Source organism: Pristis pectinata, chromosome 18 (genome assembly GCF_009764475.1).
Source record: "Pristis pectinata isolate sPriPec2 chromosome 18, sPriPec2.1.pri, whole genome shotgun sequence".
Classification (NCBI taxonomy): domain Eukaryota; kingdom Metazoa; phylum Chordata; class Chondrichthyes; order Rhinopristiformes; family Pristidae; genus Pristis; species Pristis pectinata.
In genome coordinates this window covers 13,477,425-14,616,450 of record NC_067422.1, presented here as the reverse complement: position 1 = coordinate 14,616,450, position 1,139,026 = coordinate 13,477,425, and the positions used below count along the sequence as shown (strand labels likewise).

Sequence of the window (1,139,026 nt, the reverse complement as noted above, 5' to 3'; positions counted from 1 at the left end):
ATACAGTGGCTTAATGCAAACTTGAGAAACAACAGCTCCATCTGAGCATGTTGCAGCCTTTGGGACTCAATATTAATTTCTCCAACTTTAGGAATTTGTATCAGAACTGCCCACTTCTGCCTGACATCATTTTGGCTCAGATTCTCTCAATCTATTCATAAAGTCTGGCCTACTGGGCATGTCCGTAGCCTTGCTATTAACAATGCTGATAAGGAAGCCTAAGGTACTTGTCAATGTCCCAGTAACCCACTGGACCCAACCTATCAGAGATACTCATTTTTTGTCTACTCGTCCCTACCCCCACCTTTCCATTTTTCTTCCTGCTTTAAGATGCTTCTTAAAATCAACATCAAATGCCCCTTCATTGTATTGGCATTTTTTTTATTTACCATCAGATTATATAGTTTATAATGGTTCAACGACAGCTTCTATCCAGTTTCTATCCTGCTGTTATAAGACTATTGAACGGTCCCCTAGTACGATAAGATGGACTCTTGACCTCACAATCTACCTCGTTATGGCCTTGCACCTTATTGTCTACCTGCACTGCACTTTTTCTGTAACTGTAATTCTTTATTCTGCATTCTGTTAATGTTTTACTTTGTACTACCCCAATACACTATTGCAATGAAATGATCTGTATGAATGGCATACAAGACAAGTTTTTCACAGTACCTCAGTACATGTGACAAGAATAAACCAATTTACATAATTATAATAAACTTGCCTCAAATCATTCTGATTTTGTAAGTAAATCGCATGATTTTATTTTAGTTGTTCTATTAACCTTCTACTTCCCTTCCTGCTTCAAGATGTTTCTGAAAACTAACTTGTTATTTTCTTCTCCAGTTCTGACAAAGGGTTCTGGAAGTGAAGCATTCATTTTTCTCTTCTGCTGCCTGGCTCACTGAGTGTTTCCAGCATTTTCAACTTTTATTTCAGACTTCCAATATCTGCATTTTTAAAAAACTTTTCATGTGCCGTGGATGCTGCAAATCTGTAAAATAACAATGAAAAAAAACTGGAAACATGCAACAAGTCAGGCAGCATCAACCTGAAATGTTAACTCTGCATCTGCCGCCAAGGATATTGCCTGCTATAAACAGGAAACCACTCTGAGAGTTCCCACTGACACGTAAGAGGCATAACCAGGAACAAATTAATTCAGATGGCTCAAATCATCTAAAAGGCTCAACTCTCTTCAGCTAAATAGATATAAATGTGGACAATGGGCCCTCAGTTCCATAAAGGGTGTTTTTTTATGTGGCAAGCCAGTAAGATTTTAATTCCGAAAAGCATCAACTGAAATTTGTGGAAATACCAACCAGTAGGAAACCAAAATTGCTCACCACAAGACGTTTGGAAATCCCTGAGTACGTTAAGTAAAATATGCAACAATAAAACCTGCGTCACATCTTTTCAATCTTTTGATAAACCAGCACAGTAATTTTCCACAAAAAGATAAAAAGAGCATATTATATCACAGGCTGTATCTTCCCACAAACTCATATTAAACAGAATCATGTAATTTATAAATTGGATCACCTTCAAATCAGAACATGCAGGCATTCCAAAACTCAGCCCAGAAATTGGATCACTGATTCTTTAGTGAATCAAAATCATTTTTTTCTGGAGCAAGGATGTAATATTAGAACACCCTGGAAAGAATATCAGGATTGAGCAGAATTAATGTGGATTTATGAAAGTAAATCATGTTTGATTAATCCATTGGCATTCTTTGGGGGTGGAACTAGTAGAATAGATAAGAGAAAACCAGTGGATGTGGTGCATTTCGATTTTCAGAAGGCGTTGGATAACGTTTGGCATTGGGAGTTGATCAACAAGGTGAGAGTACATGGGATCAGAGGTAATGTATACTGATGTGGATTGAGAATTGGTTAATGGAAGGAAAGCAAAGAATAAATGGATCTTTTTCATGTTGACAGGTTGTGACTAATGGGGTATCACACAGCGTGGTACTTTGGCCCCAACTTTTCACAATCCACATCAATGATTCGGCTGAGGGGACCAAATGTCGTATTTCCAATTTGGCTGGTGTTGCTAAACTAGGTGGGATTATGAGGAAGGAGGAGGATGTCCAGTGGCTTCAGGGAGATATTGACAAACTGAAGGAATGGTGAGAACGTGGCAAGTGGAATACAATGTGAAGAAAGGAGAAGTTAATCACTTTGGTGCACATAACAGAAAATGGGGTATTTATGAAATGATGAGAGATCGGGTAGGTAGTGTTCTTATTCAAAGGAACCTTGCACACGAGTTGCTGAAGGTCAACGTGTAAATGCAGTAAGCAATTCAGAGGGCAATAGTATGTTAAACTTTATTACGAGAAGGTTAGCATCCAGGAGGAAGGCAGTCTTACTGCAGTTCTTATACAGCGTTGGTGAGACCGCACCTGACGTATAGTGTAACTTTGGTCTCCTTATCTAAGAAAGGATAGATTTACCATAGAGAGAGTGTAAAGGAGATTCAGTAGACTGGTTCCAATTCTGGAAGGAAAGCTTGAGTGTACTGGACTGTATTCCTGAGAATTTAATTCCTTTTCTTGCATTTTTCATCATTTAGCTGCCAGACCAATTATCGAATGTCTTAGTGATAACGCTGCTGGCAGCATCCCATTACAGGAGACTTTGAAATAGGCATGACAGGCCACTAGGTGAGGACTGGGGCCAGAGGAAAAGATGTGCCCATCCATAAAGACATTTTGTACACAGAGTCTTCAGAAATGCTTTTCCTTTCAGCACAAATTACACCTTCATCCTGAGGCAGTCCAGGGTGCTGGAGATTTCCAATGACTAGTAATGCCTCGAGGGATGGATCGTGGTAATCAAGTGTCACCTTCTACTTTGGAGGCTCCTCACATCACTTCATGCTTCGATGCTCACCCCTAATATCCTAGTATTTTGCTAGCACTCCTCTGTATGAGTGGACATACAAAGGAGTGCTAGCAAAGTACCAGGATATTAGTGGTGAGCATCACTGGTCTCTTCAAGAAGTGATACCATTGCCCATCTGTCCTGCAGTATCTGCCCAGTGAGTTAAGAGATTTCATAGTGGCATGCAGCATGACTTATAACCTTGCAAACCAAAGGCAGTTGCCAATGATGAAAGAAGAGCATCATTGAGACTTGGAGGACAGTGAGGCCTGGCTTGAAAACCATAGGACCATGTCAAGTAGGAGAATAAAGAAGCTTTCCATGGAAGCATCCCTACTCAACAATAACAGCCTCATCTGCCGGCTTAGCAAAGGCGGGAGATGTTGTCAGGATGGGCTGTAAGGGATTCCCTGATGAAGAGTTTTTCTTCGGTAGCCTATAAAACCACAGTCCCCAATACAGTCAACTGACCTTCTCCATACTTCAATCTTTTCCACCAACGTAGTACATAAATAATCAGCCAGAAGAGTGCATTATATTCCCTCATGTTGCAGGTCCAGCTGCACTGATTTTAGTACTTAAATGAATGAATGGATCCCTTATCCTGTTATTTAAGTGACCTAATGCCACATCTGTGTATGTTTTCAATGAGTGGAATGTTCTTTGCCTATGGAACCAAGGCCCTAACACAAAATTCATGTTCCTCTGCTGATGTCCACTCTGCAAGTGTAAATAGCCCAACAACTTTGCTGGTTTGCCAGTCAAATGCCTTAAGAAATTGTCTGCAATATCCTGGCCATTTGGACAGCAGTTTTTTTGATTAACCCCACTACTAGCCTTTGTAATTTGCCGAACCCCTGTTTCAAATGCTTACCTATGTAGGAGCCTGTCCTATATTGAAAAGCTGTGGACTTGGAATAAGAGTGTGGATCTCTTCTGATGCTGTAGCCAACTTAAACCCCACCCCTTCTAATCCTCAGTTCCAAATATCTAGTTCTTTGGCCAGACCACCATGTTTTTGACAAGTGATTGTGAGATTATGCCTTGTACTTTTTTTTAACCTTGGTTGCTATATAAAAGTAATTCATTTAATTATCTCTTTCTGACACTGCTGGTAATTCCTTCTGGTGAAAATGATGGTGATTTTTCTATATTTGGTCAGCAGAAGCCGAAGCAAGCCAGGAAGTAAAAATAAACCGTTGATAGAAACTGTCCTACAATCATCTTTATCGCAGGAAGTACTTGTGATGGTGCAGGGGAAAAACGGTGGTGTACGTACAAGATAAAAGGAAATAGAAAAGAGCTTGAGAAGCTGTAGTAAATAAAGCAAGATTGTCATGAATAGCTGCTGACCCCCCAAAAAATTGAATTCAACACTGAGTGCAGAAAACTATAAAGTGCCTATTCAAAATTTGAGCTTCTATTGAGCTTCATGAGGAAATGTAGGAGGCTGAACAAAGGATGGTAGTAGGGCAGAGAAATGACCGCAGTTCAATGATAACCTTTAAGATCTGAGGTTCCTCTGCAGATTGCTCTGCATGTTCTGTGCATTTCATGCAGCAGTTGTTCTCTATTTGGGGAAGTTGTGTGGTGTTTCTGTTTCCTGTCACATGAATGATTTGACCTCTGACTTACTATCAAGAATGTCTGTGTTTTGAGTGATGGCTGGGTTGTAATGTCGCTTCTCCAAAGAAAATTTTGTCCAATATTTGCAAACGCTCGTAGGAATTGTTGCAGAACATGGAGCAAGGAACTGTGGACATATTAGATACAGAATCAGGTGAGTTAGACATTTACTATATTGAACTGAAACCTAAAGTAACGTAATGCTAATATTTGGCATTGACAGGTAATTTTCAAAATGCATGATTTTCTCAAATACATATGACGCAATCATAAATTGAATCTCAATCGGCTTTAAATTTTTGAAAACTAATATCAGCATGATAATCACAAGTTTCACTTTTTTAGAACAGAATATTGAATTCCATTATTATGTTTTATCTCAATAAACTTCTCTCAAACCTAGTCACCAGCAGCTCACTGACTGCAACTATATCCTACACCTGACAGTCCAAAACGTGAGCAGGGAATTTGGCTGGCACTGTCTTCATTATTTTTCACAATTTTCTCTGCCTCCCTTCTGTGGTTACAGTGTACTTTTCCCACAGAGAAAATGGTGAGAAAGCTGGTTCTCACGTATCTTCGTTTATTCATTCAAGGGGTGTGGGTTTTACAGGCTGAGCCAGCATTTAATTGCCTTTCCCTAATTGCCCCTGAGAAAATGCTGGTGAACAGCCTTCTTGAACCGCTACAGTCCTCCACATGGGGGTACACCCACAATGCTGTCAGAGAGGGAGTTCCAGGATTTTGACCCAGCGATGGTGAAGGAATGGCGATTTATTTCTGAGTCAGGATGGGGTGTGGCTTGGAGGGCAACTTCTGGGTGGTGGTGTTTCCATGACTTTAAATTAAATTTTAAATTTAAATTAAATTTTATTTACAGGTCATGGGTTTGAAAGGTGCTGTCTGAGGAATGGCACACTTAGGTTTTTTTAAAAAACTTTATTACTTTGTTATTTTAAATACTTTACATAAACACTATGTCTAAAATTGCAAAAATGCTATTGCTTATTGGGAATGAAAAGAGGTTAAAGGTAAGTTGCATAACAGGCATAGTGGCTTAGTGGTCAGGACTATTAAACTAGTAGAATGATTCAAATCCCACCGTGGCAGCTACATAATTTAAATTTAAGAAGTTAAATCTGGAATGAAAGTATATCAACAGTAATGGTGACTGTGAAACTACCAGAGTGTTATAAAAGCTCATCAGCTTTACTAAACTCCTTCAGGGAAGCAAATCTACCATCCTTACAGGTCTTAAACCAGCCTCTCAATGATATCATTGATGCTTAAGTGTCCTTCTAGCAAACCATTCATTTCAGGGCAAATAGGGATGGGCAATAAATGCTGGTTCCACAAATGATGCCCCCACGCTGTGTTACGTGAATAATTTGGTCTCGAAGACAAGACTGCCTAGAATGTAAATGTGTGGGCTAATGGGGGCGGAGGGGGTGTAACACTGCTGATGAAGTGAAGATTTTATCACATACACATGCAATCCCTGAGTTACAGTGTGTTTGCGTTCCTAGAAAATGGCCTATATCACAATTTTCCTCATCTACACAGACTTCCACGGAACTGCGTCATCTGCACATGCATCAGGAAATTCAAGCTGAAAAAAAATTGTGTTTCTCTAAAGTTTAGTAAGAGTGAATTTTTATTCTGTGTCCCAGATCTATTGGCAGTGATTTGTGGATTCTGTAAGGGCAGGTTTCTGTTACCCGAACTGGCACAACGCTGGGCTCACCTGCGTCTCGAACAAATAAAAAGAAGTCTTATCCTTTTTAGTCAAAAGATAAGAAAGCTGAGTTTTCCTCCTTAGGGTGGGATATTTGGAAGGCGGTGTGTGGGAAATTACAGGATTAAGCCTGTCTCCAATCACTCTGCTGTAGAAATTATAGGTGGTCTTGATTTGATGCTGACTTGGAATGGAAAAGACATTGGTTTGGATTTTTCTGTCAGCAACAGAGTGATAGAACTTACCACTGATCCCAAATAAAGTCACCTACAAGGATCTAAATCTCTGTTCATTGGATTTCGCTTTTCCTGACATGAATTTCATTCTGGCATCAGCTACATGAGATGTCTGACATCTGACAATTGCGATATTGAGGTGGCTAAACAGCCAATCAATTTGAAGAATCCTCACAGGGAGCAAATCAAGAACAAATAAGCTCTAATTTTAGGTTAACTTTTTAAAGAGAATAAAATTAAAATTTGAGACAAATCCTTGATATTAAAGAAAAAATTGAATCATCCAAAACAAAGCTTACCAATAATTAGTTAAAAAAACATTGTATTTTGAAATAGTTATTCTAAGGGATTTAAAACTCATATGTAGTGTTAATTTTTTAGGACAAATCATATGTTAACATTAATTGTGGGTTAGTATCTGAGTAAAAGCTCAGTAACAACTCATTTAACTTGGTGTCTTCAAGGATTTTTAAGAAGGAATAGTGCGCAAAGGTAACAGTTCTTGACAAATTGGTGATTTCAAATGATTACCATCTGCAAGGATTCAACAGAATATCTTGTGGAGGAGAAGGCTTCCACTGACAGCAACTTCAGGATGGCAGAGTTTATGCATGCTGGTTTTATTGTATAATTATTTCTGAATATATCATTATATTCAGAAATTGTAGACCACAGATTATTAACAACTTCAGATCTTAACCACAACTCCCAAATTCTCTAGAGCACTTGGCGTGGGCAATGCAGGATGTCTGGGAACCAAAGTGTCAGGGGACTGGGTTAAAGACCAGGTTTGATGCTTAGATAAAAACAGAAAATGCTGAAAATACTCAGCAGGTCAGTCAGCAACTGTGGAGTGGGAAACAGAATTAATATTTCAAGTCCATGACCTTCGGAATTCTTCAGAAATGGTCAACAAACTGAAATCTTAACTTTTTTTCTTTCTCCACTGATGCTCCTTGATCTGCTGAGTGTTTTCATCATTTTCTGTTTTCATTTCAGATTTCCAGCTCTTGCAGAATTTTAGCTTTTTATTTGGGGTTGGTACTTACTTGAGCTACAACTAAACACCAAACATCTTTGTATTCACTGACCAGAATGTGTTCATTCTTGCGTTTAAATCTCTTGATGGTCTCGACTCTCCCTACCTCTCTACCTGCCTCCAGTATTCATGTATGCTTCCATTCAATCACATGATTTCCCACCCTTGTCTATGTCCTAAACTGGGGAACTCCCCTCTATACTACCCTCTCCTCTTAATGGCATGTTGTTGGACTTTGAATGATAATGATCCTGTAGTGTGTGTAAGGAACATTTTAAATGACCAATATAAATGCATATATACCAGTGAATGATCAGTAATGAAGCAGGCTCCATACGATGATTCATTTCCCATTAACCAGTGACCCCAATGTATATTGTCTGGTCTATACTAATAATGACTGAGCATTTTTTTGAAGTAACAAAGAATTAAGCAGATGGTTACTTGATAAGTGAATAGGTGAATGCTCTTTCCTAACAGATGGGAACTCTTCGTGGAATATTTCCCTTCAATCTTACTCTGAAACCAGCATTTTCCAGCAACTTCCAAGTCACAAGTCAGTGAAAAGAAGATCAAAATCTGTCATTTCCAAAGATAAACATCGGTCCTCTGTCAGAAACCCAACTGAGCTTTCAACTTCAGAGTACACATATAATGAGGTGGATCTATTTGTGGATGGCAAGCAATCTCTGAGAGAGCTTCCTATCAGTATGGCAGAGAAAAAGAGAGTGAGGTTAGTTCTACCCCATGGGACAGTAATTCTTGTATTTATATTTAATCTATTTGGTGATTCTTAGCCAGCTGTACTGACTTGTTTATGCAACTCAGTTTCATTTGGGTACCATTTCTCAGTTTTCATCACCTAAATAGATAAATTGATTTAAGGAATATGGTTGTCATTGGTAAGAGCAACAATTTTGTCCATTACTGACTGCCCCTGAGTTACCATCTTTAACCACTGTAGTCCTTGTGGTAAAGATGCTCTCATATTGCTGTTGGATAGAGGGTTCCTGGAATTAGAACCAGTGAGGAGGAAGGAATGATGATGCATTTCCAAATCATAATAGTATGTGACATGGGCTGAACATGCAGGCGGTGGCAGTCCCATGAGTTTGCTGCCTTTGTTGTTCTAGATGTAACAGATTTCACGTTTGGGATGTGCTGTTGGAGAAGCTTTGGTGAGTTACTGCAGTGCATTTTGTACACGTGCAATACATTTTGTCTGCCAAGCAGGCATCGTGTCTGGTGGCAATGGGAGTGAATGTTTAGGGTGATAGATGGGGCTCCAATCACATAAGCTGCTTTATTCTGGAATGAATTGAGCTTCTTGCGTGTTGTGGAGTTGTACTCATTCAAGCAAGTGGAGTGAATTCCATCATGCTCCTGGCATAGAGTCACAGAGCACAGCAGGGATACAGACCCTTCAGCCCAACCAGTCCATGCTGACCATGGTGCCCACCCAACTAGTCCCAATTTCCTGTATTCGACCCATATCCATCTAAGCCCCACCCCTCCATGCTTCTTAAATGATAGTATTGTACCTGCCTCAACCTCTTCCTCTGGCAGCTCATTCCATATACTCATCACCCTCTGCGTGAAAAAGTTGTCCCTCGGGTCCCTTTTAAATCTTTGCCCTCTCACCCTAAACTGTCCCTTAGTTTTGGACTTGCCTACACAGGGAAAACTGTTACTTACTATCCACCTTATCTAAGCCTCTCATAATTTTAAACACTTCTACAAGGTCGCCTCTCATTCTCCTACGTTCCAAGGAATAAAGACCTATCCTAGCCAACCTCCCTATAACTCAGGCCCTCTAGTCCTGGCAACATCCTTGTAAATCTTTTCTGCACTCCTTCCAGCTTATCCACATCTTTCCTATTACAAAGTGACCAAAACTATACACAGTACTCCAAGTACGGCCTCACCAACGACTTATACAACTGCAACATAACGTCCTAACTCCTGGGCTCAAATGCCCTGACTTGCCTTGTAGATGCTGAAGAGACTTTGTGGAGTCATGCGATTTGTCACTCACCACAGTATACCCAGTCTCTACCTTGTTCTTATAGTCATGGTATAATTGTGGCTGATCCAATTATGTTTCTGGTCAATGATGACTCTTCCTGGGTGTTGATGGTGGGGGTACTCGGACTTTAAAAAATTTTCAGGATTATTCAAAAGATTTTAGTGCACATGCTGCCATCAAATAATCCATTACCACTTGAATGCCTTTGCTCCCAAAATGTTCATCCACTCTAATTATCCATGATCTCTGTTCTTAGTAAATTCCCACTAAGGTCTTTCCTCAACAGTCTCCTGTCATTGTCGATTGGAGCTGGTGTGAGAGATGAAAGGATCTGTGTTCCAGAGAAATGAAGAGAGTGTGATTGGCAGGATGGGGGTATTATTCTATGGGGAGACAATTGGTGGGAGACTGGGGAGATGATTGGGTGGTTGAGATTGGGAGTTAGTCAGGAAGATGAATGGTGAAAGGTCAGTAGTTTTAAATTCCATTGTGGTTAAATGCAAATATGAAGTAATAACATTTCTAGGCCACTGTATTAACATTAAAATATGTTCCAACATGATATCTCTGGCAATGTAAGACTGGAATAGAGACAGTCCACTAATAGGCTTTAAGCTTTAACCATAAAAATTTTCAGTACTACAGATCTGCAAATGTATGGTTGAGATTATTAATGGAACTTGAAGGAAAACATATTATATCACTAGCTAAACATTTGAGGACTCCAGTGATTTTTGTACTGAGGTAAATAGCTTGCATCTTTGTGGGGAGGGAGTGTGTGTAATCCATTGCAACAGAAATTTGATGTGACTTATCGCTTTTGTTTACAAACTCATAATCATGGTATTAAGTTTTGCTCTGGTTCAGACATGCAGCTGATCAAATGAACAACTCTTTTTTCCTCCCTGACTGTTGCAGGATCACATCACTACTGTCGGTGCCTGTTTCAGAACATGTTTTAACCTTCATTTGGATGCACTTAAATCACAAAATAATGATTGCAAAAATGGTTTGAATCAACTTCTTTCAGGAACTTACAGCTCAAGTATGCCTTACCAATGCCTTCATTTTTGGGCTGTAAATAGTTTATAATAATCTCTGGTAATGTGTCTCTACAATAAATGTGGGCTTCAAATCAAAAATTTCCTATTTCGGTACTATTAAAGATGAATCAGTGTGCAATCAATCTCATTATTTGTTCAAAGAACTGACTTTTTACTTTTCCTCAGGGAAAAGAGAACGTGTGACTCAGAGTTTCTCAGCAAATGGGAAATATGGAAGCAAAGTCAGCAGAAATCACTGAGGAGGCTGCAAGAGGAAGTGACACATGCCATATCATGGTTAGAACTGTGGAAGAGGTCTCTGAATGAAATAGAAGGTGTGAGTGATTTCTTTAATGTGGGGTTGCATTCATAGCTCAGGCAAGAACAAAGTGTCAGAAATTGGAAATGGCCTTGTCAATGTATTTCACTGAGACGAAATTTAGAAAATTAATCATTACTACAACTCAGTCCAAATATCTGAACATATTTGTTAGAGGGGAGGATTGTTTCTAAAACTTGATTGTGCAATTAGTTTAAGGAAAAAAACGTAAATGCTGGAGAATAATGGATAACTTAAATGCTGTGAACCCATGATGTGGTTCAGATGAATTGTAAAGTGAATTCAGCTATCAAGGGACGTTTGCAATGGTTTATTGAGAATGTCAATTGATTGATGAAGAAAATTAAAGATACCAGGGAGCTATGGATAAAGATAAAGGAATAAATTAAGGAAAGGATTTCCATTTATTCATAAATATACCTAACACCTTTTGTGACCTTTGGATTTAATAACCAAGGAAATAACTTCCTAAGTGTACCAACTGTTGGGTCCAACACATGAAAAGGAACTGGAGTGATTTTAGAAATAGAAGAAATGCAGCTTCTTTACAACTGGTAAAACGCAAATAAAAAAATGACATCTGTTGTAAATCTAAATTAGAAATGGAGAATGCAGGAAATTCTTACCAGATCAGGCAGCATCTGTGGAGAGAGAATCAGAATTGAGGCTTCATTTCAATGACCTGAAATGTTCTTATGCATAATAACCAAGTTGAAACTTAACTATATTTCTCTCTACAGAGATGCTGCCTAACCTAATTATTTCCAGCTCTCTCTGTCTTCATTGCTGAGATACTGATTCCAGTGTAACTAACTGGGAAATGTCAGCACCTTTGCATGGGACAGTTGGCATATAATCACATAAATACCAACAAATGTAGGACCCCCAAGAGAATGTGAAAGTCCCAATCTTGTTGGCTGAACTCTGCCAGCAATTTTCAACTGCACCTGGAGTTCAACAGGGAAGCAGAAACTGGTTGAGGTTCCCCAACGTTTACACAAGCGAATCTGCTCTTGGTTCAGTGATGCACTGGAATCAGTTTCTCTATACTCGTATCTGTCACATTGTTACAGCGTTGAACATGTTTAAGCTTTTTTGTCTTTATATATTGCTTAGGTGTGATGAGCTGGCTCAATCTCAACAAGAGTTTGCATTACTTATTTGAGGATACCAACAGATATTCATCCTAGACTTGTGTGTTACCTGTCAATATCCCAGTACAAACTTCAAGACTAATGAAATTCAGACAGGACAGACCATCAAGAAAAAAATCCAACCTGTGGCTGGATTGACAGAGTTTACTGGCCATGCATTGTCTGTGAGCCATAGTTTGGACACTTAGCTCTATATCAAATACCTAACCATTTGGACTGTCTTCTTACTTTAATATTTGATTACTCAACTTATTGAAGAGGTATCTTAAATAGTGGGTAGGAGAATGATGATGGATGTTGTTTATATAGATTCCCAGGAGACACTTGATAAAATACTGAAGGAGTTGGCTTATGATAAAACTGTTGAAATTGTAGTCAACTTATTGACTGGTTTGAAAAAACATTGAAAATTGAGATAAGTGAGCAGGATGCTGGCAGTAAAACCTAAACGGATTTGTGAAAAGACTCCCAACAGTTCATTATATTGATAGATGACTTGATTAGAAAGTCACGAATACTGTGTGAAGACACAGACATTGACACTTTTCTGAATAGTGTAGACAGAAGTATTACATGACAAACCAATATCAAAAAATTAAACAGTAGGACAGGTGAATTTCTACATGAGTAACTATATTGTCTTTAGTCCTAGACAGGATAGAGGGAGTACTTTTTAAATCATGAAATGCTAAAAACAGTGGAGTTCCAAATGACTTGTGAGGATTGGATGTTACAGCTGTAGAGAGCCCTTGTGTGAACAGTTCTGCACACTTAGGAGAAAAAACTGGGCAGAGTGAATGCATCATCTATTTATCTAAAGGCTGCATGGATCCCAAGAGTTAAAGTACCAGGAGCAATTAAAGAAATTAGGATTGTATTCCCTGGAATTTAGCAAGTCAAAGGTGATTTAATTGAAGTTTTCAATTTGTTAAGGCGAACTAACGAGAAACTATTTCCGTAGATCGGCAGGTTGAGAACAAAGGAGCCAAGTCTTTAAGGGATGACGTTAGGAATCACAATCAAAGGGTGACAGTAGTTTGACACTCTCTTTGGAAAATGGAAATTAATGTTAAGTCAATTATTAATGTTTCATATGAGGTTTATAGATTCTTGTTTACTGAAGGTATTGAGAAAACAGTCATAGACAGATCAGCCACAATCTCAATAGATGATGGAGCAGGTCAGGGGATGAAATGGAATACTTCAGTTCCTATTTTGCTCTAAATTTCAATGATGAACATGGTTTAACTGAATGCTGAATATAATGACAGATTGCATTTTCCATCAGGATTTCTGCATTATAGGAATAAATGTAAAATATTACATATTGAAGCATTTTCTTGAATTAATAAATAATTCAGTTAGAAATGCCTCACTGAATGGACTACTTTAATATTCAAACACTGAGATCATTTTGAATGGCACCTTGTGTTCATTTATTGTTTGATGATGTGTTATGGATTAGGTCGCTATGGGACCGGCATCCAGTCATACTTCACTTTCCTTCGTTTCCTGGTTTTCCTGAATCTTTCTGCGTTCCTTTTGGTTGGTGTGTTTGTGCTCCTGCCTTCCATCTACATAACCAACATGAAACTCATTCAGACAGACACCGAGCGTCTGAAGAATAGTGAGTCAATTATATGTATCAAACTTCATGCCATCATTATGCACAATATACATGGTGCATATTTGTGTTCAATTGCAAAAACTGTTCAACTACGACAGATTAAACTGATTAATTTTCTTTGCCTATGCATTATTATCCACCTCTTTCACTCATTGAAGGAATGGATGCATAAATTGTTGTCAGAATTCAATGATTTGGGGGATTTATTCTTTGTTCAACAGTCATTTGTCAGCAGTATTTGAGACAATAGATGGCTCCAAATTTATTAAGTATATTTGAGAATTTTTTTAATAAATTTTCTTTTTCATTGTGCTTATTTGGCTCTTGTTTCTGACCAAGTTAATTCCTGGTGCAATAATTTATTTTGAAATATCTCTGTGGTTTCCATTTTGTTTCATTTTAATTCAAAAGGGAAATTTCAAGAGACATGGGCGTTTGCTATAGCTATTTCAATTGCCTTGTTTGGTGGGTAGAAGCTGAGATAACCATGAAGAAACCAATGGGTTAGTCAGAATTTTTTTTGATGCCTGAAACATTCTTTAGTTCACTCTCTAAATTTTACATAGGAAGTGGTAAGTACAGGTTCTCCCCAGGTTACAAATGCCCAAGTTAAGGACAATCCATGCATATAAACGAGCGTTTGGGAGACAAGCAGGATGGATGGGGATCGATGTGATGGCTGTTGCGGCACCTCGGGCATCTTCTGCTGGGTGAGAATGGGGCATTTCTGCATGCCTTGTCTCCCATTCAGGGGCTGGGTGGAGCTGAGCAGAATTGGGAACACTGAGTAGATTCACTCACTCACTGAGTCATTGAGGCCAGCTGGCGGCCGCCCTTCCTGCACCTGCACGCTCTCCCATCACAGCCATTTCTGTGATCCTCTCCCACACGCTGTTTCTGTTGATTTCTAATTTAGGAACTGTTCTCAGGAACAGAACCCTGTTGTAACCTGGGGACTGCCTGTACTGTATTTTAGAAGTTCTGTTCCACAAATCTTCCACTAAACTGCAAATATTAATCTCAAATTAAGTAACTCCTCATTTACTGCATCATTGCTAATTTTAATGGTGGTCCACGCAGTATATGATTTACAGTGCATGGTTGGAATACCAGTACTTCAGCCAAGAAGATAATTCTTCCCCATATTTAATCACAGGCATCCACAGAATACCTTGCCTATTATTTATATTTTAACAAGTTCTACAGTGGGATGACATTATCTGAATTGTCAAATTGCTTGACTTCATCATCATGGGATTAAAAAGCACAAAGGAATTCCTGATCAGTACCAAATCCAAGGGTGTAAAAGTGGCCCCTCATTTCCAGGGCTCTCACATTGTTTCTCTTCCAACAGCTTCTAGCCTAATTTGACTTGCATAATAATTTTAAACTGAAATGTAAATTAATTCAAATGGACATTGTTTGTAATGTTACATACCTCTGCAAGCCCTCTTCTTATATTAGCCCTCATTTAAATACACTGTAATCAAGTAAGATGATGAAGTCCACTCAGTAATACAAGATGCAAACACATAATTAACGATCTGTGTTTCTAGTTTCTCTTTCAGCACCTGATTGTTTCAAATATGATCTATATCCAAAGGGCTTGGTTTCTTTTTATGAAAAAATCCTGGATCTGTTCTCTGGGACAGTAAGTTATTTAAATTTAAAATGTGATTCAAATGAAATACTCTTGGGGTTAGAGGTGTTTACTTGGAGATAAGTAGCTGCCAATTTCTAAGTGGTCAATTCATAACCAGCCATGGTGGTATGTGAAGTCACAGCTTCCACACATCTTGTATGAGTGCAGCTAAGTCTGAACATGTGCAGAAGTTTGGCAGTATGCACATAAAAACACTGATGTTGAATACCATATAATCCCAAAACCCACAAAAATTTGTCTCAGAAATTCTGATTAAAACCTTGGGTTCTCATCTCTAATTTTTAATTTAGTTTTTAACTGAAGCTTGTAAGATATCTCTCCATATGATTTTGTAAACTGCAGTTTTGTGAAGTAAGTCAGCTAATCAGTGTGCGTACTATTTCCATTTAAAAACAAACTGTTCTGCATTGATGGTTGTGGAGCTAGAATGACTGAATAGAGGAAGGCCTGACTGATCTAGGAATAGAACTTAAGCGGCTGGAAATGTTAGGTAATAGTTTATATATTTTACTCTCTGAAATTTTTCATTTCCTGCTGGGCTCTGTGGAACAAGTGTGGGTTCTCCATCAGCCACTGTGGCTTAAAGTGCATCTTAACTAAAGCAGAACAATGCAAAGTTACTACGTAAGATCACAGAACAAAATCAAACTTGTATTGCAGAAAATGAATGAAATACCAAATTTTAAAAATGGGTCAAAAGTAATAAAGGTAAAATAAGCAAATACTATAGGTGTTAGAATTTTGAAATTAAATAAGAAAATTTTAAAACTGTTCGCCAGTATCTGGAGCGAAACAGAGGTAGTATTTCAGGTCAATAGGAAAAAGTTGGAGGCAAAAATACTTTACGATGGACAGAAAATGAGTGGAATGAGCAACAGAAGAGATCAAATGGCCAAAGTCATGATACATAAGGGTAAAGGGACTAGATGATAACAGGGCAGTAAAGAACCAAGAGTTAGGTCAACAGGAAGTGTGACAGAGAACAACAGAATCAAAGTTGACCTCAGTGTTGAGTTCAGAAGATTGTAATGTACCAAAATGAAAGATGAAGTAGTGACCTTACATTCAGCTTCATTGGAACGGTTTAGAAGAGAAGGACAGAGAAGTTAGAATGAGAGCAGGTTGGAGAATTGAAGTGATAGGTGACTTAAAATGTGGTGTCATACATGTAAACTGAATAGGAATGCTCCACAAAATGGTCACCTAATCTGTGTTTTCACCCCCCCCCCCCAGTCATTATGAGCAATTTGTCAATCTCAATGGTGTACATGTAAATTAGTGTTTAATCTGGGGAGAGTATTGGGGCCCTGGATGCTGGGAAGGGAGAGAATTAAAGGACAGAATTATGCTACCTACATTTGTACTGATGGGTGCTTGAGGAACGTGAAGAATTGTTCAGGGTGTTTAGGGAATAGATCAGGATAATATGAAGGGAATCCATAGCCTAGAAAGGTGAAAGGGGAAGGGAGGATATCTATTGCAGTGGCATCACACTGGAGGTGATGGTAATGGTCTGTGTGGGTTGGTAAATTTCCAAGTCTTCTCAGATAGAAGTTTATCAATATGAAATGTTAACTCTGCACAAATACTGCCTGACTTGTCGCATTCTCTGACTTTATTTATAATCAGCAGGTCCCCTCCTTCATGGCAGGATTTAACACGCGTGCGTCTATATTAGTCTGTGGCTGGTGTGGGCAGGGAGCCTGGTCATAGTGCTCTGCCAGTGCTGTTCCTGATAGCTGAATCACATCAATGCACATTCTCTTAAACAGGGAAAACTGTGCTGCTGTTAACTTTATCTTTTACTTTCTGAGGGCCATCAGTGTGTGCACAATAAAACGTTGTGAACAGTAAGAAATGCAGAGAGAGGTTAGTGCTATCTACTTGACCCAATGATGACAAGTGTTTACTTTTCCCCTGAGTGGATCTAAATAGTTAAAGATCACTTCTTTAAAATCTCATATGCAATTTGTCATCACTCATTTGGATCCTGTAAACAATGCAAATAAATATACAGTTTGCGATTTAACAAAGTTTTGCATTTTTAATTACATTCTACATGACTAAGCATTTGAATGACACTAGGAATGAGTTAATTTCAAGAAGATGCTATTTTTCAATTGATTTTTTATCAACATATTTCATGAACATTTTTAACTAGCAATTATACAAATGAAACACAACAAAAGATTGTTTTAATTAACAACATGGGTTTAATTAGCAACACGGGATGGTGTTTTTAACATTGTTGTGCAACCCCAACAAACTTCAGAAAACAGGTAATGTAAATTGGGAAAAGAGATAGAAGAAATGACCGAAGACTTGGTTATGCTTTCACAAAACTTTACATGGGAGAAAGAGGGGCAACATGATAGAGATTGATAAGAGAATGCAATACTTCCTGCTGAGAGTGGGTGAAGATATTCACCAACATTGGATAATAACAATGTGGGAAATAGAGTGGGTGTGAACTGGCATATTGTATAAAAGAAGCTGCTGTGGTATGAAAAGGTAAGGTCATGTTGGGATAAAAAAATTTGGGTGGGAGCACGGGGGCGGAGGATCTAATGGAGGTTTTTGTAGAGATGAGTGAGAGATGAATATGGCTCAGTCACAGTTAAGGTGAATAATTTTCTACGGTTGCCAGCAGGAATTATGCCCCCAAAATGGATAAAGAGTTCGGCAAAGATACAAGAGTAGTGAGGAAGGAGGTGGGAAATGCACGTTGATAAAGTGATCTTTGTAATTGATTGCTTCTAGGGTGAGCATTCAGGAAGGTGGATGGAAGTGCGAAGGTAAGATACAGTTTTGTAGGTGTATGAACTGTATAGCTGCTCTTCCCAGGGCTATGCTGAAGAAAATTCAAGCTTAGCTACAACTTGCAGTTTAGTTATCAACTGAAATATCAAGGTACAGTTTGAGAGTGGAAATCCACATCAGAAGTTAACTTTTAAAATTAGGATAAAAATCCTTAAATAGTTCCTTTTAAATACTGTTACTATTTTATTCTTTTTCAGGGATTCATGGAAGTTTCCTGGATGTTCTATGGGTATTATAAGTTTGGTGTGTACGAGGGCTTGAACTACAACCTTCCCTTGGCTTATCTGATGACCATGATCTTCTATTTCCTACTCTGTCTTTGCTGGATTGTAAAGAGGTTTGAATTTCCTTTACCCTTTGTATTGTTCCCATTTTAAATTTGTTACTGAATGTGAACAAGTTTAAGAAATGAGGTAAAAGTTGACATCAGGAAAATAAAGTTCAAACAGTGATATAGTGGGATAATGAGCTTTATGCCTTTGCTCATTCTTTACTTGTAATGACACAATCTACCTATCAAGGCACCATGGCAGGACAATTCTTCCTTCAGAATAACCTTTCCAAATAGGAACATTAGTGAGAAGGAACTAATAATGTTCAGTTCCATATTATGATTTCTTTGAAGGGAATGAACAAAGAACTCTGGAAGTCAAAGGAGTTTTCTAAAGAGGAAACAAGTAGTAGATTAGTAGATAATATATTTATCACACATGAAGTGGTGGTAATCTTTAGGATACAAATTTTCAAATAGATTAAAAGGACCTAAAACAAACATATTTTTGAAGGGGGCAACAAATTCAATCTTGGAACAGACCAATGTCACAATTCAATTTTGAAATATGTATAAAAGCTCTTCAGAGTTGTTCTAAAGTTTAAAATAATCAGGTTGGGTAGACCAGGATGCTTCTGGATAAATGGTCACATCATATTGTTGCAGTTCTGAACAGATTTGGTGGTGTTAACATTATATTATTTACATTGCTAGAAGCTGAACATCCACATAATGCTCCAGGGTGCCATCACTGCATCAGCGTTGATAATCCATTGATTCAATGGTGCAATGTGGTGCAACGGTAAATTACTGGACTAGTAATCCAGGGGCCTGTGCTGACAATCCAGGAACCTGAGTTCAAATCCCAAGACTGCAGCTGTGGAATTTATTATTATGTCCTGAGGCATAACTATTTAAAAGGAAGTGTACTCCTAATGAAATATAACATGGAATAAACAAGTTATTCAATGGTTTGTCATCTTCTAGGAATGATCCCCGGAGGCCAGTTAGTCCATTTTGCATAGTCTTGCACCTGGGATGCAATTTTATTGAACTCTCGAGAAATTGAAAGATGTGCTGTCTTATTCTGCAGGTCTTTTCCCGTTGAAACCTGTTTGTTGTTGCCTTTATAATAATTACATTTAAAGGTAATGAGGAAGAAGTATAGACATTGGGAAGCTCTAAAAGAAAATTGATGAACAAAATGCTGTGGCAGTCATGAGCTTAAGCACATGGTACGCTGTGAAAATAAGTGCTCTCTCAAAAAATGTAATGGGTTTGTCTTCGCAGGACAGTGAATGGATTTAAACAAGAAAGTATGCATGAAAGTAATTACAATACCAGACAAAGTGCCAAGATCTTCGCTCTCTGGGATTTTTGTATAAAGGAAACCTTTATGGCTGATCTTAAACACCACGGCATTGTGAATGAACTGAAGGTATTGGAACTCCATACCCAACTCCACATCTAACTATACTATTGTAGCCTTTCAAATGATCTCTCTCACATTGTTCATGAATTAATTTGGGATAAGCATATATTGCTCCAAATCTGTGCTCTTTATACTTGATTTCCAATGGTTTTGTACCAAATTAGAGTCATCAACTCATGAAGAGATACAGCATGAAAACAGGCCTTTTGGCCCACCGAGGCAATGCTGACCATCTACCACCCATTTACATTAATCCCATTTTTTATTGGAGTCATACACCACAGAAATGGGCCATTCGGCCCACAATACCCATGCTGACCTTTTTGCCCATCCACACTCATCCTATTTGCCCATATTAGGTCTGTATCCTTCAATGCCTTGCCTATTCAAATGCCTGTCTAAATGTCTCTCAAACATAGTGATTGTATCTGATTCCACCCCCTCCTTTGGCAGCGCTTTCTAGATGTCAATCACCCTCTGTGTAAAAAAAACTTTTCCCTCAGATCTCCTTTAAAACTCGTCCCTCACCTTAAAGCTATGTCCCCTTGCTTTTGATACCCCTACCATGGGAAAAAGATACTGACTATCTAGCCTAACTATGCCTCTTATAATTTTATTTACCTCTCTCAGGTCACCCCTCAGCCTCCTTTGCTCCAGGGCAAACAAGCCCAGCCAATCCAGTCTCTCCCCATAACTAAAGACGTCCAATCCAGGCAACTTCCTGGAGTATCTTCTCCTCAATCTCTCCAGCACAACCACATCTTTCCTGAAGTTATAATATTCACTTGAAAAATGTTATGTGACAGAACTTTATTCATTGGTTTGACCAGAATAAAATCAGCAATGTTATACACTACAATTTGTGAATTTTCTCTGCTTATAATTAACAAGAAGTAAACTTGTTAGTCTGAAGGATATGGCAGTGACCAGAGAGCTAAACTATTGGGAACAGTAAATATTCTTGCTAAATCAGTTACATTTCATTCTTTAAATGTAGTTTATTTTGAAGGTTGGAGGGTAGAATTTCTGCAGCACTTTATAAGACTACACTGTTTCCAGCTGTGATATATTTCTTTTATGAATTAAGACATAAATTACACAAAGAGACAATCAATGCCATAAATAATTCCTGGTATCAGCTCATTATTTGTAGCATAAGGAATGGTATAAATATTAGATGATCAACTCAGTGACGTTTCAATAGCTTGTGTCACCTCTTGTTGATGGGAAGCTTAGATTATTCGAGGTTGTTTCCAGTAATATGACTTAGGAGGTTTGACCAACTTATATTATCTACTGTTGTCTAAAATGTAAGATGACAATGAGTTGTTGCTGCCGTGATGCACTTAGAATCATACAAAGGAGGCCATTCAGCCCATAATTCCTACTCTGCTGATTAGTCCCATTAATACCTTCCCCTCAACTTTCTCTATTATAAGGAGAATATCCTTGGTTTCACTTGAAGTACAACATCCCTGGTAATTGATCCAATAAATCTCCTTTGTACCCTCTTTAAAGCCTTGACATCTTTTCTAAAATGTGAATCCCAGAACTGTGGCCAAATGAGTGACTTATAAACTTGTTTTCAAACAAACAATTCACTAATGCTTTATAAAATTGATGTTTCTCAACTGAAGAATTTCATAATAGCTGAATTGCATCCAGGAATGTGAGCTACTGGATTAAATATCAAACATTGTTAAATTTAACCAGATTCAGTTAAGCCATTAGTAATTGGTTGGTTTGTAATTCCAGTTTCTCAAAATAAAGCAGATTTCAATTCATGTTATGGTCAGAAACTCTGCTCTAATGGGACATTTAAGATTACATATAAACTGATGATTAAACTTCCAATGTTCAAGATCAATTGAGTGCCATACCTTGTTTTTTTTTGTTCTAACTAGATTGACTTAGCGGAGGAAGCGTACAAGAAGAGAAAAGCAGAACGAACTACAAGGGAGAGAGCATTTCTTTACTTCATCCGTTTTTTGCTCAATTTGTTTATCATGATTGTATTGACTGGCACTTTCTATGTCATTTATCAAGCAACAAAATCATCTCAAAATTTCCAGAGGAAGGTGAGCATATAGACACCAATAGATAAAGTTAAAGAACGTTGAATGATTATGTTACAAGCATAAAAGCTCCACAGACCCAGGGATCCAGATTCAGTCCTGATCTTGGGTGCTGTCAGGGAGGAGCTTGCACATTCTCTTTGTGAACGTATGGATTTCCACCAGATGCTTTGTGGTTTCCTCACACAACCCAAAGACATGCTCATCAGTAATTGGCTACTGTAAATTGCCCCTTAGTGCAGGTAAATAGCAAAAGATAAGAAAAAAGATAGTTGAGTTGTATGTAAGAGTGAGATTAAGTTGCAAGGCTGTAGGGAAATAAGAAGCAGAATGGTATTGTCCTGTTGGTAGCTGTGATGGACCCAAAGGGTTGAATGGTCATGGTCTGTATCGTAATATGTGAGAATAAACAGCTGAAAGCAAGACCATTATTGCCTATGGAACCACATTTACGCTGCACCCTAATCATCTAATCCAATCTGCATTTCTTTATTCCTTTCTCCCTTGGGAATTTACCTGCCTTCTGCCTTTCCTTAAGGTATTCACTTCAGCAGCTCCATCTGGTTGCAAGTTCAAATCCAAACCATTTTAAAATATTTCTCCTGCATTAAGAATATACAAGTGACTGTGTGTTTTTTGTGCCCATTTTTGAATATACAAAAGGAAAACTCATATTTTTGGTTTACTATTGTCACACGTACTGAGATACAGTGGAAAGCTTATTGTTTGTGTGCCATCCAGACAGATCTTTCCATACATAAGTACATCGAAGTAGTTATAAAGAAAACAGAATGGAGAATATAGCATTACAGTTACAGAGAAGGTGCAGTGCAAGTAGACAAATAAAGTTCAAGGGCCTTATTACTAACATTTTTTAAAGGTTGCTGAATCTCATCCACATTCCATTTAAGCCATTGACCAAAAAATACTTGGCCAGTCCAACTTAGTTTCTCTTCAGTTTATTGTAGTTATAATGCTTCATTCAATTTTTGATAATTGTGCAAAATCAAACAGATGGTATTGGATTTATTTGGGGGATAAAAATCCATTGTGTTTACAAAATACGTACAGATAACACAAAAAGATAGAAAAGGCTACAAACTTTATGGAGGATGTAATCTGATGTCATCAGATAATAAATAAAAGGCCATAATTCTGAGAAGAATTAAATTCCTAAATGTCTAGTAATAATTTTATTTGACTGATTTTACATGTTTAAATGCTGGAAAAAACACATATTAATTTATAGATTACATCATTTAAACTTTGAGTTAATTTATGAAGTAAACAGTCATGAAAAGCTCAAAATTGCCCTATTTAATATTAAATTTGGGAACTAACTTCAAAGCACAGTGCAAGTATTTTCAGCAAAATAGCAAAGGGAAATAAAAATGGGAAGAAATGAAAGTGATAAAAGCACCCTGAAGATGGAACAGGTGGAATATGGGAGAGATTAACATTTCTTTGGCTCAGAAACTTGGCTGAGGGAGGGCAAGTGCTCCCAGAGTTTGGCTACAGCACCAGTGCAACAGCTGGGTTGACACATCCCACCAGCTCCACCTTTGGTCTTCAGTTTCTTTAGTCTTTGCCCAAACTGGTTATCCCTTTCCCAAAGAAGTTTTAATTCTACTTCATTCAGGTGTATGCCAGTAGTAATATTGGAATTCAGAATCAAAATGATCCTGTATTGGGATCTGAAATTCGGGTCTCCGGCATGGAGGACCAGCACCAAAGATTTAACTCTTGGAACCTTGGGGCTGAAATGTATTTTTATATTTATCAAATAATCTATCTTTTTCCCAGGAGAATAGAATCGGGAGATTTGCATTCATCACGGAATTCTTCATGGAATATCTGCCATCCATTATCCTCACTGTTAACAACATTCTTCTGCCATGCTTATTTTGGATAATTATCCAATATGAAGAGTACCCACCAAACACTGAAATCAATTTGATATTAATCAGGTGAACCTTCTAACTGTTTCTCCATACAATTAAATCTGTGATTAAATATGATCTTTTTTAATGCTGTGACTATTGATAGTCTGAGACCTATTAGGCAGAATCTTAAAAGTAATTGAAAATGCACTGTGTTGTAATTTATACATAAGGTCTATTCTTCCAGAGTTTGTAACAAGCCAATTTTTTTTGTGCAAAAATTGCCCAACTAATTTCACTTCAGGTACCATATTTATATCATGCTTCCTTAATGGCCTAAACCAGTGTAATATTTGGGTCAGAACATGGTACAACTTGCAACAAAGCAGAATAAGTGGAAGTTTAATTGTTGGATCTGAAATTATGCGAGGCCGAGTTGGGGTTAACAGGAAGAACCGATTACTCTTGTCAGAAGGATCACTAGCTTTAAGTTAATTGGTAAAAGGATTAAAGGGGATTTAAGGAAACTTTTTTTTTCAACCAAAGAGAAATATAGGTCTAGAACTCTCTACCTGAGAGGGTGGTAGAGGTAGAAATATCCACATATTTAAAATGAACTGGGTGAGCACCTGAAGAGCCTTAACCTACAAAGCTATGACTGAGAGCTTTGAAGTGGGAGCAGCCCAAACAGCTCAACTTTTGGACCTAATTGGATGAATGGCCTTCTTTTGTGCCATCTGTGATTCTGTGGTTATTGCCTAACTAAAGCTACACCACAGTAATGAACAAAAAGGAAAGAATGTTTCTACAGTATATTTCATGCATTCAGAAAGTTCCCAAATGCTTCATTGCTGATGAATTAATTTTGAAAGTAATTTAGTGCTGTAATGTTGATAAAAGTGAAAAACTTATGATAGTTGTTGAAGTTAATGTAGTTATTGGATAAATATTGAGGAAGATGCTGAGAAAAGTGTTCTGCACTGTTCAGACAGTACTAAGGAGATTTTTACAGGCTTTGTATTAACATCTCATGCTACAAAAGAACATGTGCAATAATTCAGGACCTATCAGGCACTGCACTGAAGTGTCAGCATAGATCTTTATTTTTCTAAAGAGGCCTTATGAGGGGAAGAAAAATTATCACCAACAAATATTAATACATAATTATTAAAATAGAAAAAAAAATCCCAGAATACATTCAGCTTTCCACTGGCTCATAGAATGAAAGGCCTTATAGATTGGGAAGTTTCCAAGTGGGATCCTCTGCATGTGCTGTTACTTAGTCTTGGTTGAGGCAACAATAAAGACTTCAATTAGTACTGATGAACAAATGAGTTGGTCTGAAATAGGGTGGAAGGCAGGAGAGATTGAATGGTACAAATTGTGGTGATGTGGCTGAAAGAGTGGATAGTGACTCATGAATAACAAAAGGTAGATCTGGAAGAGATGTAAAAAGGAGGAAGCAAATAAATATAGAAATTACCAGAAGAAAGATGGTGTTTGTTGGAAATATCAGATACCTGCAGCAGCTGATTACCTGATGTGGTTAGAGTCTGGAAGGCTGTAATGTCCCTAATTAGAAGATGAGGTCTTGTTCCTCAAGCTTGCAAGGGATCTTGAAGGAACAGTGTTGGGGGCCAAAGACAGAGAGGTCAGAGTGTGAGTAATTAAAGTAACAGACTATTGGATGCTTGCGACCATACTTCCAGATTGAAGGAAAGTGTTTTGCAACCTGCGTTTGATTTCTTCAATGTAAAGGGCTATCACACTTATCAAATGCAGTGTACTAAATTGGAAGAAGTACAAGTACATAGCTCCCTCTCCTGGAAAGAGTGTGTGTGGCCCTGGATGGCAGGAAGTGTTAAAGATGTAAGGCCAGCTCTTGGATCTGCTGATCACTACCCTGCACTCCATAGTAATTGTCATCTATAACCATGCACCATCTAACTCTTAGACAAAACTCCTTACTGTCCAAGTAGTTGGTGCAGTATTTTTATCCAGCACCATCGCAATCATGGGAATATCAGAAGTGGAACTGGCAAACTTGTGTAAAATCGCTTATAGCTCTTGTTCAGGGTCTTTCATTCAAAGAGCCAGTGGAAAGCTGAATATATTCTGGGAATTTTTTTCTGTTTTTATTAATTAATTATATATTAATTTTTGAAGGTAATTTTTCGTCCTGTCTTGAGGCTGCTTTAGAAAATGAAAAATTTAGGCTGACACTTCAGTGCAGTACATAGGGAGTGCTGAATTGCTACGCATGCCATTTTCTAGATGAGATGTTAAAACAAGCCCATAAAAATCTCTGGTATAAATTATCAGATTGCAACATAATAACAGCATCTCTCAAATAAAACACTGTGTCTATATTAATATTGAACTAATGGTTTATACTTTTACCCAGCAACAGAAGATTAAATTTAGCAGGACCATAAAAAACATAGAACATTTCGAACATGGAACAGTACAGCACAGTACAGACCCTTCGGCCTACGGTGTTGTGCCAACCTATATTAACTTTATCCACGTTCAAACCATCCCCCTCTCTACTTCACCTCCCATAACCCTCTATTTTTCTTTCATTCATGTGCCCATCTAACAGTCTCTTAAATGAAGCTATCGTTTCAACCCCAACCACTACCCCTGGCAGTGCATTCCAGGCACCCACCACTCTCTGTGTAAACAACCTACCTCTGACATCTCCCCTGAACTTTCCTCCACACACCTTAGGGTGACCTCTAGTATTGGCCATTACTGCCCTGAGGAAAAGTGCTGGCTGTCCACTCTGTCTATGCCTCTCATAATCTTATATGCCTCCATCAAGTCACCTCTCATCATCTGTCACTCCAAAGGGAACAGCCCTTACTCACTCTACCTCTCCTCATAAGATATGCTCTCCAATCCAGGCAGCATCTTTGTAAGTCTCCTCTGCACCCTCTCCAATGCTTCCACATCCTTCCTATAATGTGGTGTCCAGAACTGAACAGAATATTCCGAGTATGGACTAACCAGAGTCTTATAGAGCTGCAATATTACCTCTTGGCTCTTGAACTCAATCCCCCGGCTAATGAGGGCTAGCACACCATATGCCTTCTTAACCACCCTATCAACTTGCATGGCAACTTTGAGGGATCTATGTACTTGGACCCCAAGATCTCCCTATTCTTCCACACTGCTAAGAATCCTGCCATTAACCATGTACTCGCATTCAAGTTCGATCTTCCAAAGTGTATCACTTCACACTTCTCCGGATTGAACTCCATCTGCCACTTCTCCACCCAGCTCTGCATCCTGTCTAAATCCCGTTGCAACCTACGACAACCTTCTGCACTATTACGCCACCAACCTTCGTATCATCTGCAAACTTACCAACCCACCCTTCCACTTCTTCATCCTAGTAATTTATAAAAATCACAAAGAGCAGGGGTTCCAGAACAGATCCCTGTGGAACACCACTTGTCACTGACCTCCAGGTTGAATACTCTCCTTCTAGAACCACACTCAGCTTCTGTGGGCAAGCCAGTTCCGAATCCATGCAGCCAAGTCTCCAAGGATCCCATGCCTCATGACTTTCTGGATGGGCCTACCTTGTCAAACCCCTTACTAAAATCCATGCTCACCACATCCACCGCTCTACCGTCATCAATTTGTTTTGTCACCTCCTCGAAAAACTCAATTAGGCTCGTGAGGCACGACCTGCCCTTCACAAAGCTATGCTGACTATCCCGAATAAGACTATGCTTCTCCAAGTGCTCATAAATCCTGTCCCTAAGAATCCTCTCCAATAGTTTGCCCACCACTGACCTAAGACTCACTGGTCTATAATTCCCAGGATTATCCCTTTTACCTTTCTTGAACAATGGAACAATGTTTGCCATCCTCTCATCCTCCGGTACCACTGCTGTGGCCGGGGAGGACTCAAAGTTCATTGTTAACGCTCCAACAATTCTTTTCCCTCGCTTCCCATAGTACCTGGGGTATATCCTATCCGACGCCGGGAATTTATCTATCCTAATGCCTTGTAGTAGCTCCAACACTGCTTCTTTCTTAACCTCGACATGCTCCAACACATTCACCTGTTCTACGCTCACCTTACACTCGTCTAAGTCCCTCTCCCTGGTGAACACTGAAGCAAAATATTAATACAGGACCACCCCTACCTCCTTTGCCTCCAGGCACATTTTTCCCCCCTTATCCCTGAGTGGTCCTACCCTCACCCTCGTCATCCTCTTGTTCCTCACATACATGTAGAACACCTCAGGGTTTTCTTTAACCCTACTTGCCAAGGCCATCTCATGTCCCTTTCTCGCTCTCCTAAGTCCCTTCTTCAGCTCCTTCTTGGCTACCTTATAACTTTCAAGAGCCCTGTCTGATTTTTGCTTTCTAAACCTTAAAATGTTTCCTTCTTCCTCTTGACTAAACCTCCTATGTCTCTTGTTAACCATGGTTCCTTCACCCTACCATCCTTTCCTTGTCTCAGCAGTACAATCCAATCTAGCATCCCACATAAGTGGTCCCTAAATATTCTCCACATTTCTGTGGTACATTTACCAGAGAACATCTGTTCCCAATTTATGCTCCCAAGTTCCCGCCTAATGCCCTTGTAATTTGCCCTCCCCCAATTAAATACTTTCCTGTAATGTCTGTTCCTCTCCTTGAAAAGAGAAACAAATAAATGGCCATCTGTAAAGCGATTGATGACTTCTGACATGTTTAAGTTTCTCATTCTTTTTCCATTTAGGTGTACCTTTTTAAGGCTGACCAATCTGGGCATGTTGGTGTTCTCTCTGTGGCAGCAGGTCACCTGCTCTGATGGGAAAAGTAAAAAGGATTGTGAAACCTGCGGTTACAACATACATTACCAGGTGAATAAGAAGGCACTAATAATGAGTTATTGGAGACCTCAGTGGTGGGTTACAGGTCTGATCATGCACTCATAGAGTAAGTCCACTTTACTCTTCTGATCTGATTAGTGAGGTTATGGACAGAAAGTAGAATTTCAGCCCTGGCATTCTCTCTGGATTACTCTTAGTGGACTTGGTGGAAACAAGAAGGTCATTACCGCTGACCTGAGAGTATAAGGCATAACTTGCATTGGCATATCATCATGTCACATCCCCAAGAAGTGCCAAAGTGCTTTGCAAGCAATGATTCATTTTGGAAATGCAGTTACTTTTGTTATGCAAACCAATTATCTTACGAGCAACAGAGGTGACTCATGGTTAATCTGTTTCCTGGTGGCGTTCCTTAAAGTGAGGCTTTTGGCTATTACACTGTGATAACTCCCAGTTGTTCTGTAAATAATCTCTTTGGATGCTTTACTCCCAATGAAATGGGAAGGCCTGCCTGAAAGACATTATCTCCAATAATTCTGCTCCTTTCATTCTGCACTGATGCGTCATTCTAGATTGTGCGCTAAAAAATCTAAGAGCCAGCCAACTTAATTAGGGATGTGACCATTATCATCCTAACCAAGCTGTAAATTTGGGATGAGACAGTAGAAAGGTGACAAATGATGACCACAAAGGATATAAAATAGAGAAGAAGAGACTACAGACGATGGAATCTGAAGCAACAAACAATCTGCTGGACGAACTCAGCGGATCGAGCAACATCTGTGGGAGGAAAGGAATTGTCAATGTTTTGGGTGGAAACCCTGCATCAGGATATAAAATAAATCAATTTTGTTGTTGATCTATTTTGACTGAATTTCAGGTTCACAGTATCACTCCCCCTCCGATAATCACTGAACTCATTGAGGACATACACATTCACACACATGCATGTTATATGTGTCTGTTCAAAGCAGCCCACCAAATTTAGATTTCTGTACGTTGCCTTGTGAATGGATACATCTCTAAAGGAGTAATCTGAATTATGGGATGCCAGTGTACAAATGAATTTATTCTCAATGAGCCAATAGATTGGGCCAAAATTGTGAATTCAGTTTGAGCATTTCATGTGCTGTATTCAGGCCAAACTTTGGTTGCTTAAAGCTGTGCTTAATTGCCAGGCAATGTTCCAACTCTTGTTGGATCTGTTGTTCGAAAACAATACCAGGGAAAGTGTTCAGAAGCGGAGTGATTAAAAACACTTTGCTTTTGAATGATTTGTATGAGTTAAGGATAGGATGTCCTTTCTGTGCAATTTCTCAACATCAAGCTGACATTCATTTCGCAGTGCTCTTTACAGGTTTACTGAGATAATTTGTGCTTGATCCTCCAGTGTTGGGAGACGAAGATTGGGCAAGAAATGTACAAGCTGTTCTTGTTTGATTTTCTAGCTGCCATCGGTGTCACATATTGTGTGGAACTTCCAAGAAAGTAAGCAATCTTGAAAAAAATACCTTATGCTGTCAAACTGAGATTGGGGGACTTGACAGATGTTTTAGAATTAAAAGAAGACTTTAACAAGATAATAGATTATTTCTAGTGTTCAGATGGTATTTAGTCTCTAGATTATTTCGCCAGAAATAATCTATTATTTTGTTAAAGTATTCCTATTTACAGAAGTTTGTAGAAGCTGTAACATTCAATGATTGTATATAATGTAAAAAGCAGTTTAGCACACAAGCAAACTGTAAGTTTGGGATGAATCATTAGAAGGGTGACAACCCAACCAACATAACCAATCTATAGGTTTGAGATGTAAGGTCATGAAGACAAAATGATATAAAAGGTGATAATAAATACCAGGTTGATGCTGATTTGTCTTGGTTGAATACAGGGGAGATACGCAACACCTGTGGAAGATATGCCTATTTGAAATGATAGGTGAATCCATCTTTTAAAAGTAATTTCTGATATAGCTTTGGATGTATTCAAAACTCATCCTATCTACAATTTAATATATACATCTGTTCTGTTCATATAGGTATCCTTGTAAGTTATATTTCATTAAATATGTTGCATGTGAATTCCTTTACCGGCCTACCCAGACAAGAAATGAATGGATTGTGTTTCTGCAAGAGAATATCCTTACACTGTTTTTTTCAATGTTTAGATTCCTGGCGGATCATGTTACCTTTGAGTTACCGAAGATATTGCAAAAGCCGCACTTCATCATTCCAGAAAATGTTTTGAATATTGTTAATGGACAAACTATCGTCTGGGTTGGAATGTTTTATTCTCCATTGCTACCGCTTCTCAATGCCATCAAATGCATAATCACTTTCTACATGAAAAAGGTAGATGAAAGAACATCATCACTACAGCTAAAAGTTGGTTTTAAATTAAAGACAATCACCAGTAGTTGTGTACATTGGAGCTCAAAGCAATCTTCTGTATGTGAAGTTAATGTTCTGGTAATTCTAATGAATGCAAACTTTCTTGTTGACAACAAATATTTTGCAGAAAAGCTGTGCATAAATGTAAGATGATTTTTACTTTTCAGCCCTATCGGTAGTTCAAGTCCAAATTCAAAATCATATCAGACCCTAAGAAACAGATTCTAATCAGGGACCCAAACAAAAATGGGAATGATGTGTTTGGGCCATTCATATGGAGGTCTCATGAAAATGATGGCAGGAGGGAACCAAGCAATAACTACTGCAGTGTGTTTTTTTGGCTCACTACTCAGTGGAAAAACTGAATATCATTTTGGACCCATACACTTTTTATCCAAAGCCACTGGGACTTGGGGTTATGCAGCATTGATGCTTTGGTTGCAAATGACAGAATAAATAATTACATCTTTTTAATTCAGTGAACAGCACAGCCTACTGTCTTTATAATTTGTGTTTACAATTGGCATGGGCAGGAAAATGTCGATATGATTATGTAAACATAATTGTTTTAAAGCCTCATTATGCTACACAAAAAGACCCATCATCTCTGTACTTTTAAAGTCGTTGCCCAGGTATTATTTGCAGCATCCCTGCTCCTCATTGAGATCATTCATTTCCAGCCACCAGTGGTAAAATGGCAGTCATCCAATTTTTCAATGCTTCAGAGAGCTCCATATCAAATTAATTATCTAATCACTGTAGCACAGTAGAAAAAGAAGTGTGATAATGACCAGACAATCTTTGGAGTGCTGAATAATAGAGAATAGCTGTTTATTTAATACGGAGAAACACAGATCCACTTGGTGTGGTGTAGCAAATTCACCTTATCCAGTAAATGCCTGAATATAATATGTTCTCTTTTCTATGATCTTATCTGCAGCACAGTCTGTATTATTACTGTCGTCCTGCGAGAAGGTTGTTTCGAGCATCCAGCTCTAAGATTTTCTTTCAGCTGACGCTGTTGTTTGGATTGACTTTAGCATTGGTCCCAGTTGTTGGTCATATACTTACGTAAGTATAAATCTCAGCAGGATGACTCATATTCACCTTTATTCAACTAGATTTTGTATTAATAGTACTCAGGAGGCAGATACCACAAAACTGCTGCCACAAAACAACAAATTTCACGACATATGTCAATAATAATAAACCAGATTTTGATTCTGAGATACATTATTTTGCGACGACTTGGATAGCGATTTCCATAGTTAATGTGTGTACGGTTAAACCTGAAAATACCAAAATTGCATTTAGAGATCCCCACACCTCCATGGACTGGGGTGTAAACTCCACACCAATGGATTTGGCATTGCAACATCATTAAGTTGAGAGGTTGGGTATTCTGTGAGAACTGACTCACCTCCTAACACTACAAGACCATTCCAACATCTGCAAGGCTGAAATCAGGAGCTCCATGGAATACTCTCCACTTGCCTGGATGAGCGCAGCATCAAAAATTCTCAACACCACCCAGGACAAAGCAGCCCAGTTGGTTGGCAATCCATCAACCATCCTAAACATTCACTTTTTCCACCAGTGGTGGATAGTGGCTACAGTATGTGCCATTTACAAAATGCACTGCAGTTACTTGCCCTGGGAAGTGGTAACAAAACTAACAAAAGCAGTAGTTGCATGGGACATCACTTGTAGGTTCCCCTCCAAGTCGCACACCATCCTAACTTGGAACTGTATCATCAGTCCTTTATCATTCCTGGGTCTGAATCCTAGAATTTCATCCCCTACAACTCTGTAGCTCAACAGCACCTTCTCTAAGGAAATCAGGGATGGGCCATAAATGGCATTGATGCCCATATCCCAAAAATGAATGAAACAAAACCAACCTAACCCACTAGTTAACCACTAAACAAGTCAGAACAAAATTAGTGGTCCAATCAAGAATAATTGAATTTTTTAATAGTAAGTATAATTTACTACCAAATTATTTCATTCAAACAGTACCATAGCAGGTACTGTTCATCTGCTGCTGACTACAAAATTCTGGCCCTCATTTGAGGGAGAAGGCTACGAGGGAGGGAGGGTAAGGATGAAATCCTGTGCTGGAGTTTACATATAAATGTTAAGATGTATGCATTAGGAGCAGGAGTAGATCATCGGCTTCTCACTATTGAATAAGCTGATGGCTGATCTGATTGTAACCTCAACTCTGCATTCTCATCTAGCCACTATGACCTTTCAACCCCCTTTGCCTATCTAGAATCTATCTACCTTTCCCTTAAAAATATTCAAAAGTCTGCTTCCAATGCCCTTTGAGCAAGTGAATTCCAAAGACTGCTGACTCTCTGAAAGAAAAGAAAAAACTTTTAAGACACAGATGAGGCTTCTTAAAAAAAACAGTTCTAGATTCTCCATCAAGAGGAACTTTCATTTCCACATCCATCCTGTGAAGTCCCCTCAGGATGTTGTATGTTTTAATCTTGTCTCCTCTCAGCTCTTCTGAAATCCAGTGGATACAAGCCTGGGCTATCCAACATTTTCTTACAGGACAATCCACCTATTCCATGTATTAGTTAGTAAACCTTCTTACAACATCTTAACAACTTTTCTGAGATAAGGAGATCAGTACTGCATACAGTACTCCATATCGGGTTTCACCAATGGCTTACTGTATATAGCTGAAGCATAACTTCCCCACTTTTGTATTCAGTTCTCCTAGCAATAAACTAGCTTTCCTAATCACTGGAGTGCTTTCACAGTAGCCTTTTGTAAGCCATCTGGAACCCTCTGTTTCTACATTCTCTCACCATTTAGATAATGTGCTCCTTTTGTATTGTTCCTGCCAAAATGGATAGTTTTACATTTTCCACAATATATGCCATTTACCAGACCTTGTCCCACTCAGTTAAACTCTCTGTACCCCTTTGTATGCTCCTTATGTCCCCTTCATATCTTCATTGCAGAATAAGAAGATAAACCATTTGTGCAGTAATGTAAAACTCTTCTCTATGATGGGACCATTAACATAATCTTGCCTGTTAACTCCAACATTTACATGTGACCAAGCATCATCATCTTGTTCATCAACTTTATTTGGATCCTATCCGGCTCCTTCTTTCTCTGCAGGAACATTTCCTACATCCCAAGTTCTCTCTCCTCTGCATTTTGTTTTCTACTCACGGTTTGGCATTGAATTGAACATTCTAACCGACACTTCCTAGAATGCCTCAGTAAAGATTATCCAGTCAAATTGTACGTTTGTATATTAACAAGGTTACCAGTTCTCTTTCGCATCATCTCTGCAATTATCCTTTCTGTACATCCTTTGAATGTTAATTGTGCATGTTGAAAGGTTAATTGAGTTTAGTGCTATTTTCATCTGTTTTCACATGGATTATTTGTACTGATAATGTTAGTTCAAATCTTGGAGCAGGATTATGCAAGTGAGAATGCCAAATGTTCTCTTCTTAGGCTTCATCCATCCAAGGCATGTGGTCCATTTCGATATTATGAATCAGCTTGGGGAATTGTTCCAGAAGTTGTTACAAGACTTCCACAACAGGCACAGAAATTTCTTATCCACATTAAATCTGAAGCCTTTCTGTTGATATTGATCACTGTTTTATGGTAAGAGTGGCAACAGATCATCATAAAAATTGGTTGATTTATTTACTATTGTCACATGTGCCAAGGTACAGTGAAAAACCTGTCTTGCATACCATTCATACAGTTCAATTCATTACACAGTGCATTGAGGTAGTATAAGATAAAACAATAATAGAATGCAGAATAAAGTGTTACAGTTACAGACAAAGTGCAATGCAGGGAGTTTAGTAATTTTGAGAGACATAGAATATAGATTTAAAAGAGTAGAATGATTATAATAGAAGTAATAAATAGAGAGCAATTTGCAACGCGTCATCATGCTCTGGCACCGTCTTGAGAGAGGGTAGCAAGGCTAATAGTGTGACATTTTAAATGTTGAATAGAATAATGAGTGGTCTAAAAGACATTTGTAACTGTCCTACTTTCAGATGGTACAGTGCAATTATAATAAGGTACTATTTAATCACTGGAATGCAATCTCTACAGCACTTACATAAAAATTGTCTTACATATGCTGTGTTTATATAGGAAAACAACTTGTAACTGCTTCAGTTAGGTAAACAGCTAACAGATCCCAGCCTGGAAATGTAAGGATAATCTACAAAAATTCACACACAGATTGAATGGGCTAGCCTGCTGGGGTTGCTGAGTAATTTTTTTCCAAGAAGCATACTAGAAATATACAGAGGATATCCACTGTATGATCTTGATTCCTCTAAGAATTAAGAAAATTATCACACTAAATAATGATATCCCAGGTTAAATAGTGAATTAATAATTATGGTTAAATATATAGTCAAACAGATGAATATATCAAACAAAAAATTAGTAGTAACCATTTCTCTGAAGCTAAACAAGCAAAACAATTTGCAACTTTTACAAGCCATTTTATAAGATCCTTTAATTGAATTTGTTGGTATTATTGCTTTCTCTACATTAAGTTCTATCTTAGTTCTGTGATATCAGTTCAATTGCAGAAATGTAAAATCAAGTGGAAGGTATGCATTGTTTGACAATCTTTCAATATCTCAGACCTCGTATACTGACTGTGGGGATTTTTTCTCTTACTGACTTTTTTTTGTTAATACCCTAGGGTAATAAGTAGCTACTGATCCCCGATTTAAAATGATTAATTGAGTTCGCATCTACTTTTGGACTTATACTGTTCTTTGCTTTGAAGTGTCCTTTGTAATTCCCTCTTGAATAACTTACACTCTCCCACCAGCAGAGAATAAAAATTCTCTCTATCCTATAGATTGGTTTTAAAATCTGAAAAATCAAAGCATTCTTTAATAATCTCTATTCTGGGGAAAACATGCCCAGTTTTTATAGTTTCTCCTCATAAACACTTGGGGGTTTTGTATGTTTTGGCTCTCAAAGTTTAACTTAAATCTTTAATGGCATTTTTTTGTTTAGTTTTGTTTTACTTGCCTAGCATATGTGTTTGCAGCAGTTATTGCCAGCCACCCTGAACTGGTTTTGAATTGAAAGTTTTGCTGTGCCATCTCAGCCATTCCTGTGGGTGATCTGTTTGTGGATTTACCCATGGTACCTCATTATCCCTAACTTATTCCAGTAATTGAATTTGGATTTCCCAGCCATCTTAGTGGGTTTAAACTCATATCTCCAGATGATTAATATTGGCCTATAGATTGCTAGCAAAAGAAAACTGCACAATATTAGTTGTGAATGTTTGGACACAAGGAAACAATGAACTTACAGAGTAGTGCTTGTGTGAACCAATGACTAAGAATTAAGTTTTGGTTGCAGTGTTCTTTTTTCAGTTAGGTGTATCTGCCAGTAGCTTTGCTCAGAGATAAACCAGGTATAGAATAACAGGTGTATTGGTAACATAATAATTGTGAAATGAAGAATGACCAAGCCCCATTTAGTTTTTCTTTTATTCTAATTATTTCTATCCCTGTTGGGGTGGACAACAATGTCACTGTATCTTGTACAATCATTTGCTTATCACAGAGAACTGATAGTGCAATCTTTCTGAAATAAAGTTGGCTGCAATTAAAATCAATTAGTAAATAGTGTCTACTACAACTGTTTATTCGTGAGATTATGGATCCTTTATAATACAAATGTAAATAATTATTACTTTTAAAAAATATATATAAATAGAAACTGATAAGAATATCACTGTTGCTATATAATTCCCATGTTTCCCATGAGCATGAAATGAATTGATTGTGTGCTCTCAAATGCCGTCTTCTTCATGGATATTATTTGAATAATATATTGAAATGCCAATCTTCAAAAACCTTTGCTGATATATACAAAAGATCAGTTGAGAACTAATAATTTTCTTGGACATTACATGTGAATAATAATAATATATTTATTATGCACAAACAACATAATCATATTTCTCCATTTCTTTCTTGTTAACAGTATAGTGCTGACAACATGTGTTGCTTTGGTTCGAGCTAACAGAAGGACTATTACCCGGCTGAAATGGCATTTAGCACTGGTAAGTACAAAAGTTGTGCCCCAGTCATATGATGCATTAGTGAGACCATATCTGGAGTGCTGTGTATAGTATTGCTCTCCTTACTTAAGAAAGCATGTCAATGTATTGGAAGCAGTTCAGAGATGCCTCTTAAGTACCAGTTTTGCTGCATTAAGTGATCTCCTTGTTTTATTTTACTATGAACATCTTTGACTGCAGATGCTGGAATCTGGATGAAAAACACTGTGATGCTGGAGAAACTCAGCAGGCCAGATAGCAAGATTGGCCTGCTGAGTTCCTCCAGCATCATAGCGTTTGAGCAAAAAATAGTTGCTTGAACACAGTGGAGGAGACAAAACTTTCAATGTTAATTCAAATATTCATGAATTCAAATATTCATTAATTGTGAACCATTTGTTCACTAGGCAGGAAAGGATAAGCAGTATTTGGTGAAAAAACTATCTACACGTTCTCAGCATCAAAGAAATTTTCATTTTCAAGACAGTTTTTCCAACAGCACTCAAGAAATCAACAGCTGGACTTGAACCTTACCGCAATGGAACAATGGAATAGTCTGTTGTGAGCAAAAATGAGAGAAGAGAAAATATTACTGAGGTCTTGCTTATTCTTTATTACTTAAAGAATGAATGATGTTCATCTGATACACATCTTCTATGTTTGCTGACAAGTTAGCCCTGCATACTCTTTACATCGTTATGCAGAATATATATCCATTGTTATTCTTGGCTACCTACTTTTGTGTGTGATATTTTGTAAATAAAGTTGAACTGCAACAAAATGCAATGGCTTCAAAAAGGGGAGAATCAGAATTTTAAAAAGAAATCCAGAAAAGGTATGTATGACAACACAATTTCATGAAAAGTGTCTCTGGACCCTTGTTTTGGCATATGAAATTCACTCAAAGAACAAAACAAAGAGATCTACAATGAAGTGAGGTAGGATTAGTATATTCACTCTAGGTTTTAGAGTCATAGAGTTACAGAGTTATACAGGACAGAAATCGGCCCTTTGACCTACCACATCCATGCTGACCATTACCCATCTACACTAATCACATTTGCCTGCATTAGGACCATATCCTTCTATGCCTTTTGTTGGAGAGATTCATCTTGCTTAACTTCTTTTAATTGAAATTGAGTAATTGGGGATCTGCTACCATATTGTGTTCCTTCACTTCCCCAGACCTCAACCACATACTGCATCAAAACAAAATCCCCCATGCCCCTTTTTGTTTCTTTATCAGATTCTCCAGTGTAGATTTGATTTTGTTTAGACCTATAGGAAAGTGGACTATGAATTTTCATATGCAAAACAAATATTTCATATATATATATATAGATACATATAAACATTTTTAAATACTTGTCAATTTTTTTGTTTCTATTTGAAATATGTTTATAATGGTTGGCTTCTTGAAATAAAATGCAATTTATAATAATGCTTTCTGACTGATTTTCTAAGGTTTGTTCCTTAAGAAATAAAGATTTGAAATCTTTAAGTAACAATATGAAGGTAACTCATTATAAGAGGTCTGGAATGTCCATGGACTCTCCCAAAGCTGCTGTACAGTTAATGGATTACTTTTGAATTGTAGTCACTGTAGTCATGACCCCAAAAGGCATTTAAGTAAATAACTAACTGATCTAATTTTATTTTATAGAAACAGATAATTCTGGAATCACTCATTAAGTCAGGCACAGTACCTGCACAGTGGGGACGAGCGAACATTTCAGCTAAGTTACTATTAATAATGGAAAACATCACAGCCTGTTATAATAACCAGTGTGAAAAAGAATGAGAGAGGATGAAAGACCCATGGATGGAAAAAGAAAATGATGAGGGACCTCTAAGTGGTTAGGTGGAGAACAACCCAACTGAAATAATAATACATTTTATGTCACTGACCAGAGGAAGGCGTGATTATTGCAGAAAGATGTATTGACCTAGAAGCCTGAGTAGTTAATGCCGGCAAATTGAGTTGGGAGGTATATGAAGCTCTGTCAAAGCAGTGTGGGACCAGTAGTCAATGTGATTAACATAGAATACACACATAGAATATACATAGAATATGCACAGCACAGGAACAGGCCCTTCGACCCACAATGTCTGTGCTGACCATGATGCCAAATTAAACTAAACCTATCTGCCTGTACATGATCCATATCCCTCCATTGCCTGCCTGCCTAAATGCCTTTTTAATGCTAGTGTCTGCTTCCACCACCGCTGCTGGCAGCAAGTTCCAGGCACCTACCACTCTCTGTATAAAAAAAAACTTACCCTGCACATCTCCTTAAACTTACCCCAAGCAAAATGTGAGTGAAGAGGCTAACCTGGTTCACCATCTCACATGAATGGTCACAACTACCACAATTATGGGATTAACTAACGGAGTGGCTTGTCACACACTTCTCCAAAATAATTGGAAAGGTTTGCCCAGTTTATTGTTTTGGATGACTATTGCGTGATAAATATTTTTTCCTTTTTCCACAGACCATGATTCACCATCAGCAGGTTCTGCTTAGGTTTCACGTTTTCACTTTTACTGCGATTGCCAGCCTCACTCTGAATACATTCGCATTTCACTTTGTAACCTGATCGGAAATAGAATGAATGAAGGCTTGTTCTGCCTGGGTGAGAGTTAATTATCAAACCAATGCCTCACCAGGAATCTTCATCAGCCTGAAGTGTTGGCTGATGAAGGATCCTGGACCCAAAACTCTCTCACTACAAATGCAGCTATACCTGCTGAGTATTTGAAGCATTTTCTATATTAATCTAGGTACCAAACCTGGTCTGATTTCCAGCAGCTGCAGTATTTTGCCTTTTCAATTTCAAATGGATAAACGAGGGGAAACTGGAGAAATTAGGTCTTTTCTCCTTGGAGCAGAGGAGGTTAAGAGGGGATATAATCGAAATATATAAAAATATGAAGGGTATAGATAGGGTAGACTGCAGCAAACTTTTCTCCATATCAGAGGCAGATAACTTCAGAGAATTTCAGCCTTTATACTGGCTATCTCCTCTTTATACTGTCAAACTTGATGTAGGTTCTCGACCCGAAATGTCAACCATCCCTTTGCCTCCACGGATGCTGATTGATCTGCTGATTTCCTCCAATAGCTTGTTTTTTTTTTGTTCACATTGTCATTGACTACGTTTTGACTAAATTCATCACAGGACTGTGAAGACTGCTTATGATCACTCAGCAATTTCACAAATATTGACTAGCAGGCCGTGCGATATGGCTGGCATGGTTGACCATCTGGCAGTACGTGCAGGTTGTGAGATATGGGCGAGAGGCTTGCAGCAATGGTATGTGTGTGCAGGAACAGTGTAAGGTCATCGAGCCATACAGCAAGAAAACAGTCCCCTCAGCCCATTGTGTCCATGGCAGCTATCAGATACCTATCTATTCTAATCCCATTTCCTCACATTCAGCCCATAGCCTTCAATGCCCTGGCACTTCAGGAGCTGACCGGAATACTTTTCAAATGTTGGGAGAGTATCTGGGCTTATCACCCCTCAGACAGTGAGTTCCACATTGCAGCCATCTCCAGGGTGTTGCCTGCGTTGGAACCTTTCCACTGTAAGGAGAGATGTGGTGCGTTTGTTCTCTTTGGAGACACAAGAGACTGCAGATGCTGGAATCTGGAGCAACACGTGAGATGCTGAAGGAACTCAGCGGTCAAGCAGTTCTAAAAAAGGATGTCCTGCAGTGGAAGGCCTCATCTTCCTCAAATTCCCTCTAAGTCTCCTACCCCTTATCTAAACCTATAGTTACAGACACTACTGCTAAGGAAAATGTTTCCCCTATCTACTCATAATATTGTATATCTCAGTGAGGTCCTTAAGAGAACAACACACGCGATGCTGCAGGAATTCAATGGATCAGGCAGGGAAGCCAGGACATCCTTTTTCAGAATCCATTACAAACCCACTGACTCCCACCGCTAGCTCAACTACACCTCCTCCCACCCTGTCCTCCCAAGGACGCCATTCCCTTTCCTCAGTTCCTTCATCTTCGCTGCATCTGTTCTCGTGATGAGGCCTTCCACTGCAGGACATCCTTTTTTAGAACTGCTTGACCACTGAGTTTCTTCGGCATCTCATGTGTTTCTCCAGATTCCAGCATCTGCAGTCTCTTGTGTCTCCAAAGAGAACAAACCCACCACATCTCTCCTTACAGTGGGAAGGTTCCAATGCAAGCGACATCCTGGTGAATCTCCACTGCACGCTATCCAGTGCAATCACATCCTTCCAGTAGTATGGCATGGGATGGTGCATGGTACTCCAGCTATGGCCTGACCAATGTTTTATAAAGTTGTACCATAAGCTCCCTGCTCTTGCATTCTTTGCCCAGACTAATGAAGAAAGCATCCCTTGTACCTTCTTAACCACCTTATCTATCTACGCTGCCTGCAGGGATCCTTGGACATATGGTCAGTACTTCCTAGGGTCCTATCATTCATTGTGTGTTTCCAAGCCTTATTAGACCTCCCAAATGCCTGGCCTTACAATTTTCGAGATTAAATTCCATCTGTCATTTCTCTGCCTATCTTAGATCCTTAGGGAACTTCAGAGATAATACAGAGGTGGAAAGGAAACTTGTGCTGTTGATGTTGTCCACAGTAATGCCTTTGACAGTGCTCTTATATAGTATTAAAAGCACTATATCATTGTAAGTGTTGCTTCCGTGTTCTAGTGTGTAGATTCTGGCTTCCCTTTCAACCTCCTTCTGATGTGTCTGAGAATCTTGGGATTGTTTTCTCCCAATCTGAGTGATTCCTCAGTGCTGCCACATCAGGTTCCCTGCAGAATGATCCCCGACACCTGCTCTGCTGCAGCGCAGCTCCCCTTCAGACAGTGTAGATAGCGAAGGGTGCCCGACCTCAGACGTTAGCTCTGTTTCCCTTTCCACAGATGCTATCTGACCTGCTGAGAATTTCCAGCACTTGCTGTTTTTATTTCAGGGAACAGAATTTGTGGCCAGTGGTGAAATCACAGCGCTTCCCACCAAGCTCAACATAAAATGATCCCCGCAAGCAACTGGTAGAGAGAATGGCCTCTTTTTCACTGCCTGGTGTCAGGTTTAGCAGGACACTTCCTTCCACGAGTCACAATGCCATTAAGCTGACAAGGTAGCTACTCACATGAAAGAATTCTCACAGACCGAACACCAGGAAACAATTTGATTTAAACATTATGGAGCGTGCTAAAACCTTCCCTTAAAATCGAAGCAATATGTGACAAAGAAATCTCCCTATTTCTTTGGTACTTTAAATTATTTTATGAATCCATTCAAGGACATTAAACACACAGAGGAACTGATAGTTGGTTGAGCAACATTTATGGCTGAGTACGCCATTTAAAAACTCAAGCCTCACCTAACTTGGTGTAACAGTTTAAAGTTACTTTTTACTGGGACTAATTTCCCGCTGGTTTAAGTGATTTCAATAGAGTAGATTATGAAAACATGACGAATCACTGACTCCAAATTTGGCACATCCCTTTTAAATCACACAAATGTGAAAATCTCAAAGTCGCTATCAATTTCAGGAAAGAAGATATTTTTATTAGTCACATGTACATCGAAACACACAGTGAAATGCATCTTTTTTTGCGTAGTGTGTTCTGGGGGCAGCCCGCAAGTGTCGCCACATTTCAGGCGCCGACATAGCATGCCCACAACTTCCTAACCCGTACGTCTTTGGAATGTGGGAGGAAACCGGAGCACCCGGAGTAAACCCATGCAGACACAGGGAGAACGTACAAACTCCTCACAGACAGTGGCCAGATTTGAACCCCGGTCGCTGGCGCTGTAAAGTGTTATGCTAACCACCACATTAAAGACAGCGAATTCTGGTTCTTTGGTTGCTAATACTACGAAATCCCAAGTCCATTTTGGACGGCAGGCAATGTCAATTACATGTTATGACTATGTGATTGAAAGGCTACAACCATCTGATCTCATGCCTTTTAAGTGTAAGAGAGTCTGTACTGTCTGTCAATGGAAGATTCCTCTGTCAATGGTCAGAGTTGAAATAATCTGAGGCGCATTAATTTAATTAGTATTAAGCGTTCTTCTTTTAAATCTGATTAAAATAGATCTTATTTAACGTCTGCGCTGTTAGATTTCCAATGTGTGTCCCTTTTAGAACCTTCCGAAGTTCCCAAGGGACTGGGTTCGAACACTCGGGGTGACGGTACAATACAAAAGTGATGCATGGTGTGAACCCTGTGAACTGTCCGTAACTGATATGAATTTCTTCTTGCTACTGATTTAAATCTGTTCAATTATCGACATTTAATTGCAGCCCCGAGTTCCCTCAATGCTGTTTACTTAACACAGAACCTTGGTTTCCTCACACTGGGAAACCGAAACTCAGCAGAGAGCTGAGAAACCGTTTCCATTTCCCCAGATTTTCTTAAATTGAAATAAATTGATGAAGACGAAATTAAATAAGAAAAATACATGATAACTTTCATAAATATTGTAAAGTATTATTTTACCGCATATCGTCCGAAAAAAAGTAGTTCTTAAAATTGGTATTTAAATTGTTTCTATCATTTTATAAGCGGCTCATACTTTGGAGATGTTTCCTAAGAGTGACGACGCCTTTGCAAGGAATGATTGGTGAGTGTGCCTGCAGAGGTGTTTTGATTGGCTGTTATTAGCATGAGTCAAGTCAAGCAAGCCAATCGGAATCAGAGAGACCGGGAAGGTGGTTTGGGGGCTGAAACTTGTTTTCAGAGGGTGCAGACTCCAGGCGACGACTGTATCCTCTTTTTAACAGTAGGTAAGTGTCTAAAATACCTATTCACAGAAAGTAATAATTCCCACTTGGTGCGATTTATAAAAAAACATATTTACCGAAACACCTTTGTATGTCAGTTGTAGTACTCTTGATTCTGAGTCGGAAATAAATAGGTTCGTCCCATTCAAGACCGATACTGTACTCAGAGGATGTTGCTCTCTTGGCAATGCGACCTTGAAAGTGAGATTAATTCAGTTTAATGCAAATATTGATGTCTTCACAGGTTATCTGGTTATTTTCACGCTGTTGTTTATGGGAGCTTGCTGTGTAATTTGATTTTTTTTTGCATGAAAACAGTAACTACGCTTCATACTCCTCCATTGGTTCTAAAGTACTTTTGGCACCTGGGGATGGTGGATGAAAATGCAAGTCTTCTATTTCTTTCAGGGTCCTGTTGGGAAAAGCGTGAGGTAGGACAATGTGTGGGATGCATCCAAATACAATAGATGAAAAACGTTTAGGGAACAGTTTAAAATAAAAACTTGTACAGGAGACACTTGAACAAGGTCAATGCATTTATCTAGTTTATAAAGGAAACTGGTGAATTTAGGTATGCTTCATTCATGCACCAAATAATTCTTGAAGTGGCATCAAGTAAACAAGTATAAGTGCTCATGTGGAGTTGCTCTGTAATCTGCCAATGGAATGTTCCTGCAAAATGTTAAGATATTTTTCCAAATGATTTTCCAAACTCAGAAACTTGGGCGCTAATTACTTAGTTTAGTCTGGGATGAGGGAAGGACAGAAGGACAAAGGGAAAAAATAGAATGGTCGCTAGATTTTCATACTGATTCCAGATGCAACTCTTAGTGGCATGAATATACGCATGGAAGAAAGTTGTTTGTTATTCTAGTTGCCAGCAGCATGGTATACAGTGCAAAATTCAGTTGTAAAGGGAGAAAATGTAGAGTGCAGATACTTTGCTTCAGGTCTCAAGACTGTCTTCGTGAAACATCAACATGTTTTGTGGCATTAAGCAGGACATTTTCCACTTCGTTGCTGAAACAGCGTTGTAATCAGAAGGTTAAATTTTGATTGGTAAATTGCTGATAAATCAATATAGAAAGCTAACATTATTGAAATTCGAGGAATAAGGGAAGCAACTATTTTAGTTTCACTTTCATTTTCACATAACAAACCATTTTGAATAATACGACAGCAGTGACGTTGACCCGGATCTTGCAGACAGCATTCTGTAATCTGCACATTGCCTTTGCTCTCTTAACAAGTCAGTATCAGACTTTGTAAAAGTCAGTGGGATGTTTTAATGTGAAGTGTCATATAAATGCAGGTTAATAATATAAATGTTAATGTGGCAGGATTGTGATAAATAACAGTATGATATATATTCCATTCACATTTTAATAACTTTTACATTTAATAATAACGATGCAGATATTATTTCAGTAAAAATAACTTTGTAAAACCTCTTTAGATGTTGCACTGAGATGGAAGAAAACATTCCTGATGTGCCCCAGGAACTCCAGAAATCATCTCTACTGGAGTCATTATCACTTGCTGATCACTCTCCTCTTTCCGCATCAAACACATTGGAGCCTGCTTCAGTTACAGTGGAAGTTGGAGACTCTGATTATGTTATTGCCTCTGAAACTGTAAGTGAGCACGTGATTATCTCAGTGGCAGGCCATTAGCTTCTGGAGAAACAGATTGTGTCTTTTGCTGAATGTTTTACAGAGAAAGCACCTGCCCTCGAGACTCCACCAACATCCAGGCTAATCACTGGCACAGGCATGTTGTAACAAAATGTATGGGATAGAGCAAGGTGAAATTGATATTGAATGTCACATATTTATGAATGTAGGAAAATTTGTGATTCAGCTAGTTCATTTAAGGCACGCTTTCACGTTAAGTAAGAGTCACGGCAGCTTGTTGTGTTTTTTTTTAAAATCTGATGTGGCATCAATTTTGGTTGGCCAGAACAGTGGCAGAATATCATATAGGCTGAGAATTGTGTAACAGGAAATTCCGATGATACACTAGGCTCATTGGACTTTGTACAGTGCTTGTGCACACAGCAACATTAAACTTAATCCCATGATAAAACAGTTATCTGAAAAGCAACTTTTACCATTCTGATGGAAGCTCTACAACCTAAAATGTTAACTGTTTCTCTGTCACAGCTGCTCCCTGCCCTGCTGATTATCTAGATTTTCTGCTTTTATTTCAGGAAAAGTCTCTGGGCACTTCACAAAGGTGCAATCAAATGAACATGGATGTTAAGTGAATATTGCAAGTCCAAAGGCTTTGTTTGAAAGTGAGAGTAGGAGAAGGTGGGATATAGGAAGGCGATTCAAGTTTGTGACCTTCAAAAAGCTGCTTGCAGTGGGGAGACATGGAATGCAAAAGAAGCTTGAGCTGTGGGCAAATGACAACCTATCTCAGTCTTGAATACAGTGACTGAGCCTCTACATTCCAGTGGGGTAGAGAAGTCCAAAGATTCACTGCCCACCGAATGAAGAAATTTTGCCTTATGTCAGTGTCAACTGGCATACCTCTCATTTAGATAGTGTGACTGCTGGTTCTGGACTCCTCAGTCAAGGAAACATCCCCTCCCATTTACCCTGTCAAGTTTTCTCTGAATGCTGTACATTTTAGTGAGATCACCACTCATTCTTCTAAAGGGAATAAAATTCTAGCCTGCTCAATCTCCAAATATGACATGAACCGGTCTGGTGAACCTTCACTGTACTCCTTCAATAGCGAGTCTGTCCTTGCCTAGGTAAGAAATCAAAATTGTACATGACTCCACTAAGGGCCTGTATAATCTAGTAAGGCATGATTACTGTTGTACTCAAATCCTCTTGCAATAAATGGATCAAGACATGGATTTAATTGGAGATTAGGTGTGACCTAGCATGGGGAAGGGCCAGTTGCAGAGATAGATAATTCAATTATAGTCATGTGGAAGTCTGGAAGCATGAGGAATTTCCTCTGAAGGGCTTCTAAGGACTTGATGTTATTATGTACCAGCAACAATAGAAACACAATGAGTCATGTTTAAATGTTAGAATCTATTTGTTAATAACTATTTGTAATAATAAGAGAAATAAAAACTTTAGATATCAGACATTGACCCCAAAACAAACCCGAAGTGTGTGTGTGGCAAGTTCCCAAACCCCAAGTCTAGGAACAGTTCTCAAACTTCAGTTCAGCAAGTCACAGAGCAAAACGATGAGCAAAGGCTTTTGAAAACCTCATTAGGACGTAGAGAGAATGTAAAGAGAAGGTGTTTACGAATTCCACAAGCTCCACAATGGAACCAATATGACGCCTCAATCACCGAAGATCTCCATTGCTTTGTTCCGAAGTATCTGCCACACTGAGGGCACTCGATACATGGCCGCTGACAGATACCTGCTTTCCAGTACAGGTTAACGACAAGGTGGACTACACAGATTGCTCCAAAAATCCATCCATGGATTTTAAAGTGACGGTCACAACAATTGTTCTTCATCCATAGATACCGAGACCGGCAGCCAGTGCTACCAACTCTCACATCTCTCTCTCTGTCTCTCTCTGTCCCTGTCTGTGCAATTGTCAGCACGTTCCAGTTATAGTCGTGTTTTTTTCACTCGCAATCGTCAGATAAAGCCACACACACTCCCATTCAGACATCTTAAAGGGACACTCATCAAGTAGCAAGCTGGGCTCATAACAATATGCATTTTTGGAGGATGCAGGCCATTGTTCCCGTCTCAAACCTTGTAGATAGATATGTGATCAACATTTCCCACAACTTATGCATGATACATAGAACCTTTGGTGGCACCAACTGACAGTGCATCGTTTATACTTGTCCTTTCTGCAATTCTGACAGACAATTCCTGGCTTTCCTAATGAAGCAGTTAAACTGGGGGTTGCTTGAGGTTTATGGTCATGGAAGATCCTGAATTTCCACTCCAGTTGAAGCTAAGGAACTGCTTTGAGTCAGGCAGAAACAGGAGTGCTACAATTGGCTTTAATGGTTCTTTGCTAGGAAGCACTGACACCCCCAAGATGCTGTTTGTGTGGAGTTTGTATGTTCTTTCTGTGTCTGCAGGGGTTTCTCTTGGGTGCTTTGATTCTCTCCTCCACCATCCCAAAGGTGTCCTGTTAGATTACTTGGCCACTGTATCCCTGGTGAAGATAAGAGGTGAAAGGATCCAAAGGGAAGTTGATGGGCAAATGAGAGAGAATGAACTGCATAGCTACAGGAAAATAATAAGAATGGATTGCTCTGCCAAGAGTTGTCATGGACACAATGGGTTTCCTTCTTTGTCATAGTAAGTTGAATAAAATGGCTTGGCTCAGCACTGGGATCTGGACTTTCATTTAAATGGCGTCTGCAGAATAGCACATTTAGTGAGATGCTTGAACAGTTACCGTTTATTTCAGCTAGGGAGGAGCAGAGAAAACACAGGGTGAAGGTGGGAAAAAGAGATCCACTCTGGAATATGAGGGAGAAAGTTTAATGTTTTTTTCACTGGGTAGAATGAAAATTACATCAAAATGCCCTACTTCTGTTTTTAGTGTACCATTACAGAGGTTTATTCTCTTTATCGGATTTCCAACAGGGAACTTTGACCAATGAAGAGGACAATGTACAGTCTGAAATACCACTGGAATCCCAGGGAACATCTCCAACAGATTCAGCTACATCATGCAGTCACTGTTTCTCTAATCAAGATCCAATCTCCCTGGAGCCAACAAACAAAATAATTGAAATTCCAGATGTGGGTGCAAATGACGCTCCATCTGAACCACAGGCAGTCGTTGTCAAGGTGCCAACTTTGGGAGAAATATCTTCTCCCGACCTTCCACAGAACTTGAAGGAAGCACAAACTCATCTGCTGGAATCTACAGAAAAGTGTAGCGAGGTATGTTATTTTCTTGTTCTGTATTTTTGTCATTATTTGGATATTTTGTGTGTCTATTTATTGGAAAATGGCATTTCACAGAGGGGGAACGTGAAAAATAACTGGAAGAAGAAATGCCATCGTTTTTAACAACTCGGGAGGCCTAGGACAAAGATCACGACACTCTGAGGGAAATATAGCAATTGGAAAGCTTCCATGTTTGAGTTTTTAATGCTTGTTTTGGTTTATTCAAATTGGAGGCATTTTCCTCTTTGCTGTGGTTCAGAATGGAGTCCAGTTGCCTGTGATGAACAAGTCAGAGCTCTGGAGTTAAGAAAGTGTTGTCTTCTAAGTGCATGATTACCAACCTGCTGCTCCAGGGCTGCATGTGGCTGTTTAAGGACCTTGTGCCCTCTCAAGCCAGCTCCAAGAGGTCTGCTCTTCTTTGGTCGGGTCTCTTGCCATGCCAGCTTGTGAACAGTTCCTGGGAATCCCCACTCTTTGAATGGAGAAACCTATGAAAATATCAAGAAGAAGTGTGGAGACCAGGAACATTGCTGTGGAGGCCAAGTTCTATTGATGGGCACAGACGTTTCACTGTTTAAACAGTGGATCTTCTCTTCTTAGTCAAATTTTTTTAAGGTTGAGGATAACTTGCTTCCGGTTCATTTCTGAGGAATTGAAAATGTCTGTCAATTAATGAAGTCTTGGTGCAATGGCAAGGAGGTCCTAGGCAACTGAAGACCAGAATGTTCTAAACAAATTTGCCACACACATGTACATGGACTTGCATATGCGCGCGCGCGCACACACACACACACACACACTTGCCCACATCATCTTCCTTGCTCCCCCTACCATAATCACTTCATCCCCTGTCCACCAACTTCCCTCAGTCCACGATCCTTCTCAGTTTCCTCCAATGCCCTCCCACCCCTTCAGTCACCACCCCCTCTCGTCTCCCTCCCCCCCCCCCCCCACCCCCCACCCCATTAAAAGTAGCCTATGTTGCAGGCAGACTAGGCACAGAGTGTTGATGCATTGGGGTACAGTACTGGTGGGCCCAGGTCTGTCATTATAGAATGCAGGCTGATAGTACAGGTAGACACAGTTCCGTCACTGAACAACAAGGGGTGAGTAAAGGTATGCTATTATGTAATGCTATTACAGTACAGGGTGTTACAGGTCTGTTACCATTTAACACTGGGGTACAGCACTGTTGGGCACTGCTTTATCACTGTATACCACTGGGCTACTCTACTGTTGGATGTTGGTCTCTTTTTGCCTCTTAAGGGCAGGTTGAGACACCTGTTACAGGCACAATGGGCTGTAAGATGTTTTGAATTACTACCTCTTCCTCAGCCACCTACACACATTTTAGTCTTGTCAAAGGCAGGCACCTGCAGGTGAATTTGAGGAATTCCCAAATAAAGCTGAGGATTTGAAGGACAGTGGGTTTTCAGGGAGGATGTACATCTAGCTTTGTGATTTAGGGGAGTGGGAAGTATTTGTCCTCTGAGAAGAAGTGCTTTAGAAAAAAGGGACTCTTGAATTTTGTTGTGTTTTTTTTCTTCCTGAACGCCATTGCAGTATTAAAGTTCACCTCTGGCAAAGGGGTTTACCACTGTTTCAGTAGCCAAAAGAGTCCTGGTGACCGTTAACCTGTAATTGAGTTGCTCAAACAAAAGTTCTTTCTCCTTTCCAATCAGAAGGGGGATGAAGTGATTTGAAATGTTGAAAATCAAAATATTACAGGTGCAAGAAATCAAAAAATTGCTAGACATACTCAGCAAGTCAAGCAGCATCTGTGGAGAAAGGAACAGAGTTAATTTTCAGGTTAATGACATTTTTTTAGTGCTGATAAATGTTTGTTGTTGGATTGCGATCTGATGTCACTTGCAAGGCATGGATGAACAGAAAGGTTTTGATTCATACTGGATCCGAGCAGCTTGCAGCATCTAGCTGCATTCAAGGCAAGTGTTCGAGATATAAATTTTGTGCTTCTGTAATGCCTCTCACAATCCCAGAACATCCCAAGGCACTTTCAAACCAACAAAGCACACTTAAAGCGTAGTCACTGTTGTAGTAATGAAACAGCAGCCAGTTTGTGCATTGCACAGTCCCACTTATTGCATTGTGATACTGACTGGACAATTTATTTTAGTGATTTTGGTTGAGAGATAAATATTTAATCAGTACACTGAAAGTGGCACGCTGTCCTTTGCAATTTTGTCATGGAGCCTTTGATAGCTATGTACCTAAGGGTGCCTTGCTTTAACCTTCCAACTACAAAGTAGCATTTCCAACAGTGTAAAGCTCCATGGTGTATTAACACTCATGAAACTTGACCCATATTGCAAGCTACCATCTAGTATGAAACAAAAGGAGGAAGATGGATCAGTCAAAAGGTGGAAGCTGGACAGTAGATACACTGGGGATTGGATCAATAGACATTCCAGGGCTTGCTTCCCTCTTGCATTCACTTGTATTCTAACTTGCTACGCAGTTAAATAGGTTAAAATACATCATATACTTTTGAAAAACTCTCTTTTCTGAACAACTCACAAATGTTTTCATTGGCTTTATACTTAAGGCTAACACATCAATTTAGTCTTTTTAAAATCTTCCATTGTTGAACAAGACATAAATGTTTTCATTGAATATGTCTGTCCATATTAGAAAAGGTAGATATTTCATATTCAACCCGCAAAACCAGATCTGTTACAGAATTGAGGCTTCGGGGCTGATGAGTTTTCTTTGCGATTCAGAAACACAGGAAGCAGAATGGAAAGGATGAACCCTCTGTTGTGTTGGAGAAACCATCTTGTTTGCCTGAGAAAACCTCCTCTGTGGATTCCACAAAAGATGAGGCTGTAAGTCACCAAAATGAGACTGACATCCTTCAAGGAGCCATGGAAGGTAGATATCAAAATTATTTTAAGGAAATGTAAGATGCTGAGAAATTTACAATGAAAGAACTTGGTTTTGTATTATGTCCAGATTATGTCTGATGGTGGAATAGAGTTAACCCAAACTTTATTAAAAATACTGGAAATTTTGGGGGTACATTATTTTAGATTTATGTACATAGCCTGGATTGGTCACTTGGAGGAACATGGAGCCACAGTGAATATCCAGCGTATTCCCTTGTACACTGAGTGAAAAATATAGAGTGTAATTGATGAATTTGACCTTTACTATACAAGGACAGCAAGTACAAGCACATAGACTTTAGGTTCTATGTTAACATGCAATGGAGCAAACTTAATGGAGTGAATCGAGATTCCACAATTTGATTTTCTGTTATCAGATGTGAAGAATGTTCAGGCTCATCCAATGAAGCAGAAAACATGTGAAGAATCCAGTGCTGATCCCACAAGCCAGGGTGGGGAGAAGAGAGTTGATGGATTGGATGGTAAAACAGAAGCTGCACCTGCCGATAACGAGTACTCGTCTTCCCAAAGGGAGACAGCCAACAATACTAACTTTGTGGAAGGCAAGCGATCAAAGAGGGTATGTATGGAAAAACAGTGCTAAGATGAGATATTCAGGAGTCAAAGGCTGGACAGAATGGCAGAGATGATTACGTTGATCTAAATATTCTCACATTGCTATCATAGCAAAGGTGTTATTTTAAGCTGTTAATGTTGCCAAAAAGACAGAGAAAAAAAGTTATATTTTGTTAAGGATTTATGTCAGTATACTACAGAATTTAAAGTCCAAAACTTCGACAAGCAGAATAATCAACTTTCCACTTTTCAAATTTATTTGGGACCCTGGGGATGGAGATAGAGACTGAATGAGGGGAGTTTAGCAAGAGGTGCAATGCTGCTTTGGAGTAGGATAAACAGGTAGTAAGAATTGGGGGAATTGAAACTCCTGAGTGGAAAAGAGCACTTCTGGTTTGAAGGAGGAAGACAGATCAAGAGGAATACTTGGAGGGGTCAAGGAGGAGAATGGGGTCATTTTGGGAACTTCCCACAGACTTGGAGCAATGTCCAGAGAGGAGCAATGCAGGTGTGAAGTGAAGGTTGAGGACATTAAGATTCTGTGGGTAATTAACAGGTTGATTGCTAAGAGGCTTTTTCCCAGGGCATATTTTCAGAAAACATAGGTCTAGAGTGTGGTTTAAAGATGTTAGTGTGGCAGTTTAGGATGACGTGAGAAATTCCCTTGCACCAAGCCCCTTTATGTGATCTCTCAGTCTGGTCAAGTTGGTCTGTGGCATCAAGTCTTGAAGCAGTGACTTGATGTCAGCTCAGACTGTGGCTCCAAATTCAAAGTTGTCAAGTCAGAAGTGTAAGGACATCAAGAAAGGGTTAGGGCTTGTTGGAAGTTCTTTAAACTGGGGAGTCTGACACCTTGCAGAATCTACAGAGGACACTGGCTGAAAATCTCTTGGACTAGAGTATTGAGGCCATGCTCAAACATCAGAAGGAGGTATAACATTCCAAAGTAACTCCCAACCTGTCCTGTCAAGCATCATATGTGGCAAGTCTGGATCCCACCAAGACTGGGTAGAGTCATGGGAGTCATAGAGCACAGCACAGAAACAGGCCCATCTGTCCAAAATGTCCATCTTGGTCGTCCCATTTGCAAGAGTTGGTAGAGAGCTGGTGGGCCAAAGTCTATCATTATATAACACTGGGGTGCAGTATTCATGGGCACAGGTCTGTCAGTGTGTGAAATTATGATGTAATACTGGTAAGCATCGCTCTGTCCCTTATAACACCAGTATATAATACTGGTGGGCATAGGTCCATAACTGTGTGACACTCTGCTATGGTGCTGGTACTGGTTCATATCCTACCCACAAAACCAAATCTGTTACAGAATGACGAGGCTTCAGGGTTGATGAGGTGTTCTTTTTTGTGTAATGCAGAAACGCAAGAAAAAGAATGGAAAGAAAAATGGAAATGATGGACCTTGTGTTGTGTTGGCGAAATCACCTTGTTTGCCTGAGAAAGCATCCTCTGTGGATTCCACCAAAGATGAGGCTATAAATCACCAAAATGAGGTCAATAATCCTGGACAAACCACAGAAGGTAGATACTGAAATCATTTTTAAGAAATGCAAGATATTGAGAAATTTACAGTGAAAGAAGTTGGCTATGCTTAATAACCAGATTAGGTCTGATGATAAAACATGGTCATCTCAAAATGAATAATGTTAAAACTACTGGAAATGTAGGTGAATGCACTGCTTCAAATGTATATAAATGGCTAGGATTAGTCACTTGAAGAAGTGCTGTGATGGATGTCCAATATATTCTCTAGTAAATTCAATGCAACAATAATTTCAATTGATATTTTTATCCTGTTGTCCAAGGACAGCAAATACAAGCGCATAGATGTTAGGTCCTATGTTAACACAGAATGCAGCAGTCTTGATGGAGTGAACAGAGGTTCCACAACTTGATTTTCTGTTATCAGATGTGATGAATGTTCAAGCTCATCCAGTGGAGCAGAATGTACCTAACATCCAGAAAACATGCAGAGGATCCAATGCTAATCCCTCAAGCCAGGATGGGGAAAAGGGTGTTGAAGGATTGGATGGCAAAACAGAAGCTGCACCTGCCAATAATAAGTACTCGTCTTCCCAAAAGGAGACAGCCAACAATACTAACTTTGTGGAGGGAAAGCGATCAAAGAGGGTATGTATGGAGCAACAGTGCTAAAATGAGTTATTTGGGAATCAAAGGCTGGACAGAACGGCATAGATGATTATGTTGATCTAAATATTCTCACATCGCTATGGTAGCAAAGGTGTTATTTTAAGCTGTTAATGTTGCCAAAAAGATAGTAGAGGGACCCTGGTGATGGAGACAGAGACTGAATGAGGGGAGTTTGGCAAGAGGTGCAATGCTGGTTTGGAGTAGAATGCACAGGTAGTAAGAGTTGGGGGAAATGAGACTCCTGAGTGGAAGAGAGTGCTTCTGTTTTGAAGGAGGAAGACAGATCAAGAGGGATACTTGGAGGAGTCAAGGAGGAGAATGGAGTCATTATGGGCTCAGAACTTCCCACCGTCCTGGAGCAATGTCCAGAGAGGAACAGTACAGGTGTGATGTGAAGGTTGAGGACGTTAAGATTCTGAAGGTAATTGACAAATTGATTTCTGAAAGGCTGCTTCCCAGGGGCATAATTTCAGAAAATGCAGATGGAAATAAGGAGAAATTTCTTTTCACCAATATTGTAACACTTTGCAAGTTTGTACCTCGGACAGGTGTGCAAGTGGTGTCATTGCTTGCCTGCAAGGCAGAGATTGACAGGCATTTGAACTACAAGGGAATCGAGGAATAGGGAGATAGCAGGAAGTGGCTTGGGATTTGATCTAAGTTAACTTTATTGATTGGTGGAGTGGGCTTGGGTGGCTGATTGACCTCCTTCTGTTTCTTATTGCTCTGAATAAGTAATGACAGATTGTTTCCACTAGTGGGCCAATGGTGATGGATGGCAAGGATCCTCCGTGCAAGAAAGAAGAGGGAAGGGAGAAGGATTTTTGAACGAAGGTTTTGGGTATTTCAATAAAGGCAGTTATTGACACGGGGTTGAGATGTATTTAAAAGGAATGGGATAGAATTTTGAAGAGAGAAACATAATTAGTGTCACGATGAGGAAGATAATGTGGTTTTGGAAGTGACATCTGATCTGTTTGTAATCTCATAAAAAAATAAACTCCTCTTGAGCTCAACCCTTGAGAATGAGTGAACAGGTCTAGGGTGCCATTTAGAGATGTTCATGTTGAATCATGCTCTGTGAGTAATTCCCCTGCACCAAGCCCACGACTCCTTATGTGATGCAACTCTGGTCGAGTTGCTCTGTGGCATCAAGTCTTGAAGCAGTGGCTCAAGGTCCATATGAGCTCAGTCTGTGGCTTCAAGCCCAACGTTGTCAAGTCACAAGTGTAAGGAGATCAGTACAAGGATAGGGTGGTTGGAAGTTATCTAAAGTGAGGAGTCTGATCCCTTGTGCAGTCTATGGAGGATTTTGGCTGAAAATCTCGAGGACCAGAGCACTGAGACCATGCTCAAACATCAGAAGGAAGTGTAGCATTCCTAAATACACGCCAATCTGCCTGGTCAAGCATCATGTCTGGCAAGTCTGTAGATTCCACATAGCGGGTAGCGAGCTGGTGGGCCCAGGTCTATCATTGTGTAATACTAGGGTGTAGTACTCATGGACATAGCCCTGTCAATGTATGAAAATATGATATACTGGTAAGCATAGCTTTGTCCCTTATAACACAGGTCTATAGTACTGGTTTGTCACTGTGTGACACTTCGATATGGTGCTGGTTCATATTGTGCTCACAAAATGAAATCTGTTACAGAACAGTGAGGCTTGAGGGCTAATGAGGTTTTTTTTGTGTGATGCAGAAACGCAAGAAGAAGAAATGCAACACGAATGAAAATAATGAACCTTCTGTTGTGTTGGCGAAATCACCTTGTTTGCCTGAGAAAACATCCTCTGTGGATTTCACCAATGATGAGGCTGTAATTCACCAAAATGAGGTCGATAATCCTGGACAAACCACAGAAGGTGGATATTAAGGTTATTTTTAGGAAATGTAGGATACTGAGAAATTTACAGTGAAAGAAATTGGCTATGCTTAATATCCAGATCGGGTCTGATGATAAAACAGAATTGTCTTAAAATGAACCATGTTAAAAATACTGGAAACATAGGTGAATGCACTGCTTCAAACTTGTATAAATGGCTTGGATTAGTCACTTGAACAACAAGTGCAGTGGTGGGCATACAATATATTCTCCAGTACGTTCAATGCAACAATAATTTTATCCTGTTGTCCAAGGACAGCAAATATGAGGACAAATACTATAGGTCCCATGTTAACATGGAGTGGAGCAATCTTGATGGAGTGAACAGAGATTTCTCAATTTGATTTTCTCTTCTTAGATGTAATGAATGTTCAAGCTCATCCAGTGGAGCAGAACGTATCTGACATTCAGAAAATGTGCAGAAGATCCAGTGCTGAATCTACAAGCCAGAGTGGTGAGAAGGGAGTTAATAGATTGGATGGCAAAGCACAAGCTGCACTTGCTGATAACAGCAAGTATTCATCTTCACAAAGGGAGACAGCCAATGGCACTAATTTTGTGGGAGGTAAAAGAAAGAAGGTATGTATGGAAGAGCAGTGTTAAGATGTTATTTAGGATCAAGGATCTGATATAAGAGCATAGTTGGACTGCATTTCCATCATAGCAAAAGTGTTACTTTAAATGATTAATGTTGCCACTAAGACAATCAAGAAAAAAATCATTTACGTTAAGAATTTATGTTAGTATCCTACAGAATGATTTGAAATCTAGCAGGACAACCAACTTTTAACTTTTCAAATGTTTATATATCTTGAGGAAATTGTTGCAAAATGTTCTTGACGATCCTTTGAAGGAAGATTGAGATTGAATAGAATCGATCCTGTTCCTTTTTCTGGAAATCTTTGCTGAAAATGGAAACCAACTTTCACGTAGCATTAGACCACACTGCAGGCATAAAGGCAGGTTAGAGAAATATTGGCATTTTTACTCTTGCCAACTATGTCTGAAGTATGTAGATCAGATGGCCAAAAGTGAAGTGCTGTATGTTTGTTCATGCCTGGAGACAGCACCCTGTTCTGTTGCATTGCAAGGTGAAAACCGTGTCAGTGGATTGAGTTTGAATTTACATGGCAATTGCTGCCTTGATGTGAAACAAAAGGCTTTAACAAAACTAAACCACAAACATATTTTAGTTGTAACATTGCCTGTGTATTTTGCCCCAGCAAGTTGGCTTCTATGTTAAAAATGGTTTGAGGTCTTTGTTTTAAGTTGCTCAATTTGTTTACACTCTGATATTTCCCATATTTTGTACTTCTAATCAGGAACAGTGTATTTCTTGTCTTTCAAAAATGGTATCTACTTATAGTATATGTCATCTAATAGTTCCTTACCTGAGCTGGGTTGTTCATTTGTCCTCAATGGGTTATTTGGCAGAATAAACGCAGAAAAAGAAACAGAAAGGAGAAAAAAAACTCAGTTCCTCAGCCTAAAGATACGGTTCAGAAGATGGAATTACTGGCTGAAGATTCAACGGAGCCCCATGCTTCCAATCAACTTGACCATTCTGCTGAAGGTGACGTTCAGATATCTTAAAACCTGATTCATGTACTGATTTTTAAGTTAAAGGATAAGCTTTATTTGAGCAATGTATTGAAAGGATTCATGTTGAAAGGTCAGGGCAAAATAGGTTTTTGATATGGCAAGGGCATACCATGGGCTCGAAGTTGAACTTGAGTCTCTTATGTCAAATTGACAATACAGTAGAGCTGGGGTGTTCTATTCTGCTTCTGGTGGAGCAGAAACAGTGTGATGTGCAGCCACTACATTCATCTGTTTGCAGATGAGAGTACATTACCATGAGGTAAAGAACTTTTTTGGTAGTGGGATACATTGTGGATCAAAAGATAGCTTTTGTGTCACACCTGAGCCAAGCTGACAGGGTGGAGTGGTGGTTAATGATGAGTATACAGAGGGATGGACTATTTACCAAGAGATTGGTTCAAATTCCACCACGACAGCTGGGGAACTTAGGTTCATGTAATGAAGCAAATCTGAATTAGAAATCTAGCAACATTAACCATGAAATGCCATGATGCTGAAATGGAAAGGGCTATCTTCTTCACAAGCATCTGGCAGGAAAGGAAATTTGCCGTTCTTACTAGAAGTGGCATATTAACTGCCTTCTGAAATAGCAGAGCAGTTCAGGAAGCAATTATAAGTGGTGAGATTGTCTGTGATGTCCACACCCTGTGTATAAGTAAATAGTAGTTTGGAAATTAACCATGGTCATGGCAAAAAATTACTTGCATCTAGAAAGTAGTGTTGCTGAAATATGCACCACCTCTGGAACCCAGGAATTGGACATAGGGTATCTTTGCTGCACTGAATGGGCACTGCGTATAGTGTTAATGCTAAATTAGAGATCAGAATAAAAATTGTTAAATTGGGACATTGTTTCTCCCCTTTAAGCATGTTAATACTTGTATGTTTCACAAATGTAAGTTGCTGAAACACTTTTCAAAAAAAAATCACTGTACAGCAACCTGCACCTGCCATGGAGCTGAAGAGGAACAAGGGAGGGGTGGGAGTAGGGGAAAGTTGTCTGAGTTCCCAGTGCAAGATTCTTCTTCAGCCTCCCCACTCCAACAACAGATGGAACAGCGTGATTGTGCACCATGGACCCTCTGTCATCACATTGGGCTGCCATCACCAAAGTCTGAAATGAAGGAAGATGCTGGAAAAGCTTTTCTGTCCTGGCTAGTTCTGATGTAACTCATTTCTTTTTCTCTCTCTCTCCACAGTTGCTACCTGACCTGCTAGGCTTTCTCAGCATTCTCCTTCATTTCAGATTTCCAGCAGCTACTGTGTTCTGTATCTTACAAGTCAAGCAGGATTTTTCACACTTCTGTCCTTCTATATACACCTCCTCCAGACAGACTAGCTGGCATTAGCAAGTCTTCAACACCCTCTCCTCATCAACCGCAAATTTGCATAATCTACTTTCTCTTGTTCTCCACTCTATCAACGTTCCCTTTGTTTCCTCCATTCCCGCAACCCCCCCCCCCCCCCCCACCGCCTTCTCTGGAAGTTTAAACGTGCTTATTTTCTGAGTTCTGATAGATTATTGAGCTGAAATATTAACTCTGTTTTGTATCCATAGTTGCTGCTGGACCCACTGAATATTTTCTTTTCATCTAAAATGACCAGCATTTATAGTGTTTTTAATCACTTTTTTGTGAGTTATTTATGAAGTAAGGATCTTTTCATCCCATTTCTTAAAACTATCATCCAGTTTCTTTAAAATAAACCCAGTATATTGATGATGTCATCATCGTCAGGAAGTATGACGGGAAAATGATACTACTATTAGGTTGAATGGCAATATAAAGTGCTCAGTCCAAATTCTTAATGTGAGGAACTTCGACAGAGAATGAACACACATCAAAACAGGGCAAAATTCTTTCAAAGTGCAATTGTTGCATGAAAAACAGGTCGAGTTTTTAGATTCATGCAGCATGGAAATGAGCCTTTGGCCCAACTCATTCATGCAGACTATAAGATGCCTGTGTATATTAATTCCGTTCATCTGCATTTGGCCCATGTCCCTCTGAACCTGTCCTATTCATGTACCTGTCCAAGTGTCTTTTAAATGTTCTGATTGTATCTGCCTCTACCATTTCCTCTGGCAGCTCGTTCCATATCCCCACCACCCATTCTGTTTGGTTGGGGGGAGAAAACTTGTTTAGGTGCCCTTTAGATCATTAGGTACTGGTATTTTATCTAAAGGAGTCTTACTTTTAAATTGGTCTTCAAATATTCTGTCCCATGCTTACAGTATGATGTTTGTACACCACAGATAGTAACAAAACAGCAGAAAATGCTGCTGAACCAGACCTCACCACAGAAGAAAAACAGGCAGCACCTGATAAAAACCAGAATCGAGCAGGTCTGCAAGATGATTCCAAAGCATTGACTTCTTCCTTGGATAGTTCCACAGAAGATAACACAGACCTCAAGAGTTCGTCAGAGGTACAGTTGTGTAGAATTATAGTTGGCTTTTTTTTAAACTTTTCAAATACCAAACTGTTCCTCAACCTCCTTGCAGGTCCCTACAGCAGTGGGCTCCAAGCCTACCTAGTCTGTGATGTATTACAAGAGGCAGTAATGTGTTTCCAAACAATAACACGATCATTTCTCATTTGATTCACCATTACCTCCATATCTGAGTCAGTAACATGTGCTTTCTTACTTGGTCTCCAGCTGTAAATTCACTGTTCAATGAAAAAAAAACCTGGATGGGAGTAAAATAAGGGGCTGAAGACACGGTGTTGAGGATAATCGTGGAGGAGATGTTGCAACCTGTCCTCACTGATTGCAATTTGTTGGTCAGGAAGTTGAGGATCTAGTTGCAGAGAAGAGTATGGAGATGAGTTTATGGGAATTTCAATTTACAAAACAATAGTTATTAAACATTTTGGCTCCAGTAAAATACAAAAGAACAAATAAGAAAACATTGGTATTTGAAATAATACTTTATAAATGAGCCTTAATTTCTCAAAATACTTTTGATATTGGAATAAATCATTCTTCTTGCTCTTAAATTTCAAAAAAAGAAAAAAAGAAAGAAGAGTCAAAATGAACAAACAGTTTCTCCAAAAAAATGTAAAATGCTACCCATTGCCGATGTGGAGGGTGTGTCAAAGCCTGTTGACCCAGACAGGATGCTAGAGCTGAATGTGGCATCAACGTCTCAGCACAGTAATGTGGATTCTGACAATGCAAGGGAAGAGAGAAAAATAAAACATCAGCCAAAAATGGACCTAAAGGCCAGAGCTACTGGTGTTTCAAAGAGCAGTAAGGGCAAGAGTGAAGACTCAACCAAACAGACACCTACTAAAGATCAGTCTGCCAGTTGCAGAACAGCCAGAAGTTATACAGCAAGAGAAAATCACAAAGCCATCCAAAGAAAGGTAACAGAGCAGATGCTCCTGTATTGCTTGATTCATTCGTTCATGCTTGGCTTTATTTCTTTGCTAAGTTGGCATATAGAGGAAAATAACTGCAGTGAAAATAAATGAATAAAAGCAAACTCATTGACCTAGAAAAAAGGTTGGCATGGCTCTACAGATCATGGATAACTGAAGATTGGAATAAAGTAGCGCAGAAATAAGAGCAAAATATTTACCTGTCTTTTCTGCTCCAGTTAACAAAAATCTATCGTCCAGAATTGACAATTGACCCAGCATCAGTGGCAGTTTGTGGAAGACAGTTTCAAACACTGCCATCATCTTTGGTAGAATTTCCTCAATCTGCCCCGAGAAACCCTGGCTCTGATGTTTAAACAATGCATCCTCTTTTATTTGGGGAAGGGTCATAAGGCAACAAAGAAAGACAAGTTTGGGTGTGCATGGAAAGATTAAAAAAGCAAAACAAGTTTAAAAGTGGCAGCTTTGGAGAAAAGATGATTGCCTCAAGTCACTTTACTTTGGCCAGACCCTCGGGAGCTACGTTTTTAACGAAGAATCTTGATACCTGAAAAATTATAGATCCTTTATTACTTACCAGCTGTTACGTAAGGCAAATACTGTATAAGGAAATTTACATTTTCACCAATGTATTAAGTCATGATAAAATTCAGGAAAAACTTGATTTTTTGCTTAATTTTCCAGATGTTACATTTTTCTCCCATTCCCAGCTGATTATTTTGTGTAAACATCAATAATTTACATAAGAAATCATTTTTAGCACAGTATACTTCATTGACATGTGAAGGAAAAATGGATGCCTGGCCAAAGAAGGAACAATTAGAAAGAGCAACTAAATTCTGAGATAAAAGGGTACTTATAATGATGGTCTTAAAGGATGAGAGCTGGGGAGACAGAGGGGCTGTGAGAGAGTAACAGAGCAAGGTGGTGGGGGTTGGGTGCAGCTGAAATTGACCATGAATGGTGAGGTGAAGAAGGTGGGAAGTTCCAAAGATGGAAGAATGGACAGATTGCAGGGTTGGGGGAGCAGGGTGCAGTGAAGGGAAGGTTGGTCAATGGTGAGGAAAGAGAGCTGCAGATATAGGGAGGGACAGGGTGTGGAAAGGTTTAAAATTGATGCACTCTGAGTCAATGTGGGTCACTGAGCACAAATCTTAGTTGCAGACTTTTACATAAAATAAAGTTTATGCAGAGTGGAAAATGGGAGAATTGGTGGAAGAGCATTGAAACAGTTGAATCTGGGAGTCAACAGAAAATAGGTTGAGTTGAGAGATATTTTGGAAATGATTTGGGGTTGGAAGCTTGGCCTCTGACCAAATAGAACACCTAGACACTGGATAGTCTGGTCTGGCCTAAGTTACTGGCCTGGAGGGGCAATGGAGATAGTTTGTTTCAAGATCTAAAGACAATTTCTTTAGTATTACCAATGTTTGGCTGAAGGAAGTTGTGAATCACTCAGGAGTGGAATCAGTCACACGGTACAGTAGAGAGGTGATGTAGAAGAGGGCCATGTTGGTGGCAGTGTACTGGAAGTAAAAGGAGGCTTTATTTGAAATTGGCTCCAATTGGATAGGTATGAATAGACCAATTGGAAGCAGTCCCCTTGAGATGGAAATGGAGGTGAGGTGCTGGAGAATGGATTGTTCCTGAACCTAGAGCGCTCAAGAAGATTATGAAAACCAACAGTAATTTCCTCACCTTTTGTTAACATTCTAGGGAGAAAGGCATTACTACTTTGAGTTATGCATCTTAAGTTTTACAATTTACTCAATTGCCGCCTTTAATCTTGTGAGAAAATACAATTTATTTAATATGGTAATGTCTGTAGGTCCCTTGTAGCATTGTTCTTTTATACTCTCTCTGTCCCTAGTGTGAAATATGCTCAATTAACAAATTGCTAGCTTAATCAAATCAACAACCTGACTGAAATTTGCCCTTGGAAAATTATTCAATGCCCATTCTTTTATAAAACAGATGTATTGACTAATCTGAGTGTGAAATTACTTATGACCAATTATGTGAAATAAGGCCAAAGTGAATTAACAAGTGTTTTTCCCAAAGTATTTTACTGCATCTTTCTGTATCTAGAAATGGGACTTTAGCAGGAATAGATGATAAACATGTGTTATATCCATAATGAGAAGTATGCCCAGATAAACACAGTGTCAATTAATTCACCTTGAAATCAGAGATTCTTAAAGTATATCTTTTTCATCCTTTATAATAATATAGTAAACTGGTATAGTCACATAGTTGTGAAGTACAAATGATGCAATATTTTTATTCATTACTTCATTTTGTTATTAATGCAGTCTATTTCTGAATGGAAATGTGAACCAGAGAAATGATTTTGGAAATTATTTTCATAGGGTGAAAGAAAATCAAATGACAAAAATACGAATATTCCAGAATCAAACCCAGAAGATCAAGACATGCCACGATCTGATGAACAGAAGTGAGTCCAGTGTTTTCCTGAGGCATCTTTTTAAGCTAGAATAAATAACATTACTGTTGTGTTACTCTTCAGTGAGATATTTTGCTGTAGGAGATAAAATGCAGTTACTTGCAAAGAATGTCAAGTTATGACTGTAAAAAAAAAAAAAGAAATTCTAATTTGGGACTTAAAAGTGAGAACGACTGACTCATTTGCTGTCTCCACTTGGTCTCTCCTCCCCAAAAATATGAAGTAAGCAGGAAAAAAATGTGTTCTCAGGAAGATTTCAGAAATTTCCTTTATTCCTCCATATATATTTCAGTAATGATCACTGCTTTTGTCGAGCCCACGTGGTCCCTTTCCTGAGCTTTCTGAGCCTACTGTGCTCTAAGTCCAGTTCTTGTGCTCCTGTCCATGTCCCAGCTATTCATTCCTTCCCATTTTACCCTTGTCTCTCATTGTCAGTCATAATATGCTGTCTTCTCCCATCCCACTTCTCGGTTCTTCTTGACTGATCTCTCCTTGCACGTGCTGTTGTGATTCCTGCACTATTACCTGCTAGTTGTCTCAGGTATGCTCAAGCTGACCATCCTCATCTCCTGCTGATCATCCCAGACCCTTGCTCCATTCCTCTTCACCTTTCTATTGACTTGCTGGGGGCTCAAAAAGGCTCTTTTCCTGACAAATAGTACTCGAACTCTTCTTGGATGAACTCAGTGGAAATTTGAAGCTGACAGAAGTAATGCAACGTAGATTAACTCTTTAGAGAACTGAATTTCTTTTAGAGCTTGCACTTTTGCCAAAAATGATGTTTCAGGTGGAACATTAAACTGAGGCCCTGCCTGTACTCTTCGTAAATGTGAAGAATCCCATCATAGTATTCAGGAAGAGCATGAAAATTACCTTGGGTCCTGGCAATATTTTTCTTTCAACCAATATTAGAAAATTGGACCACATCGTCATTTTTGGATTGCTATTTGTGGGAGCTCAGTGAGTGTTGATTAACTGCTACACTTCTTATATTAGAATAGTGGTTACTGTTTTAAAATATTTCTTTACTTGCAAAGCATTTTGAGATGTCCTGAAAGGCGTCATTAAAATGCAAGTCTTTTTATTTCTTTTTTTCACAGATCAACATTTTGTTTTATTCGTTTTTTTTTGTTTCGAACTTCAAAATGAAGTAAGAAGGGATTCCCACTGGGGAAAAAAGCAAATACTTATTTGGTCTTAGTTTTGCTTAACTAACAGAAAGAGGAGCTGCTGTTAATCTGACAAATTTTTTGGAGATCATCATAAGCAGTTTGACTCAAATGCAAAAACAAAGGATTCAAATGATAATTTCATAAATAATTGGGATATTATTCCTGAAATCAGGAATTCTCTAAACAATATGTATTACTGAATGTCATGTAATAAACTAATTTTAAAAGTTGGTATTTAAATGCCAATAAAATTACATAATATCAATCCATTTTTGGTTGAGTTTTGTTTCAATTAAGAAAGGTGACTAATTGGAAGAGCTTCTTGCTCATTTATTAGTGCTGCATAAGATCTTCATAGTAATAGTAGGCAGCAGTTTGTCAGAATTTTTGATAATGACATTATACCAATGCATTGTCACATTTTCCCTGATGACGTAATTAAATCTTGGTGAGAAAGAGCTCTCAAATGCCTAAGATAAGTCTACTTACACAAACCACAGAGTTTATCTTAAGTTGTTAATGGACTGACTTTTTTTTTTGTTTCTTTCTTGTAGACAATCAACAGCTCGGCCTACTCCAGTTGCACCTTACACTTTCACCATTTATAGCTATGTTATAATTCCAAACGAAGTTCATTTTAACCCAAGAAATGACAAAGTGTTTATACAATTTGAAGATGGATTTGAAATGCTTAAAGTCATTTCTAGCCGGTAAGGTGAAACATCAATGTCCTGAACATTACAGTTGGCTATGTACTGGTTTCTGGGCTGATGGTATGACTCTATGTTGGATAAACCGCATTATCTGAGAAAGAGAAAGGCATCTCTTGCAATCTTAACAAATACTTAAAAATTCTATTGGGCCCATTTACTTGCCCATGTAAAATTCATCACCCCTTATCTGTTGTCTTAATTTTAGTTGATGGGCATTTATTGAACAGAGGAGTGGTAATTCACTGCCAGCAATGATAGATCGCATTTGTAAATTGCAGTAGACTTTGATCAAAAGGTAAGGACCTAGGACCTTTTTAGTACGTGAAAATTTATTGAATAAGCATTGTGCGTGAACATGGGGAGTGAGGTGGGGATGTGGACTACCAATTATGGGCAATGGGGTTGTATTTTAATGGTGGGGAGGGGAAGACTGGAGAGAAAATCCTAGGTAGGAAGGTGATCAGCGAGGGCAGCACTTACCTGGAGCATTAAAACCTGCTCCTTTGTTGCTTGGAGTGCTCAAACTCACCAGGGTCCTGGGGTGAAGCTTGGCAGTGAAGATTTCAGCAGGATGGGTTGTTCTTCAATAGGGTAATTTCCTTTTCTTCCAAGTTGTGCTGTTAACCACCTTGGTGATCACCAGCATCTTACTTCCTGACAATGCACCCTGCCCCGTGACTACAGTCTACTCCCTTCCACCTCCATGATCCCTCAAACCTCTCCTTGCAAACTTAAACCATTCTGCTGTCTGCTTCAATTCCAATGACTCTCTTCTCGCTGGTCCGTCTCCATGATGATCTTCTAACTAACCTCTGTCCTCCTCCCTCCCCCCTCTCAGACTTCTCCTCCACATGCCCTCTGATATCCTTCCTATTCCCTGGTCATCTCACCACCTCCGGTCCATTTCCCAGTCGCTCACTCTTCTCCACAGCTATCTTCTCCCAAATCCTTTTTTTTCCTACAGCCAATTCTCTCTTCCTCTCTGCATCCTAACCCCAACTTTGGCCCTTTCTTCCTGAACTTTTCTCCTCAAGTATCACCTCTGCCTCTCCATGACCTTCTCCGTACCCCTCTGATCTTCTACCTTGTGATTTCCACATCCTGCAATTTACTTCTCACCAATCTGCCCTGATCCCACCTATGCCGATTCTTTCCCACCTTCATTCATTTACCCTCACAACTGCCTCTTTGTCCACACAGCCCTGCTCTTCACCAATCTTCTTCTCCGTCATTGTCAGATAGGGAATCCCAACAGTACGCTTTCCCTGTGATTAAACATGCAAGAGCCAAGGCTACAGGTTTTATACAAAATGCTTTAGGTAACATGCCTCAATGACTACCGACCAGTGGCTCTGACATCTACCATCATGAAGTGCTGTGAGAGGTTGGTCATGGCATGCATCAACTCCAGCCTCCCAGACAACTTGGACCCATTGCAATTCACCTATCGGCGAAACAGGTCTATAACGGATGCCATCTCCCTGGCCCTAAACTCAGCTCTGGAGCATCTGGACAGTAAAGACACATACGTTAGACTATTGTTTATTGACTACAGCTCTGCTTTCAATACAATATTTCCAAGCAAGCTTGTCACCAAACTCCAAGACCTAGGACTCAACACCTCCTTCTGTAACTGGATCCTTGACTTTCTAACAAACAGACCACAATGAGTGAGGATAGGCAGGAATACCTCCGGCACAATTATTCTCAACACTGGTGCCCCACAAGGCTGCGTCCTCAGCCCTCTACTCCCTATATTCTCACGACTGTGGCCAGATTCTGCTCTAACTCCATCTGCAAGTTTGCAGATGATACCACCATTGTAGGCTGTATCTCAAACAGTGAAGAGTCAGAGTACAGGAAGGGGATAGAGAGCTTAGTGGAATGGTGTCAAGACAACAACCTTTCCCTCAATGTCAACAAAACAAAAGAGCTGGTCATTGACTTCAGGAGAGGGGGCGGTGTACATGGACCTGTCTACATCAATGGTGCTGAGGTCAAGAGGGTTGAGAGCTTCAAGTTCCTGGGAGTGAACATGACCAACAGCCTGTCCTGGTCAAATCACGTAGATGCCACGGCCAAGAAAGCTCACCAGCGCCTCTACTTCCTCAGGAGGCTAAAGAAATTTGGTTTGTCCCCTTTGACTCTCACCAACTTTTACCGATGCACCATAGAAAGCATCCTATCTGGATGTATCGCAGCTTGGTATGGCAACTGCTCTGCCCAGGACCGCAAGAAGCTGCAGAGAGTTGTGGACACAGCCCAGCACATCACGGACACCAGCCTCCCCTCCTTGGACTCTGTCTTTACCTCTCGTTGTCTTGGTGTAGCAGCCAGCATAATCAGAGACCCTAACCACCCGGGACATTCTCTCTTCTCTCCTCTTCCATCGGGTAGAAGATACAGGAGCCTGAGGGCACGTACCGCCAGACTTAAGGACAGCTTCTACCCCACTGTGATAAGACTATTGAACTGTTCCCTTATACAATGAGATGGCCAATGACCTCACGATCTACCTTGTTGTGACCTTGCACCTTATTGCACTGCATTTTCTCTGCAGCTATGACACTTTATACTGTTACTGTTTTTACCTGTACTACATCAATGCACTCTGTACTAACTCAATGTAACTGCACTGTGTAATGAATTGACCTGTACAATCGGTTTGTAAGACAAGCTTTTCACTGTACCTTGGTACAAGTGACAATAATATACCAATACCCCTCAGCCACAGCATCCTCAAACAAAACTGACATCTGTCCCCTGGTCAGTTTCTAGTTCAAGGTGTTTATCATTTTGTTTTCAATTTATATAATTTCCTCTTTGTCCTTTAGGGATCTCAACAAAAATGGTTATCTTCTGCACAGCTACTTATTTGTGAAACCTATTTACAAGGGAATACCTATTAAGTATTGGTATTATGTAGCTAAAGGGAAAAGAGGTTTTGAAGAAATTGCTCAACGGATTTTATGGATACCTTTTGATCTACCTGAAAATGGTAAGAAACAACAAGTTATCTGTGATATCGTTACTGTGTCTGGAAGGCAATGTGAAAAGAAATGTGTGCACTATAATTAGAATGCGACCTGCCTTTAAGGAAGGAATTAAGTTTTACGTAATGTCCTGCTCCAAGTATGAAGACTTCAACTTTCTGCTGGTGAGTCTAAGCTCACTTCCAGAAATGGCATGATTTTAATATTTTCTCTGAAGATGTGGGCATCATGGATTACTCCTGAATGGGTGGCATTGAGGGGCTGCAGTAGCTCTGGTAATGGTACAACTGAACCTCATTCTATGGAGTGAAAGTTGCTTGTGCTGCTACACACAAACTACTAAGTTCCATGAGCTTTGTGACAGGAAGGGATTCAAGAATGTTCCCAAAGCCTCCTTGGGGGAAAAAATGCAACGTCCCCACTGACTCCTGGAAATCCTGGCCCATGACTCTCAAAGTAAGTAGGAGCATTCAGGATGGTATTGAGAACCTTGAATAATGCATTGGGATCTCATTGAAATGCAGTATAATTGATGGAAGAAGGGCATCAGATTTCAAACTGCTCAACCACCTGTCCAACCATGCACTCCTGCCCAACTGTGGCAGTCTTTGGGCCACATATTCTCCTCTTCAGTCACGTCAGCAACCACAAAACTGGAATGGAAACAAGTGATCCTCCATACCAAGGGACTGCCAAAGACGGAGGCTGGGTTTGTCTGTCTTGGAGCAGAGGATGTGAAGAGGGAACCTGATAGAGCTATATAAAAAAAAAAACTATGAGAGGCATTGATAGGGTAGTTGGTAGGAACCTTTACCCCATGGCAGAAATGTTGATAACTAGAGGGTGTAGGTTTAGGGGAAGGGATAGAGGGTTGAGAGGGGATCTGAGAAAGAATTTGTTCACTGAGAGGATGGCTGGAATATGGAATACACTACCAAGTGGATGGTGAAGTCAGGTACTCTCACAGCATTTAGGAAATATGTAGTTGAATTGTCAAGGCATAGAAGGCTGCAGACCAAGTGCTGTAAATGGTGTTGTTGTAGATAGCTACTTGAGGCTCAGCATAGACACAGTGGGCCGAAGGGCCTGTTTCTGTACTGTATGATTCTATGACAATATGATACCAAGGAGAAGATATTGGTTCCATTTTACTCTGAGGTCGTGAACTCATGGTCTTTAACAATGAAGGAACTATGATATATTCCTAAATCCAGATGATGTGCATCTTAGTGGAGAACTGCTTCAACAGGCTGGTCATGGTACGCCTTAACTCCAGCCTCCCAGAAAACCTTGATCCACTGCAATTTGCCTAATGCCAAAACAGGTCTACAGCGGACACCATCTCCCTGGCCCTACAGTCCTCTCTGGATCATCTTGGCAGGAAAGACACCTACATTAAACTATTGTTTTTAGATTATTATCTGCCTTCAATACTATAATTCCAAGCAAACTCATCACCAGACTCCTAAATCTGGGACTCAACACCTCCCTCTGCAACTGGATCCTGACCAGCAGACCACAATCAGTGAGGATAGGCAACAACCCCTCTGCCATAATTATTCTCAACACAGGTGCTTCACAAGGCTGCGTCCTACTCTACACTTTATACATGCATGACTGTGTGGTGAGAATCTGCTCTAACTCTCGGTACAAATTTGCAGATGATATCACCGTAGTGGGCCGTATCTCACATAATGATGAGTCGGAGTACAGGAAGGAGATAGTTTAGTAACATGGTGTCATGACAACAACCTCTCCCTCAATGTCAGCAAAACGAAAGAGCTGGTCATTGACTTCAGGAAGTGGGGTGGTGCACATACTCCTGTCTACATCAGTGGTGCTGAGGTCAAGAGGGTTGAGAGATTCCAGTTACAAGGAGTGAACATTACCAATTGCTTGTCCTGGTCCAACCATGTAGATGCCACAGCCAAGATAGCTTACCAGTGCCTCTACTTCCTCAGGAGGCTAAAGGAATTTTGCATGTCCCTGTCGACCCTTACCAATTTTTATTGATACACCATAGAAAGCATCCTATCCAAATGCATCACGGCTTGGTATGGCAACTACTCTGCCTGTGACCGCAAGAAACTGCAGAGAGTTGTGGACACAGCTTAGCACATCCCAGAAACCATAGACACTGTCTATATTTCTCATTGACTCAGTAAAGTAGCCAGTATAATCAAAGACCCCACCCACCCCAGACATTCTCTCTTCTCCCCCTCCCATCGGGCAGAAGATACAAAAGCCTGAAAGCACGTACCACCAGGCTCAAGGACAGCTTCTATCCTGCTGTTATAAGACTATTGAACGGTTCCCTTGTACAATAAGATCTTGACCTCACAATCTGCCTCGTTATGACCTTGCACCTTATTGTCTTCCTGCACTGCACTTTCTCTGTAGCTGTTGTACCTTATTCTGCATTCTGTTATTGTTTTACCTTGTACTACCTCAATACACTGTGTAATGAATTGGTATGCAGGACAAGTTTTTCACTGTACCCCGGTAAAGTGAAAATAATAAACCAATTCCAGAGCTTACTGCAACGTATTCCAGTGCCCCTGCTCTCCTTTTCTTCAAGCTGATAGAGGTTTCAGGTTTGGGAACACAAACAAAATGGTCTGCTTTGCCCCGGAAATTGTTGAAATTCTCTTTTGGAGTTGAATCATCCAGGAAATCAAGAACATTTCATCACACTCCTGACTTGTGCCTTGTGGTTGGTTGAAAGACTGAGGATTCAGGATGTGAGCCACTTTCTGCAGGTTCCAGTAGCCACAGTATTTGTTTGGTTAATGGTGGCTCCAAATTTTTGATGGTGTGACAATGATAGTGTTATTGAATCTCTAAACTGGATGGTTTGTCTCTCTCTTTTTGGGGATGATCATTGCTTGGAACTTGTCAGACATAAACATTACCTCCTGTTTATCAGTGTATATTTGAGTGTTGTTTAAGTATTTTGGAAACAGGCATAGTTTGCTTCATTATCTCAAGAGATGCAAATGGAAATGAACACTTCCCAGTAATCATCTACTCTCCTTTTTATTGGCCTTCTGATGGATCAGCTAGGTACACTTTCCCAGTTGACCTAGATGCTGTTGTAATCTTAGATAATCTTCTTCACTGTCCACTATACTAACCAATTTTGGTATCATCCACTTACTTGCTAACCATGCCAACTACATTCTCATCCAAATTGTTAATATTGATGACCTAGTGGACCTAGCACCGATCCTCGTGCCACACCGCTGGTCACAGGCCTCCAATATGAAAACAACACTCAACTACAACTCTGACTCTACCACCAAGCCAATTTGTAACCAGTTGGCTGGATCACCCTGGATCCCATGTGATCTAACCTTCTGGAGCAGCCTACCATACGGGACCTTGTCAAAGGCTGTCCACTGCCCTGCCCTCATCAGTCCTCTTGGTCACCTCTTCAAAAAAAAAGAACTCAGTCAAATTCATGAGTCACAATTTCTCATGCACAATGCCATCCCGACTATCCCTAATCTTTCCTTTCCAAATACAGGTAAATCCTGTCTTTCAGAATCCCCTCCAGTAGCTTTCCCACCACTTATGTTAGGCTCACCAGCCTGTAGCTTCCTGGGTTGTCCCTGCAGCCCTTCTTAAATAAAAGCACTTTTGAATTCATGTGCTGAGGTGTATGGTGTGAGGATAGGGTGCTCATAACCCCCCCATTAGTTAATTTATTCTCCACTGCTTTTCACAACCTGATGTGCATGGGCATTTGAGCTGATAGTTGCCTGTGGGATCTTGAATTGAAGAATGCAATAATGCAATTGGATTGCTGCTCATTGGAAACTGTCAAACACTCTACAATCTGCATGATCCTCTACATTTTATATTCTGCAACTTGAAGTCAGTAAGGTCTAGCTTTTATTTGAGCCACATTTTGCATTTATAGAGATATATGAAGTGGCAAGGAATAGAGGGAAATGGACTATGTGCAGGCAGATGGGATTAGTTTAATGTGGTATCTTGGACTGAAGGGCTTGTTCCTCTGCTGTCCTTGAGAATTGTTTTATGAAAATTAACTACCAATTAATGCATTTTATATTTAACATCTTATACAGATCTGTAGTAGGTAAAATGATGTCCTATAGCAGCAGCATGCTTTGAAATTATATTCTCAATTATTTTGTTTCTCAAGGTAATTGGTTTATTTTTTTTATTTTAAGAATGGCACCAGTATGATGGCATCCTGAACTTTCATCAGACATCATTATTTAGAACAATTAGAAATATCTTGCCATTTGGACCATCTCCTGAAGAAAGGATTTTGTCCTCCATGCAGAATGGACAGAAAATAATGCTGGAAGAAATTTTTGAACTTCTGGGTTCCCTGGATAGGGACAAGTTTGAGCAGTTTAAGATACAAATACGTCATTTTAAACTCTGCAGCAAAACACTTGAATTTGTGCCAATGTTCCAGTTAAATTTTAATGAAGGACAGGTAACTGTTCATACTATGCATCAAAAATGAAGTAATGCTGTTGGGTTGAGTTTAGTAGCATGAGCAGTTAAAGAACAAAGGTTTTTAAAATTGTAAGTTTCATATATTGAATTATTCCAGAAAAAAATTAATTCAGCTTGTGTATGACTAACTATGGTGGTAGTTTCTCCTACATTAGCCTGAACCTGTTCAGGTGGAGAAAGTAAGTTAAGGCTTGCAGGGCAGCACAACTTAGGACTCTTTCTTTTTAAAAAAAAAGGTTTATTAATAACCAACCAAATGCAGTGAATAAGGTAATATAAATACAAACATATTGGCATTGCTTCATGAGGAAACTATCTCAATCAATTAGTCATACACAAGCCACATCTCTAGGCAATTGTACTTCTGGGAAGTAGTGGTCCCTAGGATATCAACATTGTTAATATTTGACAATGGTATTGCCATTGAATATCAAAGGATAATGTCAAAACGGGTAGATTCTCTTGTTGGAGATGGCTAATGTCTGCCACTGTGCAGTCATCAGCAATCGGTCCCTGTATGACAGATTGATGGAGATCTTTGAAGAGGTAACTGCCAAAATCAATTTCTTGCCTTGAGGTAATTGGTCTATAAATTTCTAAAGCATCTTATTTTGTGCTGGATATTACCCATGGATAGGGGAATTTTCCTTCTGGTTCCTATTTCCAGGGTTACTTGGTGCCTCACTTAGTCAGGTGAGTCACAATCAGTCATTCTCTGAAATGTAATGTTGTTTGGCCCAATGGTGTAATGAAGTCTGGAGCCAAATAATTCTTTTGGAATTCAAAGTCAGTATCAGTTGGCAGGCTGTTGGGAAGTACATCACTTGACATTATTGTAAATAGCACCTTCACTAATGGGTTTGCTGATAACTTGGTTGGCTAGGTTAGATTTCTACGATTACTTGGGGACAGCAAATACCTGGGGAAACTTTCCACATTTTTAAGAGGTGTTATAGCTCAGCTTTTTCAGTTTGATCAGAGGGTCAGCTAATTCTAGGACATGGATATTCAATACCATACCTGGGATATTATTGGAAACTTGGCATGTGTCCAGCAGACTTAACCATAATCATGTGAAGTGAATAGTATTGGCAAAAGACTTGGCAACTCTGATAGTGGACCGCCCAGGAGGGATAAGATATCTTTATTAGTCACATGTACATCGAAACACGCAGTAAAATGAATCTTTCACATCAAGTATTCTGGGGGCAGCCTGCAAGTGTCGCCACACTTCCGGCGCCAACATAGCATGCCCACAATTCCCTAACCCGTACGTCTTTGGATTGTGGGAAGAAACCAGAGCACCCAGAGGAAACCCACGCAGATACGGGGAAAACATACAAACTCCTTACAGACAGTGGCCGGAATTGAACCCGGGTCACTGGGGCTGTAAAGCGTTATGCTAACCACTACACTACCATACCTGCCCTCCAAAGATGGCTTTTAGTTAAGGGTGATTGCAAATGCTGCTGCCTTATCCTTTGTACTTGCATGTAAGGGCCCCAGCATCACACAGATTGGGAATGTTTGTGCAGCATTCATTTGCTGCCAGTTGTGGTTAATTGTCCAACGTCATTTGTGTCCAGATGTAGCAGGATAGCAAAACTCTGCCAAATCCTTTGACTCTGATGTTGAAGTGGTTGACAACATCATCTTCCTTTGGTGCCTCTCCTCCATTACCCCAGTGGATAAGGCTGCATTTACCTGGATTCATACCTGTCTGTCCAGTCTTAGCTAGAGATTCACCTGCATTTCCTTCTCTTTCCATTCCCTGAATGTCTAAGTAACCCAGTCTTGACTCCCTTCCTGTTTCTCATCTCCAATCTTCCCTTAATTGATCATCTGATCACACAGATTCGGTCTCCAAATATTTGCTTCATTTTTTCTCGTCTCCTCCACTGCCTTTTGATTTGTTGTTTGACCAAGTCCTGTATGGGGCGAACTTGAACTTGATTGCATCTGTATGTGCTGTTCTGACCTTTAGCAATCAACTCTGATCCTCTCCATGTTTAAGTCTGAACCTCCTGACTATTTGCATGATTTTCACAACGTTGAGACGACAATGTCTTCCCTCCACCCCATGTTCACAAACCACCCTGCAGGGCCAATTTCCTACCTCCTTACTTGGTGCCCTCAGCTTGTTTCTGGCATGCTGCTGAGGTTGCCTCATTGTCAGAGATAGAGAGCTTCGACTTAACTTGCTACTTGAAAGGATTTACTTCCTTATTTAGTGCAAAACTCTGATGTTCTTAACCAAGGACTAGTTTAGAAATACTCAATGGAAGGAATAGAATTAATGGACCTTCCATTTAACAATTTCTTGATGAATGCTTTTTTTTTGTTATGATATTGTGATCCAGGGACCATCTTCCAATATAAAGCTAGAGATATAGTCAGATTGACAATATAATTTGAAGCCAAGTTTCTGAATGCAGATTCAAATTCATAATTTACAAGTGACACCTTTTATAGTGAGAGTTCATTCTGAATATATATTGTTTGGTTTTATTTAAATTTCAACAATTGTTTCTTTTTCTTTTAAACTGCAGGTTGATAAATTGATAAATGATCAATTAAAGAAACTTCTGGGCCCTAACACACAGGAAGATCCTAAAAAAGGAAAACAGTCTAAAGGAGTTGTGAAAAATCCATTTATGGCTGGATTGTTGGTCTTTGTCATTCAGAACCTTTGCTCTTTGATTTGCAGTATAGATGACTTAATTACTATCTGCCAAATGTTACAACTGCCTCAGAAAATTACTGATCAAGTTCACCAAAACCTGAGAGAAATTGCAGCCATTTTCCCAGAACTTCAACAGTAGGTTCAGTGCATTTTCTACTTTTGTGGATTGCCTTGCACTTTTATTTTTACTCTATTCCCCCCCCCCCCCACCCATTTCTATGGTTGTGTAGAGCCAGTCCTAATCAGCGATTTGAACCTTGTGTGTAAATTGAATTCTGTATTTCCTAAGTTATAGAAGTGTCTACATTCCAGAAAGCACATAAGAAATGGAAGCAGGGGTGGGCCAGTTGTTTCCTCATGCCTGTTCTGCCATTCAATAAGATCATGGCTGTCCTAAGTATCACTTCTCTGGAGTTACCCCATTTCCAGTGATTCGCTTAAAATCTAAAATCCTAGCAATCTCCACAGCTGTTTAGTGTCGAGTTCAAAACATTTGCTACTCTCTTGGTTAGAATTTGTTTTCTCATCTCCATCCTGAATGGCCAAACCACTATTCTTAGACCTGTTTTTAGACATCCCATCCAGGTAAATCATTAAAGTTGGATCTGCCGTATCAAGGTCCATAAGAATTTCAGTGAGATCACCTTTCGTTCTCCTAAACTCAAGACACTATAGGTTCAGTCTATTTAATCTCACCTTTTATGACAAACCCACCTTCAATTTGCTGAGTCTTGGCTGCACTTCCACTTGTCGCAAGTATATCCTTCCTCAGGAGGGGGGACTGGAACTGTACTCCTATATTCCAAGTTCCATCTCTCCTGTGCCATGCAAATCTGGAGCAAAATGTCCCTATTCTTGTACTCAAAACCTCTTGCAATAAGGCTGACTATTTGCCTTACTAATTGCTTGACATACATACACATTAACTGTCAGTGATTCACGCACAAGGATGTCCAGATCTCTTTGAACACATAAGGGTGGCTTCCACTGCCCTTTTGAGGTGAGCCCTTTGTAAGCCTCATCTTCTTATCCGAGTGACCCTGAGTTCTAGATTCTCCCACCTGAGGAATCATATTCTCCATGTCTGTTCTCAGGATCTTGCATGCTTTAATCAAGTCCCCTCTCATTCCTCTAAATTCCAGTGAATATAATCCTAGCCTGTTCAAGCTTTCTTCAAAGATAACCTTCCCATTCTTGTAAACCTCTGAACTACTACCAACACATTTATATCCTTCCTTAAGTAAGGCAACCAATAGTATGCACAATACTCCAGATTTGGTCTTATTGATGCCCTAAATGACTGAAACAATGTCACCTAGCAATAAACAATAATATTCCATTTGCTTTCTTAACACAAGTTTGTCTCAGATAGAGAAGAGGCTTTCTTTACCTCTGATTCTGAAAGCCAATGTCTACATCACATCACTTAAATTGGTCTAAATAAAGATTCAAATAGAATGAGTTTTGATGTACATTCATATAACACATACAGAAAATAAAGCTGTACTTCATGCTGCATATTCTAACATAATATACTTATCAATGTATAATTGTTTTAATTGAGTGAAGGAGGCTGAGGGGTGACCTTGTAGAAGTTTAAAAAGATTGTGGAGGGCATAGATACAGTAGATATCACAGACTTTTTCCCACAGGAGGATAATCTAAAACTAGAGGGCACAGCATTAAAGTGAGAGGGGAAAGATTCTGAGGGGCAGGTTTTTCACACGGGTGGTGGGTAGATGGAATAACCCATCAGAGGAGATGGTAGAGGCAGGTACAATTACAACGTTTAAAAGGCATCTGGGCAGGAACAAGGTTTTGAGGCATATGGGCCAAATGTAGGCAATTAGGATTAGTGTAGGTAGGCATCTTAGTTGGCACAGACGAGTTGGGCTGAAGAGCCTGTTTCTGTGCTGTATAACTTTATGAATCCATGAAATCATAAGAACACAGATGCTGGAATTCTGAAATTATAAGAGAAACTGCTGAAAATACAAGCAGGTAAGGCAGAATTATGTGGAGAAAGAAACAGTTAACGATTCAGCAATGGCTTTTTATCAGAGCTGTCATAGATTGGAAATGCTTACTAAGTTTTCATGTTCGTACAGATTTGTATTAGCAAAAGTAACAGCAAAGTTATAGCAAAAACACTGGGGTAGAAATTGAAATTGAATCTGAGCTTGAATTTTTCAGATCATTCCTTCATTAACTTTGACACAGTCTGAATATTGGTTTACTTGCGATTCTTTCTAGTATGTGCATAGGACTGATTAATAAGTGCATTTGGAGAGAAGTTGTGGAGTTTGTGCTGGTTATACCATTTCTTCACTGGTGCGTGGCACACAATCAATCAGCACATTTGGTGAGCAGTGAAGCCGGATCCAGCAGACCAGAGCCACTACATGGCGTTTCCTGTAAAAGCTTTCGAGACCAGATAAAAAAAAATCCGGACAAAAGAAGGTAACATTTATTAATATTTCTAATGCTTTGGGTTAAGCATTGGTATTAAATCTTAATGAGTTTTTGTTTGGAATTGTCCAACTTGTAATCCATCTGTTTGTAAATTTGTGACACATGATACTACTCATATCATGGAGGGGTGCGCTTTGGTAGTGCAGATGAACACAGTGTACTGTTACTGTCACAGAATTGGATAGGTGGGCTTCTTGGACTGTTTTCGTGTTTCAGCTGGATCATACAACTTGGGTTTGTACAGCTTAGGCATGGAGTTCCTTTAACTTAGTGAAGAATTCTGACGTTCTTCACAGGTGACATGACAAAGTTTGACATTGAGGGACATAAGGAACTAAAGGCCAAAAGCTTGGTAATAGATTTTAAGGAGCATCTTGAAGGAGAAGTAGAAGGGCAGAAGGATTAAGAAGGGAATTCTGTCCTTTAGCACCCGGTCTGCTGAAGGCACAGCTTTTAGTGGTGGAACAATGAAAATCAACGGGGCGCGGGAGGCCGAAGTTTGAAGGCGGTGGGGGGTGGAGTTGGTTACAGACATTTAAAGTGCAGTAGGTCCCATAATTAAGCACATGCGCTGTCAGACGCAGTAGTCCTGGAATTGCGGACGGATTCTGAAAGCTGATGCAGCTGCAGAGACAGACAACGTTTTGGGATGCCACGTCTGTGTGTTCACTCAGTGGCTGGCCAGTGGCAGAGCTTGTGCTTGCTGAATTTCCCAATGTTACATTGTGAAATTGCCTTCCGGATCCTCCGCTGGGTTACCTTTCAATGAGGATTTTAAGACTTTGTATTAATTTTTAAAAATCATTTATTTCAATTTTGCTGTTAGTTTTATGTGCCTCTGACTGTCAGAGACTTGTAAAAACTTTTAAAAAGCCCTTGCATGGTGGGGTTGGAGAGGTGAGCCTTTGCTGGCCATCCATCCTACAGAGGTGTTGTGGAAGCAGAGATTCCCGCCAGGGTTTCTGCTGCCACTGAGATAATGGCACCAATGTCCAAGATGCTGGGGATCGGGGGAGGATTGATCCACCTGCTCTGTGTGTGTGTGTGTGTGTGTGTGTGTGTGTGTGTGTGTGTGTGTGTGTGGAAAGGCAGCTGTTCTGTGGTGGGTGGCCAGGTCTGTGAGCTCCAGTCCATTGAGATTGGTGAAGAAAATGTACTCATTTATGACGAAGCAGTGATTTCACACCAGCCTTTTAGCAAAGTAATGACTTGTGGTGTATGTTTTTTTTTGCTTGTTCATTTAGAAAACTGCTGAAACTCATATTTCAAAACAAATGTCTGACAGAGACAGACTCTACACTGATCCAGAGTTGGTTTTTACTAATTGCAACTGGGGATATTCCAGAATACTCAAAAGAAATGGAAATGACTCTGAATTGTGTTGCAGAAGAACTAATGAACAGATTAAAAGAGTGTTTGAAACAGGGAAATGCAGATCGAGAGGACATTGAGGTTTGTTTTTAAGTATTTTGTGTTATGAGTTGTAGTATTTTATGAATTATAAGCTCATCCGTAAGATGCACAGGATAATGATAATTATAAAGCCAATGTCTTATTAATTTTCTTTGGAAAGGCTATCCAGTGACTCCTTTCCTAATTGGGTGACTACACCATTCTCCTGGATCTATAAGTTTATCTTTTTCCCCATGGTTTTGTAATAGCTCATTGTAGTCATTAAGAATTTAATTTGATAATATCTTGAATCATTGTGTGGAAATACAATCATTGACCAAGTTCATCCCGAGTAGTTTTTTACTGGATGTCAAAGGAGACTGCACAGTGTAGAAATACGTATTCAAATGGATTTTTGCAGTTGATGCTAACAAATCAGTTAATGTGAGTTTAAAATGTTTTAATGTGTTAAAACTTGTTAAGGCAAATGAAGAATGAGGTTAATTAAATAGATTTGTTTATTATTTATTGAATATTGAAATATTAATGATTATCTTATTCTGCAGGCATTTGGGAAAAGCATGAGTTATATCAAAGAAATGATGATCCAGAAAACACAAAGGTACACTTTAATATTAGTTCTTTGTTGAAAGAGGCAAATGCTTTTGCATGGTCTCTTTCAGTGAGTGGATGGAGTTACAGTCTCAACAGTAGAGTTGATAATGAGCAATGCTGAAATCGAATGTTTTGGTTATTCAAGTGAAGGAAGTTGTGGCTCATCCAAGCCTAGGTGTCCAACAGGCAATCCAATAGAATGGAGGACGTTGTGGTTCATGGGAAGAACTGGGATGTCCTTGGGCCCGTGTTATAGTCGGCCCTGTGCCTGTTAAAGTACTTGTGAGGAGAGCAAGTAGATAGTGACTCGCCATATTGGGTGGAAGAATGTAAACTAATACAGTTTGAGCCTTAAATGAGGTCTTCACAAGTCTGTGGCGAGTGCAGTTAAATAATTAATAGTGTGAATAAATATACATCTGAAGTGACCATTTACACACAACTAGCCACTAAAGCCTGATCATTTGCAGGCAATAACTGAAAAATCCAGTCATTTGTATTGATCTGAATGGTTTACCTAAGGTTGGAATTAAATCTAATTATGTGTTTTTGCAGGAGGAGTGTCTCTGATTTGAAGGAAAATGACTTGAATTGGAGTAGTAAGATGCATTCCATAATCTGCCAACTGACAAAGTGCACAACATTGTATGAAGTTCCAGCTGTTTCGTTTCAACTTGTATTGAAAGTTGCTGAGAAAATAAAAATGCTGTTAGCAGAAGTAAGTCTGAAATTAATCCTAAGGTGAAATGTAGCTGAAACATACTTTGTTGCTGGCTGGGAGAGCAAAATTAGATTGATGTAGGCTCTTGCCAAGGTCAGTCAGCAAATTATATTAAGTCATATCCCTGAAAAGGCAAATCTCAGCTTAACTCTCATTGGAATCACAGTGCATTCAATAGTTTAGCACTACCACAATACTGCACTGAAATCCACTTCAATTTGTGTGCGGAAGACTTGGAATGGGACTTGATCTGTCGTGTAATTTTTGAGACAAAAGAGTAAAGCTGGTAACTGAATGAGTTGCTTTTGGTTTAACATTTGGGTTTAGATCTTAATGAGTGAACAAAGTGAAGCCCAGCTGATGTGAGCTGGTGACTGGAATTACTACTTTGGATATACTCTTGTACTTGTGTCTGGAAACTTCTTAGTATTCACAAACACAACTATCGCCTTTATGTACAGAGGAGCAAGCTACATTTATTGAATTTTTTTTTGTTCCTCCATTTTGTGGGTTTGGATCTTTTTCATCTGTGGTTGGAAAAGTCCAAACCCACAAAATGAAGGAACAGAAAATCACATCAGTGGGCTCCACATTGCTTCCTTGTTCAGGCCACTTTACTTACTGGGCATACTGCTTCTCATGATATCAGGCCTCATTCCACAACCTCAGCTGGTGCAGCCTGGATCACCTTCTGACTGTCTAATGCATCATCCAAGGAGGAGAAAAATTCCATCTCTTAATTAGGGAAAGGGAAATCATTGAAAACACAAAATACAACTGTGTTCCCATCTGTTCTGGGGGTGTTCTCCCACTTTTCTGCTAAAGTTGAAGCAAGTAACCAGTGGATCACCTAAGGAATTTTGGGGCCTCCTTTTGAATTTAATGAGGGCAGTACACAGCAAGAACCCATGAATTATATGGCCAGAAGTTTGTTATGCTGGGTGCAAAATGAAGACTCTTCAATTGGCCAGTCATAATATTCCATTGCCAAAATTCTTTTCTATTGAAGTCAATGGAATGTCTTCATTGTCAATTACAGTAGGTGGCCAGTTTAATGTTATCCATTTTATATAAATGTTAAACATTAAAACTATCACCAATAATTTTGGTTGTTATTTACTTTAACCATTGCTGTTAAGTGGCTCTGCTGTCTGATAATTGTATGATCACACAGTTTTAATTTTGTATATTTTTCATTCTTGGTGTTTGCCATGACTTGCGTTGAACTTCCCTTCTTTCCTTTCCAGGAATCACAGAATGAGTCACCTCCTGAAGAAAACAAACTGTATGTTGATTTAATTGAGAGTGCTCAAAATTGTCTCCGTTCTTGGCGAACACAAGCTGTGAACAAAACTTTGTTTTCTACAACAAAATCCATTGACAAGAAAGAACTGGAGGTATATTTGTCTCTTTCCATTATAATGAAGCAGGAAGCCAATCACCCTAGACCAGCACTTAACAAGAACATTCAGAAACAAATCCTACTGCCTTCATGCGTTCTATTTCACCCATTCCCCCTCCGTCCAGATATTAATCAACTATTAAGATGCAATGATTTTAGCCTCAAAAGCATTTTCTTCTTCAATAATAAGGGATGGATACCTCTGGATCTTACAACAAATAAAAAGTAGCTGTACTTTAGACTAACCAGTGGTGTGCAGTGAAGGATTTGATATGAATGTTCTTGTGAATAAGACTATTATCTTTTTAAAATCAACAAAAGAATGATAATCCTTCCTATTGTCAGGAAGTTTGTTGAAAAGGAAATTTCTTGGAGGGGGTGTTCAAATGGTGTGGGTAGTGCAAGGAGTGCTTGTTTGTTCATGTACATGAAATGCATGGAGAGTATTGGCCCCCATTTAAGTCAATGGAGCCAAATGTGGAACGTAAATGGAACTTGTGGCTCTTCCTCTCATTGCATTTAGTGCTCTCACCAAAGATACGTTTCTTGCCCCTGTTGTTTAATGAATGAGGGTTTAATACTGAATGAAATAATTATCAACCTGAATGGTTACTTCTTGCTATATTCCCAGACAAAAATGACTTCAGGCCACATCTGAAATGAGATCCAGTGCTGTGGTACTTTCCCCAAATGTATTTAGTTTGTTATGGGAGTGTATTAAGGAACATGGAGTATGCTGTTCTGACACACATGGAGACACGAGATTCTGCAGATGCTGGAATCTGGAGCAACACACACAAAATGCTGGAGGAACTCAGCAGGTCAGGCAGCATCTCTGGAGAGAAATAACCAGCTGACTTTTCAGGTCGAAACCCTTCTTCTGTACTCAACAGAACAGATGTTCTGACCACTAATTTTTAAACAACTGGAAACTAACGTGGAGAATCTACAAATCAGGCAACCAGCGGTTGAGGCTCCCTGATGGAAGCATAACATTAAAATAATTTTTTTTGTTCTGTGTTTTATAGCTTCAAGCATGACTTTAAATCAATTAAACGACAAGAATATAAATAATTCCTTTTTGTTTTGTAAATCAAAAAGACTGCTTCCAGCATTTATGTTGATGAATATAGATGAATGGCTGTGAGCAAAGGTAAGTATTTACAATGCAAAGGTTCAGTTTGAAGCTTTACAAAAGAACACAAGGAAACAGGAGCAGGAGTAGGTCACCAGGCCCCTCAAGCCTGGCCCACCATTCAATATGAATCATGGCTGATCGATGCTGGCAACTCCTCCTCTTTGCCAGTTCCCCATAACCCTCAATTTCTCAATCTTTAAGATGGTCATCCATCTCCACCTTAAATGTATCTAACGATCTGGCCTCCACCACCCTCGGGGGCAGAGAATTCCAGGGAGCCACTTGCTGGACAAAAATGTTACTTTTATTTATATCAATTTTCTGAGACAAGGGTGTCACTGAGAAGGTCAGCACTTCTCATCACTAATCACTCTTAAACCGCTGTCCTTCTGGCGATGATTCTGTCAAAGTGTTCTTTGATCGTGAGCTCCAAGATGTAAACTACATGACGACAATGGAGCGATGGTGATATATTTCTAAGGCAAGATGGTGTCTGATTTCAAAAGGAACCTGAAAGTGGTGATGTTGCCATGTGCCCATACCCTTGTCCTTAATGGTCGAGATTGTGGGTTTGGGAGATGCCACTGGATTAGCCTGTAACTGCATTGCATTTTGTGGATTGTACATACTGCAGCCACCATGGTGGAGAAAATGTATGCTTAAGATGATGGCCAGTGACCAGTCAAGATGGTAGCTTTGTCTTGGATGGTGTTGAGTTTTTTAAGTGTTGGCAGTGCACTCTCTCTGGCAAATGTCAAGTATTCCATCACACTTCTGACTTGTAGATAGTGGAAAAACTTTGGAGAATTAGGAGATGAGGCACTCACCAAAGGATACCCAGCCTCTGATTTGCTCTTACAGCCACAGTATTTAAGTGGCCACTGTGGATGAGTTTAACTTAAGAATGTAGGATGATAGAAGTGACTTGGCCTCAGAAGACTGTTCCACAATCAACATGATCATAGAATTGTAGAGTCATAGGAAGTTGTGGGCATGCTATGTTGGCGACGGAAGCATGGCAACACTTGCGTGCTGCCCCCAGAACACTCGATGCAAAGATGCATTTCACTGTGTGTTTCGATGTACATGTGACTAATAAAGAGATCTTCTACAGCATGGAAAGAGGCCCTTTGGCTTGACTCGTCCACGCCGACCGTGAAGCCAGTCTTTGCTTATCTCATTTTCCTGCATTTGCCCCATATCCCTCTACTCCTTTCCTATCTACATACCTGTCCAAATGCTTTTTAAAAGCTGTACTTGTCCTTGCCTCCACCACCTTCTCTGGCAGCGTGTTCCACCACCCTCAGTGGAAGACAAAAATTTGCCCCTCAGACCTCCTTTAAATATTTCTCCTCTCATCTTAAACCTATGTCAATGATAAATAAGTGACAATAATAAACCAATACCAATGTCCTTTTAGTTTTAGACTCTCCAACCCTGGGAAAATGACTGTGACTATCTCCCCTATCTATGTTCCTCATAATTTTTAAAAAAATACATCTACAAGGCCACCCCTTGGCCTCCTGTGCTCCAGATCCTGGGTGATCTGCCCCAGGTATTGGCTCCTATTCTGTGCCAGTTCCCCATTGCCCATAATCCCCTGACCTTTGAAAAATTCATCTCCTTCCTCTTTAAATACCCAAAATTATCTAGCCTCCACAATCTTCCAGAGTAGAGAGTTCCAGAGATTCGTCACCCTTCTGGTCCATTGTTGACCTCCTGGATGTTGGCGATGTGTGACGCAATTTAATCCTGCATCACATTACTAGCTGAAGAAAGAACAGGATTTTCTGGAAGGGTCTCCCCGCTCAGACCTTTACTTTTTCTCTTCAGATCCTGACCAGGCCATTGTAGTTTAATCGGCATGTATTGACTCCTAACCAGCTTTGTGATGGAGGGAACAGGGACAAATAACTTGAGAGTTTATTTCTTCACAAACCTTGATTCTGAGGCAAGGAGAGGGGGAGCAGTACGGTGATAACTCACCACTGTCATTTCATCATTGTGAACTCGGAGTGTGAGCAACAAATCCTGCATGATATTTATCACATTTACTGTTCATACATCGAGTGAGGCCAGTGTTTGCTCATTGAGTCCATGGGTGGAGGTAAAGCCATAGAGTCACTTGCAGCTCCATCCATTTGCATAGGCTGCGAGCTCTCTTGATTGTTCGCCTATGACTTCCTGACCAATGCTGGAAATCCCTGAACATGGTGATGATCTGAGAGTATGCAATGGGTTATGAAGATAAACATAGAACTTTTTCCTTAAAAAGTCTTGTGCGTAGAAATTTTTTAAAGAATATTGTTGAATGTTCATAAACAATTCGTAAATACACCACTTACTTTACAGATGTGGAAATGCCACTTCTCTATGGAATATGGAGTTGATGACTGGGCAAAGATGTGGAGGGATGTGACACGAACAGACCTTGTGAAAAGAATACAGGAGGTAGGGTATGTTATTACAAACTCATCCCTTCTGGGTATTTGGGACAGAATTCTGTTGTAAATTTACAAATATTAAGGACTGCTAATGTAGCCAACAGACCTAGAAATTAGCAGTTCTGATAAAAGATCACTGATCTGAAACATTAAAGCTGCTTCTCTGCTATACTGGTGTTGCCTAACCAGCTGGATACTTCCAGCATTTTGTGATTTGTATTAGAAATTAGTAGCTTATGCTAATGAAATCTACCTCTGAAAAATTCAGGTACAACCCTGATTTAAAATCTGTTAATTAAAGGGCATTAAGTAAAAAAAAAATTAGAAATAGACAATGATGTATGCATCACATTCCATGTTGCAATCTTCTTGCTCGTCTTGATATACTGGGACTATTTTGTGTGGAACTGGACAATTCATTAGTGCACAGATTCTACACTGTTGGAAGTTGTTACTTAAAACAATTTACAGCCAGGAAAGTGCTCATCATGGAATATAGTGTATCCACGTGTTAGATAAAATATATAATTTTAGTTACATAAACACATTAAAGATGTAGACACGCATATAATAAAGTCCCCTCCTGAGTAACTTAGTCACATCTCAAATAGAGAATACAGCCTAAGAATTGTGGTACCAGTATTTTGTAAATGTGTGTATTTTATTTTTAAAATTATACTTCATTAATAGGAGAACCCTTCTGACCAGATATTGATGTACTGGAATGAGAAGGAAACTTTGACCACCTTGAATCCCATTGTTCTGAACTGTTTTGAGACCTGTGCACTTAATGCTGTGGATGCAATTTGCCAGGTAAGGGAAAAAAGCACAAATAATTTTATTACTCAATTATTAAAATTATTTTCCATTCACTGTTTAACCATAGGTCTGGAAATTTCCCATTCAATACTGTCAGCAGCAAACATTAATTGTTAGCTTATCAGTAGCCAACATGCCTGTCAGACATGGCTGAGTTGGTAGTACTCCTGCCTTTCAGTTAAAACATTGTGGTGCAAGCTGCATTCCAAAAATCTAGATTTGTACCTCAATGCAGTACTGAGGGAATGCTACAGTGCTGCACTTTGGATAAAGGATTAAACCGAAGCACTATCTCACTTGGATGTAAATCTTTTCACATAACTATTTCATAGAAGAACATGGAAGTTATCCTCTTCCTCCTGGCTAATATTTATCTCTCAGTAAACATTGCCAAAACAGATTGGTCATTTTCACTTTGCAGTTTCTGGGAGATTGCTGTACACACATTGAGTGCCATATTCCTGACATAACAGTACTGGCTATACTTCAAAAGCAATTACTTTAAAGTAATGTCCCAAAGAGATGTGAAACATTGTGTAAATCCATCTTCCTTTTTATCTGATGTAGAAATAAAAGGTAAAGCCAGGAATCTGAAACTGTGGTGCTTGTGTGAGACAATAAACCAAATTGTATTTCAATAAAAACTAAGTTATATTTCAAATGGAACTTTCCATTTGAACTGTTGCATCAGATAGAAAATGCCCCTTTTATCAATTTGCCCCACACTGTTAATATCTCACAATACAAGATGCTTGTTAGTAAAGAAATCCAAATGACACTTTGCAGCTGTGTGTCTGTTATAAATGAACCTTTGTATGGCAATATTATTGAGTACATTATGCTGTTATAATTTGGGTAGCATGAAGACACTTATGGCCAAGTCAAAGGGTTAATTTAGCTGTCATAGTGTGTATATTGAGGATGATCATGGCTCTTTACAGAGTTAATTCTCTATAATTCTGTGCAGTCAGTGAGGAAATATTACTCATGGAGCTGATGTTATACCCTAACTCATTACTTCTAGAGCAATGTCATCCCATCACCCCCACCAGCATCATCACCCCATGCACACTGCTCCTCACTGGAAAGTGTGAGATTGTAGAGATTGCTCTCAAATGCAAAAATACAGCAGTTATAAGTGAAAGAATGAAGTAAGGGATAATGAAGATGCAGGTGGATGCAGTGATGGACTTGAATCTATTGGAAGGAATCATAATTTTGTGCACGCATTCTGAAAATAGAATATGTTATATTTGGTTGGAAATTATGCTTGTAAAATAACAGCATTTATGTGTTCATGAGTATGATGAAAATGGATCTTATTTTCTGAAAAATCTTAGAATAAAAAGGAAGCTGAACTGCTTACAAAGTTAAAAGCATGGGAAAACCAAAAGTCTCCTGAGATTTTATCAAAACTCATTGAAGAATCCTGGAAAAGAAACCTTGGCCACAAAACTGATGATATTAACGTTGTGCTAAGTTCTGATGGTGCCATACACTATTGTCTTCTGCAAGGTAATTGATCAATAGAAATTTATTTAACATTGAACTGGTATGAAAACAAGATTTATTTATATGTGATAAGACTGCATTAGCTGGACTTAATTTTCATAGATTGCTTAAATTTGGTAATTGAGCCAGTCTTCACAATCTTCATGCTGAAAAATGTTTCCACTCTGCCTCCAGTTGATTTTTTGAATAAACAGAAGAAACAGAAGCCAGAATGGGCCTTTGAACACAGAACAGTAGAGCACAGTAACAGGCCCTTCGGCTCACAGTGTTGCACCGATCTAATTAAATTAGAAATCATATGCCCGACTAAACTAATCCCTTCTGCCTAAATATCTATATTCTTACATTTCTCACGCAGTCATGTGCCTATCTAAGAGCCCCTTGAATGCTCCTATCATATTTGGCTCCACTACCACCCCAGGTAGTGCATTTCCAGACACCCACAACTGTCTGTGTAAAAACATAAAAAACTTGCCCTGCACATCTCCTTTTGAATCTACCCCCTCTCACGTTAAATGCATGTCCTCTGGTATTAGATATTTCAACCCTGGGAAAAAGATACTGGCTGTCTACTCTATCTATGCCTCTCATGATCTTATAAACCTCCATTAGATCTTCCCTCAACCTCTGCCATTCCAGAGAAAACAACCCAAGTTTGTCCAACCTCCCCTAATCCAGGAAGCATCCTGGTAAAACTCTTCTGCACCCTCTCCAAAGCCTCCACATCCTTCCTATAATGGGGCAACTAGAACTGAATGCAATACTCCAGGTGCAGCCTAACCAGAGTTTTATAAAGCTGAAGCCTGACTCTTGAACTCAATGCCTCGACTAATAAGGCAAGCATGTCACATACCCTCAAGATGCTGCACCATTTACATAGGTCATGACTACTGAGTACCTTTTGGAATCATAGCAATGTACAGCAGAGAAAATGGGCTCTGGCATCCCACCTCATCCTTGCAAACATGCTGCCTATCTACCCTAATCCCATTTATCCACATTAGATCCATATCCTCAGTTCCTTTCCTATCCCATTACAAGCAATCCCTGCATTATGGTGGTGGTGGTGCTGGGGTTGCTATCCTAGAAAAACACCTATAATTCGATTTTTATTTTTCTGTAATGTGAAGCCACATCAGTTATACATGCATCAAGGGGAAAAAAATTTGTGTTTATTTATGTTTCTTTTACACACAAATTCCGTGAGATGGGAAAAATTCACTTAAGACCTCCCCCATCTCTTTTGGCTCCACACATAGATGACCAAGAGGACCAATTTTGTCCCTTGCTATCCTTTAACTTTTAATATAGCTATAGAAACCCTTGGGATTCTCTTTCACCTTGTCTGCCAGAGCAACTTCATGTCCTTTTTTAGCCCTCTTGATTTCTCTCTTGTGTTCTCGTGCATTTCTTGTACTCCTCAAGCGCCTCATTTGATCCTAACTGCCTGTACCTGATATGCACCTCTTTTTCTTTATCAGGGCTTCAATATCCCTTGATAACCAAGGTTCTCTAAACCTGTTAGCCTTGCCTTTTATTCTAACAGGAACATAGTGATTCTGTACTCTCAATATTTCACTTTTGAAGGCCTCCCACTTACCAGGCATCTCTTTGCCGGAAAATAACCTATCCCAATGCACAGCTGCCAGGTCCCTTCTGATGCCCTCAAAATTGGCCTTCCTCCAGTTTAGAATCTTAACCGTAGGACCAGTCCTATCCTTTTCCTCCTTGGACTCTGTCTTTACCTCTCGTTGTCTTGGTGAAGCAGCCAGCATAATCAAAGACCCCACCCACCCAGGACATTCTCTCTTCTCTCCTCTTCCATCGGGTAGAAGATACAGGAGCCTGAGGGCACATACCACCAGACTTAAGGACAGCTTCTAGCCCACTGTGATAAGACTATTGAACGGTTCCTTTATCAAATGAGGTGGACTATGACCTCACGATCTACCTTGTTGTGACCTTGCACCTTATTGCACTGCACTTTCTCTGTAGCTGTGACACTTTACTCTGTACTGTTATTGTTTTTACCTGTTCGGGTGGGAGATTGGAGGACTGGGGATTAGATTATTGAATGAACATTGATCATTTGATGTTCTGGATCATTGACCTAGAAACACAAGTTCAAATCCCATTGTGACAGCTTTGGAATTTAAATTCAAGTAACTGAACAAATCTGGGACGTTTTAAAAAGAAACTTGCCTTTCTTAGTAATGGTAACCAAGAAACTACCCGGTAAGAGTAAGAACCCATCTGGTTCAATTGTTTCCTGTGCAAGGTTCCAATAGAGGTGGCTGGTACAAAGGAATCCCTGCTGTATAAAACTGTATATTGAGAAATAGATTTATTATAGTGGCTGCATTAATACAGATGAATATGGTGATCTCCAGGTGACTGCAGTAAAGTCAATGTCTCAGAAAAAGTAAGAAGTTTCATAAAAGATGCTGAGGAGAGATTTCACATGTTGGCTGAATGCTTGTACAATGGCTCGGTGAAGTTTGCTGATCTGCAGGTGATTTTACTTAGAAGAAAGGAATTCATTGATTTATTTCAAGCACGTGAGTAAGAAAGATAAGTTTTTCTTCTTCCTTTCTTTAACTTACTTTCCTTTTTTTATTATCATTATGCTGCAGTCCTTTGGGGTTGAAAATGACTTGTTTATGCCACAGTTCTGTGGGTCCTGAGTTGACTAATGAGTCCTTTGTCTGATCCACTAGCTCTGCCACAGGAGTGTCAGGTGGAGCTTGACTGGATAGATGGCTTGATTGGCTTTGGCCTTCACACGCTCCTGCCAGAGAGAGTTGAAGTGCTGATTACCTTCCTGGATGTTTCTCTGCTAATCTTGAGCCAGGATTTCCATCAGTTGTTAAGGAGGTTTCATTTTCACAAGGAGGCATTGAGGACATCCTTGAATTGTTTGCTGCTCTGTTCTTCTGGGAGTTGCTTGCTGTGATGAAGCTTAGTATAAAGTGCTTACATTGTAGGTCTGGTGTCAGACATGCAGATGACCTGGCCCATTAAGACCGGCTAAACATGATCAGAGCAACAGTACTGAGGCTACTGAGGGGGGATGATGGTATTGGCTTACTATGCTGCCAGTGGAATTATTTTGTGGAAGCCACATTGGTGCTTTGGGATACCTACTGTTCATTGGTCTTGGCTTTAATACATGCAGGAGGCCAGGAATCATTTGGTAGACCATGAATTATGTGCCTGGTTTCAGACCCTTTACTTCAATCACTCATTTCTACAGGTGCATTGGAGGTGGTGTCTGTCCTCACTGAGTTCAGGAGATAAGGAAAGTATCCATGCAACAGATCTCCTTGTTGACCTTAATTGCTGGTCAGCAATGCTCTTTGTTATTACTGCATTTGCACTCAAAGACCCACCCCACTTCTCCCTCAAAAAAAAATCTATTCAATTAATGCCTTACAGCCAATCTGGTGGCTCCAACCAATGGGAGCCATACAATGCCTTGTCTGCCATAAAGTTCATCATAATTAGTGCTTGTGAAGAGATTCTCAGTTTCTTTTTCTGGAAACATTGTGAGTAATCAGATGAGAGTAAGCAAGAAGGCCAGAAGCTAATACCATGTTAAGACACAAATCCAAGAAATTAGTCCTCACTATAAGCAGTTAGTACGCTGTACAGCTTTCAAACTATGTATTTGCCTGTCTCATGTATACAGAATATGATGGTAGGATCACATGCAGAAAAAGTGGCAGAGTAGCTTTCTTCATCCAGGCTCCACAATTTATTTACCTTGTTAGAATCACCATTGCAGTAATCTTGGCTGATAGATCGCTAGAAATGCCTCGGGGTCCTATTGGAGGGATAAGCCCCTAATACCCACATATTATCTAGCTGACTCGGGTAGACATCACAAAGGCTGGTACTAATATTGTTACTGGTCAATATCAAAATAGAAAGAGAAGAGCTACCAGATGATAACTTGCATTCCATCCAATAGTTGCTAGATTGCAGGAGCTGAGATCCTTCTCATCGCGTGTCATTAAAACTGAGAGATGTAGCTTCAACTTGTTCTTTCCAAATTGCAGCGGAAAGTTGGGAAGTAGGAATCTTGATTCAGTGAATGGTAGCCTGTACTCTGTTCTGAGGTTACTGCACCCTAAAATTTATCACAGTCTTCAGAACCAGTGTGTGTGTTTGTCAATGCAGCAGTGTAGTTGCTGACTACTGTTTTCTTCTTGTCCTGTTCCAATGGCTCCTGTGGAAGGAGTCTGAATTGTATAGCAATGATAAACTGATGGTCTCTGCTTGATTCACAGAACAAAAAAATCCAGTGCATCAGAATAAGTATTTCTTTTGGGTTCCTGTTGAACGTTTGTTGTCAGCTCGAGAAGAAGAACTTCAAGCCTTTCAGAAAGAGAAAAAGGCCATTGGGACTCTCATAAATATGATTAACAAAATTTGTGGGATAATTACAGGTACACTATTTATTAAACTTTCCTTGCTGAAGATGGTGCATTAAGTAACTGATTGCTAAAGGAGAGAGATAAGCAGGGCTGCAGTGGCACAGTCCTCTCACTAATTATTCAAAAAGGCTTGAGGTTATGCTCACATTTGCCTCATCACATCAAGGATGTGTGCACATGCTCCTCCAAAAGCCAGCAGGCTTAAATTCCTGCCCACAGGAATGTTAAATATTTATTTATTTAATATTGTATAACTCTTTCAAACTGAAGATTTTTTTAAACCTAATGCTGTCAGAGTCATTGGACATGATGAGAAAACAGAAGCAGGAAAACGAAGGTTATCTCCATTGCCCTCTTCAAACTTCTCACTTGTTACAAACTCTGACAGAAACAGATTGTTTTGAACTCATAAAGGAAATACCAATGTATAGGCTCGATCTAATAATTCACCTCAAGAATGATCAATATGGATGTCAAATACTTCCACTCTGATATGACCTTTCAGGTATTCCTTTCTAATATTATGCAATGGGCCTAATGGTCTCCATCTGAGCCCTATCATTCTTTGATTCATTGTCATGTGTGTGTATGGTTACAACATGTACTGTATGTGTGTACGGTTGCATTCTTCAGTCATTGTAAAGTTCCTGACTGCATAGTCCATTCAAAAGACACACTGTTCATGAGAAGGAATTACTTTTCCAATTGTGGCTCATGGTCTGAATAAAACAATGATTATTGCTCTAGGTCTATAAGCTAAAAGTGAAGCTGTTAAATGAATTTAGTCCAGATGACCAAATAACAATATTTGTAATATCAATTTAATGACTGCAGGGTAACTGATCCAACAACAGGGATTGACATTTTCCTTCAATTCACAGTTTAATGGGCAAGATTTTGTTCAGAAAGATTTTCTGCCTCAGTCCGGATCATCTGCACAAATCGAGTGATTCAGGAGGAGTTCTGCTGGATATTGACAAGCTTTAAAACAAAATGTCAGCCAACCCCACAGACACTGGAAAAGTTGAAAACCACCAGTTCAAAATTGAAATATCCTAAATAAATGAAATCAGCTTTTCTGTTGAAATGTCTTAAGTAATGTGTCACCTTTTTGTTTTGGCTGCACACGAATGCAGGGTCACAATCCAAATCATCAACCATCCCTTTGCCTCCACAGATGCTGCTTGACCTGCTGAGTTCTTCCAGCAGTTTGTTTTTTGCTCCAGATTCCAGCATCTGCGGTCTCTTGTGCCTGTCTTTATGATGTATCCATTTGATTGTAACTTCTGATCTAAACTTCACAGTTCTCATGTCTGAATTGAAACTGATTAATACCTCAGTGACATTGATTTTTAATAGATCTAAATATTTTCAATACGCTTTAAATCTTTGCATACTTGATATTAAGAAGTATCTCTGCTTGATTGCTTTTGTAGTCACTGATCTATCTTCCCTGGAAGAAAGTCACAAGACCAATGTCCAATGCAGGCCACTGAATGAACTTGTCAGCGTCAAAAGGTGGACAGATGAACAATCTAAGAATCGGCCTTCTCCTGATGTTAAATACTTTAACTTGAGCAGTGACATTAAAGCAATGGCATTTAGAATGCAGGAAACAGCAAAGAGCGCTGTTCTTTTAAACTGCTGGATGGAAGCTGCAAGGGCATCCAACTATGATGAAGAAACTTTGAAAGACCTCTGTTCCAGTATCTGGGATCTCTGCTGGACTGATTACGTGAATCTATGTGAGAGTATTGAAGATGGTAGCATAGCATTCCAGAAAGTTGACTGGATGTTTTATGATTTGAGGGAGAATCATAATGAGATAGCTGAAGAGTTATCCATCATGTTCAAAGTAGTGAAAGGAGGAGACTTTCCTTGGGAGAGGTTTGGTCAGATCAAACAGTATTATGAGCTTCACTTAGCTGCTGATGCTGCACGTATGATTCAGAACTTGGTGAAGGAGTTGGAGCTGCTGGGTGACTTTAGAAAAATTCAGAACTTGGCAAAATTAGTAAGTATATAGGTTAATAATATTGTGATTGTGTAGTTTTTAGTACATGCAATGATTAATATTAATTTTGGCTTTGGATGGGTGATGGTATACACCGTTTTTGTTCAATAGTGGTCAAAGAGTCATAGAGTTGTACAGCATGCAAACAGGCCCTTCAGCCCAACTTGTCCATGCTGACTGTGTTGCCCAGTGAGCTAGTCCCATCTGCCCATGTTTGGCCCATAGCCCTCTAAACCTCTCCTAACCATGTACTTATCTAGATGGTTTTTAAATGTTGTTAATGTGCCCACCTCAACCACTGTTTCTGGCAGCTCATTCCAAATACGCACCAACCTTTGCATGAAGAAGCTGCCCCTGATATCCCTCCTAAATCTCTCGCCTCTGATCTTAAACCTATGTTTTTAGCACCCCCTCCCTGGGAAAAAGACTATGTGCTTTCACCCTGTCTGTGCCCCTCATGATCTTGTATACCTCTATCATGTCACCCCTCAATCTCCTACATTCCAGGGAATAAAGTCCTAGTCTATGCAACCTCTCCTTGTAACTCAGGTCCCCAAGTCCAGGCAACATCCTGGTAAATCTTTTCTGCACTCTTTTTAGAGTGCATCTTTCCTATAACAGGGTGACCAAAACTGTACACAATACTCCAAGTACAGCCTCACCAATGTCTTACATAACTGCAACATAACTTCCCAACTCCTATACTCAGTGTCCTGACTGATGAAGATCAGCGTGCCAAACACCTTCTTCACCACCCTATCTACCTGTGACATTGCTTTCAGCGAACTATGCACTTGCACTCAGAGGTCCCTCTGTTCCATAACACTCCCCAGGGCCCTACTTCCCAGGGCCCCTCCCCATTGTACAAGTCCTACACTGGTTTGATCTCCCAAAATGCAATACCTTACATTTATCTGGATTGAAAACCATTTGCCAATCCTCAGCCCACATACCAAGCTGATCTAGATCCTCCTGTAATTTTTCATAACTTCCTATGCTAGCTACAGCACCACCTATTTTAGTATCATTCACAAACTTGCTAACGTGCCTTGTACATTCACATCCAAATCTTTTATATAAATAATAAACAACAAAGATCCCAGCACTGACCCCTGTGGCACATCACGAGACACAGGCCTCCAGTCTGAGAAGTAACCCTTGACCATCACCCTCTACTTCCTACCGCTGAGCCAACTGTGAATCCAATCCGCCATCTCCCTCTGGATATAACTTCCTAGAATAGCCTGGCATGTGGGACCTTGTCAAAGGCCTTGCTAAAGTCCATATAGACTACATCCACTATTCTACCTTCATCTACCCTCTCGGTCACCCTCATCTACCCTCTTGGTTGATGAAATTGCATGTGAAATGGTGTATCATAAAAATACATTGTCGTGATCAAAATTCATTGGCTGGGGAAGAATCATATATGATGACAGACCCTCGTAACAATAGCAATAATGTCCAGAGAGCATAGTCTAAGTGAAAGCTTGAGAATATTGTCAGAAGCATTTAAATGCCACATAAGGAAGACTTGTAGAGTGATTCTTGGATGAGTGAATAATGATAGGCTGAACGCCCTTTCTCACCCAGAATGAGAAAATAAACAAAATTCATGTGTAATGATGGTAAAATGAAGAAGATTAGCAGCGGTAAATACATGGTTCCATTCTTCAGTTTTAATGATTTACTTACAAGATCGAATCGTTACTAGCCACATCAAAGGTATAATTTGCCAATGTCATTTTGTCCTGAAACTTTCTAACCATCCACCAGTATCAAGAATTGTTTCTTTCTTGTTCAGGATGAAACCTCATTCAAACAACAACCATTAAATTATGTTGACACGGACCTAATTAAGACCAAAAACCTTCTAGTGAAAATTACTGCAAAATGCATAGAGTGCTTAGACGAATTTATTCGTAGGCAGCCTTTTATAAAGTGGGTAAAAGAAGCTTTGACAAGTAAGTAAAGATATCATTGTTTAAATTTTGGATTTAATTCAAAAATTCCAACTTTTGCTATGGGTGAATTGAAAATGTTTTTGCCATTTCTAATTTATTATTGCTTCCCATCTCCCAATTCTCTCTTTTTCTCTCTCTCTCTCTCACATTCAGATTTAAGGGAAGTTAAAGTATTTGTGGACTTGGCGTCCATATCAGCTGGGGAGAATGACATGGAAGTTGATCGTGTAGCCTGCTTCCACGATGCTGTCATGGGCTATTCATCCTTCATTTACGGACTGCAACAGCAAACAAACTTTGAAGAGTTGATGACTTCTGTGGACAAAATCCAGAAGGCTCTGAAGAGTGATCCGCGGCTTCTAGAGAAACTGGTAATGGCCTCAATGTGTTTTAACTCTGGCCCTTGGAGAAGTCGGAAAGTTTGATGCTTCAACTTTTGTATTGCCCAAGACTAATAAAAAGATCATCAAAATGCCAGAAATGTTTACATAACCTAAAGTAAAATCAGAAAGTGCTGAACAGGTCAGACAGCAACTGTGGAAAGGAAAACAAGATTAATATTTCAGACCAGAGATGAATAAAGACATGAGCTGCTTTTTTTTTGTCCCTACAGAGAGATTCAGCTCGTTATTTGGAATGGTTAAAGACACTGAAGGAATGTCATGGATCTGTTGAAACATCCTCCCTGTCTCTTGCAGCAGCCATCAATAACAAAGGAGTTTATACAGTGGGCAACATTGAACCACAGCACAAGGGAAAGGTAACTGTGTTGGAACAGTCAGTTAGTTAAACCAAAGTGTAAGAGGGAAGCTTGGCTGAGGTACCCTCAGCCTTCCCCTTTTGAAAGGTTAGATGATCCTGGGTCGGCCCAGGTTGTTATCAAGAAGTTGCATTAGTTGGTCCTTGGTGAGATTGGGCTCGGTAATGCCTGATGAGGTTGTCCTAGATTAGGTTAGGTTAGGTGGTTCTGGATGAGAGTGAGTGAGTGGTTCTGGATGAGGCTGTGCTTCGTGATCCTGGATGCAGTGGGTTAGATAGACCAGCACAATGCTGGGAATAGGACTTCCATTTACTATACTGAGTGTTCCCAGATCGATGATACTACAGGCCAAATGTGAGGCAAATGCTTTCTTTATTTTACTCCAATCTGTGCTTTAAATCTAAACTTGACCGACTTGACCCACCCCCACCACCCCCCAACCTTTGGACATGTGTGAATGTCCTTCATTTCTTGTGTCAGTTGTCTCTTGGAGATGAATATCATATTTTGTAAGGTTTCACAACTCTTCATACAGAACCAGGAGGTGGTTTACTGCTAATTTACTTGCAGTGGATTGTATGCAACCCTTAGCCTTGAATTAAAGTCATCTTGTTTGATGTAAAAAAAAATTCATTTATCATCTTGTTCAGCTTTCACCAGGAGATGTGCTTCGGCTGAGTCTTTACGACGAGAGCATGAAAGAGTGGAAGCAGTATGTGCTGGAAGAACTGGTGGAGTTGCAAAACAAATTAATGCTGATGTCAGGAAAAGGGGCAAGTGGCAAAGAGGAAGTTGCCAGATTCATGGAGGTAAAAACAACTACTGGGTAAAACACCTTGTAAAATTGCTCAGCTTGATCCTTCAGTTCAAATCTTGAGATATTTAATTGAGACAAAGGCAACTTAGTTTTGCTTAACAATTCAAGTAATCAGCCATGCATATTGTACCATACGAGGAAAGCAATCTCAATGCGATTTACTTCCACCAGTTTTAAGTGGCCCCCATTCTTCTCCTGGGGATTCTGGATCAATTAGACATACTGAATGCAGGAAAGTCAGACTCTGATATCCTAATAAGGGAATTAATTTGATTTTTCTCTTTACTTGTGTTGACTGCACCTAGATTTTCATAAATACCGAGATGCAGGACCAGGAAAACCAGCTCTACAGAATGTGTCAGTGATCAGACAAACTTCCAATGTATAAATTCAGCAACTTTACACTCACTGGCATAATTGAGGCTTTTTCACCTTCACTATTATCAGTATTCAATTATTTTAATATATAAAGTTTGGCTGGTGGACCCAAGACCAAAATAATTAATAATAGTTTACAAGCATTTGATATTTCTAAGGAAGCATAAAAGGGGTATGAAAAAGAAAATCCCTCCATTCACGTTCTTTTGGGAGATAGGAGAGTGTGGTTGGGATTCTCTGTAACTACATTGGTAATACTTCAGAGGGCAGTACATAGCGTAGCAGTTAGCACTTATTGCCTCACAGATATAAGGACCAGGGTTTCGATCCTGATCTCCGGTGTTGTCTGTGAGTTGTTTTCGTATTCTGCCCGACAGAGTTGGGTTTCGTGTGGGTGCTCCTGTTTTCCTCCTGCATTCCACAGATGTGCTGGTAGGTAAATTGACAACTGGAAATTCTTCCTTTCGTGTTGATAAGTGGCAAAGGAATCAAAGAAGGGTTAATGGCCACGTGAGAGAGAATAATTTTCAGGGCCACATTGAAATAAGTAGGAGTGAATGGGACTAATGGAATTGTTCTTATGGAAGTTGGAATGTACCCAGTGGACCGAATGGCCTCTTTTTGTGACATAATAAGTAAGCAATCCTCCTCAATTAGAGTACAGTGGGTCTCAATGGAATGCCACCAGGCAACTGTACCCAGAGCACACCACTATGCTGAGCACTGTTGAAGAAGTCAAACGTGACTGTACCATCACGTTATGACACACTGGGGCTCTTCACTTTAACGTGACTTTATGTCACATTACTAATGAATCTTTTCTATTTTGCTTCATGTTGTAACACCGTTCTCCCTGAAAATATCTGCAACATTTAAATAGCTATTACATGCATAATTGTACATGGTATTATAATGAATAAATCAAACATTCCTTTCTGTAAGCTCAGCTCGGGCAGGCACGGTAGTGCAGCAGTTAGCGTGACGCTATTACAGTGCCAGCAACCCGGGTTCAATTTCGGCTGCTGTCTGTAAGGAGTTTGTACGTTCTCCCCATGTCTGCGTGGGTTTCCTCTGGGTGCTCTGGTTTCCTCCCACATTCCAAAGACATATGGATTAGGAGTTGTGGACGTGCTATGTTGGCGCCGGAAGCGTGGCGACACTTGTGGGCTGCCCCCCGGAACACTCTACGCAAAAGATGCATTTCACTGTGTTTCGATGTACATGTGACTAATAAAGATATCTTTATCTTGTGTTTTATAAGACATTATTTTTAATTTTGATAGAATTTTAACAACGTACAAAGGCTCGGAAAAGCATTTATGGAATTGTACTCATCTGGAAACATGCTCTACAGAAACTGGAAGGCACACGTGTACTGCAGTAAAGAGAGTGATGCTTGTCTGACAATGAACTTTAATGCCAAAAACATTGAATGCCTGAGAATAAGTGGAGATGTCTCTGAACAGCTCCAGATATTATGCAGAACACTGGAGATGTGTCTTCAGGATTGGTCCGAGTTTATGGAGAAGAGACGTGCAACATTTTACCATCTGAATTACTACACAGCAGAACAGATTGTGTATCTGTGCTCCGAACTGGGAAGCTTTGCCACTGGGAAGTCATTATCTGAGCAGGTGATTGCAATGTTGTCCTTCGTTAAACCTCACTGCACTGCCAAGGAAATCAGAAGTGCGATGCCTCAAACAGATCTATCGAATGAGAATCCTGAAGTTGAGGAGGGAATTGACGCCCTGCAGGAAATCGATGAGTGTGAGGAGTTTGATGTGAACTTCAAAGGCTCCACTCTGGCTAATGCAAGTCCACAAGGACAGAGTCCACTGAGAGCTTGCATTCAGTCATTTATTCGGAGCGATCAAGAGGAACTTGACAACAGTTCAGTGGTTTTCCGGCATGACGAACCTGCTGAATTGCAATACTCAGAGACGGATCATTCAGAACCTATCGAAGCTGCTGAGGTGGTATGTGAGGAAATGCATGATGCTGGTATATCAAAGACATCTGACCAAATAGAAAACGCGAACCTGCCTATAGCAATTACTCTCCTCTGGAACAAGTTTATGGAAAACATGACTGCTTTCTTAACTGACCATTTAGATGTAATTGCTTTTGGAGAACTGCTTAGCCGGCTCTCCAGTATGAATGTGAAGGCTGTAAGAAGGCAGCTTCCCCCTTCACTGCATCATGGAAGACCGAATCTCATAGTCTGCCCTCAGCCTGAGATCTTTACAGCTGCTTTATGCATCTACATGCAAAATCAAGAACAGCCACTGCCAACCTATGATGAAGTGCTTCTGTGCTCCGAGGAAACAACTTGTGAGGAAGTCGAACTGTTTTTGCGGAGGGCTTTGAGCAGAGGATGTCTGGAACAGAAAGTCTACACGTTAATGCATGCTGATTGTCTGAATTATGAAACAAGTGTCAGATTTGGAGAACTGTTTGAGGAATTGATGCATCACTGTAATCCTGAATATCAGTTCGTTGTAATCTGTGATGCTAAACGCCAGCATTGTTACATCCCATCCTATCTTCGCCATTACAAAGTTCCTATCGGGCTGAATATTAAAACAGAGGCCATTCAGCAGTACCTACGAAGCCATTTCACTGTCCCTTCGAGGCAGGACTCTGCAGCTCACGTATTCCACGATGATCTTTCTGTCAGAATTATTTCATCAAAAAGACCTGGAGTGGGTAGGTCATTATGATCTGGCATTTGGGAGCATCCGTAACATTTGTTGGGTGGGTACAGGAGGCAGAAAGAAGGGGAGGTAATAGACTAAAATTTGGGCAGTAGACATTGAAAACTTAGCCATTAGCAAACAAGAACAGTAGAAATGCATTTTCTCTTGTTTTCCACTGTGCTTATTTAATATAATAAAATCCAGTTTTCCTTAAACCTGATGCATGGGTTAACTTGACATGGGGTTAATAATAGGCAGTGAACTTTCAAACAGAATTACAGCTGTGCCAGAACTAAATGGAAGCTTTATAATAATTCTGATATTTCTTTCTCGTGTAGGAAAATCTCTTTATGTTGATCGATTGCATGAAAAGCTGTTGCTGGATGCCACTTTGAAGAGAATCCGGTTAATTGAGCCTGTGATTAATGAGAACCAGATAGTTCAGAAGCTGCAGGATTCCACATGCACTTGCAACCTTCAGCAGCCAATGATATTCCACATCGATGCAGCACCTGTAAGGAATCATCAAATTTCATAAGCCTGGTATTACCATGGAGGTCGGGAAGCATGGAGAAACAATCCTCTTCTCTCCGCGCCCCCCCCCCCCCCCCAAAATTTAAACTTTGAGGGCTGGAGTCAACTAAATATGTGGAACACCACACGGTTCCCGTGGAGGCTCTGCTCAAAAGAGCACCTTAACTTCAGGACATGGCAGGAAAGAAGCAGGTTCAGAGAGTGTACTTATTTTAAGTTACTGTTTTTTTAATATTCATTCAAGGGACGTGGGCTTTGAAGGCTGAGCCAGCATTTAATTGCCCATCCCTGGTTGCCATTGAGGAAGTGATGGTGAGCTGCTGCCCTGAACCGCTTGGGTCCTTGAGGTACGAATATACTCACAATGCTGTTGTGGAGTTCCAGGATTTTGACCCAATGATAATGAAGGAACTGCAATGTATTTTCACATCAGGATGGTGTGTGGCTTAAGGGCAACTTTCATGTGGCAGTCTTCCCATGCTTTTGCTGCCCTTGTCCTTTTAGTTGGTAGAGGTCATGGGTTTGGAAGGTCTGGGAGTCTTGGTGAGTTGCTGCAGTGCATCCTGCAGATGGGGCAAACTGAGTTGGTGGAGTGAATGCTTGTGGATGGGTTGACCATCAAGTGTGCTGCTCTGTCCACTATGGTGTTGAGCTTCTTAAGTGTTGTTGAAGCTGCACTCATCTAGGCAAGTGGTGAGTATTGCATCACACTCCTGACTTTGAGCCTGGTAGATGGTGGACAAGTCATTGGGGAGTTAGGAGGTGAGTTACTCACCCCAGGATTCCTGGCCTCTGAACTGCTCTTGTAGCCACATTGCATATATGGCTACTCCAGTTTCTGATCAGCGGTAACCCCCTGGATATTGACAGTGGGGGATTCAGTGATAGTAATGTCATTGAATATCAGGAGGTGATGAATGGGTTTTCACTTGTTGGATATCGTCATTGGATATCCCCCAGCTTGGTCTCTGCCAAATCCCAGCAGTTAAAATTAGTGCCATGTTTCTGAAGGAAATTGGAGCTATTTTCAACAGTTAATTTTCTTCCCTAAAAATGTAATGCAATTTCCAGAAGATGATATTTCCTTCCACAACATTGCCCTCTATTTTCTAACTTCTCACTTTTAATTCAGTCTGCATGGTAAAAACTTCGCAAGAGACCCTGCTTGGCCCATTATTATCAATGTATAAGTGTAATTCTAATATTAATCTCTCATCAATCGGTAGTCTCTGAATTGGCTAGTCTTGTTTCAATCACACCACTTACTACTTCCCCTTTTCTCCCCATCGCCCCCTCGACAATCCTTGCCCATTACCTCTAGCTTTCTGTGGCTTAGTGTCAAATTTCTGCTTGTTTGAGGATGCTTGTGTTAAGCACCTTGGGACATTTCATTATCATCAGAGACAGTCTGTGCATGTTGACTGCCAGACAATCAGAAAGACTCTTATTTTTGTTAAACTAGTTTCCTTTGTCCAGACTATTGCAGAACCAAATATCCAAGGCTAAAATTTCAAGATCTACAATTATCCACCAATTTCCACTGCAATTATCTGGGGACCTGGTGAGACAGCACCTGGAGTAGTGTGTACAATTTTGGTCCCTGTGCCTTAAAAAGGATAAGCTTGCCATCGAGGAAATGCAGGATGCAGTGAAGATTCACCAGGTTTCTAACTGGGATAGTGGGTTTGCCATATGAGAAATTGAGTAGACTAGACCTGAATTCTTTTGGATGAGAGGAGACTGAAACAAAATTTTTTTTAGAGGGCTCAACAGGCTCGATGCATGTAGAGTGTTTCCCCTTGGTGAGGAATATAGAACCAAGAGTCATAACCTCAGAATAAGGGTTAGGCCCTCTAGAACTGAGATGAGGAAATTTTCTTCCCTCAGATGGTGGTAAATCTTCATAATTCTCTATCCTGGAGGGCTGTGGAAGCTCGGTCATTAAAGTTCACTCAAAATTGATTGATGGATTTCTGGACATTAAAGGAATCCAGGGAAGTGGGGATAATGCAGAAAAATGGCATTCATCAGCCATGATCTCGATCAATATCGGGACAGGCTCAAAAAAACAAATGGCCTACTGCTGCTCCTATTCTTTATTTAGCATGTTCTTTGAGTGATTTCCCCCTATATTATGATGGAGAGAAAAGGCTCCGTGTACTTGATGTTTAGATGCAGGAATAAGTGTGTAAGTACCTGTTCTCTTTTAATTCTTAGAAGATAATCAGCCCTATCCTTGAAATAGAAGTTGATCTTATCCGAAATTAAGTGCAAGTTATTGGACAGTTTTTGTTAATCTTTCTGATTCTTCTGCTTTTGTAAGGTAAGGAAAGGACTGGAAGAATTCCTTTTCAAGATTCTGGTATTGGGACTCCTGAAGAACAGTCAGGGAAGGATATGGAAGCGCAGCATGGCTCATCTGTACATTGTGGAACATCTGAATGCCAATGGATTCCTCAACAAAACACAAACTCAGCAGGTTGTTCAGGCTAGTGTACTTTGAAAGCAATGTTTTATGGTTAACAGTTAGATCCTGAGTGTGATAAGTTTTTGAAGCAAAGGATATTTTGACAGATGAAGTTCAGAGAGGACATTTGATATACTCAATTTACACACTTTTCATGCAGGTTATATGTAACAGAAATGAGTTATGCTTGAAAAATATGGTTCATTCATTAATGTAGTATAAGTGTATACTTTCCATACAAGCAACATGTAACAGAAATCGGATAGTGCTTCATAAAAATGGTACAATCATGCATACAGTACAGGTGTGTTAAACAGTCAATAGTGATAATTGAAAGCACCATTTTTAAAACATTATTTAGAGTGAAGCAGATGTTTACTGCACTTTAAGAAGGTGTAAAGGCTTTAGAGAGGATGAAGAAGAGATGGGCCACAATGATGCCAGGGATGAGAGACTTCAGTTAGGTGGGTAGACTGGAGAAGATGAGGTGGTTCTTAATGGAATAGAGAAGGCTATGAGGAGATTTGACGCAGGTAGTTGAAATCATGAAGGACTCGGACAGAGTAGATAAACTTCCCTCTTTGGTAGAGGAGCCAAAGCAATAAATGACAAAACTCCAGCTAGAAATAACTAGTTGAATTTGCACAGAATGATGATGATTGGCAAAAGTGACATGAAAAATAGGTTTTAAATCAAGTGATTAGGGATACACTGGGACAGGGGTATTAGAGGAAACAGATTCACTTCTAGTGTTCAAAAGGGAGCTAGGTAAGTAACTGATGGGAAAGAAGTTGTCAGGGGAAGGTGAGGGAGTGGGACTGGCTGAATTGCTGTTGCATGCACCCAATAGGGATTTATTGGGCTGAAGGGCTTTCTTCCATGCTGTGAATATTCTGTGCAAACTCATCCGGTTGCTTCTGGTGAGAGTTCTGTCAATAAACCAGACATTTTATGAGTTATGAGATACTTGTTCACATGAACCAATTAAAGAATGTATTATTGTCAGAAAAGAATGTCTCCACAAGATGATTAGACCAAATAATGGTATTTTATCTGAAATATGACTATAGATTAAAAACAGGGTACAAGTTATCAGTTGTGTTGATGACTGTTTAGTACAGGAAAATAAATGTACTGTTTAGTAAGATCTTCTATGTTGTAGAATTATATTCATCCAAATCTACTGCTTAAAGCATGATTGTTCCTCTTGGGGCTGCCAACTTTCATCTGTGCAGAAGTTCTGGATTTCTGAGAGAAGGTGTAAGTTCTGAACTTGCACACAGTTGATGGCCTCTTGCAGGACAACTGCAATCTTCCTTTGGACTCCTCGTGGAGTCGAGCAGGGGAGCACAAATTTCTGCAGTCGGAACTCTGCCTGCTGAATCTGGTGCAAGTCTGGCAAGTTCACTAGAATTGACTCTGCCTCCTCAAATACCCCTGTGAAAGGTACCTTATACTTTCTCATTAAAATCATGTTGATTTTAATGAAAGTATAAGGTAACCTTTTGTTTTGATTTAATTGACTGATTTGTATGTATTCATTTGTCATTTTGTTTTCAGGTGCTTTAATTTTTTTATGTATGTTCAATTTAATAGTATTTTTAATAGTTTCTGTATGTTTATTTCAGGGAGCACTAATGGAATCGGGGCTAAAATTAGTCATTATAGCATTATACATAGCGAGATGTTTTACTGACAGTGCTGCTCTGTTGGGAACCTGGTACGAACCCCTGCTCATCCTGCTGCTGCATACTGTGGTGCAGGGAACCTGGCATGAATCCAGCAGTGAATCGCCCCACAGCTCGGTTTGGAGGGGTTGCCTGTGAGGTCTGGTGTTGGGTGGGCTGGGGCAAGCAATACAGCCGTTCAGTGCTGTCTTGTGGGGTTCAGGGGTGTACCCCAGCTGGTATGGTGAACGCGGGCCATTGCCAGATCCAGTGGTCTCTCTCATCACCACCCATTGAATGTAATAGAAGCTGCTGTCTCCCCTCATCTTGTTTGGCACACAGCTCTCCCCACCCTGGAGACTTGCCTCTAGGAACAAACTCAATGGTGATTGCTGGCGCTTGAGCCAGCCAAGGAGAGGGTAGACAGCATGTCCCATCACATCCAACTGGAGGTGATGAAAGAGATCAGAGGATCAGGATGGTCTGTTAACACATGGAGCAGCCATTGCTTGTCCCCATCAATGGTCGCACCCACCATGCCAGCTAGGGTGCAGCCTTGAGATCACGTCAGTGATAAGCTACCATTGCACTCAACTGGGTTCACCCAACGCCAGCACTCTCAGTCTCCCTCTCCACACTGAGCCGTGGGACAATTCATTGCTGCAAGAATGCCAGTGGTGGGCGCAGGGTTTTGTGCCAGGTTGCCAGCACTACAGTACCATTGGTGAAAAACAAGCTGCCGGAGGAACTCAGCGGCCCAGGCAGCATCTGTGGAAGGAAGCAGACGGTTGATGTTTCCAGTTGAGATGAAGGTCTTGACCTGAAATGTCGACTCTCCATTTCCCCCTCCACAGATGCTGCCTGACCAGCTGAGTTCCTCCAGCATCTTGTTTGTTGCTCCAACATCTGCAGTCTCTTGTGTGTCTCTGTACGTGTCAGTGTTTGGACTGGAGGACCAAGAGCACAAGATGAATTAGTGCTCTGGGGCGGTATCAGTATAAAGGCTTTGACAGCATGACTTAACTGGCTGTCAAAGCATTCTGTGGCCGGGGTTTGTCAGTTTGAATCAGAAGAACTCTGCACTCTTCTAACTCTTGCCAGTGAAAGGCTGACCCCAGGGGCCCACAAAAGGTAAGAGTGGGCATCGGGAGCAAGTGACCAGTGAGCTTGGGCAGCTTGCCAGTCAACAGGAGATCCAGGTCATTCTTTGTCTTTCTGAAGTTCTAAGAAAGGTACCCTGTCCATCCCATGTAATTGAAATATAACACCCCCCTCCCACCCCCACCTTTCTTTGGCTGCCTGTTCTGTTGATTTTGTTGCGTAGATGAATGCTAATGCTTCTCTCTTCGTGAAGTATAATAACAACCTTGAGTAGGAGAAACTTCCAACTTATTGTATTTCTTCTCCCTTCCGATGTTGTTTTTATGAAGGTAAACATGGGACTCCTAAGCGTTCTACCAACCATTCACTGCAGATCACCAAAAGAAGTCCGTCAGCTTGAACTGAAAAGGCGCAGAGGGGAATTACGTAATGTTTTGGACCCATTAATGGATCAACAGGAGTTTGTCAGTGAAGCCATTCAGAGACCCTTTCAATATCTCTACCGGTTCAGTGTGAATATAAACATTGATAACTTCACCTACAGAATGGGGAGTGTTGAAGGACATCCAGCTGAATGTCTAACCTTATTTCTCCAATACTGTGGGCTACATGATCCCTCCTGGGCAGAATTGAGAAACTTTTCTTGGTTTCTGAACATCCAGTTAAAAAACTGTGAGCAGTCTATGTTTTGCAACCCCAGTTTTGTTGGAGACACTCTGGTGGGTTTTAAGCAATTCATTGTGGAGTTCATGATTCTCATGGCACGGGATTTTGCAACACCTTCTATGAACATTTCAGATGAAAGCCTTGCACTTTCGACCTCCCAAACCGATGAAGATCTGTTACCATATACAATCCGGAAAAGATGGGAAAGCCACCCTCATCCATACATATTTTTCAATGCAGATCATTTTTCCATGACTTTCCACGGCTTCCACCTGAAAAAAAACAAAGTAAATGGTTATGATGCTGTGGATCCACATACTGGCGAGGTCCTGAAAGGAAATGTCATGTCTTCACAGCTTGAAGGAGGGCTCAAATTGCAGAGAATAAGATTTAACGAAGATTTTGATAATCTTCCCAGAAATGAGAAGATCCGCAAACTCTGCCTGGTACTTGGTGTTTCGGAGCAAATAGATCCAGATGAGACCTATGAACTAACAGCAGACAACATGATGAAGATGCTTGCCATCCACATGCGTTTTAGGTGTGAAATTCCTGTCATCATCATGGGAGAGACAGGCTGTGGGAAAACGAGACTGATTAAGTTTCTTTGTGACCTACAGAAAGGCAAGTGTGAAACTGAAAACATGAAACTAGTCAAGGTGCATGGAGGAACAACAGCAGAGACAATCTATGTAAAAGTGGCAGAAGCAGAGGAGCTTGCCATTAAGAACAAGCAGAAATATGGTTTGGAGACGGTGTTGTTCTTTGATGAAGCCAATACCACAGAAGCTATTCACGCCATCAAAGAAGTCCTCTGTGATAAAACTGTTCAAGGGAAACCAATGAAACGCGATTCGGGTTTAAAAATAATTGCGGCCTGTAACCCCTACAGAAAACATTCTGCGGACATGATCAAACGCCTGGAAATGGCTGGGTTGGGATATCGAGTCAAAGCAGAGGAGACAGAAGACAGACTGGGAAAAGTGCCTTTGAGGCAACTGGTGTACAGAGTGCAGCCTCTTCCGCCAAGCATGATTCCATTGGTTTGGGACTTTGGACAGCTGAGCCAAGAAGCTGAATTGGCTTACACTAATCAGATTGTGAAAAGATATATTCAAATCCACAGTCTTCCGTTTCTTCACACTGAGGACATAATAAAGGTCCTTGCCATCTCACAACGTTACATGAGACGTAAGCAAGATGAGTGCAGCTTTGTCAGTTTGCGTGACGTGGAGCGATGCATGAAGGTTTTGATGTGGTTTTATGAGCGCAGAGAACTTCTATTTCCCTATCCGAATCCAAATACCAACATCTTGCAGGCCCTGATAATGGCTGTGAGTGTCTGTTACTATCCTTCACTGGTGAACAAGGAAACATATTTAAAGGTCTTAGAAAATTTTTTCCCAGAACCTTATAATACGTCGGATGCAATACAAACTGAAATTGTCCGTTGTCAAAATCTTTTCCTGGAAAATATAAAAACAAGAGAAAGAATCGCTAAAAATGAGGCCTTAAAAGAGAACGTTTTCTTAATGGTCATTTGCACTGAGCTGAGGATCCCACTTTTCCTTGTTGGGAAGCCTGGCAGTTCAAAGTCCTTGGCAAAGACCGTTGTACTGGATGCAATGCAGGGACAGTCTGCTCACTCTGACCTGTTTAAAAAGCTGAAGCAAGTCCACATGGTGTCATTTCAGTGTAGCCCTCATTCAACCCCTGAAGGGATCATCAACACTTTCAAACAATGTGCACGCTTTCAGCAGGGCCGAAATCTGAAAGAATATGTGTCTGTAGTGGTCTTAGATGAAATTGGCTTGGCCGAAGACTCTCCAAAGATGCCATTAAAGACTCTCCACCCACTGTTGGAAGACGGTTGCGTCGACGATGACAATCCACTCCCTCACAAAAAAGTAGGCTTCATTGGAATCTCCAACTGGGCCTTGGATCCTGCCAAGATGAACCGTGGGATTTTTGTGTCCCGATTGGATCCATGTCAGGAAGAGCTCATTGAGACGGCCAAAGGAATATGTTCATCGAACAGTGTTTTGCTTCACAAGGTGCAACATCTCTTCCCTGGCTTTGCCAAAGCATATTTAAAAATATGTCAAAATCAATGCAGCCAGTTTTTTGGACTTCGTGACTACTATAGCCTCGTAAAAATGGTGTTCATCACAGTTAAGGAAACAAAGTGTGAACCAACAGAGGAGCAACTGGCCGATGCTATTTTACGGAATTTCAGTGGTAAAGAAGAGTTCAGTCCACTTGAGTATTTTCTCCCTGATTTAGACCCTGTTCCTCAGACAAGCCCACTGGAGATGGTGAAAAAAAACATCACAGCAGATTCCATAGATGGAGAGTGTCGCTATCTATTGCTCCTTACCAAGAATTACATTGCCCTTCAGATTGTTCTGAGGCATGTTTTTCAAGACTTGGATGACAAGCCTGAGATTATATTTGGGTCCAGCTTCCCAAAAGATCAAGAATATACCCAGATTTGTCAAAATGTAAATCGTGTGAAGATCTGCATGGAGATTGGAAGAACTATTATACTTCTAAATTTGAAGAACTTGTATGAAAGCCTATATGATGCTTTAAACCAGTACTATGTAAACCTTGGAGAATACCAATATGTTGACCTGGGTTTAGGAACACATCGTGTCAAGTGCAGAGTGGATAGAAAGTTTCGACTGATCGTTATCGAAGACAAAGATGTTGTCTACAAGCAGTTCCCCATTCCTTTGATCAATAGACTTGAAAAACACAGCCTAGACATGAGTACTGTACTTAACCTTCAGCAGAGAGGTATTGCCAAACAGTTGGAGGTGTGGGTTGAGGAGTTCGTGTCAATGAATCAGGGTTGTGATGGAATGAGTGGCAAATTAAACCCTTCAGAGGTGATCATTGGGTTCCATGGTGATGCGTGCGCAAGTGTCCTACTGCAAGTTCTCGACACTGCACACCTATCAAATGAAGGTACTTTTGAGGATCAGCGAACCATATTAAAATCAGCAAAATATCTTCTTCTCAACTGTGTGACCCCAGATGCTGTGGTTCGACTGAAGCACTCAAAGCTTGGGGACCATGAAGTCAAGGAACAGTGGAAAGAATATTTTGGTCAGCAACACCATAGATCATTAAGTGATTACATTCACCAACATCTCAGTGACATGGAGGCACAACGGCATAGTTTTGTTGAGGTAATAATGTTGAAGTCTATATTTTATAAGTATTTCGTTATGGACTTGAGTTTGGGGTTTACTTGCTATAACTGAAATCCAATTCTGGGGCCTTAATTAACTTCTGGTGCTGATTTTGTAAACTTTATATTTTGCTTATGTTTTCATGTGAAATATGACTGTGTCCAAAGGATGGACAGAACAAGTCATAGAACACTACAGCACAGTACAGGCCCTTCAGCCCACGATGTTGTGCCGACATTTTATCCTTCTCTAGTAGCTATCTAACCCTTCCCTCCCACATAGCCCTCCATTTCTTTATCATTCATGTGTCTATCTAAGAGTCTCTCTTAAATGTCCCTAATGTATCTGCCCCCATGACCTCTGCCGGCAGTGCGTTCCACACACCCACCACTCTCTGTGTAAAAAAAAAAAAACTTACCACTGACATCCCCCTTATATCTTCCTCCAATCACCTTAAAATTATGCCCCCTCATATTAGCCATTTTCCCCCTGGGAAAAAGTCGCTGACTGTCCACTCGATCTATGTCCCTATAATCAAATATAGTCTATTTGACATATTCTCTAACTTAGTCTATTTTGACAAACAAGAATGTGAGAACGTAATAAAATAGGAGCACTCAGCTCCTCAAGCCTTTTCCGGCATTCAATATGATCATGGCTGATCTGTCCAAGGCGTCATCTGCTCTTCTGGGCAGTTGTCCATGGACCTCACTTCACTATCTTTCAAAAGTTTTATCTACTTCCACTAAAAATCTACAATAATCTAGGCAATAGATCCGATTTATACCTTGCATTTCTACAGCCTTATTGGGCTCTTACCAAGCTGATAATCTCAATAAACTTTAAAACTCTTAGCAAGAAATGTAAGATGTGACTGTTAGGAAAATTGAAGCCGCATGGGCTTGATTTCCAGTCTATTAGTAGTACCTATCTGTAAATTCCCATTGTCTTTAGCAAGTGCTTTGAAATAATAAAGCATTTGCACGAAGCTGCTAATGCCTTCGCTGAAAACTGTGCAGAAAAGAAATAAAAACTAATGTTTATACAATATCCTGTTTCTTTATGCTGAACTTAACAGCTCTATTTTTCTCGTAAGTGTTATTTTAGACTATAAATTGTACAATGTCAGGCAGGAGGTACAGAACCCTGAAGTCCCACACCACCAGGTTCAGGAACAGTTACGTTCCTGCAGCCATCAGGTTGTTGAACCGGCCTGCACAGCCCTAACCCTACCTCCAGCAATAGAACACTACAAACCACTTCTTGCACTACCATGGAGTTGCCTTCAATTGTGTCTTTGATTTTTCTTTGCACTAAGGTCTTGCTTTTGCACAGTTTTTTTTTCACTGTATGGTTTAATTTTATGTACAAGTTATGGAAAAATTTATATTCTGTGTGTTGTCTGTACCTACATGCCTGTAATGCTGCTGCAAGCAAGTTTTTCATTGTACTTCACCTACTTATACACATGACGATAACCTTGACTTGACATTGTGTGTCTGTCCCACCTGTGGCAATTTCTGTGGATCCCTTATCAGAACCCACAGGACTAGAGTGGGAGCAAATCTTCCTTGAATCTGAGGGACTGCCAAGACAAAATTGTAAGCAATAAGTGCCAAAGAGTTCCTTCAACTAATGGTATAGACCATTCTGTGAGCATGAGAGCCCAACCCTGTATAACAGCCTTGTGTCAGTCAGTGCCAGTTTCCTATTTCAGCCTGATGTCCTGCTCTTATGCTTGAATTTAGAAATTATACTGGCATCTTTTGTTTATCAATTCATTTCTGGGCACCGTCCTCACTTTTTTCCCCGGTTTGGACCAAATTCAGTTCTCAGATGAATCAGCCATAGAACAGGTAAAGCAGATGGACTGAAACTCGATCTAAGACAGAGCCTGGTTATTGTCAGGGTGAGATTTTGCTGCCTATTTCTTGGCCAGTGTTCTCACTGATGTACTTGCTGTTTCAGGTAACAACATTTTCAAGGCTGCTGACCAAATCAGACATCAACCTACTGGATAAAGAGCTTGGCAACATTGTGGGAGAATTTGTTCTTCTGTTCCTGCACCAGTTTGACACAGAATATTCCTTCTGCAAAAAAATAAGGTCCGTTCTCCTAAAGTTGCAAATCCTTGATTGTAATGGTAGCAAAGATGTAATTAAATTTCAGAAAATAGTTTCATCACTACGGTACTCAGCAAGACAGGGATGAAAATTGACCTTGTGTATATTTCAGAATATGAAGAATATCTTCATTTTTTTCCAAATCCACATCAGTTTATTCAGCATCAATCCATAATCAGTATTTTCATTTCAGTTTTAAATGAAAATGTGTGTGACAATGTGTTTCTTAATATTTGCAGAGAAGCATTTCAAGGTTTGAACACACAAGCTCGTGTACTACTGATACAGATGGATACTGAAGAGTCCTCTCAGAGCGCTGAGCTGATTGCTTCTGCCAAGTAAGTGCAGTGTTTTCTCCATCAAGCAGATTTACCAAGGTGTTTACACTGATCACGAGGATTCCTGGTTCAAATGGATCCACTGAAACCTGCTAACAAGGAGCTGGTAGCTGTCAGGAGCATTTAATGTAAGACAATTGTCAATAAGTCTCATCAGGAATTCAGGAGAAGCCTCTTTCCCAAGGCAGTGGCTGGGATGTGGAATTCACCACCTTTGTGCAGTTATTTTTGTTCTTGTTTCGTTGTTATTCATTTTATCAGGATATGGGCATTGTAGGAATGGTCGGCATTTATTGCTCTTCTCTTACTGCCCTTGAGAAGGTAATGGCAAGCCTAGCCTTGCTAGTCCAATTCAGATTTGGAGTCACAAATGGGCTCCCATTCTAGACTAATGAGTGAGTCTATTAGTCTCACTATTGGTCGCACTATCTGAACAATCAGGTGCCCAGAGTATTGGAGTTTTAAGTTGATTGATTTGAGCAATGAAAGAATGGGGGGTTTAGAAATGTTGGAATTTTAGACAGAGTAACATTAAGTTGACCACCTTCATTATAGGTTTTTAGCAACATTGTGTTGAAAGCTCCAATCAGAAACTATCAGGTATTAGGAGACCACTGCAGTAAGGTGATCTTTTCTTGAGGATAATTTCTGAGGCAAATTTTCTCCAGTTGTTTTTGGTTTGTTGTTTTTAATGTGCTGAAGGTAATCTGCTGTGAAAATTTGATGCCATGTTATTTTTCACTTTGAATTGTCCACTAATTTAAATCAGGCAACAAAATTGACAAAGTAGCTTGAAAATTTAGCTGTAAAAAAAAATTGCAGATTCCTTCTCTTGGTGCATACCTGAGAGCGTGTCATAATCTCTGATAATTTTTTTTCCAATGATTAAAATTTAATGGACAGAAAATCACTAGCTCGAGACATCTGCTTTTATCAGCATGCACTAGAAACAGCAACAAAAAATTCAATTAGCAGGTAATGTAAATTAAGTGTACTTCACTGCTGGTTGCTGCCTGATGTGATTTTGTTTCTGAAGTTCGGAGTTGTGATCTTGCATTCTTCTTTCCAGATACTGCACAATGAATGAAATGAATCTGATGAACGTCACAATGTCCAATTGTTATGTATATTTTATCACCAAGCTCTCTCGGCTTGCTGGTGGATCAAATTACATTGGATTTCAAGGAGGTACGTTGAACTCAACAACAAAAAACTCAATATGCCTGTGGGCAGAAATGATGTATGGTGTAATAAAAGCAGAAAATGCTGGAAACACTCAGGCAGCAGGTGTTGAAAGAGAAACAGGGATAATGATTCAGGTATTGAAACATTTTCTGATTTTCTTTTAGATTTCCAGCGCCTCAGCTTTTTTTTAGATTTTCATTTACTGATTTATGGTGTGAACTAGAAAAGCTCTTGTGTTGTATTTTCTGCATAGAACCTGGAATCATACAACTCAGAAGGATGCCACACAACTCATCGCGCGTGTGTGTGTGTGTGTGTGTGTGTGTGTGTGTGTGTGTGCGCGCGCGCACCAGCACTCGGAAAGGGCAATCAAATACATCCCAATCCCCTGCTCATTCTTCAACGTCTTGCAAGTTTTTTTTCTTTTTCAAGGATTTAACGAATTTACTTTTGAAAGTTATTATTGAATCTATTTCTGCCACCTTTCCAGTCATTCAAACCCAATAACTTGCAGTATAAGCATTGTCATTTTCTACTTTTCCAGGATAAGAATGATACTGAATACTTGCACAATAGCCAAAAAAAAACAGAGTATTTGGGTCCATGCAGTATATGTGGAGGAACAGGCAGAAGTAATTGCAAGTTGTGTAGTGGAGCAAATGAAAAGCAACCTCAAGGAGAGGGTAACTTTGCAGTAAAACCTCTTCTCTTTAATGAAACCAGGAACAGCAAGGAACACACATCAGGGCAGTGAGCATCTGCTAAGAGAAGATGTTTACTTTTATTACAACACACTTAATACTAATTCTATCCTGGTTGCTGTGCAGGTCAGTGGCTGTCCGTCCACATTGATGATGTCACTGAATCAGAAGAGATGGGCTCAGATATATCGGCATTCTACAACGTAACTATCAGTGAATTGTTTGCCAGGTCTCTGGGTAAACAAGGTAATTTATCTGTCCTCACCTGTTACATCACTATGAATAGAGTGACTACACTGCTCCTTCCAGCCTTGATAAAGTACTGAGGAGTATGAAGCAAAGAGCTAGCATTTTGAATCTCTAGTAGGTTATTCCTATTTTCTATAGTGCTTTAAGAAATAAATAGAATTATTGAATGTATATGTCTTTTAAGAATTAATTTGGATACAGAGGAGCCACCATTCACCTGCACTCTGACTCACTCTTCAGTGCATGTTATCATATCAAACAGATGTTAAAGTATAGATCGTAAAGGGAGCTGAGTTTCAGGGTGGGACATAGGAAGAATTAAGAAGCTAATTTATAGAAACAAAAATCTCAGACCTGTAAATGTCTTTTGTTTTGCCTTGCAAGAAATTGACCCATCTGCTTGGAACATTTCACTCACAATCATGCTATATATTGTAATTCAGTGCTGCAATATTTAAGTTCACTCCAACGTGTCCTGGTGGAATGGATAGAAGTGTAATAGTGACCTCTGGGGGCAGGAACCAGAAGTAAAAGAGTTCAGGTTAATCCATTAGTTTACTGTTGTAATTTTTCAGATAGTACAGGTAAAACTGTTGCAGGCACCAATTCTTCATCCAGCAGATACTATGATCAAAAATGGCTTGTATCAATCAAAGATTATTGCTGTGGGATGCTACAAATTTGATATTTACATGCTCTTGTACATTGACAAATAACTATTTTCACTTTAGAAAATGACAATCAGAACACTGTTCCAGAAGACACAGAAGATGAACAACAAATCAAAATGAATATGGTAGAAATGATTTTCTTAAAACTCTTTTATGTTTGTTCCACAAGTGATTTTTTTTCATCTCTGATTTCAATTTTTCAATGGAAGTATTTGCAATCACTGAGTATCGATTCATATTCATATCTAGATCACACAGGTGAAAATGATATAATGAGCAACTGATATTTTTTTCTGAAATCATTCCATTTCTGGAGATGCAAAAAGATCCGTTGAGTCTTTTTCGCAGAAGAGCAGAGTGAAATTTCCTAATAGGCAATACTTACTATAACAGTGATAATCTCATTGCAGTTTGTGAGATCTTGCATTGTTGAAGTTGACTGCTGTGTTATCCACATTGCAAACATAACTACTGTTCTAAAGAAAAAACTTCGCTATACTTCCCCCCCCAGTAACAAGCAACATATTGTGATGTAAACCACGTTATTCTGAGCTGATGAAAGACACTACAGAAATGGGAATTATTTTTCTGAGATTTAATTTTGTAATTGTTCGTAAGCAGGGAAGGTCAAACGTTCTCAATACAACATTGCTGTTGCAAAGCTGCATTCAGAGTGCAGTAAGCACATTACGTGATGGGAAAAAGGAATGCAGTCGAAACACTGAGCGTGTCCAGATCCTTTTGGATCTCTTGCGAGAAGAAAATGAATTTGAGGGTAAGCATCATTGCCTGGGAACTGTTATAAATTGCTCTAATGGATTAAAGCAATGGGGTCTGTCTGCAATTTTGATCTCCTGTATTGTTAATGGAGCATTGAGACCCTCTGATTCCTGAGTCTCTGTAATGTACTCAGGTTGTATTAACCTAGAATAAGATTGCAGCCTTAGTTTGAAGCTCTCCTTAACAGATGTTGAGGAGTACCTTTTTAAGGCAAGAATTGTAAGTCACATTCTTAATTGCTTAAGGCTGTGACCACGTATGAAGAACAGTGAGTGATGAAGGACTCCACTTTATCAATAAATTAGAAGATTGGTGGTTATACTTAATTGGCCTGTTGCTGTGTAAACTATTACCGTGGGAATCTCTTGAAATCTGGAAGCTCTTTTTTTCAACACGGCATAGAGATCAAGGAAAACTTTATGCTGTAGTCCCAATTTGGTGGCTGAATAAAGCTGGAAAGCAATTGTAATGCAATGTTAAACAGTGACAGCTCTGACACAATTTATCAAGCTGAAATGTTTTGACAACACAGCATTGTTTTATGCCCCATAGAGTTATCGATATGATTGTTTACTGATCCTTTTTACAATGAAACAAACTGGGATTGATCAGATTCAGGCCATTCCATCTCTGCATTGTATAACTGAAGAGTTGTTAATTGATGTCAGTAACAGTACGTTACATTAATGCACAGTAGTGGTAGTCATCACTGTTTCTCTTATAGCAGGATTTTTAAGAATGGCTACAGAAAGACTCATGTTGCAGCTGCAAGAACGGGAAGAGGTGTCACTTAATCCAAAGGAATGGATGTGTAATGAAGCCTTGAAGATCAGGGCTCTGCAGGAAGGTGGTACTTTCAGGTAACTGAACTTTGCTAGATTCATACACAGGGGGGTCTGTTACTCTGAATTTCATTTATTAGATGTTATGTGCTGAGATCTTTCTCAACTGATTTATGATCTTATGCATTCACTGAGGCTCCTTGTTTACCCTTGTGCTTTCAGGTGCGGTCTGTCACTTCATATCACCTCCTCCATATTTCCCATTGAGTGATGAGCTGCTGGTGTTTTAATGTACGATAACTGCATGTGTACCATCCCAGCTCCAGAACATTTCCTCATCATCTCGCCACTGTGAAACTCTGTAAAGGAGGAGTGGTTGCCCTCAAGTTGCAATGCATCCTTCGCTTTCAGAGTGCATAATGTAGCAGTTGGCAGTGTGATTGATGATGTTTCTTTTGAAATTCAATATAGGAGCTCCACGTGTTACGAATGACCTGACTCATAGAAATCAACTTTTCGCAATTTCTCCCTAACATTTTAAAAGCATTTCTCAAGCTTAATAATAATAAAATGTTTCATGGCATTCATTACTGACTGGATACAGTATATAATCCATTAGCAAGTGTATATAAAGCAATATGATAGGGGCTATGATAGAAAACGGATGTTTCTGACTTATGGAGAAACTGGCTTATGGACAGTTCCCAGGAATGGAACTTTTATGTAACCAGGGAACTATTTTCAACAGTTAAGTGGTGAACATTTGCCAACTGGTGTTAGTTTGGAATGATCTATGGTTTTTATTTTTGTATTGAATTTTTGTAACCAAGGGAGACACCTAATCTCTGGAGTTAGTTTAGAACATAGAACACTACAGCACAGTACAGGCCCTTCACCCCACAATATCGTGCCGACATTTTATCCTGCTCTGAAATCTATCTAACCCTTTCCTCCCACATAGCCCCCTGTTTTTCTATCATTTATGTGACTATTTAAGAGTCTCTTACATGTCCCTAATGTATCTGCCCCCACAACCTCTGCAGGCAGTGCGTTCCACGCACCCACCACTCTCTGTGTAAAAAAAAAAAAAAAAAAAAAAAAAATCTTACCCCTGACATCCCCCTTATACCTTCCTCCAATCACCTTAGAATCTGCCACACTGTCACATAATTTTATCAGCTATCTTGATGGAAGCAAGAGGGGTGTGGGGAGAAATTTGATTTTCCAGACCCGAGAGTTTGGGACAGTGGGAAGGTGATCACTCCTTGCCCAGGGCTGTGCAGTTTCTATCTGAGAAACTCCCAGTCATTCCTTGAGGGACCCAGCCCAGCTGGGCTGCTCAGGTTTTGGTAAAAGAAGGCTAGACCTTGTACAAAGCAAGCTCCATCCATCACATTGAATTAGCACATTGTGAACTCTGGAACTGTTTGGTTGGAAATGCAGAAGGAGTTGATTTCAAGTAAAACCAAGCACCAGTTTTCATGTTAAATGTATGTGTGCATTTATTGTCTTTGTACCTTTGATGTAGACATACGTTATGGAAGTGCATTCAGAACACAGTTTCTCCAAATCTGGCGCAGTTGATTTCCATCCTGGACAGGGACTATAACCTGAATCTTTTGGTGGACCCTAATGTGGACAAAGAGCTTAAATGTCTCTGGCTGAATATCTTCAGCGATACACAAATACTAAGAGTTTCTCACCAACCGGGAAGTTCAGGGTAAGTTTGTCTTAGTTGGGCCATGAGCAATTTTTGATATCAAAAAGAAAATTTCTGGTGTGACTGAAATCATGATTCATAAAACTACATTGATGTTTTTGTATGAAACTGTGAAATAGTCTCTCAGGATTTTTTCAGTTTCCCATATTAATTTAAACTACATCATTGAAACTTGTAGCAAAAGTAAAGCTGTATCATAATTCATGGATGTAAATGAAATTTTATTATTGTATATAACAAGTATGAATATAATCTGAAAATGTATATTTATAATCAATATCTTCACTGTACGTTCAGCAATTTAACAGTTTAAACATTTTGTAGCTCGATTGTTTGCTGCTGATCGCAACAGATTGCTTCATTTTTGATTGTTTACTTCAAATGCTATTGTCTTCAGGCTGAAGGCAAACTCATAGCTGAGCGTGCTTAAGATGAAAGTCAACATTTGGGGGGGAAATATCACTGCTCGCTCTGTTTGTGCTGTTGCTGTGTGTTTATATACCTGTGGAAAACTTAAAAGAACAGTGCATGAAGATATAATGAAGAAAACTACATGAAAACACCCCCATGTTCTTTCCTCCTATTACTACAATGTAGTAACACACATTGGAATCTTTGTTTTCATCAGACCAAATACGGGGGAGATAACAGTTGATCACAATGTGAGCAAAGGAAGTTTGGATATTCCCTGTGCTGCTCCTTTTAGCTGGCTGATTAAGGAATACATTGACCAATTCTGGACTGAATTTCATTACTTGGAAGGTACAATTGTGCATTTCAGACTCCGGGTAGATTAATTTCCACTTCTTATACGTGGTATTAAACCACAGTGCCTTTCAGAAATACTAAGTGATCAAACTTGATTGTTGATTAAGAAGTGAAATACTTGACCGATGGGAGGGAAATGATCTCTGTGGTGATGGAAGACTAAGTGCTCAGAATTGAGGGAGTGTTGTTCTGGCTAACATTGCTTCCTGAAGTTTTATACGTGTTGTTCAGGGATCCTTTGCGTATCAATTTAATCTTTTTGTATAAATTATAACTATTTAACACTGTCACATTTGGTTTTCATGATTTGGTGGGGTATTTGACTACAAAGTATATATGGACATACTTAGCTATTTGGCCCCAACAGCTTGGTCTGCCATTAAATAAGATCACAGCTGATCTGATTGTAATTTCAAATCTGCTTTACCATTGTCCCACATTAACCTTTCACCCCCTTGCCCAATATTCAAAGACTCTGCTTCCACCACACTTTGAGGAAGAGAATTCCAAAGGACTGGATCCTCCCACAAGAGGAAACGTCCTCTCCACGTGCACCCGGTCAAGGCCCCTCAGGACTGTATGTGCTTCAATCAAGTGGCCTTTCACACTTCCAAACTCCACCAGACACAAGTCTAACTGTCCGACTTTTCTTTGAGGCAACCTACCCATTCACTCCAGCCCTGCGTTTAGTCGGTTGATTCTCCTAGTTGATTCTACAAAGGTTGAATAAAAATAATTGTTATGCAATTTGCCCAATGTTTTCAGAATGTGTTTGAGCGGTTTGCCGAAATTGTGTCTCATCAACCCTCATCTGTCTCCTCAGTAGCCCTAGGCTCCTAACTGGCATTGTTTTCTACTGTCCATGAACTGAGCTCATCCAGAACTCTTCAGTCGGTGTCCTAAAACACATGGCGTTCTGATCTTCTGTCACTTCTCACTGACCTACATTGACAGCCAGCTGGTCAACACTTAAGTTTTACAATTCTCAACCTTGCCATCAAAAACCTCTTTGATCTCATCACCTCCATTGCTGTAATCTCCAGCCCTGTAGTCCTCAAGGATTTCTGCATCCTTTCTTGCATTACCTCAGTTTTAAATGCTCAGTCATTGGTGGTTGTGCTTTAAGCTGTGTAGGCTCCAAGCCCTGAAATTCCCTCCCTAGGTCTCTGCAGGATTCTTCCTCCTGTTGTGCTTTTAAGTTGCCCCTCTTTAACAAAGCTTTTGGTCACTTGTCCTAATAGTTCCTCTGTTACTCATTGAGATTTTATACAAAGATTTTCCTGTACGTGGGACGTTTGACTATATTGAAGCCACTATTTAAATACAAGATGATGTTGTTGTATGTTGTATGCCAACCTGCATCCATGACAAAAGTTTTGGCTTGACTGATTATCTGATGATCAAAGTAAAATATTATAAAATATTCATCTTATTTAGGTGCAGCTGACAGAGACAAGGCAAAAATGCTGAAATTTGTTGAGAGTTTTAACAAAAGTAAACTTGGGGAGTACTTGGCAAGTCAAAGTGAAGAAGGAAAACGAGACCTTAGTCAGCGGTATCTGATTGATTTTATTCTGATGACTATTGATCTCTCCTCATTTGCTGAAGTTCAGGTAAATCTGACATGTTTGAAAAATAATTCTACAAGATTTCTTTGTATAAATCTTTAACTAATGAATAATTTAACTGAGCAGGTAACTGTACATTGGATTTCCAGTAGGCCCATTTCCTTATGCCCCTAATATCCCTTGCCACTGAAATATAAGAAGTGCTTGAAAATGTTTAACTAATTAAACCCCAAAATAACTCTGCCAAAAACTTGCTTTCTCTGATTAAAACACCTTGCTGGCATTAAGCAACAACTGTGCAGAATTTACATTATCATTGATGTTGCTTCAAGAATGCCACAAATGTACAAGTAGACCAAGGACCAGATGTACTTGCTTAAAGAATTTCTTGATCAGTAGTGTGAAGGTGGTGACCCACAGAAACAAAAATATCAGTAATAAAAGCAACAGTAGGCCATACAGCCCCTCACCCCTGCACCACCATTCAATGACATTATCACTGATCACATTTTGGATTCAATTCCACTCTCCTGCCCCATTCCCCTTCAAATTTGATTATAATCTGGCCTCTGTCACTCTCTGAGGTAGAGAGTTCCAAGGGTTCATGACCCCAGAGAAAAATTCCACCATATTTTTGTCTTAGCCCATATGTAATATGTAAGCCCATATTCTGAAACTATGACCTTTGCTCTGGAAGGGAAAATAAGTAGAAACTGGTACCCAACAATAAATATTAATACATATATGACCTTTTTATTTAATTTCACTTTATCAAGACTTCCCCACTCTCTTGAAATATGTCCATTGTCTGACCTTTCCTAGTTCTGTTGAGAGGGCATTGACCTGAACCATTAACTCTGTTTCTCTCTCCACAGATGCTGCCTGACCTGCTGAGTATCGGCAGCATTTTCTGTTCTTACTTTAAAAACATTCATATTCTGCTTTCCTGACATTGTCACTCAGCTTAATCCTGGTAATAAAAAGCTGGTGTGATCCCTGATGGATTTTTTTCACAACCAAAATTACTTTATTTTGCTAAACCCTTTTTTTAGAAAAATAATGAGAAAATGTCCTCATCTGAGCTGAAGAGAAAACAAAAATTGAGTATTCAGGCCTTGTATTGAACACATTTTGGACTCCTCCGAAGTTTGGGAATAGTAATACTGCCTGATAATGGACAGAAAATACCATAGTTGAACTGACTGGGAATCTATATGGTGTCAGTTTAAGGTGCTGCAGTAGTAACACCATAGGTAGCTTGCAGTCAGTGCAGAAATAATCTGCACAGCAGCAATACCATTCATTTCAGATGTTGGAATGAGGGATTGTGTCATCTGTAAAATGACATAGTTTCTGAAGGTAATGAGCCTGAAGACAGACAGTATCTATACAGCCTACAAACTGAAAACAGTGTACAAGAAAGGGAAATGCTCAGTGATAAATTTCATAGACGTTGAAGTGTTTTCAGATGAAGACAGTTGCAATATTGGAAGTGAAGGTGATGCAGATGAAATGTGAGAAACATTACGATCGCCAGCCTTGTTTTACACAAAGATGGGCATAACCAGGATTGGGGGGGGCGGGGGGGGGGGACAGAAACAAAATGCTGGAGGAACTCAGCGGGTCAGGCATCACCTGTGGAGGGCAATGGACAGTTGACGTATCAGGTCGCGATCCTTCATCTGGACTGCAAAAATAGACGGGAGAGGAGTGGCTGTGTGATAATGTCAGGGAAGCAAAATATGACTGTTCTTAAAATATGAACAGAATAAAAAAAGTTGTGGAATTACTTAATGGGTCAGGCAGCATCTGTGGAGAGAAGCAGAATTAATGTTTCGGTTCAATGGCCTATCATCATAGGAAAGGTCAGAAAATGGACAAGTTTTAAATTACGGAGAAGGGTGAAGAGAGAAAAGGGAATGTCTTTGATGGGGTGGAGAACCCAAGAGAGCTGGATGAATGCAGAACAATGGTGTCTGAGAGAAGATGGTAAAAGTTTGTTAATGGCAGCTAATTTGTCGAAAGAAGGTATAACTGGAGAGAGAGATAAATGAGCACTGAGGAGAGAAAAAAAACATTGCCCAAATGATGTCATCCAGAACACAGCAAGTGATGAAAATCTGATTATAAGTGAGAGTTCTTGGAAAGCCCAGAGGGTCAGACAACATCTGCAGAGAGAGAAGAACTGAGTTAATGTTATAGGTCAATGCCCTTCCATGAGAACTGGCCAGTTTGCAACAGTTACTACATTTTTGGTACAGGGGCATTTAACTATGCTGAAACAGCAATCAGTACTGATAAAGTTGCTGACATCCCCACCTCAGCTTAACTTGGTGAGTTCCAAAAGCAAGATCGATCATACGCATCATTAATAGGCCTCCTGTGGAGCTGTGTTCACACGCACATCACTTAGGAAATTCCAAACGTTGTTCTTCAGAAGGCCTGAATTTTCTGTAACTTTAATGCTCCTTCACCCTAGTTTTGTCATCATGTGGTAGGTTTCCATCACCCTTCTGGCAGAGTTTTGGCCACTCAAAAATGCAAGGAAATTCAGGGACGAACCCTTTTGCTTTATTTTGTTTGAGAGTTCTCCACCTCCAGTGAATGTTGATTCCTTTTGTTTTAAATTAAAGATTTTCAAGATGGCATTTAATTCCTGCCTCAGTGAACTTCACAATGATTGTGAGCAGAGCCTTGCAGAGCATTCACCTGCCTGGATACATATTGCATACAATGTTTTCAAGAAACGACTGCAAAATTTATCCAAAACGTTTGCACTCTGTCCAAAAGTCCTGGAATATTTTAATCATTGCAAACCTGGAACATTAGATCCTCACCCTCGGGAAATGGTGAGTCTTGTGAAAAGAATTGTAAAATATTTAAATCTTCTGAAAAATTGACAGTTAAACATAAGGTTCTTTAAAGTGTGATTTGACAGCAGTATTAAATGTATTTATTTATTGTTTTACGAAAAAGAATCCTCCTTTAATTTGTTGGCCATATAGCATTTGCATCCCTTTGAAAGTATGTATTTCTGTTATTCAATTTAAGACTGTCTTGCTATTACGTTTAACATGGACATTTTAAACTTACTCATAGTGTTACCGGCTGTGTAGTGGGGGAAAAAATAGCATGGTGATAAACCACTGGAATATCATGAAAGGCTTGGCCTTTTGATGTGAAAATATGAACTTAATTCGCACCACTTGGGGAATTTAAATTTACATAATTAAACAAATCTGGTGTAAGAAATTTAGGGCCAGAAATGGTGAACACAGCAAATGTCCTTCATGAGAGGGAGGAGGTTTAAAGGGGGATCCGAGGGGTAAATTTTTCACACGAAGAGTAGTTGGTATCTAGAATGAGCTGCCAGAGGAGGTGGGGGAGGCAGGAACAGTAACAGTATTTAAGAGGAATCTGGACAGGGACTTGATAGGCAACATCCATCATCAAAGTTCCCCACCATCTGGGCCATGCCATCTCCTCGCAGCTACCATTGGGGAGGAGGTACAGAAGCCTGAAGTCCCACACCACCGGGTTCAAGAACAGATACTTCCCTTCAGCCATTCTGTTCTTGAACCAACCAGCACAATCCTAATCACTACAGCACCATGACTACTTTGATCACTTTGACTTCATGGAGTTTTTGTTCTAATTTTGTTCTTCCTTGTCAAAATCGGGTGTAATTTATATTTATGTTTTTCTTGTGACTGCTGTTATGCTGCTTATATGATGCTGTGTGCCTGTGATGCTGCTGCAAGTAAGTTCTTCATTGCACTTGTGCATACATGTACTTGTGCACGTGACAATAACCTCAACTTGACTTTAACTTTGAACGAGCAAAGCATGGAGGGATATGGAATTAATGCGGGCAAATGGGGTAAGTATAGACAGATGTGATGGTTGGCATTGATGTGGTGGGCCAAAGGGTCTGTTTCCGAGCTGTACAGCTCTTTGACTTCCTTTGATCTACAAAGTTACGAACACTGCTGGCTTTCTTGTTTACCAGGATGATAGCCTCAGAATTTTCCTCAGGATGACCAACCATAGAAGAAATGTGAATTGTTCTTCGGCCATAAGGAAAGGTGGATGTCAGAAGTTCCTGGTCGTACATTGGGTGAATGCTCAGGGCACAACTTGGAATGGTGGGACATACCACCCACCGCCCCACCACTTTTAAAAAGGACTTGGGGCCCTGAGATTTGAGATTAGGTGAGGGTCCAGGTGGACATCTCACTTAAAGTCATGGAGTTGCACAGCACAGAAGCGGACCCTTCAGCCCAACTCATCCATGCCCACCAAGGTGCCTCCTGAGCTAGTCCCATTTGTCTGCATTTGGCTTGTATCCCTCTGAACCTTTCCTGTCCATATACCTGTCTTAATGTCTTTGAAACATTGTACTTGTACCTGCCTCTACTACTACCTCTGGCAGCCTGTTCAATAACCCACCATCATCTGTGTGGGTAATTTGTTGTTTTGTTATTGACCAGACACATTGTATAGTTCCAATAATACTGGGGTCATGTCCAAGAGCAGTATCATTATGCAGCCATCTTATAAAGCCTGATAAAATCATTAAGGAATCTTCCTATTCCAGCATTTATCAATGCTAATGTTACTTAATCAAAGAAAAGACCTTCTCAGAAAAAGTGTGTTTGCCTTTATTTTTCAGACACTTGACCTACTCGCTGCCTACGTTTGTGCTGAAATGGCTCAAGCTCTGAATATTGAGACAATCAAAGACTGCAAAAAACTTGTAGAAATAATGGAAACTGTACAGTCAGCAGTTGAACTGGTTTTTGACAAAAACTACCTCAAACCGTGCAAACCAACATGCCAACAAATCATTGCTCAGATAAGGCAAGCCACATGTTTCCAAAAGCAAAGTGTTATACATGCTCAAAATATAAAACAAAACAAAATGCTGGAAATACTGAGCAGGTCAGCCTGCATCGTGGGAGATGATCTTTGAAATATTAAGGTCATCTCTCCCTTCCCAGATATTTCCTGAATTTTTTTTTTTGGCTTCATCCATCCAATAAAAGCCATAGATTTTGTTTACCTCATACAGTACCTGCTTACCAGATGTGTTGGTTTATTTGCAAACAGACCTGCCCTCTTCCAGGTCTGTGAATATATTTTCTTCCTTCACTAATATAAATGGAGAAATCAATGCATTATATAAAATGTATTCCACATTTCATAGCCACACCAATGTTTTCACTCCCTTTAGACAAAACTTGGACTTTGAATGCCAAAATGCCATTGTACTGGCAAAATGCCATGGAGTCATAGAGCCATGTAACATGGAAACAAGCCATTCAGCCCATGAACTTGGACAAAAATATTCTTAATGGTCTCTGCAACTATCAGTTGATTCTTCTGATAGTGCAGTAGAAACTTAACCCATCATTAATAGCTTTTTGGGCAATGGAATCCTATCATGTTACCCCATGAGGTAGATTAGGTTGTTTTGGGGTATCATCAGTCCAGACTGTGAGCAAATACAGCAACAGATATAATTTGTCCAATTTGACCTCTTTAACAAGTTACCGTCTTTGCAATTTTGGTTTTTTTTTATTGCAGTAATTTCTACTGTGTGCTTAACAAACAGTTAACCCAGGACTAAATATTGCATTTCTACCCCTTTGTCAAAAAGCTTTTACCAATTTACTGATGTGAATAATAAATCATTCTATTACGTCACATGGTAGCAAGTAGACAACAGTACAGACTTGTGGAGAGGGAGAGGGCAGGGCAGTAGTTTTGCCTTACTCTGGTCAGGATGCACAAGATGGGTTGTAGTTTGAACAGTGGATACTTTAGTTCTGATAAAAGCTTCTGGTACTTTTTGTGACTAATTTCAATTTTAGAATCACTGTGAAGAGTAATAATGTAATGGTTTGTTATCTCTTAGAACAAACTGGGACCGTGCACTTGTGTTGTGCGTGTTTATCGAACATGTTGTGTTGACTGCGGGTGGCATTGACCCCAGGTTACAGAACGTTGCTGTAAGACATTGTCCACTACTTCAGAAGGTAGCTATCACCAATTTATAAAGACTGTGCAATGAAAGGAAATATCTGTGTTTCTGTTAACTATGTATTGCAATCATTATGTTTTAACTAATTTTCGGCTTTTAAAAATAATTGGCTGCATGTTAAGAACAGTCAGCATATGCAATTTCTAAGTACTTCTGACCTTTCCATTAATAATGTGTGATTTTTAAATACTGCATCTTCAAAGCTTAAAACTCCACCAAATACACTGTTAACATGAGAGAATAAAAGCTTTAAACAATCCTGTGACATTCACCTGCTTGTTCCTCTCTCTGTTGTTTTAATGGTGGGCAATAACAAATTGGATGAGCGCCTATTAAAATAGCAGAAATGATAAAGTCTTTTAAATTAATTGTCCTGCTATTAAAATCACCAACAGCGACTCCAGGGTTTGATTTTTCTTAATGTGCAGGAGTACTTAATGAGAGGATTTGTATAATGTCATTTAGAAGTTTCCAGTGTTTTTGATTCTGGCACTATTCCATTTTTATGGAGTTACCTTGGTATGTTGAACAATAACAATGTATCCAATGGCTTTCCACAGATCCTCAGGACGTCCTCCGATTTGAAAAAGTATGAGACAGTTCAAGGAATGATTGAAGTACTGCAGTCATGTAATGAGATGTCTAGTCAGTTGGACTGCAGGTAAAGTTGGCTTAAATTCACCATTTTACTGGCAAAATCCCATAGAGTCACAGAGCCATGCAGCATGGAAACAAGCCATTCAGCCCATGAGCCCTCCCAACGATGAAGAGCCCATTTGCACTAACCCTACACAGATCCCATTTTATTCTCCTCACATTCCCATCAACTCTCCTCAGATCCTATCTCTCACATATACGTTATTGAAAGGACATTACACATACACATTATTAAAGGGACATTATCACTGCGCTTGTTTCCTCTGCGCTTGTTTCCACTGCAGTTTTCAGGTTTAAAAGGTCAGATTTCAACTATGAAACTATATTGCTGTTAGTTGCTAGCAAAGTGTCGCCACTGGCTGGCGCCATATTTTTTTGTTTATCTGCTTGGATCACTTTGCACCAATATGGACTTGTTTTTTTTTGTTCTAGTTGTGTTCTTTCTTGTAAAAACTGTATAATTTAATTTATGTCTTTTCTTTATAATTCTGCTTGAATGAATCACTACAAAATTGAAATAGCTCCAAGAAACTAATTTTGCAGATTGGAGTCGATCTCTCCTTTTTTCAAAAGAACACAGAACAGTGCATATTAGTTAAATGAGAAAACCATGGAATACCAGAATGACCTACGTAACGTTGTTCCTACTCAGGTATGGCATCAAAGAATGTCCAGTCTGTCTTGGTGTGCTGGAGGATCCAGCCTGCTTGCCCTGTGGCCACGTCTTTTGTATTGAATGTCTGGAGCGCTCGCTTAAAGTTCAAACATTTTGCCCAAAGTGCAGGGCAGACGTGCCAGATTCCGAGGAAATCCATGTCTCCATGAAGCTGAAGTAAGTTTCACTCTTCATAATCAAGCTGCAGAATTTTGTCCTTTGCTTTGCTGAATTACTTTTTTAAAAAAAAATATTAAATATTGTAGATATAGAAGAGATGTGTAGAGATATAGTAGAGCACCTATGTTTAGACAACAAACATGACCCTAGTTGAATACCATTTTAACTCTCCAACTCACTCCCCTTCTGATCTCTTAGGCTTCAGCCTCGAACAAAGCCCACAACAAGCGAACAGTCCCACGGCTTCTGACTGGCTACATCACAGTCTTCTGTACTCAACATTGTGTTTAACAGTTTCAGATAATCAGCCATTCCGGCCTTCATTACCGGCATTTCAGCATTCATACCTCTCTTTTTCAATGGCAGTTTCAGATTTGTATTTATCTTCTGCTAATTACACCACCTTCCAGACCAGCCTTTCAATATTCACCAATGCCTTCACCACCATCTTTCACAGCTGCTGCATTTTATTTCTCCTGCTCCTTGGGATTACACTGAGGCCAGGATGGACAAGGAACACACTTTCCTGAAGGACTTCCATGAACCTAATCTGTATTTAACAACAATCCAGAATCAGATTTATTATCACTGACTCAAATGATGTGAAATTTGTTGTTTTGCAGCAGTAGTACAGTGCAAAGACATAAAATTACTATAAGTTCAAAAATAAATGACACAAAACAAAAAGGAATAATGAGGGAGTGTTCATGGACCGTTCAGAAATCTGCTGGCAGAGGAGAAGAAACTGTTCCTGAAACATTGAGAGTGGATCTTCAGGCTCCTGTACCTCCTCCCTGATGGTATTACTCCAGTGGGGAGAAGACTTGAAGATGTTCACAATAGTGGGGAGAGTTGTGCCTGTGATGGAGCTGGATGAGTCTACAACGCTCTGCAGACTCTTTCAATCCTCTGCATTTGGAGCCTCCATACCAGGCTGTGATGCAACCAGTCAATGCTCTCCAATGTACATTTGTAAATTTGTAAGAGTCTTTGGTGACAAACTGAATCTTCTCAAACTCTTAAGAAAGTAGAGCCACTGGCGTACCTTCTTCATGATTGCATCAATGTATTGGGCCCAGGATAGATGCTCTGAGATGTTGACACCCAGGAACTTGAAGCTGCTCACCCTTTCCACAGCTGACCCCTCAATGAGAACTGATGTGTGTTCTCCTAACTTCCCCTTCCTGAAGTCCACAATCAGTTCCTTGGTCCTGCTGACATTGAGTGCAAGGTTGTTGTTGTGACACCACTCAACCAGCTGATTAATCTCATTCCTGTACACCTCCTTGTTGCCATCTGAGATTCTACCAACAACAGTGGTGTCATCGGCAAACTTATAGATGGCATTTGAGCTGTGCTTAACCACACAGTCATGAGTGTATAGAGAATAGAACAGTGAGCTAAGCACATATCCCTGAGATGCGCCAGTTGTGATTGTCAGTGAGGAGGAGAAGTTATTACCGATGCACGACGACTGTGGTTTCCTGATAAGGAAGTCGAGGATCCAGTTGCAGAGGAAGGTACAGAGGCCCAGGTTTTGAAGATTGGTGATTAGTACTGAGGGGATGATGCTGTTGAACTGTAATCAATAAACGACAGCCTGACATATGTTTTGCAGTGGTCTAGGTGCTCCAAAGCAGAGTGGAGAGCCAATGAGATTGTGTCTGCTGTAGACCTGTGTGCACCTGTTGTTCCAGCAGTACCCAGTCACCATTAGTCATGGAATAATAGAGAAATACAACACAGAAACAGGTCCTTCAGCCCACTGGCTCCACACTGACCCTCAAGCACTCAGTTTTACACTTCTCCTACCCCAATCTGTCCCATCAGCACCCCCCCCCCCCCCCCCCCCCCCCCCCAGATTCTACCACATCTACACACTGGGGGCAATTGCAGTGGCAAATCAACCTACCAGCCTATTATTGGTGCTGGCTTTGTATTTGTTTAATTCATTAAATATAAATACCCAGTTGCTGTCGTACAATTTAAGGTCTGATCTCTGGATCATTACTCCAGCACTTTGGATTACAAGTCCAGTAACTTAAATGTTGTTCCAGATGCCTATTTCCAACATCTGTATAATCTGGGGAAACAATTTGTGAAGTTCATAGACTGCTAATATACATAGTCCAGCAGAGTGAAGGTCTACAATGGGTTATTGCTTTAGAATATAGAAACAGACTGCACTTAGAATATTGTTGTTAAGTATAGGTGCCAATTTCCTCTAAACAATGAATATGTAGATTTATGTAGGGACGGGGGGAATGGCAAGATTTTCGGGCTTTATGATAAATGTTGTATAATTAGTTACATCTCTAAAGTACAGTATATGGTTTTGTTTTCAATTTTATAGGTCAGCTTTAAAAAAGCATAATGACTTCCGTCAGAGGTGCAATATGTTTTTCATGGAGGTTGTTTCCAGATTTTGCTTCAGCGAAGACTCTCCACCATGTGACAAAGTGATTATGTTGCTGCTTTCGTTACTAATTGCAGTCAGGAAGTCACCTGGAGGTTCGTGTTGCTGATATTAACAATTTACATTGACCCCAGGCCTACAATGTACTTGAAGCGTTTCATCGTGAACACCTAGTGGCACCGGTAGCCTGTACAGAAACTCATGAGGTCACTCACTAATGTGATTGAATTAGTTACATGCATAACGCAGCTCAAACAGCACTAGTCACACTTGGAACATCCACAAAAGGAGTCTCTTCCTCCCTTCCCTAAAATGTGTATACAAAACAAATTTGACCCCCAACTCCTCCCCACTTCTGCTGCCTAGTCCACCTACTGTCTCTTGCCCCTGTGTTTGTTCACCTTGCTGCCAGCCACATAAAGCATACCAGTCATTCAGGACTCCCATCAGTTCTGACTGGTGAGACCATCGTGCAGTCGCCACTCCTGCTCCTGCACAAAAATCCACATCTCACTCTGAGTTGCAGACAGTTGATGTGCATCCTGAAAAGATATTTCAGACTTGTACAGTGGATGTAATTCCCTGTTTCAGCACCTCCACAAAGTTGAGCTGAGGATAATTTTACATGACTGGGCTAACAACATCTAACCTAGAAGCAGGAGAGTTGTCGTGGGCATATCCAACGAGGACACCATAGCCAGGTTTCTCCATGATGGACCTGAAGATGACGTGCTTGGAATTAGAGATACCTGTGCACGTAGGCTGACCACATTTTCTCATAAATTCAACTCTTTTTGGCAATGGATCAGAGCAGTGGTGTGGATCCTGTTCGTAATCCCTGAAAATATGAATGTAGAATCAGTTTTGCAGCATCTGAAAAATTGATAATAGAAAAGTTGAAGTGCCAATCAATATTTGTTAAAGTGACCAAAAATAAATCCATGATTTCAGTTTATTTTGTGTCAGATTACCTCTGCCGTTTTCTATTATAAATTAGATGAGATGCTAAAGGAAACTGAGCCTTAATGAGTGTTGTGGACACAGTCAGTATTCTGATCACAATCAGCATTTAGCCAGCCAGATCTCGATCTATTGTCTAAATTTCTAATCACAAAATTACACATTAATATTAACAGATGGTAATTTGTTTCCTGAAAGTCTTCTCTTTTACCAGGGGAATTTCTGGCATGAGCCATACAGAGGGACAGTGGATCATTTTTATGATTACTTCCGACAGCTCCTCTTCAACTAATCTAAACAAAGTTAGAAGCATACATTGGGAACCTGATACAATTATTAACTGAGATAATGGGATAATATCCAGTGCCTGACAATAGAGGTGGAATTATTATAAAATCTGGCCCAGGAATTTGGAGGAGGCCATCATAATCCATACTTGGTTGTTCAGGAGGAACGGATCTAATGTTACAGCAGCCATAATGTTTCATTTTCAAGTCCATCATGGAGAAACTTAGCTATGGTGTCCACTTTGGACATGCCCATGTCAACTTTCCTGCTTCTAAGTTAGACGTTGTTAGCACAGTCGTGTAAAATCATTCTCAGCTCAACTTTGTGGAGGTGCTGAAACAGGGAAGAGTGACATCCACTGTACAAATCTGGGATTTCTTTTCAGTATGCACATCAACTGTCTGCAACTCAGAGTGAGATGTGGATTTTTGTGCAGAGCCTAGACAGCCTCGTCTGGTTTCAAAGAATGAAAAAGAAGCATGCTTTGAGAGGATAAGAATGGTTCCAATCTCAGCTTTTACAATGACCCTCCTTATCTCCTTCACATATTTGCCAAATACCAGGCAGCAGATCTTTGGTTCATATTATGCATCACCTTGTGAAAAATTAGCATAATTTGTAGACCGGCACATGATATAATTCTATGCTCCATTATAGTTTTCATTGTCAATTATTAAGTTGCGTGGTGCGGACCATATTTGAATTGCTTTATTTAGATTTGCTATTGCTGTTTTTACATAAGTCAGCCTTAAGATTAAAATGTAGGAGATCTGCACTTTATACTAAAGATTATTTTCTAATATTAGGTGACCGCTACCTGACTCGAACTTTAACCCCGTTCTCTGAATGCGTGGACATTAATCCTGTGATACGTTCTGTTTTACTGAAGCTGTTAATGCATTACAGGTAAGGAAAAATAAACAACTAAACAAAAACAAAAAATTGCAGATGCTGGGTAAGTTAAAAATACTGGAAATACTCATCAGATTAAGCAGCATTGGTGGAGTAAGAAACAAAGTTAATGTTTCACATTGATGGCCTTTCATTAGAACTGGGAAAAGGTGGAAATTGTATGTGTTTTACATTGCAGAGAAAGGGGGAGAGGTGTAGTGAACAAAGGGAATATCTGATAGATTGGGGATCAAGAGAGATTGACTAACACAAATGTGGTTGGTGCAGGCTAACAGAGGGTGGTGAAAGCTTATTAGTCATAGCTGAGCTGTCTGGAAGAGATGCAAACAGGAGATGAGCAAGAACAGAAGTGGGAAAATGGCTAAAACTATGACATAACTTGACATTTAATTAAATTAAATGAGTAGTTTTGTGAATCTTACAGAAGGTGAATGAGGCAGTTAGGTTTACAGAGCAGGAGCAGACATATCACTAACATCCATTGTGAAATACTAAACTCCAAGCAAGTCTTCACTCCCACTAATGCAGAGTGGGGAACTATCTAACATTGTATATCACACAGGAGTTAAACAAAAGCTTTTTCCAAAAAAACCAGAAGTTATCGTCTTGAATTGATGTAGGCCCTCTCGTGGTCTTTGGGACAGGCCAGTTTCCTGATGCAATCTCTGCACCTCATCTTCCCCAGAAATGCAACAGTTCTCAAATTACCAGCAATCAAATATATGCTCCTGGCTGCCTGCTTGAAACAAGTGTTGATGGTTACAAAAGACTTTAATTTACAATCACCAATTCAAACCCCTCGCCCCCACCCCAAAATAAACCGCAGCTTTGGTCAATGTTTCCTAATCAATCCTACCATTAAAGGTACCACAGGAAGCCGCTGATGGAAAGGTAAGTAGAACCTTGTTCACTTGTGCTAATGTGAAGTCAGGGAAGGAAGATTATGCTTCCCTCTTTTTTTTGCCTCTGCTGCATCCCCACCTTCACAGTCCTAACACTCGAGGGTGACACCTGGGCTCCCAGAGATGCCAAAATGGCAACTTCATGCAAGTGAAAGCTTTGCCTTTGCTAACCTCATAGTTAAAAGCAAGGAACAAGGGCATTATTTACAAAAATTTGTTTGTTCTCCTGGGGCCAATATTTGTCCATCAATTAACATGTTATGTAGTTGTTATCATGTGCTCCTTGCTAGAACTTGTGGTGCACAAATTATCTGCCATTTCTTTCAAAATTACTTTGTTTCAAAAAATATTTTTTGGCTGAAAAGAATCTGCAGCGCATCCAGACAGGGACATTGGATAAGAAAATTTGAATCTAAATGCAACATATGGCACAAATAAAAAGTGGTTTAGAAACCTAATTGCTTCCTTCCTTTCTAAAATGTACGAGGAATAGAATTTTAGCCCCCAGTCAGCAAGTATTTTGTGTTCCAACAAACAATGTGCTGGAGGAACTCAGTGGGTCCGGCAGCATCAGTGGAGGGAAATGGACAGTCAACGTTTTGGATTGAGACCCTCCATCTGGACTGAAAGATAGAGGGGAGATGGCCAGTATAAAGAGGGGAGGGGAAGGGGTGGAGCAGGCAACGAAGGGCTGCAGATGATGGAATCTGATGGGAAAGGAAGGGGGAGCATGGAGCCAAATAAGGGAGGTGGGGTGGGCAGGTGGGAACTGTAGGCGGAGGCGACCTAGTGGGAGGAGTGTATGGGTGATGGAATGTGGATGCAGGAGGGGAAAGAAACACATTGATGAGGGGCTGGGGTAGGTGTAGGAGGAACTGGGTAGATCAGGAGATGAGAGAACAGGGGCAGAGGGGCAGCAGTTTACCTGAAATTGGAAAATTCAATGTTCATGCCATCAGCTTATGTCTCCAAGTATTTTGTGTTGTCCATTATACCACGGCAGAAATGTAGCTCTGTCAACTGAGAGCAATATGTACAGACCTGAGGGTAATGTAGTCAGATTTAAAGTGTGCTTTCCAACTACTTAAAAGCTAAATTGGACACTTTGTCAACCTATTAATGGGTTCCCAGAAAATTGCCTTTGATACTGCAGTGAGATCAACTATTTTAGCTTAAGTGAAAAATATAAATCACTTTGTATAATGCCCAAGGACATACTACTGTTTACTGAACATAATTTTGATTGATGCAGAACATGAGATAAACTGAATAAAGTAAAGGTGAATCAATTAAACATTGGATAAGAAAATGTGTGTCTAAATGCAACATGTGACAGAAATAAATGTAAATGCATTTAATATGAAAATGATAAAAACTCCAGATGATAATGAATTCTACATCTGTCAATAGTTTTGATAAGGTGAAAGACTTTCTGCAGACGTACCTCTCAAATCTGGAGGAGAAGATATTCTCAGAAGATCATCTGAAGGAACTCTATCTTCTGTTCATCAGATGCTTTGAGGTAAAGAGCAGCCATTTGGGCTCTTTTACTCCTTAAGAACTTGCTGAAGGTATGATTGGGACAGGCCAAGAATCTGAAACTGTACTTTGCCTTTAAGGACTCAGTGTATGCCCACTTTGAGCATTCTGGAGGACTTGACAGCGGAGAACTCCTCAAACAGAACTGCAGCTTTGCCAGTAGGTTTGCTAGGCAACAAGCTGCCACTTGTGAAGAAAATGCCATTGAATACTTGCAGAACATTGCCAAGCTGCGTTTCTGCTTCAATCTTACAGCTCAGCTGATGTATGAGTCATGTAACAGAAAAGGTAAAACATTCAAGGCTAACTCATTGCATGCTCTCCATCTACATTAGCTGTTCTGTAGCCAAAAAGATCTGAAAGCTCTGCTGCCCCCTAGCATCTCTCAAAGCTGCTCTGTAGCTTTAAACACCGTGAGATTGGCCAATCCCCATAGCCAGGCATGCCTCGCGCTCCCTGTGGGAATTTGTATCAAAACTCTGCTTGGATTCAGCATTCTGTTAGCATTGCACCGTATTATTACTCTAATGTCTGCACTAAAGTCTCTGGAGTGGAACAGGATCCCATGGTTACTAATACAGAGCTGAGTGTCACAGTTACAGCTCACTGGTTATAGTGATTAATGAGTTAATGAGCATGTTATTCCTCTGCTTTTTGTTAACTATTCCACTGCGTTAACCTACTGATAATAGACTGTTAACAAATTGGAAATGTCTTGCTTAAACACACTCTGAGCACAATTATTCTCTAGTAATCTGTGAATTTAACTACTACTGTTATTTGATTTTGTAATTCTTATAAATTTATATTTCCAGACATAAAGCACAAGGCCACAAAGGAAAATTTCTTCCAACATATGAAAATGATTTGCTTGCATTCTGGCAATGATTGGTATCGAGTTTATTTGATGAGGGAAGTCTATGACCAGTATGGAATGGATTTTGTTCAATCCTTATCACAACTCAAGGAGTACCACTGGTCATTTCCAGACAAGATTATTGAAAAACAGGTAGAACATTTTATGGATTTGAAATCACTTCCTAACATCCACAAATTAGGCAGTGTCTCACAATTGATTTGATTAATCAAATAAACACGCATAATTCTTTACACGCACCTGTCCAAATGGATCTTTAATGCTGAACAATTTTTTGTAATCTTCATAATCCTTAAATTCATAGAATCATTGCAGAACAACAGGAGGCCATTTGGCCCATTGATCTCATACTGGCTTTTTGTATGACCAACCCCGTTAATCACTTCTTCCAGCTCCTTGCAGCTCTACAATGTTTACCTTAAGTGCTTAGCCAATTATATTTTAAAGCCAGAATTGAAACTGTTGCTATCACTTTCAATCAGAGAACTCCAGATCGTAATTGCTTGCTATGTGCTGTTTTTACACAAAATTGACCACAAATTCCCACAACAGTAAACTCTAGAAGCGAAGCAGAAAAATATTTGTGATGGCATATTATGTGTATAAATTTACAGTATTCTTGAAGCAATGAACTCTCAGATCATTCCCCAGAAGAGTTAGACTTGGAAATCTCTCCAGAGAGAGAGTGCTGGAAACATCCTCTGTCAAAGTTCCCAAAAGGCAATTGGGGAAAAACCTGTGGAAGTAAATTTCGAAAGGATGAGGGTAAGGGGAAGAATTAACAGAGATGCTAGAGGAACAAAGGACTGCAGATGCTGGAATCTAGAGGAAAAACAACAAGATGCTGGAGGAACTCAGCAGGTCAGGCAGCATCCTTGTGGAAAAGCAGACAGTCAAGGTTTCAGGCCAGAACCCTTCTTCAGGACTCAAAATGTCCTGACCTGAAACGTTGACTCTTTTTCTCCACAGATGCTGCCTGACCTGCTGAGTTCCTCCAGAATCTTGTTGTTTTTTCATTAACAGAGATGCAATGGGCTGACTGGACTCTGTAAATGACACAGGAGGCTATTCAGCCTACTGTGGCATGTACCAGCTCTGTATTGGAGTAGCTCTCTAATTCTCTTTAGCAGGCTCATGGGGCCAATTGACCTATTCCTGCTCCTGTTTCTTGCCACTCATCAGCCCATACCTGAGTGTTATTTAGTTCTTGTTGTCTACTAGCTTTAATATTGATGCCCAATGCAAACTAAGTTCTTACTTTACAAATGAAGAACACGTTAAGTGCTGAAAACCTGAAATATAAACAGCAAATGCTGGAAGTCTTAATCAGCCAGCACTGATGGAGGAAGAAAGAGTCAATGTTCCAGTTGCTTTGATCAGCTCTTTGTTTTTGCATTGCTTTGTATACTGACATGTAAGTTGGCCATTTCTTTCAGCATTCTCGTGGTGTACAGATGGATCGCTATATACTTTGTGGGCAGCCGTACAAAGTCATCCGTGATGCAACTACTGAGGCAGTCGCACGATGCCAAATGAGTGTTGTCACAGACAAGATAAAGGTAGTTGCAGAGAGTTTCCATTTTCATTAGGGAACTCTTCATTTATTGAACATTGCTTTACCCAATGTTTTATGTCATTTTTATGCGATTTTTAAAACCACATGTTTTACTAATATTAACTATTTTGTTTTTACAATTTTTTTCCTCAAAGGGTCTGAAGTGCTCTTCAAGTAATTATCAGGTTTACCTGGCCTTGGCATTATTCCGTGAGGTAACGTGTTCATATGCAATGGAAGATCTCAGCATGCGGTGTAGTCCAACGGTAAGAATCACTCCTAACCAACCATGTGGGATTCCCTACCTTTTAATACTTTGTTCGTACCACATATATTTCCTGGTTGGCTGAAATCTCTTGCTTAATAAAACAACAGCAAACCACAATGCAACAGTTTTGTTAAAGGAAATAGCAACAGTCACTTCCTTAAGTTTTGGCTGCTCTTTCAAAGACACGAGTGGGTCTCAGCCTGAAGCGTATGCTGCCTGACCTGCTGAGTTCCTCCAGCACTTTTGTGTATTGCTCCAGATTCCAGCATCTGCAGAATTTCTTGTGTCTGCTCTTTCAAAGAGTTAGGTACAACAGATACATATGCAAAAGCTAATTTAAACAGGAGAAGTACTCTGCCTTTTTACTGACTTCTGGTGATGCCTATTTATCACTGTGCTTCCTGAGGGACTTATTAGGTTCAAGAATTATTAGATAAAACCAAATCTGCTCTTTTCCACTTTTTTCTTTTTTATTTGTGGAATGTGAATCAGACACCATACAACCCAGGCTCACTGCTCAGTAACACACTCTGGCAGCAGATGTTCTACATCAGATTAGTGAATTATCATGGTGGGTGTTTATGGATGTCAATCTAAAGTATTGAGCCATTAAAGTTTTCCAAAGGCTGAGGGCCACTGTGTCAAGTTAGCAAAGATAATGGCCCAGATCTTGCTGAATGCAGACCACCACTGAGATGCACAATTTTTCCTCATCTACCTTGTCTGTATCCATAGAGATGAACTTGTTGGTTGACGTCCTGCTTGACAGTGTCTTGTCACTCACAGCCAGAACAAGCCCACCCACAAATGGCTGGACAAACCTTTAAAAGATGGCAAGGCCACGTCTTTAACTCTGCTGTTCATCAAAGTCATCAAGATTTTTCAAAGCTTCACATAGTCTGATGCATTCAAAAAAACATTAAAATGAAAACTTGTTAAAATATGACAAATTTTAAAATGAAATAAAGCATTTAGAAAACTTAAACAATGAAAAAATTGTGAACTACCTTATTTTTACTTTAATTCCTTACAGCTGCATAATCTCCATTCAAGTTTGTAGGTTAATGGAGCTGTTCCAGGCCATACTGTTCCAGTACGCACATGTACATTGGCCTGCTTGAATATGGGTAAATCCAGCAATTCTAGCCCACCACTGGAATTGCCTGAGCTTCCCCACAAAGCTGCCAACATTTCTCTGCAAGGTCTGGCCCATCTCTGCTGGCAGTGGCAGCATTTGTAGTTGGCAATATCAAAGCTCGACAGCTCATAATATTTCTCTGCAGTCTACATTTCTGAGATAAATATTCAAAGCAGTGGAAAAGAAATCTTATTTCAGGATGCTGTTGGAATTTCTGATGATCCCAAATTCAAGCTGTCTATCCCAGGACCCAAATGAAAACAGAAATATCATTTGGGATGTTCATAAAATGCGCTAGTCAGGCTGAGTACACAGGATGGATCAGTGCAACAATATCTCCTGTTCCTTCAACAATTTCCTTTAATTTGCAAATAAAATGGGAATTTTCACCACATGGTATTTCAACTTCAATAAAGAGATCAGTAGTCTACTTTGTAAACCGCATGGTCTGGTTTCCTCCCACATTCCAAAGACGTACAGGTTAGGAAGTTGTGGGCATGCTATGTTGGTGCCGGAAGCGCGGCGACACTTGCAGGCTGCCCCCAGAACACTTGATGCAAAAGATGCATTTCGATGTGTACTTCGATGTGCATGTGACTAATGAAGATATCTTATAAACTAGAAATGAACCATGGTCCACATCAGAATTAACTTACTTTTCTTCTGTTTTCTTTCAGTCAATTGACATGTTACAGAAATTTATTAAAGATAGTAACATCTTTGTGGCTCCAAACCTGAAGGATTTCTGCATTGCTTTGGTGAAGAATGACCTCGGAAGCCCAGGATCTTCATTGCAGATCACACCAGTTCAGCCAATCCAACAACGCATCCTGATTGATATAATAGTTCACACAGCCTTGGTTTTGCTCTGTGGGAATAGTGTTCTGTCATCTCCACTCCGCAATCTTGCCTTCTGTCCTTCAAAAATGAGGGTGAGGAATCCATGGACACACAATCCCTATACAAGGGTTGCTGTACCAGTGTCCTGCATTTTTCTCTTGGTTAGCCATTTTACACTTGCACTTTGTAGTGTCACTTAAGACCTTGATTAATCTTGTGCATGCCTTTTTGATGAGGGCAGATTTCAGGGTCTGTGGGAAACGAGCAAAGGGTGGTACTTGATAACCCTTGCAAAGAGGGCTGAATGGCCTGCTTCTGTGCTGCAAGTGTAAGTGTGTACCATAAGATTACCATAAACTTGGTAGCCTTTCCTCAACCTATGTGCAAAAATAGTCCCCATTCTTTTTCACCATCCTGACTTGATTCCACTTCTCCTGTTCATGATTTTTGGTCTTAACATTGTACAAGAGACACTGTCCTTCCCTAGACTAAATGTTTTAAGTACTGCATCATTTTCCTTCCTGTCATTTTGAAGTGTAGTCTTTGCTGCAACTTCTTGTTAACATATCTCTTAATTGAAATGATTTCTGCTATTGCATAGCTCTCACAGCTGCCATTAAAGTTACTTGGTCGTTGGAAGTGACTGATCCCGTTGACTCTTTTCCTTGCACAGAGCAGCCTCTGTCCTTCCCACAGCCCAAATCCAAGATTAATATTGGTGTAAAAGTCAACAAGGACATTCAAATTTGTTTAGGGACAGTCTGTCATCCAGTAGTTGGTTGGGGGGGTGTTGTGGGGAAAGATCCACGATGTGGCCTTTCCAGTGACCAGGACTTGAGGTAACACATTTAATAGACAAAATAAAGATGAAGGAAATAATATTATGTATTTTCTCTGAATTACTAGCAATGGTAGGTTATTTTCAAAGACCAGTATAATGAAACTCATTAAATTTTTCCAAAGTCACATGAACTCTCTGCTGACTTTAAATAGATCCATCCAAATTTTAGACAGTTTCTCAATTGGCCTACACCTGGAACTGGACTGGGAGTGCCAGAGGTTGGGATTCAATGGAGTAGATCTCTTGTGCCTGTCCTTAGATTCTTTTACGAATGGCCACAGGAGAGAACAGTAATTGCGATGAATGGGTGAGCCATTGTGACAGTTTATTTGTTTAATTTTTAGAATGCTTACTTACCGACCATGCCTGAAGATCTGAAGAAAGAAGCTAGGGGTTGGTTTCGTGAAAAACTGCAGTGGTACAGTAAGTGTTCTGCATCTCTGTTTCATGCAGTCTATGCAATTTCCTTGCCTGAACATTCATGAACAGATGAAGTCCAGAAACCTTTTCGGACATTTATGCTTGCAAAGAGCATATTTTCACCTCCCACTATAAGAGACGAGAGCATACAAATGTGAACGGAAATGTTATTGCACGAGGGATACCCATCTTAATTATTATGGCTGGAGAGTGATTTTTGTGGACCTGTCTCATACAAGGACCTGTGTGATCAGGAGGAACTTGCCTTCCTGATTAGCACTCATTAATTTCAGGAGTCCAGTGCACCAGTTGAATTTGGCCAATGCTAATTCACCTTGCAAGATTTCAAGGAGGCCTTGAGTACATCTTTGAATCTTTTCCTCTGTACATCTGGTAACCTTTTCCCATGACAGAGCTCAAAATGGAATCTCTGCCTTGGGAGACTGGTGTAGTGAATGAAGTGCCTGCCCCAATAGAGGTGACCTTGTGCAGCTAGAACCTTGATGCTGGGGATGTTGAACCTGGGAGAGAGCAACAGTGTAGGTTACTTATCCTTCCAAGGAACATGGAGACAACAACGGTGGTAACTTTCCTGTTCTTTGAGGTGTATGCTATAGGTAGTCCAGATCTCAAAAGTGTATAGAAGAGCAGGGATCACTGCTGTCCTAATGGCTGAGTTTTGTGCTGGGTCTGAGAACTTGATCTTCAACTACCCTTTTTCTTAATTGACTAAACAACAGGGAGATCCCACTATGGTTAGACATGGCTCCTTTCTTGAAGATGTTTGTGATTACAGCATCTCCAAGGTATATCCTCCTTTTCCAAAATGTGAGTGATGAGAGAGTGGATTTGTGCTTTAAGGTCTTCACTGCACCAACTGCTCCTTGTTTTGTGGTTGTCATTTGGCCCTTTTGACTTGTTGGGCAGGAGTGCTTCACCACTTTAAAAGGACTGCCGTGTGCTTCCACCATGCCTGCAGGCTGCAGTATCAGAAGGAAAGTACACAACCACTGAGCCTGTGATCACAGCACCCTCTATGAAGTGGTGTGTTCTAAGAACATGGAAACATAATTAAAGGAAGCTGATCATTTGAAGCTGTTTCACCACTTAATAAGATCATAGGTCATTGTGTGCTTCAAGTCTACTTCCCAGCCCAACTTCCATTGCTCTGATCCCCCTTGTGTTCAAAAGTCGATGGCTCTTAGTCCTGCATACACCCCACAGCTCACTGAGAAAAAGAATTCCAAAGGTTTACAAATCACAACAAAAAGAAATGTCTCATATTCTGTATTTGAAAAAGAATTGTGTCCCTTATTTTAAGATAGTGCCACCTAATTTTGAGCTCTCCTCTAAGAGGTGACACATTGTCAGCATCTTCTTGTTAATTCACCTTAGAATCTTGCATGTCTCTTTCAGGTAACCTTTGAGTTTTACATCGCACTGACATCAGAGCCAGTGTATCCTTCATTGGATACAGACATCAAAACCACATACAATGTTCCAATGCAAAGCCCTGTACAATTTCAGGGGGATTTCCTTATTTTTGTACTCCATCCCCCTTGTGTTAAAGGCCAACACAACACTTACTTTATAATTGACCTACCTAGATGTGAATTATACATTCATTTAAAGAATGTCATCTGCTGACCAGAAAGTTAAGCATTCATTGTTACTCCAATGAGATTATTCAAAAAACCTTATTATATGGGAACCACAATAGACTCGCCTTAATACAGGTCTTCCCCAGGTTATGGACAGACCATACATACAAATGATCCTTTGCTAAACTAACAGGATGGATTTTCTGGCTGCTGTGGGACTCCAGGCATCCGCTGCAGTGGGGAAGCGGGACATATCCGCATGCCTTCCCTATGCACCCCCTGAGCCGCAAGAACTGAGCCAAGCAGATCTGGGAGCGCTGAGCAGACTCGCTCGCTTTCTCACTAACCCAGTGAGGCCGACTGGTGGATGCTCTTCCCATGCCTGCTCGCTGTCCTGTCACAGCATGTTTCTCTGATCCTCTCCCACACAATTTTTGTTCTTTTCCACTTATTGTTCAGGTTATGAACAGTTCTCAGGAACAGAACCCTGTCGTAATCTGGGGAGGAGCTATATCTTAATGCCCTTGATTTGGCAAGGTGTGTCAAGTCCATTATAAAGGAGTCAAAAGGTTCCCTTGAAGTCCAGAATATATCCTGAGTAATGAAAGAAACCATAGATTATTATATGCATGCTTTATATCAAAAGATAAGTAGAGTAATACAGCTTGGAAACAGACACTTTGGCCCAACTCGTCCATGCCAACCATGGTGCCCACCAAGCTAGTCCCATTTTCCTGTGTTTGGCCTAAACCCCTCCTATCCATGTACTTATCCAAGTGTCTTTTGAATGTTGTTATTGTACCTGCCTCAACCATTTTGGCAGCTCGTTCCATATACACACCGCCCTCTGCATGAAGAAGGTGCTCGGGTCCCTTTTAAATCTTTCACCTCTCACCTTAAACCTATGCCCTCTGGCTTTTAGTTCCTCTTACCTGGGAAAAAGATTATGCACATTCACCTTCTCTATGCCCTTCATGATGTTATAAGCCTCGATAAGGTCACCCCTCAATTTCCTGCACTTCAAGGAATAAAGTCTTAGCCTGCCCAACCTCTCCCTATAACTCAGGCCCTCAAGTCCTGGCAGCATCCTCATAAATCTTCTCTGCACTCTTTCCAGTATATTGATGACTTTCCTATAACAGGGCAACCTAAACAGTACATGATATTCCAAGTGTGGTCTCGCCAATGTCTTGTAAAACTGCCACATCACACCCCAACTCCTATACTCAGTGCCCTAACTGATGAAGGTCAGCAGACCAAACTCCTCCTTCACCACCCTGTCAATTTGTGATGCTGCTTTCAGTGAACTATGTACTTGTATTCCTATGTCCCTCTGTTTCACAATACCCTCTCCTTCCACCCCCCCCCCCCCCCATCAGGGGCCTGACCATTTGCTGTATAAGTCCTACCCTGGTTTGACTTCTCAAAATGCAGCACTTTGTACTCATCCCAATTGAAAGCCGCTTGACACTCTTCACCCCCTTACCTAGCTAATCAAGATCCCCCTGTAATTTTTGATAACCTTCTTCACTGTCTATGATTGCACCTATTTTAGTATCATCCGCAAACTTACTAAACACGCTTTGTACATCCAACACATTTATATAAATAATGAACAACAAAGGTTCCAGCACTGACCTTTGTGGCACATTACTAGTCATGGGCCAAGAAACAACCTTCGATAATCATTCTCTGCTTCCTATTATTGAGCCAATTATGAATCCATTTTGCTGTCTCTCCCTGGATCCCATGCAATCTAACCTTCCAGACTAGCCTACTTTGTGGGACCTTGTCAAATGCCTTGCTAAAGTCCATATAGACAATGTCTACTGCTCTACCCTCATCTATCCTCTGGTGTTTCACTGACATTCACCATCAGTCAGGAGTTACCTTGCCAAATGAACATTCGAAGGACCACATGCAACCAAGTAACACTAATTGCAGGCAGGCACTGTGCAGGCTTTTTATCTTTCTGTAAGGAAGTCACAGGTTACTTATTGGTGTAATTTACATTCGAGGTATTTTCTGATATGAACTATTTCATTTTAAAAAAATTTTTAAGTGCTTCACACAGTGAAGAACATGTAAGTATCAATGGAAATTTTCAATTTTTGGCCTTACTTCATTTCCAAAGTAACTTGCACTTTGTATATTTCTGTCCAGCTTGCCAATGTGGTGAAGGTATTCCAGTGGGTGAGGTAAGACCCAAATTTATTGCTTCAAGATCAGGATGTTGTATAAAATTTAATTCTGCTTAACTTGCACAAATAACATTTTGCACTTCCTTTGCTCACTTCATTGCGCATCAGTGTTTAAAGAGTTACATTATTATTCATTACTTGTTGTAGTTTTAATTTAAAATTGGCATAACATGCGCACATTTTTTGCCACAAGTTAGTTAATGGCTTGACATTGACACTCATTAGTTCACTAGTTGTTGAACAGAGTTTCTCTTTGTGCTGTTCCTTGAAGACATGCTTGAGCAGTAGGGAATGGTCCAGAGTTAGGGAGGGTTATGGTGAGATTTCATCAAGGGCAAGAATTCAAGCATTTCTCCTTTAATGTTTATTGATCATGTCCACAGTGTCACTCAATGGACAGAATTCACACTGCAAAATGGGGATCAGCTCTTTAGCCACTGGGAGAAGGTCTTTGAGGAGGACTTGGCGATAAGTTTCCCTGTGGTTGGAAGAGTGACATTTGTGGTGTGATTCTTTAAGGGTCAGAGGTCAGAAAGACCCTTCTATAGTTATCACTGTCAGATTTATCTCTTTTTTGGTGGTCCTGATTACACCATCTCTGACATCCCCTGGGCAATGATGTGTGGAATTGTGACAGTCATCTTCACTGCTGAGTTTCAAAACAGTTGCAGTAGGGTGATCAAGGGTGCTCACATCAAGGATAGAGTCACAACTGAGGAAGTCTTTGGTATTCTTTCCAACAAGCATTGACTGCCTTTTGTCCTGATAAATCAGCTTCTGTTCTCAGCTCTCAGTGGGGTGAGGGTGTTTGGGCCTCGACAGTACTAGAGAACCTATGCATGTCATGGCTGTCAGTGAGTTGCTGAACCTCCTGCGTTCTTTCTGTGGGCCACCTGTTCCTTAGATCGCAGGTTTTCAACTGGACCTCTGCTTTCAGGTGCCAGTAAAGCGTTTTTTACTTGAAGCATGATTCAGCTTCCAATACTGGAATTCCTGACATTTGCATTTAATTAGGTGCTGGATCTCCTGGTCATTCCCATCAAATCAGCCCTAGTTTTTCTTGTAATCTAGTAACTGAATCACCATAGCACCATACCCAGTCCTGATCTTGGTTCAGCTCCTAAAATCGTCTCACAGACCATGAATGCAGAGGAACAAGTCTCTGCCTCATTGATCCTTTTCTCCCATGCCTTCGCTCCCCCAACCCCCTATCACACACCTAACTCTGGCTCCCCACCCAGTTTTCTGCTTCACTGCTCTTTAAAATTACAGTGTAAAATTGTAAATTGCAGGGCAGCACAGTGGCGCAGCTAGTAAAGCTGCTGTCTTAAGGCACCAGTGACCCAGGTTCACTGTTGGTGTGGAATTTACATGTTCTCCCTGTGACCACATGGATTTCCTCCCAGAAATAAAAGACGTGAAGGTTAATTGGCCACTGTATGTTGTGAGGCTGTGCATGTACATGTTTGTGTGTGAGGCCATGTGTGAGAGAGAGGGAGTTTTGTATGAGTGGATGTGTTTGTGGGTGTGAAAGGGTGTTTTTTCCCTTTTGCCACAATTGATATTAAATGTTATCATCATCAGCATTGTTGCCAAGCAGCCTAAACCAATAATTTCGCTTATTGCAGACAGTGGCCAACCTCTCTCTCTTTGCTTTGAATGTGCTGCAGTTGCAGTTTTCTGCTGGCTGCTTATGAATGATTATGTTAATAAATGTAGCTTCATTGTTCCTTCTAGTGAACAGAGTCAAGCTGACCAATAACTATGAAATTGTTTGATTGACAGTGTGGGAGACCTGTGCAGATAGCTCGATGTCCCAACTGTCATGCATTGGTTGGTGGAGAGTCTCACTTACCTACTGCTGGATTTACAAGGTTAATGGGGTATGTAACATTTATCATCAGATTAAATTTGCAGCTGGTTTGTAAATTGCTCAATGCAAATGTTGATTCTGGAATTTGAAAGACTCAAGATTGAAGGATTGGTAATCTGATTGAAGTTTTCAGGAATACTCGGGGGATTGATAGCTAGGGAGAAGATATTTTTTGCTCGTTGGGAAATGGAGGATGAGGGAGCACGGTTTATAAATTTAAAGCTAGGCCTTTCAGGATGGGGTTAGAAAACATTGTCTTGTGCAGAGGATGATAGAAATTTGGAACTTTCTTTGGTAAATGACAATCAGTACTAGGTCAGGCATTAATTTTAAATTTGAGGTTGATATATTTCTGCTAACCAAAGTGTAAGGAATATACTGCGGAGATGGTTATATGGTCAGATCTCTCAGAATGGTGTGACAGACTTGAGGGACTGAATGGCCTTTGCTGTTCCAATATTACTATGGCCCACAGCACTGGCGCTCAATCGGCATCAAGGTCGGGGTGATCCGTTGCTACTACAGGAATGGTACAAGATGAACAGGTAGCAATTTCATTTTAAAGTTTAAAAACTTAAGTCAGACCAGCCTGTGGCACCAAACCTACAGAAGATGTGTTCAAATGACAGCCCTTGCCCACTGGTGCAGTAAACTGTGCAACAATCAACCCCTATTATCCAGGTAACTCTGACCCAGGGAATGTGGGATTGGACGAGGGAAAGCAAATGGGTAAAATACCTGCCTCCTGTAGTGGAGCTGAAATTCAGGGCTCTCTTGACTCAACAGGGCTTGTGTTTCCTTTCTAGTTACCAAGATCAAATTGAGACTGGTCATGTCTTGGGAGCTGCCTCACGGAGAGATCAAGTTGTTGCCCCTGATCGACGGATGACTCCTGTTGCTTTGCTTTTACTGCGAACACTAACACATGTGTCAATGATGCTTGGAACAGTTCAACGTCATCAGGTAACCGGTTCTTTCTATTCAATGCTAACTCATTAGAGCCTGAAGTTGAGACAGAGATTCAGGAGCATTCCATGTCCTTGGCAGGCAAAGCCTGAGGGGGGTGGTTGAGCCAGCTATCAGATTTTGTCTTGCTGCTTTGTGGGTGGGGCTTATCCTGAACCGAATGACCACATTATGTCGCACAACAAGGCCCTACTGCTGCGCAGGGCCCTACCCTTTGGGATGGGGTCAGCACTTACCAGCAAGTAGACAGAGGATCTTCAGAAGGTACTTTTCCCATACAACAATTTTGGGTGTAAACAGCACAAGGTCTGGCTCATTAGAACTTCACTCAAGTTCTGTTTTTGGTCCTTTATAAAGGATAATGGTTCCGCCTCCGCTAAAATTGTAGCATCCTGAATTTTTCATAGAATCATACAGCAGAAAAATGGGCCATTTGACCCACCGAGTCCACATTGATCAACAAGCACCCATTTACACTAATCCTATTTTGTTCTCCCCAAATAACTGCAGACTAGGGACAATTTACAACAGACAATTAAACTGCCAACCAGCACATCTTTTAATAGTCATTAAATGTCTTTGATATTCAGAGATATTTCTTAAAAAAAACTTTAACATGGAAATAAATAATTAAAATTAAGTTTTTTATATATTAAAGAAATAAACAAAAACACCGACAGCACTTTATTAAACCAAGCCAAACAAAGGAACTTCCTTTCCCTGTTTCATATGCACTTTGATGATTTGGGAAGTGACTAGAACACCAGTCACAGGGAGACCATGCAGTCACAGGGAGACCATGCAAATTCCACACAGACAGAACCAGAGGGCAGGATTGAAACCAGATCACTGGAGCTGTGAGGCAACAGCTCTCAGCTATCCCACTGTATATGAATGTACTGTGCCTAGATATCGATACTGTTATTCCCAGGCCTTTAAGATTAAACTGTCATGTACAATATTTTTAAATTAAATTATGTGAGGTCGCAGTAGAGACATATGGGGGTGGTGGAGGTCTTCAGATCTGGTCCGTAACAAGGACAGACTGCGCTGATTGAAACCTGATGTTGAAAGGACGTGCTCTGTGGCCCTGATCTCACTGATAAATGCTGACTGTCCCAACCAGAAGTATCAATGTTTAACTAGCTAAATGGAAGTGAGTTTAGGACTGTGCGAGTGTATTTTCAAAAGCAGAGGTCCCGGAGTTCCTGATAAAATCAGAATCTATCAGTTTGGTGGGCTACTGGAATCCAGTAAGTTTCACCTTGCTGAAAATCTCCAGCATTTCTGAAAGAGAATCAACTGGAGGTTAGGCCTGGCGCAGAATCTGCAGCTCCCCTTGATTTCATTGCCAATTGTTGGGCAGTGAGTATGAAACCGGGAAAGGAAGTTCCTTTGTTTGGCTTGGTTTAATAACGTGCTGAGGTGTTTTTATTGATTCCTTAATGGATTTTTTAAAAATTATTTTAATTATTTATTTCAATATTAAAGTTTTTTAAAAATATCTCTGAATATCAAAAACATGTAACAACTATTAAAACTCAGCTTTTTTTTTTAGCTGGTAAAGCTAAGGACAGAGCTTTGCCGGATGCCTAAACCTTCAGGGCAGTTTTGGGAGCAGAATTTGCTCACCAGAGGTGCTGTTGTTGCTCAGCCCAAACCATCAGGGTTTAGGCCACCAAGTAAGCTCTCTGCAAGGGGAGAGTATGGGCAATGATCCAAGCAGGGGCACCAGGCCAGCAAGAAGTGTTCCGTTTTATATAAAATTGAAATGGCCTTCTTTTGTCAACTCTTACAGATCATTGCGGAAATGATTAGACCGTTGGTATCAAATGTGCCGGAGTTCTTGTGGGACCACCTTAAGAAAGATTTGGATCAACTTGGAAAGTCACTGGGAAAGAACATTGATGATGTGGCCACCTGCGTTCACCTAGTTATCGATCAACTGCTGAATCAGCCTCAAGGTAACAGAGGGGACTTGGGCTGAAATTCCTATAGCATTATATTGAGTTTCAAGTCAGAGAATTGAACACTTTAGGATTTGTGGAAGGGGACGTGCTGTACACTGAGCTCTTTACTCAAGTGTCATTATGTTTATTTTGTTTAATTTGTACACATGAATGTTATGTATAATTTATTGTAATTTCAGTCTACGTTAACTTATGTTTGTCCTCATCTGTAAAGTACTGTGCTGCTGCTGCAAAAAGCTAACTTTCATGGCAGGTATGTATGCCTATGACAACAGCAAATAAACTTGAACTTGAAGTTATTAGTTGAATGCAGTGAGTACCAGAGGCATATGAATAGCCTTCAAAACCAATTTGGCAGGTCCTAAACTTTTGTAATATTTCCATTTGTGACGTTTTGGTTGCTTTTTGGGCTTTTGATTGTATTTTACACACTTGCTTTCTATTAAAAGTATATTGCTAATATCCAGTTAAATAATTTCCTCATGAGTGAAAATATCAAAAATGTAAATCAGTTTGAATAAAGATATAAAATTAGCATCCCTTTGAAGGGCAGGATGAGATGCAGCAGCACCCAACCCAACAACGTTTGCAAAGGCATGGGGTTAATCCAAGACATGTGGGCCTTTGGTCCTGGGATGGGAGTGAGGGAAGGTGCAGGGCTCTCTGGGATATATCCCACAGAGGAAGTTACCCTCATGGGACCCATTATTACCAAGATTAAATTCCATTGCAGTTCTCCTCCCTCAACAGCTCATCTGTAGTAAGGGGGTGTGGGGCAGATTTATGAATCTCAACCATGGCCACATTTCCCTGACACAGGTCCTGAGGTAAGAGGTGGGCAGGTGTTCCAACTTGAAACTTGGCATAATCCTATAGGAAATTTAGCCCTGAGTTGTTTGTTTGTGAAGACATAGCTCCAGATATGAAGCAGTTTAACTTGTGGCAAAATACATCAGCTTGTTTGTACAGCTTCTGAGCAGCTCAGGAAATGTAAATCTTTTTTGAATTCACTTAGCTAGGCGTGACTCAATGGGCTGAATGAGCCAACTCCTGAACCATAACCTTTCTGTGATTCATACAGTGCATTTAATGGAGTATTCATTTGAATCTTAAACCAGCCTTTTATAAGTACATAATTTAGATCCTGTGTTTCGGCAGGTCTGCAGTTTAATGTGCCTATTGCCATTAGATGTAATTTATACTGAAATGACCTCAGGTTTAACTATCTCTTTTAAGTAAAAAGAAATTTGTTTACTGTGGTTCAATCTCAATCAATAGAGGTGCAGGATATCAATCCATAGATAACTAACATACATAGCAAACTTTATACTGAATTATAATCCTCTCTGTGACATTTGCCCAGGACGAGCAGCAAAGTGGAATGAATTCCTATCATCAAAGCAAGAAAGAAATGCTTGGGAAAGTCAGTTCATCGAAGCTGTTATTTCTCCACTGTTAGAGGTTAGTTAAATTACACTGTGAAACAATTCTTTCTAATGCTCAGATCTTGTACATGTGTGCATTAACACAAGTCAAAGTCAAAGTTGAGTTTATTGTTACATGCACTAGTACATGTATGCACAGGTGCAATGAAAAACTTACTTGCAGCAGCATCACAAGTACATTGCATCATATAAGCAGCATTCACAAGAAAAGCATAAACATAAATTATACACCATTTTTACAAGAAAAAGAACACAATTAGAACAAAAAAAGTCAATTTTAGTGCAAAGTGATCAGTAGTTTCAGTGGATAAGGTACAACGTTTGGTAGCAACATCAACCATTTTGTTGGACTCATTACACACAGAATGATGTCATAGAGTATTTTAAAGCAAGAGTGAGAAGGTTGGGGAGAAGGAGTGGAGAGAGCAGGCCACAGCATGATCACAGAAGAGTGCTTTTTGAGTGCTGAATTAAATAGGTAAAACACACGTCAGTTACCTGTATCTTTAAACAAATTACTTTATCAGTAGTTTGTTAACCTTGGCTCTTTAGTAGTACCCCTGCCCCTAACTCAGCTTGTCGGTTCAATCCCAACTTCAGGGTCATTATCTGATCTAGGCTGCTGCTCTAGTGCAATGCTGTGGAGATGCTGTTTTTTGGAAGATGTGTTAAACTGAGGCCCTGTCCAGTCTCCAAGGTGGACATTAAAAAAAACCCATAGCAAAATTAGAAGAGCTTCCCAATAATTATCCATCAACCAACATCTCTTGAAGAGAATATTTGGACATTTCTCTCACCAAGGTTTGCAAAACCTTGCTGTATGAAAATTAACTGCCTCATCAATCTTTGATTTAACATTGCCGAAGTATTTTCATTGGGTGCGAAGAACTCAGATGTTCTGAGAGCAAGAAAGGCACTAAATTAATCCAAGCTTTTTATTTTTGCCTGACGCTGAGCAGCCAGACTGTGCAACTTACTAGATCCTCCACAAATTGATACTAGTTATCCAGCTTTCACTAGTGATAGTGGTTAAAATTATTTAGTTCATCAATTGTTCGGGCAAGCTTCTCTTGAAAATATCAGTCCAGATTTTGTGTTTGGTATGGTGCCCGTGTTTAAATTTGTGAATCCCCCAGGTCAACCTGCTGTCCCAAACTGAGCTGATCCTCAGTGGTGAGCTCCTTGCACATGCAAATGCTGTTATGTTGGTGACAGGTGTGGGAACCAACAACATATTCTCATTAGATAGTTGTAAAGGCTTAGCCAGATATCTAGAACCTCACTTAGCCAGCAATACACATGGTCAAGCAGTGTGCAAGTTAGCATGTTGTGTGGAAGATTGGGATGTGAGAGATAACACAATGATTTTCATTGTCTTTACACCACAATTAAATGCAATTGTTCATTCTGGATGAGTCAGACAATACACGTCTAATCTTAGACTGTTAGAGAGTTTTGAAAATTCAGTCCATGATTTTAAAAAATGTTTTCTGATTAAATGTGTAGCCCACCTTCCATCCCCAAGCAAATTTGCCAGTGAACATTTATGTTACCGAACTGGTAGACTGGAAAGCTTTCCTCTGTTCTTCTCGTCCTCAGAATCTTGATAAAAGGTTGCCAGAAGTAGCCAAGCAGATGAGTTCTGATGACAGAATCGGTGGGAGTCCAATTGTTAAAATGCTGTATGGAGATCCATCAGATTTGCTGACCTTTCCTCGTAACACTCTGGATTGTTCCTCTGCCTGGAAATGTCAGCGTCGAACATGTATAGAGAACTTCACTCACGTTGTTGAGCAAAAGGATGGAAAGGAACTGACACCTATTCTGTGGCAATTTCTTCAAAAGGTAACTGAAGTGCTTTTTCACTGATTTAATCATCAAAGGAGAGTTCTCAGTGAGAGTGACAGGAGCATTTAAGCAATAAACTTTAAAGTGCCAAAATGGTAGAATATGTCAGAAACTTTTCCAACTCTTGAAGGATTGCAACACACCAGCTTCACTGCTCAAACTTGCAGCCTCCAAGTCAGATACAGTCACTATAAATGTATTGCTGCTCTATCATCATCATCGAGTCTCCATCCTGGAGCTCCCCAGCCAACAGCATTGTGGAACTATTATCACCTTCACCTTGGCCTTTTCAAGGGAATTTAGGGATAGGCAGTAATGTTGCCCTTGCCAGCAATGCATCTATCCTGTAAGACGGATGATACAAACACTATTCCCAAGATCCAGTGTTTAAAAGTCCTACTGGTTCTACCCTTTTAATCATTGTCTGTTTGTTGGTGTTCCCTGGCCTCTCCAGCTGAAATAATTGAGCTACGCTAGCATAATTCAATCTCTCAGCATCTCATAAACCTCAACCAATTGTCACTGCTTTTCCACAACATACAGATCCAGCTGTCAAAGCCTGTTTGAATACGTAAGATGTATCCTTTCCAAAGGATCAGAATTTATCACTGTGTACACTATTATAACTGAAGCCTAACCAAGGACTTTTATAAAATTATAACACATTGTTTTTGTGAGTAGAATCTATATATGTTGTATTCTTTAGCAATTACCTCACAAAACTCTTAGAGGTGTACACCATAAGACTCCGATCTCTTTCACCATTATTACAATGCTGTAAGTGAAGACAGGATCTGTCCATGTGTATAATACTAAGTATTTCCATGTTAAACATCATAAACTCAGATCCATTGTCTTAACATATCCTGGCTGACATCACTTTATTGGATACAGATTTGACTGTGATCATGGCCCTGCTTGGTCTATATAATTCAGTAATTTGCATATTTGCCAAAGAGTGAAAAGGGAGATGGTGAAGAATGCCTGCCTTGTAATTGGATTTTCTGTGTTTGTCAGATACAGGAAAATCTGCTGTCACATAACTGTTTTGTCATTGAAATAACAAAGCTACAAAGTGTTTTATTGTGTTCACTAAATATACTAATCAATAAATGTCATATAAAAATGTTATGGGCATACTTAGGAATAATATGATATCTTTGATGTCACTGGTGCTAACACTTCCAGTCTGTTTATTGGTTCATCACGTTGGCCTGAGCTACTGTACTGTGGATTCAAACTCCCATTTAAAAAGCACCAACCTGTACAGAGGTCCTCTAATGTGAGGGGCAATTTTTACTCCCCAGTGGGAATGTTGCTGAGCATAAGGTCTGGGATTGGCTTCGGGAAGACTCAGCTGCCTTTTAATAACCAAACCTTTTTAGTATGCTTCTTGACTTAACCTAAACTCCTGGAGACAGTTGCCAGCCATTACAATTAGGCTGCTTGGAGGCCAGGTGCCAGGGAATGATTTCATGGAATCATTGATTCATACAGCACAGAAACAGACCCTTCACAGACCAACTCCACCCTAACCATCAAGAACCCATTTACACTAATACTACACTAATTACATTTTACTCTGCACACTTTCCCTTCAACTCCCCCAGACTCTACCACTCACCTACACTCTAGGGACAATTTATGGTGACCAATTAACCTACAAACCCACTCTTCTCTGGGATGTTGGGAGGAGACCAGAATACCTGGGGGAAATTGGTGTGGTCACAGGGAAGATGTGCAAACTCCACATAGACAGCACCGTTGGTTGGGATTGAACCCATTGGAGCCATGAGGCAGCAGCTCTATGAGCTGGGCCACCTATCTAAAGGAAATTGTAGCAGAGAGCTGGGTGAGGAAAGTCACATCAGGGTTTAATGAGGCACAAGGACTCCTCTTGGGCCTCTCGTATCCCATCTCCCACTCTTCCTAGGGCACAAAGGGGACTGTACAAAAGCAAGTCATTTACTCTTACTGGCCCTCTGTTGCATCATTGCTTCTCCCTCCAGACCCCAGGTAAAAATTAATCTCAGTAGAGACTTCTCTGCTTATTTTGGAAGGATCCCCTTTGGGTGGGTCCAGGGCAGAGAGGAACAGAATGGTGATGCATCCTGCTCCATTGAAGCTGGCCTCTGCCAGTTTCTGCATGGCTCAGGGCAGGTGCTAAACTCAATGCCAATGTCTCAGTGCCCAGCAAAACGTTCCTGACTTCTCACCCCTCCTCTGATTTCCTTTCCCGTATGGTATATTTTCAACTGGTTCCAGTTGGTTGTGAAAAGCCAGACAGCTTCACAACATTTTACTTAAAAGAATTCTCAAATTGGAATTTCAGTTGTTGCTAAGTTTAAGCAAATGGTTTAATTTTGTGTGATGAATAATGTGCTGTTATTAACTATCAATTCTCCCTAAATTGCTGCACAGATTTCACCATGCTTTGTTCTATTTTTGTGACTCTCATTAAACCTTCCCAATGTAAAATTCATGGTGTTCTACAAAGTCAGCTGAAAAAACATTGATTTCCATCAGGTAGTTGAACATTAAACCCTTCGCTCTGTATTTATTCAGAGCTGCGTAATAATTCTGCCAACTGGTGGAGAGCAGCAAGATTTGCAGCTGAGGAGAATTGCTGAAGAAAACTGGTGTTCTACATTGATCACTTAAGATAATTTGTTGGCACAGCTAGCATTTCATAACAATCCTTAATTCTCCTTGAAATGTGTAATCAGATGAGTTTTCACAAGAGTCCATTACTGAACCAATTGTTTATTACAAAACATATTTAATTACCTGAAATTATACTCCTTGGTTCCACCAGGCATTTGAACATGTATCTGGTTCTTTGGTTATGCTAATGAATGTCTAGACTAATTACAATAACTATACTACTCTGATAATGATATATGCCTTGGCTATTGTTTTTTAGGAACGTTATATTAGGATGCTTAAGTATTTGCCTGATCTTATTGAACTTCAGTATGAGTTAATCAGGACATTCCAATGCAGCTCAAGTGTGAAATCTAAGAAAATTTCCCAATTTCTTCAACAAATTCCTTCAGGTAAAAGGTTCTTGCTATTTTAATGCTAACAATATTGATCTGCAAACTAGTTATACCAACATATTACTATGAAAACAATGGGGGTGTGCGCTGTGCAATAGATTGAAATTCTTCGATGAAGTAAGCTTCTGCTTGACTAATCTACATGATGGCTGTGAGATAATTGAAAGGCATAAAATAGAGGTATGGGCCAATTTATTACGAACACAACAGTGGTATTAAGAATCTGTTTCATGACATTAGGCTTATTTTTGGTTTGTTTTTGTTTGCCTAGGTCTACGAGGCCAAAAGCACAACTTTGAGAAATGGATCAAGATTTTCTTACAGCTATGGAATGAGCTGCGACTGTTATTGGCAAAAATTAGTGAGTGTGTTGTAGCTATTGGCTCCACTTTGGGTTTCTTTCCTTTTGATTCATACTGGGTGGTAATACTCTTCCTGACTTGCTGTGGCTTCCAACCAATTTTGACAGCAGCCTTCAGCTAGCCAGTACACCAGAGATTCCAGAGTTCCATGTACACCCTCATTAATCTATGAGGTTGTTGCCTATATCTCAAACATTTCAGGTATCCATGTGTACATTTCTGACATTAAGTGCTCTTCCAACACACAACTTGGCTCAAGCATTGCTTAGGCCTGTTGAAGATAAACTAATCTATGTCTATATACTGTAGAACTGGGCTGCTTTAGTGCATGGAGACTAATAGAACTTAGAACACTAGATAAGTTAGATGAGATCTTTATTAATCACACGTACATCGAAACACACAGTGAAATACATCTTTGGCGTAGTGTATTCTGGGGGCAGCCCACAAGTGTCGCCACGCTTCCGGCGCCAACAAAGCATGCCCACGACTTCCTAACCTGTACGTCTTTGGAATGTGGGAGGAAACTGGAGCACCTGGAGGAAACCCACGCAGACATGGGGAGAACGTACAAACTCCTTACAGGTAGTGGCAGAAATTGAACCCGGGTCTCTGGCGCTGTAATAGCGTTACGCTAACCGCTACACTACCATGCCTGCCCGCTACAGCGCAGTACAGGCCCTTCAGCTCACAATGTTGTGCTGACATTTTATCCTGCTCTAAGATCCATCTAACCCTTCCCTCCCACGTCGCCTCCCATTTCTCTATCATTCATGTGTCTATCTAAGAGTCTCTTAAATGTCCCTAATGTATCTGCCCCTACAACCTCTGCAGGCAGTGTGTTCCAAGCACCCACCACTCTCTGTGTAAAAAAAAACTTACTCCTGACATACCCCTTATACCTTCCTCCAATCACCTTAAAATGATGTCCCCTCGTGTTAGCCATTGTTGCACTGGGGAAAAGTGTCTGACTGTCAACTTAACTGTTCAATGGTTCAACTTAACTGGAAGACCATTGAAGTGCAGAAATGGGGAATCTTACTGCATCATTGCAGAACATAGCATAGAAGGAGGCAATTCCACCCATCATGTCCACTTTTAGGTGTATAGACATGATGGTGGTGGACGTTTAGGCAGTAGACATGGGTTATATGGACTCCAGTTAGGCCTTTGATAGGGTTCCACGTGATAGGCTGCGCTGGAAGGTTAGATTGCATAGAATCCAGGGAAACCTGGCTAATTAGGTACACAATTGGCTTCATGATAGAAAGCAAAGGGTGATGGTGGAAGTTCTTGTTTCTCAGACTGGAGGCCCGTGACTAGTGGTGTGCCTCAGGGGTTGGTGCTGGGCCCATTGTTGTTTGTCATCTATATCAATGATTTGGATAAGAATGTACAAGACATGGTTGGTAAGTTTGCAGACGACACTAAAATAGGTAGTATAGTGAACAATTAAGGTTATCAAAAATTACGGGGATCAGTTGAGTAAGTGGGCCAAGGAATGGCAAATGGAGCTTAATTCAGATACGTGTAAGGTGTTGTATCTTGGAAAGTCAAATCCAGGTAGGACTTTCACAGTGAACAGCAGGACCCTGGGGAGTGTTGTAGAACAGAGGGACCCCTTGGAGTACAAGTACATGGTTAACTGGAAGTGGAGTCACAGGTAGACAGGGTGGTGAAGAAAGCTTTTAGCACGCTGGCCTTCATAAGTCAGGGCATTGAGTATAAAAATTGGGAGGTGGTGGTGCAGTTGTATAGATGCTGGTGAGGCTGCACTTGGAGTGTTGTGTTCAGTCTTGGTCGCCCTGCTATCAGGAAGGAGTGCAGAAAAGATTTACAAGGATGCTGCCAGGACTTGAGGGACTGAGTTAAAGGGAGAGGTTGGACAGGCAAGGACTTTATTCCTTAGAGCATAGGAGACTGAGGAGTTATCTTGCAGAGGTGTATAAAATCATGAGGGGCATAGATAGGGTGAATGCACTCTGTCTTTTTCCCAGAGATGGGGAATCAAGAACTAGAGGGCATAGGTTTAAGGTGAGAGGGAAAAGATTGAAGAGGAACTTGAGGGGCAACTATTTTACACAAAGGGTGGTATCTATGTGGAATGAGCTGCAGAGAAGGTGGTTAAGGCAGGTACAATAACAACTTTTAAAAGACAGTTGGACAGGTACATGGATTGGAAAGGTTTAGAGGGTTACGGGCCAAATGGTGGCAACTGGGACTAGTTTTGATGGGGCGTCTTGGTCAGCACAGACCAGATGGGCCGAAGGGCCTGCTTCTGTGCTCTATGACTCTATGTCTGTGTCAGTCAGAAAAGAACCACTTCCAGCCTAATCTCACCCACTATGCACTAGGTATGTAGCCCTGCAGGTCATGGCTCTTAAAGTACACATCCAAGTACTGTTTAAATGTGAGAGTTTCTGCCAGTGTTCCAGGCCCTATCCAGCCTCCGGGTGAAATAGATTTTCCTCGCATCCCCTGCAAGTTCTGCCAATTACTTTAAATCTACCCCTCCTGGTTTTTGAACCCTCTGTTGAGGGAAGTATGTCCTTCCTATTCAAGGCCTTAATTAAACATACCCTCACCCAAAGAAAACAAACCATGTCCATCCAATCTTTCATTGCTGGAATTTTCCACTCAGGGCAACATCCTGGTCAGTCTCCTCTGCACCCTCCCCACTGCTGCTGTACCTTTGCTTATCAGGAGCTTTTTGATTCAGGGAAACTGAAATTCTAAGTTTTAAGTGATTATTTAGACAAGAACATAAGCTTCACAACTTGAACTTGGAAAAGATCCTTTCGATAATCCAAAATGACAACCCTGTCATTGTTGGCCACTATTGAACCATGCAGCATGTTACTTCATCGTTTCTATATCCCAAGGACTTTCTTGTGGAATGCAGAATCAACACATTTCTTTTTAAACTAACTCAACCAGTTTACATCCTCTGTGCAGACCAAAGTACCGGTCTGTCTGATGGTTTACAACTAGCCTTGAGTTGCACGTGGCTCCATCTGATGCAATGCTTGCAAGTTCTCCTTTGCTTCCATTTGATTATCATAGCTGTATCTTATCACTCGTGTTCATCTTAGTTCTTCAGCAAACCCAATCACACCGTGTATATTTGTCACTGATCGAGGTGTATTTTCAATTTTTTTTTGTTTTCCAGATCCAGCGATTCCACAAGAACTGCAGCAGGATTTAACTTTTGAGAGTCCCATCGAAGTTTTGTTGCCCCAGCAACAGGGTCTGGGACTTGGCGCCACTGCACTAACCAAGTTTCTCATTGAGGTTCAAAATGATCTCATTGGGGCCATTAGTGGGCGTGAAAAGTAAGCGCTTTTCTGCTTCTCTTTCATGTGAATGCTTTAAGGTGAATGCAAAGGAAAGGTCCCCCCTCTCCCCACCACCACCATGAGTGAACCCATGTGATACTGACTAGGTGCAGTGTTTCCTTAATGTTTCCTGGAGAGTACGTTGGCCAACATACTTCGCTAGCCCAGATTCTGCTGACTACTAGCCAGTGGGTTTAAAGGGAATCCTGAGCTATGAGGCATTCCCTGTTCAGTTCCTCCGAGACTTCTGTGCATGTGTGTTAAACTTGGAAATTGGAGTTGAGCTGGAGGTCGAGTGCCAGGGCAACTGACTGCGGCCCGATAGTGGAGCAGAGATGTGCCGAAGGGAGAGACTGGATGTGGCAATGACAATATACAGGCGGACACCACCGGGAGCAAGTCCAGCCATTGGGATGTGTCCAGGGCAATCTGGCCTGTTGCTTTTTCATCAGTATTATCATTAGTTATTTAGGAGTGAAAAATAAATGCATTTATGGATAATTTACAGGTTATTTTTATTTCCTGGTAGATTGTCTATCAGCCCAGAGGTGATATTAGATGCACATTTAATTCTCTGTGACCCTGACAAAGACCTCATCCCACTGGTTCTGTCAAACTGCCAGTACACCTTGGAAAAAGGGCAGGAGACATTACCCGAATACGATATCAGTAACATTGAGCGGCAGCTGATACGACAGTTCCTGAAAGGGAAACCTACAATTGTTCAGTCGGTAAGTTTGTTTTTTTTAATTATGAAGATTCTGCTCAACCTGGAGGAATGGAACCAATTTATATTCACATTTCTCTATTACAGAAAATTCCCAAGTATGTAGCAAGGCGTGAAAGAGATTATTCAACCATCTTTCAGGAGCTGAAAACAAAAATACCTCAGGTAATTATTTTGCTCGAGCAAAATCAATTTTGCAATCTGGATGCAATACCATAAAATTGCAAGAAAAAAAACTTTGTTATTTGCATCTCAAGGTAGATTGCTTGTAGGTTTCTTTGTAGTGCAGCTGCTATACTACACTGTCTAATAGTTCAATTTCAATGCCATTGATAGGCAAAAGTGCAGCATGTAAGTATATTCCTAGCTAAGTATGAGATATATTTTTGGCTACATGCACAGTGGCACAGTTGGCAGAGTTGCTACCTCTTGACCCAGGTTCAATCCTGACCTCTGATGCCAAGAGTGCAGCTGGTAGAGCAGCTTCCTCACAGCTCCAGCAACCCAGACCTGACTTCTGGTGCTGTCTGTTGGAGTTTGTCCCTTTTCTCTGTGCCTACGTGGATTTCCTCCAGTTGATTCACTTTCCTCCTACATCCAAAAGATGTGCAGCTTGGTAGGTTGATTGGCCACTGTAAATTGCCCCTAGTGTTTAGAATCTGGGGAGAGTTGATGGAAATCTGGAGAGGATAAAATGGGATTAGTGTAAGTAGGTGTTTTTCCATGCTGTATGACTGTGGAAAATGTTGGGAACTTGCTAATGAAAATAAATAACTCTAATTCTTCTGGAAGTTGTTATACGGTTGTATATTAATGTGTACTTTTTGTTTGGTAGGGTGCTGTGAAGGGTTTGAGTTTGGATTGATCTTAATCTGTACTTATGTTGGGTAGATGGGTTGATCACCATGATCCCTCTATTGCCAGTGAGAAATCTAAAAGAAATCAATAATTGAGTCTCATTTTCAATTACCAATAGATAGCTGGCCAATTTTGTTTTAAGGGCATGGAATGAGAGGCTGGCATGGAGCAAGGACTGTGGTTGCAGAGAAAGTGCCATCCAATCCCAGCCATTGGGATGTGTCCAGGGCAGTCTGGCCTGTTGCTTTTTCATCAGTATTATCAGTTATTTAGGAGTGAAAAATAAATGCATTTATGGATAATCAATTTTGGTTGATTGGTTTTTGGCTTGTTTAGTTCCAAGAGAAACATGCACTGATGTCATGTTCAAGCACCACTGGTGTACTGTTTTGTTGCCTTTTCATCTTCACAGTAATTTTTTTACGATTTATGTGGGATGAAGTGAGGTGTTTGTTTATTAACACATTAGTCACGAATCCAGCACAAAGCACATTTGCTACACTTCCTATTATATAGTAACAACACATACTGCTGCTGAATGTAAGGTACCTAGATTGAGTCATTAAACATTTATGGCATATCAGAGAATAATAATGCAATGCAATGCAGTATTAGTGTTCAAGTGTATATTAAGTGCAGCCCCACAACAATTCTGGGCTGGTTGAAAGACCTGTTGCATAAATGTTGCCAAGTTGATGTTAGACAGAAAGGCTCAGCAAGAGTCAGATTTAACAGGCCTCTTCTCTGTATGGCCATCAAAGGCCGTGCAGGCAAGGTTCAGTAGGTTGATTCCTGGGATGATAGGGTTAATGTATGAAGAAAAGTCAAACAGATTGGAATAAAGAAGAATATGAGCTGATCTTATTGAAATGTATGGTACACTGAGGGGGATTGACAGGGTGGGTGTTGAGAGGGTGTTTCCGCTAATGGGGATATCAAGAACGAGGGAAGAGAGTTTCATTATAAGGAGCCACCTCTTTCAGATGAAGATAAGGAGGAATTTCTTTTCTTAGAAGAGCGTGAATCTTAGGAATCCTCTACCCCACAGAACTAGGTAGGTGGAGACTGATAGATGTTTAAACTGCAAGGGAGTCGAGGAGTAGAGGGAGAGAATAGGGATGTGGTGTTGGAGCGAAGATTGAATCACCTATGATCTCGTTGGATGGTGCAGCAGCTTTGAGGGCCCGACTGACCTACTCCTGTTTCTTGTGTTCCAATGTACTTCAGTTTACTCACCTTGAAGTCTGTGACGGATCATTCCCAGTTCTTCTTCTTTCTGTACTATGGTGTAAAATGCTGCTGTTTACTATTTTTAGGGAACTTGTGTGCCCTCATGTCAATCATCAAATTGACGAATTCACCCTCACACTTGTCCGATTTATCAAGGGACAATGTATAAGACGGGTCCATTCCACATCCGGCTCTAGTTCTGGCAACTGGACCCTTCCCATATTTCTTGCATGTACAAACAGACCCCAGCCCTGGCTCTCACTCTGTTCATTGGTGTTATTGTGGTCTAGCCAATGGGTTTCTTGGCACTTATCCATGACAGCAGCACGACATATCTTTGTTTCCACTTCATGGCTCATCCTGGCTGAACTGATACCGTAAGCCAGTCCATTGTGCAGAGTCATGGAGTCTGAAAGCACAGAAAGGGCCTTTCATCCCACCATGTCCATGCTGACCACTGTACCTGCCAATACCAGTCCCATTTATCCAAGTTCGATCCGCAGCCTTCTGAGCCTCAGCAGTTCAAGTGCTTGTCTAGATGCCGCTTAAATATTCATAGAATTGTACAGCATGGAAAGGGGCCCTTTGGCCCACTACGTCAATGCTGACCTTCCTGCCCATCTACACTAAACCCAACTGTTGTGAGAGTATCTCTGCAGTTCAGTGGTTCTAACTCGGGTACAGTTCGTGACCATATTAATTCCGCTACCTAAATCTTTCCCTACCCAAGGTAAGCTGGCATACATTCACAGTGCATGTATTCTGATTAAATGTGGACCCACAAAACCAGTCAGAACAATAAACATACATTGATCAAACTATCATGACACACAGTCTGTTTCTTGTTATTTTCCTTTTGGTTTTCTCCCTCTGCTTGGGCATTGTATTCCCAGTCAGCCTTCCAACCACGTCGACTGGATGTAAGCAGGAGGAACACCATAATGCAAATCATTCAGACTTCTTCCATTATTATCACCCAGATCAATAAAGCATTGGCCATGCGGTGTACACTTAAAGTTCCAACAATTTGATTCAAAGTAAATTGAGGAGAGAATATTAATCCTTCTGTTGATCACTTCTTCCCTTCTGTTCAGGAAATATTGTCACATTCCGTCTGCACTACAGTGACAACATCGCTGAAGTCCTACAGTGACATTTGCGATGCTCTGGATATTATTGAGATTGTAGTTGGATTCCTCGCGACTGCAGGAGGAGCCCAAGATTACCAGCTTCTTACTTATCTCAAAGAAACCTTACGAATGGATCGACGAGTGTTAGCCTGTGTCAGCAAGGTCTGTATTCATGGTTGCTATTACAGTCACTATCTGGAAAAGGTTTGTGCCAATAAACACTGAATCTCCAGCACAGAAACACGATTTGCCTTTTCATCTTTAAATTGTCATTCTAACAGCATTAGCCCTCACATGTAGCTAGCAAAATCTGACAGGACTTGGCAGGCTGGGTGCAGGGAAGATGTTTCCTCTGGTTGAGAGGCTAAGAACCTGGTGTCTCAGTCTCAGGATATGGGGTAATACTCTTAGGAGAAATTTCTTCACACAGAGGGTGGTGAACCTGTGGAATTCTCTACCACATAAGGCTGTGGAGGCCAAGTTGCTGAATATGTTTAAAAAGATGCATAGACTTTGAGACATCAAAGGCTTCAATGGGTATGTGGAGAGAGTGGGGATATGGTGTTGAGATAGAGCATCAACCATGATCACATTGAATGGCAGAGCAGGCTTGAAGGGCTGAATGGCCTACCCTTGCCCCTATTTTTCTATTCTATGTTCACAATCTTTCTTCGCTGTTTCCTAAGTAGCTGCTGCCTCTAACAATAGACTATTTGGATTACTTTTGGAATTGTCAAGAGAAGTTATTTGGAGAACGCCTCCTCACTTCTCTGAGGGTTTTCTTGGCACATTTACCCATTTATTCGCCATGTCTAATCCTGTATTGTTTAAAAAATATTGCTCTGAACACTAATGTGGTTTTAGCAACACGAGTATTTGTGGGTAATATTCTGTACATATTACAGATAAACAAATTTCACACATGAACGTTTATGCCTTTTAATTAATGAAGTAATGCAGCCCCAAAATAAACTTTCACTCTGCTTTCATGTTACCACTTTATTAGCAACCACACACCAAATGTTAAACCGTATGTGGATAGACTGTGCGAACAAGGGTACAGAGATCACATGATTTTGCAGCATGCTATCTGCAGTTAATCTTTCAATACTGCCAAACATAAACTTGGCTTCTATTGGAACAGTAGCTTTATTTTCCGTTTCCTTTAAATTTTGGGGGCTATTGTATCATTCAGGATGCTTTTGTTCCTTTTTTGCTAGGCTTTTGAAGGGTGCAAATTGAAGCATGCTATCTCCCTTTGGCAACTTCTGTCATCTTGGAAATCTGAGGTCATGCTAAGCACCAAAAAGGTAAGAATACTAACACCCATATTCATGTTATCAGCACAATTATTAAATTGAAGCAGCATAAATTACACAGATTAGAAAAGGGTAATGGCTTATGTATTGGGAAGAAACCTGCATAAGTTACATCAGAGGTGTTCTAAGCTTCACTTGTATTACATTATCACCTGACTTTACATAGTATAATTATTGATTGTTATGATTAACTCTAACATTTTTGAGAGTGAGACTTGCTGTTCGTTAAGATTTTGTTTGCTCCTCTGTCCATTGAACCAGCTACAGATGGGAACAAGCATACCCAGGAATCCCTCCTTTCTCCTCGCACCCTCTCCCTTTCTCTTTCTCGGTCCCATCAACCCCCCTCACTTTCCCCTCTCATCGCATTATCCTCTCTCTCCCTTTCCATCTATCATGTGATTACTTGCAGTCTACCCACTTTCACTCTGATCTCTTTTCTATTCAACTTCCAACATAAACCTTACTTGGTACACTTTGCTGAACCCCATGCTGCCTAATAAAAATGGCTGCCTGGTTCAAGGGTGTGGCCATAGTGACACCATTTCAACATGAACTAATTTTAGTAAAATAATCCCTTGAACATATTATGGATAAATGTACTTAATATATTTACATTAGAACACCACTATTCTGTAATGATGGAATAAGACACTCACAGAGCAAGCTAACATGCTCTGATACAAAGTATTTAGACCAGAGAAAGAGAGCATTTGGCTAAATGAGTCCATGTGATGTTTACACTCCACACAAGAATCTTCCTATCCTTCCTTCTAATTGCATTGGTATAAATTCTGTCTTTTCATGCTAATGTGCTTACCTAGCTTCTGTTTGAAGTTATGCACACTATATGCTCAAAATATTCCCCATGATCGCATGTTCTTTTGGACTTATCAGTAACTATATTTGTGGTATCTAATTCTGGTCTCTTCATCATGGAATCCAAATTAGTCAACTAAAAGTTTAGTCACATCCAATATTTCTGAAAATTCAGAGAGATGGATTTGACATTAGTTCTTTTTATTCCTTTGCTCTGACAGGACCCTTTTGAGAGGATCCCTGACACTTACAAGGAACGGTTGCTTCCTGTCGAGGAGGCAGTGCTGAAGACATTTTTTGCAAGTACTGACATCAATGCATTTCTCTGGGAGCTCCATGAGATCCTGATGCTGAAGACTACCCACAGCAATATAGAGGATAACTTTCAACCAACTTGGGGGTAATGTATGCCAGTAGTTGCAATATTCCTAAAGGGAGAGAGGGTGCAACTGGTTGGCTTCTCCGCATCTGGAAGAGACATTAAGTTAGGCAGATAAATGGTTTCCGATCCATTTCCCCGTGCTCCCTGATTTACTTTCTATTTTCCTTGATGAATTGTAAAATTGGATCAAATGTATAAAGGGCAGCCCATGACTTTCTTTCAGTTTACTGCTGGTTGGCTTGAGCTAATGTTACCTTGTGTGTAACATTTGAACGTTTACCAAGACTGAGCTTTGGAACAGTAGTTCATACACTGGGACTTTTCTGGGAATTGCCTGACATCCTGTGGTAAGTTTCAGGAGGTTCAAGGTTCCTGCATGATTGCCAAAATCCTGAATTTCCTGCTGCATACTTGGGTATTGTTGACTACATTCCCCTCACTCCATTGACAGGAAATTCCGGGCTATTGTGTAAAGACATCAAGCACACAGTATCTGTCAATCTCTGAGAACCCCGTCCATCCAATACATTAACTCACCTGATCATGGCATTCAATGGGTCTGTCCATATTTTCTTGCTCGTTTGTTTATTCTGAATGCCCGTTAAACTTCGAGCCATAGGGTTGCCCTGAAAAAAAACCACAAAACCTTTGAGTCCTCTCATCCAAGTTTCTTTCTTTGTTGTAGAATCTACAGTTACCTTTTACATTTAACATCTTGTAGACACTTCAGTGAGGCAACTAATGTCGTCTTTCTTACATACGTTTCCAGCTGCCATCTTTCTTTCTTCCTTCCTTCCTTCTGAACTCATCCTCTTCAGATCTGGGATTAGATTATTTTGCATCAAGGTGACAAATGTTGAATAACACATTGAAAAACCTCAGAATCTGGAGGCTAATATTCTGGGTGGGTTATGCAGTAAATTGGTGGCAATTTTTGAGATGGGGATCAGGTGGGGATCCATCCACTGTTTACCAGTGTTTGATGCAGTCCAAAGTTTCCAATTGGACGTGATTCAGTTATTCATGGAAGAGGCATGATGTTAGGACATAGACAATGAAACTGCATAATGCAACTTATCTCCTGTTATTTAATCCAAGCAACATTATGCTACAGGCAAAAGGATTGGCTGACATTTAAATACCAACTGTGACTTGGACGTGGATTGTTTTGATAAAAGTAGAAGTCTTGGAAAGCAGCATCAATTCCCCCAGCAAGCTGCCCCCTTCAAAAGGCAACTGCCCTGCAGTGGAGCTGATTCAAGCCTGACAGGACCTCATGGATTCATACCTTCAGCCTACCATGTCCATGCCACCCATTGTATATATCTACACTAATCCCATATTAGGTCCGTAGCCTTCTATGCCTTGGCAATTCAAGTACCTATCTAGATGCTGCGTAAGTGTCTTGAGCATACTTGCCTCCACCACTTCTTCAGGTAGCCCGTTCCAGACTCCAATCACCTTCTGTGTGAAAATTTTCAAGAACAGGGAGTATTTCCTCAATGTCCTGGGTGATATTTATCTACCAATCAACATCGCTGAAAATAGAATTTCTGGTCATTATCACATTGCTGTTTGTGAGTATTTGCTGGCATGAATTGGCTGACAGGTTTCCCATATTACAACAGTGAGTATACTTCAAAAATATTGGTTAGAATAAAGCTGGGTGGCTCTTTATATTGACTTGACAGACATATGATGAACTGAATGGCTTCCTCTGACTCATGATTCTTCTGTGGCTTTAAAGCAGATTGTGATTTGCTGAATCTGAAAAAGGTGAAATATGAACCTTTCTTTAATGCTTATCATTTGTTTTAATCACTGATTTTGTTTTACTTTCAGTCTTAATCAAACTCTTTCAAGTTACCTGGACACCAAAGGTTTTGACATCCTCCCAGGATTGGAAGAAAATCTTCCTGATGAAATAACTCTGGCTAAAGGAATCCAGACCTGGAAACTTGCAGTGGATTTCAAGAAAGCCATTTGACAGGGTCACTCGTGCATATATGCAGCACCGTTTCTGTATTACTGTATAAAGTGATGATAAAATTGAGTAAATGCTTTTTACTGGTGAGACTGTTTTAATGGTGCCCTTATTCAATGCTGCAATGTTTTGCACTATGTTCACTGGTGGACATTTGTAAGTGAATTATTTTAAATAAATATGCTGTAAAAGTAGGACTTCTTTAACCTTGCAGAAAACTTTATAATTTCCTGTATGATCACATCAATAGGGAATACAATGGGAAAGCTTCTTAAAGTGGAATATTGTCACCTGCAAACAAAGTTTATCATTGTACAGTTTAAGATGTACCATTTTGTAATTGAAACAAAGTGGTAGGCAGTTTAAATAGAATGAGAACCTGTGACAAACTCCACAGATTACTGCAGTGAATATGTGCCACCATTTGATACTCGGGTACTATAGTTTTACAGTGAAGTGTCAGAAGACATGACTGCATTTGTTTCTGAATCAATTTGAGAATAAGTCCCCAAAAGAAAATTACAGATGTTGAAAATCTGAAATAAAAGAGAACAGCTGGCCCAGCTGTGCAGCTAGTAGAGGCACCTCCTCACAGCTCCAGCAACCCGGGTCCAGACCTGACCTTTGGTGCTGTCTCTTGGAGTTTACACCTTTTCCTCCAGGTGATCCACTTTCCTCCCACATCACAAGGACGTGCAGCTTGGTAGGTTAATTGGCCACTGTAAATAACCCCAAGTGCTTAAGTGAGTAGTAGAATCTGGAGGGAGTTGTTGGGAACATGGGGAGAATAAGATGGGATTAGTGTAAATGGGTGCTGGATGGTATCTGTGGATTCTGTGGACCAAAGAGCTTTTTTCTATGCTGTATGACTCTGTGAAAATGTTGGGAACTTGCTGATGAAAATAAATTAACTCCTCTGGAAGCTGCTTACAGTTGTATATGTGTACTTTTTGTTTGGTAGGGTGCTGTTAAAGAATGAATTTGGATCGATTTTAATCTGAAAGTATGTTGAGTAGATGGCTCGATCACCATGATCCCTCTTTTGCAAGCGAGAAATCTGAAAGAGATCAATGATTGAATCTAATTTACAATTACCAACAGATAGCTAGCCAGTTTTGTTTGAGTAAGGGCAGGGAATGAGGGGTTGGCATGGAACAAGGGTTGGCATGGAACAGAGGTTGTGGTGGCAGAGAAAGTGCCATCTAATGCTACAGTCCTGTAGGGCATGATTAATGGAGAGTGCTCAGGCTATTGGGAAAAGGGAAACATTGCCAACAAGGCACTGGGAAGTTGATTATACATTTTCTGCTGGCCTGCAAGCTCCAAATTTATTTTTAATTGTTCACTGGGCTTCTTCCTTCCATCCTGCAGAAAGATGATGATTGTGATCACAGTGCAGTTCCACCACTTACCAAAATGGGGACTGTGGTCCTCATGAGTAGCCTTCTCCGGCGCCCAAATTGAGTCCCATTGGAATTCAGTGTGGGTGTTTCATTTTTGGTGCCCCTACCATTTGCATCGAAAAGCAAGGCGATCCAAGGGTCAACGTCTTGATATCTTTGTTTCATTGGAAGGGAAATGCAAATCCATGTTGGTTGGTTTGTTAGAATTGAGGCCAGTTAAATCCCAACACCTGTTCCAAGAGGAGCATGCAGAGATATCATTTTCAAGCACCACTAGCTAATTGTTGCTTTTTCATGGATTTCCTCCAGGTGCTCCAGTTTCCTTCCTTATCTGATCCTTGGTAGGCTAATTGAATCAGAATCAGATTTATTATCACTGACATATGACGTGAAATTTGTTGCTTTGTGGCAGCAGTACAGTGCAAAGACATAAAATCATGATAAATTACAAAATAAATAGTGCCAAAAAAAAGGAATAACGAGGTTGGGTTCATGGACTGTTCAGAAATCTGATGGCAGAGGGGAAGAAGCTGTTTTTGAATCGTCGAGTGTGGGTCTTCAGTCTCCTGTACTTCCTCCCCAATGGTAGTAAGGTTAAGAGGGTATGTCCTGGATGGTGAGGGTCCTTAGTCACAGATGCCCCCTTCTTGAGGCACCGCCTCTTGAAGATGTCCTCAATGGTGGGGAGGGTTGTGCCTATGATAGAGCTGGCTGAGTCTACAACCCTCTGCAGCCTCTTACAATCTTATAGATTGGAGCCTCTATACCAGGCAGTGATGCAATAAGTCAGAATGCTCTCCACCGTACATTTATAGAAATTTGAAAGAGTGGTAACGTACCAAATTTCCTCAAACTCCTAACGAAGTAGAGCTGCTGATGTGCCTTCTTTATGATTGCATCAATGTGTTGGGCCCAGGACAGATCCTCTGATATGTTGACACCCAGGAACTTGAAGCTGCTCACTCTTTCCACCGCTGACCCCTCAGTGAGGACTGGTGTGTGTTCTCCCGACCACCCCTTCCTGAAGTCCACAATCAATTCTTGGTCATGCTGACGTTGAGTGCGAGGTTGTTGTTGCGACACCACTCAACCGACCGATCTATCTCACTCCTGTACACCATCTCATTGCCACCTGAGATTCTACCAACAACAGTGGTGTCATCAGTGAATTTGTAGATGACGTTTGCATAGTGCTTAGCCACACAGTCATGAGTGTAGAGAGAGTAGAGCAGTGGGCTAAGCACGCGTCCTTGAGGTGTGCCTGTGTTGACTGTCAGCGAGGAGGAGACCCCAGCATTTTAGATAAATGGTAGAATCTGACAGTATTGCAGGGAGAATAGGTTACAGGGAAGATTAGTAAAGGAATGGGATTACTCAGTGAGCTGGCATAGACTCAATGGGTCAAATGATTTTCCCTATGTTGTATGAAAATATGGAAATACCGAGGACCCAGTGTGGTGTATGGTGGCAGGAGAAGAACCTCAAGCTCCTCAGCCCATTCACCATACAACAAGTTCATGTCTAATCTGTATTGTAACTAAAACAAAATAAGAAAATACTCAAAGTACTCAGCAGGTCAGGCAGCATCTGCAGAAAGAGAAACAGAGTAAATGTTTCAGGTCGAAGACCTGTATTCCAGCACTATCCTCTTACTTTGGTTTTGTACATTTGCCTAACAAATACCTAACCTGATGTCTTCTGATAAATGTTAATGATTTTCATGTGGGAGAGATGTCCAGGTTTCCACTCGAGTTTCTGTGAAGGAATTCTTCCTGACATCATTCCCAAACGATCTGGCTCTAGTTTTAACATTATGCCTCCTCTTCCCTTCATTTTGTTCTGGATTATTCCAGCAAAAGAAATAGTCCACTCCATCGAATCTATCATTTAATTAACTCAGACATTTTAATTACTCATTAATATTTTCAACCCAAGAGAATATGAGATAGATCCATGCAAACTGTTGTAATTTAACCCTATTTAATCTATATATAATTCATGTGAATCTGCTGGACTTTCTCAAAATGTATAATTAGCCTATTAATTGGTCATTTTGGTGCAATAAATGGGTATTTCAAATAGGTCTAATGCTAAATCAGAAGTCCCAAAAAAAATTGCAACATTTGGGACACCCTTGCATTAAGAATTAATTATTGTTGTTTGTTTCCCTTTAGGTGCATTAACATTTCACAGACACCAGTAGCTTGCCAGACAGGCAGCTGCCATGTGGAATGACTCAGCATTTTTGAAGAGGTCTCCCCATGACAGTCTGTGGTGCATGGGTATCCCAGGGGAGACCTCTCCCTAACCATGGATTTGGCCACCTTCTGGACCCTCCTACCACGTGTGATTTTGTCGAAAGTCTTGTTAAAGACCACGTACACTGACGTGCCTTCCTCAATTTTCTTAGTTATCTCCACAAAAAACTATCAGATTTGTGAGACAGGAATTCGCCTGCACAAAACCATGCCGTCTCCTAATCAGTTCTTAACCCCCTAAGTGAACATAAATCCTGTTCCTTGGAATTTATTTCCAATAATTTCCCTACTATTGATGTAATGTTCACTAGCCTATAGTTTCCAGGCTTATCCCTACTGAAAAGAGGAACAACATTAGTTATCCTCCTGGTACCTCACGTGTGGCTAGCAAAGATGAAAAAAGCTCTGTTAGAGCCCCACGTCTCCTTGGAGAGGAGATCAGTGACTTTCAGAGAGACTTGTCAGTACCAATTTTGGTTTTCTCTAAGAAAAGCATGCAAGGATTTTTGTTTTGAACATTAAAACAATATCCCAGTGGGATAGTTAAGTCATACATATTCAATACTTTCTGTGCAAAGTAAGCCTCAATTAATTATAAATATCATAGATCTCAATCTTTTCATCCAATTTCAGTTGTAAAAGGATTAAAACAAAGCCACACACATTAATGAATCATCATGTGCATGAAATATGGTGGACAAATAAATTTATGTTAGGATGCATGGCTCCAGCAAGGGCTTGCTTCAATTTCTTGATGCAGAAAACGACTGCTGTAGATTATCCCAAACACTTCAAAATAAGAAAATTTGATTTATATGTACAATTTATGCAGAAAATCTGGTGAAAATGGGTCTGACATCTGGCAACTTTATCCAAAGAGAAAGGGAATTTTGTTAGTTTGATGCATTTTCACTTTCAATGGTCCATTCAGAATTGAAAATCATTTCAGATTCAGTTTCCTTTAATTTTGGAGGAGTATTTTGAAGCAATTTGTCTACTTAGTAAGTAATCTTGGAATTTATTGACCTGATGTGCTTTAATTTTTATTTTTTTAATAAAAAGCATGATGTTCAGGTCAATACCTAGCTGGTAAATGGTTGCCTGCTGTCAGTTGTTAGGTGTGAAATGGCAATACCTGCAGGCATTGAAAGATGGTCAACAAAACCATGGGCCACATCTGGCAGTGGAAAGTGCAAGGATCAATGATATATTGAATATAAGAGCATAGGAATTACTTTAAATAAAGATTTTCAGTTCATTTGGAGAGTGATCAAGGAACCTCAGTTCGTCAGTGATGGGAAGCTATGAATTCCTGAAGTCATCGTGAGTAAGGAAGATTGGTGAATGTATTGGTTTATTATTGTCACTTGTACTGAGGTATACTGAAAAACTTTTGCACACCAGTTGTACAGATCAATTCATTACACAGTGCATTGAGGTAGTAGAGGGTAAAAACAACAGCAGGACATGTCTAACATGCCAAAGAGAGATGTTATGGATGCGATGGGAGGTGAGGACCTCGATACAATCGCTGTCACTAAAGAGGTAATGATGAGCAAACTTGTGGGCCTAAAGGTAGACAAGTCCCCTGGTCCTGATGGGATGCATCCCAGGGTACTGAAACAAATGGCGTAAGTTATAGTAGAGGCTTTTGTGATAATTTACCAAAATTCTCTGGACTCTGGGCAGGTCCTGGTGGATTGGAAGGTTGTGTTATAGGTAGCCTTGGTGGTGTACCTTGGTGAAAATGAATAGAAGGGTAACTCTAAGCTGTTGAGTTAGTTTCCACATATTGGATTATAGACTCCTCCCAATTTTTGGTCTTGGGTCTCAGGAAGTCACGGTGACCCCACAATCCCCAAACTTATTTCAGCAAGACATATTGAGTTCAGTTGTGAGGCAAGAATGCACACACTGAGAGCTAGCTGCTGCTCACAAACTCAGGTATTTGTGTATTCCTGATGTTGCCTCAGTTAACGTTCAGTTGGCAGCATTCTTGCCTCTCAATCGGGTTATTTGCTTGGTTCAAGTCATATTCCAAGGAGTTGTGCCCAGGCTGTGGGCTACTGCTCCAGAATGGGAAATCCATCTGGTTATTTCAAACCCCTCACAAGTGGGTCCGAAAGATTCAATGGCACAATTTTGAAGAAGAGCAGGGCAATTATCCTTTGCGGTATTTATCCCTTAATCTTTGTTATTGAAGGAGATTATCTGAACTTTCTGGGAAATACCAGCAATTCAAATTGCCAGCAGTTTTAGCGTAATTTCCATCTAGTTAGGATTCCTGCATGAACTCGCAAGTCCAGAACTTGTCAGTAGCTCTTTGCCATCAATTCCCCAACTGCAGGAAACTTTTCCCATATCTAAGGTAGATTAGTTTTATTTACCTCATAGGACATAGATTTAGCATAAGGGGAAAAAGATTTAGAGGGGATGTGAGGGGGAGGTTCTTCACCCAGAGTGGTAAGCACCTGAAATGTGCTGACTGAGAGAATGGTTGAAGCTGAGCCACTGACAGCACTTATCCAGATGAGCACTTGAATCACTTAGGCAGGAAGGGCTGTGGACCAAGTGCTGAGTGATGGGATTTATATGGAAGGGAGCCCACTGATTGCTGCAGATGATTTGGGCTGAATGGCTTGTTTCTATGACTCTCTTCATGATGTCCAGGTGCTGACTGCAGGAGTTATGTTGGGGAATCTGCTGCTGAACCTGTGCTAGGTTAGAATCCTCTTTCAGTGAAGGGGAACAGCTGTGAGGGACCCAGGTAAGTTTGAGGTCATTTATGTTTTATTGAATTTACTGAGTTTGCTTCAATTTGACAATTGTTTTAAAGTGTTTTAGTTCATTAATTTATCTTATCTTTAACAAATAATTTAATAACATTTAGGCTGCCTTTTTTTTAATAGCTTTTGAAAGTTTCTGTATGTCCTTCTGTGGATGGGGCTTCCAACCCACCCACCCAACATCATATTGTCATGCTGGGCCTTGCCTCTTCCAAACAGGAGGGCTTCAAGCAGTAGGTTCTTTCTATTTATTAATTTTCTGGGAACAAGACATTACTGGTAAGGACGGCATTTATTTCCCATCTTTAATTGCTCTTGGAGGTCGAGGTGAGCTGCCTTCTTGAATTGTTGTATTCCTTCCGGTGAAGGTGTTCCCTCAGTGGTGAAAGGGAGGAGGTTCCAGGATTTGGAGTCAGCAACAATGAAGGACTGACGATACGTTTCCAAGTCAAGAGAGTATGCAACTTGGAGGGGAATCTGTGGGAATGTTCCCATGTCCCTGTTTCCCTTGTCCTTCATAGTGGGAGTGGTCACTGGCTTGGAAGATTCTGTTGAAGTATCCCAGGTAAGTGACCGCGGTGCATTTTGTATTGAGCACACACTGCAGCCATGGTGTACCATTGGTAGTGGGAATGAGTGTTTAGTATGAAGGATTGAGTAGCAATCCAGTGGGTTACTTTATCCTGATGGTATGGAGCTTCCAGGAGCATCATTCATCAAGGCAAGTGGAGGGTATTCCAAAATACTCCTGATTTGTACCTTGGGATATCAGGGTAGGCTGTGGCAATTTACCCTGTATCTTAGCTGGTCTTGTAGCCACAGTACTTTTGTGGATAGTCCAGTTGAATTTCTGGTTAAAGATGACCCCCAGGATGTTCATGGTTGGGAACTTGCTTGAATGGTGGATCTTCTTTTGTATGCAGGTATGGACTGCTTAAATTAGTGATAAGTGGCAAATTGAACATTCTGCAATCATCAGTGAGCATCCCTACTTTGGACTTCAAGATAGACTTCAAGAGATTTTACAGTAAGTTCAAGATAAATGATTTAGAATTTAAAATGACAATATCAACTGATTTTCAAAAACTCCTCCCTGTCTTTTGTACCCTTGTGGCTTTCAGGCTTCCACTTCTGTTATTTTTTCAGTGTAATTACAATGAATGTAGCATATTCACCAGATGACTGTGATCTGAAGTTAACGTCATGTGACACAATGAGAATTGAACAGGGGGCAGGACTATGTAGAACCTGTGCAGCACATTCTATGCATGGTACCAGCAGGGTAGCCAGCACAACAGGATTTCAGAGCTAAGCTTTGGTATTTCTGTGAGGTCAGGAGGAGTAAAAATGTTCCTCCATGCCAGCCTTGGCTGCTTCCTCTCTGTGAATTCCACATGCCTTGAAATCACCCTGTTCTCACCTCTCACACAACAAGCCTGTCTTCTTCCAGCTTGGTCACCAGATACTACTGAAGCCCAGAACCATTGGGCTACAGTAGGGTGTTGGTTTTCTGTGGGTCAGCACATCGGCCAAATGCTACAGAGCCTCAGCCCTCAGATGACTGACCCTCCTTCAGGGATATTGTCATACTTCGCTAAGTAGTGGTCCAAAAGCTGCCCCAGGTGAAATCTCTACCCTACTGAGTCCATCAATTCCTTTTCTTTCCTCATTTCAGCCCATGGTTACATTGCCCTGAAAAATATACAAGGCAAAATGTGATTGGATACAGGATATTGGTCACAGGTTTAGAAAAGTTTCCACAAATATAGTCTGAGGAAGTAGGACTAGTGGGAGATCGATATTCAGAAGACGACAGGAAAAATAAAAGTCTCGGTCGAGTATTATTTAAAAAAATTGTAGCCCAGAGCTACAGTGTTGTGCCTGTACCCGTGTCATTCATTGAATGGGTAGAGTTTTCTCTAGACAGCAATGACATCTTTACCTGATGACCTCCAGTATTAACTTTTTTTCTCACCAGGTGGCACTGTGCATCATTTTATTAAAATGTTTTCCTGACTTCATCAGGACAGCATGCAGTTACACTGACACTGCACAGTTGAAAAGTAGTTTTCACTTCATTATTGTAAAGATTATTCAGTGGAATCATGAATGGCCCAGATGGAGGCAATTTGGCCCAACATACCCCGTAGGCCAACAAAGAGCCATTAAGCTCAATCCCACTTCCTAGCTCCCAGTCCGCAGTCTTCAGCCAGGATTTAAAGAACTTTCTCAGGTCTTTTTCTAAATGCAGTGAGGGATTCCATCTTCCCCATCCTTGGGGGCAGTGAGTTCTAGACCACCACAATCCACTGGATGAAAAATTATATCAACTGTTCTTGTATTAACTTAATCCATCTCCCAGTTACTTTAAATGTATGCCTCCTGGTTGTTGACTAAGTGTGCTATTTGGTAAGGTTCCATGATGTTGGCCCACTGACCATGGGGGAACAGTGATTTATTTTCCAAATCAGGATGATGCGGGAGTCGAAAGGGAACTCGCAGGTGGTAGCATTTCCTTGTCCCTGCATCCCTTTTCCTTCTCGGTTTTGGAAGCTGCAATTTTGGGAATTCTGTCAAGCAGTTCTGAGGTGTTCAGCACTGCTGTGAAAGATCTTCCTAGATCCCATTTCCAACCAGGAGGTGGCAGGTTTGAGTCCTAAGTCTGACCATTCTTGTCAAAATCTTAAGTCAAAGATCCTTGGGACCGCTGGCCACCTTAGATGCACCAACATGCTTTGCGTCAGAAGTGGCTGTGGGGCAGGTTGCCCATGTCCTCCGCAGATAAGCTGACCACAGCTGGGATTCCTTGTCAGTCTCCTGTCCAAATACTAACCAGGAGTGACTCCACTTAGTGAATGAAATTACTTGGGATTAGGTGTTTACAGACTAGCATCATCCTCAAATCCTACACATTTTTGAGTTTTGTCATCTGCAAATTTTGAAATAATATGCCATGTAGAATCATGATTCCTAGTATTCCAGAGATCCAGAATAATGATCCAGGGAGATAAGATGTATGCCATGGTGACTGGGGAATTTAAATTGTTAAATAAGTATGAAATAGCTGGTATTAGTAATGGTAACCATCAAATGTACAGGTTGTCATACATGACCATATGGTTAAAGGTGTCACTTGGAGAAGAAGATCTGTTGTCCTCTGCTATCTGCACTGTGTAAGCCTTTACAATGTCACTGACTGATAACTGACCTTTCAAGTAGTTCAGTTGCCTCATAGACTGCTGTGATTTAAGACCCTCACCACAAGGACAATTGGGAATTGGTAATAAGTGCGGGTTTTTTTAAAATATTGGGTTTTAGTTGGTTAATACATTTTTTAAAAAAAGCACTGCTTGCCCCCCTGCATTCTGAAAACTACTGCTCTCTGTCCTTGATCCTGTTTTATATTCATATTGTCCATGTCCCTTTAATGCATGGGCATTAACTTGTATCACAAGGTATTCTGTGAAAACAAAGCACAAAATTTCACTGAACATCATCTCTCTCCAGCTTAACTCGTAATACTTTGCAATGTGAAAGTCATTGTTTAGTTGATCTCTCCCCGTGCATTGCAGGTAACAGGTAACATTAAGTGGGATCCCCGATCCATCCATTTGAGTGTTTCCATATGTAATGTGATCTTAGCAATAAAGTACTTCCATTCACTTTCCAGTGTTGATCATGCCCCAATGTCATTTCCAGCAGCATTTTTATGAAGTATGTCAAGGTCAGCAGTTCCCTTATTCAGGTCCATGTGAGCTGTGATTCATTTCCATTTCCTTACTTATAAAGGAACGTAAACAAGTTTACCCCAGAGCGTCTATCAGATTCCGAAGCCAATATTCTTCACCTTGACATTCATTGGGGACACTTGCATCAAGGCCCAATCTGCAAATATCAAGTATGAATTAGGACTCTGTTATCTAGCTGACTGACCAGAACTCTCCAATAGGACTAGAAATGACAGGAAAGGACCTGGAACATTTTTATTGTCCACCTGGTCAGCTGGCAGTTGGTATGAGTCAGCTTGAAGGTAAGTGGCAGTTCAAGTGTTATTTAGCTGCCTGTGTAGCTGGAAGCTGACTGAATGGTGACACAAGAGACCGCAGATGCTGGAATCTGGAGCAACACACAAACACTGGAGCAACTCACTGGATCAGGCAGCATCTGTGGAGGGAAGTGAACAGTCAACATTTTGGGTCCAGACCCTTCATCTAGGCTGGGTGTCCAGATGAAGGGTCTCAAGCCAAAACATCGACTGTCCGTATCCCTCCATTGATGCTGCCTGACCCACTGAGTTCCTCCAGCGTTTTGTGTGTTGCTGATCGAATCATGTAGGTTGCTTTGCATCTGTAAAGTACATGAAGAGTTCTGGCTTGATTTGGACTGGAGACCTGTGCCTAGTGATGTCCCCCAGGGCTCGGTGCTAGGCTCATTGCTCTTTGTCATCTATATCAATGATTTGGATGAGGATGTATAAGGCATGGTCAGTAAGTTTGTAGGTGGTGTCATTGACAGTGAAGATGGTTCTCAGGATTTACTGGGGGATCTTGATCAGCTGGGTAAGTGAGCTGAGGAATGGCAAATGGAGTTTAATTCAAATAAGTGTGAGGTATTGGAATTGGCATTGGTTTATTATTGTCACTTGTACCGAGGTACAGTGAAGAATTTGTCTTGCATACCGATTGTACAGGTCAATTCATGACACACTGCAGTTACATTGAGTTAGTACAGAGTGCATTGAGGTAGTACAGGTAAAAACGATGACAGTACAGGGTAAAGTGTCACAGCTACAGAGAAAAAGTGCAGTGCAGTGCAATAAGGTGCAAGGTCACAGCAAGGGAGACCGTGAGGTCAGAGTCCATCTCATCATATAAGGGAACTGTTCAATAGTCTTTTCACAGTGGGATAGAAGCTGTCCTTGAGCCTGGTGGTAGGTGCCCTCATGCTCCTGCATCTGCTACCTGATGGAAGAGGAGAGGAGAGAATGACCTGGGTGGGTGGGGGTCTTTGATTATGCTGGCTGCTTCACCAAAGCAGCAAGAGGTAAAGACAGAGTCCAAGGAGGGGAGGCTGATTTCCGTGACGCACTGGGTTGTGTCCACATCTCTCTGCAGTTTCTTGCGGTCCTGGGCAGAGCAGTTGCCGTACCAAGCCTTGATGCATCCAGATAGGATGCTTGTGTTGCATTTTGGGAAGATAAATGAGGGTAGGACTTTCACTTTTGTGTAGGTTTCTAGGCCTACACTGCATTCCAACAATCAAGGCCAGGTTTGGGGGAGAAATTTGTGTGAGAGAGCCGCAAGTCTGACTGTATAACAGAAGATCCTGGGAATAGCACGAGCTCAGCTGGTCACACTGGCTCCAGCAACCGCAGATGTAGTTTGAGATGATGTTAAATAAGTGAAAAGGGGAAAAGAAAACATTACAGAGAAGACCTTACTCTCACTCCTTTCTTGCCTAATCCTTAAGTTAAGTGCTCTTGGCTCAGAGTCAGAATTTCAACTACACTTCAATTCCTTTTCAGTTAAAAGTGTGACCACTTCCTCAAACCTAATCACATTTTGAAAGTATTGCAGTCCTTAAAGTGTGTGCTAACTGGAACACTCCAGACCCTTCAGAAACAAAACATGTATAGTCTAACTGTCCTTATGCGAGTCTGGCTGAGATTAGGAAATGGTCTTAATGACAGGATCTTGATCAACTGGTAAAGTGGGTCAAGGGATGACAGATGGAATTTAACTTGGACAAGTGCCTGAGTGGAAAGATTTAGAGAGGACCTGAGAGGCATTTTTTTCTCTAGCTCGGAAAGGCATCTTGGTCAGCATGGACAAGTTGGGCTGAAGGGCCTGTTTCCATGCTGTGTAATTCTACGACTCTATAACAGAACAACAGAAACCACATACAATTAGTCAGTATTATGTTTGCTGCACTTTGATGAAAGCACTTCTAATGAGCATTTTAACTTAACTGAGCAATTTGGGATAGGAATTCCAGTAAAATTGTAAGAATTCATTTTACAGTGTGTCTCAAGTAGGAAAAAATTACCACTATTTATCTCGCTCTCTTCATACATCTTTGAAAGATACCAGGGAAGCAGCACAAGTGAGCAATACTGAGGGATCTTCACAATTAGAATACTCAGGCCTGGCACTGTGAACTCTGAGAACTTGTCATCATTACCTGGAGCGCACTGCACAGAAACTAACACAGTGTAGTATTGTACAGGGAAATCTGGAAATGCTATGGTATTTTGTAAACCTCAGAAATGAAGATCTTGATATTTAAGAGACTTTTGCAAACAGTGGCAGGGTGACCTACAAAGTTGTGTTGATGCCACTAAAAGGAAGTAGAGCAACTTTCTAAGTTGCATTGTACCTAAAGATAGACTTAGATTTGAAGAGCGCTTTTCAAGTCCACTTCACAATATTCTAAGGCCATTGAGTATATCTGAAGTAAGGATCTGCTGTTTTGAAGGAAGTATAGCAAGCACCCACAAACAGCAAACTGATAAAGGACAGGTCACATATTTCAGTAATTTTAATTAAATATTGGCCAAAGCAATGGAAATAACTTAACTGCACTTCTTTTAAAATACATCTGCGGGATCTTTCAGAGTCACTTCATGGGCGGGCCCTCCAAACTGGGTGAAGAAAATGGAAGAAGAAATCTGCAGTCAGGTTAGGGAGTAGGATAAGAAAATTACTAAGCTGAATTACTATATTTTCTTAGTACATAATTCTCTCAATTTTCCATCATCACCACAAATTGATAATATTTTCCTCTCAAAGGTTCCAATTTCAGCTTAGTAATTTTCTTATCCTACTCCCTAACCTGACTGCAGATTCTGATTATCATTTCATCATTGGGACAGGCAGAGGGAATGACGACAAACTGAAATGGAATTTCAAAAATTTGTGCAGAATTCCTCTTATCAAGCAGTATCAATCAACTTGCATGAGTAGAGGTGTTGCTCAATCTGATTACAAACATTAATAAAAAAAAGTTACTAAAAGGGATTTGGAACCTTTGAGAGGAAAGTATTGTCAATTTGTGGTGATGATGGAAAATTGTGAGAATTATGTACTAAGAAAATTGCATTTATATACTTAATGTTTACATGAACTCTAAGTTAGTCAATGATGACCAGGCCGCACGCAGCCTGGAAGCTGTCAAGAAAAGGGTCCACTGATTGATTGGCAGTTCAAATTAGGTCCACAACCACTTGGGTATGTGATAAGGAACTGCTTGGTGACTGAAGCTAGTCTTCTTGCCACAGGGTCTCCTGCTTCCATGCTGGTGTGGCTCAATGGTGGGCCGAAGGGCCTGTTTTGTGCTGTATGGTTCTATGGTTCAATGAGCAATGATGCCAGATGTACAGCTGGTGGACTGAACATATAGCTGACCAGAGGCAGGCTTGAGTTGGTATGTACTACCTTGAGCAGTTGCAGTCCTCCTCACATGAGGGGGAACAATGTGGATTCAGAACAGGGAGGTGGTTGAAAAGTTTCTGCAATGATGCTCATTGTTGAATAAATGTATTGGATGGGGCATGTTTAAGTTTGTATGTTGATCAATGCACAGGTGCATGGTACTCTACTGGGGCTGACATCCTACCGTTGCAACATTCAATCCCTCAAGGTGTCTGTCTGTTTACTGACAACTTTTCACAGATCTCCAATAAAGGTATCAGAGAGGAGGTGAATCCTAAAATATCAAGAAGAAGTTTGGAATGGAAGGGATGGAGATGGATGTGAAAGTGTGGAATTCTTTCCCAGGTTTGGTAGTTAAGACAGAAACTCTCATTATGAGGGTGGATATGCAGATAGGAAAGAGATGGAGCAAGGTGTGCAAACGCGATTACACATTGAGGGTAAATGCCACCATAGACTTGTTGTACCAGTGCCTTGTTTCTGTATGTGCATGAAGCCCAGGGTCTGAATAGCAATCTAAGAGCTCCATGCACTTCCATTGGGTCATACAGAGAGGTAATAAGATGTAACTCTGATCCCATGAGCCACCTAGTTCCCAATCCAAAGATTGTTATAGAATTCAGACAAGACTTTGTAAAGTGCAAAGTTAAATGAGCTTTTAATGTACAGAACTACAACAATATGGAGTTAAATATGGATGAGAACATGTCACATTGTGGTCACAGGGAACAAACTGTGAAACAGGTAATGGAATTGTTTAAAATAAACTCAAACCATGTTAACAAACAGTTCCGAACAGTAAGAAACTATTTTTAGATCACAATAGCTGTATACATTTATATGTCAAAAAGATGAAAAATAATTGAAAATGTAATTCCATCCAGAGCTATAAACCTAGTGATTAGCTCAGTGAAAAGTCCAAAGCTTTTTAATAGACGATTGTGATTATATAGAAGCCCTAGGATGGTATCAAAGTCCATTTGCAAAGCTTAATTGAAGGACATTTCCAATTTGCTCACTGTCCACAATTTGTGAATCTCTTCTGGCATTACAGTGTTCAGAGATATGGATGAAAAGTTACAGAAATATTTGTGATCTGGAGAGAAATCCAAGAAATATTCATTCTCAAAAACATGGCGATTGCTTTGAATTCAAAACTTAATCCACACTGCAAAGGCTAATCAAAGGAAAGACTAGTGAATGATGTGTACTCACTCCACACATCTTCTGGAGGGGTCAATAATGTTGGGATGATATTTGATCAATGTTAGATTATAATTTCTTAAAATATTAATTCAGGCTTTGCACATTTAAACCAATGGAAATCAGTTTGATATAATTTTATTTTGCAAAGCATCAAGGGATATGAGTAGAGTAGAATTCATTTACAAACCTGTGTTAAAATTATGCCTCAAGTTACCTTAGTTGAGAGCTGGCCTTCAAATTCTGTTTTTGTGTCTCAGTAACTAAAACTCCAAATTACCGGGGGTGATTGTAAATGATTATTCATAAATGCTTTGAAGGTGACATTTTATTGGCCACACCCTTCTTCCTCAAATTTAGTACTTGAGTTCTGTGTGTGTATAAAGAGAGATTAGTTTTCATATCAGCTCTTATCAGATCCCTTGGAAATCACTCAAATTTCTTTCAAGGTAAAAGCACCCTCTGTTTAGAAAAAAGTTAATTTATGGATGCTGGAACCTAAATTTTAAAAAATAACTTCTGAACTCCCATTTTTTATAATCATTACAATTGTACAATAAAAAGCAGTGCACTACACAATCCTGTAAACAACTTGATTATAAGTACTGTAACTAATCTGATTTACATTAATGCACAACGATGACATAATATAAAAGCACCAGGTTCAGATATCTCAACTACATAATACATAAGGAGAACCTTTTAATTTACAAGACTTACTAAAGGGAGGGAATTTCTACATTACCCAGCCAAGGGGTTTTACAAAAATAAATAAAAGTAACGTAACCATGTCTATATAGAACAGGTACCAATGTTACACCTTACAATTCTTTATCATAAAAATAGCTAATTTTAATGAAAGTGCATTATCCAACCTGGAGCATTGATGCTAAGTAGCAAACACACATTTAAAGCTATATTTTGCAGCTGACCTATTGGGCCAGTTAGTTTCATGTTTCCCTAAATGGTAAAGCTCTCTGTTCCAGTTATACAAACTTCCTGAAACATTTACTCAGCTTTTTAATTAACTGAAACCACACTGTGCAGAAGTTTGAATTTGAACTGATTATGAACAACCACATGAGCATTTAAAACCAGAAGACCCAAGTGAGAGATGAGTTATTTCCATAATTGAAAAATGAAGGCAGCATAATTGTTGTCATAGGAGTATAAGACCAAGAGGAAACCATTTGGAGACCCTGTTCTGCCAATAGGAACTGTTAGGGATTATTCTGGAGTTATGAAATTATGGATATAAGAGATTAATTAAAATTAGAATGAGTCTTCAGGAAATAAAACCTGTTCACAATTTAACTTCAACTGATACATTAAAGCCATTGAAACCAATCATTGGGTTTGGGACATTCTGATTCTGTACCATTGAAACTATGCAGGGGAAGATGATAGATGAATGTTCATGCCAGCTGGTGGTCATTGAAAGCTTCAGGATGAGATCAGGGAAGGCAGTAAGTGGCCATCTCCTGCATTAACACAACAAACACAAAATGCTGGAGGAACTCAGCAAGTCAGGCAGCATCTATGGAGGGAAATAAACAGTCGATGTTTTGGATTGAGATCGTTCATCAGGACTGGAAAGGAAGAGGGCAGAAGCCAGAATAATAAGGTAGGGGGAGGAGCACGAGCTGGCAGGTGATAGGTGAGTCCAGGTGAGGGGGGGAAGGTAGGTGGGTGGGGGAGGGGGATGAAAGGGAGTGATGTGAGAAGAGGAGAGGTGATAGGTGAAGAGACAAGGGCTGAAGAAGAAGGAGTCCGATAGGACAGGGCAGTAGACCATGGAATAAAGGGAAGGAGGTGGGGCACCAGAGGGAGGTAGTGGGCAGGTCATGAGGGCGGGGGAGAGGAAAGAGAAGGGGTGAGGAGGCCAAAGGAATGAGGGAAAACAAACGTGGGGGGGGGGGGGGCGAAGAGAAAACAGAGGGGAGAGTTTACCGGAAGTTAGAGAAATCAATGTTGAGGCCGTCAGGTTGGAGACTACGAAGGCGGAATATGAGGTGTTGTTCCTCCAGCCTGTGTCTGGCCTCAAAATAGCAGTAAAGGAGGCCATGGATAGGCACGTCAGTGTGGGAATGGGAAGTGGAATTGAAGTGCCTGGCCACCGGGAGATCCTGGCTGTTGCAGTGGAGGGAGCGAAGGTGCTCGACAAAACAGTCACAAACCCGTTGTGTCGGATCTCACCGATGTCGAGGACGGCCGCACTGGGAGTACCGGATACAATAAGTGACACCCCTCAGATTCGCAGGTGAAGTGCTGCCTCACCTGGAAGGACTGTCTAGGGCCCTGAATGGTGGGTGAGGGAGGAGGTGCAGGGACAGGTGTAGCACTTTGCATGGTTGCAGGGACAAGTGCCTGGAGGGTGATAGGTGGGGACGAACGAGTGGACAAGGAAGTCGCAGAGAGAGCAATCCCTGCGGGGGGGGGGAAGGGGAAAATACGCCTGGTGGTGGGATCTTGTATTAACACTTTGTTAAAGGTGTATCCCTGCCAGTTAATGCACAGTTCAGGACAGATCTGTTTTGTCATTTAATATTCCGGCTAGTTGTATATTCAGGGAGCCATCCTTCAACACTGTAACAACAGAAGTATATTCTGGGTGTCTGGAGCTTGTGCTTGGAAGCGCTTGAACCAGCTACTAGTATTTAAATATTCAAAGATTTCTGCTCATTGGGATTGGCTCCCATTGTACATATGTAATTCTGCAAAGTTACCCTGTCTGCATTCAAAATGTTAGGCAGGTAATTATAGCCATTGAAACAGTGGTTTATTGTTATCTTTGTGTTTAAAAGGTATAAAGCATTGTGTGAGGAGAGGAGAAGATCTGCTGGATTGAATAAAGACTTTTATATCACCAGCTTCAGTGTCTCTCCAGTGACTCAGTCAGTCACAACAGGGACACAGCTCAACTTCATCAGCTTGCCTCGGCACAATATATCTTTAATGCCCAAGATGAGCAAAAGCCTATTGATCCCATATTTAAAAATACCCACTCTTTTCTGTGGCAGAGATCTCTACACTTCCACCATGAAAAAGTTTTTCCCAACTTTGCAGACAGCTCTTGCTAACTTTGCCGAAGAAGTTTTACCTTACGTTACGGACAACACGAAAGTTGGTGGAGTTGTAGATAACAAAGAAGGTTGTCTAAGGATACAGTGGGGCCTGGATCAGCTGGAAAGTTGGGCAGAGCAGTAGCAGATGGAATTTAATCCAGACATGAGTAAGGTAATGCACTTTGGGAGGTAAAATTCTGACCAGACATATAGAGTAAATGGCAGGGACCTTAGGAGCATGGATGTACAGAGGGACCTTGGGATGCAAGTCCATGGCTCCCTAAAAGTGCATAGTGTAATGAAAAAAGCATTTAGTACGCTTGCCTTCATGGGATAAGGCATTGAGTATAAGAGTTGGGACACCATGTTGCAGCTGTACAGATCATTGGATAGACCGCACTCAGAGTATTGTGTACAGTTCTGGTCAACACACTACAGGAAGGATGTGGTAATAATCAAGAGAGTACAGAAGAAATTCACCAAGATGTTGCCTGGAATGGAGGGCTGTAATTATAAAGAGATGTGCATGGGATTATTCTCACTGGAACATAGAACGCTGAAGGCTGACCTTATGGAGGTTTATTAAAATATGAGGAGGATAGAAAGGATAGATATTCAGAATCGGGCAGGGAAGACTAGAACTAGAGAGCACAGGTTTAAGGTGAGAGGTGAGAAATTTAAAGGAGATCTGAGGGTTAAGTTTTTCATGGGGGGGTGAATGTCTGGAGTGGGCTGACTGAGGAGGAGGTAGAGGCAGATGCATTACAACATTTAAAAGGCACTTGGATGGGTACTTAGATAGGAAAGGCATTGAGGGACATGGACCTAATGCAGGCAAATGGGATTAACATAGATAGGCATCATGGTTGGCATGGATGAGGTGAGCCATATGGGCCCACTTCTGTGCTGCACATTTCTATGAATCTATGATTCTTTACTTTTCAATCAGTTGATTGTGATTTGGTTATGTTCTCCTGTCTTATACTCACCTAGCAGTAGAAAATAACTTCCTGTTTATATCAATTCCTCTCCAAGTCCTAAATATCTTGCATAAATCAAACTTTACATTCTGTATTCCTTAGAATGTTGGTCTTGTCTATCCTCATAATGTAACCTGGAAACTTTCTGGTGAATCAGTGCTGCATTCTTTCAAGTGGCAATCTATTATCCAGAATTTACACAATACTCAATAACCAGGACACTAAATATCTGCAGCAAAACTTCTTTTCCTTTACATTATAATCTTCTTGAATAAAAACTAATTTTCCATTGGCAATTTTGATGACTTTTTGTGCCTAACTACCAAATACTAGTGGTCTTGTACATGTTCCCAAATCCCATTTTCCTTCTATTGCTTGTAGCTTTATGCTATGTAGCCAAAACTAGATCTATCCTTCCTTTGATCCAAAACATTTACTTGTGTTGAATTACATTTGCCCCAGTTTTGGCAACTTGCTTAATCCATTAACTTGCTCTGTTATTTTAATGTTCCCATCTACATTGCTTTCCAATTTTTCTGTCATTGGGAAAAGGTATTTGACTTTTAGTCGTCGTGGAAATGGTTGAGGTGTCAGTGCTGATCTTAGAGTATGATTTCATTCTCCCTCTATCCTCCACTGCCTAAACATTTTTGTAATCAGCTTCATAACTTTAATTCCCTGATGGTTAATTTTTGTTTACAGTTTTTAATGCAGAACCTTACTGAAGTCTTCTGGAAGTCGATAAACAGCAATCCCTATAGACATTAATTTAGTTATTTCAAATTTTTTCAAAGTTCTTGGTCCCTCTGTTCTTAATTATAGATCCTAATATTTTTCCCACAACAGACATTAGACTAATTTCTGCAATTCTCTCTTTCAGTTTTCTTAAATGGTGGAGTTACACCTACAAATTTTCCAATCTGAGTGCATTATTCCTGAATTGGAAGAGCTTTGGAAGGTTGTGACAAAAGCATCTGCAATTTCATCACCCACTTTCTTCAAAACACTGGATGTTTGTCAATTTTTCATGTAAATATCATTTCTAATATGTTTTTTTTTGCTTGCTTGAACTTGATTAAACAGTACTGAGTACTTGATTCATTATTAGTTACCCTGAAATATCTACATTATTCTCTTCCTCGACTGTGGAGACTGACACAGATTAATTATTGAACAAGAGACACAAGAGATTCTGCAGATGCTGGACTCTGGAGCAACACACACACAAAATGCTGGAGGAACTCAGCAGGTCAGCTCCGGTGGAGGACAAAGTGTCAGAGAGGTCTCCAGCGGAGGATGAAGTCAGGCCTGACCTGCTGAGTTCCTCCAGTATTTTATGTGCGTTGCTAATTATTGAACAATTCTGCCATTACCTTTTTTTCATTTGCATTATTATCCAGATTTTTTTGTGCCAATAATTTATTTTTCTATAATTTACCCCCCATACACACACAATAACATTGTCACCATTAAATCTGTGTTGTGATTTATGCTGTAAAGCAATATTAATATCAGTACAGTCAATAATGTTGAGAAAAATAAATACACCAAAGTGATATACACTTTCTTCAAATAGTTCAGAGGACATTCCATGACCCTTTTGTGCTGTAAATATGTTATATAAAATCCATATCATTATTTATGTGAATTTGCATATTATTATTGGAACATTGAAACATTGTATGTGTGGCACATGACTCCAATCAGCATTTATCATTGTAGAATATTATAATATGCATCATTTCAAGTGTGTTCGTGACAAAAAATGATTAGAGAGTTAAACATTTTATATCACAGAGATTCTATAGCTGGGTGATGTAAAAGATTCCTAACAGACAAAGCCACAGTATTTGAGGTTGGCATGCAAAGAACATTAGATGGCAGTACAATAAGGACCTGAAGCTTGAAAATGGCCGAGCACATCATGACAGTCTCAGCACTAAACCATTTCTAAGCCAGAATATCAGTGTTTTTCTGTCATTTTATTTTCCCATTTACACTGCCTATGTTGTCGTCATTCTTTGCATCATTGAAAATCTTGAATATTTGGCTTTTATTTGGTTATTACAGGGCTGAAGTCAATCAATGCATTGGATCAGTTCCATTGATAGTTAATTTGTAAGTTTCTATAATGTGATTTAAGTTTAATATTGCAGTATCTTGTGGCAGAAGGTAACTATTCCCTGAAAAAAAGATAATAATGAAACTTCATATTTCAATTGCACGGCATTGCTTTCAAGTTTGCTTTTGGGAAAACCTTACATGAGGCACCGTCTTTGGTCATATGCTAACTGTTTGTGAGAATATCTGCTGTCTGTCATGCTCATTTACCCAGATTTAACTCTGTTATTTCAGTGGAACTTAGTTGTAAGAACTAAGTACAACCTGTAGCTGATACTCTTACAAAAGTTTAGCACTGGAAATCAAAGGCGAAATGTTTTTACAAATTCCTCTGTAATGTATCATAACAGATATTGAAAACATCCCTCACAATACAGTTTTTCCATACTGCAACAAATGTATACTGGGACATTAAATGGGGAAAATTTGATGCATGTAAAATAATGTCTTTTTTTAAAATACGTCTTAAGAGCCATGAACACTCTTATAGGCACATATAATACATCTTGCTTTTACAGATTATAAAATTTGGCATATTGAGAACTTTCTGCAGTGATCCAAAATATCTTTATTGCAAGATTGCAAGATTTTCAGTTACTTTAAAATGTCACAAATTAACAAAACTATTATTCTGAATATATTCCTTGTGGAGACCCCATGTAATACTTTACTATGCAGAAAAACAGTAATTCAATTATCTTGTAAAATAAAAAGCTTTGCTCAGTGAAGAGAAGCTTCTGTTCCAGCTGCAATAAATACATCCACTTTCTCAATGAAACCCTTCTCAATTTATCTTTGGCAACTTAGTACCATTGTTCCCATTCGTTTATTTTTCTGGTGTCTATTTAAAATATTATTGTTATGGTTCTAGAAAGCAACTTCTTGCAAAGGCTTAGGAAAACTTTATACTCTTTAGATTTACCAATAACAACTGGAAGATATTTCATATTAACACATTTTTTTTTCTTAAAGCAAAGACATGTACATTGCTCAGTGTTTTCAAAGCCTGCTACGTTTTATAGGGACACTTGCAAATTGGTCAATTTAAAATTAGGTTTGAGTATAACTATGTGATACATAAAGGCCATCTCCTGATTCAGAAAATAGCTACAAATTTGCCTCAATTGAAATTTCTGAGTTGCCTCTTGTGGAGTCAAAATTCGGGCATTCCCATGACCATTGCCAAATCTAAATATTACATCATTGAAATGCTGCTTAAAACTGAAAAGGTTATGATCCCCCTTCCTGCACAGATGAATCTTGTGTATTGTCTGGCCCAGTGCAAGACTCTCATCCAAATCAATGTGGAAATTGAAACATTTAGAACTATTCCATTCTGAATTCTTGGGTAATCTATATTTGAGTATAGGCTAGAAACTGCATCTATATTAATGTCCACTGCTTTGAAACTTCTTTCAATATATTTTTTTAAAACTCCTAATTAAATGATGAAGGTGCAGGTCATATGGAGTTTGGCATGAACCCTCAAATGTGAATGAATAAATCAATATTCTTTTAAACTATTGGAAGAAGTCAATTAAGAATGTTATTCCATTAAGAATTTTGGCTCTGTGGGTGGTACAGTTATAATTTCATTTAATAAGGATAATTTATTGCATTCCTAACAGATCCAATTTGTTCTGCACTGCGCATTCCTTGATCCTATAAACTGGCAGATAAAAATGTACAGATTTGTAAAGGTGCTGTAACTTCCTATTACCATGCTAGCTACCTGCCAAGGATTCCATTTTCGATGTAAATGGTTATGGTCACATGCTTCTGTCAACCTGCTCTTGGATCTCTACATCAGATAGTATATGGGCAGGTAAGTTCAGCTCTGTTTCTCTACCTGACCTGAAACATATTGGAAGTAGTTTCTACCATCATTACTGAGGCTCTGCCTCAGGAGAAAAGAAGGTGAAGTGTAGTGTTAAAAAAAATCAGTCATTTGTAAGACCAAAACAGTTAGTTACGTCTTGTTTAACTTATAGACTACATAAGTTAAAATATAATTTAAAATGTACAGTTAAAAATGTACTTCACAACATTGCACCAACAAAAAATCCAGCAACCTTCTCTGCAGTATCAGCAACCTGCTTTTCAATATGATCTATTGCGAAACTGAACAAAAGCTTCACTGCATCAGTGAGTTCAATTAGAATAGAAAGAGCCTCGACTACAGTAAAGATTGTTGCCAGAATTAACAGTAGTTGTAACCATCAGTAGCCATTGATGAAAGGAGATTTCTCTACAGGCTGGACTACACCTCAGTTCCTGGCAGCAAAATAACAAGGTTTAAAGCTACAGATTGTATAAACCAGAATATTTTTTTAATATCCTAACTGAATGCTGTGTGTGCCAATCCTTCAGATAAGAGAGTTGTGTTTACCATATATGGCTATAGTATTTTACAATAGTTAAAAGTAACTGTGGCCTTTGTAAGGAGTAATAAATATGGAATAAAATGATATTGAATAATGGAGCACTAGACATGGGAGAGCATGCTCTTAAAAGGTAGAAGAATATTTAATGAATTATCCAAGTGATGTGGGCATAATTTTAACCGATGATTCACATGGATTCGAGACACTGCTTTGAAAAGAACTTTGAAATCAAAAGAGTTCAAAACACAATAAGATGCCTTAAAACAGCAGTAATAAAGAGCATATCCATTAGATTTGTTCAAAAACTTTTGTTTTTTGTGTGTGTTTACATTGTATGGGTAAGTAAGTTGGTTAATTGTATTAGGTGGTTTGAAACTGCTTTGTACATGCTCCACTTAGGACTCTGATGTCAAGGTAAACCAATTTCTATTGATCTACTTCCTTGGGGAATTCCCATACCCATATGAAAACTATGATAAAGTGAAGCCTTTTTAATTCTGGTGATATTTTATACATTGAATAGCTATTTCTGTGTATTCTTGTTTGAAAGCTCTGAAGTTCACGAGCAGATGCTTTAAACAGAATGTGCAGCACACATCTGTAGCTTTGGGTTGGATCATTGTGCGTCATTTGAATATCTGAATTGAGAGAATAAAAATTAGTCAAATAATCCCATAAATTATTGGCATTCAACACTGAATCTCAGTGGGCAAAGATGACCCTTAGACCATTAGGTATTCTTGCTATAAACTAAAATAGTCAGAAACTGAACTATGTTATTATCTACTTCTTAAACATTGTTTACAGTTTGTGAATGAATAAAAACATCACAGGCATTCAGTAATTCAGGCCTCTTGAAATTAAACCATCACATCCACTAAAACCATACGTTAGGGTACAAAAGCAAATGATAAAAGTACAAAAGCAATGAAATTGAAGGTTATATGTTGATGTGAAGTTAATGGAATTTATCAGTATTCGTTTTTTTTATCTTTCCATGGATGTGGATGCCTTTGGCAAGTTCAGCATTAAACCCTTTCCCTCGACTCTGAATTCCTTAGCATAGCAAGCATCACCCACCATCACTTAAAGAAGGGCTGTTTGACCTGAACATTAACTCCGCTTCCTTCTTCCCACACACATTGCCTAACCTGCTCCTGCTTTATTTCAGATTTCCAGCATCTGCAGCTCTTCGGGATCTCTATGTGATGTGGCTCTAAAACAAAAACCTTTCCCAGAACTGATACGTTTAAATATCCGCAAGGAAAATATGAAAAGATATGCTCATTTATTGTCGGAGACTCATTCACGATTTGGTCATTATCTAAGTACGAGGCATTTGAAATGGTGCACGTTTGAAATGGTTATTGTGAGGGTGTTAGAACTAAAACAGCATCAAAAACTATCCAGGTGAACGCCGACACCGATTGTTTTTTGAACCAGAATCCACCCCTGGGTTGAAGCAGCAGACGTCTAGCGTGATAGTACAGACTAGCAAATCATTGGATCATAGAAAACGTATTTACAGAGGTGCTCATTTGATCAATCTGCAAACGTCCCCGACAAGTGAATAGCCGGGACCGTTATCCTACAGACATGCTGTATGCGGCGCTCCCTCACACTCATGACAGAAATAGAATTCGGTCAACCCCTCGTGATTACGTTTTGTGCCTGATCACCCAAAGAAGCAGGTTACAGTAGTTTAAATATTTCACATCATAATTAAAACGAGATTGGCTGAAGCAGCCTTCATAGAAAGGCTATGCTGAAACGCTTTCAACCAGCACTGGGTTTTTTACTTGGTGCTTATAATGGGTGAGCGTTTAGTACATAAGGCAGTTTGCGGACGACAAAGCATTTGGCCCTGCTAACCAGAGTTGCAGAGAGAGAGCTGTGTCCGGATCCTCTCCAGTGAACAGGGTTGAGGCGCCGGCTAGAGATTAACCCCCAGCCGCTGTGCAATCCGCACACTTCAAGCGTTGACATGTGGATTGAACGAATCGCGAGTGCGGCACAAGATGAATCAGTAACACGACAGCACGGGGAACCCGTGAGTGCGGGTTAGTTAGGTAAAGTTCTCTCCAGTAACAGAACTCTGCTAAACCACGGGGCGGCTCGGGTTGGGTGCACCCCGTGGAGACAGGAGTCACCGAGGAATTCCACACGGGACCCCTGGAGGCGTTCGCGGGGGCTCCAGTGGGATGGGGGCCGTGGCCCGGTGTGCGCGGTGATCCCGGCAATGGGTTAAATGCTGGTCTGCAGGTCGTCCCCGTTGAGGAGAGTCCGCTGCGTCTCGGTGACATCCTGCAGCCGCGACTTGTTCCTGGCGGCTGGTCACTGCGGTCCACCTCGTCCAAGCCGCTGACCTTCTGCAGGCACAGCACGTTCTGAAAGCTCTTCTTGAAGTTGTCGGACAAAAAGGCATAAAGGATGGGGTTGGCGCAGCTGTTGGCGTACGACAGGAGGACGATGAACTCGAAGACGCCTTTGGAGGCTTGGGTGGGCAGGACCTTCACCCCCAGCGGCACTAAGTTGAAGATGTAGAAGGGCAGCCAGCAGCAGGCAAAGGCGGCCACCACGATGGAGACCATCCTGGTGACCTTCTTCTCCGACTTCTTGCGCTTGGACGATCCCACGCGGATGCCCGAAGCCTTCACCTTGAAGATGATCATGAGGTAGCAGAGGCAGATGATGGAGAAGGGCAGGACGAAGCCCAGCACGAAGGCGTAGATGGTAAAGGCGGTGTACCACACCTGGTCCTCGCTGGGAAAGATGATGGTGCAGCTGCTGTTCCTGTGGGCAGTCTGCACCCCCGAGTAGATCATGATGGGCAGGATGACGAGCAGGGAGATGAACCACACCGCCACGTTCACCAGCTTGGCCACCCTCGGCTTGCGCCACCGCGAAGACTTGATGGGGTGAACCACGGCCAGGTAGCGGTCGATGCTCATCGCCGTCAGGCAGAAGACGCTGGTGAACTGGTTGATGCCGTCCACGGTCATCAGCACCCTGCAGGCGGCCTGGCCGAATGGCCAGTGTCCCATGGCCACTTGGATGGCGATGAAGGGAAGCCCGGCCATGAACAGTTCGTCGGCGATGGCCAGGTTGAGGATATAGATGTTGGTGACCGTCTTCATTTTGGCGTACCGCAGGATCACGTAGATGACCAAGGTGTTGCCGCTCAGTCCCACCACACACACCACGAAATAGATGAAGGGTAGGAGCACACTGGTGCTCATGTCCAAGAAAAAAGGCTTGTTTGTGTTGTTCTGGGTGAGATTGGACTCGATCTCGGTGGAGGCATTGCTCCCTTCGTAAGCTGCTGACATCCACTCGGCTGTCGGAGTCAGCTGCGGCGAGGTGTCCAAAGCCATGGCGTGTTACCCGGGAGAGCCTTCCCCAGCTCGGCTATTGACTGAGCATTCCTACCTGAAGCAAAGACAGGTTTAGTCAGCACCGGCCATTGCAGATGCTCATTCTGCACTACTGCAGGGAGAGACACGGATATTGAACTTTAACAGAAAAGAAATCAGTCAAAAGACAAATTCATCGCGGGTTCCTGAAGCTAATTGTAACCGATATCCGACATTGAGTGTTTAGCAGGTTTTCACACGTCGCATTCAGTTTTACGCACCGATTCAATAGCGGTCAAATTGTTATTCCTAAATGCGTATTCATAAAGGGACACCTGCACACTCTGCCTGGGTCTCGGTGCAGTTAACTCTCGATCCGTTCTCCCCAAACACACCTTTACGCGAGCAAATCCTTGAGCTGATTCTGGTCATCCGGAAACCCTTTTCCATTCATTTGGCGAAGACACGATTCAATTCAGTAAAAAAATTAAAGAATTCCCTTTTATAGACAGAAAAAGGAATCTGACAACAAATTATCAACAAACCCTCGCCATGAATTTCCGCCCGTCTGTGCCACTTTCCTGAATCTCATCTCTGATCAGCAGAAGCCGGAGTTGGTGCCGAAACCCAACGCTTCACTGGCGGAAATGTTAGAACCCCAGAACACTTGGAACCAGAGCAACACAGATGGTAAAGGTCTTGAGATTGAGATGTCCTCGCCGTGGAAAAATAAAGTGGAGTTGGTTCTGCGTGCTGCCTTGCGACAGATTCCCCGTGTAATGCTGCTAGTATGGGTGAGAGAAGGTAACCCACCTGTGGTATTCACGGTTGCCAGAGGGAGAAAGAAACTGGAAACGACTTACTGGGTGTCTCCCGCATGTTAGCGATGTTTAAGATATGACGCCACACTCAGAAAGCAGACACTTCTTGACACTGGAACATCCCCGCCCGACCACATTGAACCACAGACGGGACCGCTGCAATCGCACCAGTAAAACGCCTGTAAAGGGCACTTACCGTCCGGGCGACAAGAAGAGGATCAGGCAATTCCTAAACCCTAAACCGTTTAATTTCGCACAGAGCCAAGGGCGAGACTTCGATAGTCCTCTTGTATTTTATGAGCACCTCTCTTATTGTTGCCGAAGTGAATGTGTTTTAGTTGTTTGGGGGTTTCGCCAGCTCCCAGTGAGAGTGACGGTCGGCGCCGTGCGATGCCTTGCCCTGAGAGAGCAGCAACCTTCGCTGTTGCACATACATGGAGGAGGGAGCTGTGCACGCTGCTTACCAACTCATGTTAAATATCTCTGGCGTTTGCAACGTACTCTTCTACGTCAGGGTTCAGGAGAGATAGCGGCAGGCAGAAACCGGCTGTCTGCGAGCTGTCGGCAACAACCGCAAGGAAACACACACACACACACACACACACACACACACAGGTGGAGGAGGAACCGGACGGGTATCACTGTCCTCAAATGACTGTTAAATGGGGCACTAGAATTTTAATCCCATCGTGTTTCCTAATACTTGGCTCTGATTCGCGATCCCAGGGGTGCAAGGGAACAGCTCCACGTATCCCCAGTTAAAGACGGAGTGCCTTTTCCCGTGGCGTGTGGGGAAATGGGGACTACTGTCTTCTATCCAACTCTGCAGGGTCGTTTCTGGACTCGATCCCGGGTCGTACTGAGCAAACACTTGATGCTGTATGGTTGTCAGGGTGAAGGGTTACCCAAATTCATACGTTGTGGTGCCTGGTAGCGTGGACAGATGATTGCAGGTTATTGCTGAGATACATACCATTGAGATGCATACCGTGGTCGCCAGTCCCCAAAGACAGGGGGGAGAGGGACATAAAGGAAGCAACTTTTCCAATTTGGCGAGAAATAACAATTTAGAAATGCCTGCTGGAAGTGTTTGCTGTTGAGTTGGGTGCATTGCGCGGGTGGCTGCAACAGTAACTGCAAGTATGTCAGGTCTGCCAACGTTGTTAGCGCGTGTGCGAGATGCAACGGGCGCTGAGGCGACACACTTGAGATCAAAGCGAAGAAGGACTCTCTCGGAAATGAGAGATGAGAGCGTTCGCCTAGACTGGCGCAGACAGGGCCACGAGAAACCCGTCAGAGCACAAACTGGGAGAACAGCGAGAGAGAATGGGCTGCGCTGTTTTCTTAGCACGTCCTCAAATTCATTTTTTTTAGAAGCTCCAGTAATGTTTTTCGCTCATGCGCCGATATAACTGGATTTTGTTTGACGCTGTTACGACTTTCCTAATGACAATTCGATAGACACCTCTTTTATTTTGACGTTGGATGAAGTCGCTTGCCGTCTACCCTCGGGATCTCCTCAAGGCGTTGACGGTTTCCTGTGCACCTCTTTAAATACTTCAGTTATTGGTGATATGTAATACGAGCCACTGCACTAGCCTGAGAGGATGCTGCCCGCATACTGGAGACTTTGAGTTGTGTTATGAAATTAACTAGTAAAGACTGGTTAGCTTTAGTGTTTAGAAACTGACTGGATGACAACAACTGGTTAACTTCGAGCAAAGTGAAGATGTTGTTGTGAAGGATGCTTCAGGAAGACAGAATCGTGGCATTTGCAACATTCTCTGCGCCTGGATCTTCCTGCTTCTTCAACTCCAGATCTCCATTCCCATTGGATTTCTCTGTACTTTTCCCATTTCCCTTTGTATCCCTTCTTCACATGCACGTATCCAGAATTCACTCTAACAATAATCTCCGTTTCGATGACCACTCGAGTAAAGCCTTTTTTAAACATCTGGTTCAGCGAATGGTGATCCTGAAAACCTTTCTGACACAATTCGCTTCGACACAGGTTGCACCCTCCTTTTGTTTTCATCTTTTCATAAATGTTTCTGGCAGTTTGTTTTATCTGGATTAAAGGGTGTGAAGTGATCTTAATTAAGTTCTATGAAGTTTGGGGAACTTGGCACCGAGAGCAGTGTTTGCTGCTTGGGTTGCTACAGCAACTAAATATTCAGAGTACCTGCCATTAGGAGATGCTTTGGGTGACATTACTGAAGCAAAACAAAAGTTAGACAATCAATATCGTTATAATTCATTCTTGCAGGGGAAATATCCTGCTTAGTCGCAGTAACCTGAAATGTCAGTGGTCATTGTGAGGAATGTGTACGTTCTGCAGAGGTTAGGCACATTGATTCGCTGATGACGTGGGGACATCTGCTGTGTTGAAACACAATGTGGTGTTATTGCTGTAGTTCAAAGATCAACATGCAAGCTGCCATAATACAGCTTATAACGAAAGAGTCTTCGACCCGAAACTTTAGCTCCGTTTATCTTTCGCCTGACCTGCTGAGTATTGCCAGTGTTTTCCTTTCCTTATTTCAGACTTCCAGGACCTGTGTTTTTTTTAATTTTCTTTCTTTGACTATCTTATACAGTCCTTCCCCCCCCCCCCCCCCACTGTCTGTGATCCTTCTGTGTCCCCATTGTCTCACAGATTTATTTTGTGAAGAGTTTAATGTGCATGGCTTTTTATTTACTGTTGGAGTTGATACTCTCTTTGCTCCAGTAACAACCTTCCTTGATTAATGTAGTACAGAGGAAGAGGAAGAAAGTGACCTTCGATATTGCCATTGCTGTATGTCAGCCTGCTTTCCCACTTTCAATAATTGACTCCAGATTCTTCACACCTGCTTTTCATGATTAGTCTTGAAATATCAAAAACATCGGGTACATTAAGTAACTACATCTCCAGAAAATGCTGCAGAAATGTTCACATCTATCAGTATTGGAGAATACCTGGAAGTATCAAGATTTCATATTAAACTGTACTGATTGCGATATAAAATTAAGATCATTTTTCCTTCACTCTGAGGTATATCATTGACAATCAGAGTTTTCTCCCTCATTTTCTCTTTATCTTGCTGCAAAGGGCAGGTTCTGCAGATGTCCAGTGTTTCCAATAAGCAGGAACTGTACTTTATTGGAACCAGAATAAGGTAAGTTACACGAACAGTTCTCTCTATTCTCAGACTACTACTGGATTACGTACAGACTCCCATTACATCTCATATCACCCCAGAATACCAGCCACCAAGGGTGTTTTGTTTTCGTTATCAGGTTTATTCAAATATGGTTATATATAGAAGCAAGCAGTATGGCTGAGATAGGGAACTGTCCAGTACAGTGCCTGGAGTTTGGAGAGGGATTTAATCAAAGCAAACCAGTTAGCTAAATCTCTTTCAGTCCTTCTTCACAGGATCAAAAATAAAGAACTTTACAGAAAGAGGTTTCCAAACTTCTTCCTCCATGAACAGTGATTATCATTTTTGTATTGATTGCCTCAATTTAAAATAACAAAGCTTAAAATTGTTTTTTTTCAAAGATACAGTATGGTGGTAATTTAGTCACAGCTTTTATTTTTGGCAGCTGACAATTTTCTTACTATTAAAGTGAAAGGGAAGAAAAGAAAGAGCAGAGATTTGAAAGACCCTGTTCTCTGGCTCAGTTTTTCTCTCTCTGTTTTCCACAGCCCTGTAACACACAGCAAGACTAAGAAACATAATTATCTCTTTTTGTCCCCATGAACCTATCTCACCCTGTCACACATTTTCTCTTTGTCCTATCCACCTTTTTCTGCAACCTAAAATTACCTTTATTTTTAAATCTCTCTTTCCCATTTCTGACAATCGTTCTCTGACCTGATGCATTAACCCTTTTTTCCCCACAGATGTTGCCTGATTCACTGAATATTGCAGCATTTTGCTTTTATTTCAGATTTCAAGCATCTGCAGTTTTTTGTGATTTTTCAAAGTTGACTTTGCAAGTTCCAACTTACTACGCCTTTGAAACAAATACAATTGATGACCTGAGAAATCAAAGTTTGTTGCAATGACGTTTTTGAAATTAATAAATGATAATTGAAGTTTTTGGCATCTATCAGCACCTCAAAGCAATGTGTATGTTGTGAACCATATTTGCTAAAAATAGAAGGGCAGTGATGGAGCTATCATTAAATTTCTCCTGCAGGATCAGTAAACCGAGACATCATAGCTATTGTCAATCATTCCTTCCTCCTTCCTATAGGTCCTTAAAGTACAAGCTTGCCACTTGAAGTATTGCCTCATCTATCTTGATCGTTTCAACCTTGGTGGTATCTAGATTTAAAATGGAATTCCACATGGAACCCTACTTCTAGTACAAGGACAAACACAATAATATTTTGCACAATGATTTGGCATGGTAGCATTAGTTGGACTTTCTGATTATCTGTCTTTTACAGCAAAAGTTACCTGATATGTAATGACTGCATTCATTCATTTGTTGATATTTAAGTTCACATTATAATCAATAACAATAGTAAGGTAGATTTATTGCATTTGCCTGTAAGTTATTCATTGGCAAGAAAGCAGCTACAGAGATTATTAGCACCGAGGCAGGATTCCAAGCACATTAACTGGATCATTTTATAATTCTTCTCTTTTCAGTATAAATATTGTAATCTGTGTGCAAACAAACAGAAAAATGTGGCACAGAAACAGAAAATGCTGGAAGCCCTCAGCATCAGTGAGGAAAGAACCTGAGCTGATGTTCTGCATCAAGTACCCTTCATCAGAACGGAATAAGTGAAAAGCCAGTGTGTTTCAGGATGCAGAGAGAAGGGATGGAGAGAAGAGGGAGTGTCTGCGATGGTTTGCAGACCAAAGTTGTCAAGGTAACAACGAGTTTAAAAAAACTGGCAGTTGAAACAAAATAAGCCAGAGACAATTTGAAATATAATAAATTGAAATAGAAAGGTACACACACATCAATGTAGAGAGGAATAAAAAGGGGAATGCCTGAAACCGTTAAACTCAATATTAAGTCCTGAGGATTGTATTGTGCCTAGTCAACCATGCTGTTCCTTGAGTTGGAACAGTATAAGAGGTCAAAGACAGAGAAATCAGAGTGGCAGTGGGATGGAGAATTACAATTAAAAGCAACTGGAAGCTCAGGACTGAACAGAGTTGTTCTGCAAAATGGTCACCAAATCTCACAACATAATCTCCACTCCACTGGAGAAACCAAATGCAGATTCGGTGCAAACATTAAAGTGGGAGAATTCCAAGTGAATCACTGCCTCATGTGGATCCCTGGATGATAGGAAGAGATGAAGGAACTGCATCTCCTGCAGTTGCCTGGGAAATTGCTTTGAGAAGAGGAATAGTTGGGAGGAGATGAAAGAGTGGACCTGGGAGTCACAGAGAGAAAGGACCCTTCAGAATATTGAAAGGGGAGGGGAGGAGAAAATGTGTTTGGTGGGAGAATCTCATTGAAGATGGTGGAAGTTAGGGAGGGTGATCCTTTGAATGTAGAGACTGGTGTTGCAGAAAACGAGGCACCAAAAAAGCAGTCCTATTTCTGGCTTGGTGGACAGGGTGGGGGTGGAGGTGGTGGTGATGGCATGTGGGGGAGATCATTATAGTGAGAAAGAGAGGAGTTGTGAATGAAAGCCCTCACAACTGTGCTCGAGGAAAGCCACAGTTTAGGAAAAATGGGAAGAATTATTTATTAGTTACTTTCCCATGACAGCAGTACTATTTTTGCATGAGCCCCTATCAGATGGGGTTAAGAATGCTGCATATGGCATCAACACTAACTGAATCATAACACAGCAAGCATTACTGGAATGAGCATCAGATTCTTCCCATAAATATGCAATGGTAATAATTCAATTATGTCATTGTACAAGTCTTTTTTTAACCTCTTTGCTGACCTGATCTATATATCGTCTTTTGTTCACATTTTCATATTAAGGAACTGGGACTGCTGACTACCCATCAATATTCAACATGAAAAAAAAATTGCAAGAGTCTCCAGGCTGTTTGTAGGTTCATCTGAAAGTATTTCAAAGTCTTTGTACTGCCCACTAATTTGAAGTTTTAGTGGCAGGCGACTATCTCCTGGAAATAGTTTTCCATGTAGGGGCATGAGTCTGTCTCACTACATTTTGAATTAATCAACACTTAAGCAATTAATAAGGAACTGACCTACATAAAATCATAGGAACATTACAAGCACAGAATAAGGCCATTTGGCCCATCTGTTGTCCCGCAATTCAATTCTCACTGCTGTCCGATGTAAAGTTACACAGTGCCACGAGGTCGATTTGATAAAACACGTTTATTAGCAGTGCACCGCTAAGGAGAAAGGCTCTTCAGCACTCATCAAGAGTCGCTTCCGAGGTCTCCCGTACAAAGGGGTAGACAGAGATTTATATAGGTATTGTCCACGCACACTTAATGCGTACGGTGCCGCGAGTTTTTGGTCAACCCGAGACAGACATCGCACCTATTGTTTATTATAATTGAGTTATAATCAAGAAATTCAAAGGCAGGTATCACCCCTCATTGTTTAGACCAAGCTTCCACCTCGATGTTTATTGCAGCCAGTATCACTACGGTCTAGCAGATCGGGACAGATCAATACCCGGAACAAAGTATTTAACACTCCATCTAGTGAGTCAGCGGCTTGCTTGGTCTTGCTGGAGAGGTATTTTTTCTATCAGCTATAGGTATGGTCACAATTCTTAACCCTTTTCTTCCTCACATCTGGTCTGATTGCAGAGCAAATTCACCTTATTTCCTGCTCAACATTCTTCATTCAACTAAGACCACCACCAAGTGAAAATCAGGACAATGCAGATGCTGGAAATCTGAAGTAAAAAAAAGAAAATACTTGAAATACTCAACAAGTCAGGCCATATCTGTGGGAAGAGAAGCAGCGTTAACGTTTCAGGTTGAAGACCCTTTGTCAGAACTGGGAAGACCAAAGGCATTTGTTAGGGAGGGTGGGGGGAGGTGGGGGGGAGCGTGACCATCATCAAAGTCAATTTGCATTTATTTGACATCTGTGACATCCCAAAATATCTCATGCCATTTAACAAGAGCCTTATCAATAGTAAAATACTGACATTGGGCTAGAGAATTAGGTTCCAAGACAGATGACCAAAGTCTTGTAAAAAGTGTTAGATTTTAAGGAACATCTTAATCGAGGGTTAGGTTTAAAGGAAGAGTCCAGAACTAAACGCCTAGGCAACAGTGCCTTGGAACTAAAGGCACAGCTACCAAAGATGAAGCAATTAAGATTGTGGATATACGTGATGTCAGAATAGGAAAAATATAGGGATCTCGAAGTTGTGCAGGGCTGGTAGAGGATACAGAGCTAGGGAAGATTAAGGCACAGAGAGAAATTAACCAAGGATTTTGTTTTTAAAATGAAGTGTTTTTGCAGCTGTAACTAGTGTTGGTCAGCAAGGAGAGTTGTGATGTGCAATTGAGACTTGATACAAGTTAATAGAGAGGCAGCAGAGCTTTGGATGAGGTTTGTGTCGGGTGTTAGGTCCTAGGCAGTCAGAAGAACATAACAATAATCAAGTTGAGAGTATGGATTAGAGTTTAAATTGAAAATCAGGCTCATGTTGCAAAGAAAGTAGTAAACAATCCTGATGGAGCTGAGGTAGTCAAAACTCAACCTCAAATCAAACACAGCTCTAAGTTTGCAAACAACCTGACTTAGTGTCAGATAGATGTGGGGATGGACAGAAGTGAAAGGAAACACGTTTGCTGTATTGGTTTAGGCCTTCTGAACATTTCATTGGAGTAAAATTTCCACTAATCCAGTATTGAGAAGGTCACCAAGCAAAGGAGTGGTGAGGAGATGCAGGGATCACCAGTATTAGTATAGCAACCAACAATAATTTTTATTGAAGAATCCAAGGGGCAGCACGTAGAGAAAAAAATAGGAGAGGCCAAAGGTAAGTGATTGGAGGATCCCAAAATTAATAGCGTAGGAGTGCAAAAGAAGCCATTGCAGACAATTCCCTGTACTTTTTTAGATAAGGTCAGAGCCAGGCCGGGTCAGTCCCACAGGCGAGAAGAAGAGCAGATGAATCAGAGGAGGTTGGCATGGTCAACAGTGTTAGAGACCACAGACAGGCTGAGAAGGAAAGGCAAGAAAGGTTACCATGGTCACAGACACAAAAAGTGTCACAAGGACAGGTGAAGTGGGATTTCAAGAGACTTGCATTTTTAGTGCCATGTAGTAGTTTTTTCTTAAATTGGCTTTTTAATCTTAAAGAGACCCACTGCTGTCAACATCACACATTGAGCATGGGGAGATCACGCTGTAAATGCTGCACAACAGTTTAGTAATACAATGCTGTCACCAAGATATCAAGAAAAATAATGTGACCATGGAACTCTGGAAATCTTGATGCCACCATACAACAGAATGGTGAACAGGAATATCAGAACAGGAATAAAACCTCCAGGTGCTCCAGCCTATTTCACATTCAACTGCAGCCAATCCAAATCACCATCCACCTGCCTTCGCTATATATCCCTTCATGCAAATGTTTAATGATCTCAGATTTAAATCTATTAATTAAGCCGTAGTGCTTTATGTGAGAGAGCATTCTGCCACAGCATGAAGAACAGCTTTCCTCTGTGGGTTGGCTCTGGTGTTAAGGTTACATTCCTTTGTCCTGGATTCCCCCATTAGCAGAAAATCTAACCTGTCAATTACTTAAACATTTCTAAAATAAACATTTTAAATTACCCATAACCTTCTTTATTCCAGGAAACACAGGGCTGTCCTACGCATTACCTCTTATAAATTAACCTTTTGAGTCCTAATAACATTGCTGTGACTCTTCCAAGGTCAGTATGTTTCTTCTGGACTCCAGATCTACTTGCATTATCTTTTAAACATGGGTCAAGTTGTTTTTCAAGCAGGAATATGTCAGATAAATCTGTTGCCTGGAATAAAAGTCAAGATGAAAAATAAATAGTTTTCTTCAAAATATTGCAGTTCCAGGGATCTGAATTTTGTAAATGTCATCCTGTTACATACAATGATGTATGAGATTACATTGCTGAAGGGACAATTTGGTGCTGTACAACAACTCTGGTGATGATACATTGTACAATGCAAAAGTTTTGTTTTATTAATGCCTTTGTATCAATCAATCTTTGGATGTCATTGACTCCTACTATACATGCTCATTGAGTCTAGTTCTATTTGAATATACAATGACTACATACTGCATGAGCTCATCCTAACCATGATAGCTTCATTCCTGTAAGTAACAGGTCGATTCTATGTAATCTCTTATGATTTCAGTCTTGGAGCTCTGGCAACATTGTTCTGTTGCATTGCTTCCAAGGTCACTATGCCCCTTCTGATGAGCCCACATCTACCTGCATGATCTTTTATAGTTTTGTTATTTTTCAAGCAAGGATAATGTTATTACTTCAATCACTGACTAATATATGGTAAATAAATGTGCTGCTTGGAATAAAGTCAAGAAAATGAACATTCCTAGTGCTTCTTCAAAAGTCATATTTCTGCTGCAGATTGTAGTCTGCACCCCACAACGATTATTGCATCTGCTAAATAGACAATCACTTGTTCTATCACTTGGAGGACTTCAGCTATATTCAGCCACGCCACTAGATGGAGATCTTTGCGCTTGCTTGGGCTATTGTTTCAAACTTGGGTGGGAAGGGATTAACAGTTGAATTATCTGGATCTACTGTAAACCAACCTTCGACTGGCAGTTTTACGGGCGGACGGCTGGGGTTTTCAAGGTTTGGTCACTCCTTTCATATACAAGAGACTGCACCGTAGCGAGCAGCTGCAGAGAGATACAGGAAGGGTTCAAAGGCTGCAGGGCTAAGTACTTTCCAGTTCTGTCCTGTGCAAACCGTGTGATAACTTTTTCCTTCTCACAAGTGTCTTGTAATTAATATCTTCTGTAACTAATTGCTGCAGATGTTAGTTTTAAAAAATTAGGAATTGAAAGGGCAAATGAACATATTAAGCTTGAAAGTCATGTTATGAGACGAGTTGCTTTAAGAAAGTCACTTCCTGCGCTCTTTTAATTTGATTGGCATGCAGCTCCCGCGAGGACTCCGAGTAGTACATCACCACCGTATGTGTGCAATAAAACCGGTGTTTAAAAATACTTTGAATTGAACTGTTTTGTCGAAAGCCGATATTATATGACCCTCAGTATCAGCCAGGATGATGGAGGTTCTTTTCAATGCTTCTTGTTTGCTTTCATTCCGCATTTAAGTTCTGCTTTACCTTTGCCTTCTCTTCATCTTCATACAGTTGCTGTTGGATGCACTCTTAAGAAAGTCACTGTTCGTGTGCAATGTAGCATATATGCCAGCCGTTGCGGTGGTGTTGATAGACAATTTCACAGCTACAGTGTTCAATGGCTGTGCCCCATGCACTTTTATCCAGGTGGCTGGACAATAATTAACTACAGATCCTGGCAATTTTTCTTGAACTCTGCAATAATGCATGGCTTTTAGTTGTGAACAAAGAAAAAAAGACGTAACAAAAATACTTGAATCTTGTTATTAATAGTAGAGAAATGCTGGCATTTATAATTAAGAAATTGGTAACCAGATATGATTGAGCAGAATCAACATAAACGGAGGAAAGGGAATTCATATCTTACAAATCTGTTAGAGAGCTTTTTTTTGAGATTGTAACCAGCAGGAAAGATGTGATGCATTTGGATTTTCAAAAGGCATTTGATAAGGTGCACAAAAGGGGTTATTAGGATGCATGGTATTGGGGGGATATGCTTGTGTAGAATGAAAATTGTTTAATGGACAGAAACCTGAGAACACAAATAAATGGCTTATTTTTAAATTGGGAAGTTGCGTCCAGTTGGGTGTCATGGGGATTTTTGCTGGGGCCTCAGCTGTTCACAACTCGTCAGAGAATTGAATGAGGGAATCAAGTTTACTGATGATACAAAAATGGTTGGCATGTGGGCGATGAGAAGGATGCAGAGAGACTTCGGGGGGGGGGGTTATGGACAGACTGAGTGAATGGACAAAAACGTGATGAATGGACTATGATGTGGATAAATAGGAAGTTATTCACTTCAGTAGATAAAATAGAAACACAGAATATTATTTATCAGGTGAGAAATTGAAAGGTGTTGGTGTTGGGAGGGATTGGGGTGTACTTGTACATGAATCACTGCAAGTTAATCTGCAGATACAGCAAATACTTAGAAAAGCAAATGGTATGTTGGCCTTTATCGCAAGAGGATTTGAGTACACGTTTAGAGACGTCCTGCATCAATTATGTAGGGTGCTGGGGAGATCAAATCAGGATTGTTATGTACAGGTGTGGTCTCTGTATCTGTGGAAGAATATACTCTAATAGATGGAGTGGAACAAAGATTCACCTGATGCCTTCTGGGATCGTGGAGTTGTATGAGGAGCAATTAAGTAGACTGGCAATATCCTCTGAGTCTGGACCAATGAGGGGTAAGCTTTTTGACCATCCACACTAATCCCATTAGCTCTGTCTCCTTCTATACCTTGCCTATTTAAATTCCTATTTAAATGTCTCTTAAATGAACTGATTATATTTCACTCCTCCGCCCCTCTAGCAGTGAGTTCCAGATATCAACCACACCGTGTGTAAAAAAAACTTTCCCCTCAAATCCCTTTTAAAACTCCTTCCTCTTTACTTAAACCTGTGCCCTCTTGTTATTAATACCCCTACCCTGGGTAAAAGAATCTGACTATCCACTCTATGTCTACTAACATTAGATACCTGCACCAGGTCACCCCTCAGCCTCTTGCTCCAGGGAAAACAAGCTCAGCCAATCCAATCCCTCCCCATAACTAAAGTCGTCCAATCCAGGCAACGTCCTGGTGAGTCTCCTCTGCGTAGACTGGGCATTGAGTACAAGAGATGGCACATCATGTTACAGCTGTACATTGCAGTTGGTGAGACCACACCTGGAATATTGTGTGCAGTTCTGGTCGCCAGACTATAGGGAGGATGTAATTGAGCTAGAAAGGGTGCAGAAAAGATTTGTAAGGATGTTGCCAGAATCGGAGGGATTGAGTTATAAGGAGATAGAAAATCATGAGGGGCACAGATAGGATAGATGGTCACGGTCTTTTTCCCAGGATAGGGGAGTCTAAAACTAGAAGGCATGGGTTTAAGGTGAAAGGGGAAAGATTTAAAGGGGAACTGAAGGGCAACTTTTTCACACAAGAGGGTAGTGGGTACACGGAACGAGCTGCCACAGGAGGTGCAGGAGGCAGGGACAATTACAACATTTAAAAGGCATTTGGACAGGTTCATCAATAGGAAAGGTTTAGAGGGATATGGGCCAAATGCAGGCAAATGTGACCAGCTCAGGAAGACACTGGTTGACGTGGATGAGTTGGGTTGAAGGTTCTGTTTCCATGTTGCATAACTCTGTGATTCCGTCCAATGCAATCACATCCTTCCTATGTGTGACAACCAGAACTGCACACAATACTCCGAGTGTGGCCTGGAGACACAAGGGACTGCAGATGCTGGAATCTGGAGCAACAAGCAATCTGCTGGAAGGGCTGCATGTTTCCTGATGCAGGGTTTTGACCCGAAACATTGACTATTCCTTTCCTCCCACAGATGCTGCTTGACTTGCTGAGTTCCTCCAGCAGATTGTTTGTTGCTCCAAGTGTGGCCTAATCACTGTTTTATAAAGTTGTAACATAACATCCCAACTTTTATTCTATGCCTCGACCTACGAAGACAAGCATGCCAAGTGCCTTCTTCACCACCGTATCTACTTTAGCTGCCACTTTCGGACTTGAACCCCAAGGTCCCTCTGTCCATCGACATTCCTTAGTGCCCTACCATTTACTGTACATGTCCTATTCCTATTTGACTTCCCAAAATGCATCACCTTGCACTTGTCAGAACTAAATTCCATCTGCCAGTTCTTCACCCAACTTTCAGTCTGATTGATGCCCTACTGTAGACTTGGACAACCTTCCTTGCCAATCACCACACCATCAACATCCGCATCATCCACAAACATACGAATCATACCTCCGGCATTCATAAGCAAGTGGCCCAGCTCCGAACCCTGCGGTACACCACTGGTCACAGATTTCCAGTCAGAAAAACATCCTTCCCTCTATCTTCTATAACCAAACCAATTTTGGATCCAATTAGCCAGCTTGCCTCGGATCCCATTACCAACCTACCATGCGAACTTTGTCAAATGCCTTACTAAAGGCCATATAAGTGACGTCCACTGCTCTGCCTTCATCAGTCCTCTAAAAGCTCAATCAAGTTAGTGAGGCTGTATTTCCCCCGCACAGAGCCATGCTGACTATCCCTTATCGGCACCTACCTTTCTAAATGTAAATAAATCCTATATTTTAGATTTTTCTCCAATAATTTCCCTACCACTGACATTAGGCTCGTGGGCCTGTAGTTACCTTGCTCATCCCTGCTGCCCTTCTTAAATAAAGAACAACATTAGCTGTCCTCCACTCTTCTGACACCTCACCTGTGGCTAACAGAGATGCAAGATTCTCTGTCAGTGTCCCACCTATCTTCTTCCTTGCTTCCCATAGCAACCCTGGTATAGATCTCATGTGGCCCTGGGGATTTATCAACCCTTATGCACCCCGTGACATCCAACTCCTCCTCCTCCTTAATACTGACCTGCTCCAGATTATCCATGTGCTCGTGCCTTGACCTCACCATCTTCCACATCCTTCTCCTTGGTTAATACAGATGAGAAGTATTCATTTAGGACCTCACCCACGTTGCCTGGCTCCACACAAGATTACCTCTTGGTCCCTAAGGGGACCCATTCCTTCCCTGGCTACCCTTTTGTTCCTGATATACTTAAAGAATGTCATGGGATTCTCCTTAGTCTTACTTGAAAAAGATATTTCATGCCACATTTTTGCCTTCCTGATTCCTTTCTTACATTCTCTGGAATGGAGTTATGGGATTAGAGCTGGAATGTGGCAGTGTGGTATAAGATCAACCAGAATCTTATTGAAGAGTTGAGCAGGCACAAGGGCCTGAATGGTTTAATCCTGCTTCTGCTTCCTATGCTGTTATGTTCTACCCCAGAAGGACTGAATGTCTGAATAGCAGTGCAGGTTGTCCTCAGGTATTGGTATTGGTTTATTATTGTCACTTGTACCGAGGTACAGTGAAAGACTTGTCTTGCATACTGATCGTACAGGTCAATTCATTACACAGTGCAGTTACATTGAGTTAGTACAGAGTGCATTGAGGTAAAAACAATAACAGTACAGAGTAAAGTATCACAGCTACAAAGAAAGTGCAGTGCAATAAGGTGCAAGGTTACAACAAGGTAGATTGTGAAGTCAGAGTCCATCTCATCGTATAAGGGAACCATTCAATAGTCTTATCACAGTGGGGTAGAAGCTGTCCTTAAGTCTGGTGGTACGTGCCCTCAGGCTCCTGTATCTTCTACCTGATGGAAGGGGAGAGAAGAGAGAATGACCTGGGTAGGTGGGGTCTTTCATTATGCTGGCTGCTTCACCAAGACAGTGAGGGGTAAAGACAGAGTCCAAGGAGGGGAGGCTGGAGTCCGTGATGGGCTGGGCTGTGTCCACGACTCTCTGCAGTTTCTTGCGGTCCTGGGCAGAGCAGTTGCCATACCAAGCTGTGATGCATCCAGATAGGATGCTTTCCATGGTGCATCGATAAAAGTTAGATGAATGTCAAAGGAGACAAACTGAATTTCTTTAGCCTCCTGAGGAAGTAGAGACGCTGGTGAGCTTACAATAGGGTTCCATTCCTGTGAACTGTTCGGATTACAAACAGTTCACAAGTCAGAAATGTGGCTGCAAATTGAGTTCCCAGGTGGGAGAGGATGTCTGCAGCCTTGCAGCAGCTGTCAAATCCATCCTGCGGTCTCCCAAATGCTTGATCGTATGTACAGGCTGTACATGAGTCAGGCATTTGTAAGCTGGGGAGGACCTGTACATTCCTTCAACATTTAAAATTTTAAGCCTTTACATAAATCAGATTTAATAATTTTAAATTCTATAATGTGCTCAAACTTTGGATGCAGTTACGATTCCACTGTATCCTTTAATATCAAACAATGCATTCTTGTTTTGCATTAACTGTTAATAGATTGTGTCAGTCATTAGATCTAACAAAGTCTGTTGCAAAGAATCAAGAGTCAAAATAACTAATTTAGTCAAATATTATTTTATGTTTCTAATACTGTTTGGGATCTAATTAAATTCACAGTTTGAGGGAAGAAATTGAATGAAAATTATGCAATTAATTTACAAAATTAATTATACAGGAGCCACGAGCCTCTCTGGTTCAAATTAGATGAGTTAATAATGCAGGATTTAAAATTCCTTAAGTATAGGCTGAATTGAATGAGATGGCAACTTTATTCTTTAGATATAATAAATATTTTTACTAAGTAGAACTTCAAGTTAATTTTGCAGGGAGGTTAACAAAAAAAGAAATTGTAAGATTGTTTAATTGATTTTTTCTTTTCCCTGTTGCTTTAAAGCTCTGTCTTTCTGGACTGTTTCAGTTTATCTATTCCAGAAATGCATGTCCCACACAGTGATGGCAACATCTTGAAATGATCTAAAATGATTAAAAGTTGATTTATTATAAAATATTGTACTATATCATCTCTTGCTGAGGAGATCACACTGAAACATTAACATGAGATTTCTCCCAAACTGGGTGGGAATCTGATTTGACTCCAACTCAGACTTAAAAAGTGTTCTGTTGTCAATGGCTGAATCACTAATGCAAGAAGTCTTTAATCAACAATATTAAAGGTAACAAAAGATGTTGCAAACATTTAAAAGATCACCTCAAAATGTTCTTACTTCCCTTGAGAACAAACTCTCCTCATATTGCCTCATAAATAAAATTCCTGTACATGTTAATTGGCCTACATTATGTCACCTCAATATATTCTTCTGAGAGTTTAGTTCTCAGTGCAGTGCACATAATTCCACAGGAGGTCTGATTAGTTAAAATTCTAATTTGCATTCTATTCCAATGCTACTAATTGGTTTCTAAGACTTTGATTAATTTGGAAGAATTAACTTCCTTTCCTGAACTGCACAGTAAATAATTTTTGCATTTTCGCCCAAGCTTCCTCTTCTCATTTCCTGCAAATTATTTTTACTTCTTCCACTGCATTTTTAATTCATTCTCCTATTTTCCCAAAAGTTGTACCTCTCACTGCATTATTCTTCAATGTCTCCAATGACTTCAGCAACTTGTGTGAACCTTGGCATTTTCGTCTGTAATGTCCTGGTGTATTCACAAATTTCATTGGTTTATACTTTAGTCATTGTTCATTGATGAGGTCATAGCCAATTTGTGAAAATGGAAGCATTACATTGTTACATTTTCTTAAATATACAATAGGTATTTTTGCCACTGCAGTGATATCTGTAACATGGGCCTGGATTATCTGACCAACAGTTACAGCAATAACTGCCAGAATTCATCAGTTCAGGTGATTTTGCTTGATTCCTTTGGAGAAGGCTGCACACTGCATTGACTCTGATAGTGTACTGGTCACTGACAGCAGCTTTGAGATTTCTGTATTACATGTATGAAAATCTCCAAGTTGCTGTAATTTGCAAAGTAATGCCATCAAAGCTATTGCAAAATTTGGGCTAATTTCTGTACAGTTTTCCAAAACATTAGTTCAAAATCACTACCCCTTCTTGGTCCCAGCATTTAATCAAGCTGTCTTTTTTAATTATTTGCATTTAAAATCTTGTTTACGGTTTTCCCTACAACTCAATTCTAGAATGTCTTTTGGCAACTTTGCAGCAATGGAGGTTATGTTTTTGACTTTTCTGTCTTTTGGGATCCCTTTCCAAACAAATTAACTTATAAAAATATTGTCTAGAGATTTGTTAACTTTTGGCCCAGTTTTCTTGCATGTTATGTATTCCTGTGGGATTGTGAGGAACAAGCAGGAAAGTGGAGCTGAGGCCCAGTTCAGATCAACCATCATCTTATTGAATGTGGAGCAGGCTCAAAGAAATGAATTTGTTTTTTGTTTACTTGTATTTCTAATGCTCTTATTCCATGTTTTTTTTCTTTAACTTTTGAATATTTTAAAAAATATTCTAAATATTTTCAAATATTTTAAAATTTCAGCTAATATTTTTTAAACATTTCTGATATTTATTGCACACTGCCAAGATCTATCTTGGTCTTTTTGAAAACTTAATGAGTAAATATCTACATGTTTAAAAAAAACTATTTAAAAGCTGTTCTTTTTCTTATCCACCATGTTCAAAAATCTGCAGTCACTTTTAAATTGTCTGATGTTCTCTCTCTCCCTTTGTCCACTCTCTGCATAAGCAAGTATTTGACAAATATTTTTTATTTTTAAATTGATTTGTTGATTTTTTAAACAATTCTCTAAACACTTTTAAGTTATTCTATTTCGTCCTATAAATACTATTTACTCAGACTGGTCTTCATTCCTCCTTCTTGTTTTTACTGTACACATTTGGATTTTGATGCCACCTCTACCACTATTATAAATATTTCATATACTTTAGAGTTCAAGATAAAGTGAAATTCCTTTAAGATAAATATCAGTTCTGTTGAGCTTCAGTCTTCTTGTGCTGCTGACCTTTCTGTTTATCCTCATGGGGATTTTACATCTGTAAAGTCATTGGACCTAGACGCCCCATCATTTGACTCCCCATCATTAAATCGAAAATAACCCCTGGTTTTAGTTACCCAGCAACTGTTCAATGCAGCAATATTCCTCTGCCTTATGTGTCTTCCTTAGTTGTTCTGCTGTTACCCAAGTTGGTACTTGGGTATTTCAAATCCCAATGATCAACAATATAAATTTGGTGCTTTGGTTTATCAAAAAGGACCTCGCTTTCTGGAAAGACCCCAGAGCTCATCATGTCAACATGACCTGCAGCAAATTCCAATCAACGCTACATTGCTCAACACATTATATAATCAAGGCAATTTACCATGGCACACTAAAATATTGTTCAGGGAACATGTGTATTAGTTCCTCTCTTCCAACTGATCATTATTTATATTGCATTTAATACACCTACATCAGCTGAGTTCTCTCAAATATGCGAATAGTGTTTAAAGCCATGCACTCAGCATCTCAGCTAACATCTTAAGATCAAAACTCAAGATGGACTCTTATTGTCTTGATAATGTTTATTATTGTAGTTCTGCCCACAAAGTATGGTATGTGACTGACCAAACTGAATACTGTTTAATGCATGTATTAATATTTTCATATGAAAACTTCTCATTTTAAGCAGTATTTTCTTTCTTCATATTTAAAAAATTAACGTTAACATAAAAGGCTGGTTTTATGGTCAGTGTTTATTCATAATTACTTATTACAAGATAGATTTTTGCAGATTTACAGCAAACTGAGTTGTTAACTTGGCCCAAATACTGGAATTGAAAAGACCAAAATTCTGATGGCTTTAAACTATGTGTCGAAAGTTCAAATGTTTGGTGCCCAACAGCAGATTGCCTTGGAGTTTGGATAAATATCCTCTTGCCAATTCAAATTCAGCTCAATTGTACATGAAACGTTGGCACCATCTCAGCAGCTAATATTTGGAAATAGGCCTATCATTACACCATGAGTTGGATGTTACTGCCTCCACACTCCACCGAAAGAAACTTTTCTACATTTAAGGACGCAAAGGTGACCTAACAAAGAGACCGGTCTCTGAACCGAACCAGATTTTTATATAAGAATTAATAAATCATTGTACAAGATAACCATGGGCAATTATGTAGAAGGCAGACAGTGCCAAAAGTTTGTGCTTGATGGGACCACAGAAGACTTAGATAAACCTATCACTGATAAAGCAAGTGTAACATTGTACATCAGCCTCATGATAAAATGAATCATAAATGGAGTTGGCAGACAATAGTGAATTGACCTTTCTCAGTCAATGATTGACACTATTTTACTCAAGTACAGATTTCTGAATTAATATCTTGCGGTCATTCTCAATCTATTGATACTCTGGGGCAAATGCAAAACTTGCTCTAATTCTGTTCAGTCAATGGCAGGATAATACCAAATATTTTTGCACCACATTACAATGTTAGAATTAATTGATAAAATATTCAAGGCCTATCACATGCATTTTAAGTAACAGAATGTCAGTCGTCCTGGTTACTTATCCATCTGAATCCATTCACTCACCAAGAAGGTAGGGCGCTAAGATCTGTGACATCAGAATGCAGATCATCAATTGTAATTACAAAAACAAGTTGAAGAAAACCTGCCCTGATTGAATTAAGGCATCTCACGTCAGAGTACAAGATCTATTAAGGTTAGGTTTTGTTTGACTCTGGGTTGTAAAATGGGCAACTTACTCAAAGTAGTTCAGAATACAAATGTCTGAATTGAGACGACTGGTGCAGCAATAAAAAGTGTCTGGCGTCGCTGAGGGGAAAAATGTATTTGTTCTTCGACTTAAAGCCTGAAATGACACGGCAGGATATGAATTTAGTACTTTTAAATCGGTCAGCGCCTTCCGAAAATAGTGAACGAGCAGTAACTAGTTTCTCAACATTTGTCGCTTAATGTGAAGCGCTTTTGGGTCGATATGCTGATGCACTGCTTTCATGAAAATGCGAATACTCATTTATTTTTCATCTGTAAATACAACACTATGCACTGAACTTTGTTGAGTATTTAATAAGAGTTTTTACAAGGGGCATTAATCCATGTTTACATAGCTTCTAACAATAATTCAGGTTTTAAAATCAATCTTCAATTGGAATTCACAGGTCTTGGAGAGACGGGGATCCGTTTCGGGAGTTCGCTTTTGGTCCTTGGTGAACATCAAACGGTTCACTGATGCAGTTACGGTCAGCTTTTGGTGAGAACAGTGATAAATGTATATGTAATAATATACCAGACCTAAATTAATGCAGCAACGTTTAAATAAATGCAGCTAACAGGGAAAGCAATGGCAAAGCAGCGTTTATTAATTTTGCTCTGAGAACACTCAAAAGCAAATAAAGTTACATCCATCGAATTGGCTCCTTGCAAACCTCCAGTTTACTAAATGTTTACTTCCAGCAAACTCGAGTGTATGACACTAATCCCGGCAGCCGAGAGACTGCCTTCACAATACTTGCAAAGAGCAGCAACCAGGTTCCAAAATAATTCACGTGTTTGAAAGATTTTGAAGGATCTCAGAGCGCAATTAATAAACGCTACTTTACCATTACTTTCCCTCTTGGCTGTAACTGCTCTATTTAAACGCTGCTGCATTAAGTAATCCCCTGATATTACTACAGGCACATTTATCAATATAATCCACATGAGATGGGCATAAAACATCAAGCAGTCCATCGCCACTGAACTTTGCAGCCTACTGTCCGAGTGTTTTGTTAGCTTGCATTACATATCTCTCCATAAATGAATCGCCATTAAAACAGAAGTACATTCAACGTGCCGAGAAGTCGTGGGGCTCGCAGTCCTTCTGCGGGGGATGTCCTGTACGGGAGGTTGTTTCACGTCGCCCCCGCCCGCAGTGCTGGGCTCCGTGCTCCCCTATGTTCGCAATAAGTTCCCGGACTGGGAATTTCCTTCTGGTTTGGCGATTTTGGGGGAATCGGTTTGCGGGAGTAGGTGGCCAACCACGGGGAGAGTGCCGCTATCTGAGCACGCTCTCCAATTCCCCGCCGGAGACTGTCGGCTGGGTCTCGGTCAGATCCGCCGTCTGGCGATCGGCGGCAGACTTCGCCCTCAGCACGAGTCTGGGACACAGCAACATCTGGAAAGCCCTGCCGAAACTTTTCGACAGGCAGACGTAGAGGATGGGGTTGGCGCAGCTGTTGAAGTACGAGAGGACCACCGTGAACTCGAAGAGGCTCCTCAGGGAGAAGTTCCAGGAGATGGACGAGGAGATCACACAGATGTTGATGGTATAGAAGGGGAGCCAGCAAACGGCAAAGACCACCACGATGGCCACCACCATCACGGTTATCTTCTTTTCTGACCTCACTGACTCCGGGCTTTGCGAAGATCCCACCGTGGCCTTTATCTTCACCAGCAGCAAGATGTAGCAGAGCGAGATCACGGTGAAAGGTAAGGCGAATCCCAGCACAAAGGCAGACACAACGAAGGCAGTTCTCCAGACGGAGGTGGGCTCCGGCCACATTAAGGTGCATATACCAGAAGTGTCATCCACACCCGAGTAGATGGCCATGGGGATCACGGGCATGAAGGAGATTAACCACAGGATGACACTGACTTTCTTTGCCAGGCTGGGACTCCGCCACCTGGAAGATATGATGGGGTGGACGACGGCCACGTACCTGTCCAAGCTCATCATAGTGATACCGAAAACACTGGTAAATTGGTTAATGCCGTCCAGGATCATCACCAACTTGCACATGAAGTGGCATAAAGGCCAACGTTGGAGAGCGACCTGCATCGCCAGAAATGGTAACCCCAACATGAATAAGCCGTCCGCCAGCGCCAGGTTCAATATATAGATATTGGTCACTGTCCTCATCTTCACATGTCGGACAATGATGAAGATCACCAAGGAGTTACCAAGCAGTCCCACCACACAGACCAGGCAGTAGAGAATGGGGATCGGGAGGTCGGCCACGCTCGGGGGCATGTCATACTCAAAGTCCTCGGTGTTATTTTCCGACCACGGTCCGTCGGAGGCGTTGGCCTCTGGGTAAAAGGAGGCTTCCCCGTCCACTTGCGCAGCAGATGTGTTCATTTCGAATGAGAAATGGCTCCTTCAGACGATCCCTTGGCAAATTTAACCCAAGCGATCAGTTTTAGGTGCTATCTGAACATTCGCTGGACCTGGACCTTCCGCTCGCCGAATGGTCCATTCAATGCCCTGTGCACCTTCCCGCTTCTGATCTTTGGTGTTTTGTGAGTCACTTTGAGCAGCTTCCAGAGCTCCAACTGCTCAGTGCCCCCAGATCGCTGAACTACTGTTTCCATACATAATCACTCCCTCTCTTAAATAGTTTCCAACTTTCCTGGCATTAAGTTACTTTGTCGATGGTCATCAGTTAAGGCATAGCGCCCACTACAGCGTCTAATTTACAACGCCCATCACTCATCTCTCAGGAGAAGTTTACCAGATTTGTCAAGAACTATTTCTTTCACCCGGCCCCTTCATTCCCTAAACCAACGTGGAAACTGTCCCAGCGTTAAATGTTTAAATAGATCGAATTTGATTCTAAATCATGGATTCTCTAAGTTCCAGCCACTCATGTATCAACGCATTCACATTTCTATCAGCTCACTCCCGAGAGTAGTAGATTGACTATTGGTAAATAGTTGGGGCTGTAACGTCGGAGAAAGTTCTATGTACAAAAAAAGTTAGCTTCGGCAAATAACCCGCAAACTCATTTTTGAAGGGAGAAGCGAGCGAGTTGAAAGGGCTGAATGATTCCCCAACCGTTTTAATGAGCGCTACTAAAGGCAGCTTTCCATTAAACCGCACGGGATTGCGGAAACCACCGGAGAAACGTCCATAAACGGACGACTCCAGATGGGACTTTTTTCTTGATGACTATGTCAAGGCATCTCTGGAATTTCTCATTCTCCATCCTCATTAATCACACGTCACGCCTAATTTAACATTTTCCCGCTTGGCAAAGGTTAATAATTCAAACATAAAATATTGCATCTCTGGAATTCTGTTGGGTGATGTGGCCAAAGCGTGAGTTGGCCTAAACGTTGCTCAAGCCTCTGATTCGCCTTTGAAATCTTGGCAACACAAGCAAACACTCTCTGCAAATGTCGTGACAACATTTCGAAGGATTTCTGGGAGTATTTCCACTTTTGAATTTAATTCAGCGCTTTTAAATTTAAAACGGAGGTTTTGTTTTACCAAATCAATAAACAGTAAAATGTTCCAACCACTCATGCATACACATTTTTATCAGCTCACTTAGTATGTTTTCCATGAGATGATAGCTAATATTTTCTGCAAGTTTCTAACATTATTATTGAATGTCCTGGTAGAGCTGGTGACTTAAATCTAAAGTCCTTTATTTGCAGAATCTCGACTGAGTTGTGCGAGCATTTCCACAGACTGAATAATACGGCGGTTTACTCCCTGCCATTAACCCGGAGAATTCAAGCCACTTGTATCTTGTAAAAGTACAGATACTCCCTGCACGAACAGTGGAACTATTGATCTGAATTCCCTTCGGAAACAAGCGTCGGGCCCTGCTTATACTGAAACTCTTTGGCGCGTTTGGTCCCAGTTCCCTCACCTTGCAAAGAACCATGCCAAGAGTATGCAGCGGAATCGAAGCGTTCTAAAATCGTGATTCTGCCGCCTTTAAAATAAAGGGGGTTCCTTTTCCAAACAGGTTCAGCTCCCAGTTTGCAAATGACTTTAATTGTGGGATTCGCGGTGGGATTTTGTTTTTGAAACAACGGCCTTCTCAATCATCCTTCGGAATGTACGTGGGTTCGAGGGGTCCACGGAAACCTCCAGTTTAAAACAAAGGTAATATCCCATTTGCTAAATTTAGGTCAAACCCTCCCATTCCTCAGAGAAGATGATCATTAATCATGTTTATCTCTAATCCGACTAGCGGTCATTCCAGAGCAACGCGCGGTGCGATCTTCCAACCGGTTTCTTCGAGTCGCCAGCAAAAAACCGGAGAGGGAGAAGATGGCAAAGTGGGAATTTATCGGAGGTTTGGAATATCCCGAGTTTTATTGAAGAGCCGGGGAAAACCAGCGGTCTGAAATTTAATAGAAATGAATGTCCGCGCATATTAAACTTTAATTTATGCAAAAAACGTTTTCCCGTGACCTTTACACCATTAATGATAAATAAGTAAATGCAACAGAAAAGGGTACAAGGCCAGCTAAGAGTTGCATGTGGAATACAAACGGGGGTTGTAGCCTGAGTTAAAATGAACGGTGTCAACTGCAACATGTTTCCCAGATACAGGGTATTGAAACAAAAACGGAAGTTCTATATTACCAACCGTTTAACTCACATTCATTTCCAGTATTTTTAAAAATTGTGATCGCTCTTTATTTATCAGTGGAATATACCCTCTAGTTAAATACTTACTATTGCAGCAGCCGTCGTACTTTCGCAAGACCCACTGACAACCGTTTAAAGTTACGTAAGATTTGCAAGGGGATTGGAGCTAAATCAGATTTGCATCATTTAGCTGTGCTTGAACCGGGTGCACAGTTGTTATAGCGAAGTCAGAAAGCACTTCCACTCGCTGAGGGTGGCAAAATTTGGAGCTCTTTGCAGCTGGCGCCGGTTGTTGCTATGCCAATCGTTAACTTTAGATCTGAGACTGATAGATTTTTGTTGGCTAAAGATTTAAAGGATATGGGGGGAAGGAGAGCACACGGAGTTACATCTGCTATGCCATGATCACGTTGAATAGGAAACGGGCTCATGGGGTCCGTTTGCCCGTTTCCTCTCCAGACGCTGATATAGAATATCACAGCACCTATTTGGCAAATCCTACCCTTGTCAGTTCTGTGAAGCGCGTTTGTGAACCGAGGGCCAAGTTACCGTCCTTTACCCCAAAGTTCATTCGTTTCTCTTTCTTCGATTTTAACCAGCGCTCTGGAGTTTTCTCTCGACTAGGTGGCTTGTAAGAAAATTCTATGTTCACAACTTCCTACTTAAAACCAAATCTCACATCAAGTCCCTTCATTCTTTTGTTGACATTTTAAATACGACCCCCAACGTTTCACTGTCTCCTCCCCCATCCACAATTACTTCTAAATATTTCAGTATTGCACACATAGCTGTCAGATCTTTTCGTAACTTTCTCGGATCTAATGAAGAAATCAATTTTTTTTCCAGAAATTGGTCTGGTAACTGATATACCATATAACTGAAGATATTTTACATCTTCTGCACTGACAATGCTCTTTCTTATGGAGAGTTGACTATGCCTGTGTAAAAGTGACTGCCTCTCATATATTGGTTGTGAAATTATTTCCCAGTGTAAATTCTTTCCTTCTGCTCCTAATTTTAGAATTTCAGATCTTCATGATTCCTGTTGTGCAAATGTGACCATTTTCCATGTCTTTGTCACTGCTAGACTTGAATATTTCTGTGCAATCCTAGCTGGCTTCCCTTATTCTGTTCCAAACTTGAGCCGATATAAAATTCCACTACCTCTGCCCAGCTCTCATCTATTCCCATTCTCCTATCACTCCCATGCTTGTTGATGTACACTGGCTTGGAGTCTTTGCCTTGACTTTTCTCAGCCAAATTCTTCTGTGCCCCAGATGTCCTAAACTCTGGAATTACCCTCCTAATCCTTTATTTCTTTCTTCCGCCAGTCAATTCTTTAAAATGGTTCATAAGTGCCAACTTGCTGACAAGGCTTCAATTCAAGTGCCTTGAAAGTAACTTGGTGACAAAGTTTTTATTTGATTTTCTTCCACTGAAGTAACTTGAAACATCTTATGCAATGTCAAATGTGCTGGATAAATGGAAATCATTGTTGTGGAAGACTTGTTTTACACTTATTAACTGTACATCCAGTGCATGTTGGGATTTATAATAGCAAAAATCACATTGTGTGTCAACCAATAGATTCTTATAATAATCTTAAAGTCAAGTAAAGATCCAAAATGGAATACTTAGACAGACCCTGAAACATTAACTTATCTTTTCCTTATAAAGATGCTCACTGTCCTTGTGCCCCAATATATGTATACTGCTTTTGTTTCAGATTTAATTGGCAACCCAGTGCAGTTTTGAGGACTGGGGCACTATTGGAGGTCCTGTTAAACCACAAGTTGAACTGATCCTCTCTGGTGGTCAAAAGAATCCCAAGGCTATAATTTGAAGAACAATCAGGGAATCACCAGTGTCTTGGCCAATACTTATTCTCACTCAAGATTACTAAAACAGCTTATCTTGTCATTACCATAACTGTGTTTGAAGGAACTTGCTGTACACACGTTGGGTGCTTGATTTGCTGCATTACAGTTAAACTGACATTTCCAAAAGTACTGTCTGTATCGTGCTTTGGGATGTTCTGACAGAGCCCCAGAAAATAATAGACAAATACAAATCCTTCTTTTAGATTTCCAGTAGATCTAAGTACCCAAAAATAAATCGTGCTGAACCAGAGAAGTATTATTAGATGGTCACGCTAAGGCTTGGTCATGCAGTCATGGAATAATAGAGCTCAGAAACAGGCCCTTCAGCCCAACTTGTCCATGCCAACCAAGATGCCCATCTAAGCTAGTCCCATTTGTCTGTGTTTGGTCCATATCCCTCTAAATCTTTCCTATCCATGTACTTGTCCAAGTGTCTTTTAAATGTAGTTATTGTACCTGCCTCAACCACTTCCTCTGGCAGCTCGTTCCATACATGCACCACCCTCTGTGTGAAGATGTTGCCCCTCAGGTCCCTTTTAAATCCTTCCCCTCTCACCTTTTTTGATGAGTGTCATCGAGTTTTTGATTCCCTTTCCCTGGGAAAATGACTGTGTACATTCAGCATATCATGATTTTATACACTTCCATAAGGTCACCCCTTAGTCTTCTATACTCCAGTGAATAAAGCCTACCTAATCTCTCCCTATAACTCAGGGCCTCAAGTCCTGGCAACATTCTCATAAATCTTCTTTGCTCTCTTCCCAGCTTAGTGACATCTTTCTTGTAACAGGGTGACCAAAACTGTGTACAATACTTCAGGTGCAGCCTTGCTAACATCTTGTACAACTGCAACGTAACATCCCAGCTCCTATACTCAATGCCCTGACTGATAAGACCGGAGTGTCAAATGCCTTCTTCACCACCATATCTCCCAGTGACACCATTTTAAGGGAACTATGTACCTAGTTCCCTCTGTTCTACAACACTCCCCAAGGCCCTACTGTTCACTGTGAAAAGTCCTACCCTGGTTTGACTACCAAGGTCACAGTGGTAGTTTAAAGCTGGATGTTAAAACAGGATTTACAGGGACTTAAGGTATGACAACCTAACTTGGGCAAAGGTGTGGGGAGTGAACTAAGAGCCAGAAATCAAAGGAACAGATGATTCAGAGTGTGGTGGCACTCAAATATTCAGAACGTGAAAAGTTAGTGTTTTTCTCAATAGGCATGATATGAGGTCAGAGGCTCAACTTGGAGTTGACAAGAACACCAGAGTTATGAACAGACTCCTTTGGTTTGAATTTATTTCTGAATATCATAAGATCCTTTCTTTTGCTCATTCTCTCTAAGATTCAGTTCATCCAAAGTTACTTATAACTATTCCTGCTCATGCATCACTTCAGTATATGCTGACAAGAACTGACTGACTGTGCTCAATGCCTCACATTTAAAATTCTAATTTTCACTTTTAGTTCCCTGTATCATCATACCTTCTCATTTCTCCAACAGTTTTCAGCTCAACAATTCTTCTAGACCATGGCATTCCTCCCTCTGGCTTATTATTCTGCCTGTGTACCCTTCACTCTACGCCTGCAGTCTGCCTTCAGCTGTCTCACCCCGAAATTCTGGAAGAATTCCCATACTTTGAAAGGCAATAAATGTATCCCCAGTACAAGGGAAGAAGAGAGAAAACAGAGAACTATGGACCAATTAGCCTGATACTGGCACTTCAGAAAATACTAGAATCTATTAACAAGAAAGTGCTAGCAGGGCATAGAGAAAATAATTATGGGACTGAAGTCAACATGGACTTATGAAAGGGAAACTTTTAGAGTTTTTAATGTTGAAACTACCAGAATAGACAAGTGGGTACAGTTGATGTAGTAAGACGTTCATTGAGCTTTTGACAAGGTGGAACACAAAAGATTATTAAACAAAATTAGATCGCATGGGAGGGGATAATTACTGGCATGGATTGAAAATTAATTAAGGAAAGAAAAAACAAAGATTATGAATGAACTGGTCATTTTCAATTTGGGGTGCTTTTGCTGGGGTTCCAGCTGTTCACAATCTATGTCAATGATTTGGAGGAAGGCACATGTGTAATCTGTCCAGGTTTGTTGATGAACAAATTTGGAAGAAAGTGTGGAATGGGAGAAGGTTGCAGAGAAGCTTTAAAGCAATACAGACAACTAAACTGAATGGATGAGGATATGACTGATGGAATATAATGTGGAAAATGTGAGAAAAATATAATGTTTAGTGATGAAAAATTGAAAGTTATTGGTGTTCAGAGTGAACTGTGTGTCCTTGTACAGGAATCCCTGAAAGTTAATGTGCAGGTACAGCAAGCAGTTAGGAAGGCAAAATGTACGTTGGTCTTTACTTGCAGGAGTATTTGAATAAGATAATATAGAGCCCAGGTCAGACGACAGCTGGAATATTGTGTGCAGGTCTTGTCTTCCCACTTTGAGAAGAACAACAGAAATTCACAGGTTGATTTTTGCCGTGAGACGATTGTCTCCTTTGTACAAACCTCAATGTTAGAAAATTGAAAGGTGATCTCATTGAAACTTACTACATTTTTCCCCACTGGGGAATAGTAGTTGCAGAGATGATGTTTTTCCTAGCTGGGTTGTCTAGAACCAGGCTCCACAGTCTCAAAATAAGGGGTCAGACTTTCAGAACAGAGGTGTGAAGAAATTACTTCACCCAGAAGGCAGTGAATCTTTGGAATTCTCACCCCAAGGGGGCTGAGGAGGTGAGCATATTCAAGGCAAAAAATCAACAGTTATGCAGATATTGAGGGAATCAATGTCTTAGAACAAGAAAGTAGCACCAAGAATATATGACCTGTTGATCCATGGAGCCTCTGCAAGGGACTGAATGGTTTACAACTATTTCTTGTTCTTATCTTCTCAAATGCCTCTGAATCAGCGTCTGTCTTCATCTGCATACTCTTCTGTGAATCGCCTTGGGGTGTAGGAGTATACTGAAAAAAAGTTTGGTTCTGCCAGCATTGTGCATCATATACATTCTAGATTGCGTACATCCGTAAACCAGGATGGAACCGAACAAAGGATATTCAAGGACTAAAAAGGTTGAATATCCACACTGGCACACGTCCAAACATTTGATTATCGAGCAAATGCAGAAACCGTCATGCTGCAGATCCACCCGAGAAATTCTAAAGTTGCAAATATAACAGCTGAGAGCTCGGGGGTGGGGTGGCAAAATATCATGCAGCTAGATAGAATTCCAGTTACAATTTATTAAACTATGTTTTATAGTTCGAACTGAAGAAATTAATTATAATAAATTATTCAAATATATGGCGAATATTTACTTTGCAGTTGTAGCAAATTTCCCGCGGTTCAATTAATGTCGCATTATAAATTGAAAGGCCCGCTATATTTAAAATGTTGTTTCAATTTAGTCAAGGGGATATTTTTAAACTATTTCCTGAATTGCAAAATGCATCGTAAAATTATTTATTCAATTTTTGTTACTGCAAGGCGAAGCAGTCGTTACCAAGAACAAAAATTTCAGCACCAGTATCAACAAAACATTGCAGTAGCATTCATAAGGGAATGTTTGACTGCAGAAAGAATTCACCTCATTCTGTCAGTGTTTGGTTGCATCATTGCCCCTTTTTAAAAAAAATAATGTAATGCTTTTTCATTAAAATGCATACGAACACGGAACTAAGATGCTCACTTCCTGACTTCCACTGGACTGAATGAAAGTATTGGATTAGGATTTAGCTCCACGTGAACCAGAGGACGCCGGCTTAATTGACAGGCGCTGTACCCTATGAGGCTTGCAGCGGCCTTTGGACGTGGCTTTCCATTGGATGCAGCGGTTGCGGTTCAGCCAACCGCGACGCGGCGGAGGGATGGCGGATGCGGAAGTGAGTGGAGTCCGGCTGGTTGGGGTGCAGAGAGAGCGAGATGATTGAGGGCTGGAGCCCGGTCCTGCAGACCTTACTTGGGACCTTCTTCACTTGGGGCCTCACTGCTGCTGGAGCTGCTCTGGTGTTCATCTTCACACAGGGGCAGGTTGGTATTTGTGGGCATCTTATGTACCAAATTGAATTTATGTGAGTGAGACCATAACTGCTCTCTCCTCTGTTAGAAATTATTAAATATACAGTCTTGATTCAAACATTTGAGTAACATATGCATGATTAAACCTCAATGGCAATGACATGTGATGTTTAATATCCAGGACAAGTCCAGTCCAGTCAATTACTGCCCCATAGACTCCTCCTGTCGTCAGCAAAGTGCTGGAAGGTGTCATTGTAAATTGCATTTGATTGCACAATCTTCAGTATTCACTGATACTCAATAGTTTGGGTTTTGGTTGGTACACTTGGCTTCTGACCTTATTACAGCCTCTGAGGAACTGAATTTCAGAAACAGAACCAGATAGTGTTGGAATTACTCAGATGGTTAGGCAGAGAAATAGAGTTAATGCCTCAGGGTGAAAACCTTTGTGAGTTTTGTTTCAAATTTCCAGCGTGTGCAGATTTTTAAAAATATATTTTCATTTGGAACAGGCCCTTTGGCCCAGGATGTCGTGCTGAACTAATTAAGCTAATTACACTTAATCCATTCTGCTTGTACATGGTCCATATCCTGCCATTCTCTGCATATTCATGTGCCTATCTCAGAGACTCTTAAATACCTCTATCGTATCTGCCTCCACCACCATCCCTGGCAGTGTATTCTGGGCACCCACCACTCACTGTGTGTAAAAAAAAATCCTGTATCTCCTTTGAACTTTCCCCATCTCACCTTAAATGCATGCCCTCTAGTATTACACATCTTGACCCTGGGAAAAAGATACCAGCTGTCTACTCTATCTATGCCTCTCATAATTTTATGAACCTTTATTAGGTTTCCCCTTAGCCTCCACTGCTCTAGAGAAAACAGCCCTTGTTTGTCCAGCTCCAGTTTACTGTTGATTTCTAGGTATGGGGTGAGAGTGACTACTTTTGATATCAATGTAATATTTGATTTGAGTGACATCAAGGGACCAAATCAGGGGAAAACTCTTCACAGGCTTGAGTCATGTCTAGTGCACAGGTTGTTGGAGACCAATCAATTCAGCCCCATGATGTTGCTGCAGAAGATCTTTGTCAATGTCTTGGGGCCCAGTCATCTTGAGCTGCTTCATCAATGACCTTAATGACAATAAGCATGCTCAGAAGTGTGGATGTTTGCTGATAATTACATTGTATTCAGTACCATTTGTGTCTCTGTATATAATAACACAGCCATAAACTCGATTCAAGAGTAGGTCCTAGACTGGGGTATTCTGCAGTGAGTGACGTCTGACGCCCTATCACCTATTCACTGCAAGTTACATTAGAAGTGTGATGGAATTTTCACCACTTGCCTGGAAGAGTGCAGCTTCAACTGCAATCAATTTTGCCATCATCCATGATGAAATAGTCTTCTTCACCAGCACCCTGCCTTCCATCCTGAACTTTCATTCCCACCATCACCACTGCAGTGTCACAGCAAAATGCACTTCGGTTACTTGCCACAGCTTGCTCGCCTGCATCTCCCAAACCTCCCAACTCTTCCTCCTAAAAGGATAAGGACAGCAAACAAATGGCAGTGTCTATACCTCCACTTATCTGTCAAGGTCTCGTATGATCCAAATTTCATCATATATTATCGTCTTTTCCTCAGGGTGGGGGAGTCCAAAATTAGAGGGCATAGGTTTAAAGTGAGAGGGAAAGATTTAAAAGGGACCAAAGGGGCAACATTTTCACACAGAGGGTGGTGAGTATATGGAATGAGCTGCAAGAGGATGTGGTACAGTTACAGCATTTAAGCCATTTGGACAGATGCACAGATAGGAAAGGTTTAGAGGGATATGGGCCAAATGTGGGCAAATGGGACTGGTTCAGTTAGACAACTTGGTCAGCATAGACGAGTTGGGTCAAAGGGCCTGTTTTCCATGCTGTATTGCTCTATGACATTATATTCTTATTCCCTCATTGTCACAGGAAAAATCCTTGAATTTGCTTCCGAATAGCACTGTGAAAGTGCCTTTGCCACGTGGGCCATGTTAGTTCGAGAAAATGTTTCTTGTCATTTCTCAAGGGCAGTTGATATGAGCACTGAGAGCTGTCCTTGCCGGCAATACTTACATTCAGCACATATTTTTAAAAAATGCATGCAAAGGGATAAAAGCAAAATATTTATTTTGTTGAACTTTGATGTAAAAATTTCTTCAATAATTGACACAGAGCTTGTGTGGGACCAAAGCCAGATTTTCTGGAAGATGCATATTTTATTGTTCCCATAAAACGCGTGACATGAGTGACATCTTTAAATGAATCTTATCCCTGGTGATACTTGCATTGAGTTAGGTTGGAATTCTGGTACAGAACTAAGTTTTGCTAAAAGAACCAGGTTTTAAATGGGGTTTTAAAGGTGGCAATTGGATGGAAAGGTGAAGATATTTAGCATGAAGTTCTAGAGCTTAAATTAGCAGTTTTGTGAATTGCTGCTTGTGGAACCTTGCCGTGTACAAAATGTCCACTACTTTTCCTTGAATTACAATGGTGACTGCATTCTCTGTGAAATGTCCTTGGGTTGGGAAAGGACCTACTTAAGCCTAGAAGCTCTGCCTAAGTGGTAAGGAATGTACCACCTCACAAACTTTATCCTAGATCCTGAGGGACTGCCCAAAAGACTTGAACACAAATTCTTTTGTTTATCTGGCCAAAAACAGGTGGGTGAGTACGATGGAGGGAAGTGGTGAACTTAAACCAGGGAGGAATTTGAACTGATTTTATTGAGAGCTAATGCAAATTTGGAAAAAATGGGTTTATGTCCAATGAACCAGATTGATTTTATTTTTAAGGAAGTAGCTAAAGCATCGGATGGAAGGATGTGTATAGATATTAATGTTATAGATATATTCAATGAAATTGTATGTCGAGAACCTTTGGCCAAAATTAAAGCTCTTGGAATTGAAGGCAGATTATTAGTCAGGTTAGGAGATAGAAGAGTGGGGATATATTCAAATTGGAAGGAAATGACTGGTTGCTAAGGTGGGAACTAAACTATTCAATAGATTTTTAAATAATTTAGCACCTTTATTAAAATCCATTTTCCCCAAGTATCCCTTTGTCTCAAAGATTGAAGTCATTGTAATAAGTGTGCACAGACGGTGACATCACAGGGATGTGGATAGTGGGGGAAAACTGAACACCCATAGTGGACATCACTATGAGTTAAGAGGTTGTGAGATTGGCCAGTATTACAACCATGGGAGGGAAATCGCGAAGAACGGTGGCAATTCCATGCAACAAATGAAGGATCTACAGAGGAATCACAGTTATAGTTAAAAGATCGCAAAATTAGGATGTTAAAATTGGGTCAGGGTGCAGCAGTGGCATGAGCACCTTACCTCCCCCATGATGTTTAAACATGTCAAGGACACATGTATATGTGAATGATGTATAATACAGGTCCTCCCCAGGTTACGATAGGGTTCAGTTCTTGTGAACTGTTCGTAACCTGGATGGTTCACAAGTGTGGCCACTAACCGAGTTCCCACACGGCAGAAGATCTCTGAGTCCCAGAGCAGCCGGCAATTCCAAGCCGTCGGTCTCGCAAACGCTGGGTCGTATGTTGGGGTTGTAAGGTAAGTTGGGCATTTGTAAGCTGGGGAGGATCTGTGTGTGTGTTTGTTTGGTATGCTGCTCCAAAAGTAATCAAGTTTAAGTTCCTGCATGTCCCCTTTGGCCAGTGCATTGTTATGGTCCATAATCTGTCATAAAGTGATAGATCTAAAGGAATGCATGCATTGCTGGCAGGTCTGTTTTGGTGTTTCCTTGTGAGGTGGGAGATCATTGGGAGATTTCATCAAGTTTAGGCAGTAATTTGAAATAAAAGCAGAAAATGCTGCAAACAAACACTCGACAGGTCAGGCAGCATCTGTGGAAAGAGAAACAGTGTTAACATTTCAGATTGAAGTTCTGATGAAGACATTTTCTGTTTTTAATTCGATTAGCAGTATATTGATTTTCATTTAGGCAGTAATTTATTGTTGAGACAAGTAAGTTTATCTCATTTATATGAAAATATCTTATTAATTTTAACTTTAACTATTCTGTATGCTGCACGCCAGATAACGTTAGACCATGCGCCTTGTGTCTGTGGTAGAAAAATAATTGAGAAAATCAGAAGGGATAGGATTTGCGTACATTTGGAAAGCAGCGATTGATCAGGTCAGCATGGCTTTGTGTGGGGGAAATACTGCCTCACTAATTTGAGTTGTTTGAGGAGATAACTAAGAAGATTGATGAAGGCAGAATGGTTGAAGTTGTCTACGTGGCCTTTAGTAAGGCATTTGACAAGGTTCCACATGATTGGCTGGTCCAGAAGATTAAGGTGTGTAGGAGCCACGGCATGGTGGCTAATTGGATCCAAAGTTGCCTTGGTGATAGAAGGCAGAGGGTAGTGGTGGAAGGATGCTTTTCCAATTGGAAATCTGTGACCAGTGGTGTACTGCAGGGATCAGTGCTGCGACCCTTGTTGTTTGTGATACATTTATAACAACTTAGATGTGACAGTAGGAGTGATAATTACTAAGTTTGTGGATGACACAGAAGTTCATGGTGTTATGGATAGTGACGAAGATTGTCTAAGGCTACAGCAGGATAGGGATTGGATGGAAAGTTGGGTGGTGCGTTGGCAGACGGAATTTAATCCTGACAAGGGTAAGGTGATGCACATCAGGAAGTCAAAATGGGGTAGGGCTTATACAGTAAATGGTACGGCATGAAGGAATGTTAATGAACAAATGAACCTTGGGGTTCAAGTCCATATTTCCCTGAAAGTGGCAAACAGGTGGATAAGGTGGTGAAGAAGGCAAATGGTATGCTAGCCTTCATGGGTTGGGACATAGAATATAAAAGTTGAGGTGTTATGCTGCAGCTTTACAAAACACCGTTTAGACCGCACTTGGAGTATTGTGTGCAGTTCTGTTTGCCACACCATAGGAAGGATGTGATTGCACTGGAGAGGGTGCAGAAGAGGTGCACCAGGATGTTGCCTGGATTAGAGCGTTTTTGCTCTGGGGAGAGATTGGCTAGGTTGGATTTGTTTTCTTTGCAGCAAAGGAAGCTGAGGGGTGACCTGATAGAGGTACAGTATATAAAATTATAAAGGGCATAGATCAGGTAAATAGTCAGAATCTTTTTTCCATGGTAGGGATATCAAAACAAGAGAGCATGGGTTTAAGATGAGAGGAAGGAGTTTTAAAGGGGATTTGAGGGGAAAGTTTGTTTTTACACAGAGTGGTTGATATCGAGGACTCGCTGCCAGGAGAGGTGATGGAGTCAGATATAGAACTCTGGTTAGACCACATTTAGAGTATTGCATGCATTTCTGGTCACCTCACTGTAGGAAGGATGTCGAGGCTTTAGAGAGGGTGCAGTGAAGTTTTACCAGGATGCTGCCTGGATTAGAGGGCATGTGCTATCAGGAGAGGCTGGACAGACTTGGGCTTTTTTCTCTGGAGCGATGGAGGCTGAGGGGTGATCTGTTGGAAGTGTATAAAATTATGAGGAGCATAGGTAGGGTGGACAAGCAATATCCTTTTCCTATTATTAAGCAATCTAATACCAGAGGACGTGCATTTAAGGTGAGAGGGGGTAGTTTTAGAACAGACGTGAGGGGTAAGTTTTTTTTTACTGAGAGAGTGGTGGATGCCTGGAATGCATTGCCTGATAGGGTGGTGGAGGCAAAGTCATCTTAAGAGGGGCTTGGATGGGCACATGAATGAGAGGAAAATGGAGGGATATTGGCATTCTGTAGGTAGGAGGAATTAGCTATGTCAGCACAACATTATGGGCCGAAGGGCCTGTTCTGTGCTGTACTGTTCTATAATCCCTATATTTAAGAGATGTTTAGGCAGGCACTTAAGTAGGCAAGGTATAAGAGTGGGAAAATGGAATTAGATCAGATGGGCAAAAAGGTTGACATGGATGTGTTGGGCTCAAGGGCCCGTTTCTGTGCTCTATGGTTGGACTCTATTGTACATTATAGGTATTGCAATATGAATGCATTAAGTTTGTGTTTCAGTCCAGAGGCTGGATCTCGACATAGATTCAATGGGCTAAGTGCTGCCCTTCAGTGCTTATAACAATTTTATGATTTTATAATCATTGCTCGTTGCCTTCTACAATATTTGATGTTTTTATGGCCTATTTGATGCATTTTAAGACCTTACAATGCTTTTTAAAAAAAAGATGCCATTCTTCTGCCCATCGAGTGTCCCAGTAAGAATTTACAGATGGCGAGACCACCATCGCAAATAGTATAGGTGGGAACAAAGTTGAAAAGGCAACTGGAGTTTGATGGCAACTGTGAGGACATTCGTCTTCAAGAAAGAGAATAGGAATATTCAGGAATATTTTTGAGTAGTGAAAACTTGGGAAAGACAGAAGGGCAAGGAAATTAGGGAGCTCTGAGATCATTAAACGTTTTAAAAATGGGTTCAAAAACAATCAATAAAACCCACTGGGGTATTGGTCGTTATCTGAAGCTGGCTGGATTACAGTGGTGATGGAATTGTGTTTAGTTCAGAGCACTGTATCCTATGAAGGGATTTCAGGCATTGGGGTGGGGGAGGGATTCTGTTGAATCTGCATGGATTTCTCACTATTTATAGGGCTTGAGGGGTTAGTTTATGGAGACCGGTTGCATACACTTTGCATTCAGAAGTGGGTAATTTTGTCGATATGTTGAGATGGGAATAAGATTTGCCAGATACCTAGACGTTGCTTAATCTGCTGGAGAAGCAAGTGAAGGGAACAAAAGTTGAAAAAAGATTGTTCAGGAATAAAATCAGCAATTATTTTTTCCTTGCAACAGGCACAGTGGAAGTGTGGAGCTCCTGTCTCCCAAAAGGCTATGGATACTAGGGGATAGCAGAGCTTCCTAATCTGTTACCGAGAGTATCAGAGAAGAGAGCTGATGGCTGATATCCACGTCAAACGTGATCTAACAGAAAGACTTGAGGGCTGAATGACCAACTCTGCTTTGTTTGTCCTGTTCCCAAGTTTCCGGTTTCTAGGAAGAATTAGTTATCTGATTACCCTTCAGGAAGGAGTGGAAGGTGTTGTTAACTGCAATTAGTAGAGGAACTGACAAAAGAACTCCATGTGAAACTGAAGCATAATAAAGATCCAGTGGTAGGTGCTGACTGTAAAGCAATAATCCATTGTCTGTTGAAGTCAATAACAAGCTGCTTTGGTGTATAATTTGTTTCACTTTCCCCAATGCCAACTGCAACCATAGGATATGCTCCAGATGGACAATAGTTTTGTCGATTGTGGGATTTACTCCATGGTGTTTTAAATTCTGCATGGTGATGTGTAGTATTCGCTGAGTCAGCAGAGGTTAGTAAACAAATCTACGAGTGTTGTCTTTCCAGCATTTTCACATGTACATTTATCCACCTTCAAGAGCAATAAATTGGTTATATACCATGTGACTGATAATGAAGTTTAAGAAGATTGTAATAGGATATAATTTTACATGTGAACAAAATAGTTTTAATATTATAATCCATAATTATATTCTCAACATGTGAAGTTGTCTATTGTTCAACATAGCAAGGATTGTGGATCTAACCTGCTGTGCAAATTAGCACAATCAGTTGTTAGCTGTAATGTTTTGGGTTCTACTTTCCATGGATCCAAACAAAGGCCTGGCATCACCAGCAGTAAAATAGCTAACTAGAAATAAGGTGGAGAAGATGCTTTGGGATCATTGCTTGATTTGATTGCTCAGAGGTCAAGGGAAATGACCAACTTGCTGGTGCAGTAATTAATGTTGATTCATGGTGGTGGTGAATTTTATTGTATTCCCTGATATCTTTTGCTCCACCATTGGGAGCCATTATTCAAACATCTATTCCATGAGCTCTGAGTTTCCTTGCCTAAATCCTTGCAGCTTTCTTTTTGCACCTCCTTAAGAAGCACCGTGAAATCTATCTCTTTGACTAGGTTCTTGGCTATATTGTGTTTCTTTTCTCTGACCTTGTGTCAGATTTATTTTGTCAAATTACTTTCTTGGGACATCTAAATATGCTGAAGACTGGATATAAATGTAAAATACCGCCACTGCAATTTCTTTTCTAACCTCCCAGAAAGTCTGAGGTTGCACTTGGTCAGCCCCTGGGGATTTATCCACCTTAACGCACTGCAAGGGTGCAAATATCTCCTCCCTGGTAATATGAATGTTCTCTAAAACATCTCCACTTGTTCCCCTTACCTCTTGAGCAACCATGATTTTCTCCTCAGTAAACACCGAGGAGAAATATTTGTTTAAAAACTTCCATCCATCTCCTGTGGCTCGAGACATAGGCGGCTGATCTCTAAGGGGACGTACTCCCTCCCTAGCCACCCTTTTACTCTATATTCCTTAACCTTACCTGCCAGATCCGTCTCGTGCCCTCTCTTTGCCCTCCTGATTTCCCTCCTTTCTATAGTCGTCAATGGATTCACCTTGTCCCCGACCTCCCAAACCCAATGTATGCTTCCTTTTTCTTGACCAGAGCCTCAATATCTCTCATCAACTAGGGTTCCCTAAACTTGCCAGGTTTATCCTTCACCCGAACAGAAACATGCTGCCCCTGGGCTCTTGTTATCACACTCTTTAAAAACCTCCTGCTTGCCATTCATTCCTTTCCCTTGAAAGAGGCTCTCCCAATTGACCTCTGCTAGATCCTGCCTGATTTCCCCCAAAGTTAGCCCTGCTCCAGTTTAGGAGCCTAACCTGTAGACCTGTCCTATCCTTTTTCATCACTATCTTAAAACTAATAGATTTATGGTCATTAAAGCCAAAGTGCTCTCTGACTGCCACTTCACTTGCTTGCCCTGCCTTGTTCCCTAAGAGGAGGCCCAGCATTGCACCCTTCCGAGTATGGCCCTCAACATATTGACTCGGGAAACTTTTCTGGACACATTTCACAAATTCCACCCCATCCAGGCCTTTAACACTCCAGGTGGCCAAGTCAATAATGGGGAAATTAAAATCTCCCATCAATACAACCCTATTATTCTTTCAACTATGAGCAATTTCTCTACACACCTACTCCTCAAGTTCACACTGACTACTGGTGGCTGTCCACCCATTAGAGTGACCTTCCCCATCTTGTTTCTACGTTCTACCCATTATGGCCTCACTGGACGATCCCTCAAGAATATCGTTTCTAAGCACTACTGTTATGTCCTCCCTTGTCAAAAAGGCAAAAGTCCCTCCTCGCTTTCCTGTACCTCTGTCATGCCTGAAGCATCTGTATCCTGGAACATTGCCCTTGTATCCGCCATGTTTCTGTTATGGCTATAACATCCCAGTCCCGGAGCCAATTCATGCTCTGAGTTCGTCTGTCTTGCCTATTAATCCTCCTGCATTGAAATAAATGCAGCTTAACTAAATATTCTTTTCCCTCCCCTTACTGTGCCCCTGGCTATCCTGATTAGTAAACTTGCTCATCGTATCAGAGAGATTCTCTCTGTACTTAGCACCTTTTTGTTTGGAAGAATGAAAACAACTATTGACAGAGAAAGAATTTGGATTTGTGCATTAAGTTATGAACCTTATGATATTCCAGAATACATTGCCAAGATTGTAGCCACTCATTTGTCTTGGCCTTGGACCAAATATTCCCCTCTCTCCCTAGTGCCTTAATGTACAGAACATTTGCAATAAGGTAGATGTATGAATAACACATAAATATGATATTGTTGCTGTTATGGATACTGGCTGCAGAGTGATCAAGGAAGGGAACTGAACAGCAATATTTAGGAAGGACAGGAAAAAAGGGAAAGGAGATGGGATAGTGTTGGTAATAAAGGAAATCATTGTGAAGGTGAGGATGGATGTTAGCTTGGAAAATCATGATGTGGGTGACTTAACCCATGATTACAGTTCTACCTGTCTTGCACGCCTGTCTATCTTCATGCTTGATTCCATCTTCTACATCATCGAACCAAATGAGCAATAATATCACAGATGTGGAATTCCTGAAGTATATACTTCTTTTTTCATACCATTATGACGAGGAGCCAGCTCGAGAATGGGCTGGGACTTAATTGGATATTGTGCAACAAGAGAAGACAGACCATAGCATAGAATTCTTCATTAGGATTGAGAATAAGGTATGAGAATCAGAAACTGTGGTCTTGAATCTGAACAAAGAAAACTATGGGGGTATAAGGCACAAATTGACAACATTAGACTGGGGAATTTTACTTAATGGGTTGATGGTGGACAGGCAGTGGATAATATTTAAAGAGTGAATTCATGAATTGCATCAATTTTTCATTCCTGTGGCTTGTGAAGGAAATTAGGGATAGTGTTAGATTCAAAGAGAAGGCATTTAAAATTGTTCACACTGTAATAGAAGAGCTATATTTTTGGTGTCTGCTCAGAACCTTTCAGACCATCCACTAGTATTTGAATATTCAACAGTGTTCTGTCAATTGAGATGTGCTCCCATTGTAAATGTACAATTCTAGAGAGTTATCTGTCTATACCCAAAATATTGAAAAAAAAGTAATTATAATTATTGAAATTGTTTTTAATTGTTTATTGTCATCTTTGTGTACTTTCTCAATACTTTTTAAGTATTTTTAAATCTCAGTGTACAGTTGAGTTCAGAGAGTTTTCTCCTGAGTGTATTGGAGAGAGAGAGATTCTCCAGAATGCCTGCTTATCGTGCTGAATAAAGCCCCTTTTACATCTACACCTTGAGTCTCCATGTGGCTCATTCACAGACAAAACAGAGGGCTTGAGTTAGTTAAAAGCTTGGACTGGAAGGCTTGTATCTGTTTTTCCTGGAACAAAGGAGGCTGAGATGATTGTGGTACATCGAGCTATAAGAGGCATAGATTGGGTAGATAGCCAGAATCTGCTTCCCATGGTAAGGGTGTCTAAAATTAGAGGGCATAGGGTTGAGGTAAGAGGGAGGAAGTTTAAAAGAGATCTTTTGCACAAAAAGTAGGTGGTATCTGGAATGAACTGCTAGAGGAGGTGGTAGAGGCAGGAACAGTAACAACATTTAAGAGGCATCTGGACAGGTAGTTGAATAAGCAGGGCAGAGAGGGATATGAGATTAATATCTATAGGCACGATGATCAGCATAAATGTTGTGGGCCGAAGGGCCTGTTTCAAAGCTGTACAACTCTACGGGGCTGATATTATTGGTGTGGACTGAGAAATGGTTGACTAAGAGAAACCAGGTAGGAATGTATTGGTCTTTCTCTGGTTGATAGGCAGTGGGCTACGACAGGGATCAGTGCTTGTGTCTCAGCTGTTCACGATGTGCGTCAGTGAGTTGGTTAAGGGAAGTAAATGTAACGTTTCCAAATTTGTCGGCAACACCAAGCAGTGGGGTGGGGTGGAATGGGGCAGAATGTGAGCTGTGAAGAGGACGCAAAGAGGCTCGAATGAGACTTAGACAAATTGGGTGAGTGGGTAAGTAATGGTGGAGCAAGCCGAGAGGCGTCCTCCTGTTTTCTGTCTCTCCCGGTCTCACAAGTGCATTTTAAAGGATGAGTGTGATCCTTGCATCTGATATTATTTTAATTAGATCCTCCCAATGCAACTGTTTGATTAAAAGGGCAGGTCAACAATGTTGATTTCTTGCCAGCCTTGAACAGCTGTGGTATCGATCGATTCATCAATCTCTTTTTAGTTTTCCTTTGAATGCATTGCATTCCTACAGAGTTGTTTCTCTGAATTGAGCAACTCTTGAGTAACTATCTTGCATATTTCAAGGCTTAATAATTCCAGTATTCCTTTTTTGTACCTCCAGATATTTGTAATGAATCCTAATTTTTACCTGTTTTATTCCTTTGGGTTGTTTTTAGAACGTTGATTGAGTGGCAGCCAGGAGATTGGAAGGCCTCCCTTGCAGTTCTTTTGAATCGTCTTATTAATGTTTTTTTACTGCTCAAATAGTCTATTGATTTTTTTTCATGTTTTGGCATATGCACACATCCCAGTATGAGTTGGAGTAAACTTTTAAACTCTTTGAAACTTTGCTTTTGTGACATATTTTGTAAATGACCTGAAGCTTGTGTACTTTAGAAATGGTGTGGAATGTTGGCATGTTTCTCAAAGCATTGCTGCTTCACAAGGACTGTGCTTGTGAAATAGCTTTGATGAAGTTTAGTTCATTTCAAAATGTAAAAGATAACTGTAGTAAAGCTTTATTTGTAATTGAATAATCAGTTTTTGTGGAACATAGTTTTGGCATCTCCTGTGAGGCTACCGTGTCTTGTATGTGTTGCCAGCATTGCACTTGTACCTGTTCCATTTATTCCTCATGTTGCTGTACTTGTGTAAGGAAATAATATGGTGAGGATGGGGTGAGATGGATTTGGAGCATGTGGATGGATAAATTTTTCTCTTTTATCTCACTTGTCTCCATTGTTTACAGGATGTGGATTACCCTTCATTTTGCAGGATCACATTACATTAATCTTTCAAAATGCATAATCAATTGTGTTTTTGCTTGTATTGAGCAGTGAGCTTATCCACTCCAAGGATGGCTGGAAAATGATGGAAAGCTGTGATCTTACCATGAATGGAGAGCATGTGAATGATTAGTTACCAATTCCAGACTTTTTATTTCCCAGACTATGTGTGGAAAACTCTCTCCAATAAATGAGATGTTATGACTGTAACTGATCAATATTTGCACAATGCTGGGATTTCAAAGATAGTTTTGAAGTGAGACTATTTATTTGAAGAAGCGCTGTGTATTTTTGCTTGTTCAGTGTTATTGATCTCATTGCTATTTGTAGGATCTTGATCTGAACAAATTGGCATTTGTTTGGCTTCTGAAAAGTGACTGAACTTCAGAAGTAGTTGATTGTTGGTGAAGCATTTTACAAATATCCTGAGGTCCTGAAGGACAAATGTTATACTCCTTTTTATCTAAGTGTTTTAATTTTACTCTCATCTTTTCTACACAGAAACAAATTCTGGATGGAAGTCTTGGTTTTGCTGCAGGGGTGAGTATATAAAGAGTCTTTCAAGCACAGTGTTTAAAAGCTGTTGTGACAGTGTCTGCCTTCTAACTGAACATTTTTGCTAGAGTAATGATTCGTTTCTGCATCCTGAAACATACAGTTGTGGGAGTGAGATTGAGATGAAGAACAAGAATATTTTGAAGGAGGATTCTACAAAGAAACTTGCTGAAAGGTTTGTCTGCAAACGACAGGATAAAATTAAGCTATGCACTACCTGCTGTAGCACTGTCATGCAGACAAAAAGAGTACCACCTTCAATCAGTAAGTAATTTAGGCCCAAGTTGACAGGAGGTGAGGGCACATCTTATTGATGGAAATTTAATTGAAACCCAGCAAAATTAATTTATTTTATGAAGATAGTTGAATGGTGAGGAATGGCAAATGTGCTATTTCTGTCCTCTTGAAGATGAAGGATGACATTGATGAGGTATGCAAACATGTCATTGCTTATACAATTGAAGGTGTTCAACTGCCAATCAGGCTATGAGCAGCACAGGTGGATGTGGGAGTATCCTCTTCTGATTAACAGCTTCCATGGAAGTAAATGGGAAAGAAAGGAATAAGATGATTTGGGAATAGATGAAGTGGAGTGGTGAAGATTCATGTGGAGCATAAACACTGGCACTGGCCAATTGAGCTAAATGGACCGTTTAGGTTCCGGAGCATTCCATTTCCTGTGCTGATCATTGTGTTTGAAGTAGATTATTGGTGGCAAGTTCTGGGAAGTTCTATGCTGTGGGCTTCTCAGGACTGGATTAGAGCATTTCCTGATGGACCCTTAACCGCTGACAAGAAACTGAGACCCTCTCCGCTTTTGAATATGTTCCTGCAACACTTCCTTACATATTGATACATAATGCATTTTGACATTTTGAATATGTTCCAGTATTGCTCAAGTCGTGTGATATTTTACATTTTGTAATTTAATATGATGCCCATGATGAGTTCTCAAACTGCTAATTTAATATACGTTGGTTCATGTAAACCTTCCGTTAATGTGCTGGTAGGAATTCTTTACCAGTTTGTCTGTATTTTGGTGCCCTATTCAAATTCTGTTATTTCCCAAGGGCAAGGGCTGATCCTTATATAATTATTGGGAATGTTTTTTTGCAGGAGGGAGTCAAGGATAAGTAGATGATAAGTTTGACCTCTTCCTTGTGAGACTTACTCTCCTTTTGATTGGCTTTTTGTTCTATTTGAACGGCAGCAGTGTTGGAAATCCTGGGTATGTTTTTCATTCAAGGCTTTGATCTGTCACGTGACAAATGGGAATTCAGCTGAACTTGGGGCTTCCTCAGGAATAGAAGTTGAGTAGATCAGATGAGAGGAACACTTGAGTAATTTGAACATTGTATCAATAAATTTTATAAAATGCTGTGAGTTGAATATTAAAAATAGCATTTCATTATAAGCTATGGTTATGATTATCATGCAAATCTTAGAGATATATTGTGATCCCTAAAATTCTGAGCACTGTATTGGTTTTCATTGTTATAAAGCATGATAATCTTGTGAATTGTTCTGGAGCTTTCTAATGTGTCCATATGGAGAATCACTGTGTTGTTAAGAGTGAAATAAACCCAAACTTTCTGTGTGATCTGGGGGATTGCAATAAAACTGTTGGGTAATGTACCACCTCGAGCATTAAGGATATAAGCTGCAGCTCAGTCCTCAACAAAAAAAGTGACTTAAGTACCCATTCTTCTTTATTCTTCATGCAAAATTAACTTTCTGGATAGGTTTAATGTGCTGAAGATGCTATCTCGGCTGTTTTGTTTCCTCCTTTATAAATTTTTATGGCATAGAAGGAGGCTATTTAGCCTATTGAGACAAGGTTGGCTCTCCAGAGCATTCCCATCTGTTTCATTCCCCATTTATTTCTTACTTCCTCCTATTCTCATGCCCATGAACACCCCCTGATTCTCCTGCCACCCACCTGCGCTCGGGGTGATTTGCAATGACCAATTAACCTACCAAGCAGCACGTGATTGGAGTGCGGGGAAAACCATGAAGTCACAGGAAGATTGGTGAAACTCCACCCTGGCAGCATTGGAAGTCGGGAATGAACCCTGCTTGTTGAAGCTGTGAGACAGCAGCACTAAAGGCTACACAACTGTGTTGCTGTCTCCTCAGATGGATGAAAGTGACTGCATTTGACATTTTTGTATTGTGTAGCGGCTGCTACCGCGATGCGAGAATAAAGACACGAGTCTGCAAGCTGTGGAACAAGACTGATTTATTTACCCACCTTGCGTGGGCCTTTTAAGCGGCGCGGTTCCTGCCCTCCAAAAATGGAAATGACGTATGAGCTACATCATCAAAACTTTTCGTGCGCGTGGGTTCTCCCCCGTCGCTTGGGGAAAACGAAGGCCCAGCGCCACCTTGGGCCTTGCCACTGATGACGCGTGCCCTGACCGCCGAGCTGGTTCGCTTGCGCGGACAGTGAGTCACCACACAAACCCCACCCCCCGCCCCAGAACCGGCGATATGGTCCCAAAGTTCATGGGCTGTGCTAGCCATTGCTTGGGTGGTCGGCCTTTGTGTCGCGGTGTTGGGACCTCGACTGGTTGTTGTAGGTCTAAATGGGCTGGTTTGAGAGGGTCCGTCGTGAAGACTTCTTCCTTGCCCCCAATGTCCAAAATAAAGGTGGACCCATTATTTCTGACGACCCGGAACGGCCCCTCATACGGTTGTTGCAACGGTGCCCGTGGTGTGCCCCTGCGAATGAAAACAAACTTACAGTCTCATGGTTCCTTGGGCACACAGGATGGGGACTGACCATGTCACAAAGTGGGAATCGGTGCCAAGCTGCTGAGCCTCTCGTGCAGTCTTCCTAGGACTGCTACGGGTTGTTCCTCTTTCCCCCTAAGGGCGGGTATGAACTCCCTTGGGGCAACCGGGGGCGCACTGTACATGAGTTCAGCTGATGAAGCGTGGAGATCCTCCTTGGGGGCAGTGCGTATGCCAAGCAGGACCCAAGGAAGTTTGTCGATCCAGTTAGGACCTTTCAGGCGGGCCATCAGGGCTGATTTCAGATGGTGGTGGAAACGTTTTACCAACCCATTTGACTGAGGGTGGTAGGCTGTGGTGGTGTGCAGCTGCGTTCCTAGCATGTTTGCTAATGCAGACCATAGGCTGGAGGCAAACTGGGTGCCTCTGTCTGAAGTGATGTGGGCCGGAACACCAAAGCGCGAGACCCAAGTTGTGAGCAGCACCCGGGCACAGGAATCAGTCGTGATGTCTGAGAGAGGGGTTGCCTCTGGCCACCTCGTGAACCGGTCCACGATGGTAAGGAGGTACCGCGCTCCCCTTGAAATTGGCAGTGGACCAACGAGGCCGACGTGAATGTGGTTGAACCTTCTACAGGTCGGCTCGAACTGCTGTGGCGGGACCTTGGAGTGTCGTTGGATTTTTGATGTCTGGCAGTGCGGACAAGTCTTGGCCCACTCTCTGACCTGTTTGTGCAGGCCGTGCCAGACGAACTTGCTGGCGACTAGTTGGACAGTCGATCTGATGGATGGGTGCTCCAATCCATGTACCGAGTTGAAAACGTGTTTCCACCAGGCTGCAGGAACTATAGGGTGGGGCTGACCTGTTGCGACGTCGCACAGGAGGGTCCGTTGACCTGGGCCAACTACGAAATCTTGGAGCTGCAGGCCTGAGACTGTGATTCTGTAGCTGGGCAGCTCGTCGTCGGCTTGCTGTGCGTCAGCCAGGGCCGCGTAGTCTACACCCAGGGACAGGCTGTGGATGGTCGGTCTGGAGAGCGCGTCAGCAATGACATTGTCCTTTCCGGAGACATGTTGGATATCCGTTGTGAACTCGGAAATGTAGGACAAATGTCGCTGGTGGAAGGCTGACCAGGGATCGGAAACCTTAGAGAAGGCGAAGGACAATGGCTTGTGGTCAGTGAAAGTGGTGAAAGGCCTGTCTTCTAAAAAGTACTGGAAATGCCGGATCGCCAGGTACAGCGCTAGTAGTTCTCGATCAAAGGCACTGTATTTAAGTTCGGGTGGCCGAAGGTGCCTGCTGAAAAACACCAAGGGTTGCCAATGGCCTTCAATTAGTTGTTCCAGTGCTCCACCGACCGCGGTGTTGGATGCGTCCACTGTGAGGGCAGTTGGGACGTCTGTCCTGGGGTGTACCAGCATTGCATCGTCTGCTAGGGCTTCTTAGGCCTTAACGAAGGCAGCTGCAGCCTCGTCGTCCCAGGTGATGTCCTTGCCCTTGCCAGACATCAGCGAGAACAAAGGGCGCATGATATGGGCTGTTGCAGGGATGAAACGATGGTAAAAATTGACCATCCCAACGAACTCCTGCAGCCCTTTGACCGTGTTGGGACAGGCAAAATGGCGGATAGCGTCTACCTTGGCAGGTAGGGGTGTTGCTCCCTCGCTGGTGATTCTGTGGCCGAGAAAATCGAGTCTGAATTGGCACTTGGCTGGGTTGATAGTGAGGCCAAAATCACTGAGGCGGGACTACAGTTGGCGGAGGTGGGAAAGATGTTCTTGGCGGTTATGGCTGGCGATGAGGATGTCATCTAAATAAATGAACACGAAGTCCAGGTCACGGCCTACCCTGTCCATTAGCCGCTGGAAGGTCTGCGCGGCGTTCTTAAGGCCGAACGGCATTCAAAGGAATTTGAAGAGGCAGTTTTGGGGACATCGTCAGGGTGGATGGGGATTTGGTGGTATCCCTGGACGAGGTCCACCTTGGAGAAGATGTGGGCCCCATGTAGGTTTGCCGCAAAGTCCTGGACATGAGGGACGGGGTAATGGTCTGGGGTGGTGGCGTCATTCAGCCTGCGGTAGTTGCCGCAGGGCCTCCACCTGCCATTGGCTTTGGGGACCATGTGCAGGAGGGAGTCCCAGGGGCTGTCTGACCTGCGAACGATCCCCAGCTCCTCCACGTCATGGAACTCCTTCGCCAGGCGGAGCTTGTCTGGAGGTAGTCGTCGTGCTCGGGCGTGAAGGGGCGCCCCTGTCGTAGTGATGTGATGCCGCACCCTGTGTTTGGGCGTCGAATTTGTGAACTGAGGTGCCAGAACCGATGGGAACTCGGCTAGGAGCTTGGTGAACTCGTTGCCAGACAGGGAAATGGAGTCCAGGCGCGGGGCTGGTAGGCTGGCTTCTCCCAGAGAGTAAGTTTGGAAGGTTATGGAGTGGACTAGCTGTTTCCCTTGCTGGTTGACTAACAAACAGGCTGTGAGCCTGGAGGAAGTTGGCTCCCAGGAGTGGCTGGGTGATGGCGGCAAGGATAAAGTTCCAGGTAAAACGGTTGTCATCGAATTGTAATTGGACTGTACGGGTACCGAAAGTTCGTATTGTTGTGCGGTTTGTGGCTTTGAGGGCGGGTCCCTGTTGCCTGCTGCGAGTGTCGCGGTCGGTCGGGGGTAAAACACTGACTCCAGTATCGACAAGGAAACGACATCCGGACTGCTTGTCCCAAGTGAATAGGAGGCTGTGTTGGTGGCCAGCTGCTATAGCCATCAGCGGCAACTGGCCCTGGCATTTCCCTGAAACTTGCAGGGTGGGCGGCATCGACGGGCCTCCGCTCCCCACCTCTGATGGTAGAAACACAGCTGGTCGTCAGTGTCGTTGTCTGTGTTTCTGGGGTGCGGTTGCTCGGCTGCTAGGACTGATTTAGGTAGGCGTTGGGCACGCGGTCTGGCGATTTGGCTGATGGATGAACAGCTCTCGCGTTTGGTCTTCCACAGGACATCTGCCCGGGTGGCTACCTCACGTGGGTTGCTGAAGTCGGCGTCGGCCAACAGCAGGTGCATGTCGTCGGGCAGCTGTTCGAGGAAGGCCTGCTCGAACATCAGGCAGGGCTTGTGTCCCTCAGCCAAGGCCAGCATCTCGTTCATCAGGGCCGATGGAGATCTGTCCCCCAGGCCGTCGAGATGAAGTAGGCGGGTGGCGCGCTCATGATGGGAGAGGCCGAAGGTCCGAATGAGAAGGGCCTTGAAAGCTGGGTACTTATCTTCCTCCGGAGGAGACTGGATGAAGTCTCCGACCTGGGTGGCTGTCTCCTGGTCCAGGGAGCTGACCACATGGTAGTACCATGTGGAGTTGGAGGTAATCTGTCGAAGTTGGAACTGGCCTTTGGCCTGGTCGAACCACATGCAGGGCCGAAGCGTCCACAAGGTGGGCAACTTGAGTGCCACTACATTGGCTGCTGTGTTGTTGGTCATTGTGTGGGTCCAAAATCCGTTTGGACTGTAGGGGTCACCAATGTAGCGGCTGCTACCGCAATGCGAGAATAAAGACACGAGTCTGCAAGCTGTGGAACAAGACTGATTTATTTACCTGCCTTGCGCGGGCCTTTTAAGTGGCGCGGTTCCCGCCCTCCGAAAACAGAAGTGATGTACGCGCTACATCATCAAAACTTTTCGTGCGCGTGGGTTCTCCCCCATCGCTTGGGGAAGACGAAGGTCCAGCGCCATCTTGGGCCTCGCCGCTCCAACGACGCGCGCCCCGACCACCGAGCCGGTTCGCTTGCGTGGATGGTGGGTCGCCACAATTGAATTATATTTTGTAAAATGCTCTAATACATTGGAATATCTTCACAATCTCACAAGTAGCCCAAGCAGCTGAGACCCGTTTTAAAAAGAATTAAATTGTAAATCTGTGTGAGCAGTTGGGTTACCATGACGTTTTTTTGTGTGTATGTAAATTAGGAAGGCAGTATTCATTCAACCCCTGTATAGACCAGAAGCAGGATCATAGTCATTGAGAGATATATGGGAAATGGGTCCTTTGACCCACTCAGTCTGCACCAACTTTAAAGCACTCATTTCACTAACCCTACCTGAACCGATTTTATTCTCCCCACCCGCAAAGTCTACCATTTGCCTGGTGATAGGCGGGTGCTGGGGAGGAGAGCAGATCCAGTGGGGGATGGATAAAAGGTAAGAAGAGAGAGGGGATAAACAAAAGGAGGCTAGGAAAGGGAAGAGGAGAAAAAGCGTGGTGGGGGGGGGGGGGTGGGGATTAAAGTGGGAGAATTCAATATTCATTCTGTTGGGCTGCAAGGTTCCAAGACGGAAAATGAGGTGCTGTTCCTCCAGTTTGCGCTTGGAATTCTCCTGGCAGTACAGGAGGCCGAGGACTGACATATTAGTGATAGTGTGGGAGGGGGAGTTGAAGTGACTGGCGACGGGAAGATGTTGGTTGCGGTTATGGACAGAGCAGAGGTGTTCTGCGAAATGGTCACCTAGTTTGCATTTGGAAGACTGTGTTTGGTGCGGCCTCCACTGCCAGGAGAATTCCGAGCGCAAACTGGAGGAACTGCACCTCATTTTCCATCTTGGGACCTTGCAGCCTTATGGCACGAACATTGAGTTCTCCCACTTTAGGTAATCCCCACCCACCCCCCCCCTTCCCCACAAACCACAGCCCCCCCCCCCCAACCATGCTGCTTCTCTTCTTCCCTTTCCTAGCCTCCTTTTCTTCTTTCTCTTCGACCCATTCCCCAGTGGATCTGCTCTCCCCTCCTCCCCCACACCTGCCTCTCACTGTCTCTTACCTGCATCTACCTATCACCACCCTGTGCCCACCCCGCCTCCCCTCTTTTGTCCACCTATCACTGCTCTGCTCTTCCCTCCTATATGTTGGGCTTCCCCTTTTCCTATCTTCAGTCCTGAAGAAGGGTCCTGACTCGAAACGTTGACCGCCTGCTTTTCTCCACGGATGCTGCCTGGCCGGCTGAGCTCCTCCAGCATCATCGTGTTTTTCATCTGGGTTCCAGCATCTGCAGTCTTTTGCTCCTCCAGTAGCTCCACCAGTTGCACCACTGTGCCACCTATTCTGAGTTGTTCAATGATACCTCACTACCTTACAAACTGATGTGTGAAAACAGAAGTAATGGGTTCAAAACACCTTTTAAAATGGTAAGCTTAAAATAGTTTTGCATTTTTGAGAGAATGATGTTGCATGACTCTGGGCCTTAAGATATCATCTGTTGGCTTTATGATGACATTGCTGATGTAACATTTTTGTAATACACTAACTTTTTTTTAGGAGGAATTTTGGCTGCAATATTCAGAGAGTGTGATGTTGCAGCTAAAAATGCTGGTGGAATCACAACTAGAAAGGGGCAATCTATACTGAGAACCGTCGAGCACGGATTTACGAAAAGATTTTGCTAAAATCTCTACAGAGCATTTGCCCAGACTTGGAGTACTATGTTCAATTCTACTTCCTGTTAGGTAGAAAACATGCTGAAATCACTGTTTGTACTGCTGCAAATTATCACATGATTGTTATAAATATCAAACAAATATCTGTCCAGTTACTGATATTCTGTATTGCATTGTTTTATAATTTTAAAAGCACAATAATTGGCTGCACCCTTGGTGGGAAGACCTTGAGTGGGGTGTGAAGTTCCATTTCAATAGGTTGTTAAGGAGAGAGGTTTACCCTCCACTAATTTATGTGTTGCTGTTATGCAGTGTTTCTTACTATTAATTTGCCAAGCACTTGTAAACAACTGATAGGAGCAAAGGAAGCTATCAAAAAGAGACTGCAGTTATTCTAGATATGCTGGTGGAATGAGTTAAACACCACTTATTAGGTGGCCTTTTGAACCTGTTCTTTGAAAGAGCTCTTCTACTATCTCTGAATTATTTTCTTCATCCCACCATTTATTTATTTATTTATTTCAAATGTTATTATTGAATCTGCTTTCACCATGTGTTTTAGGCTGTGAATTTGAGATCTCAACAATTTGTGATGTATGTTTTCTTTCTTCTTAGTGTTGCCTTTAGTTCCTCGTTTAATTATCAACTGAAATATGATGCTGATCTTTGTACAATTGGAAACCATTTACTCTTTAAACATCCTCTTATTGATTTATAAATCACTATTAAGTCCTCTGTTAAGCTCCTCTGTTTCAAGAACGATCCAGCTTCTCTGGTTTCTGCATAAAACTAAAGCCCCACATTCCTCCTTCTGTTCTGATAAATCTCTTTTGTATGCTCTCTGGGGCCCTGGCAGGTGTCCTAATGATTGATGCTCAGATTCAAACAGTGTGAAGCATCCGAGGCTTGCCCATTGCTTTTTGTAGATGGAACGTAACTTGCTTGCTCTTGTTCTTTCTTTTTGTTAAAGCCAAGGATCTCAAATTTTTTGTTCTAAAAATGTGGTTTCTGTGTATTATGAATGAAGTATAATCGGGCATGTCTTTTTCTATACTCATTGTGCCATCAGTGCAATACTTTCTCTCACAAGGTGTCAATGCCTCTTATGTTTCCTCAGATGTTGTATCTGTAAAGCGTTTGAGAGGCTGTCACGTGGCTAATCCCCTCTTGGTCTGGTTGCGGCAGGACACTTTGTGTTCTGTGGCACTGGATACTGCTTAATGTCCTCGTGTGCTTTTTCTTCACTTCAGGAACTTGTGTATGTAAATCCTGTTCCAGCATCTACTTAACACTGTGTCATTCAGTTAATATTACCCCTCCTTTTTTCCTACCAAAACTTTATACTTTGGGGTTACATTTCATTTGACAAATATCTCTATTTCTCTGGTCTGTTACTAGTTTTCATTTGCTGTTTAGGAATGGGTTTCTGAAAATTATGTCCTATAATACTCATCAATATTACCAGAAAGATCAAGAGTAATGATACCAGTTCCAGGGAAATATTTTCCTGCAATCTTTAAAATAAAAGCTTCAACACAACTTTATTGCCTCTTAGTCAAGTTTCGTTAATTTCATGGTCTTTAATTTGTCAAACAGTACTTTGTGAAATGCTTCTGAAAATCTACGTGCACGCCAACTCTGTTGTTCGATCCAAAAACTTGAATAAATTAGTCAAACATGATTTGGATTTACAAATTTATTCTAGATTATAGATTTTCAAGTATCAACTCATTTTGCCTTGAATTAGTGTCACTAACCATTTCCCTAGCACTGATTTTTGACAGATTGGCCTTTCGTTCCAGGATTCTCTCATTCTCCTTCATTAAACAGGTGTGAAAATGTCTGATCCTTCAGTCTTCTGGCAAACCTGTACCATCACCATCAGTCTTTTTCCTGGTACATTATTGACGGAGGTTTAGAAGGTAGCAGCCAGAGTCTTCGAAATTTGTGAAGTAAAGACAGAAAATCTGGAAATACACAGCAGATCAGGAGGCATCTGTGGAGGAAATAACAGGGTTAATGTTTTGGGTGCAATGTATCTTTCAGGTGCTGAAGGAAATGCAAGCTTCACAGATCACAAATCAAAAACTCAGATGCTGCAAATCCGAAATAAAAACAGAAAACGTGAGAAATACAAAATGGGTCAGGTGGCAGTAATGGAGATGGATAATATTTTCTGTTGATGACCTTTTCTCAGAATGTGGTAAAGTTGGAGATTGAGTATGGTTTAATTTGCAGAGGTTTGATGGGAGGAGGTGACCAAGGATGGAGACTGAGAGACAGGCTAACTGACATAGAAGAGGAGGGAGAGTGGTGAAGCCTTGTTAATTGGATCTAATCCAGAGGACATTGGTTTAGCATAAGGGGCAAGAGATTTAGAGGGGATCTGAGGGGGACCTTTTTCACCCAGAGTGTGGTGAGTACCTGGGGAATGCACTGCAGGAGAGAGTAGTGGAAGCATAGTTGCTGAAAGCATTTAAGAGGCTTCTGGAGGAGTGATTGAATCGCCTTGAAGGGTGGAGTATTATTTAACTTGCAATAAATTGGGAAGCTGGTTGTTAAGGAAGGCGATCATAATGGTATTGCAGGCAGTTAAGAAGGCAAATGACTTCTTGACCTTCATCATAACAGGTTTTGAGTATGGGAGCAAGGATATTTTACCACAAATATACAGGGTGTTGGTGAGACCACATGTGGACTACTGTGTGCAGTTTCATTCGCTTACCACTTATCATAAAGTAAGTGTAACAAAAGTTCGCTGCACTGATTCCTGGTATGTCGAATGAAGAGAGAAGGAAAAGATTGTATTCACTAGAGCTCAGAAGAATGAGAGGAGATTGCATTGAAATGTACAAGATTCTGACTGGGCTTGACAGGCTGGGCTGTCAAGAACGAGAGGTCATGGTCTCTGGATGTGGGGCAAGGCATTTAGGATTGTGGTGAAGAGAAATTTCTTCATCCATTGGGTGATGAATGTGGAATTTTCTACCTAGAAGGCCGTGGAGACCCAGTGACTGAATGTATTTGATAAGGAAATTGATTTCTAGACGCAAAAGGCATGAATAGCAAAGGGTATGGGGAGAGAGCAGGAATAAGGTATTGAGATAGAGGAACAGTCATGATTGGATCTATTCCATTATTCAATGCAAAGGGCTGAATGGCCTACTGCTCCTGTGTTTCTGGGGTGGTTATCTTAAATTGTTGAATTCGGAGTTGAATTCTGAGGACTTCAATGTTCCTTGTTGGAAGATGAGGCCCTGTTTCTTTAGTTTGTGTTGAGCTTCATTGGAGCAGCATAGGAGGCCTGAGTGGGGCTTGGGTGGAGAATTGGAGATAGGCAATTGGAATCCCAGACTTGCCCTTGAGGACAGAATGGAAGTGGTCTGCAAAGTGATCCGTCAATCTGCATTTGGCTTCCTCGAATGTAGAGGAGACCACAATGTGACTAAATTAAAAAAAATGCAAGGGATTCTGCTGCTTTACTTGCAAGGAATCTTTGAGTCCTTGGACATTGGAAAGGGAAGAGAGAAAAGGACAGGTGTTGCATCTCCTGTGGTTCTGTACAAAGTTGCAGTGTCAAGAGGTGTTGGTGGAGATGTGAGAGTAAACCAGGGGGTCATGGAGGGAACAATTCCTTTGGAATACTCGAGAAACCAAGGACTGCAAATGATGGAATCTCGATGAAAAATGTGATGATGCTGGAGGAACTCTGCAGGCCATGCAGCATCCATGGTCTGCTTTTCCCTTAAATATATTGGGCTTCCCCTTTTCTTATTTTCAGTCCTGAAGGAGGGTTTTGACCTGAAACGTTGACCGCCTGCTTTTCTCCATGGATGCTGCCTGGCCTGCTGAGTTCCTCCAGCATCATCGTGTTTTTCAGTCCTTTTGGAATGCTGGGGGAGGAAGGTGTGTCTGGAAATGATACATATCACAAACATTCCCTACATTCTCTTCATACTGCTCCCTTCCCTGCAACATAAAATACGTAATTTCTAACCTTTTCAGGTTCTGAGGAAAGGTCATCAACTTGCAATGTTAACTTTGTTTCTCTCCATCAGTGCTTTTTGACTTTTCTCGTATTGCTTGCTTTTTCTGTTTCATATTTTATATTTGCAACATCTGCTGTCTTTGCTTTTTGATCTTGGAAATTCATGTTCTTTCCTTCAGTTCCTGAGGATGCATCCCATCAGGATTTTACTTTACTACTTTGAACATTGTCAATATTTATTACCATCTCCTTGTCTTGTTTTATGTGGCCCACAATGTGGTGTTGACAGTATTTTCTTTAGAGAAAACAGGTATAGAATACTCATTTGGTACCTTGGATGTAATGTTTGTTTCCATAAGGTTTGCTAAATCCCTAATCAGCCCCATGCCTGCCTTCACTCCCCTTTCACTACATGTTTACTATTGTTTTAGCCATTTTTAGTGGAGAATCTGTCTTTTATACCTATTTCACCCTTCCTCCTTTAAGTTTGTCTGTACTTCCCGTGTAGAGACATGTTGGCCACAAGCTGAATGCTTTTGAAGCACTTTTTTTTTCTCTGTGGCTGCAGAAACTCTGCACGGATCAGAGTTTTCAAATGGAAGAATGATTGGCAGAATGTTAACCGATGTCACAGAAGGAATTCAGATGGAATTCACATCCCAAAGATGTGATGGTAGGTTAATTGCCTACTGCAAAATATCCCTAGTGCAGGTGGGAGGCAGGAGAATTGTGGGAATTGATGGGCAAGTGGTGAGAGAATAGGCCACAGGGAAGTAGGCAAGGGATTGGGACTGATGAGTGCTGTAGAATCCAGTATAGATTCAATTGGCCGAATGGCCTATGTTGAAAGGAAATATGGAAATAAAAGATAGTATCAGACAATGCTGTTTAGATTAAAATGAATTGTTAAATTTATTAATAAGACTTAAGTTGACAAAGAAATTAAAATAAACCAGAGCTTTGGGATCAAATACTTAAATCATAAAGTCAATTAATCCTCAAGACTTTAAATATTTTTTGTGTGGAATGGAGGCTTCACTGGTAAGGATATTTGTCTGCTTCATGGCCCATTTCTCTCGAGACGGTGATTGTTGGTTTCCTCCTTGATATATCACAGTACTAGTTCGGCCAATGGAAAGAGCCACTTGCGCACAGCAATTTTGTATGTGCACGCAAATGGTAAGCTAATTTAATCTAGTGTCATCAATTAATGGTTAAATATTGTTTTGGGTAACTGGTTAATTTGCCTCTTTTTCTATGACTTCCACGGGATCTTTTGCACCCATCTGAGATGGGTTCGTGGTTCTTTGTGTCCTCTGAAAAGCAACACCTCGGACAGTGCAGCACTCCCTCAGAAGAGTCATTGATCTGATGTTCCATAGTATTGCCCAGATCGGCTTCAGTTTTAAAGTCTCTTCTGCGAATGGGAATTGGTGCTCAGTAACTTTTATAAATTTTAAACCTGTAATTTGTTTTGGTTAATCAAGGTTACTAAAGGATCTGTGCAAAGTCGGGTATGTGTATTGCACAATATTCACAATGATCCCATTGAATGACTGAACCGACTCAAGCGGCCAGCTTGTGCCAATTTCTGTTTTTTGTCTTCCTCGGTGCCTCAAGTGGCACTTTAAACCTCAACCTTCTGACTCTGAGGCAAGAATGAATCCAGTTCAGCCAGAGCTGAAATATAGCCTGTTAATCGTGTCTGCGTCAGTGGCAGTGTAGTAATTTACTCCTGATGGGTTTCCCTATTTATCACCATGCCAACTTTGGGAAGAATTGTAGCAAACTCAATTACATCACTGTGGAGATCTGAAGATCTACAACAAACCTCAGAGGTTAGGATGACTTTCATTTGAAGGAGCAGAAGATATTTTTCAGCATATTAACAAGCACCTTCGCAACATGATGAGGCTCTGAACAAGTAATAACTTTGTTTTAGCCACAGGCTGTGCCTGAGCTGGCAACAGTGTAAATATTTTGAGATCTCTTGTGATAGGCACCGCAGTCCCAATACTTGTTCAGAAAGGCCATTGATAATGACTTGCATAGGTAACCATTTAACCTTCCCTTGTGAGTGCTTCACGATGGGATTGCTGGAACAGTTGACAAGCCAGTCTGCAGATGGGGAGAGAATAACTGAAATATTTCCAATGTTGACCCTTTTTAACACTTCATAAGTTTATGTGTCAGATTGCCAGCTTGCTATCGTTACACTGGTTTGATTTCAACATTAACTCTACACCAGAACATTAAGCCTCCTCTGGGTACTTACTTATTATTTTGAGTACTTGATGCAGTAAGATTGGATCTAGTTTTTTTTTATTTAAATGATCCAGTTGAATCCAAGGATCATAGAATCATAGAAAGTCTCGCACAGTATAGGCCCTTCGGCCCACAATGTTGTGCCGACCTTTAAACCTCGCCTAAAAACTATCTAACCCCTTGCTCCCACATATCCCTCTATTTTAAATTCCTCCGTATGCTTATCCAGCAATCTCTTAAATTTGACCAATGTACCTGCCTCCACCACCAGCCCAGGCAGCGCATTTCCATGCCCCAACCACTCTCTGGGTAAAAAAAACCTTCCTCTGATATCTCCCTTGAACTTCCCACCCATTACTTTAAAGCCATGCCCTCTTGATTTGAGCATTGGTGCCCTGGGAAAGAGGCGCTGGCTGTCCACTCTATTTATTCCTCTTAATATTTTGTATACCTCTATCATGTCTCCTCTCATCCTCCTTCTCTCCAAAGAGTAAAGCCCCAGCTCCCTTAGACTCTCCTCATAATGCATACTCTCTAAACTAGGCAGCATCCTGGTAAATCTCCTCTGCACCCTTTCCAACGCTTCCACATCGTTCCTATAATGAGGTGACCAGAACTGGACACAGTACTCCAAGTGTGGTCTAAGTATTTGCAGAGTCAGATTGTTGTATATAACCACAAGGTTCACTTGGACACGAGAGTTCTGGATTATTGATCCACAGACAAGAGTTTGAATCCCACCTAGGCAACTGAGAAATTAACTAGTAATTTAAAAATAAATGCAGGAATTAAGGAAAAAAAAAGTAGTCAATAAATGACTGGATTGTTACAAAGCCCACTTTGTTCACTACTGTCTTTCAGGAAAGGAAATCTGCCGTCCCTACCCTGTGTGGCCTAGATGTAACTCCAGACCTATTAATGTGGTTGAAGCTCAACCGAATCTTTATCCTAGAGGCAACTAGCCCTGGAGAATAAACATCAGATATCTTGCCAGCAACATCCACATTCCCTAAGCTAATGAATTAAAAATGGGAAATATTTATGGTTCTTTTGTCCCTCACCATCATTGTTCCATATTTTTACAAGACCCTTTGTTTATAAAATCTGCTTTGAACCCCAAGGCTTGCATTTAAAAGTTTAAAACAACTGGCATGGAGTGTCACTGTAATCGGGTGAGAGAGCATTGTATTTGAAGCTGCAGCTGTCATTAGTTATGGACAAGTTGCTGTTAGATTATTATCACGAGGACAGTGGCGGGAGGGACCAGTGCAAAGTGCACTATGGTGTGCAAAGTGAAACATGAGGTAAAAGTGGATTTTGAAGATTGCAGTTTTGAGCATCACATACTCAGTAATCACTACACTTTATTGCAATTTGATGGCAACTTCAACATTGAGATAACCTTGGATCTTAACAGTATGTGTATAATAAGGGAGTTCAGCAGTCACCTCTGTCTGAGGGAATGGTTGATCTGAGAACAGTATTGTGCATTATAGACGACACTTTAAAAAGGTGCTTCAGAATCAGATTTATTATCACTGATATATGATGTGAAATTTGTTGTTTTGGCAGCAGTACAGTGCAAAGACAAAATTTGTGAATTAGAAAAATAAATAAATAAATAGTGCAAAAAAAAAAGGAATAATGAGGTAGTGTTCATTGTTCATGGATCGTTCAGAAATCTGGTGGCAGAGGAGAAGAAGCTGTTCCTGAATCATTCAGTTTGGGTCTTCAAGCTCCTCTACCTCCTCCCTGATGGTAGTAATGAGAAGAGGGCATGTCCCGGATGGTGAGGGTCCTTAGTGATGGATGCCCGTGATGGAGTTGGCTGAGTCTTTCACCCTCTGCAGCCTCTTGCGATCCTGTGCATTGGAGGCTCCATACCAGGCTGTGATGCAACCAGTCACAATGCATTCCACCGTACATTGATAGAAATTTGTAAGTCTTTGGTGACATACCAAATCTCCTCAAACTCCTAATGAAATAAAACCGCTAGCATGTCTTCTTCGTGATTACCTCAATGTGTTGGACCCAGGGTAGATCCTTTGAGATGTTAATGCCCTGAAACTTGAAGCTGCTCACCCTTTCCACTGATGAGGACTTGTATGTGTTCTCCCGACTTCCCCTTCCTGAAGTCCACAATCAGCTCCTTGGTCTTGCTGACACTGAGTGCGAGGTTGTTGTTGTAACACCATTCAACCAGCCGACCTATCTCACTCCTGTAAGCCTCGTGGTCGCCATCTGAGATTCTACCAACAACGGTGGTGTCGTCGGCGAATTTATAAATGGTGTTTGAGCTGTGCTTAGCCACACGGTCATGAGTGTAGAGAGAGTAGAGCAGTGGGCTAAGCACGCATCATTGGCTGCTAAGTGCATTATAATGTCCTGAGGTCATGAAGTGCGCTATAAGTGTATGCAAGACCTTTTTTTCTCTACTCCCAGACTATATTAGCAAATCTTACATTCAATATGAGCTTGCACAAAATCAAATAAACTGTTTGACTTGATTATAATATCCAGATCTCCAGTTTGTGTTCCAGCTCTGTAATCCTGACCAGGTAATGCCTCATGATTTAATGTAATATTTACAGTATTCTGACACCAAACACTGACAAGATGCTGATTTGTTCTCAGTACAGTGGTTTGTTTACTCAGAGTAGCAAATCCCAGCACAAGTTCTGCCAGCAACATCAATCACACCACAATTTTCCATCCACGTTAACCTTTGATTTATTAACCAACTGCATGTTTCCAAGGTACATTTTTATGTTTTGGAACAAATAGGCTGTTTCTTCACTTGTGAATTTAGGACTTTGTGAATGGCTGATCTGAGAATGGTATTGTGGGAAAATATGAAGACACAATCTTTCCTATTGCTGAGTATGTTGGTTGGGCAAGTGCAATCATCCTGAGCAATGATGGTACTTGCTCTGCCCAAGATACCAACCAAGCACATTCATGTGCATACATGTACAAGTAAACTAATAGCTGTGATTTTACTCTGAAATTGCATGTGGAAAAATTAGATGGACATGTATACTAATATTGTGGCTTGCTGGTGCAGTCATGCCAGAGATTTTCTCCAACCATTTCTTCCCATGTTATAAATAGGAATTGGGCGTATTTACTTCTGAAGTATGTTGAGTTATATAATAAATATTCCAAATGTTAAAGTTTTGTATTTAAAACTTGTAATGCAAATTGGAAGAAGAACCGTTATTTACCATTTTTATTCATAAAGCAATACAGCACGAATACAGGCCCTTCAGCCCAACGAGTCCATGCCTGTATTATTCCAATTTTAATGATTAATTGATGATGCACCCCTTTCCCCATCCCCAGTGTGTTTTCTGATACTGAAACTGGCAAGGAGCTTGATGCCAGCCCTGTGCACCTGTACCGCTGAATACCTGAGGGTGTGTAAGGTGGTCTAAGGTGACTTGTCCATTTTATTTTCCTCTCTCCAGATGAGGAACCCTGATTTTGATTTTATTTTTGATTACAGTTCTCAGTTTGCCGAATTGCAGTGCTAGCAGACTGCAGAGAACGTGTTTTGAATGTGCATTGCTAGATGTTCATGTAATCCTTGTAGAGCTTCTCATTTCCTAAATTGGGACATTGACTTTTAGAAAATAAGCAGCACTGATTTTTTTTTTGTTAGTGCTCTTATTTTCTTTTGAACTAATAAAAAAAAACATACAAATTAGGAGCAGGAGTAAATGAAAAGCAAATAAAACTGCAGACACAGGAAATCTGAAACAAAAATAGAAAACACTGAAAACACTCAGCAGTTTGGCAGCATCTGTGGAAAGAGAAACGGCTAATGCTTCGGGTATGTGTCCCTTCGTCGCAACTGAGAAAGAGAGAAACGAGTTGGTTAACTAGCTTCCTGTCTCCCAGTTCTGTTGAAGGATCCCAAACCAGAATCTGTTTCCACCCATGCTTCCTGGCCTGCAGAGTGCTCCCAGCCCAAACCTCCCTTGCTTCACACAAAACAACAGAATGCAAACATCACCATCTTGTTGCATGTTAAATGTTTGAGCTTAGTTTATTACTTATCCATTTAGGAAGGATGAAAGACTGAAACTCTGCGAAGCCATTCGGATCAAAGGTTGTTTGGCATTGGCTTTTGCACTTGCCCATTGAGCTTTCTAACCTTGCTGAAGTTTAACCTTTAGGAAAGCAGAAAGGGAATTAAATTATTGCAGACACTTAAATTTAGTGGAGGTTACAACAGTGACTTAAACACTGGATTTCTTTGATTGTTAGATTCAACATTATGCTGCATAATGAACATCTACACTGAGAGTTAAAGCAGATGTGCACCACTGCATCTGGAATGGTACTCGTGCATCTGTGGTGACACCTGCCATTGGTTACCAGTTCTGAACTCAGAACTTTGCATGCCTTCTTATTTTTGTATCTGTTGGAGGTCAAGTCTGGCTGAAGATGCAGTTGCTGCAATGCACAAAGTGGGAGAGGAGGCAGCATTCACTGTCTGGAGGGCAAAACAGTTATGACCCTAACATCAAACGGACAATGTGGGAAATTTTCTATTGTGCCCACAGAAAGTAGAAGTGAAATCTAGCTTAATATCGTCAACCCCCTCTCTCCTAGTTTGTTGGTTTGTAATCATTAGTGAAGTGATTGAAGGTGCCATTGACAGTGGCACTTCAATTTTGGTACATGTTTGGCCAATATATTCCCTCCGACACCACTGGCTCTTGTTGCTTAAGTTATTCTGAGGCACCTTGGCCAAATGTGGGCCAAAAGGTTTACTCCCAGAGGTGAGGGTGCTTGACATCAAGGCAGCATTTAACTGAATGTGGTATCAAGGAGCCTTGGTAAAACTAGTCAATAGGCATTAAGGGGAAAATCTGTGGTTGGAATCGATCCTTGAACAAAGGAAGATGTTTGTGGTTGTTGGATATCGATCATCGCTACCCAGGATATTACTACAGAATTCCTCAGGGCAGTGTCCTGGGCCCAACCATCTTCAGCTGTGTCATCAATGACATTTCTTCCATCGTAAGATCAGAAGTGGGGATAGTTGCTAATGATAGAAAGGTTGGAGGGGAATCAGTATGGATTGTAATTGGACTTCCAGAAGGTGCTCAAAAAGATGCTTCACAATAGGTTCAGTCACAAGATAGGAGCCCATGGTTTTGGAGGTAATACATTGGTACGGACAGAGGATTAGTTAACAGGCAGGGAGCAGTGAGAAGGGATAAGGGGGTTGTTTTCACATTGGCAGCTTGTGACCAGTGAGGTGCCCTAGGGATCAGTGGTAGGACCACAACTGTTTACCATATATATTCGTGTCTTGGAGGAAGGAAGTGAATGTACGGTAGGCAACTTTGCAGAAGACACAAAAATAGGTGGGAAGACAAGTTGTGAGGAGGAGGCAGGTGGTTTACAGAGATATTGAGAGGTTAAGTGAGCAGGCAAAAAGTTGGCAAATGGAATATAATGTGGGAAAATGTGAAGTTCATTTTGGAAGGAAGAACAAAAGAAGCATATGTAAATAGAACCTGCAGAAAGCTGCAGCTATTCGGATTACCACTGATCTTCAGATTCAAAAATTCCCACTTGTACCTGTCTCAGCTGAGCTTGGCAGCATCCATAACTTTTATACTTCTTTATTTTAACTTGATCCAATTGCATTATAAGCCTAAAACGGGGAAATCTGGACCTGCAATGCCAGTGCCTGCCCTTATAGCAGATGGAGAGTTGTACAACACAGAAACAGGCCCTGTGATGCTGATGCAAGCAGGTTTTTCATTGTACCTGTACCTCACTGTACTTGTGCACATGACAATAAACTCGACTTGACCGAGTATGCACTGACCATTAAACACCCATTTATATTATCCCCCATTTTTTCTTCTCACGTTCCCATCAACTTTTATTCTACCACTCAGCTGAACTCCAGCAGCAATTTAGAGGCTAATTAACCTAGCAGCCCATATCTTTGGGAGGAAAAAGAGCACCTAGGGGGAAACCCATGTACAAACTCCACACAGACAACACTGGAGGTCATGGGTTGCTGGAGCCATGAGGCAGCAGCTCTACTAGCTGCACTGGTGTACTACCTTAAGAGTTTGTCTGTTGGTTTACTGTATCTGGAAATGTTGGGGATTCACTTTGGGTTAGAAATGGGTGCAAAGCGAGTGCCTCAAATTTCCACTTGTTTGGTTACCACCATCCCAAACCTTGCGCGAATAAGTGTGCCTCAATTTTGTACTGAAGCTCAACATAAATTGGCATGGAATTTCAAAGAGCACAGTTTAGGAATTATTATATCTGTTCGATGCAATGATATTTATAAATAAGTGGTTGTGCTTTTTATTTTGCTTGATTTTTTTTGTGTGTTCGAATCTCTTCCTTTGACTTAATTTCATTTTATTTTATTTTGTTTGGTTAATTTCATGGTCCACTTCCTGTACACTTGCCTTGCAATTCATCTTTGATAATAGGATGCTAGAGTGCTATTTCAATCTCTACCACTGAATTACTTGCTGGAGTACACTCTCCTATAATTTGTTGTCATCCTGTGACTTATTGCCAAAGGGTTATTTTATTAAGCTGCATTACATCTGAAGTTAAACTTAACATATGTATGTTTTGCAAATGTTCCATCTCACTAGAGATTAATCATGTTTTGATTGGTGCCTTTCATGTATTGGAATTGGAAGGAACTGAATGGATTTAAATATTTACATGATAATAAACAGTGGCACTTTCTTCCCAAGTTAAAGTAGCTTCTGGGACAGCTGTTGCAGTGGTTAAGAACAGTATTGTTGATATAATGGGGCCATAAATCTTTTTCCTTAATCTGTTGAAAATCTCCCAAGAAACTTTTGAGTAGCGATCGTTCTCCACTTGGACACTAGTACTTCTCCTGTAGTGTTTGTAAACAATTCCATTGACTGCCTAGTCTTTAATTGCCAAGGCCCTGAACTCTTGATTATTCCTTAAATATCTTGCCTCTTTCCTCAGAAGCTACCTCTTTAGCCAAGCAAAATGACGGAGAAACTCAGCAGGTCAGGCAACATCTATAGAGGGAAATGAACAGTCGATGTTTCAGGCCGAGACCCTTCATCAAGACCTTCATGAGTCCTGATGAAGGGTCTCTGCCCGAAATGTCGACTGTTCATTTCCCTGCATCGATGCTGCCTGATCTGCTGAGTTTCTCCAGCATTTTGTGTGTATTGCTCCAGATTTCCAGCATCTCCAGTCTCTCTTTTGGCTCTCTAGCCAAGCTTTTAGTCATCTGCCATCATTTATCCTTGCCCAGCACGGAGAAGGTCCTATGGCCCACTGCACCCCACTGACCATCAAGCACCCATTTCCATTAATGCCATTTTATTCTCCACACATTCCTATCAACACCCCCGGCTTCTACCACTCACCCACACTCTGGGGGTAATTTAAAGCAGCCAATTAACCTGTGTGTCTGGGATGTGAGTGGAAACTAGCGCACCCGGATGAGACTTGGAGTCACGGAGAATGTGCAAACTCTACAGAGACAGCACCTGAAATCGAGATCATGGAGGTGTGAGGCAGCAGCTCGACTGGCTGTTATACTGTGCAACCCTGGACATGTCACAACATACACAAAATGAAAAGTTTGATAATTCAGAAAAGGGAATTGTATTCAGCAGAATGAAATGGGTCAACTTTTGTTTATAGTTTACCAGAATTCCTGCTAAGTCACTGCATATGATTTGTCCTTCACATGGGTGCTTGTGGTAGATAGTGATACCAGCTGAATCCTCAGCTGCAGTTCCCCCACCCCACTCCTCCTTGGATACCACCTGTCTCACCTCACCATCTCACCTTCCAAAATGAGCAACATTTTTCCCTCAATCTATTCTGAAACTTCTTTTTTCTCTACTGGATCAAATAGACCTTGAAGCAGTACAGAGTAAAATTGGCAATGAGCATTGCCAGTCCAAACAATACTGCTCACATTGGCTAATGAAAAGATTTATATAAAAAAAAATCATTAATAATACTGGGAAATGGTAAGTAAATCTAAGGCAGTGATCTAATTTTAAATTTCAGCTAACAGACCTGACTGCTTGAGTTTTGCTACTGTGGTTTGTGATGCAATTTTAGCATTGTGATTAAATCACAGTTCTATTAACCACTTCCATAAAAATAGATTCAATGCAGAGTTTCCTATGAGGAGAGTAGCCACAAATTGGCTTTCTGATGACTATCTCATCAGTTTCAATTTTGTATTGGGTTTAGCAATGAAGTCTGTCCTCGGGGAGCTTAAGGAGCCCACACCCTAAACTGCAGGAACTGAAAATATAAAAAGTGGGACATTTTCAAAAATGTGCACAGGCAGGTTAACCCCTGAAAGTGACTGACAATAAAATATTGTTGAATGCCACCTGATTCCTCAGGGAAGGAAATCACCTGCACATCCCCATTCTGGCTTGTAGACGACGCACGTCTCAGAGTTGTGATTGGCACTTAACTGCTGTCTGAAATGCTCAGCAAACCATTCAGTTCAAGAGCAATTATTATAGACAATAAATGCCAATCTTACCAGTAACGTACCTTATGAAAAAGTAAATACTGCTGAAGACTGTTATTTGATTTGTTCATCTCCCATTTGCCTTCAGGTGCTGCTTGAAGTGCCGTATATTTTCTGTTTTGAGGCAGTAAGATGAGATAAAACTACAAGTAATACAGTGCAAGCAAAAGAGCATCGTGTGCAAACAGAAAATTATTCAGCTCAAGGTGCTGGTATCATCTCTTTACAAGAACTAACTGATTAGTCCCACTTCCACACTCTTTATTCCAGCAAATATCTCATTTTAAGTGTTTAATCATAGGAAAACAATCTAATGCTGATTTGATGTCTCGAGCCTTGCTTTAATGAAGCTGTATGTACTTTTCTTTCTGCACCAAGTCCAACTCTCCTCCACAACAGTTTTTTTTCCTGAACTAATGGAAGCTATCCTGCTGATTTAATGAAGTCATTCTTGTCCAGGGAGTAGTTTGAGGGTTCATAAATGGAGCTGCATGCTTGAAATCCATTCAAATCAGATGGCTTAGAGTTTAAACTATATTATCAGATAAAGAGCATATCTTAAGTTAGTAATTTTTAAAATTAGACCGATCTTTTATTAAATGACTTTGCATGAGAAGTGTGGCTCCTGTAACCAGTGTTCACCTTTTAATATTTGTAAGTAAGCAAGTCCCATAAATCTAAAAGTGCTTAAACAAAGTGGGAACAGGAAAATGAGACACCAAGGGACTGAAGTGTGTTAAGTATGTGATGTAATAATCTGTGTCCATTGAGTTCTTGAATTTGAAAATAATCATGTATGTAATCTTCCATTGTCTGAAGGGATCTCAAGGTGAGAACAGTACAGTCTTCCTTGGTTTGTAACAACCCTTACAGCAAAAATAGAAGCCTTTGGCCACTGCAGACAAGCTCAACAGAACACCATCAAAGAGATGCTTAAGGAATAAGTGACATCTAACCTCTGAATTTTTGAGTGGGATGTTTTTCAGTAAATTGATGACATGAATATTTCTTTTGTCAAATAAACATGAATCTTGAGATTCCAATTCCAGTGAGGCAAACAAACCTGAAACATGGCCTCTAGAGAAAGCCAAGTCAACGTAACGTCAGACAATATTTCTTCAACTGAACCATGGTCACACAGGTTCATATTAAAACTTGTAGCTGGCAAGTGCAAGTGTTTTAGTTCAAAGAAATAGTACTTTTTTAGATTGTTATATTTACAGTGCCTCATTGAAGGTTACCTTGATCTTTTTATGTTATCAGCAGAGGTGCAAATGCCTGAAAAGCTGTTTTTTGCACTGGTTTTACTGCAGGAAATATTTGCAGACATATTTTTGTGGGACATCTTTTAACCATGTCATACAGCAGAGGCCTGCATTGAATGTATTCAAGGCTCATGGCAAGAGGAAATGTGGATCCTGTTGGATAGTTCCCCAAGCAGACTGTCAAAGTTGCTGGTAAGAAATTTCAAACAAATGCCAAGACCTGAATGCCATTCCATGCTGGACTCAAGGCTGCTATGCTGGGGAGACCATCACCAATTTCATTCCACAATGTACATTTGTGGTGAGGGTTTGGAAGAAAATGCAGTGGTCTTCGTCGAGGTTCATTACAAACAGCTGGATAGCTATCATTAAAGAAGAAATAGCGAGACATCTGGAAAGCAAGACATAGGCAGACACAGCATGGACTCAGGAAGGGCAGGTCCTGTTCGACAAACTTGCTGGAGTTCTTTGAGGATATAATGAATGCAGTGGATAGAAGGGAACAGGTGGATGTTGTTTACTTGGATTTCCAGAAGGTGTTCGATAAGGTGCCACAAAAAAGACATCTATAAGATAAGGATGCATGGAGTTGAGGGTTATGTATTAGCATGAATAGAGGATTAATCAACCAACAGAAGGCTGAGAGTTGGGATAAATGAGTGTTTCTCTGGTTGGCAATCAGTGGTGAGCAGGGTGCCTCAGGGGTCAATGCTGGGCCTGCAACTGTTCATGATATAGATATTTATTTATTTATTAGTCACATGTACATCGAAACACACAGTGAAATACATCTTTTTGCGTTACTGAGAATGTGCTGGGGGGGCAGCCCGCAAGTGTCGCCACGCTTCCGGCGCCAACATAGCATGCCCGCAACTTCCTAACCCGTACGTCTTTGGAATGTGGGAGGAAACTGAAGCACCAGGAGGAAACTCACGCAGACACGGGGAGAATGTACAAACTCCTTACAAGCAGCAGCAGGAATTCAACCCAGGTCACTGGCGCTGTAATAGCATTACGCTAACCGCTATGCTACCATGCTGCCATTAATGATTTGGAAGAGGGGACAGAGTGTAGCATATCTAAATTGCAGATGACCCTAAATTAAGTGGAAAAGCAAATTGTGCAGAGGATGCGGAGAGTCTGCAGAGAGATATCGATAGGTTAAGTGAGTGGGCAAGGGTCTGGTAGATGGAGTACAATGTTGGTAAATGCGAGGTCATCCACTTTGGAAGGAAAAATAGAAGATCAGATTATTATTTAAATAGTGAAAGATTGCAGCATGCTGTTGTGCAGAGGGACTTGGGAGTGCTTGTGCATGAATTGCAAAAGGTTGGTTTGCAGGTGCAACAGATTATTCAAGAAGGCAAATGGAATGTTGGCCTTCATTGCTAGAGGGATTGAACTTAAGAGCAGGGAGGTTATGCTGCAACTGTACAGGATACTGATGAGGCCGCACATGGAGTACTGCATGCAGTTCTGGTCTCCTTACTTGAGGAAAGATATACTGGCTTTGGAGGAGGTTCACCAGGTTGATTCCGGAGATGAGGGGGTTAGCCTACGAGGAGAGAGTGAGTTGCCTGGGACCATACTCACTGGAGTTCAGAAGAATGAAAGGGGATCTTATAGAAACACACAAAATTATGAAAGGGATAGATAAGATAGAGGCATGAAGGTTGTTTTCACTGGTAGGTGAGACCAGAACTAGGGGACATAGCCTCAAGATTTGGGGGAATAGATTTAGGATGGAGATGAGGAGAAACTGCTTTTCCCAGAGAGTAGTGAATCTGTGGAATTCTCTGCCCAGGGAAGCAGTTGAGGCTACCTCATTAAATATATTTAAGATACAGTTGGATTTTTGCATTGTCGGGGAATTAAGGGTTACGGGGAAAAAGCAGGTAGGTGGATCCAAGTCCACAGCCAGATCAGCCATGATCTTATTGAATGACGGAGCAGGCTCGACAGGCCAGGTGGCCTACTGCTCCTTTTTCTTATGTTCTTATAGCACAAGACTTCATAACTTTATGGAGTCTGTACTTCTTTCTTCTCTGTGGGTTTTTTTTCTTTCTTTTTTTCTTTCCCATACTGAGATGAGCATCAATCAGTTTTATTTGTCCAAAACGTGTTGGTCTTCCAGAGCTGTCATGACAAGATGCTGCAGAATTGGCATTTCCTAAGGCCCAGGACAATTGCTTTGAAGCTTGTTGCAGCTGCTGAAAACATCCGCAGGAACGGCCTCAGTGTAAGACCCTCCTGCCATTGGACGCAGAGGAAATGGAACTCATGTTAAAACCCATTTGCTTATGAATGTATATTTTAAACAAAATAATGCTGATATAATATTCTAGTAAGTGGTATGATGAAGGGTCTTGGCCTGAAACGTCAACTGTTTATTTCCCTCCATGGATGCTGCCTGACCTGCTGAGTTCCTCCAGCACTTTTTGTGTATTGCTCCAGATTCCAGCATCTGCAGAATTTCTTGTCTCTGTGATGTATGAATGTACTGTGGTATATATTTGCAAATTTTTAAAATCATATTTTCCTGCTCTTCAGTTTTTTTTATTCTGAAATGAATGTTCATGGATCATGGAACTGGAACGTCCAGGGTTCCAGGCACTGGACACCACACAAAATGGCCAATTTAAATCCAGTAGAAAGAATGATGTACAACATCACTGCAACTTATGTTCTTAGATGTGGAGATGAATCTCATCCTCAAATCCAGTCTCTAATATAATTGAGCTGTATGTTGAGAATTAATTCCAGCCGACCCCACTCCCCTTTGAAATTCTTGCCATCCTTTTGTTATTTCCACTGCCTCATTTCTAAAGTCTTGGCCTTGCCAAAATGCACAAGTTATAAGTACAGCTATGGTGGTGGTCATATTTCATACAAAGCCTGAGATACCTGCATTTTTCACAATCTCCTTTTGTTTTACTCTCCTGTACATTAAATTTCATGTCCTCATTTTCAAATTCTTCTACATAATTTCTCCTTTCATTCACTACTCCAGAAGTTCCACTCTATTTTGCGTGTCTACCCTTCTCCCTCTCCCATTCATCTCCGTTCAGTGATAGAAGCCTTCATGTTCTGCTCCTAGCACTTCTCGCTCTGAGCCTCCTTCCATCTTTTAAGTCTCTGCAGAACTTCCCTTTGATTATGTCCTTGATCAGTCTGGTCCATCACCCCTTTGAGATAAGCTAAAGTGGCAGTATAGGTGCATTCAGCTGGCAGCAAAGACTCTGTCATATTAGCAGAAGTGCACAGTTTTCAGGCTTGGTGAACCAGGTCAAAATACTGGACTCCCAACCCAACACCACCATTTGTGCACTTTCAACATAAGATTGAGTTGGTTAGGGATGAATAACATATATTGATTAAGTTTGGTGTCTTGCATAACAACTTGGTAACTTTTTTATATGGGAATGGTGATTTAAAACGTCAGTTAGTTTTGTTCAATTACATTTCAGTACACCATACACTCAGAATTGAATGCTAATTACTCTGGATGGCAGAACTTCAACACTGACTGTTTAACTTTAAACAGGGATATATTTTTGGACTATGTAGTGCATCAACTATAAATGTCAGTTGCATAACCTCTACTAATTTGAGGGAAATGGGCATTTTTGATAAATCTATTATTTATTGCCCATCCCAAACCAGCCGTGAGAAGATGTGGTGAGCTGAATTCTTGAGCCCCCTCCAGTTAATGTGCTAAATGTATATTTGAAGAGTTATACAGTACAGAAATGGGCCCTTCAGCTCACCATGAACATGCAGACTTTTTGCTCATATAATGTACATCAATCCCATTTGACTCATTGAGACTGTACCCTTCTCTGCCTTGTCTACTTAAGTGCTGTTGGACAGGGCATTCCATTATCTACATCCAGCGATGGCAAAGGAATGGTGGTGCACTTTAAAGGCAGGGTAGTATGCAATTCAGAGCAATTTACAGGTGGTTGCTCTCCAATCCAGAAGCTTGGCTGATCTTCCAAACTGGTGTGCAGCAGTGTTGCTTTATAGGGGAAGTGTAACATTAACCAACCTTAATGCCAGCTCAATGCGGCCATTTGAGATCATCACAAAGGGCTGATAAAGTTCTGGACAATAGATTTTCTTTCCCTTCTTGTTTGCTGCCATAGTAGAATCCTTCTCCCACTTAAGTTTGGTAGATACTGTCAAGAACATTGAGATATTCCTTAGCCTTCTGAAAGACTTTTCAAATTTTAACATTACCTTTATTAATTCCTGGTGTGCAAGCTGGAGCCATGTATAATTGAAATCATGAGCTGTTTTCTGAAACCTGCCTGCGATTTGCTCATTTGGTTATGTTGCTCTGAAAACCCTTTTTTAACCACTTGGATGTAGAATGCTGCCGGGTGACAGAATCTAAAGTGACTACAACAGTGTTTCTCAATAACAGGTCCATGGACTGGTGCCAAGCTGCATTGGCATCTTGGTTGGTCGGTGTAAGACTAGATAAAAAAAAACACATTTTTAAATATGAAAGTGTTAAAAATTAGTGAAATGACACAGACTTAGATTTCTGAGTGGAGCAGAATTTCACAAAATCCCAGTGAGCTCAAAGTAAGTTTGGAACTCCACATTGGGTCTTTCATTTAGAATTTATGTGGTTTTCAACTGAAATTAACAGGAGTAAAAGCCATCAAAGGAAAGAAGGATTTTAATTTTCCCCAAACAGTGTTTTACATGGGCACAATAACTGAGTCCCCACAAAGTTCAAGATAAAGAATTAAGGGAAGTGTTTGGCCTTCAACAGAAAATCTGATGTTGCATTCATAAAGTATCAGATTGTTCCAAGCTAGGACGAGGAATGCCCTAAATCCGAGAGTGTTGTATTTGATGAGGTCTTGGGCAATGAAGCAGCGTCTTTACACCAAACTTAAAAGAAACTCAAGTAGAATTTTTCCAATGGCAACAACAAGTACCACATACTTCAATAATGACAAACCAAGGTACATTGAAAGTGTCATATCTCCTGGCCCATTAAATTGACAAATGCAAATCACTATTTACACTCGATAATGACATGATACCTTTGATAATGCATGCCTGTTCAATCTTTGGTGAGATAGCTGCCAAGAAAATTAGCAATGCTCCTTTGTCAAATGATACTGTCTCACATCGAACTGAATTCCAATTGATTGAGAAAGTGAAAACTTCAAGCTGGTCTGTAATTGCTGATGATTGCACAGTGTTCAGTTCTGTTCACAGCTCAGAAAATGAGGCAGCCTGGCTCTGGTGCAGCAGTACAAGTGCCAGGCAATGATCCTATTCAGAGAGAGTCTAACCACCACCCTCATGACGTTCATTGGCATTGCCATTGTTCATTCCTCAGAAGAAATATCATAGGGGATGTGGGATCACTATTGACCAGAAAATTAATTAGGCCAGGCACATAAGAACAGTGGCTGTATGAGCAGGTCAGAAGGAAAGTTCTCCCCTTGTTGCTCATTAACTTGACTGTTATTTTGTTACAATGAGGGACTTGCTTCCTGACTCCCCAAATCCTTTCCAGCAATCTACAAGGCACAAGACAGAAGTGTGATGGAATACTGTCTCTGTGCTTGCAGGGATGTAGTTCCAACAGTCAAGAAGTTTAACACCATTTAGGACAAGGTGACTTATTGATAATCTGTTTGCCACCTTTAACATTCCTGTACTCCATCACTGATGTCTTGTGGCTATAGTGTGTACCACATATAAAATGCTCTGTAATAATTTGCCAATGTTCTTTGACAACCTTCTCAAACTAAAGCCTTAACTACCTGGAAGGCTGCAGCCACCACAACTTCATCTCCAAGTTGTACACAGTCCCGACTTTGAAATATGTTGCCATTCCTGCATTGTCACTTAGTCGAACTACTGGAATTATTTCATGGGAAGATAGGAATGAGTATTAAGTGCTGGACTTGCTAGCATCCACATAAATGAACTGAAAAAGGGTTAAACTGCCATGGTATTCCATTGGGAGAATCACACTTGGAGCAAAGGTACACTTGTTCAGCATTAGTGAAGAAGCCTTGCTGTTTTTGCGAGCATTGCATAATTTAAAAGCAATTGAATGTACTAAGGCCTAAAGGGTTAGATTATGAGAACTGGTTGTATGGACTTGGCATATTTTCTCTTTTGTTTAAATGGTTGATTGGTGATATAACTCAGGGATTTAAAATGAGTAGAATAGTAGAAACAGCATGTAATTGTCAAACTAATTTCCATGCATAACCTGGTGTCTTTTGGTAGGAAAAGAAGACATAATTGGAAAATAAGAGATTAAATTGAATTAAGGACATAAAGGGATCCTGAGTATTTGATATAAAATCACTAAAATTAGTAAGGCAAATATAATACTGAGATTTTTTTCCCCATTTGAATAGCAGGGAGATTCGGCTAAATTTGCATAGAACCATCGTTATCCTGTTGCTGGAATGCTTGTTTCTGCTTACATTTCTGGTCTCCATAACTTAAAAAAGGGTGCAGAGGCATTCAATATGATACAGAAAAAGAGTTACAAGTTTGATACCAGAACTGCAGTGTCAGAACTATCCAGGAAGGTTGAGCATGGTGTAACCTTGCTCTCTAGTAAAGAGGATACTGAGACGTGACTTGAAGGAGATTGTGAATATTATTTTAAGGTTTGAATAAATAATTCTATGTCAAGGGAAAACGTTTCCACTTGTGAGGAGAACAGAAATAGAACGGCTTGTAAATGTAAACTAGTCAGAAAACAGTTGGAATTTGGAGCTCATAACCACAACTGGTAGTTGAGTCATGGTGCATGGATTAATTTCTGTGGATTCTGAGGTTGCTGATGAGGCCAGTGTGGGACCCATTGACTCTGCCACAGAAGGAGCAGGAAATGGTTCACCAGGGAGGTGGGTGGTTGATTGGGATGGGAGATGGTCCATCCCCACTTTTTTTTTTGGTGTTCTACATGCCCTCAACGAAGAGATTCACAGTTGTCGGCGCCTTCCCAAATGCTCCTTCACCATTTTGAGTAGTCATGGACCAGGAATTCCCATGAAATAATTTTTTTTCCAAGGAGGGTAGCTTCGACTATCTCTTGCCATACAGAACTCATTTTTTAGGATGTTGTAGTGGTTCTTTATAGTTGATGGGGGATGGAGGTGGGGTGGTGATATGGTGTTGTGCAACAAGGGCAGTTTGATAGAGGTGCTTTACTTTGCGGACGTTTAGTCTAAGGCCGTCTCCAGTGGACTTCAGTGACTTCTGTAACTATCAATAGTCTATAGTTTTAATGATTTTTGTTTTATCTTAAAAAATAATGTGTTCTTGTTTGAATACAGTTTCTAAAAAAAAATACTTAATTGAAAGATGCTCTCAGACGCTATGACTCTGTGCAGATAACAGTATCAATTTACATTTGTGTAGTGTAAGAACTGATGCAAGGAAAGTTGTGATCCGAGTCTAAGGAATCATTGCTGAGGGATAACTCTACAGTGCCGATATTTTTTTTCAATATCTGCTAGGTGTATATCCTTCTTGTACAGATGTATTTGATAATGTTTAGTTTTAAGTGTCCCTGTACCACTGAAGGGAAATGTAAAGATTAACTTTGCATAATTGCTCAAATAATTACATTACATGCAAACCCTTGAAACTTGCAAAAGAAATCAAAATTTTGATATAAATTTGGATTCAAAATGCATGCCCCGATAACTGGAATGTTATTTCGAACTGGTAGAGAGGTTGTCTTTCCCTGACTTGTCTGCCTGAAACTAAATTAAAATGACTGGAGAATTAAGTGAGATGAAGATGGAACTGCGACGGAGATCTCGACATCTTTATTAACAAAGAGCAGTTTGTAGTTTGAAAGTGTTGCTTGAGGGATTTGGTAGAAGGAACTTTTGTGTGTCATCCTGGTTTAATATAATTTGTTTTTTCCCAGAAAATCTGCAATCTTAATTTGCAGGCTCTGATCTCCACTGCTGAGCTAAAATTTCAATGCATGCAATGTTTCTGCCTGAGGACTTTGAAAAGAGTAGATAGGTAGAGTAGTTTATATTTCACCTCCAATGAGAAGTGCTGCATGGGTTCCCGGAATAGCTAATTGCAAATTATCTAAATCACAGAACAGAATCTGTTTTAAATGTATCCTTGCATATGGCCATCTAAACTAATGCAGTGGAGGATTTTACTTAAGGTAAAGCTGTTTTTGTTATGAATATTCATGTGAGGTCAGGTGGGGGTTGAATTCTGCCCACGGTAGTGTACTTTGGTATGCCAGTGTGATTCATAAGTTACCATTTGTGAATGGAGGTTTAAGTTACTGGAGTTCAAGGGGCATGTTCAACAGGCTTACTTGGGTATTGCAGTGAATGGAGTTTGGATTCATTTCTGGATGCTTTGCAGCTCCATTTACTTAACAAAACCAGGCATTGATTTCTGTCAGATTGTGTAAACTTATTGCAGCAAGTTTGACTGTTTCCCAGTGTGTTGTAGATACCATTTACTTTCAGACCGACAGCTGTAGATTTGATTGTCTGCCATGCAGATCATCACAAGGCTGGGAGTGGGATGAAACTGTTACAATGCATAAATTTTATATGTTATGCTAGTAGTGGAGGAAGTACAAAAGAGATTCACTATGCTAATTCCTGGGGTGAGAAGATCATCAAATCATGAGTGGGTAAAGAAATTAGATCTATATTCTTTGGAGTTTAGTAGTATGGTGTGTGATCTTATTGAAACATACAAGATCTTAGGAGGTATGTCAGGGTAGATTCCAAAATGGTTCCAGTAGTGGGAGAATCTTGAACAAAGTTACAAGATTAGGGAGCAGTCATTTAAAACTGAAGTGCGTAGGAACTTCTTCTTAAAGAGGGTGGTGAATCTCTGGAATTATCTACCTTGGAGTGTTACGAAGGGGATATTTAAAGAGGAGGTAGACAAATCTTTGAAAGATCATGGAAGTGAGGGCTGTGGAGAACTGGCACAGAAGAGGAGATGAGGCCAGAGGCAGATCAACCATGATCGTATTGAATCTTGATCTTGATTGGGCTTGAGGACGTATTCCATTACTTTTTTTTATGTGAAGCCTGATTCATTCACCTGCTTTCTTTCGTTATTGCTCCCAGGTACGTTGTATAGTACTTGTTTTTAACAAGATAATGAGTCACATTTAATTGATTACCTGGCCTCCTGCTGAAATTTAATAATGTTAGAAAACTAAAAACTTTCACACACGAATAAAACTCAAATTTCTGTATGGGTAATTAAAAAATAAATTTGCTTCAGCACAGTCCCTAGATTGGCAGACCTGACCACCTGACTATAGGTCTCATCTGCACTTCAACATTCAAATAGTCCTTTTCGACCTATGCCGTTTCCTGTGAGTGGGAGTATAAGCAAATAGGCTGCAAATTTCCTGCAGTAAGTGGTGCTGTATGTTTATTCAACAGTAGCCGCAGACGCTTTAGATTGAGGAGAATCGGCGTTTGACAAGGTTCCGCATGGTAGGCTTCTTGAGAAGGTCAGAGGCCAAGGGATCCAGGGAGGCTTGGCCGTGTGGATTCAGAATTGGCTTGCCTGTAGAAAGCAGAGGGTTGTGGTGGAGGGAGTGCATTTGGATTGGAGGGCTTTGACTAGTGGTGTCCCACAGGGATCGGTTCTGGGACCTCTACTTTTTGTGATATTTATTAATGACTTAGATGAGGGGGTGGAAGGGTTGGTTTGCAAGTTTGCAGATGACACAAAGATCGGTGGTGTTGTGGATAGTGTAGAGGGCTGTCGAAGGGATATTGATAGGATGCAGAGCTGGGCTGACAAATGGCAGATGGAGTTCAATCCGGAATGTGTGAGGGTGGTACACTTTGGAAGGACAAACTCCAAGGCGGAATACAAGGTAAATGGCAGGATTCTGGGCAGTGTAGAGGAGCAGAGGGATCTGGGGGTTCATATCCACAGATCACTGAAAGTTGCCACACAGGTGGATAAGGTAGTTAAGAAAGCTTATGGGGTGTTAGCTTTCATAAGTCATGGGGTCGAATTTAAGAGCCGTGAAGTAATGATGCAGTTTTACAAAACTCTGGTTCTCTGGTTAGACCACACTTAGAGTACTGTGTCCAGTTCTGGTTGCCTCATTTTCGGAAGGATGTGGAGGCATTGGAAAGGGTGCAGAGGAGATTTACCAGGATGCTGTCTGGATTAGAGAGTATGGATTATGAGGAGAGACTAAAGGAGCTCGGGCTTTACTCATTAGAGAGAAGGAGGATGAGGGGAGACATGATAGAGTTATACAAAATATGAAGAGGAATAGATAGAGTGGACAGCCAGCGCCTCTTTCCCAGGGCACCAATGCTCAATACAAGAGGGCATGGCTTTAAGGTAATGGGTGGGAAGTTCAAGGGAGACGTCAGAGGGAGGTTTTTCACCCAGAGAGTGGTTGGTGCGTGGAATGCGCTGCCTGGGGTGGTGGTGGAGGCTGATACGTTGGTCAAGTTCAAGAGATTGTTAGATAAGCATATGGAGCAATTTAAGATAGAGGGATATGTGGGAGGAAGGGGTTAGATAGTCTTAGGAGTGGTTTGAAGGTCGGCATAACATGGTGGGCTGAAGGGCCTGTATTGTGCTGTATTGTTCTATGGTAATCACATTTTTGGTCAGTGGTTGGGGACAGAAGGCTGACTTTCAACAGCAGTATCAGCATTGTTCTCCTGTATCTTAGTGTGTTATTGGTCATGACTTTGAGTAAAATACAGCCCAGTTTGTTAAACATATTTGTTTTGTTAGTCTCAGTTGAGTTTGTTGGCTAGCTCATTGAGATCCTGAGATTGCCTGTGGGCCTTTGTGATTGAGATTTTGCATCGCACAAAAATTGATAAAGGGGAGATAGGAGAAAGACCAACTGCAGTGAAAGTAGATAAATCACTTGGTCTAAAAGGGATGCTAAGGAGAGTGAGGGAGGAAATTGCAGAGGCCCTGACCGTAAATTTCCAAACATCTGTAGATTTCAGGATGGTGCCTGGAGATTGGAAAATTGAAAATGTTCCACCCTTGTTCAAAAAAGGGCATTGGAATCAACCCAATAATTGCAAGCCAATCAGTGTAACCTCACTGGTATGCAAAGTTCTGATTAAGGTCATAATTAATAGTCAATTGGACAAGTGTGAATTGATCAAAGCAAGCCAACATGGATTTGTTAAAGTAAAATGTGTCCAATTAACCTGACAGAGTCTTCTTGATGAAATTATGGAGAATGTTGAAGAAAATATGATTTATATGGTATGTGTGGGTTTTTAAAAGGCATTACATAGGCTTGCCATTAAAATTGAAGGCATGAAATAAAATGGTAATAGCAGCATGGATAGAAAATTGCATTAAAGAGAACATAGAGTCATAGTGAAAGATTATTTGTTGGACTGGAGGGAAGTGTACGGTTGAGCTCCTTATTCTGCAGATTTTCTCAATGTGTAATAATGTCTTGATCTTGGGTGTACAGGGCACAATTGCTAAATTTGCAGAGACAAACTTGGAAGTACAGTGAACTGTGCAGAGTGTAATAATCGACGAGATGTACATGAGCTGTTGTATTAGGCAAATAGGTAGCAGGTAAAGTTAGATGCTAGTAAATTCAAAGTATTAAATTTTAGTAGGCAGAATGAGAAGAGACAATATAAACTAGAGGACAATTCTAAGATGTTTACAAGTCAGGGAGATCTGGGGCTATATGTGATTAGTTAATTAAGTGTAGGACAGGTTGAGAAAGCAGTTAAAAAGAGGATGGAATCCCAAGCTTTTTAAAAAGGGCTACAGACTACAACAGGATGTCATGGTGAACCTTGTAAATCACTGGTTCAGCCACAATTGGAGTATTGTATCCGGTTCTGGATGCCACATTTTAGGAAGGATAGGAAAGCTTTGGAGAGGGTGTAGGAGGGAATTACCAAAATAATTACAGGGATGAGAGACTTCAGTTATGTGGATAGACTGAAGAAGCTGGGGTTGCGCTCCTTATGTAGAAGAGATTCTGAGGGGATCTGAAAGAGGTATTTAAAATCACGAAGGGCATGGACAGACAGAGCCTGTTCCCATTGGTGGAGGGATCAAGGATAAGGGGCACAAATTGAAGGCAATTGGCATAAGGACCAGAAGTGATGTGAGGAAAAGCTTTATTTTACAGTGAGAGGTTTGGATCTGGAATATATTGCCGAGATGTGAGAGAAGGCAAATTGAATGTTCAACAGGGAGCTGGATGTACCTGAAAAGAGAGAATTTGCAGATTTCTGGGGAAAGGGCGAGGGATTAGATTAAGGTGAATTTCTCTTGGGTAGAGTTGGTATGGGTCAAATAACTAAAACAATCTCCTCTTGTGCTGTGCTGACTCTGTTATTCTGTGAGGTATCCATGTGGGAACAACAACTTGCAATGATAATAAAATGCCATTTTTAGTATGAAAGGCCTCCACAGGAATGTTATCAAACATAATTTGACTTTGGGCCATGTAAGAAAATACTTGGTAACCAAAATTCAAATAGGTAAGCTTTAAAGAGCACCGTGAAAGAGGTTTGAGAGATTTAGGAGAAAAAATCCAAAGCTTAGAGCAAGTTACATCTTAAACAAATTGACTTGAAGTAAAGGAATATAATTTTGCTTTAACAGCACAGCTGAACTCTGACAGCCCTTTATTAGAAATGTGGGCAGGGAGATTTCAATGGTATTGTCTCTGTGGGATCAAAAAACAATTCTTGTAAAACTGTAATAACAAAACAGGAGGTCATATGAAAACATAACTGGTTGCAATAATAGTGATGTTGAAATGTGTAACATTTTGTACAGATTTGATAAAAAGGTATCTTCTGCTCATCCTCACTTTTGAGGTGACAGTGCATTATATGTCACTTGTGTGAGTGACTGGTCTTCTTCATGCAAATCTTTAGTTGCCATAGAGAGCAACATCTGTGATAAAACGACACCATGCCATTTTATCACATTCAGTTGTCAACTGGTATTTGCATGATGCTGAATACGTAGACCTCCCTTCCTTCCTCAGGATCTGGTGATGTTCCTGATGTACCTTATTGCACTGCACTTTCTCTGTAGCTGTGACACTTTACTCTGTACTGTTATTGTTTTTACCTGTACTATATCAATGAACTCTGTACTAACCCACTGTAACTGCACTGTGTAATGAATTGACCTGTACGATTGGTATGTAAGACAAGTTTTTCACTGTACCTCGGTACAAGTGACAATAATAAACCAATATCAATACCACCCTCTCTCTCTAGTTGCCTCTAATATATGGAAGGTATGGCAGAGATAAGGAGCTCACTGCGTGGAACATTGCCATTGTGACTTTACTGCTGCCTCCTGTCATGAAGCAGGTTGGAACAGCAGTGTGGGGATGAATGCAGCTCAAATTACATTGAAGCCCATTTATCACATGTTATGATAATTAACAGTCAGTCATGGAAAGATACAGCACAGAAATAGGTCCGCTGAATCTGGGCTGACCATCCATTTACACTAATCTTACAGCAATTCCATTTATCTTATTCTCCTCACATTCTCATCGACTCCCCCCAGACTCTACCACTCCCCTGCACAACAGGAGCAATTTACAGTGGGTAATTAACCTAGCAACCAGCACCTCGTTGGGATGTGGGAGGAAACCAGAGCAGCAGAGGAGACTCATGCAGTCACAGGGAGAACATGCAAACTCCACATGGATAACACTCAAGGTCAGCATTTAACCCAGGTCTCTGGCACTGTGAGGCAGCAGCTGTACCATGAGCATCATATACTCATTTTACGTGACTTTCATGAGCATTGATCTCGGGTTAAAATAAAAGCGTATTTAGTATTTGAAATTATTACGGTTTGTTTGTTTGCAGTAATTGCTTCCAAACTCTCAAGCACACTTTGGTGTAACCAAGCTTAAAAAAACATTAGATAAACTAAATTGTGTGTTAACATGAACCAGTGTTTACAGAAGTCCTCATTTAGAGCAACACAGTCCTTTCAACCAAGTGCTATTGTCCTTACTTGCCCATCCCAGGATCACTGCCGGAACTTGGATGGTAATTACTGTAAGCTGTCATTGCCATTCTTTTCATGACTTATTTGTGACAGGCCTGTCCACTGGGATAATTGTTTCAAAAAAGGACTGTGTAATGTTTTTTGACGCAGTTCTCTACAAAGGTTTACTATTCATTAGTTTTGTAAAAAGGTCTTGAATTTGTTCCAGATGTCTTTGCTCAGCACTCCAGCTTTTCAAGAAAACTTTGTAAATGTAGGAATCTGTGACAATATTTGGTACTTGTTGTCATTTGTAGAAGTGATAAACAATGCTGCCAAGCCTTGTGGATGCCATTCATACACCGTTTCTGCTCTGATTGTATCTGTGGTAGCCCCATTTTTTTCCTAACTTCCAGCTTAATACTTTTCTCCTTGAGACTTGATCTGGTTTTTTGGGTGTTCTCTTATAATAAGGTCAATAGTATTGCCTTACCCTTATCCAACAGACTTATAATTTCTCCAGTAAACAGGTTAGAAAAGAAGACATACATTTATATAGTGCCTTTTGCAGTCTCAAGTCATCCCCAAGTGCTATGCAGCCAATCAAGTAATTTTGAGTAGTAGCCACACTGTAATGCAGAAATTTGCACACAACTATCACCCACAAACAACAACATGATAACTGTATAATCTGTTCTCATGATGAGGAAAGAAACTCTTGACTGCTGTCAATTTACCTGAAATATTGAAAGAAATATCTAACCATAGTTCAGCATCAACAAGGAGCAATTTTTAGGAGAAATGACGAGTACTTCCACTCCACCTGTCTCAGTTTTTACTTTTTCCATTTTATTCAAACTTTCCATGATTCTGGCTAAATTAGCTTCCACTTGAGCCATGCATGGATTTTAATTTTCTTAATCATGTTTTCACAACAATTCCTGGCCACATCCATAACTTTCCTTGAAAACTTCTTCGATCATTCTGTGATCTCTGTTCTCCTCTGGCCTGTAACACATCCCCAATTTTAATAGCACCACCATAAATATCTGTGCTTTAAGCTGCCAGAGCTCCTTTAACCTTTCTGCATCTCCTTCTTATGAAGCTCCATGAAATTTTCTCTTTGATCTTGTACCTGTTGGTGTCTTTTTTTTGTTACTAATGGAATGCAGGTGCTGGTGACGAGGCCAGGATTGACTGCACGTCCCAAATTCTCGTTAGGCAGGAGATTGTGAACTGCCTTCCTGAACTGCTGCATCCCATGTATTGAAGCTATTCTTACAATGATGCTGGTGAAGGAGTTGCATGATTTTGAATTGGTGAAATGAAGAAAAGGCAATATGTTTTTAATTTATTTGAAAATGCTCTTACAATATACCTTCCAATATTTTACAGTGGTAAATGTTCTGCATAAATGCAAATTGGTACCGATTGTAAATTATTTGTAAGAATAAAGCAGAAACCTCTTGTTGTAGATTGCTTTAAAGGTTTTGTATTGTTTAAGGTGTGCTGGTGCCATTATTGTGAGAGCAAAATGCTAATCAGTTTGTCGTGATTTCAAATGTGAAAATCTATTTGTCATTGTCCATTTTCTGCAAAAATGATGGTTAAATGGATACTTTATTCAAACAGTGTTGTACCTTAGTAAAATAATCAGCTTGAAATATGTTTGATATTGAAGTTTTGAATAATCGGTGGTGTTAAAGTTTAAAATTTCTGTTACTTGGGAATGTTAATGTGTTGTAAACCCCATCATTCTCAGTGTAATCCTATATTAATTGCCCTCATATTCACTGGTCAATCATTGAATTAGATTAGAAAAATATTCATTCATGAGTTTATCCCCTTTGCCCAATGAGGTCCTCGAAGAAGACTGTTTATGCATCACAAGTTATCTGCCTCTGCCACTAAAGTAAAATTTAGATCCATTTTCTACCTTTGGAAACCAGAAAACAGGTAATTAGGCCTGGCATTTAGCTGCAGAGAGGCAGATGTTTGTTTCAGGCCTGTGACATTTCTAATAAACCATTTCTGATTGGGCATCAACCTGAAGTGTTAAATCTTTTCTCTCACAAAGCAACCTGACCTCCTGAGTACTTCCAGCATTTTCTGATTTTGTTTATGTGTTTCAGTCTGTCACCTCCAAATTATCAGAAGTAGATTCCCACTTTAGTGTCTTGATGAAAAAGGGATGACATTGTGTTTGGCTAAGCCTAATAAATGTAGAACTTAAATATTACCTTGTGTTAACCGATGTTGAACGGGGGAAAAATACATCCTGATGTCTGAGGATCAGGATGTATTTGCAAAATGTAATTGCATTTTCCCCCACATGCAATTCATATTGTTCTTAAAGCTTGTTCTTGCCTAGTACAGTAATTACATGTTCATTTTGTTCTTGTATCACAGGTTATGCTGGCTGCCTCTTACTGGTCACTGTTGGCCCCAGCTATTGAGATGGCAGAATCTTCAGGGACCTATGGAGCGTTTGCCTTCTTTCCTGTGGGGGTGGGCTTCACGCTTGGAGCAGCCTTTGTTTATTTGGCTGATGCTTTGCTGCCCTCACTGGTGAGTGTGCATAAATCAAATTCACTTTGAATCTACAGGCTTCCCTGGTGTGCAGGCATTTCTGTGCTGGCACATAGAGCAGTTTAACATTCCTGCAGGGAAATAAAAGAGGAAAAATGTGGGAAAGTTTAATAAAAATAATTGGCAAGGCCTGAAAGTGTTGAGTTATGTTACCTGAAGACAATTTTGTGACATCCACACAGATTAAACTAAAAGTAAGTACTAACATACTTACTTATGTAAAGTGTTACTGTGAAATAATATTTTTCTGACTGAATGTTTGATGGTATATTTTCACTTAACTGAGGACATTCTCTGCAGACAGGATGAGTCACAGTCTGAAATCACCAAAGGAAACTGACTGTCCAGGCATCCTCATCAAGTAGGTCTCTAGAGGTGTAACATATCTTGCCACAAAGCAAGATTTCCCTCTCGGTGTAGATGGGAGTTAGCAGGTGGAGGACAAATATTCTCTACCTCTACCTCCATAATGGATTAATACAAGACATAACTAAGTGGATGCAGTGATAGAAGATAACGCAGTAGATCAGAAGTGTGCCGGATGCAGAGGTGTTAGGGTGGATAAAGTGTTTTAGGATGGACATGGTCAATATAAGGTATAACTTGATAATGTTTCGACTGACCAATTTATCTGAAATTTCCGGCACAACTTACACTCATTATTACTTTTTTTCTGCTTTTAACATTATTCTGATTTTAACACCCACTTCAGAAGTTTGATTTGGATGCAAAGTTGAAATCCTTTCAATAATTTTTATACAGCATCTTCAACATAGTTAAACATCCCAAGGCACTTCAAAGAAGCATTATCAAATAAAATATGTCACCCATCCATCCAGGGAGACATCAGAAGAGACTTGGAGAGGTTGCCATAAAGTACAGCAAAATAGATCAGCAAACACTGGGCAGTGATGAATTGGACTGGGTGTAAATCAGGTCACAAGCGGCAGAGTTTTGTGCAAGTGGTACTGGGGATGGGAGGCAAGCCACGAGAATAATGCCGCATTCAAGTCTAGAGGCTGAACGTTTCAGCAGCTGAGCTGAGCTGAGGTGGGACAGGATCAGATGATATTTCCATGGTGGAAGTAGGCATTCTTGGAGATGGAGCGGATGTCTGGTCTCAGGCTCATCTCAGAAGCAAACTGAATTTCACTCTGTGAATAGTTTTCACCCTTGCCCAATAATTATTTCCATTCATTTTTATTATACAACTCAGCTAATAAGATTGTGTGTTGATCATCATTTCACAGCTGGAGTACCAAGCATAGATCAAAATAGAGTACTAGGACATTTAGAATTAGCTCCTCAAGCTGAAAGGTTCTTTCACAATCTTGCCCTTCGCTCTCCTTGTCTGTTTTTAAACTCACTGGTATATGAAGTATTGGGTTTTATTCTTGGTTCGTTGAGTGGAATCAAGCACTTGCGGTCAGATGGTTGTTTTTATTTTGATTCTGTTCAACAGAATGAAACCAAGTGGAGGGAAGTTGGGAGTTTGGTCACAGATACCGGATTTTTAAAATTGAACCAATGATACCACTTTAAAGTAGTGGGCTTTAAGTTTGCTGCAGTAGTTGCTGATTTAAAAACAGCTGAAAATGTAACATATAAGCCAAGGTCACAGGGCACATCTGCGAAATCTATGCATGGTACTCCAGCTGTGCAATGATGATCAACACGCAATCTTATTAGTCGAGTTGTATAATAAAAATGAATGGAAATAGTTATTGGGCAAGGGTGGAAACTATACACAGAGTGAAATTCAGTTTGCTTCTGAGGTGAGCCTGAGACCAGACATCTGCTCCATCTCCAAGAATGCCTGCTTCCACCGTGGAAACATCATCTGACTCTGTCTCACCTCAGCTCAGCTCAGCTGCTGAAACGTTCAGCCTCTAGACTTGAATGCGGCATTGTTCTCGTGGCTTGCCTCCCATCCTCAGTACCACTTGCACAAAACTCTGCCGCTTGTGACCTGATTTACACCCAGTCCAATTCATCACTGCCCAGTGTTTGCTGATCTATTTTGCTGTACTTTATGGCAACCTCTCCAAGTCTCTTCTGATGTCTCCCTGGATGGATGGGTGACATTTTTTTTGATAATGCTTCTTTGAAGTGCCTTGGGATGTTTAACTATGTTGAAGATGCTGTATAAAAATTATTGAAAGGATTTCAACTTTGCATCTGAATCAAACTTCTAGAGTATAAAGTGGGTGTTAAAATCAGAAATGATTCTGAACCATGTATGAGTGGCTATCGAGACCAGAATGTCCACCCACAAGTAGGAGATGGAGCTTATAGTGAGCAAAGTCTATTTACTCACTAAGCAGCATCAATTTTAGCAGCATACCATAACAGACTGTTCGGATCGTCTACTTAAAATGTAATAAAATTTGCAATTCCAATTGGAGCAAATTCTCCCACTAAAAGCAAGATTATTTCTCCAGCAAGGTGGAGCACAGAGGAGATTAGAGACATTGGGTGTGATATCAATCCCAGCCACAACAACAATGAGGACTGTAGAAGTGATCAATGAGGACATTCTGGCTGGCAATAGTGATATTACAGGATGCTGTCTGATTCTTGTGCTCCAGTCTCAGATCATGATTCTGGATTCAGGCTGTATTTAGATCACAGCTGTCCAGTTAATGGAAAATGAAGCTGCTTCACACCAATGTGATTGGTCCAAAACAGAACATCCTTAATGAAGAATAGAATATTATCAATGCACAGACAGCATTTGAAATCCCCCAGCTATTTGCCATTTGCAAAATGTGTCCCTTTGCATGATAATAAGTATAATAATTAAATGTAGCTTACTATTTTTAGTAATTGTATTTTGTTTTGGCCTAAGTATGAGTGTATTGACATTTTTTCAGCAGAGTTTCCATTTTACTTCAAAAGGAATTTAACATGAAGTTTGGTGTCTTGTAGATTGTGCAGCTGTTTCTCTTTTTGTATTTTTTTATAAATCTAATGTTGACAGTTACATGGACAAAATGACAGTTTGCTTCCAGGTCTGAATTAATTATTCATTCCAATAATCAATTTTTCTTGGAATTTTTCTCAACTAAGTGGTGAAAAGTTTAAATTCAGCAATAAAAATTGTGCCTCCAGGTTAGCTCAGTCTATATTCTGTCACTCCACTGAACAAGAGCCTTCCGATTGCTCTGTATTTTTTCAGTTCCGTTAATGAGAGTCATAACTTCCAAAGGATTTAGAGAAGTAGGGATGTGTTTTACTTTCTTGGAAAGTTCAGAACCAAGGGCCACATAAACAAATTTGTCATTAGTAAATTCAGTGTAAAAGTTCAGTAGTAGTTGGCTTAACCCAGAGAGTTTGACAATGGGGAACATCGTATCAGTTGGAATGGGTGAAACAAGACTTGTGATCAGGATCTGTGATATCTGAGGTCTGGAGGCCATTTGCAATAAGCAGGCTGCTACAGTTTGAGTTAAACAGAGAATTATTTTTAAGCATCAAGTTAACGAGGGTGTGTTATTTTTTGGGATTGCTTACAGATATTTTGATGGGAATGGCAGTTATGATGCACATCTTAAGTTGGTAGAAGGAAGACAAATGGGCTTTTACTTTCAACAAACAATTTGCTGGAAGAAGTCTGTGAGTCAAACAGCATCTGAGGGGTGAAAGGAATTGTCAATGTTTCAGGTTGAAACCGTGCACCAAGGCTGAAAGTGGAGAGAGGAGATGGCCAGTGCAAAGAGGAGAGGGGGAGTGGTGAGATAGAGGCCAGAGGTGATTTGGTGGACTGAGGAGGGGTGACGGATGACGGGCAGATTGAGCCAGGTAGGGGAGCAGGAGGGATCTCGTTGGGTCACTGCTTTTTTCTACTGAGGTAGATGACTTCATGTTTTTCCAATATATATTCTTTCTGTTGTGACATACCCTATTTACTCCAAGTACAACCATTTTCTCATAATTTTTCAGTATACTAAAGAAGACTATTCAGCCCTAGAGCATTCCCTTCGGTCTCATTTCCCCCTTTATTTCCTTGTAACCTTATCTCTTTTCACATGCCCATCAACTCCCCTCTTGAACTTTCTCTGCACCTTCCTCACTGCCTGGCTATGTATCAACAGCAGACTTAGTTATATTACATGGTTCCATAGTCAAAATCTTTAATATAGATGATGAACAGTTGGAATTCAACAGTGATCCCATGGCACTTCATCTTGGTCATTCTGCAACCACAAACTCTGTAAACGTTATTCAATTATACCTATTCATTGCTCTTTCTGTTATTAATTAATCTACCTTGTTAAGAATTCTGTGTGCATTAAGATCAAGAATCTCAGATAATGTTGTCCTTCTATGCCGTTTCTCTATTTTAATCCTATTTGAAGGTGCACACTTGTGTTTGTACACGCTGACCCTACCTGCTGGTTTGGTTACCATTACCTTGTCCTTCAATTCTATAAGTTTCCTCTCACCTGACCCCAGCCTAAGTTTATTTTAAGGCCTTATCTTCTGCTCTAGCTGTTCAGTTTGCTTAGGCATTGGTCCCAGCATAATGTAAATAAAGCCCAGCTCAATGGAACAGCTTCCTCTTTCCCCTGGACTGGTGCCGGATCTGCATGAATTGAAATTCATTTCTCCCACACTGATCTTTGAGCCATGCATTCAACCTTGTGATGTAATTGGTCCTATGCCAATTTGCATGTGGTTCAGGTAGTAATCCAGAGATTCTTAACTTTGTGGCTTTGCTTTACAAATAGGATCCTAGCTGAGCATACTACTTCAGCAGAACATCTTCCTTAGTCCTACCTACTTTAACACTTCTCACAGGGGCAATGGCAACTGGATCTTTTCCCAGCCATTCCATGTTGCACAAGTTGCATTTGAGCAATTGTATGGAAATTGATCTGTCTACTTGGGTTTTATTGCATCCTGAGGAATATGATTTTGGATTTCCAAAATTCATTCCATTTTCAGAGATGCTGTAGGGAGGCATCTTTTGCTACATTATATTTATTCAAAAAACATCTAACCTGTAAAAATGGAAAAAAAAGTTTTCAATTTGATCACTGTTTTTTGCTGAATTAGGAATTCTCAGCTAAGAGGGTACGTGGGTCCCCCAAAATCATCTGCTTGATATTTCTTAGGTCCTGCCTTTCTAATGTATTTGAGTATTCCTTAAGTGTGAGCACATATAAATGTAGTGGGGATGTGGGTGTGTCCTGAGTTTAGTGGTGAGCAAAGTAGCAATGGACTGTGATGTTATGTCGTGGGGTCAAATGGCATTTCGATTGCAAATCCCCACTTTGCATCTTGACTGACATTCCTCATGAGGAATGATCTTGAGTCTTGGAAGGTAGCCAGAGAGGCAACATCTTTGGATGGTGGGGTAGAAAAAAGGATGGGGGAAAATTGAGAAGAAAGGAGAAGGAAAAGATATTCCTGAAGTTGAATATGGAGTTTTGAAAGCTCTTCAAAGTGATAGTTACTAGAAATCTTTTGGCACCCCAGATTTAGTTAGGAGTCATAATTTGCATGAAACATTTTCTGATTAATTAAATACCTTGAAGGATAAAATTGGAATAGGAAACTTCTAGTTTAATGTCACTGTACATGGGGATAATTATTTTAATTGCAGATAAACGCTCAAGGTTGCCTTTGGCTTTTCATTGTCTGATGACGGGTGTAAAATTTGATGCAACTGAAGTTATGAGGATTTTAGTGCTTGTAAAATGTGTGAACAATATCAGTGCTTTCCTTTATAACCAAGGGGCATACATGCTGCACTATCGAGATGTTATTCAGTTGCTGAGGGTTGTGTATAATTTAGCAGTTTTATTGATTTATGAGTGAGTATTTCCTACAGTTCCCTTTGGGTGATATGCATTGGTAGCCATGTTTTAGATGGTAGTTATCTTACCTAGTGAGCGGCAGAAATTCTTACTTTCCTGATCGAAATGATGAATGATAACATCCAGGCAATGTGAATAAGGCAAGCAAGCAGAGGGAGAGGAACTTAGATTCATTAGCCATCATAAACATAGGAGGGGAAAGGTCAGTGTAAGGAATTTTGAGACTGGGAATCTTGAGAAGCAGGGAATGTTTAATTGTGGCTGCAGACCAACAAGATGTCTGATTCATAATCTGCACATGATTGAATTATTTTAATAATTGAATTACTTTTGACCTTTGCAAGCTACTGGACATGAAGTAAATAAGCCAACAGTGCAGTGCTAAGTATGTTTCTTGTGTTAACATTTCATCACCAACTGCCGTAAACTGGATTCTCTATAACTTTGTGTACATCCATACAGGAGAATATCCAAATGAAAGATATATATATCAAATACCAAACCTTTTGTGGCTGCAATTTTTTGATGTATTATTCTAAAGATTTTTGTAATGCTAACATTTTTTTGTGTTGTATCATTAGAAGCTTAATTTCTCTTGGTATTGGTTTATTATTGCCACTTGTATCGAGGTACAGTGAAAAATTAAGAGCTTAGTCTTGTTTCCTGTTACTGCTTGTAATGCCTGTGTGAAGCACTACAATTGTAGAACACCATAAATACACTATGCTATGTGCTTTTGATTCGAACTCAGTGTTCGTTAAAGGCTTATTTTGTACTGTCTCTTGTTCATATCTCAAAAGTCTGCTATACAAGTATACATATTACATGCAATGAGGTCTTTTGGTTTGCTGCTAATCTGTCGGAGTAAACCCTTTGAGAGTCACGTATTATGCCACCACTCAATTTGTTCTTTGTTTTTTTTTTCTGCAAGATCAGAATTGAACCTGTGGACAAGAAGGGCGCATACCTCAGTATGTGGGTCCCAAGTTCATTCCTCTTGTGTTCAGAAGCGAAGGACTACAGTAGCTTATCCCTTTATATCTCTTGAACAAATACTGGACTGAACCAAGATTGGGAGCAGTTTGTGCATTTGTAGTTTGATCCACTGATCCACCGATAATGATCTTGAAATATTTTTAGGGTGTGTATGTGCAGGAGTGTGTATGTGTGTGCATGTGCATGTGTACTTGCACTTATAGTGTTTCAGATTCTTAGCCACATAAGGACATGTTGAAGCATCTGACCAAAACCTTGGCCAAAGAGGTACACCGGATCCTCAGGAGAGAGAACACTAATAGAAATGGGACTGAGAGGGGTCTTTATGGTATTATTTATTGAGAGTTGTGTTACTGACTGTGATGGAACCTGGCGTGAACTCCTGCTCTCCCCGCTGCTGTTCATTGCTGTGCCAAGAACCCGGTGTGAACCTCTTTCTTTCACAGGCACTCCTGCAGCAAAGAATTAATTACCCCAGACTTGGTGGGGAGAGGGTGCCTGTGAGGATTATTGTTGGGTGGGCAAGGTGATCAATGCGGCCGCTCAGCGCTGAGAGACAAGTAATAAGTAGCACTAAATGAAAATTATTTTGTATTGAGGCTGCATTTCTATTTAAGTTTTTGAAATATCACAGTCTGGAATTTGTTGCAAAATAACTGGTTCTTGGTGTTGGCTGTTATTTGTATATAACAAAGAAAGAAGTTATGTGATAAAATGACACGCATGAGCTGCAAATTGCTCGACAATTTGTGCCAGCCTGTTGATGGCCTCAAAAGCACGGTTCGCTGACGACCCCCTTTGTGTCTCAGGAAATTGCTGGATTAACAAGGTAACTGCAATCTTAAATTCGCTTCACAACAGTGAGGCTGCTGTTTCACAGGGCCAGGACTCTGCTAATGGGATGACTTGTGTTCTTGAGGTGCCATTCAATATTGCAGGCCCAGAAGAGGAACAATTAAAATGAGAGTCTTACCTAATGCAGGGGCTTGACCTGAAATATCCACACATCCCTTTTGCCTCCACAGATGCTGCTTGACGTGCTGAGTTCCTCCACCAATTTATTTTTTGGTCTGGATTCCAGCACCTGCAGCCTCTTGTAACTTTGTAAGAAGTAATTTTCAATTTTTTATGAAAATCGTACTTTATGTATTTGTTTCCTTAATTTTCCCCACTACCTCCTCCAAATATATTTATCATTGTGAGTGAACACTGCATAAAATTGTGTAAGTAGAATGCATGAAGGGGAATGGTTGATAGCTTCTTGCAATTTACTGAGTGGGAAAATGCAAATGAAGAGCTTTGTTCTTTTTCTACATTATAAAAGTGAATCATAATGGTCCCAAGGATTTTGATAGACATCAGATAAATATAGTGTTTTATTTTACAGGTAAGAGAGATTGAATGGTTTTAATGCAAAGGATAACACAGGGTAAAATCCGTCTTGATGTGGTGGTTTAGGTCAGGACATTCAAATTTTTAAAAAATACTGCAAATGTGCAGCTCTGTAAGGAAACAATTGTGTATCAATGGATGCGTGGGAGTACAGTGTATAGCACTGAGAATGCCACAGGGTGCCTGGTTGAGGGATGAGAATAATGTGGGTGGAAAAGAAGCAGCAGCAGCTATTTTTGTTTCATCTGTACAAATGGTAATGTCTTGAGGTGCTGCCCACAACTACTCAGTTAATGATTGGTGATACTGCTCCAAATTAGTAGCAAGCATATGGACTGTAAGATTACATGTAAAAAGCACCTCAATTTTTCTTTCCTCATTGACCACCTCTGCTCTACCACTGCCTGTCAGTATCTCTTGCTGGCTTTCTCCTCAGTCTCAGAGTCAGTGGATGAAGTGAGTGGAGGGGATCAGAGGAGAGAGAGTAAAATTGTGTTCTCCTGTTCCCTGCTGCTATCCATCACTCTTCTCCCCACCCTTTCCATTCATCCCAACTCATCACCCCCATCTGATTATCCTTCAACTGCTTTTTCTTCATCCACTTCTCCCCTCACTCATTCATCCTGCCTTCCCTGCCTGTCCTGTCCTTCTGCTTCCCCCTCCTCCTTCCCCCTCCTCCTTCCCCCTCCTCCTTCCCCCTCCTCCTTCCCCCTCCTCCTTCCCCCTCCTCCTTCCCCCTCCTCCTTCCCCCTCCTCCTTCCCCCTCCTCCTTCCCCCTCCATCCACTCCTCCCGCTTCTTCCTCTCCCCTTGCCCCTAAACCTTGCTCCGCTCCGCTTGCTCTTCTCTTCTTGCTCTCTCCTCCCCTCTCCTCTCCACCCCGCTCTCTCCCCCTCCCCCCTCTCCCACTCTCTCCCCATCACTCTCTCCTAACCCCCTTCTCTCTCTCTCTCTTCTCTCAAGCTCTCTCTCCCTGCCTCCTCTCACCAAACTTTCTCATTCCAAAGTCAGTGTGTCTGAAAAAACAGTTTAATGCCATATAAGGACGTTCTTCCTCTTGTGTGCACATTTTGAGTTGGATTCCAGTTTGACCTTCAAGAATGTAAGAACCTGAGAAACAGAAGCCGTAGTGGGCCATTCCTTCCCTAATGCCTGCTCCACCATTCAACAAGCTCAAGACTGATCTTTCTCTCAGCTCAGTTTCCTTTTTTGTGTTATTCTCAACCTCTGTTTTTCTCCACCCATTCATCCCCTGCTTCTTGTTTTTCCCCTTGCACTCACTCTCACCCTCACTCCACACTCCTCCACCCTACCCTTTTTACAATATGTAATCTTTTAATTGCTTTTCTTTCTTTGGCCATTGTTGGACTGCATGGGCTGTGCTTTCGTCGCACTATTCCCAATACTTTCTCTCCGAATCCTCTGTAATGACCTCTGCATCCAACTAACCATCTGAGCACTAGCCTGAATCTCCACTTACACCTAACCTTCTGGGACATTAATTATTTTATCAATCTACCAATAGAATCTTACCTTTTATTAATGTTGTTGTTGATAGATGAATTTGGTTTTTGTGCAATGTGCTATTTGTTTGAAACTTTGAGCCTGCTTGGTATTCATCTGCTTTGCTTCTATTGGAAGAATGCACAGAAATGAATCGAGAAAATGTCTTCAGTATCATGTCTCTGCAGTTGCTTGCTGTGTGGCAGCTTTGATGGGCAATTGGGTCACGTCATGTTGGCTGATATCATTGCTCTGGAATCTAAGTGTTAAATGAAGGGTTATTGGCAAATAGCAACTCACCTGAAAATGATAAATGCCTTGAGTAAAACCATCAGACAAGTGCTGATAATCCCTTCGTCTGACATTCATTTTCTTCGGCTAAAAGCCCATTTTCTTTGGTTTACGGCCAGTATCCATCAGAAATCTAATTCCCTCCCGCTTTGATTTACAGTTGAACAAGAAGCATTGTGATAAGTATGAAACGGCAGAAATAAGATCATTGTCTTGCCTTGTTTTGGACTATTTGGCATTGTAGTTTTGCTTGTCACAGTTTCAGATATCATCAGGAAACTTCTGGAATGACAGCCAGTCTCATGCTCACCAAACAAAACTGATAACTCCAGAAGTTTTAAAGAGCAGAGTTCCGGATCACAGGAACTCATTCAAGGCTTGTGCAAAAATCAATAGTCACAATATACATCAACATCCAGGAACAGTCAGGCTGAGGAATGAAGCAAGACAACCAAAATCTAAAACAGATCATCAGGCTTCAAAGAAGAGTGGAGGTCTCAAAGCAATGTGAACAAAATGTTTTTGAGAACCCTGTTTCAGTCTCTTATCTCTCTTACCCCCTTCTGGAGCCCTGTCTCATGGCTCCTTGTCCACTCCTCATGTTCCATCTTATTCTGGTGAAAGGGCAGCAGCTTGAAATATAACTCCATTTCTCTATCCACAGATACTGTCTGATTTGCTGAGTATTTTCAGCATTTCATTTTTTTTCCAGATTTCCAGCACCTGCAGTCTGGCGTGCTGCCTGGATTAAAGGGCATGTGCTATAAGGAGAGGTTGGACAAACTAGGGTTGTTTTCTCTGGAGCTGCAGAGGCTGAGGGGAGATCTGATAGAAGTTTATACAATTATGAGAGGCATAGATAGAGAAGACAGCCCATACCTTTTGCCCAGGGTCGAAATATCTAATACGAGAGGGCATGCATTTAAGGTGAGAGGGGGAATGTTCAATGGAGATGTGTGGGGCAAGTTTTTTTGCACAGAGAGTGGTGGGTGCCTGGAATGCGCTGCCGAGAGTGGTGGGTGCCTGGAATGCGCTGCCGGGAGTGGTCTTGAAGGCAGAGACGATAGAGGTGTTTAAAAGGCTCTTAGATAGGTGCATGAATATGCAGGGAAGGGAGGAATATGGACCATGTGCAGACAGAAGAGATTAGACCTCATTAGCTGATTTAGTTTGGCACAACATCGTGGGCTGAAGGGTCTGTTCCGGTGCTGTACTGTTCATTCATTATCTGTTCATTCTGCTTGTGTCCCTACTCTTGTGCAGTTGCATTCTTGATCACTCGATGGTGTGTAGTATTATTCTTGTTCTGTCCCTGTCTTAGAATCTGTGCAGACATTCTGCTTCCCGCCACATTTGCATTGTTTTCCTACTTCTTCCCTCAGCTTAGGTCAAGATTTTTGCAGTAATAGGAATGTCTTCTTTTGTTATTGAATTGTAAATCACACAGTGATTTCCAGTGTGCACACATGTATCGTTAAACATGGAAATCCAGTAGTTACTGTCTGCATGATCCTGTTCCCTGAGAAGCTTTAACATGACAGCTGCAAGAAAAAAGATAATTTATGGACATGTTGTGAATGAGTATAAGGCACACAGAGTCTCCAAAAACAGGTGAGTGAAGACATGAGATTATGCAGTTTCTCTGAGTTAATGCTGAGTTTATTATTCTGCCTGGCACTTTTCAGTTTGATTTTGACTTTTCAGTTTGATTATATGATTTTTCAGTTTGGTTGGTTATGGTGGTGCACACTAGGTAGTGCTCTTTACTCAGCTTCTGCATCTTGGAGCACAACAAACTGAAACAGCCTTCTGATAACCACTGATTCCAGTGTAGAAGGCCACAGACTTTCTGCAAGATGGTTCAAAGGTAACGGACTGCTCTGTTTGTTCACTGCTGACGTAAGGCTCAAGTGTTCTTTACTCCTTCCCACCCTCCTACATCTTTGCCAATGCTTCTGAAGACTGTGTGTGATGTATTTGCTCACCTGAACATGTCTTGTCCTTTTTCTCACAGTTTGTGTCAACTTGGTTCTCCATGTCCTTTGCTCTATAATTTTTATATGTATTTTTAACTTTCTGTTTCTGTTTACAGAATATATACCTTTATGAATTTGGGTGTATAGAGCTGAGAGAATTGATCTCTTTGAGGAATATTTGTTCGTAAGTGCAATAGATCCACAAGCTTTTGGTTTAACCATTGATGCACTAATCTTGAACATCTTATATTTGATCAGTACAAAGGGTAATATAATAGAAGAAAAGTTATCCCTTTTACCATTTAGCAATGATGCGGTATTGGTTACATTCTACTTTTCTCAAAGTTAGAAACATGGGATTTATAATTTTGTCCTCATTTTGTCATTTATTAATGGGAAATATATCTTGCCAAAATTAAAATTGAAATGCAGGTCAGGCAGCATCTGTGGAGAGAGAAATAGAGTTAATCTTTCAGGTTCATGATCTTTTATCTGAATTTGGAAAAGTTTGAAAACAAGTTGTTGGGGGGTGGGTGGGAAGAGAACAAAGGGAATGTCTGCACAGCTATTTAAACACAGTGTCCTGCTGTCTGCAGTTATTTGATGTGAATTGAGAAGTGTATTCAATAGAAGGAAATGGCAATCTGCTGAGTATTATAAAATATTTTGACATTTCTTGGAGGAGTTTTGCTTTCACTTGTACTGCTGGATCTATTATTTATTGGAAAATCTATCAACTATTTCCGTTGTTGATCTTTCCATTCTACCCTGTAGTCCCTTGTGACTTTTCTGCTAAGGTTTTGATCATTTGCTTTATTTGTATACAGTTGGAGGATCAATGGACGCTGCAATGGCAGATGGAATTTATTCCTGAAAAATATGAGGCGATGAATGTTGGGATTTGGGTATAGAGTAGAGCTCGAGGAAGTCCTACCATTGCACTTATCCCTATGGTTGCTGGGATGAGTGTAAGGAGGGTGATTGGTGGGGAGGGACGAGTGGACAAGGGAGTTACGGAGAGAGCAATCCTTGTGGGAACATTTATCCCTGCAACTGTGCAAAGTATTACACCTGCCCCTACACCTCCTCCCTCACCACCACTCAGGGCTCCAGACAGTCCTTCCAGGTGAGGCAGCACTTCACCTGCGAGTCTGAGGGTGTCATTTATTGCATCCGGTACTCCCGGTGTGGCCTCCTCGATATCAGTGAGACCCGGCGCAGATTGGGTGACTGCTTCGCTGAGGACCTTCGCTCCGTCTGCCACAACAGCTGGGATCTCCCGGTGGCCACCCACTTCAATTCCACTTCCCACTGACATGTCTATCCACGGCCTCCTCTACTGTTACTTTGAGGCCAGACACAGGTTGGAGAGATGTCTCATATTCCGTCTTGGTAGTCTCCAACCTGACGGCATCAACGTTGATTTCTTTAACTTCCGGTAACCTCTCCCCTCTGTTTTTCCCCCTTTCTTCCTCCCCCTTTGTTTTCCCTCATTCCTGTGGTCCCCTCACCCCTTTTCTTCCTCTCCCCTGCCCTCACAACTTGCCCATCACCTCCCTCTGGTTCCCCACCTCCTTCCCTTTATTCCTTGGTCTGCTGCCCTCTCCTATCAGATTCCTCCTTCTTCAGCCCTTTGCCTCTTTCCACCTATCATCTCTTAGCTTCTCACATCATGCCCTTTCATCCTTCTTCCCCCACCCACCTACCTTCCCCCTCTCACCTGGATCCACCTATCACCTGCCACCTTGTGCTCCTCCCCCCACCTCTTTATTCTGGCTTCTGCCCTCCTCCTTTCCAGTCCTGTTGAAGGGTCTCGACCCAAAATATCGACTGCTTATTTCCCTCCATAGGTGCTGCCTGACTTGCTGAGTTCCTCAAGTATTTTATATATAAGACTATAGCTGCTTTAGGAAGTATTGGGTTGAATTGTACTGAACCAGGCTGCCTGGCAATTTGTTCACCCCCATCCCCGACATTCCCCTGAAAGCCATGAGCCACAGCCATGAGCAATGACTAGGCAGCAGGTTCTAAAAACTATGGAGCACCCTGATGGCCTTCTGACAGCAATCAGACAAGATCAGAGACATGTAGAAACAGTTGAAAAACATTAAAATAATTTAAAAAATTATGGTTATGAATAAAAAAATAAATTAACTGCATTGAACTGATGAATTAACTAGAAACATTATTGTTAATTGAGATTAAATGTAAATAAACCTCTCACATTACCTATTTCATTGAAGGACAGCAAACCCATTCAAAGGAGCTGGCTGTGTTGTTTGTTATGGCTGGTGTAAAGCTGGTACAAAGTGTATCCAGCTTCTTGCACCAGTATGTTATGGAGCAGGAACAAAGTGAGGTTAGAGGCACTGGCGTCTGACCTTCTGCATGTTCTATGCTTCCTGCAGTGCAGAGGCTTGAAGTCCTGTAGAGCTGATGAGTGCACCACAGCTGGCCAGTGGTTCTCCTTGGAGCTGCCGGCCAGCTGACAATGTAATCAGGCGTTTTTTCACTACAAGCTATGATGAATAGTTTTTTTAAACTTCGCTATTGAGTAATTTTATTACCTTTCCAAGTAATTTGACAGCGACAACTGAATTGACAACCACAGTTTGCTTTTACATCAGGACTGTGTCCTCCATGGCACAAGCACACCTTTGCTACTGTTACTTGGGCAGTGCCTTGGGGTAAGTGACTTGTTTCCACTCCAGTCCTCTGGGTCCTGAGGTGACTAATGGGTCCCATGCAGGACCTACTGACTCCGTCAAAGGTGGGCCAGGGGCTGGTAAATTTCTGCAGCTGCATTGGCCTCTGGGGTACATTTGGCTGCAGTTAGTTCAATGGAATAAACAAATAGGCCATAATCCCCTTTATCATTTGTCTTATGAACTCATGATCAGACTAGGCTTCCTGTTCACTTTGAGCATTTGGATTTACATCTGCTCCATGCTGTTATTTTGTATATTTAAAAACAACAGGTACTCTTCACAGAATATATTGATGGTATTGACCCTGCTTTTAGTCTAAATCTGAGAAGAATTGATTTTGAAAATCACCTGTGCAGTGGTACAATGTAAAAACATTTTTAGGGTAGGCTTTCCCCTCATTTTCATAAGCTTTGTGAGGGGCTGGTAAGATTCTAAGTTTCTTTCTGAGGCTGGAAGTCACAAGTAATGGGGTAAATCTTCTGCTGAGCCCCCTGGGCCACACAAAGAAGATCAATCTGACTTCAACTGTCCCAAAACTGTCACATCAGCAGAGAAATTCCCATTGTTTTCCCTCACCCTCTCCCACTGAGACTAACTAGTTTCTCCCTTTCAGTTCTGATGAAGGATCCCAGACCTGAAATATTTTCCTGTCCACAGATGCTGCCTGACCTGAGTGTTTCTAGCACTTTCTGTTTTTGTTCTGTATAGTTTTTTGCCTTTCAATAAAACTAAAATATTTTTTTCTAATCTCTGCCATTAAATACCTTGGTTTATATATTTACAATTATTTTGAGTTGTAGGTAAATTCATTGTTGTCCAACACCGTATCATCTTAATATTTACATTGTAAAGCAGAGATTTGCCTCTATATAATTTTGTTGATCAGTCTGCCGAGGGAGCTGTAATGAGACAGGGTGAGGGGTAGATTCCATTGTCTTGTTGGTTGATTAGTTAATGTGCACAGATGAAGCCTGATATAGATTTAACTGAACAAATGCTGATAGCAGTAAAGTGACTGAAAAATCTATTCAGATAGATAAAAACTACATTTTCATCAGTAGGCTTTTAAATGCATCCTGCAAGGCACAATGTGTAAATAACATTTTTAAATATTTATTATTACTTCACCAAAAGAGAAATGTTAAATGCAAGAAACAATACTCGTTGGCCAAAATTATTCTCAGAGGTACCTACAATTTGAGATCCTGTTTGTGGAATTGTGGCTTGAACAATTGGTGAATAAAGATCTGTAAAGCAAAAAACTTTGCACATTGACCAGCTTCTGGATATTGTGTGGACCTTCCATGCCAGATGGGGAACAATATGCTGAATTTTATCTGTGGCAAAGGTTTCCATACGTCCTGTGACTTTGACCAGAGTTGATGGCTTCCTCCAATTGAAAATGGAAGAAACTGAACAATCCTGGGAGTTAAAGGGTTCAAATTATTGTAGAAATGAACCGCATAGTGCAATGACTTGAGAAGATTGGCACTAAGTGACACTGCTAGACTTGTCCTTTTTTAAATTGATTTATGGACGATCTTCTGTAAATATACGCCTATTTGTTCAGAACTTCCCCTGATGGAGTAGGAAAAATAGCCAGACAAATAGTTGAAGGCTATAAATTTCACTGTGAAACTGAACCAGATGCCTTGTTCACACAAAGCATTTAATTGTAAATAGTTTCCACAGCAGCTATCATTGTGTTACAACATTTTCCATTAGCTCAAATTGATTCAGTTTAAATAGACCAAATCTCTTATCTAGCTGTTCGAGTTGCAGAAACTTCAGGAGTGAAAAACTTGCCTGATGAATTTAGGATAAGTGTGTAATTAAGTTCTGCAGGAGTACGGTCACCAAGCCCTGCCTTTAGTTAAGTAACATGAGCGAATACTGCTTGCAGTAGTCTGTGGGTCTCTCACCAGACGGCCTCTTCAGTATTTTACATAAGTTATTAGTAGCTGGAAGCCATAGCATATGAATTTACAAAATTCCTTTTATACAAGATACAAGATATTTATTTGTCAACTGTACATTGAAACACAGAAGAAGGCTTTTGGCACACTTCTTTATAACTTCTTTAAGTTATTTTAAGTTGAATAACTTCTTCAAGTTATTTTAAACCAAGATTATTTTTGATTTTCCAGCCACTATTATTTGGTGTGAGAAACCAATTGAATGAAAAACATACCTACTGCAATATCTTTGCGATCAATGCTGTTAAAGGTTAGATTTGTTCTTTCTTGCTATAATTGGATGCATTCCTCTTAGGTCAAATCCATATATGTTTTAATTAACACATTTATGGGATGTAGATGTTGCTGGCAAGGGTGGCATTTATTGTCTATTCCAATGGTCCTTGAACTCGAAGTAGTTTAAAGCCAATCACATTGGTGGGCCTAGAGTCGCACAAAGATCAGACTTACTAAAGGTGGCATGTTTCCTTTCCTGAAGGATGTAGGTGGACTGGATGGGTTTTTGCGACAGTCTGTTAGTTTCATGGTTACAGTTACTGAGACAAGATTTTTTTCAATCTGGATTTATTTGATCAGTAGAATTTAAATTTCCCAGCTGCTGTGGTGGGATTAATTTCTTAGAATCTATCGTCCAGCCTCCTGAATGCCAGATCTGTAACAACTGCAGCTAAATATTAAATTAACAGTATGTCTCAACACAGTTTCACATCTTCAGTGTGAAAACCCAACCTTTAATTACTCTTGGTAGACAAGCTATTAAATATACAAAAGTGTTGTGCATATGTGTATAGTTTTGAAAATTTCAATTTAATCAGTTCTTTGAAGGTGAAGGTGATCTTTTGATCCTTGAAGCAAGCATTCTTTTATGGTTAGAAGGGGAAATTAAGTTTGGAAGTAGATCGTAAAACACTGTTTTGAAAGAACATTTATGACCTGAAGTCCTATGTATATCATATTTAGCATCAAAGGATTGAAATCATCCAATTTTGACTCTTCTATTTTTCTCTGTACGAAGGGGTGAGTGTTGGGTTGTCTTCCAAAAGCACTTAATTAGGAAATGCCGTCCCCATAAGTAACACACAAAAGTACTGGTTGCAGGTACGCTCTTTCACAGCGTGCTCTCTCTCAATGACATTAGTCACAGTTCTACTTTCCAAGTCAGTGTGGAATAGTGAAAAGCTTCCAGATGAGACACTTTGATTGATGGCAGTGCACCCACTCAGCCAATGGTTTCAACTCACATCTTCAAAAGTTAATGTCAGTGCAAGAAGTTGTGACAGTAACTGAAGCAAGCACAGGACAAGAATCACATTTTTGCCAATGTTAGTGGATTTATTTCTTCCATACTTCAATGATTGCATCAGTAATTACTGCAAATCCTAGATGCCATTAAATAGTTCTGAAAAAGAATGTCACTTTTGATCAAAAGCAATTATTTATGAATAGTTTTTTTTTCCATTGCACAAGGATGACTCATAAGAATGAAAGGAACCAGCAAAGCTTGTTCAATCTTGATTTTGTCTGCTGTTCAGTCAGATCAGGGATGTTCTGCAGCATTTCACTTATTCTATTTCTTTTGGTACCTCTGTGTGACAGAATTATATAATTTCAGTCTCTGAAAGGGGCGACTGTTCTAACTTCTTTAGCCTTCAGGGAGACATCTGAGTCTCTACGACACCCTATGTGAAAAATGTCCCTCTCAATTCCATGCCAAGTTATAATTTGAAGATCTCTTGTTGCAGATTGCTTCCAACAGAGGAACAGTTTTTCTGAATATACGTTGTCAAATCTGTTTCACGTTTTGAACACCTCTGTCAAATGACCATGTCCTCTAGAGTACTTTAAATTGACGTAACCTATCCTCCAAAGTTAAGTCTTTTCTAAATGCTGTAATCATTTTGATAAGTCTGCACTGCACCATCTTCAAATATGTATCCTCATGAAATATGGTGCCCAGAAATGAATGCAATACTTCCAATGGAGTCTGATCAAAGTGCTATGTAAATGAAACTTAAGCTACTCCCATCATGTATTCATATTCCTCTCAAAACAGGCCAGTGAAGTGGCTTTACCATCCTGATCCTTCACAGGTCTTTCCCAGCCTTAATGAAAGGTGCTGGCCGTACCAGTACATTACGTCCGAAACTTTGCAATCATGTATGGGAGAGTATCAGAAGGAAAAGAAAATTGTTAACTCTAATTATATTTTATTTCCAGAAACATTATTCTTTAAGGCTAAGGCAAGTCGAATGTAATACCAAACTAGTCAACCAGCTGGCTGCAAACAGCTTCTTAAAGCATAATGAGGGTAGCAAACAATTTAGATTTGCCTGGGTACACATGGAGATAAAACTATGTAAATTACCCATTCGCATAAAGCATTTCAGCATTTCGGATTTAAGATTATTAATAAGGACCTGAAATTGATAACACTGCTAACTGTCCATCCCATCATTAAGGATTGAGAAAATGTCAGTGCCAAACAGTAAGTAGCATCTAATGCAATATATTTGTGTATTTTGAATAAAGTGAAAGACAGATAAAGGGTTGATGTTATTTGCATTGCTTGCTTTCCAGTGCATTGTGCTCTTCAGATGTATTCTGTTTAACAAAATATTTTACATCCTGTCACATTGGTCGGCACCACTCAATAACCCAGCCCACACAAAAGATAACATTTAAATGGAGCTTTGGCCATTTTCTCTCCCTGTACTTAAATGAGTGCAACATATTTGGTCCAAAGGCTAGGAGTCCATTCCATGTTGGTCCTTCCTAACATTGGACTTCATTTGGAGTTTTGTTGGCCTAGATTTGTGCCTTCATGTCTCTAATGCCAACTAGCTAGGCCCCAAAGCTGAAATTTCCTCCCTAAATCAATCTGTCCTTCTCCCTAATCAAGATGTTTCTTAAAACTCTTTGGTCATTTGTCCCAGTCACTCCTCATGACGCTTGCTGTCATTTTTATCTCCTGTGAAGAAAATTAGAGCATTTTACAGCACCAAAGTCGAGTTATAAATGTTATTGACGTATTATTCCAAGATTTCAACTTGGCAACAGCATTTTTCAATTATCTACCTCCACATTATTGATTGCTCCATAATGCTATTAGAGAAAGAAGTTAGGCTGGTGAAAAAATATTTTGATGGATGCCTGTAAAAGGTCACAAACACCACCTCATTTAGTTATGACTGGACAATGTTTTTGGAACAATTCTGTTCGTATTCTTTTTCTCAATTACAGCATCATTCCCCAATTTTTGTCACATTCAGAGAGTACAGAGGGTAAAGTTGGCCACAAGACTTAAAGCTGATTACGATTTGGCCAGCTCAGTTTTCCTATAGTGGCTTGACTTTGAAAATGTCCGCTTTTGCAAACTGAAGTTTTAGTCTTTCCAAGCACTTTTGTTGCATCTGCTCCTTGCACGTCTTGGACAGTTGACGGGATCACACAGATCATTTTCAGAAGTACAGGTCCTCCCCAGCTAATCAGCACCCAACTTATGTACAGCCCATACATGTGAATGAGCGTTTGGGAGATCGGTTGGATGGATTTGCCAGCTACTGCGGGGCTGCAGGGACCTTCTGCCTGAAAAGTTGGCAGGATGGACCCCTGCTGTAACCTGGGGAAGTCCTGTATTATGGCATAACTACAAAAACAACCATTTGTGGATGCTTGCAATATGGAATAAAACCAGAATGTTGGAAAAACTCAGCAAGCCAGGTTGCATTTGTGAAGATCGACATGCAGTTAACATTCCATAGCTTACATAAGCATACCTTTAAGAACTGAGAGTATCGTGTGATGTGACCTCAATGCATTGTTTCTCTAGATACTGCCATTAGTACAGAGCTGACTGCCTTCCGTAAAGAAGATTTTCTAGGTTGCTTAACCTCTGCTGTATGTCTTAGTAAGCTGAAACACTAAAGAGTCCGCAACATTGGTGATAGAATGGATGTTTCTACTTGAGAGAGCAGCAGGACTGCAAAGAAAATAGAAAATGGGGTTCTTGAGTTAAAGCAGCAGGCAGTGGACATTGCAGAAAAGTCGGTCAGCCTGAAATATACAAATGATATCAGCCATTTGTTCTGTATGTGAATGTGTGGAAATGCTCTTGAGGGAGAATGGTTACTCTGGCCGCTGTCTGTAAGGAGTTTGTACGTTCTCCCTGTGTCTGTGTAGGTTTCCCCTGGGTGCTCTGGTTTCCTCCCACATTCCAAAGACGTATGGGTTAGGAGCTGTGGGCATGTTATGTCGGCACTGGAAGAGTGGCGACACATGCGGGCTGCCCCCAGCACATTCTCAGTAACGCAAAAAGATGTATGTCACTATGTGTTTCGATGTACTTGTGACCAGTAAATAAACATCAATCAATCAGTCATCGTTTGTTCTTGGGACAACACAGAACAAAGCAAGAAGGCCATTGATGAAAAGAAAAAGACGAACTGTTGCTGATGGGAGGCTCAGAGACATATGAGATCTTGCTGAGTTTGCTAGCACTATGATGAAGTAAGCTGACGTCTCATGTGATGACATAGTAAAAGCCTACAAAGGTCATCTTAATGCAACACCATCAGGGATTCTAAAGAGTTACATCGTAGTCGGGGACCAGAGGAAGTGGTGGTGAATATGGGATGAGGCTGGAGAAGTTAGGAAACTGGTGCAATCTCCAGACCTTTCTCATCCGCCCATTGTGGGGGTGCCTTGTGCGTGGACTGACAAGTGAGAGAATTCAGGGGTAACTATTTGATAGACTGACTGAAAAGTTCGGGGGAATGTGCAGAGTTGTCACCAGTAGAGAGGTGATGCTTAAAAACCCAAGACAGTTCACTGAGGTCCAAACAGGGAACATGTCTATAGAAATGGAAATGGCAGCAGAGTTGCCTACTTGGAGCTCTGCCACGTGTGCGATAAATGGGTTTGGCGGGATGCCAGTAGGTCAAGTGAGGCAAAAGGTGGGAATGTTGCCACTTGTGTGGGTGCAAAGATGGGAGGCCTTGTTATGGATGTTTTGGGTGCCACCTGGCCTCAAAATACCCATTTAAAATGACCCAGTGCCATAACAGTCATAGGAGAGGGCATATTGTACATGAGTATAATTCTCTTACTGTTGGTAAAGGTGGTTGGTCCCATTTGGCTCAGAAAGAAGAGGGCAAGTGGATTGAGTAGCTTCATTGGGATACCGAACACAAAGGGGAGGTGGAGTTGGGATTGTTGAACAGCATCTTTTGCATATCTGAGGAAGGTGATACACTAAGATCACCTTTTTACTTGAAAAGGCAGCTGAAGATCTTCACATTGATGATGCAGCAAGTTAGTCTGTTGTAAGCTAGCATGTGTGTTGGGAATACCTCAACCACGTTCTTTTAAGGCAGAGTGGAGTGGTCACATAAACTAAAGGGATCCTCCAAGTTATGAGGGAGGTGAATTGTAGGGTTACCAGTGGAGACAGATGGGTTCACTTGCCAATTGAAGTTTTGCATCAGAGATGTGCACCGGCAATGATGGGCATGGATTGGATAAAGATTGTCTGATTGTGCGTTTCCTGATAGCCAGTTGATCATCTATCCATGCCAATCTGTTGACTTCAACATCATGAGTTTTTAATTTCTGCAAAAACCTTTGCTGCAGCATCTTACGTCTTCTAGAAATCTAAGCATTGTACATCCATTGCTTGCCTTTATCTACTGCACATGTCACTTTAAAGAACTCCAATAAATTGGTCAAACACGATTTCCCTTTCGCAAGGCCATGTTGACTTTGTCCGATTACCTTAAATTTTTCTAAGTGCCCTGCCATATTGTCAGTAATAGTAGCTTCTAACAATTTTCTAATGACAGATATAAGGCTAATTGGCCTGTAGATTCCTGATGTGTCTTCCTTCCTTTTTTTGAATAAATGACTTGTATTTGCTATTTTCCAATCAAATTGAACTTTTCCTGAATCTGGAGAATTTTTGGAAATTAAAACCAAAGCATCTACTATATAAGGAGAATATTTAAGAATTTCTTTGGGAGCCTTGATGCTAGATAGGGTGGCAGCAGAGGTTCAAAGATGGAAAGCCTTTGGAAGCAACCAAAGTCGCAATTGTTGTAATTACATGCATGGTATACAATTATGTACTGAATATAATGTATAATAACTAATGTAGTAATTAAAGAGAGTTCTTAGTCTGTGATATTTTATGCTAACTGTTAATGATTAATATGTATATGTAATACAATGTATTCATAATGCACAGTTATAAAGACAATCATTGATAAGGTTGCAATTGCAGAACAGGACTTGAGAACAGATCTATGTGAAGGTTATTTGGAGAAGTGATCCACTGGAATTATTTCTATCTGGATAATATACATATTTCTATATTTTATGTATTTAATGAAACATGGATTTGCTCAGTCTTGTAGTGTTCTCTCTGTACATGTGTGTGCGTGTCTACATGGAATGCAAGTGCACCTGTGAATACTTGAATGATTTCATATATGTAGGCGGTATAATTTTATGCGCGTGATAGTCGATGGCTGTACGTGTTTTTTAAAAGGGGATGTGGTGTAGTGTGTGTAAGACGGAGACACAAGACTGAAGATGCCGGAATCTGGAGCACCACACAAAGTGCTGGAGGAAATCAGCAAGTCAGATGGCACCTATGGAGGGAAATGGACAGGTTGACATTTAGTGTAGGCTGTCCATTTCCCTGCATAGATGCTGCCTGACCCGCTGCATTCCTCCAGCACTTAGAGTATGTAAGTAAACCTTTAAGAACTGAGCATATCATGCGGTATGACTTTTGATATTTTACTGCATCTGGCATTGCAATTAATTGAGAGTTTTTCTGCCTTCAATCAAGGATGTTTTTTCTTTGAGTGACTCTGCCTTAATGGGCAGCAACAGCAAAGAGCTTACAAACACTAAACAGGTCATTAGAGCAAAATTACATGATCATCAGAATTAAATATTTCTTTATTTATTTACTAAACATATTGGGGTTCCTTCTAAACGATTGGCAATTATCTGCTGGAGAGATGTGTTGTAAGCTGTGAGGTAGTGATTTGTTTAGAAATACTATCCTTTTTGGGAATTGGTAATCGATTGATGATTGTCACATGTACCAAGGTACAGTGAAAAGCTTTGTTTTGCATGCCATCCAGACAGATCATTCCTGAGCTTTTATATTCTCAGTAAAGCAAGAGTTGTGACTTGTAACTCAGTGAAGACAAATTAATACTTCCTGAACTTTAAGGTTCATGAAGTTTCACAAGCAGGTAGGATTTGCAGAAACTTGATCTGGGGAGTGGACAGTTTTCTCAGTGGGGCTGACTTCCAGAATGATCACTTCAAAAGGTGCACTGAAGATTGTGTAATTCTTTTGTTGAGAAGTAAATTATGCTTTAAGTATCTTGCTATTTAGGGTTGACTTCTGGGTAGAGAATTAAAACCCACCAAGTGTAAACTTTTGGTTGATTGTTTTGTGGTTCTACAATGCAGATTCCTTCCATTAAGAAGCATTGCAACTAGTTGCTAAAGTCCAGCCATTTTTGTAATGGTGGACTTGCATTCTTTAGAATCAACATTATCCTGTCGTCTTTCATTAACTTGGGGTGGTGCTTATTATAAAACACTACCTACTTTCCGTGTTGGGGTAGAATGAACTTATCTGTTGAATCTATTTGTGTTTGACTATAAGGTAGCAGTTACAGAGCTGGAAGTAGACAGTGCTGAAAAGCATAACATGCTATTTAGCATCTGGATTAAGTGTCCATTGGATCTTTTGCTCGATTTTAACCATAGCTGGATTATATATAGCTAGAGTTTATTTTCTAAAGTGATTCCTTTTAACAATCTTGCTCTTTTCAACCACACTAATCTGCACTTGTTCAAATGTGTTGCTGGAGGTGCTGATACTTTTGGACATCCAAGCCCAACTCCTCCCTTTACCCCACAACTTGTCCCATGGGTTCCCCCCACCTCCTGGGGAAAAAAAAAGAATTGAATCATGGATTCCAAAGGGATGGTGGTAAAGTGCTCTTTAAAATAGTTTAGCACCACTGATGTGGAGGGCGTAATCATTAGGCATTCAGGCGTACAACCAGAATTCTGATTGGTTTACTCAAAAGAACTATGTTTTTAAATTAAATGAGTCCTCGATTAAGTATGTCTTAATCTTTGTAAATAAGCCCCAAGCTGAAGTTTTATAGCTGTAATGGTTTAAGAGTTTGATGCTCATCTGCTCTGCATCAGTATGATTCATTTGGGCACCTGTGCCGTGTCGGAGTGAATTTTGTGAAATTCAGGAACATTGTGTGAAGAAGGCTGACGTCCCTGGGGACCTGCAGGGGAAGTGTCAGAACACATGTCAGTTGTGAATCCATTCTGATTCTGTTTCTTCACGAGAAGACACCTTTGTGGACCATGTCACAACTGAATGTAAATCTGTGCTTTCATGTTTTGGAATACAGACTATTTTAAGATGTGGTTATCCAATATCATCAGTGCAAGTTGATGACAACAAAATGGTTCAATGGCAGTTGAAAACTATGGTGTAAAATGAATTGGAAAAGCAAGGTTGATCTCATCTGAGGCCCCTTTTATTTCGTTTTTAGCAAAAGCAATAAATAATGTTTTATACTTTGCTTTACACTCTATAGCCATCAGTTTATGAGCAATTACAGTAGGAAGCTTATGTATGAACTAAATTACTTGGCATAAACAATACATTAAGGGCTTAAATTGTTCAGTTTTCATTTTTGGTTCAATTAGAGCTTTTTTCAATTATTATGATTCAGGTATTTTCCATTATTTATAAAAAGCTTTAGGTGAACTGAATCAACTTTCAGTTTTAATAATAATTTGTGACCAAATTGATGGTGCCAATAATAACACCTGCATGTTCAAAGTTGTTCTTGCCTTCTATATTTTTATCACCTCCCTGAACCCTGAATAACCCAGTCATGGCACGTAGTAAGTCCTGTGTTCATAAACAAGTGCAGTTACTGTATAATCTATGCATAATGCATGCATTTTGAAAATTGTATTTTTAAAGCAAAATGTATAGTTGCTATTGTAAAATAGATTGTGTCATATTTATTGGCACAAAAATTAAAAACAAAACAAATGTATTATTCAGGTGTTGTGATGTTTTTGCTAAAGTGGAAAAATTCAAACTTTTTTATATACTGTCATGTGCAGTGCCTTTCTTTGAAGTGACTTCCTTACCTGATTCTACTTTTAGGGGTTACTCTTGAAGGACAAAAGCATTGTCATATACCCTAAGCTGGCAGAGCAGTCCACTTCTATGAGTCATCCTTCATGACTGAGTGCTCAGGTTTGGGAGGGATGCACATTGAGCTATAAGGAAAGGGGACACCTGTGTGGCCAGCCAAATCAGCTGAATCTACCTCATCGATCAATGGGATGATCTGAACTATATCAAAGGAAACCAGGTAGCTAACATAGCCTGACTTCTCCACAGTGAAGCTTGCATGCACCAATATACTGGGAAGCATTTTGGACTCTGTTAGATAGCAGTTAACACTGTGAGTGATCATTTATTATATCAAGGAACTTAAAAGACTGAATGAGGAAGAATTAATGTAATACCTTTCAAAACTCAAGGACATTTCAAGAAGCTCTGCAGCCAATGGAAAGTTTTTTATATATATATATATATATATATATATATATATTTGAAGTGTATTCATTTTTTTAATGTTGAGAATTCAGCAATTAGTTTGTCTACATCTGCTTTTTAAAATGAGCAATATTATAATGAACAGATGATCTGTTTCTTCAAAGCAATCTTATTTAAGAGTAAATATATTAGCCTGGACACCACGTATCAATTACTGTATAAAGATCTGGCATAGATTTTAGCATCTAAATGGCCTTCACTTTATGCTGTAATAATTCCATGAATCCTCTTTTTATTCTTTGAAATAATGCTGTGAAATATTTTGCTCCTACCTAAGATGTTTCTATCACCTCATTCAAAAGCCAGTGCCGGACACATTGTGGCATTCCTCTGTACTTCACTGCTGTGTCAACCTAGATCATATACTCATATCTTTGATTGTGAACGCAGAAAAATCTGACTCAAAAACTACTAACAGCTGTGATGTGGATGATATTGCAAGCTAACTATGCTCTACAATGCAGTGACTGAATAGTCTGTTACAGGAAGGCCTCTGCAAATCAACTGTGGCTTTGTAACGGGAATAATTGATCCTTTGGCTTCAATCACAAGGAAGGTTTTAACTATTGAGTAATCTGCAAATGATGTTAGGTGTTCAAAGTCGTGCATCTATCTGAAAAACCTTCGTGTCAAGGTAAAGTAAATCGAGGAGAGAAACCTTGAGGCATGAGCTGGCATTATAACTGTTTAATGGAAAATGCTAGGGCTGAGTGCTTTTATAGTTGTTAAATCTGTGAGTGGACCATAAAATTTCTCCTAGAAACCAGGTTTAAGATAATCTCATCATGGAACCTGACAGATGGGCCACTTCATGCTCAACTGAGTCCTAGAGCATCAAAAGTGGTATTCTAGATTAAGAAGCAAAGATAATGGTTGCAATTTGTTTGCAGCACTGTAATTTACAGGTAATGAGTGGCTAGTTAAGGGATTATTAATAACTGGGCAATTGAACCTAATCAGAAACATTTAAGTGAAAATAAATATTGAGATGTCAGTAAAATTCTATATTATTTAGTAAAGTAACATTATGATTGTTAAAGTTGTTATGGACAGAAGAATTTCAGGTGATGAAAAGCACATATTTTTCCTCACATTCTCAACATTTGTATCCTTTACCCTGTAACTCCCTGAAGGTTGTGAATTACCCCGTACTATGAACATATGGATAATATTGGTATATTAGTTGCTCACTTTTGTGCTGAGCTCAGTTGCTCACTTTTGTGCTGAGCTCAAGGAGCAAGTTTGGGAGGTTACTACCATCAGGGAGGAGGTACAGGAGCCTGAAGACCCACACTCAGCGTTTTAGGAACACTTTCTTTCCCTCCGCCATCAGATTTCTGAACGGCCCTCGAACCTGTGAACTACTTCGTTGTTCCTCTTTTGCACTTTTTATTTATTGTTGTAACTTATCGTATTTTTTTTGTCTTTATGTCTTGCACTGTACTGCTGCCATAAAACAAATTTCACAACATATGTCAGTGATAATAAACCTGATTCTGATTCTGTTGTGGAGCGATTGTGACCTTACCAAAGTCATGTTTACACTGCAAAGCCATTGGTGAATTTCCAACAGGAGTGTGGTTAACTGCTTGTCAGGTGTGAGCAGGTTACTGACAGCATCATTGGTTCAGGTGGCAGGTTTAAACTAGTTGCTTTGTCAAAGCTTTTGAGGCAGTTCCTGAAGGAGCACAGGAACACAAGAACTGGCGGAAGATTATTGACTTGAACCAGTAACACTGTTTCTCTCTTCATAGATGCTGCCTGACCTGTTGAGTATCTCCAGTGTTTTCTGTTAATTTGTGATCAGTTTGTGGGATGGAGCTGATAACCTCCTCCAAACGCTCCTCAGGGCATTTTAATGGCCTCAGATTAAAAAAAAAGGCAATTAGTAAGTACCATCTTTAATAGCTGGAGCTTTCAATTACCAGGTTAACTAAATAATGATGTCTTCATTGGCATTGTAGCAAAGATGGTGCTAATAGAAAATTGTTTTATGACATAGTTTGTGAAAGAAGCAATGAGGTGACAAATATTCTGTGTTTAATTGAGTAATAGAAGCAATCAAATCTCCAACACAAAAATGGGTGAGACTTCACAGCAGTGTTCACATTTAGCATCAAAAGAATTGAAGAACTTTTTGTCACTCAAGGCCTGATCTTGTGCATGTGAGGAACTTCATTGGATTGGCCTGAGAATATGTACAGAAGTGTGAAGGAACTATACCATTCCTTCATGGAAGTGATTCTAAATTCAGAGTGCTAAATTTGAAGTAAAGATAATAAGCTTCGAGGGTTATATGTCTGGTTGAATGGGATAACCAAGCAATGCAAACTCATAGGAATATATGTACACTTGATGTAATATAGGTACAATTTGTGTGAAAGTTGGTAAATGTACCAGTCACTTCTCACGCAGTGAAATCCCACTTAGGACAATGTGAAGTCTTAATTTGGTGGTTGCCTGTGGTGTTTGAGGGACCAACATTGATAAAATGCTGCAAGAAATCACTGCTGGTGTAGTTATTAAATAGAAGGTGCATTCTGAGGATCTACAATAAATATCAAAACAAGTATTGTTTTGGATATTGTTGTGGGGGGACAACCTACCAGGGGAAAGCCACAGTGGCCAGGTCTCTGGCACGGAGTCTGACTCTGTGGCTCAGAAGGGAAGGGGGGAGAAGAGGAGTGTGGTCATGATAGGGGATTCACTGATTAGGGGAACAGATAGGAAGATATGGCAAACAAATGCGTGGCTGAAGAGTTGAACACTTGCGTGGGGTTTTGGATAGGTTTGTCCCACTGATACAGGGAAAGGATGGTAGGGTAAAGGATCCATGGTTGACAAGAGTGGTGAAACATTTAGTCAAGAGGAAGAAGGAAGCATACTTCAGGTTTCGGAAGCAAAAATCAGGCAGAGCTCTTGAGAATTATATGGTAGCCAGGAAGGAGTTTAAGAAGGGACTTAGGAGAGCTAGAAGGGGGATTGAGAAGGCTTTGGCAAGTAGAATTAAGGAAAACCCCAAGTCTTTCTACACATACATAAAGAACAGGAGGATGACTAGTGTGAGGGTAGGACCACTCAGGGATAAAGGGGGAAATGTGTATCTGGAGGCAAAGGAGGTAGGGGAGGTCCCTAATAAATACTTTGCTTCAGTGTTCACTAAGGAGAGGGACTTTGACGAATATAAGGTCAGTGTAGAACAGGCTAATGTTCTGGAGCATGTTGAGGTTAGGGAAGAGGTAGTGTTGGAGCTCCTGAAAAACATTAGGGTAGGTAAGTTCCCAGGACCAGACAGGATATACCTTCAGGTTACTATGGGAGGCAAGGAAAGAGATTGCTGGGGTGTTGACAATGATATTTGCATCCTTCCTGACCACAGGAGTGGTACCAGAGGATTGGAGGATGGCAAATATTGTTCTGTTGTTCAAGAACGGTAATAGGGATAATCCTGGGAATTATAGACCAGTGAGTCTTATGTCAGTGGTTGGCAAGCTATTGGAGAGGATCCTTAGGGACAGGATTTATGAGCATTTAGAGAAGCATAGTCTTATTAGGGATAGTCAGCATGGCTTTATGAGGGGCAGGTCGTGCCTCACGAGTCTAATTGAGTCTTTCAAGGAGGTGACAAAACAAATTGACGAAGGTAGAGCTGCGGGTGTGGTATATGGACTTTGATAAGGTTCCCCATGGTAGGCTCATCCAGAAAGTCATGATTGACAGGGTTAGGGTTAGGCATGGGATCCATGGAGACTTGGCTGCGTGGATTCAGAATTGGCTTGCCCACAGAAGGTAGAGGGTAGTAGTAGACTCAGAGTATTCTGCCTGGAGGTCAGTGACTGGTGGTGTTCTGCAGGGATCTGTTCTGGGACCCCTTACTCTTTGTGATTTTTATAAATGACTTGGATGAAGAACTGGAGGGATGGTTTGCAGATGATATGAAGGTTGGAGGTGTTGCGGATAGCGTAGAAGGTTGTCAGAGGTTACAAGGAGATATAGACAGGATGCAGATTTGGGCGGAGAAGTGGCAGATGGAGTTCAATCCAGAAAAGTGCGAAGTGATACACTTTGGAAGAACGAACATGAAGGTGGAGTAGAAGGTTAATGGCTGGATCCTTAGCAGTGTGGAGGAACAGAGGGATCTTGGGGTCCAAGTCCTTGGATCCCTCAAAGTTGCTGTGCGAGTTGATAGGTGGTTAAGAAGGCGTTCAGGGTCTTTGGAAAACCAATGCCCCACCGTGACATTCTGTGTATTTTCTTGGGGAAAATATGATCATTTTATTTGAGTCATCTTGTGAACATTCTTTAGACTGGGAAATAGTTGGAGGTGCGTGATAGCACCTGGGATGGATGGCTTAGTATTGCTGGCAGTGGCAATGGGTTCGTGCTTTCCTTGTTCCAGCAGTCACCAATGAAAATAAGTATTTATTACAGTGCTGTTTTACTAGCTCATTATTAACCATGGTTATGATCTCTTTAAATGAGTCTGGCAGATGGATGGCAGTTATATTGTTTTTATGTTGCGGTATACATGTATTGACTTAATTGGAGATTGGCAAATGTGGTGACTTGCACTTTCATACAGGATGAAAGTGTGACTGGAAGGTGAACTTAAATGCACAAAGTTCACATTTACTTACACAGCAATTAACATATGTCTCTGATTAAATCTTCTATCCCTATAATGCTTTGAGTTAACTGTGCTCCTTGACCCGAGTTCTTTCATGGTTTTAATCGCTGCTATTTTGACAATTTAAGCTTTCCTAAGCCCCTAAACTGTGGAATATGTTCCATTTACCTCTCTTCCTCTCAAAGCATACTTCTTTGGTCAACTGCCCTGATAGTTATTTTTTCTGGCTTGATTTCATTGTTTTACCTGATAACAGTCCTGTGAAATGCCTTGGGATGTTTTTGACATAATGTAAATGGAAGTTGTTATTTTTGTAAAATATAATGTGCCGGACCATTAATTACATGAATCTAGATAACTCAATGAGAACAGTATAGGTTCACATTACCATGTACTTTGTAAAGATAGAATTCCCCAAGTGTTTTATTTTAATGGACAGGATCAGAAAATGTGCTTTTGGAGTGGCATTAAATTAAAAATGGCTTGGTAATTGGTTATAAAATCAGAACATCTGCACAAATTGAACACCTCCACTGTAGCTGTGATGTTGAATGGTGGGAGTTAAAATAATTAGTTCGAATAAGCGTGTGTTTTCAGACATCATTTTCTCTTTGTATAATAGAGCTGTATAATTGCATGAGCTCCAGTGGAATTGTTTGTACCAAAAAAAATTGCTGTAGCTTTAAAAATAGCAATGTGTTTTCTCAAATGGCGCATCCATGCAGCTGAGATGTGAAGTGCATGACTTCAGGCTGGCTTGGCCAACTTTCAAACTGGACTTCATCAGCCAAGGAAATTTGATGCCATGTCTGTTATGTTATTCGATGTCATAACACACACAATTTGCCTGAAATCTCTCAGGTTTGCATTAATTCTAGAGCTGGTGCTTTTTATTTTTGCCAAAGAGGGACATGGTAACAGCTGATGTCCAATTTCAGAGTTCAGCAAATTCCTTTCAGCAGGAAGTTAATAAAGACCTTGAGATGAAAGTTTAAAATACAAGTAATGGAAAATGAATTCTAACAAGCATTGGGTTAATTTGAAAGAATTGACCCAGCTTGAAACACCTACACTGTTGAAGGAAAATTATGAAACACATGATTATGAGGAGGTTTGATAAGGGAGATGCTGTGAGGATATTTCTCTTGGTAAGTATGCAGAAGGAGGAGGCATAGTCTAAAATTTAAGCTGTCAGCCCCTTCTCCTTGAGTGAGAAGGATATTTTTCTCTGAGAATCCTTGGAATGTTCTATATTCGAAAGCTATTCGTGCTGAGTTACTTAGTGCACTTCAGGCTTTGATGGAACTTTAAATTAGATGGAAATAAAAGTTATGCAGATCGGGTAGCAAATGGAGTTGAGGCCAAAGTTCAGATCAGCCATGACTGTATAGAAGATGCTGAAAATACTCAGTAAGCTGTGCAGCATTTTTGGAGAAACAGTGTTGGTGTTTCAGGTCACTACTGTTGATCAAAACATGATTTTATTAAATGTCAAAGCATGCTCAAGTGGCTGAATGGCCTGTAACTGCTCTTATTTCTTACATTCTCATATTCATAAACTTGTAGTTTTATAGAGTGAGTTATTGTGGTTAGGAATTCAGAGTTTGAAAAGGTTGAGGGAACAGATTCAGTTCAACATTCAAATGGGGAATGTATAATTATTTGAAGGGTGGAGACTCAGAGGGCTATAGTGAAAGAGAGTTGAGTGGGATTAATGAAAGAGCTCTCATGTGCTCTCTCTGCCTTGTTAATCCATGATTCTGATCCATAATGGCTCAGGGTACAGAGTAAAATGCATCCAAGCACCCGAGTTGCCCTGATTCAGCAGCATGATGAGGTTAGAAAGCATCTTGCTGTGTTTTATGTTCTGCACACTGATGATCCGGCATGTTGCTCTGTAAATTAAATACATTCTTTAGGTGGTAGGTTAGGGAGTGTCTTCACCAGCAACCAATTTTAAACTGAAAGGGAACGGCAAGTGAGCAGGGGCATAGTCAAGATTACTTTGTACAGTAACTGATTTAGACTTATCTATCTGTCTTAATATTTCAAGTGTGGAAGAAATGTTACAGCTTCTGAGCAGAGCTAATCGCAGATAGGGAAATTTTCAGCATATTAACAAGAAGCAAGAACAACTGGTGAAAGACTTGAGAGGTTTCTTTTGATGTTCAACCCACTTAAGATACTTCATGCCAGGCTCATCAGATAGTCATAGAGATAGACATTTAATTTGCTCGATACGAAGCATACAATGTGGTAGAAATTCATCCTTGTTGGCTTGTGATCAGAATCATCATAGTGGTGGCATTGCATTGTTGTCTGCTTCTGAAATTCTGTGCTTTTGAAGTCAACAGAAATGTAGCACCACAGGCAGCTATGACTATTGTGCATGCCTTGCTATGACTATTGTGCATGCCTTGCAATGACTTTGGATGAACTACCCCAATTTCTTCTGCTGTTATAGGAAATCTTAGCTCACACTTCAGTGTAGTGCTGAGGGAGTGTGACACCTTTGGAGCTGTCTATTGGGTGAGCCTTCTCCGCTCTCTCAGGTGGATGTAAACTGAAAGGGACTCTGAGCCATTATGGATCAGAATCATGGATTAACAAGGCAGAGAGAGCACATTGCATGAGAGTTCTTTAATTAGTCCCACTCAACTCTCTTTCACTATAGCCCTCTGAGTCTCCACCCTTCAAATATTTATACGTTCCCCATTTGAATGTCGAACTGAATCTGTTTCCTCAACCTTTTCAAACTCTGAATTTCTAACCACAGTAACTTACTCCACTTACCAAATAAAGGATGGAATGGAGAAAGAATTCAAATCATATGGTTTTATTCAGATGTCCTGAAGTATTTACAGCTGATAAAATACCTTGCAGTGTTTTTGCTTCGGTTTATATGAAGTGTGGCGGCCAATTGGTACATGGCAAGGCAACCTCCCACAAACAGTTATGTGATTTTTTTTAGTTTATGAGGGATAGATATTGGCCAGCACACCATGCATAGATCCTCTGCACTTCAACGTAGTGCTGTGAGATGTTTCACATCCACCTGAGATAGCAGAGAAGGCTCACCCAAAAGACTGCATCTCTGAAGGTGTCGCACTCCCTCAGCACTACACTGAAGTGTGAGCTAAGATTTTTGTGCTCAGATCTCTGAGGATCTGAACCTTGAGCCTTATGACTCAGGCAGGAATCCTACTTGCTGAACCACATTTAACATTTATGGAGCAAAAAGTGAAATCTGTATTTGAAGGGAATAAAATATGAGTACAATCTGAAATTAAATGAGTTCTTTTCCAGCATTTTCCATTTTCTTTTCTTTCTTATCCTACACCCATAAATCTCGTTTGCCAGGCAAGTCCCATCACTGTACATTAACAATTCATTACACAGGTTCTGATAACTGTCCCCATTAAGCCATTTCAACTCAACCTGTCACAGACATTTTCTTTATTCCACACGTCCCTCCTCCACCTTCCCTCCTACTGAAAACCTACTTGCATCTCTCTCTTTTCCAGCTCTGATAAAAAGATCCACAGTTGCTGCCTGTCTTGCTGAGCTTTTCCAGCACTTGCTTCTAAAACTAAATTGATTGTATGCAAATTCACAGATCTTGTGTCAAAATAACCTCAACATATTTATTTACTCTTGTATATAGTGCTACAAGGGTTTGTAACAGCACTGCCTGCAGAGAGATCTGTCACTGACAGTTCTGCCATGCCAGAACCTGGTGCAAATCCGGCAGTGGTTCACCCCACGACCTGGTGTGGGAAAAGTTGCCCTTGAAGGCTGGTGTTGGGCAGGCCGGGGCAAGCAGTGTGGCTGTTCAGTGCCAAGATGTGAGTTCAGGGCTGTAACCTGGCTGGCAATGCTGAGGGTGAAGCAATGCTGGGGACCAGTAGCACCTGCTCCATGTATTGTCAGACCACCTGATCCTTTGGTGTCTCTCTTTATCTCCTGTTAGATGTGATGGAAGCTGCTGTTCCCCACCTTCCTCTCATCATTTAGCTGCATGGCTCTCTATAGTCCAGAGATCTCTCTATGATAATAACCTTATTGGTATTGGTTTATTATTGTCACTTGTACCGAGGTACAGTGAAAAACTTGTCTTGCACACCATTCGTACAGGTAAATTCATTACACAGTGCATTGAGGTAGTACAGAGTGCATTGAGGTAGTACAGGGTAAAGACAATAACAGCATACCGAGTAAAGTGTCACAGCTACAGGGAAATGCATTGCAGATAGACAATCAGATGCAAGGTCAAACAAGGTAGATTGTGAGGTCAAGAGTCCATATCATTGTATAAGGGAACTATCCAATAGTCTTATCACCGTGGGATAATCTTTGATTCTGCCGGGTGCTTCACCAAGGCAGCGATAGGTATAGACAGAGTCCACGGAGGGGAGGCTGGTTTCCGTGATGCGCTGGGCTGTGTCCACAACTTCCTGCAGTTTCTTGCGGTCCTGGGCAGAGCAGTTGCCGTACCAAGCCGTGATGCATCCAGAGAGGATGCTTTCTATGGTGCATCGATAAAAGTTGGTGAGTTTCAAAGGGGACGTGCCAAATTTCTGTAACCACCTGAGGAAGTAGAAGCGCTGGTGAACTTTCTTGACTGTGGCGTCAATGTGGTTAGACCAGGACGGGCTATTGATGATGTTCCTAGGAACTTGAAGCTCTCAACCTCAGCATCATTGATGTAGACAGGTGCATGTGCACCACCCCCTTTCCTAAAGTCAGTGACCAGCTCTTTTGTTTTGCTGACATTGAGGGGACGGTTGTTGTCAGTTACCACCATTAGGTTTGTTGCCTTAGAGAAATCTCTTGGCTGGGGTCAGCTGTGCAGCCAAACAAAGAGAGAACAGCTTCCATCCAAAGGAAGTGATGAGAGACCCCAAAGGGTTTGGGTGGCCTGTCAGCACATCGAGCAAATGCTGATAACCCCAGTAATGTCCTATGTTCACCCTACATGGCAGTGCGTAGCCCACAGCGTCACTGCTCAGCGCTGAGCAACTTTCCAGCTCGCCCAGTTCACCCACCCCTCCCAACACTCGCCTTTGCAGGCAACCTCCTCACCACGAGCCATGTTGTGATTCACCACTGGGGGGAGTACCAACAGACAGCAGGGAACACCAGGATTAACCACATCGCCAGCATGGGAGCACTCAGTCCTAGAGGGTGTATTTTTTTAAATTCAGAGAGCTGGGACTAGAGGACCAAGAGTAATCTGATGAATCAGTGCTCTGCAGGGTAGTGCTAAGCAAAGCATCAGTGTAACATTGTGTGTGGGTTTCTCACATTTAGAGAATCTAAGCTGTGGAAGGAAATGTCCAGATCGAAGGCAGAAATGTTCCACAGTAAATAAGTGGGTCGGTGCTTCTCCTGTACCTGTGCAAGACATTTATTACTCATGGGGAAATATGATATTTCTCTTTAAAGAATGTGGCCAGATTTAACAGTGCGAGATTAGGTCTCAAACTGGAGCAAGCCAATTTATTGTGCCCTGGAACAGATACAAATTGTTAGCAGTTACACACTAACATTTTCTTCGGAGGTCATGCTCTTTGCACCATTTTCTGCATGGAGATGAGATTGTGAAAGCTGATTTTGCTTTTGTTCCTTTTCCCACATGTGCAGGCTGGAAGTGCAAACAGGTTTGCAGGAATGCAAGCTTACAATCTCCCAAGTGCACCCGGAATCAGGTGGTTTTACACCTGATGAATCTGAGTATCTTCTTTGTTTTTTAAAAACTGATTGAAAAATTCTTTGATGGGACATGGAACAGCTCTTTACATTAACAGTTGAAGACCATTTACAACTCATTACATCTGATCGGGCATACTTCAGGGGTGTTCCCTGGACGGCTCTCAGCTCTTGCAAATACAGCATTGTATGATTCAGAATCAGTACAAACAAGGTCTGCAATTTAACTAACAATTAACTTCCACTTTTTTTTCCTCTATTTAATTCTCTTCACACACGCTTCAGATGAGGGGGTGGCAGCAGTCACAGACTCCAGCAATGGTTTTGCAGCCCACTGATAGATGGGCTTGCTGTTAGTATGAAAGTATAATAAAGGCAGAAGATTGCAGATGATGGAAATCTTAAAGCAGAGCAGAAAGTCCTTCAAGTATCTGCCAGGTCACACAGCATCCGAACACAGCATTTGAGAAGTTAAAATTTAATTCCAGTGATCTTCTGTCAGATCTCTGGCTTTGTGCATTAAGTGTAGTCTATCATTTTAATCCTGTTCTTCAGAAGATCAATGGGAGGGAAGGTTGTCATTGATTGGTTAGTGGGAGTGGGGATGAGGGAGCTAGAAATACATCTCATGGATAAAGTGAGTTTGGAGAAGGCTTGACAGGAGACTGGGGAAAGAAAAGGGAACTGGGGAATTATCCTTGAGCATGGCCAGGTAATCCAGGGAAGGGGAGAAAGTGGCAAAGGTGATAATCATCAGCAGAATTCAGGACAAACCTGATTAGATACCCTCAGTAAAAAAGCATACATCTGGAAGGTGTCTTGGATAAGTTTCACTATTTTAATGGTGCTATATGAATGCAGCTTGTTTAATTACAGACCTTTAAAGATATTGGCAGGGACTTGTTAAAATTCTCTACTGTTGTCCAGTGCTTGATAGTAGAATTCTGACATAATTCCTTCAATTGAATCTACTTGGTCTGTAATTTCAAGTATTCATTTAAACAACAAAATTAAATTGTGACTTTGGAAGGTGGGGAATGTATGTTCAGCCCATTATTTTGTTGCTCTTGTGTCATTCTTTAGGGTACCTTTTCATTTGTGACATATTTTGAAGCCATTGTATTTACCTGTACTAAAATTACATTCTGGTGCCTTTGATTTTTAACCAATATTGAAATCTCAGAGCAGCCTCTGTTGCTTTACCATTCAGTTTAGTAATATTAAAAAATTTTTCCCTCTCTACCAACAGTGCTAGACCTGCTGGGCATTTCCTACATCCCAGATTTATATTTTATAACTTTAACACATTCCTTTGTTCTCCCTCTGTCTCTGTCTCTCTCTTCCTCTGTCTCTCTCTCTCTCTCCCTCTGTCTCTCTCTCTCTCCCTCTGTGTGTGTGTCTCTCTCTCTATGTGACATCCTTCATTAACCTATCACACAGATTCATCAACTGCTTATCACCATGGCAACCCTGTCCTATCATATTTATGCTTTGCCCTATCCATCTCTTCCCTTGCTCTCCAGAAAATTAAAACTAACATTTTCTTTCTTCCAATTATGATGAGAAGTCTTTAACATGGAATGCTGAAGCTTTGTCTCCTCAGATGCTGCTTGACCTGTTAAGTATTTCTGGCATTTTTGTTTTTATTTCAGACTTCCAGCATGTGCAACTTTTTGATTTTAAATTTTTGTTTACAATTGCATTGTTTCCAACCTGTCTGATTGATTGAAATTGTGCTGCCATTGTCTCCTACAGCAGTTATAATGAGATAGTCTTTGAAGGCTGTCGGATTTGCTGCAGGATCTATGCAGGCAATTTGCTCATCAGAGAGGAGAACAGCTAAATTATTACTGCTCTACTTAGAAGCACCTATGGGAAAACTCTTCCAGATTTCCACAGAAACATAACTGTGCCAAACAACTTGCAGTTTTTCTTTCACATAAAATCATTTCTGTTTAAATTGTGTTTTGTATGATTCATACTCCATTGGAGTCAGTATTCCATTAGTAGACATCTTATATAAGCTGCTTCTGATTATAAGACATCAAGCAGAATTGAGCTCGACTATTTTGAAATTGTTTGGTAAATGAGACTGCATTCATTTAATTTGCTAGTTTATTGGCAGTAAAATTTATTATACGGTTGAGTAGATCTCCTGTAGTGGCTTCTGATTCCACCTATGCACCATCATTTCAGGCATATCTTATTCTCTGAAGATCTATTTAACCCATTCCTATTTCCCAGGTACCACTTAGTGTCATGGACCTGTTGTTCCATATCCCTGCTGTCAGTCTTACTTTCCCTGTATTGTAAACTGGTTTGTTCATCTGCACTCCTGGATGACCTGAAATTTCCTCCAGCTGCACATTGGAAAGTTCAAAGCTATTGACTTCCTACATCCTCTAAATACCAGTTTCTTCTCTCCTTATCTTTGTAATCTCCTCTGGCCTTGCATCATTCCAAGAACTCTGCATTCTTTCAACTCCACCCTCTGATGGAATCTGAGAATGATGACAGTTCTGAAGGAGGGCATGTAGTCCTTTAAACCCATGCCAGCTCTTGACGAGAGCCATGCAGCTCATCCCAGTTGCTTTGCTGTCCTGTGTTGTCTTAGCATTAAGCACTGGAATTCTATCCTTAAACCTTTCCACCCTTTCACTTTCTCCTTAAAACTCTCTCTTCAGACCAAGCTTTTACCATCATCCAATATTGTCAAGTTTTATTTGGCTGATCTCCTGTGAAATGCTTCTAGCCATTTGCCTATGTTGTTGATACTTTATAAATGTGAATTGTTGCTGTATATTTTGTGCCATGCCCAGAGCTGCTCCAAAACTGTCTTTCATTACTGTTGAATATAAAACAAAGGTTAGCTTTGGTATCCTTATTCCTAAATCTGCCATTAACCCATCTAGGATACAGATAGGCAGCATGTTAATATGCAGAACATTGTAGTTGTCATCTGGAAAACATTCTGGAATCTATTGAAATGTTTGTTTACAAAAATAAAAACTACTCATGGGAGCTGCAAACAGATCCACTGAGTGCATTGATGTCGAGGTCATTATGTGCCGCTCTTCCTTGCATGAAAACATTGTGCATAATCACCATTATTTGGCTCGGGATGGCCCTGCTTGCTTTTTGTTGTCTAAATTTAGTCTTCACGGGGATTATTTGTCCAACTTGCTTTCTGTTGTCATGTAGCAGTTTAGTTATAACTGGGCATGCTACTTTGGATGACTTGATACATTGACGTTGAGCTGCTTCTGGCAACCTCATGATTTTAAAGAAGTGATTTGATCCAAAGCACTGTTTGTCAGTGATCTATATTGATCATTATTGTGGTATATCAGATTATGGAGAATCCTACTTAGATCCCAATTGAAGATTATGCATAGGTCAAAATGGGAAAGAAATATCTCTTCCTAGAAGCATCACTAGTACAGTTCTATGAATTACTTTGCCTCGTTTAGTTCCTGTTGCCAAGGGGATTGTGGGCCTGGGGGAGGATGGTCTAAAAAAACTGTAAATCAACAATTTTTTGTCATATTTTAATACAATTTGGGACTGGCTGAATGAGCCACTGAATTTAAATTTATGGACATCTGGTTTATGACATCTAATTCTATCAGATATATCCAAGAGGATTTGGCGAGTATATTTAAGCACAACAAAGAGATGAGGACACTGTCTCCTCCTCAAAACTCCAGTAGCTCAAATAGCTATCTTGTTTTCAAGACCATGAAGGAATTTATCCATCATTGATACAAACTAAGGCATTGTTGCTTTTCATAAATTTTCTTTGTGTAGTTTTCCCCCCTCTTTCTGTTCTTGAAGACTCCTGCTATGTGCTTGGTCTTGTAGGTGGTGGCTGCTCTCTGCCTTCTCCACCAGTTGGATATTATTGAAGTACCATTTGTAGGATAACAACAGGGTGGCCTCTTTGAGTGCAGAGTGGCTTTACAAAAGAGGTCAATTCAACTCTCTTCCGTGGACTCTCTCGGATGAGTCACTGGGTAGAGGAAAGTGAAAGACTTGCATTTTCACGGCACTTTTCCCGTGTCTTACTGATAATAGAGTGCCTCTGCAGTGTTGTCACTCTGGTAATCTGGGAGATGTAGGTTTTACTTTGTGCACAGAATGATCCCACAAACGACAAAGTGATAATGAGCAGTTAATTGCTTTATAGTCGTCCTGAATGAATGCTGATTATAGGCCACACCTTTTTTGCATCCACCTGAGAGAACACATGACTTAATATTCCATCCAACATTCTAGCATTCCCTCATTCTGTCCTGGAGCACTGACGCTTGATTTTTGTGTTCAGGTCAGATTGGAACTGAAGCATTCCGACCCAGAAGTGTGGCTGCTGTTAAGCTGAGCTGCAGCTGACCCACATTTGATCCCAGAGGGTGAAAATCACCTTGCTGGCTGCTTAGCAATCTGAAATAAAATCAGAAAATGCTGGAGACAATGAGCAGTTCAGGCAGCATCTGTGGAAAGAGAATCTAAGTTAACGTTTCGGGTCGGCGACCCTTCATCAGAACTTGTCACTCTAGATCCCAGAGGATTATTAGTCCCTCTTCACTCCTTCCTTTCCTCACTTTTGGCTGAAGTGATCAATGGGAGTGCTTGGCAAAGAGTGTTGCTGCCTGGATTTGTATCACTTACTCCAAGTCAGTGTGTGGTAGCAAGGAAATCTCTAATTACTAAAACAATGTTGGGTTTTTGTTACCCTCTAGTCTGTATAAACTTGTTCTTGCTCCGGAATGTTATTCTATAGCCAGAAACATCAGTCTTTTTACTAAGACAGGAGAAAGAAGGGAATGCAGATGCTGGAATCTGGAGCAACAAACAATCTGCTGGAGAAACTCAGCAGGTCGAGCAGTATCTGTCAGCGGGGTGGGGTGGGGGGAAGGAATTGTCGAAACCCTGTGTCAAGACTGAGAGGGGAGATGGCCAATATAAAGAGGGGGAGTAGCGTGACAGGAGTCTGAGGTAGAGAAACAAAGGACTGCAGATGCTGGAATATCCTGATGAAAAACACTATGACGCTGGAGGAACTCAGCAGGCCAGGCAGCATCTGTGGAGAAAAGCAGGCGGTCAACGTTTCAGGTCAGGACTCTTCTTCAGGACTGAAGATAGGAAAAGGGGGAAGCCCAATATATGGGAGGGAAAAACAGAGCAGTGATAGGTGGACAAAAGAGGGGAGGCGGGGTGGGCACAGGGTGGTGATAGGTGGGTGCAGGTAAGAGATAATGATAGGCAGGTGCAGGGGGAAGGAGGGGAGAGCAGATCCACCGGGTCGAAGGTAAGGAGAGAAAGGAAGAAAAAAGGTAGTAAAAAAACTAGGAAAGGGAAGAAGAGAAGAAGCATGGTGGGGGAGGGGAATTCCAAGCGCAAACTGGAGGAACAACACCTCATTTTCTGTCTTGGAACCTTGCAGCCTAATGGCATGAACATTGAATTCTCCCACTTTAAGTAATCTCCACCCCCCTTCCCCCCAACCACCCCCCCCCCCCCACCATGCTGCTTCTCTCCTTCCCTTTCCTAGCTTTTTCTCTATCTTTTCTTTCCCCTTTCTCTCCTTATCTTTGACCCATCCCCCAGTGGATCTGCTCTCCCCTCCCCTCCTCCCCTACACCTGCCTATCACTATCTCTTACCTGCATCTACCTATCACCACCCTGTGCCCGCCCCACCTCCCCTCTTTTGTCCACCTATCATTGCTCTGCTTTTCCTTCCTATATATTGGGCTTCCCCTTTTCCTATCTTCAGTCCTGAAGAAGGGTCCTGACCCGAAACGTTGACCACCTGCTTTTCTCCACGGATGCTGCCTGGCCTGCTGAGTTCCTCCAGCATCATCGTGTTTTTCATCAAGATTCCAGCATCTGCAGTCCTTTGTTTCTCTGATAATGGGAACTATTGGGGGTGAATAGCAAATTAGAGTCTTTAGCAATAAGGCCATAGACAGCCTCATTGTACCTGCAGGAAGACCTAATGCCCCACCTTTGATTAGCTGAGAGCTTCAATTGAACATCTCTCCACGTTCCACCCTCCCCAGTGATGCACCATGCAACTACAAAAGCTGCGAATCCTTCCATGCCACAATGGTTCAAGAAAACCTGTCTGTAAACGTTAAATTCAGAAACATTTATAGTCACATTTAGAGAAAATTTCTCTGGGGGTGAGGCAGAGGTTGTCCTGTGGAGATAAGCTGTAAATGAGGTCATCTGACGGCTAGGCTTATGAGGGGAGGCAGGGGGAGAGAACGCGGTCCTGTGTTCATAGAAGCTGCAGAACAAGGGGGTTAGAGAGTGAGAACTGAGACAAAGGAGTGTAAGAGTTGACCTGCAGCCCTGCATTTTACATTGCCCACTGGTCAAGCTTTGCAAACAGAGAAAGAAAAGCTGAGTTAATATCGTAGGTGGATAAAAATCAATTTAAAAAGTTGCAGTTGGTGGAAATCCGAAACAAAACCATAAAACGCTGGAAGCTCTCAGCAAGTTCGGCTGCTTCTGTGGAAGTAAAACTGAGCCGACACCCCAACCCACCTGAAGCCCACCTGCCAGACCTATTATAAAACCAGGCCACTCCAGGTGCTTAGTTCATTCAGTTTCAGTGGTGTGAATGATAAGGACCAAGTGACCAGAGCTCTCTCTCAGGATAGCAGCACAAGCCAGCTCTTGAGCTGCCTTCTCTTATCACTCGACCTTGGGGAAAGAGGAGAGAGCATCAAGTTGACGTGACCCTGTAAAGCCGCTTAACATTCCTGTCTGGCACAGTGTCTGCACTGAAACTTGCTTCAATGTTCATTAGTGGTCTTCTTATCTGTCCTGTGAAGCACTTGGAGATGTTTCATATGCGGAATTTATTATAAATGGAAGTTGACCATAACAGTGATATGTAACATGATAACCTCGGGAAAATTCTAGTAATGGGTCAAAAACTAGGTCGAGGAGAAGTTGACACTCAGTTCTAAGATAGGGCTCTGATGCTGCATGGGACTCTGCAATGAATGAGACTTCAATCCTCAGTATTCCAGTGGGATCATTTAGAAAGTGATTAAAAATGAAAGGGGACTCTGCTGGATTAAGCCCAGATCTTTACCATTTTACCCAGAACTTATCTCTCCTTCAGTGGGTCCATTGTAAAATTAACCATTGTTTCTTGTATGAAAATCTTAATAGCAGGATGGTATTCAAAGCTCAGCTCTCTGCCATGATATTTTGTTTCTGTTGTTTCACTTGGAGGCAAATGTTGTTTCTCCTACTTTCAGTAATGGTCTCTTGCACACTCTGTTCCCCCTTGAAGCAACATGAGCAAAGAAATCTCACAATGGCCTTGGGTTACGGGGACTATCACTTGGCAAAGGCTTTGTTGAAACATTAAGTAAGTGTGAACACATAGTGTCTTATAATGGACACTATCGGTACTTTATCATGAACTACATGGTGTACTACTCCTTTTTAGCTTTAGGTCTATTATTGGCAAATTCAGAGTTAACTTCCTACTTCCCTTTCACTATCATTTGCTGAATTTATTTACTCTCCTTCCATGATCTTAGTGAGTTTTTTTTTAATTGACCCAAGTCTTAACTTTTCAACAGATATGTCTGTATTCATAGAATTGAAAAGCAAGAAAACAACTGTAGATGCTGGAAATCTGAAATAAAATAGCATGTGCTAGAAATACTTAGCAGGTCGGGCAGCTTCTGTGGAGAGAGAAACAATTAAATCCGAAATGGGAACTGTTAGAAAACAAGCATGTTTTGAATTGCAGAGGAGGGGGAGGGGGTACAGAAACAAAAGGAATTGTTTCAACAAGGTGAAGACTGAACGACACATGGTGGTGGTATTGGCTGAGGTGGTGGGTGAAGACTTTTTAATCTCAGTTGATCTGTTTGGATGCAATGCAAATAGAAGAGATGAATGATGAGAGAGCACAGGAACAATTCAGGTATTGCAAGATACAGAACAGCATAGTTGCTGGAAATCTGAAATAAAGGACAATGCTGGAAATATCCACTGTGTAAGGCAGCATTTGAGGAAAGGGAAAAGCCGAGTTGACGTTACAGCTTGGTGATCTTTGTTGGAACAGTGTTAGAGGCCAAACAAAGAGTTTGGGGAGGGAGTGGGATGGAGATTAAAGTGACAGGCAACGGGAAGCTCAGAGAGCTGAATGTAGGTGTTCTACAATGCAGTCACTCAATATGCATCTGTTCTTGGAGATGGTATCCTGATGCAGGGTCTTAACTTGAAACGTTGACTATCCCTTTGCCTCCAGCAAGAGTTCCTCCAGCAGTTTGTATTTTTGAATTTGTTCTTTCCAGTGTAGCGGAAACCACATTGGGACCACCAGATGAAGTACAATTGAATCACTGCTTCACTCCCGTTCTCGAGTCACTTTCACTGTTCCAACCAAAGCCCAACATAAGCTTGAGGAACAGCATTTGATCTTCTGAATACAGCTCTCAGGATTCAACACTGAATTCAACAATTTTAGACCTTTCCACTTGTATCAGGACTGGTCAATTCTGATGAAAAGTCATCAACCAATAATGTTAACTTTGTTTTTCTCTCTCAGCAGGTGCTACCTGGCCTGCTAAGTGCTTCCAGCATTTTCAGTTTGTTCACCTCCCTGTGCAGTTGAAGAACCTTTTACCACGTCAGTAGCTTATGCATTTTCCATGTGGCCTTGTATTAGTGGGCAGCAATGGCAGTGAAGGAATAACGGATTATCGTTTGATTTAATTTACTTCCAGCTATAAATACACAGTTTATACCTTGTGTCTAAATTGTCATTTGTGTCAAACGCACAACTTACCTGCTAAGTCGTGTTTGGCATGGGAGTTAGATGAGGGAGAGGAAAGTCTTGCTTCCACTTTGTGACTCAATAGAGAATCCAGCCAATAAAGTCAAATAAGGTAGCTTAAGCTAAATAACACATGCCTGCCATATTCTTGACTTTCTGTCTGAATATCCATTGTGCAGCTGTTTATATTTTCATTGATGCCGAATCTGCAGTGGTTGTTTTGCCTTGTTTTAGATCTAAAATTGAGCATTGTCATCACTGTAAAATCACTTGACAGTACCTGTTAGTTAATGTTTGCCATGTCTGTACTGAAGTGTGACACGTGAAGTTTTATGGTCTGCAGGTGTTGTACAGCTGTTCTGAATGTTTAACACAAGGCAGTGACTGTCAGCTGGCTGCTTGATTATGATATTAAGTAAAACCTAGTTTCTTCTCAGTTATTTTTCATATGGACATGTAGCTGGTAGCATTGGACAGAACTGCACTGGAAACCTTGGACTGACTCCTCATTCCCACTTTCCTATTTCCTTACCTGGTAAGTAACTATCTTCGACCACTGCATTGGATGAAATTATAAAATTAAATACATTGTGGGATTGCACCTAGAACCCCACATGGCTTAATGTTCCAGCAATCAAAGTATTGTGCAGCGAGCCACTAGAAGATTGTGAATTTTGGTAATTTGTGAGTTTTGTTCTTTGTGTTTGTTGAATCACTGGACAACATCAATATATGTCATGTTAACTTTATGAAATGTCAGCCACCTTCAGACCCTGACTCAAACTCCATGCTACTGTCAAAAAGTCAGTTGGCCTCCATGGCCTGATTCTGATTTTCAGATTGAAGCCAACTGCAACACTGATCCCAACCTGATCTTCCAGACCTCCTTTGTAGCCAATCTCTGCTTCTTTCCACATCTGTAATTTCACCTGTCTGATCCCAACCCATCTCACTGTGAAATCCTCATCCATGCTTTTGTCATTTGCTGACCCATTAGTGTCAGTATTGCCTGGGCAGCTCTCCTTTCTTTGTTCTGTGCCTTCAGACCATCCATATGTCTGATTATACCATTCCTCAGGTCCTGCTCAATGATCACACCTTTTCTCTTTTAACTGGCTGTGGCTCAGATTTAATATGAAAAAAAAAGGTGGAGGCAAAGTAGGAGTGTGTAGAAAGGGATGACATTAAGGAATAGAAGGATTGAGAGAAGGTTAAGGCTTGGAGGGAGGAAGTTTACATGGAGAATAAAGTGGCATGATCAAATAATGGTCTATATAATCGTTATTTTTAGATCCCTTCATTCTTGTATCACAATAACTTAATCCTAGAATCCTGATAGTCAACCTTTCAGTTGCCTCAGATTTTCTTTGTCGGTGCCTCTTTTCTATTTACTGTTCTTTAAAACCGAACATTTCTGATCAAGCTTTTGGCCACTTAAACTTCTCCTTCAGTACTGTGTTTGTTTTTCCTTATATCAGAACGATTTTTCTATACTTAGGCACAATTCTAAATGCAGATTTTTTTATGTTTACATTAAATGCAAAACTGAAAAAATCTATTTTTAATTATCACTTTTCACCCATTCCCCATGCGATAAGGGAATATGAAATCAATGTTAGCAGTTTTATTAGCATTGCAACCCTGCCATCCTGACTGATTTGCTCTGGTTTCATGTGCAAAAGACATTAGACATGTTTTCTGTAATGCAATGCACCAAGCAGTCATAAAGCATTTTATTAGGATTCCTTATCACAAAGTTGGCCATCTGTTAGTTTTGGCAACAGTAGGCAGCTTCTCAGCATTAATAAAGGAAGCTATCATTGCCACTTTCTTTTAATCTTGCGATCGACAAAATATAAGATTCAACTTTTATGTGTAACATTCTGGTACTTTGCCTTCGGTCTTGTGACCTGAAAGGCTGTGGGTTTAATCAAAGTGCCCTTCCATCTGAGATGTGAATGTTCCTGAACCACGGTGGTCATTTGAGATTTTGCTTGGAAAGCTGGCCTGCCTTGTTAGCAAAATCGCAAGTAGCAAGACAATAGTATTGATAAGCTATGTACTGAATGCAATGTAGTGGAAGGCAAATTGGGCTGTTTGTTCTGAGAAGATTGACCTTTGCAGGCATTACACCACAAGGCATGCACCATTTTACTTTGCAAAGGTTTATTTTGCTTTGAAAGCTAAGGCAGAATAAAAGAAAAGCAAATTATAATGCTTCAATATTTTAATTTTGTTTGGGAGGTATGATTTGCAGCAGAAGATGCCAGAGGATAATGATGCATTACAAGTGTATGTTCCCAAGGTACAGGACAATATACTTTTGCATGAATAAGCTAAGAGAGAGGAGCTACTGTTAGTGGTCTATATTTTTGTAGAGCCGGAGGAAACTGAATGCGATTGTAGAGAATTAAAATAAATAATTACACAGAATTGATGTGTTTTTGAAGCCGAGTCCTTGTTAAAACTATGAAGCTTTATATTTAACAACAACAGCTTGTACTTATCACATCTACTTCTCAAGCAGTTTTGAAATAAAAATTGACTCTTGCGTCACCATGTGGAACTTTGATGGCTTAGTCAAAAAGACCTGTATTTAAGAATATTGTACAGAAGGAGAGAGGGAGAAGAGGAGATGGAGCTCAGACAGTGGCTAAAAAGACTGATGGACTTGGTGGCCATCTTGTTGTTCCATTGGATTACAATGATAATCACTGACACCAGTTCTGACTTCTCAACAATATGTTAAACAAGTAAAATGGTTTAATAAAAAATGGGATTAATGTTAGGATTAGAGTAAATGGGTGGTTGCTGGTCGCCATGGACTCATTGGGCCAAAGGGCCTGTTTCCGTGCTGGATCTTGATCTCTCAATGACTCAAGAAACACTTTAATTTTATAATGATGAGAACCTGCAGAGTTACACTAAGTGTCAAAGACCAAAGGTAGTTACAGAGTTCAAATTAAACAATTGTGTGTGCCCATGCTAAATGCAGGATTTTGGAATGTAAAGTGGCTATTCACCTTTACTGGATCTGATTAGCAGTATTAGGCTTTTACCTGAGCAGTACAATAGTCCACATGCACCCAAATAAAGGCTAAAAATTGGAATTCTTTGATTGTTTTATATAAAGTTCATATAAAGAGGAGTTTTTATTAGTCGAATTCACACACAGCAATCTAGTCTGTCCTTGGGTTCCTTCAAATAGCATTTGATAATTATGAATTACTCTTGAAAAGCAATTTCTATAATTATATTGGTGGCTAATTAGCTAACACCCAGAAGGATGAGCACTGTTGGTCAGACTCAATCCCAGTGCCATGGATTACTGGTCCTGTAAATAAATATGTTGCCGTGCCCTTTAAAACCCTGGGTATAGACACATGGCTTGTGTCTATACAATATGGCTTGTGATATAATTGTTGTTCAAAAATATTAGTCGAATCAAACTATGAATCAGTTTGGTGTGGAGTCAGAATAAGATGTGGGCTCAAAGACCACTGCAGACTCAGAACTTTCTGAAGGGTTCCTTGTTTAATATCCAGTGCAAAAAATGGCTCCTCCCGCAACTTGGAATTCCCTGCACTGAGGTATCACTTAAATCTGTGCTGCAGTGGACTTTGAGCTTGTATTTTATTCCGAGTCTACACGAAGCTGACACATAAATATTCTGCAATGCCTGCTGTTAATGTCTCTGCATGCAGCCAAGCTATATTATTCTTCATTTTTAGCAATGGTAATTAATTGCCTGCATTGAAGACTGATTTCTAGTTTGTGGTTTTAACAGAGGAAGTGCACGGTAGTAATTTCTAAAAACAATTATATCACGAACCTAATATATAGACGTAAAAAATAGTGTTTCTATATACAGGATTTTAAGGGCTATGGCAACATCATGTTTATTTGTTGGACCAATAATCGATGGACCTGTGATACGTGGGTGCAAATCCCATGTGGCTGCTGGGGAATTGAAACTCAGTTCATTGAATAAATCTAAAATATAGCACTAGCCTCAGTAATGGTGTCCCTGAAACTACCAGATAATCATGAAATCCCATCTGGTGCACCAGTGTCCTGTGGGGAAGGGAATTTGCCATCCTTGCTCAGACTGCTCTCTGTTCCTTCAGGTGCACTGAATGTGGCTGACTTTTTATTACCACTCTGTAATAGCCTGGTGAGCCACTCAGTTCAAGGATAAAAAGGCTATTGGGGATGGACGATTGTTGGCTCTGCCAGCAATGTTGACGTTCCTATTAGTGAGTTTAAAAAAAAGACGCTCTGTATCAAAGCTGTGTCCAACGCACAGAGGAGCATTTGCACAGCTGGACAAATAGCAAATGCATTTTAACTCACATTTCCATGATCATCCACTTGGAGGTCACCCTTGAACCTGCCCTGCCTCATTATTTCCTTGATAATTCCTTGCTGCTTAGTGTACTGTGGTCCTCTGGTGTTTTGAATGATAGTCTTCAACTGTCCTGTATTAAAGAGGTTTAAAATCTCAATAGCTTCATTAATCACTTAAACTTAGTCATGTCAGTTTTTGCTGCTTTGAATAATTTTTAAGGAGAAAGAAGATTTGTATTGTGTGTTTGAAGATATCCATCTCAAATGATATTATAGTGTGGCTGTACAGATTTTACTGCCTGTACTCATTATGGCATGCTGCTAAGTGGAGGATTGAAGCAGGCATTGAATACTAAAATTTTTATCAATGTAATGTGTTGGGGATTATTAATCCATCCAGAACTTTGATTGGTGCATTCAGTATTAATGAGTCTCTGCTTTCTCAGTCTGCCTTCAGTTTTATTATATGTCTCAGTTTTTCTTTATAGGAATCTGTAGCTGTTTATCTGATCTACCACAGAGCACGCAGGATGAATAAAATATACATGCTGAAGAACAAAACTACAATAATTTAGATTTATTTGACACTTTCAATGCAGGAAGGCATCTCCAGGCACTTGCCAGAAGTGCAGCCAGAATAATACTGATGGCTACTCCACTCTATGTCTGGGCAGTATGGTTTTCAAACAACTGCAACCAGCTGTAACAAAAGACTGAGCAGGTTTAATGAGAAGCTAAACAAAGCTTTTTTAATTTCCTGGATTCTGCTACTGATATGATTTAAAATTGTCAAAGTTTTGAAACACTGTTGAGTGTAGTTTAGGCTGTGCTGGGAGAAAATCAATAATTAATCAGCATCACCACACTATAAGCATTTTAACTAAGCTACCCTTTAACATTTCTTTCTTTCCAATTTGTGAAGTTTTATTACTTATAGCGTTACTGACAACCAAACAGAGCTAATGAATATAGGAGAAGGTGTTTGAAACAACCATTTGCGTGGGAGAGCCTTTTTTTTGCAAATGTTGTTGGTATGATGAAGGATCAGAAGTCTACAACAGCTTGGTCAAGCAATCCTGTGAAACATCCCTGCATCTTGTTGGATTGTATTTAATGGGGGTAGGTTGAAGACATTCAGCATCTGCATCTTAAGGTTACTGAAGGGTCGGCTTGTGATTGGTCCTGCTGTTTGACCTTTTTAAAGCTTCTTGTGGTACGAACTCTTCCTTTAGTCAGTGAGCAATAATTTCTTTATCATCTGCTTTTGGTTTTATGTGACTAATTCTTCCCTCATTCAATCTCTCCTGTACTCTGCCATGTTTCAAGCTATCTCTTTCTGTTCTTCTATCTTATTCTGCCACTTGCATGTTCATCTCCTAATTTTTCCCAGTTCTGATGAGCAGTTATCGGCCTGAGAAATTATTTTCTGATGCTGCCTGACCTGCTGAGATTTTCCAGCATTTGCTGCTATTTATTACAGATTTCTACCATACACATCTTTTTGGCTTTTGTAGTTATTTCAATTGATAAAGTAAGTTGGCGGCCTGGTGCTTAAAGGACTCATAAGAGCAGAAGGTGAAATTGCAACTTCTTTAAAAATTGAAAATTTAAGAACTTAAAGTACAGCTGAAGCAAATCTTTATTTCTAAGGTTAAGGAGTGAGAAGGGGAAATTAAGGTCCAACAGAAATCTGATATAAATGTCCCTTATTTTAGCCGGACCAATGAACTACCCAGAGACTTGTGCTTGCACTAGACAAATCTGCAACAGGCTATGCAGCTCTCATGTTTGTTGCAAGCACATTTTTGTGCCTTAAGGGCTAGTTCCCTGCTGCTTCACGTTGAATTTAGTGGAGAGCCTGCAGGTGCAAGCACAAAAGTAGTTGACTGGTGCAGTTTCCACTTATTAAACTGAGTTGTGCACTCTTAGGTCTCAATGCATCGTGGATGGAGGTCAATTTGACCCTGCAGTAGTGAAGCTAATACTCAACACAAATGTATTTTACTTAGAGAGAGGTAGAAAATACTTAGTTCGAAATGCTACGAGTTGACAATGAAAAAATATATAATTGTAAATGAAGAGTAACTTCAAAAATCTTTCCAATTAAAATTGTGCAAGAACTATAAATTTCAAGAAAGGAGATATGTGCAGTGAGCAAAATTTTGTTGTGTGTGTGTGTGTCTGCCTTTGAAATGATTTCATTTAATACTAAACAGATTTAATTGGTTAATTGTTAATTGGTTTATTATTATCATATGTGCCAAGATACAGTGAAAAGCTTTTGTTTGCGTGCCATCCAGACAGATGTAAGTATATCGAGGAAGTACAGAAGGAAAAACGACAACAGAGTGCAGAATATGGTGTTACGGTTTCAGAGAAAGTGCAGTGCAGGTATACAAATAAAGTGCAAGGGCCACGATGAGGTAGATTGAGAGATCAAGAGTTAATCTTTATTGTATCAGAGGTCTTTTCAAGAGTCTTAAAACAGTGGGATAGAAGCTGCCCTTGAGCCTGGTGGTATGTGTTTGCAAGCTTTTGTATCTTCTGCTCGATGGAGGTGGGAGAAGAGAGAATGACTGGGTTGGGAGGGGTCCTTGATTATGTTGGCTGCTTTCCTGAGGCAGCAGGAAGTGTAGACAGAGTCAGTGGAGGGGAGGCTTGTTTTCATGATAGACTGGGCTGCGTTCACAACTCCTGCAATTTCTTGTGGTCTTGGACAGAGCAGTTGCCGAACCAAGATGTGATGTATCTGGATAGATGCTTTTTATGGTGCATCTGCAAAAAATTGGTGAGGGTCATTGGGGATGTGCTGAATTTCCTTAGCCTTCTGAGGAAGTAGAGGCACTGGTGTCCTTTCTTAGCCGTAGTGTCTACGTGGCTGGACCAGGACAAACCGTTGATGATATTTACACCTAGGAACTTGAAGCTCTTAAACATCTCCATCTCAGCATTCTTGATACAGACGGGGGTATGTACTCCAATCCGCTTCCTGAAGTCAATGATCAACTCTTTTGTTTTGCTGACATTGATGAATAGATTGTTGTCTTGACACCATGCCATTAGGCTCTCTATAGCCTTCCTGTACTTTGTCTTGTCATTGTTTGAGATCTGGCCCACTATAGTGGTATCATCTGCAAACTTGTAAGTGGAGTTAGAGCAGAATCTGGCCACACAAGGATGCAGCCTTGTGGGGCACCAAAGTTGAAGATGATCGTGGCAGAAATGTTGCAGTTATAAATCAAACACTGGGTTTAGAGTGGAACAGAAATAGAGGAATATTTTTTTTAAAATCTGCACGGATAATTTAACCTTTGATGTGATATATATACTTTATTAAAGCTGATATTGTCATTGTGTATCAGGCAGGAATTAATACAATGAGTGATTCTGTTGCAAGGCAAGATCAGTCTTCGAAAGAACCAATGAGATAGATGTTAAATAACAGCACTGGGAAACATTAAAACAGATTTCATTGAAAAAAAAGTTTGTATGTAACATTTCAAAGTTAGAAATATTATGTTCAAACTTTTTTTTCTAACAAAATCTGTTTTAATGTTTCCCAATGCTGTTGTTTAACATCTATCCCATTGATTTGGCTCTGCTGATCTTCACTGTACTGAACAAAGACTTCCAGCTCTTTTTTAAGTGAGTTACTCCAGTTGCATTCCTTGGCGGCAAGTGATGACCCATTTTCCTTCTCATCTGAAGTATATGTTTCTCTGTTGAATTCCATTTATACTTTTTATTCACATTTCTATTTTATCCAGCTCAATCATTTATTTTTAAACTCCCATTCACTCGATAGTGTTAATCTCCCACTTTAATCTGCAAGTTTAACTACTTTTCATTGGGTTGCTGAGTTCATGATAAATTAAAGCTTAACCTTCCAAAGCTTTCCACCTAGCAGGACAAAGGGCAGCAGGTGCAGGAGACCATCGCCACCTGCAAACTCCCCTCCAAATCCATGCCCTTTTACCTTGGAAGTAGACTGCTCATTCTTCATTGTCGCTGGATCTAAACCTTGAAGCTGTCTGCCTAACATTAATGTTGCGGTATCTTCACCAGACGCAGTGGTTCACAAAAAGCAGCTCACCATTTTTTCATAAGCGCAATTAGGGATAGGCAATAAATGGCACTCATATCCCATACAAATAAGGAACAAAGTTACAACACTGATCCTTTAAGTATTTTGCTGAGAATTCCTTGCTGTCCTGAATGCTAGCCTGTGAGATGTTTTGGGGTGTTTTGTGCTTCCAGGTCCTTTAACGGATATTTAAGAGCTATGTTCTTTACAGTTACATAACATGCATACCATTGTTAAACTGTATCCAAACTGGTATGAATAATTTGTGCAGAAACCAAGGACAAACATGGGCTGCAGCTGGAATGATTGTGTAAGGTTGGAATTTGGGGATGTGGCCAAGATAATTTATGGAGAATTCAGTGTGCCATGTGACCCACAATGAATCTGCTCTTGACCAAGTTGTTTTATGCTTCATTGGCAACTAATGAAACACAAATTCCAGGTACTTCAGCCCAATGAGCACAGTTGGAGAAAGAAGGATTTAAGATGTGTATTCTGCTTAGATTACATTTGAACCATGGGAATAAAAGTGGCTTTTTCTGGAGAAAAATCAGCCTATTCATTTTTGGTAGATTATGAAATTCTGATAACTTGAAAGATACATTGAAATATGGTGGTGTTTTATTCTGAACTGTGTGACAAAATAAGGAGTTGATACCAATAAGCTTCTTTGTTTTACCAAGTTATTGTTAAAAGCCCTTTTCTCCTTTGTATCAATGGGTATGAATGTTTTCAGTGCTGACAAGTGAACCAGTTTGCAAATGTTCTTCAGCAATCATTACATTGATCACCAGGACTTTTTCCCCTCCTCTGCCTGTCATTCTTACAAATGTCAAATGAAAATATATCAAGGAGTTTTTGAGACAGGTGAAGGTTATTACTACTTTATGGTTTATGCTGATCATCCTCTTGTGTCCATTCATCAATGAAAAGTGAGCATGTTGGCCTAGTGAAGATCCTGTGCGTGTGCCATCCCAGAGCAGTGAGCAGACCAAAAGATTTTGCATGGTCTGTCTTGCTGCACAGCAGGGGCATACACATCATGGCCAGAGGGTTCTTTTTAACTACTCATCCCACCACAAAGGTTCACTGAGTAAGTCTACAACAACTGAACATGTCACAGCAGGGGTGAGTTATGCCAAGGAGCATTCCACTTTAATTCTTTTCAGAGTTACTTCTGACAGTCTCAATACCCATTTGGCTAATTAGATTCTTGAATCCAAAAACTCCATTTGGATTGCAGAACAACACTGATGTCAACTTTTTGTTTATGTTCAGGAATTATTATTTTTGTGCCATTATTCCTTCCTTTATGAAGCATGCCTTCATGAGTTTACAAAATAAGCAAGAGCTAAGAAGGCTGTTTAGTCATTAGATTTTATCTGAACAAAAAACATTATAATAAACAGCTTTTGATCACTTCAAATATTTAAAAAAGCTTGACATTTAGTGAAAAGTGATTGAACCATGACAAAGTTGCCAATAACTTCAGGAGAGCAAAACAAGAAGCAGCACTGATTTTGGATTTATGACCAGATGGACTTAACACAAAGAAGCCCTGTAAATTTTAACTATGAAATATTCACTGCCAGGTTTCTACAAAAAGACTGAACATCATATTATTTTTAGCTGTCAGGCTTAACCTTGAAATGATATAGAGAGAGGCATTTAGGACTATTGCTGGTGGATCGATGAAATACAACCCATTGTCAATGATCTTTTATCTGTTTATGCGTTAAGTGCAGTTCCCTCAAAAGGCTTCAATAAGGAACATCGAACATTACAAATTGGTTATCAGTGTCTATCTACCTAGCTTGTATTTCTGTCCCCTCTTGTATTGGTGTATAATTTACAATCATAATCATACAATCCTTTTATGCACATGTCTCTGTCTTGGAGGCCGATGTCCGAACGTCCTTCAAGAAGGTGAACTGTTGCAAAGGCGTCAGGCCCTGACGGTGTACCTGGCTGGGTACTGAAAACCTGTGCCGACCAACTAACTGGAGTGTTCAAGGACATCTTCAACCTCTTACTGCTGCAGTCGGAAGTTCTCACCTGCTTCAAAAGGGCAGCAATCATACTGGTACCCAAGAAGAGCAGGGTGAGCTGCCTCAATGACTATCATCCAGTAGCACTCACATCTAATGGGATGAAGTGCCTTGAGAGGTTGGTTATGGCTAGAATTGACTCCTGTCTGAGCAAGGACCTGGACCTGATGCAATTTGCTTACTACCACAACAGGTCTACAGCAGATGCAATCTCACTGGCTCTCCACTCTGCCTTGGAGCACCGAGACAACTGCAAGACGTACATCAGGCTACTGATTATCAATTACAACTTGGCGTTCAACACCATCATTCCCTCGGGACTAATAACCAAGCTTCAAAACCTGGGCCTCTGTACCTCCCTATGTAACTGGATCCTCGACTTCCTTATCGGGAGACCATAGTCAGTGCGGATCGGCAATAACATCTCCTGCTCGCTGACAATCAACACAGCTGCACCTCAAGGATGCATCCTTAGCCCACTGCTCTATTCCCTCTACACTCATGACTGTGTGGCTAAGCACAGCTCAAACACCATCCAGAAATTTGCTGATGGCACCACTGTTGTTGGTAGAATCTTAGATGGCGATGAGGAAGCATACAGGAATGAGATAGATCAGCTGGTTGAGTGATGTCAAAGCAACAACCTCACGCTCAACGTCAGCAAGACCAAGAAACTGATTGTGGACTTCAGGAAGGGGAAGTTGGGAGAACACACACCAGTCTTCATTGATGGGTCAGTGGTGGAAAGGGTGAGCAGCTTCAAGTTCCTGCGCATGAACATCTCAGAGCATCTATCCTGGCTTAACACATCGATGCAATCGTGAAGAAGGCACGCCAGCAGCTCTACTTCATTAGGATTTTGAGGAGGTTTGGTATGTCACTAAAGACTCTTACAAATTTCTACAGATGTAAGGTGGAGAGCATTCTGACTGGTTGCATCACAGCCTGGTATGGAGGCTCCAATTCACAGGATTGCAAGAGGCTGCAGAAGGTTGTAGACTCAGCCAGCTCCATAACGAACGCAACCCTCCCCACCATCGAGGACATCTTCAAGAGGCGGTGCCTCAAGAAGGCGGCATCTATCATTAAGGACTCCCACCATCCAGGACAAGCCCTCTTGTTGTTACTACCATCAGGGATGAGGTGCAGGAGCCTGAAGATCCGAACTCAACAATTTAGGAACAGCTTCTTCCCCTCCGCTATCAGATTTTTGAACGAGCCATGAACCCTTAAACACTACCTCATTATTCCTATCATTTGCAATTTATAGATTTTTAAGTCTTTGTGCTGCTGCTGCAGAACCACAAATTTCACGTCATATGTCGGTGATAATAAATCTGATTCTGATTCTGAATGACTGAATGCCTTGTGCTTTCCCAGCTACTTTCCGATACAATGATGGACCTGCACAGGTCAATCTTATTTCTGTGGGTCAAAATTGCTCACTTGTGAGTTTAGTTACAGCTATGCACATTTAATGCTTCAGCTGAAGGGACTTCTGTGTGAACGGGCATTAGGGTGAGAAACAGAGCTGTGATATCCCAGCTTGGAGCCGTAGTTCTGCAGTTGTACTTCTCTTATTTGGCATCAACGGTATCACCTGCCTCGCCTTCCTTTTTCCTTCTCATACTCCTTAAGGCATGAGAGAAGAGCATGGAAACATAGAAATAAAATGATAATGCAAAGAGAAATGGGAACAATTGCAAAAATATTAAACTATTACTAGAAATTAACAGAAATGTTCAAATTGAAAAAGAAATTTAGACTGGTTTGGCTTTGGTTTTCATCACAGATGGAACTGTAGGCCACAATTTAAATGCGTTTTTGACTTAAAACAAAACATTCGTGCATTAGTATGTAATTTGTTCAGTATTTGGGTTGAACAGGGCAGGTGTTGACCACACCAAGCACTGGTGAACATTTTTTTCACAACTCCCCTCTATGCTTTCAATAGCTGCAGTTTGTACCGTCTACAGGATGCTCTGCAGCAACTCACCAAGACTCCTTAGACAACACCTTCCAAACCCCTGACCTCTACCAGCTGGAAGGACAAGGGCAGTAAAAGCATGGGAACACTGCTAACTGGATGTTGCCTTCCAAGCCACACACCATCCTGACTTGGAAATATATCACCATTCCTTCACTGTCACTGGTTCAAAATCCTGGAACTCCCTCCATAACAGTATAGTGGGTACACCCACACGTCAAGGACTGCAGCAGTTCAAGAAGGCAGCTCACCACCATCTTCTCAAGGGCAATTCAGAATGGGCAATTAAATGTTGGCTCAGCCTGCGAAGTCCACATCCCTTGAATGAATAATAAAAAGTTAACCTTAAACATGTACCTATTAACATTTCTGTTCGGGGGCAATGCATCCTTTCTGTTCATCCTATTGATTCCTTTCAATATTATACACTACAAGTCTGAAGCGTCAATGCTGAACATCTGTCTAGATGTGGGGTGGCACAGTAGTGCAGCAGTCAGTGCACAGTTCCAGTGACCCAAGTTTGGTCCTGACCTTGGGTGGAGTTTGCTGGTTTGTTCTGGTGCCCTGATTTCCTCCCAAATCCCAAAGGTATGTTGTTATGCTAATTACCTCTGGTGTAGGTGTGTGGCTGGAGAATCAGGGACAGTTGATCAGCATGTGAGAAAGAATAGGTTATAGGAAAATAAGAGAGGTCAAGGGAATGTTGGGAGTACTCTGTGAGATGGCATAAACTCAATGGGCTGAATATTGACCTCCTGTGTCATATTAAATGTGCAAGTACCATTGTGGCTGCTGAGCCCCAGTGCTGCCAGCAAGGTTACGTGCTGGGACGGAATCTAAGGTAGTTTTGTGTGAAGATTTGTCTGAAAGTTTATGGGACCTGTTTCAAATGTTTTTGTTGAAAGGATATTAGAAACAGGTTAACTCTTGTTGTGTAAAAGGGAAATGGTTGCATTCCTGAGCAGGGGAATTTTGCTTGACTTTGGAGAAAGAATAGTGGAGAAGGGGTTTTGGAAAGTTCTACGAAAGGACCGGCACAGGCATGATGGGCTAAATATGTTGTAAGATTCCATGAAATCATTCTGTGGATAGTTTTTTTTTCTGTCATAATGTGGAAAGAGGTGAAATCTGGACTAAAAGTATTGTAATCAAAGTTATTTGTCAGCAGAATGGAAACAGTGCCACATTTCTATTTGCACAATTTGCTCGCACAGTTCTATTGTTGCTAAGCAGGTAGGTAAAGGAAATGATTTTGAATGTATTGACATTAACACTGCACAACAATATAATGTTCGAGGATTTTCTCATGCATGTGCTTGGAAGGCATGGTGGATATTCTGGAACATGTGTGATTGGTATGAACTAACAGTAAGTTCAATTTACTCAGGGCACCATGGTGCAAAGGTTAATGTGCAGTTTAAGGGAGAACAGTCATCTGCCCTTTTTCAACATATTTTATTCAACTGAGCATTCGAACTGTCGAACAGTCAGGTACTGTATCTGTTGTGCTAAATTCAGTAAAGGCCTACACAACTACACCGATCAAAACTGATTGCCTCAAGTCCACTGATTCCCTTGTTGAAAAATCTATCACTCTTATCATGAAATATAAAGACTGCCCATCCACAGAAGTCCAAGGTAGAATTCCGGAGATTTACCACCATTCTCCCTCAGAATCAATGAGATTACCTCTCATTCTTCTAACCTCCAGTGAGTTGAGGCCAGTCTTTCTCAATCTTCCTTCAAAAGGCAACCTGCTTATCCCAGGAATCAATCTGGTAGATTTACATGGAATAGACTCCTCACTTCCTTCAGAATGCAGACCAAGACTGAATACAAAACTTCATATGTAGACTCAGTAAAGGTGTGCACAATTGCAGCAAGACTTCCTTCCTTGTGCAAGTCCTTGTACAATGTACAATTTGCTGTCCAAGTTGCTTGTGGTACTTACATGCCTGCATCCTGCGCCTCCTGAATCTGTATAACCAACTTCCTCCAAGCCACTGTTTACTAGTTGCTCACCATATTAAAAGAAAACCCTGCTTTTCTGTTCTGTCAAAGTGTGCAGCTCCCATTTTCCACATTATCCTCCATCTTTCCCATTTGCTTAATTTATCAGTATCCCTTGGCATCTTTCTAGCAGCTCACTTTTCCATCACGTTTTGTATCAGAAGCAAACTTGGATCTGTCTTTTCACTTAAGTGATTAGTGTAATTTGTTAATAGCCAATGGACCAACACTGAACTGTGTCGCACCTCACTACAAATAATCTGCGATTCTGAAAAAGGCTCATTTATTCCTATTCCATATTTTTTTTAATCCTTTAACTGTCTGTGATAATGCTGCCCTAGATTGATGAGCCCATATTTTGTACAACAACCTTTGATGTGTTCTTATTCAAATGCCTTATTATTATTTGAATGATTTATCCATGCCACAGATTCATTAGTCAGTCAGGTTTATTGCGTTTCTTCTAATTTTTATTGATAAAAAGTGAGGTTTGTTGTCTGAGTTGTGCACAGTGAGAGGTCTATAATTTTGCATCCCACTAGCAGCCTGCACTGTGCTTGATGGTGCAGAGACCTCCTCTCCATTGCCTTTGTTTGTTTTATTGTGGGTGATCTTACTGTTGAAACCCTTCAGCTGAGAATTTTAGTCTAATTCAACAGTAATCTCAATTTTTTTTGTCTTGTTTTCTTTCCCACTTCCACCTTTCTTTCTTTAAGTCCATGCTGAGGTGCAGGTAAAGATTTACATGAGATGAAGCTTGTGAACATTTGGACAATTCATATTTCTTTCACATGAATTGTGCAAAGATACCATTACATTCACTGTGTTCTCAAATGTGAGAACATTTTGTGGGACTCAGAGAAAATTTCCTAAACCTGATCGTTAATAATAATAAGAGAATTTTGCGGTACCAAGATATTCTGCTCCCACAGTTAAGCTGCACAAGAAGATATTTTGCCAAAACTACTGAAGCATTTCCAGTTTCATGGGTGCATCACTCATGAGGACAGTGGATGCATTTACACTGGGGGGCGTGGAGGCAACTTGGTCAAATATTGGAAAGCAGGCAAATTGGTAAATGATTTCACATCTCTCCTGGTTTTTATTTTCCATTGTCTGAAGAGTGGAACAACACATTTGCAGAACGTGAGTTATAAATATTACAGATGTTTTAATCAACCAGCTACTCTCTGCAAGGAGTTTGTATGTTCTCTTCGTGTCTGCGTGGGTTTCCTCTGGATGCTCCGGTTTCCTCCCACTATCCAAAGACATACGGGTTAGGAAGTTGTGGGCATGCTATGTTGGCGCCGGAATCGTGGCGACACTTGCGGGCTGCCCCCAGAACACTCTACGCAAAGGATGCATTTCACTGTGTGTTTTGATGTACATGTGACTAATAAAGCTATCTTGTCTTATAAGTATTAGCTGTGTCATGATAGAAAATAAGATCCTGAGGGATCTTGACAGAGGAGATGTTTCCTCTTATGGGAGGGTCTAAAACTTGGGGTTACTGTTTAAGAATAGGGGTCACTGATTTAAGACAGAGGAGGCGAAATTTTTCCTCTCACAGAGTTATGAGCCTTTGGAACTTTCCTCCTCAAACGGTGTTGGAGGCAGAGTCTTTGGAGATTTTTAAGGCCGAGGCAGATAGAGTCTTGATAAGCAAGGGGGCGGGGGTGAAAGGTTACGTGGGTTAGGTGGGAATGTGGATTTGAGGTTACACTCATATTGTCCATGACCTTATAGAAGGGCAGAGCAGGCTTGAGGGGCCAACTCCTACTTCTTCTGTTTGTATGATGCTGGGAACAATGTTACTTTCCATACTAAGTTAATTGTTCTGAACATACTCTTGTTTTTCATCCTGGTTTTGCACCCTGTAATCTTAAGCATAATATCAGGCCCATGTTCATTATTTCATTTCCTCTGTATACATTACAAGATAAGGCAGGTTTTGTCTTGTGCCTAGAGACTCTAAAATGGCCAGCTTGTCTCATTTGCTGCAAACAGCCTTTGTTCCCGGTCCTCAGACTCGTTTGATGTTCTAATCAAGGCAAGAGAGCTGCAGTTCCGAGGTGTGACTAACTCCTTTTTATGTGCAAGTCACATTCAATTCAGTTTTGGTGCAGATATTGTCAAAGCGACAGATGAGCAAACAAAGACATTGTGAGACAAATCTCCATTTTTATACCTGTATTGAATTAGCTGTGATCAAAGGGGAGAGGAAAAAATAAGGGAATGCAAACAACAGGCCTAGCAGGTTGCAGGAGAAATTGAGAGTCCAGACCCTGCTACATGCCAAGGGGAGGTCTCCAGGAAACCATGATGAAGTCAGCGCTGGAGTGAGACCTAACCTGTGACGCAAATGAAGAATAAATGCCCCCTCCCTGCGCCTGGGTTACGGCAGGGTTCTGCTCCTGTGAACCGTTTATAACCCGAACAGTTTGCAAGTCAGAAGTACGTCTGCAAATCGAGTTCCCACATGGCAGAAGGTGCCTGCAGCCCCAGAGTAGCTCACAAATCTATACTTCCCATCTCCCAAATGCTCACTCGTATGTATTGGCTGTACAAAGGATGGGTGTTTGTAAGCTGGTGAGGATCTGTATACTGTTGAATGAGCACTGGGCATCACTAGATGGGCACTTATCAGCCGGTCATTGGGGAGAGTAGAACTGAGCAGTGAATGGAAACCAGACACCAAATGAAGTATTCTCTGTGGAGTGAGGGAGCTGGCAGAGCTGCTATCGTGTAGCTCCAACGACCCAGGTTCAATCCAGACTTCTGGTGCTGTCCACGTGGAGTTTACATATTCTCCCTCTGATTGCGTGGGTCTCCTTGAGGTGCTCTGGTGTCTGCCCGCATCCCAAAAATGTGTGGGTTTTTCGGTTAATTGGCCCCTGTAAATTACCCTGAGTGTGTAGATGAGTGGTAGAAACTGGAAGGAGTTGATGGGTTAGGGTAGGTTTAGTGTAAAAATGGGTGCTTGATAGCACAGACATGGTGGGCTGAAGGGCCTGTTTCCATGCTGTATTACTCTATGACTTGCTGACAAGAAAAGAGACAAAAGGTGGGTCCAGAGGAACTAAAAGCAGCTGGGATAGGAAGAGGACAAAAGGAACTGCAAATGCTGGAATCGGGAATAAAAAACAGAGCGCTGAAGGAACTTGGCGGGCGAGTCAGCCTCTGTGGAGGCAAAAGGTGTAAGTCGATGTTTCGGGTTGAGGTCCTGCATCAGGACTGAGAAGGAAGAGGAAAGGTTGCCAGAATGTAGCAGCACGAGGGATGTTTATTTCTTATTTTAAACAAAATTTGCAAAATTGACCCCAGTTGTTTACTAGACATGAGAAAAATTCACCTTTAGATTCATGGAGTAATACAGCACGGAAACAGGCCCTTCGGCCCAACCTGTCCATGCTGACCAAGATGCCCACCTAAGCTCGTCCCATCTGCTCGTCATTAGATGAGCAAAATGTAATTAAATGAAGACAAAGTAACTTCTTATCCAGTCATGTTAATATTAAATGGTATTTCCTAAATTCAAATCCTAGCTTTCTGAGTCATAGTCTGGTTTGCCACCTGCTGTGTGCAATCACAAAAGTCTTTGTGGAATTATTCTTACCCGGTCCCTTGGAATTGAGGATGACTTGCTTCCACTCCAGTCCTGTGGGTTCTGAGGTGACCAAGATCCATTGCAGGACCTGCCACAGATGAAGCAGGACGTGCTCGATGGGTTGGGGGATGGGTAGCTTATGAGGTGGTTCATTCCATCCACCATTTACTTGGAGCTTCTCTGTGCTCCTGACGCTTGGTTTGAAGGTTTCTAATGGCAGCTGCACCTACACTAGTTTGACTGGTCGTGATCCTAGAGTTGGTGGAATGTTCCAGTTTTTCATGGAGACTGTGAAAATATATTTGAATCTTTTCCTCTGTCCACCTGGCAATTTCTTGACATGACAGAGTTTGGACTAAAGTCCAGCTTTAGGTTTGCGAATAATGTGGGCTGCCCAACATAGCTTGAAATTATATTTGGTAGTGTGGCCTATTGAGTCTCCCAGAAAATTTCACCCTGCCCTGTCCTAATGGATTAAAATTTCAAATAAATACATGGCTGTACTCAAAAACAATGAGTTGGATTGCACTAATATCAGGACATTGTGGAATTTCATTTCTGCCCATTGCAGTAGGGGAGTATAGAACATGGTGGAGATCAGATAACAGTGCACCTGACCTCTCCCTTTGCTACAAGACTCAGAAACCAGTAGTGGCTCCTGATTGTACTGAGTCATGCGGCTGGATACACCTTGTATCTGGTCCCTCAGATTTGAGTCTACCGTTTCTTGCACATCTCCACTAACTTGAACGGGACCAGCAACCTTCATTAAAAAGATAAGTGAAGCTAAATGATTTTGTTTTAAAAATATTAATATATGTATTAATTAGTTTCTGTGAAATAAGAGTCTTTTTATTTTTTAAATGTAATTAACCTGTTTCTAAATGTCTCTGTTGGGTCTGGGTTGGAGGCTTGGGATCCACTGCCTGAGGTCTACTTGGTACTCCAGTGCCGGTCCAATTGTGGAATAGCCACGGATGCGACACTTCCATGACACTGCAGCTGCAAAAGGTTTATAAGTTTGCGGAGAACTTCTGGGAGGTAAGTGTGAGGCTGAGTCAGGCATAACTTGGTCCTTTGGAGCTGTACAGGGAAAGTGATGTCAAATTTAGTATTTAGATTTTTACTGGATTTTCAAAATCTTAGTCAACATACACTCCTTTCAAAGTTAATGTCCACATTTAACTTTTAATCTAACCTATAGATTGATTGGAGGAACTAATCTGTCAAGAGTATCATGGAAGAAGAATTTGTAGTGCATCAGGGATTACTTCTTGGAGCAGTATCTTACGGAACCGACCCGTGGACAGGCTATTTTAGATTTGGTCATGACCGATGAGGAAGGATTAATAAGAGATCTTGTGGTTAAAGATCCCCTCGGAAGTAATGACCACCATATCATAGAATTCTAGATGCAGTTTGACAGTGAACATCACGATCAAACCCACCGTCTTCAACTTAAATGAGGACAATTATAATTATATGAGGTTGGAGTTGTCTAAGATGGACTGGGAAGATAAGCTATGAGACAGATCAGTGGATGAACAGTGGCAGATAGTCAAGCAGTTGGTCCATTATGCTCAGCTGGCATTTATCCCAATTAGAAAGAGGGATTCTACGAGTCAGAAACACAATCTGTGGTTAACAAAGGAGCTCCAGGATAGTATTAAATTGAAAAATAGGGCATATGAAGCGTCAAGGGCTGGTGGTAGGCCAGAGGACTAGGAAGATTGAAGGCTCCAGCAATGAAAGACTAAAAAGTTCATAAGAAGGGAGATCATTGATTTTGAGAAAAAACTTGTGTGTAATATCAAAACAAACATTAAGAGTTTCAATGGATATATAAATAGGAAGAAGGTGGAGAAGGTAGTTGTGGGATCTCTCAAGAATGAGGCTGGTGAATTAATAACAGGAAACAATGAATTGGCAGAGATGTTAAATAAACTTTTTTGCATCAGTTTCACCATGGGGAATACTGCAAATATCCCTGAGTTAACAGATGGGCTCATTTCAAGAAATGAAACATTTTAGATCCTAAGGGGGCTTGACAGCATAGATGCTGAGATATTTCCATCTGTGGGAGAGTCACAAACAAGGGAACTTGCTGCAAAATAAGAAGCTGGTCATTTAAAATGGAGGTGTGGAGAGATTTCTTTTCTAAGAGGCTAATGAATCTCTGAAATTCTCTGCACCCAAGGGTGGTGGAGGACAGATCATTAGATGTATTTAAGGTAGAATTACATAGATATGTGAATGATTGAGGAATTAAGAGTTATGGGGAACTGGCATAGAGGAGGAATTGAGGCCGACATAAATCAGCCATGATCATATTGGCAGAGCAGACGTGAGGGATCTATTGGCCTCCTCCTGCTCCTATCTTGTGTTAGAAAATGCTGGAAATACTCAGTAGGCCAGTCGGCATCTGTGGAGAAACAAGGTTCTAATGAAAAGTCATTGACCTAAAATATTAACTGTTTCTCTTTCCACAGATGTGACCTGCATTGCTGAGTATTTCATGGGCTTCCTGTTTTAGTTCACATTTCCAGTATCTGCAGTGTTTTGCTTTTTAATTTCGAATTGCTATAAATCCACTCTCCTGTCAGAGGAGATGTTGTAGAGCCGCATGCTGCAATTATAGTGTGACACATTCACAGTGGTAGATTCTGTTAGGGATGTGGATAGAGGAATTGAAAATTTAAAAAAATGATCATGGAATCTATGATTTTAAAATGGGAACTGTGTTACATCTGTGCAAAACTATCCACTTAACCCTCATCCTCAAAGCTAGAGCACTTCATGTGGTCTTGTGTACCGTTTTACATTAGTGGTTCTGTGTATGCAGTTCCATAGGACTTGAGTGACTCATGAAGATCAATATCTAACATTTCACTGTATTTTTAATATGTGTGCTAAAACAGTTTAAAATTATTCTTAGCTTATATTTCTGATAAACGGGAACATGCTTGTATGTTGTCGAATTAAAATACATCATGGATGCTTTTTTCACTTCTAAGGGGTGGTGTGTCTTTGGACTAAATGGGGGGGGGGGGAAGGACTTTTACTGGCTAAAGGGTAGCATTGTCTCACCATGCTGGACTGCCAATGAAATCAATATGGTGGCAACTAACTGCAGTACTGTCGGTTGCTTTGATTTTCAAAAAAACATTGGGATATAAGATGCAAGATATGGCACTGAGGTGGTGTGAGAGTTACAATTCTATTCTAAACTGCCAGATTCAGGTTATTCACTTAAATGCTGAACCTTGAGCTGAATAATGATGTGTATTGTGAAGTCATGATGCACTGCATCACCAATTACTCTGGCAGACAATTAGGTTAGTTAGCTTACTTTCCATAAATCATTGTTTTTGACAGTTGACTTTGTTACTTTAAATTTGCAGTCTCTCATAATTCAGGCTACGAATAAATAAAAATCTGGGTTGCACTCAGAAAAATATGCTAATTCAGGGGATTTTTGTTTTAAATTTGCTGTTGTGATTGAGGTCTTTTTGCAAGGTACAAATGAAAGATAAGCTGGACAACTTGAAAGATAAGCTGGACAACTTGTAACTGCAGAGAGTTGTGGACACAGCCCAGCACATCACAGAAACCAGCCTCCCCTCATTGGACTCTGTCTTTACCTCTAACTGTGTTGTAAATATATTTAATGAGGTAGCCTCCACTGCTTCCCTGGGCAGAAAATTCCACATTCATGACTCGCTGAAAAAAGCACTTCCTCCTCATCTCCATCCTAAATCTACTCCCCGATCTTAAGGCAATGTCCCCTAGTTCTAGTCTCACCTACTGGTGGAAACAACTTCCCTGCCTCTATCTTATAAGATGCTGCATAATAGGTCTCAGAATGATTGAAATTGGTTGACTAAAGGAGCAAACAGAGCATGGATAGAAATCTTCTGAGTAGTTGTTTTCAGACTTGAGGTAAGTGTACAGTGGTATTCCCCAGGAGTTGATACTAGGATCACTGTTTATCGACTGATGACTTGGACTTGTGTGTAAATGGTACAATTTGTAGAGGAAGTCCAGTGAAATGCTGAGGGCATTAATATTTGACTTAAAGAAGACATACAGTAGGTAGGCTGGTAGAATGGGCAGACACATGGCAGACGATTTTAACAGAGAATAAAATGTAATGTTATATTTTGGTGGGAAAGAGAGGCAATATAAACTGGTGGCATATTTCTAAAGGAGATACAGAATTGGAGAGATCTAGGCATGATGTGTGCAGATGGAGAAAGTGATTGGGCAAGCTAATAGGGTCCTGGGCAATTGAGGCAGAGAGTATAAGAACAAGAAAGACACGATGAATCTCTTAAGATCTGGTTTGGCTACAGCTGGCGTTTTGTGTTCAGTTTTGGTGCCACACTTTAGGTAACGTGAATGCCTTCAAGAGGGTGCAGAAGAGAGTACCAGAATTATTCAAAGGATGAGGGGAAAAAAAACTCAGCAGGTGATTGATGTAAAACATTTAACTCTTTTCCTGTCTCCACAGATGCTGCCTGACCTGCTTTTTTTTTTAGCATCTTCTGCTTTTATTTTGGGTTTCTAGCATCTTCAGCTTTTTCCTTTTCTCTTTCTGCCCAGTTTGTTACAGCCTATTTACATGTTTAGACTGGAAAAGCTGCGGTTTTGCTCCTTGGTCCACTGGAGGTTAAGAGGGATTCGTTAGAGGTATTTAATGTCGTGATGTGGTTAGACAAAGAGAAGATTGTTCCATTGGTGAAACGGTCACCAGCCAGAGAACATGGACTGAAATTGATTGACAGAGGAAGTAAAAGAAAGACAAGGATGTATTTTTTTTTGCTGCGAGTTGTATGGACTTGGTCTGCAGTGTTGCTGTGTGTAGTGGGGCAGATTCAATTGCAGCATTAAAAGGGTGAACCCATGGGGGAAGAAACTCACAGGGCTAAAGGAAGAGGCTGGGACATTAGGGTGAGTTGGATTGCTGTTACAGAGCTGTCATGAACTTGATGGCCTGCTTCTGTGCTGTATGATTCCATGATATTCAAAGATTTGGAGAAAGATGGCTGAAGGTGTGATAAGGATAAGCCTTGTGTGTATCTTGTCCGCAAATTCTGAATCAATAGACAAACTGGATCTCAAACTCTATAGACAGCTGCTCTCTGCCAAAGGCATCTTGGCAACTGCTCAGGATACTTGGTGTTCAGGAAGGGAGGCAGTGAATTCAGCACTTGCTCCAGCCACTCCGCTCTGCTCAGCAATGTTGTGCTTTATACTCACTCAAATCTCTCAAGCAAATGCAAAAGAAGTTGTCCACGTGAACATGCTCATTGACCAACTACGTGGCATCAACATCCTAGGGAAATCACCAATACCACCTATCCAAAAACATCTACACTAAATGCCCATCTAAACGATGAGAATTTCCTCACTCTGGCAGCCACAGGGAGAAAGAGCACTCCTTTATTAATCCGATTGCATTATGGGCCCAATATTTTACAATAGTATTCAGGTAGGAACACGGGAACAAAAGCAGACCCAGGTGAGTGATTCTTTCTTAGTCATTGTAGTCAGGTAGTATTTTCTTTGTATTGTGTTGTGTTTCTTTAACTTTGAATGATGTGCAAGTTGCCTCTGGTTGACTGGGGATTAAGCAATAAATCAGCAGTTACCTTTTTTAAGCAATAAACCAATGAATGAATTGTGCTCACCTCTAGTCCGTACAGTTTCTTTACTATAATTGCAATTATTACTGTCAAAACAATAAAGACTATTTTTCTGCACCAACCCTTAACATAAAATTACCACGTCACAACTCCAGGGAGGTGAAATGTCACAAAAGGACCAAGGAAAAAAAAATAAAGCATGCTATTGCAAAAAAAGAAATTGCTGCAGGTGTTCTCAAGGCAATGACACTCTGCAAGTTTGGATGACATTTCTGCAGTGTGAGAGCTTATCTTGAGCCCTGTTGTGTGTTGGTGCTTTGTCACGTTATCCTTGCCATCTGTTATTCTATAACGTTCGAGAGTGTCTCCTCGACAGGATGTTCATATCCTGGGGGTGGAGTGAGATTAATGGTGTTTTATTTTGTTTTTATGTACTGTGTTTAGTTCTTTTCTATTTGTCCTGCTGTTTCTGGCTGTTTGCCTGCACACCTCCTACAACCAAGAAGGCAGGATTGTTTGGACCATGCTTTCCTTCTGGACTTGTGTCAATGTCACTGTATTGCTGGCCATAGAAAGAAAGAACTGCCAGCCAAATGCTCACATTTCAACAGCCCGCATTCCCCTACATTAAACCAGAATGAAGGAACTATTACCTATTTTGAGTCAATCTTTTCAAGTCCACCTAGATGTGAGGAGGCTCTTCCAATAACTCCCACTTACAGAACTCATCACCTTCTGCAGATCCTGTGCATTAAACATGGTGTATAAATGCAGGGAGGTTATTGTGGGTCTCTGCAAAACACTGGTTTGGCTGCAACTTGAGTATTACATTACCATTCTGGTCTGTAGGAAGGATGTGATGGTTTGGAGAGGGTGCAGAGAAGATTTGGTAGAATGATCATGGAAATGAGGAACTTCATTTATACAGAGAGACTGGAGAAATTGGGATTGTTCTCTTTGCAGCGTTGGCTGTGAGGCAACGTGATAGAAGTGTTCAAAATCATGAAGGATCACAGTCAATAAAGAGAAGATGTCTGGATATCTTCTGCCTGGGCCCTGATCTGAACTTTCCCACACTTTCAATTTGTTGGTTTCTTTTTCTCTCTCCAGTGCAGCTTTATTTATCAATACTGGTTTAGCCATTTGTGTTATTAACAAAGCACTGAGCTGGAGAGAATGCTGCGTTGAGTAGACTTGTGTAGATATTCATATGATAATGCATCTGTCCTGCCTTCCCAGGTTTTGTGCAGTGCTTTCATATGAAACCAGGTGAATGACATTTACTAGTTTTTGGGCTGCGGTTCCTGTTATCCAGTGCTTCTGCGGCCTTAATCGACAGATGTGCTTTATCTCCTTCGTGCACTTGTGGGGTGTTTGATTTTGCTGCCTGTTTTCGACCTCAGAAACACAATATGTTGAGGTGGATGTGAAGGGCACAATGAAACCTGATCAGTTGCCCAGATCCAGAAATAACTGAAACATCTTCACTCGTTCTTGACAACTGGACAGATTTGTGAGGCTCAAACGGCCGATAACAGGAGAGATTTATCGAACTGAAGCAAGTTAATAAACAGTCAGTTGTAATACATAAATGCCACGGTGGTTCATGGACATCAAGGACGGGACTGGGTCATTAAGCTGCTTAAGTCTGTGCATGTTCAGTTACATCAGAGGTAAACCACACATCAACATCTCAGAGGATCTATCCTGGGCCCAACACATTGATGCAATCACAAAGAAGGCACGCCAGTGGCTCTACTTCATTAGGAGTTTGAGGAGATTTGGTATGTCATCAAAGACTCTTGCAAATTTCTTTAGATGTACGGTGGAGAACATTACGACTGGTTGCATCACCACCTGGTATGGAGGCTCCAATGCACAGGATCACAAGATGCTGCAGAGGGTTGTAGACTCAGCCAGCTCCATCACGGGCACAACCCTCCCCACCATCGAGGACATATTCAAGAGGCGGTGCCTCAAGAAGGCAGCAGCCATCACTAAGGACACTCACTATCTGGGACATGCCCTCTTCTCATTACTACTATTAGGGAGGAGGTACAGGAGCCTGAAGACCCACACTCAATGATTAAGGAACAGCTACTTCCCCTCCGCCGTCAGGTTTCTGAACAGTCCATGAACCCATGAACACCACTTTGTTATTCCTTTTTTTCTTGCACTATATATTTATTCTGTAATTTATAGTAATTTTATGTCTATGCACTGTACTGCTGCTGCAAAGCAACAACTTTCATGACATACAAGTCAGTGATAATAAACCTGACTCTAATTCTTCATCAGTTCCATTTGCACTGTACACCCAGATGCTGTTACCTATCTGTATCTGTATCTCTCTCTCAATCTTGAAAACAATGGGAAGGGGCAGAACTTCGTCATTGGTCTGGTTCTGGACAGTGGGGACCATTCAGTGGAGGTACATTCTGAAACAGCTGAGGTCCCTGTTTTTGTTGTCTGGAGCAATCCTCTCCTTATAAGCAATGAAAGTTGCAGGGAGATCTCCAATGGGTTCCACCAGGTGCTGTGTAGTAAGCCCCTCTCATCTGCCTACAGCCAAAGTGAGGTTCTCTGCAAGCCATACCTGCATACAAGACGGGTGCCTGTCTAGGGAGGTTCTGGCTGACTGAGTTTTGACTACCTGCTGGTGGATGGTACGTGGTGGCAATGGAGAGCCCAGAGGTAAATCACCTGATCTCATGGAAATAGAGGAGAAGTAGTCTGCAATGAGGGGATAAATGAGGACCCAGACTTTGCAGACAGCGATGAAGAAGCAAAGAAAAACATGTGGATTTCACCTCACCTGACACTAGTGGAAAGCTTGAAGTATTTAAGGGAAAGACTGTCAGTGCACTTATTAGCTCTTAAGGGTTAGAGATGTTGAAAAGTAAAAGGACTTGCATGCCAGGCGTGAAGTAATATTTGCATTTTTTTTTGAGAATAGTTTGCTAATAACTGAACTTGTCGATCCACTGATTTCTGTAGCTTTATGACGAGGAAAGCTGCAATTGTGTATTGTGTGGAACACCAAGGAATCTCAGACAGAAACTAATGAATTTCCAGAAGTGTGTATGCATGTTCCAGATGTCACTGTCATATTTCCTCCATCATAATTTCTCACTGCAAATTTTGAGACAAGAAAAAAATCACTTTTGTTTGTCATGTGATGCAGCAAATGTCTATGGTATAACTTTAAAACTGATCTTTATAATGAAGTAACGGAACAGTTAAACTGAACACGATTAAAGCAGTTATTAAAGGATTATTCACATTCTGCACTTGAAAGCTTGAAATTTATTTCAGCAGAAATTAATCTCCTTTGTTAGTGAAATAGACACATTCATTTTTCTTTGTTAATGTATTCATTGGATCAAGTTTAGATCCTGGCCCTGCTTTTCACAGAGCATTACTTGTGTCATACATTTAGTTGTAAATTCAGACCTCTGAGATTAAAGAAAGATTATGGATTGGTATAGAGCCTACTACAATCTTGGAAAGCCACAAAGGACTGTGCAGTCACTGTTGTAATGGAGGGAACATGACAGCCAATCTGCACACAGCAAGCTCCCACAAACAGTTATCTGATAATAATCAATGTTAGTGAAATGGACCAAGAAATAAATATTGGCCCTTGATATTCTTCGAAATAGTGCCATGGAATATTTTACATCCACCTGAGAGAGCAGACACAGCCCAACTTTAACAAAAGATGATACTTCTGACTGTGCTGTATAGTGCTGGAGTCTCTGAAGCACGAGTTGCGGACTGGAGACGTGAAGGCCCTCAACTTGACCAGGGCGGATGCAGCTGGTTTCAGTTGTTAACTGATAATGGTACTTGATAAATTACTTTCTTTGGCATGTTTATTGCTCCTGATTTCATTAGTATGGATCAATTATTAGAGAGGAAATTAGATTGCACTGCATTTTAACAATAACAGGATGAGATTGAAGTTTTCTTGGGGTTTTATTTGTTATTCCTTTCTTAAGCTTATGAATCATCTGACATAAAGTTGCTCAACTTAAAAAGGTTCTGTGGCATCTCATTTATTAAGAAGAGCCAAACACGTTACTGATCAAAAAAACACTCATCTTATGCCTTGCAACAAGATGCTGAGATCTAAGAATTGCCACTTCTTGTTGTCAAGAGTAACCTGATTGTCAGTGCAATTGTAAGAACCACTTGGTATTAGAATTGCAATAATGCAGCGTGCGTTAGATTCACTTTAAAGAAAAGAACAGCACTTGTACTTATAACTCACCTTCCATACACTCAGTATGACCCAAAATACTGTGTACTAAATTAATTCAATGAACTGTTGGCACTGTGGCAAATAAGGAATATGTAGAGACGAGGAAGGTCTCACAGCAGATAATGAGATGAATGATCAGATAAGCTACTTCAGGTACATAGATTGAGGGATAAATATGAAATGGAACATAGGTTAAAATCTCTTGCGCTTGTTCAGACATGCATAGTTTTATCTGTTACATCCAATGGATTGCTATCACTCAGACCACAATGAAGTATCAGCCTGGGTTTTACCGCTTAGATTTCTGGAGTGGGGCATGAACCAGTGGTTTCCTGAACTTCAAGACAAGCTCGACATTAAGCGTAGTCAGAAATCCTCATCAGGATGTTGGAAATGTTACTTTTTAGGACACTGAAATGGTAATTTATGTTTTGTTTTGAGATCAATAATAAGTTTGTCAAAGTTGGCTCTTAAATACAGAAACATACGATTTAAAATCAGGCAGTGTTGAACTTGTACATCGAAAGAGTGCACTGCTTCCAGTTTTTAGGGTGGTCTTCAACAGGGGCAGAACAAAGCATGTCAAACGGCTAAATTGTACATCAGACATCCCTGAATTAGCTGGCTATCAAACCTGCTGTAAATAATTAAAATTTAATGAATATTAAAATGAATTGTAAAAACATTTTAAAATGAAAAATGAATAAAACATGAAAACATTTAATTAAAACTAATTAAATTCAATTAATTCAATAGATGTAATTTATCGGTATTCTATTATTGTTTAGAACAAATTAAACCAGTAATTAATTATGATTAATGATTTTCATTACAAGACAGCCCTACATTGAAAGTTGGCATTTAGTGTAGCCATTTTAATTGGCTATTTTCAATACCTGAGTATGCCAAGATTACTAACAAACCAATCACCTGATGGATAGGCACTGCAAGTTGTTACTTAAAATCTCTCTTACGACCAACAATTCAGGTAATTGTGTCTCTTAGGCTCTATACCATTATAAAGAAAAAAATAAGTTTGAAACAATGGATTAATGGAGGCTTTTCTTGCAAAATTTGAATTAAATCTGTCTTGCATCACAAAGAACGCTTGCAAGTTAACAAGTGAATATTTTCCTTATGAGAAACAATTCAATTAATGACTTGGATTTGCGAGATTCTGCTTCGGGCTCTTAAATTGTTTCCTTTTGTACTTTCTCTGTACTGGTGAATGATTTGGTTCCTTAAATGGCTGTACTCTAAATGATTGGATCAAATTTTCTGCAAATTGATAGAAACAATGTATAGTGTTAACATTATAAAAATAGTTGATAGAAATTAATAATTGCAGTCATGTTATTTATTCATTTATGGGTGCAGGCTTCTTGAGCAAGGCCATTATTTTCAGCCACTCCAAATTGGCCTGAGGAAGGTGGCGATCTGCTGCTTTGAGTTGCTGTAATCCACTTAATGAAGGTACATGTACAGTTGAGTTAGGGAGATGGTGTGGTCTTGGTGGGTGATTCAGTATGTGGAGTCAGGGAATGTTGGAATTGGTTTACGATTGTCACTTGTACCAAGGTACAGTGAAAAACTTGTCTTGCATGCTGTTCATACAGATCAATTCATTATGCAGTGCACTGAGGTAGTACAAGGTAAAACGATACAGAATGCAGAATAAAATGTAACAGCTACAGAGAAAGTGCAGTGCAGGTAGACAATAAAGTGTAAGGTCATAATGCGGTAGATTGTGAGGTCAAGAGTCCATCTTACCATACTAGGGAACTGTTCAATAATCTTATAACAGCGAGATAGAAGCTGTCCTTGAGCCTGGTGGTATGTGCTTTCAGGCTTTTGTATCTTCTGCCCGATGGGAGAGGGGAGAAGAGAGAATGTCCAGGGTGGGTAGGGTCTTTGATTATGCTGGCTGCTTCACACAGGCAGCGAGAAGTATAGACAGAGTCCATGGAGGGGTGACTGGTTTCTGTGATGTGCTGAGCTGTATCTATAATTCTCTGCAGTTTCTTGTTGTCACAGGCAGAGCAGTTGCCGTACCAAGTCATGATGCATCCAGATAGGATGCTTTCAATGGTGCATTGATAAAAATTGGTGAGTGTCAAAGAGAACATGCCAAATTTCTTTAGCCTCCTGAAGAAGTAGAAACACTGGTGAGCTTTCTTGGCCGTGGCGTCTACGTGGTTGGACCAGGACAGGCTATTGGTGATGTTCACTCCGAGGAACTTGAAGCTCTCAACCCTCTTGACCTCAGCACAGTTGATGTAGACAGGGGCAAGTGCACCGCCCCCCTTCCTGAAATCAATGACCAGCTCTTTTCTTTTGCTGACATTAAGGAAAAGGTTGTTGTCATTGACACCACATCACTAAGCCCTCCATCTCCTTCCTGTACTTCGACTCATTGTTACTTGAGATATGGCCCACTATGGTGGTATCATCTGCAAACTTGTAGATGGAGTTAGAGCAGAATCTGGCCACACAATCATGAGTGCATAGGGAGTAGAGCAGGGGCTGAGGACGCAGACTTCTGGGGCACTAGTGTTGAGAATAATTGTGCCCAAGGTGTTATTGCCTATTCTTACTGATTGCAGTCTGTTGGTCAGGAAGTCAAGGATTCAGTTGCAAAGGGAGGTGTTGAGTCATTGGTCTCGGAGTTTGGTGATGAATGTGAGGCAACTGCTGTATATTTTTTTAATCTAGGTAGTGTGTGGTTGGCAGGGAATTTGTGGGGGATTGCATTCCTATGTGCCCACTCCAATTGTCCTTCTAGATGTCATATATCTCTGGAAAGGAAGGAGCTGTTGAAGCAGCCTTGGTGAGTAGTTGCCACCAACCAGGACAGCAGTCAGGCATGAGCTAATAAATGGCAAGTAATATTCCCGCCCCAGTTGCCAAACAATGAGCATCTCCTAGAGGTATCTAACCACCCACCCTTGTCATTTGGTGACATTACCAGTGCTGAGCCCAATGTTTGTGCTGCAGACGAGGTGGTGGCACAAGACTTGTCCAGTGTCAGTTACCTCATCTCACTCATCATTTTATTATCCCAAGACTTGATTACTTCAGTGCTCTGCTGGCTACCAGTCTTCCCATCTCTCATCCATGAGCTTCAGCTGCTCTGCCCTTGCCCTACTTCACATCAAGTTCTGTCCGCTCTTCACCTATGTGTATGCCAGGCTACATTGGCTCCTCATCCAGCAATGCCTCAAGATTTCAAATGCTAATCCTTTTCCATATCCCTTCATGGCCTTACCCTCCATCTCAGCCAGATCTCAGCTCCTCTTCTGTGCTAGTCACCCTGAGCCCTCAATTCCTTGATTTTTCAAAAATGTGTCTACCTCCTCACTAGATACTTCCAGTGATCTCACCCTATATCCCTGTGGGTTAGAGAATTCCAGAGATTCACCATTGTTTGTGAGAAGAAATTCCTCTGACCCTTAGTTTTAACTGACCTCCCACCTTGCAGCTCTGTCCCCTCGTTAGAGTTCCTTCACTCATGGAATCATCTAAACATCTACCTGTTTGTGTCTCCTTAGGATCTTGGATGTTCCAATAAGATCACCTCCCACTCTTCAGAACTCCAAATGATACAAATGTAGTTTTTTAGCTATTTGTGATTGAACAAACTTTCTCATCCCAGGATTTAGCCTATAGAATCTCTTCTGAGTCTCCAATAGTTGTTTATCCTCTCTTAAATAAATGGATCAAAGTTATCCTTAGTATTCTAGATGGGGCCCTACCAACACTCTGTAAAATTGGAACAATACTTCTCCATTTTTTTTAAACTCCAACCCCTTGAATTAAAGGCTAATGTGCCATTTGCCTTCTGAATGAACATTATACCTAAATTTTTATGTTTCACATTCAAGAACATGTAGACCCCTCATCACTCATTTGCAATTTCTCTCCAGTTGGATAATAGTCTGCCTTTGAATTCTTCCTATTGAAGTCCATGAACTCTCACTTTCCCACATTAAACTCCACTTGCCAAGTTTTTGCCCGTTCACTCAATCAAAGTACTCCTCCCAAGAACTTGATATTTAAGGAGTTCAGGCCTCCCGTGCATCACTGAATACCTTCACACCAACTAGACCCACCTCCCCCAACCCTAATTGATGACATTTCAAACAAAAAACCTGTGTAGGTGTTAAATTGTGGAATCCTCTCCATAAACATCTTTGCCTCTTGACCCCACTTTATCCTTCAGACACTCCCTTCAGACACTCATTAAGATCTACCTCTTTGAGCCTTTTGGCCACTCGTCTTAGTATCTCCCCATGTAGCTTGATGCATCACTTGAAGCAGCTTGAGAGGTTTTATTATATTGCAGGTTGGCATTATCTGAGCTGACATTGAATTGGCCTCTTGCCTTGAAGCAAGGGTTTTAGATTATTCCACAGTACTTCCCTTTAATCAGTGAGCCATACATCTCCCACAGTTTGCTGCTTCCATCAAAGAATTCTCTGCAATTTAAAGGCAGCTCTATACTCTGCAGTTTAATATTGAACTTCATTTGGATGGCAGCTCAGCAACAGTACTCAAAGAAAACTGGAATTAAATTCCATTCCTTTTGTGTTCCTTATCTCTTTGTTCCTTCCTGTTACCCCAGTCTGAACATAACCTGCAGAAACTTTTGAGAATACTTGACTTCACAATGTGTGAGTGGACTGCTAATATTATATTTGGCTTCTTGAATAATTAATTACAGTGGACTGTTGAATTTATTTTGCCTTCCAGCACGAAAAGAATAAATGAATTTCTTACTGAAGCAGAATGATGGCTTGTTATTAACAGGAGGGCAGGTTACCTCATTATCATGTATTAGAAACAGATGAAGTCTCGAATGATGCAGTATAAAGGCTTGAAGTTACTAAGGGCTGACCCTTCATTGTTGTATATTGGAAATAGAAATAAACCACCGTATTTTAATTAAGAAGAAGGTTCTGTTGCTGATTCATGCTTAACCTTTCAGTATGAAAGATAGCAGTTGTATTCTACGGTGCATTCAAGATCAAGGTGCTTGTGTTGGCTCTGGTATTGCAGAATTGCATGTACTTCCACTCAACGACAAAATTATTTTAGGAAGATTCTCGCTTTGTGTGTTGATTTGTTGATATTATAGATTTACTAAATAGATTGCAAAATGTGGATATTACATAGGTAAAGCACTTGAACGTAATTTCTAAGTACTGCCTGTCACGATCCTGTCTGAAACAATCTAATGCCAGACCACCCTGACCTGGTCTTCATCGACTCGTGCCTGCATTAATAAATAATTTTATATTGCAATGCATTATCACATAACTTAGACCACCATAATTATGTGATACTGTACAGGTTGAGTTGGATAATATCCTGTTCCATACATGTCCCTTCTGTGTTTGTGTTTCTTTCTTTGCCCCTTCTAGTGCATTCTTTCTCTTCTCTTTTGCTTCTCCCTCTCTGTCCAATTTCTCTTTGTTTCTCATTTTTTGCTTCAAACAGCACGTAGCAAGTTCCATATCTGACCATCACCTATCATTCATCTCACCTCAACTCTCCACCACTTGCCCTGTCCTCCCCCACATGCTCTCCATAGGGGCTGATAATGAGAACAATTTCCCATTCTAAATTCAAAACTTGGAAGAAAGGCAAAAGAGGTTCATCTGGAAATTGCTTGGGCTAGGCCTGTTTTGCAGGCATAGCTTCCAGCATTATGGAGAGTGAGTGCTATATTGGTGAAGGCTTTTGGTTGAAACAAGCATATCTTCATGCAACACAATTACCGTCTTTCAATCCGAATATCATCTTTTAATCATGAATCAGCAGTAGAACTTTCGTGTTTACATTTGCAAGCACCTGTTTTAAGGTTCATTATAAATTCCTTTCTGCTTAAAGACTCCATCCCAAAACTGGATTCCCTGAACTTGTCAGGATTTGTTAAACATAAATGTATCTTAATAAAGACTGAGGCAAGTGCTCTGCAAAGTGATCACCTAATCTGCACCTCGTTTCTCCATTATCTGCTGTTTGTTCTTGTGACTCAGCTGTTCAGTTTAAGACTAATATGTTTTCTTGCTTCAATGTAAGTCTCATGAACATATTGTTGATGAACGTGAAAACATAAATAGAAGCAGGAGTAGTCAATTTGAATGGTTGCTTCCCTATTCAATAAGGAGTGTAATGAGAATTGCCATTTTACTCTCTTTGCTAATTGGACTGTGGTTTAGTTGTGTGTCAGAGCATCATCACAGTAGTCCCAGTTGCTTGTTAAACAGGACTTTTTCTTTTCAGAATTGCAGAAGAGGTCATCTAAGTTTTGATCCATTTTGAAGTGAAGCCAACGTTTTTATATACTTGAACAGGAGACCTCAGTATTGGGTTTGTTCTTAAAGATGAGGAATTGAATGATCTTTCTGTTGTCGAAACCTGGTCTGAATCTTGTGCGATCAACTGGATGGTGGAGAAAAGATCTCTCCTTCAGTTATCTGTACTATTCCACAAAAAATAAGTTTGTATAGTTTTTAAAACCTGATTCTTAGCATGGTTTGGGCAACAAAATTATCAATAGTTGGGCACAGAATTGTAACCACAGGGTCTGGAAGGATAATTGGTGAGAATGTGGAAGTATCATTGCAGCCTTATTGAGGTTGTGATTGAGAGGAAATCCCAAAGCAATACCTGGGGAGTGCTATACACAGGAGGGCTCGATGTTGACCCCTCATCCAACAGCTAGATCCATCATCTGAGTACACTCGGTGACTCAAGCTTAGAAAGGAAAGAGGTTTATAAGAATAAGACACATTAAACAAACAAGCTCAAATTCTCTTTCTGTTCCTAATTGCCTCCTGTCCGATTTTTTTTTCCCCCCAGGGTATTGATGATTCTCCACAAATGGCATTTGCACTCAATCAGGAGCCAAAACCAATGAAGGAAAAGAAGGAAGATGATGCTGAAGATTCCCGGTTGCAAGATGAAGAATTTGCCATCCGGATAGGTAGAGGTGCATTATCAGCAGGCAAGCATCGTGTCATATGCCGATTAAAAACAAAACAAAAATGGTTGAAACATTTATTTAAAGGAAGAGTCAGAACAGATGGCAATTGAAAGATTTGGTTCAGTTCTTCTGATGGCTTGTTTGCTAAGGCTTAATCAGTAATGAATGGCTTTGGAGAGTTCTTCCTTCCTTTGGCTGTGGACCATTATCTAATCTGTTCTAATCTGTATAACTGATGTGGTAAATTATCTGCTTTGGATCTGGTTGCACATTCAAGCCTTTAATCTTCTTTCATCTATGATTCAAAGAGTGTTTCTTTCTTCATATCACACAGGCTTTTTCAGAGTGAATTTCATAAGGCGGTAGAAGGAATTAAAGGAATGTTCCATCATTGATATTCCTTCCAAAAAATATACAACTGAAAATATATATCAACATCGATACCTGAAATGGGTTTCCCTGCAAATAAATGGAAAGGCAGAAAAGTAATCCTTTTCATCTAACATCAGGAAGACATTTTCAAATCAACTTCTTCAAAATCATTTGATTTTTTTGCTGGTTATAAAAGGTCTTGTCACTGGATTTTTTTGGGGTTGATGAGTGCTCCATGGAATATTAATATTATGAAAAGCACCTGCAAGCAAAAGAATGGAAAACAACTGCATTTACTATTGACTGAAAAGATTGCTCAGTATCTTAGAAGTTTTAGAAGAAAGCTTAAAAGGGTTATTATAATACTTAGGGCTTGTAGACCAAGGGTGTGACATTCAGGCATGTGAGTGGAAGGATTTCAACTATTTAGACACTGTTGTGGGGTAGGAATTGCAAGAGATCTTGTAATCTAGGATGATTATGTAATTGTATAACAGATATTCAAATACTGTACAGATGTAAAAAAAAGCAGTTTATGGCCCCAGTTGTTTTCACAATGTAACACTGGCACTTGAGTCATCATTGATTGCTCTCAAGTTTGCTTATGTGGTTGAATTATAGCGCTCAAGGCGCAGCCAAGTTTGATGAGCAACGTACCCACAAAAGGACGCAAAACAAACCTCTATATTCTTATCCTTGTTTTCGACTGGAATCTTGAGGTGTTGCAGTCCTTGGATTTTAAAATCACCAAGAAGCAACTCATTTGCAACTCACATGTGATGATATGTGGCCTAACCCAGTTCAAGTGAGACTCGTTCTGCTTTACTCTTTCTCATTTGACTTTGACACACCATTCTCTAGTCCCAGTTTCTGGCCACTGCCTGCCTTTGAGCACTTGTGAATGCAGATACTGATTTGGATGATTAATAAAACAAAGGATATGGATATAATGGTAATAAAAAAAACTATAGATGCTAAAATCAGAAGAAAAAACAGAAAATGCTTGAAAAACTCAGCAGGTCAGGCTGCATCTGTGGAAAGAGAAACAATCAACATCTTAGGTTTGTGATGCTTCTTCGAAACTGAGAACGAGAAAGTTGCAAGCTGGTAGTACTGTAAACTAGCTTTCTGCTGAACACTAGGTCTGACTCCTGCATGATCTCTGTTGTGGACCAAATGGAATAAAGATACTTGATACTGAACAGTGAAAGAATCACTGTTAGAAAAGGCAAGCAAGTGAATGAAGTGCACTCTCCATGTAGACCTAGTGATCTCAGTGGACTTGGTGCTGACGTTGGGTCTGAGTTCACTGCTAGTTATGGGTTTGACTCATCATCCTGTCCTAGTTAGAGTCAAGTCTGATTTATCTTCCTTTCACGTCAGACTGCGTGAAGACCATTGATTTCATTTGCAAATTCAAAACAAAACACTTCAGTCATTTATTCATTGTATGTTTCTCCCCCACTGTAGTCGATGTTTTCTTGACCATCCCTTGAGCAGGCTGCATTGCTGCATGCATTAGTGACAAGTTTTCCCTGTGATCCAGAAAGCGTACATTAATCAATCTGGCTACTGAGAGCAGAAAGAGGAGGTAGATTGAAAATGTGAGAGCTGCAGCTACTTGCTTCCTCATGAGTGAGATCAATCTAGACACATAAGATGAATCATTTAAAAAAATGTTAACATACATGCTTTGATGTGATGCAGTTGGCGGTGCTCTTGCCTCCCAGTTGAAAGGATAGTCTAAAGACTGGACTACAGACATTAAAGCTGACACTCCTGGCAGTGCTCGGAGTGCTACAGTGATGAAGGTGCCATCTTTCAGAAAAGATGTTAAAATGAAGCCATGCTTTTCTGTCAAGAAGGATGCAAAAGATTCCAAATTACTGCTTTGTAAAGTGACTTAGCTTTCCTCAATCAGCATCACTGAAAACAAAACAAATTATCTTGTTATCAAATGTGGCAGCTTCTTGTTCCAAAATTGGCTACCACACTTACCCACATGATAACAATAACTATACTTTGGAAGCAATTTGTTAGCTTCAGAATGCTTCAGGATATCTTGAAAGGCATGTGAAATGCACTCTAAAAATGCAGCACCCTTTTTTCTTGATCTTTATTCCAAATCATTTGCGAGAAATGGATGTACAAACCATAGGCAGAAATCAACTTAAAGTTATGGTGTAGCACACACAATTTAAGTGAACAATTTGTGTTGACTTTAATAAGAACATAAGAAATAGGATCAGGAGTAGGCCATCTGGCCCGTTGAGCCTGCTCTGCCATTCAATAAGATCATGGCTGAACTGGCTGTGGACTCAGATCCACTTACCTGCCTTTTCCCCATAACCCTTAATTCCCCTACTATGCAAAAATCTATCCAACTGTGTCTTAAATATATTTAATGAGATAGCCTCTGCTGCTTCCCTGGGCAGAGAATTCTACAGGTTTACTACCCTCTGGGAAAAACAGTTTCTCCACATCTCTGTCCTAAATTTGTTCCTCCGAATCTTGAGGCTATGTCCCCAAGTTCTAGGCTCATGTTCAAAATCATGAAGGATTTTGTTTGTGTAAGTATGGAGAAATTGTTTCGACTGGCAGAGGGTTGCTGCCAGGAGAAACAGGGTTTGGATTATTGGCAAGAGATAAGAAGAGGACATGGTTTTCGGTAAAGCAATTGACAAGGTCCCATATAGGAGTCTGGTCCAAAAGGTCTGAGCTCCAGGGGTCCAGAGAAAGTTAGCAAATTGGATGTAAAATTGGTTTGGCAATATGAGGCAGAGCATGATGGTGTAGAGTTCTTTTTGTCATTGGAAACCTGTGACCACTGGTGTACCACAAGGTTCCATGACCTTATTGTTTGTTAATTAAAAACTAGATGTGAGCGTAGGAGGTATGAATAGTAAGCTGACAGCTGACACAAAAATTGGTGGTTATAGAGTAATATTGATGAATTGGCAAGGTGGGCAGAGAAGCAGTAGATTAAGTTTAAACCTGATAAGTATGAGATAATGCATTTTGGGAGGACTAAGAAACTAGCACATACACAATGAATGGTTGGGCTCTGGGGAGTACTGAGGAACAGAGAGTTCTTGGTGTATAAACTTAAGAATCCCTGAAAGTAGTAGTTGGTTAAAAAGGCATACAGGATACTTGCCTTCATTAGGTTGAGCTGGAATATAAAAGCAGGGAGATTATGTTACAACTTTATAAAAGATTAATTAGGTTACAACTGAGTACTATGTGCAGTCCTGGAAGCCACACTATTGGAAGGATGTGATTGCATTGGAGAGGGTACAGCAGAGATTCACCGGGATGTTGCTGACATGGAGTGTTTCATTTATGAGAAGAACCTGGATAAAATGAGTTTGTTTTCTTTGGAGCAGAGGAGGCTGAGAGAGAACCAGATTAAGATATGCAAAAATTTGAGAGGCATAGATAGGGGAGATAATCAGAACACTTCCCTCTTAGTAGAGGTATCTCAAGACTGAGGGCAGAAGATGGGAATCTGGAGAAACAAGTGACAATTGGAGTAAGTAACAGGATTATTGTCATGATTAATAGTCATTGTAAAGGGTTCATGTGGTAATACTGAGAAAAATGTCACTACATTCAGAACAAAAAACCCTTTGCCAATATTTTGGATTATGATTGAATGCATTGATAAATTGATTGGATACAAAAAATTATGCAGCCCATTCAAGCATGTATTATGATAATGAGTTATTAATAAAACAAAGTATTGCAGTCACATATTTAAAATGCATGAGTTTTTAATGAAAGTGTGACAGCAAAATCCTGTAGCTTGTGGTAAAATCCTGCAGGAGAAGTTTGATCTTTAGCCAGTTGAAGATTTTAGAGGGTTTGATTTAATTTCCATACTTGGAGGCAGGCATGCTGATGCTTAGTGATCTGCGTAAGTGTCTTTGTTGGAATGATAAAGATCTTTGCTGCTGTTAGCAAGTGCTCAGTAAGTTCACGGGAAGCTTATTTTCTCAGCAAACTCTCTCACTTGTGTTTGAGTTCAGATTAATAGATTTCAATTTTTGAGATTTTGCTGGTGCATTATTTTGGGTGTTTTCCTTCTGATCTTGTCCATATTTGCTCAATAAAAGAAGCCATTGATTTACCAAATCATAAATCCATGATTAGATGGATGGTTAACAAAGAAGGCTATTATCTTAATTATTGCTGAAAAAAATACTGTTGTTCTTGCTGAAGTTGAAGCAGTGATCACCATTCTATGGTTTGGGTTTCAGAATGGCTGGTGTGTTCTGTCAGTTGGATTTGTGGGTCTTGTTCCTCCTGTGCAAATGGAACTTCTGCTGATGAAAGAGCTCCAGAGGTGGGCAGAATCGTGGTTAAACACAGGTAAAACTCAATGCTCTCTCAGCTATTGGACAAAACAACAATTTTTGATGTAATTAACCTGTATGGCAGTTGGCTCAGAGTACTGTCCCATGAGACTCAAGCTGCACAACATTGTAGTGCAGAGTCCAAGAAAACACTGTTCTAGTGGAGTTTTGATTTGGGATTTTTGTTCCAGTAATTGTTCGATGTTACTCATAAGTGGACCGCATGCTGAGAGGATGCATCTTAATTGAACAACTGAGCTAATTTAACAATTACATTGTCCACTGGAATGGTAGATCGTTTCTGTGATGTTGCATGTCGGTAATTATTCCTTGGGGAAATCATAAAATACCAGTTATAGGAATTGACTTATGTTGGCTCGTATCAGAAGTTGAAGTGATGTGATATTTAAACATTTGCAGTACAGATAGCAGGCTGACCTAAGAGCAGAAAGCACTGGGAAACAGTTGTTTTTCCAGACAGGAAAATAGTCTCCAGACGCGTTCTCCAGCGATCAGTGCTGTGACCATTCTATATAATATATCTACTGATGGCTTAAACATGATTGTACAGGGTAACATTTCTAGATGACAGAAAGATTGGATGCATAATAAACATTGAGATGGATGGCTGAGTGGGCAGAAAAGTGGCAGCTGAAATTTATTGCAGAGAAGTGATGCATTTTGGTAGAATGAGTGTGGGACAATATGGACTTACTGGAGCAATCCAATAGCACGTGAAGGAACAAAGGGAGCTGGGTTCGTATTTACATAAATCCTGGAAAGTCATAAATGCATGTTGAGAATGGTTCATAAAGCCTATGGGATCCATAAATAGAGGTTTGGCGCACAGAGCAGGGACATTACATTGAACCTGTAACACTGGTTGAAAAGCAATGGGAGAATTGCTTCCATTTTGGCCACCTATCTTTTGGAAAGATGACATACCTCCTCTATCATTGAATTTATCTGAGCTCTGCCAAGGAAACCCAGCCAGCAAACAGGCAGGAGCTGGAAGTGAAACTCACCAACTGGCTGGGACGCAGGGCAGGATTGCTCCAAGTGCTTTCCTAATGAGTCAAATGCTGGTCATAAGCCAACTGGTGACCTCCCTGCTGCGGTGCCAATTGGTCACTTTGGTCAGCCCTTGGCTTTTGCCACGAAGCTCCAGGAGAAGCTGGTGGATTTCTTCTGGGGCAAGAGGAAACGCTGGGTTTCTGCTGAATTTTTGAGTCTCTGGAGAGTGGTCACTTACTGGTGTGTGTTCGTACCCAGATGGTGTCTCTCTGCCTTCAAACTCTGCAGAGATATCTGGATGTAGAGCATCCTCCCAGATGGTATCTGCTAGCAATGTATTTCACTGTGCTGGTCCGTTCTGGCAGTGATGGAGCCCCCACTGGATGTATCTCCAAATGGGAGTCCACCCCCCCCCCCCCACCCTTTACATCAGAGACCGGGGTGAAGAAAGCTGCACTGAGCAGTCCTGTGCAACAGATTTTGGATTCCCGGCCTACTGCCATTTCTGCAACCTGGCAAGTCCATGTTCCATGATTATGTGGAATGTGAGAGGCCGCAGCCCTGTTTGAATATTGGAATGGGCTGCTCCTCATTTCAGCCCCAGTCTCCTGATCCTTCGGCACCTGGTGCACAGGTGGGATTGGGGCTGAAGTTGGGGGTGCTGGGGGGATCCTGGGAGCCAGTTGGGGGACCTCCTTAATGGCCTCCTCTAGAGTCCAGGCAGCAGTTGATCAAGGAGTCCTTCTGAACTGACTGCCTGCCCCTCTTTGGAGGATTTGTCTGTGCCCAGGTGTCCATGCAGAAGGGACGTATGATTTCTGCTGGCTTGCTGGAGCCTTTCCTGAACCGTTACTGCTCTGGGCAGGAGAAGGTGCACTGTCTTAAAATTTCATCCTGCTTATTAGTTTCTTTACTTTGATTCTGGAAGTCAGATCCCCTTTCTGTCTCCAAATGTGAATTCACCCACTTCTTTAAAAAAAAGATATCACTCAGCTTTCTGTGCTGAAAGCCCTGCTGATACTTTGTTCCACAGCTTCATTACCTTCCCTCAAAGAATAAGATAAGATAAGATATCTTTATTAGTCACATATACATTGAAACACACAGTGAAATGCATCTTTTGTGTAGAGTTTTTTGGGGGCAGCCCGCAAGTGTTGCCATGCTTCTGGTGCCAACATAGCATGCCCACAACTTCCTAACCCGTACGTCTTTGGAATGTGGGAGGAAACCAGAGCACCCGGAGGAAATCCACGCAGACACTGGGACAACGTACAAACTACTTACAGACAGTGGCCAGAATTGAACCCAGGTTGTTGGCACTGTAATAGCATTATGCTAACCGCTGCACTACCGTGCCTAACTTTCCCACTTTTCCCTTAATTTGAAACCTCTTGTCTTCTGCCCAATCACCAATGCTTCATTCTCCACCAATATCTTTGAACAGCATCCTTCCCAACCCAGAGGCTATCTTTATGACAGCTTTGTGCTTGAATTCTGATCAGATTTCTCTCCATTCTCCAATACCTTTAAAGAAATCACAAATGACGTTGTCTGTGACGATCAGGCATCCTCTTGCTGTTCAATCTCTCCATAGCCTGTGTCACGGTTGACCACACCACACCATCCCGAACCCCTCTTCCATTATGCAGACAGAGAGACTACCTTTCCTTGTTCTGCTCTGATCTTGCCAGAGTACCTCTCATTTGGCCTCTCATCCCTTCCATAAGCTCTGGATTTCCTAGAGTGTACACCCTAGGTTCTCTCCTCTTCTTCATCCTCCTTCTACCCCTTGGGACATATGGAGTGAACTTCCCTGTACTTCTTGCTGACACCCAGCTGTACCTCACCAATATGTGTTTTGGTGCTTTTGCTGTGTGGCCCGACCACATGTTTGACAACCAGGATTCAATGAGCCTTAGTTTCCTTTGTATGGGTCTAGTTACACAGCAGCTCTCTGCTTTTATGTATTGTTCTTTTCTTCATGTGTCTTAGTCAAATTTAGGGAGGGGGCTCTGTAAAATTATCCAGAATCCCTGGCCCGAAGAAATATAAAGCCTGCAGACACAGATTTCAAGATGTCACTGCTTAAGAAATTCCTTTCTTCTCATCCTCTCCCTTGTTTTTGCTCCAGTTCCTTCCACCTTCCTATTCCAATTTCTACCTGACTGTCTTGTTCCTTTCCCACCCTCTCCCCATTATTTATAAAAATGTTGCAGCTTGGAATCAGCAAACGAAATCTGGGAACTAATTACTTCATGCTGCCATCGAGTCAGTTCGAACAGAAAGGAGGTAAAGGAAGTTTGGGCAGAACATGAGATAGAAGATCTCATGTTAATTTGCTGCCATTGCATCTGGATGATATGTTTCCCATGTGTGCTCTCACAAGGAAAGTGTGGTGATTCATATCCAGAACTAATATTTCCGAATTAGCACGTGCTCAGTTATAGAAAGAATTTTGAAATGTTGACATGTGAAATAACAAAAGATTATAAATCTAATTTATTTTCAATTTAAATGAATGTCTTGATTCCAATGCTGAATTGCAGCATCCTTACAAATTTACTGGTTTCCCCATGTTACTTGTTGGCTGTCTGGCTGTGGAGGAGCTTTCTGGCTTAAAGCAGTTTGCTGATTTCATAGCCAGAGGGAACACTGCTTACTAACAAATTCCCTGCTGTTTAAGTTAGAATAGGGAGATAGTTTAACTGGTAGTGGGAAAGAAGAGGAAATTAAATTGAATGTTGGCTGTCACCCCAGAGCACTACTTCATCCAAGCACAAACTGGGAGGGTGAAACAGAGTTGGTGGCGCATGGAATGGAAGCAGTTTAAGGAAACACAAATCACAAAAACAGTTGCATTTGTTTAAATCAATTTGCCCCAAATGAAAATGTACAGTTCAGTTTCTCTTTCAGTTATATTTTATTGCTATCATTCTGTGGAAGTGGTCTGTAGTCCTCAAAAAAAAATCAGAAGATTTTCCTCAAGTAATAATTGGGCTCCGTACCTGACTCGGGAATTTTATGTTTGCCCATTTCTTACCAATGTCCAATGCAATGATGTGTTTATTTTAGTACAGGCGGAGTATTGGAATTTGGAAGTCATATTATTAGGATTTGCTTGTAGGCATTTTTTTTGCAGTCTTATGGATTCATATCATTAGGTCCAGCAGTTTTTCATTATCAATCTGAGTTCTGGTTCTTCCATTTGACAGCACTCAATGATATACCCAACCCTCTCTGAACACAGTTCTTTTCTTCCACTCTTTTGTTGGTACCCTTTTCAGGCTTGCAAATTCTCTCAATTTCTGCCTGAAGGTCGCTAAGGAATGTTGATGAACAGAGGGACCTTGGGGTTCAAGTTCATAGTTCCCTGAAAGTGGTAACACAGTTAGATAGGGTGGTGAAGAAGACGTATGGCATGACTTCCTTCATAGGTTGGGGCATAGAATATAAAAGTTTGAGATTCTGTTGCAACTTTACAGAACACTAAGATAAGATCTCTTTATTAGTCATATGTACATTGAAGCACACAGTGAAATGCATCTTTGCATAGAATGTTCTGGGGGCAGCCCGCAAGCATAGGCACACTTCTGGCGCCAACATAGCATGCCCACAGCTTCCTAACCCGTACGTCTTTGGAATGTGGAAGGAAACCGGAGCACCCGGAGGAAACCCACACAGACACGGGGAGAACGTACAAACTCCTTACAGACAGCGGTCGGAATTGAACCTGGGTCGCTGGTGCTGTAATAGAGTTATGCTAACCGCTACACTTTGAGTACTGTGTGCAGATCTGGTCGCCACATTGGAGGAAGGATGTGGCTGCACTGGAGAGAGTGCAGAGGAGATTCATCCTGATCTTGTCTGGATTGGTGGACCTGAGTTATGGGAAGCGATTGCATAGGCCGGGCTTGTTTCCCTTGAGCTTAGGGGGCTGAGGGGTAACTAAACTTATCGGAGGCATAGATAGGGTATATAGTCAAATATGGTAGAAGTATCAAAAATAAGAGGTCATGGGTTGAAGGTGAGAGGAAGGAATTTTAAAAGCGATTTTAGGGGAACAAGGTTTTTTACACAGAGAGTGGTCGATGTTTGGAACTCGCTGCCAGAGGAGGTGATGGAGTCAAGTACAATCTTTATGTTTAAGAGACATCTAGACAGGTACTTAAATGAGCAAAGCACACAGGATATGGACCTAGTTTTGGCTTATGGGACTAGTGTCGGTGGCGAAAAAAAGGCCAGCATGAATGTGATGGGCTAAAGAGCCTGTTTGCTGTATGACTCTGTGACTCAGTGAAATGCTAGGCTATGTCTCCTGTTGACTTCTGGTGGACCTGCTGCCTATTTTTAGTTCTTTCTGTTTTTGATTCAGGTTTTCACGCGGAGTTTATTCTCTCTTTCCCTCTTTTTTACTTCCGTTCCTGGTGTAGTTTGATTTCTCACATTCAAAATGTTTTCAATGTTTTAAGATTATACAAAATACACAAGAGCATTTGGGGATGCATGGGCTCAGTGTTTGCCTCTCTGTAATAAAATGCATCAGAAAAAAACTTGTTAACAATTCTTCAAAAAGTAAGGATCAACTTAATTCTTGGACCAACTAAGTTAATATATACTTTAAAGTAGACATTGAAGTAGTTTAGCTGGGTTGACAGACAAGGATGGTCTGACCTGCCAAGTTCTTCGTTGTGATGCAGACACATTCCTGCTATTTCTATTTACTTGTGTCCAGTGCAAAAATGCACTCAAGGGCTGAGGCTATGTCCCTTTTGAATTGTGATGTAACCTTGCCTGTGAAATATTCTTGAACAGCAGATTAATCTTCTCTTCCGTCAACAGTCCATCTGAACTGAAGCTTCCACGCTGCTTTCGTGGGTTCAAAGGTGACTTATTAGGTCAACGTGGGAACCTTTGATTCTTTCATGGAGGGGGCAGCAAGTGCCTGATGAGTTGTGCAGGTGAGTGTGTCATTGTGAGGTGATGCACTCCTGCAGAGGTCTCTGTGCTCTCGATGCAGGGTTCAGTAAACCATCTGGAATGCTCCTGCACGTTGAGTGAGTCAGAAATTCCTGAGCGTCAGTGAAAACATTACATTTTTTCAAGAAAGCGTTGAGATTCCTGAATCTTTTCCTCTATCTGTCTGGTAATGTCAAACAACGATGAGACGGAGTACAGGAAGGAGATAGAGAGCCGGGTGGCATGATGTCAAGACAACAACCTTGCCTTCAAAGTCAGGAAGATAAAAGAACTGGTCACTGACTTCAGGATAGACTTCACGCCTCTGTCTGTATTAATGGTGCTGAGGTGGAGATGGTTGAGAGCTTCAGGTTCCCAGGTGTAAGTATCACCAATAGCTTGTCCTGGCCCAACCATGTAGATGCTATGACTAAGAAAGTACACCAGCACCTCTACCTTATCAGAAGCCTAAGGAAATTTGGTATGTCCCTGATGACCCTCACTAATTTTCATAGATGCACTATAGAAAGCATGCTATCCAGATGCATAATAGCTTGGTATGGCAACTGCTCTGCCCAAGGCCGCAAAAGAATTGCAGAGAGCTGTGAACACAACCCAGCCCCTTATTGATTCACGAAAACCAGCCTTCCCTCCATTGACTCTGTCTATACTTCCTGCTGCCTCAGGAAAGCAGTCCACCACTGTTATAAGACTCTATAATGGACCTCTTGGACAATAAAGACGAACTCTTGATCTCTCAGTCTATTTTGTCATGGTCCTTGCACCTTATTTGTCTATCTGCACTTTTGGTTTGTCCCCTTTGACTCTCACCAACTATTACAGATGCACCATGGAAAGCATCCTATCTGGATGTATCATGGCTTGGTACGGCAACTGCTCTGCCCAGGACCGCAAGAAACTGCTGAGAGTTGTGGACACAGCCCAGCGCATCACGGACACCAGCCTCCCCTCCTTGGACTCTGTCTTTACCTCTCGCTGTCTTGGCGAAGCAGCCAGCATAATCAAAGACCCCACCCACCCGGGTCATTCTTTCTTCTCTCCTCTTCCATCAGGTAGAAAATACAGGAGCCTGAGGGCACGTACCACCAGACTTAAGGACAGCTTCTACCCCACTGTGATAAGACGATTGAACAGTTCCCTTATACAATGAGATGGACTATGACCTCACGATCTACCTTGTTGTGACCTTGCACCTTATTGCACTGCACTTTCTCTGTAGCTGTGACACTTTACTCTGTACTGTTATTGTTTTTACCTGTACTACATCAATGTACTCTGTACTGACTCAATGTAACTGCACTATGTAATGAATTGACCCGTACGATCGGTTTGTGAGACAAGCTTTTCACTGTACCTCGGTACAAGTGACCATAATATACCAATACCAATGCCAAATGTTCTGTGAAACTTTAATTATATTCTGCATTCTGTTATTGCTTTTCCTTTTGTACTGCCTTGATGTCATGTTTGGAATGATCTGTCTGTATGACATGCAGAACAAAGCTTTTCACTGTACTTTGGCACATGTGACAATAATAAACCAATTACCAATCTTTACATGTGACAGAGCTCAGCACAGAGTGTCTGTTTCAGGAGTCTGGCATCCAGCACATCAGTGACATGACATCTCCAGCGTAGCCAGCTGGGCGTAATTAGGGACTGGGAGAGGACTCTGATGTTGGTTCACTTATCCTTCCAATTAATTTGGAGGATTTTGCAGAGAGTATCTTTCCAATGTTTTGAGGCATCTGCAGTAGGTAGTCCAGGATCAGAAGCAGATAAGAGGCCAGGGATCACTGCTGCCCAGTGGACCATGAGCTTTGTGCCAACTCAGTCTTGATCTTCAAGCATTCTTATCCTCAATTGATCAAAGGCTGTTCTAGCGCGTTGAAATTGGTGAAGAATTTAATTATTGACATCTGCCTTCACTGAGAAGCAGCTCTTGAGATACAAGAAGCGGTCCACATTTTAAAGAATCTTTATTATTGGAAGGCAGTGTTGTGCACCAGGGGAAGGTTGTTAAAGAACCTTTGTCTTGCCAATATTGTGTGCAAGGCCCACTGTCACATATGCTTCATTGAATAAATCAGTGATGGCTTGGAAGTCAGCTTCTAAACACACACATAAATGCAAGAGTCGACTACATACTGGAGCTCAACAATTGACTCAACAATTAAACTTCTGTCAACATTAAGGTACACAGTGGTTGTGTGGGAACCCACAGACAAACATAGTCTGACTGGGGGAACATCTCGGAGTACTAATTGGGAATGAAGAAGCAAAATTAAAGCAAACCCAAGAGCAAATGCAGTAGACTTGGCAAGATTAAAAGAACAGTCCTTGTTTGAAAATAAAATTGCTTGTGGCTTATAATAATTCTTGGTAAAGCTGCACTTTTGTTTTGGCTGAGCATCTGAAATGTGACCTTCACGACCAAAGGTAGTGATTATGGAATGTTTTGGTAGCCCCAGTTCATTGATTGCCTTATATAGCAGAGATTACTCCTTGGCGTTCTTAAGACAGGAATCACGTCTCGCATCTTGGCTTTGCAGTCTGTGCTGGAAGCAGTGACAGCAACCTTTTGCTTCTCAAACTTGAGCTGATAAAATTTCTAGTGTGCTGTAGATCTCAGCTGTCTGCAGTGACAGGCAATAAAAATTCCATGCAGCCTGACCTTGGTCTCAGTCCCGAAGTGAGCAAGGGCTAACAACTCATTTGTTTCAAAGTTAGCACACATCTCATGTGAAAAAATCACGGGATGATTGAGGAGGGAAACAGTGTCACATTGGTACGTCATTGTTATCTTCTGGCAGGGGAGGGGGCTATTTGCATACATTATCAAATAATTTCTTTCTGCATTAGGTGAGATATTTTTCATAATGTTAAATATATGGTACTGCATCCATTGACATTATTAAACATATCCTATCCAGTGGGTTGTTCATTCAGGACCAAGATAAGGACTGTAAATAATGGGAATTCTCTCTCCCAGAGAGGTGTCGATACTGAATTGTTGAGCAGACTTTCGGCTGATCGATAGATTTTTGGACATAAGGGAATCAGGACATTTGGCAGGAATGTGGGCTTAAGAGACAGAGTGACTCATTATCTTAATGAGTGATGGAGCGATGGAGTAGACATTTTCACTTCCACACTGATCTCTTCTGTTGCTGTGTTCATATGGAAGTGTTTGTGCAATATGTAGAGAACTAAGCTTGTTCATACAGCAAACAAAGAGATGACCGAAATACGAACCATTTATGATTTTTTTTTACATCCTCTGTGGATGCCTGTTGGAATATCACAGCGTCCCTGCAATAGCCATTGAGACAATGATTATTCACACAAGGGAAGTTCAACCGTCGAGTCCATTGGATGAAACTTGAATATTTCCTCACTCAGTAATTTTGATTTTGCTCCAAAACTGTAATGAGTTCTCTACCAGTCTCCAAAGAACACAGTGATTATTTGCAACATTCCTGTTGCTATGTGTGCTGGGATTAACAATTTCAGAATGAACTAGGGGTCGAATAGGGAATTTCAGGTTGGTCTGACAGAGTTCCACATCTCACAGTGCATTTATTCTTTGATCCAAGATAACATGGGTGAGGTGGTTGAGGAGAGGAATACAGTGTGGTGGGGAGGTTGCCTCTGGATACTGGTAGGACATGAATGCAACCTACTCAGTTTCTCTCCTTCAGAAGCTAAGGTCTTAGGCTTTGAAATTCCCTCCCTAAATTTCTTTACCTCTCTGTCTTTTTTTTGTCTTATTAGATCTCTTTAAAACAGATCTCAATGACTAGGCTTTTGGTTATCTGCCTTAATTTCTGGCATTTTTGGGAACCCTGGAAAAGGGTTATCGTTATCATTGGAGATTAAGTTTGTCAATTAGGTGTAAAAAATTTTATTACAATAATAAACAAAATGGTCAGCAGTACGAGAGATGGACAGATAGGGGCCTGCAACTCTTTTCATTCAACTGCTACCATCTGCATCATCTGCCAAGCTAATTGCATCCTGAGACTGAATTGAGGTGAACAAAGTTCGATTTTAATTACTCTACTTTTGAGGGCCCTGCCTTCAGCTACCAGGCCCCCAGCTCTGAAATTCCCTCTCTCAACTTGCTCATCTCTATTTTTCTTTATCTCTGTCTCACTCAACATGCACCTCACTGTCCAGTCTTTAGGTTATCTACCTCAATATTTTCAAGTTTCATTTTGACTATGTTTTTTGTCGAACCTTGGAAATTTTTACTGTTAAATGCACACTGCATGAGTACAAGTGGTTTTGCATTCAGCACTTGCAAAATTCTACCTTTCAATTTTTAGTCAGCACTGCACTGAGACAGGAAAGGGAATGGAAAACTTCTCATGGGCAGTAGAATGGAATTATGATCTTCGCAGTAACTTGTGAGAGAGAGCAATTCAAACACTTCCATTTAATTGGAGTGGGCGTAATACCCTCGCACTGGGGCTCAGTTTGTTCACTTAAAGCAGCTGACAACTCTTGTACAGTTTAGTTCTGAGGAATGCTTGATAAGCTTGACAGGAAATATTCTGCTTCAATCAGAGTTTTAATTAACTACAGATATACATAGGACTCTCGGCTGCATAACCTATTAATCAATGGTTCACGCAGCAATTTAACTGAAGCAGGGATGTGACACTTAATCGGTACTTATTTCATAGAAACATGAATACAATTTTTGAATAAATTCCTCAAAAATGTTGTTAATTTGTGCTGATGGTTGAACTATTAAAGATTTCAGTCGTGGATCAACCATCAGTTAGTTGAAATTCTGTACTGGGTTTGCTACATAATTTTTAAACCATTGAAATATAGAAGAGCATTTTGAATACTTCAGCTTAATAGCAGGATATAGTTGTTGTCATACAGCAGTGGATTTAACATTAATCCATCATATTTGACTTTAACTATTGCTATGGGAATATTGTGAAGCTTGCACGAAGAATTGGTTTTAATTCATTGAAGTTTTTGCACCAGCAGATCAGTGATAGCTGGAGTAAACTTGGAATTAAACCCCTATAGTTCTCATGCTGCAGATTCAACCCTAAGTTGCTGGTTAAGCTTGATTTTACACCCTCTTATTAAATAATCTGATCGATGATGAAGTTAGAATTTCTCATCACCCAATCTTTGGCAGTATTATTTAGGAAGTGAATGCCATAATCACTGTCTTCCCTGCAACCTCCAATACCTATTAAAATTAGGTGGTTTGAGGACCGACGAGTTGATTCTCCACTGTAAACGCTGGGAAATCTTAGCAATATTGAGGACTGCTAAGAGTTCAGCAACAGAGTTCACTGAAACATGCAACGCCAACTGCCCTTGTGGAGTCATGCTATTTGTCGGTGTTTAAGTCTAATAGCTATAAGGAGTGGTTGGACAAGCGTGGAAAGTTTTCTGTGGAGCATCGGAGGCTGAGGGGCGACTTCATAGAAGTATATTAATTTATGGGAGGTATAGATAGGGTGGATCATCAGGAACTGTTTCTGAGAGTGGCAATGTCAAGTGCCAGAGGGCATTGTTTTAAGGTGAGAGAGGGAAAGAGAGAGATTTACAAGGCAAGTTCTTTTTTTACACAGAGAGTGCTAGGTGCCTGGGATGTGCTGCCAGGGAAGTGGTGGAAGCAGATACAATAATAACATTTAAGAGACATTCAGACAGGCACATGAACAGGCAGGGAATGGAGAATCGGCATCATGGTCAGCACAGAAATCATGGGCTGAATGGCCTGTTCCTGCGTTGAGGACCCATGAATCGACATGCTGGCATTTAAATGAGTAAATGTTGCTGGTCTTCTTGGAAATGTCCAAGCCAATAATTTCTCAAACTGGAAGTTGGTTGTAAAATGGTTTTGGGAAGATGGAATTATTGACTGATTAATGTGCTTCATTTTTAATGCTGTTTGTGCAATAAGTGAATAATACATTTGAACAGTCTTTATTTCAGTGATGTTCTTCAGTGTTTTTGTAAGTTGGCACAGTGGAGGAAATCTGTGGATCTCTAATGTGTAATGCCTTGAGGTCATGAAAAGGTTCTTTTGGTTTCCGAGAAATGCTGTGAGCTTCAAGATCAAGGTCAAATGGAGATCAGATAAGGTTAAAGTTGAGATAGATGTGGTGATAGCCAGTGGATATAAGGGATGTGGAGACTAGAAATACATAATACAGCAAGAAATCCAGTTTTGGGAGGAAATAAAAAAACTTGAAACAATGCTGGAGCAGTGTAGCAGAGATGTAAGGTAATTCTGAACATGGTTCGTCACAAGTAGAACACAGGTTTATTTACACACAAAATAATCACTGCTCTTTTTCAATCAGACTTCAGACTTTCCTCAAGTGCCTTGAATTTCCTATATGGGATCTAGCTTGCTTCTTTTCATTTTCCTCAGAATCAGTTGGGATCTTACAATAATCTTTCAATATTAATTGGGATTTGAAGTTAACTGTTTATCTTTTGTTGGCTTGACAAGGAGTGGTTTAAAAAAAATTGATGATCCGTGTGAGATTTTCACCAATTTAAGAAACAGATTTTTAAAGAGAACAAATTACTGTGATTTTGATATGCATTGCTGTTGCTGCCATTAACAGAGCCTGCGTGTATTTACTGTAACTTGGTTTAATTGTTGAGCTGTGGCAGAGTTGTGTGGATTCTGTTTTAATATTATGCCTTGAACCAAGTGACATCTGAGGACAAATTTAGCTCAAAGCTGTGTATTTAAATTGCACAGTATACCTGAATATCCATTTTCAGTAAATCTGGATGTGGTTTCTTTTTTCCGCGAGAATGAGAGGAATTTTCACAGTGTTATGTTGCATTACATTTATGGTGGGCCATAGATGCACAAATAACTTGATAAATTTTCCCAAATTTACTGAGAAATTTTGACAAGTGTTAGTGTCATTTTTTTCTTAAATATCTGGTTTTCAGCTCCATTTCAACCAGGGGAGAAAGAGAATACAGTAGTCCATTCAGCATCCAAAGATTTCTATAACCATTAGGTTCCCCTGGTTATCTTGTTTTTTTTTCCCATCACAAAGCATCTATTGCCTCTTTTGGTTGGGCAGTCTAGGTTCTCTCCATTATATATCCATTACTGGTTCCTGTTTTGTGAAGGGCACACACGAAACCAAGATCATATCTCAATGGCAGATCTCCCACCCCAGAGCAGAGTTTTCTTTATTTCATAAACTAATTGTCCTTCATTAACAGTATCAAATTGTTTTTTTTAAATTTAAACCCACCCACCCAAGTAAGCCAACAAATGCAGTTTAATGCATGGATGCTTTCTTTCTGTCTTTATTGATTCATTTTATGGATGTCATAATATATTATTTGAAAGTGTGATGATTATTTGAAAAGATACAATCATTTCCTCCCAAAATTTTCCCTTAAGAATATGCAAAAGAAGTTGATTGTTAAATAATAGTTTTTGTCTGCTGCTGTTTTGGGAGAATAGTATTAAATTGATAGAATTATTTGAAAGCCTTTGATGCTGGAGATGTGAGGTTCGAGCCCGGGTAAGTAGATATTTCCTGGAAAATTGTGTGTGTTTAAGATAGAAAACACAATACTTTTCAGAAATATAATTCTCATGTTCAAAGAGCTCTTCACTAAAGACGTTTCCTTTCGTTACCTTCAGTATAATCATCTAAAACACTTTTGTTCTTTCATTTTGGGAGAAATGACTGTATTTCAATATTATGATTACTCCATGGAGGTCTTTTATCCAAAGCTTAGTCATATTTTGCTAGCCATCAAGGATGAAGACAACTGCAAAAAAGGAGCTACACTTAAGTTGGTTCCTTTTAAATAATTGGTGGTGTGCAATTGTATTCTCAAATTTGATCATTCTTTCATGTGTATTTGGTATATGGCACAGAATGTAACTTAAATGCCTGCAATTTCACTAATATTTTTAGAAATAAATACAATGCAGATTTTTTCCTTTGAAATCGTAACATGTTGAAAGTGGTTTGGAACTTGGTTTGCCTCACTTGACTGTTCAATGTTCCTTAAAATAAATCTGGTGTGATCTTTTATTGGGTTTTTGAGCATGATACACAAGTTCTAAGTACCCTGTGTTATCACATTAAGAACACTCATTTACAGAGCATCCTGTGTCATCTCAGAACAACCATTTTCTCATTGGCCCTATTTGTCAAAGGGAATTCTGGACTGAGGAGAATTTTCATGCCTAACTTCTCCTTTAAATTAATCCATGAAGCTGCTTAAAGTTGACATTATTGAGGTCGAATTAGGCAGGAGACTCTTGGGGTTCCTTTCTGTTGACTCAGGTTTACCACTGTTGCTGATTTCTGTTGCTTATATAATATGATCTCCCAGTTATGAAATAGGTGGTCTATAATTGTACGGAAATAATGGGGATCCAGAATGCAACATAATTCCCATAGTTTATTCTGAGTAAAGCTGTGCCTAAACAGGAATGGCAGAGGAGTCATTAATTCAGTCTTCTAAGAGACCAGAAAAACAATGGCAGTGAGAAGCACTTAGAAAATAAAGTCGAGTAAAACACAGACCCATGATAAGCTACTCATCTAATGTCTTTTGCAGCTTTCCTCCCATCTGTCTTGCTTGGAGCCGGCCTAATTATTCCATTGATCTTGACTTCAGAAAATTCAGCACAGCCATTCCATTATTCTTTCAGTGGGCAGAATCCCATTCCCCCAGTATGTCTGAAGCCATCAGGGGTGAATGAAGAATACATGCAATGCTGTCCATTCCAGAGTAGTCCAGAATATTCAACAGCTGAAAGACTCAAAGGTCAATTCCTTGACAGGCTGTAATTCTAGAATCAGTGAATTCACTAGCTGAGCAAGTCAGTCAGTTAAATGAGTCGTGAATAAGTATTGCTAATCCTTCCCAAGATGTTCTGATTATTTTCTGAGACTGGAAGGAAAGCTGATTAGGATGTTTCCTTTTGGGGATACTTATTTCTATCCAGTAGATTGGAGAGGAATAAAATAATGGATATTTATTACAATGAAGCATTATCTCATATCAGATCAGTATGTATTTTCTTATCAGAACTGTATGATATATAAGCATGATAATTATCTTATGTTGAAAGAGATCCTTCAGTATTTTCATTCTTATTGAAATATGTGCTGTTGAGCTTGTGCTGCATTTGAGAGACTGCCCCTCTTATTGAAGGGCTCTCCTCTGGGTACATGAGGAGCAAATGAAGAAGAAAAATGTGTGGTCATAAATATTTGAATAATGTTCCCCACAAAACAGCCTTCATATATCTCCATTTAGACTGTGATATATAACGAGAAACAAAACCTGATCTGAGTTGTAAAAAGAGAAATCCCTAACTCTGAAGAATATCAGAGATGACTACATTTAGAACAAGTTGCATTGCTGCAGTAAAGAAGATACAGATGGTTTTCTTTCATATGCTAAACATTTGAACTTTATGCAAAATAGTGTCAACACTGGAATATTCAGGCAAGAAAAGATCAAGTGCATGCAGTTTGATTCTGACATCAGGCTGTTCACATAATGATCATGGAACAATATGGATGTTATGACACAGAAAGAGGCCTTTTCAGCTATGCAGACTTTTAGTAGAACAAGCTTATCACTCCCAGTCCCATCTCTTTTCCAGTAGTTCTATAAACTGGTCTCTCTAATCTTCCAATTGAATTCCCTTTTGAAGGAACTGATTACTGCTTACTGAGGGTAAAGGAAAAATAGACTACAGAGCATGACTATAACTACAATCTCAGTTAAAAAAAATATTCTTTCCAAAAGGAACTTTTGACCCAAATTTTAATTCCCTCTCCCCTGGTCTTTGAGTAACCCATTAATGAGAACAGCACCCTTCTGTTTACCCAGATGAAACCAATTGGGCTGCCCCCAGAACACTCTATGCAAACCGATGCATTTCACTGTGTGTTTCGATGCACATGTGACTAATAAAGATATAGTTACGTACCAGCAACAATAGAAACAAAACGAGCCGTGTATAAGTGTTAGAAACTATTTTATTAATAACTACTTGTAATAATAAGAAAAGTAAAAATAAAAAGATATTAAACATTAACTCCAAAACTAATAAACTCAAAGTGTGTGTGTGGCAAATTCCCAAACCCCAAGTCTAGGAATAGTTCTCAAAGTTCAGTTCAGCAAGTCATCAGGTGAAACGCGAGCAAAGGCTTTTGCGAAACCACCGTTGACTGAAGAGAAAACGTAGAGAGAATGTAGAGAGAATTTACAAAATCCACATGTTCCACGATGGAACCCATACGACACCTCAATATCCGATGATCTCCATTGCTTTGTTCCGAAGTATCTGCCACCCCAAAGGCATTTGATATGTGGCTGTCCACAGAAATACCTGTTTTCCAGTACAGGCTAACGACAAAGTGGACTCCACTTGTTTTCTCCAAAAATCCATACATGGATTGTAGTGACAGACATAGCTATTGTTCTTCATCCATTGTTACGGAGACCAGCAGTCAGTCCCTCCTTCTCTCCCCCTCTCTCTCTCCCTCCCTCTCTTTCTCTCTCCCTCTCCTTCTCCCTCTCTTTCTCTCTCTTCTCGACTCACTTCAACTCACTGAGCAAAACAGCCAGCACGTTGGTATAGTCTTGCTGTCTTGATAACACCACACACGCACTACTAGTCTACTGTCCAGGTGCCTTAAAGGGACATTCACCAAATAGCAATCTGACTCGTAACAATATTTTATCTTATCAAATCTCAAAACTCAACCTTCTTTGCTCTCAGGAGAACAATCTCTGCTTCTCCAGTCTAACAACAAAGATTATTTCTTCCTGCTACTTTCTAGTAAATCTTTTTTGTACCCTTGCCAAGATCTAACATCCTTCCTGCAGTGCAGTGAAGAGAATTGGACATGATCTCATCTGTGGCTGAATCGGTGTTTCCAATGTAACTTACTGGCTTTGCTACTATTTGCCTTTGTTTAGGAATCCTGGGATCCCATATGCTTTACTAACCATTCCCTTTAACTTTCAAAGATTTATGAACACATGCAACCAATTGAATTGTTGTCTAATCCAAAAGATCTTTCTATCAGCTACTGTACACAGATTCAGACATGACATAAGGAAAAGCCCAGCAATGGAGAATCTTGGTATCATAACTGCAGAGGTATGAGAGAGGAGCTGGCCAAAGTTGATTGGAAGAGGACCCTAGCAGGGATGACGGTAGAGCAGCAATGGCAGGAGTTTCTGGGAATAATTCAGAAGACTCAGGATCAGTTCATCCCAAAGAAGAAGAAGCATTCTAAAGGGAAGATGAGGCAACCATGACTGACAAGGAAAGTCAAAGACAGCATAAAGGCAAAAGAGGGCATACGATATTGCAAAAATTAGTGGGAAGCTCGAGGATTGGGAAGCTTTTTAAAACCAACAGAAGGCAACTAAAAAAGCAATAAGGGGAGATCAGATGAAATATGAAGGTAAGCTAGCCAATAATATAAAAGAGGATACCAAAAGTTTTTTCAGATATATAAAAAGTAAAAGAGAGGCAAGAGTGGACATTGGACTGCTGGAAAATGCTGCTGGAGAGGCAGAAATGGGGATCAAAGAAATGGCGAACGAACTGAATAAGTATTTTGCATCAGTCTTCACTGTGGAAGACACCAGCAACGTGCCAGAAATTCGAGAGAGTCAGGAGGCAGAAGTGAATGTAGTCACCATTACTAAGGAGGTGGTGCTTGGGAAGCTGAAAGGTCTGAAGGTAGTTAAGTCACCTGTACTGGATGGACTACACCCCAGGGTTCTGAAAGAGGTTACTGAAGAGATTGTGAAGGCATTAGTAGTGACCTTTCAAGAATCAGTAGAGTTGGGAATGGTTCCGGAGGACTGGAAAATCGCAAATGTAACTCTGATCTTTAAGAAGGGAGGGAGACAAAAGATAGGAAATTGTAGTCCAGTTAACTTGACTTAAGTAGTTGGTAAGATGTTAGAGTCCATTATTAAGGATGAAGTTTTGTGGTACTTGGAAGCTCATGATAAAGTCGGCCGAAGTCAGCATGGTTTCCTTGAGGGGACATCTTACTTGACAAATCTGTTGGAATTCTTTGTGGAAGTAACAGGCAGGATAGACAAAGGAAAGTCAGTGGATGTTGTTTACTTGGATTTTCAGAAGGCCTTTGATAAGGCGCCACACAAGAGGCTGCTAAACAAGATAGGAGCCCACGGTATTACAGAAAAGGTACGAGCATGGATAGAAGATTGGCTGACTGGCAGAAGGCAAAGAGTGGGAATAAAGGGGGGCCTCTTCTGATTGACTGCCAGTGACTAGTGGTGTTCCGCAGGGGTCGGTGTTGGGTCTGCTACTTTTCATGTTATATGTCAATGATCTGGATGACAGAATTGATGGCTTTGTTGCCAAGTTTGTGGATGATACAAAGATAGATGGAGGGGCAGGTAGTGTTGAGGAAGTAGGGAGTCTGCAGAAGGACTTGGACAGGTTGGGAGAATGGGCAAAGAAGTGGCAGATGGAATACAGTGTGGGGAAGTGCACGGTCATGCACGTTGGTGGAAGGAGTAGAGGTGTAGACTATTTTCAAAACGGGGAGCGAATTCAGAAATCGGAGGTGCAAAGGGACTTGGGAGTCCTAGTGCAGGATTCCCTAAAGGTTAACTTGCAGGTTGAGTCGGTAGTAAGGAAAGCAAATGCAATGTTAGCATTCATTTCAAGAGGACTAGAATATAAAAGCAAGGATGTAATGCTAAGGCTTTAGAAGGCGTTGGTCAAACCACATTTGGAGTATTGTGAGCAGTTTTGGGTGCCATATCTAAGGAAGAACGTGCTGACGTTGGAGAGGGTCCAGAGGAGGTTTACAAGAATGATCCCGGGAATGAAAGGATGAATGTATGAGGAGTTTTTGATGGCTCTGGGTCTGTACTCGCTGGAGTTTAGAAAGATGAGGGGGGATCTCATTGAAAGCTACTGAATATTGAAATGACTGGACAGAGTGGACGTGGAGAAGACGTTTCCAGTAGAGGGTGAGTCCAGGACCAGAGGGCACAGCCTCAGAATAGAAGGACGTCCCTTTAGAACAGAGGAAAAGAAGAATTTCTTTAACCAATTCATTGCCATAGACGGCTGTGAAGGCCAAGTCATTGGGTATATTTAAAGTGGAGGTTGATAGGTTCTTGAATAGAAAAGGTGTCAAAGGTTCCGGGGAGAAGGCAGGAGAATGGGTTGAGAGGGAAAATTAAATCAGCCATGATCGAATGGCAGAGCAGACTCAGTGGTCCAAATGGCCTAATTCTGCTCCTATGTCTTCTGGTCTTATGGAAGTGTGTTGATAATCTCCAGCTCTCTCTCCCTCTCTGTTCTGAATCAGTGATCACTTTTACATTGATCTGTGTGTCATCTTGTAAGAGCCACAGTTTCCTTCAGTGGGATATCAGGTAGATTAAAGCCAAACTTTTTCGTGCTCCATTGTCGCCGATGCCATTCCCACCCCTACAAATGCATGCACATTCTGTGTTTTTGACACTAAACTGAGCTTCCTCTGGCACTCCACCACAAGTACCACAAGCTTCCACATCTGTAATGTTTCGACACTCTGCTTAATCTGTTAACCACACGTGACTCCTCCAGATTTGATAATTCCGTCCTGGCTGGACTTCCATCATCATTCGAAATGATCCCTAACTCGTTCAAATGCTGCTTCCTCCCCTCCCCCTCCCCTGCCCCCACCTGGCTCCATCTGTCCATCATCCCCCACCTCATCTGGTTCCACCTATTCACCTACCAGCCTCTGTCTCGCCCCTTCCTCTCACTTCTACACACTCGCTATCTTCCCTCTACATTCTCAGTCCTGATGCAGGGTCTCGACCTGAAACGTTCGACCATCCCATTGCCTCTGCAGGTGCTGCTTGACTTGCTGAATTCTTCAAGCAGTTTGCTTTTTTCCACTACATCTCCTTGTTCCCTTTATCTACTCCTTTGTTATATCCTCAGAGACCATCAGCAAATTGTCAAACCTGATTCTCTTTCATTAAACCTTGTTGACTCTGCCTGATTGTCTTATGATTATCCAAGTGTCTTGCTATTACCTCAATAATGGATTCCAGCATTTTACCCACGGCCATTATTAGACCCACTGGCCTACATTTTACCGACTTTGTCTCCCTCTTTGGAAGAGTGGTATTCCATTTGTGGTTTTCCAATCCAATATGACCTCTCCAGAATCCAGGGAATATTGGTCGATTACAGCCAGTGCACCTACTATTTCTGAACCACTTCCTTTAAGACCCTTGGATGTTGGCTGTTCAGTCCAGGGGAATTCTTGGTCACTTTAGTTTGCCGAGCACATCTTCTTCTGGATTCTCCTAACCCTGTCAAGCTGGTTTAAACCCTAACCTCCAGAATCAAACCTGGTGTCTCAATGCAATTTCTCTTGGGTTAGGTGCTTAACGGTCCAAGATGGCCACATCTGCAGTAAGTGCTTGAGGCTGGACGAACTTCGGTTCAGAGTTGATGAGCTGGAGTTGCAGCTACAAACACTGCGCAGCATCAGGGAGGGAGAGAGTTTTGTAGACACGGTGCATCAGGTGACAGTCACCCCCCTTAGGGTAGGTACATCTGAGGTTCAGGAGGCAGATAGAATGGTGACAGTCAGGGGAGGGAAGAGGAAGAAGAAGTCAGGCAGGCAGACAGGACAGAGAGCCCCGGAGGCTGTTCCCCTCAGTAACAAGTTTTCTGCCTTGGAAGCTGTTGAGGGGGATGACCTGCAGGGGCCTAGCTGCGGTTACCAGGTCTCTGGCACTGGGACTGGTACTGCTGCTCAGAAGGGAAGGGTGGGAAAGAGACATGCGGTAGTGATAGGGGACTCGATAGTCAGGGAAACAGACAGGAGGTTCTGTGGCAGTGAGCATGAATCCCGGATGGTATGTTGCCTCCCAGGTGCCAGGGTCCGGGATGTCACTGATCGGGTCCACAGAATTCTTGAGTGGGAGGGAGAGCAGCCAGAAGTTGTGGTCCATATTGGCACCAATGACATAGGTAGGAAGGGGGATGAGGTCCTGAAGAGTGAGTTCAGGGAGCTAGGCAGAAAATTGAGGAACAGGACCTCAAGGGTAGCAATCTCGGGATTGCTGCCAGCGCCACGTGATAGTGAAGGTAGGAATAGGAGGAGGTGGCAGATAAATGTGTGGCTGAGAAGTTGGTGCAGGAGGGAGGGTTTTAGATTTTTGGATCATTGGGATCTCTTCTCGGGAAGGTGGGACCTGTACAGAGAGGACGGGTTACACCCGAACCAGAAGGGGGCCAATATCCTTGCGGCGAGATTTGCTAGGGTGGTACAGGAGGGTTTAAACTAGTTTGTGAGGGGGAAGGGAACCGGAGGAGTAGGTCAGAGGAAGAAGGGAATGGCGAAAAGTTAGATCAAACAGGTAGAGAGGCTTTGGGGAAGGAGAAGCAGAATACAGGCTGTAAAAGTTGTAAGGTAGATGGACTGAAGTGTGTTTACTTAAATGCAAGAAGTGTCAGGAATAAGGGGGATGAACTGAGGGCTTGGATAAGTATAGGGGACTATGATATCGTGGCTATTACTGAGACGTGGCTGACATCAGGAGAGGAGTGAATATTGAATATTCCTGGTTTTCGGTGTTTTAAGAGGGATAGGGAAGGGGGGAGAAGAGGGGGAGGAGTGGCGATACTGGTCAGGGACACTGTTACGGCTGTGGAAAAGATGGATGTTGTCGAAGGATCATCTCTCGAGTCTGTATGGGTGGAGTTAAGGAACAAGAAAGGAGCAGTTACTCTACTAGGAGTATTCTATAGGCCCCCCGGTAGCAGTAGAGATATAGAGGAGCAGATTGGCAGGCAGTGTTTGGAGAGAAGCAGAAATAACAGGGTTATTATAATGGGAGACTTCAACTTCCCAAATATAGACTGGAACCTGCTTAGTGCCAAAGGTTTAGATGGGACAGAATTTGTTAAGTGTGTCCAGGAGGGATTCCTGACGCAGTATGTTGACAGGCCGACTAGAGGGAATGCCATGTTAGATCTAGTTTTAGGAAATGAACTGGGACAGGTGAAGGATCTATTGGTGGGTGAGCATTTGGGGGACAGTGACCATTGCTCCATAACCTTTAAAATTGTCATGGACAGGGACAGGTGCAGAGAGGACAAGAGGTTTTTCAATTGGGGAAGGGCTAACTACGAGGCTATAAGGAGAGAACTTGGGAGTGTAAATTGGGATGTCCTTTTTGAAGGAAAATGTACCATGGGGATGTGGTCGATATTCAGGGATCTTATGCAGGATGTTAGGGATAAATATGTCCCGGTGAGGCAGAGAAGGAATGGCAGGGTGAAGGAACCGTGGGTGACGAGAGAGGTGGAACGACTTGTTAGGGAGAAGAAGGTAGCATACGTGAGGTATAAGCAGCAAGGTTCAGACAGGGCCCGTGAGGAATATAGGGTAGCGAGGAAGGAACTTAAGAAAGGGCTGAGGAGAGCTAGAAGGGGACATGAAAAGGCTTTGGCTAGTAGGGTTAAGGAAAATCCCAAGGCCTTTTTCAAGTACGTGAAGGGTAGGAGGATGGCTAGGGTGAAGGTAGGTCCGATTAAGGACAAAGGTGGGAGAATTTGCCTGGAGGCGGCAGAAGTGGGAGAAGTTCTCAATGAGTACTTCTCTTCGGTGTTCACCAGGGAGAGGGGTCTTGATGATGCGGAAGGGAGTGCTGGTAGGGGTAATGTTCTCGAGGTTGTTGATATCAAGAGAGAGGATGTGTTGAAGTTGTTAAATAATATTAAGACAGATAAATCTCCGGGGCCTGACGGGATTTTCCCCAGGCTGCTTCGAGAGGCTAGGGAGGAGATTGCTGAACCACTGGTAAGGATCTTTGAGTCCTCGTTGTCTACGGGGGTGGTGCCAGAGGATTGGAGGGTTGCGAATGTGGTCCCCTTGTTCAAAAAAGGTAATAGGGATAGGCCAGGGAATTATAGACCGGTGAGTCTCACGTCTGTGGTGGGTAAGCTGTTAGAAAGGATTCTAAGGGATAGGATTTATGAACACCTTGAGAATCGTGGACTGATTAGGGACAGCCAGCATGGCTTTGTGAAGGGAAGATCTTGCCTCACAAGCCTGATAGAGTTCTTTGAGGAGGTGACCAGGAAGATTGATGAGGGCAGTGTGGTGGATGTGGTTTACATGGATTTTAGTAAGGCATTTGATAAGGTTCCTCATGGTAGGCTTCTTCAGAAGGTCAGAGGCCGAGGGATCCAAGGAAGCTTGGCTGTGTGGATTAGGAATTGGCTTGCATGTAGAAAGCAGAGGGTTGTGGTGGAAGGAGTGCCCTCGGATTGGAAGGGAGTGACTAGTGGTGTCCCGCAGGGATCGGTTCTGGGACCTCTACTTTTTGTGATATTTATAGATGACCTAGATGAGGGGGTGGAGGGCTGGGTTAGTAAGTTTGCGGACGACACTAAGATAGGCGGTGTTGTGGATAGTGTGGAGGGCTGTCGGAGCTTACAGAGGGATATTGATAGGATGCAGAGCTGGGCTGACAAGTGGCAGATGGAGTTCAATCCGGAGAAATGTGAGATGGTACACTTTGGAAGGACAAACTCCAGGGCAGAGTACAGGGTAAACGGCAAGGTACTTGGCAGTGTGGAGGAGCAGAGGGATCTGGGGGTTCATATTCACAGTTCATTGAAAGTTGCCTCACAGGTGGAAAGAGCAGTTAAGAAGGCCAATGGGATGTTGGCTTTCATAAGTCGCGGGATTGAGTTTAAGAGCCGCGAGGTTATGATGCAGCTTTACAAAAATCTAGTTAGGCCACACTTAGAGTACTGTGTTCAGTTCTGGTCGCCTCATTATAGGAAGGATGTGGAGGCGTTGGAGAGGGTGCAAAGGAGATTTACCAGGATGCTGCCTGGATTGGAGAGTATTGAATATGAGGAGAGGCTTAAGGTGCTAGGGCTTTATTCACTGGAAAGGAGGAGGATGAGAGGAGACATGATAGAGGTATATAAAGTATTGAGAGGAATAGATAGAGTAGATAGTCAGAGCCTCCTTCCCAGGGCACCAATGCTCAAAACGAGAGGTCATGGCTTTAAGGTTATGGGTGGGAGGTTCAGGGGAGATGTCAGGGGGAGGTTTTTCACCCAAAGAGTGGTTGGTGCATGGAATGCACTGCCTGGGGTGGTGGTGGAGGCAGATACATTGAACAGGTTCAAGAGCTTGTTGGATAGGCATATGGTGGAACGTGGGATAGAGGGATATGCGGGAGGAAGGGGTTAGGTAGTGTGAGGGTGGTCTGATGGATGGCATGACACGGTGGGCCGAAGGGCCTGTTTTGCGCTGTATGGTTCTATGGTTCTATGGTTCTAAAGTGCTTAAATACTATTGTTCTCTTAGGAGGCAGGGACTGCTGTTGTGCAGACCAGTCAAATTGGAAATCACACAGCAAATAAATGTTCTTTGTTTCATTAATATTCATGTCATTTAAAGAGATTTATTTAGGAGTAAAAGAGGTGCTGGGAAGAAGGAAATTCCCAAAGAAAAATGAGACAATGAATTTTGTCACTGGCACCAAGATACCAGAAACATGCACAAAATCACTGTCTTCCAGATTAAGCCAATTAAAGTATGATTTTTTGCCATATTTTTCTTGCCGTAATCAGAGTAAATATATCCAAAGCTATGGTAAATTTGGGGAAGTCTTTGGAATCCAGGACTCAGTTCTCGTAGTTCTACCTTGTACTGGATTCCACCAACACCCTGCTTTATCTGCTGATGTACACTGGTTCCTGAAACAATGCATTCTAAATCCTGAACTCTAATTTCTTCCGTGGCAAAACTGTCAGAGCCTCCTCCAGCTTTAAAATACCTAAACTTTATTGTTCAACTCTGACTTTTTGCGCAACACCTTCTTCCTTTGTCCTGTTATACATTTTGCCATACATTGGGAATTCTCTCCCTCTCCTCCTTCTAAGTCCCTCTTTAACTAAACATGAACAGCTCTCGATACCCATTTGTAAACAATTACACTTCTGTGAAAGACTGAGTTTTATTTATGTTAAACTTGCTCTGTAAATGCATGTTGTAAACGTGGAGTAAGAACAAAAGAAAAAAAATAGATCCGAATGCCAATCTGTTTAAACAGCTTAGCATCTGTGGTATGGACCTGTCACTACAAGGTGACTGATATGCTACTGCTCCATTCAACAGTTTACAATGATTTATTGGTCCTAAATTTGTTTGGATAGGCCTTTGAGACCATCAGTCACTTTTGAAAGCTGGACTCATATCTGGTTTGTTGTCCTGAATTGATAAGACAACCTCTGAAAGGATCCTGAGGAGAATGCAGCAGGTGTTTTAAATTTGGGCACTGTTCACTATAATCAGCATGATTTTCAACTTCAGTGCCATTTGAGATCAGAAAAACAGGCTAGGCTCATTGGAGATAATGAAAAATCAGAACTCTATTTCATGGACAGTGCTTCATGTACTTCCTGCTTTAGATTTTGAGTCGACAGGAATAGTTATTGTATTTTATTCTTGTTAACAGACTGCCACAGCCAACTTTTAGTAAGCCTGGAATAGGGATCATAAAAACATCGTAAGAAGAGTTAGACTGGGCAAGTTGAGCAACTCATTTGTTGAGTGTTTTTCTGGATGTATGTTTATATCTCGGAAGACAAGGAATAAGAAATTGGTTACACTTACACCTCTAAATAAGCGGATTGTGAATTCACAACCGATTCACTGTGAATGGATATCTAGACTAGTTAACTGACACAGAACAGAGGAAATGCAGTGCTGTCCCATTGAAGATGCTGTCTTTGGGATGAGATTTCTGCTCTCTCAACTGTGCATAAAAGATCCCATTAGCATTATGTTAAAGAAGAGCATGTTGGATTGCCTCTGCATCCTGACCTCTGAATTCAACTCTGAATCAATATTTCCAAAACCAATCATCTGGTATTGACCACATTCCTGTTTGTTGGAGCTTCCTGCATGTAATTTGCAACATTACAACAGCATATACTCTTCAGAATTACTATATTCAGCTGTAAAGAGACACATAGGAGCCAAGTAGATGCAAACTGCTCTTTAATGAGACTTGCTATCTAAAAATATATGAACTAATTAATTTGTTGGTGTTGGAAATTCCAATATTGTTCTGTATTTTAACTTTTTTAACACAACTTTGTTTTTTAGGTAGTTGTGGCAGTTTTTTAAATTGAAGGAATGTTTGATACTTATTTCCATGACAAACTATCAAAGAACACTGACAGTGATATGATCAAATTGGAAACATTGCAGGAGGCACAGATGTGATACAACACAAGCATTTAGCATGAAATAAAGCAGAAAATGCGGGAAATGTTTAAAGGATCAGGTGGCATGCATGGTGCTCAACCTGTAATAAACACAGAAAATGGTGGAAATACTCACACTCTGACTCACCTGCTGAATATTTTCTAGAATTTTCTATCTTTATTTCATACTTCCAGAACTGAGCATGAATGGTTTATTAGTCAAGATAAAAACCAGTTCTAGAACATTAAGAACAAATGGGCAGCCAGACTTGTGATTATACAGAACCTTCTCAAGAGCTGCTAAAGCATTTCATAGCCAAGAAATTACTTATGCAGTAAAATGTCTATTGTTTGATGGCCAAAAGTATTGAGGTCCCATCATGCAATAATGACCAATGATCTGATGATCAAAGGAGGGTGATTGTAGAAAATGGTGGATGATCATAGAAAATGCCATGCAATACAGACAGTAACACACTGTGCCAATTGGCTTACTTGGTGCTGTATAGCTCTATGGTTTCAAGATCTTTTCGCATTGAACTGATTAAAAGTTGGCATAACAAAATAAATACTCCTGTGTTCCTGCACAGAAGTGGCAGCCTAATTTTCAGGTTGCAGATGGAGATTTGACTCACTGAGATCCATACTATGGTGCAATCAGTATTCAATAAATGGGCTTAGCTCCTTCAAATAAAACAAAAGATGATAAACACCTTCTCTCCGTATTGATTAATTTTTAAGGTCAGCATTCACAGTAGGTTTATCAGGTGATATGGAACAACTTGATGAATATTGACTTCAAACGTGAAGGAAAAATATTACTGTGAAAATGTCATTTATCTTTATTTGAGCCAGTCCTTGCTAAAGGCATAACATATTGGAAATGTAAACTAGGATAGTCAATATTTTTCAGCGCTTAATCCCATGCGGTAATCCCATGATTCCTGTTCCCTCTGCAAATTATTCTCATTCAAGTACCTATCCAGTCACTTTTGAAGTCATTAATTGATTGTTTTCACCATCCTTATCAGCCGTGAATTCCAGATCCTGACACATAGATTTGTTTTTCCCTTTTTCCAATACTGCTATTAACTTTGTTTTTGTTTCAGTTGTCCATTCGTTAATGTCTTTCTGGCTTAATGAGTATGATCATATTGGGCCTGATCTTGCTGACCTGGTCCTCCCTGCTCAGGATCACCATCCACTGTTGACTTCAGTCTGTATTCATCAGATCCCAATACAGAAGAACAATTTTGACTGAAGTATGCAGGGCTCCAGTGGCTTGGTCTGAACAGTAGCAGGACCTCTGGCGATGCAGTAAAAAGCTTTAACAAATGGCAAAGTCACACCTCCAGCATTGCTGGCTGTAGAATCTATGGAGAACTTTTAAAACTCTGATAGTCAGAAACACTTTAAAAACTATAGAAACATAGAAAAACTACAGCACAATTCAGGGCCTTCGGCCCACAAAGCGGCACCGAACATGTCCCTACCCTAGAAATTACTAGGCTTACCCATAGCCCTCTATTTTCCTCAGCTCCATGTACCTATCCAACAGTCTCTTAAAAGACCCTATCGTATCCGCCTCCACCACCATTGCCGGCAGCTCATTCCACGCACTCACCACTCTCTGAGTAAAAAAAACTTACCCCTGATATCTCCTCTATACCTACTCCCCAGCACCTTAAACCTATGTCCTCTTGTGGCCACCATTTCAGCCCTGGAGAAAAGCCTCTGACTATCTACCTGATCAATACCTCTCATCATCTTATATACCTCTATCAGGTCCCCCCTCATCCTCCGTCACTCCAAGGAGAAAAGGCCGAGTTCCCTCAACCTGCTTTCATAAGGCATGCTCCACATTCCAGGCAGCATCCTTGTAAATCACCTCTGCACCCTTTCTGTGGCTTCCACATCCTTCCTGTAGTGAGGTGACCAGAACTGAGCACAATACTCCAAGTGGGGTCTGACCAGGGACCTAAAAAGCTGCAACAATACCTCTCGACTCCTAAATTCAATTCCCCGATTGATGAAGGACAATACACCATATGCCTTCTTAACCACAGAGTCAACCTGCGCAGCCGCTTTGAGCGTCCTATGGACTCGGACCCCAAGATCCCTCTGATCCTCCACACTGCCAAGAGTCCTATCATTAATACTATATTCTGCCATCCTATTTGACCTATCAAAATGAACCACTTCACACTTATCTGGGTTGAACTGCATCTGCCACTTCTCAGCCCAACTGTGCATCCTATCTATGTCCCTTTGTAACCTCTGACAGCCCTCCAAACTATCCACAACACCCCCAACCTTTGTGTCATCCACAAACTTACTAACCCACCCCTCCACTTCCTCATCCGGGTCGTTTATAAAAATCACAAAGAGCAAGGGTCCCAGTACAGATCCCTGAGGTACACCACTGGTCACCGACTTCCACGCAGAATACGACCCTTCAACAACTACTCTTTGCCTTCTGTGGGCCAGCCAGTTCTGGATCCACACTGCAATGCCCCCTTGGATCCCATGCCTCCTTACTTTCTCAGTAAGCCTTGCATGGGGTACCTTATCAAATGCTTTGCTGAAATCCATATACACTACATCTGCTGCTCTCCCTTCATCGATGTGTTTAGTCACATCCTCAAAAAATTCAATCAGGCTCATAAGGCAGGACCTGCCCTTGACAAAGCCATGCTGACTATTCCTAATCATATTGTACTATTAAAATTAAATTAAACTAATCTGTTTTAATATGATAATGCTGAAAAATATTGCTCCTAATCCTTAGCTGTACAGTACCCACTGAAATGAGGCCTCAGATCATGTACCAGGTTCACCTTATGCCAGACTTGGCAGTAAGACCAGGATTCCACATTTGACAGATGTTCTGTACTTACTGCTGTTTAGGTGGCAGTAGTCAGACAAACCAGGCCTATTATTCTTGCCCACTTCAAAGATCATTGACGCATCCTGTGTTGGCTGCATGTGGAGACAGCTGTATTCCCAGCCAGAGTGGAAATGTGTCGTCATTTCCCTATCAATCAAGTCCAGTGATAACATTGTTGTAAGTGCCTGAGACTGATATTATGCACGTAATTCATGTGTACCAGTCTTCTACTCAGTGCATTTTTCAGAATAACTTGCCCTGCTTTTATTGGGAGACGTTTCCTTAGTTTCTGTCATAAGCACTTTTTCCTCTGCCCTTTAAATAGATTTCATTTTCTGAGTAAGTTGCCTTTGTTTGCTGTAGAAAAGGCTGACTGATGTGAGCACGGGCATGCGTTGACCTCCAATTTGTCCGCTGGCACAGTGTTCAATAGATGCTCAATAAGCCAGATCTCTCAAGATGCGATGACTCATTCTACTCTGCTTATACAGCAACGTAAATAAAGTTGCTGTATTAGGTAGAGTAGAATTAATCATTTCAGCTTGGGCACTCAGCTAGTAAACCTTTATTTATGTTTAAGGTAGAGTAGAATGCGTCATCTCAACTTGGACATTAGGCCAGTAAAACTTTGGAGACCTGGATTATTGCTTGCTTTGTAATTCTGTTTCCCCATGGATCTTGCAGGTTGCTTGCCCCTTACATCTCTCGTTGCTGATCTTGCTGAATGTTTATCAACAAAATGGATCAAGGGACTGAGAAATGCTTGTTTTACAGGCTGCAAAGAGAGTGTCACCAGGTCAAATAGCTTTCTTGGCAGCAGCTGATTTGTGGAACATTATTCATTTACCCCAATCTCCTGTCATGGACAAATTTGGAAAAAGCTTCACAGGGCACAGTTAGTGCAAACAAAATGGGTCATCAGACAAACCTCGCTAACAGATTTGGAGCAGTTATTCTGCTGGAAGCTGAAAGGTATCATGAGAATAAATATTGATGGGAAACAAAAAGATCAATTTCCAGTCCTCAGTTTTATGGTTCGCTTCTTGTGTTGTCACTGTGGAATATTATGAGCATAGTCTGGTATAACTATCTGTTAGCATGCCATGTTTTATTGATCTATCACCTTGTAGTAGAAAATGAATAGAATCCATTATAATGATTACTTCACAAAAGCATACTTGATGTATGTGACATGATGCAGTGTTGGTTATCCAATCGCAGGCATATAGTCAATTCAGATATTGTTATTGTGACGTGCTGTACTTCAAATTGGAAAAAACAAGCCTTCTGAGACTTTGATTATTTTTCTGTATTTGGCATATCATCACAAAATAGAAAATAATAAGAGGTCATCACAAAATTCAATAAAAAGAGTGACACACCTTAACTCAAGCAAATGTAATTGTTTTGGGAGCATCAAGTTGATGCTCCTATGAAGCTGAAAAAGCTGCCTGTTCCAGTTCATAATGATTAATAACCTCAAGTTATCAAATTCTCAACCAGCATTCATTTGGAAGCTTAGTTCCAAAAATGTCTGCAATCTCTGGTTCAATTTATGAGCCTCAATTAAGCTACACTTAAAAAAAGATCCTGTGATTTTGATTGAAACATTGCAAAGTGGAACAAAAGTCATTGTAACGTACGGGAAATGTTGTGCTGTATTGTGGAAGAGCTTCCATTTAAATGCACACAGATAGTAAAGGAAGCAGCTGGTTGTTCAATTAATAGCTCAACAACAAGACCAAGGTTACCTTCAATATGGAACATCACAAAGAGACAAAAACAGAAAGTGCTGGAAACATTCAACAGGTCAGGCCACTTTTCCAGAGGAACAGTCAACACCACAGATCAGAAGCCTTTCTGCAGAACATTGTCAAAAGGGTCTTCTGACGAAGGATCTCTGACCTGGGGCAGTTGACTTGGTTTCTTTATTGAATGTTTCCCGCATTTTCTGTTTCTGTTTTAGATTTCCAGCATCTGCAGTTCTTTTGACTATCACAAAAAGGCAAGTTGTGCTTATAGAGTACAGCAACAGGTCCTTCAGTCCACGATGTCTGTGCCGATCATGATGTCAATTTAAACTGCACGTCTGGCTGCTCGTGGTCTGTATCCCTTCATTCCCTGCCTGTTCATGTGTCTGTCTAAGTGCGTCTTAAACACTGCAGTCATATCTGCTTCCTCCACTTCCCCTGGCTGCAGATTCCAGGCACCTACCAACCTCTGTGTAAAATAAAAGTTGCCTTGCAAATCTCCTTTAAACTCCCCCCTCTCCCTCTACCTTAAAGCTATGCCCTCTAGTATATGACATTTCCACCCTGAGAAAAAGACCCTGACTATCTACCATATCTATCCCTGTCATAATTTTATATACTTCTATTGGGTCACCCCTTAGCCACCGACGCTCCAGAGAAAACAATCCAAGTTTGTCCAACCACTCCTTCTAGCTAGTACTTTCTAATCCAGGCAACATCTTGGTGATCCACTTCTTCAACCTCTCCAAAGCCTCCATAACTGCACACAATACTCCAGATGTGGCTTAACCAAAGTTTTATGTAGCTATGGCCTGCTTGCTCCCTGAATAAGTACCCGCTTGTGGGTTAATTAAGTAGATAGGTGTCAACCAAGTTATTCAAGAAAGTCAGGATAAGTCTACAGGAAATATATGTGTAAGTACAGTAAGCAATTTTGGATGCAAAGGGCATTTAATGCAGTAAAAAAACAAACTGCTGGAAGAACACAGTGGGATAAACAACATCTGTGGAGGCAAAGGGATGGTCGAAGTTTCAGGTTGAGACCCTGCATCAGGACTGATGCAATCATTCCAGCAGGTGTTTGATAGGCTGTATCTTGCCAGCAATGCAAGGATTTCCCAGGTGTAACTACCAGCATTCTGCAGTAGGAAAAGCAGTCTGTTCTGGACCTCTGCACAAACACTGTCAAATATTGAAGTCTGAGACTTGCTGACAGATTGGGGAGGCTCAATCTGTCAGTTTGCCACGTTTCTTGTGCGGAGAGCAAGATGTTGATTTCAATGGGAATTTGGGGGAAAAGATCCAGAAGGCAAAGGGGAAAGTACGTTGATATTTTATAAATATTTTGCTTCACTTTGATGCTTTTATTTGTTCTGTTTTTACTTTTACTTTTTGATTACCATAACTATTTCATTTTTAATAGTATTTTTTCTGCATGCCAATTGAAGCTTTTACAGCTGGAAAAGCTTTTCCAGTCTTACTGGTTTCCAAGAGAGAGCATTTTGTGGGGTTGGGGTGGTGGTAGTGGGTGAGGGCTGCCTCATGGCCACATTGTACTGTCTACAGCCTAGCCACCACTGAGACCATGCCACTGGGCTCCACGATGCAGGGCAGTGAGCTGTACCCTCCACATCTGGCTGAGGTGAGTGTTGGCACAAGGGAACAGCAGACAGCAAATCCGGGCAGGGGTATTTTATCGGCAAGATCAGGCCCAATAATCACACAGCAGAATAGAACATGGTTGAACTCAAATAATGAAGCAGCAGGTCACATAGCATCAGTTGAAAGAGAAACGTTGATGTGAAACATTAGCTCTTTCTCACCCACAAATGTTGGCTGACCTGCTGAGTATTTCCAGCAATATTTAAGATTTAATAACAACATTTAAAAGGTGTATGGATAGGAGTGCTTTAGAGGGACATAGGACAAATGCAGGCAAATGGGACGAGCTTAGATGGGCATCTTGGTTGGCATGGACAAGTTGAGGTGAAGGGCCTGTTTCTGTGCTTTATTATTCTAAGGCTCTATTTGCAACACCTGCATTGCTTTCCTTTTGAAAAACAAAGGGTTAATACTGAGATCTTCAGTGAAAAATAAAGCAGACATTAGAGTTTCTTCAAAGTTAATTGGTTGGTTTGATTTCTCTCTATCAGATTTGCTAAGATTATTTTTCGTGTCCTCGAATTATCTCAGTTGAGCAATTTACGATGCTGAAAGAATTGCAGAAGAACACAGCAGTAACTGATCTAATTTTTACTATCAGAATACAAGGCAAAGGAGATGGAATAGTTGGGCCAGCCAACCTTTCTCTAAATATTCCAATGTTCCAACTCATTTGGGGTACATTTAAGAAAAATGGGATTCTGAATATATTGCCCAATTATATCACAAATGTTGATATTTTCTGCTATTCACTGGTGTGGGTATATTCACACACCATGACAGTTTTAAATAGGTTTTGAGTGGAAGGAGATAAATGAGGCAATGCTAGTTTATTATCTGTATAAATAAGACACAGTATTTCAATGGACAATGCTCTAGAAACAGGGAGAAAATTTCAGTCATTTTTGCCCAAAGCAAAGAGATCACAACTGGGCCAATTTTGTGCAATCATTTTAATCCAGGTGAAGTGGGTCCTCAACTCTTTTGTGATAATATAAATAATCCATTGTGAGCAGAAAACATTTATGAAGGTGTAGCCATCGAGAGCTGCTTTGTCTTTTCAGTGATGATGTTGCTCCTTTATGATTTCATAGAGGTATGAAGGCAGAAAAGTATATAGAGGAGCAGACAGCTGCAGATAATATTCATTTATAGTATCATAATATCAACCTTTTCTGATATTATGGTAAATTCCAATTTGGCCAGACTGAGAGAGAAAATCATTTTCTTACCAAATAAGAAGATCACACTCTTTGAATCCAAAACCAGACATATCCCATCTGTCAACCTGTAAAGAATTTACTTTGAGGCCATATAAAGTGACCACTCAGTTTGTTTTGCTTCAAATGCACATCTGTTTCCCTTTCATACCCCAAATTGCAAGCTGCAACTCACGTAATGCGGCAAGACACAGGAGAAAGGAATGTGAAAACAAGAATGAGGAACCAGTCTGAGTTTGAGCGATAAAATAGGGATCTTTCCGCTGATATGTGTCTCAATGGACAGGCATTTTGATAGCCAGAGAAGGAAAGATTTCTTTGCTTGCCCTCTTGTCAAAGAAATGCTTTTTTTGTGCAGTGAAATAACATTTGCTTACTAAGCAATTCATAAACTTGGAAATTAAGTTACTTAAGAAAGTAAACAAGCAATTAATCAACAGGGAAATTATCAGTTGGCAAAAGTCTACCAATAATGATAATGCTCTTACAAACTCTAAAATCAGTTTATGCCAATCTACTTGCCCAGTAAAAGGTTACCTATTTTGACCAGTGGAATTTATATTTATTTTGTTTTTGGCTTATTTTAGAACATTGCTTCAATCTGTACCACTTAGGGAGAATCTGAATAGCAACTCAACCGGGAAAGTGATATAAACAAGTTTGCATTGATTTCCTGTTAATTGCAGTGATTTGTGTGCTGGGTCTGTGCAGTGTGATACTTCAGTGGAATAATAATCCTTACTTGAAATGGAAATAAGATTTTACTTAAACATTATCTATACATTGGTACCTCACTGAGTGCTCAAGATGCTTTCTAGGAATGAGAGTGCTCATAGAATCAGCACTGCAAGGGACATTATAGCATTAACAATATATAGAGAAAGATGTGTTATTGACAGCACTGTTCCGCCGGGAACCTGACACTAGTTCAGCAATGAATCATCCCACAGCTCGGTATAGAGGGGTTGTCACAGAGCCATTAAGTGATACAACACAAGAGACTAGCCCTACCATCACATCCAACAGATGGTGGTGAGAGAAATTGTAGGATGCGGATCTGCCAACACATGGAGCACACACTGCTGGCCATTAGCAATGGCCCACATTCACCATGCTGGCCGGATTGCAGCCCTGAGCTGCACATCTCAGCGATGAGCAGTTGAGCTGCTCTCATGGTCCTACATACAGAGGTTGATGTTGGTGCAGATTCGGTGGACCACAGGGCCTGTTTCCATGGTGTTTCCCTCTCTCTGACTCTGTGACATCCCCTTTCTTTCTTTGGCTGCACAACTCTCCCCAGCCTGGAGATTCCTCTGTGACAAGTATCTCATTGGTGGCCGCTGGCTCCTGAGTTTGTTGTCACAGAGAAGTTTTCTCCTGAACGGAGACATAGGAGACAGCAGCTTACATCACATCCAACAGGTGGTGACAAGAGACTGGGATCTGGATGGTCTGCTAACACATGGAGCAGCCATAGCCAATCCCCTGCATTCACCTTGCTGGCTGGAATGCAGTCTCAAGCTCTACATCTCAGTGCTGAGCAACTGCATTGCAAACCTCCACCTACCCAGCACCACCCCTCACACGCTGCCTCTCCACACTGAGCTAAGGGGCAGTCACTACTGTGAAAACACCAGCAAAGGGCAACAATTCGTGGCAGCTCCTGACACGGCAGACGCAGCGGCAGGGAGACCTGGGCTTTGGGCCAGGTTTCCTGCACATCAGTGCACAGGCCAAGGTGAAGTCTGACTTAAAGTGCAGAGAGGTACCTGTGAACATTAGGACTGGAGGACAAAGAGGACTATGACATCGAGGCTGATAGCGTGGAGACAGGCCCTTTGGCCCGATGAGTTTGTGTTAACCAACTGGTTCCCATTCACACTAATCCTATGTATTCAATTCCATTATATTTTCCTCATATTACCCTCAACTCCTCCCTAGATACTTCCATTACCACTGCATTCAAGTACACACGAGGGACAATGTGCAGTGGCCAATTAATCTCCCAACCTGCATGTCTTTGGGGTATGGGAGGAAATCCACATGGCCACAAGGAGGATATGTAAACTCCACACACACAGCACAGAGATCAGGATTGAACCCAGGTCATTAGAGCTGTGAGGCAATAGCTCTGTGAACTGTGCCACTGTGCTGTCCAAATGAATCAGTGCTCTGTAGGGCAGATCTAAGTTGTGTAGTTCTGTTTATGCAGATGACTGGGTTACAAGACTTGGTCACTCTGAATTCATCTGAAATGCCTTGCTTTACTATCTTGGTGGAGCTGGTCAGTTTGGCAATTTAGAGGGGTTGATGTGCTATTGTTCCATTGAACTCTGGAATGGTCAAGTGCTACAGAAAGTTCATAAATCACAGGGAGGGGAACAGAGCAAGACAAGTCTGTCGAGTTTTGCAGTTCAGCAGATTGTCTCATGGCTATTCGTTCTGGAAGAATGTCAAAAGCCTTTTCAACGGTGTTTTTGTACATTGTTTAACATTCTTTATTCAATTGATCTTTATTTTTATTGCTGAGAGTTACACCACCACTCAAAAGACGTATCTTTCCTCAATTTATTATTGAAGTAATATGGATCCCTTTGCTAGACATGAGTGGCATGACCCAGGTTTCGCAGAATTTTACTCCATTAATTACCCATGTTCTTTTTGTGAACCACTCAGCTTCAGTGTTGCCTGACATTGCATCACGTCCTTTTCAGGACAAGGATTGGTGTAGGTCTTCCATCAATTCAATCAAAGAATATTTTCTGAAACACAATTTAAACCTTGAAGTTAATATTTGAATGTTAACATATGCAGTAAGGAAATAAAAAGAGGGAAAGACTGGCTTAAGAGAGTGAGAGATGAAACCGAGAGGAAAATAAAATTATTCTGAAGTTAATTTTTGAAACATTGCAATTAAAATTTGAAGGAATGAATACATGTTCAAGGCAGGAGAGCAGGAATAATAAAAGCTTTGCAAACCATTAAAAATTCATTTACAGTTGAGTGGACCCGCTCTATTTTTTGTACATTTAGTGGGCACCAAACAAATGATTTCTGCAATTTCATACCCTTTGTGTACTTGAATGTTTGGTCTATTAACAAGGTACTGGTGTCACGGACCTTGTGGAGGAACATTCAGAATTTTGTGTTCAACTATGCATGTGTGGATGTTGGACATCCTTGTCTGATTTACTCTGTAATAAAACTGAAGACATCTATTATTCCTACAGTAGAGTCTGGTGTTCATTTGTGCATGGTGCCAGCATCTTGTGTTTTCACGGGGAGCTTCCCTGTAGCTATCACATTAGGTTAATCACAATGTAAGCTGTTGGTGTAACCAGTGTATGAGCCATTGAGATCTTGTCTCAAGAATGTGGTCTTTTACAACTTGAGTTTCTCAGCAGCTGCAAAATTCAATAATTGACTTTAATATTGGTGCTGTGTATTTAAATGATTATTTGAGTCTTTGTATTTTTTTCTTTTGGATCTTCTTCCTATGCTTTCAAAGTCAAATAATAGTGTATTATCTTGGGACAAATGTGCTTATTTGCATTTCTGGAGGCAGCATGGGCTTTCATCCAGGAACTGTTCACGCATTGCATTAAAAATGATGTATTCTGGTTGATTTTAAGCAAATTTCACAGTAGATTGATTTTTAATCTTGGTGAAAGTGTTACTTAAGTTTTGAGCAAAGAAATTCTTCAAAAATTTCCTGAGCTGCTGCTCTATCATAATCAACCATTCCAGTCTCATGGACTGTCATAAGGATGATTGCCTCTCTCCAAAATCTCTAGAGACATTGCATCCCATAACTATTCTGTACCCTCTTCCAACACTTTTAGTTTAAGTTCAAATTAATATTATCCTTCTCATTCCCTAATTGTTTCCTGGTGCTCCTCTCTTTTTTGCCCAGTTTAAGCAGGTATTCATGTTCCACTTCCATTGGAATAGGTACAGCTCGCTCTCCTCGTCATCCTTTGTTACAACTGGCTTGGATTTGTTCCACCCAACTAAGACTGGCAGTCTTTTTCATTCTCATTGCCTCAAGTTGGAGCTGTCCCTCGGCTCTGCCTAGAACATACTGCCAATCATTTCTCACCTTCAATCCCTTCATCCGTGAGTACTGCTGGCACTTTTTCCCTCCATCATTTCCTGCTGACATTCTCCTTCCATCCCCATTCCAGATCATCCCTTGGTTTCTGTACTTTCTCTCCTGCCTTAATTGGCTCCATTGTTTCTCCCCATTTATTTTCGTTTATTTCCTCTTTTGCCCTCTGTTGCTCTCCATAACTGTCATATATTTTCTCCTTTTATTGCCATTCACTCCTCTGTCCCTTGCTTGTCTCAGTCTTATTAGTAAGGTCCAGACTGGTTCACTGATCAACGCTATTCGTTCCATTACTTTTGTTAGCAATTTAAGTGACTATAGCATGTAAATAGGCACTTCTGTTTTCAAGAGATTTCCTGACTGCAGCTAAGTGTATAACATTATGAGGAGCATAGATAGGGTGGACAAGCAACATCTTTGTCCCATTATTGAACGATCCAATACCAGAGGGCATGCATTTAAGGTGAGAGGGGGTAGGTTCAGAACAGACGTGAGGGGTACATTTTTTACTGAGAGAGTGGTGGATGCCGGGAATGCATTGCCTGATAGGGTGGTGGAGGCAATTTCATTGGGGACTTTTAAGAGGGGCTTGGATGGGCACATGAATGAGAGGAAAATGGTGGGATATGGGCATTCTGCAGGTAGGAGGGATTAGCTATGTTGGTACAACATTGTGGGCTGAAGGGCCTGTTCTGTGTTGTACTGTTCTATGTTCTATGTATAGCAGACAGCATCCATTTTCATTGCCTGAAGAACCATTGGAGAGAGGTGCTGTATCTTGTCCATTAGTACTTGGACTCCAAAGGAAGCAGGGGAATTGGGAATTGTGCAATGCTGAACAATACTGAGGGGAGAGGCCCTGATTCCTGCTTGGATTTGTCAGGAACACTGATTCAAGGACTGGAACCTTAAAATGCGGACATGGACAGTTATCAGTCCCCCAAGGTGATATAACACAACTATGTTGAAAAGGATATCTTATAGTGAAAAGGTGTCTTGTAGCTAATTTGAATTTTCAGCATAAACCTGAAAATACTTTGTGGACTGGAAGTATGTCATGTTGTATAGTTGCACACTGTGTGACAAAGGTAAATATTTCAGAGAATGTCTGCATCTTAGAAGTTTCTTCATGTTCAATATCAACATGTGAAAGCTTGGAAGTGTTGGCCAATTGGAGGATTTGGATTCGGAGTGAGTCAGTCAGTAGTTCAATGCCATGCTGAGAGCTATTTTCACAGTGAATAAATTGGCTGCAGAAACACATTGTTTATGATTACATTATGCTGATGACTTGAGTATCTGAGTGTTTGATCAAGAAATCAGCTGAATTATTGAATTTATATATTACTCTGCCAATAACATATTTTGCATTATGAACCAATGAATCACAATCTAATACTGAACAAAAAGCTGTAGAGTAGTTCCAATAAAAGTTTATTTTGTTTATTTTTACAAATAACTGTTATTTGCTCTTTCTCTGAATGAGAAACCCTTGATGTGTACCATTTATAAATTAGGTAAAATATACCCTGAGATTGCCAGAACAATTGAAGCATTAGGTTTCTTAAACACCCTTGAGAATGTATTCTGTATAAGCCACAGCATACACTTCAAACAATAAGAGGAGACGATGAACAAAGTTGTGCCCTTTTCTTAAAGCATATTAAGAATTCTTATTTTAAATGATCAAAGAGGAAAGCTGAGTATTATGCGACTGTCCAAAGCAAAATCTTAATTGCATTATGCTGTTGAATTCTGATAAATATTAATTGAATGAGGAGCACGACTTGGAGAGAGTGCATTCAAGTCTTCACAAAATACAGAATTATCAAGTTTAGAGAGTATTTATCCTGTTAAGCATTAAGGCAATTAATTTCCTCAATGTTATTAATCTGTCTTATTTTCCAAAAGTTTCCATATGTTGCATCAAAATGCAAACCTATCACTGAAATATTGTAGAATTGCTCCTGAACTAAATATGTTCAACGAAATTTCATTGTCAGAAATTGCATTTTGTCTATTTTTTATAACACAACAAAGTTGGTCCTCCTGAATGATATTGTTTATTCTATAAATTCCCATTATCTACTTCTTTACTACTGATTTCATGTTTACTTGATCATCTTTTGATAAAATAGATTGTTTAAACTAGCGTTTTGGAGATATTAAAGAAGAGCGATAGATGTTCAAAAAAAAAAGTCTGGTGCAATGTCTGTCTCCAGCAGAATGGAAAGAGAACTGGTCACATACAAGTTATCTCTTAAATATATATAGATCATTGCAGTATTATTGTGGGACTTGGCATTTATTCAATAGAAAACGTCACATTTCAGTAAATTGAATTAGGGGAAGTGAATGGAGTTAAAAGGGAAGTTCTTCAATGTGCAAACAAGAGGCAGAGGGGGAGAAACATGGTTGATCCTCTGTTTAAGTACGAAACAAAGAGACCTTCATGCTGTCCTGATATAGAATGGAGGTATGGATGGATTGGATGTCCATGATGTAAATGAGTCAGATGGGACCAGGAAACTGAAAATGGACAAAGTGGTGGAGGGCGTGAAGACAATGGGCCAGGGGCAGAAGAATGGAGTCAAGTCAGGTGGTCACGATGTGGTCTTGTCTATGTTGGAGAAAACTAAGCATAGATTTGGGCTGTCACTTGGAGAGCACTTTCTTTCAGTCTGTAAGTGTGACTCTGAGCTTTTACTTGCTGTCACTTCAATTCTCCATCCCCACTCCCACTCTTTGGCATCTTTCACTGTTCCAAAGAAGCCCAACATATATTTGAAGAACAAAATCTCACATTCTGATCAGGTACACTGCTGCCCTCTGGACTAGATTCAGATAATCAGCCTTTTCAGTTTGTATCAGAACTGGTCAGTTGTGACAAACGGTCATCAACCTTAAATGGTATTTCCCTCTCCACAGATGCTGCCTGTTCTAGTGTACAGTTCCAGTCATACTTCCAGAGTTATTCCTTTAACTGTGAACAGCTGTCCCAGACAGGAATTTTCCTCACTTCTAAATTACACAGCCACTTTTTTGTATGGTTTCTCCATCCACTGATCATTCACAGTTCCAGCGTTAAGAAATAACACATTCCTGGGCATCTCCTTGTGTCTCTCTATGGTCAATAGCTAAATGATGTATGCCAGTACTTCCAAATAGGTGAATGCTGATTATGTTTACTGCAGTGGAGATAAAGGTTATTTAACTTCGCAACAATGTGATGGAGATTGTAATCTCAGATAATATATTGCCCTGTTGTACAAAATGATGGAGCTCAGTGTATTACCTTTCTCCATATTAATTATAACCTCAAGGTGACTGTCTCATGAGATGGCTAGTTGCTGAACTGGATCATGATGCCTTTGTGCTGTTCCTAATTTTAGACCAAAAGCTGCTTGAAAGTGGGTTGCTTTGCTTTCTCAGTGATTTGGCAGTTTACGCAGTGTTAGTTGGATGATTTGGACAAGAAAATCCAAGGTTCAGTCCATAGTCTTTGTTGATTTAGCTAATAGCTATTGTTGTTTTAGTTAGGGGCACCACAGTTATTGATATCTTGAGGTTAGGGGACCCTGATAAACTTCCTAATTGCTGTGTGAAGCTTCCTAGTATAATTATATGATTATGTATGCTGTGTAGGGACAAGATTGCCTTTGTCTGTGAGGCCCCCATACTTGAATACCTGCCTATTGTGCACTCTTGATGTTTAGATGTCAATGAATTGATTTCAATTTCAGTAATTAAAGGAGACACTCCAGCCTTTGACAGATTTTAGTTTTAGGAATGTAGTAGAAAGAATTGGCAGAATGGAGTCCAAAAAAACATAGGCAGTGCCTCACCTTCCTGGCACCTTACTGGATATGATGCTTGATGATGTAAAAATAACCAGGAGATCCTCTTTGGGAGGAAGAACCCTGCTGGTGAAACAAAGTGACACAGTCACTTGGGCAGAAAATGGGTGTAGAGTGGCCTTTCATTATTTCCTGATGTCTTTCACCCTGAAGTACTGACTTCAAAAGCCGACTTCAACGCATCACACCTCACACCAATACATACACCCATGCAGCAGTGTCTGCATTAGCATTCCATTAGCATATCTGTCTATTTGCCATTGGACACCCACATGTACTGCTGTGTCTCACTCTTGTTGGCACCCTGAACAAATGCTCTCCATTCCCTTGTTCTACATGTGACAATGCACTCATTATTTTCCTCTTTCCCTTGGGCAGGAGAATACGCCATAGAACATGAAAGAGAGTCAGAGAAGTTCAGGTAATGATATCTGAACGAATAGATGCAGAGTAAGGGGTACTGAGAAGTTCGTGGAGTTTTGAGGCGTGGGCTTCCCTGTAACTTGGTGACAGCCAGACAGTCACATGGTGTGCAACAGTTATTCATCTTATGATATCAGTAGCAATTGAAAAATATCTGTGCTTGGTGATTACTTACCTTAATGTTCCAATGTATGTCTTAGTCATTGATTGAGCCTTCAAGTATTCCACAGGAAGTGGTCCAGGAGGGGGCCACAGCACAGTGGTGGAGTTATTCGACTGGCACTCAGAGCCCTAGACTAGAAATCAGGGGACTCGAGTTAAAATCCAATCACAGGCAACAATTTTGGTTTAAGTAACTAATTGAACCTCAGCAGGGGGATCCTCGTTTCAGTAATGTTCACCTTAACCCTATCAGATTGACATGAAAACCCATCTGGTTCACTGATGTCCTTCGGGGAAAGAAATCCGTCATTCTCACCTGATCTGCCAATCAGAAAAATTTCTTCGCTCAAATACTTGTGAGTCTTCGGAATTTTAACCCCAAAAGGTTGTTGATGCTCAGTTGATGATCATTTAACGTGTGAGAACATTACATTTTTGGGCACAAAGGGAATCGAGGAATATGGAAAAATGTGGGAAAGCGGATTGACATAAAATTTAAGTTACAGTTTTATTGAGTTTCGGAACACTGTCAATGTGCTGTAGGGCCTTCTCCTGTTTTGTTTCTCTCTTACATTCTCAGTTGTTGGATTCACAAGGTGGAGGACATTTAACTGGATTTACATTTGGTGCTGCTGGTTGAGGAAAGGATGTTGACATGCATTCCTGCTCTAAGTTAAAGATGCCACCTGAAAAGGGATCTGAACCTCCGTATAATGCCTTATCTAAACAAGTAAATTGGTCAGCTATCACAAAAAATGTAAGTTCAATCAGAAGATGTCGAATCCGGTTATTTTTGAATCCGCAGGTTCTTTCAGGAATCCAGGAATGAGTCAGGAATGAGTTGAAAACAACTTGGTGCTTCACAAAGTTTTATTGCAAAAGTTTAAAACAAAGAAACAGTCACAGAGCACATGGCACTAGCTTTACTAAAAGGAGATGAGCCGGGACAAAGGAACTAAACATGAGCTAGGGCTGGGGGAAGAGAGTAAGAGCAAGAGAGACAAGAAAGAGAGCAAGATAAGTGAGAGAGAGAGATAGAGGCGAGAGAGAGAGAGAGATAAGCAAGAAAGTGTTTAACAAAAAACACCTTTATACCTGAGATAAGAGGTACTCCTTTGCTAACAATAGTCCAATCAGAAAACCTATTAGATACCTATGGCAAAACCAACCAATGAGAAAACACGTATTCACCTGACGGATGAACCAGTAAGCTAAGAAGCGGCCATTCCTTGTGCAGCCACTTGAGGTGTATTAAACACTATATACATGTTAAAAAACTACTTAACACAGTCAAATCCAACAAAGGTTACATCTCATAGTTCATGGAGGAACAGGGGAAGATAATTCATGCAGATTTTAAAACAAGGAGAAAATCTATTGTGGCAAAGAATTAAGTGCATTCCCTGAGAAAAAACAGTTTTCAGTCATTCCCCAAGAATTCATTGGAAGTTAACAGAACCTCTGCCAGTGAAAAACAAAGTGAGGCAGTAATTGATTTCACTATCAGCTACCAAGTGATACGGTGCAGGGTCATAGATGGAAATACCACCAGATATCGAAAACAGCTTCTGATAATTTCATGAGTGATGGAGGCAATTAATTTCTTGTTTACTAGCTCTTGACAATACAGCTGAGTATTGGATTATCGAGAAGGTAAAATGATGCAGCGTTTAAAGCTGGGGTGAAATCAGAAGCACGTTATTTTCATGTGAAGGGGAGTTGAAATGTAGAATGTTTTCTCCCAGAAATCTCTGAATGTTGGGTCAATTGAAATTGTCGAGGTTGACATTGATGAGTATTTGTTACATCAGGCTATCAATATATGCAGATCAAAGGCAGATAAAAGAGCCCAGGATCTGTTTGAATGGGAGAATGTGATAGAGGGGCTGAATGTCTTTTCCCTCTTCCTGTGCCCCATGAACTCAGTGTTTGGTTTAATCCATATAAAAGGGATTCAAACATTAAAAAAAAAGTAACAGTCAGGGAAGGAACCAGTTGATCCATTGAGCTGGTGCTCCACTCTCCCACTGTAATCAGCCTATATTTATGTAGAAAGCCTTTGGCTGTAGTTAGTTAAGTAGTGAGCCTTAGTTCTGTTGACCACGAGATAATAGCTAGTGCAGAAAATGAGACACGAAAGACCTGAATATTCTAAAAGTGCCCCTTTTGCCCCTGAGTGGTATGACAGGGTGGATGTCGAGATATTTCCACTAGTGGATGAACCTCGAACGAGGGGACATTGTTAGAAGATTGGGGGGGCAGTCATTTAAAACTGATGTGGGTAGGAGTTTCTCACAGAGGGTGGTGAATCTCTGGAATTCTCTACCTCAGAGGCCTGTGAAGGCCAGATCATTGGGAGTATTTAAAAAGCAAGTAGATACATTTTTGTAAGGTAAGGGAGTTGAGAGCTATGATGTGCCCAAGATCTGGAGGCATGCTTAATCATTGGCCACAAGGCACTTTGCAGTAATCTGAAAGGGATGTGAAAAGCACCATATAAGTGCAAGGTGGATGCCCAGATGAAGGGTCTCAGCCTGAATTATCGACTGTCCATTATCCTCCACAGATGTTGACCCGCTGAGTTTCTCCAGCAGTTTGTTTTTTGCTGCATATAAATGCAGGTTATTTCTATCAGTTGAAAGCACCGTAATTATTGCAGGTTAAAACAGTTTTATCTTTCTGTCATTTAACCATTGTAATCTGGCCTTCAGTTTTTTTTTGTGTCTAAGTAGCACTTTTTGTGGTCTTTGGATAACCTAAAACACTTTAGCAATACACAAAAAGTGGTGGAGGAACTCAGCAGGTCAGGCAGCATCTATGGAGGGAAATAAACAGTTGATGTTTCGGGACAAGACCCTTCATCAGCATCTGTAGAATTTGTTGTTTCTCCCTGAAGCACTTTAGAATTGTTTTAGTTTTTTTCAAAGTCGTATAAAGGAGTGGAACATAGTTGCTAGTTTGCACATAAGATTCCCAGCACGCCAAGGTTGCAAGCTGTGCTACCTTCAGGAAGCAGTACAACAACTTGCCAAGACTTGTTGGGCAGCACCTTGCACACCTCTCAGCCTTCAGTACCTGGACACCAGAAGTATTACATGACATACTATCTTGATATATAACTATTCCTTGACCCTGGGGAAAGATCTTGGAACTTACTGTCCTATCAGCAATGTGGGAGTGTTTTTAGCAGACATACCACACTGGTTGTAAAAGCAAGTCAAGGGCAAGTAAGGAATGGGATATAACTGCTCTCCTGCTCAGTGAAGGCTGTACCTTGAATGAATTTCTGGAAAAAAGGATCCCAGTGTAGAATGCTGTATATGAGAATATCACACCCTCTAAAATCAGCCTAGGTACTGTGCTTGAGATCTGGAGGCTCGCTGGAAACTCAAGATCTTCTGATTTGGAGGCAGGGTCAAGTTTGAAATTGTGTACAAGTTCCCTGCAGTTTAAACAAGTTAACTTTTTAGTCACCACATTAATAAATTTAGATGTGGGCAGATGATTTAAGTTTGGTCTTTACCTCACAATATGACAAAATGAGCTGGTAAGGTTAAATTATACACTGTGTTTCTTACTGGTTGTCTCTCTGTCTCATTAAAACAAAAGTGCCATGGCAGTGACATTTCAGTGTGCAATAAAGTCACATAGTTGGTGGCAGTTCTAAGTTTATAAAATGTACAATCTGGCTTAAGTTTAAACTACGTAGAACCAAATTAAAGACTAGTTCAGGCAGCAAAACCAAGATCCCACACAGAGGTGTCACCATTTATTAGCCTGACATTTAGGCTGACGTGCAGGGAAGCAGGCTGAGCTCACGTTGGCTGCCATTAATTACTGCAGCTCAGTCATACCTAGTTGTCAATTAGTACGATACACAGCTGAGACAAGGGCTGAGTATTGATCTCAGAAGCAGCATTCCTAGCACAAGTCGTAAGGAAGTGGAATGCTGGCAATGCTTAGCATTGTTGGAAAATAATTGGAATTAACCTGCATAATAGATGAAACAGCATAATTTCAAAATCTGTTATATAGAAAATACATGTAATTAATTATTGCAATGTATGCATGGCACAACTTTAAAAAAACTAAACTGAAGAAAGTTGCATAACTTTAAATATTAAGAAAGGAATCTTGTGGAAAAATTAGCATTGATTTAATTTCATATCTGTCTGAGCAGTTGGAGTTTTATTTGGAGCATAAAACCTAAAAATGTGGTTGGTGAGTTTTTCTTTGTTAAATATAAAAATAGACACTAAATCAGTCCAGTGCAAGCGAGATGAGCCAATATGAAAGTTTGAATTTGGCTCTGAATGTTTATGCAAATTGATGATGACCATGATTTGAATTTGCCTGGAGACTTTATCACAGGGATTCTCAATAAATGCTTGATTGCTGAACTTTTAAGGAGCAGGATTTGTGCACTCAATTCATTTTCAGTGACACTGTAGAGTATGCTGACTGGCACAGGAGCAAGGTTTCAATGTGACTTGCAGATCAAGCAAAACGCAGAACATATTCATTGATCTTGGTAGAGAAGGTCCTGCAGCCACAAAAAGTGAAGAGTTTGCTGTGATCCCCTCTAGCAGCAGCAGGTGCTGTAGTATCTGGCTTCAGGTCCTCCTCCAGTATTTCTACAGACCAAGGAGACCCCAGGAAAGATGCCATGTCCAGGCATCTTATGACTTTTACAAGGTGGAATTGCTTAGCACTTACGGGAGAATTTCTGGAATGGACGTTGATAGAATGTTGGTGAGGTCACAAAAAACAGCCACAGAAGATCTCCTGACATGTTTCGGAGCTCCTGTTCATAGCCTCATCAGTAAATGAATAGAGGAAAGGAAAACTGGGGAAACCTTTGAGTGATTGAAATTCTCATTGACATTATGTCCCACTTCTGCCTTGCCACAACTGGTTGCTATCGGCGCTAGCCAATTGAGGTTAATCACCAAAATACTGAGCACTAGCATTTAGGAGAAGTCTCAGAAGACTGGGAAACTGCACATGTAATGCCAGTATTCAAGAAAGGAGCGAGATACAAAACAGGAAACCATGGACTAGATAGACTAACTCTGTCATTGGGAAAATGCTGGAACCAAAAACTAAGACCAGAAGGTAATTTGACAGAATCAACAAGGCTTTATGAAAGGAAAATCGTATTTGATAACTTGTTAAAGTCCTTTGAGGATGTAGCAAATTGGTTGTGTAAAGAGGATGCATTATATAGTGGAGTTCTTGATGACATTGGATAAGATGCCACTGCACAAGAGTGCCTGGGGTTGGTGGTAATATACTGGCTTAACTTGCACACTTCTTGCACACTCCCTTAACTTATCAAATACCCTGTGTAGGATCTTTGTGTCCTTCTCTCGAGATAGAGGGATGGCTGGGTTAGCACCTATCATCAGCAACTTTTGAGTACAGTACAAATAGAAGTGTTGAACAAATAGAAAACGGAGTGGGGATAAATGGGTCATTTTTGGATTGCAATCAAATATGAGAGGACAGCTCTATGGTGCAGCTAGTAGAACTGCTGCATCACACTCCAACGATCTCAATCCTGACCTCAAGTGCTGTCTTTGTGGAGCTTGTGACAGCATCGGTTTCTCCCGGGTGTTCCAGTTTCGTCCTACATCCCAAAGACATGCAGGTTGGCAGGTTAATTGAGCTATGTAAATTGCCCCTGGTGTGCAGTTGAGTGGTTGAATCAGGGAGAAGTTGATGGGAATGTGGGGAGAACAAAATGTGGTTTTAGTGTAAATGAGTACTTAATGATCAGTGAGGACATAGTGAGGTGAAGAGCTTGCTTCTATGCCATATAATGATGACTTTGTGACCCAAGAGAGTGCCACAGAGATCACTGCCTAGGGTTCAACTATTTATTATCTATGTTAAGGATTTGGATGAAGGCGTTGAGTGTACTGTACCCAAAGTTACTGATGACGGAGAGATGGCTGGATTAGCACCTATTCTGAGAGAAGGACACAAAGATCCTACAGAGGGGATTTGGTAAGTTAAGGGAGTGTGCAAGAAGTTGGCAGTAAAATGTGGGTATAATAGTCACTTTGGAAGGAAGAATGAAACAGAAAATTATTAATTACATGGTGAAAATATAAAATATTGCTCTAGAAAAGAATCTGGTGACCCTAGTACCTGAAATGCAAAAAGCCAGCATGCAGGTACAGCAAGTAATCAGGAAGACCAATGAAATGTTGGTCTTCATTACAAGGGGTATGGTGTATAAAAGTAGGGAGGTTTTGATGCATTTGCACAGGGCATAGGTTAGACCGTATTTGGAGCACAGCACACCGTTTTAGTCTCCACCTTTAAGAAAGGATGCACTTGCTTTAGAGGCAGAGAAGATTTAAGTTTTTTTTTACTGAGACGAAGAACCTGAAGAATGAAGAAAAGTTGATTAGTTTGGGCCTGTACTCAATGGACTACAGAAGAATGAGAGGTGATGTTACTGAACATAGAAGATACTGAGGTGCGTTGTCAGGGTGGATGCGAGGAGGATGTTTTCCCTAGTGGGGGTATCTCAAATGAGGGGTCATTGTTTCAGAATAAGGGGTCAACTATTTCAGATGGAGATGAGGAACAACGTTTTGTCTTTTGGAGGGTCATGAATCTGTGGAATTCTGTACCCTCGAGAGCTGTGGAGATGGAGTCATTGAAAATATTCAAAACCAGGATTGGTAGACATTTCAACCACAGGGCTGTCGAGGGGTATGGGGAGAGAGCACAAAAATGATGTTGAGGCAAAAATTGGATCTGCCATGATCTTAATGAATGCAGAGAAGGCTCCTGGGCTGAGGTACCCCTGCTCCGATTCCACATGTTCGTATGTAGCATCCATCAGCTGCTTGACGAGCCTCTGACCATTCTAGTGCAGATTCTGAACCAAATAGTGCATCTTGCAATAAACAGCAAGTAACTGACTTTTCTGATAAAGACACATCCATGGAGACTGATTGTCTTGTTATAATTTATGTCCTATCGTGTCACAGTCTCATTGTAGCTGTAGATGATTCCACTGCTCTATTTTCATCTGGGTTCCCACAGTCAGTGAATTTCTTGATTAAATGATGTTTGTCCTGAAGATGAAGATGACTCCCCTTTCTCACTCCCTTGTCCTCACTTTCCCTCCCTTTGTATCCATTGACAATTTTTTGTAGAATTTGCCTAACATGAGTGCATGTTGCAAAATAAGCAATTCACACACTTGAAGGGACAGTGTAATTCTTCAGGCTGATGTCCAGTGCCACCTTATCAGGGTAGCTCGGAAAAGAAATTAAATGGAATCCTGCCGAAAACCTATTTAGAATAAAATAATTACTAGATGGAGTCTGACAAACTCTACATTGATATTGACTTAACATTTATGCCTTCGATGAGGGAATGCCTCACAGAGCAGATTAGCGAGTGAGGCCATTCAATTTACAAACATCATTTAATCAAGAAATTCATTGACTGTGGGAGTAAGATACAAGATTGTTATCTGCTCTTTAGTGGTTCAACTGATGAACACATCTGTGTTGTGAGTACTTTTCAGCCACACTTTAATTTTGATTCAGCAAAATAATTTTTATATGAGTTTATTTTACAAAGGCAACTAAGAGTGTTGACTCAAGAGCTTGGGGTGCATTACTGCATTTAGAATAAATGACTTGCAGCTGGCTAATGAATGCTGTGATGTGGTTGCTAGGGAGGTTGTCAAAATATATGGTGTCTAGCTATGAGCACTGGCATTAAAGTTAAATTGGGCTCAAAAGGGCAAACCCTTCTATCTTCCGTTCTGCAATATCAAAGGATGTTCTTTGAATTTTAGACAAATGAATTAAGGTTGCTGTACCTCAGATGTAAATTCTTCCAGCTGAAGATGCAGCATTAAAAGTCGGTGTCCAGCATAGTGGCTAAATTACTGGACAGTTGCTTTGGAGGCATGAGTGCAGCCACAGGACATCACTGCAGGAGCTCCTCACGAGTGTCCTAGCCCCAATCATCTTCACCTGTTTCATCACTGACCTTCCTTCCATCATAAGATCAGAACACAAGAAAATAGGACAAGAATAGGCTACTTCGCCTGTGTTGCTTGCCCAGCCATTCAATGATTATGATTCATGATTATGGCTTTTCTGTCTCAGCTCTCTTCTGTGCCAGTTCTTCATAGCCCTCAATTCCCTGATTTTCAGAAGTTTATTCACCTCTTTAAATACCTACAATGATCTAGCCTCCAAATCCTCTGCAAGAAGAATTTCATTGGTATCTCAGTTTGAAATGATTTTCCCCTTGTCTTGTAACTACATTCCCTCATTTGAAACTCTTCCATGAATGGAAAACATTTCAATATCTATTCTGTCAGGCTCCCTTAAGATCCTTCAATAAAATCTCTCCTCATTCTGCTGAGCTTCCAAAAGAGGTTTTGGATTGCACAATGTTCATTTTTAAGACCTAGACAACTGTCACACTGGGCTGATCTGTGGCGAGTACATCGGTGCCACAGAAGTACCAGGCAGCCACCATCTCCACCTACCCATGACGTTCACTAGTATTACCATTACTGAGTTCCTCACCATCAACATCTCAAGGGGTCACCATTGACCAGAAGCTCAATTGATCCAGCAATATAAATACTATGGCTACAAAAGTAAGTCATAGGATGGATACCCTGTGACCTGACTTGTTTCCTGACACTGTAAAGTCTTTCCAACATCTATGGTACACGAGTCAGTACTTCGATGGCATCCCAACAACTCTTACAACTGTTCGGACAGAATCCTGTGACCTCTACCACTGAAAAGGACAATGGCAGCAGGTACGTGGGAACACTATGACCTGCAGGTTCTCATCCAAGTATCACACCATCTTCACTTGGAAGTGTATAGTTGGTTCTTTGTTGTTGGTGCATTGAAATCCTGGAACTTACCATCCAACAGCACTGTGGGCATGGCTGCATCTGTGGTAAGGGAAACAGAGGTAACATTTCAGGTCGAGGACCTTTCATCAGAACTGATGTCAGTTCTGAAGAAGGGTCTTTGACCTGAAAGATTAACTTTTTTTTTAATTTTCAGCATTGTGTGAGCACCTTCACCAAAAGGACTGCAGCAGTTCATGAAGACGGCTCACTGCCATCTTCTCATGGGAAGTTAGGGATGGGCAATAAATGCTGGCCTTGCTAGTGATGTCCAGATTCTGAAGATCCCACAAACAAAAGCAGAATAAGAAGCAGGTATCAGTAATGACAATTGTGGATTATTATTGCAAAACCCCTTCTGGTTCACTAATTTCCTTCAGTGAAGGAAATCTGTTGTCTTTGTTTTGATTGGCTGATCTATCAGTCCAGACCCAGCAATGTGGTTGACTTTTGACTGTCCTCAGAATGACAAATGAGCAATAAAAAGCGGCCAAGAGGATTGATGAGGGTAGGGCGGTAGACGTTGTCCACATGGACTTTGACAAGGTCCCGCATGGTTTGGCTGGCCTAGATGTTTAGATCACATTGGATCCCGGGTAAGCAAGCCAACTGGTTACAAAATTGGCTTGGTGGAGGGAGTGAGAGGGTGGTAGTGGAAGGTTGTTTTTCAGATTGGAAGCCTTTGAACAGTGATGTGCTGTAGGGATCCATGCTGGGTCCCCTGTTGTTCGCCATCTATATTAACGATTTGGATGAGAGTGCAGATGGCATGGTTAATAAGTTTATGAATGATACCAAAATTAATGGTATAATGGGCAGTGAAGAAGCTTATCTTAGATTACAACAGGATCTAGATCAACTGGGAATATGGGCTAAGGACTGGCAGATGGAATTTAACTCAGACGAGTGTGAAGTGTTGAATTTTGGGAAGTTAACCCAGGGCAGGAATTACACAGTAAATGGTAGGGACTGGAGAGTGTTGTAGAAGACAGACCTAGGGGTACAAATACATAGTTCCCTGAAAGTGGCAATACAGGTATACAGGGTAGTTAAGAAGGCATATGGCATGCTTGTCTTCATCAGTAAGGACATTGTGTACAAGAGTTGGGATATCATGTTACAACTGTACAAGATGTTGGTGATACTGCACTTGGAGTATTGTGTGCAGTTCTGGTCACCTCGCTGTAGGAAGGATGGAAAGGGTGCAGAAAAGATTCACGATGATGCTGGGACTGGATGGCGTGAGTTATGAGGAGAGACCGGATAGGCTGGGGCTGTTTTTTCCCCTGGAACATTGGAGGCTGAGGGGGTGACCTTATGGAGGTATATAAAATCATGAGAGACAATGATAAGATAATGGTCACAGTCTTTTTCCCAGGGTAATGGAGCCTAAAATAGAAGGGATAGGTTTAAGGTGAGAGGGGAAAGATTTAAAGGGAAGCAGAGGAACAGCTTTTTCACACAGAGGGTGGTGGAAATATTGAACAAGCTGCCAGAGGAACCGGTAGAGGCAGGTACAATTACAATATTTAAAAGACATTTACACAGGTACATGGATAGGAAAGATTTAGGGGGATATGGGCCAGATGCAGGTAAATGGGATGTGTTTAGGGAGGCACCTTGGTCAGCATGGATGAGTTTGGCCGAAGGGCCTTTTTCTGTGTTGTATGACTCGATGACTCTGTCTCTATGACTCCACGGCATTGCAGGCAGAGAAAACTTAGAATAATTGGCACAGCTGTGGCTACAAGGTGAAGCTGAGCATTTGTTTAATGGCTACTGCTTGGAGGGGAATCAACTGCTGCTGAGAGAAATGCAGCCAACATTGGAGAAATAGCAGGAGTGAAATTATTAATCAAGAAAGTGAGGCTATGATTCTGTTTCCGCAGTCACAAATGTTAGAATAAGCTGCACTTTTAATCATAAAGAGATGCACTTACTGAGGTGATGGATCTTTGATGAGCTGAAGGCTGCCAGGTTGGCCATCTGTGATTGCAAAGTATGTTCAACTTAAAATAAAAGCCATTTGCTGACAAGCCTGCTTTATACAGCAGCTGGTTGTCCAGCTCTGATTCCAAACAACTGGACAAGAGACTGACAGGTCGGCGAATTCATTAATATTGCACAAAGTAGCAATTTAGTCACCTCTCCGCTCATTGCCCAGCAATTCCTGCTTTTTGGAAGAATGTGTGCACTGTTTGACAAAGTACTGGCAATCAAGTCACCTAAAGCTCCACAAAATTAATTCTATATGAAGCTTCAGTCGTGAAGTCTTTAATATCTAAAACTGCAGTGTAAATGCCACAGGGAGCAAATTGGGAGTTGGCACCTGTGCTACTAACATAACACAGGGTCCACCATGGATTAAAAAACAATAAGTAGTTTGAACACAGCAATTCAGTGTGCAGATGATCAGGCATTACTTATAAGCCACTGAAGCTGTGCTGGTACAGTTTCCAATATCACTGCAACCTTTCATTGCTCTTGGATTACTGCCAATTATTATCCTTCTCCTCTATTGTGGTTGAGCATGTGTTCAGATTCCCCTCTAATTGGCACTGAATGCTCATATATCTTGGTAATACATGTACCTTAAGGGAATACTCTTATCCATTCTCAGTGATAATCTTTTTATATATCAAAGTTCATACTTAATGTTTTGTCACTATGCATTTGCATTCCACTGGAACAGATTGGATAATTTAGCTGGGACTTGAGCAGCTTCAAAATCATCTTCTCTGCACCCAGCACAGAAGCCTGATTAGGCAAAAGGGACCATGCTTTCAATGAGCTGAAACATGAAAATGAATTAGAAGCAGGAGTTCTCTCGGCTCTCAAGCCTGCTCACACATTTAATATGATTGTGGGTGATCTGATTTTAAGCTTAGCTCCACATTCCTGTCCAACTGTGGTAAGCTTTAACTCCCTTGCTATTGTCTGCTCTGCCTTTAGGCACTGCTTCTGCCACCTTTTGTTCCTTAACCTCCATAACTTTACAATCTCAGCTGAGCAACCACCTATCTTCAAAAGTGACTTTGAGTTCCAGATTCTCCCAAAAGAGGAAACAATATCTCCACACCTGGCAAGGATCTTACTTGTTTCAATGAAGTCTCATCACCGTCTTCTAAACTCAAGCAAACCTTATGAGACAATCTGGCCATTTCAGTTATTAGTCAAGTCGACCTTCTTTGAGTTGCTTCCAACAAATGTTAACGCTTTCTTAAATAAGGAGTCAGTGCTCCTGACGTCATTTCACCAATGCCCAACAACATGAAGCACGACTTCCCTACATTTTATTCGATTCCCTTGCAGTGTACAATAACACTCTAGTGTTCCCGATTATTGGTAGTACCTGCACACTAGCCTTTTGGGAACCATGCACTGGTTGTGTGACCTTGTGTGTGAAGTAATCTGGTTAGCATTGATTATCAGTAAGAAAGGAAAATGATAAGACGGAGGCCCAAGAAGAACTGGGAAATCAGTATAAAGGACCGGATATAGTGGTCCGGTAAACTTTACTTGTTTTACAAAATCCATTAAGAAACAGGGCCTGGAAGTTCTCATTAGGAACTGTTGGATTTTGATAAAGGTAGGGTTGGATAATTAAGGAAGGCTTCACTTCCTGCATCCCATGCTACCTGTTAAAGCAGATGTTTCTGAAAGAAACTTTGGTGTACCTGTTAAAGCAGATGTTTCTGAAAGAAACCTTGGTGTCTGTCTTTCTAAGTTTTAAAAAGCAAATGGGCATCTGCTCAGGCAGGTTCTGTGGGTGGAAGATGATTTGCTTTCACTTCAGTGAAGTGGCTGATGAGACCAACACACAAACTCTGCCACAGGTAGGGCAGGAGATGCTTGTCAGGGGTGAGTAGCTTTGGAGATGGTGCACTCTGTCCGCTGTTTGCGCTGGGCTTCTGCTTAGTCCTGGCAAATGGTTCTCAATGCCATCCTGAGCTCTTGTGCTCCTTTCCCATTTTGAGCAGTCGTGGCCCAGGGATTCCTGCAGGCTGTGGGGAGGTGGTGGGTGTTGTACTCTATCAAGAAAACTTTGAGGATACCTTTGAATTGTCTTCTTTGTCCATCTGGTAAACTTGCTCTGATAGTGATTAAAATGGAGGGTCTGCTTTGAGAATAAGAAGAGAAAACACTGGGATTACTTAGTAGGTCAGGTAGGGTCTGTGGAAAGAAACTTCTCATCTTAACTAGGAAAAGTTTGAAATCAACCATATTGCAGAGGAGGGGGAAGGGAGGAGGTGAATGGGATGTTGGTAGGGAAATGGGGTTGGTGGCTCAAGGAGCTGGATGAGTGGGGGTTGGAGAGAATAAAGGCCATGTCTGTGATGGTGTGGAAATCAAGAGAGATTAACAAAAGTAGTGGTGGTAGCGGCCGATAGAAGCTTGTCAATAGATGGTAGTAAAGTAAACAACTGTAATGTTAGCATTCATTTTGAGAGAACTAGAATATAAAAGCAAGGGTGTACTGCTCAGTCTTTATAAAGCATTGGTCAGAACGCATTTGGACTATTGTGAGCAAATTTGGGCCCCATATCTTAGGAAAGGTGGGCTGGCCCTGGAAAGGGTACAGAAGAGGTTCACAAGAGTCATCCTGGGAATGAAAGGCTTAACCTCTGAGGAGTGTTTGATGTCTCTGGGCCTGTATTCGATGGAGTTCAGAAGCATGAGGGGGGATCTCATTAAAATCTACTGGATACTGAAAGGCCTGGATAGAGTGGATGTGGAGAGGATGTTTCCATTAGTAGGAGAATCCAGGATCTGAGGGCACAGCCTCAGAATAAAGGGACATCCCTTTAAAACTGAGATGAGGAGGAATTTCTTCAACCAGAGTGTGGCGAATCTGTGGAATCCTTTGCCACAGAGGGCTGTGGAGGCCAAGTCATTGGGTGTATTTAAGGCATCCCAGTGCCCAAGAAAAGCAGGGTGAACTGTCTCAATGTCTATCGCCTGGTAGCACTCACATCTACCGTAATGAAGTGCTTTGAGAGGTTGGTTATTAGCTAGAATTAACTCCTGCCTGAGCAAGGACCTTGGACCTGCTGCAATCTGCCTACCGCCACAACAGGTCTACAGCAGACAAAATCTCACTGGCTCTCCACTCTGCCTTGGAGCACCTAGACAACCACAAGACATACATCAGGCTACTGTTTATCGATTACCGCTCAGCATTCAACACCGTCGTTCCCTCAGTACTAATAACCAAGCTTCAAAACTGGGCCTCTGTATCTCCCTCTGCAACTGGATCCTCGACTTCCTATTCGGAAAACCACAGTCAGTGTAGATTGGCAATAACATCTCTTCGTCGCTGACAATCAACACAGGTGCACCTCAAGGATGTGTGCTTAGCCCCCTGCTCTACTTTCTCTACACTCATGACTGTGTGGCTAAGCACAGTTCAAACACCATCTATAAATTCACTTATGACACTACTCCATGGTTGTTGGTAGAATCTCAGATGGCGACGAGGAACATACAGGGATAAGATAGATCGGCTGGTTGAGTGGTGTTGCAACAACAACCTCGCACTCAACGTCAGCAAGACCAAGGAATTGATTGTGGACTTCAGGAAGGAGAAGTCGGGAAAACACACACCAGTCCTCATTGAGGAGTCAGCGGTGGAAAGGGTGAGCAGCTGCAAGTTCCTGGATGTCAACATCTCAGAGCATCTATCTTTGGCCCAACACATTGATGCAATCATGAAGAAGGCATGTCAGTGGCTCTAGTTCATGAGGAGTTTGAGGAGATTTGGTATTTCACCAAAGACTCTTGCAAATTTCTATAGCTATACGGTGGAGAGCATTCTGACTGGTTGCATCACAGCCTGGTATGCAGGCTGCAATGCACAGGATTGCAAGAGGCTGCAGAGGGTTATAGACTCAGCCAGCTCCATCACAGGTACAACTCTCCCCACCATAGAGGACATCTTCAAGAGACGGTGCCTCAAGAAGGTGGCATCCATCATTGAAGGACCCTCACCTTCCAGGCCATCCCCTCTTCTCATTACTACCATCAGGGACGAGGTACAGGAGCCTGAAGATCCACACTCAGCAATTTAAGAACTTCTTCCTCTCTGCCACCAGATTTCTGAAGGATCCATGAACCATGAACACTAGCTCGTTATTCCTTTTTTTGCACTATTTATTTATTTTGTAATTTATAGTAATTTAATGTCTTTGCACTGTACTGCTGCCGCAAAACAAATTTCATGACATTTTAGTCAGTGATAATAAACGTATTTCTGATTCTGAGAATGATAGGTCCTTTATTGGTAGGCGGGATTGTTGCGGGTTATGGGGAGAATGGCGTTGGAAAAAAATCAGCCTTGATTAAACGGGCAGCAGACTCGATGCTCCTATATCTTATGGTCTTAATAGCGGCTGCTCTGTCTGAAGGAGATGTAAGTAGAAGAACAGGGGGGAAAAGGGAACAAGGAATCTTGGAACTTTGTAATACAAAGCACTGTGGTTGCTTGCAATTTGAAATGAAAACAAATGCTGGATGCACCAAGTAGGTCAGGCAGTTTTGGCCTACCTGTTGGAGCTGAGTGAATGTAATTAGGTCCTCAATGCTGTAGGTGTTGGAGAGGATGTTGATGTTGTACACTTATCCTGCTTGTGGATTAGTGAAGAATCTGTGGAGACAGCAATAATGGTAACCCTGTAGTGAGTTGCCTGTTATAGTCGCCTCAGAAGGGTATGGGGAATGCAGGGATCATTGAAGCCCAGAAAACCCAAATCTTTGTGTTGGATTTAAGGTGTAGATCTTCAAACACTCTTTCCTCAGATGGCAATAGGCAGTGCTGAAGGTGATGGTGAGTTCCATTGCCAGTGTCTGCCTTAATTAACAGATGGTTCCCAAGAAATTGAAAGTGGTCCCCATATCCAGGGTCTCTTTGTGGACCTTTATTATCAGGGGGCAATGTTGTGCAACAGGGACAGGTTGTTAGAGGACCTTTGGTTTGTGGATGCTGAGTGTAAAGTCCATTCTCCCACCTGCTTCACTGAATGAGTCGACAATGACAGAAGGGAACTCTGCTTTTGAACGATTGCATAACTATGTGTTGCCTGCATACTGCAGCTCACTGACCAAAACTGGGGTGATCTTCTTCTGGAGTGGATGTGATATAGGTTCAACATTTATACTGGAGATTAGTTCCACTCTCATGGGAACACGTTGGTAGTGAGGTACAGCATTGCAGTGGGGTGATGATGCAGCCTTACTTGTCACCAGTCTGCTCTGAGTGGGTCAGTTGTTGAGCCATTGGTTGAGATTATGGTTTGGATGCTATCAATTAGCAAATATAAGATGAAGCCAAATTTCTGCAGATAGACAAATTTGAGAAGGATGCTTCACAGTTGCTGTTGATTAGTGAAGCTAAAGGCTTTTCTTAGGTCAAAAAGGCCATGTAATATGGTTGATGCTGCCCCCTGCATTTATCTTCTGTGTCATCGTCTGGTGAAGATCATATCCGTTGTTCGTCTGGATGGATGGAAGCCACATTGTGATTTGGGGAGCAGCTCTCTGGCTACTAGGAGGAGCTTGTTGAGGTGGACCCCAGCGGTGACATTCCCTGAGCCAGGTACCGGAGAGGTCTAACTGCAGTTAGATTTGTCTCCATTCTTAAGATGGTTACGTTTGCAGTGCCTCTGAGGTCCCCCTCATCACGTCTGCTTTTTCTAAAATGGGGGAGACGAGGTTGAGAAATTGTAACTGAAATTCTATTCTGCCAAATATTAAAATTTTAGTAGGAAAGCCTTTGTGTTTTTTTTCAGTTGGCATATGGCCCTTTTTGACCTTGTCTGGGGTAGACTGGATAATTTTCTGTAAGATGGAGTCAAGAGCATTCGTGCCAAGGACAAACTCAGGGTTGAAGAGTTCTTTGAAGCATTTATTCCAGTGAGTGCTGATTACCTCTCTGTCTTTGAGTTTGCCTCTGATTTTGGCTTTCGCTGGCATGGGTCCCTGGGTGTTTGCTCTACAGATGGCCTTGATAGTGCAGAAAAATCTGCAAATGCCATGGTTATCAGTGAGTCATTGGATTTAGTGTGTTCTTTTCATCAAAACAAGACTGAGTGTTCTCTAGGTCACAGTCTATCTGTTGAAACTCAGTCTTTAGGTGCCAGGAGAGTGCTGCTTTTCCCTTGTGGAGTGTTGAGTTTCCAATCCAAGAACGCCTTGCTTTTGTGGATAAATCGTGCCTGGATATGCTCATTAAACCACTGCTGTTTATTTCCTGGTAGAGAAACCAAGAGTCTCTTCACAGTTGCCAGTTTTGGTGGATGTCCAGATACCACAAACTCCTGTTTGCTGGGGTTCGAAAGGTTGTCTCTGAGGTATTATCTGAGAACAACTAATTTACAAGATTGTTCAAAACTTCAACACTGATTTTCTTGTGGCAACATTTCTGTTGCAACCATTGATCTGTGGCTAGGCTGATAACAGAGGAGATTAAATGTGGTGAGCACATCAGTCACCGGTGTCTGTCATGGTATGGCTCAGATGATGCCATTATCTGACAGGATCAGTGTGTGGTTTTGTTGCCTTGTGGTCTTGTGAAACAGTGGGTTGGTAGCAAGACCATGTTCCAAGCATTTTGTTAAGAGGAGTCCACTGGAGTGAGCTTCCCCTATTCCCTGCCAACCATACCTTTGTAGAACTTGCATTTTTTTCTGACCATAGCACTACAATTGGCCCTGGAGAATCAGCTTGTCTCTGTCCAGGATGAGAGCCAGGATTTTCTCAAGGTTAGAATAATGATTCTCCTTGATCTTCCCAGAGCCTACAGGATGGGGTATATTCACTTATGACCATTGTGTACCAGTTCTGTGTTGAGTCAGCTGGTAGGTAATGAGACTTTCACTCATCTCATAGGGGGAAGATGCTGAAATGCCAGATGAGTTCTTACTGGATGGCAAAACCCACCCCATGAAGGTGGCATTCCTCTGCCAATTTGCCCTTCCAGAAGGTGTGCTCACTGCTTTGTTCTTTAAACTGGCCAGCTCCTGGCCATTTCTCTCAGGGTGGGGAAGTCAATGTCAAGGTGTGAGCACCTAGGCTGTGTAAATGGAGTGTTGTTCAGGTCTGTCAGTGTTGGATTTGTCCATGATGGTCCTGAGATTCGAGATCCTGAACTGTATATTCAGGAGTTGAAGTTGCCTTGCATGATTTCTCATGCGGTATCGCTGTTGTCCACTCGCTGCCACATGGCCTTGATAGTAACACACACACACACACACACACACACACACACACACACACACACACACACACACACACACACACAACTGTTATACATCTGTCTGATACAGTGGCCAGAACTGTCCTTTTAAGAAGATAACAAATAATCTCAGATTGAGTCATTGCAAAGACCATGGCTGACTTGCTGATCACACCAGTGTTTGAGAATGTTAGTAATGAATTTGGCACCCAGCACTTGTTACTGAAGTTTGATTAATTTTTCTTTTGCTGTTTGAGACAAATAACGCACATTTTATGTTTAATGATAAAGCTGTGTCCAGCAATGATCTGTCAATTTACTCGCTGTGAATCAGTATGGAAAATACAAACCCTGAGTGTTTGTACTGTTAAAAGATAAATTATCATGGCAGCACTCCACAAATGGTGACATACAACCTATCCACCAAATTCCTAATCTGATAGTTGTGGATATAAGTAACATCCTTCAATTCACTGTATATGTGTGTGGGATCTGCTTGTAACAACATAGTGAGATCACAACAGCTGCAAAAGCACACAAACAGTATCACAAAGGAATTCTGCAAACCTAGTTATAAAGACGGAAAACTGAAAGGCAGGTTTGTGCTCGTGGTCCATTTTCATTGCCAGATTTTATCTGTCTGCTGTCCTGGGATTTAATTGAGGAGTCCTTTCCCAGGTCTGTCACTAGCATTGTTTAAAAAAAAGCTATTGGGTTGATAGCATGATTGCATTTGCAATTAATTAATATATTCTGTTCCTACCTCTGGAAAATGAGCTAGAAGTCAATTTCCCTCTCTTTCTCTCTACTTCCCCCTCCGCTACTCTCTCTCTGTTCCTCTGCCCCTAACTCCCCTCCCCCCACACAATGATAAGAATTCAGAGTGAAATAAATCTTCCAGTCTCAGCCCTTTTTCATTGAAGATGCAGCTTAAGGCCGTCATTAATTTTGGACATATGGACTGCTCTTGCAATGTGGGATGAAGACCATCGGAGATTATTGAAAGTCACAATCCTTATAGATCCTCGAGTACATGGTCGCAGCTTGTATTTGTTACTGTTTCTCTTGTTCTTTCAGTATCTGTGGGAAATGGCCGATGGCTTTGTTGGTATTATGATCTGATGAGCCTACGTATGCCAAGGTTCCACCTACTGAGCTTATACGTGTAATCATTTAATTGTTAAGGCACAGAACAAAACCATTCAGTCCATTTCAGAATCAGAATTGGAATCAGATTCATTATCGCTGACATATGATGTGAAATTTGTCGATTTGCGGCAGCAGTATAAAAAAATAAATACATTAAAAAAAATTAATAAATAGTGCACAAAAAGAAATAATGAGGTAGTGTTCATGGACCGTTCAGAAATCTGATAGCAGAGGGGGAGAAGCTGTTCCTGAATCATTGAGTGTGGGTCTTCAGGTTCCTGTATCTTCTCCCTGATAATAGTAACGAGAAGAGGGCATGACCCAGATCTCTTTATAGAATTATCCAGCCAGTCAAAATCCCCATCCTTTTTTCCATAGGTCTGCCAATCTTTTGTCCCTCACGCCTATCTAATTCACTTAGAAAAGTTGTGGCCTAACCAGTATTTTAAGAGATTCAACATGACTTTCGTGCTTTCATATTCTGTGCCTTTATTTGTGAATTTCAGGATCCCATATGCTTTATTAGCCACTTTCTCAATAAATCATGCCATTTTCAAGGATTTTGAACATCCACAGTCAAGTTCCTGAATATCTCTTAGACTTCTGCCAAGGTCCTGATTGTCTCTCCTTGTCCTTTCTGCTAAAATCTATCCCTTTGCACACTTCATCTGCCATTTGCCTTTGATATAATTTTAATATTAAAATAATTTTAAAATTTGTTTCTTCAAATATTTTAATGATTTGACAAATCTTATGTTACTATTTAATTGTAAAAATTGGGTATATGCTCATTCCAGTTTAAGCTTTATTATATGTTGGCCAGGGTGCCAAGGATAAATCCCCTGCTGCTTTTCAAGATAGTGCCATGTAATCCTTTATGTGCCATTGGGAGAGTAGATCCCACAAAACTACGAAGGGCTTGAGTGGTGATGAGGATGCAAAGGGACAAAGGCAAGCTGAGTGAGTGGGCAACAGTATGGTAGATGGAGTACAATGTGGAAAAACATGAGGTTATCCACTTCGGTAGGAAAATGCAGAAATGCTGAGTATTTTTTAAATGGTGGGCGATTGGGAAATGTCAATGTGCAAAGGAACCTGGGGGCCCTTGTACGCATGTCACTGATAGCTAGCCTGGTGCTGCAGCAGGCAGTCAGAAAGCAAGTGATATATTGGCCTTTATTGCAAGAGGATTTCAGTGCAATCTTCATCTCCTTACCTCAAAAAGGATATACTCGCCATAGATGGAGTGCAGGCCTTTTCACTGGATGGTATAAGGAGAGAATGAGTAGACCAGCCCCCAACTCTGCAGAATTTAGAAAAAGCAGGTATAGTAGCAACATTTAAGAGGCTTCTTGAGAGGCACATGAACAGGCAGGGAATGGAGGGATATAGACCATGTGCAGGCGGAAGGGATTAGCTTAATTTAGCATTGTTGTTGGCACAGACTTTGTGGGCCAAAGGGCCTATTCATGTCCTGTACTGTTCTATATTCTATGAAGTGGCCTCTTTATAGTCTACAAAGTTCTTGGAGGATTTGAAAAGATAGCTGGGGGAGGAAGATTTTCTGGCTGAGGTCCAAAACTCAGTCACAGTCTCACAATGAGAGGTAGGCCATTTTGGACTGTGATGGGGAGAAATTTCTTCACTCAGAGGACATTGAATCTTTGGAATTCTCTACCTCAGAGGGCTGTGGAGGCTCAGTCATTAATGCATTTTAAAACAGTTTTAATATATTTCTGGATATTAAAGGAATCAAGGGATCTAGGGTTAGAGCAGGAAAGTGGTTTTGAGGTGGATGATCAGGCATGATCTTGGAGTCATAGAACACCACTTCACAGAAACAGGCCCTTCAGCCCATCTAGTCCATGCCGGCCTGGTTTTCTGTCTAGTCCCATCTACCTGCACCCAGACCATAGCCCTCCATACCTCTCTCATTCATGCACCTATCCAAACTTCTCTTAAGTGCTACAATTGAACCTTCATCCACCACTTCCGCTGGCAGCTCATTCCACACTCAAACCACCGTCTGAGTGATGTAGTTCCCCCTCAGATTCCCCTTAAATATTTCACCTTCCACCCTAAACCTATGACCTCTAGTTCTAGTCTCACCCAACCTGAGGGGAAAAAGCCTGCATGCATTCACCCTATCTATACCCCTCATAATTTTGAATACTTCTTTCAGATCTCCCCTCATTCTCCTGCACTCCAGGGAATAAAGTCCTAACCTGTTCAATCTATCCCTGTAACTCAGGTCCTCAAGTCCTGGCAACATTCGTGTAAATTTTCCCTGCTCTCTTTCAAGCTTATTGATATCTTTCCACAAGGTCTGTGACCCAAACTGCACACAGTACTCTAAATTTGGCCTCACCAATGTCTTATGCAACTTCAACATAATGTCCCAACTCCTGTACTTAATGCCTTGATTTATGAAGGCCAATGTGCCAAAAGCTCTCTTTACGACCCTATCTTCCTGCGATGCCTGCGATCGTTGAATGGCAGAACAGGCTTTGGGGTTTAATGGCCTTCTCCTGCTCCTTTATCTTATGTTGTTGTTCAGCCTTGATTTGGGGCCTCATTCAAAAGACAGCATCTCTGACAGTGCAGCATTCCCTCAGTGCTCTTAAGCATCAACTCTACTCTTTGGAGTGGAACTTGAACCCACAACCTTCTAACTCATAAGCACCACTACTGGAACTGCATTTGGCATCATAGCCAACAGAAAGATATGAAAAGCTCATTGCTGGATTTGTGCAAAAATATAAAAATGATGACTGTAAATCTGTATAATTTTTTTCTTTTTTTCTGATGGGTATCAGAAACTCATTTCGGTGTGAGTTGACCTAATGTGGATCTTTTCCCTTGTCCCATCTCTATGCTGCTGAGGTATTGTGAAACAAGAACTATAAGTCTGTTCAATAATTATAAATCTGATATGAAAATAGATTTATACAACAAACAACATTTTCTTTTTAATGGCAAAGCAAATCAGATGTTCACAATTTTTTTCACATTGGAACGTATAAAGTTTCTCAAGCATTTAATAGTCTGTTTACATTTGACAATCTAAGAATATACTTTTGATTGACATTAGTCTCCAGAGAAGCAACGAATTGATTGAGTTTAAGGCTTTCATCTTGAACAATCCATGTTGTTTCCTTGCCAATGGGTACATAGAGTTTCTCCAAAAATAAGAATTTGCTGATGTCAATCTTTAATCTTTGTTTTACTCTTGCCTAAAGTTATCTAAAAACAAAATAAACAAACTGTCACAATTCACTTCTCCAGATAGTGAACAAAGATGGAACATAAACTGGATCTTGCACATCCTGCTATGAGACTATACATGAAATCCAACAACTTTTGATTGTGTCCTGATTATCCATTTTTCAAAATATTAGGTCCTTAAATTTAGATGCTGTTGATGGGAATTGGCTCTATCAGTTTCTGAATGCTGGCTTGTTTCTAAATATTTACAACTCTCCATTTTATTGGGAACTAAATTTAAATATGCTACATAGTATAGAGAATGGGAACAAATCCTTCACTTCTGACAGCAATTGACTAAAGGGCTTCATTTATTTAAAATAAAAATAGAATGCTGGAAATATTTAGCATGTCAGGCAGAATTTGTGGAGAGAGAAACAGAAGTAACATGTCAGCGATGAAATGAGGTGAAATGTCCATTTGAAAGGCAGATCTGACAGAGGCCATCTGCAGTGATGCAGCACTTCCACCAAAGGCCACTGATTTTAGGTGAAAGCCTGAATTAAACCATGTTTGAGGTGCAGATAAAGCCTCTATATTTCCACATGCTGCTCCCGGTTAGTAAACTCCCCAATGCTGAAATGTAACATCAAATATCTGATTCCATTATTCAGTGAAGAAAGTTCATAATATTCTCCTAACGCAATGAAATCGGTGACAAATCACATTTTATAATGATAGAAGAGGGCTATTTGGCCCATTAAGCCCATGCTGACTTCCAGGAGAGCAGTCCTGTTAGTCTCACTCTGTCTCCTTATTTCCATGTGCCTCTACAACATATTCTCCTTCATACATGCTCATCAACTCCCCTTTGATTCTTTTCGCCATTTACCCACACTAAAGGATACTTTGCAAGGATAGTCGATTGGCTTATCAGCACGTCTGAGGAAATGGAAGCATTCTTCCTGGAAGAAACCCAAACAATCATGAGAGGATGTGCAAATTCCACACAGAATCGAACCTGTGTTCCTGGAGCTGTGAGGCAGCAGCATTCATTGCTACATCTGCAGGCCACCCTTACTATCCTTGCTTTCATTTCATTTCAGTCCTCTCAGTGGTTGAATACTTCCTGTCATTCAAGTGGATCCTATTTGTTATTGTTGCTATTCTCTGCACATTTATAATTAAATTATAGCTTTGACTTAAATATGAACTTACCTACGTGATTTAGACAGCTGCAACTTGTAATTCAGTGCTGGCTGGACCTCCTGTGGCTATAGGATCTTCTTCACATAATAAGATCAAAGTGTGGATGGGCAACGGGGAGGGTGGATATAGAACAACGAGCTCCACGCTCAAAAACCAAGAATAGTTTGACAACTGGTTAAGCCATGCCCAATAAAACATTCAAAGCTTATCAATAAACTTCATAATTCTTTCTGTTGTTATTAAGTAAAAAATGCAAAAAAAACCTCAAAAATAAACACTCAATTTTCAAAGACTTGAAGTGACTGATACTTGGTCTGCCAGCCTGGGAGGCATATGTCACTCAAAGGTATATTCTTGGATAGTCAAATGTAAACAGACTATTAAACGCTTGGGAAGCTTTGTGTTCCAATATAAAAAAACATTGTGAACAGCTGAATTGCTTTGCCATTAAAAAGAAAATGTTGTTTGTAATATAAATCTATTTTAATATCAAACTTTTAAATTACCTTATGATTGTTGAAAGCCACAGTAAGAATGTTGTCCTGACACTGCAAGCTTTTCTTCATTTAATGAAATATTTGTTGCTAGTTTGAATTGCTGATGACTCTCTAGTACCTTAGAGAGAGAGAGAGATACTGAGATAATGCAATTCATGTGGAAATCCTGTAATGCAGAGTAATGTCAGCAATTATATACAGAGGTCTGATGAGGATAGGTTGAGTGAGGGCTTTTCTCTTTGGAGAGAAGGAGGGTGAGAGGTGACTTGATAGAGGTGTACAAGATGATAAGAGGCATAGATCGAGTGGACAGTCAGAAACTTTCTCAGGGTGACAATGGCTAACACGAGGGGACATGATTTTAAGGTGATTGGAGGAAGGTATAAGGGGGACGTCAGGGGTACTTTTTTACACAGAGAGTGGTGGGTGCGTGGAATGCACTGCCGGCAGAGATTGTGGGGGACAGATACATTAGGGACATTTAAGAGACTCTCAGATAGCCACATGAATGATAGAGAAATGGAGGGCTATGCAGGAGGGAAGGGTTAGATAGATCTTAGAACAGGATAAAATGTCGGCACAGCATTGTGGGCCGAAGGGCCTGTACTGTGCTGCAGTGTTCTATGTTCGAGAGGTACCAACGTTCCTCTGCAGTGCATGGCCTGTATTGAATCTTTGTTCCAAATTTACAGATTCGAGCATCTGCAGTCTCTTGTGTCTCCATCTTGAATTTTAGTTTATTTTGTTGTGCACAGTGGAACGTTTCCTCAGAGCACTCTTTGACATTCACCATCTTTTAAGTAGTCCTCTGCCACGGTGTTCAACATCATTTCTTACTAGGATGCCCAGTTAAATCTCTTTGAGTCCTGTACTTTAAATGTGTGCCTCCAAATGTATGCAGCAGAAAGAGCACAGGAGACAGAGCCCTAGTGAATTCAAAAATAGTGCAGGAAGCATTGAGTACCATTGAGTTTAAACAAGCATTTGATTTAAACAAATAATGAGGGAAATTAAAATGTTCCTTCAGGGTAAGTTGAATAATAAGTAGTTTAATAGTAATAATATTTTAAGTATGTTCTTTATTATTTAATTAAGTTCCTTTGGCCAACAGAGGCATAAAAGAGTACCTCAGACTAGAGAAATGAGACTGGAAAGATGGTGCAGGAAGAGGGCATTAGATTTCTGATTTGTTGGGATCAGATCCATGGACATATAGCTGCATGTATTATAGAAGAATGTACATCCAATGCAATATGGAACTCCAGGGTCATTCCTGATCCTGGACAGCCATGGGAGCAGGGAGTGTCATCAAGTCAAGGAGCACAAGCACTGCATTTTGGAGCTTGAGCAGCAGCTGATGTTGGTGTCCAGGAGGCCGAGAGTTTTGCAGACACCATTTTCCAGGAAGTGGTCAGCATGCAGCTCACAAGAGCACAGGCAGGGAGGGAATAGGTGACTGCCAGGCAGACAGAAGTGCAGGGAGGCAGCACAGGAGACTCCTGGGGGCATCTCGCTCTCCAACCAGTTTCAGTCCTGAGACTGATGGGGGGGGGGGGGGTAGTGGTGGGGGGAGAGGATTCAAGATCAGAGTCAAGAACAAAGTGTTAGAATCCAGCAGGTTTCAGCAATTACTGTGACCTGCATTTCACAGCTTAAATGTCCATTTATTTGTTTTTTTTCTCTCTAACTGTTCTCTTTAATCTATGAACCAGATGACTGACTAGGCTAGGGCTGTTTTTCCTGGAGCGAAGGAGGCTGAGGGGTGACCTTACTGAGGTTTATAAAATCAGGGCATAGGTAAGATGGATGGTCATAGTCTTTTCCCCAGGGTAGGGGAGTCTGAAACTAGAGGGCACAGGTTTGAGTTGAGGGGGGAAAGATTTGAAGGGGACCTGAGGGGCAAGTTTTTCACACAGAGGGTGGTGAGTATATGGAATGAGCTGCCAGAGGAAGTGGTGAAGCTGGGTACAATTACAATGTTTAATAGACATTGGATGTGTTCATTGGATAGGAAAGGATTAAATGTATGTGGGCCAAATGCAGGCAAATGGGACTAGTTCAGGAAGGCATCTTGGTTGACTCTATGACTCCGTGACTCCAATTCTGTAAACATTGGGGTTAGAATCATCTGGGCAAATCTGGCCCCACCCTCTCAGAAGATATTCCCTTTATTCTGTCCACCCACTCCCCACAACCTGCAACTTAAAACTAACTTATCTTCTCATGTTCCTAGTTCCGATGAAGGGTATTCAACCTGAACTGTTTATTCTGTTTCTCTTTCACAGATGCTGCCTGACTTGCTGAGTATTTCCAGCATTTTCTGTTTTTGTACCATCGTGCTACGGGTGGCTCAACTGAATGGGGAGGGAGAAAAAAACCAAGGCAGGAGAGCAACAGTTTTAGGGGAATCTCCAGTTTTTTTTTGGTTGCAGAAGTGATATAAGGAAGGCATGCTATCTCTCTGGTGCCAGGGTTAGGAGTTTCACTGAGCAGCTGCAGAAAATTCAGGAGGGGCAGGGTGAATGGCCAGGGGTTACGTTGGAACCAGTGACATAGGTGGAGAAAGAGGTGTGATAATTAATGGTGGGTATTGAAGGAGAAGGACATCACAGATAAATGCATAACTGGGGAGATGGTGCAGGAAGAGGGCTTTAGATTCCTGATTTGTTGGGACCATGTCTGGGGAGATCAGACTTAGTGGAGGCTGGATAAATATGTCAGGGTCTGGAATGCCCCAGCGGGGATAGTGGTGGAGACAGATTCATTTAAAAGTGAGCTGGGAAGGTAACCATGTGGGAAGAATTTGAAGGTGTATGTGGGGAGGGCAGGGGGATGACACTACAAGGAGTGCACTGGCAAAGAGCCAAAGTGGACTTGATGGGCTGAAGGACATTGTTCCTTTGTGTAACTTTGCTGTGATTCCATGAAATATGGTAGCTGGTGTATTCATATTGTTAATGGATAACGCAAACTGGATCTAAGGTCTAAAACTGCCCATGAACAGCCGAGATTGAGGAATGGTTGACTTCTGAACATGTTTCAGCCCCTGGTTATGTCCGAAAGTTGGCAAACTTTGTGCACTCCCCTGCAAAACAGGAAACTATCTAATCACTCACAAAACTATTTTATTATAAAACCTGAGCCATGTGTAGTTTTTCTCCATTATATTTCATGTCAGCTTTAAATCATTGCATTTTTTGTCATTGAATGCCATTGTTATGTAAATTAAATTTAATCATGTATATATGCCCTTGTGGGCAGTATGCTCAGATGTGGAGAACTTCAGCTTTCCAGCACACAGTCAGTTTCATTTCTTCAACACTTAACTTAATCATTTGAGTTGATGGATGGTATCTGATTCATTTCATGCAGCATGCACATCAGCCAATATAAATTACCAGGGGGCATGCATTTAAGGTGAATGGGGGAAAGTTGAAGGGAGATGTGCTGGGCAAGTTTTTTTTACACAGAGAGTGGGAGGTACCTGGAGCGGGCTGCCAAGGCTAGTGGTGGAAGCAGATACAATAGTGGTGTTTTAAGTAGACACATGAATATCCAGGGAATGGAGGGTATGGGTCATGTGCATGGAGAAGAGATTTAGTTTAATTTGGCATCATGTTTGGCCCAGGCATCATGGGCCGGAGGGCCGTTCCCTGTTATATGTTCTAAATTGTTGATCAATTATGACATCTTGAGTCATGATATTGAACAATCACCCCATTGAAACGTGCAGCATTTGAAACTTATTGGGACCCTTGGTGATAATGGTTCCTTCTGCTGTGCTTTCATCTCTGATTTGAATGCTTGCTGCTACTTTCTTTCCTGCAAGACGTAAGTGTTGGCAAATTCCACTCACTCCCTGGTGGGCCCAGAGAACACATCTTATATTAATTGAGCACTCAGTAATTGTTTTAAAAATAGCTAACGGTCTCAGGGAGGCCGTGTGCCATTGTGAAAAATGGCAAAATGCCACCCAAGCACATTTGACATTGCCATTTTTAAGGTTTCGACTGAATCAGATTATTTGGGCCTAGAGGCAGTGGAGAAGGGGAACTATTAATCTGTGCCCAATCGCCCTCTGACCTGGATCAGTATCCAACTGTCCTCTGATCTGGTCCTTTAACGTACCATTCACCATTGGAACACATTCAGCTAAATCAAATGTGCAAACATTTTTTTTTCCATTTCTCCTGGTAATTCACTAGGGTCTCAAAGATTTATTATTTTTTTAGACCTCTTCAATTTTCATGTGGTATTTTAGATGTTAAATTATGTAGGAGATATTGTTGAACATGTGTCATACTTTTTAACAGCCAGAGCACTTAATAAAACAAGGAATTTAATATAATGCCAGCATACAGGCTGACCCAATTTGCATACAAAGAACTTTCTTGACCATAAAGATGTAAAGGTAAAATTAATTATGAACTGCAATAATATCTTCCTACCTAATTTGGTGTTGTCTAATGTAAGAAACTAGAAGTGAGAGGGGAGAAAAAGGAAGTTCAAGTTACTGATTCGAGGGAACTGTAGGCTTCATAATTTGTCTGCCTGACTGGTTGGGGAAAGTGTACAAGTGTTTTGAGCAAATGTTCTATTGTTATATATTAAATGTTCACTGTGACTGGTAGCAGATCATGGTGCCCTGTTATGTGAGGGAGGTGCTGCCAGCTGTTGTTGCACAGTGACGTTTTTCAATCTTACATTGTGCCATTGCCAAGTGGGTGTGACAAGACACCTTGTGAAGGCATTCGTATTTTGCTTCAGGCCAGAATATTCGACCATCTGTTTGTGTCTTTTGCCCCCACTGAAAGCTATAAACTGAAGATAAATGTTGACATCCTTATTTTGGAAAGGAAGGACGTTTGCAATCTGCCATATAAGAGTAATCAGTAAGCTAACAACGCATATCCAGCAAATATCTAACCAACATTTTATACACTACCCGCTGTGTAGCCTGACATTCTGTTTACTTTCTGCACTGATGCACCACAGTCTATCATTCCATTTGTTCTGTCCAGATCAGGATTTCCAATGTTGCTTTAACTTTCAGGCTGTCATTGTTTCTCAGGTCAAACAATAAGTTAGCAGTAAATCTGAAAGCTGATGAGAAACTTCATGCAGAGACTGTGCCAGCAAAAGAGTATGTTAGTTTTCTACATTCTCTTTCAATTTAAGTCATTTTTTCCACTTCTCCTTGGTGCTGTAACGCTTTACAGCGCCGGCAACCCGGGTTCAATTCTGGCCACTGTCTGTAAGGAGTTTGTATGTTCTCCCCGTGTCTGCGTGGGTTTCCTCTGGGTGCTCCAGTTTTCTCCGGGTGCTCCGGTTTCCTCCCACATTCTAAAGACGTACAGTTAGGAGCTGTGGCCATGCTATGGTGGCGCCGGAGGCGTGGCGACACTTGCGGTCTGCCCCCAGAACACCACGCAAAAGATTCATTTCACTGTGTGTTTCGATGTACATGTGACTAATGAAGATATCTTATAATAACAACTTGCATTAATATTGAGCTTCTGATGCAGCAAAATGTCCCAAGGTATTGCACTGGACTGAAAATATACCACCTGCCAATTGTCCTAGAATGGTGCAAGATGCTTAGAAACTCAAATGGGGCTTAGAAATAATCTTTTTCTTCAGGAAAAGATACAGTAGTCTCAATTGTAACAAAAAATACACCAAGATAAGAAACCACCAGTGTGTGTTACCCAACTGTAGAAGCTATTTTAACCATAGAACAATACAGCACAGTACAGGCCCTTCGGCCCACCATGTTGTGCCGATTTTTAAACCTCGCCTAAGACTATCTAAGCCCTTCCTCCCACATATCCCTTTATTTTAAATTCCTCCGTATGCTTACCTAACAATCTCTTGAACTTGACCAACGTATCAGCCTCCACCACCACCCCAGGCAGCGCATTCCATGCCCCAACCACTCTCTGAGTAAAAAACCTTCCTCTGATATCTCCCTTGAACTTCCCACCCATCACTTTAAAGCCATGCCCTCTTGTAATGAGCATTGGTGCCCTGGGAAAGAGGCACTGGCTGTCTACTCTATCTATTCCTCTTAATATTTTGTATACCTCTATCATGTCTGGTAATAGTAATTGCCAATCCTTTTCCAGATGGAATTGAACAGTGCTGTTAGGTTACTGGAAGTGGATATCAGATGAATATGGCGCACAATAACTGCCATTATAATGGGGGAAAATGCTCAGAATCCAGCTAACTAAGTCTTTCCCTTGCAGCTTGTTACTCTTTATTGTGAATGCTCATGGTTTGTAAGGCAATCAACCTAGTGCTGTCACTTGTACATTGTAACTGAACTGTCGCTCCTATTATGAGACAGGTCAGCCAAAAGAAGTTGTACAGCAGGATCATTTTTTTTAATATATTCTTTCACAGAATGTGGACATTGTTAGCCAGGCCAGCATCCAGTGTCCATCCTTAACTGTTCTTTTACTTGATGACTTGCCAAGCTATTCCATCAGGCAATGAGGAGTTAACCAAATTGGCGTGGTCCTGGTCACAGGCTGGACTTGTTAATGATGGCACATTTCCTTAATAAAACTCACCTATATCTGATCTGTAATGGTCATTATTACAGGTGTCTGTCTTTTTTTAATGTCAAATTATTTAGTTAATTGCCTTGCTGGGACTCTGGGTTGTTAGTTAATGGTGCTGGCTTCCTAGTAATTGCGATGTCACCATCCACTCTTATTGGTTTCATGTTCCAAGATATGTATGTTTAATTCAGACCTGTAAGGTTGTGATTCAAACTCGTTCATAGCAGTTGAATTGGTGTAAAATTTGCTCTGAACTGGGAATATTGAAAATGAATTGATTTTGCTTAGTGAATAAGGTGTGTGTTGATTTGCTGTGAATTTACTACCTTGTATAAATCCATCAATGCATAGTTCTTTCCATTGTTCACCAAGCAAATGAACCAGCCTATCCTAACACAAACAGTGGAAAACTCAGCTATAATAATTCAACCTCATTCTGTTCAAAGATCATAACTGCAATTATAGTTCATTGCCACACAGTTAAATGCCTTGTCAAGATATTAAGGTTAATGCTTCATACATGGCTGACCTTCTCCCCTTATCAAGGTTGTGTTTACATATAAATGATGTTTGGAACAACTTAACTCTTGTTCATCTCTATAGGTCTATTTGATAGCAAACAATCCCTTAAATGTTGCATTATGCTCATGACTTATTTAAACTTCATATATCAAGAAGCCATTGATCCTTCAGTGGGAGAAGTCCCACACACTTCACAGAGGTATGAAGAAACATTGGAATAAAGTTAAAAGTCGAGTTTATTGTCATATGCACAAGTACATGTATGCACAGATGCAATGAAGAACTTACTTGCAGGAGCATCACAGGCACATAGCGTCAGAAAGCAGCATTCACAAGAAAAATAAAAATTAAACATAAATTATACACAATTTTTTACAAGAAAGAACACAATTAGAACAAAAAAATGAAGTGCATTTCAGTGCAAAGTGATCAAAATGGTCATAGTGTTGCTAAACTGTAGTGACCATGGTTTTGCCAGTTGGTTCAAGAACTGAATGGTTGAAGGGAAGTAGCTGTTCTTGAACCTGGTGGTGTGGGACTTCAGGCTTCGGTACCTCCTGCCCAATGGTAGCTGCGAAAAGATGGCATGGCCCGGACGATGGGAATCTTTGATGATAGATGTTGCCTTCTTGAGGCAGTGCCTCCTGTCGATACTACCAGTGGTGGGGAGGGATGTGCCTGTGATGTATCGGGCAGAGTCCACTACTCTCTGCAGCTTCTCCTGCATAGTCGAATTTCTTCACCAGACCATCATACAACCAATCAAGATACTTTCCACAGTACATCTGTAGAAGCTTGTTGGAGTGTGTTTGGTAACAAGCCGAACCTCCTTAACCTCCCTAAGAAAGTAGAGATGCTGGTGCGCTTTCCTGATGATTACATCTGTGTGCTGGGCCCAGGAGAGGTCATCTGATATGTTAACGTCCAGGAATTTAAAGCTGCTTTCTTCACCGCCGATCCCCCAATGTAGACTGCTGCATGTTCGCTCTCCTTCCCCTTCCTGAAGTCAACAATCAGCTCTTTAATTTTGCTGATGCTGAGCACGAGGTTGTTGTTGCAGCACCACCCAACCAGACGTCCTAGCTCGCTCCGGTAAGCTGACTCATCACCATAGTTGGCAATAAATGAGGGAGGCTATTAGTGTGAGAATTTCAGAGCAGTCGGCATGGCCGTCAGTGGTGGGTGAAAGGAAGCTGAATATGTGAGGCTGATGCAGGAGAATGTTTTTCCCATTTAGCTGGCGTAAATTATAACTTGTCCAAGACTTGAGTGTCAGACAAACTCGCAATGAAAAGGGTGATCAGTGGCAGAGAGAAAATCATCTGTGAGGATGATGTTCTGGCACAGTCTGAAGTTGGGGAAGGGGAGGAGGTGGGATGCAGGGTGGTTGTGGGAGGAAGAGAGGGGGTTGGTGATGTAAAATGTGAGCATCCTGAAATAATAGGACAGCGGGAAGAAAAGTCATATGTAGCAATACTGTGGCTGTGATTGACTTGATATAAGTGGAAGCAAGCAAAGGTAGTATCGCTGAGCTAACTGGGATAAGTGAGGCATTGGAGGAGGATGATGTTGAACATTACAGAGAGATTTGTAGATGAAGATAAGAAATAATATGACATGATTGCTGGATTGCAGTGCATTTAATTTCAACAGTTTGTATACATAAGGCAGCGGCAGATAGATCATCTGTTTTATACCATACCTAACTTACCTGTACACTAATTGGGTTGTAAAGTGGGACACTGCTGTCCCTTACGTGTCCCTTTTGAAGTTGGTGGTTCTGCCCAGTATAAGTGTGGTGAAGAGTGAAACACATGTCTTGAAGAAAGAAATGACGGAAAGGAAGGAGCTTGGCATTATCCAAAATGGATTGGGATTGTTGGAACAGTTAGAATAGCTTGCATTTATATAGTTTAACAAATAATTTCTTCTTAAAACTTCCCATTTCTCATAATAGTAAAACTTGGCCAAGACTTGAGTGTCAGATAAACTCACAATAAAAAAGTAGGTTATCAATGGCTGAGGGAAAAGCATCCGTGAGGGTGATCTTCCAGCACAGTCTGAAGTTGGGGAAGGGGAGGAGGTGGGATGCAGGGTGGTTGTGGGAGGAAGAAAGGGGGTTGCAAAAGAGGAGAATGTTAATGCCCAAAACACAATTTGCATAAAATATTACCCCTCTCTTCCTCCCACAACCACCCTGCATCCCACCTCCTCCCCTTCCCCAACTTCAGACTGTGTCGCAACATCATCCTCACAGATGATTTTCTCTCTGCCACTGATCACCTTTTTCATTGCGAGTTTGTCTGACACTCAAGTCTTGGCCAAGTTATAATTTACACCAGCTAAATGAGAAAAATATTACCTGTAAATGAGTTGATTTAAAACCACTTTTATCTTGGTGTCAAGGTGAATGAAAAAGCAGATGTGGACTCAAAGAGCTTTAATCAAGGTGATGTTTTGATGTCACCACCACCTCCAGAGAAAAGTTCTCTGGTGCAGCAGTTTTGAACCAAATGTACATAGCTAAGCTTGTATAGTATCAGGACTGTATGGTTTAATTTGCAGTGAGAGATTACACAAACCAGGTAGATAGATATTGGTTTTTTTTGTTGGGGAGTCTACAGCATAGTCTGTAGTTGGCAAGTCAATCAAGGCCAATTATTAACTTTAAGTCTGTGACTGAATTTTTTTTTCAGTCAACCAAAGATGGAGACAGTGAATAAATGGAGTTATGCCACATACGTGATGATCTTCCTGTCTGGTGCAACAGATTCAAGTGGTTAAGGTGCTTGCCACTTTTTCTCTGTTCTTGGTGTTGTTAATAGTTCTCAAATGTGCCTACTATCTCAAGCAACCCTCTGAGACATTGTACCTGGTGAAAGGACAAAAAACAGCAAGCAAGTTAATCTATATAACTTTTGACACAGAATTTATAGGATTAGCATCATTATTTGTAACAACACAATTAGAGTTGCTCTCAAGAAGACTTTGAGAACAACCTCTTCAGGCCATCCTGAGCAGCTTGCAGTGAGCACCAGTGACTATAACCCTCGCTTCCAACACTTGGATAGAAACTGCTTCTTGAGAATTAGATTAATTTCAATATGAAATTACAACTGAAATCAATAGATTTACCAGTGTACCTTATGAATTATTCATTTGATTTTATCTGTAACCTAATTGATCTGAGAACAGCCATAACTAGCCTGTGAAATTTATTCAGGTAAAGTTGTTAATGAATATTTGAAGGCGAGAGCTTTATTCATTTAAAATTCATGCAGATCAAAGGGATATTGCAGCATTAAATTATCAATTTGTCTTTATAGCTCTAATTGCTTGTGTATGATTAATTTATTAAGCAAAGCTTTCCCATGAATAATTAAAATCAGACTTTAATATCAGTTTAGCGCTCAGAATATCCTGGCAGTGGCAAGCTTACTATCTCTGCACCTTAGTGGATCTTTCAGTGACATGTCCCTTCTAAAGCCAGGTCTGATATGGTCAGCGAGATCAGAAAAAAAGCCTGCCCATAGAAAAGCTGAAAAAAATTGACTGCCATGTAAGTCTTGACCCTGGCATAGCTGGCTGTCAAAATGTAGAATAGTTATGAATATCTCTGAAACCATCAAAAAATTTAACAAATAACATTTAAGTAAGCTTCAAGAAGAAAATCATAAATAACCCATAACCTGTCATTTTCCCTTGTGGTTTTCTTTCCATTAAAATGAACAAAGCTGCTGTTCCTGAACCTTATGTGGTGCAGGTTCAGTGGACAGTTTTCCCAGAGCGAGTCCTGGTGAAATACAGAAAGTTCAAGTTTAAGTTTATTGTTACAGGCATACATACACAGGGTATAAATGTCATGAAGATGAGCTTTTTGCAGCAGCTAGTTCAAATTGAGAGAGAGAGAGAGAGAGAGAGAGAGAGAGAAGATCATGTTGGGGTTTTTCAAGTCAGTTCAAGAACCTAATGGCAGTGGGGAAGAAGCTGTTATTGAATCTTGAGGTGTGGGTCTTCAGGCTTGTGTACCTCCTGCTTAATGGTGGCAATGAGAAGAGGGCATGGCCCAGATGGTGGGGGTCCCTGATGATAGATGTCGCCTGCTTGAGACATTGCCTCTTGTAGATTTCCTTCATGTTGGGGAGAGCTGTACCTGTGATGGAACTGGTAGAGTCCACCACTCTCTGTAGCCTCTTGCGTTCCTGTGCTTTGGAGTTTCCATACCAGGCAGTGATGCAACTAGTCAGAATGCTTTCCACCGTACATTCTGTAGAAGTTTTCTGAGTCTTCGATGATGTGCCAAATCTCCTTAAACTTCTAAGAAAGTAGAGACACTGGCGCACCTTCGTCATGGTTGCATCTGTGTGCTGGGCCCAGGATAGGTCCTCCGAGATGTTGATACCCAGGAACTTGAAGCTGCTCACCCTTTCCACTGCAGACCCTTCAGTTAGTGTTTCACTGCTTGATTCTACAGGGTTTCCATTTGTGGAACCTCTTCCGCAAAGCGTCAGGAAGTACTGGTTAGGAAGTTATGGAATGTAACCAAATGTGATTTGAACTTATTCAGTATATCCACTGCGTGGCAACTTGAGTGATACAGTACAATTGTGAACCAGCAGCGGTAGAGTAAAGTTGCAGGACAGTTGCTGGAATTTAACAGAATTAAGACCAGTTGTATTATGATTGAGCAAAATCAAATTCTTTTTCCTCAGCAAGAGTGCATTATTCAGTGAGAAGTCGTTAGAATATTCCAAAAGAAATTCCAATGCATGTGCATCATTTCCTGGTGCATTGACAGTTCCTTATGTGTCTTCACAATGTAATCCCTCCTGTTCCAGTGGTCACCATGTGTGACTTATTGGAAAGCATTTTGATTTTTATTTCTGTTCAGAGAAAGATTAGATTTGAAGTTTGAACACTGAGGTTTTTCAGCTCCACAGCTTGAGCTGGGAAAGACTATGGTTACTTTTTTGTTCATAGAATTCTGAGATATAGAGAATACTTCTGCCTCGCACTTGGTTTTAGAGTGTAAGCCAGCAGGTATAATGTTATTGGGGCATGTTTCAGCTGTAAGGTCATGTGCTGAATGCAAAAAATGAAGATTTGTGCAGATTGTTGTTGCTTGTTGTTTGCTCCACATTGTTTAACATAATGAGGGAGAAGGCAGCACTTGCTATATGGATGCATTTTGCTAAATTAGGAACACTAACAGCTAAAACTTGACAAAGGTGAAGAAAAAAAGATCTAAAACAGTGGCTTCAAAATAGCTTTCTGTATTTGTTGCCCAAAAGCTGTGCTTCATGGGGATTCCCTTACTATGTGCCAAGCATCTTCTGTGACTGTGGTATTAAAATGAACTGAAGTTCACTAGAAAGATTAAAGTCATCATCTTTGGCCCCTGCACCAAATATTTTTCCCCAGACCTAATTTCACCTCTGACCTTGGCATCCGTGTGGGACTAAATCATACTGCTCGCAATATTTGTTTCATACTAAATCCCAACTTAAGCTTCAGGCCACTTATCATCCTGTCACTGAGACTGCTTTTTATTCCAACTCGGTAACCTTGCCTGATTTTGCCCCTCCTTCTGCTGTACCCTTGCCCGTGCATTTGTTACCTTTTCATTTGAATATTTCTTTGTGTTCTTGGCTGGTCTCTCGGTTTCATCCTCCATAAACTTAAAGACATGTTGCCCTTGTCCGAATTTGTACTAGGTCATGTTCACCTGTCTCCCCTATGATCGACAGCAGCTCCTGGTTAAACAACAAATTTGATTTAAAAAGAAACTCATTCTGATGTTCAAATCCCTCTTTGGCCTTGCACCTCACTGTCTCTGTAAACCCATCCAGCGTTATGAAATGACACACACTGGCTTATACTGTTCTCATATTTCTTTAACATAATTCGAAAATGAGACAGAGGAATTCTTCAAAAACACAAAAGAATGTCTGCAGATTTGTCATTGCCAACCATTCATCCACTTTCTCTGCCTCCTTACCCTTCTTTCCCCTTTTGACATGTACCTTAAAACTTAGCTCTTCAATCAAATCGTTGGTCATCTGACCTGTTATTGTCCTTCTTGGCAAAGTGTTATATTTTGTTTAGTAACAGTCTTATGAATGTATTGCTATTTTAAAAGTGGAATGTAAGTGGAAAGTGATATTGTTGAAATTTTTGTAGGTATGAGTTGAGCAATTCTGGTGAGGAATGTGTACATATCTAAAGCTCATCAGCAGTCATATTTTTTATTGATCACATCTCTCTGTGGTACTTCAAATGTCTTGCATTTAAAAGCATAAAGAAGCACATTGCTCAGGAAACAGGATGTCTTGAGTCTCGCAATTTATTCAGGTACTTTACTGAAAATATTAGGCACTAATTGAAGGGACACATACCTGTGCTTCAATTTGTATGATGTTCCTGACTAAATGAAATGGCACCCAATGGCTCACACTGCTCCCATATTCTTTTATCACATTTCAAAAATGAGATGGAGGAACTCTACAAAAAACAAAAAAACATGAAAACAAACAATGCTTTTGTACAAACTCCCCCATTGTTTGCTGAACAACACTTAGCCTCTGCAAGCATATCGGACTTGAGTGGAGTAGTCCCACACTGTGGTAGATTTTTGATCTCACTGCCTGGTTGGTAATTTAATGGGATCAATTGAATTTATTTAGACTACCTTTGTAATTCTCAATCCCATGAAATCAATGGACAAATGATTCATCCACCACTTTATGGCCAAATGGTGGTGATCAAACTCTATCTCTTTGTGTCTTACTGCTGGAGTGTTTTTGTGCTGATCATCCATTTGTTGACTGAGCATTGCCACAGGACTTGTGACGGCTTAGATGTTGACTTATGTTTTCTACATCAATAATTAAGAAATTTGTACTGCATTCCAAAAGCAGCATTCTCTAACTATGACATTGGAGGGAAATGCACAATCACTTAAAAATAGATAGCAAGTTCTGATGGTAACAAAATCAGAGAAATAATGAAAATGTAATGATTATAAACAGTTATAAATCAAACAATTGGTGTCCTCCTGACCCATTGTAGAATTTTGAATACAATGAAAACAAACAACTATTTATTTCCTGATAACATGATGAAAGCCATTATAAAATTTATCTTTTTTTCATCTCTGGGTACCTTGATTAACGCTTTTATTTGGAGACATAATTAATAACTTCGAGGTTCATTTTTATTAATAACCTGATCTGAGAGTTATCGTTTTTCTCAAATATAATTAACTGCAACTGCGTGTGCAGTTTCCAGTATCTTCCAGACTGAGCACTTCTGAGACGTTTCTCGTCCACATCTGTATAATTCTTTCAATGCAAATGCAGTGATTTTGGTAATTCAGCCTTTGCAGGAATCTGGAGTTTCTGGAAAAATATCAAGTGAATGATTTCCTTTCCATAAGTAAAGCATTTGACAAGGTCCCTCATGGTAGGTTGGTCCTGAAGATTAAGTCATATGGTATCCATGGTGAGTTGGTAAATTGGCGTGATTATAGAAGACAAAGGGTAATAGTAGAAGGCTGATTTTCTAACTGGAGATCTGTGACCAGTGGTGTTCTGCAAGGATTGACGCTAGGAACTCTGTTGTTTGTAATATGTATAAATGATTTGGATGAAAATGTAGGTGGTCTGATTAGTAAGTTTGCAGATGACATGAAAATTGGTGGAGTTATGGATAATTATCAAAGGATTCAGGAGAATATAGACCAGTTGGAAATGTGGGCAGAGAAATGGCAGATGAGTTTAATCCGGACAAATGAGAGGTGATGCATTTGGGAGGTCAAATGCAAAGGGAAAGTATACAGTAAATGGCAGGACCCCAAGGAGCATTGATGTACAGAGGGATCTTGGGGTGCAAGTCAAAAGCTCCCTGAAAGTGCCAACACAAGAGGATAGGATGGGAATGAATGGCATGCTGGTCTTTATCAGTTGGGGCATTGAGTATAAAAGTTAGGAAGTCATGCCACAGCTGTATAAAACTTTGGCGAGGCCACATTTGGAGTATTGTACACAGTTCTTGTTGATACATTATAGCAAGGATATGGAGGCTTTGGAGAGAGTGCCGAAGAGGTTCACCAGGATGTTGCCAAGGAGGAGATGCTGGACAAACTTGGATTATTTTCTCAGGAGCATCGGAGGCTGAGGGGTGACCTCGTAGAAGTACATAAAATGATGAGTCATGGGGTATATAGTTAAAGTCTTTTCCCCAGGCTGGAAATGTCAAATACTGGAGGGCACAGGTTTAAGATGAGAGGGAGAAATACTGAAGGAAATTTACATGCCAAGTTTTTTTTTTACACAGAGAGTAGTAGGTGCCTGGAATGCACTGCCAACATTCAATAATGATGGAATATTGGATCTGAAGCTTTGAGTAATGTGGAGGAAGTGGTGTGGAGGGTGGGAATGGTGGGATGGGAATGATGAGGGCAGGTAGATCCGCCCCAGCTGTCAAAACCTATGTCAGTGGAGAGCCTTGCTGATGAAATTGTGTTGTCCAGGAGTGCCTGTGCAGTGGATTTGGGGTGATTGAAGCATGTTTTTTTTGTACTGAAAGTTATTCTTTGTATGTGGAAAACGACACAAGGGCCAAACTAGTCTTCAGTGGTAACACCAAATGGACAATTATGAATCACTTGTTTTTTTTTAAGCAAGTGTCTGTCTGATTTTCTAAATGGGGAAGATGGGGTGAGGGTAGAGGTGAAAATGAACCAGTTTGGAGTGTTATGGTATAGCAGTATGAAAGTAGCCAAAACAATTCGAATGAATGGGTTAAATTGGCAATGTTAGCTTTACCACTGAGAAATCTAAGTTTCTTTCAGCCCTGGGTTTTGGGAGTGGTTGGGTGGTGGAGAGATAGGATGCATTAAGCCTAGTTTGTGGCTTATCCTTAAAGGAAACAAAGAAGAGAGCTATAGTCAACCTCTTCAAAATTGTAAACACCTTTTGTGCCTCTGTACAATGCTAGAATGCCTTTTGATTTCCATGTGGTGATTGGAATGCAAATTGTGATGGAACGGCTGGTGCTCAGTTACATTTATGGAAAGTTAGGAGAATGTTATTGTGTGAAATGAATTCCTTTCTGAGACAAGCCAATAAAACTCAGATTATGTCGGCGATTACATTTTGTCCTCACCTGCACTCCCACTACCCAGATTGTAACCATGGTTTCTGATGAAACAGATCCACAATTTGTTAATACTTGTGGATTTAGCAGTCAGTGCAGCAGCATTCATTTTGATAAGGAACAAATTTGAAGTAACCTGTGGGTGTGCAGTGAAGATTAAGAGGCAGACTTGAGTCAGAGACCATTAGATCTGCAATCCTTTATATACTGCCTTGTAATTACCACAGGAATATAGGGTGATAAGTCTTTATCTGTTGTTTTGTATACAGTTTGAGGTCTTTCTACTCCTTGATTCATTATGTGAACTGAAACATACAAATATATATTTACCTTACAAATCACCCCCATTAATTTGTTGTCTGTTTATATTTGATAATAATTTGTTTATAAGATAACCATCTAAATCAGGCATTTCAGCAGAGAAAGTCCATTGTAAATGTAAATCTATTGCTCGCCATGATGCCATGAATCACTTCATTGTCTGTTTACCTCTGGGGTCTGGAGTTAAATCCAAATGGATTGAAGATAAGAACTTCTGTAACCTACCTATAAAGTTTCAGTCTTGAACCTTACTTTCAGCAGTTTTAAGATCATTCATAGGCCTGTTCACTAGACTGAACAATCTCTTTGTACTGATGAAACGTTAACTGCAATTCTCTCTTGACAGAATGCTGCCTGACTGGCTGAATATTTCAATTTTATTTAGTTATTTTGTTTTAGGTATCCAACATCTGCAGTGTTTTAATGTTTTCAATCTTTTTATACCACTTGACGGTATAACTTGGAGAAAAATTGAAAGCGTGGTGTGAGAAATGATTCATCAGGTTGGAATGAAGGTGAAAGCATGTTCTTCTGGGAGAGTACATCAAGCTGTGTGTGATCACTCCTAGAGTTGTTTAATGCTGATGAGGCATGTGGAGAATAGAGTACGTTCCATTTCCCTGCACCACCATATCTCCCCTTTATGAGCATAACTGATGTGCTGAATAATCTCCAGTTTGCAGCTGATTGGGCCTCCTTCAATCAACCTTGGTCAGTAATCTGCATCAGTTCCTCAGCTTTTTGAGACAAAATTAAGTTTGATTATGCTTTTTCTCCTTCAGAAATCATTTGGCTTTTTGTTGCACAGCACAAGCTGGAACACTCGACACTCTGTGGCTTTGATGTACCACCTGGTGACAGCATTGATCAATCCTTAGCGTGCAGCTCAGATTTAATTTTGCTCTTAGCTAGCAGAGTTTGCCTGTGGCAATGTCGGTCAAAAACAAATTTTCTACTGCCCCAGCAAAAGCAATTGGAATTGAAGCAAGATTGATGGCCAGATTGGCAAAATGAAAATGTAGTACTGGTATAGTGAAAAACTGAATCCTGACCCTTACAAACAAAATGATGGTACAGACCAGAATACAAACCAATGGCAGCCAGTATTTCATCAGTCCTTTACTTCAAATTCTCTCTTACTTGCCTTACTCTTCATCCGTTTGCAGTTCCAATTCAGTTTTATGTCTCCAGTCATTGTTAAATCTATTGAACATATTGGGAGTATATATTATAAAATGGTAAACTACAAACTGAGAATTCCTTGACTGCTTTTATCGCATGATTTCATTTCAAGTAAGTTTATTTTGTTCTCATTTGTGCAGATATTTCAGATCATCCAGATCTATTGATTGCTTCACAAAGTCATCTTTCTTAAAATTGTACCAGTTGGAACAACTTAAGATGCAGTACTTTCTATTTAGAGAACATGATTGAGCTTGGTATTGAAACATCAAAAAGAAAGCAGTATTCGAGAGAGTTCCGAACAAAGAATTATTAGCTGGGTACCTGCAACTTAAATTGAAAAGCCGAAAACTGTAGATGCAAGAAATCTGAAATTAATGCAGGAAATGCTGAAAATACTCAGCAGGTCAGGCAGCACCTGTGGAGAGGGAAATAAAGTTGAGGTTTTGGGCCAAACACCTTTCATTAGAACAAAAGAAATGTTAACTTTATCTCCAATGTTTTCTGTTTTCTGCGAGAAACTTACTTTCTAATTCATGCCAGATTCTGTAAGTGATATCAAATTTGTAACTTTCATTAGTTGAAGATCCAGGAATAGAGCCACCCATTCTTATCTATTCATTTAGCATAATAGCATATAATTACATTGATTCCTGTACTTTCACGAGCTGCTGATTAGCTTTACTATGTGTAGTGCTGTCAACAGATGAGGCACGTAGATTTTTGATGGAATAAAAGAATGATCTCATGATCAACAGCTTTCTCCCTACCCTCAGCAACAATGGCAGCAATTTCTGAAGTTATTTAATATCCTTTACCAAGGTTGGGATGTGAATGAGATGGACTGTTAATTAGGAAGGAAAAATCAGGAAAAAAAACCTGCAGATGCTGGAAATCTGAAATAATAATAGAAAATACTCAGCAGGTCAGGCACACCTTTAGAGAGTTAAACAGGAAGCTGTTTCAGGACCTTGATCCTTCTTCAGAATGGGAGGGGGAGAGAGAAAACAATTTAGTTTTCAGCAACAGAGAAGGTGGATGAGGGATGGGGAGAACAGGAGGAATATCTTTGATCGGGTGGGACCAAATGATTAAAGTCGCAGTTGGAAGCCCATTATGCTTTTTTGTCTGCACTATGTGTTGTTAAGAGCAAGGCTGAGAGGCGTGCCCTGCAGGTTAGATTATATTAAGAGAAAGAAAAACTGAACCAAAATGATGAGAGGCTGAAATGGCCAGTTCTGATACTGAAAGAAAGAAAGAAAGAAAAGAAAGAAAGAAAGAAAGAGTGAGTTAACTAAAGTTGGACAGTTCAGTGTTGAGTTTGGCAGATAAGATATCTTTATTAGTCATATGTACATCGAAACACACAGTGAAATGCATCTTTTGCATAGAGTGTTCTGGGGGCAGCCCGCAAGTGCCGCCACGCTTCCGGCGTGCCCACAACTTCCTAACCCGTACGTCTTTTGGAATGTGGGAGGAAACTGGAGCACCTGGAGGAAACCCACGCAGACACGGGGAGAACGTACAAACCCCTTACAGACAATGGCTGGAATTGAACCCAGGTCGCTGGTGCTGTAAATTGTTACGCTAACCGCTACACTACCATGCCTGCCAATGTGCTGAGATGGAAGATGGGGTGCTTTTCTTCAAGCTTGAGTTGGGCCTCATTGCAACAGTATGTGAGACCATGGACAGAGTGATGAGAGTGGGAGTAGGATGGTGAATTAATGTGGCAGGCGGTCGGAAGCTCAGGATTCCTCCTGCAGAATGAGCACAGGTACTCTGCAAAACGATCACTCAGTCTGTGTTTGGTTGCTCCAATGTGGAGGAGACCACACTGTGAACACCGAATGGGGTACGCCAGATTGGAAGAAATGCAAATGAATCTCTGCTTTGCATTGAAGGATTGTTTGGGTCCCTGGATGGTGGGAAGTGAAGAAGTAAAAGGACAGTTGTTGCATCTCCTATTGTCGCATGGGAAAGTGTCATAAGATGGGAGTGGTTGATGGACATATAAGAAAGGACAGGGAAGTCATGAAGGGAGTGAGCTCTTTGATATGCTGAAAGGGGAGGGGAGAAGGTTGTCTCAGGTGGTGGGATCTTGTTGGAACTGGCAGAAATTATGAAGGTAATTCATTGAATGTGGAGGCTGATGGAGTGGAAAGTGAGGACCAGGAGCACTCTGTTCTTACTCTGACCCAGAGGAGAGGGGGGTGGGAGCAGAGAGGAGGAAATGGGTGAGTTGTGGTCAAGGACTCTGTCCACTTTGGTTGAGGGGAAGCCATGGATAAGGGAAAAGGAAGACGTTTTGCAGGCACCTGTGCAGAATATCTTTTCATCAGAGTAAATGTTATCAAGAAACTGGGAGAATGGAATGGAGTCCGTACAGTAGTCAGGGTGGGAGGAAGTATAGTGAAGATAACTGTGGGAGTCTGTGAGCTTGAAATGATGTTTGTTGCTAGCATATCCCCGAGATGGAGAGAAAGGGAAAGGAAGAATCAGAGAAGAAATGAAGTGAAGGTGAGAACCAGGTGGAAATTGGCAGAAACAGTGATGACCTTTTTGAGTTCTGTTTAAGTGAAGGAAGCAGCTCTAATGCAGTTATTGATGTACAGGAGAAAAAAAAAGTTGGGGGAGTGGGCCTGAGAAGGACTGAAACAAAGACTTTCATGTATCCCACAAACAGACAGGAGAAGCTTGGGCTCACGTGAGTGCCTGTGGCTGCACCTTTGATCAGGAGAAAGTGAGTGGAGTTGAAGGATAAGTTGTTCAGTGTGAGGACAAGTTTAGCCAGGCAACTGTGTTGCTGGAGGGGTACTGGTTGGAACAAGGGCCAGGTAGAGGGCCCTCAGACTCTCCTGATGTTGGGTGGACGTGTGGAGCAATTGTCCATGGTAAAGGTTAATGAAGTAATAAGCTCAATGGAGGAAGAGCAGGCTGAAATAATGGGTCTGCCTGGACAGTCCTGCTTGTGGATCTTGGGAAGAAGATGGAAACAGGCGTGTGGGACTCAGACACTACACAATTGGAAGCTGTGGAGGGAAGATCTCCTGAGGAAGTGTGGTCTGTGACCATGTGGGAAATAACGGCTTGATAGTCATGGTTATGGTCCGGAGGGAGTTGTGAAGATGTGTGTGAGAGCTGGTGTTTTGCTTCTGCAAGATGAAAGTCCATTTGTCAAAGCAGAACAGCGCCACCATTGTCGGCAGGTCTGATGATGTCAGCATTGATTCTGAGTGAACCCTTGCATCTCATTGTCTACCTGCACTGCACTTTCTCTGTAACTGTGACACTATATTTTTCATTCTGTTACTGCTTTTGGACTACCTCAATGTACTTATGTTTTGAAAAGATCTGTATGGATGGCTTGCAAAGCAAAGTTTTTCACTGAATCTCGGTACATGTGACAATAATGAACCAATTCCAATTCTATTATCATTGTGAGACTTTTATTGGATAATAATTTGCATTTGTCTGTCTGGGAATTAGTATATCTCATAACTTTGATTTATTTAACATCCCAACTGACCTTTCAGTTTTATATAATTAACAGAAGAAAGTTTAATGTTTATCCATCTGTGTCCCTTAATTCCAGTTATCTGGATCACTTGAATGATTTGTGTTTAACATTTGTATCGAAGGTAGCTCCTTTCCTTAATGCATGTTTCTACACGGTCATTTTGGGGCTGTGCTTTTCAATGTTTCATGAGCTTGAACCTCTCTTGTGAAAACACAAATACATAGCAATGCGAAAGCACATACCTAAATGGACCGAGAAAGACGTCAAATGTCAACATGGGCCCAGTTCCGCCTCTTTTAAAAATTAATCTGGTACACTGCTAGCTTCCTTTGGGCACAGGATGTTCCCAGGAATGGGCCTGCAAATGGAATCAGTGCTGAAAGGGGTTGTTACTGAATTATACATACAGAGAGATGCATGACTGACAGTATGACTGAGCTAGGAACTTGGCATGAAACTCAGCGCTGTATGCTGGCTATTGAGCCCTGAGATAAAGAGAGGGGGAGATGGCAGCTTCCATTACAGTTGGTGATGAGAAAGACCATGGTGTCTGGGTGACCTTAGAGCACATGGTGCAGATGCTGCCAGTCCCAAACAATGATCCATCCTTATTGTGCTGGCCTGTGTGCAGCCTGGAGTCCTATATCCCAGTGCTAAGTGTTCACATCACTCAAAACAGTCCAGCCAGCCTTCACAGGCAACCTCTCCACACTGAGCTGTGGAGCAGTTTATTGCTGGATTCTTGCCAGGTTCATGGCACACAGCAACAGCGAGGGCAGGGGTTTGTGCCAGGACCCCAGGCTCTCAGACATGAGGTGGGAGAATAAGGAATTCGCAGCAGGTTCGGTTCCTGATACAGCAGCACTGTTGGTAACAGATCTCTCTCTCCCCCCCTCTCTCTCCCCCTCTCTCTCTCCCCCCCTTCTCTCTCTCTCCTCTCTCTCTCTTCTTTCTTTCTCTCTTCTTTCTCTCTCTCTTCTCTCTCTCTCTCTCCTCTCTCTCTCTCTAATCTCAATCTATTTTTATAGATACGTGTGTGTGTGTGTGTGTGTGTAATGCTGTCATGACTCTTTCACCACTGATTCTATTAGCACTCTCTAGGACTGTGTACTCATGTGTAGGACACCAAACATTGCTTCAAATGCCTAATTGCAGTTCCAAGAGTACCACAGTGATATTATTGTGTCAGTTAATCTGGCAGATATTTTTACAGTTTATCGAATTTTGCAATGACTGGTAATCATCTTGCATACAATTACTCAGGGAATTCCTACTGACTTGTTGGCTAAGATTTTAGCTGTTTAATTCGATGTGCATCCTCAACAGGGAATCTGCAGTATCTGTGAGCAGTACAAATAGTAGGGACTACTTTTAGTCAGTCAGATTGAAGAAGCTGCTTTGAGAGTTGCATAGGTAGGAAATTAAATAAGAAGGAAATGTAAAATACATTTAGATCATTACACAGAAAGCAAAATGAAGGTTGGAATATAAACATGATTAGGGCAGAGAATTAAAGGAAAAAAAGTAGAAATGAGAATATTTTTTGACATCTGCAATATTTATTTTACTGAACAAGACAATGGATTTGAATTAATTTTTTTGGGTCTGTTGTGCAGCAATAATTATCACCTATCAATCTCTGTTTCTCCTGATTGTACAAGCCAAACTCTAGCTATTGGTTTATCTTTATTAAGTGAATAGTGGCGAAGTAGCCTCAGAACACATTATTAGTTTGCTGACTATTTTGATGCAAATTGCAACAATGTGGCTTTGGAGGATTAAAGTATTTTTGATAACAGCTTTCAGATTTTCATCTTTAACGATGCACGCGTGGGCACACTGTTCTTACATACGGTGATAACGGCAAGCAATCTCAGCTTCACCATAAATATCACAGCAAAATCTGGACTATGCTCTTTAGAGTAATGGAGATTTGTGGGGAAAGAAGTAACTGCATGCTAACCTCTGGTTTTCAATAGCCAAAAACTCTGTCTCAGAAATAGTTCTCACACCAATGAGGATACAATTAATAATAAAGATTGAAAAAAAATGTAATTCCTTTTTTGGATTTGACTTTCAGTATCCCCTCCTTCCTCTTCTTCAATGAAGTATCAGCTTGTGATGAATAACAGACACAATAATCTAAATTACTTTTAATGTATTTACAAAACTGAATTAATTAGCTCTCCTCTGGAACCATTTTATAATCCCATGTATACAAATGAGTTTCAGTGAAGAATTCACATTTTCAGGCCTCTCGTCCAACAGTGCCTTCCATGAGAATCTGCAGCATGATGAAGGGAGGTTCTTGAAGAATGAAAAATCAAAAAATAAACTGCAGAGGCTGAAAACCTGGAATAAAAACAGAAAATGCTGGAAACACTCAGCAGGTCAGGCAGCATCTGTGGAAAGAGAAACTGAGAAAACCCTTCAAGTTGAAGACTCATCAGAACACCAGAACTGGGAAAGAGAGAAAACTAATTAATTTTAAGTTCAGAGAAGATACGGTAAGAATGGATTAGGACAAAAGGAATATTTGCGATAGGCTGTAGACGTGATTACTGTGGGGATAAGTTATGGAAGCCATCTTGTTGATGAGTTAATGGGGGCAGTTAGAAAGAGAAAGTGAAATGAGGGCTAATGGTAAGAATGCAAATAAAATAATGTAAAAAGTTATGAAATGCAGGGTTGTAGGACACATCCAGCAGATCAGGCTGTGCTAATGGACAGAAAAAACAGTTCTGACAAAGGGTCTTTCACCTGAAACCTTACCTCTGTTTCTCTTCCCAGAGACATTGCCTGAACTGCTGGATGTTTGCAGCATTTTCTGTTTTTTAGGCTCCTGAAGAATGTTTACTGAAATCTGCAGACAGCAAATGTTTCCCATAATTGTCTCTTTATGTTATGATTATTGTGCTTGGCCAAAGAAAAGCATTATATGATCACTAGCAAACCATATTTATATCAGCTTAGGATGTGAAATACTCATATGAATTGGTATACTTGTATGATAAAACCAGTACACAGCATATAATACTCTATCTTGTTTGATTGCAGAAGGTTGTTTAAAAACTATTTCAGAATTAAATGACATTCGTATCTATGGTGAGATAGACTCTTCCATTCAAGGGTATTTCATTTAAACTCTATCTGGTGCTTTGAGAGTGTGGGCAGTGTTTAATTGAGTGGATCTGTGAGCTTTTAAACTTGAGATAAATCACCTAATTTCCTAGTAATCATTTTTAATGTACAAAGCCTGAATTGTCATCAAGTCAAAGAGAGATACAGCATGGAAATATGTCCTTCGCCCTTCAGAGTCTGTGCCTATTCTCAAGCCACATTCTTCTATGAATCCTACCCTGATCCAATTTATTCTCCACACATTCCCATCAACTCCTCCAAAGTCTACCAGTCACCTGCACATGAGCAGCAATTTGTAGTGGCGAATTAACCTACCAACCCACACATTTTTGGGATGTGAGAGGAAATCAGAGCACCCAGAGAAAACCTATATGGTCACAGAGAAAGTGCCAAGTCCACACAGTGCCGGAGGTCAGGATTGAACCTGGGTCGCTGGGGCAATGATGCAACTGCTTTATTAGCTGTGCCACTGCCACCCTAAGTTGTGATGGGGTTCAGAATGTTTTTAAAACTGTTTTGTTAAATATGTGAGGTGACTATGAAGGATGAATGTTGAATTTTTAGCCATTTTGACTGGAACAATTCTATAAAATTGGGACTAGCTGGAGAGCAAGAGTTCCTTTATGCCCCAAGTTGTTATTCTTAGAGAGTCCCTTGAGGTCGAGGAGACTTGCTTCCAATCCAGTGCTGTGGATTCTGTGATGGATGATCCACACATTCTACCACAGATCTGGCAAGTGATGCCTGATAGGGCAGCTGTGTGAGTAGTATGGGAGGTAGTGAGCTCCTTATGGTGGTTTCCAGTGGTTTCATGTACCCCAGACAAAGAAACTTGAGGTTCTCATTGATGTCCTTGATGCTCCTCCTCGTTTTGATTGGCCATGGGCTTGAGATCCTCGTGACTCAGTGAAGATGTTTCTCCAGTGATGGGCTTTTAGCTCCAAGCTTAACCATTCCATGGGAACTGAATTGAGATCATTAAGGCTAACAGGTGCAGTATTCTCTTTCTGATTTTGCACTGTTGCCTTCATTTCTTTCTCTGTCCTAACTTAGTGATAGGTGAGAAGGTTTGTGATGACTGTACATTGTTACAGATGTAAGATCATGTAAGGTGTTGTCTTGATATCATCAATGGTGTAATAATGTTATTTATTTGACCAGATGTACCCAGAAACATTTTGAAATTGTTCAGTGACAAATAAAGTTGGTGAACAAGCACACTACTGATGTTTGTGTCCGCTACGTCGCAAACTTTCCTCAGAATGACTGTCAAGTTATAAGTTGCTGTTGGCTGCTGCAGAAAGGGAGCAAGGATGTTCCAGGACAGATGACGATTATCTGAATTTTCAGCCACCTTATGTGTGTTTAGGTTGAATTGATTGCAGTGATTCAACCATGACCCCAAAAGATAGATATTCTGCTGTCATTAATAGGCCTTTTAGTTGTTCAGTTATCAGCTGTTAAGGCTTTCCATCATTTGCAAGACACTCTGATGGTTGCCAGAATTTTTAACTGCATGCCTGATGTACAAATAACTTAATTACAGCCTCCTGCTTTCCAGAACAATACCTCCTTCCAGGGAAATTTCTTACCTAAAGTTCATCATTTTGAGGAAGAAGTTAAATATAATAATCACGAATTATCTAGAGAGAAAATGTTTGGATTTTACTTTAAACAGATGTTTGCAGACTATAATGAAAATTATATTGGCACTAGAAATGATTTAATCATGAATGATCTGTTATTCTCAAACTATGCCCTTCAATTCCAGCTGGTTGATTGTGAGTACACTGGGCCAGTAATTTATTTTTATATTTATTCATTCATGTCATGTGGATGTTGTCATCAAGGGAAGATTGTATTGTCCATCCCAAATTAATCTGAAGAGGGATGAGGTGCCATTGCTTTGGCTGCTGCAGGTGTGTGGTGAAGGTACTGCCATTGTGTTGTTGAGTAGGCTGTTGCAGGACTAAGGTGCAGCAACGTTGAAGGAACCACAATATATTTCTGAGTCAAGCTATTGTATGATTCTGTCAACTTTGTCATGGCAAGTTACTGCAGCGTGTCTTGTAGTTGGTAGACTTTGTAGCCATGTGTGCTGGTAGTGGATGGAGTGAACATTAGTATTGGTGAATGGGGTAATAATCAAGGAGTTGCATTGTCCTAGATGACTCTGTGAGTGCTGTTGGAGCTATATTCACATGAGGAACTTGGAAGAATTTCATCACACTTCTTATGATTGCTTTGGAGTTGATGGAGTGATCTAAATCAAATTGACTAAAGGCTAGTTTCAGAGATCTAGGGGACCATAAGAAAAAGTTGAGGTGGATCATCTACATGACATATCTGGCTGAATATGGTCGCAAATGCTTCAGCCATGTCCTTTTCACTCATGTTGCTGCATTATTATTGGCGATGGAGACATCCTGGTAGTTGTTTGTCTACCACCATTTACTGCAGGATTATAGAAGTTTGCTCTGAATTGTCGGTTGTGGGATTGCTGGCGCTTCTGAGCTCCTTTTAAATGGGTGAACAAAATCCAGAACTCCAAGGATTTCCCTCTTCCTGGATGACTGATATGGAGCTTGAAAACCTTGGAAACAGCATTGGATTCAACATTTCCCTTGCACTGTTGTGTAAATATTTTTGACATTGGCTCTGCATTTCTTGGAAGAATATATCATTTTCACAACTAGACAGTGAAAAGTGTTTAATCTATTTTAGAATCACATTTTCTAAAATGTTTTCAAGTGATTTAAATGGTGAAATTGCTCTTTGTCACAGCTGTCAGATATCGGCTTTGATTTTTACATGGATGAAGAAATGGGAAGGGCCCAGGGGAATCCTCTAGTGGGCAGTGAACCAGATAAAGTCGAGCATCTGGAGGCCCTGATGATATCAATGGCTGGTTCTCAGTTGAATAAATATCACCACTGAACACCTGGCCAGGCCAAATACAATAAAACTCTGGTAATCTGCTATTTGAGGATTCAGAAATCCTGATGGCTTGGCATCTGGCTCACTAGTGATGTTTGTCGTGCTCCCTTCCCACTCACCAGGGCCTCAGTTCCCCATTCTGTTCCCACTCACTGGCTGCCTGGTCTGCTCCGCTTCTACTCATCCGGACCCCAGTTCCCACACTCCCTTTAAACATACTGGGCTCACTGGAAAATTTATTGTAATACTGTGTAACATTTTAAAAAAAAGAGGTCAATTAAAAGTGTGTTGGGATTTGAATTCAAATAACGTTCAATAGTCTGGAAAGTCTGGAGACACAAGAGACTGCAGATGTCTCTGGAGCGACACACAAAAAGCTGGAGGGACTCAGCAGGTCAGGCAGCATCTGTGGAGGGTCATAGACAGTATACTCCCTCTCTGACTCCTTTTTCTCTCTCCTCTTGATCTACCTGGCCCCCATCACCATGTCTCTTTCCCCTCCTCCACCCTCCCCAAACGCCCATCACATGCACACACTCCTCCAACTGGTTTCCCATCATCCCACTCTTCCCTCCCCACCTCCCTCCATTTATTGCATTCTCCACCTTGCTCTCCTATCAGATTCCATTGTCTTCAGCCCTTTGTCACTTCCACCTATCACCTCCCAGCTTCTGGTGCTATTCTCACTTCTCTCCTTCCCCATCTGCCTATCAACCACCACCCCCCCCCCCCCCACCCACCTGGATCCACCCATCACCTGCCAGCTCCGGCTCCACCTTTCCATGTTGGCTATTTTCCCTATATCTTTCAATCCAGATGAAGGGTCTCGACCCGAAACGTCAGCTGCCCATTTCCCTCCACAGATGCTGCCTGACCTGTTGAGTTCCTCCAGCTTTTTGTGTGTTGCGTCTGGAAAATCAGTTTGTCCAGCACCACCAAACTTCCCAGTGTGCTGAGTTATCGGAGTTTTACTGTATCTGGTCACTGGGTCAGAGTGACCATTTTCCAACAGGAGCCCATAGCAGGGAACCCTGACCTGTCCTCTATCAGGTGAGGATAGTTAAAATTAAGACCAATTATATTTAACTCCCTCTCCATTCAGTTCTCTTTACCCCTGCATCTGTATTGCAACAGTTGCCGCTGTTTGGAAGTAATCCTTTGGCTGTCTAGCCCTTGGGATGTCGCAGAAGGGAGGCCAAAAGATTTTCTTTTTATTTCGGTGCACAACTGGAACTTCTGCAGTTGGGCAAAGGTAGCTATTGGGAACAAAGAGTTTTCTGGACATTACCAACACTTAATGGGCTGAAGGGCTGAAGGACTTGGGGAGCTAAAATGGAGCAGGGCTGAGAATATTGTTATATTAGAGGCACACGCACTTACAATTACACAGTAAGAAGTTCAAGGGGCTAGTGTGCGTCTTTAGGCACCTCCACAGAATCCTGATCTAGCTGTTGCATTGTTTTGATTACCCACTGCAAATGGCTCAATGGACCAGAGTTATACTGCTGACTCCTTGTTACTCCTTATCAGGGAACAGTGAGTTTGATGCCTGTTAAGTCTTCCTTGCGTGCCCAGAGCTCCACCTAGTGTCATCTGTGCGTTTGTAAAGTTTTGGATGAACAGTTTGTTCTCTGCGAACATGAAGAAAATCAGAAGTTGACAGTTTGAAGCTTTTGAGCTATTTTGGAATTTTCTAAAATTGCCTTTGCATTGATCACAGTTGGGAAAGTACATCAGCAGTCTGAGTTTGATGGGGCTGTTAGTTTCACTGGCCCATGCCATATAACTATATTTAGTATGGGTGAACTTCCAAATGACAGCACCCAGTTGTTATTAAAAGAAAGGTAAAGTTTCTTTAAGTCAGTGAAAACAAGTCACATAATTTGAGGTAAACCAAGATGAAATCTGGCAAAACTGTCCTCGCTGAGGCACCAAGGTGGGTTGCTGGGCATCTCACTCTGGATTAGGTACAATCTTATAAATTTTGTTTTAACCAAAACAAAATGTTAACATGTTAACTCATGTTTCAGTAATATTGAGAGCTTTTTGTTCAAAGAATCATGGAATATTACAACATAGAAGAAGACTTCTTACCCCATTGACTATGCCCCATGCCTTTCAAAGAGCGATACAGTTGGTCTCATTTCCTTGCTTGTTCCTCATTTTCCTGCAATATTTTCTAGTTTAAATATCCACCTAATTTTCTTTTGTCTGTTGCTAATTCTAGGTCCACTGTCCTGTCAGGCAGAACAATGCAAATCCTAACCACTTTTTGCTTCTGCTCTTATCGCATCCCGCTCTGCAGCCAATAATATTAAACCTGTGTCCTCTGTTAATGATCAGCTACTTGAAACAGCTTCTTTAAATTTACTCTTGTTGAACTTTCTTCATGACTTTAAACACCTCCATCAATTCTCTTCTTCATTGCCTTTGGTTTCTTGTCCATCCATTTAATCCCCATCCCCAGAATAATTCCAGAGCTTCTTTTCTGTATTCATTACCAAATACAGGGAGAAAAACCAGTCTAAACTTGCTGCAGTTCAAGTTTATTTGCCTGTACTATATCAGATTAATATCTAGCTCATGATAGTATCAAGGTGACCCAACAGCAATATTTACCATTGGCCTTTAAACAGCATATTGTTTCCTCTCCCTTTCTGTGATGAATTAAATATGTTCTCACCATTGAAGTCATTATTATATTCTTCAACACCAATGGAAAACAAAATGTTTTAGGTTTCAAACTATATCATGTCACGTTGTTCCGTTCTGTGATCCTTGATCCAGGATGAAAACCCACAAGTTTTTCACTTCATTTACCCTACACGGGTGTGCAACAATTGTCCGTCCAGGATGAGCGGTGGTATTGAAAATTATTATTTGTACATCTTTAACAAGAGGGACACGTCAGAGGTGCATGGTCCTCTGGCAATAGGTTTGTGGAAATGGGAACATTTGATTTGATCACTTGGATAACTGTTACATAGTTAGAAGTTCAAGGCACAAGTCTCTGATTGAAAACTTTGACTCTGAAAGTTTGTTCACACGATTAAACTTACAAAAAGGCAGAATTTAGAATCATCGATTATACAGCATGGAAGCAGGCCCTTTGGCCCACTGAGTTCATACCAACTATTAACCACCCACTTACTCCAATTTATCCCATTTTTTATTCTCTGCACATTCTCATCAACTCTCCCAGATTCTACTGCTCACCTACACACTAGGGGCAAGTTATACTAGCCAATTAACCTACTAACCTGCAAGTCTTTTGGCATGTGGAGAGAAACCAGAAGACCTGGAGGAAACTCACACAGTCACAGGGTGAACATGCAAACTCCACACAAACAGCACCCAAAATTGAACCCAGTCAATTTAATTTTGTTCCAAGTACACAATTAGCTACTCCAGTCTCCAAGACATTGAAAATGAACTAAAATGGATGATAATAGAACAGCTGCCCTTGGTATAATGCACCCATTTTCTTGAATTATAACCTAATGGATTGAGGCAAACAAACTTTAAAATGTATTGTCCATATTTGCAAAAAAATAAATGATGGGGATTCTTGAGCTCTGGGAGACTATTTGCACAGAAGTTATCTCAGTCAAGAAACGCTGATTGAAGCAACTACAGTACATTCCTTCTGGAGTAGCTTGTCAGTATCTGCAATCTAAATACATCCTTCTAAAATCCTCAGGGCTATGCCAAACAATTATTCCACTCATTTTTGAAATGATTTAACAACCATCATAAAAATGCTCAACCCTTATGCTTCTATCTGTACAGTATGTTTAATGCAGTGAAGCAGTGAAGCATTAATGTCATGTTGATTGGACTGTAGGTCATTTAGATTAGTCTCCTTTTTTCAAATAAAACAGGGCAATGGGCTGATTGCCAGTGCTGCAGCTCAGACCCTAAAATTGTTGTACATTGTGTGCTTGTTAAGAGCAACTATCCAAGGAAGAAGTAGCTGGTTTGTGTTATCCTTCTGAGAAGCCTGTTGATTATTTGTCAAAACTATTTGTTCAAAGTGATTGATTGGAATCCCCTTTTATTTGATTGTTCAGTGACACTCACATGATCTCCAAAGTCGGTGGAGGAATTTTCGTCTAAGTTTAGAGTGCGCCCAGTGAAATGGAAACCATTTCAATGCCAGCATGTTCCAAAACAAGCAAACATTGAAGTTGCAAACAAAAATTGTACATTGTGATCTATCACTGGTCAGATTGTTTTGTGGGTACAGTTTAATTCTTCCCAGCTATTGGACAAAGCAGGTGAATTGGTGAAAGAACAATCATTGTACTGTTTATAGTTAAGAAATGCGGGGTTTGGTATTTGAAGAGTTGGCAAGTGATATCAGGCACAGTTGCTTTTAAAAGGTTCATGTGATTCCAACAAAGTCATCTTTGCCAGTTTTCTCTAGTGGTTTTATGTCACTTTCTACTTATATGTCCTCAGTTAACCCTCTGAGAAAGCCAACATCCATGATTTTGTAACTCTAGACTTGACCATGCGAATGTTTTCATGGTCACTATCATCTTTATCCTGAATAATCTTGTGATACTCTAGATCCTGCAGCTGAACTTGCACCTTATCGTTCACCTATCTTTCTCTGCTAACTATAATACACTGCCTCCTAATTTGATGGCTAATTGTTCAAATCCTCCTCTGTCGTCCAATACCTGCCTCTCCCTGTCTCAGTATCTTTCTTTAACCTCACAAGCTTTTATTGTCTCTCAACCCTTTGCACCTCACTGATTTTAATCACACCTTAGTGTCCTTTTCCAAACTTAAGCTCTGGAATTCTATCCCTAAATGTTGTACATCTCTTCCTATCTCTCATCTTTAAAGGTACTCCTTAAATCCTCCCTCTTTGGCTAAACATTCGTCTGATTGTTGTTCAATGGCTCATTGTCAAAAATCCTTGTATTAATAATGGTCCTGGGGACATTTTGTCAATGCCACATAAATGCAGATTGTCATGGTTGCCTCCATTTGTTACTTTTGCTGTCTGTCACTTTGTACCGTGAGTCTTTTATGAATGAAAATGAACAGTGGGATGAGCTTGGCCATCTTTTGCCAGTTCCAACACTGGAAGTGATAAACAGCAGGGGTCTGGCCTGTATTGTGGCTTCTGATATGGTGTTACCTCATCCGATGAAGGTAATTGAAATTTAAATGGCTTGCATTGATTCATCAATTCAAATCGAAACTTGGTGTACTGTACAGGATACTTAGGATGACTTAGAAACAAATTAAGTAAATGGATTAGTCCAATATCATTTAAATGCAGTGAATGTGATTGCCCATTGATCTACTAGCATGAAATGCCAGAATGTGTTATGGAAGAGGCTCCAATTACTAATTTATCTTCCAGGATCTATGAGTAAGTGAAGTCTGCACAGCTTGGGAAATGTGTATGGTAATGTTTCAATTTGAATGCACTATAGCAGGTAAACAAAGACATTTTCTTAAAAGCTGGAATGTGAGGTCAAAGACTTCCGTTAAAATACAGAGAAAAAAGACACTGCAAATTTAAGTGCAATTCATAAATACCACATTCAATTACAGTAAAATTTAAAAATATTTTCAGCTTTGTAACTCTGTCGTTACAGTGTTAAAATAAACTGAGGATGTTGGAAATTTGAGATTAAAACAGAAATGCTAGAAATACCCAGCAGATCAGGCAGCATCTGTGAGAGTGAAACAACGTTAATGTTTTAGGTCGGTGACCTTTCATCAGAGTAATGTCATCACATTGATTTGAGCTTCAAATGTCATTGATAATCACTTGCCTTTCAACCTCTTTGTGTTAACCTTGATGTTCCCAATCCAGGCTCTGAGATGGAGCATGACATGGTTCTGGAGTGTAATTTGTGATATTGAGAACTAGAAATAAGGTCACTAAACTCCAAAACAAAAGGGATCTATCTTGTTGAAAGCTGGGTTTACACAGAGCAATTTTGGGCATATTTCTGTGTTCCAAAATATTTCTGTTAGGAAAGTTGTCTTTTCATTTTTTTTGGTGAAGTTATCCTTCTTTCCAGGACATTATTTTTAATGTCAGTATCTGTGCAAAATGCAAAGTTTGTCCGCAGTGACATTTTCAAGCATACTGGTCTAAGAAATCAACTAGATTTTGTTCACCCTGTTTTTCCCTGAAAATGTGCTGTTTAAAGGACATACACTCAGACTGTTGTCTTTGTCTTCACTGAGATCTGTGAGCTCCTACAACCTCAAACATGACCTCACATGGACCTTGTCACGGAGGAGATCAAAGTCACAGTTACTCTTGGTTTCCCAGCCTCAGGATCATTTGAGATTGCTGCTTCTGACATCTCCCACGTTCCACAGTTTGCTGCTTGCTGTTGCAGTAGTGAGGTCCCTAAACACTATACTCTTAAAGGAGACTTTTCTTTCAGCTTATAGGGACAGGCAGATTTGCAAACCTCCATAGACTGCACTCATGTCCTTACAGAGAACTCCCTAAAGATCTCTTGCCATGGCTTGCATGCACAAAAGACATGCTTCTTGTGGACACTTCTTTATCAGCTTGTCCAGATCTCTCTGTCTCCCTAGGAGCACTCCCCTGGCTCCCTTCCATAATTCCTGCACCTTTCGTCCCAGCTACACACCCCTGTAGCTGGAAGAATGTTGCCTGTATTTTAAGAGCTGGCTGTTGAGTCTGCACCTGCTGTGCTAGAAGCTGAGAACTTTGGGAAGTTGCAACATGTCAGCAGGGTACATTGTGCTGAAACCAACATTAAGGCTTTCAACGTGGTGTAACGCAGGGAAATCGGACCACCTTGGTGTTTGAAACTTGCAACTACTTCGCCTTTATGTGATTTTTCACAAAAAAATGTTAGTGTGACCCACAGTACAGTTTTAACACCAAAAAAAATGCAGTGGAAGTGCCAGGTCAAACTGTGATTCCAGTGTTGCCTTCAAGTGGATTAATGGGCCTTACCTTTTCACGTTCCAGGAATGGAAAAATATTGAGCAGCAGGAAGGCAATGAACAGCAAAGATGTGTGAAAAATATAATGAATAGTTTGTTAAATTTCAGGCAACAAATGTGAAAACTTGTACTTGGCACTCACCAAAAATGTCTTTCAGTCATTGAGTGCTTTGTGGTATGCTCACTAGTATTGCGCCACTTTGTGTACCAGGTCTTATTAAGAGCGCGTTACATCTGTCTGTAGGTGTTGTAGCCATGGCATCCTATACACCCACAGAACACAAAGGTGGGACTCTCCCCTCTCACGCCCACAACTCTTGTTAGGCGTCAAATCCAACAACACAGCACCTAGCCGGCACTAGATTTAATACTTAAGTCTCTGTAGCAGAGCTTAAGCCCTGGAGGAGGAACAGGAGGAGGACAACACTACACTCTAACAGCACTGTGCTGAAGAGAAAGCTAAGACTTAATGCTCAAGTCCCTGAAGCAATGCTTCATCCCACACGTTTCTGAGCAGGAGTTGTGATGACATAAAAACTGAGCCATGCTATAATAAATAAATAAAGACACTACCTCGGTTACAGATATTTAAACTATGTTGATAAGTTCAACACCATAGTTAAGCAAATCAAATCAGAATTTTGTTGTTTTGTTTAAATATATATTTACTAGTGCATAAAGCTGTGCACAGCTGATAATTGTAGATTGGACTTGAGCACACTGCATGGGGAAATTACAGGCAGACTGATTTTCTGTCATAATGTGTTTTAGAAATTGACCTTCAAGAACATTGGACTGTAAACGCTTTCAATTTTTTTCATATGCTATTGCATTTGAACGAGCTTCAGAATTGGGTCTTTGAAGTGAAACACAATAGGATTTTGAACAATCTTTTTGATAATGTTGAAATCTGCAATCTATGAGCAAGTTTCACAGAGCAGGGACCATGGCGTCTAGAGCAGCATTGCAGGTGATTGAACACCTTCAGTTTTAGAGCAGCACGTGGGTGTCACAATATCCTACGTTCCCAAGTCAAACCCACTAACTCGACTGTACTTAAGCACACATGCACTTCATGGCTATTATTTTAAACATAAATCGAAAACAGAAAATGCTGGAAACACTCAGCAGGTCAGGCAGCATCTACATAAAGAGAAACCGAGTTAATGTTTCAGGTTGAAGACTCTTTGTCGGAATTCTGATGAAGAGTCATTGACTTTAAACATTAGCTCTGTTTCTCTTTATGTAGCTGCTGCCTGATTGAGTGTTTCCAGCATTTTCTATTTTTATTTCTGATTTCAAATATCTGCCATTTTTTTCAACATTTTCATTCACTGGTTGTTATTTTTAACATTTGCACTTAAATTGCTACAACCTTTGTAACATAGGTGCTCTTACAAACTCAGTAGGTGGGGAATTTATTCACAGGGTGTTGGCATCACTGGTAAGTCTAGCATTTATTACCCAAACTGAACCACCTTTTGGAAAGTTATGGTTAATCTTGAAGGCCACAGTAAAATGCAACCTCTATATCAAGGGCTTCTTCTTTCTCCTCACTTCCTGAATTCAACTGTCTTATCTATACTTGGACCAAAGATATAGTGAGGTTTAGAACAAGCTAGTTCAGTGGGAGCCAGTAAGTGTTGAAATTAATACTATTGATGACATTTTGCATGTCTTTGTTGTTAAAGTGTAAGCTAATGAGGTAGAAATGGTCATATTGGAATTGTTCTGCTTGTGGAAAGGATGTACTTGATACCCAGTCAATGCCAATGTTGTAGCTTGGCAGTTTCTACCAATGCAGGGATGTTGTGAAACCCATATCCTTTTGTACAGTGCTTTCTGCAGATTGTATATAAGTAGTTCAGCTTTTGGCTCGAGCTGAAATGGAGTCCATTAACCTGGGAACCTATGAACTAAACTGTTTTGTCTTGGATAGTGTCAGTCTTTTTGAGGGTAATTTTGGGTGCATCAAGCAGTGACTATTTAATCACACCAGACTTCTGTCTCATTGGTTGCCTTTAGGCTTTGTGTGGTCAGGAGTTGCGTCAGTTCTGGTAGAATCAAGCTACCGAGACCCTGCACTGTTCTTGTGGTCTCAATGTTGATGTGACCAATTTCATTTGTCTTCAGGTCAGTGGTGATCCATCATAATGATGATGGAACCACATAATGTCAAGGGGAGAAGGTCTGGATTTCTTCTCTTTGGAACACACAATATTTTGGTATGTTGGAGGCATTATTATTAACAACTACTTGTCAATACAAGTATGTTTGTTATCCTGAGCCTAATGAGTCTGAAATATTCAGAGAATGAATCATGGATTGGAACATAGAAATTGTCAGTGCACTGTTCTTCTCCTGACCTCGTGATGGCTGAAAGGCCAAAGATGGCTCTGACCTTATTTCTCTGTCATGCTGTTGAAATATTTGCTCTGTTTTTATTGTTTTATTAGACTTGTAACAGTAACTTTTTTGATTTATGGTGATGGATTGATAGATTGACAAAAACGGTTCCCATGCATTGATCTGTTCCTTTATCTGTTGCGTAATCTCTGCAAAAACAATATGAATCTTCAAGGAAACAGAAAGAGGACAGATAATTTTTACAAACAGCAGAGCTTAAGTAAACACCTTCCTTCTGAAAGGACTGAGTTCACATATTGAATTAACTATCTAGTTTCTGGATACAGTGAAGCTGAAATATTGTTTTGATTCTACTGAGATGTAGATAAATACATTTGAGTTCAAGTTTATTACGATAGGAAGATTTCCTCGGGGTACTTTCTTTTGTGAAATTCAGTGAAAGATACACTATCTTCCTTCAACATTGAACATGTTACTAAGAATATAGAAGGCAATTTTCTCTCACCATTGTATTTTTGATCAGAGGTTGACAAATGTTGAAATTAAAGACAAAATGGTATTAAGTCTTGCAGCAAAATCCATGTCTGAAGAAAGACAAGGGCTTTTGGGTAAAGCTGCTTTTATCAAAACCTTATTACAGGCTTTTCTCACTGTCCTTGTTCGTAATTTTTAGTGAATTATCATGGCCATTTTAATGGTTTTCTTTGCTTCACTTCAAGTGTTGTTGATTGACAAGGTAGAGTTGCAGAACCACCTCTGTGCATTAGCACTTAGGCGTCTGAGTCAGAATGTTGTGGGATCAAGGCCAACACAGGAGACTTGAGCACAAAATTATGAAGTGACACTCCAGGGATGGCTGCACTTTTGGAGGTGCTATATAATCACATGAGATGCAAAGCTGAGGCTCAATTTCTCCTCTTGTGTGGACGTAAAAGAAATCCCTTGGTAATGTCTTAAAGAACTGGGAAGTTGGCCCTGATGTACTGGCAAATATTGATATCTCAATTAATGTCATTAAGATAAAAGTTATCTGGTTATCTTCAGATTACTTTTTGTGGAAACTTATTGTATGCAAACTGGCTGTGTCATTGCCTGCTTTACAGCAGTGACAGCCAGTTTGCATACAATAAGTTTCCACAAAAGGTAATAGCTGTGTGATGCAATGAGAGGTCCTGGGATCATGCAAGCAATATTTAAATCCAACCCTTTATTTCTTTTCACTACCATTTGCATGGTTTAACTGATACTGGAGATACCAGAGTCGCTGAGGTATGCAAATTAAATTTTTGTATTTGAAAAAAGACCCTGGTTCTTTGAAAATAGTAAAACTCACTGATGATCTGAGCAGAACGTCTTCTACAATTTACATTTATCTGTACTTGCATATGACTTCCAGTCCTTTCTCTTAAGGAAAAAAAAGTCCATTACCTTGAACTGTGCTGGTGAGAGAACATTGAACAGTACAGCAGGAGCAGGCTCTTCAACCCACCATGTCTGCGCTGACCATGATGCAAAATTAAACTAATCCCATCTACTTTCGCATGGTCCATATCCCTCCATTCCCTGCCTGCTTAACAATCTGAGTGCCTCTTAAATGTTGTTATTGCATTTGCTTTTGCCACCCGTCCTGGCAGTGTGTTCCAGGCACCTGCATTCTGTGTAAAAAAAAACTTGCCTCACACATCTTTAAATCTTCCCCCTCTCAAGTTAAACCTATGCCCTCCAATATTTGACATTTCTACCCTGAGAAAAAGTCTGACTGTCTGCTCTGTATTTGAGTTTGATGCATACCCATGGTATTCTGACCTGTCATTTCTCAGAATACATGATAGAATTGATAAATCTCTCATATTTACTCACTAATGCGTGAGTGGATTGTATACTCCATGATTTAATATTGGAGTCTTTCAAATTAGACACAGCAGTTCAACAATATGATCATAATTTGAGGAGGGTGGATATGTATTGGCAAAGTCTATCCCTTAATGTGGGAAATGTTTTTTCATGTCAGTGTAGAATGAAGGGCAACTTGAACAGAATTCCTTCCAAGCTGAATGTCCTGACATTTCTACTTCAGAAATATTTTCTTTCCGCTGAACTTCGGGTACTCTATCAGTTGAGTCCAGTGGCAGAATTAATGTTGGAACTGAGTTTGATCTTGGGGTTTGATGTACTGCACTGAATTTATGTGCTCGATTACTTGTTTTCCAAATAACGTTCCTTAGGTTTAATGGGAATCTGAAATGAACGTGCTGGAGACCAAATTAACTCCTGTGACTGAACCCCGGAGAGAAGCAGCAAAAAGGCCACCCTTTGTGGGTCGATAGAATACATAATAATATGGAATGTTGAAATCAGGCCATGATCTCCAACTCCTAGGTTCTCAAACTGGTGTTGGGGAACCCTGCAGTATATGGTGATGTAAGGAGGGTGCACAGTTATAAAAATAAATAGTTTTTATTCAGTGATTATAATTCGAGTGGGTTGGTGCCTCAATAAACTCTATTGTTAACTGACACCAGCTTGGTCTGTTCCCATCTTTCTCTGTCTGCGCTTTGATCCAGTTTGTGGCACTACTTTGCTATGTGGCCGTGTTTTGTTCTGGAGCTTCGCAATGTCATCTTGTGCTGTCCGAATGACTTAAAATTGACATCAATGGAGTGGAATTTCAGAAGAGAAGTTCAAAGTGCTCTTGTGCATAGTGCATCGGGTAACTTTTTGCCACTTCTCATTTCTGTGGAAGTCAATGTCTGCACTCGGAGAAGAAGAGTCTGTGGCAGCTCATTCCAACTAATAGGAACATTCTGACTTAGGCACGAGGTGCATGCAGGCGGCTGGAAGTCAAAGGACAGAGAACTGTCTGAGCAAAGTATTGCATGGAGTTTAGATCTCATTTCAGAAGCGGAGGTTCTGCATCTTTATTCTAGGAGATGTAATTTAGCTTCCTTCTTCAATTTGCCTTTAGAATATTGTGAGTGCTGCCTGTCAGCCCCAGCTTGTTTCTAATGTATGCTCCTTATCTGTCACTTATTCCTGGGGAAGGATGTTTTATTTTCATCAAAACTTTCTAGATTCTGAATCTTTAAGAGTGAATTAAAAATGAGAGAAAATCATGTTCTTGTAGCACTTGAATTTATAATCCAGGATCAGAGGGACAAATGAACAAAGTGCCCTGTGTCAATTCCTGGATTCATGCCAAGTTTTAGTGTGTAAAAATAAAAGTCTGCTGCTTGAAGCTGGTAAAAGAATTTTAATGAGAATGCTGGCATTCTAAGTAAAAATATTATTATTGGACTTGTGTGAAGTCTGAGGGACTTGTAGCATGTTGTACTGACAACCAAATGAATGTACATTTATATAAACATAAAATGAATGCTGTAGATGCTCAGCTGTTCAGGCACCATTTGTGGAGAGGGAAAGAGAATTAACATTTCAGTTCACTAATTTTTCATCAGGATATCAGCAAACCAAAGTGATAACCGTTTCCCTCTCCACAGATGCTGCCTGACCTGCTGAGTATCTCTCGCATTTTCTGTTTATCACAAGATCACAAGACAAGGGAGCAGAAGTAGGCCATTTGGCCCATTGAGTCTGCTCCAAAGAAAAGAAGAAAAATAAATGAGAAAGTGGGGGGTGGGGGGGGGGCAAAAAAAAACCCTAACCCCAATTTCCAGCCTTATCCCCATATCCCTTGATACCCTGACTCTTTAGATATCTATCTATCTCTTCCTTAAGTGCCTCCAATGATCTGGCCTCCACTGCTGTACGTGGCAAGGAATTCCACAAATTCACCACCCTCTGGCTAAAGAAATTTCTCCTCATCTCTGTTTTAAACCTGTACCCTCTAATTCTAAGATTGTGCCCTCTGGTCCTGGACTCACCCACCAAGGGAAACAGCTTGACCACATCTACTCTGTCCAGTCCTTTCAACACTTTAAATGTCTCTATGAGGTCCCCTCTCATTCTTCTGTACTCCAGTGAGCACAGTCCAAGAGCCGACAAACGGTCATCATACTTAAGCCCTTTCATTCCGGGAATCATCCTCGTAAATCTCCTCTGAACCCTCTCCAACATCAGCACATCTTTCCTAAGATATGGGGCCCAAAACTGTGCACAGTATTCCAAATGAGGCCTCACTAGTGCCCCGTAGAGCCTCATCAACACTTCCTTACTTTTATACACTATACCTCTCGAAATGAATGCCAACATAGCATTCGCTTTCTTTACCACTGATCCGACCTGGTGGTTAACCTTTAAGGTATCCTGCACGAGTACCCCCAAGTCCCTTTGTACTTCTGTACTTTGAATTTTCTCTCCTTCTAGATAATAATCTGCCCGTTTATTTCTGTTTCCAAAGTGTACAACTGCACATTTCTCAACTTTGAATCTCATCTGCCATTTCCTTGCCCATTCTCCTAAATTATCTAGGTCTCTCTGCAACCTTCCTGTCTCCTCAATACTCTCTACTCCTCCACCTATCTTGGTGTCATCTGCAAACTTAGCCACAAAACCATTCACTCCATCATCCAAATCGTTAATGTACAAGGTAAAAAGAAAGGGCCCCAACACCGACCCCTGCAGAACACCACTAGTAACCGGTAGCCAACCAGAACAAGATCCTTTTATTCCCACCCTTTGCTTCCTGCCAACCAGCCAATGCTCCACCCATTCTGTTATCCTACCTGTAATTCCATAACCTCTCATGTCTCTTCTGCAGCACCTTGTTGAAGTCCTTTTGAAAGTCTAAATACACAACATCTACCGCCTCTCCCTTATCCACCCTACCTGTGATTTCTTCAAAAAACTCCAATAGGTTGGTCAGGCAGGATCTTCCCTTCACGAAACCATGTTGGCTAGGACCTATCTTGCCTTGGACCTCAAGGTATTCCATAACCCCATCCTTGAGGATCGATTCCAATAACTTTCCCACCACTGACGTCAGACTAATAGGTCTGTAGTTTCCTTTATGCTGCCTCCCACTTTCTTATACAGCGGAACTACATTTGCGACCCTCCAGTCCTCTGGAACCATGCCTGAGTCTATTGATTCCTGGAAAATTACCACCAATGCCTCCGCTATCTCTAAAGCCACCTCCTTCAGAACCCGGGGATGCACCTCATCCGGTCCGGGAGACTTATCAGTCTTTAGCCCATTTAGTTTTCCTAGCACCTTCTCTCTAGTAATCTGAACTGAACTCAGTTCCATTCCGTGAGACCCCTGACTAACTGGTATATTGCTGATGTCCTCCACAGTGAAGACCGATGCAAAATACTCATTTAGTTCTTCTGCCATCTCTTTATCATCCATTATAATCTCTCCCGCACCGTTATCAATTGGTCCTATATCAACCCGTGTCTCTCTTTTACTCCTTATATATTTAAAAAAACTCTTTCAAATGTTATCTGCCAACTTCCTTTCATAATTCATCTTTCCTTTCCTAACGACCTTCTTAGTTTCTTTCTGCAGGTTTTTAAAAGTTTCACAGTCTTCTGTTTTCCCACTAATTTTTGCTTCCTTGTATGCCCTCCCTTTTGTTTTTATTTTAGTCTTCACCTCTCTCGTTATACACATTTGTGCCTTTCTTCCATTCAAAACCTTTTTTCTTGGAATATATCTATCCTGCATTTTCCTAATTACTTGTAGAAATTCCCTCCATTTCTGCTCCGCCGTCCCTCCAGCTAGCTTACTCTCCCAATCAATTTGGGCCAACTCTTCTCTCATACCACTGTAATTTCCTTTGTTCCACTGAAATATCGATACACCAGTTATCAGCTTCTCCTTCTCAAATTTGAAACTGAACTCTATCATATTGTGATCACTAGTTCCGAATGGTTCCTTTACCTTTAGTTCTCTAATCACTTCCGGTTCATTACACAGCACCCAATCCAAAACAGCCGATCCCCTGGTGGGCTCATCAACAAGTTGCTCCAAAAAACCGTCCTGTAGACATTCTACAAACTCACTCTCCTGAGATCTATTGCCTTGCTGGATTTTCCAGTCCACCTTCATGTTAAAATCCCCCATAATTATCTTCGCATTGTCACTCTGGCACGCTTTTTCTGTTTCAAACTGCAACTTATCGTTCACTTCCTGACTGCTATTAGGGGGCCTATATATAACTGCTACTATTGTCCTTTGACCCTTGCTATTTCTTAGCTCCACCCATAAGGATTCCGCTTCTTCTGACCCAATGTTCTTCCTTTCTATTGATTTTATATCATTACTAACCATCATGGCCACACCTCCCCCTCTGCCTACCCGCCTGTCCTTCCTATACACTGTGTACCCCTGGACATTCAGTTCCCAATCACATCTGTCATAAAGCCATGACTCGGTGATTGCCACAATGTCGTATTTATTAACCTATAGTTGTGCCACTAGGTCATTTACTTTATTCCTAATGCTACGTGCATTTAAATATAGTACATTTAGTCCAGTATCTGCTATTGATTTTGTTGTACTTCTATTGTTCAGCAAATTATCCTGACTTTTCAGCTGCATGTCCTTCTTACCATCCTCACTACACACTATCTTAGACATGTTTCCATATACCTCAGCCGTTACCCTAACATCCTGTATCCTAACATCCTGTTTTGTTGTACTTCTATTGTTCAGCAAATTATCCTGACTTCTCACCTGCCTGTCCTTCTTGCCATCCTCACTGCACACTGTCTTGGACTTGTTTCTATAAACCTCCTCCATTACCCTAACATCTTGTATCCTAACATCCTGGTTTCCATCCCCCTGCCAGATTAGTTTAAACCCTCCCCAACAGCTGAATTAAACATTCCCGCCAGGATATTGGACCCTTTGGAGTTTAGGGGCAACCCATCCTTAGCGAATAGGTCATGCCTCCCCCAAAAGAGGTCCCAATGATCCAGAAATCTGAAGCCCTGCCCCCTGCACCAGTCACTCAGCCACGCATTCATCTGCCAGAGCTTTCTATTCTTTCTACCATTGGCACGTGGCACAGGTAGTAATCAAATTACCACCCTTGAGGTCCTACTTCTCAATTTTCTCCCTAACTCCTTGTATTCCTCCTTCAGGACCTCTTCTCTTTTTCTACCTATGTCATTGGTACCTACATGTACCAAGACTTCTGGCTGATCATCCTCTCCCCTCAGAATATTCTGGACCTGGTCTGTTTCATATCAATTAACTCTTCATTGTAATATAGGAAGCATACCAGCAAGTTTGAATTCATCCAGTTCCCAAAATCATATCCCATAATGAACAAAATTTTTTTATAATTGCGAGATAAATATTGGCCAAGATACCAGGATGCCCTGCCACCTTATTTCATAAAATATCATTGGATTTTTTACAAATAAAATCGACAGAGTACTTGCAGGGCTAATATTTCACTTGGCGGGAGTGTCTCGAATGAGAGCTCACAGTCTCAAATCGAGGGCTCAGATTTTTAGGACTGAGATGAGAAGAAATTTCTTCACCCAAGGGATGGAGAATATTTAGAACTCTCAACCCATGAGAGCTGTGGAGGCTCAGTCACCGTGTATATTCAAGATAAAAAGTGTGGAGGTTTAGATATTGAGTGAATCAAGGGGCACAAGGTTAAAGAGGAAAGTGGTACTGAAGTAAAAGATCAGTCATGATCTTATTGAATGACAGAACCAACATGACTGGGTGAATGGCCTATTTCTGCTACTGAATGTTCTTATGTCCATCTGAGGGCTCCTGGAGATCCTGGTTTCAGGCTTGATTCAAAAACCACTGCATCTGCTGGTGCAGCTCTGCAGAAAAATATTTAATCTCCAGTGTGAACTTAGTGTTGTCAGATAAGGAGAACATGATTTCAAGCAGGAGGAGTAAAATTGGCCATTGAGAGCTGTCATTTTAACTCATGAATGTGAAGGTACCCTAAACTGGTTTAAATGTAGAATATTGAGCTGGTAAGTATTTTGTTCAAAGAAAATAAGAGCAGGAGAAGGCCACCTGGCTCCTCAAGCCTGCCCCACCCTTCAACATGATCATGATTGATCAGACCGAGGCGTCAGCTCCTCCTCTCTGCCAGTTCCCCACAGCCTTCAATTCCCTCATCTACCAAAAATTGATCGACCTCCTTTTTAAACACCTCCAGTGACCTCGCCTCCACAACCCATTTATTCCAATGTGGATTTGTGTGGCAAGTGATCCTGTGCAGTTGCAACTTTTGATGATCAATTAGATATGTTTTGTAGAAAAATTAAATGATGTGGGAAAAGGGGAAGGGAGCAGGATTAGATCGTGCAAAATTAGCACTGACAACACAAAAGGCAAAATTGTTTTTTATCTGTGCTGAAATTCCACAGGTGTAACATACAAGGGACTGCATGTCAGCTGATGAAGGAGTAGACTTCTTCCTTGGTCCCATTGGGCTCCACTGACCCTGACTTCAGTGCTATTACCTATCAGACAGCAGTGCTTAGAGCTCGCCTGCAGTGGTGAATCTTGTGGGTGGAGTCCTATGCTGCTGCAAATGTAGTGTGAGGTCTGGAGCAGTACATCTCATTGGCAGGAAGGTGCTGCAGAGAACAATGTCACAGTTGCCAGTGTGGCTCTTTGAATGTAGTGCAGAGTGAGTGACAAGTGAAACTCCAGTGTAATTTAGAAGGTATTCTGGAGCAGTGAAGTAATTGAGAGCAGCTTAACACGCATCTTGGGTGAAAGAGTCAGCTATTCCGCAGTAGAAGAATGAGGGATGTTGGATGTGGTCATCAAATTGTGGGGAAACAATAATTTCTGTTTCTTTGAACTCATTGGCAAAATTGCCCTTGCTGAGAATGGCTGTTTTAGAGAATGGAGCAAGACTGTTGTAGAAATAACTTAATTCCCTTCTCTTTTGCCTCTTCCTGCCCTCTTGCTCTATCTATCTCTGTATCTGCATTGCAATCTCAGTTGGTTGGGCTTGTTTAAAAATTAAGACCGTGGCAAGGATTTTGTGTTTATTTGCTAAAAGCATCAATTAAAGGCATTAAATTGCCAGTATTAATGTTTTGCCAAAATATATTTTGCATGAGTAGTGTGTGAATGTTGCCAAGCACGAGCCAGAAATAACAGAATGCTTAAAATATAAAAGTCAATGTTATCCTTGTAATTTATCTATTTATAAAGCAGCAGAATGACATTTAATACATCAATTTAATTGTCATGACTATCAGATTGTTCCCCTGTGTTAGAAGGGGAGGATTGATGGTTTCCTGCAGTCAGCTTATTTTCTAATTTGGATAAATAATTGTGATGAAGCGCACTTTATTGCTGCACAGATAACCAGTAACAATACTGGTTATTAAAATGAGATGGAAGAGTTTAACAGTGGATTGCTTATCCAGGGGATTGACTCTATCTACCCTGGCAATCAGAAAAAATTCATCTACTAATAGAAATAGTGGTCAGTGATTAATGTAAATCCTTAATGCAGTATTTTCCTTGTACAATGGGTCGAAGCGTACCTACCTTTTGACAACAGTTCAAAAGGGAATCGCTGGCAAGGTGCTCCTTGTAGGTCAACACATCCAGACTTGGTGTAGGAAGGTAGAGCATACTGATGGTCAAATGCTGCCCAGGGCTGAGGAGCTGGATGCACTTCATATCTTGCCCCTCAGCTTTATGCTCTTGATAAGAATGCCACTGTGATCGGGGAGTTTATCAGACCCAAATGCAAGGCAATTCTGGATTGGAAGCTCCATTTGTATTTAAGGGAAAAGAAATAGCTGTACAGGCACGGAAAGGCTGAGGATGAACAAAATACTTCTGACCTAAAGAATAAACGATGGATGGAGAGATAACAGCAATGGATGGAGTGAGTTGCTGAGCTTCTCAGGTCATGCCTGATGGACACCATGTCAACTTTCCGAGTACAGGGAGCCACAGTTTATAGGCTGATCTGTGAAGAGGCACTTGGCCTCTCTGCCTAGAAGAACCAGTGCTGGTTTGATAAGAATGACAATGAGATCAAGGAGCTGATCAACCCCAAGGAAGCTCAGCAACTCAGGTGACAGCATTCCACTTTTGGATCGAGTACCATCATGGTAAGGTCACTGAACTAGTCTTCAGAGGCCTGGGTTATTGATCAAGAGTCAGAGTTGGAGTCCCACTACTGTAGCTGGGGAATTTAAATTCAAGTAACCAAGTAAATCTGGAATTTAAAAGATAACTGATATCTGTAAAGGTGGTGATGAAATGGCAGGATTAATGTAAAAACCCATCTGGTTCACTAATGAGGGGTATAGGTAGCATGCAGGCTTTTTCCCCTCAAGTTGGGTGAGACTAGAACGAGAGGTCATAGGTTTAGGGTGAAAGGTGAAATTCTCAAGGGGAATCTGAGGGGGAACTACATCACTCAGAGGGTGGTGCGAGTGTGGAATGAGCTGCCAGCAGAAGTGGTGGATGTGGGTTCAATTGTAACATTTAAGAGAAGTTTGGATAGGTGCATGGATGAGAGAGGTATGGAGGGCTATGGTCTGGGTGCAGGTAGATGGGACTATGCAGAAAACCAGGCTGGCATGAACTAGATGGGCCAAAGGTCCTGTTTCTGTGCTGTAGTGCTATATGACTCTATGTCATTCAGGAAGTGAAATCTGCCATCTTTGCCCAGTCAAACTAATGTGCAACTCCAAACCTATCAATGCGGTTGACTGTTAACTGCCTCCTAAAGTTCAAGGTCAGTGAAGGACAATTAATGCTGGCATCACCAGTGATATTCAAAACCCAAAGAAAAGTAAATGTGGTGAAGGTACTCCCACTATGCTTTCAGAAAGGGAGTTCCAGAATTTTCCCCTGCCAACAATGAATCAACAACATTACATGTCAGAATGGAGACACAAGAGACTGCAGATGCTGGAATCTGTAGCAACACACAAGATGCCAGAGGAACTCAGTGGGTCAGGCAGTATCTGTGGAGGGGAATGGACAGTCGATTTTTCAGGTGTCGGAATGGTGAGTGACCTGTTAGCAGGTGGATTTCTCATTTGATTGCTGCCTTTCTCCTAGGTGGTAGAGACCACAAGGTTTAGGATTTACCGTGAAAAGAGCCCTAGTAAGTTGCAATGCATTTTGTGTGCACACCTCAGTTATGCTTTGAGAGTTTTAGTCATGCTTTGAGAGTCTTAATAAAATGTGATTTTATTTTCATTTGTCATAGAATATTTGCTGAATTCTATTGTAGATTATTACTCTTCCAGTTGTGAATTCATTGCATTTCTTTATGTTTAAAAAAGGCAGCACGGTAGCGTAGCGGTTAGCGCGACGTTATTACAACGCCAGTGATTGGGGTTCGATTCCCGTCGCTGTCTGTAAGGAGTTTGTACGTTCTCCCATGTCTGCGTGGGTTTCCTCCGGGTGCTCCAGTTTCCTCCCACATTCCAAAGACGTACGGGTAGGTTAATTTGGGTTTAAAAAAAATGGGCGGCGTGGACTCGTTGGGCCGGAAGGGCCTGTTACCACGCTGTAAGTAAAAAAAATTAAAAAAAACAAGCATATTTTTTTCGAGTGAATGGTAAAGGAATAAGATCTGAAAATTCTAGGGTGATTGAGATATGGAATATTCTTACAGGGAGACTGGACACTAAAATTGTTCATGACTGGAATTGTTCATGAAACAATTGAATGCTCCTAGATAAGGACTGTAAGATCTCTATAGATGGGGTAATTAAGAAGGGGCAAATGGGCTTCTAGCTTATCTGCAGTTTTTACTTTTCCATCACTTGTGGTCTTTTCTTCAGCTACCTACACCCAAAGCTATGGAATTCCCTTCCTTCCACCTCTTTACATTTCCCTTCAGAAGCTACTCCCTGACTCAGGGTTCTCAGTCGCAAGTTGGAGCTTGTTCTCCATTTTGAGTAGTCACAAGTTGGTAGGAATATTACACTTTTTCTAGGAGGCTCTGAAAACATCCTTAAATTGTTTCTTCTGTCAATGTGGTCATTTCCCACTGTGACAGTTTCGAACCTGAATCAGAGTGCCTGATTTGGGAGTCTGATGTTGGGTATGTCAATGGTTTGGCCTGCCCATTGCAGTCGACTGGTTGTAATTCAGGCCTCATTGCACTGGAGCACTTTCCTGACTCTTGGGTATTGTGTGTGTGTGCACGTGTGTGCGTGTATGCACGTGTGTCTGTGCACGTGTGTGTGTGTGCATAAGCCAAATAAACTGAGGAGCTGTTTGGATCCACAAGATCTGAAAAAGGTACTGAAGAGGTATAAATTAATGGAGCAATTGAAGGACCCTGCCAGATTTGAGCAGAGCGAAGACCTTCAGTAATTTCCAACCTGGCAGTAAATTCTACATTGTGGACATGCAGTGTGCATGTGGTGAAGGATCTGCCTAGAACAACGCCATTGATAAGGGAGCAACTACAAAGGCACATTACTCAATAAAGCATTACAAGAATTGCATGCAGTTGGCAAGAGAAACAGCAGGGGCTTGCACGGTGCCTTGCCCTGTACTTCAACATTTGAAATGAACTCGGTGCTTCTGGGGGACTGTTTTTCAGACATGAAAGAACTTAGAGTTGCAAAATCTGTGAGGAAGGAAATGCTGGTGCTCTGACTCTCATTATATCTGGGAGAGAACAGTTGTTGGAATAGAGCTTGTGAATCACTCCACTGGACAGGAATGAATGCAGAAGTGGAAGATTTCACATGAAAATGTGATGTGTGAATCAGAATCAGGTTTTTTTAATCACTGACTTATATAGAACCATAGAACAATACAGCACAATACAGGGCCTTCGGCCCACCATGTTATGCCGCCCTTCAAACCACACCTCAGACTACCTAACCCCTTCCTCCCACATATCCCTCTATCTTAAATTCCTCCATATGCTTATCTAACAATCTCTTGAACTTGACCAACGTATCAGCCTCCACCACCACCCCAGGCATGACGTGGTATTTGTTTTTTTGTGGCAACGGTACAACGCAAAGACATAAAAATTTCTATAAATTACAAAGTAAGTAAGTAGTGCAAAAAAAGGAATAATTAGGTTGTGTTCATGGGTTCATGGACTGTTTAGAAATCTGATGGCGGAGCAGAAGAAGCTGGTCCTGAATTGTTGAGTGTGGTTCTTCAGGCTCCCGTACCTCCTCCCTGATGGCTGATGGTAGTAATGAGAAGAGGGCATGTCCCGGATAGTGAGGGTCCTTAGTGTTGGATGCCACCTTCTTGAGGCACCTCCTCTTGAAGATGTCCTCAACGATGGGGTCGGTTGTGCCCGCGATGGAGGTGGCTGAGTCTACAACCCTCTGCAGATTCTTGCAATCCTGTGCTTTCGAGCCTGCATACCAGGCTGTGATGCAACCAGTCAAAATGCTCTCCACTGTACATCTGTAGAAATTTGCAAGAGTCCTTGGTGGCATACCAAATCTCCTCAAACTCCTAACGAAGTAGAGCTGTTGGCGTGCCTTCTCTGTGATTGTAGCAATGTGTTGGGCACAGGACAGATCCTCCGAGATGTTGACAGCCAGGAATTTAAAGCTGCTTACCCTTTCCACTGCTGACCCCTCAGTGAGGACTGGTGTGTGAAGATCTATGAGAGCAAAGCAACAGAACATGAAGTGCTGGAACAACTTGGTTGAAGGTAGTAGTGCATTTCCTCACACTTGAAGCCTAAAACTACCCAGTGCGTTGATTATTTTTCCAGCTTCTTCTGAAATAAAGAACTTCAATTTAATCACATGTTCAGCCGTCATTCTCCTGCGGAAGCTTAGTTTGCCAGGTACAGTATACAGACCAGGTTGTAACAGGCAATGGCCCACAGTTTGCTGCAGGTGAGTTTGCATTGCTTGTGCCTAAACTGATGTTCACTCATGCAACATCATCAGCACATTGTGCACAAGCCAATGGAAAAGTGAAGAAGGCCATTAAAAAAAGCCAAAACATTTCTGTGCTAGGCAGAAGAATCACATACTGACCAGACCACAATCTCTTAATGTGCAGATACACATCAACACCAGGGTTTACTTCCAGCCCAACCCAGAGACCAATGGGTGACCTAACCTGAGCAAAACTGTTAACAGTTGTAGGCTAGTTGAAGCCTAACACTCCAACTGGAACAAGCAGACAGAGGAAGAGAAAGAAGGGAAAATAAGCTCCATGATAATCAAGGAGATATCACCCCTTAAAGCAGGTGATGTAGGAAGAATCGAACCACAGCACCAACAACAAAGATGGAGGAAAGCTAAAGTGATCAGATCATGGTCACAGTTGAGATCCAATGAGGTTGATGAAGCCAGAGGAAAACGCATTATCTGAGGATGTCTGTGGAAGAGATTTGGAGATTGAAGTTGATAACAAGCAATAGAAGATTGCAGTCCATCTCCTGCTACATTTCGAGGGCACACAGTTCAACAACCATGGTGAACGCTAACCAACGAGGACTGGGAGAATGCTTCACCAACATCGTGCTGGAGTAGAAATACATACATTTTGTTGGACTGGAAACTTGTGTTGAAATTTTTTGCTGAAAGCACAGCAATTTATGTTAAGTAGTTTAAATTGCATGGACATGAATACATGTAAATTTAATTGTGTTTATTGGAACAGTAGGTGTATTGATTTTCTTGTACTGAATATTGAAATCACAACATGCTTAATTATAAAATAAAGAATGCTAGAAATGAAGTACTATTTTATTGTAACACAATAATTATCATCATGAAACATTTCCAAGGCAGAGAATGGAGAACTACAGGCTCCTGAATAGTTCAGAAATAATGTAATATGACTTGCCAAGAGTGTGACGAAGGACTACCTTAGGTAAAGAAAGGCCAGCTATTGGAAATGGCATAACGCAACAACTTAAGTTCAATTTAGGTAAAATAACATTCAAGTTCAGTGTTTGGGGCAATAGAAAAGCAAGTTGTTGATGACTTACGTACATTATTCCTTCTGAAGTTAGTTTCTGATATTTTAACAAATGCTTCAGTTAATGGTTCTGTGTTGGTTTATAATTATGTGGTTTATATCATCATAATATGTGGTATTAGTTACTGAATATGTTACTTCCATAAAACTTTAAATTTTATTTAAAACTGTTTGTTGCTTTTTGTTAAAACAGCTTTCAGAGTAGTGGAGGCACAAAAGACTGCAGATGCTGGAATCTGGAATCTCAGAGGGTCAAGCAGCATCTGTGGGGGCGGGGGAAAGGAATTGTTGACGTGTTGTTCTGAGGCAGGGTTTCAACCCGAACCATTGACAGTTCTTTTCCCCCACATATGCTATTTGACCCCTGGAGTTCCTCCAGCAGATGAATTGTTATTTCAGAGTAGTGGGTTCTCAATCAGATTTAGAGAAAATTAATTATTTAGCATTTATTTTGCCACTTAATTTTCTGACCTTGTTCCTCCCAATGGCCATGAGACATTCTTATATCTGTGAAACTTCAGTTATACTTTATTCCTTTTCTCAGTCACAGGATTTCACTTGGATAAGAGAGTTAATTTACAGTTACATGACAGACTTGCTGTGACCATTCGTAGTTCAGTCAGGTTCTTCAAAGCACTGGTCTGTGATTGAAGCTGGGTTTTTCATGGCTGGTCCTCCACTTGTTTTGGGCTGATCCACTGCTCAAAATCTCAAGTGTGCACAGCTGCCCCTGCTACCTAGGCACTGAATATGGTTGATTCAAATTATTTATTTAAATTGCACTTTTATTTCATTAACCTCTCGCAGAGCAAAGGAAGTTGCTTGAAGGATGTGCTTCTCATGTGATGAACAGATTAAAACCAGTTTCCCTCAGCTCTGTTGACTTATCCCTCACAGGGAATATGTCAACATCATGGTCAGTTCTCAAACTTAATAGCTTCTTAATATGGAAGTGACTTCAACCATGGGAAATTCTGTATTGTGTTCCTAATCAGATTTAATGAAAATATTAATATTTGACTGCTTGAGTGCAGCTTAATTTTCCAACCTTACTCTCTCGAAAATTATGAAGGTTTTCAACCATTGTGATCCAGCAGCAATGAATTGTTCCTCTTAGGAAATATTGAATAAAGATAGATGACTGTAATTTGTCTTGTTCTGGTGCATTGCAACGGGGTGGCATTAGTGGTTTGATTCTTTCATACCACACTGGTATGCAAGAATGGCACTTTATTGGACTGCAGTTATATACAGCTACAGTATATGGCAGCAGTATTGCTTTGGATGTTGCCTCCAAAATTCAGTTCCGTTGACTTCAGTGCAACTGTTGCGGAGAATATTCTTCCCTGGCTCTTCAGCTTTGACCAGTTGACCACCTGGTGCAGGGTTCTGCAATGCAAAATTATTGTTTTTAAATCATTTCCCCCAGCTTCTTCTATTTGATTTAATCTCTTAGCTTCTGGATTCACCATTATCCTGCTCGGAGTGAGAAGTTGCCGGACTTGAGCTTTTTGAGTCCACATCGTGCTACCCAGTGTTGGTTTGGATGGGTAACCTATTCTCAAGGACGTAGCAGGCTTTCCATACTGGGCTTGTTCCTTCTCTGCTGTGTATCATGGCAAAGCACTTTCTTGTAAAGATATTTTGGGTGACCTGGTAATTTGAATCTTTTTTTTCATGTTTCCAGAAATAAAGTAGAAATTTATTTTACTGAATAAGTTATAACTGTTGGTTAATGGTTTTTGGAAGGTGGATTTGATTACTGTTTTCAAGACTTGGATCTTCAAGGTCTTAGGCACAAGGGAACATATCCTCATGAAAGGTTATCAAGTCTGTGTGTCAAGCCTTGTCCTCTTTTGGTCATGCCCCTGACAATTTTTTATCGTCTCCTTCCTGTACCTGCTGAATTCGAAATGCAATTTTCTTTTTATTACTTGGATGGAATCAGAATTTGCTATGCTTAGTACTAGCCTAGTCCTGATATTAATAGGAAATATAACTTGATGGTGAGAGGAAACCTTCTGTATGCAATCCCATCTATTCTTAATTCTTATAACACGACATGTTTGACAAGGCTGAGATCTTGCTGGATTGGTCCATCTCTGAGTGTGCCTTAGGGTTTGATTTTGTTTTTATTTGACATGTAACCTACTGAATCACAAAGCTAATTATAATGCAGCAAAGGCAACAGGGCAGTTAGAGCCTTAGTGCACGATGGAATTATCTCCTCAACGGTGTCTTTTAATGATTGAAATACAGGAATGTCAGAGATGGAGGGTGAATTAGGTCTTGGAACGAAATCAGATAAGTGATGGAGAGACTGGATTAGGGGAGAAAACAAAAAAAAATTAATAAGTGAAGTGTTATAAGTCATCGTAAAGAGTTTACAACATACACTGCTAGCTCGCTTAATGTTCAGGATGCATTCCCAGGAATGAGAGTGCCAATGGAAACAGTGCTATAAGGAATTATTAGGATATTATTCAGAGGTAGAGGCATTATTACTGAGAGAGCTGTTTGCCAAGAGGCTGGTGGAAGTCCAACAATGAATGGCCCCACAGCTTTATTTGGAAGAGGTCTCCTCTGAGAGCTGGTTCAGGGTGGGCTGGGGCAGGAGGGCGGCTACTCACCACTGAGATGTGCAGTTCAGGGCCACATCCTAGCCATTTCAGTGAGTGTGGGACGTTTCTGGGAATTGACAGTGCCTGCTCCATGTGTTGGCATCTGCTACCTGCCCTCTCTTTCTTTGGCTACATAGCTCTCCCTAGCCTAAGGATTTCCCTAAGGTAACAAGCTGAACTAAAAGGGGGAGGCTGCAGTATCCCTCGCATCCAACACCTGGTTTCTATAAGTGTACGGTGGACGGCATTCTGACTGGTTATATCACAGCCTGTTGTGGAGGCTCCAATGCACAGGATTGCAAGAGGCTGCAGAGGGTTGTAGACAGCCATCTCCATCACGGGCACAACCCTCCTTAGCATTGAGGATATCTTCAAGAGGTATTGCTTCAAGAAGGTGGCATCCATCACTAAGGATCCTCACCATCTGGGACATGCCCTCCTCTCGTTATTACCATCAGGGAGGAGGTACAGGAGCCTGAAGACCCAAACAATGATTCAGGAACAGCTCCGCCATCAGATTTCTGAATGGTCCATGAACCCATAAACACTACCTCGTTATTCCGTCTTATTTGCACTATTCATTTATTTTTGTAATTTATAGTAATTTTTATGTTTTTGCACTGTACTGCTGCCACAAAACAACAAATTTCACATCATATAAGTCAGTGATAATAAATCTGATTCTGATTTTGGTGATGAGATGGACTGTAGGATCCAAGTACTTTGTTGACCCACAGAGCCCCCAGTCCCCAGTAATGGTCCACACTCACTGTGCTGGCCCTGCATCACTGGGTCACTTTGCTCATACCAGCCCACCCAACTACACCGCCCACAGGAGGCTTCTCCACACCAAGCTATGGCCAATTTTTTGTTGTGGGAGCATCAGTAGAGATCGAAGGTTTGTGCCAGGTTCCCGGCACAGTCCAAGCAGATGTCCTTTATTAAGTATACATAAGACATCCCTGTGAATGCTTGTACTGGAGCACCAAGGGTACTGTGATGAATGGTGGTCTTTTGCGTAAAGTTAATTTGAGTGCCACTCTAAAGAGATTAAAGTCTACTATTTGCTTTTGTTGGGGCCAGAGATATTGATTGGTATTTGTATTGGTTTATTATTGTCACTTGTACCGAGGTACAGTGAAAAATTTGTTTTGCATACTGTTCGTACAGGTCACTTCATTACACAGTGCAATTACATTGATTTAGTACAGAGTACATTGAGGTAGTACAGGAAAAATAATAACAGTACAGAGTAAAGTGTCACAGCTACAGAGAAAGTGCAGTGCAAAAAGGTGCAAGGTCACAACAAGGGAAATCGTGAGGTCATAGTCCATCTCATCGTATAAGGGAACCGTTCAATAGTCTTATCACTGTGGGGTAGAAACTGTCTTTAAGCCTGGTGGTACGTGCCCTCAGGCTCCTGTACCTTCTACCTGATGGAAGAGGAGAGAAGAGAGAATGACCCGGGTGGGTGGGGTCTTTGATTATGCTGGCTGCTTCACCAAAGCTGCTTCTAAGTTACTGTTAAAAGTTTTGGAATGTTGTCCAGTAAGAAGTCTACAATGTTAATATAACATGCAACATTCTGTGGTGAGATCCATCAAGTTCTTAAAAATAGCTGAGTTTGAGTGTAAACTGGAGTTTTTTGAGAGTAAATGAAGAATAATGCTTATCATTCAGTCACACAGCAAACTTCTAATTTTTGAGAGAACCCTAATTCACTACAAGTTTCTAGACAGCTGACACACAGGAGGGAAGATGTCATTAAATTCTGTTGTTTTCATCCTGTGAATTCTGGCTCATTAATTTTGTGGCCCCTTGGAGAGCCATTGCTTTAAGTTCTTCTTTCCTCTTCAGCTGATTAGTTTCTGGAAGAGGCCACTGCTGCCTCCCACCATGTGGCATCCTGGGTGGAGCTGCAAATTCTGTGGCGATCGCTCCAACTAGTGTTCATGCCCTTGGTACCAGCTCAGACCAAGGACATGTCCCTGTCCTTAGCATCAGCACCAATCAGCCGTCCCTACACCCTTGTACTTAGTCAGGTCAACCAGAATGTCTCATGTAGTCCCTCTGGTAGACTGTCCTCCAATAGGTTGCAGCTTCCAGGCCTCTTGGTCGAACAAAGGTTGCTGTGTCTTAGAAATAGTTTAATCAACCTTATATTAATGATGCTATAGAAATGTATGTCTTACTTTTCCTTTCCTCATTGCTGGGTCTCCCTCTAATAGCACAGCAGGAATACCTTTTGTATGTGCTCTACAAGTTCAGGGTTTTAGTTTACCACCACCTTCTTAAGGGCAGTTAGGTGTGGGTAATAATGCTTGGCTTTTCGTAATCTTCCCATCCCATGAATGAACAAAAATAATTTTTTTTATATGCTGTTTAAATTTGGCCAAGTTTGGTCAAACTCAGAGTTTTACTGATCTGCCGATTATAATTAGACTGTTGTTAATCCTTTTGGTTTCCTGTTTAATTTCCAGAAACAGGTCCCATCATCGCTAATCTGAAATGTATAATCTCATAAATACTATGAATAATAATGTGCCAAAGATTAACAGTTATCCTTCTGGTAATTCTTAGAGAGTGAGAAAAAAATTTCTTATCTTGCTCCACAGGACAGAAAATTGTCCAGCATTGAGCTCCCATAAAAAACAACAAACCTGCCTTGCCAGATAATGTTCAAACCCACGTCAGACAACACCCAGTCGCCACTCCCCATGCCCAGGTAATCAGGATCTCCTTCGTGAACAGGAGCCCCACCCATCATTGATTCAGTCCTTCCTTCTCCTCCTGGAGCAGGAGCCCCATTACCTCTGGCTGCAGTTCTCCTATCGCCTCAAACTCACTCTTTCCAAAAATGCCCACCTGGGGATTGCCAATAGCTCTGTATTGGACTCAGCCACCAAACCTCCTCTCCCGTATTTAAATGATAGATTGGCTCCTCTGTCTGATATCACTTCTAGTTGTCCATTTTAGAGGTATATCAAAGGGAAAAGACAAATGTGGGTCCCTTACAGAGAGAGATGGGAGAATTTATAATGGGGATTAGGGAAATGGAAGAGTATTTAAACAACTATGTTGTGTTTGTCTTCATGGAAGAAGACACAAAAAACCTCCCAGAAATACTAGAGAATCAAGTGTCTAGTTCACATGGAGTAAAAGAAATTAGTATTAACAGAGAACTTTTACTAGAGAAGTTACTGAGCATGAAAACTGATAAATCCCAAGGACCTGATGACCTACATCCCAGAGCTTTAAAGGGGTAGCTACAGAGGTAGTGAATGCTCTGGTTATTGTTCTCCAAAATTCTGAAAATTCTGGAATAGTTCCTGCGGATTGGAGGGTAACAAATGTGCCTGCACTATTTAAGAAAGGAGGGAGGGAAAAAAATGGGGAACTGGGAAAATGCTGGAATTTCTCAAAGGAGAGATATCAAGAGATTTAGAAAATAATAGTATGATAGAGCAGAGTTGGTGTTGATTTATGAAAGGGATTCATGTTTGGCTCATTTATTGGTGTTTTCGAGGAGGTATCTAGTATGGTAAATGAGGGGGGTAAGGTGCATTTGGATTTTCCAAAGGCTTTTGATGAAGACTTAGAGGGAAATCGGTGAACAACATTAGGGCACATGGAACTGCAGGTAATACACAAGCATGGATTGAGAGTTGGTTAACAGGTAGAAGACAAAGAGGAGGAATTAATGGATCCTTCTCAGTATGGCAATTTATGACTGTTGGGATAACACAAGGATTTCTGCTTGGGCTCCAACCACTTCCGATCAATATCAACAAATTGGCTGAGGGGATCAAATGTAACATTTCCCAGTTTGCTGATGATGCAAAACTAATGCGAAAGTGACAACTGACGAGAACGCAAAGCGTCTTCAAGGGAATATAGATAAGCTGAGTGAGTGGGCAAGAACATAGCACATGGGGTAGAATGTGGAGAAATATGAGGTTATCCACTTTGGTAGGAAAAGCTTTTGAGCATTTTTAAAAGGCGATAGATTAGAAAATATCGATGTTCAAAGGACATTATTGTACAGAAGTCACTGAAAGCTACAGTTGCAGCAGGCAATTAGGAAGGCCGTTATTGCAAGAGGATTTGAGTAAAAGATTAAGGATGTCTTATGGCATTAGTATAGAACCTAGCTTGACCACCCCTGGAATATTGTGTACATTTTCAGTTTCCTTTCCTAGAGAATAGAAGAATGAGAGATAACCTCATTGAAACACACAAAATTCTTTGAGGGCTAATTGGGTAGATGCTGGCAGAATGTTTCCCCAGGCTGAGGAGTTCAGAATGTGGGGTCATAGTCTCAACACAGTCTCAAGTGACAGGTCATTTAGGACAGAATTGAGAAGAAATTTCTTCACTCAGAGGTGCTGAACCTTTGGAATTCTCTACCTCAGAGGATGTGGAGTCTCAGTCATTGATGCATTCAAAGCAGAAATCAATAGGTTATTGGACATTAAAGGAATCAAGGGATATGGGGATAGGGCAGGAAAATGATATTGAGGTAGGAGATCAGCCACAGTCTTGTGGAACCTTCAAAAATAAGGTCTTAGGCTGGCTTTGCACTGAATGACTTCTGGACAGAATTTGTCTGCCATTATCTGACATACACAGTGACGCTGTCAACTTATTGGAATTGGTTTATTACTGTCACTTGTATCGAGGTACAGTGAAAAACTTGTCTTGCATACCTTTTGTACAGATCAATTCAATACACAGTGCTTTGAGGTCGTACAAGGTAAAACAATACAGAATGCAGAATAAGTTGTAACAGCTACAGAGAAAGTGCAATGCAAGTAGACAATAATATGCAAGATCATAACAAACTAGATTGTGAGGTCAAGAGTCCATCTTATCGTACTAGGGAACTGTTCAATAGTCTTATAATAGCGGGATAGAAGCTGTCCTTGAGCCTGGTGGTATGTATTTTCAGGCTTTTTTATCTTTTACCCGATGGGAGAGGAGAGAAGAGAGAATGTCTGGGGTGGGTGGGGTCTTTGATTATGCTGGCTGCTTTAAAATCAAATTGTGGGTGTCTGCATACTAAATTCAAACTTACCTTGGAGTGATCTCACTGAAAACTTTCAGCACCAGTTTCGAGAGGGATCCTTTCCAGTTAGCAAAAGAAGCTGACCCATAACTTATTCCTTATCTTTTGAAATGCAATGTTATCATCCCTAACCCACCTCCTCTTGTTGGCTTTGACCTTGTGATGTTAGGAATCCTAACTGAAAGGCCTCAGCTTGTCTCCTCTCCTGTGGATGGGAATTGTTAAATGTGGAAGGAGATTTGGGAAGCTTTTTCTCATCGTTTCCTCAACCTTTTGGGACTAGTTTCCATGCTAAAATCAGTCTAGTGTGGCAACATCTGATCCAAGAACTCCATCCCAATATTGAAAGCAGGAGAAGACAACTGAATTTGGTAGATCAGCCATCATAAACAGATCAACCAGTATTTCAAGTGCTGATAGGTTTCTGATAGCTGCTTTGCATTATCATGTAGCTTAATTTGAGAATGCCTGACAATCCTTTCAAACTTCGGGTGCATTTTAGGTTTCAGAATCATGGAGGCATTCTGGTCCAATTCAGTTATGAGTTTAACTAATCATTTCTCTCAAAGAAATGACTGGGATCGACAATGACGCCAGAAGCTGTTACTTGTTAAATTTAGCTTTGACTTTCTTTCTCTACATATAAAAAATCAGCTCCTTTGACAATGCATTTAATGGATGTCCACTTTAAATGTCTTTACATTGAAGCATTTGAAGACTTTGATAAAAGTGTAAGCTCTGCTCTGTCACAGCACCCTATGAGAGAGGTCACTTACATTCATTGTACTGATTTCAGAACCAGTATATTTAACTCCACACATCAGTTTGCCTGGCCAATAAAGTAAATCTCTTTTAATCTTCTCTTTTCCTTAGAATATTGTGTTTGCTGTGTAATTTTTACATATTCAGCAACCTTAGAATCTTAATTAGCTGCCTCATCAAGATGATTGATAGATAACATGAACCATCCTAGCCAATTCCCAGAGTGCGTTGGTGGGTCATTGCAGCCCAATTAAATCTGCTTCCATTAAAAATTAATGTTTATTTCCTGAAATTGCACCAATTCATTATCTAATTTACATCATCAGCTTTTATTACAGACCTATTGCATTAACCTTGAGTCTCTTGTGAGACATGTTGCGAAAGATTTACTGAATGCCATCCAGCTGACATCCACTGCAAAATCAACAGGCAGTAAAAGCCTGAAGAATTCTTGTTATTTTCTTCAGAGTGATAGCCATCCATAAATCTGTGGTTTCTGCTTTCCAGCTAATCGATTTTTACTTTATTTTTTGCTCATAATGTTTGTGATCCCCAGTATCATGCTTTAGACGTCAGTCTAATAAATTACCAGCCTTGGCCCAATGTGGTGCAGAAGCTCTCCAGACAAGGCAATCAGTTCCTTGAGCATTTGGAATCTTGGAACTATTAAAACAATATAGTTTTCTTAAGTTATATTCCTTACTTTCTCTGAGCACTTAACTTTCCTCCACCTTTCAACAAATGACAAGAAAATGCTTGCAATGTTTTCCTGCTGATCCATTAATAACCATTAAAATGGCCCTTATTGTCTGTTTCAATTTTTTATTTTCAATGTTTCCCACTGGGTCTTAGTACTTTGATTAATATGTTTGTCTGTGGCTTTCTCTCAGTAATTTCCGCCTCACATTAATGTTTCCCAATGGTCCTCTTTGCAAAATTCAATGGAAATGTTTACTTTTTTTAGCCCTTGTGTCAATGAAGTATTAACTTCGATCTAATTTAATTTGTTTTTTTTTTGTATTCTCTCCACTGTTTAATTTCTCCCTCTACATTGTCACATTAAAATCTGCACTCATGTTTGTTAACTTTCCTGAACCAGAGGAGCAGTCAGGTGATGTGCGGGTGATGAATTGCACCCTGGTGTTAAGATTTACTACTTTTCCATTCTATTATATACCCAAGAGTAATGCAGGGAAAGTGCAGTAAAATAATTCCTAAAATAACATCAGTTTATATTCAGGCCAAGAGGTTTATTTTCTCCTCAATTGCCCACATGTAAAGCCAACGAAAACACACAATTTATATGCCCTCCAAGAAGCTTGTGACACATTTCACTGGATGATAGAAAGATTGTTGTAATCGTAGAGATAAATTACAACAATGGTTTTTCGTTGTTAGACAAAGAATGTGTGTTTCAATGTAGCACAAGAGACTGCAGGTGCTGGAATCTGAAGCAGAAACCAAACTGCTGAAGGAACTCAGGGGGTCAAGCTGCATCTGTGGAGGCAAAAGAATGGTTGACATTTTGGGGTGAGACCCTGCATCAGGATCTGATGCAATGTGTGTTTCAAGATTGAATCAGCCCCTCTAAGGGAATGGGAATTCTGTTTTCCTATTTTTGTATGGGGTGTAAGTGTTGCTGACAAGGCTGTTATATGCATTTATTATACTTGAGAGGGTGATAGTGAACTAACTTCTTCAGTCATTGTTGTTTGTGTAGCAATGGTTCTCCCACAGTGGTGAGAGGGAGGGAGTTTCAAGGTTTGGCTTGGTGACAATGAAGGAACATCAATATATTTCCAAGTCAGTGTGATGGGTGCCTTGGAGATGGTATATTCTTGCATGGCAGTACTCTTTGCCTTTCCAAGTGGCAGAGATTCTGAATGTGAAAGATGCTGCAATGCAGCCACTCTGTGCTGATGGCGATCTCCCTAATCTGCTCTTGTAACCATTGTAAATGTCAGTGAGATAGTGATATTATTTCTTGTTAGCAATGGCAGTTACTCGGCACTAGTGTGTTATGCATGTTACTTCAACATAAGCTTGAATGTTGTCCGTTGTTGTTGCAGAAGGGCATAATCTTGAAATATCCCATTTCTTGGTGCAAGTTTTTATCTGCATCTGATATTTTGAACCCAATTAAATTTGACTATTTTCGACATCTTTTAGGAACAATGATTTTGCTGGCAAGAATCCCTGAGTGATTCCCAGAGATTCAAGAGATTGCAGATGCTGGAATCTGAAGCAGCAAACAATCTGCTGGAGGAACTCAAATGGAGGAGCAGCATCTGTTGGGGTAAAGGAATTATCGACCTTTCTGGTCCTGTCGACCTGAGACGTCAACAATTCCTTTCCCCCAACAGGTGCTGCTCGACCTGTTGAGTTCCTTCAGCGGATTTCTAGAGATTGGCAGCTGGACTGGCCCTGGAAACTGAATGTGCTCTGGGAATAGTTGGCACAGTCGATCAGTCGAGGGAAGATCTGAACCAGCACTGCTGCCGCATTTGTGCACCTTCAGCTTTTCCGCATTCAGTAACCAGCAACTGATATGTAACATCAGATCTGAAAAGACAAGAAAGTTAAGTCAACTCTTTATTTGTTTTTAGTTTTCTTATGACAGGGAAGGGGGCTATTTGACCCAATGAATCTACGCCTGTTCTAAGAGCATTCCCATCAATCACGTTTAACCTGTTGTCCTTCACCTGCCCATCAACTCCCTTCTGATTCTTCTGCCACCCACTTGCACTCAGGGCAATTTACAGTAGCCAGTTAACCTATGAGCACACCTTTGGGATGTGGCAATAAATCAGAGCACCTGGTAGAAATCCACATGATCACAGCGAGAGTGTTCAAGCTCCACACTGACAGCATCTGAGGTCAGGATCCAACTTGGGTCACTGGAGTTGTTGAACAGGAGCACTAACTGCTGCACCACGGAGTCATAAAGCTGGTAACATTTTATTACGGGAAAACACCTTTTGCATTTTCCTTCACTCTTCCATGCATGTAACACCTTTTGTACTATTCTAGAAGAGAGTTGAACAGAAAGGTTTGAAATAGATTGAGTTCAAATGCAGATGGGTGACATTCTGTGAATACGTTAATGATATGGAAAGCCTTGCTTCCAAAATAAAATTTCAAGAGCTTCCCACAGAGCTTCAACAAGCTTATCCATCAACCAGCTGATGCATGCTGATCATCACAGAGGATTATCCTGGGCCCAACACATTCATGCAATCACAAAGAGGGCACGCCAGCGGCTCTACTTCGTTAGGAGTTTGAGGAGATTTGGTATGTCACCAAAGACTCATGCAAATTTCTATAGATGTATGGTGGAGAGCATTCTGACTGGTTGCATCACAGCCTGGTATGGAGGGTCCAATGTGCAGGATTGAAAGAGGCTGCAGAGGGTTGTAGACTCAGCCAGCTCCATCACGGGCACTATGCTCCCCACCATCGAGGACACCTTCAAGAAGCAGTGCCTCAGGAAAGGCAGCATCCATCATTAAGGACCCTCACCATCTGGGATATGCCCTCTTCTTGTTACTACCATCAGGCAGGAGGTACAGTAGCCTGAAGACCCAAACTCAGTGATTCAGGAACAGCTTCTTCCCCTCCTCCATCAGATATCTGAACGATCCATGAACTCATGAACACTACCTCATTATTCCTTTTTTTTACACTATTCATTTATTTTTGTAATTCATAGATTTTTCTGTCTTTGCAATGTACTGCTGCCGCAAAACAACAAATTTCATGTCAAATGTCAGTCATAATAAATCTGATTCTGATTCATGAAGTTCCAGAATCAGTCCTCAGTTTGTGCCAAGGTCCTAGAAGATGCTGAAAATAATCCAATTATAGAGAATGATCCAGAGTTCCTTCAGCTGATCGCCTTCCAGTGGAATGTTACATTCTTCACTTGACCTAAGGAGCGTGATCAGGCTTGATTGTAATATTTCATCTGGTGCAGCAGCTTCCTGGCTGCCACGATTGAGGATGTTGTGACTCTGACTGATTCACTGGAGACTGGAAGCTTGTAGATATAAGAGGTCTTTATTACAAACTACTGGAGAATCTATTTCTCCTCTCCCGACCCTCAACAGTAAAGTGGTGTTTTTATACTTTTTAAACACAAAGACAATAAATGATTAACAATTTCAATGGCTATAATTACCTACTTAACTAACATGTTGAGAGCAGACAGGTAACTTTTACAGAATTATAAATTTACAATGGGAGCACTTCCCAACTGGCAGAACCCCTTTGACTATCCAAATACTGGTGGCTGGTCCGAGGGGTTCTGAGCACAAAACACCAGACACCTCTTTTGTTACAGTGTTGAGGGATGACTCCCTGAATATACAAACAGCAGGTGACAAAACAGACATATCGTGCACTGTGTATTTAAGTGGCAGAGATATGCCTTTAAATACAGGAGATGGCCACTGCCATGATCTCATCATGAGGATTTCAATGAGGGCCAGTTAACATGAACAATTGTTTCAATGGTGCAGAATCAGAATGCCCCACATCAGTGACTGGTTTCAATGGCCTTTTTGTGTTTGAAGACTGGTTCTTGTTTTAATTAATCCATATAAATCCAGAACAACTAGTTTGTTCAAGAAAAGTAATAGGGATAATCCTGGGAATTATAGACCAGTGAGTTTTACGTCAGTGGTGGGCAAACACTTGGAGAGGATTCTTAGGGACAGGATTTACAAGCATTTGGAGAAGCATACTCTTATTAGGGATAGTCAGCATGGCTTTGTGAGGGGCAGGTCGTGTCTCATGAGGTTAACTGAGTTTTTCAAGGAGGTTACAAAACAAATTGATGAAGGTAGAGCGGTCGATTTGGTGTATATGGACTTTAGTAAGGTTCCCCATGGTAGGCTCATCTAGAAAGTCATGAGGCATGGGATCCACGGAGACTTGGCTGCATGGATTCGGAATTGGTTTGCCCACAGAAGGCAGAGGGTGGTAGTAGATGGAGAGTCTTCTGCCTGGAGGTTGGTGACTGGAGGTGTTCTGCAGGGATCTGTTCTGGGACCCCTGCTTTTTGTGATTTTTATAAATGACTTGGATGAGGAAGTGGAGGGGTGGGTTAGTAAGTTTGCAGATGACATGAAGGTTGAAGGTGTCGTGGATAGTGTAGAAGGTTGTCATAGATTACAAGGGGATATAGACAGGATGCAGAGTTGGGCGGAGAAATGGCAGATAGAATTCAATCCGGAAAAGTGTGAAATGATACACTTTGGAAGATTGAATTTGAAGGCGGAGTACGAGGTTAATGGCAGGATTCTTAGTAGTGTGGAGGAACAGAGGGATCTCAGGGTCCAAGTCCATAGATCCCTCAGATTTGCCGCACAAGTTAACAAGGCGTACAGTGTACTGGCCTTCATTAGTCGGGGGATTGAGTTCAAGAGGCGCGGGGTAATGTTGCAGCTCTATAAAACTCTGGTTAGACCACACTGAGTACTGTGTTCGGTTCTGGTTGTCTCATTATAGGAAGGATGTGGGAGCTTTGGAGCGGGTGTAGAGGAGATTTACCAGGATGCTGCCTGGATTCGAGAACATGTCTTATGAGGAAAGGTTAAGTAAGCTTGGGCTTTTCTCTCTGGAGCCACAGAGGATGAGAGGTGACTTGTTAGAGGTGTATAAGATTATAAAAGGCATAGACAGAGTGGAGAACTAGCACCTTTTCCCCAGGGTGGCAATGGTCAATACCAGAGGATATCCGTTTAAGGTGAGTGGAGGAAAGTTTAGGGGAGATGTCACAGATAGGTTTTTTACACGGAGAGTGGTGGGTGCCTGGAACGGACTGCCAGCGATGGTGGTAGAGGCTGATGCAATAGGGGCGTTTAAGAGACTCTTAGACAGGCACATGGATGTAAGAAAAATGGAGGGTTATGGGCTGTGCAGGAGGGAAGGGTTAGATTGATCATGGAATAGGTTTATACAGGTCGGCTCAACTTCATGGGCTGAAGGGTCCGCACTATGCTGTACTGTTTTGTGTTCTAACTCCTGAATAACTCAAGTGAATGATGGCTTCAAGGACACCGTTTTAGGAGGTTCCCAGCACCATAGAACTTTACCCATTTGAGGAATTACCATTTGAAGAGGAAAAAAATATTTAAAATCTACATACCTACTTCTGCATATGGTAGATGCTGAAACTGAACCTTTACAGAATGTCATTGCATTGATTATGTGATAGAGAATTGAAATATTGCTTTGCTGTCAGCAGTGATTACTGAGCCAGGAAGGTTAATCAAAGATGCAGGAAACTGAACAGACCCTTATATAATTTAAAAATAAATATATTGTTCAAAAAGGACCATTGAACATTTTATGTCTTGTATGTCAATTGCCAGCTGGAATTACAAAATCAGTATCTTTATTATAAATATTAAGGAGAGCTGCATATAACAGCATGTCAAAAAAGACAAATTGCTTGAAAAATTTCAAAATCAAATCAATTGAATTCATCTGTTGCCACTAGCAACATGAAATAACTCATTGCAATGTAAATAGAGACATTTATTATTTTGAGAAGATTGTCTGTACAAAATACAGAAAGATGATGGAAAAGTTTTTACTTTAATTGTTGAAACTCCAGGCTTCTTGATGGTGTTGGAAGACTATATGGTCTTAATCACTTAAGAGGAGTGGTCCTGGAATGAATGGGGCATAACTAATGTAATTCTTAATGTGAGGATTGCAGATTCCAAATGTGTTGCAGATGCAATTTGGCTGTACATTTGCAAATTGTTTTGTTTGTGAAATGTAAACAGAATGTCTCTCTCAAAGCATCAATGAGTTTATTCAGCAGGTGGATGAACCACACAGATCATGAGGTTAGAGTTTCAGTACCTGTGCTCAGGTAACTGATCCTGGACCATACTAGAATCACAATTGCAGTGCCAACCCACAGGAAAAATCAAGCAGTGTGTGTCTTATTATCTTTAATGCAAAGATTTTGATCAAACATGACTTAATTGTAAAGGTATGAAATTAGGATGGTTAAAGCAGATTGATTAGTAATTTTCAAAAGCAAATTGGATGCATACCGCAAAGCTTGTGGAGCTTGGCAAAAAAACAGTGCAGTGAGATTACTGATTAGCTCTTTCAAATAGCCAGCAGAGGCACTATGGTATAAAGATTCTATGATTAGCTCAACAGTTCATACAGTTGGATTGACCAGTAAATCCCAGTGTTGGGATCGGCTTGGTATGCGGAAGAGTATTCTTTGAACAGAAGGGCAATTACTCAATTGCAGATATTCCCAAGTAACAATAACAATTGGAGATTTTCCCTCCTAATTTTCCCCTGCATTCCCCTTTCTCCCATAAATGCACACATTTACCATTGCTTCCTACACCAGTCATCACCAAGGTGGTTTAAAACACAACCACATTAGGGAGAAATTTATGATTTGGCTCGCCCACAGAAGACGGAAGGTGGTGGTAGATGGAGCATGTTCTGCCTGGAGGTCGGTGACCAGTGGTGTTTCGCAGGGATCTGTTCTGGGACCCCTGCTCTTTGTGATTTTTATAAATGACTTGGATGAGGATGTGGAAGGGTGGGTTAGTAAATTTGTTGATGATACAAAGGTCGGTGGTGTTGTGGATAGTGTAGAAGGTTGCTGTAGATTAAAACAGGATATTGATAGAATGCAGAGCTGGGCTGAGAAGTGGCAGATGGAGTTCAACCCAGATAAGTGTGAAGTGATACACTTCAGGAGATCAAATTCGAAGGTAGAATACAAGGTTAATGGCAAGACTCTTAGCAGTGTGGAGGAACAGAGGGATCTTGGGGTCCACGTCCATAGATCCCTCAAGGTTGCCACACAGGTCGATAGGGTTGTTAAGAAGAAGACGTGTGGAGTGTTGGCCTTCATTAGTCGAGGTATTGAGTTCAAGAGCCACGAGGTGATGTTGCAGCACTGGTCAGTTCTGGTTGCCTCATTATAGAAAGTATGTGGAAGCTTTAGAGAGGGTGCAGAGGAGATTTACCAGGATGTTGCCTGAATTGGAGAGCATGTCTTATGAGGATAGGTTGAGTGAGCTAGGGCTTTTCTCTTTGGAGAGGATGGTGAGAGGTGACTTGATAGAGGTGTACAAGATGATAAGGGGCATAGAGTGGACAGTCAGAGACTTTATCCCAGTGTGACAATGGCTAACACGAGGGGACATAATTTTAAGGTGATTGGAGGACGGTATAAGGAGGATGTCAGGGGTAAGTTTTTGACACAGAGAGTGGTGGGTGTGTGGAATGCACTGCTGGCAGAGATTGTGGGGGCAGATACATTAGGGACATTTAAGAGACTCTTAGACACATGAATGATAGAGAAATGGGGGGCTATGTGGGAGGGAAGGGTTAGATAGATCTTAGAGCAGGATAAAATGTCAGCACAGCATTGTGGGCTGAAGGGCCTGTACTCTGCTGTAGTTTTCTATGTTCTATGAAACAGTTTAGTGTTATGAATTGAATGGACAATGCCCAAACTCATTTTATGTAGAGGGGTTACTGGACTGGATTAAAACCCAGGACCTGAAAGAAAAGTCCACGTTCTTCTCAGCTCAAGGGCACAGTGTTTCAAACAAACATACAAGCAGTTTTAAAATGTAAGCATGGGTAGCATATTTATTTTTCTTTTTTTTTTAACTAAATAGCATAACAGTACATTGATGTGCCACAGTACCCAAGTCATTTAGCACACTTCACCAAGGTATAAGTTTAAAATACACAATTTTGAATGAAGAATGACCTTTTTATTAAGCCTGGAATATTTGCAAATAGTCTAACCGATCAGTCCATTTAATTTCCTGAGGGAGAGTTCTGGATAAATATTAACTGACCTACCAAAGTGCTAAACTCCAGAATGTTTACGCACCTTTGTGATTCTTCAATTCAACAGTGACTTGGTCATGTACAGAGGAGCTTGAGAGAGCTGACAGTGAAGGAGGGAGGGGTACAGTGGAGAAATGAGTTTCACAGCTTCAGGTCTGGGGTTTCAGTCCAATCCAGTCTAGTAACTCCTGTGTATAAAATGAGTTTGGGCATTCTTCATTCAATTCACAGAATTAAAATGCTTTCAAACCATAAATGCACCCTAATTTGGTACAAATTGTCTTTGTTAGTCAAACCACCTTGGGGGTGTTTGGTGTAGGAAGCAGTGGGACAAGGGTCCTTATAAGCGAATGGTGGATAAGGGAATGGCCTTTAATTATAATCATATGGCGGCACGGTAGCATAGCGGTTAGCGTAAAGCTATTACAGCGCCAGCGACCCAGATTCAATTCCGACCGCTGTCTGTAAGGAGTTTGTACGTTCTCCCCGTGTCTGCGTGGGTTTCCTCCATGTGCTCCGGTTTCCTCCCACATTCCAAAGATGTACAGGTTAGGAAGTTGTGGGCATGCTATTGTTGGCGCTGGAAGTGTAGCGACACTTGCGGGCTGCCCCCGGAACACTCTACGCAAAGATGCATTTCACTGTGTCTTTCGATGTACATGTGACTAATAAAGAAATCTTATCTTATCAGTGGGGAAAATCTCCATTTGTTATTGTCAGTCGGGAAAACCAATTTAGGGATTGCCCTTCACTTCCATGGATATCATTCCGTGCACCAAACCCATCCCAGCATTGGGATTTACAGGACGATCTGCCGACATTCTGGAATGGCTCCCGCCACTAATGTGCAAATCGGCATTGTTGCTGATCCATATCAACTTAACCTAATAAACGTCAGTACATAAAGTATGCATTATACTCAGCATTTCCAGACTGTTCAGGGCATGGAATGTTCTGGACTTGCCATGAACAGTTGGTGTAATGAAATATTGGATTAATCTTAAACTGTTCTTGATGTACTTGTTCTTCATTCACTTGTTAAACTCTTTTAGAAGAAACAATAACTGAAAAGAATAAAAACAAAAAAAATACTGGGAACAGCAGTTCAGGCAACATTAGCAGAAAGAGAAATACAGTTGGTGCTTCAAGTCAATGACCCTTCTTGGTAATTAGAACCATTTATCTCATCAAACTCATCAAGGTAAAACTTATAAACCTTTCACAGCCTTTGGACACCTCAAATCATTTTATGGCCAATCAGCTGTTGAGTCATTTCATTGTGGTGGACAGTTTGTAAAGCTCTCCAACCAGCAATGTTTTAGTAGTTGTCATTGAGAGTTAGGTATTAGTTAGGACTTTGGGGAAAACACCCCTACTCTTCTTCAAAATAGTGACTTTTCAAACTAGTTTAACTAAAAGAAGGCACTTCCAGCAGTGCAGCGCTCTTTTATTTTTTTTTCTTCAAAATAGTGACTTTTCAAACTAGTTTAACTAAAAGAAGGCACTTCCAGCAGTGCAGCGCTCTTTTAGTTTTACATTGGAGTGTCAGTCTTGCTGATGTCTCAGGAGTGGGACTTGAACTCACCTGGCTTCTAATTCAGAGGCGCAAGTGCGACCAACTGAGCTTCAGCTGACTCAGGTAACTGACAGTTGGACGAGACCCACGTCCAGTTCCTGGACTGTGCTTGCTCGTCATATTTCAAAAACTACAGGCCTGGATTCGGCACTTCATAGCTTGGGAAGGCAGAACAAGTCAGGCAGAATTCCTACCTCCAATTGTTAACTCTTGACACTTGCAGGGAAGTGTCTGTGTGTGGACACCAATCAAGATAAAGGTTAACTATGTTGCTTTCTATGATTGAATAACATTTACACTCATTCACTAAGTTCACAGATAAGGAGTAGATGAGATATTATTGGAGAGTGACCATTGAACTGAGGACCAGGGTGAATTGTGCGCCAGAAGCGTGGCAACACTTGTGGGCTGCCCCCAGAACACTCTATCCAAAAGGTGCATTTCACTGCGTGTTTCGATGTACATGTGACTAATAAAGAAATCTTATCTTATTACCTTGATGCTTAAATCACTTCATAGTCTCACCTCCTTTATGTTTATATTCACCTACAGCCCCTTAGTCTCAATAGACCTCTACCTTTTAAAACTCTTGTCTAGGATTCTTTATTCATCTCATTGGTGTGTCTGGGCTTCACTCTCAAACTGAGAGACAACAGACTTCAGATGCTAGAATCTGGGGCAAAAACTATCACGGATGCTGCTTGACCTGCTGAGTTCCTCCAGCAGATAGTTTGTTGCTTCACTCCTCCCCTTAAAACTCTTTTTATCTCTGCATTGGCATCTCCTTCTTAGGGACTTGCAACTGTGACCAAGCATGTGGCTGCTTCTCCTAAATATCTTTTACTTTGGCTCAGTGACGACCTATGTGAGGCATCATATTGACAGTATTATATGAATGCAAGTTAATGAGACTGATCACGTTGGTTTGAAATAATGGCCTTCCATTTCTTCTGCATGCAGAATTCTCTCTGTGCTCACCCACACACCAAATTGTTGCAATGCTGTTTATAAAGCTTGATTTTTTTGATTCGATGCATACTTTGCTTGATGGAATCCAAGGGCAGAATCGTGAGATGGTCTCTGAGGACAGTAGTCTTCATCTGCCTTGGCTTCGAGAGACTCACTGCAAATTGGAATTGCAAAATTACACAGCATGTTGGAAAAGCTTCATCCTTAATATTGAGAGGAAAGCTCTTTAATGCAACTGACTGTGAAATTCATGTTACTTGATGGAAAATATAAAACAAATTGGAGAAAATCTATTATGGGGAAAAAAGACAAGGCTGCTCAGTACTTTAAATTGATTTTTTGAAGGCAGTGGTTGATGATTCAGTCACAATAACACTGTCTGGTGATTTGCTGATAGGTATTTTGGGCCAAAGTATCAACAATAGCCTGGATATTTAGGCTTAACAATCAAGGCTTGAGGAAACTAAGTTCTTCCTTATAAAACTATGTAGTGGCAGTTACTGAAAAATATATTCTCATCCATGTATCCCATGCTGTCAATCCTGGGTTTGAAAATCAAATTGTAGAAATATACATATTCTTGATGTGGTTATCCCTAGTTGCCACAGTCAAGGTTCAGAGGCCATTACCATAATTATTGGAATATAGTTGTTTGAGCAGGATGCAAGTACTAACTTCCATTTCATGAAGGACTTCAATACATTATTTGGAGTTTCTGTGACAATCCAACTTGCATTGGCTTTTTTCCCCAAATGCCAGTCCAGAAATTTCATAATTTATTGGGTTTAGTTTCACTTGCTGCAAGAAGATGAGGTTGATTGGAAACCAGGATTGTTGGTAGTGCAGAGGGAGGCGAGCAATTTAAATGAGTTGGGGGATTTGCCTTATTGTATGTGCCTCAACCCCGCCGACTGGAATTTTAAAAGGACTGAAGTCAGAGACGCACTGAAGCTGGTGAGTCTTTGTTTTAATATGCAGATTGATCACTGATTACATCATTGACCTCAGACTTCTTGTTGCAACACCAGGTTAGTCTTGAGCAATTCTGGTGAAAAAATGCCAGGTCAGAGCCAGTCATAATGTTTTATTTCAAACCAGACCTGGATTTTGCCAGATCTTTTTGAGTAGTCATAGTCGTAGTGAGCACGAGAGGGGGAGCAGACCCCAGTCCCCCCTCACCCCTGGTTCTATTTCCCCTCCACCACCCACTCCATCTGCCCATTACCCACACAGCATCATCGATGTGGCTGGATGATCCGGCAGTGCCGACAGCAGACTGGATGGCACTTCCAGACTCCTGATGGAAACGGTAAAGGATGCCAAGTTGCGCGACGCCTTCAGCACCCCTGCAGGCAGAGCACAGCCGCAACACACCTGGTCAAGTTTGGATGGCTCAGCCTGGTCCCGGATCGACTTCCTGTTCGTGTTGGAGCCAATCACAGTCAGATCCACCGACGTCACGCCGGTGTTCTTCTCTGACCACCGTCTCCTTCGGGCCTCCTGCCTCCTACAGGAGGACCAAAAGGCAGGCAGGGGGACATGGAAGTTGAACGTCAAGCTGCTGACCCCAGAGAGCGTGGAGGAACTAAAGAGGGATTACGCAGGTTGGAGAACCATGAAACCCCTCTTTGACTCCCCTGTGCACTGGTTCTTCATCCGCAGGGGGGTCCAGAAAGCAAGACAGAGTCAGAGGGAACTGTGCCAACTCCAGACAGACTTGCAGCAACTCCTCCTTCTGCAGTCGAGGGGGGTGGATGTGAGGGAGGAACTCCAAGAGGCAAAGAGCCGGCAAGCCCAGCTCCACGCCTCCGAGTCCTCCAAGATTATCTTCCGATTCAGGGTTCGCTCAGTGGAGCAGGATGAGACGTGCTCATGTTTCTTCTTCCAAAAGGTGCACAGGGGGAGCTCTGTGATCCACAGCCTTAAGGAAGAGGACGGCTCAGTAGCATCCTCGCAGGCAGACATATTAAGGATCTGCGGATCCTTCTATGCCAGTCTGTACGACAAAAAGGCCACAGACAGCACCACCTCCCAGAACTTCCTGTCCTCCATCACGGAGGTCTTAGATGACAGCAAGTGGGAGAGTCTGGACCAACCACTGACCCTGGAGGAGCTGACTGGCTCCGTCTGTTCCTTTGATTCGAATAAAACTCCCGGAAGCGACGGCTTACTGGTGGAGTTGTACTCGGCTCTGTGGGACTGGATGGGCCTGGACCTCCTGGCAGTGTACAATGCTATGCTTTGGTCTGGCAGTATGTCAGAGTCTATGAGGAAGGGCACCATCACCCTCATCTACAAGCAGAAGGGGGAGAGGGCAGACATCAGAAATTGGAGACCCATCTCACTGTTGAATGTGGACTATAAGATCCTGTCCAAGGCCATCGCCAACAGGGTCAGGTCTGCTCTGGGACAGGTGATCCACCCGGACCAAACCTGTGCTGTACCTGGCAGGAAGATCTTTGACAGCCTCGTGCTGCTCAGGAATACCATCGCCTACGTGCAGGACAGAGGGGTGAACACCTGCCTGGTCAGCTTGGACCAGGAGAAGGCCTTTGACAGGATATCACACGTGTACATGCTGGACGTGCTCTCCAAAATGGGTTTTGGGGAGGGAATCAGGAATTGGATCCAACTGCTCTACACAGACATCCGTAGCGCAGTCCAAATCAATGGGTGGGAAACAGACAGCTTCCCCATCAAGTCTGGAGTCAGGCAGGGCTGCCCTCTCTCCCCTGTCTTGTTCATGTGCTGTATAGAACCCTTTGCCGAGTCCATCAGGAAGGACGAGAGCATCAGAGGGGTGACATTGCCAGGCAGTGGGGTCACCCAGGTGAAAACCTCCCTGTACGTGGACGACGTCGCCGTCTTCTGCTTGGACCCGAGGTCAGTTCGCAGATTGATCAGCATCTGCGACCAGTTTGAGTTGGCATCAGGGGCCAGAGTCAATCGCGCGAAGAGCGAGGCCATGCTCTTCGGCAACTGGCCCGACCGATCCATCGTCCCCTTCACCGTCAGGCCTGACTATCTGAAGGTGCTGGGGATCTGGTTCGGAGGGGCCGGGGCGTGCAACAAAAATTGGTGGGAGCGGATCGGGAAGGTGAAGCAGAGACTGGGACTGTGGGAACGGCGCTCCCTATCGATAACTGGGAAGAACTTGGTCATCAGGTGTGAGGCGCTCTCAGGGCTGCTGTACGGCGCAGGTGTGGCCTGTTCCTCGCTCCTCTGGCTTGGGAATCACCCGTGCCGTCTTCTGGTTCATCTGGGGATCCAAGATGGAGTGGGTCTGATGTGTCACCATGCACAAGTCCCTGGACAATGGGGTCCCCAGTATCGCCCTTCTCCTGATGACCATCTTCGTCTGTGGCTGCATCAGGCTGTGCGTGGAACCCAAGTACATGGGCACCAAGTGTCACTACGTACCGAGGTTCTACCTGTCCCTGCTGTTGTGAAGGATAGGCCTAGCCCCATGGCCACACGGCGTCCCAGTCAGCTGGACGTTGCCGTGCTACCTGTCCTTCATGGAAAAGTTCTTCCAGACCAATACCTTTGACCATAAGTCCATCAGGCAGTGGTCAGCACGGAGCATCCTGCAGGCACTGCAGGAGAAGGATTCAATGGATACTGTGGGGTGGTTCCCTGAGCAGACTGTCCAGACCATCTGGCAGAATGTCTCATCACCAGAACTCACCAACAAGAACCAAGACCTCGCTTGGCTGGCCTTGAGAGGGGCCCTCCCAGTCAGATCCTTCCTGTATGGTTGGAACCTCACTCCCAGCGCGTGCTGCCCCCAGGAGGACTGCGCTGGGGACGGGACAGTCGCCCACCTGTTTGCGGGCTGTAGGTTTGCGAGGAGGGTGTGGCGAAAGATGCAAGGGTCCTTGTCACGGTTCATCCCCAGCAGCAGCGTAACAGAGGATTCTCTGATCTACGGGCTGTTCCCGGGGACACACACAGAGACGGACATCAACTGCTGCTGGAAGGTCATCAACTCGGTGAAAGACGCTCTTTGGTCTGCCTGAAACTTGTTGGTCTTCCAGCACTGTGAGACGTCCGTAGGGGAATGCTGCCGACCGGCACATTCCAGGCTGCAGGAGTACGTACTGAGGGACGCACTGAAGCTGGGTGCAGCCAATGCAAAGGCTCGGTGGGGAAGGACTACAGTTTATGGTTCTTCTGCCACTGGAGAGGGTGGGGCGGGGACAGGCGAGAAAGCCCCTAAATATTGTAAATACGGGACCGGGTAGCTTCCAGGGACCCACATGTGTGGCATCGGTGCTGTTTTCTATATAAACAGGTAACATTAATGAATGATCTGTACAAGAATGTAAAGGTTAGCACTGTTTTGTAATTGTATATAGTTTGTCTTTTATTATGAATGAAGTTTATTTTGTATATAAAAAAAATTCCTTCCACTGGGTCCCCTTTCCCTACTGTTCCCATCTGCCCTCCCCACCTCCCTCATTTGGTTCCATGCCCCCTTTCCTATCAGACTCCCATCATCTGCAGCCCTTTGTTGCCTCCACCTATCACCTCGCAGCCTCTGTCACAGTTTCCACTCTTCCCTCCTTCATCTGTCTATCACCCTTCCTCACCTGGATCCACCTATCGCTTGTCAGCTCTTGCTCCACCCCTTCCCTTCACCTCTTTATACTGATTCTGTCTCTCTGTCTTTCTGTCTTTGTCTGATCTCTCTGTCTTTCAGTCCAGATGAAGGGTCTCAACCTGAAACGTCAACTGTCCATCTCCCTCCACAGATGCTGCCTGACCTGCTGAGTTCTGCAGCACCTTGTCTGTTGTTATAGTGAGTACGTTGCTTTGCAACTGGCTGATCATTCTTCACTTTCGGGCTTCGCCTGTACTGAGCACCTTCTCCCTGCCTTGACCATGATAAAGTGGTCGGGGCCTCCACCCTGTCCTATTTGAATGGGGTTGGCTGCCTGCTCAGCCTTGGACCTTGCCAGGATATTGCTGGTCCAGTACTAGATCCACTTTGCCATTCCAGCTTCTAATCCATACATAACATGCTTGCCCCCATTAATTTCTGACCCCCTCTTAAGCTGACTGAAGTTTGGCAAGCACCCTACCTGAACTCAAGACATGACTAAATGAATATTATCAGTCATGCCTTATTGCCTCTTGTCCTCTTAAGCTGCTTCTTCTGTCCATTTGCTTTGCTGCTCTTGCCTTTGCCTAACAGAGCAAACATGTCGTTGCACTGTTTATATTCATGTGTACAGATTACATGTTCCTGCATACTTCACTATTATTAAGCAGTGGCAAATCCAGCAGACCTCATAATTAAGCTTGAGGGCAGCATTAGCTTCCTGTCAGAAATTCATACCACTTGACACCAGAATACGAAGTTGGTGCTCCTCCGAGGGCAATGATTTGACAATATACTGTGCTGAATTGCCTAATGACTCTGAATCTAAAAGCAAATGTTAAGTTTTGAAATATATTAACGTTCCTTCATCATTGCTGGGTTTAAATCCCAGAATTCACTATGCTATGGCACTGTAGGAGTACCTTCACCAGGACTGTAGTGGTTCAAGAAAATAATCACCTTCTCCAGGGCGATTGAGAATGGCAATTAATGATGTCCATGCACTGCAAAAGTAATAAGTAAAGAAAATATTGCCCCAAAGGTAAATTTCCAATCAATTCATACCCAAACTGAGTGGAACATATTATCACCATGATGCTATCGCAGATCTCACTACCATTCTGACATTTGATAATTTCAGTTCTCAGTGCACAGACTACAAAACTCCTTCAGCTGAAACCCCGATGTGCGAGCTTCCTTGCTTTATTTCTGGTTTATTAAACCTGTCGTATTCGTTCAGTATTATTTTGTTCCTTTTCTGTGTTTTGCCAGCATTTCTTTATTGATCGTCCTGCTGTGCCCTTCCAGGAGTTTGCACACACTGAGCTTCCTGTCTTTTCAGTTTTGCCTGGATGGTCAGTTACTGAACTTAACAGCTGTGATTGATTGACAGCGGCAGAGGAGAAATGGGGATGGGTGGAATGAGAATTAAGGGGAATCGATCAAAACAGTCAAAGTCGAAATTACAACACCTCCTTTTAGGATGATGGACTGACAAAACATACTTTGGTGCTTTTGTCAAGGCCTGAAATTTATTATTTTTGAGCCACTGATCTGTTAGTCATTTAGTATTTTTAACGTTAGTCCAATGGTATATCATCCAATTTTGTATGCCAGTGAGTGAAGATGGCGAGTAGAGATACAATAGACCCAACTTAACCTTTTCTTTAAACAGCCTTTGTCCTTATTCTAGTACAAGTTGTCAGTGCCATCTGTGAAAGTGGCTTTCCCTGTGCGTTACTGCTGGTGAGTCTGAAGGATTTAATGAGTGCAATTAAACTCTTTGCGTCAGGACTCAGTAATATGTGTAGAATTTGTTACCTTGCCTGATGGAATAGTTTAAGTCAGCCATTGGTTCCAGTGGTAGGGCATGGAGAATCTCAACTGACTGCCGTGTCAGTTCTAATCTCAGCCGTAACTGTCATTCCTATGTTGCACTGGATTCTATGCATTGTGTTGGCCTCTGCACTTCAAAGGAATTTCATTGGTTGTGAAGCACTTGGCCACATTCTGAATGCTATGGTCTCTTTCCCTTGCATTTGTGTACAATTTGTGCAAAGGAACTCCTTGTCTGGAGCAGTCTAAACTGGATAAGAAACTGATCATGAAACAGCATTGAACTGCCACTTGTAATGAAATACTGTCAGATGAAAGAGCTTGGATGTATTAGCAGAAAGACTACTATCTACCAACTGAGAGCTGTTCTCTGAAAGCCTGGCAAGTTTGAGAAAATGTTGCAGGACCTAGGAGACTGGAGCAGTTGTATAATGTGCAGAGCATTCTTCCAATATTCTTTTACCCTTATCTTTTAATATTGGGGAATATTTATGGGTAAGTCTCCAACTCCAGCAGTTGTTAATGGCAGTAGGCAGGGTCTAACTCACACAGCTATTTATTTGCAGTGGGGCTCAATGTAATTTGTTGTTGCATACAGCCCTCACTTCTGGAATTGCATCTCGGCTATAAATGTCACTTCACTCTCTAGCTACTTCCTCATCCCCCAGTCTCTACAAGCCCCTTCCATTCACAGGTTCATTTCCTGGGTCCTACATTCCAAGTGCCCTTGATTCTCGCGTGACATCAGCATCTCACAGCAAATACTTCACGGCATATTTTCAATGGCTTCTTTATGTCTGCTTCTTTCAACCCAACTGCTCTATTTCTTCCTAAGATTCTGTAAATGGGTTAATGCTTCCCAGTTCTTCGCCCAGTCTTTTTTCAAATCCTTGGTCTGCTTTCTGCCAGACTTTAACACCAAGACTACCCTGACATCACAAGGTGACTTCAATATAAAATTGGCAAGATCGGAGTCATGCTGTTGCGTTTCCCTTGAAAAGGATACTCCCTGCCATTGATTTCTACACCCCTTTCCTGCATCCTTTACGGTTGATTCAAATCCCAAACCCCATCCTCCATCTAGGCTGTTTGTTTCTGAGTTCACAATGTGCCTTTTCTCGATCCTACTGTCTTGAATCTCTCACCAGTGCATGAAAATCTTTAACCCATGTATGGAAATCACTAAATTTTGCAACATCTACTGAAAATGATCCATGACCTGTCTGAAATTCAGGCCCTGTATCCACCTACCCATTAAGTCTGCTCATTAATCACGTTGCAATTGCTGCTTATTGCTGAATTCAGATTCAGAATTCTTGCTTTCATTTTCAAGATCTTTCAGGGCCTTAACTAACCCTACCTCTGCAACCTTACCCATCCCTATCTACCTCCTCCTTCAGTTACACATGCCAGTCGACACTTCTATTCTTTAGTTACTGAGCTTGCTTTTAACTCAGGTCACACAGGCATCAACCATTTTGTGCACACAATAAACTCCTCCACCTTGTCACTTCTCTCCCTTTCATAAGCTTCCTCAAGACACGTGCCTGTGACTTTGGTCACCTCTCCAAATTCATGTACCATCAACATTTGGTATTTGCTTCTACTTCTCTGAAATGCTTTGAATTGTTGTGTGATGGTGAAAACTATTTAAATAGAAGCTGGTTACAGATGAACCTGTTCTGTGTAATAGCCATTTCCAGGTATTTTTTTAAGCAAGTTGCTTGTAAATTGGAAAGAGGCGTGCTAAATCTGAAGCATCTGCAGAAACCTCAGCCTATGCTGACATCCTGTGCAATATCGCAAGTGCCAATTTAAGTGAGACATTTTCCTGTCTTTATTTGTTGTGTGGATGTTAAATATTTTATTATTCCATTTGAGGAACAAATTTCTTAAGCTAGCACATTCCTCAATCCACTCTGCCAATGCAGTTTACTGATTGTTCACTTTATTGCTTTGTGCCAGTTAAGACCTGTTCTTTTCTGTAAAACTCTGACTGTAAAACAATTTTGTCAGCTGCAAAGTGCTGGTGGCAACCTGATGAAAGTTATACACAGGTAATGTAGTTTGTTCCATTTTTTATTTGTAATGTATTTCAAGGCATCTTGACTTTAATATTGAGGAACAATGCCATTTAAAAGAATTGCATTTTAAAAAAATGGCTTGAGTTCGGTATAAATTGGACACTTGATAAAGACCACTGCCTTAAGGTGGAACTAAGCGGAACTAATTTGAGTGTTGGCTGAACTTTTGTTATTCTGGTTTTGAGAGAAAAGGGATTTAGAGTTGTTGACATTCTTGATGGTTTGACATATTGTGCTCAACATTATTGAACAAGAGTTTAATGTTTTTTGGATGCAGGTCATGACCGTACAAAAATCAGGTCACTGCCACTGGTCTTGTTTTGTGTTCTCAGGAGGCAATTTGTTCCTGAGCTTTTTGCCCAGTCTCTGCTGTATCTAGTCTGATTAAATTTCTATCAGTCTGCTTTTCTCAGCTCTTCTTTAAAAGTAGATTGATCTTGCTGTGTTCCTTACTTCTTCTGAGGACAGTAGTTTTAAATTTAGATCAGTGGCACTGCTGCAGACAAGGAGAGCTGCAAAAGTGACTCCTGATTTTCTGAAATTCAGTGAAGACAGCAGTAATGAAACTGCTGCACAGGCAACCTGGTGAATTATAGGTGTGATTACTTAGCACTGCACTAGATACAAAATGTGATATTGACTGTAATGTGTATGAGGTTAACGCTTGAGAGAACTGCTAAGTATCTTGGTCCATCAGAACTGTAGCACATTTGGTTTTCCCAGTTTGTACATTCAAATCCTGTTAACTGAATGACCAACTGAAAATTGCGTTTCATTCCATTCAGTTGTCAGGTGTTATTCACTCGATAGAAGTGTTCATTGCTACAACAAATTCCTTCATCCCCAGTGAAAAATTATAGAATACTTGCCACTAGTTTTGTGAAAATATGTAATTTCTATAAAAAGCATTCGGCTGGCAAAATAGTTATGATGGGCCTATAGAATACAGAACAGCACAGGATAGGACAGGCCCTTTGGCCCATGATGTTGTGCTGAACTAATTAAGCTAATGACACCTAATGCCTGTACGTTGTGCATGGTGGTATAGCGGTTAGCGTAACGTACTTGCAGCACCAGTGACCCAGGTTCAATTCCGGCCACAGTCTGTAAAGAGTTTGTATGCTCTCCCCGTATGTCTACGTGGGTTTCCTCCGGGTGCTCCAGTTTCCTCCCACATTCCGAAGACGTACAGGTTAGGGGCTGTGGGCATGCTATGTTGGCGCTGGAAGCGTGGCGACACTTGCGGGCTGTCCCCAGAACATTCTGTGCAAAAGGTGCATTTCACTGTGTTTTCGATGTACCTGTGACTAATAAAGATATCTTGTCTTATGTTATCTTAAGTGGTCCATATCCCTCATTTCTCTGCATCTTCATGTCCCTTTCTAAGAACCTCTTAAATGCCTCCATCACATCTGCCTTCTACACCACCCCTGGCAGCGCGTTCCAAGCATCCACCACTCTCTCTGTAAAAAAAAACTTGCCCTGCACATCTCCTTTGAACTTACCCCCTCTCACCTTAAATGCATGCCCTCTAGTATTAGGCATTTCGACCCTGGGAGAAAGATACCGGCTGACTGCTCTATCTATGACTCTCATAGTGTTATAGACTTCTATCAGGTCTCCTCTCTTCCTCCACTGCTCCCAGAGAAAACGGTCCTAGTTTGTCCAACGTTTCCTTAAAAGCACATGCCTTCTAATCCATGCAGCATTTGGTAAACCTCTTCTGCAACCTCTCTAAAGTCTCCACATCCTTCCCATATTGGGGTGACCAGAATTAAGTGCAGCAGTCCAGATGTGGCCTAACCAGTATCTTTCAGAAATATTTATTCATAAAAGTACTTAAATATATCAAAGTGAATTATTGCCAAAGCTACTTTGCTTTTCTGTCTGAATAAGAAAAGCTCTGCTAAAAAGGCCTTCAAAAGATTGGACGCCCTTCAGATGTGTGGAACTCAGGACTTTAAATCATGATAGGAGATTGACTGAGGGCCAAGGAAGGTTGTGGTCCTGGGTATGATTGTCAAGTGTTGGGATTTGCTATGCTCAGGACACAGAACCATCTTATGTGTGACCTCGAGTCGCTGTCTTTCTTCACATCAGACAGGCAGAGAGCAGGTTTGTAGCCGGACTCTTAGTAACATTGCTCCTTGGAATCACAAGACCGAGGGTTCACTTCCACTCCAGAGCTGCAATGCAAAATCTGCACTGACACTCCAGTACTGTGTTGAGAGAGTTGCCATCAATGTGATTCTTCTTGTTGTGCAGGTTGGTTTTTGAGCTAACCTCTGTATTGCAACGCTATGGCCACTTTGCACTACAACGGACTTTGGATTTTTTGTTTTAATTGTGTTCTTTCTTGTATAACTTTATATAATTTATGTTTAATTCATGTTTTTCTTGTGAATGTTGTGCCTGTGATGCTGCTGTAAGTTTTACATTGCACCTGTGCATACATGTACTTGTGCATATGACAATAAACTTAACCTTGACCTTGAACGGAGAGACATTAAATTAGTGTTTAATGATTTTGATAGATGTTAAAGATCCCACACTAGTCTTGATGAAAATTAGTAATCCATGTTGCGGCTGCAATTAGCATACCCCACAAACAGATAACCTGACCTTGCATATCACTGCCATGGTCATATTCAAGGAGGTAATTGAGGGAGATTTTTTTTACTTTGGGATAACAACTTGAACAATTCCTTTTTGAACTGTCCAAGCGACTAACACTGATATCTCTGCGTGAGCAGATGATTCCTGATTATAGTGCAAAATTTCCCCTTCCCAGTGTTGTCTTTCAACCTGGTGTTCATGATTAAACTGAAAATAGTGGCCTGGATAACCTTACCTATCTACCAACCGTATCCTGCTGATATCAATATGACCAACCCCCAACCCCTCACCTGCTTCCTTTTGCGGCAGTTGTTTTTTCTGACCATCCCTTGTAACTCAGTCCTCTAATTTGAGGGAGTCAGGGCCATTGACTTTATAGTTTCCAGAATCTTATTGTTTCTCTTGTACTTCATTGACCAGAAGGGAACATGGTATTGATGATGTTGCACAAATGGAACACTTTTCTGCCTCAGTGTAACTTCCATGGATCAATGTTGCATTGATTTGGAAGTGTAGCTTAACACCGTGTTGACTTTATTAACTGCTGCTCTTCTGTGGCTTAACAAAGTCTGAGTTGAATCTACTATTCGTCCCAATCTCTCACGTAGGGAAACAGAATCAGGAGTAGACCACCTGTCCCTCAAGCCTGTCCTGCCATTCATTCTGACCATGGCTGATCTGCCCCAGGCCTCATCTCCTCCTTTCTGTCAGTTCTACATAGCCACCATTTCCCAGATCTGTCAAAAATGTATCTGCTTCTTTAAATACCCCCAATAACCTAGACTTCATAACTCCTTCTCTAGCCTTCAAATTCATTCTCTGTGAGAAAATTCCTGCACAAGCAATGAGACCTCTTTGTTCATTAAGTCAATAAGTTTATAGAGAAAGGCCCATTTTTTTTCTAAAAAGTGTATCACTGAATCCTTTATTGAATTTTATCTGCCACATTTCTGACAACTCAAATAATTAACAATTCCTACTGGCAGAATATTAATTACTCGTGAACTGGTTTATTGTACTGAGATACAGTGAAAAGCTTTTGTTTTGCCTATCATCCAGACAGATCATGCCATAAGTGATTACACTGAGGTAGTAAAAAGAAAACAGAATACAGAATCATGGTGGCCTGGAATTTCAGCAGAGCTGTGATCACTTCTCCCACCATTTTCAGACTGGAATTCCATAGTGGGGGAGAGAGGAGAGAGAGGGAGGGAGAGAGAATGAGAACGAGAGAACAGGAAAATTCTGAAACATAATGTTGCAGAATCTATCTAAAATCATGGTCAGATTCAGCAGAGGTTCACTACTGGACTCTTAGAGCACTTATAAAATGCACATCCTCACCTGAACTAGTACTCTCTGTTCATTTTCTTTTAGCTGATTCCTTGCCCATTTTCCGCCATTGCCAAAATCTGTGCACCAGCCTTTTGTGTTGAATTTCATCAGTGGTCAGCTTGAAGCCCATATCTGCTTTGGCCTCTATTTTAATCACAACATCGTTGGCTGCTAAACTTCAACTGCCTGACCTTACAGGCAGGCTTAGTTAACTAAGTTCCCTCCTTAAACCTCTTTGTCCTCACTGCACACCTGCGCACATTCCCCATGCTCACACCTGTTTTACTGTTTTTCTGCATTAAAACACTATTTACATTATACATTAAAGGAACCTTCAGAGTCCTGGTGCAATGTTACTTCTCTATAAAGAAAAATCAAAGAAATTGGCCCAACAGGACCCTCTGAAATTGCATTGTTTGCCTCTTGTTAGCTTATTTCTATTCAAGTAATCTTTTTGTTTATTGTGGAAAAACTTCATGTGCCAAATCCAATGAGCAATCCAGCCCATTTAAATACATAGAAGAGTTGACCAAAACCCCATTAATGGAACCTTCATGGGCTCGGATTTCATTGTCCATTGATACAGTGGTGGGAACCAGAATGGAGGTATTAGAGTTCCAGGGGTCAGCAAGGCCTGTCCCCGTAAACCTCAGCCAGGTCAGCCTCTATGGAGAGGTAAAACGGAGTTAATCCTTTCATCAGAATGGAAATGTCATTCACCTGAAACATCAACTCCTTTTCTCTGTCCACCAAACCTGCCTAACCTGCTGAGTATTCCCAGTATTTTCTGTTTTCATTTCAGGTTTCCAGCATCTACAGTGTTTTGCTTTTTGAGTGGGTTGGCTTGAACATTGAATGGCCACAATGAATGAGTTTGGGTTCTACCTAATGCAGCTACACATGCAAATCCACTTAGTGACATCCTATGAATTTGATGACATTTAAGTGACCTTATTTGGAAATGCATTATTTCCTTTGAAAAGCAAGAGCTTCTTTTTAATTGTTTCCATAATGGGAGCCCACCTTAAATTTTATTCTTAGTTACAGTTCCTCCATTAGCACAGCTTTTGCTCTTGAAAAAGTCCTCCATTTTGCTGTAAAGTGCTTTGGGGGATTCTGAGGTAATAAAATGTGTTCTTTTGAAATTGCTACAGTGAGGCATTTGTGTCAGGAGTTGCCAGAAGTAATTTATGAGGAACCTTTGCCTCTAACAGAACAGATGTAAGAATAAAATGCCTGACCACATGTGGCTTTTTTCTGGTAAATGTTTGCAAGCTGAAGGTTATAATGTTTTTCAAATCCTGGAAATGATTGCTGTAACTTAGAATGTCAAATGATTTAAGATGATGTAAAGAAAAGAAATCCCACAAAAAAATTTCATCTTTTTTATTGATTATAATTTCTCCTTTCAGAGAGTGCAGACAATGGAGAAGTCCATCAGAGAAAAAGAACACAGCACTCTGACTACTCCGAGGGTTTGATGGCATTCAGTCAATCAAGGTCTACTCCAGAGCAACAACAAAGCAGTTGGAAGCGCATTATTTTACTTATTCTTGCCATCACCATACACAATATCCCAGGTAAGAAGTATTGAATTCCATTGTGGCTCCTTCAGAATTAAATGCACCTTGATCAATTGAGTCATCTGGAGATGAAGGATGTTACTATTGGAACCAAAATGAATATTGCAAGTCAAATTGAATAAGCTGTTTACAGAGTTGACATTAAGCAGGAGAGCGTTATTGTTTACAATAATAAATAACTCGATGAAGGATATGCTGGTGTGGTGTTGAGTGCTGGAAAATGACAATCCTTATACTTTGACACCTGATGCATATAACAAATGCATTTGGTTTGTAGATTGCACTGATAGTGTCATGTTGGTACAGTTGTACATGGCCTTCTAAATCTCTGAACCTATTCACTGAACCTGTCACGAAAGTACAAAATAAAAACAGAAAATACTGGAAATACTCAATAGGTCAGCCCGCGTCTGTGGAAAGAGAAAAAAATTAATGTTTCAGGTCTAGACCTTCATCAGAAAGTAAGATGGTGCCAGAGAGGGGCAACTTTTTGTGAGCATCTCCCAAGGGAATTATAAAATACTCCTGTTTACAACTGCTCCAGCTGAAATCTGCAGCCACAGAGACTGCAGTAAGCATTGTTGTTTCAAGTCATTTAAAAAAACTGGTGATCTTAAGAACTGACAGACTCGGGACTCCAGACCATCCAGGGAGTCAGTGCACAGCTGGAAGCTCAGGGAACATGTCCATTGTTTCAGGAAGCATGACTGTAGGGCAGGGTGGCAGCTGAAACTGAAATACAGGGTCCTAAGGCACCACCCCCCCCCCCCCCCCCCACCCATCCTCCTGGCTAATGTACAGTCTCTGGAAAATAAAATAGAAGACCTCAGAGCAAGACTGCAGTACCAGAGGGACATCAGGGATTGTTGTGTTCTCTGCTTCACAAAGACATTTCTCACTCCCAGCGCTCCGGACACGGCACTGCAGCCCGAGGGCTTCAGCATCCATCGCGTGGACCGGACAGTGGCATCAGGTAAAGGCAGAGGCACCGGCGTTTGCTTCATGAGTAACTCAACGTGGTGCACAGACGTGGCAGTTCTGTCTCAGTCCTGATCCCCCGACCTGGAATATCTGGCGGTCAAGTGTCGTCCGTTTTATCAGCCAAGGGAGTTCTCCGCCATCATCCTGGGAGAGGTGTACATTCCACCCCTGGCAAACATCAAGCTGGCACTGGAGGAGCTGAGCACTGTGATCAACAGTCACGAGACAGCGCACCCTGATGCCTTCCTGATCATCGTGGGGGACTTCAACCAGGCCGGCTTGAGGAAGTCTCTGACCAACAACGTGTCACCTGCAGAACCAGAGGAGCCAACACACTTGATCCTGTTACACCACCGTCAAGAATGCTTACTGTGCCCGCACTTTGGCAAGTCCAATCACCTGGCTGTGCTTCTACTCCCAATATATAGGCAGACACTGAAGACCACAGCACCAGAGGTGAGGACTGCGAAGGTATGGTCGAGGGAGGCAGAGGATTGTTTACAGGACTGCTTTGAATCAGTGGACTGGACCATATTCAGGGATTCATCTTTGGATCTGAATGAATATGCCCCGGTTGTCATGACTTCATCAAAACCTGCGTGGATGAGTGGTGTGTGCCTTCAAGAACATATAGAGTTTTCCCAAACCAGAAGCCCTGGATGAACCAGGAGATCCACAGTCTGCTGAGGGCTAGATCTGTGATGTTCAAGACTGGCGATCCAGAACTCTACAAGAAGTCCAGGTGCGACCTACGGAAGGCCATCGTAAGAGCAAAAAGGCAATTCCGTATGAAGTGTCACGAACCAGCAACAAAAGAAACACACTGAGCATGATTCAGTGTTAAAAACTATTTTATTAATCACTACTTATGACCATACGTAAAATAAAAGTAAAAATGTTAGTATGTTAGAATTCAAAAATGTTAAACCTTGAACGTTAACCCCAAAACTAAACTCTTCGTGTGTGTGTGTGTGGCAAAGTCCCAAACTCCAAGTTCAGGAATGGTTCTTAAAGTTCAGTTCCGCAAGCCATAAGGTGAAACATGAGCAAGGGCTTCTTCAACAACCACCGTTGTCTGAAGATAAGACGTAGATGTAGAGAACATAGAGAGAGTAAATACGAAATCCAAATGTTCCACGATGGAACCCCAGCGACACTTCAGTGTTTACTCGGTAGTGACTTCCTCACCCCGAAAAGCATCCGAATCGTGGTCGTCCACACACAAATACCTGTTTCCTTCTACAGGTCAGCAACAAAGTGAACTCCACCGGATTACTTCCAACTTCCATACGTGGATTTCAGTGGCAGACACAGTTATAGTTTCTCATCCATCGATAGAGAAAACTAGCAGGCTGGTGTCTCTCCCTTCTCTCTCTCTCTCTCCCTCTTTCCTCTTCTTCTTCTGCTTCTTCAACCACGTCATTACATCCTTTATCTTCTATTGACGTAAGCACGCCCCACACACACATACACACACACTCTCTATCTTAAAGGGACTTTCACTGAGTCCGTAACAGAAGTTAGAAACCCAATCGGACCCACGCAGCTGTGGCAGGGTTTGTTTGCCATTACTTCCAATAAGGCAAAACCTAACAGCATAAGTGGCAGTGATGCTTCACTCCCTGATGAGCTCAACACCTTTTATGCACACTTCGAAAGGGAGAATAACACTACACCTGTGTGAATCGCCACAGCATCTGGCAACCCTGTGACCTCTGTCTCGGAGGATGACATCAGAACATCCTTTAAGAGAGTGGTCCCTCGCAAGGTGTCAGGCCCCGATGGTATACCTGGCCAGGTACTGAAAACCTGTGCCGACCTACTGGCTGGAGTGTTCAAGGACATCTTTAACCTCTCACTGCTGCAGTTCGAGGTCCCCATATGCTTCAAAAGGGCATCAATCATACCGTTACCCAAGAAGAGCAGGGTGAGCTGCCTCAACGACTATCTCCTGGTAGCACTCACATCTATTGTGATGAAGTGCTTTGAGAGGTTGATCATGGCTAGAATTAACTCCTGCCTGAGCAAGGACCTGGAGCCGCTGCAATTTGCCTACCACTTCAGTAGGTCTACAGTGGATGCAATCTCACTGGCTCTCCACTCTGCTTTGGAGCACCAAGACAAAAAGCAAAACATACGTCAGTCTGTTGTTTATTGATTACAGCTCGGCATTCTACACCATCATCCCCCTCAGTACTAATCAACAAGCTTCAAAACTTGGGCCTCTGTACCTCCCTCTGCAACTGGATCCTCGACTTCCTTATCGAAAGAACACAGCCAGTGCGGATCAGTAGTAACATCTCCTCCTTGCTGACAATCACAGGCGCACCTCAAGGATGCGTGCTTAGCCTACTGCTATACTCTCTCTACAGTCATGATTGTGTGGCTAGGCTCAGCTCAAACGCCATCTATAAATTTGCCAATGATACCACTGTTGTTGGGAGAATCTCAGATGGCGATGAGGAGGCGTACAGGAGTGAGATAGATCGTTTGGTTGAGTGGTGTTGCAACAACAACCTTGCACTCAACGTCAGCGAGACCAAGGAACTGATTGTGGACTTCAGGAAGGAGAAGTTGGGAAAACACACATCAGTCTTCATTGAGGGGTCAACGGTGGAAAGGGTGAGCAGCTTCAAATTCATGGGCGTCAACATCTCAGAGGATCTATCCTGGGCCTAACACATTGATGCAATCATAAAGAAGGCATGTCATTGGCTCTACTTCATTAGGCGTTTGAGGAGATTTGGTATGTTACCAAAGACTCTTGCAAATTTCTACAGATGTACAGTGGAGAGCATTCTGACTGGTTGCATCACCGCCTGGTATGGAGGCTCCTATGTTCAGGATCACAGGAGGCTGCAGAGGGTTGTAGACTCAGCCAGCTCCATCACAGGCACTACCCTCCCTGCCATCAAGGACGTCTTCAAGAGGTGGTGTGTCAAGAAGGTGGAATCCATCATCCAGGACCCTTACCATCCAGGACATGCCCTCTTCACGTTACTACCAGCAGAGAGGGGGTACAGGAGCCTGAAGACCCACACTCAACATTTCAGGAGCAGCTTCTTCCCCTCCGCCATCAGATTTCTGAACCTATGAGCACTACCTCGTTATTCCTCTTTTGCACTATTTATTTTTGTAACTTGTAGTAATTTTTGTGTCTTTATGTCCTGCACTGTACTGCTGCCATAAAACAACAAACTTCACAACATATGGCAGTGATAATAAACCTGATTCTGATTCTGAGAACGGGGCTCTGATGAAGAATCCAGACCTGAAACATTAAATATTTCTCTTTCTACAGATGTAGTCTGATTACTGAATGTTTCCAGCATTTTCTGTTTGTAATGTTGAAGTTATAGGAACTGCAAGTTAAATAGAAGGACCGTATTTTAGTGAAGAAGGAAGGCAAAGAGCTTTCTAAAATCACCAATAATTTAAAAATGATTTCTATAGGTGGGTACAGCAAAAAGTACATTTGTTTTCTTTCTCCTAAACAACTATTATCAGATGCAGACTATACAGAAGAATAGATGGATACAAACTATTACCTCATCAACTACTGTTATATGTTTTTTTATCTATGAATTGCCTTTGCAGCTTTCAATTCAAAAGAGCAATAGAAGCAGGAAGGAGAAAGCCTTGTGAAACATTTGAAATATTAACAACATCAGCAACATCTTTCCTTATTGTTTGCGACCCTCAGTCCCAAATGAGATATTAGAGTTTTGGAACGAACCATTGATAGGGTTAAGCCAGGTACTTTGGCAGCTGAAATACCAAGATGCCAAACATTGATTGTTGCTGACATTGAAAGGATGGGAAGGTAACTTTGTTCTGTGAGTTTTCTTCCACATTTCACGAGTGATCTGTGGAATGGTGTTGGAGTTGAAAGGTTTGACGCTCTCCTCCGTTTGTCAGGTCATGTCCATTCGACTGGACGCTAACAGTTCAGTCAGGCACTGGACTTGCCATCCAGGGAGCCACAGTACCAACCAACTCCTGCTAACTAATAAGTAGACCAGCACACTCATGTTTCAAAGTAGATGGAAGGTTGCAGCAAATAATTTACTGACATGTGCTTTAGCGTTATAATTTTACAAGAAAAATTGTCTTGGTTTGAAAAAATGTTATCACAAAGGAAAAAGCATTGTTCATCTGAAAGATTTTTTTTGTGTCAGCAAGAATTTATTCTGAGTTAATGATGCAAAGAGAGGTGAATTTGAACCGATGCATATACGCCCACAGAATAGAAAGGTGTCACACTGAAAACACCTGGAGGTGAAAGCAAATACAACTATGTGGGCAACTTGGGTAAGGTGGGGAGAAAGGAAATTGCGGATCTCTGCAATACGAACTGACTTTTACTGAGTTTGATGCAGAGGCTTATGTTCTAGAGAAACAAAATGTTGAAAAATAGCTTGGGTTTAACAAGTGAAGATGTGACCTGATGGTAGAGCAGTGGTGTATTGCTATTTCTGAACCCTGTTACTTCGATATTTGCATTTCCATTTTATTACTTTCCTGCACATCTAGCATCTTAACTGCTTTAAATTTATTTCCATTTGCACTCGACATCTGCTTGTCTCCTAATGCCAATCACCAAATCATCAGCCAAATCCAGGATTTTGATTGTAAAAAGGAAATGAAATGGCAGATTAAAGTAACTTTTATACATGTTAAAAATATTAAGATTTTGTGGATTTTTCCTTCTTTAATTCTGACATGCCAATTGTGTCTGTATAAGCTTCACACTAACTTCATGCAATGCAAATACTTCTTTCATTTACATATGGCATCATCTCTGTATGATATAATGTCATATTATAACATAATGCTTTAACTTACCCAAATCATATCAAGTTTCAAAAAATGTCAATAACTCAGTCTTACTGTTTGTAATTCTGCTTATTGCTTCAGGTGTCACTGTTCCTGACTGTTGGATATATAAAGGTGGTGTTGAATGAAAGGTGCCATGTTCCTTCACAGCTGTAATCACACTGTAAGGGCTGATGAGTTCTTGCAGTGTAGTCTTGTGGTTTAAATCCCACATATTTCAATCATGGACAACAGAAATTCCTCCAATTGTCCACGGAAATCAAAGAAATTATCCTTGTTGCACAGTTTGAAGACTTAATGATTTTCCTTTTCTCTGGAAATGGCCAAAAGGAATGCTTTTTATAACTAGGTCGAGGCAAAGTATCCTTTGAGGCCATTATAACTGCATGTAGAAACTTGTTGATGGTGAGAGTGTTATGGGTGTCTCACTTGGTTGAATACCCTCAAGGATCTGGAAAGAAGTTCCCTCAATTGTACGAAGCTATATTATGACAGAAGCCAGTCTCCAACCTGTTTGATCTACTCTCCATGAAAAATCTCAGTACACCAGATGAAACGCTGAGAACTTGTGCATCAGAATTAGCCATGCCTCTACCCAAGCTCGTCCATAACATTTACCCATGATATGGAAAATGATCCAAGTAAATCCAGTCTGGACAAGGTGGGGAAAATTCAATGTGGACTAATACCTTCCCAGCAGCCTACTTGCATTCATCAGCAAAGTGTTGGAAGGTGCTGTTGACAGTGGTATCAACTGCATTTACTCTCGAGTTGTTTCCACAAACCAAAACAGCTCCAGATCTCATTAACTAATTTAACTAATTTGTCCAATTATGGACAAAAGAGTTGAATTCTGAAGAAACTAGAGAAACAAAGGACTACAGATGCTGGAATCTAGATGAAAAACACTATGATTTCTCCAGCATCATAGTGATTTTCATCTCGATTCCAGCATCTGCAGTCCTTTGTTTCTCTAGTTGAAACTCAGCAGGCCAGGCAGCATCCGTGGAGAAAAGCAGGCGGTAAACATTTTGGGTCAGGACCCTTCTTCAGGACTGAAGATAGGAAAAGGGGAAGCCCAATATATAGGAGGGAGAAGCAGAGCAGTGATAGGTGGACAAAAAAGGGCAGTTGAATTCCGAAGATGAACTCATGACTGCCATTAGCAAGTCAGCATTTGACCAAGAGTGGAATCAAGAATTGTTAGTAACCTGAGGTCAGTGGGACTCGGGGAGATGTCTGCCCTTCACTGGCTGAAGCATGAAGGAAGGTGGGAAGGTAGTTGTGGTTATTAGAGGGTGAGAATCTCAGTCCCAATGGAATAAGTACCTGGACTGGACCATCCACACGGCACATGAACAGCCTTGAATTGATTGAATACAAATGTGATGAAGAAGTATTGACATGTTTTACACAATGGAAATGCAAATCAAGATTCAGTTGCAACAATGAACACATTGCCAGAGGCTCCTTCCTCTGATCTTTAAAAGGCACATGGCTAACATTTGCACATTCTGAACACACGTTGCAATCAGTGCCACTTGATAAACTGAAGAAGAGCTCAGCCGCAGGACACCAGGGCATGAGACGGCAGTGATCCAATGTTATCTTTACAAGGGAAGTAATGGTTGATTAACATTGCTCGCTGAAAGCACAACATCTGTGAATTAATTGTGAAAAAAAATTGTTACGGACTCAGTGAAAGTCCCTTTAAGATAGAGAGTGTGTGTGTATGTGTGTGTGGGGCGTGCTTACGTCAATAGAAGATAAAGGACGTAATGACGTTGAAGAAGAAGAAGAAGAAGAAGAGAGAGAGAGAAGGGAGAGAGACACCAGCCTGCTTGTTTTTCTCTATCGATGGATGAGAAACAATAACTGTGTTTACCACTGAAATCCATGTATGGAAGTTGGAAGTAATCCGGTGGAGTTCACTTTGTTGCTGACCTGTAGAAGGAAACAGGTATTTGTGTGTGGACGACCACGGTTCGGATGCTTTTCGGGGTGAGGAAGTCACTACCGAGTAAACACTGAAGTGTCGTTTGGGTTCCATCGTGGAACATTTGGATTTCGTATGTACTCTCTCTATGTTTTTCTACATATACATCTTATCTTCAGACAACGGTGGTTGTTGAAGAAGCCCTTGCTCATGTTTCACCTTATGGCTTGCGGAACTGAACTTTAAGAACCATTCAGGAACTGGGAGTTTTGGACTTTGTCACACACACACGAAGAGTTTAGTTTTGGGGTTAACGTTCGAGGTTTAACATTCTTGAATTCTAACATACTAACATTTTTTTTACTTTTATTTTACGTATTATCATAAGTAGTGATTAATAAAATAGTTTTTAACACTGAATCATGCTCAGTGTGTTTCTTTTGTTGCTGGTTTGTGACAAAATTGGGGGCTCGTCCGGGATAGTTCCCAAGGTTAACGAGTGTCGTCTGGGATTGTACCCCAGATTGACGAGATTTGTTCGAGATTCAATCCAAAGATTTTTGAGGGAGGTCTGATAAATTCTTTTTAATTGGCTTGTGTGTGTGGAAACCAGCAGCAATGGATATTAAGGCATTTTTGGAGTCACCAACCCAAAAGGGATTGGAGGTGGCGAAAAAGGATGATTTGATAAAGATTGCTACAAGGCTAAACCTTACAGAAGTAAAGCAGTCTATGAGAAAGGCAGATATTCAGAGACTGATAGCTGGCCATTATGTGGAAAAGAAAGTGTTTGAGAAGGAAGTGTTAAAACAGTTTCCTGGCAGTGAAATAGCAATTTCTGAGGCACAGGTGCAGCTGGCAAAGATAGAGGCTGAACGAGAGCAAAATAAATTAGAAGCTGAACGAGAACAAAAGAGATTAGAGGCTGAACGAGAGCAAACCCAGTTAAAGATAGAGGCTGAACGAGAACAAACCCAGTTAAAGATAGAGGCTGAACGAGAACAAAAGAAATTAGAGGCCGAACAAGAGGAAAAGAAATTAGAGGCTGAACAAAAGCTAACTCAGATGAAGATAGAGGCTGATCTAGCAATGAAGCAGATGGAATTGAAGAGGATGGAGCTGGATAGTGAGGAGAAGGAAAAACAGAGGCAGCATGAGTTACAAATGAAGCGTAGGAGTTCGGAATCTGATTCTGATGATGGTTTTTCAGCCAGCAGGGAGGTTCGATTAGTCCCTCCGTTTGAAGAAGATCAGGTTGATCAGTATTTCCAACATTTTGAAAAGGTTGCTGTGAGTTCAAACTGGCCAAGGAAAGGATGGGCTCTTATGGTACAGAGTGTGATTAAAGGTAAAGCTCAAAAAGCTTATTCTGCTTTGTCTGTTGAGGATGCAGCTGATTATACCAAGGTAAAACAAGCTATTTTGAAGGCCTATGAATTGGTCCCTGAGGCTTATAGACAAAAATTCAGAGACTTGAGGAAATCTGCAGATCAGACTTATATGGAATTTGCCAATGGAAAGAGAATATGTTTTGAACGATGGTGCCTGGCTAAAAATGTAGATGGGGATTATGATAAATTGACAGAATTGATACTAGTGGAAGACTTTAAAAGATGTGTTCCAGCTGAATTAACAACATATTTAAATGAAAAGGCAGTGGAAACTTTACAAGAAACTGCTAGGTTGGCAGATGATTATGCTTTAACCCATAAATCCAAATGGGGACAACCTAAAACCTTTCAAAAGAGTTACAAAGACAATCCAGGTAAACCGGAGATTAAATTGGGAGGTAATCAAAAAGGAAAGGATGAAAAGAAGCCAGGGCTGGAGAAACCTGTTGAGCGTACTTGTTATTACTGTAGGAAACCTGGCCACGTGATATCTAATTGTGCCCTTTTGAAGAAAAAGAAGGAAGCTGGGCCCAATGCTTGCTTTCAGGCAATTAAAAATCAAAAAGGTTTAGGAGATGCTGTTAAAGACCAGTCCTTGCAAGAGAGAAAAGCGGAAAAGTTGGAGGAGGTGAGAAAAGAATTCCGTTCGTATGTATCAGAGGGTTTTGTTTCACTGAATGATGAGTCACCCCAGGTGCCAGTGAAAATTCTTAGAGATACTGGGGCTAGTCAATCTCTCTTGCTGGACAGTGTTTTAAATTTTGGTGAAGAAAGTGACACTGGTGAAGTAAATCTAGTACGAGGCGTTACAGGTGAGACCATGTCTGTCCCTTTTCACAGGGTGATTTTAAAGTCAAAGTTCGTAGAAGGACCAGTCGAGATAGGGATAAGACCTAGTTTGCCAGTGGAAGGAGTTTCTTTGTTATTGGGAAATGACCTTGCAAATGGAGAAAGTGATCCTGTGGTACGGTTAACAACCAAACCAAGGATTGATGAGTCTGAGGATGATCCAGATGTTTACCCATCATGTGCGGTGACTCGAGCTAGAGCTAAAGAATTAGCCAAGACAGACAGTCCGGTGCAGTCTGATGTGGTTCCTTGTGACAGTCCTAAACAGGAAGAAAATTTTGATGCCTTATCTGAGACTTTTCTGTCTTCACTGGAAGATCAACATCCTTACAGTGAGCCTAAATTTAAAGATTTGTCTTTGTCAAGGAAGGATTTTATGGTGGAACAGACAAAGGACCCTGAGTTGACAGAATTGAAAGAAAAAGCTCTCTCATGTGAGGAGATTGAAAAGGTGCCAACTGGATACTATGTCAAAAATGGAGTGTTAATGAGGAAATGGAGACCTCCTCATGTTCCTGTTACTGAGGAATGGGAAGTTATTCATCAGGTTGTTGTTCCAAAAGTTTATAGGGATGAGATTTTAAACCTGGCCCATAGTATGCCTTTGGGTGGTCATTTTGGTGTGAATAAAACTGTAGGGAAGATCTTGAAACAATTCTATTGGCCTGGTTTGAGAAAAGATGTGGTGATGTTTTGTCGAACCTGCCACACATGTCAGATGGTAGGTAAACCAAATCAAAAACCCCCTGTGGCTCCTTTGAAACCAATTCCTGCTTTTGGTGAACCCTTTTCGAAGGTGATTGTGGACTGTGTTGGCCCCTTACCAAAGTCTAAGACTGGAAATCAGTATTTGTTAACCATCATGTGTGCCACTTCTAGATTTCCAGAGGCAATACCCCTTAGAAATATTAAGGCCAAGACGGTGTCAAAGGCTCTTGTAAAATTTTTTACCTTGTTTGGTTTGCCAAAAGAAATCCAATCTGATCAAGGTAGTAATTTTATGTCAAAAATTTTTCAACAAATAGTCTATGAGCTGGGAGCAAAGCAGATTGTATCATCTGCATATCACCCAGAATCTCAAGGAGCTCTGGAGAGATTTCATTCTACTCTCAAAAATATGCTGAAGACTTATTGCTTTGAAAACACCAAGGATTGGGACGAAGGTATCCATTTACTTTTGTTTGCCGTTAGAGAATCGATCCAGGAGTCAATAGGATTTAGTCCGTTTGAGCTTGTGTTTGGACATAGGGTGAGAGGACCTTTGGAGTTGTTAAGAGAGCAATGAGTTAATGAGGAAGTTCACTTGAGTCTGTTGGACTATGTCCAAAAATTTAAAACTCGGTTGGAGAGAGTCTGCCAGCTAGCGAGAGAGAATCTGAAAACAAGCCAGATAAGAATGAAGACATATTTTGATAGACGTGCTCGGCCTAGGACATTCGCAGTGGGGCAAAAGGTGTTGGTATTTTTCCCTAGCCAAAATAATCCCTTACAAGCTCGTTTTTCTGGACCCTATGTTATTGAATCTCGAGTGACTGATCTAACATATATAATCAAAACACCAGATAGACGCAAGAAAACACAACTCTGTCACGTAAACATGCTAAAACCTTATTATGAGAGGGATTCAGTGGTGGCCTTGGTGGATGGTGTAAAGGTTGTTTCTAGAATGCCTGATGTTGATGTTGAGGAAGGCCAATTTAGACCAAATATTGTTCCATCGAAACTAAAAAACCAAAATATCATGGAGAACCTTAAAACGAAGTTGGACCATTTACAAGTTTCACAAAAACAACAGATGAGAGAATTAATTTTAAAATTTAAAAATCTGTTCCCAGATGTTCCAAACAGAACATCGATAATTACCCATGATGTTGATGTTGGGGATGCAAAACCAATCAAACAACACCCATATCGAATGAATGTGGAAAAAAGTAAACTTGTTGATCAGGAAATAAAATACATGTTGGAAAATGATATTATTAGACATTCTACTTCAAATTGGAGTTCGCCCTGTGTTATTGTACCTAAACCTGATGGAACTGTTAGATTTTGCACAGATTACAGGAAAGTGAATGCTGTAACGAAGTCAGATGCTTACCCTATTCCTAGGGTGGATGATTGCATAGACAGAGTGGGAAAGGCAAAATTTCTTACAAAGATTGACCTATTAAAAGGGTACTGGTGTGTTCCATTAACAGAAAGAGGAAGGGAAATTTCAGCCTTTGTAACCCCTTCTGGATTGTATGAATACAATGTTTTGCCATTTGGAATGAAAAATGCTCCGGCAACATTTCAAAGAATGATTAATTCAGTGATTCATGGGTTAAAACATACAGATGCCTACATTGACGACTTAGTGACTGGGAATGATACATGGGAGGATCACATCTCTGCGTTAGAAAGGTTGTTTGAAAGACTTTCCAAGGCTAACCTTACAGTTAACTTGGCTAAAAGTGAATTTGGCCATGCCACTGTGACGTATCTTGGTTATGTTGTAGGTCAAGGCAAGCAAGCTCCTGTTCAGGCAAAAGTTCAAGCAATATCTGAGTTCCCTATTCCCACAGGTACGAGGACTGTTAGAAGATTTTTGGGAATGGTTGGATATTATCGAAAATTTTGTAAAAATTTTGCTGATATTGCTCTTCCCCTAACTAATCTTCAGAAGAAGGGAGTAAAGTTTGTTTGGACAGATTCTTGTCAAGAAGCATTTGAGAAGCTGAAAGCCATTTTATGCTACCATCCTGTGCTCAGAACACCTGACTTTGAAAAGCCATTTTCATTAGCAGTAGATGCCAGTGATGAAGCTGCAGGAGCTGTGTTGTTGCAGAAGGGTGACCTTGATGATATTGACCATCCTGTAGCTTACTTTTCAAAGAAATTTAATGAGCATCAAAAGAATTATTCCACCATAGAGAAAGAATTACTGTCGCTTGTTTTAGCCTTGCAACATTTCAGTGTATATGTTTGCACCGCTCAGAAACCATTGACTGTATATACAGATCATAACCCACTGGTGTTTCTGAGCCGAGTCAAAAACAAGAACAGAAGGCTGTTAAACTGGAGTTTAATTTTGCAAGAGTTTGATCTCATGATAACCCACATTAAAGGCAAAGATAATGTGATTGCTGATTGTCTTTCCCGATGTTAAATGGGAAACATGTATCTGTACTAATCTGATAGTCTGTAGTTGTGTAGCATGATAATTATTAACATTACTAACTGTATGCGCGGTTAAAATTTTCTTGGGAAAATTTTTTTTTTAGGTGGGAGGTGTTACGGACTCAGTGAAAGTCCCTTTAAGATAGAGAGTGTGTGTGTATGTGTGTGTGGGGCGTGCTTACGTCAATAGAAGATAAAGGACGTAATGACGTTGAAGAAGAAGAAGAAGAAGAAGAGAGAGAGAGAAGGGAGAGAGACACCAGCCTGCTTGTTTTTCTCTATCGATGGATGAGAAACAATAACTGTGTTTACCACTGAAATCCATGTATGGAAGTTGGAAGTAATCCGGTGGAGTTCACTTTGTTGCTGACCTGTAGAAGGAAACAGGTATTTGTGTGTGGACGACCACGGTTCGGATGCTTTTCGGGGTGAGGAAGTCACTACCGAGTAAACACTGAAGTGTCGTTTGGGTTCCATCGTGGAACATTTGGATTTCGTATGTACTCTCTCTATGTTTTTCTACATATACATCTTATCTTCAGACAACGGTGGTTGTTGAAGAAGCCCTTGCTCATGTTTCACCTTATGGCTTGCGGAACTGAACTTTAAGAACCATTCAGGAACTGGGAGTTTTGGACTTTGTCACACACACACGAAGAGTTTAGTTTTGGGGTTAACGTTCGAGGTTTAACATTCTTGAATTCTAACATACTAACATTTTTTTTTACTTTTATTTTACGTATTATCATAAGTAGTGATTAATAAAATAGTTTTTAACACTGAATCATGCTCAGTGTGTTTCTTTTGTTGCTGGTTTGTGACAAAATACCTTGCCTTTCTCACGAAAATGTTTCTTGTCTCTCAAATGATGAATAGATGAGGGCAGCAGTGATAAGCCGGGTAATTACAAAACCAGTGAATCTGACATCAGTGGCAAAGAAATTATTAGAAAAATTTTGAAGAATAGGATTAATCTGCTCTTGGAGGCAGGGATTGATCAGAAATAATCTGCCTGGCTTTCGTAGGGGAGGACCTGTCTGACTAACTTGATAGAATTTTTCAAGGAAGTGATTAAATGGGTCTTTGAAAATCGTGTGGTTGATGTAGTCTATATGGACTTAGTAAAGCTTTTGGCAAGGTCCCAAATGGGTATGAGCCCAAGGGTTCCAAGGCAAGTTGGCACCTTGGGTCAGAAATTGGCTTGGTAACAGGACGCAGGGTGTGATGGCTGAAGGTTGTTTTTTTGTAATTGGCTGCCTGCAACCAGTGGTGCACTGTAGGGATCAGAGCCGGGACCATCGCTGTTTGATGTACACATTTACAATCTGGGTATGAATGGAAGAAGTATGATGAAGTAAGTCCACAGGTGACAAAGATTGGTGGTGTTGTGGATAGTGAAAAGGGTAATCTTTGGCTACAGGATGATACTTATCAGTCAGTAAGATGGGCAGAGAAATGGCAGGTGGATTTTAACCCTGGGAAATATGAGGTGTTACTGTTAATAAGGCAAGGATGTACACAAAGGATGCTGGGAAGTACTGAGGAACAGTGGGACCTCAATTATACATGTTCAATGATCCCTAAAGGCAGCATTGCTGGGAAATGAGGTGGTTGAGAAAGCATATGGGATAATTGCCTTCATTAGCTGAGGCATAGAATTATAGGAGTCGGGAGGTTGTGGTACAACTATGTAAAATATTAGATAGTCCACAGTGTAGTACTGTGTGAAGTTCTGTTTGTCACATGACAGGAAGGATGTGATTGCACTGGAGAGAGGGTAGAGAAGATTCACCAGGATGTTGCCTGGGATGGAGTGTTTATGATGAGACTGGATAGGCTGGGTTTGTTTTCTTTGGAGTGGAGAAGGCTGAGGGGTGACCCAATTGAGGAATACAAAGTTATGAGGGAAATAGATGGGGTCGATAGAGACAAACTTTTCCCCTAAGCTGAGGTGACTGTCATCAGAGGGTAAAGGTTTAACAGAAGAGATGAGAGATTTAGAAGTGATTTGAGGAGGAGATTTTTATCTCAGAAGGTGGTTAAAATTTACAACTGTGTTCACTGCCTGAGTCAGTGATGGAGGGAGGTACTACTCACACGGTTTAGAATCAGATTCAGAATCAGATTTATTATCACTGAAATATGATGTGAAATTTGTTGTCTTGCAGCGGCAGTACAGTGCAAAGACATAAAAATCTATAAATTACAAAAATAAATAAATAGTTCAAAAATAAGGAATAATGAGGTGGTGTTCATGGGTTCATGGACCGTTCAGAAATCCGATGGTGGAGGGGAAGAAGCTGTTCCTGAAACATTGAGTGTGGGTCTTCAGGCTCCTGTACCTCCTCCCTGATGATAATAATGAGAAGAGGGCATGTCCCAGATGGTAAGGGTCCTTAGTGATGGATGCCGTCTTCTTGAGACACCACCTCTTGAAGATGTCCTCGATGATGGGTAGGGTTGTGCCAGAGGATCACTTGAAATGCTGTTGCAAAGAAGGGTCGAGTGCTTTGAAATGAGGTGGTGAGCATGGGTACAGTGGGCCAAAAGGACTGTTTCCATACTGTATGACTATTATTCTAAGATTACAGTCAATGTGAAATCAAACTGAATGTGTACCAAAATTATGCTGGATGAATAAAAAGTGTCAAATAGAGTGGCTATGTTTGCTGGTGTTCCGACAATGTGTTTCATTGTGAATGATGTGGCTGTTAAAGGGGGGAAAAGGTTTCATGATTGCGGCATGCTGTTGAGGAAATTTGGACCTGATAAAGTCACTTTGTGGAGATCCATTAGTTCTGGCTGCCTAACTATTAAAGACTAACCTAGATGATATCCTCGAATGAGTTTGTCTGCTGCCATCTGTTCTTCACCAAATTAGGAGAGAGCACCTTCTTTGAATTGGCTAATCTAGCACTGAAATGAAACTAATAATTCATTCTTCATCCGAGCTAAAATAGTTAGAGCAGACTGTGTTTAGATTTTCCCAAATTGTTCGGTGCCAGTTGCATTCTCCTCTCACTAAACTGGTGTCGAAACATGTCGAGCAAATCTTCAGTGACTACACGGGATTCATTGGAGGTGTTCAAAACATCTGCTGACCCAAACAGTGGAATGTCTGCCATCTTTTCCTCCAGCTGAATACCTTTAACTTGTAAGCTCTCTTTGGCACAGTAATTACACCTCAGCGCTTGAAGAAATAATGAAATGCTGGTATTTATTCCTTTGATGCCACCTGCAGATTTAGCTCCCAAAATGTTTAAGAGAACAACTCTACCGTATAACTTTTCAAGGACTTGAGCAAGGTTGGACCATTTAGGATGCAAGTTTGGAGAGCAGTTCACTGAACATGAACTGCTTCCTGATTTACAAGGGCACAATTGCGATTCAATTTTGCCATGTCGTAGTGATAAGCAGATTGATTTTGTAAGATAAATAACACTATTTCAGTTGAAGTAGCTTATTTATAAATTGAAACTGGCTGTAGTGGAATGTTGCAGGGTGGAACAAGATCATTCTCTCTGAGTCTGCCAGCAGTTTATTTGTGCAAATGTCTGCCTAATTAGTTCCACGGTCAAAAGTGCCTGAACTTTCCCTCTTCATGGACAAGGCAGTTTACTTTCTCTGTGAATGAAAATCCATCAAAAAAAAAGAAACAGTGAGCAATTATGAGAAATGTTGGATTGTGTGAACATTTTGCATTGTTTCTCATGGGTAAAATGCTGGAAAATAAATAACAAAAGTTGGAGGTTGGCTGAGGTCAGTGTTGTGGGGAGGGGCTAATGCAGAGAAGTCTCATTAAAGGCTTGTTAGCTTTTTTTTAATGATGATCAAAGTTAAGTAGTGAGAACCATGTGCAGCTTTCCCCAGAGAAAAATACATTTGAAATTGAAAGCAATTTAATGTTAGTCAACACTTCGGCATGTTGAATGGCTGAGATGACGAGAGGGAGGAAAGAACCAGTCTTGTGCCAAAGACTGGTTCTGCTGAATGGCCGACTTCTGTGCTGTAAACTTGCAATATTTCTTCTCAAATAGAGCTTGAGTTTTTCAGTTTCTATATTTGGTTTTACTTCAGGGTGTTTTCTCAGCTTTTGTTAGTGTTCAACAAAATCAGATATTAATATTATTAAAAGATATTAGTATCAATGACATGCTATTTCAAGTTTTACTTAATTATATCTTTGACACAATTCTCTTTTTCTTTCACATAATTGTCTATGCCTTTGGTGTTTTACCCAAATCACCTGTGATTTTACTCCTGCTTTTTTTTACTTCTAGCCATCCACAGACCAGTGTATTCCACTGGGGTTGGTCAGTCTGAGTTATTTTGAAAGCCACCGGCTACATTCTTTCACAGCCCAGCAGTAGGACTGAAGACGTGCTCCAGAACTCTATCTAGGCAAGCTGACGTGGTACAGTTGCAACACTGGTGTCTACTTAACAATGTGTAAAATTGCTCAGTTATGTCTTATGAACAGTTATGTGTCGTGTCTTGCAATTTTACGAAAAGAGCAAGCTAAATGCAGGCTGGCTAATTACCACACCAACAATGCACTCTCAATCATCAATAAAGTGAGAAGAGGTGTTGATGACAGGGCTATCAAAGTGATCTTACTTTGCAATAACTTGCTCATCAATACCCAGTTTGATGCCAGGCTTTCTGGCTTCTGCCCTCTTTGTTTCCAGTCCTGATGAAGGGTCTTGGCCTGAAACGTCGACTGTTCATTTCCATCTATGGATGCTGCGTGACCTGCTGAGTTCCTCCAACATTATTTGTGTGCATTGCTCCAGATTTCCAGCATCTGCAGTCTCTCTTGTGTCATCGATACCCAGTTTTGGTTTTACTTGGGGCTACCCACCTCCAGAGGCCTTGGTCCAAAGGATTTAATTCCAAAAATGACATGTGAGTGACTGCCTAAAATATCGAGGCAGCATTTGACTGAGTGTGGCATCCAGGAGCCCTGGGGAAACTGAAGTCAGTGGGCATTAAGGGGAAAATACCCCAGTGGTTGAAGTCTTATCTTGTTTGTGATTGTTGGAGGTTAATCATCCCAGCCCAAATGGCAGGGTCCTCAGCCCAACCAACTTCAGCTATTTCATCAGTGACCTTCCTTCCTTCATTAGATCAGATGTGGGAATAAAAACAGAAAATGCTTGAAACATTTAGTAAGTCAGGCAGTATCTGTGCAAAGAGAAACAGTTAAGAGAAACAGGTCTGGGACTTCATCAAAACCAGGAAAGAGGGAAGGAAGTTCTGATGAGGGTCCTGGACCTGAAATGTTTACTGTTTCTCATTGTACAGATGTTGCCTGACCTGCTGAGATTTTCCAGCATTTTCTGCTTATATTTCAGATTTCCGGCATCTGCAGCTTTTCGTAAGTAGCACAATGTTCAATTCCATTTACGACACCACAGGAAGTAAAGCAGTCCATATCTGCCTTCAGCAAGACCCAAAGAACATTCAGGCATGGGCCGATGAGAAGCAGGTAACATTTGCAGCAGACAAGTTGTAAGCACCTGCCATTTCTAACATATGAGAGTCTAATCACCGACCTTGAGATTCAATGAGATTACCGTTTTAAGCTCCCAACCATCAACATGTCGGGGGTTATCAGAAAGAAAGTCAACTGGACCAGTAGCATACAATGGCTGCAGGCGCAGGTCAGATGCTGGATATCCTGCAGTGAATGACTCACCTACTGATGCCCCAAGACACCATTCAGGACAATGCAACCCACATGATTGGTACCTCATTCATCACACTAAACATCTAAGCTACCCAAGTATTGGGGCACAATGGCTACCTTGTACACCATCTGCAAAACAAATTGTAATTCTGTGCAATGGCTACTCCGACAGCACCCCAAAACCTATGACCTCTATTACCAACAAGGGCAGGGCAGCTGATGCATGGAAACATCACTAACCGAAGATTTCTTCCAGTAACACACTATGCTGACTTTGAAATATAAAACGTCACATTGTCGTGAGAGTTCTTTACCAGAAGGACTGCAACTGTTCAAAAAGGCCACTTGCCACCATCTTCTCAAAGGCAATTAGAAATGAGCATTAAATGCTGACCTTGTCAGCAATGTCCAGAGTATAAAAATGCATAATAAAAAATACCTTAAATAAATGTAAAATATAGATACTGCATGGTCAATGTTTATTGCTAACATGGAATCTTACTGGTGGAAAACTATTTTCCAGATAGGCCAGTGGGACGTTTTTCTCAGTTAGAACTGAAAAGTTCAGAAATAAAAGTAGCTGAAATACTCGAGAGGCCAGACAGCATCAGTGGGGAGAGAAAAACAGAGTTAATATTTCAGATCCTTTTATTGACCTGAAGCATTAACTCTGTTTCTCTCTCAGAGATGCTGCCTAACCTGCTTAGGATTTCTATCAGTTTCTGTTTTTATTTTAGTTTAAAAGCATCAGCAGTTTTTTTACACGTCAAGCTGTATTGATGTATTTAATAGGATGGGATTATTTCTCAAATGACAGGTAATATTGTGTAATGAAAGCCTCTATTCCCGTAGTTTACTTTTGCTCCCATGTTATCAGTGGGTTAGCAAATAGGAGCAGGATGTCTCATCCGTCATGTTCCACGACTGCAGTCAAAAGGTGATGGGACTGGTGGAGTCAATTGGCAATCGTCAAACTGGTGATTTTCCATCGGCCCATTGCTGCATCAATGAGAGCAAAGGCATTTGGCAGTGAGAGCTGATCTCTGCTGCCAGCAATCCAGGCTTCGAGAAGATTTATTCTTTCATTTGGACAGTTGTCTGGGAACATGTCAGTGAGTGGGCTCATGTAAATTGGGCTCTCTACCTCAGTCTGGGAATCAGGTGGGTGAGGGGTTGGGAACTATACCACATGACATGATACAGTAAATCACTGTGAAAAGCTGTTGCATTGGAAATATCAGACCAAAGCTCTTAAACCTTCCTAAAGTGTTTAATGCATCCCTCTGCAGATTTGAAATGGAGGTTTTAGTTTTCTTATCAGGTTTTTATTGTTGGTGTCACATTCACAATGAAACACTGTGTAAGTAAAGCTCTCCCTAAAGGTTAGTGGGATATAACGCAAGAAATGACAATGTTACAAGAATGATATTTGGCTTTCTGCTGTTTTAACAAAATTGTAAATTCTTTTTCAAATAAAGAAGCAAATACCATCAGAAGCTATTCAATCTGTTGATGATCTTCATAATTCGAGTAATGTTTCCTGTCCAAAATCTCTGATGCCTCCCCGCCTATTAATCAATTGTCTACCTATGCCAATATGTGACCTCCAACACTGTGGGCCGTGTGACTTAACTTACCGAACAGTAGCCAGGATGTGGGTACAAATTTCAACAGGAGATAGAAAAGCCATGTAAAAAGGGCAAAGTTACAGTGGACACGGGAGATTTCAATATGCAGGTAGATTGGGAAAATAAGGTTGGTACTGGATCCCAAGAGAAGGAATTTGTAGAATGCCTATGAGATGGCTTTTTAGAGCATCTTGTGGTCGAGCCCACTAGGGAAAAGGCAATTGTGGGTTTGGTGTTGTGCAATGAACCAGATTTGATGAGGGAGCTGAAGGTAGAGGAACCTGAAGGTAGAGGAACCCTGATGAGGCAGTGATCATGACATGATAGAAATCACCCGGCAGTTTGAGAGGGAGAAGCTAAAATTGGATGTATTGGATGTATTGGTATTACAGTTGAGTAAAGGTAATTACAGAGGTATGAGAGAGGAGCTGGCCAAAGTTGATTGGAAGGGGAGCTGAGCAGGGATGACGGTAGAGCAGCAATGGCAGGAGTTTCTGGGAGTAATTTGGAAAACGCAGGAAGAAGAAGAAGAAGCATTCTAAAGGGGGTAGGGGGCAAACGTAGCTGACAAGGGAAGTCAAAGACAGATAAATCCCCAGGGCCTGACGAGGTGTTCCCCCAGACCTTGTGGGAGGCTAGTGCAGAAATTGCAGGAGCCCTGGCAGAGATATTTAGAACATTTTTAGCCACGGTTGAGGTGCCGGAGGACTGGAGGATAGTTAATATTGTTCCGTTGTATAAGAAAGGCTTTAAGAATAAGCTGGGAAATTATAGGCCAGTGAGCCTGACGCCAGTCATGGGTAAATTATTGTAAGGTATTCTGAGGGACAGGATATATATGTATTTGGATAGATAGGGCCTGATTATGGATAGTCAACATGGCTTTGTGTGTGGCAGGTCATGTCCAACCAATCTAATAGAGTTGTTTGAGGAGATTACCAGGAAGGTTGATGAAGGGAAGGGGGTGGATGTTGTCTACATGGATTTTATCAAGGCCTTTGACAAAGTCCCACATGGAAGGCTGTTCCAGAAGGTTACGTCACTTGGCATTCTGGATGAAGTCATCAGTTGGATTCAACGTTGGCTTAGCGGGAGAAGCCAGAGAGTGGTAATAGGTGGTTGTCTCTCTGATTGAAGGCCTGTGACTAATGGTGTGCTGCAGGGATCGGTGCTGGGTCCGTTGTTGTTTATCATCTATATTAATGATTTAGATGATAATATGGTAAACTGGATCAGCAAATTTACAGATGACGTCAAGATTGGGGGCATAGTGGACAGCGAGGAAGGCTATCAAAGCTTGCAAAGTGATGTGGACCATCTGGGAAAATGGGCTGAAAAATGGTAAATGCAGTTTAATGCAGACAAGTATGAGGTGATGCACTTTGGGAGGACAAACCAGGGTAAGACTTACACAGTGAATGGTATGGCACTGTGGTAGAACAAAGGGACCTGGGAATACAGATCCATAATTCCTTGAAAGTGGCATCGCAGGTAGATAGGGTGGTTAAGAGAGCTTTTGGCACATTGGCCTTCATAAATCAGGGCATTGAGTACAGGAGTTGGGATGTTATGTTGAAGTTGTATAAGATGTTGATGAGGCCCAATTTAGAGCATTGTGTGCAGTTCTGGTCACCTACCAACAGGAAAGATATCAATAAGTTTGCAAGAGTGCAGAGAAAATTTACATGGATGTCGCCGGGACTTGAGGACCTGAGTTACAGGGATAGGTTGAATAGGTTTTTCCCTGGAGTGCAGGAGAATGAGGGGAGGTCTTACAGAGGTACACAAAATTAAGAGGGGTATAGATAGGGTGACTGCATGAAGGCTTTTTCCCTTTAGGTTGTGTGAGTCTGGAACTGGAGGTCATAGGTTTAGGGTGAAAGGTGACATATTTAAGTGGAATCTGAGGGGGAATTACATCACTCAGAGGGTGGTGTGAGTGTGGAACAAGCTGCCAGTGGAAGTGGTGGATGCGGGTTCAGTTGTGACATTTAAGAGAAGTTTGGATAGGTGCATGGATGAGAGAGATATGGAGGGCTATGGTCCGGGTGCAGGTAGATGGGACTAGGCAGCAAACCAAGCCGGCATGGACTAGATGGGCTGAAGGGCCTGTTTCTGTGCTGTAGTGCTCGATGATCCTAAAAGCAAAAGAGAGGGCATACAATATTGCAAAAATTAGTGGGAAACTAGAGGATTGGAAGCTTTTAAAAATCAACAGAAGGCAATTAAAAAGCAATAAGGGGAGAAAAGATGAAATATGAAGCTAGTCAATAACATAAAAGAGGATACAAAAAGTTTTTTCAGATACGTAAAGAGTAAAAGAGAGGCAAGAGTCATGGCTTTATGATGGATGTGATTGGGAACTGAATGTCCAGGGGTACACAGTGTATAGGAAGGATAGGCGGGTAGGCAGAGGGGGAGGTGTGGCCATGATGGTTAGTAGTGATATAAAATCGATAGAAAGGAAGGATATTGGGTCAGAGGAGGTGGAATCCTTGTGGGTGGAGCTAAGGAATAGCAAGGGTAAAAGGATAATAGTAGCAGTTATATATAGGCCCCCTACTAGCAGTCAGCAAGTGGACGATAAGTTGCAGTTTGAGATAGAAAAAGCATGCCAGAGTGACAATGTGAAGATAATTATGGGGGATTTTAACACGAAGGTGGACTGGGAAATCCAGAATGGCGGTAGTACTCAGGAGAGGGAGTTTGTGGAATGTCTAAGGGACGTTTTTCTAGAGCAACTTGTTGAAGAGCCCACCAGGGGATCGGCGGTTTTGGATTGGGTGCTGTGTAATGAACCGGAGGTGATTAGGGAACTAAAGGTAAAGGAACCACTGGGAACCAGTGATCACAATATGATTGAGTTCAGTTTCAAGTTTGAGAAGGAGAAACTGATAACTGGTGTATCGATATTTCAGTGGAACAAAGGAAATTACAATGGTATGAGAGAGGAGTTGGCCCTAATTGATTGGAAGAGTAAGCTGGCTGGAGGGATGGCAGAGGAGAAATGGAAGGAATTTCTACAGGAAATAAGGAAATTGCAGGATAGATATATTCCAAGAAAAAAGGTTTTTAATGGAAAAAAGGCACAAATGTGGATAACGAGAGAGGTGAAGGCTAAAATAAAAGCAAAAGGGGCGGCGTACAAAGAAGCAAAAATTAGTGGGAAAACAGAAGACTGGGAAGCTTTTAAAAACCTGCAGAGAGAAACTAAGAAGGTCATTAGGAAAGAAAAGATGAATTATGAAAGGAAGTTGGCGGATAACATTCGAAAGGATACTAAGAGTTTTTTTAAAGACATAAGGTGTAAAAGAGAGACACGGGTTGATATAGGACCAATTGATAACGGTGGAGGAGCTATTATAATGGACGATAGAGAGATGGCAGAGGAATTGAATGAATATTTTGCATCGGTCTTCACCGTGGAGGACATCAGCAATGTGCCGGTTAGTCAGGAGTCTCACGAAATGGAATTGAGTTCAGTTAAGATTACTAGGGAGAAAGTGCTAGGAAAACTAAATGGACTAAAGACTGATAAGTCTCCCGGACCGGATGAGGTGCATCCCCGGGTTCTGAAGGAGGTGGCTTTAGAGATAGCGGAGGCATTGGCGATAATTTTCCAGAAATCGATAGATTCCGGCGTGGTTCCGGAGGACTGGAGGGTCGCAAATGTAGTTCCGTTGTATAAGAAAGGTGGGAGGCAGCATAAAGGAAATTAGAGACCTATTAGTCTGATGTCAGTGGTGGGAAAGTTATTGGAATCTATCCTCAAAGACGGGGTTACGGAATACCTAGAGGCGCAGGGCAGGATAGGTCCTAGTCGACATGGTTTTGTGAAGGGAAGATCCTGCCTGACCAACCTATTGGAGTTTTTTGAAGAAATCACAGGTAAGGTGGATAAGGTTGAGTCGGTAGTAAGGAAAGCAAATGCAAATTTAGGACTACAATATAAAAGCAAGGATGTAATTCTGAGGCTTTATAAGGCGATGGTCAGATCACATTTGGAGTATCGTGAGCAGTTTTGGGCCCCATATCTAAGGAAGGATGTGCTGGCGTTGGAGAGGGTCCAGAGGAGGTTTACAAGAGTGATCTGGGAATGGATGGGTTAAGGTACCAGGAGCATTTGACAGTTCTGGACCTGTGCTTGCTGGAGTTTAGAAAGATGAGGGGGGATCTCATTGAAACCTACTGAATATTGAAAGGCCTGGATAGAGTGGACATGAGGAGGATGTTTCCAGTAGTGGGAGAGTCTAGGACCTGAGGGCACAGCCTCAGAATAGAAGGATGTCCCTTTAGAACAGAGATGAGGTGGTAAACCTGTGGAATTCATTGCCACAGATGGCTGTGGAGGCCAAGTCATTGGGTATTTTTAAAGCGGAGGTTGATAGATTCTTGATTAATAAGGGCATTAAAGGTTATGGGGAGAAGCCAGGAGAATGGGGTTGAGAGGAAAAAATAAATCAGCCATGATCGAATGGTGGAGCAGACTTGATGGGCCGAATGGCCTAATTCTGCTCCCATGTTTTATGATCTCAATTTTTTCTGAGGCAGCTTGTCAAAAGTCTTCTGGAAGTTCAAATCCACTGCACCTTTTGGACCTCGTCTATCCATTCGGGTTGCGGCTTCCTCGAAAAACTCCAATAAGTTTGTCAGACGTGTTTTTCCCTTCATGAAGCCATGCCAACTCAGATTGATTAGATTCCATTTTTCTGAATGTTCTGCTATTACTTCTTTAATAATTGATTCTAAAATTTTTCCAACAATTGCAGATTGGGAAAGATTTGCCTGAGGGTTATGTACCAGTTATTTTTTTCCATTGGAGTCGGGATGAATAAAATCTTTGTTATGGTTCCAGCCACACTTGAAGGCATGTAACTTTACACTTCCCAAAACCCCACATTAATTTTGCCTTGATAGTAGTTAAGTTTGACTTTATGGCTTTGCAGTTAATTGAACTAACTTCTAATTTTCTTTTCCTTTAAAAATGCAGCAAATAGCCAGTATATGAAAATAAGAAAACCGCAGATGCTGGAAAAGGGTCTTGAAAGTTCTTCCACCTGAAACATTAACTCTGTTTCTCTTTCCTCAGATGCTGATTGACAAACTGAGTGTTTCCAGCATTTACTTTGCCTGTTACATGCCATTGCTTATTACTTAGTGTGGGTTGCACATTTCTTTGCGAGTAAGCTGTGGTCTTACCATAGATTTAGAAATTTATTGCTCTTTGGCTCATCTAAAATGGACTTTAGTTTCATCCAATGTTGTATTGAGTGGCATGCACCAATTTGCAATGGTTCAGTGTTTTCTCTGGCTTGTGTTCTGACTAAAACTGAAGCAACTTCATCAGTTTAATGGGGTAATTCTCACAGAAGTCGAGAAAAAATCTCTGCTTTTGCAGTTGCTAATGAAAGCCACTTGTTCAGCAGCTTGTTGGCAGCACCAACACAGGAAGTCCCCAACTTACGAACGCCCGACTTATGAACACCCGTACATATGAACCGACCTTCGTGGTCTTAACGACCTTTGGTTCGTAAGCGGGCCTGGCCCCTGATCCTACCACAGCGGGTGGTACACCTTCTTTGGCCCAACCTCGGGCCAAGTACATATGTGCGGCTGGGGCCATGCGTGGCCACGATCCCCGGGCCAAGTGCTCATGTGCGGACACTGTTCTGAGTTACAGACAAAATCGGGTTACGAACAGTCTCAAAAATGGAACTCATTCGTAACCCGGGGACTTCCTATATATCACTCAACTGCTGCTATGGCCCTGTACAATCATGTGTCTGGAGAGCACTCACTGATTTGTTGGAAACTCTGCTTATAAGATTTTAACTTCCTCCCTGACAGTTGCTCTTAACTTGTTTTGATGGCTTGTCTCTTAAAGGCAGACAACCTTCTACCTTCCAAGAACCAGAGGGATATAAGCAAAACATAATGGAGCAAGTGCTAGAATTCAAGAAGAGCACGTGCTTTAGACTTGGAACTTATGGCAGCTGTAGAGAGAAGGACATTCTTTATCTCATGAAATCCTGGCCCCTGTAATATTGTTATTTTTGCCCATTCATTTGCACCATGCAGTGTAATAACTAATATTAATGCAAATCCATCATTGGGATAAACTACAGCTGGGATTTACGCAAGTGTTGTAGTGAGAGATGCTATTCATTTTGTGCACTGGTGATTATGTTACTGTTGTCTATACACATCTGAGAATCGATCATGAATACACAAAAACAGCTGCATGATAGGATGTTGGTTTTTAACACACCACTGACAGAACCATAGGGCATAGGAATATTAATGATTTCTCCCCTGCATAATCAGGAGAAACTGGCATTGATATTGTACAGAGCAGCTGATCTTCATTCCTTCCCAGCTTCTTAAAAAGCATGTCTTCTACTGTCTCTGTGTCAGTGATGGACCATGAGTGACCATCCTTTGTTGAAAGGATGTTGGGTTTGGTTTGTGTGGATGATCTCCCTAACAAACCACTCCTGGCTTAAGTTCTAATGGAACTCTGTGCCAACGAAAGTAATATGACTTCAGAAAATCGGCATTAGCTTCTCTGTTACATTTTGATTGACTTTTTATGTAAAAACCCTCCACAATATAGATGTATTGCACAAAAACACCCAAAGATAATTTCCAACACTTCAGTCATGCTGTGTTTTGAGCTGGCAGCATTCCTAGTTCCATATTTGCACTAATTTTCCAAGCAGATTTTGGAACTTGAATTAATGAGCTCAGTTGTTGATATTTTTTCAATGCTGGGTCAACTGCATGTGCCAAAAACATTTGCTTTTTAATGCACCCAGGACATGTTCTTGTATTTCTTGGTATTTGGTATTTCTTCCTTCAGATATGGATGTTCAGTCATTTTGCAATAAATATTAAAATTGCAGCCTGTTACTTCTTCCTTGAGAAGGATCAAATTGTCCTGCTCAGTTGACGAACCACTTTCCCATCAGTGTTAACTGATTCAAGAAGCAATACCCTTCAAAGGGTGGATCAAAACAAGGAATCACAGCTTATAAATGTTGTTCATATTTCTGTAATATGTGGGGCATTTCACTCTTTGTTCACCCTCCTCTCCTAAATTACTGTTGTTCACCAAAGTGGCTTTATGCATGAATCCACAAAGTGTGTGTAATTGGTATCACCAACACGTTTGGTGATTCACCTCAAATTCAAACTGATTCTGCACAGATGTTTCCAGTTATAGCTTACATGAAGCATTCTGCTTGATGGATCTTCCAGGGACTGACAGTAAATTATTGCTCTTGCTGCATGATGTTGTGTTAATAAACACAGATTGTAATAAGTTTTATGTAAAGGCAAAATTGGGCCCTTAACAGTATTGTGGTGACAAGTGGCAATATCCGGATTGAGAGCAAAGATAATAGTGGACTGTCTTGCCGTCACTTGGTTGTGTTGTTCTGTACCTGCAGAATGTTTCCGTGTTGAGGTTTTTTTTAGGGGTTTAGCACTTTTTATCTGCAGAATGTATGTAATTGTCATTCTTTCTCGATGTCTGAATGATACAATTAATGGCAGGCAAACAACAGACATTGTTGGCCACAGCTGAGACTCGTAGTAACTGATCTGATAGTTTTCTTCAGTGTTAGCTAGTTTCTATCTGATTGTGTTCTTGTTATGTAGAATGATAGTGCAGAAGTGCTGATGTACCTTCTGCAATGGAAGAGCAAAATAAATGTGATAAATAAGGTCGGATTTCCTCAGTGTTGACTAATAAAGTCAACAGTGTGATTTTGCTGAACAACAATTCATTTCAGAAATGTGCTCATGCCATGAAAGGCAAGTATTGCTAAAGGTAGAGCAGCTTCTGAAGGTTTGCTGAACATAAGTGTATTCTTACTGAGAGCTGTGCTGGGGACTCTTTGGGTAATTGTATTTTATGAAGTGATGAGTCACGGAGATTGGTTAGGCCCCAGCATGGCAATCCAGTCTGTGTGTGCTTTATAGAGCAAGAGGCATCATTTAAGAGGCATCTGGACAGGTTCTTGAATGACCAGGGCATAGAGATTTGTGGAATTAATACAGGCAAGTGGGATTAGTATTGATAGGCAAATTAGTTGGCATAGACACAATGGGCCAAAGGGCCTGTTTCCATGTTGTAAGACTCTACGACTCTAAGGGGAAGGAAAGAGAGAACAGGCTCTGTCTCCTTGTGACTGGAGGGAGTGCATGTGTGTCTTTTTTGTGGATGTGTGTACAGTCATTGGAAGAAATGAAATGGAAACTGAAAATGCTGGAAGTGGTTGAATATATTACACTGATGTTGGATTTTAAAATAGAAAATGCTGGAAACACTCAGTAGGGGTGGCAGCATCTGTGGAAAGAGAAACAGTTAATGTTTCAGGGCAAACAGCCTTTGTCAGAACAGTCAACTTAAAAGGGAGCCTGCAGGTGGAGAGGTGACCATTTACCTGCTGTCCTTGTTTTTCTTGGTGGTAAAGCCTGTGAGTTTGGGTGGTGCTATCTGAATAGCCTGGGGCAGCAAACACTCAGTGCCGAAGGTGGAGCACTGTATGTTTTGGGTGATGGACAGAGAGCGAGTTGAGTCGGCTGCTTTGTCCCGGATGGAGTCTAGTTTCTTGAGCATTGTTGGATCTGCACTTCTCCAGGCAAGTGGAGATTACTCCATCAAACTCCACACTTGTGCTTTGTAGATAGTGGAAAGGCCTTGGGGTGCCAGAAAGTGAGTAAATAACCACAGGATAGACAGTCTCTGACGGCACTTATAACCACGGTACCGAGGTGGCTGGCCCAGTTAGGTTTCTGATCAATGATGACCCTTGAAATACTGAAGTTGGGGGAATCCATGATTGTACTGCCATTGAATGTCAAGGGTAGCTGGCTATACTCTTGTCTTGTTGGAGATAGTCATTCTCTGGAAGTGCTGTAGCACGCAAGTTACTTACCACTGGGCAGCCTGTGCCTGAGTGTTGTCTGGGTTTGGCTGAATGCAGGCATCGATTGCTTCATTTGCAGATTTTCAGTAGTGCAGACGGATGTTGTGTGGTGCCATGGACTTTGATGTAGCCAGTGCTCTCCGCAGTTTCTCCACATCACATGGAGTGCATCAGATTTTTTGTGGACTGGTTTCTGTTTGTCCAGATGGATCATTCAGCATTTCTAGCTAAATGTGCTTGTGTATGTTTCACGGTACGGCAGGCGTGGTAGTGTGGGCAGGCACGGTAGTGTAGCGGTTAGCGTAACGCTATTACGGTGCCAGCGACCCGGGTTCAATTCCTGCCGCTGTCTGTACGTTCTCCCCGTGTCTGCATGGGTTTCTTCCGGGTGCTCCGGTTCCTTCCCACATTCCAAAGACATACAGGTTAGGAAGTTGTAGGCATGCTATGTTGGCGCCGGAAGCGTGGCAACACTTGTGGGCTGCCCCCAGAACACTACGCAAAGATGCATTTCACTGTGTGTTTCGATGTACATGTGACTAATAAAGATATATATCTTATCTTCAGCCTTGTTTATAACCACTCGTGCTGGATCCCACCATCAGTTAGGATTGGGATATTCTTCGACCCACCTTCTCCTACTTACCACCATTCAGGACTAGATGTAGTAGCACTATGGAGCACTGATTTGATCCATTGGTTATGAACTCACTTAGTGCTGTCTTTCACATGTTGTTTTTGCTTTTTGGAATGCCTGTGGTCCTGTGTTGTGGGAATTCTACCTGGAAAGCTCCGTTTGCGAATGGCCGTGGGTGTTAGTGGTGATGGAGAATTGAACCAAATATCCTGATGGGAAAGGCCTCTTTGAAATACTGAAATGGGAGACGAAGTTTTATTTGGTGGTGGCATCATGTCAGAGGTGTGAAAAATAGTAGAGGATAATGTGTTGAGCGTGCTAGATAATGGGGTGGAAGGTGAAATTTCACAGAGGGAGGGGAAAGAGTGACAGCAAGTTTATGGGAAATTGAATGGATATAGGTTGAGAACACTGTCCTCTGATCCACAGGAATCTTTGGCTGAGGAGAGGGTTAAGAAGCTATCAGTGCAGGAAGCAAGACTTTGGAACTATTATAATAAACGTGTCGTTTTCCTTGGTTACAGATTCAAGTTAATGTAAACATATACTGAATAGAATTGTGTGTATTATAATGTGTCCTCGTTGGAGAATACAGTTATTTGGGTGGAACCTTTAACACTGTAATATGTCCTTAGATACTTTGCAGGAATATTCCATCTGAGCCTGTTTCCCCTCTGACCATGTAACAATATCAACATGCCCTTCTATAGTCAATATATGTTTGAATGTCCTTTTAAAGATCCTTGCCAAAGAGGTAAGTTGTAATGGTCTTCTTGCAGAAGAGGGAGGAGGAGGTCAGATAGGTTCGGAAATGGAGTTCCAGAAACCTGCCCACCAATGGTTGGGGCAATGAAATTTGGCTGCTCAGTTGTAGGAAAAGTAGGATTGTGGAGGTCTCAAGCTTATTCTAAAATGGTGGTGTTTTTATGTGTATTTTTTTAAAGCACAAAGCTTCCATTATCTGGTTTGGATATTCATATTTAAAGTCAAAGTCGAGTTTATTGCCATATGCACAAGTACATGTGTGCACAGGTGCAATGAAAAACTTACTTGCAGCAGTATCACAGGCACATAGCATCATATAAGCAGCATTCACAAGAAAAACATAAATTAAGCATAAATTATACACAACTTTTACAGAAAGAACACAATTAGAACAAGAAAAAACAATTTACAAACACTGTTCTATCCATGAAGTGTGCCAATTCAGACTCACTCATTAGGTGAGTTGTGGAAGTGGCTGCACCAACTGTTCATTGGACAAGCAACACCAGCAGAGTGACAGAGCTGAACTTTTTGAGCAAAGAAATTGAGGCCTAATAAAACACAATAACATATTCCTGACATAGTCTGTCGTTATAGAAATAAAATGTCAAAAGTTGTATTTCAAGGTGACTAATGCTGGACTGCAAGGAATAATGAAAGAATGAACCTACATTTGTGTCGAACTTTTCACAACCTCTTTGCATCCCAAAGCATATCAGAGCCAAAGAGGTACTCCTGGTCTGCCTGCAATTATAACATAAGAAACTAATTTCTGCAAGACAGTCTCCTTCAAAGAATAAATGATCAGGTAATGTTTTATGTGATGTTGTTTGAGAGATCAATATTGGTGGGGTTACTAGGGGAAGTCCTTCAAAATACTCCCTTTGGATCTTGATGTCAATCAGATGGATTCATTGTTTAAATTCATTCATTGTTCCAAAATTCATACCCCGAACCCTGCAACACTCTCTTGGTACAGCACAAAAGTAGGGTTTGAGTCCTCCATCTCTGACTCAGAGGCCACTATTGGGCCTCTTCTGAACAACTGTGACATCGGTAATTGTTATTACAGCATTGTTGATTGGAATTGTGGACTGTTCATTAGAGTAATACACAGATTATTTTGTGAATTTTCTTTTGAAAAAGGAATGCAGAGCACATATTTGGTGCTGCAACAGAATTAAATACTCAATCACTGTATGAACCAATATTCCATCTGAGATTTGGGAAATTATTTCCTCTTCTGCCCGGTATAATTTTTTCGATTTATTTTGTGCTTCTAGTTTCTGTCGAAGTTGCTGCCCTCACTGCAGTTATCTTTGGCTGCGCAAAGAATGGGCATGAATCGCATGGCTTCATTGCAATGTATTAACAGCAATGCAGTTCTGGCTGCAAGATATTCTAGAATAATCATTTGAAGTTTCTGGAAATGTTCCTGACTTCAGTCAAGTTAGGTTTCAGAGGAAAACTTTCTGTCATGCTTTCAGTATCACAGATACCTTCTGGCCAAAGGAATCCTTTCTCCAACTTTAAAGTCACATTTCAATCAGCATCAGACATGTTAACTGTACCATTAAAGTATAGGACTGAAACTAAAATTTCCTCTCTTTATACAATGAGTAATTATAGAAATGTCAATGTTCAGGTGGTATTGCGTTGCCTGCTTGGCTGAGAATCCTACCAACTCAATTATTTTTGAATACATTTGTTAAAGCTGTTTTTCTGAATTAAGCATCAATTGCAGTGTAACTACTATTGGTCAAGAAACTGGCTTATAGATCAATGGATCACATCAAAATAACTAGTGTAAATTCAACTTTTATTCACAAATTAGGTCATTCTACTTGACAACTGAAGACTCTTTCTATCTGGTAATCAGGAAGTACCATTATGTCAAATTTACCTTTGATAGTTTAATTCATATTGCTTGTGGCTAATTGAAAGATTGAGCAAATTTTAAATGCTAGCCTGAAAAAACTGAGAAGTGAGGTGCAACATTTCTTCTCAGCCCTTGAAAACCATTTAATGCTGTGACCCGCTATACTGGCTCTGAGGGAATATCCCTCTGTCACACTGAAAAGGGAAAAGGAAAGATTTGCATTTTGGTGACACAATGGGAAGAGAGGCCCAAAGTACCTTGCAGTCATTGAAGTGTTCTCAAGTGGAAAACACAAGAGATGATTTGGTACACAGCCAACTCCCACAAACAGCCAAGGCCTCATGATCAGATAAATGTGTCTCTGGATAATTTCAATTGGTCATCTTGTTTGAGGGTGGTTTTGGTACTTGAATCTTTTAAGAGAGCAGAAGGGGATCTTTATTTAATGTCTCATCTAAAGATGCTATCAAGGCACTGATGAGTTACAGCTGGAGTACTGTGCACAGCTTTGTCCCCTTATTTAAGAAAGGATATACTGGCATTGGTGACAGTCCAAAAGAGATTCATTAGGCTAATTACCCGACCACAAATTGCTAAAGAAATTAGATCTGTACCCTTTCGATTTTAGAAGAATGAGCATGTGATCTTACTGAAATGTACTGATCTTTAGCGTCAGGAGAAGGTTGATGTTGAGATGTTTCCACCTGTGGGAGGGTCTCGAATGATGGGAAGTAGTTACATGGATGAGGGGAGGCCAGTTAAATTGAGGTACTTCAAAATATTTCTCACAGGGGTTGGCAGATCTCTGGAATTTTGTACCCCATGGGGTGTGCAGGCTGAATCATTGGGGGTATTTAAAGAGGAAGTGGAATTTTTGAAAGATTGGGGAATTAAGAGCTATGGGGGACTGACACAGAAGAGGAGATGAGGCCTGGGCCAGCTCAGCTGTCACATTGAATGGCAGGAAGGCTTAAAGGGGCAGTTGGCCCAATCCTATTTTCTGAGGTTTTAATGTTCTTATCTCTGATATTGGAACTACCCTTTGGTGTTGCATTGGATTGTAAATGGAGATTTTTGTGTTTACATTTCTCAATGGGACTTCAACCCACAACCTCATTACTCACTCATGGATCCACATATAAATGTTGTGCTTTGAAACCAGTATCTCATCCCAAATAGATCCATGAAGGAGGTAGATCTGATATTGGATTCAGAAATCCTCTCTTCTGGTAAAAAGCTGGTCTCCATTTTTGTAGAAGAGGTCTTGCAAAGTGAGTTGTGCTGTTACATCTCTTTGTAAATGTCTCACAGAGCTCTTACACCACAAATCACCTTACAAGTCTTTTTCTACAAAAATGGAGACTGACTTTTTACTGAATCCAATGTCACATCTATCTGCTTGGTGGATCTATTCAGTCTATAAGATACTCCATTAAGGTGCAGCTTAAATTCCTCAAGTTATAGGGCCTCTATATCTACTGCAGCTTAGCACAGGAGCAGCTGTGTTCCTTACTGACTGTTGCAGACTCCTGCTGTTTATAGCGATTCAGTGGAAGGCTCGGCAATGTTAACTGCAGTGCATGGCATAAATTGAAAAGGCTCATGACAGCTTGTGTAACTAGCTCATTCTATTGGTTTTGTGATTCCCTGTGACAGATGTGATTATGTAATAAGATAATCTGAGTTAATTGTATTGCACATCTTTTGTTGCATGCAAAAAAATTCATTCTCATTCACAGCAGACCATTATGTGCCTTACTTCAGTCGAGTGTGTGCATAATTGCAGTCAGGGTCGCCTTAAGCTTAAAAGGTTGCAGAATTACTTTAGTAGGTTGAATTGGCATGTATAGTTAAGCAAATTACTCTCACAGACCACGGTGACACATTTTGTTTGTTTAATTACTGTGCAAGGAAATTCAATTGAAACCTCTCTCAGTAAATTTAAAATAATTTTCCTTTCATCAGCATGGATTGTGTTTGAGAGTTTTCATTGAAATTAAACCTTAAGTGACAGAACTGTGTTCAGGGCTATTTTTGAGTTTTTAAACCTCCCATAATGGTATCGTTCAGTTGCTTCAATCATACATAGACAAAAAATCATGATTAATCAGAAGGCAGTTCATCATGTGCTAGTTATGCATAGCCATTTGAAAAACATGATAATTATTATTGCACACAAGATGGTGTCATTCCAAGTACAATGGCATTTTCAACACTAGCACTCCAGTACACACAGAGTCCTAGAGCCCTGAGGTTAACGTAATCCTCTTGAGGGCTGTGCCTCTTTATTAACGTTGTTGGTTAACATTAACAGGGTTTCTAGGTTGGCATTTAAAGTAGCTGTGACTTCAGAGTGTGCTGTTGAGGTTAAATGAAAATGTAAAATGGATGTGTATTTGAGCGTTGTGTTACACTGAGCAGAATCGTGGCATGATCCAGCATAGAACGTCCATTATGCTCATGAAAGCCATCCAATTGGTCATATTCCTCTGTTCTTTTCTGATAGCCTTGCAATATTTTTTCCTCATTCCCTTCTGAATAGAACATGCTTCCTCCATCCTGTTAGACATTACAACTCACTACATTAAAATAGATTTCTGTCTCTCACCTCTAGTTCTTCTGCAGTGAGTGACATTGAAACTGAATTCTTTGATTGCAGATCCTCCTCAGAGTGAAAACAGTTCCTCTTCTACTTGATCACAACTCTTCATTATTTGAACATCTTTATTAAATCTTCACTTAATATTCTCCACCCACTCTGATTCCATCAGCTTTCTCTGCCACTGATTTCCTGTGTCCCTTTTATCTTTCGGGTAACTCTCACTGAATCTTCTTCTGGATGTTTCTTGCATCTTTTTGTAAAGTTAAGATTCATTAGTTAGATTTCTGAACTATTGATCAGAAGATGGGAGTTCAAATTCCATCATAGCAATTGGGGAATTAAAATTTAAATAGGGCTGGAAAATGAAGCTAGTAATGATAACCATGAAATTGTTGGACTCTTCGTCCTTCAAGGAAGGAAATCTGCCATCTTGGTCAGACCCACACCTGGCTTCACAGCCACTAGTGATATTGGCTCTGAACTTTTCGCTGAAGTGCCTACAAGCTACTCTGTGCAGGAGACAATGAGAAGTGGTCTCGGCCTGAAACGTTGACTGTTTATTTCCCTCCATAGATGCTGCCTGGTCTGCTGAGTTCCTCCAGCACTTTTTGTGTATTGCTCCAGATTCCAGCGTCTGCAGAATTTTTTGTGTCTAATAGGTGCTGGCCTTGCTAATGAGAATGAATAAGTCATTAAAACAAAAGTAACCTGCGTGTTTCTGATAGTCTTCTCAAACTGTGGAATGCCGAAGATTTGTGCACATTTACTCCCTCTATTTTGGGCCATTCCCTTGAAACTCGTGCCGTTTAGTTTAGTTGCATCACCTCATCCTTCTGACAAAATACACATTTAATTAAACTATGTTCTTAATTCTGTTACAGTCCTCCTCAGTGCTGGCTGCATTTCATTGTTGGATGTTTTCTGCAAACTTCTAAAGGCCAGACCTTTGAGAAATATCTAAAAGGCCACTAACAAAAGCAACTGCTCACCACTGTGTTGTTCCAATTTTGAAACTACACTGCCTTTCGGTCTTGAATTCTACAGACTTCAAGACGTGCCTTGAGAAAACTAGATCTGTAATCTTCACAGATGACAATGGCTGCTTGAACTTTCAAATCCAACGATGGTGCTGTGGTTGTGTTTTCTGCACTGCAGACTAAGTAGCTGTGATATGTTAGAGCAGCAGTTCCACTGCCCCACATGCTCCATTTTGTGCCAGCATGTGGCTCTGTTGTGCATGTATGTCCCCTCCTGACAGACAGGAGAGGGAACCTATCAGCATGGAGCTGGCTCTGAATCCATTCAGGCATGACATTCTGATGGTGACATTGTGACCTAGGAACTCGGAATAGACGAGTTACAGGCCATTTTCTACGTAAACGGAGACAACCTTTTTACTAGAAGAGGGGATTTCTGAATCAATTGGAGAGAAGTCAGATCTGTTTCTTGCTTGAAAATGCAATATAGCACCAGGAGTTTTTTTTTGAATATACTGCAATTGTAGAAAAGTATTTCCGAGTCTGCATTAATGATGCCCACTTGAAACGTACATCTTACCTATTGCATGTATGCATCCAAAGTGGAGATGTCTGTGTCTGTCCTTAACTGCCCTTTCTTCTTCTAAATCCTTCACTGTGCTGTCAGCTCCAAAATCTCTCTCTGAGCCCTGTGTTTGAATCAGTCCATCCAGGTTTCCTGTGGTATAACATCGGCTCATCAAAGGCATGTCCTGTGTGACCTCCATTTTGAAGTCTGTGTCTTTGTTTCTCACTCACTCCATGGTCTTGCTCCTCCCTATCACTGTAATCTCCAACAAATCCACAGCCCTCAGAGGTATCGGCACCACATCATTTCTGGCTCTCAAATTTTAATCCTTCCACTGTTGGCAATGACAGCTTTAGGTTCTGCCTCAGGCATAAGGTCTCGACTTGTCCCTTTGGTGAAACTGTTTGCCATTTGCCCCAATGTCTCCTTACGTTCTGTTAGTGTCTTGTCAGATCTTTATGTGACTTTGTATCAAATAGTTTGTTCATTTTCCTATGAAGTAGCTTGAAACATTTCACTGCATTAAGAGCAACGTGTAGTTGTTAAATTAAAATTAGGTACAGGCGACCCTCACGTTATGACCGTTCGGGTTATAGAAATTCGCCTTTACAGAATTTACAAATCTCGACCCAAAAATTTGAGATTCGGGAAAAAAAAATCGCTCTCATAGAATTTACGTGGGGAAAAAAGTAAACAAAATGAACACAAAATCTTTTTTTCAACTCGCGTGTCTTGACGCACGTGCAGATGACATGACACACAGTCTTTTTCCCAGGGAGGGGGTTGCCAAAAACAAGAGGGCATTGGTTTAAGATTGGAGGCAAGAGATTTAAGAGGGACATCAGGGGCAGCTTCTTCACGCAAAGGGTGGTGTGTATTTGGAATGAGCTGCCAGAAATAGTGATTGAGGCGGGCACATTAGCAACGGTTAAAAGCCATCTAGATAAGTATGTGAATAGGAGAGGTTTGGAAGGCTATGGGCCAAACACAGACTGATGGGACTACCTTGCTGGACCAGTTGCACCGAAGGGCCTGTTTTCATGCTGTATGATTTTATAACTTCCTGTGATGAAAAATTGCCTTACCACTGGACCATTGTCTAGGAATGCAACCCCACCCTCCACCCCCCACCACCATAACACAGGGGTTGCCTGTTTTCATAACTTGGCTTAGAGGATTTGACAAACTTAAATTTTCATTTAGAAGACAACTGGTAGAATACGGCAAGAATTGATGGGAATGTGGCAAGAATAAAAATGGATTAGTGTAAGTGATAAGTTTGATGTTGCAGGGACTCAGTGAACCAAAGGGCCTGTTTGCATTCTGTGTGACTTTGTGACCTTGGCTGCAGTGTGTATCACTTACAAAGTACACTCCAGTTATTCACCAGACTGCTCCTACAGCATCTTCCAACCTGTGACAGCTGATTACAAAGAGGAAGAAGGGTATGGGAACCCTATCAGGTTCTCCTCCTTGTCTCACAGCATCCTGCCGAGGAAATATATTGCTGTTCTTTCATTATTTCTTGGTCTGAAGCCTGGAACTCCCTTCCCAACAATACTAAGAGAGCACCTACATCAACAATCTGCAACAGTTCACGAAGGTGAGTTACCACCACCTTTCAAGGAAATTAGGAATGAACAATAAATTTTAGGATGTTTGCATCCTGAAAAATATTGCAGTAATGAAATTATATTAAACTCAGTTTACGAGGGCCATTTTGCCAATCAGTATATGTTGAACACCCTTTGTACAGGAATGGTGTTGATGGGAGCTTCAGCTAACTGATCCCTGCCTTTTGACATTAAAATTTTAACATTTCAGTTTTTTTAATATATATTTTGCCTCAAACCATTATTTCTCTTCCTTCTCTCTCTCTCTCTCTCTCTCATCTCACCATCTGAGACGGATAAAATGTGTATGTTAATTCAGAATAAAGTATAACCTAAAATACATAATATATTTTACAACTTTGCACTTTTGTAATTGCAATTTATTCAAAATTTTCATTTCAAAGTGGTAATATTACTGTAGAGTAGATTTGGTTGTAATCACCATGAAAAATTTTCAACACCATATCCACAAAGACTCAAGTGAGTGTTTAATTACCTTTTTCAGAGTTAGCAGCGCTGTTTCAATAATAGACGCATGTAAAAACCATTGAGGCAGATGAACACTTTGAACTAGTACTCAATTGCAAAAAATGAGCAATCTACACATTGTCTATGTAAGACATCTCTGGGCTACTATTTAACATTCTGACTACCAGTAATAACTTTATAAATTAATTGAGTGACAAAGAAGTGAACCTGATACCCCTGCTTTATATAATTAATACAATGAAGGGTATAGAAGGAAATAATTAGTTTACATTCTATAATTGCAGATTAGTTGTGGTCATTAGAATCCTAAGATTAAACTTGAAGTAGTCTCATTGAAGGTTACTGCTATCCAATCCAAATATTATGGCTCATTCTGGTGTGAAATGAAGGAAAAGATGATCTCATCCATTTGCCATGCCTCTTAAATTAGCGACATCATGGAGTTATAAGGCCTTTTTATTTGCAACACATGGAGAATGCCCTCAGATTTGTAAATTGTGCACATGGACATATTGATGGAACAATATTCTGTCAGACATATAAAGATGTACAGCTTTGTGATCATATAGTTTTGTTGATCATTTTTATGGAAGTTGAATGAATCTCCTTACTTTGCCAGAATAATTTTAGGCTTTCATCATGGAAGACATAACTCAAGTTTTAGTTTGACATTTCTTGAGCCAAAAGTTGGAGTGAATTATACTGTGACTGGTTCGTGTAAGGTTCCTGAACAGCAACCACTTAATTCTCCTCTTCACTCACTGAGATCCTGATTCAGTTGGTTGAGCTGATTTATTGAAGAGCTGCCTCTTCATCTGTCCACCAATTCTCAGTTAACCACATGAATGAAAACCCATCCAAATTCTGTCTATATGAACTCACCAATCAGCTGCTGAATTGGATGCCATTTATTTCTCAGCATCTTAAGGCATCCATGCAGGGGTCAACTTCTGTACAAGAGGGACAGCTCTCTTTCCCAATCTTGCTCACAGTTCCACTATTGGCAGATATTACCTTCATGGTCTCCTGTTACTCGCTTCTTCTTCAGACTTCTATTTTTCATGATTAGCACAAGGACGTCAGGAGTCACAGCCTTCTATTCCATTGTTAGATTGTGGAGTACAATGATGGTATCATGAAGTCCAAGGTCATCTTCCATGGCTGTGGATACCCATGTCCTGGTGCCAATCATGACCAGGTTTTTGAATTTTTAAGCATTGCACATCTTAAGTAAAGGGGTTGAAGTTAGTAGAACCAATTTGAAAGCAGAGTATAATACACATGTATTCACCTATTGAATATTTAATACAGGTGCCTGAGGTTGAATTTCTACTTCCATGCTCTTCTCCCTACCATATCCCCTAGGTTTACCAGGAATTCTCATAGTTTTAATTTGCTCCAATGTCTTGCCCTGCCCATCACTGTAATCCTCAGTCCTACAACTCTCCCAGACTTTTCCTTTATCCATTTCTGGCCTCTTGTACATCCCTGATTGCTTTGCCCGAGATGGCTGAGTCTCCGACTTTGTGCCTCAAGCACTGGAATTCCCTCTCATTCTTTATGATAAATACTTTTTAAAGCTTACCTTGTTGTCTGAGCTTATGGTAACCTGGCCTAATGTCCTTTCCCTAGGCTTAATTCAAATCTTTTTGTGTAATTCGTTGAAACCTTGGGATCATATCCTGTATTGCAGAGCAAAGGAAAATGGAGCAGTGGCCATTCACGTGGGCTCTCAAGCCTACTGCACCCTTCAGTGTTATTATGGCTGAACTTTTACATTATCTTCATAATCCTTGATTTTCTTTAACCCTCAAAAATCTGTTTTTCTTAAACTTGAGCATAGATGATGGTTGCGCATCCACAGCTTCCTGAATAACAAATTCCAAAGATTAACAACCCTTTGAATAAAAAAAAAATAACCTCTATGCATCAGTCCTAAGTATCCAATCTTTTCTACCGAGGCTATGACTGTTAATTCTGAGCCCTCCAGGAAAGGAATACAGATCCTCGTCATCTGCCTGAAGGGTTGGGGGAGGCAGAAACTCTCACAATGTTTCAGAAGTATCTCGATGAGCATTTGAGTCACCAAGATGTAAATGGCTACTGGCTAGAAAATGGACTAGTATTGATGTGTACTTGATGGGCAGCATGAATTTTGTGGGCCGAAAGGTCTGTTTCTGATCTGCTATGTTTCTTATCATCGCCATTAAGAATTTTATGTTTCAATACAGTCACATAAAATTCTTCTAATTTCAGGGAGCATAGTACCAATCTGGTTGATGGTACTATATAAAGGAATGTTGTTATCCTGCAAGTTCATTCAGTGATGCCAGAAAGTTACAGAAAGTTGTTAAATTCGTTTTGCCCCCTTTGTGCTGCTCCAAGTTTTTCACTGTCTTACAGTAGCTGCTTCTGTGAATTTTGTACAGCACCTCTCTCACTAGGCAGCCCAATGTGTGGGTAATGACTCCCAGAAATAGTTAATTAAGCATTAACTTTCAATCGTGTATTGCTTTGAAGAATTAAGAATTGAAATTTAACCTTTGCTGCATGTGCAAGACATAGCTGCATTTGCACCCTGTGTTCTGCTTCCAAACTTTGGCTGTGCTTTGGATGAATTTAAACTCCTAAATATCTTTCCAGGCCACTGATATGTCTGTGGTTATTTTTGGTTAAAATACTGATTTATAACACTGGTTTAGTTCCAGCAGTCAACTGCTCTTTACCCTTACAACACTTGGAATTCCAGTGCATCAACATGATAAGAACTCTGCCAAACAACAGCACAATTCTCCCCTGTGGCAATTGTTAGCAGAACTGAGGACAAGCCTTCCACCAGTTCTTTCTTTTGGAGATATTCCCTTTGTCCAATCCACCTCTCTCCCACCTCTCTGCTACTTAATACGAACGTGTTTCTCCCTTTTGAAGTCAAAGTTGAGTTTATTGTCATATACACAAGAACATGTATGCACAGGTGCAATGGAAAACATACTTGCAGCAGCATCATATAAGCAGCATTCAGAAGAAAAACATAAATTAAATAATTTTTATAAACAGGTCATATTATTCCAGTTATGATAAATATACCAATATACCATAAAGGGTCTTAGGCATGAAACATTAACTCTGTTCTCATTCAAACAGATGCTACCTGACCTGCAGAGTGTTTCCTGTTTTTTAATTCAGATTTTCTGCATCTGCAATTTTTTTTGATTTTTCCAGCACTGGCTTTGTTTTGAAGTGGTCTTCTCCCATACTAAGGCATCCTACGCAGCTTTTGTTTACTAATACTTACCACAAATTGCTTTTTCAAATAAGGATCATCTATCATAAGCTCATTCTATGGTTATATCTGAGCTTGTCTCCATTGTTGCTAGGCAATTATGTATTCTTTTTCAAAATGGCATTTTGCTGCCTTTTGGAGCTGGCAAGCAAAATACTGTTTGGTTGAGATGAAAGGCAGAATTTTATTATCCCAACCAAGAACTGCAGAAGACATTCAATGCTTCAGATCAAAATCTTTATTTTAAATTTACGGAATAGAACTATTGCAGTAAAATTGTGGATGTGCCATGTTTTATTTCTTTAACCTTGACAAAAATAATTACATTATTTTTCTACTTTAACCTATATGATTGCTGCTCAATAGCTATCCTGGTTGATTATTAGATTACATTAAGTAGATCCTTGAGATAAATTACAATTAAAAACCTTTCTTTTTTTTAAAGCTGCAGTGATGGTATTCATTGCAGCAAATGACATTGGTAATTGGAAATTCACTTCATTGCACTTCACTGCTTTGTTCTTATAATTTATCCATTTTATAGTTACTTCCTCCCACTCAAACTCGTGAACACCTGGACTCTGTGTGCAAAGTCTCCCCTCAGTTCGCTAATGGCAGTTGTTCTGAGACCTCATACTCTGGAATTCTGCCCTAAGTCTTTCTGGCTCTCTCCCTATAACACACCTCTTTAACTGAAGATTTAGTTGCTCTTTCCATCAACTCATTTCTTGGCTCAATACAAATTATTTTCCTTATATCTCTGAATTTCTGTGGAGTGATTTTCTTCTGTTAAATGTGCCATAATCAGTAATTAATCTCAAAATGAACTCACTTCAAGATGTTCTCAGATCTCACCATCCTCTGGAGGAAAATGCTATTGAAAAAAAAATTGTAAGCATAATTTGAGGCCAGTATGTCTTGCCCAGCAGGTTCCTATGATACACGTATCGTAGGTCTGAAAGGCATCTCCGGAATGCTCACAGTTGCCATGTTTGTAGATATCTCCACGCGCCATGAGACTTGCAAACCCAAAATAAAATACTGTAGATGCTAGAAATCTGAAATAAAAACAGAATGCAGATCAAACCGGTTGATGTATTTCCTGCCTGGTGTGTAGAACAGAATTAACATTTCAGGTCAACAACCTTTCATCAGAAGTAAGACACAAAACAGGCTCTAAGTTGCAGAGAAAGGAGGAAGAGGAAGAGAGGACAAATGTGAAAATCTGGGATAGAGTGGAGACAAGAAGAGATGGAATGATACAAAGAGGGTGAAAAGAGGGTGGCAAAGGTGTGTTTGGAGGAGGTGTAAATGGGACGAGATGAATTAAATGTGAAATATCATGCAGAGGAGTGTGAAAGAGATAAATGCTTAGAATGTAAGAGAAAAATTAGAATGGTTGATGATCGGAAACTGGTGACTTTGATGTGAGTTCTGGAGGCTATAATATGCCGAGGCGGAAGATAAAGTGTTGTTCCTTGAGCTTATGTGTAGCTTTGTTGTAAGACCCACGTATCGAGTGGCCACGGTGCATGGTTTTCAAGAGAATAAATGAGTATAGCTGTTGTAATTGAAAATTGATCAATGCCATTTTGTAATGTCATTCATATATTTTGTTGTTGGTGTTTGCCTGCCTCAGCATTTCATGTGCATGTTTGCAGACTAGAGATACATTTATTGATGTTATTGTCGTGTATCTGCCCTTCAGTGTAAGTGGGGGTACCCTGTAAAGATAGATAGGAATATTTGCCCACTGATGCTACAGTATGTGCAGTTGGTTTGTTTAATGGGAATTGCTTCCAATCCTAGCATTTTGTTTTGATTTTTTGAAATTATGTTGTGCATCAATAACTGGCATGCATTTGCACCTGCAATACAACATTAAGAACCTATACACAGTGCTTGCCAATTGGCTGCAGTTCACTGCAATGTGAAGGCTTTGTTGCTGCCTATACTAAAATCATTGCCAAAGATGCCAGCCAGCCAGCTAGCTTTGACTCTGAACTCATCAGTTGCCTGATTGTCTGCAATGCAGTGCAGTAACTACATCACATCAATCTACCTTCTGTAATGCACTGTAGACCCTGAAAGCATTAATCAATTATGCTGTCCTAAATAAATTAACTGCTAAAATTGGTGATTATGATAAACATTTGGACTTGATGTGGCTCATGAAGAATCAAGCTGCCAGTCTGTTAAGTTTAAGTAAATTATTGGTCCATTTTCAGCTCAATGGCCCAGGTCCTTTTTATCTGCTTTTCTTTAGTGACACATTTGTTTCCACCTACTGGCTGAGGGTAATTATTGGTTTTGAAATATGTAAAGTCACGTAATCTCACTAGAAACTGAAAGAAAGCATGTGCATTTAAACTGTACCTTTCAATGTCTTATGATACTTTAACATACAGTACCTCAGTAATTTTGTTGCTGTTGATAAGGTGGGAAATACATCAGCCAGTCTGCGCGCACACGTTGCCATAAGCAGCAATGAAATAAGTGACCAGATCATTTACTTTAGCAGCTGGTTTGGAGGTAAATATTGGTCAAGAGAAATTAATTTGCTTGTCTTCAAATAGTCCAAAGTCTGTTTCGGATATATGACATCACATCTGAAAGATACCGTCAGTACTGAACTCCAAGGGTAGATTTTGTATTCAAATCTCTGGAGTGGTGCTTGTAAGAGAATGTCTTACTGAAATAAGACACATACCTTAGCATTGTTTTTATTGTTGTGCACATTCAAATCCAATTTACAACAACACAGTTCACACTGTAATCTAATTATGTACTCAGGAATTGTCATTGTGTTTATTTGACTAAAATTGAAATAAGAATTTCCTGACTCTTTAATGAACATGGTTATTTGTGTGTTATGTTACTGCCCATGGCTAGCTAGTGTTGGTGTTTCTAATAAGTAGTTTCATAGTTGACAGTGATATGCAACATTCTTTAATGAGGTATCTTGCCAGTGACTCAGAGTTTAATTTGATGCAACTGCGGAACTTACTCATTATACTTCCTGGCTTCAGCGTTCAGTTATGGAACAGTAATCATGCAGTACACCCAAATTCTACACAATGCTTTTGCTCATGCAGTGCTCACTGTACAACTGGCGGAAGATCCTCGTATTGTAATTTTGGTCTTTTGCATTCCTTCCCCCTTCCACGACAGACATGACTTTCCATTAGTGCCCCCCTCTTCCCCAGTAGCCAAATTGTGATTGGTTATCTTGGTTCACTGATAACTCAAGTGTTGTTCTTGAATTGTAGCAAGTTAACTCAGTCACTCATCTGCAGCTGTGGATGAGGTTCAAAGTGAGTCTGGGGTGTTAAATGGATGAGGAGGACCATTGATGTTGAACAATGCACAGCTTTGCTGCTCAGCAATGGCATCTGAAGGCATTTGTGGTTAAGGTGAGACCAAGCCAAAGATTTGATAGTGGGCTTCTTCCCAGGCCACTAATTTATTACTGGAACATCCTTGAATGTAAGTAACCAAAGGTGACTGTTAAAGTGGAACGCTCTTTAAAAATTATCTAATTCTAAACCTCATGGGAATCAGGGCTGTCAAATTACCAACAGATGCATTCAAGAGTTTCTATGCAGGCAGTAATTTAATTTTTCCTCTGTCCAGTTCCCCCAATGTTGCCCCCCATCTTGCTGATTCATAGGGTGTGAGCTTGAGATAAATACTAGAAAGACTGACCCCATCATATTTGGCTTTTGCCACAAACCCGGAGCCCTTGTCACCAATTTCATTCCTGTTCCCATCCAATATCTTCTGCTATTGCAATGGCTGAACTTCAGATCTCACGTAATGTCTATCACCAAGGTTGTCGATGTCCACTTCTGTTGCAAGCCCGACATGTGCCTCAACCACTGCCCAAATGTATGGAAACCCTCATCCGTGGTTTTGTTACCTTGCTTGACAACCAATATGCTTGGTCAGACTTTTAGGTTGAGAGTTCAACAGGTGTAATCTAAGAAACACCATTCAAGATGGTGCTCAGTTAGCTTGGCTTTCAATGAAGTTATATTTCTTGGGAAGGTGTAGTAGTAGAGTTCTGTCACTCTACTTTCTGCATCACTTCAAGCTGAAAGTTTTATTGACATATTGCAATCTTTTGCATTATTTATTTATTTTGTAATTTATAATAGTTTTTATGTCTTTGCACTGTACTGCTGCTGAAAAACAACAAATTTCATGTCATGTAAGTCAGTGATAATAAACCTGATTCTGATTGATTAGTGCATAGATTTGCCAGAACCAGTGAAAATTGTTGTCAGAGACCTTGTGATATTTTCTTCATCTCCAGTGTTCTGGTGAAGAGACAAAGCCATTACCTGATAACATCTCTAAATTGATAACCTGAGATTTTCACCAAAAGATAAGTGATTATCTCTGTAACTGTACAGAAGTCCAGTACTTCCTCTCAAACTTGTACCAGACTTCTGCACAGCAGATTTCCTGTCATTCAGACTGCATTGTGTTTATGGACTCCACAGTGGAGCACGAGCTTCTACAATTTCACAGCAGTAACACTGGGATATTTGCATGCTCAGTTTGGACCTTGTGCAATTTTAGTACATCCATCCATTTCAATGGAAAGGAATGGCTGTGAGGGATAGAGGTAGGTAAGAGCTAATTGACATTTTTTTGGATTTAATTGAGTAAATTTAAATGCATTTATCTTTTTTTAGTGTTTGTTATAAATGTTTTGCTCTTTTCATTTTATTTTACAATTTTAATGTTTTTAGATGGTCAATTTTGTTTTGAAATTATATGTTTAATTTTTAATGGATTTTGGATGTTTGTGAGTTGTCGAGCCGTTCTGGGCCATTAGTTATTAGAGGTTAATAAGGTAGAAGCAAGGCCAGGATGATCCAGGATCTCCTCTCCATGCCCATGTCCCTTAACAAGGCAAAAGTGATTACTTTGCAAGCTCTATCAGAGTGACAGGGATTGATTTGCTTTCAGAGTTTTCCTAAAAGAATGCTGCATTGATTTTACAGCTGTCCATTACAATGAGGATATTATCAATATTTGTGCTGGGCCCTTTGAAAACCAAATAGCCACTATGATGTGCACTGATTTTAAAATGTGACGGCATTTGCCAGTTTTTTTGCTCTCTGTTGTAAGACTCCACACCCTGCCACACAGGTTATTTCTGAGAATCTCTATAAGATCATGCAATTTTTATTTGCCATATCAATAGTGTAAATTTCGGGAGATGAATGTAGGGTTTCATGAGAGTTTCAAAGCAGGGAAAGTTGTGACACTCACCATTGAAGATTATGCATTTTCTTCTCTCATCAAGTTATTTTGCAGTTGTTTTGCACATGGACAAAGTATGATGGTCATCAGTCCTTTGATGTACGTCATTACTGCTTTTTTTGTCATGGATCTGGTGTGAAATTAATCTTCCTGCCATAAACTTACAATATGCAAAAGAATGACTACACTTTAGTACCTGTTTCCTAGCCAAGATTAGCTTTCGGGTTAGATGTCATTCATAATGATTATAGAGTGTGGCACTAATTTTCCCAACAGAACTGGTGAGTGCAGGAGGTAGTTGAGTCACATTTCATTGTTCAGTCTATCTTCATTCTACCTTGGACCATTCTTCTTCAGTAATTTTCACTGCCTGCTGACTAATTTTTACAATATTCCCAGAAATAGTTCAGGAGGGTAAATGATAAAGCTGTTTTCATTTCATATTTATTGATCCTTTTCATGACATTTCTTATTTTGACTTTATATCGCTTTCCTGTTCACATAACTCTGACTCCACATTGTTACGGACTAGGTGAATGCCCCTTTAAGATAGAGCATAGTGGTGTGTGTGTGTGTGTGTGTGTGTGTGTGTGTGTGTGTGTGTGTGTGTGTGGGGCGTGCTTACGTCAACAGAAGATAAAGGACATAATGACGTTGTTGAAGAGGTCAGTCGAAGTCAGTCAGGAGAGAGAGAGAGAGAAAAGAGAGAGAGACACCAGCCTGCTAGTTTTCTCTATCGATGGATGAAAAACAATAACTGTGTCTGTTACTACAATCCACGTATGGAAATTGGGGGTAATCCAGTGGAATTCACTTTGTTGCTGACCTGTGGAGGGAAACAGGTATTTGTGTGGACGGCCACGATTCAGATGCTTTTCGGGGTGAGGAAGTCACTACCGAGTAAACACTGAGGTGTCATTTGGGTTCCATCGTGGAACATTTGGATTTCGTAATTACTCTCTATGTTCTCTCTACATCTACGTTTTATCTTCAGACGGCGGTGGTTGTTGAAGAAGCCTTTGCTCATGTTTCACCTTATGGCTTGCTGAACTGAACTTTAAGAACCATTCCTGGACTTAGAGTTTGGGACTTTGCCACACACACACGACGAGTTTAGTTTTGGGGTTAATGTTCAAGGTTTAACATTTTTACTTTTAACATTCTAACATGTTTACTTTTATTTTTCTTATTGTCATAAATAGTTATTAAGGAAGTAGTTTTTAACACCGAATCATGACAGTGTGTTTCTTTTGTTGCTGGTTCGTAACAACATGTACAGTATATAGCTTACTCTATGGTTTGCTTTGCAAAAGGCTAATAATGATGTACAATGGCACAAAGAACCAGATAAAGGATTATATAATAGTACATTATAACCATAATGATAATTTTCTTATTTATTTTCTGCTGCCTCAGTGGTTCAGTGGTTCATATTGATCATACTGCTAGCAGAGCCATTCCAAATGGGAAGGTGCAAAGTTTGAACTCTCATCTGGCTAAGTTAATAGACATACAATGCTCCAATAGCCATCCTTTTGACTGGGAAAAGAAACAACCAGTGTCCTGTGTGTAGATTAGTTAAGAACCATCTCTCACTTCATTTTTTATAAGCAATTTGCAAAAGAATAATGTCAAATAAATTTAAACTGCCCTCAATAATCAATGCAAATCATTTGCGGTTCATACTGTTCCAATTTCACAAACAAATTAAGGTGTCTGGCAAGTCTGGTTATTTTTCTTGCAGTGAATTCTTACTTTGCTCTATTGACATCATCACAGACTTTTACGTGCAAAAAAAGCTTCAATATGCAGCCTATTAAAAGAATAAAGAAGCAAGTGAAGATACAAAGTGGGAATCAAATCCAGGGATTTCTATGACAGCATCACAAGGAAATAGGAGGAGTAGGCCACCTGTTCCTCAAATCTGCCTTGACATTCAATATGATCATGGCTGGCTTCATGGCTGGCTGGCTGGCTCCATTATGTCCTTTATCATGAGCAGGCTTCATCTCCTCTTCTGTGTTTTTTCCAAATAGTCATTGGTTCTCTGCTCTTTCAAAACATTATTTACCTTCTCTTCAGCACCTTCAGTAATTCAGCCTCTGCAGACCTCTGGGGCAGAGAATTTCAGAGATTAGCCACCCTTCTACTGACCTCTACACCTCAGCTTTAAATGTTGTTTAAAATATTTGAGACTCTCCCACTAGTGATCATCCCATTCAAACTCATCATGAAGCTTAAAGACCTGGGCCTCTGTACCTCCCTCTGCACCTGGATACTTGACTTCCTCATTGGCAGACCTCAATCAGTGAGGATTGCTAGCAATGTCTCCTCCTTGTTGATCATCAACACAGGTGCACCTCAAGGCTGTGTACTTAGCCCCTTGCTCTACTCTGTCTACACACATGGCTGTGTGGCTAAGCATAGCTCCAATGCCATCTTCAAATTTGCCGATGACACTATTGTTATTGGACAAATCACAGGTGGCGATGAGCCAGCTTACTGGAGTGGGATAGGACACCTGTCTGAGTGGTGCCACAACAACAATCTCTCACTCGATGTCAGCAAAACTAGAGAGCTGATTGTTGACTTCAGGAAGTGGAAAGAGGGGAAACGGGTGCCAGTCTACATTGGGGGATCGGCAGTGGAGAGAGCAGCTTTAAATTCCTGGGCATTAACATATGGAATAACCTGTCCTGGGCCCAGCACATAGATGTAATCATAAGGAAAGCATGCCAGCATCTTAGGAAGTTAAGGAGGTTCGGCTTGTCATCGAACACTCCAACAAACTTCAACAGATGTACTGTTGAAAGTATCCTTACTGGTTCCATCATGCGCAGGAACAATTCGAATGAGCAGGAGCGTAAGAAGCTGCAGAGAGCAGTGGACTCTGCCCGATACATCACGGGCCCATCCCTCCCCACCATTGGTAGTATATACAGGAGGCTCTACCTCATCAAAGATCCCCACCATCCGGGCCATGCCATCTTTTCGCAGTTACCATTGGGCGGGAGGTACAGAAGCCTGAAGTCCCACACCACCAGGTTCAAGAACAGTTGCTTCTCTTCAGCCATTCAGTTCTTGAACCAAACAGCAAAACCCTAATCACTACAGTTTAGCAACACTATGACAATTTTGTTCACTTTGCACTAAAATGGACTTTGTTTTTTTTGTTCTAATTGTGTTTTTTCTTGTAAAAATTGTGTATAATTTATGTTTTTCTTGTTAATGCTGCTTATCTGATGCTATGTGTCTGTGATGCTGCTGCAAGGAAGTTTATCATTGCACCTGTGCCTACATGTACTTATGCATATGACAATAAATTTGACTTTGACTAGTGGAACCATCTCAACATCTACTCTGTCAAGCCTCCTTAGAATCTTATATGTTTCATTAACGTCACCTCTCATTCTTCTAAATTCCAAAGAACATAAATCTATCTTTTGTTAGCCATGGATAATAGGAGAAACACTCTTATCCCAGGAATTAGCCAAGAGAATTTCTTCTAGACTGCCTCTAATGTTAGTATATCCTTTCTCAAATAAAAGTATTTGTTGATTCAGTTCTTGAATCATTTGTGTGTTGTGATTTGACTGTGTTTGTACAAACAAGAGCTGCCATAAAATCCTCTTATTGGTCGAAATGAAAATGGTCTTGAAATGCTGGCTGGCTGATTGAGGGGGGAAGAGTCACAGATGCCTGAATTTTACCCTCATCAAAACCACACTCAGGATGCTAGCTGGTTTTCTCCACTGTCACAGGGTTTGTTATCAGAGGATGGCAGTTAAACAAAGCTTAAACCTTCCAGGGTTGGAATGGCTCTGCTCACCACTGATTTAACAACATTGAGTCAGCAGAAAAAAATAACCAGTTGACCTTTGTGAATTTTATGGTTTAAGGAGTGCGCAGTAATTAATAACTTCAGGAAGGCAAAGAATTTGTTGAAGAGCATCACAGTAAAAATCACTACAATCTGAAAGTAGTGCGCGTTGCCTAATTTGTTTCTGCGGCAGTATGTTGCACCAAAAGTGGTAGGAAATGGATTATAGTTATATGCCGTTAGGATTTATGACTCATTGTGCCACAGAGAGCCACAAATCTTAACCTCATGTTACCTACAATTTTCTTATAGAGGCACATTGGTCTTATTTGAGCTCTTTTAAATTTTAAAATGCATAGATCAAAGCAAACTGGAAAGCATGTTTGAATAACAATTACAACAGTGTCTCAGATCACGTAAATGTTACTGATCTCATTCACAGTCAGTAAATTTATCTCTAATGCAGCGAATGTCTCCTTATTTACAGACTGAATGTGGGCCAGTGCTCTGAGGCTGATGGAGAGGCAGGGGTGTTTGCACACAAGATAGGTTAAAAATAATCTAGCAAAACACAAGCTAAGCGTGTCTAAACAGATACTGTAGGTGTGGTATATATACAAAAAAGATACAGTAAACCTAAGATGGAAGCAACACATGGTTTTCAAAGAACTTAAGACTGCAATCAAGAAAATATGTTGAAGAATATGAACATGAAAAATTAATTTGCAGAATCAATGACTTGAAAAAATAATCTGTTTTTCATTAACACTGGAAGGATTAATTTCAACGTGTTGTTTTGTTTGATTTACAATTATTTTGCATTTAATCAGCATATTTTGTTACTTATGGTCTCATTGCACTGTGTGATGGGAACTAATAGAAAATTTGCCAGGGGTAAAACCCAATTCAAGACAAATTCTCAATTTAAATGTGAATGTCATTCTTCCTCGCACTGCATTAAGCTGTGATAATGCAGTACTTCATTAAATGAGCATTATGCAGAATGGAGTGAGAGTAGAAGATCTTCCATATCTGTTGCAAGCCATAACTGTCTTTTTAAACAGTCTTATTGAATATCTTGTGCATTTTTAAGCAAATTGCAAGACAAAGAAAAGAAAAACTTGAAGAACTCTTCACGAGGGCAGCATGCATTTACAGCAGTTGCTGAATAACTTGGTGACCCAGGTCGTGCATTTGCTGCTGATCTCACCAATAATCATAGAAAATTTAGAGAATGAATGTGGTTAGTGGTGGAAAGGAGAAGTGCAGAGAGAATATTTTGGAAGGAAATTGAACCAGAAGAGATTACTGAGGGTTTAATGTGAACCATGATTTAAACAAGACAAGGGTTTTATGTTTAATATATTGGAGGTGAAGAAACCATGTGGTTGGTGAGGGGCAGTTTGAGTTTGTCGCACATAGTACAAGACAGGGGAAAGTTGGAGTGGATGGAGGATTGGTGACCAGGAAGACACGAACAGCAACAGTCAAATCAGCATTTAAAGAGGGACTGGTGTAGGAATGGTATGGAGCAATGTTGCTAAGACAGAAACATGTAAAACATTTTGGTTATTGGAGGACGACAGGTTCAAAGCACATTTCAGAGTTAAACAGATCCTCGTGGTTGTAAGTGGACTGATTTAATCCAGGAGAGGAAGCGAGAGGAGTGGTGGTGGGGGAGGGGGAAGGGGGAACGGGGAACGGGAAGACGATGTCTGATCTGAGCTGATTTAGCTTGCCACTGAGCTGCAGTTAACTGAGCCGGATGCAACGGGCTGAACAAGTTTTAACCCACTGTACCCTGGAGTGACGGGTCAGAGGCTTTTATTTCTGGGCACTATGTACAATACTGCCCTGGTGAGCAGCCAGGCATCTTTTGCTTTAAATCCACATGAAATGCAGGATTCCTGTCAGGATATTTTAAACGCATCAAATGGCAAGATCCTGATTGGCCACAAGATTGCAAACAGTTCCTCACCTGTTGCTTTTCACAAGTTATTTGCCTGCTGTTAAAACCTCCCCACAATGACTATTGTAAATAAATTTCCCTGTTCTGTGGGATTTACGTACTGATGAATCATATCCCCAAAGTATACCCTTCAGTACTTCGAAGATGCTCAAAGGAAAGAGTCTGCCTTGTGCCCTAATTGAGCTTAAAACAAACTGCTGGAGGAACTCAGTGGGTCGAGCAGCATCTGTTGGGGGGGAAGCAATTATCAATGTTTTGGTTTGAAACCCTGCATCAGGACTGAGAGTGGAGACGGAAGATAGCTGGGATAAAGAGGAGAGAGGGAGGGGTGAAGCAGGGGCCATTAGGTGGTGGGTGGACCAGGGAGGGGTGAAAGATGATGGGCAGAAGGTGCCAGGTGGGGGAAGGGGAGGGGTGGAATTGGCAGACAGAGCAGGTAGGTGATAGGTGGATGCAGACAAGGGAAAAGAGGGCAGATGGAGCTGGGTGGGGGGGAGGTGAGAGAGGAGAGTCAAGGTCTCTCCTTGTAAATCAAGCCCTCTAGTCCCAGTAACATCATCATGAATCTTTCTGCACCCTTTCCAGTTTAATGACATCCTATAGCTAGGCAACCAGAAGTGCCCACAGTATTCCAGATATGGTCTCACCAACGTCTTCTACAGTTGTAACATGACATTTCAACTCTTGTACTCAATCCCCTGACCGATGAAGGCAAATGTGCCATTTTCAGGGAACTATATATTTGTACCCCTTGGTCTCTATTCGACAACACTCTCCAGAGCCCTGCCATTTACTGTGTGGACCAGAGTTGAGGGAACCAACTCTACCTTTCCACATTAATTCCAAAGGAAAGAGAATTTGGTAACCAACTTGCCAGCTAACACCCAACCCCTCCTCCTTTGCAACAAAAGCGACGGTGTGAAAAAGGAGCATAGTTCACATGCAGGAACTTTGCAAGAAGTTTAAATTTGCATATCAAACCTACACGATCATATATGAATGATGACCTAAATGGAGACTTAACGTTCTTTGTAACTTTCAGATTTGGTGCTAATCAGTAAAGAGACTATGTCTGAGGACCAGGTGGAATTAATGTTTGGATAGAATTCTGTTTCCCAATTTACTTCAGCCACAGGTGGAAGGGATTGGGAAAGGCATCTGTCTAAGAGCATATGTAAATTGTAGGAATCAAAGTGATTGCAGTACTCTTGGGTAGCTATTCCCAATTAAACCAGTTCTTTTCTTACATGTGTACATCATGGCTGTGAGGGTGTAAGAAATGGGCAACCCAGTGTAACCATGGTGATGCCTTTCTAGCTACCCACGCGTTCTGCACTTTATATCTAATAAATATTAATAGGTCTCAGAAAACGGAGACAAGAATTTTAAATCAAGTTCTGGATTCTAAATTTAGTTAAACCAGGAGGCTTTCAGATTATCTCTCATAACTTGTGAAAGAGCAGCTGGAGTGAACAGATTCGTTCGGTGCTAATCTCCCTGTTTTTATTATGATTGTAATACTTTTTATGTGCTTAAACTCTTGAACCAGCCAACAACTTAAAAGAATCTTTACAACTCTTACATCACAGCCATCACAGAATGAAACTGGGCCTCTCTGAGGAATGTGAGTGCATTAGTAATGCAGTAATGTAACTATTTTATCTCCCTATTTTAAATCTACAGTTATTTAAGACTTAAGCCTGATGTCACATAACAAGTGCTTAATTAATTAGCTACTTGCTTTTGTTATGCACTTTGACCTTGCTGGTGAAAAACCCTGCGTTCAGTATTTGACATTTCAATTTAAGAAGTCAGGACTGAGGCTGTGCTCAAAGCGGCTCTCTGAGTATTTGCGTAACCTGACCTGCCCAATAGAAGGATTCCAGTAAGCTAATTCATGTAACTCTTCATTAATCTGAATCTTGGTTCTTATTTTGGACAAGAACAAATAAGTGGTTAGAAAAGATATGCTGATAAAAATGTGAATAGAAAGTTCCTTTTCTATTGTCCAGCAATGTCGTGCACTTTACTTCCATATTAATACACTATTTGCAATTTTGTTATTTATTGAAGGGACAGAGGTACCGAAAGCAAGGTCATCATTTATTTCCTTACTGTAGTTTTTGAGAAGATGGTGGCAGAACCTTATTGAACCACTGGAGGTGCAAGTGCTCTCACAGTGCTGTTAGTTAGCGTGTTCCTTGTGTTCTTACCAGTGCCTGTCAGCCGTGTTCTTTCATGTTTAAATTGTGTTTGTACAGATTCTCTGTCCTAGGGAAGAGGCAAAAGTTGGTATTTCTGTTTATTCTGAAGATTCTGAATCCTCCGGTTTATTTTATTTAGTTTCATCGCTGCAAGGGGGTTTGAGTTACTATTTCTATAAGAATAATGCTTGGAGGCTAACAGAGTCTGATGCTGGAGTGAAGCTCTGGCTATTAACCAGCTATTTACTTTGCCTTTAGTTCAGCCATAGGTTCTTCCAAAAACTCACCTATCCAAATGTAGCATGTTCATCTGGGAACTTCATAGTTTGCCATCCTTTAAACTATTCCATTTTGTGGTCTGCCGTAGTGGGCACTTTGATTCATTCTACACCTTTGTCAATGGGAGAGCCAACAGAAAAGCTCATTAAAGTACAGGCTAAGGAGGAATGCTGTGCTGCTGTGGGCCACAATATCTCATAGCTGCCTTATTATGAACTACTATACCTGTTCTTCATCTATCTCAGTGCCAGAAAACTTGATAGAGGATGTTTCCGAGGAAGAAAAAAATTTGGGGTCAAGAGAGATTGCACAACGATCGTTCCAACTGTGATAGGTAGATTGGTGAAGAACAGGTTATTCCATTGTATTGATTGTCCTCTCTCTTTTTTCCTGCTACATTCCCCATGAGAGGGATGGCACAGACTGGGGGTTGGGGATTAAGGAGTCAGGGATATTGGTTGTTAGCTGAGGTTCTATTTAAGATGTTGCTCTGGTGAGTAACTCTCCAAACATTGCCTTGTCACCAGATGGTCAAGAGGGGAGCTTTGCCAAGTCAATCTGGGCAGTAAGTGCATCTCTCACTTGATAACCACGTTGCATCCGAATGGACCATTTAGTTTCATTTTTTTTACAGGCTTTGTAGCTGCCACTGTCTGTTGGAATTGAACACTGAAAGGCAGCCTGTTGTGTGAAAGCATTTATCTCCTCTCATTTAATACTCTATCCAGAGAGAATATTGCAGAAAAACTGATTTAAAAGAACCCATGGCACTGCTGTCACAGCTGAAAAGTTGATCAGAATAAGGAAATCATCCTGGAAACAACTATAAATGGGCAATAGATTGGGAGCTCTCATTTCACCCTGCTGATATAGTAAGGAGGAGATAACTGACGAGGAGATGAAAATCCGCAGAGTGGCTTCTGCAGTAAATAAAACAGAATGCAAGAATTTATTGTGAAAAGTGATTCACTTTCGACGTGATTATTGTATTCCAAAAAGGTGCTAAATTCTAATGATTGTGTTATCATTAGCAAAAGAAATACGAACGTACTTGTTTTGAGAAGCCACTGCCTCTGACTCGGTGTGTGACTGAATACCAAACTATAGCTTCCTGTAGAGCTGCTTTGCTCACTTTTCATTTAATGAATTGTTTATTTCTTTGTTTCCTCTATGTGTTATGGTAGTTAGAATTGCTGATGCAATCCCACCTCATCAATACAATGTTCGAAGGAAAATATTTGTCATGGGAGTGTCACGGCCTTAAACATAAAGGAAAATAGCTAATAGGATATACCTACTTCAAATGATTTTTAATTCCTTCATTTTTATACCTACTTTGTTGAATATCTTCATATTATCATTATGGGCTGGGTATTTTTGAATTTACACCAAGAAGTTCCCAACAACTACTCTCCATGTTTGGAGTAGGCTGATATTTAATCTGTTGCAGCATGCTGATTTATTATTCTTTTTCCTCATTTTACGGTAACCTTACTTCCTCCCAATAATATGGTAATTAAGAAATAAACTTTTGCATTTATGTAGCAGCCTAGAAGTTCATTGGCACCAGCAGGGGCATGTTAAGAGGTCGTTGTATGGTGTGCCTCTGAATGTTTTGGTCATGAACCCTCACCCCTTCCTTCCCATCAGCAGGGCCCAAGCATTTAAGGGGAGGCCCTTGAGGTCCTTGCTCATTGATGAAACTTTTCCTTCACTAGATAAATGACTCCAGAGTTCATGAAGGAAGATAACAGGGAAATCCAGGACTGGGTCTGGGAGATGGATGGGCCACATGAGAGGTTGGCCCAGGAGTTAGGTTTTGGGGCAAGTCTTGGGAGGGTTGGTGTCTCAGTTACTGTGGCAGCGGGATGATTTGCATTTGGACAACCAGCTCAGTGTTAAATAATCTGGTGTGATGCAGAAACCCCATTCAGACAGTGCTGTATCTTCTGCACTTACTGCAGACAGGAGCAGTGTGCTGGGAAGATGCAAATTTGCTCAGTTCTCTTCTTAGCCTGATCATCCTGTTTCTCTTCCCCCCCCTTCTAATGTCCTCTGGAGCAGTCAACCTCCAAAGCTTCCTGCATGTAGGTGGCAATGTTCGTAACTCATTCACAATTGTTCTCCACGGAGAGGGATGGACGTCCAGCAAGTGACCGAGTAGGTGTTTGCAGTACAGAATGTCCTAGGGAATCAGGTTTTCATCTATGCTATCAAGGTGGCCAATTCATTGCAATTGTCGCTGACTTAGTAGTGAATGACTTGACACTCCTGAGCATCTCTGTTGGTGACTGTGTCCTGTAAGGAGATGCCTTGGATGTTGTGAAGGTGGGACCGGTCAGCCGTTTGCTGATGCCTTGCATTTGTTATCCGACTCTGGTAGATAGTGGACCAAGAACAGGTGGGCTGACGTCAAAGTTTTGGGGCTTGAGGTCAGAGGATCATTGCCTGGGGTAAGTTGGGGATTGGCACAGTGTGTGGGGGTGGGGGGGGGGTTTGAATTTGGCTTGGGGAGCCCAAGGAGAGCAGTGAAGGAAATAAATTGAAGAGGATTACCCAAATCAGGTTTCCAGTGCTGGGAAGGGACCGGCATACGGAGGTAAATTGTGCTGCAGCAGACATAGCAGTGCTAATAAAACTTCAAGCAAAAAGAAACCCAAACTGCTGGAGGAACTCAGCAGGTTGAGCAACATCTGCGGAGGGAAAGGAACTGTTGACGTTTCAGGTTGAGACCCTCTATCAGGCTATCAATTGTGCTGCACCAGATTGATAAAACCTTGAAACAAAAAAAGTGCTGGCGGAACTCAGTGGGTCGAGCAGCATCTGCGGACAGAATGGAACTGATGCAGGGTCATGATCCGAAACATTAACAATTCCTTGCCCTCCAGAGATGCTGCTCAACCCAGTGAATTCCTTCAGCATTTTGTTTCCTGCTCCAGATTACAGCATCTGCAGTCTCTTGTGTCTCTAATAAAACCTTGTTGTTTTGAAAGAAGGCCCATGAAACCCTCCCACTTTTACCTTCCTGCCAACTGTGAAACCATTTTAATAACATTCAACTGTTTCTGATGTTCAAAACTATTCAAGGTGAAATGGTGTACAAGGTAATAACCAATTTAGGTAAATTAAGTGGAGAGAAGCTGTTTCTCTTAGCAGACAGTTCAAGAGAGCAGGAGACGCAAGTTCAACATTTTGAGCATTAAATGTGAAAGAGAGATAAATAAAAAAAACTTTTTTTAGGTCTTAGAGCAGTTAGGATTTGGAATTTGTTGCCTGTGTGAATGATGGAAACAGAACCAATCAGGGCATTCCACTGGGAACTGAAATGGCACCTTTGAGAAGATAATTTGCAGAACTGAGAAGCAATGGGATTGACTCAGTGGGCTGAATAGATCCCCTCTGTGCCATAACAATTGTGTCATAAATAATCAAAAATATAAATAAAGAGTTAAATGTATGCATATAAAATGCTGATAAATACTTAAAGCAAAATAATTTAAAAATATAACTTGCTTCTCCATTGCTTCCTAGTTCAGAGGTCTTGAATCCTCATTGAACTCAGTGGGGACTCAGAACTTGCACACGTCTCAACCGTGGCCAGTGATGTGGTGCAGTGATGATCTTGGACTCAGTGGATTTACCTAAATCCAGTAATTACTTCAGTTTAAATAGCTGAACACTGGTAGTTGTGCACATATCTGACAACCATTGCAAGCATGGTTCATTCCAATAGGTTGGATGCAACTTGGGGGCAGACAAAAAGGCATGACTTTAGAAACAATATGAATAACCATTTATTTTTTCAATCTTATTTCATGGTTTTGAATCAGTAATTATATGGAGCTGTGCAATATTTACAAAATAGTACTGTGTATAAATGTATGAACAGTTTTGCAATTTTTGTGGATCTGCCTAATCTGATATTTAAAATCGCTTTACAAGAGCAAAGTGCTGCAAATGCTGGAGTTCTCAAGGGAAAAGAAAAAGCGTTGAAAACACTCAGGAGGTCAGGCAGTATCTGTGAAGAGTGAAACTGAGTTAATGTTTCAGGATGGTGGTTTAGGATTAACTTGAAACATTAATTCTTTTTCTTTCTCTACTGATCTTGTCTGACCCACCAAGCATTCCAGCATTTTTCTTTGTATTTGAAATATATTGTTTGATATGTATTTTAATATCCAAATGCATTTCAATATTACCAGTCCTTTGTCCTTCCATTGGCTGATGTGCCTGCAGCCACTCCTCCCTTCCACCAGTCTTTTACCTCCTCCTTTGATGCCCTTAACCTCCAGCATCAGAAGACACCTTGTCGTCTCCCATTCCATTTGTTCCTCTGCCAGGGCCCTCAGTATATTTCCAAGGGCTCCAGGTTGAATGTACCCAGTGCATGACTTGTTCAGCATTGGATCTGTTTGAAGCATTATCAAGCATGGTTGAAACTTCATTGATGTGCAGAGTAATCAACTGTCTGACTGTATCACAGTCCTTTCACAGTGAAAACTGATCAAATTTGTTGTCATCACTACAATTATAGGGTTTTTTTCAGTGGTCAGAAGCCTAATTTTGGTTTCTCTTCACAATGCAGCCGACCAAAGTCTGAAGTGTTGGGTGGACAGCTCTGTATGGATTGTTCATGAGAGAAAACCTTGCTAAAAAGCTGCATGCTGACACCTCAAAGAGTTATTTCTTGTTGACGAGTTAGGGCAGAGGTTGGATGTGGTGGATGATTTTAATTAATATTGGTTTAATGTTATGAAGGAATGAAAATGCTTCAGGACAGTGAAATTATTCGACATCATTAAAGGACTAAAAATAAAGTGTCTGCAGACAGAGGGGTCAGATGCTGGCATAAAACAGCTTCGTCTCTGTGTTAAATGCATTTTTGTTGAGGAGCATATCACAATGAATAGCTGAATAAAGCGCATGTTATTTGCATAGACACCTTTCAACTTTGGACCCTCCACAGACAGCTGTCAATGAGCATTTGAGTCTGAACTTATCTACTTCAGGGATATGTAGATTTTCTTGTTTGTATCTCCCACTCGCCCAGACATAGTCCTGATCTTTCATTACCTTTCTATTCATGCCAATGTTAATGTTTTCCGCAATTCCCACAGAATATTCCGATGTGCTTTCTATTTTCTTTCACACATTGCAACCTGCTTTAAGAAGTAGACAGTCCTTCACCATATACCTTTCCAAACAGAAACATTGTTCACATTATAATGCAGGCAAACACTGAAATTGAGCCAATTTCTTTTTCTGAATCTGCCTTTTTTAAAGAAGGTTTCCTTACCTCATTTGCATAATCACAGAGAAATGGAGTCTTGGCAACTGTTCTCCTTCCATTGCCATTTGAGAGTGGTTCAGAGTCATTCTGCCAGATAATCAGTTGCACCTCTGCTCAATTTACCTTCTCTGTTCTTGATCTGGCTTTTCTCTTATGTATCCTGCTGCTACCATTTCCCTGTTTCCCAGTCAGAGCTTTACTCCAACACACATTATGGGTGGGATCAGTGCCTACCCTGCAGACAATCTTAGGCACATACTCACTTCCTACAAGTCACAGGCATCTTATGAATCTGAGACTGTTGGAGTGTTTAAAACTGCAGCTACACTGTATATGCCATCTTGACACTGATACCTACTCTTTGAAGCCTTGTGACAAGTGAATACTGTTGATCATTAAACTGAATCTTGTCTTGCCTGTGGGTTGCAGCAACCATAAGCAAACGGACAGTGTAGAGCTATAAACAGAACATTATCGAAGGCAGTATGTCTCAGGTGTCTGGGTTCAACCGTGTATCAAGATTTGGACAAGATGATACAAAACAGTTTTTCAGTACGTATGTGTACACAATTACTTCGGTTCACATTAAGGAGAAGCAGAGCTCTTGTGAGCTACTCAGAGCTCTGCTTGTCTTTCTTTGGATAATGAAAGCCCAGGCTTCAGATGAGAATAGGAAAACTTAATGTCTGCCTGCTTGGTTGGGCAGTTTATAATTTTTAGTTGAAATGTGTGAGACTATCACTTACATATTGTATCTCACCTCATGATAAGATAGAACTGAGCTCTTTCAGGCTGGATTCAGTGCAACCTGTGCAAAATTTTAAAAAATGGAAAATGCTGAAAATACTCAGGAAGTCAGGCGGTACCTGTTGCAGAGAGACCGGGAGTCAGAAGTAACAGGTTGATGGGTTTTGAACACATAGAAGTTAGAAAACATGGAAGTTGCATGGAAGGGATGGAAAGAACAAAGGGAATGTTTTTGATAGAGTGGAAGCAAAGAGAGTCTGATTGACACAAAATGGTGGTGGTGTGGGCTGACAGGTTGGTGAAGGCTTGTTGATTGCAACTGACCTATCTGAAGGAGGTATAAACTGACACAGATAAATGAAGACAGAGGAGGGGGAGAAGATACTGCTGGAACTGTGAGATATTGAACATTGCTGGCAATCTGAAGTTAAAAATAATTCTGGAAATTGAATGGAGCTGTTCTGCTACAAGAGCAATCCTGATCTTCCAATTACTTGTCACTTTAATTCTTCAAAATAAAACAGGAAAATAGCAAGTGAGAGCAAATAGACTGAGTGGAGCGATAAACGGACCATCCTTTTATTAAAGGCAGTAAACTGCAGTGTCTGGGTTCAACAATGTACCAAGAGTTGGACCACATGATGCTTAACAGATATTCTACAGCAAACACATCTATCAGCACTTAGCTGAAAACTAGATTGAGCTAACATTTCCATGAGTGATTTTGTTGCAAAAGCATAAATCCATCCTTCACAATGGCACAAGTTCTTCCACATTGAACGGCAAGGGCAGCAGCTGCAAGGAACACCATAACCACCTCTGAATAACACAGTATCCTGACTTGGAAGTATATCTCTAGCGTGGAATGAATGACCTGTTTATATACTCGATCGGAAGATAATTCAGTGCTGATCTTGCCAGTGAAATCCACCTCCCATCAGAGAATAACAAGGGCTGCAAGGTGGTACAGCAGTTAGTGCTGCTGCCTTATAGCTCCAGGGACCTGAGTTCAATCCTGGCCTCTTTATGGAGCTTTCATTTCTCCCTACGACCATGTGAGTGTCTGCAGGGTGCTACGCTGCCATCCTGCATCCCAAATTCATCCCAAAAGGTTAATTATCTGCTGTAAATTGCCCCTCAGTGTAAGTAAATGTCAAGGGAAATTGTGGGCATGTGGGAGAGAATAGATTGCAGCTCTGCAGGGAAGTAAGAGGGAGGGTGCCACTGGTGGGATTGGCCAGAATGGATTCGATAGGCTGAATGCCACCTTGTGTGTTGAAGTAAGCTCGTATCCGAAAGCTTATAGATGCAAGTAAATCCGGCTTCAGCTTCACTTTAAGTCGTACCTAAAAAAATTAGTTTTTTTCTCCCTTGGGATATGGGCTTGAAGAACAAATAAATTTCTCTATGATTTTCCTGCAGTACATTTTTTAGCGTTAATATCACAAAGTGTTTCCAAGTTGTTGAGATTGCATGGGTAAAATCCTCAGGGCTGTCCTCTGCTCACAATGGTAAGTGTGGGAAGAATGAAGGACTTGTCCTGTGGAAATTTGTTTTCTTAATGCAAGAGGTTTCCTAAATGGATCAATTGTCTAACAGAGTTTGATGGTATTAACGTATTATACATATTTGCATACTTCATTAAAATATGACATTGATTTGCTATAGTGCATAATGATCCATTCAAAACAGTAATTCGTTCATCTGGCTGGGGAGGTTTGTACTGAGTTTTCAACACTGAATACACGTTTATATGATTGTTGCCATTCTTAGACTGTAATTATTTTAATTATATGTGGCAACCGAAAATGGAATCTTAAGGAAACATTAAAGCTGCATTAATGTTATCTTTTCCCTAATTGGCATTGAATTTTGTAGAAAATCAAATTGCATAATTTTGAATAAGTGATTCAGTCAGGAAACGGTACAGTTGGACAGATCTCAGTGCAATAGAGAGGAGCCTTTTAGACTTGTGTTTACAATTATTCCTTGCTTGCTGAGTAGGAGCCAATTCATTCTTTATAGCTCAAGGAAAATGCTACCTTATTTTCTTTACTTAAAAATTATACAACTGCTGTTATGGGACAGAAAAGCAAAATTGTTGAAGGGAAAAGGAGAATAATATTCATAAATATTTGATTATGGGAAATGATGCCTTTGATTCACATGACTTAATATTTATGAGCATCTAACTACCAGTTGTACAGCAGTGGTCACCCAGGGTTATAGGGTCAGTGCTTAATTGTTTTTATTAAATTTAGTGGTGCCTCCTCCAGCCCATGACAAAGGTGGCTCATAATTTTTTTCTTCTGTAATGTCCATACCATCATAGGTTTAATGAAGCATGGCCAAATTTCAAAACTAAAGAAATTTTATAGATTAAATGAGTCTACCCATTGTACCAAAAAGATGCTAATGCAATAGAGGACTTTATCACAGAAGTCAATCTCCATACAGTTAGTCTGTCCTTACAAGAGCTGTATGCTACATCTTTTTTGGCTGAATTAAGTACACAGAACCTTCAGTGTGACAGTCCTATATCTTTAGAGATGTCTGTTCCTTGTGGTCAAATAATGTGCCGGTTGAAAGAAGAGGGCATATGTTATCCCAGTGTTCACAAATCAGGTTGTCATTCACATCATATTGCATGGGATAAAATCTTCACAGGAGCTTGCATTACACATGGACAACTTGGCATCTGCTGTGCATGAAAAGTTCTGTCCAAAATTTGTCGAAAGTGGTGTCAGCCTTGCGTCGGTAACAGTAGTCTCGCTTCTGAGAAAGAAGATTATGGATTCAGACACTTTATCCAGCTGACACGTGATGCCAATACTGGAAGTCTGCACTGATATTGAAGGTGCCATCCTTTGGCTGAAATGTTAAGCTGAGATCTAGTCCATCCTCTCGAGTGGGATTGAAACATTCAAGTATGAGCCAGGTAATTCCTCTGAGCTCTTGGCCAATATTTTTCCTTTGGCCAAACTTAAAATTTAGGAAGCAATGAGATTGACAATATTAAAAAAGCAAAATGCAGATGAAATTATTGAAAATATATACATTTTAGAGTCACCCCAATGACTTAGCAAATTTGTCCATCAAGTGACTGAGTATATAACTGGGAGAGACCCAGGTTCAATCCTGAGCTGAATTGAGTTCAACACCATTGTTTCGGGGGGTAAATCAGCCAAGCTTCCTACTCCTGGTTGCCACCTGCACCATCTGCTGGAAGTGTGTAAGTTTGGTCAAGAGACAAAGGGATCAAACTTGGCCATGATATTCGTCGAGTTACCCAATCTAAGCCTTGTTGATGGCGAACCATGGAAAATGAGGCTTTCTGGCGGAGACCCTTGAGTTTATCTGGTGGATGTGGATTAAATCATTCTACAGGGAGGGGAGAAAGAAAATTAATGAATTAAGAGAACAATAGACAGGCTGTCTAAACAGCTCAGGAAATCAAAAAATTGAAGCTGTAGACATTTTAATTATGGGGTATCTATCTCTTTTAAAGTACATTTTGTGTATTTAGTTTTTGCCGTGCAAACTCATAAATATTATAATAGAAAGCCGAGGCTTTCCTGTCTGCCTGGGCTGGACTCAGACTCCATTGCAGTGGTGAAAAGCTAGTTTTCCAGCTGACTGCACCACCCAATCTCCTGGGAAAAGGAAATTAATACATTGAATTATGCTCACTGGGAGAAATCAGCAACAGTTCATTGGAAAATGAAGCAGAAGTGAGATGCTGGGGTAGCCTGTTGCTGAGAAATAAAGCTCAACTGTTTTCTGACTTCACCCATCCAGCCTATTAGACGTGTTTATTGATTTCTGTGTGGTAAGAGGCATTCAAGTCTTTCTTGCCCTTAACAGCTACCATCATGCAATCTAATCGTGACGGCTCATTGGCTTCCTGTTGTGTAATTGTAATCTATCACTTTCCATATCTCATCGAAAGCTTCAGACCTGGTGCCCATTGTGAAGCAAAAAAAGCCAGATAATCAACTCAATCTAAACTTCATTGCTGTATTTTTTACAGAGGTCTTACAGCTCTTCGAGTCTATGCTAGCTCTCAGAGCCATCTCATCAATCCCACTCCCCACTATAACCCTGCACCCCAATTTTTCTTATGTGTCCATTAACTGCCCTGATACTCTACCAGCCACCTACACCAGGGTGCTTTGAATGCCTGTTATCTGATCAAACAGCATGCCTTTGGGATGTGGGAGGAAATCAGAGCACCGGGGAAAACCCACACAGTCACACACAAACTGCGCGGACAGCATCAGAAGTCAGGACTGAACCTGGGTTGTTGGAACTGTGAGGTAGAAGCTCTAGATTCTGCACCTCTGTGTCACCCGCTGCATCACTGTGCTGCACCCCCGCCATCCCTTCTCCTCCATGCCTCCTCCTCCATCTTTTCTCCTCCCCTGTACTTTAACTTAGTATAAATCACTGTTGTGTTTCTGATTGAATTTTTCCTCTTGTAAAGTTTTATACTTTGGAAGATTGGTTCAGTGAAAGGTTTCACTTTGGGCTGGAGTCAGTACTTGTATATATATTATATACAGTATATGACTAACTAGGTTTAACCTTTTCTGTTCCTCAACCACATTAGAAAGTTGCATCTGGAGAATATCAGGCAGGCACGGTAATGCAGCATTAAGCGTAATGCTATTACGGTGCCAGCAACCCGGGTTCAATTCCGGTCGCTGTCTGTAAGGAGTTTATACATTCTTCACGTGTCTACGTGGGTTTCCTCCGGGTTCTCCGGTTTCCTCCCACATTCCAAAGACGTACAGGTTAGGAAGTTGTGGGCGTGCTATGTTTGTGCCGGAAGCGTGGCGACACTTGCGGGCTGCCCCCAGAACACTCTACGCAACAGAGGCATTTCACTGTGTGTTTCGATGTCCATGTGACTAATAAAGAAATCTTTTCTTATTTGAATGTGTTCCTTTGTATATAGTATGTGCGAAGCATGTTACAAATTTACTTGAGTTCCACCTTCTGCAATGGTATAGGAGGACAATGTTCCTGCACAGGCAGTAGAGGAGATTAGCTTCATTGACCCTACAGCAGAGTCTTGGATCCACATTTTGTTGCTGGGGTAAAGAGGTTGAGTTTGGCAACTTCACTGACGTGGTACTCCCCTGTGATCTAAACTGCAGAAGAATCAAACATAAAAGTGCTATGGAAGAGCCAGTGGCTAAGGTTCACAGACTGCTCAATTCCCAGCACACACTTTGTCAGAGAAAGTGTGACTGAGCATCCAGAATACTCTGATCTTTCAGGAACACTGAGGTTAAAAAATTTGCAATTTGGAATGTTCTTCTCTCCTATTTAAAATTTGCATTGAAAATACTTCACTGAGAGATCATAATGTTGAATTGATTTTCACCAATATCCCCTCAAAGTAACCGAAGAATATTGTAAAATATTAGATATAGATAATTATTTTTCACAGGTAGACCCAGGGGAAAAATAAATGGTTCTCTTTTACATAATCAAATGGTCCTTTGCAAAATAATCACATTACTGTATGCGGCAGAACAAATTTTACTTGTTGAGGAAACAATACATTTACTGCCAAATATTTTGCTTTGTTGAATTATTAACCACTGTTCCTTCAAAATCAAGTTCCATCTATTTGTTATATTTAATTCATTGAAGTGATAAAGTGGACGAGAACAAGTTTTGCTGTACACATTCTGCCTGATGGTGCACCATTATGTTTACCATCTCTTTGGCAAACATTGAATCTGTTATTGTTTGCCGTTTCATTTTGAATTTGCTCCTCAGCAGTGTGATCTTCATGGCAACAGGCCCTAATGCGTGGGAGTGATTTATCAACTGTTGACAGAGCCCTTATACAGCTGGAGTGGGTCATACAGAGCAGAACATATTATTGCTCCCCTTGTCATTTCTGGCTCCTGGCAAACAGTCTATAACAGTACATTGGGCCCAATGTGAATCCAGACACCTTGTCGGTCCCTCCTCAGGTCAGTCACATCCACGCTGACTGTAACCAAATTAAAGTCACAAGAAAATTATTACTAACTGCAAAGAATTTTTGCGCAAGAGCCCCTTTCCAATTGGAATTCAAGATGGCTTGCTTTTCCTCAATTAGCCCAGAGAATTTCTCCAGTAATGGAAGCAATCAAGTTAGGAACCGGAGTCTGAACCAGCTGATGAAGCTAAGCCAGCAGCAGGACTGATTGAATTCACCTCAGTACTACTGTAATAGAGAGGAGAATATCAGGCTAATGAGAACTGTACAACAACCTCTGGGAGAGACACGAGAGCAACAAACATTTCAAGGAAAACACATCTCATTCTTATAAACTCAAGAGGATACAGGCCCAATCTGCTTATGTTCCCTACGTAGGACAGTCCCACCATCCCAGAAGTCAATCTGGTTAACTTTCACTCCACTTCCTCGATCACAAGTATATCCACCTTTTAGTGGGCAGACCAGACTTAGACATTCTAGTTGCTGTCTTACGGGGACCCTATGCAGCTGTGGTAAGATATTCTTATTCTCGTAATAAACTCTAATGTAGCATTTGCTTTCCTAACTGATTAGTGTATCTGTATGTTAGTTTTAATCATTCATGTACAAGGACATCTGGATCCATCTGATCAGCAAAACCTTTCATTCTCTCATCATCTAACAAAAACTTTGCTAATGGAGAGGACGACCCTGAGCTTTCAGTTGCCTGCCACATTAATTCTCCATCCCACACTGACCTATTTCTTTGTGGTCTCCTGCACTGTTAAAACAAGGCCTAATGCAGGTTTGAGGAACAGCACCTCACCTTCTCCTTGGGCGCCTATCAGCACTGGTCACTTTTGCTGTAAATCATCCCTCTGTGATATTGGCCCAGTTTCTTTTCCCCCTCTCCATTAACACACCTTGACCTGCTATTTGGAACACATCATACTTCTCCGACATCCTCAAACTGCCTCATTGACAACTCATTCTTGCAGCATCTTTGGCCTCAGTCGACCACAGGCTTTCCCTTTGTCCTATTTCCCCTCCTCACACATTCTGCAACTTAAAGCTAACTTTTTTTCTGTCTTTTCCAGTTCTGATGAAGGGTATTTGACCTGAAATTTTCACTCTATTACTTGATCCACAGTTATTGCTTGACCTGCTGAGTGTTTCCACAATTTTCTGTTTTTTGTTCCAGAAGCTGCAGTTTTTGTTTTATTTTCAAAGAAAACAGTCTTCAGCTTAATATGTGGCGTCACTGTATTCCCCAACTGACTTATAGGGACTGTAATGCTTCTGGGGCCAGTCAAATTGACAAGAAGTCAAAATTTAAAGCAGAAAAAACTAAGCCAAGGGATCGACTTTGATGAAATCATAGAAGTGGGTACTTTAGTTTTCTCCAGATTTCTCCACAGTCTTTGCTTCATTATTTTAAAACTGTATCTTCCAGATGAAAGTCACTCATTGCCTTCATTTCTATTAAACTGTTGGAAGATCAAAGTGAAGATTTTCTGTGGAGTCTGTTCAAGCAAGTGGATTGGAGAGCTGCTCCATAATTACAATCAATATTTTCTTAAATCTTCCCATCCAAATTTAGATTCTTCATGTAGGAAGCATTGTCAGTCTCAACCACAAGAGAATGCTTGCCCTAAGGTGGGCGAGAAAAAAGAAGAAAAATCAATTACACTGCTCGTTGACATCATATGCAAGAAATGCCATCCCTATCCCACGATGCTTTTAAGAAAAAGACATAAATAGTTTTCTCATAACCCAGCAGGCAGAAACTGCTGCAGGGAAGATTAACGCATCAATTTAGTGACAAGAGTTTGAGAAATTTTTGAATAATGACAACAGTGGTAGCAAAATAATGAATTCATTTATGTAGATATAGTTAAAAGTAGTGTCACTGAAACATAAGTTCTCAAGCAATATACATTTTCCCTGGGGAGACCATGAATTCCATCACATTTCAGAAACATACATTTTTTATTGCCGTCTTAAGTTCGCACCTGGCATCCTCTTGAGTATAACAATATTTAGTGATAATAGAAATGGCACATTTATTGTATCACTTTTCCAGTCTCATCAGTTTAATCTCTGTGTTGCACCTTTCCTTGAAAGATTTTCAACTTATTTTTTCCCCAGTTTCTGCTCCTTTGCACTAATTTCTTGTTGGGAGGGTGAGCAATCAATCCTCTCTCGGGCAACTTTTGGTGCTTTCTAGGCTCCTGTATGTAATAGATAATGAAAATAAAAGAATATCATCATTATTGGGGAGTACGAATGAAAGGTGCAATACATTCCAGAATTGACCACGCATTCCGGAAAGATGAAGCATTTAATTATTTTGTTATCAAACTCGGTCCCCACATCCCCCCTTCCCCTCCATCCCTGCCCACCCATAGCAGCTGCAGATAGAAAATGGGGTAATGTGTTCTTGACATCTGCAAATGCAACACATTTTAAATAAATATCAGCCAGGTTACACTGACTAGACTCACTGGCTGCTGGGGCTTCCTTTCTGACAGCTGGAATATCACCACACAGCAGATTTACTGGACCCACACCATTGTATGTAAAGCAATATTGGGTGTAAATTTGGAATCAGAGGATAGCATCAAACTTCAAATCACATTTTCTGGGATAATGGAAAAATAAAAATGTGCCAGAGCATATGGCCTTTTTTAAGATGTCTATATGTAAAAAGAAGGGAAGCTGGTTGCTGGCCAATCAATTTTCACCACTGAGTATCACATTGGTGTTTGTATGAGTGTGCTGTGTGCAAATAAACTGTTATAACAATGACAACTCTTCAAGTGTAGTACCTTGGCTGTATAAGTGACTCAGGGATGCCCCGAGGTTGTGAAAGGTGACTGGATGTGTTAGCCCTCTTTAATGACGTTTTGTCTGGTCGCTAAGGCAATCACTGGCTCAGATGAATATTTAGTTATTTTGTTTTCCTGATCTCATCTAAGAGCCTGAAAAATGGCAGATGATTTAAAATAAATGAAACGATTGAAGGTTTTAAAAATGCTCTTCATGTTATTTTGTAGGATAGTTGTTGAATCACAAATGTAGTTTTCTCTTCTGGAAACCACTTTTAATCTGTCAAAAGCAATTGCATAACAATCAGGTTTTCTCTACTCCAAGGACGTTTGGTCTGTATCTTTTTTCAGATAAATGGAATGGCTGCATTGTGAAGTAGACAACCCACAACCTGAACTGAGCCCAATTTGGCTAAAGTTTCTACTAACTCAAAGGTCTGTGGGTGTAATGTATACATGCTGATCTGTTAGCATGAGGCTCTGACCCTGTTGACCTCACTTAAGGGTATTAATATTTGCTGACAAAATAGCATCAGTGCTTCCTCCATCGCCTGTCTCCTCTTGATGAGTGCAACAAGGCAGGTCTCATTGTCATGTCAGTCAGGACTGCCATCGCTGAAGGTGGGAGCTCTCAAGGCAGAGCTCCCCTCGGTGCACAGAGTGAGCAAGAGAAGGTATCCATCCCATACACCGATCATTGATCTCAAGTATGCCAGGAGGTTTGCTTCTAAACCCTGGTTCTCTGGACTTTACCACTTCTGGCAAAGTAGTACAATGAGGTTGGCAGTCTGTTGTCTTTCCAGTATTTATGTGGGTTCCCCTCTTGTTGTCTGAAGTCCCTGTTTATGCATGAGTGAACTCCTCTACTTTTTTTTAAAACATTTATATATAACTTCCTGATCTTCTAGCTTGGCTGGACATGTTAATTTCATGCTCATTTGTGTTGAAAATGATCTACTGACATGGCTAAGATTCTGTTTTATTTATGTGATTAGATTTTCAAATGTTTGAACCAGTCACTCTCTGATTTTTCAATCTGATTGAATTTTCATACTCTGGCTGCAATTGCTATAAGGACAACTGTTGTTTCCTTTTATAATCAAGTACAGCCTGACCCTGTTGATTTTTCCACACATGTAGACTGTAGAAACATAACCTTGCTGGTGGATTTATCATGGAGTACAACAGCACAGGAATAGGCCCTTTGGCCCATCTAGTCCATGCCGACCTGATCTACCCAGTCCCATCTACCTGCACCCGGACCACATCCCTCCAAACCCCTCCCATCCATGTACCTATTCAAACCTCCTCTTAAATGTTACAATTGAACTTGCATCCACCAATTCTGCTGGCAGCTCATTTTCCGCAACTCGCAATACCCTCTGAGTGAAGTAGTTCCCCATCAGACTCCCCTTAAATATTTTACCTTTCACCCTATACCTATGTCCTCTTGTTCTAGTCTCATCCAACCTGAGGGGAAAAAGCCTGCATGCATTCACCCAACCTATATCCCTCATAATTTTGTATACCTCTATAAGATCTCCCCTCATTCTCCTGCGCTCCAGGGAATAAAGTCCTAACCTATTCAACCTTTCCCTATAACTCAGGTCCTCAAGTCCCAGCAACATCCTTGTAAATTTTCTCTGCACTCTTTCAAGCTTATTGATATCTTTCCTGTAGGTAGGTGACCAAAACTGCACACAATACTCCAAGTTTGGCCTCACCAACGTCTTATACAACCTCAACATAACATCCCAACTCCTGTACTCAATGCCCTGATTTATGAAGGCCAAAAGCTCTCTTTACGACCCTCTCTACCTGCGATGCCACTTTCAAGGAATTATGGATCTGTATTCCCAGGTACCAATGTTCTACCGCACACCTCGGTGCCCTACCATTCACTGTCTAAGTCTTACCCTAGTTAGTCCTCCCAAAGTGCAACACCGCACACTTGTCTGCATTAAATTCCATCTGCCATTCTTCAGCCCATTTACTTAGCTGGTCAAGATCATGCTGCAAGCTTTGATGCCTTCCTCGCTGTCCACTACACCCCTGAATAATGGTGCCATCTGCAAATTTGCTGATCCAGTTTACCACATTATCATCTAAATTTTTAATATAGATGATAAACAACAACGAACCCAGCACCGATCCCTGCAGCCACACCACTAGACACAGGCCTCCAATCAGAGAGAAAACCACCTACTACCATTCTCTGACTTCTCCCACTAAGCCAATTGACTACTTTAACTTGAATGCTAAGCAACTTAATCTTCTGGACCAGCCTCCCATGTGAGACTTTGTCAAACGCCTTGCTGAAGTCCATATAGACAACGCCCACCACCTTTCCCTCATTGACCTTCTTGATAACATCCTCGAAAAACTTGATAAGATTGGTTAGATGTGGCCTACCACATACAAAGCCATGTTGACTATTCCTAATCAGGCCCTATCTATCCAAATACTTACATATCCTGTCCTTGGAATACCTTCCAATAATTTACCCATGACTGAAGTCAGGCTCACTGGCCTATAATTTCCCAGCATATTTGTAGAGCATTTTTTTAACAACAGAACAACAGTAGCTATCCTCCAATCCTCCAGCACCTCACCCGTGGCTAAGGACATTTTAAATATCTCTGCCAGGGCCCCTACAATTTCTGCACTAGCCTCCCACAAGGTCTGAGGGGACACCTCGGCAGGCCCTGGGGATCTTTCCATCTTAATTCGCCTGAAGACAGCCAGCACCTCCTCTTCCATAATCCCGATATGGTCCGTGACCCTCACTACTCTTTTGCCTCAGTTCTTTAGTCTCTGTGTCTGTCTCAGAGTAAATACAGATGCAAAAATTAATTTAAGATCCCCCCATCTCTTCAGCTCCTTGCACAGGTGACCACGCTGATCTTCAAGAGGGACCAATTTTGTCCCTTGCTATCCTTTTGCTATTAATATAGCTACAGAAACCCTTGGGATTCTCTTTCACTTTGTCTGCCAGAGCAACCTCATGACCCCTTTTTGCCCTCTTGATTTCTCCCTTAAGTGTTCTTAAGCATTTCTTATACTCTTCAAGCACCTCGTATGATCCTAACTGCCTATACCTGATATATGCCACCTTCTTTTCTTTACCAGAGCCTCAATGTCCCTCGATAACCAAGGTTCCTTGAACCTGCTAGCCTTGCCTTTTATTCTAACAGGAACATACAGATTCTGTACTCCCAATATTTCACTTTTCATACTGTACTCATGATTATACAGTTTCCCTAATTGAGGAGACACGTGTAAAGTTATAGCTGATGTGTTAAAAGAGGTTAATAACAAATGTGCACTTACTCTTGGGGTGGATCAGTGACAGTCTCTAGAGGTTGAATATGAGTTACAAGAGACTGCAGATGCTGGGATCTGGAGCAAAAACAAGCTGTTGGAGGAACTCAGCAGGTCAGGCAGCATTTGTAGAGGGAACTGGACAGTTGATATTTCAGGTCAAGACCCAAATGAAGAGTCTCATCTCAAAATGTTGACTGGCCACTTCCCTCGACAGATACTCCCTGGCCCACTGAGTTCCTCCAGCAGCTCGTTTTTGCTTGAGTTATCTGGACTCCTTTTCATAGAAAACTTGCATCTCAGTTCATTGCTGATCGATATTGACAAACTGTGATTTTCATTTTTCATCAGTTGAAAACGCATTTTACATTTTAGCCAAACTGATATGGCCCTCTTGGTGCTAAATTTCCTTTTTTGAAAGGAAATGTGGTTTGGTGGGGTGAGGGTCTTCGCTTCTGAGTATCATTGGAAGATTGGAATTGGACGGAAGTTTTCAGAAAGTAGGCTTTCTCTGAACCTCTTCACAATGAACCAACTGAGAAACGTAATAGTCAGCGATATATTGAACCAGAGGTCCGCTGAAGTTGAGGAAAAATCTAAATTTCATTTTAAAAAAAAGTGATGAATAATGATGTGCAAATGAGTCTTTTGTTGTATCTAGCAGAGTTTGTAGCATGTACATTTGCTCAGGATAACAGTGTGATAGATTTCTGGCCTTATTTATTTTAATATAAATCCCTATCTCTCCTAATTGCAGTCTCCAGTCACAGCTGTGTGATTAATGGGGCCCCATAAAGTGTACTGCTGGCTGTGTACTGATGGCATCCACCGACTCTTTTTGAACCTCATCCAATGTACATGTGCCGTACAGTGGTGACAATTTCTGACAGTACTTTGGTTCAATATGTGGCAGGCAATTTTCCAGATTTATCAATGTAATAGTCCCTGAGAAAAGGAGACCGACAGATGGGACTAAACTACTGTTGTTAATAAAGGGAGCTCAGAAGCAAGCAGTAATGCAATGTGTTCAGCGGCTGCAGGCCCAAGCATGTGGTTACTCACACAATGGGTTATTCATTTCCATGTTTGGAAGCCACATTTTCATTGGGGAGTCCACTGGAAGGTCACTGACTCACACTGTGAGACGTGGAAGGTATGTGGTGGCCTTGGTATCTTTAATATGAAAACAACCCTACTTCAAAAGTGAGGAGTCGGCTGGGTTTGCTGACAGTTCAAGAGCTTTCACTGATCCTATGGTTAACTAGTTCATGCCAACCTACGCCACAGATCGGACAACATTCTGGCATAAGCTGACTATTGGCTGGTAACATTTGTTTTACCTATGTACTGGGCAATAACCAACACCAACAACATGAATTACAGCCACTTCTCGTTGCCTTCATTGACACCATAATTGCCCAAGTTTTGCACAATTAGTTTTCTGGACATCAATACCAAGAAGCTTAACTGTACCAGCCATGTCTACATGTGAATAGAAAAGCACTGAACTGAACTTGGATGCTGGCTCACTTCTCTACCATTTACTCAGCACAAGTCAGGAAAATGATACAGTACCCTTTGGTTGCCTGTGGGGATACAACTACAACACTTGAAGAACTTCAGGAGAAACCATCTCCAGGACTGGGTGGCACACTTGATAGCTTTTCCAGCACTGGAATCACTCTCCTATCCCTGCACCACCAATGCACTCTAGCTATAGTATTTACTAACTACAGGATGCACTGCACCAGCTAAGCTTACTTTTAGCAGTCTACAGTGCGTTATTAAGTGATTGTAAAGTGCACCACTCATGAGTATATTCATTTCTCTGCTAAAAATAATGGAAAATTTTGCATTTATCACATGGGATTCAAATCAGGTACTGATTCTGACTCCATATCTGTATAGCAAAGAGATAAATGAGCCATTGATGCTAACCTTACCCATGGAAGATCAAGTTATTTAATAATATTTAGGATGAGCAGATGATTATCTGAGCTAAGGAAGCAGATTGTAGGACACAATTTACAGACTAAGTCTTCAGGATGGCAGGCCTGTATGTTCTGTTCTGTGGTGAGATAATTAAATCTGTGACTTTGCAGAGCAGTTGAATAGAATATCCTTCCTCAAAATAGCTTGCAGTGATCCAGTTGAGAATACAGGCCTTATGAAGCTCTAATGTCAATTTCTATTCATAAAATTTGTAACTTTCAGAATTTACCTTGTGAGGCTCAGTTGAGCTTTTCACTGCTTTTGACATCTCAAGAAGGTGACTAATGACTGGCTCAGTATATCAGAGAGAAAATGTCTTCAGTGGACTTGCTTGTCCGATTTTGAAAGCATGTACAAAATATATAAAAAGAATGTGAGAAAGGTACTGCAGGTTAATTGCTGTCTAAAGGTGAAGCTCACTTTAAGATAATCTCTCATCCGAGATAATCTAATGCTGGTTGGCATGGACTCATTGGGCTGAAGGGCCTGTGTCCGTGCTGTGTTACTCTATGGCTCTGTGACTCTAATGGCCTACATTTTCCTTTTGGAATCTGTTGGACCTACTTTTTACTTGTTGCTGTACTCTTCTTATTCTATCACAGTACGTAGATTTCACTTAAAGAGTGACTTAAAGAATTTTTAGATGTTATGATAAAATAATGGTTAAAAAAGGTGTATCTATATTTAATTTACTGAAATACCCTGGATTTCTGTAACAAATCTGATTATTTAAACTTTAAATGAACACAAAGTCAGTGAAATGTATCTTGCTCATGTGGCATCTGCATCATGTTCTGTGTTAGCATCTATTGTGAATTCATCATCTGATTCAACTTTATTATGGAGCAGTGATCTCCTGGTCCAGAGTGCAGATTTAATTCTGTACCACAGCAAGGGTAATTAGATCCAAGCTAGTGTAGAGTTTGGAGCTGATAAATGCAATTACTTCTCCCATGATACATTTGGTAGGTCAAACTCTTTTATCAATGTACCATCATGAGATCCACACATCCAATTGCTGCCTTGAATTGCATATAACCAGTTTACTGCTTTGAAAGGATGCAGCATCTATTAGCTGGCAATGAATTACATCTGCTGTGGTCATGTAATATAATCTATGACTTAGTAACTAAGTTACGTTCTTTGCCTGTTTATGGCTTTTTTCTAAGACCTGATTCTTGAGTTTAACTTGATGGTTGATATTGTGCCTCTTTGTTCTGCTCTTACTGCTCTTTCACACCTTCTTGGGTCTACTTGTGTACCTGGTATGTACTTATGAGGAGAGAGAAGTTGGGTACTCTTACTGTGGCTCAATTCAATTTGCTTTTGGTAACTTATGTATAGAGACCGCTGCTCATCGTGGTGTGGTCTAGAAGTCATCGGCTGCCAAATAATGAGTCTGGATTACTATTCTCAAAAATGCCACTTAATTCCCATTTGCCTTGTTGAAGACGTTTATCATTTTAGAAAGAGCAGAAATGTTGCACTTGAGGTGAAATTTGCTTTTATGTCTTCAAGATATCAAAATCTGTCTATCTCTGATCTTCCAAGATTAAGTTGGTACTTATGAGCCAAAATAAAATGTATAATAAACTCAACAAAGTTATATGGAGAGGATTTTATCAACAACTTATATATACTGTGAATTTGGAAATATCTGAATTTGGAAGTGCCCGATAGCACTGGATAACGCACCAACTCATCCAGGCAAAGGCACCTTCGACAATGCATCAACTACTTGGTGCTACTTGAGAATATCAGTCAGATCAACCCCTGGAGTAAGACTTCAACCCATAACCTTGTGACTAGATTGTGCAATACTAAGGATTAAACCCAAACTAATTAGAGGGCTCAGCTGGCTTCTCCATGGATAACTGTATACCTAAAAGTGGGTTTAGAGCAGTGGGTGCTAACGTGATAACATGCCAGTCGTGAAAGAAGAATCATAGTTAGTTCAGAAAAGAACGTTGTTATGTAGCTGGGAGTTAGAACATTGAAATTCCTATCACAAATCATACTTGAAGCAGAATCCATAAATTTTCCTAAAAAGGAATTAGTTGTTTAAAAGGAAAGGTTGAAGATTATATGGGAAGTGAGCAAGACTGAGATTAGACTAAATGGTTTAAGTAGTGATCAGTACTGTTGCTGTCAAGATAGACTGAGTAGTCTTTTGCTCAGCTGCAATATTCTATGCCATTCTATTTTATATTTTCCTGTAAATGAAATATAAGCTACTTTGGAATATATACAGGTCTCACGACATGTGAAGAGAGAAGTAATAATTTTTTTGATTTTAATCAGTGGAACTGGATGATTTGTAATTCCCTCTAAAATAGTTGACAAAATTGAGATTGGAAAACAGAAATTTCAACACGTACTTTTCCAAAATTATCACCTTTTTCCTTTTATATTTAATGCTTCTTAAAACAGCAGAACATGTTTTAGTAAGAGAGCTGACAAAGCATTTGTACTATCAAAATTCATTTGTGAATGCTTTTGCTCAAGAACAGTTTTGATGAAATCTCAGACTGAAAGGTGAAAGCATTTCTCATTGCTTGCACATATTATAAAAAAAGCGACGTGTTGCTAAACACACTTCTCAGGGATTAATGCCTGTTCACCTTCGTGGCTGCACTCATTTTCTGTAGTCTGCCTGATTCAAAATGCAGAAGATATATTCTGGAAGAAGTAATGGATGGTCATAATCTCTGCAAATAAAGATTTCAGTTTTTTTAGGATACAGGCTGTAAACTTTATCTTTTAGGATAATTATCGGTTGAATAAACTAGTGGCCCATTTGATGCATTCATTGGCAGATAGATACTAATTCTCTCTCAGTGTTGAAGAATCCGATTGATAATTAGGCTGTCATCTTCACTGCTCAGATTACTTGTCATGTTGATTACATTTTATGTGAATATTTTCCCGAATGGCATCCTGAATGAACCCTTCGAGTTTGAACTAAATTCAACTTCTACTGTTTGAACTGAAGTAATGTTCTAGCTGTAACAACATTTCATATTTCTTTGCAGCTATATTGAAATATTGGAGGTCATGGAAGACATCCATGTTTAGTCCATTGTTCGCATATTTAGGATCATCTCATTCTTTACAAATCTCAGATCTGTGGTTATTGACTCTCGTGCTTGTGGAAAGGTTCCTCCCTACTTACTTAACTAAACCCCTGTATCAGTTAGAACAAATATATTAAATTTGCCATTAATCTTCTCTAATCTGAAGAGAGCAATCACTGGTTGCTCTCAATCTCTAAAGTACAAACTTTCACCTCTGGTATTATGTCATCTATACGTGGCTTCCTATGTTAGTTTCCATTAATTTTCGTCTAGCAATATTTTGCCCCTTTTACTGTCTGCATCTTATCACATTCACTGTATAAATTCTGAACTGCACTCCATTTACCCTGCCCTTACTTGTTGGTATCATCTTGAAATTTGTTTCTTTGGATTGAATACTTGAGTCCATTTATGTAAACGAGAAAAAGTTCTGCGCTATTCCTCCACTTTAACATAAATTCATTAAGAAATATTTTATTCTTCAATTGACAATCTGTACAATGGGTGGTGAGTATGGGTTATTCTACACTCCTGACAGTGAGGCTTTGTTCATTTTTCATGGTCCTTAAGTTAATGACAGCAGCATTGTCTATGCTTTGGCTGTTAGTCATTCTGAAGTGAGAGATTTAACATCAGGTGAAAGCTTGACTCTAAACTGGGAAATCAGTATATGCATAATTGGCATGGAGCAGAAGTCTGTGCTGATATTGTTCATTTTTTTCAGTGATTTGGGGCAAATTTCTTGTCACAGATGAATTACCTTCCTGGCACGTTGTCACATTTCAGGAAATTCATTACTAGAAACCCTGGAGCCTTGCTGGAACCAGTCATAGCCATAGAGTTATACAGCAACAGGCAGGATGTGCTGCTGATGTTAATTAAAAAGGAATAGCTTGGTACTCACAGCAGTGTTTAGCATTCCCCATGCTACGATCAGCATGCTAGCTGCTGAGTTCAGCCAGAGGTGGGAGATGTCCTATCTGATTTGTTGTTGAGAGTGTGCTGACCCAGAGACTTCGACTATGCTCATCTGACCAACAAGATCTTCCTAAAATGCATATGTCTGGAGAGTGGCCAAGGAGCTCAATGAAGTTGACCTGATGGAATGCAAGTGATGGAGATTTTCCCCATCTTGAGCACCCAACATTGTATAGTACCAGGTTCAAGATCATTTGCATTATTTATGGAGATACAATGTTAACTTAATGGCTCTGGGCTTCAAAATTATCCTTGCCAGTGGATGTCCTAACTGTTCAGTCCACTCGTGTTTCCTGCACTTGCTGATGCAGGTTATCTCTGTCAATTTTACTATTCCCATCCTTGTTTTCAAATCTCTGTCTCCTCCAAGAGATCCTTCCTACCTCTGTAACCAGCTTCTGCCCTCCATCCCTTCAGACACCTGGAATTTGCCTTGTAGCCTCGCACTTGTGCAACTCCATCCCTAATCCTTGCTACAACTCTACATTTCCCTACTCCTTTGCAATCCTTTCTGAAACCACATTCTTTGCCCAAGTTTCTGCTTATCTGCTTAAATATCTCCTCATTTGACTCTCTGTAACATTTTTGGCTGATAACACTACTCTGAAGTACCATGAGGTGTTTTGCTACATTAAGAGGTTATACAGATGCAAGCTGCTGCTGAGTCCTTGAAAAGTGCTCCAATAAAGATTTCTCATGCGAATGAGATTGACTGTGCTCCCTGCCCCCAGCATTTATTATTCAATAATGTCAGAAAGGGAGATCTGTTGTACTACTTGTAGTGCAGAATATTCTTAGAAAGAACAGAACTTCTACTTGATCACTGAGTTCCAGAATATTTGACAGAGTGGCAGAAGTTTTGAGGGTGCTACCTGTAGTTGGGTTGGAAAGGCTGGGCGTCTACATGAGTGAATGATTAAAAATCGAGAGGACTAGAATATAAAAGCAGGATATCCTGCTGAGGCTTTACAAGGTGTTGGTCAGACAGCTTTTAGAATATTGTGAGCAATTTTGCACCCTGTATCGAAGGAAAGGTGTGCTGGTCCTGGAGACAGTCCAGAGCAGGTTCACAAGAATGATCCCCGGAATGAAAGGTTAAATGTATGAGGAGCGTTTGATGGCTCTTGGCCTGTATTCAGTGAAGTTCCGAAGGATGAGGGGGAGATCTCTTTGAAATCTACCGAATACTTAAAGGCCTGGATAGAGTGGATGTGGAGAGGATGTTTCCACTCGCAGGAGAGTCTAAGATCCAAGGGCACAGCCTCAGAATAAAGGGATGTCCCTTTAGAACTGAGGTGAGGAGGAATTTCTTCAACCAGAGGGTGGTGAATCTGTTGAATTCATTGCCATGGAGGACTGTGGAGGCCAAGTCATTAGGTATATTGAAGGCAGAAATTGATAGATTCTTGATTGGTAAGGGAGTTAAGGGTTACAGGGAGAAGGTGAGAGAATGGGGTTGAGAAAATAAAAGTCAGCCTTGATCAAATGATGAAGCAGGTTTGGTGGGCCAAATGGCCTAATTCTACTCTTATATCTTATGGTATTAAAATGGCTGCTGAAGGCATACCAACATATGAAGCAGGAGTGGACCATTTGGACACTCATGTCTGTTCAATAACACTTTGGCTGACGTTTTAGCTCGGCACCATGTTCTTGCATTAACCCTTTATCCTTTAATTCCCTTAATAGCTAAAAATCTATTGATCTCTGCCTTGACTACACAGAGTGGCTTAACTTCCACAGCCCTCTTGCTTAGAGAATTTCAAAGGTTCAACACCCTCCCCATGAAGAAATTTCTTCTCATCTATGTCCTAAATGTCCAACACCATGTTTTGAGATTGTAGCTCATGGTTCTATTCATCTCAGTCAGAGGAAACCTCAGCTCTTCATTTACCTTGTCAGGTTCCACATGAATTTTGGAGACACAAGAGACAGCAGATGCTGGAATCTGGAGCAGCAAACAATCTGCTGGACGAACTCATCTGGTCGAGCAGCGTCTGTTGGGGGATAGGTTCCACTGAGTTCCTCCAGCAGATTGTTTGTTGCTCCACATGAATTTTGTATGCTTCATTGCAATCATGTTTTATTCTTCTAAATTCACAAGAGAGTTGGTCCTTTCTGCTTAATCTTTCACTATGTGACAGATCTGTCAATCAAGATTTGAATCTGGTAAATCTGTGCTTCCACTATGTCCTCCTTCAGGTTGGGAGACCAGCCTTGGATGCATAAGTCCAAATGAAGTCTCACCACTGCCCCGTATAATTGTAGCAAGACAGTTCTAGTCAGTATTGTCAGGCACGGTAGTGTAGCGGTTAGCGTAACACTATTACAGCGTCAGCGACCCGGGTTCAATTCCGACCGCTGTCTGTAAGGAGTTTGTACATTCACGGCGTGGGTTTCCTCTGAGTGCTCCAGTTTCCTCCCACATTCCAAAGGCATACAGGTTAGGAAGTTGTGGGCATGCTATTTTGGCGCCGGAAGTGTGGCGACACTTGCGGGCTGCCCCCAGCACACTCTATGCAAAAGATGCATTTCACTGTGTGTTTCAATGTACATGTGACTAATAAAGATATCTTATCTTATCTTATTCTCATTCTGCTGCAGTAAAGCCCAACATATTCTTCACCTTCCTGATTGCTTGCTCTGCTTCCATGTTAACTGTCATTAATTCGTGTACAGGGTTTCTGAAACAGACCTGAAACATTATGTTTCACTTTCCTGATATTACCTAATCTGTTGAGTGTTTCCAGCATTTTCTGTTACTTCTGAGCAGCAGTACCTATCAACCTCTCATCATGTAAAAAATTCCCTTTTTTCCCACCAAACTGGATGATTTAGCTTTTTTTTTCCACACTCTGCTCCGTCTGCCATGTTCTCATTCATTCACTTGCCTGTCTACATCCTCAGTGAAGCCTCTCTGCATCCTCCTCAATGCCCACACTGCCACCCAGCTTTACATCATCGGCAATCTGAGTTGCACTAGTACATTCGGTCTCCTTATCCAAATCACTGAATGCATTGTGGACAGCTGGGGATCTAGTACCAATCTCTCTGCACCCCCCCCCCCCCCCATTGGTCATTCCTTCCCAATCCAAAAGTTGTCTGTTTACTCCCACTATGTTTTCCGTCCATTGATTCTCAATCCTCAATCCATGGTAGTTTATTACCTCTTATAAAATGCATTCTGATTTTTTTATATTAATTAGGATATTTATAATCTCTTTGGCACCTTATCAAAGGCTTCTGAAAGTCCAAAATTATCACATCAACTGATTTCCCCATTGCGAGCTCAATAAACATGATCTTCCCTTCATAACTCCACAGTAACTCTGTCCTATCCCATTATTGTTTCCTATGTGCCCACTTGCTACTTCTGAAATGATTGATCTTGCATTTCCATTATTACTGATGTCACGTTAACTGAACTATATTTTCCTGCTTTCCCTCTCCCTGCTCTCTACATCTGCTACCATTCGATCTATGGGAACCATTCCAAAATCTATGGAATTTTGGAAAATGACAACCAGTGTGTCCACTATCTTCACAGCAATCTCCTTTAAAACTGTAGGATTTAGGCCTTTAGATCCTGGGGACATGATGCCTTTCAGTCCCGTTAACTACTCCAAAACTAATTTCTCATGAATGCTAAATTCTTTGAGATCTTCATTGACTCTGGACCAGACTCCTTTGACCTCATCCGTTCCCAACTTGGCTTCTCACCATTCTCTGCTCTCAGGGTCAACAAGGCTATGCACATAATCACCACTGGCATTTGAGAAACTGACTTCTGCATCTTGCCGTGCCACTAACTGACCTATGAAAGGTTTCAGACAAAGTGGAAAGGAGATGGTTCACCATCCTTAAGGTGGAACAATAGAGGAATAAACCAGGAACTGAGAAACCTTCGTCCATATTTACATTATGAATTTAAGACATAAACTGGAAATAGTATGAGCCAGTTGAAAAGTTCACTCTGTCATTGCTAAATGGTCACAGAGTAATATTTTGATTTCTGTTTTAAACATGCTGCTAAAGAATTATTCCACAGAAAGTAATTTTTATTGAGATTTTATGAAAATATATCAAGTTTCACAGCTGAAATATTATTTGTAAACTTTGTTCCACTTTTATATTCAAGGACCACTTCCTAAAATATTCCAGATTGATACCTTATCCCCACCCAATAGATAATGCAGAAATAGATTCTGCACATACATTTTCATTATTAGTAGTAAGTGAATGAGATTATCTTGCATCTGAAGTTGTTCAGGTTTCTCCGCTTGGTGTTCTTCAGGAGGAGTGATTGACAATGACTGTGCTTTTCGTCAAGGGAAGGAAGCAATATTCCTTTCATCTCTACTCACTCAGGAAAAGAAATAGCTATGACCTTTGTTGAGTTCAAGATTTCCTGGCTTCAGCACATCTTATAACACCTGCCACATCCTGATGGGGAATCTGCAGGATGTTAAATAAGTGGATTCTACAGTTTAGTTCACAGCTTTGTTGAATAGCTCACTTATATATTTCCCGGAAAAGTGAATGGTAAAACAAAACAGTATGAGACATTTTCTTAAAAGTTGCTTGCTGAAGTTGACTGCCAGATGAGCAATTGTGTCGCCTTGTCTTTCAATAAGAGACCCTAGAGCTTTGCAGCCGGTGATTGACCACAGTGTTCTGGTTCTGCTGTGTACATTTTGTTCTCATTACAGATAGCTGCTTACTGCTTTGTTGAACTCCTTTCTCAGGAATAATACTGAATGTTATGTGCCTCAGAAATGTACATCAGAATAACCCTAAATCAGAGGGAGAAATGGTTCATATGCTCACAGATGCACAGCTCATACACACTGTAAGAATGCCATGTTTCTATCAGAGGTATGTGTTTCTGTACAATACTTTCCTTGTGTAAATTGGCAGTGACATTTGTCGGTATGTATTGCTTAAGTATTTATAATATGAAGGCCACTATGGGTATTTGGCATTTGTATAATCTGAAAGCACTTTTCAGCCAAAAAAAACTCTTTCAAAGTGCATTTAATGTTGTAATGTAGTTAAAGGGCAAAATGTGTTCTCTATGAGTACAATTGAGTACAGGGTTGTCAAAACAAATAGTTCTTTCTCTATGCACTTGTGGGTGCTCAGTTTTCTGTCCCATGTGCCCTCTGAGCATCTGGAAGATTCTCTGGCTTGTTCACTTCAGGTTTCTGAAAGGCCATTAAACAAATTATGTGCCTTGAGTATGCCTTTGGCTCATCGGCTGTGCAGCCCATCAAAAGATGAGGTCTTCCTCACACTCCTTCCGTGCAGAAGCAGAATTAATTTGCGGTGTGTTTCTTGGCTGTTTGTACAGCTGCAGCTCTTCTCTCGCTGCAGATTCTAATGCCTGGAAAACATTCACAACAACAAACATTAACAGCCTGCTGATTCTGCATCAGAAACAGACTCTGTCTGGCAAACCTGATTAAGGACAATGTGAGTCACCACTCTTTCTTGCTTTTACTTTTTTTGTGCTTCCACGGCCAGTGGAAGTGGTTGAGGCAGGTGCAATAGTATCATTTAAGAAGTATTTGGAGGGGTGGGGCTTAGAGGGATATGGGCTGAACGCAGGAAATTGGGACTAGCTGGGTGGGCACCGTGGTCAGCATGGACTCGTTGGGCCGAAGGGCCTGTATCCGTGCTGTATTGCTCTATGACTTAGTGTTGTCAAAATGCATCCTGTGCACAAGCCATGACTGTTGAGGTAGAGTAAATTCAGGAATGGAACTAGTCAAGCCTTCACTGTGTTATTGATAAAATGTGGACAGTTTGGAGATGTTTCTGGTTCATGGAATCATACAGCATAGAAACAGGCCATTTGGCCTAACTTGTTTACGCTGGCCAGTGGGCACTCTTCCATATTAACCCCATCACTCAGTGCTTGGTCTATAGCCCTCCCTGCCTCAAAGGTTGTGTTCATCTTGACACTTCTTAAATGCCATCAGTGACCCAGCTTCAACCACTCTCTCTGGCAGTGCATTCCAGGTACTTACCACTCTCTGGCTTGCTGGAGCTGTGAGACTGCTGTTCTAACTGGTGCACCATTTACTTGTCTTTATGTAGCACCTTTTATGCCCGGGATTAATTAACTTCTTATTGAAATGCACTCACTAACATTTGGCAGCCAGTTAGTCCACAGCTCTTCGTCTCAGGCAGTCCCTTGAGACAGAGGATGAAGGGCATGTCTTACAGTTCTATGGGTTTCTTGGGACCCTGTGGGATCCACTGTGGCAAGTGGAGTTTGACGGAGTATGTAAGTACATCCATTTTTACTGATTTGAACCTAATTATTTATTTATGATAGCTTCTGTAGAATGCACTCCCCATTGAGAAAAGGTGGAAGGTAAATCTGGTGTTGTTTTCACAGTTGAACAAGTGGTAGCCATTTTGTAACAGTTACCAACTGGTTCATTGAGTGCCTGTCATTAGTGCTTCCTCAGGGAACTGGTCCCACAAGTATGAGGACCTTTCCATTGTATTAGCATTGTGCATAATCTAGCACAGGAAGACTCAGCTTCTCAGCTCCAAGGGAGAGAAGGGTGTGATCTAGCCATGTGGAGGGTGATATTGTGGCAGGAAGTGCTATTTCACTCCATTTCTGTAAAACTCTTTGAAACTTGTGCTGCTTTTTGCATTCCCTCGACTTTCACAAAGATTGGGACCAGAACCACTTCAATCTTTTAAGGTTCAGCACCCATCACCAAGGAACCATTTTACAACCTGTGGCCACCACAAGGATAGAACAAATCTCAGAGTAAAAGATCAGATGCAAATAGGTGCTGTCAGGGGCTAGGCTGGTCTGAGGCAGTAGGAGGTTTATTGACATTAGGTTATTTTTGTTACATATGGGGTTTGTGCAGAATGATTTGGAGTTGGGTAATGCAGTGTCTGTGCAGGAAAATAATGGCTTTGTACCAGAACAGAAGAGTATGTGTCAGCAAGTGCCCTGAACTGAAGTTGTTGCCAAAGAACAATCACAATGGCAGGCTATGTCTGTAACTGGTTGCAGAGTCTGAAAGCAGCCATAGCTCAGTTTTTGCTGAATATCAAACGTAAGCTGTGTCTCAATGTGTGGTCTTTTTTCCCAGAATATGCTTTATTCCTAATATATAGTAAATACAATTAGAACACATCTCTTCTGCATTCATTGTATCATAAATTCAATACATTTTCATGCAATGCATCAACAATACTCTTGTTTCCTCCTTAAGCTTTGCATTCGTGAAGTGTTTAAGAGGCTGTTACCCGTGGTGGTAAGATTCTAGTCTGTGGTCCTTGTCCACAGAACGTTTGCGGTGGTTGCACCAATCTTCAGTGCATCTCTCAGCACGTACTCTTGGACCTTGAAAATACCGGATGGCAGGATTCGCTTGCAGGCATCTCCTGTCCCTCAAGGTTTTGGGTTCAAATCCCAAAATGTGAACACAGGGACCTCAATTCACACTCCAGTGATGGAGTGTCATCTTTCAGGTGAGACGTTCAACTGAGACTCTTCAGCTCTTCCTAAATTGACCTTCACATTTCCCGCATTGCAACAGTGTCTGCACTATAGAAGTATTCTGTTGGCAGCAAAATGCTTTGGAAGAGATGTGAAAGTTGCTATACAAGTATAAATTTTTCTTTATGAAGAAGATGCAGAGGATCGTGGTGAAGGAGCAAAGTGAATGGAGCTACTAGCATCCAATGGTATCTGTGAATAACTTATACAACATGAGAAAATATTGGCCAGTAGTTCTATTCATACCACTCGCTCAGTCCCATTGACTTCAATGGTGCCCACTAGTACAAGAGGTGCTTATAAGCAATCAGCACTGTTGATCAATTTTTCTCATTGCCTCACTTCAAATAATAAGGAGGGTTTCAATCTCCAGTTTGGTGTTAGCAGAATTTCTCCTCTAACTTAAAGAAATCCCGGTACTTAATCCTTCTACTTTATTAAGTTTTATTCAACTTTATTCTTCCAGTAAAAGAGGCTTGTATGGCAATTGTTTTTCTTGTTTACTGAGCTAAGGGTTTTATTCTTTTTTATATATCATTTTCTTTTGTGAAATACTCAAGATTAGAAAACTTCACAATAAAATCAGCAAAAATAAATGCAGTGAGTTGTCCCTTAATCATAATTTTACTGTAATTTACTGAGGATTTTGATTATATACATCGGCCATTTAGAACAATTACCTCTGTCAGGTGTGACAAGAAGATGATAGGTTTGTAATTATATGTGTGAACCTGCTGTGTTAATTAAGAAAGAGGGTGCAGTAAATGGTGGCAACAGGACAAAGTCACATTATCAGTTTAAATATAAAGTTTGACGAGCCGGGTGGAAAAGCTAGGACTGAAAGTTTGGGTGGCACTCAACTTTCAACGGTTGGCCAAAATTCTGATTCACATTTATAAATGCTGGCCAAAACTCAGTTGGTAGCATTCTTGCCTTTGAGTCAGTAGGTTGTGAGTTCAGCTCCACAGACTTGATTCAAAAATCAAGGCTCGCAAACCACTGAAGTATTTCCATTCAAGCAGAGGGCATATGAATGTCTTCTTCTCTCTCAATCGTTGTAAAAGCTCCCGCACCATTATCCTGAAGAACATCAGAAAGGTTATCCCTGCTATCCTGGTTAATGTTTAAACATGACACAATGGAAAGTTAACTGGTCATTTTCAAATTGCTACCCATGGGAGCTTGCTGTGCATAAATTGGCTGACATGTTTCCTTTATTACATCATCTCAAATGGTACTTCATTGGCTGTAAAGTGCTTTGGGATGCTCCAAGGTCAAGATTGATACGGGTCAGCCTTCCGATACTGTACTTTCATATATCGTTCAAGTTGCCTCTTTGTTTTAAAGATTGCTTCATTCCAATGCAAGCAGTGCTGAACCATTTTAAGGACCGATGTACTGGTTCATTTGTGTTTGCTCATATTATCAATCTCTCAATATTGTCCTGATTGCCTTTTCTGGGAAGGCATCACGCACTTTATCTCTATGATGGAAGCCCACAGACTAAACAATCTACCCACATACCTCACCCTGTGGCAGAATGTGTGGATCCTACACAGGTCTCATCTGCCACCTCAGAGTTCGTAGAATTATAGCAGACGCCAGTTATTCTCCAACCAGAGGGACTGCCAAATAAGAACAGATATTTTAATACAAAGTCAACTGTTTTGAAGAAACTGATAATGTGAAACAATATGTGCCCTGTTGATTATTTTATAGAAAAATAAGTTGGTTCTATGTAACGTTATCAAAATATAATGATCAAGATAAAATAATCTCAATATTTGTGTGGAACTGTGTTGACGCAACAGTAGTTCCCAATCTCCAATAATGGGTATATTGCAAATAGAGAATGCTGCAGAATAGTTTAATATCAATGCTTTGGCAGTGCTGCTTCAAGAAAACTTGTGGATAATTGCTTGTCATTTACCTGTTAGAGCAGCGATCTTCATGTGTTACCGAATAAGTTCCAGATAGAACAGATTCATACCTGTTTTAAAACCACTGTTACAGTTACAATGATCCACTTCCACCAGTTTAGACTATTGAGCTCAGTAATTGTTATGATCCTGTGTCTTTCAGAGAAATGTAACATCAAAGAATTTTTCAAACACCTTTGGTAACTCTGGTATAGGCAGGGACATACTCTGTCTCCTAACAAAACCAACCTAAGGAAAAATGGTAAACTTGCTCATGCACCTGTGTAAATAGGTTCGAGAGAGAAAACATGAGAAATGGTGGAAATGTGAAATAAGTCAGAAAATGATGAAAATTCAAGACTGGCTAATCATCTGAGAGTGAAAGATGGGTTAATTTATCTTGTGTAACTGTGAAACAGAGTGGCCAAGCTGAAGAAGTACACTTGTGGAGTCATTAAAGACGTTAACACATTGTGAAATCTTGTCCCACTTGGCAGGGACCCAAGTTGTGAAATAGTGGATTGAGGTTAGATGACACTGATAGATTGTAATACTTCCTTTTGTTTTTGTATACAGGGTTGAATCCAAGCAGTTTGCTAAAATGAGATTTTGACTCTGAAGGATTAGTTTGGGCAATAGTGACTCACGTTGAAGCCAAAATATGCCACTAGTTGTTTTGAATCCGTGCTCATTTTGGCAGTCAAAACGGAAGTCATTTATGTAAAATGGGAAAGTTAGACTCATCATTTTGAGTGCAGAACAGTGGAGACTTCATCTCAAACAAAACAGTAAATTCTAGAAGCATCCAGCAAGTCAGCTAGCATCTGTGGATAGAGAAAAAGTGTTAACGTTTCAGGTCTAAGATCATTCCTCAGAACATTTTTATTTGCCCTTCGTCTTCGACCTGAAACATTGTCTGTTGTTCTCATTCCACAGGTTCTGCCTGACATTCTAAGTATTTCCAGCATCTTCTGATTCTGTTTGAGATTTCAAAAATCTGCAGTGTTTTGGGGATTTTTGAATCTTCGTTCCACTTGTGCTTTGCCAACTTCATAATAAAAGCCAAACGTTTAGAATATCAAACTAGAATAAAGAAGATGTTGTAGCCTGAAAATTTAATGGCGCAATATCATGACCTTTCATCTGAAAGTGACTTATTTCTGGAATGGACCACAATTGAGACAGATCTGGATGGAATTGTGCCTCTCTGGAAATTCAGCCAGGCATGCTTCACTCTTACATGAATGACTTGATTTCTGGGTAAGTTGTGCACAGGATGCCATCTTGCTTAGGACATGAGGATGCTTTGTTTTGAGGAGCACTTATCATTGGTCACTCCGCTAGATGAAAAACACGACGCTGCCTGGCCTGCTGAGTTCCTCCAGCATCATTGTGTTTTTCATCTAGATTCCAGCATCTGCAGTCCTTTGTTTTTCCCATGAATTATAACATTTTCATAGCCTCTGAGGCAGTCCCAGGCCAGTGCTGGGAATCTGACTCTGATACATCCCCTTTAATTCTTTAATCCTTCCTTTTTTCCTCAGGTTTCCATGTATGCCCCCACCCAAGATGCTAGACCGATAACATTCTGTTCACCAACCACCCCCCCCCCCCCCACCTTTTGTTGCTAATGCCAATTAGTGGCAAGAATTTAAACATTCTTGGACTCTATCCCTTCCTCAAAATGCAATGTTGCAACTCACAAGGGAGGACTTACTTTAGCCTTGTGCTGATTTGAGGTTGACTTACCAAGAACTTCCATTAAACCTGAACATTGACTTAATCTTTGTTGGCTCATACTCCACGTTTGAAAAATTGTTGTTCCTTCCTAAGTGAGTGCATGCATTGATAATTATGCCATTGTGCAAATATTTAAAAGATGTGTCGCTTTCCTGATGGCTGTAATCTATGAAGGTCAACATTTACTCAATGATCACAACAAAGAGGTAACATCACAAAAAAGAATTGTAATTAACTTTTTATCAAATGCACCCACTAAATAGAGAAGGTCCTCAAAATTACATGTTGGATTCAGCTTATCAAAAAATTGAGTTGGCAGACATTAGGACTAATTCTAGAGCAGGCAAAGGCTGTAAAGATGGATAAGCATTGCTTAAAATGGAATTATGAGCAGCGTCCTGACAGAAAAGATCAACATGGAGCAATGATATTGGGGGATAAACTATCCAAATATAACATAAAGGGCAAAGTATGTTCAGGAGAGCTTTCTTGATCAGTATCTTTGTGGCCTAGTGAAGAAGATGGCATTTTGATGTACTTCTTTCTGGGAAAAGAACCAGGCCAATGTAACAAGCTTCAGTGGGGAAACATCTCAGGAAAAAGCAATTCTAATATCCTTGGATATAACAAATAAAGATCACTCAAAAATAAAGATAATAATTGAGTGAAGAGCTGATTTTAATGGGGTGTGAACAGATCTGGCCCAGGTAAATTGAAATGTCTAATACTAGAGGGCTTGCATTTAAAGTGAAAGGGAGAAAGTTCAAAGGAGATGTTTGGGGCAAGTTTTTTTACGCAGAGAGTAGTGGGTGCTTGGAATGTGCTGCCAAGGGTGGTGATGGAGCCAGAAACGATAGAGGCATTTAAGAGATAGGCACATGAATATGCAGAGAATGGAGGGATATGGACCATCTGCAGATAGAAGGGATTATGTGTCATTAGCTTAATTAGTTCGGCACAACACTATGGGCCAAAGGGCCTGTTCCTGTGCTGTAATGTTCTATGTTCTAAAATTTGACTGGCGACACTGTAATTGGAGAATGGGAGCCAATGAAGTTTCAGCCACAGTTCAGGTACCTTTCTATGAGGGGGAAGGAGTGAGCAATTTAAACCAGAGCTCCATAGATGACTAGAAAGCTAGGAGGTAAGATGTAGCTGGGGAAAAAAAGAGTAGATGACAGATACTAGGTTGTAACACAGTGACAACTAGGCTGATTGATTGCAAGGATTTCAGAGGGGAGGTAAAGATGGAAGAAAGGGAGAGCATGGGAAAAAACTGGCAGCAAATATATAAAGGAATCCAAAAATATTCTGTCAGCATGTGAACAGGTAAAGGAGCCAATCAGAGCTAGAAAAAGTAATTTAGCCCTTGAACAGAATACATAACTAAGGTATGAAATGAACACTTCACCAGGAAAAGGAAGCTGCTGCTGGAGTCTCAGCAAAGGAAAATGTTTTTGTGATTCAAGATGGGAGAAAAATTGATAGAGGTGGTAGGAGGAAGACTTGCTGCACTTAAAGTGGATAAACCCCCTGGTTCAGATGTGATGCATCCAAGGTTGCTGAGGGAAGTGAGGGAGGAAATTGCAGAGACCCTGGTAGTGATGCCTCAGGACTAGGAAATTGTAAATGTTACATGCCTTTTTCAAACAGGGTGTGGGATAAGCCAAATAACTACAGACCAGTCAGTTTAACCTGGAAAACTCTAGAAACCCAAATCAGGGACAGAATTACTTGGTCGTATGAATTGATTTGGAAGGATTTGTTAAAGGAAAAGTGTGCCAAACTAACTTGATAGCATTTTTTTGATAAGTTGAGGAGGAAAGTGCACTTGATGTGGTACAAATGGACATCCAAAAGGCATTTGATTAGCTGCCACAGAATAAGCTTGTCATTGTGATTCAAGGTCACAGAGTAAAAGAAGCTGTGGCAGCTTCGATAGGAAATTAGGTAAGTAACAGGAAGAAGTGAATAGTAGTGAATGGTGGTTTATCGGACGACAGAAAGTGAACAGTGGAGCTGCTCAGGATCAAAGATCAGGCAGGGTTCACCTCCACCTGTCAAATGTTGGAAGGGTTCAAGCAGCAGAAAACCACAGAGCTCAATGACATTAGAAAGATTTTCAGCCGATTGTTGATGTAGTAGTGTTGACCAGAGCCTCCCAAAATTTTCTGTATTGTGTTCTTCTTACAGTAATATCACCACCTAAATACCCCATTATTTATCATCAGCCCTTTCATTTGCCTGAACCTCAACTCGCCTCTCCCTCTAGTGATCATCTGCCCAACCCTCGATCACTGTCGAAATTACCAATCCCCACCTCTTCCACCACTCCTGAATCCCCACCATACTCCAGATCACCTGTCGGAACATCTGCTGTAGAAGGAAACATGGGAAGAAATTGCAGAGGCTGGGACTATCACTTTCCAATCCCTGCCAGCTAAGGAGTGATGCCAGAAGATTGTGTAAAAGGAAGGGATAAAGTAATTACAGACCTGATAGTTTAACTACATTTGTGAGCGAAGTATTAAATCAATTCTACTGTACCGTATCAACCTTCATTTTGAAAGTCCCATACTAATCAAGGGCTGTCAGTATAGATTTGCTAAAAGAAGGTAATATCTGAATAAATTGAGAAAAATTTTGATGCAATAACAAAGAGGGTCAATGAGGGCCATACGTTGGATGAAAAATATGTGTGAATTCACAATATTTTTGGCAAGTTGCCACATGGTTGGCTGCTCAACAAAGTAAAGCCCAGAGGATCCAAGGGAGATTAGCAAATTGGATTCAAAATTAGCTTAGCAGCAGGAAGCTCTGGGTATTTGTTGATGGGTTTTTGGTCCGTTGTTGTTTGTAGTCTATATATTAATGGTTTAGACTTTGATGTAGGGGGCTACGATAAAGAAGTTTGCAGATTATACAAAAATTTGCCCTGTGGTTGCCAGTGAGGGGGAAAGCAGGAAAGTATCGATGATTAGATCAGTCGGACAAATGGAATTTACTCTGAAGAGGTGTGAGGTAATGCGTTTGGAGAAATGCAACAAGGCATGAGAGTACACAGTTAATGAGGTGATATTGGTGGTATGAAAGAACAGAGAGAGCAAGAAATATGTGTCCACAGATCCTTGGACATGTTCTGCTACCTTTTGTAGCAGAACATGTCAAAAAGGTGGTTAAGGCAGTTGCAAGATGAGGGATTAAAATAAAAGAGCAGGGAGGTAATGTTAGAAACATTTGAAAGAGGATGCTGAGGGGATATTACATAGAGGTGTATAAAATTATGATGGTCCTGAAACATAGGAACAGCAATGGCCTATTCTTATTTGTAACGGGTCAAAAGGTAAGAGGCACAGACTTAAAAAAATAATTTTTGAGAAATTAGATAAGGGAAGAGGATTTTCTTCATGCAGAAGATGCTGGTGGTCTGGATGTCCCTGCCTGAGAAGAAGGAAGAGGCAAAAACTTTCATCATATTTCAGAAGTACTTGGATATGTACTTGTAGAGCTGTGGCCTGCAGGGTTATGAACAAGATAATGGAAAATCTCTTTTTCAAATGAGCTGAATTGCCGCCTCCTGTGTTGCAAATTTTCCCTGATTTTTGATTTCCCCCCCATCCTCTGTCTGTTTTGCCCCCTGAAGAAAAAGACAGTAAATAGCCACAAATGTACAGACATGCTGTTATGAACTTTCTCTCACCCTTGGGCAGGCCCCTAATATTTTCTCTAGTATCCACAGGGGTACAGTACCATAGCTGAGAACTATGATATAGGTTCAAGGTCAGTCTTGAGGTGATCTAAGAAACAGCAACAGATGTCCCAGAAGAATATTAGTAATACCATAGGTTAAATATGCTTAGAATGGGAAGACACATTTGGGGATAGAAGGGACCATTGTCTTTGTTGCTGAATCCTTGTTTCAGACTCTGCCTACTTATATTGTCCTGGTTGGGAAAGTCACCAGTGACAAGACCTTTATGCACTGGAGTCGTCCAAAGGCTATATAAATACTAGCCCTTTTCCAGATGTAATGGAAGGTTTCACACAGTGTAAACATTTTAGTATTTTAAGCTCTTGCATGTGAGAAACATTGAAGCTGGTTTGTAATCGGTACAGTAAAACTGTATACAGTTTGAATGAAAGGAGTTTTTTTTTGATAGCAGATTATAGACGCAGTGATCGAATGAAGAAAACGTGCAGGGCCAGGTCAAAATTAGTTTGAGATCTCTTTGGGATCATTTGACATAAGCACACACTGATTCGGTACTTACTGCCAGTCCCTCTGCAATATAAAGTTGTTTTTAGGGGTATTAATATAACAAATCTTCCACCATTACAATATAGGTAAGGTGTTTTCTTTGATCAATTAGCAAAGTGTAAAAGTTTCCTGAAAATTTGGCTGGTTAGCGAGCCTTACCACATTAATTTTCAAACTAAACAAATTTAAACAATTCAATCAAAAATTTGCCAGAGAGTGAGTTTACTTTCAAGTCATTGTAGCTTGACCAGAGTCAAAAGGAGCTATTGTAGTTGCAGAACCAATCCAAAGTAGTGATAGCCAAAATTAACAAAATATCATGTCATATGCAAATCTTGATAGAGTTCATCAGGTGATAAGAGGCATAGATCGAGTGGACAGTCAGAGACTCTTTGCCAGGGCGACGATGGCTAACACGAGGGGGCATAATTTTAAGGTGATTGGAGAAAGGTATAGGGGGGATGTCAGGGGTAAGTTTTTTTACACAGAGAGTGGTGGGTGTGTGGAATGCATTGCCGGCAGAGGTTGTCGGGGCAGATACATTAGACATTTAAGAGACTCTTAGACAGCCACATGAATGATAGAGAAATGGGGGGCTTTGTGGGAGGGAAGGGTTAGCTAGATCTTAGAGCAGGATAAATTTCAGCACAACATTGTGGGCCGAAGGGTCTGTACTGTGCTGTAGTGTTCTATGTTCATGTAGCCATGCATTGTGATTAAGAAATAACTGTACGCAGTTAATTTGCTGCTTTTAAAGATTTGTTTATTTGCAAAATCATTCCTCCAATCTGCTACATTAAATGAAATATTTATAGCCCAGAAACAGGCTGTTCTACTGATAGGTCCATGCCAGTATTTGTCCTCCTAATCCTCCTTACATTTCTCTATCTAATCTCATCAACATATACTTTTTTTTTCTCTTGTGTACTTGGTTAGCTTCTGCTTATAGGCATCAATACAGCTCACCACAAATACACAGATTTCCACACCCTCATCACTCTGGGTATAATGGTTTCTTTTGAATTCACTATTTTATCATTTGTGATTATTTCATATTCATGATTACTACTTCTGGTTTTGTTTACAATGGAAGTATCTCCCTTTATATGTGTCCTGTTAAACCTAAATGAAAGGAGAACAAGTAGACTCTAGAATTGTATTGTCTTGACTTTAGAAGATTGAGAGGAGACTTTATTGAAACTTGCACAATCCTTACAGAGCTCAACAGGCCAGATGCAGCTACATATTTCCCCTGGGTGAGAAATCTAGAACTAGGTGTGACAGCCTGAGAATAAGGGATTGGCCACTTATAGTTGAGATGAAGAGAAATTTCTTTGCACAGCGGATACGAATCCTTGGAATTCTCTGCTATGGAGGCTCAATCATTGAGTTGATGCAAAACAGAAATCAATAGATTTCCAAATAGTAGTGGAAATGAGGGAAATCCGATAGTGCAGGATAGCATTCAGCTGGTGGATGAGCCATGATTTTGATGAGTGGTGCAGCAGACTTAAAGAGCTAAATAGCTTATTCCTGCACTTATTTCTCATGATCCAATGTGCAAAGTTATCAAGACGTGAGAGCCTCCCTGAGTTAGACAATTAGATTGTACTTTCTTGTTGTGTTTAATAATGTGTGGGCAATACTCCTAAGGCAACTCTGTTGAAAATGAATCACAGCAGTTTGTGGGTGAAGATTGAAGTCTTTGGAGAAGCAAACAGAGACATTACCTAATAAACACTGAGTTAGTCATCGTATTATTGACATTACCTTAGAGGTCATCACCATATTTAGCAGCTGAGCAAACAATCCGTTTCTCACAATAACATTTTAGAATTGTTAAAAGTATTCTCTAGTGTTTTATTCCCTTAAATTATTTGAGAGCTGTTTAGTGCTCTGGAAGGTGAGAGATGTAAATGTTGGGGAATGGAATACTCACATCTGGTGTCATTATGAACCTCAACCGCATCCAGTGTGTGACAGCCAATGGTCTGTCATTTTAATACATTAATAATCTGTCCTTCAAGGGTGACCACACTCCTTCAGCATTTCCCTTTTCCTCAGAGGAGATTTTTGAATAACTTTGCCAGTTTATCCCCACAGGAATCTGTGCAAGAATTACACTTTCACAATGAACAAGATACAGCACTGAACAACAAAGCAGGTATCATGTGTAGGCAGAAATTGAATTTGTGCAAAGATTACTGGTTTGCTGCCATTTGGAACACATTAAAATTTTGTTCAGTGGGAATATCCTGGATTTAGAGAAGATGTAAGAAAGAAATTGAAGGGTTATAGAAAATTCTCTGTCCACTATTTGAAAAGCATGCAATTTCTTTTGGTGTCCTGGCCTCCAACAACCACACCGATTTCCCCATCTTTCAAGAGTGACCCTTGCTAAAGAATCATAATGTGATAATTAGAGGTGGGTCAGAAGAAAAAGACCTTTCTTCTGTGACTGGGCTCAGAACTGATATCAGTCCAGCTATTCTGTCTGCAGCTTGTTGATAGAATCTCTTAAAGATTACCAAGTGCCTGCATTGTGCATTTCAAGAGCTTTAGTACTGTAAAAACACTATTTGTTTCTGCATCACAATGTGTAAAAACCACCAAGCTTCAAGCATGTAGTTATTTTTCTGAATATTTCTTCAGACCGTGAATTAATAAGAGAACAATGTCAAGTTGCATGTTTGGAAAAAAGTATGAAACCTTATGATATTTGTCTGATGTCCCTCATGAGTTATTCAAAAGGGGAGTGCAGCTCTGATTTGGGCAAAGCTGTGATAAAATAGAGCCTGATAAACAAAGCAGAAATACCATATAACACAAAGTAATCCAGTTGGGAATTCTTTCAACCCAAGCTTAGAAAGATGGAGCGAACAGCTTTGAAGCAAGTAGGTGTCATGAGTGAAATGAATGTTGTGATTCTATCCCTGTTTAAAATAGTAGAATCAATGCAAATTAAGAACCCAAAGAAAAACATGATTAAAAAAAGGTTTGGGTTCACATGTTTCAGTACTTAAGTGTTGCTTCAATGGTAATGAAGTTTCTCCTTGATGAATGTATGCAATTGAGTTGTAGAAAGTTGTGATGATCTTGGTTGGGCAGAATGAATTGCTGACATAAGCAATAGCTCAATACTGGGCAAATGCTTCTGGGTTGGATGGAGTCATACTTCAGTGTGAGTTAGTGCCTTTGGGTAAAGGAATAAAAAGTGGTTGAGTAGACAGAAAACTGAGCCTCATCTCAATTGTTAACATGGACTTTTCTAAACAACACAGGATTTGCTTTCATCTTATATACCAATTTGAGATATAGAGCTTCAATTTGATCATTCAGTCCAAATATATGTGAGAAAGATGAGTTGCAGGTGATTAGAGATTCTGCAGTCAAGGGGCATGGGGAGTGAGGAGAAAGTGGTCTGGAGGCCGAGCTGAGTCATCCAAGATTTTATTACATAGTGTAGCAGGCTCCAGGGGCTGATTGGCCCACTCCTGCTCCTGTTTCCAATGTTTTTTATGCAAAAGGATTGACTTCAGAGGAACTGGGTGAAATATTTCAAAGTCTTTTCTGAAATGAGATAAAAGCATTCTCAGTAACTTTGTTATGAATCAGTGATTCATTATTCTTAATACTGAGTTGTCTGCTGTGCCCCTTTAACATGCATCTGTTCTGTTTCCCTTTTCTGTACAGACCTACTGCCTCTAATTTATTTGATTATAATGAATGTTCCTCTTGATTTTGCATATTTGAAGTTTTTCACATAGAGTTAAAATCATCAGTATATTTCTACACAGCATCTGCAGCCTCAGGCTTAACACATGTCATTTATATCCATTCTGGAATCAAATAAAATGGGCTCTTTTATAGCTTGCCTCTGAGATGATTTACAATTCCCTCATGTCAGACACTTCCCCATTTATAACCTCGCACCCCCCCCTTCCCAAGTAATAGAACCACTAAGTAAGATACTGAGAATGAAAACTATAAGGGTGAAATCAGAGTTTAGCCATTCCCTTTGACAAATGAAGAACCAAAACATGTTTTTTTGGGTTGATTCACTTTCCTCAAGAGATCTGGGAGATTATTACTTTTGAGTTCACTGTGGTTCAGCAGAGCCGATTTACATTGATTTTCCCAAACCTTAACATGCTCCTTTGTTTTGAAATTGGATTGAAACTATGTGATGTTCTGAAATAATCACAGCAATCTGTGGCTGTCTCCATTGGTACTGCACTCTTGTGAAATTGAACAATTTAAGACTTTCTGGACACTTCATGAAGGAAATTACAAATACACAACCAACTTTTGCATTATGTTAATGTAAGTATTAGTGGTATGTAAATGGACCCCTTAATTAAGATCAGCACAGCTACTAAGTTGTAGCATGTTGAAAATCATTGTTTCTACTCATACCCCTGTGTGTGCACTTTTGAACTCCTACCTTGATAAATTGTGCCCTTTTAATTGCTTCAATCATTTTCTAGCCACTGGTTTGATAAATTATTTAGCTCACGTCCAGCTTTTGATAGTTTCTGTCAAGAAAAACATCTACTTTCATGCTGGTAAATCTTCTTGGCATGTTAGAGTGCTCCACCACTGGCTGCTGGTGATGAGTGCTCCACCACTGGCTGCTGGTGATGAGTGCTCCACCACTGGCTGCTGGTGATGAGTGCTCCACCACTGGCTGCTGGTGATGAGTGCTCCACCACTGGCTGCTGGTGATGAGTGCTCCACCATTGGTTGCTTCTGCTGAGTGCTCCACCATTGGTTGCTTCTGCTGAGTGTTCCACCATTGGTTACTGGTGCTGAGTGCTCCACCATTGGTTACTGGTGCTGAGTACTCCACCATTGGCTGCTGAGTGCCCAGCAATGGCCACTGAGCGCCCCATTTTTGGGTGCTAATTCTGAGTGCCCCACAACTGGCAGCTGTTGTGGAGTGCTCCAGCCATTGGTGCTGAAGTCCACTCTTGGCTGCTGATGTAGAATACTGAATTAGAGACTCTCTGATGTGCATGGAACAATAAATGAGATAGAAAGAATTGCCTTACCTATGGCCTGCTTGAGGTAGAATTTAAGATGAAAACAAAACAGATCTTTGCATTCCCTTGTTTCTGATGTTTCTATTTTGTTGTGGTTCTCTTTCAGAGGGTCTAGCAGTGGGAGTTGGATTTGGTGCTATTGGCAAGACTGCATCAGCGACCTTTGAAAGTGCACGGTAAGTCTGGGTTCTGTTCACTACTTTCACAGTCATAGGTCTTCCGGACTCTCAAATCAGTCACTAATACCAGTCAGGAATGTTTTGACTGGTATTACCGACAAATTTGAGAGTAAAGAAGACCTTCGACCTTGGTTGTTGCTTTGTTAGCTGCTGTCTCAACTCAGGGTTGGGAAAGTCTGAGTATGTATCCAGTTAGAGGAATGGAAGACGCAGAGAAATGTTTCTCAGATCTGTGGTTTAAAAGAGCATGGAGAGCAGTTTGTGGGTTGAATGAGAACTGTCAGCTTGTTCGGGATGTATCAGGTTGTAACAGTGACCTAGATTCTGAATCTTCTCCAAGAAAAGGTCAACAAAAAAAACTGATGGACTGTGATGGATTCACTAGCACGCCAGAGTGTGTATAACTGGAGTCCCAATACTGTTTTGTGGTATGATCCTTGCATATTGCACGTCTTGGTAGATACTTTTAATCCTTCTCCAATTAATGATGTCCCACTTGCCTTCAAATGCAAAGGCTTTAGTTTAGGAATTTCGTCCCCTCTGCTTCTCATTATTTTGATTGCTGGTTCTAATACTCAGCTTGGTATCACATTTTGTTTGTTAATACTCCTATACTGTACCTTGGGATGTCTTACTGGCTTAATACTGCTATATAAACACGATTTGTTTTTGTTATAACAGAATGAATGTTTGGTAATTTGATATAAAGTCTTCCCTGATGAATTAAAAATCTGGTTGCTTTGCAATAAGAAACCTGTTATATTTTAGGACCTTATGGACATGTTGAATCACAGCCACTGAATTGTGTGAATGGCAGTTTCAATTTTCCATGATCTCTCTGTATGTATAATTTTGGGTGCCCTCAAAAACATGATTCAAATAAAAATCAATTGCTTTGAGAGCAAGAATCCTCCTTCTCTATTTTCTATCTTTTATTGCTGAGCTCCTTGGGCCAAAAATCAGTTGTGCCTTAGATGTAGGTTGGGATATCAGCATAGTTGCAAGCACCCTGCTTTGCATCCATCTGTGATGAGACACATAAGGTAAAGGGTGTTTGCACCTTGCTTATATAATTTGGATCCAATGTCTTAATGGAACCAAGTTTTAGAAATGGAGTAGAAAATGCAGCCACAATATGGTGCACTGACTGGGGATGAGTTTCCAGCCAGCGTTCTGTGATTTGCACCCACACACTGCAATGTGACAGAGTGGTGGATCAGACCCAGAACTTATCTCTTGAGTGGAAAGTCCAGGACAGTGCACTACAATCACACCAAAACATTTATTAAACTTCAGTTCAAAGAAAAAGTGCCTTTTCCTGTCAACTGTTAAAAAAGAAAATCTTCCTAGATCTTGACCTTTAAAGCTCACAATGTTGTTCCTGGGTTGAGGTCAGGCCACTCTTTGAACATCTTTTCATACTCTACATTTGGGCAGCTTTTATCTTTTCCATAATGTACAAGAAATGTTGGCTGCCCTGGCAAAAAAAAAGGTTAATCCCCGGATAATCGGGGGATGTAAATGCTGGTTTGAGTCTGTGGTCTGGTGGATATCAAGTACAAAAAGTTCAGAGACTCACTTCAGCTACTCAATAGCAGCAAAAGGACTGAACTGGTTTTGAAGCTGCAGTGAATGAAGAAATGCCATCTTTGAACTCTCAATCTAACATATCGATGGAACTCTTTTGTAGTGAGCACAACTTCATCAGTTAATACTTTTGAAGAAGACTGGTTGCAGTTTCTGCAAAACCAATAAGTCGGGCTGATGTTCCTCATTATCAGGGGTGTAAGCAGAGGTGGGGGAGGAAGGACTCAGAGGCACATCTCCCCAATACTAGGTAACCACATTAATGGGCACATGCATGTGCATCTAATATGTAAATGTTTCAGTGCCCTTACAAATTCCTGTGCATTCCCCTGTGGTATTCTGGATAGAATTACACTGTAATGATCATTCCAAACTAGGTGTGAAAACTTCAGGGATATAAATTGCTAAACATTGTTTTAAAGTGGTTGCAATACATACAATCCACTAAATGCAGTGTGCATTACTCTTTCAGTGCCTCCCAACCCATGACTCTATCCCACAGTGATAAGACTATTGAATGGTTCCCTTATACGATGAGATGGACTCTTGACCTCACAATCTACCTTGTTTGACCTTGCACCTTATTGTCTACCTGCAATGCACTTCCCTGTAGCTGTGACACTTTACTCTGTATTCTGTTATTGTTTTAACCCTGTACTACCTCAATGCACTGTGTAATGAATTGATCTGTATGAACAGTATGCAAGACAAGTTTTTCACTGTACCTCGGTACAAGTGACAATAATAAACCAAGACCAATGCCAATGACTCTGCCACCAAGGACAACAAGGCCAGTTGGCATGTAGGATCACCACCACCTGCAGGTTCTACTCCAAGTCATACATCATCCTGATTTGACTCACTGCTACCTTCTCAGAGGCACTTAGGAATGGGCAATGAATGCTGGCCTTGTCAAATTAATTAATTGGCTGGGAAGTTGCTAGGAATACCCAAGGCTTAGGACAAGGCCATATTTGTTGAACCATGCTGATTGAAGCCTTCTGTCTAAAGTTGTCATCTGAAATATAGGTTTGCCACTTGCTTATATTGGAACAGGAAACCAATTAACATTTGGTCAGGCAGCATCTGCAGAGGGAAATGGACAATCGGCGTTTTGGATCGAGACCCTTCATCAGTCCAAATGACATTGACTGTGCATTTCCCTCTGCAATTGCTGCCTGACCCGCTAAGTTCCTCCAGCAGTTTGTCTTTTGCTTCAGGTTCCAGCATCTGCAATCTCTTTTGTCGCCATGTAACAAAACTGAATGCGCATTCAAGCAGATGTTACTGAGCAAATTTGACAGTTATGATCTATTCATTACACTCAGATAAAATGTTTACCATGGTTCAAGAATAATTTGAATTTCCTTCAGTTGTAGTGCAATTAATTGATCCAAGGTACGTAGCTGAGAGTAAATCTTGTTAATGGAGTAATTTATCTCTTGCATATATCATATGAGTATGGGAGATGCATTCAAAAGGGCAGCTATCAATTGCAATACAGCAATTCTCATAAAATGGAATTTACTATAGAGGTTTCAACCTCTTTGAATTCCTTCTTCAAATCTGTAGGTTATACTTTACCTGTGTTATGTTAACTTTGTGGCTTTACGTATATTAATCTTACTGGTGCATCAGGTAGCATGTGCCACAGAGTTAGAACACAAAGGTGGATGGAAGTGCCATTCAGCTTTAATCTAGTTTTGTATTGTTCCCTTCTTATATGGGCCATTTGTTATCAATCCATGACAGAGAAGTTCAATCCTTAGCAATTGTACCATTAGATTGTAGTGATCCTTTAATGCTATGCTCTGTGCTTTTCTTGCCTGGAATGGTACAATAGAATCATTGATATTCTGAGAGTTGATTAGCCAGGGAACGTAATGTGTTTAGAGCAGCACTCTGTCATACATGAATTGGTTATTGGCAATGTAGTTAAATAATCAAATCTTGAACTATAATTTCACTACATCCTTGATCAGTGTTAAATAGATCCACAAAAGAACATGTGCCAAGTCAACCAGCTTACTTTTCCATTAACACTGAGGAAATGGTAATATCTATTTATACCTGAGTTATACCACAAGATGATCAATTTTAATTGCCAGTCCATGGAGAAGAACTTGTATCACTTTATCAGTTGTGACATAACTTTGTCAATAAACACTTGACATGGCTCTTCTATTTAACTACATATCAATTCCCACGGATGCCCAGTAATATCTGAGCTGGGTAAAATAAAGTTCTTCAGGATGAAGTGCATGCTGCGCTGGACTTCAGCTGGGTTTAAGGCCCCCCAAGTCATTGTTGGCAGTTGAGTCAGCAATCAGTACCTTTGGCCGTACCTTTGTAAATAATGACAAAAGGAACTGCACCTCTGCTCAAGTGGTAATTGGTGAGATTCTTTGAGAAAGTCTGTTAACTTTTCAGATCTGCTAACCCTGTTTAAAGTGCAATTCTTTGTAAAGTTACAAAAGATTGATGCAGTTTCCTTGGAATCCATGAGCAGTGTTTGCAGAACATATGTCTTTGTAGTGATTTCTATTTTTGCCACTGCATGTTAAGTATAGAGCACATTTCCTTGTACGGCATTCTTTTTAGGTTACGGTCTGTTACTGAGATCTCTTGCAAGATTTAACTGTTCTTCAATCTAGATAATATCAATCTCAGCAGCTGCCTCTCTGTCCTCTTCCCCTACCCACTCCTGGTTCTATAACTGTTAGCTGCAAGTTTATGTAACGTTTCATTATATTTACAAATGTAGGTTTGTAGCGGCTGCTACCGCAATGCGAGAATAAAGACACGAGTCTGCAAGCTGTGGAACAAGACTGATTTATTTACCCGCCTTGCGGGGACCTTTTAAGCTGCGCAGTTCCCGCCTGCCGAAAATGGAAATGATGTACGTGTTACGTCATCGAAATCTTTTTGTGCGCGCGGGTTCTCTCCCGTCGCTCAGGGAAGATGAAGGCCCAGTGCCATCTTGGGCCCCGTCGCTCCGACGACGCACACCACGACCGCCGAGCCGGTTTGCATGCGCGGACGATGAGTCGCCACACAACCCCCCCAGAACTGGCGATACGGTCCCCAAAGTTCACAGGCTGTGCTAGCTGTTGCTTAGGTGGTCAGCCTCTGCGTCGCAGTGTTGGGGCCTCGACCGGTTGTTGTAGGTCTAAATGGGCCGGTTTGAGGCGGTCCGTCGTGAAGACTTCTTCCTTGCCCCCAATGTCCAAAATAAAGGTGGACCCATTATTTCTGACGACCCGGAACGGCCCCTCGTATGGTCGTTGCAATGGTGCCCGGGGCATGCCCCTGCGAACAAAAACGAACTTACAGCCTCACAGTTCCTTGGGCTCACAGGATGGGGACTGACCATGTCGCGAAGTAGGAATCGGTGCCAAGCTGCCGAGCCTCTCGCGCAGTCTTTCCAGGACTGCCGCGGGTTGTTCCTCTTGCCCCCTAAGGGCGGGTATGAACTCCCCTGGGACGACCAGGGGTGCACCGTACATGAGTTCGGCTGACGAAGCGTGGAGATCCTCCTTGGGGGCAGTGCGTATGCTGAGCAGGACCCAAGGAAGTTGGTCGACCCAGTTAGGACCTTTCAGGCGGGCCATCAGGGCTGATTTCAGCTGGCGGTGGAAACGTTCTACCAACCCGTTTGATTGAGGGTGGTAGGCCGTGGTGGTGTGCAGCTGCATTCCTGGCATTTTCGCTAATGCAGACCATAGGCTGGAGGTAAACTGGGCGCCTCTGTCTGAAGTGACGTGGGCCGGAACACCAAAGCGTGAGACCCAAGTTGTGAGCAGCGCCCGGCCGCAGGAATGGGTCGTGATGTCTGAGAGAGGGGTTGCCTCTGGCCACCTCGTGAACCGGTCCACGATGGTAAGGAGGTACTGCGTTCCTCTTGAAACTGGCAGGGGACCAACGAGGCCGACGTGAATGTGGTTGAACCTTCTACAGGTCGGCTCGAACTGCTGTGTCGGGACCTTGGTGTGTCGTTGGATTTTTGATGTCTGGCTGTGCGGACAAGTCCTGGCCCACTCACTGACCTGTTTGCGCAGGCCGTGGCAGACGAACTTGCTGGCGACTAGTCGGACAGTCGATCTGATGGACGGGTGCGCCAAGCCGTGTACCGAGTCGAAAAAGCGTTTCCGCCAGGGTGCAGGAACTATAGGGCAGGGCTGACCAGTTGCGATGTTGCACAAAGGGTCCACTGACCTGGGACGCTGCTCAAGATTTCCTACAAAATCTTGGAGCTGCAGGCCTGAGACTGTGGTTCTGTAGCTGGGCAGCTCGTCGTCGGCTTGCTGTGCGTCATCCAGGGCCGCGTAGTCTACACCCAGGGACAGGCTGTGGATGGTCGGTCTGGAGAGCGTGTCAGCAACGACATTGTCCTTTCCGGAGACATGTTGGATATCTGTTGTGAACTCGGAAATGTAGGACAAATGTCGCTGCTGGAGGGCTGACCAGGGATCAGAGATCTTAGAGAAGGCGAAAGACAATGGCTTGTGGTCAGTGAACATGGTGAAAGGCCTGCCTTCTAAAAAGTACCGGAAATGCCGGATTGCCAGGTACAGCGCTAGTAGTTCTCGATCAAAAGTGCTGTATTTGAGTTTGGGTGGCTGAAGGTGCCTGCTGACAAACACCAAGGGTTGCCAACGGCCTTCGATTAGTTGTTCCAGTACCCCACCGATCGTGGTGTTGGATGCGTCCACCGTGAGGGCAGTTGGGACGTCTGTCCTGGGGTGTACCAGCATCGCGGCATCTGCTAGGGCTTCTTTAGCCTTAACGAAGGCAGCCGCGGCCTCGTCGTCCCAGCTGATGTCCTTGCCCTTGCCAGACATCAGCAAGAACAAAGGGCGCATGATACGGGCTGCTGCAGGGATGAAACGATGGTAAAAGTTGACCATCCCAACGAACTCCTGCAGCCCTTTGACCATGTTGGGACGGGCAAAATGGTGGATAACGTCTACCTTGGCAGGTAGGGGTGTTGCTCCCTCGCTGGTGATTCTGTGGCCGAGGAAATCGATAGAGTCGAGTCCGAATTGGCACTTGGCCGGGTTGACAGTGAGGCCGAAATCACTGAGGCAGGAGTACAGTTGGCGGAGGTGGGAAAGGTGTTCTTGGTGGTTACGGCTGGCAATGAGGATGTCACCTAAATAAATGAACACCAAGTCCAGGTTGCGGCCTACCGCGTCCATCAGCCGCTGGAAGGTCTGCGCGGCATTCTTAAGGCCGAACGGCATTCAAAGGAATTCGAAGAGGCCAAACAGAGTGATGAGCGCAGTTTTGGGAATGTTGTCAGGGTGGACCGGGATTTGGTGGTATCCCCGGACGCAGTCCACCTTGGAGAAGATGTGGGCCCCGTGTAGGTTTGCCGCGAAGTCCTGGATATGAGGGACGGGGTAGTGGTCTGGGGTGGTGGTGTCGCTCAGCCTGCGGTAGTTGCCTCAGGGCCTCCACCCGCCGGTGGCTTTGGGGACCATGTGCAGGGGGGAGGCATAGGGGCTGTCTGACCTGCGATCGATCCCCAGCTCCTCCATGCGGCGGAACTCCTCCTTCGCCAGGTGGAGCTTGTCTGGAGGTAGTCGTCATGCTCGGGCGTGAAGGGGTGCCCCTGTCGTAGTGATGTGGTGCCGCACCCCGTGTTTGGGCATCGAATTCGTGAACTGAGGTGCAGAACCGATGGGAACTCGGCTAGGAGCTTGGTGAACTCGTTGCCAGACAGGGAAATGGAGTCCAGGCGCGGGGCTGGTAGGCTGGCTTCTCCCAGAGAGTAAGTTTGGAAGGTTATGGAGTGCACTAGCCGTTTCCCTCGTAGGTCGACTAACAGACTGTGGGCCCGGAGGAAGTCGGCTCCCAGGAGTGACTGGGCGACGGCAGCAAGGGTAAAGTTCCAGGTAAAATGGCTGTCGTCGAATTGTAATTGGACTGTACAGGTACTGAAAGTCTGTATTGTTGTGCCGTTTGCGGCTTTGAGGGCGGGTCCCTGTTGCCTGCTACGAGTGTTGTGGCCGGTCGGGCGTAAAACACTGACCTCTGCTCCAGTATCGACAAGGAACTGACGCCCAGACTGCTTGTCCCAAACGAATAGGAGGCTGTGTTGGTGGCCAGCCGCCGTAGCCATCAGCAGCGGCTGGCCCTGGCGTTTCCCTGAAACTTGCCTCCGCGCCCCACCTCTGATGGTAGAAACACAGCTGGTCGTCAGTGTCGTCATCTGTGTTTCTGGGGTGTGGTCGCTCGGCTGCTGGGATTAGTTTAGGTAGGTGTTGGGTATGCGGTCTGGCGATTTGGCCGACGGACGAACTGCTCTCGCGTTTGACCTTCCACAGGACATCTGCCCGGGTGGCTACCTCACGTGGGTTGCTGAAGTTGGCGTCAGCCAACAGCAGGTGAATGTCATCGGGCAGCTGTTCAAGGAAGGCCTGCTCCAACATCAGGCAGGGCTTGTGTCCCTCAGCCAAGGCCAGCATCTCGTTCATCAGGGCCGATGGAAATCTGTCCCCCAGGCCATCGAGATGAAGCAGGCGTGTGGTGCCCTCATGACGGGAGAGGCCGAAGGTCCGAATGAGAAGTGCCTTGAAAGCCGAGTACTTATCTTCCTCCGGAGGAGACTGGATGAAGTCTCCGACCTGGGCGGCTGTCTCCTGGTCCAGGGAGTTGACCACGTGGTAGTACCGTGTGGAGTCGGGGGTGATCTGTCGAAGTTGGAACTGGGCTACGGCCTGGTTGAACCACATGCAGGGCCGAAGCGTTCAAAAGATGGGCAGCTTGAATGCCACTGCGTTGGCTGCTGCGTTGTCGTTCATTGTATGGGTCCAAAATCCGTTTGGACCATCGGGGTCACCAGTGTAGCGGCTGCTACCGCGATGCGAGAATAAAGACAAGAGTCTGCGAGCTGTGGAACAAGACTGATTTATTTACCCACCTTGTGCGGGCCTTTTAAGCTGCGCAGTTCCTGCCTTCCGAAAATGGAAATGACGTACGTGCTACATCATCGAAATCTTTTCGCGCGCACGGGTTCTCCCCCGTCGCTCGGGGAAGATGAAGGCCCAGCGTCATCTTGGGCCCCGCCGCTCCAACGACGCGCGCCCCGACCGCTGAGCCGGTTCGCCTGCGCGGACGATGAGTCGCCACAGGTTTGCAATTGGCTAACTCTCTTCACATAGCCTTTTCACTGTTCTAAGGTTTCACTGATAATTATAAGGAAGTTGCAATTACTATTGGACAGTCAAATTCTGTGAACCTTAAGGTTGGGAGTGGGGTGGTGTGGGTTGCTGGGAGAGAGGTTTAGGGGCTATAATGTCGAATGGCCAAATCACAGCCCAAGATGAAAGCAGGTGAACCCGGAATATCACTTTGAAATGACTATGGAGAGGAGACATGGAGGAGTAAATTTAGCACATGCATCAACTGAACTGCCTGTCTGAATGAGTGAGAAGTGTTCTATCAAGATGAATAGATAGTCTCAAAGACATTAGAAGCATCAAAATACAGTTTGATACCAGGTTTATTGAGTTAGGTGAAAGATAAATGACTTTCCTTGGGCACTGGCCTTTATGCTCCTATCCTTGACATTTCCTTATGTCTTCAATCTATATAAGCTGCTGCTGCAAATGTGCTCAGTGTCTGCTGGGCTTGTTGCAGTCAGTCTTCACTGTTACTAAAAGGCAATTTTTCTCAATAAGTTAGCTTACAGCAGGGCTGCTGTCCTTCAAGTCAATATTTGGCAGCAGTAAGCAGTATTAATGAGGCGCGCAAATGTGTTGGTAATTCAGACATCCCCATTTAATAAAAAGGCTACCGCAAGATGCTTAGCTATATTATACTCTGTGAATTTGCAAGTGACAGCAGGAGCAGTGTCTTTTGCCTCCATTTTAGTGTATTTGAACATCAGTTTCATCTCCGTCTTCCATATTTCTTCAACATCGAATGCCAGCTCTGCCCGATTTCACATGTCTATGTTCTGGCCAATTTAATGATCCCAATTAAAGTCTTCTTCCAGTGATGCATGGTTGATTTGAAAAGAACATTTCCTCACGTAAACTATGTATCACAAATGGTTTAAATAGCAACTCAGGACCCACAAGACTCAACCTAAAGAGATGGTGGGAGGTAATTCCATGAGTTATTTTAAATGGGAGGCTGACGCAGTGGCACAGCTGGTAGGGTCACTGCCTCTCAGTGCCAGAGGCCAAACTTCAATCCTAACGTCCAGTGAAATCTGTGTGGAGTTTGCATGTTTCCCATGTGATTGCTTGAGATTCCTCTGGGTGCTCCCACATCACAAAGGTATGCGGTTTGACGGGTTAATTGGCCACAGTGTTTAGGTGAGTGGTCGAATATGAGGGGAGTCGATGAGGGCGGCACGGTAGTGTGGCAGTTAGCGTAATGCTATTGCAGCACCAGCGACCCGGGTTCAATTCCCATCGCTGTCTGGAAGGAGTTTGTACGTTCTCCCCATGTCTGCGTGGGTTTCCTCCGGGTGCTCCGGTTTCCTTCCACGTTCCAAAAATGACGTACAGGTTAGGAGCTGTGGGCATGCTACGTTGGTGCCGGAAGAGTGGCGACACTTGCGGGCTGCCCCCAACACATTCTCAGTAATGCAAAAAGATGCATTTCGCTGTGTGTTTCGGTGTACATGTGATGAATAAATAAATACCTTATCTAGAATGTGGGGAGAATAAAAAATGAGATTAGTGTAGGATTAGTATAGATTGGGTGACTGAAGGTCTATGTGGACTTGGTAGGCCGAACAGACTGTATGTCCCTATGAATCTGGAGTTGGACAGCTTTGGACAAAATGCATGATTGTGGACTAAACACAAGTGCTCTTTCAGCGAGACAACAGAGGCACGACGGGCCAAATGGCCTTCTCCCCTCCTGCCTATCTGTCAAAAACATTTGTACTGAAAACGTTGTATTGATACCCATCAAGCTCCTGGAAAGTGACATTTGACAGATCATTTAAGAGGTGGAAGGTGACATGACAAAGTTAGTTATTCAGTCCTTGGCCGCGATATGGAAGTGAGTCCAATGCACAAATGATAAGGCTTCTTACAGTGGCTACTAGCCCACTTGCCAGATGGAGGTTGCCTGACTTCCACAGGCCGCAGCCTGAGCTCACTGCTGCCTGTCCACATAGACTGCACCAGACTTCCATGGCTTCTCCAGACTGAGAAGGGGTGGGAAAGGTTCTTGGAGTTGGCAGAGGAAATGCTGAATTTATTTTTACATGGTCACTCCTGAAGTTTCCTCAGTGAAGCAGGTAGTTCTTGAGTTGGCCACTGTATGTCTCCTGGGCAGATTATCTTGAGGTAGGCAATCCCTGTGTCCCAGCCGGTGAGCCTCCATTATAATCTGCAGAGACGATTGGCTGGTTCTCTCAAAAAATTTTGTTTATGGGCTGTAAGGGCCCAAGTGACCAAGGATTTTTCTGGACTGCAAAGATGGGCACTGGAGAATGTGAAGAAATGCATGGAGGACTGAGTCTAAAATGTAAACACATTTGTTTTAAACGAATAAGGAAACAGGAATGTATTAGCTGCTACTGTCATAGCAAATGCTCTTCCTAATGTGGTCTCGGGTTCAATCCTTGATCAATTATAGACTCAGCCATTAGTGGATTTAGGTTGTTCACATTTTCCCCATGTTTAGGAAAGGTTAAAAGGTATTATTCAGGCTCCTATTCCTAATTTTCATCCAGTTTCCTGGCTTTAGCACTTCTCTGCTATCCATCATGGGAGAATCACCTGTCCGTCCTCATTGCTCTGGTTCATCTCTGAAGATTAGACAGGGTTGTCCTGGTTGTATGAAACATCAGGAATGCAAAGACCGTGACCAAATGCATGCTGGAATTTTTCTGGGTCAGTAATTTTTTTAGTCTTCAGCTGACACTGGAAAAGTATAACAGAATTGGATAGATTTTCTGTCTCAAGATTAAATCCAGGACTTGGTAGGTTTGATCTGCTATTATGTTTTTTTTTCCTTGCACTTCGTGCGGCTGCAAATGTATCTGCATGAACCCAGTACTCAAAATTGAGGTTTCCTGTTTTGCAGCAAAGCAGTCCTTTTCTCTTTCAGCTGTTGAAGTAAATATTTGTTCCTGGGATGTGAACATCACTGATAAAGTCAGCATTTGCTGTCCACCTCCAGTTCGACCTGAGCTCAGTGGCTTGCTATAGCAGTGGGCAATCATAGGTCAACCACATTGTGGGTCTGGAGTCTTGTATCGGCTAGACAATGTGAGCTTTGTAAATGTCCTTTTGTGAGTGAACCATCTGGGTTTATGTGTTCATGACTCATGGTCACCATTATCGATATAAGCTTTTTATTCTAGATTTGTTCGATTACTTGACTTTAAATTCCCTGGTTGCCATGGTGGGATTCAAACACATGACTCCAAACTTCCTGGATACTGGTACCACAGCTTAACCTCAAAGCTACCATATTCATAGATGATGCACCATAACACTGGTCATTTAAAAGGCTAATTCTTCCTCTTTAATTCACTAACAACAGGAATGTGCATTTTAATGAATTTTTAGTACCAAATACATGGTGCAGCAAAGGTGTGGTGCTTTTCTAAGTGGGAAGACAAACACAAGCTTGTGAGCAGTCATAATTTGCTTTCATGTAAATAAATCTGTGTGTGAAATAAGGTCCATTGTGTTTCTTCTCTGTATTCATATTAAGACGCTCTATTGTTCATTCATTGTATATACAATGCTATAAATATAAGAAATCTTCAGTGAATTGCAATGGAGTTGGTGAAATCAGTTAGTTACTATGTTTAAGAAGCATTTAGATAGACATATAAATAGGCAGGGCATAGAAAGATATGGTCCTAATGCAGTTGAATGAGATTGGTGTAGATGGGCAAATAAGGTCAGTGCAGACATGGTGGGCTAAAGGGCCCATTTCTTTATACACCAAAGTTTTGAATGTCATTTGCACTAACCTTGCAATAGTGGCACAGCAGGTAGTGCTGCTGTTTCACGGCTCCAGCAACCCCGGTTTGATCCTGATCTCCAGTGCTGTCTTTGTGGAGTTTGCAATCAGCCTTCACCTACATCCCAAAGCCATGCATGTTGGCAGGTTAATTGGCGACTGTAAATTACCCCTCGTGTTGGTAGGTGATAATGGAATCAGGGTTGATGGGCACACGTAGAGAGAAGGTGTCACAGGAAAATAGGTGGGGAATGGGATTATTGGAATGTTCTGAGAGCCGACATAGACTCGATCCATATTGCAAGAAAAATATGAGTAATAATAACATAAGGATGGCACGGTGGTGCAGCTAGTAGAGTCACTGCCTTACAGTGCCAGAGATACGGGTTCAGTCCTGACCATCTGTGGAGTTTGCATTATCCTCCCTGTGACCATGTGGATCTCCTCCAGGTGTTCTAGTTTCCTCCCACATCGCCAAAATCTGTAGCTAGTAGGTTGATTATCCTTAGAATGTAGGTGTGTGGTAGAATCAGGGGGGATTGCTGAGAGTGTGGGGAAGAATAAAAAAAAACAGGTTGGTGGAAATGGGTGGTTGGTGGTCAGCAATGAATCAGGGGCTGAAGGGCCTGATTCCATGCTGGGTGTATCTACGACACTATAAATGTTTAAATGCAGAACCTTCGGTGAATTTACGAGTGGAGTTTGCCTCACTCTATGGACTTGCTATGAGGAATATACTTGGGCACAGAAGAATAAATGGTTGATGGTTTGATTGAAATGGATCTGCAAGACCCAGCAGTCTGATGAGATCTGTTCTGACAACAGTCTAATGTTATTGTAGGTGGTCCGTTGCCACAAATGCCATCCTCAACATCACAAGAGTACATGCTTCCAAACACAGATCTGGTCTAATGCTCCAATTGCACTTTTTTTTTACAGCATGTATATCCCAGTATTGGTGAGAGGAAGTTTTGAAGGGAATCTGAGGGATAGGTTTTTTAAACAGAGAGTGATATCTGGAATGATTGCCAGGTGTTAGAGTTTAAGTTGGATCTTTTCAGTGCAAGGCTTCTAATAAGAACAGCTTGAAAGGTTTTGATTAATTTAATTATGTTAAGGATCTGACCACAGCATCCCAGACTAACTGCAAAATAGTTCTGTCATTTTCTTTTAAATAATTTTCAATCATATAACCTAACTTGGTAGATTTACAGTGTGATTTAAAATGCACATATTTTTGATAGAAACCCCTTTTCATCTGTGTTAATCAAACTTTATCAAGTTATACCTCAAAAAAAGGTTATTTTTTCATTAACATTTCTTCCTAAAATCCTGGTGTAGGGTTTCAACCCGAAATACTGACAATTCCTTTCCTCCCACAGATGCTGCTCGACCTGCTGAGTTCCTCCAGCAGATTGTTTGTAGCTCCAGATTTCAGCATCTGCAGTTTCTTGTGTTTGCCTTAAAATAAGTCTGTTTTCAAACTCTGCCCCGTTGTGCAGGTCTATGGTTAGTTTGGTGTTTGGCAGCACGACAATATGTTTAAACAGAATCCCAGGAAAATATGACGGCATATGGTGTGTTGGCCTTCATTAGTCGGGGTATTGAGTTCAAGAGCCACGAGCTAATGTTGCAGCTCTATAGAACTCTGGTTAGACCACACTTGGAGTATTGTGTTCAGTTCTGGTTGCCTCGTTATAGGAAGGATGTAGAAGCTTTAGAGAGGGTGCAGAGGAGATTTACCAGGATGCTGCCTGGATTGGAGAGCATGTCTTATGAGGATAGTTTGAGTGAGCTAGGGCTTTTCTCTTTGGAGAGAAGGAGGATGAGAGGTGACTTGATAGAGATGTACAAGATGATGAGAGGCATGAAACGAGTGGACAGTCAGAGACTTTTTCTCAGGGCGAAAATGGCTAACACAAGAGGGCATAATTTTACGGTGATTAGAGGAAGGTATAGGGAGGATGTCAGGGGTAAGTGTTTTTACACAGAGAGTGGTGGGTGCATGGAACACACTGCCGGTAGAGGTTGTGGGGGCAGATACATTATGGACGTTTAAGAGACTCATAGATAGCCACATGAATGATAGAGAAATGGAAGGCTATGTGGGAGGGAAGGGTTAGATAGATCTTAGAGCAGGATAAAATGTGTGCACAAAATCGTGGGCTTGTACTGTGCTGTAGTGTTCTATATACATTTTTACCTTGACTCAGAATTGCATCCAAAGCAAAATTTTTTACTTCACAATTTCAGCATTGTAATCAAGGCTACTGAAACGAAAGCAGATTTACATTTTTCATTTGCTTTGTGTGTTGTGGCTATGTCAGATTGGCAGAAACCACCTCTTGTCAAGGAGCCAAAAGGAAATTGCTGCATATGCTGGAAATCTGAAACATCATCAGCATGAAGTGTTAACTCTGTTTCTCTCTCCAGGATGCTCCCACACCAACTGAGTATTTCCAGCATTTTCTACTTTACTCCTTGTGAAGAAGCGTTCTGGGGTGGGGTGCTAATTGCACTTTTTTTGCAAAATGTAGCCTTGAATCAGAATCAGGTTCATGATCACTGACTTCTATGACGTGAAATTTGTTGTTCTGCGGCAGCAGTACAGTGCAAAGACATAAAATTGCTATAAATTAAAAAAATAAATAAATAGTACAAAAAAAGGGACAACGAGACGGTGTTCATGGACCATTCAAAATCTGATGGCGGAGGGGAAAAGCTGGTTCTGAATTGTTGACTCCAATGCAGCTTATGCTCTTTGTTCCTTGCAATTGCCTTGTTCTTTTCCTATCACAACAAAGATTTAATTCTATTAGATTTCCCTTTTATCTTTACAATCCAGAAATTGTACAAACTAAAGGTGGCTCATTTGGGGCCAGTAATAGACTCCCTCAGCAGGATTCCTGAATTCCGAGTTTGCTAATGGGATTTGACAGAGCTCAAGCTGACTTTCCAACTTGATCGCTTCTGTAAAGATTTACATGTTAATAGCTGTCAAATGTAAAGCAGGACTTCCTGGGATGAATTGTCAAAATTGTAATGCTCCCAATTTCTGGCCAACTCACCACTGCCAGATACTTGCTTCTTAATTATCTATCACTGAGAAGGCCTTCAGTTTCATTACTATCTTGGCAAACACAAACTGTGGGATTGTTCACTAAACCATTCTGTAAAAGAAAACATGTGAGAGCGATGTCAATGCACTTTTATTATTGCTCTTCAGCAATTCGTTATGTGAGGCAGTCATCAAAATGACGAACACCAAGCTCATTTTCCACATAATTGTTGGCATTGATTATGGCACTCCTTTGGAATTTTTTTCCCTCATTGATCATGAAGTGGTGCTTATCTTTGAAAGGTTTGTGCTTCAGTTCAAATTCAAGCCATGTTTTACAGTTATGTGGCATGTCTGCTTTCTTAGATCAATACACTGACTCAGATCTTGTCTGATAGTTGATCAGCAATGAAAGACTTGTTTTTCATCAGTGCTTTTGTTGTTCCCAGAAGGAAATTGTTTGTGAGTTCCGGTTGTGATGTATCCTCTGCTGTTAATGTCTCCTGTCTCCTGTCTCCTGTCTCCTGTCTCCTGCCTGCCTTAGCTCATCTGCTGCTGAAATTCTCATCTCTGCCCTTATTACTTCTAAGGTTTGAGTACTGCATTGCTCTGCTGGCCAGCTTCCCATCTTCCACCCTCCATAGCTTTGACCAGATCCAGAAATCTGCTGCCCGTGTCCTTGCTCACAACAAGTATCATCACCCCTGCCTACCTGTGGAGGCAGGTTCTCTCACAACATTTAAGAAGCATCTGGACAAGTATAGGTAAACCAAAGCATAGAAAGCTATGGATCAATTGTAGATAAATAAAATGGCTAGCATGGATGTGGTGGGCTGAAGGGCCTGTTTCTGTGCTATACTACTCTATGACTCTTCATTGAATCTCAGTCTGACCATACCCACCATCCAGACCATGCCATCTTCTTGCAGCTACCATCGGGCAGGAGGTACAGAGGCCTGAAGTCCCACACCTCCAGGTTCAAGAACAGCTACTTCTCTTCAACAATTTGGTTCTTGAACCAACCAGCACAACCCTAATCACTACAGCTTAGCAACACTATAACCATTTTGATCACTTTCAACGAAATGGACTTTTTTTTTGGTTCTAATTGTGTTCTTGTAAAAATTGTATATAATTTATGTTTAATTCATGTTTTTTTCTTGTGAATGCTGCTTATCTGGTGCTATGTGTCTGTGATGCTGCTGCAAGTAAGTTTATCATTGCACCTGTGCATACATGTACTTATGCATATGACAATAAACTCAACTTGGCTAGAAATTCCAGCCACCTTTATCAAATCCCTCCATGACATACTTGCTATCCATCTCTTCCAGCTTGAACAACATTTGAGCTCTCTATACTCCTGTGTTCCTCTACAGCCCCTATTTAATTCATTTTGGTACTAGCAGTTCTGCTTTCAGATGGTGAACACTCTTAACCTACCCACCTTTGTGTATAAAGTTCCTCCATCCCAAAGTCATTGATCAAGCCTTTGTTTGGTTCTTCTTGTAAGTCCTTATGTGGCTCTGTATCAAATTTAGATTGATAATGGAGCCTGTTAAGAACATCTTCCTTGGGATATCTTCCTCTTTTAGAGGTTCTACCTAGGTTGAAGCTGTTTTTGATTAAAAGCAGACGTGGGCAGTACAATGTTATCTTGTGCATCGATATAAAATGGATTCCTTTACCAAATGGAGCTCTAGGCCACTTAGCTCCTCAAGCTTGCCCCACCATTCACTGTGATCTTGGCTGAACTGCCCCAGGCCTCATCTCTTCTGTGCCAGTTCCCCAGAGCTCTTGCTTTCCCAATCTTTCAAACAGTTATAAAATTCCTCTTTTAATACCTCCGGTGACCAAGAGATTCACCACTCGCTGTGTGAAAAAGTTTGCTACCTCTTTGCATTTTTTGTCATGCTGAGTCAGTGCATATTTTAAAGTCTTTACCGTTCTCTTTCTTTATCCATCTCCCCTTTGTTGTAGAATTAACGTTTAAGGTTATGGCTCCTGAATGGAAGCAGCCTCCAATGGATACCATGGGTATTCTGTGAGTTTGAGGATGGGAAATAATCCAAGAAGGGACCAGAAGCAGGGTATTTATGGACTCCCTTTGTGGGTCTATATTTTGCCCATACGTATGGGTTTGATGGAGGATCTCGGCAGGTCAGGCAGCATCTAAAGAGGGAAATGGGCAGTTGATGCTCCATCCCTTCCTCCACCTTTTTATACCAGCTATCTCCCCTTTACCTTTCAGTCCAGATGAAGGGTCTCGACCCAAAGCATTAACTGTCCATTTCCCTCCATAGATGCTGCCCGACCCGCTGAGTTCCTCCAGTGTTTTGTGTGTTGCTCCTTTGCCTACATGCTAGGTTTGCCTTCATTTTGTTTGCGCCAGGCACATCAAACCCCCATCACTTGAATAAACCTGGCAAATATTTCAAATTAATTTTGAAACTTGACAAAAGCCAAATGAGGGAGCCAAAACCCAGACTATTGCTGATGCACAAATCTACCGGTAAGCTCAGAAGATAAAGTGATACCCTGTCAGTTCCAAATATTTAGTAGTTACCAGTAAATTTCTGCCACTCCACTGCTGAATTGTACAGAAATGATCTCATCCTCATCTTTCCTGGCTACCTTTAACAAATTGCTGGGTTTACATGTTAATTGTCCATTAAATTTAAGGCAGACAGTTAGGACTGATAATTAAAAGCAAAAGTATCCTTTTAATATGTGATGATTGTTAATGTTGTGATAACCAAGTTGCCCCACAAAGGGACAATTTAAATTGTAGTCTCATTTTAGTATAAGTTGTTCTTAGATAACACTATAGGATGTGGAGTCTTTGGTGAGGGTGCAGAAGAGGTTCACCAGGATGTTGCCTGGATTGGAGAGTATTAACTATAAGGAGAAGTTGAACAAACTTAGATTGTTTTCTCTGGAGCGTCAGAGGCTGAGGGGGTGACCTGATGTAAGTATATAATGTTATGAGAAGCATAGGTAGGGTATATAGTCGGATCATTTTCCCTGGGTGGAAATGTCAAATACCAGAGAGCATAGTTTTAAGGAGAAAAGAGAAATGTTTAAAGAAGATTTGCAAGGCAAGTTTTTTGGGTGTGGTCAGTGCCTGGAACACACTGCCAGGGGAAGTGATAGAAGCAGATATGATAGGAATGTTTTAGAAACATTTAGGCAGGGAAGGGAGGGATACAGACCATGTGCAGGCAGATGGAATTAGTTAGTTTGACATCATGGTCAGCACAGACATAGTGGACTGAGGGGCCTATTCCTGTACTGTATTATGTTCTATAGTTTTTACTCTTCCTTTCGATTGTGTATTTCTCTCCCTCCTGGTCCACCTCTTCTTTCCATTGCTCTTTCTGCAGCTGATGTGACTTAATTTGCCTTTTGCACATTTCCTATCCATCGTTACTATCTGCTGTTCACAACCCTTGGAACTTGTGGGTTTTAGGAGACAGACTGTCCCGCTCTTCATCAATGTACATACCTGAGCTCGGTTGCTGTTGAGGTGCTGCTGTCACTCGGCCGGTTACCTCAAGGAGTTGAAAGGTGAAGGGTAAATTCTTACTCACAATGTGCTGTGAGATGACACACTTCAGCAAGGTTTGTGTGCATGTGCAGCCACTTACATTTTGAATGCTTCAGTGCCGTCAATGTGGACCTGGTGGTTAGCTTTTCCACTTGACTGATTAGGCTTGGTTCATGCACAAGGTCACATTGCAGGGAACATAGATTAGCATTTGAATGAGGCAAACATGGAAAATCAATTTACTGCTGCTGAGTTTTGCATGAGCTGCTAAGCAAAACTAAATCATAACATTAGAATATCACCCACTTCATTCTCAGCTCTCTCAAACCACCAGCAGATGTTTGCCTTTCATTATCATTTTTTTGCATCTTTATCCTTCTGTTCAAATTACGATATGTGCCCAGTTAACTGCATCTAGTTATTTAAAATGTGCCCAGTGTGGTGTTTCCATTACATAAAGCTGCTGAGCATTAAACTCTTTTTGTAAAACAATGGAAAATGGTTTGGTTCAGACTTGCAAGAAAATCAAACAACGACACAAAAGAATGGAATAAAATGTTACCAGGTGGGGTTGGATCTGTGATGACAACAAATCAGTATCCAAGTCTACAGAACCAAAACTCAATAAAATTAAATAGTTCAATATGAGTGTGCTACAAAAGCAATGTGATGTTGGTTGCTCATGGAAATTGGCTATTTTTAATTTAACCTTCAGTTTCCAGGCAGTAATATACAAAACACCTTTTAACTTTACACAAACAAAGGTGAGAGTGTCAGCCTCTGTCACACACCTGGTGAGGAAATATTCTGCTAACCCACAGTAGGACATGTTGCCACATGAAGGAGGTATCGTCCATCAACCCTGTCTGCTCTGCGCGAGTTCCATTTACCTCCCAATTCCACTGCAGTAACGTTCAGCCAGTTTGTTATGTCTCAATCTGCTTCTAATCAACATGCTGAATTCCTTGAAGTGGCATCATTGGAAGTTTCATCTCATCACAGTTGTCAGCATGATCACACTGTTAGTCAATGATTCCCGATACCATTTGTCAAGCCTGATTTTTTTTTAACCTATTGTGAGCAGTTGACACTGCTGGGAATTGATGCTGTACTTTCAGTGTCATTCTGTCTCTGTGTCGTTCTGTGCTTGCTGTTAATCTAAAATTGTCTGTGCCTTACTCATGGTCGACTGCCTCTCACCAGCCCACATGGGTCCAAAAGTGGAAGGGGATCCTCGACAAGTGCAGCTGCATTTGAAGGAAGAACCAAGGGGTGCAACTAATGCCCAGTGTTGACGCTGAAGAGGAAGTTGCAACACTCAGCATCCAATAGCACTGAATATGTAGAAAGTGGTCGAGGTGTAACTGGAGAAAATGCTCCAACATTTCATTGAGAGCACTGCATTTGATAAGTCAAGATAATTGAGCTGATAAAATGCTTCCAAATGATTGCTCCTCTTGAGCCAGCTGCTACAAGAAGCAGAGGATCCTATTTCAATTTGAGAGACTGTCTCCATGGAGCCTGCCCACATGAGCATTTTCACCAGCCACTGCTCACCCAATCCCCACAGGCCCTGCAATCTCCGGAGAGAAGGCGAATAAATGCAGGGAGAATCCCTGGGCCAACAAGGGCACAATCCTTCTTGGCTCCCTCAGGCAGCACAAGGGGTTTGGTGGACCAAGTGTTCATGTTGAAGCCAGTTCTCCTCCTGCACAGTGTGACTGCTCAAGTCATTTCCCAATTCAGCGCCCGCCTGGGGGGAATTCAGGGGCAGCGCCCACCTGGGGGGAATTCAGGGGCAGCGCCCGCCTGGGGGGAATTCAGGGGCAGCGCCCGCTCCAGGGACAGTTATCAGGTGGCGTAACTGACAGGTGCTTTTTTACTGTCTGCATGCACCCTGAGCTCTGAACATGAAAGCAATTGGTGGGGTATGAAATGGCAGCGGTGAAGCAGGGTTGCACTGATTTGTGTCAGGGTATGTCCGTTCTCCACAACATCGGGTCGGAGTGGCTCAACATGTTGAGTTACTGTGTTGTACTGGCATGGAGAGGTGTGGATGTGTTGTTTCTCTTATTATACCTCGGAGAGATTGGTGGCTCGGATTGCACCCTCTATCCGCTCTCCTCTCCTCCTACCCCACCCTGTATTCTCCTCCCCTCCCCTCTCCACCCAGCTCTCTCCTATCACCCTTTGCTGCCTCTGCTCCCTTTCCCCTACCCTCTCTCTTTCCCCTACCCTCTCTCTCTCTTTCCCACTCCCTTCCCCCCTCCTTTACCCCTTTCCACCTCCCCTTCTTCTCCCCTCCTCCCTCCCCACCCCCTCTTCTACCTTCTGCTGCCCCTTTCTCTCTCCCCCTCCCTTTCCCCTCATCCCTCCTCCCCTTCCCCCTCCCTCCTTCCCTTCCCCCTCCCTCCTTCCCTTCCCCCTCATCCCCCTCTCCCCCTTCCCCTCCCCCTCTTCCCCCCCTTCCCCTCCCCCTCTTCCCCCCTTCCTCTCCCCTAGCAGTTAGCGTGACGCTATTACAGCACCACGACCTGGGTTCAATTCCGGCCGCTGTCTGTAAGGAGTTTGTACCTTCTCCCCGCGTCTGCGTGGGTTTCCTCCGGGTGCTCCAGTTTCCTCCCACATTCCAAAGATGTACGGGTTAGGAAGTTGTGGGCATGCTATGTAGGTGCCGGAAGCGTGGTGACACTTGCAGGCTGTCCCCAGAACACTACGCAAAAGATGCATTTCACTGTGTGTTTCTGTATACATGTGACTAATAAAGATGTCTTATCTTCCACTTCCCCCTCCCCTCTTTCCCCTTCCTCCCCCCTCTTTCCCCCTTCTCCCCCTCAGCAAGAGATCCTTCCCATAAACAGAAGGAATAACATCCTTTTTCCATGGCTACAATTTGATTAATCAGTGATTTTTTTAAAAATCCCCCCTTAAACACCAGAAACCATGTGATGGCCTTTCTGTTCATCCAAATTATATTTGTTTTTACCAAAGAAATTGATGTGGGATTTTGGTAGAATTGCTCTCAGTCTGGAAACCTGAGGGCAGTTCTAAATTAGACAATGCAGTGCAGCCAGGGGATGCTGAACTGTTGGAAGTGCTGTATTTGGAGGCGATGTCAAACAGAGTCCTCGATTACCCTCCCTGGTGAATGCAAAAGATCCCAGCCTTATCTTGAAGAGCTGGGAAGCATTTCCCCATGTCCCTGTAAACATTTAGCTGTCATCCAGCATCAATAAAACTGATTGTCAGATTATTATCTCATTGTTGTTTGTGTGAGCTCACTGTGGACAGATTATGCTCTGCACTCCCTACATTTCAACAGTGACTGCACTCAACAAGTGTTTCATTGGTTGCAAAGTGCTTTGATATGGCTTGATGATGTGAAAGGTACCATGCTAATGCAAGTTTTCCTTGTTAATTTACCAGGAACACTTCTTCTCATGTCAATCAGTGCACTTCATTCTGTGTGGACTTTTCTGTCTCTTTATGAAATGTTCAAACCATTGTGTCTGCATCCTTTACTTCAGAACATGGATTCTATTTGTTCATTTTCTGCAGTGCATTTTGAAAGTCCCTTAAGGCTCTTCTCCACTCCAAGAAGACAGTGTTGGTGTTCTAATTCATTAATCATCGGTTTTGGTGGGCTTGGATGAGATGGTGGTCAAGGTGAGGCACCTATTCTGCACAGCTCTCTTTATTTGAAGGCACAAGAGACTGCAGATGCTGGAATCTGGAGCAACAAACACTCTGCTGGAGGGACTCAGCGGGTCGAGCAGCATCTGTGGGAGGAAAGGTAGTCCTGATGCAGGGTCTCAACCCAAAACGTCGACAAGTCCTTTCCTCCCACAGATGCTGTTTTATCCACTGAGCTCACACTGACCCACAACCCACAAACAGCAGATTGTTTGAAACTGGATTTTAAAATGCTTCTGTTGATATCACAGAATGAGTTATCAACGTTACTGGTTTGTAAACCAGGCTGCACCATTTAGTTTATTTCGACCCATGCCGGGGATTTCACCAGTTCTGGTTTAACATTGGAATAGTGAAGTATATTTGAAAACAATATTATGAATGTTATGGTTTATACCTTAATTTTGGGAAAATAAATTTCAAAAGTTATATTAGTTTATGCCCGGTTGTGGGCACCCTGTGAGTAGAAAACATTTTACAAAAGGAAAATGACAATCTATTGCTCACATTGGTGAAGTAAATGGTCCCTTCAATTATTGCTGCTTTGCTGCCACCTAGTGTATATCATTTGCTAATGACGCAACATTTCAGGCACTGCAAGTGGTTCGTGACCTTATTGACCAGCTGCCTCCTGTTGATGGCTCAGTAGATTTACCTAATGAGCAGCTAAGTTGCACAAGCCAGCAATTTCCCATATTAATAGATGACATTCAGGCTTAGGTAGGAAATGGCTTTAATGAAGGGCTTGTATCTGCACAGGGGATTTCATGACCTTAAGATGTTCCAAGGTGTCTTATATCCAAGGAAATACTTCCAAAGGTCAGTCACAGTTGTAATATAGAAAGCACAGCATCCAATTTGTGCACAAATCCCAATGCGACATAATGTCTGGCTTAATCGTTTCAGGGATATTGACAGATAAATAGTGACCAAGGTACCAGGGATAACATCCTTGCTTTTCTTCAAGTAACACCAAAGGTTCTTTGAAGTCTGAGTCAGTTTAATGCCTGACTTTGTCGCCCTCCCTCAGTACTGCATTCAAGCTTGGACTTTTTCACACCATTTCAGGCTCATGTTTTCTGATACTGAGATGAGACACCATTAACTGAACCATGTTTAACACTGTGCAAGGTTTGGGAGATGTGCTCCAGATTGTAGTCGGGTGACCAATGCTCGAACAGCCTATTTCTGTTTTACAAATTGTGCCCTTCGCACAGCTCTGTGGTCAGACAGCTGCAGTGTACATGTAGACTGAGACAGCAACCATAGGCTAAGCTCCAATCTTGTCTCCGATATCCGGGAAAAACTGCACCTTTGCCCAGGACGTTTGACATGGGATTTGATCATCGGAGGCTGAGGAATACAACCAGGTTAACTTCCAATTTGAATTTTGCACATTTAATAAACAAGTGTTGCAGACTGCTGACTGACCACATTGACAAAGCTGGCACTTTGCTCTTCGCTAATAAGAAGGTTCATGTGTGCAACACAAAGATTAAATTCAACCAGATACAGCTAACTTATCAAGAAATACTTGGTATTGCATCATACTTGAGCCCAGAAATTAAATCTTTGATTCATTCATTAAATGATATATCCACATCAGCTGCACAAGTCACTATGCTCTGATTCCCTCCCTGAATATCTGTATCTCTATCTTGCCTCAACCTACAACCTTTTGGGCACCTATTCCCAAACCACCACACTGCAGCAACTTCTGTCTGCTATGTAACTACATGACTGGCACTATAGAAATGCAATTGTTGTGGTATATATCGTGGACTTGCTGAAAAGAAGTGTTATGTCTCAACCTGAAACATTGACTGTTTATTTCCCTCTATAGTTGCTGCCTGACCTGTTGAGTTCCTCCAGCATTTTGTGTGTGTTGTCAGACCATCCTCAGAGTTGCCTCAAAACACAGATATGAGAACAGGCCCTGACTGAACTAAACGTGACAATGGGGTCAAAATGCAAGGTTTTGCTTGATGGATCAGTCAGGTTTGCGTTCCATAATCGGCATCAGTTTTGGTACACTGTTAAGCAGCCACTGATCTAACATGATGATATACATTCAGAATCACTGATGTCTCCTCACATATTTCCCTTCGTGAGAAGAACTGTTTCACCTGTGCTCCCTTGCATCCTGACACCACCTCCCTGTCCTTTGAAGACAACAGTCCCCCTTTTCTTTCAGCTTTTCTGCAGGTGATTATTCCTCTCATAGGAAGGTGACTTACAGGTGACAGTGAGAGGGTTCTGTCTGAAAAAAGATTACAATCCCTGCTCTGTGTTGCGTGTTGTTGGGAGAGGAGAATTTTGGGGATTATCAGAAGACAAAGACGTGATCTTAAAAAAAGTGCCAACTAAAGAAAAATACTAGAAAGTGATGAATAAGAGTGGGATATTGTATAATTGTGCATATGAATATAACTGCATTTTTAGATATTAGAAGTGGAATTGAACAGATTGGGAAGAAGACATAAAAAGGTTCAAAGAGTAGGATGGGTTAAATGGAAGTGAGAAGGGAAATACTGGGAGAATGAGGAAATTCACAGCATTCCGATTGTTTACCATTCTGGAGCTCATGGGTTATGGTCAGGATCCAGTACTACACACTGAAAGAATTTGACCATTTGGACGTCCATTCTGATTAAACCTTCTTTTCACGTAAGATCTCCTGCCTGACTCTCCCCAGTTAGAGGATTGGAGCTTTACTGGGCTGAACTGTAATCGGTTGCCGCCGGCTGTGGGATTGAGTGTCTGCAGCTCCTGCTTGTGTTGAGAGCTTCAAGTTCCTAGGAGTGAACATCACCAATAGCCTGTCCTGGTCAAATCACATAGATGCCACGGCCAAGAAAGTTCACCAGTGCCTCCACTTCCTCAGGAGGCTAAAGAAATTTGGCATGTCCACTCACCAACTTTTATTGACGCACCCCATTCTATCTGGATGCATCATGGCTTCGTATGGCAACTGCTCTGGCCAGGACCACAAGAAAATGCAGAGAGTTGTGGGCATAGCCCAGCACGTCATGGAAACCAGCCTCCCCTCCTTGGACTCTGTCTTTACCTCTAGCTGCCTTGGTGAAGCAGCCAGCATAATCAAAGACCCCACCCACCAGGGTCATTCTCTCTTCTCTCCTCTTCCATCAGGCAGAAGATACAGGAGCTTCTATCCCACGGTGATAAGACTATTGAACAGTTCCCTTATACAATGAAATGTACTCTGACCTCACAATCTACTATGTTGTGACCTTGCACCTTATTGTCTACCTGCACTGCACTTCCTCTGCAGCTGTGACTTTATTCTGTGTTATTGTTTTTACCTGTACTACCTCAATGCACTCTGTACTAACTCAATGTAACTGCACTGTGTAATGAATTGCCTGTACGATCGGTTTGCAAGACGTTTTTCACTGTACCTTGGGTCGGTACAAGTGACAATAATAAACCAATACCAAATGTGCCTCATGCAGCAAAAAGGAGGTTACTTTTTGTTTTTTTTGCTCTCAGATCACATTCTTGAACCACCTTCTGACAAAGGCACCCCCACAGTGCTGTTGGACGGGGTGGGGTTGATGGGGGGAGGAGGGGTGGGGTGAAGTTCCAGGATGGAGGCATGTTGCCGGTAGAGGGAACAGCCATAAATTTCCAAGTCAGGATTGACATGTAGTTTGTGGTATTTCCATGCAAGAGTCCCTTGTAAGGTTCAAAGATGAAATATACTGACATGATTTTTTATATTTCCTTAGCTTTTGATTGCTTCTGCTGATTTACACCTACTTTAAAAAAATAAGCTCTCAAATTCATCCAGAAAAGTTGGAAGTGTTTTATCCTGCTTTCTGCTGCCCTCTTTTGGCACAGAGCAGAATTACCACTTAAACTCTTTTATGAATCTTTGCTTCACAGCAGGAATAAAGCCTTTTGATTAAGTTGTGTGAGGGATAGCATCTTTTGGTGCTACTCTTTGGCGAACAACTCAAATTTTCATCGTCTTCAAAACAGAATCCACAGTGCCAGAAGCAGGTTCCCTTCCACTTTCCATTTGCAATCATGAAATATCCATTACGTAAAATTATACTGAGGGACGTATTTTGTTATAATACCAAGTATTTGTAAGCAGCAATGTTTCCAAGATGTAAGGCACAGCTCGACAGTTTAACAATGTGAAGCAGCTGCAGTTTATTCAACTGCTTATTCTTTCTACGCATAACAACAACTGCCTAATTCTATCGCTTAGCTTTGGAAATTAGCTTCATTCCATGCACATTACACAAGTCCCCTTTGAAAAGTTACAATTTACCAGGTTCAGTGCACACTGCTGGTCAAACTCTCCGGACTCTATGCCAGGTAGCTGCAAGTCTGTGCCAATGCAGTTTGGGATTCTGCTCAAGAGAAAGATTTCCTTTTTTTTCAAGTGTTGCACATATCAATACCCAGGAAAAGAATAAGCCCTTTGTTGCAGTTCAGTAAAGGGCTGGCCGTTTTGAGGAGCAGTGCACTGCTTTTCTTTCCTGGTAGAAAATTTTCCACTCCCCTCTCTCGCTGATTTATAAGGAAGAAAATATTTGAACTGAGTAATGGTTTGTGGTAGTCCCACTGATTGTCCTTTGATGGACTGGGGATGATATATTGCAGTCATGCTTGGCGGAATAAATCACACAACAGGTACTGTGTGTGTGTTATTTTTTAAACAAAACCTTCTGCTTGTGAGCTCAAACTTCGCACAAGCCCATATCAATCTGATCAGTGGCCATTTTCACTGATGGTCACTTATGATAATGGCCTTGTTGTTACACTAGCAAAAAAGGATGTTTGAAAGAGGGCTGTTCAAAACCAGCCATCCACGGGGCAGTGATTTAACTCTTTCTTTGCTGAGTCTTGAGTGCAACTTTCAAACTGTAGTCAGAAATCCTCTTTAGAATTCATTGATGAAATCTTCCACAATATGGTAACTGCACATGTACGTATCTGCAGTTTGGCTGAAATCATAATAGTCCTACCTCTGAGTCAGAGGGTTGTGGCTTCAAGCCCCACTCAGTGTTTCGGAAGGGGGTGGGGAGGTGGGATGGAAGGAAGTGGGATTTACGTGGTTTTCAGTCCTGGTGCAGGGTCTTGACCTGAAACGTTGGCAATTCCTCTGCCCCACACAGATGCTGTTCAACCCACTGAGTTCCTCCAGCAGTGTGTTTATTGCTCCAGGTTCTAGCATCTGCTGTCTCTTGTGTCTCCAGGATTTAATTGGGGCTATTAAGACAGAAGGGGAAGTGGGTATTGTACAATACAGGGCACAGCTGAGACAGCTATATCTGTAAGAAAGACCAAGAGAGCAGAGAGACAGTAAGTTCAAAGTGGTTGAGGATTCAGTTTCAACAAAATAAACATACCAACATTGGTACAAGTTGAGGAGAGAAAATAAGAAATATAGTCCAAGGTAGTGTTGGGGTTTTTCAGGTGGGTTCAAGAACCTGACGGCTGTGGGGAAGAAGCTGTTGTTGAACCTTGAGATGTGGGTCTTCAGGCTCCTGTAATTCCTGCCTGATGGCACATCAAGAAGAGGGCATAGCCCGGATGGTGGGGGGGGGGGGGGTCCCTGATGATGCATGTCGCCTTCCTGAGACATTGCCTCAGACATTGTCTTCTCTCAATATGAAGGAAAGGGATGGAGGCCCTCAACAACTTGCAGGAAAGAGTTGTGAGGATAATACCAATTATGTCCATCAAGAACAATTGAAAAAGCTGTGGGCCTTTTCAAAGAGTAGAGAGGACTGCAGGATGATGTCAATATACCTGTTGATTAGGGAGGTCAGGTGAGTGCCACAATCTGTGCTTCTCCTTCCACGTGTCTGAAGTGCTAATGCACAGAGGACCCACGATGTGCAACACACACCTGGGCACCACTTCTGTCATCATCAAGCACACATGTGGCCTGTGCTTTCTGGGGCCACCCATGTAGAAGCAGATGTTCCCTGTGCTTCTCTGTGAACTAACTCAGGCAGGTTGCTATAAGGAAGGCACGAACCCTGTCTTTCTTTGGCCCACCACTCCATCCTCCTGTTTGCGATCCTCATCTGACTGCTGTGCTGAACTAACTATTGATGCTAGTTACTCCTAAACACTGACCTCCAACCTCCATCCAACAACGGCTGCCAAGCTGACACTCACCCCGACTCCACCAACCATGTCAGCCCGACCACCCCACCATTGCAGACATTAAATGTATAAAAAACTTCAGATGCTGGAAATCTGAAACAGAAACAGAAAATGCTGAATACAACTCAGGCAGCATCTGTGGAAAGAGGAACAGTCAACGTTCCAGTCCAGGTGAAGGGTCTTGACCCTGAAATGTCGACTGTCCATTTCCCTCCATAATGAATTGATCTGGATGAACGGTGTTCAAGACAAGTTTTTCACAGTACTTCAGTACAAGTGACAATAATAAACCAATTCCAATTCCAGTTCCATATCCAACGCTGCCTGACCTGCTGAGTTCCCCTGGCAGTTTTTTTTTGCTCCAGTTATCATTTCGGGTCTGCAAACCAACGCTAGAACTAAGAAAGAGAGATAGAAGATGGTTTTCAGTGGGATAGGAGGTGGAGGAAGGATGTGTAGATCAAAGGGACTGTCTGTTATAGGATAAGTTGAAATGGCTTCGTAGTAGTAGTTACAAAAATGCAGGAGGGACTCAGCAGCTCAGCCAGCATCTATGAGAGAAATAAACAGGTGACATTTCGGGTCAAAGTCCTTCATCAGGGTCTTGACCCGAAACGTCGACTCTTTATTCCTCTCGATAGATGCTGCCAGACCTGCTGAGTTCCTCCATCATTTTGTGTGTGTTGCTCCAGATTCCAGCATCTCCTCTTGTGTCATAGTAGTAGTTACTAGCACATTAAACTTCTTTGTCAGTGTAATGAGCTGTTAATGGTAAGGTGGTGGGACCAGCTTGGCTGGCTAGACCTGTACAAGTAGGATAAGAAAAACTGTGCCAACATAATAATTTAAAAAAAACAGAAAAAGGCTGGGTTATATTTGGATTTCTGTCAAAATCAAAGTTCTCTGATGTTGAGACTTTAACCTGCATTTATCTCAAAATTTTTCAAATATACCTAAACAGATTAAATGTTAATGTTGCCGCTTGCTGTTAGACATGTGTACACACTGACAACATTTGATGTTCACTTCAAATAAAACAGAGCAAGACTCATTTCCATTTCAAAATATTGCATTTCACAATGATCTCACTCTGACTTCAAAGCCATATAATAGATCAGTCAACCTTCAAAGTTTCTAGGAGACAGGTTTACTGGAAGATTATGATTGCAGACATGACTGAATGAGAAGTGAATTGTGTTGGAAAATGCAGAAATAAAATAGCTTTTGCCTAATGACAAATTAATATCAACTCAATTACAGGCACTCTCTTTACAATGCAAATTGTGAAGATTTGGTCAATTCTTCTTCATTTAAAGAACCTTAAATTCCAATTACCCGATCATTTTTAAGCACAACATTCCCACTTTGCTGGATTATTTCCATGATTTAGTTGAAACAACTTGCAAAAGACCCTGGGGGCAAACAAGCAACATGATTGGATGGATGGATGTAGATGAAACTTGGAGACTGATGGTTAAGTGTGAAATTAGATCAAGATTGAAAATAAAATGGAAGGAGCTGGGCAGTAGCAGATATTTAAATAGAGCACAATTATTAACTAAACTATGACATTAGAACAAAGTTAATTAGACACATTTGATATTATTAAGAGGCAATTTAATTTGCATGGAATTGTCAAGATATTGATTGGCCCTTCCAGCATATTGGAGCTGAAAATGCTGGATTCATTTAAGAGTCTGTTATCATCAACAATGAGAGGATAAGGTGTAGAGAAAATTGTGGAGATGGAGGGGTTAAGATAGATCTAACAACCTTTCCCATCTGTGTCTACTTTGTAATCTTACCAAAAACAAGTTCAGTTTTGTAAATCCACCTCCGTAGCTTCATGAAGTTTAAACAAACTATCCAAACCTTCTGAGAATCATCAGTGAAGTTACATTTGGAAAATTGTAAGTTTTGAGTTTATAAAGGCCTCTGATAAAGTATGTTGCCAACAATTACACATGGTGCTCCAAATACGTTTAGGCTTACTAAAGATCAGTACCACAGTAGATTATGATAACTCCTTTCAACTTGGTTGAAGGGCTCTTAAGGTTTGGCTTGTTCCTTGTAATTCTTTTGGCGAAGTTATCAAAAGTGAGCCCCCAACAGCTTTTAACTTTGAAGACCTGAGTGTAGAAGATTTCCCTGTGTCCAAGATCCATCCTCATAGGTTAACCGCTCATCCACACTGTATCCAGGATGCCTCTTGTCCAGATTCCACTGACAGGCCTGATAGATTTACATCAGAGAGTTGAAAGTGTTTACGAAAAGCTTTGATGTGAACGGGCAGGCTTTCCACATGAATTCCTGAAGCGTGCTATGAAAAGCCTAGAGGACTTTGTAAATTAGTTCCATAAATCAGAACAAATCAGATCACTCGTGGCCTTTACTAACACTTGACCACTGTACATCTGAGATCAGTACAAAATCCTCAGAAAAATTCCTTCTTGTACTGGTGCAGAGTATTCAGGCAATTAAGTGCTCTTTGGGATGAAATTTATTTACCAAACTGACTCCAGCGCAAACATTGTAGTTTGAAAAGAATTTCTGAAATCCTCAGCCATTTGGTCACAGTCTTATCTCTCTGATCAAGCCTTCCATGAATTTAACTCCCAAAGTGGACATTAAGATTGTAATCGGGCCTGATGCTTGCATACAATACCACTGGAATGCTTCTCCCTGCCAAAGACATTGTCTTTGAGGTGAGGTGTTAAAAGGTGCAACTTGCAGAGATGTGCACTCAAGTGCCCACCGCACTGTTTGAAACATGCAGTTCCTCTGGTATCAACATTCTTCTCTCCACCAGTTCCACCCAAAACAGATTAGCTGGGCAATCATTCATTACCATTTTTGAACTTTGCTGTATTAAAATTTGCCCTTGTGTTGTCAGTGTGTCTAGGACATGCAACACAAGTAAATCCATTGGTTGTGAAACACTTGGGACATTCTGATCTGATAAGGTTCTATCTAAATGTAAGTTCTTTTACTTGCTCACCATTGTTTCTGTTGTTGTCTTGGTGATGTTGCCCTGCTCCTTAAGGTGATATTACCGTGAAGTTTGTGTTCTGTTGACACAGCTGTTGCCAAGTTGAATGATATCACAAGTTTGATTGAATAAGGCAAATGAGTACAACTAAAGCAAAACTGACAGACACCCATTAATTGGCAGTAGTTCTTCCACACATTTTTTTTGATCTGCAGGAGTCCTAATTTTAAAATGCAAGACAGTCCTTAAAATTATCCTTTGGTTTTCACCCTATTTTAGTTTCAACTTCTTAAGTCACATTTGTGCTTAAGTATAAAAATATGTTGAAATTTAATAAGATTGTCCCAGTGTGATACGGTTGTGCTCAGGAGTTCAACAACAATTTATATTTACTTCGTGACCTGAATCAATAGACCATTCCAAGGAACTTTGTGGAGGGGATCATAGGGTAAGGTAAGGGGATAAGAGGTGTAGAGGGGAACTGAGGAGGAATTTGTTCACTCAAGTGATGGTTGTAATCAGAAATCCACGACCTGAGTGGGTGCGGAGGTAGTGCCTAGATATGCACTTGAGTCACTGAGGCATAAAAGGCGCTGAGTCAGCTGCTGGTTAATGGGGTTAGTATGGATGGGTGCCCGATGTTCACCGTGGTGGGCTGAATGGCCTGTTTCTGTGATGCATGACCTTATGACTCTATGAGAAATGATAAGGTTAAAAATGGAGACACAAGAGATTGCAGATCCTGGAATGTGGAGCAACAAACAATATGCTGGAGGAATTCAGCAGGTCAAGCATCATCTTAGGGCTGAAAGGAATTGTCAACATTTCGGATTGTTTTTGAAGATGCTTTTGGGGAGAGGAGAGTTTTAGAGAAAAGTTCTACAGAAAATGATTGATGATTATATTCATTTATAATATTGGACGAGTTGGGGGATTTGGCCAATGAGCCAGGGATCTGGTAAAGTTCATAATGGGTCTGCCGGATGTGGTGATGAGTGATCAGGTCGTTAATGTACCAGGCACATTCGGGTCCAGAGAACTTGGAATTGAGAGCTGCCGAGGTGGGAACTGTTCCAGGGAACTGCTGGAAATAAGGAAATCTGAACTGGTGAAGATGAGGCTATGGAGACCGAAGCAAGGGAGGCATTTCACGGTCCCGGGAATATTGTGACTTAAGTTGTCAAATTGCATCAGAGAGAGGGAATTTGGAAATGAGCTGGGTGATGTGAACAATGAAGAGTCAGACATTTTGTCTGTCAGCAAGACTGAATTGACAAGGACGAGTAGAATAGCGATAGGGTGGGATGGAGTGATATCAATGGGAGTCGAGAGAGGAGCCAAAGGGAAACTAGATCCCAGGTTGAAGTAACTAAGAGAGAGGGAAATGCTCAGTGCAAAACTGAGGGAAGAGTTGTGAAGAGATCATGGTGATTAAATGTCCATGAGTCTTGGGCAGAAGATGATACTTGGAGGACTTGGAAAGAGGGATAGAAAAGGGTATGTTCTCGGACGGCCACGTTTCATTTAAACAATGGGATGGTGGGGGATGTCACAATTTTTAATCTGTAAATGATAATGCAATCCCTTGAAAATAACCAGCAACATAAATTTACAATGCTCCGTTTTTCTCTGGTATTTTTCTTGTTTTTCAGTAGTTGGTAAAGTTGTGAGAATTAACAGCTGATTCAGTCTCTCCAATAAATGGAAATAGCCCAGCCTCTCCTGCACTTATCTTGAGTGCTGTAATGATGTTTAACTTGCATTACATGGTTTGTCATGGAAAAGGCATGGCTTTAAAATGCATCTTTGATGGAGAAACAAATTGGAAGAATACCAATTTTGGACAATTTTTGAATGATTCATCTATAATTTAATCAAAAGAAGTGGCTGGAAATTAGCAGTTTTTATTTTGTTTGAAAGTTGCTCAAGATTCTGGAGCACATTCAGTTTCTCAGTACTGTGATTGAGCACTCTGGCCTCGGTGTACAGACTAGCCCCACTCCAGATGTGAGTAGAGGAATGATGTGTCCTCTGGATAGTCTCCAGACAGGAAGGTGAAGAAAAGGCCAACCTTGTCTGTTAATGAGACAATCTTTTAAAAACCTGCCTCGTGTGGCTGATTAAAGTGAACCAGATGATATTTTAAAGGCATGCATTGAACACAGCTTCTGGCTTCAAACACGTCTTCAGATGCAGGACAAAGCACCCCTTTCTCTCAATAGCAACAGGGTCCAACAGAGAAAAGTGCCCAGCAGATTCATAAAATTCCTGAAAATGAATCATGGAGGTGATAGGACCACAAATGTTCAACTCCAATTTATCTCTGGTCATATTATTTGGGATTATCTTCAGCGAGCACTATTTGTTGGTGAATTCGAAAACCCCACAGCAAGTTTATTTCATATGGAACTGTGCTGTTAGAAAATCACAAGCTGTGCTAGTTTGAAAAGGAGTTAGTTATAAGGAAACACATTGTCTGACTGGTAATTCACACTTAATCACAGCACACTGCCACATTATATAATAGCACCAGACAACATGAGGAGAATTGCTTCTTTTCAGTTATGACTGGCTTTTTTTTCCTGATGCAATTGCAGTGTTGAATTGCTTTTATTAAATATTCTCTTGTGATCCACAACAAAAAGTTCAAGGATGCTGCAAGGGATTCATTCCATTTAACTGTCAGTATTTTTCTCCTTCACGGTTGCATCTTACAGATAACTTAATCTTGAGAATATTGCACCATTAAACCGAATGATATTGGAGGAGATCTTGAGTGTGTATTTGATGGTCAATACATCAAGAATTCTAATTCCATTTTTGTTTTGTACCAGTAAAATGGAGATTACATCTTTGGAAAAAAAGAACATTTCTTTTACACCAAAACACAGCGCATCTTTTTTCTCAATGAAAAACACTGTGATGCTGAAGGAACTCAGCAGGCCAGGCAGCATCCATGGAGAAGAGCAGGCAGTCAACGTTTTTGGGGCAGGACCCTTCTTCAGGAATGAAGATCGGAAAAGGGGAAGCCCAATATATAGAAGGGAAAAGCAGAGCAGTGATAGGTGGTCAAAAGAGGGGAGGCGGGGTGGGCACAACGTGGTGATAGGCAGGTACAGGGGAAGAGGGGAGAGCAGATTCACCGGGGGATGGGTCAAAGGTAAGTAGAGAAAGGAAAAAAAGAGGTAGAAAAAAGAGAGAGAGGCTTGGAAAGGGAAGAAGAGAAGAAGCATGACAGGGGGGCGGGGTTGTGGGGAAGGGGGTTGGGGATCACTTAAAGTGGGAGAATTCAATCTTCATGCCGTTAGGCTGCAAGGTTCCAACTTTTTTTTCTCACTGAGCAGTTCCCATGCCTTGAATATATGCAGTTGATCTCTTCCCAGTTCCTGCTGCAATCCCCTCCTCCTTTTTCTTCTAACATTGTCAAATACATGCTGTTAGAAAAGATTGTTCCTGTTAGAATATCACCTGCTTTATGTGTCAATTGGTCTCCTGTATTGTAATTGCAATGAAATCACGGTATAGACAAGTGACTTTTCAGCACAATGGTCAGTGTAAATGAAAACCAGTAGAGTTAAAACTGAATCCTGATATTCCACAATTCCACCATGAAGGATAAAATAAAGGAAATAATCTTCCACTTGACTACCAAGCACCCACCTGTGCAACATAAGACAAGTTGAGTGGGGAAAAGCCTTTTAGGCATCCAGTGCTAAGAATTAATCCATCTATATTTAAAAATGTTAAGCAAATCCAACATCATACATAGAAACTAGTGGCTGTCTTGAATCTGCACTTGCCATAATCCTTGAGCCTCTGGGTAATAGTTATGAAATGAGACCAGCTGTTGCACACTAATAAACTGCATCGCTTTCGGCATCTGTGCACTAAAAGAAGAAATATGATTTTTACATTGCTCTAGCAGGTACTTAATGTCTCACAGTGCTTTGGAACTAATGGATTGTAGTGCAACCAATGTTGTTATGTTGACTCTCAATTTAGATGCAGCAAGGAGAGGGCTACTTAAGTCTGTGAAGGGGTCCAAGCTGAGGACTTGATCAACACATCCCCTTGAAGTAATGAAGCAGGACTCACAAGCGTTATGAAAGCCTATTTACTTTCCTATTACAATGCAGAAGAAGACCATTCAGGCCATTGACTTCACATTAGCTCCAAGCAGAGTGGTTCCGTCTCTCCCACCTCCCCTCTTTTGACTTCTGTGTAGCCCTGCAGTTGATTCTCTTTCACATATCCATCAACTCTCCTTTGATTATTTAGCAGTTACTTGCACTAACAGATAATTTACGGTCACCAATTCACTTACTAGTACATCTTTGTGGTATGGAAGTGAACTGGAGCACCCAGGGGAAACTCTTTCAGACAGAGGAAGACCATGCAAATGTCCAAGGTCAGGATCTAACCCAGATCACTGGATCTGTGAGGCAGCAACACTACCTGCTGAGCCTCCATGCCATATGGGAAGCCTGCAGAGAGTTCAGGTTACACCATGAAAATCCTGGAAATAGGATCCAGATGTGCACTGGTTGCTGTTGGATACCACTGAACACACCTGGGCTCCTGCTTGCATCAGTGGCATGGAACTGGAAGGGAAATCACCGGCTTTGGCCATCTCTCAATAAATCCACTATTTGCCGTTATGTTTTATTTTTCCATTGAAATTGAATTGTGTAGTGCACAAAGAGGTGGCACTACATGATTCCGCTTCAAAGCAGTGATCATTTCTAATGCTATGTTCACTGTCCAAAGACGTTCCTTGGGAAATGAAGCACTGCCCCAGTGGATGACAGGATAGGAGTGTACAGGTTTGAGATAGGCTCTGAATTATCAGGGGAAAGGGGACAAGTTTTCCTTACACCTGGCATTATTTGATCACCTGGGCATAGGGAAAACAGGAAGACTGAGAAGTCAGGAATACACGTGTGCAAGAGATCACACCGGACCTTTTGCTATTGAATGGCCAGAAAGTTGAGGGTGTGTATGCTCCTCCTTGTCTGAATTTTCCAGTAATAGCTCCAGGTGAAGGAACAGGAAAACACACCCAGGAGTTTCACATGATAGTTACTGGGATAGGTTCTTGGTATTGCCCAACTGAGAGTTTACATTTGCTGTACAGAGTTCATGTATTTATGGTTACCTAATGGCATAAGATGTGATTAATTCTTAGCATTCCACGCCCTTGTAATGAATGAAGCACTTGTTTTCTTGCTGCATTCATTCCTTATTATACTGGCATCAAAAAGTATGTTTTGATTTGGCGAGATGTAGTTTAAGTCACGAAGCTGAGCTACTTGCCTCTTGTATGTGATGTGAGCAATGAGGATTAATGTTTCCAACTTGCTCGTTGCTTTTTGCAGTTGGGTGGGAATAAGTGTTTGCAGAATATGGGAGGTTTCTCCAATAAGAAGAAAAGAGTTTTGTTGGAGGTGAAAGGACTTGTGGAGACGTTCATGTTTTGTACCTGGATTTGGACTCCAGCCAAGCCTAAGTTCTCCACACATAAATTATTGACTTCCCAACTGATGCCATGGCCTAGTTTCTCTAAGTGTTTTATGTTATATTTAAGTAGCCATATTCAAGTGAAACAACATTCACCATAGGAACACATAATAGTGTATTTCACACCAGCAAAGTTCAGCAAGAAGAAAAATCATTCTTGGAGAATAACATTGCTAAGGAACAAGAGGGTTGAATCTAAAAGTGCAGTTAGTCACTCGGAGATGTACTACACTCAGCCCAACAACAATTTAAAAGGTAATCCCACCAGGAAGAAATAGTTTCTCCCGGATTGGCGCCACCTGCCACGGAACTTTGCAACAAATACCACAGACTTTCAGCCGAATCGTTGAGGTCAGGGTGGGTGGAAAGTGGGAAAATCCAGACCATTTAGTTACACTGAGCCATGCAACCAGCATGACGCCAGGGTTGTCCTGGTTCACCAGGAGAAGAGCAGCAGTAGTACTCCAGCTGGTTTATGTTCCTGCCATTTCTTCCACGCAAGGGGTAACGATTCAACCATATTATTTGTCCCTATTTGTAATCCAGAGATCACTGCTAGAAAGTGTGATTGCTATGATATCTCTGAGAATGACTGGGCCAAACAAACTGCGATTTGAGCTCTCAGACTTCCTGAGAAGGGCAGTCTCCCACAAACTGCTGTGGGAATCATTTTTCACACAATATGAGTTCTGATGTCAGGGTCTGTGGCATCACAAGTGAGTTCCTCAAACTGACTGAACATACACGGCACACATTTACATTTTACGTTGAGTCCTTATGACATTTTTCTAGCTTGAAGGTACAATGGAAGTATGAGTAGTTGCTGCAATGCCATTCAGCTAATAGGAAGTAAAATAAGTACAGTTTGAGACAATCTGACTCAGGATGTGCAGGATCCACTTGGGTGGAGAAAAAATGTAGTGAAGGAAAAAATATAGTGCTATGACTAGTATAGACTCCCAAACTGTGGGAAAAGACTTAAATCAGGAGTTAATGAGGGTTTGTAGAAAGATTAGTGCATTAATCATGGGTGACTTTACCTTTAATATAGATTGGATTGATTCATATAAAAATGGTAACCATGAGAATGAATTTGTGGAGTGCAATTGGGAGAGTTTCCTCCGGCACTACATTTTCTTCTTTGGCAGTCCCTCAGGATTGAGGATGGCTTAATTCCACTCCAGTTTTGAGGTTTCTGAGGCGAATAGCTCCTTTCCTCCCACAGATGCTGCTCAACCCACTGAGTTCTTCCAGCAGATTGTTTGGTGCTCCAGATCCCAGCCTCTGCAGTCTCCTGTGTCTGCATTTAATAAGATGTTTTGCAAGATCTTAAGCATAGGTTTTGATAACTGTTCCATCACAGCAGGGAAACATATACATTGTTGATTTCAGTTAATGCTTTTCCTCTGTTTATTCTTTTTTATTGATGGAAACTGACAAGGCTGCCTCCTGCTCTGTTTACAATCTTTCTGGCATCCCACCGCAGGGTAATTGTGGCATCATTGACACAATCTGAACTGTCAGTAATAACCAAGAAGCTGACTGGAGATAGTCAAAGGGGCCAACATGGTTGACTTCGTATTAATGTCATTTCACCAGCTCACAGCCTCACTAAAAAGCTCTTCGGCTCGTTAACAAACACTGTAAAATAGATTTTAAAAAATCCTGGATTCCTATCCATAAATTCATTGGAGTCACGTCCATGGGAATCTTTTCGTAGCCCAGCTGCCAGAGACAATTACACTGGCAATTAGAAACAGTTTAAACCTCTGCATTCCTTCAGCATTTGCTAATCAGAACAGTTTGGACAGACTTTGTATATCATTGACTTTTAATTTCTAGCAGAGCTGAAGTCTACCGAAAAGACAGTACTGAGTCTATACTGAGACAGCCCGCATTACCTCACACCTTTTTCCTCTTGAATTAAAGTACTTGGCCCAATCTCAGATACATTTCAGATTTTGTAATTACCGCACTTTGTTAGATGTCGGGTGTTGAGTAAACACTGTATAACGGAACGTTGCCACCTGTATGTCTGGTAGGAGATTAAGTACAGAGTATCTCAGAAGGTTTTCTTTCCTCCTTCACCATCTCCGCATCCTTCCTCCTGCCGCCGCAGCCCTATCCCCTGGAGCAACATCTTTTATGACTAATTTAGTGCCAGATATCTGTTTCGTAAATACAATTTAAAATTTTATACTACTTGTATATCAAACACAATCTGTACTGACAATTACTTCCATGCTGAGATTGGGACAACTTACTGCAGCTAGGAATGAAGCCATTAACATTGTTGATTTTTTAAATATATTTATATTTGAGAGTTCTGTTAAGGCTATATTGAAATATCAAGACTTTGGTCATTCCACAAGAGGTGAATCTTAGAATTTTATCTTAAAAAACTGCATGGCATGCAGTGGAACTTGCTTTTTCTCTCTGGGTCCACAGTTTGCACTAATTGAATTCCTAACAACCATAATTTTATGACAACCTGTTGCTGTTTGCTTCCCATTAACTCTATCTCTTTAACCCAACTGAAATGAGAGATGAGGCTGTGGTATGCAATCCTTTGAAGACTTGAATGCTGTGACTAACGCCACATCTACACTTCATTTACTGAGATTCAAGAGCAATAGGCATGGGAAGTCAATACTAGCCCCAAACTAAACCAGTTTTATTGACTAGTAGCTACAAAGTCCCCATTTCAAGTCTACTTCCAGCATACATCTCAAGCTAACTACTCTAATGCTCCAGAAAAGCATTATAAAATCATCAGAGGTACCTCCAGATTTGACTGAAAATGAGTACACTTTGCAGTGGCATATTGATTTTAAAATTAAATCAAGTACAGATTATTGTTTCATTTGACCTCAATAATATAAAAACATTGTTCAAGATGTATCATGGGTCAGTAGCTGAGTGGTTCCAGTCATAGCTGGAGGATCACAAGCAATTACTTCTAGCACTTCCAGCATTACTTTTGGTGTCGCTTAAGGATCTATCCTTGGCTCTTTTCTGTTACTTAATTTTCTGTTGCTTCTCAGCAACCTCATCTGGAAGCATGGGTTCAATTTGCACATGAACGCCCATGACGCCCAGTTTTAACTTGTCACCAGCTCTCATGATTCCTCCATTGTTTCTGCCTTGTCAAACTGTCCAACACCCAGCAATGAATAAGCAGAAATTTCTTTGGAATAAATGTCAGGAAGGTTGAAGCCAATGACTTTTATACCCATATCAGAGCCTATTCCTAGCCACCAACTCCATCTCTCTGCTTGACAACTGTTTAAGATGGAACCAGGCCATTAACATCATGTTTGATCCCAAGTTAGGCATTAGGTGACATTTCCATGCCATCTCTAACACCGCCTATCTCCAACTCTATAATATCATATGATTTCATTCCTGCCTCAGTTTATTTGCTGCTGAATCCCTTGTCAATGTCTTTGTTACCCCCCAAGGTTGACTATTCCAATGTCACCTTGCCAGCTTCCATATATTGGGGATTATCCAAAACACTTTTGCCTGTGTTCTAACTTGTACCAAGTCTACTCACCATCTCTGTGCTCTGCCAAGACCTGGTTAAACAACATTTCTACTGTAAAATGCTGTTTTCAGATCCCTTCATGTTCTTATGCTTTCCTCCCTCTGTAATCTCCCAGGAGCAACAAACCTCCAGGATCTCTACCCTCCCCCAGTTTTAACTGTTTTGCCAATGATGGCCATCTCTTCACTTGCCAGGGCTCTGAACTCTGCAATTCTTTCCCTAAAACTCACGACTCTTCCCTCTTCCTTTAAGATGCATTTTAAATCCCACTTCTTCGGCCAAGTGTTTAGTCATGTTCTTTTGTATCTCAGCATCATCATTTGTTGGCTTATGCTCCTGCAAAGAACCTCGGGCCATTTTCACTGCATTAAAGGTGCTATATAAATGGACGTTGTTGCTGATAGTGGTTTACCACCCCAATATTAAACTACTGGTTCAAATCCTTTTTTGCAAATTTAATTTGCTGAGAAGTCTGCAAACTGTCAGTTCCCCATCTATGGAACCCTTCAGTGAAAGCCATATTCAATATTTTTATAGTGGGGACGAGTTGTTGCTAACTTAGTCAGGTATTCATCTTTCAGGTGAATCTACTTTCAAGCATCGCATTCTTTGAACTCATAAAAATGATCCAGGAAGTGTAAATTGGTTCTCAGCACATCAGGGATTGGTCAGGCCTACCATTCATAAAATACTTTGAATTTTGTGTTAGCGTTCACTAACGACGAACCTCACAATGCCTCCTTTATTAAATAACCATAGGCTCTTTGAAGAAATTGTGAAAGTCTTTGAAGGCAGTCATTCTGATAATGAACCTTTGTTAGAAGGTCATTAATTATTGGTAAGGACTGACATTCTCTCATTTTGTTTGACAAAATGGGTGCCTGCCTCTACCCTGTAGAGCAGGCCCTGTGGGTTTGTAAAATGGTCTGTGCTGGTACCACTCTTTGGTGAACAATCCAACACTTGGTGAATTCTGTTTCACAATGATGTGAAGAGCCAACATTGAAGGATCAAAAATGACGTCGCTATGAACACTTGGCCCCCACAAACCAGTTATCCCTGTGGTGACTTTTCTGACACCTTCTGCTTAAAACCCAAAAGATCAGAAGAATCACAGGCACCAGGGATTTCTGGGATTTAGGCAGTTAAGGATAGAGCAGCTCTACTGCCTGCCTGTTGGTGTGATAGGAACTTCCCTCTCCCCAGAAGCTCAACAATTGGCCATTCGAGGCATTCTGGTCAGCTAGGATGCCAAGCCATTTGGTAGGTTCATAGAGGTGGCAGGGATTGGGGAGGTCTGGGATTGGGTGGGGAGGGGAGAACACCGATTGCAGAGCTGGAGGGATGTGCTCCAAGGACACACCGTGGAGTACTAGAGGAATAGTGCAGCTCTGACCCACACTCAAGCATGAAATATAAAATCTTGACACACTATACACTTCATTCAGTTGGAGTTATGGTCATCTTCTGAATTTGACTGTCAAATGGCCCATAAACTGCAAGCAGGCTCGTGTTCTGGCTACACAACAAGAGGCCCACTTCCAACATGGCAGCAGCAGCAAAGCCAATGCAAATCGGAAGGGAAATGATCCAAAGCTATTTTTGGCCTGCTGTAACCCCATTAATGTATGAGGCAAGCTGATGGAAAATCAGGCCCACAGTGTTCTGATGCATATAACATGCGGGGCATTTCTCTCTTCACCCAAGAGTACCCTTGCTGGGGTTTGATGGAACATTACATCCTATTGTTGCTTATGTGTGAAATATCCGAGGAGAAAGCCAAGTCAAATTCAAATGTATCCAGACTGATCTTAATCAATCAAATATAATGATTCGTATTTCTAATTTGTCACCACCCACCCCACCTTCCCTCCTTAATTTATGTTGTGATTACTATCTTAATTCTATTCAGTTTCATTGCCAGAATGTAATTTTGTTGTCAGTTCTGAGTCGAAATTAAAATAATTAACAACATCACATAACTAGCTAGTTAGCTAGAAATTAAAATGGATCCAGCTCCAATAAATACATCATTGCTTTTTCAGGAATATGTAACTGGCTGGAGGCAAGCAAGCAATCTCGTTATTGAATTCCATGTGTTGTTCATTTCAGAGCATATCCCCATCACCACCATCCCCCACAACAACTTTCCCAAAGAAACCACAAGATATTAAACAACGATGTTGATAATGTAATAAGTTTAATGTGCCTTTATTGACTATATTAAACAGGACTTCACATCATTTCCTCTGTCAAATAAAACCAGTTTCAACTGGAATTCAGAGTTTTTGCTTGGAGACTGTCCCTTTGCTTTTCAGCCTCATTCAGACTTCAATGTTGACAATTTAATTTAGGTTTGGCCTCGAAACATGGTTCCTGATGTTTAAGCAGATTTATTAGACAGCCATTTATTTTCAAACCTACCACGTGAATCTACAGTAATTGTACCATCGGCCATAAATACTGGCTGCAAAATAATGGTAAATTAACCGTTCACTTGTTGGCCCATGAATTTAGAATTCTTTACCTTTGCCTTCAAATCTAATCAAGTTATCATCATTTTAAAGAAACATGCAGCTGTAATCGTATTTAATCTTTCTACTGTATCACTATTTCCAAAGTGTAATTTGTGCTCTTGGTTCCTTCTGCTGCATTATTGTTACTTGTTCCATGTCCAAGTTTTTATTAAATATGAATATAGAGGACTTGCTATTGAATGTTTTCTTGTTAAAGCTGGTTCCAATGTAATAAATTAATATTTTGTTCTGTGCCTTGACAAAGAATTTATTCATATAATAAAAATTGGACTTCAGCTGAGAGAAGTTAGCTCTGGCGGATGGAACACTTTCTGGATTTTGGCAATCAGGGTCAACATTAAGCACTTACAGAAATGAGATTGGTTAAATAAAAAGTAGGGCATTCTCCCCCAGCAACACGCTTCATCCAAACCTTAAAGTCAATCTACACTATCCCAATATGAGTTTCTATTCCACATGCACAATTTGCCACTTATAGAAGCTCAATGAGAGTGTCAAGTTAAAGCTGATTAATATGAAATTCCCAGTGGATTTTCACCACATGGTAAATGCAATTGAGGTTATGCAAACTTATTTTATTTCAGTAAACGGCAATCAAGATAAAGATGAATCTTCATCCCTTAAAATGGCTGGATTGAAAGGAAGGATGAAATGGCATTTTCTCATTCTCGCATTCAGATTCAGATTAGTTTATTGTAATACACACCAGTGTGCAATGAAATTCCTAGCCTGCGTGCTCACAGAGTAACGATATACATTATGGTACTAAATATAATGATAAATATAGTGATTAGTGCAAAAACAACAGAATGGTGCAAAGTTTCGTTGTGCAAACTGAGGTAGTGCAAAAATAAATGCTAAAGTGAGTATAATGAAAGTGAGGCTGCAAGCCAGTGTAAATTAGAATCAGACTGACTTATAAGATGTGAAATTTGTTGTTTTGTGGCAGCAGTACAGTGCAAAGATATAAAATGACTATAAATTTAAAAATAAATAAATAAATAATGTGGGGGAGAAAGGAACAATGAGGTAGTAAGATAAGATATCAGTCACATGTACATCAAAGCACACAGTGAGATGCATCATTTTGTGCAGAGTGCTCTTGGGGCAGCCCACAAGTGTCGCCATGTTTCCGGCCCCAACATAGCATGCCTACAACTTCCTAACCTGTACGTCTTTTTGGAAAATGGGCGGAAACCGGAGCACCCAGAGGAAACCCACACGGTGTTCACTGGTTCATGGACCATTGAGAAATCTGATGGCGGAGGGGAAGAAGCTGTTACTGAATCGTTGAGTGTGAGTCTTCAGGCTCCTCTACCACCTCCCAGATGGTAGTAACGAGAAGAAGGCATGTCCTGGATGGTGAGGTTCCTTGGTAATGGATGCTGCCTTCTTGAGGCACCGCCTCTTGAAGATATCTTTGATGGTGGGGAGGGTTGTGCCCAGGAAATGATTTAGGTATATCGAAATTTTATTAAAATATTCCAGTCAGAGGAAAAAATATAAAGCAATAGATCCAGGTCAGAGTAGATAATTGGTCACAAGAACTGTTTCCCATGGAACATCAGAGAAGAAAGTCAGCTTTTCAGCTTGCTCTGCTATTCAGATAAGATAATTAATTGGTATATTGACCAACCATACTAAAATGCTCCCTAATACTCTATCATCTGACTTTAGGAATTTTTCAGCTCAGCACCAGTCTCAGCCTCAGCAGCTTTGTAAGTGGTGCATTCAGGGCCCGTTACACTCTGAAGAAATTCATGCTGACCTCACACCTGAATGAACTGGCTACTCTGTCAGGGAAGTAATTTCTCTCTACATATCCAATCAAGTCTCCAATGTCTCAAACACATCAATTGGTCACACCTTAACCTGTCAGATCAATGACCTACTCAGCAGAACTCGTAAGAAAAGCCCATCATTAACTGTTTCTCCACAGAGTCACCATGTATTTCTAGTATTCGCTACTTTTATTTCAGCTTTTCATCATCTGCAGAATTTTGCTTTTACCTCCCCCACCCCTTCCCAGGAACCCTCAAGGAAATGCAAAAACACCATGTTACCATAAATAAAAAGAACTGGAAATACTGAGCAAGTCAGGCAGGATATGTGAAAAGAGAAACAGAGTTAACATTTCAGGTCAATAACCTTCCATCAGACATGGAAAAGTGGGTGAACAAATGTGTTGTATATTGCAGAGCAGCAGGGAGAGAGCAGCGAGAATGTCTGTCGAATGGTGGTTACCATGGTTGCAGAGGTGATGCAATACTTTCATAGCAGTGTAGTTAATAGATGATTGAGGGTAAGTAGAGAAAGAATAAAAAAAAGAAAAGAAATCAAATTAGGCAGCATCTGTGGAAAGAAAGGTACTGAGCTAAGGTGAATGGTCTTAATTTAGAACTGGCCTGTTCTGACTCAAAGAGGAAAAGCTGGTTATCTGAAATTTGAATCCTGAGAGCTGCAGTGCACCTTGGCAGAACAGGAGGTGCTGCTCTTCAATCTTGTATTGGATCTCTTTAGAACAGTCCAGGATGTCAAAGATGGAGGGGCTAAGTGAGAGTGGGATGTGGAATTAAAGCGACAGGCAGCTGGGAGCTCAGGGTCAAGAAGGAAGATAGATAGATGTTCTGCACACCGGTCACCCAATCTGCAATTGGCTTCTCCAGTGAAGAGGAGACCACACTGCGAGGGCCAAATGCAAAACACTCAAATGCAGGAAGTACGAGTGAGTCACTGCTTGGCAGGACTGTTTGGGTCACTGGATTGTGGCAGTGTTGGTGTTGCATCTCCTATGGTTTCATGGGAAAGTGATGCAAGAAGGGGAATGGTCGGTAGATCAGATCAGATTAGCTTATTTTCATATACACCAGGGTGCAATGAAATTCCTTGCTTGCATGAAGCTCACTGAGGAAACAGTATACATGGTAATCGTAAATACAATAAATACAGCGACGTGCCAAAACAATGGAATGGTGCAAAGTACGGTCGTGCAAAAATAAATGCTTAAGTGATAGTAAAAGAGGTAGAATTAAGGGTTCGAGGATGTGGCAGCACCACCAGGAAAGGGTGTGAAAGAGGTGATTGGTTCAGAAGTCTGATAGCAGTGGGGAAGAAGCTTTCAAGCTCCTGATTCTTCTCCTTGAAGGTAGAAGAGAGAAAAGGGAATGGACAGGGTGACAGGCATCCTTGAGGATCCTGTTAGCCTTCCTGAAGCAATGCGCTGTGATGATGGACTGGCTGGAAGGATGTGATGAGCCTGTGATGGAGCGAAAGTTGATAGCGGATCCGGGAATCACGAAGGAATGGTCCTTTCAGAATGCAGAAGGAGAAGAGAAGATGTGTCCAGTAGTAGAATCTCATTGAGTCAGAGTTTCAATCTATTGACTAAAAGCTTGTTTACTGCTGCTTGAGTTTCTGCGATTTCTTATGGTAGCTGAATTGCAAAATGTGAATTCAAGAAGTGGGAGTGGGTGGCGGGGACGGGGGGGGAGGAATAATTGCCAACCAAGAGAATATAAACTAAAACCTTAATTTGTTTCTGTGCATGAGCATATGAGCAAAGTGATGAAACTAGAAAATCATGATGTAATAGCAATGACTGAGCCATGGCTGCTACTGGACAAGAATTAGCAATGGGGATTAATGCAGTGTAAAATTACATTTTGAATGAGTAATTATGAAGGAACTTGAGTGCGTCAATAAGTGTGACAATGCAAAGTAATGCTAAAAATGGAACATGTTTTTAATTATTTTCAGTATTTTAATGTTCTTAATTACTTAAAGCAGTTTTGTCAGTTTTTAAATATCAGCAACGTTAAGAGTTATCTTAAAAAAAATTTTAAATGCCTTGATAGCATTGCCACAAGAAGAAAGCACCAGCCCCAGATTTGCCTGCTGTCAAAGGCTTTCTGGGTGTTTTGGAGGCAAGACCTCACAGCCTGAGATCTAGTCACTGCTGAGGCTTCATTACACATCCTATGAGCAGGGAATCAGCTTGGTCAGTGCTCACATCCAGTCCAGCTGATGGGCTGGGATAACTGCTGGAAAATTGAATTTAACTTGAATTTATGCAGTACTGAACTTCTGTAAGACCTTAGTTAATGTGTACATTTCTGGGCACCATGGATCAAGAAGGATATTTAAACAAAGATAAAGTGAAGTATTGATCATGAAATGGTTGCCTAGAATGAAGGGCTCCGTTTGTAGAGAACTTAAGCAATTACTTTTTTGATTGGAGCAAGTAAGTTTGTGCAAACCCTGACAGCAAATCAGCATAATGAAGAATCATATTGTTTCCACAAGTTTGTGAGAGCAAAGAATAACTTTAAAATAATTGTAAAACAAAATTGAGAGGTGAAATTGGACTCAAAAGAGGAAGTACCTACAATTTTGTTTAACCAGCTCCAACTTGGGGCAGAATTTTTAAGTTCTTTTCAAAAGAAAAGCTATTTGAAAAAAAGAGAATATCAGAAGATTTCGGGAGGTTATCCCAAATAGCTCCAATGGCGAAAGGCACAGGAGTGGGCTTAATGATGCAAGTGCCAATTCTTGTGCTCTGACAGACAACTGCAAACATGATGGCAGAGTTTACCACAGCAGCACGCTATCTGTCATCAAACACTCCTACCAAAAGAAATAGGAAAAACATTTAACGAGAACAAGATAAAGCCCCTTCTACATACACCACACCTAATCAATCAATTTAAATCGTTAACAAGACTGACACTTATTTTGTTGGAAAGATTGCAGGAATATGATACTGCACATTACTGAATTAAAATACATGTTGTAGAAATTAAGCATCTTTTTTCTGAAGTCTCTCTCTCATTTCAAGATGTTTCTTGACAAGTGAGGTTACACAAAACAAATGATTGTAAACTCCCCTGATAGATTAAACTGCTGGGCATAGAAGAGAGGAAGGTAGAGGAATACTGGTGATCGTTGAGGTAACCCTAGAAAAGTTAGGGTTTTGCGGTAATTTAGTTAAACATATCTCTCCTGGAAATAAAACAAACATCTTTGGAGGAAAAAAGCAGCTTTTGTTTACCGCCAGCTAGTACAAGTGCATTGGTGCTGGCTGGTCTTGGGTTGTTTCTTGATTTTACATTGCCTTTCTATTCTGGAAGGTGTTTACAAAATGTGCTGAATGCTGCATGTTTGTCAAAAATCAAGAGGTTAGTTTGACTGCAAGATTTTATTTTTGTTGTAACTTATTTTTCCTCAGCACAGCAATGCCTTCATATTTCAAGCACTTCAGTATGGGCCAGAAATTCACCTATAGGTTTAAAGTTAAATCCATAAATACTGAACCGCATCAGAGTCACTACAAGAAAGAGGTCATTGAATCATAACGGAAATTCGGCCTACACTGTGGTTTTGATGACTTTCATGAAAGGATACAGCTTGCTATCATCAAATCATGGTCGGCTTTGAATAAAGGATGTTAGGTATTTGAACAACCAACTTTTCAACATAGTAAAAATAAATTAGCTTTCACTTATCCTGAGTTCATTTTACATACTACCCTTGAAATCAGGATGCACTTGTGTTCTATGGCATGTAGAGTTCAGAGTGAAAACATACAATTTAAAAGCATCCATAAGGGTGTACCTTCCATGTGTTTAAAGATATGCCAAAAGTCTTCGTGAATCTGTATGCAGCTTGGGACCAGAGGCCGTGCCCGTTAAATAGACATTGTAACTGGAGCTTATCTGGGAAGAAATCCACTGAAATTTACATTCCAACTCAGTCTGAATTGGTCTCACCACAAGGAGCTCTCTCAAACCCTAATGGCCATTTTGAGAAAGTCGCTAAGCATGAAGGGCTTTGAATAGAAGGGAACAGACAAATATGCAACCCATGCCTGGCAGTGTTAAAATTGTATTGAGCTCAATAATTAGTCAAACAAATAGAATCAATTGGTTAAAAACAAAATGGAAGTTTAGCTGGCTAAAAAAGCAAATTATTAATAGTCATCCAACCTTTGGAAGGAAGTGATTTTGATGATTGTCAGATGTTTTTATCAGATAGGTGACATCCCAAATCAGATGGATAGCTTCTCAAAAGCTTTTTGAGTTGGATATGCCCTTTTCAGCTTCTTTTCAGTCAGGAGTAGCAGAAGACCTGGCAGTATAAGTTGCTATCGGATAGAGTCAAGAGCACTTATATAAAGTACGGAGCTGTGGTCGAAGAGACCTTCCGGGTACTTATTCTGGTAGCCATTGACTGCTTCTTTGTCTCCGATGAGTTCACTCCTGTACGTAGATTTCAGTGGGTTGAGGCCTTGTGTGTTTGGGTTGTAGATGGTTCTGATGCCACTGAAGAACTAGTGAACATCGTAGCGGTCACAGAGTTGCTGAGCCTTCTGTACCCCTCCTTCCACTATCAGTTCCTTTGGTCATGGGTTTTCTGCTGGACCTACGCCGTCAGGGTCGGGCAGAGCCATTTCTTTTCCCTTGAAGAATGCCTTATGTTTGCAGTTAATTAGCTCTTCAATTTCCTGGTCGTTTTCATCAAACCAGTCCTGATTCTTCTTGAAGCTAAGAGTCTCTTCATGGGTGCTAATTGTGGCAGAAATGAGGGTGGACATTTTTCGGCTCCTGTTGCCAGGTAGTTGGCAGTTTGTCTGCGAGGTACTGTCCAGGAAGAGCTCACCCTGTGGCCCACTTGAAAGCATCTTGTGGTAATGCTGACATTTTGGGTCCACACTGATGAAGATTTGGGTCCACACTGATGAAGATAATGGAGCAGATTACATGGAGTCAGTCCAGCAGTCATGAGTGCAGTCATGATGCAGGTGATATGGACATCTTTGCAGTTGCTCACTCAGAGGGTCATATAATCTAGCAGGTGCCAGTGCTTGGACCGGGATTGTTGCCATGACATCTTGTGCAAGTCCGTCTGATGAAACAGCATTGTCATTATAATGAGGCCCCGTGCTCCAAGCATTGTGTCAAGAAAAGGAACCTGTTGAAGTTGGCCTTCCCTGCTCCCTTCTTGACTATCACACCCTACCAGAGAGTTGTGTCCCTCCCCACACTGGCTTTGAAGTCACGAGACGAGATCAGTTTGTCTCACTTTGGGATGCAGACCAGGATATTTTCAAGGTTGCAGTAGAAGTTGGCACAGACATCTTGAGCCAAAGAGCCTGTTTATCCGCTGTACTGTTCGATGTTCCAATTCTCCTTGGCCTTATTTGGTGTTTCCAGAGTTGGTATACATGCACCAATGACTTTAGCATGTTGGGTCCATGTTTGAGTGAGCTGAAGAGTTGTATGGTGTTCAATAATCCCACAGGTGGTCTCACTGAGACACTGGACAAGCTCATTCTTGATGACAAAGCTCTGTCCGTGAAGATAACAATCCTCTAATGGTTGTTCCTTTTAGAAGAAGGTGTAAACATGGCATTGTTCTTTAACCTAGCCCCTTCGTGCTGTTCATACTTGATATACGAACAAGTACGAGTACATATGGTGGAGTGGAAGGTTCATTTTACCAGATGGTAGGGTGTGCAACAGCTATCACACAGGCTTCACAGAGGAAGGTCTTCAGCTCGGAGCAAGGGCACAAAGAGGATTGAGACCAGGCTCCATGTAGGATAATTGGAACTAACTGTTTGGGTAATTAGATTCTAATGATGATACACACTGAGTGATTTAGCTCTAGGGTCCATGCCAAGACTCCACCTCCGCCTGGAATATGTAAGCGAGCCAGAACCACAGACTTAATTAAAGTTGCAAATAATTTTCCAACTATCTTTGTCGTGATCAGGTGACTGGATTTTTCTCAGACATATAAATTTCAGCATGATCAAATGACTGCTTCCTCAAATGATTTGTTTCTTTCTGAATGTGGAAAGCTGTTCATCTGGGGCATCTATGCCCTCAGCTGTTTGGGCAAGGGGCAGTTTCCTTTTGAGATCATTGTCTTCCAGCAGTAAGCGAGGGCCAATCTCCCCAATTTCTCCTTTGCCTTGAGCAGTTAACACATAGAACAGGCTTTTGGTTGGGATGATGGTGTTTAAAAACTTTGGACTCAATCAATCAAAGCTAATGTATGTGTTTTATTCAGATTGTTTAAAAGTGATTATTTGTGATTGCAAAACTTCCCCATTTTCCAATATTTCCATTTTCATCAGGTCCATTTCTAACCCAATTCTAAAAAAACACGCATTTAGAGACGATGCTTTAATCAGCCAGTGAGAAGTGATTGGATAATTTCCCTACCACTCAAGCTTTATGACCACATTACTGTGACCAATTGAAATTGGCTTTTAATGCACATGATTTATACATAACAATCCTCCAGTTTTTTGGAGGAATTATGCTGTTTTATGCTGTGAAAAACTGTTGTGGTTTCCATTCCTTCTGCTTTGTGTTCTGGGTACATTGACATTATTGGTTGAACAATAGCCTACTTTCCATTCTATCTCCAACTGATTGGCTAACAGCATATTATCAATAATCTGCAGGAAAAGGTATCAAGGTTTTGTTCTCAATATTAATGGTGTGCTTAATTATTACTTCAAAGTTACTTTACATTTGTGCTGTTTAGGAGTGGGGTGGCACAGTAGCATAGCGGTTAGCTTGACGCAATTACAGAGGCTGCGATCAGGGTTTGATTCCTGTCACTGTCTATAAGGACTTTGTACGTTCTTCCCGTGACTGCATGGGTTTCCTCCCACATTCCAAAGACGTATGGCTTAGTAGGTTAACATGGGTATAATTGGGCTGTGCAGGCTCGTTGTTACCTGTTACCGTGCTGTATAAATAAAGTTTAAAAGTAAAGTTTAAAAAAAAGTTTTCAGACACATTTTCTGGATCACAGGTAGGAATTGGCATTCCCAGTCCAATATAGAAAGGAGTTGAATCCTCTCCCATGTTGTCCCCCTTAATCAACCTTTGAGAACCATTGGAAGTTGTTACTTCCTCCACTTCTTTGACTCTGTTGAAGTTACTCCCTGAATTAGTGTTGAGTGCATTTGGTATGAATTTGCAACCACCTCGGAATAAAACATCTCTGCATAGGTTTGACCGATGAGGAGCAACAAGGTCCCAGTTTTGCTTAATGTTGCATAATACAGTCCTTCCTTGCACCAGCCTTGTTTTAAATTATTTGGAACTGTTTTGATTTTGATGGCATTTGAAAGCTGGATGTGCAAGAACCCCAAACACACAGCTGCTATGTCACGTTCTATATTGAGATTGAGATAACGAGATATTCTTCTCACAAAGGACTGTGAATCTTCTTAATTCTTTAACTCAGAGGACTGTGGAAGCTCAGTTATTGAGAATATTTTGTGGTGAGATTAATAGATTTTTGGGCACCAAAGGAATCGGAGAACGTGGGGATCAGGTGGAAAGGTTCCCTTGAGGCATGGAATTAGTCATGGTCTTATCAAATGCTGGAGCAGGTTTGAGGGGACCCTGCAGCTGACTGCTTTTTCATATGTTCTCATTTTCATTTTTGGCTCATTGCCAGCATTGTGCCTCTTGAAAGGCTTCATTTCAATATTTCAGCATGTGCATCACATTTTTAAGTGGCTCAACAACTGAACACATGCACATGTCGGAAAACTAATTAACCACATGTAAGAGGTACAACTGGGAGTGCAACTAGCAGTAGAGTTGTGTCAGTTCTGGGGCGTGATACAATTGTTCTCCAGATTTGAAAACAGTGAATGCCTCAGCAGGTATTTTCATAGAATCTCCACAGACAGTTGCATAAACATTGGTGAATGCTTCATTGTTCAGGCCTTAGTAGCCTTGAACTTAAGTCAGCATTTAACTCTTGTTGCATTTTTCTAGGCATCACTTTGAAATAGAGAGAATTATTGTTTTGTGTGTCTGCTTTGAAGAGAATCAGCTCTGAGATGCACACAATAAATTGCACTTCACTCATACATTCACTCTTGCTGTAATGAATGTGTAAACTACCTTAATTCAGTGAAAAGTGCCATCCACGGCTCAGTCACTGGCACTCTAGTCTGTGGGCAGAAGATTCAAATCCCGCTCCATAGACTTGAATATAAAATCCCAGGCTGACGCTTCAGTAAATTACTGAGTGCTGTTGGAGATGTTGCTGTGATACTGTCTGGCAGCAATTTATTTATAAATGTGGAATGTGTTGTGGAAACGATAGCCTCACATTTACATGGCACAATCTGAAAACAAGTCCTTAATGAACTTGCAGTTGCATGCATCTCAGATCTTGTACCATGAGTTAATTGCATTGTCACCTTGCAGTTACTAACAGAACACTTTATAGAGACATTGCTTATTAAGCTCAAGGAGTTGTGGCAACACAACAGCTCCTATGGGAAAAGATATTGTTCTGGAATGAATTATTTGATTAAAGTCAAAATAAACAAATGTCTTCGATGTCAAGCAATCGCATGTCAAATCTGCAAGAATCAACAAAAATGTTGTGATTACCCAAAGAGCCATGACTTGTTGTTAGTTATCACTCTGCAGATCTACACTGGAGTGATCATTTGCTTGTAATTGTTAATGAATTTAGTAAGCATAAAATTTATCACTTCTATGTGTGTGCAAGTTACTGTTTCAAAGCTCATTCACATCTTTGCCTCTCCTTGCGCGTTCCACAATCAGTGAGAGTGGATAATAGACGACTGATTGCACATGTTGTAAAATCATATCTTGCCAAACACCCTTCAATGTTGAGATGAAGAGATTATGCAAATTCTCTATCGTCCATGCTGGAAGCAAATCATGGAGCAAGAACCCAGTCACTTTTTATGGAACTACAAAGCAGTTCCATAATAAGAAATCAAGTTCCTGTTCCATGATTTGTTATGGAGCAATGCCACATTTAACAATGGGAATATCTTCAGCCACACTCATTTTTGTGAAGATTATTCATCCTTGTTTTTCAGAGATTCCCTGCAAGGTAGATGATAATACCTGTGTGAGTGTAACAAACTCCACAAACAAAAACAGCATGAAAGCAAATTCAAGAAAAAGTATTCTCTACAATATGAGATTAAGATCCAAACCCTCAGTATACAGTTCCCATGAAACACAATAACTATTTAGGTAGGCAATCAGTTCCCAATGGCCTGCAGCTCTTTGAGATGATTGCCATGAAAGGATCCATGGTTCGCAAAGCTTTATGTGAATGCAATGTTTTTCGAATCACTTGAAGCACCAAAATGGATAGCTCAAGTTGGCAAAATAAACTGAGCAACCCCAGATGATGCAACAGCCAACATTCTCACATCCTGAAATCATTAAGTTTATCCATCATGGGAATTAAACCTCCCACATATCTGAATGACTTTGTATTGAAATGATGAAAAGTCAAAACTCTCAGAATTTATAGCATCTTCAAAGGGTGAACAATGGACTGTAATAAAAGTTCCCTTCATTTTCTGCCTTTTGTTGATTCACCTTTGCTGTTGTGTGCGATGAGTTTAACCTTAGAAAATGAGTAGGTTTGGTCCATGTATGAAGCTCAAGTTTTAAAAAAAGTCTGAAATAGGAGCCAAGCATACCTCAAAGCCATGCATTTCTAGTTTTAACAGCTGTTATGAGGGTTGGAGGACCATTTCACTTTGGAGAAGCAGGTCAGGAACTGAAACCTTTTAAGGAGGCAGACAACCTTCACTTTAACCACGTTTCTGTTGTTAGACCATGGCCAGCATCAGGGAAACCTACTTAGAATCACTTAGAAGCATAGAAACATGGAAAATAGGAATAAGCCAATCAGCCCTTTCGGCAGGCTCCACCATTTAACACGATCATACACTTCAGTATCTTGTTTCTTCCTTCTTCCCAAATTCCATAACTCCTTTAGCATAAGAAATTCATCTACCTCCTTCTTGAATATAAGTAATGACTTATGCCTTCTGTTCTTGGGATTTCTACAGGTTTAAAATCCTCTCCTGATCTTGGTACTAACTGGCATATCCCACATCCGAGGAGAGTAATCCCTGCATCTGGGCTCTCTCCGGCCATTAGAAGCATTCTACCTCCATCTAGTCTGTCTGGTCTTCGAATTTTCTCAGTTTCTATGAGATCCACAACTCCCCCTCATTCTTCCAACCTCTTGTGAATATAGCAAGACATCCTTACTCTTGTACTGGAATCTTCTCACAGTAAAGGCCAACATGTCACTTGTCTTCCTAACTGCTTGCTGCACCTGAACACTTGCTTTCAACATCTGGTGCACAAGGACACCCAGGTCCCGTTGCACCTTCCCTTTTCCCTGTCTGGCGCCATTCAGATTATAATTTGTCTTCCTGCTTTTAGAACCAAAGTACTTAACCTCACATTTATCCATGTTAAACTGCATCTGCCACGCATTTGCCCACTCACCCAACTTGTTTAAATCACATTGGAGCCCCTTTGCATCCTCCTCACAGCTTACAATCCTCACTAGCTTAATGTCATCTCCAAACCTGAAGATTTATTTCCTTCATCCAGATCATTGTGAACAGCTGGGCCCCACGCACTGGTCCCTGTGGCACCACTAGTTTCTGCCAACTATACCCTTCTTAACAACTTGCTGCATGTTTGCTTTCACTGACTGGTGTAAAGGGTACCCATGTTTCTTTTCACTCTTCTCTATCTCATACCATTTAAAAATAAATTTTAAAAGACTGGTTCCATTTTCCACCTTCCAATCTATTGGAACTACTCTAGAGCCTAAAGGATTTCGGAAAATGACTGCCAATGCATCCACTGTTTCCAGGGCTACTTTCTTTGTATTCTGGGCTGTATACTGTCAGGCCCTGGGGATTAGTGAGCCTTTAGCTGCATTAATTTCCCCAGCACTTCTTCTTCAATAATAATTTCCATCAGTCCCCCCTCCCCACCCCATCCTTTCTCTTGACCCCTGGCTCCCATATGGGAGGTTGCTTGTGTCCTTCTTTGTGAAAATAGTACCAAAGTATGTGTTTAATCATTCTGCCATTTCTTTGTTCTCAATTATAATTTGCCCTGTTTCTGACTGTAGGGGGCCTGCATTTGTTTTCACTAACCCTTATCTCTTCATATATTAAAAGAAGGTTTTTTTTCATATCGAGTCATACAGCGCGGAAACAGGCCCTTTGGCCCAACTGGTCCATGTCCCATTTGCCAGCATTTATCCCATAATCTTCTAAGCCTTTCCAAACCATGTACCTGTCCAATTGTTTCTAAAGGTTGTTACTGTACCTGCCTCAACCCACTTCCTCTGGCAGTTCATTTCACATAGATACTACCCTTTGTGTAAAAAAGCTACCCTTCAAGTTCCTCTTAAATCTTTCACCTCTCACCTTGAACCTGTGCCCTCTAGTTCTTGATACCCCGTCTCTGGGAAAAAGACTGAGTTTGTTCACAATATCTACGCTCCTCATGATTTTAGACACCTCAAAAAGATCACCTCTGAGTCTCCTATGTTCTAAGGAATAAAGTCCTTGCCTGTCCAACTTCTCCCTATAACTCAGGCCCTCAAGTCCTGGCAGCATCCTTGTAGATCTTCTCTGCACTCCAGTTTTCTTTCCTCTGGCAGGGTGACCAAAACTAAACACAATACTCCAAGTGCAGCCTCACTAGTGTCCTGTACACCATGACCTTCCAATTTTTACACTCAATACCCCTGACTTATGAAGGCCAGCGTGCCAAGAACCTTCTTCACCACCCTGTGTACCTGTGACTCCATTTTCAGTGAACCAGGTGCTTGTACTTCAAGGTCCCTCTGTTCTACAACACTCCCCAGGGACTCGCTGTTTACTGTGAAAATCGTACCTGGAATTGACTTTCCAAAGTGCAACACCTCGCACTTATCCAGATTAAACTCTTCTGTCTATTTTACAGTCAGTTTTTATGTTCCCTGCAAGCTTATTCTGCATCTCACCCTTCCCCACACTAATACTCTAACCCCTTCTCCATCTGGATAGGGCAAGAACAGAGTTCCCTTGGTCCTTACCTCCCCTCCTCTGCCCCCCCCCCCCCGCCCCACTAACCTCCACATTCATTGGATCATCCTTCGCAATTTCCGACCACTCCAACAAGATTCCAGCACCAGATACATATTACCTTCCCCTCTGCTTTCAGCATTTGGAAGGATTGCTTCCCTTTCTGTCTGTCATTCGTTTTTCTTTTGTTGTATAATCTGCTTGCTGAGTATCTCTAACTGGCTCCCCATTAGCATCACATTATAAAGACAAAAACCCCAAACTGGTCTCACCCTATCAGAGATATTCCCTTTATTCCACCCTTCCATCTACCCTACCTTCTTTAGTACCTAAAACTAACATTTTTTCTCTCTGTTCTGATGAAGGGTCCTGAACTGAAGCATTAACAGTTTCTCTCTCCACAGATGCTGCCTGACCTGCTGAGTGTTTCTAGTATTCTCTGTTTTTACTTCAGATTTCCAGCATCTGCAATTTTTTTGTTGTTTTCCCCCAATCTCTGCCTCCCCCATCCATCCAAGATAAGTCATGATGATCTTCCCGTACATCACACTTAACCCTTACAAATACAACCACCAGCAACCACTAAGTCAATGTGCATAACTCAACCAAGGTACCGACCGCATCCCTACTCCATATCAATGGGCCAATAAGTATTGGCGCCCATGCCTCCTGCTCTCCTGCTCTGCTTGTTCCCCCTTCTGCCTTTGTCGTGGGTATCATTAACACATGGACTGAATGCCTAGCAAGAGTAAGGTGCATTGAAACAGAAAACCTGGCACATATCCAGGTTGGTGATTATCTTCCATATAAGCAGTCATTCTAACCCTGTGTTCCTGTCTGTCTACCTACCTTTTTATGTCCCTTCAGTAGGATAACTGATCTATTCTTAAGTGATGATGAGACCTCTGCTTCTATCCATCAATTCGATTTGTACATTCCACAGTCTCACACCCCTTTATTTAGAGGATTTCTTTAATCTCTGTCACAAATCTTTTATAATTAGTCTTATAATCCATGTTGTCTCTTTCTAGACAACCACTGGAGACAGTCTGTTCCTAGCTACCCTGTCTCATCTATTAAGTCATCCCCTCATCTCTGTTGCAATGAAAGCTGCCTAGCTTTTCAAATCTATTTTATACTTCCTCATTCTACACATGATGCTGGTGAATCTCCACTGTACTATTGCCATTGTCCCAGAATCCTTCTCACTCCAGAGCCGGGGAATTACATACAGTTCGTCAAGTGTCACATCACTGAATTTTTATAGCTTCTCCATTGTTTTCCCTTAATTTGCATTTTTGTTGCTTATGTCAGTTAAATTTTAAAGTTTTTGTTCGTGACCTTCCCATGATGTCAGCTGAATTATCCTGTTTCTCCATTAACTTCTATTTCAGAATCCAACAGCAGCCAAATTCCTCTTCAGTTTATGTTCTCTGTCCATTCCAGTCCATGCTGTCGCATGCTCTTTTTCTGAGGCTTGCCCTCACTCGAGTCCTTCTTCCTTTAATCAGAGGTGAACGAACCCTTCATTCAAAACGCAGTTGAGCAGAACATTAGCATCAAAACTTTGCAATAGGAAGTCATGTCCCACACAGACGAGATGAATACAGTTTCTCCTTCGTTACACAATAATCAGAGTGATGGGTAAGATGTTACAACTTTGTGCATCGCATCTTTTTCTTAGGTGCTCCGTGGGGGTCAAGGATGATTTGCTCCTGCACTAGTTCTTTGGGTTCTGAGATGGCTCATGTGAGACCTGCAGACTCTCCAACAGCTGGGGCAGGATGTGCATGTTGGAATGGGTGAAGGTAGTTTATCCAGAGCTTCTGTGTGATTCCTAACAAAGGGACTTAAGATTCTCAATGCCATTCTGAATGCTCCTTTTCCATTTTGAATGATTGTGGGCATTGAGATAATATTGTGGGAATGTTACATTTTTTCAAGGAGGCTTTGAGGATGCCCTCTTATTGCTATCTCTGTCCATCTGATAACTTCTTGCCATGATGGATCTTGAAGTAGAGTGTCTATTTTAGGACCCTGCTGTCGAGCCTGCCCTTTGGAATCAACTGAGCATACTTGGGCCTCAAAGCTGGGGACGTTGGCCTAGGAGAGGTTGCTGATATTAGTTCACTTATCCTGCCAGTGGATTTGGAGGAATTTGCAGAGGTACCATTGGTGGTGCCTCTCCAGTGCCTTGAGGTGTCTTGGTCTATGTCTCAGTACCATAAGGCAGGAGTTACAGCTGAGCTTTCTGCTGGATCTCCAAATACTTGTTTCCTCAGATGTTTGATGGCTGTGGTGATGTACTGAAGGCAGTGATGAATTTCATTGTTGATGTCTCCAACTTTTGAAAGGCAGCTCCTGAGATGTGGCAAGCAATCCACCATCTCCAGGATATCATTGTGTTGATGCAGGGTTTCAACCCAAAACGTCAGCAGTTCATTTCCTCCCACAGATGCTGCTGAACCCACTGAGTTCCTCCAACAGATTGTTTGTTGCTTCAGATTCCAGCATCTGCAGTCTCTTGTGTCTCTCAATGTAGTTGTTTAGTGTTGGGAGATGCTGTTGTGCATGAGGCAGGGGTCAGGTTGGTAGAGGCTTTGTCTTGTAGCTGCTAAGTGTAAGGCCTATTTCCTTGTCTGTTTCAGGGAGCCTGGTCTCAAAACACAAACATGCTGCTGTTCGATGACCTTAGTTGTTGAGTAAAGGTGATGTAGGTTGAACTGTCATCAATTTAGAGTCATAGCATGGAAACAGGCCCCATAGCATGCCAAGTCACACCAACCATCAAGCGTCCATTTACACTAATCCTAATTTATTCTCCCCACAATCCCGTCAACTCCTGCCAGATTCCAAACAGAAGCTAGTTAGAAGTGATACGCAGTGAGAAAGTGTTAGGGGTGGGGCAATCCTGCATCCTTGCTTAACAAAATGTAAACCATTTCTGGATGAAAGTAAAGTTTAAAAACAAAATGGCTCTGAAGTTTAGAACATCGAACAGTACAGCACAGGAACAGGCCCTTCAGTCCACAATGTCTGTGCCAAACACAATGCTGAATTAAACTAATTCTCTTCTGCCTGTACATGATCCATATCCCTCCCTTACCTGCATATTCATGTGTCTATCTAACAGCTTCGTAAACACCACTATTGTATCTGCTTCCACCACTCTGCCCTACAGCCCGTTGCAGGCACTTACCACACTGTAAACAAAAAATTATCCCACAAATCTTTATATTTTCCACCTCTCACTTTAAATGCACGTCCTCTTGTACTTGACATTTCCACAATGGGAAAAAGATTCTAACTATTTTTCCTGTCTCTGCCTCTCATCATCTTATAAACTTTTATCAGGTCTCTCCTCAGCCTCTGACCCTCCAGAAAAAATAACCCAAGTTTGTCCAACCTCTCCTTATAGCTCATAGCCTCTAATCCAGATAGCATCCTGGTAAACCTCTTCTGCACTCTTTCCAAAGCCTCCACATCCTTCCTGTAATGGGGCCTGCAATAATTGGCAAATACACCAGTTTTGAAGAGGAATGGAGAGTATTTGCCATTTACAATTAACTGATTACATGTACTACTCAGGAGCAGGTCAGGCAAAGCAACTGAGCTGCCATCACCAGGATTTGTCATCACAGCAGTGGGGTGTTCGGTTCATAGCTCTCTCGTTGCCAATTGTAATTACAAATGAAACTGACCAATCTGACACACATACTGTGTTTGGAATTTTCAACCCACACGGAGTATATAATGCAAATCACAGCAGGGAGCTGTGTTTGTGGTCAGCACAGCTGAATCACGGGCATTGTAGTATCATATGGCTCAACGACAGCTTTGTTAGACTTAGTATCAGATGCAGACACTCTTGGGGAAGTGAGCGTCTGCTTCAACAAAGCAAAGAAATCTCAGTGGGCACAATCATGTTTTCTATTAGTTTTTTGTAACCCCTCCCATGACTGAGTTTGGACAGAGTTAGATTCATGAATATCCTAACTGGCACTGAAAACTGGTAACAAGGATTATTCTACTTAATTAAAACATTAGAATTTTAATAGTTGATTTGTTTAATGCAGTACATTTATTTTCGCTGTTGGGGATTGCTGTTTGGTTCAGGTGGTTATGTGCTGGACCGAGGGTTAAACACCCTTGGGTTGAATTCCAGTGGGTTTCATTTCAGCAGAAGCATGAGTTGCTACATTTTAGGCTGTGGTATGTACTCCACTCACACACACTATTTTCAGAAGCTACCACTTGAAATTAGACACTGGCATTGTCCTGTGTTAACCTGGTATTAGCTTATCTCTTTTCTGCAGGATGATTCTCAGTTTAACAAAGTCAACAATTAAAATAAAACAACATATTGAAGGTGATGCTCACATCATCACTTTAACACTCTGCCGCTTAAGTGGAAATATTAAAAACAAAAGTCACAGGTGAACAACTTCTGTGATTTGACCTGGTGCCACAATTTATAACATCCAAATTGTGAATCCAAATTTATTTCTTTGTTTTCTCTACATTTTACAAGTGGTGGGAATTTCGGAATATTTTATACAGCAGAAAATTGTATTTTTTCATACAAAGAACAACGATATTTATTAAAAGCTGCAAGATTCACTCACTGTCATTATATTAGAACATGTCTTGTGCAGTAAAGTTGTTGTTAGTTGATTGAAGAGGATATTTTAGCTTAATTCAGGTTAACATTGATTAGGGGTGACTTATATCACTACATTTGTTATAATGAAATGACACTGTTTGTTGGTGCATTCAACGTGAGGGACAGTAATGCAGAATTTTCCTTGTGTTGTCGTTAAGAACTGTAGGTGCATTTGGACTTCTGTAAAGCTGATTACGTACCAGTGTTGCTGAGGGCATTTGGTTTTGGGTTACTACTTCAATTTGTAAAGAACAAGATGTTGCAGTGAATGACCTGGGAAGAGGTTACTGAGATGATAGACCTGATAGAAGCTTATAGAATTATGAGGATATAGATAGACTGCCGGTAGTTTTTTTCCCAGGGTTGAAAATCTAATACAAGAGGGCATGCATTGAAGGTGAGAGGGGGAAAGTTCAAAGGTGCGGGGCAGTATTTTTACACAGAGAGTTGTGGGTGCCTGGAATGTGCTGCCTGGGGTGGTGGTGGAGTTGGATATGATGGAGGGATTTAAGAGACTCTTAGAAAGGCACATGAATATGCAGAGAATGGAGGGATATGGACCATGTGCAGGCAGAAGGGGTTAGTTTAATTTGGTGTTATTAACTTACTTAGTTTGGCACAACGTTGTAAACTGAAGGGCCTGTTCCTGTGCTGTACTGTTCTATGTTCTGTGATCATCAGAAGAAGGTCCAGAGCAGTGGAAGTGTAGCTTATTCTGTACTTGGATAAGTTAAAGAAGGAAGGTGAAGCTCGATGTAAACAAGGAACAGCAAATAATTTTTCATTTAGGCTGTCAGTAATCACTTTTGCTTTTCCTCCTCTGGACACACTGTCTGTTCCTTCTCTCCACCATAATTGCACCCAAGTCGGCCTTGGACCCGCCCGATCATTTATTTTTCATTTAGTCTCCCCTGTCTCCCTCTCTGTCACAGACCTTCCCTCTTGTTTAGCCTCCCCATTTTTCCAGTTCTGATGTAAGTTCATTGACCTGAAACACTAATTCTGCTTCTCCACAGATGCTTCCTGACCTGCTGGGTATTTCCACCATTTTCAGTTTTTTTTAGATTTCTGGCTTACAGTATTTTGCTTTTGAATTGAAGAGGGAGTTGTACCATCTGCTAGTTAATTAGTGTAAACAACCCCTTTGACTTGTTCATACTACATTTCAGTTACCCTTGATTGCCTTTGAAGATGAGAAAATGGAGCTCTGCATGGCCGCACAGTCTTGGGGAAAACCAGATTCAGTGTGGTTCTGACCAAGAAACATCCCTCTTGCTTGACGATATCACTGACAACACATGTGATAATGCATCCTCTTAGATCAGCTGCACTTGCTGACAGAATAAAAGCAATTTTAGGCTTGCAGTGTGTAGCAAGTAGCTCAGATCAGGCTGTTTACCTAGATGGAAACATGAAACAGTATAGTCCAGGAGAAAGCCATTTTGTCCATTATGGCTGATATAGCTCTTTGAAAGAACAATCCAGTCAGTCCTTCTCACCTGCCCTTTCATCCACAACCTGAAAACTTTCTCACTTCCAAGTATTTCTTCAATTTCCTTTTGAAGGTTACCATTGAATCATCCACCACTACTCTTTCAGAAGATGTTTTTCAGCTCTGTCTTAAAAAAAATCTCAGCATTTTACCATGGCTTCTTTGACCTGTTACCTCAATTTGAGCCCTCTGGTTATGCCCCTTCTGCCAGTAGAAACTATCTCCTTTTTTCAACACCCTTCATGATATTGGTAATGAACGCATAAATCTCCCTGTAACTTCCTCTTTACTTAAGATGGGATTTTTTTGCAGGGGCACATTGGTCTCCATCAGCAACGCACACAAAATGCTGGAGGAACTCACCAGGTCAGGCAGCATCTATGGAGGGAAATAAACAGTTGATGTTTCGGGTTGAGACCCTTCATCAAGTCTCCATTCCTAGATATTCAGGTTCAGGTTGGCTCTTTAAAGAAGACTGTAGTGTTAACATTGTGAGGAATACTGCAGATAAAAAAAGAGATTCGAGAGTTTCTATTCTATGAGTGTTGGGGACAAGTATGTGCAGCAATTTCCCCCAAATGATCTTGGCTGTCAGGCAGGTAAGTCACAAAACAAGATGAAAAATCTAGGGGGAAGTTACTTGGCTATTCCCACACATCTTATAAAATTCATTAGTTAATGGAGAGAGAGCTATAAATGGATTTGTGTACATATACACAATGGAAATGAATGAAATACTTTTAATATTATGAGTTTTGGTGGAAGATGTCTAAAGAATTATATCCACAAATATTATGTTAGACTTTTAGCTGGGACAAACTATAAAAGTAATTATTGTTAACAGACATAGACTTGAACATCTGCAGTTTATTGCTCAACACTAACATCATTACATCCAAGAAGTTCCACCACACGGTAAAGAATGCATCACATAAAAAGGGCTGCCAGTCACAAGACTGAATAAAAAGAACCACATGTTTTCTTAGTATTCAATGAAAGGATCTATTTACAACCAAGTCATTTTTTTTGGATTTTTTAGTGATTTGTGACTGGTGTAAACAGATAAGCCTTTAGTTCTACAATGACGAAGAACAAAGCATTCTTTCATGGGATGTTTACAAAGAAATCATTTTAATTAACTTCATTTCCTACAGATAGTACAAACTTGTTGCTTGTAAAAAGGATTGAAGTTTGTTGCTGGCAGCAAACTATTTGGAAAATATTGACGTAATGGAGAGTGCCTGATGCCCAAGTTGCATCTTCTATTTAAAACAAATGTTCATCTTGGTCTTCTGGAGGAGCCTGGTTAAATAAGTTAGCAGTGGAAAGGCAAAAAGGATGCAGCACCTTTAACTCCCGTTCCATTTTGTAACTGAACTGGAGCTCCTTGCAAGCCAATTTTTCTCTTGAATCCACATATCGGCAGATTGTTCACCAATGGAGGATGTCAGACCTGATCTCCCTTCCGATCTCATCCAGAACTATCCCTCTCTGCTCTCTGAAAGCATGTACTGTAACCAGTTGTTACACCCCCACTGTTCATTGACAGAAATTAGCTGACTACACTGACCAGGCCATCTCTCCCATCCTTAGTTTGTTGTGTCATAGCCAAACCATGCGATAGTGTTCTTCTAGGCTGACACTGAACTTGGAGGGCAATTATTGACTAAATGTGGCGGATTTTGCATTTTCTCATGCAAGAGTGTAGATGGTCATGAAGAAAATAGTTTTGGGGGTTAGCTGTACTTGCAACTTGCCACGATCCACTGTGGTCCCAGCTGCCACTCCAATGCTGCACAGCAGAGGCACTCTGGTGCAAGAACAGAGCTTGACCTTGCCCTTTCTTGGAACAGCTAAGTAATTCTGCAACAACCTTCTCAAATATTTCACTGGACAGCTGTATGTAGTATTCTGCAATTAAGCATCACCTCCTCCTGAGTCACACGGTTAAAAAAATATAAAATTAGTTTTTGGTTATCGCAAATCAAATGACATTCAATTTTTTTATCACAGTAATCATGACATGCAATTGACAATGTGACTATTGCCTGCTACCTAAAAGATACTTCTACAATGTAAATACTGATGTTTACAGGAGCACTTTTTTGGTATCTTCACCAATATTTTGCATGACCCTGCTTCAGAAATTGATGCTTGGTTGCGAGATACTTTTCCTAAATACAGGGCTTTAAATTTTTGATGATTAGATTTTGTGACTCTATTGTGGAATCTGCTTCCAGATCAAACTTTTGAACAGTTCCTTTTTAATTAATTGTCAAGATATGAGCGTGACTGACAAAGCCAATATTTATCGTCCACCTCAAATTGCTGTCGGACTGAGTACTTTGTAAGGTTATGTAATAGGGCAGTTCAGTGGTTTCAGAGTCACGTGTAGGCCAGATAGCAGATTTACTTCACTGTTGGACAAAAGATGGATGCTGACGATCATCCTTTGATTCCATAATCTCCATTTCTGATGCCTGTTTATAATCATTCCAGATTTAGTTGACTATATAATGTTATCCACACCTAGTTCAAAGGTCAATCCAGTGTCTACTAGGCATGAAACATCATAACAAACTTTACATAGTCTCCGCTATGATCCATGGACAAGTGTTACATTGGTGGTGTAGAATGAATTATTAGAGCCACTTAAGTGTAATATGAAAAGTTAGTCTGGGAATCATTTCAGTTTAATCTGTGATACTCGAACAAAAAGAATGAGTGACAAATTGGTCAAATACAAATTCAGCACCACTGTCCGCTGGCATGATTTGTTGCAGTGTTAAATACCTGGAGTGGCCTTCTACAGGATGGTGGGGGTAAAATATGGAATAATTTAAGAAACAGAGGCTATTGTAGGTTCCTCGCAGAGGATATTCTCAGCAGGCCCTTCTCAACTATACTTGCTTTTTTCTGGGAAGTAGCCACATTTAAACTTTAATTCAATTGAGTTTAGAACTAAATATAGAGTAAAACCTTTTGACAATGAGCATCCAGAGTTTTTGTTCTTATTCATTACACAGCTTCTTAATATCTGCCAACTATCAGCTTTTGAAACCAAAATGTTTCAGTGCAATTCTCAGTATTGTAGCTGAAACTGCACCAGAAGCATAAATAGTTTGGATAAGACAGCAGGTCAGAAGCTGGGTATCTTGTGGCAACTGATTTACTTGAGTCCACAAAACTTTTCTGATCTTCTACAAGACACAAGTCAGAAGAATGGAACACTCAACATCATCCAGGACAAAGGAACCAATTGGCATCCCATTCATTACCCGAAACATTTACTTCCCAGGTTGCAGTTAAAAAATGCACTTTTTTTAGCAATTATTTTGACATCACCTCTCAAACCTGCAAACTTTGCTTTTGATGATCATGAAGAGGGAACAAAAAAAACACCAGCATCTTCAAACTCCTCTCCAAGTTACACATCATTGGAAATATATGGTTGTTCCTTCTTTCTAGCTGGGACAAAATTTTGGAAGTGCAGTAGCTCAAGAAAGCAACTCATTGTCACTTTCTTCAGAGAAGTCACTGACCTGTTAGAAATGCCCATACCCTGTTAGTGAATGAAAAAAGGTTTTATTTCACAGAAACTGAAAGTTGTTATGACAGAAAATCAGTTGGGAGGAAAACACTGGAGCCTGTTGGTGTTGATCAACCAAATGTTACTTTTCCCGACAACCCTCACCCACGAACTTGAGGCGGAAAAAAAATGTCCTCTGAGTCATCTACAGATTTGATTTGTGTTTCCAAAGAAATTCTGAATAATTAATTAATATGCTAAAATGCTGCTTTTTGAAACCTCAAGAATTATTCAGGGTTGTGTTCTGTCTTTCCCATGCTTAAAAGCCTATATTCTTCAATGGTGGTGGCAGCTATTTCTTTGGATGAAGAGGATGTTTCTTGGTGTGAATTCATTAACTGGGGTCCATTCAACATTGTCATCACAGTTCAGCAACTGCTGGGATTTGCAAATGAATATGGGGAGTGAGGTTGGAATGATGAAGCGTTCTACCCCATCCTAACCTTTGGAACGGAATGATTAATGTAGGCCATAGGTTTGTGTGTATGTGAGTCGGAGGACCTCATTATGTTCTGCAATATAGGAACTTACTGTGGACTTACTGAAAAGCAATGCATGCTTCTCCACTGCTGAGGAACATGTTGCCAGAAACAGCTAGAAAAACAAATCTTATGTTTTCATTATTAGCAGCCCCCTGTGGTAATTTCTAAATCTAGTACTGCTGAAATTGTATTTTTGTATGTGAAGATGAGTCACAACCTTTGAAACATGGATTAACCCGTTTGGTAGTCCAAACCATTCCTGTTAGAGCAGTCAATATCCATGACAATTATTTTTTTCATTTGGTTGTGCGAGGCCTGTATTTAATGCCCTTGAACTGAAAGGCTTGTTGGGTTATTTCAGTTTGGAGATCAGAGTCAGCCACTTTGCTTTGGATCTGGACTCACACCAGGGAATGAGTAGCATTGATCGGATCGGTTATAAGTGATTGGAAATTGTATATTGACACCAGGCAGATACCTGAACGCACAACATTTTGGTTCACCTGCCTGCTCCTACAACTCATTCTTTCATGCACTTTTTAAATGATTGTGATATTTGTTGACTTTTATTTCCAGTAAAACAAATCAATAAACTTTTTGACAGGTTCAAAATAGGGCAAGCTATTTGTGTTGGCCTTAATAGTGGATTAGCCAACCTTGTAAACTTGTATATAAATCCATGTGACTGCTTTTATTTTTATCTTTCAAATATCTGTAACCCCTCCAGGAGAAATTGTTTTTGGCATGAAGAGTGAGTTCCAAAGTGCCAGGTTACGCACCAAATAAAAATGTTGAAAAGCAAGAACTGTCTGGAGGGCTTGTTCCCAGATCATGCGAAAAAAAAATAAATCTCATTCCTTCATCCATTCACTTTCCCATTGAGTGATTTCTAAACTCAGTATTTATACAACCTGCCTTTTTGTGTACTTTAGGTTTGATTTTTTGCAGGAAAAAAATGCAACATTAAATGTGTCAAGCAGTTCCCTTTCAGGACTGCTGGCCACGCCTCCACTAATGTTGTCACCTATGCTTGCCATGGCTTGCTCCAATCCAATTAGAAATACACTGGTGATGAGTTATAATAATTGACCCTAAAGAAAAGGTTTGCAGTACATTTATCCAGGCAAGAACAACCTATGCTGATGCGTCCCTTGTTCTGGAATATTGGTGAAATTCCTTGACTGCACTTTGTGTGTGAAATCTTTCCTTTAAGCAAAAGTTATCCAATGCTCCTTCTGAAAACAAATGTAGCTGAAGCCAGTGTAGTAATAAGAATTTAATCAAAAAACACATTGGGCGAACAAATTCAATGAAACTGCTGCAGCTAACCATAATAGTGTGCCTGTTATTCTTGAAGGTAGGGTGTTTCCTGCTGTCTGTTAGTTATGATAGACAGCTGAAGAGATTAGGTGATAGCTGTTCCTTAATAGGCATATGAAGGCCTAAGATATCCAATGCTAAATTGTACACGTTAAATACTTTAGCAGGCTGAGTTCCTTGGAGTCCATTTGGACTTGTAATCTGAATGCAAAAGGGTAGATAGAGAGTCAATAACTTGTGAAACAAAACATAAATAAAAGCACACTCCCCACCATCAATCCACCATCCTCAGCCTTTTTGCACTGAACTCCAGAACACTTAAAGCTATACAGGAAAACATGTGGCTACAAGTAATTAACTGAATCTTTTTTAAAAGCTCCTGCAGAAAATAGTGGATCTAATTCATCACAAAATGTGGCAGTCTTCTGTTGCAGTAACTTATTGTATATTCAGTTGGGCATTAATGCTGAAGTATGTGTGAGGTTGGACTTAATACCATATTTGTGGCTGTTCATGTGACTCTCTGTAATTTTCTCCTCTGTTGAAGTGGGACCTGTGCACAATAACACAAATCAAATTTATAAGTACCATTTAGCCTATTAGGTTCTTATTAAGGAGACTTTGTACAAAATTCTGTAGCTTCAGATTTCCCACAACTCAACATTTATACTGCCTGGTCAGAGCTGCAGGAGGAATGAATGTGTATAGAGGTGTATTGTGAATGAAAATGCAGAACTGAGAACCCAAACATTTTCTGCAGGGAGGCACTCAACTTGCTGCAGACAGTAAATGGGCATAAGTTATCATTATACCAAAGCCATAAGCTGTACTTCTGCAATTTTGCTTACCTTCACATCAGAGGTAAGAAAGTAGAGGGGTAATAGCACAAAATTCTACAAACATTATAATCTTCCACTCAGTGATTCTATGCAGAGGACAAATATTGTTACTTACACCATGCCAAAGTCTGGTGCATCAGCACAAAGACATTCAAGCTGCTGATACTTTGGTGTCGTTGTGTTTTGTTTGCCATAAAATAAAAGTTTTCAGATTCAATCTTCTAAACATATCTCTGAATATCTTACGTACTTTCAATTAGTGACTCCCAATCAAATACAGGAATGATAGTTGTTAATAGCACCAGCCGAGCATCTGTAACCAACAGCTGTTCACTCCTGCAATTGAGTGTGCACAGCATGCAGTGTAGAATTTTTTATTTCAAACAGAGAATATTTTGTACACACATTTCATTAAGCCGAACTATATAATTGAAGATTAAGATAGGGTTATAGAGCTCAGTTACCTGTACATGCCTGAACAGTACAACACTAAATCGCTCTTTGTTATCCTGGGCGTCCATTGTTATTTGTTGTAGTCCTTGATTATGAACCTAAACAAATGGAGTACTCCCACAAACAGTAATAACCCAGACTGTTCTATTTGATATAATTTGGTTTGACAGAATTTGATTTTTATTTTCTTTATAATTTTCATGAATAAAAGTGGTCTATTTTTAGACATATGTTTTATTTTACTATTGATTTAAATTTCAAGGATAGTACAAAATAAAAGCTATGGGGAAGACAATTTATCAGTGGCAGTATACCATTAAAAGTTTCATATAATTGGTTGTAAATTTATTTAAAAAAGTAAATGTGCATAAATCAGTAAAATAACTTGGACCTAGTTTAAATCATTGTGTTAATTTAACAACTCTGTTATGTTCAGTTAAAATAATTAAAAAATACAAATATGACCTCCTCTGGTTGTTAGTTCCATTTTAAAAGGTTTGTCTGATGGTGAACCAATAATGAATTACAAACAATGATTGTAATTTTTCACCTATCTGTGAACATAAGGAGCAATCAACATTTAGTGGTATAAGATTTATTCAGTCAGTTCTTGGATTTGATACACAACACTGGTCTTTATAGGGCTGAAAGAGTTCTCTGGGTTTAATGAGTTTGAGCTGATCTCATTGAAATGAATGGTGCTGGATGTATGGACATCCCACAGCAGAATTAAAGATGCTCTGTAGATCTCAACTTGTTGCATGACTCAGTGGCTTACCTACAGGGCTTTCTAAATGGATTATTTATCTGGTAAATTCCAACCAGTTAATATAAATATTAAAGTAAAAAACAGCAGCCTTCAATACATTCTTTATTTAGTAAAGAGAATTTCGACTCCCGTGGCTTCCCTTTCATCAGTGGTAAAGCACAGGGGCAGGAAGGTGTTTGTTGCAATCAAGACTTGAAGTTCGTGTGACAGCATTGTTATTCCATTGTGTTTCATATTTTACCTCTTTTTTTAATCTACCTTTCACAAAGACTAGACTGAAATATCTTAAAATGCACTACAAAATACAGAGAAAAATACATGATGTGGTGCAGTATTATTTAACATAAAATACGTTCTGATGTAAAACCATTCCCGTTTGGCTCCTGTCAAAAAAAAGGTCATTTATCAATTATCTCCATTGACTTAATCCTTCTCCCTGACCTTTTTTTTTTGCAACCTTTGTATCATTTGATCAGAACTGAGTTTTAAACCCTTTGTGCATCTATTTCCCTTTCCACTATACCTCCTTAACTCTGCTTTTTCACATCAGCATCAGCACTGATAGGTTTATCAATGACTTTGATAACTGCAGACCCACAGAATCAGTGTCTTTATCTGTAACATTGGCAGTAAACCATTCATTTACATAACACATGGGAAACCTTGCAGCTTCCAAAGCTCCACTTACCAGCAATGCAATTTATCCAAAGTTTCATCTATCCAATACCAAGTCCCAATTTTGCCAACTTTAATCGGTTCCCAAATCCCCAATGCATTGATTCCATCGAGATCCCCAACTTTCGAAGATATGATATTACTGATCACAGCCCTGCTTCAACTCATTGCCTGTTAAAACCCTCATCCATGTTTTTGTTACCTTTAGCTCGAGTATTCTGAGATTCATCACGTCATACAGCACAGAAACATGCCCTTTTGGCCCAACCGATCCATGCCGACCAAGATGCCCATTTAAGCTAGTCCCATTTGCCCGCATTTGCCTCATGTCCCGCTAAGCCTTTCCTATGCACGTACCTGTCCAAATGCCTTTAAAATGTTGTTAATGTACCTGCCTCCACCGCTTCCTCTAGCAGCTCATTCCATATACAGACCACCTTCTGGGTGAAAACGTTGCCCTTCAGGTTCCTCTTCCCTCTCATCTTAAACCTCTTGTCTCTAATCCTCCAACTACCAAATGAGAAGGGCAAAAGCTATGTCTCCCATTTTCCCGTTTTCTCATTTACTTGCATTGGGTTACAAGATTTGGTTTTAACATTATCATTTTTGTTTTCAAATCCCGCTCTATCGTTGTAATCTCCTTCAGTTTTGCAATCCTTGGATATCCCTAGATTTCCATTTGTGGATTTTGTACACTGTTCCATCATTGGTACTTATGTGTTCAGTTGCTAAGGCCCTCAGCTCTGAAACTCCTTCCCTAAATCTATTCTCTATTTAACTCAACTAAGATGGTCCTTCTTAATCATAGTTTTGAACAAAGGTTTTTGTGATGTTTCATCATGGCTCCTTATGTGGTTCAAATTCTTTGAATTGTTTTGGGGCATTTTACTTTGTTACAGATGCAAGTTGTCATTGTTTATCATGCCCTCTCTCTTCCATACCTTTCCAGTTATTTGTATCTGCTCATGTCCTCTGCTGCAACCCCCCTTCTCTCTCTGCAACACATTCTGTCAGAGGCTTTATGCAATTTGACCCATCTGGACCAAGCCTCTGGTTATTTTTGTCTCTGTGAAACATCCCAGGATATTTTGTAATGTTCAAGGTGCTACAAAATACAGTGTTATTGGCAGGACACAGGCAAAGGATTAATAGCTCTTTGAGTTGAAGACAAGTTGGATCTTATTATAAGATAAGGTAAGATTTCTTTATTAGTCACATGTACATCGAAACACACAGTGAAATGCATCTTTTTGTGTAACGTGTTCTGGGGGCAGCCCGCAAGTGTCACCACTCTCTAAAGTTGTATAAAATTCGTGTTGATCATAGTTCTTAATAAACAGCTTGATAATTTTCAAAGGAAAGATGAAAATTTTCTGAGTATTATTACTTATTACTAAAGGGGAATCAAGTCCTGATGAAGGGTCTCGGTCCGAAACGTTGACTTTTTATTTCCCTCAAAAGATGCTGCCTGACCTGCTGAGTTCCTCCAGCACTTTTTGTTTATTGCTCCAGATTCCAGCATCTGCAGAATTTTTGTGTCTGTGTCAAGTAATAACAATGTTCTTGATGGTAACCCTGTTTGTGACATGTGTTTATACTTAAGACTCTGCTGGAAAATTTCACATCAAGTCTGTAAGTAGGCATTAGATAATATGCGTGCACAGTCTAGACACAGTGCTGCTATGTTGTTAACTTTCTTATCCAAAGCAATTTCTGTTAGTGTTATTTTCAGTTTTACTTCAGCTGATCTGCTCATCTTCAGCAGGGGGATTTTGTCTGTTCACCTGTCCACATAAAAAAATATGGCTAATGGAAAGTGAATTCTGTTTTTCCATAGGATAGGAATTGAATCACTTATCACACATTCTGAACGGTACCATGTTTACAAACTGTAAGTCCAATTCATTAAGGCTGCAAAGGATTACTCTGTTTCAGTACAACTTGAAGGGTTCTTCATTTCTAATGCTCATTTAAATATGTGAGTGTCATAAATAGTTTTTTCCCCTACTACTATTCAGAATTGTTCATAAAGTTTTATTCTTTATTGTATTTGCATTATGACCATGCAGTAAGGTCCTCGGCTTAATGGGTGAGTTGGGAATAGTCTCACTTTTAGGTCAGAAGGTTGTGGGCTGAAGACCATTTTGAAAAATTGGATTTAAACCCACAGCCTTCTGACCCAGCAAAATAACCAAGATAACCTGTACTGATATGGCAGTACAATACCAACCATGGAGTAATACATGGTCAGAGGTGTTGAAGATGTTAAACCAGGTCCTCACTAGTCCTCCTAATAATAGTGCTGTAAAAGATTCCATGGCTCTGTTTCCAAGAAGAGCAAGGGAGTTATGCATGGTGTCTTCATTAATATTTTCACTGAAGAGATTATCTTCTCACTGTCACATTGCTGTTAGTGGGAACTTGATATGCAAAGATCGGCTCCATGTTTTCTGCATTACATCAGTGACTACATTTAAAAAAAACTTTGCAGCCCATAAACTGTATGTCATGAAAGATACACAGTAAATGTAAATCTTTGGTCTTATGTGTGAATCTTACACAATATAAATAACCCCTAAATAAACTTGCTGGCTTCGGGTTTTAGGGTTGGCAAGAATAGCTGGAGGCATTCCCAGAGATTTGATGACCTGACATCTGATAATGAGTTATCCACGAATGTCGAATCCTCTATTGAATACCTTTGCTGTTTGTTTTGCACTAGCAGCTATTGTAGGACCTATCGTCTAAGCAATTGGGAGTCCGCAGGAAAACAAGGAAAAATCAAGGGGAACTGAAGGTGATGGATTCCACCACCACACATAGTTGTACTACAATGATAACTACCAGTAATCCTGATAATACTCCATTTCTCTGCTTACAGAAAATAAAACATTGATTCACTGATAACCTATATGTAACTGTTGGTATTGAATAGTAATTATATAACCCATCAGTATTCTGGGAGGGTTGGCAACCACGCTAAGGCTGAAAGTTTTGGAAAAACCGCATAAAACCTCCCAATGACCCAGACTTGGTTAATTCAGTAGGTTCACCAACTAAATGGTGTCAATTGCTTTAGGTGTATTTGTGGTTGGCATGGCACAAGACAAATGTATAGGCACCTTTTGTAATTAATTCAGTTGCTCCTTTGAGCTACCTGAAGGCATATTTTAATTATCAATTGTCAAGATGCATTAAACTGTGTCCTGCAGGGATTTAAGTGTTCTGTGTACGTAACATAGCTATTTGTTTCCTTGCATTATGTCACTCTGAGCAAATTTTGGATGATTATCTTGGAAAATTAGTGATCTCACCTTGTATTTCAATAATAACCTGTTGTGACCAAGTTTTTCAAGCACAATTTGAATGCGATGTACTGAAGGACATCCATGCATTTGCAGTCCATTGCTATTCTGTTGTGTAAATTTGCTTGCAGCTGCAAGAGGAGCTTGCGCTTCATGAAGGTGGTCTCCCTCTGAAAGATCCCCACCTGTTTGTAATAAGCAAATTTGATTAATTTGTTATTCCTGTTGCCAAAACCATTCAGAAGCCAAGAGAATTCCTTTAACTGTGTGTAGGAGGTATTTTGAGAGTAATTTTATTTCTGGGAGTTTATGAACAAACCAACAACAAATGTTTAAAGAAACTGTGTTCCAGAGCCAATGTCTCTATTTACCTCTATTAGGAAAAGCTGTACCTCCTATAATGCAGAGCTTTTGCTGTCAGTTTGTTACAAGAATGACCAGTTCCTTCATACCTCTCTCAGCACTGCCTGTTTAATGGGAATCTACCCCAGTTTCTGATTTCCATAAGTGCCAATACCAGGTATGATTAATTTTCTCTTGAGCAGTCATTGTAACCTAGCTGACTTTGTGGGATTGTATTCAAACAGGAAGAACAGCTTTCTTCATTACTATGATATTTTATTTGGAATCTCTTTCCAAGTCACTTACATCTAGTTTCTAGGATTGAATTTTCAATGAAATGCAATGTGATTCCATGTTTACACTGAAGAAACATTTCTTTCATTTTTTTTCATTGAAGAGCTATAAAACCTGGTGACTAGGGGAGGGTTAGGTAATGTTTGGAATTCATATGTCACTGCCTACATTTTAAGGCATTTTTAAAGGCTTGTTAAAAAGAGATCATTCGCAAGGACTGCAAGATCCGATGTGCCCAAAACCCAGTATTTAACATTGTGCCAAATTCTGATTCCAGGGTAAATTACCTTCTGTTCTTCTGGTTAAACCCCCCTACACACACACAAAAAAAAACATTTTGTAAACATTGATCATGAGGTGTAAAAGAAGAGATAGGCACATGGTTCTTCACACCAGCTTTGCACTCACTAAGATCATGGGGAATCTTTTACGTCATTGCTCCTTTCTTGCACTAATATCCCTTGATTCCGTTAATATCCAATTGTCTAAGTTCTCACACAAAGAGTAACGACTTGGATCAATATTTTCAACAGAAGGCTCGTCACTTTGGTGCAATCATGCAGAAATCAGCATGAGCCACCAAAGAAATGTAAGGTAGATGACGACACGTTAATCAAAGAGAGGGAGTTTAAGGAAGGGGATATTTATGGGAAATATTGGCTTTGATTTTTTTTCACTTGGTGGTGGGTGAGGACCTTTAAATAAGCGCATAAAACCAATATGATAAAGAGTATGAGTGGTTATTTGATCTGTGAATATTTCACCTGTTTAGTCCTCAACATCATCATATTATTTTGCCTCTGATACTCATCTGTGTTTCCCAAGATGGTTATTAATATGCTGTAATTACAATGTAAAACTATGTTGATCTGATAGCATCAAACTTAAAAAATGTCAGGACTTCCCATGCAGAGAAAACTTTATGCAAAGAACGCCGCTGGAAGCATGCATGAAACAAGAGTACTACCCTACGCATCCACATTCTATCCAATAATCATTTGGCAATGTGCCTTTGCAGCTGTATTCTTTACCTCCAAGGACACTTGAAGTGGCAAAAGTAGTGAAAGGAGACATCATAAAATCAAGATAAGCAATTAGTTTAGAAAGTGCAATTTCATTAAATCAAAATGTACTTTTATCTCCATTTTTATGCCTAGATTATTACTCAGCATGGCTCCAGTGCCTGATATCATGACACCCATATTTCCCCACACTTCATTAAAATCTTTCTAACTTGCTGTCCATATGCAACTCAACATCATCCTTGTGCATAAGAAAGCTTGCCATTGCCCCTGCATAGGTGACAAGATATTTAAATAAAAATAAAACAGAAATGAAAGGATGTGGCACAGAAAGAAAATGTAATTTCCTGTAGTTTGTGAATAAATTAAGATATAAAAGATAATTGGAGGGTGTCTAACTGTATGTTTCTCCCACAATGCGGAGCTTTTGGTTTCATGTTTTATATTTTTGTTAATCTACGAAAGTGACTTGGCTGTTGAGGATTTCAAATGGAATGACTTCATGTACAATGGTCTTCGCAGATGAAGCAAGAAAGAAGTAAGATGTGAGATCTGAAGCATTTCTTCCTGTCAGTATGTGAAAAAATCTCAGAGTAAATCTCTGCTGAGAATATCTTAAATTAAGAGCTAGATCAACATGAGGCAAGGAGGACTGAATTACAGATGGAAGAAATAGTAGAAGATTGTGTGGAATATGAACAACTGGGACTTTGGTGAAGGAAGAGCTGCTGGTTTGGGTACAAGATGGAAAGGCAGGTACATACAGTTAGGGTTTTGCTGGGTTTACTTTGGAAGAGCATGGATTGACTTTTCATTAGGATTGCAGGGGTTAGCTGGAAGTTAGGATAGACAAGTGCACATCTTGATATGAAAATTATTGCTGGCAATATTTCGCACATGCTTATTCTGTTTCTTTACCCACTTTAATGCAGACATTATCCCATTTAACTCTCAAAATAATGCCTCTGCTAAAAGTGCTGTTGGAGAAGGGTCACTTGAATTCATTCTGTTCTTCTTCGGCAGTCCTTCGAAGATCAGGGTGATTTTATATCCATTCCAACTTTGTGGTTCTGAGGTGGTAGGAAAAGCCAACATGGAACCCACAAACTCTGCTACAGTTGGAGATGATGGTGGCTGATGGGACAGGTGTGGGTAGACTTTGAGGTGGTGCACACCTTCTGCCATTTACACCAGACCTCTGTGTGCTCCTGACAGATGAACTCAAGGTTCTCAAAAGCTTTGGTGAGATCAATAAAGGTCACGTATATAAGTTGATTCTTCTCCCTTTTACTCCTGGAGGTGGTGTGCGGTGAATTTCATTTCCATTTTCCCTCAAGCTGGATAGGATCCACATTGTGACTTGGGGAGCAGTTCTTTGGTCTGTAGGAGGAGGTGGTTGAGGAGGTCCTTGATGATGACACCAGGGCAATCCTACTGTAGTTACTACAGTTGGATTTATCTTTTTTCTTGAAGATTGTCACAATTATGGTAATTCTGATGTCATTGTCTACCTTTTCCCACATGTAGGAGATGAGATTTGAATTTGTGATGAAAATTCCTGTCCAGCAAGTTCTAGAACTTCTCTAAAGACACCATCTGCTCATAAGGCTTTGTTGTTTTTCATTTGGCCTTGGGTCTTCTCAACCTCAATCTCTTGTTAGTCAGGGATGATGGCAGGGCTGTGTCCAGATGGTTCGCTGTGGAATGGAGTCAATGATACTTGTGTCAAGGATGGTGTCACTGTTGAGGTGGTTTTGAAGTGCTGCTTCCAATGAGCACTGAGTACCCCTGTCTGTGATAAATGCTTCTCTCAAAGGGATGGGTCTTTCGTGTTGAGGCCATAGGTGGCCTGGACAACATAGAACATTACAGCACAGTACAGGCCCTTTGGCCCACGATGTTGTGCCGACATTTTATCCTGCATTGAAGACTTCCCAGTTATGTCTTTTAGTGAATGCAGATGCTTTGTCTGAGGCCCAGTTGTATCCGTCACTCTCCCATTGGATATTGGATGTGCTGGGCTCCAATCCAACCAAGTCCTGGTTTGGTTTTCTCATAAATGTAAGGCCACAGTAAAACCCTGCATTATTTTTAACATCTGAAGCTGTAATTTTTACCCATCCCCGTGAAAGTTCCGTGAGCATAAGCCCTGCTATGCATTGTCAAATTGATAGCCAGGAGCTGATGGGAAAAGAATTCGCATTGAGTGGCCAGCAGTAAAAACATGAGAGGATGTTGGCAGCAAGTTGTAGTCACCATTATGAATTTGGTTCTTTTGAAGTTCCACGGAAGTATCTGTAATTATTTGTACAAATATGTCATATATTAAGAATAAAGCCTTAAATATTTACTACATTTGAAGAACAATTATTTTTTAAGTATAATCAATTTATTATGACTGAAATATTAGAAAAATGGACACATTGTTAAACAAACACATCATTCTTCCTCCTCATCAAATATTGGGAGTAGTACGAGGGAGATCTCCTCCCCATCAGTTCCCTTCTGTGTTCAGGGCCTTCAGTGAATGGTGACTCTTCTGTTACCTTTTTCAAACCAGGCAGTTTACAATAGGTGCTATTCTTTGCCTGATAGGGAAAAAGGATGGAAGATACGTGACAGAAGCAAGACGTAACTGGCTCCAAATTCATGCAGATGTCTTTGGAGATTGGGAACTTTCACAAATGACTAGAAGCCCTGGTTCGGATCTGAACCATTCCCAAGTGTGCAGTGACTAGTTCAATAGATCCAGATCCAGCATAGTATCATTGAGCTAAGATGCAAATCTCCCTTTCCATCTTCAATTAGCTGGGGAAATTCAGTAATAATTCCAACTAAGCCAAAAGCAAGACGAAGCTGGCAGGCAGATAAACTTATCTGTAGGTTATCCTGATGTGCTAATGGTCACTTGCTCCTCCCTTGTCCGAACTCATCCAGATTCACGTAATCATTCTTACATTCAACTTGTGCTATAATTTTTGTTCAGGAGAACTGAATTTGATCAAAGTTTTAAACTTAAAAAAAATACTTGCTCAGCTGTAAGTAATTTCCAAAAATATTTTTTCCATGCTATCTGCTTCCCACCCTGCACTGCAGCTGGCTGACAGTTGGTTTTCCACAATGTCTGTCCTCATTCTGTCTCTGGTTGAGATTAACAACTAAAACTTCAGTTTTCTATTGTGACCAGTTTATTGTGAGAAAATAAAACCAGAATCTGCCTGGAGTTGAGCCCATCCCTTCTAGTGTCCAACAGGAGGGTAATTAGTTGTGGCTCCAGACAAGGCACCTGTGTTCAACAAAAGACAAAGAAATGTTAAGAACAAAGCACTTGTCTGGACCTCTGAAGTCAGGTATTGTAAGTAGGCAAAAACTTTTCCAGATGAGCAGCTTTTATATGTATAGATATTGACGCCATGTGAACATATAACAACAGCCTATTGGCAAAGGACTGGGCCATGTATTTGTTTTGACCTTTGGCAAAAACAATCCTATTCAAGCTGTTATGCTACAACAACTTCCTTTGATCCAAACTTCATGACAATGAGAGTGCTTGCAAACATTCTTCCTCACATTTACACTGCTGTACTCAAATAATCATCCTGTTCAACACTAACAAGAATTTACCTCCCTCATAAAGTGTATTGCTCAGGGCTCAATGACAGCTTCTACTCTGCTGCTATAAGACTATTGAATAGTTCCCCGGTACAATAAAATGGACTCTTGACCTCACAATCTACCTCGTCATGGCCTTGCACCTTATTGTCTGCCTACACTGCACTTTGTAACTAACACTTTATTCTGCATTCTGTTATTGTTTTCCCTCAATGCACTGATATGATAAAGTGATCTGTATGGATGACATGCAAAACAAAGTTTTTCACTGTACCTCAGTACATGTGACAATAATAAACCAATTTACCACGGTGATATTAGCACAATAGATTGTAAAATTTATTTTAGAGCTCAGAGAGTAAGAATAGTTGGGTTTAGTTTTGAGTTGGAAGGTTGTGACTAGTTGGATGCCACAGGGATAGCAGCTGTTTATAATCTAGACCAATGAATTGAGTGAGAGGATAAAGTGCGCTATTTCCAAGGTTGATAAAAACAAAGCCAGGTGACACAATGGGACGTGAGGAGGATGCAAAGAAGGTGCAGGAAGATATAAACAAGTTCATTGAATGGGCAAAGACATGACAGATGGAATATAATGTGGAAAAATGTGAGGTCATCCTTCTTGGTGGAAAAAGTAGAAAAGCAGTGTATTTTTTTTGGAAGGGTGAGAGACTGAAAGGTGCTGGTGTTCAGGAGGACCTGGGTATCCTTGTACACAAATCACTGAAAGTTGACATGCAGATTTAGCAAGCAATTATGAAAAGTAAATGGTGTGTTGGCCTTTATTACAAGAGGATTTGAATGTAAGCATGGAAATGTTATGTTCCGATTACGTAGTACCCCGGTCAGACTGCTTCTGAATATTGCGTGAAGGTCACGCCTCATCTCCTCACCAGAGGAAAGATGTACTTGCAATAGAGGGAGTCGAGTGACAGATTGACTTTAATTTGAGGGATGGCAGATTTCTCTTCCGAAGAGGAGGTTAAGCAAACTAGGCCTTTACTTTCTTAAGTTTAGAAGAATGAGAGGTGGTGTCAGTGAAATATACAACATTCTTGAAGGGCTTGAAAGAGTGGATGCTGAGCTGAAGTTTCCCATTGCTGGGTTGTCTAGGATGAAGGTCAACAGTCACAAAGGAAGAGATCAGCATTTAGGAGAGAGTTGAGAAGAAATCTCTTTACCCGTAGGGCAGTGAATCTTTGAAATTCTCTGCATTAAGGAATTGAGGAGGCTTATTTGTAGAGTATTTTTAAGATTGACATTGTTTAATATTTTGGCACTAATATGGGTTGGTGCTGGGATGTGGCACTGAGGTAAAAGATTAGTCATATTCTTACTGAATGGTGGGGCAGGCAAGAGGGGCCAAATAGCCTGCTTCTGTTTTTATTTCCGATGTTCTCATGTCCTATTGTTATTGACACCTTCAAAGCCATCTACGTGGGCAGCACAATGGTGCAGTTTGTGGGGCTGCTGCCTTACAGCATCAGAGACCCGGGTTCAATCCTGACCTCGGGTACTGTCTGTGTGGAGTTTGCATGTTTTTCCTGTGATCACATGAGTTCCCTCTGGGTGCTCTGGTTTCCTCCCACATCCTAAAGATATGCGGATTGGCAGGTTAATTGGCTGCTGTAAATTGCCCCCACTGAAATGTAGTGCAGGTAAGTGGTAGATTCTGAAGGGGCGTGGGGCGGGAGTTAATGAGAATTTGGAGAGAATAAAAAAAGGGGATTAATATAGGATTAACGCAAATGGGTAGTTGATTGTGGTTCAGACTTGGTGGGCTGAAGGACCTTTCTCACGTTGTATCTCTGTGACCGCTGCACGACAGCATGCTGCAATCTTTCACCATTTAAATAATAACCTCATCTTCTATTTTTCCTTCCAAAGTGGATGACCTCACCTTTACCAACATTGTACTCCATCTGCCAGACCCTTGCCCACTCACTTAACCTATCTGTACCTCTCTGTAGACTTTCCGCATACATCTATTTCTTGGTTTATTGCCTGTGCCACTGTAATGTTATTATTTGGTGGCCTATAGACAACTCCCACCAGTTATTTTTTCCATTTACTATTCCTAAGGGCAAGCACGGTAGTGTAGCAGTTAGCATAACGTTATTACAGCGCCAGCGACCCAGGTTCAATTCCAGCTGCTGTCTGTAAGGAGTTTGTATGTTCTCCCCATGACTAGGTGGGTTCCCTCTGGTTGCTCCAGTGTCCTCCCACATTCCAAAGACGTATGGGTTAGGAAGTTGTGGGCATGCTATTTGAGTTCTTAGTCTTCAAATCCTCTTTTCCTTAGATGGTCAAGAGCTGTGCTATCTCACTGCAGCTGATGATAAGTTTCACCATCAATGTCTGCCTTCAGTAACAGGTCATTCTCAAGGTGTGGAAAGAGGACGAGATCTCCACTGGAGCTGGCTTTCCTTTTTCAGGCCTTGCCAATCAGGCCTTTTTTGAGAATTGCATCTTTCCTTGATCTGGCATTGAGATTTTCCAGGAGGATTGATTTGTATCCTCCTGGAACGTGGGCCAGCGCTTTTCCAAGTTCGGAGTAGAAGTCCGCTTTAGCCACACTTATATTTACATTCCATTTGTGCTCAAATAAATCAGCTTGTTCAGCACTGACTAGAATATGTCACACTGAACAAGCGTTTGGTTTGTTGCACAGTAGGACTGACTGGATGACTTGTTTCTGAAATGTTTTTGAGTTCAAAGAGTCAGAATAAATGGTTCATTGACATCTGCATAACCATCTACATATAAAGCAGGAAAATACCTCCAGAAATCTCCCACGAGGTGCAAGTATCCAGAGCTTCACATACACAACCCTCCTAGATTCGAGCTGCAGATGATGTACATCTTTCTCAACTCCATTATGAATGCATTTCTAGAAAATCAAATCTGGATTGTATGACTTGTCAAAGAAAAGCTTTGCCCAGTTGCTGATTGATATATTGTGGAACAATGATGCTGTTCTATCCAAAAGGTGGAAGGGCATCAAAAACTTATAGGCCCAATTTTTGAGAGGTAATTATCAGCCCGATTACTAAGAGGTACTCACACTGATTTCAGTGTCTGTGAACTCTGGTGTAAGAATGCAAACCTGTTTATTGTAACATCTGCAATTCTTTCCTTCATTGAAGAATGCAATAGGGAGAACTTAAGATGCAAGCATGGTCCTGGCAGCTGAAGCAAGCGAAGAATCATTCCCATGGCCAGGTCATTAATAAAAAACACTTTTATATGTATCAAGGTGTGCTGATCATGTGGCCTTAAAATGAAAATTCATGGAGGAGATCAAAGCATCTTGTTCCATTGCTGCTAAGGTGTTTATCCCCAAAAGCTTAAAAAAAACACTTTCCATCCATTATCCTGTGCACTTGCTACACATGGTGGCCCCTAGATCTTCAAAGCTGGAAATGAATTTTTCGTCCATGACTGCACTCATTTACTCTCTTTGTTACAACCAGTCCAAAGGAGGGCCAGCAGCTGAAACTGACATGCTGCTCTGTTTAATAGGAACCATCTGCAGCAGCTTAAATCAAGATACAATGATCTATGTTGAAGACATGGCCCACATTGTGTCGAATACTTCTAATTGGTCTGTAAACCTTTAAAGATATTTGAGACTGCCCTTGCTACAGCTGCACACAGGCGTTTTGTGCCTCAGCAGTCATTTAAAAGCTCTTTGAAGTCAATCTGCCAACTCTTCATTAATTTTGCCAATGGCTATATCTTTTGTAATTTAAGATCCCACTATTAATGCCAAAAGTATTTTTTTCTCTTCTTTTAAGAAAAGTCTCCTTCCTTAAGAGACAGATTTTAAGTGGATTTGGAAGCTGGATGTCTATTGGACAATTGTTCTTTTTTCACCTCTGTGACCAGAGGTCAAATCCATTGCTACAGAGGGGGCAGAGATCTCCTTTCCAACCCTTTCCCACTCTCTCTAAAGACTCTTCTAAGGGTCAAAAGTGAAATGAATTTAAGCCATTTCAGTGGTTCCTCATACTTGTGAATCCACAGCACCACACTGCTCCAGTTCTCCCAGTAATTCAATGCTTGGCGAGCAAATCCTGCATGATCAGAGGCAAAGAGCTGTCTTAAACTTGGCCTCCTCTTAAAGGATGCATGGAGGCAAGCATTGCAATTTCAGGGGAGGAAAGGCAAAGAATCTGATACAAATGTAAATAATAAAGTGGCTCTTTGTAGAAACTCCGAAAATCCTCAGGAGGTAAATCAATTTGTTGGCACAGCTGAATCATTCAAGCTTTGATTGGCTTTTTACACAGGTGTCCATATGGTTAAAAGCTTTAGCAGAAATAGAATGTTGTTTCAGATGTTTTAAGAAAAAATATTTTATTTTACTTAAACTTTCAATCCTCCTTGGACCACTTGCACTGCAAGACCTGAAAAGAATGGTGCATTTTTGGTCCTAACAGGATTAAGTTTAAAGCAACAGTGCAATTTTTTTTAGCATTCAAATGCCAAATCAGTGACTGCCTCAGATTCATAGTTTTGATGGGCTTGAAACTGAATCTCTTCTCTTTTTTTAAATAAAGAGCTCTTCAGGTAGAGAACACGAAGGAAATGTGTACAGAGCTTTCAACCTTGTTGTTGAGTTGTGGATCAGAAACACTTTGGATGCCGGGCTTGAAGTTTGTTATCAATTGGGAATTGCACGGAACCGACATCTGACTGTTGCAGACAAACTAACAGACTGGTCTCTTAACATAAATCAAAATGCACGCATTAGGCCAGTAATTCAAAAGCATGAGTGATGACAGGATAAATTTTATGAAACCTGAGCTAATTTTGATCAACGTGATAGATTGGGGTGGTGATTTAATGCAAATGGTGTGAATAACTTATTAATTCCTTTTCTTATATCATATTATTGTGCTTAATAGTGCTTTTATGTGATATTTCTGTGAAATTACAAAATTCTTTGCAACAAACTGATTTATGATTATGTTGTACAGCAAAAAGAAGAATTTCCTTCCAAAGTGTGAAGCAGTTTTTATTAGAAGTGGTGCCTGGATCAATTTATAACCTTCTGTATGAAAGAATTTGTCTCATGGGTTCACTTAAGTCTTTCAATTCATGGTAGGTCAAAAGAAAAGTTGAAATAGTGGTCAGGAACCAATCTTTTTTGTTTGCTTTTATATTATTGAAGACCAGTGCTAATTTAGATATAAAAATTAAAAACATAGCATGCAGATGCTGGAAATCTGAAATAAAAAACAGCAGGAAACCTTCAGCAGGTCAAAGCAGCATTGTGGAAAGAGAAACATAGCTAATGTTTCTGATGAAGTCTCTCCGACCTGAAATGTTAACCCTGTTTCTCTTTCCACAGGTGCTGCTTGACCTGCTGATGTTTACAACAATTTATGTGAATGGCTTTTTTATTATTGTGAAGTTATGGAGAAGGAAGGCTGACGTCATAGAAAGGAATAAGAGAACAGATGTTGTTCTCAAGTGACAAAACAGTGCTTGTTATTCCTTGCACTTCTATTTGATTTTTCTGTGGGATTTTGGACAGGCGGTTGGTTTAATTAGGGAATCAAACTGTACATTACCTCATTAGGACAAGTTAGAATAATAATGCTGTGTTCAATCAGGTACAGAATATGAAATAAAAAGTGGGAAAGAATGATAGGAATAAGAGATAGTCTAAAATAAGTCATAATTTTTAAAGGTCCTTCAACAATAAATAAAATCTGAAATAATGCCTGATAGGTTGTATGGCAGTAATTAATATACATTATACCGTTAACTATATAGTTATAAGGTCATAGAGATGAACAACATGGAAACAGGCCATTCAGCCCATCACATCCACACCGACCAGTGGGCACCAATCCGCACTAATCCCGTCTCCCTGCACTTGGCCCACACCCTTCTATACCCAAGTGTTTCAAGTGCTCATCTAGAGACTTCTTAACTGCTGTCAAATGGACAAACCCTAACTTCTGGTGGGTTTTGTGAGTATATATTGCATTGGTAATATAATTTTATGCCATTCCTTGTTTTTCAGGGAGGTGTTGATTTAGAATGGCTAATAAAAACATATGAATCTGGAGTAGAAGCAGACTATCTGGCCCTTTGAGCCTGCTTCCTCACTCATCCAAAAGGTGTTGAGGTTGAGGATAAGTCATGATCTTGATGAGCGGAAAGCAGCCTCAAATGACCGGTTAACCTGATTCTCCACTCACCAAGATCAAGGCCGATTATCCACCTCAACACCATTTTCCTGCACTGTTCTCAAGCTCCCTTGTTTTCCTTAATATCAGCAATCTAACAATCTCTGCTTCAAATCAACTCAGTGATTGAGTTACCACAGCCCTCAGAGGTAGAGGATTCCAAAGATTCACCACAATTTGCATGACGAATTTTCTTCTTGTTTCAGTTTTAAATGGTTCAGCCCTTACTCTATCTCCGTGACCCCCATTTCTAGACTGCTCAGCCAGGGTAAAACTCTCCCTGCATCCAGCCTGTAATGCATTATAATAGTTTTATAAGTTTCAATTAGATCATCTCTCAACCTTTTAAACTTTAGAGAATAAAGTCTACCTCTCCTCATATGGCAAACACAACATCTCAGGAACCAGTCTATTGAATCTTTATCACACTCCTTATATAGCAAGTACAATCCTTTTTTTTGTTAAGGAGACCAAAATTGTGCACAATACTGAAGGTGGGGTCTCAACAAAGCCCCTTATGATGCAAGTGCCGGTAAATGGGATGAGTACAGATGGGTGCTTGATAGTTGGATGGACAGGGTGGACTGAAGGGCCTGTGTTTTGTGCTGTAAGATAAGATTTCTTTATTAGTCACATGTACATCAAAACACACAGTGAAATGCATCTTTTGCATGGCGTGTTCTGGGGGCAGCCTGCAAGTGTCGCCACACTTCCGGCGCCAACATACCATGCCCACAACTTCCTAATTTGTACATCTTTGGAATGTGGGAGGAAACCAGAGCATCCGCAGGAAACCCACGCAGTCACGGGGAGAACGTACAAACTCCTTACAGACAGCAGCCGGAAATGAACCTGGGTCTCTGGTGCTGTAATAGCCTTATGCTAACCGCTACACTACCGTGACTACCGTGTATGACTCTATGCAGTGAAACATCTTGACATCTGTGCTCAATTCCTCTCATGACAAAGGCCAACATACCCTTTGCTTCCCAAATTGCGGGTGGAGGAGTCGGGAGTCTCAGACAGCAACTTCAACATTTCCACATTTAACTTCCACATTTGGTTGAAGTTGCTGGTAACTATTCACTTTAATAATGGTCACAGCCACGCCATTGTTTTTATAGCAAAATCCAGCTGTACCTTGCTTGATCCTCCAATATATTATCCAACGTCAGTAATACCAAGAAAGGGGTTGGTTTTGTGTAGCATCGGGTTAAGTCTGGGTATTCTCATGTGAAGGCAAGAAGCAATGTAACCAAACTCTACAACCAATAATCATCAGTTTTCACCAACACCAGCTGTAAAAAATTTGGTCTTGAGAGAGTAAGAGATGTCAAAGTTATAAAGATTTTTTCTGTAGTTGCATAACAGCCTATCAGTGGATGTCAACATGTCCTTGTGAACAATCCTTGCAGGATATGTTACCAAGTAACATCTGGTATGGGACCAGTATAGTTATTGTATTACTTCTCCAGTTCCCAGCCACATATTTCCTTTGTATCAACTTACTGCAAAATCTACATGTGGATTTTCCCATTTCACTTATCGTTCTCTAAGCAGTAGTCTCCACTTGTTGTTGAACCGAGTACAGTAGCTGAGAATATAAAATATTGAATTGATATTTTTCCTTAATGAATAGTTCCATCAATAAGATTGAGGATTAAGCTGTCAATTATATAGTAAAATGGAGACACAGGAGACTGCAGATGCTGGAAATCTGGAGCAACACACAAAGGTGCTGGAGGAACTCAGCAGGTCAGGCAGCATCTATGGAGGGAAATGGGCAGTCAATGTTTCGGGTTGAGACCCTTCATCTGGACTGGAAAGAAAGAGGGGAGATAGCTGGTATAAAAAGGTGGACTGAAGGCATGGTAGGTGGTTCCAGGTGAGGGGGGTGAGTAAAAACAGTTTGAAGAGCAGAGCACAATGTGATAACAATAGTCATTGAGAAAAGGAATCCAACGACAGTCACTGGTTTTCCTATGTTATCTCTTAACTGACAGAGAGGTCAGCAGAAAGTAAATAAATGTCCTTCTAAAGTAAATGAAGGTAAAAACAAATTATGTTAAAATCACCAAATTTTTCCTAAATTCCCTTGCTTGCTATTGAAATTGGAAAAATCTATTTTACTTGTCATTTAACTTGAGGTGTTTATTTTGGTAGGTGAAGCAGATTTTTGCAAGCTCATTGTGTTAAAGGATTGACTAACTTCCTGCTCTAATTCTTAAGGCTTCCTGTTACTGACATGCTTTTCCTCACTTCTGTCTGTCCGTGGCCGCTCTGAATGCCGGAATACAATGCAGGATAACTGCTATTTCTCAGGAAGAGGAAAATTGACTTGCCTCACCACAACTGTAGCCTCTGTTGTCAGGGGCGGGATCCAAAAATAATAGTTTTAGCCCCCATCTCAGTGATTACAATTCTGCCAACTGGCAGTTCAGACAAAATGTCCAACCATTGCAGCCTACTTTCAAACTTGTTCCCTACCTGTTGTATGCCACATTCAATTTGTGCCTTATATGATGTTGAAAATGAGCAAGCCAAAAGTTAATGTTCCTTCATGGGAACAGCAGGAGGCCATTCAGACCCCTTGAGCCTGCATTATTAATTAAGTGATCTATACTTCAACACCATTCATAGGCCTGTGCTCCGTACCCCTTCATATCCCCTGTCTCACTGTAGATGCTATGGCCAAGAAAGCACATCAGCACTTCTACTTCCTCAGAAGGCTAAGGAAATTTGACATATCCCCGATGACACCCACCAATTTTCGAGGATGCACCATAGGAAGCATCCTATCCAGATGCATCACAGCTCAGTATGGCAACTGCTCTGCCCAAGACCGCAAAAAATTGCAGAGAGTTGTGAACACAGCCCAGTCTGTCATGGAAACCAGCTATGGTTCAGTTAATCGTTGGGGAAGCAATCCACCATCAGTACTAATCACGGAAGAGGACATCAACCATCAGTTGACTTCAAAACAGCTCAATGTGGGGAGATATGACTAGCAATCAATACTCTATAACATGGTTGTTTGAGAGTTAGCAGCCAAATATAAACTTCCAGTCTTTCTAACAACCAACCCCATCATTTTTGCTTTGGACTTGAATTTCAGATGAGCAGATTAACATCATGTGCCTGTAACCTGTAAATATAATCAATAAATTAGGTTTCCATCTTGGTATTTTATGATAACATAAGAGGAAGATGTAGAATTCTACTGTAAAATTCTGCAATCTTCAGTTTGGAGTGAGAGTAGTTTCTGTATGACATGTGGTTTCATGAGGATAAAATGATGGATTGTTAATCAATATCTTTGATGGTTCAGGAAAAAAGACATTGCAATTTTCCAGGCCTTTTACTTATTAGAATAAGCATTGAGCTTTTGGAATAAATTCTGCTTAAGTAACCTCTGGAGCAGTTCCTTCCACTTTAACTGAACTGTGTGCCTGGTCTGTTCGGTCCATGTTAATAGTATTGTCTTACACACTAGTTCAGTTATTTATTGTCAATGCCTGGAGAAACAGTAGGATCATTGTACGATGTGAGAGTGTTCATAAGAGACTGAAGACAAGCCCATTCTTTCATTGAGAGCTGGCATTGCAGGCGCTTTTAGCACTGCAAGTCGTGAACTCACTTGTTTCATGTGACACCCTTTTCCATTCCAAGCTGCCTTCAAGCATTGCAGACAATCTGCAGTCATGGGCAAGGCTGCAGAGAATTCACATCACTACTTGTGAGATTATTACTGATATTAGATGAGAGCCATGGTGTTTTTTCAAAAAGATTCTGTGTAATATCAATTTGAATTCATACATCCATCAAAATAGATTTACAGTGAGTCACTTAACACTCAGTTAATTCTACAATAGAACAGCACAGGAACAGGCCTTTCAGCCCATGATTTCTGTGCTAACCCTGATACCAATTTAAACTTGTTCCATCTGCCTGCACATGGTCTATATCCCTTCATTCCCTGCCTGTTCATCTGCCTGTCTAAATGTCTCTTAAACATTGCTATCCTATCTACTTCCACCACCTCCCGCAGCAGCATGTACCAGGAACATTACCACCCTCTGCGTAAACAAAAACTTGCCTCGCAAATCTCCTTTAAACTTCCCCCCTCTAACCTTAAACCTATGCCCTCTGGTACCACTATGGAGGGTTTTGTGGGAAATGACATTAGCCCAATGATTCCTCCCCCATCTGCATCAAACAAACTGAAAAGTCATGATATTGTCATAAAAAGGACTTTATAAGAGCTTTTTGCTTTATTGTCTCCTATTGCATTTGTTTTCATGCCTTTGCGACTTCTCTCAGTTATCTTGGACTTGTGACAAGAAGGAATCAATGTCAGCTTCAGGTTTCCTACCTTAGTTAAAAAAATATCTTGAGGTCACTTTAAGGTGCAATTCAGGTTTTACTGCTTCTAAATTAGTAGCTCACAGCCTTTCTGTTTGCTCAGTTACAGAACAAATTTGCAAACAAACTTAAGTTCATTTCTTAACATTGTCAACACGGATAATGTCAGTCAATTCTGGGAAGCACCTTGTCGAGACGGTTGCATAGGAAACAGGAGGGTGAATGTGAAGCTATTCAGGGGCTTAGGTGTGACTGCCAAGTGACCTCTACCAAATCTCAGCCATTGTGCTCTCAGTGGATAAATCTCTGCATGCTGTTTTAAGCCCATTCCTGTCTGAAATATGGATGTGATAAATGTAACTGAGTATATTCAGAATTAGAACTGGACAATAAAGGAATTGAGGTATTTAAGTCGAAGTACATGATCATCCATGATCTTATTGAAAATTCTGCAGGATGGAATGACCCACTCCTTCTCCTACTCCTTGTGCTCTTTTAACCCACAGCAGACTCGACCCACCCTTTTTAAGGATAATTATTCCTTCTGTAACAGCAGCTTGACTCCTGTGCTTTGACACCTCCCATGCCTCCTTCCTTGGCTGAGATCCTTCCTTGGCTGGGAACTGTTGCCATTTTAGTTTTTGTCCACAAGATCATTGTTTGGAGTCTTGGGCTCAAAGGAGTAAGTTAGAGCATAGGTTCTGGCCTAGAAATTGATGTGTGCCCTAAAAGGTATGTTATGGTGATGTAATGTAGTTAATCAGTGGCCATTACTGTCAGGGACATTGCGTGCTTTTGGATCAGCCAAGGCCCTGGACAGTAATGAACTTTTCTTTGTGATATGCAAAGCTTGATTGAAAGTCCAAGATGTGGGATTGAGGCTGATTGGGAGGGGTGGGGGAGAACTGATCAGGGCCTGGGTAGAGTCATTGACAGTGACAGCAGGTAGGACAACCAAGCTTGAGACAGCCACTGGCTGGAGATTGCCTCCTTATGGGAGGGCAAGGATTGGGGTCTTGACTGAGAGGGATGGGAGTTGAGGGGTGGGACCTGGCTGGAGATTGCCTCCTTATGGGAGGGCAAGGATTGGGGTCTTGACTGAGAGGGATGGGAGTTGAGGGGTGGGGGTAGAGTGGTACTTGGGGTATATTGGTATTGGTATTGGTATTGGTTTTTTATTGTCACTTGTACTGAGGTACAGTGAAAAACTTGTCTTCAATACCGATCGTACAGGTCAATTCATTACACAGTGCAGTTACATTGAGTTAGTACAGAGTGCATTGAGGTAGTACAGGTAAAAACAATAACAGTACAGAGTAAAGTGTCACAGCTACAGAGAAAGTGCAGTGTAGGTAGACAATAAGGTGCAAGGTCACAAAGTAGATCATGAAGTCAGAGACCATCTCATTGCAGAAGGGAACCGTTCAATAATCTTATCACAGTGGGATAGAAGCTGTCCTTAAGCCTGGTGGTATGTGCCCTCAGGCTCCTGTATCTTCTACCTGGTGGAAGAGGAGAGGAAAGAGAATGACCCAGGTGGGTGGGGTCTTTGATTATGCTGGCTGCTTCACCAAGGCAGCGAGGGGTAAAGACAGAGTCCAAGGAGGGGAGGCTGGTTTCCGTGACGTGCTGGGCTGTGTCCACACCTCTCTGCAGTTTCTTGCGGTCCTGGGTAGAGCAGTTGCCATACCAAGCCGTGATACATCCAGATAGGATGCTTTCTGTGGTGCATCGATAAAAGTTGGTGAGTGTCAAAGGGGACACACCGAAATTCTTTCACCTCCTGAGGAAGTAGAGGCGCTGGTGAGCTTTTGTGGCCGTGGCATCTACATGATTTGACCAGGGTGGGCTATTAGCTTTGGACAACTGGGGGTTGGGGATTTGGTCAATCTATGGGTCTGGGTCAAAGCTCATCAGTGAGTTGGGGGAGAGGGTGGGGAGCATCAGAGCCTGGTGTCTCTGGGAGTTTAGGAAGTAAGAACACAGGACCTCAGCTTATTAGGGAATTGAAGCTCAGTGCCCGAGCTGATCCAGGAGTCATGTCACAGGTAAGGCATTGGGGCTGGGATCAGTCAGGAGTGAGATTACTGTTTGGCAGGGAAGAGGTTATGAACGAGTTAAGTGCATGAGATTCATTTAAGTGGGATCCCAATTTGGCGAAGCATTATTAAAGCCTAGTTATCGTGGGAATGCCCAAGCAAAGGGCACTACTGGGACAAAGTGGACTAACTTCCCTGAAAGGAGCATTTCCCAGAAAATGACATCACTTGATGAATGTCTGACATGGAGATTGAATTAGATGCACGAAGATAAATTCTGATTGGAAGTGTTCAATCACATTTCCATCTGTGGCACTCTTCGATCTGGAAGTGCTTTTAATCATGTCCCACTCCTGGAAAAACTGACATTCAGAAGTATAGCACAGATTTTAAGAATTTCACAACCTCTTTTGTTAAAGATTAAGTCAGTAGCGAGTAGTTAAATTGGCCATCCTCAGGGAACACAGGATAAAACAGTCCTTTAGGAACAAATAGGGTGAAACAATGCCTGCACATTTATAAAGCAGTCATTTGCAGAATTCAGAGAAGCAATGAATTTTATGATATCTGAGACCCTGAATCTGCAACCTATGCAAATGAAGGTAAAAACATATCACCAGATTTTCTCCAGGGATTAGCCCATCAATTCCACTTAGAAACAGGGTGGGATCCTTAAGTATTTTGCCTCTTTTACAAGGGAGATCTGACTTCAATATTATTATATTCCTTAAAAAAATATTAAATCCTGAAAACGTTGTCAGAAAACAAATAATATTTCTCATGTGGAAATATTTTAACATGTCAGAACATTTGGAGCCTAACAGGTATAACACAACTGAACATATAATGCCTACATTATGTATGAATTCTGAGCTCCTTTCATGCTGTGCCGGGTGGCAAGAACTGCTTGCACACTGGGATGTGCCACTTTGTGATATATTTACCCTTGTCCATGAAGTTTAAAAAATATTTTACTAATCTCTTATTACTGAATAATATCTTAAAAATTAGAGAAAAGTACGCTCCGCAAAGTTGAAGTTTTCTGTGATTCTGGTTCTTGATGAAACAATAGTTATCTGTGTAGCAATTTATTCTTGAATGAATGAACCCTCTGTACGAAAAGCTCTTGTTGAAGATTTCTGAAGAGAGCAGCTTTGTCTTCTAGCATGTGTGTAGCAGATTTGGATTTATCTTTAAACATTGGGGTTACCAAACTGACATGCTTAGTTATGTGAATCGGAGGAACTATCCTCAGTTTCCACAGTGCAACTGTCAGGGTCAGATTCCGATCCATTTACACACAAGCGTCAACTCATGATTCTTCATTCCCTAAGTTGCTCCTGCACTTTTTTGCCGCCCTACTTGTACAAGCATTAGACACATGCTGCTGTTCATTTTGCCTCTGAAGTAGAAAAAGTTGGGAAAGATTTTAATTGCCCACATTTAGCAACATCCCTTTCCTGGCCATGAAGGAATTTTGGTTGGTTTACTTTGAATGGCCTCAGCAAAATATATTACAAAAATCTCATTGACAAGCATCCTGTCTTCATCTCTTTTTGGTAGTTAAACAGACTGGATGTGCTGGGTTGGTGAAGAGCAAGGAGAATTCCCTTTCAATGTGTACACTTGTTTTCAGATTTACTTAGCAATGAATATATGCTTAGCAGCTGAGATGTAGCTCATGGAATGAAACTGTATTTAGGAGTCAACCGCATCAGATTTCCCCTTAGTTCAACCACTTACTCCTGCATTGACATTGACCTAGTCTTCAGTATCACCCTTTATGCTGTGGTTGCTCACGGTGAGGTTAATTCCTCCTTCATTCCACAAAGAAAGTAGTGATCTGCACTCAGGCCCCCAGTTGGCTCGGAGGAGTTAAGTCAGGGCAGTTCATTTTCTCTTCCTATTTTGCAAAGGCTCGGAGCTTTGGCTTGCTCACCCAGTAGAAAGAGTCAGCATGCCAACACCTGTTGTATCGCATTAGCACTCCAGCAAGCGCCTAGTCTTATTAACCTCCTGTTCAAGTTTACGTAACCCTAGCACAAGTTTATCTTTCACTCATAGGATTTTATTTATGTCACCCTTTATTGTCTTGAGTCAATAAATACGGATTTCTAATGGTACATCACTTTCAATTTCCTCCCTGCCATCAGTTTCCACTCAACATCACAATAGGAACAACCTGGAAGTTTTTTCAGCTGCTGGATCCACTTAAGCAAATCATCTTAAAATGGCCTTGGTCGCCTGGTCAGAAGGTTCTCCCCCAAATTCCTTTCAGCATCTGGTTTGTGTGTTCACTTCACTGATGTCTTAAGCCTCATTAGTCGTGCACCACTTGCAACCTCAGCCATCCATTCACACTCACTTGTGTTGCTGGCTTGCTTAATCTGACTAGTCCAAACTGAAGTCTCTACCAGTTACATTATACTTTCCAAATAGATCTAACTGAGTGATGACAACTGGGGTTTAGCAAGTCCCATGAGTTTTATTTTAAATTATGGAGCTATTTAAGCAGAAGAGAGAGGTGATGTGCTTGTGGCTGATGTAAATGTCCTGCTGACACAAATTGAACTGTTTGCAAAATGCAGTATTTGTGGATTATCCAGAGATTTTCCATGTGGACCTTTCACTTTTGCTCTTTATTTCCTAGATGCTTTGCAAACAAAGAGGAAATAAATGGAGAGTTAAAGAACCAAATTGCTGTGTTAAGTAGTAGAGAAATATCATTGTTATTTTCAATTCAGATCTGTGCATCTCTTTAAATATAAATGTTCTGTAATTAAGAAGCAATTGCCTTTCAGCATAGATATTAGGGTTCCAACTCCACATCGCAGCAAGTGAGTAATTGGGAAACTTACAAATTGATGTTGCTGGAAATTGAAATGTTTATCATTGACATGAGCCTGGATTTGGCTGTCAGTGACAAAGGAATGATGCTCTTTCTTACAGAATGACAGTGTATGGTATTTAGAGAGAAATTTTCACTGCAGCACAACAGCTGAAGAATCCTCACTGAGACGCACAGAGTCTAAGCAAGGACGTCAGACTATTTCATTCATTGACTGCACAAACCAAAATAGAGGGGAGGAATGAAGGGATTGAGAGAGAGAGGTGAAAAAATCAGAAAACAAGAATTTAAATCATCGGCAATAACTAAATTCTGTTGTAATAATATTTAATATATGCAAAAGTAAACTTTCAGAGTGAATGATGTTGGATGCCAAAAATTAACACTTATTTTGCCAATGGAAATTCAGACACCTGCATGGATCAACCCTAACTTTTTCCAGCATTTAAAGCGAAAGTGGTGAGTGCACACCATCATCATGCAGTTAAGGTACTTTAGTTTTGAACCTGTTTGTGAGGTACTATTGCAGCAAAGCTTAAGGAGGAAAAAGGCAACTCAGAAAACAATCAACAGTTTTCCACATTTTGCTGCATGTGTGTGGATCCTGATTTTTTGTATAATTCACCCAAAATAATGGGGTGTGCGTTATTCCTATTGTAAGTTCAGGCCGTTGATTTTTATTGGTGCACAGCAATCATACAGGTTCGGTAAATGTGTTTAAGTCACGAACAGAGACAATAAGTATAAACTATTTCCAATGGATGACGAGAAGAGGGCACAGATTTGAGAAAACAAACTGGAGGCAATTTGAGGAAAAACATTTTTATTCAATTCGTGGTTATGATTTGGAGTGCACGTCTGAAGACAAGGTGAGCACTGGTTCAATGGTAGGTTTCAAATGGGAAACGGATAAATGCTAAAAGGATAAGAAAAAACTCAAGAAAACAGAGACAGAGCCAAGAGTGAGATTGATTGGATCACTCTTTGAATGTGCCAGCTAGAATTGATGGGAAGACTGGTTTCTATCATTACTGCATGGTTCTTTGATTCTTTCCAAATACCACCATCAATGCTTTATGTTTTCCAAACTGGCACAACCATACAGTACTTATTTGCGAGCAACCTGGAGCTTAGTTTGTGCTGTAGGAGACTGTAGTGAGTACAAATCGTGCTGTTTAATTTTTAAAGCCATCCCCAGTACTGAAAAAAATTAAATTTAAATTACACTGTTGGCATTTTAAAGAGAGGATGATTTACTGATGTGTTTGCTCGGGCTTTTGGGTTTACTATTTCGGGTCTTTGACCAACTGTTTCAGTGCAAGACTGCATAATTGTTCCTTGGAATTAGACTCCGTTGACAGGGCTGGGAACATTCGTAATGTGGACTCTGCTCCAGCTGGAAAAGTGGTGAGCGAATAATGGGTTTTATCATAATCCAGATGGAACATTAGTTAGCAATATGATGATGGGTTTTGTCATCCAGTTGAAGGGTTTGTTTCCAGTGCAGTGGTTTGTATTCTGGTCACAGTACACCCAACTACTCTTTATTCATTGTTTTCAGAGGGGTGACGCTGCATTGATAATGTAGCAAGTGAGGCTGAGTGACATTGGCAGGTGGAGTGGGATTGTAGCATTGTTTTATATTTGGGCCCTGGAATTGTCTTACGCTGCATTAAGAGCAGGAACAATGAAAAAGCATAAACTCCAGTTGATTAGTCAGTCATTTCTTTATACTTATTGATTCTTTTCTGATCTTGGTCACTGATATAAAAGGCAAAATAAAGCCATATAGATCCTTATCTTGCATCATTCTTTGATCTCGTGAAGTCATTATATAAACATTGAAGAGAATGAGAGATCACACAAGATTGCACGCAATGCCTCCCAAAAAAGATTACTTTGGTCTTGTGGATCACAAGTGACATTATCTAAGAATCTATCCTTGGCAGAACATACTTGAAAGTAGTGATTATAAAACACAGCTCTTTCTCCATATCTTGGCAATTTTTTTGTCCTTCAATCATTTATCCAATTCCCCATTGACTCAGTGGTCACCATCTTATGAGACAGTGCCTTTTAATTCATAACCACGCAGTGAGTAAAATGTTTCTCCTGAAGATGCATCTGGTTCTTCTGCCATACTCCTTCAATCTGTGTCTTCTTGCCATTGACCCTGAAGCCAATGGAAATAGTTTTTCCTCATTGTGACTATCATAAGGATTGAAATAAAAGTAGAAAATACTCAGCAGGTCAAGAAGCAGCTGTGGAGAGGGAAACAGAGTTGACATTTCAGGTCGATGACCAGGGAAGTCAGACCTGGGAAAAGTTAGAAATCAAACATGGAGAAGTGGGGAGGCTGGGGAGAACAAAAGATAAGTCTGCAATAGGTTGGAGAACAAGAGAGACTGACTGACAGAAATGGTTTTGGTATCGGTCAAGAGCCAGCAGTGAAGGATTTTTAGGCACAACTTATCAGTCTGGAGAACGCTGCTGAGTATTTCCAGTGTGCTCTATTTTTATTTTAGATTACCAGATCTGCATATTTTGTGTCTCAAAGTAAGTTCTAGTGATTTTTGCACTCTCTTTCTCCTCTGTTTTCTCTCATCTCCGAAATATACCTCCTTCGAACAGATCAGCTGTGATTAAAAAGGGATCTGGGTAACTATCTGAAGGGCAATGACGAAGGGGTGGTAGAGTGGGAGAGGCTAGATTGCTTTCATGAAGAGTCAGACCAAATGGCCGTCTACTTCTGTGCTGTAATCATTTTGTGATTCTGTGAAGTCACTGACAACTGGAAGCTCAGGATCACCCTAGCCTACTGATTGAAGCAGTCACCCAATATCTGTGTTTGGTTTCCAGAATAGAGAGCAGAGCACATTGTTCGCACCAAATAAAGTTTACTAAGTTGCAAGAGATACAAGTGCATTTCTGTTTCACCTGGAGGCAGTGTTTGGATTCCTGAGTAGTGGGAAAGGTCAGAGGAGAGAAGCTGCATTTCCCAGGATTCTCTGGGAAGGTGATGTATGAAGGGGAGTGGGTGTTAGTTGAGATGGAAGAGTGAATCTGAGTGCTGTGGAGAGAACGGTCCTTTCCAAATGGTGGAAGCTAAGGTGGAGATATGACTGATGGTGACATCACCTTGAGGTTGGCTGAAATTGCAGAGGTTGAGCTGTTGAACATGGGCCTGGTGGCATGGAAGGTGAGGATAAGAGGTACCTCACCTTGTTCTGGGCGGGAGAAGAAGGGGCAAGAATGGAATCGCAGGAAGTGGAACAGACCAGGTTGGATGCCTTACCAACAGCGAAGAAGCAGAAAACAAAGGGCGTTACATCTGAGAAGGCAAAGGGAGTACATCTGAGAAGCTCTGACATGGAAGCTGTTATCATCAGGAGAGATATGATGCACCTGGAGAAACGGAGAGAATGAAATGGAACCCTAAGAGGAAGCAGGGTTGGAGGAGGTGGAGTCAAGATTAAAAAAAGGTCATCAACTTGAAACCTTATCTTTTTTTCCACCTTCACGGATGCTACAAAACCTGCTGAGTATTTCCGGCATTTCCTGTTCTTATTTTAGATTTAAAGCATTTGCAGTTTTTGCTTGTCTATTATTGTTGGGATTGATTGGTTTTGCACTGCTTCATATGAAGCTGACAGTATTCAAGAACTTCGGCTAAAAAGAATACAGTCAGTCATTTTGTTACTGAAAAAGGGATTCTGTAAGAAAGTGCAATTACTGTTAGCAAGTACTGGGAAGCTGATCTAGGCATGGTCTTTGAGCTGTCTGTAATCTAGGGCCACATTTTTTTTCATCTGCAGCCCTGCCTTTTGCACCATGCTGGTTTGCAATGAATTCAGTAAGAAGAGGTGAGATTTCATCACAGGCTGACTAAAGTATCCTACTATCAATGGAAAAATGCAATTTTAGCACTACTTGCAAAGGTCTTTGTCCGTGTATGTCACCTGTCTGGCATAATGATTCCCCTTTTGTGGCTTGGATGGAATTGTTACCCCACTATCATTGCAATAGTAATCCTGCTCAGTATGAGAAGAACCATAGGTTTGGACATTGGGGGTGGTGTGACCGTGATGGTTGGTAATGATATAAAATCAATAGAAAGGAAGGACATTGGGTCAGAAGAGGTGGAATCCTTATGGGTGGAGCTAAGAAATAGCAAGGGTAAAAGGACAATAGTAGCAGTTATATATAGGCCCCCTAATAGCAGTCAGGAAGTGGACTATAAGTTGCAGTTAGAAATAGAAAAAGCATGCCAGAGTGACAACGTTAAGATAATTATGGGGGATTTTAAATGAAGGTGGACTGGGAAGTCCAGCAAGGCAGTAGATCTCAGGAGAGTGAGTTTGTGGAATGTCTACAGGACAGCTTTTTGGGGCAACTTGTTGATGAGCCCACCAGGGGATCGGCTGTTTTGGATTGGGTGCTGTGTAACAAACCGGAGGTGATTGGGGAACTAAAGGTAAAGGAACCATTCGGAACTAGTGATCACAATATGATTGAGTTCATTTTCAAGTTTGAGAAGGAGAAGCTGATAACTGGTGTATCGATATTTCAGTGGAACAAAGGAAATTACAGTGGCATGAGAGAGGAGCTGGCCCAAATTGATTGGAAGAGTAAGCTAGCTGGAGGGACGGCGGAGCAGAAATGGATTGAATTTCTACAAGAAGTAAGGAAAATGCAGGATAGATATGTTCCAAGAAATAAGAAGGTTTTGAATGGAAAAAAGGCACAAATGTGAATAACGAGAGAGGTGAAGGCTAAAATAAAAGCAAAAGGGAGGGCATACAAGGAAGCAAAAATTAGTGGGAAAACAGAAGACTGGGAAACTTTTAAAAACCTGCAGAAAGAAGCTAAGAAGGTCATTAGGAAAGAAAAGATGAATTGTGAAAGGAAGTTGGCAGATAACATTAGAAAGGATACTAAGAGTTTTTTTAAACATATAAGGAGTAAAAGAGAGACCCAGGTTGATGTAAGACCAATCAATAACGGTGCGGGAGAGATTATAATGGATAATAAAGAGATGGCAGAAGAACTAAATGAGTATTTTGCATCGGTCTTCACTGTGGAGGACACCAGCAATATACCGGTTAGTCAGGGGTCTCAAGGGATGGAACTGAGTTCCGTTAAGATTACTAGAGAGAAGGTGCTAGGAAGACTAAATGGACTAAAGACTGATAAGTCTCCCGGACCGGATGAGGTGCATCCCCGGGTTCTGAAGGAGGTGGCTTTTGAGATAGCAGAGGCATTGGTGATAATTTTCCAGGAATCGATAGACTCCGGCATGGTTCCGGAGGACTGGAGGGTCGCAAATGTAGTTCTGTTGTATAAGAAAGGTGGGAGGCAGCATAAAGGAAATTACAGACCTATTAGTCTGACGTCGGTGGTGAGAAAGTTATTAGAATCGATCCTCAAGGATGAGGTTATGGAATACTTAGGGGTACAAGGCAAGATAGGTCTGAGCCAGCATGGTTTCGTGAAGGGAAGATCCTGCCTGACGAACCTATTGGAGTTTTTTGAAGAAATCTCAGGTAGGGTGGATAAGGGAGAGGCAGTAGATGTTGTGTATTTAGACTTACAAAAGGCCTTCGACAAGGTGCCACACAAGAGACTGATTAATAAGATGAGAGGTCATGGAATTACAGATAGGATAACAGAATGGGTGGAGCATTGGCTGGTTGGCAGGAAGCAAAGGGTGGGAATAAAAGGATCCTGTTCTGGTTGGCTACCGGTTACTAGTGGTGTTCTGCAGGGGTCGGTGTTGGGGCCGTTTCTTTTTACCCTGTTCATTAACGATTTGGATGATGGAGTAAATGGTTTTGTGGCTAAGGTTGCGGATGACACCAAGATAGGTGGAGGAGTAGAAAGTATTGAGGAGACAGGTAGGTTGCAGAGAGACCTAGATAGTTTAGGAGAATGGGCAAGGAAATGGCAGATGAGATTTAATGTTGAGAAATGTGCAGTTGTACACTTTGGAAACAGAAATAAACGGGCAGATTATTATCTAGAAGGGGAGAAAATTCAAAGTAAAGTACAGAAGTACAAAGAGACTTGGGGGTACTTGTGCAGGATACCCTGAAGGTTAACCACCAGGTCGGATCGGTGGTAAAGAAAGCGAATGCTATGTTGGCATTCATTTCGAGAGGGATAGTGTGTCAAAGTAAGGAAATGTTGATGAGGCTCTACGGGGCACTAGTGAGGCCTCATTTGGAATACTGTGTACAGTTTTTTTTATTTACAGCGTGGTAACAGGCCCTTCCGACCCAACGAGTCCGCGCCACCCATTTTAAACCCAAATTAACCTACCCGTACATCTTTGCATTGTGGGAGGAAACCGGAGCACCCGGAGGAAACGCACGCAGACACGGGAGAACGTACAAACTCCTTACAGACAGTGACGGGAATCGAACCCCAATCGCTGGCGCTGTAATAGCGTCGCGCTAACTGCTACGCTACCGTGCAGTTTTGGGCCCCATATCTTAGGAAGGATGTGCTGATGTTGGAGAGGGTTCAGAGGAGATTTATGAGGATGATTCCCGGAATGAAAGGGCTTACGTATGATGAGCGTTTGTCGGCTCTTGGACTGTACTCAATGGAGTACAGAAGAATGAGAGGGGACCTCATAGAAACATTTAAAATGTTGAAAGGACTGGACAGAGTAGATGTGCCCAAGCTGTTTTCCTTGGTGGGTGAGTCCAGGACCAGAGGGCACAATCTTAGAATTAGAGGGTACAGGTTTAAAACAGAGATGAGGAGAAATTTCTTTAGCCAGAGGGTAGTGAATTTATGGAATTCCTTGCCACGTACAGCAGTGGGGCTAGATCACTGGAGGCGTTTAAGGAGGAGATAGATAGATATCTAATTAGTCAAGGCATCAAGGGATATGGGGATAAGGCTGGAAATTGGGATTAGAATAGTTTTTTTTCATTGCCCCCCTCCCATTTCTCATTCTTTTTCTTTTTTTCCCCTTTTCTTTGGAGCAGACTCAATGGGCCGAATGGCCTACTTCTGCTCCCTTGTCTTGTGATCTTGTGATATTTGATGTATGTACTTGACTGAGGAGCCATTGGTACAAAGCTGCCATCCATGCGGTTATGACTGAATGCCTCTAAGTCATAAACCTGCCCCAATGGGTTTTAAACCTTGCTGAGGAAAGAGCCAAGAGCATCAGCAGGTATGGTGTGCCCTGCCCAATACAGCCACTGTTGATGTATGAGCCGAGATGTTGGTGGTGGAGATTGATTGGAGATGTTGATGTTGATGTTGGTGATTGATTGTAGTGTGATATTTTTATTAGGGAACTGTCACTGACATGCCTGCCCTGCTGTCGGTCTGGGAATGAGAAAGTTAGTGAGTTCGTGACCCAGAGTTACCATGATTAGCTCATGACTTTGCCACTTGTGAGTTATGGGATCTCTTCCACTTATGACATGGAGCCGGTGGCCCACTGTTTGCATTGGGCATTGTCTGCATTTCAAATGAATTTAACAGACCTGCTGAAGGGCTCATCATTTTAGTTGAAAAATTTGCACATAATTAAGAAAGGGTAAGTGAAATGAAGGACAGCTCATTTTCAACATGATTGATACTCAACCAAAGAAACTTACAGCATTTAAACCAACGTGCTTGATGGGAAAAGCCCTCAAAACTAAATGTTATTCTTTTGGGGCTCAAAGCAGACATTGTGCAGTCTTCCACAAAGACATTCCAGACTGTGAAAGGGGCCTTTTCTCTCCAGCCCTTGACAGCTGCTCCTTGCCTGTCTCTCCCTTCAGTTTGTTCTAAGAGTTCTGTGGACACACTTATAACATTATCAGAGCCTTAATGCTCTTTGAATCATTGTTCTGCTGGTTCCTGATTGCAGGCTCGCAATGTCCTCCCCTTCTGCAGGAGTCACAGAGAGTGATTAACACAGGGGTGTTTGTCAAAGTGTCGGAGTTTCTCAGATGTTAGTAGAAAGTGGCATAATTTCTCAGGATTTCACTATAGGAGACTCGAGGACAGGGCCAATTAACTGGAGCAAACCTTCTAATGGGGTTGTAGATCTTCGCAAAATTCCAAGCTGATTACTAAGTCTGTGCTGTTATGGAGAGCTGTTTCATTTAAAATATACATTTTCACAGCAGAGAAAGCTTTCATTTGTGAAAAGGTATTAACTATAAATGAGAAGGCTCTGGAAAGTAAAACAAAGCGACAAATGCTGGAAATACTCAGCAGATCAAGCAGCATCTGCATTGTTTCTTTTTCAATCGAACCAAATTGTGGTAGATCAGAAACTAATTGTGCAATTTTATAATTCAGGCCAACACTGTAGATTTTTATCCATAATAGGAGCATACATTGTGTCTGATAATATGCCACACTGATTTACCCAACAACAAGTGCCCCAGGCTTCCTTTATGAGGAAATACTTACTGCTGGTTGTGAAGAATCCTACTATTCACCTGCTGAGCGAGAGAAAGTGACAGGAAAGAATAAAACCAAGAAGTCACTTAGATTATGCAAGGCTGAAAATTTTACATGCCACTCCATGATAAGTATGTGGCAGGGCTGCTCTTTGCCAACCAATCAGAATATCCAAGGTCTAATGGCGTTCACCTAATTTACAGTGGAACTGGGTTTGAGGTATCAGTCAAAAGCAGGGTAAGGAGAACCATTGTTCACTGATATACCTGCATCCCTGGGAAGAAATTATCTCACTGTGCTCTAAACAATTTAGTAGGTCCCAGAGTTAGGCTACACATTGGCCTGGCTTCTTCTCGGTGACCAGAACAAGCCACTACTCTATGAATAGCCTAAAGGGTAATTGAAGTAGTTGCAGGCAAATTATTTCACAGCAATAATACTTACTTGACCCTCAACACTGTACTCAACCACACTTTTAGACACAGTTACCTTTTAGAACAGCAGGAGAACCAACCATCTTGCCTGAAAATTAAAAACTGCTTTGTTCCATTTCCTTTTTGATAATGTCACAATACCCATGGAGGATGCCTGGAGTTGACCAGCATATCACACTTAAATAATTTGGTATTCCCATCAATAAATCACAGATACAACGTCACAAGCTCTGAGTTTCATGTGCGTGAACTTGGGAGAAATGTGTCCAGGATTAAAAATGTTACTTCATGGAGCCTTATTATAACATCAGCTCATGCACTTTTTTTTAGAAACTGGTAGTTTTTTTGTGACTTCAGCTATTGTTGGGTTCAATCAAACATGGCTGTTTGTGTTTGATTGCAGCAATGACCTTCATTGGCAAACATACCAAAATGCTCAAAAATAGTTGTTGTTTGACTGCAAAGTCCAGGAGGCCCAAAAAATATCGACACATCACAGAAGAAGGCACAAAAAGCCTGCCAGACGTCCTAACTGCACACATCACTTTATCCATTACATGGGGTTTTAAAATTTTCCTTATTGTTTTAAAGGTTAAAATTCACAAAAACCATCCTTTTCTACAAGCAGATAATAAGACATGAGACTTGATGAGTGCACATATGCTGGAATTAATTGGATGTGTCATTTCAGAGGTAATATTGTGGGCTTGTTTTCCCGGTGAGAAGCTGCACTCATTGAGAGTTTATGTACTGAGTTTGGTGTTTGAGCTCCCTCTGATTTCAAATCCATGCATCCTATCATTCTTTAAACGAGGCAGAAAATAATGTAAAAATTAATGCAGTTTATGTGACAAAGGAAAGAAAAATATGTATTTGTATGGTACCTTCCACAGCCTCAGGACATTGCAGGTACTTTACAGCCAGTGAAGTACTTTGGATTATAGTCAGTGTTGTAATGTAGGAAATGAGGCAGCCAGTTTATGCAGAAGAGTCATGTAATTAATCATAAAGGAGTGGTTGAAGGGGACATAATTATGTCAGTTTTGGAGCTCTTTCCCCCATTTTATGGCTGAGGCAAGCTCAATTAAAATCGATAAAAAGTTTGAATGAAAGACATCCTGCTTGCATATGTTTGCTTGTTCTTGACACTGGCTTCTTGTGACTATGACAATCCTGCAAGAGTTTTTGTGTGTTGTACATAACATCCTCCAAGCAGTAGTACGTCATCTTGCCAGGAATCCTGGTGACATCATTCATGTGCTACAATGGAATACTGTTTATTGTTTAAGTGGTGAATTACTGAAGAAGTATTTCTTTTTTACTTATTCACTTTTCAGCATCTGGGCATTGCTGGAAAGGCCAGCATTTATTACACATACCCAATTACCCTTGATAAGATGGAGGTGAGCCACCTGCTTGAACTGCTGCAGATTTCCTGGTGAAGGGGTTAGGAAGGGAGTTTCAGGGTTTAGAACCAGCAATGATGAAGGACTGGCGATATATTTTCACATCAGCATGTTGTGTGACTTGGAGAGGGATCTGCAGGCCGTGGTGTTCCCTTGTACCTGAAGACCCTGTCCTCCTTTGTGTGGAAGTTGCAGATTTGGGAGGTGCTGTCAAAGCATCCCTGGTGAGTAACTACAATGCATTTTGCAGATGTTATGCACTGCAGACCCTGTGCCTCAATGGTGAAGGGAATAAATTCTTAGGGTGGTTTATGAACTGCTGTGTACTGATTGGTGTTGAGTCTTATTGGAATTGCATTCATTCAGGCATGTGGAAAGTATTCCATTGTGCGTCTGACTAGTGCCTAATAGATGCTGAAAATGCTTTGGGGTGCACCACTTGTAACGGAATGCTTAGCCCCTGACCCACTCTTGTAGCTGCAGTGTTGATGGTGAGAGACTTGGTGACGGTAATGCAATTGAATGTCAGTGCAAGGTGATTAGACTCTCTCTTGTTGGAGATGGTCACTGGAATCATGCTCTGGAATTCCATGCTTGAATGTTGTCCTGGTATTGCTGCATGGACCACTTTATTTGCGGAGGAGTTGGTAATGGAATTGAACATTTGCACGATCACAACAAACATCTCCATTTCTCAACTTCTGATGGAAGGAAGGTCAGTGATGAAACAGCTGAAGATGGTTGGGCCTATCACACAGCCCTGAGGGACATCTGAGGTGATGTCCTGGGGCTGGGATAATTTACTTCTAACAAACACAGCTAACTTCATTCGTGCAAGATATGATTTCAACCATTGGAATTTTTTTCCCTTGAGGTCTATTTCAACTTACCATGGCTTCTGGGTGCCACACCAGTAAAATGTTGACTTGTATTAAGGGTAGACACTCTGATTTGACCCTTTTGTGAACAGGACATACCTGGACAACTTTCCACTTTGTCTGATAGATGCCAGCATCTTAACTGCCCTGAAAGACCATCGTTAGAGGCGCAACTACTTCTGGAGAACGAGTATTCAGTACTACTACCAGGAATATTTTCTAGTACCACAACCTTTTGTGTCTCCAATGCTCATAGCCATTTCTTGATACCACATGGAATGAATTAAATTGGGTGAAAGCTGGCTTCTGCGGTGGTGAGGATCACAGGAGAAAGCCAGGATGAATCATCCACTCTGCACTTCTTGCTAAGCATAGTTGCAGATGCTTCAGCCTTGTCTTTAGGATTCACATGCTGAGCCCTGTCATCAATGAAGAGCTTCTTAGTTTCCTTCTCCTGTTTGCTGTTCAATTATCCTCCACCATTCATGACTAGATGTGCTAGAACTGCAGAACATTGATGTCAAAATCAAAGTCGAGTTTGTTGTCATATGCACAAGTACATGTGTGCACAGGCTCAGTGAAAAACTTACTTGCAGCAGCATCACTGGCACGTAGCACCTGATACACAACATTGACAAGAAAAACATAAGTTATATGAAAATTATACAAGAAAGAACACAATTAGAACCAAAAAAAAGTCCATTGTAGTGCAAAGTGGGCAGAGTGGTCATAGTGTTACTATACTGGGGTAGTGATGAGGATTGTGCAGGTTGGTTCAAAAACTGAATGGCTGAAGGGAAGTAGCTGTTCTTAAACCTAGTGGTGTGGGTCTTCGGGCTTCTGTACCTCTGACCTGATGGTAGTTGTGAGAAGATTTGATCTCTTTGGTATGAAGTCACTTAGCTCCATCTATTGCAAGCTGTTTTTGCTGTTTAGCACATAGAGTCCTATGTTGCAGCTTCATTAGGTAGGTGCCTCACTAGGTAGGTGCCTCATTGTTAGGTATGCCTGCTGCTGCTCCTGGCATGCCCTTCTGTGCTCCTCATTGAACCAGGTGTACGATGCCAGGCCATGAGGTTACCCCTTGCAATGGCATCTATTTCACAAGAAAATAGGAGCAGGAGTAGGCCACCTGGCTCCTCAACCCTACCCCACCATTCAATATGATCGTGGTTGACCTACCCTGGGCCTCTCTCTGTTAGAACCCCATTGCCCTCAATCCCCCAATCTTTCAACAATGCATCCACCTCCACATTAAATACTGCTAATGATCGAGCCTCCATATCTCTGTGGGATAGAGAATTCCAGTGATTCACTACCTTCTGCGAGAAGAAATTTCTACGTACCTCAGTTTTAAATTACCTTGAAACAATGACTCCTCGATTGAATCTCTCTCACAATGAAAGCATTTCAACATCTGTCTCCATGCCATGCCTCCATGTAACTTCAGTTTGAAAAATACTGGTGCTTACAGGCAGGGAATGCCATCTGGGTCTGGAATGCACTGCCAGGGGTAGTAATGGAGGGAAATTCAATTGTGGTATTCAGAAAGGAGCTGGTTAGATATCTGAAAGAATAGAATTTGCGGGGCTACAGGGAGAGGACACAGGAATAGCACTGGCTGGATCCTTCTTATTGTGACAGTATAAACTCAATCTGTGATTGAGACAAATGCACCTGTGTGTACCTGGCACTTGCATGCAGTGCAGTTTCTTTTAAGGTGAATACTAAAGATACACATGAAATGTCTCGCCTTTACAATTCAAGCCCATTAACTGCCACACACTAGTTATGATTCCCATATGACCTCTCCATTGCTACTTTTCATTTGGATTTTTGCTCAGCATTGACCCTTTAAAGAGTTAATGATAAAATTCATGCTGGCTTCTCATGATTTTGAGTCACAACTCTGTGCTGAGATCAGATAGGAAAAGCTGAACTTTACTCCACGTAAAGCTGAGTCATAAGTTAGTTTTTTTTGCAATAGGTTCTTTTGTCGTGTTTAGTAGATGGGAGACCTAACATGCTGATGTTGAATTAATTATATTGTTTTCATACATTGACAGGCAAAGTGAACTTTTATCTTTCAGTGTTGTTCAACAGATTGATTTCTCAAGTCTTTAACCATTTATGTTATCTTGTTGTTGATTTGTGGGTAGTACCTATCAGTTTAATCTTGGTTTGTCAGTTTAGCTGTTGGGTGGAGCGACATTGAAAAGGAATTTTATTTCTGGATCTAACATTTCAACAAGGAGATTGAAATCTTTATGAAAGTATAAATATCATCAAAACTTCCTTGCCAATTTCCAACAACATTTCAAGCTGCAGGGTTGTTGCAATCTATTGATGGAGATTTATTACAAAATTCAAGGTTTGAATTATCTTTATCATCTCAAATAGTTGCACATCAAGATTGTATTTGAATTTGAAATGAAGTGAAGGCTTGCATTAATTGCATAGCTCCTTTTGTAACCTTAGGGCATCCCAAAGCACTTTGCAGTCAGTGGAGGATGCTTTGAAGTAAGGTCAATATTTTAATGTTGGAATCATGACAGCCAATTTGTATGCAGCAAGTCCCCCCCACTCCCCCCCCACACACACACACACACAGCCATGTGGTAATGAATAGTTATCAGCCTTTGTTCATCTCTTTTAACATGTTCAGTTGTCAGAAATTCATCAATTCTCAGGTGTTTGTGAAGAGTTATAAATTTCTGCCACTCTTTGCTTCTGAAGATTACTCCTGAAAGGAGAGGCTTTATTTTTTATGTCTTAATATCTTACAGCATTGGTCAAAAAGCATTCAGAATCTTTTAAATTTCAGAGAGTTCAGACTTAGTTTTATAATGTCTCCTTGTAATTTATTGCTTGTAATCCAAGTATTATTCTAGTACTCAAATCCAAACTATCTTTCTGCAGTGCTCAGAACTGAACCCACTCTTTCAGGGAAAGAAGTAGCATGACTCCAGACTTCTATTCTTGTTCTCTAAGTATAAAGGACAACACTCCATTCACCTTTTTCATCCATCTATTTATTGGTCTGTGACATCTTGAAGATTTATTTACATGGACTCCGAAGTCAGTTTGGAATTTAACTATTTTTTATTTTTCATTATTAGGTTCAACGTGAATGATCTCACACAAAACTACATTGAAATCCGTTTGCCACATTTTACCCATTCACTTAAAGCTTGCAGTTAATATTGCACTGTAATTTAATTGTTCCATCTGCACTGTTTATATTGTCCTGTAACTCAGTTAATTAGTTTAGTAAATAGTTGTTCCTCAGTGGAGAACCCTGTGATCATTCCAATCCGCTGGGGTCTTTGCATATTATTCTAACAACCATTCTCCAAACAAGGTCAGTATTTTGCTTTCAGTTGCATGTGTTATAACTTATACTCAATTTCATTTGAGGGGACTTTTTGAATGCCCTCTGGAAGCCCAAATAATAATATTACTGTGTCTATTCCATGAGTAATGTCTTAAAAGAAATCAGTCAGATTCATCAGGCATGGCCTATCCGTAAGAAATCCACACCAGCTCTCTCTGAACATTGTCAAGGTATGGATTTTTACTTGATAGATTCGAGTAATTTCTGACATATAACATCCACTAACTACTTGCCCTAGCCGATCTTTTTGGTTCATTCCCAAAGGTTGTTGCAGAAGCCATCAGTTTTAATGGTTTTCACGTGTATTTTTGGACTTCTAAGGTGAGAAGTTATTAATACATATTCCTTTGGTATCCCAGTTTTGAGAGAAATAATTACTCACTGAAACCCATCGATTTAATACACAATATTCACCAATAACAAAATGTATTTTGATTTAGCATGTAAATTTGATCTTTACTTCACCTCTTCTTATAAAGAGACCTTATCACAGATTGTGATTGGTTTGTGACTAATATTGCCAGACAACAATTGAACAATTTCCAGTGTGGCCAAGCAGGCACTAATAAGATAATGCTTAAATTCTTTTCATGTAATATTGTTTAAAATATGTAAAGTATGTAATTTGTAAGTCTAATGACTAGGTTAATTCTCTTTTGTTTACAAAAGCATGATATAATCTCCCTTGATGGTCCACTGGGGTTTGCTATTCCACAAACCAACTAGAAGGTCCCATGTTCCTGGTATGTGTCAGCCAGTGTCAGGGAATAAGTGTCAGCCAAGTGTATCTGTGTGGTTTGCAAGTGGCTGCTGTGAAGTGACATGGGAAAATGCCAGTGAATATGAATGAATAACCCAAGGCAATGCTCATAATTGGCCCTGTTATTAATTCATTATTTTTGTTATTTGTATTTCCTCCAGACTGTGGGAAAACCTTAATCCTGATTTTAAATAATTTGTTAAAACAAATCTTTTTCTGCACAACTTTAAATTGTAATGCAAACTAACTCCTTAGAAAAGTCACTACACTTGTCAATAATATGATTATGGGCATGTGTAGTCTAGGCCCAAAGCCTGAAAAATTTTGGGTCCAATTTTGGTTGTATCTTGAACCAGAGTATTAAAGATGATGGTACAAAGGCAGACAGAAAAACTAAAGGGCATGCATTTATGGTGAGGGGGGAATGTTTATGAGAGATGTGCCGGGCAAGTTTTTTACACAGAGAGTGGTAGGTGCCTGGAAGTGGTAGTGGTGGAAGCAGATGTGATAGTGGCATTTAAGAGGCTTTTAGATAGCACATGGAATGGAAGGGTATGGATCATGTGAAGGCAGAAGAGATTTAGTTTAATTTGGGATTGTGTTTGGCACAGACATCATGGGCCATGCTATACTGTTCTATGTTCTAAAAATGTATAAGAAGGAACAGTTTTCAGCAAGATCCCACGTGTATTGATTTCTTTAGAAAGATGTTCATTTTCTTTGCAATAGTTGAAGACACTAATTTAGTGATCCATTGAAGAAGGCAAAATACAAAAGCTTGATTTGATATTTGATTATATGGAGCTACTGTTCATTATGACCTTAATAACTGTCTGAAAATATTTAAAACTACACATACGGCTGTCAGTTAACCCATATTTATATAAGCACAGCACTACATGTATTAATTTCCATCCAGTTAACGAGCATTTTTATTCACAGCTGCAGAAATCAATATAGCAACATTTTCCTGGTTTTCAAAAGTGGAAATATTCTCTATGAGGAAAACTAATTGATTAACCTTTCCTGCTCACTGTGATCTTCATATTTTTTAAAAATTATGCCATTTTAAAAATTTACTGTGACTTCTACTCTCAGACCCTGGCTGTACACTGACCCTTCCATCAAGGTCTCTCACTATGGGCATTCACATCAAAACCACTGTAACTGTTTTGTCACCAGAATTTCTTTTGAACTCCATTTTAAATACAATATTAGACACAAGTCAGAGGTGAACTCTGAATGAATAGTATTTCAACCATTGAATATTGATGAAATCTGTAGGTTTTAACCTGTCATTTACCTGGAATTAATCATTTGGGACCCTAACTACTTATTAATCATGTGGTTTTAGCGCAGTTCATAACCAGTGATCTCTGGGAATAAGTATAATTTAATGTTTCTTTAAAACACTGTTTCCAGTCATCAGAATGAGGAATAGTTTCAGTGAACGTTAAGGCAGTCAAGTATGAAAACGTCCCATTAGTACTTATCAGACTAATGGCCATTCAACCTTAAGAAAACATTCCAGAATGATGCCCCCGAACCTCACATACCATGGGCATGCATTTGCTACCACATTCCTCCCCAAAATACATGAAAATAATTATATCATGTTTCCAGACCATTTACTCTTTGATATTTATTCCTCTTTCTAGTTCCAACACTATTTCCAGAAAGAGACAAACTGCAGATTTTTCAGTCATCAATCACCATAGATTTGTGGCCTGAAGTAATGTATTACTTGGTCAGATATAATTGCAAGGAATTGCTTCCTGGCATTCCCTGAGGTATTCAGTTTAGACTGTACATATTTGATTTAATTCTTAAATACACAACTGTGGGAAGGAAAAAAAATCTTATGATGGTAGAATAATCAATATTGAAGGATTTAAACTTGTTACAGCATCAGTATAATTTTGTACAACATTTCTAATCCATTAAATTACCCTCAAAACTGCAGTAGTATTTCACAAAGCCCTTTTGTGTGTAGACTTACTGCTGTTACTTATAACTTTTTTTGGGCAAAAGGGAACATTTATCAGGGAAGTGCAGTGATGGAGTTGAAACATATATAAAAATATATTACAGAGCAGGATAAAGTTGTGATCAGAGCTTTTATTGATTGCTTCTCTCTGACACATGTTCTTATTAATACGATGACTGGGACTGCAAGGTGACAGTAGTTTAAACAGCCATAACATTTCATTTTATGCAATAAATAATGTCAGAATCCTTGTGACTCATTTCAATAGAATGTATTCTCTGCATGTGCCCTCCGGAGAAACTTTGGAGAAGGTTACCTCTTTTTATTCACCAAAGAGAAGTGCCTGCATTTCTAGCAGTGTGGGTGTTGGTGATGCCTGAGAAGTGCCCATGTTGAGATCAATGTCTGCTGGACACCATTGTATGTATTCCCTGACTCTGCAGGTCAATGCCAGAGGCCACAGGCAGCCACAGTCTAAAGAATGCTACCAAAGTCCTGAGCCAGATGAATTTGGAGCAATCTTTCCGCGCCTGGCTTGTTAAAATGATTGATGTCCTGAATCTAATTTACTCACCAATTGTCTCAGCCTTCACAGGGTGATGGATAGATATCAAAATAAAAACAGAAAATGCTGGGAATACTCAGCAGGTCAGGCAGAATCTGTGGAGAGAGAAATGGAGTTAACATTTAAGGTCCTGAATAAGAACAGGGAAGAGAGAAATAAAAGATGGACCCCACGTTAGCTCAAAGAACAGTATTGGATCTTCTCTATAAGAGAAGGAGGGTGATGGAGGTTTGTTGATCACAGCTGATCTTTCTGAAGGAGATGGAAGTAGAACTGGCCTGTTCTGATGTGTGCAGTTCTGGTCGCCGAGCTATAGGAAGGATGCTATTAAGCTGGAAAGGTGCAGGAAAGATCCACGAGGACAATGACCAAAAGCAGGAATCGCAAGGGACTGAAGGACTTGAGTTATAAGGAGGGACTGGACACGCTGAGGCTGTTTTCCCTGAAGTGTAGAAGGCTGGGAGGTGACCTTATTAAGGTTTATAAAATCATGAGGAGCACAGATAAAGTGAATGGTCACTGTTTTTTTTCCCCAGGGTAGGGGGAATCATGTGGGATGATTCTAGGTATACCCTGGAACACTGATTCTAAGTATGCAACCTCTTCACAGGCATGTAGGACCCACCAGATAAATGGTCTGGACCACAATTTCCAGGTTAGTAATGCTTCTCCTGGTCAGGGTATTGATTGCCTTGCCAACCCACCAAAGCCATTTTGTGTAGAAACTTGCAAACAAGATATATGTAGACTAAGCTCATGACAAAAGCATTTACGAGAGAAAAATACATCATTTAATCACACCCCTTAGGATGTGTTTTAAATCACCTTACAGCCCATCACTTACCACACCACAGATGGCAGCAAGTGCCTGCATTTCTGGCAGTGTGGGTGTTGGTGATGCCTGAGAAGTGCCCATGTTGAGATCAATGTCTGCTAGACACCATTGTATCTGTTCCCTGACTCTGCAGGTCAATGCCAGAGGCCACAGGCAGCCACAGTCTAAAGAATGCTGCCAAAATCATGAGCCAGATGAACTTGGAGCAATCTTTCCTTGCCTGGCTTGTTAAAATGATTGATGTCCTGAATCTAATTTACTCACCAATTGTCTCAGCCTTCACAGAATGCTGTTTGAGTGATAACAGCACAAGATCTGTGTGGCTAGATTGCTTAATTTTGTATCAATGGCTGTTTGTAATTGATGAATCAATTTATGTAGGAAACTCCACAGGAAAGATGTGTTCGCCATGCTGGACTGCATTCAGGTGGTGCACACTCATTCACACTGCCTTTGTCCCACTCACCTCCCTGCAGTGAGCGCTTTCACTATTGATGGGCTCCCCTACAAGCGACTTGGCTGAGAGTGAACTGAACTCCTTGAACAAGTGGCTGGTGGATTAAGCTTTTAACTGCATTAACAAACCAGCCTGTAATTTTGAGATTACTCAGTGTTCGTATTGGAAGGTTTGTTTAAATCAAAACTGTTGCCTGATGAGGGTGCAGACCATTATTTTCCTTTGTGTGCAAGCTGCATTTAAATAGTAGATTGACTCCTCACATGTTTTGTTTTAATCGTTTATTGGTTTTATTCTTTTGCTGATGAATAAGGCCAACCTCACTAGCCTGCCAAGTCTTGGAGCAGCAGTTGGATATTTTTAAGGGATTATGAAGCCCTTTGGGACATCCTTCGGTGCTTCATATGTAACATCATTGTGAAAAGCATTGCAAAAATGCTCAATCTTCTGTGCATGTCAGGTCCCGACATTTGGTGCTGGTGTAGCAGATTGCACTGACAGGGCAAACTTGCCAGATGTGCCAAAGGAACACACCACTCAGTATTGTTAAGTATTGCAACGTCAGTGTGTTGTACTCTGCCTCTGAAATACATTTCTTTGACCTTGATGGAACACATTTCAGATTGTGAATGGAATGTGCTAGCACTATTATTTAGTTTGTTTAACCTTTAGTTATAAAAGGTGTGCCTAGAGGTTCATCAGTGATATTCTATCATTCCACATGATTCTAAGCAGGCTCTGGAACACTGCAATGATAATTTAATTTTTGAAGAAATAGCACATCTTTAACATAACATATGGTTGTCTCTCAACTGAAAGAATTTTAAACTTCAAGAGAAGACCGTAAAAATTTGAATGGAAACGTAGATCGAACACAAAGAAGTTTCTCTTCACTTATTTTCTGTGGTAAATGGTAAGGGGGATACCTTCACCATGTACATGCAATATTTCAAGAGAGACACAAGAGCCTGCAGATGCTGGAATCCGGAGCAACACACAAACGCTGGAGGATCTCAGCAGCATCTACGGAGGGAAATGGACAGTCAACTTTTCGGGTCAAGACCCTTCTTCTGAACCGGCAACATCGACTGTCCATTTCCCTCCGTAGATGCTGCCTGACCTGCTGATTTCCTTCAGCGTTGTTTTTGTGTTGCATGTAGTATTTCAACTTGTTTTTCAACTGGTTGTAATTACTTAGGAAGTGTCAAGCTCAAAGGTCATGGGTTGGTCTTCACAGTGCTCCACTGACAAAGCAGCAAATTCTTTCTCCCCTCATCAGCTTTTGCAATTTCAAACCAATGACGCATTCATTTCAGTCGGGCTCTGCCATGAACTATTCTTTGTACCATTTATCTTACACGTATATGGCTGACAAATGCAGTCTTTTGGAGAAGATGTAGCACACTGAAAGGTTACACTTATGAGGTTGTTGGCTGTCTCCCAGGACCACTAATGGGATAAAGATGTCATTAATGTGTATGGTCTATAGTTTTCTCAGATCATACTTGCCTATTTAACCTTCTCAAAGATTGAGATTCCAGACCCAGTGAACAAAAGAGATGAGAAATGAATGAGTGCTATTATTCTGTTTTGACTTAAAAATCTGGTTGTGAAGAAGAGAATTTGTTTTTTAAGTTTCCCAAAGTATTAAAATCCCAGTACACTGCCATCGCATGTGTCATTATGTTTACTGGGTTACTGAGCAATGATTGTGTTGCTTAAAAGTGTTTTTTTTTTGTTTACTGGTGTGTGCCATATTTTATTGCTCAGAGGACAGATGCAAAGGTACTGTCATCTCTGATCACTGTTAAGGGTCAAATGTATATGTAGTCTGTATGTGTCAGTTCACGGAATGAGGGGGTATCGACCTCAGTAAAAGCCAGTGGACTTCAGCCTATAATAACACAGCAATATGTTTTCCTGTAATTAGGATAATTACATAGTGAAACATTCTCTGAGACAATTTGTGGTAGTTTTAGGTTACACTTCTGTCACAAATGTTTTCATTGTACATGTAATGGGGTCTGCATGAGGTTAATATAATAAATGTAAATTGCTACATTTTCAGTCATGAGAAACTAGAATTTGACTTGAAAGGAGAAATATTTTTCTTCATTAACTCTCTTTCCTATTATTTAACAGAGCTGTTCCAATCATCATAATGCTTGGACAGGCAATTCAGGGACGGCTCAATGACATATCCAGACTGCAGATGCTGGTGCCAGATTACAAGTTGGTGTGTACCTTTACAGAGGACCATCAATAACAACTGGTCTTCGTGCCAAATCATCATTTATTTTGAATATATAGATCCTGGATATAGTTAAGAACTGCACTCCAAGAACCCATTGGTCCTGCACATCATGGGATACTGGCCTTCATTAGTTGGGGCACTGAATAGGGAGGTTATGCTCCAACTTTATGAAACATTGATCAGACCTAATCTGGAGTACTGCATGCAGTTCTGATCATCACATCATAGGAAAGATGTGTTAGTGCTAGAGAGGGTGCAGAGGAGATTAATGTTGACTGTGATGGAATGTTTCAGTTATGAAGAGAGATTGGAGAGGCTCAGTTTGTTTTCCAAGGAGAGGATGAAGCTGAGGTATATAAAATTACAAGGCTAAACTGCAGGAACCGAGAGAGTGGAAGCAGAGTCACTTGAAGAAGCATTTAAGAAGTGTCTAGATGAGCACTTAAATCACCGAGGCATAGAAGGCTACAAACCAAGTGCTGGAAAATGGGATGAATACAGATGTGTATTACTTGTCAACATGGATGTGGTGGGCTGACTGGCCTGTTTCCATCCTGTCTGACTTAATGTTGTCTTTGGGTTCATTAGATTGCATTGAGTACCTGACAATCCTTTACCTAGTGTGAAATCATACATCTAAATGTACTGTGCTTGCTTTTTATTGAGTTGATCTTGCTGACTTTTAATCAGTGTAATTGCATTGGGTGAAGACAAGCAAAAAGGATGATAAGAAAGAATAGTCCACTGCACAACATTCTCGTTCTTACTGTTGCAGGTGTGGGAAACCATGATGATAAACTTAAATCATTGGTCAACCCTGTATTTTGATAGTGTTTGGGACTCTCCTCATCCCTGATTTAAAGAGTGCTATTTCTACCATGTGTTAGTTGAGAATTTATCTTGACATTCAAGTTCAGCTGCACTTATCTTAGAATAACTTACTGAGGAGCTGGTGCCCAGATGTCCAGCACCAATGGCAATATAGTTTCTTACACATTTGGAATTGCTCTCAAGAGTAGCCCAGTGCCTCTTCTAACACATGGTAGATATTTTAATGCTGACACTGTAAAAAAAAAATCATTATGAACTATGTTTATCTCTCTTCAAATCAAGTATGCAGAATAATACTACCATTAGCAAATATAAGAAAGATGGATCAATGATTTAAAGTCAAAGCCAAGGTGTTTCAGTTCTAGCTCTTCCAAACAGGACGAGAACGTGGAGTCCTTTTTACCTTTTATTAAGTCTGAATGGTGATTATGATGGAACCATAGATTGGTGCTGTCAGATCCTGATTTATTAGCTTACTCTTACCTGATAGCACACATATACAGATAGCAACACAGTGTACACTGTTGGCATAATGTAACACATCTTTTTGGCAGCTTTATCGCTCATTATTTGGCACTTTGTTTATTCAGAAAAAATGAAAATAGAACCTTTTAATAATTCTTACACTGGAAAATAACTTATTTATTCAACCTGTTCACTAACTCTTATTTCACATTTTAAAAAGTAGAAAGAAATTATTATTACACTGAGCATTCTGTGACCAATGTATATTTTAAAATATTTCAAACAAAATTTTCATCTGCTCCTTGGAATTAGGTCTGTAAGCCACTCACCTTCTACACCTGGTTTGCATTGTACAGGTCTCTCTGTGCTGAATATATTTAGCCAAAGGGGAAAAGAAGGCTTTGTTAACATGCTGATGTATGCTAGATTAGCGTCCGCTCAAAATGAGTCACATACATGGGCGAACAGCCCAACTCCAGATTATCAGGAGGCACAATTTCAGAGGGCTTTGGGAAAGACGGTTGGAAGCCAATTTCCTGGTTCCTAATTGCTTGAATTCCACCGGCAGTATGCATCAACTGATAGAATTACAAATAGGATATGAAAGTTAGGTACAAATTTAATGAACTATTCCTTTTGCAACTTGGCAGTGAACATTTGTGGAGAGTAATATTTATAGTTTTGGAAAATTGTTGAAGAGTTGATATGAATTGCAGTTGCTTCTTGTCACGTGTAACCTTCATTCCAAGCCACATGGTGCAGTCATTTCACTACTATACATTTCTTTCGTGTGTCCTGATCTATTGCATGTGATGTGATTCCTCCAACCAACTAGAAAATTAAAAGAAGGATATTATTTTGGGGGTGTAAATAAAAGGGGAAATATTTAGATGCTGAGTGTGTTGCACTTTGACCAAGTTTTGAGTAAAACATGCACGTGCATTCATGATTTCTGAAAGAGGTGAAATTGATGATTCTATAAAATTGCATGCTGTTTTTGTCAGCTGGGATTAATAGTTCAATGGGAAAAGAGGAGTTTCCTTCTTCTGACTTCTTAAAGGTAATCATAAGATTGAAATCTGACAAGGGTTCATCTTTTAGGGCCAGAGTCTACCAGTTATGTTTTGAATGGCCCATTTTCACCCCACACCATCCCAGAATCAGAATCAGGTTTACTATCACTGACATATGTCGTGATATTTGTTATTCTGCGGCAGCAGTACAGTGCAAGACATAAAAATTACTATAGGTCACAAAAATAAATAGAGCAAAAGAGGAATAACGAGGTGGTGTTCATGGGTTCATGGACTGTTCAGAAATCTGATGGCGGAGAGGAAGAAGCTGTTCCTGAAACATTGGGTGTGGGTCTTCAGGCTCCTGTACCTCCTCCCCGATGGTAGTAATGCAAAGAGGGCATGTCCTGGATGGTGAGGGTCCTTAATGATGGATGCTGCCTTCTTGAGGCACCGCCTCTTGAAGACGTCCTCGATGGTGGGGACGGTTGTGCCCGTGATGGAGCTGGCTGAGTCTACAACCCTCTGCAGCCTCTTTTGATCCTGCTCATTGGAGCCTCCATACCAAAGGGTGATGCGACCAGTCAGAATGCTCTCCTCTGTACTGCTGTAGAAATTTGCAAATGTCTTTGGTGACATACCAGATCTCCTCAAACTCCTAATGAAGTAGAGCCGCTGGCATGCCTTCTTCATGATTGCATCAATGTGTTGGGCCCAAGATAGATCCTCTGAGATGTTGACACCCAGGAACTTGAAGCTGCTCACCCTTTCCACCGCTGACCCCTCCATGAAGACTGGTGTGTGTTCTCCTGACTTTCCCCTTCCTGAAGTCCACAATCAATTCCTTGGTCTTGCTGACGTTGAGTGCGAGGTTGTTGTTGTGACACCACTCAACCAACCGATGTATCTCACTCCTGTACGCCTCCTCATCGCCATCTGAGATCCTGCCAACAACAGTGGTGTCATTGGTGAATTTATGGATAGCATTTGAGCTGTGCCTAGCCACAGAGTCATGAGTACAGACAGAGTAGAGCAGTGGGCTAAGCACGCATCCTTGAGGTGTGCCTGTGTTGATTGTCAGTGAGGATGAGGTGTTACTACCTATCTGCAGTGACTGTGGTCTCCCGATGCGGAAGTCGAGGGTTTGAAGCTTGTTGATTAGTACCAAGGGGATGATGATCCAACCCCAAAACAACAAAGATGTTGGACTCAGTTTTACATCGTTGGCAACGAGCTTGTGGTGTAACCATGGGTTGCAAGAGAAATCAAAGCCACATGGTGAGGATTACAAGGACAATTATTAGGGCAAGCAAGTCATGATGACGGGGTGTGTGTGTTTTATTCTGACTGTTCCACTGTGCTGGTATTTTCCTACAGCTTGTTTAAAAAAAATCTGAAGAATAACACAACTAATCTTTGTGGCTCATTCTGTCATGAGCCTTTAATTTAGGGAATATACTTCTGCTTAGCCATACATATTTAACATTTTGTACCGCTGCCTTTGGCATTGGGTGGGTTAGCAAGATCTTCATAACATTTCTCTGTGACTGCCATCTGCCTTAATTTTTACTGTAGCTTCAGCAAGATTTGTGGTAAATGACTGCAAGTAAGGCATGCTGCAAAGTACTGGCAGCAGCTGAGGTAATTTGACGAGCTTGACTGGAAGTTACCAGCAGCAGTTCATCTAATAGTCAAAGAGCTAATGCTGGACTTCAAATCATTTCGATGTGGCTGATGAACTCCATGGCAAATGTTTTATATTCACAACGGTACACAAATTTTATCCTGTAGTTGGACAGATGATTTGGATTCTGTGAATTGGAGCATTGAATTGTTTTTAATCAATTAAATTTTGACCTCCATACTTTTTAGAATTGTGTTTGATGGTAATTAAATGCAGCAAAAAAGTTGCATGTGAGGGCTGTAACAGAAAGATCTTGAGATAACTTGGGATGAATTACTTCAGTGACGTGCATGATGATTCTTTTCAGTCTTGCTTTCTAAAGGGTACCACATAACTTTATAATACAATGAATACATAGAACACAACCAACATTGCAATGTATTTTTAATTCACTGTGTCTGAAATGTCACCCTCCAGGACAGATTTACCTTGAATAATACCTCTGTCACAGAGTCATAGAGCACTACAGCACAGAACCAGGCCCTTCGACCCATCTAGTCCATGCCAGCCTTGTTTTCTGCCTAGTCCCATCTATCTGCACCCAGACCATAGCCCTCCATACCTCTCATATCCATGCACCTATCCAAACTTCTCTGAAATGTTACAATTGAACCCGCATCCACCACTTCTGCTGGCAGCTCATTCCACACTCGCACCACCCTCTGAGTGATGTAGTTCCCCCTCAGATTCCCCTTAAATATTTCACCTTTCCCCCTAAACCTTTGACCTCTAGTTCTAGTCTCACCAAACCTGAAGGGAAAAAGCCTGCATGCATTCACCCTATCTATACCCCTCATAATTCTGTACCTCTATTAGATTTCTCCTCCAAATAAAGTCAACCTTTCCCTATAACTCAGGTCCTCAAGTCCTGGCAACGTCTGTGTAAATTTTCTCTGCACTCTTTCAAGCTTATTACTATCTTTCCTGTAGGTAGGTAACCAGAACTGCGCACAATACTCAGTTTGGCCTCACCAGTGTCTTTTACAACTTCAACGTAACATCCCAACTCCTGTACTCGATGCCCTGACTTATGAAGGCCAAAGTGCCAAAAGCTCTCTTTACGACCCTATCCACTTGTGACGCCACTTTCAAGGAATTATGGACCTGTATTCCCAGGTCCCTATGTTCTACCACAAACCTCACTGCCCCAGCATTCACTTGTAAGTCTTGCCCTGGTTAGTCCTCCCAAAGTGCAGCAACTCATACTTGTCTGCATTAAATTCCATCTGCCATTTTTCAGACCATTTTCCCAGCTGGTCCACATCACTTTGCAAGCTTTGATAGCCTTCCTCACTGTCCACTATACCCGCAATCTTGGTGTCATCTGTAAATTTGCTGATCCAGTTTCCCACATTATCATCTAAATCATTAATATAGTCGATAAATAACAACGGGCCCAGCACTGATCCCTGCGGCACACCATTAGTCACAGGCCTCTAATCAGAGAGACAACCATCCACTACCACTCTCTGGCTTCTCCCGCTAAGCCAATGTTGAATCCAATTGACTACTTCCTCCTGAATGCGAAGCGACTTAACCTTCTGGACCAGCCTCCCATGTGGGACTTTGTCAAAGGCCTTGCTAAAGTCCATCTGGACAACATCCACTGCCTTCCCTTCATCAGCCTTCTTGGTAACCTCCTTGAAAAACTCTGTAAGATTGGTTGGGCATGACCTGCCACGCACAAAGCCATGTTGACTGTTCTGAATCAGGCCCTGTCTATCCAAATACTTCTATATCCTGTCTTTCAGAATACCTTCCAATCATTTACCCAAGACTGACATCAGGCTCACCGACCTATAATTTCCTAGTTTATTCTTGGAGCGTTTCTTAAACAATAGAACAACATTAGCTATCCTCCAGTCCTCCGGCACCTCACCCATGGCTAAGGACATTCTAAATATCTCTGCCAGGGCCCCTGCAATTTCTGCACTAGCCTCCCACAAGGTCCAAGGGGGACATCTTGTCTGGCTCTGGGGGTTTATCCACCCTAATTCACCTCAAGACAGCAAACACCTCTCTTCCGTAATCTGGATACGGTTCATGACCTCACTACTCTTCTTCCTCAGCTGTATAGACTCTGTGCCTGTCTCTCGAGTAAATACAGACACAAAAAATTCATTTTAGACCTCCCCCATCTCTTTCGGCTCCACGCATAGACGATCACGCTGATCTTCAAGAGGAGCAATTTTGTCCCTTGCTATCCTTTTGCTCTTAAGATAACTATAGAAACCCTTTGAATTCTCTTTCACCTTGTCTGCCAGAACAACCTCATGTCCTCCTTTAGCCCTCCTGATTTCTCTCTTAAGTGTTCTCTTGCATTTCTTATACTCCTCAAGTGCCTCAATTGATCCACTGCCTATACCTGATATGCACCTCCTTTTTCTTTACCAGGGCCTCAATATCCTTCGATAACCAAGGTTCCTTGAACCTGCTAGCCTTGCCTTTTATTCTAACAGGAACATATTGATTCTGTACTTTGAATATTTCACTGTTGAAGTTCACTCTGTTGTTGCCCTCAGTATTCACCCTCTTCATTGCCAATGCAGGTGGCTGTGGTTTGCGTGTGATCTGCAGGATGCAATGCAGCAGACCACTAAGATCATTTGAGTCACGTCCCAGCATGTGAAGTCCAGCACTAGAAAGGACAAGTACAGCATTGCCGTGGGAACTATGCCTCTTCCATGTAACTTACTTTCATGACTTGGCAACGATCACCCTTGGGCTCTGGCCAGTATTTATCCGTTTACCATTTATGCTGGGCTTCTATGTACTGTTTATGACAGGCAGTATAGATGCTGTGAACACAAATTGGTCAGCTTGCTCGTGAGGTCCTTGAAACCTTCACTATTCATTTTCTTACTGTAACATTTCAGTTCAAGTCAAGTCGTCATATTTATTGTCATATGCACAAGTACATGTATGCAGAGGTGCAATGAAAAACCCACTTGCAGCAGCATCACAGGCACATAGCGTCTGATACACAACATTGACAAGAAAAACATAAATTAAACATAAATTATACAAGAAAGAACACAATTAGAAGCAAAAAAAGTCCATCCTAGGACAAAGTGGTCATCATGTTGCTATATTGAGGTAGTGATTAGGGTCGTGCAAGTTGGTTCAAGAAATGAATGGTTGAAGGGAAGTAGCTGTGTTTGAACCTGGTGGTGTGGAACTTCAGGCTTCTGTACCTCCTGCCCAATGGTAGCTGCAGGAAGATGATGTGGCCCGGATGGTGAGGGTCTTTGATGAGCAATGCTGTCTTTTTGAGGCAGTGCCTCATGTAGATGCTTTTGATGGTAGGGGGGGATGTGCCCATGATGATCCTGCACATTTGAATTGCTGTACCATACCATGATGCACTCAGTCAGGGTACTTTCAACAGTACATCTGTTGAAGTTTGTTATAGTGTTCAGTGACAAGCCAAACCTCCTTAACCTCCGAAGAAAGTGGAGATACTAGTGCATCTTCCTTATGATTGCATCGATGTGCTGAGCCCAGGTCAGGTCATCGGATCTGTTAACGCCCAGGAATTTAATGCTGCTGACTCTTTCCACCACCGATCCACCAATGTAGACTGGTGCATGTTCGCCCTCCTTCCCCTTCTTGAAGTCAATAATCAGCTCTTTAGCTTTGAGTGAGTGAGAGGTTGTTGTTGCAAAACCACTCAACCAGGTGTCCTATCTCACTCCTGTACACTGACTCATCTCTACTTGTGATTCGCCCAACATGGTCATGGTTTTGATGCCGGACTGATGAAGGTGACAGACTGGATTAGGCGGTGGTCACGGGACCTGTCATGGGACAGGAGTACAGACATCCCTGGGCACTCTTGTTGGGACAGATGTGATGTAACAGGGGCTATTTCCAGGACTGAGGTCTTGTGGTGAAACAGGATATTGATTATGACAGGTTCACATTCCAAACGCTTTGACAGGAGGAGGACTCTGTTAGAATTGTCCTTCTCTACACCATCCTTGCCAAAGGATTATTCTGGCCATGAAGTCAACATAAAGAACATTTTATTTCCCATGTGATACAGGATAGGAGATTTTTCGAGGTCAAAGGAAATGTTCTCCTTGGCCACATGCATGGCTTCCAGGGTTGGACAAATGGGCTGATGACTGTATGTGGCTGGCTTTGCAATCAGGTGAGCCGGAGAGTCATGAGATGTTCACGTTTTCCATAGAGGAAGTCACTAAAAGGCCAGACTAACTCATTCATGACAGCAAAGCTCATGCCATGAAGAAGGTGTACCCACCAACCTGATCTTTATGCCAGTTACCTCCTGCCCATTGTGTCTTACTCTGGGTAGACATGTCAATGTCGAAGCACCTGAGTTCCTGGACTGACAGTGGAGCAACGTTCAGGTCCACCGTTGTTGATGCTGTCCTCAAGGATCCTGATGTTCCAGGACCTGACCTTCATATTGAGAAGTCCAGGTCACCTGTGTATGACCACTTTTAGCAAGTGATAGCCACTGCACAGCACTAACACATAGTCTTGACAGTGAGGTCTTGATGCAGTGGCATGTAGCAAAACTTCAACACACAAGCATAAATGGATACTGCATTGCTGCTTTTTCACTGTCTCTTCCTTACATCCCCCCCGCCAGCCTATCCTTCATTTCACACAACTCACCCTCAATCCTCATCTCTGCATCTCCTCTTCTTTAATGTTCCTCCTGTACCTCCTGACCTCTTCCTACGTCCCCCACAATCCCACCCTCTAACCCTTGTCCTTCCCTCCCTCAGTCCTGCACACAGTCGTGTCACCCTCTCATTCCTTACCTGCACAATACACTCGATCTCCTCTCTTTGAACCTCTGGTCTTCTCACTTGTTACTCCCCAATTCTCACCTCAGCCTATCCATGCCTCTGTCGTTCTCTTATCCCTGAGAAAACCACTGCACATAGCAGTGTTCCCTCAGCAACGAGATGGGCAGATGACTGGCAGGTGCAGTGGTGGGCCCTGGGGGACTGTTTCGGGAAGCAGAGTGGGAGAGTGAACTGGCTTGACGGGTCTTTGGCATTTTCAGTTCCCATCCGCTGCACCCAACTCCTAACGTCTCCGACACTTCCCCCTTCCTTTCCCACTTACTTCGCTGGTTCTTTCCCCCATTCTGGCCTGGGTGACTGACAATTTCACATCAAATCCCTCTGTAAAATCTCCCTTTCCTGCCACAAATCTTTCTGGAGATTTCTGGAGGAACAGCACTTCATATTCCGCCTTGGGAGTCTCCAACCCAATGGCCTCAACATCGATTTTTCTAACTTCCGGTAACCCCACCCCTTCTTCCCGCCCCCCCCCCAACTCCTTTGTCTTCCCTTATTCCTATGGCTCCCTTCCCCCCACCTTGATGACCTGCCCATCTCCTCTTCTCCCCTCCCCCATCCTTTATTCCATGGTCCACTTCCCTCTCCGACCGGATTCCTCCTCCTTCAGCCCTTTGCCTCTTCTACCCATCACCTCTCAGCTTATTACATCCTCTCCCCCTCTCCCACCCACCTACCTACCCCCTCTCAGCTGGACTCACCCATCACCTGAACTCACCTATCCCCTGCCTGCATGTGCTCCTCCCCCTCCTTTTGCCGTCTTCTTTTCCAGTCCCGATGAAGGGTCTCGGCCCAAAACGTCGACTGTTTATTTCCCTCCATGGATGCTGCCTGACCTGCTGAGTTGCTCCAGCACTTTTTGTGTATTGTTCCAGATTCCAACATCTGCACAATTTCTTGTGTCTCCTTTCTGGAGATCATGGCTGATCCAAGTCTGCTTTCCCAGTTCAGCTTATCCAGAATTCTGCTGCCTGTATCCTACAATGCTGCTCCAAAATATGCCAACCTGTCACCATCTGCCCTCAGTGTCCCACTCTGTTTCCAGCCCCTCAATACCCCAGATTTTAAATTCTTTGCATTTTTTGATTTTAATCCTTTCATGGCCTCACTCCTCCTTATCTCTGTAATCCTCCCTATAAGAAAATTGGAAAAGGAGAAGGCACCTCTGACACTTAAGCCTGCCCAAACAATCAGTTTGACCGTGGCTGATCTGTCCTCTTCTGTACCAGTTCCCCATAGCCCTCAAATCTCTGATCTGTTCCACTCTCTCCAACTCTCCTGAGTTTGACCTCTTGTGTAACCTCCATCTCCTCACCTCATGAATAACCTTCTGCCACTGAGATCCTCCTCTGAGGAATTCCCTCTCCGAACCTCTCAGTCACATCACCTCGCTTCTCTTAAAACCTGCTTCAAACCCATCCCTTTGACCAAGCCTTTGTGTTTACTTTGGACTAAGGGATTTTAGTCAAAAGAACTGCATGTTTTCTGTTGTTTAAAAACCTCAAATAAAGGCAGAAATTAGTCATTGAAAAAAAAAATAATATGCAGACAAACACAATAACTTGTGCAAGTTGCTCTTAAGCTATTTGTTGGAATTTGTTGCCACGGGCGGCTGTGGAGGCAAAGTCATTGGGTGTATTTAAGGCAGAGATTGATAGGTATCTGAGTAGCCAGGGCATTAAAGGTTATGGTGAGAAGGTGGGGGAGTGGGGATAAATGGGAGAATGGATCAGCTCATGATAGAACGGTGGAGCAGACTTGATGGGCCGAATGGCCGACTTCTGCTCCTTTGCCTTATGGTCTTATGGTGAGCTCTGGTGATGGTGGACTGAGTTGTTGTTGTATATTTCTAACAAATGAGGTGTTCACATGCTTACGTTACGGCAGAATCTGCACGTCTGCTGCTTTAGTACGAGTGTTATCAAAATTGTATTGATGTAAGCAAGTAGCTATATCCTAATTTTCCACACTCTGCCAGCTTGCCGCACTCATGGTGAAGATGTTTTCTTTTGCCAGCATGATATCCTAACTTGTCTAAATGCAGAAAAATGCTCCAGCTGCTGTAAAAAAGACACAAAAGAGCTTTTGAATATCCAAACTTGGTTCCAGATTATCTTCTTGGGCTTGTAATGTATCCTTTGTAGGATAGCCAAGCACTGGTGGTTTCTAAAACTTTTAATTGTGGCTTTCTGAGTCTGGTTGTCATTGACATTCTTGCTTATTTTAGTTTGAATCACACAAAGCTGCTTCATAGAAGCCTAGTCCGTGATTACAAAATTGCAGTAATGCTGTTGGCCTGTGCGGGGAGGAAGTCCTCAGATTAACAGTCTTAATAGATCTGAGTTTTCACTGTGAAACAGCTGCTTGCTGTTCAGTTTGTTTTAATGTCTGCATTAACTGCCTTCAACCTAGCCTGTATTTTCAATAAATCACACTTAATGCTCAGATCACAACACATTTAGAATAATTATCCAGCTTCACAGTGTTTACAAATGGCTGTCATAACTATACTGGCAGTATCTTGATTTGAAGTAATAAAAATACACTTTGATTTTTAAACTGCATGATTTTTACCTGAGGGAACAGGGGAAGCAAAATGTTGCATTTTCGTCAGAATATGCAACAAACCAAGAAGATAGGTTGATTGTAACAATGTAGCTATCAGGCAATTGTGTATCCATTTGCTGTATTATAAAGGAACTTTATTTGTTAGCTGTCTGTTCATGCCTGTACAAAAACACAGCTGTTGGTCTCCCAGAGCTGGGGTTCCTTAGGTACAATATAGCTCCCAATCTCCCAGAGCTGGGATACCTTGGGTACAGTAACTGCTCCCAGTGTCCTGTCACTGGGGTTCCTTGGGTACAGTACTGCCCCCAATCTCCCAGAGCTGGGGTTCATTGGGTACAGTATTGTTCCCAGTCTCCTGACACTGGGGTTCGTTGGGTACAGTATCCCCAATCTCCTAGAGCTGAGGTTCATTGGGTATGGTACTGCCCCCAGTCCCCTGATGCTGGGGTTTGTTAGGTACAGTATAGCTCCCAGTCTCCTGACGCTGGCGTTCCTTGGGTACAGTACTGCTCCCAATCTCCCAGAGCTGGGGTTCGTTGGGTACAGTATTGTTCCCAGTCTCCTGATGCTAGGGTTCATTGGGTACAGTACTGCCCCCAATCTCCCAGAGCTGGGGTTCATTGGGTACAGTATAGCTTCCAGTCTCCTGACGCTGGGGTACAGTACTGCTCCAATTCTCCTGAAGCTACTGTTCATTCGGGGTGGCTCCCGGTCTCCTGGGCTAACTGTCTCCCCGCAGGTTCCAGGCTGGGTTATCTTTTCCTCCTTCTTTCCAACCCTTCATTTCGGACCCTTTCTCTGCCTGTAGCATTGACTTGCCAGTGAGGTTTTATCCTTGGACAAGGAGAGGCTGCTGACTTCTGTCTAGAGCGTTTGTTGCTTTCTCCTCACTCCCATTGTTGTTGTATGAGATCACTTGGCCTTTAGAAGGTGCTTTCCATGCTCCCTTCCTCTTCACCATCTGCCATTGCGCTGTTTGTTCCTCTGGCCCTCCTCCTCCATTGACTCATTCTCCCTGGGAGGAGGGCGGGGCTGGCAGCTTAAGATGGTCGGACTTCCCTCCCTTTGCCTGGGGAGGGGAGACATTCTTCCTTGCTAGCTCCCCCTCTTGTTGCCTGTGCGTAACTGCAGGAGCTTTTGGGGCAGGCTCAGCAGAAGTGGCGTGCTACTCCACACTGACTGCAGCATTTAGTCTTCTTGCAGTTCTTTGTCTGCTGGCCTTCTTGCTTATGGTTTTCACAGATGAGTGCTTAACACTGGGATGCCCTGTGCCCAGGCTTGCTGCAGTTATGGCACACCCTAGGCTGTCCTGTGTACACCATGTAACCACAATTTCCTTCCATTGTAAAAACAGAGGGCGGTTTCACAATGGCTCCCTTCTCATTGACTTTCAACACAACCTTGACGTGGCATCTGCCCACCCAGATCCCGAAGTAATCGTCGACAGGAATGTTGGCACATCTACGATGGGACGTGGGGGATAAACGTGTGTGTGATGATCGTACGTTATCTCTGTGTCAGAAGAATTAAGAGCAGCTGTGTCTTCAGAAGCAAGAGTGGCACTTCTCTTCCCTTCTCCCGGAAGATTTACAGCAGCTTCAGATAATCCACACACTTCCTAAAGGTAACAACGAAATATCTGTCACCTGGGGGATGTTCCTGGTTTTGAAACCACAGCAGTCCAGGAGGTCTCGCAAGATGCCCCACTTTCTTCACAAAGGATTCACAGTCCACAGGCTTTCCATTGTTCATGTTCCTCACTGCCACCCTGACACTGTGATAAACTCCTCTCCTCCTGCTGGATTCGCCACCAGCAACATTGTAAAGGAGCAGGTTAAAGCTGCTGGAAAGTGATGTTAGATTGGTCCCTGATCAGCATGTGCTGAGAGCCACCTCTATGTCACCAAGTCAAGCTTTCAGCACATAGTCTCAGGCTCAGAAGAAAGCTCAAAGAGTCTTCATCATTATCTTCGTTCTGGGAGATCAGCTCTAACTTGACAAAGGGTTAATCTCTCCTCATAAGACAAACCTACCATCCCATGAATCAGTCTGATGAACCTTTGCTGCACTCTTACTATCACAAATATATCCTGTTGAAAATGCACAGACTGCATTTAGATGGAGTACCGATTGTGCTCGTCAGGGTTTAAAAGGTCATAGCTATATTTACATATTTGCTTTCATGATCTAGAGAGCTTACGATATTGTTAGTGAACAGAAATAGGAAACCAGTGACGTAGAATGCGAAATATGTAAATAAAACTTCTCATTAGTCTTAAAGGATTTGCGATTTGGAGTTATATAACTACACAAAAGGCTTGAATTTACATTGTGTTTTTCAGTACGTTTCAACAGCCCAAAACCTACAAAGTGCTTTTGAAGTGCTCTCATTGTTATAATGTAGGAAACACAGCAATCAGTTTGCACACCACATGTTTCCACAAACAGCATTGTAATCATGTCCAGGTAATCTTTTTTAACAATGTTGGTTAAGAGATACCAGGGAAACTTCCCTACTTACTGGAAATGCAGATACGTACCTATTAACAATGGAATTAAAATATGTTTGAAGTTTGGCAGAATGGGATTTTTGGTAACAATAGTTTGCATTGATATGGGCCACTTAGCAAGCTCAAATATCCCAAGGTATTTCATGGAAGCATTCATAAATACAATTTAACAGAACCAAATCCTGGAATATCATGGCAGTTGTCTATGGAAGTGGAGAGACAAAGAGGTTTAAAGAGGGAATCAGACTGAGAGCGGATGGAATGACATATAGAAAGCTAAACAAAGCAATGTGGATGAGAATTAGGGGCGTACGAGGTAGCACAACTCATGGAAATGGGTTGATTGAGAGTTAATGTGGGCAGCACCGTGCAGCAGATAGTGCAGCTGCCACACAGCCCCAGAGGCCTGGGTTCACTCCTGACCTCGGGTGCTGTCTGCAAGGAGTTTGTATTTTCTCCCCATGACTGTGTAGGTTTCTGCCGGGTGCTCCAGTTTCCTCTCACATCCCAAAGAGATGCCAGTGGGTTGATTGGCTGCTGTAAGTTGCCCTTCAGTGTGGGTAAGTGGTAAAAGGAATTAAAGCTAAGTTGATTGGCATGTAAAAGAGCTACAGGGAAATAAGGAGAGGGAGGATTGAGCTGCTGGAATTGCTGCACTGGGAGCTGACAGGGAACCAATGGGCTTATTGTCCTCATTCTGTGTTGTAATAACTATAAAATGTTGTAGTGAAGAGGTAAATTCAGTATCTCACAGTGAGACAGAAGGGCTCCTAGGTACTGCAGAAGTGGTGTAAAAGGAAAGTTATTCATATAGCCATTCATAATTCTTTCTCAGTACAATTTGGGTGGACCTGTCTTCGATTTCATATCTAGCAGTGCACCAGAACAGACCCCTTGCATGCACCAACAAGCACAAATAAATAGTGACAGAATTATTGCAGACAATGACAGATTCTCAAAGACTCCCTGGCAGGGGTATCTTGTAAATTCTCCTGGGGCCTCCCTCTCAAGGACTTGTAGGAATATGGAACTTTGATATACTGATGTGCAATGAGACTCCCTCAAAGTATCCAAACCTATCTGGATGCATCACAGTTTGGTATGGCAATTCCTTTACCCAAGACCCCAAGAAATTACAGAGAGTTGTGGACCCAGCTCAGCCTCCCCTTTACGGACTCTGTCTATGCTTCTTGCTGCCTCAGGAAAGCAGCCAGCATAATCAAAGACCCCTCCCATCCCAGACATTCTCTCTTCTTCCTCCTTCCATCAGGCAGCTGATACAAAAGCCTGAAAACACACACCACCAGGCTCGAGGACAGCTTCTGTCCTGCTGTTTTAGGACTCTTGAATGAACCTCTTGTGCATTAAAGATGAACTTTTGACCTCACAATCTACCTCGTCATGACCCTTGCACCTTATTGTTTACCTGCACTGCACTTTTTCTGTAACTGTAACACTATATTCTGCATTCTGTTCATGCTTTTCCCTTGTACTGCCTCAATGTACTTATGTTTTGAAATTATCTGTATGGATGGCTTTCAAAACTAAGTTTTTCACTGTATCTCAGTACACGTGACGATAATAAACCAATTCCTAATGCTATGTTTGCAACTCAGGGGGAAACAATGCTGTCTATAGGGAAGCAACCCAAAATCTGATGGTGGATATTAAACAATGATTTTCAGTATTGTCAGGGATTTTCTTTCGGGTCCAGTCTAAAATTTTTAAAGGTCATGTTGTGCCTGTTAAAACCATAAGAAAGCAGGATATGTAAGTTATATGAATCCCTCCCACCAGTCTTTACGAAAGAAAACTGAAGCTATCTATCTGATCCAGTCTGGGCTGGAATCTACAACATCAGCAAAGCATGTGTCATGATGAAGGTTAAGCAATTAACTTGAATACAAGGAACATAGTCGAGGAGATACACCCTGGATTCCTTGAGGCAATAGGAGAGGCTTTCTCCAATGTTTTTTTAACAGACCATAACATACGCAAGTTGCAGATTGGTAAATGATGAGATTAGTCCTAATTTTCAAAGGAGGAGTTATTGAAATAATGCGTGAAACAGCAGTAAAAATGCAGTAACATGAAGAGATTCAGTCCTTTGTGTCAAAAAGCAGTCAAAATATTTTTTGCCTACGCATTATTCCATTGATTACTGATTGAAATTCTGAGGGAGATGTGCAATTGGTAGTTGTTTAATATCACTTGATATCTTTAGAAGATAATTTCAAAATCATTTTTAATTACGTGTTTGATCTTACTTACATCCATTTAGTTTAGCAGTGATCTCAAAAGAAAGATTAATGGTGAGAGAAAAAAATCAGGCAGCTCCCTGCAACCTTGACCAGAGAGTGGTCATTTCGAGAGGGATTTAAAGGGATAAAGAAAATTTGTAATCCAAAAAGCAAAATTCTGCAGATGGTTAAAATCTGAAGTAAAGCAGAAAATATTAGAGAGACTCAGCAGGTCGGGTGGCATCTGTTGAAAAAGAAACAGAGTCAATGTTTCAGGTCAATGACCTTTCATCAAAAAATTTCTAATGAAGACTCATTAATCTGAAATACCAACTCTGGTTCTCTCTCCACAGATACTTCCTGACCTGCTGAGTATTTCTAGTATTTCTTGTTTTTATATCAGATGAAATAGGTGCCCCATTTCCTGACCATTGTTTATGTCATAACTTCATCTGTCCTAGAGATCCCCAAATACTTCATAACCAAGAAAGTGAGCAAGAAGACATTATGGAAAGTGAATACCACTTCAGAAACAATAGTTAAAGTTCCACCAATTGAGTGAAATTCTGTCATGGCACAACTAATTAGTAGATGAGCCAAAAAGGAAAGAAAATGACAAGTGCTGAAACTTGTCAATATTGGATCTTTCAGGTATGTGGTAAAAAGTCATTCGGCACAGAAACAGGAATTTTGCAGTTGTGTTTTTTTCAAGTTATTGGACAATGAATGTCTCAGCTAATTTATTGAATGAGTTAGAGAATAAATGATGGATTTCAACATGTGCAAAAGGAAACATAAACTTCCGAAGTAATGAATCATTTTCATTACCCGTTGTATTCCAACTAAAATAAATGTTTTTGATTAATGACTGTTTATTGAAGACATCCAATCGATGTGCAGATGGCTACATTTTGAGAGTTATCTCTTGCACATCTGATTTTCAATCAAAACAAGTTACATATCACTGGTAAGGTTACATTTGGGTGGTTTGGGCCTCTCACTCTTCAGGGGAACATTGATGGATCAGAGAGGACATGGAAAGGAACTGGTCATAGTCTAAACATCTCTCTGTCTTCGATATTGCAAAAAGATTTTCTGATCAATAGCCTGTGTGTCTTTGGGACCTTGCTGTGGGAGATTCCTACATTGAAACAACTGGCACAGGTTTTTAGCTTGAAAGTGTTTCAGGGCATTCTGGTTTTTTGGAAGGCGCCACTTCAAGGCAAGTCTTTCTATATTTTTCTGTCACATCAAAAACCTCTATGAACTTGAATCCCTGTGTTAAATCTGACCTTAACCTTTCCTGGATGTAAAGGATCCAAATTTCTAATCACAGTGGATTGATTTGTTTATGGGAAACTGGCTTCCAGTTGTGAACACAGGACCAAAGTGTTTCGACAAAGCTCAAATTGGGCTGCATCTTCTCATTTCCCACTTTCGACTCGTGCTGTTTGGAGATACAGGTCAATAAAGGAACATATAACCAGTTGCAGCATGCTGCAACAGTGAAAACAAAAGTAATTGGATCAGAATTGTGTTGAGTTTGTGTCATTTGTTCTTCGTAATATTAAATGTTTTTGAATGCCAGAATTAGATGGGAATTTACATAAACGATTGACATAAATTGAATGAACTTTCCGTTTCATGTAAATGGTGAATTACCCTATTTTCCTATTTTTTTGACTGAACATGCTGGAGAGATTCATTTCTTCTTTAAAAACATAATTTGTGACCCTTCCACCAAAATCCCTATACCTTCTGTTCGCTCATGTATCTTTTTACACAGATACCATGGTATGGTCTTTCCAGATAAATAGTCAGATAATTGTATTTCAGCATCAAACCTGATAACACCATGTTGTAGTCAAAGCAGTCTTTCACTATGGCTGTGCATTAACAAGTGCTAAGCAGACTGTTGACTGTTTCTTTTCAGTCTGTCAGCAGAATTAGGTGCTGGCAATACCAGTGTGGAACTCAAAAGCATTTCACCTGGGGAAAAGATCACTCTGCAGACGTTTTCTTATGGATATATATAACAAGAACCCCAAATCCAGTTTCCCACATGGATATCTCCAATACTTAGCAGAAAAGAAAAGCATCGTAAGATAATAACAGTTAAACTACATGTTTTCTTTTGCGCAAAGAATAACAGTGAAACATTTGAAAACTAGCATGAAGTAACCAGAAATTTAATGACATTTAGTGATAACGGTTAGCCTGATTGTGTAAGACTGATTTATGTTAAGTAATATTCAAAAATGATTCTGTAGTTTAAGGGTTAAAGATGCTCGTTTAGTTGGAATTTTTTGTTTGGATCGTGCTAAGGGAAACAGAAACTTACTGACCACATTTCATAAAACAGAGATGCAAGGAACTCCTGTCACTCAGGCATATATTGCGTGCATCTGGTGATAAACCAGGAACATATTGCGTGCTAAGTTGCTTCGGAGAAGCAGGTAGGGCAGGTATGGGGAAGTCCTTCAGCTCTGCGGTTTCTGGAGAGGTCCTTGGCCACCTGCAGGCAGATCAAATGCTGGGATGTTAGCTGAAGTGGGAAGTGGTGATGTAATCAGCAGTCAAACAATTGACTCTTTCATGTCGCTTGATAACAATCAAAACAGTATGAAGCTGCCTGCCACGCAATGCTCTGCAAGGGAGAAAATGCACAGTGCACGGATGAGAAAAGGAAACCGACTGATTTCCTGACCATTACAACTTAGGGACACTTATTCAAAATGGAAGGGATATTGAAATAGATAAACACAGGATGTTTTACTATATAGTCAGTCTTTGTCAGTTCATTGTTTTGGTAAGTGATTATATTAATGTTGAATCAAGTTTGTTCAAATATGCTAACAAAGGCAGGAACACTGAACTATTTTACACAGTGCAAATACAGACTGGTCTCATTGCCACAGACTGGGGAGACTGGGATGGCACCAGTGCTTTGCTTTATTAATCATTCTTGCTGTACATTGGAGATAAGTGATCTCCAGTCACAGTCCAGGTTGCTCTCTGCCAAACTCCTTTATGGTTGCCACCTCACCCACCACCCTTAGTAAACTGCTCATTCTCTTTTGGGATCTGATTTCATTGGTGAAGTTCATCCTCTAGTATTAGGTATAGCTCAGTTTGTAGCTCTCCTGCCTCCGAGTCAGATAGTTGTGGTCACAGCCCATACTCTGGACACTTAGTCTGATATTCCCATTCCATATTGAAGACGTGCTGTATTCTTGGTTTTGATGATGTTTGGTTAAACCAAGGAGCCTTAGCCCTTGTGGATATAACGCAAAGTAGGTGAGTTCTCCCCAGTGTCTTGGGCAGGCATGATAGTGTAGTGGTTAGTGTAATGCTTTACAGCGCCAGCGACCTGGGTTCAATTCCGGCTGCTGTCTGTCAGGAGTTTGTATGTTCTCCCCGTGTCTGCGCGGGTTTCCTCCGGGTGCTCCTGTTTCCTCCCACATTCCAAAAACGTACAGGTTAGGAAGTTGTGGGCATGCTATGTCGGTGCCGGAAGTGTAGCGACACTTGCGGGCTGCCCCCAGAGCACTCGACGCAAAAAGATGCATTTCACTCTATGTTTCGATGTACGTGTGAATAATAAAGATATCTTATAAAGAAAGTAATTATACCCAGCTCTAACCTCACTAAACTTACTAATCCTGGCTGCTTGTGGGAGTCTGCTGTGTACAAATTACTGGCCACATTTCTTACATTGCAACAGTAATTACAGTTCAACAGATCTTCTTGGGATTAAAGCACTTTCTGATGTCTTGGAAGATGAGAAATAAATTGAAGTTCTTTTTCTTTCTGTTACCTTGGCTAAGTGACCATGTGTGAGCTTTGTCAGTGAGTCCCAGGATGCTGTTTACCATGGGAGTTGGGAAGGAGGTGGAGTTACGCCAAAGTTCACTTCTGAACTTCTTGAGAGAGTTGATGACGTTCAGGCAATACAGAGCCAAGGGTGTTAACATTGACTACAATGCCTCTGTATTAAAGCGGAGGAAATTAGCCTTGTTTCCCAGTGCAGGTCCTCCCCAAGTTACGGCAGGGTTCCACTCCTGTGAACTGTTTGTAACCCAGACAGTTCGCAAGTCAGAAATGCAGCCGTGAACCGAGTTCCTAAATGGCAGGAGATGCCCGCAACCCTGCAGCAACCGGTAAATCCATCCTGCTGGTCACCCAAATGCTCATTCATAATATTTCAATGGATTAATTATCCAATGCTTATTTGTTTTGGCAAATCATCACATCTACCTACAAGAGTGTTAGCACTGGTGAAATATGAATCACACTGATGGTTAATCGAATTCCATTCATAGAGTAGAAACCAATTGCTCCAGCATTAGTCTCAAAAAATTGCAGATAAACAGCTGAAGTTCAGTTGCCTGGCAAATAATATCACTTTGGTCCTGAAATAAGCACGAACTGGACAACAAACCAGATTGTTCTTGGAATTCAAGCAAATGGGGAGAGGATCAAACGGAGGACAATCCCATCTTTGGGAGTGTTGAGCCAGCGAGTTGCATCATGTTACTTGTGATGCCACAAAGACAAAATCAGAATAGCTAAAATCCAGGGAGTTTTATCATGTGTGTTTGCTTCTTTTAAGTGACAATAAAGCAGCCTCATATGTGTTTCAGTGCTTCAGTAACAGTTGGGTGAACAGGGTCCCACACCAGCTCAAACCAAATACTTATGCATTAAAGATGTTACTTGCATCTTTCCTGGACTTAACTGCTTTTCTGAATTTTGAGCTCTGCATTAATATATTTGGATATGCTGGCATTTAAATGTGTAAATGTTGCCGGTCTGTTTGGAAATATCTAAGCCAATAATTTGCTAAACTTCCAGTTGGTTGTGAAATAGTTTGGGAAGAATGGAATTATTGAAAGATTAATGTGCTTCATTGTTAATGCTGTTTGTGCAATAAGTGAATTATTCATTTGAACAGTCTTTATTTCAGTGATGCTCTTCAGTGTTTTTGTAAGTTGGCACAGTGAAGGAAGTCTATGGATTTCTAATGTAATGATATATTTTATATGTGTTTAACATGGTGAAACATCCCAAGGTGCTTCACAGGAATGTTTTAAAACAGATTTCGACATTGAGCCATGCAGTAGTTATTGCAACAAATGACGAAAAGCCTGGTCAAAGAGGCAGATATTAAATGTTGATTTCAAGAAGGTAAATGAGTTAAAAATACAGGCAGGCTTAAAGAGGGAATTCTAGAGATTGGGACGTTGGCAGCTGAAGACACAGCCCCAAAGGATGGAGTGATTCAGCTCAGGGATGATTAAGCCTCCAGAACTGGTGATCTCAGAGGGCTGTAGGACTAGAAGCAGAAATTTGGCATCATGCTAAATGGGCCAACAACTCTTCCAGTCCCCTTTTACAACTTTTCCATCAATTTTCTCCTTTACCATCCTTTTTCTGCCCATGTCTGAGACACTGTTGATACACTATCGCATTTGAAAGACATACTGATCTTAATTCTGCATTGTTCCTTGCTGTCAGTGTCAGAGTCAGCTACAGCAAGCAATGTACTTCAACGCTGGCCCCAATACACATGCCTGTGATACTGGACAAAGCAGCAGATTAACCCTTTTGAAGAGTGGCGCTTTTGGGAGGTTGCTAATCAGTGCCTCAATAAAGGCTGTGTCATCTTGCTTTATTCAATATCTCATGATAATAACATAGGAAATAGGAGTAGGGATATGTCATTTGTCCCCTTGAGCCTGCTCTGCCATTCATCAAGACCACGGTGATCTATTGCAGTGCTACTTGCTTGCATTATTCCCATATCCTTTGATTCCCAAATATATCCGGAAATCTATCCTTCTCTGCTCTGAATGACTTCAGTAACTGAGACTCCACAGCTCCAGTGTTTCAACGTGCTCTGTGTGAGGTAATTCTCCTCTTCACAATCCCAAATGGCCAATCCCTTATTCTGAGACTGTGACCCCTTTTACTGAACTCCTCAGCCGGGGAAGCATCCTACTTATATCTAGCCTGTCTGGCCCTGTAAAAATTTTGTGTTTCAATGAAATATCTTCTCATTCCTCTCAATGCAAGGGGATACCAGATAATCTTTACTGTCTCTCTTCATGTTGTCCCTGGAACCAGTCCAGTGAACCTGGATGACATGTGCCCTGTGCACAATACTCAGAATCAGAATCAGGTTTATTATCACTGACATATGCCATGAAATTTGTTGTTTTACTCCAGGTACAGTCTCATCAAGATCATATATAATTGCAGAGAGATGATGGAAAGTTTTGCTGGGAGCCCATAGCCAGAGGTCTATAAAGTTGATCTGAAAGATCTGTCGTGGTATTGCAACTTAGGTGCATTTCTGAATTGCTTGCCATGAGATAGATTTTTTGCATGGAATAGTGTGCTGAACATATCCAATCAGTTACTTAACACTCAAGATTTAACAATCAAGTGGATTGCTGTATGGATGGAAACGATTTCTAAAAATGTAAAGAAATTTTGGCTGGCATGGAATGTTAATAGAAACGTGGAAAATGAACTAATGGCGGGAACACCAACATTGAATCCAGGTCATGTGAGTGTCAATGCATTGAAAAATATGTTTGAAGCTACTGCTGCAATAGGAATCATCTGGCAGATGTTTGTCAGTCAGAAGAGCAAGATGTTTCAATTGTGCAAAGACTCTAAGAGCAGGACTGAACTGAACACGCAAGTCTCAACAGTGGCAGTTGAGCAGTATCCCAAAGGAAAGCGAAAAATTACAATTGAAAACCACAGAACAGAAGTTTACATAACATTGAGAAGCACATTTTCAATAGCAGACATGCCACTGGTGGTGATAAAAAGAAAAACAGCAATTCCAAAATTAAAGTTATGATTAATAATCAAGGCATTGACTTGAATATTTACATATCCACAGACCATAGAAAGGAACACATATAATCAGAAGCTAAATAAGGTGCCATTAGCCAGAATTAAAGTTGAGAATGCACTCTAGCAAGACATATAATATTGGTTGTTACTTTAAGCCTGTTCCCTTGCCCTTTAAGGTTTGTATCATGTGACTAAAGGCTCTTGTGAGTTTACAGAGGCAGTTTGCAAGGAATCCTTAATGTTCTCCAGACTTTGTTTGAACTGCTTATGTCTTATGTGAATCTTTACATTCTGCAATGGATTTTATTAGAGGTTCAGAGCCCAATGAGCACATATTATTTACATGTTTAGTGTCTTTTAACATTGTTAAACATCACCAGGTGCTTCATGGAAACAAGACAATGGGGAATTTGACACAGTGAAAGTGCAATGCAGGTAAATAAATAAAGTGAGGGGTGAAGGAAGTTACTGAGATATCTTTTAGGAGTTGAGGAAGGGAAGGAGGATGAAAGAGGTTACAGGAATCCCAACTTGGTGGAAGATACTGATGAAATTCATTTTCTGGAGTCATACAGAACCAGACCATTAGATCTCTCACATAGAACCATGTCATTAGATCTCTCACACAGAACCACGTCATTCGATCTCTCACACAGAACCACGTCATTCGATCTCACACAGAACCACGTCATTCGATCTCTCACACAGAACCAGAACATTAGATCTCTCGCACAGAACCATGTCATTCAATCTCTCGCACAGAACCAGATCATTAGATCTCTCACACAGAACCACGTCATTCAATCTCTCACACAGAACCAGATCATTCGATCTCTCACACAGAACCACGTCATTAGATCTCTCACACAGAACCACGTCATTCGATCTCTCACACAGAACCAGATCATTCGATCTCTCACACAGAACCACATCATTCGATCTCTCACACAGAACCATATCGTTAGATCTCTCACACAGAACCAGATCATTCGATCTCTCACAGAACCATATCGTTAGATCTCTCATGTAGAACTGCACCATTAGATCTCTCACACAGTACTACACCAATTGAGCTCTCATCATACTTGTGAAATGAGCTCCTTTAAGAAATACTGTCAGCACATGGCTTTGCAGCTAATCCTCAGCTTCAGACTTGTTTAGACACTAAATGAAAACCAATGAAATCAGACAATATTAGATGGCATAACTCATATTGGTACTTAGACAGTGCTTTACACAGAGGAAAGCGTATCTACAGATACCTAAAGCCCCCACTATGCCTCTTGGAAAATGGAGGAAGATGGCTTTCTGTGGTAATGTCAATGCTGCATGTTAAATCCAGTCTGTGCTATTCCTAATTCCAGCTGTAGGACCATACATCACTGAAAGTCTGTTTGTAATCTGTGGTCAGCAACTGTTTCCTTGTTTAAGTCATATTAAAAATGTATCAAACTGTAAGCAATATGTTAATGAATAATGTCTTTTTGATGGTATATACATCTTGCCTACTTTGATGCAGCTTTCATCTTAACTGACCCTCTCATCACCAGGGCATGCATAAGGAAAGACGTGGTTTCAGTACAGCATGTAATACCAGCAATGAATTCTAAAGTGTTGGCACTTAAGAGTCTGAGCACAATGATTGATTCAGAGTTCATTTCTGGTTTATACCAAAATGGTCATTGGCATAATAAAGCCCTCAATATATACCTTCACTTTTGTTATTGATCAGTGATAATTTAGTGCTCTGTGGTTGTAACAGACATAGAAAATCTGTGAAACATTAGTTGATTACTTTTCATTTTAAGGAGCTTGGGCAAATTAGCCAAAGGTGATTTCAGACGACTTTAAAACCAGCTTTTCTCAGCAATCTTCACATTCATAATGGTATTTTATATTGCTGGCTCCTGGTAAATTCAAAGCTGAACCATGCACCTCAATACACTAAGTCGCTTTGGAGTCGTGACTATTGAACCAAGTTCCCGATCCAAGCATAACAGCAAAATGGAAAACTTTCGTCCAAGCATAAAATCTTCCCCAATTATCCATTTTTATTGCTCAGCAGGCTGAACATAGGCAGCCTTCAGCCAAACTATTGGCAAGAGTCCGTGGTGAATTTAAGATATCTCATTACATTTGGAAAAGCATGTTTTTGTTGAGCATTATTTTTTAGATCAAATTACTGAACAAATGATTAAATGAGCTGTGTTACAAAGATTTGCAAATTAGTATTCTTATCACTGATTTATAAAAGTCAGGATCCAAGCATAACACGACTTGGCAAACTCAGTCATCATATGTTTTAACAGGATTCAACTGTGTTATATAATACACATGGTTTCTAATGTGGTTGTATTGCTGCCTCCAGCAGCTTCTATGCTGGAATTGGGACAGAGAAGTGTCGCCTCCCATGCTAATCTGTTCAAGGGCCCCAGCTGGTTGTAGAACGTGCTGTAGACTCTGATAACCATTGGCTTTGAACTGCAAATATGTGCTTAGAATGTAGGAGGGTCCCAAGCAGGGGAGCCGGTTACAACATGTAAAGCACCAATCCAAGTACTAATGCAAGTCATGCCATTGAATATTGTGTGGTTACCCCAGGTAAATTGGTTCAATGAAGTGCAGTTTTTCCACAATTGTCATTACACCATAGTATGTGTAAAATACTGAACAGCCTACCATTTCATTGCAACATAGAAAAACTTAACTTCACCTTCTGTCAAGTGGATGGTACATTATATCACAAATGTTCAAATGTACATTTATTCTTGCCTTGATGGTCTATAATCCAGGAATATCAAATATTCATGACTAAAGATTCTGGAAAACAATTTGCCCAATATCTGGCATGACCATGAGGGTGAGGTCAATCCTATGAGGTACCATCGTTTTCCTGGTTTTCCAACTGGACTCATAAAGGGTTTGTAAAGCAAATGAAAGGGCCAGTGTTGAAGCATAGGAATGCATGAACCCTGAGCCAGCTGTCTGCCCCTCCAATCAGTCTGTGATATTTACATTTTTAGTTCTATATCCTTTCGCAGGATGGGAATGTTGCCAGCTTGACCTGCATGTATTGCCTGTGAATTGGGCGGGATTTCAATGGGCAGTTAAGAATCAATCATTTTGGTGTGGGAAACACATACAGAACAGACTGGTTAAACAGTGTGGTTGTTTCATGTGCACCTTTACTGACACTATCATTTCACATCAAGTTGATTTAATGACTTGAATTTGAGTTTGCGTTGGAGGGATTTGAACTCCTGTCTTCAGGCCAATAGTTCAGGCCTTTGACTAATATCCTGATAACTTAACCAAAAGTAGTTCCAAATCTGCTAAGTACTGCAACTTTAGCCAATGACTTCCTAATCCATGGGGATCTTCACTTTAACTTATTTTGTTGCTTCCCCTATTAAGTCGAGTCAGTACATGCACTTCGAACATAGATCAGCCGTGTTTAACCGAGCGGCAGAACAGGCTCGAGGTCATAATTGCTCATCTTCTCTTGGTTAACAATCGTACATCAGCATTATCGCAGCAGTTCCATTGGAGCTTCTGCACTGATATTGGACTCCCACCAGGAACTCTGCCATGCTTAAGCAGTTGAGCCCAACCCAGAAATGGGTCAGTGAGGGTCAAATACAAATGTGGGGGTGGTGGTGCAAAAGGTCCAAAGAGGCCTTCGTGCTCCCTTCCCAACTCTCCTTTTAGGTTCAGCATAAAATGACAATGGTGAGCAAACGGGATACTCAGCACCCATAGTGACTTGGCAGGGCTTGGGAAAATAACATTGCCTTGCTCATGTGTCCTCAATTAGGGCAAGCAATGCTGGTCTGATCCAGAATCTGACTGATTTAATTTTCTGCTGGAAATGCAGCAAAACAAAGTCCATGTAATTTTATGAATGGCTTGAAATTTGCTCCAGTGATATCACATCATCTGAGCTCCTCGACCAAGCTTACACATGTCTTGTAGATGAAATCAAATCAGACTTTATCCTCTGTGTACCAAAAAATGTTCATTTGACTCATTATCTGATCCAGAAGATTAAGACACATGGGATACATGGTGACTTAGGAGATTGGGTTCAAAACTGGCTTGGCCATAGAAGACAGAGGGTAGTGGTGGAGGGGTGTTTCTCTGACTGGAGGTCTGTGATCAATGGTGTTCCACAGGGATGACTGCTGGGACCTCTGTTGTCTGTGATGTATATAAATGATTTGGATGAAAATGTCGATGGACTAATTTGTAAGTTTGCAGATGACACAAAAGTTGGTGCAGCTGTGGATAGTGAAGAAAGTTGTCAAAGGATACACCAAGATATCAGTCAATTGGGGATATGGGCAGAGAGATGGCAGATCAAGTTTAATCCCGATGAGTGTGAGGTGTTTGGGAGATCAAAGTGAAAATCAGTAAGGGAAAAGTATGCAGTAAAAAGCAGGATCCTTATCGTCGTCATCTCGTTGATGTGCAGATGGATCTTGGGGTGCAGATCCATAGCTCCTTCAAAGTGGCAATACAAGTAGATATGGTGATAAAGAAGGCATACGGCATGCTTGCTTTCATCGGTCGAGGTGAGACATTAAAAGTTGGGAAGTCACTTGGCGCTGTATAAAACTTTGGTTAGGCCACATTTGAAGTAGTGCATGCAGTTCTGGTTGCCGCAGTACAGGAAAGATGTTGGAGGATTTGGAGAGGGTGCGGAAGTGGGTCATCTGGATTAGACAATATTAGAAATAAAGAGAGGTTGGCCAAACTTGCATTGTTTTCTGTGGAGCATCAGAGGCTGAGAGGAGATCTGATAGAAGTATATAAAATTATGAGAGGCATAGATAAGGTAGATCGAGTATTTTCCTAGGGTGGAATGTCATATACTAAAGGACATAGCTTTAAGGTGAGAAGGGAAATTTTAAAGGAGATGCGCAAGGATAGTTTTTTCACACAGAGCGTGATAGGTGCCTGGAACACATTGTAAGGGGAGGTGATGGAAGCAGACATGTTTAAGATGCATTGAGACAAGCACGTGAACATGCGGGGAATGGAGGGATATGGATCATGTGGAGGCAGACAGATGAGTTTAATTTGGCATCATGGTCAGCACAAACATCATGGGCCAAAGAACCTGTTCCTGTGCTGTACTGTTCTGACTTACACCCTTTGAATTTTAAGGGTTTAGTACAGGAAAGCCTTTAAGCTGATATGAAGTTAATGATCAGGCAAGATCTTATTGAATAGTGGAGGAGATGCAAGGTAGATGGCCTATTCCTGCTTCTACTTCTTTGTAATGTGACCCGAAAGCCCCAGTTTGCCCTGTTGACAAAGTCTCATTAAGCTGCTGCAGTACTAAGAGTGACACCATCGGCAAAGTAAACTTGCCCTTCTGCAAACAATAAAATAAATTGGAGTCGATGTAATTGGTCAGATAACCCAAGCACCTTGTCAATTATTTAAAATCTGAGTACCAAGACACCCTACCAGGCAACAATACCTCTTCAACCTTTGAAGCTGTGACATATAATGTTTGAAGGAGAAGGTTGGAGATGATTGAAGCCTCTGATTTATACAGTCTTTAGCAGATTCAGACTTCAGCTCATTAGAAAATTCAAACCCACGCTTGAATGATATCTTACCACAAACTACAGAGTGATTGGTTAAACAGTGTACTTTGTCACTTGACAGCTGGAGATCAGAAAGAGTGCTGCAAATACCACCCGCTCTGCCAAGACAAATGAATCAAAGATCAGTCCCAATTTCACTTCAGCAGCAAAAATATCTAAATTTTGGATGTAAAATGTCCGTCCAAAAATATGTTCCATCCACAAGCAATCATTTAACATTTTAATTTAGTTAATGGCAGCTGAATGAACCATTGCAACTCATCATCGGAAACAGCAAGTTAGACCGTTTGAAGCAGGTTGGCTTCTTTGTGATACTGTGGTCTCTAACTAAACAGGGTTAAGTCTTGCAATTGAATAAATGTTTCCTAGTGATTGGCTGACATCTAAAACAGTCACTAGACCCTCTGAATCGATAAACTCAATATCTAATGATGGCCAGAAATTACTTTTTTTAAAATTAGTCGGTGACAAGGAGATGTTGAATGTGTTCCAACCTGGAATTTCCACTGTTCCGTCTTCCACAGTGAAAGGTAAGTTATTAAAAAAAAACTTAACCTTTTCGGAAAAAAAAGCCAGTTCTTCAACCAATTCAGTTTACTCCACAAGATATCAATAATCATGAAAAACAACAATGTCCATGGGATTTAACAAAATTCATTTATAGAACTAAATACTTGTGCTCCAGAAAAAGCCTTGCCTGTAGACAAGCTGTTTTAATACTGGCAATGAGGAAAGTTGTCTAGTTATGTACTGTCCATACAAAGCAGCACAAGTCAAATCTGCTAATTATGTCCCCAGGGAACTGGAGGAAGTTGTTGTTATTATGCTGTCAAATGTCTCTTATTCAAGTACCCTGGTCACTGATAATCATTTAGGTTCCACTACTACTGGATTCCAGGCCTCATTGCAATTTTCATCCAGACCTGGACCAAATACTTGAGATTGGAATGACTGCCCTTGACGTGAAGACAGGTTTTGGTTGAGTGAGGCAAAATGGGGCCTTAGGAAAATTGAAGTCAATACAAATCGAGGTGAAAACTCTCCAATGCCTGTCATGGACAAAGGAAACTGGTTGTAGCTGTTGGAAGTCTGTCATCCCAGCCCCAGGACTTTACTGCTGGAGCTTTTCAGAGTGGAATTCTTGGCCCAGTACTCATCAGTTACTTCACTAATGAGCTTCTTTCCATCAAAAGGTAAGAAGTGGAGAAATCTACACAATATCGCACTCACAACTGCTCAGTTAATGGACCACACTGTGCCAATATACAGCATGACCAAAACATTTAGGCGTGGACTGATAATTGATAAGTGACATTTTTACTGCACAAATGCAAGGAGACAACTCTCTGCAACAAGAGAGTATCTAATCACCTTCCCTTGACAATCAACAGAACTGTGGTTGTTGAGACCCCAACCGTCAATAGTTTGGGGGAGTGGATGAGTTATCTTTGTGCCGGCATTTAACTGAAGCCGACACGTTAGTGCTGTGAAGGATGCATCACATTTCATTGCAGAATCTTTACACCATCTAAAAGGTAAGGATTGGTAACACTCAACACATCTGCTCGGGACCCTGTCCACCAACCTAAGTACAAAGCATGCTTCCTGCAAACTGTACTATCTACAAAGTGTCTTACAGAAACTTGCCAAGCTATCTTCAAATGCTCCCTCCAAGTACATGACCTTTACCAACTTGAAGGATAGCAACAGTCGGTGCATTGGAATACTCTCTGCTTTCTCCCATTCCAATCTCCCACTGTCTTCTCTACTAATCACGGATTCTTTCTCCTTCTGGGGTCTAAGTCCTCAAACTCCGTATCCACCAACCCTTTGAGTGTATCTTCACTGTTATGACTGAAGCTATTGAAGGCAACAGTTCAGCACTACCTTCTCAAGGGCAATGATGGATGGCATTAAATGCTGGCTTTGCTAATGGCAAGCACATCTTGTTGATGAATTAAAAAAAAGGAAAAAATGTAGAATAAAATAGAGAGCTAGAAACCAAACCTACTAAAATTAATGCACATGCAGAGGGAAACTTGGGGCCAATCCAAAGTCAAGAAGCCTTTAAACTAAGCCCCATTCTGTATCAAACAGTGGAGTTGAAACAGCCCAGTCTGCATTATTTGAGCCACACATTTAACCTGGTGATCATTCCTCATAAAAATCAGAATAACTTTGGCAGTTACTAAAAAGCCACCTGAATAACCACAAACAAATTGAATACGTAACCATAAAAATCTGAGTGTGGAATAAGGAGTTTAATCCTCTGTTCCCCTGCCAGATTGGTTCCACACCATTCTAGTCATATTTCCTGCTCTTTCCATTGATTATTTTTTTCCAAGCTAACTCCCTTCTTAAATTCTGTGATTCAATTGGCTTCTTTGGTCAATCCTAATAATATGCCACATGTTCAGAGAGCTGACTGCAAAAAAAAATTCTTCAACCATCCCTTTGTGTTTCCAGTAATAACTTTAAATTGACAAGCCCTTATTAAAAAAAATCATTATGTAGTAGGAGTGACCTTTTCCTTTATACTCTCTCAGATCCTTTCTTAATTTAGAACACTTCCTTTACATCCCTCCTTTGGTCCTATGAAGACATCTAGTTTTTCAAATCACTGATTATACTTGAGTATATATATGGTGTAAGTGTACAAGAGCCATAACCGGGTCTCTTAAATCATGGAGAAATACCTTCTTAAAGCCCTAAGTACTTGTCACGTCACTTGTATCCTCTGTATGTATTCCCCCTTTGTTCATCGAGTGTGAAGCTGTTGAACTGCACAGCTATTGTGCAGGTATGATTTGAAAATGTTGCAGTCATCAGTAGCGCACTTTGTTCCAAGACTCAAAAATCAACTGGATAAGTGGAATATCACACAACAAAGCACCAATTCTTGGCACTTCCAGTCATGTCAGAGTCTGCTGGAAGTAATTTGTGTCTGTATTAAATTGTAACTCTTTTACTTTCATCATGCATGTAGCTTCCTAACTGTCTGGTATGTGTTCAGAATGAGAGCGCTTGTTGAAAACGAAATAATTGTTCATTGGATTAGGCCAAAAAAAGTCAGCTGGATAGATAAAGTAAGTAACCCTGCCTTATTACTTTGTAAAAATACATCAATGCAAATTTACATTCTATTCTATTCTATTTGACATTTTGAATTTGATGTATATCAAGTGCGCTTGACTGCCACACATTAGCTCACCTTTACTACCATGACTCACCAATGATTTATCTTAATTAAGCAAACTTGACTTCTGTGTGAGATCATGTTGGTCTCCTGGTGCTGAATCATCTTTGATGATGACTGAAGAGGTGTGGCCTAATGGGGGGAGATGGCTTCTCTCCATTTATCTATTCTGCACCAACGTGGTAAAACTTTGTACAGTAAATTACATAGTTCACTTCAAACTACTGTCACATCACTATTCTCCCCTACCTCTCCAAAGACCTTAAACGTACTGACAACTCCCCAGTCCTTGCCTACTTTTGCTTGGTCAGATTGGCATATCAAAGTGGTTTTACTAAACTCATTATTGATGTTCTACATTCTTGATAAGCAAGGGAGTGAAAGGTAGATGGGAATATGGAACTGAGGTTCCAATTTGTACCGTCGCAATCTTATTCATGATTGAGCAGGCTCAAGGGTCCAATTGGCTACTCCTGCTCTGAATTTGTATGTTGGTATATATGTCAATATGTGACTGTGATGAAGTAAACTACCCCTCTTTGTCTTTCCTGACATGTCTGTAAGCATTTGATATTGTTGACAAACTCCACATATTCCTGCTGTTGTCCAGTGACGGGGGACTGGACTCACCTGATTCTATCCCAATCCTGTCAGTCACAAACACAGAAAAAATTGTAGACCATTCAGTCCCTCAGACCCTACTTTGCCATTCAACATGATCATGACTAATCTTTTACCTCAGCACCACTTTCCTGCATGGAAGTCAAATTTTGGTAAGTTATATCCAGTAAATAGCAGGGACTTTAGGAATGTTAATGTAAAGAGGTACCTTGGGATACAAGTCCATAGCTCGCTATAAGTCAGGATAAAATGGACAGAGCAGTGAAGAAGGCACTTGCTATACTTCCTTTCATAGTCTGGGGCATTGAGTATAAAAGTTGGGACGTCATGTTGCAGTTGTACAAAACATTGGTGAGACCACATTTGGAATATTGTGTACAGCTCTGGTCGCCACACCACAGGGAGGATGTGGTAGCGATAGAGAGAGTGCAGAAGAGATTCACCAGGATGTTGCCTGGAATAGAGGTCTGTAGTTATAAGGAGAGATTGGATAGGCTGGGTTTATTCTCACTGGAACGGAGGAGGCTGAGGGGTGGCCTTACAGAGGTTTTTAAAATTATGAGGGGCATAGATGGGATGCGATGATAAGAGACTTTTTGCTGGGGCAGAGAACTAGAGGGCACAGGTTTAAGGTGAGAGGGGAGAAATTTAAAGGAGATCTGAGGAGTAAATTTTTCATACAGAGGGTGATGGTCCTCTGGAACGAACTGCCAGAGGAAGTGGTAGAGGCAGATACACTTACAACATTTAAAAGGCATTTGGATAGATAGATAGATATGATACTTAGATTGGAAAGGCATAAAGTGATTAGGGCTTAATGCAGGCAAATGGGATTAGCATATGTACAGTTGCCTTGGACAAGGTGAGCTAAAACAGCCCATTTCTGTGCTGTACAGTTCTATGATTCTGTGATTCTAAACCCACATCCCTTGTCTTCTATTTCTAGCCCTCTTGGGTAATGCATTCCAAAGATTCACTGCTCTCTGAGTGACGGAATTTCTTCTCATCTCAATCCTGAATGGCTGACCTCTTATTTTGAGACTGTGACCTCTGCTTCTAGACATCCCAGCCAAGGGAAACATCATCCCTGCATTTACCTTGTCAAGCCCTCTGAAAAATTTTGTAAGCTTTAATAGGATCACTTCTCATTCTTCTAAACTTAAGGGTGAAAGCCTGGACTGCTCCCAGAACAAGTCCCAATCTGGCAAACCTTTGTTACATTTGCAATAATTCAGGTGATTCCTTCCTTAAGCAGGGAGACCAGCCTGTGCACAATATTCCAGGTGCGGTCTCATCAGGCACTATATATTGCAGCAGGATATCTTCACTGTTTTACTGAAATCCTCTTGCAATCAAGGCTAACCTACCAGTTTCCTTCCTAATTGCTTGCTATACCATAATATTAATTTTAAGTGATTCATGCACAAGGATACCATGGCCCCTCCAATACTTCTCAGTCTCTCACCATTTAAAAAAATGCTCCACTTTTCTAGAAGATACAGGAGCCTGAGGGCACATACCACCAGTCTTAAGGACAGCTTCTACCCTACTGTGATAAGACGGTTCCCTTATACGATGAGATGGACTCTGACCTCACGATCTACCTTGTTGTGACCTTGCACCTTATTGCACTGCACTTTCTCTGTAGCTGTGACATTTTACTCTGTACTGTTATTGTTTTTACCTGTGCTACCTCAATGCACTCTGTACTAACTCAATGTAACTGCACTGGGTAATGAATTGACCTGTAAGATCGGTATGCAAGACAAGTTTTTCACTTTACCTCGGTACAAGTGACAATAATAAACCAATACCAATATCTGTTCGAAACAGGTGGACGACTTCACATGTTTCCATAACATGTTTCATTTGCTTTGTCATCATCCATACATGTAGACTGTTTATTTCTCTCTGAAGTTTCTCTGCATTCTCCTCACAACTCACACCGCCACCCAATCTTGTATCATCAAGTAACTTGCATATATTACAGAGGCACAAGAGACTGCAGGCGCTGGAATCTGTAGCAACAAACAAGCTGCTGGAGGAACTCAGCGGGTCAGGCAGCATCTGTGGAAGGAAACAGACAGTTGATGTTTTGGGTCGAGACCCTTCATCTGGACTGTCCATTTCCCTCCACAGATGCTGCCTGACCTGTTAAGTTCCTCCAGCATCTTGTTTGTTACATATATTATGCTGGTTCCCTTGTTCAAATTCATTAATATTTGTTGTGAATAGCTAGAGCCTCAGCATTGATTTTTCTGGCATCGTATTAGTTGCAGCCTCTCAATTTGAAAACAACCTAATTATTTCTCCTCACCGTTTTCTGAATTTTATCTGAACTGCTTCATATCCCTTTTGGAGGAGCCCGAGATGAATGAAGAACTTCTGAAACATAGCTGTTGTTGTTCTGTTCAATGCATAACAGCCAATTTAGATGCAGCAAGATGCCACAAACATCAACGACATAATTGACTGGATATTCTGTTTTGGTAATGTTGATTTAGAAGTGAACATTAGCCAGAATACATGGGAGAGCTCCCTTGCTCTTCTTCAGAGTGGTTCTGTGGGATCATTTATGTTCACCTGAGCGAGTATATCGTTTAAAGTCTCATCAAAAAGGGTATTTAACAGATCATGTCTCTCATTACTGCTCAGGGGTGTCTACCTAGATTCTTGCATTGAACTTTCTGCACTGGGACTTGAACCAACCACCTACTGAGTGCGTTACCAACTGAGCCACAACTATTCATTTCTCTTAATCCATACAATCCCTGTACTCTTTAAGTCTACTCTGCAATCCATATCTTATTTAGAATCATGGTACCATGATATTATACCATGGTACAATTTTATTAAAAGAAAACAATTATTCATAAACAGGTAAATATATTGAAAGGTTAAATTGGCACAAATTACACCTTGCAATATGAACATATGGAGCATTAACATTGAAATTCCTTTTACTGATATTTAACAACGTGTCCTAATCAGCTGAGTTAAAATAATGACTTAAGATAACAAGCCAAAGACTTTCTCATAAATATGTTAACAAGCTCATGTGTAGTTATTGCTGTTTAACCTCTTTTCTTCAAATATCTGTTCATTTGGTCCTGATGATGAAATTTCGTTCTTCCGGCACGTTTCACCTTTCCACATAAAGGAATGACACCAGTTTGAAATTTATTTTGTCAAAGCTACAAGCTGAATAAAAATGCAATTCTTGAGCGATTCAAAGGCAGTTCAGTTCTTGATGGGTTAAAAGCAGACCAATTAAATCATCTAAAAGGGCCTTAAGATCTTGTCTGTGAGATGTTGGAGCTGTGAGATCTTAGACTGGCTCCTGTGGTTCTCACAGTTAATCCTTGTTGTTACTGCCGAGCACAGGTGAAAGGTCAGGGTTTCTGTGTTGTTGGTGGGGCTCTAGGGGCCTGTATTTAGTTCTTCAGAGAGACCATTCACATGCCTGCCCCCACACGTTAATTTGTTGTGGTCAGGAGTAGAAATGGCTTCTTTGTGCTGCTGCCGTGCAGAAAAACACTGAGACAGAGCAGTACTGTTTGTTGTAATGGATGGCTTTTCCTGCAGTTGAATAATGTTTTGAGATATTTCTGTAGTGGTTAAGAAAACTATGTGCTTGTTTTGCCATCTGTGTAGTACTTCAGAAGGACCATCTCAGCACTTGTGGGAATTACTCATTCCAAAAGCTATAGATGTTGCTTCAGATGTAATTTTTTTTTGCTGATATTAAAAAGGGCATGTGGATGTTCAAAATAATTTGTATTCGTTTTTATCCTGACAATGTTTTGAAAATACTCCAAGTAAAATAGTTTTAATATTTCTTCAAAAAGGATTCTATGTTCTTTACTTGCAGTCGTTAAGTGTATTTTTCACTTGCCGCAGTCACTTAGATAAGTTATAGGTTGTTCTAGGCTTTTGAACAAATATTTTGCAGCTTTATATCAAAGTTATGTGGCCTTACTGCATTATGTTTCAATGGCTCCCTCAAAAATCATTGGTATTGTGAATTAAGACTCATTCCTGGATATTCTCTCCATGTCAAATATTAATGCAATATCCTTTTAAAAAAAGCAATACTCTTAGAAATAGAAATGGCTCCAGGTTCAATGGAAACTTACACTTTACTAGATTTGATAATTGCGTTGTAGCTTGACAGAGCTTTAAGGTGGGGGGGGGGTGGAGTTTAAAGGAGATGTGCAGTTTAAGTTTTCTACACAGAGAATGGTAGGTGCCTGGAGCACGCTGCCAGGGATGGAGGTGGAGGCAAACACAAGAGTGGCATTTAAGGGGCATTTAGACAGGCACAAGAAGATAAGATATCTTTATTAGTCACATGTACAGTACATCGAAACAGACAGTGAAATGCATCTTTTTGCGTAGTGTTCTGGGGGCAGCCCGCAAGTGTCGCCACGCTTCCGGCGCCAACATAGCAAGTCCACAACTTCTGAACCTGTATGTCTTTTTTTGGAATGTGGGAGGAAACCGGAGCACCCGGAGGAAACCCACGCAGACGCCAGGAGAACGTACAAATTCCTTACAGACAGTAGCTGGAATTGAACCCAGGTTGCTGGCGCTGTAAAGCATTACGCTAACCACTACACTACCGTGCATACATGCACAGAATGGGGGGATATGGATCATGTGCAGGCAGATAGGCTGACTTTAATTTGGTATCATGATCGGCACATGTATTGTGGGCCGAAGGCCTGTTCCTGTGCTGTACTGTTCTATGTAAGTGACCCACTGGACTGGGCAGTAAAAATCCTCCAAGGTTCCTGCTCCTGGGTGTTATTCTGGTGGAAAGTGCATGTGTGAGAATGGCATGTAAGAACAGCATCAGGCTCGGGGCCCAATAGCCAAAGAGTCTCCTGATTTCCAATGTTGAGCTTCAGTGGACAAGGGCGCAGCTGGCAGAGCCTCTGCCCACAGCTCCAGTGACCCAGATTCAATCCTGACCTCTGATGCGCCCTGTGTGGATTTTCCACATTCTCCCTGTGATCGCAGGGGTTTCATTTGGTGCTCTGGTTTCCTCCCACATCACAAAGATGTGAACATAGGTAGGTAAATTGGCCACTGCAAATTGCCCCTGGTGCATGGGTGAGTGGTAGAATCTGGGGAGAGTTGTGGATAGAATAAAATAGGATTAGTGTAAATGTCTGCTTAATGTTTGGTGTGGACTCAGTGGGCCAAAGGTTCAGTTTCCTGGTTGTATGACTCTATGACATGCAGGTTTAAGGTGAGAGGGGACCTGAGAGGCAACTTCTTCACACAGAGGGCGGTGTGTATATGGAACAATCTGCCAGCGAAGGTAGTTGAGGCAGGTACAATGATAACATTTGAAAGATATTTGGATAAGTTCATGCACAGAAAAGGTTTAGAGGCGATTGGACCAAACACAAGCAAATGGGACCAGCTCAGATGGGCACCTTAGTCGGCATGGATGAGTTGGGCCGAAGGGCCCATTTCTCTGCCGTATTACTCTATGACTCTAAAGTGGCCACCTAAATAGAATAAAGTAGCTTTGCCGGAACCCATGCAGAACTGCCTCAGTATGAGTTTTCATGAGAGGAGGAGGGAAGTGGTGGGTGAGAAGTGCTGTGTCTGTCCACTGGTGTTTTCTGAAAACATTTGAGGGAGATGCTACAAACATTGACCACATATTTTCCCAAAGCATGGTTTGGTGTTTCATTCAACATTAGCAGTCCATCAATGTCAGGATTCAGATACAGTTTTTTCCCTTTTTTGAACTAAAAGTGTATAAATCATAAAGCGATCTCCATGGCTTAAAAATGCATCAGTTTCATATTGGAGCATGAAATGTTAGTTCGGTGCAATCTGTGATCCTCCATTTTCATTGCATTAAAAATCTCCAAAGCAACAAATTAGCTCAAAAATCAGGAGCTGGGATAGGAGGAGAGCCCTAGCAAACTAAAGTGTCATTTTCCTTTTGGCTTTTGTCTTATTTAAGGTCTCAAATCTTTTCATCAGATCTAAAACGGCCTACAGGTAACACTAGCCTGACTTTCTCAGCAGGAAATCGGAGAGATAATATTGGTCTCCAATTTTGCCAGTAGCCTGCTTTGATTTTGCATTGAGGGCAATGGAAAGTTTCTTGTTAGAGTAACTGTCCTGAACCAGGCAGTTTGGTATCAAATCAAACTCCTTGAGTCCCTGATTCTGTAATCTCCTTCAGTATTCCAACTCCAAACCAGATCTTTTCTATTTTCCAGATTTTGATTGCTCCACTATAAACAGTCATTCCTCCAGCAGACTGGGGTCTAAGCCTTGGAATTGTGTCTTGCTCCTCACCTTCTCTTTCCACCTTAAGATATCCCTTTGACAGAACTTTTGGTCATTCACCCAATACATCCTTTTGTGTTCCTGTCACTTTCTGTTTATTGATATTTGGGGTAGTTTGGCTTCATTAGAGATGCTATATACATATTCGGACACTGTTGGGCACCGGTGTAATGACCTTGAGCATTCAGGTTCAAGTGCAGTCACTTTTGGCTCTTCCTTTTTTTTCCTGCACCCCCACCAAATCCTTTATGTTCATCATGTCTATTATACGTGACAACTTTCAGTGTGACTTCCTGTAGATATGACGGTTTCAGCATTCCTCTTTTATATCATTCCAACTACTGGCTGAAAACCCATCAAATTTATCCAGTCTTTGTTTTGTCTTCAGCTCCATTAATTGACATTTTTTCACCTGTACTTCACCTCAAAAGTATCACAGGAATTGGATGGGTAGGGGGGGATGCTCCTTCATCTTGGGCTCCAAGCTTAGGGACTGGCTGTCAGAGAGTGATACAGATTCTGAACCCTGGCACTGGATCAGGCTTCTTATTGTGCGACAGAAGCTATCAGCTACGCTGCAAGAGGCAGGAGAATAGGCAACACCAGATGGGAAGAGAGCAGCGACAGGTTTTAAACGGGAGGAATAATGAGAGCATCTGGTATGGAAATAGAGGAGGTATTGTTCCATCGTGTTTTGAAATGCACAAACCATGGGATACGGATACCAAATGTAAAAATACAGCATATCCCTGAACCTATTCTAAAGTGTCTGTTGTGCCCACCCCACCTTTAAATAAATAAACCTGATATTTTGGAACTGCCCTAAAATTACTGCATCCTTGAAGCCTAAAATAATTGAGTCCATTTGTGGGGTCCTGGTGAAGCGTTATGTAGTCCAGACTTGAAGCCAATGGAAGATGTGTGATGTTGTTTCAAAAATACTGCAGTTCAGCCTTGTCCCACAGGCTGTGAATTCCTTGGATTTCATTAAACTGAGTCACAGCCTTTCTGATCAGCCTCATATAATCAGCTAATAGTCCTCCACATGGTTTGCATTTATTTCCATGAATGCCACAATGCAATCGCAAGACAATGAACCCTAATAGAGCGGTAACACAAGGGACTTTCCTCAAATGAATTCCAGTAACTTACAGTGCAAGGCAATCAGGGAAATATTTAACCTTTCTGGAAGACGGTCTGAATTCCCTCCTCACCAGAACAGAGTAGTTCTTCGCAATATACAGGAAAGTACTGTTTTAATGATGATGTTATGATTTGCACAACCTCCCCTTCTGAAGTTCCTTGTGGTCATATACTGTACATACAAAACACAAGATCTGTTGTGATCAGGAACAATATTTAAAGGCGTTGACATTCTAATTTCCAAGGAAGTTTCCTGGAACATGGGTCTGATTGCTTATCTCAATATTCAAACCTCTGAGCAAGACAGTTGTGGGTCAAGCCTCACTACACCTCGGAGCACACGCTCATGGTCGATACTTTAACACTGCACTGAGGGACTACACCTTCTGGTTGGCCTCTTTCAAATAAAACATTACACCGGAGTCCTGTCAGCTGGAAGTAAAAATAATCCCAGTGAACTTTCAAAATAGAGCAGGGAATTGTCCCGGTGTCCTGGCTGACATTCCTCTTCCAAGGAAACTATGACAATCAGAAGGTCCTTTATGCTTTAGCAATCTTGCTGTGCAGTAATTGCCTGCTTTGTTTGTCTACATAATGGCAGAAGCTATACTTGAAAAGTGATCCCTTGGCTCCGAAGCTTGTGAGGATGTGAGCACTCTATAAACTCAGTTTTGATCCTGCCTCTGCTGTACCCGTGAAGGGGACAATTCCACTTCTGCATTTCTTAACTGCAACGTAATCTGCCACAGAATCAACACTCAGCTCCTTTATTCACTTAACCATTTTCCTCTTCAAGCAGTTTGATGTTATGATATCCTGGGAGGCAATAATTCCCAGTTTATTTTAATATACATATTCAGTTATTTACATCTTAAAACTGATCGAAAACCAGAGTACTATTTTGTCACTGAAAGGTATTTATGTCGATTTTACGAGGACTTTATCTGACTCTGTCCAATGTGTTTATATTGTTTGATTTACCACACTTAAGTCATATAATCTTTGTCCTGGCATTCCCAGAGATCATGTGGGAAGCTTAAATGCAAAGTTGGAAAAGTGAGGGAATTCTTACATTTTGCAACTATATATTTGCTTTCCCTGTCAACCTCCAACTTTTTCCCTGGCCTCTTGCAAGACAATGACTTATTCTATGACTGCCAGAACCATGACTGAATTAACTATATATAGTGTCAGTTGAGGTTGGCAATTCAGCAAGGAGGATGGGTGACAGGAGCAGTGGTGAAAACAGGTCAAAGTTAAGCACAGTCCTATCTTTACCCAGTGCCCATATCACTGGCACAGGTGAAACACTCATCTTCGCACATTAAAATTGGGCCACCACCAATTTCAAAACCAAGTTAGGATCAATAGGGCAGCCACTGTGTCATCGACTCAGAAATTGGCAAGCTCGGAAACTGAAAGAAAATTGGACCCATTTTACATTCAAAAATTAGGAGTAATGCAGATTATTTTCTACCCTGTTACCTGAATTTTTTCATTGGAAGTAAAATAAATAGAGGATCCATTCAAAAGAAAAATCTGTAAGATCTTGTGAACCAACACTTTTACTGAAGCAATGGTTCTCAGCTTTGTTTTTAAAGGTTTTTTTCAATAAGTGTGAATAGGTTAGTGTTGTTTTAGCTGATCTCATGCTTGGATAATTCCCCTACATGCCAGCCAATGGAATTTGCGACCAAATCTGCTCGTTGGAGGGCAAAGAAATGCCCTTTGTTTCTCTCCCTCAATGTGCAGTGGAGATATATTTTGAATGTGGATATCACATCCATCACTCACAAGATGGACAGTGACTAATACTGCATTAATATGCCAAATTGTATGAAACATTGTCGTAGGTCCTAACTGTATCATCCATTGACGGTGGGATCAGAGATGCCATGGTTTGGTGGGGCTACAAGGTACATTGTTCAGAATCAGAATCAGGTTAATTATCACTGACTTGTATGTCGTGAAATTTGTTGTTTTGCAGCAGCAATAGAGTGCAAAAGACATAAAATTGCTCCAGGTAGATAGATTGATATATAGATAAATAGGGAAAGAAAAAAGGAATAACAAAGTAATGTTCATGGACCATTCAGAAATCTAATGGCGGAGGAGAAGAAGCTGTTCCTAAATTGTTGAATGTGGGTCTTCAGGCTCCTGTACCTCCTCCCCGATGGTAGTAACGAGAAGAGGGCATGTTCTGGATGGTGAGGGTCCTTTGTAGTGGGTGCTGCCTTTTTGAGGCACAGCCTCTTGAAGATGTCCTTGATGGTGAGGAGAGTTGTGCCCATGATGGAGCTGGCTGAGTCTACAACCCTCTGCAGCCTCTTTCGATCCTGCACATTGAAGCCTCCATACCAGGTGGTGATGCAACCAGTCTGAATGCTCTCCACCGTACTGCTATAGAAATTTGCAAGGGCCTTTGGTGACATACCAAATCTCCTTAAACTCCTAACAAAGTAGAACCACTGGCGTGCCTTCATCATGATTACCTTCCAATGGCTGCTGCTTCATTGATGTGTGATTTTCATTTTCTGTTTTGGGTCAGGGTTTTAGTGCCTGGAAATGACAATCAAAACTTCATCCTCTCATACTGCTCCCTTGGAGCTGGTAGCTGTATGGAGCATGTCACTTGCTTGATAAGTTGTCTGCTGTGATGTATCACAAGTCAGTTAGTTTGCTCTGCAGCATTCATATCTTTCCAAGCTCTTCATCTTTTGAATTTTATAAACACTGAATTTTAAAAACACTGTTAATTTGCAAAAATATCATCTCCAACCTCTCTATCTATGGATCTAAGTAGTTGTAAGTAGCTGATTAGTGGCAGTCAGTTGCTGGTGCTTGTTCAATACTTGGCCTTAAATTATCATAGTGTTTTACACCAGTGTCAGGAATTCACTGCAATGGGTGAGGGGCTTCTATGGGAGATAAGGAAAATCTGGTTTTACAGGGTAGATTTTAATGAACTCTTGAACTGTTTGTCACATCAGCTATTAAATTGCTAAAGGATGAAGAATCTCACACCTTTTGCTTTCTCTGGCTACCCCAAGATGTTTCACAGTTAGCGAAGTGCTTTTTGTGCACTTGTTACGCAGAGAAATGCAGGGCACAGCAACATTCCACAAATGGTAAAAAAATAAATGACCAGACAACTGATTTTGATGATGCAGGTTGAGGATTTAATTTTTTGACCAGACCTCTGGGAGAACTCAACTCCAGTCACGCTGTGAGATTCTGCACGTTTGACACAAACAAGAGGTAGAGTTTCATTTTAATATTTCAGTTCTGTTTTACATTTCTGTTGCCTCCTATTTCATCCATGGTTGTTCTGTTAAAATTGTTTTGATGGCATATGGCTTGATCTTTATAAGGCCATAAGACATAAGAGCAGAATTAGGCCATTCAGCCCTTCAAGATGTGGAAGTGGGTGAGGTCCTCAATGAATATTTCTCTTCAGTATTCACCAAGGAGAGGGGCCTTGATGACACCGAGGACAGTGTTGGTAAGGTTAATGTTCTAGAGCATGTTGACATCAAAAGAGAGCATGTGTTGGAGCAGTTAGAAAATATTAGGACAGATAAGTCCCCGGGGCCTGACAGAATATTCCCCAGGCTGCTACGCGAGGCGAGGGAGGAGGTTGCTGAACCGTTGGCTAGGATCTTTGAGTCCTCGTTGTCCACGAGAATGGTACCGGAGGATTGGAGGGTGGCAAATGTTGTCCCCTTATTCAAAAAAGGTAGTAGGGATAGTCCAGGGAATTATAGACCAGTGAGCCTTATGTCTGTGGCGGGCAAGCTGTTGGAAAGTATTCTTAGAGATAGGATCTATGGGCATTCAGAGAATCATGGTCTGATCAGGGACAGCCAGCATGGCTTTGTGAAGGGCGAATCATGTCTCACAAGCTTGATAGGATTCTTTGAGGAGGTGACCAGGCAGATTGATGAGGGTAGTGCAGTAGATGTGGTTTACATGGATTTTAGTAAGGCATTTGACGAAGTTCCACATGGTAGGCTTCTTTAGAAGGTCAGAGGGCTTGGGATCCAGGGAAGCTTGGCCGTATGGATTCAGAATTAGCTTGCCTGTAGAAAGCAGAGGGTTGTGGTGGAGGGAGTGCATTCAGATTGGAGAGCTGTGACTAGCGGTGTCCCACAAGGATCGGTTCTGGGACTTCTGCTTTTCGTGATTTTTATTAATGACTTGGATGAGGGGGTAGAAGGGTGGGTTGGCAAGTTTGCAAACGACACAAAGGTTGGTGGTGTTGTGGATAGTGTGGAGGATTGTTGAAGATTGCAGAGGGATATTGATAGGATGCAGAGCTGGGCTGAGAAGTGGCAGATGGAGTTCAATCTGGAGAAGTGTGTGGTGGTACACTTTGGAAGGACAAACTCCAAGGTGGAGTACAAAGTTAATGGCAGGATTCTGGGTAGTGTGGAGGAGCAGAGGGATCTGGGGTTCATATCCACAGGTCCCTGAAAGTTGCCTCACAGATGGATTGGGTAGTTAAGAACGCTTATGGAATGTTAGCTTTCATAAGTCGTGGGATCGAGTTTAAGAGCCGCAAGGTGATGATGCAGCTCTACAAACTCTGGTTAGACCACACTTAGAGTACTGTGTCCAGTTCTGGTTGCCTCATTATCGGAAGGTTGTGGAAGCGTTGGAAAGGGTGCAGAGGAGACTTACCAGGATGCTGCCTGGTTTGGAGAGTATGCATTATGAGGAGAGACTAAAGGAGCTAGGGCTTTACTCTTTGGAGAGAAGGAGGATGAGAGGAGACATGATAGAGGTGTACAAAATATTAAGAGGAATAGATAGAGTAGACAGCCAGCACCTCTTTCCCAGGGCACCAATGCTCAATACAAGAGGGCATGGCTTTAAAGTAATGGGTGGGAAGTTCAAGGGAGATATCAGAGGGAGGTTTTTTACCCATAGAGTGGTTGGGGCATGGAATGCACTGCCTGGGGTGGTGGTGGAGGCAGGTACATTGGTCAAATTCAAGAGATTGCTAGATAAGCATATGGAGGAATTTAAAATAGAGGGATATGTGGGAGTAAGGGGTTAGATAGTCTTAGGTGAGGTTTAAAGGTCGGCACTACATTGTGGGCCGAAGGGCCTGTATTGTGCTGTACTGTTCTATGGTTCTAAGTCTGCTCCGCCATTCAATCATGGCTGATTTATTTTTCCCTCTCAGCCCCATTCTTGTGCCTTCTCCCTGTAACCTTTAATGCCCTTAATAATCAAGAACCTATCAACCTCCACTTTAAATATACCCAATGACTTGGCCTTCACAGCCGTCTGTGGCAATGAATTCCACAGATTCACCACCCTCTGGTTAAAGAAATTCCTCCTCATCTCTGTTCTAAAGGAACATTCTTTTATTCTGAGTCTGTGCCCTCTAGACTCTCCCACGACTGGAAACATCCTCTCCATGTCCACTCTATCCAGGCCTTTCAATATTCAGTAGGTTTTAATGAGATCCCCCCTCATCCTCTAAACTCCAGCTAGTACAGGCCCAGAGCCATCAAACGCTTCTCATACGTTAACCCTTTCATTCCTGGGATCATTTTCATAAACCTCCTCTGGATCCTCTCCAATGCCAGCACATCCTTCCTTAGAAATGGGGCCCAAAACTGCTCACAATACTGCAGATGTGGTCTGACCAATGACTGACAAAGCCTCAGCATTACATCCTTGCTTTTATATTCTACTACACTAGAAATGAATGCTAACATTGCATTTGCTTTCCTTACTACTGACTCAACCTGCAAGTTAACCTTTAAGGAATCCTGCACTAGAACTCCGAAGTACCTTTGCACCTCTGATTTCTGAATTCACTCCCCATTTAGAAAATGATCAATACCTTTATTCCTTCTACCAAAGTGCATGAGCATACACTTCCCTACACTGTATTCCATATGCCACTTCTTTGCCCATTTTCCCAACCTGTCCAAGTCCTTCTGCAGACTCCCTGTTTCCTCAACAGTACCTGCCCCTCCACCTATCTTTGTATCATCTGCAAACTTGGCCACAAAGCCATTAATTCTGTCATCCAGATCATGAACATATAACGTGAAAAGTAGCGGACCCAACACCGACCCCTGCGGAACACCACTAGTCATCAGCAGCCAATCAGAAAAAGGCCCCCTTTATTCCCACTCTTCCTTCTGCCAGTCAGCCAATCTTCTATCCACGCTCGTACCTTTCCTGTAATGCCACGGGCTCCTATCATGTTTAGCAGCTTCTTGTGCGGCACCTTGTCAAAGGCCTTCTGAAAATCCAAGTAAACAACATCCACTGACTCTCCTTTGTCTATCCTGTCTGTTACTTCCTCAAAGAATTCCAACAGATATGTCAGGCAAGATTTCCTCTTAAGGAAACCATGTTGACTTCGGCCTATTTTATCGTGTGCTTCCAAGTACCCTGAAACCTCATCCTTAATAATGGACTCTAAAATCTTACCAACCACTGAAGTCAGGCTAACTGGCCTATAATTGCCTGTCTTTTGCCTCCCTCCCTTCTTAAAGAGTGGGAGTGACATTTGCGATTTCCAGTCTGGCCCGAACACATTACCCAGAATACTTGGCAGTAAGGAAGAGACATTAATGCTTTGGTTTTGTTTGGTTAGTGCATGTTTTTCTGATCCTTTGACACTAGTTTTATATTGGTTTACAGCTTGTTTTCTGGTGAAATTCCTATTACTGAAGATAAGGTGAAGGAGATCCTCTCAGAGTTCAGCTCTCCACCTGAACTGTTCACTCTTTTTCTCTCTCTCAATGCCCAATGCAGATATATTTTGGATAAAACATGTTTTCACATCTGTCACTCGCTTGTGATAGTTTACACCTCTGTAATTCAATTCTGGTCAGCTATTAAGTTCTATATTTATTCTTATTAATTACCACATCAAACAGTGAAATTCTCATTCCTGTCCATGAGTTCTGATCTACTTTTCTCTAATTATCTCACAGCATGTTGTCACTTTTGCTTGATGCTATTTATATCCACATTAACTCTCCATTTATATCTCTCCAGAGACATCCGGCTTCTTTGGTTAAGATTACCATTTTCATTTAAGTTTTTGTACCAAATAAATCCTTCTGCATGTGCTCCTTCTGCACTAAAGAGCTGAGTTCCAACAACAGTTATGAATGAGAGGTGGAGATGTTCACCACATCCTGTCTCCTGGGGCTACAAAAATGGTTCTGCAGCCCTTAGCAGCAGAAAATTAACAGCACTGTCACGTTTTTGGACAAAGTGCAAAAATGTTGACTGCAACTAACAATTGGTGGTGTATTTTAATACTGACTTATGTCAAAATGTGTGGACAAAATAAAAAGTGTAACAATAGATATATTATTCTTCAGAATTAATTGATCAAAGACAGGTGATAAATGCTTAGTTATGAATCAATTTAGTGCAGTATACAGCATTCATGATTTCCTGCTCCCTTTAATACATGGATGCACAACTTTTGGGAGAAAGGACAGATTGCCAATTTGAATCACTTCTGGGGGTCAATGGCATGAATGCAAAGAGTCCCAAATTTCCTGAGAGATCCTGACCGCTGTTATTTGGACCTTTGCCCCAACATTGGTCCATCTTATTGGAGCCCAGTTGTGCTAGTGTCAACTTCCAACAGTTCCCCAGCAGTTACACTGGGAAATCTACATCAGATTGAGCACTTCTACTTACTTAGAAGGAGGTGAAGGCTCTGAAGGAGTGAGGTAAATTTAGCAATTAATTGAGTTTTCAGTTTTTAAATGTGAATTTTTTAATGGAGTCATTAATTTTGAATATTTTCAATATAGAACCATAGAACAATACGGCACAATACAGGCCCTTCAGCCTACCATGTTGTGCTGCCCTTCAAACCACACCTAAGACTATCTAACCCCTTCCTCCCACATATCCGTCTATTTTAAATTCCTCCATATGCTTATCTAACAATTTCTTGAACTTGTCCAATGTATCAGCCTCCACCACCACCACCACCCCAGGCAGCACATTCCATGCACCAACCACTCTCTGGGTGAAAAACATCCCTCTGACATCACCCTTGAACTTCCCACCCAATACCTTAAAGCCATGTCCTCTTGTTTTGAGCATTGGCGCCCTGGGAAAGAGGCGCTGGCTGTCCACTCTATCTATTCCTCTTAATATCTTGTATACCTCTATCATGTCTCCCCTCATCCTCCTTCTCTCCACTGAGAACAGCCCTAGCTCCTTTAGTCTCTCCTCATAATCCATACTCTCTAATCCAGGCAGCATCCTGGTAGATCTCCTCTGCACCCTTTCCAATGCCTCCACATCCTTCCTATAATGAGGCGACCAGAACTGGACACAGTACTCTAAGTGTGGCCTAACCAGAGTTTTGTAAAGCTGCATCATCACTTCGCGGCTCTTAAACTCGATCCCCCGATTTATGAAAGCTAACATCCCATAAGCTTTCTTAACTACCCTATCCACCTGTGTGGCAACTTTCAGTGATCTGTGGATATGAACCCCCAGATCCCTCTGCTCCTCTACACTGCCCAGAATCCTGCCATTTACCTTGTACTCCACCTTGGAGTTTGTCCTTCCAAAGTGTACTGCCTCATACTTCTCCGGATTGAACTCCATCTGCCACTTGTCAGCCCAGTTCTGCATCCTATCAATATCCCTCTGCAAGCTTTGACAGCCCTCCACACTATCCACAACACCACTAATCTTTGTGTCATCTGCAAACTTGCTAACCCAGCCTTCCACTCCCTCATCTAAGTCGTTAATAAATATCACAAATAGTAGAGGTCCCAGAACCGATCCCTGCGGGACACCACTAGTCACAGCCCTCCAATCCGAATGCACTCCCTCCACCACAACCCTCTGCTTCTACAGGCAAGCCAATTTGAATCCACATGGCCAAGCTTCCCCAGATCCCTTGGCCTCTGACCTTCTGAAGAAGCCTACCATGTGGAAACCTTATCAAACGCCTTACTAAATCCATGTAGACCACATCCACTGCACTACCCTCATCAATCTTCCTGGTCACCTCCTCAAAGAACCCCTATCAGGCTTGTGAGGCAAGATCTTCCCTTCACAAAGCCATGCTGGCTGTTCCTAATCAGTCCATGTTTTCTCCAAATGCTCATAGATCCTATCTCATAGAATCCTTTCCAACCGCTTACCCACCACAGACGTAAGGCTCACCGATCTGTAATTCCCTGGACCTATCCCTACTACCCTTTTTGAATAAGGGGACAACATTCGCACCCTCCAATCCTCCGGGTACCATCCCCATTGAGAACAAGGACTCAAAAATCCTAACCAACAGGTTCAGCAATCTACCTCCCTCGCCTCATGAAGCAGCCTGGGGAATATTTCATCAGGCCCCGGGGACTTATCTGTCCTAATATTTTCTAACAAACTCCAACACATCCTCTCTCTTAACATCTACATACTCTAGAACATTACCCTCACCTACACTGTTCTCAGCATCATCAAGACCCCTCTCCTTGGTGAATACTGGAGAAGTATTTATTGAGAACCTCACCCACTTCCACAGCTTCCAGGCACATCGTCCCACCTTTGTCTTTAATCAGACCTACCTTTACCCTAGCCATCCTTCTGCTCTTTAGGTACACAAAAAAAGCCTTGGGATTCTCCTTAACCCTACTCGCCAAAGCCTTTTCATGTCTCCGTCTCGCTCTCCTCAGCCCCTTCTTAAGTTCCTTCCTTGCTGCTCTATATTCCTCATGAGCCTTGTCTGATCCTTGCCGCTTACACCTTATGTATGCTGCCCTCTTCTTCCTAACTAGTCATTCCACCTCTCTTGTCATCCACGGTTCCTTCACCCTACCATTCCTTCTCTGCCTCATCGGGACAAAAGATCCTACAAAAGATCCCTGAACATCGACTACATCTCCATAGTATATTTCCCTTCAAAAATGTCATCCCAATTTACACTCCCAAGTTCTCCCCTTATAGCCTCATAATTTGCCTTTCCCCAATTAAATATCTTCCCTTCCTCTTTGCTCCTATCCCTGTCCATGACAATTCTAAAGGTTATGGAGCAATGGTCACTGTCCCCCAAATGCTCACCCACTGATAGATCTGTCACCTGACCCGGTTCATTACCTTAAAACTAGATCTAATATGGCATTCCCTCTAGTCGGCCTGTCAACATACTGCGTCAGGAATCCGTCCTGGACACACTTAACAAACTGCGCCCCGTCTAAACCTTTGGCACTAAGCAGGTGCCAATCAATATTTGGATAGTTGAAATCTCCCATTATAATAACCCTGTTATTTTCACATCTCTCCAAAAACTGCCTCCCAATCTGCTCCTCAGTATCCCTACTGCTACCGGGGGGCCTATAGAGTACTCCCAGGAAGGTAACTGCCCCTTTCTTATTCCTAACTTCCACCCATATTGACTCTAGAGAGGATCCTTCTACATTATCTACCCTTTCTGCAGCTGTAACCGTGTCCCTGACCAATATCGCCACCCCTCCTCCTCTTCTCCCCCCCTCCCTATCCCTTTAAAAACACTGAAAACCAGGAATATTCAATATCCATTCCTGCTACGATGTCAGCCATGTCTCTGTAATAGCCACAATATCATAGTCCCATGTACTTATCCAAGCTCTCAGTTCATCTCCCTTATTCCTGATGCTTCTCACATTCAAGTAAATGCACTTTAGCCCATCCACCTTACTGCTTTTTTAGCCTGTACTCTGCTTCTCCTTCCTCAAAGCCTCTCTACCTGTTAGATCTGCCTTTTCCCCATCCCCTTCTTCCTCTGACCTACTCCTCCGGTTCCCTTCCCCCTCGCAATCTAGTTTAAGCCCTCCTGAACCACCCTAGCAAACCTGGCCGCAAGAATATTGGCACCCCTCAGGTTCGGGTGTAACCCGTCCTCTCTGCACAGGTCTCACCTTCCCCAGAAGAGATCCCAATGATCCAAAAATCTAAAACCCTCCCTCCTGCACCAACTTCTCAGCCACGCATTTATCTGTCATCTCCTCCTATTCCTACCTTCACTATCGCGTGGCACTGGCAGCAATCCCGAGATAGCTACCCTCGAGGTCCTGTCCTTCAGCTTTCTGCCTAGCTCACTAAACTCACTTTTCAGGACCTCATCCCTCTTCCCACCTATGTCGTTGGTACCAACATGAACCACGACTTCTGGCTGTTCTCCCTCCCGCTCTAGAATCCTGTGGACCCGATCAGTGACATCCTGGACCCTGGCACCTGGGAGGCAACAAACCATCTGGGATTCATGCTCACTGCCACAGAACCTCCTGTCTGTTTCCCTGACTATCGAGTCCCCTATCACTACCACCTTCCTCTTCTCCTCCCTTCCCTTCTAAGCAGCAGGACCGGTCCCAGTGCCACAGACCTGGCTACTGCTGCTAGGCCCCGGCAGGTCATTTCCCTCAACAGCCTCCAAAGTGGAAAACCTGTTACTGAGGGGAACAGCCTCCGGGATCCTCTGCTCTATCTGCCTGTTTGTTTTCTTTTTCCTTTTCCCTCCCCTGACAGTCACCCTTCTATCTACTTCCCGGACTCCAGAATTACCTGCTCTAAGGGGGGTGACCATCTCCTTATGTATAGTATCTACAAAACTTTCCCCCTCCCTGATGCTGCGCAGTGTTTGAAGCTGTAACTCCAGCTCATCGATTTTGAGCCGAAGTTCCTCCAGCCTCGAGCACTTACTGCAGATGTGGCCGTCTTGGACCGCAGCAAGGTCCACGAGCTCCCACATCAAGCAGCTGCAGCATACCACCCTGTCCTCCATCTGAACTAATTCCTTTTTTATCCCCCTAGTTTTTCCTACTTAAATATTTATCACAGATAACAGGTAAACCTTACCTTTACCTACCTACCAGCTACTCACCTGCCTCGCCCCTTTAGCGCCGAAGCCCCTTAAGCCAAAGCCCGACCACTCTGCTCCCTCTCACTCTGCTGCCTGCTCCGGCGCTGCCCACTGGATATGGCGGTTTGCTTTTTAAATTGCCCACGCCGCGCCTGCGCAGTCCAGCCCCCACTCTTCCTGACTAAAACTTATAGAGACACTTAAAAAAGAACCTTACAAAAATCTAACCCTAATCATCACAACCCTATTAAAAACTAACCCTCTTGGCAAATTTCACAGTTGTTAAGTCTGGGGGTGTAGCTTAAAAAGTGGTCAAACCTTCTTGGAGTTGGAACTTCAATTTTGGTGGGAAAATCCTGCCCTCAGCTGATTTTGGGGACCAAGTTGCCACCACAGGTACTTTCAGGTAGGAAAGCAGTGAGCACAGGTGATAAACAACTCGCTGAAGCATATTGGGTGGACAGGATATGGCCTGAATGCTCCATGCAACAGCTGTACTATGAAAGAAGTTAACAAATTCTTAAACCACTGCTTGAAAGTCTTATCACCATAATATTGAAACAAAAGTGTGAAATGTGTTAACTGATATGTAAGTGTTCATCTGGAAATGTGTCCTCAGATTGGTGGCATTTGCATGTTATTCTCTGCCTCTGAAATTCGGCTTTATTATAGATGCAGTGTATATTGCACTGTTTGCACTGTCAATCAAGGTTTGACCTTCTCCCCAATCTTTTAGAAGCGATGTTGCAAGCACAAATATTGACCTATTTTGAATTTATAGAGTCACAGAGTGAAACAGCATGGTAACAGGTCCCACACCAACCAACAAGCATCAATTTTTACACTAATTTACCCTGAACAATCTTATCTTCTTCATATTCCCATGAACCACCCACAGATTATACCACTCATCGACACATTAGTGGTCAATTAACTGCATGTTTTTGGGATGTGGGAGGAAATTGGACAGCCTGGAGGAAATCCATGCGGTGACAGGGAGAACATGCAAAACTCCACACCGACAGCACCACAGGTCAGGATTGAACCTTGGTCGCTGGAGCTGTGAGGCAGCGGCTCTACCAGCTGTGCTGTTGTGCCATCCGTGCTCTGTCGTTGGTATTGATTATCAGTGTAAGGTGAACCAAAAAATTCTGCATGTTGGGATTTCCATTGCTCATATCCAAATGAAAAGATTACAAAATCAAATCCTGGATGTTTACTCTCATTTTACATCCACTTTTCATGTTGAACCTTGGGGCTCATTCTCACACCAAATGTGTGCTGTGTAAATTCTCTGCTGCTTTACAGCAAAGAATTGACCTTCAGTGCAGGTGATGGGGGAGTGTCAGTCAGCTCGGTCAGGTTTCCTCATGCTTGGCAGGCAGAGCTGCTGCCTTACTTTTCTGTAGAACAGCTAAAGAACTTTGCCATAAATGTCTTAATATACTAAATCCAGATATCATGGGGGAGGGAAGGGAATAATAAATGGACTCCAGTTTCAGAGAATGAACAAAACCTTTTTGTTTTACTTTTTTTTAAAGCATAAAATAATGGGAGTTCCTTCCTGACACTGAGTCTTGTGTAGGAGGGAACTTAAGCTATGTTAGTGTATCATTCACATACATCTTCAGTGCTACTTTGTCCAGTGATGAAAACTGTCTTTATATAGGACACAAGTAAGGCATCATTGTGTCCTAGTTTGTACTTGTGCCAGAAAGAGACCCAAATCGGGCCTTGTTACTCAAGTACAAGAAAACTTGCATTAAGTGAACAGTAGAGCACTGTGTATAAGTTTGAGTTGCTGATGTTTTATGACCTTGCTGCCAAGAAATGTTGTTTTAAAACACGCTTCCTTCTCCCTGATGTCCTTCCGTTGTGGGAATAAAGATGAAATTACTGAAAATCTGAGAACCATTACAAGGGAAGTGATGTAAGAAATAGCTGTCCAGATGTATTTTCCCAGAGAGAAGCTAAAGTTAAATCCAATCCTAATGCCGTTGTTACTGTGTTACTGGAGGAGATCAGTGGATGGACTTGACTGGTAGTGGCAATGAGCCATGGGAGTCTGTGTCTACAAGAAACTGACTGGACAGCTTGCAGCTCTAAACTCAAAAAATCATGTAAAGTGAGAGTTAGCAGAATACTTTCTTTAAACTGGTCTATTTTTTGTTTTACATTCTTGGACAGAGTTAGTTGGCAATGCTACAAACACAAGGAATGGATTTTCCAATGTTTGTATTCCATTGTGATTTCTTATTTGCATAAGTACCCAACATTTAAGACCTAGCTGGAGGGCCGATCTGAAATGGTCTGAAATTAAGTGATTTTGAATCCATGGAGGGGAAGAAAATGAATTCCCGTGATCTGAGTTCCAGTCCTGATTTTAAGAAAACATCCTGTTGCTTTTCCTGATGGAAGTTCTTGGCCACACAGCCTGAGTAGAACTTTTTGAAGCAGCAAACAGTCCCAGCAAACCCTCGTAAGTGGCATGAAAGGTGCTTTCGGGTTGAAGTGAGGAGAAATGGACTGCCAACAACCTTCTTCCCCTGACACAAAGAACCTGACTCACTCCACCAGAACAAGTTAAGGATGCTACTATATGAAGCCACATAAAATAGAGATTAAGAACAAAAAGGGTGTGGTCACTTTGCTGGAGGTGATCCTAACAATCAACAGGAGGTAGAGGAATAGATATGGTAGTCAAAATAGCAGAGGGATGTGATAAAAGTAGGGTTATGGTACGAGGGGATTTCAATTTCCTAAAAATTGGTGGAGTTGTTGACAGTGGAAAGGGTAATCTTAGATTACACCAAATCCCTTGAAGAGTAGAAGAGGTTAGAGTACACATAAGAAAGAAATCAGGAGGGTAAAAAGGGGATATGAGATATCCTTGGCAGATAAGGTAAACAAGAATCCTAAGAGATAGTCCATTAAGGCAAAAGGTTAGTTAGGAAGAGAATATATACCCTTAAGGATCAGTGTGATCGTGGAGCCACGGGAGTTGGGCGAGGTCTTAAATAAATATTTCTTGGATGTATTTACTGTGGAGAAGTTCATGGAAGCTAGGAAATCCAGGAAAGAAAACAGTATATGATAAGACAAGATGAGATCTTTATTAGTCACATGTACATCGAAATACACGGTGAAATACATCTTTTGCGTAGTGATTTTGGGGGGCAGCCCGCAAGTGTCGCCACGCTTCTGGCGCCAACATAGCATGCCCATAACTTCCTAACCCGTACGTCTTTGGAATGTGGGAGGAAACCGGAGCACCCGCAGGAAACCCACACAGAAATGGGGAGAACGTACAAACTCCTTACAGACAGTGGCCGGATTTGAACCCGTGTCGCTGGCGCTGTAAAGCATTGTGCTAACCACTATGTTACATATTGATGTTAAAAAGGGGGAGGTGTTGAGGCGCATAAAGGTGGATAAGTCCCCGGGGCCTGACCATATGTATCCGAGGGCATTGCGGGAAGCCAGGAAAGAAATTGCTGGGGACTTGGCAGAGATTTTTGTATTTCTCTTTGCCAAAGGTAAGATACCAGAAGACTGGAAGGTGGCTAACGTTGTGCCTTTATTTAAGAAGGGCTGCAAGGACAAGTCAGGGAACTATATGCCAGTGAGCCTAACATCAGTGGTGGATAAGTTACTGAAGGGGATTCTGAGGGACAGGATTTATTTGCATTTGGAAAGGCAAGGACTGGTTAGGGAAAGGTAGCATGGCTTTGTGCATGGGAAATTTGAGTTTCTTGGAGAGGTGACCAAGAGGATTGACAAGGGCAGGGCAGTAGACATTGTCTACATGGACTTTAGCAAGGCTTTTGACAAGGTCCCATATGGTAGACTGGTCCAGAATGTGAGCTCACATGAGCTCTAGAGTGAGCTAGCCAATTTGTTCAAAGTTGGCTTGGTGGAAGGAGTCAGAGGGCGGTAGTGGAGGGTTGTATTTCAGATTAAAGGCCTGTGACCAGTGGTGTGCCGTCAGGATCGGTGCTGGGTCTCCCTGTTGTTTTGTCATCTATATTAACAGTTTGGATCAGAATGTAAATGGCATGGTTAGTAAGTTTGCAGATCACACCAAAATTGGTGGTGTGATGGTCAGTGAAGAAGGCTGTCTAAAGTTACAGTAGCATCTCGATCAACTGGGAAAGTAGGCCAAGGAATGGCGGATGGAATTTAACTCAGACAAGTGCAGAGTGAACGGTAAAGTCCTTGAGAGTATCAAGGAACAGAGGGACCTTGAAGTGCAAGTCCAAAGATCCTTGAAGGTGCAGTGCAGCTAGATAATGTGGTGAAGAAGGCACATGGTATACTGGCCTTCATTTGTCAAGGCTTTGAGTACAAGAGCAGGGAGGTGATGCTCCAGCTTTATAAACCATTAGTCAGACCTCAGCGTGCAGCTATGGTCACCACACAATGGAAATGTGATAGCACGAGTTAGGGTGCAGAGGATATTCACCAGGGTGTTGCCTGGATTGGAGCTGTTTACTTATGAGAGTCTAAGTCTGTTTTCCCTGGACCAGAGAAAGTAAAGAGGGGACAAGCCTGAGGTATATAAAATTATAGGGGTATAGATAGGGTGGACAGCAGGAAACTTTTCCCCATATCAGAGGTAGATAAAACTAGAGGACATAGATTTAGGGTAAGGGATAAGAGAGTTAGAGGGGATCTGAGGGGGACCTTTCTCAGGGAATTGTGAGGACACAGAATACACTGCCAGAGAGAGTGGTGGAAGCAGCCACTGACCGCATTTAAGAAGTATTGAGACAGGCACCCGAATCGCCTCGGCACAGAAGGATCCTGGAAAATGTGATTCATACAGATGGGTGACCACTGGTCAGCATGGATGTGGTGGTCCAAAAAGCCTGTTTCCATGCTGTGTGACTCCATGACTCTGACTCTACCTACAAAGATGGAGTGGTAATTAGAATGATTTGCCACCAAATTTCCATTCAAGGCCAAAAACTCCACATGTAGGATAATGCATCCTCCCTGCTCCCCGCACAGATGCTAAACCATTTGTTACAAAAAGACTCAAAACTTAAACAGAGCCCTATCTTACAAAGTAGATGGACATGCATGGTTTGTATTTGAACTTCACAAGAAGGTATAGAGCGGTAAAGAAGGCGTAGAGCATGCTTGCCTTTATTTGTCGAGGCATTGAGTTCAAGAGTCAGGAAGCTACAGTATGTTGCAGCTTTATAAAACTCTAGTTAGGCCTCATTTGGAGTATTGCATTCAATTCTGGTCGCCCCTTTACAGGAAGGATGTGGAGGCTTTGGAGAGGGTGCAGATGAGGTTTACCAGGATGCTGCCTGGATTAGAGGGCATGTGCTATGAGGAGAGGTAGACAAACTTGGGTTGTTTTCTCTGGAGTGGCAGAGGCTGAGAGGAGACTTGATAGAGGTTCATAAAATTATGAGAGGGATAGATAGAGTAGACAGCTGGTATCTTTTTCCCAGGGTCGAAATGTCCAATACTAGAGGGCATGCAGTTTAGGTGAGAGGGGGTAAGTTAAAGGAGATGTTCGGGGCAAGTTTTTTATACAGAGAATGGTGGGTGCCTGGAATGCGCTGCCAGAGGTGGTAGTGGAGTCAAATACAATAGAGGCATTTAAGAGGCTCTTAGATAGGCACGTGAACATGCAGAGAATGGACGGATATGGACATTGTGCAGGTAGAAGGGACTAGTTTAGTTCAACGTTTAATTAGTTTGGCACAACATCGTGGGCCGAAGGGCCTGTTCCTGTGCTGTACTGTTCTATGTTCCAGAAATAAACAAAGCCCACACAAGAAATGGACAGCAATCCAACAAAGTTAATGCGCAATTAAATCTGACAATAATGATCCTTAAAGGAGAAGAAACAGCAAGTAAACTGTTTCTCAGTCTATGCTTTACCCACTTCTCTCAACTCTGCCTCTGCAGATGTGTTCATTGTCTGCTGCTAACCAATCGTCTTTATAGAATTTTGCATCACTTGAAACCCCAGCATTTTAAGTGTTTCTCGGCTGAGTGTGTCATTTCAGCAATGTTTGTGAGAGGGAGTCTGGGGCTGAAAGAGGTCCCTTCATGATAATAACAGCTGGTGTTTTGGACCAAGCCATCCAACTTTGTATAAAGATCCCCACTGGCTGGATAATCTGTGGCACAATTAGCTTCAAATGACTTATGGAATCAGGCTTCCTTAAACACTTCCTGTCTATTAGCTTGGAGTGAACCGAAGTCTCAGAAGCACAGACCTAATGTGGGAGCTGAACGCAGCAGAGCTCCACCTTTTAATTAAAACTGAGTGGCTGTTTTCTGTGTCCAGTTCCAGAATTGAGCTGTAATTAAAGGAGAAGGTAATTATGAGTAATTTTAATGGTAAATACTCAGCCATAGGTCATCGTGAAACAATGGCTTCCTTTTCCAGTTTGATCTCTTGGTATTTAATTTTTTTACAAGGCTCTGTATGCCGTCCAGCAAACTGAAAAGCAGGAATACAGCTGAGAAGATTGAGAAGGCTCACCTTGGAGCAGGTCACTGCATCTACAATATTGACACTGTGATGTGACTCTTTAGTAATAGACCATTAGCGGTGTTTGTTTATTTTCATTCTCTTTTAAGTATTTACTGTTTTGCAATGAACACATTGAGGCACAGTTTTACCTGCAGTCAAAGAGGTAGAGGTTTCCTTACAAGAGAACAAAATGACTAACCATGTGAATAGTTTCTAAGCTGTTGCTGCAAATCCAGTGTCTTTCTGTGGCATTGTTAGATTGTTTCAAAGCACACCACAAGAATACCCTGTCCAATCAGAATCTCAATATGAACACACACTTAGATATGAGACAACAGCATGTTTGTTGGTTAATATATATTACACTCTACTACTCTTTGACTTAAAATACAAAAGATATTAGTAACATACCAGCATACAAATTTAATGAACAACAACTGTAAATCTTGTCTAATAATTGCTTTTAGGAGTCCCCTTGTTCTTGTTGCAGGTTTTGGTGTTGAATCACTCCCTGGACTGCTTAGTCGTGGATTTGAACTCAAAAAGTGTTCTGTTTCTTTATCAGATCTGAATTCGGCACTTCACTTCCTGGAGTTTGTACTGGACCCAACTCAAACACAATTTCATGATCGGCTGGTTCACCGTCCATGGGTTATCACTACAAGAGACCTTTTGATCTGCAGGAACATTTCCAATTTTGTCACCAATTTTGACCAATTATCTCTTGCTTCCACACTCCTCTCTGATGAATCCAGTCTCACACTTCCTTGAGCTGCACCTGATAGGTGGGCTCAGAACACAAACGTCCTCCTCCACTGCTTGACACTGCATCCTTTCAGGGTGATAGAGGGAGGGACAGTGCTGAGAAAAGCTTGCCCTGGCATTTTTACCTCATCTGCTTCTGTTCAATTCTCGAAGTCAAATTTAATTAAAAAGCTCAAATATTCTCTCAATCTTCTCTTCATCAAGAGTTTTGCAGGTGTGGACCACGAGGTAGTCTGAGGAACTGTTCCATGCTTGAGTAAGAAATTGGCCACTGCTGAGTTTTGAATATCATTGTTTTGTGAGGACTTCCTAACTTAGTTGCTCCACTTGATGCCAGATAATATGAAGAAACAAGGGGATGCTCAATACCATTCCTGATTATAAAATTTGCCAATGGAATATATTGAAACTGAACAAAATACAGACAGCTGAAGGAATTCAGCAGGTCAGGTATCATCTGTGGAGGCAAAGGGATAGTCGACAATTTGGGTCAAGATCCTGCATCGGGACTGTGAGTGTAGAGGGGAGATAGCCTGTATAGAGAGGTGAGAGGGAGGGTTGAGGCAAGGGCTGGCAGGTGAGAGGTGGAATCAAGTGCAGAGGGGGATGATGGGGAGATGGATTCAGGTGGGGGAGGGGACAGGAGAGCCGGTGAATTAAGTATGTGAGTGATAGACAGATTGAACCAGGTGGTTAAGGGGAACAAAACTGGGTGATGGGGTACCAGTTTGTGGGGGGGGGGGGGTGGTGATGAGAGACCCTGGGTGGATTAAAAGGAGAGAGAAAGGAGCACAAGGGGAACAGGTTACCTGAAATTGGAAATTTCAATGTTTGCATCGATGAGTTGTTGACTACCCAGGGGAGATATGAGGTGTTGTTCTCATCCTGGCAATGAAGAAGGCTGAGGACAGGCAGGGCAGTTGGGTTGAAATGGCATGCAACCTGGAGCCAGAGGTGGCCACTGCAGGTACAGTGCAACTGTCTGCAACTTCAGCAGAAGAACAACACTTCATATTCCGCCTGGCTAGTCTACAACCCAGTGGTATGAATATTGGATTTTCCAATTTCAGGTAACCCATGTCCCCTGTGCTCCTCTCTCTCTCCTTCTGATCCACCCAGTTTCTCCAGAAGTGCTGGGTTGATGTACTCGTTGTCTATTACATTATTCACTCCATTTTCTCTCCAGATTCCCAGTGTAGGTTTTCAGTGTTGCAGCACTTTCCATCAATGGTGTCGGACTGAACTTGCTGGAATTTATTTCTTGACTCTTTATTGAACAGTCTGTGGCAGTCACAATTCACAATACAATGCACGGGTTCTTAATCAAGAATCTGTTTGCTGCTGTTGCTGCTTGTGGAGAAATATTGCACAATCCCCATTTGTAGCCAGACACGGCGCGTTTCCGAAGGAAAAACTCGGAGATGAGGAGGTTGAATTCAAAGCGCACTTTACTCCCTCAGACAAAACATGTGCGCCAAAGTACCCGAGAGCCTCTCCGGCCCACGTGGGGCAGTCCCACCGGAAGGCCCACCCTGTGGTTCGTTCACGATGCGCTCCCACGCGGCCGCCGATGGCAGTTTGAGTCCCGTGTGTACGGGCCGCTACATCACCTCCCCCCCCCCCCCTCCAGAAACGTCCATCGGGGGCGTGGGGCACCCAGCCTGTGTGTCCCGCTTGGGTGGCCTGCCTCGCCGGCGCGGTGTGGGTACCCTCACCGGTTGCTCAATGTCCAAATGCTCCGGTTTGAGGCGGTCCACTGTAAAAGTCTCCTCACGGCCACCCACCTCCATGACACACGTAGACCCATTGTGCTGGATCACCTTGAAGGGTCCTTCGTACAGCCGCTGTAGGGGTGACTTGTGCATGCCTCTGCGAATGAAAACATACTCACGATCCCGGAGGTCCTTAGGGATAAAGGACGGCGTAGTGCCATGCCTGGAGGTCAGAACCAGTGCCAGGGTCCCTACCTTGTCCCGCAGCTTCGTCAGCACCTCTGCCGGCGTCCCTGCCAGACCTCGGGCCTCTGGCACGAACTCGCCCAGGACCGTCAGGGGGGTGCCATAGACTAACTCCGCCGAGGAGGCGCCCGGGTCCTCCTTGGCGGCCGTGCAGATGCCCAGTAACACCCAGGGGAGCTCGTCTGTCCAGTTGGGGCCCCTGAGGCGCGCCATCAGGGCCAACGAGGTGCCTGTGGAACCACTCGACCAAACCTTTGGACTGGGGATGGTACGCCATGGTGTGATGTAGCTGGGTGCCCAGGAGCTGCGCCAGTGCTGTCCACAAACCTGACATGAACTGTGCTCCTCTGTCAGAGCTGATATCCGCTGGGATTCCGAACCTGGCGATCCAGTTTGCGATGAGTGTCCTGGCGCAGGATTCGGTGGACGTGTCTGCTAGTGGCACAGCCTCCGGCCATCTGGTGAACCTGTCGACCATGGTAAAGATATACCTGGCGCCCCGGGAGACAGGCAGGGGGCCGACGATGTCCACGTGGATGTGCCGAAACCCCCCGAGCGTCGGCTGGAACTGCTGGAGGGGGGCCTTCACATGCCGCTGGACTTTGGCGGTCTGGCCGTGTACGCAGGTCCTGGCCTAGTGCCCAACATGCTTGCGCAAACCGTGCCAGATGAATTTGTCTGCTACCAATTTGATGGATGCCCGGATGGACGGGTGGGCCAGGCCGTGTAGTGTGTTGAACACCCGTCGCCTCCATGCTGCTGGTACCACGGGCCGGGGTTTGCCGGTAGACGTGTCGCACAGGAGCCGAGCCGCTGTCGGGCCGACAGGGACGTCCTCCAACTGGAGTCCCGAAACGGCGGTGCGGTAAACTGGGATCTCGGTGTCCGCCTGTTGCGCCTCTGCCTGCGCTGTGTAGTCGATCCCTGGGGATGAGATGGTCGCTAAGTGAATGTGGGGGCGGGACAGCGTGCTGGCAACCACGTTGTTCTTCCCTGCGATGTGGCAGATGTCTGTGGTGAGGGCGAAGGTGAGGGGCTTGTGGTCTGTATACACGGTGAAATCCCTTCCTTCTAGGAAATACCGGAAATGCCGGATAGCCAGGTAGAGCGCTAACAACTCCCTGTCAGAAGTGCTGTACTTAACCTCCGGTGGTCGCAGGTGGCAGCTGAAAAAGGCGAGCGGTCGCCACTGGCCCTTGACGAGCTGCTCCAGGACTCCGCCGACTGCCATGTCTGAAGCGTCGACTGTGAGTGCCACGGGTACATTGACTCTCGGGTGTACCAGGAGGGTCGCCTTGGCCAATGCCTCTTTGGCCCGCTCGAAAGCCTCCGTGGACTCCACGTCCCATGCCACCTCTTTGGCCTTGCCGGCCATTAGACCGAACAAGGGCCTCATGATGCGTGCTGCCGCTGGCACGAAGCGACGGTAGAAGTTTTCCATCCCCACGAATTCCTGCAGGCCCTTGACCATGCTGGGTTTGGGAAACTGGCAGATGGCCTTGACCTTGTCCGGTAGAGGGGCAGTGCCATGCCGATTGGCTCTGTGGCCCAAGAATTTGATCTCCATCCGCCCGAACTGGCACTTCGCTGGGTTGATTGCCAGTCCGCGGTCGCTCAGGCATCGGCAGAGTTGGCGCAAATGTGCCACGTGCTCTTGGTGTGACTTGCTGGCCACCAGGATATTGTCTAAGTGGATGAAGATGAAATCCAGGCCTCGCCCCACCGAGTCCATGAGCCTCTGGAAAGTCTGGGCGACGTTCTTGAGGCCGAAAGGCATCCTCAGGAATTCGAACAACCCGAAGGGGGTGATGAGGGCTGTCTTGGGCACATCATAGGGGTGCACGGGGATCTGATGGTACCCCTGGACCAGATCGATTTTCGAAAAGATGGTCGCCCTGTGTAGGTTCGCCGTGAAATCCTGAATGTGAGGCACCGGGTATCGGTCGGCGGTCGTGGCGTCATTGAGCCTTCTGTAGTCCCCACAGAGCCTCTAACCTCCTGCGGACTTGGGCACCATGTGCATTGGGGATGCCCACGGGCTGTCCGAGCGACGGATAATCCCCATCTCCTCCATCTTCCGGAACTCCTCCTTAGCGAGGTGGAGCTTGTCGGGTGGGAGCCTACGGGCTCGGGCGTGCAGCGGTGGTCCTTGTGTGGGAATGTGGTGCTGCACGCCATGCTTGGGATCGGTTGTGGAGAACTGCGGGGTGATGATGGAGGGGAAATCTGCCAGCACCCTGGTGAACTCATCACCCGAGAGTGTGTCGGAGTCCAGGTGGAGGGCCGGTAGCTGGGCTTCCCCAAGCTGGAAGGTCTGGAACGTCTCGGCGTGGACCAAATGCCGGCCCTTCAGGTCGACCAGAAGACGGTTGGCCGTAGGAAATCCGCCCCCAGTAACGGCTGTGATACCGCTGCCACCATGAAGGTCCAAGTGAAACGGCTGGGCCCGAAATGCAGCGGGATGGTTCGTGAGCCATATGTTCAGATGGTGGTGCCGTTTGGCAGCAGTGAGATCGGGACCTGGGGCGGCGTTACGGGTGTCCATGTTGGAGGGGGGAAGAATGCTGATTTCGGCCCCGGTGTCTACCAGGAAACGTCACCTGGAGTGTCGGTTCCAGAGGAATAGGAGGCTGTCACGATGGCCAGCCGTCGAAGCCACTAGCGACAGCCAGCCCCGGTGTTTCCCAGGAAGGCACGTGATGGGCAGCAGCGGCGCACGTTCGAACCCCATCTCTGGTGATAAAAACACCAGTGGTCCGAACCCTCGTCCTTGTCCCCCGTGGGTCTCAGCAGCTTCGGTTGTGGGGTCTTGGCCTCGGGCTGTGCGGTCGTGGTTAGGCAGATGGAGGCTGCTCCCCGCTGTTTACTCTGCCACAGAATGTCAGCCCTGGCCGTGAGCCTGAGTGAGTTGCTGAAATCCTCACCTGCGAGGAGGAGGCGAATGTCCTCTGGCAGTTGCTTGAGGAGCAACTGTTCGAATAGAAGGCACGGCTTATGGCCGTCCATGAGCGCCAGCATATCATTCATCAGCTCGGATGGCTTGCAGTTGCCCAGTGGCTCGCTCGCGGCGGGAGAGTCCGAAAGTATGGATTAGGAGCGCCTTGATTTTAGCGTACCTGTCCTCCATTGGTGGCTGGTGCAGGAAGTCGATAATCCGGCCTGCCGTGTCCTGGTCAAGCGCGCTGACCACATAGTAGTACCGCGTGGCACCGGCTGTAAAGTTTCTGAGACTGAACTGGGCCTCAGCCTGCTCGAACCAAACATGTGGCTGAGCGGCCCAGAAAGTCGGGAGCTTGAGCAAGACTGTGTTGTGCGAGTCGTTGGAATGCATGTCGCGAGTTCCAGATGCCATCTGGAAGTGCCAGGGTCACCAGATGTAGCCGGACACGGCACGTTTCTGAAGGAAAAAAACTCAGAGACAAGGATGTTGAATTCAAAGCACACTTTACTCCCTCAGACAAAACGTGTGCGCCAAAGTACCCGAGAGCCTCTCCGGCCCACGTGGGGCGGATGTGATGTAAGGTTCCCGCCGGAAGGCCCGCCCCGCGGTTCGATCACGACGCACTCCTGCGCATCCACCCACGGCTGCCGATGGCAGTTCGAGTCCCATGTGTACAGGCCACTACACGTTCATCATTGTTGATTGACCTGCCCAATTGCCTCTCTCTTTTCTGGCTATCTCCCTTCTACTCTGTTGTCATTTAAAATTGACATTGAAATTGCTTTGTTGCTTATCTTAATCTTGGAATTGCAAGCTGTCAAAATGTGAGCTTTCTTTTGGTAACCAAAACACAGCATCTTCAACTAACAGTTCCAGGGTGATGGATGACCTTTGCAATGATAGCAGTTGACTGAACTGGTACATTTTGGACTTATTTTTGTAGCCCTGCTCGGAATGGTTAGATTAAAACTGTCATGTTTTGGCTACCAGAAGAAAGCTCACATTTTGACAGTCTGCAGTTCCAAGATTAAGATAAGCAATGAAGATGCATTTCTGTGATTCAGATTGAAACTTTTGGTGGATAAAATTCTACAGTATTTTGAATGTCGTTGCCATCTTTGCAGCAATTTTGCAAGTTTAAATGTCAGAACAACTTTGACTAAAATTGTTCATCTACCATTTCATGCACAAACCTATCACATGAGGCATGATTTATAAAGGCACCCAAATTGCAATGCAGTGATGAAATAATGTACTCACTAACTGACTTACTCTGCATCTGGATCCTTGCTCCAAACTTATAGCTTTTAGGTATTTCTAATGGCTTGGGTCAAAGTATTCTTATAGATTCTGCACGACATCTAAGGTTTGTCAGCATGCAATATAATTCTGGCCCAATCTCCTCAGGATTGTTTTTTGCACTTGCAGGTCACTTTGTTTTGAGCTCTCACAATATCTCTTGAACCTTCACCTTCTTCTACCTCCAGGATATTGTTCACTTTAAAAAACATGTCCATTCATTCAATAAACGAGCTGAGTAATTTTCAAGCTCGGTAATATGCACCAAGCTTCCTGATATAATGAGTTGGGGCAGCTGTGTTGTCCCTTTCCTATTCATTAGTGGCCTAAACCTGGTGACAGTCCGGTGATAGGTGAACACTGCTGTACCTTGCCGTTGTGGCTTGCTGCACTTTGTGATTACCTTTAAGGAGCTCTTGGATAAATGAGATCCCATGTAAGCAGTCTCAGGAAAACCTGAAACAAAATCAGGTTTGGCGACACAGACTCAACTAAACTTGCCAGGTGACAGTAACAATGTCCTTCACCAACATCCCGATGGAAAACTACCATACTCATCACCGCTTAGTGATGTTTTCATGATTTGTATTGATATGGAGCATATATATGTATTTGAAAAAGTGGAAACTTACTTACAAGACAGCATGCAAGTTATTCACTGTTGAGTTTTTAAGCTGTTGGTGCAAACCTTATTTTATTGCCTGTGACATTATTGTTGAAAAGCAGACATCACAAGACTCTCATCTCCATTCAGAATCATAATATGAACACACATGTGGATACAGAAGAATCAGCATGTTTTATGCTTAAAGATACTTTACACTATTGTAAGAGTGTTTAGGTGGGCAAACACTTCTCAGCTGTTTATCCACAAAGGTTTCTAACAAGCCTTGATTTCAGTCACAAAGCTAATGGAAGAGTTTAGTAAAAGACAGAGGTTATTTTCAAAAAAATATCAAATATCTCAGAGCAGTGATTGTTGCAACTTAACATTCCGCTACCATGCTCCATGTCCTCATGTCCAACGTTGGAAAAAGTCTTGGAAAGAGTGGCCAGCAAGTTTGGGGCTTCCATTTTTGCATGTGCACTCATGGGAGCCTCAAATTGGTGAGATATACATGGGAAATGCTTACAAGTTCCACAGACCACTGGTTACATTTCCCAACAAGATCCAGCCTTGTGAATCATTACAACACTGAAGAAGGCTGTTCTGCCCATTGAGAACCTGCTGCTTCTCTGCAAGAGCAATCAGCACCTAGTCAGGCAGTGATTCCCTGATCGTGACTTCATACTTGAAAATATTTTCCACATGTCAACCCTTTTTATTTTGCCAATCATTTAAAAGCTATTTCCTCTGGTACCAAGGGAAACTGATTCTCCTTACTTACTTTGTGGTTTTGAACACTTCTGTCAAATCACCTTAGCTGGAAGATCAGAATTTGCCACTTTTTGGTTTATGTGCCCCTTTCCAGCCAGAATTTGGTCCTTGCTCACTGAAGCACTTTGTAGAGTTTAGATTTGGGACACGGTTGGTGGAGGTCAAGGTTATTCATGACATCTTTCACTCACTGGATACATAAGTTACACGGAATAGGAAGATCTTTGAGTCGAATACTGGTCCATGCTGAGATTATTGGTGTCACCTGCATCTGCATCAGGAATTGTAGTCGACAGTACCCCAAACTTGCAGGGTCTAAATGGCAAGATTCTCACTGTTGATTGCTGTCCAGCAACCCTTACTGTTGTGCACTTGCATGTCCCCTCAAATTTCATTGGGGTTGTTCTTCTTTATTAGCAGAAACAGCCTCTCGCCATTTTTTTTTGTACAAGCTTTGCATCAGAGTTACAGAAGTTAAGGGGAACTTAGACAGGTATGTGAATAGGAAAGGTTTAGAGGGATATGGGCATGGACCAATTGGGCCGAAGGGCCTGTTTTCATGCTGTATGACTCTAAGGTGGGAGAGAGTTAAGGAAGGGAGAAGATAGTGATATATGGTGAAGAATGAGTGAACCCCCACGAAGACATCCTTTGTTCACTGTTGAATAGCCAGTGACAACTGTGGATCACGATGAAGGGAAATTGCCAATGAAGCTGGATGCTGGAGGCAGTTTAGCATTGATGGAATTGGAGCTAGATGAGCCGGTGACCTCAGGTGATTAATTGCTGGTGGAGATGGCGGGACAGGTCTGGCATTCCCAACTATCAAAAAGGGAAGGCTTTGCCTAAGATGTAAGATCTTAGGCACCAGTCTGTACCTTCAGAACTGCACCTTACTTCACAATCACCCAAACTCCAAAACTACCTAATGCTGGTGCAAAAGAGGTAACAATATGGTTGTTTTTGTGAGCCATGTATCATTCCTTTTGTGGTTGTTATTTGTCTTTTTATCCTTGGTAACAACTTTTCAACATTCACAGTAATTTTATTACCCTGGAGAAATAAAGCTGTGCGGTCATATTGCCCTATTCTTTCCATTAGTAGCATCAAATAACAGCTTTGGAAAACCGTTGAAATGTCCTCATAGCAGGAGATTCCAGCTTGATCTGCCTTGCTTGTATGCTGGAGACAGATTTGCAGATGTTGTGGCGGTTGTATGCCGTGAACAGATAGACTTTTGTACTCAGCAGCTCCGGTTTCCAGTTATTAGGTCTTGCAGTGGCTGCTTCTTCCCCTCCCAGCAGGCCCTAACAGCTCACAAATTGCATAGCATCATATTTATACTGAGTACAGGAACCATCTGGGCTCAGCAGATCCATCAGATTTTAAGCATAGTAGTTGCTTAACAGACACAGCAAAGGATTTGAAACCAGGCTATGGATGATGGGATCAGGAGTATTCCACTGTTCTCCAAGTTTGACTACCATTTTATGATATCTGACTATTTCCTTGCAGTAATATGTAAAATCAAATTGTTAAAAAAAAATCTGATCTGCATTTTGAACAATTGGGTGAGAATAGCTCTGAGGTTCAAAGGAAATCATCTCAAGATCAGGTTTCACCTCTTCTTCCCAACAGAAGGTGATTTGCAATATTAAACAGTACGGCCTTGCCACATCTTGAATGTTGCACATTCAGTGATCAGCCAGCAGTAATGTGAATAATGGGATGTTAGATGCACAGTGAACAGATTAGCATTTCAGTAGTGAAAATGGCCTATTAATCATGTTGTGCATATGGTGCACAGAAACCTTTTTATAATTGATTTTAAAACCTCACAGACTGACTTTTTATAAACCCATTGTACATGTTGCTTGCACGGTGCTTGAAGTAGAGTGTATTGGGTTGTCAGTAGCAGCTGGGAAGGATGTGTGTTTAAAGCTGTAAGTAATTTGTTTGGTCTGGGTCACCAGGGATTGCGTGTGCTGGAGAGGACAAGGGTCCAATGTATTTGACTGATGATGTTGCTCTCCTTGCCTGGCTCAAGGCAAGATATTCTGATTGCCAGATTTCCCTCCTCAGTGTTTCACTTTATTCTGGGAGTTGATGAGGGCCCCATGAAGTTAATTCCACCTGCCTATGTCTCAATGGGATGGTTATCATGGTAAAGCGTTGAGACAGGGATTGGATGGGGTACTGCATCTTCTTTCAACTAGGATTGATAATGGGAAGACTTTTACTGTTCTGATCACATAGATTCCCTCAAACTCTCCCAGTTATTGCTAGAGTTTGTTCCACCAGTCAATAGTCTTTTGATCTTCCAGTTGGTTGGCACCTGGACGTGAATCAGGCTTGTGTTGGGATCTGCCTTTCTACTACATGTGGTCCAGCAAGAATCTAGGAACATAAGAAAGAGAAACAGGTATGAGATTCACAACCCCTTGAGAGAAATTCCTTATTTCTTCTTAAATGGTTGACACCTTGTTCTGAAACAATGTCCCCTAATTCTCTCATGGTTTGGTGATAGGACGCAGGGGGTAGTGGTCAGGGGGTGTTTTTCTGACTGGAACTGTGTAACCACAGGATTGGTGCCAGGACCATTGTTGTTTGTCATATATATAAATGACTAGGATAAGAATATAGATGGACTTAGTAGGAAGTTTGCTGACAATACAGAAATTGGTGGAGTAGGAGACGGTGAAGAAGGTTACAAAGGATACAGAAGGACATAGATTAGTTGGAAAGTTGAGCAGAGTGGTGACAAATGGAATTTAATCCAGACAAATACGTGGTAATGTATTTTGGGACATCAGGTATGTACAGGACATTTGCAGTAAATGGCAGGGATCTCAGTAGTGTTGATGTACAGAGGGACCTTGGGGTGCAAGTTCATAGCTTCCAGAAAATGGTGACATGGGTGGACATGGTTTCCCTAATGGGCTCAGGCATTGACTAGAAGAGTTGGGATGTCAGGTTGCAGCAGTACAAAACCTTGGTCAGGCCGCACTTGGAGTATTGTGTACAGCTCTGGTCGCCACACCACAGGGAGGATGTGGTAGCAATAGAAAGAGTGCAGAAGAGATTCACCAGAATGTTACCTGGAATGGAGGCTGAGGGGTGGAGGTTTATAAAGTTATAAGAGGCATTGATTTGGCAGATAGTCAGAGCCTTTTACCTAGGATGGGGGAGTCTAAAACTAGAGGGCATAGTTTTAAGATGAGAGGGGAGAAATTTGAAGGAGATCTGAGGGGTAAGTTTTTTTACACAGATTATGTGGAATGAGCTGCCAGTGGAAGTGGTAGAGGCAGATCCAGTTGCAGCATTTTACATGACTTGGGTGGGGGAGAGGGCAGGGTTACAATTTGGGACATTCATGTGAATTGTGTCTCACCTAACCCCACACAAAAGCCTCTTAAATCCAACATACAGCGGTTTTGTCACTGCTAAGTCACTCGGCTATTTCTTTAAATCTCTTGCCCCACCTCTGCCAGTTTATATATTGAAAGGCCTGGATAGAGTGGACGTGGAGAGGATGTTTCAAGGACTGGGAGAGTTTAGGACCAGCGGGCACAGCCTCAGAATAGAAGCACGTCCCTTTAGAACAGAGATGAGGAGGAATTTCTTTAGCCAGAGGGTGGTGAATCTGTGGAATTCATTGCCACAAACGGCTGTGGAGGCCAAGTCATTGGATATATTTAAAGTGGAGGTTGATAGGTTCTTGACTAGTAAGGGCATCAAAGGTTATGGGAGAAGGCAGGAGAATGGGGTTGAGAGGGAAAAGTAAATCAGCTATGATCGAATGGCAGAGCAGACTCGATGGGCTGAATGGCCTAATTCTGCTCCTATGTCATGGTCTTATATCAATCGCCTCTTCAAATTATTGTCTGAGAAAAATGTCAAGCCCATTCAAAATCTATAAGACTCCATAACACTGAAACGTGGCAGCCCAGGAAGGTATAGGTGGGACCTGCCCTTTTTAATTTAACTATGAGCAGATTTCTATCCTGGTCCAACACTCAGAAGTAGCTCAGCTTAGAACGCCCAACCTCCGTTTAAACAGAGGCTCTATTGTCAACAAAGAGAGGATTTTGTATCATTAGTTTGGGCTGAAGTTAAAATTGAATTCCAAAGTTGGAAGGTTATTGTGATGATGAAACCTCTGTGATGACACCAAACTATGAGCCTTCACAGCCATATCACTCTGATTCAGAAATCCCCTCTCTTATTTCACTTAACAACATCGAAATGATCTGCACAAATGTTCATTTTCCCAGAAGGTGTTTCCTTTTGTTTGTTTTGATACAAACTCTGATTTTTCAGAATTTGTACCCCAACCTCACGATCGATTGGTATCAGATGTACCTGCCTCTGGAACAAAGGAGACAGGTGTGTAACACACAGGCTTAGATTAAAGGTGGATGCAAGACCTGCTTGTCTCAGTGCCTCGTGGGTTTCAAAGCGGGATGGATTTGAGAATTGGAAGGGTGTACAGGTTCTTCAAAATTCAGGGACAAGAGGTCATTCATTCACCTACTGATTAGAGAAGGGCTATGCATCTGAGTTCTTCCCAGTGCAGGGAGGAATAATTAAAGCCCCACCAATCTCGGGAAAAGAATATCCATACTTGCGCCAGTCCAGTGACTGTTCTTACACAATTTTGCACTGGACTTCAGAAACAACTTTACATTTCGAGTGAAGAAATCTGAATTGTGAACCTTAATATTTCATTTGCATCACACAAGGCTTCTTCACCATAGTAAAAGAGCAAACTTACCTGACCCAGTCCCTGCACCAATGTGATTTCCAATCTGAGCACCACACAACATGACTTCACCAATTATGGTGATTCCATTCCCAGTTCTATAGATTCAACAAATCAATTCAAGGGCAGTGTATAACAAACTGAATTGTTGCATGTGCAACTAATAGCTGACTACACCGTTGTACAGACTTACCTGAGGTAACTGAGCAACTCCTGAAGTACTGAGATCTATCAATTTTGATTAGCAAATCAGAAAGAGCAAGTGGCATAAATTCACATTATAACATGAAATTATAACCAGCATCATCCAGAATGAAACAATCCAACAAAGGGCGGCACGGTAGCGTAGCGGTTAGTGCGACGCTATTACAGCACCAGCGATCGGGGTTCGATTCCCGTCGCTGTCTGTAAGGAAATTGTACGTTCTCCCGTGTCTGCGTGGGTTTCCTCCGGGTGCCCCGGTTTCCTCCCACATTGCAAAGACGTATGGGTAGATTAATTTGGGTTTAAAATGGGCGGCGTGGACTCGTTGGGCTGGAAGGGCCTGTTACCGCGCTGTAAATAAAATTTTTTCAAAAATTTTCTCAGTGCAAGACTACTATATGCTGTCTCTTCAATCCCTGCCTCTGTTGCCATCCCACATTCCTATACCCCTTCTTGACAATGTTGTTTCTGTCTCTATTGCCTGTAAAGGGGCATAAGATTCACTCAAAATCCGTAAAGCCACACATGATGCTGTTAGGGTAACAAGGCCTCATTTTAACTTGTTCATGAGCAGTTTTCATCTGCGGACCCATGATCAGAAGTAACTAAGTTTAGAATGCTCAAACTCACAATAAGCAGAGCCTTTATAGCCAGAGACATTTACTTCACTAGTTTAACAATTCAGTTAAAATGCAAACCATTAGTAATTGCTAAAATTCCTCATATATGTTGCTTCCATGCTGTTGCCTTGTGATTCAGTGAGCATTCCAATCCCTTTTCCAACACAGCCTCCACATTCAACTAAGCAGTGGTAGGATGGGCAAAGAAGCTGAGCTCTCAGAGCATTTAACTTATGTATTGTGGTTGTTGGAAAGCTGGGTGTAGCCTGTTACAGAAACAGAAATGGTGTAAATATTGAGCAGGCCAGGCAGCATCAGTGGAGAGAAAAACAGGTAGCATTTCAGATCGATTGTCTTTCATCAGGATAGCCCTCCCAAATATCCTGCCAGAATGAGTACCTTTTCAAAAATGATAAACTGATACATGGCTTCTTTTGGACCCCACCTGGGTGACATTCTTGCTGGGGACGCCCTTTTGATGCACAGACCTCACTGCGAGGGACTGGGCCAGCTCTGGATCGTACGTCCAAGTAAGTTTTGATTTATTTGTGCAAATAACATACTTTTCCCTCAGCCTCTGCTTACAATGAGGTTTAAAGCTGGAGAGCTGGCTGGGAACAGGTGCTTTCTGTACATTGTGGCCACATTCCCAGGGCTGGTGGTGAGTGGTATGTAGCTTGGGTAGAAGGAAAATACCTACCAGCACTGGTTACACTGTGACCAGCTTGGCACTGCAACAAACAAGATAGAGCCGTCACTCCTGGAGGAAGTGAACTAGTGCTTCTGTGGACTCCGCCTCAGCTACTAAATGCTCCCTTGCTGCGGGTCCTTCGTGCACCTGGAACCCACTGAAAAGCTGTCCCATGTTTCAAGTCCATTCAGTGTTGGTCCATAAATGGACTCTTGTTGGTCAGGACTGAACCAACCAAATGAATGGCCAGACACCAAACCTCTGATATTTGTGATCCATGTGCTTCAGTACATCCTGCTTACTGAGCCTGAAAAGGGTCCTGGGGGCCCCTGTGGCAATGCAGACAATTTAGTCACCTCTGTGCCATTATAGTGCTTGAGTTACCTTTCAGCATGAGGTGGAGCTACTAGCAAACATGGTTAGTGCAAATCAAAATATTTGTAAATCGTGGAGGGGAAGTAAATGGAAATGGAAGGGCTGCTGCTGCTGGAGAAACGGGCTCAAGCTGAAGATTGATATGGACGGCCTTACTAACTATAAAATGGAAAACTCGCAAAACGGAAAATGACAAGCTTCCCTTTTTGTGTGGGACCACACAAACTGTGTTGAGTAAAGAGCACATACATGCATGCTCAAACACACTCATACACTCACACACATGCTCATAAACTCACACACGCTTAGAAACTCACACACTCATTCACTTACTGAGACACACACTCACGTGCATGCACACACACACAGAAACTCATGCACATACTCAAGATACATACAGACTGAGATACATACAGACGCGCACTCATCCACATGCATACTCATGCAAACACACACTCAAACTCACGCACACACTCACAAACTCACATACACACAAACACACTCATTCACTCACAGAGACACACACAGACACACACTCACAAGCACATTCACACACAGACACACACGTGCATGCACAAAACGTTAAAATGCCCAATCTACCACAGCCCTTTCAAAGGAAGACCTCCCCGACAGTGTGCTGGAACCCCCCAAATCAGTATTGCTGAGGATGTCCCAGAAGAGCAAGAAAGAAGCAGTCATCAGAATAATTTATTTTAACTGCTGCAGGCCTCCCCTTTGATTTCGTCAAATGGCAATTCTGGAGCTGAGTGAGTAGTTGTTGTGTTAAAGAGGACGGTACATTGTTATTTATGTGCCTGAACTATTGAAGTGTTTGCAGAGGCATACTTGTGTTCTGGAGAAATGTATGGGTGCCTCAAAATGTGAGACACAGACTTCACTGGGGAAACAGAACAAAGAATGATGGAAACGTCTTACTGTTACTCCAGCTCAGTGTTCTGGTGTCCAAAAGCCTGGCAGCACAGGAATGATATTCAAGTGCCAGTAGGTGTTGGCTCAACTTACACAATAAGAAGAATGCATGCAGGCTGCAGCAGCCTTTCCGTGACTAGCTCCAATTTATCTGTTTCATTCTAGGGCAGGATCTTGAAGCCAAGCCAATGGCAGGCGAGACAAGCCAAAGAACGCAAAGCAAAGCAGCTTTTCATAATTTGAAATCATCTGCAGCTAATGCCATATGCGAAACTTATTGCCTCAAGAGTTTGGCTACAAAGAGTTGTTTGGAGTGCCCCTAAGTTGTAAGAGACAAATATGATGTGTTTTTTTAAAATCTGTAACTGTCCCTCTCCAATTTAATTTCAACTCGATAGTCTTGAATCTGTTGCTTAAACTGTGATTAAAAATTCATTCTGAACTGAAAAATGTTAAGGGATGAATAATTTTCCCAGCCCACAACCATCAACGTCATTCCAGTGCCTTTAATATTGCATTAATATAGCACCTTTCTTGACATGAGGGCTACCCAATGCATTCTACAACCTTCAAAGTCTTTGGAGGTACAGTCGCAGCTGTAATTAAGAAAACTCAATGTTCACAGCAAGATCCCACAAACAGCAATGTAATACCAGATAATCTGATAATAGGTGATGATTAGTGATAAATATTGCCCAGGAAGCTAAGGACAACGTCCCTGTCCTCAAAATACCAGTTTGGGATCTTTCGTGTTGAACTGAGAAATCAGTTTAATATCTTATCTGAAAGGTGGATATTACTGCTTTGGGAAAGCCTGCAGTTTCTGAATATGTGGGGCTCAGTCTTGCACCTAAAATTGAACACATGTGAGTTACAGGAAAATGTAGCTTCATGTTGCAAGTAAAGTACAGCGAGCAGCCTTTTCACCAAAGAGGCAAATGTAAGTTAGGCAGGGGATCCTTCTTGGGATCTAGTAAATATATGTTCTTTGTGAGTTTGATCAATGTTTGTCAACAAGTTTGTCCACTCGGTGTAGACTTTTCCTGTCCCTTTTTTGCCTACTATCTAGCAGGACTCATGGTAAAGCAATCTAGCCAGAAATTCCAGGTGTTTCTTTCCTTTCCCACTTCCTTATTCACTGTCACTATCCTACTGGAATTGTCTATAATGACCTCTCCCCAATTCTGCAGGCAGATGATGGCTCCCATACTTGGAAGGGAAGGCATCCTTATGATCAATAGCCCATGTGTAGCCTCTCACAGTCGATTTACTCACCCCTGTTATGAGGAAAATGGTGTGGAGGGTAACAGGGTTGGACCAGAGCCATGGTCCATAGCTTACCACCACTTACCCCAGACCAACTACATGTTTTAATCGATTTGACGTGCTGCTTCAGTCAACACAGTTCATATTGCACATCATAGATTGGTTCTAGGATTAGTAGTGCATATTAATGGATTACCTGTCTGTGCCTCAAGCTCTTCCCATTTACTCTATGCTTATCCTGAAAGTACACTACCATCCTTTTTGAGTGAGTATGCTGCTGTTCCTGGAATTCTGCCTATTCTGTCGCAGGGCTGCTTTCGACGTGTGTGAAAGACACTCAAGTTTGTGTTGATTTCATAAGGTACATTTCAGTCTGGAATGCTTGTAGACACAAGAGATTACAGATGCTGAAATCTGGAACAACACAGAAAGCACTGGAGGAACTCAGCAGGTCAGGCAGCATCTATAGAGGGAAATTTCGGGGACCCTTCATCTGGACTGGAAAGTTTGTCGAGTTATTTTATTTCATCTTTCTGAAATATGCACACTTTCATTCTAATAAAGCTTCTCAATGTTTCTCCAACAAATGCAATGTAAAGAAAAATCTTTTGCAAAATCCTGACTGACCTCAAATGCATACCCACCTCATGTCCACCAGTCTCACCTCCTGTTTAACAGAAGGTTGATTTTGTTTTTAAGATCTCCATACATAATTCACTTTTTGGATTTGTTTACATAGCAACAGAGGAGCATTTCCTACATGAGGCCTTTACTCTCATGAGTATTGTGATGAACTTTGCAGAGGTAAATATTTCACTGATTTATAAGATCTATGACTTGGGTCTTGGACTTGTTCATGAGCCACAGTTCTAAATTCACCAATTCATCATTCAAGCTAATGTGATTTCCTGAGCAAGTGGTAACAGTGAATGAATCTTGCCTTGTCAACCTTGTCTTAAAACCCATCTTGCACCATGCCAATATTGAACAACTCACTTCAGTAACTTGTCTGCTGTCCCAATCAGAAAGTGGTTATGATTAATTTGGAGGTCAGTCAGACAAATTGTATCAGTCTTTGGGAATTCCAATTCCAAATTTTCATCAACAACAGGAATGGGTACAGAAAACACAAGGCACTCTTTCTTGGATCACATCAGTGGTAGAACACTTGACAAGTGACCATATTTCATTGATTAATCAAAACTAATTTGCAGCACTCTGATGTCTTGCAACACACCTCAACGTTATCCGTGACTGTCTGCAAGTAAACAAAGCAAGCTCTGGAAGCTGAAAAACAGCAAATATTTACTGGTAAACAGCAGCTAGTTTGGGAGCTGCAGTTAATTTTCCTCATGCAATTATATCAATTTTGTTATTAAAAGTTCAATAGTTGTTGATTTACAATGCTTTGGGGCTTTATTCAGGAGCCATGCGATTTTCGAAGCAAATCCCTTTGCTTCAGATGTTTCCTCGGTCTTTGTAATATGTGCAGAAAGAAGTATGGAACATGAACATCGGTGGCCATTACACGATAGGAAGAATGTTGCCGAGGGATTCAGTTCTCTCAAACAGTTATAGAAGACCAAAGTAGTGAAAGGCACCAAACAAGCCCAGTGTCCAGCTCCGGTGGGCAATTAATCTTCAATATTTTGTTAACAAGCAAGAACTTAACTGTGATGGATAGAAATTCCAGCTGTGGTCCATCTACATTTCATTAGAAGTGTCTGGAAATCCAAAGTGTGGGAGGGAATGATGTTATTTTCTTTTCATTGGTGTTCTGATAAGCCAATCTGATTAATATAATACATTATCATGCTTATCAGGGGCAACAACTTTTATATTCTGGATATTCTACAACAATATTTAGAAGCTTATGGGAGTGAAAGAGTATGTAAAATTATACTCAGATGCAACTTTTGCATTCACCAGATGGTGCATTTATTTGTGTTTATTATTTCTTAATAGGAACTTAGCGATTGGAATTGGACTGCAGAATTTCCCAGAAGGCCTTGCAGTTAGCTTGCCGTTGCATGGTGCAGGAGTGTCCACGTGGAAGGCATTCTGGTGAGTAAGTGAAAGATGAGTGTTGGTGAAAAAATATTTAAAATAGATTTAATCCATTTAAAAATCTAACCAGAAAGTTGAAAGTACTTTTTTTATGAAAAGTGCAGAATACAAACAGGATTCATTCATGTCACAATTTCATTCATCGTCACTTCCATTAAACTCACACATTTTGCTCTGCTTCTAGGATCAGTTGTGGAAATTAATTATGGAAATAAAATGCAACACATTTAGCTCAAATGAGGGTAAATTTCAGACCTCCAGTGACAATACATTGGTCATTCTGTATTACTAGTTACTCATTCTATATTACTGTGAGCTAATTTTGAGATAACATTTGTTTGATAACTGATTATCTGATCGAGTCACCAGTAGAACCCATTGTTGAAGCCCGGTCAGCAAACTGGAGCTTTGGCTGAGCCACTGCACGTGAGGTATTGTGAGACTTCAGCGGCAAGTAGGTCTCAGCCAGTCTCGCCCTGAGACCCAGCCCCCTGAATTCCCTGCTAGGAGGCAGAGCTGCGAACAGATCTTTACTTCTTATTAAAGCTGGGAGGGTTTTTTTTTAAACTTATAAAATTGTCATAAATAATTAAAAATGATTAAGTAAATTGAAAAAAACATCAACTGTTAATTAACACAGTCACATGTATAAATCAATCAAAGCATGAAGCTAATTTAATTTTAAAAGTCACCTTCCCCACTCTCCAGGCCAAGAGTCCCTCTTGAAATGCATGGGGTCTCCGCTCTATCACCAGCTATAATTAACAAAGAATTGGAGAGAGGGATACCCATTCAAGACTGGGGTCCTCTGATGGACCACAGCGATAGAGCAGAGTTAAGGATGTGGCTGCATTTGCCACTGAGCAAGTCCTGGACTTAAGTTCAGGATTTACTTGCATTTGAATGGCTGAATGTTAGCAATTCCCTTTGAAACTCTGTCAACACAATTCAACCTGGTGCCTGGAAGGTGCATTTTGTTCCATTCGAGTAGATCCTTATGAACGGTGTTACACTTGGAACAGTTCTGAAACTCTTCAACCTGAACGTGTCTAGAATGGCGGAAATGAACTGCAGTCCCATGAGATAACATCAAGTAATAGTCTGCCACTGGAACACTATTGGCTTCATTTTGACAGATGGAACCATCATCATCCATTAGAAACTAGGGAAAAGTTCAGAACTTAGCATGTAAAAAATGTAATTTTAAAAAATTGCAAGGCTTTCTGAGCTGTGCTTACGATGAGTGTGGTGCAAGAAAGTGCATTAGACGTGCAGGCTGAATTGAACCTCATCACCAACAGTTCAACAATACCACCCACCACCAGCATCATCACCATGTTCTGAGGGCAGCCAGGACTAGTCAGCTGATGTATTTGTGCCCCTGTCTCATCCACATCCTGGGAAAAAATGAATAAAAGTTACACAGAAAGAAATCTACAGGCTGAATGAGATGTTACCTGCGGAGTTTGAACATCCAAGCAGATGCACTGCAGCCAATTGCACAGCACAGCTTTCAGAATGAGTAGCAATTTCCAGATTAGTACAGTGATGCACAGTATCTTGGAGAAGGAAAGAGTGCTGGGGAAAGACAGAGTGTATGAGCACAGATTGACTTTGCAACTCAGTGCTATCAGCTGGTTACTTTGCCCTCAGCCACACATACCAGCCAATGGCAGGCAGTATGCCCCAGATTGAGCAATGTGGGTGGCTGCCTATTGGCTGCACACGACTGCACAATTGGTTCTTGTATCCTCTGCACAAACTTAGAAAAGATGAACTTTCTTTCAGGTGCCCTGGGAGGTCTGTTGCTAAATAATCCTTGTCAATGTTGAAGAATGGACAATAGCAAATCAAGCATATTGAATTGGGAGGCTTCAGTGTTTTGATTGTTGCTAAGAAAAGCTAACAGTGTTGTGTTTTTTGAAAGTCAAAAAACCTCCGGCTTTGCCGTGTTTTTTTTTGTCTTATCTTATTGGCAGTTAACTTTGTGTCTCCTTCCCAAGCAAATCTGTCTATTTTTGTGAGATAAAACTTTTTCTTTTCAACACAGCCTGCTTTGATCACATACCTACATGTCATCGCGTTTGAGTGGTTAGCGCAGCAACAGAAAGCAGGTTTCTTTGCAGATACTTAGTGGTATCTCCAGATCCTGAACTTCCTGATAATTCCTATCAGGCTGTGTTCTTATGCTGCATGGCATGGGAGATTTATTCTAGCCAACCAGCACGTTTGCACTTGTTTCTGGAGTGATCCTCTTCTGATTTAGTCCCAGTTTTCTGGAGTGGCCATCGGCATCCCTGCAAGATTTAGTTTGTGGAGGTGGGGCAGAACTCTGTGCCCCTTTGCACCCAGACTGAAATCAATCCTTTCCTTTCCCAGGAACATCTGGTAAAGTGTATCCTTGTTTCTGCTATGTTTGTTGATTATCAACAAATTTCAGTGGTAGTTGCGAACCCATTCTGACAACTATTCCTCCAGCACCCTTCATTTGCTGTCCTTCGATAGCGCCCTATCTGCATCAGTTAAAAGAGAACCCTTATTTCTCTTTTACAATATTTTTATTAACTCCAGATAGAAAATACAAAGTACATGAAACAAAAGAAAAGACAAAATGTTACAAAATACATTGTATTGAGTCACACTTGAAATCACAATACCTCATATTGATAAACAGAAATGATAACTAATTAATATTAATAAATTGGAATAATTTTATTATAAAAAAAGTCTAAACCCACTACCAAGACCGAAGCTGTTAGGTAAAAAAAAGCCCTGAAGACATAATAGTATTAGCCAGTATCTGTACTTTAGCACCAAGTCAATGGTTTTGAAAGTAGTTCAAAAAAGGTCCCCACAATATTTGAAAGTCCAGATTAGATCCAGAAATTGAACAATGGATCTTCTGTAAATTTAGATATGACATAACATCCCGCAACCATTGAACATGAGTGGGGGAAGTAACTTCTTTCCATTTAAGCAACACAGCCCTCCTGAACCAACACGACCAACCCTTATCTTTAACCGCAGATGCCTCTGTTGCCTTGTCCTTCCCAGTTTATAACTCCAGCCAGCCCGATAATCCTGACATGCCCACAGCATTTTGGATTTTAACTTCTTTTGCAGCCCTCCTTTCCTCTCTTCACTTTCACCTGCATTCTCTGTCTTTACTCAAAGCTTGCTCTGACTCGCATGCTTCAGTCTTTCACCTTTCCCGTTTCTCAACCTCATTTATGTTGTGTCTTTCTAAAGTTTCTTTCTTGCCAAAGTGGGTACTCTCTTCTTGATGCTGTCAACAGAGCCATAAATAAACAATTCGATTGGACCACTGGGACACTGTGTTCGTTTTGAATGCTTAAATTGGATGAGTTAGGGTTCAATGAGGCTGGCAACAAATCCATCATAAGTGCCCATCTGCCATATTTATAAAGGCTCCTCTGGAGGTGAACAAAGAAGGGTTAGTTCTTCTGCACAAGCAAAGACTGGGTTGACGGTTGTTTGAGATCCCCTTGTCGTTGTTTGGTCACAAGTGACTGCAGCACGTGTCACACACACTACAGTCACTTTATGTAAGCGCTTGTCAACCAATCTAGAGATCCTCAATGACCTTTCAAAGGTTGCCACTGCTCAGGTGAGTTTCAGCTGTTTTGCTTGTAGAGCCATGGAGACGTGCAGCCCAGATACAGGCCCCTAGTTCACCATGCCCACACTGACTATCAAGCACCCATTTACAGTAACCCTATTTTGTTCACCTTACATTCCCATCAACTCCCCCCACTGCTACAAGGGGCAATTTACAGTGGCGAATTAACCTGCCAACCTCCATGTGGGAGGAAACAGGAGCAACCACACAGTCACAGGGAGAATGTGTGAACACAAGAACATGAGAAAGTAGGAGCAGGAGAAGGCCATTTGGCCCCTCTAGCCTACCCCATCATTCATTATGACCGTGGCCGATTTATGCTGGCCTCAACTCTTCTGTGCACATTCCCCATAACACTCAGTTCCTTGATCTTTCCAATATTTATCCATCTCAACCTTAAGTATATCCAATGATTTGGCCACCACCACCCTTGGGTGGGGGTGGGGGGGTGGCAAAGAATTCCAGAGGTTTACTACCCTCTGACCCTCTGAGAGAAGAAATTTCTCCACAACTCAGTTCTAAATAATCTGCCTCTTACCTTGTAACTACGTGCCTTGTTCGTGACTCTCCCACGAGTGAAAATATCTCAGCATCTACACTGTCAAGCTCCCTTAGGATCTTATATATTCGAACAAGGTCACCCATTGTTTTTCTAAACTGGAAAGAATACAAACCCAAACAGTTTAGCTTTTCTAGATAGAACAGCCCTCGCATCCTTGGAACTAGCCTGGTCAATCTCCTTTGGATTGCCTCCAATTCTACTCTATTCTTTCTTAGGCAAGGGAACAAAATTGTGCACAGTATTCCAGGTGTGACATCACCAATACCCTGTACTACTGTAACAAAACCTCCCCATTCTTAAACTCCAAACCCCTTCACAATAAAGGCCAAAATGCCATTTGCCTTCTTCACTATTTGTTGGACCTGCCTGCTAACTTCTTCTGATTCATGCACTGCAACACCTAGATCCCTCTGAACTTCACTTTTTTGCAGTCTCTCTCCATTTAGATAATAGTCCACCTTTTGACTCCTCTTAACAAAGTGCATGATCTCACACTTCCCCACATTAAACTCCATTTTCCAGAGTTTCACCCAATCACTCAATCTATATCTCATTACAGAATCATAACGTGCCTTTCCACCTATTTTTGTACCATTGGCAAACTTGGAAACCTTATATTTCGTTCCCTCTTCCAGGTCATTAATATAAATAGTAAACAATTGAGGGCCAAGAGCCAATCCCTAGTACTCCACAAGTTACATCCTTCCAGCCTAAAAAGCACCCATTTGTTCCAACTCTTTGTCTTCAATGAGTTTTCAATCCTTGTTAACACACTTCCTCCAATACCTCGGGCTCTTTATTTATGCACCAGCCTCTTATGTGGCATCTTGTCAAATGCCTTTTGGAAATCTAAATACACTACATCTACAGATCCCTGTCTATCAACTCTCCCTGTCACATCCTCAAAGAATTTGAGCAAATTTGTCAAAGATGATTTACCTTTAATAAACCATGTTGACTTGGATTGATTTTATTTAGCTTTCCTAAATGATTAGTTGTTTCCTCTTTGATTGTTGCTTAGTTTCCCACTGTCTATCTTCCTCCCTTTTTGAACAGGGGAGTCACATTGGCTGTTTTCTAATCTTTTGCCACCCTCTGGAATTTAGTGACTTTTGAAAAACTTTAATCAATGAGGCCATTATCTCTGCATCCACCTCCTTTAAAACTCTTGGGTACAGGCCATCGGGTCCCGGTGATTTGTCTATCTTTAGCCCCATGAGTTTCTCCAATACTTTATCCCCTTGTGATTGGTATTTTTGCAAGTTCTTCCATGTTATTTGAAATTAGCCCACCTGTTATCTTAGAGATATTTGCAGAGTCCCCATGGTGAAGACTGGTAAACTCCACAGAGACAGTACCTGAGGTTAGGATTGAACTCAGATCACTGGAGCTATGAGGCAGCAACTGTACCAGCTGTGACACTGTGGGAGTGGTTGAAACAAGACTGTCCAACTCTCTGTTGCAGCTTTTGGTCCCACCCATCCCCATCCTCAGTGAGAGCCAGCCAACCACCAGCATTATCACTGACAGGTGACTTGCAAGAATTGGAGAGAAGAGAAGGAGAGACTGATAATTTGGCTGTGTAGATGGTTTTGAAAAGAATTTTTAAGAAGTGGGAATGGATTGAGGTGTACATCAATTCCAAATAGTCATACCCGCAGCTGAAGGTTCTCCTATTAGTAAGATAACATAGGATATCTTTATTAGTCACATGTACATCGAAAACACGCAGTGAAATGCATCCTTTGCGTAGAGTGTTCTGGGGGCAGCCCGCAAGTGTCGCCACGCTTCCGGCACCAACGTAGCATGCCCACAACTTCCTAACCTGTATGTCTTTGGAATGTGGGAGGAAACCGGAGCACCCGGAGGAAACTCAAGCAGACACAGGGAGAAAGGGTGTCACTCAGAAGAATGATGCATGCCAACACAGGAGACCGCAGATGCTGGAATCTGGAGCAACAGACAAAAAGCTGGAGGAACTCAGCAGGTCAGGCAGCATCTATGGAGTGATCCCTCCCTAGATGCTGCCTGACCTGCTGAGTTCCTCCATCTTTTTGAATGATGTATACCTGTAGGTTACAGGACAGGAATTTATAGAGAACAACCAATTTTGAGATCACAACCCCATTTCTCAGTCATCATATTCCACTCTCCCTCCATCTGAAAATCTACCACTGAAAAGATGTCAAAAGAGATTTAAAATGATAGAAATGTATCAAAACATTCCCAGTAAATTAAGTGACAAAGATAATCAGTAGTCCTGATGAATTTATGTATTCAGTGTTCTGAAATCTGGCAATCCAATCACATACAGCCATCCGCAAACATCGAGGGGTATTTGATGGAAGCACTTTGCTGTCATTTTAATCACATGGACCAGGAAGCTTTCAATGTGTCAAAACCCAAAGTGAGATTTAGAGCCCTTCCCTGGAATGGGATGGAATCCTGGAATGGTTACAGCACAGAAGGATGCCATTTGGCCCATTGTGTCCATGCCAGCTCTCTTCCAACGCACACACTGGTTTCACCCCTGGCTCTTTCTCCATAGCCTTGCAATTATTTTTTCATTATATGCTTATCCAGTCCCCTCTTGAAGACCACATTGGATCCTGCCTCCATCACGCCTGCAGCTAGTGCATTCCAGATCCAACCATGCACTGTGTTTAAAAAAAATTCTCCTCATGTCACTCTTACTTCTCCTTCCCCTTTATTTTGTACCTGTGACCTCTCTTGCCCGACCTCTCTGCCACTATCGACTCTGTCCAGCCGCTCCCATTATTTTATATATAACTACGGTGTTGCTTGTTGTGTTTAATTGTCAAGTCTAAACTTTCACCCAGCATTTCATTTGGGTAACCGGACTTGTTTTTTACCGTTGTAAAGGTACGGCCAGTTAAGTGGTATGGTTGAGCCAGTGGCGGGAGTATTTGGTGCCTTTGCTGTAGTCCTTGCCGAGCCACTGTTGCCCTATGCCTTGGCGTTTGCAGCCGGTGCCATGGTTTACGTTGTAATTGATGACATCATTCCTGAAGCACAACTCAGGTGAGCGCCAAATAATTCCTTGTAACTTCATGCAGCTTTGAGTGTTGTCTTTCCCAGTTAACCAGACAAAAGCAAAATTCTGCAGCTTCTGAAAATCCAATATATATATATATATATACAGCAAGTACTGGAGGTTCACCAGCATAAGCACCATTATAATCAGCGGGTATAGATCGACAACAAGAAAAGAAGCCTTGAGTCTCAATGTGCTGAAAATTTACAGCAGGTTTAGGTACAAGGAATGAATGGTGCCAGGGATGAGGAGTGCCAGTCATGTGGAGAGAGAGTCTGTGATTGTTCTCCTGAGACAGTTCAGGGGATCTAACAAAGGTATTCTGAGTTGTGATGGTAGTTGATTAATAATAGAATCTGTTCCCACCAGCAGGGAGTTTGGTCAAATGTAGTTGAAGCATTGGAGGCAAGGTGAAAAGAGGTTTTTCTTTTCTGCATCAAATTGTTAAGATCTGAAATGCACTGTTGAAAATGGTGATGCAAACAAATTTAATAACGTTCATAGGAAATTTATAGATGGGAAAATAGCAAGGGAATGGAACTAATTGTTGGCACAGGCAAAGTGGGCCAAATGGCCACCTGTTGTCCTGTTTACTTCTGTCAGGTTTGACGGAATCTTAAAAAAGGAATAGCAGGTTAACGTTTCAGGTGGAGCCCATTTGTCAGATGAACATAAGGAAATAAACATCTGCAGTTGGGTAAAGGTTTAATAAAGCTGTTCAGGTGATGTCTCACAACTTAAGCAAAGTTCAATTGTTTTATAAGCAACAGCAGAACTTCACAATTGAATAATGGACTCCAACGTATTGCCAATTCCTGAGTGATTTCAACAATGCCCGAGAGATACAAATTTATTTCATCTCTAACATGCCGAGCAGCAAAGTAGTACAATATGGATCAACAAGGGGAGATGAGCTTCTACTAACGATCTGTGATCTTATCCCCAACATTTTGTGGAGGGACTGAGTCGATTGCACTGAATGGAAGCAATGTTCAACCTTCTAAATGCTGCGTTCTCTGTTAAATTTATTTTTTGCCATTGGCACAAGTTCCAAGTCTGGTGCATGACATCTTAGGTCGGCCACAGCGCTGTGCACCTTTTAGGTGGCTGCTCTCGTTAAGTGGGTACAAAGTGTAAGGTTTTCCTGTCCTTGCTCAGAGTTCTCTGTAATTGATGGTTGGGTCTCAATTGCTTAAAGGTGCAATTTTTTTTTGAGAAACTTCCATTTTGTTCTCCCCTTTGAGCTTTGCCACATCAAAGGCCATTTCCTGGCCAGATGTGTGTATGGGCAAACTATTCTCAGCTGCAGGCTTTATTAAGGCCACTTTTGTGCACTTTACTAGAAAGCACAGAGCACTGTTTTATTGTATTCTATATTCTGCCTTTTGCCTGTATCAATTGCACTGCTGTGTTCAGGCACCAACACCTGGGCTGACATTTTAGATTCCCTGCTCCTCCAGAACACCTGGAGCCTCACAGAGCTGATATTGTGCCAGTGGTTAAAGACCACAAAATTATTCGGAAGTTGTCTTTAGAAAAACAGTTGCTTGATTTTAATTCCTTTAGAGATTTGTGCACGGGAACAAATTGATCTCCCCATCTGTTGCTGCACTGCACTTTATGAGGATCCAGTGCAGGGGTACTTCAAGTTAAATCTGATTCTCCTTCATCTTGTGTCCATCCACCAAAGTCAGATAACTTTTTGTTGATGGTGACAGTGTTGGCCTCGACAAGATCCTGAACTGTGCCTGGACTCTCCTCGAGCAGTGCCTCCCACAGGCCTTAGCTGTTGTAACATTGCCTCATTTCACTACGTCAGTTTTCACCAGCTGAACTAGGTCTGGAAGCAGTTCAAGGCATTCCACGTGGTCCGTTTTCCTTGGCCATCACAGGAAGCAGCTCAGTTGCCTTCATGCTGGCCACGCTGTCGAGGTCTGCAAGTTGCTCAGTAGCTGACTGGCTCAATGGTATACTTCCAAATGTCATTGAGTTGCCCCCATAGTTAACCCTCCAGTGTAAATGACTCCTTGGGACAGTGGACAATGGGCAAATAGACAATTGCAAGTTGGCATATCAGTGGTGCAGCATTTGCTGTGTTAGCAAGACTCTCATTAGTGCATTTTATATCCTAGTGAAGCAACATTATAGGGAGGATGTGGAAACTTTAGAGAGGCTGCAGAGGAGATTTACCAGGATGGTTGCCTGGATTGGAGAGCATGTCTTACATGGACAGGTTGAGTGAGCTAGGGTTTTTCTCTTTGGAGCGAAGGAGGATGAGAGGTGACTTGATAGAGGTGTACAAGATGATAAGAGGCATAGATCAAGTGGATAGTCAGAGACTTTTTCCTGGGACGACAATGGCTAATACGAGGGGACATAATTTTAAGGTGATTGGAGGAAGGTATAAGGGGGATGTCAGGGGTAAGTTTTTTACACAGAGTGGTGAGTGCATGGAATGCACTGCTGTACATTAGGGACATATAGAGACTCTTAGATAGATATACGAATGATAGAGAAATGGGAGGGCTTTGTGGGATCTATGTTAGATAGATCTTAGAGCAGGAGAAAATGTTGGCACAACATTGTGGGGCCGAAGGGCCTTTACTGTGCTGGAGTGTTCTTTGTTACAAAGAGGAGCAACTAATAACCATATTAGCATTTTAGGTTTCAGTCATGCAGTTTTAGGCAAAGGGAAGTATTCAGTGTATTCCAATTTACCTAATCATTCTAAAGCCATTAAAATTACTGACCACTGAATCAGGTAAAAGGAAAACTGACAGTACCCTTGCTTTTGTTTGCAGTGGAAATGGCAAGCTGGCATCCTGGACCTCCATCATCGGTTTCGTCTTGATGATGTCGCTCGATGTTGGCCTTGGGATAATCTCAAGATTTACTTTTTGCTGAAGAAATTACTTTGGAACATTATTTTCATCACTACTAATTTTTTTTCCCCTGCAACAGATTGTGATGTCATCATAAGTCTAGATGACCAATCATCAAACTGAATGCACATTTCTACATTGACATGTAATTTGATCTCACTGGAAAACGGTATTGACCCGACTTCTAGTCTGGCGTTATCGGTGCAATTGACCCTTTTCAGCAGACTGGGCCAGTGATCATTTTACATTTGTTTCTGGTTTGCGGGTTTCCCTATGTTTGAACCCCATGGTCTGTTTTTATAATGAGATTTTACTTCAGTTCCAGGCTTTCACTGATGGATTCATAAAACAGCATCACAGTTGAATGTTTATCAGCATAAACTCAGGTCAGGAATAGGCTTAGAATTTGTTATTGACAATTGTGTAATATAATAACACCGCAATAATTATGTAGTTATTTTAATTATAATCACCCATTGAATGATGAATTGTGTTACATCACAAACTGCGCAGACGTTTGAAGGATAGTTTACTTGTACTGTAAAAACATACAACATATGATAACCTGTTATGTATACATTTGACAAAACTTGTAACTGAAACGCTTTGTCCCCCTTCATTCTGATGTTAAGTTCAACAAAAAGTCTCAATTGCAGCAGGCTTGGAATAGTTTACATCATCTACTTTGATTATTATTAGTCGATCCATGATTTATGAAATTATTTGAAGCGTACATTGTTGTTTACAGTGATATTACCTGTATATTGCCACCAACAAGTCTGTCATCAGACACTTAGAAGTTTGGTCAAATGTGCCTTTGTGGATTCAGAGCCATTTGCTTTCTTAATGCAAAAATAGGACAAAGACAGAGAAATTTATTTGGGTTACTTTTAAGTTCTTGTAATCCACTGATAGAAAGGTCGATATTGTTTCCTTAAAGTGACCTGCTAGCATTTCCAGTGCACTTTACCTGCAGCCATAGAATCTTAAATTAGGATGCAATGAAGAATAATTGCAGATTTCTGGATCCAAAGTCAGGCCAAGCCCGGGGTAATTTAGAACTGGATGTCCCTCACATGAGAGACATCAACTAAATAGCTAAGCCAACTAGATCGAAAGGAGTTTCAATATAAATGCAGAATATTGCCAGTGTAGAGGCTGCATCATTGAGAACATGCAGAATGCTAGTTGCTGGTATAGATGGCCTTTGGATGTCTCCAAGGAGAGAATTGTGCTGCACTGATTTATGTGACCATTTACCAAACACTGCACAAGTGGCTGGTGGAATCATACAGGATGTGTTGCTGTACAGAGTCTTTCACTTTTTTTCCTTCTTAATATGTCAGGTAGCAAACAAATAGAGGGAAAGGATATCTCAAGAGCAACTAATAAAGCATTTTCAAGTATTACATCTGATGTCCAGGAATTTAGAAGGACGCAATAAACTCTGGAAACAGAGTCTTTCCCATGGCCCACACAAAAGAAAGTAAACTTCAAATACAACTCATGTCAGCCAGAACCTGGTGTTGCACAGAGCCTTTCCCATTGAATACAATGGGCCAGTGTATTTAGAGGTTAACTGTATTTGTGCCGTACTCACACACCCATTTGCAGAACTTGACATCAGTGTCCTTTTGGCCCGCTGCTCACTTTAAATAGCACTTAGGCATACAATGTCATGTTTGTTTTGAAGTAAATATATAACTACAGTAATGAGGTGAATTATAAAAAGGTTATTGAAAGATATTGTTCTGGCACGAATTAGTTGGCACTGTAACAAAAAAGAAAAAAAACTTGTTGGCGACTTGGAATAAATTATAATGGTTGAACTCCGTAACCCTAATAAGAGCACCAGGATTTAAGGTTAGGAAGCATTTGGAAGTTTCAGCTCTCTCCACAAGTAACTTTTTTAAATGATATTGCTTTTGGAATATTGCTTATTGACAGTGCCATGCTGCAAATCAGTTTCTTTCTAATTGACAGGTCTGGCTTACTTCTCTGGAGAAAGGTAATTCTGACGTCAGTATTAATGTTCAAATATTACACTTACTTATCAAGTACCCCAGATATTTAGGTCATGGGGAACATTTTCCCTGTTTCCAATTATATTCATAACTATGATAGGTAGCCATGGTTCTGGTTGAAGACTGTGGTAGGTGTAACTCGTTAACTGTGCAAGCAGGGGGATGGCTCAGAGAGAGAGACATGAAGGGATGAATTGGAAGGGACACACACCAGAGTTCTTTGCCTTACCACAATTTTAAGTCCAGCGTGAACTTTTAGCCATCTGGGGAACCTGCCAGAAATGATAAATTAATGTTAATGCCTTTGCTGCTGGGAGCCCAGAGATGTGCATCGTGAAGCTTGGGGTGGGGAAAGGGGGCTTTCTATTTTAAAGGGAAGTTATTGGTTTCATGAATCTCCTTAAAAGGCTTGGATCTGGGAAAAGTTGCTCTAATCCTGTTTGGTAAAGTGTGAAGTTTTTCAATGCAACCTTTTAACTTGAAGGGCTTTTGTGTTTTATCTTGAATTATTTTTAAAACAATAAGCAAATCTTTTTTAATGCAACCAGCTATGCAATGTTGTGTCATCAGTATTGTCGTTATGTACTGCTCAGTTTGTAAAGGCAAATTATCAGGATAACTTACTTTCATGTCATGTTTTCTTCCAAAGTAACTTTGAAGTTTAAACACTGAATTCATTATGAAATATGCCAGAGGAGCAGGGACTTTGATATCAGTTATAACAGAGGACAAAAGGTATTCCAACTCTGTATGATGAAACCTCGATAACTTTGTCCCTGTCGGACTCATATGACCTTCTAATTGATTTGCTTTTATTTCAATTGCTGTTATTAACTTCTACTTTAATAATAACTCCCTGGCATGAATAGTTTCAGGGTAGAGACACTGACTGTAAGAATCAATGTAAAGGTGAACTTAGACTTTTAGATTAGTTTGACAGGATTTAGGGCTTGAATTGTGTGGGGCTCTTTGGATAGTAATGATTTCTGAAACAACGAAAATGTAACAAAGCTCAAGCAAATAAAAATGCTGGATCATACAAACACTTAGTATGTCCCCAACAGATATCCTTGGTGACATTTGATTCTGCTTTTGCTAACGAGGAACTGTTGTATCTCAGATCGGTTTGGATAGTTGGAAGAAAGTTTGAAAGAATCCAGAGTGGCCCAAGACAGTTTTCATTCCAATTGTATCTCTATTACTTCATCTGCCTGAGCTGTTTGCAGCACATTTGTTTAAACTCACTCTGATTCATGGGTGAATGAGATGAAATGGTATTGCTACTGAGCAGAAGTTGTGAGGGGCAGAAGGCTTCTAAGCCTTGACTAGTATTTGGCATGTCAGTCCAGGAATACAATTTAAAGCCGCATTTCCTTCCTTTCCCGCTTATTGCTTGAAGTCTGCAGTCTGGTACTGATTATCCCAGTGTGTCTGTGTATTGGTGTGTCCACAGTATACTTTTATTAGCTCTTGTTTTGAAATGCTTTCTGTTCCTTTTTTCTGGTCCATATTCAGTGACTAGATAAATAGAGGAAAAATGGAAGCTGGTGGCCAATCGAGAGTGCCTGCAGTCAAATCCAGACTCATACAGAAATTGAGTTATCTTTAGCCTTCCAAACAAATTTCACTTGGGACTCTGGTCTTTGTTTGGAATATTAAACAGTGCAGGCTCACATGATTCCACATCAAGTTCATTTCAGTTCTGCAGCATGGGCAGAGAGAATGAACTCTGCCAGTTTCCTCCCTCTGCTCCTCTCTGTCTCCCCGGAAAAAAATCATCAAGGGTCTGGGAAAATAAAACAGCTAAGTTAAAACTGGATTTTTCTCAGATTTGTTTTTCTCTTTTTAAATTCTGCATCACCTTAAAAAGAAATCTGCTTTTATATTGTACAGTACGAGATTATCTTGGGTGTCTTTCCAAGATTTTACTAGGTGATGTTCGAACATATTATTCCACAAGGCGGTGGACACAGGCTTCTTGCACTAGTTCTCTTAAAATTAACTTTGACCTCACCTGTCCCTGTTGGACAAAATTCCAAGTGGAGGCCATATGGGTCTGGTGGAAATTTGACAAGTTGGTCCCTCTCGTCTGTTTTCTTCTGGACCATTTGAGTAGCCCTCAATTAAGTTCTTTTGATTGGTGGTGAGGGAAGATTACTCCTTCATCCTTTAAACAGTGCATGTATGCCATTGCCAGAAGAGTTGTGAAGAGGTACAACTTAAATCTTCTCACCAGTTGCTGTAGGAGCAAGAATCATTTAGAGTGAAATGAACTATTTTAAGTCTGCAATGTCCTCAAATGCTCTGTAAAATTTTTGTGCATGGTGATTACTGGACCTTGACATGCTATTGTTTACAGTAGGTTTTTTACTTTCTAAGGACTGGACCTTAGCTATTAGTTGTGGCAATTATTGGAAATATCAAAAGTTCATGTTTAAAGAAACTACTTTTGCAGTTTTCACGGGTAAGTGGACAGAATCCATCCGCGAAACCTTGTTTAAAATCCAATGTAACTATAACAAGGTTGATGATCTTCACATATTAAGGAGAAAGATAATTTTTAATTTCCTTGGAAATATTTTGGCAATACAGAACCTATTCCACTTAAACCGAACTGTCTGAATCTTGTGTGATGATGCTAAAAGTGTTTAATATTTCATAAACTGATGCTGTCTGACCTGAGTGTTTCCAGCATTTTCTGTTTTTATTCTTGTAATATCAAATTGGAATTTGCTTTAAGCCAATAGCTCATGAATAAACTGATGTTCTCAACCTTGTATTGCAGTCAAAGTTCCAGTGTGTAATCTCTGTCTTCAGCTGAATTATTGCTCACTTGTCACAGGAGAAATTATTCTTTTCCTTGATTGTTCCTCACCTCCAATTGTTAGTTTGCTGCATCACCCGATGCTCATGAAATATACTCGTTTTATTGTTTACATGTGTGTAATGAAATATTCTAATCTCAATGCATCAAAACATTTTATTGCACTTAAATTGAAGTAATTATATAGGTAATGCTGTAGAAGTACCCATGCTTGAAGATTTGTCCCTCCAGGCGAGTAGGAAGGTAAACAGATATCTACTCTGGCCTGGTGCCAGACCAAAAGACATGCACTTAACAGCAACCATCACGCCACAGGTGAGACTTTACATAAACTAACATTGCAAAAAAAGAATAAATAATGATTCTCACTGAACAAAAAGAACTGTTTGCTCTTGTTGTTTTTGAGCTATTGTTGGATTTGTGAGACCAAAATGATCACTGAGAACCCAAAGGATGTTGGTTATGCAAAACACAAGGTGCAATCTACCACCAGTGCCGGAGATTCCTCCTTCCATTCAATAGCTATTTAGATAATGAGGCTAATGCTTGAAACATGTTTTCCTGGCACAGGGCCTCACCCACTGGGAATGCATTTTGGCACATCGCAGGCATAACGCCCACAATTTTTTGCCTATTTATATGGAAAATCCGAACGAGCACACCGGCAGTTTCACCTACATCCGCTCAGTCCGCAGATCTTGCTGCCAGGAATGCACTTATTTGCTCAAGCTGAGCCAGATATGATCACCCGAGAAGCTGGAAATTCTTATGGCCTGCAGCTAAATTATTCCTGTCCACTTGAAAGTCACTGTTCATTGGATAATTCATTGGTCTCCATTGGCTGTTTTTTTGACACATTATACATGATATAAAAATCCAATTCATATGATGTAATTTTCCTCAGTCAAGCATTTGACACATAAAGAAACCATCACCGCATTAGGAACCTTTAAACCACGCAGAGGTTTTTTGCCTGATGTAAATTGCACAAACACTCCCCAGGAAGACACATTTCTAAGCCTTTATCAAGTCACCGGGAATCTAATAAATTGAAATTTTGCAAGTTTTCCATTCATACTGTTGATAAGGCTTTTGCTGTGTATTTATTAATATCACACTGCTTGTTTGGCATTGTCTTCCTGGGGAATGTGAAAGCCAAGTGTATCCTGTTCAAAGGCCAAACTTCAAGTGCCTTCAACTGAGAGTGTGCTGATCAATCACAAATCTCAATTTAGGGTTTTGTGAGCCTAGCACTGATATTTGATTAAAGAACAAAACAGAACATGTTGCAAATACTCAGCAGGTCAGGCAGCATCTGTGGGGAGGAAAACAGTGAACATTCCATTGTTCTGGTAGGCATGACATTATTATAACCAACACCGAAGCCATGAATATTTGCAACTGGCGTGCAGAAAACTTCACATATCCCCTGCTCTTTAAAGTCCATGAGGATGGAAGAGTAAATCTTGTTAGTTGCTGTGTATTTGAGTGATTAGTAAATACTAAGTAACATAGCTGACTCAGATAATTTTAAGTTTAACCTAATAAACTGAGTAATCCCAGATGCTTCATCCTTCATAAGATGCATTTCTTTTTCTGTGAAGGGATAATACTAGACTGGTGAAATGATGGGGGCTTAAACTGTAAAATCAAAACCATGAATGCTCACATAAATGATATAAAACCACAATTGTTTTTTTGGAGAATTACCTTAACTTGAAATGGTTGATATACTTTGGCTCCTACATGGCAGAAGATATAATGAGGAGCACAAGACTGGAGCTTTAGTTGTAAGTTATATTTTCTTTCCCAGTGAAGATATCCAAGGGCTCTGAGTTAGTTGTTAGTATAGGGGTAAAGTAAGCTTATTAAATGAGTGACTGTAAAATATATTCCATTCCATGGTAATCTGAGTGCATGTTTGCATCTATACAAAATTAATTTCAGCACAGTCTCTAGTAGGGGTGGACGGAGGCTTTCCATGAAATGAAAACAGCATTCCTATGCTCCTTTTTATATTAAAGAATAATTACAAAGTTGCTATAATGAGGGGCAGGTCTTACTTTATTGAAACTTACTTAAACTTGACATTGAGACAGCTAGATAACTCCGGTTTTGGTCTATGATTAAGGTAAAATCCATGCATTCACCTGTGTGTCTAACCTTTCATCAATGTCTTACTGTTGCCGATAGAGGATCAAAAATGTTGATATTATATATTCCTCTCCAATAGGACCCAAGGCTTCCAAAAGCTACATGTTAATGTTTGCTTTCCAACTGCAGATAACTCTCGTAATCTATTGCCATATGCTGATTAATCTCACATAATATTTAGTTTTTCAATTTTACTGACATAGTCATTTGTTAATTATCATAAACTAGAACAAATTTAGAATCTAAAAGTTTACGGTTCACACCAAAGCCTTGTGCGTACTGCAGTCCCACCATTTTCGTTTGTATGTAGTGATATCTCTGTGTGGTCAATGCCTTATTGGTTGATAGAGCCTATCTGTACTTCAAAACTATTGTTGGGAAAATATTGTCAAAATAAATCAGTTTATGGCAATTCACTTATCACTGAATTCTTGAAAACATATATCACTCAGCATGTTTCAGTCGCTATTCTAGTTTAGCACTGGATTTCTCTATCCTTCAAAAGAAACTCAACCAACACTTGAGAGTCTGCAATTTGCAATCTTGTGGAGTAATTGTTAAACACTCAAACCTGGTACTGTGTGGCATCGCCCATTTATGGCCCAGAACAAGTTAATCATTCGTTTTTGCTTAAATATGATATAAATAATAATGTATTAATAACTTACACAATAAGGAGGAAAGTGAGCTGGGAGGGAGCAGAGACTGCAAAGCAATATAGACAGGTTATCGTGAGCCAAAGGGCCTGTGCTGTGCTGTATGTTCTATGTTAAGTACAAGGTCAAGAAGATGTATAGCATGAAAAATTGAGACATTCATTTTGGTAGGAAAGAAACCAAATGGGTTAGAATTTCTTTGAATGTGTTTTCGAGTAGAGAGCTTAGTGGAATGGTGTCATGACAATAACCTTTCCCTCAATGTCAACAAAACAAAAGAGCTGGTCATTGACTTCAGGAAAAGGGGCGGTGTACATGCACCTGTCTACATCAATGGTGCCGAGGTCAAGAGGGTTGAGAGCTAAGGCTACTGGGGAGAGTTTAAACTAGAATTGTTGGGGGTGGGATCTGTACTGGAGAGACTGGGGAAGAGGTGTTTGGCTCTCAAATAGAGGAGGCTAGGAGTAAGTACCACAGGCAGGTGATAGAGAAGGGACGTGTTCAGACAGGCTTGAGATGTGTCTATTTAACACAAGGAGTGTTGTGAACAAGGCAGATGAGTTTAGAGCTTGGATCGATACTTGGAGCTATGATGTGGTGGCCATTACGGAGACTTGGATGGCTCTGGGGCTGGAATGGTTGATTCAAGTGCTGGGTTTTAGATGTTTCAGGAAGGACAGGGAGGGAGGCAAGAGAGGTGGGGGAGTGGCACTGTTGATCAGAGATAAAGTGTCACGGCTGCAGAAAAGGTGGATGTTGTGGAGGGATTGTCTACGGAGTCTCTGTGGGTGGAGGTTAGGAACAGGAAGGGGTCGATAACGGTGCTGGGTGTTTTTTATAGGCCACCCAATAGTGACAGGGTTATTGAGGAGCAGATAGGGAAGCAGATCCTAGAAAGGTGTGAGAATAACAGAGTTGATGCAATGGGGGATTTTAATTTCCCAAACATCGATTGGCATCTCCAGACAGTGAGGGGATTAGATGGGGTGGAGTTTGTTAGGTGTGTTCAGGAAGGGTTCTTGACACAGTATGTAGATAGGCCTACAAGAAGAGAGGCTGTGCTTGATTTGATATTGGGTAATGAACCTGGTCAGGTGTCAGATCTCTCAGTGGGTGAATATTTTTGGTGATAGTGATCATAATTCTATCTCCTTTACGTTAGCACTAGAGAGGGATAGGAAACAGACAGGCTAGAAAGGTGTTTACTTGGAGTAACGGGAGTATTATGAGGTTCTCAGGCAGGAAACTGGAAGATTAAATTGGGAACAGATGTTCTCTGGGAAAAGTACGGAAGATATGTGGCAAATATTCAGGGAATATTTGTGTGGACTCTGTACAGACAGTTCGATGAGACGGGAGTCGTGATAGGATACAGGAACCGTGGTGTACGAAGGCTATAATAAATCTAGTCAAAGGAAAAGAAAAGCATACAAAAGGTACAGTGAGCTAGGTAATCTTAGAGATCTGGAGGAGTAAAAGGCTAAAAAGGAAGGAACTTACGAAAGAGATTAGGAGAGCCAGAAGGGGACATGAGAAGGCCTTGGTGGGCAGGATTAAGGAAAACCCCAAGGCGATCTACAAGTATGTGAAGAGTAAGAGGATGAAATGTGAAAGGATAGGGCCTATCAAGTGCAGCAGGGGAAATGAGTGTATGATCCGGAAGAAATAGCAGAGGTACTTAATGAATACTTTATGTCAGTATTCACCACAGAACAAGATCTGGGGGATTATAGTGGGGATTTGCAGTGGCCAAAAAGCTTGAGCATGTAGATATTAGAAAAGAGGTGGTGCTGAAAACTTTGGAAAGCATCAAGTTAGATAAGTCGCCGGGACCGGATGAGACATACCCCAGGTTGCGGTGGAGGCGAGGAAGGAGATTGCAGAAACTCTGATGATGATCTTTGTGTCGTCCATGGAGACGGGAGAGGTTCCGGAAGATTGAGGTTGCAGATGTTTGTTCCTTTATTCAAGGAAGTGGAGTAGGGATAGCCCAGGAAATTATAGACCGTGAGTCTTACCTCAGTGGTTGGTAGGCTGATGGAGGAAGGTCCGATAGGCAGGATTTATGAACATTTGGAGAGGTATAATATGATAGGAATAGTCAACATGGCTTTGTCAAGGGCAGGTCCTGCCTGACGAGCCTGATTGAATTTTTGAGGATGTGACTAAACACATCGATGAACGGAGAGCAGTAGATGTAGTGTATATGGATTTCAGCAAGGCATTTGATAAGATACCCCATGCGAAGCTTACGGAGAAGGTGAGGAGACATGGATCCAAGGGGACATTGCAGTGTGGATCCAGAAGTGGCTGGCCCACAGAAGGCAAAGAGTGGTTGTTGAAGGGTCGTATTCTGCGTGGAGGTTGGTGACCAGTGGTGTACCTCAAGGATCTGTACTGGGACCCTTACTATTTGTGATTTTATAAATGAACCCGGATGAGAAGTGGAGGAGTGGGTTAGTAAGTTTGCGGATGACACGAAGGTTGGGGGTGTTGTGGATAGTTTGGAGGCGCTGTCAGAGGTTACAGAGGGACAATAGATAGGATGCAGAGTGGCTGAGAAGTGGCAGATGAAGTTCACCCAGATAAGTGTGAAGTGGTTCATTTTGTTAGGTCAAATATGTTGGCAGAATATAGTATTAAATGGGTAGGACTCTTGGCAGTGTGGAGGATCAGAGGGATCTTGGGGTCCGAGTCCATAGGACACTCAAAGCGGCTGCGCAGGTTGACTCTGTTGGTTAAGAAGGCATATAGTGTAATTGTCCTTCATCGATCGGGGAATTGAATTTAGGAGCCGTGAGGTATTGTTGCAGCTATATAGGTCCCTTGGTCAGACCCCACTTGGAGTATTGTGCTCAGTTCTGGTCGCTTCACTACAGGAAGATGTGGAAGCTATAGAGAGGGTGCACAGGAGATTTACAAGGATGCTGCCTGGAATGCGGAAGCATGCCTTATGAAAAGCAGGTTGAGGAACTCGGCCTTTTCTCCTTGGAGAGACGGAGGATGAGGGGGGGGACCTGATAGAGGTGTATAAGATGATGAGAGGTATTGATAGGATAGATAGAGGCTTTTCCCTAGGGCTGAATTGGTGGCCACAAGAGGACATAGGTTTAAAGGTGCTTGGGAGTAGATATGAAGGAGATGTCAGGGGTTAAGTTTTTTACTCAGAGAGTGGTGGTGGTGAGTGCGTGGAATGGGCTGCCGGCAACTGTGGTGGAGGCTGATACGATAGGGTCTTTCAAGAGACTGTTAGATAGGTATATGGAGCTGGGTAAAATAGGAGGCTATGGGCAAGCCTAGTAATTTGCAGGGTAGGGACATGTTCGGCACAGCTTTGTGGGCCAAAGGGCCTGAATTGTGCTGTAATCATTCTATGTTCTATGTTCCTGGGAGTGAACATCACCAACAGCCTGTCCTGGTCAAAATCACATTGATGCCCCAACAGCCAAGAAAGCTCACCAGCAACCTCTACTTTCTCAGGAGGCTAAAAAAATTTGGTTTGTTTCCTTTGAACTCTCACCAGCTTTTACCGATGCACCATAGAAAGCATCCTATCTGGATGTATCACGGCTTGGTATGTCAACTGCTCCGCCCAGGACCGCAAGAAGCTGGAAGAGGTTGTGGACGCAGCCCAGCGCATCACAGGACACCAGCCTCCCCTCCTTGGTCTTTACCTCTCATTGTCTTGGTGTAAGCAGCCCAGCATAATCAAGAGTCCACCCACCTGGGACATTCCTCTCTATCTCCTCTTCCATCGGGTAGGAAAGATACAGGAAACCTGAGGGCACGTACCACCAGACTTAAGGACAGCTTCTACCCCACTGTGATAAGACTATTAAATGCTCCCTTACACAATGAGATGGACTATGACCTCATGAATCTATCTTGCTGTGACCTGGCACCTTATGCACGTGCACTTCCTCTGCAGCTGGGACACTTTATACTCTGTACTGTTATTGTTTTTAACTGTCTACTTCATGCACTCTGTACTAACTCAATGTAACAGGCATGTTGTAATGAATTGACCAGTACGATCGGTTTGTAAGACAGCTTTTCACTGTACCTCGGTACAAATGACAATAATAAATCAATACCAATACCAATTCACGTTTTGGAGCAGCTCTGCTTGTAGGTCCCTATGTCAGCTTGTAGGGGGTCCGATATTTTAAAGCACACAACTATCCACGATGTTATGCGCATTAGAAGCAATCATCTGAGGGCTGGTTCACATGTTCACAAACAAACTGCACCTCCACGATCTCCCACCAAGGTGAAGGGGAGGTTTGAAGGGTCAAGGTCTGAGGAAAGAGTTGCCGGTGAAAGCCTGAAACATGCACCAATCAAGGCTCAAGGACCAGCTTCTATCCTGCTGTTTGTAAGATTATGTAATACGGACCTCTTGTGCAGTAGATAGACCCTTGACCTCACCAATCTGCTGGCCTTGCAACCTTAAGTCTGCCTGCACTGCACTTTCTCTGTAAACTGGAAACACTTTATTCTGCATTCTGTTATCGCTTTTCCCTTGTAATACCTTGATGTACTGATATGGTGAAATGATCTGTAATGGATGGCAAGCAAAACAAGTTTTTCACTGTACCTCGGAACATGTTGACAATCATAAACCAATTACCAGTGGGGTCAGTGAGGATGGGGGTGTGGGGGGGAAGTTGGCGCAGGGAGATCAGGGATTGATCATCAGGTTATAATAAGGGGAAATGACAGGCGAGATTGAAGGGGCATCGAGAAAATGGGTGGTCTGGGGAGAGTGTAGAAATGAGCTGGATCAAAGCTGAAGCACTGGGATGAAAGTCAGTGGGCAGCCAAGGAGATGTTTGCAGCGGAGATCATGTGACGGGAGAAGCCCGGAAGGAATTTACTGTTAGGAGGAATGACCATCCACAAAGCTTAATTACTCAATTATTGATGCCCTGATAGCAGTCTGAATGGGATTGGAGCTGAGGTGGGGGGGGGGGGGGGGGGGGAGGTGGAACATGTCACAGTCCGATGGTTAAGACTTGTTTCTGTATTCAAGACCAATGCCTTTCACAAACTGTGTTCGCCCTGCGAAAATTACCCAGTGACGTGATTGTGCCTGGTATGCTGATCAACAACATTGCTGATACCCAGTGGCCATGTGCATTGTCTACAACAAAGGACTGTTACTACAGTTGCAGCAATTGCAAAATTTTGCATGAAGCAAACAAATGCATTTAGCTATCAGGTTTCCAATTAACTTCTTTCCATATGGCATGGTGGTAATGTTGTACTACCCAAGAGAATTTCTCAAACAAGATTTTTAGTCGTAAACCAGTAGATGTTGATGTACAGAAGAATGGGTGTCTAATTCACAAAAAGAAGCAATTAGGCAGCGTTGGCCTTTATTGATGGGTGTTGGAGGAACAAGAGTAAAGGGGGGGTCATGCTACAAACTGTACAATTGGTGAAATAACAACTAGAATACTGAGGGTAGTTTTGGTCTCTGGACACAAAGATGATCACAGTTGCAACACAAATTAATTCAGTTGATTCCTGGTAAGAGAGGCTGTGTATTCATTTAGAATTACTGAATGCAATAAGAATCAGAAGTAAGGATTTCCTTAAGAAAGAAGGGAAGTTGAAGAAAGGAAATCATGAAAAGACTGAAGGGAAGGTGCTGCATGTGAAGAAGAGTGAGCTTGTATCCTTTCAAATGGGAGACTAGGCTATACGCACTGGAGGATAGTGAGAGCAAAGCTAAGGGACAATACATCATGGGCAACATCCTTCCCCACCATTAGTAGTACCTACAGGAGGCGCTGCCTCAAGAAGGCAAACATCTATCGTCAAAGATACCCCACCATCCGGGCCATGGCATCTTTTTGCAGCTGCCATTGGGCAGGATGTACAGAAGCCTGAAAGTCCCACACCCACCAGGTTCAAGAACAGCTACATCCCTTCAACCATTTGGGTTCTTGAACCAACGGGCAAAACCCTAATCACTACAGTTTCACAACACTGTGACTACTTTGCACAAACATGGACTTTGTTTATTTTATTCTAATTGTGTTTCTTCCTTGCAAAAATTGTGTTTAATTTATATTTTTCTTGTGAATGCTGCTTATATGATGCCGTGTGCCTGTGATGCTGCTGCAAGTGGGCTTTTCATTGCAACCTGTGCATACATGTACTTCTGCAAATGACAATAAATTCGACTTTGACTTTGATTTTTGGACACAAGATTCTGAGAGGATGTTATCTCTGGCTGAAGAGTCCAGATTCTCAGGACATAATCTCAGGATAGGTGGTCAGCCATTTTGGACTGAGGCAAGGGAAAATTTCTAGTGAGAGGATTGTGAACGATGGTAAATTTCTGCCACAGGGGGATGTATATATTCACTGAAATCAATTGCTTTCTGGACACTCTGAGGAAAGCAAGGGATATGGAAGGGGAACAGGAAAGTGGATGAAATAGATTTTCAGTTATCATCTTGTTGATGGCAAAGTAAGATTGAGCAGCCAGTTGGCTACACTGGTCTTGATTCTTATTTTCTTATATTTAAACCAAATAGTCTGGCATAAACCCAAAATGTTTATGCATCTAAAATTCACAGAGGTTGATCCTGGGAAGATCAATCCAATGACAAATCCACCAAATTGTGTGACAACTTCAAACTATTCCAGCCGTAAAAATGTGCCCAGTTGATTTTTTTTTCCTTTTACAAAGGTGATTTATTCAGTGATTACAAGAATCACATTAATACAATATTACAAAACTGCATGATACACACTATTCACAGTTTCAAATTATAAACCACGGTCATCACTACCCAGAACATACTCGAGCCCCTGTGGTGCCCACTGGGTCCCAGAAATCCCCCATTGTACCTGTGGATACCACGTGCTCCTCCAGGGACACACAGGTACGGACATAACCCTGGAAGAGGGGCAGGGCAATCGGCTAGGGCAGAACCCTTGACTGCCTGCCACCTAGACCTGTAAATGGCCACCTTGGCAGGCCCAGGAGCAAACCACCAGGGGCCTCCCAAGCAACCCACCCCCCTCTGCACCAGGTGCTCAAAGATCAGGAGCGTGGGGCTGAAGTGCAGTCAAAACTTGAGGAGCAGCCCCTTCAGAGACTCAAACGGGGGCTGCCACCTCTGACACTCCATAGCTACATGGTACACCATCTCCTTGGCCACAGAAAACTGTAAACTGACTTAAGAATCTGTTACACGGTACCACTCTACGCAACAACTTTCCACCCTAGGTCCCCATGTGCCCAGTTGATTAGTGGTTCTTGACACAGAAGTGTCTTGGATTTGTGCAAGGACGCTGGATTTCCTTCTGAATAACAACATATATATGATGTAAAGGACAGTTTATATAATGCAATTCAGGAATGAACATGTGAGCCAGTGTTCAGTCAATGACGCGTCACTTCTTGTTAACCACAAAGCTGTCAACTGTTGCTGCACCTAAATATTTAAGTAGTTTCCCTTCAACTGCCTACATTGGAGCAGTTGCCAAACTTTAACAGTACTTACATGTGAGAGCCATTCTTCTGAAATAAAGTGCTATTTAACTGCAAATAACTATTAATAAGAGTTTGTGTTTATTTTTTAGTGTCATGTTGATAGGCACATCTTAAGTAAAATTACTATTTCTAAACTCTTCTTCGAGAATACACATGAAATGTCATATGGTACATTTAAGCAATCTCACTCAGTTGTTGGTAGTAATTTAAACAAGCCCTGATCTGAAGTTATACCTCAAATGTGTTTGGATTATTAAGAATGGAGTTTTAAAATAAATATTTTTATCATTAAAGGGTGATCTCTAAGTAATTTTGAATTTTTAACATACTTGTCTAATTTCATTGTTGTCTTTCAAAAAAACTAGCTGAAATACATTACAATAAAAGTTGGTGTAGAAATCACCCAGTATTCCTATTAATTCTCATTGCAGTTTATTCTAATTACAGCCTCAAGGCTTTTCAGCATTAGTTAAAAAAACTGCTTCCAAAACAGTTGTATTCTGCTACCTTTTATTCTGTTCTGAAATGTGATTGGCTAAATAGCTTCCTTCTGTGGCATAGATTTCTGCCAAATAATTCTGGTGCATCCAAAATGACTGACATTGCCAGAGAACCTATATTGGTCATGCCGTCCCCCATCTCCAACACCTCCCTCCCCCTCCCCATTAGTTGCAAACAAACAGGTGTTGCACATTTCAGGAATGAGGATGTGCCACTTGGAAGGCATCACCAAGACCTTCATTTGGGGAGGAGAGAGAGCTGGTGGCTGTTGGTCTGATCGAGGCCTGTGCTGGGAGTAAGGAGGCATGGAAGGGGATCTACTGGTGCCTATGCACGTGGTCAGCAGAGAAGAACGAATTGGGTACAAGTCAAGGGAAATGGGCAAGGATCATTTGTGGTGATCGGATGAGTAGCAGAAGAGTCATTGGAGATCAAGGTCTCCATGACAGTTAGTGTCTCCTGGGGGCCTTGATCTCCGGTGCATCTTGGTTCATGTCAGATGACCAAAAGGATCATAGGAGGCTTGGAGTCTGAAGAAATGAGGCTTTGGGAGAAAAATTAGGAGGCAAGTTGGGAGACACTGAGGGAGGGGGCTTGTGTAATGTGGGAAAGTGGCAGACAATAAGATAAAAAGTAAGTCAGAAAATTACTTCACGGTTGTCCCAATCCAATGTTGCAATGTGAGGATCTGGTTGACCCAGGAGTGTCAAATGAAGGTTATTCTTTGGGCAAATAGTCCATGTTCCCTCACATTGTGTGGGCAATAACATTATCCCACAGAAATTACCTCAGGGCACCAGTGTGGTCCAGACCAAGGTGAATTTCCAGACTAATGTGAAAAAACCTGGAAGTGGCTGTTGTCATGTTTTACTCCAGGTAAACACTAGCTTTCAATTGTGTAATTCTGAAAAGAAAGCATTATGCAATTGAATTTCTAGGCATGTGAAGTTCCCTGTTTGTTTCCTGTATTGACAGCACTGGCAAGGATGACGTACAGTTTTGAACCAACTCTCAGTTTCAATCCAATGCCCGTCTTCAACATCCATTATGAGATATATCAGCTGACCACTATACTGCCTTTCTCTACCTTCAGCAACAGTAAATTGATGGGATGTTAGCAAGCAAAGACACCGTGCTGTGACCACAAACTAAAACCCAGAAATAAATAAAGAATTGCATGCCTTGAAGATCAACTGACAGAGCGGCAGTGGTAGAGATGGTGGCACAGTGAGGGGGGGGGCAGGATGTTGTGGGATGGGGAGGAGATCTAAAGCCAACAGAAGGGAAACAGATTCTCTTCCAAAGAAGTGGCTGTAAATCTGTCCATTCCTCAAACACCACAGTGCGCTGTGTTACCCAGCTGCACACACATTGACCATTTACCAGTGTGGTTAACATTTGACACACTCACAATTTCCTATTTTTGGATTGGGCTCAAACACCTTTAAAACACTGCACTTCCAAACCTTGAACAGAAAGATTTAAGAACCATAAATGTTGGCATTACGTTCACAACTGGGGTTGAAGGCTGTTGTCATTTTCTGAACTTTGTATTTGGAAAGTTGTTTCCACTTTGCGAGTGGTGGGAAGAAACCAAAAATAATGGCAATATCTCATTCATGAATAAATCTAACAACAAGTCAACAGAAATGTGAGGAATGGCCAGATTGTGGCATTGGTTACCACATGAAGTAGCTGGAACAAACAGCATGGATGCATTTGAGGGGAAGATCAATAATCCCAAGAATGATAAAGAAATAGAAGGATATATTGATGGTATAAATTGAAGTAATCAGCAAGGGGCTTGTGTGGAGACTGGTAGAGATTAGTTGGGGTAAATGACCTGAGTTAAACCTCCAATTCCGATGTAAGAGTGATAGTATTTTTATGTAGTGTTCAATCTCTATCTGTTTGAATGCTGCATGTTAAAAGAAATGTTAATTTTATTCGAAGGAAGCGGTAAACACACAATGATTCATTCGCAGAATTTGTTCCATACTTTTAATTTTGTTGTCAACAGACTTGAGGTGTAAGGAAGGTTTTCTGCCTGAGGCAATGTTGCTATTCATTAATGAGGGCAAGTCAGAGTGAATATCTGTGGTGTGGGCGTGAAATAATATTTGAGGAAGTCCGCTTTGCAACCCTAGGTTACAACAGTCCACTCGCAGTTCTAAACAGCTTGTAGAGAGGAGTCTGACTTCCCCTGGTCAAACAGGTTTGCTTTGGGACACAAGAAGTCATTCATTGCAATTGTGGCTGGAAAGACCAGGAATGATTCTTTGAAACAGGATTAAAGTAATTATAATAACCCATTATTTAAGAAGGGTTTAACACAGCCCAGCGTGTCACAGAAACCAGCCTCCCCTCCTTGGTCTCTGTCTTTACCTCTCGCTGCCTTGGTGAAGCAGCCAGCATAATCAAAGACCCCACCCACCCGGGTCATTCTCTCTTCTCTCCTCTTCCATCAGGTAGAAGATACAGGAGCCTGAGGCTCAAGGACAGCTTCTATCCCACAGTGATAAGACTGTTGAATGGTTCCCTTCTATGATAAGATGGCCTCTGACCTCACAATCTACCTTGTTGTGACCTTGCACCTTATTGTCTACCTGCATTGCACTTTCTCTGTGGCTGTGGACACTTTACTCTGTACTGTTATTGTTTTTACCTGTACTACCTCAATGCACTCCATACTAATTCAATATAACTGCACTGTGTAATGAATTGACCTGTACGATTGGTACGTAAGACAAGTTTTTCACAATACCTCAGTACAAGTGACAATAATAAACCAATAACAATACAAATGAGTGGTTCTGGTGAATATAGCAATTGGGCCATGCCAAATTTTTCTTCTTTGGCAAAAATGAAAGATTTATGACTTATGTTGTTCAAGACTTTATCACCTCTTCCCTCACCCTACCTGCCTCTCTCCACTTATAATCCTAATGATTATACTTTGGAGCGCAAAACTCCAGTTTATTTTAGCCACCAGATTGTTCTATCCTAAACTAGAAATCTATTTCTTCAAAAAAGCATTTATTTTTCAGTAATTGAAAGCCTTGCTGCTCCAAGATGTGGAGACTGATCCAATACCCAACCATGGGCATGGTACTCCAGAATACTGATGGGAAGCAGTTAAAGTTGTGAGGTAAACCTCTTGACAAGTCAAGATGGCACCTGAAGATTGAAATGCCATCAACTTGAAATGTCAATTCAGTTTCTCTCTCCACAGATGCTGCCTGACGTACTGAGTATTTCTAGAATTTTTTTTTTTAAGTTTCAGTTTTCCATTATCTTATTGTTGTCTAAATTCAACTTGGGTGATAGCCAGTCAGTAATCCCTTTCATTCCCTGTCCACTAATACCAATGGAAAAGAAAGTAAAAATGGGCAACTGATTCGCTCCTGCTCATTTTGGATCATCATAGGTCACCTTTTACTCTTACCTCTTTCTTGCACCATATCACAAAACATCAAACTCATTCTTCTTTTCCAATACAATTCAAACTTTGGAAACCTAAGTTGGCACCAATTTAATGGTTAATTTCCTGTCTTATTTTCAACCTTGGAAGTGTTATTTACAATGGCCCTTGGTTCTTCACTCACTCCCTTTATTGGAAAACATGAAACCCCATACTCAGGATTGAGGTTTTTCAGTAAATTAGAATTCACAACACTGCTGTAATTTGTGAAAGTTCCAGAAACCTGAGGTGGAGTGTAGACTGTGGGAAGTTGCCAGGAGTTGGAGATTCCAATAATAGCAATTACAAAATTACAAAATCAAAACAGAAAACGTCGGCATAGCCCAACGGGTCTGTTAGGACCTGAAAAGATAAAGATATGTTGGCCGTGAATCCACCTTTCACATTTCTATATCAGATTTCCAGGAAATATTGGGGATGCAAAGAACATGAATCACTGGAGCTCCAGTTGCAAAATTGTATATTCAAAAACACTGAAGGCGTAGCTATGAACCCAAGAACATGACTTCCCACCCCACACTCTGTCAGTAACAAGTACACCACAACATCAGATGCAGAAGAACATAAAATGAGTGCATTCAAAAGGCTGACTTGTTACAACAGTATGATATACTTTTTCTGAGATATTACCCAAAGCTTCTTTGAATAGAAATTTTCTTGCTTCATTATTTGAGTGAAAATTGCCTGAGTACTTGGCCATCAGAAGGTTTAAAAAATAATCCAGTGGTCCTAGCAAGTGGAGATGAGAGCTCTGGTTGACATTCGAGATGGTTGGTGTAAGAGTATACCATCAGGTCTCTTGTTGGTTGTAGGAATCCACAAAGACATTCAACTATATGGGCCAAACAATCTTATTGAATAGAACAGAGGTGGTTGTGGTTATAGAAGGAGAACTCACAGCCTGTCAGATTGTCAGTCAGCCTGTGAATCCTTCCAATACATGCCTCTACTCTCCAAAGGAGCAACAACCTACTCAGACACAACATAATAAAAGAGGGCTAATGTGCAATGTTCAGTAAAGTGTAGAGACTATGCATAAAATAGAGTCATAATCCCTGATTAAACTAACAATGGGTAGGCCTTGTTATGTTTTAGAATATTATATTTCACAAGGGAGAAATTCTTGGCACAAAGTCAAGGATATTTTGCCTTTGAGAGGACACAGAGACAAAAGTAAAAGAAATAGTCTGGGTATCAGAAATTTAAAATATGAGGAAAGGAAGACCAAAATAGTCTTGGAAACAATCTGCTTGAGGAACTCAATGGGTCGAGCAGCATCTGTGGGAGGAATTGTCGACGTTTCAAGTCCAAAGCCCTGCATCAGGTCTCTACCCAAAATGTCAACGATTCTTTTCACCACCACAGATCCTGCTCGACCCACTGAGTTCCTCCAGCAGGTTGTTTGTTGCTTCAGATTCGAGGATCTGCAGTTTCTTGTGTCACAAAATTGGGCTTGTTTCTTTTGGGAAAATCAAAGAATTATGCGACAGCTTAATCCAACAACAAAAAAACAGGAAGCATTTGGTCAAGAGGTTGCCTGTCCTGTTGTGTTATTTTTTAATGAGATTAAGATGGTTCAATATGGGAAAAACTGCATGAAGTCCAATAAGGGGGGGGGGAGGGGGGCGATATTTCCTTGAATATACAAGATTAAGACATTATCCAACTGAGGTGTTTAGGATGATGAAAGTTTTGATAGAACTGCTTTCTATGGTAGGAGGCAAGGAACCATACCTAAGAATCAGAGAGTCAGGTTATCTGCAAGCAAAGCAATTTTGCACACAAATAATAGCCAGAATCTGGATCCCTCTTACCCCCAGAAGCTGTTGAGGCTGTAGTCAATTGAAAATGTAAAAACTGAGAATACTAAGATATTTTGCTAGGCTTGGGTACCGAGGGTTATGGAACCAAAGCAGAGAGACAGTTAAGATGCAGATCAACAACGATGTAACTGAGTGCCGGCTATGTCAGAGTGTCTGCATGATTGTCTCCTGTTCCCAAGTTCCCTCCTTTGTAACAGCCCTTTCCAGGTGCTATACTTCTTGCAGTGCGTCAGTCATGTAACAGGTTTAATTTACCTCAGCTGCACGGATTCATGAGCGTATATGCATCAGTAATAAATGGTCATGATTCCACAACACATTTACTCTTCTTGTGGAATCATTAGTACTCTGGCCATTTATTTAATCTTACTCTTATTTCTCTCATAAGTTACTGCAGTCGGATGACATCGTGCTCACTTATGTGGGCTGTGGTGGTGCTTGACCTGTGAAGGATTAAAGCTAATAAGATGTTGGAAATACTAACTCTTAGTTGCAGCATTTCAGAAAATTCAACCAATGATTCATTCAGGTTTTTTTACATAGCTGCTACACACATTGCTCCTTATACTGGCAGATTCAAAATGCATCATTTCAAAGACTCTCACCCTACATGTATTTCTTATGTTGTGGTGAAGTATGTCAGCAATGGCAAAATCTTCACTATTGGCCATTAAAAGTCAGATGTCAGTACTCCATTTACTGACATATGCAAATTTTAAGTTGAAAGAAATAAGCATGAACGTTAATTTTTCTAACATTGCAAGGTCAGGGGAATGTGCCCCACCCTTGCCCTTCCCCAATTATATGTATGCTCCATGGGGTTATGAATACATCCTTCCAAAACTTGCCCACTTATTATGAATAAACCGTCAACGCCCAGTCGATAGACCAATTTCTGAATCTGCTCCTAGAAAAATATTTATTTTTGCCAATGTCATTGACAGGGGGACAATTTGCAAACTTTTTTCTCAGCCACTGGCTTTCTGGTTGAGTCTTGTTCTTTTGTGCACACTGTCTTTAATGTTATTTTTAAAATTCCAATTCTCTTTCCAACAGGACTTCAAATGCTACCCTCACAAAGGAATGCATTGGAAAAATAATGGTTGGGAAGTAAGATTATTGCAGTCCAAATTTTTTTCATCAGCCCTTGACTTTAATAAGCAATCCCTTATTTTTTCAGGAAGACTTATAGGAATAGTTCTGGATGGACTATTCAGCAGCACATTTTATTTTAGAAGACTATGGTGTGCAGACTTCACTGTAACATGTTAAAGTGTAGAATAAAAACTTCAATCCTCTCCTTGCAGCTGCCTAAGACTTAAAGCTCACTGCTTGCAACTTTGGTGTTGTATTTAACCCTGAGTTGAGCTTCCTGCTTCTATTCTCATTCATTTTTTGGGAGTTTGGCTCTGTTGGCGAGATCAGCATTTGACATCCATCCTCGAGAACGTGCCAGTGAGCCCCATTCTTGAACTGCTGACGTCCTCTCAGTGAAGGTACTCCTGCAGTGCTGTTGAAGAGGGTTTCAAGGTTTAGAGTTATCAACATAGAAGAGGGGCGATTGCAAACCCAGGAGGTGTGCGACTTCGAGTGGAACTTGGCCGGTACCTGCTGCTGCTCTTCCTCTTCTCCAACAATGGTCGGTGTTCAAAGTGGGTGCAGCAACAGTGATATTATCAGTGCCGGCTATCAGTAATCTATGTTGCAGAGTTTTGAAAATTCAGAAACCAAGAAGAGAAAAGAACAATTTTTAGCAAGTGTCTTAAGAATTTCACTGATCATGTAATAAAGATTGGAGCTTATTTGTGAAAAAATATAATCCATTATACTTTGAAATATTTCATTGATGGAATTAAAACCCACATGTACAAAATAAGTTTTTTCTGGGTTAAGTGAGTGCAACTGTTGTAACTATAATGGTACTATAATGGTTATTGTTACTAGACTAACAGCCAGCTTTTGAGACTGTTGATCCATAGGCATGAGTTTGAATCCTGCCAGGGAAAGTGGGGAATTGAAACATGTCATTATATTGGGAAGTTTTTCAAAATATATAAAAACTGTCACTATGAAACTTACAGATCCTCATCAAAAAATTGGTTAATTAGTGCCCTTCAAGAGAGGAAATCTGCTATGTTACCATTCTGGCCTATACGTGACTAGACCTAACAATATAGTTGATTTTTAATTGCCTCCACAATTTAGGGGCAACTGGGAACGGACAATAAATACTGGCATTGGCAGCAAAGCCCACATTCATTGAACAAACATATTAAAAATACTATGGCTTGGCGCAGCCTTTAAAGTCTACATGTATCTCATGCAACAAGGTTTAAGAATATCTTGTTCCAACTACAGACAAGAGAGGAGGTGTCCTGCTCTAATATAGGACCCTGGAGAGGCCACATGTTGATTATCATGTCTGGATCTTTCCTACCAGACGAAGGATATACTAATGATAGAGGGAGTGCAGCAAATGTTCACCAAATTGATAACTGTGATGGCTGCTTGTCATCATGAAGAAAAGTTAAACAGACAGGACCCATGCTCTCTAGAATTTAGGAGAATGAGAGATGATCTCATTGCAACATTCACATTTGTACAGGGTTTGCCAGTGTCGATGTGGGGTTGCTGCTTCCCCTTGCTAGGGTGCCTTGATCCAGAAATCACAGTGTCAATGTAATGAGGAGAGACTTCTTCACTCAGAGAGTAGTGCACCTTTGAAGTTCTCTATCCAAGAGGATGACGAAGGCTCAGTTGCTGTGTATGCTCAAAACAGGGATCAATAGATTTTCAGATTTAAATTAAATCACGGAATCTGGGATTTGGGAAGGAAAGTGATGCTGAGGTAAAAGATCAGCCATAACCTTATTGAATGTGGAGCAAGTACAAGGGGCCAGAAGGCCTACACCTGATTCTATTCCTTACCTTCTTCTGTTCTGAAAACTTTCACCGTTTTACAATGAAACCAGTATAGAAGTGGCTTAAATTTACATCAGTTCACAGATATCCCTTGATTATAGTGAAGAAGACAGCAAGCAAAGAATGTTATTACTGGCATATTTTTGTTCCATTTTAAGAGCACAGCAGAAATCCCAAAATTGCAGTCACTTATTCAGTATAATGATCATTACAACTGCAAAATCTGGTCCTTGGCTTAGGGCCTTTCTCACTGTTTTAAATAGCAGAATGATTTCTGTGGTGCTTTCTCAGAGGAGTTAGGTGCCCTGAAAGTCCTTTACTTCCTAAAATATAATACCACTTAAGATAGAATTAAACCATTTTTAATTCTGTTTATTTGTCTACCTTTGCTCCAGTGCACTGTAGGACCAATGAGTGGGAGGATATTGATGGTCCACTCAATGAGTTCAGAAGTGGCCAAATTTGCTGTGAGATCTGCTAGAATAGAAGTCCTTGTTGTTTTTACACAACTCCCATCCTGGACTGAGCAGTACTGCTGAAGACTTGGAAAATGGTCACTAACTTGACTACCAGTTTGCCAATTGGTGTGTTGGCCAAGATAAGTTTAGAGAAATGGAACACAAAATAAGTTTTAATCATAGAGATGGAAAAATAAGGATGAGCATTTATCCAAAATACCACAACAAATATTTTCAGATATATATTAATATTTTATTTCAGTCATTTAAGAAAATGTAGCAACAGAAGTATGAAGCAAGACAACAATGATCTATCACATACTATATTTACCTCATAATTGTGTTTGCAAAGTCTGTATAAGGATCCCTCTATGTGTCCAAGTTAAAATGCAAGCTAGGTAAAAAACAGAGATAGAATGATGCATATATAGAATTTTGAGAATCCCTGTAATTTAATGGAACTGGAGCAAAGGGAATGGAGCAGGTTATAGCTCATTGATCTTGGGAGGAAGGCACTCATTTCTGTTTAATTTCCACCTGCAACAGATGAAGATCTCTCCTTCATTTTACCAAAATCAGAGCTCACAATTTTGGACTCAACGGTCCTGCTGTTTTCCTTTGTGCCATTGCATTTTCCATTGTCATGGCCTGAACACATTAAATACATGATCCTTATATCCAGTGTATTTGTGTAAAGGTAGGTTTAAAAACTGAGTGCACCATGTGGTAGGCTTTGATACATTATTGTTCCAGACACAGCTGCTTAATTGAGAGTTATTACCTTCAGTGAAAGATGGTCTTTTTATAACTCTGCCTCTGTCTATTTGCCTCCGCATTCAGCAACATGAAGTAATCCACAGACACAAACTTGACATTGAGCTTGTGATGTTGCTGCTTGAGGAAGTGGAGAACAGTAACCTGGTTTGACAGAGATAGAGGAAGGGGTTGTCTAAGCAGAGCATTAACAAGAGCAGGCAGGGGCATGTCAGATATTTCGAGATGTTTGAACAGTATGAGTGAACTCAGCCATTTGGCCTGTTTATGGAACATGTGGAAATCATCCTGAAGCCAAACGATATCATCAAGTTCCCTGCGGAGAACAGAACAGAGAAAAGCTGTGACACACAAAAAATAGGCAGGCAGTCTTGTTACTGGTGGTTAGGCAGAAGACATATAATATGTTGGTCAATCTGCAAGCATCATTAATTGCAGATGGTGTCTCATATGAAGTCATAGTGAGAACTTTGAAGGGATATTTTGATCTGACACCATTCAAGATTCCCAAGGGCCAATTTGGCACAGAGGAAAAGGTTGGCAAGAACATGGCCACGCTGTACTGGTAAAGAGGTGCAATTTCTAAACCCTACTAAATTAGGGATTGTTTCGTGTATGAACTGGCTGATGAGAAAACTCAGGCAAAACTACTTAACATGAAGAGAGCTTGAAGGATGGTTACCAGCATCAGCAGGTCATGGGGGATTGTCAGAATGGATTCATGGAGAGACTATGGAAGCAGCAGGAGTCAGGAACTATATGGCCCCCAAGAAAATGGTGCTGGGGAACAAGTTTTGACAAGTTACAGGAAGGGTTCTAGGATGCAGCCGTCACTGGACAGGACGTGTATCAGGAGGCTTGAAGTTGAAAGGAAATCCCATGGCCTGCTGGAAGTGGTGATTCACAGAACTGAGGGCACTTGGAATGGACACTTGAGGAATGGCAAATGTGCTTTTGCAATTGATGAGGTCTATGAGGTCAAGAAGGTGAGTAGATTGGTTGAATTTATAACTCTGTATTCATTTGTAAATATTTAAACTATGATATAATTTCATAATAGTTGTTTGGATTTATTTCCTTTTTAATGAGGAAGTAGTGTAGTTTATTGAAGTGTAAGGGTTACCTTAGGAACCGAGTGTACCATGCAAAATGATCTTGATATATTGTTGTACAAGATTCTGCTGTTTAATTGACACTGCCTTCAATAAAGAATGCCCTTTTGACATCTCCATATCTATCTAATTGCCTATGCTTGCCACTACACACAGAAATCCAGAATCATCCTTTTCACTAACACCATTCATGGCTTCTCCCCATCCTGTTCTTGCAAACTCCTCCAGCCTTTCACTTTTCAATGATGACTCCAGCCTTGAAACTCTTCTGTCGTTTGCTGCACTTTGATATCAGTGCCTCCTGCCTGCTCTGAATTACCCCACCACTCCCTGCCCCAATTTCTCTGCCTTTCCAATCAACCTTTGAAAAGCATTATGATAGGCCAATGCTTTTGAGGAATATTTCAGTCACACTTTGCAGACCATTCTTTTACTCTTTAGTTTTTCACCCCCACACCATGTCCTGGGACTTGTTCTGGATTGAAGCCACTGAATCAATGTGTCGTGTTGCCGCTTTTAAAGTGAGCAAATATATAAGTACACAACCGGGCATACAATGGACTCCTCAGTTTTTTTATTTACTTGTGAACAGTATTGGAAAAAACATTACATTATGCAAGATTATTGAGAAAATATGTTGATATAATTATACTGCAATGATTTCATGAATAGAATTTAACTAGACTTTGAGGAGTTGATCAGAAATGTAATTTTAAACCATAAGACATAGGAGCAAAATTAGGCCATTCGGCCCATCGAGTCAAGATCAATTCAATATATTTAGATAAATTCAATAAATTTAACAATATATATGAATCAAAGCAATTAAACTACTGCAAAGGACCCACGGGCTTCAGAGCCCCAAGATGTGGTGTACAATAGACTAGCCTTGCAAATGAAATGCGCTTAAAGGCCATTCCTTCGCTCACTCTGCACATTACCCTAGCTTTGTTTCAATTGCTTAATGCCTTGGTTTTTACTTAAAGTATATCCTAAAAAATGATACTTAAATGGGTATGAATCTTCATTAGCATTCTTCTTATTGTAAAGGTAAATTTTGATAAACTGCTCACTACTGCACAAAGCATGACTTAACTTTAAGTAAATGATAAACAAAATTGGAGCGCTAGTGCTTTATTTTAAAATTCAAATGCAATAGAGAGTCAGGCTATGTTCTATATTATTTTTAAACCCAAGGCAGTAACCAATTCAAGTCCAGCCAGAGGTTTGTGCAGTTGGGTTTGAAATTCTCAGTGTTCTGTCCAGATGTTGATGGTTGTGCCTGGTGAATGGTGTCACACTTGTATGATCTTTGTGCCTGAAGCTACAAACGTGTTTTATATATAGGAATAGTACCCTGGAACTCTCTTTTATAGTGCCATCAAGGATATATACTAGCATGCAAAATTGTGTTCAAACACTTGTCTCCAGAGGTTGTTGTTCTGTTTGAAGTATGTTTTTGATGCACAGTTGGAGCCTGCCAATTTAATTGTCCTCTGGTTGGGCAAAGGGCTTGTTTCAATCCTCAGAAGTTAAAAAGCAAACCTTCAGATCCTCCGAGGGGGTCCTGGAACGTATCATCAGGAGTAACCCCTGGAGCCCATTCCAACATTCTGCAGATAACCTGCAGCCTAACTCCATTTTCCTATGTTTTCCCCACATCCCCAGATTTTTGATGTTAAATTAAGCCCAGATTTAAAATTAAAAAATGACCTTGTGTCAATTTCCATTTGTGATAAATATTTGCGAACTTCTATCACCTTGCTTGTTGTAGTGTTTCCAAACTTCATCTGATAGATGGGATTTCCAGTTGATGGTATCTCCCCAGGTTCACTGAAATAAGATATCTTTATTAGTCACATGTACATTGAAACGTGAGTTGCTGGAGGCTAGAGTGTGATCACAGGGCTGAGACTGACACATGAGTGGACAGGAAAATATCAGAAAGAACAATATGTGGGCAGTGAGGTTTTATTAAAAAAAGAGCTCAGGCAAAGGAATGATCAAATCTGGAGTTCAGGTGGATAATAACAACCATTAAGGTGAGACAGTGTGGCATGGTCTTTATTTGTAACAATAAAGCTTGCTGAACTGAGCAAAACTGATCATAACCCTTGTGCTGCATGTTCCTCACTGTGAAATAAAATAACATCATTTGCGTCAAGATTCACCAACTGTTTAAATGGTTCCTCTTCAAAGAGATTAACAAAGTTCATGCCCATGATGTGAATTCCTACTTTAAACCATGAGGTGATGTGACTATAATACTGTTTAAATAGGTATGGGGCAATTTGAGTGCAGGCCCATAAAAAGTGAGATGTTTACTGGAGCACACAGTGCCACTAAACCCAAGAAGATGTCTGTGACAAATTCAATTTGTAAAAGCTTCATTACTGTCTTTCAGTTCAGAGCTTCCCAGTGACAGCAGAAAAGGGGGGAAATCAGATTGCAAAGATATTGGATTTAAAGAAACTGCAAGAGGACAGACAAATGGAGTTTAGGCAATAATTCCACATCAAAATCAACAAACAAAATCTTAAATAAAAACAGAAAATGCTGGAAATACATTGGCGGAGAGAGAAGCATAGTGAACAGGCGGCACAGTAGCGTAGCGATAAGCGCGACACTATTACAGTGCTAGCGATCGGGGTTCGATTCCCGTCACTGTCTGTAAGGAGTTTGTACATTCTCCCCGTGTCTGCGTGAGTTTCCTCCGGGTGCTCCGGATTCCTCCCACATTGCAAAGACGTACGGGTAGGTTAATTTGGGTTTAAAATGGGCGGCGCGGACTTGTTGGGCCGGAAGGGCCCGTTACCACGCTGTAAATGACATTTAAAAAAAAATTTTAGACTGATGACTTTTCAACAGAGTGAGAAAAAGCTGGAAATAAATCACGTTTAAAATTGTAGAAAAGGGAGAGGGGAGGAGTGAACAAAGGGAATGTCTGTGATAGGGTGGAGTCCAAGAGAGAATGATTAACACAAACAGTAGTGGTGCTGGCAGAGAAATGGTGTTGAAGGCTTCTTACTTGCAACTGCTCTGTCTGGTGGAGAGATGAGCAGAATTGGATGAATGAGAACAGTGGAGAGTTAAAAAATGCTGGAACTCTGAGATACAAAACACTGCAGTTGTTGGAAATCTAAGATCAAGGAGAAAGCTGCAAATATCTAGCAACCCAGGCAGAAAGTAAAAATGAACTTTCATCAGAACTGGCCAGTTAAGATGCAAACTGTAATGTGTCCTGCGCTCAAGCTTACATTGGGCTTTATTGAAGCTTGAATTTCTGACAATCTGGTATGCAGCATTCAGAGTGTACACCAGTTAGTGCTCACCACATGGATATCATCTACACTCGACAAACCAAACATAGACTGGGTGACAGCTTTACAGAACCTGGCATGTTACAGCCCTTAGGACTCAAAATGAATTCAACAATTTCTGATACCCAGCCTTTTCAATTTGTATCAGAATTAGAAAGTTCTGATGAAAGCTCATCAATGTGTAATGTTAACTCAGTTTTGCTCTCCACAGATGCTGCGTGAGCTGCTGAGTATTTCCAAACTTCTCTTTTATTTCAGATTTCTATCATCTGCAGCATTTTTTAAGTCTCAAGTCAGGTAAGTTGAGTTTATTGTCATATGCACAATATGGTGAGGTACAGGTACAATGAAAAACTTGCAGCAGCATCACAGACACATAGATTCAGACAAGACATAGAAAATATTATACATAAATTATACAAGACAGTGAAAAAAGTGTGCAAAACATGACATCAGTGCAAAATAACTACAATCAGGGACAAGTCCATGGTAGTGCAAGAGGTGGTCTGTAGTGTTCCATTGCTGAGGTAGGATTAGGGTTGTGCAGGTCGGTTCAAGAAGCTGATGGTTGTAGGAAAGTAGCTGTCACTGAACCTGGTGGTGTGGGGCTTCAGGTTTCTGTACCTCCTGCCCAATGAGACCTCTTCTCTGTCCTTATTAATCTTGTTCCATTTATACCTCCTATAGGTAGATCAGCTGTGATTACCACCCCATCTCAGAAGGAAAGTAGCTGTCACTGAACCTGGTGGTGTGGGGCTTCAGGTTTCTGTACCTCCTGCCCAATGATACCTCTTCTCTGTCCTTATTAATCTTGTTCCATTTATACCTCCTATAGGTAGATCAGCTGTGATTACCACCCTATCTCAGAAGGCACCAACACCATCTGTGTCATTCATACTCTCAGTCTCTGTACTATCACAGACATTTCCCTTTGTTAGAACATAGAAGATAGAACACTACAACACAGTACAGGCCCTTCAGCCCACAATGTTGTGCCGACATTTTATCCTGCTCTAAGATCTATCTAACCCTTCCCTCCCACATCGCCCCCCCCATTGCTCTATCATCCATATATCTATGTAAGAGTCTCTTAAATGTCCCTTCTTGTCACCCTTCCCCCTTCTCTGCAACTTAAAGCATCCTTTATTTCTAACTTTTCCCAGTTCTAAAGAAAGGTCATCAGTCTTAAGAGTTAGCTCTGTTTCTGTCACCACAAGTGCTGGCCGACCTGCTGAGTTTTTCCTGAGATTTTCTTCACAGACAGTATCCAGTCACCACACTTGAAAGACCACAGAATGGCTTCTGTTATGTTGTCTTTGAGGGCGTAAGAGCCCATGCACCAGTGAAATGTGCTGTCTTATATTCACAATCAATTCCTTCTGCATAAATTTTGTACAGTGTAGGATTCTTCTATGAATTTTTTTCCCTTCATAAAGGACAACGTTTAGTCTGATCAGCAGCAGTTTGATATAAGCCTCCTGGCGATAATTGGAACATCAAGAATGAAACTGAAACGAAAAACATAATACTTCATTGGTCTGGTCAAGCTGCATCCTACCATTTATCACCATGGAAACCATATCTCATCTGTTTCTGATACCTCTACATGACCTCCCCTCCCTCGGTTTCCAGATTGCTATATCAATGCCAAATGAAATGCAGACACCTGATAGCTACGTGACTGTCCCAGCAGAACAGCTGACCTCACAGTCCACCAGTTCTGTGAACTTTTACAGCAAAAAGTATCTGATTCTGTAACTTAAATTGGCCAGATGCGACACTATTGTACCTCAGCTCTGTGGCAATCCCCATCCCGGATGAACAGGGACAGGGCAACAGCACAAAAGAATAGACACACATCTGCATCAGGGCAGCAAGAAGCACTCGAGTGTAGTCATTAATAAAGTACTTCATCAGAGCTTCATTGACAAATATTGGCAGCAAGGACAGAAAGTTGGTAAAGGAGGCAAGTTTTAAAGAGGGTCTTAAAAGAGGAAAGGCAGGGAGGTTTGAAGAAGGAATTCCAAAGTTTCACGTGTAGCCTATTAATGCCTACTTAACACACCAAAACTGTGTCAAAGAGTAAAGGCGATATTTATAACAGCTCATTCTCACTAATAAATGCCAAATTTTATTAAAACCACATTGAATCCTGACTGATGACAATTGCAGTCTTTCAATCGCCGAGGTCCTGCCGAAGACAGGCTGTTCTGCTCATACCACCACATTACCCATTGATAAATGATAGAAGCGTTTTGTGCTAATGAATCACACAGTTTCAAATGAGCTGAGTGCACTTAGTGTCTCTGCCAAACCCTTCGGTCTCACAGTTACATGACAGATATGATGGAGGGGGGGGGATGAGCAGTTTGCCAAGACTCCATGCACCACTGAAGTATCCCACTGCTCAATGGGGAAAATTGCACGGAAGGTGCCTTCCTGTGTGATCCATAGGAAGGTGCAAGTAACACAGCAGGAGGTGGGAAAGTGAAGAATTACCCTGTGTAACCTTCGAGGGATCCTAATCAGAGAACAACAGTAGGCTTGGTGGGGATGGGTTTGGGGTGGGATAGGGTTGAGGTGGGGTGTAAATGGACTTGGGTAGTGGGCTGAGTTAGAAGCTCTAAACGATTGAGTCTTGGTTGTTATAGAAGCTGCCTTTCATCATGATCTGTATATTTTTCATTCTACTAATGAGGTTTTACCCCCCCCCCACCCCAAAGGGAAAATATAGCATGGATTTGCTTTTGTGCATGATTTTATAAATCACTCTGTCTTGCCAGTGTCTCCTGCCCCCACTATTCCCAAATGCTCTTGGTGCCAGAAGTGGACACCTACCCATTCACCACTCCGTGATGTGCTTTGGCATGTTGACTACCTTTGGTTCCTATGCTGACAAATAAACAGTTTAGTAATGCTGGGCAGAAAAAAATGCTGCATCATCACCTCAACTACTGCCAATTCTTGAAAATTGTTTCAAGCAGCTGTGTCATTTTCCTGGTAATCAGACATGTTGTGCACCAGATCATAAGACTGACTCTTAGGCAACTCAATTTTAATAATGCTTGTCATACAGTTTCCAATATTTGTGGCCTTTCATTGTCAGTTTCAACTATCTGGATTAAAATTTTGAAAGGAATAGAGCTATTGTGGTGATATGATTAATTGAATAAGCCAACCTTAAGTGAATAAATGCAGAAGCAAAAAACTGCATTTGCTAGAAATCTGAAAGAACTTGGGAATACTCAGCAGGTCAGACAGAGTATGCAGGGAGAAAAGTCCAGAGTTAATATTAATACTGTTTCTCTCACCACAGCTGCGGCCTGACCTGACCAAAGTTCAGCACTTTTGCCTTGAAATTGAGCCTCAGTCGGTAGCACTAAGCATGTTTACATACTTTTCAGTCTGTTTTGCCTTGCCTCAAAAATTCACTTTGTTGTCTTCAATGGAATGAATCACAGAGAAAGAGTACAATGTGTTCTGTAGCACTCTGCTCTACTGAGTGGGAATAAAGTTTTAATCACTTCAATTTTGAATACATGAATTTATGAAGACACATGGTACTAAAGAAAATACCCAGTACCTTTTATAGGAACTTGGCCCAGAAATTCTTCAATGGCTTGAAAGGCTCATTAAACTTGCAGTGCAAAGTGGACCAATGAATATTTCTCTCAGGGGTCTGGTGCTGCAAAATCCTATTGCTTCAGAGCCCTAAAATATGGTGTACAATAGACTAGCCTTGCAAATGTAATGCGCTTAAAGGCCATTCCTTCGCTCACTCTGCACATTACCCTAGCTTTGTTTCAATTGCCTGACACCTCGGTTTTTACTTAAAGTGTATTTACATGAAAATGTTTCCCAGCAGTTTTTCCAGTACTGCTTCCTTTCAGTTATGCTGAAGCAGGTATCACGTACCTTGTGACATCCAGCCTCTGCCTGACTGGCCCGTGCTTGTGTCAAGGAAAATTTGATCATAGCATGTGGCATGCATTGCACACTTGACGTGGGTGCCTCTCTGTGGTTGCATGTGTGGAAGCAAATGTGCAAACTTTATAGATCTTGAAGAAATGTGTTCAGTTTTTCAATTGGTGTCCAATACCAATGTGCTTGAAATTACTGAGTTCCTGGGCCTTCAATTTAAGAATGTTTCTCTAACTATCCAGAGCTGTAAATAGATCTGGTTCAGCTACTGGAATTGAACCACTAAAAAATTGTGGTGATTTGTTCAAGAGAGAGATACAGAAATTTTAGATGAAAAATCCAAAAAAAACTTCTTACCTTCTGTTTCAGTTATGGATGACAAATGCACATCAGCAAAGTGTCTAAAATATTAGAGTTAATGATTAAACCTCCTTCTTGATGTTACACTGCACACTTTTAAATTATGCAAAATTAGATGTGTTTATTTGTTGGCCTATTTTTAAATATGGAGTCATAGAGTCATACAGCACAGAAACAGGCCCTTCAGCCCGGCTTGTCCACACTGAACAAGATGCCCATCTGAGCAAGTACCATTTGACCCATATCCCTCTAAACCTTTCCTATCCATGTACCCATCCAAATGTCTTTTAAATGTTGTTATTTTACCTGCCTCCACCACTTCCTCTGGCAGCTCGTTCTATGTATGCACCATCCTCTGTGTGAAAATGTGGTCCCTCAAGTTTCTATTAAATCTTTCCCCTATACACTTTAAACCTATGCTGTCCAGTTCTTGATTCCCCAACCCTGGGAAAAAGACTATGTGCACTCACTCTATCCATGCCCCTCATTATTTTATACATCTCTGTAAGATTAGGTCTCCGAAGCTCCAAGGAATAAAGTCCTAGCCTACCTAACCCCTCCCAACAACCCAGTCCCTCGAGTGGTGGCAATATCCTCGTAAATCTTTTCTGGACACTTTCCAGCTGAATGGAACCTTCCCTCCAGCAGGGTGACCAAAACTGAACACAATACTCCAACGTGAACTGACAGCAAAATGCCAAATATGATCAAAGACATAATAATTGTGAAAATATATGACTGATAAAACTTTAATATTTTATTGAAACTAACTGTGTAAGGCTGAGTTGCAACTTCATAATGTCTTAACAAATGACGAATCCAAATTCACAATATTAATTTCTTAATACCTAAGGCAAAATCACTTTTAGTTGAGGGCATAGTTTGAAAAAAACTTTGATTGCATTTTTGTTCTTACTTTATTTTAGAAACATGCTTTTGCAATAGTTCAGGACCAACTGTAAATGACATTTCAGTTGCATGATAGGACAGGGGGCTTTCCTTTTAATTTTCTACAGAGGGGTGTCTCTCCTTTCCCCACTCCAGCAACTTTCAAAAGGGAAATAATCTTATCATGAATTAAACTATATTGACAGTGCTATACCTTGGGGCGTCCATAAAAAAACAATTTGCAGGATGAAATGATCTTATTGAAGGTAATTGAAAGCAGACAATATTGCACAGAGCAACCCTTTGAGGTCGTGGTCACATTCAAACCTAAACTTAGTCAAAGGCTACTTCAAATAAAAAAAATATCCTGTTCCCTTTGATATTTCTTGGCCATTTCTTTAGCAACTCATTCAACTCATTTGTAAATGTGGTAAAACCAAAACTGAACAGGAAATTCAGAGCCAAATAATATCGGAATGACAATTCAGAGCACTTTTCTATTGAAGAACCATTTATCTTTGATATTCTTGAAAACTGGCACAGAATTAAACACCACATGTTCTAGGAATTAAAGCACTTTGACAGTATAAAGCCTTATGCAGCACGTCTTAAATTATAAACCATTATGAAATATCATGCTAAAAAATTGTCTGCAAAGTTCCCAGCTAAAATAACTATGCTTATGGAAATAGTCAAGTCTAGCAAGCTTTCAAAACAGAATGACAAGATTTAACAATATGATTAGGGAAGGGTTTTTTTTTATAATGTGTATGGGTATGCTGCAAATGGTTCAAGGATGGTTATTTTATGTCTGAGATCTAAACCAAACCTTCTACTTAGATGGTAATAGAATCATAGAAACTTACATCTTAGAAAGAGGCAACGAAGCCCTAGCACATACACTGGTTCATTTCTCAGTTGTTAACACTGGATGTTCATTTCCAAAATTCAGATCATGAAAATAGAGTAGAAGGTACAATTGCTACCACAAAGAACTACCAAATGGGGATGAAACACTAGACATTCTAGGGGAGCCCCAAGGTCTTTTCTTAATAATCTGATAGAATATACAGGCTCCATTATTTACGGGGCGGGGGGTAATTATAAGGAGTGGGGTTGACTGTCAGAGGAAACCTGGAAATAGGGGCAGGTGGAGGTTCTGCTGAACTTAATATGAATTATTCTCTCCTGTAGCAACTGGGTGTGGAGCCTATCAAGGTCACTAAAGGCTGACATCCATAATACACAAGTAAAGTGTAAAAATTCTGATTTGCCAGGGATTGCAAAGGACAAGAGGATGGATGCAAAGGAGATTTACGAGGATATTGCCAGGATTGGAAAATTTTAGCCATGCAAAAAGTTTGCAATGGCTGGGATTGTTTTCTTTGGATGGCAGGACTGTCTTGTGAGAGAGATTAGGCCAACTAGGTTTGTATTCACTAGAGTTCAGAAGAATTGGAGGGAATCTAATTGAAACTTATAAATTTCTGACAGGGCTAGACAGACTGGATGTTGGGAGGATGTTTTCCATGTCTGGGACATCTAGAATGAGGGCCACAGTCTCAGGTTACAGGGCAAGAGATGAAGAGAAATTTCTGCACTCAGAACATGTGGAATTCATTATTTGAGAAGGAGACAGATAAATTTCTCAACACAAAATGCTTGAGGGAAAGAGCAGAAATATGGTATTGGGATAAATGAACAGCAATGATCATATTGAATGGCAGAGCAGGCTTGAGAGGCTGATTGGCCTATTCCTGTTCCTATTTATTATTTTCCTTTGTACAGGGGAGGCTGAAGGGAGATTTAATTGAGGTGTATAAAAATATGAAGGGCCTAGATAACCAAACAGGACGGATCTATTTCCCCGAACAGGTTAAGTCAGATAAGAGCAAATTCAAGGCAATCTGTGGCTGGGTTTTCAAGTGAAGCCATGTTTAATGTTCAAATGATGGAATCTCTGATTCCCTTTGTACGACACTGGAGGGTGAAATTATGGGACATTCACACAATGGGATAACTTTGATTGGGTATGATTGTATCAGCCATCCCTTATAAAACTCTCCTGATTGAAGGGAAAGAATATTTAATAGCTCCCATTTTACACTGTAACCCAAAGACTATTTATAAAATACATTTAATATTGTAAGACATCCCATTGCAATTCACAAGGGTGTTTTTAAACCAAAATTTTCATGGACCACGGAAATAAATATTAAGGCTCATGACAAAAGCTTGGTCAAAGAAGTAGGTTTGCAAGACATTCTTAAACCACGAAGAGCACAGTGGCCAGGTCCTAAAGCTGCTGAGCACAATGGACAGGTCCTAAAGCTGCTGCCTCATCTCCTCAGCAACTGGGGTTCATTCCTGACCTATGATGTTGTCTGTGTGGAGTTTGAACACTTTCCCTCTTTCTGTGTGGGTTTCCTACGGCTGCTCCAGTTTCCTTCAACATTCCAAAGATGTGCCATTTGATAGATTAATTGGCCACTGTCAATTAACACCAGTGTGTCGGTGAGTGTATGGAAATGAGGGAAGATCAGCGTAGGATTCGTTTAATGGTCGGCTTGGATTGAGTGGGTTGAAGAGCCAATTTCCGTGCAATGAATGTAAGAGCTGATTGATAAAGGAAATCCAGAGGTCATGCCCTCAAGGGCAGCACATTTAAACCTGGGGGCGATCAAGGAGCCAGAATTGGAAAAGTATAGAGGTCTCGGAGTGATGGAAAATGGAGGAGATTCCAGAAATAAAGACAATTAAGGTCACAGAAGGGCTTGAACACAATTATGAGTACTTTTGAATCATGGTGTTGCTGAACAGGTGAGTGAATGAGTCAGTGCAAGAGCAGGCCGGAAACGCAGTTTTTGATAACCTCACATTCATGCAGAAGAGGGTGGCTGATCAGAAGAGCACTGGAAAAGCCATGTATTGGGGAAACAGAGGCATGGATGAGACTGTCAGTAGTGATCCAAACCCATTCCCTTTTAAACCAATTCCAAAACTCATAACCTCAACAATGGAGAAGCACAAGGGTAACAGGTACGGGGGAACACTTGTACGTTCCCCTCCAAAGTCACCCATTTAGGAACCAGTTGCTGAATCTTCATTATCGTCGGGGCTATACTCCTGCAGCTCTCTTTCTAACAACAACGTAGAAGCACATTCAGCACAGACACCAGCAGTACAAGAAGACAGCTGCTTCCCAATGGCGAATAGTGATGGGTTATAAATGCCGACCTTGGCAGCAATGTCCTCACCCCGCAAAGGATTAAAAATAACGAGCTGAGGCAGTGCCAACTTCTCAATAGGCAGTCTTGTGGATGGCTTGGACATGTATTCAGACCCTTCGTGGAATGATGGAGTCATACAGCACAGAAAGAGGCGCTTCGGCTCATTGAGTCTGTGCCAACCATCAAGCACCCATTTATATTAATCCTGCACTAATTCCATTTTGTTCTCCCCACATTTCCATCTGCCACCGCTAGAATCTACTGGTCATCCACACACGAGGGGCAATTTATGGCGTCCAACCCGTCGTTGGGATTATGGGAAGAAACCAGCGCACCCAGGGAAATCCAAATGCCCACACAGACCACACTTGAAGTCAGGATTGAACCCAGGTTGCTGGAGCTGTGATACATCAGCTGTACTTGCTGTGCCCCTGTAGTGCCTAGTTGGTCTGCAAGTCTGAATAATTAACCCGAGTAGTTTTTCAATGTCGGACAAAATTGACAACTGTTTTTTCTCATAGTTGCCTTACTTTGCTGCCCCAACTATCTGAAAAAAAAGAGCATCATACTTGACATCTGCTCTGGTTCCTTCAGACCATTGCCTTGGAATTGGTGACCAGGGTAATGGTGTTTGTGCTGGGCACAGAAGACGTGGTCCTGGATGTGCTGTTTGGAACCTGCTGCCTCCACTCACCACTTGCATTCCCCACTGCCCCTGACCTCGCCAGATCTTGTGAAATGGCTGATCCTGCTTGGGTGACATCATCCAGGAGCTGAAGGGCAGATCCTGAGTGATGCCTAGTCTCCAAGTGATGTAATCAATGGCCTGTTCTGACAAAGGGTCTTGGACCTGAAACGTTAACTCTGTTTCACTCTCCACAGATGCCGCCTGTCCTGCTGAGTGTTTCCAGCATTTTTCTGCTTTTATTTCAGATTTCCACAGGTTTTGTAATTCTAATCAATGGCCTGGGTGGGTCATCGCAAATCTCCACTCACAAAATCCTCTGAAAACCCCTGCATTGATGTTCTTTCAATGACTCCATACTAAATTCAGTGTAATGATTTTGGCCATGTCTGTACTTACGCTGCGTAACAGAGGACTCTCTGATCTACGGGCTGTTCCCAGGGGCACACACACCGAGACAGGCACCAAGTGCTGTTGGAAGATCATCAACTCGGTGAAAGACGGCCTTTGATCTGCCCAAAACTTGTTGGTCCTCTGGCACTGCGAGATGTCTGCAAGGGAACGCGGCTGACTGGCACAGTCCAGTCTGCAGGAGTACATGCTGAGGGATGCGCTGAAGCTCAGTGCAGCCAATGCTAAGCCTCTGTGGGGAAGGACCACAGTCTGGGCTCCTTCCACTGCCACTCATGGAGGGGGTGGGTCAGGTGGGGAAGCCCCTCAGACACTGAAATGGTGTATCACCCCAGGGGGCCACATGAGTGGCAACGGTACTATGGTTTAAAAAAAGTGTTAACACTACTGAATATATTGACCATAGGATGCTAAGAATGTAAAAGGTTTTGCACAATGTTTATTCCTTTGTATACATATTTTTTATGATGAATAAAATTTATATTTGGAAATAAAAAGTTTCTATACTTATGTTGGAAGAACTCATCCTGCACCTGATATGGACAATATGTTTGGTGTACATTGTAACTCCACATTCACATTGTGATTCCACTATAACTGATGTGTTGCATTGATAAAGCAATTTGAGGAAGTGTGATCGCAGTCCAAGTTTACCTGTTGAACCTCGGGGTTGTCGACTGAATCCGACCCCTTGCCTGAAGAATCATCTGCCAAAATATTTCAATTTTCTTTTCTCTCTTGACATTAATCTGGATCTTCGGTTTAATTGTAATTAAGATTGAGGAGCGGTCGGACTGTAACAGAGTTTGCCTGGCAGAACCGGAGACTGAGTATCCACTTGTGTTACAGTTAGCCTGCACCGGGGAGGTTATGTGACTGCAATGGATTTGTTAGTTACGGGGAGAGATCAAAGGGAAAATAATAGCGAGAGATTAAAAAGGAAGGGGGGTAAATCGGGAGGGAAAGGTGACTTGTGTTGCGTGTTGCTGGTGTTCCGGGTCGGACTGAGTCACAGGCTGGGAATGCATGAGGTGAGATTGCGTGCGGAGAGCGCTTGTTTACTACCCCAGGGAAAGGTGCAGCAGAGTGGCCTGCGGTTTCAGCGAGTGGGCGGGGGGACGCAGGGAGCAGCAAGCTTCGCACGCACATTAAACAAGGGGCCCTTTCAAACAATGCTTCCCTTCTTCCACAGCCCGGGCCAGCCAGCTAATAGAAAACACTTCAATAGACAAGTAGGCAATTAAAAACCCTACCTGGTGTACATTTGACATGCCTGCAACGCTGTTAAATGCATTTCGTAAATTTCCAAAGGGATAGATTGATTTGGAGAGGGAGGTGGTGGGGGTGGGGAGGAGGATTGGAAGAGGAAAGGGTGAAGGGTGTAATGGAAGGAAGAGAGGAGGATTAGAGAAATGGGAAAATTGTTAGAGAGCAAAGGATGCAAAGCCAAAACAAGCGAAGTGTAAAGGAAACTTGCCGTTGAAATGGTCCTACACATTGGGAGTCCAAAGTATCTCTTCCCATGTTAAAACAAACGGTTAATTCAAAATGTTCAGTTAATGAAATGTACATGCAATTGCAATGTGACTGGAAGGTTACTATTTGAAGTGGGTTTATTATAAACTGAAATATTGTCCTGGAAACTATGCTGTGGAATACAGATGCTTAATATATTCATCTGAAATTCTTCATTCCGCTATTCTAGAAGAGGAGTTAACCCTCTTGAAAAGGTTAACACCTCCACTTTAACATCAGTGAAAGATAGACCAGGTTTATTGCTGTATATACAGGTACCAGGATACAAAGACCCAGTGGGATTATATCAAATCCATTTGCCTGTTAGGATAAAGGCATCGTTAAATATTTTTATGATTATTTTACAGCTGTGTGTAAAAAGGAATTTTCTTACAAATGCAGTTAATTAGATTCTGAACATTAATTTCATGCCAGGCACTTTCAAGGTGCTATGGTTTTGAAATTATAATTTACCATATGTATACTTACACTTAAAATACATTGAGCTAAAATAACTTCATGGCTTGTGAGAAATGGAATTGAATATAACTGTGTTGGCCTAAGATTAAATGGACTGGATTTACCTGGATGAGTCTTCAACTTTGTGACAAAAATGAAAACTTTCAAAGAGTTTGAAACTGGAGATCAGCCACAGAGGAATTTACAAGAGCTTCCGTTTCACAAGTGCTGACTGCCATTGTTTAATACCTCCCTGTACCAGCCAAATTCCTATGTAAAGGAAAATATTTTGCTTTGTTGCATTATAATGAAATTCAGATTCAGATAAGTATTTTGGTCATATTACATGTTCTACAGTTCGGTTTTAATACAGTACCAAGTAAAAAACCAATTTCGGTAATGCGGTATAATGCCTAACCTCTTCTGGAGCTCAGCTTTCAAATGAACTGTACAGCTAATTGTTTAGTCCATTATTTTTGAATAATTGGTACAGCAGCTTTGGGAGAGAGGCAGACACAATATTGTAACTTGAAAGTTGCTCTCCTAGATATTTTCACAAACGTTTCACAGAAGTGTCATCTCACTCTTTGCATCACCATTAAGATGCATTGAAAGCTGTGTTGTACAGTAAATAGAAAGTAACCTTCCACAAAAATTGGCATCCAAATCTAATTACTTTGCATGGCACGGTGGCTCAGCTAGTAGAGCCACTACTTCACAGCGCCAGTGACCTGGGTTAAATCCTGATCCCAGATACTGTCTATGTGGAGTTTGTACGCTCTCTCTTGTGACTGTGTGGGTTTCCTCCAGTTGCTTCGGTTTTCTCCCACATCTCAAATATATGCAGGTCAGTAGGTTAATTGGCCACTATAAATAGACCCTTGAGCGTAGGTGAATGGTAGAATCTGGGGAAGGTTGATAGAGTGTAGGGAGAATGGGGTTAACGTAGGATCAGTAGGTTTTATGGGTGATTGACGATTGGCACAGACTCACCGGGCTGAAGAACCTGTTTCTGTGCTGCTTATCTCTCTGGCTCTGTGACTCTACGATTGTGTGTTTAAAGTGACTCTACGATTGTGTGTTTAAAGTGAAGCAACCTGTCTGGCACTGAAAATGAACTATTACAAGTATGAGGGTCTAATTCCTTGTGTTAATTGTTGAAACTTTAAAAATTATGACATTTAAAAATATTTTTGATAATTTCAAATATTTTTGAAAACCCCATTTTTGTCTCTTAATCTTGTCTCTCTTATTCTCTGTCTATTTCTCTATCTGCAATTGATTTGATAGTGAATTCACCCTCTCTATTTATACTTCCTTCTTAGTCTGATTATTTTATGATCCTTGAATCTAATTGGCTAAGGAGATTCTCAGTTGTTTGTCCCTGTTCACTCTTGTTGCAGGTTTTTGATTTTATGCTCAGTGCTAGTATCAGCAAATCATTTGAATAATTTGCCATTCATAAAAATGTGTAAGTCCAGAAGTGCAAGTAGTAGCCACGATTAGCTGTCTGGTCACTGCAGATTATGACCCATTCTTCCTCCCCTTTTCATTCCTTCCAATATAAGGAATGAGATGCAGGCAAAAATTCAGTGCATTTTCTCTCTGTCAAACAATTGATACCGGGTTAAAAATATATATTTGAAATGCAAGTTAAAAAAAAGTTATCAACAACAGATGCAGTCCAGTGATATCTGCTCAGATCAAAAAGAGAAACAGATCTGATTTTGCCTTTGTGACCTCTTAAACTTTTTATGTTTAAAGTCATAGCCTTTTCCACTGAGAGTCAATCAAGTCAGCTGGCTAGGAGCAGACCCAATTACCTTGCAATGTGACAAATTTGCCTCAGATGAATTTTGAGGATTAGAGTTCAACCGTGTGCCTTATGCTGGAACATATTTTTATTTAGGCATAAACTGTTCCAATGAATTTAATTCATCATTCATTCTTGGATTTTCATGATGGCAACCATACATTTTTGTGGAGCAGCAGCTGAGTGATTTATTGAGAATTACAGCATCGTTCACACTTAAGATAGGTCATCAAGCGTAGTCACAGATATTAAATATATGCATGAGTGATGTAAAGTGAATACTCAGATGGGAATTGAGAGCAGAATTTAATTCACATACATCACCGACTTCATGAGTTATGAAGATATTTCTCTCATGAAGTGAACGATATATCCCACAGTTCCCCAATGAATGCCCTCTGTTACTTCTTGGCTTCCTGCCTATGAAATGTTAATGATCGGTATTTTGGCAGGGATTTTACATACTGAGGGCCATAGATCAGAAAGAAACTATGAAAAAAAAGAAATAAATTAGCAATATGACAGCTTGAAACAATGCTCAATTTATCAAAATGAGACACTGTTTATAACAAGGAAAGAGAGGTTACTGTGATTTCTAAGCTCTATGAAGAAATTAATGGGAATTATTTGGTATCAAAGGACCTCTCAAATGAACAGGTGAATCTTGAAATGACTTAATCTTAAAATGTTGTTTTAAAAAACCTGACTGGTGACTTTAAGGTCTCTAGAATATTGGTGCAACTTTAGGGGTAAGAAATCTATTGCCATCTGATACTGTTCTTTGGAGTTTCCTGCACAATTAATGACCGACTAAGTTCCAGCATGCCTCTGCTGTAAATAGACAAGAATACACTGAGGTCCTCTAAATCCCATCCTCTTGCTTAAAAACCTTATCAAAGCCCCTCTCTTCCAGCGAGCTTTTGATCACCGCATCCTCAGTTCTCCCTTCCTCATCAAGCAACCACTTCCACATGACAAGATATTACAAATTCTGGGTTCACACCAGATATTCTTCGAGTTCGGCTGTAGGAATGTGCATGCAAGGTAGGATCTTGTGGCCACAAAATGTGTGACTCAGCTGAAAGGTATGTAGGAAAAGAGGTCAAGTCTGAAGAAGCCAATAAATTCAGTTTGAAGGCTGAGTAAATATCGCTCCTCCTTACAAAAGGCACACCTGGGATAGACAGTAAAGATCAGCTGAACAGCATACTTTTAGTGTTCAAATGTGAAAAGAATTGTTGAAAAAATGTATGAGAATATTAAAATAATGTTTTATCTGTTGAGTTCGATCATTAAATATACCATCAAAAACATTAACACAAATTAGCAGTAGAAACATAGCTTCTGTAGAAGAAAATGGAAACAAACTAAGGGTCTTGAAAGGTTTCCATGTGGTCTGGAGACTAATCAAGATGTCATTCTTAGCTGAGGCTCACCAGAAGGCATTTGTAGAAATGTATCAATCAATATAGCTGGTGTGGATTCTGTCCACTTAAAATTTCCTCTGGGTACATTGGTTCCTCTCACATCCCAAAGACGTGCGGATTGGGAATTGCCCACTATAAATTGTCCACAGTGTGTAGGTGAGTAGTAGAATCTGGAGGGAGTTGATAGGAATGTGGGGAAAATAAAATGGTATTTGTATGTGATCAGTGTAAATGAATGCTTCTGGATATGAACAGTCCCAGTGGGCCTGCTTCCATGCTGTATGACTCTATGACTCTATTAACAGGTAACATAACATTTGTTTGTCATTGTAAAGTGTCAATTTAATATAAGTAGGTATTATGTGGACAAATGAAGCTTAACTGCTCTTACCAGTAAATTGCCCAGCCAAATCATCGACTCCCTTACCCCATCAATTTCTTAAGTATGAAACCAATTACTCTTTGCCCTTTGTACCGGAGAATACCTTTGTTGCCCAATGTCTGGTTAAGTAATAGCATCGGACAAAAACTGTCGCCATAAAACCATCTTTTGTCTCTACTAGATAATGTGATATTGCTTTTAATTCTAGATGTAATTTTGCTGTTTCATGAGCATCGTAAAGTCAGGATTATGATGTACAAATACTATCAACTTTGTTTCTGGTATCCTTCAATGAAATCAAATAAAATAATCAATATTGCATTGATTTATTTGTCTTCAATGCTGTTAATGTGGAAAAAGTTTCAAGGGACTTCACAGAAAAGAATTCAAACCGAATATTAAGAATGGTATCCGAAATATCAGCCAAAAGAGGTGGCCTTTAAGAAGGTCTTAAAGGAAGGGGAAATTTGTGTAGGAAATTCTATGCCTTGGGGTTAAGATGGTGGAGAGCACAGTTTTCTTAAGGGTAAGGGTGTGGGGCTGTAGAAGGTTACAGAGAAAGTGAGATCTTGAAAGAATTTCAGCATAAGTATGAGATATCCAGGTCAAGTTCAGATTTCATCGACTCCCCTGCCCCCTTAAAACCTTAAATGTGAAACCAATTACTCTTTCAAGCGGACCAGTGTGAGGCAGGGGAGTGATTGAGGGAGATGGGTAAAGAAGTATAACAGGGTGTTATCGTCAAACCTGTGGATCCTGATCCCAAATCTTCACTTGCAATCAAGGAAGATGTGAGGACCAAAGATAATTCCTTTGGGGCGTGTAAAAGGGTGGGGAAGGGGGGGAGCCAGGTCACTCTGGATGAAATGATATGAGATGGAAGGAGAATATGTGACTCTGAGAAGGTATTCTATCCAAAGTAAGATACAGGACAGTGGAATCAAGAGTAGTTACTCCCACTTTGCAGAAGAAGCACTTTGAAGAACTCCTTAATTCCAAAAACATGCATGTTGGTAGGTAAGTGGCCTCTATAAATTGCTCTCAATGTGTAGATGAGTGGTAGAATCCAGAGGGCAATTGTTGGGAATGTAAAGAGAATAAAATGGGTTGGAGTCGTGTTAGTGTAAAAAATAAGTGCTCAGTGGCTGGCTGACTTAACAGTCCCTGAATTTGATGAAAGAGTCCTTGACTCCACTGCACAACATGCTCACCATGATCCCAGCCTGCGAAGAGCTTGGAAAGCCATGATACACCTGAAAAAGAAGTCTTGGGAGCAGATAGCATTCTTACTGAAGTCCTAAAACACAGTGGAAAGGAGCTTTTGGCACAAATTCAGTCTCACCTCCCTTATCTGGAAAGAAGGGAGCATGCCAGGGAGACCACAAAGAAAATACAAGCAGGATGATCTTCAATAATTGTGGTTATTCCGGGGGTGGGGGGTGGGGGGTGGGGGGGGGGGGGGGGGTTGGTTGGGGAATCTCCCTGCTGCCTGCGACAGAGAAAGACAGAGTAAGCCTCCTCCTCCCAGTGGCTAAAGGATCCTTGTGAGGATCTTGTACTTCAAGGGATTGAATGGACATGATATTCATTGTGCAACAACTTCAAAAATGCAGGGAATGGCATCAATTCCCAGTACATGGCTTTTTTTGACCTTTCAACAGTCTTCAATCGAATTCAATCAATTATAGAGAATCCTCCTCAAATCTGGCAGCTTTCAGAAAGTTGTCTCCATTCTATATATGCCACATCTCAGGGAGGTCAGATACTGATGGCAAAATTTGCCACCAATTCCAGTGCACCAGGATAGCCTTTGGCCATCTGAGGAAAAGAGCACTTGAAGAGTATGATCTCAAAGCCAGGACAAAGCTCATGGTTTATTGGGCAGCAATGATCCCCACCGTCCTTTCTATACTGTAGCCACCTACACTAAAGCAGGCACCTCAAAGTACTAGAGAGGTAGCATAAATAGTGCCTCCATCAAACCCGCCAAACAAATGTCAGTGTTCTCTCCCAAGCTAAAATCCCGGGCATCAAGGTTCTAATTATGTTTAGCCAGCTCCAACATTTGGGCTGTGTTGTCCAAACACCTGATGTCAGACTCTCAATTCAGGCACTCTGAGCTTTGTCAGAGCTCTGTCAAAGAGATTTCCAGAAGGACAGAGAAAACACCTCAAGATTGCACTCAAAGCCACATTGACTCCTGGAAATCTGTCGCCTGTGACCACTAAAAACAGAGGAGAAAACCAATGCCTGAGAAAGCTCCAACCACAGAAATACTTTGCCAGCCTCCAGACTGAATGGAATATAACACTATCATATAACCATAATGTGGTATTCTCAAACATACAAAATAATTCCAGAACTATTATAGATTAAATGTATTATTAAACAAAAATTAAAATTTATTGAAAAAGTTTAAAAACATCAAAAGACAAGTCTAAATGAATTGAACCAAATAATGTCAAAGCCCTGAAACTTACCTCTCTCCCTTGCAGCCGATCATTTCTGCTGAAGTCAATGAAGCTGTGCCAGGTATAACCTGGTACATGTTTAAGGGGCAAATTTCCCAACATAGCTGCCAAGAACCTGCGGAAGTGTGTGCTCCACTTTGGACTCCGTAAGGAGCCAGCATCAGAAATTAGTTGGGATGACAATGCTGAAGAAATTAAGAACTGAGCTTTTGTACAAGCTTGCATGAGAGTCCTGGTCTTCTGCACAGAGATGAGATTTTTTATATTTTTGTGTAAACTCCAGACTCTAACGTTGTGAGGCGATAAGTACAGATTTGGGAGTCATTAACATGTTCAGTGTTTCCCCCCTATTGAAATGAGGATTCAATATTATCTTCGATTAGGGTTATGTAAATAAGAAATGATATCAGATGGAGTGACTGACAGTAAATTGGACTGCAAGCATCAGATTCTATTAGCATACCCCAAAATAATTAATGGAAACACTCGAGAACATAACTCTCCTGCTTAATAAGGAGGAATGCACCATACATTTGCAAGAAAGAAACAGTGATAAGTGCATTCTGGATTAGAATGAGATATGATGTTGTCCAGCTGCATGGATTTAGTCTGCTAAAGGCTGCAACATTGAACTTCATTCAAAACTGAACTTGCTGGAAGGTTCTGTAAATAAGATAAGACCTCTTTATTAGTCACACGTACATCGAAACACACAGTGAAATGCAACGCTTCCAGCACCAACATAGCATACCCACAACTTCCTAACCCGTACATCTTTGGAATGTGGGAGAAAACGGAGCACCCGGAGGAAACCCACGTAGACACGAGGAGAACGTACAAACTCCTTACAGACAGCGGCGGGAATTGAACCCGGGTCGCTGGTGCTGTAATAGCGTTACACTAACCACTATACTACCGTGCCTGGCCTGCACTTTCCTGCAGCTTCCTCATTACAATATTTTCCCTTTCCCTTAAGAACATAGAACACTACAGCACAGTACAGGCCCTTTGGCCCACGATGTTGTGCCGACATCTTATACTGCTCTAAGATCTATCTAACCTTTCCCTCCCACATAGCCCTCCATTTCTCTATCATTCATATGGTTATCCAAGAGTCTCTTAAATGTCCCTAATGTATCTGCCCCCACAATCTCTGCCGACAGTGCGCTCCATGCATCCACCACTCTCTGTGTAAAAAAAAATTTACCTCTGACATCCCCTCATACCTTCCTCCAATCACCTTAAAATTATGTCCCCTCGTGTTAGCCATTGTCGCCCTGGGAAAAAGTCTCTGACTGTCCACTAGATCTATGCCTCTTATCATCTTGTACATCTCTATCGAGTCACCTCTCATCCTCCTTCTCTCCAAAGAGAAAAGCCCTAGCTCACTCAACCTATCCTCATAAGAGATGCTCTCCAATCCAGGCAGCATCCTGGTAAATCTCCTCTGCACCCTCTCTAAAGCTGCCACATCCTTCCTCCAGTTGTGGTCTAACCAGAGTTTTACATTACCTCACAGGTCTTGAACTCGATACCCTGACTAATGAAGGCCAACGCACCATATGCCTTCTTAACAACCGTATCAACCTGCACAGCTACCTTGAGGAATCTATGGACGTAGACCCCAAGATTCCTCTGTTCCTCCACACTGCTGAGAGTCCTGCCATTAACCTTGTATTCTACCTTCAAATTTGATCTTTCAAAATGTATCACTTCACACTTTCCTGGGTTGTTCCTTCTTCCCTCTTTCTGTATATTTTGAATTTATAAAATCCCATCCGAAGCAAAGAGAGATCTGGGCAGTCAGATTTATTGAAATGAACCGAAATTGGTTAAAAACAAATAATGTATCTTTAAGAAATTAATTCACATGCAGTTGAAGTCCCACCTTAAGTTATTCCTGGTGTTCCCTCTGACAGATGCACTTTTGTTTGGTTGACTGAATTGTCAATTAAACATCAAGTGGTAGAGCTGTGATTGACACATTGCGTGTAAAGAGCAGTGAGGATTTGGAGTTGTGATTACGCCTGATCTCTAGCCTGCGGCTTGCGGTTTGTATTGTGTGCTGACACTCAGTGACTGATTGACTTTATGCCATTGCACTGAATGGAGGTGCTGTTGTTGGTGGATACAATAGAGATTATTGTTAGTCATGCAGGTTCCAGCTTGCTCTGCTTCCAAGCCAGTCATTTCTGGGAGATCTTCGTGAGGAGCTGATGCAGGTGAATTTTACATGAGTCACGCTATGTGCTGGAAACGACTACAGTCCAGCTGATCTATTCTGTTCCTTTCAAAAGTACCTGAAATTTAATCTTACATTTCTTGTTTTATTTTTCATTGGAGTCAACATTAACTATTTTATTGCCAAATCCCTCAGAATTCTTTTCTTGCCTGACTTTCTAACTTTGTATACTTGGATAAAGAAACTCATTTTTCCTATCAATGATATAATGCAATGCTTGATACTTACAAAGCACATTTAATGCAAAATATGTTCTAATACCAGTGCAGGAAATCGGTGAGAATGGACAGGGAATAGATGCCAGGACTTGAAACATAAGATTGCTGAAAACTTGGTTAAGGAGATGGGAGTTATGGTTAAAGAAATGGGACTCCTTTTTTGAGTCGGCCTGTGAGTAAATGCGATTAAAGTGAACTGACTGCTCCAATGATTAAATCATTGATTATTCACCACGGTGTCTGCTTCTGAGCACGCACAGGAAGGCACTGGGCAATGCTATGTGCTGCGGGAAACACAGATGAAAACTTAATGATAACTTTCGAGGAAATGGGGAATGTTATTCAATTAATTTTGATTTTTTAAAAATAATATGTTTAATCTTTAATAGTTCTTGTAACCTCCATTAGGAGGTTGTGCACGAAAATTTTAATTCAATTTTATGCTTTTGTGTCCATTGCCTACTCTCATGAAACCTCTCAAACCTTCTGGGATCCGCAGGTGTCGTCTGGAAGCTTGACAATATTTGGCTTCCATGGGTGTCAGCATGTGGTTAAGCTTTTTGACTATGAAGGATATCATAGTCAAGTGTCATTCTCTTCCATGTCCACTGGATTACTGGCTGGTATTCAGGACCAGAAATCTTAACTAATTGTGCTGCATGACCCCATGCAGAGATTCAATTTTGAGCAAACTTTCAAAGGAAATACCACTAAATTTTTTTGCTTCTACTAATGCGATGTCTGTGGCTTAGTAGCATACTTGAGTCTCTCTAGAAGTCAGGTTGCTCGCTCAGAGTCCAGAGTAAGGATTTGAGCAGAACACATCAGTGCAGCAGGAAGGAGTCAGAGTTTCTCAGCTGAGTAATTAAATGTAGACCATGGACAATTTAGGGAAAACAAATCTGGGAAATTCTAATAATTTTTTTTTAAATATGCAAAACAACAGTCTTTAAATGGTCAAAGCAACAAGATAGAAAGATCAACTGCTTCCTCATGTGTTGCCTCCGTCATGTATTGTCAACTGGTATGATGAAGATTGAAGCCTTAGAACAGGCCCAGCTATCCAGCATGTCTGCCATAACATTGTTGAATCAACATTGTCTGAATTGCTGCAAGATTTCAATGGAATGGACAATGGCCAAATCCCCAAGTCATCCTGCACTCTTTTCCAACAAGAGAGCATTTGGTAGAACACACCTGAGATTCAAGGATTCTTGCAAAAGTATTAGGAATCACCAGAATGCTCAGGAAAAAAAAACAGCTGATGAATGCCCAATGAGCAGAGACAAAATGTTTCATAAGTAATCATCACTCTCAAAAAGATGCACCAGTGAAGTTTGCTTGGAGAAGAAAGATTTGGTGATCTTTTTGCTCCAGACTATTTAATCATAAAACAACACTACATGCAAGATGAATAATAAAACCCATATTGAATTATCTTGGTAAACAAAAAACCTCTTGAGGATTGGCATGTTATTTATTTATGAAAAGGACAGTATGATCTTTTTGCTTGTGGTGTCTGGCAATTATCGGTCTTTTCTAATTCTGTAATTGTTAACTTGTGGCAGGGTGCATGTACTAAACATGATACTCCAATTTTTTTCTTCCAGTCCACTTCTGGACTTCCCGTTGTCGTAGTTTTGTCACAGGTTTCTCTCATCTTTTTCCCAGTTTGAATGGAAATTGCCCATGTAAACAATTACTCTACAATTATATTTGCTTCCCATTTGTGGCATTGGAAGGGCAGACATTTTATATCTTCCTATTCTCAGCCCAGGGTACTTGGAGAAACTTAAATGTTCCAACTAATCCCATTTCTCTGTACTCCAGGTTCAAACAGAAAACAGAAAATGGAAGAAACACTTAGCAAGTCAGCCGGCATCTCAGGAGAGAACTGACGCTTCGGGTAAATAACCTTTTAAACAGTTGATTGTAAATAATTATACCAAAATAAAATCTGTTGTATTAAAATTAGGTCAGAATTTATAACATTACAGCAGGGACTTCATATGGTCAATATGCCCTTGTATAAATAAGGCCACTTGAAACTTCAGCTGTAGCTTGCCTGGATTTGTTCTTGATTCCTTGAGAACACTCTCTTGAGAAATTCACTTTTATTTAGTCATACTCATAGCCATAGAGTCATACAGCACAGAAACAGGCCCTTCGGCCCACCAATTCCATGCTGACCTTTTTGCCCATCTACACTAATTCCATTTGCCCGCATATTCTTTCAGACCTTGCTTATTTAAGTGTCTGTGTAAATGCCTCTTAAACCTCATGATGGTATCTGATTCCACCACTTCCTCTGGCAGTGAGTTCCGGATATCAACCACTCTCTGTGTAAAAAGGACTTGCCCCTCAGATCCCCTCTAAAACTCCTTCCTCTCATCTTGAAACTTTTTGATACTCCTACCATGGGTGAAAGATTTTGACTGCCCTGTCTAAGCCACTTATAACCTTATATACCTCTATCCATACTCCTCAGCCTCTTTTACTCCAGGGAAAACAAGCCCAGCCTATCCAATCTCTCCCCATAACTAAAGTCCTCCCATCCAGGCAACTTTCTGCTGAATCTCCTCTGCATTCTCTCAATGCTCCAGTTCACACTCAATTTTACTGATTTGTCACCAGCAGTTGAACTACATTGTAACTGTAGATAGTCTCAGGTCAGCGATGGTTAATCATTTGTCTCATGAATGAGTGCACATTTCAATACAGAAAATAACAACTGTTTTACTGGTGCATCTGAATTCCATAGTCTTTCATTGTAAGCTATTACAAAACTTCAATTGATGTTGGTGTGTTACAAATAGTACATTGAAATTGGAGCTATCATTGTAAGTCAGGGAAGGTGTGTTTGCCTTGTGTTGCCTTGCTCACCAGCTAACGTAATGTCAGACTTCAGAATGCCAATTTGTTGAAGGTCATTAATGGACCAAACTTCAAGCAACTGTTACAAGGGCCCAAGGAGATTGTAGATGTCCTAACTGCACTGTGACAGCCAAGTTTAACTTTTCGTGTTGTTGCAAGTAATTCCAATTTGACATATGGCCTGTCTAACATAACATACTCATTTTCTATGCTCTGAATACTCTTAAGCAGTTATACCGAATACAGGTCACTTTGGAACTTGCAGCATAACTCATGATGCCCGGTAACATCGGCAAAGACTTTGAGACACCCCTCATTCAAAAATGCTGCTTGTTTTATGACTAATACTGCATCCATTGCTCTGGATATAAAGCAGTTCAGCAGACCAGCAGTTAATAGACAAAGGCCTGCCGCATTTACAAACCCCAACACCCTGTGGCTTAAAATGTCACATGAGACACCTCCCCCATCATTTCTAAAATAAATTTGAATGACACTATTTCTGGATGTGTTCTCAGTTAATAAAATATCCAGCCAGAGAGGATCAGGCTGTGCTGTGAGTACAGATTCATTCAAAATTTTTGGAGAACTCAATCAGCCTTTTGGCATTTGTGCCTTTGGTCATTCCTATTTCTGAATGAAGGCAGTAATGTACGGCAGCCAACTGTTTATTCACTAAGCATTAATTTCCTGAGATTTGGTAGGGCTCAGACTGTAAAATAAACTGTTTTAATCACTGACTTTGACTTCAAAGGATAACGTGTATTTGGTAGATCAACTGACAAAAGTTTTATGTGGCTGTTTGACTGGAAACATTGTTCAAATCTGGAATTAACACTGATCTGCAGAATGAGTACATGGTTCTTTGATTTAAATAAAGTTTTTAAAATAATGATGGTTCCCTACAGTTACAAGCCACCTGTACAGTCCTGGACATGTGAAATCCGGAGGTTTATTTGCTGGCAGGGTGCAGCTTCCATTATTACACTTTTCCTCAGAGTTGGAAGATTTGCCTTCCCAGGGTCGAAATATCTAATACTAGAGGTAAGTTCAAAGGAGAAGTTCAGAGCATGTTTTTTACACAGACGTTGGTGCGTACCTGGAATGTGCTGACAGGTGGAGGCAGATACGATAGAGACGTTTAAGAGGCTCTTCGATAGGCACATGAATGTGCAGAGAATAGAGGGATATGGACGTTGTGTAGGCAGAAGGGATTAGTTTAGTTCGGCATTTAATTACTAGTTTAATTACTTCGGCATAACATCGTGGGTCGAAGGGCTGTTCGTGTGTTGTACTGTTCTGTGTTCTATGTTCTATTTGGTGGAGACATGAATACATAATGGAATAGAAATTGGTCTGCATTGATTTTGATTGTAAGGCATAATATAGGCACAAAGCATATTGATTTAGCACAGAATGAGCTGCCATCAATGTGTGTACATCATGACCATTGTGGTAAGATCATGGGGTCCATTTTTTAACCCATCCTAAGCAGAGGCCTTTGGTAATTCTCCATAGATTAGATTGTTGGCAAAGTATTCAACCTTAGAAAACACTGTGGTCAGGCAAAGGTCCAGATACATGCCCTTTTCAGTCTGGGTGACTCACGAATCATAAAGGTGTTGGGAACTTGACCAAGTTTTCCTTTCCTTACTCTTAGGCATTGATGGCAGTGGAAGTACCCATACTTCAGCTACCTTATCTCAGCATTTGAAGGCTGTGGGTTCAAATCCCACCCAAATAATTTAGGCCGACACTGGTGTTCCACTTTTAGAGCTGTGATCTTTTAAATTAGATATTAAAGCAAAGCTCCATCTGCTCTCTCAGGTGAACAAGAGCTCCCATGGCACGATTTCAAAGAAGAGCTGAACGGTTACCCCTGAGCATCTTGGCCAATATTTATCCCTCCCTCAACCCAACTAAAACAGATTATCTGCTCATTATCACATTGTAATTTGGGGGAGCATGCCATGCACAAATTGGCTGCATATCCAATCCACATTTCCTACACAGCACTTCAAAGGAACTTCAGCAGCTATAAATTGATTCAGGCCATTCTCAGGAATGTGAAAAGAGCTATATAAGTGCAAGTCACTCATTTTTTGTCTGCCTCCATGCTGAAGTCAGGTAACTCTACCAGAGATGAAAATGGAGCATGGGCTCTATATCATCTGCTACTCTCTAGATTAATTTATTGGATTATTGGGAGGCCTTTAGGTTTTGAGACAATAGCAAATGCAAATGTATGTATAAAATAACAAGAAAAAGGGAAGGAATATAGTCTGAAAATAGTGTAACAGTGTAAAAAGTAGAGAGATAGTCATGAAAGTGAGGGGTAAGTAACTCTAAATCATAAAAGAGTGGCCGTTAAAACAATTGAATTAAAATTGTATGAGCTTGCAAACTAATGGAAAGACTTGATTAACTGTCACCACCTATAAACATAACGTAAATGCATTTGCGTTTCCTGTTCCTTTTCATACCACAATGACTCACCTCTGGTTCTTTCATACAATAATTCTTATCTTTCTAGCTCTCTTTTCTGGACATAGCCAAGCACAAAAAATATTTTTTTCATTGTTACTATCTCTTTGTTACATATTTCCCTTTTGCTGAAGTTTTTTCAATGCTTACTCAGCAATCTGCTTTTCCCTACCTGTGGTTTCCATCTTTAAATAAATACAAAGCACTCACAGAGTCATCCTGGGACAGAATGAGGCCATTTGACCCAATGTGTCTAATCTGGTTCTGTGAGGGTAATCTATTCCATCCTATTCCCTAGTCCTTCTCTCGAGCTCTGCATTTTTCCTCAAGTGTCTTTTCAATTACCTTTTGAAAGCCGGGACTGACTACAACTACCACCCCTATAGACAGTGTGTTCTGTATGATTATCAGTTTCAGTGAAAAATAAAATTTTCCTTCATCCCCACTATCTTTTGCCCCACACTTTAAATCTTTATCCTCTGGTTCTTGACCCAACTGCTTATGGGCACAATTTCTTTCTACCCTCTAAACCATCATGATCTTCTACTCTCAGCCTCCTTCACTCAAAGAACAAATCCAGTTTCTCCAGTCTTACCTTGTTGCCGAAACCCTTCATCCCTGAAACCATTTAAGAAAATTGTTCACGCACTCACTCTGTTGTATCATCACATCCTTTGTAAAGTATGTTGACCAGAATTGGATGCAATGTTCCACTTGTAGCCAAATAGTGTTTTGTAAAAATTCAACATAACCTCCCTGCTTTTGAGACCTCACAAAGTTCCTTGTTCATCTACCATAACAAGTTTGTTGCTGTTTCATGTTGAGGTGTACATGGAAGTGTTTGCTCAATGAAGCAACACAGGACAAATTGGCTGTCACCTGCAAAGTTCAGTTTGGATGCCTGATGAATCACAGTAACATGATAGTTGACAGCATTGTGTGATTTTTAAACAAATAAGGATGCCCAATGACAAAAACAAAAACAAATAAATGTGGCTAATTTTAAATGGGCACAATGAATAAAGATTTTAAACATGAAGCTGAAAGGAAACTTACTAAACTATGTTTTTAAACACTCCGGAGACACAAGAGAGACCGCAGATGCTGGAAATCTGGAGCAACACACAAAAAATGCTGGAGGAACTCAGCAGGTCAGGCAGCATCCATGGAGGGAAATAAACAGTCGACGTTTTGGGCCAAGACCCTTCACCATTCCCCCACTTATTTCCTATTTCTTTCACATGTCCATCTGTTCCACTCTGATGCTCCTATCATCCCCCAACACTAAGGGCAATGTATAGTATCCAATTAACCTACAAACTCTCACGCTTAGAAACCAGACCAGCTGTGGGAAAACCGCATGGCCACGCAAAGATGTGAAACTCCACAAGTTCTTCAAGCAAAGGCTGGTGAATTCTCTACTGTGGGGCTGTGGAGATTCAGTCATTGAGTTCATTCAAAACAGAGATTGATAGATTTCTGGATATTAAGGAAATCAAGGGATATAGTGACTATATGGGAAAATAGTCCTGAGGTAGATGTTCTCCCTTGGTTAGTACAGTGGTGCTGAAGGTAACCAGCTGTCTCATGGCTTCAGTGGACTGGGTTCCATGCCAATCTTGAGTGTTGTCTGCGTGGGGTTTGCACTTTCTCCCTGGGACTGTGTGGATTTCCCATGGGAGCTCTGGTTTCTTTCCATGTCCCAAAACCATGCATGTTGTTGGTGAATTGGGAACTGTACATTACCCCCAGTGTAGGTGGTTGATGGGGGAATCAGGGAGTGTTATTGGAATTGTGTGAGAGAATAGGTCACAGGGAATGGAACTGACGGGATTGCTGTGAGAGCTGGAACGGGCTCAATGGACCGAATAGCCTCGTTCTATGCCATCATGAAATATGCAAGTGATATTACCTTGATGAATGATGCAACAGTCTTGAAGGGTCAGATGACTGACTGCTGATCCTGCTCCTTTTGTTCTTATTAAGACAAAGTACATCTTATGTTAAGTGTATTTGGCCCTGACAATTATCTGTTGGACACAAATGGTGATCCATAGCCACAGACATTCAATGTACCTTTCATAACATTGATGAGTGCAACTTTATTTTGAAAGTTATCTTTTTGACTGTCTTTTAAGATCAAAAGGTTTCAACATATATCTCAAGGGGCATGTTCCCAGTTCCTCTAAGGTGACTGTGATGGCCAATAAATAAAACAACTACAGATAAGGAGCACTATCGAAGGTCTAGGGTTACTGAGACAATTGATCACATCAAATTACTAGCATGTGAATGAAACATGTTGGAAACTCTCACTAAGTCAGGTAGCATCTGCAGAGAGAAACAGAGTTAACGTTTCGGGTCTGTGACTTTCCATCAGAACACTGATGCAAGGTCATTGGTATGAAACACCATCTCTGTGTTTCGTATCAGTCAAGCTCTCTGACCTGCTGAGCGTTTCCAGCATTCTCTACGTTTAGTATACTCAATATCTGAGCATCCATAGTCTCTGAGGTAGAGACTTTCCAAGATTTACAAGCCTATGAGTAAGGATGAATATATTTTTGTGTTGGTCAAGAGAAAACTATTGGGTGAGTTGTCAGTCAGTCAGTCTTCCTCAATAGGCCTGCAGGCTCTTCAGCCTACAGAACAGTCAGATGGAAGCTTGGTTTAATACTTTTAGTCTGAAAAATTATACCACCAACAGCACAGAACTCACTCATTAAAGCAATGGAAAGTGAGCCTCGTTTATATCCCCAAGTGAACTTAAACATGACAACTTACTGACTGAGAGGTGACAGTTCTACCTAATGATCAATAAACTTACATGACAATGTACATCAGAACTTTGTAATTTTAAGACATTATTTCTTGTCCAAAAAAGAGCTGCACATTTTGTGCATTTTAATCAGCCTCTGAACGTGATCTGGTTATTGGATGAAGATGTTAAAATGCGAGTGTCTGGGAGTGTTCAATTTACCATTATGGTGCAAATTTTCAAGTTGATACAGAATTTCAAGGCTGGTTTTGACTCCGTACCAATGGTAATGAAAACAATCCACCATATTGTACATTGTACACAGACAAAAAGAAACATTTTGTCTCATGTTCAGCCTGGCCTTGAGTAAATATTAAAAAATGGGTGTTGTATATATATTTATGCAAAGTACATTAAGTTGGTATTGCGGGCTGAATGGTGGTGAGTTTGAGATTTTCTGATATGCACTGGTTCCAAGGGTAGGATGTCACAGAAATATTAGTACAAACCCTATTGCTGGATCCTCCTCCCTTCCTACCCAACACACACGACCAAAAGCAAACGGTAGAAACAGTGCAATAGCACTTCCTGCATCATTTTCCAATATTTACCTTAGAACTTCTAATTACTACCCACATGAATGGACATCCTGAATTCCAGGGATATGAAATGCTTCTGGGATGATCACTGAGGAGATGGAAACCACATAGATTCTAACCCCCATCTTCTGCTTGCAGGATATCTACTTCTGTTGACAGAAGTAAACATACAGTAAAACTCCATTAATGAAGTTCAAGTTCATTGTCATAAGCATGCATACCCAGGGTATAAATGCCATGAAAATTAGCTTTTTTGCAGCAGCAGTACAGTACATTACAAACATGACAAACATAAATTACATGAACTTAAATTAACATAAACTATACATAACTTACACAACAAAATAAGCAAAACTAGAGACAGCGACATTAATACATTTTGAGGGATGTATAGTCCAAGGTCTAACTAGGGTTTTTCAGGTGGGTTCAAGAACCCGATGGCAGTGGGGAAAAAGCTGTTGTTGAACCTTGAGGTGTGGGTACCTTCCGTACCTTTTGCCTGATCGTACCTTCTGCCTGATGGCAGCAATGAGAAGAGGGTGTGGCCTTAACGATGGATGTCGCCTTCCTGGGACATCGCCTCTTGTAGATGTCCTTCATGGTGGGGAGAGCTGTACCCATGATGGAACTGGCTGACTCCACCACTCCCTGTAGCCTCTTGCGTTCCAGTGCATTGGAGTTCCCATACCAGGCCGCGATGCAACCACTCAGAATGCTTTCAGAATCTGGCAGGCTTGAGACAGGTGGTGCCAGAATGGCAGATTTTCTGAACAATTGGATGTCATTCCAATCGATTCTTCATTATTCTTTTAATTTGCTTTTACTTAACATTACACTGTGTGGTGGTATAATGAATTTTACGGTGTACCCAGTATGTTTCAAGGGAACGCAGGAAACAGAACCAGGTGAGTTTCGAGGGTGCGCGGAAAACAGGGCCCCAGTATGTTAAAGAAAGTGCGGGAACTGGAGCCCTGGTGTGTTAGGTGGAGGACAGGGATCAGCACTTGATGACCCTGATACTGAAATATCATGATTTTGAACATAAAACATAGAACAGTACAGCACAGTACGGGCCTTTCGGCCACGACGTTGTGCCGACCTATATAAACCTACTCCGCAATCAATCTAACTCCTAACTTCCCTCCTACACAGCCCTTAATGCTCCATTTTTCTCACATCCATGTGCTATCTACGAGTCTCTTAAATATCCTTATTGTATCAGCCTCTACCACCATTCCTGGCAGTGTATTCCAGGCACCCACCACTCTCTGTGTAAAAAAACTTTCCTTGATTTCCAAACAATCAGATAGTGGATTGTCTGAGTTTTATTGTATTTTCTCTGGGACATGATCAATAGATGTGGAGACTCCAATTCTTGAGGTGACTGCACTATAAATCTAAGCAGTTTAGTAGTTCTCTTCCCTTGTGCCTATCCCTTTAAATTTTGGTTGAAAACAATTTCCAGCAGCATCATTAGTTTATTGCCGAGACACGCCCAAATTGGCACCTAGATTCATGGATAATTGTACAAGTAGGCTGAGCCACGAGAGTTTACGTTTAATTAAGACATTGCAGCTCTGGCACCACTTGTTAACCATTTAGGATTTACTTCTTCCAACAGACAAAAGGATGTCTGGGACAAACAAAATTATTACTATCTGATTAATGCTGGGAAAGTGACCTGGTATTGGCATTCCATTGTGAAATAGAGTTGCTGAGAAATTATATCATAACTTATAATGTGTGGTTTTGGTTATATTGTGACACATGCAAGTAAGTGCATTTACTTCTTTGGTGACTTGAGTGATTTTATCAGAAATACTTCCTTCTAAATTATAATCTACATTAGAGGTCTGCTTGAATATAAAATTAAAAGCAACCCAAACCTGAGCCAACTGACTGACTGAGCCCCTGTACCAACAACGTTTTCCAAACTGGACCTGTCCCAGTCAGACTAGGAGGCATTTGCAGAAAAGTGGAAAAGAAGACTTGCTCTTCTGCATGCACGTTGCTTTCACTGAAGGACAGAAGGCACATGCAATGAGACTGAATCCTGGCCTGGATAACGTACTGAGCTGTGTTGGCATGCAATGTCCCAATGCAAGACAAAACTGAATGTTCTATCAGAAAATATGCCTCACCTGACCTGGATCTGACACAGAGTCAGGCTTGCTAATTGGCAAGGTCCAATCCAAATACTGACTCTTGCCTTCCTAGTCTGAGCATTGGAAATAAACTATCTTAAAAAGGTTCCAAGCTTGTATTTTCAGAGGCACAGCTTCCTTCACCTCAATATTGATGGCTGTGTCTTTAGCTGTCCAGGCCCTACTTTCAGGCCACATTAGAATGCTGATAATCGATTAGCATACATGGGTTTGGAATATTGAGACATAAGTTTGAATCCTACCATGGCAGCAAGGGAATTTACATTCAATGTTAAATAAAAGTGTAATATCAGTAATGGCGACCATGAAATTGCCAGATTGGGTCAAAATCGATTTGGTTCACTGATGTCTAATTCATTCTGGCCTGCATGTGACTTCAGATCCATTAATAGACTTTAAACTGGCCTCTGAAGTGGGACAATTAAGGAGGGGTAATAAATGTAGGCCTTGCCAGTGATGTCCACATTCTGTAAAGAATTATAGGATCCCCTCCCTGAATCACTTGCTCCCTCCTCTTTTAAAATGCTCTTTAAAACCTCTGATCAAGTATTTGGTTCCCAGCCCAAATACTCCTGTGCCTTGATGGCAATTTTGTCTTTTCCTTCAGTCCTATTAGGTGCTTAGAGAATATACCAAAGGTTGTATGTAAATGCCAAGTTGTTGCTGAGCCTGAATGCATTATGATGATTGATAAGCAAATAGTAGACTGACCACTGAAGTCATTCCCAAAATATTCAATGCTATTGTATTTGCATCTGCCCCCATGCCATTGCGGGTTAATTGAATAGCTAAGTTCAAAAACTACAGTTATTTTCCCAAAAGGTCCTTTTGTTAACTGTAGAGGGGGGTTATACAAAAATACAATTTTAATACGGTTGGACATTGTATTTTGCTTTGATGTGATACATACAGGAAGATTGGATCAGGAGTATATCAGTGGAGTTCTTTGATTTATCTTTATATTGATTAAATGAACGGGAAATTGTCTGACTTTCCCCCTTTAATCTGTCCCAAGGTGGCCCTACATACCCATCCCCAATAAGAGTCTACCTACAGAAAGGTAGGTGTTGAAGTAAATTACTGCAACCCATTCTTTCGATATCAATCTGGTAAATATTCATTGTAATTAATATTTTATATTTCATAGTTCAAGAGTGAATTAAATTAAAGTCTGCATTCTATGCTCTTTCCAAAATGCCATATTATTTATAATAAGAGGCAAACATTATTTTCTTTCAAAATGTATCAAATTTAGTGCAATAAAAATGGCTGAATGACATTATCCCAGTCATTTCCCCTGCAAATCTTTTCTATCTCACAATAATTTCCATGCCAGTGAAGTGCTGGTGAACATGTAACCACGTAATTGTATTCGTCTTTGTATTGATTTGTGCTATAATACCAATTTTACGACTTTCTGTTGGTTTTTCTTCTTTAAAATGGAACGGGTATATTTGCACGCATTACCCTAAGGGCACACGTATACATAACAAACAAAAAAAGTCATTTTCACTGGGCAGCAGCATAAGGAAGACAACCGTTCTTCATCTCACTGTATGGTTGGGGTCCTCTACCCAGATCAATCCATCACTGAAATGGTTGTGAGTTTTAAAAAAATAGAAATAAAGATTTTCAGCACTTTATTGGTTAAATGTTTCATAGATATTTGCATGAAAGAGTGAAGTGCTTTAACTCCAGGCTACAGCTTTAAATGTCATGAAATGTAACACATTTGCAGTGGTGTTTGTCAGAAACCTGTAGGGCTACTCATGTTTAATTATGTTCTGTTGCAACAATGGCATTTTACATATCATGTCAACTGTAGGTCAGTGAGTATTTTTTGCTTCTCGGTCAGAAGGTTCTGAGTTCAAGACCCAGACCAGTGACTTGAACATAAAATGAGGGAACGTTACACAGTCAGCAATGGTGTCTTTCAGATGAAATGCTGAACCAAGGCCCTATTTATCCTCACGGTTCAATATAAAAGAACCTATGGAAATATTTTGAAGATGAGCTTGAGCATTCTCCCCATTTTCTTCCAAGTTTATCTGTTGATTGGTATCACATTTTTAAAAAATCAGAATACTTGATCATTTATTTCACTGTGTTCATGAGAGATTGATGGGTGTAAATTGATTGCTATGTATCCTGCTGTGAAATAGCATTCACACTTGGCTCCAGAATACTTTGGGATGTTCTAAGGATGTTGTAAAAGGTATTACATTACAAGGTATAAATGTATATCTTTTCTTCTACTATGCACGCATAAAGTACTACCATGTCTTTAACCTTGGTCACATTAATGCAACTGGTTCTGTTAGACAATGCAGAATTCCTTTGATGGGTTTTCTTCAGCTCAGTTTGCAGACAAAATGAATCACAAATTGAAGTAGATAACCAGGTGGATTTAATCATAGATGGATGAAAGAAGTGAGAACATGTTTTAAAAGAATGATAAATATAAGTATTTGGGGCATTATAGCTCTTTTCTTAGGGCATTGGCCTTGAGTAGCACGGATTAATTACAGAATGCCGACTGAAAAGGGAATATGTTTACCTATTCTTCACTCATTTCAATTAACTGTGTCTCAATTACCATTAACGGCCTGTTTTGGTCTGGACTCTTCAGAATTACAAGCACCTAAAGCCATTCGGATTTACACTAAGTGATATGGTTCACATTCTTTTGTAAGCACGGTGTTTGGCACTGCGCCACCTGCAAGTTCGAGTTAATCTACTTCATGTGAAGCATCCATAATGTTTTCATTGAACGTATATCCACGCCCATTGCTTCTCTTCTGGGCATCTCATTTGAAATTAATTGTGTCAGTACTGCTGTGAAATGCTCTAGTAAAAATCTAAGTTGTACATTTTTGAGGAGTGCTTTTAAATATAGTAATAGCATTGATAGAACTGATGAATGATCTACATTGAACATATAACACCTGTTCTTTTGTTGTAACTGAGGTATGAAGGGGGAGGTAATTTTAACGCAAGGTTGCTTCAGCTTGTTTGCAATTTTTCCATTTTTATGAAATTCATTTCTCAGGGTACAGATGCCATTTGCAAGTCCTTATTGTCCTTGAAATGGTGGTGGTGAGTGGCCTTTTTGAACCACTGCCATCTTTTTGGTGAAAATCCTCTCATAGTCCTGTTGTGCAGTGAGTTCCAAGGTTCAGAATGGGCGATGTATTTCCAAGTCAGGATGGTGTACGACTTGGAGGGGAACCTGAAGGTGGTGGTGTTCCATTACCAGCTGCCCTTGTCCTCCTTGGGGCTAAAGAAAATTTCAGAGATGCTGTCAGCGTAGCCTAGTTGAGTACTTGCAGCTTGTTGTAGTTAGCTCTACTACAGCCATAGTATACCAGTGGTGGAGGGTTGGTTGATGGGGTGCCAATCACCAGTTTGCTTTTTCCCAGATAGTGTTAAGTTTCTTGAGAGCTGGAGATTCACGCATCCAGGAAAGTGAAGAGTATTGCATCACATTCCTGGCTTGTATCTTGTGGATGGTGAACAATCTTTGACATGTCAGGAAGTAACTCACTTCCCACAGGTCGGTCACTCTGTGGCTGGTCCATATAAGTTTTCTGGTCATTGGTAACTTCAGGAATTTGATGATGTGGGACTTGGTGATCATTAATGCCATTGAATATAAAGAATAGGTGATTAGATACTGCCATATTAAATATAGTTCTTGCCTAGCACTTTTGTGACATGAATGTTACTTGTTAGTCAATGGTTGAATGTTATTTAAGTTTTTCTGCATGTGGACTTGGGCTGCTTCATTTGTCAAGGAGCTGTGAACCTGTGACCCTGTAAAGAAAGATAGGTCATTGATGAAGCCGGTGGAGATGGTTGGGCCAAGGACATTTCCAAGAGGAATTCCTAAAGTTGTTACCTGGAACTGGGATGACTGACCTGCAGCAACCACAACCATCTTCCCTTGGAGTGCTTTTGCCTTGATGCCCACGAGCTACCATTTTACCAGACCTCCCTGATCATGCTCTTGGGCAATCACTTTCATCTCACTTCTGAAACTCAGCTCCTCGTAAGCCAGTGTTGAGCTCTGGAACCGAATAGTCTTGGTGAAACCCAAATGGGACACAAATGTGCAGGTTATTGATGAGCAAGTGTCACTTGATAGCACTGTTGACCACATTTTCCATTGTTTTACTCATGGTAATTAACCAGTTTGGATTTGTCATGCTTTTTTCTGGACAGGCCATACTCAAGAATGTTTCCATGTTGTCAGGGAGATGCTGTGACCAGATTGTAACTGTACTGGAATATTTTGCCTCGGGGTGAATTTAGTTTGGGAACATAGCTCTTCAGCAGGACACCAGGATGCTGTCAGATCCTGTAGCCCTTGCTGAATCCAGTGCTCTTAGCTATTGCTTCACAACACAAGGGGTGAATTGAATTGCCTGGCTTCTTGAGACAGTGGTGATCTCAGTAGGCACTGGATCATCCACTCAGCACTTCTGGCTGAACCAAGTTGCCAAAACTCCAGGGTCGTCTTTAGCACTGACATATCGAGGGTGGGGACGTTCTTGGACTCTCTTCCTCTTTTTACATGTCGCATTCTCAACCACTATTTGCAACTCGTTTTGCAGAACTGCAGAGTTTTGATCTGGTCAGTTGGTTTTATGATTGCTTGGTTCTTCTGTCTATTGCATGTTGTTTTTGCTGTTCAGTACACAATTGTCCTGGGTTACAGTTCACCAGGGTTATCAACTCATTTTTAGGTACACCTTGGTTGTATATCTAAGTTTTCACTGAGTTTTAAATTAGATTAACACTCGAAGCCAGTGGCAGAATGGGTAGCGGATAAATATTTGTAAAATAGTCAAAAGTTAAAGCTATCAATGTTCAATTGAAGATGCATATATATGAAGGTGTGTGTTTGTGTATGAGTAACAGCATGAGAACTTGTGATTACCATCTTGTATTTTCCACGCAATCGGATTAACAGGTTCAATTTGTAAAAGTTTACTTTTATGTGTCAAATGCCTATTCATTCATGACTATCAAATAAACTTGTGGAGAAAATACCACCATACCAACAGCAACTTGTATTTATGATGTGTCTTGAATAAAACAAAATATCTCAACATCCAGAAGGTCCGAATACATGGGATCCAGGGTGAGATAGCAAATTAGATACAAAATTGGCTTGGTGATAGGAGGCAGGGGGTGGTGGTGGCGGGTCGCTTCTCAGATGGTAAGCTGGTCTGGGTGCAGAAAAGATTCACAAGGATAGGAAAGGTTTAGAGGGATATGAGCCAAATGCAGGCAAATGGGACTGGTGAAGGAAGGCACCTTGGTTGGCGTGGACAAGTTAGGCCTGTTTACTATGTTGTACAAGTCTATGGCTCTATAACTATATTGGAGATCTGTAGCCATCGTTCATCATACATATGTTAATGATTTGAAAGAGAATGTAGGTTGCATGATTAGTAAGTTTGTAGATGACACCAAAATTGGTGGTATGGGGCACAGTGAAGAAAGTTGTCGAAGGTTACAACAGGATCTGGATCAACTGGGGAAGTGGGCAAGGGAATGGTTGATGGAATTTAACTCAGACAAGTGCGAAGTGATGCATTTTGAGATGTTAAACCAGGCCAGGATAAACATAGGCACAAGGATACACGCACACATACACACACATACACACACAGACACACACACACACGCACGCGCACACACGCACGCGCGCGCGCACACACACACATGCACACACAGACAGATTACATACACAAACACACACAGACGAACACAGGCTAATGATCACACTTAACTCTGTCTGTAGGCACAGTAAATTGAAATCAGTTTTAGTCCCGGTGGCTGCACACTTCTCCAGCTGCTCTGATGAAATTTCAGGGCCATGGCCTTGTGACTAGAATGACCTTTGTTTTTATGGTTAGCTGAGTTATCTGTGTCAATGACAAGATCAATTATCAGCACTTTTGAGATCTGAATTAGATGTGTAAAATTATATCCATCACAGAATGCAACAGTGGCGTTTGACCAGTCACTCAGGTCTGACCCAGTTTATGCAATAGTCAGATCTTATCTTTACTACTGGAAGTTCACATTAGGACTACTCTCTGATGCTGTTTGAAATAAAAATCAGCAGCGACTTCATTTTAAAAATGTTAAACCAGCTTAATTTAATGCATGGACTGAATTCTCATAACAAATGTGCAGTATCAGGTTCTGGAACTACAAGAAACCCCCTGGGAGATTTGCCTTAACTCCATACTGTAGTTATCTTGCATGGCTTGAACCAGTGGTTCACTCAGACCTAGTGTCAAGAGAATTGTCAATCATTGTGGCATGGGAACCAGGAAAGACTATGGGGAGTGGGAAGTTGGACATTGAACACGGCTGCCCTGTTCTGTATAGTTTTACGGCAGACACGTCGGTGCATTTACCCAAGGGATTTATTTATTTTAATATCTTGGAAATTATGATTGTGGCAGCATGGACCAATATAGAGAAACAGTAACCGTAACAATACACTGGGATCTCTCTCACATAACATCCCACAAAAGGTTTGAGGATGCAGATGGGATTGTGAATGGGTCGAGGTATTCCCTTTGTAATTTAGGAAAGAAAGAAACACTTATGCTTTATGGTAACCTTGGGCCACTTTAAATTGCTTTACAGATAATGATATACTTCTGCAACGCAACCAAAGCTGTAATTCAGGAAGAGCAGCAGCCGATTTGCACACAGCGACAAACAGCAATGTGATTGTGTCTAGCAAGTAAACATTTAACAACTTTGCTTGAAGATAAATATTGACCAAAGCAAGACGGAATAACTCCGCTGCTCTATTTCAAAAATAGTACCATGGTATATCTTATGTCCATCCGAGAGGGCAGAGGAGGCTTTCAACTGACATCTCATTCAGCACAGCACTCCCGGGAGTGCGAGAGCCCTCATGAAATTGAACCTATTTTTTAAACCCTTTAATAATTTGTTGTTTGTATTTGAAAATATTTTTATTGCTTAAAGTGAAGGTCAGTGTATTTGTCTTAGTAACAGATCCATTTATAGGGTTAATTGATACACTTGACTGGTTGGCAGTGTTCAATAAATGTGACCTGGATGTAAAGAAACAAATAATCTGCTGGAGGAGCTCAGCGGGTCGAGCAGCATCTATGGGAGGAAAGGAATTAGTGATGTTTCCACTCCCGTGTCCTGATACAGGATTTTGATCTGAAACATTGACAATTCCTTTCCTCCTATAGATGCTGCTTAACCCACTGAGTTCCTCCAGCAGATTGTTTGTTGTTCCAGATTCCAGGATCTGTAGTCCCTTGTGTCTCCTGACCTGGATGTAAGGTCTCTGTTGAAATGTACAAATAAGGATTGCTTGTGAAGCTGAAGCAAGATCTGTTTGGTTGAGATTGATGTGTTTTTCTTGACCCAGTGATCTTATACTAACAGCTGTACCATACTAACCAGTAAGTGAAAATCAAAAAAGCTACAGATGCTGTAAATCTGAAACATAAACAGGAAACAATGGATACACTCAAGAGGTCTGACAGGATATGTGGAAAGAGAAACAGAGTAAATGTTGCAGACTAATGACCATTTATCAAATTCTGTTTCTCTCTCCACAGATGCTGCCTGACTTGCTGAGTTTTTCAGCAGTTTCCGTTTTTATCTCAGACCACGTGTCACCCAGCTTTGATCTCTGCTGTGTACTGAGTTAAAGTATCTCCATAAGAGATGTTTTAACAAGAAAAGAAGCCAAGAAGGCTAGTTAGGCAAGAGCTGGCTTTTCCAAAATCACGTTGGTTGCTCAATTACCTTTGGATAAAAATCTTCAAGATGCTTCCCACAACTGACTTTGCCTGCCATAGGTGTTAGGTAAACATTCAGATAATTACCTTTCTTTAACTCCTTCCTGATGTTTCATCGTACTCTTTATTTAGTGAAGCCTTCATCTGTTTCCTTGAATTCACGGAAGCACTATCAGAAGATCCGGCCATAAATGAATTCAGTAGCATTTAAGTAGAGTAATTATTAGAGTTTACAATGACGCGAAGGCAGTTTTAAATCAAATGATTAGCCATGGCATTGTAACTATCCTGCCTTGTGAAGCTTCTTGTATGCATTATATTAGTGATGTGCCCCTGGGCAAGAACTAATTATAAATAAAAATTGGTACTGAGCTTTCAGACCTTGTATAAATGTCTTTTTAAAAGTGAACCATTACCATCTGAACATGATTATCTGCTCTACTCTGATAACGGTTTTAACCTCTTATTTTCCCCTTGACTTTCTTACTGCTTAGCTGAATAAACATTGCGGCTTTGCTTTCATTGGGACAAAAATGAGGTTGATCCCAATCATTCAGAACGTAACAGTATATTTTGAATAAGTTGCTCTCCTAAGGAAAGCTAACCCAGAGAGTTCATTTAACTCAAGACTATAAAAGCTGGAAAGGACCACTGTTTGTTATAAAAGGGGAAGTTTGGAAGCATGGGTTATTTGTGGACAGCGGTGTAACAGAATAACATGGACAACATTTCTTTTTACCCGGGTTCAAATGGTGAAGGTGCTTCTGGAGGATGAATGGAATGACAAGCCTTCTTTGCTGTACGTTTCCTCGGTGGCCTGTCAAACAAGGCCCAAAACCAAGTTGGGAACTGTCTCGCGCTTAGATACCATTTAAAATACCAGAAATCAGCTCTGCCCTTTTGCTCACCCCCCGACACAATGCTAAAGTTGAATGGTGCACTGTCCTTACAGTTGAGGAACAAAGAACAGTTGAGTCGAGGGTGTTGGCCATGGAACAACGAAGGGATGCTCAGCTTTGATGGGTAGTTTCTCAATGAATTCAGCAGCCATACTTTTACAGGGGCCACACAATGATGACATCTGGCTGATTCCTAAACAACAGCATTTGACACTTCTATCCTCAGATGCCATTGAAAAGCAGTTAAGTTTCTGTTTCTGTTGGCCCGCAACCGATAAGAGCAGTGCACAACACAGGTGTCAGCTACAAGAATCTGCATTGCGGGTACGTGCCTTTACAATGAATGCTGGCAAATTTGCCCAGGAGGTGTTGCAATTGAGGGTGAAGCTGTTTTCACCTGATGTCATTCTGTACAGTGACTATGAGGTAAAATTGGATAATGCTTTGAATTGGAAGATGTTTTTTTCTGCTGTCTGAGCCTGAGAAGATCGATGAGGTGGGAGCTAAAATCTTACCTGCATCCAACTTCATCATCCCACACGGCACCATCATAAGCACCAGCAAATGCCTCAGAAACAGGGAGTGCAATGAAAATGTTGCTCTTGTGGTTTGTACTTGCATTTGTAGTTTGTTAGGCATCCAGAGCATATGCCTCATGTGCTAAAAATCTCTTCATGAATTGTGTAACATGAAAACTTAACATGGTGTTAGCATTCCTTTTACAATATGACTCTTTGTAGTTCTGAGTGCTGTCCATGGGTTATCCTGCTTCAGATGGCACAACTCTGTGACAATCTCTTATAAAATTGAGTCAGCAGAGAGCAAAGGCAGGGTTCTCTCTCATGTCCAGATACCGGTATTGGTATCGATTTATTATTGTCACGTACCGAGGAAGCGTGGAAAACTTGTCTTGCATACCGTTCATACAGGTCAATTCATTACACAGTGCAGATACATTGAGTTAGTACAGAGTGCACTGAGGTAGCATAGAGTAAAACAATAACAGAATACAGAGTAAAGTGTCACAGCTACAGGGAAGTGCATTGCAGGTAGACAATAAAGTGCAAGGTCAAACAAGGTAGATTGTGAAGTCAAGAGTCCATCTCATCGTATAAGGGAACCGTTCGATAGTCTTACCACCGTGGGATAGAAGCTGTCCTTGAGCCTGATGGTATGCGCCTTCAGGTTCCTGTATAATGCCCGTATAAGTGTGTATGAATGGGCTTCCCAGATATAATGCTTTGAATGTTCTTATATTCTGCAGGACTTCAAATCATTCAGCAATATGGGGATCACCTTGACAAGAACATCCTGACCAAGGAAATTTATCTGGTGATATAATTACAATAAACTACAAGAATAATTAAAGAAAGCATTTTAATATAATAACATAGAACAGTACAGCACAGGAACAGGCCCTTTGGCCTACGATGCTGTGCCAAACTAATTAAACTAGTACTTAAAAGTTAAACTAAACTAGTCCCTTCTGTCAACACAAGTTCATCTTCCTCCATTCTCTGCATGTTCATGTGCCTATCTGAGAGCCTCTTAAACATCTCTATCGTATTTGCCTCCACTACCAGCCCTGGCAGTGCATTCCAGGCACCCACCAATCCAAAAAACTTGCCCTCCCTCACATTAAATGCACGCCCTCCAGTATTAGACATCTCGACCCTGGGAAAAAGATACTGGCTGTCCACTCTATCTATGCCCCTCATAATCTTATAAACCTCTGTCAGGTCTCCCCTCAGCCTCTGCCACTCCAGAGAAAACAACCCAAGTTTGTTCAACCTCTCCTTTTAGCACTTGCCCTCCTTGTAAACCTCTTCTGCTCCCTCTCCAAACCATCCACATCCTTCCTATAACGTGGCGACCACAATTGAAGGCAATACTCCAGATTCGGCCGAACCAGAGTTTTATAGACCTTTAGTAAGCACCAGAATGACAGACAAGCAGCAAAGTCACCCAGATGCACAACTGTTAGCATATACCCAAAAGCAAACTGAGCAACAGTCTCCATTAACAAAGCCGTAAAAAATATCATTGACTTAAAAAGGTTGAGTCACAGGATGATTTTGATGGGATACTATTCCAGGCTATAAGTGAGCCTCCAGCATGTGAGCGGTTATCAAACCTAAGCCTTTAGAATGAGTGTTGGCAAGTTGCTAAGAGGCATTACAGTTGATCCTGAAGGTGTTGTCATCCATTGTCCACATGTCTCCATGATTGGGAGGCCTGTCTTATTTTCCATTTCCAAAGCGCAAGATCATTGAACCTAATTGTAATAAAGTAAGAATACCAAAAATGGAAGGGAATATGCAGTAAAAAGAAGGAACTAAAAAAAATTATCTCTTGAGGATATATTGGATGAGGTAATAGGACTAATGACTGACAAATCCCTTGTACTTAATACTCTTCATTCTTGTGATCCATGACCATACCTCTTATCCCTGGATGAGATCAGTTAATTCAACACCAAACCCAGATCCACCTTGTGTATTTTGCAAAGCTTATTCTTCAATTAAACAAGACTCCCACTTTATCAAAGAAAAATCTCTATACTGTGAATGAGGGAGGAATACAGTAGAAGTTTCAATAAATTTTGTTAAATTGTTGCTCCAGAACAGTGCACCAGAGAATTTGAACTAATAACTTGTAACCTGTGTGTAACTGTCTTTATGCCTGACACAACATCAGTGACTTGTGTTCTTATTATACATACCTCGTCATGAGCAGACCGCATGACAACATAATTACAATCACGAGCATCAGTGAACTATTCTATTTGTTTTTAAAAGTGTCGCGTTTCATTCGGGAGATATTGTTTACCGTCTTCAAAAGACAGATGTCCTAATAAATTTTAACAAAAGAAAAATTGTTCCTTTTTGAGTGGAAGGCAGAGATGTTTGTTTTGTGATGTTACATCCTGGTCTACCAAAGAAGGCACATGTTATAAAGAGTTATGTCTCAAGTCTGCATAAACTGTGCTTTTATTTCTCAAATTATAGGGTGTTATTTAATTCCACAGTTGGGCACATGCTACACAATAAACACAGTTTGCTGAACGCTTATCATTGTGTTTAACAAATGACATTCCATCGAGGAATATATATTTACTATGAAATTATAAATTTTAGAATGCAGTGACTTGACTAGTTAAGTCACTTCAGTGATTCTTCCATTGTATGAGCATATTTACTATTACAATTACTATTTTCTGAAAAGAAAACTATTTGAATTCAAAGAAAATGTTGAAAGCAGCAGATGGATCTATCAGCATCTGTAAACGATATGTTAGCACTTTTGGAATGGATCTTTCATCAGGACAGTACCTCAAGGCTTAACTGTCTACTTACAGGCTTGGTGAATAAAATAATGTAAATTCTGTGTAGAAATGAGATCTGTGGGTTCCAGTGGAGTGCTTAGGTTAGAATAGATCTTGAAAAATACTATTTCAATTCAGAATGCTTCCACTTATAGAAGTTTTGTTGTTGTAGCCAACTAAACTTGGAAAATAAATCTCCGAGTGCTGGAACTCTCAATGCTTCAGAAAGCATAAGAGCAGAACAGTTTTGCATATTGACCTTCTGGTAAAGCACATCAAAATCATTGGGGTGATGTGACTAAGTTCAATGTCAATGACAGTCTGGAGAAATCATAGCTTTACCCCTAATCCAATATCAGTTTGTTGACATTACCCTTATTAATGTCTCTGTTCTCTCCTCTGAAACTGCCTGACATATTTCCTCCAGTATATTTTTTCTGTATCACATTTCTGAATTTTCAGATTATTATTGTATCCTGAATTTATTTTCATGAGATTATTTTATGCATTATCTGTCTGTTTGTTTAATTCACCCTTGTTTAGAATCTCAATTCATTAACATTAGTGGTCGAAACTGTGTTCCTCACTCTCGTCCAACCAGTGATCTCAGACTCCTAGGAGATGCTTCGATAGATTAAATCTATTGCATTGTATTGTGTAAAGGCTGGGAAGCGAATTGATCTCAACTGAATGTGGATGAACATGGATGTGGGATGCTTTCAATATATTGAGACATTAAAACCTTCTGGGACGGGACGTTGCATCTTAAAGGGACCAATATCTTAGTGGGAGTTCCATTGGTGGGGTGGGAGAGTCATAAATTCATACACTACAGAAACTGACCCTTCAGCCCACCCTGTGCATGCCAACCATCAAGCAGCCATCTATCTAAATTCCTGACTCCCGTGGAGTTTAAACTAAATTGGTAGGGGATGGGTACCAGCATGTAGCAACAGAGAGAAGGAATAAAGTGCATAAAGGAGTGGGAGTATTAGATGATAACAGAGAAAGAAGTAGTCCAACAATAGATGGAAACAGACTTAAAGACATAATAGGGAATACAAAAGTAGGTTTTGAATGCGGGTGTGTAAGTGAACCAATAAGGTGATGAGCTATGAGTTATGATGACTCAAAAAAGAACAGGATTGGGTAGCTACTATTCCAAGATACATGCTGTTCCGGAGATAAAGGAAAGAATAAAAGGAGGTGGGGATGGTACCACTAATTAAGGAAGATATTATAGAGAAAGGGTGTCTGTGAGAAGTAAAGTACTTGGTTAGAGTTAAGAAGTAAGAAGGGAGCTATCACTGCATCATAAGTGATTTATGGGCCACTAAATAGTGAAATGAAGATTGAGGGGCAAGTGGGCAAGAACTGCAGAGTGGTGATATTGAAGGAATTCAAGTTCCCTGTTAAAGTTAAGTTAAAAAAGGGAGAACATTTTGAAATGTGTTCAGGTTAACGTCCTTCATTAGTACGTTTCTGGCCCAACAAGGAAGGAAGCCACTGTTGGAACAAGTTCTGGGGAATGAGGTGAACCAAGTGGACCAGGATGTAATGGGGAACAGTTCTCATTGGATCATTAGGTTCAGACTGAAAATGGAGAAGGACACAGAGAAATCAAAAATAAACGGGACAAGGGCTAATTTGAGAGGGATGAGAAGGAATCTGGCCAGAGTAAAGTGCAACAAAATATTAGTGGATAAAACTGCAACCGAACAATGGGTAACTTTTAAAAAGCAGATGTTTCAGATGGAGGCAAGGTACATTCCTACTACAGGGAAGGATAAGGAAATCAAAGCCAGAGCTCCCTGGATAACAAAGATGACAGAAAGGATGATATAAGGGAAAAGAGGGGGTCAGACACATGTCTGATGATTAGAACAAAGCTGAATATGGTAAACTGAGTGGAGATGTGAGAAGGAAAGTAGGAGAAGTGAGAAGGAAAGTAAGAGAAGTGAAGAGAGAGTATAAGATGAAGAGCAGTGAACACAAAAGCAAATCCAAAATCCCTATAGGCATGTACATAGTAAGTGGGCAGTAAGATAAGGGGTGGAATGCACAAAAAGTGCTGGAGTAACTCAGCAGGACAGGCAGCATCTATGGAGGGAAATAAACAGTTGGTGCTTCAGGCCTAGAAGGGTCACTTTTTGTGTATTGCTCCAGATTCCAGCATCTGCAGGATTTTTTGTGTCTCCAAGTTCACAGAAAGCGTAAGTAAAAGGAAGCTGTTCCTTTTTGTGGTTTGGTCCAGGAGCAAGGGTACAGATTTAAAACTTTGGGAGAAAGATACACGGAGGATATGAAGAAAAACTTCCAACCCCTGAGAGTGTTTAGGATTTGGAATTCATTGCCTGTGGCAAGGTGGAAACAGAAACAATCCGTGTCTTAAGAAGGGAATTGGATAGGCATTTGGGAAAGAATAACTTGCAGAGCTTTAGGATAAGACTGGGGGAATGGGACAGCTCTGCTGCAAGCTGGCACACACATGATGGGGCAAGTGCCCTCCTTTTGTCCGATAGCAATTCTGAATCATGGAAGCAGAAAACATAACTGGAATACTAAATGAGAACTTTGTTTTAGTATTTAACAAGAGAAGAGACTGCAGACAAAATCTCAGTAGAAGGAGAGGCAGTTGAAGAAAATGGATGCTATGAAAATTGATAAGGAGGAAGTACTAGAAAGGCTTGCTCTGCTTAAAGTGAACAAGTTATCTGTCTTGGATAGATCCAAGGTTGCTGAGGGGAGTCAAGGTGGAGGTTGCTAAAGGAATTCCTATAACCTTCCAATCATCGTGAGTTATGGAAACTGCAGAAAGATAGGTGCAAGATTGCTGAGAGTATCACATGCTATCCTGTGATCAGTTGGCCTTGTTCATTGGCAGATGGGCAAGGCAGTTAGCAATATAATAATCTATGGTATTTCTCACAATATAGTGGAATCGGATGCTCTTGTAAATAAAAATATGGATAAAACAAGTGTTAGACATTACCCATTCCAAGGACTCAAAACTAGTTTCTGCTTTCTTCTTTCGGTGAAGGCAGTTCCGACTGTTTGATGCTCAGTGACCTTTGGCGTAGTTTTGAACATGTGTGATGGTGAGTCACAGGAGATGGAGATGTTCGATCAGGTTGTTATATCCCAACAAACAATTCTGCCTGTTACAGTGTTACAATCAATACTTCAAACTGACAGCGGAATGGTCCTTTATTTGTCAATTATTATTTCCATTGACAAAATGGGGAAAAACAGTCGAAGGTATTTGCAATCCTGTCACATCCAGCCATGAATGGCTGATCCAAACCTTCACCCTTGGCCACTGATTTGGTTGAATCCAATATTTCCAAATCTTTGGAGTCCTATTCATTGGTGAGCTCAGCAATTACTCCCACATTCTCTCCATCACCAAAACTGTTTGCCTTCACATCCACACACAGCACCCATCTTTTTCCTAGCCTCATCCCAAGTGTTGTGGAAAATGACACCACCATCATCCCCGACACCACCCACAATACCTCCATCAGAATCAGGTTTATTATCACTGACATATGTCGTGAAATTTGTTGTCTTGTGGCAGCAGTACAGTGCAAGACATAAAGATATAAAATTACTATAAGTTACAAAAATAAATAAATAGTGCAGAAGAGGAATAATGAGATTGTGTTCATGGGTTCATGGATAGTTCAGAAATCTGATGGCGGAGGGGAAGAAGATTTCCATAATCCAAACATGCACACAAAAGCTAAACTCCAATGGTTAGGTGACAGTAAGTGCTCTAGATTCAGGTCCTCCCTGAACGCCCGATTTATGGACAGCCCATACATACGAAGGAGTGTTTGGGAGATCAGCGGGATAGATTTACCGGCTGATGCGGGGCTGCAGGCATCTTCTACCACGTGAGAACTCGGTTTGTGGCAATATCATTGCATGTTGCAGAGAAATCCGAAGGCTAAGTTAAACACCCTGGTTTAACTACACATTCCCCTCGGTTAGAACATAGAACATAACAGCACAGTACAGGCCCTTTGGCCCACGATGTTGTGCTGACATTTTATCCTGCTCTAATATCTACCTAACCCCTCCGTCCCACATAGCCCTCCATTTCTCTGTCATTCACGTGTCTATCTAAGAGTCTTTTAAATGTCCCTAATGTATCTGCCCCCACAACCTCTGCAGGCAGTGTGTTCCATGCACCCACTACTCTCTGTGTAAAAAACTTACTCCTGACATCCCCCTTAGACCTTCCTCCAATCAACTTAAAATTATGTCCCCTCGTGTTAGCCGTTTTTGCCCTGGGAAAAAGTCCCTGACTGTCCACTTGATCTATGCCTCTTATCATCTTGTACACCTCTGTAGGTTGGCCTCTGTTTTTATTTAAATATATTGCCGCATTTCTGACTTGCAGAGAGTTCAGGTTATGAACTGTTCAGGTTATGAACAGTTCTCAGGAACAGAACCCTGTTGTAACCTAGGAAAGACCTGTATCAAGGCAGTATTCAAATCAAATGTACCACAGTTTTAAAACTGAAGTCATTGGGTGTCCAGAGGAAAACTTTCCACTGACTGGAGTGGGGACTGCAAGATGGTTGGATGCCGATCATTCCAACCTTTCGAATATTGCTATGAAATTCCTCTGGGGAAAGAACTACTTTATTAACAATCTTCCCTATGCAATGAGGTCAAAGTGAGACCCCTGTCTCATAACAAAGCAGCTTATGCTCCCAAAACATTTTTGCAACAGAACTGCCAACCTATGATGATCATCAACGAGAGAGGGAAAGAGAAAAGAGAGAGAGAGAGAGAGAGAGGGAGATTCTAATGAACTATGCCAGTCATTCAATGACATTGTTATCACTGAATCCTGATAGAATCCCATCTGGGGCCACTGTTGATTAGCTAGTTACCTGGGATGACCACAGTATCTGTGGCGGTTACAACAGTTTAGAAACAAATATTCTGTGCTGACTGGCTAACTTCCTGACTCCTCACAGTGTATCAGTCACCTGGAAGACAGAAGCCACAAGTCAATTTGACGGGATGAGTACAATTTCAACACTCAGAAAGATCAACGCCATCCAGGACAAAGCAAGCTGTTTGATCAACATCCAGTCCCCGTCTTATAAGGCCAAATTCTTTACTATCAGTTTACAGTGGCTGCATTGTGTGTTTTCTATGGATTCCCTACAGCAAACTGGTTGTTCAGCTGTACCTACTAACCTGGTGACCCCCACCACCTTGAAGGACAAGAACATGAGAACACCACCACCAAGTCACACGATCTGAACATGGACATATATCACTATTTCTTCGCACCAAAATTTTCCCTGTGCTTTACAGAGCGAGTTGTCCAGATGTTCAGTGTTAAGAAAAATCTAATTATGAAAGTACCTGTCTCAGAAAACCACCAGCTGACCTCAAAGTTATTTTTTTGCAAGTAATAAAGTTTTTCTTCCTGCTGCCCTTGGCGATCCCTGGCACAAACCCAGTTAATGAGTAACTATAACAGCCTTTCATTCTGATCTCCGTGGGTATTTTATGCAGCATAAGGGCACATTTGTTCGTCAGGGTCTGAATGAAGCGTTGTGGAGGCACCAATAACAAGGCTTCATGGAAATCAAAGTTGTCCATTGCACAATGGTGGGCCCCAGATTTGCTTAACCTCTTTCTTCTGTCTAAAAGTCTGATATATAAATCAGGTATTTCTAAGACATTTACAATGTTCCTTTCAGTATATGCAACTTCAGGTCATTTTCCAGCTTTGACAGGGTTCAAAGTCTGCTCCACGGAGGTGTTTTAATCCAGTGCAAAACTCACAATTCAGTATAACGATGTGATGAAACTGCACTTGCATTTGGGAAGTTTTCTATTTTTTAAAAAATGTCCGGATTATGCTAATTATTAATATCATTATATTTTTCCGAGTAAGTACTTTTAAAAAGTAATGGGTCTGGAAGAGTTCGAGGAAGGTTTGATTTACAATGCACGCGAAAGCTCTCAATACAATTGCTTTGTGTTTCCACCCAGGTCCAGTCACGCAAGCCTGTGTGTACAAACCTTTGAGTAACAGACAATAAAGTGAACGAATACAGGTATTTGACAGGATCGCGTGCAGCTCAGGTACTAGACTGTCTGGCTCTCGGCCAGCAATGTCGTACGCAGCATCGGGACTGGATTTTAACTGCTCCCGGAATCTTCCAATTTGCCGAATCTGGAAATGGGATCAGCTACCCTTTTAGTCCAACCCGGCGAACCTTGGAACGTCAATAGAACAACCAGCGCGCTATCCACTTTCACTAGTTTGCAACTCGTCACGTTAAACTCAGCCCCTTCTCGTTTTATGCCACGGTTGCTCGGGGATTTAAGACTGCCTTGCCAAATGTGTCATGATTCCGTAGTGCCTCCTTTGCAATCCTTCTATACAAACTCTTCCACCCCCATTTGATCGCGTAGCAACATGCTTTAAGCGCCCGAGATTTATCTTTTTGGGTACATTGTCATCTGTTCCGTTCCAATAATCCAGCCCATGTTTTCCGAGATGATATTTTTGCGTGCTAAACGCTTTAAAGATACCGAAAAGAAATGGAAGCCTCCGGCCAAGTAGAAATTGAATGTAAGGTAGTTGAACAAGAAGTTCATTCATTCTAAGGTGATCCATAGGAATGATACTGATTAGTGCGTGTCTTAATCAAACTATTAAGGCACTGCCTTGGGCAACACGATAAAAGCCTACTTGCCAAACTATAATATTTAATGTTCACATGTAACATGGAGCACAAGGTCTTTAATTTGTACAGTCCGGTATTGCAAAAAAAAACTAATTATTTTTGAGTCTATAAAAACGTAGCTTTTGAAGTCTTGGTCTTTATGAATGCTTCTGAAGCAATTTATCTGTGAATAAATATTTCCATTGTACATTGACTAAGAATGAGCCAGTTTTATAACTAGGTTGTAAGGAGTGTTTCTTGGCTGAAGACTTAGCGTTTTGCTTACAACGTCCTGTATTTATTTTCCCTTACCTTAAACCGTGCAGATTGACGTATTTCTGGGACAGGTTCAGAGAGCTTTGTTTCAGATGTTGCTCTCAGTTATCTAATCATTCTATTTCTCCGTACGTTATGGAGATTTTTAACTCCTCTGTATTTATAAACAAATTATTAACACGCAATGTCTGGGAACGCGAAGTTTTCAGATCCGGGCATCACAGTTCAGTGTTCTTTTCTGCAAGTCCAGCCAATACATTTTCCTCACAAAACCCAACTTTTACATTTCACATCTGTTAAATTAACCTGAACTTTCTTTAGAACCACGATTATTGTTTTTTTTCTAAACTCCCAAATTAAAACTGAAAATTACTACTAATTTGGCAAATTAAACGTCAAAAATACTTCACTGGATATAAATAAAGCGCTTTGGGACGTCCTGAAGTACCGGTAGGAGAAAAATCCCCTTATTTGTTGAACATCGACTAGACAACCTTAAAATATTCAGTGTTTTGAATTCTGTGTTTAACGGTTTTAAATATCTGCCAAGTCACCAGCTCTCAGCATCCTCAGATTCTGGCCCCGTGCGTTGCTTATATGACCAAAAAACCCAAAAATACGGTCTCAAGTTTTACGTAATATCTCGACACTTGCAGAAGTCTTCGGTAGTGTTGATTTGAAGTTGGAGATAATTCTTTAAAGCATGTTCAAGTGCAGATCTCATGACATTTCCTGGAAAGATGCATAAGTTCTGATCCAGACGTGTTGTACAAAGAGATGAGCTGGTGTGATTTATTTTCTTATCGTGATTCCTTTCTTTAAACCCCCTTGTAATTTCTTTTTACATTATTTCCACTTTTCATCCCCTTTAATTGTCAAACGGGATTTCTTTTAACGTTAGTTTCCTTTCACTCTTCGTGGTACTTGTGCTGTTTGTTATTTTTGCTGAACTCTGTTTCCCCCTCTTGCGTTTCCTTTGCATCCCTTTCTCTCGCTCTTTTCCGCCGTGGTAGATCTGCTCCAGTTTGGGAATATGCGGGAATCCCGGGAATGAAAGCTATGCTAGTGTTTGTCAGACATGGTCCAATCACATCCCCTGCAGAGCGGCGAGGCTTTAGAAATAGTTGCACCATGACATTTGCATCCAGTCACTGACACCAGTATCAACACATCACTCTGCCTGCGCAACCCAGCTTGAACCGGGTGGGCCGGTCAGAAAGGCGCGGCTATGAGGACCATTTCAGTTCTGTACTCTCTGCGGCTGCGTGAGTGCAGTGCCCGCTGGGAGTTGTAGTTCTAGTGCCCTTTCCCTTCGCCCGCTTGCGGGCGGGTAGGTACTACAGCTCCCAACATCCCTGGCGGCCAGCGCAGCCCTCCCCCCCGGGCTGCCGGCGAGAGTCCCGCCCCTCGTTTGTTTCTGATTGGCTGGAGAACCCAGCGGCGGATCGCTCTGAGTGGCTGCCCGCGCGGATGTCCATGAAGTTTGGTTGCGCCAAGCATTTATAGCGTGTGCATGGCTCACTCTCACGCAGTGTGGCTGGAGGTTGGGTTTCAGTGTTCGCCCTGTGAGGGGCAGGAGATGCATTGCATCCAAAGGAACAGTACTCACTGGGGCAGAAAGGAAAAGGGAAAAATGCAACGGCTGTCAATCTGCCAATTGCTTGAACGACACCAAGAACGAAAATATCCAGGATTAGTTAAACGTCTATATTTCTCATAATGTAAAGAATTTGGAGTTTCTACAATTGCTGGAATTTTCACCGGGACTGCGAATCCCCAGACCTTAAGCACGAGTGCATTATTTTCACTTGTTTTATGTGTGTTTCCAGCAACGTTTGGGAACACATTGATGCGGGATTTCGGATTATTGCGCTAACTGAATCGACATCCGCAAGAAATATTGGCTCTGTTAATGGAAAAAAAAATGCCTCTCAGAATTTTCCTTGGGATAATTGGAATTTGAACCGTTTTCATTTGGGGGTGGTGGCATGTTTTCACCAAGAAATGAAAATGTCATGGTCACGATTAAACAACCGTGAGAATAAGCAGTATGGATACCAGCTGAATCAATGGAGATGGCTATTACCAAGCTATGTTCCCGGAAAATATAAACGTGGAATTATGTTACAAGCTTTTGGAATGTTCCTGTCATTTGGTATTGAGTGGATTCCATGGATGTCCGAGGATATATTGTATCCAGATGATGTATTGAAAAGCCTGGGATGTATACAGGATACTCCGTGGATTTAAACTCGGAACAATAATGTGGATTTTGGCAGTTTTGGGTCTGGATTTAGTAAGAGGTAGGTGTGTTTCGTTACAAACCTGGATTTTCAATTTAGTAAAGATATCTTTACTGACAATGAATAACTGAATTCCTCCTCCCCTTTAAACAAAAACTACAGCGGCCGTGGATCCGATCACCTAAGCGGCAACATCTCGAAAAATCAGCCCTTATCTGTTGCATTTTTAAGATTAATGGATTACAAAGGCCCTTTTGATAGAACGCAGCTTAATTGAAACAGTGAACACTACAGTGGGGTATTGTGACACTATACGGCTCCACGCACACACAATGTTACATTGTGCTGTGTTTAGTGAGATTGTTCAAACTAGGTTTTAGCGGGTTCTGGCTTTAACTATTTCGTCACCGTGTCTGTGTCACAAATAATACTATTCACCTGGTTTACGCACAATTTCCTTAACAGTAAGTAACCTTTAATCAGGTAATAGTATTTTCTGGTGAGAGTTCGTCTAATTGAATTTCGATCGATACTACTTAAAGATTAATCCTGGCGTAAATTGCGTAAATAAGCATTCATTTTGGAAAGGTGCATGGATTTAATCTACAATTCTTTAAGTGCTGCAGATAATCCTTTTGAAATGGACTGGTGTCATTCATTCCGATTTCATTTGAAGTCTTCCACGATCACTTGTTGAGATCAGTGCAGGTTGTCTTTACTTCCCCCAACATGGACATTGGAAGCAGCGCCCGTTCCATTGACAAGTGTGGAATTACGTCTTTCGTTCCTTGACTCGGGGCTGTGCTGGCGGTGTGTTGCCTCCTTCTCCCGTGCACTGCTGGCACACATGCACCTGTCAGCTGCTACTCAGCTGGGGGGTGGGGTGGGGGGGGGGGGGGGGTGGTGTGTATAAATGATTGGCTTGTCCATTTTCGCCGAGATTTGACCGGCGATTGGAACAGGGTGCTGCCAATCGACTAATTGCGTGGGTGGAGCCAGGCAGCAGTTCCGAGCAGCAGATCGGTTTTCACCTGATTCATTCATCCATCTGCGTCCTCCGAGACCTTGCAAATTCTGCAGTTTAAACAGCATCGCTTTTGATGCACGGCGAAAATACATAACCCCTCTATAATTTTGCAACTTAAAATGATAAAGGAATCCTAAAATGAAAAACCAATTGCTTACTTCTAAGTTATTTGCATTTTAGACACGGTGTCAACTAAGTGTTTTTCCAGTTGTCATACACGTGTGTGGGGTATTTGACATCTTAATTAAAACGGGTTTTCTCTTTAAGTAGGTTTTGATCGAATGCCCTTTCAGGTGGCTGAGGGCGGCACGGTAGCGTAGCGGTTAGCGCGACGCTATTACAGCGCCAGCGATCGGGGTTCGATTCCCGTCGCTGTCTGTAAGGAGTTTGTACGTTCTTCCCGTGCCTGCGCGGGTTTCCTCCGGGTGCTCCGGTTTCCTCCCGTAGGTTAATTCGGGTTTAAAATGAGCGCCGCGGACTCATTGGGCCGGAAGGGCCTGTTACCACGCTGTAAATAAAATTTAAAAAAAAATTAAATTTAAAGTGAGTGGGGCTGTTTCTACATTAGAGACATCAGAGGAGGACAAGTTGTTACAGTTCCCTGCAGCACTCTCAGTTTAACATCTAGGAAGGAAGGTTAATGGAGTAGAGTGCACACAACTGGTTTTCAACTTCGTTTTGTTCTTGTGCAGTTTGATAATGTCTCTGGTACATCTCCCTTGAGAAACCAGGGTTGAATATGAGTGATGGGAGACCCTTCAGCTTTCTATTTGAGAGGGATAGTATGGGGGGGGGGCGGGAAGGGTGGTGGAGGTCAGGTGGCGGTTTGATTAGCACAACCTATCTGTAATCCCATGTTGTACTGAGATTACTGTTTTCCCAGGAGTATCCTTCTAGTGGTGCCAGGACAGAGTTATTGAATTCACTGTTGTCCTCCTTGAACTGGGTCAACTTGGCACAATGCAATCAGGGATGAAACCTCTGTGTGCTGTAGCTCCACGACACACTTCCGTCTGAAGAATTGTGGAGGGTTAATTTCCCCTCGATCAATAGAATCCTCACCTGCACCCCATCAAATTCATGCTGTATTTTCCTATCAATTTTTATACTCTCAACCAAACTCCTTTTGAGTTTTGTTTCCCTGTGAATAATTTTGGTCTTCTGATAAGGCACGAGCTAAAATGCAAAAGTCTGGGTAACTAATTCGTTTTAAGTTTTGTTTTGAAAGCTCCAAATTTGAATGTATCACTTTAATCTGTTGAGTGAGTGAACTACAAAAACGAGGAATAATTGTCTGTCATTGATTAACTAAGACTCCCTGCCCTGTAAACCATTGGCAGCTCTCACAAGTGCCCTGAGCTTCCAAGAATGGTAAAGTTTTACTTTGCCCTTGGCTGTTCTTACAGACAATATTGTGGATTGGTCCCTGCATGATGACTGCCAGAGAGAAACCAAGAGGAAGATTACAGCCTTCTGGGCCATTGAGGCAATTTATGCAGATAATTGAGCCTATTTAAGGTGCTTGTTCAGATAGAAGCAGGAAACAGGGATTCCCTGTGATTGGAGATTTTTCACAGATGGTCGCTCTTAAGAAACAACCTGCAAAGAGGAATATTTATTTGGTTAAATCCTATAATTTAAAACTACTTTAAAGCACCCTTAACCAAAGCTGTTTAGAATCTCCTCGGCAATAGGACAGTGTAAGGAGAAAGTACACGTTGTGGAATGTGGACTTGCTGCAGTGGACCCAAAGATTCTTCCAAGCTGGAACCAACATGGGTATAAGGCTGCCTGTCTGGGTGACGCTGGTGGAAGTGGATGCTTCTACACTGGCAGTCAAAGTCTCAGGTAACTCGAGCAGTTCACATGCCTTTTAATGGTACAGGGTCTAAACTGGTCTTAATGGAGTGCCAGAAGTTAACTTTGTGCTCAATGGGTCAGGGGTTTGTTTGCCTAGTTTTGTGATCTCTATGATAAGAGGAAAAGACTGTATGATTGATTGGGATGATTTTTTAAACTTAATTTCCAATGCACAATTATTTCTCCAGTGTTCTCAGGCCTGTGTTGTTGAGTGAGTGGAGTAAATTCCAAAATAGCATATTGCAAAGTGTCTCCAAGTAAACAGAGTTTAATATAAATATGATCTGGGTGGTCCTCCTGTTGTGGGTTTGGCCATAAGTCACAAGAATCCAGTTTCTTAAATGAACTAATATAAAACGGATTAACTGTTATGGTGTGATCCATTATCTACTGAGCTTGGGTGTAATCAAGACTATTAAAGTATACTTTGCTGTATTGAACATGAATAATTACAAGAGTAATTACTTTGGTTAACATTGCAATCCAAAAACTCCATAGAATCACACTTAACTAATTCTACAATCAAGATGTCTTGGATTTACAGAAGACTACTTGTTTTTAGCAGGCGTATATCTAATGGTGAAACATTTCTGATTAAATGTAGTTGTGGAACATTCAGAATGATCATTGATGTATTTTGACATCTTGAGGGTAAATAAACATTTTGTCATGTCACACACTGCTACTGAGGTAATCCTGTTTTTCTGGTTCTGTACGGAAGTTAATAGTCTTTCAGAAAATCAATACAGGAGATGGAAATTCCTATTTATGACAATCAATTCTGTTTGAGGGTATTTTAACAAGCATAGCATTGCTGCACTAGTAAAGTCCTGGCAGAGCCTTGTATTGGACTGCAAGATGCCTCCTTTCCTTAATGTGTTTACGTTGAGGTTAAATGAATAATGCTTTGGAGGTTAACTCAATGAAACTGTGTTGCCTTCAGCTAGAGTTACTGATGGAGCATGACTTGGAAAGAACTAAAGAGGTCTCCAGATTTCAGCAGGGAATAGGAGATTATATAGGAACCACCTGCTAATGGAACACATCACCAGAGACTGAGGAATGGAACACTTACACATTTTATGTTCACATGAGTTTGGATGCCAAAATTTTAATAGAAATTAAATTCTCTGTTTGGGAACTGCTAGCAGAGTTTTGACACTATAATATAAATTGGGAATCTTAAGTGCCTCTGTCCAGCAATGAAATATAATTTTTTTTTGGCAGTATGGAAGCAGGAGCAGGCTTGCTGTGTTTACAAGGGTGCATTAGAATCATTGAAATGGACTGTGAGGCCAAAGTGCCTCCATCTCTGAGACTTGGGTCAGGCCTTGACCTGGGCAAAGTAGAGGTTCCTTGTTAAGGGAGCAGAGCAGACTAAATGCTTTTGTACCTTGTACCTGATGGTTAGCAAGGCCACATGTGTAAGTTTGTGATTTGTAAATGCTGCTTTGTTAACGCATCCATTCTAATGTACCTCCCCAAGTTGATGTTTTCCTAGTAGTTGAGTTTTGGTTGAATTTTGAAAAATTCAAATGATTGTCAAATGTAAGAGTTGCATGTGGATATCCAGTTATTTCATTTAAAAAAAAATCTTGCATTGAGCATCCTGTTTACACTGAAAGGCCATGGAATTTACAAAGCAGCTCTCACGGAAATTTTTAAAAACCCTTTGAATTACCTTGAGGCACAGTTATTTTCCTCATCTTTTGAGGTTTGCTTATGGCAGCAGAGCAAGTTGTTGACTTGAGGATGAATATTCCGTCACGTCATTTATAGGGAGCATATGGTTAACCATGCTGCTGTGTCTTTCTCTTCACACTACTGCCGCCTTTGATGTTCTCTTGGGATTGAGGATGACTTGCTTCCACTCCAATTCTCTGGGTTCTGTGGTGACTGATGAGACCAATGTGGGAACCGCAGACTTTCACAGACTGGGCAGGAGGTGCCTGATGGGAAGAGTAGGTGAATAGTTTGAGAGGAGGCATGTTCCTTCTGTCATTCATGCTGGGCGTGTGTTCGTGAGTGTTCCCCATCCTCAGTGACATCTGGAATGCTCAGTCTCCACTTTTGAGCAATCCTGGGCCAGGCATTCCCAGTGGGAATTTTGCATTTAGTTTTCAAGGAGACTTTGAGGACATCCTTCAATCGTTCCCACTGTCTGCCTGGTAATATCTTCCCTTTGACAGAGCTTGGAATGAACAAGATGGAATGAGTGTAGCTAGGACTTTAAGTGTTGACCTTGCAGAAGTTACTGGCATTGGTTTGCTTATCTTAACAATGTTTTTGGAGACTATTGTATTTACCTCTCCAATACCCTGAAGTGCGTTTTGTAGATGGTTCCAGTTTCAGAAGTGCATGAGGGCAGGTATCACGGCTGCCTTGTAGCTCATGAGTTTTGTTCCAGGTTTGAGGTCTTGATTGGCAAATACATTGTTTTTGTCAGTTGGCCAAAGACTGTGTTGGCACACTGAAGGAGATATGTTGTCTCAATCAATCACACTTCATGTATGACAGCAACCTTCTGTGCTCACACTGAAGTATTATTTTAAATAATGCAATTAAAATCCAAACTTGTTTCCTTTGTATGCAAAAAAAAAATTATTGAAGAAGATGTAGCATCTGTACTTGGTCTCCTTTCATAGCGGGAGTTGTGCCTGACAGTAGTACTTGGTAATGTCCCTTGTGAGTGATTAGATACAACGAGTTCCTTGAGAGACTTGTATGCCATGATGCCTGTGGTTTTTATAACTTATTACATCGTGCTTTTAACTATCACTAGACTCAGAGAGGGTGAAAAATTAGTGTGGAACAGAAATGCTGTGCCATTCGATCATTCTGAGGCTGGTATAAAAGTTGATTAGCGTATGGGTGAGGGAGTAAGAGCTTTCTACGTCTGATTCTCTCCCTAGTTTCTGTGGAGGTCAAGAATGGAAACTGGAAGCATTTGCAGGGATTTGGGATTGGAAAGAGTGCCAATTTGTATCGCTCTTTGTATTCTCCGGTGACCAATTCTCCAGCTGCATTGCTTAAAATGTGTCTACCCTTTCGCTAGATGTTGTGGGAGAGCAGAACCTGATGTTCCATTGCTATTGCATCTGTACCAGTAACACCTTTCCATTACAAGTGCTTGCTTTTTGCAGCTGGGCTCGGAGCGGACAGCTTTCCTTGCTGGCTGTACTCGTCAGGAAGTCCTGACAGGTGCATGCTATGCTATGGTTTTTTCTCCCCCATTTGAAGTGGAAGGAAAATCATGGGAGCAGCTCCATGGTTTCCTGGCAAGATTGTTTGCCGTGACTGTGTACTTGGAAAATGTGGATCTGGCCACTAAGCTAAAAATACTGTTCGAGAGAGTAATTGCAGTCCTCACAAGAGGGTTCCCATGTTTCCAAAACTCAGCTAACAGGCACGCATGGTTGAAGGTCTTTTTTCCTTTTACCTGGTCAAGCTAACAAATTGCATAATCTTTTACTTTAATGTCTATCTTGCTTGTTTGAATTATAAGTAAGATGACGGGGGCAAGTACTTCTCCTTGGGCACATTTTCGTTATATGAATAGCCATGCTCGTTGAGTAAATTTAACAAATTGAGACTTGGCACAAATAACAGCAAGTCAGTAAAATTAAATTTGAAAGTATCTTTTGTATGGATTCAACTTGCTTCATTTCTATTTTTGAACAGCGGCCTGGGGATAATTTTAACCTAATGTGCTCAGCAAGGGGTGTGGAATGGTTGAGCAGTTAAAATTGCCTCAAAATCTTGCCGTCTCCTTCCTGCTGATTCCTACCACCTTTTAACAGTGCCCTTTTCATTTGGGATCTGTAGTGCCTGGAGTCTGATTGATATGTGGAAACCAGAGTCCTATGTTACATTTGAGAGCCTGATGACTTTTGACTCCTAAGGTAGCCTCCCTGATCAGTGATACCTCATGTAGAGGAAAGGGCTTTGTAAAGTGAACCTCTTCCAAAGTGGGACATCATCTTTGTCTGTGGGACAATTATTGTGCTTATTTCATCCTTTGACCCAGAGACAATGTACTAATCCAGTTAATAAATATGCATACATCAGCCCAGTTCTGTTTATCTACTGCAGAGGGTATGTGACTGATCTCCCTTCCTCCCCAACAGCATACCTCTCCCAAAACATAGGTTTAGAGAGCTTAGACTTGTTGACAGAGGCTATTCTTCCCTGTATTGCAAGGTCAGTAGTCGACATGTTTGCCGGCGATTACAATGTTCGGTTCCATTTTCATTTCTTCAGTCAATGAGAAGTATTTTGCATGCAGCAAGATCTAGGCTTTGGTGGAGAAGTGGCAAGTTATACATGCATTATCCACTTCCTAATTAGTGATACCTCCAATGAGCACTTACCACAATGTAATTCCCTTACTATCAATACCCTGAGGCTCACCATTGAAGAGCTGGGGACAAGTATGTTAAATGTTTGGTCACGCTTCCTTCCCTTCACACCCATGAGACACTGTTGACACACTTACTCGTGACCATGGTGTCTTGCCCAAGTGCATGTGGGAGGATTCTGGGTTTCTGCCCTCTCCACCTCCATCTGTCATCAGCTCTTCAACTGGCCTTTTTGGCCTGCTCTTGCTGTACAGCTGGCTATCAGGATAGAAGTGAGGCAAGGAATTACAGTACCACAAGATGCTGGAGGAACTGAGCAGGTCAGGCAGCATCTATGGAGGGAAACAGATAGTCGACATTTAGGGTCGAGACCCTTCATCTGGACTAAAACATCGACTATCCGTTTCCCTCAATAGGTGCTGCCTGACCCACTGAGTTCCTCCAGCATCTCGTGTGTTGCTCCAGATGCAGTCTCTTGTGCTTCTAAGGAATTACAGTAGTCCATGTCTCCAACTGTTGATGTTGGGGAAGGTAGGGATGTGGGGTGTGATCTGTCCCACCCAACCAATGCTTCCAGATTTTTTAAGAAACTTTGTTTTTCCTCTCCCATAAGATATCGTTATTAGTCACATGTACATCGAAACACACAGTGAAATGCATCTTTTGCGTAGAGTGTTCTGGGGGCAGCCCGCAATCGTCGCCACATTTCCGTCGCCAACGTAGCATGTCCACAACTTCCTAACCTCCGCATCTTTGGAATGTGGGAGGAAACCAGAGCACCCAGAGGAAACCCACGCAGATACGGGGAGAATGTACAGACTCCTTACAGGCAGTGGCTGGATTTGAACCCGGGTCATTGGCGCTGTAAACGTTATGCTATGAGCCAAAAGTCAGGGGACGTCTTGTATTTGTCTGTGACTAATAGCACATGTCCGTCCTTTTCCCAAAAAGAAAATTCCAAGTTTTCTTTCCTCTTCTCACTGCTTTATCATCCACTTGCTTGGCAAGGTGCAGATGACAGAGTCTTGGCAGTTTGGGATTTGATGCGTGTTTGAAATTGCTGATTTGTTTCCAGCTGCTCCTTCAGTTTGTGTACATTTTCTATTAGAACAAAAAAGTGTTCCAAAATCAGTCTTCAGAGCCAAGGGGTTATGGTGACATTTTACGCATCTCGTTTGTACTTTGTATACCTAAGCTTGAAAGCTTAACCTCTCCACGTCACTGAACATCAGTCCAACAAGAGTATAAAACACTGCAAGCAGAAAAATTGGCTTCCTCTGCAGTAAAAGAACCCTCTGTATGTGCCTTAAAACAACACAATCCTAAATTAAACAAAATCTTGGCCTTTTTACCTTTGGTATCTGTTTACCCCTTGTATTTGCCTGCAGGGTAAATTTCAGCACTGCTACAAGGTTGAGCAGGTAGCTGTGGCTGTGTGTGGAGGTTGTGGACAGAGCCTGTTTTTGGAAGGGGGAGAATGGATAAAGGGCCAGTGATCACACAAAGATGCCTTTAGTCCACAGAAGAGATTAACGAAGACCAGTAGAATGGGAGCTCTGTTGTGGCATGTGGGGGTTGACAGGCAGTCATATTGACTGCTTGGATACTGAGTGTGCATTGGAACTCAAGAGTTTTATTTTAAAAAGACATTTTTCCACACACATTGCTTTATGAATACACTTATGCTGCATGAAGCTGTCATAAATCTTGAGCAGAAAAAGGAAAACAGCCATAGCATCTGGCATACTTATTGACTAATAATCTGTAAGCGTACTGACAAGTCATCACCTTGTGAGACGTTTCTACTGCAATCCTTTTCTCTGAATAGTGAAAATATTTATGACATATATAAAAAAGGAAATGGAACAGACCCATTTTTGTCCCATTTAGATGTTTTTTAACACTCGATTTAAATAATCATTACCTCATACTTTGGTTCTTGCATCCAGACATTCTTGTTTGAAATCTGGGCTCTCAACTTCCATAACCTGTACAAACACAACCGCCAAAAACCTCCAGCACGGATATGTGGGTCTCTGCACTGTTGCATCTTAACGCAATGATAAGGCTTCCAAGGTGAATTGTTTATAGACTTGTCCTTCATTAATGTCAAGTCAGGTGATTTTTTTTTTGTCTATTGCTTCACTGCTTTACTGAATGGACAAGGATGCATTCAGGTTAGTGTTGGACTGGATGATTTGAGCTGTAGATGAGGTGATGCTGCTTCAAGTATATTTTCATAGATAGCACTCTACTGGAGGCTTATAAATGCAGCATGGAATTCCTTTGCCTGTCATGGATGTTTTTGACTAACTCGGCTGACTTTCCTTTCCCATGTGAAACAGACATAGTCCCTCTGTTTTCTTTCCATGACCCTTTTATAAATAGAAAAAAAACCTACTTTGAAGCATTTGTAGCTTGCTCAGAGTTCTCAGTTTGCAGTCTGACGGAGTCCCTCTGTCAGGCTGCAATGTCGTCCTCCAGCTTCCCCTCTTCACTGACCCCTCATTAAAATTTCTTCCAACAAGCACTTCTTTTTTTTCCTCTCTGCTCAAGAGAGGCAACTGTCTAATGCCAAGTGACTATCTGGATTGTTTTCATTGTCCGACACTCTGAAAATGTGAGTTTACAAAGAGTACTGGAGTGTCATGTAAACTCGGTCAGGCCCTGAAGACAAAAAATTCCTTTTTCCGCTGGAGACAAAGGCAGACTTTGTGTCTGTGAGCAGGCCCTAACAAAACAACATTTCACGCAGGATGGTGGGCACTGTAAATCATGCTGCTCTTGTCCAGTAGGACTTGCTACTGGAGTTGAGTGCTTCTGGGCTGTTTCCATCAGTGGCTTGGGTTACTATAATCTCTTCCACATAACCACCTTTTAAATCCTTTCTATTTTCATTTTACACTTCTGTCTGTCTTCCATCCACCCTTTTATCTTTACAGAAGACATTTCCAATACAGATTCCCTCTGATAGATCTTCCAAGGCATTGTTCACATTTGAGTTTACCTGCTTTTGATGGGATATTTTAATTCAGAGGTGGCATGGCAGGATCTGATCCTGGGCATTTCCAGCAGGGATCTGGGGGTTGGTAATCAAGAAGCGGGGAGATGAGTCTTCCTCTCTGTAGTCCTGACCCTCGGGCCAATCACGGTACATCTCCTCTGGCTCAGAGTAACAGGGAACTGAATGGGTGGCATAGTGGCACATCTAATCGAGCTGCCGTCCCCACTGTGTACGTAAGTGTTAGAATCTGGCAGGAGTTGATGGGAACGTGGGGATGAGTATGGGGTTTCAGATCTTCAGTTTGGATTCAGTGGGTCAAAGGGAGATCCTGTGACTCTAGGGCTCTGGAAAATGAAGATTAAAATGCAAAACCGCCTGTCAGTCACTGTACAAATCTGAGCCATGAATTGATCCAAGTTACTTTTTTCATGATCCTCATTCACTCCCCTCGCCCCATGAATGGAAACTTGCTGCTCTGGGGTGGAGGTTGTATGGTGGCGGGAAAGTAGTTTCTTGGGGAAAGCATAGGTCATCTTTAATGAAATATTGTGGAAAAGAACAGAAGCGTACTTCTTTTGAGGTTAAATATTTACTTAATATTTTTCGCAAAACTTGAAAGAAAATGATCTTTCAAAGATGCTTTGAATTGCCCTGGTTAGGAAGAGGGTATGATTTTTGCTGTTTGTGGAGTAAGATTTGAAGTGATTACTAATGTCATTGGATTCGGGCTAAGACTGCACAAAATGGCATGAGCGCTATTAACATATGTTCCCATCTCTGCTTGACAAAAAGAATCTCGACAGTCGGCTGATTCAGTACATTAACTTGCTGGAGATTGTTTGTTTGATTTGATTGATGGTTACACTTTCAACGCATCATTATTTTTTTGTTGACTGAAGGAAGTGAAACCTTCAAGTGTATCATTGTCATGATGTAATTGAGCTGCTTAGATAATGAAAAATGAGCTGGACTGTCTGCTGCATGTTAACACGATGACAGCCAGGTCTGGGTGGAACAATGAATGAACCCTATGCCTTCATTAGATTTTGACCTACGTGAACAATGGAGCTGTAATAGTGCTGGTACTTGGCCTGTGTTAGCTGATAAACCTTCTGTAATTCTGAACAAGAATCTTAACTCTGAGTGCGGAGTCGCCATGGAGAATAAAGGGTAGGAGAAACATTATGGCGATCTGCTATAGTAATACCCACCACTCCCACTACCCCAAATCATAACCCAATTAGGGTCTGAATAGCATTGTTCTGTGTCACTGACAATTAAAGCACAGAGATGCAAAGAGAAGAATGATATCAATAATTAATTGCAATAGAATTGTAGCCGCAATAGAAACAGTCCCACTGTGAAACTTCCCCCCACTGCGCTCCCTTAGTATTGTACCCAAACGTTACCTGTGTGGTCTTTTAAATGGAGTGAAATGAAGTCTTTCGTGAGGTAAAAATAACAAATATTTCAATGCTTCTTCAAATTATTGTGCAGATTTTTGTATTCGGACCATCTAACCGTACTGGTTCCTGTCACAGCTAAGTATTGATTATCTGAAGTGCTTGATTTGTGTGTAGTCGGGTCTGCTTCATGTTTTGGACCAAGACTCCTTGTTCTGACTGTAGAGTCTGAAATAAGGGAGTAAATGCTCCAAAGGATGTTCCCTCTCCTTACCGGGACTGCTCCGGGTGGGCAGCACCTCAGGTTGGAGAAGCGTCGCTGATGTCAGTGCTTCAGATGGTGTGGAAAGGGAGTCCTTTTCTGTTGGGTTTGGCTGGCAATTTCAGAACTGTGGATTCTCAAGTGTTAATGATGGAAGCCATCTCAAAGGAATTGATCAAGATCTGGAGCTGCTTGTACAGTTGTAGGGTCAGTTTAGTCGATGGGCAATTGACCAAGTGCTCCAATATTTCTAGTTTTTTCTTAAATAATCAAATTCCTGACTCTGGGATACTGTATACTCGTCAAGGTTTATATCAAGTCATAGGTCCAAAGCTGCGGTGCCACAATATTTTCATTAGATTGCATTATAGATTATTTGATATTTTTCAAGGTTTCTACTGATAAATGAAAGAGAGACGGCTCTTCTATTCTGTTCAGTCATCTTTTGTTTCCTCCTTCCTCCCATACCTGGAGAAAACCTACTCCAAATTTCTTATGTCCCAGATAACTCTAATATAGTGGAGTTATTTTACCCATGTAACTTTTAGGTTCCTTATGGAAAAAGTTGAACTTTTATTGGGTTGCAGTGCTTGTCTATCCTTTCCTGTTGTCCAATTAATATTGCGGGTGTTGTACGTTTTTATAACATTTGCATTGCAGCACCCTCTTGTACGGTGGATGAAGAATATAAATACAGGATACAATGAGTCTTGGTCTCTCCATAGTCTGACTTAAGGAGTGATGTTAAATGTGAATAGCAACTGGTTATTAAGCAAAAATAAAAAAGGATAGCTTGAATAATTTAGATGTGCTTCTAAATCTGTTGAAGGATTAGCTTCTGGATGGAAGACGGATATACGGACAAGGTCATGATTTTTACCCTAGAGTAGAGAAGATGGAGAGCTACTGTTATGCAAGATGGTGAAGGTTATAAACGTGTGGGGAGAGCCTGTGACAATGGCATGTCTTGCTACCCATTCAAGTTTTGTAAAAATACATACATTTTTTAGAATAGTCATATCTTGCTCATCTTGCATTGAGCAAAGCCATCAGGCAGACGGTTATTTTTTTCTATCCATTGACCATAATTCTCTGGCTTGTTTTGCTAAATGTATTAATAATACCAGGAGATGCTTCAGTAAAGGATGTCTCTGAAACAAATAATCCGAGAAAACTCCAGCCTAGCTCTTCCCAGCTAGACTATATTTGGCTGTAGTGATCCCGGATTAGAGAAGGGAAATGTACTTTTAGTTCCCACATCCGACTGGCAAACAGTGACAAATGTCTGTGGAAGCTGGGGAGGATCGGATTGGCTTCACTTGCAAGTGTTATACATTCTTAAAACATTTGCATTGTAGCACCCTCTTGTACAGTGGATGAAGAATATAAATACAGGATACAATGAGTCTTGGTCTCTCATAGTCTGACTTGAGGAGTGATGTTAAATGTGAATTTATTCTGCAGTCAGATGGCTGATCACCAGTGAGGTTTGCACATAAATCGGGATTATTTGGATAAGAGAACCATCGCTGATGAGCTGTGTTTCCCCTGAGGAAGTCGGTGCTAAGAAGGCAATTATAACCCATGAGGTGCACACTTCTGTGAGGCAATCAATACCAAACCACTTAAAAGCAACCATGGCATGTACTCCTGAGAGGGTGGCAGTGCCTTTTGGGATAACCAATTATAAAGAAAAAGTCGTATAAGCTTAAAGATTATCTCTCAAATGTTCCACTAAATGGCATGACTGAGAGGAAAAGAAATATTGCTGGCAGATCTCCCTGATTTGAAACTTAATCAAGAGTTCGCTTAATGGGAAATAATCTTCTCCTAAATTTTTCCAGTCCAGTTGAAATAAAAACATTCAAAACGGTCACCACTCCCACTCCCCTGCCACTGAAGTCTGCAAACAAGGTAAGTTGTAACTTCGAATCGGGTTTCAAAAAACCTCTATGCAGGTACTGAGACTCGGTCGTCCTGTGACGTGACCGGTATGTTTCAGAACTGTAGCTGAAGATGTGCTACTGTGGACAGATGGTTTACAGGTACAACGGGTTTTTATTACTTGTTTTCTCCCAGTCAAGGGTGGTGATTTTTTTTTTAAGGCTGTTATTATTGGGGATCCACATGTGTCTGCAGAGTCTGGGTTACAAGTTGCTACTGACTGACCAAAGATCCAATTCATTTGGAAGGATCTTCATGGAGAGTCTGCACTGACCCTTGAGCATCCATTTTACACTAATCCTACCCTGACCCACTTTATTCTTTCCACATTCCCACCAACTGCCCCCTGGATTCTACCCCTCACTTACAGACTAGAGGCAATTTACGATAACTGATTAACCTACCAATTTGCCTTTTGTTTGTGATGTGGGAGGAAACCTGGAAGAAATCCACATGGTCACAGGGAGAATGTGCAAAGTCGATGCAGACAGCACTGGAGGTCAGTGTTGACCCCGGTTCCCTGGAGCTGTGAGGCAGTGGCTCTGAAGTGTGTGCATGCTTTTCAAGGTGGAGGATGTTGACATTGAGACTGTTTTTCCATTTTGGCCATCCATTGTCAGCATCAAACATCTCAAGGTCAGGTAGAGCACCAGAATTTGTTGAGATGGGATGTTACGGTTCCACAAATTATCAGTTCAGCCACACTTGGAGTATTGTGTGCCGTTCTGGTCGCCACACGAGAGGAAGGATGTGATTGGGCTAGAGAGGGTGCAGAAAGAATTCACAGGAATGTTGCCTGAACAGGAGGATTTAAGCTGTGAGGAAAGAGTGAAGAGGCTAGAACTGTTTTCCCTGGAACAAAGGAGGTTGAGAGGTGACCTGAAAAGTGTATAAAATTGTGAGAGGCATAGATGTGGATAGTCAGTCTTTTTCCCCAGGATAGGGGAGTCTAAAACTAGAGGACAAAGTTTTAAGGTGAGAGATGAAGATTTAAAAGGGATCTGAGGGGCAAGTATATTTTCCCCCCACACAGGGTGGTGGGTACATGGAATGAACTGACAGAGGAAATGATAGAGGCAGGTACAGTTACAATGTTTTAAAGGCATTTGGGAAGGTACATGGATAGGAAAAGTTTAGCAGAAATGCAGTCAAATAGGATGAGTGTAAATGGGTATCTTGTCGGCATGGATGAGTTGGGCCGAATGCCCTGTTTGTGATGTACGTTATAGAACTCAAACATTCTGACTCCCAACACAAAGTTATACAAGTCATTTTTATTTTGGCACGTGGGTGTCACCAGCAAGGCCGACATTAATTGCCCTTCAGAAGCTGGTGGAGAGTCACTGCCTTGGACTCTTAGAATCTAGTGCTATATAATGTACAGACTGCCAGACCTTCTGTGAGAGCAGTTGAATGAACCATATTGCTTCAGGTCAGGAGTATGGATGGTAGAGTTCCTTCCCTGAAGGACATCAGTGAACCCAATGTGTTTTTAACAACAATCCAGTGTGTTCTTGATCATTGTTACCATTATTAAGACTAGCTTGTGTATATATATTAAAAAATCCACTTTATTTAATGAACTGAACATAGCTTCCATTGCTGCCATGGTGGGATTTGACCACTTGTCTCTGGACCACCAGTTTGGTAACTTCATCCTCTGTGCCAACACCATACTACAACAGTAACTTCAAATGAGAAGTGAAAGTGGATCAGTATGGCTTTCTGGTAAGAAAGTGATTGCCATCATCAGTACAAAGGGGTTAAATCATCACTGTTAGCGATGTGACCATAATTGGTAAGAAATTAAATCTTCATTCACTCCTGTCCAAATGCGTGGTAGAGTAGCATGTTTAAAACTTGGTATTTGCTAAACTCGCATGGGTGAGATGCTGTAGTCACACTTCTCTGGGAAAAAAATGTTGTATTTGAGTAAACTGTCAGCTTTAAGCCATGTATGAAGAGATTATAGCTGAACAAATTGCTCTTTTTTTGGCAGTAATTTCACCTCACTCCTGTGTGAAATAGTTCACCAACAATGCTCTGTTTCAGACCCCTTATAACACACAAAGCGAACAGAATACAAGCTTTTTCTATCAAAAAAGAAAAGGCCCATTTAAGTAACTTTAAAGTGTGTCAGTGTGGGGAGTTGTCATTTACTGGTGTGGCATAAACAATGTGGAGCTTGTCTGGAGAGTTATAAGCACCCATAGAACATAAAGAACCAGAGTGAGCCTGGGTCCAATGCTCAAACAAGCAGACATCTGATTAAAATATGCTGACCCCTGGGAAGGAAAAAAGCACCTTTGTTTCAGCTCCGAGTTACCGAGGTGTTTGTGCTGGGGGTGGCTCCCAGCTAGTAACCTGCATTCTTGAGTGTGGAGACTTTTGGTTGGTAAAATTGGAAAGGGTTTAAGAAGGGAAAAGTTGATGTGGAGTTTTTAAGTGTTTTGGCTTTGTCAGATGAGTAATGAACCTACATTTTTGATGTAACTTGTCTTAAAATAATGGGTCATTTGGGTGATCGGAAGAAGTAATATGTTATATGTCTTGGTTTGAAGGAAAAGCTGGATTTGATGCATTTAGGGGTTTCATTTCTGTGTTCAACAAAAGTGTTGAGCTTTTCCATCCCTTTTTGTAGTTCCAAGAAAGTATAATTGTCTAGTTCCTCTGCTTGGATGGTAAATTAGATAATACTGTGAAATCAAGCCACACAGCTTCTGTGATCCCAGGTTTTATCCTAACCTTCCCCCACCCCCACCACTTGGGGAAATACCAGGATTTCGATGAAGAAGAATAACTTAGCCTAGTTTCCATTCCTCATGAAGAACGATTCTACCTGGTGTTAAGACCGACTTGGCTCCACTGTGTTACCTTTATATCTCCAACACGTGGAAGTTTTAATCTTTTCCCATGTTGAGAATGGGCAGGGTAAGGTGCCTGCAGAGAAGTTGATGGCCAGCATTGACCACGTGCTTCTTTGGATGGGAGGGAGAAAAATGAGAAAAAACAAGGTGTGGTATTTCTATCGTGCACTTCATCTGCTGCTCTGAACATGCTTCAGCCAATGGGAGATCTTCGAGTGTAACCTCTTGTCCTCAGAGGCAGATACAGCAGCCCGACTGTGCATCGTAAAGTATAGCAAACTTCCGGAAGATGATTGACTAGTTGATCTCTCTTTCAGAAATGTTGTGGAAGGTTAATGTGGGGGCATTGGCTACCCTTTTATTTTAAAACTGCAGTGGGATAGTTCACATAAATCTGAAAAGGCAATCAGGAATTTGTTGTTAAGGCATAACTATTACATCTGGAGTCCTCCCCACTGCTGCGTTGAGGTGACTGCCTCTTTGGGCAAAAGATAAAGCTTGATCAGTTTTTCAATGTTGTTAAGTTGTATTGAAATTTCTTGGGTGTTCAGATGGATCCTGGTGCATTGGCTTCAGGGTTTCCCATATTATTGATATGTTGGCGATTAGAAAATGTTCATAATTTAGCAGATAAAACAAATGTTGGTTTCTTGTTTGTTTTAATAGCTTTGTAAATAGTTTTAAGGCAGCTGTACTAAACAACATGATGCAAAAGTAATTGGAAACCAAGTCATTGGCCAGTTGTTGGGTTCAGAATGCAAGGATGAACACATTGATGTGTTTAAAAGAGAGATTTGATTCTGGAGAGGGAACTTTATTTACTTCAGGAGAATCTATAACGGTCCCCAAGTACTATAGGATGGACTCGACCTTACAATCTACCTTGTTATGGTCTTGCGCCTTATTGTCTGCCCGCACTGCACTTTCTCTGTAACTGTAACACTTCATTCTCCATGCTGTTATTGTTCTCCTTACTATGTCAATGGACTGTTGTAATGAAATGGCCTGTACGGATGGCATGCAAAACAGTTTTTCATTGTACCTCTGTACATGTGACAACAATAAACCAATAAATAAAGGAGCACAGTTCCAGCTCGTGCAACTAATAGTGACATTTGGAAATGGACTGTTAGACAAAGGTTGGTGGTAGTCTGGAACTGCCCCCCTCCATCCACTACCCTGGAAAAAGACAGTGGGTCAATGGAAACTTTTTTAAGATTGTTACTTTTTCAAGGCATTTGAGGGGATATGGAGGAAAGCACAAGTTGAGGTCAGTGGTCATCTAATAGATTAGCAGAGTGTTCTTGAATGATCTCTCCTTTATTGATGCGTTTGTTCTGGTGGATCTGAAAGAATTCTATTGCAAGAGGAGTGGGAGAATTCTCGTGGTGTTCCAACATTCATCCCTCTGCCAAAACTACTAAACTATGGTCATTAATCCACTTTATGATTTCACTCTGCAAATTCAAGCTGAGGGGAACAAACAGGATTGTCAGATGAAGATCCAGGCCCACCATCTGTGAGATGTAGCTTTGGAATATCGGAGTTTTGGGACATATTTTTTCTTGCTGGATCTGCTGCCAGTATTTACTGGTGTTGGAGTTAAAGGGTGGAGATTGGAAGAGACTGAATGGAGGGCCTTTTCTCTAGGTTAGATTTCACTTTGGAAATGCATTTTGCAATCTGTTTCTGCTGGCTCTTGATTCATGATACATTCTTTATCCATATCTTTGACCAGGATAGCAGAGACGTTACATTTTGGGAAAAATAGACAAAGCATCATCCACTTGATAAAGTGTTTATATCTGCTACATTTCTGGAGACCATTTCTTTGGGTCTTATTATTCCTTCCTTCCTATCAAATTTGGATTCTTCAAACCTTATGAATATTTTGTGCTTCAGAGTTGAGGTTGATGGTTTGGCCTTCAATTCACGTTGAACTGATGTTTGATCTTATCAGAACCTTTTGGGCCTGTGCAGGTCAAACACTTGTAAGCCAGGAGATGCGCAGTTTCCAAATTATTGACGACGTCTGTTCAGACATGCTCCAAAAAAAAGTTATTGTCGGAACAGTTTTAGATGTAGATTTAAATGTGCCTTTACCTTCCTTCCTGACTGGCCATGGGGCACCTCCATGCCATTAATAACCTAATATCTTTATTAGTCACACGTACATCGAAACACAGTGAAATGCATCTTTTTTTTTGTGTGGCGTGTTCTGGGGGCAGACCGCAAGTGTCGCCACGCTTCCGGCACCAACATAGCACGCCCACGACTTCCTAACCCGTACGTCTTTGGAATGTGGGAGGAAACCAGAGCACCCGGAGGAAACCCACGCAGACACGGAGAACGTACAACCTCCTTACAGACAGTGGCCGGAATCGAACCTGGGTCACTGGCACTGTAATAGCGTTATGCTAACTGCTACACTACCGTGCCTGCCAGAAACCCATGTGAGTTATAGCAGCAGAATGGTGCACTGACTCTTGGCACTTACAGAGAAGATTATCCATTTCCACGTTCCCAGTGAAACTTTATGCACTTCTGTGAAGAGGTGGCAGCAAACTTTTTTATCCTGATGAAGAAAGATATTGTATGACCTTCAAATTTTTGAATTGTATCCTGTTTTTGCAGGCCAGTAAGAAAGTTAGTGTTTCTTTAAATAACTTCTGTAGGTTGTGGAAAATCAGCTATAACTAATTAATGAAATGTGTTTGATTTGATCACTAGACATTTAATATACATATTCACGAGAGGTCAACTTTCAGATTGTGTCTCCAAACAATTATTTTGTCCTTTGACTTCATTAGATCCATTGGCACATCAGTTGTAGTTTGGGAGGCTTTCCAACAATGTAGGAAATGCATACGTAGCTTTTGTGTGTGTGTGTGCTCTTAATTGTCCTTTTTATAAAAAAAAATTAGATTACTTCACAAAAGGAATTTTTATCGCCCAGACTGCATCAACCCAGCTTTGGTCCCATAACCTTTCCTTGGTCACGTGGTTAGAAGGTGATCCACGGTTTTGTACAGGAAACCAGTTAATTTAATCAGGAATCTGTCGATTTAGCTGCTGTTGATGTTGGCGTTGGTAGGATGTTGCTTTTAATCGTAGTTGGAGCATAATGTCACTTTTTCTTTTCTTGTAGAATGGTTGGCCTGTCCAAAAATTTCTCAAAAGTAAGTTTGTGCTCACCAAATAGAAGTGGTGGTTCTATAAAGGGGATCATTTTGAATTTCTCCAAATGCAAGTGCAGCATTTAACTGGCTTTTAAATAGCTCACTGGATGAGACCACCCAGCTCCCTTGACACCAGCTTCAGAGTGGCCTGTACTGTGACTAGTTTGCCACTATCCTTTAGTTTACTGTTGGTGCAATTACCGCAGAGAATGGGAGGGGATGAGGGAAGATAAAGACGAGGATAAGAAGAGCAAATAGGTTCAGTGTGCCTTTCAAAGCCTGCTCTGGGCAAGCTTTGAATCACAAGACAACAGAGGCAGAGATATCTGTTAGGGCTGCATAATATTCATCTTCCACACCTTCAAAGCTGGTACCCTCAATATCTGGAAAGTAGGGGAATGTGACTTAAGGTTTCTGATTCCTGAGCTATTTAGCATGGTCTCAAAGGTTATATTCAGTATTGCTTAGCAGAATTTAAAAAGTATTTAATCAAAGTTAGTTGATTGTTGTACATTTTTAGCTCCCAGGTTTTCCATGCCCCATGACCTGTTTTTATTTTAGTGTGTCGAAGAGGGGAGGGTGGTAATTATTTTGAATACAGTGACCCTGTTCCTTTTAAAGCTCCTGGTACATGTACACAGTGCAACAGAGAGAGGTTGTGAGTTTGCCTGATCTGTGTATGTTTAATGGTGAGCTAGTTCTGCCAGCAGAAATGGTGAATGGGGAGGCAGACACCTTCCTCTCAGTAGTATGAGCAAATCTATTGATAGCAAAGAGCAGGGAAACAATCCTGGCTGTGTTAGGGTGTTTGCATGTTTTGCTAACCTTGATGTTTGAGAAGAGTGGGTTTGGCAATAGAACAATATCAGAGAGCCAAAATGTTGTATAGCTCAGAGGAGGCAGTGAGCAACATGCTCAGTTCTCCATGGTATTTTTTTTCCTCTGCATTTTCTTGGATTTCTCAGTTCCCAAACTCCTGCTTGTATCTAATTTTCTTTACTATGGCACAGGAGGAGGCCCTTCAGCCCATTAGTTCCATGTCGGCTCCCAGCAGAGCAATACTGTCAGTCCCACTCAACTTGACCTCCTGCAACTTATTCTCATTCACTTGCCTATCAACTCCCCTTTTTGATTCTTTTGCCGCTTTCCAGTACCAAGGGGTAATTGATTGTATCTCAGCTGCTCCAGTTTCCTCGTGTGTTCTTTGTAATGGAGGTCGGAGACTGAGGGGTGGCCTTTACAGAGGTGTATAAAATCATGAGGGGCGTGGATAGAGTGAATGCACATGTTCCCTTTCCCAGGGAAAGAGACTCAAAAGCTAGAGGGCATAGGTTTAAGGTGAGAGGGGAAAGATTTAAAGGTGACTTGAGGGGCAACTTCAGGCAGAGGGTGGTGCGTATATGGAATGAGCTGCCAGGGGAATTAGTTGAGGGAAATACGAGAACATTTAAAAGACATTTGGACGGGTACGTGGATAGGAAAGGTTTGGAGGGATATGGGCCTAGCTTAGATGCTCAACTGGGATGAGCTTTGGTTGGCATGGACGTTGGGCTGAAGGGCCTGTTACCATGCTGTGTGACTCTGACTCTATGAAACCAGAACACCTGGGGGGGGGGGAAATCCACGTGGTTACAGGGGGAATGTGCAAACTCCACACATCTGTGTGACCCAAAGCAAGGATTGATTGAACCCAGGTCTCTGGATTAGTGAGGCAGCAGTGCTAGCAAATTGATCACCTTAATCATCCAGTAATGACCTCCAAAGACCAGATATTTTGCAGCATGTGACTCGCTTCTTGAATCCTTGGAGCCTTTCCACTGTTGGAAGGGCATGTCTGGAGTGTGATGGAATACTTTCCACTGGCCTGCGTGAGTACACAACCATAGGCAAAGCAGCTTCCTTGATTTTGTACCCCATCCGTCACCCTAAATATTCTTTCCCTCCAATACTGGCATATAGTAGCTGCAGTGCATCTGTAAAATGCACTTCCTTGACTCCCCTTGGGCAACTCTGACCTTTCTGAACTCTCCTCCTTGGAAGGACAAAGGAAGTGGATGCTTGGGACCACCACCAACCGCAGGTTTCCTTCCAAGTTACAGGCTATACTGCCCTTACATTGCTGTTCTGTCATCATCGCTGGCTGTAAATACTGGAGCCCCTTTCCCAAGAGCATTCTGGGAGCACCTTCACCAGGAGGACTGTAGCAGATCAAAAAGCTAATCCATCACCCCCTCCATCAAAGGGAATGGGGAATAAATGCTGGCCTTGCCATTGCCAATCGCATTCTGATAAATAGATTTCAAAGATCATGCTTCATCATATTGTTTTCAAGTGTTGATTAGGCATTAATTTTTACTGTCATTACCCAGTCTGCTTCTGCAGCTGTTACTTCAGCTGTGCATATGTGTTTAATCCCTCCCGCTCTCCCATAATATTCCCACTGCTGGATAATTAAATAAAAATATTCCACCAAAATGCAGATAAACAGCTGAAAGGTGTTCGGCTTTTAATCAAAATTCTCTATGTTTTCTTTTTTTAAAAAAAAGTTTTTTGAAGCATCGCTTCATGCTGCAAAGACCAGTTGGGATACAATCTACTTCAGCAATGCCTCCATTCAGTGATTTTTCTGAGGGCTAATATTTTAATCTATCAAATCCTTGCAAGGAAAATTTGGAGGAAAGTGAGGAAGATTAGTTTGGCATGTAAATTGGTGAACTGTAGGAAGGGTGTTCCAGGCTAGAACTGAATGAACAAAATTGGAGATGCTTCTAAATATTTTTTGATTTTTGAATATCTATTTCTGTTTGCTCCAACTTCTAATAGAGCACCTACCAAGTCAAAAGTCAATTGTCGTTCATCAGCCGGCTGACGTTACTTGAAGCATGAAGTATCAAATGAGCACCAGGAAGCAAACTGAATTATCTTGAATGAGGCAATGGTAAAGTTATAGATTTAAAACAAAGCATTGAACAGTTACAGAACTCTCTGACACCGAGTAAGAGGGAGAAGCTGGGAATAATTCCTTTGATTATTGTCTTGCTAGTTACTTGGGAGTTTGTTGCTGGAAATCAGATGGGTAACCTGATATTCAAATGTACAAGAAAATTGTTCGTTACCCCTCTGACAGCAATACCCAGGTCTGGGCTTTTTCTGGAACCCTTCGGATGTGCAACTGTCCAAATTTTTTTTTCAGTAGATTCCCCAGCTGATCACCATTTTATGAACTGACAGTTGTGTTTGGTGCACACCTGTGCACATAACTTGTATGTTGATGTCAAAACCATGCATGCTACTACATGTCTGGGAGTCCTACCATGTCCTCCAGTCAAGTTGTGCCAATAGGATGTTACTGAGAACCCTAAGAACAGTGAGGGCCACTGAGCTGTTTCTGTCAAGAAATGCAATGTACAAATCCTTTATCTTTTTTTCACCGGCCATTTTCTTAATTTTTCAGAAGTGTATTCTGTGGGTTGTTTTTGAAAAATCAAAGCCAGTCATGAACTAATGTCAAAGTTCAAAGGACTTATTTCACAGAAAAGTGCTGTTGAGTATGGGTATGGTAAATCCATAGCAAGAGCTGTTTAATTAATTGAGTTTGCGTGTTTCTGAAGGACAAATAATATATGTAAGAAAGAAATTGAAAAAAGTTCTGTTGATCTTCCACCAGTTACGGATTTAAGAATGTGCAAGTAATTGTTTAACTTTCTATAAAATACTTCTCCATATAGAGAGAGAGAGTTGTTCCTTCACATTAAATAGATTTATTTATAAAGAAATGATATATTATGGAGCAATTTTATCTGTTTGCATTGGTGTGGTAAAATATTATTTGTGCAGGAATTAATCAGTAACGGTTTGGAGGGATCTATTTGGGATTTTACAATTATTTTTATGATAAAGCACATGGTTGACCCCCCCAGAGAACATGATTGCTGGGCAGAATAGCCCACGGTGTTTTCGCAATGCATTCTGCAGAAAATGATTTCTCTGGAGATGGGTTGTGGTTATTTCATTGGTTCATTATATCGCAACTTTACAAAACACTCATTGGACTGCACTTGGAATATTTTGTGCCGTTCCATTGCAACACTAAAGGAAGGATGTGGCTGTGCTGGAGAAAGTGCAGAGGAGATTCACCAGGATATTGCCTGGATAGGTTACGGGGAGAGCTTGGGTAGACTGGGCTTGTTTTCCCTGGAGCTTGGGAGGCAAAGGGCTAAGCTGACGGAGGTGTATAAAAAATTTAATAAGAGGCATAGACAGCGTCGATGGTCTCAGTCTTTTTCCCATAGTGGGAAACAAGGGCAGAAGTTCATGGTGAGAGGAAGGAGTTTTAAAGGGATTTTAGGGGTAGGGTTTATGACAAAGATGGCTGATATCTAGAACTCACTGCCAGTGGAGGTGATGGAGTTGGATACAATTGGACAATTAAGAGACATTTAGAGGAGGTGTCATGCCTTGCAATTTTAATGTGGGCAAATGGGGTAAGTGTAGATGGCCATCAAGGTCAGCATGGACATGGTGGGACAAAGGACCTGTTTCTGTGCTGTGCTATGACTCTGACTCGAGTCTGAACAACAAGAAATACTCTGGTTTCTACCATTCAAAATCTCCTGTTCTCCCTTCATTAACTGGGCGGGAAATTCATCCTCAATTCAGCTACACTAAACACTCAGTTTAGTATTTGGGTGATGTGCTCCAATAACTTCAGTGGGATTGAATTTCGTAAATAGATGCAACTCGCGCATGCTATATTTTGCGTTCCGTGCTGTAACGTATTGATGAATTTCAAGGCAATTTGTTGACCGCTGCACTTCTATCAGTGATGGTTGCTCTTTGATATCCCACGTGATAATCTTGATTCACATGGGCATTGGTGATCAGCCTTGTCAGAAAGTTAGACCAGAGAGATTCGGGCCACAATCTGGTCTCCTTTGAGCACCGTAAACATTCATTCTGAGAGGCAAAGCCACTGGTTTCGATTTAAACATCTGGGTTGCAGGACACTTGTAACAGTGATAGCTATTACTAGTCATTTAATGTGGCCTGACAACTGAATCAGAGGTTTCTTTGTCACTGGAAACTTTGAGTAACTGGGTGGACTTGCTGGACTAGTAGTAAAACATACAATTACGTTGTTTTACTTCGTTAGTGTTTGACTTAATTTATAATCATTACCTTTTTGGAAGGACCAGGAAAGTGTAGCGACACGAATTCTGTCCACTTCATGCATTTTTCTGACAATAAACATTCTTTGGTCTGGGTGATGACCTGTTCACCAAAAAAAAAGCTCAACCCATCCTCCTAACCCACTCCCTTTTGCCATCACAATGAGCTTCTGAAGTCAATGTGATGAAGCCACTGGAAAGGAATCCCTGTTTGAACAGGTCATATGTCTGTGATATGTGACCTCTTTTGATCTGATGTCGTGTCAACTGGTTCTCTTTTCAATATTTGTGAACGAGTTGCTGAAAGGTTCTCAAATAGCAAATGAACACACTTTTGTAATTTAGTTCTTAAATGCAATATTTACGTTAACAAGAGTCGGAACAAATGTAATGTGGCAGACGTGGCAAAGCAATCTGTAAGACCGAGGGGATGATCTAATACAAGTTAGATTATAAGGCATAATGGATAGACAGCCAGTATGTTTTTCCTTCGATCGACATTACTAATACTAGGGGTCATACATTTAAGGTGAGGGGGTAGTTCAAAAGGAGATGTGTGGGGATTTTTTTTTAAACACAGTGGTGGATACCTGGAATCCAGTGCCAGGATGGTAGTCGAGGCAAATACAGTGGAGGTGTTTAAGAGGCTCTTAGGCACATGATTGTGTAGAGATGGAGGGATATGGACCTTGTGTCGGCAGAAGGGATGAGTTTAGTTGGGCGTTTGATTAGTTCAGCACAACATTGTGGGCCAAAGGGCCTGTTCCTATACTGTACTGTTCTATGTCCTAAGTCTGTATTAATTGTCCATCCTTTCATTGTCTCTTTGGGTTATTTTCTTCAGTTCCTTCGATGACTTTTTATTTGATAACATTGTCAAAATGAATAATTCCACTCCTGACAGCTCCTGGCCTTCCAAAGTTCTCCAGTAGAAGAGGTGGGGGTGTGGTTGGGGGAAGAGCAGGAGAATGCAGTGAGACTTTTTTTTTTGTCCCGATCCAGCATGTTCTGTTTACTGACCTGGAGGAACAGACTGTGTCAGACCAGCCACCTGTGGTGACAATCTTCAGCACTGCACCGAGTAGACCATCTTTACCAAAGATGAGTATGTGACCTTGAATTTGCTGCCTTCCAGCCAGATGGGGAATGGGTTACTGCTTTCTCTGAGTGACTCCATGAGGCTTTTGATTCCCCATCTCCCCTGAAGGTGTGGTCCGATCTCCATGGAGCTCAAGCTGCCTTTGGCATTGCACCATCGTCCTCCAGCGACCACTCTTCTTTCATGACACCTGCCAGGCTGTTTAAGTGACAGGTTGTAATCGTCAGGTCAATCTTGTCTTTGTCCAATGTACACACCGTTTCTAGTGAAAACCTTTGACAAGTGAGTGGGAATCCGGAGAGGCAGTCCCTCAGGTCCGAAATTTGGTTGAAATCGCGTTACGGCACAGCTTGAAACTCCCTCCTGCAAACCTCTGGTCAGTCAAACCGTGAACAAGTGCTGCTGCTTTGTTTCTGGAAAGCCAGTAGTGCTGCTTACTGGCTGCTGTAACCACTTGCACAAGGCTGTTTTTGATATCTTTTAATTCCAACTTGTGCTGGCTGGATGCTGTGGGTAAGTAACATGGTAACAGGCAAGGATGGGTGGGTAATGACAAAGAATCTTGAGAGGCATTGTTACGGTGACAGCACACATTTTTTAAGCTGCTGAAATTTAGTACCTGCAGGCTCAATTACAAAATAACCTGTGACTGGATATCTGTGAAAGTAAGGAACTGACTGGAGATGAGAAGGAAAAAAAAATCTACCTTCCACACGTGTATCTGTGCAGGGGTGTTCAATGATTTCTTAATAAAATGAGCCTGACGTCACTTCTGCTGTAAATTGTTATTTGCAGACTTATAATTAACCAACTTTTATTGAAACCCTAATCATTTGGCTTCTGAAACTTGAACTGCCTCTTGCTGGCTGCTGTGACATCACTCGACCAGCATTAACCAGGAGAGTGAAGCAAGTTTGTCAGTGAAATGTGTATGACCAACAATGTAAGAGTTCTGGTAAGAAGTGGAGAAAAAAATGTAAATATTTTTGTTTTTCCACAAATTCTTCCTTTGATAAGAGAAGAAGGCATCTCCTTTCCTCAGACCAAATTTGTCTATTTGTGCTGGCATTTGCCCGGGAGTCACTTACATGAAGAATGAGCTGTCTGCTCTCTGTAAATGGGTGAAAGCGCACTCTGTGCAATGACCTACCCAACCTGTCTGTTTCAGCTGAGCTCTCCACTCTGCAAATCAATTTTGTTTTTGTCTCTCTTTCACTCTCTTGCTTTCTTCCTAAACTCTGTGTCCCATCCCCAAACAGGATCTGAAAGACAAAGGCTGCTTTGTTTCAGGATTGTGTGTTTAAAGGTTCCTATCTCTCAAGCCAGGTGGCCCAGTATTATGAGCCTTGGGCCAGTGTGCTTCCAGTCCCACTGGACTTCCAAATAAAATGTACTAATAAAACACTTACTGCTGGCTGCTCTTAAGTTTTGGGCTCCAGACTTCTTGATGATTAACAGTAAATTTACTTTGGCTGACACAGAGCTGCAGATTTTTTTTTCTGTTTCAAATCTTTCCCTGCCCAGTCATCCCCTCCACTTTGTGCCTTGTGGCATCTTTTTGGAAGAGACGATTTGTGGTCCATCTGCTTTGGTTCAGTGGGAGTAGCGATGGGTAAGGTAGATGATTCCATGACATTATTTTGAAGAGGATGGTTCAAACCAGAACCTTGGTAATATTTCTCCTTCCATGATTTTCACTTTTAACACATGTTGGCCATTTGTTGCCTTACCGTTTGTGGGAGCTTGCTGTGTCCTAATTGGCAGCTGCTTTTCTGACCTTTTACACCAATGTCAAAATACTTTGAGATCTGCTGCAGTTGAGAGAGGTGGCACATTTCCTTGTTTCCAGACTGCTCCGTGGCATTGACCTTGTGTCTCTGTTCTGAGAACAAGGGCCTTGTTTTCCTTGCGATACTGTAACCAGAAGATTGCCAAGCAGAATCGCTTGGCAGAACCCCACTGGGATTTCAGCGCACCGCCCAGGATTGAGATTCCTGAGAGAGTGATGTGCGAGGTGAAATTATTTCTCGGCAATGGATTTCCCTGGTGCTTTGCAGGATCTGTATCCCATAATTAGCTACTTTCCACAAGAATGTTTGATTATGACATGGGGAAAGCCATACTTTGCTGCAGATGTGTCTCGGGTCACAGGTTTATATTTTTTCCACACTTTTTAGCTGATGCCATTCAGTCAGGTGTATTTCTATAGTCGTCGACTGAATGTTGTATATTTCTCCCTTTGTCCTGTGAAGCACTGTTGGAATCTGTACGAAGTGGCAGGGCAATAAATGAGGCTTGAAGTAGTTTCCTGATAGTTATGAGTATGTGTTTATTTTGCACGGGAGTAAGTAGGTTCTAATTGTTCAGGCTCTTGACCTTCCTTCCTGTGGCACTAAAACCAAAGACCATTGTGTGGAGCGCTGGAAAATGCACTTAAAACTTTAACCCAACCAAACTTCTATCTATGTTTTAAAACCTATATTTGACACAGTTACACCATGTGATCACCTCCTGTACAAAAGCCAGGATAGAAAATGCCACCTCCTTCGTGAATAAGACTAATTTAACAAATTTGAATCGAGCTGGTCACTATTCTTTTAAACGTCAGTGGTAGTCTGCCGGATCTAACACAATTTATTTTGGAGTATGTTATACAATTAGGGCCTTTCGCTCACTGCATCTGCACCAACCATCACGTATCCATTTACATCAATCCCCCTTTTCCCCACCGGCGTCCCTATCGACTCCTGCACCTCCCAACCTCTATTCTCCAGCTACACAACCACACTGGGGGCAATTTGTAAATGCCAATTAACCTATCAACTTGCATGCCTTCAGAACGTGGGAGGAAACCGTGAGATCCAGAGGAAGCCCACATTGTTACACATGGAACATGCAAACTCCACATAGAAAGTACCCTTGGTCAGGATTGAACCCAGGCTGCCAGAGCTGCGAGGCTGCACCACTCTTTGATTAGAACTGAATAAAGGAGATTCACAGCTTCACTTGAGGTGAAACCCTTTTTTAAACAACAAGGCTACATGTATTCAAAGGTAGAGGGACTACCCCTGACCACTCTCTCGCTGACTGGAAACAATGGCTTTCAGACAATGTGCTGTACTCCGTAGTAGGTGGGTATGGATTTCAAAGCACTTGTTCCACAACACTGAGGCACAGAGAATTTGTTTGATGTGAAACAATATAGATCGAGTGTTTGTTTATAAAGCAGGAATATTAATTATACCAAAAATTGATTAGTTATGAATTAATCAGTTACCATCCCCTTTACCTTGGAATAGACAAAACTTTGAATGATCTTCATCGCTGAATTCTAGAATTTCAACTTTTTTTTTAGCTTTTAAAGGGTGATTTACTTTCAGAAGTACAGCCATTTCTGTTATATTCTAAGCTGGGAATGTGTTTCTTAATGTAGTTGTATTTGGAATATAAATTTGTGGACTTGTAGTAACAGTTGCAAAGCAATTAAAATGGATATTTCTTGATGGATCTTTCTTTGTAGATCCAAATTTTTTTTATATAACTGCAATCATTCTGTAGCTACAACACAGGACTTTTCACCATTGCTGCCCTTTGATTTGTGCCAGTTCTATTTTACAACACAGGGCAGACAAAGGATGCGAGGTTCAAGTTTGTATTAACTCTTCCAGGTGGGCAGGTGCAGAAGATATTTCACACCTATGTAGAATTCCACTGCTGACATCGGTAGCATTTATGCTTTCTGGTTTATAGTCCATTGACCAATGAAGCTCAAAGGGCATCTATTCATTTAGTTTCAGGTTAACCAGACTGGATCTGTCCTCTGTTGTGCTGAGAAGAATGAGATGTGACCACAGTGAAGCACAGTTCTCACAGGGCTTGAACAGATGGGTTCAAGGATGTTGTTTCCCCTGGCTGGGTTGTCTAGAACCAAGGATGACAATCTCAAAATCAGGGTTCACCCATTCAGGACACAGATGTGAAGAAATTTCTTCACTCAGAGTTATGAATCTTTGGAATTTTCCACCCAAGAAGGTTGTGGAGGCTGAGTATATTCAAAATAGGAATTGATAGATTTTTTTTAGATAATAAGGGAATCAAAATTTGGGGCCAGTGCAGGAGAAGGGAGTGTCTCATAATAAAGACTGACCTTGAATGGGCACTGAGGTGGAATTCGCTTTTGGTGAGATGCTAATTTGTGTGTGTTGTTTTTTTTCTCTCGTTTTAACATGCTACTGGTGTCAAGAATGTTGTACCCTGCAGTGTGACCAGTATCACGTACTCTCTTATATTGTTCCTGCAGTGTGATTACAGCGCAAATCTCCAAAAGTCGTAAATTCCTCTGGTGAGAGATAAGGGCTGTAAACTGTGTACCAAACAACAGTCCATCGGTAACAAGACGTCAAAGGTTCCAGAAAATGCGGCTAATCTACTGACCTCTGCTCTCACTCCCTATGATGTCATGCGAACCCACTCCCTTACTGTGCCTGTTGATGAATTCATTGAGTTTTGTTTGATATTAAGTCTACACCTGAGAATTTCCCTTTCTGTAAAGCTTAAACAAATTAAAATTTGCTTTATATCTTGACAGTGGTGAAATGGGTGGAGGTTTTATCAGAGTTTCTTTGTTTCAAAGCATGGATAATGTTCCTTGGTTCAAATTCAGTCCAATGAGAGAGCTTGTATTCATTTTGACACTCGTGTACACCAGATCTTTCATTTGTGTAGTTTGCTACTTTTTACCTTCTGCCTTGGAGCCTGTCCTTGGAGTGTTGTTGGGGAGAAGGTGATCTGCTGCTTCAATGAACTTGGAAGCTGATTGCAGAGGTGGAGTCCTGTAAGTTTATGACATGTTACGTGAAGGGACTTTGTGGGTTTTGAAGTGGGAATGCAGGACCTGCTCCAGCCTACATGGCCCTCATCTCTTACAGATACTTAATTTTATATACATATATATAATAGCAATCTGGTTACAGTTTTGTCACAGTCACACAGCACAGAAACGGGCCCTTCCGCTCACCGTGTCGATGCAACCACCAATTATCCATCTGGACCAATCTCATTTGTCAGCATTTGGTCCGTGGTATACAATGCCTTGGCTATTCGAGTGTTCATGTAACTCTGGCACAAAACTATAACCAGATGCGACTTAAATGTTGAGAGTACTTGCCCCCAGCACCACCTCAGGCAGCACGTTCCAGATTTCAATCACCCTCAAGTGAGAGAAAGCTTCCTGGAATCCCCTCTTAGTTTCTCCCATTTTGTTTACACAATTCATTGCTTTGTCTTATTGCTTCACTTGAAGTAACAGGAGGAGGACATCTGTCCCAATTTAGCTTTGCCAGGTTACTAATGCTTTTGGTCTATTTCCTTGTACGCTACAGTGCATCAGGGGCTCATCTCAGCATATTTAAAATGTGATGAGGATTTCAATAGGTCTGATCTGAACATCACCATATCCAAGTCCCTTATAGTTTGGTAAACCTCGATTAAATCTCCTCTTGGCCTTTTCTGTTCCAAGGTAAATAACCCAGCTTGGGTAGCATCTCCCCATAAGCTATAGTTCTCCAGTCCTGGCAACATCCTTCTCCACTCTCACCACGTGTGTTATCCCATGTGGTGACAAGAATGATGTGCAGTGTTCTACTCTGGTCTAACTAATGTTTATACACTTCTAGAATGACTTCTCTTGGGCATTTGTTTTTTTTCCTGAAACCGTTTGAAAGATTGACATAGACACAGTTGTTATAGTGACCAATGCCAGAGTCCTGACGATTGGGTGATGGTGATTGTGCTGCTTAGAAGGAGCGTGAAGAATAACTTTTGCAGACAAGATGTGGTGACTTGTAACCACAGTACTTAATTCACTTGGTATTTGGAACTATGTTGTTTGAAAACCACTGGCCAAATTGGAGCAGTGTAACTCTGACAAAGGGAAAGTGGCAGTGGTGGGGTGGGGACAGACTGCGAATGTTCCGCAGTTGTCTTTATTCCTTTCTTACGTTGAGGCTCGGTGCCAGAAGCTGGGCAGGCAAAGTCCATCTCCAACGCTGAGTCAGAGGCACAAAGTTCACTGTTCATGAGCTCTGGATCAGCTGCAAATTTAGATGCCGAAGTTCGGATTTTTTATTTGGCAGGAGAGTTGTGGGTTAATGGAGTAAAGATGTAGATTCACCAACCAAATAGTGGAGTGGTCTGGAATGTGCTCCTGTTCGCATCCTTTTCTACAGCAGGACAGCTGTTAATAACGTGGTTGGATTTTTTTTTGGTCCTTAGTTAAATGATTAGAAAATTAAGGCTTCCATGTTGTCTTCATAATCAGCATCACTACATCTTGTATCATTCTGCAAACTTGTTATTTGAGGCTGGAATAAAGAACAAATGAGGGCGTTACTTCATGCAATCTCCTACTTGTGGGTGCTTTTGCTTGCTGCCAAAATTCGATTCCTTAAATCGTTCCCAGGCCTGGGCTTTGAATTGAGCTGATTTCTGTCTTGTTGAAGCAACTTCACTGATATAAATCCATCAGACTAGGACCCATCTCTGCCCTCCCTGCAGTGTGACAGAGCATCATTTTGCAAACCTTGGACGACAGTGGCAGAGATTGGACTGAAACCTGGGAAAATAAAATGCAAAGAATTGAAGAGGTGGCCCGTTTTTAGTGGAAGGTAGTTTTGCATATGGGCATGTAATTGTGTGAAGTCAGAGGTAGCCCTTTCACTGTTGCAATATATTCTACTGGATCCTTTGTCACCCATAAATTAAGTTTTTATTATTACGTATTTGGGCATTGGCCAATAATTATTGGCCGTGCTTTGGTGTGAAGAGTTGCTGAAGGACTGTTCTCCTGTGCTCCTGAAATGGTGTGTGTTTGTTTTCATGGTTTTTGTAGAATTGAGTTGTTTGCTTGACCTGTTCTAATGGCAGTAAGTTGCCTTTTCTATTAACTTTGGACTGGAGTCACATAAAGGCCAGACTGGGTGAGAACACTGGTGAACAGTTTGGTTTTATACAGCATTTAAAGAAATGAATTCAAATCCACGTTCATTATAGATCCTTGCTCACAAAATTAGGCAGTGCATCTGTTGGATTCAAGTTGCAAGCTTACATGTACTTGTAGCCTTTAATCATGAATAGAATTTGTTGCAGCATGGGCCTCAAAGGTAAATTGTGATGTCCCTCGACATGAATTGTGCAATGGCACACAGTTTACCTGGCCTTGGTTACTTTCAGTTTTGAAGGTAATTGCACATCGCTCACTTACTAAGTACTACGAGAGATCTTTCAAGAATTCCAGTGTCTTTCTGTGCTCTGAAATTGTACAATGCTTGGACTTCCTGTTGATAGACTATTGGAAATTCCCTGTTCAGTCTGGTGAATGTCACTTTACAAAGCACAGTGAAGCTGTTGATCAGTTTGAACACCCTTTCCCGTCATTGAAACTGCAAATGCACACTGGAGGTTTAAATTGTAAACCTGTGATCAACAAAACAAATCCAGAATCCCTGAACTTTGTTGCCTTTTTGTGGTTTAGTCACAAGAAATCAAGAGTCAATGTTTCAGACCTGGATTAATGTGGGAGACTTGTAAATTGTGAAATTGCTGCATATATAGAAATGTCCATTGAAATTATGGTGGTCGTTTTATCATCGTTGCTGTCCTGAGAGCAATTATTGATGTTACATCAGTAAAATTCCACAAACGTGTAGGAAGAATGCACACTTCCTGCAAAGTATTACTCTATTAATCTGTATTCTGTAATACTAGAGATGTGACATCTTACTGGCAACAGGGTCTGAGTTGTGGGTGGACTTCTAAGTAATCGAAAGTTCAGTTGATGAGAGGCACCTAGAAAATGACAGTTGTAGCTGATTCCTTTGCTCAAACCTTCGCTCAAATAACATTGCACTTAAAGCCACATTCTTTTTTTATATAAAGAACTTATTCTGTTTCAGGTTCAATGGAACACCAGATATTTACTTGTAGGGTGCAACCCTGCTACTGAAAACACACAAAATAAGAGCGTTGGTCTCTGGTTAGACTACTGCATTATAAATGCTCCTTTTTTTTTTAGGAACACATTAGTAATCTTTTTATCACACAAGAGAAGAACTCTCTCCGCCCGCTCTCCCCACCATCTGTATCTTGAGGTTAATGCTGGATTTCACTGGTCCTTGGATCAATGACTATTTTCCTTAAGTGCAAGACCATGTGCATCAAGTCAGTGTTCTTCAACTGCTGACATGCCACTGGAAATGCAACTTGGATTTTAAGGCCACTAAGCAAAATGCTGCAGATGCTGGAAATAGACTTAAAGATGGAAAATCCTGGAAATACTTGGCAAGTCAGCCTGCAGCAGTGGAGACGGAAATGGCCTCAATGTTTGGGGTTAACGATCTTTCACCAGAACTGGGAAAAGTTAGAAGTGAGTTAATTTGCAGATGAAGTGGGGAAAGGTAGACAGAGCAATTGTAAAGGTGTGTGATAGGGAGGAGACGAGGGGGAATTGACTGACACTGTTGGTATAAACTTGGGAGTGACGAGCCAAGTCCCTGGGAAGGACAAATCTGAAACCAGCAGAAGGAGAATAAACTTAAAGTGAGCTCACTTACTTCATTCAGTGTCTCCCAGACCCCACCCTTCCACAGACCTTCCATCTTGTTCTCTCTGCCCTTCCTCTGTTTGCAAATCAAAATTCAGTGTAAAACCACTAAATCTGTTTGTCTTCAGAGATAAAAGCACAAAGTGCTGCAAACACTCAGCAGGTCAGGCAGCATCTGCAGAAAGAGAAGCAGTTCATGTCTCAGGTCCAAGACCCTTCATCAGACTGGGAAAGGAAGAAAAGTTGGGTTTCAGTCACATTGAAAGTGGAGTAGGATTGGTCGAACAAAGCTTTCTATTAGATGAGACCAAGTGACTTGGAGGCAGTTAGAGTAACAGTCAGGATCAGATTATGCTTTTTCTTGTTTGTGTAATGTGTTGTTAATAGCAAGACTGTGGGACATGACCAGCAGGTCGGTAATTCCGCTGCTCTGGGAAGCAGGGTTTCACTGTTCTCTGTTTGCCTCGTGCACGTCGCACTGAGCATGCACAGGGGATGGAGGAATAATGCTTGTGTTACTGGGCTGGTACGTCCACAACCACAGCCAGGTGTGGGCTGGGGGCACTGAGTTAAAAATAATGAATTAAACTAAAATAAATCTGGTATCAGTGATGGGAACTCCGAAACCACTGGACTGTTGTAAAAAAAAATCCCTTCTGGTTTACTGTTGTATATCAGGGAGGGAAATCTCTTATCTTTGACCATGGTCTGTATGTGATTCCAGACGCACTGAAATGGGCCAACAAGCCATTCATTCAAGGGTAACCAGAGATGGGCAATAAGTATGGTCCATGTCCATGGATGAACAACAAAAGAGCCATTTTCACTTTGTATCCCTAATATTTGTCTTCCAAAGAGATAAGCTAATTTTTTTTTGGGAAGAAATCTGCTTTCACCTTGTGGTTGCTGCCTGTTTTGTGGATGAGACTCTGGTGCCATCTCGTGGTGAATTGAATAGTTTGTTCTCTGGACATCCTGCAAAGTCCCAGCTCCTGGGACACAGATCAAGCGTTTATTGACCCATCCACGTGCACAGTTTGCTGCCTTTTTCTTTTTTAAAAAAAAAGGGCAATGCATTCTTTTTAATCTTCCATGGAAGTCCTTGTCCATGGGGTTGTGGGCAAAACCAGAATTTATCACCCTTTCTGATTGCCCTTCAGTGGCTATTTCAGAGGGCCTTTGAGTATCAAATCCATTGCTGTAGGTCTGGAGTCAGGTGAAGGCCACACTGGGTAAGGATGGCAGATGTCCTTCCCTGAGGGATATCTGTGAACCTGAGGGTTTCTTTTTATGACATTCTGGTGGTTTCAAGGTAAGCAGTATCTTTTTGCTGATTCGGCTGAGCTGATGTGATTTTTTTTTTCCCATACAAACACAGGCCACTTGGCCCATGGAGTCTCCCATTAATCATTTTCTTCCACTCCCTGCAAGCTATTCTCTCGCCCTCTCTTGCGCTGATCAACTTCCCTCTTGCGCCAGGGTGATTCACAACCAGCGTGTCATTGGGATGCGGGAGGAAAGGGGAACATCTGGGAGAAACCCAGACAACCACAGGGAGAACATGCAAATTCCACTGGAGATCTGGATCAAACCCAAGTCACTGGCGCCATGAGGCAGCAGCATTACCAGATACGTCACTGCCCCATTTGAACTCTGGTCTCACTGCCCCATTTGAACTCTGGTCTCACTGCCCCATTTGAACTCTGGTCTCTGAGTTATTTGTCCATACCACCTTCCCTGTTCCGTCTTTCATGTAGAATTATTATCATGCCTTATGCCCTGTTTGTATTGCCATCAAATGTCCCCATTAAATTTCCCATGAAAGTCCTGCTGCCATCTCAGCCAAGTCCCTCAGCCTTGGAAGGTTCTGCAATCAAATGTTTTCCCTTCTGGCCTGATACCACTTGAAATCTTTCTCTGCCTCTGCTGTGCATTAAATACAAATGTACAAGAGGTAGGCCCACGAAGCCTGCTCTGCCGTTTGATAAGATCGTGGTTCGACTCCACAATTCAATATAACTTTTCACAACCCCAACCCTGTTGGGCAGGCACAGTAGTGTAGTGGTTAGCCTAACACTATTACAGTGCCAGCGACCAGTGCCACTGCCTGTAAGGAATTTGTACATTCTACCCGTGACTGTGTGGGTTTCCTCCGGGTGCTCCGGTTTCCTCCCACATTCCAAAAAAAAAAGATGTACGGGTTAGGAAGTTGTGGGCGTGCTATGTTGGCGCCAGAAGTGTGGCGGCACTTGCGGGCTGCCCCCAAAACACTCTATGCAAAAGATGCATTTCACTGTGTTTCTATGTACATGTGACTAAAAGATATCTTATCAAGACTCTCTCTACCTCTGCCTTAAAAATATTCAAAGACCCTGCTTCCACCATCCTTTGAGGAAAGTTACGAAGACTCGAGTCTTTGAGAGTAAATTATGCCTCATCTGCCTCGAATGGGCTATCCCACATTTTTTTACTTAAACCATGGCCCCTAATTCTTGATTCTCCAACAACAGGGAACATCATCTCCACATCCACCCTGTTGACCCTTCTAGCATGTATGAGACTAACTTGTCTAACCTTTCCTAATGAGGCAGCCCACCCATTCCAGGAATCAGTCCAGTAAATCTTCTCTGAACTGCTTCTAATGCACGAATGTCCTTTCCTCAGTGTTGAATATTTAAGCTCCCAGAGCGCCGAGCAAGTGTTGTATGTTCAACAGCCCTCTAATGACTAAACGCTTGCCCTTGGGTACAGCACTTTTAGCGTTATATTCTAATCTTATTAGTCTTATGGTCTGAAGTCTGAATTGGGTGGGTCCTGTTTGTTGCAGAGTCCCTTGTGAATTTTGTAATTATGGAAATTTATCTTTTGTTGAAAACTGTACAAATGCCCAACAATTGTTCCGAATCAAACCCACCCACAATGTTCATAACTGGACAAATCTAAATTTGGATTGGATTTCTGTCAAATGGCTGTCTGGTTACACTGGAGTCTTCTAGCACTGGGTACTCATTGAGCTGTGCTCCAAACAGACTTGTGACCTTGGTGTTGAAAAGCTCTTTCTAACCTGTGAAGTATTTTCTGGACTGGTGTTAATGTAGCAGATATGCCAGTTTCTTGGTGGGGTCCCACAAAGAAATATCAACCAGATAATCTGTGAATCTATAACAATCCAGCAATTGTTGGTTGAGCGATTAAACATGGTTCAGGACACAGGGGAAACCCTCCCTCCTCTGATCTATTCATCTCCCCCATCTGGGTTAATGGGGCCCCAGTTTAAGGTTTCATCTGAAAGGCAGCAAGTTTGCACTTACTCCAGTGCAGAACTGGAGAATCAGCCCAAGGATACTCCTCTTGACTTTGACTCGAGCCTGCACCACAGAGCTAACGCTGATGCTGCTGGTGTTCTGTAAACACTGTTCCTCGCAGAGCAATATACCCATATTACATACAAACTGGACCAAGCAGGGATGCAGTTCTTCTGTTGAGTGAGAGTTTAAACAGACTCTGCTCTCTATTGAATGTGAAAGGACCTGTAACATTGTTTCAGAGAATGTTGGGGGCTCACACGAGGGGACATAATTTTAAGGTGATTGGAGGAAGGTATAGAGGGGATGTTAGAACATAGAACATTACAGCACAGTACAGGCCCTTCGGCCCACAATGTTGTTCCGACATTTTTTCCTGCTCTAAGATCTATCTAACTCTTCCCTCCCACGTAGTCCTCCATTTCTCTATCATCCATGTGTTTAAGAGTCTTTTAAATGTCCCTAATGTATCTGCCCCCACTACCTCTGCCGGCAGTGCATTCCACGCACCCACTGCTCTCGGTGTAAAACAAAACCATATCTCTGACATCCACCTTGCATCTTCCTCCATTCACCTTAAAATTATGCCCCCTTGTGTTAGCCATTTTCGTCCTGGGAAAAAGGTCTCTGACTGTTCACTTGATCACCTTTTTGTCATCTTGTACACCTCTATCAAGTCACCTCTCATCCTCCTCCTCCTCTCCAAAGAGAAGCCCTAGCTCACTCAACCCATCAACCTATCCTCATAAGACATAAGAGGCGAGTTTTTTTTTTACAGAGTGGTGGGTGCGTGGAACACACTGTTGGCAGAGGTGGTGGGGACAGATACATCAGGGACATTTAAGAGACTCCACATGAATGATAGAGAAATGGAGGGCTATGTAGGAGGGAAGGGTTAGATAGACCTTAGAGCAGGATAAAATGTCAGCACAACATCGTGGGCCAAAGGGCCTGTACTGTGCTGTTACGTTGAATTGGCTGCTGTTTCCTACGCAACAGTCAACGCTTGTAACTGTGGAGTGCTTTGGATTATTCTGAAAGGGGTGTGAAACATACTGTGTAACATACAAGTCTTACTTTTCATTTGTCTTGGGAGCAGAGAAATAAATAATGTCTTTAAATTCCACTTTTAAACCCCTGATCTGTGTAAGCCATTGCTAATTGAGACATGTGTTGCATTTGGAGTTATAATTATTTGCAATGAATTTTTGTGCCGGGGTTGTGATTTTTGGATTGGTTTGAAGTTGACTAAAATTTAAAACTCTCAATGCGGGAGCAAAACCCGGGTCGGTGGTGGTGTGTGACCCTCTGCTGGGAAGATCAGGGATAGCAGCTTGGAGCCGAGTTTCTTGCTTGGATTTTGGCATTCCTTATTGCAGCATTGTGGGTCCCTCTGCAGGCTATCAGTTACATTGACTGCCTCCTGGCTGCATTTGATGTCAGAGCTGACACTAAGTCACCGATGTATTACTGAGGGTCTTTTGCACAACCCCTCAAATATTAGAGGCACGACCAATGCAGTGAAATGTAAAATCTAGTTCATCAACTTAATTCATAATTAAGTTACGAGTGCATGTGACTTGTAGTTTTGTAGAATTCCCAAATGTGGCAGCGGTCACTGTTTGTTGCCACTCCAAAGCCAATATGGAAGGTGCTCTGCAAATTGATGTGAAATTAAACCAAAAAGTACTGGAAGCACTCGGCAGGTCGGGCCTCATTTATGGGAAGAGAAATAGGGTTCGCAGAGTTTTGGGTTGAATCCTTCGTCAGAAATGGGAAAGAGAAAAAAACAAGTTGGTTTTAAGTTGGGGAGGAATGGGGGGTGGGGCCAGGAGTGATACCTAAAACGTTAACTCTGTTTCTCCACAGATACTGCCTGACTCGCTGAACGTTTTCCAGAAATTTTTGTTTTTATTTCAGATTTCAAGTATCTGCAGTTTGTTTTCCCAAAATGTTTAATTTCTATGTAGCAGGCGATTGTTTAGCTGCAAAGAGAATTCCATCGAGTGCCAAATTAAGTATAATGGTGTAACATCATGTAAACCACTGCTTCCAGTGTAACAGTGTGGAAGTCCTGCAGGATGCTCACTTGTAGAGTCACCGAAACAGTACAGGAATGGGTCCTTTGGTACACTGAATCCATGTCATCCATTGACATTAATTCAACATTAATTCCACTTTTTAAGTTCTCCCCACATTCTCATAAACTTCCCACAGATTCTACCGCTCTTCTACGCACTAGGAATGATCTATAGTGGCCAATTAACCTGCTAATCCACATGTCTTTGCTATGTGGGAGCATACTGGAGCACTGGGAGGAAACCCACAGGATTACAGAGAACATGCAAACTCCACACAGACAACAGCAGAGTCCAGGACCAAGCCCAGGTTGCTGAAGGTGTGATGTAGTGCTCTACCAGCTGCACCATTGTGTTGCATACTGACTCCACAATCTCATTGTGAGGTTGCTTTGATCCAGAGGAGATGGCAGTATCTTCAGCAGTGCTGAAGTGGTTGTCTGTCTGTGTGGAAGGTTTCATCTGTGAGCTATTCAATGGTTCTTCCAAGCATTGCGCCAATTGGTGACCAAGCCTGAGGGGAGAGTGCCGAACTGCTTTGCCGATGATAGTCATAGAGTACTACAGCACAGCAATAGGCCCTTCAGCCCATCTAGTCCATGCCGACCTGATCTTCTGCCAAGTCCCACTTACCTGTCATATCCCTCCAAATCCCTCCCATCCATGTACCTATCCAAACTTCTCTTAAATGTTACCATTGAACCCGCGTCTACCACTTCTGCTGGCAGCTTGTTCCACGATCGCACCACCCTCTGAGTGAAGAAGTTTTATTTTGGGGGTGAAAGAAATTAAAAAGCCTTCTGTATTTGAGAGGGGTTGGGACAGTTTGTGGATTGGCATCTCTTTGTTGACACTGTGGTTGGAGACTGCAGATTGGTGACGTCGGTGTGATGGGAAGGTGCTTGCAAAAACGGGGCAGTCAGTGTGTTGAAGTTGATGAGAGCGAACAAGGGTTCAGCTGGACGTTGATCGAGCGGGGGTGAGGGGAGCAGCTCCACTCACGGGGATGTTTCAAGGCAGGTTTTGCAAGGCAGGGTGTTTGAGCACCTTCTCCCCTTGTGTTTCTGACAAGGCCTGACTCTATTCAATGGTTCTGTATGATGGGCAATGGTTGAGTGTGACTCCAGATGGGAGGCTAGTTTACTGTTGTTCGTGGAAGGTCTTCCCAAGGTGGAATGTTGAAATAATGGTCTGTTGTGGATTGACTGAATTCACCAGCTGAGGAAGACTTCAACCTCTGTCTATCACAGGTCAAGGTCTTTACTCTGAGGACTTTTCTGTGGCTGAGGCAATATCTCCAAGCAAGTGTAAATTTGCAAGGTCAGCGTCATTGGTACGTCGGATAAGGGGTAATACATTACGGAAGGGGCAGTTGGAGTGTGTGCTGTTTGCCAAGGAGTGGTCCACCTTGATGGCCGGGAGCAAGCAGCGAGAACAACTGGGTCCTTGCCAAGCTTGGTCTTATTTAGCCCAGTGATAGAACAAAGAGCGTAGTGCAGCATCCAGGGGTCAAACCAACGCTGATGTAACTGGTTTTTACTTTGGTGGACAGCAGTAATTTATTGAAGGGCTTGGCTACCTGAGTTGCAGTTCTTAACTTGCTCTTTTTTTTTCCTCTTCCTTGGGCAGAGATTTTGTAGTTCAGACCACTATCTGTATTTTTCAAGGCTTTGTGCAGCTGGCAAGACCAGCGTCTATTACCCTTGAGAAGGTGGGGGTGAGTCACAAACTTGAACCACTGGGCCCTTCTGCTGACGGCGCCCGAACAGTGTTGTTGCATCAGCCGTTCCAGCATTTGAGATTAATGCTTCCATTAATATTTCATTTCCAGAACCCTTTTGTCATTTTTTCAGTGAAGTGTCGTGGACCAAAATGTTAACTCGGGAACCTTGCCCCTGAAGTCTCTCCCTAAACTGTCCACCACATTTACTTTTTTTTTTAAGCCCCTCTTTCAAACTCCCCTCTCTCCATCTGACCTAATCTTCAGTTGCATGGCTCAGTACTGAAATCAATGTTGCAGGCATGGTAGTGTAGCGGTTAGCGCAGTGCTATTACAGCGCCAGCGACCTGGGTTCAATTCTGGCCGCTGTCTATAAGGAGTTTGTATTTTCTCCCCGTGACTGCGTGGGTTTCCTCCGGGTGCTCCGGTTTCCTCCCATGTTCCAAAGACGTACAGGTTAGGAAGTCGTGGGCATGCTATGTTGGCGACGGAAGCGTGGCGACACTCGTGGGCTGCTCCCAGAACATCTTACGCAAAGATGCATTTCACTGTGTGTTTCGATGTACGTGTGACTAATGAAGATATCTTAACATTTCTGAGACCTATTTGGGATGTTTTACCACATTGGAAGAATTACATAAGTAGAAGTGGTGAAGGACTGCCTAGGGAGGAGAAAGAGCTTGAAATCCTTACTACTTTAGAGGGTATTCATTCAGATTGGTTGAGTTGGGATGCAGGTAGTGTTTTGCTTCTGACTTCCTGGTCCTGCCAACAGACTGAACAGTCCTTGTCTGGTACTGTATGTTTCTGGTGGTTGCTGACATCTGCACCACCAAGGAAGAACGCCCCAGCTGTGTTCTGAATGCCCGTTCCTCTCTGTAAAATGCAAAGGTTTAAAGCTGCATTTCTTGAATACTATAATTGGGTTCCATCGAGCCGTTGGCTCTGTGTTTGTACTAATGGGTGTATTTTCTTCCCAAAGTTAGTTGTTCTCCAGTCAAGAAATAAAGTTAATTTCCCAAAAAATCCTTCAGACATTTCTGTGATGACAGAAGAGAAAATGGTAGGAGTCTTTGCAGCAGAGAGTGTGCATTTATTCAAAACAAAAGAATCATAAGTGTTCTGTATTGTGGTCCCCCTAACGTATGCCAACTTTTTCCAGGAGTCACTGTTTGAATCCATCCAGTGGAAGTGCTCTAACCTAGGTGCCATGCGTCTTTCACCCCTGTCCTCATTTGATCCCGGTTGAGCAAAGCCTCAATTTTATTATTTCTGTTCTTTTTCCAAGATCTTCCTGGTCTTTCCCCTTCACTTTGATATCTGTCAGTTCTACAGCCCATGGCAACCTTTTGCTTTCCTGCCTTTCTGGATGAGTACAACTGCACCAACCCTTGAAGCCCAACTCTATCCAGGATGAAGCAGTCTATCAACCCATGAACACTACCTCGTTATTCCTTTTTTTTTGCACTTCAGTTATTTTAGTTATTTATGATAATTTTATGTCTTTGCATTGTACTGCTGCTGCAAAGCTAACTTTCATGTCATCTAAGTCAATGACCATAAATCTGCTTCTGATTTGATTGGTATCCCATCCCCCTCCACTGGGCAGTGACTGCAGTAAGATGCACAGCTGGAGGTCATTGAAGCTTCATCTACAGTGGGTTCCCACATCTGTTCCTACTACACCTGGAAGCTCTCCCTCTAAATTCCACACTATTCAGACTTGGAAAGGTATCACCTTTCCCCCTTTGCTGCTGACACAAAGTTCTGGAATTTCCCTGCCAAACTGTACCGTTCCCAAGGGCAATGTCGGTTCACGTGGCCCTGTGCTGCCACCTCGAGGGGAACTGGGGCTGGGCTGTAAACAAATGCTGGCATTTCTAGTGCTGCCCACAACTGTTAGAGGACCCAAAACTGGATAGCCCACCACTGTCCTGAAACTGAGCCACGGTCTGGTAGAAATTGTTGGTGCTCACAGAGGACACTTCCACTAGCAATGTGCTGGGATTCTCTGAAAGATAGGGTTGTAGATCTTGAAGGGAGTGACAAAGAGATCCAGGAGACAAACCGGAGACATTAACAACAGGTAAATAGGGACGTAGTTTCGTTACTTGGATCTCGTTCCACTCCATGTTGATGTTGGCAAAACTTCTGCGTGGTCTTGACCCTTGAGTTTTGGCAAGTGCAGGAGACACAAAACCGAGCAGGACCTACCTTCTTATCTGGGGATTTCCATCCTTCGTGTTCTCCCTCCTCCCCATACAGGGTGAATAGACATCCGTGGCTGCAGTCTCTCCCACAGCCACCAGACCCGTATGTCAGTGCTTCACCTTCCTTCTGGAGACTGATATGCTGGACACTGTCCTGAGACAAGATGGTCCTGTGTATGTGTATGTGAGAAAGAGAGGGTCTGGGGAGAATGAACCTGCAAGACATCAAAATGCTCCATAATAACCACCTTCAGGTGAGCCTATGTAGCTGCGCAGTAACACAGCTGGTGGAGTGACTGCCTTGCAGTTCCATTGATGTTGGTTCAATACTGACCTCTGGTGCTGTCTGTGTGGAGTTTACATGCTCTCCCTGTGACCTCGATGCTCCAATTTCCTCCCACCTCCCAAAAGCATGCAGGTTGGTGCGTTAATTGGCCACTGTAGATTGCCTCGTGTGTCGGGAGAATCTGGGGGCAGTTGATGGGACTGTGGCGAGAATACAATGGAGTTAAAGTAGCATTAGTGTGAATGGGTGCTGGAGGGTCAGCAAGCACTCTGACTAGTTTGTAGATTTTTCAATCAATGCTTTACCCGGAGTGTCGTCCGCAAGTCTGGTCACATTCACCAATGCAGGAAAATCTTCCTTACTCACGATGTCTTCAGGAATTTGTACCTTCCCATCACTGACAAACCAAGGTTCCTTGATCACTCTCCAACCGAACTGAAAAAGTTTATTTGAAGTAACTCCCATGCTCTTGTATTCAATATATCTTTGATCCTTGCATTTTCCACTGCCAGACGTGGCCCATGGTCATGTCCATCTTTCAATGCCTGCAGGTATTGCCATTTCACACCGAACAACTGACGGCAGGCAACCATTTACCAGCTATGTATTGACCTGAACGTCATGCTTCAAGCGGCTATAACACCTCATCTGAATTATTACCCTTTTTAAAATGCACAATCCCAGCAGTCTGCCTGGGTGGGTCTTGGCCAAACATTCAAGGACAGCTGGATCTGAAGGGTGCAGGAGGGGGTTGTGTGGGATTCATCCAGTGGGATCGGTGACCTTTCTGTGGCTGGCTGGGAGTGAGAACCATTGTTTGTGCTCTAGTGCTTTCCTGTGTCATGTGCCACCATAGCAACACCGAGCAATGGCCCTCTTTCTTTCTTTCTTTCTTTATTCATCCATGGGATGGAGGTGTGGAAGGCGAGGCCAGCACACTTGCACAACCCCAATTGCGATAGTCATACAGCAGTGAAACCAGCTCTACAGCCCACTGTGTCCATGTCAATCATCAAGTACCTATCTATACGAATCATCCATGTACGTTAGTGGTCTTCCAACTATCTTCTAAATTGTCCTGAACGGAATGTCTCACTGGGGCTTTCCCAAGGGTTGTGGATCTGGGGTAAACGTGCAGTCTTGAGCTGGGGAAGGCAGCAGGATTCCTTCCTTTGGTCAACTCCACTCATTTGGTTCACTGATGTTGTGCTGTTGAGAATGACAGAATATGTCAGTATTTGGAAGCCATCCTAATAATTTGTATGTTAGCAAAGGTTTCTAAATAGCATTGAACTCACAGGCCAGTTTATGGAATTCAGGCTTTGTACAGCCAGAGAAAATGAGACCATAAAATGTTTAAATTCTCATCTTACTGCCTGACCAGACCTGTTTTAGAGTGGAATAAGCAAGGGAAAGCTCTGCAAAGCTTGCAATCCATGCTGGTTCGCTGGAGCAGGTAGTGAGGGAAGGGAGCCTTGGTGGGACTGGAACAAGGACTGTTCCGTGTGTCCCACAGAGATCAGCGTAACTTGGGGGCCCGTGCCATCCAAACAGCAGATTTAGCAAAGCAAACCCTCTCCCCACAGGGAAGGTGAGTTTGGTCTGGCAATGATTTCCCCTCCCGTTTCCTATGGAGCTTTCTCAGGAGGAGCGGGCTGATAGGCACATTCTTTATGAACAGCAGCAATAATTGCAAGTCGGTGTTTTTTTTCAAAAATATACATTATTCTTGATGCACAGTGAATGCAATTGGTACACATCTTTCTCCACATTTTTCCATCAAATCAATACATTCTCTTACAATGTTGGTCGTGTTTCCTCTTTCAACAGTACACCCATGAAATATTTGAAAGGCTGCTGCACGGGACTTGGAGTTCAGTGGCAGTAGGACCCCAGACTGTGGGTCAGAAGCTGTCCTTGAGCCTGGTGGTATGTGCCCTCAGGGTCCTGTGATGGACGTGAATGGGATAAGTCGACCAGAGGGCATCAGTGCAAGTGTGGCAGGAGTTCTTCCTTCTGAGTCAGTGGTCCTGAGGTGAGACGATTCACCAAATTGGCATCTGGCGATCGGATGGAATCTTGGCGGGAAACAGAGGCCTAATCCTTGTTCATAATTCATCCTGGTTTGGACGGATTCCACCTTCCAGTTCCAGGTGGGGTGGAGCAGAGAGGGGAGGGGAGCATTTCACTTTGAGACACGAGAGACTGCAGATGCTAGAACGATAAAGCCAGATGCTGGTGGAACTCGGCGGGTCAGGCTGCATCTGTGGAGGGAAATGAATGGTGGATGTTTTGGGTAGAGACCCTTCATCTGGACCAGCATTTTGTTTTTGCTTATTTCACTTGCTGGATGCTGAACAAATGCAGTTCTTGCTGCCTTGTCTCTCTCTGGAATGTGCAGGTCTTGGAATTGACCATAGCGTCAAACAATTACATTTAGTTGCCTCCTCCCCTCCCTCTCCCCCTCCCATCCATGTTTCAGACAGCTGCGCAGCCCATTCCTTGAAGTTGTATAACACAGAAACTGGCTCTTTTGGCCCCCTTGGATTATACCGATTCATCAAGCACCCATTTTATGCCATTTTATTCTCCCAACATTCCCATCGACTCCTGCCACTTGCTTACACGTTTTGGGCAATTTACAGCAGCCAATTAACCTCCCAACCCACACCCTTGCAACGTGGGATTAAAGTGGAGCACCTGGAGGAAGACTTGTTGCCTTGGGGAGAACGTCCAAACAGCACACGGATAGCATCGGAGGTTGGGATTGAACCTGGGTTGTCGGAGCAGTGAGGCAGCAGCTATACCAGCACCGTGGCTATGTCACCGTAATCCTTCTCGGGATCCCACTCAACCAGAGGTCAAGTGCTTGGTAGATGCACTTTTCCTCCGATTTCCCTTCACAGTGGATGGGGGATTGCACTTCAGTGCAGTTTCATCACATCCTCCCAGAAATTTTTAGGTGGTACCATTGGGCGCATCTGGGTGACTGAATGGGGCCCGGTTCACTACTCCCACCCGACTTGCACAGAGGTCAAGAGATTTCTTGTTCTCAGTGATGCCGTGAGGGGGCCATTTAGAAGATCACCACATTGGTGAGCAGTGAGCAACTCCGCCACTCTGGCTACCTTCCAACCTGAGCAGCTACGTCAGTAACTATGCCCAATGAGTTGGGAAATTCCATGTTAAGGATGGCATCGGTTTTGGGACAGTGAAAGGCCATTTGGCCCATAAGCCTGTTCTGTACCCAGACCCAACGCAATTTACTCTGTCAAATATGAACAATTTTATAAAGTGGTCCATTGCCTGAAAATGTCCAAAGGGGAGTCCAAAGCAGAGGGCCTAGGTTTGAGGTGAAAGGGGAGAAATTTCAAGGAGATCTGAGAGGCAAGTTTTTCTACACAGAAGTTGGTGGGTATATGGAACAAGCTGCCAGAGGAGGTGGGAGAGGCAGATACAATTATAACATTTAAAAGGCATTTGGACAGGTACTTGGATGGGTAAGAAGTAGAGGGATAGGGGCCTAATGCGGGCAAATTGGATGAACGTAGATAAGCATCACTGCCAGCATGGACCAGTTGGGCCGAAGGGCCTGTTTCTGTGCTGTACAACTCTATGACTCTATCTCTAAATTTATGATGCACTATCTGATTGCAGAAGGCAACAGGAAGATTAATACAGACACCTAAAGAGTGATTGTGTAAAAATAGTTGCTTTGTTAGTCAGAAATAGTGAGGTGTATTTAGTTTGTGTCATGCACTATCTGAACTCTGTGGAAACTAACAGAGGCAATAGCAGCAGCAGGAATTTATTCATTATAGTTCAAATGAATTCCGATAAGGATTCTCTGATAAGGAAAATATTCCCGATTAAGTGAATGTTGAAAGAGTTTGTGTTCTCGAATTCACTCGAAGCTTTGGGAATTTCATTGTATTGCTTTCAGTTTTAGTCATGTACACTAGATGGCAGTAAGTCCCCATACATGAGACTGAAACGACTCTTGCTGTGCTGCTGCAATCAATTAAGTAGGTGACGTACAGACTCATGTAGTACCCATGGGTTTTGTTGGAGAGTTGGACTAGGTCCTGCTGATGTCTAAATACGTCCAAAAAAACCTTTAGCATTGAATTTCATTGCACCCTGTCTTAATCTCTTTTTCTTTTGGTAAACTTTAACACAGTCTTGTCTAATTTATATTACTTTGGAAATGCAGTATTTCATTACTTTTGATAATTTAATAATTCTCTGCTGAATTACTTTTTTGTGCCACAGAATGCCATTAAATCCATAAAGCGCAAACAAAACACTGGGGTTCTTTTCTAGAGGAGCAGAAATCAATAGCAGGGAGGTTATGTTAAATGTATAGAACTTTGGTTAGACCACACGTGGAGTACTGTACACATTTCTGGTTTCCATATTACAAAAAAATGATTTGGAGGTACAGGGTAACGTACAAAAAAAATCTACATGTGGAAATTTGTAATCTAGTCAGAAGACTTGGAGATCTATAAAAATGTGAGGGGTTTCAGTATCAGTGTAAGAAAAAATGTGCCCCTGCCACTTGTGCTAACTACACAATGCACTTGTGGTATTATGTTTTTACATCCATGAACAGCATCATGTATTTTCCTCTTTTTTTTAAAAGTATTGTCTGCAACAGATTGCTGCTTCCACTGTGCTTCCAGTATATGTATCCGATTACTAATATAAGTGCAGCTTATAGTAATAATTGCAAGGTGAAGTTGAATTTCAGATGAATATAAAGTGCAGATGTGACTGAAATGGATGATTAGCACGTGAATGGTACTGAATTTCTACCTTTTGTGTTCCCATTTGGGGAGGGATTCTGAAATTTTGGATCATAAATACAAGATGGCCACCATATTTGGTTATTGATTTGAATGATGAGGCGTCCATGGGAAAGTTGGATTTGTGATGTGAGGAGGGGACAAGTTTGGAAGAAAATGAACAGTTTGGTACAAGAATCTTTGGAGTACAAATACTCTGATCATTTCTCCACAGTAAAATTCTGTGTTTTCACAAATTCTTGTGAATTTTTCTTTTGCTATGTAGTCAAAATATCTCACCCCTTCAAACTTTTTATTAACCATCAGCATTTTCCTAATAAATTGGTTATTTCCTCAAAGGACCTGCTTTATTTCCTTGATTGAGTCAGATTTATTATCACTGACATTTGTCGTGAAATTTGTTGTTTTGTGGCAGCAGTACAGTGCAAGACAAAGATATGAAAATTACTTTGTTACAAAAATAAATAAGTAGTGCAAAAGAAATTAGTGCTCTGGAGCAAAAGGAGAAGATTCAATTGAAGAGCTTCTTTAAAGAACTAACATGGTTGTGATTGGCTGAATAGTCTCATTCTGTGTTATGGTTCTGTGGTTTACTCAATGTCAACTGATGCTTTTGTTGGAGGGTTTAGGTAAGATTGAAAACCGGTGATTATGCTTTTTATCTGTAACTTTTTTTCTTGCGAAACTACCTCTATGGAACAAAGAATTGTGCCAACCGATTGCAAAATGGGCAGAAAGATTAGGAAAAGGCTGACGAGGCTGAAATTTCAGTTCAGTGTCCCTTTTAAATCAAGTCCCTTCCTCTAATTGCTCTGAATCGTTCTATGCAAATGCCATTGCAGAATGAAGTGCCTTTTCCCCATCAGTTATGAGCTTAAAAAAAATGGATGGGTATTAGGAAGACGCCTTCAGAAATTGCTCTGCTGTATTTCAGTTGTGTTAAAACACTGGAGTGAATCTCCTTAACTCAAAGTTTCATTAAACTTGAGATATTCAATTGCAAGGTTGATGGATGGTGTTGACTGGTTTCACTGTCTCATGCCCCACAGTCGGTGCACCCAGTTAGCTATTGCAAATTCTCACTGACATTTAGCCTGGCAGATATGATCTCAGCCTATTGTAGTCCCAGCAACACTCTGCCAGCTATAGGGGAGTGTTGCTACTTGATGAAAGGCCGGTGGGGAAAATGGTCCCAAAGACTTGGACGGGTGGTGAAGAACAAGGTCTGTGGGGAAGGATATTCTTTGTGCAGTGCAGATGAAACCTGTGCCTGTGCTGGTTGGCTGAAGGATAAGTAGAAGTGGTTTTCTGTCCTTGAAGCATGGAGTTTGGGGGACCTCCCTAATGCAGCAGTGTGCATCAAACCGTGGGATATGACACGCATCTGCAGCAGTGGCCTGGAGTGACCGAGTCTGGGGAAACTGAGTGACTGTGACCCTGACCTCCTTGGGGAAAGCAACCCAGGCATTTGTGAAGCCATGTAACAAATCTCAGTGACAACAAAAAATTCAGTTTGAGTGTTGGCCCTTTAAACAGCTCTGTGTCAGGGGGAAGCCTGATGGTCTGAGTATTCACAACTGGCGAGTTTGAAAATAGCACTGGATATGGGCTATTGTAAGTTCCGTTGGTGGTGTTGTTCTTTGGGGAGTTTTGCACTGGCAAATAGGTGCAGAGTAAATGAAATTTCTGGCGAAAGTTGAGTTGATTCTCAAAGACACCCATTCACCTAGAAATGAGCAGTACACTTCTGCGCTTTAGGCAATGTTGACCTTTTCAATTGCTGTTTTGGTGCTTAAACTTTGCACATGCAGTCTTGCAGAGTTGAAATGCAGTCCTGCTGTGTGTTCGAGGAATTGTGTACGTGGTGGGGGGGGGGGGGGGGGTGGAGAGAGAGACTGTGTTTGTGCATAGAACACAGTCTGCGAAGTTTTGTCTGTTTTTCACCCAGAGATGGGGCTGTTCATTTTGGTTTAGTAACAACTATGATTTGGTGAGTAATGGTCATTCCGGATTCAGAAATGTGTGGGTTCAAGAACCATTTCAGAGACTTGAGCTCAAAAATCTTGAACTTCAGTCCAGTACTGAGGGAGTGCTGGACTTTGAGGTGCTGCCTTTCAAATGACGTGTTAATGTGAGACCGTATTTGTGGTGGTAGGATCCACAGTACCAGAAAGAAGAGCAGGGGAGTGATCTCGCTCACCATTTCAGAGCCAATGTTTATTCCTGACTTCACATTTCTCAAAACCAATTGAAACTGTCTGTCATCTTTTTTATTCTAACACAGGCTTCATGTCAAACTGTACTTCAGTATCTGTAAAGTACTTAAGGCACTGAGATTGTGATAGAGGCTGAATAAGATACTGTGGAAGGAGTAGAGTGAGGGTGATTATATCAGTTCTGTGAAGCTGGTTACTGTGGGGAACCCTGGAGTGAACTAATGGGGTTGTCACCATCCTTTGTTCTGTTGGGGCATATTTTAGTTTAGATGGTCTTCCATTTGTACTCATTGCTTCACCCTGAATGCAAGCTCGTGAATTTTAAGAGGGTCTGTATTTGACATTCCCATGCATGAGGTGCAGGAAGCTACCCCGGCCCAGGGTAGATTGCAGGAGGGGGTGTGGACAAATCCCAGCCAGGGGTAGGTTGGCTCCACTTTGTTCTGGCTGTGAGCTTGCGGTAACTGTCTGCCTGTCTGTACGTGGATATCAGCTGATTGGAGGGGGGAGAGAGAGGGAAGGAGCTGCTCTGATCTTCAGCTGAAGCAGGTATCAGTTTTCACTTGCAGTACCTTGAACTTCCTTCCCTCACCCAGCCCGCTGATACCTTTCCACCCTCCATCCTGTTTACAAGGAACCTGGCTTTGCCCACAGTGTAAAGGGATTTGTCACACTATGATCTTGAGTTTGCCTGGTGCTTTTGACCAGTTTAATTTTCTCTGTTTACCTTTTATCCGCTCTGATTTATTTTTTTTAGGATGTTTGCTGCTGCTTGCGTGCTTTGTACATGCTTTACTTTCTCCTTTCTCTCTTGCAGAAGGAAATAAATCCATTAACGTGTTTTTGATTTAACAAAATGTTTGGCAAACAGGCTTCCCACATGCCCCGTTTGGGATCTGGGCTTCTGTCTCGAGCTGCTTGAAACCCGCACTGGCTGAGGGAGCTTTGTGAGTTGCTAATCTGGTGTAAATCTGTGAATTCATTTCCCAGTTGAGCTGCCCAGGCCTGTATATACTGAATCAACCTGACCTCATGATCACCTCACCAGCTGCCCTTGGCCAATCACACGACTCCGTGCTTATCTGTTCATTCATCAGCTGCATTGATGAAAAGAAAGGCCTGCTTGTCTACTTAATGCCTTTTTATTACTGCAGATGCCTTTTCATACAAATTTAAAGGGTCACCGAGTTAGCAGTTCTGAAGCTCACCTTAATGTCTGACAGTACTTCTGTCTGCACTGTTGTTTTAAAAAACCATAGAACCATACAGCACAAAACAGGGCCTTCGGCCCACCATGTTGTGCCGTCCATCAAACCACCCTCACGCTACCTAACCCCTTCTTCCCGCATATCTCCCCCCCTCCCCCATCCCACACTCCTCCATATGCCTATCCAACAAGCTCTTGAACCTGTCCAATGTATCTGCCTCCACCACCACCCCAGGCAGTGAAAGTCTATTAATTCCCATATTTCTTTACAACTCATTAGGAGGTCATTTGGCCCATTGAATCCATGCTGGCTCTTGGAGCAATCCCATCACTCCCTTTACCCCAACTCTGTGTGTGTGTGTGTCTCTCTGTCTCTGTCTCTGTATCCATTTAAACTGCTACTGGGGTGAAGAGACTTTCCAGTGCTCACTGAAATTTGAAAGTCTGTGAAGAGCTTATTGCACCATGGAGCCAAAATCAAAGAGTCACCATCTTCCTGATAGGCAAGGAGAGTAAAAAAAATATATTTTAAAGCTGGAAAAAAATCAAATAGGGTCTTGGTATTCCATCTTGGGAATGAAAAATGCTGCCATCATGCAACTAGCTTTCTTTAGGTCTGATCTATACTTGACTTCAAGTTCATGTTGAGGTGCTGGGCTGGGCTGGGCAAGCTTCTTGGTTCGAGGGTTGTTAAGTGTTGCCCTTGTCTGTGACACCCACATCTGTGAATAAATACTCGATTTATTGAACTTGTATAACTCAAGTCTAAATATAGATTTCAACTGATTGTCACGTACCTTAAATGGGGAACAGTAGAGGAAATTGGAGGTACAGTTTTGACCTGGGTAACAAGCTTTCATCACTCTGGCTGCCTTATCATTTTCTACTTTTTTCGAGGCTTTGGATGTAATGGTTCTTTCCAATGCAGTTTCTGCTCTTCAACAAGCTATTTGCAAAGTGAAGTTCTGAATTTGCACAATCTCTGCCAAAAAGAATTGTAAAACAATCCAGCACCAAAGTATCCTTTTGTGACAAAAAGCAATAGCAGTTGGGTGCTGCTGCTTGTGATTTGTCAGGCAATGGCTTCCAATGGTAATGATCTGTGTTTGATCGGCCATTGAACCAGGTGATGAGAACTGCAAAGATAACTAGCTTTTGACCCAGCATTCCCCTTCACTGAGGGGCCTGGGGGAGATGATTGAATGTGGGTTAACAAAGTCCAAGTTTCGAAAGACTTGGTGGGGGGGGGGGGGGAGCGAATAGCAAGTGAGAGGGGTTTAAAGGGAGAGTCAGTGCGTCTGGAGGGAGCGGAATGTGTTCACTGGAAGACTAGCATGGAGGGGTTGCGGGACAGATGGCATGCAGGTCACCGAGCATTGATGGCACAGGTCAGGGACTATTGAAGGGATGGTAGGCTATAGCACGGGGTCTGGACAATGGATTGAAGGGAATTAAACGGGAGCACTGACGGTAGGGTGGCATGGGTGCACCAGGACTGAAGAGACAGTTGGGGGATGTGGAATTGCATGTGGTCAAAGTTGAAAGGTTGAACTGCGCAGCTGAGACGCGAGGTGGATCGTGGCCACGGCAAGGTATGCCAAGCTGGGTTAGGATTTGAAGCTGGGTGCATTTGGGGATTGGTGGGTGAGTGCAAGTGACAGCTGGATTTGGTTTGGGTTTAGATGTGAACAGCAGAAAGTTCCTTTGGTCAGCCTTGCAGCAATGTCTTCTAAAGGATTACCATCAAATGTGCTTTGATCTCATTAAATAGTGGACTGACTTACTACTACCTGTAATGTGTTTATTAGGATTAAAGTTTGTAATAAGAGTGACCAATCATACTATCATTTACTTAACTGCTGTCTATCTCATCACAGAATTGGGATCCAAGGTTGGCTCTGGTGGACAAAGTGGGGAAGGTTGTGATTCGTGGAACTGAGGACAGTTATTTTCCAGCTCCTGGAAACATTTCCAGAATATCCGTGACCTTCCTGTAGTATGGGTTTATCGCACCGTAATCCTGACTGGTATTCCTGAGCCTACGCCTCGTGTTCTTTTTCTTCAGTAGCTCAGTTAATCCTTTCTGTAAATCTGTCTTTCAAAGGGCAGATTTTAAAATTCCAAGGCCCCCGGAACGAGTCTGAATTTGCGGATGTGGAACGCGTGTGGTGATGGCATAGAGTGTGTGTTGCCTCTGCCCCACCCTATCACCACTGCCGGTACCTGCACTCTCAACCTGCCAAATTCCACTCTGCGGTCAGGGAAAGTTGAGTTTTACGTTGCAGCAGCCTGTCTTTCAAGGGTCCGCATCTTATTGGGATATGTTGAATATTTATTAAGTATATTCTGCGGTTGAAGCATGCTTAGATAAACAACGTCTCGAATCACTCAACCACAAGACAAGCCAAATGCTGTCTGCCGGATCGCTTTCATCCTTCACCTTTCCCTGAGCTTCTCTGGAATTTCCCTTTTTTCATTCTGTAATTTAAATTTTTCAAACTAATTAAATATTGACAAGTGAGTTTCTTTAACACCACCCTTGAATGAGCAGATAAATTCTCCCAGATCAAGGACATCTGCAGTGCAATGGAGGGCATTAAGTCTGGACTGGGGGTGGGACATCGGGAATATGACGGGTGATGGTCACTGACTGCCAAACTTTTGCGCCCGTGTGAGTGATCCGGGGAACACTTCAGGCGTTTCCCTGTCCCCAATATGTTTTCTGTGGTTGCATATTAAATTGAGAGTTTCTTAATTTGCCATTTAGTGATTAGAAAAATATTCAACTAGCGCTTCGTACACAAGGCAATTAGTCATACTTAGTGCGAGTATGAGCCACACAGGAGGTAGTATCGAGTTGAAGTTGAAATGCCAAGGTTGCGGTAACTGCTGCTCTGACATTTGGGCAGAGGAGGGAATGCATGTCATACAACTATCTACAACAAGGACACTAGCAGGGTCCTAGATACTCCCTAGTTTCTGCTGCGTTAGCTGATGCTGAGGGGTTATTTTGGGTTGTGTCCCAAACTGTACAACACGGCAGATAATTTGCACCCTTGAACTTGGATTATCCTGCCTGTGTTCCCTGTCTAAACCTACAGGCAGAGGAGTGTTAGTTTTTAAAAAAAAAACTTTGAACCCATGACAGATGACCAGTGCTCTGCATATTCTACATTTTAAATGAAGTGGTCAATCTTTTTTCAACCACTTTCTGGTGTCATTAAAGGGAAGATGGAAAATATAACCTGACTGTGGTGCTAGCAATGCTCTTCCTCTCACCTTTTTAGTTTCTCTGTCTTCTCTCTGATCTCTATCTCTCTGCCCTTTTTTATTTTCGCTGACCGGAGCCGGTGTGATTTGTGGCGGGAAAAGGAGACTCGGGATGAAGTTGTGCGTGGAATGAGCTGATGACGATTTTCACTGCTCAGTTCCATTGCGTGCCCAATATTTCCCCTCCTTCATGCCACCAACCTCCCAATGACCTCAACCTATCGTTTATGTCCTCATTGGCCCCTCTATCCTTTCCTCTTTTTTTTTGATCCACTGTCACTCATTTCATCTCAACCGCTTCCCTATTCCCATGTTCAGTCCCATTGCTCTTTTCCCAACGGGGAATATTGAGAGGCAAATGAACCTTGCACCTTCAATATTTCTTCTTTGTAAATCTAGCTACGTCAGTTACTGTTTAAACAATAGATCCGCATTAAATTTCTCGTGCTTGATTTCAAATTCTCCACCGTGGCCTCCCGATTTATACCTGTACTTGTAATCACCCATGAGACTATTTGCTCCTCCATTAGCTGCTAAGACCTTAAGCTCTGACTTTCTCTCCCTAAATCCCTTTTCTCCTTTAAGATTGTCCTTGAACACTTGCCTATTTGACCAAACTTTTGGTCAGCTGCTCCAATATCTCCTTGTGTAGCTCTGCAGTAAGTTTTGTTTGACTATTTTGTGAATTACATAGAACACTACAGCACAGTACAGGCCCTTCGGCCCACAGTGTTGTGCCGACATTTTATCCTGCTCTAAGATCTATCTAACCCTTCCCTCCCACACAGCCCCCTATTTTTCTATCATGCATGTGTCTATGTAAGAATCTCTTAAATGTCCCTAATGCATTGCCTTGGGATATTTTGTTGAAGGTGCCACACAATTGTAATTCCCTCCCTTTTTTCCTCCTCCCACTCTCCTATTTCCGTCGTGTGCATGAGAATTCAATGTGTAAGTTTCCGAAGTGTTGATATAATTGACAAATCCTGAGGAATTGAAATCATTAGTTTGGGGGCATCTGGATATAAAGAGGTTCAGGTGGCAATGACCCAACTCCATGAAGGTGATACTGCTGACTGTGGCACGTAGGCCACATTGCTGGAATGAGGTCTTTTAAACCTGGAAAATAATTGCTGATATTGCAATATAACTCCAATCAGTTTGCCAACTAAAATGTTTCCCACCATTGGGAATGAAGGATTAGGGTTCCTCAAAATATGCTTGGATCATGAATTCTACACAATAATGCACTGGGGCATGATTTGGTACATTGGAATTCTGTGCTCGGGATCAGGTATGTGTCTGGATCTTGGTGTGCTGTCTATAAATTCCCGCTGAAGACTGACATTCCTTTCCCTCGAGCTTTCATGCTGTTGTCTGTTACAAAACCTATACGGTGTTGTTCTTGAGTTTTAATTCTGGACAGCTGAAGCTTCAATAAAACGGCCATGCAGACAAGTTCTTAAAGAGAGATCTGTCAACTTTTGTTCTCTGATATTGGCATTCAGACCAACCTCAGCATTCCTGTCCAAACGACCAAGGAATTATAGGCAGACTTGCTTTTGTGTGTAGACAAGGAATATGTCTGGGAAGCATTCTGAAAGCAAATGAAATTCAATTTCTTTCCTTTCCTAGCAATAGAAGTCAAAATAATTTCACTAACGCCCAATGACAACTCCGAGTGACAAATGATCATCCACTAAGGGTGGATGAGGAAGTGACTGACGAGGCAGTAGCTGCTTCTGAATATTCTTTGTTGTTCCCACTGTCAGGTTTGGTGGTGAACTGCACGTCCACTGTAACTCTCGCCAGTAATGCTACAGGAACCCATCTTGCCTGTTCAGCAGGTGATTTTCGTTTGGTGGAACTTGCTCCTTAAAAAGTAAAAATTTTGGACCTTTCTAAAGACCTTTTTGTGAAAGGTTTGACAAATGTAATCTTTTAATGAATTCTTTCTTGTAATTAATATTTTTATACCTGAATTTTCCTGGCAATTTGCATGACTTGTATTTATTTCGTTCCCCAGTGGCTGCAGGAATGACAATCCAAACATTTGGTTCTGTATGTGTGTGCTTTGCTGGTAAGCTTGCAGCCCCAGACATCCATCACTCACACTAGACCAATATGTGAAGAATGTTTCTTTGTAACTGGTTGGAATGTATTTAAAAATAAAAATCCTCTTTGGTAAATATTTGGAAACGATACAGAAATGCTGTTAAGTAGGCAGGACAGACGTTTGCACAGCCCAGCTCGAGCCAGGACCAAGCTTGGGATTGGCATGATTAACTGGAGCAGTGCCATGTTAAAGTCATGGACTGCGCTGTGCCATATGAAGACCTCAACCTCTCTGCTTCTCCATGCATTAGCATCACTGAAAACAGCTATTAGATACACAAGCAGTTGTGGGACTGGAGGCACTGGGAGAATTTAGCTGAATGGTCCTTTTGCCAATTCCATGGGTGAACGTTTTTTAATGTTGGGTTTAGACAGTACTCTCTTCCCACAGCTAGCTGCCACTTGTGTATCTTGTAAATACAGCAAAAGCTTTTACAGCAAGAGCTTGTTTGCTGAGACAATATTGAACTGGGAGAGGCTCTGGCGAGGTGCTGATGAAGCTCCAAAGGGTGTAAACTTAAACTCAGATCAAGTAAGTGGCTGGAATTGGCACTGTTCATCTTGAGCACTAACTTGAAGAATGACTCAAAAACTGTACAACCTAGTGAACCCCTGCTATACCTACCCTTGGATGGTCTGAGGGGCACATTAATCTGCACAAGCACTGCATTAAATGATGAAGCAGCACTTTGGGATGTTTCTAAGAGATAACATGAAGTGCTTTGTAAATACAAGTCTTTTTAAAATATATTTATCACACCAACAGATTTTCTGACCTTTTACATGCTCTGGGTTTTATGAGCTTGCTGTGCACAAATTAGTTGTCTTACAATATGATAGAGGACACACTTCATTGACTGAAGTACTTTGGCACAACTGGCAGTTAAATTATTTGCACTAATCCAACACTGGGCTCCAAAGGTGAATTTGTCCCATGTCTGTAAAGTTCCCAACTTGTAGCAGAATTTACCATGGAGGCAACTTTTACCTGTGTTCAAGTAAATACAGTGTCTGTGAACTCTGATCTAGCTCCACCACTAAGGTGTTGTTCACAACATACCTGAAACTTTAGATGTCCCAGTTACTGAAGCAACATTCAGTTGGGCCCCACCCAAATTGAAATGGCAAGATTATTTTACATTCAGGCAAGGTTAGAACACTCCCTGCGGGAGACGCGTGGAAACCTAATAAAGCTCTTATTCTCATCATCTGATCAGAGAGCAGCAGCACATCGCAGCTCTCCAAGTTTACTATAGGCTGCATTTGCAAGGGTGAGGGGTTGTCCTACATTGGAGATTTATTTTCATTACTTGGCAGGTCTGTGTTTGCATCCTATCCTGACACAATCGAACACGTTGCCTCCTCGATAGAAGGTGGATGAGCCTAAGGTGTTTATGGAACAGGTCTCAACTTGATTTCTTGTGATTTGGCACCAAGCTGAGTCCACAATTCCTATTTGTCAGACACCCCTTGCAAAATGTTTCTGTTGAGGGTCATACAGGAACAGGTCTATAGTTTCACTACATTTAGTGGTCCATGTATATATTAATGGCTGCCCTCTGAAGGGGGCTGCTGCACTGTACCAGAAATACTGTCTTTCCCTTTAAATCTTTCTCCTGGCCTAGAATGGGTAACTGCAGCATTGTGTGGTGATGCCTCTGGAGAAGTGGAAGACTTGTCATTGGGGGCAGAAATCCATACGACACTTTAATTTGTCTTATTGTGCAATCCATGAACAAATAGCAGGACATATTTATTGTGTAACCCGAACTGCCACTGTTCGGAATCACCCTGTTGGAGTCGCAGGCTCGATCAGACAAGGATGGCAGATTACACAGTATGGGAAAATAAACCAATTGTTTGCAAATGACTTTCAGATAATTTCCTTTACCAAAGGACATTAATGAACAAGAAAGATTTTGTTTTCTATATAGTAAGTGGTTTACTTATCTTTTTGTCCCTGATTTTGTTTTTATTTCAATTTGAAATCCCCAGCAGGCATTGTGGAATTTGAACTCTTCTCTCCAAATCAATGGTCCAAGTCGTCTGATTCAATAACTTGATCATTAAACCACCATCCCAAAGTCGCAGGCCGCCTTGATCAAGTATCCATTATTTCTATTAAGGGGGAAGATGGGGGTATGAGAGTAAGCTTGCAGGGAACAGAAAAACTGACCGTAAACCTTTCACAAATGGAGAGAGTTAAAGGGGGCAAAGTATAATCAGGAACAAAGAAATGACAGCAATTAAACACATGCTTTGGTTCTGTTTCACATAGGAGGATGCAAGTAACCTCCCATATATGTTGGGGAACCAAATGTGGAGGCAGAGGAACTGAAGGAAATTGGTATTACTAAAGTAATAGTTAATGGGGCTAAAGACTAACAATCTACATGCATGAAAGGAAGTAGCTCTGGAAAAAGTGGATGCATCGATGATACAAAGTTCTTCAGACTTGAAGTTGCTACAGATTGGAAGGTGGGAAATGTAACTCCACTATATTTTTTTTGAAAAAGAAGGGTGGTTGGGGAAATAAAACAAGGAATCACAGATGGAGAACACCCGCTCTCCGTCTGTAACCACGATCTGCACCTTCCCATTACCAGTCACTTCAACTCCCTCTCCCACGCTATCACTGATACGTCAGTCCTCGGCCTCCTCCACTGCCAGGAAAATTCCAAGTGCAAACTAAAGGAACGGCACCTCATTTCCCGTCTTGGGACCTTATAGCCTGACGGCATGAACATCGAATTCTCCCACTTTAAGTAACCGAACCCCACTCACACCCCTCCCCCTCATCCCCCCCCCCCCCCACCCCATGCCTCTTCTTTCCTTTCCTATCCTATCTCTTTCTTCCCCCCCTCGCCTATTTTTTGTTTTTTTTCCCTCCTCCTCCCCCCCGCCTGCATGCTGCCTGCCTCCTTACCTCTGACCCATCCCCCGGTGGATCTGCTCTCTGCTCGTTCCCCGCACCTGCCTATCACTTACCTGCGTCCACCTATCGCTGCTCTGTTTTTTTTCCCCTCTCTATCTACTGGGCTTCCCCTTTTCCTATCTTCAGTCCTGAAGAAGGATCCTGACCCGAAACGCTGACCGCCTGCTTTTCTCCACAGATGCTGCCTGGTCTGCTGAGTTCCTCCAGCATCTTGTTTTTTTTTTCCTGTAATTCTAATGTCAGTTGTGTGGAGAATGCTGGAATTGATTATAAAAGGTACAGTAATAGAAAACATGATTGGTTAAAGTCAGTGTGGGTTTATGAAAGGGAAATTGTGCTCAGCATATCTACTGGAGTTTTTGAGGATGTCACCACTAGAATAGATGAGGGAGAACCAGTGGATATGGTGTATTTAGACTTCCAGAAGGCCTTTGACGAGGTCTCACGTAAGAGGTTAGTGTGCAAAACTCCAGCACGTGCGATTGTGGGTAACATACTGGCATGAATTGAGAATCGGTTGACAGACGGGAAGCAGAGAGTAGGAATAAATGAATTTTTTCAGGTGGCTGACTGTAACTAGTGGGCTGCTGCAGGGATCAATTCTTGGGTCATACCTATTCAAAATATGTATCAATGGTTTGGATGAGGAAACCAAATGTAACACTTAAGTTAGCAGATGATGGAAAGCTGGAGTGTGAGGAGGATGCAAAAAAATCCGTGGGGGTTTAAAGAAGTTAGCTGAGTGGGCAAGTGCATGGCAGATGCAGTTTAATGTAGATTATATGTGCGGTTATCCACTTAGGCTCTGAAAACAGGAAGACTGATAATAATCTAAACGATAAAAGGGAAGGGTGCAACAAGACTTGGATGTCTTCGAGACCAGTCACTGAAAGTAAGCATAGAGGTGCAACAAGCAGTTAGGAACGCAAATGTTATGTTGGCTTTCACTTCATGAGGATTTGAATATAGGAGCGAACGTGTCTTGCTGCAGCTGTACTGGGCCTTAGAATGCATCTAGAGTTTTGTATGCCGTTTTGGTCTCCCAATCTGAGAAGAATGTTCTTGCCGTGGAGCGAATCATGAAAAGCGAACGAGACTGATCTGTGGGATGATGGCACTGACTTGTGAGCAGAGAAAGGGTTATATTCACAGCATTATAGGAGGATGAAGGGTATCCTTAACCTATTAAACCCTAACAGGACTGACAGACTAAATACAGGGAGGGTGTTCCCAATTGCTGGAGAGTCCAGAATCAGAGGCAACAGTGTCAGAACGTGGGGTATGCCATTTGGAAACAAAATGAGGAGAAATTTCTTCACCCAGAGGGTGGTGAACCTGTGAAATTCTCTATCACAAAAGGTAATGGCCAAGCCATTAAATATATCCACAAAGGAAGTAGCTATATTCCTTTAATTCCAAGGGATCAGGGGAGATGGGGAGTGGTGGGAACAAGGTACAGAAGTGGATGACCAGCCATGATTGTGGTGAATGGTCAGGCAGGCCTGGAGGGGCTGAATGGCCTGCACCTGCTCCTATTTTCTACGTTTGCGACCAAGGCTCCATCGGCTATCTCGGGTCGGGCAGTTTGGAGACGAGGGCAGTGGGGGAGTTCTAGAGTGTTGGCCAGTGGTTATTCCTCAATCAAAATCAGCTTGTCACTCCGTTTGTGTGCGAGGGTCTGTTTATTACAATTCACATGTAGAGTGCTTGTGAACATCCTGTAAGAGAGGGGATAGATATTTGAAAGCAACTTTCTTTCCTTTTTTCTAGAAAACTAAAGTGCTGGAGATTCCCCTTTTGTTGTTCTCTTGTGCTATCACTTGGGGGAAAATGGCACCAATTAAACAGTCAGTACAATTTTTGCTTGTATTTAAAGATTTGCAAGGTACAGTTCTTGAAGTTGCTTTGTATATTCTGCAGGTGTACCTGTTTGAAATGTTTGTGCTCTGACAGTTGCAGATGGATTAATGTGCACAATGCTTGGATTTGGCAGAACTGTAAATATAATTTGGAACCCATGAGGACTTTACTCACTGCTTCATGTGAGCCGCTGCTTACTGTAGTTATGACAACCACGTTTACAATGTTAATGGCACTGATTAGGAGTTTCTCCATTCTCTCATTGGTTCGGAGACCATTTTATTGAAAGACTCCAAGGTCCTCTTTCGGAAGGTTGGCCAGACATAATTACAAGATAAAGAGGATATGAAATTCTAAAGACGATTATTCTGCTCTGAAAATGCGTTTGGTTTTCTGAGCATTGCCAAGTACCATTAAGAGATTGGATTCCATTATAAAAACTTCTGAAGAACAAACTGATAAATCACCCAAAGGCTGAGAATGTTAAAGCACTTCATTAATAACTGACTGTAATATCTGGTAGGAAGCCAGCACAGAGTGCAGTGTATTTTGAAGATTTTAGGTTAGAACTCAGTAACTCTGGGGGGGGGGGGGGGGGGGGGGGAATACGTTGTGATAAGCTTTCAGTCTGATTTTGGTTTTTACGGATGCAGACTGCATTTTTCTTTAAACAGATTTATTCTAGGTCAGTTATTGGTATGCTGTGAAGCGTTCCCTGTCCTTTCAATAGTACCACATCTCCTGCAGCGTTGTCCAAATTAAGAGTTCTCCATTCTTCTTCTGTCCCTGGTAGATTCTGGTCTCCGGAAGGCAAGCATGTCATTTAGGTTGCAAAGTAAATCCTTTTTTTTATGAAAACTCAAACTCATTCAGGGCATATAAAATCTGTTGAAAAGCTTTTGCTCTGGGAATCGGTGCATCTCCTGTTACAATTGCATTAAATGTTTCCTTCTGTTTACTACGCAGTTGATGTTTAGACTGAAGCTTTATAGGGAACCTGGGAATTTCCCATTTGCAGAATCGTAGAAATTAGACATTTTAAGAGCACGAGTGGAGGAAATTCCAGCTAACATCAATGTAAGTGCATTTCCAGACCTTCATCTGCACATCTGATACGAATTGCATGCCTGTTGTCTGTTTTGCTTTTATGAAGAAAACCTGTGATTTACATATTTTGAAACCTGACTAAAAGGAATTCACAGCATTGTGTTTATCACTTTTTTTTTCCCCCTCTGCTTCTCCAAATCTGTTCACCATCTACAGTCCTCTGGTCTGCTGTGCAGGTGGTCTTTTTCATCGGTTGGCTTGGATGATGTGTGGCAGGAGTGTGGAAAGGATGTGGTTGGCATCAGTAGAAGCCTGCCTGTCCTGCTCTCCATCAACCTTCCAGTCTGTGGACTTTCCAGCAAAGCTCGGCTGGCCAACTACTGGGGTGGGAAACGAGGCTGATTAGTTCATTTTCCTATTTAGTGTTCTCAGTTGGCAATTGTATTGTTGCTGTCAGAGATCTCGTGACACCTAAACGGGTTGGAGATCGTGCCAGGGATCTTCCCAGTCCTTAGCACGGTGCATTACCCACTGAGTCATCAAGAGAGACGTATGAATTGTATGGAACTTTTGTTTTCTCAATGATTTATTTAGGACATGTTCAATGTACAAAACACAGAATACCAGGATGTAGGTGTGAGAAAACAATGCTACATATCATAAGGTTGTATTCATGTCTGTTTGTGGCAAATTACATCACCAGGGCAGCAAAAGTTTTCTTTATAACATTAAGTGGCAACAGAATTGAAGTAAGAGAGAGCGAATGCCTGAAGGAAGCCTGTTCGCATCTGGAGCAATGTGTCTACAGAGTGAAAGAATCCAATCATGATATGATGTGATTAGCAGGCTATTTGGTACGAAAGTCCGTCACACTAACAGTCTTCTTGCCTGTCTTTTTCATTTGAGATTTAAAATTGTTAAGGCACAGACTCCTTCCTTGAGTTGGTAAATTAAAGATTCCCTGACCCATTTTCAGAAGTGCAGGTTCCATCCTTGTAATTTGCAACGGATCTTAAAAATAGGAAGCGTCCTAGAACCCAATCTCTCAACTTGGAAAATGGGACATTTTTGAAAATATTCCTCGGGGTGGGCAAAACGAATATAAAAATAGAAACTATTGGTGTGGAAATTTGAGTATTTGTGAAACTTGGCAGGCTAATGTAAAGCAAGACCTGTTGATTATGCACGCTTACACAGTAATCACTGATCTCTCTATCCCCACACTGAAACAGTCACTATTAGACAGTCAGTGAATGTAGGTCCACCAATTAAATTGTAACAGAAAACCTGTTTCCCTTCCTGTGGATGACCAGCAGGACCTTGCCAGAGACCACAATGGTGAGATGCTGGTCTATAATTACACCCCAGAGCTGCATAACTTTTTTTAAAAGTATTTTGCACTGACAGATCCATTACTAGAACTCCATTGGTTTGTGGAATTTGTTCTTTAGCGTTATGCTATGTGAAGACAGACATTGGATCCTGCTATATGATGGAACATTAGAAAACATTCCTTTCAATATTTTATTTAATGTACTTTTTTGAAAAGCTGTCTGGAACTTTTCTGAAATGGCTTTTTATTGCTTGCTGTTTCAGTAGCCAGGAGGGTTAGATTGTAGGGCCTTTGTGAACAGAAGCTCTGGGAATATAGTGTGACTTTCTGTAGTCTATTCCTGTACAGAACAGGTAGCTGGAAAATGAGTACTCCTGATATTGTAGGCTTCAACATGCAGACAGCTAGGCCTCCCTGACGCCTGAGAGGTAAAAAGGGATTATTTTGTTAACCTTCTGCAAACCAGGATTTGGCCCATTTTTCTCTCGTCCGTTTACATAGTCTCTGCTACTGCCGTATTTTTTGCAAAATGAAATGTTTATTTCGGACACGTGCCAGAATTGCAATGAGTACAGTACCTGCGTTCTGGCAACCAGTCCTAATGAACAGAAAATAAGGGCAAACGTTAGGGCTTGAGTTGGCCTGCAAGTGGTCACTAAATGTTTTGAAAGGCAGAATAAGCTTTGGTGCATTTCTGAAGTTGAGAAGGTGTTTGGTCTTCTCCTGTGGTGTCTGTATATATTGATGTCAAAAACTATGGTTCTTAAACTGTTTGAACAAATTTGGGAGGGACGTGACGGGCATTCTCTGGATTTATAGGACAGAGTGAATTAGACACAAATATGGCATCCGTACCAGTATCTCCAACTTGTTCGTTACTCAAGCAAGATGAATCTGCTCCATTTCGGAGGGATAAATTCTGAAGAGTAAATCCTACAAAACGAGGTAGCTTTACTAATGGAACCACACAGCTGATCACCGATGTCCTGACCACATTAAAATGATTGACAAAAGATCCTGGGTAATACGAGGACCATTTCTTTTATACAGAGAGTAGTTAGGGCTAGGAATGCACTACCATAAAGTGAGGTGGATGCAGATTTAATCCACAAGGATTGGCATGTACAAAATTTGAAGGACGAGGAGGAAAGAGCAGTTATGTATGACTGACTGGATTGCTCTTCTAAGAGTTGGCATGAACTCCAGGGACTGTTGCTCTCTGTCAGTGTCATGAAAATTCTCTGATTCCATCGTCAATCTGGCAGTGACTTGAACTGATACGTACAGACAGCATTAGAATCTTTTGGCTTTTGTAGTGCTATCCACACCAATTAATAACCAACTGTGCTCTTGCAGGAGAAATTTTGCAATGACTTGCATTTGTACTGTACTTTTAATATAGTTTAACATCTCGGCAAACTTTACAGGGGTATAATGAAACAATATTTGATACTTAGACCACATGAGATAAAGAGCTAGGTTTTAAGGAGCACCTCAAAGCAGGAATGGTAGAGAGGTTTATAGAGACTGTTGTAGAGATTGCAGTATTTGCCCCTGGAGGTGACCAGGCAAGAGAGAGCATCAGTCAAGTTCAGAGATGATAAGGGCATGTCTGAGGGTTTCAGTAGCAGATAAACCGAGAAGGACAAAGTGAAGCAACGCTGCAGAGGTGAATTGATCTTGGTCATGAAGTGGAAACGTAGTTAGAAGCTGACCCCGATTTCATCCCAGGTTCTTTCTCCACTTTGCTTGTTCTCAGACAAACTTGCTTCTCTTATTTTGGACTTCTCTTATCTTCCTTACTTAGGACTTCTTTGGATTTGTTTCAGTACTGCACACTGGGCAGCACAGTTATCAGTTTAGCCATCAGGAAGGAATGGAACAATTTTATGCATTTTCATAAATTTAACATTTCAGTGTGCAGGTAACGTGCAGCCCATTGCTACCAATAGAAACAAAGTCCCACTCAAGAACGGTCGATAGGATTTAATTTCTTGACACATTTGGATGTTCTTGTAATGAAGTTTGAGAATCTGCAGAGCTCAAATTGAAAAATTCTTTGCAGACGTGACTGGAATAACAATTGACTCGAATCATCTTCCTTTCAGTCTTTTCCCTAAAATATCCACACTTGGCTGTGCTGTGCTTTTGGGCTCATACTTGAACAGGCTTGGATTGTTCACTTGGAAAAAGAAACCCAAATCTGTGCCAGGTAATATGTGCATAACAAAAAAAAACCTCTACGGGCTGGAAGTCTGAAAACCAGAAACACGCACTGTTGAAAGTAATGGTTCATCTGTTCATTGTCACTCTCCTGAACCCCTGAAAAAGGATTCCCCTCAACATCTGTTCCCCGCAAGGTTTTGATGGCTGATCTGCCGAACACTTCCCGGCACTCTTTTTCCAGTTACCTTGAGAATATCAGGAGGAGGAAACTCAGCCCACTTGCCCCATGTACGTGAAGACCATAGCCTCTGGCTGTTCTAGACCCTGCATGTAACAGTGGTAGGAAAATTTTCCACTGAACCCTAATCGACAAAGGAGACTGTCTCATTGTAAACCTCTTGATCTCTGACCCTTATGAAGCTTCTCATTCCAGCTATTCTTTGAAGTTTTGAGGAATTATTGGAATTGAGAGCAGCTTACCAACCTATCCAAGTTGACTTCTCAGAATTTATTCTGTGTTCCTGTAAACGTTGGACATAAATTTCCATATTTCTGAGCAGTGATGTTCTTATCTCTTCCCATTCTTTGGCTAGAATCTTCATGCATTAAAATTCATGTCCCAAGCAATTATTGGGCAAGGGCTTATGCAACTTTTGAATGTGCTCTCCTGGCAATGCCCTCAGGCAGAAAATCCAGGCTCATTGTGCTTGTAGGGACATTTATTGGTCTCTCAGGCATCTTCATTGTGGGAATTGGGTGATGGCAGCCTTGCGGAAGGGCTGTGGAGATGTTTTGGTGGGAGGGAGTCGAGGGCTAGATTGAAGCTCGGCATGATACCACTGTTACCTTCTCGCTGTGTGTTTTCCTTCTGGGTTTGTCAGCTTGCCCAGAGGCTGGGGAACAGACCAGTTGTGATTTACACAATTTGGTCCACTTCACGCGACATCCAGTCACAAGAGTGTAAGAAACAGGAGAACAAGTTGGCCGAATGGTCCATCAAGATTACTCCGCTATTCATTGGCATCATGGCTTATTCATTTCTGACTCTCTTCCCATATTCCCTGATTTCCCCTGCAGTTTAAATGTCTTTCATTCTTGCTTTGAATGTATTCAGTGACTCTGCTTCCTCGGCTGTCTGGGGTAGAAAACAACAAAGATTCACGATTCTCGGCAGAGTAATCCCTCCTCTTCTCCATCTGAAATGAGTGACTTCTTTACCTTGGTCCTACGTGCTCCCACTAGGGGAAATACTTTGCATCCACCCTGTCAGTCTCTTGGAATCTTGCACTTCAATAAGATCACCTCTCGTTCTTCCAAACTCCAACCCCTTTATCCAGCAATCAAGCTAATGAGCCTTCTCTGCACTGCTTCCAATGCAAGCACATCCTTGAATGTGGAGACCAGAAATGTGTCCAGTATTCCAGGTGCGGTCTCACCAGTTGCTTCCATTAAAATGTTAATTGCATTAAAACTTCCCTACCTTTATACCCCATACCCCTCGCAATAAAGGCCAACATTGCATTATCCTTCCTCATAAGTTACTTTACCTGCATGCCAACTTTTTGCATTACACATTGACAACCTTGTTTGGAAATGAGAAATCGAGGTACATGTTAAAGTGGAGCTGGGATGTTTTCCCAGCAGGTGGATTGGCCAGTGTTGGCCTCCTGGCCAACACTTATTAAGTGCTAACCGACTCCCCCCTGCCTACTTGATTCGTAATGCTGATATTGTATTGATGTTTGAGAGAGCTTCAGCTAGTTGTGCTTCCTACATTGCAACAGGAATTACACTCAGAAGGACTTCATCTGCTGTAAAGTGCCCTGAGATGATGAAAGGTGCCGTTGTAGTGCAAGTCTTTTCTACCTGTTCACTTTGCAAGACACTTGGTTATATTGGCAGCTTGCTTATTTTTGAGGTACCATCTCATTGTATCTTAAGTGTTCAATATTTTTCTTAAAATTCTTGCAGTCCATAAAAATTTTATTTTTTTTTGTAGCTCGTGCACTTGATGCTTAGTTTAAAGAAGCTTAATACACACTGTTCACAGCTTTATAAAAGAGAATGAGATATATTGTCAGTGTAAAGAGATCAGTGGGCATCTCGATAACCTGCTGAGTCATGGGGTGTGCCAATATATAAAAAAGAAATTAAAATTTGTAAATTGAATTGTAATTTAAAAAAGATTGCATTTTATAATGTTTGTGGCAAAAAGTGCTTCAAGTGTTCTTGTTAAGTATACATCCCACAAGTGTATAACAAACTGGAGAAAGTGTGTACATTTAACACTAGCATACTGTGTGCAGCTTTGAAAATACGTCACAGAGCCAGCCTGAAAATGTAAAGTTATTTGAATGCATGAGTTGACTGTTTAAATCTATCGTCTATTTCAGGTTCCACAGTGGAACATCTTCACAGTGCAGACATCTTGTGTCTGTCTGAAAACATGAATTTGGTTTCAAATAAAATGCAGCTTTTGTTTCCTTTTAAAATCAAAGCTCTGGCGTAAGGCAGTTTAGGATAAACTACAAAAGCAATATGCTGCAGATGTGTGAAATCCTAAAACAAAACAAAAAAAACTGTAAATGTTCATGAGGCCAGGCACTATCTGTGGGCAGAAAAATGGCTGAAAGATTAAAGGTTAACTCTGCTTGTCTCTCCATAGTGACCTGCTGACCAGTAAAGCGGTCTATATTTTAGCATGTCACGAAATGTTTAACTCTCCTTACAGCAATATTTTCATCAGCTTTGATTTGAGCTTGTGGGTGAGACTAAATGTTAAATTTATTTTTATAGTAAGTAACGAATGGATGATTTGTACGTTCCTGCTTTGGCCAATGCACCAGACAAGTTCTTATCTCAATATTTACTTTCTTCTCGTTGGCTTCGACAGAAAGTGGGTGCATCTGTTTATTCTTATTCATTACAAGCTTAACTCATTTCATTATGTAAATTCCACTTAAACTGAAATCTTCTGCAAGCAATTATGCATATTCCTTTGGATGTGAGGTGCAGTGTTTAATAACTCAATGTAAATGGTCTAATTTCTACAGTTAATGGACTGGTGCTTTAAAGGAATAACTGTATGACAAGGAATATGTACAGCTGTGTAAAATCTTTTTATCCTTCTCACCTGCTAAATATACTTCCCACACCATGAGTTTAATATATTTTTGGTATACCCAATAAACTGGAGATGGTGATAACAGTGATGTTATGGCAGTGAAAAAATTTATTTCATTGCCTGAGCTCTGTTCTTCAGGGAAGCCCTTTTGTTGCCTGTCAGTGGGTAAGCAAGATCTAGCCTCGTGATGGATTATGCTGTCCATTTACCTGCTGGTCTCCTGGCTGCCCATGAATTTTGCCACCTCATGTGATCAGCCTCCGGCCCCGACCACTAATTAGGGCTGTACGTAAGCAATAATGGCTGTGTGGGACTGAAGTGTATTAACTGAGCTATCTCCAAGTCAAACCAATACAGCTACTGTTTGTAAACTCTTAATGAAACTGGTTTACATCTGCTTTCTCCTGCAGGTGGGTTGCTGTGGGTTTCCTTTGGCCAGATAATCCTTTGAGCCTTTGCCCTTCTAACCCCATAATTAAACTTGTTTGGATGCAGTTTTCTGTGTGGTTGCTAGTGGTCTGTTTAAGGGTCATTTGTTCAGGTGCTCAAGACTTGGTCTCAATGAGCAGAGTGCCTATTTAAAAAATGTTCTTGCTTGTTTCTGGCTGGCTGGCCTCTATTTCTAAATGGGACTTCAAATTTGCTTGGGCTGGACTTGAGCAAGCATGTCCTAATTTGGTTAATTTTCAATGGGGGTATCATCCCAATTGTCAGCAGACATTGGGTGATTGAAAATTGATCTTCACCCATCTAAGTCGCATCATTTCAGAGACCTGGCAGAGGAGAGATTCATCAGTGCATAGTGCTAAGCACTTGGAGTATTGATTGTTTGTTAGTTATACTCACCACTGTGCTTTCTGTCCCATTGACTCCAGTGGGTCCAGAGGTCTGGAGGGGAGTACAGCCACCACCTGATATTCTGGCAGATATTTAGTGCTCGTGACTGAGATGAATTCCACACCAACTCCCCCCAGCTTTTCCTGTAACATCTCTTAATATTTGCGACGTTCCATTCTCAATTCGGCTGGCGGGTGTCTCTTGATTTACACATTAGCACAATTATTTATTCTTTCCATACAAGCTAATACTCATTCTCCCCATCCCTCCCTTACCCCCTCAGGTAATACACTCCATTCCCAATCCCTATCGTTCACAGCTTCTTTCTATCTTCTCCTTTCCCCTTCCCCATTCCCCTCCTTCCTCCTTTAGTAGGGTAGTCATTCAATTGCAGGCTGCAGTTTGCATCTCTTTGTCTTGTGAGCATTCCTCGCCCAATATTTACCCACTGGAGTTGCAGTCCATCTGTGGAGGACTTGGGAAATGATACTAAATAAAGAAGGTCTGGTCTATGGAACTTTTCTTGAAAAGGCTGGACCCATCAGGGTGAAATGGAGATGTTTGACATCTGTTTCATGAATTGCCTCAACTAATATCTCAACTGAGAGGAGGCCAACATTCTCTGAATTGTGCCTTTGCTTTAGCCTGTGTGTGTCAGTGATAGATTTAACCGTTGAATCATGTGGAATTTTTTGTGAAGCTTTATTAAACTGAAATGTCACTACTAATTTCACCAAATTAATGGCAAATAGTAGCTCATTGGGAATATAAATATTTAATGTTACACCAGCTGAAGTTAATGTTTTAAAATTCTGGTTGATGTGAGGACCAGTCGATTGTCCAGAAAGATTTTCCAGATGTTCATCTCCTCTATAATTCAAGGGATTGGGAAGGAATTGTTTGAAATTATTCCTAAATGGTATGTGGGCATCACTGGGAAGTTGAGCATTCATTGCTCATCCCCAACTCCTTAGACAGAGTGCTGGTGAGTCAACTCGAACCTTTCTTGTGGTAAACTTATTCCCACACTCCTGTCACGTTGGGAGTTGCAGGAAAATGAACCAGTGACTAAGGCTGAATGCTGATCTGTACTCAACTGTGGATAATAGGTGACTTGCAAACAATCTTGGAGGTGAAGGTGGTCTCCAGTGCCTGCTGCCCTTGTCCTGTAAATGGGGGAAGGTAAACCTGAGAAACCTCGACTTCTTTGACAGCATTTCTCTCTCATAACTTCTACCATCTGTAAGATGGTTGTGGGAGGTGCTGTCAGAGGTTTTGAAGTTGCTTTGGTCCATGCTGTAGATAGTCATTGTTCTTCAATAAGTTCAATCTCTGAATTGTGCCATTGCTTTGGCCTATATATGTCAATAGTAGACTTAGCCGTTGAATCAATGTGGTATTTTCTCATTGGTGCTTTGGTGGTGGAAGGACCTGAATGTTCAATGTGAATGGTAGGGCCAATCAAGTTGGTTTTATTCTGGATGGATCTCTTTCAACAAAGTGTGTCTGGAACTCCACTGATGTAGGCAGTTCCAGACACAGTGTAGGCAGCAATGATGTACAAGTACGTGTATGCGCAGGTGCAATGAAAATCTTACCTGTAGCAGCATCACAGGCACATAGCATTTAGAGACAACATTCACAAGAAAAACATAAACACAAATTGTACAAGAAAGAACACAATTAGAACAAAAAAAGTCCATTGTAGTGCAAAACTGTCATAGTATTACTAAGGTAGTGATTTGCATTGTGCAGGTTGGTTCAAGAAATGGTTGAAGGGAGGTAACTGTTCATGAACTTGGTGGTGTGGGATCTCATGCATCTGTATTTTCTGCCCAATGGCAGCTGTGAGAAGATGGCATGGCTCGAATGGTGGGGATCTTTGAAACGTGTTGCTTTCTTGAGGCAGCGCCTCTTGTAGATACTACCAATAATGGGGAAGAATGTGCCTGTGATGTCTTGGGCTGAGTCCACTACTCTCTGCAGCTTCTTGCGTCCCTGCGCATTTGAATTGCTGTACCAGACCGTGATGCAACTAGTCAGGATACTTTCAATAGTACATCTGTGGAAGTTTGTTCGAGCGTTAGGTGACATGCTGAACCTTCAGAGAGATGAACACTTATTCCCTTGATCTGTACTGGATACAACTTTTTAAAAAAAACTTTATTTATACAGCACAGTAACAGGCCCTACTGGCCCAACGAGTCCACGCCACCCATTTTTTTTTTAAACCCATGTTAACCTACCCATATGTCTTTAGAATGTGGGAGGAAACTGGAGCACCTGCAGGAAATTCACCCAGACGATGTACAAACTCTTTACAGACAGCGACGGGAATCGAACCCCGATCACTGGCGCTGTAATAGCGTTGTGCTGACTGCTACGCTACCATGCTGCCCACAATCCCCAAGGTGGAATAATAAAACTCTGAAACAGTCTTCAGCCCAACCCTTTAAATCAAAATTAATTTTGTATTAAGAGATGAGACTTTAATCTTGCACTTGCTCCAAACAAGTTTCTGCTTTGGTTCGTTTGACAGAAGTATAAATATTTTGTGGAAATAGAAGTGCTGAATAAGGCATACCTTGAAGTCTGTATCAGGTGGCATGCATGGTTCATGCTTAGCATGCAGTTATACCTCCATAGGCTTCAAATGTTGTCTGTGGGAAAATGTGCAGACAAGTTACTTGGCATTTTTTTGCTTTTCAGTATTCTGTTAACACGATGCACTGAGCCTGGAGGGTGAAACAAGCCCTTAAGTATTATCGGTGTTCATTGTTTGGCATTTTAAAGTCTAGGTTATTATTCAAGACATGTACTGTTTTTGTCTGGATCTCTATTGATGGCACAGGGTGGTCTCTGGAACTGGGGAATAACGTTTGCAAGGAATCTTCTGGGAATTGTTGCAACACGCACCTCGGATCAGGCTTTCATTCAGAGGGAGCAAGTATTGTGATTCAAATCATCTTATAATTTTCTCCCAACCTGTGGTATTCTAAAGTATGTCATAACACCTCGAAGCTTTTATCTTAAAACTTGAGGTTCTTTTGATCGTGTCCTTCTGTAGCAGGTACATGTGCCACTCGCATTGTGTCATCAGTTGACCAAAATTATTGACACCTGGCATTTTTTTGAGTGAATGTTCAGTGGGGAGAGTTTGATCCTATTTGAGCAAACCTCGTTGAACGTAATAGAAATCAATATATGGCTGCTTCAATTTGTAAGAGCCCCAGAAAGAGGGCAGACCTGGAATTGCCTCTGAGGTGAGTTAGTTGGTTGTAACTGGGGAATGTGAAGGGGTTTCAGCTGGATTGAATGCTATTTGTTGGGAGGGGAACAGTACTCAGCATGGCTCCCCAGTGGTGGCAGAAGTTGTAGAGAAGGATAGAACAGGACTGTCTTCCCTCCACTGTGGAGTAGTGAACTATATTGCCAGAGTTCCTTGTGGACACATGAATAAGGCAGTGGAAGGATACTTGCACTATGTAAATAAGCACGGGCATGGAAAAAAGTGGGGAATTGTTTGATAACAACAATAACACTGATGCTACGTTGTAGAAGCTAACTTTGAAGTGCAGCTGGTACACAATTTCCAAACTTTTGCCACGCCACTTTATAAAACTTTTAGAGTATGTGTCCTTGATTTACAAATCATTTTTTCTACCATAATGAATAGTGTGCCTCTCTCTGACCATGGAAATACACTGTACCACAATCTATTTCACCCAGCCTTTGAGGTACATCTTCCAGGAATGCAACCCTTTTGTAAACAGAGGAATGCTTGGGTTGGGATTTACTAAAGTAACGAATATCCTATGGTGCCCACTGGTCACAAGAAAGGAGTTAATTAGAACATCAACTTGCATTCAATAAATGTTTACAGGTTGGATCCTATTGTACAAATTTTCCCCATTACATGTAGGTGCACTGGCTACTCAGTCACTTCAAGCAAACACCACAGTGACACGGACATTTTAAAAAGGTTGCTTTCTGCTTCAGTTCACTGCAACTACTGTGAAAAGTGCCACCTACCCTTTCTTGGACAAGGTGGATTTTTAGATTTAAGTTGGTTCCCATCAGTGTCTGGTCAACAACTTGGGACACTCATGGAAGTAATTGATAGTTATAACAAAATGCTGATTTAATCTGTCCCCACTAGTTTGATCAAATGTAAGTTTTTTTTTGTCCTGTTCATTTGTAAGTTCAATCCTTATTCCTGGTGTAAGGAACTAGGTGACATCTGTCCAGGTGAAGGGTCTCGATCCGAAATGTCGACTGTCCATTTCAGTCCACAGATGCTGCCTGGCCCACTGAGTTCCTCCAGCAGTTTGTTTCTTGCTCCAGATTCCAGCATCTGCAGTGTCTTATGCCTCCAGGTGACATCTTCACCAGCTTCCTCAAGAAGGGCATTCTGAACAAGTCCCTTGACTTGCCAAGTTTGCTTGACAGTATTTAGCATTTACTGCTCCTGATTGCACACATAACACGTTGGAATACAGAACATTTGTAAGGAGTTTGAGGAGAATTAATTTAATGGCTTCCAGTGTTTTCTTTTACATATTAAAAGAAATGTGTGAATTTTATGAAGTTGGTGCTATTTGAACAGGATAGTGGGACAAAGCAGCCTGTGCCTTGTCTGCCTATGTAGTGGGTTAGCAGCTGTTGTGGGCTTGCATTCCCATTTGCATTCCTATTGACTTACGTGGGAAAAATACAAAACAGGTGTGTTTTTTGAGGAGAAGCAGCTAAGTGGTTATATAAGATATGAACTCGTAGCGACCTATAGGTGAGGATTAACTACAGCTGTGTGTGGCTCCACACAGATGCAGTGAACTGCCTGAAGTCTCATAGCTGCTGAAAGATATTCAGTACTTTTTATTTGCTCTATCACAATTTGCACCCAAAGGGAATTAAAAAATCTTTTAGTTTACTAATACTGTCTGAGGCAGCTTATAGAAAGGGTTCCCCCTCTTGTTTGATGTAAATTGTCTGTCTTAAGCAGGCCCATTTGAAATTCTTTGCTCCAGTGGATTTGGCTTCCATACCTGGCTTTTGTCTTCAAAGTTTCTTGTTGCTGGAAACCGCGAGCTGTGACTTATCACCGTTCGTTGTCCACTTTACACCCCTCGACACTTTCCGCAGCGCAGTCGTCAGTCTGCGGATTATCTTGAGTGACAATCGCATCTCATTAGCAGCTGCCTAATTTTAGCAGTCAATTACTTTCTCCGTTTTATGTGACCTTTTATCTAATGTTTCTTTCCTCCTGTTCTGAAAACAGCTACCGACAGTGTGCATCTCCAAGTTGCTTTGCGTAGTGGCTGTGTTTGGTCAAGGTGCTGTAGTGGTATATTGTTGAACAGTGTATTCCCTCAAGAATACCTGTGTGTGTCGGTTGTGACCATATGCAGTTGCTGGGATGAGGCAATAATGGAGCACCGATATCTCCATTTCACATGCAGCAATGCAAGTATTAAGTCACTGGACCGGGAGTTAAACCCTTAGAGTTTACAGGTGTTGTAGTTGATTTTTCTTCGCAGTCCTCTCTTCACCATGACCTCTGTCTTTGCAACATCAGCAAATATGGAGACAGTGAGTGAACTGCAATGTTTTCAGTGTTAGCTCCCAACCATTATTTCTTTTCTCAGTTGGTGTGGGGATTAATCCATACGTACCATCACAGTAAACCAGGACAAGCTGATGCACAGTGCCAGAAAAGCCAACCGGCAACACATGTTCCTAGTTAAGATGTGAAAATGAATAAACACACAAAGCACTGTGGAACATTGTGCTCCAAGTGAACTACCTTCCCTCGGAGGAAACGCACCAACGTGTGAAAGCCTGGAGAGCACAAGGCTCATTCTGATCCTGCAACCCCTCCTTGGCCTTCCTCGATGGCTGTGTTGTGAGGTGATAACTACTGACCTCTCCAGAGAAGAAAAAGATACTGTAAATAGAGTATTACATTTTATAAAATATTTGCATATAATGATTAATAACAAATTACGTTCATACAGTGCCATTGAGGGATTAAAGTGTTCCAAGATGCTGCTTGAGTGCATTTCACACAAAATTTGACGTCAAAGCAGAGTTAACATTTTGGGTCAATGATGCTCCATCAGAACCATAAGATGAAGGATCATTGCCTTGAAATATTAACTCCACTTCACACATGCTGCTGATCTGCTAAGTAGTTCCAACACTTTTTATTTCAGGTTTTCAGCAACTGTTTTTTTTTTGCTTTCCAAGCTGATAGAACAGGTTGATTATAGAAAAGGGTTTAAAAGAGCATCAGAAAGGGACAAAACCATTAAAATTGCTTCCCTAAATCTGAAGCAGATGATGCATGAATAATATACATTCTTTCACTGCTGTCATTTTTGATGTGCAGATAAACTTGAAAACAAAGTTTCACGAGCAGCAACTGAGTGGGCAATCAGGTAACTTGTTAATGGTGCTCAGAGTTTGCCTTGTTGAATGCAGCATCCTGTCTCATTCAGAAAATGCCACCAGATACTTCTCACCACTCTAACCAAGCAGCTTTGTCCCTGTTTGGAAAGATTCACAGCCACTTGCCATTTGCCTCCTGTTCCTCCGTGATTTGTGCACAGTGAAGACTTGGTGTTCTGGGGACAGTAACTGTCGACTCTGTTTGTCTGGCTCTGCTTTCACTCATCTTGCTGTTGTTCTCATAAAATCATTGAATCGTTATTGTACAGGAGGACCTTTTTGCTTAATCCATGCAGGCTCTTTGTAAACCTATCCAGTCAGTCCCATTCCCCCAGCTATTAATTGGTGGCCAGGCAAATTATTTTCCTACAAGTGCCAATCAATTTCCCTTTTAAAAGTCACGATGGACTCTGCCTCCACTAGCAATCCTCGAGCTGAGCCACTGATCACCTGCGATATTCCACAGGTGAATGTTTCCCACTGGCAGAATCGAATTAGTACTTTGGACCTTCCAGAGCTAGCAAGTTTGCTTTGGATGACGTTATCACACCTGCCATGTCTCTTCAAAAGCAGAAAATGCTGGGAATAGCCACAGCTCAATCAGCATCTGTGGAAAGAGAAACAGAACTAACGTTTCAGGTTGAAGACCCTTCACTGGGTTTTCATACCTCCTTTCCTGTTGGGCTGTAGAAGATGTCTGATTCTGACCTCTACTGAGCACAGTAGCTGTGGGAAAAGGAGGCATTTGTAATCTTACAAGGCAACCGTGTGGGCCTGTCTTTCCAGAAAGTGGTCTACCTGAAGTCTTGCCGAGCTTCTCTTACAATCTGCAGGCAAGTGAGTCCACAGCAAATGCAGGAAATTTGAACTCCAGTTTACACTGAACTGCTGTGAACTTGCTTTTCAAGGACATTAATAAAATACTTTCTGTCCAGATGCTCTTTCCACTCTTGTTAAGATCTCCCCTAATTTCTATCATAACTTTTTTTGCTCCCATCTTGGACATACTCTCGCCAGCAAACCTCCTTCTGCTTGGATCCAATTACCTTCTCAAACTTAACATAAATCAAGAGATTTGATTGAAATTTGGCCTTGTCAATGGAAGACAAATGCTAAATCCGTTTGAGATCTCCCCTCTCTCTTCATCTGGAGACTTGCCTGTTGCAATTGGTAAACGTGTCTCCATAAAAGAACTAGGCCACTGTGGCATGTTGCAAGTCCTTGCTGAGGAAAGGTTGAGTTCTCTTCAAATTTAAGCCACTTGTAGACAGTGGGAATCATTGGAATTTAGAAATCTGTACTGTGGGAGGAATACTTTTAGCTCTTCACATCCATGTTCTCAAATGTATTAATGTCCCATCTTGGATCGGCTGAAGTACTACTTTGGGTAGGCATCTTTACGTATTACCTTGGGGTGCTATGGCTCATTGAAAATGGCTACACAGGTAGATAGGGTGGTTAAGAAGGGTTATGGAATGCTTGCTTTCATTAATCGAGATATTGAGTACCGGAGTCAAGAAGTTACGATGCATCTCTCTAGAACTCTGGTTAGACCGCATTTAGAGAGTTGCGTGCAATTCTAGTCAACTCACTACAGGAAGGATGTCGAGGCTTTAGAGGGGGTGCAGAGGGGGTTTATGAGGGTGCTGCCTGGATTAGAGGGCATGTGCTATCAGGAGAGGCTGGACAAACTTGGGCTCTTTTCTCTGGAATGGCAGAGGGTGAGGGGTGATCTGTTGGAAGTGTATAAAATTATGAGGGGCATAGGGTGGACAAGCAACATCTTTTTCCTATTATTGAACGATCCAATACCAGAGGGCATGCATTTAAAGTGAGAGGGGGTAAGTTCAGAACAGACGTGAGGGGTATGTTTTTTTTTACTGAGAGAGTGGTGGATGCCTGGAATGCATTGCCTGATAGGGTGGTGGAGGCAAATTCATTGGCGGCTTGGATGGGCACGTGAATGAGAGGAAAATGGAGGGATATGGGCATCCTGTAGGTAGGAGGGATTAGCTACGTCGGCACAACATTGTGGGCCGAAGGGCCTGTTCTGTGTTGTGCTGTTCCATGTTCTATGTACTCATGGGTTTGCCTTATTAATCACAGCAAAATACTATCAACATAGTGTTGTAGACTGATCCCTGGATGCTTTCTACCTTGCATCCTTCGTACTTAAATGGGTTTTGCCAATGAACTTCCACTGTATATTTTGCCATTAACTTTCACTGGGTTAATTTGGTCATTTGCAAAGCTGGATTGTATTAACTACAGGTCCTACTTACGAACGCCTGACTTGTGTACAGCTTGTGTATATGAAAGAGCGTTTGGGAGATCGGCGGTATGGATTTACCGGCTCCTGTGTGGCTGCAGATGTCTACTGCTGCCTGGAAACTCTGTTCACGACCCCATTTCCAACTTGTGAACTGTTCTGGTTACGAACCCGACCGTAACCCGGAGATGACCTGGAGTAGTCACTTACGCACAAAGGTGTATAATATTACGGGAGAAATGAATTTGCAAATAATATGTTGGAGCTTTTTGTCTTTAAATAGAAGTTTTCCTTGAAAAATGTTGTAATACTTCATTCCTGTAACTAATATTAAGCAACACTGGGTGGTTTATCTGACTTCATTCACGAGTGCAAAATAAGTACAGGAGCTGGGTGGCACAGTGAGTTAGCAGGGATATATGTTTAATTGAGCCCAGAGAGTTGGGCCAAAAGTTTTCCTTCTCTGACTGAAAGCTTCACTTAGTGCTGATTTTTTTTCCCCCCCAGTTTAACATTACTCTTACTGGGTGTGGCACGCAGTATAAAACAGACCACAGAGCAAATGTAGGCTATCATTATTTTGGTCCTATCCCAAAATCAACGTTTCTCTTCCTTTACCCCGATGATATCTGGACAGGTCAGATTTTTGCAACGAGGGATGTTCTCTTGAAGTTGAGCTAATCTGTGTCTTTGAGGTGGAGCAGAGGGAGACGTAGAGGAAGTACAGAATACAGTAACTTTGCTGAAAACTGCTGAGGCTGGAAAGAGGGCAGAGGTTCTGCCTGATGATCACCAGAAAGCATCTCCACTGAGCTAAAGAAACTGCATGAGGATGAACTTAAGTGCCCTCTGAGGCACTTAAGTGAGGTTTGGTTAATACATGGGAGACCATAATAATGAGGGAGCTTAACAGTATCATTCTTTATGCCGAGCTTTATGCTTTGGACCCTGATACAGTTTTAGTTTGGGGTAGATCTCATTAGACTGAAAGATAATTGTGCTTTCATCTCTTATCAGGGGTCTGCATTCAAAAGTGTGCCTGGGTCATTGCTGGTGCTAAAATTCAGTCGAGGAAAGTCCCTTTGCTACCTTTGAATGTGGGATTGGTGAATTTAATCTTCCGGGTATGTTTCTAAGCACATCTGGAAATGACTAACCTGCAGGCTGTTTTCACTATATCATGCTTGTTTATAGGGACTCAAAAGATTAATTAGCTTGTTTTTCTTCAATGTGCAGCAATTATAAAACCATTCCTGAAGTGCAAATAAAAAGAAAGAATGACCTATCCTTAACCCCTTCCCTAGCACATTTTGTTTGCTGAGAAGCTCTTCACTTCGAACAGTGTTCAGACTTGTTCCATATATTACCACCTTTTGTTGTTTTCTTTTATTGCCTGCAAGATTAAGTGAGGGAAAGGTGTCTCCCACAGTGGGAGGGGAATCTCAGACAGTGACTCAAAGGCCAGGGTGGATGTGGTGAAGTGGCTGCCAATACTTGTCGATGGAACTGTGCGTGGCTTAAAGGAGATGGAAATGGGGTAGAAACCAGATGACTATAATTTACACTCTCCTGCATGTTAGTATTGTGGACAACTCACATTAGCAAGCCAGTGCTTTTGAATACCAATGTAACATTTTCTGAAGACTTCAAGGAATGTTTTAACAGAGGTAGAAGGAAGGCGAGATTTTTAGGGAAGGTATTTCAGAGATTGGGCCTTGACACTGAAAAGCAGGGCCACTCTTGGAATGATCAGTTTGGGTAAACCCAGAATAAGTCATGCCCAATCCAACAAGCCTGTTGCGCTTGTTTGTGGCTCCGTGGGACTGATGGAGCTGGAGGTTTGGCTGCTGCACCGCTTGCAAGGCGGATCAGGCTGCCAGCAGCAACTAGGCCTTGGGCAGTGGATCCTGGGGCCTGACCTGTGGGACACACTAATGGACAATGCGTTTCTGTCGGATGCCTTTGACCAATGTTTCTATACCTCTGGTAATCGGAGACTTTAATTTCTAGTATTTGAACAGTTGTTTAAAAAGATGAAGATGAAGTTAAACAAAAATAAAGGCACTTCGTTCACTTCATTGAAGCTCGGTAAATTAACTTAATTTCTGCAGCCCAACGAAAAGAAAGCTCCCTTTAGCTGGTGTAAAGCTGTGGGAGGGATATAAAGTATGTTTGGCTTTCTGTGATTAATTGATTGGCAGAGCAGGAGATTGGATGCATTGGCATCTGATCTCCATTCAGTTCCCAACTTGTGTTACAATCCTCAAAAGTGGAACTCGGAGCCACATTGAGCTGTGAGGACGTGGTTCTCCATGGAATCACCAAGCAAAAAGCAAGTTCATGGTGGAGCTAATAGTGAATGGGATGGTTAAGGCTATGAAAATTGTTGCTTAACAGGGAGCTGGTGCAGTTCATCAAGCTAAAGGGGTGGTAGGTGAATGGTCTGGTCCCAGTTTGAAAGTGCAGGAATTTGGATGACCCAAGTCATAAAACATCATGGCAGCTACATTTTTTTGAATGAACTGGAGAAAAACAGATCAACATGCTTTAATGGCAGTAGAGGCAATGATTTGAGCAAATTTCAGAAGCTTGCTCGAGAGTGAAGTTTGTGAACCGTTCACACGTAACAAGTTGGATTGTCCAAACAAATTCAAGGAAGGACTAAGTCCAGCAATCCGACAGATCTTTCAAACCAGCGATCTGGTAAAGTCAGCTCACCTTGAGTGAGTTAGCTCATGAACGCAAATCTGTGGTTTGTTGAAAAGTGGATGAAATGATGGAATGTAATCCCGGAAAGATTACCTGAAGTTCCAGAGAGGGGGAAATTTGATTTAGCTGTCTCTAAAGCATTGAACTTGACTACAGAACAGTGATCTTTCCAGTAATGCTTGAGGGAACAGCATCTTTCACTTTTCCATTGAGGATAAATGTGAAAAAGGCAGTTGTAGACTCTTTTGGTCCTTAAGTTGTATCATTCTGCACATTCTGTTCTGCCTTAGTCTCAAAACATCAGAACATTCAAGGTGCAATTGTTCTGTACCAATGAAGATATCAAAAACTGAAACTTTAAACTTTATACAGCACGGTAACAGGCCCTTCTGGCCCAATGAGCCCACGCCGCCCAATTACACCCACGTTAACCTACTAACCAGTACGTCTTTGGAAAGCGGGAGGAAACCAGAGCACCCGGAGGAAAGCCACGAGAAGAACGTACAAACTCGTACACCTGGAGGAGAAGGTACAACTCCTCAGACAGCTGCGGGAACTGAACCCCGGTCGCTGGCGCTGTAATAGCGTTACGCTAACCACTACGCTACCGTCCTGCCCCGAACTCTTTCTTGCTGTATTGAATTGTGTCAAAACTATTTAGAGATGAACAGATGCTTGTTAAATCTTGTCATGAGTTGTAAAAGGTGGTATCTGCTGCTAAATCTATTACTAGTAAAACAACACTTTCCTTCCCCAGATCCAAAGCTATATGCTGTAACACGTCTTCTGCCAGTCATGTTCTTAGAGACATTAGATACATGATCATATTGTTGGGGGCAAAGAAGATTTGTCTTGAGTTGTGTTGCAATGCAGAGATTTCATGCGTTTGAAATGAAAATCTGACCATGGCCAATCTGAACCTGACTGATCCTTTTTTTGATACTCAAACCTGACACATTGTCAGGTTCCATCAAGCTTACTGAGTCTTGGTGCATTCATTTATTAAGAGCTGGACTACTTATTACTTATAATTCTTCAGGTACCTGACGTGTTGTGTTGTCAAGTCCCACAGGCTCAGGTCAGGTAGTCAGGCTCTTCAGCAATGCATTCTGTGTCTCTGCCCAGAGCTAGACTTTAGCATTACACGAGGATGCTTACCGAATCACCAGAAAGATGGGGCATGCTTGGATTGCAGTCTTCTCGTGAAAATGCAGTGTGCAGTTTTGCAGTTGTGGATCAATTATTAAAATATTTTTTGTTTGTGTGCCATTCTTGGTAATTAAAAGAAACATGAGAACTTTTTTAATCTGAGATCCAGCACTTCGATCATCTGCCAGACTCTGGCAATTTCCTGAGGGCAAAGAAATTTAACTGAATTTGACTTAATCCGAATGTAAATCCCTGCTTGAATCTCCAATCTGATCTGATGCTGGAGGCCAACTTTTAGACTTTCTCAAACTACTAAGCATAACATGTATCCTAACTCAACTATTGAACTCTTGCTGAAACGATTAACTCTTACAAAATTGTTGATGTTCTTGAGCAGAGTCCTTTAAAGAAAAGCATCATTCTGGTTGCCAACCATTGGCAGATCTGGTGAACTTCCTTTGGTGCTGCCTTCTGCATTGGCTGCATGTCATGAGCACAATGTTGAAGAAACTAAAGTATGGCTGGTATCAGTTGCTGTACTGCGCAGAGCAAACCAAAGACAACAGACCTGTTGTCAGATCCCTGGAGTAAGTGCAAGCCTGTTTTGAACAGATCTTCTTTGTTTCAACTAAACAATCCAATCACATATCCCTCAATTACCACAATGTCCGACAGCCTCTTTCCTTCAAACAACACGTTGATTCTTGGCAACAGTGCAAAAGAGCAATCCATCAGCATGTTGGGTGCAGGCTGATATTAAAGCAGTGACTCTTGATGGAACTTGTAGACAGGTTGAACTCTGGTGTTAAATCTACTGATTGCCAAAGGCAAAACAGAAAACCACCTATTTTAATAACAAATCCTTCCATTGACCTACTGTCATTTCATTGAATTAACATTCTGCTGTTCTCCATGCTTGTCTTCACTATTTTAAAACAGGATGCTTTTATGACGGGGCTTTTCTTCTTCCTCCCCATTTCTTTCCTTTTTGTATCCTTGCCAAAATCCAAACTATTTATTGAGATCTCCTGGTATTGTAACTCCCCAACAGTTTGGATAATTAAAGCTAAGGCCCATTTCTCAGTCTCAATCAATGCTACCCACTGATAGTATAATTGTAGATAAACTTCCACAGAGTAGGTGAAAGGTCATCAGCTTAAATGTTTACACTTTTCCTCTCCCTGCAGATGCTACCTGACCTGCTGAGTTGTTCCAGCATTTTCTGTTCTTATTCCAGAGAACAAAACTTAACTTACCAGCTTGTTTTCTCTCTTCCACTTTTGTGTAACAGAATTATGCCAAAGACCTTAACAGTGCTGTTGAGGAGAGGATTTGAACTCGCGAACCTCCCAGTCTGACAGCTCTGCTGCAAGTGACACCTGGCTGCATGTGATGTGCCCAGGATTAATATATTGGAAAGCTCTTGACTGGCATGCATTGCTACATGTTTGTAGTAGCAAATGTGATTGAATGTAAATCATTATTTATAATAAAAACAGAAAATGCTGAAACCACTCAGTAGGTCAGGGAGTGTATGTGGAAAGAGAAATAGGTCTGAGACCCTTCATTAAACCATTACAAATACCGAAACATCCAAAGTGTTGGCAAACTAAATCAAAAGGATTGTTCTTCTTCCTAAGGTGGTAATAAAGAAGGAAATTTCTTCACTTTTTGTTTGAAAGTATATGGACATTGCTGGAAACACTGGCATTTATTGTCCTTGTATCATTGACTCTCAAATCCTCAGTTCAGGGATAAGTGAGAAGGTGGGTCTGGAGTGGCAGGCTAGACTGAGTAAGGCTGGTGGATTTCCTTCATTGAGGGATATGAGTGAACAAGAACATAGAACAGTACAGCACAGTACAGGCACTTCGGTCCACAATGTTGTGCTGACCTTTAAACCTCGCCTAAGACTACTTAACCCCTTCCTCCCACATATCCCTCTATTTTAAATTCCTCCATATGCTTATCTAGTAATCTCTTGAATTTGACCAACGTGCCTGCCTGCATCACTGCCCCAGGCAGCGCGTTCCATGACCCAACCACTCTCTGGGTAAAAGAAAACCCTCCTCTGATATCTCCGTTGAACTTCCCACCCATTACTTTAAAGCCATGCCCTCTTGGATTGAGCATTGGCGCCCTGAGAAAGAGGCGCTGGCTGTCCACTCTATCTTTTCCTCTTAATATCTTGTATACCTCTATCATGTCTCCTCTCATCCTCCTCTCCAATGAGTAAAGCCCTAGCTCCCTTAGTCTCTCCTCATAATGCATACTCTCCAAACCAGGCTGCGTTCCTGGTAAATCTCCTCTGCACCCTTTCCAATGCTTCCACATCCTTCCTATAATGAGGTGACCAGAACTGGACACAATACTCCAAGTGTGGTCTAACCAGAGTTTTACAGAGCTGCATCGTTACCTCGCGGCTCTTAAACTCTATCCCTCGGCTTATGAAAGCTAACACCTTATATGCTTTCTTAACTACCCTATCCACCTGTGAGGCAACTTTCAGGGATCTGTGGATATGGACCCCCAGATCCCTCTGCTCCTCCACACTACCCGGAATCCTGCCATTATCCTTGTACTCCGCCTTGGAGTTTGTCCTTCCAAAGTGTACCGCCTCACACTTCTCCGGATTGAACTCCATCTGCCACTTCTCAGCCCAACTCTGCATCCTATCAATGCCCCTCTGCAATCTTTGACAATCCTCCACACTATCCACAACACCACCAACCTTTGTGTCGTCTGCAAACTTGCCAAGCCACCCTTCCACCCCCTCATCCAAGTCATTAATAAAAATCACCTTGACAAGGAAGTCATATTTTTTCACCAGGCAAGGAAGCTGATCAGCCCTTCACGTCTGTTCTGGCTCTCGGAGCATTCCCATCAGTCCCCCCCTCCCGGTAACCGAGATCAGCACTGAACTCAGAACTACCTACTGTGCCAACCCAAATAATGAACTACAGTGTTTTTGAACCACAATCCATTAGTTTCAAGATTATCGTTAGTAATGCTGGTTTATGTATCCCATATTTATTTAATAACTTGAATTTAAATTCACCAATTGCTGTGGTGAAATTTGAGCTTCTCCCTGAATCAATGATCCAAGCATCTGGTTACCCATCCAATAACTTAACCACTATGCTTCCATATCGTCAAGGAAAATGAAGGCTGTTCTTTACAGTATTGCAGAAGTGTTGGAGTGAGATGAGGGGACATCTGACCTCTTGCCCCCAACCCTGGACTCACCACCCAACTGCTTTTTAAACAAATCTGATCATAGTCACTTAAAGACATTGAATCAGTTCCCTATCAGGATGAGCTGTCATAGTCCCACAGGGTTGTGGTGGGGCTGGGGCCTGAGATCAGTTGGCTGGAGGCTTGGTTGTCATTCATGGCGTAGCCTGCTCATGGGTCGTCTTCAGAACGTGGGCCTTGGTGACTTTGGGGCTTAACGGGTTGGGAGGAGGATGGGTGGTGGGTTGGATCCAAGCACAAAGCAGCCCAGCATCATTCGTGTATTCAGAGGTTTAACTGCAAGGGCAAGAGTCCATTAATGGTGAGAGAAAACACATCGATACATACTTGCATGTCACTTTTTTTTGCAATAGATTTTTTGAAGTTTTTAAAATATTTACAGTAAAATAGAATCGCGATTCCTTCTAGTGCAAGAAAAATGTAGTGTGAGAACGCAAGAAACGGGAGCAGGAGTCGGCCCTCTGGCCCGTCGAGCCTGCTCCGCCATTCTATAAGATCACGGCTGACCTGACTGTGGACTCGGCTCCACCTACCAGCCTTTTTCCCATAACGCTTAATTCCCCGACTATGCAAAAAATCTATCGAACTCTGTCTTCAAAATATTTAATGAGGTAGCCTCTACTGCTTCCCTGGGCAGAGAATTCCACAGATTCACTACTCTCTGGGAAAAGCAGTTTCTCCTCATCTGTCCTAAATCTACTCCCCTGAATCTTGAGGCTATGTCCCCTAGTTCTTGTCTCACCTATCAGTGGAAACAACCTTCATGCCTCAATCTAATCTATCCCTTTCATAATTTTATGTTTCTATAAGATCCCCTCTCATTCTTCTTAATTCTAGTGAGTATAGTCCCAGGTGTCTCAATCTCTCCTCATAAACTAACCCCCTCATTCCCTGGAATCAACCTGGTGGGTTGACATGTGCCCAGTGAGAAAAGCACACCAGTATATCAGTTAAATAACCTGTTTAGTTTTAAAATATTTCCTTACATTTAATTTTAAATCTCAAAAAGTCATTATGTCATTGATTCCTTTGCACAATAAGGCACTTGTATCAAAGGCACTTTTATCTACATAATGCTGTAAAATATAAAATGACAAACTATTTTAATTTCCAATGTAGTCATATTTTCCTAAATCTCATTCTCCTTGCCTGATGTTTAAAAGCTGTCCCTTCACTTTGTGATGTATTGTTGCTCTGGATGCAACCAGATGGAAAATGTCCAGCTAAAACTCAGTGGCATCCAGAAATACCTGCACAGAATTCATTTCATTAAAATCTGGTGAGCTGGGATAAAGCTTTTTTTTTGACAGGTTGTTTGTTCTGATGTAGCTATTATTGATGTTCTACCGAGCGGCAAAAAAAGTTAGACTTGCTTTCAAATGATGTTATAACGCATGGTACAAATGATGCCCACTGGGTGTAAATTATAACCACACATGTAGTTCCACAGGCAACGAATTCCTCCTGCTTCACTAAGTAATTTTCTAAGTAAGTAATTATTTTTATTGTCGTGATGGAAATACTCTGCAGATCAGGTAGCCCCTGTGTCTAGAGAGAGAGAGAGAGAGAGAGTGAGTTAGCATTTGGGCCAATGGCCTTCCATCAGAACTTGGTAAAGTTCGAGGTTGTAAAATTAAAGTAATTGCAGATGGTGCAAATGCTCAGCAGGTCAGGCTGCATCTGTGGGAAGAGAAATTGACCTAATGTTTCCAGTCTGTTTCTATTCTCGCATATGCAGCCTGACTTGAGTATTTCCAGCATTTTCTGTTCTGAAACTTTAAAATAAGAACAGAAAATGCTGGAACTACTCAGCAGGTCAGGTCAGCTACTCAAAGTTACCTTAAACTTTGAGGTAAATGGTTCTTAAGATATAAGGAAAAGGTGAAGGGAAGAAGAGACCGAAGAAGAAGGTCTATGATGGGGTATAGGGCAGGTACAGAGCAACAGCATACCTTTTGCCATTGATCACTACTTGATAATATTACATTTTACAAAGAGATACCACAATTGCTCATTGAGTAAACAAATGGAACATTTTCCATAAGGTTTTGTGCAGTTTGCCTGCTCTTTTGAACAGAAAACCTAGCGCAACTTTATAAAAACCCAGACAAACAAGAACCCTATCCAACTACTTCAATGGCAGACTCTGCTCTGGACCTCTTGAAATAACTGATGGCTTGGTGGTAGGTTGGCACAATGCACCAAGGCACCAACATTTTGGATGATAGGAATGAGATGTTGCCAGTACGGGTCCCTTGTTCTTGTGCATGTCAGTGATGTTTCCTCATGAGATGTAAGTGTGGAGAGAGGAACACATCAAGATCTGATGATCCTGAATGCAATGTTGAGTACCTACCGCCAGCTGGTGTGAAGACCTTTTTATTCTACAGCCCTGTCCTGAAACGTTGACTGCCTGCTTTGCTCCACGGATGCTGCCTGGCCTGCTGAGTTCCTCCAGCGTCGGTGGTTTTCATCTGGATTCCAGCATCTGCAGTCCTTTGTTTCTCTCTATCTGAAGTATTGGATGGTTTCTCTTTCCATACAGGCTGTGTTCTTCCAGCATTTTTGTTTTTGCCTTCCTGACGGGAAGGGTGTATAAAGCTAAGGGGGATCGGGAGAATTTAAAGACAGATACTCATTTTTGCATTTAGTTTACGTAGTGAGACATTTATTCCCTCTCCTGCCGTGGTCATAGAGTTGTACAGCGTAAAAACAGGCCCTTTAGCCCACTGCATCAATGCTGACCATCACACTGGTCAACACTAATTGCATTTGCCTGCAGTAATTCATATCCCTCTTCTCCTTTGCTCATTCAAGTGTTGCAGCAAATTTTCCCCCTGTAAATTCCTAGTGAGTTAATAATGACAAATCAGTAATGTCGAAAGGAAATGGTTGGCTTTGTCTCAATATCTCCCTTATTTACACTCCAAAACACTGGAAGTAATGTTGGAGTAAGTCAAACTAGCAATAAAGGTACTGTTTTCTTTGAACTGTTTACAGAGCCAGCTGGCATCCTGTTGGGGCTGGCCAGTGTCCTCTGTTGCCGACCAATAACCTCTGAAAACTTGCTGAGTCCAAAACAATGCAGCAGCAGAATCAAATAAAACCATCATTAAAGGGGCGAAGCATTAAAGGAACAACTATTGTTCACGGGCCCTTTATTACAAAGGATACATTTTTCACAAATTAACACTCCGTAGACATCCCTCCTCCACTTTGTGAATCTTTGGAATTCTCTCCTTCATGTCGCGAATCTTTGGAATTCTCTGTCCCAGAGATCTGTAGGTGCTTGGTCATTACATGAACAAAAGGCAGAGATGGATTTTTTGAATATTTGGAAAATCGAGAATGGCAATCGGGAAGGAAAATGTCATCAAATCGGTCATGATCTTGTTGAATGACCAGAGTAGTTTCAAGTGGCTCCCTCTCCTGCTCCTGTTACTTCTGTTGTTTTGCATGACTTCATTAATGAACACTTTTCAAAAGGAAATTGAAAGCATTTACGCTGGAATTTGCAGATGACTAAATTGGAAGTTAAATCTTTTATTGATCTTACATCACCCTTTGCTTCCAGATTAGTTTCTTTAGATTTCTAAATGAATTATACTGGTGGTGGACAGTTAACCAACAGGGAGTAGGGTTCCAGAATGCATTACCCGCAGTGAAATTCTAACACTGAATCTGTTTAAGAATAACTTGGAAAGAATGAAATGCATATATTCTATTTGACTGAAAATTGTTCAGTTGGAAACTAAATGCAATTAAAGGAATGTTTTCTTTAGAGAAGGTGTTTTGGTTTCCACAGAAGTTTTTTTTTCTCTCACTTCTGATGTAAATTGGCCAACAATAGCCGCAGTTCAGTTTTAAATCGATGGAACATCGCCCTTTAGTCAACAGATGACACCGAAAGCTATGCTGAATATGGATTAGATTTTGTCCAAAAACAACAGCATGTCTTAGTTGAAGTGTACACCTCTAAATTAAGGTGGTGAAGGGGGCAGGTATAAAACACAAGGTTCTATTATTTCTAAAAACCACATAATCTCCTGGTATGACAAAAATTGCATGTCCTCCTTTTGATGGTAAGTGGAGGCTTGCTCAGCTCTTCCTCTGAGATCGGGAACATTTTTTTCTCTGTGCTGTACCTTTTGTGTAAATAAAATAAATTCCTCAAGTGAATGGTATGTGTGTATTCTGGTCCTGTGATTGTGAAGGAATTTTGTAGTGACATATTTAGGTTATTTAAAATATCTGTTGTTATTTTGTAACCGGTGTCGGTATTGGATCTGCCGTTTGATGTAAATCCATTCTCTATAAAGTCTCCCTCTTCCTGCTGTAAATAAAACTTTCAAAAAAAGTCACTTTTCTCACGTTAATAGTACAAATCGTTAGAGATACCACCTTTGGCTTGCAGCAAGTCACTAAATCACTTATCTGCAACACTCTCTCTATTAGTTCTTGTTTAAACATGGAAAATCTGAGCAAAACCCTGTTTTTCTTTTACTTGGGGCGAGTAGGGCAGAATGTTTAATTGGGAACCAATGCTTAAAGCTGTGTTTGTTTTCCCCACCAAAATAGATTGTCCTGTTACAGAGCTGTCTGAAGGAGGGGTTCCAAAATGCTGAAACTTGCAATGTGCATGTTTTTGCACATTGTCAAAAGATGATGGATTAATTGAGCAATTTCCATGGTAATGTTTGTAATTGAGAGTTAGGAGTAGGAAATGGAAACACTCCATCCCCGTTTTCACCAGAGCAATACTGTTGTGAAAATTATTGAATAGCAAGGAAATTTCTCCACAATTTAAGAAGTTTTCTTGTGCTACTGTTCCTGCTATTTTAACCCAGACACTGCACTGTATCACCTGTGATCATTAAGAAATTTCCCTTCTTTTCCTACCAAGTAACATAATTTTAAGACATAAAAATAGAAAATGCTGGAAATACTCAGCAGGTCAGGTAGCATCTTTGGAGAGAGAAAGAATTAACAATTCAGGTTTTTGACTTTTCAGGTTGATGACCTTAAACACTTGTGTTTCAAAGTGCAGAGAAAGGTGAAAGAGAGAGCTCAGGGAATGTTTGTGATGCGGTGGGGATAAGGAGAGACCAAATGGAGGTGATGAAGGCTGAGGTGAGGCTTGTTAGTAGAGTTGATTTGCCCAGAAGGGATGCAAATAGGAGAAAAATGAGGATAGAGGGAAATAAAATGATAGAACCATGAGAAGCAAAACTTGAAATCAAAGATTGCTGGAAATACCCAACAGCTCAGGCAGCATCTGTGAAGAGGGTAAAACAAAAACTGTGCTGGCGTTGCGGGTTGAAGACCTTTCGTCAGAGCTGGCCAGCTCCAACACACATTGGAAAGGCAGGTTATCTGAAATTGCTGAACTCAATGCTGAGTTCTGAGGGCTGTAGTTATGAGATGCTACGTCTCAAGCTTGTGTTGTGTTTTGTTGGCAGAATAGGAAGGCCAAAGACGTGGAGGTCAGAGTGGGACTGAATATTAAAGTTACAAGTTAACTGGAAGTTTGGAGTCAAGATTGCAGAGTGAAAGGAGATGTTCTACAAAGCAGTCGTTCGATGTGTGTTTGGCTGCTTCTATGTGGAGGAAACCATATTGTGAATACCAAATGCTGTGCACTAACTTGGAAGATATTTAAATGAATTACTGTTTCATCCGGTAGGAGTGTTTGGGACTCCGGAAGGGACAGGACAAAAAGGTGGGTGTTGCATCTCATGACTATGTTGGGGAAAATGCCATGAAGAGAGTGGGTGTTGGTGGTGATAGAGTCAACCAGGAGTTGCAGAGGGAATGCAGTAAGAGGTAGTTTGAAGATATGTCTGCTGGTGGCATCTGGTTGAATGTGGCAGGAATTGCAGGCAATGACCTGTGGAATTAGTAACTAAATAGGTGGAAGGTGAAGAAAAACAGACATTTTTTTCCCCCTCTGGATGGAAGATGACTAATTAAGACAGAAGTGCAGGAAATGGAAACAATGTGGTTGAAAGCCCTATTGATTGCAATGGAGGGAAAACCATCGTTAAGGAAAAAGAAATCCATCTCGGAAACATGGGTGCAGAAAGTGCTGTCGTCAGAGCAGATTTGACCAAGTTGGTCAAACTGGGAGAATAGAATGGAGTCCTCTGAGAAAGCGGGGTGAGGTGACATTGTCAAGGTAGCTATGAGATTCGAGGGGCTTGTAATGGATATTGGTCAATGACTCATCCCCTGAGATTTTGTGTTACCGTATCTCATTGTCATTTTTGGAATGTATGTAAGTTGGCAGCTGCCCTTCATTATGTTACAACAGTATCTCGTGTTGAGTTTTGAGTAGAGTGCAGTGCCAAAGCTGGAGTGCTCAGAGTGGTTTGGGAGGAGTTGACCAACTCTGCTACAGGAGATTGGCGTTGGACATGTAAGCAAAGGAGGTGTCCAGAAAAGCAATTGACTAACCAGTCTTTGGTGTCTCCAGTGTAGTGGAGACCTGATGAGAAGCAAATGTGTAATATAGACAAGACAGGCTTGAGAATTTACTGATCAAAGGGCCAGCTTTGGTAGAGTAATCACTTTTTGCTCCATTTATTATGATCTGGTGTTCGTGAGTCAATTTTAATTCTGTCCAGTCTTTGATGTTGTTGGCCCAGTGTTATAGGTCAGAGAGAGAGAGAGCGTTAGCGAAGGAAGTCCAGGACCTAAAGACTCACTGGCATGGACTCATTGGGCCGAAGGGCCTGTATCCATGCTGTATGACTCAGATAAATCAAGCAGAGCGTGGGAATTACAAAGTAAGCTCAAGTCTCGGTGCAAAGAAGTAGCACAAACGCAAATGGTAATGGAGGAAGAGACTGAGGAAGTTTTGAGATGTGTATGACTGGAACAAGGCATCTTAGATAATTCCTCACTCTGTGGATGAAATGAGTAGGTTGGAGAAGCTGTTCAGCTGAAAACAAGGTTCTTCTGGTGGGAGGAGGAGGGATGTGGTTGGCCAGTGATTCTGCTGCGGCTCGTTAAAGAGGAGCAGTGTTGCAAATTACGTGGTGAAGAATGGAGTTGTTGAGAGACTGCCAAAGTGACACATACTAATATTCCCAGCAGGAGGAAAATTGGGCAGTGTTACTACTGACTGCCAATTTGTTGCCACCAATTTACATTCCTGGCTGAATTGTAAATACCCCTGTGTGCAGCAGGCTTAAAATAACAATACACTACACAAATGGGGGGAAAATATCTGAAAAGTTAATGATTCTGTTGTCCACATTTTTTCATCAAAAGTGGAAGATCTTACAGAACAAAATGGGAGCAAAGTGCATGAATGCACTATCATTGAATAAACTGCAAAGAGTTTAAGTAGGGTGCAAGAGATAGATAGAAAGAAGAAATGATCAAAAGACTATTGGAGACCTTGTGAGAAGTCAAAAGATGCATTCAAAGATTTCTGAATAGCCGAAGCAAATGGAATAAGCCGTGTAGGTAATGGGTACAAATGTCTCAGAATGTACCTTGTGGAAGCAAATTGATGTCAAGGGTGCATAATCTTCTGACGGCGATATGGATGGTTCCCACCTTCAGGAAAACCTGCTCTCTTTCCACCTCCCAATTCCTGGAATTGTCAAAGGACCAGCACTTCTGCCAAAGAGGATGCAAGGCCAATATCCAAGATCCAAAATTACTGAAGTCAATTATTAGGACCAAGTGTTGTAGGCTATCTGTATTCAGTGGAATGACTGGATAAACTCTGGTTTGGTAAATGAAATCACTGTGGATACCCTAATGGGCAGTTTTGAATTTGGTCAAGGCATAATTGATGTCAGCTTATGAAGAACAAAATTCGACGTGATCTTTCATGAATACTGAATTTCTCATAGTGATTCAAGTGGTAGCACAGCTCTCGATGTTCAGCAGTCCGTATGGTGTATGCTGCTAGTTTCTTCTGCTGCCGTGTATATTCACACAGTCGGTTGTTTTTCCCATTTTTCATCTGTTGAATATGATGTGTCCATGAATTAGAGCTGAAGCTTCCTCTGTTTATAGTTGTGTTCATAAATTACTGTTTTGGAGTACTTTTATTATTTACTTTTTGTTAATGACTCAATTTTGTATGTTTTTTTAAAAATAGCTCTGCTATAACTTTAGAACTCAATCACAACAAAATGCTCTTAAATTGCAAGAGTTCTATTTGCTCAGGAGAGAGAAATACTTATGTTGCTGATTGTCCTATCGTTTCATATACTTCTGTTTATATTCATGCCCAGTGCAGTGGGCACTGTTATTAATGTGTCTACGTGCCAACAGAGATCATATTAAAACCTTGAATCTGACTTGAGGGTATTTAAACAAGGAAGTTGCTTCAGTAATGAGTTTTGAGTTTGTGTATGACATTACGTAATGGCAAGCTTTTACACTGTCTTATGTACAACATTATGGTTAGTTTGAAGAACATTGGTTTAATAAGGCATGCAAGTTGATTACCAAGTTGTTAATCATTAATGGCTGTGAATGTAGATTTGTGCTGTTAACAGCTGTCCAAAGACAAAGCAGAAATGGAAATGTTGCCCAGTTTGTAAACACTGTTTCACTGTTACTGACAAGATTCCTTGGCATTAGGGTACTGCTACCTTGCAGAGTGCTCTGCAGGTTACATTTACCTTGGATATTTTGGGGATGTTACAGCCTTTTCACCATCACCACCATTTGTTGTTGAGGTCTTGCGCTTTCAGTATGGCGGCACGGTAGTGTAGCGGTTAGCGTAACACTATTACAGCGCCAGCGACCCGGGTTCGATTCCGGCCACTGTCTGAAAGGAGTTTGTACGTTCTTCCTGTGTCTGCGTGGGTTTCCTCCCACGTTCCAAAGACGCATGGGTTAGGAGCCGTGGGTATGCTTTGGTGCCGGAAGAGTGGCGACACTTGCGGGCTGCCCCCAGAACATTCTCAGTAACGCAAGAAGACCCATTTCACTGTGTTTCGATGCGCGTGTGACAAATAAATAAATACCGACGGATGTAAAGTGAATCTTTAATGGGATGGATTATACTGGAGCCAGCCTGTGTTGTGCCACCACCTCCTGTGACCCCTCCCACACAATTTTTATGATCATGCAGCTCCTGATGATCTTGAGGTGCTGGGACCATTCTGAGACAGAGTACCACAGTGGTGAGTCGGCCCCCGGTAGTGCAACATGAAGCCCTGTTCACTGACTGTCCCGTGAGCCTTTGCTGGCTTGTGTTGTTGAAAGGCTTTTGAATTTCCAAATGTCTTTGATGGCTAGTGTAAAGCTGAGGAGTTGGAGACAAAACTACGTGTGGCATCTTAGCTCAGTGGTAAATCCAAGGGCAGCACGAGATGTCATATGCATGAACATTGAAAACAGAAAATGTTGGAAATACTCAACAGGTCAGGCTGTATCTATAGGAAGAGAAACAGAGATAACATTTCAGTTCTGACAAAGGTATTTGACCTGAAAAGTGAACTGTTTCTCTTCCCACAGATCCTGCCTGACCTGCTGAGTAGATTTGCAACATTTGCAGTTTTTCTGATTGTCATATACATGAACATCTGATCTCCAGCGTGTTCCTGACATCCACACTGCAGTGTTCAGCTGCAGAAATCTGCAAAAATGCCGATGCATACACTGCAGCCTGCTGGTACCTCGGCATCAGCTAGTTCTGGCCTGTGGCCAAAACAGGTTGGGCAGATTTCTCGGGAAATCAGTTCTCATCTTTCTGGTAAGCTTGCACTTAAATTTGAATTTTATGATATGCATTTTTTCTAAAGGTGGCACAGGTTGCAGGATCTTACAACCTCATTAGCATTGAGAAATTGCTTGTCTTTTGTTCAGGTTGTGTGACAACAACCAAAGTTTTAATCTGCACTCTGTGATAGTTGGGATGCCAATGAAAATCAGAACCATATTGTGACAGTGCTGCAGAATTCTCATCGGCAGACATGGTGTTTCAGTCCTGCAGCATCTGTTGAGGAGAAAAATTGGTGTCTTGGCTTCTAAGAACATACCGACATTCTTTAAATGATATCTGCCTTCCAGGATTTGCCCACACCTGTAGTCCATGCATCCCTTTTAAACCTGATAAGATTGAGCCCTCATAGTAATCAGCACAGCCACAGTTCAATAAATACCCCCTTAAGCTTTTTTTAAAAAGTCTCATTAAGTAAAATGCACTTATTATTTTTGTCAGCAATATTGTAATGCAACTCCCATCACCGCCGCCTGTGTTAATATCCTTTTTTGCTCCAGATAATGTAGTTTTTGTGATGTTTGTTTTACTCTTAAAATTCCTTTGTTTGGAGGTGTTAATGATATATGTATTTCATGTATTGAAAGTGCCCTGTCTGCATTTCCATTTGACCCCAAAATATTTGTGAACACAGATTCTAAAACTCCTGCATGGAGCCTAATTTGTGTGTGACTTTAGATAAGATTTGTGACGATGGACCGTCGTTCTGTAATCGGGTGTAGGGAAAGGTAATAACTTGTACACAATTATCGCAAACAGGAAGCCATTTATTTGAGGATGAAGTGTATGCAGGTAGTGACATGATTGGGCTGGCCCAGCAGATGTGTTTTGAGTTGTGCTGCAGCTGTTTTGTGAATTCACTGATTCCTATCTCCCAGAATGATGCACTGACCTGCAAGACATCTACACTTCTTGGAATCAGCTCAAAACTCTGGATAATCAATCACAGAGGATGGAGGATGCACTTGGTGTTAACCCTGCCAGAGTCTGGTCCTGCAAGGGAGCTTTTGAAGGAGGGGCTTTAAGGACAGACAATTGCTGTTTAGGCAGTTGATTGAAGTCAAGTCGGAAAAGATAACCTAATTCCAGAATTAGTGGTTTCGTATTTAAGACAGAAATGAGGAATTTGCTTCTCTGAGGATCATAGATGTTTGGATATTTAGGAGGACGAAACACTGAATATATCCAAGGCTGAGGCAGGTATATTATCTGTCTGTAGTGCAGTTGAGGTAGGGAGTTGCAGCAGGAAGGTGTGTTGCAGCCAAGATGGATAGATATCTTTGAGTCAGATGTACATAGAAACACACAGTGAAATGCATCTTTGGCATAGTGTGCTGGGGGCAGCCCACAAGTGTTGCCACGCTTCTGGCGTCAACATGGCATGCCCACAACTTCCTCACCCGTGCGTCTTTGGAATGTGGGAGGAAACCGGAGCACCCAGAGGAAACCCACGCAGACGTGGGGAGAACATACAAACTCCTTACAGACAGTGGCCGGAATTTAACCTGGGTCGCTGGCGCTATAATAGTGTTACACTAACCGCTACACTACCGTGCCTGCCCATCAGATGGGCATGATCTTATCAAATGGCAGAGCAGGCTCAGAGGGCTGTATGACCTATTTCTGTCCTTATTTCTTCTGTACTTAAGAGATTATAAATGAGGTTCAGTAATGGCGGCTTCTTTGAAGTATACCTGACTCTGGACCTTGTCTGGCAGTTGGTGGAAAACAAGTGCGCCGGTCCAACCAAACGAGATCCATTTCTCAATGTCCATTGGCAAAAAGCCTCTCATCCCACCCACTTGGAAGGACTGTACTTGGCAAACTTTTATCCTGCAGTGCATTCTGCTGGTGTGCATTGCATCAAAAGGCACACTGGGACCTTCAGCATCCAGTTGTCATGGTCTCTGAGAGTTGCAGTGAGAAGGACTGCTATCTATTCAAGTATGCACATGGAACAATACGGCACAGGAACAGGCCCCACGGCCGATGATGTTTGTGCCATCCACGATGCCAAATGAAACTAATCCCATCCGCCTAAACATGGTCTATAACCCTCCATTCCCTTCATGTTCATGTGTCTGTCTGGATGGCTCTTACACGCCACCGTCATATCTGTTTCCACCATCCCTGGCAGTGTGTTTCAGGCACTGACTACTCTGTGTATATTAAAAAAACCTGCCCCACACATCTCCTTTTCCCCTCTCACCTTAAAGCCGTGCCCTCTAGTATTTCACATTTGGTCCCCCTGGAAAGAGACTCTAACCTATCGATGCCTCTCAATTTTTTAGACTTCTCCCCTCGGCCTCCGGCACTCCAGAGAAAACAATCCAAGTCTGTCCAACCTCTCCTTATAGCTAATAGTGACCGATGGAATTTGCTGGATCTGGTTTGCTGTGCGTCCTTGCTGCCTGCGTTTCCAACTGGGCACGCTTGTTTTTTTTCCGGATGCGGAGGACTGGATGAGCTGACTCTCTGTGCCTGATGGGTCCAGTGAGGTAGAGAGCTCTGGGTGATATGAGGCTCTCTCCTTGAAGCCCAGACATTTAAAGGTAAATGGGATTAGTATAAATGAGGACAATAGTTGGCAAGAACCTGGTGGACCGAAGGGCCTGTTCCTGTATCGGGCGACTCTCTGACTGATCTTTGAACAGTTTTAAATGTCTCTGATAGTGAAATCTTACAAAAAAAAGTATTAAAACAGAAATAAATATTTAACACATCAACTTTTGGGTATTTTCAATTAAATTTCCAAACATTAAAATGAAGTGACTTAAGTAAAGTACCTATTGGCAGAGAAGAGGATATGTATCCTGAGGCAGGTAAGTCACGATCATTGAACGGTGGGGCAGGCTTGAGGGGCAGAGTGGCCACCTTCTGCTCTTATTGTCACTTTCTTTTGATTGTCAGAATTGCGTGCAAATGACTCTAGACGACAGGATTAGATGCTTAACTAGTGTGATGAGCTTTGTCCTCCTCTACCACAGTTAATGTCCTATCCAGCAACAAGTATGTTTACTTTTACGGAAGAGAAGCTTAACTAATTATTATAATCACTGGGATGTGGTTGGAGAAAGTGGGATGTAGGGTTAACTGTGAAGTTGCACTAGTTCTTTATTTTTCTCTAGATATCGTCAGGGGGGAAAAAAAAATTCTGCAACTTTCCCATCCGTAAATGACCACCTCTCTTGCTCACCTGATTACCCAGTTGATTACCCTGATTAGGCACTCTTAAAATCTCAGCCTTTAGCTATTGGAGGAGAATGCGCTACGCTTGTTCTTCATAGTCGGGACAGATGGAGAAAAGGAAGTCTTTATGTCAGAGTCACTTCAGCCCAACCCCCCAACAAAAAATACTTCCTCAAACTCCAAGGCTTAATTTTCAATAACCTCAGAATTTGTGGAAACTGCAAAATTAGTCTTTTTTTTGACACATTTGAGAATTCAAATCATTGTTCAAAGCAGTCGTTTTGCTCCTAAAAAGGGAACTGTTGTTGGAAAACTTTCCAATCTCAGCAAGGGACTGCGTTACCTTGAGGCAATAGTAGCTCAAATGTTTCTATTTTATTACATTCTGGCTCCAAGACAATGACTGGTATGGGGACATGCTCGGTCCTGACACACTTCAATGGATTACAATTTGATGCAGGTGTTTTTACCCAGATATCATCTGTACGTTGTCAAGGGGATAATCCACACTGAAACAAAAATAAAGAGCAAACCGGTTCAACAGAAAGTGAGAGAGGTGGGTGAGGAGAGGCGGAGGGAAAAATAAGGTATAAAAGCAGTCAAGTTATAAAAAGAATTCTCGAAGAATTGATTTTAAACAAAGTCGCGAGGGTTTGTCTGCACGTAAGAAGGCTTCCTTTAAATTTTTCTTAAGGGGGAAAAGATAAACGCACCCACGAGGCATTCCTTCACATGTGGACAGGCATGTAGACTGATCAATTCACTGTTTGCCGACAGGTTTACGAATGAGTCAGGCCCATTTTGGACTGCACAATTGCTGCAAAGATTAAATAGGGTTATTAGCTGACAGCACACTGTGGATGCACACCTTTAAAATGATTCATTGAATAGAGGTGCCTTTTTAGGTCTTTCCTTAGTCGTCTGTTGTTTTGAGTTCTGACAGTTTCTTCGAGTCAGAGAAAGAGAAACTGCACAGAAACAGGCCCTTCGGTCCCCTGAGTCCACGCTGACCATCATACACTCACTTACACCGATCCTACGTTAATCCCATTTCCTTGTTTATTTATGGCTGAGCTGGGCTCGAACTGAAAACGTCCAACAGCCACTTCCACTGTATGTCATCAGTGATTCATTATCGGTGAAGGGGTTTGGGAGGGTGGATGCTGAGAGGATGCTTTCCTCGGTGAGATATCTGGAACCAGAGGGCATAGTTTCAGAATTAGAGATTTGAGACAGATGAGGAGGAAATTCTTCTGAGGATTGTGACTCTTTGGAATAATCTATCCCAAATATCTATTGAGGTGCAGGTATTGAATATATTCAAGATGGAGATTATGCAGACATCTGAACTTCAAGCATGTCAAGGGGTATGAAGAGAGTGGAATAGTGGTGCTGTGGCCAGGGTTGGATCAGCCACAATCTTATTCAATGACTTGGGCCAATTTGGCCTAGTCCTCTCTTGTTTCTTGTACTCTGAGGTGAGACTGGCCCTCACAAAGTTTTGTTCTGAGCTTTATCCACATATCTTGATGTTGGCTGAAACTAAGGAAACAAAAGCACGGGTTATGTGGTCAGTTTATAAGAACGGGTTGCATAATCTTGCCTTCTGTTGAGAAATCGGTTGTTTGGCATTGGTACCAAACTCCTGTATGAACCACCAGCTGATGACCACATTAGCCCAGTGCATGTGGTCCCACAGACTTCAAACTAAATATACAGATGTAAGTACAACCAAGAGCTGATACCCCTGCACGCAGTTTGTGCTCGTGACTGAAGATGAGTTTCTCCCTCCAGATTGGGGTTCTGTTTGGCAAGTACAGATCAGTGATTCCCCATGGAAGATGCAAAGAGCATAGTCTCAATGGAACTGTGTCATTAAGCAGTGAAATCTAAATCCCTTGGAAAGCTGCAGGAGGTTAATTGAAATTTTCAAGATTTTTGTATTTGAATGTCAAAAGGTACAAAACAAATAGGTTAATGGAGTTGAGATTTGGATCAGCTATGATCCAATTGCATAGCAGAGCAGGCTTTTGAGTGGCTGAATGGCCTGTTCTGTTTACTACTTCCCCCTCCCCTATATTGCAATACTCTTGTAAAGATTTATTGTTTAATTTTCACAACCAACCCTGTAGTATCTTGTCCAACAGCTTTTCCTATCTACTAGCCAGCTTGATTGATTGATTTTGTTGCAGACCATTTGATTCTCTGGAAAACATCATAGCCACGTCACGATGTTGAATGGACTCTGCCCTCAAACTGTCACCATGTCCATCCAACATCCTAATGTGATTACCAGAGAGCAACCAATTTGAGGAATCTTGCCTTTGTTTATCGATAGTGTCTCTATGCTTTAGGGTGTATTATTCCTGTCATGAACAAACTCGGCAGAGACTGAAAATATGGCCTGTGTTGGCTTGGTTTCTCTTGTCTTGCTACATTTGGTTAACTGAGCAATGAAGGAATATTCATGGCTTAAAATTGTTATTGCTGTATATTCAAACAAATTTTCGCTTAGCATTACTTTTTGAATGTGAGTTCTCGGTAAATAATGACGCTGCATAGGGAACAAAGGAAAAGTCTTGTTAACCCGGACTATAACAACCACAATTCACATTTGTATAGTATCTTTCGCATAGAAAAATGCCCTAGCATTCACAGGAGCATTATCAAACACAATTGACACCAAGCCAAAGTCTCACAACTTCACCCAGAAGAGAGATCCTAAGCCAATGAAGGCCACATTCTCACAAATTTTCATTTGTGGTTACTAAATTTTTTTACTTTAATTTTTTAGTCTCAGATGTATTTGGGTAAAGGTTAGACAATTTTAGCAAATGGATATGTGTATATATAGATATATAAAAAAAATAGAAATTGTCCTGCTATTTTTGTTTGTGTAGCACAAAGCTCAAAATATCACTGAAAAAACATTATCATTGGCCGGCAAGAATGTAGTTTGGCTGGGATGGTTGACCATCTAGAATACGGCCAAGCCATTCAAAGCACAATCTGGTGTTCAGAACATTTTGTCTGGGAGATGTCGGCTCTGCTACTTGCGCTCTGCCTGATACTGTTGTAGGATTTGGCTGGAGCTGAGCTGGCTCGGATGACATGCTAGGAGCCCAGCTCCGGCCCAGTAACTATTTTTGTTCATCCAAACATTGCAGTAGGTATTCTGGAAAGCCACGTTGACATCCTAACATGGAGGAAATGCAGTCTTGCTCCTTTGCACTCCCAGTGGGAGGTTGAGGGTGCTACAATGAAGGGGAAGAACCCAAAAAAGGCACTTCAAATTTAAAAAGGTTAAATTTAAACAGGGTTATGAAAGGTCTACATTCGTTTATTGGAGAAAAGCCTTGGATTACTATACATAATAAATGCCCGCCAAATGTTCTGCACTCATTTTTTAATCCACTGCCTTGCGTTCAGTATCATGAGTAAGACCTGGTGTTTCTTTTTAATATAAATACTATCTTTCTGTTTTCCTTTGGTTGGGGGGAGATGGTAGAGGGCTAATTTGTGTTGTGTGCTTAAAGTCTTGCCTACCTGGTAAACAAAGCACGGTGATTTGGTTAGCAGAAGGGTTTGGTAACATTACCTCATCACCTGGAAATTGAGATGCAACTTTGAAAAAGCTGGTCCTTCAAGCTTTAGAAAAGGATTAGCTGGGTGACAGGTCTGACCTGTGTTGAGTAGATGCTTTTTTTTAAACGATCATGTTTTGCCAAAGTGGAAACGAGCAATTCTCATTCCTGTTCTGGGCCATAAGAGACTTGCATTAATCGAGCACCTTTTACAACTTCATGTCCTAATGTGCTTTATAGTCACTTTTTTCTTAAATGGGGTCCTTGTATTGTTTTGGGAACACAGCAGCCTATCTCCACATGGCAAGGAACTGTGAATGGCAAGATGATCATGACTAGATAATCTGTTATGTTGAAGAATAAACAAGATGCATATTTTGTATGAAGCACTACACGTGTTTTACTGCTTTTCTATTTAATTATGTCTTGAAGTGTGAGAATGGCGCTCAGTGCAGAGAGAAATGGCAGAGCCATGTTTTGTGGAAATCTCATGATGGTTTCTGCTGTATTTTGGCTCTGCACCCTGCTGGCAGTGCAGCTGGTAGACCCAAGTACTGGGAGTGAACTTCCATCATGTTTTCCTTCCCATGAACCTTAACGTCACAGAAAAGTTTATCAAGATCCTGAAAAAGTGATGGAAATATTGAAACAAATAACCTGTTTCTATCTGGGTGACAGATTCCTGTGGTGGGTCACTGTTCTTGGGGCTTTTGCTTTAATGTACTTTTTTGCATTCACTGTTGACTTGAAGCACTGCTTCAGTAGATCTAAAACTGGTCAGATGCTAAGGTGGCAGGTTGCCCTCTTGTCTCTGTTTGATTGGTACAGTCCTAACCGATGACCAGTAGCAGTCCCGCACTGACTCCAGGATGGCCCTTGTTCCCCGGTTCCCCTGAATCCTTGCAGATGTTTCTCTTCAATTGCTCAGTGGAGGACGTGGGAACAGAGGACCACCATAGACATCGTTGTAGTAGTTGGGTGGTGGGAAGGGGAATGGAGGAGAGTGGGGGCTCCTTCTTACATTGTTTATCATTGTGTGTATATAGATGTAATGCACGACAATCTGTACGTTCGCTTAAATTTGCCTTCCGGCAATTACAATGTAAATAAGCAGTGCAAACATTTTTTCCTGCAGTTCATTGAAATCCTTCAGATGCTGCTGGTACCTTGGAGTGTGGAGAACTTGCTGCCAGCATTTTATCCATCGACATACTGCTGGTTTCTTTCCTTGGGTCTTGCTTTGCTCAATCTGACGTTGCAATGGACCCATGCCGTTTGTCCCCTGAAGTTTACTAATCAGGCTGATGCAGTACAAAAGGAAGGACTGACATCAAAATTGGGACTGTTGGCTGCGGATGGATTTTTGTTCAATTGTTTTTAGTCCTGATTTTTGAGGTCTCTTGCAAATATTAACCACAGCTTAGTGCGGAAATGCCGTACATTGCTGAGAGACTACTGGAAGGAAAGAAAATGATGTTCAAGGGTCACTCATGTAACCTGAGGGAAGATCTGTTAATGCTGGATTATTACCAGAAAATTAACAGTTGAGTTTTGTTTTATGAAAGCCTTGGGCTAATGTCTCATACCTTTACTTTCGTCGATGGAAAGGTAACAGACAGGTGGCACTTTAAGTACAATTGATCCTTGTTAAGATCTTCTCTGATTAAAAATCCTTTTCCTCTTCAAATAAGGTTTTCAAGACTATTTGAATGAAACCTATCTGTGCAGCCACTGTTCTGCGCAGACTAAGAGTCCACAGTCAGGCACTGAATGCCAGTCTCAACAGTAAATTAATATTTCTCCTTGTTTGAATGATGACTTAACTATAAGCATCAGCAACCTTGCCTGAGATCGTGGTAGGGGTTCAGTGCTTCATGAAGCTGAAGTCGACCCCCTAGTGCTTCAAGACATCAAAACTTACTTCCTTGTGATATAACTTCAGAATAATTTTTTTCCCTCCATGGTCCACTGAGTAGTTCTGTGAGAGGCATGTGTGTGAATATTTGGAGCAGCCTTGTATGTGATGCTTCAGAGAGATGGCACCACCCTATCTTTGCTGAATAGTGAGGACCTGACTGGACTGAATGAATGCTGACCTTTGTATGGCCAGGAGCAGGGGCTCCAAATGGCACCTGTACTATAAGTTGTGCTTTGTGCAGCAATGCTTTCTACATTAAGGTCTGTGATATGACTTTCGGTGCATGTGATCTGATGCTCTCTGCAATGATCTGGTACTTCAAGTCAATGATGGGAGGGCAATGAATGCTGGCCTTGCCAGCAATGCACACATCTGAAAAATATAATTTTAAAAAAAACAGGTGCCACTGGAAGGAATTGTGTTAAGTGTGATGAGAGCTCCTGGATTCAAAGCAAAACACTGCGGAGTCTGGGAAACCTGAAATAAAGTGGGTGAGGAATGCTCAGCAGGTCAGGCAGCTAGATCTAAGGTAATATTTGATGCCAGTGAGGTTTTATTAGTAATTTCCGATAAAAATGTTATGGATCTAAAGCTTTATTTCTATTTCCCTCTCCATAGGTGTTGCCTGACTTGCTGAGTATTCTCACCATTTTACTGATTTTATTCCGGAAAGCTGCATTTCAGTTTTAATTTTGCCGTGTTCTTTGTTGTTCAATGTTCCTGACGTTAAGGACCTTTCTTCAGATGAGTTTGAGAAACTTCTCTACTAATGTTTCCAATTAAACTAGCAAATGAAGTTTGAGAAACTTCTTTCTTCAGCATTAATTCATTGCTCACAATTAATCACAACACACAGAACACAGTTTTCCAGAAGTTATTGTGCCACATTGGGGGTGAAAACGTAATTTGTTTAAATTCTCTATTCTGTCTTTATTTTTTTAAAAAAGCATTTTCATCTAACTACTAGTTCTGAGTACATCCAGAATTGAACTGGTACTCGAAGGTAGATCAAATTATCCAACACTTACCAAGTGATGAAATTGAATTCACTCCATTTTTTGAAAACTTTTCAGAGGTTCAAAGATTTATTGCTGCTCAGAATAGGGTCTTTTGGCCCACTTGACTATTCTGGACAACAGATCTTTGAGGTTTCCTCTGGCATTGACAACTTCTAGTTCCATACCCCGGTCTGTCCTTTCACCAGACAGGACTATGATAGGTCAAAAGCCTATGGCAGGGTAACTATGACCATTTGATGCTGCTAATGAAGTTTTGGGATCTCTGGTGCTAAGTGCAAGTGTGAAAATCACTCAGTGGATTTGTATTTAAACTTTTTCTTGCTCAGTGGCAAAAGAGCTAATGATTGCTGTCTTGCTGACTCTTGAAAATGAATGAAGAGATTGTATTCATGAACACCTTATCACATCTACAGAGCTTCTCAAAAGACATTGCAAACTTTGTATCTCTCGATGACTCTGTGAATTGCTTTCTCTATTTTTTTAACCTAAGTGTTAGGTAGGAAATCTCGATAAACAGTTTGAGTCGAACAAAGAACTGAATGAACAGAATCTTGGTGATGCAAGGCGGAGTATTGCCAAGGATATCAGGAGATTACTTTGAATAGTACTGTTGAACCTATTAAATCCACATGAGCCAGTGACAGGGTCAGTGTTTCACCTCTCATTCATGAGCCAAAATGCAAACGTTCCCTCATTTTTGCACTGAAGGTTCAGCTCAAATTATATGTACAGGCCCATCGCGGGACTTTTACCTATCGCTACCTTCTGAGAGTCATGGGAGTGATGCCAATCGAATGAAATTACTTCTGAAGTACTATTAATTTCTCACTTTGGATTAGCTCACTTTGCCCAGAGAGCTGCAGAATTAGTTAAAGTTCTGCTACTCTCTCCCACACACCTATCTCAATGTAATTTCTATTTTTGGTGCATCTTCCAGGCTTGTCTTCAATTCCCACCACAACATTATGTCCCTCTATACATGAGCCCTTGGTGATGGCAGGTGATGATGCCCAGCTCCGTCTCTTCCATTTTGCCAGCCTTGTTCATACCGTGGACTATAGCACCTTCAGTATATGACGTGTGAGCCCAAATAAAAAATTGAGGAGGTTCATTTCTCAGTATGGAAGTGCATGTTATCAGAGTACGTTTCTCCACTCAATGTTTCTTTGCAGAATTTTTTTCTGAAAAACCCAGTTACTTCCAGATAAATTAAGAGATACCAGTTTTGCAAAAATGCGATTAACTGGGATTTGTGCATGGTTGTGTGTGTGGTTGGAGCTGAGCTTCAAGCCATGGTTAATTCGTTCATTAAAGTGTAACAAAAGGATGAGATTAGACTCAACGTCAACCAGACGTACCTGTCCCTGCTGTACAAAACTGCCCTCTGATGATAAAGATCCACAGAGACTTTGGAAAATGTGAACCACTTGCATCTCAGGAAGCACCTCTTGGTGAAATTCACCATTACTTTGTGTGTCAGTACAGCCTTAATGTGAATGAGGAAAAAGGTGTTTGAAGATCAATATCTCAAACCTGGCGTGAAATCCGTGCTCTAATGGGCAGTATTGGTTCATGCATTTCCACATGCTTCTGAGACCACCAAGACACTGGAATGTTACCACCAAGGATGTGTCCACAAAATCCTCAAATATTAACTGGAAGGATAGGCAAACCGACTTTAGTGTTTCCTCCCAAATATTCTCAGCCTTGATTACACTAAGTTAAGCAAGCCATGTTTTTACATGCCTGACACCACATTTCCAAAGTAGACGCTCTTTTCCAAGCTATCTCATGAGAAGAGAATATCAGGTGGACAGGAAATGAGTGCAAGGATGTGATCAACTTCTCTTTGGGGGTCAAAAAAAATACAACATCCCTACTGACTCCTGGGAGTCCACAACAGCTCAAAATGAGAGGGAGCATTTTGGTCCGTATTGACAAACTTGAGTCCATGCAACAGGAGCGCGCACAAGCCCTGTGTAAATTGAGAAGTAGTGTACCATCTGCCCTGTCAGGCACCTCCTGCCCCATCTGTGGTGGATTCTGCAGTTCACAAATTAGTCTCATCAATCACCTCAGAACCCACAAAACTAGGATCAAAGCATTTGGGTTGTCCTCGATCCGGAGTGACTGCCAAAGACGAGGAAATGTGTGTATTAAGTTTCATCTGGTAGCTTAATTACCACTCTGAAGGCTTTTATTCTTTTTCTGCAATGTAACCTCCTTTTACCTTTCAATTTTTTGTCTGTAAACGGCTGCCTTCTGCTTTGTTATTGGCTGATGCTGGAAACATTCATTACTGGAACCTGGTGCAGTTGCAGGCCTGGACTTTGTTCCTATTTCATCAGTAGGACATGGGCCAATATTTTGGAAACCAGGGACCGACATAAGTACAGAAAAATTCTCTACAGAGGGCATTAATTCTAGTGCAAGGACCATTGGAATGCAAGGGAGGAGAAGGGAGCAGAGGTATATACAGGTGGTATCTTAGCCAGTTAAAGCTATAGATTTATTATTTTGTGTTACCTAACTAATTATGCCTCCCCTTCAATTTGCCTTTAATGACATCTTTAATCTCTCCCAAAAGAGAACAGAAAGGATCTTGGGCACTAAAATGATTTCTTTATTTTGGAGGAATCCCACTCCTGACAGTTAAGCATTTGTGTCTGTCACGGTAGTGTAGCGGTTAGCGTAACGCTATTACAGCGCCAGTGACCCGGGTTCAATTCTGGCTGCTGTCTGTAAGGAGTTTGTACGTTCTCCCCGTGACTGCGTAGGTTTCCTCCGGGTGCTCCGGTTTCCTCCCACATTCCAAAGACGTACGGGTTAGGAGGTTGTGGGCGTGCTATGTTGGCACTGAAAGCATGGCGATACTTGCGGGCTGCCCCCGGAACACTCTGCGCAAAAGATGCATTTCACTGTGTGTTTCGATATACATGCGACTAACAAAGATATGTTATGTTAAATGGAGTCGATTCCACTCCATCAGTTGGACGTACAAGATCCTATTGTGCAGGGAGTTCTGGTGTCCAGGCCAACATTTACCACTCAAACAACGTTTACTGTAACCAATAAGCTAGCCACGAACCTTGTCTGCTGTTGGTGGCTCTCGCTGAGAACAAATCTGATCAGATCCTCTCGTTCAAGCTTAATTAAATGGATGTTCTGAACGCCAAGATAAGTGACATGCTCTTTTCATTACATCATTTGTAATCGTGCTCGAAGCAGTGTATATACTGGTAAGGTATTGTGATTTGTTTTGCAAAACTAGCCAGCTTTGCTGTGCAGATATTTTTTGTGATAGCAGTGATAGCGATCGGGTAAAATTAATTACACGCTGGAGACAGGAAGTTATGCTGGTGATTCATTGTCGTACTGGGTGGGGAGAGGTAAGGTATGGGGAGACATGAATGACTCAGTGGTTGGTTTCTAATCTTCCTTAACCCTGAGGAAATTGAGCACAGTTTCCACGTTGTTTCCAACCTGATCTGAACTGCATGTGACAATTGTAGACCTTGGTGGGTAAGGACGATGTGCAGATTTAATAAACTAAATTAAATGAACCAATTGCATGTGACGATGATGTATTTTGAGACTGGGAACACAGGTCTTTGGTTTGACCGTAAGTTCAGTGTCTTAGCACAGCTTGACCACCCGTTACAGTGCCTATGGAAAGTGGACTTTGGTGGGTCAGGGCAATGGTGCAGCTTTAATAAATAAACTTAATTAAATAACTTAAAGTAAGATGCACGTGGCAGGGTGGGTGGGGTATTGTAGCTAAAACATACGACATACCATTGTGATGTAGTGAATGTCTCCAGTGCAAATGTCTCAGCTCTGAGTTGGACTCTGGGGGAGAGTTCACTGACACTTTATTTGAAGAGGCAGCCACGCCCCAGGGATTAAGTACTGAAAAACTTGTTAGTCAAGAGAGACTGGAGGATGTGACTGGGACTGAGGCAAGTATGGGGATCCAGAAGGTTGCATTGGAGGGTCTCGGCCCTTGCACTTGCCGAGCCTTTGTCGCCGATGGCTGCGGGGAACAGGACAAACTGTCTGGAGCACCACTGTACAGGAGGCCATTCAAGTTGTGGGAATGAAAAGGAATGTCGTTGTGATAGGGGACAGTATTGCAAGGGGAATAGATACAGTTTTATGCTGCCACAAAGACTGCGTTGCTTGCCTGCCTGCTGCTGCCAAAGTTCAGAGCATTTCCTTGGGACTGGCAAAGAACTCTGTGGGAAGGGAAAGATCTAGTTGTCCTTGTTCGTGTCAGAACCAAAGACAGGACAAAGATGACGACTCTGCCATTGGATTACTAAGATCAAAATTAAGAAGCAGAACGACAAATGAAGATTAATGTGTGAGTATAACAAGCAATCAGGAAGGCAAATATTACATTGTCCTTTATTGGAAGAAGGTTTGAGTGCAAACATAAAGATGTCTTGCTGCAGTTCTATAGGGCCCTAGTGAAAATGCACCTGGAATGTTGTGGAGAGAGCACGCCTCAGGAAGGATATATTTGCAGTAGAGGTCAGGCATCAAAGATTCACCGGATTGATTCTTGGGATGGGAGAGTTGGACCACAGGGAGAAGTTATGTAGACTGGGCTTATCTTTTCTTGACTTTGGAGAGAGACAGCTGATCTTTGGGACGTGATGGACCTTGACGGGATAGATGCAGCAATGAGGTTTCCCCTCACTGGTGTTTCCCCCAAAGTGGGCAACAAATCTCAAATAAGGAATCAATCATTCGGGATTGAGATGAAAAGAAGCTTCTCCATTCAGTTGTTCGTGACTCTTTAGCATTCGCTATCCTTGAGGTTTGTGGAGGCACAATTGCTGCATATATTCAAGATAGATTTTTTTTTTAGATATTTAGGGAATCAAGAAACATTGGGTTAGTGAAGAAAAGTGATGCAGACATATTAGTTCAAATAGCCCACTTCTGCTTCTATTCCTTGCATTTTTATACCTGGTAGAAGCTGCCAGAGTCCTTGTGTTGAACGTGCAGAATGGCTCCACTTATTTCTGCTTGTAGCATGAACCTGAGTTGTTTTCCAGCCAGATGGAATGTGCATTGAAGAATGAAAGCTGCCAAGCAAGGTGGTACTTTGTTTCAGAGTATTTATTGGCAGCACTACATCAGTCAATGAGTTGATCAGAGGGCAGGTGGAATGGCTCAGAGCCAACAGTCAATTCTGGAGCAAACTAAATCCAATTTGCTGAGAAAACAGTATGTATTGAAGGAGCAGAGGTGAAGTAAACTTTATTAACTTCTCCCAATAAACACATCGTAATATCTCCACACACATCATTTGCATGTGATTGATCTTAGCAACTTGCAAGAGTGTGATCATCAAATTTGATTGACGAGTAAATTGCCTAATCGTCTTTGTTCACCCTGGGAATTGTTCTTGTATGATGGTCAGTTGCCTTGTGTTGCAGTTTGCTCAGGCAGCAGGAGCAAGCAGAATGCTCACTTGAAACCATAGGTCTCCCATAGACTCTTGACCCTCTTATCTTGGGGTAGGATTTGTGCCACTTGTGTTTGGAGCCAGGCAATCCATTGCCCGTCACTGGTATGCTTGCATTCATTGCTCGTAACTTTGAGTCAAAGGACTCCCAGTCCAAGAATTGAGCTGAAAAATCTAGGTTGGCACTTTGGTTGTTCTGGAGAAGTGCTGGACTGTCAGAAATGCCATCTTTCAGCTGAGGTGTTAAAACAAATCACTTTGTCTACAGTGGAGTTACAATAACCTATGGCATTATTGGGGGGAAGAAAGTATGGGAGTTTTCTGAGGTGTCCTGACTGATATTTAAATCTCAAGTAACATTTTTGTAATCTCATTGCTGTTTGTCAGAGTCTGCTGTGCTCAAAATGGCTGCTGTGCTTTTCTTCTATGTGGCAACATGAACAACCCTTCAAAAAGTACTTTGGATGGAAAAGGATTTGGGAGGTTCTGAAAGGGAATAAACAGCACTTTATATATGCAAATCTTTTTCTTGCTAACTCCTTAGCCATTATGGCTGCCACTTGCCAATCACTTGTCAGCCCACAGTTGGACAGGCTAATCATTCCTAGGCCACTTTCCTGCTCGGTAGGAAATTTCTGAATTCCTACCTATGGATCCAGACCATTTCAGTGATGCATTTTTGTGGAGAGAGGAGAAAATGTATGGATCCTTTGGCGGAAATGGCAGAAGAAAGCATATTTCCAGTGGAAACCTTTTTGGAAAGAGGTGTTTTTTAATTTGGCGAGCTAGCAAATAAATAACTCGTGTTTCCTTTCCCATTGCAGTTGAAATAAATAAATCTTTGCAACACAAGTTTTCAAATTCTCAACATAAGCAAAATGCTACACAGGTACTCTATTCAACCCACTCTGTCTTACCCTGAGCCAGGATGTCTTTCAATCAGTAGAAAACTTGGGAATCATTTGCCCTTGGAACCTCGCCTCCAAAAAGAAGGTTCTAAGTTAATTTTACAGCTGAACTTCAAAACTTGCAGAAGAGAGAAAAATAACTAAACTTTTGCACAAACAACAATTATTTTCAAAACAAAAGCAACGCTCATATTATTGTCTGTGTGAATGTGAATTACTTCTGGTGTTGCTTCAGTTATTGTGCAAGTGGTGGCTATGGTGCCTTGTTGAGTCTCTCTGAACCAGAGGATGAGGGAACCTTCATTGCCTTTCTGGCAGAACTGATGGTGGTGCGTCTATGGTCGGGCCTAAGTGCTGGCGAATTAAAAACAGAACATTGGAAATGTTCGGTGAGTCGGGCAGCATTCTCTGATTTTTTTGATTAAGATTTCCAGCATCTGAAGTTTTTTGCTTTTAGCTTTTTGAGAGTAACTGGCACTCTCGAGGATGGTTGGTGGATGGAAGCAAATGCAGGGTGCCAATTGGAAGGGCTGCAGTGTGAGGATGGCAGTTCACTGTGCCAGAGGATGAAAGCCAATAACAAAACCTTGGGCCCATGTATGGCAGCTCTCATAGGAGCTAGGAGAAACAAAAGGCAAGTAAAATTGCAAAGCATGAGGAACTCGACCTTATTTATCTTAGCCAAGTAGAGATGGTAACAGCCATAAATATTGCTGTGCGTGTTCCTGTACCATTTTTTAAAACACAAAAAATAATACTTTTTATGGAAGTGGCTAAGATGGCAACTCAAGCCCAAAATGGTATGAATTGAGAAATCTGAAATCATTCTAAAGAAACCAGTTTGGCTTCATTTTAGATCCAGTTGAAACCTAACCCACTCATTCAAGCTTCTATCTTGCCACTATTATGGCCTGGAAATGAAATTGCAAACATGAGTAACCAACAAAAATGTGAGACTATCAAAAAGACATCCTGCGAACATGCTTGCACTTTTCCTGAATTGCATGGGTTAAGGGTAATGTGTGCTTCCTCACCACATTGCTTTCTTCACCTTGTGTTCGTGAAGGTGTTTCTCAAACCATGCTGAACTACTGCAACTATCGAGGTACTTGATTAAATACCTTGGTAGTGTCACGAGGAACTTTATAACAAATTATTAAACAATTTAAATTGTTTAACTTCTCTAATTGAAATTTTGTGGTCATTACATGAGCCATGTGCATGGTTGCTATACATCTTGGCACTTTGAATTATTACTTGGCACGGTAGTGTAGCAGTTAGTGTAACGCTATTACAGCGCCAGTGACCCGGGTTCGATTCCGGCTGCTATCTGTAAGGAGTTTGTATGTTCTCCCCGTGTCTGCGTGGGTTTCCTCCGGGTGCTCCGGTTTCCTCCCACATTCCAAAGACGTACGGGTTAGGAAGTTGTGAGCATGCTATGTTGGCGCCGGAAGCGTGGCGACACTTGCGGGCTGCCCACAGAACACTCTACACGAAAAGATGCATTTCACTGTGTGTTTCGATGTACATGTGACTGAAGATATCTTATCAATAAGACAGAATTAATTAATCTTCCACATTTGCTTGTTCAGATTGGCCTGCAATGAGAATTATGGAAATAGGCAGGTGAGATGCAAAATAATCTTTTTGAGGTTATTGAAACGATCCTAAAATTATTGCTGGTCTTGCAAAAATGATTCAAAGGTTCAGCACGTACCTGATCTGTGACAGTCACTGGTATGATTAATTGTCAGTATGTCATCGCTGCTGATGAATATTTCAGCTAGAACTGCCCCCTCATGGCTTATCATGACAAACTCACTGTCTACGATCTACAGGATATTCCATGGCCAATGCTTCTCTGGCAACACTCCTCAAACCCACAACCAGGGAGCAAAGGACAAGACCCTTAAGTGTATGGGAGCCACCATCACCTGTAGGTTTGCCTGCGTATGTACTTGCCCCTTCTGTTATCCATCAGCTGGTTTGGTTACAGGCATCTCCACGAAAGAGGAAAATCCTGCTTCAGAGTGGGGAGCTTGTGCAAGGTTCTGCAAAGCACATTATTTACCTCCTGACAGGTTCAGTTTAGAATTCACAAAGCCCATTTCATGGGTGAAGCACTCATAGTATGCCACGTCTCAAGGACTTCACACCCTTGATAACGGGTGGGGGGTAGGGGGGGAACAACAACATTTATCTGCTGCAACTTCATGGAGCTCATTCAAGGTGGCAGGTCCCCACCTTTGTTGTTAATCAGGTAGTTCAGAATGAAAATAAAATAGATGCTTGTGTTAGAATGTTCCTAGTTTTTGGATCTCCTTACCCATTTGTGGGAACACTGCACCTGAGTGGCCGGTTTTCCTCTCAAGGATGTGTGGGTTGGTTGATTGATTGATTGGCCACTAAATTGCCTCAATGCAGGTGGCTGGTAAAAACTGAAGGAAGTTGATGGGAACATGGGGAGAACAGATTATGGGCACATTTAGTGGAGGGAATGAGATTGCTCTGTGAGCTGGCATAGATCGATAGGCTGAATGGAAATACGGACCAGCAATGTCTCCAGGACAACTTGGGATGAATAAACGTGCCAGGATTACTCATTTCTGAAAAATGCATTGGAAAAAGTATAATACTGCAGAATGTTTTCATTCTCAAGGTAAACATTTCATAGGTTAAAAAAAATACTTTTTGAAGTGTGGTAGCTCTTGTAATGTAGAGAGACGTAGCAGCAAATGCACATGTGGGCATGATCTTACAAATACTTGTTCGTGATCACTGTTGTTGGTTTAACATAAGGAATAAATTAGCAGGATAGAAAGCTTCAAATTTGGTCAGTATCTTCTACACTAAGCAGGCAGATATTAAGTGTTTAAACAAGGTGCTCTGAAAGGTAGTATCTGTGGCAGTGCTGCAGTTCATCCACAATGAAGGGCAATGATGCTTCAGGCTGGGAAGAGGATGGACTTCATGATTATTTTTGGCTGTAATATACTTTGATATTCCGAGGTCATGAAAGGAACTTGACATTTTTTTCTTTAAATTTGGGATATTTTACAAATGGTTGTAGTTTGTGGATCATTTAGTGTTCATTGTCACAGTATGAGTTAGCCAGCAACCTAGGTTTGATTCCGGCCACTGTCTGTAAGGAGTTTGTACGTTCTCCCCGTGAGTGCGTGGGTTTCCTCTGGGTGCTCCGGTTTCCTCCCACATTCCAAAGACGTACGAGTTAGGAAGTTGTGGGCACGCGATGTTGGTGCCGGAAGCGTGGCGACACTTGCGGGCTGCCTCAGAACACTATGCAAAAGATGCATTTCACTGTGTGTTTCAATGTACACGTGACTAATAAAGATATCTTATTCTGAATTAACCTTGTCTCTTTTTTTTAATGGAGGAAATCAATGGGCAATCTGTTTTTTTTAAAGATGTCTTGTATTCTAGTCCTGCTTCGGACCCTGTGGAAACCCTTAGTCTCCTGCCGATCTCCTGAATGTTACCAGAATTTGAAGGCGAGTTGAGATTTTCCTTCCCTTGAGTTTTATCTGTAAACTGAATAGCCAGTTCAACTGTAATGTCCCAATCAATCCATTCTGTTTCTGTTAGTCATGGTTAGTTTAGAGTTGTATTGCCTGCAGCACAAAATTGTTATTAAACATGTTCAGAAGTCAGTATGATTGTTCCATTGCTTCATCTCCTCCAAAGGAAACATCTACATCAGAAAATCCACCCTAATTTTGTATGTGCGAACTCTTTTTTAATGTGCCATCTCCTCCAACAAAGTGCCACATTTTGAGGCATTTGCAACTTGATGGTAATGAAGGTTTTTGGTCATCTCTTTCAGGCATCCAAAATGGAGGGCAATGATGTTTCAGGCTGGGAAGAGAGGCTTGTTCGAGGTTTTGCAGGCATGTCCCTCGTCGCACTTCCCCATTAACCCCGTCAAATGGCCTGTTTTGGAACTGACAAAACCTGTTGGGTGGGTTTGATGGATTTGTGGTGCCCCTCCTGCCATTTTCGCTCCCTACCAGTTGGGAGGGGAAGAAATGACAGTGGCAAATCCATACTGCACAGATAGCTCAGGTTACCACTTAATGTTTGTCTGGAGTTAATCAATAGGGGATTTCAGGGAGAAAGTAAGACTGACCCATGTGCCTGAATGTTTCCAATATATGACATTCAGGTCACACCAATTCACTTCCAGCAAGAAACATGTAAGGATCTCCTGCAGTTTAATGGGCTGAGGCCAATTTTAAATTAAACTTCGTAATTCAAAGGGCATTTTAAAGGAATAAATATAAAATGAGCAGAGAAATGAGTGTGTGCCAGTTGCTGCTTAACTCTTTCAGTCCCACTTCTCTCTTTCAAATAACCAAGGATTTATTCCCAGGAGGGTGCGTCAAGAATGACTGGAGCTTGAGTTGCTTTCAGTTCGCTGAGCACAGTACAGGACTGAGAGCTCTGCCACTGCTGATTGCAGATTCAAGTTGTTTTGTCTTTTCTCTGGCATTTCCAGCCAATCCAACAGCACAATGACATTCCAGTCACCCCCTGAGCGCACAGTGAGTGCTTCCCACGTGTGAGCAGGCTTGCAAATGACTGGCTTAATTGGTATGTTGGACAATGCACTTTAACGGCATGTCATCTTCAATTTTGGGGGCACCGCGAAAGATTTGCATCTAATTCATAATGCATTTATGATGATTAAAATCAGCATTCTTCAAGTGTCAACACTTGTTAGACTCTGTGCAGCCTCCTGACAGTGGACGTGGGCAATGTTTCCATGATTTAATTCTCTGTTCGTAAACTTGCTATTTCTCGCAAGTGGAGTTCTTTTCCCCCGTCTTAATTTACTGAACCTTCCTCAGGATTTTGTGGTGAATTACTTAGACTTTGAAGGTCATCTTCAGAGCTGGGTATGATCTTATTTCGGATTTGAGGAAAGCTACGTGCAGCCCAAAGTGTGATATTAAATTAAGTTGTGTGAGTCTTTGGCTGATTGATCCCTTCCAGCATCCATTCCCAACTCATGTGCTATGCATTGGCTCTTGTTTAAATTTGGAATGAGCAAAAATTTCAGGTAGGAGTTTCTGAAAACAATACATTTCTTTCCCAGTTTTCCCAGTGACCACTGTTATCCCTTTAGTAAATTGCATCAGTGGTGCACATCTCATGTGACACTCCTCATAATTTTAGAGTTGGATGCCCTGGTTAAAATGAGAAACTTGAAACAAAACCAGTCAATACTGGACCCACGCAAAGTTATTTGGCATCTGTGAAGTAAATAGGCAAGATAGAATTTTGGATGAAAAATTGAAAATATTCTAAGTGCCCAGAAGATCAGTTAACACCCACGGTGACTGAAAAAGTTACTGTTTTGGATGAATAAACTCGTAGAGCATGGATGCAGGCCTTTCGGCCCAACTGGTCCATGCTGACCAAGATTTGCATCTAAGCTAGTTCCATTTGCCTACGTTTGGTCTATATCCCTCAACCTTTCTTCATGTACCTGTCCAGGTACCTTTTTTTAATTGTTGTTAGTGTACTTGCCTCAACCACTTCCTCTGGCAGCTCATTTTGTATACTGCCTGTTCTCTGGGTGAAAAGGTTGCCCCTCGGGTTCCTATTAAATGTCTGCCCTTTCTTCTTAAACCTATGCCCTCTCGTTCTTGATTTCCCCAACCCCGGGAAAAAGACCGTGTGTGCATTCACCCTATCTATGCCCCTCATGGTTTTATACACCTCTCTAAGATTACCCCTCATTCTCCTACGCTCCAGTGAAAAATGTCCCAATCAGCTCGATCTCTCTTCGTAACTCAGACCCTCGAGTCCCAACAACATCCTCGTAAATCTCCCCTGCACTCTTTCCAGCTTAATGACATTTTTCCTGCAGCAGGGTGACCAAACTAAACACACAGTTCCAAATATGGCCTCACCGACGTCTTGTATAACTGCAACATAACATCACGACTTCTATACTCGATTCCCTGACTGATGAAGGCCAGCGTGCCAAAAGCCACCTTAACCACCTTGTCTACCTGTGATGCCACTTTCAGGGAACCATGTACTTGAACTCCTCGGTCCCTCTGTTCTACAACGCTCCCCAGAGCCCTACAGTTCACTGTGAAACTCTTCCCAAAATGCAACATCTCACACTTATCCAAACTAAACGTAATTTGCCACTCCTTTGCCCACTTACCCAGGTCATCGAGATCTTTCAAAATCCTGATGGCCATCTTCACTGTCATTGATGCCACCTATTTTAGTGTCATCTGCAAACTTACCATGTTTTGTACATTCTTGTCCAAATCATTGATAAAGATGACACATAGCAATGGGCCAAGCACAGACCCCTGGGGAACACCATTAGTCATGGGTCTCCAGTCCGAAAAACAACCTTCCACCATCACCCTCTGCCTTCTACCATCAAGCCAACTGTGTGTCCAATTGGTTAGCTCTCCCTGGATCCCATTCGATTTAACTTTCCAGAGCAGCCTACCACGTGGAACCTCATTGAAGGCCTTACTGAAGTCCATGTGGACAACGTCTACCGCCCTGCCCTCGACATTCTTGGTTACTTCTTCAAAAAAAAAAGTTCAGTCAAATTCGTGAGACATGCACAAAACTGTGCTGACTGTCCCTAATCAACCCTTGTCTTTCCAAGTGCTTGTATATCTTATCCTTCAGAATCCTCATCAGCATATTGTTTTGAATCCAGCTGGGAATGCAAGACATGTTCATAGCTTTGAGAACAAAGCTCTGAAATTATTGAAAAATGCTATTGCACAAATCTAACAACTGTGGGAAAGCAAATATTTGTTTGCACTGTTCAACGATCTGCAGGAGTTGTCTTACACCAGCCTAAAGACTTCCATTGAGATTTTTTTTTCTCATCAACCTTGCCAAGAAGAATCTAATCACTCACAATAAGAATTTGGATTGATAGAATACCTTTCACTGCAAATAGATTACTGCTGAGGTGTTTTTCATAGTTAAATGTGGCAGCGAATTTGTGTAGGGAAGATAGCATGGTAACAGAAAAGATCCGTTTTTGTCGCATTGCTTGTGGGATAAATTTGGTTGGGTCAAACCAAGCCCTGGTCCTCAGATGCTTGAAAATAATCCCGGTGAACCCTTCGGGAGCTGTTCCCTGAGGATGATCTTCACTTGGATTGAGTTGGGGCCAGTTGAGCCAGATGATGATAATGGCTATAGATAAGTTTTCAAAAAAAAAATTATTGGGAGAGAGAGGAAATTTGTAAAGTTAAAGAGAAGGGACAAAGTGATGGTGTACAGTAGTGAACTGGGTATTGATAACCAGAGCTTCTAAAGAAGAGATGGAGTAGGCAAACATAAGAGGATGCTTCCAATTCAAATCAGAGTAGGAAAAGGTGTTTTAACAAGGCAAAGCTGGAAAGGTCTTTGCCTGCCTGCTTACAGCTCTCAAACTAACATAGACAAATTAATGGCATAAATTGAAATGAAGAGAGGCAAAATCAAAAAGGAGGAAATGCAGCCCCGATAAAGGCAGTAGAGGAAAGGATGTCGGCTCTGAAAATCAAGTAGAATCTTTTTGGTGGAGTTAAGAAATAGCAAGGGCCAGAAAACATTGAAAGTTTAGTCCAATCTGGAAACGGTCTTTCAACAGAGCAAAACTATAAAGACACGAGTTGGCTTTGGTGTTAAGATGTATGACAATGAACAAACCTTGGCTAACGTTTAGAGAATTAATACACAATTTGCAGAAGACATACTTCTGAAGTACAAAAACGCACCAGGAAAAGTGTTCCTACTGTGGCTGACGAGAAGTTAAAGACTATGCGAAATGGAGAGGAAAAGTTTATCAAGTTGAATTGGTTTTGAGGGCAGGGAAAAATTCAGACTCGAATGAAGAGGGACCAAGATGTTGATTTTCTTTTTAAAAAATAGGGAAAGCTTACTGGAATAGGCCCAAGCCAAAGGATATTAGGTCAGTACAACAAAGTGGTGCTGAAGTGGAAGATCAAAAAGGGTCTTATTGAATGGTGGTGTAGGCACAAGAACCTAAGAGGCCCACTCCTGTTAAATCTTCATATCCTTATTGAAACAGATTTTATGCTTCAGTTTATAGTCTGATTTGAACACACTAGAGCTCCAATAATGCAGCACTCAAGGTTCTATACTGGAGTATTGGCAGAGGTATTATCCCCATGCTTGAACCCATGACAATCTGACTCAGACAATGATATGACTGAGAATAGGAGCTGAATAAGTTGGCTTAAATCTTACCCCAGCAGATGCAAAATGCTGGGAACTAAATAAGAACTATTTTTGCTGGAAATACTCAACAGGGTCAGGAGCACTTCTGCTAAGGAAACATCATCAATTTGGCATGTTAACTCTGTCTCCACAGATGCTGGCTGACCTGCTGAGCATTCCCAGTCTTGTCTAACTTTATTACAGGCCCTGGTACTCTATATTGTTTTGCACGTTACTTTAAATGCTTCTGCCCTGAGGGAGCTGAATATCTGATAGAATTTTTCATGTATAGTTCATGCTCGTACCACATGCTGATGACATGGCCAGGTGAGCTGATACTGCTCCAATGTAGTGACCGGAACGTTATTACACTCTATCTCACTTGAGATTTTCTTTTAAGCCATTATTCTTCTCCTTCCCTGTTACCTGCCCATAGAACAATGGGAAAGAGCTGCTTCTAGTCTGTGGGATACTGGGTCAGGCTTTGTACTGCTGCACCTTCAGCCATACATTTCCTGTTGTGGATAATGCCCGTAAATCTAGCAGGAAATAAATTACTCATGAAAGATGAATTGACTAGTAGAGTGCAACGATCAGGATTCATGAGCTGAGTCATATTTTCTCATAACCAAGTTAATTGAGTCGGGAGCTCTTGACAATGCCAAGTGCTAAGATGTTTATTAAAGTTATGGCAACAGCTGTGGTTTTTTTTTAAAAAAAAGAAATCGGCTTTGTAATGTGACTGATCACTGCAAATGAGGCTTTTGGCAGCCAAGAATATGTATATTCTGTCTAGCCTTCTAACACTGGGAGGAGGAATTTGGACTTCATTAATGCTTTACAGAATACCTATATTTTGGCAAGAAAGTTATTAATTCTGGGAATACTGGGTCACAACAAAACATTGGTTGAAAAGCTATTTCCTGCAAGCATAACATTTTCTCTGAAGTGGTTGAGCTGAATGTTAGTTGAGAAAACTGACCCCTAATAATGGCTAATTCTCCAGTGAAATTCTTCTCTGCAGGTGCACTAAGGAAATAACTGAATAACCTTGTGCTATGAGATTTGATCATGTAATCCTTCCTCAAAGCAATGACATTGCAGGTACAGACCTGACATGTCCCAAATAGATAACAAAAGTTGTCAAGATAGTGTTGTGTTGTTTGATTACACCAAACATTGTAATCAAGTAACTTCAGCCAATGTACATACAATTGTTTTGTCTCTCACAATAATCCTGAACATCAGGAGTTGGTGTTTACTGTCTTTGATTTTCTACTTATCAACACACTTCGGACAGTACAAATTATTTGCTTAAAAACAGAATGATGAGTGCAGGATTATATCTGTAGAAAGGAGTACAATTTATAGAAATTAAAATCTTTAAGCTTGCTTCTTGTATACTTATCTAGATTGGCTTTCAGAGACTATTCCATCTATTTGATCTTGTGACAAGCTCTCCCAAGGAGAAACTAAACAAAATATTTGAAGTTCTCATTTTGTGACTCAGGTTCTTCAGCAATGAAAGTTTAAACTATTATTGCAAAATAAAAAATGATAACATTCAAATACAGAATTGCATGGGGGGAAAATATGCTATCTTTCTGAGAGTGCAGCAAGCCAGTGAACTTGCTCGATGTCTTTTTGCATCTTACCAACTTAATATTTGTTCAGCAATTACAGTCATGGAACCAGAGGCAGCATGTCGGGTGTCATTCTGGCTGAGACTTCAGTGCAGTACTGTACTGTTGAAGTGCTTGTTTTAGAAGGAACATGAAGCCAAGGTCCTGTCTGGTCCATTTGAGGGACTGTTAAACGTTCCATGGTGTTATTTGAAAAGCATGGACGTTTTCCATTTTCTTGAGGCAAAATTGCCTACAGCTTCCTGAACGTTCTCTCCATTTTAGGGGGAAGATGGTAATAAGCATTCACTATAAATCCATTGACTCCATGGGTAGTCGACCACAGTTCTTTCTCCCCATTTCCTACACGGACTCCATTCCATCCTCCTAGTTTCTCCATCTTCATTGCATCTGTTCATGATTTGTCTTCCTTTTTCCTCAAAAAAGAAACCTCCTCCATCGTATTTGAGAGGACTGAGGATTGTTGTGAACTTCTTACCATATATTTAATCTTGCCCCTTCCAGATGCATATTAAGGTTCTTGTTTCCACCTCGCCAGCCTCCACATTTAATAGATCATCTTAATCAATTCCGGCACTTGCAATAATATGCCACGACCACATTCTTTCCCACCTCTCCCCTTTTAACATTCTGCTGAGATGCTTTATTTCACTTCTCCATCTCCACCAATAACCTCTGCATTTCCTTTAGCAACCTACCATGGAACTGCAGGAGAAGTAGCACCTGCCTTCTTAACTCCTCCCTTCTATCCTTCAATCTAAACATATACCTTCTGGGTGAATCACCAGTTATCTTTTATTAACATTTGGTTATACTGCATTCACTGTTCACAATGTGGTTGCTTCCATATTGGGGAGACATCATTTTGTGTAGTTTCTTTGTGGCACACCTGGCTTGGTTCAGCAGCATGACTCTGGCCTTTGGGTCAGCTGTCACTTGAATTTTACTGTCACTTCAATTCTGAACTCGGTCAGTCCTTCACCTTCCACAGTGCTCCAATGAACCCCAATGTAAGCTCGAGGATGAGGCACACTGTGATCTTCCAGATTCAACACTGAGTTCAACAATTTCAGATAATGAGCATTGTAGAATTTTCTGTTTGGTTTTTCAGGTGTCAAACATCCATATTAAGTCAAAAATTACAAGACATACTTTGATCGTATTTATTTAAACCCCTCTTATTAATGATGAACTAATGGTCTTTTTAATTCAGAAGGCTTGTAAGTTTTTGAATTCTGTGTCATCTTCCTCATTTTCCTCACTTTGTTGAGGCATGCTGTTCACTGCTCGGTTGTGGTGTTTCCTGCTAAAAGGATCTAACCTGAGGAACGCGCACAGATAGCTTGAAAGTGATACCTTTCTCTACATTTTTTTATCTACTGGTGTCATGAATGTTTAAAACCCAGGAGACCTCTTTTGTCAGCCTACAATATAGTTGCTGTCATTCATGTACTTTGTCAGTACAGAAGAGATCATTGACTACTATGAGAACTACTCTCCAACTAAAGATCCATGGATAAGGCTACCTGTTTGCAACAATGCTTTGAAGACAATAGAGGAATCTTGCTATCCCTTAAGACCAGAAATGTGATCAGGTTCTAACCAAGTCTATCAATGTATTTTTTTTTGAGAGGGATGTTTTGGTTAGTGCAAAGAGTTCAAAGTTAAACTCTGGTATTGCGTTTCCAACTTGTGCTCGTAATCAAAATCATCCAGCACTCCACAGAACATGAAGAGTTAAGCATAGTGTTTGAGCTGCATTAATTTTTTGTTAGAAGTGGCACTCCTTAAAGTAAACTTCAGAATGCACAACTTGTTGTTTTAGTTGGAAGAAAGATTATTTGACCAATTGATTGTGTCTGACCAAATGTAAGGTCAGAAATTTTACATCGGAACTTGTGAGGAGGTGTGATTGAAGGAAGGAAGTCTTTGTGCTTTAGAAATGTTTTTACCACAAGCAAAATGGGTGTCATGGAAGGGTAGGTGAGGTCTATTTCTAATTGATTGTATGAAGGAAATATAAATTGTGTGCAGGAGAATCTTCCTGGGTTATAAATCAATTCATACTGTTTTGCCCCTCTCCCTACTCAATGAAATCACTGGCACAGAAATTCCTTCATATATGTATGAAAAAAATCACTGCCATGCAGATGAAGATCAGCTTAACCTGGAGTAGATCAATCTTTCTGGGTATCTTAGACTGCCCTTTGAAGACCTCCCTGGCAACCCCTTGCCTGGCTGTAGCCTGGAGGATGTCCATGGGCATCTTGCAACAGAACGTGAACCTTGAGCACACTATTGCTCATCAACCTGTCTCGAACCCTCTGACCCCTTGGGAGCAGTCTTTTACCTCTCCTATCGTTACAGCATCCATTCATTCCAGTGCTGCGATATTCCCCGTGAGCTGGAGCAGTGTGGTTTGCATGGTGGCAAGTTCCTTTAAGAGATGGCTGCAGGGGTCAAATCTGCTGGGATAAGTACCAGCAGCTGCAAGAATTTGCACAGGGTTGACAGAGTAGTGCCACGCTGAAACTGACATGGCATGGTATTATTTGTTACGGCACATTGGCCCTTTTAAATAACACAGATTCAGGGAAATAGGAGTTAGTAAGACATGACTGCACTGCTTTTCAGACAACTGAGGTGAAGAATCAGGCTACGAGTGAATGTTGCATATTGACCGACAGTTGATGTCATTTAAGAGTAGCTGAACTTTGGGAGAAAATATGCTATGGGAAAGAGGAACCCCACCAATAAGTCAGGAGTCAAATCTCCTAACAGGTGCTAAGGTACTCAGAAATTTCACAACTGAGTTGAGAAGCTGTCTACTGCACAACATTATTTTAGGTTGGAGTTGCTGTGAAAATAAATTTAAGTCCTTGTGTGTAATATCATTCAGATTTGGATCCAGCTTCTGATTTGGATTAGTTTGTTGTCATGTACACCAAGGTGCAATGAAATTCCTTGCTCATGTGAAGCTCACGGAGTAAACAGTATACATGGTAATACTAAACGCAAGACACAAATACAGCGACGTGGAAAATGACAGAATGATGCAAAGATGGTAGTGCGATCTGAAGTAGTGCAAAAAGAAATGATAAAGTGACAAAAACTGAATGACCGAGAGTCTGAGGATGTGGCAGCACGACCGGGCAGGAGAGTTGAGACTGAGTAGGGCGGCACAGTAGTGTAGCGGTTAGCATAATGCTATTATAGTGCCAGCGATCCAGGTTTGATTCCGCCACTGTCTGTAAGGAGTTTGTACGGTCTCCCCGTGTCTGCGTGGGTTTCCTCCAGGTGCTCCAGTTCCCACATTCCAAAGACGTACGGGTTAGGAAGTTGTGGACACGCTACGTCGGCACCGGAAGAGTGGCGACGCTTGCGGGCTGCCCCCAGCACATTCTAAGTAACGCAGCAAGACATTTCACTGTGTGTTTTGATGTACGTGTGACTAATAAATAAATATCTATCCATCTAGTTGGTCAATTAGGCTAGTTTTTACTTAAGTGGTCAGGCAACGTTGGAGGTACAAAATCAACAATTTGCATCTGGAATGAATGCAAGTAAAAGGCTACCTTTTGGTTGCCATTATTTCTGTACCAGTCAACTTCTCCAAGCTGTGTCAAAATCTAATGTATGGATGTTACCTAATTGGAATAAGATCTTCTTCAGTTCCTCAAAAATCCTGTTGAGTAAGCTCATGATGGTTTTGTTCAGTTGGTTCAATTAGAAAGTGGCCTAAAGGAGCCTGGGTTCATTCACTGTGACACCAACAAGTCACGGAGCAGGCTTTAATTTGGGTGCTACTCGAAAGTAAAGTAACTAATGGAGACATTCACTGATACATTTTAGGAACTGAAACTGTTGCTACAAGAGCAAAATCCATTGCTGTAGTTTGGATATTAACTGGAGTATGTCGGAAAATGAAAGAGCAGATTTATCTTTGTAGAAGTGTTTCCAAGCTACAATTATGATTAATATTTAAACCGGCAACTTCAAAAAAAGCTTTGATAATGGTATTGCAGTAAAGTCTTTGAATTTGCATTTATTGGTTTCCTGACAGGACAAGGGCAACAACTTTTGATATAATTATTCAGTTCTGCTGAATCACTGCAGCAGCTCCAGCAGTGGTGTTTAATGTGAATCAGTCACTTCAACCTTGTTGCTATATTTTCGTTTTGGACTCTGTCACTTCATTCAATGGGTGAAAGTAAAAGGAAGAGAATAAAAAAAAATTGAAAACAAACATTAAATCTCACCTTTTGTTTCTTTGGACTGCAGCGGTATAAAAGGAAACTTGTTGCTTAATTGCTTTCAGACTTATATTGTGAAACTTTGGAAACTTTAGTGCTAAGACCATAAGGGATTCCTTCACATGAAGAGGCAAGAGTCCATATTGTGGGTGATGTAGTTGCTTTTTTTAAAAAATAAATTCTCAACCATATCACCCATGAGGTCACCTATTCTGGAATCTGTTATTAATGAAGAGGTAATGGGGCACTTGTAATAGTAGGATTGAACAGAGTCAAAATGAATTTATGAAAAGGAAATTATGTTTGACAAATCCATTTAAATATTCTGAGATTGTAACTAGCTAAGTGGATGAGGGCAAACTATTGGACGCGGTGCATTTGGATTTTCAGAAGGCCTTTGTTAAGGAGCCGCATGAGATTATTAAAGAAAATTTGGAAATGATACATATGGTACTGGGAGTATAATTCTGGTATGTTTTTGAGCACTGGCTAACAGACAGAAAATAGTAGAAATAAGCAGATAATTGAGTCCCAGCTATTCACAATCTATATTCATGATTTGGTTGAGGGGATCGTGTTTTTTTTTAAGTTTGCTGATCATGCTAAGCATGATCATGCTAAGGTGAATGGGAATGTGAACTGTAGCTGAATGCAAAGAGGTTTGGTGAGGATGTGGCAGGTGGAATATGATATGGAAAAAATGTAAGGTCATCCACTTTGGCAGAAGAAAAAAAGTTTTGAAAGAAAAAAGGAATTTCTGAAACAGTTTGAAAGATGCTGTAATTTAGACGGACGCAATACACGATTCACTGAAAGCTGACGTGCAATTGAAGCAGGCAATTGGGAGCAGCAGAGTGATGCAGCAGGAACTCCACTGCATCACAGCTTTAGGGATCCGAGTTTGACTGCCAAGTGCAATCTGTGTGGAGTTTGTATGTTCTCCCTGTGACCGCATGGGTTTCTGCTGGGCACTCTGATTTCCTTCCACAACCAAAGACACACCACTGGGTTAATTGACTACTGTAATAAGTGTAGGTGAACGGCAAAAGAATCAAAGGGCAGTTTGTAAGTGTGTGAAGAAGTTGCAGTACGACAAGGAAATAAGGAGGGGACAACAGAATCTATGGGGAGTTAGCATGAACTCAATGGAAAAAATGGGCACCTCCAGTGTTGTAATGAATAGTATAAGGAAAACATGGTATGTTGGCCTTTATCGCAGAAGGATTTGAGAACAAGAGCAGAGACATCCTGCTTCATTGCATGGAGACGCAAGAGACTGCAGATGCTGGAATCCGGAGCAACCAACAATGACACGCTGAGTTCTTGCTTCATTGTGTAGCGTCCTGCAGAGATGTCATCCAGAATATTGTGTACAAGTCTGGTCTCCCTATCGAACAAGATATTGGTTTATTATTGTCACTTGTACTGAGGTACAGTGAAAAACATGCCTTGCCTACCATTCGTACAGATCAATTCATTACACAGTGCAGATATATTCTGTTAGTACAGAGTGCATTGAGGTAGCACAGGGTAAAACAATAACAGAATACAGAGTAAAGTGTCACAGCTACAGGGAAGTGCATTGCAGGTAGACAATAAGGTGTAAGGTCAAACAAGGCAGACTGAGGTCAAGAGTCCATCTCATCATATAAGGGATACAGAAGTTTTGGAGTGCAGCAAGACTTTGTCAGACTGATAATGGGTTGATGGGTTTGTCATGTATGAGGAGAGATTAAGCAAACCGGGCCAATAGTGTCTCGAGTTTTAAAAGAGGTGATCCCATTGAAAGAAACAAAAGTCTTATCTGCATTCACCCTTTGAAGCCCTATGTTGTTTTCCCTGGTTGGGGTGTCAAAAACCAATGAATGCAGTGTCAGAAGAAGTGTTCAGACGTTTAGGATGGAGATGAGAAATTCCTTCACCCAGAGGGTAGTGAATCTTCAAGAGATTGACCAAGGGATTTGGGGTTAGGGCAGGAAAGTACTTCTGAGGCAACAGTTCGGCACGATCTTGGAGCAGATACAAGAGGCTAAATCGTCTACGTCTGCTTCTACTTCTTGCTCTCTTGTGTTCAATAAAACTGTATTTACAGAGATGAATACATTGGGGTTCAATTATTCTTGTTGGCAACCAGAGATAAACTTCTATCTTATCTCTTCAAACATGCCTCCTTGCCTGCTGGGTGCTTCTCGATTTTTCTTTTTCATTCTGATTTCCAGCATCTGTGCTATTTACTTTTTGGCAATTATCCCTACTTTCCCACTACATGCGGAGGATCTGGGGGGGGTGGGGGTGGAGTAAGCAGGGGAACAGAAGTGAAATTACGGTTATCTGAGATATCTGAATGTTAATGAGAAATGTACGATACGCATGAGTCTCATTTGGTAAAACTCAATTACTTGACCTATTGGCCCTGAAGCAAAGCTATCAATGGACTGTATCCAACCGCTGTATGGCTGTCAGCTGTGTGTTTTTTTTTAAAGTTGCTTTGAAAACCACTCTTTGCCCTGACCTCATTTGAATCACCTTGAGGCCTGTTAAAGCTTTGGAGAACAAGATGCATTTTTTTTGCTTTACAGCAACAGAGTAAACAAATTTGACACCATTTATGTGAAAGCTCATTTTAATGTTTAACAGCTGAAAAAATCTGCAAATGAGCAGCTGCTTTGAAAGTGGGTCCAAGAAATCGCCATAAACTAACTCTTATTATCCATGATTGTTGTTGTTATTATCTAAGATTTTTGCCTAATCCATTCAGATACATGGGAATGAGCAAACTGTATTGTTGTCTGGTTACCTTTAGTGGGCTGTACCAATCACGTCCAGCAGAAATAGAAACAGGTGGTTAAGCTGATTGGTTTTTACTGTCCCCCTTTTCAACATGGAACTGGCAAGCTCTGGTCCTAAAGCTACATTAGGTGGGTCTCAGTATGCATAGTATCGCTATGGAATTTAATTTGGGCTTGAAGAATAGAATGTTTGGGATTGGTGCTTACTTGCTAACCAACCAGACAGCAAAGTTTTCATGACCTATCACCCAATTAGTATTGTGTATGTATTATCTGACATCTTATTCAGAAAGCTTGGGTTTATAGTCTCTCTTTTGTAGCCTTTCTGAGATCAGAATAAAGTAACCAGAATGGCAAACAGCCCTTAAAGGGACTTTTCCTCCAGCTATTAACTGGACATGTAGCCATATCTGTGTGTTTTTGCCAGTAGTGTACCATTATCTAAAGGAACACAACTGTCCTGAGGAATTTGGGCAGCTTTAAACGTGCACAAGGGATAAGTTGAGGATATTCTGTCACAGGAATGTTTATTGGGGGGGGGGGGGGGGTCACGAAGAAACTCCTTGCGAATGTGTGGCTGCACTTGCTCTTTAAATCCAACTCAAAAGATTGCAGTGAAACTGTTCTCCCTTGGCAGTTAATTTCATTATCCTATTTGCGATTTCAACTGTGGCTGTTTGAAGAACTAGGGCAGACGTGGGTGACCGAGAATGCCAGTGTTGGTTAAATCGTGTCTATAACTCTGCAGCGCAATTTCTTATTGTTTGAGGTATTAACTATTCCCTTCCCCCTACAATTTGCACCCTCATCAGCACTGGATTCTGGCTGAATTTCATGGAAACCAGGAGTAGATTAAATGATTATGTAATAAATACAGAACAGGATTTGCAGTTTTGATTTTCTTTTACTTCAAATTTGAGGCCTAATTCTTTAATCCACCCAGACTAAGAAGTTTCAAGGTCAGTGTTGAGTTCTTCAATATTATTTAGGCCACACTTTGAGTGGTGTTGGGTATGGTGAAGGGGAGAGGCTTGTAGTATTATTATTGGACTGTTGCTCCTTGCTTAGTGAAAGAAAACATTAGTTTTTCTGATTTTTAAATGGCATAGAGTGACTCCAGCTATGACTGTGCCTGTGTTATACCAGTGAAGGGGAAGATTGTGGGCTTAACTGTGATGTTGTTTAGTCAAAATGCAGTCAAAAAGAGAGATGGTTATCATTTTGGGTCCAGAATGTTTCATCACAACTGAATGAAGAGTCCCAGACCTGAACCATTAACTGTTTCTCTTTGCACAGATGCTGTCTGACCTGCTGAGTTTTCCCAGCATTTCCTGTTTTTATTTCAGATTTCTAGCATCTGCAGTTATTTTGTCGATTTTCAGTCTAGGAATTTCCTGTGTTTGCTGGGTATGGGACGTAGATATGAAATTCAGGACCAATATCGGAAGTTAGCAAAATCACGGCCAGAATTAAGTGATTGAAGCAGAAACGATATCAATGTATTATGAATAGCATAGACTGGTGGTTGAAGGGAACTGGGACAGAGCAGGTTGTTAGGTTGGGATTGCTGTTGGTAGAGGTGGATTGGGCCAAGTGGGCAGATTCCACGTTGCCATTTCAGTATAATTCCTTATAGCTTGTGCATGAGATGTAACAATGGGCAAGTAACTAAATGATTCCAAGAAATCAAGAGTCAGTGGCATTATATGGGGGTGGGGGGGAGAAAAGGCACAAGCAGCTGTCTACATTGGAAACCATTTAATATTCACAGAAATCCCCTGATGGCTTCATGAAGGGAGAAGGGGTCAAAGATTCCACAGAAACTGAAGTACATTGAACAGTATAGCACAGGAACAGACCCTTCGGCCCATGATGTTGTGCCGAACTAATTAAACTGATGATACCTAATTAAAGTAATCCCTTCTGCCTGAACATGGCCCATACCCTCTATTCTCTGAAGGTAATGCACTTATCAAAATATATCTTGTCTCCTTTTGCTGGATCTCTTGTAGTGTAGTTAGCACAATAGAAAGGACCCAAGTGGGTAATTGCTGTCCAGAACTGGAAGCTTTCTTAACCAATAAAGTGTTGTCAGCAACTACCCCTCCATACCTTTAGTTAAAGAGTGCAACACTTTTTCAAATTTGCGCACAAAGGCACTTAATGTATACAGTACCGTAACAATGGAGTAACGATGAGATGATAATACACTGCCAAATCTTGTTACATCTAATAGACCAGGCTGGGTTAAAAGGAAAGTTACAGTTAATCACAATTGTATGTTGCAAGACTTGCTTTGCCAAGACTGAATGCTCGAGCGCTGTACTGTGTAAAATACATAATTTCTACATATTGTGGATGTAGAGTTTTGGTTTTTAGTTTTGGTGCATCTGTTGTTGAAAGAACTGTCATTTGTGAAAAGTTGCTCCTAAATTTTGGGTGCCGTGAAGTAGGACTACAATGCTCATAGGGCAAAAATTCAAATTGCAGATTAGCAAGTAATTACCTCACATCTTTGAAGCCACAGTGATAACTTGAGATGCTTCACATGATAAAAGTGTATTGTAAATGCATATTATTGGGACGGGCCGGAAGGAGACTTTAAGGTTACTACTTGTACATAAATAACACAGCAAATTTATGACAGATATCTGATGTTCTCTTCATAGCCTGTATTTAGTCAGGAACATTTTTGACTGGAAGGTATTTGGAGACGGTGTTGTTTATTAGGAGCTTGTTGAAATAGTGCAGGTTGTTCCAGAAATGCTCGCTGGTAGCTTGAAAGTTGCCCACTTGAATGTATATAATGTATTGTTAGAAATGCAAATCACCGTAACAGCTGGCAGATTGAGTCATGGAGTAATATAGCACAGAAACAGGCCCTTCGACTCAACTCATCCATGCCGACCAAGGTGCCCATTCTAAGCTAGGCCCGCATTTGGCCCATATCCCTCTTATTCCTTCCTACCCATGTACTTATCCAAATGTCTTGTAAATGTTGTTCTTTTACCTGCCTCAACTACTTTCTCTGGCAGCTTGTTCCGTATTTTATGAGGTTACCTGTAGGTCTCTTGCTTTCCAAGGAATAAAGGCCGAGCCTGCCCCAACATCTCCTGATAACTCAGGCCCTCGAGTCTTGGCAACATTCTTGTAAATCTTCTTTGCACTCTTTCCAGTTTAATGACACCTTTCCTATAACAGGGTGATTAAAACCGTACATAATAGTCCAAGTGCGGCCTCACCAACATCTTGTACGACTGCCACATAATGTTCTGACTCCTGTACTCAGTGGTCTGCCTGATGAAGGCCCGCATGCCAAACACCACCTTCACTGCCCTGTCTACCTGCGACGTGACTTTCAGCGAACTATGCACTTGTACTCAAAGGTCCTTCTGTTCCACAACAATTCCCTGGGCCTTACCATTCACTGTGTAAGTCCTACCCTGGTTAAGTGCTGAAAGCTGCCAATAAGTTAGAGTTGCAGAAAATATAATAACTAATTTTGGGGGAAAAGTGGCATTAAATTGATCACCCACGGTGTTCTCTAAAGTAACACAATTATTGTATTAAGTGTTTGCAAGCATATCATGTTGAATTAGCAAGGAGCCCTGTTGGACTGAATTATCTCCTGACTCATTTCTCCCTCTTGTTTTGCAACAGCCCATAAAACCTCTCCAGTTTTAAATGTTGCAGTGATAATTTCATAGAAGCCTCACCCAGGTTGAGCATGCAGGTGTTGTCTGCACACCTGCATAATGTAGGTTACGCAAGACTTTCCAGACATTACCTAGCATCACTGGACCCTGAATTTTTCTTGCAACAGTTTATGGTCAAGAACTGAAGATTAAACTGAAATGTAACTTGTACCCAGTTCCTGATTGGATTCAGGAAATTGAGTCCTCACTGATTTGAGATTCCTGCAAAATTTAGTGTGTAGAAACCTTGCAGTTGTCTAGATCTAAAGCATGAAAATCAGAATCTTTGTAATCACTATGGCACATTGATTCCTGTTAATCACCAGGGATTCATCAACCACAAAATTTTGAATGAAATCCAACATGGAAGAACATTTAAGAATCAAACTGTCTTTGATTTCAATTTGTAAGATACTTGTGCAAACTATTCAGCCCCATGGGGCAGGCACGGTAGTGTAGTGGTTAGTCTAACGCTATTGCAGTGCAAGCGACCCAGGTTCAATTCCAGCCACTGTCTGTAAGGAGTTTGTAGATTTTTTCATTGTCTGCGTGGGTTTCCTCTGGGTGCTCTGGTTTCCTCCCACATTCTAAAGACGTACGGGTTAGGAAGTTGTGGGAATTCTATGTTGGCGCCGGAAGCGTGGCGACACTTGCGGCTGCTGCCAGAACACTTTACACAATAGGTGCATTTCACTGTGTGTTTCAATGTACTTGTGACTAATAAAGAGATCTTATCTATGAAATCAAGATTTGATAAGTATGTTGAAATGTATGTGGAAAACTTTGTAAATTAAAGATGTGTTGAAATGAATTTACAGCAAGTTCTGCAGATTTCTTGGGTTCTTCTGAAGCTGTTAATTAAATGAAACCATTTTGAAACCAGATATCATTGTCTCTTTCCACATTTACATCACTAGTGGCAACCTGCAATCTTAAAAGCCTTCGTTGGCATCCATACTTGCGAGTGAATATCCATAACACTTAGGTCAGTGATGAGTTTATGTACAACATAGGAAGAAAGATTTATCTTCAAGGGAAGATGAATGGAGTAGTGAGCAAAGTTGATGCTGACTTGGAGACTTGCAGAACAGCGGTCTTTTGTCTTGAAGTAACATGCCACGTTGGCGCTCCAGTGCCTAACTGCATGGACTGCATTCTCGGATGGGCTGCTTTCTGTTTTATAATGTTAAAGCAAGGTCCAGTCTATTCTTATGGTGGTTAACAATCTAATGATACCAAGGAAGAAAGTGAAAGTTCTCCAGTTACGCTGACCAATGTCTTATTTTCTCGAGAAGAAGCAGCAGATTAATAAGTGCACCTAGAATGCATCTTTAGTTATCCCAGGTCAATTTCACATTGGAGAATGTAGATTATGGGATCTTTTAGAGCAGCTTTGCATTTGTGGATTGGGGAATTGGACTGCTTTGGTCCCACCAGAGGTATGTGAAGTTGGCCACATTGTTTTGGTCATTTGTGTAAATGAGCATCAGCTGTAAGCAAGAACATTGAACTATAAGTAGTTACGTGATGAAGTGCATTTCATTTTGCTCTGACAAAGTTGTAACATGAAACCAGGCTTGTGAATGAAGAAGAGAGAGGAGGAGAGACATTGCCGAGAGTTTTGTTCTTGAGCTGTTTCTTTAGCTTTTAAATGTATCTGCACTCTGGGAATGTGCAAAGGAAGTCATGGGCAGAACTTATCACTGGACTTTAAGCATAGCAAGGATATATTTGCAGTGCATCTTGATTCAAAGCAATATCTTTTATCTGGTAGGATAAAATGATCAAGAATTATGAAAAATTTGTAATATTATTCAGAATCAGGTTTATTATCACTGACATATGTCATGAAGTTTATTGTTTTGTGGCAGCTGTACAGTGTAAGACATAAAAATTACTTCAAGTTAGATGAGTAAATAAATAGTGCAGAAGAGGAATAATGAGGTAGTGTTCATGGACTGTTCAGAAATCTGATGGCAGAGGGGAAGAACCTGTTCCTTAAATAATTAAGCCATGTTTTTCAGACTGGTGCATGCATTATTACATCGGTGTTCTTGCCACTGAGACAAATGGTTCACAAGGAGGAAATGTTGCTCAGAAAACATTCTTCCAAGCTGAACTAATCTCCTCAACCTGATGCTTTTTTTTATAATTTGTTGCTTTTCTTGTTCAACTGTTCTATTTTTAACCTCAGTCATTTACTGACATACAGTCTGGCAGTAAGGCACAGCAGAGCCAATGAGAATGTCATAAAGTCGTGGCTTTGGCACTTTTTTGATGATAAATGTGGTAAACTTATACTGTTGGTATTTATTTCTGGGATGGAGTGTAACGTCAAGCTAAATTTGGCATAGACGTGCATGATGTCATGAAATGTTTCTTTGTAGATGGGCAGTGATCTTCACATCCTGTTCCTCTGGGGAATTTTCTTCCTGCAGCAAGAATGATGGCATTTTGCCATGACACAAGATTGAGTTATTTTTTTTCGAATAGGTGCAGCATGCAGCATTACGTTCCCACGTACCCTGTGATCACATGTATTGAGAGTTTGATGGCAAATGTTGGTGGGCTTTTCGGTGGGGGTATTGCAGCCGCACTTGTCCTCTGTTTGGTCAGCACATATGTGGCCACCTCCAGCAAGTATTCCTGTGTAATGATGTGGGGTGGATTCTGGTAGACTTATTTCCCCTCTCCTTTCCGAACCCAGAAGGTAACTAAGTCAACACAGATGTGATACCGAAGCCAGGATCTTCATGGTCTCTGTGGTTCACTTGCTTAATGAAAAACAAACTTGATGCAAGAACATATGAAAGGGGAACAGGAGAAGGCCATAGGCTCTTTGAGCCTGCTCAACCATTAATCAAGATCATGGCTGATCTTCTATCTCAACACTTTTTTTTCCCAGCATTATTCCCATGCCCCTTGATTCCTTTACCGTCCAGTAATCAATCTACGTTCTGAATGAATGTAGTGACTGACGTTCCATGGACACCTGGTTTAGAGAATTCCACATGTTCACCGCCATCTGAGTGAAGACATTTCTCCTCAGCTTCATCCTAAATGACCAACTCCTTATTCTCAAACTCTTCCCCCAGTCCAAGACTCCTCAATCCAGGAAAACCCCTTCAATGCATCTGGTATATGGAGCCCTTTTTAAAAAAAAAATGCATAAGTTTGGATGAGATTGCTCCTCCTCTAAACTGTAAAGAATTCAGTTCATTCTACTCGATCTGTCCATGTGGCAATCCTGCCCTCCTTGGAACAAGTCCAGTGAATCTTCACTGCATCCCCTCTGTGGCAAGTACATCCTTTCTTGGATAAGGTGGCAGGAACTGTGCACGATACCCCAGGTGTGCTTTCAGCGAGGACCTAAGTAATTGCTCTACCTTGTTACTAAGCACTCTCATAATGAAGACTAACATACTATTTGCTGTCCTGATCGTATGTTGCACCTGCCTGTTGGCTTTCAGTACTTGTATACACGCAAGTAAGTCCCTTGCAAATCAACAATACCCAATCTGTCACCAGTTAACAAATACTCTTTTATTATGTGGCGTCAAATAAGATCAGATTTTTCCACACTATTTCCATTTGCCATGTTCTTTCCCACTCGCTCAACTTGTCCATTTCCCCTTGAAACCTCTTTACATCATTCACTGCATTTGGTTGTTCTGTATTGCCAGCCAACTTGGAAATGACACTTTGTCTCCACAACCAAATGGTTGATTATATTCCATGAATAGCTGGGGTCGAGCATCAATCCCTGCTGTACCTAAATGGCTGTCAGTTTAAATGCGTTTGCCTTGTTTGTTTTTTTTTTGTTTTGCTACCCATTTGCAATGTGAGTTGTTGTAAATGTTTTCTGTTGTTAGGCAGGGATGTGCACAAACAGGGACATATTATGGACACTTTTTTTTTGGTGGTCCCTTCGGATTGAGGATGACTTGCATCTGCTCCAGGTCTGTGGGCTGTCACGTAATTTTTGAGGCCAGTGTGGAATCTGCAGACTCTGCCACAAATGGAGCAGGAGGGTTGAGCAGGTAGCGAGATGGTAAAGTTGTGTGCTGCTTCTGCTCATTATACTGTGTGTCCACGTGTTCCTGATGCGTGGACTTGAGATTCTTAATACCATCCAGAATGCTGCTCCTCACCCTTGAGTGGTCCAAGGTCAGAGATTCTCAGGAGTCGGTGAGAATGGTGCATTTCTTCAAGGAAGCTTTGAGTACATCCTTGAACCTTTTCCTCTGTCCAGCTGATAATCTCTGAGTGACACTGCTTGGAATATAATGACTGTTTAGTGAGTCAGGCATACAACTGATGTGGTCTCTGCAACTGAGCTGAGAGTGAAATTAGGATTTCAGTGCATGAGACATGTCCAACATCGTGTGCACACGCACATACGTATATTAAAGGTGCATGTATGTGGCCCTCCAAAACCTTTAAGATGTGAATTCCTGTGCATACCTCTGTTATTGTATCATTAGTTACAGAGATGAAACAAATCACTGAAAATTTGAGAGGAATTTTGAAGGTGAAGATTTCTTTAAATTTTGCAGTCTAATAACTCTCACAGTTTTGAGAACAATTCATTAACAGGTTGCAAGTTATCACTCTAACCCCAATTAATTCTGTGAACCTGGTAAACAAAAGTCAATGACTCCTCCTTTTCCCCATTTTGATAGTAGGTCCCCATCCATACCATACCTCATTTGCAACTAGGTAATGAAACTGATAAGAGAGCTCGGCCTTGATATCAGAAAACAAAGTCGATTGGCCTTACCGCTTGTGTTCCTATTCCTGAAACCTCCCGAAGGCATGTGTAAAATTTTCCTGCGGGTCCTCGAGGCTTTTCACCTTTTTAAAAAAAAACAATGAAAGTCACTTTCAGCTGAAAGGCCTGGAGGCTGAGATACTTGAGCCTTTTGGTGCCCAGCTTCATTTATGCTGTGATGTACTGAAAGAGATATCCATGTCGATCTCTATCCAGTTAAAATGAAACTTAACTGCTGTGAACCCCTGAATGTAGAAGATGGAGCAGAAGCAATCCTTTTCCACAGTTCAGTTTAAAATTTGAGAAAATACACAGACTAATCTCCTTTTCCGGCTGGTGTAACCATTGGAATCAATTGTACCAGAGTAGTGTGAGATCATTGACTCTGGTTTAGTGGCCCGATTAGCCAACTTGCAAGGTATTAACAGTTTTCCAGCAAGAAACAAGTAAGACCGTAAGACATTGGAGCAGAATTAGACCATTCAGCCCATCGAGTCTGCTCCGCCATTCAATCATGGCTGATTTATTTTTCCCTCTCAACCCCATTCTCTTGCCTTCTCCCCATAACCTTTGACACCCTTACTAATCAAGAATCTATTGACCTCCGCTTTAAATATCCCCAATGACTTGGCCTCCACAGCCATCTGTGGCAATGAATTTCCATAGATTCACCACCCTCTGGCTAAAGAAATTCCTCCTTGTGTCCGTTTGAAAGGGGCACCCTTCTATTCTGAGGCTGTGCCCCCTGGTCCGAGACTCTCCTACTATTGGAAACATCCTCTCCATGTCCACTCTATTCCAAGCCTTTCAAATTTTCTTTGTAAATTTGTTCCTTCACGAAATGAAAGACGAGAAGTCAATTTTACACCTGCACTTCTGTTCGCAAAAGTAAGGGCACAAGTGCTATCTTGCCCTGAATCTTACTTCATTTAAAACTTATTTGTGGCTTTGTATATTGCAAGATGACTTTAAGCACCTACCATTCCAGATGCATGCATGTTACATAGTACTCTGCTTCATTTGCTTCTATGCACCTTCTTAATTAGAGGTATCCAATCAGACTTATTCATTTCTTCTTGAAACATCATATACAGAAATTGGTCAATGTTAAGACAGTCCTTGTAAGAAGCAATGATGCAAAGTGTTACCATAAAAATGAATCATCGAGAATAATCTGTTCCAATGAGGTTTAATTTTTCAGTCTGTCATCATCAAGGTGGGGTTTGATCATTCTGTGGGAATCGAACCATTTTCCAATTGGCGTGGTCATATTAAAGTTGCATAATGTTTACAGCATAGAACCAGGCCACATAAACCAACAAGTTTAAGGTACTATTTATGTTCCCACAATACTCGTACACTAGACAAGAAGAATAACTGTGTGTAGTTTTGTACCAGCACCAAGTACATCAATGTTACTTGCACGTGAGCTAACTTGACACTGGAAGTTATCTTGTAAATTTGTTTGCTGTTCAACTTTACCTTGAAGGCTATGCCATTTCTCTGTCTTTTATACCCTATATTCCCTGTTGGAAAGCTCATCAAATTAATAATACTGGCAGGAAATTGCAGAGCTGCATAAGTTTCCCACTTCTCTGTATGAAGGGATGGTTATGGACTGCAGATCTTAGCTGCAATTTTTAAAATTTGGTAATGAGTTATTGATATTTGGCAGGCATGATACTCTTGCCATCTGGGATATTGGAATAAAACTTGGTGTAAAGTCTGATCATTGTAAGTTATTGGCAGAGTTGTTTGTGTTCTCTGCAAGTAACATGGCACAGCTCCTTTTGAGTTCTATTAATGGGCTGCTAATGTCCGCCTATTTGGAACTGGCACTCTTCTGTGTTCTGTGTCTTTTCACTGATCATTTGAGTTAATAGCATGGTATTTTGACTGCTGTAAACTAAAATCAAAATATTTCCTGCAGTAATGGTCCTCTTCCAGTTTAATGTGCTAAGTTAAGGTGCTGTTAATATTTTCAGAGATCCTCCATGCAATAAAGTTTGGGAAAACATGTCCCTGTATAAAATTTATTGGTAACTTAGAATACTGCCAGCCAGAAGCCTGGGCAGATGTTTACGTTTGATCACTTTCGAAGGAGAACGAAACAGATGCACATCATTCTCGCATGCATACAGTCTTAACGTGCTTAATGATGACTGGGAGCCAGGTCTGTGCCCCTGTTGGTCTCTTACGGTGCCCATGTAGAAAGGAGAGGCTTGTTTGATCCAGTAGCAAAATGGAGATTGAGGAACAATGAGCTATTTTAAAATCTCCAATTACACGCAAGCATATGTGATAGTAACTTGGAAGAAATCTCCAATCTTCGCCTTCGGTGATACTGGTTAAGTATTTGCTTTCACGGAGATTACACCATTGCAGACCAGTTTTATTTTTTTAAATATATACATTTAGTTTGTATGGTTTTTCAGGGGAAACCATGCATTACTATTGATTCATTCGAACTGCTGGAGAGTATTAAAGGATGTCAGACTTTGAATATTATTTTTGACTAAATCTAAGTCGATTGTATTCAGCTGGGTGTCATTGAGGTAGCTTTCTGAAACATTCAGTCAATCTCTGGAAAGATGAGTATAGCTTGAAGTATGGAAAAACAAAATAGCATCTTTGGAACCTACTGGGCTTGTTCTTACAGGACTGGCAGTACTTTTAATACTGGAAACTCCCTGCCCTGCCTGTGGTGTACTGGTGATGTCAACACTAAGAATGGGCAACCTCCTGTCTCAGGCTTTGGAAGACAGTTTCTTCATTTTTTGTTTCTGGTCAACAATTTGTTTCAAATGTTTCTCTTCATACAGAATAAGAGGAAAGAAATTTAAAAGCAGAAACTGTTTTGTAGTACATCAAAGTTTAAACAACTGATTAAAATCAAAAAAGCTATTTGGTAATTGGTTTATTATTGTCACATGTTCCAAGATACAATGCAAAAGCTTTTGTTATGTGTAATCCAGACACAATTACAAAAGGAAAAATAAAATGCAGGATATAGTGTTGCAGTTGCAGAGAAAATGCAGTGCAGGTGGACAAATAAAGTGCAAGAACCATGACAAGGTAGATTGAAAGATCAAGAGCTCATCCATATCATTTAAGAGTCTTACAACAGCGGGATAGAATCTGTTCTTGGGCTTGGTGGTACGTGTTCTCAAGCTTTTGATCTTCTGCCCGATGGAAGGGCGGAAAAGTGAAAATTATCAGGATGGGAGGGGCCCTTGATTATATTGGCTGCTTTCCCAAGGCAGCGTGAAGAAGTGTAGGCAGAATCAATGGAGGGGAGGCGGGTGCTCATGATAGACTAGGCTGTGTTCACTGCTCTCTGTAATTTCTTGCCACCTTGGGGACATTTAGATTTTGGTCGGAAGCAGATTCTCAAAATGTGCCTCCGAGAGGGGATGAGCCAGTGATCCTGTGAGGGTTGACGAGCTTGCAAACACTTGCAGGACGGGGTGAATGTAAAGACTTTCCTAACCAAAACCAGCGACAAAATCCAATAAAGCAAAATAAGTATTGGAAGACCCATCATGGGACAATGCAGGGACAGTCGAAAAACTAAATAATTGGAGTAGTAGTTGACAAACTGCTACTAAATTCAAATTATAAAGAAATGGACAAATCGGTTTCCAAGCTGATGGTAAGCAGTAGAATGGTCAAAAGTCAGCACCAAGGAGGAACAGAATGGGGATGTGACTTAAAAAGAAAGAAGCAATCAAATATGCATTTGGCATCAAAAAGTGTACACAGGTCTCAAGAAAAGCCCACAGTCTGTATATCATAAAGATGTATAAAGTATCTCTATGCCAACTGATAGATGTTCAATTGGAATGGAGTGACCACTTACAATAGCATAGATGTTTCCAAGCTAAATTGTTTACACATGGTTTCATCTATGCTGCACCTGGCTGTAGTAAGAACTTGGGTATCCTTCAAGATGCCTGAAGAAAGAAAAATATTTTGCAAAGAACAACAGGCTGGGTGGATTGAAGTTGATGTTGTGCATTCCCAATGAATCAAAATCTTAAGACTTAACCTGAAGTATCTCAAAACACATTGACAGAACTGTGCGGAATGATCAAGAACTCTGTCAAGGGCATATTGCAAGCACCCAATAAAACACGAGACAGTCTGTTTCCATCCAAATACAGGGTTGGGGCTGCCCAAAGTGGAGAATTTGAGCCTTTATGTGATCATCCAAAAGATCTGGAGTGTCTTTCTAATCTTCTAAGTGGTCTCCTGGGCCAAGGATATTTTGCTTCCACTACAGTTTATGCATTCTGAGGTAACTAGCGAGTCCCATGAGGGATCTGCAAACGCTGCCACTGGTGGGGTAGGGAGAGGGTGGGCTTGGTGGGTTGTTTGGATTGCAGCATGCTACATCCTTTACTTGCACCTAGCCTTCACTGCTTCCATCAGAGAAACTCTATTTGCTTGGTGCCTTCCCATATGCTTCTCCCCCTGCCTGACAAGTTATGTGTCAGGGATTCCCACGTAGGAATACTACCAGTTTAATACAAGGAGGCCTTGATGGCATCCTTGAAGTATTCTCTCTTTTATACTGGAAATCTCTTACTGTGATGGATCTTGAGGAAGAGTGCTTATTTTGAAAATCTGATATCAGGTGTATGAATGATGTGCCCGGCATCTGTCGCTGATGCAGCGTGATCCTGGAAGGACAAAACTAGCAGACACGAGAGACTGCAGATGCTGGAAGTCTAGAGCAACGCACGCAAAATGCTGGAGGAGCTCAGCAGGTCAGGCAGCATCTACGGAGGGAAATGAACAGTCAACGTTTCGGACTGAGACCCTTCATCGCGACCGGAAAGAAAGAGGGCAGAAGCCAGAATAAAAGGGTAGGGGGACAGGGAAGAGCACGAGCTGGCGGGTGATAGGTGGCAGGGATTAACCAGTAACCAGTGGAGTACCCCAGAGATCAGTTCTTGGCCCTTAATTGTTTACCATTGACAATAATGACCTGAAGGAGGGAACAAAATGTAAGGATTCAAAGTTTGCGGTTGATACGAAAATAGGTGGAGGGGCTTTGTTGTGACATGAACATTGTGAATCTGCAATGGAATAAAGATGGATACAATTTAGATATCATAACTCAGATGCTCAGGACAGTTATCTTGATTCATGGAAAGTAACTGCCAACTCAACTTGGCTAAATCCTAATATGGAGGGGAAGTTTCAGACTGACAATCCAGACGGGCTGCAGAAATCAATGGACCAACTGACCAACGTCTGGTGAACGAAAGGAAATGGAACTCCACAAATGGCTCCATCTTTAATGCCTCCTGCTAAATGATAAAGACGGCTAGCTGCACTTTATAATCTTTTGAAACAGTCCCGGCCCAACGTCCAATCCATTGACTCATTAAAAGTGGCAATTTGAAACAAAAGGTCAATGCCATTGTTGAAGTTTGTGGGCTGATTGTAGATAGGAATTTGTAGAATTCCTTTGAGCAATCGACTGTATTCAAAATTACTGTCAATTTTACTATTAAGAAGAAACATAATGAACCAAGTAGACATTCTGTCAAGTCACCAATTACAAACCAGTCTATAGGAAAAGAAACCAGGTAGATGGGGCCTCTTCACATATTTCTGCCAACAGTAACTTGGGTCAAAGGTACAAGGATTGAAAGGCACAAAACGATCAGAAAAATTGAACAGGTGTCGATTGCTGCCGTGCATTGTACTGAGGTAGATGATGCCTCTCTCCAGAAATGTATGATTTTCCATGAAGGAGAAAAGGTGGAAAATGCTGATGTGACGATTCAGTATGAAGGCATTAAGCTGTTTTTAAAGGGACCTTGGAAGACAAAACAGGAACAATGCGGATAACTAGACCCAGAAATCAACAGGTTAAGTGGAAGACAAAATGTCCAATCCATTGACTCATTCAATGGCACCACGAGTTAAAATGGCAATTTAAAACAAAAGGTCAATGCCATTGTTGAAGTTTGTGAGCTGATTGTAGATAGGAATTTGTAGAATTCCTTTGAGCAATTGACTTTATTCAAAATTACTGTATATTTGTATGCTCTACCATGTTAAAGAAATTGCAGTCGTCTTGTGAATGCTGTTGTGCACTGAATTAGTTTAATATTGTTAATATTATTATTGTTTAACTTTGCAGATACTTTGCTGTATAATCCTCAACTAAAGTGACAAAGCACATCCAAGTGATATGGGTAAGACAGCTGATAAATTTTGTATAATCACTTGACATCCAGGTTAACCCCATTTTGTGTTGGACTAGACTCTTGATCTTTTGAGGGTCTCTCCATTGACAGGGCTGTTCACAATATTTTTCCCTTGTCGTCTTCCCACTTTCACTGAAAATCCTCCCTTCTTCCCTCTCCCCTTCCTTCACTGGAAGGGCAGGAATATTCAGCATGTGAATAGATGTTCTTCTGGAAAGGAAGGGCATCTGTCATTAAGTGTTAAATGTGGACTTTGCATCTGTCTCTGATGAAAGGTCGGATGGGAGATAAAATGGATAATTTGATAGGATACAGAAAGATAGAGGGATTTGAAATTAGATATGCATCCTAGATTCTGGAGTAAAACCAGGGTGCAAATATCAGCAGTGCCAACTTTCAGTGCCTCTGCAAAAAGGGAGGAGTGTTGGACAAGTGGATATTGAATGTATTAAAAGATGTGAGGGATAATTTTAAACAATATCGTACCTGTCAGCCCAGTATGGGTAGGCAAACAGTTCCCATTCTCGTAATACAGAATCACTGAATGGTTACAGCATGGAAAGAGGCCGTTTGGACCATCAAGGCTATACTGACTCTATGTAAGAGCAACCCAGCTAGTTCCTCAACCTCTCCATGTAACCGTGCAAATTCTTTCTTTTCAGGTACTTATCCAGTCCCTTTAAAAAGCTATGACTAACAACGCTTTCACTACCACCCTTGCCAGTGTATTTCCAGATGCTAAACGTTTGCTGAAGTCTCCAGAATAAAAAAAAACAAGACAAAGGTTAGAAAGGGATAAGAATTTAACTTCAGGGAACATGGAGACAAATTTGAAAAGACGGAGTGGGGGTTGTTGAATGCAGGACTGAAGGTGTTCTATTTGAATGCACACAGTGTATGAAACAAGGTAGATGAGATAATAGAGCAGTTAGAAATTGGCAGGTACAATGTTGTGGGCAGCAGAGTTGTGGCTGAAAAGAACACAGCTGGGAGCTAAAATCCAAGGATACACATTCTATTGAACGGACAGGCAGGTGGGCAGAGGGGGTGGGGTGGCTCTGTTGGTAAAAAAAAAATGAATTCAAATCCTTAAGGAGGAGTGACATAGGATCAGAAGATGTAGAATCCTTGTGGGTAGAGTTAAGAAACTGCAAGGGTAAAAATACTTTGGGAGTTATGTACAGGCCTCCAAATAGTAGCCAGGATGTGGGGTACAAATTTCAACAGGAGATGGAAAAGGCATGTAAGAGAGAGAATGTTATGTGGTCATGGAGGACTTCAATGTGTCGGTAGTCTGGGAAAATCAGGTTGGCACTGGATCCCAAGAGAAGGAATTTGTAGAATGTCTATGAGATGGCTTTTTAGAGCAGCTTGTGGTCGAGCTCACTAGGGAAAAGGCAATTCTGAATTTGGTGTTGTGCAATGAATCAGATTTGATTATGGAGCTTAAGGTAAAGGAACCCTTAGGGAGGCAGTGATTATAATATGATAGAATTCATCCTGCAGTTTGAGAGGGAGAAGCTAAAGTTGGATGTATCGGTATTACAGTTGAGTAAAGGTAACGACAAAGGCATGAGAGAGGAGTGGCCAAAGCTGATTGGAAGGGGACCCTGGCAGGGATGACAGTGGAGCAGCAATGGCAGGAGTTTCTGGGAGTAATTCGGAAGATGCTCGATCATTTCATCCCCCAAAAAAGAGAAGCATTCTAAAGGGAGGATGAGGCAACCGTGGCTGACAAGGGAAGTCAAAGACTGCATAAAGACGAAAGAGAGGGCATATAATGCTTCAAAGATTAGTGGGAATCTAGAGGATTGGCAAGTTTTTAAGAACAAACAGAAGGCAACTAAAAAAAGCAATTAGGGGAGAAAAGATGGAATATGAAGGTAAGCTAGCCAATAATATAAGTGGATACCAAAAAAGTTTTTTCAGATATATAAAGAGTAAAAGAGAGGCAAGAGTGGACATCGGACTGCTGGAAAATGACACTGGAGAAATAATGGGGAACAAAGAATGGCAGACGAACTGAATAAATATTTTGCATCAGTCTTCACTGTGGAAGACACCAGCGACATGCCAGAAATTTGAGAGAGCCAGGGGGCAAACATGAGTATTGTTGCCATTACTAAGGGGAAGGTGCTTGGGAAACTGAAAGGTCTGAAGGTAGGTAAGTCACCTGGACCGGATGGACTACACCCCAGGGTTCTGAAAGAGGTCGCTGAAGAGATTGTGGAGGCATTAGTAGTGATCTTTCAAGAATCACAAGAGTCAGGAATGGTTCTGGCCGACTGGAAAATCACTAATGTCTCTCCACTCTTTAAGAAGGGAGGGAGGCAAAAGACAGGAAGTTATAGGCCAGTTAGCCTGAATTCAGTGGTTGGTAAGATGTTAGAGTCCATTATTAAGGATGAGATTTCAGGGTACTTGGAAGCACGTGATAAAATAGGCTGAAGTCAGCATGGTTTCCTTAAGGGGAGATCTTGCCTGACAAATCTGTTGGAACTCTTTGTTGAAGTAACAGGCAGGATAGACAAAGGAGAGTCAGAGAATGTTGTTTACTTGGATTTTTAGAAGACCTTTGACAAGGTGCTGCACAAGAGGCTGCTAAACAAGATAGGAGCCCGTGGTATTACAGGAAAGATACTAGCATGGATAGAAGATTGGCTGACTGGCAGAAGGCAAAGAATGGGAATAAAGGGGGCCTTTTCTGGTTGGCTGCCGGTGACTAGTGATGTTCCTCAGGGGTCGGTGTTGGGTCCGCTACGTTTCACGTTGTACGTCAATGATCTGGATGACAGAATTGATGGCTTTGTTGCCAAATTTGTGGATGATACACAGGTGGAGGGGCAGGTAGTTTTGAGTAAGTAGGGAGTCTGCAGAAGGACTTGGATAGGTTGAGAGAATAGGCAAAGAAGTGGCAGATGGAATACAGTGTAGGGAAGTGTACGGTCATGCACTTTGGTAGAAGAAGTAAAGGCATAGACTATTTTCTAAATGGGGAGAGAATTCAGAAATCAGAAGTGCAGGATTCACTAAAGGTTAACTTGCAGGTTGAGTCGGCAGTAAGGAAGGCAAATGTAACGTTAGCATTCATTTCGAGAGGACTAGAATATAAAAGGAAGGATGGTCAGACCACATTTGGAGTATTGTGAGCAGTTTTGTCTAAGGAAGGATGTGCTGGCATTGGAGAGTGTCCAGAGGAGGTTTACGAGAATGGTCCTGGAAATGAAAGGGTTAACGTGAGGAGATGGCTCTGGGCCTGTACTCGCTGGAGAATACAAGAATGAGGAGGGGGGGATCTCATTGAAATATACCGAAAATTGGAAGTCCTGGATAGAGTGGACGTGGAGAGGACGTTTCCAGTAGTGGGAGAGTAGTGGGAGGACCACAGGGCACAGCCTCAGAATAAAAGGACGTCCCTTTAGAACAGAGATGAGGAGGAATTTCTTCAGCCAGAGGGTGGTGAATCTGTGCAATTCATTGCCACAGAACGGCTGTGGAGGCCAAGTCATTGGGTATATTTAAAGTAGAAGTTGATAGGTTCTTGATCAGTTAGGGTGTCAAAGGTTACGGAGAGAAGGCAGGAGAATGGGGTTGAGGGGGTAAAGAAAATCAGCCGTGATGAAATGGTGGAGCAGACTCGATGGGCTGACTGGCCTAATTCTGCTCTTGTGTCTTATGGTCTTTGCTGTAATTATATAAATAAAAAAATCCTCAGACTACTTTCTGTTCTTTTTCCTAGTTGCCTTCATTTTTGTCCTCTGATCCTTGATCACTCCACCACTGGGAACAGTATTGTTCTGTCTGTACCCTTCATGATTTACGTACCTCCATCATATTCCCCCACAACTTTGCTCCGATGAGAACAACCTCATCTTATCCAGTCTGGACATGTATCTAAAATCCCTCATTCTTGGAGTCATTTTGGAGTCATCTTGCTTTGAATAAAAGAACAAGATACTTAATTTTTAACATGGTGACAATCAATCCCAGTGTAGAATTCACGATGTAGCATTGTTTTCTCAAGTTACGCTATTGTTTATGCACGTGTTTACAAATGTTTTGTTCAAGGAGTCTAATTTTATTCTGCTCTTTTCACAATCCATTCACTCTTGCAACTGTTATTTGCAGACAGTTGTGCAAAATTTTTGTGCCGAATGTTGCCAGTTCTGAAGAAAATCATCCACTCGTGCGTGGCAGACTCTGACTTCACTTTAAGCACAGAGGTTTTGATTGATTTCCATCAAGCTGACTACCCATGTATGTGCTGATGACTTTAGAGACTATCATTAAGTTGGAACCACCCAGCCCCACGTGCTGAACCAACAAGAAGGTGGAAGTTGATTAGATAATGTATACCACAATGGTGCGACATGTTCCATTGTCATATGTAGCTATGATATGATGTACATTTTAAAGCAGTGTGCAGTGCAGATCCATAGCAATGGCCTTCATCTTATCCAAACAAACACTTTTGTAAATGGTTAATGACACTTGGATCTCTCAATCTCCCTCTTGTTTTCTCCCAATTTCCACCCTGAGATAGAAGCCCAGGAGGCCATTTGGCAACAATTTCCCACCAGTAGATTTTTAAATCCCATGGTAGTTAATGATTTGTCGTTGCTTCACCTGAGACACATTTTCTAAAAACATTCCAAAATCGATAATCAATATGAAGCCGGTTAGTGCAGCTGTAGGGGGTGCTCCAAGCTCAATTATACAACTTTTCATTGTATTTTGCTTTAGATTCAGGTGGTGTGAGAGTCATAGAAAGAGGAGAGAGAGAGAGTGATTCTCTGCTGCAGTGGTCTTGAAGACCTGAAGACACCCCTGGCATAATATTAATACTGATCCAGGAGGAGAATTCCAAAGCACTTTCCTGAAGCAATCGTTAGACTACAAAACATGAATCCCATTGGTTCTCATAACAAACCAATCTCAATTATAAAATTAAATTTGTGATAGAATATTGTTAATTGTGTATCTACTATACTGACCTCATGGTTTGAACCATTACAAGCATTGAGTGAGATTTAACTTCTCTCTACGGAATTGAATGCAAAAGTACTGTATACACAGACCAACCACTGGCAAGCAACAGTGATGGCAATTTTAGTTGGTGGAAAATTTGGCAATGTACAGTATGTAATATGCCCCAGCTGGACTGCATCAGAAGAAAAAGGCTCATTTTTCAGAAAACCAATAATATCTCCACACCGTTGTTAACTGCAACATAGCAGTAGTCAGCTGAATGCTGCACAACGCTGCTTTACTTTCGATGTTGGTGATTCTGTTTACTGTCGAGTGGGTGATTTTTTTTTTTGAAAATGTTCATTGGTAGAGATTATCATTACAGAGAACCATAATTGGTTCATTGGTACATGAATGCACGTATGCAAGCAGTCTTGCAATCCAATTCCTTGTACGCTTTCATTTGTAAATTGTGGGATTCCATCTGGAGTTTACATTAATTTGTACCTTTTATATTTTTGGCGAAGTGATTCTTCAAGACTGGTAGCTTGAGATGACACATCATATTCTTGCCTAAGCCAGACCACAGCTGTAATTAAGAGAAATGCCAATTGCCATTCAGGTTTTTGCACAATCCAGGTGTTCCTAGCATCCAGTGACGACTTTTGTGAATCTGTAATTTCTCTCGGATCAGGTTAGTTTGGCTGGTATCTGCTTTCGCTGGGAACAGGCTCCATTATATTAGAAACCTCTCGGCTCCAGGGTAAAGAGAGGGAGAAATAGGTTTATCCCAGTCACATCTGCTATCTGATATCGTTATAAATTTCTTCTGGGGAAAAAAAAATGATTTTGGTCTTTGACTAGTTAACAAGAACTCTGATCTCTTGATTTTCTTCAGATTATATTCTGGTCTTTCCTAGGCACTTCTAATATCAATCCCTTTTGATTATTGGTAGTTGAAATGCTCAGGTGGTACTTTTGCGGCAGCTCTTAAGTTGTTGCTCCTTGCAGTGAAATAGTTTGTAGTTGAGCTTAACCAACTGTTGAACACAGTTTGGAAAGTTAAATTAATTTTATGAGATCTGAAGTTTAATCACAACACACAGCTTCTGTCGCATACTGCTGGTAATAAAATAAACTAATTGTTTATTTATCATGCGTAAAAATAAAAGATAGAACATTACATTTAATATTAGAGTGTATAGGGAAACTGATCAAATCAATTTTAAGTTTCAAGTTTGCTGCCAGGGACTCTTATCAAAGAATTATCCTGTGCAAAAATCAAGGGAATTATTTGTTTCATAGAGCTCATTTAAAAATTGGTTGCAAAGTTTTTAACAAAAATATTTATTTTCATGAGTAGCTGAGCAACAAAATAAAATGCAGCTTTATTAATGCCAAGTTTATTAGTGAGCAACAGTTTCAAAATTTCGAATTTAAAATCTAGATCAACAACAGGACGTGTAGATTTGTATTGGTGATTGCCTTATCGTGCCTGCCAGATTTAATCCCCTAGCGGGTACCTTGCGTTTATCATAGATCTTTTATTACGCCACTAAGCGCTTGTTCCTCTGAAGTTTTCCTTTAACTTTTTTGCTGCTGTGCTGTAACCAAGTTATTAAAGTTGATAACACACTTCCTTGACCTCGAATGTTCTTTATCAGCAGCAGACTGCACCAAAAGGAAGTGTTAATCACTGTTATAAAATGTATTGCAAAAATCAAATGATATAATGATGTACGTTTTGTATAGGCATTGCAACGTTAACCTTATTGCTAATGCATTGAACAGCAGATAACGAGATGAGGTCTAGAGTAATGAATACAAGAGGGGAGAGACTTGTGTGTGCATCTGTAATGTTTTTGTTGTTTCTTAGTAATTGGGGAAATTTGAATGAAGACGGTGCAGTGAGGAGAATAGGAAGGAAATTTAACCAACTTATTCTCATACTGCTGATGGTGATCTAACATGGCATCAATGGAGGTCAGGGCAAACCACTTTCTTAGTGCTTTTTTGGGGAGCCAGTGAGGAGTGCTGGGGCTCAGAAAGGATATAAAACTGAATGTGCATAAAGGCTGCCCCCCACTGCTGTGTGATGAGAGCTTGCTTGTACATGCTCTTGTTATCCTTCCTGCCAACACGGATCAACGTGCCCTTCGTGTGTGCCATCGGGAAAAATCCTGTATCACGTGTTGTCATCCCTGACTGGGAAGCTAAAACGAATTTCAAAAAAATTGAAGGTCGTCAGGATCTCTTTGTCCCCTTATGTCTAGCCGCTAAAAGTGACACATGGGTGTAAAGCTCACAGATACGTGGTGCGGTTCTTGTTGTCTTTACCCTGGAGGAAGGAGGGGGTTTCCAGTAATAGTACCACCCCAGCCTCTAAACCTGACAGTGAGAGAAAACCATGGTACAAATAATCCACGTAAAAGTTTCCGAAAGGTTCCTCTTAAACGTGCCATGTGATGGAAGTAATAATTGAAAGCTTCGCTGTGCTTTGGAAAAGAGCAGTAATGAGCAGGCACTGTTGAACCTCAGTTTACCTGCTTCAGACAGAAAGAACATAGAACATTACAGCACAGTACAGGCCCTTTGGCCCATGATGTTGTGCCAACATTTTATCCCGCTCTAAGATCTATCTGACCCTTCCCTCTCACGTAGCCCTCCATTTTTCTATCATTCGTGTGGCTATCTAAGAGTCTCTTAAATGTCCCTCATGTATCTGCCCCCACAACCTCTGCCGGCAGTGCATTCCATGCACCCACCACCCTCTGTGTAAAAACTTCCCCTTATATCCTTATATAGCCTCCAATCACCTTAAAGTTATGCCCCCTCATGTTAGCCATTGTCGCCCTGGGAAAAAGTCTCTGACTGTCCACTCGATCTATGCCTCTTATCTTGTACACCTCTACCAAGTCACCTCTCATCCTTCTCTCCAAAGAGGAAAGTCCGAGCTCACTCAACCTATCTTCATAAGGCATGTGCACATTTCAAACTTTATTTTGTCTTCCTGCAAGAAAATCGCCATTTGGCATTCCTTTACAGAAGTTTCTGCTTTCTAGGTAACGGTGAATGCAGTCAGAGACGTGCAGCATGGAAACAGGCCCTCTGACATACCAAGTCCATGTTGACTATCAAGCAACCATTTACGCTAAACCTACATTAATCCTACTTTTGATTCTTCCCGTTAACTTCCCCCAGATTCCATCACTCACTGCACAGAAGGGGCAATTTATAGTGGACAATTAACCTGCCAACCCATCTGCCTTTGGGATGTGTGAGGAAAATGGAGCATCCAGTGGAGAAACAAGCAGTCGCAGGACAAACATATAAAGTCTGCACATACAGCATCCGAGGTCAGGATTGAACCCATGTCTCCGGTGCCACGAGGCAGTGGTTCTACTATCGGTGCCACGGTGCTGCCCAATATGAAGCTACGTTCTATCACTCTGTTCAGTGCACTCCTACCAAATTAATTTGAGTGCCAGAGAACTAGACCTTCATTGCTCTGCTTTGATTGTATGATGTCTGATTCTACAAGACAAGTAGAAATTGTTGGGGGCAATCAGTGGATCGGTCAGTATTTGCGCAGTGAAACGTTAAGCTTATGTTTCAGATGTAGACCTTTCCTCTGAAGTGAATTTGATTCTGCTCACTAAGACCCTCCCATGTCATACCAACACACAACACTAGGGCACATCCTCACATGGGTTAACTTGTCTGTGCAAAGTATTCTGTATGATGTCAACAGTTTTATTTTTCGCTTGAGTTTTAAATGAATTAGTCATTGAGCACATTTAATTAGTTTGGGATTTGGATTAACCAAACTGGAGTGTTTGCATCTAATTCTGCTAAACGTTACCTTTCCTAGTTAACAGAATGAACTAATGGGCAAACCATTTTAAAGAATTAATCTCAAATCATGATTTAGTGATGCTGTTATATGAATCATTCAAAAACTTGTTAAGTGACAGATTGAATGTGAAGTGAAGTTGGGGTGGAGGTTGATTTCTGCAGTAATTTGTCAATTAATTGAAATCTGAGTGTCTCCAAACCAGTACAAATGGAAAGGGACCTCAGCCAATACACCAGCAGATTGTGTAATGAATCATCCCACCTGAAGAGGAAAATCTGATGGAAGTTAGATTACTCATACTCACCTTTTTTTTTGGATTGATGACACAATTGTTCATTCACTCCATTCCAAAGGCAGATAGACAGCAGCCCGTCTGAACTAATCTATATCAGTTGGACCTTGGCTTAACCTTTCATACAGTCCAGTGGTTATTCTGCAAAGATGCAGCAATGGCATCCTTATTTTTCATTCACCCTGGTGAACTATGATGACTCGCTGGTCATAGCAGTGCCCGGTACCAACCTTCCATATCTCAACTGTATCTCCGTCGTCTCTACATCAGCCCTTGCCAGACTTATTCCTCTAATGAAGCTCCCTCTTGCTCCATCCTTGCTCGGCAGCTGACCACCAATCGGCCGCTCAGCGCTCTGCCTCTACCGAGGGGTTGAGTCCAGTGATGACGAGTGCACAAATGAGGGTTTCAATGGCAGTGGGGCTGAGGGACCAATGTGTCATAGGAAACAGCTAACAAGCACATGAGACAGAATCTGAAGTTCACTCCAGTACCTAGTATGACCCCTTGATGTGCACTGTCAGGCTGAGTTTCAGTTGACGTGGTTGGAGGGTGGATTTGACAGGAGATCAACGTAATAGGTTTTGTGTTGCTGATATAGAGTTACAAAAAAATACTGGCTCATCCACATTTCTAACTCCACCCTATACAGAGTCTGTTCAGTTCATCTAATCTTGCATGTTGTGCCTTAGCCTTTGGCCCCAATTCTTACTGTTTCACATTGTTCTCCCTAACACAGCACTCTGTTTTTCTCATTGAGCAGCCCTGATCACCCTTTCCCCAACATACGCCTCCCCAACCCCACCCCTATGACCTGCAGCTGTCTGCTCTCCTGTCTTTAATAGTGCATTCATGCCTCTTATTCATGCATCCTGTAAATGGTAGGGCCTTAGGGAGTGTTGTAGAACAGGGAGACCTTGGTGTAGGTACACAGTTCCTTGAAAGTGGCAGCACAGGTGGACAGGGCAGTGAAGAAGGTGTTTGGCATGCTTGCCTTCAGTCAGAATCTTGTGTACAGGAGTTGGGACATCACAATACAGTTGTGCAAGATGTTGGTAAGGCCACATTTAGAGTACTGTGTGCAGTTCTGGTCAGCCCTGCTATAGGGAGGATATCATTAAACTGGAGAGGGTGCAAAGAAGATTTATGAGGGTGTTACCAAGACTGGAGGGCTTTGGTTACTGGAAGAAGCTGGATAAGCTGGGATTTTTTTCCCCCGGAGGGTAGAAGGATGAGGGGGTGATCTTATCGAAGTTTAAAAAAAAATCACAGGGGCCATAAACAAGGTGAATAAGCAAAGCATTTACTCCAGGGTGGGGAGTCCAAAACTGGAGGGCATAGGTTTAAAGTGAGAGATGCAAGATTTAAAAGGGACCTGAGGGGCAACTTTTTCGCATACAGGATGATGAATAAATGGAACGAGATTCCAGAGGAAGTGGGAGAGACATTTGGACAGTTACATGGATAGGAAAGTTTTAGAGGGATGCCAAATGCAGGTACATGGGACTTGCTCAGTTAGGCCACTTGGTCAGCATGGACGAGGTGAGGTGTAGGGCCTGTTTCGATGTTGTCCAGCTCTTTGACTCTATCCTGATACTTACACACCAAACCCCGCATCTCGCCTCTCCTTTAAAACCCAGTTCAGTATGGTCTCTGTTCCAAAGTAGAAACCTGCACTTGGGTTCTAACGTGTGGGAGTTCTAAAGCATAACCTTCCATATGGATGAAGGGCTGGTGCAAGAAAGAAGGATTTCATTTCACAGGAAACTGGCTCCAACTGTGGGACAGGAAGGAGTTACACTAATGGACAAGCTCCACCTCAACTGGGATGGGATTGTATCCGAGCAGAAATTGTCAATAGGGAAGTGGCAAAGATGTCAAACTCATAAACAGTTTGGGAGGGATCTGCATGTCTGGATAGTATCAAAGTAGAGGAAAAGGGCAATTGAAGGAATAAAGTGAGGGAAAATATGAATTGTAAATAATTATCATTAACCATATTTTTAGATTCCTGTCAATAAAGTGAGAGGAAATCCTGTGGATGATTTTAAACTGTCTGTACAGCAATGCACGTTGTGTCCATAATAAAAGAAGGGAGTAGCGGCAATCGTGTTGGAGGGAACCAGAAATGGTGGGGATTGATGAGAGAATGTTATCGAAATATCAGGACTGGGAATCCAATAGTGAAGGGTGAAATGTACTTTAAAAAAAGATAAGGTGGGGAGAAAAGGCAGTGGAGTAATGATACTTAATAGGGATGATAGTGGCAGGAGGAACGACTGAGCTAAGTGCTTTTGAAAAAAGAAAATAATGAGTTTCCTAAATTAATCAAAGTCAAAGAGGATAAAATCCCTGGTCCAGATGAATTGCATCCATGCATTTTAAAAGAATCTAGGGAAGAAGAAGCAAAGGCATTATTATACATATTTAATATCTGTTTGAAAAATATGCATAGCCAAAGAACTGGAGGATAATATACCAGTGTTTAAGGGCATAGGGTGGGGGAATGAGATTCGGACATGCCCAGGAAATGATAGACTATCAATAGGAGGAATAATGGATTACCTGTTAAAAGAGCTAGTAGAGAACATCTGGAAATTAGAAGTATATTAATGAGTGGTTAGCATGGATTTCAAAGCGATTGATCTTGTTTGACCAACCTTACTGAACTTTTTTGAGTCAACAGAGAGGGTAAACGATGGTAAAGTTGTTAATGTTATGTATCTAGATCTTTAAAAGGCCCTTGATAAGGTACTGCATGATAGACTAATCAATAAGGAGAGAGAATGTGTAATCTGTGAATAAGTATCAGATGAGTTACTGGCTGGTTTCGAAACATGAGGCCGAGTGGGGAGGAAAAGAAGATGGTGAATGTTTTTCCATAGAATTGTTGCTGTTCACGTTAATGATTTAAGCTCAGGAATTGAAATATAATTTGTAAATTTTCAGGGGATACAAATTTGGTGATCGCCAATTCAGGAAGATGGTAGGAAATTATAGGAAGATAATAATACGTTTGTGGAATGGGCAAATAATTGGCAATTTCTGTTCAACGCTGGTATATGTGAGATGGTACATTTTGGTGGGAGGAATAAGGAGATCATTTATTGCTTGCATGGAGTGACTGAGTAGAAGAACAAAGGTACCTTGGAATACAAATACACCCATCTCTGGAAGTTACACACAGTATAGTCTTACTAACCAATAGTGTGTGTGTGTGTGTGTGTATATATATACATAATATATATATGTGTGTGTGTGTCGATATATATATAATATTATTTTTTTTAAAAAAAACAAACCAAGCATTATGGTTTATTTCTAGGGGGATGGAATTGAAAAGTATCAAATTTTGGTCAGACCACACTTGGTGTTCTGCATTCAGTTATGGTTGCCATATCATTAAAGGATATTGAGGCTTTGGAGAGAGTGCAAAGATAATTTACATACCGTAAGTACAAGGGTATTCATATAAGGAAATGAGGAATAGACCTGCGTCTGTGTTATGAGAAATGAAGACTGAAGGAGACCAAATAAGGTCTTAAGAATGGTGCAAAGTTTTGACAGGGTGTCTACAGGGAGAATGTTTCCAGTTACGGGGAACAGCCTATTTAAAGGCCATCATTATCAGGTAATTATCAAGAAATCCAATGGGGAATTTTGAAGAAGGTTGTTTAACCAATGTGTGGTGAGAATGTAAAACTCACTACCACAAGGAGTTGTTGAAGGGAATAATACTGATACACTTAATCATAAGCTGGACAAGCATGGGAAGGAGAAGAAGTAGAGAGTCACGTGGATAGAATTAGCTGAGGAAAATTGAGAGGAGGCATAAGTGAAGCATCACAAAGGCTGACGAGGTCTGAATGGGGCAAATAGCCTGTTTCTGTCTTGTATATCTACATCGTGGGCCGAAGGGACGGTGCTGTGCTGCAATGTTCGATATAATTCGACGCAACTTTGGGCAAGAAGACTAAGTCGGTGTCTAGCCGTAAAATGAGGTTAAATACTGGTTCATTTGAGACTGTTACTTTGGAAACTTTGTTCTGTTGTAAAAATGGCAATGAAGTGGCTTATATGGTGTAGATGAGCGAAAAGGAGCTATTCTCCTTACACAAGGTTTAAGAACACTCGAATCTGCTATGGGTGTTTGACCTTTCTATATTACGTTTTAAAGAAGATATGTAGTTGTGTTTGCTTGGTCCTATTGTCACAAACGTGAATTAATTGTTTTTTTCAACAGAGCAGATGCATTGGATGGTTTAAATCTCCCTTGATCTCTCTTTTACACTAAGACCCATTTTGCATCTGTTGTATGCCACTGAGAACCACTTGAGGTTAGGGACTTGGTAGTGAGGGAATAAATCTCTTGCTATGTGCTGCAGTAGATCAATGGCCAACCACTTAACTTATTTTATCCAGTCATTCAAATTTGTTGAATCAGGAGCATAACATGGGCAATCTGTTCCAATGTTTACTATATTTCCTTAGTTGTCTGGCAGAATCAATACAAAAGTTGACGTACTCGGGACTACCTGTTGCGTAATAGCATTATGTCATCTTGTTGGGTGGCGTCGGGGGGAAGAAAATTACTCTTCTGACACCCTCTGTACAGTCAATTCAGTAGGCAGGGTGAGCTCAGCTGTGTATATATATTTGTTGTAGATACCAACGACTGGGACGTGCTATTTTATTCATGTGGGATGAAGTGGCTTATTACATGTATTACAGATTGCTTAATATTCTTGAGGACTACAGAGAAATTAGAGCACAGAAGCGGGCCATTTAGCCTGCCTACGTTATGCTTGTGTTCATATTACGCACAGGCCTGCTCCCATTGCACTTCATCCAATATCAATACAAAGGCCAAAAAAAAAATCAGGTTGCATGAAAGTTTTTACATTGTTAAGCTGGGGATGATCCAATTTACGGCAACCACAGTAAGTGGGTGGAAGTGAATTGGTCTGTCATCACATACCTCATCCACTTCACCTCCAAACTGGGCAATATATGAAACAGTCAGTATGCTGTTGTCAAGTTAAAACCAAACTTTCTGTACTTGACTGATCTTGCTAAATTGGTAGATGTCCTCCATGAATTGGAATATATTTTTCCTTGCCTAATATCCAGATAGATTGGAGCAATGCGAGGGATAAGAGTGAACGAAGGTTTGGACCACGAACCTTTACCTGGTGACACTGTGTGAACTATGGGACCTCATAAACAAGACACAAAAGTCACTCGATTTCACCATGGCTGAAGTCACCTCTTTACAAATAAAATAATTGAACGAAAAGGAAGACTCTCACTTGTATACCAACTTTTAGAACGTTCCAAAATTTTTCACAGTCAATGAAGTATTCTGAAGCATAGTCACCGGTAATGTGAGAATCTTGATTACTAAATTACGCAAAGCAATATGAAGTCATATAGCAATACAGCACGGAAACAGGCCCTCTGGCCCAACTGGTCCATGCCCACCAAGATTCCCATCTAAGCTAGCCCCATTTCTGAGTGTTTGACCCATAACTGCCTAAACCTTTCCTTTCCATGTACCTGTCCAACTTTTTTTTTAAAAGTTGTTATTGTACCTGCCTCAACCACTTCCTCTGGCAGCTGATTCCACATAGATACCACCCTTAGTGTTTAAAAAAAAGTTGCCCCTCAAGTTCCTCTTAAATCTTTCGCCTCTCACCTTAAAGCTATGCCCTCTAGTTCTTAATACCCCAACTCTGATGGAAAAAGACTGAGTGCATTCACCCTATCTGTACCCCTCATGATTTTATACACCTTTATAAGATCACCTCTCGGTCTACGATGCTCTAAGGAATAAAGTCCTAGCCTGTCCAACCTCTTCCTATAACTCCGTCCCTCGAGTCCTGGCAGCATCCTTGTAAATCTTTTCTGCATTCTTTCCAGTTTAAGATCTTTGCTATAGCAGGGTGAGCAAAACTGAACACGATACTCCAAGTGCGGCCTCACCGGCACCCTGTGCAACCGCACCATGACCTCCCAACTTTTATACTAATGTTCTGATTTTGGCCAGTGTACCAAAAGCCGCCTTCACCACCCTGTCAATCTGTGACTCCACTTGCAGGGAACCATGTACTCGTACTCCAAGGGGTCCCTCTGTTCTACAGCACTCCCCAAGGCCCTGCCATTCACTGTGAAAGTCCTACCTGGATTTGACTTACCGAAATACAGCACTTCGTACTTATCCGAATTAAACTCTATTTTCCATTCCTCGGCCCACTTACTCAGCTGATCAAGATCCCCCTGTAATTTTTGATAACCATCTTCATTGTCCACTATACCACCTATTTTAGTGTCATTTCCAAACTTACTAATCATGCCTTGTACATTCTTATCCAAATCATTGATATAGGTGACAAACAATGGGCCCAGCACGGACCCCTGAGGCACACCACTAGTCACGGGCCTCCAGTCTGAGAAACAACCTTCCACCATCAACCTCTGCTTCCTACCATCAAGCCAATTGTGTATCCAATTAGCCAGCTCTCCCTGGATTCCATGTGATCTAACCTTCTAGAGCATCCTACCACGTGGAACCTTATCAAAGGCCTTACTGAACTCCATTTAAATCACGTCTACTGCCCTGCCCTCATCAATTTTCTTGGTCACCTCATCAAAAAAACTCAGTCAAGTTTGTGCGTGGGAGATCATATCTTACAGAGCCATGCTGACTACCCCTGATCAACCTCTGTCTTTCTAGATCTATGTATATTTCATCCCTCAGAATCGTCTCCAGTAACTTACCTACCACAATATGATGATCACCAGAATTTTCTTCTTCAGTAATGCTGAAAAAAGGATAATTATTTCCTGGAAAGATTAGAGAAACAGAGAAACTAGGAGCTGGAAGGGGCTACTTTGCCCTGTGAGAATGCTCTACCATTCAATATGATTATGGTTGACCATCCAAATTCAGCATCCTGTTCCAGATTTCTTCCCATAACTGTCGATATTTTGATCCATTAATACTATATCTAATCCCTTCTTAAATATATTTAATGATATGGCCCACTGCCTTCTGCGGTAGAGATTCTTTGGGTGAAGAAATTTCTTCTCTTCTCAATTCTGAGGCTCTGACCCCTTATTCTGTACTTCCCCAACATCGGGAGCATCTTTTCTGCATCCAGTCTGCCTAACCCTGTCATGATTTCAGAAGTTTTCACTGAGGTCCCTCTCAATCTTCTAAACTCCAACAACCACAAGCCTCATTGTTCCAATCTGGGGCACTATTGTTGCATCTTATCTGCAGCAAGAACATCCTTCCTCGGATAAGAAGACCAAAATCCACACAATATTTAAGGTGTAGTCTCTCCAAGGCCTTGTACAACTGTAGTAAGACAAGTGCTTAACCACTTGTTCACCCGCACTTCCCTCTTTCCTAATCTCTTGGCATTCAGATAATATGTTGTCCTGTTTCATCCATCAAAGTGGAAACCTCAACTTTATCCACATTATACTGCATGTGCCTATTTTTTATTATTATATAAACATTTATTCGCTAAAAGCACTACAAAAAGACAACCAGTGTCAATACACTGCATCTAATACAGAAAAGAAGAAACTAAGTAATGACAGAACTACGGTAGAGAATGCAAACTAATACCAACGAAACACACATGCAACACTACACCCGTTAACGCAACACTTCAAATAAGAATCGCGTTTGTACCGTCCACGACACACGCGATCCCCTGAGGGGCCCACCGAGCTCAGAACTCAGCTAGGGTGCCCACGGAAACCGCGTGCTCCCTCTCTAAACACACCCGCGCGCGCACGGAAGACCGCCCGCCGCCGCCGCGTCCCGTGGATGGCCAGCTTGGCCAGGCCCAGCAGCAGACCCACTAGGAGATCCTCCGCGTGCCCCACCCCGCGCCGCACCGGGTGCCCGTAAACCAACAGCGTTGGGCGGCATCGGGACCACCCCCCCACCCGCTGGCAAGATGGACCGCCACGGCGTGACTGGCTGGCAGACCAAGGTGAGGAAGTGAAAGGCGTGCAGGAACAGCCCGTACAAGAACAGTCTCACGGAACGGCACCTTCAGCGTGTCCTCCAGGCGGCTCAGGTTGTGCTGAGCCGCCTCCCGCGAGAGGCCCTGGGCCCGACCAGCAACTCCGGCAGGGTGGGGGCCGGTGCGGCCGGGACCCCCCTGGCATCCCCTCCGCGACTGGAGGGGAGTGGCCACGCGCTCGCCGCACAACACCGCGCCCCACACCCGCATCAGATCCCGGTAGAACCCGGGCAGCTCCCGCAGAGCGGCACGGCTGATGCCTGCCGCCGGGAGACGCGCTCCCTCCCGGAGGCAGCGTCCCCAGTGGAGGAAATAGGTGGCTAGCGTGTGCCATTGCAGGAGGTGCTCTGTATACAGGTATCTCTGCAGTGCCCGGAGGCGGAGGGCAGCCAGCTGGGTATGCACGCACACCAGCGACTGATCCTCCTCCGCCAACGGCAGACTCAAGACCGCCGCAGAGACCCAGTGCCTCCAACCGTCCCAGAAGAAGTCCGTCAACCTCCTCTGGGTAGTGGCGACAAAGACGTTGGGCGGCACCAGCGTGGCCAGCCGGTACCACAGTATGGAGGCCACCAGCTGGTTGATGACCAGCACCCTGCCCCGGTACGAGATCGCCCAGAGCAGACCCGACCAGCGCCCCAGCCAGGCGGAGACTTTCGCCCCCAACTCCTGCCAGTTTGCCGGCCAGGACCCCTCGGCCGGAGACAGGTAGACCCCCAGGTAGAGGAGGTGCGTGGTGCTCTACTCGAAGGGCTGCAACTCCTCTGGCAGGGAGTCCACCCACCACGGACCCACCAGCAGACCCGAACACTTCGCCCAGTTGATCCTGGCGGAGGACGTGGCCGAGTAGACCCGCTGGCACTTACGCATCCTCCGCAGGTCCGCCGGGTCAGTGACCGCGAGGAGGACATCGTCGGCGTAAGCCGAGAGGATGACCTCTGTCGCTGGCTCGCGCAGCACCAGACCCGTCAGACGCTTCCGAAGAAGGCATAGGAATGGTTCCGCGCAAACCGAGTACAACTGCCCTGACGTGGGGCACCCCTGACGCACCCCCCTCCCGAAGCGAAAGGGCGCCGTCAAGGACCCGTTGACCTTGACGAGGCTCTCCGTGGCGGCGTACAGCAGTCGGATGCAGGCCGCAAAATGCGGCCCGAGCCCGAACGCGCGCAGAGTCCCGAACAGGTACCCGTGATCCACCCTGTCGAATGCCTTCTCCTGACCGAGGGAGAGAAAGGCGGCCGACACCCCGGTCTCCCGGCCCAGGTACATCAGGTCCCGGATGAGGCAGACATTGTCCTGGATGGACCGGCCCGGGACCGTGTACGACTGGTCAGGGTGGATCACCTGGGCCAGCACTGAGCCCAGACGATTGGCCATCGCCCGGGCAAACACCTTGTACTCGGTGCAGAGGAGAGACACCGGGCGCCAGTTCCGCAGACTGCGTAGATCCCCCTTCTTCGGTAGCAGGACTATGACCGCCCTGCGCCAAGAGAGGGGTATCTCGCCCGTTGCCAGGCTCTTCCCCCAACACCCTTGCGTAGTCTACCCCCAGGACGTCCCAAAAAGCCCGGAGGAACTCGATCGTCAGCCCGTCCAGCCCCGGAGCCTTGCCCCACCGCAGCTGGTCCAGGGCGCTGGTCAGCTCCTCCAGCCGCTCGACAGCCTCGGGGCTGACTCACGGCAGACCCTCCCACAGAGTCGCGCACGCCTCCTCACTGGACGGATCTGGTGAGAACAGAGCCGTGTAAGAAGTGCATACCGCCCGGATGATACCCACCTGATCCGTAACTGAGGACCTGTCCTCCGCCGGCAGCTCCACGAGCTGCCTGCGAACACCCCGCCAGCGCTCCAGAGAGTAGAAGAACGGCGAGGCGCGGTCCAGATCCTGCAGCATCTGGACCTGCGATCCTTTCGAGCTTCAGGTCCTTCAGCGCTTCCTTCACTCCCTGGTACCTGCGCCAAAGGGGCGAGTCCTCGGCGGTCGGTCCCAGCCGAGACTCCAGGTCGAGCAGCTCCCTCTCGAGCCGCTCGATCTCGGACACCCGCCCCTTTGTCGCCCCCCGCGCGTACTCCTGGCAGAAGAGACGGACGTGGGCCTTGCCCACGTCCTACCAGAGCCTTGGAGGAGAAGCCCTTCAGCTCCTCCCTCCAAGCCTCCCAAAACAGGCGGAACGAATCCCGGAATCGCCGGTCATCCAGCAGCCGGTTGTTAAAATGCCAGTACGCGGACCCTGCCCTCGCTGGCCGCGGACTGAGCGCCACCCACACCAGGCGGTGGTCCGAGCACGCCACCGGCCACATTGAGGCCGCCGACACGCAGGAGACGTGTGCTTTGGACACATATATCCGATCGATCCCGGACCTCCGCGAGAAAGCACGGGAGTCTGGATGAAGGTTCCGCCAGACGTCGACTAGGTCAAAGGATCCCACCAGGTCCCGCAACAGCCACACAGACGCGCGGCTGCATTGGGGCCCGGAGCGATCCCTCTCCCCGAGGGTACAATTGAAGTCACCCCCGAGGATGATGCACTCGCCTCGATTGAAGGAGCCCACCAGGGCAGACACCTCCCGAAAAAGGCGCGCTTGCATCGGGCCGAGCTCAGGGGCGTACACGTTGACAAAGTGCAACGGCACCAGTTCCTGAACCTGCAACATGTGCCTATTCACTCAACCTGCCCAACTTGCTCTGGAACCTCTCTGCTTATACTTCTACCCAGTTATGTGTCATCCACAAACTTTCACATTTAATTCCTATCAAAATATCTTTAAGACGTGTTCATCTTCATGGGATCTTTTACATCTGCCCGAGAGCAGAGGGGGTTTAATTTCTCATCCAAAAGACGGCACCTCCAACAGTCCAGCACTCCCTTGGTACTCCTTTTGGAATTCAGTTGAAATTTTTATACTTAAATCACTGGAGAAGGATTTTAACCCAGAGCCAACTGACTCGGAGATGAAAGGGTCATAGATGGCACCGACAATGAACCTTGAATGAGCAAGATAATAGTTTTCAATGCAAACATCGTAGCTGTAGCAATTACAATCTTTGATATTCTCTTCAAAGTCACAAGCAACAAGAAGTTGCTCAATATGAAACTAATACTTGAAATGTGATTATTTACTGCTTAGTATGCTGCTCTCACAGAGCTACTGCTTTGCCTGGTACCTCTCATAGCCTCAGGCTGTTTGTTGAGCTGATCCAATACACTTTGGCTCCAGATTCTGCTGAAGATGAGCCAGAATAAAGGCCATTAAAAACCGTGGGGTGGAAATTTCTTTCAGCCCATTTTCTCTGGAGGCCTGAGGTCTTTCTGAAATTGGGCCTCAAGCCTCACAAGCTCTATTTGGGCAAGTTGCCCTTGCCTGTCATGCCTTCATAGATTGCTTGCCGGTTGAAATGAATGATGGATCCTATCCCTCCTTTACTGCTGGTGGCTGTTCATTCGGCCACAGGTGAAATCACCTGATCTGCTTGTTCCAGACCAATTTATCCACGAGGATCTCAAACTAGCAAAAAGGGGGTGGGGGGGGTGGTGGTGTGTGGAAGGGGTTAGGATATATGGGATTGCTGTGTTGTCAACCAGAAAGGATGGTCTGAATGTCCCCTTTTGTAATATGTAATAAAAATTCCATTAACAATAGGACAACGCAATATTAGCTTGAACATATTTTGACCACAAGTAGTTGACATTGTAACGATGGTTTTATATCGGTAAACTAAAATGCATCAAAATTCAATTTCTCCTGACTAGATTTAGACTTTGACATGTGCCTCCCGAAACTGATGATTGTTATGTATTCTGTAGGGCTGCACTTGCCTTCTGACTACCCGAAGTCTTATCGCTGTTTATCTGGATGGCACAACTTGGGGCATGTGTTGGTGCACATTCCACCTGCTTGAATGATAGCAGCTCCAAGGATTTGCAGGAAGTCCAAGACAAGGCAGCCTGTTTCATTAAACTCTGCCACTTCCTCCCTCCGCCATAAATGCAGTGTGTACCATGTTCAAACCGCACTGCATAAGAAGTGAGGGATTCTTTGGCAGTACCTCCCAGACCAATGACCTTGGCCACATCGAACAACATGCAGAGCTAGGCGCATGTGAACTATATCATATGCTGCCACCAGTCACCATTCCTTCCCAACAAAAGGTTCCGAACTTCCCCCTCACAATCTTCTCATTAACTGCCAGTTCTCCCTGATCTTTTATTCCAGCACTGAGTATAATGTCAGCCCTTCCCTGCTTTGCACGCATCCACTCCCAATCCCAGCCACACAGCAGGGCTGATTGGGTCTGTAGCCCCATGAACTGCCATGTCCTCTTTCAGGACAGGAGGATTGAGTGAGTGGCATTCTTTCAACAACAGATTTAATGTGATGCACCAACCACCAAGAAGACCATTGTGGCCCTACCTTTGTGCCACTCTACTGCACCTTCAGTAGCCCACTAGAATTTCTGGGCATACATCTTTAAGTTTGCAGAATGGCTGCGGGCTTACTGCGTTGTTCCTCTTTCAGAGTCACTTTTGGAATCTTAACCCAAGTTTAGATATTTTGAGAGAAGGATCGATGGGATGCTGAGCAGAAGCATGTTATGGGTTTGGTTTTCTGCAGCAACTTTTATTGCATTTCCAGTGATGTTGCTGCTTCTCCTTTGAAATCTGCCAGTTTCCCTGAAGTTGAAGCAAAAATATTCAACACCACTCCCCAATCTTCCACCACTGACAAGATTAAACAAGGTGCTAACATAAATTCTAATTCTTTGACTTTAAAATGTTGTGGATAATGAAACTCTGTCCCTAAAGGAGCAATCCATGTTTTAAACCACAGTTTTGTCTGTGCATGTCTCACAAAATGACATCATTTAGAGTGAGAGACCAAACTGTGAAATGGTTATTTGTTCAACAGGAAACCTTTCTGTGAGCCTCCTCCCTAACCACAGTGTTAACATGCAGATGCTTTAATACCTGTGGGCAGGCTCCATTCTCAGTGACCACTGACTACTTTTGGTGACTAGTTCTGGCTGCCTCACCGTGACTGCAGAGACTTTAACTCTTCTGAAAATGGCATCATTTCTCAAATAGTGAATCACTTGCTTCCGTCCTCTCTCCACCCTCTGAAAATCAGCGTCTTCATCAACTGGTCATCTGAATGCTTGTGAAGGAAAGCTTTTGATTTTTATTTTTTGAACTCGGTCTCTCTGGGTGATGTTCTCGACTCTGATTTTTGCCTGAAAACTAGATTCAGTTGTGACCTAACTGCAGAATTGTGGACAAACAACACAGTTCTCTGTGTACCTGTGCCAGCTCCTCAAAAGAACTATCCAATCGGTCCATTTCCCGTATTCCCTTACTCTTGCTTCGCAGCACTGCCGAGTGTTCCCCTTCCATCGTTTATCCAATTCCCTTGTGACAGATATTGCTATTAACATCTTTCACTCTTTGTCACAGTATGTCCCAGGTCATCACAACTCACTGCATTTATTATTAAAAATATGTTTTCATCTCCACTCAGCTCCTTTTGCCAATGATCTTAAATCTGTATTCTCTGATTATCAGCTGATGGTGATTGTGCTCGCTGATGGTGATCACTCTATTTATTCAATCAGAACCCCTCATTATTTTGAAGAACATCATTAAATTTGCCCTTGAATTCTGTTCTCCAAAACCAATCAGAGCCTCTTACTCCCCAAATAAGTCAAGTTTCTCATTACTGATGTCATTCTGATGCATTTTTCTTTCCTCGACTGACGCATTTTCCAGAATGGTCAATACGTTGTCCAGGTTCTAACCAGCAACTTCGGAAGGTTGCCATTTGCTTCCTATTGGTTTGGCACATTGGGTAGAAAATAGCTCTAATTCGTACATTGTCCATTTTCCAGGTCAGGCTTGGGTTCCATGTTGGGACCGCTCATCTGCATTCAGTGAGATCTGCTGGGGTGTAATCAGTCTTTTGAAGTTCATTTTGGGTGCACAGCACCAGCTTTTGTGTGCACAAGATTCCTTGGTATTGGTTCAACTCGGGCAGATTGTGAATGGACAAACAGTTGTACCTATTATCAGTTGTTAAATTTATTTTACTGCAAGTTCTAATGATTATAAATATCTTTGTGCAAAGTGAGTTTGAGGCAATGACCTTTGGAGAGCACAGATGCAAATAAAATAGTTTGTACAGCTTGGATGGAGTCTTGCTCAGCATATTGGCCTCATGGGGTGCAGACAATATAATATCCCTGTATGCCTTTCCTACATTCTGTCAAACAGGAGTGCATGAGGGTTTGCATTTCTGCAGAGCATGAGTGGGATATCGGTGCACTTGCTGCGAGTGCGCCTGCAGTCAAATCTCGTGGTATTGCAGTAAATACCGGCAATCTCTACAGTTTTGACTCTGGCTCCTTTCAAGCTGCTTGTGGACAACTATAGGGAAGAACTAGATTGCGAGTAGCCAAAGAATTGGCGGCTACTTGCTCATTCCTAGCCCGTTACTGCCAAGAGGAAGGCTGGCGTCTGAAAGGTTTTATCAATTCAGTAACGCAACCTGCAAAGGCTGAACTCGTACATAGGTGTGGAACATTTGCCAACTAATTAAGAGTGAACTGATTTGTAAAGTTAAAAACCAAGTCTTAATTAAACAACATTATATTGTTCTAAGCAGGTTTGACTCTTAAAACAAACAGCATTCTTATGTGTCAACCTGTAAGTATCCAGTAAGTATTTTAAAACCATTAAAAATAACAAGACTGCACAATTGTGTTTTGCATACCTCAGCTTTGTCATAAAGTTCAAAGTATTTTTTTTATTACATTTGGCCTCCTTTAACAGAAGTTGTACGGCAGAAATCAGCTACCACCTGTATTTATGAGTCAATAAACATTGCTTTGAAGTAGTTTAACATTCCTTTTTCCAACAATATACCTGTCAGTTTCTGCTCAGTTTTGCCAACTCCAAAGTAAACAAAATCAATTAGCCGTGTGCGCTTGCATTATCTAAAGCATCAATACTTCAGTAAGCCGATTAATATGAAAGTTTTGGAAAATTCAATCATAAGAAAAATGTTCAGCATGATAAGATTACAGAGACACCAATAAGGGAATGAATTGAGTGTCAGCAATAGCCTGTGAAAGATAGAGGGAATGTGGGTGGTGAGAGAGAGAGAAAGAGTGTCATTGAATGTTAGATTGTTTCTATCTTTACTAAATACTTTTATCTCTTAATGACCAAATACATTGGTTATGACTAATACCTGTTAGCCCAAAATAAGTTATGATATTATTTGCAAACGCACCAAACATTTTTTTTGCATAGTTGCAGCTTGAGGAAAGCAGCACTGGCACAGTTGATCTGGTGCTGGATTCTTAATCAATGATGGTGTTTTGTGGGCAGTGTCTCTTTCAGATAAGGAAAGTGCTCCATGCATTCCAGAGCCACTCAGTCTGTATGCATAGCAAGAGGCATGTTCAGCTGGCCTGGGGGAGGTTGGCAGAGGACCTCTGTCTTGGCGATGTTCAAGGACAGTCAAGTCTCTTACGAAGTATTGACAAGCTCCAGTGTTGCTTGCAGATCCTGCATCGAGTGAGCTACCATGCCACAGTCATCTGCAAACTGAAGGTCATAGATGTCCTGAGTGAGTTTTGTATTAACCTGGAAGTAATCAAGATTAATAAGTTTCTAGTCCAGCCAAAACTGGATAATGATGGTTCATGGTAAATTGGCTCAGAAGAGGGAGATGGTGATGATCTGTCGAGGGTAAATAAAGTAGGGGTGATCATGCAACTTTGTTTGAACCCAGTTGAGATGTGACAGGCACATATTTCAGATCTTCCACTCAGTACATTGCTGGTCATATCGACATTTCATTGTGCAGAAATCACAGCATGGTGACAAATTTCAACAAGCAACCAAGGTGTCGGAGGATGATCCATGAAGCGTCATGATTTAAGGAATCCGAGGCCTTGGTGAGGTCGGTGAAGGCCGGGAGCACTTTATTCCCGACAGTGTTTTGGATCTGCCTGGCAATGAAGACCACACTCACCGTGTCCTGGGATGGACAGAGGTCACACTGGGTCCCCAGGATGATCTTCCTCAGCGAAGAGATGAAGGGTGATTTAGGAGGATGCAGGCCAGAATGTTACCCGTGATGGACAGGAGGGAAATCTTCCAATAGTTCCACAGTTGGATTTCTCCCATCTTGCAGATGGTCACAAAGGAGACTCCATTGTGTATCTGTGACCCACTTTGCTGGGGCCTCCAGGTATCACATCATGCCCCCATCATGGATCCTGCATTGCCAAAGGGCTTTGGACCCAATGGAAGCATGTGCATGCTATGTTTAGTAAACACTTGGTTACTCTGGCGGGCATTCGCAACCACAAGGTGATCTGATGGACTGCCACAGCAGACAAAAACAACTAGAGCCACTTCCCTGTGACAGCCTTCTCCTTCCTTTTCAGGTGTTGGGGCTGCAGCCTTTCTCCACTTGTTCCAGCATCGAGGACTTTTTGGATCATTAATTGTCTGAAACATCTCTCAGTCTGACTATCGCAGAAGGCCCAATAGCATTGATCTTGGGCTCTTGGCCATAAGCAAACTTCTCCACCAATGCGAGTCGATGGTCCACTGTCTGTAGTGCTCAGTTTAATCTAACTTCCTTTTAAGACAGGGAAAAGAAACAATTAAAATATGAACAGTGTCTTTAAAGTACTTTGTGATTAAGGGATTAAACCATATTTATAATCTTCTGATGTCTTTGCAAGTGTTTAGGTCATCTTACCAGGATTAATTTACATGCAGTGCATGTATCAAATGCACCAGTTTATCGAGATCTCGTCAAGCAAGGAAGAGCAAGGTTGGCCAAGCCTAACCAATGGTTATACCCACAGTGTTGGAAAATGAGGCCAACCAGTAATGTTGCTGTGAGGGACTAGGCCCCATTGATTCTCACATATTGTAAGGAGTGGAAGAGGAAAGTGTGTATGACACGTGCAAAAGGTTTGGGATCTAGATCTGTGGCAGTTGTACCCCATTGCTGGAATAATTCAGTAATTTCTACTGTGCACAATTGTGCATGAAATTTGTCCCCTCAAATGAGTTAACTTGATTGTCCACTAAATGGGGCGGAGTGATGGGAATGGAGAGGAACCAGAAAGGGGGGAAATCAAAAAAAACATCCTTTATATGGAAAGTAACTTTCTAAAATAATGTTAAAACTCCCGAGAAGCTAAATGCAAACTTATTGCGTTTATTGGAGCATTCACAGTGGAGGGGACAGCAGAACCTTAGCTCCACAGTCCCTATCCACCAATCATCTAAAGACTGTAGGGATGTGAACTCTTGTGCTTAACATGCTCTGCCAAAGGTGATCAGGTTTAACTTCCTGCACGTGCCCCAGTGTGGTGCTGAAATGCGAATGATGCCTTGGACTTGGATATCAAGAAACTGTCACATGATCCAAACGATAAAAACATCCAGGCACCCGAGTTCTCCAGAAAATTAATATTTTAAACAAACCTCGGTGGTAATTATTTAAAGTGGAGTCCCAGCTCCTGTAGTAGAACACCTTCATCCTTTGTTTTATGATTCAGAAGCAAGCATGTTTTTGATAACCACAGACTGAAGGGAAAATATGAAGCAGCTTCTGTGGCTGTGGTCTGAGGGAGGAATGGGTTCAAATAGTACTTTACTTCTATGAGATTTCAAGAATCAAAAAATAATTCCAGTATGGCCAGACAGGGCGAAGTGACAGTGTATCTCAAATCAGTGCAGTTCTACAACTTTTTTCTTACTTCATAGTTTATGTGGTTAAATTTGATTTGGGCATCCCAAAATCTCAAAGTCACCTAATGAGATTGGTTGAAAATGCTAATGAGGAGATATTGCATTGCTTCTGAAAATGTCTCATTAAGAATCTGCCATGTGTGCAGATGTGGTTAACACTCTAATGTGCTCAGCCTAGTTCCAGAGGTGTGGCCAGCTAACATCAGCAGATGAACAAATATATAATCGCTGTCCGCTGTCTGGTTCTTCTGTCTCGTGCTCAGATTGGTTGAGAGTGGGATGAAGAAAAATGAGGCTCGTCTTCCAGCGACCATCCAGCAGTTACTCCCATAATTGTCTGCACTTGCAAGCTTTTCTTCCGATAATTGCTCAGAGTTCAGCAACCCTATGGAATTTCCCATCCCTTGTATTGGTTGAATGCTCCCAATCTGTCCAGCATGACGTTTGTTGACATCTCTCTGCTGCTGAATGAGGAGAGGCATATTGCTGCTACCAATTTTGGATGGATCCGAGAACTATAATTGCCAATATTTGTACAACTGTTTAACTGTTACCAGTGGATTTTATAGAACGGATTGCAATTGGAGTTAGCTCATTTCCCTAATTTCAAATGCAAGGAGAGTTCCCTCAAAGGAAATTCAATGCATTATATCACAGTGGTGAAAATTTGAGCTCTGAGTTTATCTTGCTATTCGTCGGCTGTCCAAATATTTCTTCATGGCTTGCTGAATGTTTCACTGGTAACATGGTGCTGCATAAATGTAGGCTGTTGTTGGTGGTCATGGATTCTTCAGCATGGAGAAGACTGTACCTCTATTAATTGAAAAGGTTATATAATTTGTTCTCCACCCCTCCCTTTCCCAATAACATTGGTCATTTTCTCTCCAAGTATTTATCCAATTCCTTTCAGAAAGTTACAATGGAATCTGCTTCCACCAGTTTTACAGGCAGTGGATACCAGGCCAAAACAACTCTGTATATAAAGCATTTTTTAGGTTGCTGATGAAGCATGAAGGGCCCCTGCATAATAATCACCTCTGCAGAGGCAAAGAGCATTGCACTAAATTCGCATAATAAGGGAAACTATAGAAACTGGATGGCTTGCATGAAGCCAATAAAAAAAAAGTGAAGGTCCCAATTCTAGAAAAATGTCTACAGTGTGTCTGCAACTTGAAACCCATTAGTTCTAGATGGAAAATCCAAAGGGTTGGTGGCGTGCCTGAGAGCCACCTTCCTGGGCATCCTGGAGTTCATACTTCATTGGCATTTTTAGCTGATTTCATGCACTACAATATTCATATGCCAGGACAAAATTAATGAAGTAAACCACTTGACCAAAATTCCAATAATTACTTGAAATTAAAGGTGATTTTTTTTCCCCCAGCAGATTCTTAATACATTTTCCAGCTATCCAAATAGGTAGAAAAAACATAATGGATCTGTCAGCAACTGGAAAAAGAAAAGATAAGTTGACCTTTTGGGTTATTGTTTCCTGTTTGTGAAAAATATCATCCATGATGGTGACATCCAAACTGTGTGCCTTATGGAGACTCTACCAATGCATGCCATGAGACCCAGGATACTCTCCCCTCTTTGAGTCTGTATTTTCTTGCTCACTGAGTCATCCTATTTGAATTCCATGCAAATGCTGGTATAATTTTTTTTCTTTTATCTTTACTCCATTACTCTTAAATCATAGTGCCGACAACTGTTTATATTCACAACCTGAGAATATGCGTATGAACAGGCATTATAAAATTATCTTTATGTGTAATCCAAGAAATTGCATTCTCTCTCTCGAAGAGGCTTGTGAAAAGAGCAGTTTGAACACTTCATTCTGAGATCCCATTTCCTTAACAATTAAAATTGGGTAAATATAAAATCTATGGATTGCCTAGTCACAATATTTGACAAGCCCCAGCTTAATATTAGGTTGTTAAAATCAGTTGGCTTTGCAGGTCAGTTTTCTTTCATAGCTGCTGATCTACTGAGCTTTCCTGCTTTTATTTTCGATGTCCAGCATCCACAGTGTATTTCTTTTATTTCCTTCTCATTAGATTTTTGAGGCTGTTCAGAAAACTTCTTGAAGTTTGCTGCAAGTTTAAACTGTTCTGACCTTGGACAAGTTAGTTTATAGGGTAAGGTTTGAGGGATGCTGTATTAAAACTCCTGTTTTAATTATTTCTTTCTGTAGTATTAAAAGGTTGTACTCCTCAGTTGAAAAGACCATTAATGTGTGAGATAATGGGAACTGTAGATAAATGCTGTTTTTAAAAAAAAGGTGAATATATCTTCTTGGTATTTTTGGAAGGGGCTAAAAGTGAGTTATGAAGTTGGCCTTGCTTATTGCTATGACATGCATGGTAGTGAGACTTGTGTGTTCATCAAATAACATTAGGCTTAGAAGGATTTGGTGTTCGTTGTTCATTTTTACCACTAGTTGATAACTGTATTTCCATATTTAGAATATGTGAGCATTAGAAGCAGGAATAGGCCATTCAGCCCTTCATTCCTGCTCCACCTTTCAAAATAAGATTGTGGATGATCTTTCTCCACAGCATCAGTTTCCTCAACTATCTAAGATAAGACAAGATATCTTTATTAGTCACATGTACATCGAAACACACAGCGAAATGCATCTTTTGCGTAGAGTGCTCTGGGGGCAGCCCGCAAGTGTCGCCACACTTCAGGCGCCACCATAGCACGCCCACAACTCCCTAACCCGTACATCTTTGGAATGTGGGAGGAAACTGGAGCACCCGGAGGAAACTCACGCAGTCACGGGGAGAACGTACAAACTCCTTACAGACAGCGGTGGGAATTGAACCCGGGTCACTGGTGCTGTTATAGCATTACACCAACCACTACACTATGTTCTTTGATTACTTCAATATCCAAAATCTATTGATCTTTGTTTTGAATGTACTAAATATCTGACTCTCTTAGGCAGGGAATTTCAAAGATTCAATACCCTTTGAGTTGAAAAGAAATTTCTTCTCAGTTCACTCTGAAATGGCTGAGACCTTATTTTGAGATTGTGCCCTCTGGTTCTAGACAACACAGCCAGGGAGAACCTCATGCCTCCATCTAACCTGTCAAACTCAGAAGAATTTTGCACATTTCAAGGAGATCACCACTCATTCTTTGAAAGTTATGAGCGTATGGGTCTCAGTCCACTTAATCTTTCCTCACAGGATAGTCCCCCATCCCAGGGATAAACTAGATGAGCCTTCATCAAACACCCTCAACTGCAAGTATATCATTCCTTGGGAAGGGAGGCCAGACCTGTACATTATATTCTCGGTGTTGACTCATCAGGACCCTGTATAGAAAGCATGAGTGCTGTATGTGAACATTAATTTTCAGTGATCGGTGTACAAGAGCTGACAGGTCCTTCTGAATGCCAACGTCATTCAATTTGCCATCATTTAAAAAAATACTCAGTCCTTGTATTTTTTCTACCAAAGACTTCACATCTTTCCACATTATATTCCACAATGTTCCACATTCTTGTTCGTTCAGTTTGGGTCTCAAAGTTTGAAATGATTTCTTTTTCATACTTGAACTACAGCATATAATGGAAAAACCAAGATAAAGCCAAGCAATATGTTTTCCTAAAGTTGAAGTTCCCAAAATGGGGAACAACTTTTATGTTGGATTATACGGTGGTTCAAAGCATTGGACTTAAATTAAGACCCACTCTTCAGATTTGGACTTGCATGCAAGAAAATATATTTGGTCTTGATAAATAACAACTATGCCTGAATTATGTATAAACTCACAAGAAGTTGTTGAATTGGAATAATAATTACATTAGAACAGAAACTTGTTCATCTAAATTTATTTGAACTGCATTAATTTTAAGTATTTCATGTTTCTCCAATTTTATCCTGAAATACGAGCTCCAGAGAGAACCTTTAGGACAAATATCTGTGCTGTTTATCATCTTGCAGGACATGCGACACATGAGACTAGTGATGATCATGTGATCCCATCAATTGATGCACCAAATGCAGCACAAAATGCAGCACTCGACATAGTGGAGCCAATCAAAATATCTTTATATAAAATACTTCTGATTAATTTAAAAATGTGCAATTGGCTCGTGGAAAACATTGCTCCTTTGGAATGTGCTGGAAGGTTTTCATTGAAATATTTCCTGTAATGTGTTGTAAAATTCTTTCACAATGTGCATGAAAATATTAACAAACCAAAATTGTCTGTGGCTCTTGAGGGTAAAATAAATGGTTCTTTAGAATGGTAAGTTCATTCTGAATTACTTTACAACTCATGGATGGTTTGAATATTGCTTCTGTGGGGCTTCTGAGTGAATGGACATATTAATTGGCAACTAACAAATACCAGAAGTTAGTTGCTAGATGTTTTCACTGAAAATGATCAAAGTTATATCTGGCATCAGAATGAGTTGGAACCTGAATAAGATTGAAAGAAAAAAAAACCCTGGTTCAAATGCACAAGTCCAATTTGCTCTGTTTTTTCCCCACTTGACAATTCATTTAAACCTGCTAATGGATTTTGATTTACTGATACACAAAGCTTTAAAAAGTTAAAACCAACAAGAAGACCTCGTGGCTAAATTATCTGATACAAGAGTCAATCTTTAGTTTTCTTATGCTTTTAAAATTTCTAAACAGTAGAAGGAAAGGCCGTTCAGCCCTTTAAGTCTGTTCAATCATTTAATGAGATCATGTTGATCTGTGACCTCACTGCATATAATGACTTTTGCCCTAGGTCCCTGCAAAACTGTCTAGCAAAGATCTATCTTTCTCAGGCATATTAACAAAAATTAACCATTGACCATCATCAATTGCTGACTGTGGGGGAATGTTTTGAATTTCCCGAGTGTAGAAATATTTCTTGATTTCACAGGTGAATGGCTTGGCTCTTAATTTGTTTTTTTGACCATGTCTGCTTGTCTTAGACTATCAGTTGAATTAGTTCTCTCTCCACCCTATTGATTCAATTTAATACTTTGAAGTTGCCTTACTATTGAAATCATTATCTGTTAGTAATGTTTTTCTTTTTCAATCTTTTTATTAGTTTCCAAATTAATACAGATTAATATATAACATCGATGATTGTACACGTAATACAAAGAGATCAAGAGAACAATCATGGCATGGATAATCATAAAGGATAATAAAATATAAAAAAAATCTTTAGATCTCACGATCTCTTAGTAGATGAATATAATATAAAAGAAAGGAAAGGAAAAGATTTATTGTGTATATAAAAGAAAAGAAAAAAAATCCCCAAATTAATAAAATAATTATAAATAATCAAACCAAACTAAAAAGAAAATTTCAAAAAAAAGAAAAAAAAGAAAACAAAACTGGACTGAAATTTCTCAGTAGAAACAGAGCGATATTATGTTGTCAACTCCGTTCCTCTAAATTGAAAAGTTATTGAAAAGGGATCTATATCATATGAAAGTATTGAATAAATGGACTATGTTAGTAGTGTTTTTATTAGTAATACTTTCATAATGACCTTGTGATCCATTTTCAATGGAACATAGTGGAATTTATTTATCGTCAATCATTGCAGGAAATGCAGGCTAACTTAAATATGTTGACTCGATTTGATTTTAATGCCAAATGACCAGATGGTGACATCACTGCAGGTGAGTTAGATTTGATTGGCTAATCTGCTAATATATTTATTTACTTGTGGCTGAAATGCATTTGTTCCTTTCAAGGATGACTTTTTGAGTAGAGTCAGCCTGAAAATATGCTGTTTATCTAATCTCACTGTAAATCCTGGTATCTGTCCCTGGAGAGAGGAAGTGATCATTTTACTTAACTTTCAAAGGCAGGTGTTAGGATTAAGGGGATGCAATGTTGATGTCTATCGAGGGCAGGAACACTGATAGAAATTGACTGCTGGACAGTGGCAGTGGATCGGTGTTAGATCCTGGCCTAACCTTCATCCTTTTGACTACACAGCACTGATCCTTTAGTTGGACGAGGCTAGAACGCCAAGCAAATTTCAGACCAAGGCTTCCCTTATGGCTGACTTGTGAAAATGACTAGCTATTATCCAATTTCACTTGTGTGGCCAACATGTCTTTTTTCAAAGTTACCAAAAAAAATGGTTGAATGCAAAGGTAATTATTTGAACTTTGGGAAGGGTACAGCTTAGATATTGGGCTGTATCTAAATTGGGGAGGTACTTGCCTAAATTTTGATTATACATGTGCCTAGAAATAACATGTCCTGCAAATAATGTATGGCCCTCTTGTTTGTTTATCGGTAATCTAACTGCCTCCAGTGAGGTAAAGTACTCTCATTGTCACATTCCTGCAGTGTTTTACAGCATCTATAAGTGAATGTTGGTATGATGGAGACATCCTTGGAAAGTCTGACAGGATAGAGTACTTATAAAAAAAAATTTGCTCAGTTTGCTTCTCTTCCAGTCTATTTTAATGGAAAGGACTTACCTTAACTCATTTGAGCAAATTTTAGGCCAACACTTCTGTTGTGGTTGAAGTGGAGAGATGTCCCAGCTATTATCCAATTTGTATGGCTAATATAAAGCTACTGATGAAAGAATTACTGTAAATGTTTAAGTATGCCTTTGGACACAAGGAGTTACTTTTCCATTTGCTATTTAGTGCACAGTGATGTCACAAATGGAGAGCACATCAGAGTCCACAATGATTATAAAATGTTGAGGTTATTTTTTTGAAACCCAAATGCTGAAGTGCAGCCCAAATGTGGGACCCACACCTGAAGTTTTGCCTCTGAAATTTCCTTCCTTTCTTGTTTTCTTATCCAAGTTCATGTGGGTGCTCGGTGACTGGGAGGAAGTCTCTGTCAGATTTCACTCCACCAGTGACCTTTCTATCTCAATCTCTGTCCATCTGACTTTCATCTTCTTGACTCTGAGCCAGGCCTTTTGAGCCAACTGTATCTCTTTCTCCTTCAGGGTCAGTGGATGTCTTTGAACATTTGCCCTGCTCATATTTCTAAGCTGTTAAGGAATGTCGGAGTCCAGAGTGAAGGATCAGCTGTTTAAATAGAGAATGAGACAATCCTAATCTAATTAAAAAAATATATAAAATCATCACCCTGTCAACAACAAACTGTAGCCGTTTTAAAATTAACCCCATTGCGACATCTGGAAGATGTGGAATATTGTCTGTAACTGGCCCTTAATAAATTCCTGCTGAACTAGTCTGCAGGACCTTTAAATTTTGTCGTAGCTTAGTTCTGTGTGGCACGAGCTGCGGGACACACAAGCTGCAGACGTGCAGCACGCATGGATGAAAGACTGTTGTCAGGAATGGTTCCTGCAGATCGAGGGGTAGCAAATGTGGTCCCCTATTTTAGGAATGGAGATCTATTAACCCGTTAGCCAAACATCATTGGTACTATAATAATGCTGGAGTTTATATTAAAGGATCTGATATCAAACCATTTGAAAAATAATAATCTGATTAAGCAGAGTCAATGTGGATTTATGAATAGAAATCATATTTTAATAATCCATTGATGTACATTCTCCCCGTGTCTGCATGGGTTTCCTCCGGGTGCTCCGGTTTCCTCCCACATTCCAAAGACGTACGGTTTAGAAAGTCATGGGCACATGTTGGCGCCGGAAGCGTGGCGACATTTGCGGGCTGCCCCCAGAACACTCTACGCGAAAGATACATTTCACTCTGTGTTTCGATGTACATGTGACTAATAAAGATATCTTAAAATCTTAAGTTGGTTGAGGTTATATTTAGTTGAACAAATGAGGGAATATTTGCATTTGTGTTTTCAGAAGGCTCTCAATAAGGTTCCATACAAGAGATTGGCAAACATAGTTGGAGCATATAGCATTGGATGTTATGTACTAGTTGGTTGAAAGAAGGTTAACAGGCAGAAAATGAAGAGTAGGAATAGAATGGCCATTGTGACTGGTGAAGCACTGCAGGGGTGATCAACTGCTCGGGCCCCAACTAGTCACAATCTGTATCAATAATTTGGTTGAGGCATCCAAATGTTACATTTTTATGCTTGGTGACAACATAAAACAAAGTGGAATGTGAGTAACGATGGGTAGAAGAGGCTTCAAGGGGAAATGAGAAGTTTCTTCATCAGAAAATGTGAACCTTTACAATTCTTGACTCCTGAGGGCTGTGAAAGCCCAGTCATTGCGTTCAAAACAGGGATCAAAAGTGATCTCTGGATATTCGAGGAATCAGAAATGTAGAGATAGGGCAGGAAAGTGGTGTCTGAGGTAAAGGATTAGCCACGATCTTATTGAATGATGGATCAGGTCTGAGGGGTTGAATGGCCTGTTCCTGCTCCTTCTTAGCCAGCTCCCACATTCTAATGTATACTATTATACAGCAAATGGTAGGTTATCTTATGAACAAGTGTATTTGTGAAAGTTCTTGGGGTTCTTTTTGTGTCAAAGACATTTATATGGAGGTTCCAGGTTTCTTCCTTGCTACAATATATATTCAGAGACTTTTGTTTCTGGGTCCTAGCCAAAGTACAGGCTTCTTTAGCCGAGACTTAAAACAATGTAACACAAACCCTAGCACAGCATAGGAAGAAAGTAAAATCCTAGCATTTTGAATGCATGCTGTCTCAGAGTGAATAGCATGACATGCAGTTTTTTCTTAAATCCTGAAGCATAATTTTCTTTTAGTTGTCATTGTGCATTTTAAGAAGGTCAATTTGCTAGTAAATTCATTCGTGGGGGACCCACGGTGGAGGGTGGTAACCATTCCCTGACAGTTTTCCATCTTCTCCATTTCCTCCAGAACCCTGAAGAATTCCTGGAAACGTGAGTATGCCTTTGGATGGAACACTTGTATTTCAGTTTGTGTGACCACCCTCCCACTCAATGTCTAACGTGGAGTGGTATCATCATGCCAGCTGAATGAAATGTAAGCGTCAGTGGATCAATCTTAATGCAGTCTTCCATGCATTTAAAACCAGAGTGTGGTAATTATTTTAACAGGAGCAACTCAATAAAATATAATCTCTGCGAGGCATTTTGTTTAAAATGCCAAAATGATTGGCACTTTTGGCAAATCCTAAAGTTTCAATGCATTGCATTCAGTGTGATGGGCTCCATAAAATCAAAGTTAAAGTCTGAAGAGGCAGTGGAAATACTGGTTCCTGAGGTGATACCAAATCAGTTACAGAAATAAAGCTCTGGTTGCAACATTACAGCCTCTGGAATTTTGCGGCTGAGCTTCCAGCCTTGGGACTGACAATGTAATAATGGAAGGAAGAAGAGCAGATCGTAAAAGCTATCTTATGTGGGAAAAGAAAACTGAATTAAAAATTTAAATGCGATGGCAATTTGCTGTCAATGAGTTTGAAGATATTGTTTATTTTGATCCATTTTCTACTTAGCAAAAAAACAACCTGCTGAAGGAACTCAGCAGTTCAGGTAGCATCTGTGGAGGGAAATGAACAGTTGATGTCTCGGGTTGAGGCCTGTCCAGAAGAAACATTGACTGTTCATTTCCCTCCACAGATGCTACCTGACCCGCTGAGTTTCCACAGCAGTTTGTTTCTTGCTCCAGATTCCAGCATCTGCAGTCTCGTCTCTCTCTTCTGTTTATTTAGCTTGTTCAGTGTCAGTTTGATGGATGATGGACCAAAGTCGTGGTCAGAGAGGCAGAAGGTGGGAGTGGGTGGGTTCCCACTGATGGGAATAGCTAAGTCCATCATCTGGCTCTTCGTTCCTGGATCTACCTCTTGCTAATGGACAACTCGGAAAATTCCACTTTATGCTCTCAGAACATTAAAGATTAGGGAAGAGAGCAAGACAAGATGGTACCATGGACCAACAGCTGAAAATAATGCAGCAAAATTCAATGGCATAATGCTTGTGGTGCCAGCTTGTGTTCACTGTGATGGGTGATGCATATTTGTTGTGAAGTTTACGATCCCTGCAATTTTGAAAAGGCTGCCTGCAAATATTGCTCTTGCCCCTTGGAGGGATGTCGGGTAAGCAGATCGTAATCTCCAGATGATCATTGTTACCAAATTTCACTCAGGACTAAGAAGCAATCATGAGAAAGCTGTGCCTGTCACATTTTTTAGATATGTTAGTGTGTGTTTGCAATAGTAAGGGGTAGTTTTGTATATTAGGGAACCTTGTACTCTCTGAAAGATTATGTGAATGTAAATAAAGCAAATGATTCATTATTTTTATTACTTGTTGCTCTTATCAATTCAACACATTTGCCTTTTTAAAAGAAAAACTGGTTGTGAGTGCTGCATCTCTCCAATTTTAGTAAAAGCAGTTGGGTCATAATCATCTCCAGCTTTGAGTCAGGACATGGGATGACATCAACCTGAGACTCTTGATTTCCACTTTTATTCTTTGAGGCTGGCTTCTGATTTTTCACGACTGTGCTAAAATCGGCGGTGTTGAAATCAAGCTGGCATCTTGCAACACCAAGGTGTGCATTGGTGAAGCAGACTGTTTAATTTTTGAAAGTGATGTATTTCTGCAGCGTTAACACGTCAGTGGCATGCAACAGAATCCTCATTTACGTGGGGAATTGTAAAATATGAATTACTGTATACGGATTTGTTTGTGGCCTGATGTGGTACATCAGAAATTTACTTATTTCTGCAGTGATAGTGCAATTGTTTTCCACCACATATTTTACATAATAACACACACTGGTGTTGTGTGCCTGTATGCACATTTATTCCAGGTGGTTAAATCTGGGAAATGTCGGTTTAAAATTTGAATTATCACATTCCACCTGTAAATCCTACAGGAAATAGAAAGTAGTGGAAGAACTCTCCACCACTTTAGTGGCTTCTCAACCCAATGATCATGGGAATATCAGGCAAGGTGTACTGTTTCACCCCGTTATGGAGTGAGCACTGAATGAGCTTTAAGGTGATCAAACGTGGACAAATTCGAACCCAGCCAGGATATCACTCGTCGTCAAATGGTGTTGTCCTCATTCAGGTATTATTTTATTGAAACAATGATGAGCAAGTCAAATCAAACTGCAATTATGAGGAGAAGCATTTGGTAGGAAGGAAGATGAGCAAGTTCACTGAGATGTATATTGGAATGTTCAAAAGCTCATTAAGAGGCTAATGAGGAAGCCATAGTGGTAACACAACACCATGGTGACTGGAAAGGGTATAAACCAATAAATTCTTGGGCATCTCTTCAGACAGGTCCCTTTTTAAGGAATACCAGAGCTGGCCTTGTATCTTGTAAAGACCTAATTCTAAACATGTGACCTTTACCACTCACAGAGCATGTGCTAATAAAAATTGTGTCAGTGCCACTAAGTCCTGTACTGTGTGCCTTTTGGATGTCACTGTATATTCCTTGGTGCCTCTAAGCATAAGGCTTCATGTGCTTGGAGAATGTGGGTGGAAAATCTCCACTTCACAGATCATGTGATTCTATGATTTGATTTCTTCTCCCAAGAAATTCGATACTGCGAATATGAGGAGATTGGCAGTCAGTCCAGTGGTGCCTGACTGGTCCATATTGGGCATTAACTAAACTTCGCAAAACTGCACTCGATGGGCATTTTACTTGTGAGGAAGGTTTACTTTGAGGCCAACAAATTGTTTCAGTGCAATAATAAGAGGGAGGAGAGTGCCATTTGAAGTGAGGAATAGCCTAACTAGGCTCAAAACAAACTACCTGACCACTTTACCATTCCGGTGGGTGGTCACACCACACTGATCAGGAGCAGCAAACCTGGCCAATACCCCATCTGTCATCCTGACACATTCCTGTTCCCTATTTGTGCTGAGGTTGGTTAATGGTTGAGTATCAGGATTTTTCTGTGAGCTTCTGGTTAGTATTGACAATGAACCCAACTCTGGCAAGAGCCCATGAATGTCAGGATTAGCAATCCACTTTCTTTGCTTTCTCTTAACTTGCAGTCTGTGTAATTTTAGAGTTCTTGTTTCCATTATGTATGAACAAAATCTCGTAGCTGTTTCTTATACATGCGCAAATTGAATAGTTATAGCTAAGTAACAATCTGCTTTATTTGTAGAGCTAAATGACAGAGTGCAGCAAATGTTGCTGCCTTATCATAATATAGCCATGCCTGTAAGTAATTAGTATAATGTAAGCTCCATTCCTGGGTACTGTGGACGCTGCCTTGTTTATACAGCTAGATGGCTCAGCAGCATATCAAATGCATGGGTTCAGGGTGCTTGTGGTCAAGTTGTTACTAAATCATTATGTACCTAGCCTATGTTGCCTCCCTTGTGGTTGCATAAGGTGTGTGCTATAAAATATTCCACTGTGCAGTTTTTTAATTGAGACGTGCATAATTAAATCAAGCTGCTGAGAAAACCAGCAGTGACAGCCGGACATCCAAGCTGGCAAACTCAGATGATTGTTCTAAGTGTTGCTGAAAGATAAAATTCAGGAGGAGCAATTTGTATTCCATCCACCCACCCATTCTGGTGCCCATTGAGGGCAGTGCGGGCACCACGGTTTCTCTGCCTTGTCTGAGCAGCCAGAACACCTAGTCTGGAAAAAGGCAGGATTGAGCCTGTTTTGTACCATTCACTCCTGTTTCTGCGGGACCTGAGGGATATGCCAACATTGCCTACGCTTGGTGGTGTCGTGCCACAATTGCTGGCAATCAGATCTCCACGTTCAAAAGGAATGTCTTTTAACTGCAGCTGGCAACACCAAAGTGAGAACCGGCCATTCAGCGTATCCCCTTTGAGGACCTACCCAACAAACCAAGGGATTTTTGGAAGCCTTATTATTAGTATAAGTGAGGAAGCAGTTTTTCATCAAAATGCTTTAAATTTGCTACTAATTCATTTGTACTTGTACTCTCAGGTCCTTCTAACTGTCTTTCACGATCCAATTTAATATTTTTAGTACCTTAAGTGAAGTTCTTTTCCTGTTGTGTGTTTTTTTTTCTGGTGTTTAAACATCTTCAATTCCCCCAAGTCTTATACTTAGCATCCTTCTGTATCTGTGCATCTCCCCTGATGTGCAAGTGGACATTTATCTCAACATTTAGTAAAACTAGAGAGGCATATACAATTTTAAAGCAGAAACTTCTCTTATCCACCCCCTCCCACCTCTACATCGATTTTTGTGCAGAATTCTTCAATTGATTGGAACAAGGATCATTTTCTTGCAACAGTCACACTTCATTAAGTCTTCCCACAACCCAAAATCCACTGTATAGATTTGAAATAAAAGCATCAACTATCATTCAGTCTCTCAAAATACTTTCATTACTTTTGAGCTCTTCTGAAATAGCACTGCAGTACCGTACACTTGGCTTGCACATTGTGTAGTAATGGGAATCAAACTCTTGCTCTATATTCCAGGGTTGGCTTTTATGCTATTGTCCTCCCATGCTTGGCAGTCAACGAACTTGCGGGAAATGAGATCTCTGCATGGAGAAAAGACAAAGGAGAAGTTTAACTCCAAGGGGCAAAATATTCCTCTGGAGGCGGTGCTTGGAGAGCTTTTGGTTCTTGCACTTCTCTGGTTTATGAAAGCGAGCTAGGAGTTAAAATATTGCCTCGACAATTCTCTATGAATTGCATGACAGACGTGACCTTTGTGTGCTCATCCTGTCCAATTTGAGAGACTAACTGACACTGAATGAACAGTCTCATTATCTATACAGTGCCTTTTATCTCAAATATCTTCATTCTGGTGATTTTTTTTCTTTCTTGCAGGATATGGGGCTGAATTACTAACCAGACCAGGTCAGAGTGGGCTTCAGTTTTGTTTTGCTTTTCCAAAGACTTCTGTATCCTTCTGTTGCCATGGTATCCAGCAAAGTATTCCTCTCATGTATTCAAACCCTCTGCTTTTGGTGTCAAGGATGTTTTATAACCAATGAAACTAAAGTCTTTTGGTCACATGATTCATGCCAAGTTTTACTGCCTACATTGAAAAACCATAGAACTATAAGCCCTTTGATAGTCTATGCAAAAAAAAGCTAGTACTATTTGATTATTTCTATGATTTATTTTCTACTTTGCCTTCATTATTGCTGATTAAAATTCTGCCTTGTCTGCATTCACACTGGCACACATACTTTCATGTGTCCAGAATTAATTGTAGTCTCCAGAAGGACTTAGCTTTCCCTGGTCTGATACATAAAATACAGTGCTTTATCATCTGCCACCAATGTTAAGCTGGGTTGACTGTTTTTTGTGAAGTCAAAAAGAAGGAAAGGTCATTTGATCTTGCATACATTTCTCATGAACATAAAGATATTTCTGAGCACTACACAGGATGAAAACACCACCGAAAGGGAAATACATTCACTATTAAGGAGGTTTTTAGAACACAAGACTATAAGATACAGGAGCCGAATTGGGCCATTCGGCCCATTGAGTCTGCTCTGCCATTCAATTGTGGCTGATTTCATTTTTCTCAAGCCCATTCTCCTGCCTTCTTCCTGTTATCCTTAATCCCCTTACCAGTCAAGAACCTCTGCCTTTTATACACCCAATGACTTGGCCTCCACAGCCCTCCATGGCAATGAATTCCACAGAATCACCACCCTCTGGCTGAAGAAATTACTCCTGATCTCAGTTCTGAAGGGACATCCCTTTACTCTGAGGCTTTTTGAAGGGAATTCCAGGAAGATCGGTGGAGGAAGGCAAAAGAGGGAATGCAGGGCTGGGGATAGGACCACCAATTTGGGAGATAGCATGTTCACCAGGCAATTGAAAATGTGGTTGAGAATGTTGTGGTCAACTTATTTAAAATCAAAGTTGTCATTTCTGCTATGCTAACTCACCGAAGATTAAATTCAATTCATAGTATTTTGAATGCTGCCTACAAATTCATCTCCAAACATGAGCATTCCATGATTTGTGTAGTCACATCGCCCTGTTGAATTAATTCCCAATGGAATGAATTTTGAAGGTAGTGTTCCATATGCTGCTACTTTATACCACATATAATGCCATTGGCTGGGGATTAATTTCCATTTCTATCCTGTTTGACAGATCATTTCTGGTATTTACCATGCTTCACATTAAGGAACTCCTTTCTTTTTAAATGACATTTAATTGGAGCAATAAGCCCATTTCAGGTTAAAGTAATATGAAAAATTTCCTTTGTCGATAAGTATCATGAATGCTCAATCACATTGTTATTACATGCTTGTTTTTTTCCAGGATGTGATACAATTTTAATCATTGAACCAAAGCTGCAAACTTCAATAACGTTGTAACATAGAAATATTAAAAATAAGAGTACGTCAATCCTTTGGGCTCCATCATTTAACATGATCATAGCTCATCATCCACTTCAGTACCCTGTTCTTCCCATCTCCCTTGATTTAAGAAATATATGTACCTCCTTCAAGGGTATATTTAATGAACTGATCTCCGTGGGCAAGAATTCCACAGGCTCACCATGATCTGGGTGGAGAAATTTCTCTTGATAATCAGAATCAGATTTAATATCATAGACTTATATGACGTGAGATTTGTTTTGCAGCAGCAGTACAGTGCAAAGACTCAAAATTACTGTAAATTACAAAAATGAATAAATAGTGCAAAACAAAAATAGGAATAACGACGGTCATGGACCGTTCAGAAATCTGATGGTGGAGGGGAAGAGGCTGTTCCTGAATCATTGAGTGTGGGTCCACAGGCTGCTGTACTTCCTCCCTGATGGTAGTAACGAGAAGAGGGCATGTCCCAGATGGTGAGCATCCTTAGTGATGGATGTTGTCGTCCTGAGGCACCACCTTTTGAAAATTTCCTCAGTGGTGGGGAGAGCTGTACCTGTGATGGAGCTGGCTGAGTCTACAACCCTCTGCAGCCTCTGCAATCCTGTGCATTGGCGCCTCCATACCAGGCTGTGATGAATGCTTTCCACCGTACATCTTTAGAAATTTGCAAGTCTTTGGTGACATACCAAATCTTCTCAAACTCTCAACGAAGTAGAGCCACAGGCTTGCCTTCTTCGAGATGTTGACGCCCAGGAATTGAAGCTGCTCACCCTTTCCACCGCTGACCCCTCAATGAGGACTGGTGTGTGTTATCCCAACTTTGCCTTCCTGAAGTCCACAGTCAAATCCTTGGTCTCGCTGATGTTGAGTGCAAGGTTGTTGTGACACTACTCAACCAGCTGATCTATCTCATTCCTGTATGTCTCCTTATTACCATCTGAGATTCTACCAACAACAGTGGTGTCATCGGTGAATTTATAGATGCCATTTGAGCCGAGTTTAGCCACACAGTCATGAGTGTAGAGAGTGTAGAGCAGTGAGATAAGCACGTATCCTTGAGGTGCGCCCGTGTTGATTGTCAGCGAGGAGGAGATGCTGTTACTGATCCGCACTGACTGTGGTCTCCCGATAGGGAAGTCGAGGATCCAGTTGTCGAGGGAGGTACAGAGGCCCAGGTTTTGAAGCTTGTTAATTAGTACCGAAGGGATGATGGCGTTGAACGCTAAGCCTTAATCTACAAGCAGCAGCCTGACATCTGTTTTGCGGTTTATGCTAGTATAATGAATATCCTTTATCCTGAGCTGATAACTCCTTGTACTTTGCATGCAGTTTTGAAGTTCTTGCCTAAAGGAGCACCTGCTTGTGGGTGTAGTGTCTGCAAATAAGTATGTTATCCCTGTATGATATATTCAATCATGTCTGTACGTAACGTTCAGGCTGAGAAGAATCTCAAAAACCAGTTGCATCCTTTAGAGCTCTCCTTGTATCCCATGTACTAATCAGCACACACTTCACTCTTGCATGTTGCTCTAGTGGAATCTAGGAATCCACAGAGATGTATACATTGCACAGGTGAGAAAGAGGAATGGAAAAAAATCGAAGATGCCCAAATTAAGAAAGTTGTTAAAAGTATCGTGCAATTTCATGCTTCTGATGGTAGAGTGAGTTGTCATCAATGTGCAAACTGGAAGCAGCAGGACTTGAGACTGGGCTGGAGCACAGGACAAGTACAGGCAGTGGATGCAAGACGGTGAGAATGAGCCTTGTAACCTACAACTTGGGGAGAAAAGCAAACCGCTGGAGGAACTCAGCCGCTCGGACAGCATCGATGGAGGGAAATGGACAGACTATGTTTTGGTCAAGACCTTTCATCTCAACCCGAAAGGTCAATTGTCCAGTTCCGTCCGCCAGCAGTTTGTTTTTTGCTCCAGCATCTGCAGTCTCTTGTGTCAACATGGGGACAATACAGGCCGGAGCCAATCCAGCTATATATCTGGACTTTTGACATGTGCCATAAAGGGCATGAGCCCATTAAATTTAACGTAGAATGGTGGAGTTCATCCTTCAGGGCAAATAATATCGTTGAAGTTCAGTGAAAGGGCAAAAGTGTGTCTGTTCAAGACAAAGCTGAGGAACGGCAGGCAGAAGCAGGCTTACCAACCTAGAACAGCACAGCCACGTATGCTACTTTGACTGACCCCGTGATGCCATACAAAACAATAGATGTTTCATTCGATGAGGTGATTGAGAGATTGCAGAATCATTTCAATCTGGCGCTGTCGATGATTGTAGAAAGTTACATATGATGAGATTAAGTGATTACATGGTGGTATTGCAGAATTAGTATCAGCAGTTTTGTTGCCTTCCTCAATAGGGTGCTGTGGGACATTTGTGTGCAGTTTAACAGACAAACTAACACAAAACAAATTATCGTTTATACGTTCCTAAATGATTGAAAGTGCATTTAAATTAACCATTTTGACGGAGATGGCTTCTTCAACCTGGTACTACTTTGCCCACTGCATCATGTGGCATACAGGCAAATGGCAGTGGCAAAGGCAGGACTTCAGTGATGAGCTCAAATCACACCAGTGAATTTGGGAAAGGAGAGGAAAGAAAACTGCTCCTGACAGGGTGTAGATCATCCACCCCATGTATTCAAGTTGAGAAAAGTAAATCAGTGCAAAAAAGAGCAAAGGGTCCCTATTCTGATGAAGGGTCTCCACCTGAAATGTTAACTCTATTTCTCTTTCCTCAGATGCTGCCTGATATGTTGAGTATTTCCTGCATTTTCTGTTTTTTATTTCGAATTTCCAGCACCCATAAGTTTTGATTTTCAAATGTCCTTGGTGTGCATCAGCTGACAAGCCAAAGAAATGTTAGTAAAGTGGGTAAGTGGGTTTTCAATGCAAGATCAATTCTTTTTGCAAAAAGCTACAAAGGAAAGGGTTTCCAAAATTAAACTGCAAATATATACCTAGCAGGAATTCAGTGATGTAATATTAAAGCTAAGGATCGGTATATTGGCGTGAATATTGGTACAGCTGTTGACTGCTGAATCTGAGCAGAGATTTGCACGTTAAGAAGTCCAGCGAAGTGCTGTGAACAAAAGGCACGTTGAATATGCAGACGTATTTTGGTGAGACAGGAAAAACATAAGGCATGTGTATATTGTTATAATAATCAAAATATGAAGTGGTATATCTGTACATCTGGCTCCTACTGGAGAAAGAAATGGTCAAAGAAATAAGTGAACTGGAAAATTTAAGTGAATTGATATGTTCGCAGTGCGAGTAGCTTGCAACCATGTCTAAATAATCTTCTAGATGCATTCAAAGATCCAAATACTGACAGTCAGGGCACAAAGCACAATAAGCTGAATGCCAAACCAATTTATTACGGGTCTAAACTGGTATCAAACATATTGTTTGACACACTGTGTCAAAACTGCACAGGGTGATTGGGTGACATTCATGGCAAGACTCTCTCAATTTGTGGAGATTACAAGGCAATTCTCAACTGAGTCATTTATGATGAACAATACCTGTCCACGTCACAGGATCTGTGTCGTGAATTGGTAGGGAACAAGGTCTTTTCCAAGTTGGACTTCCGGCATGCATGTGCATAGTTAAATATGGGGATAGAAAGCCAACATTGTCCAATGATCAACATTCACAGGGGCCTTTCTTCATGTAACCTGCCTACCTTACAGTGTGGTCACCACCCGAGGTATTCCAGGTCACCATGGACAAGATTTTACTGTCCCAGCAACCAAAATTAAGTTTTGATCACAACTGCCACAGAGGAGGAAAATCTCCAAATACCTGAAGAGATATTTGAGAGCTTCATGAAACTTTGTCTAGAAAAGTAAAGGCGCTCCTCTGCAGAAAGTAGTTGTTTTTTGGGCTGGTTGCCTACAACTGGCTAAGGAGGAGGCAGAGGCAAGAAAACCTAAGGATATCACCAAGCTTTAATCTTTATTGGGTCCAATATCATGTCAGGTTTCTGCTGTATCTCACAATGGTACTGACACCACAGCTTCAAAGAAGTATTTTGAATAATTCAGACACGCCTTTGTTAGTTCTTCATCCTTCCCATGCACTACTCTGCACGATACTCCCCCGTAGACCTGGAACCCACAATGGCATGTACATAACAGACAGAGGGCTTTAAAGGCTTCCAGTTTGATTCCAGGATGAGAAGGTTATCTCATGAGGAACAGTTGAGTAGGATGGCTCTATTTTCTTGAGACAACTGATGACTAACTTGAAATGCACAACATTTTTAGAAGGATTGATGAAGAAAGAGAATCTCCAACTTGGGTTCAGAATTATAGGGTGAAGGAACAACCATTTAGGACTGAATGGGAAAGAAGTTTCCACCTCAGGATGACAGGTTTTTGGGATTCTCTGCCCCTGAGAGCGATAGATGCCAAAACACTGAAGCTATTCAAGACTGAGATTGTTCGATTTTAGGGCACTGAATCTAAGCTCATGGGACCAGGGAAGGAAAATGGAATTGATGAGGAAGATTACACTGTGATCGTACGGAATGGTGGAACAGGCTTAAGAGCCATGTGGCTAATTCCCATTTGTTCGATTTTCAAACAATGAAGATTTCTAGGCTATTTATCAGTGCTTTTGCTTGGTTGGTGGATTAATCCTGAAGCATAAATCTGTTGCTAGCTGCAAACTGAGATACATGGATGTTAATGGGAACATTGATCAATCTGCCAAGTGACTCCATGATATATAGTTAAGTGGTTCAGAAGGAATGACAAAATTTGGGCTTTTCTGACTTGTGTTCCCAAGTTGTGCTATTTTTCCATCGCACTTGAGGCTGTTTACTTGGGAGGGGGATGGGTTCGGGAGGAGCACTAACTATCCGATTCCAGAAACCAGGAGGCTTCTTCCAAAATGACAGGACTAGAAATCTCACTTTCCGCTGTGAGATGACCTGTGCTTCCTTGAACTGAGATTCCCACAGCTCATCCGAGAGCCATATGCTAACTTGCTAAATTCCTGAGCTGCAAGTTGTTTTGCCGAGCTGCCAAATAATTCTCTTTGGTTTTAGTTCTTCAAGCGTGAAGACACCTCTGTGTGGAATGTAGGTATGTGCAGTGATAGAATTTGACATATTCAGATTGGGTTTGCAGGCCTGGGGTTATGACAGAAACTGGATTTATTTTGTTTTTTGCTGCCCTGGAGGAAAAGAATCCCAAATGATTATCGGCAATGCATTCTGAATAAACTTCCTGCTTTCTTTAATTGAATATTTCCTAATCGTCTCAGGGGTTCTGTATTTTATGGATAAACATTAAGAAAAAACTCTCTCTGCATTGGAGGTATCATGGCAGACTGTGAGAGAGAGCCAGCTTCACCTCGTTTGCCTTGTGACTTGGCTGAAATGCTAGACGTTTATTTTTTTGCCTGATACAGGAACATCATGGTAATAACTCAAGGGGATCTAAGAGTTCAAATGTTACTTTAAACTCAATGTAAACTATTTCCTAGTCGACAGGGAATGTAGCAGGAGGAGTCAGGGAGAGACATGAAGAACACCTCTTAAAGATTGTGCCTGAGTCTTGCCATTTTCTCTGACACTCTCTCATTTTTCCTTCCTCCAATGGAACATCGGTTAGATGTTTAAAACACTAATCAGGATATAAAGCAGTGATGGCGCCACAGCAAAAGTATTGTTCTTGGTTTTGGTGTACAGACGGTAGAAAGAGTACGGAGGAAATGAAGGGGAATGGTATCAGAGTTGGACAATTCTATTGATGTGGAGAGACTGATGAGGTTGGGATTGTTTCTTTGGTCAGTGGAAGACTGAGGCAAGATTTTGACTTTGGTTAATTAGCTCTGGGATCTCCTGGTCATTCTCATCAAACCAGTCCTGGTGTTTTCTAGTTTAAAAAAAATCCAAGCATCTCCTCATAGGTACTAATTGTGGTCAACTTCAGTGCAATAGGCACTCTGCACCTCTTGCTAGTTGAGGGTAACCAGATTGCTTGTGAAATACCATCTGAGGAAAGCTGCTTTTATGGGTCCTTGAAACCTTCAACATTGATTTTCATGTGACAAATGTTTCTGTTGCTGTTATTGTTTTGGGGCCTAAAGAGCCTGGATGAGAACTCGAGGAGCTGTGACCTACATAGGTACAGAGCCGGAATGTGGGAGGAATCTCAATGGTCAAATTCATTTATGAGTGGCTTGGACACAATGGGCCAACTAGCCTCCTGCATTATACTTATTGTATGTATAACTTGGACCTGGTTAATCTTTTTTTTAAAAAAAGCAATGCCCACAGTAAAACTAATTAGCAACTTCAGCCAATTTGTGTGATATAATTGCCTTGAAATTCATCTTGGGTTGATGGCACTAAATGTGCGATATAGTACTCTGCCTCTGAAATTCATTCCATTAACTTCAACGTTGAACAATATGCTGATGCAACAATATGATGCGTTTAGTGCAAACAACCAGGACTGAATTTCCAGGGATATCGCTTTCGGTGTTGCCAACTTCAATACTCAGTGCCCTGACAGATGAAGGCCAGCGTGCTAAAAGCCTTCGCCGCCCTGCCCACCTGCGACTCCACCTTCAAGTGATGAGGACGAGCCAGTTCTCCCCAGGTCAGTGTGCTGCTGTGTTAGGCAATGTCACCTTCTTCAGGGGAGGAAATCTTCCAACTTTGCCCAGCCCGTATGTGACTCCAGTCCAACCATAAGTCAGTTGGTTAACCACAATTCAATACAAAGATAACCAGTGATGTCCATATCCCATGAAAGAACCTTCAAGTGCCTTTAACACAGTGGTTGCACTCCAAGCTGTTTCTGACAGGGAGCCACGATAGTTGATGTGGTGACCAAAAACCTGATATGGGTTAGGCTCAGAGGTAGAGAGAGAGGGAGAGATGGAGTGATTACATACATGGGGATGCAGAATCAGAGGACAACAACCCTCCGTGTGGAATTGCGGACCAGCAGAAACAGGGAGAGTGTACAGATCAGTCACGTTTACCACAGAACTTCCATCACCGGCGTACAGTGGCTGCAGTGTGCACCGCTAACAACACACCGCAGTTACTCGCCCAGGCTACTCCGACAGCAAACCCGCCGCCTCTCCCACCAGGAAGGACGAGGGCAGCAGGTGCAGGGAGAGCACTACCACCTACTGGTTCCCCTCCCAAGTCCAGCCTTGGGAATCATTACTCCTTCATCATTACTGGGCCTGAACCCTGAAGCTACCCCTTCCCCTCCACCCCACCCCCTTCACCGTCACCACATGGGCTGAGTGGTTCAAGAAGGAGGCTCACCCCCACTTTCCCAAGGGGCAATTAGGGATGGGCAATAAATGCTGGCCTTGTCGGTGATACCCAAATCCCAAAAATACATCAATAATGCTGGTTTCTCTGCAGTGATACGAGGTTAAGGGTTAGTGAATGTTTGATTTTTCTTTTGAGTCAGTTGTAGGGACAGAGTTGCTGCTTGAAGTTCGAGGAGCACCGTCCGACCCAGCTTACTTTTAGCAAAAAACTTTTCAATGAAGGGGAACGACAAAATCATAAGAGTACAAAGTTAATGGCAGGATTCTGAGTAGTGTGGAGGAGCAGAGGGATCTGGGGGTTCATATCCACAGATTGCTGAAAGTTGCCTCACAGGTGGATAGGGTAGTTAAGAAAGCTTATGGGGTGTTAGCTTTCATAAGTCATGGGATCGAGTTTAAGAGCCACGAGGTAATGATGCAGCTCTACAAAACCCTGGCTAGACCACACTTGGAGTACCGTGTCCAGTTCTGGTTGCCTCATTATAGGAAGGATGTGGAAGCGTTGGAAAGGGTGCAGAGGAGATTTACCAGGATGCTGCCTGGTTTAGAGAGTATGCATTATGAGGAGAGGCTAAAGGAGCTAGGGCTTTACTCTTTGAGAGAAGGAGGATGAGGGGAGACATGATAGAGGTGTACAAAATATTAAGAGGAATAGATAGAGTAGACAGCCAGTGCCTCTTTCCCAGGGCGCCAATGCTCAATACAAGAGGGCATGGCTTTAAAGTAATGGATGGGAAGTTCAAGGGAGATATCAGAGGAAGGTTTTTTTTTACCCAGAGAGTGGTTGGGGCATGGAATGCGCTGACTGGGGCGGTGGTGGAGGCAGGTACATTGGTCAAATTCAAGAGATTGCTAGATAAGCATATGGAGGAATTTAAAATAGAGGGATATGTGAGAGGAAGGGGTCAGATAGTCTTAGGCGAGTTTTAAATGTCGGCACAACATTGTGGGCCGAAGGGCCTGTTTTGTGCTGTACTGTTCTATGATTCTATTTCCTTCTCTAGTATTTTAGTCATTATTCTTCTGTCATCATTTCTGTTGCCTCCTCCTTAGATGGCTTTGCTTTCATTTGTTTTCATGTGGCTCTCCAGTGGGATGTGGTTGAGCTGGCAATGCCAGCATTTATTGATTGTCCCTAATTGCCTCCTGCATTGAGGAGACATTTCAGAGTTAACCACATTGGTGGGCTCAGACCCAAAAGAACATTTAGTGAACCAGATGAGTTTTACGACAATCTAATAGCTTCATGGTTACTGAAATCAGTTCTTCTTTTAAATTCCAGATTCATTTAATTACCATAATTGATTTTAAATTCCCAGTTGCCATGGTGGGATTTGATCTTGTATCTCTAACTTTGTGCTCCAGAACTCTGATAAGCTGGTAACCTAACCCTTACGTTACTGTATCTCTATTCTGGCTGCATTCTCTAATCGAGTGAAAACATTTAAGGTAATCATTGGCACTGCAACTATGCCATCTGTTTCCATAACAAGATTTCTATTTTGCTTCCTTATTGGTTGCACCTTTCCTTTGACTGACCCATAATTGTTCACCTCTTGAACTGACGGTTTTAATCTGGAGATACATGCAAATTAGATTCAAGAAAACTCAAAGCAGGTGGTGCGACATTAACTATAATCTTCTTATATTAAACCTTGGTATGATTTTGATTTTAATGCCAGATGTAATTTCACCCATTAACATAGTACACTAAGAATGTTTCCGCTTTTGTTAATCAATTCATTGGCTTAAAAATCACTTCTGTACTTCCGAATAATTGCAACAATATTTTGTGACCCATGATAATGAAATGGGTTTTTGATGATGCTTAGTGTGTTCAAGAATATGTTACTTTGCCGGGCTTGAGCTGAGCATAGGAAGGTAATAAATGGAAACAGGAGTAGGGCCAGCAGTAATTAATTGGATAACGACTGGTCTAATCCTTGGCCTCAACTTCACGTTGCTGCCCAATTCCCATTACCCTGAATTTTCCTCTTGTCCAAAGATCCATGCATCTCAGCCTTGAACAAACTCAATGATGGAATAGCCACAGCTCTTGGGGTTGGAGAATCCGAAAGATTAATGACCTTTCGAGAGAGGAAATTGCTGGTCGTCTCACTCTTAAGTGAAGGGACCACCTCTGGAATGCACTGCCCGAGCGGGTTGTTGGAAGCACGTACTCTCACGACTTAGGAGAAAAATCTAGATGAGCACTTGGATTGCCGTTGGACAGAAGGCTACGGACCCAGTACTGGTACATGGGATTAGTGTAGATGGGTAATTGATGATTGGCATGGACATGGTGGGCCGAAGGACCTGTTTCTCTGCTGCATGATTCAATAACACCATGACTTGTATCCTGAGACCCTGCCCTATTGATTTAAACTTCCACTCGGACAAACAACCTCACAGCATCTACTCTGCTACCCCTCAAGTTTTAGTGAGGACACCCCTTCTCTTCCAAGCTCCAGAGAGGACAGGAACCTTCTGCTTAATTTTTCCTTCCAGGGCACTGTCCTAATCCCAGAAATAATTCTTGTGAGTCTTTGCTGCATGCCACCAATGGAAGAGTGTACCACTTTAAAAGAAGGAGATTTGAAACTGCACGTACTGTACCAAGTGTGATCTCACCAAAGCCCTGTACAATTGTAAACATGTCTACAACATATTGTCCAGCCTTTAGAGTGTAGCCTGGAGCTTGGAAAGTAGATTCCTGTTTGATGAGTATGTTGTGGTGCTTTAGGATGACTTCTCCATATAATCCAAAAAGAATGCACTTGTAAGTTGAGGATGAAAGAAAGTAAAATTGTCTAATTTTCAGAGTCACTGATTGCACATTTTGCTCATACCAGGGACTTGCTGTGAAGCTGGAACACGCTGGTCGTTCAGAACTATTGTTTTGTTTTGCTTTGTCGGGTGCTTTCTTTCATGGTTGTGAAGTTGTACGTGATAGTACCGGGTGATGTGCTGAGACGTGCTGTTGCTATGAAGCACTGCTAAGCTCCAAAAAGCCCAACATACCTTCAAGTACAGTGGATGTTATTGAGCAATTTGGCAGTGGGTGAGGAGGAAAGGACGGGGTGGGTTGACAGTCTGCATTTATGACGTAAAATCTCTCAAACTTTGCGCTCGGGATACTGAGAGAGATCAAATAACAAACAGTTCCTGGAGGATGGGTGATCTCTTGGCAGCCAGGGATGTGCAGGGATGTTGCAGAACTTATTGCGTATCCACTTGCTTGTGGTCATTTGGTGTCAGCACCCATTTAGTTCTGCGTGGGGCACTCTGCTTCTTTGAATGAGTTGTCCAGAAATTTCTGAAATGTGAACGATGCCAAAAAAAAGTCAAGATTTTAAAGTAATTTGTCATTTTTTTGCACAATGCAGAGATATTTCTTGTTATTAAGTCTTTTGATGTAATTATTTATCTGCAAAATCTTGCCCCTCATCTGCCCCTTCTCTTGCTCCCTGTCTCGTTTTGGTCCTGGTAAATGTTGGAAAGGCTGAGGGGAATTTAGACCTGCAATGAGTGTCTCGACATGCAGATGTATTTTCATGTAGAAGCTGTTACTGGGTGAAGCAATGGCTGCGATGCAACCCCAAGCAGTGCAATGTTCTATCTATTCTATTGGGGTGGGATAATAAAAGATTAAAGGCACAACAGACCATTAAATGATGATTTGCAACTGCGATTTATCATGGTTGGTTTTACTGCACTAAGCTCTGTCACATGACTGGGGAGCTGTTGACCAACGTTGAATAAATTGCAGTCACTTTTGAATGCTTAAAAGTAATTTGCAAAGCATCAAAGGAAGCAAAGCACCTTAAGTATTTAAGGAATGTTTTCCCAAAAGGTGCAAGAGTCACTCCCTTGAAGTGGTCTTACTGTAAATACTTCCAGTGAGCTGACTGTGTTGTAGAAGCCATTTGTTTGTGAACATTGATTAAATATTAAACAGATCTGTGCCCACAGAAGGGAGTGGCTATTTTATTGATGAATCTGAGATCCTCTGATTCTTTTCATGAAGCAAAACCTGAGAGGAGAAATGCTGACAGGGGTGGTAGTGTTTTATTAGTTTGCCTAGTGAAGGTAAACACACACCACCTTTAGAGTCCTGCTCCTTCCATAAACAGCAGACCTCTCTGTGGTAGTGCAGCTTGTTTGGAGATTATTTTTTGACCTTCTGTTAATAAGGCCTTTTGAAGTGTCCCACTTATTGTGTTTATTGAGCCTGTAATATTTGAATGATGAATATCAACTCCTTACAGTCTGAAAGTTCAATGAATGTGACATATTGTAAACTGAATGCTTTACCCCATTACTGGGTTTGTTTCACTCATCCTGTATTTTACACATCATTTTATCTTTTAACAAGCCCAACAATATACAGCAACCAGCACAAAATGCTTCCTGTATGATTTCACATTGCAGGTTGTTCCTACGTAGTGTAGCGGTTCGCGTAACGCTTTACAGCGCCAGCGACCCGGGTTCAATTCCGGCTGCTATCTGTAAGGAGTTTGTACGTTCTCCCCATGTCTGCGTGGCTTTCCTCCGGGTGCTCCGGTTTCCTCCCACGTTCCAAAGACGTACGGGTTAGGAAGTTGTGGGCATGCTATGTTGGCGCCAGAAGCGTGGCGACACTTGCAGGCTGCCCCCCAGAAGACCCCATGCAAAAAAAATGCATTTCACTGTGTGTTTCAATGTACATATGACGAATAAAGAAATCTTATCTTATCTTACAGCCACCATCACTGGAACTCCCGGTTCCACAGGTGCATAGGGTAGTGAAGAAGGCCTTCGACATGCTTGCCTTCATAGGTCGAGGCATTTAGAACAAGTGCTGGGATGTAACGTTGCAGTTGTACAAAACATCAGTTAGGCCACACTTGAAACATTATGTACAATTCAGGTCGCCACACCACAGGAAGGATGTGGTCGCAATAGAAAGAGAGCAGAAGAGATTCACCAGGAAGTTGCCTGGAATAGAGGTCTGTACTTGTATTGAATAGGCTGGGTTTATAAAATTGTGAGGGGCGTAGATAGGGTAGGTAGTCAGATTCTATTCCCTAGGTGGGGGAGTCTAAAACTAGAGGGCATAGGTTTAAGGTGAGAGGGGAGAAACAGAAAGGAGATCTGAGGGGCAAGTTTTTCCACACGGAGGGTGGTGGTTAGATGAAGCAAACAGCAGAGGAAGAGGTAGAGGCAGATACAATTACAGCGTTTAAAAGGCATTTTGGACAGGTACGTGGATCGGAAAGGAGTAGAAGGATACAGGCCGATTGCTTGAATAGACGAGCTTGATGGTCATCTTGAGCCAGTTGGGCCAAAAGGGCCTGTTTGTGTGCTGTACAGCTCTATGACTCTTTGGCATTCCCATCAACTCTTCCCAGATTCTACCACTCACCTACACGCTAGGGGCAATTTAACTCACTAATCGGCATGGAGATGGGATGTAGGAGGAAACTGGAGAAACCCATGAGGACACGGAGAACATGCAAACAATCCCAGTGGTCAAGATTGAACCAGGGTCACTGGAATTGTGAATCAGCAGCCTTATCAGCTGCACGATTTTTCCTTCTCTCCAGCTGTTCTTGCACCGTATGGGTGCCTTTATCCCTCACATGCAACGTTTCAGCTTTGACTCTGCCTTTCACTCTCCCCACCCCTCGGGGGTGTTGGTGCACAGATCTTTGCTATTTTTATGTTAGCAGCAAGATTTGAAAGTCCAAGTAGTAATGGTTAATACAGCAAGAAGGAACGAATCAACCTGTCCTTAGCTTTCAGACCTAGGAGACTGAGCTTGCAGTTGCCCTGTAGTTGCAGGTCTGGTGTCTACAGTCTGGGTTCCAATCAAGGGCACCTAACATTGACACTGATTGGCTCCCTCTGCATCCATGCATGCTTGGAGCTCTTCCAAAATATTTAATTTTGCACCCTATTAAGTGACCGTGTTGCAATATGATTAATACTTCCAAAGAGTCACAATCTCTCTGTGATTAGTCGTACTCTAAGTCTCTGAGCAATGCTCTGATCTCCCCTCAACTCTCAATGTATATTGCAGTGTTAGATATGTTAACCCGTTGACTGTTTAGGTGACACCAGTCCACACCCTGTGCTTCATCCCTCCCTTTTGCTGCAGTGGCCCAACAGCACGTTGAATGAGTAAAAGCAATTGCTGACCAAGGCAGCAAGTATTAACTGGACAGTACTTGTGGCCTTACTGGCACTGCCCACACCAAGGAAACAAATTAAAAATAAAATAAATACTCTCTTTGTACTTCCGTGAGGAATATATGGTACTGGAACATAAAAACATTAACCACATTTCTATTCCACTGTTGGAGTGGGTTCTTGAATAGCTTGGTTGTCACAGTTTATTAAACTAGAAGGATGACCTGATTTGGTTTGGAAATTTTAATCAAGGATTTTTTGTTTACCACAATGAGGGAATTCCTTAGCAGCTAATTTTTGGCAGTCTTTCAGTGATGATAGATAATTAGTTTAGTACTTGCAACATGTGGTCAAGTGCACACAGATACATTTATGTTTGGGCCAGATAAATAGTTTGAAATATGCTGAAGAGATTACTGTTACAAAGACTGAACATTGTGATTCTCTGAAGCAAAAATTGATGAATCAATTTGTCATCTTTAAATAATCACAGGGAATCTCTTTGTGTGTGTGTGTGTGTGTGTGTGTGTGTGTGTGTGTGTGTGTGTGTGTGTGTGTGTGTGTGTGTGTGTGTGTGTGTGACTTATTTTGATTTGTAGGTGGCCTTTCACGAAAGGAGGCCTTTTAATCCTGTGACACCTTTGACTTTCACCTTGGTGCTCACCATTCAGGCAGGTTTAGTCATGTAGCACAGGATTAAGGCAGCTCTTGAACAGCACACACACGGTGGGACTTCTCCTCCAATACACAAAAGACTCAAATAAAAGGGCACAGGGGGAGGGAAGGAAGATTAAAAGGAGCAGTTTGTACTTGCTTGTGTGAATTACTCCCCATATTGCTTTTGTGCCTATGTCTCAAGCCACAGAAAGGCCTCGATCGTGTTGCACTGACCTCAGCAGGTAATGCATTGTTAAACAGCAAGGCAGAGTGGAAAGTACTTGTTTCAGCACTTTCTGAACTGAACATTATCTTGAATCTTGGGAAGAATTTGGCTACACTACACAGAAAATTCAGTCAACCATCATGGGCAGTTTTCTTCAAAACTACCTGCTTGGCAAAGGCACAGAACATCAAAATTACTTAAAGGGGCAGTATTCCATGGATATCAGCGTGTGGCCACATTTCTGGATGGAGTTGCCTCCTTCCTCAGCTCCATTTGCTTTTTTTCCGGGATTAGACTCTGTCCATTTTTCTCCAGTGTTCTTATATGGAGGGCCCACATTTCATTTAACTATCGGGTAGTCGTGAGAAGGCTTCATTATGGCCTGCTTGGGTCTGAGTGTCTGATTACAGCTTTTGGGGATCCTTAGAGGAGCTTCATTTGTTGGAGAAATGTGACATGTCACTCAGAGTAACACATTCTGAACAGTATGGATTTTGTCCAGAATGACAGAAGTTCCTAAACTTGTATTGTTGAAACCCACCTTGGAAGCTTTTGTCTTGGACAAGACAGTCTTGATGCAGGGTTTAAATTTGAAACATCATCAATTCCTCCCACAGATGCCGCTCGACCCGCTGAGTTCCTCCAGCAGATTATTTGTTGCTCCAGATTTCGGCATCTGCAGTCTCTTGTGTCTTCTTGGAGAAGTTTTAATATGCCTACCCTCCCTACCCCACCCCATCCCTTTCCAAAACTCCCCACCATCCACCCTCCACCGAACCCCCACCGCACCCCCCCCCCCCCAAGTCCTCACATATCCCACTTCCTGGAATTCTCTTATTATTAAAACTGAACAACAACTGTGCATTTTTATTATTGGCTCACCTCCCAAGTTCCCATTCTAACTTTCCCACACCACCCACTCTCCCACCTTGCACCCCCCTCTTCCCCCCCTCCCCCATTCCCCCACAGCTCCTGCCCTGCAGTTTGAAGATCCAGGAGGTAATACAAAGGCACAGACTTTTAATTTGAAAGCTGAATTTGCTTTCATCTTTTATTGTAATTTGGTATAACTGACTCACATTCTGGCTCAGTCAATAAACAAACTTCTGCAACTCATTATTGATTTATCCTCCATTTCCATTGGAAGGAAAGCTGAAGGAGAACTTCACTGCAGATTTTGATCAGCATACAAATGACTTATTGGCTGGCAATGTACCAAGGCTGAGAACGGTGGTCAGGAGTAACCCATTGTCGATCTATCCACCTTCCGACTGAGAGATAAAACTCCCAGATGATGAAGATGGGAAACACAAGATTTTTCTTAAAGGAAAGCAATCCAAACATGTATCTATATTTTTGGCAGGTGCCGAGCAACTGTGTTGAATTTCTTCAAGTACATGCTATGTTGATCTGAGTGATTTTGAATTGAGACCACAGTTTACAAGCATAATTGCACAGGTGGCTTTAGATAATTTTCTCATTTGTGATGCCGTACAAGAAGTTCTCATTCATGGTTAGTTAATGAGTAATTTAGGTATCACACATTCAATAACCCATATAATTCATAACCATTTTTTAATTGTATTGAATGAATCAGTTTTTGTAAGCTCCGTTTGTTGCAGTTTTCTTTCCCTCAGAACCGAAGTACGTAGTGGAAATGAGGACACATGGGCCAGTTGTGTAACCTATGACCTATGCAGGATATGAGATTGCATCTGGAACACTGTGTAATGCTGGTTATTAGCACAAATATCCTGCATGAATATGGATTAATGCATTGTATTTAATTCAAGTTTTGCTACGCATCTCAAACTAAGTAGTTTCTGTACTCTAAATGAAGGTTCCTGTAATTTGTACTGCAGCTTGTGACTTTGTATCATATGGCTTCCATTTGATTGCTGAGAAGCTCTCTCAGACCTTTCTCTTCCCCTGTGGGATCAGTAAACTCCATCTGTTTCAGTCTGCAACCCCGTCCACCAGCTCACCCCCTACCACCCCCCCCCCCCATCCCTGAAGCTAATGTCCCCTCAGCTTTTGGTGTGGTCCTGCTTGATACTTTGCAGATTAGGTCCAGATAGATTTTGATGTGCAGTTTGTTTTTACAGCTTACTAGTTTTCAACTCATTTTGCAGGTGTGCCGTGGCATGAGTTTTTCAAAGCCGTCGGGGAGATCAGCTCCTTATTTGCACACACGGTATTGAAAAATAAACTCTGTGGCTGTTATTCCAGCACCAAGTTGAGGTTATTATCATGTTGTCAACTTTCTTGAAGCCGATTTACATCATTGTCACGTGAAGGGAATGCGCTGATATTTCTCCTTTAGTCAACTTGTGTCATATATATTGTTGTATGACCAATTGCTTCTAGCCCTGTTATCAGAAACTAAACTGCAGCATTTTAACAGAGCACTTTTATATCCATGCATGGCTCCGTGAGCATATACATTTCAGAACCAAAAATGTCTTGTTTTGCATTGATGTGAAAACAGTTTTCGTGAATTGGTCACATGACAGCTTTTTAGTGTTGCATTGATATTCTCCTTGCTGAAGTATTCGTAACAGATGTTCACTGAAATTTTGCTTTGTGTATTTTTTTTACAAATGACAAAATAATGCACTCTAAACAAGTTGTAATTCCAATGGTTGACACTTATACCTTGCATACTTTGGTAAAATCCTATACCATCGGTTCAGTTGTCAGAGTGGTGTAGGCAGAGCTAGTGGTATTGTTATAAACTTAGATACTGCAGAAGGTGAAGCTCCTTTTTGGGATATATTATTCCATGCTGCAGACAGGATATTCATGCCAAATAGCCAGCAATCACCCAGCATGCTGGACTCTGGCTCATATCCTGCATAGGTTAAAGGTCACACATGTCAACTCTGTGACCTCATGCCAGCCACTGCCCTCGCAAGAGGATATATTTTCCTAATATTCATTTCAGAGCTGGATAAAGCAAATACAAAATATTCAAGCCTAACGAAAGGAATACAAATAATGCTCTCAGCTTATTTTCTGTGTTGCATAACCTCAGACCCGTATCTCTGTTTGCCTCGAGGTTTGATTACAGCAAGCTAATTCATGGATTGCTTAATGGCAGAAAACATGAGCTAAAAAATAAATTGATTTGTCCCTCTTGAACCCTCTGTGCCTTTAGAATTTCATTGGCTTACAAACACAGTTTAAGTAAATTGACACAGTTTGGATTTACCTTTTAAAAGCCAAAAATCTGGTTTGAAAAATGTAACTCAGGGGCTACATTGCTGCTGCATAAACAGCCAACTGGGTGGTGTCCAGGATGGCAGTACACTTGGATCAAGCTCATCGTGATGTTTTTTCCCTCTCTCTTATACGTTGTACTGGACATACTGGATAATGCAATGGATGGGAACATTATCATTACACCTGGAATTCAAGTCCAACCCCAACTAATGTCATAAAAATTTCCTCTCCTGAAGCTGCAAGAGGTCTAATTGAAATTAGCTAAGAGATTTCAGCTCTGCTGTTATTGGGCACTTGTCCACAGAAGAAAAAATGAACTCAGTTTGGCGTCATCTGGAACTCAATTGGAGGCCTCGCATGGGCTTTCATGATTGTTCATTTAGGAAATGTCCCAGTGAAGTATTTGAGAGCGCTTGCAGGTTGAGGTTCAGCTGTAATAAAAATGAGGCAGTTGATAGCTTATGACAGGTAATCTCATCGGGTTTGATCTCAGCAGCCATTTCTCTGTGAATCAGAGTACATCTTTTCCTGCCCAATATCTCTGGAAATGTCATTTGGTCAAGGAGAAAAACATTTGCCTGGAATATATGGCACCTTCGGTAGACAGGTGAATATAAACTCTTTATCACATGAATCAGAATCAGGTTTATTATCACTGACATATGTTGTGAAATTTGTTGTTTTGTGGCAGCTGTACAGTGCAAGACATAAAGACATAAAAATTACTATAGTTACAAAAATAAATAAATAGTGCAAAAGAGGAATAAGGAGGTAGTGTTCATGGACTGTTCAGAAATCTGATGGCGGAGGGGAGGAAGCTGTTCCTGAAATGTTGATTGTGGGCCTTCAGGCTCCTGTACCCCCTCATCGCCATCTGAGATTCTGCCAACTACAGTGGTGTCATTGGTGAATTTATAGATGGCATTTGAGCTGTGCCTCGCCATACAGTCATGAGTGTAGAGAGAGAGTAGAGCAGTGGGCTAAACTGGCATCCTTGAGGTGCGTCTGTGTTGATTGTCAGCGAGGAGGAGATGTTACTACTGATCTGCACTGACTGTGGTCTCCCGATAAGGAAGTTGAGGATCCAGTTGCAGAGGGAGGTATAGAGGCCCAGGTTTTGAAGCTTGGTGATTAGTATTGAGAGTTTAAAACAAAGGACATGTAAGCATATGGGAACAAGAGACCATTGTGCCCTTCAGTTTTTGTCTGCTATGGAACAAAATTATGGTTGATCTCGCACAACACAATATCCCTAGCTTTTCCCTACGTTTCTTTATACCTTTTGATAGTCTACAAACTATTAATCTCAGATTTCAAATTAGCAACTGACCTAGCATCAATTGCCATTTGTAGGAGAGAGTTTGCAAAGTTCTACCAAGCTGTGCATGAAGAAGTGTTTCCTAACCACTCTTAGCAGACTGGCTTCCAAGAGTTGAGCTCTCCCTTACTCACCAGCAGAAATGGTTTCAATCTGTTCCCTCAGCTTCTATTAACAAGTTGGCCCAGAAACTCTCAAGATTTTTATTGCAAAACTGATATCTCAATGGGATCAACTACTTACTGTGTCTACTCTGAAGCTGGCTATTTTGCTCTCAGTGCCAATACAGATGTACCGAGACACAGGCAGTGACCTCGAAAGCTTTGCAGTCACGACTGGATGCTACTTCCACTAAATTTATTGCTGTATGCCTGGCCGTAGATGCCATAGGCCACTTGTGAAGAGGCAGGCCTTCGGTATGAATGACAGAAAATCCTGGAAACACCTTGCAGGTCGGGCAGAATCTGTGGATGTAGAAACGCATAAAGTTTCAGGTCAAAAGCCCTTCCTCAGAAGCTCTTATCCATTTCTGACAACCTGAAGCATGAACTCTCTTTTGTCTTTCCACAGATGCTGCCTGACCTGCTGAGTGTTCCCAGCACTTCCTGTTTTAATTTCCAGCATCTGCAGCTTTTTTTAATGTCCATTTAATGTACGAATGAGAGTCCTGCTTTGGTCACAGTTAAATGGGACTTACCTGAGCAGTTTGTAAACAAAAAAGCATCTGGCACTAAGAACCAGCTGCTGTTGGTACCACTTGAGCTCGAAACTTACCCCTGGGTGTGGGCTTCCGTCAGGCCACCCTCATCCTCTTCCCCCACACCCCACCTCCCCGACCACTTGTGATCCTGATGATTGTGCCTTGGATGCAGTAGAAACCTGCAGCAATGCATCGTTGAACAATGCAAGCAGTAACCTGTCATGCAACACATGCTTAGATAGACCAGTAAATAAACACCTGCCAGTACAAACTGGTACAGTTACAGTAACGGAGACCTTTAATTATTTTCCTGGAATTGTCAAAACAAGAAGTTTGTCCTTCTGAAGCAAGCTGTCAACATAACATTGATCCTCAAAGCACAGGCATTCACTTCTTTTGCAGTTAATTTCTACTACAGTGAATGCCTAACTTGATTTCATTGTTCCTCTGTCTGCAAAAACCAGCTGGAGGGACAATGAAATGGAGCAGTAAATATTCCCATTCCTTTCCCACCCCAATCCAGCTGATATGTGATTTTAAAATGGTGATACATAATTTGACATGATTTGCTATTTTAACCCAAATTTAGAACAAAATTAAACAAGAAGTGAATATCACCACTGGCTACCAAGATACAGCAAACCCTGAGACTGACACAGGGACAGGCCCTTCAGCCCACAATGCTGTGCCAAACCAATTACATTAGGAATTAAATGCCCAACTAAACTAATCCCTTCTGCCGACACAATGTCCATATCCTACCATTTCCCTCACATTCCTGAGCCTACCTAAGAGCTTCTTCAACGCCCCTATCATCTCTGCCTCCACCACCACCCCAGGCAGCGCATTCCAGGCACCCACCACTCTCTGTGTAAAAACAAAATTTGTCCTGCACATCACCTTTGAACTTTCCCACTCTCAGCTTGAATGCATGCCCCCTGGTATTAGACATTTCAACCCTGGGGAAAAGATACTGGCTGTCGACTCCATCTATGCCTCTCATCATCTTATAAACCTCTGTCAGATCTTCCTTCAGCCTCCGCTGCTCCAGAGAAAACAACCCAAGTTTGTCCAACATATCTTCATAGCACATGCCCTCTAATCCAGGCAGCATCCTGGTAAACCTATACTGCACTGTCTCCAAAGCCTCGACATCCTTCCCACAATAGGGCGACCAGAACTGAATGCAATACTCCAGATGCAGCCGAACTAAAGTTTTATAAAGCTGCTTCATAACTTCCTGACTCTTGAACTCAATGCCTCAACTAATGAAGGCAAGCATGTCATAATGCCCCCTTTCCCGCCCTATCAACCTGTGTAGCCACTTTCAGGGAGCTATGAACTTGGACCCCAAGATCCCTCTGCTCATCAACACTGTTAAGGGTCTTGCCATTAACAGTGTACTGTCTCTTCACATTTGATCTCCCAAGGTGGAACACTTCACATTTGGCTGGGTTGAACTCCAACTGCCATTTCTCCGCCCATATCTGCAACTGATCTATATCCCGCTGGATCCTTTGCCAGTCTTCTACGCTATCCACAACACCAACAATCTTCGTGTCATCTGCAAATTTACTAACCCACCCATGTACATTTTCATCCAGGTCATTTATATACATCACAAACAGCAGAGGTCCCAGTACGGATCCCTGAGGAATGCCACTAGTCACAGACATCCAGCTAGAATAAGTCCCATCGACCACTACCCTCTGTCTTCTACGGGCAAGCCAGTTCTGAATCCAAACGGCCAACTCACCTTGGATCCCATGCATCTTAATCTTCTGGATGAGCCTCCCATGAGGGACCTTGTCAGTTTTAGATAAATCTATGTAGATAACATCCAAAGCTCTACCTTTATCAATCACGCTTGTCACCTCATCAAAAAACTCAATCAAGTTAGTAAGGCACGACTTGCCCTGCACAAAGCCATGCTGACTGTCCCTAATTTGGCCATGGTTTTCCAAATGCTCATAAATCCTATCCTTACGTATCCTCCCCAGTGACTTCCCTGCCACTGATGTGAGACTCACCGGTCTATGGTTACCAGGATTATCCCTGTTTCCCTTCTTGAATAATAGAACAACTTTAGCTACTCGCCAGTCCTCAGGGACCTCACCTGTGGTTAGAGAGGACATGAAGATATTGGTCAAGGCCCCAACAATCTTCTCACTTGCCTCTCTCAATAACCTGGGGTATATCTCATCAGGCTCTGGGGACTTATCCGCCTTAATGCTCTTTAAGAGACCCGACACTACCTCCTCCTTTGGCTCAAAATGCCCGAGCATATTAACATGCTCCACACTGATCTACCTGTCCTCCACGTGCTTCTCCTTGTTAAATACTGATGCAAAGGACTCATTAAGGACCTTGCCCATGTCCTCCGCTTCTAAGCACATGTTCCCTCCTTTATCCTTGAGTGGTCCTACCCTCTCCCTAGTTATCCTCTTGCTCTTGATGTATGTGTAGAATGCCTTGGGATTCTCTTTAATCCTACTTGCCAAGGACTTTTTGGGGCCCCTCCTGGCTTTCCTAATTCCCTTCTTGAGTTCCTTTCTGGCTTCTTTATAATCCTCAAGTGCTCTGTTTGATCCTAGTTTCCTAAGCCTTACATACTTTTCCTTTTTCTTCTTAACTAAATTCACCACCTCTCTCAACATCCAAGGTTCTCTTACCCTGCCATTCTTGAGCTTCCTTCTTACTGGAACATACCTGTCCTGTACTATGTGCAGTTGGTCTTTAAACACCCTCCACATGCCAGATGTGGACCTGCCCAAAAACAGCTGTCGCAATTAATTCTCCCTAGTTCCTGCCTGATGCTCTGTAACTTGCCCTGGTGATTCAAGTGTTTATCTCGATGCTTCTTTAATGTCATGAGATTACCTGGTACCTGCCTCATTGCCTCTTCAGACAGGACACTCCAGACTCCAACCACCCTCTATGTGGAAAAAATAATCCCCCTCTCATCCCTTCTAAACCTCCTACCTCTCACCTTTAACCTGTGTCCTCTTGTCTTAGACACCATGGGAAAAAGATCTTTACTATCTACCTTATCTAACGCCTTTTAACTTTGTATGCTTCTATTAAGTTACTCATTATCCTGGTCCACTTCAGGGAAAACAAACCCTGCCGAACTAGTCTCTACTTATGACTGTAATATTCCAGTCCAGACAACATCCTGGTGTATCTCCTCTGCACCCTTTTCATCACCTTCTCTCAACTGGTAACCTTCTCTTTACTCTGGGAACTATTTCTCTGGATTCCTGATGATGGCCTACTGGTGTTCAGTCATTAGCAACCAAGCATCCAGTTGACAGGAGCTATTCTGGATGGCTGGTGAGCTAGTGGTATGTCAATGAAAGCTGACCATTTCTGGTAATTTACTTTTGGTAAGAGGTCACTGCAATTCACATTCTTGCATGTGGTATGCCCAGTCCGTTAACTGATCTTAAAATAAAATGGCAATAGGATTGGACATCAGAAATGCTCTCCACAGAATGGACAGAGGCTTAACTTGTATCATTCACGGCAAAATTGACAGGGAAAAAAATAGAAAATGTTATCAGGAAAGCAAACTCAAAAGTTGTGCAATCAGTGGGGAGGATGTTTCTATTAGTAGGAGAGTCTAGGATCCAAGGGCACAGCCTCAGAATAAGGGGACGTCCCTTTAGAACTAAGCTGTGGTGGAAATTCTTCGGCCACAGGGCGGTGAATTTCACAGATTCATTGTCACGGAGGGCTGTGGAAGCCAAGTCATTGGGTGTACTTAAGGCAGAGATTGCTAGGTTCTTGATTGGTAAGGGGGTTAAGGGTTATGAGGAGAAGGTGGGAGAATGGGGTTGAGGAGGAAAAAAAAATCAGCCACGATTGAATGGCAAAGCAGACGATGGGCTGAATGGCTTAATTCTGCTCCTATATCTTATGGTCAGCCAGTAAAGTTTGGAACTGATTTTTTGTAGGTAGAATTTCTCAATAGTTTGTGGATAGAATCAGAAGCCTAGAATAGGCCATTTGGCCCAACTCATCCATGCTGACCAATGGGCACCTTTCCGTTATAACCCCATCCCCCAGCAGGTGGTCCATTGCCCTCTATGCCTAAGCAATTCAATATTCATTCGGACACTTCTTAAGTGCTGTTATGTGCAGGATATGTGCCTGCACTTAATTATAGGAATGAATCGGCTCAGTTGACTTGACCCTTACTTCACACTACATCTTGTCCTTTTGATGGGAATATCATGCTCTTCTACAATCAAAACTTTTTTTTAATTGTGATAATTCCTCATTTAAAGACTCAAAATACTGGCCATAGATTGGTGTGTTATTGGAGAAGGAGCATTCTGTCAGTGTACACGAAAGTAACGTACGGGATCAAAAAAGTGGGAAGTAGCTGGAACACCAAGGCTTTACAGGGGAATGGAACAAGTTGGGGAGTTGAGGGTTGTTTCTCTCCAGCAACTGGATATTAAATCCCTTGCTACAGGACGACTTACGACTGTCTTGAATATCGCACTGCCATCCTCGCTGAGCTGAGGTTCAAACCATGAGGGGTGAAATCCTTTTAATCTAATTTTGGGTCTCTGAGATGTTCAGAAAGTAGGCTGTACAAGTGCCTTCTGTTTGATGGAAACAGCTGCAAAGAAATGAAAACACAGGTTTGAAAAGAACAGGATGGATCACAATTTGTCGTTGAGGCCAACAGGGCAGGGAGGTGGATGAGTGTATTTTCTTGTACCTGTTGCGGTGCTGGAGACTAGTGCAGCCCATTACAGTCATTAGAAGATTAAAAGTGAAGAATAGTTTGAGGGGCACACTCACAGGCCGTGGATTTTCTACAGCCACATTATCCAACACAGTAGTGCAAACTGAAACAGATTGATTGTTCTGATGAGCATTGAACGGGGTCTAAGTATCTTGATTTGTTGTGACCCGGAAAGGTTAAAGGGCAGGAGTTCCTGAGAATGTGCCTGAAGGACTAAACTCCACTGGGGAAGGGGCAACAGCTTTGATTTTTTTAAGAAAAGGTAAATTGTTCTGAAATCATTTACTGTTAACTTGTTCAGATGCACTTTACAGTTCTTAAAAACAGGCCAGTTATTGGTTAGACTTCCAGATGTTTTATTTTGTCTCTTGAGGGAAAGCATTTTTAGGATGTTTTGGGTGCCAGGTATAAACTTCTTGCGATGCTCTGCCACTCCCCTGCGCATCCCTACCCCACACCAGCACCATTGCCAGTAAATTGATTCCAGTGCACCAATGTAATCTGTGAATCATTTCAATGAAGAACAAGTAACCTGGAGTAGAGAGTTTGATTCAAACATACCATTAAATAAATGATGAACTAAACATCTGAAACCCCAGTAACTTATCCAGTTGGCTGTTAATTCTGCATTTGATGTTAACAAGGTACTAAATGAAAACTTATGGTATCTTCCTCAACTGGTTGGAAGTGAGATTGTTAAATGTGTAAGCTATTGAGAAGTAACTTTCAGGATGGTTAGGACTTGGTTTATGCTAGTTTGATATGCCTGACTCATAGATTTGTAGAGTAATATAGCATGGAAACAGGCCCTTCAGCCCAACTTCTGCCTATCCCCTTTAGCTCGTCCCATTTGACTGCATTTGCCCATACCCCTCTAAACCTTTTCAGTCCATGTGCCTGTCCAAATGTCTTTTAAATGTTATTATTGTACCTGCCTCAACTACTTTCTCTGGCAGCTTGTTCCATATATGCACCACCCTCTGTGTGAAGAAGTTGCCCCTCTCGTCCCTTTTAAATCTTTCCACTCTCACCTTAAAGCTACGCCCTCCAGTTTTTTGTTCCCTTTCCCTGACTCAATAATCATTAATGACGTGAGGGGAGGACGATGCTTGCAGTGACTAAAACTAGGTATCTTGGATGTACAAATTTACATCATTGAGATGCTTGCTTGGATGAAAATGGAGCAGTGCCCATTGCTTTAAGAAGTAAATTGGTGTTGCATGTCAGCTGGTCTAAAAGCATTGGTTTTATTGGCTTAATTGTTGTCCAGCCCATTATCTCCCTCTTCCACCCTTCGCACAACCATCCTCAACTCGCCCCTCTCGGATCCCTAGAACCCCACCTCCCCACCTATCAGCCCCATGCTCCTCACACTCCTCCACTCCCCCATTTTCCATACTTTCCCACTCAAATTGCCCACTCACGAAGTATCCAACGAAGGCTTTGGTTGCAGCAGAGTCAGGATCTTCTGTCAAGCTGTACGGCACACTTTTGATGGCTAGTCAGCACAGAAGCTTCAGGGCCCTTGGTTTATTTTGTGAGCAGTTTCGTTGGATCCTCTGTTTTAAAATTAGAACAGCCATGTGGGATTGCTTATTAAGCAGCTCAAGGAGCTCCATTGTGTCTTATGCTGTGTCATATCTCATTGCACACAAGTATATATATTATTTTGGAAGGGCTGTGCTAGGAAAAGTTTGGTTAGGCATCTTTCGTTTAACTGACAGTATACTCATCCAAATTTATTATGCCAGTTCCATTAGAAATCAATAAAAGACAGATGGTGAACTGTGGAGTCTTGTTTGCCAAATAGGTCCATAAAAATGCAATATTGCAGAAAACTCCAGGATAGGATTATTCATTAATTTAAGTAGCAAATCCAGTATTGAACTGTTCCAACCAGGTAATGGCTAAATTGCATCTCTGATCTGTTAATTGACAGAAAGGGCACCACAGAAGGCCACAGCGTTAGGCAATCAGTGAAGCTGCTAAGCAAGGACCAAGTTGGGCTTGGCTTCGATGGACCCCACAGTCACAGCTCGTACATGAAGACGGTGCCCTTGGTTGAGGCACCGGAGGGCTGCCAGCATTCGTACGAGAACCTTCCAGCATGAGTCGATGCCTTCAGCTCCACCGGGGGAAAAAAATTGGAAAGGAACAGTATTCCAGATCTGCATGAGGTCTAAACCAATTTTATGAATAACATTTTATTTAAGTTTAGGGGCCTTGGCCAGGTAGGCCAAGAAAAAGCTTTGATATTTTTATATATGTAGACTTTATCTTACAGTTATGTAAGAAACTGACTTACATATTGATCTTTCTTTTTTGCACTAGTTATTCTACATGCAACCACTCCTACCAGGTCATCAAAAGATTGCTACTGCTCAATAGTAGAGGAGTAATAAGCTGTCAAATGTGACATCGTGGGCAACATCCGCTTAATATTGAAGGCTGAAACTCAATCTTCACTCCAGAATATCCCAAACGGACACCATAACAATGTCAAAAAACCATTTCAACACCTTCTCATTTTGACCTCCACCTGCACAGTTTCATAAATGCTTGAGCTTAACTCTGCAACGGACACCATTTCCAACACAGTTCAGAAAATAAGCTGCAAAAGAACAAAGTTGCTGGGAATATGCAAGAGGATGTCAGATGAACGAAACCTAAATAGATCTCTGTGAAGGATTTTTTGAATGGATGCCAACAATTCCGAATTTCCTTTCTTTTTCAATGTTTCAATGCTAAGATCACTAGCCGTAAATTCTGTATGGAAGTTATTTGTGTCAATGAAACTTAAATCTGAAGTGCTTTGTTTTTTAAATAAATGTGATCTATTTATGAGCATAGCAAGTACATTGAATTATAAACTCCAAATGATTTTGGAAAATCCATTTGGAGCTTTGTGATGAGGGTTTCATTATCTTTTTACATTTTGTGTATTTAGGTTCTTGTGAGAAGTCTTTTCAAAAATGACCCATCTAATGAAGGGAATATGTATTTGTGTACTCTTTCTATTTTCTTATAATAACTTCTCAAGAATGCATAAATTATGTTCATTTTGTTTGTAAGCAGATAATTTCATTGTAACCTGTTCTTCAGTTTAAAGTCATAAAGTCGTATGTCATAGAAACAGGTTCTTTCATCCATCAAGTCTCTGCCAACCATCAAGCATCCATTTATATTAATCACATTTTATCTCTCCACATTGCCATCAGCAGATTCTACCACCCACCTGCACACTAGGGGCAAGTGACAGTGACGAATTAACCTCCCATCCTGCGTTTCTTTGGGATATGGGAGGAAACTGGAGCTCCCAGGGGAACCCCACACATCCACAGGGAGAATTTGCAAACTCTGCATACATAGCATCAGAGATGAGGGTTGAACCCAACTTGCTGGAGCTGTGAAGTGGAACCACTATGCCACCCAACATAAAGTCTATGATTTTGAAACTTCCTACTTTAGACAGTAAATGTGTTTAATTAAGAACATCCAACTGCTGTAGAAAATTGCCTGCTTTATGATAATATTAGCAAATATACAAATGCTGAATCAAACTTCTTCAAAGATTCTTATGTACAATTATTTAATAGAACTAGTGTTCTATTGTAGGTAAGAGAACAACCCATGAGTTACTTCATCTAAATAGTTTCGGTCCAGGATACACTGCATTAAAGTTCGGGAGACCAGTAAACTTTTTATTTATTCATTGTATCTAAGTTATTCCATATTTAGAAATTAATATTGCAAAGTAGAATACTTCAGCCCATCAGATGAAGGGAACTTCATTGAATGATGTAAAAATCTGGAAAAGTGAGATGAATTGCTCCCAATAAACTTTAATTAAAGACAAAGTTTATCTCTATACATAAAGACATATGAATCTTTCAGTACGAATGTTAGTCCATCTTCAATGTCCATGGTGTGATCAGTTAATTATATAACAGATTTTATAATATATGCATATGCATCAGTTTGAAACACTCAAGAATTTTAAAACCGTTTCAGAAAGGTTTTCACTTGGCCTTCACTGTAACTACACCTGGCTGTACATATTTTCTTTTATTCAACTCTAGAAATAATTTTGTTTGCTCCTTATTAAGATGTGCATACCAATAGAATAATTTACTGTATACCTTTCATTTTTATTATGATTACTGCAACAATGTGATACAAATTATAACTTTGTGTAATAAACACTTTAAGAAAATCTTCTTCACGGGTTTCCTCTTAATTCATAGTTAATCTTCAAAAAGACAGACTTGAGAATTGCATAACCATAAGAGTCATACAGCATGGTGTCAGGCCCTTTGATCTACCGCTGACCACTAAGCACCCATTTACAATAATCCCACTCCATTGTCCCCACATTTCTATCATGTTTAACATTATAGGACCAATATTTATCTGTGAATGAAACCGTCCTGCTAATCACAAGGAAAGCATCTTGGCCTTGTTGCCACAGCAATGAATCAAGTAGAGGTTAGATGTTGCCATAGGGAGATGGAAATAAGAAAGTAGAGTTATCTAGGTTGTTGTTTTGAATGATTCCATGCCTCTGCTTCAAGAGTGTCATTAGCTGCACGGTATCTCCCTCCCCTATCTGCATTGACAGCCCTTCCAGAAATGTTGAGTGAGTTTGAAAGAACCACTTCTGGTACATTAATAAAGGTGAACGTATTGGCAATGCATTGAATTGGAGTGAAAATTTCTAAAGCTGGAGGAACGCCAACAATCCTTTAATGATTTGTGACTTTTGAATATCTCCTTTGGCTGTGCAGAGAGGTGTATGCCTTGGCTGGGTGAGTGCATTGTGGCTTCTGAGTCAGAGGGTCATGATTTCAAACTTCACTTGAGAGTAAAGCACATAACGTAGACTGACATTTCAGTACAGTAGTGAGAGAACTGCTATGTTGGAGGCCCCATCTGCTCTCTTGGGTGGACAGAAAACTCCAATAGCACAGCTTTGAAGAGTAGGGGGTTCTAATGTTGGCCAAGATTTATTCTTGAACTGAAGCCATTGGAAAAAAAAAGAATCATCTGGTCAGTTATTCAGTTGTTGCTCCTGGAATTTTGTTGTCAGTTTGGGGCTGTACTTGCCAACTTTGCAACAGTGACAATGGTTCTAGAGTAGTTAATTTGCTGTAAAGTATTTTTCAATGTCCTTTTCATGTGAAAGATGAATGCAAGTTCATTCTTTTCTTTCTATGCTTAGTGGAAGAATCCATTAGAGTAGTTCATTCCTGCATCTCAATTTAGCCAAGAACTAAACTGAGCATATTTTTCTATCATTTTGTACAGTGATGTGGAATCTAATGAGTGCAGCAAATGATCTTAGGGAGACTTGCCTGATTTATCAACCATTGAAATGCAAGTTGGGTATTCTTCTACCTCACTGGGCTCAGAAATAGTTAATTCTATCACAAGGTTATAATTTGGGAAAACCTTCGCTATCACACAACATTTGTTAACCAGAGACACGTGAAATTGTACATCTATTACCTGGCAATAGTTCTGCAAATACTCTCTTTCCCTTCAGATAATGTGGACTCTAATACATTTGGGTTATTCCAGGTCAGTCATGGGTGTGAGGTAAATTATCCAATTAAGGCAGAGAGAAATTTTATGATGGGTGCTTAAAAGATTTTTGGCTGAATCTTGTACAGAGCTTTTTAAGAACATATTAGGAGAATCACTGATATATATTTGTTAAAATATTTGCAGATGATTCCATTGAATCCCAACAGATGATCAAATATCAGAACACAAATTTAACAGTAACTTTTCATTTGAGAACATTGTTATTTCATTTTGTCGATAACAGGTTTCAGTCCCTATTTTTCCATCCATTTGCTATATTGCCAGGTGACTTTATCGGTTCCAGTTATAAGTTTCAATCATCTTAAATAATTGAAGTAGTTTGCCTGATTTTATTTATTAGAAAATAAAATTGCTTTGGAAGTTGAACTAAACTTTATGGAATGATGCAGCATATTTCATGTTGGCCCTTCATATTATTGCATTGTAATGATTAGATCAACACATGTGAGAACCAAATCTGCAAATGGCTTTAATGTTTGTTTTTATTCATGGGTTGTATGTGTTATGGACCAAGCCAGCATTTAGTTGTTATCCTTAACTGCCCTTCAACTAATGGCTTACCATTTCAGAAGCAGTTGAGAGTCAATGACTTTGTTGTGGATCCAGAGTCACAAGTGGGCCAGATTGGGTAAGGAGGGCAGTTCCCCTTCTCTAAAGGACATACAGAACAACTGGCCAAGTGCACTGTGGCAACTAAAATTCAATAGCTTCATGATTACCATTACTGACACTTTTTTAAAATTCTGGATTTAGTTTATTTAACTGGATAATTATTTTTGGCCAACATGGATGTAGTGGGTCTCCACAAGTTTCTATGAACTTAAATTTCCTAGCTGTTGCGATGGGATTTGAACACATCTAAAGATTATGAGTCTGGGCCTCCAAATTATTATTCCTGTAATATAACCACTGTACTGCCATGTATCTGGAGGTGAACCATTTAATCTGAATGCACAGGGCTTTACTTGGTATTGTGTTCTATATTAATTAATGAATGAATGTTAATTTAAGTGGCCACTTGGAAGGTTTTTATAATGGATTACTACATCCAGTTATTCAGATTTTAAAAGGTTAATTCACAGGATGTTCTGTTGCCAAATTAATTGGCAGCTGTGGGCTGACATGAGTAATTAAATAGCACAAATTCAATTTCAAGAGATTTAAAATCTTTTGGCACAAGTTCTGTAAAATCTTTGTTCCCTGTTAGCTAATCTACACTCTAACACAATTACATTATTCTACATAAATCATAGGTAGGGCAAATTCTCAATTAAGCCAGTCAGAAATGTTATGATATGTATTGGACAGGCATTTGGCTGAGCAGTTCTTAGCCCACAAATATTAGAATCACTGACACCAGAAATAATAATATTAAAAATAGATTTAAAATCCTCCCATTCAATCACAGATTATTTTCTCCCATGTTGAGTTCTTGGCCTTCAGCTGCCATTTCTTCAGTTTATGTGCCCATTTGCTGGCAGTGATACTGGAGATGCTGAAAAATTATTAAAGATGAAGGTTTTTTTTCTGCCTGTAATTGAACCTGAAAAGGCTTAACATTTAAACCTAATGTAATGTTCCTGAACAAAAAGTAAACTGCCGGAAGAACTCAGTGGGTCAAGCAGCATCTTTGGCGGATTGAAGCCCTGCATCAGGATAGTGTAGAGGGAAGACGGCCAGTATATAGAAGTGATAGAGGGGGGAGACAGATAAGGGGGGGATGGGTGAGGAGAAAGATTAGGCAGTTGAAAATTGGATGGGAGATGGGAGGAGGGTAGAGAGAGGGTGATAGGTGGGACCAGTGAAAGGGAGGGATGATAGGCAGATGGGGAAGGGGATAGGAAAGGTGAATCCAGGTAGATATGTACGTGGATGATGGGCAGTTGGAACTGAGTGGGGGAGGATAGCGAGACTTGCTAATGGGGTGGGAGGAGAATAGAAAAGGTGAACAAAGGGGAGGGAGAACCTGGGTGGACTAGTGGGAGTGGGAAAGGCACACGAGGGGGAGTGGGTTACCTGAAATTGGAAAATTCAATGTTCATTGTCATTGTAGGCGACCCAAGCAGAATATGAGGTGTTGTTCTTCAGGTTTGTGTTTAGCCTTACCACACCACTGGAGAAGACAGAGGACAGGCAGGTTGTTATGGGAAGGGGAGTTGAAATAACCTGCAACCAGAAGCTCAAGATGGCCAGATTGTGCCTTGTGTCTCCAGGATTTTCCTGAAGAAGCATTCATTTATCTCTATATTTCTTATAACAACATTGCAGTCTCTTTAAAAGCCACACAGAGCTGATGAACCAAAGCAGGCACTCTTGCCACAATGTCATCTATTCACCTTAATTGAAAGGTTGATTAGTGAAATACAGACACATTTTGCACCAAGTGAGGTCCTGAGAGATGCTTTGGAGATGAGTCCAATGGCTGGACCTATTTGAAACCAACTAGCACTTTATTTTTTCCACAGGTGAAATAAGGGTGTTGAGAGAGAGAGAGAATGATTTGGTTGTCTTATTGAATGTGACGTTTTGAGGAACGAGGTAATCCCTGGGAAAAGGAAGTAAATAAGCTGATCCCTCAGTTGTCACATGCTCTTCCCGAACTTTCCCGTGGAGAAGATTCAGCAAAGCTCACCCATAATTATTCCAGTATATTCTCCATTGTTATCATTAACTTGGACATAACCCAGTGTTATAGTTATGGATCATTTTACTGGGCATTTAGCAACTTTTTAGGTTTCCTTTGAAAGTTTTGAAAAGGCTGCTCGGAGGAGATTGACCAGTTCATGCTGTTAAATTTTACCTAATATCCAGGGGAGTGCTTTTTTTTCTACCTGTCCTGGCAAACAAAAATTGAGAGCATCAGTTCAGGCTACTGAGTTCCTCACATAGTATTACATTGGTTTGGCTCCAATGATACCTGATGGCTGGACAATGAGAGTGGAAGAAGGACTTTCTACCTTCGAGGGGCTTCACCATACTTTCAAATGATGGCATCATTCACATGCCAAGGTCACTCACAACATCACTTCCAAACATGTAGATTTCTTCTGGGAATGAAAGGAGGTTTATCGTGAAATGAGCAGAGATTAACAGTATGATTTGAGTCATGAATCTTTACAGAAGACAACAGATTTATTTTGATTTCATGCAGCAGGAAGGTGGGTTGCAACCTATTGTGACTCTGCTCCTCACGCGATCTTCCTGACACCCGACTGTGATTAATCACTTCAAACAACAATGAAGACTCAGTTACTCAAGTAATCTTATTTTTATTGACCGAGAATAGAGGCTTTTTTAAATTTATAGATATTCCTGTGACAACTGTTAAAATTAGAGGGTGCAGATAAGGTTTACGAGAGTGTTCTGAGAATGGGGATTTCAGTTATCAGTTAGATTGGAGAAGCTGAGACTGTCCTCCTTGGAGCAAAGAAAGTTAAGTGGTCATTTGATTGAATTGTACAAGATCATGACAGGAGAAACAAAGGACTGCAGATGCTGGAATCCAGATGAAAAATACTGTGATGCTGGAGGAACTCAGCAGGCCAGGCAGCATCCGTGGAGAAAAGCAGGTGGTCAATACTTCGGACCGGGTGCCTACCACTATCTCTTACCTTCATCTACCTATCACCACCTTGTGCCTACCCTGACTCCCCTCTTTCGTCCACCTATCACTCCTCTGCTTTTCCCTCCTATATATTGGGCTTCCCTTTTTCCTATCTTCAGTCCTGAAGAATGGTCCTGACCCAAAATGTTGACCACCTGCTTTGCTCCATGGATGCTGCCTGGCCTGCTGAGTTCCTCCAGCATCGTAGTTAAGATCATGACTGGTTTAGGTATTGTGAATAGACAGGAACTGTTTCCATTAACAGATGGTTCAAGGATGGGGGCCAGACTTAAAATTCAGACAGAAAGATACAAGGAAGAATTTCTTTTATTGGAAGGAGCTATGATCTGGAATTCACTGAGAAATCAATCAGTGATTCAGAAGGTTCTTAGATAGAGACCTGAGAGAATAATTTGTAGGCCTATGGAGAAATAGCTGGGGAATGGGACTGACAGAATTGCTTGGAGCTGACGTGGAATCAATGGGTGGAATGGATTCCTTCTGTGCTGTAACAATTTAATGATTTTGTGAAATTATGATCTCATTCTATTTGTATTCATCTGCCATGTTCCCTCAAGTCTTGGAGAAGCTAATTCTAGTTAAGGGTCAGTTCCATGATCTGATCTGAGAGTTATTCTGACATAAACCACAATTGAGTGAGTGTCACCAAGCTATAATATGATGGTGATATCACAGTTAGGCTTGATCCTTCACTCATCTGGCATGCACTGACTCATCCTATCTGGTCATGGTTAGTGGTTTGGCATCAGAACCAAGAACCATGGCTAACTTCTTCCTCCCTTTACCTTGACAGAAGAAACACATCAAATACAGTGCTGATGCATTTACAAGTTTCATGTTCATGTTTTGATTTGAAAGATATTGTCAATTGGCAGAATATTTTGCACCTTTAAATAGCTGCTATCATAATTTCCTCTGATGTTATTCTCACTTCCTTCTCCTCTCCTGAAGAACTTGCTTCCTTCCTGGTACACAGCCCTTTGCTTGCCAGATGCTCTGCTAGTACCTCCTTCAATGGCACCTTTTTCCTTTGTAGAACCTGATGGTAAGTGTTGAGAAACCAAGTAACTTGTGGGAGTGGGAACACCTTTCTTAGGTAAAGTTAGGAGAAGGGATACAGGCTGCCTTCCTCCACTTTAATCAATTGACAAATATCCGACTCTGTTACATGGGGATATGGAAAGTAAGAAAGCACAATGCTGCATTGGACCAACAATGAGCTTGTTTCTGAAGTCAGTAGTGGAATGCTTGGATAAGGCACATGATGCATTCGGGAAGCCCCAGATTACATATAAGTGTGCCCAAGTTTGGTCAGGGGGTTTTTGGGTATGTAAAAATAAAACTGAAATACTTTCGCTCCCACAGTAATGCAGCCATTATCTTGAATAAGGGTTAACATCTTCGTACAACTTGAGCGAAACTTAATGCAACTTCAGAGTCAAGAGATCTAGTATTTAGGGATGAGATTACAGCGGAAGTATATAAACAGCTTTGCTCCAGTCCAACAGAATGCTATCAATCTTAACAACAGGATACTACCTTTCCAACACCTGTGGTGATTTGTCCTGCCAGTAACTGTCCCAGATCTGTCTGCTGCTGAGAAGCACCAATATTCTTTCCCTTGAATGTTCCCATGGTTTCTCTTGACAAGGCTGTAATCCTGATACAGCAGATGACGGAGCAATTCCGCTTTCTCTGAAACCGGAGGAGGAACTGGAGTACATCTGACCACCTGCCTCGCTGTCTATCAACAGGAGGAAAATGATTCAAAGCTATTCATTCATTGATGATTAAAGGAAGACGGGCCATCAGTGAAGCATTTACAAATCGATGGTGATCTTCTCTGATACTTTGTGTAATTATACTCTAACTCTGGAATGAACAGAAGTGATGTTCATTACTTTATCCATGAATATCGGAAACTCATTCAAAGAAATAAGATGGAGAAAGTGTTTAATGTACTATTGGAAGGTAGTTCTGAGAGTAAGATCTCCGCTGTAATTGGTATGCTAAAAAAATGATTACAGAGCTACTTTGGAATTAGTGTGTTACCTCCATTAAAATTCCAATTTGCTTACCTTTAACTTAAAATTGAAATCCTTTGATTAAGTTTGGGGATGGGGACATCTTCGGATTAGGGTTGGTTGGAGTTTGATTTACTTTTCCTTGTCAATTGTTTTTGGCCGACCCTGTGTCGAATATATGCGGAAACAGTTGGCATGTATAAGGGTCTCCCAAGCAAGCAATCAAAAAGTCCAAGTAGCTGGAATTTCTGTGTGTCCATTATGGGATGCATGACGCAAGGATCAGGAGGCTGAGATATCGCTTGGCAGAGAGCAGGCCAAGGCTGCACAAAGTGTGGGTGGAGACACCGCTGCGATTCAGCCAATAAAATGAAGCTGATGATTAGTGCAGAGCAGCAGCAATTCCTGTGGCACACCACTGGACACAGCCGTTCGACCTGGCATCCCCTCTAACTTGGGTGATGGAGCCCTCACGTGCATGGCCTCCATTTCCCGCATACCTGCCATCATCCCCACCCTTTCCCCAAAGAGAACAGAGAGACGGTTCCCCTGGTCCTCACCTTTCACCCCACCAGCCTCTGCATCCAACATATCATCCTACACCACTTCCACCAGCACCAACAGGATCCCACCACCAGCCACATCATCCCCTCTCCCCCCTTTCTTCTTTCTGCAGTCATCACTCTCCATGACTCCCTGGTCCACGCATCCCTTCCCACTCACCCCTCCCCGTCCCTTAGTACTTTCCCCTGCAACCATAGGAGGTGCTACACTTGTGCCTGCACCTCCTCCCTTACCACCATCCAGGGACCTAAACAGCCCTTCCAGGTGAGGCAGAGATTCACGTGCACCTGCTGCATCCTTGTGCATTGCATTCCATGCTCTCACTGAGGCCTCCTCTGCATTGAAGAGACCAAACATAGACTAGACAACCATTTTGCAGAGCACCTGTGCTCCATCCGCAACAGCCATCTTGAGCTTCCAGTTACATATGATTTCAACTCCTCTTCCCGTCCCCATGCCGACCTGTCTGTCCTCGGCCTTCTCTGCTCCCAGGGTAAGGCCCAACGCAAACAAGAAGAACAGCATCTCATATTCTGCTTGGGTCGACCTACAACCCAATGGTATGGACACTGAATTTTCCACTCCCCCTGTGTATCTTTCCCACCCCCACCAGTCTACCCAGTATTTCTCCCCCTTTGCTCAACCCCTTTGTTCAACTCTTCCATACTCCCTCCCCCCCCCACACTTCATTACTTAGACTCTTCATCCTCCCCCACTTGGTTCTACCTGCTTATCCCGTGCTTACCTTTGTATCTGAGTTTCTTCTCCCTTGGCTCACCTTTCCGATCCCCTCCCCCACCTGTCTCCATCCCGCCCCGCCTCATTTGATTCCACCAATCACCTTCCAGCCTCTGTCTTACCCCTCCCTGTCACTTCTGTATGCTGGCTATCTTCCCTGTTCACTCTTAGTCCCGAGGCAGGGTCTCGACCCAAAACATAGACCAAACCTTTGCCTCTACAGATGCTGCTTGACTCATTGAGTTCTTCCAACAGCTTATCTTTTACAGCCACCCAGTCCTGAAGACATTCTATTTGTTTCTTTTCTCTTTTTTTTTGCCCCTTTGCCATAAAACCATGAAACATAGGGGCAGAATCTGGCCATTCGTCTCATCCAGTCTGTTCCGCAATTCGATCATGGCTGATTTATTTTTCCCTCTCAACCCCATTTTCCTGCCTTCTCCCAGTAACCTTTGATACCCTCACTAATCAAGAACCTGTCAACCTCTGCTTTAAATATACCCAATGACTTGGCTTCCACAGCCGCAATGAATTCCACAGATTCACCACACTCTGGGTAAAGAAATTCCTCCTCATCTCTGTTCTAAAGGGACGTCCTTCCATTCTGAGGCTGTGCCCTCTGGTCCTAGACACTCCCACTACTGGAAACATCCTGTCCACGTCCACTCTATCCAGGCCTTTCAACATTCGGTAACCATTCCTCTAGCCATGCGAGTACAGTGAACTCTTGGTTATCTGGTATTTATGTATCCAGACTTCTCATGCAACTGACAAAAAAATTCTGGAATATTAAACAACTTCATGAAATCTTTTCAAAAGTGTAAGTTTGAATTTGGTGCGATGGGTTCCAATGCCTTTTTATTCTTTCGCTGTCTCCCATCAGCCAACAGTACAGCAGCCTGTGTGTTCACAGGAGACAGGTGGTTTCAGCTGTACTTCATAAACTGTACTCTATCTATCCAGTCCCATCTATCCACTCTGTCAGCTAAAGATACTCCTGGTAAAGGTATGAAGCATGTTGTTCTAACATTGAAACAAAAAATGGAAATATGTAAAAGACTAAAAAAAGGCGAAAATCATAATGTTCTTATGAAAAAACTTAACATTAATTCCTCAATAATTTGTGACATTAAATCGCAAAGTGTGAAGCTTAAAAGGTTCTTTGTGATCTCAGAGAGTGATATAATACAGCTTGGCGTTTATTTAAGCATAGAATACTCATCTGTGATGTACAGTTATGTTGTTTTTGAGCAATTCTCAAGCAACCGGCACCCCCTCTCCTATTCTCCATGGATGCTGGATAGCTGAGAGTATACTGTATATGGGATTGGTGGTAATATGCACTAATTTTGTTTAATAGCCTCCTTATCAAAGGCCTTCGCAAAGCCATATACACCATTGGTTCCCCTTTATCTATTCTGTTCATTACAACCTAAAGAAGCTCTTAATGTATTTGTCAAACATAATATCCTTTTCATAAATCCATGTTGATGCTACCCAACTCTATTCTTATTTTCCAAGATTCCTGCTATCGCTACTTTGATAATAGTTTCTAGGACCTTCCCAATGACTGATGTCAGGCCAGCTGGTCTGTAGCTGTCTATTTCTTAAATAAAACAGAATGAATTATCTGTTAGTGTGAGATAATTTAAGATGGGTTTTGTGGGGGATGATGCCCTTTCTCAGTGCAGAATGAACCACAGCCAGTCAAACCTGAACCTTTCAGTGATCAGCAGTGGAGGTAATGGGTATGCGTTGGCCACAAGCCCAAGTGACTCATCCTAGAGAATGTCATGGTGAACATGGAAACGCAGAATTAAAAGAGATGTTTTTCAGACTACCCTGGTTATTAAAAATAGACAGCTGCTGAAAATGAAACAGGATACTCTGTTTTCATGGAGGTAGTCTGACTTCTAAATATAGGCTTTGGACAATTGAACCACTTGAGATCTTGGCCAAAGTTGAATTCCAAATGGTGTAAGTAGAATGCCAAATGTCCAACTCCAATAGCTCAGAATTCCCTGATGGTAGCACCATAATGAGGTGTTATCGGGTTCGCCAGCAGTGCTGTGAGATTGGCAATGTCAGCTTAGTTTCTCTCCTTGCACGCATAATGAAGAGTCCATATCACAATATTTCAACTGCAGTCCCATTCAGGAACACTGTTCAATTACCCCATCCACTGGAGGCCAGCTCAAACCCTTAATAATGTAACAGAAAGACCTTGCTCTCCAGCATTATCAAGCCAAAATCCATCATCTAGCAAGACTCATTCACTGAACATGCAGAACTTGCATCATGAATCTTTGAATAATTGACCAAGCATTGTGACGAGAGAACAGTTTCGATAAAAAGCAACCTCTTCCCTCCTCCATTGTTTTTGAATTTGCTGCAATATTAATTTTACATTAAGTTTAACATAAAAACACACTGTTAAAAGAGAACTACATTGCATAAGTATTGAAAGAAGCTGCTTGAGCCATATTTATAGCTGCAGTACTGCCTGGAGAAACCTGTATTGTGCTCCTTACTATTTATTTTCCTATAATGTGTCATATCCCTTAAATTGGTGCACTATCTCTTTCACGTAATATTTTCAACAAACTGCATTCATAAATGTTTAAAATTTCTATTTTTGGGACTGTAGCAAACTGTCTCGCAGGGGAAGAGCTGCTATCTGTATAACCTATGGCCATTTCCTCTGTCGGGGCAGGAATTCCCACGTTCTTGAACTTCCTGTCTGAGTTTTCATAAGTCCTCACTGAAAGCAAATGGATATTTACAACTGAAGTTCTTAGCGTTATGTTAATTTCCTCCACACTAGTTAGCAAAATGGGGAATTTTGACTTAATGGGACATTGTGAGTAACCTCAGCCGTCGCAATTAACCTGTACAGTGGAGTGTCCACTCAGTCTCGAAGCTGTTCCATTGTCATTTCCATTGAAGCCAATAGAAATTATCCTTGCAGTGGGTGAAGATGAAAATTACTCACCATCACCACTCTGCTGGAGAATCCCCAAAGGAGTCTGGTAATGTGATGGATGGTTAAGCTATTTAACTAGCACCCTCTGTTCTGGACCATTGATCACATTCCCCACAGCAACTGAGGGAATTAATTACAAGCATTTAAATAAATCTAGAATCAAACTGGAATTATTTTAGTCTCTAGTACATGACTGGATGGTTGTAAAAGCCCAAGTGATACATTCACATCCTTCAGGGGAAGAACTCTACCAGACTTATTGGGTCTGCTTTATATATTGCTCTGGAGCACCAATATGGGTGCTTCTTACCTCTCTCCACGGTTCAGGGTAATTAGGGATGGACAATCAACACCAGCATCCCAGTGACATCTACATCCTGTGAATGAATAAACAGATCCCTTGTAGATTTACAGATAAATGTTATACATCCAGATGGGGAGAATGAGAAGAAAATTGGAAGCAAAGAGATTGTGAATGATTTCCCTTTTAAGGAGCTTTCTGTTTTGGTTGAGATTTATGTTACTGCTTCCAATGGGGCTCTTTAGTATTCTAATCATGAGACCCTTTATCATTTTATGCACGAATGATATATTTTGCCATAAATCAGTGGATCATTTCCAGGATCAATCATATTTTACTTTGAACTACAAGGTAACTACAGTACCAATGATTTAACATTTAACTGTGTCACTTTTGCCTTTACTGGAAGATTCTCAATCAGAATGTTCCAGATTCATGTCCCATTCTCGAAACATGTACACAAAAATCTAGCTGACAGTCCTGTGCCAACACTGTTGGAGACGTTGAATCAAGATCTCACCAGCTCTGAATGGCACAGTTTTGAAGAAGGGCAGTGGAGTAATGCCATCATCCTCCTCTGGCCTTTATTCAACATTGCTAAAGCAGAAAACGTGGTCATTCCCTCGTTGATGTTTGTGGAATCTTGATGTGCACTAACTTTTACAACAGTGACCAGAAGTTCAAGAGTCAGGAAGTTATGTTGCAGCTTTATAAAACCCTAGTTAGGCCACATCTGGAGTATTGCATTGAATTCTAGTCACCCCATTACAGGAAGGATGTGAAGGCTTTGGAGATGGTGCAGAAGAGGTTTACCAGGATGCTGCCTGGATTAGAGCGCATGTGCTAAGGGGAGGTTGGGCAAACTTGAATTGTTTTCTCTGGAGCGGTGGAGGCTGAGGGGAGATCTGAAGGAGGTTTATAAGATTATGAAAGGCATAGATAGAGTAGACAGCTGGTATCTTTTTCCCAGGGTTGAAATGTCTAATACCAGAGCGCATGCATTTAAGGTGAGAGGGGGTAAATTCAGAGGAGGTGTGTGGGGTAAATTTCTTACAGAGAGAGTGGTGGGTGTCTTGAATGCACTGCCAGGTGTGGTGGTGGAGGCAAATATGTTCGAGGCCTGAAAGAGGCTCTTAGATAGGCACATGAATGTGAGGGAAATGGAGGGATATGAACAGAAAGGATTAGTTTAGTTGGGCATTTGATTACTAATTTAATTAGTTCAACACAACACTGTGGGCCAAAGGGCCCGTTCCTGTGCTGTACTGTTCTATGTTCTAAGTCCTTGAAAATCAAAAACAAAAGCACAGATCCTGGCGATCCGAAACAAATAAGAACAAAAAATGCTGGAAACACTCAAGCAGCACTTGTGGAAAGACAGACAGAGTTAACGAATCAGGTTGGAAACCCTTCATTGGCTGCAGTGCACTTTGGAACACCCTAAAAAGAATGTGGAAGGTACCATATAAATGCAAGTCTGTTTTACCAAAAGAAATTAAGTGGGATGAAATGAAGTTAAATTTTTCAAAGGTAGCTTTTCTCCCCACAAGTGCAAGGAGAAAAGGTGACTGCTAAGGAGTATTTTGATATCAAAGTCTGTTGGTGTGTTCACAGATTCCACAGATGATGTCTCCAAGGCACAACTGGTAAACGGGTTGCTCCAGGACCTGACAGCACTGTACACAGTACTGTAATAAAATCTGACATAGGTTGGCTTACATTGTAGAATAAATGGACATAAAATAACATTTTCCAGTATTATAATAGTTTTGATATGGCATGGATGATTTAAAATTTTACTCTTGGCCCAAGAGATGAGAAATTGTTTAAGTTCAGGTAAGTGCATTAGATAGCAGTGTTAACATCTGTGGGGTTTGTGTGGTAAATTGAAATGGTGCATGGTTTCTAATATTTGTCAGATCCGGTTATTTTCAAATCCACAGGTTCTTTCAGGAGTCCAGGAATGAGTTGAAAACAACTTGGTGCTTCACAAAGTTTTATTGGAAAAGTTTAAAACAAAGAAACAGTCACAGAGCACATGGCACTGGCTTTGATGAGCCGAGACAAAGGGAACAAAAGATGAGCTCAGGCCAGGGGGGGAGGATGAGCAAGAGAGAGATTAACAAAAAGCGACACCTTTTATACCTGAGATAAGAGATGCTCCTTAGCTAACAATAGTCCAATCAGGAAACCTATTAGATACTTGTGGCCAAACCAACCGATGAAAAAACCACATATTCACCTGATGGACGAACCAATAAGCTAGTAAGCGGCCATTCCTTGTGCAGCCACTGGAGGTGTATTAAACACTATACATGTTAAAAAACTAATTAAAACAGTCAAATCCAACACATCCAAAGACATATAAAAAGTATTAAAAGAAAATTATTTAAAATATTTAAAGAAATCAAAAATCCAAATACTTAATTACAATTGAAAACATTGAAATAAACTTGAAAACATTCTGAAAGATATATACTGTAACTTACATTTCAAAACTTTTCAAATGTCTGGAGACAGAGTCGGGGAAGCTTTCAGGCTGGCAAGTTATAACTAAAGAAATGCCGTCAGGGTCAGTGCTTGGACCCTTGTGATTTTGCAACCTGTGCCAATGGTCAAGAACTTTCTGGGATGAGTGAGCCTGTACTTGCCATTCCTCCAGCTGCTTGGGCTATCAGGTTCATGCCTGCAGACTGAACAGAGGTGTGCTGCAAAGCAGTCACCCAAACTGCGTTTGGCTTCTCTGATGAAGAAGAGATGTTGAATGTAGTGTAGTAAACTGGAAGAAGGTGAATGAAGTGGGTGGCTGTTTCACCCGGAGAGAGTCTTTTGGACAATATTGGTATTGGTATTGGTTTATTATTGTCACTTGTACCGAGGTACGGTGAAAAACTTGTCTTGCATACCAATCATACAGGTCAATTCGTTACACAGTGCAGTTACATTGGGTTAGTACAGAGTGATTTGATGTGGTACAGGTAAAAACAATAACAGTACAGAGTAAAGTGTCACAGCTACAGAGAAAGTGCAGTGCAATAAGGTGCAAAGTCACAACAAGGTAGATCGTGAAGTCATAGTCCATCTCATTGTATAAGGGAACCATTCAATAGTCTTATCACAGTGGGGTAGAAGCTGTCCTTAAGTCTGGTGGTACGTGCCCTCGGGCTCCTGCATCTCCTACCTGATGGGAGAGGAGAGAAGAGAGAATGTCCTGGGTGGGTGGGGTCTTTGATTATGCTGGCTGCTTCTCCGCCAAGACGACGAGAGATAAAGACAGAGTCCAAGGAGGGGAGGCTGGTGCCTGTGATGCGCTGGGCTGTGTCCACAATTCTCTGCAGTTTCTTGCAGGCCTGGGCAGAACAGTTGCTGTACCAAGCTGTGATACATCCAGATAGGATGCTTTCTATGATGCATTGGTAAAAGTTGGTGAGAATCAAAGGGGACAAACCAAATTTCTTTAGCTTCCTGAAGAAGTAGAGGCGCTGGTGAGCTTTCTTGGCCGTGGCATCTACGTGATTTGACCAGGACAGGCTGTTGGTGATGTTCACTCCCAGGAACTTGAAGCTCTCAACCCTCTCGACCTCAGCACCATTGATGTAGACAGGTCTAAAAGAGGAGGTGTTACTTCCTCTATGTTACTGCCCCTTACCTGGGAATTGTTGTGAGAAGGGGAGTGAATATTGATGGAGATGGAAGAAAAAACCAATGCATCCTGGAGAGAATGGAACCTTTGGAATGAGGAAGAGAGAGGAAGGTGTATTTGGTGGTTGCATTATCTTGTAGGTGTCAGAGGTGGAGGATGATCCATTTAATATGAGCTCTGTATTAGGTAAATAACCTCAAACCTTTTCTCATTCATAGCTATTCCCCTCCATTTAAATGATGGAGTTTGCTGAATTGGTCCACCAACTCAGACAAGGTGGCAATGTTTAATGCATCTAAGCTTGCCCAAACTAGATGGATGGGAAACTAACTTGTATGGATGCAAAAGGATAAGCCATTTAAGTGACTGGTTCAGAAAGTAGCAGGTGGTGGAGACGACAGGAGGATGCAAAATTATTCATTTCTATTGGAGGAATAGAAAAACAGATTTTTTCAGAAATAGGTAAGAGTTCAGAGAATAAATGTTAGCACTTAGAGGGATCGCAGAAAATTAACATGCATTACATGAGGCAATTCAGAAAACAAATGGTAGGTTAGTCTTCATTGCAAGAGGGTTGAAGTATAAAACAAAGAAGTCTCACTGAAGTTATATGGGGCTTTGGTGAACATACCTGCAGTGCAAGTTAATCCAAGGGAAGATGCAGTTTCATTTGAGGCTGTGCAACAAATGTTTACTGGATTGGTTATTGGGAAAACTGTTGCTCTGTGAAGTGACACCTGAGTAGAATGTGTCTATTTTCTCTGGAATAAGAAGTGATTTTTTGGAGTCTGTAAAATTCTGAGAGAACTTGATGGATGTTGAAAAACTGTCTGCTGATTGGAGAATGTAAAACAACTCTAGTTTCAATATAAGGATTTGGCAGTTTAAGCCTGAGATGAGGAAAACTTCTTCATTCATACAGTATAAATCTATGGAACTCTCTACTTTGGAGGATTGTTGATACTCAAATACTGAGGATATTCAAGATTGAGGCTGATATATTCCGGCGCATGAAGTAAATCAGGAGTGAGCAGGTTTGGGAAACGAAAATGGTTTTGATGCAGAAGATCAACTCTGATTGTGTTTAATTGTGGGAAAGGGTCAAGGAAAGGGGTTTGTCCTTCTCCTGCTCCTCTTTTGTTTATGTTCTATTGAAAAAGAATTAAAACAGGAAACTTATTCTGGATTGTTGTCTCTTCCTCAGATGGGGTCAGTTGTTGATGTTAAGGTGCAGAGATGATGCAGAGGTTAAATTACCAGACCAGTAATCCAGAGAGGTAGACTAATCCTGTGTTCGTATCCCACCTTGGCAACTGTGGAATTTAAATTAATAATCTGGAATCTGGCAAAACAGTACCTTGTCTTGCCAGCATTGTCTGAGCCCCAGAACAATGAAAAACCCCTTAAAGTGTGCAACTGGAGAAGATGAGGTGATGTATCATGTATTCCACCCACTGCTATGACTATAAGTGCCAAAGTTATTGCTGATTAACACAAAATTCTATGTAGTTGGGCTGTGCGACTGATCGAACAGTAATCAAAATATCCGCATGTAAATCTTGTTTCCGGTGTGTGCCCATCAAGCATCCGCAACAGAAACTGCAAGAAACCCATTGTAAGTAACGTAGAAAGGTGACTAAATCCCTGGGTGGACTTCATGTTGCAACTGTTGAATCAGGGAAGGCAATCAATACCTGTTGGCTTGTCCGACCTTGTGGAGCTTGTTTCTCTTCAACAAAGGGAGTTTGGGAGTGAGAAACAGTTGCCGTGCTACAGAAAATTCCCTCATCTATTAGCCTCTAATTGACCTCAGGATGAAATTATTTAGACCAGTTCCCCATACTCAGCAATCTTAAAGGGACATGTCCCTCTTTGAAACTAGTTCATCCCTGCATTTTGATATGTTCCTTTGACCAAAAATCATAAAGTTGTAAATATGTAAGAATTTATCAATAGATTGAAATAAATAGAGCTTTGTCAACTTCTAACCTTAATTTAATGCTGCCAGTGCTTGATAATATACCGTGCATTCAAAATGTCATCTGACATCAGTTGATGGAAATTATAGCAAGTAAACAATTTATTACTTTTTATTTTTGTAACAAGTGATCATCGTGGTAAGGGACCCCCAGAAGAGTTAACACAGTGGAATTTTGCCATTTTAAAACTGTAACTATAATTAGGTGGTTTTCAAGCATATTAATTATTTTAGAACAGAGAGACACAACACTGAAAACATATCTCAACAACAGCATAATATCAGGCATAAGTTATCATAAACATAGGATAACGCTTTTAAAAAGTTGTTTCTGCTGCAGACAGTCTCCCCTTAATTAGAACCAGATATCCGAACTGTACTTGGATTCTCTCAGGTTTTCACTGAGTTTTATGTGAAGGAATTTTTGAAAGGGGTGAAAAAGTCTTTTTCTTTTGAATTATTAAAAAATAAATATCTCATTATGTAGTCATTTTCCTTTTACTACCAGGGTACAGATGGTGGCTAAAAGGCAAAATTCACCGCTTTGTTTTGTCTTCATATTTTTTCAAAATGATTTGAACTTGTTTTATATTAAATACTAAATTACACTGTACATCTGGAAGAAAAATGAAGCCCTGCTGTTTACTGTAATTGCAAATGTACTTTGTCAGAAACAGTTTAACCCTTTACTCTGCTGTTATTCATTATTTTTCCAATTTAAAGGAAAATGCTATTGCATAGTTTAAGGCAAGTTGTCTCAACGGAAAGGCCTAACAGGCGAATAGTCTAATTCTGCCCCATATATTCTGTGGTCTTAGGAACTGGGAAGAGGCAGACTAT

The 1,139,026-nt window shown here is 41.4% G+C and overlaps 5 protein-coding genes and 3 long non-coding RNA genes across 10 annotated transcripts; 5 read left to right on the top strand and 3 right to left on the bottom strand.

Moving 5' to 3' along the window:
• The first annotated feature begins 4,532 nt into the window (after positions 1-4,532).
• Positions 4,533-38,624, top strand: LOC127579951 (transmembrane channel-like protein 7). 2 transcript variants are annotated; one of them, XM_052033035.1, is made up of 16 exons: positions 4,533-4,674; positions 8,011-8,263; positions 10,786-10,934; positions 13,559-13,720; positions 15,277-15,371; positions 18,401-18,540; positions 19,765-19,912; positions 21,811-21,984; positions 23,785-23,948; positions 28,603-28,726; positions 30,087-30,184; positions 30,864-31,047; positions 32,027-32,157; positions 34,573-34,728; positions 37,108-37,186; positions 37,683-38,624. In XM_052033035.1, the coding sequence occupies exons 1-16, from the start codon at positions 4,635-4,637 to the stop codon at positions 37,746-37,748; spliced, it is 2,163 nt and encodes a 720-aa protein (XP_051888995.1). In that variant the 5' UTR covers positions 4,533-4,634; the 3' UTR covers positions 37,749-38,624. The 2 variants fall into 2 exon arrangements, with proteins under 2 accessions (XP_051888995.1, XP_051888994.1); XM_052033034.1 differs by having other exon boundaries at positions 37,591-38,624.
• Positions 38,625-43,926: 5,302 nt separating this feature from the next.
• Positions 43,927-170,539, top strand: LOC127579814 (E3 ubiquitin-protein ligase rnf213-alpha-like). Its single transcript, XM_052032764.1, has 75 exons — positions 43,927-43,983; positions 45,437-45,614; positions 48,576-48,878; positions 51,626-51,776; positions 52,168-52,370; positions 53,740-53,902; positions 54,291-54,511; positions 56,234-56,396; positions 56,775-56,995; positions 57,851-57,989; positions 60,273-60,445; positions 61,030-61,386; positions 63,771-63,856; positions 65,592-65,747; positions 68,585-68,748; positions 72,940-73,214; positions 75,787-76,055; positions 78,174-78,380; positions 79,637-79,844; positions 80,351-80,406; positions 80,955-81,117; positions 82,368-82,517; positions 86,013-86,111; positions 86,795-86,917; positions 88,264-88,438; positions 90,826-90,993; positions 92,725-92,883; positions 94,308-94,885; positions 96,690-96,849; positions 97,003-97,220; positions 97,463-97,609; positions 98,260-98,418; positions 100,088-101,513; positions 101,842-102,017; positions 104,361-104,516; positions 107,602-111,132; positions 113,104-113,240; positions 113,498-113,596; positions 114,666-114,784; positions 115,609-115,728; positions 116,463-116,527; positions 117,024-117,177; positions 117,907-118,042; positions 119,493-119,684; positions 120,313-120,446; positions 121,890-122,065; positions 124,654-124,869; positions 126,693-126,880; positions 127,938-128,058; positions 128,624-128,724; positions 129,373-129,552; positions 131,909-132,066; positions 134,026-134,125; positions 136,444-136,555; positions 136,653-136,860; positions 137,388-137,581; positions 138,886-139,008; positions 139,160-139,270; positions 141,088-141,342; positions 142,436-142,514; positions 146,276-146,310; positions 148,099-148,196; positions 148,993-149,149; positions 150,951-151,116; positions 152,486-152,583; positions 154,167-154,412; positions 157,339-157,471; positions 157,746-157,835; positions 161,006-161,168; positions 161,701-161,902; positions 161,986-162,063; positions 165,081-165,278; positions 166,337-166,426; positions 167,476-167,654; positions 169,479-170,539. Exons 2-75 carry the CDS (start codon positions 45,450-45,452, stop codon positions 169,621-169,623), a joined length of 16,824 nt encoding a protein of 5,607 aa, XP_051888724.1. The 5' UTR covers positions 43,927-43,983; positions 45,437-45,449; the 3' UTR covers positions 169,624-170,539.
• Positions 170,540-195,494: 24,955 nt separating this feature from the next.
• Positions 195,495-196,489, bottom strand: LOC127579880 (somatostatin receptor type 2-like). Its single transcript, XM_052032912.1, is given in 2 exon segments — positions 195,495-195,562; positions 195,565-196,489. Coding segments are annotated over 2 exon segments (993 nt in total).
• Positions 196,490-207,115: 10,626 nt separating this feature from the next.
• On the top strand, positions 207,116-221,225 carry LOC127579900 (uncharacterized). Its single transcript, XR_007957741.1, has 3 exons — positions 207,116-207,212; positions 217,246-217,337; positions 221,050-221,225. It is a non-coding gene; the product is annotated as an uncharacterized LOC127579900 (long non-coding RNA).
• Positions 217,945-219,537, bottom strand: LOC127579899 (somatostatin receptor type 2-like). The gene has a single exon (XM_052032943.1). It carries the CDS (start codon positions 219,201-219,203, stop codon positions 218,121-218,123), a length of 1,083 nt encoding a protein of 360 aa, XP_051888903.1. The 5' UTR covers positions 219,204-219,537; the 3' UTR covers positions 217,945-218,120.
• A 6,019-nt stretch (positions 221,226-227,244) lies between the features above and the next one.
• On the top strand, positions 227,245-828,711 carry LOC127579776 (zinc transporter ZIP11-like). Of its 2 annotated transcripts, none has more exons than XM_052032691.1 (9): positions 227,245-227,390; positions 240,353-240,391; positions 281,029-281,187; positions 361,562-361,685; positions 518,250-518,417; positions 618,991-619,060; positions 813,670-813,768; positions 820,857-821,015; positions 823,830-828,711. In XM_052032691.1, exons 1-9 carry the CDS (start codon positions 227,283-227,285, stop codon positions 823,930-823,932), a joined length of 1,029 nt encoding a protein of 342 aa, XP_051888651.1. In that variant the 5' UTR covers positions 227,245-227,282; the 3' UTR covers positions 823,933-828,711. The 2 variants fall into 2 exon arrangements, with proteins under 2 accessions (XP_051888651.1, XP_051888650.1); XM_052032690.1 differs by having other exon boundaries at positions 361,562-361,706.
• A 76,211-nt stretch (positions 828,712-904,922) lies between these two features.
• Positions 904,923-1,120,932, top strand: LOC127580012 (uncharacterized). The gene is made up of 4 exons (XR_007957765.1): positions 904,923-905,695; positions 1,050,140-1,050,194; positions 1,118,666-1,118,903; positions 1,119,058-1,120,932. It is a non-coding gene; the product is annotated as an uncharacterized LOC127580012 (long non-coding RNA).
• On the bottom strand, positions 1,043,345-1,045,044 carry LOC127580011 (uncharacterized). The gene is made up of 3 exons (XR_007957764.1): positions 1,044,963-1,045,044; positions 1,043,992-1,044,065; positions 1,043,345-1,043,483 (listed from the first exon to the last, which is right to left on the bottom strand). It is a non-coding gene; the product is annotated as an uncharacterized LOC127580011 (long non-coding RNA).
• Positions 1,120,933-1,139,026: the final 18,094 nt, after the last annotated feature.

Coding starts and splice junctions, on each gene's coding strand:
- LOC127579951 (XM_052033034.1), top strand. CDS start 4,635: ATGGAGCAAGGAACTGTGGACATATTAGATACAGAATCAG. Junction 4,675..8,010: donor CATATTAGATACAGAATCAG/GTGAGTTAGACA, acceptor CTTTCCTAACAG/ATGGGAACTCTTCGTGGAAT. Junction 21,985..23,784: donor CTCAAAATTTCCAGAGGAAG/GTGAGCATATAG, acceptor TCTTTTTCCCAG/GAGAATAGAATCGGGAGATT.
- LOC127579814 (XM_052032764.1), top strand. CDS start 45,450: ATGGAAGAAAACATTCCTGATGTGCCCCAGGAACTCCAGAAATCATCT. Junction 117,178..117,906: donor AGAAGAAAATGAATTTGAGG/GTAAGCATCATT, acceptor TTTCTCTTATAG/CAGGATTTTTAAGAATGGCT. Junction 167,655..169,478: donor AACTTTCAACCAACTTGGGG/GTAATGTATGCC, acceptor TTTTACTTTCAG/TCTTAATCAAACTCTTTCAA.
- LOC127579899 (XM_052032943.1), bottom strand. CDS start 219,203: ATGAACACATCTGCTGCGCAAGTGGACGGGGAAGCCTCCTTTTACCCA.
- LOC127579776 (XM_052032690.1), top strand. CDS start 227,283: ATGATTGAGGGCTGGAGCCCGGTCCTGCAGACCTTACTTGGGACCTTC. Junction 518,418..618,990: donor CACCATACACAATATCCCAG/GTAAGAAGTATT, acceptor GTTCTCTTTCAG/AGGGTCTAGCAGTGGGAGTT. Junction 813,769..820,856: donor TCCACGTGGAAGGCATTCTG/GTGAGTAAGTGA, acceptor ACCGTTGTAAAG/GTACGGCCAGTTAAGTGGTA.